The sequence below is a fragment of the Homo sapiens genome, chromosome 10, assembly GCF_000001405.40.
Source record: "Homo sapiens chromosome 10, GRCh38.p14 Primary Assembly".
NCBI classification, from domain to species: Eukaryota; Metazoa; Chordata; class Mammalia; order Primates; family Hominidae; genus Homo; species Homo sapiens.
The window spans coordinates 13,537,875-14,518,353 of record NC_000010.11 but is presented as its reverse complement, the minus strand read 5'-3'; the positions used below and the strand labels follow the sequence as shown (position 1 = coordinate 14,518,353).

Here is a 980,479-nt window from a genome sequence, read left to right as displayed (position 1 = left end):
ATGGCACTGTAAATTACACATTGCAGTAGGCCATATGGCCCTTCAGCAGCAGCCATCAGTCAGTCCTCAGCTCAAAGTATTCTGCATTTTAGATAGCTTGGTAGGACAGTGGGAGACATGTTTTGGGAAGGGCCATTGTTCAGTGCGTTTGACCCCAGTACATACGGCATGTCTGAAGTGTGATTATGAGGTTTTTTTTGCTTATTCAAGTAAATTAATGTTATTCCTCAAAGAAGTTACTTTGGAAAGGTATACGCCTGATTGCATTATACTACTGGTATACTTTGGAGGTTCAAGTCTCTTTATAATTATGCCTTTATTTTTCAACTACAAATTATTACTCAGTTTGATCACCCAACTTCTAGTGTCTTTGGACTTTTTTAAAATATTATATCTACTCAGGAGAGTAAAAATTTACTATCTCTAAGGTTATACCATGAACTCTAAAGCCAGTGCAGAAGATAGATTCCAAAAATCATTTGAGGAGTAGCTGCATCCTTGGAATAACTAGGCAGTTTGTCCCGGTGACTGTGTTGAGGCTGTCAATCCATTTAATTCGACCACTTCCCCAATCTCTCTCTCTTTCTCTCTCTCTCTCTCTCTGTGTGTGTGTGTGTGTGTGTGTGTGTGTGTGTGTGTGTGTGTTTTACAGTAGTGGTAATAGATTTGAAAGAAGACAGGGCAATTAAAGTGTTTAGTAAGATTTAAAATACTGTAGGACAGCTAAAAGAAGTTTTAAAATAATACTACCCGGCATACATTTCCTAGTATAATAAGAGATGAAGTATTTTACTTCCAGGGTCTTCGGATAAATAAAATCTTTATGAGCTAGCCTAACAATCACAGTTTCTACTTCGTTTTGTCTCATGAGAAAACATAGTCTGATTATCAATTGGGGATCCTTTGAATATCTTCCCACTTGCTCCTAGATTTTCTAGCAAGATGATAATTAGCACTTGCCGTGGCACAAAGGGCACTCGCTCACTCATTTATTGAAAGTGTATCCATTGCTACTGCAGTCCTGCTATTCCTAGAAACCCTCAAACTATATATGTGCATGTGTGTCTAAGTGTAAATATGTATGCACACATTTGTATTGATGTTTATTTTTATATCTATATAGAATATCATGAGGTCGGGCCAGGTATGGTGGCTCACGCCTGTAATCCCAGCACTTTGGGAGGCCAAGGCGGGTGGATTGCTTGAGATCAGGAGTTCAAGACCAATCTGACCAACATGGCAAGACCCCGTCTCTACTAAAAATACAAAAATTAGCCAGGCGTGATGGCACGTGCCTGTAATCCCAGCAACTCGGGAGGCTGAGGCAGGAGAGAATCACTTGAACCTGGGAGGCGGAGGTTACAGTGAGCCAAGATCACACCACTGCACTCCAGCTTGGGTGACGGAGCGAGACTCCGTCTCAAAAAAAAAAAAAAAAAGAATATCATGAGGTCACGTTGATACCTCCAATCCCAACCTAGTGGCATGTTCTTTTCCCCCTTTCCGAATTTGTCACTCCCTCCTCCTACAGTGACAACCCTGGCTTCCACTGTCTCCACTCATTTATTTTCTCAATCCCCTGACCTTCTTCAGCCGCTTTCACCTCCCAGGCACTGCCTAGTGGCTTTGTGACTGAATTAGGAAGGAAGGGAGAAAGAAAACAAACGGCAATTTTTCTTGAGCGTTTAAACATGTATTGCTAATTAAATTAATTAAATCGCCTCAAACAGCCTAAAGTGCGGCTATAGATTGAGTATACCTGATTGTTTGAAACCTTGTAAACTCCTTAAACATTATGTAAACTATACTTGAACACAATGGTTAGCACATTTTAAAAATAACTTACCCATTTAAAAAATCAAAATCAAGTTTTATGTCCATTATTACTGTTTTTGAAATAGAGTCTCTCTGTTACCAAGGCTGGAGTGCAATGGTGTGATCACAGCTCACTGCAGCCTTGACTGCCTGGGTCAAGTGCTCCTCTCGCCTCAGCCATCTAAGTAGCTGGAACAACAGTTACACACCACCATGCCTGCTAATTATTTTTTTGTAGAGACAAGGTCTCACTATGTTGCCCAGACTGGTCTGGAACTCCTGGCCTCAAGGGATCCTCCTACCTTGGCCTCCCAAAGTGCTGGGATTACAGGCATGAGCCACCATGCCTGGCCATTTTTCCATTAGTTTTATACTTTTAAAAACACTTTCCTACTACTATGACCATGTTTATTTTATTTTATTTTTTTATTATTATACTTTAAGTTTTAGGGTACATGTGCACAATGTGCAGGTTGGTTACATATGTATACATGTGCCATGCTGGTGTGCTGCACCCACTAACTGGTCATCTAGCATTAGGTATATCTCCCAATGCTATCCCTCCCCCCTCCCCCCACCCCAAAACAGCCCCCAGAGTGTGATGTTCCCCTTCCTGTGTCCATGTGTTCTCATTGTTCAATTCCCACCTATGAGTGAGAATATGCGGTGTTTGGTTTTTTTGTCCTTGCTATAGTTTACTGAGAATGATGATACTCCAGTTTCATCCATGTCCCTACAAAGGACATGAACTCATCATTTTTTATGGCTGCATAGTATTCCATGGTGTATATGTGCCACATTTTCTTAATCCAGTCTATCATTGTTGGACATTTGGGTTGGTTCCAAGTCTTTGCTATTGTGAATAATGCCGCAGTAAACATACGTGTGCGTGTGTCTTTATAGCAGCATGATTTATAGTCCTTTGGGTATATACCCAGTAATGGGAAGGCTGGGTCAAATGGTATTTCTAGTTCTAGATCCCTGAGGAATCCCCACACTGACTTCCACAATGGTTGAACTAGTTTACAGTCCCACCAACAGTGTAAAAGTGTTCCTATTTCTCCACATCCTCTCCAGCACCTGTTGTTTCCTGACTTTTTAATGATTGCCATTCTAACTGGTGTGAGATGCTATCTCATTGTGGTTTTGATTTGCATTTCTCTGATGGCCAGTGATGGTGAGCATTTTTTCATGTGTTTTTTGGCTGCATAAATGTCTTCTTTTGAGAAGTGTCTGTTCATGTCCTTCGCCCACTTTTTGATGGGGTTGTTTGTTTTTTTCTTGTAAATTTGTTTGAGTTCATTGTAGATTCTGGATATTAGCCCTTTGTCAGATGAGTAGGTTGTGAAAATTTTCTCCCATTCTGTAGGTTGCCTGTTCACTCTGATGGTAGTTTCTTTTGCTGTGCAGAAGCTCTTTAGTTTAATTAGATCCCATTTGTCAATTTTGGCTTTTGTTGCCATTGCTTTTGGTGTTTTAGACATGAAGTCCTTGCCCATGCCTATGTCCTGAATGGTATTGCCTAGGTTTCCTTCTAGGGTTTTTATGGTTTTAGGTCTAACGTTTAAGTCTTTAATCCATCTTGAATTGATTTTTGTATAAGGAGTAAGGAAGGGGTCCAGTTTTAGCTTTCTACATATGGCTAGCCAGTTTTCCCAGCACCATTTATTAAATAGGGAATCCTTTCCCCATTTCTTGTTTATGTCAGGTTTGTCAAAGATCAGATAGTTGTAGATATGCGGCGTTATTTCTGAGGGCTCTGTTCTGTTCCATTGATCTATCTATATGTCTGTTTTGGTACAAGTACCATGCTGTTTTGGTTACTGTAGCCTTGTAGTATAGTTTGAAGTCAGGTAGTGTGATGCCTCCAGCTTTGTTCTTTTGGCTTAGGATTGACTTGGTGATGCGGGCTCTTTTTTGGTTCCATATGAACTTTAAAGTAGTTTTTTCCAGTTCTGTGAAGAAAGTCATTGGTAGCTTGATGGGGATGGCATTGAATCTATAAATTACCTTGGGCAGTATGGCCATTTTCATGATATTGATTCTTCCTACCCATGAGCATGGAATGTTCTTTCATTTGTTTGTATCCTCTTTTATTTCCTTGAGCAGTGGTTTGTAGTTCTCCTTGAAGAGGTCCTTCACATCCCTTGTAAGTTGGATTCCTAGGTATTTTATTCTCTTTGAAGCAATTGTGAATGGGAGTTCACTCATGATTTGGCTCTCTGTTTGTCTGTTGTTGGTGTATAAGAATGCTTGTGATTTTTGTACATTGATTTTTGTATCCTGAGACTTTGCTGAAGTTGCTTATCAGCTTAAGGAGATTTTGGGCTGAGACAATGGGGTTTTCTATATATATAATCATGTCGTCTGCAAACAGGGACAATTTGACTTCCAGTTTTCCTAATCGAATACCCTTTATTTCCTTCTCCTGCCTAATTGCCCTGGCCAGAACTTCCAACACTGTGTTGAATAGGAGTGGTGAGAGAGGGCATCCCAATCAATAGAAAAAGAGGGAATCCTCCCTAACTCATTTTATGAGGCCAGCATCATCCTGATACCAAAGCTGGGCAGAGACACAACCAAAAAAGAGAATTTTAGACCAATATCCTTGATGAACATTGATGCAAAAATCCTCAATAAAATACTGGCAAACCGAATCCAGCAGCACATCAAAAAGCTTATCCACCATGATGAAGTGGGCTTCATCCCTGGGATGCAAGGCTGGTTCAATATACGCAAATCAATAAATGTAATCCAGCATATAAACAGAACCAAAGACAAAAACCACATGATTATCGCAATAGATGCAGAAAAGGCCTTTGACAAAATTCAACAACCCTTCATGCTAAAAACTCTCAATAAATTAGGTATTGATGGGACGTATTTCAAAATAATAAGAGCTATCTGTGACAAACCCACAGCCAATATCATACTGAATGGGCAAAAACTGGAAGCATTCCCTTTGAAAACTGGCATATTTATTTTTATATTCTCCTACATATTCTGTTATACTGTCCTTTCTGGGCTTGCAGTAATTTTACCAAGACTAAAAGGAAAGAAATCCCCCCTCAGGCTAACTGAAGGAGCAAGATCTGGGTTCTTGACTGATTCTTAGGATGGAGGGCCTGGCAGCACAGTCCACGCTGCTGCAGTCATGGGCCATGGGCCCTGGACAAAGTCCTTCGTTAAAATTAATTCTTCCTTGCTTTGTCATGGAATTTTTAATATCTTGCCATTTCTTCTTTCATTTAGGAAACTTGGTGTCCTTCCCAGAAGTGGATGCTTTCATTTTGCATAGTCAGCCTGACCTACTCATTGTCTTGCCTTTTTATGATCTGTTGATCTTGTCCGTTAGTGTAATCGAAAACTTACATATGCCTGTGAATATCTCATGTAACTAGGATCATTTTGAGATTTTGTCTAGTAGAACCATCAAGTCTGTGTGGTGAACGCTTGTCCCTGAGATATTTGGCTATTTATTATCTTTGGACATAACTGCTGGATCCTCTTTTATTTGTGATCACATATGATCAAGTAGACTCCTTTATTTGTATTTATTATATGTGACCACTGATGACGATTTTATTTTGTTTTTTTGAGACAGAGTCTCAGAATTCTGTTATCCAGGCTGGAGTGCAGTGACGCGATCTTGGCTCACTGCAGCCTTGACCTCCCAGGCTCAAGCAATCCTTCCACCTCAGCCTCCCAAATAACTGGGACTACAGGCATGCACCACCATGTCTGGCTCATTTTTTTTTTATTTTTTTTTGTAGAGACAGGGTCTCACTATGTTACAGCTCAGGCTGGTCTTGAACTCCTGGCCTCAAGTGATCCTCCTTCCTCAGCCTCCCAAAATGCTGGGATGACAGGTATGTGCAACTGCGCCTGGCTTCTTTTGTCTGTTTGTACTATGTTTTTCTAGTTTATCTTATGATTTTGTTTATTCCTATAAGGATAGCTAGAAACAAACACATGTCTATGGTTTATGAAAATGTATATTCTTCATACAACATATAAAATGTCCACACATATATGAATAGTCCCTTAGCTATATCCTATAATCATCTTAATTTTGTATTACAACTCCTTTTTCTCTTGGAGTCTCTATGAATGTGTGTCCCTTTATAGACTCACCTTATAATTTTCATCTCCTTTTTTGGATGCTCAGAATATTACAGCTTGACTGGTGGAAGTCCTTCAAGCTTATTCTTTTGTTTTTGTGGGGTTTTGGTTTTTTTAAAAGTAAAATATTGCTTTTGACAGTTATGGCAGCATCCTTACTTTGTTACAACAATAGGATGTTTGGGGCCATCCTAATTTTTTTTTTTTTTTTTTTTTCTGACGCAAGACATAGGACTGTGTGCCTTTCAAGAAGTCCTGGTTTCTTTTTTGATGAAGAGTAGAAACAGAGATGATCTGGCACTAGAGGTGCACAAGAGAGTTGCTAGTGGACAAAAGTGTCCTTGCACCTGTAGTAATGACAGAGCTAAAGAATGTGAACTCATCCTTGTTTTTCCATTTCAACCCTTTATGTGGTTCTACCTTATTTTTCTTATGAGATCTTATTAAACCAGAAATATTTCCATTACACTTAGAAAGATTAGTTGCGATATTTTCTTTACAGATAAGAGTTATGAAAGGGAATTTACCAGACCAGATACCGAAACACACCTTCAAGCAACAGTAATTTAACTGGCCCAATATTGTCTCAGAGAAGACAAATTGTTCAATGGAGTGGCATAAAAAGTCCAGAAAATGACTGACTTGCGTGTCAAAATTTACAATGATTGAGGTGGGATTTTATTTCAGATCAGTTAGGAAAGGGTAAACAATTCAGTGAAAAGTTTTGGGGCAACTGGAACGAAACAAATATATATTCCTCTACATAAGAATCATTTCCAAGTTTATTAGTGTTCAGCATAAAAATAAAACTGTAGAATTATTAGAAGAAATTATAAGGGAATATTTCTATAATCCTAGTGTTGGAGGAGGCTTTCCTAAGCATAACATTTAGCCCAAAATCTATAATGAAGAAAACTGACAGATTTAACTAGTGAAAATTAAATGCTTTTGTACAAGAAAGATGTAAGAAAGGTTAAGTGTCACAGACTAAGGCATATTACATATACAGCAATACCTGGATTACATACAGAATGTCTGTAAATGTTAATCCAGTAAAAATATATATATATATGAACAGGTAATTCACAGAAGATGGAATACAAATTGTCGATCAACATATGAAGAGATGCTCACTCACTACTATCAGGAAAATGCAAACTAAACCAACAACGAAGTAACTTTATACAAATATTCACAAGGCAAATATTTAAAAGACTGATAATAGCTATGGTTGGTGAGGATGTAGAGAAGCATGTATTATATATACAACATCAGGGGAAGTGCAAATTAGTAAAGCCAATTTAAAAACATATTTTCACATGCTCTAGAATGGATATAACAAAAACGATATACAAATACAAGTGTTGACTAGGATGTGGAAAACTTGAATCCCTTGTTTTATTGCTGGTGAAAATGTAATGGCATAGGTACTTTGGAAAAGTTTGACAGTTTCTTAAGGAGTTAAACAGATTTATCATATGACCCAGCAATTCCGCTCCTAAGTATTTACCCAAGAGAAATGAAAACATACAACCACACACAGAGTCTTGCGCACAAATGTTTATAGCAAGATTATTCATAATAAAGTGTGGAAGAACCCCAAAGGTCCAAGAATTGATAAATGGACAAGCAAATGTGGTATGGCCACACAGTAGAATATTCTTCAGCCATAAAAAGGAACAAAGTACCAATAAATGCTACAACATGGATAAACTGTGAAACAATAAAACTTAAAAAAGTGCACATATCTTTTGACACGCCAATTGCATTTCTAGGAATGTGACCTTAAGAAATACTTATGTGCATAGAGATTGTTCTTCAAAGACATGTGTGGCCAGGTGTGGTGGTGTGCACCTGTAGTCATAGCTACTCTGAAGGCCAGGGTGGGAGGATCACTTGAGCCCAGGAGTTCCAGACGAGCCTGGGCATCATAGAGCAAACATTTGTTGGGCAAACATTTTTTGTCTCTAAAAAAGAAAAAAAGAAATATTTACAGCATTTATCATAATTTATCTTGCAAGCACCCTGCTTATCTAGTAGTAGTTTGCTAGATTAAGTCTAGTACATTCCCATTCTCTTTATGGACTATAATGCAGCTTTTAAAAGAACAAAATATATTATTATACATATACATAAATAAGGCTTTGAAGCTATACCCCATGAATATGTACAACTATTTTGTATCCAAAATAATTAAAAATAAAAAAATTATAAACTAAAATTCCTGAAAATAAGTATTGACCCAAATAGCCTATAAACTGAAAGAGAAAATGATATTTCTCTTAGAACACACTTTCATTTTTCTCCCTGAAGAAACCTGAAAACATTTATGGACAGACCTTTTTGTTTTTCTGTTTGGATTGACCTGAAATAAAATTTTTATTATCAACAACAAAAAGCAAGCTGTGGAACAATAGACATATGATCTCATTTATATGAAAAAAATTTTAAGTATTCATATCCATACATCTATACAAATGCTTGCAAATAGGACTGGAAGTTTACCCAACATATTAACAGTGGCTACTTCTAGGGGAGGGAAGGAATTTAAGGCCAGAAATAGAGTGGCTTCTGTATGTAATCTGCATATTTGTGATCTTTTTTTTTTCCCAAGACAGGGTCTCACTGTCGCCCAGGCAATGAGTTGATCACAGCCCGCTGCAGCCTCAACCTCCCAGGCTCAGGTGATTCTCCTACCTCAGCTTCCCGTGTAGCTGGCACTACAGGCACTCGCCACCACACCTGGCTAATTTTTCTATTTTTTGTGGAGACGGTCTCTGACTATCTTGCCCAGGCTGGTCTCAAACTCCTGGGCTCAAGCAATTCACCCTCCTCAGCCTCCCAAAGTGCTGGGATTACAGGTGTAAGCCACCGCGCCTGACCAATATCAGTATGTATTTAAAATTGTATACAATCAGAATGAGTCCCTGAATCACGAGTGTTTAAAACGGCATAAAAGCAAAGCTTAGAAACTAAGTCTGCTTAATACAAAACTATCCCTTAAATTCTAAACACTGTTAATTTCATAATTATTGACGTGTACAGTGAACACCCCATGAAAGAATACAAGAGCGGTTTCAATGTTCCCCAAACATGCAGACCTATAGTTGAAATCATCGAAGGGAAAAAAGATCTAGCGAAAAAATAGAAGCTCTGACTCCAGAGCGGCACTGAGAAATGTTTCGAGCTTTTGCCAACCCCGTAAGGGTGGAACAAAGACCTGAGCTGGGGCTCCTCGTAAGTGACCCGAGGGGTGTAGGTTTCGCCATGAAAACAGCATTGCCCTTTAGAGTTTTCCGCTGCTCCTGGGACTCCAGTGACTGCGGTTACAGCCCTCTGGTTTTCCTCCTATTGTTTTCATTGGCCGGGGTCTAAGCGACTTGGAAGTGAGGAATCGGGAGCTCTGTAATGAAATACTGCTACTCGGTGCGCGCAGGGCCCTGGGAGAGCTCCAGCTTGGCCAGTCAAGGTCTTCTTGGCAGATGTTCTTTCTTGGATGACGATGGAATTCTCTTTCCCTTCTCCCTTGATACCAGGTGGGGCCTTCATCGTATTACTAAGAGTCGATTTATTACTCTTTCCGCTCCTTCTGGTTGAATACTTGAGATAGACGCTTAGGAAAGGAGCTAGCCAAGCCCTGGAGAAATGCTGACTCTTTGGATTTAATTTATGAGGCCTAATAGAAGCCGTCACAGAGGCTGGCTAAGGGTAGAATTAGCAGCAGAGAGTAGAGGCTGCAGCCTTCCCTGCTGTGACTTCATGGTTGAAGCTTGAGGTGCAATCTCATGGGGACCTCCTTGGTTGGTTGTCCGTGGTTATTTACTCATTTAAGAGGTTCCAGGAAATAATGGCACCTGTGTTAGCCAGGTGCCAACAAACAGTGAAAGTAGCATGATTAAAAACATTTACTGTGAGGCTGGGCACAGTGACTCAACGCCTGTAATCCCAGCACTTTGGGAGGCTGAGGCGGGCAGAACACTTGAGGTCAGGAGTTCAAGACCAGCCTGGCCAACATGGGGAAACCCCATCTCTGCTAAAAATACAAAAATTAGCAGGGTGTGATGGTGCGTGCCTGTAATCCCAGCTACTTCTGGAGGCTGAGGCAGGAGAATCGCTTGAACCTGGGCGGCAGAGATTGCAGTGAGCTGAGATTGCGCTACTGCACTCCAGCCTTGGTGACAGAGCAGGACTCTGTCTCAAAAAAGAAAAAAAAAAATGCCACCCAGGAGGGAAATACCTTACACAACAGGCTGTGAACCAGAATCAGGGTTTGGAGGATCCTCCATTAGAGCTGATAGCCAGCCTATAAGCTCAACGAAGAAAAATTCACTGTGCAAAGTCACATGCATGAAGGGAATATTCTAGCTGCTGCAATGTGGCTTTAATTCAGTGAGTTGGTGCTTTGCTCTCTAGGGGAACTTGCTGGAGTTTGCTCTCTTTCTTTCCATTCCCTTTTCCTTCCTCAGTGATTTCAGTGTTTCTCAGAGATAAGCGGTCAGATCAATTAGGCACACGTGCTTACTGAATATGTTGACAAGATATCTCGCTAGGAGCTAGTTCCAGCACTGGAGGTGTTTATAATCTTGTTCAGAGATGAGACATTGCATAAGATGTAATAAATAATAAGACATGAAATAAAATGCCACATGAATACTTCGAAGATAAGAACTATAGGAGCAAATTAAGAAAAGAAAATACACACACTAAATCAAATGGTTTTATTGTTAGATAGATGTTCGTATTAATGTTCTCCGAGGGAAGCCGTGGAAATTAATGGTTCAAATGATGTTTTAAATTAAATGTAAATTTTATTTCTTCTTGATCTTCCTCTGTGCTTCCCAGACTGTTCTTCAAAAAAATATGACTGAACAGTTTGAAAAGCCAGGTTTTTTGTGAGTAGCAGTAATAGGACACTGGGGAGAGGGAGAGCAGGAAGTGGGAACAGCAAATAAGCCTGCTGCCTCCCCGATGCACAACTGCTTGCAGTGTTGCTAGGAAACACCTGTCGTTTATATCCAAAGAACTTCCTGAGGTGCTTGAGGTTAGGCTATGGGTGAGTTTTGATTTGCGTCCTAGCATTGAAATCTGAAGACCTGTGTGGTTTGCTGTGGCGTAGTCAATAACAACGAAATGGCTGGCTGTCCCCATGCACCTGCTGCGGGTACCTGGTTGCAGGAATGAATGGGGCTCTGGGGAAGTGTGTGTTTCCTGCTCAGGCTGTGTGTTTATCCATTTTCATCACAATGCCCAGCATTGGGAATACAATGCTGAGCAAAATCATATCAGCCTCTGCCTTTTTGGAGCTTAAAATGGAGTGAGGAGACAAATATTATTCAAAGAATCACAGAAATGCATGTAAAATGACAACTGTAGTGAGTGGTACAAAGAGAAGGGCAGGGAGCTGTGAAAACAGGTGCCTCTGCACCTAATGGCTGATGAGCAGAACATTAGTCTCCAGCCATTGCTGCTCTCCATGTGCCAGGCACCATGCTCAGTGCTTAACATTTGGGATCTAATGGAATTCTCACCATATTCCTATGGGGGGAACCCTGTTGTCATCTCTACTATAGAGGAGAGGGAACTGAAGGTCACCAAAGTTAAGTACAGTGGTCCCTGCTTCTCCTTGGGGGTAAATTCCAAGACTCTCATTGGGTGCCTGAAACCATGGATAGTACCAAACCCTTTATATATTATGTTTCTTCCATCTGATAACCAAGATGGCTACTGAGTGACTAATGGACCAGTAGTGTAGACCTCGTGGATATCCTGGACAAAGGGAAGATTCCCATCCTGGGTGGGATGGGGTGAGATTTCATCACACTATTCTGAATGCCCTGTGATTAAAAACTTATGAATTGTTTATTTCTGGAATTTTCCATTGAATATTTTCGAACCGTGGTTGACTGTGGGTAACAGTCAAGCCATGTAAAGTGAAATCGCATATTAAGGTAGACTACTGTAACTGAACTGAAGGCCTTCTCCTCCAAAATTTCGCCCTCATCCACAGTCCCAGTCTTCGTAAATGGCACCACTTTCCATCCAGTCCTGTAATTTGGAAATTTGGGAGTCATCTTTGACCCAGCCTCACCCTCCATATCCAATGGAGTTCTTTCCACTCTACCTTGTAAATATCCAGTGAATTTCTCCACTCCTCTGCAATCCCACTACCCATTTTAGAACAGCAGCTTCCTGGTGGGTCCTCCTGTCACTTTTGCCTCAGTCTGCTTTGTGCTCTCCAAAGAAGTCCAAATGATCTTTAGCAAAGGCAAATCTGACTGTGTTCCTCCCTTGCTTGAAGACTTCCCATTGATTTTAGGGCAAAGACCAAAATCCTTAACATGGCCTCCAGGCCCATCATGCTCTGGCCCCTGCTTGCATCGCCAACTCCTCTTGTACCTCTGCCTTTGTTCTCCTTGTTCCAGACTTACCAGCCTCCTCTCTGCTCCAGGGCTTTCCCACCTACCAACTGCCTTTCCTCAAAGTTCTCATTCTCCCCTTTGTGCTTAGTTAACTCATGTTGGACCCTTAGATCCCAACTTCCTTAGGGAAGCTTTCTGAACTGTGCAGAGCAGGTCAAATCAATCTCATAACACAGTTTTACTTCTTCTTTGCAACATTAGGTAAATTAATCCTTGTGTAATTACTTAATGTCTCTCTTATGTATATGAGCTACGAAGTTGGGTATAATATCTGCCTTGTTCACTGCAGTATTCTCCATTTAGGGCTTGGCATACAGTAGGCACTCAACACATATTTGTTGAATCAATAAGTGAACTTCCCAGAGTTCACATGGTCAATATATGGCAGAACCAGGACTCAAATCCAGTTTGACTAATATCAAAGTTTATGCTTTTAATCACTGTATTCTACTATTGTCCTCTATGCCGCCACCATGATAATGTCTTAAAGACATTAAGAGCTTGAGCACAAATTTACTGTATACAGAATGAACCTTTGTGTTCTTTTCAATAGAATGTTGGGCAGCAGCTGCCTCTCAAGCTGACTGTTGCTTTTTACCTGTTCTCATATGTGATTCTACTGAAGTGAGCCAGGAAAAGAGCTAGTGATAAAAATCAAGAGGTCTAAAATAATTATTCTTAGTCAAAAAGAAGATAGATTAAAAATTATTCTTAGCCAAAAAGAAGATAGATTAAAAAGAGTGGAATTTTAATTGGATAACCTAGAAGAAGTGGATAAATTCCTAGAGACATCTAACCTATCAAGATTGAATCATAGAAAAGTAGACAGTCTGAAGAGACCAGTAATGAGTAAGGACTTTGAATCAGTAAGAAAAAAACAAAAAACAAAAAAACAACTCTCTCATCAAAGAAAAGCACAGGGTCGGGCATGGTGGCTCACACCTGTAATCCCAGCACTTTGGGAGGCTGAGGCCAGTTCAACACCAGCCTGTGGAACATAATGAGACCCCTTCCCATTAAGGGTAATTGGTGGCTGTCCTGGTTACTTGGGAGGCTGAGATAGTAAAAACACTTGAGCTCAGGAGTTTGAGGCTGCAGTGAACTATGATCGTGCCACTGTACTCCAGCCAGGGTGACAGAGTGAGACCCTATCTCTTAAAAAAAGTAAAAACTCAAGGCCTGATGGATTCACTGCTGAATTTTATCGGACATTTAAAAAAGAACTATTACTGATTCTTAAACTCTTTCTGATAGTTGAAGAGGAGGAAACACTTCTTAAATCTTTTTACAAGGCCAGTATTACCTTGATATCAAAGCCAAAAAAAGACATTACAAGAAAAGAAAATTACAGGCCACTATTCTTGATTAACATAGATGCAAAAATCCTCAACAAAATGTTAGCAAATGGAATTAAACACCACATTAAAAGGATCGTCCACTATAATCAAGTAGGATTTATCCTTGGCATGCAGAAGGGGTTCAACATACACAAACCAATAAATGTGATACATCAAATTAACAGAAGGAAAGACAAAAATTATATGACCATTTCAATGGATGACAAAAAAGCATTTGACAAAATTCAACATTCTTTCATGATTAAAAAAGATGCGTACCAGCTACTCTGTGCACGTTGCCTATGGAGTAGCCTTGTTTGCAAGAAGTAATAATTTGAAAAAGAAAGAAAGAAAGAAAAACTCTTACCAAACTAGGTGCAGAAGGAATGTACCTCAATATTATAAAGGCCATATATGAGAAGCTCACACCTAACATTTTGTGCAACAGTAAAAAACTGAAAGCCTTTTCTCTAAGATCTGCAATAAGACAAAGATGCCCACTTCTTGCCATATGCAACATATTATTGGAAGTCTTTGCCAGAGTTATTAGACAAAGGGAAGAAATAAAAAGTAAGATAACCATTGGTGAGAAAATGATCTTATATATAGAAAATCTTACAGATTTTACCAAAAAACTGTTACAGCTAATAAACAAACTCGGTAAAGCTGCGTGATACAAAATCAACACACAACAGTAGCATTTCTATACACTAACAGTGAACTATCTGAAAAAGAAATCAAGGGAATAATCCCATTTACAATAGCTGCAAAAAAAGAGAAGATACTTAGGAATAAATTTAACCAAGGAGGTGAAAGATTTGTACACTGAAATTTATAAAACAATGATGAAAGAAATTGAAAAAGAAAGAAATTGAAAATAAATGGAAAGATATCCTGTTCATGGATTAGAAGAATTAATATTGTTAAAATGGCCATACTATCCAAAGCAACCTACAGATTCAATGCCATCTCTATCAAAATTCCAATGTTTGAAGCTTGGTCTAGGAGAATCAATAGTATTGTGTTCTCTCAAAGGATAATCTATAGGGCACTTGATTGACAAGGGGCTTGAACAAAAATATAAGACACAATCAATAATCTATCTCCCATAAAACATGCAGGGAGATAACTTGAACTTATCTATATTCCACTCTGCTTTTCGCTAGACTGTATGCCTTGTAAAAGTCAATTTTTCCGAAAGTCAATTTTTCCAAAAGTCATTCTTTCTTTCAAAGCATATTGTTTGCAGTCTTGAATGGTGGAAAATAAGAGCAGAGAGGAAACTTCTACGTTGAACCTGATATTTTAACACCATAGGCCCTCCAAAAGTTATTTTTACTTTGAACAAATACAAAAATAATGCATAACTTTATTCCATCCTGATTTGCCCCCCAGCTGGCTGACTTCATTGGTTCATAAATTGCCCATGATGAATGAATTGACCTAAAGCCTTGAGCAGATGAATTTTGTGGTCAAGATTTGCTGAAAAATATATTTTTTCTCTTGTTTAGATATATCATTCCCTCAAAGAAAGGGAGTATTAACTCTGGGGTATTGATTTCCTTCTGAAAGGGACTTGGAGACCGTTGTCTTTCCACAGCCAAAAAATAAAAATAAATAAATCAAGGCTTGAATCCTTTCAAGAAATTCAAAGCAACTCCAGTTAGGCACTACAGATATTTAAGTAAATATCTGTATTTACTTAATATTTTACTTAAAAGTAAAACGTATCTACTCTGGCAGCTGGTAAGTGGTTATTTTGCATTGCAAATTTACCACAAAGCTTGTTACTTACCTATGTGCTGGAAGATGCCACCCTGCAATCTCAGAACACTGCCCATGGGTTCTCTCTGTGGACACGGTGATGGGTCTGCATGGAAGAGACCTCTTTCATATTGTTGCAGGGCCCACAAAGACTTTTAGCCCCCTAAAGAGGCAGGAGCCCAGTGAGAGTGAACCCACAAGGCAAGTCATGCCAATAAATCCAGCCAAGTGGAAACCACTAGACAGACGGGAAGATCACGGACAAGTCTGATTCCCATAAAATGGAATGTACATAATTTCCCTTTTTCTTCCACAATTTATTTTTCAGGCAAGGGAATTTAATATATAATAGGGACTTGGCTGATCTCAAAGGCAGGCTATTGCTGCTGCTCAAAGGCAGGCTAGCTCTCATTGACAAGCTATTAGTCTTAAAGATAAATCTCTCCTCTCATCCTCAGCACAACTCATTGACTTGCCCTCCCTCTCTTCCCTCCTCTCTTTCTTCTCTTCTTCTTACAAACAAAACAAAACAAAAGAGAGGTCTTCTTACAAACAAAACAAAAGAGAGGTCTTAACTGCTGATCATAACTGGTTATTCAGCCGGGAGGGTTCTTTTCCATAGTCATGCAAACTAGAGGCACTAATGAATCAATTTTCTGTCTTGGAGGTTACTGCTTGTATTACTTTATTTTCCATCATGGCTTATGTTGCCTATACAGGATCCCCAGGTACCTCCCCAAAGCATCATATTCCTCCAGGCTGGGCTGGCCCTTTGGGTAGCACTGTATGTACTTTCCTCCTACCTGATTTTGCACGGGATGGCTTTGGCTCTAGGACATTGTCACCCCTCTCTCCCTGGGACAGAACAATGAGGCAAGACAGACTGGGAGGCCCCAGGGAAGTGAGGTGGAGGAACAGGAACCCCAGGCAGCAAGGGTGATGAGAGTCAAGAGGAGACCCACCTTTTCCCATTGTCTCACCTCCCTAGGACATGCTCACTTTATTTTGTGTCAACTGACACACATCGAGTACCTGCCTTGTGCTAGTCGGCATGAGAATAAAAAGTGAGTAGGGCAGAGTCTCCATCCATGGGCTGATTCTTGGGAGGCCCCAAGGTAAGCAAGTGTTCCCAGCATGCCAGGATCCTCCTTGTATAGTGACCTTGACCAAAGTGGGTACAAAATGTGCTGTTGGGGCCACGAAAGAGCAATTTACATTTTCCTAAGAGTTCCAGGGAAGGTCAGATCCAGTTGTCACAAGCAAGTACCGCGGTCTTGTCTATGTCACCATATGGACATACTTAGAGGCTCCACACACACACATTGCTTTTTACAAGAGCAAAATGCAGAGAACGAAGGCAATAGCCAACTCTCAGTTATCGGTGGCTTCTTTTCTCCAACTGTTGGACTAATTCTCACTACTGACAGCAAGAAGCCAGGGGGCATCTGGGGCTAGTCTCCTTCAATAGAATGGCTGTGTGTGTGGGAGCAGGGGTGGGGGGGGTGTCGGGGAGGGGGCTGCTTTCCATAACCAAGGTCAGATGGAATTCACATTGGATGTTGGCTTGGATTTTGGGGGAAAAATTGAGTGGGCAATAGAATAAGGAGCACAGGCTCTGGAATCAGAGAACTTGGATTTGAATCATAGTCCCATCGCTTTCTAGCTTTGTGATTCTGGGAAAATAAATGCTTTGGCCCCAGTTTTCTCATCTGTAAAATGGGCGTAACTGACCAGGCATGGTTGCTCACATCTGTAATCCCAGTACTTTGGGAGGCCGAGGCAGGTGGATCACTTGAGGTCAGGAGTTCGAAGCCAGCCTGGCCAACAGGGCGAAACCCCGTCTCTACTAAAAATACAACAAGTAGCCAGGCATAATGTTACGCGCCTGTAATCCCAGCTATTCAGGAGGCTGAGACACAAGAATCACTTGAACCCAGGGGGCAGAGGTTGTAGTGAGCCGAGATTGCACCATTTAACTCCAGCCTGGACAACAGGGCAAGACTCCATCTCAAAAAATAAAAAGTAAAATAAAATGGGCATAATGATTTTGTTTGCCTCATTGAGCCGTTGTAAGAGTTAAAGGAGTAGGGTAGGTATAGTGGCTTATGCCTGCAATCTCAGCACTTTGGGAGGCCGAGATGAGAGGATCACTTGAGGCCAGGAGTTCCAGACCAGCCTGGGCAACATAGTGAGACCCTGTCTCTACAAAAAATAAAAAAAATTTAGCCAGATGTGGTGGCACCGGCCTGTAGTCCCAGCCACTTGAGAGGATGAGGTGGGAGGATTGCTTGAGTCCAGGAAGTTGAGGCTGCAGTGAGCCACGATTGCACCACTGCACTCCAGCCTGGGTGTCAGAGGGAGATGTCCTGTTGAAAAAAAAAAGTGTTAGAGGAGATTCATGTAAAGTGCTTAGTAAACATTAGTGATGATGATGATTGCTGTTCTTTTGTTTATATTTGTTATCTACACTTATTTATGAAGTTCAGGAAGTCCAGGCTCAGTCACAGGCTCTGGGGTGGGGCAGAGTGGCTGCAGTGTTGCTCACACACCCAACGTGCAGGGCCAGGGCCATCCTAGATACAACCCCTCACCACGTGGTATGATTTGAAGCCATAACGTCCAGCTGCCCTCAAATGCCTCTTCTAAAATCCTACCGTGTTAACCTTTTTTTTTTTTTGAGACGGAGTTTCACTCTTGTTGCCCAGGCTGGAGTGCAATGGCACGATCTCAGCTCACTGCAACCTCTGCCTCCCAGGTTCAAGCGATTCTCCTGCCTCAGCCTCCCAAGTAGCTGGGATTACAGGCATGTGCCACCATGCCACCATGCCTGGCTAATTTTTGTATTTTTAGTAGATACGGGGTTTCACCTTATTGGCCAGGCTGGTCTCAAACTTCTGACCTCAGGTGATCCACCCCCCTGGGCCTCCCAAAGTGCTGGGATTACAGGCATAAGCCACTGCGCCCAGCCCTGCATTAACCTTTAAAGTCCCAACCACTGTGTAGCGGTAAAATTTCAACATGCTGTTGTCTGGGGAAAGACAACGCATTTACCCTTTTCTACCTGGCAGAGATACCTTAATACATCCTCAAGCATTGGGTACAGCTGGGACAACCCCTTTTGGCTTGGCAACGGAGAAGTGGGACCAGGCGGTGGGGAAGCCAGTCAGGAGCCATGAGGAGCCTGGGACAGGAGGATGGTCAGTGACAGACAGTGTGGGGGTGAAGCATGTGGGGTTGGAGGCTGGGACATAAGGCCTGGCGCATAGTAGGCCCTCAATAAATATTTGCCATTAAATGACAGGGCCTGGAAAGAGGGAGCTGGGCACTGGCAGGCGTCGCTTGTCATCAGTGTGTCCAGGGCTGGCCCAGCCCAGCCAAAGTCAAGGTGCCTTCCCGGCGAGGAAGGCAGATGGTAGGTTTTCTCGGCCCGTTCTAAGGCCCGGAGGAAGCCTTTGTCCCTGCAGCAAGAACGCCTAATTCAGCCGTTTCTAGGAATCAAGGCTTCTCCTAAGTGTCTTCTTTTATGACTGGGCAAGATAGTCAATTGCTGGCCTCCAGAGAGGAAGGAAAACCTTTCCATGCCTGCTCTTGGCAATAGCAAGGTTGGTGACGTTAGGCTTCGGCAACTCGGGACTTAATCCTTTCTGCTAAGTATCTGCAATACTGAGAGGTTGGGAAGCTTACATGAAATAATAAAACCCAGCCCTAGCCGAGGGCCAGGGCTATACAGACCCTACCAAGGGATGCGGCCGCTACTTTCACCGTCCTTAAAATGATGCGCGTTGCTGCCATCTAGTGTGCACCAGCAGAACGTCTTAGTTTTTAAAATTAGAATCGCAATTCATAGGCTGGGCACAGTGGCTCATGCCTGTAATCCCAGCACTTTGGGAGGCTAAGGCGGGAGGGTTGCTTGAGGCCAGAAGTTCGAGACCAGCCTGGAGAACATAGCAAGACCCCCCCCACTCCCTTCCCATCTCTACAAAAAATTTAAAAAGTTAGCTAAGCGTGTTGGCTCACACCTATAATTCAAGCACTTTGGGAGGCTGAGGTGGGAGGATGGCTTGAGCCCAGGAATTTGAGACCAGTCTGGGCAACATAGTGAGACTCCATTCCATCGCTATAAAAACAATAATTATAATTTGTTTATTAATTTATTGAGTTCTAATATTCTGTTCTTGGTCTGAGGTGAACTAGTTCAAATCATGAGCAGTAAGCATTATGATTACACCTCTCAGTTTGATATGATAGGTTCAGGCACAAAGAGTAAAAAGTCCCCTTTTCTAGGCCCAGTGCTGCCTCTTACTGTGAGGGCAGTGAGGAAGTCATGGAGACTCCTGGTGTGGTTTTCCTCATCTGTAAAACCTACTCGCCGTCCCGCTCCTGCCCACGGTCAAGTATTGCGAGAATTGCAGTTTCACACATTCATTCATCCAGCACATGGGTACCAGGCGCAGGAGCCCTGGGAGTGTAAGGAAGCCAGGGCTCCTGCCATGGGGGAGATGACATTCTATGGGGAAAATAGAAATCACACACTCACACACACCCGTGCACTTGCATGAACACACACACACAATGGACAAAGCATGAAGCCATTTCTCACAGTGACTAATAGAAGTCCCACCTCCTCCATTCCTTGCTTCCAATCGCTCTCCTTTCATAATAGGCCAGTTCTTTCCTAAAACACAAATCTGAGCCTCTTACCAACTTGCAGAGAAACTTTCTTCCTTGTCAATACCATAAGGTTCAATTGCTCTGTCATGGAAGCTACGGTACCAATCACGCCAGCCAGCTTCCTCAAGCTACTTATGGTTTTCTGATACAACAACAGGTAACATTTACCATGTGCCAAGTATTTTGCTCAGTGCTTTATAGATCAATTTGCATATTCATCTTAAGAGTGATGTTGTGTTATTACCCCTCCCCCATTTATCTACAGGGAAACTGAGGCAGAGAGAAGTAAAGGAATATGTCTAAGGTCACACAACTAGTACATAGCAGCCCGGAATTTGGAGCTTGCAGTGAGCCGGGATCGCGCCACTGCACTCCAGCCTGGGCGACAGAGCGAGACTCCGTCTCAAAAAAAAAAAAAAAAAAAAAAATAGCAGCCTGGAACTGAAACCCAGGTCTCTGACTATGGAGCCCGCGCCTTTACCCACTCGGCCACACTGCCATGCTGCTTCCTCCCGGGCAATGCAGCACCTTCCCTCCCTTCGCATCTGGTGGGTCGGCCTTTTCATGGCCTCCTGGTGAAATCTCACCAATTGCAGATGAGCTGACTCAAGCATCCTGCCCGTGAGACTGCTCCTGACACCCACGTGGTGCAACTGCTTTCCCACTGCCAGTGCTGGAAGCCTCATTCGAAAGTGTCATGCCTGTCAGGCACGATAGAGGTTGTATACATGTTTGTCTCCCTGCACACATGGCAAGGGCCTTGGTAAACAGCTGCAGCCGTCTCAACTAAATAAAGGTTTGCTGAATTGTAGTAAATGAAACAGCACAGGAGAAACTGCTCTGTAAACTATAAAACATCAGAGAAACATGAGCCAGCAGATCCTTTGAAAAGTTCTTCATAAAATGTAAACAGATTTAGAGTATGAAGTATTCATTTATGCACAAGCGTTTTCTTCTTTGTGATTTTAGGCCACTTTCTCTGCTAACTAATAATTGCTTCTGCCTTTTCTTTTTAATATAATTTAATTTTAAATTCAATTTAATTTTAAATTCTGGGATACATGTGGAGGATGTGTAGCTACATAGGTAAACACATGCCACGATGGTTTGCTGCACCTATCAATCCATCACCTAGGTATTAAGCCCAGCATGCATTAGCTATTTTTCTGAATGCTCTCCCCTCCCCAGCCTCCCCCGACAGGCCCCAGTGTGTGTTGTTCCTCTCACTGTCCATGTGTTCTCATTGTTCAGTGCCCACTTAAAAGTGAGAACAAGCGGTGTTTGGTTTTCTGTTCCTGCGTTAGTTTGCTGAGGATAATGGCTTCCAGCTTCATCCATGTCCCTGCAAAAGACATGATCTCATTCCTTTCTATGGCTGCATAGTATTCCATGGTGTATATGTACTGCATTTTCTTTATCCAGTCTATCATGGATGGGAATTTGGGTTGATTTCATGTCTTTGCTACTGTGAATAGTGCTGCAATGAACATACGTGTGCATGTGTCTTTATAATAGAATGATTTATATTCCTTTGGGTATATACCCAGTAATGGGACTGCTGGGTCAAATGAGATTTCTGGTTCTAAATCTTTGAGGACTCGTCATAGTGTCTTCCACAGTGGTTGAACTTGCCTTTTCAACCAAGGGTCACTATATGGGGAAATGTTCCTGTTATTGACTTAGAGATTTGAAACTGTAAACTATCACTATGCACACTTTGCACAAAAGCAAGCATTTCCCTCCTTAAAGATCTTTAAAAAGCAACAGTGAAGTGACTCCTATTGGGGGCAAATCTCTCCGGGTAATGGAAGCTGACCTAGCAGTCAAACCCTTGATTCTGGCTGGGGCTCTGTCCCTCACTGGCTGTTCCCTATTGACCTTCTCAATGGTACAACAAAAGCCACCAAATGATTTCTGAGGTCCCTTCCAATCCTAGGATTCTCAGATTCGCATCTTGGCTCTGCAGTCTCATTCCTTGGAGCCACTTAATTGATTTTGGAAATCAGTTTCCATGCTTATAAATTGGACCTGGACCAATCCAGCAGAAAACTGTGAATGCTACAGAGAAATATTAATGTAAATTGCTCATGCAATTTAAAATCAAATAAATGCAGAGAAGAAAAAAGGGGTTGCGTTGCCCAGAAGTAAGTTAAAAAGAAGAGCCTAGTGATGGGCGATTCTCTCTTTTTGGTAGATGAGTTAGGTAGGTGGAGCATGAAATCTTTTTTTCTTTGGGATGATGAACTGAGATTTATACAATCAATAACATTGGAAACTATCTTCCTTGTTCTCTGGCTTCTTTCTTTTTTTGGTCATCACCTGCTTTCAATTCTGGACAGAGCTAGCTCATCGCTCCTGTGATTCTCCTGAACAAAAATTCTACATTCAAAAGCTTGAAGCTTAAGGCCCTCCTGTGGTGTTCTTTTAGCTGCTAATGAAAATTTTTTTTATATGAGATAATTTGTAGTCAGGGAGTAAATATAACATTACAAACCCAAAATTTAAAAACATAATATATGCTTCAAAGAGATCAAACAGTAGTCAAAAACAATCTTAAAAGTCTAGGCAAAGGTAGTTTCAAAGGCAGGTTCTACCAGAAAGTCCAGAAAAAATAATTCCAATTTTTCACAAACTATTCTTGAGTACAGCAGGAGAGGAAACACTCCTCACCTCAATTTGAGGCTTCCAAAATCTTGATGCCAAAACCTACCAAGGATAGTAGAAGACAGGAAAATTACTGGCTGACCACACTTAGGATCATGAATGCAAGAATTCTAGGCAATATATTGCCAAACCAAATCCAGCAACATCTCAAAGGGATGATCATAATGAAGTCTGTGTATTCCAGGAATGCAAGGCTAGCGTGACTTTGAGCATCAGTTAACGTAATTTTCTAAAGTATTTGATTAAGGGAGAAAAATTATATGATTATTTCAATAGATATAGACAAATATTTAATAAAATTCAATATCACATGTGATTTTTAATAAAATCCTTCTCAAACTAATTCACTTAACATAACTTATACCTAAAAAATAAACAAAACAAAACAAATCATAAATTCTGCCACAGTTGTCATTCTTAATGGTGAAAAGGTGAAAATATTTCTTTTTAGATGAATAATGATGGAAGGGTCCTAACAATCTTTTTTCTTTTCTTTTTCTTTCTTTCTTTCTTTTTTTTTTTTTTTTTTGAGAGTGGGTCTCACTCTGTTGCCCAGGCTGGAGTGTGGTGATGTGATCTTGGCTCATTGCAATCTCTGGGCTCAAGCAATCCTCCCACCTCAGCCTCCAGAGTAGCTGACAACCGGGCGTGCACCACCACACCTGGCTACTTTTGTCTTTTTTGTGGAGATGGGATTTCCCCATGTTGCCTAGACTTGTCTTGAACTCCTGGGCTCAAGCAGTCCTCTCACCTTGGCCTCCCAAACTGCTGGGATGACAGGCCTGAGTCACCGTGCCTGGCTGAGATCTCTAATAATCATTATAATGGAGGTCTTAGAAAGTACAGTAAGGCAAGAAAAATAAAAGTATAAGGATTGTAAAGAAACAAAATTGTTATTATTTGTAGATGTCATGATGTATATATAGGAAATAGAAACAAATTTGTATAAAACTTATTAGATTTAATAAAAAGTTTATCAGGATTATGGGTATAATACCAATATAAGAAAATCTATTGTCTTTTTATATACTGGCAACAAACATTTGGAAAATGAAATGAAAGAGTTGCCTTTTTTTTTTTTTCTGTGAACCTAAAACCACTCTAAAAAATAAAGTTTATTAATTTAAAAAAGATACCAGAATAGCACTAAAAAGCATTTAAAAAGTCAAATAAATAGAAACAGAGAGTCTAATAGTAGTTATTAGGGGTAAAGAGGAAAAGAAATTGGCGAGAAGTAGGTCCAAGGCTACAAATTTGCAGTTTGGTAGAATGAAAATGTCTAGAGAACTAACGTGAAGAATGAGGATGTAGTTAATAACACTGTATTGTATACTGAACATTTGCCAAGAGAGATTTTAGGTACTCTTTCTCTCTCACACGCAGAGTAACAATGGAATGTGATGAATAGGATAATTTTCTTGCCTGTAAATAGTCCTTTCACTATGAATATGTATATCAAAATATCATGTTGTACACCTCAAATATATAAAATAAAAATAATTTTAAAAATATTTTTAAAGGAGTAAACAGCAATAGATATATACAGTTTCCTTATAAAAAAGATAAGGAAAAGGTTTCATAAGTCCTCGAAAGTTTCTCCATTCTGTTGTTGCCTTTCTGTGCATTATAAAATGTTTTAATTTACTTTATATGTAAAAGAATAGCACAAAGGTTCTAAAAATTATAAGCCTTTTAAAAATCTTTATTGACCAATATGAAAGAAGTCCTAAATAAGTGGAGAAACATACTATGTTTATGGATTAGAACATATTCTCTCCAAATTGATTTATACACTCAAAGCAATCCCAAAAGGGTGTGTGTGTGTGTGTGTGTGTGTGTGTGTGTGTATGTGTGTGTTTGTAACTTTATAAGCAAATTTTAAACTTATACAGAAACATAAAGGACCAAGTACAGCCAAAGAAAAGAAACCAGCCTAGGAAGGCTAGGCCTATAAGATATCAAGATATGGTATAAAAATACAATAATTAAGATTGTGTAGTATGGAGGTAGAAATTAAAAAAAATAGAACAATGGAACAGAATGCGGTGCAAAAACCAGATCTACACAGATATTGTCACTGGACATACAACACAATTGATACTGCAAATGAAAGGGAAAAGAACTGATATTTGAATAAATGCTGCAAAAACAATCGGTTAGCCAGCTGGAAAAAAATATAATTGGATCCTACCACAACCCATCTTCAAAATTCAATTCCAGGTGGATTAAATAACCTAAATATGAAAGCAAAAGTATAATGCATTTATAAAATAATATTTTCATGACTTTGAAATAGCAAAATATTTCACTAGACAAAAAGTGTAAGATGATATTTGTGAAATAATAATTGATAAAGGACACATAGGTAGAATATTTAAAGAAATCTTATCAATGCATAAGAGAAAAGAACCCAATAAAAGTTGGGTTAAGAGACGTGAACAAATATTGCACAAAAGAAAGAAAACTCAATGGCTACAAAATATATTAAGAAATAAATGGTCAGTCTCATTAGTAATCATAGAAATGCATATTAAAGCCATAGCGTAATACCATTACACATACACCAGATTTGAAAATTTTAAACAACTGAGAATATTATGTGTTGATAAGAATATGAACAACTAGCACGTTGTACCCTGTGGGTGGGAGTAAATATTGCTGTAATACTTTGGAAAACAGTCGGTGCTACTTTACAATGTTGAGCATGTGCACACAGTATGACCTAAGAATTTCACTTGTATGGATGCTGTGTTAATTTCTTTCTTTCTTTCTTTCTTTTTTTTTTTGAGATGGAATCTTGCTCTGTTGCCCAAGCTGGAGTGCAGTGGTGTGACCTCGGCTCACTGCAACCTCCGCCTCCTGGGTTTAAGCGATTCTCCTGCCTCAGCCTCCCTAGTAGCTGGGATTACAGGAGCCCACCACCATGTATGGCTAATTTTTGTATTTTTAGTAGAGATGGCATTTCACCATGTTGGCCAGGCTGGTCTCGAACTCCTGGCCTCAAGTGATACACCTGCCTTGGCCTCCCAAAGTTCTAGGATTACAGGTGTGAGCCACTGCGCCCGGCCAATATTGTGTTAATCTCTGTTGCTCTGTAACAATCACCGCAAACTTAGCAATGTAAAATATCACTCAGTTTTTAGCTCACAATCCTATAGGTCAGAAGTCTAGATGGGCTTAACTGGCTTCTCTGCTTAAGCTCTCACAAGGCCTAAGTCAAGATGTTAGCTGGGCTGCGCTGGGCTGGGCTGTTATCTGAAGCTTTGTGGATGAATTCATTCCAAGCTCATTTAGCTCATTGGCAGGATTTAGTTCCTTGTGGGTGTAGGACTGAGGTCTCTATTTCATTGATTTTCTGTCAGTTTCTATGTATGTTGCGTGCATGTGTGTGTGTGTGTGCGCGCATGCGTGTGTGTGTGTGTGTGTGTGTGTGTGTGTGTGGTCATTCCCTGATCCTAGAGGCCTCTCTTTGGCCAGCAACAGCACATTAATCCTTCTCATGCTTTGGATCTCTCTGACTTGTCATTCAGTGACTAGCAAACCCTATGATTCATGTTATAAGTAGGAAGTAAAAGGTTGGTCATCAAGGAAGTGGAGACTGAAACATCTGGAAAAGAGAAGGAAGCCAGGGACTAGTTCAAAGAATCGAACCAGGGGGTTTTCACAAGAGGATGGTTTTGAAAGAAAGGATCTCTACTTTCATCTCAGAGAGATGCCTTTCCCTCTACTCTATAATGGCATCCTGGTGATCAACTAGTGTTCCCCATGGGGTATAATGAATGCCAATACACAGTGAAGTAAATACAATTTTACTTTCCAAGAGACAAGGGTAAGACAACTAGGTGCATGAATATTGCAGCAAAAGGATTTAGATAAGATTTTCTTTACCTATGAGTTTTAAAAATCAATATCACTGGCAACAGTTGTGATAAATCTGTAGAAGATTTACTGGAGTTACCATGTTTGTCAATGTAAACCCAAGACACCCTCATCTTCATCTTCTTGTACCGGTCCCCTAGCATGAGGCTAAGAGATCACAAATATCTCCTTATAGGAAATTCCCATTTGGAATTCCCTTGAAAAACCCCATTCCCATAAAAGCTAAACAAATGGGGGTGAAGTGGAGGATAACCCACGCATATCAAATTACTTTTCACTTTCACTTTATCAGTGCTAATTTCTTTTGGCCCTAAGCTCACTTTTCACATCTGATTTAAATGTTTAAACTATGTTTCTGCTTTGGAGAGCTAGGAGACATTGGAGTGTGCCCACTGTAAGTTGGAATGTCCTTTGTTCTTGGAGACGGTACTTTAGGATGCTCCTGCCAGAAATTTGGAAGAAAGGCCTTTGGACCATTTGATGAGGTAGAATCTATGCAGCCATGTCCTAGTCCAATCAGCTTTCCCTGTAAAGGATTTTATTATTGTTTTAATAGGAAGAATGTGTTCTTTGAAAAGAGCATCACGTGAGGAAAATGATAAACATCGAGTAAGAAAAATTTAAATTCTTTCAAATCAAAGACTTTATCATTTAAGTCCCTCCTCCCTCCCAAGTCACTGGTCATGCCTCATGCATTTTGCAGCCCCAGTGCCTGGCATGGTGCTCAGCCATAGCCTCTAGCAGGGGCTCACTGAATCCTGTTGAATGAGACAAATGTGAGGGCAAGTGTCCAGGCTTTGATTATTGGTTTGCCCCAACCACACTTTCAGAATCCCTGAATGAAGAGACTTTTTCTTTAGCTTGCTAATTTGTGAATTTTGAGTGGAAAAAAGTAACAAAAGCACAAAGCAATAAAGTCATAAATAACCTTAGAATTGAGTTAGTTGAGATTAAGACCTTAAAGGCTCAAGGTTCTGTTGGCATTGAAATGAAAAGCTGTTGTGCTAATTAACGTGAAATAGCACATTATACATATCATTATTAAAGTGAAATGTGCATACTGTATAACAGGTGAGTTTGGACAGCTGTAAAGGTAATTAAAACAGATGTCCTGCATCATTAGGCTTCAAACACCTGCATTAGATCTGAAGGAGGTACTAGGAGCACCTCCCATGATGGCTGTAGAAACAAATTTTTGTGTCATGAGTATAGAAGAAAAACAGTATCTGTTCATGGAGGACACTCCTTGTGTTTTCCCAAACACAGATTTCCATAAAATATAAACCACAAGAACAAGGATTTAAAGCAATGTGCAGCCAGTGAGAAATATTTTTTCCCTTTTCCTTTTTGTTTAGCTGTTTATTAAATTGAATAATTCTGAAGCCCGTCTTCCCACACTCCAGGCATACCATTTGGGGACAGGCAGGCACAGATATATGCCTCGGAAGCCCAGGAGGTTGAGAGCCTGGATAATTTTTCCTGATGAGGGTTGCAGCTCTTCCTGGGTTGCTTGAGAACTTCCTTGGCTTCTGAAACATCCAAGTGCCCCGGGAATTAACATCTTTGCCTCCTCATGAACCCATCAAACCAAGATCCAATTGCATCAGCAAGTGTACTTCTTACTGTGTATAGGTAGTAACTCTTCTTTCCTTTCCTTTCTTTTCCTTTCTTTCCTTCCTTTCCTTCCCTCCCTCCTTCCCTTCCTCTTCCTTTCCTTTCCTTTTCCTTCCTTCCCTCCCTCCCTCCCTCCTTCCCTCCTTCCTTCCTTCCTTCCTTCCCTCCTTCTCTTTCCTTTTCCTTTGTCCTTTAATTCTTTCTTCTGCTCTTGTTTTGATTTATAAAGACAAGAGTGTTGTGGCTGAAGCTTCTGTGGCCTTCACACTTGATTCTACAAGAATTTGCTAAAAACCCCATAGCAGCCTAGAAAATCATCAATCATCTTTTGGATGACATGTGTCAGGCCACTGTTCCCTCTTTTACTGGAAAAGAGGCTTTCAGCCAGCCAAAGGGTCAGGGAGCAAAGCAGAGTGACTATGACATGCAATTGCCTTCCAATCTGGAAAGAAATGCCATGTGCCACAGAGGCAGTGGGAGATCCTGGCTTTCCAGCTATACAGGGCAGGTGTGAAATCCTGTCTCATCTGTGCATTCACTTAAAAAACAGTCGATTGCATACTGTCAACTTAAAAATCACCCAATCTATACATTTGGAAAGGAGATCTTATTTATTATAAAGGGTTATAGCCTGCAAGGTGGTCATCTTGACTGGCTGGGAAGCACAGCCTAATATGCTATTCAGTGGAAATAGCGTATAAGACTGAAAAATAATATTATCAACCCCAAGGCAAGCACTTGGAGGAAATGAAACAGGAATTTATGTTGAATGGGTTGGTCTACAGATTACAGGAAAAGCTAAGCATTATCACAAAGTGAGGGCACATGCATGATAAGCAAACATGCACGTTACATGTATTCCATGTTCACTTTGGGGCAGAGACTTAACATTTAAGTGTATTCAAGTTAGACCCTATACATCAAAAGGTGAAGCAGGGACACCAAGATCCAATTGCATCAGTGAGTGGACTTCTTACTGTGTATAGGTAGTAAACCTTTCCCTCCCTCCCTCCCTCCCTCCCTTCTTTCCTTCCTTCCTTCCCTCCTCCCTAGCTTCCCTCTGGCACTGAGTGCACAGCCTCTGTAAACTGGCCACAACCAGTCTACGGTCAGCAGCCTCTGATCAGGACAAAGTTACTGAAATCAGTCTCTTCTCCAATCAAAGCTGTAGTGATGGCTGGTGGGATGGGGGTCAGTTAATCAGCATCTGGAAGTACACGAGCTGCAAATTTTTTTTTTTTTAGATGGAGTCTCGCTCTTGTTGCCCAGGCAGGAGTGCAGTGGCGCGATCTTGGCTCACTGCAGCCTCTGCCTCCTGGGTTCCAGCGACTCTCCTGCCTCAGCCTCCTGGGTAGCTGGGATTACAGGTGCCCGCCACCACGCCTGGCTAATTTTTGTATTTTTAGTAGAGACGGGGTTTTGCCATGTTGACCAGGCTGGTCTCGAGCTCCTGACCTCAGGCGATCTGCCCGCCTCTGCCTCCCAAAGTGCTGGGATTACAGGTGTGAGCCACTGCACCTGGCTGCAATTGTTTTCATATTGCTTATGTCAAGGCCAGTGTTTGTTTAGCTGCTAGAGAAAAATGAAACCTTGTGGCCGTTAGAACATAGTTTATTCTTTTAAAGTGTAGGGTGTGTGGCTTAACCCTTGCCTGGCAAGGCTTTAGGTCCTGTTCATAATTTGGTATCTTATGGCCACAAAGCATCCGTATCCCATCAGTCTGATGATTTCTATTTTAACATGAATGCTGGTCAGTTGTTGTAGCTAAACCACAAAAGGGAAGGGGTATGACAAGATGTGTCTGACCTCCTCTTCCGTCATGGCCAGGAACTTCGTTTTTAAGCTTTTTCTGAGATTCCCTTAGCCAGAAGCGGGTCCATTCACTTGATTGGAGGTCTCTTGTTTTCTTACAGTGTCAAAACTTGACTAGTTGTTTATAAGAAAACATGGAACTGTGGTCATTCTCCAGTTCTCGGTACTATGGGCCAAGTCCTGTTATAGGCACTGGTGAGGTATCAGTAGATACACCAAGTTTACTGTCATCATCACAGAGCTTGCTAACTAGTAGAGGCAGCTAGATAATAGACAAAGTGAGTACATTACTATATTTTGTTGATTCTTAGAAGCATGATGTTTCACATTAGCAACTTTGAAACTGGGGTGCATTCTATAATCGCTGGCATCTTATCATTGCTGCTGGCCGGGCAGCTGCCTTTAAGGAATTGCCATTTCCCCCGAAGTTGCAAACCTGAGAAAAGCTGCTCATAGTGTTCCTGCTTCAGCTCAGCTGGGCTCTTTGCCAGTACTATGCGTAAAGGATTTATTTTGCCATTCAAATGTCTTCAAAAAGATTCCACGATGATCTGAAATTGAAACAAAAGGTTATTGTGTACATGGAGAGGCATGGAAACCCAAAAGCAAGTATTCATCTTTGGGAGAGTGACCACAATTCCGTGTTTCCTTATAAACAACCAGTCATGTTTTGACACTGTAAGAAAAGAAGATACCCGCAAGAGGGTGAAGCTTTGTCATGTCTTACTACTGAGCTATGTTTGCAAAAGGACTGCCTATCACATGCAAAGGTTTTCAAGGCATGAGAAGTCTCTTAAAATCTCCAAATTAGTAAAAAAAAAAAAAATTGGTGAGGTGTTGAGGTAAGAGGCAGGACTCACCTCCAGAGGTGGAGCTCGGACACCAGATCAGATTGAGGACTAGCTGAAACAGGGCCAGGATGAAAGCAGCATTCAATCAGACCCACCCACCAGTGTACCAGGTCAATTTACTGTTGCCATGGCAACACTCGGGAGGTACTGCCTCTTTCCACGGCACCCAACCATCCAAAAGTTACTACCCCTCCCGTGCATAAACCACTCCTTAATCTGCATGCAGCTAAACGTGTGTATAAATATGGCTGCAAAATTGCCCTGCCCTGAGCTGCTACTCTCTGCCTACTGGGTAGCCCTGCTCTGCGGGGGCAGTCACAGAGTTGTAACGCTAAGACTGTTTTCTTTTACTTTTGGCTTGCCCTTGAATTCTTTCCTGGGCAAAGCCAAGAAGCCTTGTGGGCTAAGCTCCATGATGGGGCTCAGCTGCCCCGCATCAGTGTGACCTAATGTCAAGGCCATGACTCAGTTAGCCGCCCTTCTCTTTTGTTGACATAAAACGTAATAGTGTGCGTCAACATTCATGTCTTACATGAAATATGATGTGTTGTGTGTTAGAAATATTATGGAGGAGGTGAAACGGGGAGCACTGTGGGGAGGAGGATGCAATTTTAAGTGATGTGGCCGTGGTAGTGCTCACTGAGAAGGTGATGTTTGAGCGAAGACCTAGAGGGGTCCAGGGAATGAGCTATGTTTCCTTCTAGAATAGAATATTTCGGGAAAAACAACAGCAACAACCAACCAAACAAAGAAATTCCACAAACAAATTATGTAAGGGTATACTTTAGCCAAATACAAAATAATTTAAAGCTTTTATGGGGAGGGAAGCTCCATGAAGACAGAGGTTTTGTCAGTTTGTAACTATAGATTTTCACGCAGGGCACGCACCAGGCACTCAGTCGATGTTTGTGGAATAAACGAATAAACTTTTAAAAGGGAAATAAATGCTACATTATATAGTGAGCAATAAAACCATTAACACATTTAAATGTAGTTGATAGTATAGTTTGTGAGGTTTAACACATTTTCAAAATATTTGAAAGAATAAGCAGTATATGTCATTAGGGAATTGTAAATTCAAAAAATGAAATACTATTACGCACCTATTGAAATGGTCAGAATCCAAAACACTAACACCAAATGCTGGCGAAGATTTGGAACAACAGCAATTCTCACTCATTCTGGAGGAATGCAAAAATGGCACAACCACTTAGGAAGACAGTTTGGCAGTTTCTTACAAAATGAAACATACTCTTACTATGTGATCCAGCGTTCACGCTCCTTGGTATTTACCCAAAGGAATTGAAAGCTTATGTCCACACAAAAACCAATGCACAGATGTTTCTGGCAACTTTCTTCATAATTGACAAAATTTGCAAGCAACCAGGATGTTCTTCCATAGATGAATGGATAAACCGTGGTATGTCCAGACGATGGGATATTATTCAGTGATGAAAAGAAAAGGTGCTATCAAGCCAACAAAGGCATGGTGGAACCTCAAATGTATATTACTAAGTGAAAAAGCCAATCTGAAAAGGCTACATACATACTGTGTGATTCCATCTATACGACATTCAGGAAAAGGCAAAACTATAGAAGATAGTAAATAGATCAGCGGTTGCCAGGGGTTGGGGAAAAAGAAGGATAAATAGGTGGAACATAGACGATTTGGGGGCAGCGAAACTGTTTTGTAAGATGCTATAAGGGTGGATACATGTCATGATATATTTGTCAAAAGTCATAGAATGTACAACATCAAGAGTGATCCCTAATGTAACCTATGGACTTTGGATGATAATGATGTATTAACGTAGGTTCATTGAGGATAACAAATGTACCATTTTGGTGCAGGATGTTGATGATGAAGAAAGCTGTGTATATGTGGGGATGGGGGGGTATATGGGAACTTTCTCTGCTTTCTGCTCAAGTTTACTGTGTTCCTAAAACTGCTAAAAAGCATAAAGTCTATTAGAAGATAAAAAGGGTATACGGTGCAAAATAAAAGAAGCCCTATAATAATAATTATAATCTTGGAACTAAATTCAAGGAGCCATCAAAAGGAGGGGGCTACAAAAGGTTGCAAACACCTCATCTTGTTAGACTTGTTGAAAGGGGGATTATACGTATTATTTAATTATTAATGATGCAAAAATATTTTGTTGAATTAAGTTAGCTAAAAATGTAGTAAAATTCTAGTAAAATAGAAATAGGATGTAGAACTTCAAAATGAATATGGAAAAGAACAATGAAAAATGTAATGAACCCCATATATGTTAGGAAAGGAAAAGAAAAACACGAAGAAAATACAAATAGAAAACATAAATGGAGTTGGCACCATTCAAGCTACCAGGACAAAGACAGATTCTCCTACTGAATGACAGGGCAGTTCTGGGTCTGCTGAGGGAGCAGGAGAAGGCTGCAGGTGGCTTCCCGTAGGACCGTGTGGCCTGGGGACAGACTGGTGGCTGGTGTTTGTGTGCCTAGGGTGCAGGCAGGGGTTCCTTTGGGGACAAACTCCCTTTTACCCAAGGCAGCTTGGAGGGCAGTCGGCTGCTTCCTGGATGGGGGTCTCAGGAAGGTCACAAAAGCTGGTTCATCCCCATCCCATCCATCTACTTGAGATCTTCTGGATGTGGTTAGGGGTAGGAAATAGGGAAGAAGTGGTCAAAGTCAAATAAAGTATAGAGATGAATCTCTACATTTAGGACATTTTATTGGGGAAGCAAAAATTGCAATTTGGGGCATACATGCATACCAGGTGGTCTTTGGTATGTCCAAAGAACAAAGAGAAGGTTAGAGGTTTTATATGTAAAAGAGAGATAAACGTTATGTATTGTCCTTCAAGGAAGTTCAATGGCACTAGTAAAATTTTGCGTAGCTGGAACTTTCTGATAGGCAAGTGGTGGCGGCAGGTAAAACTACTTTTAGAGTCCCAGCAGGTTGTTTCGTAGCCATTAGATTCGACTGGTTTGGGGATCCAGCAGGCAGTTTCAGCAGCTGAGCTTGCAGAAAATGACATTCTTGGAGCAACCCTATATGTTGTGTGTCAAGAGTGCATTCCCCACGCCTTGGCTTCTCAACTCTGTTTTAGTTGGGTATGACAGGAGTCATCGAATTCGTGTAATCAACGTTCACCAAGTGAACACAGATGCTAAGCTGTTATAAATTATGTTCCATTTTCCATTTGCTGTGGCACACACAGGCTAGCCAGGGTACCACCTTCTTTTGGTTCCCCACCCACAATTGACATTAGGACTTGACTTTTAACATCCACCCCACCTGCAGCTGGGGACGTGGACTGACCACCTGTGCAATTAGAGACGTTTTCCTGTTGATCCCTTTCTAAATGTGTCTTCGGCTCACTCTGACCTCCAGTCAGAGCTGAGCTGGGGGTTCCTCCTCAGGACTCTGTCGGGGAAGTTCTTTCATTTCTCAGCGAGCCTCCCTGGCCGACTCTGAATTACCAGTCAGTCAGCCCTGATCAATTTTTCTGTCAATTTGATCCCATCTACCTCACACTATCCAACGTTTTCTCAAAGTTTCTGGCCTGCTGATGGCCCTCTCTGCTATTTCCTGGCACTATTTATTTCTGTTTCTTTTGATGATCTTTGGTTATTTGAGTGGGAGTTGGGGAAGAGGGGGATGTAAATAGCAATTTAAGGTTGATTCTAAAGGGGGGATTCCAAAAGCGGCAGCCTCATTATAATACATGCACCCTCATTACTTGGAGGGTAAAGCACTCATTTGGCTGCACCAAGTCTGCCACCATATGTTTGTTAAGAAACCAAGCCCAGTCCTTTGAGCATGCCAAGCGTGCTGCCCCAGGGCCTTTGCACAACCCTTCCCACTGCAGGGCTGGCTCCTCCCCCAGGTACTCACACAGCTCATCTCCTCGCTTCACTCAGGTCTCTGCTCACATGTCCCCTCCTGAGAGGGACCGTTCCTGTGTCTCATCTTCCCACCATTGCCCACGCTTACTTTCCTTGCCTTATTTTTTTTTTCTTGGCGTTTGTCACTCCCTGACATTGTATTATATATTTATATATATTTTTTTGTCTTTCTCCTCAATGTAAATAAACTCCAAGAGGGAAGGCAGGGTCTTTGTTTGGTAACTTCTTTCTCCTCTGCACCTAGAACAACATTTTGCATGCAGAAGCCCTCAATCAATATTTGCTGAATGTGGCTGGGAATGGTGGCTCATGCCTGTAATCCCAGGGATTTGGGAGGCCGATGCTTGAGCCCAGCAGTTTGAGACCAGCCTGGGAAATGTAGTGAGGCTCTGTCTCTACAAAAAAAAAAAAAAAAAAAAAAAGTTGTCTGGGTGTGGTGGCATGCACCTGTTAGTCCCAGCTACTTGGAGGCTGAGGTGGGAGGATCGCTTGAGGCTAGAAGTTGAGGCTGCTGTGAGCTGTGATAACACCACTGCACTCCAGCCTGGGCAACAGCAAGACTCTGTCTCTTAAAAAAATTTGCTGAATGTATGAACTTGATTCCCTTTTCATTTATCATCTGTGATCGCTGAGACGGGTAACTAGTTAAGCTGAGTTAACCACATTCTTTCCTTCCCTTTCTTTAGCGTGGGATTCACAAAACAACTTTCTTATAATTTTAGTAGATGTTCATGACTGAATTAAAAATACCTTGCATTTTATTGCTTGGTACTCAATCAACCTTCTAGTTAACAAATCAGCCCTCTAAAAAACCTGGAGATGGATCGAGCATGGTGGCTCACACCTGTAATCCCAGCACTTTGGGAGGCTGAGGCAGGCAGATTACTTGAGGTCAGGAGTTCGAGACCAGCCTGGCCAACATAGTGAAACTCTGTCTCTACTAAAAATAGGCCTGGCACGGTGGCTCCGCCTGTAATCCCAACACTTTGAGAGGACGAGATGGGTGGATCACCTGAGGTCAGGAGTTCAGAGACCAGTCTGGCTAAGATGGTAAAACCCCGTCTCTATTAAAAATACAAAAATCAGCTGGGTGTGGTGGTGCATGCCTGTAATTCCAGCTACTTGGGAGGCTGAGGCAGGAGAATTTCTTGAACCCAGGAGGCAGAGATGACGGTGAGCCGAGATCGCGCCAGTGCACTCCAGCCTGGGCGACAGAGCAAGACTCCGCCTAGGAGGAAAATAAATAAATAAAAAAAAATTAAAAAAAAATTAGCTGGGCATGGTCGGGCACACCTGTAATCCCAGCTACTTGGGAGGCTGAGGCATGAGAATCCTTTGAACCTGGGAGGCAGAGGTTGCAGTGATCTGAGATCACGACACTGCACTCCAGCCTGGGCAATAAAGCAAGACTCTGCTCAAAAAAAAAAAAAAAAAAAAAAACAAAAAAAAAACCATTGGAGACGTCAGCGTGTCAGAAGGTGAAGCCCTGCGGTCAGCGGTCAGGCTTCTTGGTGTCTGCAGTGCCTCTCTGAGTACAGGCTTTTGTTTACGAGCACATTGCTCAGATCTACCAGCTGGACAATCCTTCAGAGACAGTAAGGCGACACAATAGTTCCCAATGGCTGTGTTTGTTTGGGTCTGTCCTCAGCTGACATGATTCTATTAATACCAGCAATCGCTCTTTGCCATTCTGTTATTTTCCAGTGTGATGAATGGTAAGTGTATGGATGAAGGGAGCTTTACAATAGCAAACGATTGTTTCAGCTCGCTTTGACTACCTCCAGCTGCCTGTTCAAGTAGAAACGAACTGCTCAAGGTGGAAAGTAATTGCTCCACAAAGAATTTAAGTACCAAGGAATGTTGAAGTGGGAAAGAAGGTTCCGAGGCGGGCTGAGCACACCAGCATACGAAGGCTGACCTTCTGAAACAGCATTTGGGCAATGCCAAGGGTTAGCCATCTTGCTAGCCTTGCGGGTGATCAACATGCTGGTACTACTGGTTCTGGAATTCCTCCAGGGAAGAGGCATAAGGCACCCCCAACACCTCCACCCCCAGAAAAAAAGCTTGTGAGGAAGGAAGGAAGGAGGTAACAGAAAAGACAGAGAGGAGTAAAAAAAAGAGAACTCATTTTTGTTGGGAAGTAATAGAGTGTCACAACAATAGAATTTTGCTCACGGGCCTCAGTACAAGGTCTTCTATCTAGTGAGCAGGGGAAGAATCTGTTCTCGCTTTGCCATTTGACTTCTGGAGAATGGCCGCAAAGTGCTTTGGTATTGCCCCAATTGCTCTGGACATTGTCAGCTCTTGAAGTGCATTTCAGGACTTTGAGAGGCTTCCAATTCTAAAGCGAAGCTACTACCCATGGGCAGACTTAATGAATGTCCTGCTTGCTACTCCCAGAATTCCTCCTTTTTCCATTAGTAATTCAGAGTCCTGAGTTATTGTCAAGAAGCCAGAGACTTCCCTGGCTTCCAGAATGACTAGGATGTTTTACAGAACTCCTCACACCAGCTGCCATGTTGGAGCAGATTATGGATATGGCGGAAGACTAGCTCAAAGGGAACTTTTCATAAAAGCTCTGTTGAAGAAAACAATCCCTTTTCTCTTTGACCCTTTCATAATTCCCCCCTGGTTTAGCACCTCCTGCTGGCACCCAAACCAGATGCTCTGATCACGGATAGGATCCCTGATAGGATAATCGGGGAGGGTGGGAGGGATCTTGTAAGTTTTGCCTCCATTTGGCCTTGAAGTTGTCTTTTTATATTCTTCTGATTCATGCTCAGCATATTATGAGACAGATAACACTGTCCTGTTAGCACTGAACACTTTCCAGATTTCATTTAACACGTTGGCAACGAAGATATCACCTGAGTCTTCCTCCTGTCCCATGCCCAGTAGTATAATCTCTCAGACAACACAGTGGCCTGCATTCTAGCAAGAGTGTTCATCATCAACAAGGGGCCCTGAATAATAGTAAGAAAATGGAAGATAATACAGGGTTAAAAAAGTGGGCTTGAGGGTCTGAGAAATCCGAGTTCCCCTATTGGGTAGCTACATGAACTTGGCTAATTACCTAGCTTCTGGGAACTTTGATTTCTTTATCTGTTAAACGGGGAGTCTCTCTCGTAAGCGTTTCCATGTAAGTCTCTTAGAACCAGGCCTTAAATATTCTAAATGCACAATAAATATTTGTGATTTGGTGGTTATTACTATGATCATTAATTCTAGAGAGTAATGGGAAGTTTTATTGTAATATTGTTTTGGGAATGATAACCAAAACAATATTTACTCCAGGTCTTTTCTGGTTGATACGGTTCCCCAAATCGAATTCAAGAGTCTCTCAGTGGTGTGTGATTGCAATTATGCAAAGAAGACTGCTGTGCCCCTTCAATCCGTCTTTCATACAATCACCTGTTAGTATTTAAAAAATGAAAATCTTATCACCTTACTCCCTGTCTTGTCCTCCAATGTCCTGAAAAAATGCCTCTTGATCTCCCTATGGGGGACCCTAAGGACATCCTGTCTTGGTCCTCCCTAGTTCCATGGTTCTCATTTGCCTTCAGGAGAGACCCCAGACTCCTTAGCTGGACTCTGGTCAGATGGGATGGGTCAGTTACAGTAGAGCTTGCAGAGGTCAGGCCTCATGATAGTGAGTTCTTATGAGATCTGATGGTTTTTTGTTTTTGTTTTTTGAGACGAAGACTTGCTCTGTCACCAGGCTAGAGTGCAGTGGTGCCATCTTGGGTCACTGCAACCTCTGCCCCTGGGTTGAAGTGATTCTCCTGCCTCAGCCTCCTGAGTAGCTGGGACTACAGGTATGCGCCATCACACCCAGCTAATTTTTTTTTTGTTTGTATTTTTAGTAGAGACAGGTTTTCATCATGTTGGCCAGGCTGGTCTTGAACTCCTTACCTCAAGTGATCTGCCCACCTCGACCTCCGAAAGTGCTGGGATTACAGGCATGAGCCGCCACACCTGGCCAAGATCTGATGGTTTTTTATAAGTGTCTGTTGTTTCTCTGCTTGCACTTCTCTCTCCTGCCTCCATGTAAAGAAGGTGCTTGCTTCTCCTTCACCTTCTGCCATGACTGTAGGATTCCTGAGGCCTCCTCAGCCAGGTGGAACTGAGAGTCAATTAAACCTCTTTCCTTTATAAATTATCCACTCTTGGATAGTATCTTTATAGCAGTGTGAAAACAGACTAATACAGCACCTATTCCAGGGTTGAAGATTTAATAGGCTCCCCACCTCTTTTTTTTTCTTTTCTTTCTTTCTTTTTTTTTTTTTTTTTGAGATGGGGCCTGTCTTTCACCCAGAGCAGAGTGGAGTGCAGTGGTGTGATCACAGCTCATTCCAGCCTCGAAATCTCCTCCTCAAGTGATCGTCCTGACTCAGCCTCCTGAGTAGCTGGGACTACAGGCACACGCTACCACACGCTTAACACATATTTTTTGGTTACTTAAGACTTTCCTTAATCTTGTTACAGCCTATATGTTGCCATTCCTATATTTCTTAAAGTTTTCTCAAAAGTGAAAGAAAACTTCTCCTTTTAGGCATTTAAATAGAGGTTTTTCTCAGAGGAACAGTGTTGTAAAAATCACAGATAAATAGAAAATGACCAGAGCAGATCGTGCTGCTGGATGACAGAAAAGTATCTCAACACTAGAGGTCCCTCTCTCCATAGCATCCAGTGGACCTGCCTGGGGATGGCTGCCAGCTTTGGTGGCTTCTGACTTGGAACAAAAAGTGAGGAGTGGAGGAAATTTGAACTAGCGGATTCTTTGTGGCTTTGCAAATTAAATCTCATACCTCAAGCCTGCCCTGCTGAGGCTCTGGCACAGACACACAAAAAGTACTATTTTCTTCTCCTGAATCCTAGTTCCAGTTTAATTTTATTCTATTTCGATCTGGTTCTTGAATTAGCCATGTGATTTTATTCAAATCTTTTTCTCTTATTCCCATCTGGGAAGCAATCTGGGTTGGGTTACTGGCTTTACTCTGCAATATCTGCAGAATATGAGCAAGTTATGGAGTCCCCCTGTCCCTCCGAGGGTCATGAGGGATATGGGAATACAAACTCGAGGGTTACTCAAGTTGCTGTGGCTCAGCTGTGACTTATCCGGGTCCGGCTTCACCCCTCCAGGGACAGGGCTCCTCCCAGCCATGAAGCACCTTTCATTATTCACACGCAACTAGCCAGTAAAAGAGACGAGAGACTCGGTGGGGTGTGCTATGTTTTCCACCAAGGGTCAATAACTGGCAAGAAAAGAAATCAGTCCAGGGACACAGGAAAAGAGTAAAGTTTGCTTTTGAAATGAGACACAGAACATTTCACTTGTGTTAGACAGTAAAGAATAGAAGGATGAAATGAGAACATAAAGTTTCAGTCTGTTGTCTTGCGGGTGATGGAGTAGGGAAGAAGGGGAGAGAAATGGGGCGGGTTCTCCCATGGCCTCCTTGTGGCTAAAGGCTTCATCGTTCGTGAACTCCTAGAAGAGGCATGGCAGAGCTCAGAACATGGCCTGTCTCTCCACCGTCCGCATCACAGGGGCCTCCATCCCCTCCCTTCCCCTGCACACACCTGCCCCTGGTTACTCTTCATCCGTGGTGCACTTAGATAGCTCGGGCCACTCTGCAGACCACAGAATGGAGATGAGGGCAGTGGCAGCCCTGGGGGGATTCACCAGACAATTTAATCAGAGCATTCCAGGGGCTAGAAGCAGAGGCATGAGCTTGGAGATTGGGGTATTCCCTTGGCCTTGGGAACGCCTCTCTCCATGAGGACTGTCATGGGGGGAGAAGGAACAGTTAAGGGCTGAGGGTAGGGCCCTGTCTGCCCAGGTTTAAGAGTGGTACGGGGTGTTCCCAAAGTCTCCATTCTCCCTTTGTTTGTCTTCCAGTTTCCTGTCTGGAGCTCCTTGGGTTAGAGCCTTCTCAAATTCAGGACGAGGATATCCCCTGACTAACCCAACCAAAGTTTCTTTTCTCATATCCAATGGCTACGTCCTTTAGGATTTTTGCCAAATCCTGTGGCTTTGCACTCGGCATAAACTGTGTGTAGCAAAGAAAATGTGAGGACCAGATGCTTGGTCAACAAATGCTGTCTTCTTTTTTTGTTTTTCTTTTTCTTTTTTTCTGAGAAGGCATCTCACTCTGTCGCCCAGGCCAAGCAGTCCTCCCATCTCAGCCTCCCAAGTAGCTGGCACATGCCCCATGCCACACCCAGCTGATTTTTAAATTTTTTGTAGAGATGGGGCCTCACTATGTTTCCCAGGCTGGTCTTGAACTCCTTAGCTCAAGTGATGCTCCCACCTTAGCCTCCAAAAGTGCTGGGATTATAAGCATGAGCCACTGCACCTGGCCCTGTCTTCTCATAGCGAGTTTGAACCTAGTTTGGAAGTGGCTTACAACTGTACAAGTTATCAGTGCAATTCAACATTCCTTACAGGTGCCTCAGCTCATTCCAAAGTGGATTACACAGAGAAAGAGATGACATCACACACATTTTAGGACCCTCACTGAGAGCTTTTGAATGGGTTTTACAGTCATGAGGCTGAATGATGACGGCCACATTTCCTCCTTGCTAGGAGTGTGGAGAGCCCAAAGGAAAAAGGGGTTTGGGGTGCTGTCCCAGACACATCTTCGTGTTGGGAATGGTGCCACAGAAATTCCCGACACCTCAGTTTCAAAGCCGTTCATCAGATCATGGACGTGTTAGTTTGCCGCCCTGGAAATCTACTTGAGGTTTTGGCAAAGTCTTTTTAGCTGGCTGTGACATAACCACAAATTGGAAGGAAAGTAATGCATTTCACATGTTACTGGCAACCCTGGACCCACCCACAGCAGTGAAATGACTCCGAAAATTCCTTAGCTGACTCCTTACTGCTTTTATTTTCTCTACAAAGAGACACAACTCAGAGGTCTTTCTCGATGTTCGAGTCAAGGACCAGGAACACCTGTTCATCACTAGTGGCTTGAAACTTCGGGTGGAGAAAGGCTCAAAATCTGACAGTGGCATTCTTGTCAATTTAGGGATAGGCAACGTGCAATTTTGGACCTCGGGCGAACGGAATTCTGTCACCATCTTGCACCTCGTTTTGCTATGAACCCATGCAACCTCCTAGGAGGTGCACAGAGTTTGAAATGAAATCCAATTAACCTTTCACAGTGTTTCAGCTGGGAGGCTGGGAAGCACATTTGTTTCACCTAATTCCGCAGTTGTCGTGATGCTAATAGATGTTCGCACATTGAGAGACCTAATAGTCATTGCATTTTTATAGCCCGGCAATTGACTTCTCCATTTTTATAGCAGCCTGGGAGGCTGGAATATTGCAGGCAGGGTTCTCTGTCACAGCTTCCCTTTCTTCTGGGCTGTGGTGTGTGCTTGTTCTGCAGGTGCCTGGAAACCCCACCCCCTTATATTCTCTCCTCAGTGGGACAGAGCAAAATAACAATTAAGTGTCAGGAAGAAGAATGTAGGTTTCAAAACATTGCGATCACTTTTCTGTATGAAATACCTTTCTATGGAAGTTGTAGAGCCTCTTGTGTGCCAGTAATTTAAAAATACGTATTTCTGGGAGATTGGGGTATGCTGGTTATACATTGCTGTGTAGCAAATTACCCCAAAACTCTAGTGGTTTGAAACAACAATATTCATCTATTGTCATTGCATTAGTTTGCTCAGGCTGCTGTAAGAAAGTATCACAGACCAGGTGGCTTAAATCATGGTCCCCAACCTTTTTGGCACCAAGGGCTGGTTTCATGGAAGACAATTTTTCCATCGATGGTGGGGGTGGGAGGGTGCAGTGGTTTCAGGATGATTCAAGCGTATTACATTTGATGTGCACTTTATTTCTATTATTATTGCATTATAATATCTAAGGAAATAATTCTACAACTCACCATAATGCAGAATCAGTGGGAGCCCTGAGCTTGCTTTCCTGCAACTAGATGGTCCTATCTGGAGGTGATGGGAGACAGTGACAGATCATCAGGCATTAGATTCTCGTAAGGAACGTGCAACCTAGATCCCTGGCATGTGCAGTTCACAGTAGGGTTCATTCTCCTACGAGAATCTGATGCTGCCGCTGATCTGACAGGAGGCTGAGCTCAGGCAGTAACGCCAGCGATGGGGAGTGGCTGTAAGTACAGATGACGATTCACTCGCTCACCTACTGCTCACCTCCTGCTGTGCGGCCAGGTTCCTAACAGGCCATGGACCAGTTCCAGTCTGTGGCCCGGGGGTTGGGGACCCCTGGCTTAAACAACAGGAATTAATTTTCCTACAGTTCCCGAGGCTGGAAGTCTGAGGCCAAGGTGTTGGCAGGGTGGATTTCTCCTGAGGCCTCTCTCCTTGGCCTGTGGATAGCTGCCTCCTCCTTGTGTCTCCACGTGCTCTTCCCTCTGTACCTGTGTCCCAATCTCCTACTGTTATAAGGACCACCAGTTCTATTGAATTAAGACCCACCCTAATGACCTGCATTTAACTGAATTTCCTCTTTAACATCCCTGTACAGTCACATCCTGAGGTAGTGTGGGTTGGGACTTCAGCATACACATTTTTTGAAAGGACACAATTTTGACCATGAAAGTCATGAGTCTGCAATCTCGACAGAGGTCAGCAGGGATGACTCATTTTTGCTCCACAACATCTGGGACCACAGCTGCAATGATTAGAACAGCTGGAGGCTGGAACAGCTGGGGCTGCACCTGCCCCCCTTGCTCTCATGCTCACTCTCTCCCTGTCTCTCGCTCTCTCTTGCTCTATGGTCTCTGTGGGTGCAGTCTCCAGTGTTGGCTGCTTTAGGGCAACCGGGCCTCTTAATGTGTGGGATCAGGGGTTCAAGAAACTTGGGCAGAACCTGCAAGGCTTTTGTTGCCCAGCCTTAGAAGTCATCATTGTCCGTCCCCCTTTATTTTTTTTTTTTATGTTTTGAGACGGAGTCTCACTCTGTCACCCAGACTGGAGTGCAGTGGCGTGATCTCAACTCACTGCAACCTCCACCTCCCGGGTCCAAGCGATTCTCCTGCCTCAGCCTTCTTAGTAGCTGGGATTGCAGGCATGAGCTACCATGCCCGGCTAATTTTTGTATTTTTAGTAGAGACGGGGTTTTGCCATGTTGGCCAGGCTGATCTCGAACTCTTGACCTCAGGTAATCTGCCCACCTCATCTTCCCAAAGTGCTGGGATTACACGTGTGAGCCACCGTGCCTGGCCTATCCCCCTAACCTATGGGTCGAACAGGGCCAGCAGTGATTCAGTATGGGAGTGACGTAGCAAGTGTGTGAATATGGAGAGGTCAGGACCCTTGAGGGCCTCCTTGAAGGCTGGCTACCCCAGGGGAGAACATGAGCCTGACACACAAGCCCAAAAGGAGACAGATTTGTGCCTGGTGCTAATTCCAAGCCGCTCTGCTTACAGAATGGTGAGGACCTGAGGATTTCTCAGCTCACACGGCTCCACGGGCCATCTCTCCACCTCCAGGGACAAGTTCTCACTTTCAGGGGTTCCTGGTTTTGGAAGAGGGATCACAATAAGAAACATGCACCAAGACCCTTAAAGCGACATCTACCCCAGGGGGGTGGGCAGAGGAACGGGGAAGTTAGAGCAGAGGCACTCCCGCAGGACCCTGCAAATGTTTGTTGCCAGGGTGAGATGAGTTCAGAAGCATTGATTGGAATTGGACAGGGTACTTTAGATCTGTCTAACTTAACACTTTTATTTATTTATTTATTTAGAGACAGAATCACACTCTGTTGTTGCCCAGGCTGGAGTACAGTGGCACAGTCTCGGCTCACTGCAACCACCGCCTCCCCAGTTCAAGCGATTCTCCTGCCTCAGCTTTCCTAGTAGCTGGGATTACAGGCATGAGCCAACACACCCAGCTAATATTTGAATTTTTAGTAGAGACGGGATTTCACTATGTTGGCCAGGTTGGTCTTGAACTCCTGGCCTCAAGAGATCCACCTGCCTCGGCCTCCCAACGTGCTGAGATTAGAGGCATAAGCCACTGCACCCGGCCAAACTTAACATTTAAAAATGTGGGTTCATTTTTGTACATATTTGTTTTTTTCTGTCATTTTCCCGGTATTTCTGTTATCTTTTACAAAAGCAAGTCCTTCTGAATGTATGTCATGTCACTGACTATGCACTTAAAAATGGCTAAAATGCTACGTTTTATGTTACATATATTTTACAACAGTTCTTTTTGAAAAAAACAAAAAAGTCCATAGGAGGCTTGTGACATGGTGTCAGCCGGGCATAGGTTCATATCATCCCCTTTCTCATCTTCCTCACACCCTTAGCCACAGCCCTTATCTTCTCTTGCTTGGTTTATTGAGTTGTTTCTGTTCCAGAATCTACCACCATCTTCTCCACTCCTTTTTTGGCTTTGCCGCCTTTTCTGGACGCTTCTCTCCAGGTGCCACAAATCTCACTCCTCGTGACTGGCTCTGGGATGTCCCATTTCTCAGTGCTTCTCCACCTACTTCAAGTCAGTTCAGCCAACTTTTCTGGGATAACCATCCCAGGCTAGGCATGGTGCTGGGTGCCAGGGAGGTATGAATGATTTCTGTTTTTTGAGAATTCAGGGTCCAGGAGTGGAGGAGACAGACCGAGAAACAGAGGGTTTCAACAGGATTAGTCAAGGGCCCTGGTGGACAGGAGGGGAATCAAGGGAAGTTTCTATGGACCAGATCCTTAGGGCTGGGTGGAGTCAGCCAGGCAAAGAATGCAGGGAAGATCTAGGTGGCCTGGGGAAGAGTTTAGATGAAGGTAGTGGGCTGTGGCTGTCTAGGAGAGGACAGACTGCTAGGGTTCTGGAGGGAGAGGGGGTGATGTCCAGCCTGCAGAGGACCCAGAGGCTGGCTGCGGAGCAGCGAGGGGTGTCTGAGGACAGAAGCCACTGAAGCATTTTTAGAAGGGATGTGAAATGGTTGCTTTTGCTTTTCTATATATTGCTCTGGGGTTGAGTGGAGGGGCTGGAGGGAGAGCCCAGGGGCAGGGAACTCTGTAGGGAAAGAGTTCAGGAGATCCCACGAAGGCTGAACGAGGGCAGTGGTCATGGCAATGAGGAGAAGGGAAGGACCTGAGGAGGGGTTTAGAGTTAAAAGTGGCAGGGCTTGGCTGCTGGGTCAAGGGTGAAGAGTGGAGTGTGTGTGTGTGTGTGTGTGTGTGTGTGTGTGTGTGTGTTTGGTGAGGGTCAGGGGACATGCAATTCTAGGATGCAGCTGTTTTCCCTACATGAAGCCAAATTTTTCCTCTGTTTGTCCTTCCCACTGCAGCTGCTGTCTTCTTGAACTTGACTCTCTTTCTGCTAGGGTCCCTCTGGTCCAGGCTGCCATGCTCTCCCCCTGTATTGCAACCTTCCTTCTGCCAGACACCTATCCCAATGCAACAGGGAGGTGAGGCAGAACCCCTTAACAAAAAGTCTGTCTTGACCCAAGGTTCCCACTCATTTAATCAGCCACTTGGTGGCACGTAATTTACAATTATAGTCATGCATTGCTTTAAGCACAGGATATGTTCAGAGAAAAGCATCATTAAGCGATTTCTTCATTGTGTGAACGTCACAAGTACTGGCTGTACTTACCCAAATCTAGATGTACAGCCTACTGCACACCTAGGCTAGATGGAATAATAGCCTGTTACTCCCGGGCTACACACCCGCACAGCATGTGACTGTACTGAATACTGTAGGCAACTGTAGCACAGTGGGAAGTATTTGTGTATGTAAACATATCATATCTAAACATAGAAAAGGCACAGGAAAAATCCCATATAATAATCTTATGGGATCACAGTCATATAGTCCCGTATATGGTCTGTTGCTGAACAAACATTACGTGGGGTATAACTGTGTTTGTGTGTGCGTGTGAATGAAGGCTTTTTTTTTTTGAGAGAGAAAATTCATTCAATTTTTTTAGAGCGTGAGAGTTTTTATTGCCATTTTATTTTTAGAAAATATCCTTTTTAGGCCGGGTGCGGTGGCTCACGCCTGTAATCCCAGCACTTTGGGAGGCCGAGGTGGGCGGATCACGAGGTCAGGGGTTGGAGACCAGCCCGGTCAACACAGTGAAACCCCATCTCTACTAAAGATACAAAAAATTAGCCAGGCATGGTGGCATGTGCCTGTGATCCCAGCTTCTCGGGAGGCTAAGGCAGGAGAATCGCTTGAATCTGGGAGGTGGAGATTGCAGCGAGCCGAGATCGCACCGTTGTACTCCAGCCTGGGCGACAGGGAGGACTCCATCTCAAAAAACCAAAAACAAAACCAAAAATATTCTTTTTATTTTAGAGTAATGTTAGATTCACAGCCCAATTGCAAAGTCAGTGTAGAGAATTTCCATATATCCCTCACCTGTGTTTACTTTCCTCCAGTGCTATCTTACCTGACTGTGGTGTGTTTCTCAAGGGCAGGAGATACACATGGGTATGTTACTGCCAACTCAATTACAGGCTTTATTTGGATTTCACCTGTTTTTTGCCTTTACCATCCTTTCCTGATCCAGGGCCCAATCCAGCCCCCGGAAATGTGCTCAGTTGTCCTAATTCCTTAGTTTCTTCTTGCCTGGGATGATTTCTTAGTCTTTCCTTGTTGTTTGTGACCTTTGTAGTTTTGATGAGTATTGGTCAGCTATTTGTAGAAGGCCCCTGAGTTTGAATTTGTCTGATGTTTTTCTCGTTAGACTGGGGTTGTGGATCTTTGGGAGAAAGACTGCAGAGGTGAAGTTTTGTTCTGTCCCCATCTTACCAGGGCATGTGGCATCCATGGGGCATTACTGATGATGTGGGCTTCAATCCTTGGGTCAGGAGGTGCTTGCCAGGAGTCTCCATGGTATAGTTATTCTTTCTCCATAGCTTTGCTAGATTTTTTTTGGGAGTGATGCAAAGGTTTTTAATGTATGAATTTTAAAATGCAGGATGTGTGTTCTTCCTTCTGCCCATTGGACTTCTGTGCTGAGTTTGGTGCCCATTGTCACTTATGCAGCCATAAGTGCATAAGTGAGGTATTAAGCAAATTCAGGGCAATTATAGCATCTGTTGAGCTCAGGTTGTTCATCACCAGCCACAGAGTCATGTTAGGTACCTCCATGGATGCAATGCAGCACAATGCACAGATCGCGAGCCTTGCTGTCAAACCTGGCTTCAAATCCTGGCATCCCCGTTAGTTGCTGTGTGATGTGGAACAAATTACTGAAATGGCCTCATTGTTTGCAGTAACACCCGAGGTACATTGTTGCATGGTCACGGAGAACAAGGACGTGGACACACAAAGAGTGAGGTTGAGAACAGAAGTTTGATAGGCAAAAGAAAGAGAATAGCTCTCTGCAAGCAGAGAGGGGTACCGAAAAAATGGGTTGCTGGACCCATGGGGGTTACGTAGATGATCTATCTGGTGAGGAGGAGGTGTCTGATTTACATAGGGTGTGAAAAACTGGTTAGACCAGCTGTGCCATTTGCATAGGGTGTGAATTTCTGGTAGCCCCCACTACCCCAATATTTTATTATGCAGGTGGGTTCTCTGCCTGAGCTGTGCCATGTTGCCCATTTCTTTGTTACTGTACATATGGCAACAAACAAAAAGGGAAGATGGAGCCTCCATGTTGGACATGCCTGGCTCCCAGATAGCTCTTTTCTATGGGTGCAGCTGCCAGCTTTCCCTCGTGCAAGCTTCTAGCTTCCTTATTTATGTTTGTAGCTCGATTTTTTAGGCTGCTCTTTTTTAGAAAAGAAATGATTTTGGGGGCTACCTTTCGTTATAAAAGAAGCTCTACCGAGGACTCCTTTGCCCTCACTATCTGCCTAAATAATTTCTTTCTACCTCCTGTATCATTACTTGACTTCCCTGGTCAGTTTCTTTCTTTTTAAAATAAGCTGGGCATAGCCTTGAGGGTATGTAAGTTGCAGTATCACATCTGAATTGGGGGAATCACTGCCTGAATCACTAGCTGAATTTGGGGAATACTGTTCGTTTTCCGTCACTTCAGTAGAGGAAGTAACATTGGAGGCGGAGCAACTTTCCTTAGTATTTCTTCCCTGTTGCTGCCTGGACACCTGCATTTTCTTACCTTTAAAACAGACACCCCTCATGGTAACCTGCAATACACTCTGTCTTTGAATATTTTGCCTTTATGTTCCCAATAAATGACAAGAAGGATCTCTATGTCGTCTGATTTGGAAAGTAAAGGAGGGTCCTAAGTACCAAATGTCTACCTGAATGTGGCCAGGTGACAGGAACCCTTGCGGGGAAATAGAAGGCATCTTCCAGGACCAAAGTCTCTGGTTGAGGGACGGTTCTGGAAGAAAGCTAATGTATCCTGAATCTCTCTAATCGTGTTCTCCAACCCTCTTGTACTCAGGATATGGGCTGCTCATATGGAGTAGGGCTAAAACCATGAGGGCATTTTGAAATGTGAGCAGGGTTTGCTTCTCATGGACAGTCCTTGGCCAGAACGTCCCCAGGGATGTAGATATCCGTGGTATAGTTCCCATGATGCCCAGCTGACATCATGTCAACAAAATCTTCTTGGAACACTTGGAGCCAGACCAATGTTGACCTTTAAATTACCCCAGGATCCCAGAGGTCTCCAGTGATGGAGAAAAGTGTCTTGGCACTCTAACAATGACCATTTGGCAGGGTTTGCGGGAGGGCTAAATGAGGCTTGTTGTATTTCTATGAAAGGCCTGGTACCTGGTGAGTGATAAACCAGTCCCTTCATGCTTTTTGTTTATAATCTTCACATCATTTCTTTAAAAAGTAAGATTTTAAAAATAGTAATTTCACAGCCTTAGAAATTTTAGAAAGTTTATTTTAGGTTTAGGCACAGTTTATAATTCCGTATTATAGATGAACCAATGAACTACAGTTTAATGGGGTTTAAGCCAACACAATCACCCCAAAGGTATTTGAACATTGACTTGTGAAAACTCCTTCCACCTTTACTGAAACTGTATTTTTTTTTTAGTTGAGTGGAAAACAAGTCACAAGCCAGAGAGTAGAATGGTTCCCAGAGAGCCGATAAAATCCATAAGAAAGGACATCAGGAGACAATTCTTCTGACTGCCAACCAAAGAGAATCAACACTACATTCTGCCCTGAATCCAAAGCACGGCTTTTGGAAAATAAAGATTTATGATCTGGATAGAGGCAGCGATGAATCACTTGGCGATACGTGTTTTCTGGCACAACTTGTCAAAAGTAACGAGCCATGGTCTGTTCCAGAGTTCAGGTGGTTGTACATGTTCTCTGTGAAATATGGAATAGAAGGGAACACAATTTGTCTGAGCCTCTGCACAGCTGTCCTCCAATTACCGAGCTTCTGCCCCTGTCGCCAGTGAAAATAAATGGGCTGATAATTACAGCCTCAGACGTTCTTGGAGCCTGCATTTCCCTGCACTTCGCCAGCCTGTGCGTCTAATGGGGTCACATTATGAGTCGTAACTCAAATTTTATTGTCTCTTACCAACGCCCCCTTGCCCCTCTGTTCACCCCAGTGACCTCCATTTCAGTGCCTCTCAGAGTCTCCCTGGGAGGAGACTTCCTTGCCCTTGAGTAAGTGGCTCCTTGGAGTGCTGTCCCTGCAGTGAGCATTTGGGGTCCCCCTGGGCACATTTAATGTCCCTCTATCTTTTGCTGGGCCCTGTGGTCTTCCACAGGTACCTTCACATCTTCCTCTGGGCATTGCTTCTCATTCACTGGGCCCTCCTGGTGCCAATACTGTGTCGTGGTCTGGGGCAGGATGAAGGAGAATCAACACTTCTCTGTGTGTTGCTCTATGCTGTGAGTGTGCACAGGTACATGTGTGTGTTTGTGTGTGTGTAGGTATGCAACCTGTAACACATGCACCATGAAGTCCTACCATGACGCTGGTTTTTGTTTTTTTGTTTTTTTTTTTTGAGATGGAGTTTTGCTCTGTTACTTAAGCTGGAGTGCAAGGGCTCAATCTCGGCTCACTGCAACCTCTGCCTCCCGGGTTTAAGCAATTCTCCTGCCTTAGCCTCCCGAGTGGCTGGGATTACAAGCGCCTGCCACCATGCCCAGCTAATTTTTGTATTTTTAGTAGAGATGGGGTTTCACCATGTTGGCCAGGCTGGTCTCGAACTCCTGGCCTCAGGTGATCCACCCGCCTTGGCCTCCCAAAGTGTTGGCCTCCTATAAGTATTTTAATGAAACAGCCTTCTATATTCACTTATAGCCTTCCTTCTCTCTCTAGGACCCAAGGAGGAGTCCACGTGCTCCACTTACAGCCCCTATGTTCCAGGCTCGCTCCTTCTCCCCTAGAATGATTCTCTCCCAGGAAACGCCTTAGTCCCCTGTACAAATACCAGTGGAGGCTCAAGCTGGGACTTGCGCTAACTTTTTATTTTTAATGAAAGATGCATAGTCCTTCTGCAAATGTTTTCATGGTGACCTAGGAATCCCTTCTTGGAAGGTGAAGAAATGAACCGCCTGGAGACAGAGGCGTTGTGGCACTTAGTCCTGGGCTGGCTCCGGCGAGACCTTGGTCCTGGCTGTGTTGCTTGGCCTGCCCAGTAGACAGCTGACCCCTGTGTCCCCTCCTCTCCCGCTAACTCTGTTAGGAGTGGTATCTGTTCTTAGGAAAAGCCACTCTGAGCTATCACAAATGTAATGTTCCTGCAGGGAATTCTGAGGAAATGTGAAAGCAGAACACCTGTTTGGCATCCTGATTTTATATTGCTTTTTAATTAACTTCATTTATGTATCTAACATCAACAAATAGCCTTTAAAAAAATAATTATAGACAGGGAAATTGAGGGAAAAAAATCTAGGAAGTCTAAAAACCCTGAGCCATGCCAAGGTATCTGTCTTATAATCCTCAGTAGCCCTCCCTGGAAATAAACTCAAAAGAGATAGAAAATGGAGAAGACATTAGTATCAAACTAAATGGATGCCTATTTCCTTCCAGAGTGTGGGCATTGTTCCAGGACTTCAGCACTCCCTCTGTCTTCTTCCAGGATGACTTCACGTCCCACCATTGACTTTCACAAGCCATGAAGGACATAAGTCCAGGTCACAGATGGCTGGTCATCGTGAGTAATGCTTCCAGGCTCCAAGATCTCACTCTGGGAGGATGATTGATAGGTGGTTAGGGAAGATTGCACTTAACCTTTCCAGAAGTTACCATGGAGCCAACTAAACCAAGCCAAGCTTAAAAAAAAAAAAATCACATGAACCGTGTTATAATAGCAGTAACAGGGATTTTTTTAAAAAGCACCCAGAATCCCAATGTCCCAGTACAGTACATATTTTATTTTTCCTGTGTTCATGTATAAGAAAAAAAAAAGTAGAAAGAAAAGAGATTTGAGACTTTGAATCAATGAATGTGCTACACTGTGTGGCTATACATAGACATAAGTAGAGTTAGTTGGGTAAAAAGCTGTATAGCAGATATCTTCATTTATTCAAAGAGATATAAAAAACAACATGGAAAAGATCTATTTTCACACATCCTGAGTTTTCTTTTGTCTAAGAGAAAGAGGTATCATAATTTCTTTTACTTTTAAAGGAAAACAGTTTATTGCTAAGAACTTTTTTTCTGATTATAAAGTAATATACACTTTGATACAAAATCAGTAAAAATAAGGAGAAGAAAATAAAAATCACTTGTAATTTTCTCCCCAGGCATGACAGTTATATTTTGTTTATAAAGTGTCTTCTCTGTGAATGTGGACTTTAAAAACTAAATTTGGTTATAGTCTCCTAACAATGTTTATTTCTGGCCTTTTTCACTTACTGTTATTTCCATAGCATTTCCTCAATGTCACTAATATTATTTGGAGTCATCATTTTATTTTTAGTTATTTTTGTTTTATTACTATTATTTTTTGAGATAGAGTCTCACTCTGTCACTGGAGTGCAGTGACGCGATCTCGGCTCACTGCCTCCTGGATTTGAACCTCTGCCTCCCGGATTTGAACAATTCTCCTGCTTCAGCCTCCTGAGTAGCTGGGATTACAGATGTGAGCCACCATGCCCAGCTAATTTTTTTTTGTATTTTTAGAAGAGACGGGGTTTCACCATGTTGGCCAGGCTGGTCTCGAACTCCTGACCTCCAATGACCCACACACCTTGGCCTCCCAAAGTACTGGGATTACAGGCATGAGCTACTGGGCCCAGCTGTGAAGGCATCATTTTAAATGGCTGTATAATATTTCATCACACCAACAAAGATTTTCCAATCCTGAACATTTCATTCCAATGTTTGTTATTATCAATATCACTACAGTGAACAAGTTTGTACCTTCGTCTTTGCTTGAGTTTCAGGTAAATTCTTTAGGGAAGATTCTTAGAAGACGTAAAGACAGTCTGCTATTAGCTTAAATGCTGACTTTTAAAAAAATTATATTGTCAATTGTTTTCTTCAGTTTTACATCATAACCCCTGACTTTTCAAAGTCTAATTTACAACTGCTGCTTTCAGCTCTTTTTGGATAATGCAAGGTCCTTATAGCACTTTTCTAAGTTTAACCCCTTTCCAACCCATGTGCCATCCATTTCTGAGTATTTGAATTCTCTATTTTATATACTACTACACCTTTTCTTTTGTTTTAAGTAGTCAAAACTTGTTCATGGATGGATGCAGTGGTTTACGCCTACATCCACTGGATGCAGTGGTTTACGCCTCCTCACCTTGGGAGGCTGAGGTTGGTGGATTGCCTGAGCCCAGGAGTTCAAGACTGGCCTGGGCAACATGGCAAAACCCTGTCTGTACCAAAAAATACAAAAATTAGCTGAGTGTGGTTTTGTGTGCCTATAGTCCCAGCTACTTGGGAGGCTGAGGTAGGAGGATCAATTGAACCTGGGAAGTCGAGGCTACAGTGAGCTGTGATGGTGCCACTGCACTCTAGCCTGGGCATCAGAGCAAGACCCTGTCTCAAAAAGAAGTTATTAATATTTGCCTAAATACTTTCCATTTTCAGTGGGCCTCTGGTCTGAAAAAGAATTTTGTCTTTGTATTTCTTGTAGAGCAAGTTGCTAGTGATAAATTCTCTGCTTTTGCCTGTTTGAAAATGTCTCTATGTATCTCACATTAATTATTGCTACATACTTTCACCAGATATAGTTGACAGTTACTTCATTTTCTTGTTTTCAACTTTTCTGTTGAAATTCTCAATGTTGTTGATCTCCTTGAGCCTTGTAACCATAAAGACTGTGTTTCATAATACAGTATCTGGAATCCTGCAGGTCTGTTTCTCTTGACTGTTATTTCTGCTCCTTTTCATTATGTTGCCTTATATATTCATGTGTGCTGGGTTATTTTTGATTGTGCATTTACAAAATTATTTGTGGGCTGGGCACGGTGACTCATGCCTGTAATCCAAGCACTTTGGGAGGCCGAGGCGGGTGGATCACGAGATCAAGAGATTGAGACCATCCTGGCCAACATGGTGAAACACTGTCTCTACTAAAAATATAAAAATTAGCTGGGCGTGGTGGCATGTGCCTGTAATCCCAGCTACTCGGAAGGCTGAGGTAGGAGAATCACTTGAACCCGGGAGGTGGAGGTTGCAGTGAGCTGAGATTGGGCCATTGTGCTCCAGCCTGGGCGACAAGAGCGAAACCTTGTCTCAAAAAAAAAAAACTGTAGACATAATATGAAGCCTAGGATGATTTTATTTTCCTCTGCCAGTCATGTGGGTGGCATTAACCATCAGAGATTTCCTCAGTAACAATTTTAGGGATTAAGGTCATTCAGCCCACTTTTGGGGGCCGAGGCAGGCAGATCACCTGAGGTCGGGAGTTCCAGACCAGCCTGACCAACATGGAGAAACCGCGCCTCTACTAAAAATCGACAAAAATTAGCTGGAAGTGATAGTGCATATCTGTAATCCTAGCTACTTGGGAGGCTGAGGCAGGAGAATCACTTGAACCTGGGAAGTGGAGGTTGCGGTGAACCGAGATCACACCATTGCACTTCAGCCTGGGCAACAAGAGTGAAACTACATTTCAAAAAAAAAAAAAAAATCGTTCAGCCAAGTGGCAGTATCTAGATATGTCTCCCATTACTTTACTCCTAGGATGCAGCACTTTAATGCCCTAACCCAAAGAAAGGAGCATTCACAGGACTTCCGCCTTCTTAACTCTGGACTCTAAACCTATTGCTCTGTCAGAAGCAGCAGTCAGTGTCTTAGCTGGCTTTAGAAATTGGCAAACACTTTTAGGGGAAATCAGTCCTAAATACCAGCTGACTTCCCCAGACCTCTGTATATCCTTGCCCAGTAAATTCTTCACTATCTTGTCTACCTGTTGCAAAGACTTTTATATTTTGTTCGGATTTTCTAGGTATCTTCATTGAGAAAGTTGGTCTGAATTACTTAGTTTGCCATGATTTTGCCTTAATATTAGTAACTTTTCAAGATTGGTTTCTTCATCCATGGTATTCCTCTATCTTTTCCTGCCTCCTGTAAGACCTTCCTTTGTTAATGCTTCCGCTTCTCCTCTCCTGCAGCTTGGCAAATTGTACTTAGATAAGTGCTACTTCTGCTAGCAGCGCTGCTGGCTAGCATTTACTGAATACCTTCTGATATGGTTTGGATCTGTGTCCCCACCCAAATCTCATGTCAAATTGTAATCCCCAGTGTTGGAGGTGGGGCATGGTGGGAGACGATTTGATCATGGGGGTGGATGCCTCATGAATGGTTTAGCACCATCTTCGTTGTGCCGTTCTTCTAATACTGAGTGAGTTATCGCAAGATCTAGTTGTTTAAAAGTAGGCAGTACCTCCCCCATCCATCTCTCTCTTGCTCCTGCTCTGGCCATGTAAAACATGCCTGCTTCCCCTTTGCCTTCCACCATGGTTGTAAGTTTCCTGAGGCCTCTCCAGAAGCAGAAGCTGCTATGCTTCCTGCATAGCCTGCAGAGCCATGAGCCAATTAGACCTCTTTTCTTTATAAATTACCCAGTCTCAGGTATTTCTTTATAGCAGTGTGAGAACAGACTAATATACCTTCTATGAACTAGATGCTCTGCAATCACAATATATGAATTATTTAAATTAAGCCTCACAACAACTGTAAGAGGTAGTTACTATCATCACCAGCCCCATTTAAAACTGATAAAACAGATTGTTAGAGTTGGTGTTATCTGCCAAGGGTTACATAGTTAGCGATAAATCGGAGTAGAGATTCATACCCACGCTGATCTCACTTGATATGATTTGGCTGTGTCTCCATCCAGATCTCAAATTGTAGCTCCCATAATTCTCACGTGTCATGGGAGGGACCTGGCAGAAAGTAATTAAGTCATGAGGGCAGGTCTTTCTCGTGCTGTTCTCGTGATAGTGAATAAGTCCCACGAGATCTTATAGTTTTATAAAGGAGAGTTCCTCTACACATGTTCTCTCTCTTGCCTGCTGCCACGTAAGACGTGACTTTGCTCCCCCTTTGCCTGCTGCCATGATTGTGGGGTCTCCCCATCCACGTGAAGCTGTGAGTCCATTACACCTATTTTTTCTTTATAAATTACCCAGTTTCAGGTATGTCTTTATTAGCAGTTTGAGAACAGACTAATACAATGCTCCAACCCCACAGATCCTAACTTCCATACCATACTGCTTAAGTATTTCCTCTTCTACTTTCTTCTTTCCCTTTGCGTATGTACACCCTCAGTATTTCCCCGTCTTAAAGAAAAAACTAAAACAATGTATTTAAACAAACTCCACCCCTTTGATTTCACTTTCCTTTCAATAATACACTTTTAAAACAATGAATCGATGCTTCCTGTCTTTTTGTCATTGGCTTTCAGCAATTTGACTACAATGTGCCTTGGTATGGTTTTCTTTGTATTTATCTCGGCTGGGATCATCTGAGCTTCTTGAATCTGTTGCTTATGTCTTTCACCAGTTTGGGAAACTTCTAAGCCATTACCTCTTCAAGCATTTATTATGCCCTATTGTCCGGCTCCTTCTGGAATGCCAATTACCTGTATCTTAGACCCTTTGACGTTATCCCACATGTCTCTCTTAGTCCTTTCTATCTCTTTCATGTTTTTGATCTCATCTCTGTGTTTTAGTTCAGACAATTTCTGTTGACCTTCAGGTTTACTGATTCTTTTTTCTGCGATGCCTAGCCTTCCTTGAGGCCTATCCAGGAACTAGCTGGGCCAGGGCTGGGTTGCAGCTTTGGCTAGGTTTAATTTACCTCTGAGTCTGTTTCCCAAACATCTTGAGTGTAGTATATCCTGCTTGAATTATAGGTCCTTTCCTTTAGCAGGATTCTTGTCTAGGCACAGTGAAGCTGTGGAGATCTTTCTGTTTCTTAGCATCGTTCACACCCTAACATGCAGCTACAATGGCTGCTGCTGTGTAATCCACAAAACATCCCGTGGGGGAGAATAGTGAGTGGAGAGAATTAGCTTTCCTACAGATTCCAATCTATCTTGCCACTTCCTGGGGGCTATTCAAAGCTCCTCTGTTTTCTCCATTTGCCAACAAAGTTTTTAACTCTGTCCTCCCAGATCCTCTATCTGCCGATTTCTAGACTTAGCAGATGCCCTAGGGGAGAAAGTAGCTGCTGGTCTCTGGTCACCCAGGAAGCGCCCAACATTTAGTCCCTTTAGACCTCTTTGCATCCATAGAAGTCCAAGGTCTTTTAAAAATAAGTGATATTTTAACGTATCTATTTTCTCCCAGTCACTTTAGGAGGTGTGTTGATCCAATGTGAGCTTTTATGTCTTATCTAGAGGCAACACACCTATGGATACTCCCCCCGATTTTTGAACACCTATTTCCTCCTAACCCACTCAACTCTGGATCTGTTTCTACCACTTGCTTGAAACAATATTTCATAAGGTGACCAATGATCCACCTGTTCAGAGTTTTATTCCAGGTGTGTGTCTAAAATAATGACATCATCCACTGCTCCTTCCATTCATCTCTTTCCTTACTTTGCTTTAACAAGCACAAAATTCCTCTCTGCTGGTGTTGCTGCTTCTTGAACCACTCCTAGTCTTTAACATTTTGTCTCTTTTTTTTTTTTTGAGACAGAGTTTCACTCTTGTTGCCCAGGCTGGAGTGCCATGGCATGATCTTGGCTCACCGCAACCTCCACCTCCTGGGTTCAATCATTCTCCTGCCTCGGCTTCCTGAGTAGCTGAGATTACAGGTGCCCAGCACCACACCTGGCTCATTTTTGTATTTTTAGTAGAGATGGGGTTTTGGCATGTTGGCCAGGCTGGTCTCAAACTCCTGATCTGAGGTTATCCATCTGCCTCAGCCTCCCAAAGTACTGGGATTACAGGTGTAAGCCACCATGCCCGGCCTTCAACTTTTATTTATTTTCTGCCTTAAAATCAAACCCAGTGCCATGCCATTCTCGATGGCAGTATCTTGATGCATCTATCTTTGCCAGATCTGCTTTAAGTGGTGGAGAAAATTTCTGGCTGTGTCCTTCTCTGTTCTCATATTTATTAAGGAAAGAATACCAGGTAACAACCTAGGATAACACAAAGCAGAAAGGGTGAAGTCCAAACCACCACTTCCAGGATCAAAGCTAGTTACAATCCTGGCTGATCTCAGTTCTGATTTGCTTCAGATCCTTAAAATACCACTGCTTTATTTTCCTCCATGTACACCAGCCAAGTATGACCTTCACATTGATGGAGAAAGGAAGCACGTGCTCCAGGAAGGAACCATGGGAGCTCAAGTTTCATTGTTGCTTTTTGTTCCCGGGGGCAGCACAGGGCATGTCCCAGAAAACCACACTGGTGATATCTTAGCCATGAATTCACAAATGTGAGTGCCCTAGAGGGCAGAACTGTATTTGAATTTAGGCTAGACAGCCTGACTTCTTTTTTTCACTTGTGTTTGATAAAATACCAGGTTGACAAAAATGTCAATGGAAATGAAAGGAAGAAAATGAAAGTTACAGTGGGGCTGGATGCAGTGGCTCAGGCCTGTAATCCCAGTGCTTTGGGAGACTGAGGAAGGAGGATCACTTGAGGCCAGAAGTTTGAAACCAGCCTAGGAAACACAGGGAGGCCCCATCTCTACAAAAATAAAAATAAAAAATTAGCCTAATATAGTGGTGTGCACCTGTAGTCTCAGCTACTCAGGAGACTGAGACAGGAGGATTGCCTGAGCCCAGGAGTTCAAGAATATAGTGAGCTATAATAGTACCACTGCACTCCAGCCTGGGCAACAGAACGAGAACCTGTCTCAAAAAAGAAGTGCAATTGCATTTTTTCTTTTTATAAAAGATGATATATATTCAGCTAGAAATGACCAAGTGAAAGCTGAGAGTATAGAGCATGGATGCAGAGGCTTAGCCATGCCTGGGGAAGTGCAGTGTGAGGAGGTTTGGAGGGTTACATTGCTCCGGACCACACTTTGCTCTCTGTGGATTGGCGAGTGCTTGCTTGCCTGTGTGCCGGATTGGAGGGTAGTTTTCGGTGTGGGTACACTGCAGAGTGGAGCCAGCCTTAATGACATGGTGATGGAAGTAGAGACCACTGGGGAGCTTTTCCAACACTGCCCCAGTGCCTGTTCCTCCACATCCAGGCCCAGGACCTCAGTACTGCTTCCATGTCTTGGCGGTTTGCATGTTGTTCTCTAATTGTTAGTTGACTCAAGTGTAATCTGTTCCCAGGACAGGTATGCTGCCAATGTCATCTTCTATCTACTCCCCAGCTTCCACTATCTGCCTGGAAGTCAGGCACAGCCTCACACCAGGTACTGGGACCAATTTTTCCTTTCTTCATTCAATAAACATCCACGGAGCACCTACAATGTGTCCGGCACAGTGCTACCTGTTGGAGATGCAGAAGTGGGCAAAACACTCCCTGCTTCATGGAATTTAGCTTTAAGTAGGAGAGACTGGCTAAAAAAATGCATGTGAAGGAAGGTGGTCAATGCTCTTTAAATACATGGTAGACTTATGGCGAGAGGGAGCAATGGCGAATTGGCATTTTAGACGGGTGGTTAGGGAAGAGCTCTCTGATACAGCCACATGTGAACAAAGACTGGGTGGAAGTGAGGAAGGCAGTACAGGTGTATCAGCAGGGAGAGTGTTCCAGGTGAGGCCTGAGTCAGGGGCATGCTTGGAGAGGTCCTGAAGGGTAGCTGGTGGGCCTGGAGCAAGATGAGGGGAGGGAGAGGAAAAGCTTAAGGGAGACAGATGGTATTAGTCCATTTTCATGCTGCCAATTAAGACATACCCAATACAGGGAAGAAAAAGAGGTTTAATGGACTTACAGTCCCATATGGCTGGGGAGGCCTCACAATCCTGGTGGGAGGCAAGGAGGAGCAAGTCACATCTTACATGGATGGCGGCAGGCAAAGAGAGAGAGCTTGTGCAGGGAACCCCCCGCATATAAAACCATCAGATCTCATGAGACTTATTCACTATCATGAGAACAACACAGGAAATATCCACCCCTGTGATTCATTGCCTCCCACGGGGACCCTCCCACCACATGTGGGAATTGTGGGAGCTACAATTCAAGATGAGATTTGGGTGGGGACACAATCAAACCATATCACAGATAGTAGAGTGTGGTGCCTTGAGGGACGTTGTAAGGAATTTGAGTCTTACTGCTCCAGATGGAAACACCATTGGAGGGTGTCAGGGCAAGGGAATGCTGGGACCTAATAGTGTTTTAATGGGCTCTGTGTGACTGCTGGCTGGAGAAGATACTAGCCAGGGAAAGACAGCAGCAGGGAGACAAGTTAGAGGATTAGCTCAATAGTTGGGTAGCTGTAACTTTCTGAGGAACAGCAGCTAGTGATGCCATGTTCATCCTGGTGACTATAGTTTCTTGTCCAAATGCTGCCTATCTTTTATTCTCTGCATTCTGGAGACTGTCTCCACCTTGAGCTCTGTGCCTGAACAACCTTTTTTGCCAAGGTGCCTGGAGCCCCACTGCTTCCTTTCTTACCTGTCCCCAGAGCCCAGGCCTGTGGCTGTGGCACTGTTACCTGGGTTGCTTCAGAGGTCAGCATTTTCCCTGCTTCTGAGCCAGGCTCTGTGCCAGGAGCTGGGGTTCAGAGATGGACAGGACAAACACAGTTCCTGTCCTCAGAGGGCTGACAGTCTAGCAGGGGGATATAGAACATTAAAATAGCCATGAAACTAACCCACACCCCCCAGCTAAAACCATTGAATACCTTAATTACATCCTATGTATTAGGTTGGTGCAAAAGTAATTGTAGTTTTTGCCATTACATTTAATGGCATTACTTTTAGGTTCTGTGAAGGACCAAAGAAGGTTAAAATAAAGAGGGAGAGGTGGGAGAGGAAGAGAGAGTGACTTATTTTAAGGAATGAGGTTATATGGCTCTGGAAGCTGGCAAGTCCAAAATCTGCCGGGCAGACCAGCAGAAACTCAGGCAGGATTGGATGCTACAGTCTCGTGGCAGAATTTCTTCTTTTTCTGGAAAACTCAGACTTTTTAGAAGGTCTTCAACTGATTGGATGAGGCCCACCCACATTTAGAGGGTGATTTTTCTGCTTTACTCAAGGTTCACTGATTGTATTCTTCATATCTAAAAACACCTTCATAGCAACATCTTGACTGGTATGTGACTGAAACCTGGGTGCCACAGCCTAACCAGGTTGATGTATAAAGTTAATAATCATCATGCAGCAGGAGGAGTCATAGACAAAATCCTTCAGACACTGGATTGAGGAAGGAAAGAGCTTTATTCACCTGGGAGCATCGGCAGATTCATGTCCTAGAAACCAAGCTTCTTGAATAAGTAATTCCTGTCCCTTTTAAGGGCTCACAAGTTTAAAGGGGCTGCATGAAGTGGGGGTCATGGTCGATTGAGCAAGCGAGGGGTACGTGACTGGGGGCTGCATGTACCAGTAATCAGAACGAAACAGAAAAGAACAGAGAATTTCACAATGCTTCCTCATGCAGTGTCTAGAATCTATAGATACCACAAGCGGTGAGGGCAGGGGTTGACTTTTAATGACCAGGTCTGAAATGTGGTGCTGGGCTGTCTGACTGTGAATTTCACTTCTGCCTATTCTTTTAACTTCTACCTTTTCAGCAAACAAGAAATTAAGTATAAGACAATATGAGGAGTGGTCTCCTCTCTCAATCACAGGGTCTTAACTATAGACAAGGTGGGTGCAGGAGGTCTCTGTGGAAGGGGATGTTTATAGGGGGATTAAAAGGATGAGAAGGAGCCAGCCATGGGACAGAGGGAGAAGTCCCCTGGGAGTGGAGGCAGAGAACTTGAAGTTGTGTGTCTGGACTACAGTGAGAGAGAAGAAATGGGGTTGGAGAGAGAGCCAGGAGCTGGCTCACACAGGACTTACTTGTCAGGACCCTAAGTCTGGATTGCATCCCAAGTTCACAGGACACCCCTGGAGGGTTTTAAGTGCAGGAGTGCTGTGAGCTTATTTAATCCGTAGAGAACCCATCTTTCTGCTCTTTGGCGAGTAGAGTCAGAGTGGGAGGAAGGCCAGAATCAGGATGAAGCAGCTGAAAAACTCAAGGCAACACAAAAAGCTGGGTCATCAAAATTGATAATACTTTAATGTAAAATTTTAGAAATAAGATTAATGCAATAAAAAATTCCCGATGAGCCAAATATCAAAATTTTAAATAAAAACAAGATCTGACAGTGCCGTACTGAGCCACACTGAGGCCTGACACACGAAGGAAGATGGGTGCCCTGTTATACTTGTTTTTATATATTTTTAATGGTCAATTTTTTTAGAACATTAAAGTAACTGAAAAATTTGGGGAAATGGGAAGGTAGGTGTATTAAAACTCATGTAATTATTTTACATCAAAATACTCAGAAAACGTATCCATTTCTCTTCTCAGAATTAACATCCATCAAACACACTTTCAATTACTTTGTATTCTGTGTTACAACTTACAACTTTCAATTAAAAAGAAGATAAGCAAAGAAGTAGATTTTGAATATGTTGTTAATGTGTTTGCTTTCATTATATCCAGGAAAGTAAAATTATAGCAAATTCTTTTGGGGGTATAAATAAAATATTTACACTTAAAATAACATTGTGATTTTTAATACCTTGTTCAATTGTTTCAATATTTTGAATTATTTTTATGCTATGAAAAACATGTTTAAATTATATGTTAAAAGCCCGTATATAGGCTGGGCACAGTGACTCACACCTGTAATCCAGCACTTTGGGAGGCCAAAGCAAGTGAATTACCTGAGGCCAGGAGTTCAAAACCAGACTGGCCAACATGGCGAAACCCCGTCTCCACTAAAAATAAAAAAATTAGCCAGGCCTGGTGGCGCAAGCCTGTAATCCCAGCTTCTTGGGAGGCTGAGGTGGGAGAATCGCTTGATCCTGGGAGGTGGAGTTTGCAATGAGCTGAGATCATGCCACTGCACTCCAGCCCGGGGGACAGAGCGAGGGTCTGTCTCAAAAAAAAAAAAAAAAAAAAAAAAAAAGGAAAAAAGCCTGTAAACAGACGTGCACAGTTTTCCTTTAGCCTCTGCAAACATCGTAACTTGGCATGGCACTGTTGTGTCCTGTCTTTATGTAAAATTTTTGTTTTGTTTATCACGGATATATTTGTGCTAACTTAGATTTTAAAAAAAACTATTGCATTAAAATATTATTTATGTCGATTGCTGAGTGGTTTTGCAACCTTTCATATTTTGCCTGTGAGGTGAGCACCTTACTAGCTCTGGCCTGCAGGGGAGGGGAGGTTCTTGAACAGCCTCTGTAGCAGCCCAGGTGAGAGAGATGGCGGCTTGGGCCAGGTGTTGGAAGTGGAGCTGCGGAAGGCTTTGAAGGGGGCAAATCCGTCTCACCATGTCGGTGGCGGCATTAGCATTACTTCTTGCTATGAGGATACTGATGTGCCGGTTCTTACTCTTCGCTTTCTGCAGCAAGGAGAAAGGATGTCATTTTGCTTTCGTGTTACAGTTTCATGAAAGCTGACTTTTGATATCCCATATTCATTTTTCACTTAGGCCAAGTCTTTACACCCATAAAGTCAGCAATTTTCTTTTAACAATTCGGATATTGAAGTAGGGAGGAAACGTAGTCTCTAGGAGATTCTCTTTCATAGTCAGGCTGTGTGGACCGAATAAATGCGGTGCCAGAGGCCTCTGATCATAATCACGCCAAGGAAATAATCCATTCCATTAAGAAGCCCGGCGCCATAAATAAACCAACATGCCGCTGTAGGCTTACAGGACTGTGTCCCATCTGAGACTCAAATGTGGATGTAAACTCAGCCCGTGGTGATTACTACGAGCGTCTGATGAGTGATTTTTATGAAGTCTTCTAAGATGTAAGAGTGATGGGCGAGGGGAGTACAGTAATGATCCTCTGTGCAGAGTTCCCATGGATATGGTCATTTTGACATGGATTGGTAAATTTTCTGGGTGATGAGGTTTTTTTTTTTTTCTGAATATCTCATTAATTTTTTTCCTTTCATTTTCCTTTTCTGATTTTTTTAAAGGAAGCTGATTTTAGTTGAAATGACACGCTCCTGTGGAAAGAGCATGTGCAAATTATCTTTTGTTGGAAACGAAAGGGCATGACATGAATACTTTTCCTCCGAAGGGTTTCAGAGAATGCATTCAGTCTTCTGGACAGAGAAATAATTGGCTCCAATTAACTATGCAAGGAGGATTCAAATGTAATTTTAAAAGCAAGTGTCTTTTGGGTAGCTTACTTTCCAGGCACAGGTGGGTTACGGCTTCCAGGTTTCGCCTCTCCCCAGCTGCTGCTTATCGGTCTGAGACACTTACAGAATCCGAAGTAGGGAGGGGTGGAATTTCAGACCCAGAAAGGGAGTTTTCAAATCAACTGTGACTTTGTCCTTGGATACATTCACTCTGCTTTGGGAGTCAGTTTGGAGCTAAGGACCATACATTCCTCAGGGCTACTGCTTCTCAGGAGAACTGGTAACAGAAATCCTATCTTTTCTTTATTACATTTATTTAACAAATGCTTGTCACCTGCCCATGATATGCCAGGCACGGGGTCAGGCTGCAGGTGTGAGACAAGGAATCTTTCAAACACCTGTGGGTTGGAAACTTAAGGAAGTAGTTTTTGAGTGGATCTAGTGGGACGATTTGTCACGATCATGCCCCCAGGCCCAGGCCAGCTAATGGCTGCAGTCTGCTCTCTCCTTGTGGGACTGGGGCACGTTGGCCACTCTGTGCTCTGCAGTGGGGCCTATCTGCCACCCACCCATTTCCCTGAACAGTCACTGGATCCCAGCTCACGAAAGAAGGACGTCCTTACTTCTCTTCCAGCTGCACCTCCGAAACAGAAGAGGTAATCTGTTATCTGTGAGAAGGAAGAAGACCTTGCCAAAATGAAGCTACTCTCTCGGCCGTTTGCCTCCTTTTCAGAAATGTCTGGTCCTTTACTCATTTTTTTTTTCACTTTTCTTCTTTTTTTTTAAATTTTATTTTACTTTAAGTTCTGGGATACATGTGCAGAATATGCAGGTTTGTTACATAGGTATACATGTGCCATAGTGGTTTGCTGCACCTATCAACCTGTCATCTAGGTTTTAAGCCCCACATGCATTAGGTATTTGTCCTAATGCTCTCCCTTGCCTTGCCCCCAACTCCGGTGTGTGTTGTCCCCCTCCCTGTGTCCGTGTGTTCTCATTGTTCAACTCCCACTTATGAGTGAGAACACGTGGTGTTTGGTTTTCTGTTCCTGTGTTAGTTTGCTGAGAATGATGGTTTCCAGCTACATCCATGTCCTTGCAAAGGACATGAACTCATTATTTTTTATGGCTGCATAGTATTCCATGGTATATATATGTCACATTTTCTTTATCCAGTCTATCATTGATGGGCTTTTAAAAAAATTTCTAATCTTTAATTTTTTTGGGTGCATAGTAGGTGTATATATTTATGAGGTGTGTGAGATGTTTTGATACAGGCATGCAATGCATAATAATCATGTCATGGAGGGTGGGTGTTCCTTCCCTCAAGCATTTGTCCTTTGTTTATTACAGATAATCCAATTACACTCTTTTAGTTATTTTAATAAAATGTACAATTAACTTATTATTGACTATAGTCACCCTGTTGTGCTGTCAAATACTAGGTCTTATTGATTCTATTTTTTTTTTGTACCCATTAAGCATCCCCACCTCCCCCATCCCCATTACCCTTCCCAGCCCATGGTAACCATCCTTGTACTCTCTATCTCCATGTGTTCAATTGTTTTTATTTTTAAATTCCACAAATAAGTGAGAACGTGCGATGTTTGTCTTTCTGTGCCTGGCCTGCTTCACTTAACATCATGACCTCTGGTTCCATTCATGTCGTTGCAAATGACTGAATCTCATTCTTTTTTATGGTTGAATAGTACTCCATTGTGTATAAGGACCCACAGTTTCTTTATTTATTCATCTGTTACTAGATGAATCAATAATGGTTGCTTCCAAATCTTGGCGATTGTCAATAGAGCTTCAACAAACACAGGAGTGCAGAGATCTCTTTTATATATTGATTTCCTTTCTTTTGGGTATATACTCCATAGTGGGATTGCTGGATCATATGGTAACTCTTTTTTTAGTTTTTAGAGGAACTTCGTTCATTTTTTTAATTTGGCTATTTGTGGGATTTTTTTTTTTTTCTTGCCATTGAGTTGTATGAGAATTTGAGTTGTATGAGAATTTTTTCAATTGAGTTGTGTAAGAATTTCCATGCAGCTCTTCCAGGGAGCCTTATATTTTAAATATTAACCCCTATATTAATCTGTTTTCACACTGCTGATAAAGACATACCTGAGACTGGGAAGAAAAAGAGGTTTAATTGGACTTACAGTTCCACATGGCTGGGGAGGCGTCAGAATCACGGCCGAAGGCAGAAGGCACTTCTTACATGGTGGTGGCAAGACAGAAAGAGGAGGAGAGGAGGCAAAAGCAGAAACCCCTGATAAACCCATCAGATCTCATGAGACGTATCCACTATCATGAGAATAGCACAGGAAAGGCCGGCCTCTATGATTCATTTACCTCCCCCTTGGGTCCCTCTCACAACATGTGGGAATTTTGGGAGATACAATTCAAGTGAGGATTTTGATGGGGACACAGCCAAACCATATCAACCCCTTATCAGATACGTGGTTTGCAAATATTCTCTCCCATTCTGTAGGTTGCCTTTTCACTCTGTTGATGGTTTCCTTTGCTGTGCAGAAGTGTTCTCATTTGATGTAGCCTCAGTTCTCTATTTGTGCTTTTGTTGCCCGTGTTTTTGGTGCCATATCCAAAAAAATTATTGCCAAGGCTGAAGTCAAAAAGCTTTTTCTTCTGTTTTCTTGTAGTAATCTTATAGTTTTTGTGCTTGCATTTAAGTCATTAGTCCATTTTGATTTGTTGCTTGTATATGTTGAGAGGTAGGGATTTAGTTTCATTCTTCTGTATGTGAATATCCAGTTTTCCCAGCATCATTTTTTGAAGAGACTGTGCTTTCTCCACAACCTTTCCAACATCTGTTATTTTTTGACTTTTTCATAATTGCCATTCTGACTGGTGTCAGACAGTGTCTTATTGTGGTTTTGGTTTGTATTTCTCTAATGATCAGTGATGTTGAGCGTTTTTTTCATATACTTGTTGGCCATGTATATCCAAAGAGCATTTCTATTGTGAAGGAGGCAAAAACAGGGAGGCACTCTAGACATGGACCTTCATTCATACTGGGAGTAGTTTAGAAAGTCCTGGGCACACGGTTGCCTCCTCTTCAGGTTACCTCTCCAGCTCATTGGGAAACATAGTGGCGGGACGACTTCCGCTGATTCTGAAGTCACTGTGGCCATCTTTCCCAGGAGGCCCCAGCCTGAAGATTTGACCTTTAATAGATGAGTGATTTACAAAGCAAGGGCTTTGTCAAGGTCACCCAGCAGAGGATGCGGCAGAGCCCAGACAGGGGAACTCAGTGCCTTGATTGAAGTTCACTTTCCTCTCACCACGTGACACAGAAAGTAGCTCAGCAGAGTAGAAGTACCTGAGCAGAGTAGAAGTACACAAGGCTGAGGGGCCTTGTGTTTGTCCCAGCAGAGCCACCAACTCCCTGTGAGGCCTCGGGCAGCATCTCCTGGCATCAGTTTCCTTTAGAATTTCAAGTGGTAAACATGCGGCATCTGCATGCCTGGCCTAGAAGCAGTGATTCATTCTTCACTAATTCAGCAGTTGCAGTGACTTTGTAGAACGTAAGTACTGCTGATAACCAAAAGTAGACTGTACTTTAAAATGCCAAGCTGGCCTGGGGCCCTGCCAGCTGCCCTCTGTCAGCCTAGAAAGGCATGGAAGGAAAAGAGTTTGTCAGGCCCTTGACTTGTGACCCTGACAGTGCCAGCAGGACCTGAGGACCTCTGTGATCCTTCTGCATGGTGGGCAGGGCCAGCCCTGGCTGAGGGAGAAGCGCTGACCATACTGCCAGGCAGGAGAGTGGCTCTGCTTGCTGGAGAGTGGAAAGTCTCATTCCTTTCTGAAGAATTTCCACTCAGCTCTTCCAGGGAGGCCTCAGCTGAATCAGAGGGACCCATTTCTGTTCACGTGGTCAGAATGCCATATCCAGAAACACCTCTGAATTCGACTTTCTTTTCTCTTCCTTTACGGGAATGAAGTGTGACCATTTGATCGTTAAATGTCATGGTGTGTGTGTATGTATGTATTTGTGCATATGTATATGTGGATGTATATGTGTGTGTATTCGTGTATGTCTGCATGTGTGTGTACTGTGCATGTGTGTGTTTATGTGTATCTGTGCATGAACATGCATTCACATGTTTTACCTGTGTGTGCATGTGTTGTGTGTACATATGTGTATTTGCATGTGCATGCATGTACATGTGTATATTGTATACAAGTGTATGTGTGTATGTATGTGTGTGTTTATGTGTGTGCTTATGCATGTATATGTGTATATTGTGTGTGCACATGTGTGAGTGTGCACATGGTTGTGTGCACATGTGTGTATGCATGTGTATGCATGCATGCATGTACACGAGAATGTTGTATGCAACTATGTGTGTGTTTATGTGTGTGCACATGTGTAGGTGTTTGTGTGCATGCATGTACATGTGTATTGTGTGCACATGTGTGTGGTTGTAATTGTATGTGTACACACATGTATGTGCATGTGTATATTGTCTGTGTATGTGTGGTTGTGTATGTGGTTGTATGTGTGCCCACATGTGTATGAATGTGCATGTGTCTATTGTTTGCACGTGTGTACGTGTGGCTGTGTGTGTACATGGTTGTATGGGTGCCCACATGTGCATGTATGTGTATATTGTGTGAACGTATGTGTGGTTGTGTACATGGTTGCATGTGTGCCCACATGTGTATGTGTGTGCAGGTGTCTATTGTGTGCACGTGTGTATGGGTGGTTCTGTATATATATGGTTGTATATGTGCCCACATGGGTATATGCGTGCATGTGTCTATTGTGTGCACGTGTGTATGTGTGTGTGGTTTTATGTATATGCACATGTATGTGCATGTTGGAGGTGGCATGTTAGGGTGGAAGGGGAAGGTAACCAGCAAATGTGGAGAGTTTAAAGGCAGAAGAGAAACATGGACTTCCTGAGTGAGGCAGCTCCCACAGCTGGGACTGAGTTAAAAGCTGGTGTCATGATCCTTTCACATCCCAGCATTTGCACCACCACCCAGATGGCTCTCAGCCATCAAAAGGAGAGAGCCACCTCCCCTGCCCTTCCTGCCCCTCTCCTCCAGCTGATCGTCCCTCTCCTTTCTTCCTGTCTCCCTCTCCTCCCTCCCTCTCCTCCTTCCTTGCCGGTGCTGCTTTCTCTCACTGTCCTTCCCTTCTCCCGCCTTGGCTGCGACTGGATTTCTTTGTAGCTAACTGTTCCTGGCTTTAAAGCCAGCTTCTGTTATACGTCCCCACCCTGTGCTCAGCTCACATCCTATTTCCTTTGTAGAGAACGTGAAACCCAGTAGGGAACCCCAGGCCTCCCTGATCCCCTTCCCTCTCTTGCTTCTAGGACCTGTTGCTGAAAGCCAAATGCACAGAAGAAAGTGGGTGACAAATGGTGATACAAGACAACGAGCACCTGCAGTGTCCTCACGGGGAAGAGCAGGGAGGGTGGGTGTCAGAGAAGGCCCTGCAGGAGCACCTGCAACATGGCACCATGGGCCAAGCACAGGGACTGGGGACCTGTTGAGGACAGCTGTGGGCAGGGGCTTGCCCAGCCAGGCCCTGCTGCTATGGTGGACTTGGACCTCCCTGAAGGTGTCGCCTGCAGCAGCAGACCACGGTGGGGACAAATGAGAGGACACCTGCTTCAATACCACAGTGTGAGAGAGTCCGGTAGGGCATCGAGTTCTGATGTCCCTTCTTTCAGCAGTAACAGGACAGACTGGCAGAAGAGGGCCTCGGGCTCGGATGCCATAATGGGTGATGGAGTCAGCCAACATTGCTCCTTCAGTGTGCATGCCCTTGTTCATTTGCTTATTCACGACAGATGGTCCCTGGGTGCCGACTGGGTGGCAGGAGCCGTTCTAGCTGCTGGGGACCCTTGACTCCCCCTGACTGAGCCACCTGGGCATTGCCAACTGGCCTTGGAGAAAGTGACTTCATGTTGGGGGCCAACAAAAGACCGTACCATTTGGGGTCCAGACCGATTACTTGGAAAGCTCCTGGCTCCCTCCCTCTGACCTTCAGCAGCTTCAAGGTCAGGAGTGGTTTTTGGGCTGCCAGGGCTTTAGATGTGGCCACCTGTCCCCACTTGCCAGGCAAGGGACTGAGCTGACTGTCCCCAGATCCTCATGTTCAGGCCAGAGTTACTCAACTTCTAATCATTTTATTAGTTAACAATTTGTGAGACTTTATTATGCAAAGAGTTTGATGGCTAAAACAATGAAAAACCCACTGTCCTACTGAATCAGCCTCTGATTAGGCAGGCGGTGAATGTGATTTTCTAACCCCGGTTCAAAGTCTAACCTGTGGCAAATCAATTCCTTATTACTGCCTCACGTATTTTATCTGGGGAAGAAGGGTAACAATGATTAACAGCTTGCCTAGGTATCTATTTATATATTCAGAATAATTTGAAAAACAATGAGTTATTATATACTCATTTCTTCTTTCTCACAGTTACAGTAACAATGGACAAAACAGTGTTTAGTTTTTGGAAGAAAGAAGCAAAGCGCTTCTAAATGGCTGATTTCTGCGTAGTAATAGCCTAGCTCCCAGAACACGTTTGTCTCTAGCACAGCCATATTATCTTTAAAAAGCCCGTGTACATTTGGGCCTCCCACATATCAATAATTAAACGGCATCATGGAATAAATATTGCAGCAGCCTCCTCTCTCCCTCTTCCTTTCCACATGGGCACTTTGACATTTTGTGCTGCCAGATTGCCTGACAAATTTGTTTACCACTGAGAAATAAATTGCCTTTCTAACCCAAAGCGGTGCCCAAACAGTGTCCACTCTTGTAAGAAGACGTAAAAGATATACTTTGATTAAAAGAAAATGTCAACAAGGGGAAATACTGAGCTTTCTTCTTGACTGCAGCCAGGAGCCCTAAAGCAAAGGTTGATACAATGAGAAATTAAAAGTGGTGCACAGAAAAAGCCCCCAAGCCTCCTATCACTTTATAACACAACATTTTCTGGTATATTTTTCACAGAAGTAAAAATTGTTGATGCATGTACCTAAATTCCCTGGCTATTCATTTCTTCATTTTTTGTATTTTTCTTTCTAAATTTAAAAATGATTATGACCTAATTTGTATGTAAAAAAGATTTATATTATATATTTATATTTAAGGTGTGAAGAATGATTGACAGCCATATACTTACTATTCCGTTTAAGGATATTGCTAGTACTTTATGTTCATATTCTCTTCCTTTATCCCCAGAGATAAACAATATTCTAATTTTTATGCTTATCATTCCCTTGCTTTTTATTATAGTTTTAGTACATAAGTATATATTCTTAGATAGTTTAGTTTTTGTGTATTTTTTATGCTTATTTTAATAGTATAAGTATAAATCCTTAGGTAGTTTAATTTTTGTTTATTTTTGATGCTTATATTAATAGTATACTGCTTTTATTCTGTGACTTTTAAAAAAAATTTCATGTTTTGGCTGGGTGCAGTGGGTCACGCCTGTAATCCCAGCAGTTTGGGAGGCTGAGGCAGGTGGATCACGAGGTCAAGAGATGGAGACCATCCTGGCCAACATGGTGAAACCCCGTCTCAACTAAAAATACAAAAAAAATTAGCCAGGTGTGGTGGCACACACCTGTAGTCCCAGCTACTTGAGAGGCTGAGGCAGGAGAATTGCTTGAACCCAGGAGGTAGAGGTTGCAGTGAGCCAAGATTGCACCACTGCACTCCAGGCTGTGTGACAGAGCAAGACTCCATCTCAAAAATAAATAAATAAATAAATACATACATAAAAGAAAAAAATTCATGTTTAAGAAATGTATGCTTAATAAAATCTATTAGTGTATGTAATTGTAATTAGTGACTTTTAATTGTTCTGCAATAGTCTATAGACTTACTGGTGTCTTTTTTTTTTTTTTTTTTTGGCATTATAAATAATGTGGTCATGAACATTCTTGAGGATGCTCCCTGGTGCTCTAGTGCAAGATTTTTTTGAGGGTGTTCCCTGGGAGCGGAACTGCAGAGTCACGGAGATGTGCATCTATGACTTAACTAGATCATGTCAAATTACTTTCCAAAATGGTTGTAACACTTTATGCTCTCAACTGAGTGTGTAAGAGCTCCCCTTGTGCCACAACCTCACCAACACTTAGTATCTTTTTAACTTAAAAATTTTTTGTCTCTCTCATGTTGTGGTGTTAGCATTTAGTGCCCCACGATTGAAACTGAATATCTTTTGTCATCAGCTATTCCCCACTTGTGATTTCATTTCGAGGAAAATGTCTTCTCATCTTTTTTTGTCCATTTTTCTATTAGTTATCACTTTCTTAATATGCTGGGTGCTCATCTTTTTCTGGTATATATGTTACATGTCTTCTGGTTTGGGGCTTGGTTTTTAACATCTTTAGATTGTTTAGTGAAAGAAAGTTCTTAGTTATAATGCTGAAATCCTCAGTGTTTACTTTATAGCTCATTCTTCATGCATTTTTGTGCCAGAATGCCTTTCTCACCCCAAGCTATGAAGATACTGGCATATAAAAATTCTAAAATTTTGCTTTTTTCAGCTAATTCTTAATTCCACTGGGAATCAATTTTTGTGTATATTGTGAAGTATAAGTCAAATGTTATTCCTCGGATGAATAACAGGTGTTTCATCATCAGTTTTTGAATAGTCCATTCTCTCCTGGTGTCTGCAATATTATGTCTGGGCTTGCTTTTATATTAAAGATTTTTTTCCCCTTCACACCCAGGTGCAGAGGGTGAAGTTAATCATCATGGAACTCAGTTAATGGCGCTGATTATTTTTGTCTCATGCAAGCACCTCAGTTATCTTCTCTCTTCTAACCTTCCTTTATTCCTTCTTCCTTTTATTTCCATTTCCCAACACAATTTTCCTCTGCTTCCAATAGGCAATCTTCCTAAAGTATCTAATGTGTATTCTTTTGCTTTATTTGGTATGTGTTCTTTACATACACACACGTACATACAAATATTTATACATATAAAATCAGTTTTATTGAGCCATGATTTACATATAATAAAAATCCATTCACTTATAGTTCATTATAAAAGAAGGAATGTGTTTTAAAATAACATAAGAATGTCTATTCTTACCTCCTCTAATCAATATAGTACCTAGCCAGTGTAACAAAACAAGAAAAAAAAAAAAAGGAATAGACTTGGGGGAGAAGAAAGAAAGCTCTTCTTTTCACAAATGGCATGATCTAATTCTAAAAAATCATTTTAAAAAAGGCTACTAGAACGAGGGGAATTTCTAGTAGTAAAATAAGAATAGATTTAACTTTATTTAAAATCATCAACATGTTTTACAAAGCAGTTATATAATGTATAGCAAAGAATGAGGATTCCAGTTTCTCTTCACCCTCACCAATGGAAGTATTTTCAATCTTTGTAATTTTTTTGATTCTAGTGGTGTGTCATATCTTTTTACAGTTTTAATTTGCGTTTCCTTGATGGCTGCTAATGTTGAATATTTTTTCATAGCCTGTGTTGGCCATACTTACGGTTGTAAGGTGTTTGTTTACATCTTTGGCCATTTGGGTTTTTACCAGTTGCTTTTCTTTTTTCTTAATAAATTATAAATGTTCATATATATTCTGCTAAAAATCTTTAATCAGATATATGTTTTGTAAATATTTTCTCAAAATATATGACTTGCCTATTTTTATTTATTTTAGAGACAGGGTTTTGCTCTGTCACCCAGGCTGGAGTGCAGTGGTGCAATCACAGCTCACTACAGCCTTGGCTTCCTGAGCTCAAGAAATCCTCTCACCTCAGTCTCCTGAGTAACTAGGACTTCAGGCATCCACCACCATGCTTGGATAATTTTTTCTGTTTTTCTTTTCCCTCTCTCTTTTTTTGTCATCTGGTGCAGAAACTGAATAATTTTTTCTTTTTAAAGTGTTTTTGTAGAGACATGGTCTCACCATATTGCCCAGGCTGGTCTCAAACTCCTGACCTCAAGTGATCCTCCCACATCGGCATCCTAATGAGCTGGGATTACAGGCATGAGCCACTGCACCTGGCCCTTATTTTTCAACAATGTTTTTCAAGGACAAAATGAAATCTTTTGATTTATCAAATCAAATTATCAAATTTCCCTTTGACGGTTTATGTTTCCGTGCTCTGATATATATATATGAGATATATATCATAATATATGACATATAATATATACGATGTCATATATTATAATCTGTATTAATCATATATGTATATATAAGACACCTGATGCCTTATATACATAGAAATATATATTATATATCATAATATATGACATCCTATATATTATATAATATATGTATATATACTAGTATATCTCATACATGTATATGTGTGTATATATATGATCCATCTTGAATTATTTTTTTAATAGGGTATGAGGTTGAGGTTGAGATTCACTTTTTTCTCATATGAATGTCCCATTGTTTGAGTTCCATTTGTTGAAAAAACATTTTTTCCCCCATTGAACGACTTCAGTTTCTTTGTTGAAAACTAATTGATCATATATGCATGGGTCTATTTCTATTCTGTTTTATTGATCAATATGTATATTCTGTTTGGGTGGACAGAAAGTTTAATTACCATAGCTTTATAGTAAGTTTTGAAATAATATTAAGCCCTCTAACATTTTTTTCTTCTCAAAGTTATTTTAGCTATAGTAGATCTCCACATTTCCTTGTAACTTTCAGAATCAACTTGAAAATTTCTACCAAAAATGTCTGCTAGGATTTTAACCACATTGTCTTTCCATCCATGAAATGATACATCTCTCCACTTATTTATGTTTTTTTAAATTTTTTTCTCAGCAAAATGTTTCAGATTTTAGTATAATTCACTTCCCAATTTTCAATTTTTTATTGCGACTATATATAAGTACACTGAATTTTTCTATGTTGATCTTGTATATTGTGGCCTTGCTATAAACTCCCTTATTTGTTCTAGTAGCCTTTTTAAAAATGGTTTTTTAGAATTAGATCATGCCATTTGTGAAAAGAAGAGCTTTCTTTCTTTTTCTCCAAGTCTATTCCTTTTTTTTTCTTGTTTTGTTACACTGGCTAGGTACAATATTGAATAGAGGTGGTAAGTATAGACATGTTATTTCTAAAACACATTCCTTCTTTTATAGTGAGTTATAATGTAAGCTGTAGATTTTTAGTAGATATATTTTATTAAGGTGAAGAAATTTCCTTCTTTTCCTATTTGGCAGAGGTTTGTGGTTTTCTTTCCGTGAACAGGTGCTAAATTTTGTCAAATGCTTATTCTGTATCTATTTGAGATGATCAAATGGCTTTTCTTTTTAAACTTGTTAATATGGTCAATTATAGATTTTTTTTCAAAAATGTTAAACCAATCTTCAACTCTTGGGACTATCTCACTTATTGATGATATATTATATTTTTTGTAAATTGCTTGGCATGGTTTGCTAAAATTTTGTTGCAGACTCATACAATTATGCTGCATTGGTCTTCTGTTCCTCCTGTAACAAGTTACCATAGTGCATTGAGTGGCTTGAAACAGTACAGTTGTTTTCTCTTATAGTTCTGGAGGTCAGAAGTCCAAATGCCATTTCAGTGGGATAAAGTCAAGGTATTGACCAGGCTGGTTCTTCTGGAGCTCAGAGGGGAAACTATTTCTTTAACTTTTCAAGTCTTGTGGCCCCTTCCTCCATCCTCAAAGCATGTCCCTCTAATCTCTGCTTTTGCCATCACATTACCTTATCTTCTAATTACCTCCTGCTTCCCACTTACAAGAACTGCTGTGGTTTCATCAGTTGTAACTGGATAACCCACCTCAAAATCCTTACTTTAATCACATCTGCAATATAAGGATTAACGTAACATTTACAGGTTCCGCCAATTAGAATGCAGACATACTGAGGGGCAGAGGGACATTTATTCTACCTACCATATATGTTCATGAGCTCTCTACTTGTCTTTTCTTGTAAGGTTTTACATAGTTTTGGTATCATGGTAGTGCTGACTTCATAAAACCAGTTGAGAATTGGTCTCCTATTTTCTCAAAGTGTGTATGTTGAACTGGTATAATTTCTGCTTTTTGGTTTGTTTGTTTGTTTTTTGTTTCATTTTGTTGTTGTTTGAGATGGAGTCTCGCTCTGTCGCCCAGGCAGGAGTGCAGTGGTGCGATCTCAATCTCCTCCTCCCAGGTTCAAGCAATTCTCACTGCTATCTCCACCACCCCGATTCAAGCAGTTCTCCTGCCTCAGCCTCCTGAGTGCCTGGGACTACAGGCCTGCACCACCACGCCTGGCTAATTTTTGTATTTTTTAGTAGAGACAGAGTTTTACCATGTTGGGCTGGGTGGTCTTGAACTCCTGATCTCAAGTGATCTGCCTGCCTTGGCCTCCCGAAGTGCTGGGATTACAGGCATGAACCACCACACCCGGCGGTAAAATTTCTCTCTTAATTGCTTGGCAGAATTCATCCCTGAAGCCACCTACCACTCCTCAGCAAAGTCTTTCCGGAAACAACAATCTACATCTGAGTTAAGTCCCCCTGTTATACTTTCTAAGATATCCTATGGCTTTTCCCTAGAGCACGCAACACAATTTATAATGATATGCATATTTGTATGATGATTTCTTTACTGTCTGTCTCTTTAACAAGGTAGAAGCAGAGAGCATGTCTATCTCTTTCACTAATGAATCCACAGCGTCTGTCTCTCTACCCGGCACATACTGGTTACTCAGTACTTATTTTTTTGAGTGAATGAATGAATGAGTGAATGAATGAATGCATTCCTGTCCCATGAGATACACCCGTAGTCTTCTAATAAATTCTCCTTTCCACCTTTTTTGTTTTATTTATTATTTGTTTTAGAATATATATATATTTTCTTATTATACTTTAAGTTCTAGGGTACGTGTGCACAATGTGCAGGCTTGTTACATATGTATACACGTGCCATGTTGGTGTGCTGCACCCATTAACCATTTACATTAGGTATATCTCCTAATCCTCCGTTTTTGATGACACTAGCCTAAGCTGGCTTCTCTGTTAGGTTGGTGCAAAGGTGCCATTACTTTTCATGGCAAAAGTCGCAATTACCTTTGCATCAACCTATAGTATCTGGAAGTGTCTTAGAGGTAGTCAGGGGAAGGCTGGTGCCTAGTGGAAGGGTGAGGTTGATAATATGTGTCCAGTTAAATCTAGGTGGTCAGGAGGCTTCAGTGGCCTGAGGAAGATGGGGGAATACCTGGGAAGAAGGGGTAGAGTCAAGTGCCCTCTGCTCCATTCACTCTACTCCATCCTCCCCAGACCACAGTGTCTGCCCTGGGGCTGCCCTCCCTGGCACAGCAAAGGCAAGGCCAAAGGAAGGAGGCATCAGACAGCTTGAGCAGGAAAGAGTAATACCTAGGGCCGAAGCAATTTGCAGCCTGGCTTCCTGTAGACATCCCCATCTCTTCCACCTTGCTTCTACAGGGCCATGTGGTGCCGCCTCTCTCACCCTAACTTGTCATCATCTCCTTTTCCTGAAGACAGATAGACACATGCACACATACACCCATGCACATTTCCAGCTGTGCAAGCACACCTTCAAATGCAATAGATTCAGTGGTGAGAAAGGAAGCCTCTTCCATTCATGTCACCTCAACTTATTAAAATATAAAGAAATGAGGATCAGCTCAGACAGAACTATTCTTTCCAATTTAATTTTTTCTCTGCAGGAATTCTCAAACTCCCGACCTCAAGTGATCCACCTGCCTCGGTCTCCCAAAGTGCTGGAATTACAGGTGTGAGCCACCACGCCCAGCTCAGTGGGAATTCATAGACAGCCTCAATTTCCTCAGCTTGGCTTGCTTAGGATGGTTTCGGTGTACACAGAGTGTCCCAGTGGTCCTTGCTATCACACCCGCCTGATTCATTGCTGTTGCTCTGGGATCAGCCACCAATTACCAAATCTTGAAAATTTGCAGGGAATTGAAAAAGCTCCAGAAAAGAAGCTCAGGGAAAATAAATGTGTCCTCAGATGCCCTTTGCTAACTCAGTCTGAGAAGTGTAGATTATGTTGTTTGAAATACTTTCCAGTCTTCTGGGAAGTGTCCCCTAGTGGAGTCTATGAAGGGAATAAAGTCTTTGTGTTGTCACACATTGCTCTGCTATTTATGAGATGACATAGATTTGAAATGAAAGACTTATTAAGTCCCGTGGTCCACTTTGCCAGGAAAGACTTCTTTCATTGTAGTACTTCGTTTAGCCTGTAGTATTTGTGCATTTTACCACCTATAAGAAGTCAGATGGAGCAGACTTGCCCTGGGTCAGAACCTAGTCCAGCTCATCCTTCGATCTGCAGGAAGCAGCTCATTCAGTAAAGGCAGCACCAGCAGATGCTTAACAGATGTTTGCTGAATGGAATTAAATTGATAGTTCATCTAAAGCCAAGTCTTTGGCATACTGAAGAATTTCTAGTTTGTTTATTGAATTAACACTTATTTTCTGTAATATATGAAGCACTGGGTGTTGCTTTTTTGATAACTTTTTAATATATGCATAAAACAGATTCATCCATCTTAAATAAATAAGATAAAGTACATGGTACAAGTTTATGCTTAATAAAGCACTTTATGCTGATCAGCTAAAAAATAGAATCAATTCTTCTTTAAAAATGAGAGTGAACTCTGTGTAAAGAATGTGACCCACACTCTGTTTTCGTCTCCTTGTTTTTTTCTAAAAGCAAGTCTTAATCGACCCCACAGGCAAACAAACAAAAAAGATGAATGAGAAACTGTAAAAAATACTGAACTTATAAAGTGCTCTTTATAATATAATATGACAAAGCTTGCAGAAGAATTTCAAAGGATATTAACAGGCTTCTCACAAAAGAGATGGAAATAAACAAGAGATTTCAGTTTTGTACTCTGCACACTTCTGTATCATCGCTTAAATTTTTATCAGCAGAAAAAATATTTCTTTTAAAAATAAATACATAAGAGCAGGCCATGTACAACATTTCTAGAAACAAATGTTATGGGCAATGCCTACATTTAGATTCGGTGGTCTCATTCTCAAGACTCATCGTAAAAGACATTGTTGTAAGGTGACTTCAGAGTGCAAGAGTTGTTGCTTTACACGTTTATTCATCTCTGGCAACTGTGAGGGAAGAAGTAGAGATCTCTATTTAGGCAACACTGAGTAAAGCATGTGGTCAAATAAAAAATTGCAGAAGCATCTGGGTGTGGTGGCTCATGTCTGTAATCTCAGCACTTTGGGAGGCTGAGGCGCGTGGATCACTTGAGGCCAGGTGTTCGAGACCAGCATGGCCAACATGGTGAAACCCCGTCTCCACTAAAAAAAAAAAAAAAAAAAAAATATATATATTAGCCAGGCATAGTGGTGCATGCCTGTAATCCCAGCTACTTGGGAGGCTGAGGCAGGAGAATCACTTGAACCCAGGAGGCAGAGGTTGCAGTGAGCTGAGATAGTGCCACTGTGCTCCAGCCTGGGCGACAGAATAAGACTCTGTCTCAAAATAATAAAAAATAAAAAATTGCAAAAGCAGAGACTTGCCCACATATTAAACATCCCAAAAGTGATTCAATGTTTATTTTAAAACTTTCTTGGTGTTATTATGATTACTTTTTTTTTTTTGAGATGGAGTCTCACCCTGTCACCCAGGCTGGAGTGCAGTGTCACGATCTTGGCTCATTGCCAAGCATGAGGCTGGTCTGAAACTCCTGACCTTAGGTGATCTGCCCACCTTGGCCTCCCAAAGTGCTGGGATTACAGGCCAAATTATTATTACTTTTAATGGCAAAAACTGCAATTACTTTTGTACCAACCTAATGCAACACAGCACCATCAGGTTTAAATAGAATTCCTTTCTTTGCATTAATGGCTTTCCTTAGAGTCTCTATTAAAAAAAACAAATAGCACAATAGCCTCAAGAACTGTAGCCTCACCACTCTTCTGAATTGCTTACCTCTTTGCTAATTAGAACTCAACTGGTTCCGTCTACAGCTTCATTTCTTTTCACCATACGGTGATTCCTTTTGAAATGTTTGCTGATATCTGGTCCTGTCTCTTGATTTTAGTTAGCAGTGCTTGGGAAATCCAAATCCTTCCATTACATTCTCAGGCCATACTACCTTTTAAATCGGTGTTCACATTTATTATTCTGCCATCATCTTGTTTTTATTTGCCAAAATAAATGTTGAAGGGCGGCCAGGTACGCTGCCTCATGCCTGTAATCCCAGTAGTCTGGGAGGCCAAGGTGGGAAGGTCACTTGAGGTCAGGAGTTCAAGACCAGCCTAAGCAACGTGGCGAAACCCTGTTTCTACTAAAAATACAAACATTAGCCAGGCGGTGGTGGCAGACGCCCGTAATCCCAGCCACTGAGGCAGGAGAATCACTTGAACCAGGGAGGCAGAGGTTGCAGTGAGTTGAGATCACACCACTGCACTGCAGCCTGGGCAACACAGTGAGACTCCATCTCAAGAAAGAAAGAGAAAGAAAGAAAGAAAGAAGGAAGGAAAGAAAAGAAAGAAAGAAAAAGAAGAAATGTTAGAGGGGAAAAAATGCCTTAGGGCATCACCACGCAGGGCCAGCTTCCTAGGCCAAACTCCCCAGCCTTCTTCGAACGTTCTGCTGTTGCCATCCTAACATTCTTAATACTTATTGAACAAGGGGCCCACATTTTCATTTTGTACTGGGTTCCTCAAGTTATGAAGCTATTCCTGTCACACCCCTGACCCCCATCCATTTCTGAGACAAGCAGAAAGCTGGAATTGGATGGAATGCTAGAAAAGCCAGCATCGATGTGGCGGAGAGCACAGCATAGATTTTTGCTGTGTTTGTTCATATTTGCTGAACATAGCATCTATGGCCGTACGTGAGGGATGTATGGGTCCCTCAAACTACCAGCTGTTATTCCTTAAAATATACCTGAGGTCTAAGTACATGTTCATGCAGCTTGAAAGCAAGAGAGAGAGAGATGCGTACAAAAGCGGGACAGGAAGCAGCCCAGAATGGTTCATGCGGCTGCACTTCTTTCAAACACTGGGACCCTACCAAGCAGAGTACAGTCAAATATTTCTCCTTACTTTGTGTTACATTCTGATATGTAGAAGTAAATTCTATCCATATGTTTCTGAATTATTTATACCTAACTCCTCAAAATATTATTCTTCAAGACCTTTGGAGGTCTAAAAAACTCTCGAAATGCATTTATATTTTCTTGACCCCTTTTTGTCGAACTCAAAAATAGAAAATGGAGGATTACACCAAATATGTGGAAAAAGTTGTAGAATATGGTTTGGAATTCAAAATGTGGTCAAGTATTGTTCCTGAACATGCCTTAACAACACTTGACCACATCCTGAGTCCCAAACCATAGGTCGATTAGCTAAAACACCAAATCAATAGACGTCTGCTCTCCTACCTCCCCCATCCTCCACCCCCCTGCAGCCCAGCTCTATCACTTCCAGCACAAACATGGCAGCTCCCTCTAACTCTGGTTGACTTGCAGTATGTGCAAACCGAGATAAAGCATTCCTTCAAGACAGCCTTCTCTCATAAAAACCTCAATGATGGATCTGAACAGAGAGAATAATATATGGTCTCTGATCATCGGGTGACAGGCAGCATGCATCCTATTTCTGCCTCTGGTGACATTGGGTGGGCTTTTATCCCTTTAGGACATTGGTCCTCAGACCCAGGATTAAAAGACCCTTCTGCCCCAACCACTCTGTTTGGCCTTTGGTTTCTTTGTTAGTTTCCATTGTGTAAACATCTGAACCACAAGGGGCTTTAATTGAGTGAAAGGCAGAGTTCCAGCTCTGTTCTGTATTTACTGGAGGTACCATGGGCAGAATGATGTTGCCCGGCCATTGCAACACAGAGATGATAGTATTTTCCTTTGAAACCGTGGTATGGGTGGAACCCATCAAAGGATAAGTTGACAGATACGTCTCACATATGTTTATATCCCCTCCTGCTTCTTAGCACAATTCCTTACCACAGAAAACTCTGCATATATATTTCTGATATGAACAAAAAGCTTTCAATACCATAAGCAGAAGCAAAGATGAAATTTTTAGTGATGGTTTCTAAGGGAGCACCAGAAAATTTTTCAAAATTCTTTTCTTTTTTCTTCTTTTTTTAAATTTCTTTTTTTTTTTTTTTTTGAGACAGAATCTCGCTGTTGCCCAGGCTGGAGTGCAGTGGCACAATCTCTGCTCACTGCAACCTCCACTTCCTGGGTTCAAGCGATTCTCCTGCCTCAGCCTCCCAAGTAGTTGGGATCACAGGCATGCGCCATCACGCCTGGCTAATTTTTTTGTATTTTTAGTAGAAATAGGGTTTCGCCATGTTGACCAGGCTCGTCTCGAACTCCTGACCTCAGGTAATCTCCCCGCCTCCGTCTCCCGAAGTGCTGGGATTATAGGTGTGAGCCTCCGCACCTGGCCTGAAAACTCTTTCCTAACCCTCAATGCTGTCACAAAATTTTCTGCTAAAGAAAAATAGCCAATTAATCGAAGACCACCTAGTCATATTTTAGAATTTTCTCCAGAAAGGAAGCTGCAGGAGGACAGGCTGCTTCTCTGTTTTGATTGTTGATGTATCCCAAGGGTCCAGAACAGTACCTGGCATATATGGGTGCTCAATAGACATTTGTCGAATGACTATCAGATGGTAGACATTTCTAGAAGCCATGGCTTTTCACTAAGGATGAAAGCTATCATTTGCCACCTATTTTAACCCCCTTTTGCCCTCATCCCACCCTGCTCCCCGCCAAAAAAAAAAAAAAACCCTTCAAAAAAGAAATCTCCCTCTGTAGCAGACCACCAAACCTAGATCAACTGTGGTCTCCAGACCTAGAGTATAATAGCTTTGAAAAATATTGCAATTAACAATGAAACACAACTTCTTAAATTCATAGTCACTTATAGACAATCGCAGTAAAGAGAGGATTGAAGCTTTTGAAATAGATTTCATTTTCAACAGGGTCCAAATTATTTTTTTCTGGTACATTTTCATTTTTGTCTGAATTGGTCTGCTTTATACTTCATACAAAGATAGTCACTGTGGTGTCTGAGGCAACACATACACATTATCATGCCATTTATGTGGTTGTGGGGGTAGGTTTCTTTTGCATCCTTGACTTTAACCTCATTATGAGGCTTTTCATTTGTCTTCCCAACTAGAAAGTTTTAAATTCCTTCCATCACGATGAAGGGATACTGCCTTCAATCTAGACTTTAAAAAATCCATTACATCCCAGTGAACGGACTGCCTTCCACCTAGATTTAAAAAAAAAAAAAAGTGAATGCACAGTGTATTGAATGGTGAGAAGAGCTGTGGAAAAGAACAGATAAGAGAAACAGACAGTGATGAGCTCAGAGTGGAAGCTGCTGTTTCAAACTGGGTGGTCAGGTAACCTCACTGAGAAGCTGATATTTTCACACAGCCATGAAAATGGTGGGCAAGTGGCTCACGTGATTATCTGGGAGAAGAACATTGTAGAGGGTAGACGGAGAAACCAGTGCACAAATCTTATTTTTAAAATGTACTTTTGCTGAACCACAGTTTTTAAGAACCTCATCTTATGAAGCAGCACTTGCCTTTATTTGTCTAAGAATGGTAGCATTTTCTAACTAGTGCCTAGTACAAGGTGTGCTCAAATTGTTAACTTCTGTTCATGCTTTTAGCCTCAGTATTATGGGATTTGATACAAAGGTATGTTGTTTTAGTCCATTTTGTGTTGCTATAAGGAAATACTTGCAGCTGGGTAATTTATAGAGAAAAGGGGTTTATCTGGCTCCTGGTTCTGCAGGCTGTACAGGAAGCATGGTCCCAGCGTCTGCTTCTAGTGAGATCCTCAGGCTGTTACCACTTGTGGTGGAAGGTGAAGGGGAGCCAACGTGTGCAGAGATCACACAGTGAGAGAGAAAGCGAGAGAGAGAGAGAGGGAGGCACCAAGCTCTTTATAATAACCAGTTCTTGTGGAAATGACTCTCCCCTATAGGGAAGGCATTAATCTATTTATAAGGAATCCACCCCCATGACCCAAGCACTTCCCATTAGGCCCCTACCTCCAAGACCAGGGATCAAATTTCTGCACAAATTTTGATGGGACAAACATCTAAACAATAGCATATGGATTTACTCTGATTTTATCTTTCTGAGGTCACAAACTTTCTTAACCTCATCTCCAGACTGAGGCCCATTTTCTTCTTGCTGTCTGCCATGTTTTTTTTGTGAAAGGCCTACTCTGCTATCTTCCCATTGACGTTAGTTGTCATTACCCACTTTCAGTTTCAGGATTTTGTGTTAGACTAGGAGGATAATATCTTATGCTGCATTTGCAATCCTTGTTCATGATGAAGCAAATAGCATCATGTTTGCTATCTAGGATCCCATGTATATTTGAGTTGAGTGCTTTAGGGAAGAATTAAATGATTCTCATATGCTTATTTATGAGCCACTGTCTTCATCTGGAATTGTTTCATTGCAATGAATGGAAACCAACTTATTAATGTCTAGATCCGTGGTGTTCCACCACAGGCAGTATTCTCCTACCCTGGGGGCATTTGGAAATGGGTGCAGAATGTATTTGGTTGTCACAGTGACTGAGAAGTGCTCTGTCATTTAGTGCCCAGGGGCTAGTAATGCTAACGTACTTCAAGCTAATGGATGGTCCTGCACAATGAAGAATTGTCCCACTAAAAATGCTTTTAGAATTCTGTTGAGAAACACTCATGTCTGAAAGAGATTGGGGTTTGCCATAACCCAAATAACACTGGGTCACCTTCTGTCCAGTCTCAGCCAGGCTCTCATTAAGAAAGAAATGCAAGACGATTTCCTAAGAACACTTTGGAAAATAAAATCTTTACCAAAACAACCTGAAGGGTTCCAAAAAAGAGTTCCACTTAAACAAATGGTAAAAACTTTTTAAACTCTTTTCTAATGTCTCATTCATTATCCTAACAGCCTTTAGTCTTATTTAATTCTCTCAAAAGATCTCAAACTTCTCCCCAGTCTATCCTGGGTATATTTCTCCAGCGCAGGCTCCCACCTTGAGTAGTTTTCTTTTCTAATACACATCAAGTCTAATCATTCTGCCTTCTTTAATTCTGTACTGGCTGTATGTACCAATTATATGAGTGTGTGTAAATGTGAATGTGGATGAATGTGAGAGACAGGATGAGGCTATAAATACTCATATTTATCACTTTTACAATGGCACAGCAAAGTGGAGATTGATTAAGACTACAGGTAATCTTTTAAAACCCAGTAGCATTCACTAGGCAATGCAGATATGCATTGATATATCACACTATACTCCATAAATATGTATAATATGTGTCAACTTTAAATGTACTAAAACACACACAAACCCAATGGCCAGGAGTATAGCAGTGTATCACAGTGACCAGGATGCCATAAGGCATGCATTATCTCTAACCCGTTCTTTTTGGGTTAAATCTTTCCTCTGTGATCTGTGATATTCCCCACTCAGTTACCAGCTTTCTCAGCCAGCTTCCTGGTTCCTGATCACCATGACTTTACCTTGTATTTGGTTTCTACATGCCAAGTGGTGCCTAACTTTATATGGCCCTGCTTTCAATTCAACACCATCTGATGAATTCACAGTTTGTTTCTCACTTTCAAATTCCTGTGTGGGAGGATCTCATGGGCCGGTCTAGGTTGGGTGCCACCTTCCCCAATCCTAGCAGCTGTCATAGGTGGGCTTGCCCCTTCTGAGCTGTGGGTGAGGCAGATTCTTGAACAAGGGATAGCGATGACGAAGAAATAATAGATATCTTCAGTTTAGCAGTACACGTCCACTTAGTTCATGGTGAAACTAAATCAATATTCAGAAATTCCAGCTCAAGGTTAAGACAATAACTTGGGCTCATTATTCCTTTAAAACAACCAAACTAATCCGGCCAGCAGATTAGTACAGAAGTGCAGAGAAGCTTAATGTGATATGCCTCATTCATTTCTGGCCTTTTATGTTCACAGAACAAGTACAAAGCTGAGTTTTAACCTTTATTTTTGACTTTTCCTGGTTTTCACCCAGTTTGGTCAAAATATTAATACTTATAACATCAAGGGTGGTCTGATTATAAACTCTAGGAAAATTCTAAAGATAGTCCAGACTTCTAAAATGGAGATGAGCTGCTTACTTAGTAGTAGTGTATTAACTCTGGGGCACTGAAGATAATAATTTTAATAGCTACAAAGTCATTAATTAATATTTATGGAGAGACAATGAAGTATACTCAATTTGGTGCCCTGTAACAAAGAATCAAGTTCCTTGCCTCTAACTAGTATTTGTTAAACTTTTATTACATGAGACAACAATCATTTGCATTATTGACTTGGGAAATAAAACCTAAATTATTTTTATGTAGACAGTGAAAGAAAATAAATTATAGTTATTTTTCTTATAAACTGATGCATAGAAGATGTATATAATTTCATGTGATGATTTAATACATTCATATAATTTGTAAGGATCAAATCAGTGTACCTGGGATACCTGTCACCTTAAATATTTGTCTTTTCTTTATGCTAGAACTATTTGAATTCTTATCTTCCAGCTATTTTGAAATATATAATAGCATATTGTAAACTATAGTCACTCTACTGATCTATCTAACACTAGGTCTTATTTCTTCTAGCCAATGATATATTTGTACCCATTAACCAACTTCTCTTCATCATCTCCTTTCCCCACCCCTTCCTGGCCTCTGGTAACCATCAATCTACTCTGTATATTGATGAAATCCACTTTTTTAGCTCCCATTGATGAGTGAGAACATGTGATATTTGTCTATCTGTGCTTGGCTTATTTCACTTAATGACCTCCAGTTTCATCCATACTGCTGCAAATGGCAGGATTTCATTTTTTTTATGGCTGAACAGTATTCGACATTTTATTCATCTGTTCATCCTTTGATGGGCACTTGGATTGATTCCATACTTTGGCTGTTTTAAATAGTGGTACAATATCTAGTTATTCAATCAACTTGAAGACCTCAGAAGTACTGCTAATATAACTAATACTCAACTTTTATTGAAACAGAGAAAGATAGCATTGACTGTGACCTTAGATCTAATTGCAGCCTCTTGTGTTTTGGGGAGATTGAAGCCTGGATAAAGGGGCTATAGGGCCAGTTCAAAGTCACATTGTAAGGGGGTCTCCATTCATAATAGCACATTCACCAGTGACTGTGGTCTGAAGTTGTTAGGTGCTCTCTAAGTAGAGTAGAAAGTTGTTTGGTGAGAGAGCCCCAATCATTGCAAGCTGTAGAGGTTGTTTCCATGTTATTTTGGGTGCTTCCTTAATTAGAAGTCTTAGGATTCTAAGAATGCTGAATAGTGATCAGCTTTACATTATTTTTGTAAAATCATATTCTAGTGTGTCCAAATGTGTTTGACAATTTTTGTATTTTTTTTTTAGGTTTTTGTTTTATGGTTTCAAGTTTTGTGGGTTTTGTTTTTCAGAAAAGCAAAATGAATTCAGACAATTATCTGGGACTATAAGCCATTTAAGAAAGAGCTAATGGAAAATAGGGCCAATAGGTATATGCTAATCAAATAGCAGACAAATAGGCCCAGGAATAAAAGATCCTCAAAAAGCAAAAGTAGAGAAAGGGCCTTCTCAGTGGAGAACAAAACAGATTTTCACATAGATTAGAAGCATCATACCATAGTTACCTACTTTCTAAAAAAATTGAGGCTACATAGAAACAATAAAGTATATAAAATGCACTAATCATAAATGTTCATCTGGATGAGTACGTGAGTGAGTGAGTGTGTGTGTGTGTGTGTGTGTGTGTATTTTCATGCAACCACTACCCACATCAATACCTGCAGTATCCCATGGAGTTGTCCCTACCCTACCCAATACCTGCAGGTATTGTTTGGTTCTGACTGGTAGCATCATTGGATAATTATATTTCTGACCTAAAAGGAATTGAAGTTTTAAACTAGGAAAGTCTAATAAGTTATTTATCATTCATCAGTTTAACAAGTATTTAATGATTGCTCTATAATAAGCAATCAGTGTACAGGCAGTGTACAGGCACTGGCTACTCAGTAGTGAATACAACAGAAATAATTTCTCATTATTATCAATAATGCTGCAACCATCCTTATTAACATTTTGACAGTCTTAATTTCCTTCAGTTTTGTCCTAATTGTGTATCTTCATAAAATATCTTGTAAATATCCATGTATATTATCTTTCTATAGCTTTAATATTGGGTTTGAAATAATTTTTTTGAAGCATAAAGGGCTTGACTTTGAATGTAGACAGAATTAATGAGAACAAGGGAAGGCAACTGTTCCTCTCTTAATCTCCTGGGATCTCTGGCTGTCAGGACCAAGCAGCCTTAGCTACAGCACAATTATTAACCAGGAGCAGCACATCCGTGGTGAAGGCAAAGTGTCCAGACTGAAAAGAATGGATGTTCTTGTTGTGAGTTATATTCTTAGTCACTGTGGTGCAAGAGGAGAATAGTCAAAGAAGGTTGCAAGAAGATGAAGATGGAATGTCATAGGGGAATGCTGCATGGATGACAGCTTCTGTAGGTGGAAATAAATCTCCGCACCTCATTTCATTTTTGAAATACACAGGTTTTCTCCTAAAGGAGAAGTAGGAGGTGAATCTTGGCTGTTGTGTCAGAAGCTTCTCTGTAGTACCCACATCTCAATGACAATGGGATGCTTGCTGAGTGTCTTCCCCCCCACCCCGCCCCCCGAAAGGAAGAAATTCCTAAGATAACTGTAAATTCCAAATACTTTTCTGGGCCAGTGCTCTTGGAGATTTCAGTCCTATCATAGGTAGTCAACGTACGACTTTCTTAAATGAGAACCAAATTCAGATGCAGTTGTTCTTAGGTGCAGTCATTCATAGAAAGGAGAAAAGTACTTTTCAGTATTTTACCATCTTACAGAGATGTCTACTCTCATTCATTCTAATAAACAATGGGCACAATGGAAAGAAAGCCAATCTATCTCCATAAGGAATGGGTTCCGGAAAGTGAGACTTGGTCTACGAGGATTTATGGGGGCACCAAAAGCAATCACCAGACTGGTCATTTAGCATTTACCAAAAAGATTTAGGAAGAAAATAGGGAGAGCTTGCAGACCAGTGTCCCAAGGAACTGTTGAGAGTTCGCTATTCTTTTTCTTCTGAGAGGGAATCAGTGGCAGTGGTAAGCTTCCCAGATCAACACTTATTTCAGGCAATTAAATAGAGGGACTCATGATTGACATGTTTTCATGTTATTCTTTCCTGGCTTGACGTAGAGAATCTACTGGAATTGGGCTAATTTACAAATGAAGGGGTTTCTTTTCTCTTTGGTTTATGGACATAATTGTCTCCATTAGCTTTAACGGAGGTTCAGGGGCTGGATCTGAAATAGGATTGATGGCTTACCGTGGAGGGCTAGCTCTGCGCTCTTAAAACCATAGAAAGGAAATGCAGCGTACATTTCGATGCCCTACCTCTGCTCTGTGAAGAAAATAGGAGCTGTTTGAAAACACGTACATTTTTCTCTATCAGTGCCTTACAAAGAAGTAAAAGGAAGCCCCAGTGTACACAAGAACAGTTTTGTGTGGCCATTGAAAAGATTAAGGATCATCTTAAAAACATCACAAACATTTCGTGTTGAATAATGAGATATAAGCAGCAATAAACGCAGGGAGCCCAACTTCTGCATCTTGTCACCAATACAAGTGTGTCTCCAAAAGGTCAGGTGGGCCAATGAAAAGTTTCATATAATTCAGAGAGTGGCAACCTAATCTCTTAAGAAATGAATATGAGCTATTATCTGGGAAGTATTTCACAGTGAGGGTCTCTGTTTTGTTCTAAGACTGTGTATCAAGAGTGCTATAGGCATTTGGACAAGATAATGAAGTTCACACTAAGTTAGGAAACCAGCTTAATTAATGAATTAATCATCACATGGCGTTATGTACTCTGTGAAAATGACAATGGGCTGTGGGTGAATGGAACTCTACTTAGGATTTAATTCATTTCTATGAATGTTAATTGTCTTGTCCATGGTCTGGCACATATTTGGCACTCCACAGCATTTGTTGAATGAAAGCATGAATGACTGCTTATAATATGCAATGCATTATTCTAATCAAGAGAGTCAAATATGGCTGTCGGTCTCAATAAAGTGTTTTAGGAAAGTGGTCTGGATCCAGACCCCAAGAGAGGGTTCTTGGATCTCACGCAAGAAATAATTCAGGGAGAGTCCAGAGAGTAAAGTGAAAACAAGCTAATTAGGAAAGTAAAGGAATAAAAGAACGGCTACTCCATAGGCAGAGCAGTGCCCAGGCTGCTGGTTGCCCATTTTTATGGTTATTTCTTGTTAAATGCTAAACAAGGGGTGGATTATTCATGCCTCTCCTTTCTAGACCATATAGGGTGACTTCTTGATGTTGCCATGGCATCTGTAAACTGTCATGGCGCTGGTGGGAGTATAGCAGTGAGGATGACCAGAGGACACTCTTCTGGCCATCTTGGTTTTGGTAGGTTTGGGTAGGTTTACTGATACCTGTTTTATCAGCAAGGTCTTTATGACCTGTATCTTGTGCTCACCTCCTGTCTCATCCTGTAACTTAGTATGCCTTAATCATCTGGGAATGCAGCCCAGCAGGATTCAGCCTCATTTTACCCAGCCCCGATTCAAGATGGAGTTGCTTTGGTTCAAATGCCTCTGATAAAACCACAATACAACAGATGCATATACAAACCTAGCGAATCCTTTTCCCAGCTCTAATAGTTTAAATACAAATATAAAGCAGATTATCCTAAGGGAAGTTTTTTTTTTTCTTTTTTTCAGAAGTATACACCAGGTATAATTGGAGAACTAGAAAAGGGAGTGACAAATTCTGTCTGAAGAGTTCTAGGAAGGCTTCAGGGAGGAAGCAATAGTTGACCTAGATAGCTGATAGAAACAAAAAGGGAAGACTAAGCAGAGGACCACAAGTGTGGAGATATACACTCTTTAATTGTATAGCATAGCTAAAGCTAATTGGGTGTGTTTGGGAAGACCATGTAGGTGGAGGAAGGTAGAGGTGGACACGTTCTAATCAAATTGTGAAGGATCTTGACTATCATATGAAGGACTTGGGTTTTTTTTAAATTATGGAATAATTTTTTAAAAGAGGCTGATGCCATGATTCAATCTGAGTTTTAGAAGGGATTCTCACATCAATGTAGATAATATATTGAGAAGGAGAAAAATGGTGGTAGACGATGATATGCATGTAGAGCCATTTTAATAATCAAGTGATAATGATGGTGATCTTTGCAAGGGCAGGAGCAGTGGCAATAGGGACAGGGAAATAATGTACCTACCATCCCCCACAGCCCCCATCCACCCATCCACCCATCCATCCCTTCACTCAATCAACAGGTCTCTGAACCTCTGCAGCCAACACCAGTACTTTCTCAGCAGCCATTTTATCTCCTTTATTTTTCCAACAAACCTTGATTTCTTTCTGTTATTGGGCAGCCACGTACTTTTGGAGAAGCTAGACTCGCCCTCAGTCCCAGGCAGCTGATCTCAATTAACCTAAACCATTAATTCATCCATGCAATATTTACTGGCTACGTTTTCAGTTCTAGGCATTGTTTCTGGAACCAGGGATGCAGCAGTGAGATGAATAGCCATGATTCCACTGATTAAGATGCTCACACCCTCTCTTTGGGGACACTGCCTTTGACTGGATTAGTTACAGTCAGATTTGTAATGCTCACTTATATCTTTTTTTTTTTTTTTTTTTTTGAGACGGAGTCTCGCTCTGTTGCCCAGGCTGGAGTGCAGTGGCCCGATCTCGGCTCACTGTAAGCTCCGCTTCCCGGGTTCACGCCGTTCTCCTGCCTCAGCCTCCCGAGTAGCTGGGACTACAGGCGCCCGCCACCACGCCCGGCTAATTTTTTTGTATTTTTAGTAGAGATGGGGTTTCACCATGTTAGCCAGGATGGTCTCGATCTGCTGACCTCATGATCCGCCCACCTTGGCCTCCCAAAGTGCTGGGATTACAGGCGTGAGCCACTGCGCCCGGCCGCTCACTCATATCTTAAGCTATTTCCTGGGCATAGATTTCCCCTTGCAGTTAGGCATGACCAAAGTGACTATTTCTGGCCAATGGGCTGTGCATGGAAGTGACAGCATAAATTCTAGGCTAGCGTTCTCCCCCACTGCTGTTCTGAATGAATGGGCCCCACATTCCCAATGGTCCAGGCTACAGCTTACCAGGCTGAATGTCCGTGTCTGCGTGGAGGATGGTGTCCCAGAGAATCACCCTTACTTGAGCAGGCTTCGCTTGAAATAGAAACAGGCCTTTGTTTACACAATAATTAAGATTTGGAGTGTTGATTCTTACTGTAGCAAAACCTAAACTGACTAATATAGTGATCAACACTAATATTCAGGTATTAGCTAAGTGCTGTAGGAGGCTTGGGAAAGTAGCAACTCACAGATAAAAGGAGTCAAAAAGAAAGAAGACTTTGAAGGTGATGCTGGAGCTGGGTCATAAGAATTGAGTTAGCTACGCAGATATGCAAGTAAGAGGCTTCATTGTAGTGGAAACATGCTGGGCAAAAGCTGGGGGTGGAGGGGCTTCAATGGCCTGATGTGCTGGGGGGAATCATGCCTGGATTCCTTTGGCTGCAAGTAGAATGTGTGGCTGAGAGAATGGCTTTTGTCAGGCCAAGAGTTCAGCTCATTACAACAGAAAGCCTTCTGAGCATGCTGACTGTGGATGCTGAAAGACAGCAAGAATTCCAAGTAAAAGAAGAAAATCAAATGTCAGAGCTTCTACTTAATCATGATAATTAGGGGTAGAATTAAGGGTTTCCTTTCCAATTCAGGCTTTCAGTCCTTGCTGTCACTAAATACCATTAAATGAAGTGATATAACCTATTAGGGTCTTTCAATCTGTTCCCTCTGGGCCCACAGAGGTCTCTTTTGAGAGATGAAAACTTTGGAACCAGTAGTGTAAATAGAAATTATCCAGGCAGAATTAACAGAAGTGGGAGGAGGCCATTTGAGTTGTGTATATGTATAGTCTAAAAAAGGAAACCTAAAAATACCCTCAGAGCAGTGACATATTTTGTGGTTGATTTAGTTCTATAGAGAGGGACAATTACACCACTTACCAGGCATAATTATTTTTAAAATGTCTTCTCTATGGCTCACGAACTTTATAATAAAGAAGTATAAGCTGTCTGTTATTCAAAGAAATGAAAATACCACATTTCATCAATTCTGAGACACACTTTTTTTTTTTTTTAACGTTTCAACATCTCCATAATCAGGATATGCCTAACTCTTGGTGTACCATAGTTTAACTGGCAGCATTTGTTGCATCGTAGAATCACAGGCATTGTTGATTTAATGAAATGCGGTCAATACCAATCAGTTGAAGGAGTTCAAAATGGCTGCCTCTGAGAAGCTACATAGACGGTGTGGTGAGGGTGGTAAGGGACTGCTATTGTAGTAACAACCTTGTGAAATTATTTGACTCTTTATGTATACATGTACTTTATTTTTAAAAAAAACTTAAAAATTATGTTTAAAAAGTTTTTTCTTTTTGAGACGGAGTTTCGCTCTTGTTGCCCAGTCTGGAGTGCAATGGTGTGATCTTGGCTCACCACAACCTCTGCCTCCTGGGTTCAAGCGATTCTCCTGCCTCAGCCTCCCAAGTAGCTGGGATTACAGGCGTGCGCCACCATGCCTGTCTAATTTTGTATTTTTAGTAGAGATGGGGTTTTTCCATGTTGGTCAGGTTGGTCTTGAACTCCCGACCTCAGGTGATCCACCCACTTCGGCCTCCCAAAGTGCTGGGATTACAGGCGTGAGCCACTGCACCTGGTAAAAAGTTTTTTTTTTTTTTTAAAAAAGAGGTACGTGCTGTCATAGAACTTGTTCCTTATCTTGAGGGAATTAATAGTCTAGAAAATATTCTTTGGTTACCTTGCAGAACTAAATAAAATTTTGCTTTTCTCCATTATTTCTTGGCATTTCTTTAAAAGAAGAAAACCATGGTAACTAATACTCAGGACAAAAAAAACCTCTTCTACTTGAAGGCAGAAATATGCTACTTATTTTTATATTGATCCCAAAGCTGGGAGTGCAAGCCAATAAAATAAACACATTTATTTAGTCTCACAATAAACGTTTACCAAGTGCCTACTCTGAGCCAAGCAGAGTTCTAAGTGTTGGGGATAAAGTTGTCAGCAAAAAAGACCGATTTTTCTGCCAGAACAAATTTGCATTTGAGTGGGGGAAGACGATTATAAGGAAGTAAATGAGTAAATGTATGTAATGTCAGATAGTGTTAAGTGCCATGGAAAAACATAAACTAGGAAACAGGTAGGGAGTGTTATGAGTTTTTCCTTAGTTCAGCTAAGAGCTGGGTTCTTGTCACATGGCCATAATAGATTAGGCTCGCAGATGCTTTGAAGGGTGAGAATAAATGGAATTTATTGGGCAAAAAGGGAAAAAAGGGAAACATGGACCCTCCACAAAGCCAGAGTCCTGTTAATGGGCTTCCTGCCTCATAGATTGAATTCCAGGTACCACCCAGGAAGAGGAGGGGCTGGGCTCCTCCCTGCTGCAAAAGAACTTCCAAAGGCTCCACCCCAGGGCGCAGGTCGGTCAGAGGTTCTGCCAGGAAACCCTTCCAACCTGGCTGTCTCAGAAGCATTGGGGCTTGTTTGTTCTTATATAGAGAGTGACTGGAGAGGGCCTTACCATAATATGTGCAGAGACCAAGAGGAAATGAAGTCGAAATCATGTGAATATCTGGGAAAAATAGGGATCCAGGCAGAAGGAGCCAGCAGTGCAGAAACCTTGGCCTGGGATGTGTATCACACAATTTTGGGAAAGCAAAGAGACAAGCATAGATGGAGTTGAGGGAGTAAGGAGGAGAATAATGTGATACAGGTCAGAGTGGTCTGGGAGGTTAGATTAGGTAGGACCTAGTAGGTCACTCTAGGAACTTTGGCTTTTTTTTTGAGTGTTAAGAGGAACCACTGAAAGCTGTCAAGAGGAGTGTGTGGTCTGTTTTAGGGTTAACTATGTCTCCCCAAAGTTTATATGCTGAGGTCCTATCCCCTAGTACTTTGGAATGTGACTGTATTTGGAGATAGGACCTTTAAAGAGGTAATTTAGGTAAAATAAAGTCCTGAGGGTGGACTCTAATCCAATAATACTGGTGTCCTTCTAATAAAAGGAGATTAGGACACGTAGGTATGCACACACACAGGAAAAATCAGGTGAAGACTCACGGAGAATGTGGCCATCTATACACCAAGGAACAGAAGCTTCAGAATGGAATCAACCTTGTAAACACCTTTATCTTGGACTTCCAGCCTCCAGAGCTGTGAGAAAATAAATTTCTGTTGTTTAAGCCACCCAGACTGTAGTACTTTGTGAGGGCATCCCTAGCACACTAATGCACTGACCTCCCCTTGAAAATAAATCTAGTCTCTGTGTGAGCAAAGGCGTGGGGTGTAAGGTCACAGCTGGGAGACCAGGCGGAGGTGATTTTGATAATCCAGGTGAGATTGGATGGTGCTTAGTTCTGAGAGTTAGAAGTAGAGGTGGTAAGAAATGGTCAGATTTGGGATATATGTTGAAGGTAGAACAGACAATTTGCTCTCAAAATAGATGCTGGGTGTGTGATAAAGAATGGAATGAAGACTGTCCACAGAGTTTTGGGCCTGAACAACTAGAAAAATGAAGTCACCATTTTTCTGAGATGGGAAAGACAGAGGGAGGAGCAGGCTTGCGGGGAGGGCATGGGAATTAATCAAGATTTTGATCTGTGCATGTGGATTTCACATGCCTTTTTGAGAGCCAATTACTGGATGTTCAAGGCCGAGTAATGGCACATAGAAGGGCTTGAAGAATTTTTTCCAGGTGTGATTTTTTTTTTTCCTTGTCGGCTGAGCCCCCAGCAAATGATCATAACATGCTCAGTGAATAAAGGAGTGGACAAATCTAAGCTTTAGCTTTGCTCTTTTTGATGTTGGGAAAAGCGTTTATCTCTCTGTATCTGAAAAAAATATACATATCTGAAAAAAAATTAATGCTACCACTGAGCTATCTTGCTTTAAGCTAGTCTGATTTTTTAAATCAATAATGATTTGACGGCAGCTCACAGATGCACATTATTAAAAAATGTGCTGCATTTTTTTGGAGGGAATTTTCCAAATGTATTGAAATAGGACATACAATTCAAACAACAAAATGTTTCATGTTCTATAACCTTTCTGGAATAGTTATTGGTCCTTCCCTCCCAATAAACTGTTTACTTCCTCATGTTTCTTGAGGTCTGTCTTTGTTGGGACCTCCAAGAAAAGCACCCTTTTAAGGCTATACCCTACATTAACTTGGCTAAGAGTAGCCACTCAAGTGACTATGTCCAAATGTAGTAAGATGGCAGCCAGTATCCTTTGAAAGAGATAGAGCAGACTAGAGAAACTGTAAAATTCTGCCCAGCTGACACACTGTGATACAAATAAATATTTGTGGATTAAGTTTTTCCAGAAATGATTTTTTCTTGATATCATTTTGATGAAATTTTAAACTTACAGAAAAGTGTCAAGATTGGTACAAGCAACTCCTGGGTAACCTTTACCGCAAATCACCAATTGTTTACATTTTAGCCTACTCTACGTGTGTATGTGTCTGTGTATACTCACACATACATACCTATATGTACATATGCATTTAATTTTTTTCTGGGTTATATGAGATAATTGGAGATGCCATACCCCTTTACCACTAAATACTTCAGCATATATTTTTATAAAACATGAATGTTCTCTTATACAATCATGCTGTCATGATAAAAAATCAGGAAATTTAACATTGATACAATACGGTACTATTATTTAATCCACAATCCAACCATAGTCAATTTTTTCCAATAGTGACAATAGTGTTCTTTATAGGCATTTTTTAATTCAGTCTATGATCTGATCCAAGATCACATATTGTCTTTATTTGTCACAGTTTGTTTTCCTTTAATCTAGAACTGTTTTTCAGCCTGTCTTCATCTTGATCTTGACATTTTTGAAAAGTAGAGGCCATTTATTTTGTGGAATGTCTATTTGTCTTGTCTGATGTATCCTCCTAAGTAGATTTAGGTTCTGTATTTATGGTAGGAATAGAAAAGGCGGATGTTGTGTCCTTCTCCATGCATCATATCAGGGAGCATGTGTCTATTTGTCCCAATATTGGTGATAGTAGCTTTGCTCACATGGTTAAAATGATGTCTACCAGCTCTCTCCATGGTAAAGTTACCATTGCTCCCTTTGGAGTGAATAAGTAATTTTTTGGGCAACACCATGAGACTTATGTAAGTATCCAGTTCTTTATTACAATTTCACCTACTTATTTTTATATACATTGATGAATTTCTGCCTTTAGGTTGATTGATTTTTATTGGCTATAGACTGAAGCATCTTCTTCCACAGCTTTTGATGATAGCATATGGCATCTATTGAACCAAATACATGCAGGATTATTCCTTTCCAGACTGATCTGTAGAGCTCAGCGGGTCATACCTGAGACACACATGTGCTGATGGCATTCGTTGGTATCAACACCTTGCCTAATGCTCTGGCAAGGTGTCATAAAATTAATGGAACTCCCAGGAATCTGAAAGGGTCTGTGTCAGTTGTTATTTAATATTTGAAGACCATCTTATATAGCTGAGAGTTCCATATATGCAGAATGTGTGTCATCTACATATACTTCTGGATGTTACAGTAAGTGTTAAAAAATCAGTCCTTGATATAAGATTGCTTTGTTTTCATTTACCTTTACCTTTCAAAAGTGAAATGCAGCAACCTTCTAGTTGCTTGAGATTTCATTTATTTTTTTTTTTTCGTTCTGCCATGAACTTTTAACATAAGCTAAGTTTTTTTATAATTACTAATTTATTTATTTTTATTTATTTATTTTATTATTATTATACTTTAAGTTTTAGGGTACATGTGCACAATGTGCAGGTTAGTTACATATGTATAGTTGTGCCATGCTGGTGTGCTGCACCCATTAACTCGTCATTTAGCATTAGGTATATCTCCTAATGCTATCCCTCCCCCATCCCCCCATGCCACAACAGTCCCCAGAGTGTGATGTTCTCCTTCCTGTGTCCATGTGTTCTCATTGTTCAATTCCCACCTATGAGTGAGAATATGTGGTGTTTGGTTTTTTGTTCTTGCGATAGTTTACTGAGAATGATGATTTAATTTATGTTTTAATAAATCGAAGAGCTGCATAGCTAAATGTAAAACTATACTTTCTAGCAATTTTAATAATCTTTCTTTTTGTAACATGGAAGCACATAGATGTTGCTACTCACATATCTGTATGATGGCTTCTCCCTCCTCTCCTTGTTACAGAAGTTTTACATTTGAGTGGGCATGCATTATAATTTTTTCTCAGTTTTTCTGTGAATAACAACTATGCAATGCCAGGCAAACCAAACTAAGGTACAAGTTATTTATGTGTTTAAATGATAATTCATGCCAAACAGTCAATATTATTGACCCAAGAGTATTGAATTCATAAATAATAAAATTATTTTAAAAATATTTAGCAAAATGGAAAAAAACATTCTCAGAAGTTTTTAGTTCTCTTATATGTCTCAGTGGCTTACAGATCATCAAGTTCTTCCAGGTGATTATAACATTTAAAGATCAGTTCAGCCCTGGCTTGGGGTCACACAAACTCTGGAGCAATCATGGCCTGGCCCACTCCAGGATTTGTTTGCTAATAACTGTTTCCTTCCAGATTCTTCCAACCCTCATACGTACCTGTGTAGACGCGGGGGCTTAAATGAGAGGTCTGAATGAATTAAGGAACAAAGCTAATACTTACCAACATGGGTGCTGGAACATAGTGCAGTAGAATGCTCTTGTTACTGGAAAGGGGTCCCGATCCAGACCCCAAGAGAGGGTTCTTGGATCTCGCGCTAGAAAGAATTCAGAGCAAGTTCATAGATTAAAGTGAAAGCAAGTTTATTAGGAAAGTAAAGGAATAAAAGAATGGCTACTCCATAGACAGAGCAGCCCTGAGGGCTGCTGGTTGCCCATTCTTACGGTTATTTCTTGATTATATGCTATTCATGCCTTTCCTTTTTAGACCATCTAGGGTAACTTCCTGACATTACCATGTCATTTGTCAACTGTCATGGCAGCGCTGGTGGGAGTGTAGCAGTGAGGACAACCAGAGGTCACTCTCATCACCATCTTGGTTTTGGCGGATTTGGGTTGGCTTCTTTACTGCAACCTGTTTTATTAGCAAGGTGTTTATTTATGTTTTATTAGCAAGGTATCTTGTGCTAACCTCCTATCTCATCCTGTGACTTAGAAGACCTTAACCATCTGGGAATGCAGCCCAATAGGTCTCAGCCTTGTTTTACCCAGCCCTTATTCAAGATGGAGTCACTCTGGTTCATACACCTCTAACATTCTCAGGCTGCCATTTGTAGAGAGCTTTCTTCACAACCACATGCAGAGTGAGGTGGAATGGGATTTCTGCTTGCCTGTTGTTGTAGGGTTTGTAAAGCAAGTCTCAAGCGTTGCTTCCAGTGAGGAATGTAAGAGTCCTGGAATTCTTAATGCGCTCTTATATTGCAAGAACAAACTCACAATCTTTTCAGAGACAGCAAGAGATAAGTATTAAACTCTGATCTTGGCTGTATGTGCTCAAAAGGAGAAATCCTAGGTTACAGTTTGATTATAGTGGAAGGGATGAGTGTGCAGAAACCTGCCAGCCTAGAGGGACACTTCATTATGATGATGGCCCAGGGTTGTATCTTTTTGTCAGATGTGAGATCCAGCAAATCTTCAAAGAAAGTAGACACACAGAGACCTCGTGCTCATACTGGGGTTACCATCTTAAAGAACCCCTAGTTTCCTTGCAATGGACTGAATATTATTGCCTTGCAAAAGGCGTCCATTCCAACCATGTTCTTTTTAATGGGAGTAGCAAATCCAGCAGCACAGGAATTAATTAATTGTTTTGTGAGAACTAAGCTCTGATTTTTTTTCTATCTTGCCCAAATATCTGAGGGGTCTGGGGAGTCATGGCCTACAAACCATAAATTCTCATCAGATGTGTTTTGTATAACCCCGTATATCATTGATTTACTTTCGAATCTGACTCTGGCATAACAACATGTGACAAAGGAGAAAATGAAAATATTTCATCCCAAAACATGTTTCTTTGCCATATTTTGAAATGGCCCTGCAAAGCCATCCTTTGTGGGGGAAAATTTGCATCTGTGAAGAATCTTTATTAACACAGCTAGATCTTTTTGTTGTAGGCCCTCCCAATCCTGAAGAGATTAACCGAGCGTCTACCACCTTTTGAAAGTCTGAAGGGAAAACATTTGTCATGTTTTTTCTCTAAGGGCAGCCACTATGAGACTTCAAAAGAACCTCCACAATCCTTTATCTTAACTTGAACATTTCCTTTCTATTGATCCCAGGTCTTTAGATAAACTTAACCCATTGTCAACCAGAAAATGTTTAAATTTACCTATAACCTGGAAGCTTCCTACTTTGAATTGTCCAGCCTTCTCGACCAAACCAGTGTATTTCTCAGATGTCTTTGATCTCTCATGCCTCCCTAAAATGTATGAAGCCAAGCTGCACCCCAACCACCTTGGGCACATGTTCTCAAGCCGTCCAGAGGGCTGTGTCATGGGCCATGGTCAGTCATATTTGGCTCAGAATAAATTTCTTCAAATATTTTATAGAGTTTGACTCTTTTCATTAGTATGTATACTATTTGGAGTATGGCTGGGATGCTGTGTAGTCTATAGGATGAATATGCTCTTTTTACCTAGGTATGTATATACTTGGTAAAGTTTCTAGCAGTGTCCTTGAAGCTTTCAAATATTCACCACTATTTAGAAGAACTAAGTTATGGTTCAGTGACTCTAGTAATTTCTTTATGCAAAATCCAACAAGGCATCTATAGATAAAAGTGAAATCTTTACCCTCTTTGGGAGGTTCCTTACAGAGCCAGGAGAGTGGCTGCCTCTTTTTGGTTGTCCCCATGGATTCTGCTTCCCTTCGATGCTTGTCTATTGAACGTGTAGGCTAATAGGCCACTGTTTTATTAAGTGGAAGAGTTTATGGGCAGCTGGATGGTCAATAACATTGACCATTCATAAATCAAATAATTAAGTCCGATGAAGCCTAGACAAGGTAGGCTGACCATTGCATATAAAGTAACTTCCTAGGGGTACCTCGATGGGTACAATTTATTTTGCTAGACTCCAAGTCTGGGGTTTAGCTTGTAGCGGTAGCTTTGAGATCTGGGAATGCGTAGTAATACACACATCACAGCCTGTAACTGGGTATTTGTCTCGATTCCCCACTAGAGAGAAAAGGTCACATGTAGCGAGTTGCTCTTTCCCCAGGGGCATTCCTGTCTCTGAACCTGCCAGGACTCAGACAAGAAAGCTGACTCCAACGTACACGCCTCACATTCCTACAGTGTTAGCTGTTTCAATGAGGAGACTTTGTTACTGGAAAGGGGTCCCAATCCAGACCCCAAGAGAGGGTTCTTGGATCTTATACAAGAAGGAACTCAGGGCAAGTTGATAGAATAAAGTGAAAGCAAGTTTATTAAGAAAGTAGAGAAATAAAAGAATGGGTACTCCATAGAGCAGCCCTGAGGGCTGCTGGTTGCCCATTTTTATGGTTATTTTTTAATATGCTAAACAAGGGGTGGATTATTCATGCCTCCCCTTTTTTAGGCCACATAGGGTAACTTCCTGACGTTGTCATGGCATTTGTAAACTGGCATAGCACTGGTGGGAGCATAGTGGTGAGGATGAACAGAGGTCACTCTTGTCACCATCTTGGTTTTGGTGGGTTTTAGCCGGCTTCCTCACTGCAAACTGTTTGATCAGCAAGGTCTTTATGACCTGTATCTTGTGCTGACCTCCTATCTTATCCTGTGACTTAGAATGCCTTAAACACCTGGGAATGCAGCCCAGTAGGTTTCAGGCTTATTTTATCCAGCTCCTATTCAAAATGCAGTTGCTGTGGTTCAAATACCTCTGACGTCCTCACTGGCTATTTCCTCTAGGGAAGAACTGGAAGGTTTTCAGAGCCCTTTTCTCACTTTCTCTCCATGGCTATATCAAGGGCAGGAAATCTGGGAAACAAAAGAACCCCCAATTAACTCAGTGCCTCCTTTAGCTTTTAGAAATCGTAATAACAGTGCTATTATTGGCTGGGCATGGTGGCTCACGCCTATAATTCCAGCACTTTGGGAGGCTGAGGTGGGCAGATCACGAGGTGAAGAGATCGAGACCATCCTGGTCAACATGGTGAAACCCCGTCTCTACTAAAAATACAAAAATTAACTGGGCGTTTAACTGGGTATGGTGACGTGCAGCTGTAGTCCCAGCTACTTGGGAAGCTGAGGCAGGAGAATTGCTTGAACCTGAGAGGGGGAGGTGGCAGTGAGCTGAGATCATGCCACTGCACTCCAGCCTGGTGACAGAGTGAGACTCCTTCTCAAAACAAACAAGCAAACAAAAAACAAAAAAATGCTGTTATTTACCATGCATGGAGCACCTGTGATGTACCGAATTTTACACTATAATCCTTACACACATTGACTTGGAGCCTTAAAGCACCCTTGCAGGCCAGGGACTGTGCTCATTTTACAGATGTACTAGGCTTGCTATATAAAGCAATAAGGCTGTGGTTCAAACTTGGACCAGATTGCCCTAACAGATTTCAGGATGGATGAGTAAGCCTAAGGCCGCATAATTCTGAGGTTAGAGTTATCCAGCTTCACTGTAACACGTATTTCTAGGGTTTAAACCTGAGCTGGGAGGGTGAGGAGAGGATGTTGAGGATATGAGGACATAGGTTCACAGACCTTTGTGATCCCAAGAGGACAATGACTATTACTCATATAACATTTGTAGGGCATATCGATCATTTTTCTAGGCTCTTATGTGCATAATTGTGCAGCTGATCTTCCCTGTGACCCTATGAGATGGGTACAGTAGGTCCTCATTTAACATTCTTGGTAGATTCTTTGAAACAGTGACTTTAAGTGAAACGGTGTATAGCTGGTCCTGGAATAATGCTGTCTCCTTCAACGTTGGTTTGTTGATAGAGGAAAGAAATTGGTTTCATTATACATCGTTTTGCTTAAAGTTGCAGTTTCCAAGAACCTACTGAAGACATTAACTGAGAATCTGCTGTGCTGTTACGACCTCCAGTGCAGAGTCTTAGGTGGGCAGCAGCTTCCATAGCGTCCCAATCTGTTTCCTAGCTTTATTGAGGTATAATCGACAAATAAAAATTGTATATATTCAAGATGTACAATGTGATGATTTGATATACATATACACTGTGAAATGATTACCACAAACCAGCTAATTAACTTATCCATCACCTAACATAGTCTTCCTCCCTCCCTCCCTCCCTCCCTCCCTCCCTCTCTCTCTCCTTTCCCTCCTTCCCTCCCTCCCTCCCTCCCTTCCTTCCTTCCTGCCTCTCTCTCTCTTTTTCTCATTCTCTTCTCTTTTTTTTCTTTTTCATTCTTTCAATTTTTAATTTTTATTTTTGTGGGTACATAGTAGGTATATATGTTTATGAGGTATATAAGATACGTTGATACAGGCATACAATGTGTAATAATCACGTCAGTGTAAATGGGGAATCTGTCCCCTCAAGCAATAACCTTTGTGTTACAAGCAATCCAGTTATAGTCTTTTAGTTATTTAAAAATGCACAAATTATTATTGACTATAGTCACCCTGTTGTGCTATCAAGTACCAGATCTTCCTGCCTTCCTTCCCTCCCTTTCTTCTTTCTTTCTTTCTGGAACATTTAAGATCTGCTCTTTGAACAAATCTCAAGTATACAGCGCCGTATTATGAACCATAGTCAGCATACTGTACCTTAGGTATCCAAAACTTCTTCCTCTTAGAACTGAAACGTTGTGTCCTTTGACCAACATCTCCCCATTTTCCAACTCCTCGGCTACTGGTAACCACCAATCTGCTCTCTTCTTCTACAAGTTTCACTTCTTAAAATTCCACATGTAAGTGAGGTCATGCAGTATTTGTCTTTCTGTGCCTGGCTTATCTCACTCAGCATAATGTCCTCCAGGGCCATCCATGTTGTTGCAAATGAGAGGATTTCCTTCTGTTTAAAGGCTGAATAATATTGTGTGTGTGTGTGCACGCGCATCAACTGACGCTTAGCTCTTTCCACGTCTTGGCTGTTGTGAGCAGAGTTGCACATAGTGCTCTAAATCTTCATGTTACAGCTGAAACTCACAGAAATCTGACAGCAGTAAAGTCAACAGCTTTTTCAGTTCATTGTCACTATAAAATTTGATTTGTGGTGATACTTTTGGGTCAATGTGTACATTGTCTAATAAAATCTAAGACAACTGTCTCATCATATACTCCTTTTGTTAATATTTGTTTTAATTACAATGATGATTTTTAAACAATGAAATTACTTTTTAAAAAATTTCTAACTAAAAGCTTCTCAATGGAAAGGCAAGGATTCTCAGATATCTTCATTCTTTGAGTAAATCAGGTCATTTAGGAGAAATCTGAAGGAAACCATTACATCTCAGCTCCCTGCTTGACACCTGAATTGCTGAAAAGAGAGAATCATTGTCGTAACACAACACAGGCCTTTAATTGTAGCAAACAAGAAGGCCCTCCAAAAACTCTTAACTAAAAATCACGATTGTATTTCTGAGTTACACGATAACACACCTACTGGATTTCTGAAGATTAAGTAGCTCTTAGCAGGTCATCTGTCAATAGTTGTAACAATGATGTTAGTAGTTTACATAAAATAGTATATAGTTTAGAATAGAACAGTGATTAAAAAATCACAAATTTATCCAAAAAATAAGATAAAAACTATAAGAATTATTTCCAGTTTTCTTACTATTCAAGTAACATTGGTTTCTATAGAAAAAAATTAGAAAAATTCAAGTAAACAAGAATATGGAATTGTCCATAGTGCTGTGACTCAGACAGACTCATGGGTGGTGGTTGTTTTTCATGGTTTTATTTCCAAGGACATCTGTGTTTTTCTGACACCGATTAGTGACTGTGTGATTCTGCTTCGTGTAACTGACTTTTACTATTGCTAGTCAGGAGGCTGTCCTGATTTATAGTCACTTCTAACAGTCTTCCTGCTGAAGGTGGGATGGTTGTAACATTTTTGGCCAAATGGTGGGAAAAGAAATGAGAATAATACAATGCATTGGGACTTCTCATTTACCAACTATACATAAGAATAATACAATGCACTGGGATTTACCAATCTAAATCAGTGAGGGATAAGCTGTTCCATGTAAAGTTACACCACAAGTCAAGGGCAAAGCTGGGGTAAAGCCCAAGATTGAGACTTTCCATTTTCAATTGTTCTGATTTGTAATTTGGACAACTCCGCCCTCCTGGTGGATGCCAGAAATTTTGGCAATGACATCTTCCCCAACTTGGTGTGATCTTTGTCTTCATCTCAAGCAGCCACTTTCTTGTTCCTTGTCACAGGTCCTCAGATGAATGGGTTTTCTGCCTGGGCACCTCTCCTCTAAGTCTCTGGTGATATAAGCAAAGAGTTCTAGGTGAAGTGGTAACTAGTGTTTTTATCTTCACTTTTAGCATCCATTTAAGCTTAATTCTCATAGTAACAAGTGCAGGAGGTAGGGGCCATTGGAGGAGGCAAGAACTAAAGAGGCTAACAAAGAAGAGAGTCACCCATTGCACGTCAGATAGATTGAAGGCCACAGTCAGGGTGAGTGGGGGGCTGACCAGCATTCACAGGGGTGATGAGAGGGCAGAAATCTAGGAAATGACTGACACCCTGAAACAGAAGGATCAAGAAGCCAAATCAGAGTTACTGAGCTCCAGGAAATTCAGGTCAAGGCATTTCTTCCATTTAGTTTAATAATTTAAAAATAGTAGTAGGGTGTTGGTTTTTATTGAACTATTTCTTCTATTTAACTTAGATACGCCAAAGACGGTCTATTATCATCTCCCCCATCAATTAGCATTTATAATGAACAAATCTAAATTTCCTGTGACTTCCTATAGTCTTCAAGCTTGTCCTCTACAAAGTAGATATATTCAGTAGTAAATATTCTTATTTTATAATAGTGTGTGGAAACAGGCTCCACTTTAGAATTCAACGAGGCTATGTCAAGAGTGAAAAATATGTTTTCAGTTAAGTTTATAAAAAAAGGAGTCTTTGGTCAAATGATTGTTAAAATATAAATAAGTATTGGAATGAAAAAAAAATCCACAGAGGGTTATAAACTGTACTGAGTTGGCAATGATGCTAGTAATAATTTTGTTGGCCAGGAAAAAATTATAGCATTTCCCATGCCATCCACGGGCTAATATCACAATTTATGGACCATGTAAAATGTTTTATTTAAACTCCTGGGAAATTTCAAAACTATATGTACCAGGATACTACTTGAGAAAATAAAGAATCTTGTGTTTTAACTCTATGAGATGGTATAAAAATTATTTATGTGTGGGAGTTCACAGCTCCTCAATTCCCTTTGTCTTGGCATCGTCTCCAACCCTGCTTTCTTGGAAGAAAAAAGGAATACACTACATGATTAGATTCTTATAAAAATACAAATATACGTTTCTTGGAGGTAGAGAGAGTTGAGGCAATGTGCTAAGGTGTATGTAGTGTGTTGCATGGAGAAGCAAAGGAACTGGGGGCAGAGATGCAATCAGGATGGAGTGGATGAGGCATTTGATTCGAGCAATAGAGTGAACAAGTCCCAGGAGATTGAGAGATGGAGGGACCAGAGAAATAGAAAGGAGAGGATATCTTTTTTTTTTTTTTTTTTTTTTGAGACAGATTCTTGCTCTGTCACCCAGGCTGGAGTGCAGTGGAGCTATCTCGGCTTACTGCAACCTCCGCCTCCCGGGTTCAAGTGATTCTCCAGCCTCAGCCTCCTGAGTAGCCAGGATTACAGGCGTGTGCCACCACACCCAGATAATTTTGTGTGTGCTTGTGTGTATTTAGTAGATACAGGGTTTCACCATGTTGGCCAGGCTGGTCTTGAACTCCTGAACTCAGGTGATCCACCTGCCTCAGCCTCCCAGAGTGCTGAGAGGAGATCTTAATACCGGTAGCATGAACTTAGTTTCTGACCTGCCTTAAACATTTGAGTGAGAAGCTGTGATTGAAGTTTCCATCTGGATTGTTGTTCTTTTGCTGTGACCCTGATCCACAACCACACCGTGAGGCTCAGGGTTATATAAGGATTGTAAAAGCAATGTGTGGGAGACTAGCTCCACCCTGAGCTAAACCCATGTTGGAGGAAAAAAACCTGTTTGTTCCATGCTTTACATATGTTATCTTCGCTGATCCTCGTAACACCTATATAAGGCGACTGCTGTTTAATCCCATTGACAGCCAAGGAAACTGATACTTCGATGGTTGCACAGTTGACCATGTGCTGACAGCTAGTATCCCATATCCAATATCAAAAGCCAGGCTCGCCTATGTTCTGAGCCCTTTCCCTTTTCCCCTTTCCTCTCTTTCTTTTCCTTTCCTTTCTTCTTTCCTTTCTTTTCTTTTATTTTCTCTTTCTCTTTCCCTCCCTTCCTCCTTTCCGTCCTCCCCTTCCTCCCTTTCTGGCTTTCTTTTCCTTTCTCTTCTGTTCTCTTCTCTTCTTTGCAAAAGAGTTGAACAGACACTTCACCAAAGAAGATATACAGATGGCAAACAAGCACATGAAAAGACATGCAACATCATTCATCACTGGTAAGATGCAAATTAAAACCACAGTGTGATACCACTACAAACTCCCCTTCCTCCCCCACTTCCTTCCTTCCTTCCTCCCCCACTTCCTTCCTCCCACTCTTTCTTTCTTTCTTTCTTTCTCCTTTCTTTCTTTCTCTCTTTTTTCTTTCTTTCTTTGTTTCTTTCTTTCTTTCTCTTTCTTTCTCTCTCTGTTTCTTTTTTTCTCTCTGTTTCTCTTTCTTTCTTTCTCTCTTTATCTTTTTCTTTCTCTCCTTCTCCCTCTCCCTCTAACTTCTTTTCCTTTTTCTTTCCTCAGATGGATCCTCACTGTGTCACCCAGTCTAGAGTGCAGTAGCAAGATCTTAGCTCACTCCAACCTCTGCCTCTCGGGTTCAAGCGACTCTCCTGCCTCAGCCTCCTGAAGTACCTGGGATTACAGGCATGCACCACCACACCTGGCTAATTTTTGTATTTTTAGTAGAGAATGAGGTTTCACCACATTGGCCAGGCTGTTCTCGAACTCATGACTTCAAGTGATTCACCTGCCTCAGCTTCTCAAAGTGCTGGGATTACAGGTGTGAGCCACTGCTTTCCTTGCTTCCTAAAAACCCTTTCGGTTTCGTGTCAATTTCTTTGTTCATTCAATCTGGGGGCCCGATGACAAGTTTTTTCCTTGTGCCCCAGTGATATTAGTAGAAAAAGTGAGTAATGGAATGCCAGTCAGATGGCTTTGCTGACTGACTTCTTTGACCTCACACAGCTTAAGATCTCTGTCTCAGACCTTCCTAAGTGAAAAAAGAAATCAAAATGTGGTTTGCCTCACAGATAATTTTGAAGATTGGCAAGTCAAGGCTGCTATAAAACCCCTTTGGAAGCTGAGCACAGTGGTTCACACCTATAGTCCCAGCACTTTGGGAAGCTGAAGCAGGAGGATCACTTGAGCCCAGGGGTTCAAGACCAGCCTGGGCAACGTAGTGAGACCTCTTATCTACAGAAAATTAAAAAAATAAAAAATTAGCTGGTCCTGGTGGCATGCACTGTAATCCCAGCTACTTGGGAGACTAAGGTGGGAAGATTACATGAGCCCAGGAATTTGAGACTGCAGTGAGCTATGATCATGCCACTGCACTCCAGTCTGGCCAACAGAGCAAGACCCCATCTCTTAAAACATAAAAACCACAAAACCCCACTCAAGAATCAGCAAGAATCAGTGTCCTTCCCCTGGTCATACTGTACCATGGTCTTCCAGTTCCTGTTGCAAATGAATTCCTTGGCAAATCACGAATTGATGGGAACTCTGGTTCCCTGGCTGAGGCAGAGCTCAGAATCTGAGTTGCACTTTGGCTGGGTAAGAACTGAGGTGAGACGAGCTGGAGTCAGAAATTCTCTCCTAGATGCCTACTCCACAGACAAAGTTCTTTGAGTGAGCACTGTGATGTGTGGACTAGAGTGTCAGGCCCTGTCGAATAAACCCTATCCAAACAGAGATGCAGGAATTGATGGGGCTCCACAGGGACAGCTCTCACATCACACATACAAGTAACCCTTTGCTAGCTTCCTCTGCCTGGGATAAATGGCAATGGCAGTCATATGGATTTAAAGTCTAGGCCTCTAATCAAATACATTCAGAATGAACTGTCTTTCCCATATTGATTTCAGAATAAACACACATCCAGCATCAAGAGCCTCCCTGTAATTCTGGGAGGGTGGTTATTGCTTTGATGCCAGGAATTATTCAAAATTCATCTTAAGAATAAGAGAAGTGAAACTATTTGATAATGGTAAGGACACCAGATCTTGTTTTGTCTTTGTGGTCAGGCAGCATTGCGATGGTAGATTGCCTAGCTTTCCTGCAGCCATCTGAGACCAAGAAACTCAGAAATCAGGTCACTGTTACAGAAAAGGGGTCCCGATCCAGACCCCAAGAGAGGGTTCTTGGATCTTGTACAAGAAAAAAATTTAAGGTGAGTCCATAAAGTGAAAGCAAGTTTATTAGGAAAGTAAGGGATTAGAGAGTGGCTACTCCATAGACAGAGCAGCCCCAGGGGCTGCTGGTTGCTCATTTTTATGGTTCTTTCTGGATTATATGGTAAACAACTGGTGGATTATTCATGCCTCCCCTTTTTAGACCATATAGGGTAACTTCTGACGTTGCCATGGCATCTGTAAACTGTCTTGGTGCCGGTGGGAGTGTAGCAGGGAGGACAACCAGAGATCACTCTCATCGCCATCTTGGTTTTGGTGGATTTGGACCGGCTTCTTTACTGCAACCTATTTGATCAGCAAGGTCTTTATGACCTGTATCTTGTGCCGACCGCCTATCTCCTCCTGTAACTTAGAATGCCTTAACTGTCTGGGAATGCAGCCCAATAGGTTTCAGCCTCATTTTGCTCAGCTCCTATTCAAGATGCGGTTGCTCTGGTTCACATGCCTCTGATAACCATCGAGAGAGTAAATAGCAATTTGGAAGAAGCTCCCTTGCTTTTTTTGTTGATCAGATCCAAAGGAAAGGACAGATTGCCTTGGTGTTTTTTTGCTGTGTGGTAGCATAAGCAAACAGGAGAGACAAGACGCTGGCATTCTGGCAAAATAAAATAATACAACACACAATCCTGGTGAGACCCCAGGCAGTGAGTGGGCAGTCCTGGGCATTTTGTCCTCATATGACAAGAAATTCACTTCAATCAGGCCCTTTCTTCAAGGCTCTGGAAGCTCTCTTTACAAGGATCATTCCTTTCCTAGGCAAACAACCTTTAATCCGTCCTCAGGCTGACTTCCTGTCAGACCCTAGAGTAAAAGAACATTGACAGTAAGTCCAATATCTCCTTAGATTCCCGCTTGATTGAAGCATTTAGATGTATTTCGTTTGCTATCGTTGTTGTGCTGTTATTTTTAAGCCGGAATTCTTATCCGTCTTTACATCATCTAATTTGGGCACCCACCCATGAGACAAGGAGCAGAGACAGAAATCAATGCTGGCTGTGGATTTCTAAATCGATTCATGGAATCCAAGAATCCCCATGTACTCTGAGAAGTGTGCATCGCCTGGATAACATGACTTAGCCACGTATGAAATGTTTGTGGATTTGATTGTCATGAATAAGATACAAATTTGTTTATAAACATCATTAAATTCATAGTAGCCTCTTGCCTTATTCAATGTGGACTGAAGGTGTAGTGATTATCATGATACTGTTTTGAAAAGCACAGAGGAGGCCAGGCGCGGTGGCTCATGTCTGTAATCCTAGCACTTTGGGAGGCCGAGACAGGTGGATCACATGAGGTCAGGAGTTCAAGACCAGCCTGGCCAACATGGCAGAAACCCTGTCTCTACTAAAAATAAAAAAATTAGCCAGGCATGGTGGTGGGCACCTGTAATCCCAACTACTTGGGAGGCTGAGGCAGGAGAATCACTTGAACCTGGGAGGCAGAGGTTGCAGTGAGCTAAGATCGTGTCATTGCACTCCAGCCTGGGCAACAGAGCGAGACTCCGTCTCAAAGAAAAATAAAAAATAAGAGAAAAGAAAAAGCACAAAGGGATTTTAATATTGGAAAAGGATGGAAATAGAGCAGAATGAGCCTCAGAAAAGCACGTTCCTCTCTAGAGACTCCATCCCTTTATCTGGTTCCTGGGAGAAGAACCTGTCCCCTTACAGAAACCAACAATGATAGAATGTGGAATCGAATGGCTTGGGCATGAATTTCAGCCCTGTTCCCCCTTCCTAGCTCTGTAAGGCCTCTTCTGGCCAGAGTCCATGGCCTCTGTTTACCTCAGTGTTCTCATCTGTGATGTGGGGACAATAACTAGGCTATTCAAGGTGTTTACCATAAAGCTTGGAAGGCAGTTTGTATCCAACAAACAATATCTTGTTGTGTTTTAGAAAATAATAAAACAGCTACTGAGGAGGCTGAGGCATGAGAATCACTTGAACCCTGGAAGTGGGGGTTGCAGTGAGCCAAGATTGTGCCACTGCACTCTGGCCTGGGTGACAAAGTGAGACTCTGCCTCAAAACAACAACAACAACAGGAGAAGCCAAAGGCTTCCAGGTAGACCAACCTGGCAGTGTGAGGTGACTGACCAAGAGTAGCCGCACCAAGCACCCAGGCTGTAGGCTCCCTCAGGCTGCCTGCCTGTGTCCCTCAACCTTGACAGCAGGTTCTGGCAGACAACCTGGCATCTCTTACAGTCCATTAAGACAACAGACGCAAACACACTCAGGAGCCAACTGCTGAAATCAGGTTAATTTCAGCTGCCTCCTGCTCCCATCCTCTCCCCAACCCGTGCCAGCCAACTCGACCCAGAACTCTGCAAGGTTAGGTCATGGTAAAACTCCCACTAATGGACATTTCTCAGCAGGGAATGTGCTGAATAAATGCAAAACTGGGTGGCTGTTGAGTTTCTGTTTAGAAAAGAAATTGCTAGCCTATCATTGGGAGATGGAAGTGGGATAGAGCATGGAGAACAGGAGACAAATGAGCAGAATTGGAGTCGGGTGAATAGGAAAATGTCTTCGACTTGATCTGTGTTCATTTCCTAGAAGATCCAATTGTTTCAGGAACAGTGGACTTAATTGGGTTATGTGATTGGACTTTTTTATGAAACAATAAGGTTGATTTGCATTTTGCCGTTGCGATGGTAGTGCCCATCTACGTGGAGAAACGGGAAGACAGTGCCAGGCTGTGCAAGCACCCGCCAGACTACCGCAGTTCGGTTTTAGATCATTTGTCTTTATTTTTTTTCCCCGCATTCCATTCTGCTTTCTTATTTACCCAAATTTGTACTTAGCATGGAGAATATTTGCTGTTAGGCTTTCTCTTGTGATTCACAGTCAAATGATCTGAAGTTACATTTCAGGAAGATGAAAGAATTTGAAGGCTGCTATTTCCGTGATAACGTTGGCTTGGCTCCTGGGGAAAATGCCTTTCTGTTAGCGTGAGAACGAGGGTGATGAGCTTTCCCTCTCCCACCATTACATTCCTGATGACTGTGTTTCTCCAATGGGCATGTCCTCTCCCCATGCTCTTCCTGGACCTCACTGGCACCCTTACATCTTCTCTCCCATCTTTTCCCCAGCACCCAGTTCACTGCACCTGGATAAATGCTCACATGCACCTGCTCTAGGCTGGGCATGGGACGGAGTGTTGGGTGTATGAGACAAATAAGCCTGATCCCTGACCATAAAGAGTTCATAGTAGAGGGACTTGCCTGCCTCCAGAGGGAAAGGGCATAGGAGTAGGATAATTCTAAGCAAATGCACTTTAGTTTGCAGTTCTTACCTAGGATGTACCTTAGGCTCATTTGATTTCATGGATGAATGCAAAATATGAACAGAAGCTCAGTTAACTGGGCATTTTTAGGAGTGATGGTTCCAGTGGCACTGCTACCTATGGTTAAAGAGACCAAGCTTTGGAATTAGACAGGCCTTGGCTCTGCCCTGCATCGCTGTGCAATCTTGAAAAAGGTACTTCACCTCTCTGAGCATCAATTTCTGTATATGCCAAAATGAATTAATAACAGTGACTTCATAGGACTGTTAAATGAGATACTGTAAGAAGTGTCTGGCAATATGGCTAGCACATAGTAGGTACTTAATAAATGATAACGACTATAATTTTCTAGTGATTTGTCTGTGGATACGTTCATGAACATCTGTGTGAAGGGTAGGACTGCGGTCTTGGTAGGAGAAGACAGTTGGCATGGGTGACACATAAGCTGAGTGAGGGTGCCCAGGAATCAAGGTGGGTGTGAGGACATTGAGGACCCTGACAACATCTTTGCTTTGGCAGCAACTGGGCTTTCTATTATGGAAAGGAAATGTCATGTTTATCCAGCCAGATAACCAGGCTGCTACCATCAGAGAGCTTTTAAACGGAGCTTTGCAAATGTGTTCTGTGCAGCCTGCGGTAATGAGATTCATGCTTCTTCAGTGGTAATCCTCCACTAGACAGCATTTTAAATCTTTTTCCTATTTGGTGCACGGAACTGAGGTCCCGGATATACATATTTCCAAGTGTCATTTTTAATTTAATGCATGGTTGCACACATTACCACTGGCACAGCTAAATAGTTAAACTGGAATCCATCAATTTGTCCTGAACTGTTGACATGTAGGGTAACACTATGGTTAAATTAAATTTAGATATAAGAACGAGAGGCAGCTTGGTTCCCTGGCAGCCCTGAGGCCTGCTTTGTCAGTGAGGCCTGGCTGCAGGAGGAAGAGGACATTTTAAAATATGAGGCACATTCCTCACCACCCCTCAGTATGGCTCTGGGAATCTGCTGATTCTGTTGCATTTCTGGTTATTTTCCCTGACTGAATGGCAAAGCAGACCAGGTGTCTAGATTCTGGCAGGAGAGCGCTGTGCGAATGTAAAAGAAAGCCACCATTAATAGGAATAACCTGGTTTGCAAATCATGGCAGTCTAGAGCTAGGACAGATTTGAGAGACCCCAGAATGACAGAACTGGGGAGATGAGCCAGAGCTTCAGTCCAGCTCAGAGAGGTCAGGCAACCCGCCCAAGGACATCTGGAACTAGCATCAGGGCCTCAGGCTCAGAGCGGGTGCTTACTCTTCTGCGCTCAACTGTGCCTTATGCGAAGACGTGGCTGAGTGGTACCTGCTGCTCGTTTCTGTGAGAGCCTGGGAAAGTGATAAAACCTCTCCTAGCTCAGTTTGCTTGTTTGCAAAATGGAGATAATAGCAGTAATGGTCTCTTAGGGTTGTCAGGAGGATTAATGAGTTACTAGATGTGAAATGATTAGGACTCTACCTGGCACTTGGTAAGAGCTCAGTACACCTAAACTATTCTTGTTGTTGTACTAATAAAAATTACCTATTTTTATTATTGACCCAATGTTTGCTCAGAATTGTTTATCCAGGAATAGAGACACTCAGAGATTTCCTAGGTCCTTAATGGTGGTTTCTTGCAGGCAATGGCATGCAGTTCTAAGAGAGCCAGGGTATTTATCTTTTAGGCCTGTTGTAACAAATTACCCCCAAATTGGTGGGTTTAAACAATAGATATTTATTCTTGCACAGTTTGGGAGGCAAAAAGTCCAAAGTCAAGGTGTCACCTGGGCCATGGCCCCTCCAAAGAGTCAAGAGGAGGATGGTTCTTTGCCTCCTCCAGCTTCTTGTCTTATTCCCTCATCAGCCCACCCTCTGTCCCCATCTCCATGTGACCTTCCCCACTTCTCCATGTGTCTCTCCCCTGTGTCTCTCTTGTGAGGACACTTATCATTGGATTTAGGACCCACCCAGATAACGCAGGATCTCATCTCTGATCTCCTCCTGAGGTCCTTAACTTAGTTATATCTGCAAAGATGTTTTTTTCCAAATGAGGTCACATTCACAGTTCTAAGACATGGACAAATCTTTCTCGGGGCCACCGTTTAACACATCTCAGCTGGCCATTATGGAGATGAGAGGTGGGTATTGGAAATGGAACAAAAGTAGAAGGAATTAAAGCCATCGATTTGGCTTTGGTTGAACTTTTTCCTAAGCTGCCCTATTCTCTGGTACGTAGAGGGGCACAAGTGGTAGAAAGAGATAAATGAGACTAGAAAGAGTTATCATTCAACGGATCAAAAAGAAACATGGATTGTGACTGGTAAAGAAGGTAGACCCTCATTCATTCATTCTCCATTCATTCATTCATTCATTCAACAAACACTGATCGAGAGCCTGTGGTGTCCCTGGTGCTACCATATACTACATGCCAGGACATTTTTCCTGTCCTCATAAAGCCAATAGTCTAGGGAGGAACACATATGTTGATCAAAAACTTGAAACCAACCCAAATGCCCATCAATGGCAGAACGGATAAAGGAAATGTGGCACATAGACACCATGGAATACTATGCAGCCATAAAAAGAACAAGTTCATGTTCTTTGCAGGGACATGGATGAAGATGGAAACCATTATTCTCAGCAAACTAACACAGGAACAGAAAACCAAACACTGCATGTTCTCACTCATAAGTGGGAGTTGAACAGTGAGAACACATGGACACAGAGAGGGGAATATCATACACTGGGGCCTGTCGGGGGGTTGGGGACAAGGGGAAGGAGAGCATTATGACAAATACCTAGTGCATGATGGGTTGATGGGTGCAGCAAACCACCATGGCACATGTATACCTATGTAACAAACCTGCACGTTCTGCACATGTATACCAGAATTTAAGTAAAGTTTTTATTTAAAATTTAAAAAAAGATACAATACAATATGGTGAGTATGAACCTTGAGCTATTCTCAAAGGATTAGAAGTGCAGAGAGGAAGCATGCAACGTGCTTAGGGTTGGGGTGCAGGGAGAGAGGGGGTGAGTGGTGTATCAGGGCAGGCTTCCTGAGGGAGGTGACACTGAGTCAGATCTGAAAGAATAAGTCAAGTCATACATGAAAGATGCTATGGAGGGAGGGGATAGGAAGAGGAAAAGAAGACTGGCCACAGGAGCACAGGCATGGGGGCAATCAACAAATATGGGGTCCTGGAGGCAACACAGGATTCTCTGAGCATGGAGAGGGAGGAGGGACTGTGTGATGAGTCCACAGAGCTGGGCAGGGCAGATTCTGGGAGCCCTGTACACCATGCTAAGCACAGAGCATGGCTCTTAATGGATAGAAAACCTTTCAGTGTTTGTAAGTATTTTAAGCATTTATAGAGAGATTTGCCTTTTAGAAGACACACTCTTGGTTGTGTAGAAGAGACTGGAGGGTGGAAATCGAGCAGGAGATCAGTGAAGGAAGATTTTGCAGAAACTCAGTCAACAGAGGATCAAGACCTGGACTTAGTTACTGGGATTGTGAGAGAGGAGAGACCAAAAAATGCCTTCTATATCTCCAGCATAGAAGAGTGGTGGTAAGTACAGGGAGGAGCGGAGTTTGAAGGGAAGAGCACGATTTCTGCTGCGGTCCTCAGTGAGGAAATCCAGGAAGACAGGCCAGGTGGAAACAGGAATTGGAAACATGAGTTTGGGGCTTGGGGAGGAGGCGAAGCTGGTGGTATCTATTTGCAAGTCATCAGCATGTGTATTGGTTTCCAGTGGCTGCTATTACGGAGAACCATAGACTGGGTTACTTAAAGCAATAGAAATTTATTCTGTCACTGTTTCTGGAGGCCAGAAGTCTGAAATCAAGGTGTCATCAGAGTTGGTTCCCACAGGAAGCTCTAGGGAGAATCTGCTCCATGTTTCCCTCCTGGCTTCTGATGGCTGCCCACAGTCCTTGGAGTCCACTAGCTTGTAGACCTATCACTCCCATCTCTGCCGCTATCTTCAAAAGGCATTCTCCCCATGTCTGTCCCTGTGTCTCTTCTCCTCTTATGGAGACTCTAGTCATACTGGATTAGGGCCCATGCTATTCCACATGACCTCACCATAACGAATTATATCTTGAGAGACCCCATTTACAAATCAGTTCACGTTCTGAGGCTCCAGGAAGGACACAGATTTTTGGGAGGGGACCCTGTTCTGCCCAACACAATATCTATGTGGTATTTAAAACAATGGGATTATGAGCTCATTCAAGACAGGGGTAACGAGTTGAGGACAAAACACCAAATTTTGGAGCTAGTGCAGACAGAGGAGCCATAGATGGAGAGGAGAGTCTGGCAGAACCAGGAGAGGCAACATCACAGAAATGGACAGTTTCAGGAGGAAGATGGCAGTGGACATTGTCAAGTTTGTTAGTGGAAGAGAGATAGTTTGGAATTGTCATTGAGGGAAAAGGGAGCTGGCCAGCAGTGAGTAAAAGACTAAGAATCCTTTTCAGATGTAGACTAGGACTTTGTAGACACACTATGCAATTTTCCCTATTATAAGCTTTCTTTCTTTTGTGTTCAGAAGCAGAGAAGGTAGAACATAGTACTAATGTAAGAATGAGGTCTTGGTAGGTAAGTGGACAGGAGGAACTAGGTGCAAGAGAATTGGGTGCAAGACTGCAGAGAAGCTCAGATGATCAGCCATGGAGTTGAGGCTGGTGAGAAAGGAGGAGGGACCAGGAGATGCTGATGGACTGAAGAGAGGAACATAGCAATTGATTAGATTGTGAAATGTAAGAGAGTGCCTCCAATTATAGATGCTAATAGTTATTAATAATAACTTTAATTTTCTCATTTCAACCAAGACAATTTCATGTTTAGCTAAGTGAAGATGTTGTGGGTGAAGAGATGTTGCTCCTAGGAAATTTAATGGAATTTAAAAAATGCATGAATCTCAATGATTACTGATGACTCATAAAACCTTTTCTTGGAGCTCAATGGACTAATTCAAAGTCGCACTAGATAATTAGTGGCAAGGCAGAGACTGGAATGAGGGCAATGGTAATATCAACCACCCGACCGATAGATATGATCCATGTTTAGCCTTACCAAACCTGATGACTGTCTTTTCTCAATGCACTTTGTCACTCAACCCTTCCTTTCCTTTCCACCACCTCCACCTTAGCTCACAACCTCATCACCTTGTGCTAGATTTAAGGAGGGAATGTCCAGGTGCTAGCCACACTTCTAGTCCTTTCTCTACCCTAATTTTGTTTCACAGGCCATAGAATCATGGAGTTTCTAGAGAAGAATAATGAGGCTTTCAATGGATTTCAACTTCCTGGGCTCGAGCGATCCTCCCACCTCAGGCTTTCAAGTAGCTAGGACTACAGGCATGTGCTAGCACGCCAACGAAGTTTTGTCCACCTCAGCCTTTCAAGTAGCTAGGACTACAGGCATGTGCTACCACGCCAATGAAGTTTTGTAGAGATGGGATCTCACTATATTGCCCAGGCTGGTCTCAAACTTCTGGGCTTAAGCGATCCTCCTGCCTTGGCCTCCCAAAGTGCTGGAATTATGGACATGAGTCTCCACTCCCAACCTGAAAGTTTCTATGCATTTCTCCCATACAAAACACTTTGTGACTTCCCATTTTCTACACGGTGAAATCTACATTTCTAGCCTCTATTATCTGACTTCTGTTTGATTTCTCACGTTATTCTCCTGCAAGTTGCCTTTTACAACCAGAATGACCCAAACCATTTCTTTCCCCCTCAAAACCACTGTAATCATATTCTTATATACTGGAATTATCTACTTCTTCTTGTCCACTCTACTTAGTCCATATATTCTCAAGCTACAAGTTATGTCCTATATCCTCTTTGAATTCTTCTCCCACCATTTTAGCCTCTCACCAACTTTTTGTTTTCTAGTGACTTTCTTTGGTTTTTATTAACCATACTGTTCATGGAGCATATTTTATTTTTCAATATTTTTACTATTAATTTTGTGGGTACACAGTGTATATATTTCTGGGATACCTGAGATATTTGGATACAGTCATGCAATGCATAATAATCATATCAGGGTGAATGGAGATCCATAGCCTCAGGCATTTATCCTTTGTATTATAAACAATCCAATTATACTCTTTTAGCTATTTAAAAATGAAAAATTGGCCGGACGTGGTGGCTGGTGCCTCTAATCCCAGCACTTTGGGAGGCTGAGGCGGGTGGATCATGAGGTCAGGAGGTCAAGACCATCCCGGCCAACATGGTGAAACCCTGTCTCTACTAAAAATACAAAAAAAATTAGCTGGGCATGGTGGCGGGGACTTGTAGTCCCAGCTACTCGGGAGGCTGAGGTATGAGAATTGCTTGAACCAGGAGGCACAGGTTGCAGTGAGCTGAGATTGCACCACTGCACTCCAGCGTGACAACAGAGTGAGACTCTGTCTCAAAAAAAAAAAAAGTACAATTAAATTCATATTGACTATAGTTACCCTATTGTTCTATCAAATACTAGATATTACTCATTATTTCTAACTATTTATTTGTACCTATTAACCATGCTCCACCTACTATCCCACCACCTCACTAACCTTCCCAGCCTCTGGTAACCATCATTCTCTCTATCTCCATGAGTTCAACTGTTTTAATTTGAAGTTTCCACAAATAAGTACGAACACCCGAAGTATGTCTTTCTGAGACCACGAGGCATATTTTATGTAATACTATGCATTAGTTTTTATTTTTTTGTATTTCTTTTCCTTTTTGCCAGATCTAAAAATTCTTGGAAAAGCCAACGTGATATGGTAGAAAATCCTGAAAAGAGAGTAAGAGAACCTAGGTTGTAAACCTAGTGATACAAGTGATTAACTCTGTGATTTTGAGTAAATCTCAGGGCACCTCAAGTCTCTGTTTATAGACGTAAGACCTGCGCTGGTCTCTTGGGCATGCTAGGTGCTCAATACATCATTGATGCTTTCTTCAGAACCCCCCTTTCCTAATTATGAAATTCTAGACATGCAGAGGCTAGGGGCCACTTTGAATTCCCATGTTCTTAAGGAATGCAATTGCCCTCAAAGATGGTTTGTTTTAAAATTTTAAAAATTAAATATACTCCCTTTGTTTCACCACTGATTTTCTCTTCTTTATAGTACCTGCTTCCGAGTACTAATAAACAGAGCAACCTTGACTTAATGCCTTAGATAGAGAAAAGAAGGTTCAATTGCACACCTTGAGAAAAATGAACCAGAAGGTTTGCTAGAATCCCTGCAGGAGAGGACATTATTTGGTTTGGGAAGGAAATGGACTTCAATTCTCTGGTCTCTTCATTGTTTGACTTTGCAGCTTTTTTTTTTTTTTTTTTTTTCCCCAAACTCCATGGGTCAAGGAAAAAGGAAGGTGAAACCCATGGACAACTGCGACATCAGACACAGCTGGCTGGGCCGCTCCGCCAGCCCCCACTCAGCAGGCGGGATGCAATGTTCAGGGCAAGGGAGGCAGCCAGCCCCTGGCGTGACATTTTCAGCTGTGCAGCTGTGGGCCCTGGCACGTTGCTGCTGGAGCTTGATGGTTGCCTTCCAGCCCCTGAATAGCTTTTGATTAGGATGGGATGCCTAGCAGATGAGTCAGATTTAAACCACGCTGCATGTGGTTAGTAGCAGCCATTTTTTTAATCACTGTCATATTGACGGGGATTACAACTCCCCATGAGATGTCTTAATTTATTTGGCCCCTAACCTTTAAGATGACAATCGCATTTTGTGAGCTTCTGATGCTTTTCTTTTTACAGTCACAATTTCCCCCAGACCCAGGCCTTTAACTCCTTTCCAGAATTAGATGGACCATGGATACCATCAGTTCTGGGCCTGACTGTACTGTAATTAGAGTCCCAGAAATGTTTGGAGCTGACTTTTACACCCTATTCTTCTTATGATACCAGAAGTTGGTGTGCTCTGGATCAGAGAGGGAATTTCAGAGCAGAAACAACTAATAAAACTGTGACCTGGAGTGGTGGGGGAAATGGATACCAGGCATTCAACAGAAAGGCCGTAGAATATGGGGCCTCCTAAAGTGTGATTCCCCTCATGGCCACTAGGTCAATGAGTCCTGAAATTTTGCCAACAGAAAATAATTCTTCTGGCTTAAACGTGTTATTTTATTGGCAAGCAGGTGTTCCTGGAAGGGGTCGCCAATTGGTCTCTTTTCAGACATAAATGCCTAAATGTGCATGAGTTTGTCAGATCACTTCCTGAGGTTAGATTTTGTTGGAGAGCTCAAAAAGTGAAAGAAAGGGCTGCGTACATTCCTGTAATTCCAGCGCTTTGGGAGGCCGAGGAGGGCGGATCACCTGAGGTCAGGAGTTTGAGACCAGCCTGGCCAACACAGTGAAACTCCAACACTACTAAAAATACAAAAATTAGCCAGGCATGATGGCAGGCACCTGTAAATGCAGCTACTTGGGAGGCTGAGAGAGGGAGAATTGCTTGAACCCAGGAAGCGGAGATTGCAGTGAGCCGAGATCATGCCATTGCACTCCAGCCTGCGTGACAGAGCAAGCAAGGCTCAGTCTCAAAAAAAAAAAAAAAAAAAAAAAAAAAAAAGTGAAAGAATAAGGCACTGAACAATTGGTGGGATGAATCAGGAGAGGGGCTGTGGGGCTGTCAGAGATGGGGAGAGTAAAGAAAGGGGGGCTCACTGTACCCATTTTCCTAGGCATGGCACTGTTAAGGAACAGAATGATGGAAAATCTAGACATCGTAGATGATATTAGGTTGGTGCAAAAGTAATTGCAGTTTTTGCCACTAGAAGTAATGGCACCAACCTAATAGTGATAGGAACAAAGTCATGTTTAGAATTCTGCTCTCATAGAGAGACAGGGAACAACCCAGCCTGTACCTTATAGCACAGCAGTGCATTGAGTAAGGTCCAGGGGCATGTTAAACGCATAGCCTAATACATTCGCCCTCTCCCTACTCCTCCCATTCCAACAAAGCATTTCATAGTCCACGGTCCCTTGTCTCAGCTCTCATAACACCATATGAAAATACAAGAGCTTTCCACAAAGTCATGCTAAGAGGGTTAAGTCATTAAAAAGACAATATTGTACCTATATTAAAAATAAGAGCCATAAATAGTCCTATAGCCCTTGGAGTATAAATATTACTGTGTTTCCTTTATTTTCCCAAATTAAGATTGGTTGACCCCTGTGAAAATAAAAAATGATAAACTTAGAATCATATTATAGTAGTCTTAGTAAAAACTAGAAAAAATAAGGTTATAATGGCTTTGATAGGGTCAAATCTTGAAATAAAATAAACTTTGTTTGTAAAATGAGTTCAAGAACTCAAAGTGGTTGGGTGCAGTAGCTCACGCTCTAATCCTAACACTTCGGGAGGCAAAGGTGGGTGGATCACTTGAGGTCAGGAGTTTGAGGCCAGCCTGGCCAACATGGTGAAACTTCATTTCTACTAAAAATACAAAACTGATCCGGGAGTGGTGCCACGTGCCTGTAATCCCAGCTACTCAGGAGGCTGAGGCACGAGAATGGCTTGAACCTGGGAGGCAGAGGTTGCAATGAGCTGAGATCTCAACACTGCCCTTCAGCCTGGACAACAGAGTGAGACTTCATCTCAGAAAAAACAAAAACAGAAACTCAAAGTGCAGGACTAAGCACTTCCTAATCTCAAAAAATTGAGAAAAGTTAAATTAAGCAGTGCTCATATTTGGTGGTCAATAGAATACAATTGTACAACAACCTTCAGCCAAAGGAAGACACCTTTGGGTGTGGGGAAAAGGGGCAGGGGAGAAGGAGATAGATAGATAGATAGATAGATAGATAGATAGATAGATAGAGAGATAGATAGATAGATAGATTGATTATGGGAGTTCCTTCACATAATGATGGAGGCCACAAAGTCCCATGATATGCCGTCTTCAAACTGAAGACCCGGAGGAGCTGATGGGGTGATTCAGTCCGAGTCTGAAGACTTGAGAACCAGGGCAGCCAATGGTGCAACTGTCAGTCTGAGTCCAAAGACCTAAGAAACTGGAGGCCACTCATGTTGTATTTCAGAGTCCAAAGGCCAAAGAACCAGGAGCTCTAATGTCTGTGGGCAGGAGAAGATGCATGTCTCATTCAGCTTGAGAGATGGCTGGGCACAGTGGCTCACACTTATAATCCCAGCACTTTGGGAATCCGAGGCAGGAGGATCACTTGAGGCCGGTGGTTCCAGACCAGCCTGCCTGGGCAACAAAGCAAGACCTCATCTCTTAAAAAAAAAAAAAAAAGCAAATTTGTCCTTCCTCCATTTTTAAAATTCTCTTCTGGCCTCAATAGATTGGATGACGCTTGTCACATTGGTGAGGTGATCTTTACTCAGCCTGCCAATTCAAATGCTAACCTCTTCTGAAAACATACATGCAGAAATAATAATAATAATTTTACCAGCTATCTGGGCATCCCTTGGCCCAGTCAAGTTGACACAAAAAATTAACCATCACAACCAGAAAGCTCACATAGTCTAAAATGAGGTCTGTCAAACTTTGTTCTTAAGCTTACATGAGCATGCTATACTTCCAGAACCCAACACTTTGATATCTGGTCTTATGACTGCTGTTGATCAGATTTCAGGGACTGAGAAAATGCATATACTCCCTCTTAAATCAGACACAAAAGCCTCACTGAACTCAATAAGATTAATATATGTGGTGGGCCATTAGTCCATCTGTATTCAACTAGGAGTCTGATTCATTTCACATAAATAAAAGTAGGCAGCCAAAGTTATGTAATGAATATAGGGCATTTTCTATAATCACCTGACACACTTAGGACTACCATGTTCTAGATAGTCAGCATAAATATAGCCTAGTAAATAGTGTATATGTATATGTATATGTTCAAGAGAAGTGGGTAAAGTGAGCAAAGACTCCTCTAGGATTCCTGTGGTACTGAATCCTCTAGGATTCAGTGTCATGTACGTGATTTTGAGTGTACATTCTGAGTTCTTGAATAATGCCTATCTGGTTACCCAAAAGTGATCATCTCTATAAATGATACCATAATTTTCTTAGGGGATCTGGTTTAGTAAAGCAGATATATCAAGATACTCCTTGCTTGCCTGGGTGTGGCTGGAAATACACCAGATTGGAGAAATGTGCATCTGATAACCATTGAAGTTGAGGTTTTAGTTTATCTCCTTCAACCAAGGGTTCTCACTGAATCTTTTGAAGGTCAACGTCCCTATCCAGCCCAACCAAGTACTCTTAATAGTGATTTTGATCTTATGGTATATGACTAGCACTTTGTGTTATAACTCTTCATGCCGTATGCTCCCCTATTTGAAGGAATGTTATAAAATCCCCCCCACCTTATTGAATGCTATTGATTAACCGATTCAGTCATTTATTCACTCAGTTCTTTGTTTATTAAATAATGCCCGAAGTATTCTAGGCCATTAGTCAGGAGTTAGTTAACATATACTTTCTAAGCTCTGGGGTTAAAATGGTGAGACAAATAGACATGTTTTCCACTCTCACAATCTAGCAAAGAAGACAGACATTAAGCATGTAATGGAAACTCATTACATGCCTAATGACAGGCAGGGGAAATGCAGTAAAGAAGAACTGGATGTCATGGGCGCATTTGAGAGGGAGCCAGGGAAGTCAGGAAGGCTTCCTTGTGGAAGTCAAAGCAGAAATAGGTTGGAAGTATTTGCATATCACTGGATAGTGTGGATGCTATTTTGCCTGGGTTATAAGATGTGCCTGGGACCCCAACTCACTGATACTGTATTCTGTGGCCACTTGAATTGGTCATAAAGCTGTTTCATGTGTCTCTGCATTTCTGGAGGACAGTGATTCAATGGGACATGCATGAAACTAGGAGACCTGCACCCAGGTCAGTTGCTGGAGCGGGGGAAAACTTACAGACTTTCTTCAACCTTGAGCTGCTGCTGTTTACGGATTTTTATCCTTAAGTGTTAAAACAGTTTCAGGGTAGTCAATGACCTTATTAAGAACTTTCCTTTCTACTCTAGTCCTAATAGGGTAATTCGGGTTTTCACACCCCTATCATACTGAAGGGGAACATAAAGCAACTATGGATCTCACTAACAATGGCATCCAGTCAATAGCTCCCTGTGGGAGTCCAACCCACAAATCTTCCCCATCTCATCAAGGAATGCTTGGAGTTTCTTACATCTACTTCTGAGTAGCTATGAGAAGTTCTTTCCAGACTGCTTCTGAGGGATCCCCCTGTTTCAGTCACTGTGTCAATACCTTTGTGATAGTGCCAGGAGGTGCATCCCAATTTGCTGACATTAACTTGGGGTCTAGGTTCTCTTGTTTTGTTGAGACAGGCAGCCATGTGCTTTGGGTTCCTGACAGCAATGAATCTAGTTGTCTTTGCTTTGAATCAAAATTCCAGTTTGCCACAACCCATCCACCACCCTTCCAGAACTTGTCGCAACTCTTCTGTGGGAGAAGGAGAGAATTAAGAAGCAATATATTTGGGAGGCCGAGATGGGCGGATCATGAGGTCAGGAGATCGAGACCATCCTGGCTAACATGGTGAAACCCCGTCTCTACTAAAAATACAAAAAAAAATTTAAAAAGTAGCCAGGTGTGGTGGCACGCACCTGTAGTCCCAGCTACTCGGGAGGCTGAGGCAGGAGAATCACTGGAACCTGGGAGGCAGAGGTTGCCATGAGCCGAGATTGCGCCATTGCAGAGCAAGACTCCTCAAAAAAAAAAAAAAAAAGAAATATAAACAAGACCACTTGGTGCTGCCACCTGTGGGCCTGTGCCCCATTCCTGCTTCTTTTTTTTTTTTTTTGGAGGCAGAGTCTCACTCTGTCGCCCAGGCTGGAGTACAGTGGCACCTTCTCAGCTCATTGCAACCTCCGCCTCCTCCCAGGTTCAAGCAATTCTCCTGCCTCAGCCTCCTGGGTAGCTAGGATTACAGGTGTGCGCCACCACACCCGGCTAATTTTTGTATTTTTAGTAGAGATGGGGTTTCACCATGTTGGCCAGGCTGGTCTTGAACTGCTGACCTCAAGTGATCGGCCTGTCTTGACCTCCCAAAGTGCTGGGAGTACAGGTGTGAGCCACCACACACACTTCTTAGCTGACAATGTGGGCTCCTTAGCTTGGAGAAAGGGGCCCTGCCCAGATGCAGGAACAACGTGCAGATAATTTAGGGGAGAGGGAGCCCAATCTATTACACACAAATTCAAAATTTCCAAAGCTTTGCGTGGGAACTGCTGTTATAAATCCTGTTATCTGTTAATGGGATTTGGGCCTGAAACGCCCACATGCTGCTTTGAAATTTTCCTCCATCTGTTCATTTCTGCAAAGCTTATTTAGGGCAAGCGACGTAGCCTACTAGTGTTTCCAGCTGAACAATTTGGGATTGTAGATCTGTGGAGAAAATAGATAAATGGTTTGCTGGGGACTTCCTGCTATGTATCTTCTTAGGCCCCCTCCTCTGGCGTCTTCTGTTGAGAAGGTTCTTGAAGAAGTGGAGTAGGAGGAATCATTAGCAACACTGCATAGAAGGAAGAGTGATGGGCAAGAGTTGTCCACTCAACTGTGGAAATGAGATCAAATAAATACTTAAGAGACTCTTTTGGGAATTGACCCTGGTTAGACCTAGTTCAGGAACACATCAGTTCCTTAATTTATCTTTGGAAAATCTCACTATAAACACTAGCCTTTAAAAAAAATTCAACTTCTATAGTTTTTTCTCATCTCCTTGTTGGTTATGGGTCAGCCACACCTAGAAGGTTTCTTCCCTCAGAATCACTTTCCTTCCCTTTCATGCCAGGTGAATGTTGGCCCTCGGGCTTTTTGAGCCATGTTGAGAGCTGTCATGGATAAAATGAGCCCAAAGCTCTCAGGGCCCTGACCCCTTCACTGGCCTGTTTGCTGCTCTTGGCCACAACTCTTCTACAGACCCAGTTTTCTTTTCGGAAAGATATGGAAGTACAAAGTCTCAGAGTTATTTCATAATTACAAAGTACTTCTTAGATACTTATCCCTCCAGCAAATATTTCCTAAGTGTCCAATAGGCACTGCACACTGGCAGGTCCCAAGGATACAGAGGTGAAAAAGATACAAAAGGTTTTTACCTCCACAGACCATACGGTTGAGTGAAAGAACTGAAATTAAGCAAATAACTATATGTACACGCATATTTTCCAGTTGCAATAAGTGTTATAAAGGAAAGTGTAATGAAAGATTAAAACTGGAGAACTTGATTGAGATGGAGGGCTTCCTGGAGGAGGAAACTTTCAACCTAAAGGCATTATTCCTCTCTTATGTCTAGATTCCACTTTCATTAAGGGCATGATTGAGACTTAAGTCAGCAACAACAACTCTTGTGGCTTTTCAAAGCAAATTTGCCTGGGTGTGACTATTCCTTTCCATTTCAGTGCTTTGATAATTGAAACCAAGGAACCACAAAACATCTAGAGATGAGTTATCTCCTAACCTGTTTTCAGTGTCTGTGTAACTCATTTGGAAAGTACTAGATTCATAGTTCTACAGATGAGCCTTTTCCACAAAGGTGGTGAAGTCGCTGGGAAGGGAGTAGGATGGGTAGTGTTTGTGGGAGGAAGACTCTGCTGACAATAGGCCCTGAGGCCAAAATAGAGGACCTTCCCTCCATGTTGGTGCAAAAGTAATTGCGGTTTTGAACCATGAATTTTAAATCATTATAACTAGGTTCACAAACATCTTTATTAATAAAAATAGGGACCATTACAATCAACACATTTTTGCCAATGAGAAATGAGTTTGTTTATTCCTGTAGCATAAAAATCCATGCTTTGGGATTTGATGAACTGTTGGAAAGCATTTTCTGCATCCTGCTGGTTATGGAAGCGTTTTCCCTGCAAAAAGTTGTCAAAGTGTCTGAAGAAGTGGTAGTTGGTAGGTGAGAGGTCGTGTGAATATGGCAGATGAGGTAAAACTTTGTAGTCCAATTTGTTCAATTTTTGAAGCACTGGTTGTGGGACATGTGGTTGGGCTTTGTCCTGGGGAAGAATTGGGCTGTTTCTGTTGGCCAATGCCGGCTGCAGGCATTGAGGTTTTCAGCGCATCTCATTGATTTGCTGGGCATCCTTCTCAGATATAATGGTTTCACTGGGATTCAGAGAGCTGTAGTGGATCAGGCCAGCAGTAGACCACCAAACAGTGACCACGACCTTGTTTTGGTGCAAGATTGCCTTTGGGAAGTGCTTTGCAGCTTCTTCTTGGTCCAGCCACTGAGCTGGTTGTCACTGGTTGTCATATAAGATCCACTTTTCTTGCCTGTCACAAATCTGATCAAGAATTGACTCCTTGCTGTTGTGTAGAATAAGAAAAGATGACACTTTGAAACAATAATTTTTTTGATTTTTGCTCAGCTCATGAGGCACCCACTTACTGAGCTTTTTCATCTTTCCAATTTGCTTCAAATGCCCAATGACTGTAGAATGGTTGTCGTTGAGTTATCAGCAACTTCTCATGTAGTTGTAAGAGGATCAGCTTCTGCGATTGCTCTCAATTGGTCTTTGTCAACTTCCGATGGCTGGCCACGACACTCCTCATCTTCAAGGCTCTCCTCGTCTTTGCAAAACTTCTTGAACCACCACTGCACTATATGTTTTTTAGTACAGTAGGCCAAATACATTGTTGATGTCGCAAGTTGTCGCCGCTGCTTTACAACCCATTTTGAACTCGGATAAGAAAAGCACTTGAATTTGCTTTTTGTCTAACATTATTTCCACAGTCTAAAATAAACATAAAATAAACAGCAAGTAATAAGTCATTAGCCAAAAAACATAAAGCAAGAAATGCCCATTAAAATGATGTATAAGATAACCACATTTATTTAAGAATGTATCCAATATCAAATGTCAAATTCCAACGATGCAAAAACCGCAATTACGTTTGCACCAATCTAATAATTCCAGGTGATCTATGGAGGTGGGACATTGATGTAGAGTTGAGGACGATAACTGGCTTCAGGATTTCTCAAGAAAAGCTTTGAGAGATCTACACCTTGGAAACCCCAGCCCTAGAGGAGTGTTCTTCCAAGACTCCACGAACAGGAAAAAGTCCTGGATAGCAGCTGAGTGCCGCCATATTAACCCTTTGGGATGGGCCCCAGAATCTGTGTTTCCATCCAGTTCCCAGGTGATGTTGACGCTGCTGACCCTGCAAGCAACCTCCGAGGTCTCTCTCCTGGTTTCTCTCTGCTTCCCTCAAATTTCTCACTTCTTCCACGGACACTTATTTTTACCCACACTTGTTATCACTCTCTCCTTTCTACAAATCTACCAGACCCCAACCTTCATCTCAGCTCACAATTTGGTCATTTCTAAAATGAATGAAACAGGCCGGGAGCGGTGGCTCATGCCTGTAATCCCAGCACTTTGGGAGGCCGATGTTCTGTGCTGGAAACACGTGAGAGGAGAAGAAAAGGCACACACACAATACCTTTAAGGGTGAACAACTTTTATCCCTGTAAATGACAATGCAGATATAATAAGCAAACCATATAATAAGCAAACGATATAATAAGCAAGTGATATAATAAGCAAATTGCAATGGGAAGGGGAGAAGGGAAAAGATACTTGCACTCACCAGACTATGGAGGATTCAGCACCAGACCGGGAAGCGACCGCCTGGGCTCCAGAGTCGGCCACTCCTCTGTGCACAGATGAGGAGAGGTCTCATGAAGCTTCGGCGCAGTCTGGGAACCTAGCTCTTTTTGTAGCGAGTTGTTTGGCATGAGGTCCAGTCACGAGGGCTCTTCATTGCTGTGGTCAAGGAACACAAAAAGGTCAACTTATTCTTGTGATTGTCTATTGTTTTTCACTAACTAACATATAGGAATAGATTGAAATAAAGATTTCTCTGAAACAGTGCTGGATGAAAGCCTCAAAGGGCTCATACAACCTGTTCTGGGACTTGGTGTCCATTGGTTATGTCCATGTTCAACTGAGTTCAAATCTAATATTTAACTTTTCCTCCACAGCCGAGGCAGGTGGATCACCTGAGGTCAGTAGTTTGAGACCAGCCTGGCCAACATGGTGAAACCTTGTCTCTACTAAAAATAGAAAAATTAGCCAGGCCTGGTGGCGGGCTCCTGTAATCCTAGCTACTCAGGAGGCTGAGGCACGAGAATCACTTAAACACTGGAGGTGGAGGTTGCAGTGAGCTGAGATAGCTTCACTGCACTCCAGCTTGGATGACAGACTGAGACTCCATCTCAAAAAAATAAATAAATAAAATTTAAAAAACAAAATGAACGAAGCAAAGAAAATATATGCTTTTTGCTTTCCCCATAGCACAGATATTATATCTGGGGCTTAGAGGAGCACGTAGGGCTACCCAGTATCTATAATAGAAAAGAAATCCTTTCTTTTTTTTTTTTTTCTGAGACACTGTCTCGCTCTGTCACCAGGCTGGAGTGCTGGAGTGCGGTGGTGCGATCTCAGCTCACTGCAACCTCCACCTCCCTGGTTCAAGTGATTCTCCTGCCTCGGCCTCCCAAGTACCTGGGATTATAGGCACACACCACCACGCCCAGATAATTTTTGTATTTTTAGTAGAGACAGGGTTTCACCATGTTGGCCAGGATGGTGTCCATCTCCTGACTTCATGATCCGCTTGCCTCAGCCTCCCAAAGTGCTGGGATTACAGGCGTGAGCCACCACGCCTGGCCCCTTTCTTTTTATGTCTTTCTGGTCTCTACTGAGTTTGTTTTAGGCTTATCATTTTCCAATGCTGGAATTGTTTTGTTTCTCAGAAATAGTTTTAACCTAAAACCCATTGGTTATGAAACAAAACTGCATAATGTCTACATGGGCATCCATTCATAGTGAAGTTTCATTGTAGTTAGATCGACTTTAGTGAACCTTTTTTGGATTCATTTGACAATGAGTTTGGATAACTCAGGAAAGGATGTAGAATCAATGATTTATGCATTATAGTCTGAAGTATGTAGCTGAATTTCAGTACTAATAATAGCATAGAATGGTGCTGTCCAAAATGCAACTCACATGTGTAATTTTAGAATTTCTAGTAGTCACATTTAAGAAAAGTAAACAGAAATGGGCGAAATGATTAATAGGGTATTTCATTTAACCTAATATATCCAGAATATTATTTCCACATGAAATCAGTATAAAAATTTTTAACGAGAAATGTACATTTTTTATACTAAATCTTTGAAGTCTAGTGTGCGTTTTGTGCTTACAACACATCTGAATTTGGACGGGCCACCTTTCAAGTGCTAGGTAGCCACATGTGGTTAGTGGCTTCTGAATGAGACAACACAGATATAAAGCATCGTTTTCTACTTTCTCTTTGACTGCCAGGGTTTAAGTAATGTCACTGTAAGGTTAACACAGTTTCAGTATTGTTTAGCCCAAATGCCACGTTTTATGGGTAAGATAATTGAGTCAGGGAAAGAGAATGTAGCTTGCCAGAGCACAGTGAGCTGGGCAGGCTCTGAGTTCACATCTCCTGCAGCCCAGCCAGGGCTCTTTCCCAACCAGACTACGCGCAGGCTGTGGTGACTCGCAGCACTTGTCTAGACAAGGAACGTGTCAATCTTTGATGATGTTGCATTCTGTGCTCTGCCTCTGAATTGAGATAGGATCAGTCTCAAATTCTTGAGATAAATTCATTAATTCACCGGCTCATTGATTCATTTGCCAGCCTACTACCTGTTAGACACTAGGAATGCCAATACACCCTAGAAAGACTCAGTCTGTGGGGGACAGACCAGCATTCCGCATTCATTGCAGCATCACCAAATACTGTGATGAAAGGTTTAACCAGAATGTGCACAGGTTTCAAATAGCTCTGAGGCCATCAGTGAAGGGACTGTGACTAAAGGCATATTATATGAAATGGCAGGAGTGCAGTGGAGAGTCTAACAGAATGGACAAGCACCACTGGCGACCAGGCTGAAATTCAGATCTTGATTCCTTCATGCAATAAACGTTTATTGAGCTCGTGTTGGGCATGTTAGGGAAATGCAGTGACAAACAAGATATACAGTTTGTGTATCAAAGAAGGTTGCCATCTAGAGGGGAAAACGTTCCAAAATCAATGTATTAAAATGAATAAACAAGTTACAAACTATGAAGCTAGGATAAGAAACAACATAAAGGGGCAGGGAATGATGGACAGGGGCAAGATATTTGACATTGATGGTCAGAGAAGACCCCTCTTTGGGGTTCGTATTACAGAAAGACTAGCTGTTTTAAGCATAATAGAAACACCCCAAAATGTGTCATGGCTCAAAGACAAGTTTTTTTCTTTCCACCCACATACAATCCAAAATGAACATGGCTTGATCAGCAGGTGCCTCTCTTCCATGCAGTGATTCAGGGACCCTGGCCCCAGCCATCTGTGGCTCCTCAGTTTTTAACATTTCCCTTCCATAATCCCCTTGCCCTTCTGCATCAGGGTTTTCTCCAGAATGGGTAGAAAGCCTGCAGTGATGCTGGTGATTTTCTTTCTCACCATCACTGGACACACTTAACTGCAAGGGAGGCTGGGAAGTCAGGTGTAGCCCAGGAAGAACAGGTATGCCCAGTGAGACACGTATGCCCAGGAGGAAGAGGAAACAGCTTGGTGTGAGCGTCTAGGTAGTCTCTGCCACACATACAAAACATCAAAAGGATTTATCCTTGTAAAGAATAGAGAGAAAAATGTTCCCCACAGAGGAAGTGATAGTGCAAAGGCTCTGAGGTTGAGAACGAGTTTGGCCTTTTTGAGGAACTGAAATAAAAACAGGATATCTGAAGCACAGAAGCAAGAGATCAAGAAATGTCAGAGAGTGGTGGACAAATGAGAAGGGGCCATATAAGAGAGGGGTTTGGGATTTGAAAACTTCTTATTGTTGAAAAATATACATAATACCAAAGTTACCATCTTAATTATGTTTAAGTGGCACTAAGTATGTTAACATTATAGTGCAACCATCACCACCGGCTATCTCCATAACTTTCTCATCATCTCAAACTGCAACTCTGTACCCATTAAAACACTAACTCCCCATTCCTCTCTCCCTGCAGCCCCTGGTAACCTCTATTCTACTTTCTGTTTCTCTGAATTTGGCTACTCTGCGAACCTCAAAAGAGGAATCATACAATTTTTGTCCTTTTAGGTCTGGCTTATTTCACTTAGCGTAATGTCTTCAAGATTCATCCCTGTTGTAGCATGTGTTAGAATTTTCTTTTCTTTTTTAGGCTGAATAATACTCCATTGTGTGGATATATGACATTTGGGGTTGATTCATCCAGTGATAGACATTTTAGGTGTTTCCATCTCTTGGCTATTGTGAATAATGCTGCAATGAACATGGGTGTACAAATACCTGTTTGAGTCATTGCTTTCCATTTAAGACTATATCCAGGAATGGAACTGCTGGATCCTATGGTAATTGTATGTTTCAGTTTTTGAGGAACTGCCATACAGTTTTCCACAGTGATTGCACCATTTTACATTTCCACTAGCTGTTCACAAGTCTTCCAGCTTCTTCACATCTTTGCCAACACTCATAAGTTTCTGAATGTGTGGGTTTCATAATAGCATCCCAGTGGATGTGAAGTCTGTGGTTTTGATTTGCATTTCTCTAATGGTTAGAGATATTGAGCCTCTCTCCACGTGCTTAATGGGTATTTGTGTGTCTTCTTGGGAGAAATGTCTATTCAAGTCTCTTGCTCATAATTAAAATTTTTTTTTTTTTTTACTGTCATTGAGGGGTTTGAGATTTTATTCTAAGCTCAATGGAAAGGCATTGTCAATCAATCCAGATGTCAGTCAAGCAGAGGAGTGACATGAGCCAATTTTCTTTATATTTCTTTCTTTCTTTCTTTCTTTTTTTTTTTGAGACAGAGTCTCACTCTGTTGCCCAGGCTGGAGTACAGTGGCACAGTCTTGGCTCACTGCAACTTCTGCCTCCTGGGTTCAAGCAATTCTCCTGCCTCAGCCTCCCCAGTGGCTGGGATTACAGACATGCACTACCGTGCCCAGCTAATTTTTGTTTTTTAGTAGAGACGGGGTTTCACCATGTTGGCCAGGCTGGTCTCGAACTCCTGGCCTCATGTGATCCACCCACCACAGCCTCCCAAAATGCTCTCATTACAGGCATGAGACACTGAGCCTGGCCCAAATTTTCATTTTAAGAAGAAGTGATTCCCCTTCTGTGTGAATTTCTCCAGCAATACCAGCTCCTGGGTCCCGCCAACAGAGTGGGCCGATGGTGAGGATACCGTCAACCCTAAAAGTCCTTGTTCACAACGGGCAACAATCAAGTGTAATTAGAGCAGAAGGCCTGAATTCTATTTTTCCTCCCACAAGCTTCAGCAGTGACTCATGCTTCTGCATTGCTACTGTGGTGCTCCATATTTCCCATGCTCCGGGGCTCCAGTGGGGTGGGGGCATGTGGTTGGGATTAAAGGCAGCTCTGAGCAGGTAAAGGGTCACTCCATCTCCAGGGCCCACTTAGTCCTCAAAGGGCCTGACAAGGGCAGAGCAATTAGTGAAAGTCGTGATATTGGTTGCCGGAGGTATGGCAGAGACACCTGTTCCTTGGGAAGCTGGTGACATTGCTAATTCATTTCACACCAGCCTGACAGGAACAGCCTGACTGAAGCAAGCGGTCAGTGATGAAGAAGAAATAGGATTTCCCCTCTCCCGAGAGAGCCAGTTCCCTCACCCTGATGTCCTTATTTCAGTTTCACACAGCTTGATAAGTAAAGCTAGAACTCAGTATTAGGATTAACATGGCCATTTTATTATTTATTTATTTATTTTTGGAGACAGGGTCTTGCTCTGTTGCCTAGACTAGAGTGCTGTGATAGGATCATGGCTCACTGCAGCCTCCATCTCCTGGTCTCAAGTGATCCTCCCACCTCAGCCTCCCAAGTAGCTGGGACTACAGACACACGCCACCATGCCTGGCTAACTTTTTAATTGTTTTGTAGAGATAGACTCTCCCTATGTTGCCCAGGCTGGTCTCAAACTCCTGGGCTCAAGCAATCCTCTTGCCTCCTCCTCCCAAAGTACTGGGATTACAGGCATGAGCTACTGCACTCAGCCTTTACATGGCATTTAAAAAATTTTGTCAGTTTTTTTTGGTACTTTTTCTTCCTCCCAGACATTCTTGTTTGTCCACTGAAGCAGAAGTTCTCAAACTTCACTGCATCAGAACACCCAAAGGACCCGTTAAAACACAGAGCACTGGGCTGAGCCCTGCAAAGCTTCTATTCAGTGGATCTGGGATGGGTTGAAGAATTCAAATGTCCAGCAAGTTTGCAGATGCTGCTGCTGCTGCTGCTCTGGCCCACTCTTTGAGAAACACTGTGTGAAAACAATCAGTGTAACTCTGTGGGGTCATGAAATAAGCTAATTTAGGGTCCGTAACATAGCAGTGATGGCAGCCACTGTTTCTACAGCCTGGACATAGACTGCCTACCTCTCTCAGTAGGGTTTCCTTCTGTACTGCAGTGTGCAAGGGCGTGTGGGGGTGTATGTGTCAGAACACAGACACGTGAGCTCATAACCTCCAAGAATTCTTCAAACACCACTGCTTTTCTAAGCAGAAGCAGCAGGTGGGAAGTCCCTGGCGCTGTTACAGCTGGGGGGAAACCACTTATTGTTTTTCTATTGTTTCTTTCATGTGATCAAAAGGAAAAGTGAGATTGTTTCTCTTACTCAGGCGTGCATGGGAATTAACACTCCTTAAAACCTGTGACTTCATTCAGTTCATTAAATACATGTTAATTGAACATCTGCTTTATGCCACTCTGTTTCACGTGCTGGAGACAGAGCAGTGAACAAAACAGAGTAAGTTCCTGATCAAGTGGAACCTTTTTTTTCTGGTGGCAGAGAAAAGAAAGAAACATACAGAAAAGTAAATGTGTAAATGTGTTGTATGTCCATGGCCAATAGATGCTATGGGGGGAATTACTCTGTGTGTGTATGTGTGTGTGTGTGTGTGTGTGCGTGCATGTGTGCATGCATAGTGGTCAGGGAATTATCTCCAACAAGGTGACACTTGAGCATAGGCTTGAAGCAAGTGAGGAAAGAAGCCATATGGAGATCTGGAGGAAGAGTGCTCCAAGCAGAGGGAACAGCAAGTGCAAAAGCCCTGAGGTGAGAGCATTCTTAGCATTTCCAGAATAGCCAAGAGGCAGGTATGGCTGGTGTAGGGTCATGAGGAAGAGGAGATGGGAGAGATGAGTTCAGACAGGTGATCTGGGCCAGATTGTGTAGGACCTCGTAAGCTATTGTAAGGATTTAGTGGGAGTCACTGGAGGATACTAAGCCTAAGAGGGTGTTTACATATTGGAAGGATCTTCCTGCTGCTGAGTGGAGGGTGAATATAAGGCAGTAATGGTGGAATCAGGAAGCCTAGTTAGGATGCAGTTTCAATAACCAAGGTGAAACTTGGTTTGAGGATGTAGCAGTGAAGGTGGTGACAAGGGGTAGAATTTTGGAGATAAGTTGAAGGAAGAGCCAACAGGGTTTACCATATTTTGGATGGGAGATAGGAGATAAGAGATCAAGGCTGATGCCAGGTTATTTGATCTGAGGACCTGGAAGAATGGAGTTGCCATTTACCCAAGACAGGGAAACTGGGAGAAGCAGTAGGCCTGTGGTCTCGCTGCATGCCCAGGAGAAAAAGGAAATACAGGGCGGAAAGGAAAGCAATATTGTAGGATACCAAAGAAAATCACTCAGTCCTACAACATCAGCAGAGCTGATGTTTGTCTCTTAATGTTTTCACAATTCTTTCCATTCCTTATTCATCTCCACTCATATTTTACAAATAGTAATAATTAACAATGTGGAGTGGTTAATATATGACAGGCACAATGAAAGGCATTTAACACACATTATCTCATCGAATCCTGGCAACAGCCCAGGATAAAGATGACAGAAGTGTAGACAGGTTAGGTAACACCCCACTAGTAAGTCAGGGAGCTGGAATTTTACCTGGGACTTTCTCACTCTGAAACTCCTGGTTGTTTCCTACTTTCCTACTGTGCTACCTGCCTTTGCATTATTAATATTTTTCAGATCTCCACATTGCCCAGAGATCTCTAACTCTTACAATTTAGGGGATCATGTCTCACCTTCCACAGTATCTCACAAGTTCAGGGATGACAGACATTCCTTGGCCCATCTGAAATAATAGAGACCAGAAATAAACATGCACTTTCCAGAATGAAGTTTATTATTATTATTAAGATGGAATCTTGCTCTGTCGCTCAGGCTGAGTGCAGCAGTGCGATCTTGGCTCACTGAAACCTCCGCCTCCCAGGTTCAAGTGATTCTCATGCATCAGCCTCCAGCGTAGCTGGGATTACTGGTGTGCACGACCACGCCCAGCTAATTTATTTTATTTTTTTAGTAGAGATGGGGTTTCACCATGTTGGCCAGGCTGGTCTCGAACTCCTGATCTCAGGTGATCCACCCACCTCGGCCTCCCAAAGTGCTGGGATTACAGGTATGAGCCACTGCACCCGGCCAAAGTTTATTAATACCATGTTGCAAAAAGGGCAAGTGCCCCCAGAAAGCCATAGAGGGCCTTATCAAACAAAGCAAGCAGGAGGTTATTCTAGGATTTGGGGAAACGATGGGATTTAGCTAAAATTCAAATGAAGCAGTGTTTTGATGAGCGCAAAGCAGGGCTGTGTGTAATTAACATCAGGCTGAGCTGGGGAGCTGACTCAGGGCTCCGTTTCCTTGGAAACTACAGGGTTAAGAGAAATGTAGAATATTGTGCTTCCAAACTCCTTATCTGAAGCACTGCACCTGCCTTGGAAATCTAGGCTGCTTCTCTGTGTCAAAGAGACCCCAGATATTTCAGGTAGGAATGGGATCTTCCATTCTTACTGATAGGATTTTGAAGAGGAAACTGTCAGGAGGTCTGTAATTTTTGAGAATACGGTTTCTCAATGCCATGTCTTCTTGTTCAACCACAAAGGCAGTTTGGTACAGGTTCACAGAATGCAGCTGCTCCTGGCCCTTGCTCCTGGGGCAGCTGTCTTCCTTCCCTGCCAAGGTTGCCAGGCAGTGACCCCTGTGTCTCCTCATCCCCATAAGAAGCACTAATGTTGGGCTGCTGCATTGTACCACTTGCTGGAGTATTTGCAGTCACGGCATGGAATTCGAGTACAGTGCTAACTATGGCATAAGGCTGGGATAGTAAGACGACTGTCTTTCAAAAGCATTCCCTGCATCATTCCCAATTGTTCATCGGCCATGGCTTACCTAGTGCAATTTTCTCAAGCTTCTCTCTCCTCCCTGTGACCTTCTCCCAGCTCTCCTCCTCTCCCCCATTTTGCAGCTTCTTAATTGTTTCTCTCCACAAAAGAATCTCAAATGTGCCCTACTTTTGTATGCAGAGCAGTTCTACTCCTTTCCTTTCTCTTTCTAAATTGGGACCTGGTGGCTGGTGTCCCTCTCACCTTCTGCGGGTAAAGTGGTGGCCAGGGACCTGGCTAGCCTTGGGTTCAAGGGCTTGTGGGAAGGGAGGAGATGGAGGCCGACGAGATGATAGAAGAGGCTCTTTGTGCTATGCTCAGGGCAAAGCCCACCTCCTCTGATAGCTGTGATGCCATTGGGATAGTTTTTGCAGGTGCAGAGCAGGCGGGGGACCTGTTTGTATTTAGATTATGGATGCTTTTCTTAGAGTTAAGATCACAAGGCATTGAAAAGATTAACTTGTGTTAGAATCGATGGGCCTAGAATGAATACACAGTGTCTTTTATTGTGAAGACACAGGAGGAAGGAAATGAAGAGGCTACTGGAGCAACAGTGTCACCTGTCACTGAACAGGGACCCAGAACCCCTCATGCTTGGACACATGCTTTAAGTAATGCTGTAACTATACCAGACCAATCTGGCTCGGCTTTTATGTAACAAAGTTGTCAGTTGTTTTTCAGTTGCCATGGGCTGCCCCCAGGTTGAAGGTCACATACCCTGTGCGTGTGCAGATGGACCAAGCATCCAACCACAGGCGGAACCTAAGTGTTTTGACAGATTAGCAGGACTGAATTAAGAAGCGGACACCACATGACAGGATCCAAGATCCAATCAGATTGAGCCCTTGTGTCACTCCATGGCAAGATCCAATCAGATCATGCCTTCCCAGCATCATGTCATTGCAAGACCCAATCAGATCTTGCCTTATTACCCTATGCTTATAAAACCCCACAGCCCCAAGCTCAAGGAGACAGATTTGAGCATTTCCTTTGGTCTCCTTTCTAGTTAACTTCCAATAAAGCTTTTCTTTTCTCAAAAGCTGGTGCCGTGGTACTAGCTTTTATGCACATCAGGAAATGAGCCCTTCGATTGCTTGGTAAGAGTGCAAGAAGTCAAACCTGGCTGTGGGTCTACCTCATCTACACAAGGGAACAAATAATGAGCTCATGTCACAGAGCTCTTATTTATTGAACAAAATTTTTATTGATTGCCTACTTGTGCCGGACACTGTGCAAGGCTATGGGCAGAAAATGAATAAAATATTAATGTTACTGGAAAGGGGTCCTAATCCAGACCCCAGGAGAGGGTTCCAGGATCTGGTGCAAGAAAGAATTTGGAATGAGTCCATAAAGTAAAGTGAAAACAAGTTAATGAAGAAAGTAAAGAATTAGAAATGGCTATTCCACAGGCAGAGCAGCAGCTTGGGCTGCTGGACTAAGGATACTTATAGTTATTTCTTGATGTTATGCTAAACAGGGGGTGGATTATTCATGCGTTTTCCAGAAATCATGGGCAATTTCTAGAGCTGAGGTTTCCTCCCCTTTTTAGACTATATAGGGGAACTTCCTCACTGTTGCCGTGGCATCTGTAAACTGTCACGGAGTTGGTGGGAGTGTCTTTTACTATGCTAATGCATTATAATTAGCATATAATAAGCAGTGAGGATGACCAGGTCACTCTTGTTGCCATCTTGGTTTTGGTGGGATTGGTTAACTTCTTTACTGCAAGGTTTTTAGGACCTGTGTCTTGTGCCGACCTCCTATCTCATTCTGTGACTTAGAATGCCTAATGCCTGGGAATGCAGACCAGCAGGTCTCAGCCTTACCTTACCCAGCCCCTATTCAAGATAAAGTTGCTCTGGTTAAAAGGCCTCTGACATTGACATGCCCTAAAAGAGCATAGCCTAGTGGGAGAGACAGACAAGAAAATAAACAATTTAAATAAAATGCACAATTAAAGCAAAGTAAAAAAAAAAAAAAAGAAACTTTAATAGCATTTTGTCCAGGACAACTGTACATCAGAGAAGGAATGTAACTTATTCCGGACTAAAAATTCAGTGCAGCCAGGAGAAGAAGTTTGGATTGAGACATTACAGATAAACAGGAAGCGAGGGGGAAGAGGTTCAGAATATTCCAGTGGTCCTGGTAGCAGGCATGGCTGGGGTGGAGAATGCACATGAGAAAATGGCTGGAAACGAGCTGGAGAAACAAGCAGGGGCAGCCGGTGAAAGAGCATGTTTGCAGACTGAGGAGCCTGCAATTGTGGGGAGTCATCAAACTTCTAGAGCTGCTTTTTTTGAAGACAGGTGTATTAGGATTCTCTAGAGGGACAGGACTAATAGTATAAATGCATATATGAAAGGGAGTTTATTAAGGAGTATTGACTCACGTGATCACAAGGTGAAGTCCCACAATAGACCATCTGCAAGCTGAGGAGCAAGGAAGCCAGTCCGAGTCCCAAAACCTCAAAAGTAGGGAAGCCGACAGTGCAGCCTTCAGTCTGTGGCCGAAGGCCCGAGAGCCCCTGGCAAACCACTGGTGTAAGCCCAAGAGTCCAAAAGCTGAAGAACTTGGAGTCCAATGTTTGAGGGCAGGAAGCATCCAGCACAGGAGAAAGATGAAGACTGGAAGACTCAGCCAGTCTAGTGCTTCCACGTTCCTCTGTCCGCTTTTATCCTAGCTGTGCTGGCAGCTGATTCGATGGTGCCCTCCCGGATTGAAGGTGGATCTGCCTCTCCCAGTCCGCTGACTCAAATGTTAATCTCCTTTGGCAACACCCTCTCAGACACACCCAGGAACAATACTTTGTATCCTTCAATCCAATCAAGATGACACTCAAATTAACCATCACAATAGGGATGTCTCTGGTTCCCCCACCCCCACCCTTTTGTTTTTTTTTTGAGACGGAGTTTCGCTCTTGTTGCCCAGGCTGGAGTGCAATGGCACGATCTCGGCTTACCACAACCTCTGCCTCCCGGGTTCAAGCGATTCTCCTCTCTCAGCCTCCTGAGTAGCAGGGATTACAGGGATGTGCCACCACACCCGGCTAATTTTGTATTTTTAGTAGAGATGGGGCTTCTCCATGTTGGTCAGACTGGTCTCGAACTCCCGACCTCATGTGATCCACCCGCCTCGGCCTCCCAAAGTGCTGGGATTACAAGCATGAGCCACCACGGCCACTCTGGTTCCCCTTTTTATATCCACCAGACCTTGCTCAATAAGCATTAAAGTGAACTAAGATGATTGAAGTGATCCCATTTGTCCTATAGGAAGATCATTCTAGATGTATGTAGATGAGGTACCAGCGGCAGGAAGACCAGTTAGGAGGCAATTTCAAAAGTCCAGTTTCAGGCTCGTGGCAGAATTGGAGAGGAAGAGGGAAATGAAATCCTAAGAAAGCACATGCAAATAGCCAACAATGTAACTGCCCAGTGGGTTCAGAGCTGGTTCATCAAGACAGGGGATCTGCAATAGAGAAAGAGGAATTCATGCAGAGCCGGCTGTGAAGGACTGACTGGAGTTTTATTATTACTCAAATCAGTTTCCTTGAACATCCAGGGAACAGAGTTTTTAAGGATAACTTGGTGGATGGGGGGAAACAAGTGAGCCAGGAGGAGTGCCGACTGCTCAGAGATGAAATCATACGGAGTTGGAGCTGTCTTCTTATGCTGAATCAGTTCCTGGGTGGGGACCACAAGATCAGATGAGACAGTTTATTGATCTGGGTGGTGCCAGCTGATCTATCAAGTGCAGGGTATCTAGAGCACTGATCTTAGGAGCAGTTTAGGGAGGGTCAGAATCTTGTAGCCTCCAGCTGCATGACTCCTAAACCATAATTTCTCATCTTTTGGCTAATGTTGGTCCTACAAAGGCAATCTAGTCCCCAGGCAAGAAAGAGGTCGGCTTTGGGAAAGGGATGTTATCATCTTTGTTTTAAACTATAAAGTTTCTCCCAAAGTTAGTTCAGCCTACACCCAGGAATGAACAAGGACAGCTTGGAGGTTAGAAGCAAGATGGAGTCGTTTGTTAGATATCTTTCACTGTCTCAGTCATAATTTTGGAAAGACAGTTTCAAGAATAGCCTTGAAATACTTGGGAAATACTTGGTGGGACAGCCAGGGCCTCACTGATGGGGACGGAGACCGATCCCTGGACTTAACCTGGAGATAGTTGGTGACGTTGACCTTGGGAATGTGGAAGGTTAGATATAGACATTCCTTGTTTTAAGAATGCAGGAAATGGCTCAATCTAGAACTTTTATTACTTTTCAAATTAATGATGGCACTCCAATCTCCCTGGGCCACTGAGAAGATTAATGGAAATGATGCAATAGCAATGACTGCAGTAAAAGCCAAGACTGGATAGTTGTCTTTATCATCAGGAAGTGGATAGGAGCTTTTATGGTCAATTTCCTTTCTTGAAACAAGCTTAAGAGCAGACAGTGAAATCTGACTTCAGAGGGGGTTCCCGGAGAACTGCTGCCACGTTCATCTAAATGACACTTCAGATCTGATTATTAATTTGGGTCAAACTATGGAAAGCTTGTATGGAAGCTCTGGTGTTCCAGGCTTCAGGAACTTTGATTTAGAGTACCATCAGGGCTCATAGAGTCTTTTCTTTTCTTTTTTCTTTTCATTTTCCTTTCTTTTCCTTTCTTTCTCTTTTCTCTTCTGCCTTCTCCTTTCCCTTTCCTTCCCTTCCCTTCCCTTCCCTTCCCTTCCCTTCCCTTCCCTTCCCTTCCCTTCCCTTCCCTTCCCTTCTCTTCCTGCCATGGAGTCTCACTCTGTTGCCCAGGCTGGAGTGCCATGGTGCAGTCTTGGCTCATTGCAACCACCTCCTCCTGGTTCAAGTGAGTCTCCTGCCTCAGCTTCCTGAGTAGCTGGGATTACAGGTGCTTAACGCCACACCTAGCTAATTTTCTTGTATTTTTAGTAGAGATGGGGTTTTACCATGTTGGCCAGGCTGGCCTCCAACTCCTGACCTCAGGTGATCCACCCGCCTCGGCCCCCCACAATGTGGGGATTTCAGGCGTGAGCCACCACACCCTGCCTTAGAGTCATCTTTTAATTGCCTCTTTCCAAGTTCCTACATTACCTGAGAGATAGGCTGCTTTGTCTTGATGAGACGTGCGTTTCGAAAGACATCAGACTGCCTCTAGCATAACACTGGTATTACTAGCCAAGAATATGGGCACTGGGAGAGTGGCATGACCTCCCTAGACCTCACAACTACCGTGGGAGGAAGCCATGAGGACTGAGGACCTGCTTGTTGTCCCGGCTTCTTGTGCTCCACCTGCAGACACTGAACTGCTATTGGAACTTCCTTTACCAACACCACCGTGGGGCTTCACTGTAGTGCTCATGGCCATTGTCATCTTCTTATGGTCTTCCTTTTACTACAACAACATGTCCTGCAGAGAAATTATACCTAAGACTAGAGAGACGGTATAAGCATGATAAAATAAAAAGATCAACCATTAGGTCACTAGAGAAGTTAAATAATTTGAAAGTGACTGTCGAGGCCAGGGCTGCATGTCTCACACCAGTAATCCCAGAAATTTGGAAGGCTGAGGCTGGTGGATTGCTTGAGCCCAGGAGTTCGAGATCAGCCTGGGCAACATGGTGAAACCCTATTGCTACAAAAAAAAAAAAAAATTACAAAAATTAGATGGGTGTGGTGGAATGTGCTTGTAGCCCCAGCTACTTGGGAGGCTGAGGTGGGAGGATCATGTGAACCGTGGGAGGTCAAGGCTGCAGTGAGCTGAGGTTGCGCCACTGCACTCCAGCCTGGGTGACAGAGTGAGACCCAGTTTAAAAAAAAAAATTATTGTCATTTGGCCTTGATGTCAAATACAAACTAACCAGGAAATCATGGCTTTGGTGGAAGAGGAACAATGGCATGCTATTTATTTGCTCACCTGTTGAGCTGCAGTGGCCAGGTGCTCTGATCACACCCAGCAAATGAGTTTACCTCTAGGTGTGCGATGCAGCCCCATGACTTCTATACTGGCATGCAACAGAGCCTGTGAGAGCTCTTTCACACTGTTACTGCTAGAGGCTGGGGCAGATGATGGAGGTGGGCCCCTGGACACTCAGGAAAGCTCTCTGCTCAAAATGATCTCCCCCACCCACCCTGACCTAAAATATCCACGATAGAGCTCCTTCTGTTCATGTTAGACACTGTCTTTTCTCATTTAAAATGCAACAATGAAAGACACCCTCGATGGTAGCAGGGACGGACAGGGGTGGGGCAGTGATAGCACCTTCTTGTGCGTGGGTTTCTACACAACGACAGCTTCTTCTGTGACGACTGAGATGAGGTTGCTTGCAGGAAATACCTTCCTCATTTCTGTGTTCATTCATTCAGCAGATATTCAGGAGCCTACTGTGTGCCCTGGCGCTGCTTTAGATGTGTGGGATATGGTGGTAATCAAAACAGATACGTCTGTGCCCCCACAGAGCTCCCAGTCTAGTGTGGGGAGGGGATGATGGAGACATAAATATATAAAATGAACAGTTTACGTAGACTGTGCTGAGAATTTTGGAGAAAAAGCAGAGGGAGGTAAAGTTTCCAATGAGATGGGGATTAGTGGTGCCTTTTTTAAGAAGGATGGTCGGGAAAGAGCCACTGTCTGAACAGGATGCACAGACTGGCTTTTGTGTGGTGGAGGAGGTTTGAGCTGCTAATTTAGGAGCTGCTCAGACAGGTGGCAGAGACACTGAGCTCATGAAAGGAATCTGTTGGGGGCACAGAAGGATCCTGGTGCCCTAGTCCATGGCCTTGCCCCAGCACATTTGCTGAGGTCCGGAAAGGCAGCTTCTGTCTGTCACTGTTCCAGCCCATGGACAGGAAAGTGCAGATGGCCAGGGAGAAACGAAGACCTGAAAGAGGAGAGCTGTGTGATTAGGAGGCTGGGAGTTGTCCCAGGCCGGGGCACAGGGAGCACAAAAACCCTGAAGGTGGGTCTCTGATGGCAATGGAGGAGCAGCGAAGGGCTGGTGTGGTAGGGGTGCAGGGCCCAGGGAGAGTGGCAGCAGAGGAGGCCAGAGGGCCCAGGGAGGTCAGATCACGCTCTGAATGGAACAGGAACTGTTACAGGCTTTGAGCAGAGAATCCACATAGATTAAACTGAGACTGTTTATCACTGTAGCCACTGGGTTTAGGATGGCGTGGGAAGGGCACGGGAAAATGGTGGGGCCAGCGGGGAGCCTGTGGCCATAATTCAGGTGACAATGACCGTGGGGATGCAGCAAAGGGAAACATGCAAAGAAGGATTTGGACTCAAGGACCCGGAAGCCAAGAAGTGCTGCCATCTTCATAACTTTGTCTATTCCCAGTTTTGCCCCAAATCGTTCTGCCTCCTTAAGACGCATCTGACTCCAGAACCACCTGCAAGTCCACGGGAAGGGTCACCCACTACTCACCCTGCTGTACCAGGCCCTGGGTCATGGGCCAGACTACCTCACCATCCTGTGTGCACTCCTGCAGCAGCCGTGACTTGCAGGGACCTCACTGCCTCATGCAGAGGGACAATGGTGCTTCGGGCTTGTTTGCAGCGGGTTGGAGGCATTGACTCTCCTAAGCTCTTTCTAGTCCTTCACAGCTCTACTTTCTGTGTGACTATGGCTAAGCTGCTAAATATATAAGCACTGGCTTTTGTGGAATGGAGGATGTTTCAGCTGCTAGTTTTGGTGCCTGTTCAGACAGGTGGCAGAAGCTCTGAGCTCACAAATGGCATCTGTTGGGCACAGAAGGGTCCTAGTGCCCTGGTCTGTGGCCTCAGCCCAGCACATTTGCTGAGATCCAGAGAGGCAGCTTCTGTCTGTCCCCTCTCCCTACCCGTGGACAGGAAACCACAGATGGCCCAGCAATTTGATACGTTGCAGTGTTTCCAAAGCTCCCAGAGTGGGACGTGAAGCTGAATTGCACGCTTCCAGGAAAGTGCCCCCAATGTGGAAAACCTGTCATTTTGTCTCTAGATCCATTACAAGCTTTGTAGTGGCACAAACCCCGGGCAGAAATGGCCTTTTTATAAATGCCATGGAAATCACTGGGTTGAGATGCCCTATGTTTGTAGAAAGGAGCAAAGTCAGAGTGATTTCTCACACCTGGTACCCACCCTAAATCTACTGTGGATGTGAGAAAATATCCCAGTGACAATGAGGTAATTTTCCCTATCTTCATGGTCTATTTCCTTAGAGAAAATTGTTTTTCCAATGCTCACCAAAGAACTTTCTTCAGATTTAGTACTTTTTTCTTTTTTTTCTTTTTTAAATTTAGGAATGCCATGCCACAATAGCTACCAAAATGACAAAGTTGTTTACACTTTCATGCAGAAATCCCACTTTTGGAGTTTATTTTATAGATTCACTTTCGTGCATATGAAATGTCATCTGCATCATTGTTGGTAATGACAAAGGACTAGTTAAGAAAAGCAGTGGCCGCATGTGCATAACGGCATACTACGCCCCTGGAAAAAGGAATTGGAACACTCTCTTTTTACTGACGTAGTAAGATTGCTAGGATATGTTCAGTGGAAAAAAAGCAAGAAGCAGAAATAGAGGAAAATATGCATATATTCATATTTGCTTGCATATGTATAAAGCAACACTGGAAGGTAGAAAAAAATAGTTCCTTTGGGAGACAACAGAAATGGAATGGATGAAAACATGGGTGCAAGACCCTCTGTGTATTCATTTATTAGAGTTTTGGTATTAGTCATGCAAATGTATTCTCCCAGCTTTTTTTTTTTTTTTTTTTTTTAATATGGAAAGACATACTCAACCATGTCTAGACCTCAGTGATCACAGATTGACTTCTGACAGTGGTGCAAAGAGTTTTGAGAATCAAGGAATTTTTGAGCACCTCCCTGTGTTAGGTAGGAGCTGAGAAGGGGCTGCAGAGGGAGAGATAGAGACCCAGGACCTACCCAAAGGTGCTTGCAGCCTGGTGGAGGAGACTGGTGAGCAAACTATTGGTATCTTAGTTCATTTTTTTTGCCGCTATAACAGAAAACCTGAGACTAGGTAATTTATAAAGAAAAAAAATCTACTTCTCACAGTTCTGGAGGCTGGGAAGTCCAAGATCAAGGCAACAGCATGTTTGGTGTCTGGTAAGGGTGCAGTCTCTGTTTTTAAGATGACATCTTGTTGCTGGATCCTTTGGAGGAGAGGAGCACTATGTCCTCACATGGTGGAAGGCAGAAGGACAAGAAGGATGTATTCCTTCTGTTTTCCCTGTAGTAGCCCTTTCTTCACAGCCTTTTGAGAGTATCAACTGATATAGTGCCTGGGAAGCAATTAGCACAGTGTCTGGTGCTCTGGTGCTTAGTAACTGTGCAATAAATATTGAGCTTTTTTTTTTTTTTAGTGGCATTAATCCATTCATGAAAGCAGATCCCTCATGACCTAAACACTTCCACAAAGGCCCCACTTTCCAACACTGTTGCATTGGAGATTAAATTCCCAACACAAGAATTTTGGGGGACTCATTCCAACCATAGCAGCTGGTGATGATGTATTGAGAGCCAAATAAGGGGGAAGCACAGAGGCTGTGGATCTCAGAGAAGAGACAGCTGCTGGGGAAAGGGGAGAAGAGGGTCATCAGAGCAATCCAAAGGAGAATGGGGCTTGACAAAGAGGTAGGAGGGAAGAAGTTGGAGAAGACAAAGGAGGCACAGAAGCTCAACCAGGCAGAGAGAAAAGGCCCAGAGTGTGGGTAGGGTCCAGTGTGCTTAGGTAAATGCAAGGAGTTAAACATGATTGAAATGGAGGGGATGGGTGTCGATGTGGGACCGGTGGATTGTCAAAGACAGAAGAGAAGTGACCCGACTATAAAGTCTTATTATTCTGTGACATGCTGCTCATTGTGCTACCAATATCCATTCTCTCTACTCAATCTCTCCTTTTTGCTCTGTATATGACCTCTAAGAATAAAAACCAGGTATCTCTGCCTCCCTTGCAAATGGGTATGGCCCATGTGATGAAATCCTGACCAATGGGCTGTAAATGGAAGTGATGTGTACAATTTTCAGGAAGCGTCCTTCACGGAGAGGGTGTGTCTGTCTCTTTCTTTCCCCTCTCCTGCTAGCAGGAATGCAGACATGATGGCTGGAGCTATAGAAGCTGTCTTGAACCAGATCAAAGACACTTGTAGAGGTGGGAAGAGCAATGAGACCTAAGTGCCTACATTTACATAAGAGAGAAATAAATTTCTTACCTACTTTAAGTCACTACGAGGGTTCTTTTGTTCTTGGCAGCTAAATTCAATACTAACTAGCCTGGATTTTAAATTCCCCCTATTTATTATCCTGGGTGGCTTAGGGTTATGTTTCTAGTATATCTAACTTTCCATTAACAGCTCTATCTCAAGCTAGGAATCTTGAGTTTGTCTATAAATATTTTTGGTCTGCACAATGTTTTCGAGTTAATATCTTGTTCTTTCTGTTTGTTACATATATTTTGAATCCCTGAAAAGTCATTTCCTTTGAGCTTGATATCATGGGTTTAAATTGAGACAGAATGGCAAAGTGGCTCAAAGCAAGGGCTCCAATGCTAAGTTGCCAGGATTAAATTCTGTCTCTTTCACTTACCAACTGTGTGACCTCAGATAAATTAGTTATTCCTGATAAGTCTCAATTTCCTCATCCTTAAAATGGAAAAAACTAATAGCCCTTTCTTCACAGCCTTGTTGAGAGTATCGACTGAGATAGTGCATGGAAAGCAATTAGCACAGTGTCTGGTGCTCAGTAACTGTGCAATAAATATTAACTACTGTTCAATCTAGGGTCTATATGTGTCTTCCATTTTTGAGAATTTCTAAGCACATGCTAACATAGTCTTATCAACATCATAATAATCCCTGCCCAGAATCTTGTAAGTAAGTAATTCCTCTCTATTTATAGGTACAAACAAGTGAAATTGTAATTACCACAAAGCATAAATTTAACTAGAACCAGATCTACTGACATTCCCAGATTAAACATAAGACATGTGAAAAGATGGTGTTGGTTATTGCGAGATTTATAAAGGCAAGATCTTGGTGTTATTCCCTTTTCATGGTTTCATCTACCTGGTAACAGGCAGGCACTGGAATGTTTGGCCTTACCTCTTGTGTTCCTGTTACAATCTACTTCCTTCCTGTCTGACCCCACTGGATGACAAACATTAGTGGAGGGTTGGCAAGGTTCTTTCTCCACTGGCCTCCATCATCATTAGACACCAAGTTACCTCCACCCAAGATTGGTACAATAAATGTGGAAAATGGTCCCTTCAGTCATTTACTCTCTTCGGTTAAAAAAAAAAAAAATGAAATGAGGCCAGGTGCAGCAGCTCACACATGTAATCTCAGCACTTTGGGAGGCTGAGATGGGCAGACTGCTTGAGCCTAGGAGTTTGAGACCAGCCTGAGCAACATGGTGAAACCCCATCTCAACAACACAACAAAAAAAATTAGCCGGGCATGGTGGTGTGCACCTGTAGTCCCAGCTACTCAGGAGGCTGAGGGTGAGAGGATTGCCTGAGCCTGGGGAGGTTGAGGCTGCAGTGAGCTGTGAATTGTGCCACAGCACTCCAGCCTGGGTGACAGAGTGAGACCCTGTCTCAAAAAAAAAAAAAAAAAAAAAAAAGAAAAAGAAAAAGAAAAAGAATGAGGCGAGAATAAAATATTCAGTATGGAATTGTATGGCTGCTCCACATGGATGTGTCTCAGAGCTAACATGCAGGGCTCAAGAACGGCTCTAATAGAAGATACATGTTGGATATTGCATCAGTTACCCCTGAATTTGGCAAAACTATGTGATAAAGGTGTTGAGTTGTGGAGTGAGACTGTCTGGATTCAAATTTCTGGACTGCCACTTTGTTTCTGTGTGAATTTGGGCAAGAACCATATCTGCAAGTGTGAATACCAACCACGCCCTCACATAGGACATGAGACTGCAGGCGAGGTGTTGTACCTGAGGTATGCACCTGGCATAGTGCCCAGTACTATGTGATAAACATGTGATAATCCCAGTGCTTTGGCAGGCTTAGGTGCGTGGATCATGAGGTCAGGAGATCAAGACCAGCCTGGCCAACATGGTGAAACCCTGTCTCTACTAAAAATACAAAAATTAGCTGGGTGTGGTGGCACATGCCTGTAATCCCAGCTACTGGGGAGGCTGAGGCAGGAGAATCGCTTGAACCAGGGACTCAGAGGTTGCAGTGAGCCGAGATCATGCCACTGCACTCTAGCCTGGCAACAGAGCAAGACTCAGTCTCAAAAAAAAAAAAGTGATAAATGTGTGCTGGAGGGAATAAGTGGCATCCTTCAAGGACAACTAAGGCTTCTCCTCCATGAGGGCTTCTCTGGGTACTTAGCCCTCATTTGATTGTTAGCTTTAATCCATTTGTTTCTTCATATGCACACAGTCTTTCTGTCCAAGTAGATTATGGGTCCTATAGTTTCTTTCTTTCTTCTTTTATTAATCTCAAGACTCCCCTGCAAAGCCTACATCAGTTTGTTTTGCTATGTAACAAACCAGCTGAACACTTAGTCATTTTGTACATTGGCAATTTGGGCTGGGCATGGCTGGGCAATTCTGGTCTTGGCTGGGCTCTGCAGATCTCAGCTGGGCTGGCTCATGTGTCTATGGTCAGCTGGAGGCCAGATGGGGAGGGCTGGCTTGTCAGGGCCTTATCTTGGATGCTGGATGGCTGGAGGCCTTTTCCACAGGGCACTTTGTCCTCCAGCAGCCTGGCTGGGGCCAGCTGATGTGCTGGCTGCAGAGTCCAAGAGCACCAAGACAGGACAAGTTGTGAGTTGCAAGCGCTCTTCAAGTCCCCACTTCTATCACGTTTGTCCACTGTCCTATCAACCCAAGCAAGTCACAGGCTAAGCCCAGAGTCAGCATGGGAGGGAACACCTGCAGGCATGGATGCCAGGAGGTGGGAGCAAATTGGGGCCGTTCCTGTCATAGAGTGCCGTAGCACCCCATAGAGTTTTCGTGACTGCTTATCACTTTTAGTGTTTATAATCTGGCCCCCTTTTCAAGCTGAGGATCTGTCAGAAACCAGAGTTTCCACTTCATTATCTGAGGCCAAGGTCCCAGTCAACCCTCTTGAGCTCCACAAACTCCACACCAGCAGCCAGGTGTGAGGTGCTATGCCTTTGGTTGGCTCCATCTCAGAGAAGAAGGGGTGTCCCTTTCTTTATAGGACATCCAAGGATCTGTGGTTCAAAATTTTGGGATACCATTCCCGTCATTGTTTGTGTGAATGCAGTTCCTTAATTGTGCAGTGCACAACTTGTGCAACCGTAAGTGTCAGTGCTGAAGCCTCAAGCAGAGTCTCTTTCTGGTGGATGTGAAGAATTTCCAACCCTACTGAGGAGCAAGGTGACAATTTAGGCAAGAAAGAAGGGGAGAGTTTGCACAGCCCAAATTCTTATTTTTTTTTAGGAGGAGTTTGGTCTTTAGGCCTCGTCTTTATCACCTGTAAACTGAGCAGCTCACACCAGAAACTCTCAAGTAAGTTTTCTTCCAGTTCTAATCTTCTCAGTGGTTCATGAAACATGAAACACCAATGAATACCACTCTAGTTGAGAGAGAAAGGAATGGAAAGGGAGCTAGCATTTATCTAAGGCTGAATAGACACCAAGCACTTAGTACATATTAACTCCTTCCATGTTCACACCCAAAACTCAGTGAGGTGGGTATGATTAGCCCAGGTTTTGCAGAAGAGAAAACAAGTTCAGAGAGGTTAAGCAACTTGCCTGAGGTCACACAGATGGTAAATAATAGGGCTAGGAGTTGAACCCTGGGATTTCTGGAGCCAAAGCCTTTCCTCCCTGCTGTGTTACAGCAGAGGCCAAGTGAATAGCAAACAACTTGTCTATTCCACTCTCCCCAAGTATTATTTTGCCAGATGCAGGTTGCCCATGGGGAACAGCAGTTGTTGACATAGGTGGGAACGTGGGCCTCTGCAGGTGACAATGCGCCCTGGGACAGCTGATCAGCTAGGCCATGGGGCACATCATCGGCTGAACGTCGACTCTGGGGAAAATCAGCTGTTTACTGGAGATAATAAAACAGGAAATATTTCAGCATTTGGGTATATGAGTTTTGGCAGGGAAAGATTTGATGACTTAATGATGAGTGCTAGAGGCTAATTTGAAAACAGCAGATATCTCTATCTACATCTAAAATAGTAGGCTGAGCTATTCAAATGGAGTATGCCAACAAGCTTGGAGCCGGTATTATTTAAATTGGTTGGGATAGAGGATGTTCAGTGGCAGATGATGGCTTTTCTTTTTTCTTTTTTTTTTTTTTGAGATGGAGCCTTGCCCCGTTGCCCAGGCTGGAGTGCAGTGGTGGGATCTTGGCTCACTGCCACCTCTGCCTCCCCGTTTCAAGCAATTCTCCTGCCTCAGCCTCCTGAGTTGCCGGGATTTCAGGCGTACACCACCATGCCTGGCTAATTTATTAGTATTTTTAGTAGAGATGGGGTTTCACCATGTTTGCCAGGCTGGTCTTGAACTCCTGACCTCAAGTGATCTGCCCACCTTGGTCTCCCAAAGTGCTGGGATTACAGGCGTGAGCCACCGCGCCCGGCCAGATGATGGCTTTTATTTCTATTTAGGATTAATGATATGGTGCCAGGTCTGTTCGGTCCATAGTCTGGCTGTGTGAGTGGTACCTCCAGAAGCCTCCATTGACCAGAGGTGGCTGTCATCCTCTCTAGCAGGGTCTTCTGTCTTTAGAAAGTGTCAGAGGAGAAGCTGGGTTCATTGGCAGCTCTGTCTGACCTCCTCAGCTCTGAGTGCCATTTCCTAATCTGCCTCTGGAATCTCTACAGCCAACTCTCCACTTCCTGAGGTCGGGAGGAGAACTGGGCCAATCTGCAGAGAACTCAGCATTTCACCTGGTGCTGTGATGTGCCAGGCTGGGCTTGGTGCTGGGGGTATAAAGATACATTAAACACCCTCCTCATCTTGGCCCCTCTTACACAATGGTGTGTCAGAGGAAAGCGGACAGGCAAGTTCAGGGTGACAAGCGGTGATTGGATAGAGCCATGAGTGGAGAGGTATAGGTGGTGACGGTAGCGATTGTTGACAGCTATCCTGGCTGGGAACGTGGGCCTCTGCAGGTGACAGTGTGCCCCGGGACAGCTGATCAGCTAGGCCATGGGGCATACCACTGGCTGAACGTCGACTCTGGGGAAAATCAGCTGTTTACTGGAGTTAATGAAACAGGAAATATTTCAGCATTTAGATATATGAGTTTCGGCAGGGAAAGATTTGATGACTTAATGATGAGCCCTAGAGCACTAGGCGATGGCAGCCCAGACATATGTCAGCCTGTATGGTGTTCTGCGGAGGCTGTCATTCCCATGAGGAGACAGGTAGAGGCGACACTGGGGCAGCCCTGGCTGGCAGCGGGTGGTCATGTCCTCAGGAGCCGTGGGGGCACTGGTCATTTGCCTACCAGGGTGCCAGAATTGTCACCAGGGCAGTCCTCTTCCTTCCACTATCCAGCCCACTCCAGCTGAATAGACCTTGTGGGGAAAGGAAGCCCAGAGTGGTTAGGATGGGGGCACACGATGGGCCTGGGCAGCAGCTCTGTACCAGGGTGAAAGCATAGGTGTGCTGGCCTTTTGACTTTGACCACATTTGTTGCAGCTGTACCTCGTGTGCAGGCTCAACATTGCCAGGGAGCAGTGTCTGGCCCACCTGGGGCACTGGAAGAGGCTTCCTGGGAGACAGCTGACGGATGACAAAGAAGAGGCGAGTGTATTCCAGGAGGAGAGACTGCCGAGGCAGTGCCATGGAGTTGAGCAGGAACTACGATTAACAGGGGATGGGAGGGAGGCACTGAGGCTCAGAACGCAGCAGCAGCAGCCTTGGGTGCCACTGTGGGGAACACCGAAGACTGTTGATGTTGGCATGCTCTGTAAGTACTTTACATAGCCATCAATAATTACCCCTTCATGAGAACTTGCTATGTGCTATCTAGTGCACTGGATGCTTCACAGACCTACTGAATTTTGGAAATAACCTTATAGTTAGGAATTATTGTTCTCCATTTTACAAGGGAGAAAACCAAAGTACCAAGAAACCAACTTTCTCCAAGTTATGCAGGTGACAAATAGAACAACCAGAATGTTTACCCAGGTCTGTCTCGAAAACTCACACACCAAGCCAGTTTCCTGTAGTACCTAAGTAGAAAAGGGCTGAGACTAGAAACCTCTGCTTACAGTGTGAATGGTGAATTTAAAGGAGACAAGATTGGGTACTTTTGTGCCCTGAGCCTCATGCCTGGCATGTCGTAGGCCCTTGTTAGGTGTTCATACAACAAAGAGTGACTGGTTGGGGGCTGCAGTTAGAAGGCAATCACGATAGTTCATGTGAGTGGAGAAGTCCCAAACTGGAGGGTAGTTTCAGGCATCTGGACAGATTTGAACGATATTGAGGGGGTGACATTTCTCTGGCCTTGACACCTGAGAGGTTTATGAGGGACCTTGGCTATCACCAGGTGCCTGTGGGGCACCCAAGGGGAAATGTGTGTCACCTGTTGGCTACTCAAACCTCAAGTGCATGGAGAGGTTGAGGCTGCAGAGAGAGACTTGGAGTCATCAGATATAATGTGAAAGCCCTATGTGGGCTGGGCATAGTGGCTCATGCCTGTAATCCTAGCGCTTTTGGAGACAGAAGCAGGAAGATGATTTGCGCCCAGGAGTTTGAGATCAGCCTGGGAAGCATAGTGAGATCCTGTCTCTACAAAAAATAAAAACATTAGGCAGGCATGGTGGCATGTGCCACCTATAGTCCCAGCTACTTAGGAGGCTGAGATGTAAGGGTGAAGGCTGCAGTGAGCAGTGATTAAACCACTTGAGCCTGGGAGGTCAAGGCTGCAGTGAGCAGTGATTAAACCACTGCACTCCAGCCTGGGCAACAGAGTGAGACCCTGTCTCTTTGAAAAATTTAAAAATGACGCATGAATACTGCATGTAAGTGTCCATGAAGAGGACCCTGGAAAGAAAGATCAGAAAGGTGGGAGGGAAGCTACCAGGAGAGAGGGTGAGAATGTTTTAAGAGAACGTGAGTGGCCAACTGTGGCTGCTGCAGAGAGATGGGGGCTTCCAGTCTGTCATGATGTCAGAGTCTGAGATGCATGCTGTCTGCTGGGCCCCACCTTAGCTTCTGCAGCCCCAGCTGGGTTCTTGGTAGCCTCTTGAGTAGCTACTGGGTTTTGCAGGAAAAGCAAACATGTAGAAAGCATGCATATCTAATTTTTTGAAAGTATCTCAGTTGGAGCCTCCTCTGACTCATCTGCTACATTTGGATGTGGTATGAGTATGTCTAAGATCTTTTACAGTTTGAGCATCCTAAGATTTAGGTGGAATCACAGCTTTTGGGGGAGAGTGGATCTTAAAATGTAACATTGATGCATTTGTCATGTTCTCTTAGTTACATTTGAGAAGGTGCTAGCCATCTGCCCTTCTATGAGGGTGCTCTTGCAAAGATCATCCTTCCTTAGCCACATTGTCTTGTCCTCACACTTGCACCTTATGACAGCCAAGAGGAGACTGGAAACTGGTAGAAGGTCTTGTGGTTAAGACTTGGGTTCAAATCCTGGCTGTTGCTTTGTACCACTGTGACCCTGGACATGTTGTTTAACTTCTCTGTCTGAATTTCTTCATCTATAAAATAGGTATAATCATGATAGCTAGCATGATTATATGCAAAACACTTTACATGAATTCCCTGGTGAGTCTTTGCAATGATTTAGGAACTTTTATTATCCCTCCTTTAGAATATCAGCTCCCTCAGAACAAGGGCTGTCTGCTTTGCTCAGTGCTGTAGCCCATTTAGGCTGCTATAATAAAGTACTGTAGACTGGGTGGATTTATTTTTCATGGTTCTAGAGGCTGGAAGTCTAAGATCAGTGTGCCAGCATGGTTGGGTTCTGGGGAGGGCAGTTGATCGTCTTCTTGTATCTTCACTTGGTGGAAGGACAGCAAGAACGCTCTCTGGAGTCCATTTTTTTTTTAAGGGGCTAATCCCATTTGTGAGGGCTCTACCTTCACGACCTAAATACCTGTCAAAGGCCCACCTCCAAATACTATCACACTGGGGGTTGAAACCTCAACACAGGAATTTTGCAGAGACAGAAACACTCAATGGTGTATTTCCAGGACCTAGAACTATATGTGACCCACAATGGGTGCTCAATATACATTTTCTGATTGAAAGAATGCCTGGAGAAATTGAGGCAGAGAGGAAAAGGTACATAGCTAGTGTATGGTACATTTTGAGCCAGGGCAGTGAGATATTGGAGCCAGAAATCAACCACCGTACTTTAGTCATAACTACCACATCTATACTGGCTATTCTTAGGGGATCTGAAAGGCCAAAACTATTCTGGACAATCATACAAGGCATATTTTCCTTTGTCATTCTCATCATTCTCATTCTCCCACAAGTGTGTGGTGGCATTTTCCAGAGGCTACATGATGTGTGATAACTCAACTGATTGAATGTAGAAGCAGATATGAGAATGCCAGCTGTTTTCTTTTCAGCTAGACATTTAAGAGTTTTTTGCAAAAATGTAAAACCATGCCACCCTTTTCAGTGAAGTGTGCTTGGATTAAAAATTATAGTTATTTGGATAATGTCGGGTTTTGTTATTATGTTAAATTAATAAGTAACTATTTAAAAAATTATCAGTTTTAATTTCTGTGACGGCACATCTTCAGATTTTCATACTGAGATTAAAAAACGTTTGGGAATGTGGCTGTATACCCTGAGGTGTAAATGTGGCATGTTCGTAAAGTGCTCTGACATCATCTGGCATGGCAGCTCCCCAGCCGTGGTGGTGGTGATAGAAATATAAATGGTGACAGCAGCAGCAGTGTGACAGTCACTGTGGAGGGAGATTGCTTTTCTGCAGCCATCCTTCTGGCATCTCCCAAGCTGGGTGGGACCCAGCTGAAGATCAGCAGAGAAACCAGCCATTGCTGAGAGCAAGACAGTCAGTGGGCATTTATTGGAAGATGTCTAGGTTCTTAACATTTCACTGTTATTTGGGCTTATGGGAGCAGAAGAATGACAAAATAAAGAGAAGTCCTCATCTCTGACCATAAGAAGCTTGACACAATTCCAGTAAGTCTTGGAATGAAAGGAGAGACATGTTTTCCTGTGTTTATACTATGAGTGCATTTATATTCCCTTCACAACCAACATACCTTGACATTGAAGAGCCAAGATGTGGGTGGGAGGCAGATGCTATGGTTTGTATGGATTTCCCAAAGTTTATGTGTTGGAAGCTTAATCCCCAATGCAGTGGTGTTGAGAGCTGGGACTGTTAAGAGGTGATTAGCTCATGAGGGCTCTGCACATATGACAGATTAATGCCATTATCATGGTAGATCATGGGAATGAGTTCCTGATAAAAGGATGAGCTTGGTCCCCTTTTCCTCTCTCTAGTTGTCTATCTCTCTTTCTCTCTCCCACTGTTTTGTGTGTGCACACATTTTCTTGGGCATATGTGCCCTCTTGCCCTTCCACCTTCTGCGATGAGATGATGTAGCAAGAAGGTTCTCACCAGATGCCAGCCCATTGACCAGCCTCCAGAACTATAAGAAATAAATCTCTGTTCTCCATAAATTACCCCGTTTCAGGTATTCTGTAATAGCAGCACAAAATGGACTAAGACAGTGAATAAATAGGAGTCTGAAATAGTTTGACATTTTAGTGGAGAGTCTCAGTGTATTGTACCAAACGCAGGTGGTACAGAAAGTGAACTTCTTCAGAAAAAAAAGTAAGATACTGTTGACATCTGGCAGAGCTCAGGCTCTGCCAGCATTGATGAAACCCTGTGAGATCCAGATGGCTTCGAACCTGACTACAAGCAAGCTGGCTGGTGCAGTGGCCCACCTCTCCTGTAAAATAGGTCAGACTCTCCTTTCAGAATAAGCATGCTGTTTGAAAAGTAAAGTACAACTTAAATCCCAATGGGAAGCTCCGTGCCAACAGCATGGTTATGGTGAATCCCATTTTAAAACTTTTTTTTTTTTTTTTTTTTTTTTAAATCGTGTATTTCAGTTTGCAAGTCCGGTCCTGTCACTCACTGCCTTAGTCCACAGCAACTCTGTTGCAGAGACAAAGGAGTCATTAATTCATTGCACATAATTTCAGACAGTTGCTTTTTAAAACACCTGCTCTGAGCTGGAGGTGGATATAGCAAGTTGGAACATGTTGACTTATGTAGCTTCCAATAGCCCTTGGTAATGACCGCAATAAAGACAAATCCAATTAGTCTGGCCCAGAAGGGTGGCTCCTCTCGCGGATACAGATGATTTGAGTGGCAGCTTAGAGCATTTCTTTTGCAATTAGAATTTGAGGGCAAGCAAAGTTCTGCCAAAAAACCAGGCCAGTGACCCAAATGAGGTGGTCAGCCTTCCTGGGGGGCAGTCCAGCTTTCCTGTAGGCAACTCAGCCTCTGGAGGCCCCTGACGCTCTAGGGTGAATCACTTCTCCCCTATGGCTTTCAGTTCTGGTTTTCGGGCAGCCTAGAAGGGAAACAGGCAACAGAGGCTATATGGACTGTGGATCTCAAACCAGCGCTCCATACTTGGCCCCTTTGTGCAGAGCCCAGGCTGTGTGGTGTACATGGGATGGTGGCATATCGGAGATTTTGTTGCACACAAATAATAAAGTGCTAAAGAATCATTCAATGGGCAGTTATGCCAGTGAGCAGGAGGAGTTCATAAAGTGAGAGAGGGAATTATGCATTCCTGTGGGTCCAAAAGAAATTTTGGTCCTGGAGAAAATGAATGCAACCAATTGGCCTAATTCAGGGGCTGTTCTTCCTTCTACACTAGACCAGGGATCCTAAAAGACAGAGGCCAGGTCTTTGTCACACTTGTGTCCACAAGGGGTGCATAGTAAGTTCTCTGTGAGTATTTGTTTGCTGAACTCAATTGGACCTTAAAAAGTCTTTTATTTGAAAATTCAAACTTAAGGAATAGATTCAAGGAAAAGTAAAGGGAACATCTGTATATACTTGACTCAGATTCACTATTGTTTGTTGGCATTTTCTTTGCACATGCTTTTTTTTTTTTATCACTTTCTCTCTTTTTCTATATTCCTAATATTATTTTTTCCTGAATCATTTGGGAGTAGGTTGTATATAGCATGGTTGTTTATCCTCAAATGCTGCAGTGTGTATTTGCTAAGAATAAACAGATTCTCTTCAAAACGGTATAATTAACCTCAGTAATTTTAACATTAACCCAGTACTTTATCTGTTCTATCACTGGTATTTCAACAGTCTTAATTATCCCAAAATATTATTTATAACCTATGTTCTTCCTCCAGTATAGCAGCTGCTCTAGGATCAGGTATTGTCAAGTCTCCTTCCATCTAGTAACAGAACATTTCCATAGCCTTTCTTTGTCTTTTGTGACATCGATTTTTTTTTTTTTTGGTTGGGGAGGATGGAGTCTCTGTCGCCCGGGCTGGAGTGCAGTGGCACAATCTCGGCTCACTGCAACCTCCGCCTCCTGGGTTCAAGTGATTCTCCTGCCTCAGCCTCCCGAGTAGCTGGGACTACAGGCACATGCCACCACACCTGGCTAATTTATTGTATTTTTAGTAGAGATGGGGTTTCACTGTGTTAGCAAGGATGGTCTCGATCTCCTGACCTCGTAATCTGCCCACCTCGGCCTCCCAAAGTTCTGGGATTACAGGCATGAGCCACCGTGCCCAGCTGTTTTTGTTTGTTTGTTTGTTTTGTTTTTTTTTTTTTTTGAGATGAAGTCTCACTCTGTCACCCAGGCTGGAGTGCAGTGGCACAATCTTGGCTCACCACATCCTCTGCCTCCCGGGTTAAAGCAATTCTCCTGCTTCAGCTTCGAGAACAGCTGGGATTGCAGGCAAGCGCCACCACACCCAGCTAATTTATATATATATATTTTGAGACAGAGCCTTGCTCTGTTGCCCAGGCTGGAGTGCAGTGGCACAATCTCGGCTCACTGCAACCTCTGCCTCCCAGGTTCAAGCGATTCTTTTGTCCCAGTCTCCCAAGTAGCTGTGACTATAGGCGTGTGCCACCATGCCCAGCTAACTTTTTGTATTTTTAGTAGAGACAGGGTTTCACCATGTTAGCCAGGATGGTGTCGATCTCCTGACCTTGTGATCCACCCGCCTTAGCCTCCCAAAGTGCTGGGATTATAGGCATGAGCCACCGCGCCCGACCAAATACCTGTTTTTTTAAACTACCCAGTCTGTAGTACTTCATTATCGCAACCATGAGAAACCAATGCAAGGACTATATGATGTGGAGCTCTTGGTTCTTTTCTTGTCTCTTATTTCTCTTTAGGTCCTGTGCTGTAATTTCCATGTCATTTATTACAATGTGTGGTTTCATGACTCAGGAAAATGTCCTGAGAACTTGGCATGGGATTTGCTCCTCTACTCCTCCCAAGTATTTTTTTGTAAGCCACTTATATTCTGATGTCAAATCTCTTTCTGCTTAAACCAGTTAGAAAAGTTTGTTTTCTGCAACTGAGCCTGATACCCTACCCACCATGCCCCACCCTTACACGTATATGTAAATCCTGGGAGACTGGGAACATCGCTGCTTCTGCCACAGGCTAAACACAACCCAGGAAACTCCTGACTGCAGAGCCATCCTGCCTCTACCATGATCTGAGCCAGCACCGTGGTTGCTCCCCACCTCCCGTTTCTCCTTGTAACTAGCACTGCGTTTATGTCTGTCATGGATGCACTGAATTGGTTGAACCTATATCATATGCAGGACTCTAGATGCAGGAGAGTCTGAGGAATGTTTTTGACACTTGAGTCTCTGTAGTAGCGCAAGGCACTCAAAGAAACAGGATTGGATGTCAAGTCAGCTAGGCTTAGCATCTGCCAGAGGTGGGAGGACATTTCTCTCCTGCCCTGGCCTTTTTCTAGAGGAGAAAACCCTCCAGGTGAATTTAGACACCCTCATTTCTTTAGAGTTCTCCATAGTTTCTACTTTTGGCATATCATTAAGTTCTGCCTCTCTCTCTTTGTCTAGCAGTTTTGGAGTTTGAGATTTAACTCTTTCATGCTCTTTTCTTTGTGAAGGCTATGAAGGTTACATTAGAGCTCTGACTTAAAAGCCTGGGGCAATTTATAGCAGCTATTTTTCCAACCTGTAGGAGAAGCTACGAGACAGCAGTTGCATCTGTCTTCCCAGCATATTAGAGGCAAAAGGCGATTCTTTAAACCTCTAAGCACCACATCCCTCTGCTATGGCTTTTGTTCTCAAGGTTCTATTCCTGGGACAGGCTGCAGCTCTGTCTAACAATAACACTGCATGATATTCTGCGTCTGAATCTACCTCTGATTGGCTCCACCTTCTCTCTCCTGATGCTACTGACTGTTGCATACTTTGAAAGAGGGTCAACAACACATGCTGCTAATTGGCACTAGCACAGACTCTCACATATGTAATGTGTGTGGCCTAGCCACCCTCTTCCACTATTGCAACTGGGCACAAACCTTCAAAGGTGGCCCTGACACAGCCTTTGGCAGCCAGTGGGGTGGCAATGTGCTCTTGCAATGGCCCCGTGTTATGTGGTGCAGAAGAGCATGAAGGTGCAGTAGTGCCCAAACCCAGCAGCCATCTCGCCCTTTTTGGGGTGTCAGGTGAGCTGAGCTCACCCTGCATTTTCATTGCTTTGATGTAAGGAGCTGGGGAGTTTTAGGGACTCCTATGACTGTTGGCTCCAGGCTCTCCTGAAAACAAGCTGCACTGAAAGCTGCTCCCTGGCCTTCCTGAGCTCTTTGCTAAACACCGATTCACAGCTGCCCTGATCATATTTAATCTTGGGAAAAGGAGAGATGGGCACATACTTGGACAACGGGGTGTGATTGGTTGAGTCACATTGGTCATTGGTTTTCTGATTACTCGACCTGAATTTGCTTTTTACTGTATCACTTAGGGTCCTGGCAAGAGACAGATGGAATACTCCAATGGAGTCATTACAGAGTGTTAATCAAAATCAAAATCAAAATTTTAAGATGGCAAGGAAGATTTTATTCAAGTCAAAAGGGTCTACTACAGTGGAGTTTTGTAGTTGGTAGAAAATCAAACTCAACTCCAAATACAACAAGGGCAAGTGGATATTTCCAGCCAAGGAACAGGATGGGGTCAGTGGATGGAAAATTACTAAGAGAAAACATCAAGAATAGGGGATTCTTGCTAAATCCACTCAACAGGATTCTTGCTGAAGATGGGCCAGTGTGATTCAATATTGAGGGTGGGGGATGAGCAATTGATCAGATATCAACCATGGAGATTTTTGCTAAACAAATGCAGCAGGATTCTTGCTGAACCTGGACAAAACAGAAGGACAGAGTCCCAGTTCAGGGTCCCTGAGGGCTTAGAGGAGCCTGACTAGAGTTAGGTTAAAAAGATAGTCTTTTTTGACCAGTCCTCCTCCTCATTCAAGAAAAGACAGTCTTCTTTCCTTTGAACAATGTAAGTCAATTTTCTCATTCAACTGTGGTTCATTCATTATGGATCAGGCAGCCCATCTGTTGGGACTTGATAGTAGAGGATATTCGGTGAATAGTGTGAGCCGTCAGGCATTTTATGACAGGAATCTTGTACTTCAGTGGGCTGCCTTCGAGATTACTGGCTCAGCAGTCAGACTCACAAACAGATTTCCAATCAATTGACCAGGAGTGAACACAAAGGCTTCAAAGGTGCATATTTGGAGTTCTGAGAGAGGGGTCTGGGAATCCGGCGATGAATCTGATTCTGTCCAAATCGCAGGTGCCGTAACTGTTAAATAATAACTTTTCATGACACCTGTTCAATATGGAAAGGAAGACTATTCAAGGGAGGCTACTGCACTGGAGTTTTGTAGCAAGGGAGTATGACCAAGTTAAACTCCCAGAGGGACTTTTTGTAAAGTAGGGGGCTGGGGGGATGGTGGGGAGGTTAGGGATACCAACAAGAGGCAATGAAGTCCTCTTCAATAAGATGAAGCTGTTACCTCCCCTGAATAAGCCAACCCAGTCAGAAAACAGAGGGCCAGGGAACCTGTATGCACCCCACATAGGTCAGCCTCTGGGTATCAATGAAGGGTAGAAAGTGGATGTGAAGAAACAAACAGAAGATCACTAGCAGCTACAGTAGGAATGAATTTTCCCCACAAAGCCCAAGCACAAGCAATGCCTCATTGTTTTATGAAATCAGGTTAAAACTAGCTCAAGGTGCCATTATTATCATAAATCACAAATAGCTGTCCTCAGGAGGCTACCCTATTTGACAACGGGTTATGTAAAAATCCTGGGTCTTGTGTGAGTATGGGAAAAATTGGAAGAGGCTGTTCCTTTAGCTCACAGTGGTCACCATCTGTAGTGGACACCTGCATTTTTGCCAGCATGCTCCCTTCTTTTAGCCAGCAGCTCCTCATGTTCATCTGGGAAATGATTCCTCCCCAATTGTATATAGCTTAGTGGGATTGTCAATTAAGTGTCCTGCCCTACTGGGCCAATAGGTGGGTGACCAACCCAGCCAAGCCAATCACGCTCAGTTTTCTGGGAGTTTGAACTGGAGCTGTGTTCTTGACATCTGGACAGAAAACGGGTGGAACCCAATGCTTTGTCACAGTGGAGTCCCCAGGAGAGTGGAGATGGCTGGTTATCTAGATCTCCTGAACTGTTCTTATTATTTCTTTTCTGAGGCCTGGTTTCCAGTTTTCTCCTTGATTCTGTGAAATACTCCTTATTTATCCTCTTTTGGTGGCCAGCATTGTTTGCTTACAATCATAGCACCCTGACAGGTACACCAGTGTTGCCATGGCTGCATCTGGCACATGGAGCCCTTGCTGTCCTGATTTCTAGACAGCCACACTGGTTGCAGGAAGCTCCTCACTGAGATCTTGCCTGGACCAGGCAAGAGGGAACCCTTGCTGCAGCTCATAATGCTATGGGTTTTTTGTCCAGCCCCCCTGCCATCCCATCTCCAGGCAGCCTTGTGGAGACGGAGGGCAAGTTCCTAGCACTTGTGGACAGCACTATCCCTTTCCCTCCTCCCTGTCTTGAGGAATTCCTACCACCTCCTGGGCTGGGCCAGTTTCCTGTCTTCCAGTTCTCAGAGCTCTCCTCTTTTTCAGCAAGTCTCTTATCTCCCCTTGGTAGCCTACACTTTTGAAAACAGAATCTGTTCACTCCTTTCAGATAAGGTAAGTCCTGATTTCTAAGGCTCAAAGGCTTTGGATTGTCTTCTTAAATGGTGAAGTGTTGGGAAATATATCATTCTGTTGTGAAGAAACTTCAGTACAAGAATCCAACCAAACAAAACCAAAACATAGTTAATTTCTTATGAATTACCTGTAACATGACTTTCTATATCTTTCGACAGAAGGGATCTCAGCCTACCCGCATGAGTATCTGTGGGATCTCCCCACAGCCCTCTCCCTTCTCTCTCTCTCTGTGTACAGTTACATTCATGATTATGATAGCTAAATCATAAATATAATTTACTACTAAGCTATAGGGATTTTTTTGTATGCGAATAAATTATATTTGTCCATAATTGCACATATGTCATGATATATAAACATTATTTCTACTGGAAGTGCTAGCAAAATGAATGACATAATGTCTATAGTAATTGAATCCTTACTCACCGGCATGAATCTTTAATGATCTTAATACACATAATTGAGTTAAAATGATTAAGACTAAAACTGTTTGGCTTGCTTTCCCTCGTGGTACCCATCTGTCATCACCCACTCACCTGGCTTCAGAGCTGGTCACTCTTCCCTCCTTGACCCTTCAAGAAGGCCTCTCTTTTTGCCTGGATAACTTCCATCTGGTCAGTCTTTTGCCTTCCATTTTTTTCATGCCTAAGTTATATCTCACCACCTGTAAGGCATTTTCCTAGATTAATTGGAATTTTGCCTTGATATAATGAATATACACTGAATCATAATTTATGTTAATCCTCTCTTCCAAACATGTGTGTTTGCTTCCCTACCTGTCTGATCTATCTATCATCTATTAACTTTGTTTATATAAGGGAAAATTTGTTCACGTGCTAAAACCTAATTAAGAATGAGATCTCATGTGTGTATAAAGCAGAAGGAGCCTTCTCAAGAAAAGAAAAAATCTCTGTACTTCATATGCCAATTTGCATTTATAAAGCTTTGGACAAACAGGAATAATTTTCTCTAATTTTTTTTTTTTTTTAGAATAAGGATTTGAAGCCATCTATAACAATGTGATGGTAACAGATTAAGACTATATATTGACACAAGAATCATGAAGGGACAAAAGGTGATCTAGAAAGAATTTTCTGTCATTAAAGTTTTTTATTTTTTATTTTTATTATTTATTTATGTTTGAGACGGAGTCTTGCTCTGTCACCCAGGCTGGAGTACAGTGGCACGATCTTGGCTCACTGCAAGCTCCGCCTCCTGGGTTCACACCATTCTCCTGCCTCAGCCTCCCAAGTAGCTAGGACTACAGGCATGTGCCACCAGGCCCGGCTAATTTTTTTGTATTTTTTTTTTTAGTAGAGATGGGGTTTCACCGTGTCAGCCAGGATGGTCTCGATCTCCTGATCTGCCCACCTCGGCCTCCCAAAGTGCTGGGATTACAGGTGTGAGCCACCGCGCCTGGCCATGTCATAAAAGTTTATAATGATTCTGGTAGGCCGGATGGTTGGGAAATTTCTTGCATTGCTGGCAATTCAAGTTAGCGGTAGAAGAAGACAAATTATGCTGTACTGTGATTTGTGATTACGGATCATAAAATGTCAAATTTCAACATAAAAGAAGAACAGAGAAAATCAGTTATGTTTATGTTTTATATCCCAGGAAGCAAAGAGTGATTTCAGTATTTTTGTTGTTTATGTCCCTCAAGTCCCTTTCAAAGAATGCTTAAAAATTTATGCATGTCTGCAGAAACTGATGGGATCCACAAGAAAATACTTCTAGGTACAAACAAATAAAAAGTCCTTCTTTACAGCACTCAGGTATCATCGACATTGAATTCCCATTAGAGATCTTTCTTTTCATTCTTTTGGGTTATGCATTGTCTGTCCTTTTTTTTTTAAGAGACAGAATCTTGCTCTGTCACTCAGGCTGGAGTGCAGGGGTATGATCATAGCTCACTGCAGCCTTGAACTCCTGGAGTCCAGCGATCCTCCTGCCTCAGCCTCCCAAGTAGTGTCTGTCCATAGTACGCATGTGTTTGTTAATTCAGCAAACCTTTATTGAAATCAACATCTTCAGGGCACTGCAGGGCACATAAGATATAGAAAGCTTAATTCTGCTAAAGCATATGCAACTTGGTGGGCTGCGTAGGCAGGTTAATAAATAACTATGCACAGCAACATAGGTTACGTGATGTAAGTGGTGAAGGAGGGAGCTCGGGGAAGCTCCAGCCAATCTGTGGGCCCTGTGTAAATCTGATACTGCCTCCTGAAGCCAGTCTATAAAATCCAGTGCACCCTGGGGTGGGCTGGAATTCCCACTTCGGTGCCCTTCTCTCTTGGAAGAGAGGGAGCTGTTTTCCCTTCTCTTTCTTTTGCCTATTAAACCTCCATTCCTAAACCCACTTTTTGTGTCCGCGTACTCGATTTCCTTGGCATGAGATGACAAACCTTGGTATTACTCTAGACCGCGACACCTCTTCATTAATGTCTGAGAATCGGGAGCTCAGATGTCCAAGGGAAGTCCCAGGTCAAGTAGAGAGAATTTGCCTCTTCTTCAATTTTTTTTTTTTGTTTGTTTGTTTTATTCTGACCCTCAACAGATTAGATAATGCCTACCCTCCTTGGTGTGGGTGTATCTCTACTCAGCCTCCTGAGTCAAATGCTGGTCTCTTCCAGAAACACCCAGAATTAATGTTTTAGCAGCTATCTGGGCATCCCTTAGGCCTGTCAAGTTGACACAGAAAAACAATCATCACACCCTATTTACAAAATCACAAATGGAATATGAACCAGTTGTGAGCACATGCGCTGGTGTTTTAAAGCAGACCTACTCAGATGGTTTTCGGGGGAACTTCTGTGTTTTGAGTGTCAGAGTCCAGAAGTGGGGTACAAGCAGGCAGTCTAACTTGTTCAACTGGCAGTTTGCTCCACTGCCTCTCTTGCTCTAGGGGCCCTCTTTCTTTAAGGACCTTTTTGAATTCACCTTGAGGACACCCTCTTGCCCTTCCTCTTAGACTCATTCTCCCCATCTGTGATGGTTAATATCGAGTGTCAACTTGATTCCATTGAAGGATGCAAAGTGTCTGTGAGGGTGTTGCCATAGGAGATTAACATTTGAGTCAGTGGACTGGGAGAGGCAGATCTACCTTCAATCTGGGTGGCCACCATCTAATCAGCTGCTGGTGTGGCCAGGATAAAAGCAGACAGAGGAATGTGGAAAAACTAAACTGGGTGAGTCTTCCAGCCTCCGTCTTTCTCCCCGGCTGGATGCTTCCTGCCCTTGAACATCAGACTCCAAGTTCTTCAACTTTGGAACTTGTGGCCCTGTGACCACAGACTGAAGTCTACACTGTTGGCTTCCGTACTTTTGAAGTTTTAGGACTTGGACTAGCTTCCTTGCTCCTCAGCTTGCAGATGACCTATTGTGGGACCTCACCTTGCAATCATATGTGTCAATACTTCTTGATAAATTCCCCTTTATATCTACATCTAGCCTATTAGTTCTGTCCCTCTAGAGAACCTTGATTAATACACCATCTAAGACATCAATGGACTGACCAGCTACGAGCTTGAGAAAGCTGAGCAACCTCACAGACAGCTTCATTTAGTGCATTGATCCCAATCCCATTTACAGATATTCCGACTAATTTCATCTTCTGTCTACCGCATATGCTCTTAAAATTCCCCTGTAACTACAGGAGCCCATACCAAAAAAAAGTGGAGGAGAATGGAGCAAATTTTAAAAAATCTGTTACATTACATTTCTAATAACCTCATTGCCAAATGTCTACCAGGACATCAGTGGGTTTTAAATTTGGACCTTTGGGCCAGTGTTTCTTTCTATATTTGGGGTAAGATATTGGATTTGGATACTGAGACTAGAAGGGGTCGGAAGCATAGGACTGGTTGTTGCAGCAGCAAAAGGGAGGCTGCTTAAATTTCCACACTCCTGGCCAGGACTAAGGACTCCGCATCCTTTTTTTCCCTTTTCTTATAGAGGCTATTAGTCCCCTGTTTTTCCAAAGTTTAAATGCAGGAAGCCATTGTGGATGCAACTCCCTGCTGGCAGCCCTGCCTCCTGCCTCCCATTAGAGGCTGTCACAAGGGATTTGTCCCGGGCAAGGAGCCAGCACACCCCCTGATGGGCAGTGGCCCCTGCCCAGAGCTCTTCAGCTCTCTCCCATACAGAATAGCCATGGTGTTCCTGGGAAGAAGCAGTTGCATGACCCAGTATGGAAATGAAGTTCTTGGAATGGACTTTTGAGACTTGGAGAAGTTGTCACTTTGCAGATTCTAAAAGGAAGGCTAATCTTGTTTATAAAACTGTTTAGCAAGTGTGTGAGCCTGGGAAAGGCTTTATAGAGCCTTTATAAGCAGATAATTGGGACATAATGAGATGTGTTTGGCCACTTTGGTGGAAAAATGAGAGGAGTACTTAGATATTATGTAAAATTAGTCTTAATCACATTCTATCCACGTACTCAACACCTATCCCCAACAGCAGCTATAAACTAAATGGGCAAAACCCTGGTAATTAAAGTAGAACTCCCAGCATTTGTATATTTTCTCTTGCTGTATATTAACACATGATGTATAGGAACATGAATATGTAACATAACCGTGTGGTTAAGACTGTTTCACAGTAAACGAATGGAGGAACCTGAATGTTACCACCTAGTTATTGGGCTTTGCGGCGTTTGGCATTAATTATTTTATGTCAAACATTCTCTGCATTTTTTTTCGGGGTCTAATTAGGCTGCATTTGTGTTTTCTTTTGGGAAACCTAATGGGGGGAGAGGGAGGATTTACCTTTGGCCATTCTGTAATAAATGCTGTTTTAGCTCTTATTCTAGCAGTTCTTTCTTCAACTCTCTTCTGTTCTTGCCTTGGGACAGGCTCAAAGTCTCCTAGGCCCCTCTTGTTGCAAACTAAGAGATGGAGTGAGGTGCTGGCTGCCAGCAGCTGGTTAGACTGTTTCTCAAGCAGAAACACAACATTTAAACTCCATGCTAACACTGGGCCTGCCCATGGGCAGCCGTGGAAGAAATCATTGCTAAGATGAGAATTAATGGAGATGAAAGTACAAGTGACAAAAGTGGAAATAAAACACTTACGGCAACTATTTCATGAGATGGTGTCATAACATTTAGGAGAGAATGCGGAAAGCTATGTTGCAGTTCTTTTCTCTTGGATTATTTGTATTTTTAGGTTAATTCCCACCCTATCCCCCCAGCCGTCAGTATTTAAACCATGTGACTTGAATAATTTTGTGTTTAAAAATATTCTGGAATGGAAAATTTTCCTATATTGCATGTGGTTAATTTATTAACTAGTTTCTCTTTTAATATTTTTAGTATTTGTAGGTAAACTTCTTCCTGAGGACTTTAGTAGAAATATCACATTCAGTCTATCCCTATGAAACGCTAATATGGTTATATTTTTACATTAGTAAATAATGTGTGTGTATATATGTGTATGTGTATATATATGTGTGTGTATATGTATATATGTACATGTATACTGGTGTACACACACATATATGTATATGTGTATACACATATATATATTTTGAGACAAGATCTCACTCTGTTGCCCAAGCTTGAGTGCAATGGCACGATTACAGCTCACTGCAGCCTGGAACTCACAAACCAGTGATCTCCCACCTCAGGCCCCCAAGTAGCTGGGACCAACTGTGCACCACCACATCTGGCTAATTTTATTTTTGGTATAGACAGGGTCTCACTATGTTGACCAGGCTTATCTTGAACTCCCAGGCTCAAGTGATCCCCCTGCCTTGGCCTCTCAAAGTGCTGAGATTGCAGGCATGAGCCACCAATCCCAGTCAATATTGTCCATATTTAAAATATAAACATGCTTTAAAACATAGCAAGTCAGTGATGAATTTGCTCATAGTCATAGAAGCTAGACTTCTGGAAATAACTCCTGAGGTTTGTTCCTTCCCCTGAACTCTCTTTTATATTAAACCTTGCTAGGCAGTGTTTGGTCTTGATGCTTGTTATGGTTTGGTTATGTCTTCACCCAAATCTCACCTTGAATTCCCAGATGTTGTGGGAGGGACCCAGTGGGAGGTAATTGAATCATGGGGGCAGGTCTTTCCCATGCTGTTCTCATGATAGTGAATAAGTCTCACGAGATCTGATGGTTTTATAAGGGGGAGTTTCCCTGCACAAGCACTCTTCTCTTGTCTGTCACCATGTGAGACATGCCTTTCACCTTCCACAGTGATTGTGAGGCCTCCCCAGCCATGTGGAACTGTAAGTCCATTAAACCTCTTTCTTTTGTAAATTGTCCGGTCTTGGGTATGTCTTTATCAGCAGTGTGAAAACAGACAAATACAATGCTCCTTGAGGGTCTGTACACCCTGCAAGATAGTTATGGAGAGTCACGGTTTGAGGATTTGTCCTCTCAACTTCGTAGCAATGCTGAGATAGACATCCCAAAATTTCTTTGCTCCCCGCTCTTTGCTTGACCTTTCTGCCTTGACACTAGCTAGGGTGATGAGTAAAAAGGCTGACTTCATGTATAAGGTCATGTTCGTTCAGCTTGTTGCTCTGATTGGGCTCAACTGCATTAGCTCCTGTGGGATGATGATGGATTTATCATCAGTTCTCAGGTGCAGGATGTTTTCCTTCTGGCTGGTGCTCTGTTTCTGATGGTGTAAATAGGCCCAGAGCTCTCTGATCTCTGTGGTAATTTGGCTGGTGACCCCTGCATTCTAGGGTGATTTTTGGTTTGATACCAGTGGATATACTTTATAGTCTTCTGTTTGTAGAGATACACATCACCTTAAATAAACATAGTGCACAGAAGTCGGTATTTATGAAGAGAAAAAATCCAGTGGTTGTATGTGTTACAAGGAGATGATCAGTTTTCAAAAATATTTATCACAGCATTCTTTTTTGAGTAGGATCCTTATCTGTTCTTTATTTATTCCACTTATCAGTTAAAACCAATGTTGCTCTCTTACTTTTTTTGATTTGCCATCTCTTTGTTCAAGTTTTTATAAAGATAGGTTATTTTCAAAATATAAACAGCATGGAATATTGAGACAATCATCTAAATAATTCGAGCCAAAGATGACCGCAAAATCTCTACAAAATTGAAGGAAAAGTCATCTGAATGCATATTGTCATTTACCTGAGTGCATATTATTATTTACTTATAAAATATCTTATTCAAATATTCTCATACAGGTTTCAAACTATCTTCATCATCAATTATGAAAACTAATCACCGCAATAATTAAAAACATTGGCCAAGTTTCAGCCATGTTAAAACTCTAGTTTTTTTTTTTTTTTTTTTTTTTTTTTTTTTTTTGAGATGGAGTCTCACTGTCTCCCAGGCTGGAGTGCATTGGCGTGATCTCGGCTCACAGCAAGCTCCACCTCCCAGATTCACGCCATTCTCCTGCCTCAGCCTCCCGAGTAGCTGGGACTACAGGTGCCCACCACCACGCCTGGCTAATTTTTTGTATTTTTAGTAGAGACGGGGTTTCACCGTGTTAGCCAGTCTGGTCTCGATCTCCTGACCTCGTGATCCACCCGCCTCAGACTCCCAAAGTGCTGGGATTACAGGTGTGAGCCACTGCACCCGGCCTAACAACTCTAGTTTTTAAAATAAGCTTTTCATTTTAGAGCAATGTTAAATTTACAGAATAATTACAAAGATAGTACAGAGAGCTCCCATGTATACTCTACATATAGTTTCCTTTATATTTAATGTCTTACAGCTTAAGGTATGGTTGTCACAATTAATGAAGCAATATTAATGTGTAATTATTAACTGAAGTCCATACTCTTTTCCTAATGTCATTTTTCTGTTCTGGGATCCTGTCCAGGATACCTTATTACATTTAGTCCTCTTGTCTCCTTAGTTTCCTCTTGGCTGTGACACTTTCTCAGACTTTCTTTGTGTTTGATGACCTTGGCAGCTTTGAGGAATACTGCCCAGGTGTTTTGTAGAATGTCCCTCAACTGGGATTTGCCTGATGCTTTTCTCATTCTTAGACTGGGGTTGTGGGTTTTGGGGAGAAAGATCACGGAGGTGGTGTGCCATTTTCATCGTATTGTATTAAAGGTATGTAATGCCAACAAGACTTATTGCTGTTGGTTTGACCTTGATACACCCAGCTGAGGTGGTGTTTGCCAGGCTTAGCTTTTCTTTAAATGGCAAATTTCCATTGGATACTTAAAAGATGATAAAGAAGTTTGTTTGTGTGCTACGTATTGTGAACACAACTTTAACTTGAAACAAATTATGATCATAATGTTCACCTTGGATAGTGAAAGACTGTATTGACATGAAATGAACCCAAACTACCTAAAATTGGCAAAATATCTGAATTTCTGATGGTTAAAATTTCAATTGGCTTTTGAATATTGAAAGTATAAAAACTATACAAAAATTCTAAGTCTTCAGAATCTTAGGGTAAACAGCAGATTTTTACCACTGAAAGACAAATATTAATGTAATTTATTTATTAAAATATTTGTGTTTTCCATGCTAGAATCACAGATGCATGTTAGAATTAAAGCCCAAATGAATAAATTTACCTTTTACTTCTTCTTACCTGTGAGTCTATTATTTGTAAGAATATAGGGAATAGAGAAACTTCCAAATGTTAGTAAAACAATCAAGTAATCAAAGAGATGAAAAGAAATGACAAGTCTAGGCTATATAATATGACAATGAAACATTGTCTGCATAAAAGTCGTTGTTGATAATTGGAACTCCCATCAATGAATCCAGACACAACCATTAATCAGTGCTATAGACACGAATAGATGAAACATATTCACAGGGGTCAATTTGAAATATGTCAGCAAGGTATCTTCTCATCTTGCTTAATTTTCATGTTGGTTAAATCATTAGAATTTCTTCTTCTTGCTCTCTGGTGTATCAACCATTGGCCTGTAACCACGAGAAGGAAATAAGCCCAGCTGAACAATACATCCAATATTTTTAGGTATATCCCTGGAGACACACTTTATTTAATTACTGAAGGAAGAGGCTCTTTAGTGACCTATTTACCCCTCTGTAGGATGCCATGGTACATAAGATGACATCTGCCTGATGAGTGTTTAATAAAATTCAGCACCTGTTCCTAACCTCACCCATGAAAACTGGGGATAAAAATATTCTTCGTCAATATGATAAAAAGGTCCACTTAATATCACAGATAAAAATCACACTGAATTTAGATATTTCAGAGCAGCTCACCTGCAACCTGATGAAAACATAGGTGTGCTTTCCGTCAGTACAATTATTTATTGAGCATCTATTTTCTAATGCCAAGGAGAGAGTAATGAGAAAAACAGGTAGAAACCCTTGCTCTCTGAAGCTTACAGTTTAGTTTATTATGTATATGGAAAAAAGATAGGGAGATGAGAAACAAGTATATAGAATGTCAGATGGTGAAAAGTACAACAGGAAAAACTGGAAGAGGAAGGGCTTAGGGAACAAAGAACAAGATGAAGCACATTTAAATAAGGGAGTCAGGGAAGGTCTCACTGAAACTCTGACATTTGAGCAAACACCTGGAGGAGGTAAGCGGGGAGGCTGTGCAGATACCCAGGGAAGGGTTTTCCAGGCAAAGGAACCAGCCAGTGCAAAGGCTCTGAGGCAGGAATGTATCTGCTGTGCTCGGGGAATAATAAGGAGTCTCCTGTGGCTGGAAAGAAAAGTCTCCTGATGCTGAGCAGTAGGAAGTAAAGTCGGACAGGTGGAGGAGGCAGAGTATACAGGACTTTGCAAGGGACTCTAAGGACTTTGGAGGGTTTTGAGCAGAAGTGTGATAATATCTGACAAGTTCTCACAGATCCTCTAGTGATCTTTGACTTATGATTAGGAGGCCAGCACAATCATCCCAAGTGAGAGTGGTGGGTGGCTGAGCTCAGGGTGGTAGAGGGGAGATGGAGAGGAGCTGGATTACAGAGCTATTTTGAAGGGGGCGTCAGCAGGTTTTACTGACAGGTCAAATATGAAATGAAAGTTTCTTTTTGGCATGAATAACAGGAAGAATGGAGGGAGAACTTTCACAATGATTATTTTATAGAGATTTATGTTTTCTCGGCAGCATAATAAAGTACAGGAAAGAAATAAGATTTAAAAGGAACACTATTAGAAGGCTATGTGATTATACACCTAGACGAGCTAAAGGAATCAACCAGAAAGCTATTGGGATAATAGAACAGCGAAGAAAAACTGCTGTTCAAAAGATACAATAACAGATCAGTTGGATACTCAAATGCCTTTATTAGCCAGCCAAAACTATAGTAACAAGAGACTTCTGATTTATAATAGCCACAAAATTGAATTATGTATTAATTAAACTTATGTAAGGGTATATAATATGTATCAAAGAAGTCTGCAAAATTTTAATGGGGAAAAAAAGGCTTGAAAACAGAGAAATATGTTCTACTCCTGGGTAGGGAGATCAAATGGAAGTTGCCATTATTTCTGGTTTAATTTGTAGGTTTAATATAACTTCAGTTAAAATAACAATGATATCATTGGCATTTTATAGAATTCAGAATAATTGATTCTGCAGTGTGCTGGGAAAGATAGATAAGAATATTAGAGGGCTAATGAAAGAATAATAATTATCTCACAAAATAGACTGTGTTAAAAAACAACAGTAACTGAACCAGTGTAACACTGGATTAGAAGGAGAAATACAGACCACGGAAATAAAATAGAGTATGAATTAATAATTTTAAGTACATATGAAAACATGGCAAATGAGTATAGTAACATCATAAAGGACATAATTATTTTGTACGTGCTACTGGAATAACTTTGTTTCAATATGGCAAAAATTATTTCAAAGAATTACAATAAAAATTAAATCTTACACAAAGAAATAGTTAATGTAACCAAATGGAGAAACCAGGTTACATTATTGAAGATATTTTGAAGAAAAAATGGACAAAGATGTTCGAGTAAAATTTAAACATTTGCACAATTAAAATAAAGACAAAATAGTAGCAAAATAAAATATTTTAGGAAACTGCAGGAAGTCCAAGTGTCATCTGGGCAGTGCTACCAAATGTTCTTCAGAGTTTCTGACATTTTTCAAATCTCCTTACAACAGATGGAGACTTAGTACATGAAATATATAGAGCTCATAAAATTTCTAAAATTAACCCCCAGTCTCCAGTAGACAAATATACTCGCATATACACAAATAAGTCACACAAAAGAGAAATTACTTCACATCATTTATAAGGAAAGAAATAGAAATTAAATAATTAGTGAAGTAAATTTCACATCTATTAAATAAGCCCAAATCTGGGGGAAGCATTTGTGAATCTTGAAGGAAAGGTGCCTTCTGCACTAGCAGTGACATTATTAATGAGTTCGGTCCTTCAGTAGAACAATGTTTTAGGTAGCATTAAATTATTTTACCTGCCAGGCACAGTGGCTCCCGCCTGTAATCCCAGCACTGGGAGACTGAGGCAGGTGGATCATTTGAGGCCAGGAATTCGAGACCAGCCAGGCCAACATAGTGAAACTCTGTCTCTAGTAAAAATACAAAAATTAGCTGCGTATAATGGTGCATGCCTGTAGTCTCAGGTACTCAGGAGGCTGAGGCAGGAGAATCGCTTGAACCTGAGAGATGGAGGTTGCCATGAGCTAGGATTGTGCCATTGCACTTCAGCCTGGGTGACACAGCGAGACTCTTTCTCAAAAAAAAAATAAATAAATACAGATAAAATATTTTTAGCTTTATTTTGGGAAACCCATTGCAGCGAAGTTTTTATATGAAAACAATTTAAAAGGAGATAAGTACTACTTGTACAAAGATGCATTATATTAGCTCTGGGTTACCTGTAATCATGAACAATAACTAGAAACCAAATACATGTTTACAAACTGGAGAATGATGATGAAGTAATCAATAGTTTAATAATCTGATGCATAAATCAGATTCGTGCTTACTGTGAATCTGAGATAGGAAAGTAGAAAAATAGAAGAAATAGGACATGACATTTTCCCCATGATCCAAATATAGGAATATGTTTACCTATGGGTGAATATGGAAAATGTCATCGAGAAAGGTAGTTGAGTCTAGATGAAGAAACCTGGATTGTAATTTGTATAACATTTCAAAAGTTAACATTGAAGAACTCATGTAAACATCGACATACTGTATTAGCAGATCGGTAGGAGATGTTTGGGTGTTGCAAAAAAATGTATCGAAGGAGCATTTTCTATGCTTTGACTTGCTTAGAGAGTGTCACTCTTTTTTCTTTTCTTTTTTTTTTTTTTTTCAGCATTGGGATGGGCATGAACTTCAAGTCTATTGACACCTTTGTTCTGTGGGTTCTTGAGGCAGGAGTCATGGGGCGTGTGGGGCTGGGAAAGTTGACCCAGGTTGTCACGCTGCATGGAGGCACCTGAGCTGCAAGACTCTAGGTCTTGGGGGAGCCATCAAGCTGAGTTGCCCCCAGCAGATGTTGCCATCTGAGGACAGGTCATTGGCCAGCAGGACAGTGGTCAGTAGCTGGACAAGGGGCTGGAGAAAATGAGGACAGAAGAGGATGCAGCCTGCCAGAAGAGTCAAGAGCTCGCTAGGGCTTTTGGATCACAGCCACATGACCTAGGGTTTGGGGCCAGGGTTGGAGTCGGGTGAGACTGGAGTGCTTGGCAGAGGACATGGGCAGAAGCAGCTATGTGAGTCCAGCTGCCCCAGCAAGGATGTGGCCGGTGAAGGCTGCAAATACCAGGTCCCCTTGGGACAATGCAGGATACCAGTGGGTTCCTCACTCTGGTTTACATTGACTCTGAGCTGAGACAGCTGAGTCTGCTGGCCACAGGCATCCCTGACCCTCCTAGGAGTCCCCGCAGAGACCAGAGTGGGGCTACCATGGGCAGCTCTACTTCAGAGGGGCAGGTGTTTCAGCCTGGGGCTGGGCTGCAGGGGGATAGGTCCAGTCCTGGCCTGAGGGCTCTGAGACAGCAATAGGGAGAGTGCCCAGAGAAACTTGGCCCAGCCAGGCTTTGTACTGGGTGGTCAGATCTTTCCTGGTCAGTTTCATCTCAGATCCCAGAGCTCTGGGTGTGTAGAGCAGATTCCGTCTTGCATCTTGGGGGCTTTTTCTGCATCCACTCTGGAATCTTCTGCAGTCATGTTAGGCAGCAACTCCGCGTGAAGGGCCTGGCATGGGAGAGGATGCTGGAGGGCACAAGCCATCAACCTGGGACCAGCAGCTACCAGGGTCTACCATTATCATGGTCAAGGCAGAAGAAGATGGGAACAGAAACATACAGAGCCTCTGATGAGATCAAGACTTTGAATGAAGGGACCTGCAAGTTCTTACCAGATTAAAATCTCTATTTACAAGGGGCCAGGCGTGGTGGCTCACGCCTGTAATCCCAGCACTTTGGGAGGCCGAGGCGAGCGCATCACGAGGTCAGGAGTTCGAGACCAGCCTGACCAACATAGTGAAACCCCATCTCTACTAAAAATACAAACAATTAGCTGGGCGTGGTGGCAGGCGCCTGTAATCCCAGCTACTGGAGAGGCTGAGGCAGGAAAATCGCTTGAACCGGGAGGCGGAGGATGCAGTGAACCGGAAGGCGGAGGATGCAGTGAACCAAGATCGTGCCACTACACTGCAGCCTGGGCGACAGTGAGAGACTCGGTCTCAAAAAAAAATCTCTCTTTACACCCTTTCACATTTATCAACAGTTCTTGCATTTTTACCTTTTTTTTTTTCTTTTCATCTCATGGGAAGAGACAAAACGCTTCCCTAGGGAAAATAATTCCTCCGCTGGGGGTTCTGTTCTCCTTCAGAATTCTCCTTACAGAAGCCTTTTCTTTTCATCTTACGGGCTTCTGGTGGTGTGTCTTAAAACACACCCAGGGCTCTTCTGCCCTTAGCAGCAGTACCAACGACAACAGCATCTTCCCTTGACTCTGCTGGTTTTCCAAGCCTTCCTTCTTATTTGAAAAATAAGCTATTTCTAAAAACATTGTTATTTTAATTAGTGAAAATGTAACGACAAGTTAAACAATTTGAAATGAGAATATCTTTCTTGGTCGGGCGCAGTGGCTCACTCCTGTAATCCCAGCACTTTGGGAGGCTGAGGTGGGCAGATCACCTGAGGTATGGAGTTTGTGACCAGCCTGGCCAACATGGCAAAACCCCGTCTCTATTAAAAATATAAAAATTAGCCGGGCATGGTGTCACATGCCTGTGATCCCAGCTACTCAGGAGGCTGAGGCAGGAGAATCGCTTGAACCCGGGAGGTGGAGGTTGCAGTAAGCCAAGATTGCGCCACTGCACTCCAGCCTGGGCGATACGGCGAGACTCCATCAAAAAAAAAAAAAAAAAAAAAAAAAAGAAAGAAAGAAAGAAAGAAAGGAAGGAAGGAAGAAAATCACTCTTACTCGCAGCGTTGTAACAACTAATTGTATTTTTTTTGCAGTTATCCTACCGTTCATGTCCCTTAAAGAGCCACTATACTGAGGTAGAGTAGGCATACAGTCATCTGCACGTATTTAAATGGGTTTTGACACATGTATATAGCCGTGAAACCATCACCATAATGAAGATAGTGAATATATCCACTGCCTCAAAGTTTCCCCTTTGTAATTTCTCCCCTCTGCCCCCTCCTACCCTGTTTCTCTTATGCTGTTCCTGCTCCCCAGGCATCTGATCTGCTTTTTGTCACTATGTATTAGTGTGAGTTATCTAGAATTTTACATAAGTGGAACCATAGATTATGAATTCTTTTTTTGTCTGACTTCTTTCACTCAGTATAATTATTTTGAGATTCATCCACATTGTTGACTGTATTAATAACTCATTCATTTTTATTAAAAACTCCAGCTTTTTAAAGGTATGATTTACACATCATAAAATTCACCTATTGCAAATGCATACCGTTCAGTTCCAGTAAATTTCCAGAGCTCTGCAACCGTCACCACAGTGCGATTTTAGAACACTTTTAAAGACCTTTTGTGGCCAGTTGCAGCCACTCCCTGCTTCCCCTTGTGGATTCAGGTAACAATCACCTATCTCCATGGGTGTGGGTTTTTTAAATATATATTTCATGTAAATTTCATAAGCGAAGTGTGGTCTTTTGCATCTAGTTTTTTCATTTACGTAATATTTTTTGAGTTCATCTGTATTGTAGCATACTAGTACTTCATTCCCTTTCATTGCTGAATAAGATTTCATTATACATATATACAATTTGTTTATATATTTACTCATTGATGGATGTTTGGGTTGTTTCCAAGTTTTCACTATGACAAATAAAGCTGACACAAATGTTCGTGTACAAGTTTCTGTGAAGTGTGTTTTAAATTTACATTTCCTTTTATTTGTTGTTGCTATATAAAAACACAATAGATTTTTGAATTGACCTTGCATCCTTCAACTTTGCCAAACTTGCTTATTAGCATTTAATAGATTCCATCGGGTTTTTTATATGAAAGATCATATTGGCTATGACTATAGACAGTTTTACTTTCTTTTTCAATCTGGATAGCTTTTATCTTCATTTCTTGGCTTACTGCAATGTCTAGAATTTCCAGTGTAATGTTGAGGAAAGGTGCTGAGAATGGTCACCCTTGCCTTGTTTCTGATTTTAGGGGAAAAACATTCAATCTTTTGCATTAATTATGCAGACAGCTATACATTTTTGTACATGCTTATCAGATTAAGGAAGTTCCCTTCTACTCCATGTTTGCTGAATTTTTTTAAAAAAGATCAGGAATAGATGTTGCATTTTATCAAATGCTTTTTATTCATCCATTCAGCTAATCACATGGTTTTTCTTTTTTAGTTAGTTAATATAGTAAATTACACTGACTGCTTTTAGAATAATAAACTAACCTTGCAATCCTGGAATATGGACTGGTTGGCCACAGTGCATTATCTTTTTAATATACTGTTGGATTCTATGTGGTGTCATTTTGTTTAAAATTTTTGCATTCTTGCTTATGAGGGACAAGGATCTGTTGCTTTCTTTTCTTTTATTGTCTTTGATTTTGATAACAGGGTAGTATTGGTGTCACAAAAATGAGTTCGTAAGTATTGACTCCTCTTCAGTGTTCCCAAAGAATGTATGTAAATTTGGTATAATCTTCCTTAAATCTTTGCTAGGATCCACCAGTAAATCTATCCGGGCCTGGGGTTTTCTTTGTGAGAATTTTTACTTCTTTTCAAATTGGTTTGCCTTTTATTTACTTTGTGGGTCTAAAATAATCTTTATTTGGCTTTCATTTTTGAAAGATAGTTTTGTAGGTATAGAAATTTATACTGATAATTTTTCTTTAAATTTTTAGAAGAACGCTGCTCTACTGGATTCTTCTTTGCATTGTTTCCAAAAAAGAAATCTACTGTTACCCTTATCTTTGTCCCTGTGTACGTGATATATGTTTTTCCTCTCTGGTTGCTTCCAAAATATTCTCTTTATCACTGATATTGAGCAATTTGATTATGAAGTGCCTTGGTGTAGTTTTCTTCATGTTTCTAATGCTTAGAATTTGTTCAGCATATAATCTGTGAACATGTTGGCTATTATTTCTTCAACTCAATTTTCTGTGTGTCTCTTTTTTCAAGGATACAAATGATATATCTATCAGGCTACTTGAAGATGTCCTATAGCTGACTGATGCTTATTTTGTTCTTCGAATTTTTAAATATTTTCCATGTTTCTAATTAACTTTTTGAATATATTGAATACAATATATTCAAAATTGTTTTAATAATTAATGTTATTTAAACAATAATAATTGTTTTAATATTTTCTGCTGACTCTAACATCTATGTTCATTCTGGATGATTTTGATTGATTTGTTTTCTATTTAGTGACCATATCTTCCTACTTTCTTCGTACATGGTAATTTTTATCAGATGACATTCTAGTTTATAAATCTACATGTAAATTATACACAATGTAAATTTACATTATAGATTTAACCTCATTGAGAGTTGGATATTTTTGTAATTTTATAAATGTTCTTTAAGTTTGTTTGGAATCCAGTTAAGTTACGTGGAAATAGTTTAATCCTTTTGGGTCTTACTTTTCAGAATGGTTAGGCAGATTCAGGACAGTGATCAATCTATGACCAATTATTTCTCACTGTTGAGGCAAGAGCCATCTGAGTGTTCTAATAATGTATTAGGAATTATGAAGTTCTCCAGTCTGGCGGATGTGAGCAGACACTGTTCTGGCCCTGGGTGAGCACTGGTCACCATTCTTTCCAATCTTTTTATGTGGTTCTTTCCCCAGCCTTGAGTGGCTTCCCCACATGTATGTGGTGATCAGCACTCAACTGAGTGCTCATGGGGACTCTTTGAAGATCTCAGAAGTTCTCTTTCTCTTTACACCTGTCTTCTCTTTGGTGCTCTGTCTTGTGAACTGTGTTCATCCCAATCTTTCCTGACTCTCAGCTCTGTCTCCATGACTCTGGAGAACACTTGATTCCACGTAGCTCCACTCTCGGTTCCGTAGCCTGGAAATACTCTTGATTCAATAACCTGGGACAATTGTAAGGCTTCTCTAATTTGTTTCTTATCTTTCATGGATCACTGGCATTTGTTGTCTTATGTCCATTAACTTGAAAAGTATTGTTCCGTATATTTTACATTTTTTGTTTGTTTCATGTGAAGTGTAGACTTGCTCCCTCTAATTCCATCTTGGATAGAAGCAGGAGTTCTTCACATATTCTTAAAATACAAATATTTACATGGTTGCAATTAGAGAATATGTCTCATATTACTTGCAAATAAACATATCTCAGACATTTGCAATACTTCTAAATAGTTTCATAATTGCCATTTTAATAGCTGCAAAATATTTCACAGTGTGCCAAATCTACTTGAGCACAGTGTATACATTAATGAGTGATTTATGTCCCATCTCTTACTAAAAATGAATTTCAGATGGCTTACTGACAAAAAGGCCTACTCAATAAGAGTAATAGAGTATGCATTAGAAGGAAAAATAAGATTGAAAGAAAAGAAGGAAGTAATAATGCCAGTTATGATAGTATCTGCTGTCATTGAAAGTAAAATTAGATTTTGGGCATTCTGGAAGTCCAGTGTGCCAAGTGTGATTAGGTACACTATTCTCATTATCAGAATTAAAAGGGGACCAAAAGAGAACTCACAGTTATTGAATGTCTACTATGTGCAACTTAAGAAAATCTCTAATAAATAATACTTTCTTTGAGTCTCACCTCACCCTTGTAATTCTTGCTCGGGATCCTAGAGAAAATGACAGAATAAGCCTTCAGATTCCTGAGAGTAAAATGGCCTGGCAGGTGTTCTGGGGCCAAAGCCACCCACACCACAGGCTCTTTCAGGATAATGACATTTTCCTTTGTACTAGATTCTGAGAGGAATTTCTCACCTGGGGCAACTTATATAGATGGCAGTGGGTGGTCTCATGGCCAATGTCTGAACAACAGCTTCACGCTAAATACAGAAGAGTATTTGTTTGTTTGTTTTGAGATACAGTCTCACTCTGTGTCCCAGGCTGGAGTGCATTGGTGCAAACTTGGCTCACTGCAACCTCCACCTCCCACCTTCCTCCAAAGGATTCTCCTGCCTCAGCTTCCCAAGTAGGTGGGACTCCAGGCACGTGCTACCATGCCCAGCTAATTTTTGTATTTTTGGTAGGGAAGGGGTTTCGCCATGTTGGCTAGGCTGGTTTCAAACTCCTGACCTCAGGTGATCCACCCACCTCAGCCGCCCAAAGTGCTGGGATCACAGGCATGAGCCACTGCACCTGGCCCAGAAGAGGTTTATGAAGAGCTGTTTTTTGCGATGGGTGTGACATTGAACTATGCTTCATTTGAGGAGTTTTTAAAGGAGGATACATTGAAATGGATTTCATATATATATAGCTTTCTTGGGAGGTAAGATTAACCAAGAATCGAGTTTAGTGACTCAGAGGATGGGATTGCTGTCCCCACACCTTCTTCCTTCTGTGACCTTGAACTAGTTCTTGAAAGGACCTGGATAGCTCATATTCCACTGCTTTTTGATGAGGGCCTATTTAATATGAATTAACTTCTCTTCCTCACAAGCTGCTCGATAACCCCTTGCAGTTCGATTTCTGTGTCCGAAACTGTACTGAAACACCCTTCCACCCCACCCAGGCATCTTTGTGGAATGACCATTGCCACTCGAATTTGGGAGCTCTCTTCTCCTTTTCCTCCTTTGACAACTCCTTCTCCATCAGCCTGTGACCTGTCCTCACAAACTCCCCATGTCCTATCCACTCCCTGAGGTCTTGCCATTGCCTCTTCCTCTTTGCGCTTTACATTTTGATATCTCCATTGGTGCCTGATTTAATCTTATTGAGCATGGGCTGCTGTTTGAGCTCGATGCTTGGAGCTGTAGAAGTAAACAGAGAAGAGCAATGCTCAGTTCCGAAATTAGTTTGTTCCTCTCTAGTAGGGGGATACTAGAGAAAAGCAAATCACTGCCAATTTTTTTAAAGAAGGAATTTAAAAGTTGTACAAACAAAGCAACTATGAATGCCCAAATAGAGGAATTGGGAAGAATTTCATGAAGTATGCAACTTTTGACACTGAATGTTGTGTGAACGTATATGCTGTTACCAGACTCAGTGTATGTGTTTCCCAGATTTACTTGGCTCCTCCTGTCTTCCCTGGGCAAATTGAGCCACTTGCTCATTGGGAATCCCAGGTGCTGCCATTGTCATTTCAATTCCTGGCACTGCTAGCTGTCCTAGCCTCCCAGGACAGAACAGGGAGGGTTTCCATCCCACACACTGAGGCAGGAGCCTCACCACCCCAGGGCCCAGGTCCTGTCTGACTGACTCACAGAGGCTATGGTTTCTTCCTTATCTTCTGGGCTCAGATGCAATGCCTTTCATGCCTACCTGCGGGAGTTGGTAACATAACCCTGAAGCGCAAGAGGGTTAATGTCTGATGGAATCAATTTGACCAAAAAGAGTCAACTAATGGACAGCACTAGGCTGTTAGCTCCCTCTCCCTTCGTCTCCTTGATGGGTTATGCCAAAAACTGGAAGTTCCATACCTGTCTGGAAGCTCTTCCTCAGGACTGAGTAGCTGTCCTATGCCCACTTTGGTCAACCCCACCTTGTACCTGCTCTCATTCCATCCCTGCCTCACCTTCCCCACACCCCCACTCTTGCCACCCTGAAATTGCACCTCCCAATGATGTCTTCTTGCAGAAGATTTGCTGCAGGCTATTTTCCAGAAAATCTGGGCTGCAATTCAAGCAGACAGGGGATGAGGCTTTCCAGGCAAAGGAGCCATGAGTGAAGTGCTGAGAGAGGAAGGCGGGTGTTCTGGGGGCCAACGTCAAGGGCTGACACAAAATCTCTCAGGCCGGCCTCTGCAACCTAAGGATGTCCCAGACTGTCCCATACCTGAGGCTGCTCCTGCCTGTCTCTCCTCAGGGTTTGTCTTTTCTCTGCCCATATCCACCAGTTGCAATAGCTCCAATATTAACGTTTTTTCTTAGCTTTGGTTATTTTCCAAACACATAGTCCATGTAGAATCAGAAAGCAAATGTCCTGAAAAAGATGTTCTGCTGTTCCTGAAGTTCCAGTGCAAAAGCTACAAAAAAAAGAAATGGTAAGCCCTCCCTACTCTGTGCTATCCAAACTATTTGGGATTTTTTTTTTTGCATTTCTTACATATTATCTTGTATCATTAATGATTCTACCAGATAAAAAGTTCCTTGAGGGCAGAGGTACAAAGTCGGCATTCTGCAAATATCAGTTGAATACATTTAGAAATCCATCTGAAAAGTTAGGATAAGGTCCCTTAAATCACTATTATAGACCTGTTCCTTAAATCATTGTTATTATTTTTCAAATGTGACTATACATATTATTTTGAATAGTATTGCAATCCACCAGCACAGTCAGAATGTCCTGACAGTTCTGTGCAAGGCCACATGCATGCGACTCAAGTCATGCTTTGAATCTCCAGGCACCTGCTGGCAAGGAGGGTTGCTCTGGTGTTCCGGGGATCAGTAACATGAGACTCCATCCACACACTGTGGAATCAAGGTTCAAGCTCATTGGGCCACTATAGGAAAAACAAAATGGGAGAAAATTTTTCACTCACTTATTTTATTTTGTTTTATTCTTTTCTTTTCTTTTTTTTTTTATTTTGAGACAGAGCCTTGCTCTGTTGCCCAGGCTGGAGTGCAGTGGTGCGATCTCACCACAGTGCAACCTCTACCTCCCAGGTTCAAACGATTCTCCTGTCTCAGTATCCCAAGTATCTAGGAACACGGGTGCCCACCGCACCCGGCTAATTTTTGTGTTTTTCATAGAACAGGGTTTTGCCATGTTGACCAGGCTGGTCTTGAACTCTTGACCAGGCTGGTCTTGAACTCTTGACCATAGGTGATCTGCCCACGTCAGCCTCCCAAAGTACTGGGGCTACAGGCGTGAGCCATTGCACCCAGCCTTCACTCATTTATTGAATATATTTTAGTACTTACTCTGTGCTAAGCACTGTGATGAGCAAATACTTTTTATTTTTAAATTTTTTTAGAGACAGAGTCTTGCTCTGTCCCCCAGGCTGGATTGCAGGAGTGCAGTCATAGCTCCCTTCAGCCTTAAACTCCTGGACTGAACTGATCCTCCCACCTCAGCCTCCCAAGTAGCTGAGACTCTAGGCACACACTACCATGCTTGGCTAATTCTTTTATTTCTATTTTTCTTTTTTTTTTTTTTTTTTGTAGAGATGAAGTCTTGCTATGTTGCCTAGGCTCACCCTGAATTTTGGGTCTCAAGCTATCTTCCTGCCTCAACCCCCAGAAGTGCTGGGAATGCAGGTGTGAGCTCCCATACCTGGCCCAAATCAATAGTTTTAAAAGTATAAGTAATAAAGGAACAGTAGCTATGCTCGTGCACAGGAACATGAAAGGTCATTAATTTCTTCCCCCTAGTTTCTTATTTCGAAAACTGTTCTCTATGTTTCTACATTTCACACTGTCTAGTTAATTTTCAGGATTTTTTGGAGCCATTACAGGAGGTGAGTAAAGGAAGAAATCAGAAAAGGACATACTAGAAGTATCAGGAATAACCATTTTTAGTTGAATACATGGACTCCAGAAGAAGATACAAGCTTGACAGTGCTCATGAAAAGATATCTAATTTTCTTAAGTCTTTGACTCTGGAAAGCCCTTTGAGCTACCCATTATATAACAAGATTCGGCAGGTTTTTTCTTTCTCCCTTCATTGACATCTTCCGGGGAAAATGCTGCATGATATGATTTTCAAGGCTAACTTGCCTTTTCCTGTTAAGCAGTGTCCCTTGTGACAAATTCACCTCCTATGCCTCCCTGAACTAGGGAGGCTCCTTCAAAATTCCTAACAGGCAGCCCTGTGGAGAGATGGGAGGGAAGGGATGGGAGGGAGGAAGGGCGGGAGGAAGGGAGGGAGAGAGAGGTAGAGTGTGTCTGTATGCGGCGTACATGTGGTACAGCCAGGGAGATCAGAACGCTCACAGAACAGGCAGTGCAATTCCATGTTCCTCTTAAGTATGTTAGCCCTACCGGGAGCTGAGCTGGCCAGTCTACTTGGAGAGGAAAAGTAGATCTGGGGAAGGTGGAAGGGTCAGTTCCTAAGTGACTTCCTCCTCGGGGATGGTAAGGGCATTTGCTGATCTCCAGTGACTGCCTGGTGCCTCATGGTCAGACTCGGCTGTCTCACTCCCAGATATCTGATTTTGCAAAAAGGGACACACCTATCTGCAGCAAAGAAGACACTGACCAGATTGCGAGCGGTATGTTGTGACATTCAGCATGTTTATGCAGCAGAATTGCTGAGAGATGCAGAGAGAGGGGGTGGCTCGGGCTGCTTGATTTATCTGCAATAGGGAATGTTTTATTTTAATTGTCAGTTAAAGGAAGAATTGCTGCCAGGGCGAAGGTAGCAGTTAAACATTCCGTGTTCTAAGCTTTCACGTTTGTGTTTGATGCGGTCTCCCTGTCTGTGCCGCTTTGCGAAGCTAGGGAGGGCTCACTTTTAAATAACCTGCAGCTTCCTATTTTCCTTCTTCTTTTTTTTTTTTTCCTCCCTAAGCACAGTTCCCACCCTGTCTTCCCTGACCTCCTCCCCACCCTGTGTGAAAGGTGGCCTATCTTCCCCTTGAGCCTTTTGCTCCCTAAGTCTGGATTTTGGCTGCTTTTTCTGCAGGTGCTTTTGGATGCTCTGTAGCCACCCGGGGCCCAGGAGGACTGACTCGGCAGCAGGATTCGTGCATGGGAATCGGAGACCATGGCAGTGCAGCTGGTGCCCGACTCAGCTCTCGGCCTGCTGATGGTGAGTGTTCAGACAGGAGGTGGGGCCCGGGCAGCGTCCACTCCAGCCTCCCCTGCACCGTGGGCTGCTGCTGCCGCTGCAGTGGCTGCAGACATGTTCAACATTGCTCCGCTTTATCCCGCAGGCTCTTTGGAAATGCTTTCTTGGGTCAGAGTATCAGCATGACAAAGCACTTGCAGGGAAAAGAAGCTGTAGATTTGCCATTTCAGAAACTTGTTGCTGAATGCTATTTTGAGAGCTGTGCTTGCAAACAGGTGCTAAGAGCCCCTCGAAATAGATTGCTAGGATGCCTCCTCCAGCTCCCAGCATCCTTTCCCCCTTGTCTTTTGCATCTAAATTGAGCTGATTGTGTTTGTTTTTGGATATCTTCTCAGGGCAACTGTGGAATCTGTTGCCCATGGGGTGACAGAATGGGGTCTTCTTTCTAGGCGCCCATATATCTGCTCATACTTTCCTGTAGAGGTGGTGGAGGAGGTTCACTGTGGCTTCAGTGATGCTTGGGCTACTGAGTTGGGAGCAGCTTGTTTCCTATCTACCATTGATGGCCAACCTTGGCAGGACTTGTCCAGGCATTTATCTGTGTGTGAGCAGCTGACTCACCTTATGCCCCTCTGGAATTTTCACCATATTAAGAAAGCCCTAGCTCTTACCATATTAAAGCACACAAGGACATGGGCACTGTCTTGTTCCAACCCAATTGGCTTTTGGCTTGACACTAGGTTCAGCAGTGGCTTTTGCCATGGTTTTGCATCTCTCTCCTTTCCCAGGGTTCCCACACACCACGGTAATACTGGCTGTTGTCGGAAGTAGCCTGCATCAGGCTTGGCATGGAAATGTTTCCAGCATTTACACAGGAGATTTTATGAACCAAGCATAAGTGCTTCTGTGTATATTGATTTGTGTCTTCGGAATGAGGAGGGGAAATGCAACTTTGCAAGGCCTGATGAGTTTATGGAGGTGACTTGGAAGAGCCGTCAGTGGGAAGCCTGCCCCCTGGGTGGCAAGCCAGGTCATGTTAAAAGGAACAGATATCTTGGTTCTTCGTTGCTCAAAATTCCACTGGGTCCACAGATTTAGTTGAATTGCCTGAAATCTATCTCATGGGCCTCTGCTGACTTCTCATTTCACTGGGGGAGTAGGACTAGAAGAAATGAAATTGTCAGTTTCCAGAGAAATTACCCATTACCTGACTTCTTTCCCTTACTAATTCTATCGTCTGATGATACTTTATCCTCCATCGTCTACCTGTGGTCAAATAAACTGGATAGGAATTTTCATTCCATCACTGAGTATTCGTGATGATGGCTGGCACTAAAATGCATTATCTATGGGGTCTAGGAGACTTCTGGGAACCTGGGAGCCTGGGTTATATGCTCTGAAATACAGGCACACATATGCACACACACACACACACACACACACACACACACATGCATATGTATATTATATTATCTAGTACACTAACAGAAATAAATCCTGCATCGTGTTAATATAGAGGAGAAAAGTTTTCTTGAAAAATATCTTTAGGGAGAGTTAGACCCGCTTGTCTCAGCCTCCTACTTGGACCTTTCTTCTATACTTAGAAGAAAGATGTGTATCTGCTTTATTCCAAGCCCCTAAGCATGAATCCTTGGTATCCAAATTAAATGAATAGCATCCATTTCTGCTGTTATACACCCCCCCCCCCCACCCACACACACACACAGGCTCTTCTGGTCCTGGGTCTTCCACATATTATGGCTGCTGTCCTGGTAGTGTCTACATCTCAGACTTCACCTTCCATTTGTCAGTGGCCTCTGCCCTTAGATCTGTCCCTGGCACTCTCCTCCTGCCCGGAAAAAAGGATCGTGTTCTCCTCTCTTGGAAACCAGGGGAAAGAGCTCTTGACACCCTGATGGACCGTTTGATTAAAGAACCCTGGAGTACCATGTGTAATCAAAGTCTGTATACATTTTCTGGTTCATGTTTAGTTCAGGGAAATTTTCCCCTATGGACTTTGGTGCTATTTTTTTTCCTTTTTAAGGGTAAACCCCAAAGTAATTGCTTCCCTGACATCTTGCATGATGCATCTTAAAATTTATAAGCAAGCCGAGGAGGAAAGAAAGGAGGAAAAGAGGCCATTTAGCGGAGTTGCTTTGGCTGTGAGTTCAGGAAGGAAGCTGTAAACATTATTATTTATGAGCTCATTCATCAGCCAATCAGTTGTCAGTATTTATCGCGTGTCTGCTCACTGAGGAAAGTAGCCTGGCATAACAGCAAGAGCCAGAGCTCATAAACACACAGTCTGTGGGAGGCTGATACCAGGTTGGTGGATTGCAGTTCTGATTTTGTGCTATGGAGTCATCGGGGCTAAGGGGTAGGTGGGGAGATGATCTGGCCACACCCCTTGCTTTTGGATAAGGAGACACCCAGAGGTTACATTCAGCTTAGATGCTAAATGCTTCAGGGCAGAGCATGTTTAATTGGTTACAGAAGCGGCCACAGAGTCTGGAGGGTTGGACAGCCCTGTGCTCCATTCTAGCCTTGCCACTCATTGAGTGATCCTGGGAATGTCCCTTCCTTTCTCTGCCTTGGTGATGCCATTTGCTAACTGAGAGTGCTCTCTGATGTCTAGGTTCCCTTCCATTCTGTTAAACACAATTTAAGATCTCTAAGAAACAGTGTACAGATGAAGTTCCAGGATAGCCAATTCGAGGGCTTTATTTAGCGTTATGTCTCTATTTCCAACCTTGCACATGAGCAGTATTGCTATGAAAATGGTGGAGTGTGTTCCCACTCTGGCTTTTATGCTAGGGCAGATATGTTTCATATTATTAGCTGACACGGATGATCATTAGTGTTCATTCATACTCTGCCATCAGGAGTCTACCCCACAGGAACCTAAGTTGGTCCATTGGACAAAAGCCAATGACTTTTGAACAGTGTCTCAGAGGCCTTTTCAAGCTAGGGCTGGGTTGCGGTCAGCTGGGAGGGGTCCCAGGTGGTAAGCATGCCTGGACCATCTTGAGGTGGGAGGACCTCACTGATTCTTTCAACGGACAGCTCACAGAGGGCAGTGATGCCTCTCCACACAGGACAGAGCCACTCATATGACCACGGAAGGGGGGACTTGGAGAGAAGACACATTCTGGTGGTGGAGATGGCCTTTTAGGCTGTTGAAAAGCTGCCTCTCCCATCTTTGCAAGAATCTCAGGCAGCGAAAGAAGATACTGCTGTGTTCACCAACCCGTGAGGAGGCTTCAGATTGATGTGACTAATTGTAGAGCGGGAAGCTCTTGGCTACGTGTCATTTGTTGAGGGCGTGTGAGTTCAGGGAAAGCTGCAAGGGCTGGAACATGCTAGAGCCGAGGATTAGTTTATCTTTAGAGCCAGGATAAGGATGAATAACCAAGGGGCTTCAAGGGTGTTATGATGCCATTTCGGTTCTTAGATTATAAAGGCTCACCTTCAGGACAGCTAGATTAAAATAGTTTTTAATGGAAATTAACTGGATAATAAATAATGCAAATTAAGCTTTTCTATAAATGAAGTGTCTTTAAATACATTATCTCATTTAATTCCATCCATGACCCTATTTTTAAGACCAAAAAAAATCTGATAATTAGAATTTGGGAAACTGTCAATGGTCACATAAGTGAAACTGATGAAGCAAGTTCTCAAAATCTCGGTCCTCTGAGTCCCAAGCCAGTGCTTTCTCTGACAGCATATCAAAGCTCAACAATTTGACTTCTAGGACCTTCTAACACTTTGGATTCGCTCCTGAAGTTAGCTCCCCTCTGAACCAGTCAGCATTTTCTGTGTTTCCAGGTGAGGAATCCTGTCTTTCTGTTAATCATCTGTTCTTTTCCATATTGAAGTGTAAAATAAAAAAGGGATACCACAAGTCTGGCTCAAGATGTCTGGCTTGACTCTAGCAAGAAAAAATATTTTTTTATATCGATGAAATAGCTGCCATTTTTTCAAGGTTCTATTCTCTCAGACTCTGTTTCTAGGAAATTACTGAGAGTCATATTTTATAACATAAAAAATTAAATGTATAAAAACTCAATTCACAAGTCAGAGAAGTTAGTGGGTGATTAACCACAATGAATGAAGAATGTCAATTGGATTATCCTGAAGTTTCTTTCCATTCTAAATATTTGATTTCAGATTTCTGGGCTTCTTTTGAATAGACCAGCTCCCTTGTCTATGTTTAATAGATTTCAATGGGTAACCTGCTGTTCTATGAGTTTATCTCCCTCATTTCATTTCTTTATAAATTCTTTTCTAAGCCATTTTCCTCCTTTGGACAATTTCCTTTTTAACTAACCAACAAATATTTGCTGAGTATCTACTTTGTGCAAGAAGAGTACAAGGCAGTGACTGGCTTTAGCATACTTACAGTCTAATTGTCAAGACAGGTTGGAGATACGCAGGAACTGTAACAATGAGAAATTTACAGGACGTCTTCAGAGAATCACATAAGAACTATAACAAAACAGTGCCTAACTCATCACCAAGTGAGCCCTAGGGGGCGCTGGTTGTCAGAGTGGATGAACTTGTTCTTGAAGTTCAAGCAAGATGTTGAGTGATGGATGAGTTAAGAGAGCAGATTTGAGGTGAGGGGAGTGGTTGAATACAACAAAGTCTGGATCTTGTTTGGGAGACGGGGAGTAGACTGGTTTGGGCAGATTTCCTGTAGGTGACAAAGGGTTGCAAGATCAGAAAGGCCAGTTGGAGATGTGATCAAGGTCCTAGTTCTATTACTATAATCTAATCCTTCTCTACATTTGACCTGTGAGAGGTCTAATCTGATAGATTCAGATTAGATCCTGAAAAGAGATTCAGAATTTGTAATAAGCCTATGGCTTTTCCGCAGATCCCAACTGTCAAAAAGCATAGAATAAAATTGAGTTTTGTCTTAAGGACTCTTGCTCTTACATTAATAATCTCTATGTTTTTCAAAGTGCGTTTGCAGATGTTGTCCCACCGGATGTCCTCAACACTCCAGGCAGGTTAGGCAGGACATCTTCCTATTATATGGTGAAGTTGGGGTCCAGAGAAGTCAAAGGGCTTGCCCAAGATGACTCAGATAATTTGCGATAAAATTTAGATACAGGCCAGGTGCGGTGGCTCATGCCTGTAATCCCAGCACTTTGGGAAGCTGAGGCAGGCAGATCACCTGAGGTCAGGTGTTTGAGACTAGCTTGGCCAACATGGTGAAACCCCATCTCTACTAAAAATACAAAAATTAGCAAGGCGTGGTGGGGTGCACCTGTAGTCCCACCTGCTTGGGAGGCTGAGGCAGGAGAATCACTTGAACCAAGGAGGCAGAGGTTGCCGTGAGCCGAGATCGGCGCACGCCACTGCACTCCAGCTTGGGTGACAGAGCGGGACTCCATCTCTAAATAAATAAATAAATAAATAGCATTAAGATAGTACTCAAGTTTTCATGATGGTTCATGCATATGTTTGAAAAAAAGTGATATTGACAACTTTTATGGAAATTTGGAGAATAATAATTACATAGTAATACAGTGAAGCCACCTAAACCACTGTATACAGAATGGGGCCATCCAGGCATGGGGCCCAGGGGAGAGGTCCTAGATATTTGGGTCTAAGGGCGAAACTAATATTTAGTATCATCTATCTTTCTGGTTTATTCATAAGTAAGATAATTGTCAAAAAGTCCCTGAGAAATGGTCATGTCATTGTTACCTCCAAGTCAGTGGCAAAAACCCTTCTTAAGCTTAAATTATTGCACCCAAGGTAAAATTTCCCAATGGGTATCTTTGAGATCTTGCTATTAATATTTTTAGTTACTATTTAGTGTACAAATTTATCTGTTTCAAATGGTGAAATTTGAAATCCATAACTGTAAAACTAACTCAGATGATTTTTTGCTAAATATATTTTTATTTCATTTTCTGCTGGACCTGTTTCTGTTAGTCTAATCGACAGAGACTAACTCAAACTGCTAGCATTGGCAGAAAGGGAAACTTACTGACTGATGTGACCAGGGAGTCTCAGGAATAAAAGAGCTCCAGGAGAAGCTGGATCAAGGACTTTGCATGGTGGCATCTGAACCCTGTTTCTCTGGCTCTGCCATGTCTTGGCTCTGCTTTTCTTTGTGTGGACTTCATTTTCTGGCAGATTCTTCTCCCAGCAGCTCTAGGGTTACTTGTTCTTAGAGTTAGTGAATGTAGGTAAATGAGCAGGACTCTCTTTCATGGTCATCTCTTACAAGCTGTCTTTGGATCTCTTGAATAACAGGCTCTTCGCGGGCCAATTACTGGGTACAGAGATGGAGATTTCTGACTAATCAGGCTGGCTAATGTGTCTAGACCTACTGAAAGGAAGGAAGGAAGTAATCAACTGGCTGATAACTCTGTCTGAATTACATGGGGTGGGAAAAGCAGGTTCCAAAAAAGGAAGAGCTGTATTATCAGGAGGGAGGATGCTATTTTATCAGAAGGGGATGCTAGGAAGGGCAAAAAGGATAGATACCCATTACAGTTGTCTGTGCATCTTGTATACCATGATAGGTAATCTGCAAAACTAGTCAGGGAGGTAAAGCATCAGTGAATCCCAAATCATGGCTTCAATTTTCCTCAAAATAAATATAAATGGAGAAGCACAATTGCCTAAATATTTTATGCTAGTTTGAACAAATCTCACCGTCTGTAAAATAAGATAATAATAGCTACCATGTAAGATTTGGGATAATTCAACCAGATATGCATGTAAAGTTCGTAGTGCTATTTTTGGCCCAAAGCAAATAGCACAGTATATACTAGTAGTCCCTTCCTTTGTCTTAAAAAGATATGAAATGATTGTCTACCTGAATTCATCTCATGCAACTCTTACATGAGACAAAATCCATCTAAGAAACAAGTTGCCCAGTTCTGTCTTTCTCCATCCCAGTCTCTGGACAATGAGTGACCACCTCTGGACAATCAGCTAACGCTTTTAGAAAAACAGATGTTCCTGTGGCCATGTGAGCCATTCTAGTTATGAGCAAATTTAAATTTGCATTCCTATCTTGAATAACTCACAAAATTTTCTTACCCTTTGAAGGGAGATGACTAAAATATGGGCTGCAATATGTTCTCTCTGGCAAAGGCAAAATGCGTGCATTTTACACATGATGGGGCAGCTATGAGTGCATCTCTGCTAAAAATTAATTGTACAGCAGCTTTGCAAAGTATAATAGTGGTTTGGAGAACATACATTACTGGTGCAAGTAGCAGTTTCTCATTGGCTTCTATGCCAGAATATGAAGCTTAATGGAACATACGGTATTTAGCCTGGTAGTAATCAAAGGTCCCGGAAACATGCTCTACCAAGACCATGTGGTTCGTATCAAGTGGGGAGAGTGAATTCCAATGTCAAGGAAACACTGGCCTGCAACTTCTGTTGCATTGTGATGAGTGCTTTTTATAATCCTGGATATTGAAATCTTAGCCTCACAGTCTGGACCTGAAGAAGCAATTTCCTGAATGGTAGATCCAATTCATCTTTCCAAGTACATCATGCACACCCATGGTTTTCCCTGTCATCTGTACGCTAATGGCTCCCAAATCATGTCTTTCACTCAGGCCTTGCCCCAAGCTCCTAGTAACTGCAAGTCCAAATGCTTTATCAGATTTATTCTCCTGCTTGTTCCACAGGTATGTGAAACTCAGAACACCTCAGCCCAGCTCAAATGTAGAATTTATGGTCTTCTCCCCAACCTTAGTTGGTGGTGGTGCCTTTGTGCTTGTTATCCTGGGATTAGCCTTGGAGTCCTTGCTTTCTGTCATCTACCTGGTTCAGCTAGTCATGGGCCATGCTGCTTCTGCTGCCTCAGTTTCTCTTGAATCTGGCCCCTCCTATGTACTCACGTCCCCTGCCTTAGTCCAGGCCTCTACTCTCTCATACCTAGTGTAGTAGTTCATTCTTGCATTGCTATAAAGAAGTACCTGAGAATGGGTAATTTATAAAGAAAAGAGGTTTAATTGACTCACAGTTTCGCAGGCTGTATAGGAAGCCTGGCTGGAGAAGCCTCAGGAAACTTACAATCATGGTGGAAGACGAAGAGGAAGGAGGCACATCTTGCATGGTGGGAGCAGGAGGAAGAGGGAGCAAAGGGGGAAGTGCTACACACTTTGAAACAACCAGCTCTCATGAGAACTCACTCACTGTCACAAGAACAGCAAGGGAGAAGTCCGCCCCCATGATACAATCACCTCCCACCAGGCCCCTTCCCCAAAACTGGGGATTCCAATTCAGACTTGAGATTTGGGCAGGGACACAGATGCAAACCATATCACCTGGGCTACCTGCAGGGCCTCTTACCTGGTCTTCCTGTTTCTAGTCTCTTATCACTGTTGCCTGTCTTCTGTACTTTTTCTAGAGTGTTAGTTATGAAATAAAGGTCTAATTTCTCTGCCTAAAATTCTCCAGTTGTACCTGATTTTACACAGGATAAGGCTCTAGCTTTTTAATATACCACATTACTCACTTACAGATCTGGTCTCTGCCTACCTGCCCAGCCTCATGTCCCAGGGTCCCTTCCTCCACCCCTCAAAATTCATACTCTCACAGTGTTGGACATTTCCTTCCCTGACAAATGATATGCAGGATTAAGCCTGTGCACTTCTGAATGTACACTTTCTATTCTTTGGAGTGCTATTCTACCTTCCTCTCTTTCTCCTTTATTTCATATATACATATATGAATTATATATATATTCATTCATATATATAATTCATATATATGTAAAATTTTACTTATCACTAGATGATATTTGACTTTTGTATCTGTTTTTCTTAATAGATTGTGAGTGCCTCATAAGTATAGAGTATTTCTCTATACTTTATTCATTTGTTTCATTCATTCATCCATTCATTTAACCCATCACATACTCTCTTCTGGACACTGTTTTAATAGGAGGGATACAGTGGTGAACCAGACAGAAAGTCTTTCTGTTGTCATCAAGCTTACACTCTCCTGGGAAAAGACAAAAATAAAAATAAAAATAACACATTGAAAATAAATAGAAGAACTATGAGTGCCCTATAGAGAATTAAAAATGGTTATTTGGAGACAGTGCTTGGAAGACAGCTTTAGAGGAGTGACTGAGGACGCCTTCTTAGAAGAGGTTGCATTTGAACTGAAGGGTGAGCTGCAAGAAGCAGGCAAGGGTGAAAAGTCATGGATGGGGCATTCCAACCTGGGCCATGGCCCCGGGGTGGGAAGGAGTTCAGCAGACTCCAGCTTCATGCACTCTTCTCGATATATTTGGTAATGAAGGTATTGATTGGCTGCTTCCTGGCAGCTTAGCACACACCAGGCTTTGGGAGGAATTTTGGTGAGTATAGTGCATGGCCCTTGCCTGGGAACTTATATCTCATTAGAGAAATAAGAAGTACTGAAAATGCTTAGGTCACACTGCATGTTGAGAAAGGGCCCTACATGGAAGGTATGGTATTTACTAACAAGGCATTTGAAGAAATCAGAGGCAGGGGCAGGGACAGGTGTGTGAGATCTAGAACGCTAGTCCACATGGTTTGTAGAAAATGGCGTTAAGCTATTTTGAAAAGTGTATATCATGTTGGCTGGGGAAGAGAGGGAAGGAGTAGCTTCCCAGTGGAGGGAACAAAATCATCAGGAAATTCAGGAGGAAATGTTAAACCGCCAAGGGTGGGGTTGGGGAGGGCAAATGTGGGAGTATGAAAGGAGGGATTGATATTTTGCTAAAGGGTCTGTGTCATGGAAGAGATGGACTGCTAGCTAAAGAATAAGGCAAGACATTGCAAATGCTCTTGGGGGCATCTGGATTGGAGCTGCAGGCACTGAAGCCTCTCCAGGTTCTTGGATTGGACTGACTTAATGGGCAGGCATGGGAAGTGGGGTGTTTAATCTAGTGGTGGAAGGCAGGGTGTGCTGGGGACATTGGAGGGAGAGGGCCAGTTTAGAGGCAATTGCATGAATTTGGGCGGGAGGTAAAGAGGTGGCACGGAGCTGACAGTAAGAAAAGAGGAAGGGGAATGAATTCTGAAACATTCTGAAGGGAGAGCCATCAGGATTGGATGGGAGATGGATGACAGGGGACACGCACAGGGAGGAGCCAGCTGGGACAACTCTGTGACTCCTGGAGGTGCAGGGACCATGACACATACAAGCCACTCTGGAGTGGGAAATACCATTTGAATAAGAATAGCTTTCTATTGACTGAGGACTACAGAGGTGAAGGTGCTGAGGAAATAATGAGATTTGCCAGTAGAGGTGGAGGGTGGGCAGTTGGAGGTAAAGGCTGGGTTAGGTCCTGGATTAGATTTGGTATGGGAGGCAGATCTGGCAGTGGCACTGAAGCTCAGAAATCCTGAAGAGATTATAGAGAGGAAATAACAGGAGGCCAAGCCTGAGAGAGGTGCATTCTAATGGAGTGTAATCACCTTGTGATGCAAGACAGTGTTTGTACCCAATCAATGTTCCCTCGACTTTGGAATTAATTTTCTTCACATTGAATGTGCCGCATGGCCCCATTGAAGAAGTCTTGGTGATTTTTGCTATTAATAGATGCAGGTTAAATGCAGTTCCATTAGATGACGGCACTTCCTCAAAGATTTCTGTAGGCATGGCCGAACTAGGAACATATGCATGCAAACTATTACTAAACCTCACAAGGTGGCTGTATGTATTTATCATGTGTGTGTGTGTGTGTGTGAGAGAGAGAGAGAGAGAGGAGAGAGAGATATTCAGTTACTACTGCTGTAAAACAAACTATCCCACACTTTGTAATTTTTGTACAAAATTCAGTATTTTGTTACACTCATAAATGTTATGGGTCAGGAGTTCCAACAGAGTACAGTGGGAATGGCTTGTCTCTGTTCCACACTGGAGCTTCAGCTGGGAAGAGCTGATGGCTGGGGTGATTCAACAACTGGTCTTGGAATCTTCTGGAGATAAGTCTTCACTCATATGTATGGGTAGATGCTATTGTTAGCTAGACCACAGCTGGTTCTGTGAACCATAACGTTAGAGTCTCCCCACATGATGTGGGCCACCTCAAAATATGGCTGCTTCAAGGTAGGTGGATTTGCAGAGTGACCCAGGCTCCAAAACTGAGTATCTGAGCTAGCCAGGCAGAGCCATATGATCGCTCATAACCTAGCCTCAGAAGTCATGCAGACTTGCTCCTGTTGCATTTCCTTGGTTACAAACAAGTCATTAAGGCTAGATCCAAGGTGAGAGGATATAGACTGCCTCTTGATGAAGGACATGTCGATGTGGTTCAGGACATGTTTCAAGCCACCACAGGGTATGTTCATTCTATGTAACTTGATTCTATGTTCCTTGATGCTCTTTTCTGAATTACTCACAAACTGTCTATGGGACTTTACTCAGAGGAAACATTGTATAAATATTGATTGAATGAGTGATAGGTTGATATCTGAAGGAGTCATTTTTTTTTTTTTTTTTGCATACTAGCAAAGAGCTGCCTTTTGAGTTTTCCGATTTTCATCCAAACTCTGAACATCTGGGGCTAACATGTGCTTAGTGCATGTCACACCTTCAAAGAACACTCAGAGGATGTGTAAATCCTGGTCAGCCTGCTCTGTGACCTCTGAGGTCCCAAATTCAGTTCTTATTGATGATTGGGAGCTGAAAAGGCAATAATGTTTTTTTCCTTTACATGCTTGGCCTTGGGACTAATAACTTGTTTTGTGTCTTTATTGCCCATGTGTCAAGGTAAAAAAAAAAAGGTGGGGGGGGATATAGCTTGGTATCAGGACTGCAATGCTTTCTTTTCTCATGAGGGAGTGTGAATGTAATTGAGCCATAATGAACATGGCTGAGGTCATTTCCTAGGGATTAATGAACAGGAGACTATGTTTGGGGCCTGAGGCTGAGTCTTTGGTCATTAACCTAGTTGGTCATTAATATTGTTCAGGAATGCTTTACGTTAGGCCATTACAACTAGTGCCATATGCTGCTACAATGGGGAAACATGAACATTACCTGTATCAACAACTATTTGTTTTCCTTCTATTCTCTACAATTACTGAGTGAGGTAGCCTCTTTAATACACATCCCATGGGCATGAAGCACCAACGGCAGGGAAAATTTGAAGCGGAGGTCCTTTGAGTGTACATCCTTTTATATACTTTGAATTTTCTAGCAAGAAAATGCATTAAAACTCAGACTCTGTATCTAGACAGGACAGTTAGTTATTTGGCCTGTTCAGAGTAAAATCTGTGACTATTTTTTGGACTCCTTTGGCCTTCTTTTTTCCCAAGAAGAAAGAACTGGCTTTCTTCCTTTTTTTTTTTTTTTTCCGTCTCTTGTCTTGTCTTCTCCTCTCCTTTCTCCTTCCCTCTCCCCTCCTCTTCCCTCCCTTCCTGTTCCCTTCCTATTCTCTTCTCTTCTCTTTCCATTCCTTCTCTTTGTAAAAAGATTTTAAGAGGGTCTCAGTCAGAGATATTGTGGTATGTGCTGAGGATATGTGGATATGTGTGTAAATACCACCTAGTCCCTGCTCTCAAGAAGTTTAGAGTTTAGTTGGAAAGGCCAATAAACAAACAGTTGCAACACAGTGAGATAAATGTGATGGCAGAGAAATAGTCAAAATGCTATAAAGCACAGGAACACCGTGCAGAGACTTCTAAAGTAGAGCTGAAGGTTCTGGAGGATTATAGGTGGGTGAGGTAAGTGGTAGTGGACAGTAGTTCCAGGTACAGGGAACAGCATACATGAATGCAATGGGAGAGTCACACGTCCCAGCAACTATGTGACATTTGGGTATGAGGAAGGCAAAAAGGAATAGAGAAAGAGAGGTCAAGATCCTGGCTGGGGGCAGACACGAAATGTCTTCAGAATAAATGGCAAGGAGTTTGAACTTTATCTTGAAGTCTACAAATAGTCATCAATGATTTTAAGTGGGGAAGGACATGATCAGAGTGCAGATGTAGAAATATCATGCTGGAAATGATATGGAGAATAAATTGAAAGAAGAGGTGAATCTGAGGCAAAGGAATCTGAACAAGGAGATATTAAAGTCATACAATTGAGCGACAAAGTGGACTTGAACTAATGCCAGGAAAAGCGAGAATGGGAGAGAGTGTGGATTCTTGAGTTTCACATGGGAACTTCCAGTGGATGGTGCATATTGACTCTCATTAAGAACTAAATTAAAAGCTGCTTAAACTGGCTTTAAAACAGGACACTTCTTTAGTTCACATATTAAGTCCAGGATGGAGTTGTTCCTAGGCTGTGGCTCTGGTTCCACCCATCCCCTGTTACCACTAGATCTTTTGGCTCTGCTCTTATCTGTAAGCTTTGTCTTCAGCCTGATATTCCTCATGTGGTCACCAGATTGCTGCCTGCAGCAACTGTTCAATATGCTTCCTTGTTCAAGCTTGGGGGAAAGAAGAAACATCTCTCCTCAAAATGGGAATGATAAATTCTTTCTTTCCTTCTGAGAGGACCAACTCAGGTCACTTTCCCTCCCCAGGAAAAAGACTCAAGCACTGATTGGCTTAAGCCTGGTTTCTTCTTCTTCTTCTTCTTTTTTTTTTTTTTTTTTGCTGCTATCACAAAATACTAGAGACTGGGAAATTTATAATGAACATAAATCTATTTTTTCACAGTTCCACTGGACAGAGAAATCCAAGATCGAGGAATGGGCATCTGGGGAGGCCCTTCTTGCTACATCATCCCACAGCAAAGGCAGAGGGGCAAGAAAGAGCAAGAGGGGGCTGAACTCACCCTTTTATAACAGCACAATTCCACCCATGAAGGTGGAATCTTTATGACCTAATCCTCTCTTGAAAACTCTACCTCTTAATATTGTTACAATGACAATTAAATGTTAACATGAGTTTTGGAGGGAATAAATATTCAAACCACAACACCTGGGATCCTCAACTGGACACTAGCCAAGAAGCATGGAATCACTATGCTTGGATCAGATATATCAATATCTACTTCTAAAGCTGGGAATGGGGTAGATTCCCATGGTCTCATACAAGGGAAAAAGAAGGTGGATGTGGTTGCTGCATAGGCAATCAACAGTGTCTATGACTAGAGCACAGAGCAGGGCACCCAACCCACCTGGTAGAATTGGAGATCAGTATGTGGACTATAACTTTCTTGAGAACAGGGACTATATGTCATCCACCATTGATTCTTTAGCTCCTAGCTCAGTGTCTGGCACATAGTAAGTGTTCAGTGGACATCTGTCACATGAGTAAGGGCATGTGAGAGGAGCTAGTATCTGAACTTGAAGGTTCAGACCAGGTGATGCAATAAGGGAATAGTTTAAGGCAGAATTTAAAGTATCAGGAAGAGTAGAGGATCATATGGTTGCATGATACCTTTTGAAAAGTCATGGAATTTAGGGGTTCTGAAGCAAAAATGGAGGAAAAATCAGAAGATGAAGCACAATACTCTGCTGAGGAGCTTGATCCATATCTTGTAAACAATGGAAAGCATTAGAAAAAACTTTAGGCAAGAGAACAAAATAATCAGATTTGCATTTTGACTGGATCACTCTGCCAGTGATATGTAGAAAATTGCTGTAGGAACACAGGTAAGAAATGATTAGGTGAAATCAGCAGTTGATTAGCTTTTACTCGCATACATGAGGCAGAGGGAGGAGGCAAGGATGACCTCAGATCTTTATGTTGGGTGAGGAAGAAGGTGGAGATCACAGAAGAAATAGGTTTCTAAGGACTAATGATATCTTTTTTTTGGACACATTCATTTCAAGGATCCATGAGACATTCTAGTGGAGGTATGTAGCTGTGGTTAGAGGTATGTATGTGAAGCTTGAGAAGATTATGGGCTGGACATACATATTCAGGGTCATCAATATTCGGGTGATGGTTAGAAAGGATGAAAACCACCTGGGGAGAATAGACAGAGAAGAGCCGGGATCCATGGATGAGGCATTGAAAGGGGAGGGAGTGGAAGGAGAGTCCGTAAAAAAGGCAAAGAAAGGAACAGTCAGAAAGGTAACTAGAATTCCAAGAGAATATAATTTGTCGTATAAAGAGAGTAGAAACTTTCAAGAAAGACAAAAAAGAAGTGATGAAGAGTTAGGTACAGCAGAGAGATAAAGGAAAGTAAAAATTAAAAAAAAAACTATATATAAGATTCGCCAATCACATGGCATGGTGACTTTATAGTGAGATGCTTCTTGAGTATAATATACTCAGACCCAGGCTGCAAGTGAATGAGGAGGAGATAGGAGGTGAATGAGTAAGCATAGAGAGGATAAATTTGTAGGCGATGGGGAGGAAAGACATTGGATGGTAGCCTGAAGAGTCGGACGAAACCAGGGAGAGATTTTAGAGATGGGAAAACGGTGAATATTGCTATAAACTCAAGGAAGGAAGCTCAGAGAGATTGCAACATGAAAAATATGAGTGGGTGTAGATGTTGACAGTGCTTCCCCTCATGGTTCCAAGATGGCTGCAGCAGCTCTAAGCATCGTATCCCTTGCACCTGTGTCCAAAAGCAGAAAGAGGAGGAGTGGTAAAGAGAGCTCTCCTTGTGTTTCTTTTTATCAGGGAGGAAAATCTCTCCCAGAAGCTCCCCAGAACACTTCCCCTTATTTTTCACTGGCCAAAATAGGGCAGGTTAGCTCACATAGCCTCCTCCCATAACCCCTCACCAGGATGCCTTCCTAAACTATAGAGGCTGGAGATCTTAAAAGATACATTTTCTTGCCTTCCTTACAGCTAGGGTCCTGTACGTGGCCTGACTTCCACCATGCCAGCTCACTGGTGCCAGCCATGGAGAGGTGAGGTGAGAGTGAGTAGCTCGAAGGAACAGTTGTGGATCAGATTTTCTTGCATGCGAGGTGGCAAAAGTGTTAGGTTATTTTGGACCAGTTCCTGTGGAAGTGCCAGTGTCTGCTCTTTAGTGTCAGAGGTGGTGGCTGAATGACAATAGTGGCATCTTTGCTGTAACAGTCTTGAGCTGTGGTTGGGCATTTCTTCTGGCTTTCTGGCAAATGTGCTTGGCTATCTGGTTTTCCCATATGTTCTTAAACTGTCTAATATCCAGTAGTAAATCCCTTTCTGCTTAACCTAATTAGGGTGGACTTTGTTGTCTGCAACTAACAATCCTGAAAAATACACAAGGCAGTTATCATGGAGGCTGGGGAAAAGAGTAGCTGCATTTTTAGGCTCTTCCTGTAGGGAAGAATATACAGAGTAATGGCTGCTGTGCAGACAACCAAAAGAATCTTCTAGATAAGTGTGGATATAGATAGGTCTGTGAATAGAATAGATGAGATAGATGCTTTCTTTTATTTGTTACATGAGTTTCTTAGGGGGATTTCAAAATATTGAAAATATAGTCATCATTCCATGAAAGTGATCTACGTGAAAGAATTGTTCATACAAACATCTGTCCCTGTTGCATCTCTCTTTACACAGCTGACACCAATCAGATTCCTGTCCAAATCTGAGAGATAATAGTTACCAAATAGCTGGAATCTAATGATCAAAAAGAAAATAGAAAAACAAAAAACATTGTCTCTTTCGTAAGCATTATAATTTCAGTTATGATTGTGTACACAAAGAGGCAATATGACAAAGATGTTTCTGAAACTCTTCGTAGATAATTAACCATTCCAATATTGGTTCCAAATCCTTTTAACTGCTAATATCATTTTTTGCAAATTAATTTTTTAAATTAGTTTTTATTTATTTATGTATTTCTGAGACAGGGTCTTGCTCTGTTACCCAAGGTGGATTGCAGAGGCGCAATCATAGCTCACTGCAGCCTCAACATCCTGGGGTCAAGTGATCCTCCCACCTCAGCCTCCCGAGTAGCTGGGAATACAGACATGTACCACCACACCTGGTTAATTAAAAAAAAATTTTTTTTTTTTGGTAGAAATGAGGTCTCACTATATTGCCCAAGCTGGTCAGGAACTCCTGGGCTCAAGTGGTTCTACCATGTCAGCCTCCCAAAATATTGGGATTACAGGTGTGAGCCACCACTCCTGGACTTAGTTTTTAAAAATAAAAATACGTTTACAAGTTTAAAAAAAATACAAAGGGTTATACATTAAAACCAGGTTTCCTTACTACTCCAGATTCTTAATACTTTAGTTTCTTGTGTATCCTTTTGGAAATTATCTGCACATATGCAACATCTTCCCTTGTCAATTCCAATAGTGTTAACTCATTCTTTTTTATTTATTTTCTTTTTTTGTGACAGGGTCTCACTCTGTTGCCCAAGCTAGAGTGCAGTGGCGTACTTGCAGCTCACTGCAGCCTCCATCTCTCAGGCTCAGGTGATCCTTCCACCTCAGCCTCCTGATTAGCTGGGACTGCAGGTGCCCACCACCACACCTGGCTAATTTTTTGTATTTTTTTTATAGAATGGAGTTTTGCTACCTCATGCTGTGTAAGTGCTTCCTAGTATTATATTGTATGAATGACTCATAATTTATTTAATCAATCCCTCATTGATAGACATTTAGGCTATTTTTAATATTTTATAATTATAAACTATCCTGCAATGAACATTTATGTGCATATATCTTTGTGCATATGGCTTGTGTATAATGTAGGATAGATTCCTAAATAGATGATGCTGGATCAAAGGTATATCATTTTAAATTTTTGTAGATATTATAAAATTATCATCTTCAAAGGGATATCATGCGAATTAGTTTTTAATTCTACTTTTGAAGCTCCAGGAAAATGAGAACTGATTCTAATAGGCTGATCAGAAGTACGGAGACTACAGGAAAAGTGAGCTATTCTCTGAAGGGTGTTAAGAATCTTACTGTGTAAACAATTACAGCATTAAATGTCTACAGAATTCAAGTGGCAAATGAGCAGTGAATATCAATTACACATCTGCTGCCTCTCAAAGGCAGATGGCCTTTTAATTTTGTATCCCAAGAATCATACCCAAATTTCATGCCTATTCTCAGAATGCTCCCCGCTCTTTCTTACTTTCACTGAGGAAATGGTTTATGACGCTTTTCAAAGATCAAATTAATTTAAACCTAAAGCACAAAGAAACCTTGCACATTTTACTGAACAGATATCTAAGATTGAAATTTCATCTATGAATACATGCTGAGCCCTGGTAATTGTTTAACACCAGGGAGTTCCATATAAGAAAAATTTTAAGACATGGTCCCTCACTTCAATGACCTTATGCTCTGGGTTGAAAAATCAAGATACTCTCTAAAACTTGAGTAACAAAAGGCCAGATGAAATGGAATATGTAAGTGCTCAACTACATAGTTTATTCATGCTTGGAAATACAAAGAAGGAAGAAATCACTTTGCATAGGAGTCGTCAGGAACCTCTGAGAGACAGATGGGGGTTGGCTTGATTTTGTGGGGCAGGAGGGAGAAGATGGAACAGCCCTGGAGAGCAAGACGTGGCTGCCATGACCACCTGGAACTGAGTAAGGCATGAGCTGGAGGGTGAGCAAAGATGGAGAGGGGAGAGAGAGTGTGAGAGATGGCAGAAATGAGTGTGGGTGGGAGGGTGGGGGGTACCATGTAGCAGAAGGCCACGCTTGGTAGGAAAAATATAAGAAATAATATAAAATGAATTGGACATACTGGAAAGGGCATTTGCAGGGAGAGAGGATGTGTAGTGCATGCAGCATGGTCCTATAGAACCAGATGGCTCATGTTCTGGGATCTCACACTCAGCCGGTTGAATTGGCATTGAAACTTTCTTAGAAAATGTGACCCTTCTTATGTTCCAAAGCTTTGTGAATTTATCTAAATTGGTCAGTTCTACAAAGGTCGAGATAGCTGTTTTCCAGGATTCAGGGAGATGTTCAAGAAGCTCTTCTTCAATTAGGGACTGCGATGGTGGGGGAGGAGGAGGTGGAAATTCAGGAGACAGGTGGGGAGGCTTGTGTGGGATTCCAAGTGTGGGACCACAAAGGGCTCTGTTGCTGGCGCACTGGTGGCCACAGACACACAGAGGGATGCAAGCCAGGAAACACCACCTTGGGGACATGTAAAGAAGGTGACAGAAGAGTCTATGAAACAATCTAGTAAGCTCTCATTGAGGGTCTGCTGTGTTTGAACCCCATGCTAGTGAAGCGGCATCCTTCAGCTGGGGAAATTACCCAAGATTTGTTGTCTCAAAGCCACAGAAAACTAAGATGGGGACACACAAGGAGCGAGCTTAAGAGCAGAAAGTTTAACAGTGAAAGAAAAGAGAAGAGCTCTCTCCTGCAGAGAGAGGGGTCCTGAATGGGTTTCTGGTCCATGGTGAAATGCAAGGGATTCTATAGCTGAGCTTTAGGAGGCAGTGTCTGATTTACATAGGGCACATAAGATTGGTTGGACAAGGTGTGCCATTTGCATAGGGCGCAAAAAACTGGTTCGGGCTAGGTGTGCCCTTTGCATAGCGCTCGAATTTCTGGTAGCCCCCACCCTAATCGTTTATTATGCAGATGCTTTTGCTACCTGGCCGGCCCTGTGCCTGTTTCTTTACTGTACACGTGGTGACAAAGAAAAGGGAGGATGGAGCCTCCATGTTGAACATACCTGGCTTCCAGGTAGCCTTTTTCCTATTGGCACAGCGGCCAGCATTCACCCGTGCAAGCTTTCAGCTTGCTTATCTATGTTTGCAGCTCAATTTTTCAGGCTGCTCTTTGTTAGAAAAGAAATTACTCTGGGGCTGCTTTTTGTTAAAAGGGAAATTCTGCCGAGGACTCTTTGACCCTCACTGTCTGCCTAAATAATTTCTTTCTAGCTCCTGTATCATTAGTTGCCTGAGGGGAGTGAAAAGCAAACCAGGAGAGCTCCTTCATTCAGGGAGTTAGGATGCGGGCAAGTTGAAGGCCAGTGAAGGCCAAATTGAGTGCGTAAAGAAATGAACAACAAAACCCAATAAGGCGAGAGCTCAAGGGAAGGGCTGAGCAAAATGCTGCAGAGGCCCAAAGCCGAGGCAGATCCCAGCCAGCTGGGGAGGCAGGGCCACATCCTCGATGAGAGGTAGGATCCTCGAAGATGCATTGGGGTTCAACTCACAGGGTTAGAGAAGCTGGGAGAGCAGCACCCCAGCACTGAGATGCACGAGGGCGAAGGACATCACAGGTGCTGGAAGAACGGCCAGTCTTGCTGGGGGTTCAGAAGGAGGGAATGCGGGGAGGGTGCAGGGGACGGTGGGGGACTCAGGCCAGAAGGGATTTTCTTTCAGCCTTTACATTTAAAGCTGAAGAATAGGTTTTGAAATAGGAAGGAAACGAGGATTCACCACAGATTCTTGAGCAGGGAGTTACGTGATGAGAAGACTACGTTGGGAAGAGGAAATGGTCGTGGGCTGATCAGTTAGGAAATGACTGCAAGTCTTCAGGGAGGCATACGGAGCCTGAGGGGTGAAAACACTGGACCCACTGTTAGATATGGAGGCAGGAGGGGGGCCTGGAGGCTGGGGTTCGAATGCTGCTCAGTGAAGCCTTAATGACTGGTGGCTACCTCGGGGGTTCTCAGAACTTAAATGAACCAGAACTGCCTTGGAAGTTTATATAAAATCCATGTTTCAGAGCCTTAACCTCTGAAGTTCTAATTCTCTGAGTCTTTGGTGACTCTATACGGTTTTGTTGTTGTTGTTGTTTGTTTTGTTTTGTTTTTGTTTTTGTGACAAGGTCTCCCTCTGTGGCCCAGGCTGGAGTGCAGTGGCATGATGACAGCTCACTGCAGCCTCGACCTCCTTGGCTCAAGCGATTGTCCCGCCTCAGCCACCTGAGTAGCTGGGATTAGAGATGTGAGCCATTACACCCAGCTAATTTAAAAAATTTTTTTAGAGATGAGGTCTCACTATGTTGTCCAAGCTAGTCTTAAATTCCTGAGCTCAAGTGATCCTCTTACCTTGGTCTCCTGCGTAGCTGTGATTACAGACGTGAGCCACCATGCCCAGTCTACATGTACGATTTTTAACAGGCGATGTTGTTGAAAGTGATTGCATGTTGAGAAATTCTCTGTCCCCTAACATCTTTATCTGTGAGCCGATTGTGGTTTGAATCTAGGCTTACATAAAGTGCTTTTTATTTTTTCAACAAAAACGGAGACGGAAGGAAAGGCAGGTGTCTAAGTGGAAATACCACTGAATCTTTGAATAACTCTCCAGGTACATTTAAAAATGCATGGGCTGAATGAATTTTCATAGTCGTTCCCCGTATTAGCAGCATCTTGTAGGATAACTAACCAATGGGTCATTTGGTAGGTCACGTTTTCAACTTATGTGAAAACAATTTGACCAGTTTCTTCAAGCCCAACCTGATTTTGTAAGTACCATGTGATTATGGGGGACTGGTTTGTATTGCCTGGGCCTACTGGGAAGACAGCAGGGTATCAGGACATTGTTTTCAAACAAATAGTGATGTGATTATGAACACACTTCATGGCTTAAAGCTTTTTGAAGAATGCTCTTGTCATTAAACTGGAGAATAAACTTAAAAGAGGTACAGTAACTACTCAGAGATAAAAAGACATGTATAGGGGCCAGGGGAAGGAGGGGATATCTTTGAATTCAAAAAAGAGTTCACTAAATCATAGGAAAGCAGGTTGTATTTTTCCCTCAATCTGCTCCTGCATAATTTTAGTCTATTTTTCTAATTATGGAAACAGAACAAGAAAAATCCAGACTGCTGTTCGTATTCTCACTACTTCCCTCAAGAAAAAAAAATAATAATAAATTGGTAGTCAGTATCCATGCCAGAAAAAATGAAACAAAGACGAGATGTAAATTTTCTTTGTGCAAATTATCTTTGGCACATTTCTTCCCCTTCACTTCCCAAAGTCATTTAAAAGAGTGTCATTCAAGACCAATTAAAGGGATGTGGATGAGGAGCCACGAGTTTACAGTTGGTATCAATCAATAGTGCAATTTGGTCATCAATAGAGTTTGAAATGCTCTTCAAAACTGGCTTCATTTGACTCTAGCTAAAGGATTAGAAATGCAACTTCATTGAGCAAGTCCTCCTTTGTTTGAAAGACTGAGCTTCCAAACCCTGAAAATTAGTGTTTCCCTTTATTGTAGTTGTCAATTCAGCAGGGAGAAACTCTATCTATGTACTTTAGCATATTTGCCGCACAGATTTTGCCACCAGCCTTCAACAACTCATCTCATAATGAATCCAGTGGAGAGAGGAAAAGAATGAGAAGGTAGAGAGTGAGAAATTGAAGTAAGGACCCCAGTAAAGAACTAGGACCCAGGGCTAGAGTCAGTTCTAAGGTGAATACAAACATCTCTTTCTCTCAGGTGTGCCTGTAACTCGCGGCTCTTTTAAGACTGATTCCCTTATCGTTCGTGGAGCTCGGTGAGAGGGGATGCTTGAGAAAGCATATAAATGTAACTGGACAAAAACTGTCTGTGGGGTATCCCAATCTCTTCTCCTTATTTCTGAAAGCCCCCCAATGGAGTTGGACTATTCCTATCACACAAGGTGTCAAGCTAGAAGGACCACTTTGTTTCTTGCCTGTAGGTTTCCTTCCGTAGTTAGCTGAACACGTGTAGCAGGTGAGAGAGATGCTCCAATCAAAGGGACAGAGTTTGGGCTTGTAGTTCTGGCTCTGGATGGTGTGGAATTAAAAAGAGAATAAACAGAGGCTTAGCATTTGCTCTTCAAGATAGATTTCAAACATGTGGTGTGAATGTCACTAATGACAACCTCAAGCCAGGACAAATAAGATCTGTCATGCGCTCATCCTCTTTTTCTTTTGATGGCTAATTTTTGAGGGGAGTGAGTTCTCACTTGTGGACATTCTCCCTGATTGGCTAACAGGGCTTTGCGCAAGGCCCTGAGCCTTCCTGCAGTGCCGATTTTCTTCTCTGTATACTTTTCTCGAATTCATTCTTGGGTTCTAAATGAGTAGCTTTGCGAATGCATATTTTGCTTCTAGTGACAAATGAATGCAAATGTTTTCTCAAAGAAAAGTATCAGAAGTCAGAAACCATGAATCAAAGAAAATTAATAAGCAATATTAATGGCTAATACATGAGAATGGATTTGTAAACAGCAGAAGCATTTGCCTGTCATCAATGTAGTTGCATTTCATATGTTTTGCATGTCCCTGGTTCCTATGTTAGGAGTAGGAGTGTGGTCTTATTGGAAGCTAAAAATGTTTTCTTTATAGGATTATGAGTTTGCTAAATGTTGTACCTGTCCTTAGTTCCTCTGCCTTCTCTCCCCATCCCGCCCCATACACACTAAAATTGCTTTAGTTTCAGAGTTTCGAATATATAAAGTAAAATCATGGCTTTAAAATCCTGGACAAATCATTTTACCTTTTCAAGAGCTGGAGATATTTAAAATAAAATTTTCAACCATTACCCCTTAAACAGAGAAACCTCCACTGAATGTCCACTGAGTCATTATCTCCACCTTTCTTCTTTTTTGTAACTAGTGCATTCCCCTTACAGGGGCATAGGATCAAACAATGAACTTCATAAAATATCAGAACAGACTCCCAAAACTCTTTTCCATGGAGAAAATGAGCAGAGGCCTGGTAGAGAGGGCCTGTGTTTTTCATATATTGAAATTCAGAGTTGCTCAGGACCTGCTATTATAATGTCTATAACCTTGAAACGAGCATTAAAAAGATTCTGTGTCATCTCAGTTTGCTCAGCTGTTTGCTGTATTATAAGCATTATCTGGTTACTATTTCTGGCTCCATTTTGGAGCATCTGTGGGCTTCTCTCGGGTAAACTTTTACTTTCCCACGATGATAGTTCAGATGACCTCTCTGTGTTGGGAACAGGCGTTTCACCGTTCCTTCCTCTTTTCTATTTTGGACTTGGCTAATATGAATTTTTACTCTTCTGCTTTAAAACATGTATATAATTTCCTACAGGAAAAACTTTTATGTTTCTCATCTAACAGTTGTGTGAACAGAGAATTTCTTTCTTTTTTAAAAAAGATTTCCCCACTTTAAATTTCTAACTTGTACTTTATTTTAAAAGTTCAGGGGTGCATGTGCAGGATGTGCCTATTTGTTATATAAATGTGTGCCGTGGTGCTTTGCTGCACACATCATCCCATCACCTAGGTATTAAGCCTTAGCATCCATGAGCTATTCTTCCTGATGCTCTCCCTTCTCCCACTGCCCATCCGCCAAATAGGTCCCAATGTGTTTTGTTTCTCCCTATGTGTCCATGTGTTCTCATAATTCAGCTCCCACTTATAAGTGAGAATATGCAGTATTTGATTTTCTGTTCCTCCATTTGCTGAGGATAATGACTTCTAGCTCCATCCATGTCCTCGCAAAGGATACGATCTCTTTCTTTTTTATGGCAGCATAGTATTCCCTGGTGTGTATGTATCACATTTTCTTTATCCAGTCTGTCATTGACGGGCATTTAGGTTGATTTCATGTCTTTGCTATTGTGAATAGTGCTGCAATGAACATATGTGTGCATATATGTTTATAAGAGAATTTTTATAGAGTCTCACTCTCTGTAGAACAGTCAAGAACCAGGTTTATGAAGGTATAGAAAACCACCAAGAAGAGTCCAACAGAGACACCATCTGGCCTTAAAGATTGCCTTGATTAGCGAGTATATTATTCTATTACCAGCGTTAAACTCTTCAGGGATGTTTCCTTGGCATGAGAACTTTGTAGATTCCAATATATGTTACATTGTTATACTGGGGATACAAATATATTTAATGGGAGAGAGTACAAACCATATTTCTTAGATATATAATCTATTCATTTTTTTGTTCAGCAATTTCATGTGTGCAGTATGCTACCTTAGTGTATTTTGTAACTAGAGGTGAGGATATGGGACACAGCAATCTCCCTTAGGCACACGTGTATTTTGGGGAAATGTGAATAATGAACCTGGTAAATAGCTCAAGGAAAAAGCACAGGTTCCCCTGAGCATTTCTGTGGACCTAAAAATCTTTCACTAACTGCTTTTCACACTGACCAAGACTGGACACATGCTGGTAATAGGTATTGGTAGCTGAAAGAGGCATAATATTATCTGTATTGAGTTGGTTTCCCCCAGAAGCGGACCCTAAGGTAAGGATTCAAGCTCAGGTTGTTTATTAAGGCAGCGATCCCAGCCAACACTTGTAGGGAAGTGGGGAAGCAATGCAGGGAAACAAAAAAGGGAAGCTTTATCAAACCCGTTTCCACTGTGAGCATCTGCCACACATTCAGACCACTGTGGGAAACAGCCTAGAACACACTTCAGAGTTATCCCAGCTCAAGGGAGATGCAGCCGGGATATTTATCCACCATCTTCCCATCACCACTGGTGGAGTGAGTTCTGGGGCCATTCATTCTCCAGCACTTCTGATTTGGCATTTGTAATATGCTCTGTGGGGAAAGAAAGTTCTCCCACTGCCTGGCCCCAGAGCCCTCAGGCAAACAGTTTTAAAGTGGTAGCATGATTGAGGAGGAGATCTGGTGGGACATAGACAGACCCTTCCACAGAGTCAATGAACAGAGAAGTCACCATGAGCTTGGCCAGACTCAGCGTGCTCCCAGGCCACAGGAGAGAAATGGCACCTCCTCGATCCAAGCATTCTTTAACCTAGATTGGGACTAAGACTAGCATTCATGCTGACAGGTAACATGGCAGGTAACATGAACAAGCGTATGATGAAGCAAGAAATCAGGAGACGCTGCCTATAAAGCCAAGAGTGAGATGTTTCCATTTCCACCAAAACGGCTGCTCTCAACATCACTCATCATTAGGGAAATGCAAATCAAAGCCAAAATGAGATGTCACTTCACACCCATCAGGATGGCAATGATAACACGAATCCACAGAAAATAGCAGGTATTGGCAAGGATCTAAGGAAGCTGGAGCTCTTGCGCACTGTTGGTGAGAATGTAGCATGGTGCAGCTGCTGTTTGGAAAACGATATGGCAGTTCCTCAAAAATTTAAAAATAGAATTACCATACGATCCAGCAATTCCACTTCTGGGTATATATCCAGCAGAATTGAAAGCAGGATGTTGAGATATTTGTATACCCATGTTCACAGCAGCATTATTCATAGTGGCCAAAAGGCAGAAGCAACTCAAGTGTCTATCAGCGGATAAATGGATGAAAAAGGTATGCTGTATATGTAAAATGGAATATTATTCAACCTTAAAAAGAAAGACAACTCTTACATATGCTACAACATGGATGAACCTTAACAACATTATGCTTAGGGAAATAAGCCAGACACAAAAGGACAAATAGCATATGGTTCTACTTATAAGAGGAACTAGAATGTATTATTATAGAGAATAATAAACCATGATAATAATAAACCATAGAGACAGAAATCAGAATGATGATTGCCAAGGGTGAGAAGTAAGGGGGAATGAAGAGGGGGAAAAAGCTACTGCTGCCATATACCAGACTCCCCTAACTCCTCTACCTCCTTTTACTTTGAAGTCTTAGACTCCTTCATCCTGGCTACAATTGCTGCCTGTGTCAGCCCCTGTCTCCTGCTTCCCGAGTCCTGCACAGCTGAATTCACTGACTGCCCATAAATGTAATCTTCTGCCTACCCCAGGGCATGAGAAAGGCGTGATGGATTTTCCATCCGTCTTTTCTAGTAGGGCTTAGGATTGGACACACTCACCAATCCAAGGACTTGGTAGCCAAATTATAACTATTACACACCCACTTTGGGCTTCTCCCCAAACACTGCCTGTGCTGCCAGGCCCTAGCGCCCACAGCCCACTGACTAGCAGCAGTGGCATCACCAGGGAGCTTGTGGGAAATGCAGAATCTTGGGTCTCACCCCGACCCATTGAATCAGAGTCTGCATTTCAGCAAGGACCCCTGGTGATTCTGTGCACGTTAAAATTTGAGAAGCAGTTGGGTAGACTCCAGAGCTGTGGTTCTCAACCCTGGTTACCCTAGAACTGTGGGGTTAAGGGGTACGAGGAGGCTTTCTAAAAATTGCCAATACTCAAGTTCTGATTGGGTTGCCTTGAAATGGAATGTGAGCATCGGCGTTTTTCAAAAGCTCTCTAGGGAGTTCTACCATGCAGCTGAGGCCAGGATCTGCTGCTATAGGGCAAGTTTTGGCATCTTGCATTGACATTGTTTGAAGAATAGGATTCCTGCCTGAGATATCCATCTTTTCAATGTCTTGTTTCCCTACCCACTGCTCCTCCAAGATCAAAGTCATTTTTTTCTGAAGAGTCCTGCTGTCTAATGTTGCTTTTGAGAGTCCCCCTTTTCTGGACCTCTGCCTTGATATAGGGCTTAGTCCTAACCAAGTTCTGTCCCTGTGGACAATGTTCTTGGCTGGTGACCACCTGACCATCAGCAGTCAGGATGCACAAGTATACAGTTCCTGCCCATCTAATGAGATATCTTAGTATTAACTTTTGGAATTAGGATTTAAACTGTTGTGCTGTATGTTTGGACACTAGAATGACTCCAGCCTCTGACTGTATAGAAAATGGTGCCTTCAGCCTACCATTCTCTATCTTTAGTGAAATTACTATGTGCTAGGCATTATTCTAAGAAGTCCGTGTGTGTTAGCTGATTTAATCCTCATAAAAACCTGTTATCTCCATTGTGTATTGAAGGAAGCTGAAGTGAAGAGAAGTTTAGTAACTTGCTCAAAGTTGCATAGCTGGTTCGTGGCAAAGTTGGAAGCTGGAGTCTGACTCCAGAGATCACACTTTTAACCATGATGCTATTTTTGAACAAAGTTCCTTTAATACAAAGTGAGAAGACCTGAATAAATACATTATATGGAGGCGACATGTTTTACTGTGTATCTGTTTTGCTGAGTCCAGCTTGGCTCTGCTTGATATTTAAGTTTGGTTCTTAACAGTTACAACTTGTATTTTTTCCCCAAACCAACTAGATCAGCCTCTAGTGGTCAAGATTTGTCATGTCTTGGAGTTGGCTTCAGGCATTTGGATAGAGAAAGGAACCCTGGAGGGAAACTGGCATTTAAGGACAGGGTTGGAGAAAATGAGAAATCCACAAAGGGACTTCAGAAGAATGACCATCCAATGCACTATACAAAAATCAAACCCTTTCCATTACGATGGGATTTATTCCATAGCTATTTGGACCTTGAGGTGATGGTTTCAGACTTTTCTTTCCCCAGATTTGTCTGAAAAACTCCCTGGGAATGACTTTGCTTTCTCAGTCCCTTCCTATCTGGTGTCCCTGGACCGCTCAACTCTCCTGCTCACTGAATTCCTCCAACCTGCACCCAACCATCCAGGGTTATACAGCCTACTCTTCAGGCAATTTCTATTTACCTTTGAAAAAAATCACAAGCTCAATTTCCCCTTCTTGAATTGCAGTGTCAAATTTTACTGCCCATGAATCTTTTCTGGTCCTTTGTGAATTTAGCATTTCTGAAGCCTGCCATGACATTGGAAAACATGTTTTCTTATAGAAAAAGAAGAACTATATATGGAATATAGTTTTATGAATAGAGTTTGAGATTATAGAAAGAAGATAATGCAAATGAAAAAAAATCCAACAGAAATCATTAGATGCAGAATGTTTCTTGTAATGGCCAATATTTAGTCAATTGAATAAAAGAGAATGAGTTTGGGGTATATTCAGAAAACAATTATTGCTATTAAGAGAAAACAGGTGTAATGTCAAAAGTAAAATAGAGGCATCTGTCTCACACCCTGCCTTCTGTCTAGGAGACGTTTCCTCTATCAGCACCTGTGAGAGTTTAAGGGGACAGTCCCCCAGGAGACCATCCCACTTCTGACAACAATTGCAAGTTTGAGGGGTTCTCAAAACCACCTTCAGGTTCATTAGTTTGTAGAAGGAATCACAGAACTCAGTAATGTCTATTATGCCCATGGTTAGAGTTTATTCCAGGGGAACGATACAGATTAATGGCAGCCAAGAAAAGAAGCACATACAGTGAATACCTGGGAAAGTACAAAATATGAGAGTCCCATTGCCCTCTCCATGGAGTCAGGACCAATGTTACTTTCCTGGTGTTTATGAGTGACAATATGTCAACCAGAGAATCTCGCTTGATCTTTACTATCTAGAGTTTTTACAGGGGACTTGGTCACACTGAGCAGGATGTGAGACTTCTCACCTGACTGACCTTTATTCTCCATCCCTCCTGGAGGTTAGATAACTAATACAACATGGCCCAAAGCTCCCATTGTAAATCACATTGCTAGACCATTTGTTGGCCAAAACTCTCAGGCAAACAGAGATACCCTTATGAAACATGATATTCCAGGGGTCCTAGAAATCACCTCCCAGTAGCAAAGGGAAAAGGTGAGATCTCTCTTTAGGTAATGTTAATTCTTCAGTGCATAACACCTCCCCTCCGACCTAACATTCTGGCCTTAGTTTCTTACACTTTCCTTGGAGGAGAAGCCCTTCTGTCTCCTTAGATGGAGCTGTCTTCTTGTTTCACAACATCATAAACATTGCATTATTTACTTTCACCATTTTACATCAATGACCTGTTAAATATTACTTTAATGTTCATCTTCCTCATTCAGATTATACATCCCATGAAAGTAGGGACCAACCCTGCCTTGGTTGCCACTACAGACCCAGTTTTTGGCCAAGTGCTTATTTCCCTCACTTTACAGATGAGAAAACCCAGAGAGATAACATCAATTGCTAGTTCATGACAGAACTGATGCTAAATTGCCTTAAGAAACAAATAAGTAAGAGTGGGGCTTGGAATTTTTTAAAAATTGCAGACTGTCTAAACCACTTATGTGACCTTGGGCAAGTGAATACAGGATGAGAATTTTATTCTAAGCTTGGTGCAGGGCATGGCAAAGTCAGTGCTCAGATCAGCCCATCATACCTCCAAGCCTTCTCTCTCCTGGGTAATTCAGAGTTGACTGTTACAGAATAAAGCAGTTTAACGTCAGAGGTCAGAGACCTGGAGAAGACCTGGGGACTCGAGAGATATGGCAAGGAACTTGAATTTATTATTTTGCTAAGGAAATACATTCCACTTGGAAAGAGGGAAAACAGAGCTATTGGGCTTTTATACCTTCGTGTAGGGCTCCTACACGAAGGTATAAAAGTTCTAGTTCTAGAGGAACTAGACTGAGTTCCTCTCTGGATTCTGGGGAGAAATTTGTTCCTTGGGAAATCATTCTTCAGCCTTCACTTTGCACTTTCTCTTTCTCATGTCTTCTTCCCAGCTCTGCTTCCTCATGTTATAACAAGCAGACAGCCCACCCATTCTGCAAGGACTCTGTGCTCTAGCCCCTCCCCACTCCCAGACGCCTGCTCCTTCGGTCTCAGCTTAGCCAAACTACACATACTGTATTCTTCTAATCTTCCCTGACAGATCAATCCTTCTAGGCTCTTAATTATTCATGTGGCTCTCCTCTGAATTCCCTTCAGGCTACTGGCTCCTTTCTGGTAGTTGATGTGTCTTGTCTGAGGCGGCTCATTGAGTTCCCAGGAGATAGGCTTCTGTGCTTATGGCCAGAGCCCCCAAAAGGACAGAGGAGGCAAGGACTGTAGAGTGGGGAGAGGTGAGGTGTGCTGGGGAATGGAGATTGGAATGATGCTCAATTTACATTCTGGCTCCCACGTTTGTTGACAACAGACAAATTACTCAACCTTTTCAGCTGCCTCACTTGCCACACGGGGTGAAAACAATCCTTGCATTATGTGGGTCCTTATAAATATTAAGTGAAGTACCAGGCTATAGCAGGTACCCCTCCATGGGAGCCTTTATTAGTATTAGTGGCAGCAAGCTTTCCCTCCTGCACCCGATGGCTCCTACTCAATAGCTTCTCCCCAGGCCAGCCCACGTGGCCATGTTCTTGCTGCTGAACCAGTCCATTGGGGTAAGGTTTTGCAGCCAGAGGCTATGGCTAAAATGCACCTGGAACAAAGCAAAGCAGACTGTTCTTTTTTATGGACACTTTGACAAGAAGTTTTCCATCAGAAGAGAATGGGATATCCTTAGCTCAGGAATCTTGTCACCTTCTATCTGGACTACTGGGGTAGCCTTCTGAAAGCTCATCTTGTCTCTACAAGGCTGGCCAAATGTCCATTGTCCCAGAACTGTCCCAGTTTGATCGCTGAATGTCTGGTGTCCAAAGAAATGGCTCCGTCCCAGGGAAATGGGAAACTTTGGTCATCCTTTGGCAAACTCTTTTTCCCCAACACTTTAGGTAACTCCACCATAAAATTTGATCTCAAAACACCATTTCATCCTCTGAGTAATCCAGACACTACCTCCTGCTTCAATCCGGAAAGGGAGCCCCTCCCAAGATTATTCCCTTTCCCTCCTGCCTCACTCGAGTGTCCTCCTCCCCTACTCATTGCTCCTAACAGCTACTTCCATCCTTCTCAGTGCTTTCCCTTTGGGAGGCCTTCGTTCTCCTGTTCTTCCCTGTCTTCTGAAGGGCTCTTCCCTAGAAAGGCCACGAACACAGATCCAGCCAATCAGCAACGTGTTGATCCCAAGGTCAAAAAGTGGCCACCACAAGACAAGGGTGTTATGCAGAGAGCTTGGCTTGTTCCTAAACTGAAAATTAATTTTTTTTAAGTGGAGAGATGTCACATAAAAATCTACACTCGTAGCTTCTCTAGAAAACACACAGAAGCAGGCAACAGTGGGCCAGTATTTTCTTGCAGCTGAGTGGAGGCTTCCCTCAGGCAGGGCATGGGTGTCCTGCCTGGTTTGCCACAGATCCTACCCCACACAGAGACTGAGGGCCAGTTGCATTGTTTTTTTCATTGTGCTTTTCTTCCAGTGGAGAAATAGCCCTCTGTATGCTCTGTTTATAATCAAAACTGAGAAGATGAAAACTAGACCAAGAGGATTCAGTGATTTTTCTTATATCTTCCCTACTTTACTGGTGTACTGGTGTATATTTACCTGTCAGATTCATGTAGACACTGGATCTTGGGAGTTTTTGATATGGTGCAGAGGATGGCAATTTTTTTCTGCAAAGGGCCAGATAGTAAATATTTTAGGCCTTGTGGAACATACAATTATTGTCACAACTGCTCACCTTTGTCTTGGTAGTGTGAAAGCAAACTTAGATAAAGAAGCAAATATGGCTATGTTCCAATAAAACTTTATTTACAAAAACAGGCATTGGGTTGGATTTGGCCCTCAGGTCATGCTGGTTTCTGATCTAGTTTATTTCCCTCGTGTAACAGCTGAGAAAACCCAGAGAGATAACATTAATTGCTGGTCTGTGGCAGAACTGATGTTAAGATCTTGGCTTTTCACCTCCTAAAAGCCTAGCCAAAATACAACCACTTCATATCGCCATTCATGGCCGCTATATAGTCTCCAGTCACCATAAGGCTCTGCCTCCTTGGACTCCCAGGGGCTCATCCCAGAGCCGCTTACCTGGGCCCTCAATCATCAACTGTCCTGAATATCTTATGTCTGTGGCCAGGTTACAGGTCCTCTGCCTCATATGTTTTCTATACACACAGCACTTTACAAAAAGTGGTTAACGTAGAGTAGGTGCTTATTAAACACATGCAGGAATTTGAAAAAGGCCTGGGGTCCAGTCAGGAGGACCCAGGATACCCAGAATAGGTTCTAGTGGGTGTTGGGGAGGTAGGAAGCATTGAAGACAATATTTGTTCACCTCACAAATGAAGTTTCCTGGAGTGATTCTGATAATGATGAGCCATCCATACTTCCTTACACAGTTCCAGAGTTCCCTCTCTGCCTTTTTGACCCTGGTTCTCATGGTCTGACTTTACTCCTGGGTCTGCCTGCCTCCTTGGATTTTACTCCCATCCTTCTGGACACTGTGATATGATTAGAGCTGCAGGAATAAGGATGGAAGTTTAGCAAAGCATGTGATAAGGGGCTGTTTCCCCCTTGTTTGTCTGTAATGACCTGACTGTCATGTGCCTTAGAAGTACACCTATCACTTTTGCTCCAAGTATGATTTCCTAAAATGGCAGCCTGAGTGATAGGCATGTTCTTCTTCTATATCTTCTTGAACTTTCTAAGAAAAAAAAAAAAATGAGAAAGAGAACATCTGAAAAGAACCTGTGGAGAGCTGGCATTCTCTGGATCTGGCAGGATTGTTTTTGGTGGGAGATGACAAATAGGTTTCATCTTGTGAGCTATTTCTGTTCAGTTGCCCCTGACATGGGCAGCACTACGATGAGAAGTATTGAGAAGCTGTGTCTGGGCTCGGAGAGTTCTGTGATTTACTGATGTTGTCTCCCCTGGCACAGAAGGAAGGACTGGAGCACAAAGGCCACATATTTCCTTTCACTAAGTTAGGACAGGATGAGAACTGGGGGGAAAGGGAGTTGTATGCGCTTCATTTCCCTTTGCTCTTCCTCCCTGAGATGATAATGAAGACAGAGCTGCAAAAAATGAGGATCCTATGGTGGAGAAATGCCCCAAGTGGGCGAGGGATTGGGGCAGAGAGTGGTTGTAATTTATGGTAACGACTCAAGAATATAAATGAGAAAATAGACAAGAATTCATGAATTCCCTTTTGGCATTAAGCATTTGATCTCTTTCTCATTTGGTTTCCACATTAGCATTTTTATATTAAGGAATCAGCGATACTAACCCATTTCACTGGTATGCGTGGGATCATCTGAGTGTTGCAGACACTGCAGGGAGATGGAGCCAGCTGACACCTGAGGGCAGTTTGGAGGCGAGTCACAAAGGCATGGGGGTCAGAAACATGACCACTGGAAGGACAGGCCCAGAGGCTTGAGAGAGGCAAGGGCAGGAGGGCTGTTCTCAGGAGACAGCCAGGGGAATGAGGTTGAGCAGAGAATTCTGCTGCAGGGCAAAGGACTCTGCCCTCCACATCTCAGAGCAGGAGATCAAATATTAGCTCTTTCTATGGAGCCCTGGCCTGGGGCTTCCATCTGTGTGTTCCTGGCTGTGAGCAGCCAGGCTAGAATTTGATTACTTTGGCCAAAGGCCTCTGCAGGAAATATTCTCACCCGATAAAGGGCTTAAAATTTTGCACACATCACCCAGTCTCCCTTGGCTCTATTTTTCTTCCGCTGGGAGTAGGAAGTGAGTTATGACCAGAGACCCCCCGTCGCCAGGCGAGGTGATTATTTTTGCATTTTCTCCCACAGCCATGAAGTCACTTCTTGTTAAGTAATTTAAAAATAGAAACAGTCATAGGAAAAAAAATTCTTAATAAAGCACCTAGGCAAAGAGAGTCATAACATGTCATGGCATTTCGAAAAAGATCGTTTCACCCATTTATGTTGACCCCGTTTAAACTGCTGCATTTCATTTTCTTAAATTATTTTTGAGATAACCTAGCAGTTCTATTTTGAAGGCTTATTACGTTGAATTTATGTACATGTTAGTATATACAGAGGCTTTTTCTCATTAAGTAGTACATATCTTTAAGATGTGAATTAAACAAGAAGCTTTATTTCTGCCAACTCCCCCTCTCCCAAACTCCACCTAAGGGAGAGCCAGCCACCCACAGCCCATGTGCTGCAGCTGGATTTTGTAAGCGCCATCCCCTCCTCATCTCCTCTCACCATGTCCCCACTGGAGAAGGGGTAGCCCAGATTCCAGACAATGCCCTTAGCATATGACTCTAATGGATCTGCCACAAACTATGAGCTGAGTGCAGCAGTTTCCTTGGTCTGGAATTGGGAGACATGAAGAAACTGAGGCAGCAGAAGCTGAAATGGAAAGCTCAAGAAATGGGACTAGGGTGACTACAACATCTCTCCTCTTTGCATCTCAACCAGCAAAACAGAAACAAAATCAGCTTTTGTTTTCTCTTGATTTGAAGTTTGTGAATCACTTCACTTTTTAAAAAAATCAAATAAAAGTGAATTGGGTCTTTAGTGGAAGTTAGGTATTTCATCACCCCAAGTAAATCCTCCCAGTAAAACTAGGGCATCACATGGAGGCAGGAGTGAAATCAGGAGGTGGCTTTCCCATGTACCTGATGCCATACTAAGGGGCTCACCCACTGGGGTAATCTGGAAGGTTGCAAAGCCCTCCAAGCATGTTGATGTTGGGCCCCCTCATTTCTTCCACTCCATGTAAAACTATGCCAAGGCCTGAGTTCATACAGGCTGACATCCTTTGGAATTACTGCTTTAACGAGGGAGAGAATTAATCTCATTACTAAAAATACTTTGTCTTCTTGTCTGACTTTAGTTTCCCCATTTAAAAAAAAGCAGGGAATCCCAGCTTATCCCATCCCCCTGATACCAGGATAGATTGCCGATTAATGTGAGACTGTAAAGGAGACGTGCTGAATGATTCTGAGGGCAGATGCTATGCAAATGCAAGACGCAATAATAGACACGCTCCTCACACCTGAGCCCACCATAACCTTTGGATTGCCTTCTTGGAAATAAGATGAGAGCTGATATTTAATAAAGCTCGTGTTTTTTAGAAGATCGTGGTAGCGAATCTTGCTGAGCGGATTTAGGCTTTAGTGACCTTTCTATGCCATTACAAATAGTGTCAGCAGGTTAACGCAATGCAGAATGTGCTCACTGTTGTAGAGAAAACGCCTTTATGTCTTTATTAGTCTTTTTTTAAAAGAATACTGCAGGCTTCCATTTCACTGATTTGTCCATTTGAATCTGCCTGAATCGGGGGCCAGTTTACACTACACATGAAGAGAGCATAATAATAACGCCTATAGTGAGGGTCAGTGAACTATGGATTGCAATACTTTGCAGAGATATTGCATTTACTGCAAAGCCATATGGCCTTATTATTGTATCTATGTCAAGCCTTGTGAACGTGGAGGACACCTAATATGTTTGTTTACCTGTTTCTTTTTTATTAGTTCACACTAAGCAGTTTGGACCTCTGGTCTGTGAGACCTTGAGTTTTAACATCACAATGGTTTAAAGCCAAATATGCCTATTTCTTATATTAAAGAATCAGAAAATACATCATATGCACAAAATAATATATCAAACATATGGCTAGTATAAAGAAGAAGAATAAAATAAACATCAATATAACTACCAGTATGGTTAGGAAACAACATTAGTGGCACTTAGGAATCCCCTGGGTGCCCCTGCTTGACTGCACACTCTCCCACCCCACCTGGAGGTATCAACCAGTCTGTATTTTGGGTGAATAATTTCATTGCTTTTCTTGGTTGTGGTACTGTGGAATTATTCCCAAGTAATACATTTAGTTTTGCCTAACTCTATATAACTGGAATCATCCTGCAAGTATTCTTCTCCTTCTTCTTAAATTTACATTATCTTTGAGGTTCCTTAACATTGATATATAATGTGCAATTGTGAATCTAGCACATCTATTGATTCAGTCTACCGTTGATAAACATCTGGCTTGTTTCCATATTTTCACGAGTGTGACAACACTGTGTGTACATTCTTGAATTATGTTTCCTGTGCAAGAGTTTCTCCAGGGTTTATGCCAAGAAGTGGAATTGTTGGATCTGAGAATAAACAAAACTTGAGTCATGTCAAAATGTTTCCCAAGAGGTTGTACTACTTTAATCTCTAACCACTGGTCAACGGGCATTGCTTGTTTTTTTTTTTCTCTATCTTCATCAAAACTTACAATTGCCAGTCTGATAGTGTGAAGTGATAATACAATGCTAAGTGTTAGGTGATTTTTGTTATTTGCCTGATTATCAGTGAAGTACAACATTTTTGTTCATAGGACATTTGCATTTACTCTTTTGTAAACTCCCAGTTTGTTGTATGTCTTAGTCCATTTTGTGTTGCTATAACAAAATAAATGAGACTGGGTGTAAGCAATACGAATTTATTTGGCTCACAGTTCTGGAGGCTGGGAAGTCCAAGAGCATGGCACCGGCATCTGGTGAGGGCCTTTGTGTTGCATCATCCTGTGGTGGAAGGTGGAAGGGCAAGAGAGTGCAAGTGTAAGAGAGCAGAGAGGATCAAAAAAGCCCACTCTTGTGACAACCAACTGACTCCCATGATAATAATATTATTAGGCTTTGCTCTCATGATCTAATCACCTCTTATTAGGCCACACCTCTCAACACTGTTGCATTGGAGATTAAGTTTCTAACACATGAATTTTGGGGAACACATTCAAACCATAGCAATACCTTTTGCACATTTTTCTATCACTTGTTTGTCTTTTTCTTAATTTTTATCAGTTATGTGTTCATGATACTTATCCTTTGTCATTTATAAATGTAATATCTCCATTTGGTGGCTTATGTATTCACTCTTCTTAATACCTTTTGGTGAACAGAAATTTTTTATTTTAATGTAACCATACTTACAAATCTTCTTTAATGGATTATGTATTAATGTTTTGTTTAAGAACTTCTACCTGAAGATCATAAACTCCTATTTCTCCTAAAAAATGTTTTGGTTTTTTTTTTGAGGCAGAGTCTCGCTCTGTCGCCCAGGCTAGAGTGCAGTGGTGTGATCTCAGCTCACTGCAAGCTCCACCTCCCGAGTTCATACCATTCTTCTGCGTCAGCCTCCTGAGTAGCTGGGACTACAGGTGCCCACCACCACGCCCAGCTAATTTTTTGTATTTTTTAGTAGAGACAGGGTTTCACCATGTTAGCCAGGATGATCTCAATCTCCTGACCTCATGATCCACTGGCCTTGGCCTCCCAAAGTGCTGGGATTACAGGCGTGAGCCACCATGCCCAGCCCATTTTTCTTGTTAAATATAATAAAATTCACCAGGGATGTATTTTGTGTAGCATGTGAGGAGGATATGCCATTTAAGGTTTTTGCATTTGGAATGATGTCTCTGCATCATTGATTGAATTGTCTGTCATTTTCCTGATGGTCTTCAATATCCTTCTGTGACAAATCTCCATATAAGCATGGGCTTATTTCTGAGCATTCTGTTCTATTCCATTGGCTTATTTCTCATACACATGCCAGTATCTCACTGTCTTAACTACTATAGCTTCATAAAATGCATGAGATCTGCAAGACGAATCCTCCTTCCAAGTTATGTTTCCGTATAAACTGCAGAATCATCTCATCCAGTTTCGTAAATATTCCTTTTGGAATTTTCAATGGAATTGCATTGAATACATGGATTACTTTGGGGGAAATTAACACTTCAAATCTTCTTATCCATGAATTATTTAGATATCTATTTAGGTCTCTGTAGTCTTTCATTAAAGTTTTCTCATTTTCTTTATAAAGCACCTATATGTACTTAGATTTATTCCTAAGAAATATATATGTATGTATAACTATTATGATGGTAGCTTTAATACATCACATTTTAAAATGACTAAATTTAACAAATTATTTAATCTTTTAAGCTCACCTATTAATAATTTATTCGCTAATTCTTTTGAGTTTTATATTAATAATAATATAATTCCAATTCCTATATATGTATATAGTTTTTTATCTTACTATGCTACTCCAGTAGGAGTAGTAATGGTGGGAATTTTTAGCTTGTTCCTACTCTTAGATGTAATGCTTTTAACATTTTGCCATTAAATGTGTTACTTTCTAAAGGTTTTTGTATAAATATACTTTTTAAAGATATCTGGAAAATGAAGTTTTTTTCTATTTCTAATTTGTTTATTTTTATCGTGAATACATGTTATATTTTGTTGAATTATTATTTTGACATCTGCAGAAATGATCAGATGGTATTTATCCTTTAAGCTGTTAATGAGGTAAATTACATTACTCTATTAAGCCAACCTTGCATTCTTGGCATCAAACCAAGAAAACATGATGACTAGCCATTTTTATACATGGTAGTGTAGTAGAAAGATCTGGACCCTGGGTCAGAATATCTATATTTAAGTCTTCCTCCTGCTTACACTTTTCAAAATAAAACCCATGTGCTGTTGTCAGGCTACCTGATTTTAATTGAAATAGCACTAATTTTCTTATTTGTCAATCCCTTATTTTCAGTTTTCTCTTTGGTAAGATAATTGGAAAGTCATTACAAATTTTAGATGGTATTACAAATGTATGAATTTGTGATCTCTTTGTTATTTCCAGTGTTCTGAATCTATATCCAGAAAGAAGCAAATGTTCTTCATTCTTTCTATCTTTATAAAAATTGAAAATAGGAAGGAATTCCCTGGTTTAACTTGAATCTTCCCTTTCTTCATAGTATCACTCTCAGGAAGTAATGGTTGAGTGAAAAATATCACAGTTTGGGTTTTTTCATTTTATTTCTCTTTTCAACTTGCTGTGGATAACTCCCACATTCCTGAAATGTCCAGTAATTACACTGGGGTAAAAAATCAATTTCACTAGTAATAATAGACACCTTTTATTGAGTTCCTATTTGCCAGCCATTGTGCTAAGTCATTTATCATATATTTTACTTATTTTGGAGCCAAAGATATGTGAGGTAGGTACCATTATTCCCATTTTATAGATGAAGAGAGTGGGCTTAAAAGTGTTTGAGTATCCTTTGCTATGCAGAGCTTTTTAGTTTGTAGTCATCCCACTTGCCTAATTTTGCCTTTGTTGCTTGTTCTTTTGGCATCACATCCAAGAAATTATTGCCAAGCCCAATCTCATGATGCTGTTCCTTGTGTTTTCTTCTAGAAGTTTTATAGTTCTAGGTCTTGTGCTTAAGTTTTTTCTCAATTTTGACTTGATTTATATGTGCATATGATGTAAAATAAGGGTCCAGTTTTATTCTTTTGTGTGTGGTTTTTCAATTTTCACAATACCATTTATTGAAAAGATTGTCCCTTCCCCAGTATGTATTCTTGGCATCATTGTCAAAATCAGTTGACTGTATATAAATATGCATTCATTTCTGAGCTCTCTTTTCTGTTCCATTGGTATGTATGTCTGTTTTTATGCCAGCACCATACTGTTTTAATTATTATACCTTTGTATTATACTTTGAAATCAGGAAGTCTGATGCCTTCAGTTTTGTTCTTCTTTCTCAAGACTGCTTTGGTTATTCAGGGTCATTTGTAGTTCCACATGACTTTTAGGACTTTTTCCTATTTCTATAAAAAATGCCATTAGGATTTTGATAGGGATTGCAATAAATTTATAGGTGGCTTTTATGGACATTTGGACAACATTAAGTCTTCTGGCCATAAACACAAGATGTCTTTCCATTTACCTGTATCTTGATTTGTAGTTTTCAGTGTGCAAGTCTTTCATCTCTTTAGTTAAACTTATTTCTTAGTATTTTATTTGATTTGATGTAATTATAAATAGGATTTTTTTCTTAATTTCCTTTTTATATAGTTCATCATTAATGTATAGAAAAAACTGATTTTTATATTTTGACTTGTGTCTTGCAACTTTATGCATTTATTTGTCCTAAGAGTTTTTTTTGTGTGTGTGGAGTCTTTAGGATTTTCTGTATATAAGAGCATATCATCTGGAAACAGTAGTAATTTAACTACTTCCTCTCTGATGTGGACACATTTTATTTCTTTTGCTTACCTAATTACTCTGGCTAGGACTTCCTATATTGCATTTAATAAAAGTGGTGAAAGTAGGCATCCTTGCTTTGTTCCCACCGTTAGAAGTTTTCATCATTGATGATGGTGTTAGCTGGGGGCTTTTCATATATGGACTTTATTGTGTTGAGGTAAATTACTTTTATACTTAGTTTGTTGTAAAAAGGCAATCTACAGAATTGTAAAAAAATTTGCAAAACATGTATCTGACAAGGGATTAAAATCCAAAATATATAAGGAACTCCTACAACTGAATTGCAAATAGATAATGACGATAACCCAATTAAAAACTGGACAAAGGACTTGAATAGATGTTTCTTCAAAGAAGACATATAAATAGCCAACAGGCATATGAAAATGTGCTCAACATCACTTATCATCAGGAAAATGCATATGAAACAACAGCATGATATCACGTCACATTTGTCAAGATGGCTGTTATTTTATTTAAAAAAAACCCAAAAGACAACAAATATTGGTGAGATACGAATAAATTGGAGCCCTTGTACACCGTTGGTGGGAATAGAAAATTGTGCAGCCACTATACAAAACGGTATAATGAGTCCTCAAAAAATTAAAAATGGAATTATCATATAAACCAGCAATCCCATCTCTGGGTATATATCCAAAATAATTGAAATCAAGATATTGAAGAGACATAGGCACTCTTATGTTCATTGCAGTATTATTTATAATAGCCCAGATGTAGAAACAACCTAAATGTCCATTTAAAGATGAAGAAAATGTAGTATATACATATACTGGAATGTTATTCATTATTAAGAAAAGGAAGAAATCCTGTCATATGCAACAACATGGATGAACCTGGAGGACATTATGTTAAGTGAAATAAGCCATGCATAGAAGGACAAATGCTGCATGATTACATTTACATGAGGAATCTAAAATAGTCAAACTCATAGAAACAGAGAGTAGAAGGTGGTTGCAGGGGCTGGAGGAGAGGGAGAAATGGGGCGTTGCTGTTTACCAGATATAAAGTTATAGTTATGCAAGAATAAATTCTAGAGATATGCTGTATAACACTGTGCCTATAGGTAGCAATAGCTATATTGTTAACAATTAAAAATATTGTGCACTTAAAAATTTGTCAGAGTAGATCTCATGTTAAGTGTTCTTAGCACAATAACAATTTTAAAAATAAATTAATATTTTTTAAAAAGGTTGCATATCTTGCCTAAAATCTGGCAAGATGAAGCCTTGCAAAATCGCTCTTCTTCCATTCCATAATGCAGCATCCTTTAGTCTACTGGGGTATTATTAACACATAGTGATGGCTTCTTTAGACCGTGGTAAGTCTAAATTCCCAGTGTACAGTTGCACATAGTTCCCTTCATATGTTAAGTTGGATTTTAATTTGAGCAAACCTTTGTCTCCTTCCCTTACCTCCAGCCCCCACCACCTCCAGCTCCAGGCAAACCATATCAGTACATTCTGAGAGGGCTTTGGAGATTTCCAATTTTGATTTGGGAGCAACGGGGCATCCTACTACTTTACTGTTGGGAAGTTCGACTGTGAACTTTGTTATGAATCCACCTGTTCCTAACTAACCTGATTAAACTCTGCAAGTCATACTTGTATTTCTTGAAGAAAGGAATGGAAAAGATGAAAAGGGTGATGAGAGGGGATGGGTTGGCATAAGTCTTTCTTCTCAGGGCCAGTGTCTTTTCATCACCATCTCTTCACCGTAGAAAGTCATTTATTCTAGAGTTTCAATTTCCTCTGTAAATGAAGGATAAACATCTTGTTTCTTGGTGGGAGTCTAGGAAGAATTCATATGGTTAGCGTGTAAGCCACTTTGAGATTTTTGGATAAGAGCTGTTTTGTCAATTCTGAAGTTAAAGAATTATGGTTTTAACATCCTATTTATCTCAAAACTGGCACTTGTCATTCATTTTATCTGCCAGGTCTTTGCAAAAAAGGCCTCAAGAACTGGCAGAGAGAGCAGTCTTAAGAAGGTAGAGTGAACTGTTTCAGTAGGGTGAGTGGTGAGTAGCAAGTTAGGTTTATTTCTAAGTATTCTTTTTGATGTGGCAGTGGAGAGGCGCCTTATTTCCTAACTAGTGAAAAGAGAAATATTTTTACAATAGAAACTGTCTCATTTATAAGCGTTGCTGGTGACTATCAGTACAATTGGGTCTGAGAAGTCGTTGGGTGCAGTCTCCTTTTCCCACTGATTGACATCTTACTCTTTGGATCCTAAAGATTTTGTGGTCCTTTGTTATCTTTTGAAATATTTATGTGGCTCAGAGAAAATACACTTAAGGTGTTATTAACTAGTATCCTAATCACTTCATTCAATTCATTTTTTAAAAAATGCATTCTGTAACTACTAACTGTAAAACTCAATGCTAACATGAGAGGATACAAAAAGGAAGGAAACAGAGCCTCTTCCCTTAGGGAACTTGCAGGCTAGTGCAGAACATGTAAGAAAGCTGTAATCTCAGCAATGGGATCAGTTTCTTTATGCAATTGTACACACATAGAATTTCTATAGAAACACGGAAGAGGAAGAGCACAACGGCCAGTCTACACCTCAGCAGGTCCATGCCTGATGACCACCTGAGAGCATGAATGCATCACGGAGCGGGGGGCCTGTCAAAGAGCAAGATGGCAGCAAGAAGAAATATTGGGACACTGGTGGGTGAAGTCAGAAGATAGACTTTGCCTGCTTTGCAATTTTATTAGAGATTGACCTTAACAGTGCAGAACGCCAAGAGTGATGCGAAATATAGTCTATGTGAGAATGCAAATGTGTTGTTCCAATCATTTAACAGGAGGCCATGTGACCATTGCCATTTCACTTCTTTTGGTGGCCTCAGCAGCAGGGGCAACGAGATTCCTAATGTTTGATAAGTTTGTCCCATCCAGGAAGCTTCCCAGTATGGACTCTGTCTCCCTCCATCCCCTCCCTTGGTGTCATCCCTGCCTTCAAACCAAATGGATTTTTTGAAGGGTGGATTTGTTTAGGCTTGCTTTACACAGAGCACATGCAGGGTTTTCATACTCCTCATGCTGGGGAAAGATTACGGCCTCCAAAGGGCATGTCTGCAATAGTGAAAGTGACTTCTGGCATTGGAGACAGGTGTACACCAGGACTCTTGCATCTTGCTGGAAAAAACAGCTGTTTGACTTCCAGGGTGTTATTAGATACTGAGATTAACTGAGAAGTGGGAGATGGTTTTGTTTCTCTTCTTGTAGCTCTTTTTCTATCATAAAAATTTTGATTTTCCTGGCACATTGTTTCTCAAGCCACTACTTAAGAAAGAGCAGCATGAATATAAAAAATGCAATTTGAGCAAAAACTTGGAAAGGCAAGAGGTCAAGTTGCAGAAGTTCACTCAGCCAGGAGGTTTGGCAATATTGCTGAGGGACACGGGAGCGTCTCGTCCTTCCCATGCTTCCATTCAAGAGACAGTCTAAGAAATAGTTGAGCAAGAATAGAATCAAAAGCTACCATATCCTTTCTTTCTCTTTTGAGTTTCTCAGTGTTGAGAGGATGAGAGAAGAAAGTTCTACCAAGCATTTGCAATTCCTTTTCTCAGCCAGCCAAACACAAATCCATTTACGGAGTCCAAGAAGAACAGGAGCTTAGATGAGAGAATGTCAACACTTTGGAAATCAGAATAAGTAAGGGCAATTTCTGATCTTAAATTAGCACCATGATACATGAGAAGAATTCTAATGATCCACATGTTGCACTGCTGTGATATCTTGGGAACTCAGAAGTTCTTTCATGGATCCACCATTTTGCATTTTTTTGGATCCGCCATCTTGCGTTTTTGACTAAATGGGTAGCAGAAGAGTGTTTCCCAACTCTACCTGTTCAGCCCAAAACATCATCATTACCATTTGATTAGTTTACTGGACGTTGAGACAAATTGAGAACGTGATATATTGATTGCCAGTCAGCTGGCAGTGATCCCTGACGTCGGATCATGAGTTAAATTACTTCAGTGGAAAAAGTGAAAGGGGAAGGAAGTCAACAAGGGAGTTAATATTTATTGACCATATTCAGTCTTCAGCCCTACAATAAGTACTTAACACCTGGTATTTCATATAAACCTCATAACTTTGAGAGGTATTATTATACCCATTTTACAGATGGTCAGATGAGTTGACTCAATCACTTATAGTCTCACAGCATGTGGTAGAACCAGGGAACAGACCAGTGTCACTCTGAAGCTGCAGTGTTGGGAGCAACAAGGGATATTAGGATTTTGCTTTCCACATGCCTCCATGGGCAGGAGCTGTTTTGCTAGTGAAATCTTGTAAAACTCCATTTAGGTTGAAGAGAGAGCCTACCCCAATGCCTCCAGTGGTGCCCCAGTTGAACTTTGCTTTTCAAGCTCGTGTTTTTCACCTGCATCTTTTCTCTTGCCTATGAAATACAAGCTGATACCTGTAGCCCCAGCTCAACTAGGAATCCTAGACAGGGCTTTGTGAAAACAATAATTGGGCTCAGACCCAAGAATGTGAATATAGAAACTAGGAAAGGTGGGTTGGAGCAGCCCTGCTTTGCTTGTCTGACCCTCACTCTTATCACGCTGGGAAGCGGTGTCACTTACTCTAATATGAAAAGTCTAATGAGTGTTGAAGGACTTTGCAATACTTACACATTAAACCCTACTCCATACAATCTTAGATATTTAGATTATTGCAAATTCAAAATCAGCACGTTGAAAGTGTTCCTTCATTAAATAAGCAAAGGCTGTATACTTTCTTCGTATCAGGCTCTGTGTTGGACCTGGGTATCAAATATATCCTAGGATGTGGTTCCCTGCAATTTTGTAGTAGGACAGAGGAAAGGGCAGCTTCCTCCTCCTGCGGGTATAAGAGAAGACTTCCCAGAGGAAGAAGCATTTGAGTGGGACCTTGAAGGATGAATAGGAGTTTTCCAGGAAGGGAAGACACGAATGAGGACTGGAGCTATATTACAACCATAGAAGCATATAGCATAAGTAGTATACCAATGCATATAGTACCACACAAGTTTTACAGTCACTACACTTATATTTTATTGCTGAGAGATCCTTATTAATGTTTTTAGACTGCAACAATTTTTTGTTTGTTTGTTTGAGACGGAGTTTCCCTCTGTCGCCCAGGCTGGAATGCAGTGGCGCGATCTCGACTCACTGCAACCTCTGCTTCCTGGGTTCAGATGATTCTCCTGCCTCAGCCTCCCGAGTAGCTGAGACTACAGGTGTGTGCCACCACGCCCAGCTAATTTTTTAAAATGTATTTTTAGTAGATACGGGGTTTCACCGTGTTAGCCAGGACGGTCTTGATGTCCTGATCTCGTGATCCATCCGCCTCGGCCTCCCAAAGTGCTGGCATTATAGGCATGAACCACTGCGCCCAGCCTCCTGCAACAATAGTTTAAATTGGGTTTTGTTGGTATAAATTTCAGTTACCACCATCACTATCTAGAAGTGTGATTTGGCATACTTCCATTAAGTACATGTTGGTAGAGTTTATTTGATGATTATGGGTATTGTGACAATTTTGGCCACTGTAGGAGGGTGAACAGTATTAGCAATCTAATATTTCTTGAGTTCCTGCTATTTACCAGCCTCTGCGGAACTGATTACATAAGTAATCATTTAAATTTTACAGCCCAATACATTAAGTATTTTTACCCATATTTCATAGTTGAGATAACTGAGAAGTAAAATAGGATAGTTGGACTGCTTGGGTGGAGACACCAACTCTTTACTTACCAACTATTTGTTTGACCGTGAGCAAGTTACTTACCTCTTCAAGTATCGATTTCCTCATTAGCAAATTGACAGTAATATTGGCACACTCCTCAAAGGCTTGTCAAATGATCAATTGAGATGATCTATGTTTGACCCTTGGCCCAGGCCTGGCTCCGTTATAAATCTGAATGAAGGATAGATATTTTTAATTATTATTATTCTCAGAGAGGTGGAGAAACTTGCCCACGATTGGGTATTTTAAAACCAGAGCTCAGATTCAATGACCTACAGGCAAACTTGCAAAATAACAAAGTTGTTGAAATGACACATATTATAAACAAACAAGTGAAGGCCAACATTACACATTATCAAAGGAATCCTTGTAATTATGAGGTGATGAGTAAATGGGTCTGAACACAGGAGAAAATAAATACTCCAGAATTGTGAATACCAATAAACAGAGCCAATCCACAGATTTCCCCTTCTTGGATTTATTTTTCATAGTCTCTTTTATCTGGGTTTTATCTTTTTCATAGTCTGTTTTGTCTGGATTGTTTTCCTTGGTCTTTTTCATCTTTACCATGAATATAGGGATATAGAGGGTAAAATAATAAAATAAGCTTATAATTAGGTCTGTTATGTAGTTTCTTTTACATTTTGCTGTCTTTTCAGTGATCAGCTTTTCAACTATTGCCAAGTTGAACGCTGCTACTTAACAACCACAAAACTGGCAGAAGTCATTCCAATTCAAAACCATTTTAACCCTGGAAATCTTACTAAAGTTAGCTTCTACAAGGAATCCAAATCTGAGGTTGGGCGATTTAGCTGAGAATTACGGTTGAAGGAGAAGCTTGTGAATGACATTTAGCAAGTGCTGTTTTCTGTTGACACTGTTGTTTGATAATCCCTTCAAATTTGTGAGTTTAAGCTTCAGGCTGATGCCTGGAACTCATAAGAGACACTGACCTCCCTTGAAGACATAGCTCTTAAATGTCCAGTGGCAATGTTATTTGGACTTTAGCTTTCACAATGCTTTCTGGAGCGATGCACTTTAATAATATGGCAAATCCTAGGAAACCACTTTTTCTGGTTGTAGCTAAGGCTTAAGTGGTGTCTCCTGACTCAACAATCTATGGAGAACATATCAGTCTATGTAATAAGGTGTCCCTCAGAGCAGTAGGCAGAAGGAAGAAGGTTGTTTACATAAATTTTTGCTTGAAGAACCCTAATTTTAAATTTTCACCACAGCTAAATGATCAATCAAATGGTGAACAAACTTGTGCAGGTCCCTTTGTAGATGTGTTCTCATTAAACCTGTGTCTGCTATGACCTGGAGTCTAAGCTCCATTGATTTCTCAGTTTCCTTACATAGTTTATTTTGCTTTAAATCCTGGAAGGGTCCCCCACACTTTTTCAGAGTGTGGTTGGCTCCCGTTAGCAGTGAGGGTAACTGAAAAGAATCTCCTTGGGAGCTTGTGACAGGGCTGTATTAGAATTTATTAGTTTCCCCATCCCTCCTACCTTTATTTAAGCTGCTGAGCTGTTGTTGCTTCCTCACGGCTAACGCAAGGCGATTACTCATTTTATTAGAGCACTTGCCTGGAGACTATTAAGCCTTCTGGAAGGATAGATGAATCACAATTGCTAGTTTATCTTGTCTGCAAGCAGGAGAGTTGACTTAGTAAACTGTGAAACTTCTTGGTCTAGATCAGAGCCTAAATCAAGCCCCAGTACCTTTAGGAGGGTCACTTGCTGGTCCCTAATGGATATTGATATGCTTTGGCTGTGTCTCCACCCAAATTTCATCTTGAATTTTAGCTCCCCTAATTCCCACACATTGTGGGAGGGACCCAGTGGGAGATAATTGAATTATGGCTGCAGTTTCCCCCATACTGTTCTCATGGTAGTGAATAAGTCTCATTAGATCTGATGGTTTTATAACGAAAAACCCCTTTTGCTTGGTTCTCATTCTTTCTCTTGCCTGCTGCCATGTAAGACGTGCTTTTTACCTTCCACCATGATTGTGAGGCCTCCCCCGCCACGTGTAACTGTGAGTCCATTAAATCTCTTTTTCTTTATAAATCACCCAATCTCTGGGTATGTCTTTATCAGCAATGTAAAAATGGAGAAATTCAGATATTTTTCACACATGGTCCCTCTAATGTATAGACCAACTTGTTACTACACATCCCTGTTTGAGTTTACCCCACCTACATTGGAAGCAAGTGGGAAAAGGTGGTTTTGGCTCAGAAGGCAGACAGTTGCACTGCATATGGTTTATGACTAAGTTAAAATGGGGAGGTAATGTTTAATGGGTATGGAGTTTCAGCTGGGAGAGAGTAAAAGGTTCTGGAGTTGGATGGTGGCAATGGTTGTACAACAGTGTGGAGGTACTTAATGCCACTGAACTGTACACTTAAAAATGGTTACAATGGTCAATTTTATGATGTGTATCTTTTACCACAGTTGTGTTAGTTTGCTAGGGCTGCCATAATAAAGTACCACAGACTGGCAGGCTTAAACAATAGGAATTCATGTTCTCACAGTCCTGGTGGCTGCAAGTCTGAGATCAATGTTATCAGCAGGGTTGGTTTCTTCCAAGGCCTTGATCCTTGCCTTGCGGCATAAACAGCAATTACTTTTGCACCAACCCAATTGATGGCTGTCTTCCCTGTGTCTTTATGTAGTCTTCCTGCTGTACCAGTCTGTGCCCTAATTTCTTCTTCTTAAAGCAAAACCAGGCTGGGTGTGGTGGCTCACGTCTGTAATCCCAGCACTTTGGGAGGCCAAGGCTGGCAGATCACTTGAGTTCAGGAGCTCGAGACCAGGCTGACCAACACGGAGAAACCCTGCTTCTACTAAAAATACAAAATTAGCTGGGTGTGGTGGTGTGCTCCTGTAATCTCAGCTACTTGGGGGGCTGAGGCAGGAGAATCACTTGAACCCAGGAGGTGGAGGTTGTGGTGAGCCAAGATCACGCCATTGCACTCCAGCCTGGGCAACAAGATCGAAACTCCGTTGCAAAAAAAAAAAAAAAAAAAAAAAAAAATTGAAACCAGTCAGATTGGATCAGGGCTCATCTATATGACCCATTTTAATTTCATCTTTTAAAGGCCCTATTTTAAATACAGCCACATTGTGAGTACAGGGGCTGGGGCTTCAATGTATAGATATTGAGAGAACACCATTGAGCCTATAACAACAACAATATCAATAGAGAAGATTGGACTTGGTTATCAGAGGGAGCCCAAAACTTCACACTTTTCACTCAGGTTCTTAAAGGAAGCACAAGAGTTTCCTGCAAGCTTTTTAGAAATCCACATACCTAGGGACTTTTAGAATCTCCATACAAAGACCAAGGTGTTTTCAAATACCTCTCTGAGAGCCAAGTCTGGCAAGACAGAAGGACAAAATCCAGTCCCTTTTATAGCTAAAACTAGAGCTATTTGTCATTGGAATCTGTTTGAGAATGATGATTGTATTTAATTTTTAAAAATTGACTTGTATGGAGGTAAATTATGTTGTTTCTACACATGAATCACTTACATGGTGATTTGCCCCTGGTAGGTCTAAGAGATAAAGAATTTTACAGTGTGAGCCAGAGGCACCTATAGTCCCAGCTAATCAGGGGGCTGAAGCAGGAGGATCTCTTGAGCTCAAGAGTTTTAGGCCAGTCTGGGTAACATAGTGAGACCCTAAATTTAAAAAAAAAAAAAGTATTTTCTGATGTTGATGGCCAGGGTCAGAGTGGAATAAGACCAACATGCAGGAAGGGGATCACCAAGATGCTTTTCCACCAAGCAAAGGTTCCAGGGCGAGGGGCTGCTCCCACTCTGCCCCCATCCGCTTTGCTCCACCACCACATCGCACTGTCCTGCCTTGGCCAGCATCGTCCCTAAAAAATAAATGGTCAGTTCTGTCCTGGGTGAGTCACATTCCACTCAAGGTAGGTAAAGAGTTGCTCCTTACCCCAAGTCTTCATCAGTCATCACGTCCTGTAACATGGCAAAGTGGAAGGATAAGAAATTGAAGTCAGGAGTCCTGGGTGAGTCTGCTCATTCTAACTGTTGAACAATCCCACCTTTCTGACCTCAGTTTACTCATTTGTAAAACGTGGGACCTGCGAAGACAGCAATAATGTGGAGTGGTTATGACCATAGGCTTGAGTTAGAGAGACCCAGAAGACTTGTCATTTTGAATAAGTAACTTGCTTTGGACTTCCGTCTCTTTGAGATGCAGTGAATGATGGGCCCTTTCTCATAGAGTGGTAAGACTTAAATGAGATCATGCACATTGACTCCACATAGAGTTAGGACACGTTGTTATTGTCAACATCTCTCCAGGTTCCAACTTTCCCTTAATGTTCAGAACACTTCAAACTCCTGGTTCTGTGATTCCAAATCACAATTAAGGTAATTTGATCTGATTAAAGGAGTAACTGTCTTTCTTGGAAGAAGTATAAAGAGAGAAAATTGTAGTAGTAAATATAGACTCTGCCTAAGTTTTATGAAAGTTGAAAAAAGTCTTACTTCCAGCTGGGCACGGTGGCTTATGCCTGTAATTGTAGCACTTTGGGAGGTCGAGGTGGGTGGATCACTTGCGGTCAGAAGTTTGAGACCAGCCTGGCCAACCTGGTGAAACCCCATCTCTACTAAAAATACAAAAAATAAAAAATAAATTTGCCAAATATGGTGGTGGGCACCTGTAATCCCAGCTACTGGGGAGGCAGGCACAAGAACTGCATGAACCTGGGAGGCGGAGGTTGCAGTGAGCCAGGATGGCGCCACTCTACTCCAGCCTGGGTGACAGAGCAAGACTCTGTCTCAAAAAAAAAAAAAAAAAAAAAAAATCCCGCTTCCTCCTCAGGGGCATAGTTTACTTTGATAATAAGTTTCAGGTGAATCCACCTCTCACTTTCTAAATACCCATGAATCAAGGCCATCAGGTTCACTGCAATGGACTCCAACACAGGTGCTCAACATTCCCTGAAACGGCCCCAACACTGTTAGATGCATTAGAGAAAAGCAGTGTCCATACCTTACCCAGGTGATGAACCAAGGAAAACAAAGCACTAAAGGGAAAGGGAGGCAGTTACAACCGTGCCGCTGTGATTAGCTAGAAGAAAGAAATCCATACATTTCTTCCTGAGTACACAAAATTAAAAGCAAAAAAGCAGAAAATAAAAAGATTGCTCTCTCATTCTCCTAGCTGCTGGTCTCCTTGTAACATTTGTCAGACAGGAAGAAATCGATGGCTTCATTAGGCCAGACACAGAGCTTGGGAGATGTAAAGTGTGCACAGCCTCTTTCTCGTGGTCAGCTGGAAAACGCATGATCCCCATTCAAATTCTGGGCTCAGGCAAGCGAGATTCTTTTCCCCATCTTACCCGTAGAACCACCTAACACGTGCCGCTTCTTTGGGCTTTTGTTGCTGTTAAGAAAGTGCAGTCTGGCCCTATTTATTTATTTCAACAAAGGGTTGTAAGAACAAATGTTTCAAAGCTGCTTGGAGGAGTCGCTGAAAGGAAGACTTCTGGGGATGTGGGAGAATTGTTGAATTTTCATGCTAAATTATGGTGACCTTTGATAAGTGTTTTCAAAATACTAACAAGAAATAAATCACTGATGGCATTTCAAGCCACAGCCGGAGCCTGAGCCTCTGGGAACTTGGAGACAGTAGTGTGGTGAAGAAGTATAATCTTGATTTTGGAAACTATTTGTAAGTTAGGAGAACAAGGGTAGGGTGGAAAAAGGAAATTTAGAAATCAGTTATGCCCTCAGCTGTTATATCTTTGCAAATGCAGTTTCAAGGACAGGCTGTTCCTTGGACTCAGTTACTGAGTGACCTGAGAACCAACACGGTAGAGCTCTCTCCAGGGAAGCCCCCGGTTTCAAACCCAGAAAGCCTCCCAACAGATTAGAAATGTAGAGCCCCAACCTGCCAAAGCGGTCCAGAATGTCGGGAAAAGTGATAGAGCTTGTGTTGCGAGCTTGGTGGGCAGCTCAGGCCAGATGTCAGTTGGGAAGAAGGCACTGGGGGAACTGAGCACCATTCAACCATTCAAAACATGGCAAGGCATGGCCCACTCCCTCATGCTGAATTTCAACAGGCATATTTACAACCAACTGTAGTGTGCATTAAAGGGAGCTCAGGCCATTGGGAGGACATGACCTTGAGAAGTCAGAGAATGCCGGAGCTCCCCTCTCTCTGGGCCCTGCTGAGTGGGCCTCCCTTCCCCAGTAGGCAAAGAACTTAAGAATCAGCAGAGTGTCTTCAGTAGGCAACTCGGTGTGAGGAGTGGAGAGGCTGTAAGGAAGATGAGGGAGGGGAAAGTAACTGTGGGGAGGCGTTGCCTCAAGGTTCACTGAGGTGCTTATGTTCAGTCTCGAACCCTCACTTCTCTGTCTTGGTTTGTTCGGGCTGCTATAACAAAGTAAGTGCTAATACCATAAACTGGGTGGTTTAACAACAAGCAACTATGGCTCACAGTTCTCGAGGCTGGGAAGTCCAAGATCAAGGTACTGGCAGATTTGGAATCTCCTTTTTGGCTCATAGGTGGCACCTTCTCTCCTCATTCTTACAGGATGGAAGGGGTGAGGCAGCTCTCTGGGGTCCCCTTTACAAGCACACTAATCCCATTCATAATAGTTCTACCCTCATAACCTAATCACCTCCTAACCGCCCCCCTTCCTAATACCATCACCTTGCAGGTGAGGATTTCCACATGTAAATTTGAGGGGACATAATTACTCAGACCAGAGCCTCTTTCATCCTTTCTGGGGCTCAGATTCAGATTTGAACCTTTGTTCCTGTTACTGTGAGGGCTTCTTCTGAGAATCTCATGTGGTCAACATTCAGATCCCAGCCTGGGGCCAGGCACCGTGGCTCACGCCTATAATCCCAGCAGTTTGGGAGGATGGAGGAGGATTGCTCAAATCCAGGAGTTCAAGACCAGCCTGGGCAAGTTGGCAAAACCCCGTCTCTACAAAATATACAAAAATTAGCTAGGTATGGTTGTGAGTACCTGTAATCTCAGCTACTTGGGAGGCTGAGGTGGGAGAATTGCTTGAACCCGGGAGGCAGAGGTTGCAGTGAGCCAAGACTGTGCCACTGCACTCCAGCCTGGCAGAGAATGAGACCCTGACTCAAATAAATAAATACTTAAATAACAATAATAATAAAATCCCAGCCCGAAGTTTAGACCATGCCTGCAACATTGCCACAAATGTGAGTAGTGTGGGGCATAAAGAACAGAGCAGGAAGATGGGAAGGTCAGGCTTCACACCATAGAGAAGCAAACAAACCAACAGGACAGTGAGGCCCTGGCTGGCTCTGGAGATGCGAGGATCCTCTCATCTGTTTCCTTCTGGCTGTGGGGCCCCATGTAGGGGCTATCTCTTCTCACACAATTTTACCCAACTTTGGGCTTCCCTGGGCAGGAACGGAAGCCAGAGGCAGAGGGCCAAAGTGGCAAATTGTACCTTAAAATGGGGACACGGAGTTCCTGAGCCAAAAGGCCACATGACTGGGGCCTTTTCATTAAGAGATTCTCAAGGGAGATTTCCCACTGAATAGGTTCCCTGAGAGGCAGGAGTAAAGCAAAAGACGTGTGGTGAGGTTTGTGCCAAGTGGCTCTTGTGGCCCTTCTTGGGAGGCCACACAGAGGAAGTTGCCAAGTTGAGTCAAAGCTGTACCAGTTCATGAAGCTGGTCACACGTAGCTTCTTTCCAACTCTTCCTCCACAGCTCTCATGAGCAACCCAGTGCCCTTTCATGGCCAGTGTCACAGGCAGCATCTGGCAGGCATGACAGTGAGGCAGGAATTTTAGAACGAAAAGGGACCTTGCAAGTTGACTAATATAAAATACTGTCTTCCGGTGGGAAAAAACTATCCCCCAGAGGTCATGTGATTTGACGAATGCCAAGCATCAACAGGGCCAGGACCAGAGACAGGTCTCCTGATTCATTCTGTCATTTTGTTTGTTTTTGTTTTTTGAGACAAGGTCTTTCCTTGTTGTCCAGACTGGAGAGCAGTGGCACATTCATAGCTCACTGAAGCCTCCACCTCCAGACTCAAGTGATCCTCCCACCTCAGCCTCCTGAGTAGCTGAGACTGCAGGCATGCATCACTACTCCTCGCTAATTTTTGTGTTTTTTGTAGAGATGGGGTCTTGCTGTATTGCCCAGGTTAGTCTTGAACTCCTGGACTCAAGCGATCCTCCTTCCTTAGCGTCCCAAAGTTCTGGGATTACAGATGTGAGCTGCCACTCCCGGCCACTCACCATTTTGTATTTTTGAAGACAGGGGTGGACTCTTGAGAAAAAAGGCTTAACGCTTTACCTAAATTCAGAGATGCTTGCAGTTAACCACCTTGACCATCTCATGGAAGTCTAGTTATACATAAGAAAAGGAAAAAAACTTTAAAACGAACTGAACTTAAGAAATGCCATCTGAAAGTGTAAACTGGCTTTATTATCTGCCCTTGGATGTTTTTCTTCATCCTTTCTCCCTTTCTTTGCACTGCCTAACATTTGTGCCTAGCCTTAAAATATTCAGATAGCCACCAACCATGTGGGTGCTTATGGAAACACAAGTTGTGTCTGGACATTTTGGTTAAAAGGAAAGATAAGGTTGCGATACACTCACCCCGATGTGTTTTGCCCATCTCCACCATGTAACATTGTCCAGTGTTTAGACTCTTCTTATAAAGTTTAAGTGGATTTTTAAGTGTCTAATTCTGTTTGGGAGCAGCTGGGATTCTGGCAATCGCTGTTACTGTCCTTGAGTCGGTCTAGTTGCTATGACTTGACTATAAGTCCTGGGAGGTCAGAGTCAAGAGAGGCTTCCTGTATGGTCTCCATGAATCTGGAGTGGGACAGAGAGCCTGACACCCAGGAGAATTCAGGGGGAATAGACTGGTGCTGACCAGCAGCTAGAGTCACAGTTTGGGTTTTGAAGGATTGACCAGGGCAGGAAGTGTACACCAGAGACTGTTGCAAACAGGGCAGACCTGCTAGAACAGTCTAAGATCACACCTTGTGGGAGAGACAGAAGTCAACCTGAAAACTGAAATTTCCGTGTGAAGACTCAAGGACAGGAGTAAGAACTTATTCAGAATTCAGATGCCAAACCGAAATAGCAGAAGGGTGAGGACCTGGAAAAGGAAGGGTCAGGTGACTCCTGGGAGCATCCCTGGTGCAGCCCTGTCTGACTGGCTAAGTCAGGGACTTGCCGGGTGCTACCAAGACGTGGAATTGGGCTGGACAGGAGGCATTTGAAAAATACACCTGGCTGAGCAATACATTAATGATCATGTTTCTAAGAGGTGGGAGAGGATCCTCCTCTTTTGTCCCTTCATTTTTCCAATTCTCCCTTCAGCGTCCCTGGCGGAGGTTCAGCCTTTGTGTTTCCAGCCTTGGAGAAATATCAAGAGCCCTGGTTCAGTGAGAATCTTTGTCTGCAGCCACACTGGGGCGGCAGCTCTAACAGCTTTCCAGGAACTGGCTGGAACTCCTTCCTCCTGTCCCCAAGTTTCGAGATCTCCTATGAGCTTTTCCTTTCCTCAGAGCGAACCACACCTCTCTACTAGTGAAGTGGCAGAGTGGATAAGAGTGTGGGCTCTGGATCCACCACTATGTGACCTGAGGTGGGTTACCTCACCTCTCCGTTTCCTTAACTGTATCATGCATAGGAAGAGCTTAGAACTGGGGTTGTCCTCAAGAATGTTCATGGTGATCGTAATCTGCTAAGAGATAGGGCAGAGAGTTGTCGTCAAGTTCTGCCATCCCTCTAGGGATCGACTTACATGGGTGGCTGCCCCAGGCCTGAGATGATGGCCAGTGGCGGCCTGCCTGGCACCTCTCTGACTGCGTTCAGGGCAGGACCCAGCCCTTCCTCCAGGCCTTGCTTCAAGGCACATTCCTTGTCTGTACACAGCACCTCCCTTTGGGATTCTCTGCACGAACACGCTTTTTATTTTCTCCATGGAATTGAGCATTCGTCATAATTATTTTTTGGAGTTCATTTCTCCCCCCACCATCTCCCTCAGCATCCTCTTTCTCACCAGTCTCCACCCTTCACAGGTCAGGGTTGATGTTTTATTCTTCATGTAACTGATTGTTCTATAAGAGATTCCAGCACAGTGCCCTGCACTAGTAAGTGCTCAAAAGTGTTTGTTGATTGACTAAATAAATCTCAACTTTTCTATGAGACAGCCTGGCTCTCAATATCCATCAATTTTTATCAAAGGACCCAAAGTCCTCCTCTCCACTCTTCCTGGAGGACCTGGAGCCCCATTGCAAACAAGAACCCTGGAGACTCCATTGACCACCTAGAACCTCGAGCCATAGGTGTGTGGAGATTAGAGCTCATCATATCTCTGGCCATGTCTGTGTCTAGTGTTTGAATCTGGAAGAGTTTATGAAGAGGTTAGAATTCATTTCTATCTTAATCCAGGCTCTGTTCCAATCTGAAAAGATGAGCAGAGTAGACTGCTAATTTCATTCACTTAAAAAAAAATCATCAGCTTACATGAGCTGACCCATTAATATTACTAATTTTAATATTTCATTTGGAAAAATAATTTTTGCAATGTTGTAAGAAGTAAGTGTTATGAGTAGGAGATGAAAGTTGAATGTTTGAACATAGATCAACGGAATAAAGGGGCGTCCCTACTTTTCTAAATCTGGCCATGTAACTTCAAATCACCCAAGCTCTCTAAGATGGCAGAATTGGTTATTTCATTGCCCCCTAAAAAGATATATATATTTTTTTTCTGAGGCGGGTTCTCACTTTGTCACCCAGGCTGGAGTGCAGTGGTGCAATCTTGGCTCACTGCAACCTCCACCTCCCAAGCTCAAGCAATCCTCCCACCTTAGCTTCCTGAGTAGCTGGGACCACAGGTATGCACCACCATGCCTATTTGTATGTGTGTGTGTGTGCATGTGTGTGTGTGTGTGTGTGTGTGTGTGTGTATTTCTGGTAAAGACAGGGTTTGGCCATGTTGCTCAGGCTGGTCTTGAACTCCTGAGCTCAGGCAATCCGTCTGCCTCAGGTTACCAAAGTGCTGGGACTACAGGTGCAGGCCACTGTGTCCAGCCAAGATGCTTTTAAAAGGCAATAGGAAGATATTTCAAAGACCAAGACGTCTATTTGAGTAAAATATTCATAAATCAAATTGGTTCAAATACTAACCTCAAACACATCTGAGAAAGTGAAATTCAAGCCCCATTGTGAAGTAAGAGATTAAGGCAAGTCAATATTCCTGACCACCTTCAAGGAAAGTCAGCCAGAGAAAGACAAATGATGTGGCTTCAAAGTGTCACTCACTGAAATTGCCATGACTTTAATGGAATGTAGCTGCACTAGGTTGTTATGCTTCCTGTACAGCCTGCAGAACCATGAGCCAGTTAAACCTCTTTTCTTATAAATTCTTGAGAGAATTGGTCTTAGAGAGAGAAAGTGATCCTACCTTTAGGAAATTCTAGAGAAGCAAAATGTCAGGTTGGTAATAGACGTGTTAGGATGGAGAGTGTCTTGGTCGGTTTGGCTACAGATGACTTTGACCTCCATTTCGTCATCTTTCACAATAAGGTCAATGAAGTCAGTGAAAGGGATGACGGTCATAGATTGGCAGAGACATATAGCCCTCACCCCATGACCGTGTGCACCCCTGGACTACCTGGTCTCCTCTGGATGCAGGTTAGGGTCATGTGATTCCTTCTGGCCAATGGTTGTGGGGGAAAGTGACATGTGTCCCTTTCTAGCTGAGGGGTTCAGAGCCAGCATGGCCATTCCATGTCTTTCCATCCAGCTTGGCAACTATGCTTTCCTAATGGCATAACTGCAAGCTGGGGTAAGTTTACCTGAGCTGCATTGACCTTTACATGAGAAAAAAAACAAACCTTTATTTTATTAGATTGTTTTGGGATATCAGGATTTGTTCATGCTGCTGTATGGCCTATCCTAACCTGATCAATATAGGTTTTTTTTCTGATTTTCTTTGCCAGTGTGGTTGGGCAAAAGAACCAAAAAATTAATTATTAACTAAATTAAATTATTATAAAAATTAATTATAATGTACTGAGTAAGCTAATTATGAGGTAACAGCCACAAGAGTTCCACTGATAAGACTTCATAAATGCCGTGACATTGGCCACGCTTCAGTTTCTGAGAGCACTGCAAGTTTATTTCACTCCAGCTAAGTGCTTATGACGTGCATTTTTAAAAATGCAAATCATGCTTCAGGTCAGCAGAAAAATGCTTCCCTGACTTCCCAGTGAGCTTTACATTTTTATAGATGCCAGTCATTAAATAAGAAAGATATTTAATGCAAAGTTATCCCAGATCCAGCATTGTAAGAAGATGAACAAAGAAGAAGGCAATAATAGAACACAGCTAGACAGTGGGTCCTTGAATGACTTTCCACTCAACAGCATTTCTTTGTAACATTGATGAGAAAAAGAAAAATCACTTCCTGGTGGAGGCCACTCTCTGTGTGGAGTGAGCCTACTCTCCCACCCGTCTGCAAGGGGTTTCTTCAGGTCCTCCTGTTTTCCCACACATCCCAAAGATATGCATGTGAGGTTCATGTCCCAGTGTGAATGTGGGTTTGTATGTGAGTGCCCTATAAAGGGATAGCATCCTATCTAGGGCTGGGCCCTGCCTTGCACCCTGAGCTGCTGGGATGGGCTCCAGCCACCTGCAACCCGGACCTGGAATAATGGGGTAAATAATTTTATTTTTACTAACTTTTAAAAAAATGTATGTATAGTGATGTACTGTGGATATTTGTCCCTGCCTGAATCTCACGTTGAAATGTGATCCCCAGTGTTGGAGGTGGAGACTGGTGGGAGGTGTTTGGATCATGGGGGCCATCTCCTTGGTGATAAGTGAGCCATCACTCTGAGTTCATCTGAGACCTGGTCATTTAAAAGTGTGTGGCACCCACCAATCTTGTCCCTGTGCCCGCCATGTGTTACACTTGCTCTCCTTTGCCTTCTACCATGATTGGTAGCTTCCTGAGGCCTCCCCAGAAGCAGATGCCGCTGTTACACTTCCTGTACAGCCTGCAGAACCATGAGCCAATTAAATCTCTTTTTTTATAAATTACCCAGTCTCAAGTGTATCTTTGCAGCAATTTAAGAATGGCATAATACATATAGTTCACATCTATCTAAGTGTTTAGTATTAGGAGTGATTTGGTCTTTACTTAGAAGTTTGGTGATGTTTTTGTGACCCGAAACGTACCGTGGGAACGTCACTCTTATGTATATCAATTAGCCCACAGGAAAATCGTTCTGTTTTATGTTGTTTCACTTAAAGTCGCAGTTTCCAAGAGCCTATTCACAGGGTTAAGTGAGAATTTCCTGTGCTCTAACAGTTGTCATAATGGCACCTATCATGAGCAGCTTTGAGAGTTGGCTGTATAAATGATTAATAGCAATAATGGATTCTTAGGGTTAATATGCAGCAGGCCGACTGACTTCTGCAGCTATGGTCAGCCTAACTCCAGATGGCTCTCTGCAGAGGGTGGGAGGAATTTCCCACTAAGAAGATGGATAGGTGAGGAATTTGGAAATCTCCAGATCATAGACCATGGTGGTAGATAGGATAATAGCCTCCCAAAGATGCCCTTGTCCTAATCCCCAGAACCTGTGAAGATGTTACCTTATATTGCAAAAGAGACTGTTGAGTCAGGGTTTTCCAGAGAGACAGAACTGACATGATAACTATTTAGGGAGAGAGACGAGAAGGAATTTATCAGGGGAATTGGCTCATTCAACTGTGCAGTGAGAAGTCCCATGATGGGCTGTCTGCAGGCTGGAGAATCAGCAAAAACCCATAACATAACTCAGTCTAAGTCCAGAGGCTTCAGAACCAGAGAAGATGATGGTATCTCTCTCAGTCAGTCTGAGGCCAAAGGCCCAAAAGCCTGGGGGGCCACTGGTTTTCTTCCTGAAGTCCCAAAGCCAGGAAACCTGGAGTCCTGACATCCAAGGACAGGAGAAGATGGGTGCCGCAGCTCCAGGAGAGAGAGCAAGAATCCATCCTTCTTCAGCCTTTTCGTCCCATCTGGGCCCCACTGAGGACAGATCTTCCCCACCCCTGGGGCAGCTCAAACATTCTAATCAAATGCCAAATCACCTGGGTTTCTCTTTCTGCAGGAGAGGGGCTGGTTCGGTCCTGCTGAAGCATTGAGAATAATTAATGCAGTGATTCAAAATAAATAATTAATTCCCTTAATTACCATCCGTTAATTATTATCACTTAATTCAGTCACATTGACACCCAAAATCAGCCATCATAGGGACCTCACAAAAGGGATTAAGCTTAAGGGCTTTGAGATGTGGAGAGTATCCTAATTATGCAGGTGGACCCGGTCTAATCATGGCAATGCATCCCTTAATTGCATGGCATCCCTTAGACGCAGATAACTTTTCTCTGTTGGGGTCAGAGAAAGAGATGCGATAATGGAGTAGGGTCAGAGAGATGTTAACGCCACTGGCTCTGAAGGCAGAGGAAGGGGCCACGAGCCAAGGAATGCAGGGGCCTCTAGAAGCTGGGAAAGGCAAGGAAATGGGTTCTTTTTAGGGCCTCCAGAAGGAACACAGCCCAGTGGACACCCTGATTTTAGCCCCTTGAGACCCTGAACTGCAGAACCATAACATAATACGGTCGGGTTGTTTAAGCTGCTAAACTCGTACGAATTTTTTACAGCAGCAGTAGACAATGAATACAACCATGGATGATTTTCAGGCTACTCATAAAGCAGCCAGTTTCAAATACAACTAACCTATGCTACAGTTGCTGTTTTGAGCATATTTTGTGCTGATCCTGTGAATAGATGCATTACTGATGCTGCCTACATAGTTGCCTTTACTACTCCAGGAATAGCCACCACCCCATCCCACAGCCTTGCCAATCCAGTGGCATCCCAGAGCTATTATCATGGGACTTCATGGCTCTGTTTGTAATCAACTAGAAGTAGAAATATATCTGAGGTTTCCCATTTCTGCCCCTAATTATTTTCCCCAAACCTCAGAAAGTTTTGTCACTGGCTTTCATCCTAACGGCATACGCTTAGTGGGTAATCATTACCCAATTGTTGCTTTAAATATGGGGAGATTTTCCTAACCCAACTTCCATTTGATTTGGAGTGTTTAGAAGCACAAAATACGTAGAAACTCTGGAAAAATTAGCCTAGCTCCCTGGGAGTTTTCACATAGCAGAAATGCTGACTTATCTCTATTGGCTATTGGCTTAGCCCAGGAAGAACATTGCTTCTGATTGTCTCATGCATACACATGAATTGCAGATAAAGAGTCCCCAAGCTTCGTGTTTCCATAGGGACATGTTGTAGATTTCATCACGCATCAAATATTTCAGGCTTAAAATGGCTTTCTCAAAATATTAGTTAATCTTCACTAGTTTGTTGGAGTCCTTGGCAGGTAGGTAGCATGTGAAGAACTGCAGCTATTTCACTGCTGTAGTTTTCTTATGAAGATGAATGAAAAAATAAATAAATCGAGGGAGTCTTACAATATATTACATTTGCACTGTTTAGGACTATTTGCAGAAATAAGTAGATCTCAGGCTGAAGCAATATGGATAAAGAGCGTCTAAGGTGTGCATTGATCAGACTAATGACATTTATAAAAAGAAATCATGTTCAATGATCTGTCGTGGGCATTGTTGTGGATGGCACAAGTGGCCTATCATGTTGAGAGAGACTGCCTTTTGCTACGTAACATTTATATTGAAAGGTTTTATTTGTTTTGTAGTTCACAGCTGTGCCATAAGTTGACCATTATATTTTAGATTTGAAGCAAAACAAAACAAAACAAATATATAGACAGATGATAGATAAAGAACACAGTAATTATTTCTCATTTTTTTAGTTCTCATTATTTAAGTAATAATAATGGCAATAATGACACTCTTTTGATCATGTTCCAGAGCACTCTGGCATATACTATCCCATTTGATGCCTGCAACACAATCATGAAATAGGTGGCGTATTATTTTATAAATTTTAAAACCCAGATTAGTTACCCACTAATGAATGACTACACCAAAGCTAGATTTAAGATACTGATGTTTTAATGTTAGGCTGTATTCTAACATTTGTAGTTCAGTGATTTAGATTCTAGAATGCATTATTTCCTATAAAACAATCCTACAGAGTGATTAGGTATCTAGATTAGGTCTTGTGTCATAATATGGCAATCGAGTTTTCCCAAAGCTAAGTGATATTCTCCAGGACACCTAGTTAGTAAATAAAGGACCCAAATTTAAAATTCAGAGAAATGTGCTCATCTCTTTATATTTATTTATCCCAACGCAAACCTGACTTGTACATTTTGAACCAAGACTTATTTGTAGTTTTAAATTCATGTATTCTAAATGAATTCCTAATTGCTTGAATTGTAGACGTTGAAAGAAAATGAAGAGTATAGTCCATTCTATATATAAAAATAGATATTCCAACCAGAAAGGCTACTGCCAAATGGTGTATGAGTAAAATAAGGGCCTTGAAATTGGACAGACCTGAGCTTAGGCTGTGGCATCTGGCATCTTTGCTTTCTCCTTGACATGACAGGTTACTTCCAGGCCTCTAATTTCCTGATCTTTAAAATGGAGCAATACCTACTTACCAGGGATATTATAAGAATTAAATGAGAAGATATATGAAGACATCCCTTTGAGCTGCTTCTATTTTTTCCTTATTTCTTCTCTTCCTTATTGTAAACCTCTAGACAGATGTGTGTTCCCAAGAACTCAGCCACACACAGAGCGTCATGTGTCTGAAAGAGACATGAAATTTATAAAAATAGCTTTAAAAATCCCAAGAGCTTGACCTCATACCTTTCTTAACCTCACTTTTTCTCTTCAGCCATAGACTCTATTTGTAGAATTCAGGCCCATTATATCTTCTTTGTGTACATTTGTTCTAACTCTGTTAATCACACCTATCTGCCTGCCCCAGGCGGAGTCTCTCGAATAAAATGTGTTTTGTCATTACACAGCACTAGTGACACTAAAACTTAAATGCTTCTTAGAAATTCCAAAGAAGAAAGAGTCTTGTTCTTGTTTATTTCCATGAAACATTGTGGGAACCCATTGTATGTATGCTAGCTCAATGTTATAAGTCATATATTGACTACTCTATGTATTTTTATATACATCTAGTCACCCTAAAATTCCTAGTGTTCCCCAGAAAGTAGTAAAAGGATATAATTTATAATAGTATAATTAACTTTAAACTACATTTGCAATTACATTTCTTGGAGTCTCTTTATGATAAGAAAGAAAATAAAGGCAGTTCAATTAGTGCATACTCTGCAGTATAAAAACATGATTTTTTCTCCTCCCATTTTTAAAACTTTATTTTATGAATGTGTTCTCTTTATATCATGAATCTTTTGGGGAAACATTTTTCAAACAGATTTTTCTGCTTTATGTTTTTCTGAGTGTTTGTGTGAAACAACCCTACATAGCCACACACATACACACACACACACACACACACACAGAGCACAACATCTACTAGGGATCCTAAGCATCAAATGAAGCAGAAATGAGATTTACTTCATCTAGTAGTTCAATGGCACTGTAACAGAAAATATTATTTATAATCTTAAAGCATCTCCCCAAACTTTATCTAACTTTGGGAAAAAGTACTTGGGGGATAAACAGTGGTTCTTAATTGGGGGCTATTTTGTTCCCTCTTCCCAGCCCCAGGACATTTGTCATTGACTGGAGAGATTTTTGGTTGTCACAATTCGGGGGCACTATTGGCTTTTAGTCGGTAGAGATGAGGTATGCTGCTTAACATCCTACAATGCACGGGAAAGCCCCACCCCCTCCCACCCCCAGGACAAAGAATTCACCAGTCCAGAAAGTCAGCAGTGCCGAGGTTGGGAAAGCTGCTCGAAACCCACACCCGTTCAGTTCACTGGTTCCAGTGGCCCAGCAGTATTTATGTTTGTTGCTTCCAAGTCTTGAGTCTTCCTCCTTTAAACTGCAGATTTTGGCCCAATTGACACCTTGATCATTCATTCTTCATGACTCTATGTGATAAGGTCTTTACCATGCCTTTGCGCTTATAGAGGTGAAGCATTTGCCCAACACAAAGAGGGTGTGATGAGGCACCCCAGGAGGGATTTATGATAAATGGTTCCCTCTCCCTTCCCAGCTGCTCTGGCAACCAACAGTACATACAGGGGCAGTCACATTCCCGACCCTTCTGGAAGGAACTGATTTGGGATTTTAATATGCAGATCTGAACTATCTCTATTTCCTAGAATTCCATAGCTGCATCCTATGACCTAGAACCATTCCTCTATCCTTCTCATGTTGATACATGGGCCACTTGGTTTTAATCCCAGTTGGGATAATCAGAAATCACTAGAGAAATCGTCAGTTTTGCTTTTCTACCCTCAGAATGCACTGAGTTTTTGAAAGCTATATTCTTATAGTTTCTAACCTCTACAAATTGTGTACATGGGTCCTTGTTTCAAAATTCATATGATTTACTTTTTAAAATTTTAAGCCAAGAAGTAATAGCATATATTTAATATCACATAAATACAAAGGTGTCAGCCTTGGATCTTTATGGAAACTTTCAGGTTACAAAACAAACCAAAACAAAAATCTTGTTACTATGATCCTAGAGACATAGCCAAGGATGAAACATCAACTCATTTTCATCTCACAGAACCTTAAACTGAGGGCATTGAAGGAAAGGTTTTAAAAAAAGGACCATGATAATAATGAAAATTAACATCCTAAATCTTTGACACTCTAGGTTGTCCTATCACCTTGGCACGAGGAAGGCTGCCTGCTCTACGTTGGGTACTAAGAGGAGAAACACCTACTTATTCTATCAGTTAATGGAAGTCACTGCAGAAAAAGTTCAGAGCCATTAATGGGCAAAAGTAATGTTTCTTAGGCCAGGCTCAGTGGCTCACGCCTGTAATCCCAGCACTTTGGGAGGCCGAGGCTTGCGGATCACGAGGTCAGGAGTTCGAGACCAGCCTGGCCAATATGGTGAAACCCCCGTCTCTACTAAAAAATACAAAAATTAGCCAGGCATGGTGGTGAGCACCTGTAGTCCCAGCTACTCAGGAGGCTGAAGCAGGAGAGTCGCTGGAACCCAGGAGGCGGAGATTGCAGTGAGCCGCGATCTTGCCACTGCACTCCAGCCTGGGCAACAGAGCAAGACTTCGTCTAAAAAAAAAAAAGTGTTTCTTTTCCAAGACTTGGGATAATGTTAATGGATTACAGTGTTAAAAAATTAGTTCTTTCTTGTATCAATGAAATCTAGAGGAAGCAAAAGTTAGGGTCAAAGGGAATTTTAAAACAATAGATATTTTAATTAAATAGTCTGTAGGAATTCCCTATATTTGGGTTAAATAATATTACAACAAAATCGAACGTGCATCCATATTATTTTTTACACTAAGTTAGCACTGTATACAGTACATGGTATAGTGTTTGAAATATGGGAGGTATTTGATAAGTATCTGTTGATTGAATTAATGCATTGTTTTGGCAATAAATGGGTCATTGGCTAGAGTCCAGCAATACCTCATTTATAAAACAGTCACTTTTGTTGTTGTTGTTGTTTTTAGAATGATGGCTTTAAAAGGAAATTAATCAGCGGTTGCATGGAATTAAGATCCACCTCATCTATTTTCTACCCTCTTCTGGGCTGCTTGTATCAATGGGGAACCTGGGATAAAAGATAAAACAGAAATAAGACGGCTCAAAGACCTGTGCTCTGCTTTGTGGGCTGTGATGTGCCCAGGGATTTCAGGCGGTTGCTTCATGTCTGCCCAGTTGCCCCATCTCTGAACTGGGCATAATGATAATTACCAGCTTCATAGGAGGGCAGAGTGGATTAATGAGGTAATCTTGTAAAGCGCTTGGCAGGTGAAAAGTTCTTGAGAGATGCTGTGATTGCAGTCATTAGTTTTCGTAGACACTCTGGGAGCGAATCTTAGCAAGGAGACATGTAATTAATGCAGCAGCTCTTTGTGGTTGGTGCAATGCTCGCTCACTGGAGAAGAGCTTGGGGCTGCTTCCACTGGCTACTTCCTTTCGATTCCCATTGACTGCTTATTCCCCAGTTCCAATCTACCCCAAATGCCTTCCTCTGTGATGCCTTTGCTGACAACTGACCTGGCTGCTGGAATGCCTCAATTGGGTTTGCCTTTGGTTTATCAAGGGTGGGCGCCAGTCGCAGTGAAAACCGAGAACCTGATAGTTATCTTCTGGCGACTCCAGGGGCCTCCTTGAACATTGTCAGTACCCTGCTTGTGCCCTAACCCTGCAACACGAAGGAGCTTAGAGGGCCCACCTCTGGGATCCAAAGTTTCCATCCTTGATGGCTTCACCTCTATTACAGTCCCAGCAGCATCTTTCTGGGGCACAGGACAGTCAGTTTGTGATGGGAGAAGAGATTCAGGAGACTCAGAGCTGATCGTGGGCAAGGGTAACTTTCTAGTGAGGGGTGAAGGCAATTGACAATGAGCAATGTTGATATTTTGAGGTCTCAGAGCACGTGGAATGGATGCACTTCTTGAAATTAAAAAAACAGTTCCCTAAACAAAGGAAGACGACGGAAATTTGGGGTGATTCTTAGCAGCATGTCTGGCCGGCAGCCTTGCAAGTGATTTATGGGGCCCGTCCCCTTCCCCCTCCTGCGCTGGCTGAAGTCAAAGCCATATGCCCTGTTTCTGTGCAGAGGCCTGAGCTCTACGAAGCAGGAGCTTCACCCAGACGGGGCTGGCGGGGAGGGAACCAAGCTGGGCCACCGGGCTGTCATGCCAGCTCCTAAAAGTGGGCATTTGTTTCCTGCTTTCTAGAATCAAGTCAGTCCAAACCTTATGGCTGTATTTCCATTAAAACTGTCATTGGAATATCGCACACGGGTCCTCTCCGTAGGCCATTTGTCCTGAAAGAAAATTTCTGAGCAAGGATGGGAAAGGATCCTGGCCAGGGGAACACTGACCTGGTGTATTTCCCCCTCTCGCCTGCACTGACAGACAGAATGAGAACAGCACGGGCTGCATTTGTTGTTTGCTTCTTTCATGGCTTGCCCTCTGGTTTTCCTGGCGAGTAGGAGAACTATTCAGTATGCTGACTTGTTTAATTTACTTGTAAAAGAAAATGTGCTTTAAGATAGACTTACATTGTGCTGATGCTGAGTGCACCTACATCCTCATGAACCAGCATGGTGGTCTGAGGCCCCCAAGATGACCACTCTCAGGTCTAAGGAGTTCTTTCTGTGTTTTTCCCCATTACTGGAGCTTTATAATTTGTCTCGGAAGCTCTGCAAGAAGAAAAGAAGCTCATTTCAAATTCTTTCTGCTCCTCACCACCCAGGAGCCTTTTGTGTGTCTTTAACTCATGAGCTCTGGCAAGGGACTGAGTCAGGAGAATGAGGTGAGCGCAGTTTAGCCCCAGGAAGGAGAAGACCCAGTTCTGGACTTATGCCAGCCAGACTGAGCTGACAGAACCATATATACTTGCATTCCAGTGCCTTCTAGATAAGCCTCGACACACAAGAGAGGTCATGAATATCATTACTAATATTTCTATATAATAATTAGCAAGAATTTACCCTTTGCCAAGCCCTGGAATTTTAACATGCACAATAACCTCATGAAGTTGGCATCGCCATCCCCATGGTACAGAACCAGGATTCAGAGATGGTGGGTAACTCACCCAGGGTTACCTAGTTAGCATCAGGGGCCAAGAGAAGAGATAACCGGGCTAAGTAGGTAATGGAAAGTGATCTCTTAGCTCAGTTTTCATATAGAAATTTGGAGAAAGGCAGGGACTGAAATGTGAAATCTCTCTGCAGTGGTGGTTTTGCCGCTCGAAGATGGGTTTTCCCCGAACTCTTTACATTTATCAATCAAAGATTGCTCTTCAAATTTTGGAATTGCACAGAGGGAGAGGAAGTATGCTGAAGACAGGTAAAGAGAGGTGGAGAGGGAGACAGAGAAGCAGAGAGAGGGGAACTAGGGAAAATGAGGTGTGTGTGTGTGTGTGTGTGTGTGTGTGTGTGTGTGTGTGTGTGTTTGGTGTGGTGAGAAATGGAGTCACATTGAAATAACAGAGGCTGGGTTGGAGCACCTAAGTTATTACGTTTTAGACACAGATTGGCACCAAAGAACCTAGAGTAAGTATTAAGAGACCTTTACAGTTTCTACGTTAGTGTTAGGAGGAAAAAACGATCCCTCCTGTCTCTCCCTCTCAGGTTATAGACAAAGACACTAAGGTCCAGAGAAATTAAACAATGGACCAAAAGCTGCATAACTAACCACAGGCAGAGCTGGAATGAGAGCCCAGGTCTTCTCTAGGCTGATGCCCACTGCCTCCCTCCCTCAGGGTTGTAGAGACCAGGTTGAAATCAGATAGGTTGGCATTGCAATGGCATATTCCCTGGAAGACCATTTATTGGAGAATAGCAGCTGTTGGGAAGTTGCTTCTCTGAGAGCTGTTTCATGACAGAAGTGGCAGCTTTAATTTGAGTCCTCAGAGAAGAAGAAGCGTTAGAGCCATTGGTGAGCAGGTCAGTTTTCAGTTCAGGAAAACTGAATACCCAAGTAGACAACAGCAGTCAGATTAGTTACATTAAAACATGGCCCACGGAATTCTGCACACTTCATTCATTCACTCATTAATTAATTCACTCTCCAAATAGCTATTTAACCCATCATGTATAGGAAATTTATAATCAAGCACATAAGCAAATATAATGGTGATCATATTTGCAAATGTTTAATCATGATGTTTTGACATCCTCCTAAATCATGGTTCCACGCAGCCACTCTCTCCAAGGCTGAACCATGAGGCGAACTGCCCCAGGGAAGGAAGGATTGGGTACTACCTGGATCAAAGACACCATAGACTGCTTTATGGCTCAAAGCCAGACTCTAACTCCTCTCAGTCCCATATGTTTATTGACCAGATCCCATTTTGTATGTGAATTCCCCCTAGATGCTTAGGTACAAAGATTTTAGAGATCACCTCCACACACTCATTTTACCAGAGAAAAAACTAAGACCCATGGAGGTGGACAATGTGCCCAATGGAGTTAGTGGCCAAGCCTGACCCCAGGTGTCTACTCAGAATCCAACATTCTGAATTTTATGCCACTCTGTTTGCTTTGGTCCTTGGGGAAGCATCCAGGTTTTTACCCATATTCATGTTTTATTTTTAATACACTTTTATAGTTAAGGAAATAGTTTGCCTTAACAAAATTCCTGTTTCATCATCTCTGGGTGTTTCTATTAAGAACAAAGGCAAAGGTTCTGGCTGTGTGGTTGTGAATATTTTCGTCTACTGATGGGAGATAGCCAGGAGTGGCCCAATTTGAAGTGGTGAAGATCAGAATGTGCTTTGAATTGTGATTGCTCAGGCTTCAGTTATAATCTTAAAAATTATTCAACCCTGTCCTTGAGGTGCCATGCCATGAAAGGAAACACTCTTTACTTGTGATTTAATGAGCATGTAGGATGACTTATATGCCTTTGATTGGGTCTGTGTGTGAACCCTGAGCCCGAGAGGACATTTCATGCCTTCTCTGCATCATTGCAGCTGTTCTGTGGCTTGACCTGTTGACACAGCCACCATGTGGTGTCAATATTTGCAGACTGGACAGTCTTTCTCTGCTGGATAGTTTTGCTTGTGGGAACTAAAACTCTGCTAGTTTACTCAAGGATAAATAGATCCTCATGCCAAACTCCAATTCCTCTTAAAGCACATGAGAGTCCGTGCAGTACAAAAGGGAGAGAATGCAGCGGTTGTAAGCTGGATCATGGCATGCTGGGGTCTGGAGCCAAACTGCACCTGCCGAGGGCTCTGGCACACATCATGTCTTCTTCTTTCCACGATGTTCTCCCTCCTGCACAATGTCAAGTGATAGCCTTCCCTTTAAGTCTGGGTTAGCTGCCAAAAAATAAAAAAGGAGATGGGATTTTTTTTTTTTTTTTTGCCATTTCTAGACTATATCTATGACACAGAGATCCTTAGAGATTCTTTTTTTCTGAAGACGTGAGTATTGCATTCCTCAAAGACTTAACATCCCTGACAACAGTCTCCATGGTGTTAGGAAGAGGTAGAGGCATAAGTGAGAGAAACAGCTGGAGCCATGTAGCTGTGGGCAATGTGGTTGTCATGGTGTCCATCCTAACAGCCATGGCAAAGAGGATTCCATGATGACAATGAGCCGTGTCCCTTACCCTGCATGGAAAAATAGCAGTCAATAGAGAAGGAGACCTGGAAGGTGCAACCAACTCTTTGTGCATGTAAATTTGCAAAATGAAGTGAAGTCAAACATTTTCTTTTTAAAGAATATTTTCTCTGACTAAAAAATTTGTGGTTGATGTTTAAAAAGTAAATAGAAGAAATTATAAAGAAAAAAGTTAAAATAGCCCCAGATTTCAATACCTAGAGGTATGAAGATTTTAATGATATTGGCAGATGGCTTCCCTGAGTAGCTTTTTGAATCATATTACATTTGCAGGAGTATGAATACTGATCTCACTGCATCATCAGCATTTATTATTAAAATTGAAAAAATGCCATTTTTATAAATGAGAACTGACAGGAAAATCATTGGTTTAAATAATATTTATTTCAGTAATATAATTATTAAAGATTTGTATATTCTTCAATAGTGAATGGTGTGTTTACACTTTTAACTTTTTTGAGATGGTTTTGTATTCTTATGAATTTGTGAGGCCACTTTTTACATTAGGTAAATTACCATTTACATGTCATTCTTATTACAAGTACTTCTTATTGTTTGCCATTTACCTTTTTATGATTCTGTTACTGTTTACAGGTTTGTCAAGGCATAATTAATGTATAGTAAACTGAACATTTTTAAAGTATACAGTTTTTGAAGAGTTTTGGCATATGTATTAGACCATCACTATAATAATAAAAGTGAACATATCCCTTGTTCCAAGAAATTTCCTTTTGCCCCCTTTGTAATCCCTCCCTCACACCCCTCACCATCCCCAGTAACTGCTGATCTGATTTCTGATTTTATACAGTAGTTTCCACTACTTAATATTTTTATGAATAGATTCATGCAACATGTACTCTTTTTTGCTGACTTCTTTCATTCAGCATAATTATTTTGAAATTCATCCATATTGTCACATGTGTCAATATTTATTTTTATGGCTAAGTAGTATTTCCTTGCATGGTTTTGTTTATCTGTTCAACCATTGGTGGAAATTTGAGTTGTTTTCTGATTTTTGGCTATCACAAATAAAACAACTATGAACGTTTCTGCTCAAGTCTTTGTGTGAACATGAGCTTTCATTTTTAAGTAAATACCTAGGTATAAAATGATTGGGTCATCTACCCAACTGTTTTCCAATGTTACTGTACCATTTTACATTTTCACCTGTGGTGCATGAGCGTTCCAGTTTCTCCACATAATCACCAACGCTAGGTATGATCAGTTTGTTCAACTTTAACAATTCGGATAGATGTGTGGTAGTATTTCATTGTGAATTTAATTTGCTTTTTCCTAATAATGCGTGGTGCTGAGGATTTTTTCATGTGCTTATTTGCCATCCTTGTATCTGCTTTGATGAAATGTCTGTTAAAATCATCTGTTCATTTTTTTGTTTGGGTTGTTTGTCTTATTATATAATTTTGAGAGTTCTTTTTTTTTTTAGTTAAAACCCCTTTATCAAATATACATTTTATAAATATTTTCTCCCAGTCTGTGACTTGCCTTTTATTATGTAATATAATAAATAATATTATGTAATATAATACTCTTCTTTTTTGAAGAGTATAAGTTCTATATTTTTTGAAGTAAAATGTATTTCTTTTTTTAGTGTCTGTGCTCTTGTGTCCTATTTTAGAAATCTTTTCCAAACCCAAGGTCACTAAGATTTTTATCTTCATTGTATTCTAAAAGTGTTCCAGAATATGACACGTTTTGAGTTAATTTTTATATATAGTGTAAGATAATAGTCAAGTTTTACCTTTGTGTCTGGCTATCCAATATTAGCAGCATATATAAAAAAGATTTCCTTTCTCCATTGCACCTTGTATTAGTTTTCAAAGGCTGTTTTAGCAGATGACCACAAACTGGGTGGCTTTACACAGCAGACAGTTGTTTTCTTACAGTTCTGGAAGCTGGAAGTCTGAAATCAAGTTGGCAAGGCCAAGCTCTCTGAAGACTCTAGGTTTGGATGCTTTCTTTTCTCTTCTAGCTTCTGGTGGCGGGTGGCACTCCTAAGCAGTGCTTTGGCTTGCAGGCACATCACTCCAATTTCTGCTTCCATCTTCACATGACAGCCTTTCCTCTGTGTATGTTTCCGTGTCTCTGTTTTCTTGTAAGGACACCAGTCATTGGATTAGGGCCCACACTAAATCCAATATGACCTCATCTTAACTAATTACACCTGCAAATATCCAGTTTTTAAATAAGATCACATTGTAAGGCACCAGGTACACATGCATTTTCGAGGGGATACCATTCAACTCAATACAAAAATTACTTGCACACCTTTGCTAAAAATCCACTGACCATATACATAGCTTATACTCTGTGATTTGGTTCATTGCTTTTATTTTTTTAAGGTCCTTGTTCATACTGAGATCAGTTTATATATTAACCTCTGCTTTGTTCCAGTTTGTTAACTTTCTTTTTATTTGAGACAGGGTCTTGCTCTGTCACCCAGGCTGGAGTGTGGTGGCACGATCTCGGCTCACTGCAACCTCCACCTCTTGGGTTCAAGTGATTGTTGTGCCTCAGCCTCCTGGTTAGCTGGGATTATGGGCACTGGCCACCACGCCCAGCTAATTTTTGTATTTTTAGTAGAGGTGGGGTTTCACCAGGTTGGCCAGGCTGGTCTCGAACTCCTTATCTCAAGTGATCCATCCCATCCTTGGCCTCCCAAAGTGCCGGGATTACAGGTGTGAGCCACTACACCCAGCCAGTTAATTAACTTTCAAAAATCTAGAGTAAATTTTGGAGTATGGTATCTGGTTACACTATAAATTTTTTTCCCCAAATAAACAATATCCCTTTCTTCTCCTACTGCCTAGTATTTATTTTATTTTCTTAAATTGCTCTATACATGCATGCATGTTTAAACTTCATGTAAGTATGTATATGTTATTACATATACATTTATTTTTTATTTTTATTTTAAAAAATTTTTTGAAGAGACAGAGTCTCGCTGTGTGGCCCAGGCTGGTCTCAAACTTCTGGCCTCAAGCAATCCTTATACCTTGGCCACACAAAGTGTTGGGATTATAGGCATGATCCACTGCACCCAGCCCACATATACTTTAACAAAAATTCCGTTTGTGGAATAATTTCTCTCATGCACTTTTTTGTGTTATTTCCTTTACAATATAATAAGGTTTTATAAGCATGTATGTTAGGGCCAATTCAATGACCATTTTATTCTATTACTCTTTTGAGATTTGTAGCAACACTACACTCTTATATTCTTTATAACATTATAATTGCCATGAAAAATTTAGAAAAATTTTCCATCACTTTTCATTTTTTCTCTGCTTATTCTTCAAGATGGGTTTTAAAATAATTATTTTGAAATTATTAGAGTCCAGTCCATTGTAATTTCTAGTGGAATAGCATTTTACCAATGCATGATTTGGGGGAGAACTGTCACTTTTTGAATTACAGTCATGCCATAGAGAAATTTGTATAGAACTTCTTTTTTGTAAGTCTTTTATATCTTTCATTAAAGCTTTATAGTTTTCATCATCTGGGTTTCTATTACATATTTCTTCTTAGCAATGCATTCTTAGATATTTTTCAATTATTGCCGTCTATTATAAATATTTTCCTATTATATTTTAAAAATCAGTTTTTGCTGGTAGATAGGAACATAAATGTTTTTGGTACATTTGTCCTTTTTCTAGTCAGTTACTAAAATTGCTTATTAATTCTGTAGTTTAAAAAATTGTTTTATTTCCTTTTGGCAACAAATTTTTTTTTTTTTTTTTTGAGATGGAGGCTTGCTTTGTCACCCAGGGTGGAGTGCAGTGGCGTGATTTTGATTCACTGCAACCTCTGCATTCTCGGTTCAAGTGATTCTTGTGCCTCAGCCTCCTGAGTAGCTGAGATTAAAGGTGCAGGCCACCACACCCGGCTAATTTTTGTACTTTTAGCAAAGACTGGATTTCACCATGTTGGTCAGGCTGGTCTTGAACTCTTGACCTCAAGTGATCCACCTGCCTCGGCCTCGCAGTGTGCTGGGATTACAGACATGAGCCACCGCCCAGCCTGGCAACCAAAATTTAAACTCAATTTTTTTCTTCTAGTCTTTTCAATGACTTGTTTTCTGGTGGCTGGACTAATCTCTTTTTCACAGCTGCAGTTCGAGGGCAGGTTTATGTCTTCCGCCATAGCTTAATTCTCAGCATCTGGCAAGGGCAATTGTGCTCATCTGATTGTCTCCTGCCCTTGCTGCATTGGTCTCTGAAACTCTGAACATCGTGGTGCATTAAAATGTACAATTCCAAGTATGCGGTGCAACCAGGGCTCTTCTTGTGTCCCCATCTACAGGTCTTCCCTTTTGATACCATATTTTAATATAATGTCCTGTTACCAGTTTCTATCCTAGTTCATGCCTCGTATGTTTTCCTGAGAATTACTCTGTCCACATGTGGAAGACAGCTGATATGGGTAGCACTGTGGCTATGTTAGAAGGCAGCAACGAGGCAACAGAGGAAGTTGTCTGGCTTTCAGCTTGGTCCAGATTTATAAGCAGAGAAAGAAGACAATAGGAGAGGGAGGAATGATTTTTCTTTCACCTTTTAGCAGATGGTTTAGTTCATTTGCTGGCATTTTCTATCATTTTTGCAGGTAATGGAAATTCTTCCAGATTTTAGCAACCAACAGATAGCCACTGCTGATTTTGAGACGGTTGCACATTCTTAACCTTTTCTCCTACTCCACAGGCATTTCAGTGGAAAGCTGGTAGAGTTTGCTTGATGGGTTACAAGCCAGATGCCATTCTTAATAGGAAGTTGAGCAGTCTGGAGGCAAATTAAGTTAAGACTTTAGGGACTGGGATTGATTGACTGGAATTCTCCCTCAAGTCTCAGAAGACTTTATGGAAAGAGGAATTTTTCTTGAACATTTGTACAAGCTCTTCCTGCATTACTACCTTATCTACTCTTCCCCTTAAAACCTAGGCTATTATTTTTTTTCGATTTTATTATTATTATACTTTAAGTTTTAGGGTACATGTGCACATTAAAAGCCTAATATTTGCAAAAGAAATGCTTTGAAAATTGTATTACTTCTCATCTGTTATTTTTATGATAGATGAGAAGTAATACAACTTGCAAGGCATTTCTTTTGCAAATACTAGGCTTTTAAAAATATTTGAGGTTAAGAAGTTGGCAAGAACCCCACATTGTAAAGAAAGGTGCTAGGCGTATCCACAGGAAAACATGTGATCCAAACTGGATCTTCCAGCATTAGCTGGCTCCCACTTCAAGCCCAATACATAAGAGGAGAGATTGTGCTGGTGAGGAAGAGCCAAGATTTCCTTGGAGAGAGTTGTCAGGGTGTCCTGTGTTCTCCCTTCTGAAGGATGTCCTTCTTCCACCTCAGACAAAGCAAACGACATTTAAAAAGAATTACTCGTAGAGAGTATGGTTACTTTCCAGAAAGAGAACCTGACATATCATCCTCAATAGATGCATACAGAACCGGAGAAATCCTATAGGCCCACCTAAGGGTGTATAGTGATGAGTTTCTGGAAGAAATTGACCTTGGTTCCTGGAGTTGAAGTAGGAGGAAGGTGCCATCATGTTCCATGGATTTTTACTTGGAAGAATGTCTAGGGGTGAAATGCTGATTGGAGTTCAATGGAGGGCTGAGGTGGGGAGGGGTGGCCTGTACCTCCAGAGTTTAAGGGCAAAGACATAGCATTTTCCCTTGAGCCAGTGAGCATCACAGAAGCCAACAGAGGAAACTAGCGTAGGGAGAGTCATGAGAGGTTAGTGAGAAAGTGTATCGTCTGCAGAGGGGAACTGCAAGCTGGAGGTGTCGAAAGGTCTCTCCTGGGACCTGTGAGAGAGAGAGAAAGCTGGCATTTGCACAACTGACCCACAGAGGATTCATAAACCAAATTACAACATTACCTGCCAAGCAAGATTCTTGCTGTCTCAGCGAGCTTCCCCACTCAACACTTCACCCCGTCCTTGGTCCTAGAGAAACCAAGAGCAAAACAATAAGAGGAGGGAGAAGGAAAAGAAGAACAAGGTGAAGGAAGAGCAAATGGACCATGTTCTCTATTCCCTCTGCCTGTCACTGCCACACTCCAGTGAAGAATCTTTATCCAGAGCTGGGTAAGGGGAGAGTTTTAAGTGAATGAGCAATTGAAGCATTTATTTCTATTAAGCAGGATTTTTGGGTGCTTTGTAATGAAGTTCTTCTGATACCAGAAAGAATTACTAAAGCTATAACGATCTGTCCAGGACAGTGATAAAGAATTAGATAGAATTCATATAAAGAAAGTGGTTTTCAAAAAAAAGTTGGTTTCCCATATTCCACCCTGTGAAATCAGTCCACTTGCTATAGCAATTACACTTGCACAAAAAAACCTATATGAAAAGTTAGTCACGTGGGAATTCTTTGCTAAGCTGCTGGCAAAATATGGGGATAAAACCAGGTTTCTTAAATTCATAGGAGAGGAATTCACTATTTATCTTGGAGTTTCTCACTGTCAGATTCTGCAGGGATGATTAATAATGATACAAACACAGTTTCTCGGTCTTCAGCGGTGCTAACCTTGACCAGAGCATGGACAAAAACAAACAACAGTTTTTAACATAAGCAAAATCTCTGCTCTAATAAAAGAAAATATACCTGTGTCTTTTAGACATAAATATATCTTTTCTTGGTCAATAAATGTCAAAAGAATCTATTTGACTTAAAGCTATTCAGATTTATATTTGGGTTTAATGTAAATTATGTATAATAAAAGGTTATAACTTATCTAATAAGGTGGGAGTCCATGAGTCTACACTGATATAAATGAATGAAGAAAGAATAAATGAATGAATGAATGGAGAAGAAGGGAAAGCTTTTCCTTATAGTTAGTAGAATACTAACAGATAAATATAGAATGAATGATGGAATTAGAAAAATACCATTTGCTAACCATCATAGTAATAATTGGTTCTAACATAGTGGATCAAAGTTTGAGGAATAAAATAATATTTACATGGTCTCAAAGTATATCCCCTTAAGGCACTTCTTGTTAGAAAGGATAAAAACTAATATTATGGTAGAGATATGTGGCATATACCACCTTAACCAATGATCAAAGTTAACATTGCCAGAAATGGCATGAATCAACAGCATGGGCCACCTGATATGAGTGACCTGAGAACTCACCATCATTTCCAGAGTGTACTCCTGCCCAAGGGCCATAACCTGAATCTAATTCTGAGGAAACACTGGACAACCCCAAATTGAGGCATATTCTCCAAAATGCTTGGCCTATGCTCTTCAGAAATATCAATATCATAAAGTACCCCAAAAAGAGTCAAGAACTGTTACTAAAGAGACATGAAATCTAAATGTAGCCCATGATTTTTGGATTTTCTTTTCCTGTAAAGAACATTCTTAATAATGTCCTTTTGTCCAATTGGCAAAAATCTCAAGATATGTAGATTAGATGATAATATCGCTTCAACGTTCATATGTTCATTTTGATAATTTCCTGTAGTTAGGTAAGGAAATTTCTCACTCTTTGGAAAGACACACTGGAGTATTTATGGATACATTTTACTTTAAATCAACCTGAAAATAAACTAGGAGAGGAAAGGAGAAAGAGAAGGCTGAAACAAACATAATAAAATGTTAACATTTGAGGAATCTAGGATAAGGGCATTGGACATTCGTTTTTCTATTCTTGAAACTTTTCTATAAATATAGTTTGTTCAAATAAAATATATGCAATAAAATTTTAAAGCTTAAAAATACATAGTATGATACTAATGTCTTCTTTTCTATTCTCATGCTTTAATAATCATCATAATAAGCATATATACAGCATTTACTCTCTGCCAGGCTCTGTTTTAAATTGTGTGTGTGTGTGTGTGCACATGTGTGCACACATGCTCGTTTGATCTTCCTCCCATAAACCTAGCAATATTATTCCCATTTTCCCATCAAAAAATGAAGGGACAGGGAGGTTAAGTAATTTGCCTCTGGGTTCATCCTGATCAGTGTTGGAGCTGGGGTATGAACTCCCAGGAATCTGGCTCCAGGGCCCACGTAAACCCTGAGCCACTCAAAGAGACTTCTTATTTTAAAACTCCTTAATATCACCTGGAACTCCTCTTTCAAAGTGTTTATTTGGAGTCTGTATTAGTTATCTGTTTATGCCTCACATATTGTCCCAAAACTTAGTGGCTTGAGATAACAGTCATTTAGTATCTCAGTTTCTGTGGATGGGAAATTGGGTGCAGCTTAGCAAAACACTTCTGCTTCAAGATCATTCCTGAAGGTTGTAGTGACGCATTTGACTGGGGCTGCAGTTTCATCTGAAGGCTCAACTGGGGGATATTTGCTTCCAAGATCATTCTTGTCATTGTTGGTAGGCCTACGTTCAGCACTATGTGGACCTCCCATAGAGGTGCCTCATGACATAGCAGCTGGCCTCCCCTGGGTTAGTAAAGCAAGAAAGAAGGAAAGAGAGCACACCCCAGACAGAAACTAAAATCTTTTTATAATCAAATCCCAGAAGTGACACTCCTTGACTTCTGCTGTATTGATTTGTTTCTAATTAATAGTCTATTGAATAGTTAGAAACAAATCCATAAGTTTATCCCACTTTGAAAGAGAGGGGTTAAACTGGGAGTAACTACCAAGAGGTGGGGTCATTGGGGGCTGTCTTGAGGCTGCCTACTACACAGTTTAGGTACTGGCTGGGAGCATATTTTTGGCTGTTCCCTTTGGGCACTGTGATCTCTTGAAAGAGGCCAGGTTTTGAATACAGCTAGAAACTATGCAACTGGGGCATGGAATGCTAACTTTCTAAGAGGCAGCTTTGCTTCTTCCTGGCAATGAATACAAATTGGCCTCGTATTATGTTTTTCATTCTGGTACTATTAGCCCTGTAGGTGCTGGACATCACTCCCAGAGACCAGCAAGTGCCTGGCTGTGACTCCTGGGCCTCCCCCTGAGACTGCCCATTCCCTCTCTGCTCACTGTGCCCATGTCTTCATCAGCAACCCATGCTGGACTCCCTGGGGGTAGGAAATGTGTCGTTTTTGCTAAATCTGTTGTTTCCCACCAGCACAGCCCTGAAGCCAAGGACTGGGTTAAAAGAGAACTAGCTAATTCTCTAGAAGAGCTTGCTTGATTTTTGGCCCCACAGAGGGTCTGACATATGGCTGAGAGGTTTACACACTTTGTTGGTTCTACAAGACAGGCTTTTATACCTGGGCAGTTGTAATAGAGAGACCAAACAGATTATAGACTTGATAACATCCCAGGATTACAGCCTTAATCTTTTCCCCTTAATTGGAAAATCCTTTTATAGGGCAACACCTTTGTAAAAAGTAGAGGAGGCAACAGCTTATAAAACAAGACGCCATTTTCACCAGGTATTTCTCCTGCTATTCTATGCTTCCTCTTTCTTTGCTCCCAAATTCTCATTGTTGAAGTTATTCCTTTGAAATGGGCACAGTTTTTATGAGGAGGAGGAATAGAAAAGTAAAAACAGGCCAGGCACAGTGGCTTACACCTGTAATCCCAGCACTTTGGGAGGCCGAGGCAGGCAGAGCACCTGAGGTCAGGAGTTCAAGACCAACCTGGCCAACATAGTGAAACCCCATCTCTACTAAAAATACAACACTTAGCCAGGCGTGGTAGCACGCACCTGTAATCGCAGCTACTTGGGAGGCTGAGGCAGGAGAATTCACTTGAACCCGGGAGGTGGAGGTTGCAGTGAGCCGAGATCACACCAGCCTGGGCAACGAGAACAAAACTCTGTCTCAAATAAATAAATAAATAAATAAAGTAAAAACAAGAAAATAATCTTATTTAGTTCCATCACCTGAAGAGTAACTACATTAATATGTTGTTGTGTTTCTTTCCTATTTTTTGACACATATATACTTTTATTAAAAAGTAAAACTAGAATTATTTTACGCAACCTCTCGTTTTTTCCACTTAGGATTTCGTGAATGACTGCTTTGTCTTCCATCCTGTACCTACACCTTAGTTGATGCATCCCTTATCGGGAACGTTTACTTTGTTTCCAAGTTTTTTCCCTTAAGAATAATGCTATCATGAATATCCTTGTGCTAAATTGTTTTGCATATCTATGAGGATTTCTTTCAGTGACATTCCTGTAAGTGAAATTTCTGGGTCGGTAGAAGAAATAGACATTGTTATGGATGCTGAGAGCAGCACTGACTGAAGTTCTGGAAAGGGAAGCGGCTGCAGAATTGGACATGAGGAGATGGACACTGGGGTGGCATGGGCAGTGCAGACTGGGGCTTCAGCATGTGGGCCCTAGAGTAAGACAGTCCTGGCCTCTGGCCCCAGCTTCATTTCACACAAACACTAGTTCTTTGATTTTAGGAAAGTTATTTCAATATCTATTTGTTTCTTTCTTTTTTTTTTTTTAAGACAGATTCTTGCTCTGTCGCTCAGGCTGGAGTGCAGTGGCAGGATCTCAGCTCACTGCAAACTCTGCCTCCCGGGTTCAAATGATTCTCCTGCCTCAGCCTCCTGAGTAGCTGAGATTATAGGTGCCCACCACCACACCTGGCTAATTTTCCTATTTTTTAGTAGAGATGACATTTCACGATGCTGGCCAGGCTGGTCTCGAACTCCTGACCTCAGGTGATCCAGCCGCCTCAGCCTCCCAAAGTGCTGGGATTACAGGCATGAGCCACTGCATCCGGCCGGTTATTTTAATATCTGAACCTCAGTTTTGTCATCTGTAAAAGGGACTTAAAGTCATCACGTATGTCAAAACGTAGGTGCAAGTGATTTTACCAAAATTCTACCTTAGAAAAGAAGGCATTTCCAAATAAAAGAATCCTTACCAATTGTTTCAAACCTTGGGATGCTGTCTCACTTAGTTTAACTTGACAAACATGGAATTGTTTAAGGAAAAAACACTGGCCTGAAAGGACTTCCATCAGTGCTTGTTTGGAGTGCTTACTGAGGTTTTCTGACAGAATCAGTGAACAGAAAGGAGGCAAATGAATTGAACCCATTTAGCAATTATTCCTTGGAATATGACCTCATGAATGCAAGCATTGGAGGCCATTGTAAACAAACCCTGTGAAGATTCCTTTAAAAAGCAATAAGGTAAATAGTTATATTGTAGAACTCCTTGATATACACCAATAGCATGAATAAATAAAACATCTGTCCTAATGTGATATTAATGTGTATTCATTTACAGCTTGGGAAAAAATTTCCAGTGACAGTGTGCCACATCTCAAACAATTCAGAGGGAAATGAAGGTGATATGTCCTGTAAAAAATGAATTGAATGACTCTAAAATTGGCTCTAGAGATAACGAACACATTGATGAATAAAATTCTGTAATATGTAAGACTGGAAAAAGGCACTATTTCTACATTAATGTATTATTTAGATAGTATGTGGTTTTAAATATGCATGTGCAACGGAATTAAATTTTTTAAGTCATATTTGTTTTATTTATATCTTTGAGTTCATATAGTCAATCGGATTTTTTTAAAGTGTTGATGGGAGAACTTCTCATTGGAGAAGATGGGTCTCCTTATATTTGGGCAGATTAGTTTTCTAACTCATAAAGTTGTGAGAGAATAAAAATGTGATGTTTACAAGGCACTTATGCCTCTGCCTACCATACAGCAGGTGCTCAATTAATGCTAGCTCATGTTACGTGGGGAATTGGGCAGCTGAGGGAAGCAACAGAGAAGCACCCGCTGAGGTGCCAGGGGTAGGGACAGCAGGAAGGTTTGAGAACAGAGGGAACAGAAGGCAAACTACTTATTTTGTCATTTGGCTTAGGATGAGGTTTGGCCATGTAGAGTCGTTTGTTTCCAATTTTTTTTTTAACTTACGAAAATGCTGTTTCGTGTGAAGGTCCAACAGAGCTCTCTGACTTTTATACAATGCTTGGAAGCATTTTAAAAATTACAACCAAGATAATCCTGTTCCCTCACACTCAATTTAAGCAGAGGACAGAGGCTGGGCTTTGGGCCAAGGCTGAGACTTCCAACAATCAGAGCGGGTCCTGTGCCCCGTAAGGCCTTCCCCTCTCTTCCCTCTTCTTCACTCGGACTTCCCTAAATGTAGGGGCTAATTTCCCAAGCCATTTTTAAAGGAAAAGAATAAATGTGGTTTTGGTATCAGCTTCCTCTGCCAGGTTTTGACATATGGATCTTTGGGCCACACTCCAGAAAACTGACTGTGGAGTGAAGAGAGAGACAGAAAGAGCGAGAAAGAGAGAGAGAAAGTGAGAGTGAGAGAGAGAGAGAGGCCTATCTGTATGTTAACCTACCTAGTTTAGCAGAAAAAGGAAATGGCAAGAATTTTAATGTGATCTTATTTCTTTTGACAGGTGCTATGAGCTGCATTTTCAATTTGCCATTGTTCTGGGCACCGTGTAAATGTCTATATTCCAGGGCCAGAGGTTTGAATCTAGTTCCTCAGGCACAGTGCTTTAACAGTGAGGACCATCTGGGCTGTAACTGAATGTCTATCTCTAGTTGTGTAGATGGCAAACTGACTTCCACCAGGATGGAAGCGGGGTGACTCTGGGCATGGCCATCACAGTCTCCCACTGGTCTTTGGGTCACTAGTCTCCCTGTGTGGCCAGCGGGGATCGGCAAGTTTGAGCTGAGAGGTGGTTTATGTGATGCTCCAACCCAGATTGGTGCACGCGCTAGAAGAGCTTGCGAGTCCCACCTGTACAGAAAGGGAAGTGAACTATCTAGGTCATCTTTAAAAACCTCCTGTGAAGAAAAAATATTCTAGAGCTTGATATACCCCTCAGGGAAGCCCACTCCCTCTAACCGTGCCCATGTTCACACAACGCAGCTACACTACCGGGTGATTACCCCTTCCTTGCCTGGGTCCCTGGGCACCCCTTCCCTTCCTGTCTCACACTCCCTCCCCTTCCACCTGAAGCACAATCTTTCTTCTCCTGTGTTTAGTCTCTCACTATCTCCGCGTTTTCTCTCTTTTGTATTTCCACCGAGGCGGGACCTAACCTCCCTTTCTTGCTTTTGGCGCCACAACGTCCTTTGGGGATGGCGTTAAACACTTTTTCCTGGCAGACCTGGTGTTTAGTCAAAGTAACTTAATTACTTATAGTTCACTATTGTATCAGTGGCATTAAGGCTGTATGTGCGTGTGTGTGCGCACATATGTGTGTATATGTATGAGCATGCATGTGTGTACATATGTGATTGTGTAAATACATGCATGTGTGTGCATATACGTCCACATGTGATTGCATATGAGTGCATGCATGTGTATGTGTGTGCATATGTATGTGTGTTTGTGTGTGCCTGTATATATGTGTGATTGTGTATGAGTGCATGAAAGTGTGTATGCGTGCACTTGTGTGTGTGTGTGTGTGTGTGTGTATGTGTGTTTTCTTATTTCTGTACTACCACTTCTTGGATCTGTGTAGGTGCTCATAAAGTACTTTCCTGAGGCTAGTGACATTAGGTTTTGTGCTTAGTTGTGATATAAAGGTTCTTCTTGATAAATTGATTTTGCCCCCATCTCTCTGTAACCCTCCTAAATTGAAGACCTAATTCTTTAATTGGACCTGAGAAATCTGGGTTGATTCAACAAGAAACCAAGCATTGACATGGAGTTTCTCTAGCAGGTTCCTGCTGAATCTGGGACCACATCAGTCTTTGGGAATGGGAGCATCTGAGGAGCCCCTCGCAGTAGCAGGGCAGACAGCCCTTGAGTCTCCTTTGCCTCAGTTTTTGGAATGATGATGGCAAAGGCAGATGACGGAGGGAGGTTCTGTGTGGCTGCTGTGCTGCTGTGTCCTCTTTCAGGCACAGCCGGCTAAGTGGCCCAGCCTCAGCATCCAACGAGGGTTTTCAGAGTTGGTCTGGCTCCCCGCACTGGAAGGAGCTTGTATGAGTTTGCTTGGGCTGCCGTAATAAAGCACCACAGACTGGGAGGGTTAAACAACAAAAACTTATTACAGTTCTGGAGACCAGCAGTCCGAGATTAAGGTGTTAGCAGGGTCCATTCCTTCTGAGACCTCTCTCCTTGGCTAGTAGATGCTGTCTTCTCCCTGGGTCTTCACATGGTCTTGCAATGTCTGTCCAAATTTCCTCGTCTTACAGAGACATCAGCCATATTGAATTAGGGCCACCCTAATTACCTCCTTTAACTTAATTACCTCTTTAATGACCCTGTCTCCAAATACATTCACGTTCTGAGGTAGCGGGGATTAGAACTTCAACAGATGAGTTTGGGGGGTAAGGGAGATACAATTCAGCCCACAACAGGACTTGAGCAGCTTCTGGAAAGCATTTTCCTCTCTTTGAATGCTGCAAATACTCTAGACATTCCTCTCTACCTTACTCCCTCAGTGTTTTATTTGTTTGAACTAACTTCCTTCACAAAGCAATCCCTTGGTCATCCGCATTTTGCACAAGAGGAAACTATAGAAAGGACAAATAACCTGCCCATACCTCAGAGCTGATACCTCACCAACGAACCCGGAGACCTAAGGCCGGTGCCTATGCTCTCCTCCCATGCTGACCTGTGACCCATGTCCTCCACTGCCACTGATCCCAGCCCAAGCAGCCTAAGAAAGGTCCATGGCTTCACTTGCTCCTGGGGACCCAAGCGTAAGTGTGGTTGTGCAATGTCCATGAGCAAGCTTGTGATGAGTCATTAGTACTCCCATTTCACAGCTTGAAAACTAAGAGCCTGAGGCTTTTGTGCAAGATTCCATATTCAAGGGATGTAAGAGCTCAGAAGGTCTTTGCTGACCAAAGGAGACTGTACTTCCAGAAAGATCGTGCCTAATTAGAGGCTAGTAAAGTGAGGCAGAGAAATCATCTTTTATTGCTTGAGGAGAAAGAGCATTATAGCCATTTAGAGGTGGCAGGAAATGACTCATGGTGCATCTTAATGGTCAAAGTAAGCCTGAACATTAAAGAGAACTCAGTATTACTGCGGAAAGAGCACAGGTTTTGGAGTCAGACGAATTTGTATTTGATTCTAAGTGCTGCCTTCCTGGGTGTGATGTTTTAGATTCAGTTGCTTCATCTGGAAAATGGATATGTAATATTTCCTTGCAGGTTCATTGTAGGACTTTAGATTATATAGGTAATGTGCCCAGTTCAGTGTTTAGGTTGGTTTTTCATTTCGTTTTGTAGTAAAAGTAGGCTAGGCTAAAACATGGTAACAAATTATCCCCCATCTTAGTGGTTTATAACTACCTTTAAATATCACATCAAATTATAATATAAATGTCATATTTAAATGTCAAATGCCTACCATGACTCCTCATGTGGATACAAGAGCCCCCATCTCAGGCAATGTAATCCGCATAGATTGCTGGGATCTTGCACCAGCAATGAGATGCTTCAGTTTGGAACTGACACTTGTTGCTTCTGCTTACAGCTCATTAGTTAGACGCTAGTCACTGGGTTCCACCTAACCACAAGGGGGCCAGAGGGAAGGCATTCTGGCGCCTGGAAGGGGGTGGAAGTCTGGCAAGGCTGGTGAACAGCAGTGAGGATGATCCCCTAGCACAGGGTAGCATCTGAGGTGTTTAGGGAATGGTAGCAATTATTACAACTCCTCCTGCCTTTTCTTAAAGTGATTGTGTTCTGTTCCATTTGCTTTCTTTCAAGCAAGACTTAATTCATACTAATTAAGGGGGCTAATTGATTTGGTCATATGTCTTCTTGCTCCCTCACCTTTGGGGAAAATTAGCCATTAATATCCCAAAGTCAATTGTTATTCTCTGAGCTTTCAAGGTGGAGTTGTGTACATTCATTGATAAAGAAGAAGGCCTTTGACCACAGGTTGAGAAGAAGATACTGATGATCACTTTTATTTTAGATATACAACTGAGGGCCCATTTCTTCTTAATGCCTATTTGAATGTAATTAGATTGCAGTCCTGGGGCTGACTACTCCTTTTTTTTTTTTTAATTGTGGTAATATATACATAACAAAGTGTCATTTGAACCATTTTTAAGTGTTCAGTTTAATAGCAGTGTGAATGTACATTCATAGTTGTGCAACCACCATCTCCAGAAGTTTTTCTTTTTTTTCTGTCTTCTGAAATTGAAACTCTGTATCCGTTAAATAAGTACTCCCCATCCCCCTCCCCTAGTCCCTAGCAACCACCATTTTACATTCTGTCTCTATGAACTTGACCACCGTATTCTAGGCACCTCATATACATGGACTCACATAATATTTGCCTTTTTATGACTGGTTGTATTAGTTTATTTTCATACTGCTTTAAAGAACTGCCTGAGACTGGGTAATTTATTTAAAAAAAGAGGTTTGATTGACTCACAGTTCCGCATGACTGGGGAGGCCTCAGGAAACTATGGCAGAAGGGGAAGCAGGCACATCTTACATGGTGGCAGGCGAGAAAGAGCATTTGAAGGAGGAACTGTCAAACACTTACAAAATCATCAGACCTCATGAGAACTCACTATCACAAGAACAACACAGGAGAAACCGCCCCCATGATCCAATCACCTCCCACCAGGTCTCTCCCTCGACACGTGAGGATTATGGGGATTACAATTTGGATGAGGACACAGAGCCAAACTATATCACTGGCTTATTTCATTCAGCATAATGTTCTCAAGGTTTATTTGTGTTGTAGCATAGGTCAGAATTTCCTTCCTTTTTAAGGCTGAATAATATTCCAGCATGTGTGTGTGTATGGATGGATGGATGAATGGATGGAGGGATGGACAGATAGATAGACAGACAGATGCCATATTTTATTTATCCATTCATCTATAATGGGTACAAAGTTTACTTCCACCTTTTAACCCTTTATAAATAATGCTTCCATGAGCATGGTGTCTCAAAATATCTGTTGGAGACATTGTTTTTAATTCCTCTTGATCTATATCTACAAGTGGAATTGTGGGATCATACTGTAATTGTATCTTTAATTTTTTAAGGAGCTTTCATACTCCTTTCCACAGTGAATGCACCATTTTCACTCTCACCAGCAATCTCTTTGACTTCTGACTCCCTGTCTGACCTCCCCATGAAAAGTCTTGGAGTATTAGTTGTTTCGTTTCAGATTATTTGTACGAAGGACAGGGTCCCTCTTGTGTTCCATCTATCGTGACTTAATTTGGCATTTATTGCCTCCTTATCCTTGTTTTACTTTGTAATTTTGTTCAGAGGTCATGCACTAGAGGCATAGGTTTAAATCCTTACAAAGAACAATGTGAACACAAAAGTTATCCTTTGTATGTCTTTATTGGACTTTTGTCATTTTTTATTACCATTAATATACTACTTATACCTGCGGGCTATCTATCACCAAATGTCTCCAACATCCTTAGCAACGACGTGTAAGAAATATCTGCAAAATCTAATATAATAATGCAGTCCCTTAGAGATTTGTGAGAATAAAATTAGCTTGAGGAATGCTTCTGATTTGAGTTAGCGTCTGACTTTTAGGTGTACTAGATAGATCTAACAACATATTGGAAAAGAACACTTGGGGAATAAAGAAAGCCCTCATCTTTGGACGTTCTTCTCATCCCCATGCTCCATACGATCCCTGATGGTAATAAATATCCAATCTGTGGACTCTGTTTTCTCAGAATTGGCTAACCCTTTTCTCTTTTGAAGTGGTTATTTTTTCCTACATGTCTGAGGTCTCAAGCCTGGTGTACTTAGCTTGAGACAATAGGTACAAGTACCTCGAGTAGTGAGTATGGAGCTAGGCAACAGGTCCTCCTCCAGGCTGATATCCACTAGAGCATCAGCACTGTCTTAGAAAACAGCAGTTTCCTCCTACTCCTGAGCTCAGTGTTACAGGCAAAGCAGCTTGGTGGTGATACAGCTTAGGAAAACAGAAGAGATCCTCAGGATGGTCTCACTCTTCCTAAATCACCCCAGAAATCCCAGCATGTGTGGCCTTGGGGTCCTCAGCCACTCTTCCCATCCTGTAGGGCAGATGGACAACAAACTCCTAGACAGCCCTTCTGTTCTGTTCATTTTATGTTTGTAATGTCTGTTCCTGGCAACACCTCTGTTTAATTCTCAGTTGGCTCTTTTTTTTTTTTTTTTTTTTTTTTTTTTTTTTTTTTTTAGGGAGGGTAAAACAAATCCCTCTCCAATGCTTTGTAGAAGGGGATTAGAATCACTGTGGAATTCGGTATTGGCTAATAAAGTATAAACGCTAAAGATCAATGCCTGAGTGCACAGTTGTCCTTCAAGCCATTGTACTTCTGCTTTCCAAGAATAGAAGACTACTTTTTAACCAAGAATTAAAAATAAACTCATAATTTAAACACCTCTTTCATGCCAAATGGAAATCTTAGTGTTGAATAATCAGGCTCACCTGAATACAAAGTTGTCCTGAAAATGCTGACAATCACAAAAAAGGTTCTAGAAGCTTTTTCAAAAAACAAGTTCAGATGGTTCCAACTGAGTTACTATTGAGTTTAAAGAGATCAGGTCAAAGCTGATTTTGCTTGGTGTACATTCCATTTTCTCTGAATGAGGACTGATTGCCTATTTCATAAATATAGTGAAGGAATTAAATTTTACATTAGCTGGGCTATTTTATTATAAGCTACTTTTATAGGCCAGTTTTAACATAGGCTATTTTATTACATCCCTTGAAAGCACTGCATTTTGATGGAAGATATTCAATGCTCATTAAACCAGCAGAACCCTATGTAGATGGAATTAATAGCCAACAGAACAGAGGTAACTGCTTCTTCATTTGCAAAATGCTGAGCCATTAAAAGGATCAATCAGTAGGGGGTGATGTAATCCACCAATGCAGACATTTGCAGCCTGGTTCTGCTGATGCATCTGAATACAAAATTGCCCGGAATTTTTTTTTTTTTTTTTGAAGTGCATTAAAGAGAAAGGGATCCCAGCAGGGGCTTAATAATGGACTTTTTTCCTTCTGTTCTTACTTTTTGTTTTTATACCACACACCATAGTTTGGAAACCATTTTAAAGTTAAGGTTGTGAATATTAAACAGGAAAGAGAATGAAGCCGAATGTTACCTTGTAGCGAAATTCAGATGTTAGTCCTTTTTCACTGCCTGTGTGGAAGGTGCAATAGCTTCCGAATGGCAGTTTCAATCTTGCTGAACGGACAAATTTAATAATAATGGTTAAACGTTATGCAGGTACAAGGGAAGTTATAATGGGCATGTGGATTTGTGAGGGGATCCGAATCTCCAGGGCATAGACTTGAACCTCCATCAGGAGACCAGAAATGGCCCGTAGCCACTGAATTGAACTAAACATGCTAGTGTTGCCCATAACAACAGTTGCTAGGAGACCTTTGCCAGGATGTGGAGGGGTGGGAATCGCTGCAGATCGTGGCACTATTTATCATCATACACCAGCAGGCTTGTTTAGGGTGAAGCCTGACACATGTGCTGAGAATGCCACATGATAGAAATGTCACGCACACACCGGGAAAAGAAAGCACTGGAGGAAAGTCTGAGAAATCATAAATGGCCGTCATGCAGCAGCCTGTGTGATTTCTGTCTGAAACTTCCAACAGGGCGTTTCGGTTGTGTGACAGGGTTAGATTTACTACGTAACCATCCTGCCTCATTAGGAGAAGTTTCGGAGGGGAAGGGAAGAGAGCATGGGCGAGAATAATGAAGATGTCATTACTCCATCAGTATTGGGATGGTGACTCTAGCAACCATCAACATAGTAGACTCTATTATCAATAGGCGGCCCAGGTGAGCATGCATTCGGAGCATCCTGTAAATCAATACATGATTTGATTTACAGTTCACCAAGTATCTCATGATGTAATGCACTTTCTGAGGTGCAAAGGACCCTGTTACTTACTTTTCCAAAGGTGTTACATCAATTCCAGCAAAAACACCACTATTCTTTGAATGGATTGGCTAAAAGTAATCCTAGCGTGAATGAATATTTCCAAAAATCACACCATGCTTTCAGCTGAGCAAACACTCACTCAGAAAGCATCTTTTCTTTTCTCTCTTTCTCCTATTCTCTGTTCCACTTGGCCAGTCTGTGCAATCTCAACAGTCAGGCTGGAATTCAGGTAGTTTCAGTAGTTACATTTTAGATCAGTAGAAACCTGCCTACCCCACCTGGCTTTTGCCAGTTTTTTTTTGTTTGTTTGTTTGTTTGTTTTTTCTTGAGACGGAGTCTCGCTATGTCGCCCAGGCTGGAGTGCAGTGGCGCAATCTCGGCTCACTGCAAGCTCCGCCTCCCGGGTTCAACCTAGTCTCCTGCCTCAGCCTCCCTAGTAGCTGGGACTACAGGTGCCCACCACCACGCCCAGCTAATTTTTTCTATTTTTAGTAGAGACGGGGTTTCACCATGTTAGCCAGGATGGTCTTGATCTCCTGACCTCCTGATCCGCCCGCCTCGGCCTCCCAAAGTGCTGGGATTACAGGAGTGAGCCACCGCGTCCGGCCAGCTTTTGCCAGTTTTAAAAGAACAATTCTCAACAAAACTTTTTGTTTTTATCAATTTAAAAGGCACTTTTAATTAGAGCAAATTAAGGAGATCCATGAGTCTATTAAGCCACGTAGGGTTATACAACCTAAGTAGCATTTCTGTTTCTGAGATTTTAATGCTTAAACAATCCAACAGTATCTCCACAGATGAAAAGTAAAGTCAGGCATCTCTGGGATGTTTTTCTATGAATGTGCCAGATAATTAAAATGACAGCAGCTTCAGGGTGAAATGTCAAGCCTAACTTTCTGTGTTCTCAATATTGACACATATTTTTACAGGTCATGAGGAAATAAGAGTCGAAAGGAATCAGTAAAAAAGCACCTCCTATTTACAGTAGCAGAGACTTGGAACCAACCAAAATACCCATCAATGATAGACTAGATAAAGAAAATGTGGCACATATACACCATGGAATACTATGCAGCCATAAAAAAGAATGAGTTCATGTCCTTTGCAGGGACATGGATGAAGTTGGAAGCCGTCATTCTCAGCAAACTAACACAGGAACAGAAAACCAAACACCACATATTATTACTCATAAATGAGAGTTGAACAGTGAGAACACATGGACACAGGGAGGGGAACATCACACACCGGGGCCTGTAGGGGGAAGGAGCATAAGGGGAGGGAGAGCATTAGGATGAGTACCTAATGCACTTGGGGCTTAAAACCTAGACGACAGGTTGATGGGTGCAGCAAACCATGAAGGCACATGTATACCTATGTAACAAACCTGCACGTTCTGCACATGTATCCCAGAACTTAAAGTAAAATATAAATAAATAAATAATAAAATAAAAAATGCTTCTTGCTCAAAAAGGAAGGGGGAACGGAAAAAGATATGTTAAAAGATCCTTTGGAGAAATGATGGGCCACGGTATGGAATTATTTTCCTAAGGAAGAAATGAAGTTGGTGACTATCGAATTTCTTGGCCGAACGCCACACAGTGGTTAAGACTCAGGCCTGGACTCATTACCTGGACTCATGTAGTGCCGGAACATTTTAGACAAGCTATTTAATCTAAATAAGTCTCTACTTCTCCTAGAAACTTGGAAACATAATTCTATCCACCTTGCAGAATTATTATGAGAATGAGATGATACCCCACATATAAGGTGCTTAGTACAGTGCCTGGCCCATTGTAGCTTGGCAATAGATGATAGAGAAGTGTAACTGGTGCCTTGTTGTTCTGTCAAATTGCTGGGAAAGTTCTCAGGTGGACTCCAGCGGGGAGCAGTGGCTGGGATTTAAGCACTTGCTGCCTGTCCCAACAGAGACACTGAGCAGAGAGGCAGGTGGGAGGGGTCCCATGAATGCACAGGTCTATTTTGGGACCCTTGAGTGACCCAAGTGGAGTAGGAGGCAAATGCTGCTGAAAGCAGATGAGAAAACAGGGCTGTGCGTGCCCTGCTGCTAGGAGAAGCTGGCCGAGGAGGACCCTCGCCAGCAGCCTTAGCACCCTCATCATAGTCAGTGTTCCGTAGACCCAGAATAAATAATGGATTCTCAGAAGGGACCTTAAGTGGTCAACATAATGAAGAGCATTTGCCTACCAGTTGGTAGCTCCTCATATTATCTTATTTGGTCCTAGCAACAGCTGTGTAGCATAAACAGAGCTGGAATTCTCTCTGTCTCTGTCTGTCTCTCTCTCAACAGCAGAGAAATTGATGCAGCCAGGTGCAGTGGCTCACGTCTGTAATCCGAGCACTTTTGGAGTCCAAGGTGGGTGGATCAGTTGAGGTCAGGAGTTCGAGACCAGCCTGGCCAACATGGTGAAACCCCATTTCTACTAAAAATACAAAAATTAGCTGGACATTGTGGTGTGGGCCTGTAATCCCAGCTACTCAGGAGACTGAGGCAGGAGAATCACTTGAACCTGGGAGGCAGAGGTTACAGTGAGCTGAGATCCTGCCATTGCACTCCAGCCTGGGCGACAGAGTGTGACACCATCTCAAAACAACAACAAAAAAAGAGAAATTGATGCCCCATATGTGTGACTTCTCCCTGATTAAATGCATCCGCTGAAAAAGTATAAGAAACAGCACCTAGCACACATCTCCTAACCCCATATCCCATATTCTAGAGTCTTGGCTTACCGTGACAGTGCTCGTCACTCCAGGTTCTATCTCCTCATCCTATCTGACTTCTGTGCAGCTGTGGGCACCCTACATATGGCCAAGAATTCACCTCTGCTTAAGGCCAGGAGTTCAAGACCAGCAAGGGCAGCATAGCAAGACCCCATCTCTATCAAAAAATTATAAAAATGTTTTAAAAACCGATTTTTTTTTTTTTTTTTTTTTTTTTTTGCTGACCTGTTGGAGTTCCTTCTCAGGGTAATTTATCTACAGTATCTCTAATTCTCACATAAACTCTTAAAATATAGGTTTCATTAGCTATACTTTATAGATGAGCAGACCCAGACCCAAACACACAGAACCAGGGTCACTCAGGAGCAGGGTGGATCCTCCTTGAAACGTTAGCTGTCCTCATTCTTAAATAGCATCTGTTCTGGATGTTTGCGCGTTGTTGGATTATTTGTTTGTTAATCTGTTGGCTGACCATCCTCTGAACCGCTTGCTGATTTGGGCACTCACCCATCCAGTAGATAAGGCAGTATGACACCCGAGCAGGGCCAAATGTTCCCTCTCTTGCCCTCAGGCAGTGGGGCACCGACTCATTGACCTAGACCCAGCTGATTGGAAGCCCTTGTCTGGTCCTCAGCATCCACAGAGGCAGCGCACCCTGGCAGGGCAGGTGGTGATCCGCAGAGCTGACCCAGGCTCCAGCAGCAGCAGCAAGCATCCAGTGGTATGGGGCCAGCAGCAGTGTCCTGGCTGTGACTGTGGGACCTCAGCTGTCTCTCCTGCCACCTAGACCTCGGCTCCTGCTCATCTTCTGCCTGTAGTTCTCTAGTCTCACTCCCAGTTCAATGAGTTCTTCAAATCCTTCCAATCACACCTCTTTCCTTGGATCAGCCTGCATTTCCTTCTTGGATTACAACCAAGAGCTCTTCATCCACGCTTCATGCGTGCATTCTACTGATGGGATGGTCTGCCCAGGACCCAAGTCCTCCTAAAGACCTATAAACAGGGGCAAGGCTGAGAATGAAATGGGACTAAGGAAAAGGGTTTTACTCTGATGTCTTTTGCCATCAAGTTGAAGGCAAGTGCGCGAAGAGCATCCCTTTTAGAAAATCGTCAAGAATAGGAAAGAAAGGCTCAAAGAGATGCCCTGGCAGATGATCGTGCATGAAGCTAGAGGAAGCCCTCTCTGTTTCACCTTCTTCCAGGACCTGCCAAATTCTTGCTCCAGGATTTAGTGAAACTTAGACACTCTCTCTTTTGGCCTAGGTTGCTGCATCTTTAAATATCAAAGTTTGGATTTGCTGCCTGATTCTTGGAAGAATCATGGGTGAATATGGTTTGGCACGGGAATTGTGGTCTGTGCTTAATTCTATACAGCACTTAGAAAATCATGGCAGGTCAAGCCTAATTATGTTCTTTCCTGGCCAGATGGCAACACCAGCAAATATTCTCAAGGACAGAAGATATTCTGCTGCACTCTGGAATCCTATGCTGATTTTTGTGACGGCTGCAACGGCGCAGCTGTCTTAAGCCGCTGGAGAGTCACTGGTGGGAAGCCCACCCACTGAACCCGTGGCAGTGGTGGATTCTGTTATACCCGTGTTAACAGGCATAACAAGTGTTCAGTAACAAACACCCCATTGAAGTAACAAATGGATAGGTGTTAACATTGCTCTGGAAGATGTATTATAGTGTAAACCAGGAACAACCATAAAACAGAGCGCTTCCTAGCAGTGCAGAGGGGAGTGTGTATGAAAAAATGGTGGTGGCGGCCGGGCGCGGTGGCTCACGCCTGTAATCCCAGCACTTTGGGAGACCGAGGTGGGTGGATCGCGAGGTCAGGAGATCGAGACCATACTGGCTAACATGGTGAAACCCCGTCTCTACTAAAAATAGAAAAAATTAGCTGGGCATGGTGGCGGGCACCAGGGACTCAGCTGCTCGGGAGGCTGAGGCCGGAGAATGGCGTGAACCCGGGAGGCGGAGCTTGCAGTGAGCCGAGATCGCGCCACTGCACTCCAGCCTGGGCGACAGAGCAAGACTCCGTGTCAAAAAAAAAAGACAGCTTAGGTTACCTATAAAGCCCTGCCTTTGACATAACACAGACCCAGAAAATACCCCACTGTGCCAGCCCAAACAACTACAGGTGAACTAATTACGAGACTTGAAGGGAACTACCCCTTCCACCTCTGCACGTACCTATATAGCAACAAATAAGAAAAAAGGAACGAGCACTACAAAAGTACAGTTGCTAAAGATAAATACTTGAAAGTCAGAGCTTGGAGCCATTTTAGTGTGATGCTAAAAATTCCCTGTAATTCGTGGATCCTGCATGAGACTCAGTAGCAACTGATCTAACGTAGAGCCACAGGGGCTGTTAGTAGAGGTGGGACCATGAGGCTGTGCCTCTGATGATGAAAGGGGAAGATCTGAATGCCCACCATAGAGACACTTCTCCAGCAGTTCTGGCTGAAAGTGTCAGCCATCCTAATACGGGAGAATTGGTTTTTAGCATCGAGCTTACGCTGTGGTTATCAGGTTCTGTTTGTAGAACAAAGCCAGGGCCCTTCTCATTGGGACCCACATAACAAATCCATAGACCATAGTCACAGAAGACTGGCTTTGGCATTAAATGTGTCTTCAGAATGCCGAATTCCAGCCCTGCTATGGCGTCCCCAAATAGAGCCACCGACTTGTATCTGGCAGCCCAGAGTAACGTGGGCTGGCTGCTACCTAAGAAGAATTCCCTCGTGCCTAATTTCACATCAACCCCGGGATCCCTCTGAGATCCAGGGGACCAATGGAGAAGAGAAAGTTGCTGATAAGAACTTTACTGAATGCACAACGATAAAAACAGAGTTGGTCTCTGATGTTTTGGTCAGTGTGATGGGTGGCCTCAGAACTTACAGACATTTCACCAGGGACTCAAACAACCCAACCCAGAAACATAGGGTTGCAGTGGTTGGTTCAGCCACTGATGGGTTTTTTTTTTTCTTCTTCTTCCCTGAAGTCCTACTGAATAGGGAATCAATATTAGAGATGCTTATCTTCACAGATGCTATGTCAAGAGTTCAGACAAAAAAAGATGCATTTTCATTTATCTGCCTGTCTGTGGCTGAGCAGGGTGAGATCGTGTGTTCTGTGCTTAGTCTTGGGAGGCAATACATTAGTCTTCTCTGCCATTAGCTTGGGATTTCTTTCTTAGCCCTTTATCTTGGCACAGTAGAAAGGAAGAGATATTTAAATTTTCAGCAATGGCAAAATGTTGCCTATTTAGAATATTTTCCCTGTGTCCCATTGATTTATTATTGCAGACTCACTTTCAGAAACATCTCTCTAGCCTTTTACATGCTGAATTAAAATCTGAAGCAGATTCTGATTCTGACTTTAGCTCTTGAAATTGCGAAAGCCAATCAAGTGCATGGCTGTGCAGCCTCATTGCAGCTGCCGCTCCTTCTCCCAGCCTCCCAACTGTGCTGAGCGCATTCTTTTGTAAGGAAGCAAAAGCAGTGAGTCTTTTTCAGCGTGCCTGTTTTTATTATTTTCCAGTCTGTTCTGATTCTTGTGCATTTCCAAAGGTCTTACATCCTATACTAACTAGGGCCACAAAAGCACTCAGGATGATTGAGGTGTTTGTTTGTTTTGAGATGGAGTCTCACTCTGTCCCTGAGGCTGGAATGCAGTGGCACAATCTCGGCTCACTGCAAACTCCACCTCCTGAGTTCAAGTGATTCTCCTGCCTCAGACTCCTGAGTAGCTGGGATTATAGGTGTGCACCACCATGCCTGGCTAATTTTTTTGTATATTTTTAGTACAGATGGGGTTTCACCATGTTGGCCAGGCTGGTCTTGAACTCCTGACCTCAGGTGATCTGCCCTCCTCGGCCTCCCAAAGTGTTGGGATAACAGGTGTGAGCCACTGCTCCTAGCCAGATGACTGAGTTTTGTGTGAGGATAATTTCGTGGAATCAGATGCTTCTGAGGATATGTATTTTTGCTCTCCAATGGAGGTAGAATAACTAATTATATCATATTAAGAGTAACCATTTAATGACTGCTTACACTGTGTCAGGTACTTTCATATGCATTCACAATAATCCTGTTGACATTATTCCCATCTTACAGATAAGGAAACTGAGTCTCAGAGGATTAAGAAAATGCCAGAGAGACATGCAACTACTATGTGTCACACTGGGTTGAAATACCTGTCTCAAAAAGTCTGTATTTTTTTTTCCTACTCTACAACTCTATCTGTAGAACTAAAATTATTGGAAGACCTAGCCAGAGTAATCAGGCAAGACTACGAAATAAAAGACCAAATAGGAAGAGAGGAAGCCAAACTATCTCTCTTTGCAGGTGATTTGATTCTCTACCTAGAAAACCCTAAAGTCTCTGCCCAAAGGCTTTTAGATCTGATAACCAACTTCAGCAAAGTTTCAGGATTCAAAATCTGGGTACACAAATTAGTAGCATTTCTATACACCAATAACATCCAAGCTCAGAGCCAAGTCAAGAACACAATCCCATTCACAATTGCAATAAAAGAATAAAAAATCTAGCAATACAGCTAACCAGGGAGGCTGAAAGATCTCTACAATGAGAATTACACAACACTGCTGAAGAAATCAGAGATGACACAAACAAATGGAAAAACATTCCATACTCATGGATAGGAAGAATCAATACCTGTCCATACTACCCAAAGCAATTTCTAGATTCAGCAGCTATTTTTATCAAACTATAAATGACATTCTTCACAGAATTAGAAAAAACTATTCTAAAATTCATATGGAACCAAAAAGGAGCCCAAATAGCAAAAGCAATTATAAGCAAAAGGCACAAAGCTAGAGGCATCACATTACCCAACTTCAAACTATACTGAAGGGCTACAGTTACCAAAACAGCAGGGTACTGGGACAAAAACAAACAAACAGACCAATGGAACAGGATACAGAACCAAGAAAAAAAGCTGCAAATGTACAACCATCCAATCTTTGACAAAGCCAACGATAACAAAAAATGGGAAAAGGATTCCCTATTCAATAATGGGTGCTGGGATAACTGGCTAGCCATATGCAGAAGATTGAAACTGGACCCCTTCCTTTCTCCATATACAAAAATCAACTCAAGATAGATTAAAGACTTAAAAGTAAAACCTAAAGCTAAAAAAATCATAGAAGAAAACCCAGGAAGTACCATTCAGGACATCAGCCCTGGCAAAGATTTCATGACAAAGACTCTAAAAGCAATTACCATGAAAACAAAATTGACAAGTGGGACCTGATTAAACTGAAGAGCTTCTGCACAGAAAAAGAAACTATCAACAGAGTAAACAGACAACCTAAAGAATGGGGAGAAAATATTTGCAAACTATGCATCTGACAAAGGTCTAATATCGAGCATCTATAAGAAATGTAAAGAAATCAACAAGCAAGACACAACCCACCCCCTTAAAAATGAGCAAAAAACATAAACAAACACTTCTTAAAAGAAGACATGCTCGTGGCCAACACACATAAGAAAAAATGCTCAACATCACTAATAGAGAAATGCAAGTCAAAACCACAATGAGAGGCCGGGCACAGTGGCTCACGCCTGTAATCCCAGCACTTTGGGAGGCCAAGATGGGCGGATCAAAAGGTCAGGAGATCGAGACCATCCTGGCTAACACGGTGAAACCTCGTCTCTACTAAAAACACACAACAAAAATTAGCCGGGCGTGGTGGTGAGTGCCTGTAGTCCCAGCTACTCAGGAAGCTGAGACAGGAGAAGGGTGTGAACCCGGGAGGTGGAGCTTTCAGTGAGCCGAGGTCATGCCACTGCACTCCAGCCTGGGTGACAGAGCAAGACTCCGTCTCAAAAAAAAAAAAAACCACAATGAGATATCATCTCATACCAGTCAGAATAGCTATTATGAAAAAGTCAAAAAACAACAGATGATGGTGAGGCTGCAGCAAAAAGGGAACACTCATGCACTGTTGGTGGGAATGTAAATTAGTTCAGCAACAATGGAAAGGAGTTTGGCGATTTCTCAAAGAACTTAAAACAGAACTACCATTTGACCCAGCAATCCTATTACTGGATATACATCCAAAGGAATATAAATCATTCTACCCTAAAGACACAGGCACTCATATGTTCATTGAAGCACCCTTCACAATAGCAAAGACATGAAATCAACCTTAGTGCCCATCTGGATAAAGAAACATGGTACATATACACCATGGAATACTATGTAGCCATAAAAAAGAACAAAATCACGTTCTTTGCAGCAACATGGATGCAGCTGGAGGCCATTATCCTAAGTGAACTAAAACAGAAACAGAAAAATCAAATACCACATGTTCTCACTTATAAAGGGAAGTCAAACATTGAACAAGCATGGTCACAAGGAAGGGAACAACAGACACCAGCGCCTGCTTGAAGGTGGAAGGTGGAAGGAGGGTGACAACGGAAAAGCTACCTATCGGATACTGTGTTCATTACCTGGGTGACAAAATAGTCTGTACTCCAAACCCAAACAACATGCAAATTCCCCGTGTAAGAAACCTGCAAAAGTATCTCCTGAACCTACAGTAAAAGTTGGAAAGAAAAAAATCACAATAAAAAATTTTAAAAATTCTCGTCAGGAATTAAGAGTACCAATGATAGCTCCTGTGAGTAGCAATCGTACAGCCACAGCCAAAACAAATGACAATAATGATAACTAATATGGGCTGAGCATCTACCAGGGGCCAAGATCTTTATGCGCATGGTCTTCATAATCCTCACAATCATTTTGTGATTTAGAGACTATTTTTATTCCTATTTCAAAAACAGGCAAAGTGAACCCTAGAATAGCTAAAGAAATTTGCACAGGACACGCATTTGTACTTAATGGAGTTGAACCTCAAACCCAGGTCTACAGGAACCAGATTCCACGTTCTTAACCATTCTTCAGTGACAACAACAACTGGCAAAATGGTACCTAAATTTGGTGTTTTTGTCCCAAGATGCTAGGGGGGAGAGGGCCCCACATTTCTGATTTGGGAAATGAGCAACTGTGGTGAACTTCTATGGACTGTAAAGGAGAGGTGTGCACCGTTGCTTGTGTTTTATTCAGAAATGTGTATACATGGCTGTCATTAGAAAGATGGGTAGTAACTATTTATAAGAAGCTCCCTGTGCAGTTGAGCTCTGAAAACCTCTCTCACAATTAGATCAGCCTTCCTCTATAGACAGAGATGGAGAGAAGCAAATTGGATTTTCCACCAATTCTCAAAGGGCATGAACTCAACTTTTATAGTTCATAGGACAATTCATGTTTTGATTTGGGGCAGAATGACCCCATGTAGAGAGGACAGGATAGCTAGATTGTATGAGTGTTCAGCTTTGTTACAATGTGATAGCTCTAGGGAGTCAGAATTTTAGTTTTATATTTTATATAGGATGTGTTGATGTTAAATGGCTTGCTTTTTAAAATAAAAATGTGTGTGTGGGTTGTCGGGTTCAGTAGCTCGCACCTGTAATCCCAACATTTTGAGAGGCTGAGGTGGGAGGACGGCTTGTGCCCGCGAGTTCAAGACCAGCCTGGGCAACTTACTGAGACTCTGTCTCTACATCTTTTTTTAAAAATTAGCCAAGCATTGTGGTGCACACCTGTAGTCCCAGCTACTCGGGAGGCTGCAGTGGGAGGATCTCCTGAGCATGGGAGGTCGAGGCTGCAGTGAGCTACAATTGCTCAAATCATAAGAGTACATAATTTATTTTGTAAGAGTACATAAGTTTCTCTGGTTGACGTATTTCCATAGCTGCTTTTAGTTTCAAAAGTGGGGCTACTTAAAGAAATGTAATATTTTGAGTAGCACAAGTTTAAATGATAGGATATGTGCAACCCACATATCCACCCATGCAACCAACTTGGTTTTAAATAATGTGTTTAAATCCTAGGTCAATGCTTATGTGGTCAATGCTTTATTTTATTACCTCTATTAGAATATATTTTCTTAAGTAGGTTTTTAAAAAAATTGAACTAGTCAAATGAGAAAGTTGTCTTATCCTGGAAATGAGTTCAGGGTCTCTTCCCCTCCCACCATTCAAAAGGCCTGGTTTTAGCATCTTAAAAAAAAACAAAAAACAAACAAAAAAAAAACAAGAAAAAACATTTCTCCAACATTAGCACTGCTGAAGGGGAGCAAAGATAAGAAAAGTCCACATGAACAGGTCATTCCAGCAGGGCTCGTGTTAGACCGTGGGGCATATTTTAATGCTACTGTCACACCGTGCTTAAACAGCTATTGTGGGAATACTCAGTGCTTTAAACTAAATAACAAAGCAACCTTGGATCATCTGATCCAGAAGTTCTAGACAACTGACCTAACTCCTAGAATTCTGCTTTTGAACAGTGAGGGATTAATTGTAATTTTTCTTCATGTCAGAAATTAATTGCATGTATTTTTCAATTACTAAAAAAAAAAAGCAAACAAATAGAAATTAGTGATGTGTATTAATCCAGAACCTAATCTGCTTTAACTCAATTACTCCAGATGCGTGAATCTCCTGTTGGGTTGGTTGCAAGTTGACTCAAATTCGTTGTTTCACTTTTGCTGCAGGTTAAAAGTCTGCCTCTTACAAACCCTGGCTATATCACCCTCTTGTTTCTAACTAAACAAGATTTTCTCAAATAAACTTCATTCTGCATTTTGGACAATAACTTTTTGCTTTCTTCAAATAAAACAGGGTTAGCAAAACACTATTTTCACCTACAAAATTAAACATTTGTAAATTGGCTTATGAGTAGGTAATTAATCACCCAAGCCAGAGCCCTTAGGAGAGTCAATGGGAACATTATTAATAATTAAGCTCAAACAATAAACTTAAGCTGGATGGTCCCAATCAAGTGGGGACATATGGTCACTGTATTTTTGTGAATATATCGTCATTGTATATGCTCTGTGAGGATATAAATTGGATTTGAATTCCTGGGTGTGAGTTTTGCAACAAGAATAATGACAGAAGTCTTCCAACTATCAACATTTGAATCTAAAATGATTTGATTAAAACTTCTATGCTGGGTGCGGTGGCTCACACCTGTAATCCCAGCACTTTAGGAGGCTGAAACAGGTGGGTCATGAGGTCAAGAGATCGAGACCATCCTGGCCAACATGGTGAAACCCTGTCTCTACTAAAAATATCAAAATTAGCTGAGCATAGTGGCACGCACCTGTAGTCGCAGCTCCTTGGGAGGCTGGGGCAGGAGAATTGCTTGAACCAGGGAGGCGGAAGTTGCAGTGAGCCAAGATCGCACCACTGCACTCCAGCCTGGTGACAGAGCAAGACTCCGTTAAAAGAAAAAAAAAATTCTGGCCAGAAAACTTTGTTAGAAAGCAAAATAGTCACAAAGTTATCATTTTCAACAAATTCTTAGCAATGCTGGTCAACACCTACTATGAGCCAGGAACCTGTTCTGGGGTCTAGAGATGCGACTGTGTGACCAATAGCATCTCATGCATCCTAGAGCTTCCAGTCTAGTGAAGAATGTGGATGCAGAAATTGGGTATTTCAGTATTTTATGAGTAAAAGAAAGGAGATTATGAGAAAACAAAAAGAGGACACCTCATGCAGGCTTGGTGTAAGTGACGCTCAAGCTGAGAGCATAGGAATGGGGAGGCTAGAACACTAAAGAGAGGGCTGGGCACCCTGGCTCACATCTGTAATCCCAGCACTTTGGGAGGCCGAGGTGGGTGGATCACTTGAGGTCAGGGGTTCAAGACCAGCCCAGCCAACATGGCGAAACCTCATCTCTACTAAAAATACAAAAATTAGCCGGGGTTAGTGGTACATGTCTGTAATCTCAGCTACTCAGGATGCTGAGGCAGGAGAATCGCTTGAACCCAGGAGGTGGGGATTGCAGTGAGCCGAGATTGTGCCACTGCACTCCAGCCTGGGTGACAGAGTGAGACTCTGCCTAAAAAAAAAAAAAAAAAAAAAAAAAAAGAAGAAGAAGAGAAGGAGGAGGAGGAAGGGGAAAGAAGAAAGAAGACGACTAAAGAGATGAACCTGAACCAGAGTGCTCCAGGCTGAGGGAAGAGCATGCCCAAGTGCCTGGGTGCAAGAGGAAAGCTTGGCACCTTCAGGGAATTGGAAGTAGATCCATCTTGCGGGCATGTGCAGCCCTCGTGGGGAGTGGTCAGCCATGAGGCTGGGTGTGTGGGCACTAGATCGTGGCAGGCCTGAGGAACTGTGACAAGGAATTTTGACTTTATAGGAGGGTCATTGGGCTCCGTTGAAGTACTTTAAGGGCAATGTCAGGTGTTTTAAAGAAAGACCTCCCAGTCTAGGTGTGAAGAGTCGATTGGGGTCTTGGAAGGCAGCGGGGAGCAGGAGGGCAGTAAAGCGGACCAGGAGACAGGCAAGAAGGAATGATGAACGCCAACAGAGGGCAGTGATAGTGACCGAGAGACCCTCGTGAGGTGGAGCCTTGCAGGCAGTTCCATGGATTTGATGAGGTGACGAATGAAGGATGGTGCTTTGGGTTGAACTGTGTTCTCCTCACATTTATATGTTGGAGTCCTAACCCGCCATGCCCTTAGAACACGGGCAAGTTTGGACACAGACATGGACCATGGGAAGATGTAAAGACACAGGGAGAAGATGGCCATCTACCAGCCCAGAAGAGAGGCCTATAAGGGATCCTTCCAGTATGGCGCCCGGAAGGAACCAACCCTACCAAAACCTTGCTTTTGCATTTCTTGCTTCCAGAACTGTGAGACTGTACATTTCTATAGTTTAAGCAACCTGGTCTCTGGAACAGGCACAAAATAGCTGAAACACACTGATGTATACGATGATAACACAATTTTTAACATGTCAACTTTGGGTGTCTGCGTGATCTCCAAGGAGAGAGGTACAGTGAGCTGTTGAATGGTCCAGGCTTGGGAGACAGAGCTGGGCATGGAGTTACTGAGGAGTCCTCTGCACATAACTCACACCCAGGGAAAACATGCGGGGCTTAAAACCTAGATGATGAGTTGACAGGTGCAGCAAACCACCATGGCACATGTGCACCTACATAATAAACCTGCATATGTATCAAGAACTTAAAGTAAAATTTTTTAAAATTTAAAAAAAACATGCAGGGAGGTGACCTGAGAGAGAACGTTACTGTAACTTTGATGTTGGACACTTACTTCAAATCTCAAATAGATGAAAAAGGCTCTGTTACACATTGCTTTAGAATATTTACTTGTAGGAACTAGCAAGACCAGCTCCTTATCAGTAGAATATCTGGCCACCCAGAGGTCAGCTTTGGCCAAGAAATGACCCCTTTGAGATGGCCCTAGAACACACTGGGAGATTCTGACTCATACAAAACTTCTGAGCAACAATATCTAGAACCCAAACGCCAGTTTATTCATGTATCAGGAGAAATCGAACTGGCAGGTAGAACAGATACACATGTCTGTCTAACCAGCTTCTTCTATCACTTACAGAAGAGCTACAGAGGGAAGCAAATCATCAGAAGGTTGTTTGGTGCACATGCAATCAGAACAAGGGGGTTAATGGTGTGAATTTGTAATGAGATCAGGCTGCAATAGCCTGATGTGTTCCTCACAATCGGGAGGGGATTGCCAAGCAGACTGTACATCCCTCTGTCCCATCAGCTGTCAGCTGGCTGCCCTCTGCCCTGGACAGTGCATGGAAGCCGGGCCAAATCTCATCTAAAAGAATTTCCTTTTGTTATTTTCACTGTGTTTCCATAGATGACCCACTTCATGCAAATGAAGGCACGGTTTCCCTTGGGAATATTAATCTCTTCGATCAGATTGAAGACTTTTCTTGCTACCCTAGGACCTCTTGCCTTCTTTGAAGCAGTTTGGTGTCTCTCTGCTTTAATCCATTAGGTGTTGATTTGAAAGCTTTTCTTCCTTCATTTCCACATTCTTGGCTACGGGGTTGGGATTGAGGGTTGGGGATGAGGTTTCACCATACTTCTCATTTACATTTTATAAATTTAATATGTTCAAAATGATGATTTTAGTAGTGACGATTTTAGGCTAAATGTTTTTCAGCAATGTTTTATGTTAATTTGTAAAATATTATTAACTTACCGCCACCTGGTGTATATTTATTCTTTCACTGTTCCTGCTAATTCTAATAAGAATGTCAAGCTTATTTGCAGTCAGGTGACTCTGTTACTATGGGGGACACTTGCATTTTTAGGGATTTTTAGAGTTCAGATGTTGTACATCATGATGAGAGGGGGCAGAGCACATTTATTGAAGATTTGCCATTGTATTTCTTTGAGCCCTCTTGGATATTTTCTTTCTACCTTATTAAGTAGGTCAATAACGGCTTCCTCTGGACCTGCTCTACATCAGTTGCAAGTTAGACTTACAAAAAAAGTTGACAAAACTTGAGGCCTGTCTCCCCATAGCTTCAGGCCAGTGAAATGAAATTAGTCAATTCTCTCCTCTTAACATAGTCTGTCATCAAAATTCATACGCTCCAAGGAGATAAATGAGAGACTCTTTTAAGCTTCCTTCTCTTATCTTTTGCTGCTTTGGGACTGGAATCTAGGTGGGGCCCTGAACAGTTGAAATTTTATCCACGTAGGCTGACTTGCCAGATGCTAATACTTTGAAACTCTTCACAGAAAAAAAAAATCAAAATTTAATCAAAGTGCAAACAATTTTGACTGTCCAAAATGCTTCCCTGGTAAATAGATTAACTGGCCTTTTAATTGGCTGGGACCAAAGTCTTTCTGCCCAGTATGAGTAGGAGTGGAAATGAGGGAAGAAAGACAAAGTCAACTAAACCACAGCTATGCTCTCACAGGGCCCTCCTTTGATGGGGAGGTGGACACATATGCAGGTCACTGTGGCAAGTGTTCTAGGAAAGCTACAAAGTGCTGCAGAAGAACAAGGATGGCAGAGAAAGCAGAGACATCTTGGAGCACAGAGGCAGAGCTGCAGGTGTCTGCAACACTTTTAGAAATGAGGACCTTGATTCTTTGAGACATTCCTCAGAAACCGGGCTATTTTTATGGAGCTGGCTTTCTGCACACTTTTTTTTTCTTTTGGCAGAGAAGAGGCACGGATTTGAAAGAGGAGCTAGTTCTTTCCATCAGATGGGGCAAAGCAGCCCCGTCCTGTTTGTGAGAGCCACAGGACTCCTCGCCTGAGCAGAGCAATGGACAATGTATGTCCCTTTTCAAAGGAAGTGATTTGAGGGAATGCAGGGCAAACTCCCGATGCAGATGATCCATATTAGAGAAGGGTCCCCGAAAATCTTTTCAGTTTGTTGCTTAGCAGGAAAGAGTTAATGAGGGTAGAGAAATGGAGTATCTATCCCACAGGTGCCCATGGGTTGCAGAGGGGAGTCCAACGACAGGGAGATGTGGGGTTGCTAGAATATCTTCTTTTAGCCATATGTTGCATTTGGCTTTATTCTCTCTTTCTCTCTCTCTCTCTCTCTTTTTTTTTTTTTTTTTTCATTTTGAGACATGGTCTTGCTCTGTCACCCAGGCTGGATTGCAGTAGTGCAATCATAGCTCACTGCAGCCTCAACCTCCCAGCCAGAAATGATCCTCTCACCTCAGCCTCCCGAGCAGCTGGGACTGCAGTTGTGTGCCTCCATGCCTGGCTAATTTTTTGATATTTTGTAGAGACAGGGTTTCCCTATGTTGTCCAGGCTGGTCTCAAACTCTTGGCTCAAGTGATCCTCCTGCCTTGACCTCCAAAAGTGCTGGGATTACAGGTATGAGTCACCATACCCAGCCCCTATTTGGCTCTTTTTGAGCCAAGAACTCCAAAGAAAATGCAGGGGAGCCAACGGCAGTGTAGTCTGTTGCCTTCTAGAGAGCAGCTCTTCCAAGAGATAAGCCTGGATTTGACCTCCACTCCAGATATGGGGGAAGAAAGGAAGAATTTTCTCCTTGCTCACACAGTGAGGGAACAGGCATTCCTGGTCCCAATGGAGAAAAGGTGGTTCTGGGGAGAGGCACCATGATGACTTTGCCTAGCAGTTGTGCCTGCTCCATCCGGAGATGTGGACCCTAGAAGTCTGCATCTCAGGGGAGGTGAGAATCACTAGGCCAGTGGCTGTCACTGGTGTTTTGTTGTTGTTGTTATTGTTGTTGTTGTTTTTGAGACAGAATCTCAACTCACTCTGTTGCCCAGGCTGGAGTGCAGTGGTGCAATCTCAGCGCACTGCAACTCTGACTCCCAGGTTCAAGCAATTTTCATGCCTCAGTCTCCAGAGTAGCTGGGATTATAGGCATGAGCCACTATGCCAGGCTAATTTTTGTATTTTTAGTAAAGATAGGGTTTCACCATGTTGGCTAGGCTGGTCTGGAACTCCTGAGCTCAGGTGATCTGCCTGCCTTCAGGTGAACCTCCTAAAGTGCTGGGATTACAGGCATGAGGCACCGCACCTGGCCTACAGAGCCTGTTGCAATCACCAAAGCCACAGTGCCACTTGAAATCAACAATAAACAATGTTTTTTTTTCCAAGGAGATTTCACTCCAGTCCTCTTCTACTCAATACCATGGCCTGATTCTGCAGTGGGGAGGGAGAGGGATGGAGAGAAACACAATTTGAGTGGGACGGGGTCATATATGATGGGAATCACATTTGAATATCATTTGTAAGAAGTAGCTTCTAATTTCTAAGTATCTGTTCCTACTCTTGATTTAGAATATCTGCTGTTACAGATGGCCTGGTTTCTCTATTTCTCTCTCTCTCTCACTCTAATCAAGTCAAGTTTCTCACATCTTCTGCTCTCCAAAGATGATTCTGATGATTGGGCAACTGGATAGACATCACTTACCTTCTCCAGGTACGCTCAGCAGGGGCCAAGCTTGGCTACGCATTTCGCACGCTAGAGAGCACCTCTACTTCCACGTTCAAAGCTACACTCACGTTGAATAATGAGACCTTTTGCTAAGCAAGGCTCACTGAGGTTTGTTGATAATTATTCGGCCCTGTCGACAAAGAACCCAAACATACAGGAGTTTCAAGTGATTTCACAGCTGATTTATATGCACAAAGAATAATTAACATCCTGTATTTTTCCATGCCAGATTGAGTCTCATTTGAATATCGAAAGATATGCCATTTTAAAATAATTTCATACTTCGCTGATGAACTAAAATTGAGACATTGGACACATATGGCATGTACGTGGTAGTGGGCAAATGAACAATCATTTTCTCCCTTTAAAAAGACAGAGACCGCAAAACCTACAAGAAGTAATTACCTACCTTCCTGAGAAGCAGCAATCATTTTTAAGCCTGTTATCTAGAAAAACAAACTGGGGCCTCACTACCCAATCTTCAACTGCAGACCCTCCAATAACACAGACAGGTTCAGAAACAAAATCACTGGCGGCGCATTGTGACTCACATCTGTAACCCCAGCACTTTGGGAGGGTGAGGCAGGAGGACTGCTTAAGTCCAGGAGCTTGAGATCAGCCTGGGCAACATAGTGAGACCCCATCTCTAAAAAAAAAAAATTACCCGGCGTGGTACTGTGTACCTGTAGTTCCAGCTACTTGGGAGGCAGAGGCGGGAGGATCACTTGAGCCCAGGAGTTGGAGGCTGGAGTTAGCCATGATCACACCACTGTACTCCAGCCTGGGCAACAGAGCAAGAGATTAAGAAGTACAGATATAGTCAGACTTCTCCCTAAGGTTAAAAGTAATGATGTTAGGGCTAAAGCAAACCAATTTGGTTTTGAAAAAGACAAAATGTTGCAATTCCCCTCTCCAGATCACGCCATTCAGGGTTGGCCCTAACACACTAGGATAAAAGAGCCTGTATTTGGTATAACTCCTGAGCTGAATTTTCTTGATTCTCCAGGCTATGAAATTAGGCCACATCTCCACCAATGCTCTCCCCTTGGCTCCCTTCCCCAAAGCCTCTCTACCCTCCACAGATGGAGCAGTTATCCCTGACCTATGGACAGCCAGCCTCCAGCTAAGCTCTCACAACTGTGCTGATCCAGGTAAGAAAAGTTAAGGGGCCTCAGGGCAGTAGGGCAGCCCCCTGCAGCATCAGATCATCTTGCTTCTGCTTTGCCCCATCAAGGAGGAACCTGAGTTTGCACCTTGATTCTCCTCTTCCCAAGTCTTGCCACCATTCGCTGCATGTTCTCCATGTTTATTCAGGAAGTCTTTCCTCAATCTCTCTGCTCCTCAATCCAGCCAATACAGCAGGGTTCCTGCTCCTCAATCCAGACTATTATGGTAGGGTTCCTGCCCCTCAGTCCAGCCTAAATAGTCAGGTTCCTGCTCCTCAATCCAGCCAATATGGTAGGGTTCTGCTCTTCAGTCCAATCAATACAGTAGAGTTCCTGGTCCCTGATACCACCTGCCTCTGAGCTCTGGGAGCCCCCAGTAAACACACACACACACACACACACACACAAACACACACACACACACACACACACACACGCAACTCAGCCAACTCCTCTGGTTGCCTCTTGTATGCCAGGGCTGCCAAGCCTCCATGGAGGCACCCCTCCTCTGCTGGTCCTCTATTGAATGACTCTGGTCTCTGACACTCCCACTGCTGCACTGAGGTCAGCGAATTTAAGAGTCATTTACTGCAGAATCAGAAAGCTTTCAAGATAAGTGAATTTCCTCTAATCGGTGGGATTTCAGACAGTATGGCAATGTGAAGAATTTCATGTAGGAGAACCCACATACAAAAAATTCAATTATTGGCCTCAAGGCGGGGGATAGAGATGGGGTCATCCTGGCACCCCCTTTGGGGCATGGAGGGGATTGACTAATGGGGAACATCACCTCCCTAAAAGTCAAACTCACCTGCTTTTACCACAAAGTGCTTAAAGGAGTTTATGTTGACGGCCAATTTTATCTTTGAATGAGCATGACAAATTAGTCATATTGCCACCAAATAAAGCCAGAGCTGTTTCCCGAAGTGGGGCCATATAAACAAGGCACTTTGAGGCTTGACTTGGTGGAGGTGACTCACACTGACCACTGACTTGGTGTGTGGGAGCCCCTTTGAGTACGATGATATGTTGCAGTTCATCAGTGCTGAACAGTTTCGTCATTTAGAAGGGCAAGGGCAAATGGATGCTAATCACTAGAACGTAAGTTCTGGGATGACAGCAGAGGACAACCCAGACCCGGGATTGTCAGGACCACATGGTCGTCATGGACAGTAGACACCCTGGCATGAAAACTGCTTCGTCACTTCACAGATAGGCTCTAGACACCATTCGCAATAGATAGGGAAACATACATTCTAGAAATCTCCACCCTTCTCTCTTATCTTGAATTAGGGGGAAATGTACTTTCATCACTCTCAATAGCAAGTAGTTCAGGGTTTCAGGCAGGACTAGCATCGCTTGTGATTAAACATCTGAAAAAATTCAAGTCTTGACCAAAAACATCATTTCTCCTCCCCGCCGGCAGACTATGTTCCCTAAATGAGTCTGGACTGAGGATGCACACAGGCAGCCTCCCAGCTTGCCCTGGGCACTTCTGAAGTTCCCCAGTCCCTTCTCTGAAGGTGTTACATGGGGCTTAGCTGTCTCTGTGTACTCTCATGTCTTGAAAAACAAAACAGTTCTTGGGAACAGTCAGGATCACACCGAGCACTGTGACTCAGTAGAAAAAGCAAAGGTTTGCAGCATCAGACATGATGGAATTTGAGGTCAGCTTCCACCTTGTACCATGACCTCAGAGAGCTGCCTGACCATCTCCAAGCACGGGTCCCTCATTTGTGAATAGGAAGAGTTATATTACTTTGCAAATTTCTGATGGCATCAGAATGCGCTGGCACAAAGTAGGTGCTCAGAGAATATTTGTGGGAGGTTGTGGATTACCTAATTTCACTTGTCAGTCCTGACATAGGTTCCAGGATACCTAGGTCCTTATTAAAAGCATCGGGCAGAGGGGACAGAATGGGTGTCCTCCAACACAGAAGAATGGTTGCCCCTTAAGACAGGGATCCTGAGACTCAAGATGCCTGTGGTCACAAAGGGAACCTACCCTAGTGCTTGGACAGTGCAAAACAAACTGGAAACACTGGCTTTTGAGATGTCTTTGTTGTTGTGTTTCCATCTCTCTTTGTCAAACTAATTGAGCCTTGTGTATCTGGCTTTCTCACAGGTATCCCTCTCCCTTGCCTTCCTCTTACTTCCTATGTTCCTAGCCCCTCCTCTTATCCCCTTCTTACTATGATTACCAAGTGTATAGCTAAAACACATCTTTTTTTTTTTTTTTTTTTTTTTTTTTTTTTTTTTTTTTTGAGATGAAGTCTCACTCTTGTTGCCCAGGCTGGAGTGCAGTGGTGCAATCTCGGCTCACTGCAACCTCTGGCTCCTGGGTTCAAGTGATCCTCCTGCCTCAGCCTCCCAAATAGCTGGGATTACAGGTGCCCACCACCACACCCGGCTAATTTTTGTATTTTTAGTAGAGATAGAGTTTCACCATGTTGGCCAGGCTCATTTGGGAGGGGCCAGAGACAGAATGATATGGTTTAGCTCTGTGTCCCCACCCAAATCTCATCTTGTAGCTCCCATAATTCCCACATGTGGGAGGGACCTGGTCTTGAACTCCTGACCTCAGGCAATCCCCGCACCTGGGCCTCCCAAAGTACCGGGATTACAGGCGTGAGACACCGTGCCCAGCCACTAAGACACACCTTAATCCAGCCCTGTGACTTCCCGCAATGTAAGCGAATCACATGAGATGACATGAGATTGTAAATACAAAGAACTTCATAAACCATAAAATCTTATACAAATGTAAGGGATTATGATGATTTTTATGTAACTATGACTGAAAGCTAGTGGGTTAATCCAAAGGATGATACCTCAGCTGTTTTGAGTTCTAATCTGTGGCAGAGAATGAACATTTAAACAACTATGCCCACTGGATGAAAGAAGAAGTTAGTCAAATTCCTCAGTTACCTTCTCTGCTGGTGTGAATGGGCATATGGGTAAGAAGGGGATCATTGTGTATAATCTTCAGGAAAATCTTCAATTGCATTTCATACCAATTTAAACAAACAGAATCATGATAGAATTGGGAAGTGTCTGGATATAGATTGCAAAAAAAGCAGAGTAGAAATAAGCTGGGCACCATGGCTCATGCCTATAATCCCAGCACTTTGGGAGGCCCAGGCGGGTGGATCAGTTGAAGTCAGGAGTTTGAGACCAGCCTGGCCAACATGATGAAACCCATCTCTACTAAAAATACAAAAACTAGCCAGGTGTGGTGGTGAACGCCTGTAATCCCAGCTACTTAGGAGGCTGAGGCAGGAGGATCACTTGAACCCAGGAGGTGAAGGTGGCAGTGAGCTGAGATAGTGCCACTGCACTCCATCCTGGATGACAGAGTGAGACTCTGTCTCAAAGCAAAAAAAAAAAGAGAGAGAGAGTAAAAATAAATGATCACTATCTTGGTGGAGACCCTGCCAGCCTACACAGCACCTGCGTGAGAATTTTCAAAAGGTGGCCTTCTCTATAAGTGGACAGAGACCTGTCTGGGAGCCAGCGCCTAGGTTGCAGAGAGCCAGCTGGATTTCAGCCCTGATGCCCTTTGACTAGGCCACCACCTCATGACCCTGGTGGGTGGTTGAATTCTTCTGTTTTCATGCTGCTGATAGAGACATAACCAGGACTGGGCAATTTATAAAGAAAAAGAGGTTTAGTGGACTCACAGTTCCACATCGCTGGGGAGGCCTGACAATCATGGCAGAAGGTGAAAGGTACATCTTTCATGGCAGCAGACAAGAGAGAGTGGAACCCAGACGAAAGGGGTTTCCCCTTATCAAACCATCACATCTCCCATCACATCTCCTGTGACTTATTCACCACCATGAAAACATTATGGGGGAAACCGCCCCCATGATTCAGTGATCTCCCACTGGGTCCCTCCCACAACATGTGGGAATTATGGGAGCTACAATTCAAGATGAGATTTGGGTGGGGACATGGCCAAACCATTTCAGTGGTCCAAAGTAGAAATCATGGGCTCCCTAGGGATTGATGTTTGGGACAATTTTATTTGACACCTTTTAAAATTCTCTCTGGGTCAAGGTGCATATTTATTTGGAAACATTCTGTATAGTAAAATGTTTAAACTAAAAGGATAACTGAATCAAGTATAGTGACAGAGAAGTGAAGGTGATCTTGAGTCAGTCCCATGGAGGCCATGCCCCCCTGTTCGGTGACCGGCTGTCAGGAGGACTTCCCAGCATGTTCCCTTGTCCTTGGGATCAGTGTGTATAATATTTAGGAAAATCCTCAACTGCATTTCGGACTAAGTTAAACAAACTGAATTATTATGGAATTGGGAAGCGTCTAGATACAGAATGCAAAAGAAGAGAGTAGAAATGAAGGATCATTATCCTGGTGGAGACCCTCCTTGCCTACACAGCCATGTTTCAGGCATATGATAGACACTTATGAAATATACATCAGAAAACTAGAGGGAGCATGGGAAGCAGGGAAAAGGAGAAAAACAAAGAGAGGTTCTGGAGACAAAGAGTTTAACGATTTGGTTCCTGTCTTGGGAATCTGAAAATCAAGGAGAAGGACTTGCTGGCGAACGGGTGGCTGCGACAAGACTGGCAATTTGCATCCTCTTTTGAAAACATAGCCTCTTCCAGTGACCAAGGATATTTCAGACAAAATCAGACAAAATCAAATCTCTTCTACTTTTTAGAACATTTTTAAAATTTTCTTTATTTTTAGAGATGGGGTTTCACCATGTTGGTCAGGCTGGTCTTGAACTCCTGAGCTCAAGTGATGCACCCTCCTCAGACTCCCAAAGAATTGAGATTACAGGCATGAGTCATTGCGCCCAGCCTTCTCTTCCACTTTTGAGCAAATACAGTTCCTGTACCTATTGGAAGTGCAAACGTGATTCCTGTTAATTTACCTTGAAGATGCAAAGAAACCAAGGAGTCCTAAAATGTCGGGGTGCTTAGAAACAGAGGAGAGAAAATGGAACTGAGTTTGAGTAGGTTGGAAGTCAGTTTAATTAGGAATAGTGAGGATGGGGTGAGTCACATTTATTCACTAAATCTCAGACCCCGGGACGGAATTTTGGAATAATCACAGTTTGTACAAAGCTGGTGGGGTTTCAAACACCCAGACATAGAGTTCCCGTCCAAAAGCAGCACAACATGGCCTTAGGTGCCGCTACAGAACGTGTAGTGGAACTTCTTTCCCCCATGGAGATTGCAATCTCAGCTCACAGGATTTTCAAGAGGAAAACAACGTGGTTTTTTTTTTATTCCTTCCAGGAAGAAAATCAAAGAACCTGAGCAGGAGAGTAAAGATTATTTCCCCTTCGACATGCAGGGGCAGCTACGAAGTAAGGACAGTAGCAACTGAGACTCCCATGACAAAGTTCTTAAAAAGTGTGAAATAGTTAATTTCACGGTAGGCTTTCCTCGTTCTTGGGTTAAACTTGGTGAGTTAACTGACTGATTAGTTAATGTAGACCTTCGCTCATATGCCGGCACTATTCTCTCTAGGCTTCCCCCAAGATCCTCAAATAGAACCTCTAAGAAAAGCTTTCAGAATGAGTGGGAGAAACAGCTGAACACCTTGCCACCGTATTCGGTGGGGAATTGTGTCATTACACACAATTTTATTAAATTTGCTTTTCCCCCCACTTCCTTAATGTTCTTTTGCTCTAAGAAGGAGAGCCTGCAAAGTATAAAATTACTTTCGTTATTTTAGTTTATGAAGTTTAAAATTACAGTAAAAAAGGAAGCCATTCTTGAATGATTTGGCAAAGATTAGGCATTCTATAGTCCTAATAATTATATTTGGGTGTTCAATTAACTTTTTAACAATACCTTGCAATTCAAGTAGCAGATGGCAAAGAACCAAATTGCACACGTTATTTCATTTTTTATGAGTGAGAAATATTGGATCCTTTCAAACTCAAGTGGTTCATATTGATGGCTTTAATTATTTTAGGGCCTGGCTTGTTTTTCGCTGAACTGTACACATGGAATTTAAAATAACTTTGGAGCCACTGGAATATATTTATTTTCCACGGCTTTTTCGTTAAGACAATTGCTTTTTGTAGACAATGGCTTCTCTAGTTGATGGTATCTACCTTTTCCCAACTTAACTGGCTACTCTCATGCCATGTCAATAGTCCAACTGTTGGTGTTTTAAAACTGTATATGTTTTATCTTTAATCTCATTAAGTGATCCAATTCATCATGCTTGCTCTAATTCAGCCTCAATAATAAGTTGCAAAAAAACTGGAACAATGTTTCTTTTTGGCCCAAGCCTGTTAGATTTATTGGTGCAATTCATTCCTATAGATTATGATGTTAAAGTGTACGTTAGTATGGAGGCTATTATGTAGATAGTTCTTTGTTTATATGTAGGCACAATACAAAGCAGGTTTTTAAAAATCACAGTTGGCTTCCTTCCTTTCTATATTTCACAGAATGCTACAATTTTTGTTCTACCCATGAGATGCCATGATGGTAGACTTCTAGGCACATGGGAAATATATCAAACACAAGATTATCTATAGAAAATAGGACTATAAACATTCAAAACTCATTAAGCATTAATTGAGGATCTAGAGGTTTTACCTAAGAAAAACATAATTTTTAGAAAAATATGGTAGAAATAGAGATCTATGGAAATAAAAATGCTGTACAAGATAATGTATATTAAGTACTAAGGTATAAATATTTTGGGTTCAAATGAGACAGGTTATAGGACATTAGAGCTAGCCAGAACTTTAAACTCACTCTTTTATTTTCCAGAGAGAAAACTGAGGTTCAGAGAGGTTGAGTTACTTGTCTAAGGTCGTTCAGCTTGTATGTGACACAGTCAAAGCTAGATCCAATGTCAGCCAACTCCCAGCCTGGGACTTCATGCAGCATGACTGCCCAGACATGGGATGTGGGTTGGGGTTTGAAGATCTGTGTTCAGGGCCTCCAGGTAGAGTTCTGCAGGCTGGGCTCTGTACTTCTCTAGGAGGTGTCATTTCCAAGGACTCTGAGGACCACCTGTATGAGTCCATTTCCAGACTGCTATGAAGAAAAGCCTGAGACTAGGTCATTAAAAAAGAAAAAGAGGTTTAACGGACTCACAGTTCCACATGGCTGGGGAGGCCTCACAGTCATGGCAGAAGGCGAAGGAAGAGCAAACGCACATCTTACATGGCGGCAGCCAAGAGAGCTTGTGCAGGGGAACTGCCCTTTACAAAACCATCAGATCTCGTGAGACTTATTTACTATCACGAGAACAGCATGGCAGAAGTTGAAAGGCATGTCTTACATGGGGGCAGATAAGAGAGAACGAAACCCAAGTGAAAGGGGTTTCCCCTTATAAAACCATCAGATCTCAGGAGACTTATTCACTACCATGAGAACTTTATGGGGTAAACCACCCCCATGATTCAATTACTTCCCATCAGGTCCCTCCCGCAACACTTGGGGATTATGGGAGCTACAATTCAAGATGAGATTTGGGTGGGGACACAGCCAAACCATATCACCACCCCTAGTGGGGAGACTCTCCAATTGAGGGTGGGATTTATACAGACAGAGAACATGATGGGCTGGCTTGCTGCCATGCTTTACCTCCCTCTGGCTCTCCTATTCTGTGGGATGGTTTTGTTTGTGCAGACCATCCTAGCCCAGGGCAACCTGAGGGATGATCTAGTCCCATCAGGACTGGTCACTTTGAGAATCTTTGGTGGTGTTAAAACCTGGACCAGAGCTTGAATACCGGCTTTACTGATGACTGTCTGTGTGGCCTCAGACAAGCTACTTACCCTCTCTGAGCTCAAAGATAATAGCAGCACCTACCTCACATGGCTGTTGAGAAAATTAAACAAGATCATGCTTTTAGAGCAATTACCAGAGTACCTGGTCCATAGTACATGTGGAATAAATATTCATCATTTCAACCATGAAGGTTCTGATGTACCCTGTATTTATTTATTTGTTTATTTATTTATTTATTTAGAGACAGGGTCTTTCTCTGTCACTCAGGCTGGAGTGTGGTGGCACAATCATAGCTCACTGCAGCCTGCAATTCCCAGGCTCAAGTGATCCTCCTGCCTCAGCCTCCTAAGGAGCTGGGACTCCAAGCACATACCAGGTGTGGTGACACCTGGTTAATTTTCAAATTTTTTGTAAAGATGGGATCTCACTACGTTGCCACAGCTGGTTTCAAACTCCTGGCCTCAAGAGATCCTCCTGCCTCAGCCTCCCAAAGTGCTGGGATTACAGGCGTGAGCCACTGCATCTGACCTATCCTACATTTCTGAACCCAGCATGTGGTTTGCCGTAAGTGACTTCTCCGAGGGCTTCACACCCTTGAGGGAAATCTACTCCACTTTCTTCTTCATGGCAGCAGAATTAAGGTCAGAGAAAAAAGATACAGCAAACATATACCTGGACCATCATGAAAAATGCATTCATAAGTAAACCATCCCAGCATCTCCTGCTCAGCCACCATAGGTGCTAAGCAGTTCATTCCAAAGGCATTAAGGTACTTACAGTTTCCAAATTTTGAAATCCCTTCCCTAAAAACAACTCACTTATTGCCCACAACAAGTATCAGTCATCCTCCTGGTCTCCTACTCTGGTTTCAAGACATCTTCATGCACATTAAGGATCTACTGTGTGTATATCGTTTTTTTCATGGTATCCAGCATCTAGAGTGGGAGAGCTGAGCTGGCAGCGGACATCACAGAGACTAAGGAGTTTTATTCGGTATCGGGGGAGTAGATCTGCTTTTCCATTAAGGGGGAAATGAGATCCCTGGATGCTAGGAGCTCACAGCAAACATCTGATCCACGCCTTTGTCCTCTGACAAGGTGGGGGTGGGGTGGAGGTCATTTAGATGAAGCTGAAAGGATAATGGGAGCTGTTCCACCTTTCCCTAGAAACAAAAGGTCTAAGCAGGCAAAGGCTAGTGATGTGCAACCTCTTGTCCTTCATATTCTCCCAAAGCATCTCCTCCCATGCTGCTCCTGCAGTCCTCAGTGCCACTGGATATCGGTGGTGGCCCCTTGTTAGTGGGGATCCCATAGGGAAGGTGAGGGGTGTGGTGCTGGGTAGAAGGGCACAGCTCACCTCCTCTCCCTGGGAGAAGAGATGCAATTTGGAGCTACCCTGGGACACTTTTTCTGCAGCCCCAACAAAGACTTACTGTTGGAAGGATCACAGGGGATGTCTGTCTGTACCCCAGGCATCATCTCAGAGCTCTGTGCTGCTTCATTACACCACACAGGTCTCCATCACAGAGAGAAACACCAGGCAGCCACTTCCCCAGTGCTGAGGCATCACTGAGAGATAATCAGGCTTTTAAGCCCTTCAAACTTAAATCTCTCTCATGGCAGCCCCTCTGCAACTTCCATTAGGAAATGGGTTTATAATGTGCTATAATGCATGACAGTTTTCACACTAATTTGAATCATTCTTGTGATTCTTACTTAACTGTTAGTTGCCAGCCTCAAACGCTTCGAGGACTTTGGAACGTTGAAATACATCACGATCCAGCCTGGCCTGTGGTAGACACACAATTATCATTTGCTCTGATGGGGATAGCAGGCTAAGCTGGAGGAGGACCCAAGATAAGTAGAATACAATCTTTGACCCTAAAGATCTTATCATGGCAGGAGAAAGGAGGATGGGATTTAAGAGAAATAGGAACTGGCTCTTGACAGATAGCACGCATGATACGGTTTGATTCCTATAGCAGTTCTGTAGAAATACCTGAACCTCTGTCTTCTGGTCCATGCAATAGTGATGCGTGCCTTAAGGAGCTATTTTGGAACACAGTAATTCAAAGCTTAGGCCCTCAAACCAGACCCACGTGACTTCAAACCCAGAATCTGCCTCTCACTGAATCAGGAACACTGAGCAAGCAGCCTCACTTTTCCAAGCTTTGGTTTTCTCCTACCTGTTCATTGGGGATTATGACAGTACCTGCCACATAGGGTTTTTGAGAGGATTAAGTGATTGACATGCTTAGAATAGAGCTAATACAGTGTAAGCTCTCAAAAAAATTAGCTAATAATGTTGTTTATATTCTCAAACATTATACATTAATTTATTTGACTAGTACTGTTATACCAGGGAAGTGAGATGGGGGGATAGGAACCTAGTTCTTCTAAACTAAAAATTTCATTTTCTTTCCCCCATAAGATAAAACTTCCTAAAAATTGAATATCTGGCTGAGCACGGTGGCTCACACCTGTAATCCCAGCACTTTGGGAAGCCAAGGCAGGCAGATCAGAAGGTCAGGATTTCGAGACCAGCCTGGTCAAGACGGTGAAACACCATCTCTACTAAAAATACAAAAAGTTAGCAGGACATGGTGGCATGCACCTGTAGTCCCAGCTACTTGGTAGGCTGAGGCAGAAGAATCACATGAACCCTGGAGACAGAGGTTGCAGTGAGCCAAGACTGTGTCACTGCACTCCAGCCTGGGTGACAGAGCAAGACTCCATCTCAAAAACAAACAAAGAAACAAACAACAAACAAAGACGGAAATCCACAGTCAAGGCCCACATGATACAGTGCGGCTATTGGAGATGCTTACGACTGACTCCTTAGGGGCCAGGACCCTGACTTGTCCATCTGTGGTCTTTAGCACCTACTCCTGGCTGGCACATATTAGGTGCTCAGTAAATGATACTGAAGGTCCATGCTGTGTGGTTGAGTTTGAGCAAATATAAGAAGGCAGGGTATTGCAGGGTATGTGTTCAGGGACCTCATTCCAGGACCTCTGGAATTCAGGGGTTATATTAGTTTGTTGCATGTTAGTCTGTTTGGGCTGCTGTAACAAAACACCATAAACTAAGTAGCTTATAAACAACAGGAATGTCTCCCAGTTCTGGGGCTGGGAAGTCCAAGACCAAGGCGCCAGCAGATTTGGTGCCTGGGTCTCACTTTCTGGTTCATAGATGGTACCTTGTCACTCCATCCTCACATGGTGAAATGGGCAAAAGACCTCCCTTGGGCCCATTTTACAAGAGGACTAATCACTTCCCAAAGGCCTTATCTCCTAATACCATCACTTTGGGAGTTAGGATTTCAATGGAATAATTTTGGGGAGATATAATCATTCAGGCTATAGCAGGCTGGCACAAAGTATCACAAGCTTGGTGGCTTCAAACAACAGAAATTTCTTCTCTCACTTTTCTGAAGTCCAGAAGTATGAAATTGAGATGCCTGCAGGGTTGGCTCCTCCTGGAATCCTTCCTTCTCTCTTTGTCACTCTCCTTGCCTTGTGGCCTCATCACTCCAATCTCTGCTTCCATCTTCACATGGCTTCCTCCTCTGTGTGTCTCTCCTGAGCCTTTTCTTTTGGGACAGGGTCTCACTCTGTCACCCAGGTTGGAGGGCAGTGGCATGATCACAGCTCACTGCAGCCACGACCTCCTGGGTTCAAGTGGTCCTCTCACCTCAGTCTCCTGGGATTAGCTGGGACTGCAGGCATGCACCACCATGTCCAGCTATTTTTTTTTTTTTTTTTTTGAGACAGTCTCGCTCTGTCGCCCAGGCTGGAGTGCAATGGCACAATCTCAGCTCACTGCAAGCTCCGCCTCCTGGGTTCACACCATTCTCCTGCCTCAGCCTCCCGAGTAATTGGGACTATAGGTGCCCACCACCATGCCCGGCTAATTTTTTGTATTTTTAGTAGAGACGGGGTTTCACCATGTTAGCCAGGATGGTCTTGATCTCCTGACCTCAAAGTGCTGGGATTACAGGCGTGAGCCACCATGCCCACCACTTTCCTTATGAGGACTCTTGTCATTGGATTTATGGCCCACCCTAATCCAAGATGATCACATCTTGAGGTGCTGGATTTAACTACATGTACAGATTTCTTTTTCCAAATATCAGCACTTTCACAAGAACCAGGTAGACATCTTTGGAGGGAGCCTATGCAATCTGCCACAGGAGTGTTAAAATGCCAGCGTGGATAGAGGCACCCAGAAATCCAATTATTTTGTCAAATAACTTGACAAAATTATCAAGTGTCAGGAGAAGAAAAGTGTCAGGAGAGACACACAGAGGAGGATGCCATGTGAAGACGGCAGCAGAGATATTGGAGTGATGAGGCCACAAGGCAAGGAAAGTGAGGAAGAGAAAAGGAAGGATTCCGGGAGGAATCCTTCAACCCTGCATTTACTGTGGCCTTGGAAATGGAACCATTCACAGATGGTGGGAAGGTATACAGTGCCTGACCTCTCCCACAGCCTCCCTACCACGGGCCTCCTATGAGAAGCTCACCCCTCCAGAGTGTCAAGAGGTTCCTGTTAAATACTGAAGACCACAGGAGAGTTTGGGAGGGGAAAAAGTTCAGGGAGCAACTTAGCGGCCTTTCAGTGCCCATCACCCTTTACTGTTTCATCAATATGGATCTTCCAAGGATCCGGGAATGGGAACCAGGCATGGGACAGATACAGGTGCATGAGAAGAGGCCAGAGTCCCAAACTGTGCCTTTCTTAGCCCTGCTCCAGGTCTCAGTCTCCCCTTCCTTGTAAAGGGAAAGCTCTGGGTTCAGGGGAGGCCAGAGGTCATCATGGCCTTGACATTCCAAGCCTGTAGGCAGGGGGTGAGTGGCCTACCAGGAGCACAGACAGCTGAGGTTGGGAGGGGTGGGGGAGTGAGTGGCCTTCCTTCAGCCCAGGTAGGAGGTTCGCAGAGTCCCCTCCTCCTTCCCCAAGGCAGGGCTCGCTAGAGTGAGCTTTGGGCAGTCTGGCTCTTGGGACTAACTAGGATGTCACCCCCTGCAGCATCCACGCGGTAGATAACATGAGAGCATATGAGTAAGGCGGGAGTGGGTGAGTGTGCTAATGACATTTTCTGTGACAGAGAGGACAGCCCTCCCCAGAGACCTGGGGGAGCCCAGGGCCATTGGCACCCTGAACAACACACTTTATCCCTCAGCAGTTACATCCAGAACTCTGGCCTACAATAGCTTCAAGGCAGCATGTAGGATTTAAGCAATAACTTTGGTTTTTGTTTTCTGCTTGGTTTCGTTTGTTTCTTTTGAGGCTGGGTCTGGCTCTGTTGCTCAGGCTGGAGGCCAGTAGTGTGATCATAGCTCACTACAACCTCCATCTACTGGGCTCAGGCCATCCTTCACCTCAGCCTCTCAAGTAGCCGGGAGAACAGGCGCACACCACCATGCCTGACTAAGTTTTGCATTTTCTGTAGAGATGAAGTCTCACTGTGTTGCCCTGGTCTTGAACTCCTAAGTTCAAGCGATCCCCTGGCCTCAGCCTCCCAAAGTGCTAGGATTACAGGTGTGAGTTACTGCGCCCAGCCAACAATTTTGTTTCATTATATTAAGGTGAGGTTTATACTGACTTCTTCTGATTACAGAAGTAATGTATGCTTATTGTATAACACTGAAAATGTAAACAGTATAAAGAGGGAAATAAAAAAGTATATAAAAAACACTAGTAACCCCACTGCCTACTAATACATTGTGTGTTGCTTCCTAATCTTCCTTCTCCTTCCCTCCGTGTGTGTGTGTGTGTGTGTGTGTGTGTGTGTGGTTACCTAGGATGATTAGCTGACATTTATAGCTGTCCTGCTAGTGTTGAGCATTCTGCTAAGCAATTGATGAGGTGTATTTTCTTTAACTCTTGCAGAAAACCTTAAAAGGGGAAGGACAATGTAATTAATACATTTTACAGACAAAAAGACTGGGGCCTGTGTTAAAGTCACATTTTATACACAGGGTTATATTGTACTATAGACCAGGGGGTCCCCAGCCCCTGGGCCATGGACTGGTTCCAGTCCATGATTCTCCCACTGATTCTGCCTGATAGTGAGTTGTAGAATTATTTAATTATATATTACAATGTAATAATAACAGAAATTAAGTGCACAATAAATGTAATGCGCTTGAATCATCCCGAAACCATCACCCCACCCCCATCCGTGGAAAAATTGTCTTTCATGAAACCAGTCCCTGGTGCCAAAAAGATTGGGGACCACTGATATAGACACTTAACATAATAATATGAGCATCTTTTGTAGTATTAATTGTTCTTCTAAAACATGACCTGGAAAGTTTGTATGACATTCCAGAACACTCTGGAATGTTGTTTATAAATATGTTGCTTATCTAACCATTTCCCTCTTTGGAACATTTCAGGTCTTCTCTTCAGCTTGGGAGAATTATAAATAATACTGTGATGACCATCCTTGGGCAGAAGTCTTCGTAGGCCAGCTCCCTAATAGTAGAGGTATTAGGTCCAAGATTACAAATTATTTTAAGGTCACTGATTGGTCTGGATGAAATTACTTCCAGAGATATTGTAGCATTTTGCATTCCAATCAGTGGGGCATGAGCCTGTGGATCTCACCTTTAGGATTTTATGCAATTAAAAAAATATTTTGTTTCTCTGTCTCTCTTTTTTTTTTTTGAGATAGCGTCTCACTCTGTCATCCAGGCTGCTGGAGTGTAGTGGCGCGATCTCAGCTCACTGCAACCTCTGACTCCCAAGTTCAAGTGATTCTCGAGCCTCAGCCTTCCGAGTAGCTGGGATTACAGGAGCATGCCACCACGCCCGGCTAATTTTTTTTTGTATTTATTTTTTAGTAAAAATGGGGTTTCGCCGTGTTGCCCAGGCTGGTCATGAACTCCTGACCTCAAGTGATCCTCCTGCCTCGGCCTCCCAAAGTGTTGGGATTACAGGCGTGAGCCACTGAGCCCAGTCTTTCTCTTTTTAAAGATTAGGTTTTAATATGGAACATTTGTGTCTACAAATAAGAGATAGTGACAAGAAATAAAGAATAAAAGGAACCACAGGACAGAAAGTAGATGAAGATATTGAAATTCAAACCACAGGCCTCTGGCATGGAGAAGACAGCTGCAATTGCGTTTTTTTGTTTTAACCTATAGGTGGTAGATTCTTCTTTTAATTAGTTTTTCCCCCAACTTAAGTGCTGACTGGGTTGTCAGTTTGTTGCTGGGATGGAAAGAAGAAAAGTGCGCCTTGTGTTGAGAGGGTTATGAGAGCCTTGTGTGTCCTTGTGGTTATGTGGCGTCTCTTAGATTATTCTGAATATTGAGCTTTGAAAATAACCTAACGACCAATCAATTGCTGGGTTTCCATTACCAGTGGCAGGACACACTGTCCATCACACAGTGAGGCAGACTGGTCACTGACAAGGGGGCTGGCCCATGGGAAAACTAGCAGAGAGCCAGCTTTTCTGTCTGAATCCGCTCCCTCCAGAATATGCCATAAATCCTGGAAAGAAATAAGAGTCTCAAGAAATGAGGCTCATACCACGACGAGAAGGGGACCTTGAGAGGCTACTTTAAAGAGTAGGCAGGTAAGTCTCCTTTTACATCCCAAATCAAGCAGAGGCCTGGAGGCCTGCAAGAGTAAACATAATTCCCTTTTTTTTTTTTTTTTTTTTTTTGAGACAGAGTCTCGCTCTGTCGCCCAGGCTGGAGTGCAGTGGTGCATTCTCACCTCTCTGCAGTCTCCACCTCGCAGCTTCAAGTGATTCTCCCACCTCAGCCTCCTGAGTAGCTGGGACTACAGGTGCCTGCCACCACACCCAGCTAATTTTTGTATTTTTTGTAGAGACAGGGTGTCACCAAGTTGATCAGGCTGGTCTTGAACTCCTGGCCTCAAGTGATCCACCCACCTCGGCCTCCCAAAGTGCTGAGATTACAGGCATAAGCCACCGCACCCGGCCCATAATTTCTACATAACCTGAGTCACCCCAGGGAATCCTGGTTTCTTAGTCCACTTTCACAGTAATATCAGAAGATCAGTAAGGAAGCTGGTTAGGCATCCTATCAGCATCAGAAAACTCCTAGGAATACACTTAAATGTGCATACTTGAAGCTGAGTTCTGTAATCCTCCCATGGCCGAGAGAACTTTCTATGATGATGGACATGTTCTGCATCTGTGTTGGCCAATTCAGTAGCCACCCAGCTACATGTGGCTATGGAGTAGTTGAAATGTGGCTAGTACCCTAAGTAGTTAAGTGTTAAATGTTGTTTTATTGGAATTAACTTTTAACTTAGTCGCCTGAGATTACAAAAAAATAGAATTTTTTTTCCTATGGCTAACGTTGTCAAAAGCCCAAATCTTGCTTTTAGGTAAGATTTTGGTTTACACTGTCTCAAAGAAGTATAGCAAAAAAAAAAAAAAAGAAAGAAAAGAAAAAAAAGATGATCAGGCAGAACTTTGGTAAGGAAGGGTTAAGGCAGAGACACGTGGGGTGGAGACAACAGCAGCGACTTTGAAATGCAACTTGTGTCTGTGTGGCTCTCCGGGCTCTGTTGGGGCATCGGTTCTTCTCCTTCCTGGTTAAAGCAGTTATTTTGGTGGTGCAGTGCTTTCGCGTTCAATAGGCTTGATTTTGCACACAGCTGGGTTATCTCGGGTATGAAAGCTCTCTGCTTAATCTTCTCGATTTCTCTCTGCTCCTTCCTGCTATGCAGATGTGAGGGAGATGCTTGAATCTCTCTCTCCAGGCTCCGATTAAGTATGACAGTTTCCGTGATGTGCCCACCTAGAGAAATAAGTGAATTGCTACTTTAGGAAGAAAAAGAGAGGGTCCTGCAAAAGGCAGCTAAGGGCCCCATGTGCTGTTTACCTTTCATATTCCTTGCTGAAGTGGGTCTGGATCTATTCATTTTGTAGTTGCGAGAAAAGGAATGAACCGTGACTATGGCAATTCACCGTGACGTGTGATAATTTAGTTTGCTATGAGTTTTCACTCTTAGGTAAAACCTAGTTATCCTAATTAATAATTAGTTATGGATGATATAGTAATTTTTTTTTTTTGACTGCGTCTCACTGTCATTCGGGCTGGAGTACAATGGCTGATCACAGTTCGGTGCAGCCTCAACCTCCCTGGGCTCAGTGATTCTCCTACCTCAGCTTCCCAAGTAGCTGGGATTATAGGCATGCACCATCATGTCTGGCTAATTTTTGTATTTTTTTATAAAGACAGGGTTTTGCCATGTTCAAGACCCAGGCTGGTCTTGAACTCTTGGGCTCAAGCAATCCTCCCACCTCGGCCTCCCAAAGTGTCAGGATTACAGGCATGAGCCACCACACCCAGCCTATAGTGATACCTCTAAGTGAGTCTCTCCTTTCTTCCTTTCGGTAATTTTTCAAAGCAACAGGCACCTGATTAAATAAGAAAGTTGACTAGCTTTTCTAATGCCTACTAATGAAGTGAAGAACTAAAGAACTTCTGTGATTTCAATGAAAGCCCTTCAGAGATGTTCCTGGGCTCTTGTTACTGACAATCTGTTGGGAACTGTGGGTCAAACTACGATAGACAAATAGATCTTGCTCCAGAGGAAGAACGATTGGCTGAGATAATACCTCAGGACAGCTGGAATAACTTTAGGCACAATTCAAATGAATGCTTTTCGAGGAGGAGCGTTTTAAAAGTCAAGGGAAGTTCTAATCGGATAGCAAGTCAGGATAGAGCATTCCCATTAGCATAATTCCCCTCCCAATAGATGCAGACATGGGAGAAAGGGGAAATTGCAAGTATTTCTAATGATGATGGGACACAGCCAGATGACAAGATGACAAACAAGGTGACCCCCGTGGGAAGCGCTTACTGATTCAAAAATTAAATAATGAAGGCTGTAAGAAAGTAAGGGCAAATTTAGCCGAGTTAATGTCTGTTCTTTAGGTTTATTAGAGAAGGGCAAAAGCCAGACACTTGACATTGTTATTGTTAATTAACTACCATTATCACCGCCTGCTTTCTAGTGTCTAGATACTTTCTGGAATCTAGTGTTATCTTCAGTCAAATGTTCATTGGATGTGCCCTGTCATGAGTGTGATATTGCAAAAACATTCTACATTAACCACTGCAAAACAGCGATGTAAATTTGGCTCACTCTAGGAGAGCCCATCTCTACCAAATGTTGAGATGGAAAATGGGGAAACGACGTTGTAGTCAGTTTCCTCTAGATCATGTCAAACATTCAAAGACTGATTATTTATTTAAAAAATCTATATATGCTGCAATAAAAATCTAAATTAAAAAAGTGAAGAAACAGGCAAAAGGACAGGAGAGGAGGCAGGCCAGTGAATGTGTAGTATACCACTGGATTTCTACACGGCCCTGGAGGTGTCAGACATAAACTTGAGTCTAAAATATTCAGCTTGTGGCCAGGCACGGTGGCTCACACCTGTAATCTCAGCACTTTGGGAGGCCAAGGTAGGTGGACCATTTGAACCCAGGAGTTGGAGACCACCCTAGGCAACATGGAAAAACCCTGTCTCTACGAAAAATACAAAATTAGCCAGGCTTGGTGGTGCCTGCCTTGTAGTCCCAGCTATTGTGGAGGCTGAAGTGGGAGGATCACTTGAGCCTGGGAGGTCAAGGTTACATTGAGCCATGATTGCACCGCTGAACTCCAGCCTGGGTGACAGAGAGAGATCTTGTTTCAAAAAAATAAAATGTTCAGCAGCCACTGCAAAGAGAGAACATCCAGTTATGTGATGTATAGTGACCCTAAAGTCAAAACTAACCAGGTGTAGCCAGTCGCGGTGGCTCATGCCTGTAATCCCAGCACTTTGGGAGGTTGAGGCAGGCAGATCACTTGAGGTCAGGAGTTCGAGACCAGCCTGGCCAATATGGTGAAACCCCGTCTCTACTAAAAATACAAAAATTAGCCGGGGGTGGTGCTGCTCACCTGTAATCCCCGTACTTGGGAGGTTGAGGCAGGAGAATCGCTTGAACCCAGGAGGCGCAGGTTGCAGTGAGCCGAGATAGCGCCACTGCACCCCAGCCTGGGCAACAGAGCGAGACTCCATCTCAAAAATAAATAAATAAGTAAATAAATAAATAACTAAAAACTAACCAGGTGTTTGAGATGAGGACCACTATTCCTATTCAGACCCTCCAAAGAGGCTTTTCTGTGTCTTTTCCCATCTGAGGGGATACCACCACCTTCTGTGTCATCACAAAGTCAGGCTGGGGCACAGACAGGAAGGCTTCTGCCTGGCTCTGCACTCCTGCCTGCCACTGTCTTGCAGCACACCACTGACTTAGTTTACCAGAATCCAATGGCTCTCCACGTGAATTTTTTTTTTTTTCTTGAGACGGATTCTTGCTCTGTGGCCCAGGTTGGAGTACAATGGCACGATCTCAGCTCACTGCAACCTCCCCCTCCCGGGTTCAAGCAATTCTCTTGCCTCAGCCTCCCGAGTAGCTGGGATTACAGGCACACACCACCATGCCCAGCTAATTTGTTTGTTTGTTTGTTTTTCAGTAGAGACGGCGTTTCACCATGTTGGCCAGGCTGGTCTCAAACTCCTGACCTTATGATCCAGCCGCCTCAGCCTCCCAAAGTGCTGGGATTACAGGCATGAGCCACCGCACCCAGCCTCCACGTGAATTTTAAAGACACGAAGGTCTTCCTTTATGGAATGGTTTGTGTGATCTGCCAGGAAGCAGCCCCCACAATAAAGTCATTTGCTACGTGTCCAGATAGGACCACAGCTCCAGAGAAGCATCAACCACAGGTCTCCCTGGCTTCTCAGAGAGGCATTTTGAAGGTTGGGTTTGGCAACAGCTGAAGCCAAGAGTAACAGCTTTCTCAGTTTAGAGAGGGGGTTCTCTCCTCTCAGACCACACTTTTATTTGCTGGACATTATGAAAAATAAATTATAAGGCAGAAAAGCGAATGGGAGAGGGAAGGCAATATTAGTACAACTCAGACACAGCTGTGTTTTTGTGAAAAGCGAGTCTGTATTATTTCCCCCCAAGTTATTCCTGCAGCAATACTTAGTAGTTCTCTTTGCAATGCCCCCAGAAGAGAATCCACTTCTCAGGCATTCCTAAGTATGTCAGTCAGGATCCAGTCAGGAGATGGAACCGACGCCAGTTATTCTAACCGGGAGAATTTGATATAAATCATTGCTAACTGGGTAACTTGAAAGGCAAAGAGAAGGGCAGCAGGGAATCAAAGAGGCCGCTGTTGCAGGAAGCAGCTACTCCAAGGACTGGCGAGCAAGAGGAGAGCTGGAATTATCAAAACGGAGAAGCTTGGAGGAAGATCCCCGTGAGCTGCAACTCAGACCTCTGGGGTCAGGGCTGCTGTCCGGTGCTGGTATCTCTGACCTGAGAGGAGGGGTCTGTGGGCCTGAACACTGAGCTCTGAGGAAAGGGCTCTGGCAGCTAGGGCTGGTGTCCAAGGAAGTAGGATGAAGCTGGCTCTGCCAGCACTGGAAAAATTGCTAGCTGGATTCAGCTGTTCCTGCAGCTGGCATTGCTGGAATGAAACGCTCCTGACAGGTAGGACCAGCCAGAATGGCTTCATGGGGACTGAACAGGAGGTAAACAGGAATAAATGAGCCCTCCAGCCTTGCAGTCTCCCTCCCACGCCCCCTACCGGCAGAACCTAGAAGAGACACTGGAGCCACGCTTCCCTGTAAGCTCAGCCCAAGCACCGGAAAAAAGCGCCTGGAAGGGCTGATTTGAAAAGGAAGAGCCATAGCTTGCCACTGGGACAGTGAACCACGCAGACTGTATGGAAGGTTCCAGAGAGAAGGCTGAGGAGGCTGAGGAGGCTGCTCACCCTGCACAGTGCTCAGCGTTTTATGATTCCTTTCCCTGCAAAATAAATCCCCATTGAACTTCTCTCCCTTAGTGTCTCTTCTCCACATCCCTGTCTGTAGCTCTCTTTCCTTTACAAAATGATATCACCTGAGGTCAGGAGTTCGAGATCAGCCTGGCCAACATGGTGAAACCCCATCTCTACTAAAAATACAAAAATTAGCCTTGCAAGGTGGGGGTGCCTGTGGTCCCAGCTACTCTGGAGACAGAGGTGGGAGAATCACTTGAACCTAGGAGGCGGAGGTTGCAGTGAGCTGAGATTGCACCACTGCACTCCAGCCTGGGTGTGACAGAGTGAGAGTCTGTCTCAAAAAAATAAGAAATTATATTAAACTATCAGGTGCTAATCTTCCAACCCTGAGTCCATCCCCATCAGTAAAAGTTGTGTCAGAGTAGATTTTAAATATTTTCAACACAAAAATATAAGGCCTGGCACAGTGGCTCATGCGTGTAATCCCAACACTGCGGGAAGCTGAGGCAGGAGGATCACTTGAGCCCAGGAGCTCATGGCTGTAGTGAGCTGTGATTGCACCACTGCACTGCACTCCAGCCTGGGCAACAGCAAGACCCTGTCTCCAAAAAAAAAAAAACAAAACAAATTAATAAATAAGCAAGGTGATGGATGTGTTAAGCTTGATGTAATCATTCCACAATGTAAACATATACCAAAATATCACATGTGCCCCATAAATATATAATATATGATTATTTGCCAACAAAAACATAATTTTTAAAATTTTAGTAAAATTTTTAAAATTATTCATGTCTTTCTTAAAGGTAGAGGAAATAATAAAGTACATATTATGTCAAAATTAATGTCTTTTATTCACATCAATATAAAAAAGAATGAAAGATTAAGATTAAAACTAAATATGATGAGATAAATTTAAATTTAGAAATTAAAAGGAATAAAAGGTAAATGTCTAAAATAACAGGCACGGTGGCACACACCTGTACTTCCAGCTGTTTGGGAGGCCAAGGCAGGTGGATCACCTGAGGTCGGGAGTTTGAGACCAGCCTGGCCAACATGGCAAAACCCTGTCTCTACTAAAAATACAAAAATTAGCCAGACGTGGTGGTGGGTGCCTATAATCCCAGCTACTTGGGAGGCTGAGACAGGAGAATTGCTTGAGCCCGGGAGGTGGAGATTGCAGTGAGTTGAGATTGAGCCCGGGAGGTGGAGATTGCAGTGAGTTGAGATTGAGCCCGGGAGGTGGAGATTGCAGTGAGTTGAGATCACGCCACTGCACTCCAGCCTGGGTGACAGAGTAAGACTCTGTCTCAAAACATAATAAATAAATAAATAAATAAATAAATAAATAAATAAATAAATAAAATAAGACACTTAAAAATCAAGCAGTAGAATTAATGCAAAATGATAAAGAATAAGTTACAAATAAGCATTAAAATGATAGCCAGAAAGCAAATGAGATTAAAACTTTTAAAAATGGAAACAACATAAAAATTTTAAAACCAACCAGTAACACTATAAAACCAGTAAAATTAAATTACTTTGCTTTTTGGATAAGAAAGGAAGAAATGGACTGGATAAGAAAGGATAATTAATTTTAAGAGAAAACACGGAAAGGTAAGATAGAAACAAGGAGCTTAAATGTAACCATAAATAATAATAATTATCATGTACTAAGCATTTAAAGATGAATGACAAGCCCTCTACTGAGTACTTTGAATGTAGTGTCTCATTTAAACCTCACAATAGCTCTGTAAGGCAGATGCTATTGTTATCTTCATATTTTATAGATGAGAAAACTGAGACTTAGAGCGGTCTCGCAGCTCATAAAATGCGGAGTTGGAATTTAACTCGGCCAGTTCTCTCTAGATGGAGAGCTGGAGTTTTGTAGGAAAGCTATAAGATAACGCACCGTGGATGGAGGAAGAGACAAATTCAAGGTAATCAGTACATGTGATGTCAATGAGATCCCAAAGTAATACTGAAATACTGATTTGTTCAACAAAACATATCTGTGATAAGAGGACAATGAGGGCAAAGTCAGAAAAGAGAGCAAGGAGGAAATGAGAGGAAACAAACTGCAAAACTCAAGGATCCAGGGAATCAGTCAAGTCTCCTGTGAAATTGGCTTGCTCCTCAAAGCCCTCACTTTCCCTGGGATGCAGCCTCCTGGCCCCCTGGACACTTCCTCTGCCTTTGCTTCCTCCTCCATGAAATTGCCTAGGCCCCTTCAGTAAACCTTGTTTCTATTCCGCCTGGCCAAGAACCATGTGCCGCTGCCTAGTAGCAATTGCATGGCAGTTGCCTCAACATCCCAGGTCTCTCCAGCCCGATGTCCCAATGAGGTCATGTGGGCGGGAACATCCCCATCACTCTCGCTCCAAGACTCTGTGCTGACACAAGGAACGCAGTCCTTGAGGAGATCTGTTCCTTAGTTATATCTGACAATCCCAAGTAAATGATCTATGAGCCCGAGCAGCTACTCCCCACTGGTATTGATTCCTTTGATTCGTGCCACCATCTCAGCTAATACGCTCTGGGAGAGTAGTTTGAAGGTCTGGGCAGGCCAGGAAACTGCAGGCATGTTTCCTACTAGGATGTGCTTTGCTGGATGGAGGATGAGCACTGGAAAGCACCACATTGGCCAGGTCTGTCCTGCGGACTCCCAGCTCACCAAAGAGCCAGAGCGGAAACTCCAGGCAAGCAGTTAGTGCTGGTATGACACATGGTCAGTGATGGTCAGTGATGAATAAGTAGAATATTCTGTCTCGTGGAAATTACTGTGGGATTTGTTTTTCAAGGGTTGCATAGATGATGTGCTCACTTTCTAGGATTTAATAATTATGGACAAACGTCTAGGCATTAGTGCGAAGTTGGCAATTTGAGTGCCAAAGTTTACATGTATGCTTGCATGTAGAACATGCAAGACAATTGAATGAAATAATAATTTAATAGTACAGTGGATTTGTCATAACTAGAGTGATCCTGGCCAGGCACGGTGGCTCACGCCTGTAATCCCAGCACTTTGGGAGGCAGAGGTGGGCGGATCACTTGGAGTCAGGAGTTCAAGTCCAGCCTGGTCAATGTGATGAAACCCCATCTCTGCTAAAAATACAAAAATTAGCTGGGCCTGATGGCGGACGCCTGTAATCCCAGCTACTCGGGAGGCTGAGGCAGGAGAATTGCTTGAACACGGGAGGAGGCTGCAGTGAGCTGAGATTGCACCACGAGCTAGACTCCATCTCAAAAAGTAAAATATAAAAAATAAAAAAACTAGAGTGATCGTATATCCTGCTTGTCCTGAACAATTTTGTTTTATGTGTTATACGCCAATATTATTATTCATATTGTCTCCTTTTGCCCTTAAAAGTTATCACGTGGTTCCCCTCGTCATAACACAATAAATGGGGTCCCGATTTGCCTGTATAAAATTGTATAAAATGTGGGGTTCCCTTATTGTGAGGTTAATGAATTGAACAACTGAGGTACCAGACCAGGGAGTTTCTGGGTTGAGCTGCTTGTCCCAGCCTTATTGTCGCGCCCCCTGGTGGCAGCTTTCTGAGCTGGCTTAAATATCCATCGGGATGTTTCTGGGTCTTCAGGCTGGCAGGGGTTTTGAGAACAGTGATAGCAATTCTAGGATTCACCCAATTCGTTGGTTTCCAATTCATGGAGACTGGCCTCAGACTATTGACATTGCATGGACCCTAGACAGGGTTGCCTGCCTTCCCCTGCCTGGCCTTGACCTCCCTTCTCTGTCATTCCTCCCCAGGGTAAGAAGTTTAGCCCAAACCATTTAGAGAACTACGACTGGACATAAAGATGGGAATGAATTGTCTAGCGCTTTATATTTGGATTCAAGCAATCACAGTTAACACTGGTAATCCCAATAATAGTTAACATTTATTGAATGATTTCTATGGGCTAGCAATTTACATTAAGAATGGCATTTCTAATCCAACACCAAACAATGTAAAGTACACTTTAGACTCTGTTGTAATAGATTTTTAGACAACCACATAGATGTCAGTGTTTATCCATATCTAGGAATTATGTAGAAAGTATTGTTTTGGTTTGGGCATTATTTTTGCTTAGAAATTATAAAAATATAAAAAGTATTTGTTTTTCTTGTGTAAAATCAAAGCCTTCAGGTTTTCATTTAAATTGAACATTAGCCTTTGATTTGAATAACTTATGCCCTTCAGGTGCCCTAAAGCTGTTGGATAACAGGAACATTTTAATGTTTTACAGCCTGTCTGGAACTCTTGCAGCTTGGGCTACTAGGTCCATGGGTGAAGGTCAGCCTGGCAGAGACTCTGGGATCAGTCCTTGGAGGGTGGGTCAAGTTTGAGTAGCTCAAGGTTGAGTTGAGCAGAATAGCTGGTCTTACCCAGCCTCAGCTCTCAGCCTTCTAGTAATGGGATTCCTGCCATATTTCCATGACTGCTGGTGCAAGGATGTGTGTGTGTGTGTGTGTGTGTGTATGTGTGTGCATGTGAGTATATATGTTTATGTGCACACCTGTGTGTTTATGGTCAAGCTGGAAGGGTTTTAGCATGGGAATCAGAATTTGTTTTTGCAGTCTCTGTCCATTTTAATTGACTTGCCTTATCTGGAAAAGCCTTTGTTCATGTCCTGCCTCCACTGATCTTTCTCAAAATCTCATGCAGAGACATAATAGCTGCTCTGTAAACATACTGAACAAAACTTTTCAGAGTGTCGTGAAGTCGTAAGGAACTACCAGGCTTAGATTCGTAGTTTGTATGTGTTCAATGTAAGTGAAGAACTGTGACAGGACATACAACAGGCACCTTCTCTATAACCTTTCCTGAGCTGTTTGCACGCAGGATGCCACAGTACACTGGATCCAAGGAGTTGCTACTATTAATTTTATCCTGGGCTCTGCCCTCAGAAAAGGAGCTGGTTTCATTTTGGTCTCTGAAGTCATGAATATTACCACCTTCCTGCTGGGAATCATGTAAGAAACTGATTAGCCCCAGCTTGATTCCCCCTGCAACGGGGGACGCCTGGAGAGCTCACTGCACGAAGAGTCAGACTTGATGTTCAAAACTGAGCAAGTTTATTTGTTATCCGAGGAGAGAATGGAATAAGTATGGGAACCTTAGGGAAATAATTTGTACAGGTAGTTTTCAGTCTCTAACTGCAGCCCGAGTTCCCTCTGCTATTTTCTGATGGCAACTGATTTTTTTTTTTTTTAATGAAAGAAAACACAGGGGAGACAATTTACTTTTGTCAGAAAGATATACTATCTCAGGCAGATGTGATTCCCTCCTAGGTATGGTTTTATTCTTTTTAAATTCCACCGAATTCCTAAAACAGATTCTGGAGCTTCGGTTTCTGGTTCTTGCCCCATTTCTAACTTACTGGATTATAACAGGTAATATCCTTAAACATGCTGAGCCTGTTTCCACTCAAGCAAAAATAAGAATTAGGACATCTAGCCTACATAAAAGGGAATGCCAAGGGAATCTGGTGGATTATTTTTGATGTTTGGGAGAAAGAAATAGCATCTACTACTACTACCAATTCTTATTGTTCTGTGTGAGCCTACCCTGAGAATAAGAATTGCTATTTCACTTTTAAGGAATGAAAGAAAAATGTAAGGAAACAGAGATGATGATTTAATACTTTGACCAATCTGAAATGAAATAGGGGCACTTCTCTTAAGACCTGGATATAGTTCATGATTTCAAGCTAACAGTATCTGAAAAATCAGCTAAGCTATTTTTCAAAGGGCATTTGGAAGAGAATAATATAATGTTATTAACAGATTAATAATGATTTTACATAAATGAATGTGATATAATATGATAATAATATAGATTAATAATACTATAAATAGAATAATATTTCTTAGAACCAAAAGAAGATTTTACGTGCTTTAAGGAGATAAAAGAGAGAGAACCATAAAATAAGAGATTCCAGAAAGTTTATCCTCTTGACATCTCAGAAATGAACATTTCCTGAAGCAGGAAGTAGGAATGCTCCTTGGTTTTTTGTTGTTGTTGTTGTTGTTGAGACAGAGTCTCGCTGTGTCGCCCAGGCGAGAGTGCAGTGGTGCGATCTCGGCTCACTGCAAGCTCCGCCTCCCGGGTTCCCGCCATTCTCCTGCCTCAGCCTCCCGAGTAGCTGGGACTATAGGTGCCTGCCACCACGCCCGGCTAATTTTTTGTATTTTTTAGTAGAGACGGGGTTTCACCGTGTTAGCCAGGATGGTCTCGATCTCCTGACTTCGTGATCCGCCCGCCTCGGCCTCTCAAAGTGCTGGGATTACAGGCCTGAACCACTGCACCCGGCCTCCTCCGTGTTTTTTAATACCCTTTCCCCACAATGCCAGCATAGTGCTGTGAGAAGTAGTAGGGCTGACGAGTGAATGAAGGAACGCAGAGATGGATGAGTCAAGGAAGGAATAAGTGAATGTTCTCACATCGCTAGAGGGCTTTGTTATTTGCTTTTACTTTTGTGGTTATAGAAGCTGATTGTAGGGAATTTGCAAAATGAAGATAAGTATAAAAATGAGAATTAAAATCACAGAGGAAACCCCCTGGGGTCTTCATTTGCAGGTTTGTGCTTTTGCCAACATGTATAGCTAGTTATGTAAATTTAATGCATGGAAATTCTGTGTCTTAAAGTCTGATCTTCATGGAATTAAAAAAGAAAGGGAATTTCCATAGTTTGTATGTATCAACTTTGAATCAGGAAAAATTCAGAGAAGCAGGGGACATGGGTTGGGATGGATCAGTGTTCACCACAGAACCTTTTAGGGACCAAGAAGTCTAGGAAAGGAGCAACGCATTTCCATCAACCTCATCAAACTAAGAAGTGTGCCAGTGTCTTAGCGAGAGGAGCCTGGAGTTGACATAGAACATCAAAGCAGTATCTCTAGGCATATGTATTTGTTATATAATATTATATATTATTTGTAGTTTTTTTTTTTTTAATTTGTAGACCAGCACTGCTGGTCCCTACTGCAACTTTTTGCTTGGTTTCCAGGCCATCTTTCATTGCTTATGAATATTTCTGGTCTCCTCTTTGCCCAACTAAATTGTATGTTCTTCAAAAACCATATGGGGTCTTGTTCTGAATTCATCCCTCTGTTTTTACATTCACTCTACAAGTTTCCATTGCACACTCTGTGTGTGTGTGTGTGTGGGTGGGTGGGTGGGTGTATGTATGTATGTGGTAAAACACCAAGAATTAAAAAGCAATGAAATGTGACATTTCCGTTTTCTGGAAGTTTGGTTTGTGATTAATAAGACAAGGTCTCTGGACCCGAAAGTGTTAAGTAAAAATATCAGCAAAGGCTCACTAATGCTTCCATTGCACAGTTCCTGATGTGAGGCACATCACTTGGTGCATTAGTCTCAGTTGATGGATTGATTAATTAAGAGGCAACCTATCAGGGAGAAAGCAAGGTAAAGTACTGTTCATTGGTTTACAGACAGTCTAATGTATTTAGAAATCATCAGGAGTAAGACTGTGTTCTTCCCAAGATCATGATTACCAGAAATCCCATTCAAACAAAAAATAAAATTAGCCATGGATGGCCCAGGGTAGAATTTCTGAAAACAGTATTTAACTTGACCTAGATATTGACAAGGATAACAGTGCAGTCCTTGATGTTGGAGTCAGCAAATACACGCTGTTACTCTTTATTTCTTTTTGTGGCATTACTGTCTGTGCAAATATATTTAGTTCATATTGCTATGTACACAGCAGTGACAACTGCACCCTATTGGTGTGATTAGAAATGCAACAGTGAATAAATAAATCATCCTTTGTGACCCCTGGAAGAAAAAGTTGATGCAAAAATGCTTAAAAACTCTTTGAAGGAATTCATTACGTTTTAGAATTCAGTAACCTAGAGGGGAGATGTTCATTCCTGGAAACTCACAGAATAAAATCACACCTTGGTAATACCATGTTCACTGATGTACTTGAGCTTATTGTATAATACTGTGGAGGGAACAAGAAGGCTCTTCTTTGGAGAGGTTTAAGGAGGAGATGAAAATACATAAGTCCAAGAGATCCTGAAGCTCTCTTAAGGAAAGAGGTTAAAAAAAGAAGGTTCTTAATACACATGAAGATTTGGAGAGGCTGATGCTGCAAGAATAAAAGGAATGTGGAGGAATTTATCTCACAACAGTGCACCACTGTAACAGGTTTCTTTTAGCAGAGTTTTGTTATGTGAATGTATATTTCCTGATATTTACACTTTCCCATTTTTGCTTCTAAGCTAATTAGGTTATAAGAGCTGTTACTCTAAACAAGTTAATCAATCTCTTTCAACATCTTCCAAATAAGATAAGCAAAACAGGTGTGTGTGGATACACACTGATATTCAAAATGGTCTGTGTATACAGCTACACAAAACCCAGTTAGCAATTCTTACAAAGAAAAAAGTGGAGAATTAGATATGTTATTCTCCATCCAAAAGAATGATTTCATATAAAGCCTAGAAAAGTCAGTGAATTGGAATTCCCTTGGATGATAAGGGGATGGTGACTTTCAGGGATAAAAACCACCAAGGAGGTAGCTGTGCACCTTTGGCTGGGGCTCAGAATTGTTGATTATTAGCAACTCTGGCTTAAAGTGTGGTCAGTTAAGACCAGTGGAGGTTAAAGCCTGGTTGAAATGTCAACCGGGGATGTGAAAAAGTGGTCTGGTGGAAGTGGAGACAGTGAGTGAGAAAATAATTTTAATTATAGAATAAAGAAAAAACAGGAAGCAAGAATGAAGAAACATCTAGGAAAGTATAGAAAGAGTTGTAATCACTCATGAGGAGATGAAGCATTTGCCAGGAGAGAGAGAGAGAGAGAGAAAAAAAAAAAACAGCCAGTTGAGCTGAAAACTCCTATCTAAATATGAAAGCAGGGAATATATTCTGAGGCTGGAAATATTCATCAATGTGTTAAATGTCACACATTCTAAAAATATGAGATAGATTTCAACGGCCCTATAGTTAAAGACTGATGATTGGAATATCGCTTTTATGATGCCATAGCAATTCACATGGTTCTTAAGTCTCCATAGCAACAGCCGATACTACTTTTTGTTCTCTTGTGTAGTCACATGATGCTGGATGCACTGCATAAACAGAGGGGAGCGGTCGATTGTATTTCTCAATTAGTGACAGAGAGACCAGGGGTCATGAGACAGGACTTTTATTGGGATTGGTCCTGGGTCTTGTAAACTATGGCTGTCCCTTGATATCCTTTCTCTTAGGAGCTGGCACTTCTACTGGCTGTTCACCTTTGACCCCATTAGCCTCTGCTTTCTCTCAACGACTGTTGTTTTATGAGTTGTGTGTCCATTTAGATAAAATTCTCTCAAAGCAGAAGACCCTTTCTGTTTGGGATTCCCAACTGAAACCATGCCCCAAAGAGTTAAAGAAGCCAATGGCTAACTTCTTGGGCTTAGAGGATAACACACATAAGAAAAGCAAAAACTTGCTGAAAAGCTGAAACTGAGACTATGCCCCCAAGAGTACAACCAGTAACTAACAAAAATTCTTGAGTGTGCAGGTTAACATATAAGACAAGAAACCTCTCACTGCGACACTAAAACTCTCTCCACCTGTGAGATAAAAGAACTGGCTAAAGTTGGTTGGAACCAATATGGCTGACTGGGGTCTGCACGGAACCAGCTTGCTGACCTCACAGCCTGAATTCCCACCCATGTTTCACACTAACTTCCTCCAAATTTGCACACAAAGCCCCAGGAGGCATCACGAATAGATAACTGCGCATGCCCAAGGACTTTCCAGACTTCCTGCTTCCTTCCATCAGTCACCTGCTTATCCCCAAATCCACCCCCTGAAACTTTTCCATTAAAAAATACTGCCTTGGAGCCAGCACAGATAGACAGATTTGAACTTGACTCCTGTCTCCTTGTGAGTAGACTTGCAATATAAAGCTTTTCTTTTCTCAAAAATCCAGTGTTGACAGATGCCGGGGCTCACGCCGGTAATCCCAGCACTTTGGGGGACCAAGGTGGAAGGATTGCTGGAGGCCAGGAATTTGAGGCCAGACTGGGCAACACAAGAAAACTCCAGCTCTACAAAAAATTTATTAGCCAGGTGTGATAGCATGTGCCTGTGGTCTCAAATACTTGGGAGGCAGAGGTGGTCTCAGCTACTCGGGAGGCAGGATCGCTAGAGCCTTGGAGACTGAGGCTGCAGTGAGCTATGATGGCACCACTGCACTCCAGCCTGGGCAACAGAGCAAGACCCTGACTCTAAAAAATGAACAAAAAACAAACAAACAGAAAACCCGGTGTCATAGTATCGGCTTCCAGCACATCCAGCAGTGAGCCCTTTTTTCTGGTAATACAGTTGTCTTGAAAATGGTAGAACTACCAACATGAGAGGGGTGGTCATTTGCTGTGAAGAAACTACTGTTTTCACTTCAGGATGAGCAACAAACTCGTCTGCTAGGGCGAGGGCATACTGTTGCATCAGAATCTGTTCCACAGTTTTTCTGTCTGTAAAATGGGAGTGATAACCAAAACCGTTTTCTTAGTCAAAGGGTAGTGTCTATGAGACATTTAGACAAGTTTTGTCAAATATATTTTGGAAAGTGGTGTACGTGTGGGGAGAACCTGATTTACTGCCTTAGGCTTATGTATTAGAGGTATCAAGGTGCTTCATGTTTTAGCCTAGAGTCAGAGAGCGCCCTATGAAGTTTGCAAGCATAATTAAGATAGATAGAAATCTCTCCTGAGCTCTCATTAAATTTATAAGGATTTTCCTACTGAGGCCGACTCAAATTCCCAACACTTTTGCCATTGTTCTCATTAATGAGCATCAGGCTGAGTTAAGATCTGTCTAAACTCACCTTGACATTGGCTGTTTTTCAGTGGCAGTCAGAAGTTTATGGGCTCTAGTCCTAAGTGATGACACTAACATCTGTTACCCTGACTGAATCAATTCCCTCTTTTTGTTTATTTTTTTCTTTATAGGAGAGGATATTTATACAAGAACAAAGAATGTTACTTGGTACAGAGAAGGCAGTCTGTAAATATTCATTATCTTCCTCCTCTTTTTTCTTTTTTGAAATGGAGTTTCACTCTTGTTGCCCAGGCTGGAGTGCAATGGTGCAATCTCAGCTCACTGCAACCTCCGCCTCCCAGGTTCTAGCAATTCTCCTGTCTCAGCCTCCCGAGTAGCTGGGATTACAGGTGCCCGCCACCACACCTGACTATTTTTTGTATTTTTAGTAGAGACCAGGTTTCATCATATTGGTCAGGCTGGTCTTGAACTCCTGACCTCAGGTGATCCACCCACCTCTGCCTCCCAAAGTGCTGGGATTACAGGCGTGAGCAACCGCGCCGGGCCCATTCTCTTCCTCCTCTTACCCCTTTTTCCACCTCAAATTCTTGCATTTCTGGCATTTTGCTATTGGGATTTCAAAGGTTTGCCAATGATGTAGGCATGTTTGGAGCTAAGGGTGACATCGTAGCAATGCTGCAGCATCATCACTGACGCGAGATGTTAAGCTCTCACTGTCTATAGGACACCATACACAGAGGTGGAAATACACAGCCATGAGACCTTGTGCTTGAGGGTTAAAATACAGATCAGGGTTAAAAGATAACAGCACAAGGTAACTTAAGCTAAATGTCAAACAGGCAGTGAAGACAAACAGAGGTGAGCTGGGTTGCTCAGGGAAAGCTTCCCAGAAAGGAGTTGTTTTGGGCGGGATTTTGTTTGGTTTTGTTTTTGAGACAAAACCTCGCTCCGTTGCCCAGACTGGAGGTCAGTGCTGCAATCACCGCTCATTGCTGCCTTAACCTCCCAGGCTCAGGCGATCCTCCCACCCCAGCCTCCCAAGTTACTGGGACCACAGGCGCATGCCACTGGTGCTCAGCTAATTTTTTGATTTTTCGTAGGGACGGGGTCTCACTATGTTGCCCAGGTTTGTCTCAAACTCCTGGGCTTAAGTGAGCCTTCCACCTCAGCCTCTCAAAGTCTGAGCTACTGTGCGCAGCCAAGGAAAGGAGTTGATGAGGACTTTGAAGAAAGCTAATGTCTATTGAGGGCTTATTAAGTAATGGACATTGGGTCTTGGCCTGCTTTATCTCTTTGATTAAAGTTTGGATTCTGGAAAAGGACCTAAAGGTAGAAAGGTGGGACTGATTGAAGAGGGAATGATTGGATAATGAGTTTGGCAGGCGGGAGGCAAATAGGAAAGGAGACGGCACATGATTCTAAAAGCCAAAGTGAAGAGCTTGTATAATGAGAAGCTATTATACATTTTCAATAGGGAGTGCTATGTGCCCAATTGTAGGATTTCAGTGGGAAGCATTCAAGTCTGAGAAAAGCAACCAAACCACACAAAGAGCCCAGGCAGCAAGCAGGTCATGGGTCCTTGGCACAGGGGGAGAGGCAGGCGTCCAGAAAGGTTGACTTGAGAATCCAGTCATTTTTTATTTGATTCCAGGCATTTTGTGGAAAAGGTCCAGTAAGTAATGAAATAAGTCATTTTTACATGAAAAACAAAAGGCTGACCAGAAGAAAGATTAGCATCAAGGACAGCACCTGGAGAGTCTAAGGAAGGAGCTCCTTTGGGGGAAAGGAGGTTAGAGTTTTAAGTGTATTCAGCATGGAGAGGCTACAAGGAGGTGGAGATACCTTCCCAATAGGACACTAGAGATGGGAAAATTGTATTGTGGGAGCTGCCTGAATGCATTCCATCGTCATCTCCCGGGAAAACTGGGAACCCCACTGTCCCAAGGCCCATAAAGCTAATGGCATGTTTTATGTCTCTGTTTTACATCTTTATTTCCCCCTAGTGAAATATGGAATCAAAGAAAACCAAATTTCCCAAGTCTACTTCTAACCCCCAAAATAAATATTTTACCAAGTATTTATTGAGTTCCTTCTCTGTGACAGCATTCTGCTCATTGCTGCCTTAACCTCCCAGGCTCAGGCGATCCTCCCACCCCAGCCTCCCAAGTTGCTGGGACCACAGGCGCATGCCACTGGTGCTCAGCTTATTTTTTGATTTTTCGTAGGGACGGGGTCTCACTATGTTGCCCTCCCAGCCACTGTATCTGGCTGATCTTTTTCTATGTCAATTTGGGGGTAAATGGAGAAAGGCATGGGATATAGGTCGAAGCAAATGTCCATGGAGCGTTCTCTAAGTCAGTCATTCCACGATAATGGCTCTGTTCCTTTATTTACAAAGGACATATATAGCCAACAGTATGTTGAAAAAGAAAGAACATCAGATTAGCAAGGTTGAGGACTTCTGTAATCTTAGGAAAGTAACCGAACTCTCTGGGACTCAATTTACTTATCTGTGAAATGATGGACTAGTTGATACACAATTTGACTGTAATATCCTATGATCTGATATCATGGAGTTAGGCTCATAATGCCTTTAAGAAATCACATCATTGCTTTTATAGAATGCAAGCTGTTTCTTGTTATAAGGAAGAGTGTCGCCCTCCCTCCCTCCCTCCCTCCCTTCCTTCTTTCCTTCCTTCCTTCTTTCCTTCTTTCCTTTGAGACAGAGCCTTGCTCTGTCACCCAAACGAGAGTACAAAGGCATGATCACAACTCACTGCTTCCCCAAACTCCTGGGCTCAGGCAATCTTCTTGCCTTAACCTGATTAGTAGCTAGGAATGTGCACCGCCACACCTGACTAATTATGTTTTTTTTTTTTTGCAGAGACGAGGTCTCAGTATGTTGCCCAGGCTGGTCTCAAAACTCCTGGGCTCAAGCAGTCTTCCCTCCCTGGCCTCCCAAAGTGCTGTGATTATAGGCATGAACCACCATACTGGTCAGAGAAGGGTATTCCTTAAGGGTACAACTTGTGTCCAAGGCCACCCTGAACAGTCAAAGCTATGATCTTCTTTGCCAGTCTCCTGGGGATCCTGGGGCTGAGCGCAACATCTGCATCCTCAGAGGCTGATAACCCTCCCTTCTCTCATGAGGATATGAAGATAGGTAAGAAGGAAGAGGATGCATGGTCTAGTCCTTGGGTCACCTGAGACTGAACAGGAGAGAAGCAGGGTCCCTAGACCATCATGTTTGTCATGGAGCCAAAGGGTCACTGCCCAGTGTGCCAAGACTATGACACCAGGTTTGTGAGAAAAGCAAAGCTTTTATTGTTCCCAGGGAGACAGGAGTCCAGCTCAGATCTGTCTCCCTCTGCTGGCTTCAAGGGAGTAGTTTTATTAGAAGAGGTTTACGGGGTGGATTCTGGGATTAGTGGGTGATCGGTGGAAGGAAAGGGGAAACCTAGAAAGGTCTTGGCATGAGCAGTTATCTCTTCATGCCTCCTCATGGGTCGCATGTGCAAATTCAGGGGGCGTTAGTACGAAACGTGTGGTGGTAGTTCAGACTGTGACATCACAGGCTGGTTCTGTACAGGCTCTGGTTGGTCATATTGATTCCAACCAATTGTAGCCTGTTTTGTTATCCCATAAGAGGAGGGAGTTTTAGCATTTTGGCCAGTCTTTTTTTTTTTTTCTTTTTCTTTTTATCTGCGATTTTGTAAGCTCAATAAATTCTGTTAGTCATTGGTGTCTTTGTCTCTTTGGACGATGGTTTCCAGTGTCTCCTTTACGGGGGTAGGTCCCAGCCCGCACTTCTGCCCACTGCTGTGCTCCATCACCATGGACCCTGCACAGTTGATCCTCTGGCCTTGTGCTTTTCCTCTCACCTGATGCACATCATTCTGCTCCAGCTGCCATCTTTGCAGTTCCTGCCCAGTCTCTCTCTGCCCTGTTGCTGTTACCACTTTATCTCACTCTAACTCTATGGGAAACCTGGCCATGGCTGTCTCCACTGGGCCCTGCCCTGTCTACCCTATTCCGCCCAGGACTAGTCTGGATTGTACGTATCTGTTGCTTTGGCTGGTACTAGCCTGGTCTACTGCTGTTGCCATCCCTTCTCTCTAGAACTACTGAAGGTGCCACTGTTGAGCTGCTGCTATCCTCTCTTCTGCTCATCTGCACAGCTAACAACCGCCCCTGCAGCTCTCTGACCATGAAGTATATATCCCCTTTCTGTCTCTCTACCTGTTTCTCTTTCTTACAAGACGAGATTGAACCTTTAAATAGTCTTGCTTTATGTTTCAAGTTTCCATAGTTCTACAACAAACCTCCAAAAAATACTTGAAGTTAGAAAAATTACAAAATGTTGTAATGTTTTTTGTACTAATTTCTGCCACGACATCCTCATCTGTACTAGCTCTCCTTACGCTTAGGGTGGTAGATTTTTTCATGCACATTCTACAGATTTTAGGGTTTAGACACACAGATCTCTCACTATGGATATCTAGAACTAAATGAAAAAATGAAAGACTCTATCTCTACATCCTTCTGCTGGGATCTCTCAGGAAGCAAGAGTCTTATGCAAATAGTTTCCGGGCTTCTTGAAATAGACATGCAAATTAGAACCCACAGTGGCTTTGGGCTACACCACATTATACACATAACAGGAAAAGGAGGATGAAAGGTTCTTTCTGAGCTATATGCCTGGGAAAACCTGTTCAGACACAGACATTGGCAAAAGATGATCAGCATATGGAGGGGCCTTGGGTTGATTTAACAAAGAAAAAGTATCAAGGCCCAGGGACCTAGATTCAAAGCATTCCTTTCTCCTGGGTTTTGTTTTCTCTCATTCCGCGCTCTCTGATTGTGTAACTGTCTAAACAAATTCAGACATGAAAGGGAAACACCCTACACGACTTTAGCGGTCGCGTTTGTTTGTGCTCCATCGCAGTACCCACGCAGTTGTATCCGGGCAGGCCATGCACGAAGATGTGGTAAGGATATCTATCATTTCCTTAAAAAATAAAAAATAAATAAATAAGAAAATGCGCCTTTATTCTCCAAACTTCTCTTCTTTCATATCTGACTTATAGCCCATGAGCCACACATTTGGGCTACTTTGAAAGAAAGCTTAGGGGGATTGATTTCACTGAGAGGTAGAAACAGAAGCCATGCTCTGCCCGGCCTGGACGTGTGCTTCTGGGAACGTTCAGAGGCTCCTCAGGAGACGGGCACGGTGCCTTGTATAAAGCACTTCAGCCTTTGTTGAGCAAACAAATTCCCTTAAATTGGAACAACAACAAAAAATACCTTTTTTAACATTGGAGAAGTAGTAATTTCTCCATTTTTTTTAACATAATAGAATAGAAAGTTGGCTAAGAGAAGCTAGATAAATAACTGAGATTACTCAACAAGCTGGGTATAGAAAATGGGTTCAGTTGCAGTGGCTCACGCCTGTAATCCATCCCAGCACTTTGGGTCAGGAGTTCGAGACCAGCCTGGCCAACATGGTGAAACCCCATCTCTACTAAAAAAAAAAAAAAAATTAACCGGTTGTGGTGGTATGCACCTGTAATCCCAGCAACTCTGGAGGCTGAGGCAGGAGAATCGCTTGAACCCAGGAGGCAGAGTTTGCAGTGAGCCGAGATGGCACCACCGCGCTCCAGCCTGGGCAACAGAGAGTGAGACTCTCTCAAAAAAAAAAAAAAAAAAAAAAAAGAAAAGAAAAGAAAAACAAAAAAGGAAATGTGTTAAGATGTAAGCGCTTGGTGATCTACTTTTAGAAGGTCCAACTCCTTTCTCCAAACCATGACCAGGTAAAAACATGCTTGGAAACCATAGCAAAGTTTTCAAATTAAGCCTTTGTTTCTGGAGCTATTTTCCATATCTCATAATTTCTCTTTGTTCTTATGATTACTATGATGTTTAAAGTCAATACTGTTCACAAAGTTTGGTTTCTTAGGTTATGCTGAGGTACTGAGTCAGAAAAATCATGTCTTACTAAAATTGAGACAGAAATATTCTTCACACCTGATCAAAATGCCAACTTGGCTTTATGACCTCAGGCATGAGTGTCTCTGTTTATGAACATTTTTAAAAGACAGTAGTTTTGCTTTTAATGAACATATTTAGATACCATGGTTAAGATTCAATTTGCAAAATAGAGTGCATTTCCAGGTTTGGGAGTAAAAGATGCCCATCAATTTCATTATTTTGACACAGTGAGAAATTGAATCAAGCAATTACTTTCCTTTGTGCCTCAGGTTGAAGCTGGCCAAGGAAATTTAAGACACAGGAGTGATTTGAAAAAAAAAAAAGAAACAACTCCTTAGAGCTATGAAGATAATGCACATTGAGGCACATTTATTGTTTGAAAGGTCACATTGTAAACATAATTCCATTATTAGACAATCCCAGTACTGTTAAAGGGACCATCAAACACTCTGCAGGCATGGCCCATTCCAACTTGTAAAATTAGAATAACTTAGAAGAATGAGCTTTTATAACATAAAGGAATTTCCTGCAGATTTCTAAATAAATTAATGTGTAACTTTCCAAGACACCACTAATGATATAAAGTGAACTCTGTCTGCACATTATTTCATTCGTGCATGACACATAACTTTTCAAATAAAGTGAGGTGTAAATTCAATTTTAAATTAAGAAAAATCGAGTCTAAGACCATATAATCTGGAGATCACTTATCAGCACTCTGTAAACTTCAGTGTTCTTGTTTTTCTCTTCAAATATGTTACTGCCTAGCTCTATGCTTTTTCAGCATGGGTCAGTCTCTCTGTCTGAAGTCCTCCCTCACCTCCTACACATCTCCACCCCATCCTGCTTACGACAGCCCCACGCACCAACATCCTAACCTCCTCCAGATGGTCAAAGCCACCTTCAAGAATAGGATTTCCCTTGAAGCAGCCTAATCAACAATCCCAGGTGAAATGAGTACTTCTCCCAACGTTTGCTTCCACTTGAATTGTTCAACCCTCCTGCTAGTTCTCACTCAGTAGAATTCAGAAGGTTTCTGTGATTGTTACCTCTAATCCTTGGAGTTCTTAAATTTTTCAACAGCCTTCACCTGTACTCTTCACACTGGTAACCTCAGGGCAGAGCCCCCGGTCGAACCTGCCTTAAAGGAGGTTCTCAGCATATGTGTCCACCTTGAAGGAACCTAGGAACATCCCTGTACCAAGGAGTTCATGAGTTACTTTTAGGGTAGATGATGGGGGTCTCTTTCACACCCCTACCATGAAGGATAGGCCAATTAGAGAAAAAAAAAATTTTTGTCTTGTCAGACTTCTCTTGCTCTGTTGTCCAGGCTGGAGTGCAGTGGCAAGATCAGAGATCACTGCAGCCTCAAACTCCTGGGCTCAAACTCTCCTCCTGCCTTAGCCCTCCAAGTAGCTGAAACTATAGGCATGTGCCACCTTGCCTGGCTATTATTATTATTTTTTATTTTTTGTAGAGACAGTGTCTTCTTATGTTACCCAAGCTGGTCTTGAACTACTGGCCCCAAGCAATTTCATTGCCTGAGCCTCCGAAAGCACTGGGATTCCAGGCATGTGCTACTGCACCCTATCTCTCTCTCTTTTTAAAAACACAGCTTGAGAGTTCAAAGAAGTCTTAGAAGCAGAAACTGTGTCAACTCCCATCTCCATTGATCACTATCATTTTTGTCCCCTCCCCAGTCTAGGTTTGATAAACAATTATACGGCAGTTTGGTAGTAGTGTTGGGGTTGCCTCTTATAAAGAAAAAGCCACAAATAAACAAAGCTTTTGAAAGTGGTTTGTCCAAGTCGTGACAATCCTGAACATTTTGACAGAAATATCAAGAAAAGATGTAGTCCGGGTACCGTGGCTCACGTCTGTAATCCCAGCATGCACTTTGGGAGGCCGAGACGGGCAGATCACTCAAGTTCAGGAATTCAAGACCAGCCTGGTCAATATGGCAAAACCCCATCTCAACTAAAAGTACACAAATTAGCTGGGCATGTTGGTGCACATCTGTAGTCCCAGCTGCTGGGGAGGCTGAGGCAGGAGGATTGCTTGAGCTTAGGAAGCCGAGGTTGCAGTGAGCTGTGATTGTGCCCCTGCACTCCAGCCTGGACAACAGAGTGAGACCCTATCTCAAATAAAAAAAATTCATGGTAATCATTTCACAATGCGTACATATATCAGAACATAGTGTTTTATACCAGAAATATGTGCAATTTTTATTTGTCAAAAATTAAAATGTTTCCCTACATAATTTCTGTCGCACAATTCTTTAGTTTGGAGCTTGGAAATAACCCAACAAAAGCGGGAGGTAAAAATGCTACCCTGCATGCTAACTTTGCAGGAACATCCAACTGCTTCCCCTCTGTGACGACGGGAAGAAGGAGGCATTGCTTCCGCCCAGATGCCTGTCTCTCAGCTTTCTCCTTATCTGGGCTCCCAGAGGTCTTCTGAGCAAACACGGGGCAGCGATCTGGGGCTGCAGCAGCTGTCGGTTTTCTTCTCCCTCTTGACAAAAGTACTTAAACCACAAACCTTAAGGAAAAAAACAAAAAAAAGAAAAAAGTGGAAATACCTCTTTTCAAACACGGGAAAATAATGTCACTCTGCTCTTTAGATGTTTTCATAAAACATCGGGGCAGGTAGAGAACCATTTCCAGCTGAAGTGTTTATGATAATGAAGAAAAGCAGTTTTATTTTTCCCACTGTGAGACACTTTTTCGGAAAGGCAAGAACTGCTGAAGGGAAAAGTCTCCAAGGGCTAGATTCCAATTAACTTCTGTACCGATTGCTGATAACTTTAGGCAATTGCTGTTCTTTAGAAAATGGGGCAGAGTCTAAAAGATCATAAAGACGAGATGACTGATCAAGGCATAGAACCTCATACCGTGTTTTCCTCAGTGTGCCACAATTTTAAGGAATTGTAAATAAAATACAGTAGATCCTATACTTGACATTCAATAACATAGAAGTGCCGGAATGTGTGTCTTGGAGCTTAGACATTGATCTGGGGTCTGGAAAATAGTAATCATACAACCCATCACTGCGCATGGGTGAGCCACAGAAATGTGACAGCATTGGAAGAACTTGAAATTTTTGGAGTGAGAAAACCTGCGTTTGGAGTTCTAGTCAGCTCTGCTCCACAGTTTAGGAACTCTCATCTTGGATTAGGAATCGTATCCATTGGCTGCATAACAAATGCAATGCCTGGTGCCACACAGTAATAGGCATTGGTTTTTCAGAAGACTGTAGAGTTTTGCTGATGTAGGCTGGGCTCAGCTGATCTTGGCTAGTCTCACTCATTTGTGATTCTCTGGCTTGCTCGTAAGTCTGTAATGGAGGTTGGGTCTTCTGTTATCCTCCCGTTGGAATCAGCAGACTAGCGTGGGTGTATCTTTCCCATGCGCATTTCAAAATTCTGCTTGTACCGCCTTTGCTAGCCTTCTATCCATACTTGGGGAAAAAGAGAGGGTGGCAAAGTCACACAGCAAATTGCATGGATAACAAAATGTATGAATAATCAGGACCAAATGATGCTATCTACTACCATACTTAATGCTCTCAATCTCAGGTCATCATATGTTAAATGGGAATAATAATACACCTGTTAAAATTAAGTGAGATGACACTGAAGAGTATCTAGCTCAAGCCCTGGAACAAAGCTGATGCTCAATAAATATTACTCTTCTATTCACCTCTCCAATCTTATAAAATGAAAATGAATACCTGCCACATCTCATGGGATCATTGTGAGGTTTGTTTTTTGTTTGTTTGTTTTTTGGTTTTGTTTTTGTTTTGCTTTGTTTTTTTGATGGATTCTTGCTCTCTGTAGCCCAGGCTGGAGTGCAGTGGCACAATCTCAGCTCACCGCAACCTCCGCCTCCTGGATTCAAGCGATTCTCCTGCATCAGCCTCCTGAGTAGCTGGGACTATAGATGTGCACCACCATACCCAGCTAATTTGTATATTTTTAGTTGAGATGGGGTTTTGTCATATTGATCAGGCTGATCTTGAATTCCTGAACTCAAGTGATCTGCCTGCCTCGGCCTCCCAAAACGCTGGGATTACAGGCGTGAGCCACCGCGCCCGGCCCATTCTGAGGTTTTTAAAAAGGCAAACACATGTAAAAACAATTTGAAAGAATGTTAATCGCTATATAATTTTTGTATCGCAAGAACTTGTAGAATGTTTTCTCTTACCTAGACATGAATAAATTTAAGCACTTAATATTAAATCACAATTTTTATTGAGCACTTTAGTACATAGCAGGTGAAAATTTTCTCTGTGCTAGGTTCGGATATTTATATTATAAATGAAAGCAAATATGTGTGGCTGAGGAGGGTTGAGGCAGAGAGAAAAAGGGGGAAGGAGATTTGTCATGTTAGTTACATAACTCCTTCAGTGTTACCCAAGATATCTGGAACTGATCCAGGAAGAAGACCTTTTCTATCCATTATCATCCCAAAGCCTACAATTTGATGAAGATGTTTCTAAATAGTAAAGAGTGGTGAGCAGGTCACAGAGGGTAAAGCCTTCACGGTGCTTAGGTCACAATCTTCTCACCTTAATAAATCATCAACTCTTTATGAAGCAGGCAGTGCAATCCCAGATAATAAAACCTAATTGTTTGGCTAGCTATGATCCCCAGAGACTCTAAGGGGCCTAAATAAATTAACCTCAAAAATGGCAAAGATGTGGGGAAGAAAGGGTCAGTGTTTAAGCCCAAGAGATGGAAAACCTGAGCCTCCAACCATGGCCTACCCAACAGCCTTTGTGACGTTTACAAGTGCTCCTAGTCTAGAGAAGTTTATTATAAAGTTATTATTTCCCTCTCTTTTTTGACATCAAAATATGAAAGAAGGGTGGCTCAAAGGGCAAGGGCATTTGCTAAGAGAGGTTCCTTGGTGTGGGGAGTTTTCCTCTATAGGTGAGAAGTCCACCTACCACAAAGTAGAAATTCCTTAAGTCAGATTTCAGAGAAAACTCCCTTTCTCTTGTGGTGTAAACTTAATTAATATTTCACCAGTGTCTACATATTTGATATTTATTGACTTTTTTTTTTCTAAGTTTGGGTTAACCCCAGATGGTAAATTGCAAGCAGAGAGTGCCCTAATCCAAAGAAATCTGTGAGGCAAAAATGCAAATCGTTCTTGCTTCTGGATACTTTGGTAACATTGATCAATGTCAAGGGTGTTAGGGTGCCTAATGATCTGACAATTATTCTTCACGGACATTTATTGCCCAGGTTAAAATATTTTCTAATCCCCACCACCCTCTCTCTCTTCCTGCCCCCTTCACCCTGCAACAATTCAACCACTTCACACAAGACATAAAAGGTGCAGTCATCAGTATTTAAAGGACTTGGAAATCATAAGTGATAAATGGACTAATGTGCTCCATTTTGTAAATGTTTATCTTTGATAAACACAAGACTTTGTGCTTTTAAGTGTCTAACACAGAACCTGGCTTGAAGTGGATGTTCAATGAATATTGGTTTCCTGAATACATAAGTGAACGAGGTACTCAATGTAATAGCCTAATAGTCTAAAATAAAATACTTTCAAATGCTTACTTTGCAACCCCTGACTAATAAAGAACAGAAATTTAAAATGTACTTTTAAGTCTTTGTATGTCTTATGTTGGTGGGGATTATTTTTAATGAAGTAACACAAGGTGGAAATAGTACACCAGCAGTGGCTTCATTGAACTGAATGCTGTGTGGGTGAATTACTTAGCTGAAGCTTCTGCAGTATAGCAGTAAGAATAGTACTTCCCTCGTAGGGCAGGGGGTAAGGGAATTGTGTGAACTACTGCATGAAATCACTTAGCCCAGTGCCTGCCACCAGGTAAGCATTCAACAGCTATTGCCATTCTCATCTTTACCATCAACAGCAGCATCATCTCAGGAGCTAATTGATAGGTTCCAAGTCCTATTGATTCCAGAGGTTTCGTCAAGGACCTCTCAGACCATTATAAAAATATGGTGAACAACCCCAGGCTCCAGGGGCTAAATGGCTGGTGTGTAAACAACCAGAAAAGTTCTACCCTCCCTAAGTGGTGCACTTATACAGAATATTCCAAATTCCTTCCGAAAGTCCTTTCCTTTGACTCAGGAAAGCTATTCTGGTTCCAAAATCTATGGTTGGAGTTTTTCAGAAAACAACCGGCCTTAAACATGCAATCAGTCGAATTTTGTTTAACCTTGGCATAGTCCCCCCTCTGTTCTATCTACTTTAAACAAACCTTTAGGGAGATTGAGAGCCAGAGAGAGTACAGAGGGCCAGGAGGCAGCGGGGCAGGTAATCAATTGTACCAGAGATATATTTTTTTTAATATCAAGGATAAAACTCTTGAGAAGGGGACATGATTGGGGCCAGGCACAGTGGCTGACACCTATAATCCCAGCACTTTGGGAGGCCAAGGTTGGTGGATAATTTGTGGCCAGGTGTTCAAGACCAGCCCCGCCAACATAGCGAAACCCCATCTCTACTGAAAATACAAAAAAAATTAGCTGGGCATGGTGGAGGCTGAGGCACGGGAATCACTTGAATCCAGGAGGTAGAGATTGCAGTGAGCCAAGATCATGCCACTGCACTCCAGCCCGGGCAACAGAGCGATACTTTGTCTCAAAAAAAACAAAAACAAAAACAAACAAAAAGAAGGGTACATGATTGGAAATTCTGATGAGAGGGGTTTCTGAGTTTAGAAAGGGCACAAACAGTGCAAACCTGTTCATGAACCTTTACATGTCATGAACAGGGCAGAATGCTTCAGGAAAGAATTGTCGAAAGTAAAAAAGCAAATAATGGATGCAGCTTATTCTAGTTATTGAAGAATCCAAAGGGATGGAAGCTAAATGTAGCACATGGCATGGGCGATGTCTCAACAGTGAGTGGGATAACAAGTCGTTTTAATGGTTCAGGGCCAATAACCGGGGAGGATGAGGAACGGCATCTCTGTTTTGAGTAAACAAGAGTGATTTCCTTCCCTGACACTGAAAAATGAAACCTTTGGGGAGATAGAGGAAGGGTCTGGGGAAGAGGACAGAGAATAGAATTAAAGATGGAAGTAAGTCTGGGTGCAGTGGCTCATGCCTGTAATCCCATCACTTTGGGAGGCCGAGGGGGTGGATCGTGAGGTCAGGAGATTGAGACCATCCTGGCCAACATGGTGAAACGCCATCTCTACTAAAAATACAAAAATTAGCTGGGAGTGGTGGTGCGTGCCTATAATCCCAGCTACTCGGGAGGCTGAGGCAGAAGAATCACATGAACCTGGGAGGCGGAGATAGCAGTGAGCTGAGATTGCGCCATTGCACTCCAGCCTGGCCAACAGAGGGAGACTCCGTCTCAAAAAAAAAAAAAAAAAAAAAAAAAAGATGGAGGTGAAGGAATGAGATTCTCGTGGAGACATTTTGGTTTTTTATTTCCTAGGAGAAAGTTGATCATGGGTGTACAGTTAGGAGAAGTGTCACAAAGAGACTGGCACTAAACTGGAAATGGAAGTCACATCAGAAGGTTTGCAATCCCACAGAGAAACCCAAAAACATGGGGAGAGGTTGGTATGAATAATGCAATGATAGATGGAAGGGCTTGATGAGTTGGTTGAGTTTTGTATCAAACCTGCTATGAAATATAGGGCCTTGGAACAAGGACTTTGTCTACCCTATTCTCCACTGTATCATCAGAACAAGAACAGCTTCCAGCACATACTAGGTGCCTTACAACTATTTGTTGAATGACTACATGAATAGAAGAAAATATTAGGGATCCCTAAACACTACAATACAAAATAAGAAGTATTGTTTAAGTCAATACCCAAGAAATAAGGTCCAGAGTCCCCCAGAAATGGCAATAATCTTTTATATAAGGACAGCGAGTTGCACTCAATATGTTGGGTCTACAGATTTGTCAGGATGCTAAGACTCTGGTCAAAGGATGTACATGTCTGGTTAAGTGAGAATGAGGTTGCAGCCTGCAACTAAGGTGACGCAGAGAAAGAGTTAAGAATAGAAAATTGGACCCTGAGCAGCGGCTCACATCTGTAATCCCAACACTTTGAGAGGCTGAGGCGGAAGGATCTCTTGAGGCCAGGAGTTTGAGACCAGCCTGGGAAACATAGCAAGACCCTGTCTCCATAAAAAAATTAAAAATTAGTTGGGCATGGTGGTGCATGCCTACAGTCACAGATATTCAGGAGGCTGAGGCAGGAGGATCTCTTGAACCCAGTAGTTCAAGGCTGCAGTGAGCCATCATCATTGCACCACTGTACTGCAGCCTGAGCAACAGACAGACACCCTGTAAAAAAAAAAAAAAAAAAAAGGAAGCAAACTGGAGACTACGAAGGAGGTGATCAAGAGGTGATAGAGTTGGTGTAGATACTGAAGTTCTATTGGAATGCTGATGTGTGAACGGGAGGAGAAGAAGGATGTTAATTAGGGGTGAAAAGCATCAATGAAGGAAGAGGCAGGGGCCTGGGACCAGCCTGTGATTCCATCTGGAGGACAGAGTGGCTCGCCCTATCTTGGGGATGTCTTGTGAGTACAAGAATCACAGATGGAAAGAAGGGCAAGGGACAGGGGCATCTTCCTTAAATCACATTGATAGGTTCATGTATGGTGCACATGTGTCACATATATGATGCAAAAGGGGTCCTGGCCCCTTGGTGATGGCATAGATGTGTGTAGCCACATTTAAGGAGTCACCAGTTGAAGTAGAGATGTTGAATTATTCTCACAGAGAAAATTCCTCAAGCATAAAGAAGTTCAGAAAAATCTCATCTTTTCAACTGCATTATGCTCTGACCTAGGTCTTTGCCATTTTTCTTTCATTGTGTATTTTTTTCCAAGTGACCAGCAATGCTGAATGAAACAGTCAATCCTGATTTATTTGGACTCCTGGACAGTGTGCCCGTACGCGCGCGTCCACACACACACACACACACACACACACACACACACACACAGACACACACACACTTTTTTTTTTAATACTCAACTATTCAGGATCAGAGTCCATAAATCTGTTTTTGAAACTTTCTCTAAAAAGAGGCTACAGTTATGTGCCTCTAAACATCTGGCCAAACTGCAGAAGAACCCAGTTAACTATCCAGGTGTGAAATTCACAGTGGGCTGAACATGGGTATTTAGAAGTACTCCACGCAGTGGGATTTCTTTTTCAGCTTTCTGTACACAGACCAGAAAAGCAGCTCAGTAATGGTGTCAACTAGATCCATTCCTGTGGGAGTCCCACTTCTTAAGAGAGGAAGGAATGATGAACGAATGAATGAATGAATGAATGAATGAATGAACGAACAAACGCAACAGTGCTCTCAGCTCTGGAGAGAACAAGCTACAGAGCCCAAAGCGGCTGGATGCTCCGGCTCAGCCCCCCTCGCCTCCTGCCCTGGATGAGCTGCCCTGTGGGTTGTTACAGATCACTGTTCTTGGTTCAAATGCGTTACCTAAGACAGAGATCATTTGTCAAGTGAGCAGGGTACACAGAGAGCTGTAGGCAGATTATGGAAAGAGAGAGGGAGGAGAGAGAGGGAGGAGAGAGAGCGCGGGAGAGGGAGAAAGAGAGAGGGGACCAGGGCGAGGAGAGGAGCAGGCTTCTCCAGGAACGGCGCTTTGCAGGCGCTGGGGATTCAAGTTAGACCGGGTGGCGGTGCAGAGGCGCCACCCGGGAGAGGGGAGCCACCACGGCTCCCGACATGGCTCTTTTCATGTGGGATGCTTAAGCACGGCACACAGAGAGAGTAACTTGCAGGAGACAGAAACTGGCATGAGGATTCTGCCACCATGGAAGGGCTCCTGTCTCCGATGAGGACGAAGGTAAGGGGAGTGGATCTGGATTTCTTTTCCTTCTGCTTGGAGGGACAGAAAAGGCTCTGTGCATGGGAGGAGGCTCACGGAGCTTTTGTCTCATTTCAGAACTAGGCTGGCGATTGCAACTGGATCTCTCAAAGAATAGGCTTGCCTGCACGGCAGCGCGATCTGAGGGGAAGGGGAGAGCAGAGAGGGGAGCGAGCCATCTGTCAGCGTGGACAATGGGAACCTCAGTAAATGAGTTCGCCTCTCGGTTGATTAGACAGCCATATTTTAGCAGGATTTCCAGTCACTCTTGCTTTGGGGCCGTGCAGCCCTCGGAGCTGTTCGTTTGCAGGAAGTACCAATTTCTCAGATCGTATTGCTGTTTAGCAGGAGGAGTAACACGTTTAAGGCAAAGAGTGTGCCCAGCTCCCACTTGAAATAGCCTCTTTCCTCTTCCTCTTCCTCCTCCTCTTCTTCAGAGCAGGAGGACCAGGGAATCCTCTCTGTAGAAAGTAGGTTAATGCATTCTGGAGGCCAGTGTGTTCTCGGAAAAATAGCAGACCTGCAGAAAAGATTTCAGAGCACTGCTCTAGCCTGACATCTTGAACTTGGTCCTGTAACATTTAGAAATGCTCACGGGGAACTGGTTTTGGTCTCCTGAAGACTCTAAGCGCTTGTTCTTCTTGGCTGGAGTTTGCTTTTTCACTTTCAAGAGACGCTTTGAACGTGGGGTTTTCCATTATAAGCTCAGACGATGAAGGTGTTATTTGATATCTGCTATATTTACCTATAACTCTAAATGGATAGATCCAAAGTTTTCAATAATGCTAGAAATATTACTTTTCTTAACCAGAAATTTCAAAACAAATCAAGGGGCAAATAGATCTCTAAACACACAGCAGAGTTAAAGTCAATAGGACAAAGCTTTGATTTACCTCATCTCTTTGATGCCCTGTGTAATGATTTGGACACAAATAGACTCTTGTCATTGAACATTTTTTTTTCCTGCTGGTTAATGAGCCTGACCATGATATTTTCAGAGAATGTTAGAAGTAGGTCTTGTGCAGGAAGACACCCCATCCTTTGCGAGAATTTCCCATCTCTGTTATGTTCACCCATGTCTGAGAGTCATTCATTAGAAGGATAGCCTCAAGTGAGAGTTTGTTACAAAGGCTCTAACTCCAGCCCTTCTGCGGGCTGGCAGATCTTTGAGATCCCCTTGGTGACCCACTTGTTCTCACTGGGCATGTAGCTGGAATCCTGTTGCTTACAGGCAGTACACTTCAATCCAAGGTGCTGTTTCATGATCCCCTACCACAGCAAAGAAAATGGCAAATGACACTGGCATCCTAGCTCACTTGATTGACAGGATGAGGTTTGAATGCTTTGGGGAATGGCATCGTAATCTGTTCATTTGACCAGGTTTTCAAATTGCAAACTATCGCAGTATTGTGCAGTCTCTGGCGCCTAACAGATCTGTGGATCCGAGCTCCTAACCTCACGCGAGTACAACTCTCGTAGACTTCGAAGGGAGTTTCCTATGCAAATAATCAGGACCCAGGCTCTGCGTAAATCACACCATGAGCCGATTAAAATGGCATGCTATAGTCGGGGGAGAAATGGATGTCAGTGAGTCAGGCTGCTCACATATTATATTTATCAGTATCACTCACATCATGGCTTGTTCCTTGATCATCATATTGTCTAATAAACATGGAAACTGTGGGGTTCGGGTCCTACCAAAGTTTAAACATAAAATCTCTACATAGCAAATAGATTCTCATTCAAACCCTTCAGTTTTTAGGTTTCAAGGGATTTGTGTATGTGTATGTGTTTAAATTGCTTCTGTGAATTCTTTTTTAGTCTTTTTATTTCTAATGCTGGAAATGGATATTTCCATATTGAAAATTCAAACTGCATTTGAATTCAGTGACCTACAATATCATCATGACTGAGGGAACAAGACCTGACTGGGCAAGAGGAGAATCCCATTGGCAAGGCTTGGTTTTAAATCCTAAGTTGCCCTGTCCAAATGTTGTTGAAATTACCCAGCGATATTTTTAATTTATCCGAAGAGAAGACATATCCGTGACAAGGTGGTTGCCATACTTAAACTTTGATCACATTATGCCTCCTTAAGTCTGTTCTGAAATATTTTCTCCCTTTGGTGAGGATTTAGCTTGAAGTTTCTGATTTCCTGGTATGATGATAGGTCAGACAAAGGAAGCCTCCTAGAGCTAAATTTTGGCATGTTATGGTTATTCAATAACTTATGGACAGTTTAAAGCAAGCATTGAGGTAAATTGGACATCATGCAATAATTTCATTACACCATGTAATGGACTTAACCAGTCTAAATCATGGGTGCTTAATGCATTTTTATCTTGGGATTTGCATAATTGGCACATAAATATGCATGAGATTAACTGGAAATGGCAAAACAGGGTGAGAAACACAGTTCATGAGCATTGAAATTAAGGCAGTTGCAGAGAGGGCACCTGAACATACTCTGTCTCCTGGGTGGGCGGCCACACTTGACATACCTAGAAACAGACAGGGTGGCAGCTGGCCTCCCCTAATCACAGTTAGTGCATTGTCAGTGATACACAGCCATTGCACAGCTTTGGCTTTTGGCTGGATTCACTTGGGCACACTGCTTATTCTTCCTTTTATATATAATGCAATCTAAAGGAGTCTCTAGGCTGATGGATATATTTCTAACTGGCCTTCTGGCAGGCCCTGACACAGGTCTCAGGATTTCAACCATAGCAAATGATGTTTGCAGAGGCAGGGGTGAAAAAAGCAAGAAAAAAAGAGAGAGAGAGAAGGTGATTGAGTGGTTTCTTCTATGAGAGTAAAGGAAATCATTTTATAATCAATCATGTCCGTGAATTTTTTTAATGTGTCCTTTTAGTTAGATTTTTAATCCTCCAAACTTCATAATTCCATCTAATCTTCTGAGCCCTGCTTCTAGTGAATGAGGCTCGCAAAAAACAAACAAATAAACAAAAAAAAAAACTCCCCTCGTATTCAGCGTCTTGTGATTCATGGTGGCTGCAAAATTTGCAGGGAGCACTTTGGTAAGGCCACATGAAATCAGGCCAAGTCTTTACTTTTCATGACTGTAAGGAGTGTAATCTGAAGAAACTGTGGCATCAAAAGAAGGTGGAGAGGAAGGGAGGGGAAGAAAAGAGGAGAGGAGAGGACGGGGAGAAGAGGCCAGGGAAGAGAGGTAGGGGAGTGGAAGGGAGGGAAGATGGCTTGATTGGAGTTCTTTTCTTAAATATCCAAATAAGATTATAGCTATGTTTTTACCAAATGTTTGTGCGGTAAATAGAGAGTGGATGGAAATTAACCCTAGAAAGGATAGTTGTAACTTTTAAAAAGTTGATTAACTATTTCGTGTGCTAATTTGAGTTTTTCTGAATACTCCAATATGGTTTCCTTTAACACCTGCTCTCAGTTTACAATCACCTAACTTCCCAGCGTTGGTGTCTTTTTCTCTGTCTGACCCTGTCTTATTTCTCCTACAAAGACATATCCTGCGCTGTACTTCAGATACTTTTTTCGAGGAACATTTGTGATTTGTGGCATAAAGTAACTGTCTAAAGGAAATCTTCTGAGAGGATCTGGTCATTTTATGAAAGGGGCAATTAAGGGGAAATGGAAGCAGATCTTTTAAAGAAGGAGCATTTGAAATTAGCCCAGGAATCATGTCCGGCGAGTCCTGCTCTTTTGTACCTGGGCATAATAGTCAGCCACACAGAGCTAGAGTTAGTTCAAGAATTGTCTTTCCTGATCATGCTATATTTTTGGAAACACGTTAGATACAGAGGTAAGATGTCAAAATTCTGAAATACACACAATATAGGATCAAAAGGAAGAATAAAATATGTATAGTCAAAGCTCTATGGCTCCTTAGGGCAATTAGTATAGAGTATGTGAAACTCTTAAAGTCACTTAGAATTATTCGACATCTGCTTGAAACTTTGCCAGGATTCCATGGAGAATAGTGCCTGGAATGATCCACTGTGTTCCACCTTGCTTGTACATGAATTCAGATCAAGCACTGGAATTTCTCATGTAAAGAACTCTGTGAACCAGAAATCACTAAGGGTTAAGGAATGGTTAGCCTGAGTGGGATGACTGTGGAAGGCTTGACAATTACTTGCAAATACACTAAATATCACACACATGATTATGCCCAAGCCTATGACAGCCTATACTTTATCTTAATGGAGACTTGAATAAGAGGAGATTTGTTGGAGCTGAAGAATGACAGGTTTAGATTAAATTCAAGGAAATGTTTGCTGATATCAAAATGTTTTCCTAAGAAAGTGTGAGACAGTTTCTAATCTGAAGGGGCCTCTGAGATAGTGTTCCAAGAAAGGGCCACATACACAAAGTGACCCCCAAATACAGGAGGAGACAAGAAACCAAAGAACAAGGACAAAATCCAGTTTTTTTGGTAAAGGGTGATTTATCTGGGGAACTTACGGATGGAAGCATGGTCTTTGGCAGCAGAAAGACAGGGAGATCTCCATAATGTTATGTTACCCCCAGACCCAGGGCTTATCCACCATAGGAAAAGGGTGTGTGTGCTCTGGGCGGGACAACTAAAAGCAATCCTACAGAATAGGCAAGAATGCTATGCGTGTCACAGCCTATAATTTGTGTGATAACATCAAGATTGACATGTTCTTACACTAGGGATGGTAAATAAAGTAGGAACCAGGAGGCATTCACGGAATTGGGGCTAATCAGAAGTCGAAGTGGCAGATTAGCATCCAAGATGGAGTCACTTCATCTCGGAGTCACTCCTCAAATAGGCAAGGAATAATCTTACCTGAAAAGGGATTCTTCCACCTGAGAACCCAGGAGGAGCTGATGCAGACATTGTATATTTTTATGTTTAATTTTTCCATAAAGCCAATAAAACCAGAAATAGGTTTGAGTATGATGTACACATCAGATTCTCTTACAAAGAGCCACTATGATGCATTTATTAAACTACTGACCTCAGTTGGGTGCAAACAGGAAAAAACTTTATTCTTTTTCAGAACAACCCCCCTTCAAGGCATCTGTGAATTACGGGAAGACTGTTGAGGGCTACAGGACAGTTTATTTAGTTAATGAAAAGGAAATGTGAGAGGCACCATGGCTTATCCCCAGACAGACTACCTGCATTCAGATTCTAGCTCTGATACTTACTAGGGTGTACCTTTTTTGAGCCTCAGTTTTTTTCTGTATAACATGTATGCAGTAATAGGACTTATAGGTCATTTTGAGAAGTTAATACATTCATGTCTGACAGGTCTTGGCACGTCATAATAAATGTTAGCTATTACTAGTATGAATGTGTAAACAAATATGTGAATGAATATGTGAAGAAGTGCAAATCTCATGACCAATGCCTGGAATAAATTGTCATTGCCATGAATACAAGTGGGAATAGCAGATGACCTATCTTCTGGGTGATGCTTGCAAGATTCCTGGGAGGTCACAGTGCAAAACCCCTGTCAAGTGTGCTCAAAGAGGTCAGAGCGAAACAGATTCCTTTGAAGAGTAAATCAACTCTCATGACAATAAAGGCTTTCATGACAAATAATTTTGACAGGTGAATTGTTTAGAAGAAGAGACTGTGGATTCAGCAAATCCAAAAGGTATCCTGTCAATTAGAGAATAACAACTTTTCTTTCTTCCATGCTTCAGCTCTTACGAGGTTGGACACAGATGATCTCATGTGATCTTTATAGTAATTACAACCCAGAAATGAGCAAGCTGTGAATTAACCACTTCCACCCCAGAACCGGTTGTTAGTCATTTACCAGCACACCACTGCCTGGGACCCTCATGAGAAAGTCCAAGCGTCTCCTCTGGACTTCTAGGTTTTTCATGAGCTAGCCCTCACCCACCCATTCTGCCTCGTCTCTCTTCTGCATTAGAAGTTCAGGCTTCAGCTAGCCTTCCAATCACCTGAGATTGTGTTTAAAAGTGAAGAGTCTTGGTCCTCTCTTCCAGAAATCCCGACTCACTGAATCCAAGAACCATGCATTTGTGCCAAAAGGCTGGAGGACTCTGATGCAGGTGATCCTCCCACCACGTGTTGCAGAAACACTGCGTCTACCCTCTGTCTATCCACGGGGATGCCCTATAGCTCCCTGAGCCTGGCGTACTTCACACCTTCCAAATCTTACAGCGCGCTCTCCTCTCTGTGGGCATATCCTTTTCCATCCTGCCCTGTCTGTCTACCCTGCTGACTCTAAGGCCACCTTCATGTGGCAGCATGGATGCCACATCCTCTGGGAAATCTCTGAAGCCCCAGGATGGGGCTAGGTGTCCATCACATGCTCTGCCTACGTTGTTCCAAGCCTCCCTCACACTCTAAGCCCCCACGTATTTATCCATTGCCTTTTGCAATGGACTGTGAGCCTCTCCACTATATCGTGTTCTTATTTCTTCCTTTTCCTTTTTTTTTTTTTTTTTTTTTTTTTGAGAGACGGAGTCTTGCTCTGTCACCCAGGCTGGAATGCAGTGGCATGATCTCAGCTCACTGCAACTTCTGCCTCCTGACCTGAGTTCAAGCAATTCTTCAACCTCAGCCTCATGCATAGCTGGGATTATAAGTGTGCACCACCACACCCGGCTAATTTTTGCACTTTTAGTAGAGACAGGGTTTCCCCATGTTGGCCAGGCTGGTCTTGATCTCCCGACCTCAAGTGATCTGCCCACCTCACCCTCCCAAACTGCTGGGATTACAAGTGTGAGCCACTGTGCCTGGCCCTGTTCTTATGTCTTTATTTAACTTTATTGGCATATATATGACGTACTTATTTTCTGCGGAGAAATGATAATTTCATACTTTCATATAGTCAAATCAGTGTCACTGGGATATCCATCACCTTAAATACTTCTCTTTTTTTGAGCTCGGAACATTCTAATTATTCTCTTCTGGCTATTTTGGAATAGACTATCGATTCATGTTAACTATCATCACCCTGTTGATGTGTCAGACACCAGGGTTTATTTCTTCTAAGTGTGTATTTATCCCATTGTATGTTGTTCATCCTTTTAAGCCTAGTACATAGCATGGTACAGAAATATAGGGCCTTCATACATATTTATTGACTGAGTAAATGAACAAGGAGCACCCATAGGCTCTCTAAGGGCTCATGGGGTTTGATAAACTGGGCACGAAGGCCAAAGCAACTGGTTAGAACCAGGGTAGAACTATCTCCATGAAATAATATGGGCAAATTCCACAGAGTGAAGGCAATCAGGCAGAATATTTGGGGACAAGTAATGGGCAGGCCATTTCGTTGCCCTTTTCCTATCCTGTTCTTTGGGTGAGTAATAATAACCAGCATTGACTGACTGTTTGAATAGCTGCAGGTGTAAAGGGGGCTCTACCAGTGAAGATACCATAACTGGAGGTGAACATTGACTTTGGTTTGGGTTCATCTGCTATCCCTGACTTCCATTTGGAACTTTAGATTCCAAAATGTTTCAGTGACTTTACTTTTGTTGAAAAAGCAAATGATTATTTTCCAGATAAAACAAAGCTGTGCTGACTTTAGGCAAACAGGAAAAAAATGGTGACTTTATTTTCACTTACTTCCAGTGTATCTCCACAGAGAGAGTAAACTAGCTAGAAACAGTAAAACAAGTTAGTTTCTTGTATCATTATGAAACCATGTTAATCAATATTTGAAGTAATGACACATGAACAATAGTAATATATTAGTACAATATAATAATATATAAAGAATTGTTCTAATAGTCATAATGTATTGAAACTTAATATATTATAACATGTTTTAGTATATATTTATTCATATATTTATTAAACATGTTAATATATTATTTATATAACATTGGCATTGATTATACAGTATAGTATGTTAATAAAATATTGTTTTATATATTAGTTATCAAATATATATTTTTAAGATAATATTTTATTAGTAACTATAATAGTAATTGCCATTTATTGAGCATTTACTATGAAGACAGTTTTTTTTCTAACTTCAGATTCAGGGGGCACATGGATACGTTTGTTACAAGGGCTAGATTGCATGATGCTAAGGTTTGGGCTTCTGTTGATCCTGTCAATCAAATAGTGGACATAGGACCCAATAGAAAGATTTTCAGTCCTTGCCCCACCCTCTTCCTCCCCTCTTTTGGAGTCCCCAGTGTCTACTGTACCCATCTTTATGTCCATGAGTACTCAATGTTTATCTCCCACTTATAAGCGAGAACATGTGGTATTTGGTTTTCTCTTTCTGCATTAATTTGCTTAAGATAATGGGCTCCAGCTCCATCCATGTTGCTGCAAAGGACATGATTCATTCTTTTTATGGCTGTGTAGTATTCTATGGTGTATATGTACCACATTTTCTTTATCCAGTCGTTGTTGATGGGCAGCTGGTGATGCCATGCCTTTGCTATTGTGAATAGTGCTGTGATAAATAGAGAAATGTGTCTTTTCGGTAGAATGATTTCTTTTCCTTTGGGTATATGCTCAGTAATGGGATTGCTGGGTCGAATAGTAGTTCTATTTTTAGTTCTTTGAGAAATCTCCAAACTGCTTTAAACAGGGGTTGAACTAATACACTTTCCCACTAACAGTGTATAGGCATTCCATTTTTTCCCTCAACTTCACCAGCATCTGTTATGTTTTGGCTTCTTAGTTGTAACCATTCTGATTGGTATGGATGGCTATCGCTGTGGTTTTGGTTTGTGCTTCTCTGATGATCACTGACGCTGAGCATTTTTTCATATGCTTGTTGGTGGCTTTGTCTTCTTTTGAAAAATGTCTGTTCATGTCCTCTGCCCATTTCTTAATGAGGTTATTTGTTTTTGTTTTTATTTCCTTATTGATTTAAGTCCTTTATGGATTCTGGATATTAGTCCTTTTTCAGATGCATAGTTTGCAAATATTTTCTCCTATTCTATAGGTTGTCTATTTACTCTGTTGATAGTTTCTTTTGCTGTGCGGAAGCTCTACTATAAAGATAATTTTTTAGAAATATCTAATCCAGGGGTGTCCAATCTTTTGGGTTTCCTGGGCCACACTGGAAGGAGAATTGTCTTGGGCCACACATAAAATACACTAACATCAACAATAGGTGATGAGCAAAAGAGAAAAAAATGAAGGTCCATGCATAATCTCATGTTTTAAGAAAGTTGAAGAATTTGTGTTGGGCTGCATTCAAAGCCATCGTGGGTTGCAGGTTGGACAAACTTGACCTGATCCTTATAAGAATTTTGGAAAGCAGATATTTTTAACCTCATTTTATAGATGCAAAACCATGGCTCCAAGAGGTTGATTTCCTCAGATCTATGGAAATGGTGAGTGGAGAAATCAGGGCTTTGAACCTACCATTCACTGGCTCCATCTTCTTCCCAATACCACGTGCTCCCTGTTCCCAACGTAGAAATGAAGACTAGGGAGGAGAAGAGGCTGAGTCCCACCTCACCTTACTGTGCACCGGGAATCACGGGATGGGCTACCTTAGTGTTTAACCCACAAGTTCATGTATTTTTAACCATGCGAATCCTGAGACAGCTTGATACCTGAATAGCCTTACTGTAGACACCGCACAAACCAGCTTCCGGGTTGCCTGGGATGCAGGACCTGGGGCTCATTGCCAGCTACATGAGAGGAGAGCACAGGGACCCGGCACAGGGCTCAGGCATAGGCACAGGGACAGGGACCAGGCGCAGGTCGCCCCTGCCATTCTCCCAGCCAGAGCGGCTGGCCTATTTCTCAACAGTGAAGGCTTTTGTGCCTGAAGATGAGGCTTGGGCAAATACAGGATGAAAACTCATGCCTCAGAAGGTAGACGAAAGACCTAGAAACAGACCACATATACCAGCTATGTCGCTGCTGGGCTTTCAAAGCCATGGTTGGTTTGCAGCCTTTTCCATCACGTGCCAACAAAAATCCTGTTGGCCCAGGAGACATTAGGAAGCCTCTGTGGGAGCTGTCTGGATGGCCCTGAGGAATGAGAAAATACACGGGCCATTGGCCTCATCTAGGGAATCACAGGGCGCTGGGTAGCCACGCCTCGGGGCTGGTGGACCACACTGCACTTGCAGAGGGAGATACTCATTCGACTGAGAAAAAGACCTCGGAGAGGCCCCAAGCCAGTGACCTCACGCTGGAATATGAGTGTAGCAGGAAGAAGGGAACACGACTCGGGAAGCAAGAGGAGTGAGATGAAGATTTCTGGGGATTTCTGATGTCTCAAACATGTAGCCGTTTATTTGCAGTAATTCTGTTCCTTTTCGGGCCAGACCTGTCTGCTACGTCTCAGGCAGGGGGAGAAGCTTGGAAGCTGCTGGGAAGGGAAAGGTAACCTGGCCGTTCTGGAATCTCATTTGCTTATTCATCCAACAAGGATTTATTAAGTGCTCGTAACGAGTGCCAGGCAATAAACACGTTTCCTTCTGTCAGAAATGTGCAAACAAAAGGGAAAGTTTAACAAAGAGTCCACCAGCAAGACAAAGCGACCCATTCAGTTTCTCCTGAAAACAAATGGGAACACAAGCTCTCCGGAAGCTAGAAGCAGATGATTTTTTCCAAAGCTGCGTACTTTTCACTGAGTGTGATGCTTTTATTACAAGTGGATGATAGCGATTGGGTAAATTAACTCTACATTGATATTCAAAGGGAATTACGTTAATGATAATAACTTAGTATCTTCAAAGGGATAAAAATGCCTTACACAAAGAGCATGAACCTGGACATATTTTATAAATGGGGAAACTGAAATTTAGACATTTCTTCTAAAATTTCAAAGTAAAACAATGTCTTTAACACTAGAGAAACCAGTTTTAAAAATACAGTGTAGGATACCATGAAACTCAACAAAGATTAAAGTCTTACTTCATCGGGGTTTTTTTGTTTTGTTTTGTTTAAATTAGCATTGAGAACTCAAATAACCCCCACATTACATCCACAAACTTTCTATTATTCTTTGGTCTCTCTAGATTTTTGGCTGGAGATTCCTATTTAGCCTGTGTGTGCAGCTGTCATTTACTTTCAAACTTAATGTGAAAGAGATTCGAATGGCCATGCCGGTGTGTGTGGAAGGAATGGAGCAGGATTTACATATTACCACACAGGCTTTAAAGCAACTTGTAATTTATTTTACAGGTTGAGTAAATCATGCATTGCTCTTGGGTAAGGCTCTTGGGCACGTCATCCTGGGTGGATTTGAAAGAGATTAACATTTACTCTATGCTGTGCATAGCTTGACCTAGTGTCCTGGTACCTGCAGCAACCAGCTAACGAAAATCCCAACAGGAATCCAGTTAAATAAAAAGGGAAGATCTGATGCAATACTTCAAATGGCAGAAAACATATACAAAAAAAAAAAAAAAAAACAAAAAAAAAACAGAGAAACTCAAGACTCGTGTTCAATTGGCTGGGATGAGAGTGGGGTACAGGACCAAGTTAACCGGGTTAATTTAGCTGTGCCCCACACATCCCCTTCAATCAGACCCCGTGTTCCTCCTGTACAATGAGAGTGCTGAGCTCGTTCATTCCTCATATGTGACCATCAGCTTTCGCTGCAGAGGTCAAAGCACTTCGGGCATTCATGCCATCATATACACTTGTACCAGAGGACCTAGGATATGCCAAAATCCCACTTACAAAATGTCACTGGGAGCAACTACATTGTCGAAATAAGCTGTTAAGACAGCAATCACAATTTACCAGAAGTAGACACATCCCAGCTTTATGGCTTCTTGGGTGGGGCCAATGAATCAGTTAGAGATGCCTTGTCTAGTGTGGTGGCCGCTAACTGCATGTGACTATCGAGCCCTTGAAATGTGACCAGTCTGCCTTGAGATGTGCTATAAGCATAAAATGAACACCAGATTTTGAAGGTTTTATACAAAAAATATGTATATATAAAAAATACCTTAATTTTTCTATTTATTACATGATGACATGAAAATATATTAGATTTATTTGTCTAAATAAATTATATAAAATATCTAATATATATAACTTAAAGTAATTTAATATAAACATATTATTAGAATCACTTTTAACTATTCCTTTTTTTGCCTTTGCATATTGATACATAATATTTGTACATATTCATGGCATACATGTGATATTTTGATACATACAATGTGTAATGATCAAATCAGGACTTTTAGGGGGTCCATCACCTTGAACATTTATCATTTCTTTGTGTTGAGAACATTTCAAATCTAGGTATTTTCAAAAATATAATGTTGTTGGCTATCATCACCCTACTGTGCTATCAAACAGTAGAACTTATTTCTTCTATCCAACTGTAGGTTTGTACCCATTAACCAACCTCTCCTCATGTCCCCTCTCCAACACACCTCTCCAAGCCTCTGGTAAGTATTATGCTACTCTCTGTCTCTACGAGATCAACTATTTTAGTTCCCACATATGAGTGAGAATATGTGATATTTTTCTTTCTGTGCCTGGCTTATTTCATAATGACCTCCGTTTCCATCCATATCCCTGCAAATGGCAGGATTTCATTCTTTTTTATGGCCAAACAGTATTTCATTGTGTATATATGTCACATTTTCTTTATATATTCATCCACTGATGGACACTCAGGTTGATTTCATATCGTGGCTATTGTAAATCATCCTGCAAAAAACATGGGGGTGCAGGTATCTCTTTGATACACTGATTTCCTTTCCTTTGGATAAATACCCGATAGTGGAATTGTTGGATTGTATGGTAGCTCTATTTCTAGTTTAAGTAATCTTCATACCAGCTGGGCATGGTGGTTCACGCCTGTAATCCCAGCACTTTGGGAGGCCGAGGCGGGTGGATTACCTCAGGTCAGGAGTTCAAGACCAGCCTGGCCAACACAGTGAAACCCTGTCTCTGCTAAAACTACAAAAAATTATCCAGGTGTGGTGGCAGGTGCCTGTAATCCCAGCGACTCGGGGGGCTGAGGCAGGAGAATCACTTGAACCCGGGAGGCAGAGGTTACAGTGAGCCGAGATTGTGCCACTGCACTCCAGCCTGGGCGACAAGAGTGAAACTCCCGTCTCAAGAGAAAAAAAAAATCTTCATGCAGTTTTCCATAATGGCTGTACTAATCTACGTTCCTACCAACAGTGTGTGAATTCCCTTTTCTCCACATCCTTGCCAGCATTTGTTATTTTTTGTCTCTTTGATAACCCCATTCTAAATGGGGTAAAATGATAGCTTCTTGTGAAGCGAATATCCAGAATGTTCTGGCTTCCGGAGAGCTTGTGTTCCCATTTGTTTTCAGGAGAAACTGAATGGGTTTTGATTGGCATTTCCCTGATGATTGGTGATGTTGAGCATTTTTTCATATATCTGTTGGCCATTTGTATGTCTTCTTTTGAGAAATAATTACTCAGATCCTTTGCCCACATTTTAATGGGATTATTATTATTGTTATTTGCTGTTGAGTTGTTTGAGTTCCTTGAACATTCTGGATATTAGTTCCTTGTCAGATGAATAGTTTACAAACATTTTCTCCCATTCAACAGGTGTCTCTCCACTCTGTTGAGTGTTTCTTTTTCTGGGCAGTAGCTTTTTAGCTTAATGTAGTTCCACTTGTCTATTTTTGTGTTGTTGCCTGTGCTTTTGAGGTCTGAGCCATAAAACCTTTGCCGAGACCAATGTCCTGAATTGTTTCCCCTGTTTTCTTCTAGTAATTTTATAATTTCAGGTCTTACATTTAAGCTTTTAACTCACTTTTGCATGGATTTTTTTAATATGGTGAGAGAGAGGGTATCCAGTTTTCCCAGGGCCATTTATTAAAGAGGATGTTCGTTCCTCAATGTATGTTCTTGGCACCTTTTTCAAAAATCAGTTGGCTGTAAATATATAGACTTATTTATATCTGGGTTCTCTATTCCATTCCATTGATATATGTGTCTGTTTTTATACCAATATCATGATGTTTAGATCATTATAGCATTTGGTACATATTTTTTTTGGAGACGGAGTCTTGCTCTGTTGCCCAGGCTGGAGTGCAGTGGCATGATCTCGGCTCACTGTGACCTCTGCCTCCCAGGTTCAAGCAGTTCTCCTGCCTCAGCCTCCCAAGTAGCTGGGATTACAGGCGCCCACCACCACGCCTGGCTAATTTTTTGTATTTTAGTAGAGACAGGGTTTCACCATATTACCCAGGCTGGTCTCAAAATCCTCAGCTCAGGCAATCCGCCTACCTTGGTCTTCCAAAGTGCGAGGATTACAGGAGGGAGTCACTGTGCCCAGCCAGCATTTGGTATATTTTGAAGTTCCATCAGGTGATACCTCTAGCTTTTTTTGTTGTTGTTTTTGTTTTTTCTTTTTTGTTTTTTGTCAGCATTGCTTTGACTATTCAGGTTCTTTTGTGATTTCATATAAACTTTAGGATTCTGTTTCTGTTTTTGTAAAGAATGTCATTGGTATTTGGATAGGGATTGAATTGAATCTGTAGATTGCTTTGGGTAGTAGCATCATGATTATTTTAATAATATTAGTTCTTCTGATCCATAAGCATGGGATATGTTCATTTGTTTGTATCTTCTGTCTTCTTCAGTTTCTTTCATCAGCATTTTATAGTTTTCTTTGTAGAGGTCTTTCACCTCCTTTGTTAAATTTCTTCCTCAGTATTTTATTTTTTTTGGCAGCAATTGTAAGTGAGATTTCTTTCTTGATTTCTTTTTCAGCGACTTCATTATTGGCATATAGAAATGCTGTTGAATGTAGCTATTAGAAAATCTAAAATTAGCAATGTGGCTCAAATCATAATTGTATTGCACAGCCTTGAGCTAGGGAACATTTACTCCCTCAAGTTTAATGGCTATATGCCCAAGTAGTTTTCTGATTTGTTTTTATATTTTCCAGCAATCCCTGATTGTTCCAGAGACATTTTTAATGTACTATAATTGGGACCTCATCATAATCCTCCTCGGGCTGCTCCCCTCTCTCTCTCCCTTGTCTCGTTAAGTGGCAGTCCATTCCATCCATGCACCCAAGCCAACAACTTGCCTTTATATACTCTCCTTTTCTTCCTTTTCACATTCAGTCAGTTTCTATATCCTGTTACTTCCTTTCTTCAAGATATCATGTATTTGTTTTTTCCTCTTCATCCACATGGTGGGTATTTTTCTGGAATAGAAGGCTACCTCCTCCTCCTCCTCCTCCTCCTCCTCCTCCTCCTCTTTCTCCTCCTCCCTCTTCTTCCTTCTCTTCCTTCTTCTCTTCTTCCTCCTGCTCCTCTTCCTCTTCTTCCTCATCCTCTTCCACCTCCTCCTCCTTTTCCTCTTCTTCATCCTCCTCTTCCTCCTACTCCTCTTCCTCTTCCTACTTCTCTTCCTCCTCCTCCTCTTTCTTGCCCCCCTTCTCCTCCTCCTTCTCCTCTTTCTTTTTTTTTATTTATTTTTGAGATGGGGTCTCACTCTGTCTGTTACCTAGACCAGAAAGCTGTGGCATGACTATTGCTCTCTGTAGCCTCTAACTCCTGGGCTCAAGCGATCCTCCTGCCTCAGCTCTCGAGTAGCTGGGGCCACAGACTCACACCACCATACTCAGCAAATTTTTAATTATTTTTTGTAGAGGTGGGGTCTTGCTGTGTTGCCCAAGCTTGTCTTGCGCTCCTGGCTTCAAGCAGTCTTCCTGCCTCGGCCTCCCAAAGCACTGAGATTATAGGCATGAGCCACTAATCTTGACCACAGAGGCTATCTTCTGACTGAATTCTTGCCCTTCTCCTAGCCAAGTTTCTCATCTCCAACACTCATTTCCTCTAGTCAGTCAATTTCTTACTGGTAGAGCTGCTACTCTGAAACACAAATCTAATTATGCAATTTTTCTTCTCCAAATTCTTCTCCAGCTCCTCCCATTGCTTATACAAGGAGATTTCCCCCACCCCCCACCTTTATATGACATTCAAGGCTCTTTATGATCAGGCCCCTGCAGGTCTTTTCAGCCTGAGCTATCGCTCCTTCTTCAGGAAGTTTTACTCTAGTATTGCTGGTGCTTCACCAGAAGGTCATGGTTTCCCTGGCCCTTATGTCTCTGTCCATGCTGAGCTTTGTGCCTGGGTTCTGCCCTTTTCCTTGTCTGCTGAAAATTCTATTGTCCCCAGAAGTTAACTCAGCTTTTTCTATGAATCCTTTCCTGACTTGAAGCTCAGACTTAGGGTCTTAAGACTTAGGGTCTTCTCTTCCTAGATCTCCACTCACCATCCTTAAAGATTAAGTTCTCAGGCTTGTCCTACATTCGTAGTAAATTTGGCCAGATGCAGAGTCAAATTTTCATTTGTTAGAAATCCGCCTTGTGTCCTGTGTGTGCTGTACAAATAGAAGACTAAGATTCACCTACAGATGTGTGAGTGCAAGATGCTAAGACCAGGTGGCCCTTAACTCAGCCAGAGAAGTGAAGCTCACCCACAGCAAGGGCTGTGTTGGCTGGACTCTGGGGTGATGGGGACAATGATGACATTTGCCGAGTTCCAGTCACCGTGATCAGTGCATCAGTTAAATGTGATCATCCCCATTCTAAAACGAAGACTCAAAAAGTGAAATTGCTTGCCGAAGGCTCAACAGCCACTAAGGGATATTTGGCTGCCAATCCCACTCCGCTTCCACTCTACCAAATACCTCCTAAATTCGTGCCGTGGTTGGTGGTATTCAGAGTATGATATGCAGGCGATGATGACCTGATTCCTCAGGAAGAAAGAGTATGGGAGGAGCCAGAGAGCTGTAGGTCATGGGGTCCACTAGGGTGCAGAGACAGAGAAAGAGAGGTGGGGAGCAGATATGAAGACTGTGTAGGTTCAGGTCCCACAGCCTTAGGGCAACCAGCCTGTGACCTCTTAGTAAATTGGTCTGATGTATGGGCTATTCCCCTAAGGAGCACAGGAAGAGTCATTTTGTAACTTAGTTTTAGATTCAGGCTAGACTTTTGCTGCAGCTTTCAGACCTGAACCCCCAGGCTCTGTGGGGTGGGGAGTTGAAAACATGTTCCTCTGCTCCAAGGAGCTTTTCCTTTATCAAACAAGGGAACCAGCAATACAATAAAAGCGACTGCTTTAAACAAGGGTGTATCAGCTTAAAGAAACTATCTAGATTTCTGGCAAGTCTATTTTGCTTTACTGACTAATGTTTTCATGAAGAGTCTTGATAGACTAACAAAGGATGAAGAAGCCTCTTTGATAGAGAAACCCAATGAGGTCATTGAGCAGGACGTGTGCTCAGGTTTATAAGCTATGTTCCAGGAACAGCCAGGAGTCTGTGGAAGCGTCTAAGGTTCCCATTAAAGTGTTTTCCAAGTAGAGTTGAGTTTTATGCAAAATGGCTGATTTGCTAAAATCATGACTTAGTCCAGGTTTTCAGAAACATACGAAGGGTATAAACCCACGTAGATCTCTTTGTAGCTTAAGAACTGAAACATCACTAGTAGAGTGGAGGTCTCCATGTACCTTCCCTCATTATCTCCCTCCCTCTCCCCTCCCAGGGGTAACTGCTACCCTGAATTTGGTATTTATCATCTGATACCGTTATTTATATTACAAATATGTTTGTAATAAAAATAAACAATATTGCAAGTATATTTTGGTGCTCTCAAGAGATGATATCTAAGTGTATGAATCATCTGCGATTTGTTTATTTCACTCAATAGTTTTAGTGTGAGAGTCACTGACATGGGTGTGTATTGTTATAACTCATTCAAAATGGGTGTGTATTATTGTAATTAATTCATCGTGGGTGTGTATTGTTGTAATTCATTCATCATGGGTGTGTATTGTTGTAATTCACTCATCATGGGTGTGTATTGTTGTAGTTCATTCATTTTCCCTACTGAATGAATTGATTGAGTACAACATTGTGTGAATATACCGCAAGTCATGATCCGTTGTCTTGTGAGTGGACATTTCCCATTTTTTTAACCATTACAAACAATACTGCTATGACCATTTATATATACATCTCCTTGAGCTCATGAGAAAAAGTTTCCCAGTGTCTGCACCTGGGAGGGAAATTGCTGGGCTGTGAGGTACAGGTGTCCTAACATTTACTATATTGCTCTCCAAAGATGGTGACCATTAAAATATGTTCTATTTCTCTAAATGGCACCTATATCTTCACTGTGTTATGTAGCATTTGTATCTATGTATAATTAAGGATGATGTCAAAAAAGAAAGAATGTGTTTCTATCTACATGTGGCACACTTATTATGCTTGTTTTATTGCGTTCTGAAAATGCGAGTAAAGAGAGATTACTTGATGGCTTTCCTCCAAACCTCCAACCACTCTCACTCTTTCCTAACATTTACTTTCATTTTTTAAATTTTCTAACTTTCAATTTTATTATCCCAATATCTCAGAGCCCTCTCCAGTGGCATTGCATTGTATGCGGCATTAATCCATATAACCTGATCAGAGGAGATGTGATTTTATTTTTCTGTACATAAAACTCATAACAATGTAAGGAAACCTGCTAGACTCTGTGACTGAAAACAAGCCCACATCCTTTATGGCTATTGAGGAAGGAGAATCGCCACATGGGAAGGGACAGACGCTAAGCCCTGGAGTTTTAATTCCTTTCTTTTGAGGCCCGGCTTCCCTGGGGATTACTCATTATTTATTGCCCCCAGTGCTGGGCTGGGATCAAGGTGACTCTTACCAGTACTGTCTCTCAGAGGGCCTCCATAAGAATTTCTATTTTATATTTTCAACACAAGAATCTATTCATGTATTTATTTAGAGATAGGGTCTTGCTCTGTCTCCCAGGCCAGAGTGCAGTAGCACCATCATAGCTCACTGTAGCCTCCAACTCCTGGGCTCAAGTGATCCTCCTGCCTCAGCCTCCCGAGTAGCTGGGACGATAAACATGTGCCACCACACCTGACTACGTTTTTTAAAAAATATGTTTGTAGAGATGAGATCTCACTGGGTTGCCCAGGCTGGTCTCAAATTCCTGGCTTGCAGTCCTCTTGCTTTGGCCTCCCCAAAGTGCTGGGATGACAAGTGTGAGCCACCACATGCAGTCCACAATAATCTTAAAGACACAAAGAGTATAAGAGGATTGGGGACCACCTGATGACCACTTCATAGTTGAGTACTGGCCCAGGATTGTTTTGCCTGCCATATTTCTTTCAGACCAACAAAGAAAGACTAGAGATTTACTTAGTAACAAATGATGTGGTTCTGCCAAATGTAAGCTAAGGGCCTCTCGCTGTATTGTTCAAGGTTTGCAGAAGGTTGGGTAGGAAAAAAGCAATAGGAGAATTGACTCCTAACCCAGCACGGGGCAATATAGACATGCCAATCTCAAAAGAACCCACAGAAGAGGAGTCAGAAACATATTCATGCTAAAAACTGCAATTTCATTTCAGCCAAAAAATATCAATATCAGGGTAAAGCAATAAATTTGAACGTTGTTAATTTTATGTATTTTTGGATTTAATTTAAAATTTTGTTTGACTTTCTAGTTACGTAAGAACTCTTCAGCATGAGGAGATTGTATTTTTAATTGTTTTAGACATATTTAAGGAACTAAAGTTAAGATAAAAATAAGTTAAGCCAGCACTGGGGGTCTAGAAGTAGGTTGTTTTTTGAAAGGGATCCATACATCATACATTTAAAGTGAAATCAAACCTCTCCATATAGCTGAGACCCAGCTGGAGCATTTAAATAAGGCTTTCTAAAATCTCAATGATATCAAAAAATGGAAACAGACAGATTTGCAATGCTAATCTTGATTACAAGGGGGTAATTCACTCGTCTTCAGCTTTGGCTCCTCATCTGGTCTACCATTTGCCCCCTTCCTTGGTCTTCAGCACCCTGAAGCTCCCTCAAAGCCGATGCGGGTTTTCAAAATCCATACCCTAGACCTTGAAGTCTAGAGAAAGACAGAACCTCCCTGCCTAACCTATCGGGCGTCACTGCCAGATACTTTCCAGTCAAGTATTTCAAACACAGATGGTTTAAGACAGGGAATGGGTCCCTCAGGCGCTGGAAGAGCTAAGAGGCCAAGCAGGGGATGGCGAGGTGACAGCAGGAAGCCGCGACCCCGTCATGGCCGTTGGGACACAGCCAGGAAAGGAGGTTACTGGAGGGCAGAGGCGGAGCCATCTGCCAGGAGTGAGAATTACAGCAGGGACTGCTCCATCGGTGCCTGAGTAGTTAGGAAAGAACGATTGATTGATTAATAATGTCTGGGAGGGGAGGCCGTGCTATGAGAAGGAAAGAGAAGGTTCTGTCTTATTCTGCCCTCCGACTTTCTGCCAGTGCTTCCCAGTGCCAAAGGCGATTGGCCAGAGAACCTAGGGAATGCACTTCCTGTGATGCAGAGCAGAGCTGGAGACGGGAGGGGAGCAGGCGCATGGAGACAAGCCTCCTAAGCTCGGTTTCCTTTTCGCCTGACCCTTCACTCCTCTCAGATAACTCATGCTAGGAGTGACCGTCTGTATATGACTCCATACTCTACACACTGGTGTAGCCTCATCTTACAGCAGGAAAGGCAAATTATTCCAATTTTATACCAGTTCTGATTGGTTGCTGCGGTTGCCTGGAGCCCTGTGTGGAGGTTCCTGTGGCTCCATCTGTGCATGTGTAGTCAGAAAAGAATGAAATATTGATTAATAATGTCTGCTGTGAGTACAGAAGGGGAGTACACGCATCATTTGGTGTAGACCATCCCTGTATCCTGGCTTCATCAGAAAAATCATGCAGAAGGCAACACAAAAGTTAGCATCCATGTGGAGCAAGTGTGAACCTTAATATATCTGCAAACCTGGGTGTGCAAGAATGTCAATGTCTTTATTCTATTAAATTGAATTCGTTTGAATCTAAGCCCTCACTTCTCTGGATGAGCAGGGATTTCCATCTTGTCACTCTTCATTTTCATGGAAAATGGGAAAAGCCCTCTGCACTGCAATACATTGTTGTCCCTGCTGACAGCTCATTGGAAAGACCACAGTAGGGCAGTAGGGCAGCTCTCAGCTTCCCTGCCTTGTGTGGAGTCCACGAGTCTCTGCCGAGGCCTGGGGCACTAGTGCTCAGGATCCAGCATTCCCAGGAGCCGCCTGGGATCTTGCCTCCTTCCTGGGGCTCTGCCAGAGACTAAGGTAAAGATTTCTACTGCTCTAGGATGCCTGGGTTCCCCCTCTTCCCAGCTGAAGGAGTCTCTCTTCTCTGCATTTTTTTTTTCTTCTCAGAGGCAAGGTGTTGCTCTGTCATTTAGGCTGGAGTGCAGTGGTGCAATCATAGCTCACAGCAGCCTCAACCTCCTAGGCTCAAGCGATCCTCCCTCCTCAGCCTCCTGAGTAGGTGGGACTAAAGACACATACCACCATGCCCAGCTAATTTTAAAAATTTTGTTTGTAGAGACAGGGTCTCGCTATGTTGCCCAGGCTTGTTTTGAACTCCCGGCCTCAAGCGAGCCACCGCGCCCGGCTTCTCTCTATTCTTAATGCACAGGCTTCACAATGGAGGTCAGAATGAGGACATTATTGGTTCCCCATTGTCCTCTTGGTCAATGCAACCAACATGCTGGTCAGATATTTAATTTTAATTTTCTACTTATGGAGTAACTGTCTTTAGACTTTTCCAATAGAACTACACAAACATGGCCAGTGCGGTGGCTCACGCCTGTAATCCCAGCACTTTGGGAGGCTGAGGTGGGCGGATTACGTTGTCGGGAGATCGAGACCATTCTGGCTAACAAGGTGAAACCCCGTCTGTACTAAAAATACAAAAAAGTTAGCCAAGTGTGGTGGCGGGTGTCTGTAGTCCCAGCTACTCGGGAGGCTGAGGCAGGAGAATGGCATGAACCCAGGAGGTGGAGCTTGCAGTGAACCAAGATCATGCCACTGCACTCCAGCCTGGGCGACAGAGCGAGACTATGTCTCAAAAAAAAAAAAAAAAAAAAAAAAAAAAGCACTACACAAACATATCCTGCTTTGGCTATGTATTTATTTATTTTCCAGCAAACTGTAGTGTATTGAGACTGACACGAACCCATTACATCACCCTCCCTTCATGCTGTGTGACGTCCCCTCCCCTCTCTGTCTTCTCCCCCAGGAAGCCTGGCAACATCTTTTGAATGAGCTTGGTTCTCAGAAACTAGAACCTGGGGTAGAAAGTGTCCTGCAAGCAGTTTCTGCCTTTGGGCTGAAGTGGGAACTCATCTTAAGTGAAGGGAACAGGGGCCTGCTGCCCTTTAAAAACAAAGGAGAGAAAAAGGGAGAAAATAAATTAGTTAAACATCTCCAAAACTTAGTCTACAGCATTTCCAAGAAATGTTCCCTGGGGAAGGGAGGGAGGGAGGAAGGCAGAAAGGGCTGCAGGAAGGAAGGGCTGCTCTCATCGCAGAAGGTTCTGTTTTTTCATATATATATATGAATTTTATTTTTTATTTAGAGGGTACATGTCCTTGCTTATCACATGGGTATTACATGTGTAAAGGGGGGATTGGACTCCCAGTGTACCCATCACTCAAATATTAGACATTGCACCTAGTAGGTAATTTTTTAACCCTCTCCTCTCCTGTCCTGGTCCCTTAGGAATCACTAGAATCTATTTTCATCTTTTTGTTCATATGTACCCTTTATTTAGCTCCCACTTAAAAGTGAGAACATGCTTTTGTGCTTCCTGTTAGTTCACTTAAGATAATGGCCTCCAGCTCCATCAGTGTTGCTGCAAAGAACATGATTTCATTTTTTCATGTCTGCATAGTATTTCATGGTGTACATGTACCACATTTTCCTTATCGAATCAGCCATTGGTGGACCCTTAGGTTGCTTACATGACTTTGCCATTGTAACCACTGTTGCGATGAACATATGAGTGCATGTGACTTTCTGATATAATGGTTTATTTTCCTTTGGGTAGATAGCCAGAAGTGGGGTTGCTGTCCCTGCAGTGGACAGATACCCTACCAGACTCAGGAGGGATCAGTAAATAGGAACTACTGCAACTTCCTTTTGGAGCTTGGAATCAAGAAGTCAAGGAATTTTAATAACCTCAATCTTAGACTCTGAGCACATGTAAAATTCCTAGGCGTGTGACAAATCCAATGCTTAGGTTATTAGATATGATGCTAAACTGAGATTTCTCCAGAAAAAGCCCAGAGTCTGCAAATTCCTTCATCTTTCCATGAATGAATATGAAATTGATAACCTGCCTTGGTGGAGTAATTTCTAAAAGCGCTGATGTGTTTTCACCTTGTTTCATTAGCTAATGCTCATTGGGAGAGGAGCGGGAGGAAAATGGAAATGTGTGGTTTGGGGTTCCTGGCTGTAAGCGTGTTTCCTAGGAAACCTCCTGGGATTGAGTGCAGCAGGCTCTCTGAAGGGTGAGAGAAGGGAGAAATATGAAAGTGAATATGCACAGAGAAACGAAAAAATAAATCACTGGCAGAGCCTCTAGGTCTTTAATTAATAAAGAAAATACTCCATTCTGAGTGAAATCTTTAGGAACTGCTGATGAGATAGAGGCAGGATTGGGGGAGGCTGGGAGAGGGTAGAAGAAGTACAAGCAGATCCATTGGCTGGACAGGAATGTAATCTAGAACAGTTCAGCCCAATTAATATGCAAAAAATTAAGCAATTTACAGATGAAATAATAACATTATCTCTATTTCAGCTTTGCATTATAAATGGAAATAACGATCTAATTATCCTCTGAGAATGAAGCCGATACTACTTATCAGCAGTTCACAGGCTCTGATTTGTTTTACCAATGGAGTCCACATATGAAATATGCACTTCTCTGTCCAAGCTCTTTTGTCTCCTTCCTTTTAGGATCAATACTGTAGACTAGGACCTGATATGGTTTGCCTCTGTGTCCCCACCCAAATCTCATACTGAATTGTAATCCCCAGTGTTGAGGGAGGGACCTGGTGGGAGGTGATTGGATCATGGGGATGGATTTCCCCTTTCTGTTCTCATGAGAGTGAGAGAGTTTTCATGAGATCTGGTTGTTTAAAAGTACGTAGCATTTCCTTCTTCACACTCTCTCCTGCCACTGTGTGAAGATGTGCTTGCTCCCCCTTCACCTTCCACCATGATTATAAGCTTCCTGAGGCCTCCCCAGCCATGTCTCCTGTACAGCCTGTGGAACTGTGAATCAATTAAACCTCTTTTCTTTGTAAATTACCCAAACTCAGGTAGCTCTTTATAGCAACGTGAGAATGGACTAAAACAGGACCTACAGGAAGGAGAGCTGGCCGGGATGAGGTGTGCCACCTCGGGACATGAAGCACACTCACTCAACTGCCCATATACATCTCTGATAGTCACAGCCCATCTCCCACCTTTCCTGAGGGTGGGAAATATGGTGTTGATGGACTGATGAATCAACAATGTGTTTAAAATGACAAGCAGTTGCCAGGTGTGGCGGCTCATGTCTGTAATTCCAGTGCTTTGGGAGGCTGAGGCAGGAGGATCACTTGAACCCAGGAGTTCCAGGCTGCAGTGAGCTATGATGGCACCACTGTACTCCAGCCTGGATGACAGAGTGGGACCCCATCTCTACAAAAAATACAAAAACTACCCAGGCATGGTGGCAATACCTCTAGTTCCAGCTACTTTGGAGGCTGAGGCAGGTGGATCACTTGAGCCCAGGAGTTTAAGACCACAGTGAGCTATGATCATGCCACTGCACTCCAGCCTGGGTGACAAGGTGGGACCCTGTCTCTAAAAATAAATACATAAATAAAAGATGAGCAGGGAGTATTTAAAAGACGTTTTCATCAATCTTACTACGTATTTCTGTGTCTCCATTATAACTAATATTTAAATATTAGGCATATTAAAGGAGACATATGGTTGCCTGATGAATCTTAAAACTTATTTTTCATGGAAATACTTACATAGCATGGGTTTTCTATAAAAACAATGGTCTATGAAAGTATGTATTTGGACTGTAAATAGGTACAGCCCAGAAAGTTTTAAGAACTTGGATCTGGCTCATTCATGATGTTTATGGGTTCCTAGAAACATCCTTATCAATATTTTGTTATTTCTGTGCTCTGGTGTGTAAATTAGGTTTGTTTTCAGTGATGTGCATATTATAGCTCATTTCTAATTACAAGTGTGTGAGCATCCATATTTGTCTGGGTATGTATGCAGGAAGTAAAATCCTAGCGTAAACCCCTAATATCCTACAAATCACATTAACACTAGACGGTCTTGCCCAAGATCTTAAAGCTAAATGTTTCTAGGTGTGTAAGTCCTCCTGGAAACAGGGTGGAGGAGATTATTCTCATTGTTTCTTTTCTTTTTTTTTTTTTTGAGACAGAGTCTCGCTCTGTCACCTAGGCTGGAGTGCAGTGGCGCAATCTCGGCTTACTGCAACCTCCACCTCCTGGGTTCAAGGGATTCTCCTGCTCAGCCTCCTGAGTAGCTGGGATTACAGGCACATGCCACCATGCCTGGCTAATTTTTTGTATTTTTAGTAGAAACAGGGTTTCACCATGTTGGCCAGGCTGGTCTCGAACTCCTGACCTTGTGGTCCACCCACCTCAGCCTCCCAAAGTGCTGGGATTACAGGCGTGAGCCAGCGCACCCGGCCATTCTCATTGTTTCTTAAACAACAACCAAAAGGGTTTTTCTCTTGATTCTTAATCCCTTTGAGAATGTCTTCTCTGTTCATTCACTGTTTGCAAAGGCAAGTTCCTGGTTGAGATGATGGTGGCCCTGTTTTAGTCAACCATGTTGAAAGATGCAATGATAGTTTCTATAAAAAAGATTAAAACAGTCACGACATATAAACTCCATAGAGCTCATTAACCTGGAAACTAAAGGGGGATAATTAAAACACTTTTATTTCCTTTCAACATCAGACTACCTCTTGTGGACTCCAGAATAGTAAGAGGGGGTGGATGCACATCAAATGCTTGGTGGTGGGTCTGAATTTTCTCCAACACCTCGTGACATTGTACAAATTGCACAATACACATTAATGGAGGGTTTTCCTCTTAAGGGAATGAGAACGGCCAATATTACTGAGTTTATCGTCCCAGACAGAGATCTAAGAATATTACTGGAATTGAATTATCCTAGAACACCTTGAGGTAGGAATTGTTTATATAATCTACTCCTTTATAGACAAGGAAATAGAGGCACAGAAACATTAAGTGACTGTCCCAAGATCACATAGTAAGTGGAAGATCTGTGATTTGAATCTAGGCAGTGTGTGGTACCAGGGCCCACTGACCCAACAGCACTCTACAGCAGGGGTCCCTAACCCCTGGGCTGTGGACCAGTACCAGTCCGTGGCCTGTTAGGAAACAGGCCACACAGCAGGAGGTGAGTGGCGGGCAAGGGAACATTACCACCTGAGCTCCACCTCCTGTCAGATCAGCAGCGGCATTCGATTCTCATAAGAGTGCAGACCCTGTTGTGAACTGCACATGCCAGGGATCTAGGTCGCACGTTCCTTATGAGAATCTAATGCCTTATGAACCACCACTGTTTCCCATCACCCCCAGATAAGACAATCTAGTTGCAGGAAAACAAGCTCAGAGCTCACACTGATTCTACATTATGGCGAGTTGTATAATTATTTCATTACATATTATAATAATACAAATAAAGCCCACAAGAAAGGTAATGTGCTTGAATCATCCTGAAACCATTCCCCTCTCCCCAGTCCACGGAAAAAGTATCTTCCACAAAACCAGTCCCTGATGCCAAAATGGTCAGGGACCACTGATTACCAGTATCTCTGGCCTGCAGATACCATTTGGCCCCAGCATCTGGAGGCAACTCTCCCACTCTTAGGAATATAATGACCATCAGGGTTGGCTCTGAACTGTCTGACCCCCTCCCTGACCTTTAGACTCTCACCTGATCTGACTCATCAGCTTTCCTTCTACTGCAGGTTGGCATAAGAAAAGGAAAATGTGTTCCTTTTCGAAAAGATAATATGCCCTAGGCTACCAAATCTGCAAGATCCAGGCCATCTTTCAATGAACCTACCTGTCTGGCATTTGTTTGTTTATTTCTAATTTATACCTTGCATCCAAAAAGGAGTTGAAGCAACTTAAAGACATGCATATCTACATTTATTAAAACAAAAATAGAAAATTGCAAATGTGAGGAGGAAATGAAGCAAATAGATGATGATATTTGCTGTAATTAAGCATTACATTTAGTTATTGCTCTGTCATTTGCCTCAACTGATTACGTGCAGAACTGCATATTTATTTTCAGTCCATCAGTTGACTCATGTGCCTGGTGAGTGCTGTGTGCTCTTGGTGAGACAAAGGTACTTAATTCATGGTTGTCCCTGTCCCCCAAGCTGACAGCTAGCCTTGGAGAAAGTCTGGCACAGGTGGAGCAAGAGCTGAGAACTAGATTCCATGGAACTTAGTGCCGTGTTGAGTCATTAGTGTCATAAGTAAGGATTCTGAAAGTAAAAAGTCAGGCAGTTCTGGGAGGGCAAATCTCTAGATTCATGATTCTATAGGCATCAGATGTCTCTTCTAATAGGCATCAGTTTTCCCTTCACGTGTTGGTTATCGATAATAGCCAGGATGGGGATCAACAGTTGTAAGATGAACAGAGAGGGGATCAAAATGCTAGATATTATTTTGCTGTGTAGTGCATTAAGTCATGTTGTGTTGTGTTGTGTTGTGTTGAATTATATTGTATCAGACTATATCACATCATATCCTATTTTAATGTTTCTGAACTCACACAACTGTTAGGAGAAAAAGGACATCCTGGCTATTTTCCACGTCTTGTAGGAATCACTTTTTCCCTGTAACATTCCTGTCACATAATCTAGCTGCCACATTCAGTGCAGTAGAGAAATGATGACGAAGACAGGAGCAGATGTTTGTTGTAACTTACTATGAGCCACCTTTTAAGTATTTCCCATGTATCAACTTTCTTAATCCTTACAATGACTCTAAGAGTCCTTTTACTCTCCTCATTAAGAGATGAGGAAATTGAGCCACAGAGATGTTAAGTAATTTCTTCAAGGTCACACAGCCAGCGAAGGGCAGAGCTTTTAACCACTAAGCCGTTTGCAATGATTCTTTCATTTCTAGGTGATATTGTTAGGAAAATGTTTTAAGCTTCATCTGGAATCTGCCTTCAAGTGCCTGTGATCCGCTGGTCCTAATTATCATCATTTCAGAACAAAATAAGCACGTTACTCTAAATGGAAATGGTTGCAACCCTGGATCAGAGATTTACATCCTTGCTTATAAAGAAGGTGAACATGCCCCCAGTGTTTTTGGTCAGTTTCTCTCTCTCTCAGGCAGCATAGTGAGAAATTAAGATCCTGTCTTCTGGGTCTAGGCAGCACAAGTTCAAATCCTAATTCTGCCAGCCATCAGTTGTGTGACACAGGACATGTTGCTTAACCTCTCTGTGCCTCGGTTTCTATATCCAGTAACAGTCAATATAATTTTTGCAGATAGTATTACTAAACTAGTTATACTAAACTAGTAATAATATCTGCGAAATCACCTTGTCATGATTTTTAAATCATTTGTGTATGTAAAACAGAGCCTGGCACCGTAACAATAGATGTGTGATTATCGCCCATTCACCCCCAGCCTGGGTCTATCTTCTGGACATATGCGGTCACTGGTCATTGTCCACAGCCCTCTTAAAGAGCAGCGCTCAGACGTGGTTCTGAGACACTGAGTCTCTTAATGACCTATAAATAGAACTCGTTTTAAAAATCTGTATTAGTTAATTGTATACATTATCTTGATATGGAGAAGAGAAAGATGAGTTTGATCTGGGGGAGGTTAATTAAGTGACTCTTCCAAAGTGATTCAGTAAATCAGCAGCAGAGTTAGGAATAGAATTCGAGGTTCCTGGGGCTTTCTTGCTTACTTAGCGATTCTGCTGTGTGCTGTCACCTTCCTTGTGGGTATTATTGATGCCTCCGCATGTGTCCTCACCTGCCTGTGTTTGTTCTGCCATTCTGTTTCTATGTAAGCTCATGGTAATGCCATTCTCCAAGTCACCCAGAAAACCTTGAAATGACTTTGGCTTCCTTTATTTTTGCTCCCACCACAATCTAATCAACCACCCACAGTTCCACCAGGCATCAGTCAAATGAAGAAGCAGCAGTAGATGGTTTCTAAGGACCTCTCAGCTGAGAGTTTCTTTCCACGTCTTTGCCTAAATCCAATCCTTGCTGCCTCCAAAACTCCTCTTGACCCCAAGTCCTTCTCTGCGGTTTCACCCTCTCCTCTGCTGCTCTTCATCACCTGCCCCAGAACCAAGCATCATAGGAAGGCATCTAGGTGTTTCCGCTTCCAAAGCTACTCCCTATTTGGCCCAAGGCTTGGGAAATCACCGTGTCTCTTGCCAGCTCCTGGACGACTATCCCATCTCTACCAGAACAAACTCCCAGATGGCACCCCAGCATGAGATCACCCTTCTGAGTGACACAAATTGTGCTGAGACAATGATCACACATAGAATAGTGCCACAGACAGTAGGTAGAAAAGGGCTGCTAAGACACCCTATTGTCAGTGAGGTGGTTTCAAGCAGAAACTCATCAGGGTTTTCCAATTTTCAGTTTGTATAATGAAACCTGCATACGATGCAGAGCAAAGATAATTACTTGCACTGCTTGAAAGATTCACCTGACCACACTGTAGATTTAAACAACAGCAGCAAACAGGAGTGAGAGAAACAAGCAAGAATTCTTCGGATGCGTAGATTCCTTTTTCGGTCCCCTCCTCTCTCCTCCACTCCCCTCTCCTCTTTCTTGCCTCAGAACCAGTTCTCCAAGGGGTTCCTAAAGGCTCAGGTAATGTGACTGCTGCAGCTCCCAAGAGTGACACTGATTTGCATTTTAACACAACCTCCTGTCAAAAAGAAAAATGAAACTTCAAGGAAAAAGTTTTGAAGGTCAACCCACAGGTGGGGAGGAATCTGGAGGACACCGACCCATCCTCAGGAGCGTGTAGACAGCATTCCTTCCCGTCATGTGCACTGCCCCACATGTTAGCGTCTCCTTGGTTTGAGCATTTTATTCTAACTCTTAAAACCTCCCATCCCCTTTGTACTAGCTCAGTGGAAAAGTTGCATATATTCAACATTTTGCTCCATTTTTCAATGTAAAAAAATTTTAATTGTGACAAAATATATTTAACATAAAATTTACCATTGGTCAGGCATGGTGGCTTATACCTGTAATCTCAGCACTTTGGGAGGCTGAGGCACACAGATCACCTGAGGTCAGAAGTTCAAGACCAGCCTGGTCAACGAAACCCCATCTCTACAAACATACAAAAGTTAGCCAGGCATGATGGTGGGTACCTGTAATCCCAGATACTGGGGAGGCTGAGGCAGGAGAATTGCCTGAACCAGCGAGGTGGAGGTTGCAATGAGCTCAGATCGCACCATTGCACTCCACCCTGGGCGACAGAACAAGACTCTTGTCTCAGAAACAACAACAACAACAACAACAAAAAACTATTGTAACCATCTTAAGTGCATAATTCAGTGGCATTAAATACATTCGCATTGTTGCGCTGCTATCACCCCATCCATCCATTTAGCAAAACTGAAACTCTGTCCCTATTAAATAAGAATTCCCAATTCCATCTCCCCAACCACCATTCAACTTGCTGTGTCTATGAATGTAACTATAACAGTAAACTTATTTAAGAGGAATCATATAGTATTTGTCCCTTTGTGACCAGCTTATTTCACTTAGCATGATGTCCCCAAGTTTCACCCATGTGTAGCCTGTCTCAGGATTTCCTTCCTTGTTAAGGCTAGATGATATTTAATTGTATGTATATACCATGTTTTGTTTATTCGTTCATCTGTTGGTGGATACTTGGACTGCTTCCAATTCTTGTTTATTGCAAATAATGCTGCAATGATGGACGTACAACTATCTCTTCGAGTCCTTGCTTTCAGTTCTTTTGGCTCATGCCCGGAAGTGGAATTGCTGAATCATATAATTCTCTTTATTTTTTTGAGAAACCACCATACTGTTTTCCACAGCAGCTGCACCATGTTGCATTCCACCAACAGTGTACAAGGATTCCAACTTCTCCACATCCCTGCCAACACTTGTTATTTTTTTTATCATAGCCATCCTAATGAGGTGAGGTGGCATCTCACTGTTGTTTTGATTTGTATTTTCCTAATGATTAGTGATGTTGAGCATCTTTCCATGTATTTATTGGCCATTCATATTTCTTCTTTGGAGAAATGTCTATTCAAGTCCTTTGCCCATTTTTTAATTGGATTCCATTTTTAGTATGTGAACAAATGTAGGCAGCCAAATGTAGTGGGAAGATCCAAGTTCAGATATTCTAAAAAGCTTGCGTTTTCATTCTACCCATTGAAATACTATCTGGCTTTAAGTACTTCTCTTTACCCATCTGGACTCAGTTTCCCTCATCTATAAATGACTGCATTGGATTATATAATTTTTCAAGGTCTCTTCCATGTTACAAAGTCCTGGATGGTAATAGTGATTCAAACGTTAGCTTTGAGTTGCTTATTGTACACTAACTTTTCAAATCCATGTCTTAGAGCCAGATTTCCAATTCAGGATGCAAGCGTAGCTCAGTGCTTCTGTTTCTCTTAAATCTCTTAGGGCATATGATGAATTTTTGACAGTAGTCAGACTTTAAGAAGCAGTCACCATGAGATTACAGCTTTGGAAGGGTCAGCATTTTACTAGATCAAATTTTCTGCTTAAATTGCCTGACAGTTTCCCTTAATAGCAGAACAGTGCGCTTTACTTAGAAAACCTGTGCTCAACAACTTGGAGACTGTCACCAGAACATGTATAGAAATGATGCACATGTATTGAATAACCACGATTGCATGACAGAGAAGAAGCATATTCAGAGAATTAAGAAAGCTGGGACTTTCTAGCAAAAACAAAACAACAAAAAAAAAACTTTTTTGTTTGTAGCAGCTTTTTTTTTAAAATAAAAATGTTTTTCTATTTCTTATAATGTCTCCATCTTTATTAGAGTTTTGTCATATATTATTGATCCTAATCAAAACCAGTCACTCAAACCCTGCCTTTCTCATGAATCTTTCTTTGTGGCAACATAGCCTGTTAGAGCAAATACACATTTTCGGATGCCTAAAGGGAAACGAGATTTTTTAGGCTATCGACCTTTATTGAATTCAGTCACTACGCCAGGCATCAGAGGAGCCAAAGATACAAGCAGCTGTAATGTTGTGGGTGAAACACACATGCACAGACACAAGCAGGCACACACACACATGTGCACACGTACACCTCTAACTCTAAATCAGAAAGACCGCATGGTGAGAAGTGCTGGAGAGAAGAAAGTGGAAGCAACCACCAGGTGCAGTGCAAGGAAACATGCAGTTAATTTCACCCCAAGTGAGAAGTGGGTGAGGCTGGAGTGATCATCGAAGGACAGGGGAAAAGGCCTCTGAGATGTCGCTTAAAGGAGAAATAGGATCTCACTAGGTGAAGGGGGTATGGCAGGGGTAGAGAAGGGGTTAGGGGCAGAAGGTGGAGCAATGTGATGTACGTGCTCAGTGTGTTTCAGGATGTGTCCCCTGGGGCGAGAGTGTCACATGATGTTTCATGATGTCTCATGACATTGCATGATGTCACATACATCCTATATAAAATCATACAATGGGCAAGGAATCACAGGAGGTGAGAGTGCATGGATAGCATCCGGCAGATGGTGAAGGGGTTGTGTGCCCTGCTGTTAGAGCCTCATTTTCTGACCTGTAAAATTGATGATAAAAATGCCTATTGTGAGATTTTGGCAATACCTCAGCGACTTGGATCCTGTGGGCACATCCAGGGTGCCCTGTAGATATTTGTGCCTTGCTTTGTGTCTTCTGAGTGGAGACTTCGAAGGCCCTTTCTCTACCCATTTCCAAGGCTACAGGTACCCGATAAAGCACCAGATTGCTACTGCCTCTGACGCTGATGAACTTGTCCATTCTCCATCTCCTGCTTCTCCTTGAAACCTTCCCTCTCCTGGGCATCTGTCCTCTTACCAGGCCTGTGCTCCACCTCCCAGCTGAGCTCCCTGGGTGGTGTCCCTAGGGTTGGACTGCCACTTCCCTGTGGCTGAATCTCTGCTGTCCTTCTACAATTGCTGGCCGGTCCCTGCCACTTTGCCTAATCCAGGCTCTCAAGCCAGACTTCAGTCTCCCTGAGCCCCTGCTTTATTTGGGAGAGGTGGTGACAAACTCCCTAGTTTCCTGAAAAGTTCAGACCTTTTCTGTAACAAATGGGGGATTTGAAAATGTTGAGTGGAGCAAAGGTGTGAGATATATATATATACCTACATGTGAAGGATATTCCTCTCCATTCCCATAGATTTTGAATTACAAGCATATAGAGGGAAGATGGATCCATAAAGAGAATAGGTCTAAGGAGAAAACTTTGGAGCCACCAACATTTCAGAATGCACATGAATGATTGAGTGGAGAAGAACCAGGCATGATACCAAGGAAATGGGGGAAGAGTTTCAAGGAGAAGGGGCTGATGCCCGGCCTCAGAGGTTAAGTGGAAAGGTCGTGTACCATTTAACATCTCACATCTTCAAAGCCCTCCCAAATGATATGAGGGAAAATAACACCATCTCAACGGGTTGGAAGTGAGTATTCAATAATGTGTACAAAACGTTCGAGACATTTCCTGACATATGGCAGGTACTGAAATCCTTGTTTAAAACGCATTTTCCGGCCAAGGGGGGTGGCTCACATCTGTGATCCCACCACTTTGGGAGGCCAAGGCAGGTGGATCACTTGAGGTCAGGAGTTCAAGACCAGCCTGGTCAACATGGTGAAACCCCATCTCTGCTAAAAAATACGAAGATTAGCCAGGTGTGGTGGTGTGCGCCTGTAGTCCCAGCGACTCAGGAGGCTGAGGTGGGAGAATCGCTTGAACCTGGGAGGGAGAGGTTGCAGTGAGCCGAGATCATGCCAGTGCACTCCAGCCTGGGTAACAGAGTGAGATTCCATCTCAAAATAAAATAAAATAAAATATGTACAATAAAATGCATTTTCCTCCTGCTATCCTAGAGACTTGAATTTAGGTAGCCTTCAAAATTTACGTGTATATGATTTAATGTGAATTATAAAGAAAATACACAATGCATTTGTGAAAGCCCATCTTCTAGTTATAGTGTTTCTAAATTGTCTAGTAGTGTGTGGATATACACAAAGGTAAAGAAAAAAATTATATGTAGAAAATTCATAGAGATTAACATAGAGGGGTTTCTAGAAAGATAATTGAACCAAATCTGCTGTCCCGGAAGCCCAAGAGTAACAATATGTCTTATAGGAAACATATTTGGCCAGGTTCTGTCACTCATGTCTGTAATCTTAACAGTCTGAGAGGCTGAAGTGGGAGGATTGCTTGAGCCCAGGCATTCCAGACTAGCCCAGGCAACATGGCAAGACCCCATCTCTACAAATCACAAAAAAATTAGCCCAGTGTGGTGGTATGCACTTGTGGTCCCAGCTACTTGGGAGGCTGAAGTAGGAGGATTGCCTGAGCCCAGGAAGTCAAGGTTGTAGAGAGCCATGGTTGAGCCACAGTATTCCAGCCTTGGTGACAGAGTGAGACCCTGTCTCAAAAAAATTAAAAAAAATAAATAATAAAAAAAGAAATATGTTTTTGATAGGATTTATTAACTTCTATGTTCAATATAGATAAGGACATAAGGACATAAGGTTGCTTAGCTTATGACTTCAGCAACCTTTAGCACGGACCATTTAAAAAGTGGAATGACACAGTTGACTCAAATACAGAAATTGTAAACTAAGTTATATTCATAAGATACTTCTTATTTCATAGCCATTATATCTCTGACATCATACCATTGTTATAACCATCATTTGACTGCCAAATTCCAAAAAAATAATTGGCTTCATTCCCCATGCACATTTCTTCCTGCTTCTGCTATTTTTATGTAGTAACAATACAAACAAGAATGATTACAAAAAATGTTAACAAACAATAGGACACAGATACTTGCCACTCAGAAAGAATGCTACTCATTGCATTAGAGCAAGATCATTGAGATTCCTAGCCATGATGGATCACTTGGAGGTCCAGAGGTCCCAGGGAAGGGGCAGGGGTAGCCAGTCATTCCAGGCTATGGGGACCAGGACACTCACAGGGCTCAAGGACAATGGCTATCTACAAACAGTAGAAAAATGTTCCTGTATTTTAACAGCTTATCTCAGCAGTTGCCCTACCTGAATATTACCGATGCTAGCAGTGGGTTAAAATTACTTGGCCCCCAATTTTCTGTTCTTTTTTTCTTTTTTTCTTTTTTTTTTAGATGGAGTCTGTCTGTCGCCCAGGCTGGAGTGCAGTGGTGCGATCTCGGCTCACTGCAACCTCCACCTCCTGGGTTCAAGCAATTCTCCTGCCTCAGCCTCCTGAGTAGCTGGGATTACAGGCGCGCACCACCACGGCCTGGCTAATTTTTGTATTTTTAGCAGAGATGGTGTTTCACCATGTTGGCCAGGCTGGTCTCAATCTCTTGACCTCATGATCTGCCCTCATCAGCCTCCCAAAGTGCTGAGATTACAGGTGTGAGCCACCGCGTCCGGCCTTTGGCCCCCAATTTTCTACTGGTCTATTATCCCAACGCGTTAGGAAGTTAGTAAAGCAGGTTGAATTTATTTATTTTGCTATCATTGCCATCAAACCTTTACTTCATAACTAGAAATAGATCATTATCTTTTTGTAGGAAGAGGCTGTAGAGAGGCTTTGTCAGCTGGACCCAGTAGGACTCAGCTGCTTCCTCCTGCCTGCCATATTGTGAGTCCTTGAGAGCAAAGGCAGGTCTTGGTCACCTTGGTGTTACCAACACCTGACACTGGGCCGGGCACATAGAAAGTGATTAATCAGTGTTTGTGAATGAATGAACAAGTTTATTCTTGATTTATTCTAGGTCCAGCACTAGTAGAAAATGCAATGACCCATTTTCCATTCCTTTTAGGTAAAGATGTTCTAAGCACTTTGGCCCCATTTGCTTACCTAATGGGATGCCAAGGTGGTCTTTGTATCTAACAACTGCCTTCTTATTGTGAAGGGCAGGCACACACTTGCTTATTGGCAGGGTGATTGCAGAGCAGCTCTGTTCAAAGTATGTTGGGTTGCTCATCTCCAAAATGCTTCACAGAGAAAAAGCACTGGGGGCTTACATAATCTCATCTCATGAAAGTAAAAGAAAGAGAGAAGGGGAAAGAGGAGAGGCAAGGAAAAAAAATGCTTTTAGCTAGAATTAAAATTAAATTAGTGCGTAGCAAAGGAGGGCAGGGAGTGCCATTGCATATTAACAGGTGGGAAAAACATATATGCAATTGATGGCTAATGAAGAGAGATGGTTGCGGGGTATGAACAAGAGAGAGATCCACTCAAGGAAACTGGGGTGGGGGAGGTGTTTACATTCACCAAGAACAGGTTTTCCTGGGCTACGTAGCATGAATTTTCATCATGCCTCTCTACCTTCTCTACTCAACTTCAATCACTTCACTCATATTAGCCAACAATTACTTGATGTTGAAATCAGTATGTGCTGATAGCATTCAAGTCAGAAGGCAAAATTCAAAGGATGGGAATCTCAATGGGAGAGGAAGAAAGAGAGGAAGACACCAAATCAACTCAAAGCTTTCTTTCAGTCAAATGCAGCACATTTTTATCACTCTTAGCTTCAAAACACACACATTGCCAGGCAGAATTAAAAGCACAGATCAAATAGCTCTATGTGCTTGTGTGTAGACTGCAAATCTTGTTTCAGAGTCAGGATGCATCCTTCCACTGGGCAAGGGGGAGTTATTCCCACAGAGGAAGATGATTTTTAATGAATAAAGGTCTAAATTATATGCATCCCTTTCCAGTGGAAGGGAGGCAAAGCTGAAGTGAGGAGACTCCTGTGGAGGCGAGGCCTTATGAACATTTGCTCATGTCTGCTGGATCACCAGAGATCAGGAAAGCAGGACTCTTGTTGGCTTTGCCTCATGGCAGGGCTCTTGTTGAATGGGAATAATCAGCAAACGACAATAATTGATGGGGAGCAGGTGAGTGATATGAATCATCAGAAAGTTACCTGGCAGTATGACATGGACAAAAATGTGTATCCACAGGAGGTATACCACAATTTGGCGTTAATTACCTGTGAAATCAAAAGTATTTGAGACAGGTCTCAGTCCATTTAGGTTTATTTTGTCAAGGTTAAAAACGCAGCTGTGATACAACCTCAGGAGGTCCTGATGACATGTGCCCAAGGTGGTCGGGGTACAGCTTGCTTTTATGCATTTAAGGAAGACAAGAGACATTAATCAATATGTATAAGATGTACATTGATGTACATTGGTTCAGCCAGGAAAGGCGAGACAACTGGAAGCGGGTGGGGATGGGCAGGGGTGGGGGTAGGTTCCAGGTCATAGGTAGATAAGAGACAAATGATGGCATTCTTTTGGGTCTTTGATCAGCCTTGCACTGAGTACACAGTTTACATATGAGACGAGTGGGGTTGGGGGGTAGAGGAATAGTCACTTATGCCTCAGTCTGGCTCAGTAAATCTGCATTTTTACATAAGCAATAGGGCAGAGGAAGCCATCAGACATGTATTTGTCTCAGGTGAGCAGAGGGATAACTTTCTGTCCCTGTGAAGATAAGCTACCATTTACATTTCAAGGGTGAAATTCAACAGAACTGTTTTGGGGTTAACATCTCAAGGTCCACAAGGAATTTTCTTGTGGGCAAATTGCGAGGGAGGTATGTAGCCTTTTTATCTTTGTAGTTGTCATATTTAGGAGTAAACTGGGAGGCAGGTTTGTCTGATGCAGTTCACAGCCTGACTTTTCGCTTTGGCTTATTGATTATGGGGTCCCGAGATTTATTTTCCTCTCACTTACCCCAGTGGTGGCACCTGAGTTTCTCTCACTGTCTCATTCCTGTAAAATGCATAACACGAATTATGAGCACTTGGAACCTACTGGTTCCTAGGGATTAATTAACAAGATGATAGGAAAACCTTAAACGGCCTGGCTAGACATGGCAGCCAGAGAGTCAGGGCCAACCTTGGTGACAAGCAACATTCAGTGTCAGGGGGAACCACGGTATGTTTAGAATAAGTTGAACATGCATTTCAATATAGCATCTTTATTTGTGCGATTGTTAGAATATACAGTTTCTCCTAATACCAGGAATAATTTCTATATTTTCCATGACCATTGTATTCAGTCCAATGTTCTATTTGCGGGAAGTAGATCCCGCAAAATAAAATAAAGCACTTTATATTCCATAAGTGGAATCAGGCATCATAGTTTAATTTGGTTTTTGATAAATATTTTCATAGAAAGTATCATCTGGTGTTCCCCTTTGCATCTGTGATATATCTTCATAGTCATATATGTTTTTCTGTGCTTGCACAAACCTGAATCTTCCTCATGTCTTTGTGAGAGTTCATCTGTGAACCCCTATGCCTCTTGATAACAGAAAAACTTCAGCTGAATTAAATTTAAAGGAGTTTAATTGAGCAATGAATAATTTGTGAATCAGGCAGCCCCCAGAATCACAGCAGATTCACAGAGACTCCAACGCAGCCACATGGTGGAAGAAGATTTATAGACAGAAAAGGGAAATGATGTACAGAAACTGGCAGTAAGGTATGGAAACAGCTGGATTGGTTACAGGATGGTGTTTGCCTTATTTGAACACAGTTTGGACACTTAGCAGTCAACGAGTGGTTGAAGTAGGGCTGCTGGGATTGGTCAAGACTCAGCTATTGTTACAGGCACATACTCCTAAGTTAGGTTTTCAATCTTGTTTGACTATTAAGCTAGGTTACAGTTCATCCACAAGGACTCAAATATAGAAGTATGGAGTTCTTTCTCAGGCCATATTAAGTTTGCTTTAACACTCTGAAAACTTGAAAAAGTGAATCTGAAAGGAGAATTTCCAGTTCAATACTGCTGATGGACAGAATGCTTGTTTTCTTACTTTTAAAATATTTCTTCATGAAACAATTATGGAAATAGAATTGTAGGTTACATGTGCAACCTCTAGTCCTCAAAAAAAATTAGTCCCTCAACATCTCTTCAATTTCCCTTTTATGTAATTGAGAAGGGCATTTTATTCTGATGTCAACTGTAACAGGGTTTGTGGTCATGTGTTTTTAACCTTGGTTGAGTCTTTATCTTTGGTAAGTCTTCTGTTTTTCTTTTGTCACACTTGTCAACAGCCAGACAATGGTGTTTCATGATTTTCCAATCACTCCTTGGGTCTCCACACCTCCCAACTTCATTTATCTTTGTCTCTATGACTTTCTATCCATCCACTCACCCATCCACTTATCCACCCATCCATCCATCCACCCATCTATTGACCCACCCATCCATCCATTCATTTGTACCCCCATCTATCAACTCATCCGTCCATCCACCCATTCACCCATTCATCCATCCCTCATTTATCCATCCATCTACCCATCCATCCATCTACCCACCTACCCATCCATCCACCCATTTTTTTCACCAATCCCTCCATCTTTTCACCCATCCCTCCATCCCTCCAACAATTCATCCCCCCATATATCCACATATCTATCCATTCATGTGCTTATCTCCCATCCATCCACATATCTATCCATTCATCCACCTATCCCCCATCCATCCATCCATCCACCCATTCACCCATTTATCCATCCATCCATCTACCCATCCATTCATCAATTCATCCACTCATCTAGCCATACATCTATCCACCCATTCACCCATTCACCCATTTATCTACCTATCCATCCATCCATCCATCCATCCATCCATCCATCCATTCTTTCCAATTCTCATTCCAAAAAGATTTCAAGACATGTTACAAAACATATGCTATACAGCAGAATGGGAATAAACAAAAAAAGACAAAGAGAAAATGGTAAAATGAAGCCCAAGATAAAGTCAGTCCACAAGACTATTTACCAGAAACCTTGTAGAAATTATCAAAAGGTAAATCACAGATATGGCTCTATATTTTCTAGCAGTTAAAGCAAAGAGGAGAACCCAGCCTGGCCGAGACTCAGAGGCTTCACAAGATAGACTCCAATCAGATACCAAGAAACAAGTTCTTCTAACTTCACCTTATTTCCCCATCTTCCTGTCCATCACCACATGCCCCCAGCAAACTCTATTTTCCCATCTGAATTCATCATAGGTGAGACTAACTTTTCATTCCAGAGGTGGAGTTAGAGGTTGGCCCCTTGTCCTCGAAATGATGGGCTTTTACTCAGGGAATACAGACTCATAAGATATGGTTCTCCAAGTCTTTGTGGAGAAGAAACAGGCAGATTCTAGACAAAAAGGGTAGTGAAGGTTGATTACTCCTCCCTCTCCACACAGGATATAGCACATGGGAGTGAGAACAGGGAACAGAATGGTTCTCTAAGGGAGCTTGGTCCTTCCTCCTCCAGCCAGCAAAGGATGAGTGTGTTGGCAGCCCAGACTCAGCAGCTGCTAGAACTCTGAGGTCCTGCAGGCTCAGACTGTCACCAGCCATGGCCATCAAGCCCTCCCCATGGTGGCCAAGTGGGTGTAGTCCTGCTTCTTGTTGAGATGCCCAAGCATCTAGAGAGGGTGCTGTCATGCATAAGGGACCCACAAATGCCTTCAAAACATATGGCCAGACACCAGAATGACTATTAGGTTGGTGTAAAAGTAATTATTTTGGTACTTTTTCACCAACCTAATACATTCTCAACATCGCTTTGGTGCTTAAAAGCAAACTGTTTCATTATTTACTTGATACCAGCTTTATATTTAAAGCCTTCAGGCTTTAACAAAGTGGTATTTTCTTGAAGGCCTCACGACCCAAATAGCAGTGTCTCAAGTGCTCTTTAGCAAAATGTCATCTAATCCTGCTAATTCAACTTCATTCACCTCATCATGTGCTAAATTGAAATCATTTTTATCAAAAATGCACTTCCTTCTGCCATGAAATCTTGAATCAAATATTCCTGAAGTTTGGTAAAAAACTAACTTACTCTTACTTCACTGATATTATCCTTATTCTGATCTTACTGATGATGGCATGAGGATAAAATAGGATTACCTCTTCGTAAAACAGAGAACCAGGATGGCTGCCTTGTCTTTAGAATTCTAATGGCACCAGGAAATATTGTTGCTGAATCTGCTTGAAATACACTCCCATTGAGTAGATCACCCTGGGGCATACCATGCTTAAGGCAGGATAAAATAGTTTCTCTCCATTCATCGTGTGTGACTCCCAGAGGGCAGAGCTTCCCACCAGCAGGCCCTCTGGCAGCTGGGCCTGCGTGGGAGCCCCACAGTGGCCATGATGTGTCCTGATCCTCAACTTCCCAGACAGCCCTGGGCTGCTCACCTGCCATGTGCAAATAAAACTCCCAACATCAAATGAGAGGATTCAAAGAGGAGGAATGGGAGGTGGTGGGGAATACTCCAGATCTACTGTCTCTGCTCTCCTCCTCCTCCCCTTTCCATCATGAGAGTCACATCACTTTCCCAGGTACACGTGGGGAACAAAGAGGGGCCAGCCAGATTGATAACAACCTCTTCAGTCGTGGACATTAAAAGGGGAATACAGCTTGCTGTCTGCTCCCAGGAGACCCCAGGCAGCCTCCCCTCTCCACATTTGCTCTGCCCTCTTTTTCCCTCAATACTTCTCATTCTGGTTGTTAGACAACTTGGGGAGAAAACTGTGGCTCTGGGAGCTCCCACGATTGGATGTTTAAGATTTTTGGTTTTCGGTTTGTTTTTGTTTTTTGAGAAGTAGTCTAGCTCTGTCACCCAGGCTGGAGTACTGAGGCATGATCTCGGCTCACTGCAACCTCCTCCTCCCAGACTCAAGCGATTCTCCTGCCTCAGCCTCCCAAGTAGCTGGGACTACAGCAGCAAGTGCCACCACGCCCAGCTAATTTTTGTATTTTTAGTGGAGATGGGGTTTCACCATGTTGGCCAGGCTGGTCTTGATCTCCTGACCTCCAGTAATTTGCCCGTCTTGGCCTCCCGAAGTGCTGGGATTACAGACTGCACCTGGCCTTATGTTTGAATTTTATGCCTTTTGGTCAGGGATAAGAAATTAGAAATTGCCGGCATGACTGTAGACCAAAGAGTAACTGTGAACAAAGCAGGGGTCTTCGGTCAGGGCGATGGAGGTGCAGGTGTTTTGATCAGGATGAAGAGGTCCTTGTGTGATTATAAGAAAAGGCCAGAGGTGCATGATTTCAACAGTCCAGCTCCCAGCTAGGACAGCTTCTAGCGGGAGCGGAAGGAGAGGAAGGGCCAGACGTCTTGAGTCAGCAGAGTACAGAAAATGACCTTATTCATCTCGTGGCGTGGTATCTTGTTTGCCTCTGTTTCCTGAGTCAAGATTTTAAAATATGTTTTTGTCTATGCCCAAATATCTCTTAATCAACTGACAAGTGGATCAGAAGCCTCACATGGAAGCCTGACATTTGTCATGGGAGTTGGGGCAGTCACATCATGGAGCCACAGGCACTTAACTAAGTTATGCTGTCTGTGTTGTTCATGTTTGGAATCTGTGTCTTTCCCGACAGTCTCCAGAACAGTCACACGTAACTGGACTTCATCTTCGAGGCTGGGTATTGAACCAAAGTGACTCAGCACCTAGAGACAACAGGGCGGCCGGGGGGGGCACAGTGAGTTGGGCTAAGGAGCTAAAGCAGCCGGAAGGTTGGCTTTGCTTCTACTCTGCCATCTTCTGTTCATTCTAGAGTTCCTCCCTCAACAAATGAAGCTTCTGCATCGCCTGAGCCTCTCTTCTTGCTGGTGGTTTTGCCCATCCTTGTACTTTTAGATGTGTTGTCGTTAGAGGAGAGATTTGTGAACTCTGTGCTTCATTGTTTCCTTTTCTCTAGCAAAAGTATAATTTGGGGATTTGTGTGGTTACATTCTCTACTACAAATGCTGCAACTGGGAGCTTACGGTGTAACAGGGCCAATTATAGAAGAACATGGAGGTGTTACCTGGGAATTCCACACTGCTAACCTTTTCTGAAAGAACAATAGTCCTTGCTTTCTCCTCCTGGTGTCAGGCATGCAAACCAAGGATACTAAGTTTCCACCATGGTGCATTAAACTCAGACTGAAGTTTGAGCTCTGACTTGGGCTACAATTTGAATCTCACTTTGGAGAATTTTTAAATTGTGTGGAGGCTTAATCCCAAGCCAAACAGCTTGGGCCTAGTAAGAGCCAGGGGCTACGGAGTTTTGAGATAAATGTAAACGCCTTATTCCCTATGTCAAATAAATATACTCGTATTTACCGATATAGGCACGCAGATAGGGAGCAATGCCTATGCTTAGCTTGTACGGCTTATGTACAGTTTTTAGGTACGATGATCATCACATCGTTTTTCAAATTTGAATAAGAAACTACCAGCCATGTGTCAGTCTGCGCTTACCAATATCACCGGGGACTGCTTTTTACACACCAAACATGCCAACAAATCCTAAAGAAGAAACTTAAAAATGTTTACTATGGGCTGGGTCTGATGGCTCGTGCCTGTAATCCCAGCACTTTGGTAGGCCGGGGTGCGAGGATTGTTTATGGCCAGGAGCCTGGGCATCATAGCAAGACTTCATCTCTACATAAAAAATTTTTAATTAGCCTGACATTGTGGCATGCACCTGCAGTCCCAGCTACTTGGGAGGTGGAGGTGGGAGGATCACTTGAGCCCAGGAGATCAAGATTACAGTGAGCTATGATCACACCACTGCACTCCAGCCTGGGCAACAGAGTGAGACCATCTGTACAAAAAATTAACAAATTAGTTTTTAAAAATAATAAAAAATTTAAAAAGAATATTTACTGTGGCCAGTGTCATGGAGGAAGGAGTCTCTGGTTTGATGGAGGGCAAAAGGTATCTGGCTAAAGCAAAGAGAAGAATGGAAGGTATCTGTGGGTTCCCTCCATCCATGAACATCACCAGGGACTCAGGAGGCTGGGAACCTTGGGCTGGAGAGCAAAGCAGGCCCGCAAGCGCTGCGGCAGCCAGAATACAGTGACAGATCACAGCCTGGGAGGCAGGGAGTGAGAACAAGCCTGGAACCATAGCAAGACAACCAAGAGGGCCACCACAGGGAAGAGGGAATGGAACATCTCGCCCCAGCTCCAGCCATGGAAAGCCAGGTGCCAGGTGCCCACAGATGGAAAATCTGGCAGCTTGCAGGCAAGGAAGTTTGCCAGTTTCAAATATCAACCACTGACTTCTCATTGTTGAGTGTTAATTAAAGCTATTAATACCACCCAAAGGTCAGAGTTCCTGTCTTATATTTCAGATATTTCCCAGGAGTCCTGAAAGATGAAGGAATAGGAATACATAAACCCAGCAAAATAGCACACAGAACTAATTACCCAAGGCGACCCATGCAAGACTCCACTGACAGGCATGTTAGAATGACCTTTGTTCCCAGAGTGATGGTCTCTTGATACCTCTGTTTCCAGGGGCGGGCCTCCCACCCAGCAGATGAGCCACCTGGAGGTTTTTTTTCCTAGCAGGGCATTGTCTAAAGTCAGGCTTCTGTCCTGGGTGCTACCCTGGTATTGACCCTCTCTGTGATCTGTGATCTTAAGCTCGTTTCTAAATCAATGTTTCTAAGTATGTTCTACAGCTCATATTTTTTATATATATATATATATATATATATATATATATATATGAATCATAATTGTGTTGTTTTAAATTATTAGTGATTGCAACCCCTGAGGCTCTCAGAGCGATTTTTTTGTTTCATTGTTTTTCTAATGAATAAAGAAAAAAAATGTCTCTGTGCCTTGGTTCCTTGAATTGCTAACTAGATATACGGTAATAAGGTACTTCACTATCGTTCACAGTGGAGGGGAAAGACAGAATGATTAGAGGCTATTGAGATGGAAGCCACTGTTCATGGAAAGGTTGATTCTCATCAGGCAAGTCATGGGTTTGGAGAAGATTTTGAGAAGGGAAGAGGAAATAGGGTATTGGGGGGGCCACACCTGCACTGTTGCTATGTGAATTTGCATAAGCTTGCAAGGGAAGCTTATTTTCTCAGCTAGAAAACAAAACACATCATACATAGTTGAGTCTGTCTCCAGGACCAGCGTGCCTTCCATCCAGGCACCCATCCATGCATCCGTGCACCCAGCATTTTTTCAGGTTCTTTACTTCGTCTGACTGTCACAACTCAGGGGTGAGAGTGTAGGGCAGATGGAAGGAAGTGAGGTTAAAGGAGTGCTGAGGCCATGCTGAAAGTGGTGTCGGGTCTGACAGTGATGATGATAATGGTGGTGGTAAAGATGAAGGTATTTAATATGCATGTGGTGCTTTGCAACCTACAAGATGTTACCACGTGCATTTTCTCATTACAAAACTAGGAGTCTTGCCTGCAGTAACATACGGCCCGCTGAGTTGGGAGGCAGAAAATCTTAGATCTTAGATTTGCTCAGGTATGATATGTAAATCCATGCACAAACAAGCCAATTTATTGTATCGTCACAGGAAAAGCATGGCAAATTTTGCATCAGATTTGAGCGCCCAGGACTCTTGAAATATGGCTATGCTAATAGGGCTTGCCCTCAATAACTTCACATTTGAGTGGAAGGGGAGACCATGTGTACTTATAATTTTATGTAACCAGAAAGCAAAATATGCTGGGCGGGGTGGCTCATGCCTCTAATCCCAGCACTTTGTGGGGCTGAGGTGCACAGATCACTTGAGCCCGGGAGTTTGCGACCAACCTGGGCAAAATGGTGAAACCCTATCTTTACAAAATAAATAAAAATTAGCCAGGTTTGGTAGCATGCACCTGTAATCCCAGCTACTCAGCAGGCTGAGGTGGGAAGATTGCTTGAGGCCCGGAAGTGGATGTTGCAGTGAGCTGAGATTACACCACTGCACTCCAGTCTGAGTGGCAGAGTGAGACCCTGTCTCAAGAAAAGAAAAGAAAAGAAAGAAAGAAAGAAAGAAAGAAAGAAAGAAAGAAAGAAAGAAAGAAAGAAAGAAAGAGGGAAAGAAAGGAAGGAAGGAAGGAAGGAAGGAAGAAAGAAAGAAAGAGAGAGAGAGAGAGAGAGAAGGAAAGAAAGAAAGAAAGAAAGAAAGAAAGAAAGAAAGAAAGAAAGAAAGAAAGAAAGAAAGAAAGAAAGAAAGCAAAATATAAATATGGGGAAAATGGCTCAAACCATAAAAGAGGCTGGGGATAATTTAGGAAGGCTTCAGAGTGATGGAATTTGAACTGATTTCTGAAGGATGGATTCCAAGAGGAGGAGATGGACCAAAGGTATTTTGAGGAGGGAAATACCTTTAGCAAAATCTTGCAGAGAAAACATGCCCATTTTAAACGTTAATGAGTGGTTCAGTGGGGATATAGTCAGGAACAGAGCTGTGAGTGAAAAGGCAAAAAAGATAGCCATTCCCACAGTGAAGGGTCTTACGGGCACAGGCAGACACTATCATTATTCTATTTTTCAGATGGGAAAACTGAGGCACAGAGACAAGACAGAAAGCCAGGAAGTGAATCTGGGCCGTCTAGCTGTAGTGCCATCTTATTCAATGCTCCCTTAAAGGGCCTCTTCTCCAGGCCCTAAAAACCTTCTCCATCTTTCGCTTCTCCAGAGTACAGCAAGGCCTCCTGTCTACCTCGCAGGACGGGGACTCAGAACACTAACAAACCCCAACTCAAACTAGTTTTCACAAAAGAAAATGTACGACCTTGCAAAACAAGAAGAGCAGAGGTCAGGTGAGAGCCAGCACTGGCTAATTCAGCAGCTCAGCAAGAGCTCCAAGGACCTGGGTGTTTTCCAACCTCTCCAGGCCACCCTCCTCACGGGCCAGCTTCCACCTCCACCTGAATGCTGAGCCTTTGCCTAATTTCCTCCCTGATTTCAGTTCAGGTAACACTTCCCAGGGGCAGACTTTCCTGCCTCCCTCCTGTGGTCAGTCCATTTTCCCAGCTCTTGGATCACACCTGGGTTTGCTGCAGTTTCCCTTATTACATGATGCTGCAGTTAATGTCAGCCCTCCCTATTAGACTCTAAGCTCCATAAGGGCAGGAACTGTGCATTCTTGCTCACTGTTGTGACCCTAGAGTCTGCCACTCAAATATTTGTCAAGTGAGTGAATGACAGCTCTGTGCAGGGCCAAGGAACCCGAGCCACAATAAACATGCCATATTGCAAATGACTCATTACGATTCATTCTCCTCTGGTACACATTTTTTCCCTGAGGCACATTCCTATTGATTTCTTCTCCCCAAGAAGTATTCTCCTTTATCCTTCCTATAAGACCCACATTTTGTTCAGATAGCCACCCAATCCTCTCTGCAAGGTGATTCAGATTATACTTCTACCTTGAGGCATTTCACTAGAAATTGCTATCAGCCCAGGGGTGGTCCAGAATCTGAGGTTACCCAAGCTAACTAAAGGGAAGACGTATTCTATGCAGATGGGAGAAGGTGCTTGGAGGTTAGCAGGGTGCTGGTTTCCCCAGCTGCTGCTGGTGGTCATCGTGTAGCCAAGGTATTGCTAGTGCCTATGGAGAAAGCGGAGGGACTGGAGAGAAACTGAGTAGGTAAAAGTGGGCAAGGCAGGCCGGGCACGGTGGCTCACGCCTGTAATCCCAGAACTTTAGGAGGCTGAGGCAGGTGGATCACAAGGTCAAGAGATCAAGACAATCCTGGCCAACAGGATGAAACCCCGTCTCTACTAAAAATACAAAAATTAGCTGGGTGTCATGGAGCACGCCTGTAGTCCCAGCTATTCGGAAGGCTGAGGGAAGAGAATTGCTTGAACCCTTGAGGCAGAGGTTGCACTGAGCCAAGATCGCACCACTGCACTCCAGCCTGGGCAACAGAATGAGACTCCATCTCAAAAAAAAAAAAAAAAAAAGTGGGCAAGGTTTTGTGATGGGTGAGGACATAAGGGATAAGAGAGAAGATGATCTTAGAGAAAACCCTAATTTTTCCTTTTGGACAATTGTATGGTTGGACGGATGGATGGAAGTTCCAACCACTGTGATAGAAAACACTGGAAAAAATGAGATTCATCCAGGCAAGTCTTTCATACACTGTTTTATCATCGGTTTAGTAAATAAAGTGGAGTTAGAGCTCATCTCAGCCTTTTGTTTGCTTCTATCATACTGTGTTGTACCCTGTTTTTGTTTTGTTTTGTTTTGTTCTGTTTTGTTTTGTTTTGTTTTTAATCACATTCCTCCTGGTAGCAGACTTACCTACTAATGCTTGCACTTTCTCCTTATCAGCCTGGAAGTTCCGAGATAGCAGGAGCCGTGTATGTGTGCGCGTGCGCATGAGTGTGCACGTGTGTGTGTGTGTGTGTCTGTGTGTGAGAGAGAGAGAGACTGGATTCCCCACAGCACATTATTGTTTTTTCCATAGTCAGTGGTAGATACACATTTGCAGGATTTAGCTGGGCTCCAGCATTGTGGAGGTCAGATAACCACACTTTGGTGAACAAGTTGCATTCTAACCTTAGAGCAGGCAAAACGCCCCTCTCACCCAGATTGTTCCTCTTCTTCATGCTGGTATGTTTAAAGAGGTCATCCAGCAAGCTTCTTAAAAAGGGTATTGGACCTTTGCAAGTCTCAGTCTGCTTGGCAGGGTGACTGTGTCTCTGAATGTCCTGGAAGGAGGCTTGTCATCCTGTTGTCTTTGGGTGAATGTACTACTCAGGAGGGCAGGGATACACGCACCCCCTTCCATGTTAATGGGTTTGCAATTATTTTGGCAGATCTAAAATAATATTTCAAAGGCAGTGGAGAAGCAGCTGGGGACACTACTTGTAATTGTTTAATATTGTTATCACATTTGCTTACAAGAACAGAGAGGCAAGCTGCCATCAATCAGAGAAGAGCATAGTCATCGACGGTGATCATGGTGCATGCGTTGGGATGTCATGGCAACTGTCCCTTAGTCCTGGACTTGATTACTTCTGCTGCATTCCGGTGATAGCTGAGTTGCTTCATTAACTTTACTTTCGTCGACCTCATTTGTAAAGGGGAAGCTAGAAAACAGCACTACACAGGGCTTCATGCACTGAAAAATTGACGTTGTCAAAGGAAGCACTATCTTCTGTCTTTCTGTCCTTCTCCAAATGCTGTCTGTAACCATATGTAGTTGCTCATGGGTGTTATCATGGGTCACCAAGGAAGGGCTCAGCTAGAGGTGAAAAATTACACACACTCTAAACATGCCTTTTTACAGGTGAGAAAAATGAGGCCAGGAAAGGTAATGCAGTGCTGGATACAATCCCGTTTGGTGATCAGTCACCCCTGGGTTGCAATCTTGATTGTACCACTTGTTACAGATTGAGCCACTTATATTCTTATTTTTGTTTTGTTTTGTTGTTGTTGTTGTTGTTGTAGTTGAGACAAAGTCTTGCCCTGTCACCCAGGCTGGAATGCAGTGGCATGATCTCGGCTCACTGCAACCTCCGCCTCCTGGGTTCACGAGATTCTCCTGCCTCAGCCTTCTGAGTAGCTGAGATTACAGGTGCCCACCACCATGCCCGGCTAATTTTTGTATTTATAGTAGAGATGAGGTTTCACCATATTGGCCAGGCTGGTCTCGAACTCCTGACCTCAGGTGATCCACCCGCTTCGGCCTCCCAAAGTGCTAGGATTACAGGCATGAGGCACCGTGTCCGGCCCACTTAAATTCGTCTGAGCTTCAGTTTGCTTATCTGTGAAATGGGGGTAATAGCAGGTATCCTGCAGGGCTGCTGCGAGAATTACAACTCAGGCAATGATCATGGCACCTGGAACAGAGGTGTTTAGTACCCAGGTGCTGTAATTATGTCTAAGCTCACAAAAGGAGATTTTGAGAAAGCTGGAATTAAAACTTGTGTCTCCTGACTCTGATCTGGTTGGACCACACTGCTGTGCTTGAATAAAGAGGCCCTGGAGACTCTCAGGGAGGGCATTTGTAACACCTGCTCAGGACAGTTTCATTTACTTTGTACCAGCATTGCACAGGTTGCCAGAAGTGTTACTCATGTGAGTTGGTGGACTTTTGATCAAATATTTGCCCTAAACGCAGGTCTCTGTGGCATTTTACGGAATCCTCTGCATCCTTATAAGGGACATTGGAGGAGCAAATGGGTTGCAGAATGAGTTGCAAATAAAATGGCCAATCTCAGTATGAAAGGTGCAAGACGTTACCTAAATGAGGGTGAAAAACACTCCATTTAGATAGATACAAGCAAGCTTAAGTGACCACGGAGCCCGCTGGAAACAAATAACATGCTATGTAAAGGCTTAGTAACAGTGATGGATATTTGAACTTGAACTTCAGCTCCAGAACAGTTCTGTGGCCTCTCCCAGGAACAGGAGTCAAAGCACATCAGGATTCTTGAAGGCTCTGAAAGGTGAATGAGACTTCTAGTATATGTCAAGACTTTTCCACTGAAGAAGGGCTTTGTGTATAGAGACTTAGAAAGGAGACCAACCTGGGCCCCTTCACTACCAGAAACAAAGATGGGGGACTGCCCAATTAAGTGGCCCAGGAGCTCTACCCAGGAGCTTGAGCCTTCTAGAGAAATCCAGTTTTCCTATGCAGGAAGAAGGCTAGGAGTTTTCTGGCCCCATGTATTCTGGCTTTGTTTTCATGAAGCTATCTCTTGCCCAGCTGGCAAGAGAAATGGAATTTTATGCAGTTGCTGAAAACTTCATCCAGAAACCCAAAGATGCTGGCATGAAGGAATACTGCTGGGGCAGAGCTGGAATGATGGCCAAGCCTGTGCCTGCAGGGAGTCTTGGGAACAGGACTGGTTCGAACTAACAGGAGTGGCTCAAACTCGCGGCCTCTCAATATACAAGAAATGTTGCAACAGTTTCGCTCCAGCTGACTGCCTACCTCAGCAACTTGCAAGGGTCATGCAGCCTCGGTGGTTTTAGTTTTGTTTTGTTTTTTGTTTTTTTGTTTTTTTTGCAAATAGTTTAAAAGGTTTTTTAATATTGAAATTTCCAAATATATTCAAAAATAGAATAGTATAATGAAGTTCCTTATATTCATTCCCCAGCTTCTATAATCATCAAATAAGTATCAGTGTTCTATACCACTGTAGGATGATGATAGTTAGCAACAATATATTAAACAGTTTCAAATGGCTAGAAGGAAGATACTGAATGTTCCCAACACAAGGAAATGATAAATGTTTGAGATGATGGATATGTTAATTATCCCCATCTCATCACTATACAGTATATGTATTGAAACATCGCTATAAACCCTGAAATGGTTTGGATCTGTGTCCCCACCCAAATCCTGTGTTCAGTTGCAATCCCCAATGTTGCAGGTGGGTCCTGGTGGGAGGTGATTTGTTCATGAGGGTGGTTTCTCATGAATGGTTTAGCACCATCCACCTTGGTCATGATAGTAAGTGAGGTCTCGCGAGAACTAATCATTTAAAAGTGTGTAGCAGCCCTCCCCTACCCCCCACCCCACTTGCTCCTTCTCTACCCGTGTGATATGCCTGCTCCCCGCTTCACATTCTGCCGTGATTGTAAGTTTCCTGAGGCCTCCCCAGAAGCCAAGCAGATGCCAGCATTATGTTTCCTGCACAGCCTGCAGACCCAGGAAGCAATTAAACCTCTTTTCTTTATAAATTACCCAATCTCAGGTATTTCTTTATAGCAATGCGAGACTAGACTAATACACACCCCATGAGTATGTACAATTATTTGTCAATTAAAAACGTTTTTTACGTATAAAAAAAACCTTGTGAGCTTGGTGGCTTTTTATGGCAGGGCAAGAACATATGTCAATCTGCCAGAAGTCAGTCTTGTTGTAATTGATTTTAGCAATGGCTACTTTTGTGTTATGTGATGCTTTATATGCATTTTCTCGTTTAATCCCCACAACATCCTTTACAAAGCAAAGGCTTTGATTTCCATTTAACAAATGGAGACAATGCAGCTTAGAGAGGTTAGGTAATTTGCTCAGAGACAGCGTTGTTAGGGGATGAGCTAAAGTTAGAACCTAAGTCTCTCTAACATCTACAGGTGCACTTTCTAATAGTGTAACAGCACTAGCTAATGCTAGTAGAAAACCATTCTGTGCCAGACACAGGCTTTCCATATCTTGGCATAATCCTTACTGCAACCTTCTCATGTGAACACCATCACTAGCATCCTCTCCATTTAACCAATGAGAAAATGGAGGCATGAGGAGTGTAAGTAACTTGTTAGTTTCCAGAGTTCAGAGTTGTAGGTGGGAAAGCCTAGGTTCAAAGCCAGCCGGAATGGCCCCCAAGTTCACGCTGTCAACCCTAAAGCCAATGGTTTTCAGCAAGGAGTCCCTGGAATGCTAGCATCGACATGCTCTTAGGCTTGTGAGAGATGCAGGTTTTCAGGCCCGACCAGTAAAATCAGAAGTTCCAGGGGAGGAGGGAGCGACCTGTTTGAGACCAGCCTTCTGGGATTCTGAGACCTGCTCCAGGGATGTTGCTTTGCCCTTTCACACCTCTCAGTGGCATTCACTCCAGGTAACAGGTGACTGTAGCTGATAGCCCCTCTTTTAAACTCTTACTCCTCAAAGCGTGGTGTGTGAATAAGCAACATTAGCATCACCTGGTGGCTTGTTAGAAATGCAAAATTTCCAGGCCCATTTTGGGCCCACTGAATCAGAATCTGTGTTTTTTGTTTGTTTTGGTTTTTTTGTTTTTTGTTCTGTTTTGAGACAGAGTCTCACTCTGCTGCCCAGGCTGGAGTGCAGTAGTGCGACCTTGGCTAACTGCAATCTCCGCCTCCCAGGTTCAGGCAATTCTCCTGTCTAAGCCTTCCAAGTAGCTGGGACTACAGGTGCACGCCACCATGCCCGGCTAACTTTTGTATGTTTACTAGAGACGGGGTTTCACCAGGTTGGCCAGGCCAGTCTTGAACTCCTGACCTCAGGTGATCCACCCAACTCAACCTTTCAAAGTGCTGGGATTACAGGTGTGAGCCACCACACCCGGCCAGAATCTGTGTTTTAGCAAAGTCCCCAGGTGATTCATATGTACATTACAGGGATAAAGTACATGACAGGGTGAGGCATACTGATCTAGGTTACAGCAGGGTAAGATCACACCCAGAAAACTGCTCTTAAATCCCATTGCTTTCCAGTCAGGGAGGAGAGCAAAGCTGCTCTCTGACAGCCAGCCAAGATGCCCACACCTCAGTGCCATGTGAAGGGACATCAGCCAGGAGACAGGCTTTGCAGCTAGCAGGTTGTGTGCTGGTTAAGGCAAGAGTAGCTGCTGTAACAGACAGGCCCCCTGGGTCTCAGTGTCTGCATGTCATAGATGTTTATTTCTCACTCACGTAAAATCAAAGCAGCAGGGAGGGCTCTGCTCCCCAAAAAACTAGAAGTGATCCCAGGTTTTCCCCCTCACCCTCCACTAACTGCAAGGAAAGGTGGAAAATGCATGCTCAGGAAGAAGGTTTGGGGAACAGCCACCAGTCTCTACCATAGTTCTCTGGAAACGTTTAGCTCACATTGTTCATTTATTCATTCAACGAATTAATAATCTACTGAGTAGTGAATAAGATTGATTTATACATCCATGTGTTCATTTATTCATTCAGCAAACATTTGCTAACAGCTGCTGTATGGAGGAACTTAAAATACCAAGAAGCTTGGCATCTAGAGGGAAGCAACCTGCATAAGTGCTCTGGGAGTATGGGAGAGGGTATTGGCATCAGGCAGGGAACTCAAGGAAGGCTTCCTGAAGGAAGTGACACTGAACTGAGTTTAGACCTAAGAAAGAAATAAACTAGGCAGAGGGACATATGAAGGCTCAAGACTTCAGAAAAAAAAAAGCAGTGTACGTAAAGGGATGGAGGAACTCGGCTTGGGAAACAGATGTCGGTAGGCCGAATGGTGGTGTCAGGGATGATGGAGGTATAAAGGAATATAATTCCTGATGATTTGCCTATCTCCTGGGAGATGGAAGGAAGTGGACCCATTGTCAGGCCCATCCTGGCAAGAAAAGATGCAAATAGCTCTGTCCACACACTTACCTGTCATCCTCATGCCTAGTTGCCCAGGAAAAAAAAAAAAAAAAAAAGCAGATGACATTGAACTTCCTCCCTAAAGTGTCCTTTGTAAGTCTGCAAGAATCAAGGTGCAAGCTGCTTCAAATTAACCCATATTTTATAGTCCTGGAACAGCTGTCACCTGCTCTGCCCTGGAGAACTCATTACCTAACAGAGGGATATGCACATTCCACATATTCCCTCAGCCTTGCTTGGCCATGGGCTTTCTGAGAAGCTGGAAATCACATCTCCTCTAAATTGTTACTCCCCAAATAAGTCCCTTGGAAGGTCTGTGGGGCAGGATGCAAAGTTTTGTCTTTCATAATTAGGGAGTGATTAATTATTTAATCAGAGCAGAGAGCAGCCCAAACAATGACACCTCCTCTCATTTGTTGGGCTACAGGCCTCCATTAATCACAGATCCTGACATTCTGCATGCAAAAGGGACAGGTGGATTTGAAGCTTGGTGTTGCGATAACCTCACTACTGCTCCCTGATCTGCTTCCAAATGCTGCCAATGTGTTACGGCAAACATCACCATCAGCAGCCCAGGCTTCATTCCTAGATGAACGTCTTAGGAAGGGGAACGTTATATCTGCACATCAAGGCATTTCACTCTGTCCCTTCTCCTCGTTCAGGTACCTGGGGTTTGGCCCCACCATTCCGTCTCCTGCTGGTAACAGGTTCTGTTACTGCAGGTGTAGTTTTAAGGCTTGTTTGAGCATATGAACCGCTCACTTTGCACCTCTTCATTCTGGCCTAAGGATGCTCCCGATAGGTGCTGTTCTAACACCTCTTCATTCACAGAAGCTGCAGCCCAGGTGCCAGCAGGGACGGAAATGAGTCACCCTCTGCTGTGTCTATCACCCTCTGCATTGAGGGCTCACTTGGCCTGCCCTGAGTGCTTTCAGGTGACTCTTGTGTTCCTTGGCACCACTCATGGCCACCTCCTTGATCTGCATGCTCAGTTGGAAACTAAGACCTCCTCCAACAAAGGCCTACTCAGGCCGTTGGGGTTCTTAGCTCATCCCTGGAGAAATACATCTGGCTGGCTGTGCAGGAAGGAGATTCATTAAAAGGTAGGTCACTCAGGAGGTCATGGAATTTCCAAGAGAGCCAGAGAGTTGTGGGGATTCAGGGTTATATAGTCAGTGATATGGTTTGGCTGGGTCCCTACCCAAATCTCACCTTGAATTGTAATAATCCCCACATGTCAAGGGTGGGGCCAAGGGGAGGTAATTGAATCATGGGAGCAGTTTCCCCCGTACTGTTCTCGTTGTAGTAAATAAGTCTCATGATATCTGATGGTTTTATAAATGGGAGTTCCCCTGCACAAGCTCTCTTGCCGGCCACTGTGTAAGACATGACTTTGCTCTTCCTTCATCTTCCACCATGATTGTGAGGCCTCCATAGCCATGTGGAACTGTGAGTCCATTAAACCTCTTTTCTTCATAAATTACCCAGCCTCAGGTATGCCTTTATTAGCAGTGTGAGAACAGCCGAATATAGCCAGGAATTGATGCCCAAAGTCCCACCACTGAATGCCTGTGCCAGAAAACAAAAGTTTGTAAGTCAAGACTCTGGGCATTCAGGGGAAGAAGATCCTGGGGTTTCTGATTCTATTTGGCCAGTGACTGAAGTTCCTTCCATCAAATTTCTGCAGAAATTTACAGAGTCTGGGTCCCCCAAGACTCTCTGTGACCTCTCACCTTTTCAGTGTGCTACCAAGAACGGCTCTCTCTCACCTAAGGTTGCCAAGCATGGCATCTTTAACTCTGGCAGTGGAGGCAACATTGAGAGGCCAGAATCTCCAAGGTGCTTGTTAAAATTCAGATTCCTGGGCCTCAGCTCCAGAGATTAGAGTTTAGTAGGTGTTTGGTCAAACTCATATGGAGGTTTGGAGTTTAAATTCTTTGGCAATTTCACAGTCTTTTAAAATATCACCATGTGGCAGGGTCTGCGCTGACTGCTTGGGTAATTTTGGCATCCAGGCCTCACCCCATCCTCTAAACAGGGCCACACTTCCGTAGCCAGGAAAAGACAATGGTCCTAGGCTTCCAGGTGACCCTAAATGTGTCCCCATGAGGCACGAGGGTACTTTCTAGGGACAGATAAACACCTCTCTGCAAGTATAGGTGCCCATATTGCCCATGTTGAAATTGTGCTGCAATTCAGTTCTTCTTGGAGGACCTACACTCACAAGGACTCCTTTCTGCTCACCCAGAAGAAGGCAAAAGTCCATCAAAAGGCACGGCCTGAAAGGCACCTAGCACGTGACAGGTACACAAGAAATATTGACTGAATGAATGAACGTAGCCAGCTCTTCAAACTCTACTTCCATTCTCCTTCCACCCTCCTTCCACCTTCTCTCTCCCACAGGTGACCAGCCTATCTTGCTTCTAGTGACCTTCAGCCTTCACCTAGCAATGCTGCCATTTGGTTGGGGCCTCCTTTCTCTTCTCATTGTCTGATGCTTTGGGAACCCTGAGCTCAATGAAGCAGGCTGCTAAATTCTAAGTGAGAATCTCAGAGACCCAGAGTCTGCATCTCCATGACATGAGAAACCCCTATCAACTTCTAGGAAATGGGGCTCCTGCTAGCTCAGAAGTAGAGGGCACTGGTCCCAATGATGGGAGGCCAACAGGTTGTTGCTTGTACAATTTTATAAAAAGATCCATCCTCCTTGCTAGGGCCACCTCATTAGCTGTTGGAGGCTCTCTCATTCATTCAGTAAATATTTCTTCAGTGCCTGTCACATGCTAGGCTCTGTTCAGGCTCTGCCTTGTGATGGACTCTTGCCTTCTTCTGGATTCATGGAATAGAGTCCATGTTAGTCTGGGTCCTCCAAGAAGACACCAAGACAAACTTCCTCATGCAAGGATTTTAGTAGGGGAAATGCCAGTGTCTTCCAGGAATCAGCTACCTTAGGTATCTCTGCTGTACTCAGTCACTGACATGGAACAGCCCACAGGAGGCAGGGCCTCAGTGCAAGCACAGAGATGCATTTCAATGCATAGCCCTGGGCCCTCAATCAGTGATGAGCTCTGCTGCAGGAGGTCTGCTAGGGACATTCTCCCAATGGCCACAGAGCCCTGCTTTTAACCAAAAACAAACCAAGAAAGCACAAGTAAATTTCAGCACCAAGACAGATGTAACATAACAGGAAGTTAGATACCTCTTCTTTGGATGGTGTAGCTTTGCTAGGCCAATAGCCATTTCCTCTCTTCTGGAAGCAAGGAAAAATTATGGCAGGTGAAGATAAATTATGTCAGGTGCTGGTTTGAGTTCACTGTCCTATTTATGGAGGGCCAGGGGACTGGGCAAGTATTTTTATAACATGGCATTTGTTTACTGCTTGTTTTTAAAGCTGCTATAAATGGGGTCTCTCCGTGGTGAGGAAGCTGAGTTCTGTAACCCACTGAGTCTCCTTTTAGCCCCCAGACCCTGTGATTGTAAGGCTTCCTCCACCCCTATGGCCATCTCAGCTGTCAAGCCTTTTTCATTTGTAGCATCAGAACTTGGTGGACCCCAAGGCAAGCAAAGGTTGGCGGTAACTCTCCGTATCTGCTTTCAGCCAAGGTAGAATACACAAGAAATAAAACACTGCATTATTTCTGTTCAATCCACCCATTCCAATGGGCTCAATGTGATCTTAACAGAGGAATGAACATGCAAAAACCACCCACCAGTGTGCATTCTTCGCTTGAATCCGAGGTGAACAATAAACTGTCGTGGCGGTTTCCAGGGCTTCCTAACATATGCTACACACGTTTCTGAAGTGAAACATGTCCCTGTGTTTCTTTCGGGTCTGGTTTCTAATAGAACAGAGTAATGATGCAAGGCATGCAATTTTCATAACCAACCCTTCCATTTGCATGCACAGAAGGTGCAATAGCCCGAGGAGAAAAACAACTAAGGCACGCATGATCTGATGTGTTTCTGAATATTGGTCCTGTTTTCCTAGTGCCTTGAAAATGATGCTTGCCAACTACTTCTTCAGCCATTCACTGAAAGCTATTTATTGAGTGTTTATTATGGGCAATGCTTCTTTCAGAGAATGCTATACAGCCAGCAATGCTGATAGTTAAGGGTGTGGGCTTCCAAGGAGCTCAGTGGAGTTTTAAGTTGATGTCTGTCTTAGTCCATTTGCATTGCTATGAAGAGATACCTGAGGCTGGGTAATTTATAAGAAAGGAGGCTTATTCTGGTTCTGCAGACAAGAACCATGGCACTGGCATCTGCTTCTGGTGCAGACCTCAGGAAGCTTCCAATCATGGTGGAAGATGGAGAGGGGGCAGGGATGTCACATGGCAAGAGAGAGCGGGGAGGGAGGTACCAGGCTCTTTTTAACCACCAGTTCTTGTGCAAACTAAGAGCGAGAACTCACTCATTACCCCAAGGACAGCACCAAACCACTCATGAAGGATCCTTTCCCATGATCCAAACATCTCCCACCAGGCCCTCCCTCCAACACTGGGAGTCACATTTCCACATGAGATTAAAAGGGGACAAATATCCAAACTTTATCAATGTCTATGAGTAAGGGAGAGGAGAACAATTATATAAGCAATATCCTCATCTCTGGGAAGAAGACTCTAAGACTAGTCATAGTATAGCTAACTAGGGAAAAGTAATTATTATTTTTCGTATATATTTGTGATTTTGTGAGAGCTATGAAATAAGTGATAAGAGGCCAACCACAGATGGCCTGGGACTTTTGCATTAGTTGTGATCAAGGAATAGCCAGATTTGCCTATACCTGCAGCGTGCAAGGCAGTAGCCATCAGCACAGGTGTCTATTGTCACTTGCAGAGTGACTCTGAAATGAGGTGTGCTGTTACTATAAAACACACATTGGATTTTGAAGGTGACCTGCTCTAGACTGCAAGCTTCCAGGGGACAGGCTCTCATTTGGTCTCCTTAGAACACAGCACAGTCTCTGGAATATCCTAGGTGGTCTAAGAGGCTTGCTTGGTGGGTGGGGGAGTGAGTGTATGGGTAGCAGGTAGGCAGTCATGTCTTATGTCACTGTGTGCCCACTCTTTCTATCCCATTCTTTCTCCTCCTACAGTACTTCAGTACCTTCTCCCACATCCACTCACAACTTGCTCTTTGGCATTCAGTATGCAGAGGGCCGGCATGGATCCAGTGCTGAACCCCTCAGCATGTGCTAATCCCAGTAGCTTAAATGGGATTTTGCAGGCTGAGATGCCTACCAGCGGATCTGCAGGATTCTGAAACTCTCTGAAAGGGGCTTAAGCCTAGACACCCAGATTTCTTCCCTGTTTGGTACCTCTCAAATTTCTCCAAAAAAATGTCAGCTGACCCCAAAGAGGCATTGGGCCATTCTCTCTTTCATCTGATAGCTGGGGTTTTAGGGAGTGATTCTCTGGCCGCCATCTCTGCATTGAGTCTTCCTCCACGCCCCTCCCTCATTGTCAAATTTGCAGTGGTCATTCCTTTCTGCTCTTTTTGGGTCTTCCTCTCCTACATTACAGGTGGTAAATGAATGAGAATTGAGGAAACGGAAAAATGGGCTTATTAGAATTATGGCTAAAAATAGGAATAAATCCATTCCAAGTGAAGACTTGAAGAACCATCTTCCAAATGATGGACAGAAGCTTTGGAGCATGGGTATATGCCCTTTCCGCTGGCTCTTCCTGGGGTTTTTGAAATCAATGGAAGTGAGCCCTGGGACCCCAGCTGGCTCAAATGAGGCTCCTTAAGCCCTACCTGTGTCTCCGAAGTAGGACCTGGCTGGTGGAAAGGCCAGAGCTTACTCACAAAGAAGAGAGCCTGAGGAAAATAACCAAAAGGAATTGGGAATGAATCCACCCAAGTCTGCAGGAAACTAGCCCAAGCCATCTTCCCAGAACTTTTGCTGGCGCACACAGTCGGCAGTGAGTGACCTTTCAGAGAAGCCACAGGGAGAAGACAAAATTTCCAAAAGCAGCCATACCCACAAGTACGTGTGCTTGAGCCTTTGAAGGCACCCCCTACTGAGACTGCAGGCCAAGGCTATGCCCTGCTGGAGTCTGGCCGACTCACAGTAGCTCTCGCATCCTTGGCGATAGGATGGGCTGGGGGTGAGGTGGGATGCAGAGCAGCAGAGGCTCGGAGATGTGACTCCCAGATTATTCAGGTACAGATAAAGGTGTGCTTTTCAATAATAGGAACCTGCTGGAGGAGAAGGAGGAGAAAGAAGAGGAAGAAGAGAACAATGGCAGCACACACACACACGCACACACGCGCGCGCACACTCATGCATTTCCAAATAGGGCTTTACAATAGCCTTTGACCAATTAGAGTGTTACTAAATAGCCTTCGATTTGGATAACTTGAAGAAATAAGCAACAAATAATTTCTGAAAATGGCTTTTTTATGTACAGTGGATCCTTGAACAACATAGGGGTTAGGGGCATTGATACCCCTTTCAGTCAGAAATCTAGGTATAACTTCTGAGTCCCCCAGAATTTAACTACTAATAGTCTACTGTTGATCTTCACCAGAAGCCTTATCAATAACACATACAGCCACTTAACACATATTTTGTATGTTCTATGCATTCTATACTTTATCCTCACAATAAAGTAAGCTAGAGAAAAGAAAATGTTGCTAAGAAAATTGCAAGGAAGAAAATATATTTTCTACTCATTAGGTGGAAGTGGGTCTGGATCATCATAAAGGCCTTTATCCTACTCATCTTCACGTTGGGTGGGCTGAGGAGGAAGAGGAGAGGTTGGTTTTGCTGTCTCAGAAATGGCAGAGGCAGAAGAAAATTCACGTGTAAGTGGACCCTGGCAGCTCAACCGCATTGTTCAAGAGTCAACTGTATAACTTTTAAACGATGTATCTATGTATATCTATTTTTGAAAATACAATAATAATGATGACAAATGAAATGAAAATCAGCACACCAGGCAGGATTCTTTGAGCTGGTTTTCTCCTAAGTCCACAGAATACAACTCTGTAGGGGATTCCAGTCCGAACCTGTACTAGGTCCCCAAGCTCCTTCTCCTCCAGGCTGCTCAGGACTGCCCTCTCAGTGAGTGTTTCACTCTTAACCCACACTTACACCGAGCCATTATTTAATAACCTCTTTGTCTGTCACTGTAATTGTAATAATTACACACATTGAGGGAAGGGGGAGTTGGAAGCATAGTTTCCTTTTGAATTTGGAAAGAAAAAAAGTTTAATCAGGGGGCCGGGCACAGTGGCTCATGCCTGTAATCCCAGCACTTTGAGAGGCCGAGGAAGGCGGATCACCTGAGGTCAGGAGTTCAAGACCGGCCTGGCCAACATGATGAAACCCCGTCCGTACCAAAACCACAAAAATTAGCCAGATGTGGTGGCAGACACCTATAATCCCAGCTACTCTGGAGGCTGAGGCAGGAGAATCACTTGAACCTGGGAGGCAGACGTTACAGTGAGCCAAGATGGCGCCACTACAGTCCAGCCTGGGCTACAGAGTGAGACTCCATCTCAAAAAAAGGAAGAAAGTTTAATCATTCCCTCCTATAAGCAAAGCCCAGTGTGAAGATGGGTGAGGTCCTGGTGGAGCTATTGTTATCTCTTGAAAGCTATTTTATTCTTTTGAAATAAATTGCAAGAAAATAGACACAACCACATCGAGACCGCCGCAAACTGCTCTCTCGTCTTCTACCCTCTCCTCTGTGCTCCTCCATCAGGCACACCTGCCAGATTAATCCTCCTAAAATGCCACATTAATCATGTTACTGCTGCTCACTGATCTACACAGCTCCTAATTACTTAGAGAATTAAATTCAAACATGGACTTGACTGCTCTGGGCCCTCCCCAGCTGGGCCACATTCCATGGCTGGCCCCCTTACCAACATCTTTCTGTGTTTCTACCCTTCCTTCTGACAAATGAGTCTGCTCACCGTTTCTCAAATTAATTGTGCATTTTCTCAACACCAAGCATTTGCTCACTCTATTCCCTGGGCCATAAAGCTATTTCATCATTCTGTTTGTCTTTTTCCCTCCCTCCCTCCCACCCTTCCTTCCCTCCCTTCCTTCCCTGCCTTCCTCCCCTCCCCTCCCCTCCCCTCCTCTCCCTCCCTTCCTTCCTTCCTTCCTTCCTTCCATAATCATGGAGTATCTACAATGGATTAGGAGCTGTGGGTGAATCCTACTCCCTCCTCCACCTGCCCTGCAGGATGTCCTCCCCCTCCACAGCACACACCACTTAATTTTTTGTCATTAGTTTGTCAGTTAGTCATAAAATCCTGTAACCACCTCTTATGCTACTCAAAAATATATTTACCTAATCTCTCAATAAGATTTCTCCCTGCCAGGATCATGGCTTATTCTTTTTGGTACATGACGTAATGCATTGCCCATAGTAGGTAGGTTTCATAGACATTTCTTATATGTATGAATTCATTGTGGATGAATTAATCCACAGTGAATTGATGGATTAATTTTATTAAAATTCATTCTTAATGACTTCTGTACTTTGATCTTTCCCTAACCATAGTGCTGCAAGCTTAGCTATCCCTGCAGGGTAGAGGACTGTGTAAGGTGAAGTAATTCCTGAGCTAAACATCTGGGCATTTTATAACTGTCCAATGGCAACAATAAAGCCTTGAGCCAAATCACAGCTTGGGATGTTATTTCATCATTCTCAGTGGATCCATGCCTCAGGGAAACCCATGGCATAGACAGACTCATGATTTTAAAAAGCAGAATAAATAAATCGAGGGTAGAATATTGCCTGTGCACCTGGAGGACATTATGCTAAGTGAAATAAACCAGTCATAAAAGGAAATAATGTAGGATTCCACTTACATGAATTCCTAGAAGAGTCAAATTCGCAGAGACAGAAAGCAGAATGATAGTTATCAGGGGCTAAGCTAGGGTAGAGAGGGAATAATTGTTTAACGGATACAAAATTTCTGTTTTGCAAGATGAAAATGTTTAGGCGATTACTTGTACAACAACATAAATGTAATTGACACTACTGAACTTAAAAATAAAGAAGGTAAATTTTATGATATGTGTACTTTCTCACATTTCTTAAAAATTTTTAGCATGCCTTTAGTCCCAGATACTTGGGAGGCTGAGGCAGGATAGCTTGAGCCCAAGAATTCAAGGCTGCAGTGACCTATGACTGCACCACTGCACTCCAGCCTAGGTGACAGAAGGAGACGCTATCTCTAAAACAAATAATAATAATAAAATAAAATACACAGAACTAAAAAATTTAAATAACCATTAAAAAGAAAAAAGTAACTGCTTGTGAAAGAATTCTGAGGTATGTTTGGCAGATTAAAACATTTCAATGGTGGCAGAAGAAAAATGCCTCTGCAGTGGTTTTCAGATAACAAGGAATTTACAGGTTTTTGTTTTGTTTTGTTTTGTTTTGTTTTGTTTTGTTAGCAAGAAAGCTGCTCTAATATATTTCAGGTGACTAGATGGACCATTTTTTGGAGTATCTTCCAGTCTTGCCGTCTCAATAAATGGGTGAATGCCTCCATTGTCCCGAATGTTTATTTCTGCATTCTCATCTTGAATAATTATAAAAGAGAATAGCCTTACAGATCACTTACAATTTATAAAATCTCTCAAGTTTGCTGTTTTCAAAGACAGGGATGTCCGTGTCAGCACCCCCGTTTCCACATTTGATCATGGGCAAGAAGGAATTTTTTTTCTTTTGAGTGAATTCTTTTCATTATTTTCATGAACCAGTTTCTCCTTATTTGATCTTCTAAACTAGACAAAGTTTTGGATGACCTTTTTATAAAATCCTTCTTCTATATTGGACAGCAGTTTGTGTATGCATACTTGTTTTTTTTTTAACCACATCTGTAGTATTTTCTATGGCTCATGGATAAAACACTTAAAAATAAAGAAAAGAGCTTTTTTTTTTTTTTTTTTTTTTACAGCATCTCGCTTTGTTGCCCAGCCTGGAATATAGTGGCGCAATCTCAGCTCACTGCAGCCTTGACCTCCTGAGCTCAAGTGATCCTCCCACCTCAGCCTCCCGAGTTGAAAACCTTTTTTACTTTTTTTTTTTTTTGGTGGGTTTGGGGGAGGGAGACGGAGTCTTGCTGTGTGGCCCAGGCTGGAGTGCAGTGTCGTGATCTTGGCTGACTGCAACCTCTGCCTCCCGGTTCAAGCGATTCTCCTGCCTCAACCACCTGAGTCGCTGGGATTACAGGCGCCCGCCACCACACCCGGCTAATTTTTGTAGTTTTAGTAGAGACAGGGTTTCTCCATGTTGGCCAGGCTAGTCTTAAACTCCTGACCTCAAGTGATCTGCCCACCTCAGCCTCCCAAAGTGCTGAGATTACAAGCGTGAGCCACCGAACCTGGTCAAAGCATTTTTAAGAACTGGAAATAATGTAAACTTCTAGGCATTACATTGAGAAGTTGACACAAATTCTTGATGAATTTTGCTCCAATTTTTCTGGCAGCTTAGACACAAAGGGAAACACACTGGATTATGTATTTTGTTCTGCGGCAGGAGAATATGTTCAAATTTAAGTGCAGGGGATGACAGCAATTGGGACACTCTATTTTTATGTCCTTTAAAAGAAACAACTATATATCTGTTGCCTTTTTCGTGTAACACTCATTTTACATTCTTTTGCTACTCTCTTCTCCTTCTTTGCAGAACTTTCACTTTCTTTGTAACTTTCATCCAACAGTGAAACAAACTGGAAATTATGGTCTACTAAGGAACTGACTATGGAAGAGAACAAATGAATGATTCCTTCTCAGGTTTTTCAGGGTACAATATCTCACCCATTGCTTCTTCTGAGAAGCTTCTTTGGAGGCTTTTTTTTTTTTTTTCTGAGATGCTTTTATTCAACCAGTATCTCCCTAGTCCATATTTGTTTCTCAGTCAAGAAACTATGTAGATGTCTAATCTTCCAGAGGGTGAGGAGCTTGGAATCTCTTGGGCTCTTCAACCCTTGGAGAGCCTTTCATGTAAGTGAAACAAATAGAAAGTAATAAGAGATAGGATATGAACAATAAGGTGGTAAATTGAATGTTATCAAGAAAGTACAAAAATGGGTGACCTTATCAATAAGTCAGAAAAGTGTGAAAAATTACATGACCTACAAAGATCTGGGAAGGTCTCATGGCAGCCAGAGACTTTGAGATTGTAGGAGTCCATAGGAATTTTGCTCTTGCCTCTTTCTACTTTTCCCCATTGAGTTTGTTTTTGTTTCTATGGAGTAATTTTCTTCTATCAGTCCTTTTTCATTTTATCCCTGCCCTTCAGGAATTCATTCTATTTCATCTCTTTAGCAAATATGAGGGGCATATCATTGATTCTTCAATTCTCTGTCTTATTTTTCCTATGCGAAAACCCAGCCTTTAAGTGTGTTCTTTCTCCAAGGCTATTTTAAGCAAACCATTTCCCCAGTCCTTCTTTTTGCTAAACAGGACTCCCTAATTGGGTTAAGTTCTTGATGAAGAGGTATCTGGTTTGTGTTGGTACAGAATTCTCATTTGAGTAAATAGTGAAGCTGTATACACATGTTCATTAAGGCAACATTCCAATTCAGACCCATTTCCAATCACATACCCCAGATATGCCAAAGAGTTTAAACCTCAGTCCTCATAATACTACTTCTCAAGTGTGCTGTCCTAAAGTAGAAGAGATTTCTAGAACCTTCAGACAGATTTGGTGATCAGTGCCCCCAAGGATCTGCTGAATAGTCTGCTCAAATGCACTTAATCAGTATCACAAAATACAACCCATAAATTAAGGCTAAGTGATGATGCATAGCTTATGAGTTGTTTTAAAATGCACTTATCTGAAAATAGAGCTGAAACTTAAGAAAGATGCTGGTCTCGCTAATAGTAAGAGAAATGCCAATTAAAGCGACATGAAAATGCCATTTCTCTCTACAGAGGGAAAAAAAGCCCACAGGTTGGCAATGAATTTTATTGGAGAGACCGTGAAGAATGAGGCACTTGCAGAGATTGCTGGTGGGAATGTAAGAAGGTACAGCTTCTATGAAAGGGAATTTGACAACATGTATAGCAAAATCACATATGCATTTACTCTTTGGTCCACTTCTGGAAATCTGCCCCTAAGATGGATTGCCAAAAATACAAAAACACTTATTCCTAAGGCTACTCTTTGCAGCATTATTTATCATAGCAAAAGAAAAGCAACCTGGAATAACCCAAAAGTCTATCCATTGGTGTCTGAGTAAATAAGTTGTGGTCCAGCCGCATGAAAGAATATCGCATAACTCTAAAAAGAAATGAGCAACTCTTCTATGTACAACCATAGAGTGATTTTCAGGATATATTATTATATGCAAAAGTGAGGTGAGAAAGTATATGCTGTTTTCTAGAAAAGGGAAGATATGAATATATACACACTTTTATTTATATTTTTAAAATACAGCAAAGTTCACCAATCACAAACACAGAATGGTTAACTGGTACCCACAGGAAAAATGATGCAGCAAAGTGAATGAGATAATGATAGAAGCTATGAGCTTTGGCTGTATCTTGTCTCAGAGATTTAGAATGATATAAACATGTTGCATAAATATTAAAAAGTTAACTTTAAACAACTCCTAAATATTTTTTAAAAAATCCTAAATATACATCGGTTGATGGCATAAACACACAGGGAGGAACTATTTAAAGCAACTTTTGGTTTATTTTATTACAATTTCAACTTTTATTTTAGATTTGGGGGTTCACATGCAGGTTTGTTACACAGGTATATTGTGTAACACTGAGGTTTGGGTTATAAATGATCCTGTCAGCCAGATAGTGAGCATAGTACCCAATAGGTAGTTTTTCAACCCTTGTCCCTTCCCTCTCTCCCCTCTCTGGTAGTCTCCAGTATCTATTGCTCCCATCTTTATGTCCATGAGTACCCAGTGTTTGGCTCCCACTTAGAAGTGAGAACATGCAATATTTGGTTTTCTGTTCCTGCGTTAATTTGCTCAAGATAATGGCCTCCAGCTGTATCCATGTTGCTGCAAAGAACATGATTTCAATCTTTTTCATGGCTGCATAGTATTCCATAGTGTATATGTACCACATTTTCTTTATCCAGCCCACCATTGCTGGGCACTTAGGTTGAGTCCATGTCTTTGCTGTTGTAAATAGTGCTGTGATAAACATACGAGTGTAGGTGTATTTTTGCTAGAATGATTTTGGGTATATATCCACTAATGGGATTGCTGGGTCAAACGGTAGCTCGATTTTAAGTTCCTTCAGAAATCTCCAAACTGCAAAGCAACTTTTATGTCATAGCGATTTCATTATACATCCCAAAAGACAGAAAGATCTTTTTAAAAAAATCTGAAATGATTACCAGTCACTTTGGTGTTGGTAGTGGTGATTTTGCTTTTCTGAGGCTGTCATGTGAGTAGTGTGGATAAAGCAAGTGAGAAATGGTGTTGGTGACATTGAGATCCAGATTTTTATCATGTGAGAAAAAGGAAATTGATGAGATTGTGTAAAACTCTAGTCCTGATTTTGAAATGGAAATACCAGCATAAATGTATGACTTAATTTATACTTAAAAGAAAATACTTTAAATGTCCCAATTTTGTATCCTGCAAAGTCCTAGAAACAACCAATCCAGTAGTAATTAGTATTCCTCACTCACCAGTGATGGATCTAGATACTATTTCCCACTAAAAAGAACCAACCCCCTTAAATAAATGGTCACACCAGGAAGCAAAGAAATTAAATGACTACTAAGAGTGTTTCAAACAGATTCAGGAGAAACTGAATAGTTCTTATTCCTGGGGTCAGACAATTTGATCCCAAATTAGGATAAAACTGTAATGGATGAATTGAAACATATCAAATTTGTTTGACTCCATAAATGAATAATGATGCTTTAAATAAATTCATCAGTCACATTTGGATGATGCTAGGCATGGTAAAAATTGGTGAATTTTGAAAATTGGTGAATAAAGGGGAGTTTCCTGTTGTGGGTATATTCTAACTAATAAATGATATAGGAATGATAGAATAAGAATGACAACATTTGCAATCCCTAAAGAATTAATGGAGTTAGGCAGAGATCAACAGATGATGATATCACAAAAAGAGAGCAAACCAGACATATATAACCCTGGGTGGAAGGAGATACCACCACTGATAATGTAGTCTTGCCAAATTTACAAGAAATACAGGAAACAGAGGAACATGATAAACAACACCACAGAGATTCAATTAGTAAAATCCAGATTACAGGAAACTGTAAAAGCAAATGACCCAGTGTGTTCAAAAAGATTTGCAAGAAAAAAGGAAGAAATTGGGGAAATCTATAGATTAAAAGTGAAGCGAGACATACCAGTCAATCACTATTTATGGACCTTATCTGGAACCTGCTTCAAACAAACCAACTTTTTCAAAAACACACACACAATTAGGAAAGTCTAAGCACCATTTTAGAATATTAAGAAATTATTGTATAAGAATGGCATTATGGTCATTTTCTTTAAATCTCTATCTTTTAGAGATGTAAACTACAATGTTATAAGTGACAATGTATTAATTTATATAATAGTCCATTAAAATTATTTATAGTAACTCCATTAATAATTTTATAGAGAGAAGATATGGAAATGCATATCTAATAAACTTTATTTTTTATTTTTGTTTTTGTGGAGATGGGGTCTTGCTATGTTGCCCAGGTTAGTCTCAAACTCCTGGGCTCAAGTGATCTTCTGGTCTTGGCCACCCAAAGTGCTGGGATTACAGGCATGATGCGCCATGCCCAGCCATCTAACAAACTTTATTTTATTGCTTAAACTTATTGTTTTCAAGCTTATAAATGACAATAAATTTATTGGGTGTCAGGAGGCCTGAAGAAAACAAGTGACCATGAAAAGAGCTACGACCTATAGCTCTTCAAATGACCCATCTCTTATGGTCCAGGCTTGGCTCCAGAGATGCAGTGATGAATAAGTGGAACATGTAAGCTGAGGTTGTGAGAATGAGAGAGACTCCACGCGTAAGGATCTGGGATGATGGAAGGGCCCTGCGGCGTGGGGACCCCGTGACCAGAAGTCCTGCCACAGTGGAGGAGAGCTTGGTGTAACTGAGTTCATTTGGATCCCTCAAACACTGCCCAGAGCCCTTGAAGGTATCTAAGGGCACACTTCTCAGGCCTGCCCCCATACCACACTCAACTCAGAATCTTTCAAAGGCAGCTGCTCTGTTAGGCTTGCCTGAGATGGTTTGGTTTTCCCTGGATGGGAGAACCACACACAGTGAGAGCTCTAGGACTAAGTTGAACCACACGAAATCGCCAGCTTCATGGGCCCACACTGGCCGAAGGTTGGCAATTTCCCTTGCTCTAACCTCAGCATTCTGAGTGCCAGGACTGGCTCGTGGAGACCAGAGTGGCTGGGGAAATTCTCTTGGCTTTGTGTCTCACTGGCCTTTCTACTCAGGTCGGGCTGGGGTTACAGCACAGATGGGGCCAGGGCCACTGAGCGGGGCCACCGTAGAGCCTCAGGGACAGGAAGGCATAGATAGGCTCTGTGTGGCCTCACCTTCCCTTTCTGGGGAGTAGAGCATCTGGAAAGAAAGGAAACCCGCTTAGAGAAGTAGATTGGGGTTCTAGACTTGAGCAATTATATGCGCAGAGACTGAGGTCTGGTGTAAATCAAAGTAAGAGATCTAGAGCAGGGAAGTGAGCACCACAGTGTAGACCTCAATGGCAGTGTAACCTCGATGGCAGTGTAGACCTTGATGGCGGTGTAACGTCGATGGCAGTGTAGACCTCAATGGCGGTGTAACCCCCATGGCAGTGTAAACTCGATGGCAGTGTAGACCTCAGTGGCAGTGTAACCCCCATGGCACTGTAATGTCGATGGCAGTGTAACCTTGATGGCAGTGTAGACCTCAATGGCAGCGTAACCTCAATGGCAGTGTAGACCTTGATGGCGATGTAGACCTCGATGGCAGGTGGAATGTGGGAAGCACATAAAACATGGGGGGAAAATGAGAGAAGACCTTTCTCTAAGCCAGCATTTGCTCCAATTTACAGCAAGGAGGACCTGGTACCTTACCATACCTTGTCTGTAGTTGGTTGACTTCAGCTTAGTAGGAATCGCTGACGGTACGTAATTCTTTTAGCTTAGGATGGGTTCAGCCATTTTAAATTCATCATTTCAATGTGATCTTTATGAAATTTAGAGTTTAAAAAATTCTACTCATTGTCATAGAAAAAAGATAGATGATAGGGAGGGAGGGAAGAAAAACATCTCAGTGACCTTCCAACTAATTATTCCAATAATGACTCTGGCCATAGGGCGGGCAAGTGAAATAAGGTGCCCCTTAGAGTGTGCTGCCTTATCTTAGCAATTATGTACTAATGAGAGCCTGATATTTGAAATAAATACACTAATGATATCAGTTCATTTTACATTCAGCTTCACATAATAAAAAAACTAATGCTTACTAGATGTACTGATAGTGGCTTAAACAGGATAGATATTTATTTCTCTTTTGCGACAAAAACAGTCTGCAGGTAGTTAATCCAGGGCTGTTTTGGAAGTTCTGTAGTCAACAGAGACCCAGGCCTCTGGTATAATTTTGCTCCTCCACCAACCTCAGTGGATCACCTCACAGCCCCAAATAGCTACTTGAGATCCAGGCATCACATCTGTATTCCAGGCTGCAGTAGGAAAAAGAGAGAGAAGGTTACCCCCTACCTGTTTCAGGAGATTTCTATTAAGACCCCATTAGGTAAAGCTTAGTCACAGAACACATCTGAGTGAGGATGCATTTGTACAATATTTTAGATTAGATGGGCATATTGCTGATCTGATTAAAATGAATGTTTTCTTACATGGAGAAGAGAATGAAGCATCTTGGGGTGGATGCTGGCCATCTCTTCACTTCAGCAGTAGGGCCTGCTGTTGGCCAAGGCACCTATGTGACGGAGAGGCTTCTGTTATGAGATTAGATAGGAACGACACCCACGTAGAACAAAAAGTAAATCCTTTCCTCCCTCCAACTTTCTCCTAAGTGCTTTCAATTTCTTATAGGCTGGGTTTTCAATTCCAGGAAAATAAAGCTTCAGAAAGTGGCTGTGACAGGTTGCCCCACATGAAACCTCCCATGCACGTAATCACTGTGCCAGATATAACTGAGAGCTAATTTCATATTTCCTGCCTATCATATTGGAAAATTGAGCTGTCAGATCTCTTTAAGGACTACATGCCAAAATGAGAACTCCCAAGCCCTTCTCTTCGCAATTCATTTCTGCAGGACTTTTTTTTTTTTCTCACTATCTTCAAGACTCAAGAAAGTTGTACTAGAAGCCAAATCCATCTAATTTGAGTAAGCTTTTGAAGTTCAGATATTTGCTGTGGATAAAATTGAGAGAATTTACAAGGAAAAGCTTCTCTGAAGTATCCCTTCCCACTAAAAGTCCCTTCATTTCCAAAGCGTTTCAAACTTTGGGTTGTGAGATAACCACTGCATTGTGGGAGGTCGGCTTGGTTCTCGGCCCTCTGTGTCCAGAGCACCCTGACATACCTGTGCAATGAAGAGCTGGGTGAATGAGAAATAAGTAGGGAATTACTCAATGTGTCCGCCTCCCGGGTTCAAGTGATTCTCCTACCTCAGGCTCCTGAGTAGCTGGGACTATAGGCCTGCGCCACCACACCCGGCTAGTTTTTGTATTTTTAGTAGAGATGGGGTTTCACTATGGTGGCCAGGCTGGTTTCAAAGCCCTGTCATCAAGTAATCTGCCTGCCTTGGCCTCCCGAGGTACTGGGATTACAGGCGTGAGTCACCGTGTCTGGCCCAGTGCATCTGTTGAATGTGATTAAGCTGCATGCTGTGAAGGTATTCCAGGAGACTTACAGCTGGTGAGGAAACCTTAGGCTCCGTCATTTAGGAAAGAATCTTCCAATCTATGGACCACCTCACTTGTGTTCTTTTCTTGTAGCTTTTTCTGAGCTCCTTTGCATCCTGCGTTTTCCCAAAAGGTACTTAACTGGGTGGAAACGTGCATCTTCTATTCCCAAAAAGCATGGTAGTCTACGGGTTGGACTTAAATCCAGTAAAAGCAGCTTAATTTTTTTCATTAAGTTCTATAAATAACTGAGTAATGATGGTCATCCAATAATTGATGGGGGATATGTCTAAAATTAGACAAGATGCTCCTGAGAGGATATCCCAAAATGAAGAGGAAGGGAAGAGGAAGAGAATATACCTCTGTGCTTTGCTCTGTGAAGAGTTTATGGGCATTATTCAGAAGGAGAGATGTGTTGTGTTGTGTTGTGTTGTGTTGTGTTGTGTTGTGTTGTGTTGTGTTGTGTTAGAAGCCAGGCATATTTGAAGGTAGAAGCTCACCAGCATGGAGATGGTGACCATAAAGACCAGGTCCAAATATGGATAAGGTATGACATAAGTAGAACGTGTCATCAATTTTCTTTTCTTCTCCTTTCTTCACCATTTTCCCCATCATCTGATGTGCTATATCCCTAGGTTCCCACTGTTATTTTTCCCTCTCTCCTCCTATCTCAAAAGATGTGTTGAAACTAATTCACACCTAAATTGGAATAGAGCATAAATGAATGTCCGTGGAATTTCAGCCAATGGTGAGTATCTAGGGTCTCTTGAGGAGCAGACTACCTAGTCCTATTTTATCTACTCGTAAGACTAACCCCGCAGCAAGTAATTATTTTAAGAAAAAAGTCTGGGAAGTGGCTAAGCAAAGTTAATTATTGCAGACCAATTCTGTGAGTTTCATTGCCCGCAGGAAGGATCACTGTAGAAAGTTCTGGGAGATCCTGCAGTCGTCATGTGCTATAATATTGACAAGAGGATTATGAAATCACAGGTGAGAAGACACCTAGCCCAGAAATTTTCAAACTTTTTTGTTATAAGTCAAGTGTTTTTAAATAGAAATAGTATGGGGGAATCTTAAAAGGTAAAACATATAATAGATAACACAGAGCCGTTTTGGTAGAAACCTGGGGTGGTTCAGGGCTAAGGGGTTAGGGAATGTCAGAGGTTCTTGGGGAAACCCTGGAGTTTGGGGCCTGAAGTCCAAACATCACAGCTCCATCCAACCCACACGTTGTGAGGACCCAAAAGCTTGGGCTCTGAGATGCCGAAAGACTTGTACAAAGTTAACACAGAGTTAAAACTGTATCTAACACTCAAAACTTCTAGTTCAGAGTTTTTCCACTAAAGTCATCAAATGATTGATTTTCCCTTAGATATTTACTTTTTCTGTAAATAGCTTTTCTAGAAAAGCTAAAAAGTATAGGAAGTAGGGTGGGGGAAATGAAATCCACCTAAAATCCTATCAATCAGAAATATATATATATATATGTTCTATTTTCAGCATGAAATAATCTTCAATAATCTTAACTTCAACAATCTTGAACAGATTGGCTTTTCTCATATTGATTCACTGTGCAGCTTATCCTAAGGCCGGCAAGTATATAAAATAAAATATCCCAGATCCTAGACTGTAACTGCATATGGAAAGGTTGACGTCTTTCATTTATTCAGACTTTTAAGGGGTCGGGGGGAAATAGGGTGGAAAAGTCATTTGAAACAGCTCTTCCTAAAAACCTCTCTAAGTTTCCCAGGACCCAAACCCAGCCTATCCTTGCAGATAATGATAGAATCATTATAATGATAGAGTAATTTGGAAATATTTTTCACCAGGAGTTTTTCTAGGTGTTTTTTTCCAAGCATCCAAGAGTCTCAAGCTCTGGCTGCCATCGAATATTTATAATGAATTCTTTGAAGCTCCAGCATGGATGCTACTTCAGATACAAAACTGATAGAAAATGGAGACGTTTCCTTTCACCACATGCGATAAGTGATTTTAAATTCATAAGTTCAGGTGAATCGAGACACTGGAAATCGAGACAGTGGAAATGAAGTTGACATAAAGGACAGAGCCAGCCAGGCACCACAACTGGGTTTGCTGAGCTGACTGCAAAACAAGGAGTGGATGAGCCGCCTGTCTGGCACGTGGGGGTGAAAACCAGAGATCTGTGCTGTACCCCAGTGTTTGTATAAATGGCAGGGACAGAGAACTGAGGAAAGAGACAGACAGGGAACGGAGGGAGAAGGTACTCGCTCAGAACCCAGGCCCTAAAGCCAGGTTGCCTTGGGTCAAACTAGGCTCCAGCTACTTGGTAAGCTGAGACTGGAAGATCACTTGAGCCCAAGAGTTTGAGGCCAGCCTGGACAACAGAGGGAGACCATGTCTCCAAAAGTAAAAAAGTTAAAAAGAAATTATCAGGCTCCATCATTTTATAAGTTATTTAATCTCTCTAAGTAGTAGATATAAAAGGGACCATTAAAAATTACACCACTCTTTTGAAAATTTATTAAGTAAATACAGCTGACCCTTGCACAACATGGATTTGAACTACACAGGTCCACTTACACATGCTTTTTTTTATCAACCAAAATGAGGATCAAAAATATCATATTCACGGGTTGTGAAACCTACATATAAACAGGGCCAACTTTCGTATAGGAGTTCTGCAGGGCTGATTGTAGGAGTTGGGCATGCCTGGATTTGGACATAGGCAGGGGTTCTGGAATAAGTCCTCTCCATACCCCGAGGGATGGCTATGCACGTACACACTTAAAGCAGGATTTGCCACATAGTGTTTGAGAAGTCATAGCTATTCTGATCGTAATTATCTTGGAAGTTTTCTGATTTTTTTTTCTCTTCTGTCTCTCATCTCTTTTCTAACTCTGCCCTATAAATTGAGACTATATTGAGCGTTTTACTGTACATATTAGGAAGAGGTCATTGGAATTATATCAGGACTAGGAGTAAAAGGAAAGCTGAACCATGGGTATGGGCTTAGGCCAAATGTCAGGCCTGAGTGTGACAATGATGGAGTCTGAGGCTTGACCGAGGTGGAGGGAGGCCTATATACCTGGATGTCCTCAAAAACCGGATCTAAGAAAGGGCATAGAATTCCCCAAGGCAAACACAAACAGCTTCCATTTCCTGAATCCTGTGTGCTAAGTGGAGTGCTCCTGGGATTTCACTGGATGCTCTCAACAATGCATGTTTTCAGATGAAGAACAGAAGGCTTAGGAAAGCTACACAGGTAGTCCAAGGTCCTACCACTGAAAAGCGGCAGAGCTGGAGTTCCAATCCAGGTTCCATTGACTCCAAAGTTCATATGCACGCCCGCTATGTTGTACTGTGCCAGGAAAGCAGGACAGGTCGGGTCCATGGTGTGAGCGAAGGTCTCAGACCTTGTGACCATTGAACAAAGTTGTCCACATGGGTGCTAGGGAGGCACTAGGGTAAGAGACTAGATTGGGGGGTTCTTGAGAACCATATTCAGGCTGGGCGCGGTGGCTCACACCTGTAATCCCAGCACTTTGGGAGGTCGAGGCGGGCGGATCACGGGGTCAGGAGATTGAGACCATCCTGGCCAACACGCTGAAACCACGTCTCTACTAAAACAAAAATACAAAAAATTAGCCGGGCATGCTGGCAGGCACCTGCAGTCCCAGCTACTCGGGAGGCTGAGGCAGGAGAATGGCGTGAACCCGGGAAGCGGAGCTTGCAGTGAGCCAAGATCGTGCCAGTGCACTCCAGCCTGGGTGACAGAGCGAGACTCTGTTTCAAAAAAAAAAAGAAAAGAAAGAAAAAAAGAGAGAACCATATTCAGAAGTATTTCCTTTATCAGTCAAGGAAATGTTGAGAAATGTTGCGTTGAGAATATTGGAGAGAATGATATGATCTGCATTTTAGAACCACAACTGTAATGGAAATGTACAGGAATGGATTTACTAGAGCAGAGACAGGAATTAGGGGTGACCAGTTTGAAGGCTGCCACAATAATCCAGTGAGAGTATTCTAGACTTGGAAAATAAATTATATATAATATGTATAATTTTTATATATAATATATAATTTTTATATAATATATATAAATTATATATAATCTATAATTTATATAATATATAATTTATATATAATCTATAATTTATATAATAAATAATTTATATATAATCTATAATTTATATAATATATAATTTATATATAATCTATAATTTATATAATATATAATTTGTATATAATATATATAATTTGTATATAATATATGTAATATACAATTTTTATATATAATTTATATTTTATATAATGCATATTGTAAATTATATAATCTATAATTTATAAATTATTATTGACATATACGTGTTCAAGAAGTCATAGCTATTCTTATCATAATTATCTTGGAAGTTTTCTGATTTTTTCTCTTTTATCTCTCATCTATTTGCTAACTCTGCCCTATAAATTTAGACCAGAATGAGTGTTTTACTGGACACCCTAAAATATATAAAACTAAAACTAGTTTATATATAAACTAAAACTAACTAGTATATATAAAACTAAATACCTAAGACATAATATATCTATAAGTATAATAATTAAGAGCACTAAATTTGGAATCCAACAGTCCAAAGTTTCCGTCTCAGTTCTGTCCTATGTTAGCTGTTGAACCTTGGGCAATTCCGTTTCCTCCTCGGTAAGGCAGACAGGTAAGATTATCTTAAAGAACATTGTGAAAATTAAGATTAAAAGATGATTCACTTAAAAGCATTTAGTACAGTTGCCTAGAACGTAGTTAGTGCTCAGGAAATATGAGCTACTTTATTATCATCACAATAATTATTATTTCTTACTTCCTTAATCCTTCCTGTTAGCCAGAGAACAAAAGTCTGCAATCAGAATGAATTTTTTAAAACTTCACTGTGACTCATTTAAGCAATTAAAATTTTTCAAAAATTCTATTTCTAAAATTTACTATAGATAGAGAATCCATAGCATATATGCCAGGATGTCTTCCACAAATGACACCTTTTCTTTTCTTTTCTTTTTTTTTTTTTTTTTTTTTTTTTTGAGATGGAGTCTCACTGTGTCGTGCAGGCTGGAGGGCAATGGTGCCATCTTGGATCACTGCAATCTCCAATCTCTGCTTCCCGGGTTCAAGCGATTCTCCTGCTTCATCCTCCTGAGTAGCTGGGGTTGCAGGTGCCCACCACCACCCCCGTCTAATTTTTGTATTTTTAGCGGGGATGGGGTTTCACCATGTTGGCTAGGCTGGTCTTGAACTCCTGACCTCAGGTGATCTGCCTGCCTTGGCCTCCCAAAGTGCTGGGATTACAGGCATGAGCCACCGCACCCGGCCTGCTTTTTTTGTTCTTTAGTGAATGAATAAGATGTAATGCAGCTAAACATAATGTAGGTGGGAAAGAATGCATTGTTGTAATGTTCCCATTTCACTGCTTCTGTAGCTCATGCTCAGGTGTCTCTCCTGAGTCATCAACTCCTGCAGAGCAGAGTTCAGATCTGCCCACTTATTTTCATGGCCAAGCAAAGTGAGTCCCCTGCAAAATTAGCTGCTTCAACCTTTCCCTCTTTAGGTGATTTATGTTTTGTAACTTTGGGGTGAATTATCTAATATTGAAAAACTTACTTATTTGCAGAGTTGGGTTAAGAAGTAATTATTTGCCCCAAAGTTGCCTAGATTTCTGTTAGGAACTCACATCTGAGCTCCCTACATCGAGTGGGATTTTGAGATCAGAAGTCTCTCTCCATAACTGTTGCCAGGGAAAGAAGTCAATTCAGCAGGTGGCTTAGTCAGTTCAGGCTGCTATAACAAAATATCTTGGATTGGGTAGTTTATAAGCAACAGAAATTGATCGCTCACAGTTTTGGAGGCTGGGAAGTTCAAGATCAAGGCAACAGCAGATCTGGTGTCTGGTGAGGGCCCGTTTCTCACAGATTGTCCCTTCTATGTGCCCTCACATGACAGAAGGGACAAACAGGTTCCCTCCAGCCTGTTTTATAAGGACACTAATCCCATTCGTGAAGATTCCACTTTCATGATCTAATCAGCCCCGAAAGTCTCACTTCTTAATACCCACGTGTTGGGAATTAGATTTCAACATATGAATTTTGGAGGGGAACAACCTGATCACAGCAGAAGGCTTGGTGCCTTTTTTTCCCCAAGAACAGGATGGCGAGGGTTATTTTTACAGCCTCTCACAACTGGGCACATATGATCCAAATTCAGAGCATTACTGTAGCATTCCAGTTTTCCACTTGCGCTCCTTATGTCTTCCTGTTCATCTTCTGGTTTTATTGATTCGTGGACAGTGAGTGCTCTGGCCATTTCTATTGGTGTGGACTTGCCCTGGAAAGGGACTCCCACCCTCTGGAAGAGGCCTCAGCATGATTAAACTCTGGAGAAGTGGGTCGTGTTTTGGAAAGCATGTTAGCTATGCTTATTTATATGCCACATCATATATGGGCTAAAACCAGCACATGTGGTCTTTGTTTCATTGCTTCCTATTGAACGTGGATTCGATCCAGCGTGCTGGAGAGGAATGATGATTTTGGAGAAATGGATGCAGTGAGCAACACTGGCCCACAGGCTGCAAAGTGCTAAGGTTGAGAGTGCGTTTAGAAGTGCGTATGTAAAATAATTCAAACTGCAGTATCCCGGCGAGGTGCTTCGGCTCTTTATGCATTGTTATATTAATAGCTTATGTCCCCACGGATAGTTCAAGCCTTCCAATTCAATCGACAACTGTAAATTACAATAAAAATGGCATCAAATCAGTGAGTGGCCCAGTGCCAAGTGACAGTGCCATTTTTGCAATGGGGCACATCTATTCTGAGCATGAAAGTGATGGCTAGCAGGAAGCACCCAGGCAGTCCCATGCAGAATCTTTTAAAACTTGAACTCGTTCCTGGGGAGAGAAACATTTACTCTGAAGAGCTGGTGGGGAGAAGTGTCATGAGCTGAATGGCCAGTGGTCTCCTGAGTGAAAAAAATAAATCTTAGAGTTTTATTTCGGCCTCATTTAGTTATTAAAATCATTGGTTTCTTTGTCTTGGTTTCCCCTTAACTATCACAGCGTTAAAACTCACCCTTCAGAGTCAATTCACATCAATAAGAGACTCAAAATCTTCAGTTCCTTCATGTTCATACACACACATGCACATGTGTACACACACACAGATATACATCCATGCATATGGATGTATGGATCTCTTGGTTCCCCCCCACACTCTTGGTTGACACACACCCACATACATACACATGGGCACACACAAGCATACACATTCATACACAGGCATAGATATACATACATGCACATATGTCCACACATGCACACTTGGCATGCATACACACACATGGGCCAATGGCAGTAGCCACTGCAAATCTTCAGTGCATCTTTCTGGGGGGCTGCAGAGGTATTAATTACACCTCTAACCTGAGCAATCTACTTCTCCAGCTCTTGCAAAGAACCTGGACAGAACAGAGTCACCAAAGATCACTCTTGCCAACTGCATGCCCAATAGAGAGAGGCAAGGTGGTTTCTGAAGCAGACAGGATTTTTCCAGCAGGGCCACATGGAGCCATGCAGGGCTCACTGAATCAGTACCATGCCCACCTCTCTCTTGCAGTTTTCTGTTTGGGTGTTGGAGGAACAGCATGGGTGACCCTGGGTAGAAGCTGCTCTGCGTTTGAAAGGAGACTACAGCCTTTGCATTCACAGTGAGAGGAGACTGGCCCACACCAGGGTTGGGAAGCAGGATAGCAGGATAGCGGCACATCATTACATTTCCATTCTAATTACCACTTGCTTCAGTTCTGTGATCGTCCCCCAGGGGGTCTCGTTAACACGGTTTTGATGCCTTCCATGTTGACTGGGGCTCCTGCACAGGCCTCATCATTCCACGCACCCTTTCTCTATACCAAGCCCTTAACATCTGCCCAGGATGGGCAACGCGCCATGTCGTCTGGCATTTGGGTTCAACCGAAGGGGAATCAAAGGGAACAGTCCTTGGTTCTTTTGAACCAGACTGTCAGATCAGAAGCCCAGAGCTGTCAGAAGTTGCTCACCTGAGCTGCTCCTTCCAGAAGCTTCCCCCGGGCAGGGGCTTTGTTAATGTGTTCTGCTCTGATGGGTCGAATTTCATTGTCCTTGCCACGGCCTTTTCGGCAAAAGCCTCCATCCTCCTGCTCCATTATCATTTGACAAGGCAAGTCACTGGTGAAAGCTGTTGTCTTTTAAAAAAGCATCTTCTTCCCAGCTATGGTTTCTTTCCCAGATAAATTCACTAGGTGGCAGTGAACAGTGAGGGAAAGAGGGCTGCTTTTGAAAAGAAATTCAAAGGCAAGCAGAATTAAACATTCTAGGATATCTAATTGTGGGTCGTAAACTTCCTTCTAAGAGTCATGGGCTGTGACATTTGTAACTAATAAGAGACAAACTGCAGCTTTAAGCAGGATATCTAGTCTCTATTAAATGATGAAATGCCATCTGCTCTTAGCACTCTGCTGATAATTTTATTCATAATATGGTTGAAATCAAAGACATTTGTTTATTGTCCATAAACATATTTTCTTTGCAGAAAATAGTGCATACAAGCAGGTCCCACTCATCCCGTCAAAGCCTTTATTATGTATGAGTGGGTGTGAGCATTGTGAGTGTGTGTTTTCTTTAGATGGCAAGTGAACCTCATGATTATGTCAAGGATTTAAGTGTCATTATTCTTTGATTAATTTCTCCATATAACCACCATCTCCCTTTCTCAACCAGGAAGAACCCTTTTTCTTCCTTTTAAACTCAATGTTTTCCTAGCAGGTAAAGCCTAGGATCCTATATTACTTCTGCTTTGGGAAGACTCTAAAATTTCGAATTTATTAAAAGACACTAAAATCTTAGTGCACACACTTCCAATTAGTTTATTTATGTGCTGCCTGGTTTTTAACCTAAATGCACTTTGTTCAGAGGGGAAGAAAACAATCATAAATAAACTGAAAAGTCAGTTTCCAGAAACTGCTGAGCCGTGCAGGCAGCCTGCAAATACCCACCTTGCTGGGATCAGGAAGGCAGGCACAGTCATTCCACGGCCTCTGTACCTCCCCTCTCTCATGTGATCCCCGTCCGTGCCCCCTACCCTGGCCTTGGCCTTGGATCCTTAGCAGAAGTGATGCAGGGAGCTCTAGTTCCAGCTGAATGCTCTTGGGCACAGCAGCATCACTGGGCCAATCATATTGACTTTACACTTCAGTCCTCATGACTGGACTGCTCCGCATTCCTGGCTGTTTCTCTATACCTAGGTCTCTGCTGTCCCCTAGGCCTGAGTCCCATTCTGGAGAGCAGTTGACCTCATCTAGTCCTATCTTGCTGTGGCCAGAGTCTCCAAGGCCTAAAGTCCCACCTTTATATCCCAGCCTGGTCCCGAGACCCACCTATTTGATGACAGACTCCCTCCTCGAGTGCCAGCCACATGCCTGTGAATTGCTGAGTATCACCATCTCCAGGGCCCCAATAGTGTCCTCCACTAAGTGGGTCACCACGATGTATCCCTTCGATGAGGATCACCCCTGCAAACTCCAGCTTTCTCTGATGTCTATACTCAATGAACACTGATGGAAGGTTACTATGTGCTAGACTCCGAGCTGGGCACTGAAGACACAGTGGAAGTAAGACACAGTCCCTGACATCAGAGGGATTACAGCTACCTCCAGTTTCTCATTTTGCCCTTGTGTGTTCTCCCAAGGCCAGCAACAGAGTCCATTCCCAGCCCTGCCTCACTGGGCTCCCAGTCGGCCCAGTCCTGTTGCAACCAACTGTCCTGGCTATGCCTGGCTGTGCCTGAAGACACCAGAGTGTGCAGCTCAATTTGGAGTGAAATGCTTTCAATCACTGTCCATAGGCAGGTTGATGCTGCCTTTATTCAATAGGAGAATAGAACCCGAGTGCTGAGTATTTACCCGGTCACTGTCTGTTGGGTTCTACGTGGTCAGGTGCCCCTAGTAGCCGGTTCAGTATGGGAGCAGACCTAAGAAACCTGCCTGACTCGGAGTGTGAAGCTTGGGACCACTCAAGCCCCACCTGGTTAACTTGCTGTAAGAGAGATTTGAGTCGGGGTAGAAAATGACCTTGCCTTAGCTTCAATCATGTCATCCAGAGCTGTGAGGTGGGGTTCAGGGGAATAGAAACTGTCCCTTGCTAAGAAGACACAATCATCTGAGGCCAAGTTTCTATATGTAGTGGACAGTTGTATTTTCCAGAATGGCTGTGCTTGTAATAATATGTTCATTTCCTTGAAAGGAGTAACCTAAGTTGTTAAGAACATGGGTGATTCCAGTTGGAGACTTAAAGATACATTTAATAAATCACATCATATACTAACTGAAAAGTAAATAAGTGCCAAGCTTCTATTGGTTTCCTCATTTCCCTGAGGCAGACAGGGAAAAATACCCAAGTAAGAAAACTAAGAATGGGCCAGGCACGGTGGCTCACGCCTGTAATCCCAGCACTTTGGGAGGCCAAGGTGGGCGGATCATGAGGTCAAGAGATCGAGACCATCCTGGTCAACATGGTGAAACCCCATCTCTACTAAAAGTTCAAATAATTAGCTGGGCATGGTGGCCCATGCCTGTAGTCCCAGCTACTCAGGAGGCTGAGGCAGAAGGATCGCTTAAACCCGGGAGGCGGAGGTTGCAGTGAGCTGAGATCACACCACTGCAGTCCAGCCTGGTGACAGAGTGGGACTCCGTCTCAAAACAACAACAAAACAAAACAAAACCAAAAAACTAAGAATGGAAATGTCAGTTCAGGAAAAGACACTCTTTAAAAAAAACCTTTATACACACAGCGCAATTTTTTCCTGCAGCTATTTTCTCCAAATTTGAGTTCTAGTGGTGTGTTGGATTTGTTTGCCTTTTTTTTAATGCCATGTGAGAGATACCTTTACTGCTGTACAGATGCACAGACACACAACATCTGATTGCTTTTTATTGTGCTTTTAAAAGATAAAAATCACTTAAGAAATTAAGTGAATTTTGTGGAAAGCTAGGAGTTCTCTTTTAAGAAGATTTTTAGGAATCTGAACATTCTTCCATCTCTTTTCTTGAAATCCTGTTCATGGCTTGCAGTTATAATAGGTCTGGTGTCATTCTAATGTTTTGCTGGTCTATGCTGTCAGGGACCTGGGATAGTGACTAGGTAATATTTCACAAGGCAGTCAAATGTTAGTTTGAGCTGGGCGTGGTGGTGTGTGCCTATGGTCCCGGCTACTCAGGAGGCTGAGGCAGGAGGATCACTTGTGCCCAGGAGTTTGAGTCCAGCCTGAGCATAGTGAAACCCTGTCCCTTAAAAAATAAAAACAAACATAAAATTAAATTTTCAAATGTTAGTCTGGGTACTTCATTTGTGTACTTCTCTTTAATGAAACCTGAAGCTCATGAATTTATATCCACGGCAGAAAGATTTGTTGCAAAATACTGAACCCATGCTAGGAAGTATACTTGACGCAGTTCATAAAGTTAGAAATAAACAGAAAATTACAAGTAGTACCCAGGCCTCATTGCTGTATGGTTCCAACGTTAACTGAGAACCCCCACTCTCTGGGCAATCGATGAAGGCTTTAGCATGGAGCGGCTGGGGGGATGCTGCCTGGCTCTAACCCAACCCCGTGCTCCTTCACCTGTGTCTGCATTTCCTTCCTGTGCTTCACTCAGGTGCCTGCAAAGTGCTGTTTCCATGATGCCCACGGGCTGGTTGACTGTCGTGTCCCCAGGCTCTTGTCCTGCAGCTCTGCAGTGCCCGGTCCTTTTACAGCGTCTGCCTTGACTGTACTACATTTACCAATTACGCTCCTAATCATCCTCCCACTTCTCTTCCTGTTTCCAAGTCCTAGCTCTCACATCTGTGTGGCACAGATCTACATGAAGTATTATGACTTCTGTGTACCCTGTGAATACCACGTATATTCTCTCCCGTGCAGCGGTCGGCCTGCAGCCCTCCAGGACCTCAGGCAAGAGCAAGAGTGTCTCCAAGTGCCACCCCGAAGACTCTTGTTCCGTTCCTCCTCAGAAGGCTTTTCCCTTACGGTTATTTCTAGATCCCTGCTATAAATATTCTCCCAGCAGCCATCTGCCCCTGCGGCAGAGTTTTACTATTTCAGCATGCTGTTTGGGTTACACACTCAGAGTGCTGCCATCCATTCTAGAGTTCTCCTCTCTTCTAGAGAATATCGGCCCTGCTCTGTCAGGGTAGAGCAAGATCTATTTTATTTTCCTGAAAAAATCTGTACAATATATACGAAGCAATCAGGAACTTGTGGGCCCATGAGGTTCAATCCGTGGGTTTATAAAGAGGACAGAGGAAACAAAACACGGTTTGGAAACTACCTGGACATTGGCACTGTGTGCCCCGGCCCCACAAAGCTGGACCAGTCCCATCTGATAACTCCACACTGTTGGTGATGGCGTCTCTCTACGGGCCGGGGAGGTATTTTCCCACAAGCGAAAATTTTCCAGGGAAACTACAGTCTGGTTCTTTTATTTCTTTCTTCTGTTTTTTTTTTGTTTGTTTTTTTTTGTTTTTTTTTTTGCTTGAAAAGGTGAACTTTTTTCAATCCACAATAAATAAGGTGTTTCAGGGCCAAGCCCCTAATGAGATAATCACTGCAAAAGCTGCCACCAAAACCAGCATGTTTGAAAATTTACTGAAAACATAGAACGGGCTGGCCCTGTGCCCAGCATGCTGCGGGGAGGGCGGGGGAGAGGGCTTTGTTTTCCCCAGAGCAGGTGACAATGCAGACTTGGGCCAGCCCGTCCTCTCTGGGAACCGTGGTGATAAGTGGCTTCATGCACTGCGGGGCTGGTGGGCTGGGCCCCAGCGGGGGAAACAAGGAATAAGGCATGGGAAGTCAGCCAACGGTGGTCACGCTGGGCACTCTTCTCTCCCCACGGAAACTCAACCTCCAGAGAGAACCAGCGCCAGGGGCCTGTGGGAAAACAGGTACAGTCAGAAGGAGGCTTTGGTAACATTAGCTGGGAAAGTCAATGGACTTCAAGCGCTGGGAAACTCCATCGACTTTCCCAGCTGATTTTATCATCACTGGGCCAACTCCATGGGCTTCCTCCTCAATGAGGACTCATCTTCCAGGCTCTGCTCAGCAGCCCCCATCCCACCCCTGCGCTTATCTTCGCCCCTTCTGGGTAAGCTAGCATCAGGCTTATTATTACAGGCAGCTGGAGAACTGACAAGCACACAGCCTCCAGCCACACCCCTGGTCCCCGCCCCTGCTCCTCCACACCTTAGCTGTGTGAGCCCCGACCGTGACTGCCTCTTTATGGACCTCTAGTCCCTCCTGGGGAAAACAGTGTGAACCCAGGATTTGAGTGGAAGTGATTATTTTACTTTTTTTTTTTTTTTTTTTTGAGACAGAGTCTTGCTCTGTCCCCCAGGCTGGAGTGCAGTGGCGTGATCTTGGCTCGCGGCAAGCTCCGCCTCCTGGGTTCATGCAAGCTCCCAGGTTCATGGCATTCTCCTGCCTCAGCCTCCCAAGTACCTGGGACCACAGGCATGCGCCATCACGTCCGGCTAGTTTTTGCATTTTTTGGTAGAAATGGGGTTTTGCCGTGTAGGCCAGGCTTGTCTTGACCCCTTGACCTTAGGTGATCCACCAGCCTCAGCCTCCCAAAGTTCTAGGATTAGGGATTACAGGCTTGAGCCACTGTGCCTGGCCTGATTCGTCGTTCCTTTTTTTTTTTTTTTCTTTTAGGAAGAGTCTTGTTCTGTCACCCAGGCTGGAGCAGAGGCACAATCATGGCTCATTGCAGCTTCGGCCGCCCACGCTCAGGCAGTCCTCCCAACTTAGCCTCCTGAGTAGTTAGGACCACTGATGCACACCACCACAGCCCGCTAAATGTCGTTTTTTAAATAGAGACAGGGTTTCGTCATGTTGCCCAGGCTGGTCTCAGATCCCTGGAATCAAGCGTTCCTCTTACCTCAGCCTCCCAGAGTGCTGGGATTTCAGGCCTGTAATTCTCTTTTTCTGTTTTCTCAGCCACATCTCCTCAAAACAGCCCTATTTTCTTCCCCCTTTTTACAGATAAGGATATTAATATAAGAAAAAGGCAAATAAATTAGCATCCTACATTCCTAAGTAAAGTAGGCTCTGTTAGTTTCTGCTCTCCTTCCAGATACCAAGGTGACTTTATAAACATAAAGGAATCCAATTCCTCCTGTGAATGACAAACAACCCCCGATAATAATTTGCTTTTTAGTATCCAGCAGAAGCCGCTGCAACATGACCCTTCAAAAGCAATCCTCTCAGTCTCCTTTTGTTTCCCCTTCTGTTTTAATAATGGAGTGCACACGGCACTGTTGTTTAGATTAATTACTGATTGTAAGTTACTCTGAAATCCGTGCTGCCGACAGGCTGTTGAAATCATAGCCATCTTCTGAGTCGGGCTTTATGACATCACCTGAAATAGATGTTCACATTTCGTTCCTGTTTCTCACAAAGGTAAACTGACATCAATGTGTCAGGGCTGATGTTTGTTCCAGTTCTTCAACTCAGAAGGCTGGGTTTCCACTCTCATCCCACCAGGAGCCAGGGCACTAATGAAGTCATTTCACCTGCCAGTCTGAGCACCTCAGCCGCACACACTGGCTCTGTGGGTCTGAGATGAAAAGTGTGGAAGCGCTTGAGAAAAACAAAAACAATAATAATCATAGCTAATGTTTACTTAGTGCTTCTGTGCCAGAAAATATACAAAGTACTTTACCTGTGTATCTTCCTTCTCAACCCAATGCTTGGAATTAAATAGAATTAATATATATTTTATAATTCTATAAATATAATTTTATAATATATAAATATAATTTATATATTATAAAGTTAATATATAATTTATAATTTTATAGATATATAACACATATATTAATTAATTTATAATTTTATAAATATAATTTTTATATTATATAATTAATATATAATTTATAATCCTATAAGTGTATAAATATAATTTATGTAGTATATAATTAACATATAATTTATAATTCTATAAATCAGAGGCTGTGCCCACACACACCAAACCACATGCCCACCCCCCGCAACCAGGGTAGCCAGCTGGTTCCAATTTGCCCTGGCAGTTTCCAGTGTTCATACCCCAATTCCCAAGTCCCAGGAACCCTCTCTCAATGCTGGGCAAATCGGGATGTTTGGTTGTCAATACACACCCCCTACCACTAGCATAAGGCACCATATAATCCCAGAATTCCAGATGTGGGGAGAACCTCCAAGACATCCCCCTCAAAATCAGGAAGCTGAGCTCCAGAGCAGCAAAATCGTTTCTCCAACTCCCTGCTGTTAGTGGCAGAGCCAGAGCTCTGAATCTCCCAGAATCAGACAGAAGACCAAGAATGAGTCCGCTCAGTGGTGTCTGTTTATGTTATGGTGATCACTCATCATTCTAAAACAATAACAAAAAAAACCCATACATTATATAAGTAAGCTCTCATAAGAGATTGAGTCATAAAAGGTTTTCAAGATAGGCTTTCTTTGGGATGTTAAACCGTACCCTGGTTAAGGAGGGCAGTAAAAATGGCAATATAGTCATTGTTGGAAAGAGCCGTTACCTTTTGCACTGGAGATGAGAAGAGTTTATGATAAAATACTTTTTAATTAAACTTGATTATCCCCAATTCTGTTAGTGGGAAATAATCCTATGTTCCACTTACCAAGCATAAGATGCAAATTATAAAAAATAAGCTATGAAGATTTTTTTACATAATTTTTTTCTAACACTTCTTAGAACGCATGAAAATCCAATCAAATCTTTTATATCAACAAACTTGATTTCAACATTAGTGAACCTGAGGCTCAGAGCTGAATTCTCAAAATTAATTACATGTTCAGTCTACGGAAGGCATACAAGTGGGCTTGTACATTTGAAAGATTTTTTTTATTACCAGGGTAGAAACCTCAATAAGCTTTCTGTTTAGCCTTTAGTTAAACAGATAATTAAATTAATCAGCATAGCCCCTTCTCCATTCTATCTAATTAGTTTTACTTCTTTGGAGATAACTGGAAAAATACACTACTTTCATTTATTTTATATGTGTGTTACATGTGTACATTAACTAAAGAAATACATATCTAGGGTGGAAGTATATGCCTTTAGATAGGAAACAGTGCTCTGAAAAGACCTCGGCATAAAATATTTACTGGCGCTCGTATTAAAGTGGAAGACAGAGGATTTTGCAAAAAAATAAAAGGGAAAATTTGGCTGCTTTACTAATCAGAATGCCAGAACCCATATATGCCTGCCGCAGTCCAGAAAAAAGGTGCAGATTCTCAAAGCTGTGAAATACATTGATCATTTTTCCTGCTGAAATGAACAGTAATGCAGATCCCTCCAAGTTCATGAATTACATTTGGGACCAGGCAGATGGTCCAGCCCCAAAATCGTGACTCCACCAGTTTCACAGAGAGGAGGTTTCCACAGGACAGCGAGCGCAAATGAAGATGGGAAGATAGTTGCCATTTTGCTCTGTGTTCCACAGGCTGAGCTCTCTGGCGCATGGTGGCCTCTCACATGGGAGGCAGGCTCTGTCCCCAGCATCCCCATGGGCTTTGAGTTGAAAGGCAAGCCCTCTGAAAGCAAGCTTCTGAGACCCGTTCCGTCTCTTTCTGATGAGAATGCGTCCTCCCTGCAAAGTGTCAGAGCCTCATCCAGGGGCTGTGGAGTGACAGTACCAAAGCTGTGGATTGGGGAGAGAAGAACTGCTGAAAAGCTACTATTTTTGCAGTATTAACTGAAAGCCAACGTCCTGCTGGGTTCTTTACATCCATCGGCTCGTGGAAACCCTGCAACCACGTGAGGTGCGCATCTGCCGTGGCATTTTCAGATGACAAAGCTGGGACTTAAGGGAATAACCTGCGCAAGGCCACACAGTTAAGTAAACAGGAGTCAGGAGTCAGTTGTGCGTCTTCATCTCCAAACATCCCTAGACATAACCATGCGTCTACGATGGCACAAGAAAACTACTTTGCATGAAAGTTTCCAGAGCATGTGATGAACACTTCTTGATTTATAAACAGATGGAGGTGGGATTCCCTTTGTAAGAATTAGAAGAATGTATTGTGGTTTTCAGTAAGGAGGTGATTCAGAGCGTACCCGAGGGGTTTGTTTTTATTCAGGTGTGGCAAGGTCAACAGATCAGGGGATCATTACCATTGAAAAAATAGTTTGTTATTGACAATTCCCAAGAGTAGGAGACAAGCCACGCCACACAGGGCCATGCGGGGAAGCACCAGGGTCAGCCAGGAGGCAGAAGGAGTGAGGAAAAAGCACGGACAGACAGCTTTATGGTGGTTTTCAGGAGAAGGAGCAGTCGAGGCAGGGTAAGCAGTTGAGCAGGCTTAGGGTTGGTTCAAACGAGTTCAAATATGTCCCGTGGGCTCTGGGTTATATGGGGGGTCCTAGTTGTCTGGTAGCTGGCCCTGGGGCGATTTAGGGCAGAAGGGTTGTGTCCCATATGGCAGGACCCTGATAAAGGAGGCAGGTAGGAGTATGAACTCTGAACCGGTTGGTTTGCATATCAAAAGTGTGCTTATGAGCAAGTTGCTTGGGATCTCTAGGAATTAGCTAACTCCAGGAAAGGACATCTCTCCTCCAGTCTGTAAGACCTGAGATGTCAAAGCATCACATAACATAGAAAATTTAAAATATACTTAGTACAGGAGGGTATATATTAATTAAAAACCCCAGCCGGGTGCAGTGGCTCACGCCTGTAATCCCAGCACTTTGGGGGGCCAAGGCAGGCGGATCACTTGAGGTCAGGAGTTCAAGACCAGCCTGACCAACATGGTGAAACCCCGTCTCTACTAAAAATACAAAAATTAGCCAGGCATGGTGGCGCATGCCTGTAATCCCAGCTACTCAGGAGGCTGAGGGAAGAGAATCACTTGAACCCAGGAGGCGGAGGTTGCAGTGAGCCAAGATCATGCCACTGCACTCCAGCCCGGGCAACAGATCAAGACTCTGTCTAGAGGAAAAGTTAAAAAAGCCCTCTGTGCATGGGCCTTTTTACTTTCCCCCATGATGCCACAAGCAGCAGTCAGGGCTGTGAGTGCTTTACTGGATGATTTCACCATTTTTGGAGCACATTACATGTGGACCATTTACAAGTCTAAAAGGGCTAAAACACGTGCCCGTTTACTATTTTCCTCTTGGTATAACCTCCCATAAATGAGTCTTTATTCACTCCAGGGCTTGAATCATGGCATTCTTTCTTTAGAAATATGATTATCTGTTCCTTTAACAACCAAAAAGTTACAGTTGTGCGAAGGTGGGGAGAAGGTGTCTACCCGTTATTGATGTCACTCTATGCTTTTTACAGGATGATGCTCATTCCAAGATTTTCTGTTTTATTTCTGTCTTTTGCAATCGTTGGCCTGCTTTGCTGCCATAAATGAGGGAATTGTGGCTAAGAGAGCAATCTGCCGGAAGCATCTCCTCATCCATCGGTGGACACTAACCACAGCTATAACCGGGACAACTAGAGACACTGTCCAAGTCCTCTGTCAAATTCACAACTTAGCTTGCCCTTAGGTGTGAATACAGACTGACCCCAGGGCCGGAGGGGCTGCTGTTGTGAGCCTTTCCTGCTGGAGGGGCCTAAGGACTCAGTTCCCTTTATCTAAGACAAAACCGAATGGAGACAGTAAGAGCCCATCACACTCCACCCTCCCTCCCTCACCTTCTTGCAGAGCTGGTAGAGTGTAGTGGCCAAGAGCAGGTCCTCTGCGGTGTCACAATTGGAGACCTCTTCTGAATCCATCCCTCACCAACTCAGTGACCAGAGCTGGTTACCCAACCTCTCAGTGCTTCAGGTTTGGTTTGATGTTTTCAATCTCTAGAATGCAACAGTCGTAGAGTTGGTGAGAAGATTATGCAGCTGTGCTGAGGAAAGAGTAAGAGCTCAAACATGTCAGCTGTCATTCAAATGTCACTACAATGGCCTTTTTTCAAGTGTGATCCACTTGCACCAAAATTACCTGAGGTGCTTGTGACAAGGATCTTACAGATTCAGTCTCCACGGAAGGTTCCAGAAGTGTTTTAGTGATCGAGGCAGGGGCTCTACAGTCAGACAGACCCAACTTCAAATCTTACCTTGCACCTTAGTTAGATCTGCGTGATGTGCAACAAGTTAATGCATTTAGCTTCTTGGAGTCTTTGTTTCAATAAATTAAGACATTAATATCTATCTTGTTTGGCAAATATGTATCAGTGTTTGCTATGTATAAGACACTCTGCTAGGTGCTGGGAACAAAATAGTGAACATTCTTGTAAAATCTATTTGCTCAGATCTTTGTCAGACCTTTGGAGGGCACTGCAGATCAGTCACAGCCAAATCCATCCCTGTTAATGGCAACCTATCATGGTCATGGGTAGCTCCAAAAATGCCATGGGAGGGATGACTGCAGACTCCGCGTTATGGGCTACAAAGCCATTCTCTTTACATTTTAGCAGTTCCCATGAAAACCAGTCACCAACTGAAATGCACCTGAGTTTCAGGTGCCTTTTCGTCACTCAACTTCAGTGCTGGGGCCTCAGCTCCACCTCACTGCAGCTTGGATTGCAATGAAATGCAGAACTATGGGCGACTGGTTATACCACCCAGCCTAACAGATACCACAGCATGGAGGAAAGAACACTAATTCATTTCCAGGATCCTCAATGTCTACCCCTCATCCCCTAACCTTCAAGTCTGTAGGACGTCTAGCTACTCCTAGGAAAGTGAGGTTAAGTTCCATCAACCTACTTAAGTAAGTTGATATCTAGTTTGGTAGTAGTTCTATCTGAAATTACTTATGTTGGTTTTCAACAGAGATTCCACATCTTTTGCAGAATCCAAGCCTGGGCTATTAATAAAAATATCTTAGATTGTGTTTGTATTTTTTTTTTATCTGGAGTCTCGCTCTGTTGCCCAGGCTGGAGTGCAGTGGTGCAATCTCGGCTCACTGCAACCTCTGCCTCCCAGGTTCAAGCAATTCTCCTGCCTCAGCCTCCCAAGTAGCTGGGAGTTCAGGCACGTGCCACCATGCCCAGCTAATTTCTTGTATTTTTAGTAGAGATGGGGTTTCACCATGTTAGCCAGAATGGTCTCGATCTCTGACCTCGTGATCCACCTGCCTCAGCCTCCCAAAGTGCTGGGATTACAGGCGTGAGCCACTGTGCCCAACCTGTATTTGTATTTTTGACCATTGATAGAAAATCTTTAAGAAGTATGGAGTGAATTAGGACAAATACAACCTAATAAAAGTGATGTGTTAAATAGTCTGGGGCAGTGTAGGCCTATGGTCTTTGGAGTCAATGACCTGCATTGGATGTCTGAATTTGCCACAGTAGGCTGGCTATGTCACCTTAAGCAAGTTGCCATCCTCTCTGAGCCTTGGTAGAGCGAGACTTCTTGCCTGCTAGGAGGGCAGCAGGGATCAAAACAAGAATGAATGTCTAGTGCTTGGCACAGAGCTTTGCATGATAAAAGACATTTTGTATATCATAGCTCTGGATTATTATGATTATTGGATGATGGCACTTTCATATTTTCCATGAGATTGAGCTTGTACTGAACCTTGACTTATTTTTATCTTCAATTGCTCCTATGAGGTATGCAGGACTGGTGTGATTTTTAGATGAGAAGTTAAGTTCCTTGCTGGGGCAGACATGGTTCCCACTCAATTCTGCCACTGCACAGGAGTTCTCCTTCACAGAATCTCAGTGGGCAGTGGGTTTGTTGTCTGTTCTTCCATCTGAGCTGTTCTCCTATCCTGCTAGATGCTTGCAAGACCCCCAGTGGTTGCAGGCACCCAGACCCTGAAGGAGGTACATTGGCTTTAATGCAGCTGTCTAATGTGATAAGCTGACACCTGTCTTGTGGTCTAATTGTGTTGTTATGGGTCCTTTTGCCTTCATTTCACGCAAGTAGAGAAGGAAGTCAGTATCAGAAACGCCACTCAGTACAGACCAAAACTTGACTACCGTGGTTTTATAAGTCATGGAGAGTTTATTAAACTCTACCAAATTGATAGCTAGAAAGGACTCTGACTAGGAGAAGCCCATAAACTTAATGGTACTTACTAATTTATGGGCTATTATTACAACCTGAGTAATCTTTATATAAAAGCAGTAAAGAGCTGTGATTTAGTTAGGACAGTGCTTACTGTCTCCACTTACAGAGATGACGGTTCCATCAACGTCTGAGCCACATAGGCCCCCAGCAGAGTGCTCCCCACTGCAAAACAGAGTGCCTTTCTTTTCTTGAAGCCTGTCTTCTACTTGACGAATTTATCTCCTGGAGATCAGTTCCTTATTTTGACAATCCAAGCCTGGCAATGGGGCAGGAAGACAGCACCATGAGGTATAGAGATGCCAACTGGACACTGATCACCTTGGGCTCTTTCCTCAATGCATCCTTTTGCTGACCCTAAATTCAAGCTGAATATCCTCCCTCGCAGTCTTCAGTTTCCTCATCTGCAAAATGGTAGGGCTGGCTTAGTGGCTTCCAAGATCGCTTCTGTGATTGTAGCTGTGTCCAGGATCCAAAAGGCCATCTGATGCAGCAAACCACTGGCAAACAGTCCCACCCCAGAAGAGGCTCAATCATCTTGGCTGGAGCACTCACATGGCCTGAGGATAGAACTTGTCCTGCTTGTCAAATCATTCCTCCCCATGAATTGGATGAGAAAGAGTCTGAGGTGCTGGGGGGGTTCTCATTATGGCAGGTGGGGGCTCCCTTCCTACATTAACCCCTTGTTCAGGAGCCAGTTCCAATGTCATAGGAGGCAAAACAACATGGGAGAAGAAGCGGGGATATAGAACATCATAAAGACCTTCAGGTGGCACATAACACAAAAATGAAGAGGGGCAGGGAATGGGCTGTTTGGAAATACTTCTCCAGAGACACTCCAGCTGCAGGGTAGGGGGCAGGCTAGAGTGGGGGCCTTTGTGGGTGACAAGCCCAGTAGCTGGGGCATCTTTGTGGCTTCATGTGCTGCCAGGGGCTGGCCCACTAGCCATTGCTGCAGGCACCTCTCCTTTTGCAGACCCAGGCAGGGCTGGCCCAGACAGCATTTTACATTCAATTCCTGCTTAAAGCAGGGAGGTCCAGGCAGGAGGTCCAAGGGGAGGTTTTGGCCTTTTCCTCCTAACTGCAGCTGCTCATGTTATGCTTGGTGTTGGGCGCAATGGACACAGGGAGTGATTTCATTGTATAGACTCACCCTCCCCACCCCTTGCCAAGTGGATAGAAACTCCACATCCTTGACCACAGACCCTCACTGTGTTTCTGGGTACACATTCAATATGTCTATCTGCCCCATCCCTGGCCCACCTTCCCATCTAATTCCTCAGCATAATCAGCAGCAAATGTGAAAAAGCAAGAACACCCAGTTCTGAGTCTCAGCCTGGTCCCAGGCAGCGGATTACAAGCACTTAAACTGCTCAGCGCTGTTGTCACACAGTCTTACTAAGTGTCGTGGGTGTTTGACGTACCAAGGGACACACAGAATCACACCAACACATCCCACTACTCTCTAGCCATGGTAAATGTGTTGCCTAAAAGCATTGCAGGTTTCACCCTTTTTATTAAACACCATTATTCCAGGGGCTTGATTATTAGTACATTGGTGTTGGATGTCAAAAAGATGAAATCAGGAACCATAATTTTAATTAATGAAAATATTAGAAAACACTTCGGTCATTTTTGTTTGATTGACTTTTCTTTCACTTTTGAGATGGAAAGGCTGAGTTTCCAGGCTTTGGTTATCTCTGAGTGCCCAGGACACCAGGAGGTCTGGGCTTTTCCTTCTATGGACCAAGGGCAGCAGACAGGAGGAGAGGGTGCTGGAGCCCAGGCTCCTTAACATGGTAAAGAGGCTAAGAGCAGATCCCTGGCAGGGGTTCAAATCCCAGTTTGGCCATTTTCCACCTCCGTATGTAAACTCCCCACAGCTCACCTTCCCCATCCACAACTGGAGGTAACAGCAGCACCTCATGAGGTTGATGTGAGGATTTAACATGCAGTGCCCACAAAAGCACCTACAGCAGGAGCTAGTACTATGGGCCCAACAGATGCAAGGTCTATTTCTGTTTCAAAAGCAAAAGAGCACTTAGAGATGGCCAAACCCTGGACACTCAGTCCTTTCCTCTGACTATCTCAAGCTCTGAGGGAAACCCTTCAAGACCTAGGGTTAGTCCTGTTTCCCTTTTCCAGTGGAGAATTCGCAGGACACCTCCAGAATATGGAGCCTTAACACAAGCATCACACAGCCGGAAGACACTAAGGCAGATGTACCAGTCTCCACAGAAAGGGACGGTGCCACAAGGCAGCCCAGGGCAGGGAGAGGTTGACATAGTAGAAGGGGAAACACATGGGCTTGGAGCCAGGAGACCTGAGTTTGAACTTTGCCATTTCTGGACTTCAGGAGATTCACATAACTTCTTCAAGCTTCGTTTTTTTCATCCATCCTATAATGGTCATACCCCCCACCATGACCTAAACACATAAAATTGTTGTGAGGCTCACATGAGAAAACAGATGTCAAATACTATAAAATGAAACACATCCAGGAGAGCATCTCACACGTAGTAGGTGCTCAGTAACTTACTGTTGAGAGAGACAGGTTCCATGCTGGCAGGTCACCTGAGCCACTGCCTGTGTCTTCTGGAGGGCGGGAAGAAGCTTCCCTTTAACCTGGATTTATGTAGATTGGTCTCAACTAAATGAAAGACAAATGTTAGATTTGACACAAGTCGGAAGATTTCCCAATAGCCTTGAGCCTGTTGCCAGGAGAGTGTCAATGTGGGTTCTACCCCATTTGGTTGGTTTGGAGATAATCTTGCCTGAAGACAAAGGACACAGCTTAATGACCCTCCAGGTTCTTCTCCTACTTGGAATTCCAAAAGAATGGCCATGAGAATGTTGCAATCATGGCTGGGTTCATTCATGTTCCAGCTAAGCAGACAGTAGAAGTTGACCCTCTGGCCAGTGGTTTGTATTTATTACGATTATTCATTCATCAAAGTGGTCCCTTGCAATGAGATGCTGTCTGCCTCAGAAATCTAATAACAGGGTCATTAATTATTGAAGCCAGGGTCATCATCAGGTGAATTGAAGCTGAAATTGTCCACCATCATGTAATAGTTTTCACAATTGAGTTTACCTTATAAAACCTTTCTCATCTTCTTCTTTCCTCACCTATGCCATCCTCACAGGTGGGTGAGTCCACATGAGCACATGCTTGCCATGTAACACACATATCTCCTAGTAACAAGCAATTGGAATATTCTAGATGGATGTTAAGCCTATATGAGAATGGGACTATTTCTCAGTATTTCAGAAGATGCAATTTAGCATCTACAATTCAATTATATAATCCTCCAAGCATTAGACATCAAGCCACAATTCAAACAGATTTCCTTCTAAAACTTAATGCATTCATCAGAACTTAAGGGGAGATTGCTCCAATGAATCACTTCTCACAGATGCAACATCAAGCTGTCAGGCTTCCATGGGCCTCTCAGCATTGACACGAGTGACCTCTTAATAGCAGGGCAAGGAAAACGCTCACCACTCAAATGGAAGGGGGTGCAGAAATGGACATTTTTGCCAATACTAATAATAATGACCGTAAAGAGTTATGGCACAGTTTCAGACTTTGCACAGCACACTTTAAGTCTCATAACAACCCTAAGAGATCAGTGAGGTAGGCATTATTGTTATGATTATTAGTATTCTCACTTGATAGATGAGAAAACCAAAGCTCCAAGAAGTCAGGCTTTTGGCAAAGTTTTCACAGGCATCGAGTGACAAATGAAGAAACTGAATTTCCACTGGCCAAGTCCAAATCTTACTTCCCAGACAGTGAGAACAGCATTTATAGAACCAGAAGTTTGAGGACCAAAATATAATTCTTATAATGCATATTTTTTGTCTTGGGGATCATCCTTGGTTGCAAGTAGCATCTTTAGTCCCTTGCAGTGCCTACCCAGGTGCTGTCACACAATCTGGGATTTCTGGTGTCTCCTCACTCCTCTAGGTGTTTGGGTGACACCAGGCTGACCCTGATGGAAAACGCAAAGTCCTCCTTGGCCCAGGACCTCTGTGAGAGGCTCAAAGGGCAAAACCCCCAAGAGCTATCTTCTCTGTAAGCCTCCAGACTCTTCCCTCTCCCTTGAGAACCCTCCAGCTTGGACACCTCCCCTCTTCACCTCTGTATCTCTTCCTTACTCATAATCTCCCCTCCAACTCCCTGACTTGTGTGCTTATTGAGGACAAGGACCACATCTCATGTAGCTTTGTATTCTGACACAAGTAGTTGATTTCAATGGCCAGGGAATATCTGTGGAATGAATGAATGAGGAAAGTAATCAAGTAATGAATTATTGGGGAGAGATACAGACAAGTGTAGAAAAAGGGAAATGCCTGGATGTTTTTCCACGTTGACCCTTTCCCCCACCCCAAAGTTCATAGTAATGCATCTAACAATGATCCACATTTTTTTTTTTTTGAGACGGAGTCTCGCTCTGTCGCCCAGGCTGGAGTGCAGTGGCGTGATCTCAGCTCACTGCAAGCTCTGCCTCCCGGGTTCACGCGGTTCTCCTGCCTCAGCCTCCCGAGTAGCTGGGACTACAGGCTCCCACCACCACACCCAGCTAATTTTTTGTATTTTTAGTAGAGACAGGGTCTCACTGTGTTAGCCAGGATGGTCTCGATCTCCTGACCTCATGATCCACCTGCCTCGGCCCCCCAAAGTGCTGGGATTACATGCATGAGCCACTACACCTGGCCATGATCCACATTTTAATGTGGATCTGGCTTCATTACATGATGGCTTTAACCCAGCCCTGGAAATGACAAAGTAAACCCAAGCACATTTTCATCTTTCACCATGCTGGAAAAATCCCAAGTCTTTGGTAAGCTCGCAGGTAACATGGGAAAGGCAGGTGGGGATCCATGCACAGGTCTTCATGACATAGCTGTGGATGGCTGGGTTAGACACACACTGGGCAAATGAACAGGTGAAGGGGTGCATAGTGAGCCAGCCTTGTAGTAATGAAACCCGGTTATTCAGAGGCCCAGGTGAGCAGCGGAAATAAAACAGAGTTGCCATCAACTAAGGTCAGGTTCTTCTGGTCAATGTTCCATCCTCCTGTGGTTCAAAATAGATGCTACATTACCATGAACATGAGAGTTAGGCCAAGTTCTGTCCAACATGCAGACATTAGGAAAAAGCAAGCACAGACACAATCACACAATCTCTTCCTGTAACTGGGGGAAGCTTCTCTCTCCGGCTTTATGACAATGCAGAAATATCATCAGATGTGGTTTGTTGATTCCTAGATTAATGGTTTATATATATGTGTGTGTGTGTGCATATACATATGTGTGTGTATAAATATAAAATATACACACACACTATATGTATACACACATACTATACAGCATATGGATATAAAGGTATACACATAATACAGAAATTATACCCACACATGCTTATATTTGCCTATATTTAAGAAATTTGCATCATGCACAGCCAGTGAAACTTTACGCTTTCATATCTAAGCCATTTCAGCTCAGGTTAGGCTAAAGAATACTTTTTCACTGTTGGTTTTGAGAAGCAACATGATATGTTGGAAGGAGCAACGACAGAAAGAGATAGGCACAGGTTCCAGTTCTGTCCCTGTTCCTAGTGCCCAGGAAGGCTACGTAATCTCTATAGACCTTGGTCTCCTGATTTGGAAAATAGAAATAATAAACCACACACACATCATGTTGTTCTAACAGTTAAACATGGTTGTGGAGGTCAAGCATTTAACATGTGTCTGGATCCATTAGGTGTTAAGAAAATAATATGTCCTCCCCTTTCCTCTTCTCAATATAGTAAAATAATCAGATGAGCAGCATTTCACCAGGACATAAAGTGCTTACAACTGGAAGGAAAAACCATTTTTCAAGGTGATGTAGACCATTTATTGTTTTTATGTAAATGTGATTGTAACTTAAAACAAGCTGTATCTAGTGACCAGTGGTGACCTTACAGTGTCTTTTCTTGGCAGTGCTACGTTAGCACTGGAAACTGGTTCAAGTTACCATAGTTTGCTTGCTTTTTTAATTCATAAGGACATCTTTCTTTGATTCTACTCTATGAAACATAGACTGTCAACTAATTCTGGGTAATCTCTTCTCCCTACCTGCAGGATTTTCTGTATTACAAGCTCTGGTAGTATCTAGATTAAACCATCTAAGAGTAAATTCCTGGAAGTCAAGGTCAGAGAGCTTTTCTTACACAGCCTCCCATCACCCAATCCACCATGGCTTACCAGGGTTATCCTCTTAAAATTCCCTCCTGTCCTGTATGAGTCTCCTCAGTGGAGTCCGTCTCCATTCCAGCTGTGTGTAGCCATAAGTTTGACAAATCAACGAGTTCCTGGACACCTTCCAGAATCTGTGGAATTTGAGTCCGGCAGCGACTCAAAAATGGTAAGGGGGAGGAGCTAGTTTTACAGCCAAACATGCGTGCAGATTAAATCAGTGCCCTGCCAGATGAAATGCTTGCCCTTCTACGTGTTCCTGAGGCGTGACCCTCTGAAAGCATGAATCCCCATGGGCATTGCGCCAGGACACAGGAATCCTGCTGCTCAGCACAGCAGTTCATAGCATTCACAGCGTCTGCCATGTCGTTTCAACTGTTGATTCTGATTGCTGTTGCTTTTATCGTCTCGGCATATCCAACACTGCAGCTATGAAATAGCTGATAATTCATCTCGTTGAAGACCCAGGTCTTAAACATTTGCACCATCTGAATCTGACCCTCAGGTCTGGACAAGTAGAGGCCTGTAGCATGGAACCTGGGTCGTGCCGAGTGGGCACAACCTTGGAGCATACATCCCCCTCCCCCATCCACTGCTTCATTATTTGCCGTCTCCATGGAAACCCCATTCTGTACTGTCAGAACTCACCTTGGCCACCTTTGTACTTACCACCTAAGCACTTTCTTGGTGCTATGGTACTACATATGAAACAAAAAAAATTTTTTTTGAGACTATCTTGCTCTGTCATCCAGGCTGGAGTGCAGGGGCACGATCTCAGCTCTGTTCAGCCTCTGCCTCCAGGTTTCAAGCAATTCTCCTGCCTCAGCCTCCCGAGTAGCTGGGATTACAGGCACACACCACCATGCCTGGCTAAATTTTGTATTTTAGTAGAACCAGAGTTTCACTATGTTGCCCAGTCTAGTCTTGAACTCCTGCCCTCAAGTGATCCTCCCACCTCAGCCTTCCAAAGTGCTGGGATTACAGACATGAGCCACCGCCCTATGCAAAATTTAAAAGGAACTTTTGGTGACCCAATTTATACAGGGCAACCTCCAGTCTTTTAACACCTAAGTTATTAGGGATTTCATCTTGACCAGTGGGTAGGTCACAACAGGATCCCGGTGGTGGTGAAAAACCCATGAACACGACACATTCATACCCCTGGACTTCCCCTCACTCCGTTCGCTTCTTCTACAGCAGCCCTTGGACAAGCAAAGACAATGCCAACAACATCAGCCATCATCCCTGAGATCTTTCCCATCATGGACACCAGCCAAGTAATAAGTGACCCCAGCCCCCAGTGTTATTTTGCTTTGGGAGGGTATATCCAGGGTCCTTGGTGTCTAGATTTATCCACACAACCACAAAACCAACCACACAAAGACTGATGGGCAGATTAAGTCAATCACCTAGGAACTCAAGGAATGGGACATTTCTTGCAGCAACTCAATGGATCTAATTCTTCATGACCTAGAACACCCTCCCTTCCCACCAAAGAAGCTTCCAGCTTCATCCCATCTGTCACCTTGTAGCCCTCCCTTCAGCTCCATTAACAAGCCAGCATCCAACTCGCCCTCACTCCCACTACTGCCCCCAGCCTACTAAAGGGACTACAAGAAATACACCAATTATTAAGAGCCCCAGGGAGGGCATATGAATAAAAGACACCACCTGTCACCAACCTCTGAGCTGAGAGATGGAGGTACCCTGGGTTTCCTGGACAGCTGGTAAGGGTGCAGGTTACAAGGGGTTCTCGTAGTGTATGTCTTGTTTTTGTTTCTTTTCTCTATTTCTAAAGCTATTATTTTTTTATCCCTTCTTTTTGGCTCTTTCTCTCTTTCCTTTCATATGAATTATAAACATATGTATATATTTCTCTGATAATCAGTATGCCTGGCTATACTTGACCAAGACTTTTGTTAAAGAAACAAACTTTATATCTGGGAAGTGCAGGTCTGGGGACTGAAAGGAAAGCTATTTTCCGGAAGCACGTTTTATTGCTTTTATGACTCAAATATCTCCATCTCACCTCATTTTCCTTTAAAGCTAAATATGTAGCAAATGGAGATGTACTGATATGGAATCTCAGTGGGAAATGATTGCAGACAAAAAGCTTATTAGCGTGGTTTCTTCTCTTCTAAAAAAACCCTCCCCTTTCCCAAAATAACTGATAAATGGTCCTTTGTGGAGATGGTTGTGATGCAGCTTCAACAGTTATGAAAACCCTGCTTTACATCTTGCTGGAAATGAGAGCATGCATCACAGTTCTGGATGGCAAATTTGGTGGCTTGCTTCTTGTGGTAACTTAACTGAGGCTCAGAAAGCGTTAGGCTTTAGAAGACAAGTTGACTCCAACTCACAGAATTTTAATCTTATAATATTTTCGACTTTTAATTTTCCAAATAATGTTTATAAAGTAGAAGGACGGAGGATATGTGAATCCAACTCTGTTCCCAAAATGGTATAGCCACGGTTGTTATTTTTGGCTTTTTCTTCTTAATATCTTCACTTGGCTTTTTGAGGATATTATCTAGAGAAGTAAGAACTTCTGACTTCTCAAGGCCCCATTTGTGCCTGAACTCAGCCGAGCATCTCCGTGACCCTAAATTGCCTCGTGTCTTCATATCCATTTAGCCATAAAACTCTCGTTGTTCAGCTGATCTCAACTAGATATCCAGAAGAAAGCAGTCTTATTAAACATTCATCATAAAGAATGAATGGTCAATTGACTTGGGCCTTCCCAAGAGAATTTTTACTTTAAGAAGGAAGTTGTTAACATAAATCAATGTCTAATAGGTGGAATTTTAGGTATCAATATCAACATTTATTGAAGGCTTATTAAATGTTGGTCACAGTCCTCTGTGCTTTGTAGTAAAGTCACAGAATTAAGAGAAGCAGCCTTGCAACACGGGGAAGGAAACCCTTCCTACCACCTCCTTCTTTCACCCTTTCAGCTGCAGGCTCCTACTTCATCCAAGGATCCACCTAAGAGTCCACCCTCACCCAGTGTTCTCATCAAGTCTAATTCTTCTACATTCAACACTTACTTGGAGAAGATCCCACTAAGTGCGTATCTTTCTGCACACATACCTGGTCCTCTCTGCCCCATCAGCACCCATATCCTAAGCCACCAAGAACACCCAAGCCCAGTCCACTTACCTCCTAAAAACTGAGTTTAAGGACAGTAATAATTTGTATGTTAACTTCTTTTTCCGTCCCATCTCCACCTCTTTATCTCCTAATTTAAAAATATTTTCTAATCTAAAGTAGGTCTTTTTTTCTTCCTAAATTGTTTCTTTATATAAAATGTTTTCGGATGATGGAAAATTACTGAGTCATTTACAAAGAAGATCTTTCCATTTCAATTTTTAAATGTAATTCATCCTAAACCAATGTTTTCTCATGCTTCTCTATAACATGGGCATACGGTTTATCTTTCAGCTAAAAAAGCAGGATGTACACAGTGGTCACTGTTAATATGAACTCTGTTTAGAGGTCAATTGCATTAAACAGACTTCCTCCCCAGCAGATCCAAGATGCCAGCCTGATTTAATCTTGGTCTCTTAGAGAATTAATGTCGTTTCTGAATGTGGCATGTAGTTTCAGAGGGGACTTAGTTAGCCTTGGAATCTTATTTACTCTTTACTGGCTTCTGAGAAACTGAGATCTAAAAGTCTTCATGCATGGAACAGCCACATAGGCATCAGAAAGGCAAATCAAGAAAGTAAGAAGGACTCGTGTCCAGGGATCCGGGTTCTTTCCCTGGTAAGGGGCGTTTGCCTTGGTACATCAGCGATCTCTGTCTAAGCCTTTTTCCAGAGAATACTTACTGAAGATTCACTGGCATGAATTTTGTCTTGCAATCCATCTGTTCCCTTTGATTGGATGCATCAATTGTGTCCTGAAATCTTTGAATCTTCTTTTAACAGGCTATGGAAACTTCCTTTAGCATTGAATCTGTCAAAAACAAGTCAGGGATCTTTAAATATACCTTTCTCCCCAGTCCTGATGATTCAGGGTCAGTATGAACAGTGTTTGCAGTGACATGTCTGCATTTTTTCACTGTCATAATCCCAGTGCCTAGCATGATGTCTAGCACACAACCAGCACTTAATAGAAAGATGTTAAATAAACATCTATTGTGGTTATAACAAAGAATATAATATAACAAATAATAGTACTACAACATAGATAACAGACCAAAGAAGCTTCAGAGCCCTAAGGTGAATGAGGGTTCCAGTGTCTCTGAAACCCAAAGCAGAAGGTGCTCATTCCATCATCATGTCCCTTCTTCTGCCAGCTCTTCTAATACCCCATCTCTTCAATGCTTACCTTCCTTGGTCATTTTACCTCCATTCAATTATTTTCCAATGGGCTGACTTTCTAAACCGATAATAAAATATTGATAGCCAAAAGATATTGGGGAGGGGAGGGAGACAAATGAAGATGAAGGATGCGGATTGTAGTTGAGGTTGTCATTTTGGAGTGTCACTTATCTGAGCTGTAAATTACATTACAATTTGTGAGAGTTTATCTCCCAAAATTCTAGGAAGACTGCTGAGAGCAGTAAGTGTGGATAGAGGAGGTGCTGGATTACACCTCACAGGGGTCCCTGCAGGGTGGAGAGTCCCAAATGAGGAGGCTTCCAAGGGATGGGCATGTCATAGCACTCAGAGAGAGGTGGAGAATGCAGGGGCAATATGACAGTGTGGGGACAGAGAGACAGACACTGAGCAGCTCTGGTAAATGTGTGATTTGAGGGAAGAGAAAGTCTACATGCAGCAATGTGCTGTATAAGCTGTCCCACCAAGAACATCCTGGTGAAGATCTACTTGTTCTTTAAGGCATATGGCAATTGATTTGTGTTGAACAGATTGGCCCCAGAGGCAGCTTAATAATACTTCCTTAATATTATTCTTGAAATAGCCAAAGACAGACAGCAAAAGTTAGAAAGGCAAATAAAGGGCCAGGAGAATTCTCTATAAAAGCTGTAATTCCCAAATATTTAGTTCCATGGGCCGTGCAAATATTAAAAAGCTTTTTGAAACTAACTTTTAGATTTTGCTAAGGGAAGCCACTGGGGCAGGGGCAGGGAGAACTAACCTACATTAACAGTATCATATAATAGTAAATCATATTATTAAGTAAATAGTAAATCATATAATAGTAAATTAACCAGCAGAAAAATCAGAAAATATATATTTTAAATAAAGTGTAGTCTTTAAAGCTTACTAAATTTAGCTTTGTGGAAATCCCCTTAAATTGTTCTTACAGTATTTTCTGCATGCTGTCATAGATCAATGAAAAATTCTTCATGGCTCCCCAGAGCAGTGTTTGGGAACAGCTATTTTTGAGGCCCCAAGGCACACAGGTCACAGTGAACTCTTATCAAACTTATGAGCCCTCTCCCTGACCCCCAAATATGCATATGTACACAAGCTTCCATGAAGAAATCCAAGGAGTCCATCTCTAAGGCAAGCACCTATGCTGCGTAGGACCCATTGTGTTGACAGAGATGGTCATTTGATTGAAACGTGCCATGGCTACTGTCATTTTTTATAGCTGTGTATATTGAGGTATGGCAGTTCAATAACATAGTCTATCACCATATGAATTAGTGGCAGACCAAGAAATAAAATTCACATGACCCAAGTCACAAGTCCAACACTGACTTAGCCAAACTACTTAACATCCTGAGAATATAACACAGAAGGCCAATGATATTTCCCTAAAAAGTGAATCACCAAATCTACCCTCTTCCTACCCTGGGGGCAGAAGCTGGTATTGGGGGTGGGGATGGAGGTGTTGGAAACAAGAGAGCCACTGAGGACAGAAAACAAAAATGATGCATTGAACATGAGTGAAGAATATACCCACAAAACATTCGAGACGTATTTAAGAGAGAGAAAGAGAGGGAGAGGGAGGGAGGGAGAGAGAAAGAGAGGGAGAGGGAGGGAGGGAGGGAGAAAGAGAGAGAGAGAATGAACTCACTAAATAAGACAGCTTTCTTCCTTCATCTCACTTAGCCTAAGTGGAAAAAAACAAACAAACAGGAAACTACTCCAATTAAACCTAATATAGTAAGTGTCTTAATATGTGAATATCTTGAGTTTGGCTTCTACACAGCACTCTATGATGACATATGTGTGGGAACTTTGAACTCACACATATGTAAGTGATGTCAAATGTAAAGTTTGTTTCTGTAGAATTTAATTAATTTCACTGAGGAAAGGAGAAGTTTCCTCCCAATCCCCATAACCTTTTTCAGATACCAAGGCTAAGAACTCCAAGTACAACTACTTAATACAGTCCAAAGTTAGGTTTAAATTCAAACGTAATGAACAAAATACAGCAGTATAAATATTTACTAGCTTAAAAGTAATCAAAGCTTTATTGAACTAGAATCTTTCTACTTCACACTTAGATTATAAAATATGCAATTCACAGGAAAGCAAATATATATTGGGGATCTGATATGTATTAGCAGTTCTTAGGCATAACCATTTCACTCTCCTAAACACTCTGTTCAGATATGTGATACAATCACAACCCAGAGAAGCTGTCAGAGAGATGGTGCCTCTTCCTACCTACTGATACCAGCTGAGCCTCTGCCCCAACCCCTGCGCCCCCAGCCTGGCTCTGAGCCTGGAAAAGATTGACTTCATAGCATAATCCATAATTCCTGCTAAGATGTTAGTGTTTGAAGATGTTACTGCTCTCCGAAATATTTATACTTTGAAAGATGATCCCAGAAAGCACATTGATTAATTTAATAAAATACACTTCTACTGGTGGAATTTCAGATAGAATGGCATTTTGATGGAGAAGCTATTTGGAGTGGAGGAAGACTTATCCAGTGCTAGTTGTCTTACTATGCTAGTTATTTTTGATGCCTAGAAATAGCCCTGGTACTTCTACTGCTACTAATGCTACTGAAATGACTCTGTTTGTGTATATACATTTGGGTGTGTGTTCATGACAGTGTTTTTGGTTTTTTGTTTGTTTTTTGTTTTTGTTTTGAGACGGAGTCTCGCTCTGTTACCCAGGCTGGAGTGCAGTTGCACAATCTCTGCTCACTGCAACCTCCACCTCCCAGGTTCAAGGAATTCTTCTGCCTCAGCCTCCCGAGTAGCTGGGACTACGGGCATGCACCACCACGCCCAGCTAAGTTTTGTATTTTTAGTAGAGATGGAGTTTCACCATATTGGCCAGGCTGGTCTTGAACTCCTGACCTCGTGATCCGCCCGCCTCGGCCTCCCAAAGTGCTGGGATTACAAGTGTGAGCCACTGCGCCCGGCCTCATGACAGTGTTATTAATAAGGCAGTGGGCAAGGGACCTGATATATTGATGCTATTTCCTAGTTCTGCTGTCATAAATAAAGCTGACCGATTGTTCTATGTTTAGCTTTCTTTTCCTTTAAGTGTTGTTATAATAAATCTTTCCTGTTCCCCTCTATACTGGTTGTTATTGTCTAAATACTTGTCATTAATATCAATGAGACATACTAATTTTTTTTTGAGAGGGAGTCTCTCTCTCTGTCGCCCAGGCTGGAGTGCAATGGCATGGTCTCGGCTCACTGCAGCCCCTACCTCCTGGGTTCAAGCGATTCTCCTGCCTCAGCCTCCCGAGTAGCTTGGATTACAGGCACCCGCCACCACGCCCAGCTAATTTTTGTATTTTTATTAGAGACGGGGTTTCACCATGTTGGCCAGGCTGGTCTCGAATTCCTGACCTCATGATCCACCCACCTCGGCCTCCCAAAGTGCTGGGATTACAGGCGTGAGCCACTGCACCTAGCCGAGACATATTAATATTTTCTATTTGACTTATTCCATTGCAAGTTTGTGTATGAGCTCTCATGAAAGAGTTTGTTTCTTGAAGGATAGAAGGTTAAATGTGCGTCTACTGATAATACCTCATGATAGTTAACATTTTTCGACATTATTACTGGGTTTTGTCTATTCCATTAGTCGGAACGGAAAGAAGTCCATTTAAGTCTCTCATAACAATAACGATCATTTTCCCCTCAATTTCTCTTTCTTTTTTTTGATACGTTTTGCTTTGCAGATTTTTATGCTAGGTTATTTGCTACATAAAGCTTCATGACTTTTATTGCCATTGTCGATCCTGCATCTCTTTTCAATCTGCTTTGACCTTCTTAGTCCTTTGGGAGGCTTTTCGCCATGAATTCAGAGTGCGGCACACAGGCGTAGGCTCCAGGTCTGAATTCTTTGGATGCTGTGTGTTCCCTTTTCTTGTTCTTCTGTGTACACTTTACACAGTTCTCATCCCACTTCCAGCGCATGCACACATACACACACACACATACAACTTCACACTCTTTATCTTCCCTACTCATTCTCTCTATCCAGATTCAAAGCATTTGCTTGTTTCTTCAACAAATATTAAATGCCTACCTAAGCTACAATCAGCCAGGTTCCTGATCTTATGGCACTGAACTGAGGAAACAGATCCATACCCACCCCTTCCCTGTGTGGACAACAGGGACCACCCCCCACACCCCCCACCAAGAGGAAGTTGTCAGAGGAAGTACGTGACTTTGGTTTGGCAGCAGGTGACAGTAAATAGCTTCTGGCCAACTCCTGGTGCAGCTCTACATACTAAGGTGGATCTCCTCCTCAGGTGCCCAGCTTTCTGCAACTCTGAATCAATGGAGTGTTTCTGAATATTTGTTCCCTTCTATGTGCTGCTATTATATTTCACGTCCAAAGGATATACTGCAGGCACTGAGCTACCACCATTCTCTATCCTCATCCCACTCCCCCTACCGACACACACACACACACACACACACACACACACACAAATACATACCCCCACTTCATACTTCCTCATACGTTGTTTTCTGGAAGTTGTAGTTTGCTGATGGCAGTAGAATGATGTCAGCAAGGATAACAGGGGGCTAGGACCCCGGGTATCTCCAACCTGCTACATGCAGAGAAGAATGCTGTGACCCCCTTTCCTGGTTTATTCTTGGTTTGTTCAGACCCTGAATCATTCAGCCAGGGACACACAGGGGAGCAACAAAGTGTGTTCCTGTCTTCTTTCATGAGAGTGGGGCTTCTTTGTTTTATAAAATTAAGCATGATTGGGCCACGGTTTATTTAATTTTGGTTACATCAGCCCTTCTGATGGGGACATTTCTCTAAACTCTGTTTCTCGATATTTTAGTTTTGGGGGCTTGAGTGAGATTTTACTCAAGTTTTCAGGGCTTGAGTGAGTGATTTCTGGGTCTTAGATATTTCAGTGGGGAATTGGAGGAGGCTGCCCTGTGACCACCACCTGGATGCTACCTCAAAGGAGAACTGGAAAGACAAAGTTCCACTGAATTAGGGCCGGGTATGGTGGCTCACATCTGCAAGCCCAGCACTTTGGGAGGCCAAGGCAGATCACCTGAGTTCAGGAGTTTGAAACCAGCCTGGCGAACATGGTGAAACCCTGTCTCTACTAAAAATACAAAAAATTATCCAGGTATGGTGGCGAATGCCTGTAGTCCCAGCTACTCGGGAGGCTGAGGCATGAGAATTGCTTCAACCCAGGAGGCAGAGGTTGCAGTGAGCTGAGATCGTGCTACTGCACTCCAGCCTGGGTGACAGAGCGAGATCCTCCATCTCTCAAAAAAGAAGGAAAAAAAAAGTCCCAATGAATGAATTAGGCGAGGCTATTCTCTATCTGTTTCCTCCTGTTGCTGATATAATGGTCGTCAATAGTGGGTGTGAAGAAGGACCCCACGAGCCCACAACATGGATTTGGCACTCCCTACCACTCAAATTCAGTAGTATACGTTGAAATGCTTAAAAACAGTATGGTAGTCAATAAATGTGTGGTGGCAACACTCTAATATAGTATTACCACTGCAGTTTTGCATTCTAATATTGCCTCTGCTGCCATTTCAATGAATGATCCATTGCTTCGCTGTTAAAAATAAGCAGAGAGGGCTGGGCGCGGTGGCTCACACCTTTACTCCCAGCACTTTGGGAGGTCAAAGCAGGTGGATCACCTGAGATCAAGAGTTCAAGACCATCCTGGCCAACACAGTCAAACCCTGTCTCTACTAAAAATACAAACAATAGCTGAGTGTGATGGTGAGCACCTGTAGTCCCAGGTACTCAGGAGGCTGAGGCAGGAGAATCACCTGAACCCAGGAGGCAGAGGTTGCAGTGAGCCGAGATCGCGCCACTGTACTCCAGCCTAGACGATGGAGCAAGACTCTGCCTCAAAATAAATAAATAAAAAAATAAGCAGAATACACTGCTGAAGTTCACCAGGAGGACCAGAGTAATGAGAATCAGCATAGAGCCTGGAAAAGTTCACGCAGAAGGAATCAGAATTTCCCAAGAATAAGCATTTATTCTTTCCCAAAGCCTTCCCCTCAGGTGGCCACGGCAATGTGGAGTGGAAGAATTTGATGGTAGTTTTCACAGGGCACTGTTTTACAAGGAGAAATATTTCTGAGACTACTGGAAGTGGCCTTAACGACATGTAATTTAAAAGCACTACAGAAGGAAAAGTGCAACTGGGAACACATGCATTCTTTCAGCAAGGCTGTAGTTACGGAAAACATCAATATAAAAATAGCCTATTTTCAGGACCTCAGTATCTCAGCTCTTTGAATGCTTCTGAGTCACATTTTGCAAGGGCAACACACTTGGCCACTGTTGGGCTGTAGCTCCCACCCAGCTGGGGAGGAATTAAGTGGAATTCCATTGGTGAGCACTTCCCAGCAAAATTGCTAGTGAGCTTCTGATTGCAAAATCTTTACCCTTGGTATTGACTTAAGGAGCGGGAAGAACATGACTTGATTTTTCAAATCCCTGGTTGACATAATGCTGCTCTTAAGCTTTTGAACCGTTCAGTAGGGCTCAGAAGTCTCAGGGAAGCTGTAAAATTTCTATTTTCAGATTCTTAATTTTTAGTGAGCTGAAAACTCCTGGGGCGGTTTTTTAGTGACACATATATAACAAGTAGAGTTAATTCGCATGTTTTGACTGTGGTATCTTTCTTACTGAGGCAGATAGAAATCCTAAGGAGTTTAGAATGCATACCAGATGGGAGTTAGCTAAATCCACGTACAAGATTGTGTGGTTTAAAACGGTGATCCCCTGTCTATCCTTCCTTGATTGGATAATAGCCAGATAGTTATTAAGAGATAACTGTGTGCCCGACATCCAGTTGAACCCTAGTGGGTTTCAACAGAATTACAAAGAGTATGTCTAAAGTTGTACAATTCAAGTATATGACTTTTTTTTTTTAATGAGAAAAGGTAAAATAATGTAAGAACTCAGGTTTTTATCACACTTTCCAGCTCTTTAATTTGGGCTATGTTCCTTGAACTCTCTGAACCTCAATTTTCTATAAAATATTCAGAGATAATAAAATTCATCTTAGTGTTGCCAAGAGAACAATAACATAATAAATGTAAATGGCACAGCAAATGTCTGGCTCATTTCGATGAGCCAAATCAGGGCTGAAGCTAGAGGAAGAATCTGAATCTTGCCTCTTTTGAAGAGTCGGAGACTGACTCTCATCAACATCTGGGAGTCATTCAAGCTGGAACCGAACACGCACTAAACATAACTTCTGGGAGTCTGAGCTGGGCACCAACATACTGTTAATCTTAAAAAGAAAAAAAAAAGCAGATTTATTCCTTGCAATAGAAATAGTCATGTCTGCAAAATACGTTCTCTGCTTCTTAAGTGTAAAGCTCTTAATATCATGTCTGGCCCATATTAAGTGTTTCGTAAGTCATAGCTAAGTTGTGTAATTGGAGTTATCATGAGAAGCACTGTCAATGAAACAGGAAACATTCAACGTCGATAGGATCAGCACATTTTGTCTCTATAGGCAAAACCACTAGGATTTAAAACATGAGAGCCGGAGGAATAAAATGACAACTGGTGTGGATTAATGGACACTGTAGGTTGCCCACCCACCATCCATGTATCTTCCCCTTTCACTGGAGTGCAATGGCATGATCTCACTGCAACCTCCCAAAGTGCTGGAATTACACACGTGAGCCACTGTGCCTGGCCAGGACTGGGTCTTTGATGAATCAGTGGCACTTGAATCAATCACACCTGAAGTCCACTCTGACTCAGGACTTCAGTTATGTGAGATAATTCCCTCACAGTTGAAAGTCGGGAATTCTGTAACTTGCAGCTGAAGGCATCCAAATGAAAACAAATGACACCTACTTAGAGGGATGCACTGTCTCACAAGAGATGGTCTTGCCAATGAGACCAGAAATACTTGAAGCTCGTTGGTTACAACGCCTTATTTGTATTGCTTTCTTAGAGTCGGTTTCACCATTAGTATAAACATGCTTGAAGTTCAATGGCTAAGACTTTCTTTCCCTTCAGCATTGGCCACAAAGCCCCTGACTATGTTTATCTCTGGGAGTTTCCTTTCTACACGTCCATGGCTGATCAATCCCACCCCACTCCCAACTTGGAGAATAGCCTTCCGTGCAGCTCTGTAATCAGATACACAAAATTTTACATAAATGTAATCCTACCTGTATGTGCCCTTTTGTAATCTTCTTTTTCCCCCTAAACGATAGACCTCAAATAAACATTTCTGTCTGTAAATATTAATCCATATCACATCTTATTGGCTCTGTAACAGTGAAATACTTAACCACGTATTTAACCAACTTCTTTTTGAAGGGCATTTACATGGCTTTGTAGTTTTTCAGTACTATAAATAGCATGTTATATATACCTCTGTTTACTTGTCTGAATATTTCCTTGAGTCAGAGCTCTAGAAATTACATTTTGTGTTCCAAGGGTATGCACATTTTGAGTTTTGATTTATTTTGTCAGAATTCCTTTAGCTGCAAGGAACAAGAGATCCAATTAAAGAAATTTTGTAAGTAAGGAATTGACTGTCACATAACAAGATTTTGGAAGTTGGGGCATTGTAGTCCTAAGTCAGCAACTCAGTAATGTCACCAAACATAAAGTCTTTTCTCCTGTGGCTCATATGGTATCTTCAACGTATTGGCTTGGGCTTCATGGTCACTAAGTGGTGTCATAGTTCCAGGTACCACGTGACAATGCCCATGGGAAGAAAAGGGGTATTTCCTCCTATGCATCTCTTTTTATCATAAGGACAACGTTTCCCATAAGCTCCCTGCCAATCCCCCTTGTTTCATTTAGCCAGAATGGGCTAGACACTGAACAGAAATCAGAAATCAGTGATCTATTAGATAGAAAAGTCTCAGGATAGGGAGGAAATTGACAAACTAGTCTCTGGAAAGATTGTACCCACTTAGGTTTACGTCATGAGCACCTGGTTTTCTACCCTTTGATAATCAATAATATATTTAAAATGACAGCTTATTTTTATATTTTCCATTCGTTAAATGTGCCTTTTTTGAGATGGAGTCTCACTCTGTCGCTCAGACTGGAATCTTGGCTCATTGCAACCTCCGCCTCCGGGTTCAAGTGATTCTCCTGCCTCTGCCTCCCAAGTAGCTGGGATTGCAGGTGCACATCACCACACCTGGATAATTTTTGTATTTTTAGTAGAGACGGGGTTGATCAACACCCATGTTGATCAAGCTGGTCTTGAACTCCTGACCTCAGGTAGTCCACCCGCTTCGGCCTCCAAATTGTGGAATTAAAGGCATAAGCCACTACGCCCGGCCTAAATGTGCTTTTAAATATTGCATATTTATAGCCAGAATGTGCTTTTAAATATTGCACATTTATAGCCAAAATGTTGGCGATTTTGGCTCTTGTTTTGTAAAACTACTTGATTATATCCTCTGCCCTTTGGTCATTTTTTTTTCCTTATTGGTTTGTAAGTGCTCTGAGTATATTAGGAAAAGGAAATCTTATACATAAAAATCAAAGCTGTTGCTAATCTTTCCACTAGTGAGTCAGTCTATTAACATTACTCATGGTAGGTTTTGCCATACAGAATTTTAATTTTTTTATATTATTTTTGGCTTTGTTATTATGCTTAGAAGTCCATGGGGACCCAAAGATCAGAAAAGATTCATCTGTATTTCCTCTCTATATAAGTGGCCAGCCATTTGTCCCAGAAAACATGAATCAAATAATCCATCTTCTTCCCATTAATTGGAGAATGTTGCCTTGATCACCCACCAAATTCCCATATATGGAAATGATTTGCGTACCTTATCTTTTGAAAATGAGGCATTTGACACATATTATTGATTTTTCCAATGTTGAAAGCACTTTGCTTGAGGTTCAAAGTAGAAGCAGAAATAAAATAGGCCCAGTGCTTGTCTTTGAACATGAAAATGCCTTCTACTGAAGAGGGCAGGCTTCGAAGCAAGAGTGCCTGGCTGGCTTCCCAAGTAGTCCACTTGTAAAAGTGGTCACCTTAGATGCCCTTAAGTACATTACTCACCTCTCTGTGCTTCCATTTTTCTCTTATGCAAAACAGGATTGTAATAATAGTACCTATTTCATAGAGTTGATATCCCCTACAAGGATGTGTTCAGTGTTCCCACCAGCCAACCTCCCGCTGGTTGTGTAAGAAGCAAAGAATGGACCATGAGAATCCAATCTGTGCCTCCCTAGACTAGGTTCCCAGTCAACAGTGAATTTCTATCTTTATCCTTCTTATGAAATGTAGTCATTTTTTTCTGGTTTTTGCCACACTACAGAAAATGGAAAGTATTGTATGTGATAATTAAATAAGTGAATTGACATATAATATTTAACGTCGGGCTCAAAAGGAGGATGCAATAAACGCCAGCTACTGCTTAAACTTAGAGATAGAGTAGTTAAAGGTATAGACTGTGGAACTAGACTGCATGAGTTAGAATCCTTCTCCCCACACTTACTAGTTGAGTTAGCGAGTTAGCACCACTATGCCTCGGTTTCCTTTTCTATAAAATGGTGTAATAATAGCATCTAGTTCATAGGATTGTTGTAATTATCAAATACATTCATACCTGGAAGGGTGCCTGGCACATAGAAAATACAAAATATGTGATAGCTATTTTGACTACTCAAAGGATATCATTGCTTGATTTCAAACAATTGTCAGATCCTGCTTATTGATTAGAGGAGGATGGAGAACAATTTTGAGATGCTCGTGAGAAGCTTCCGTTATTGAGTCAAACAACTGAACAGGCAGAGGAATGGTGTGTTAGTCTGCTGAGGCTGCTATAACAAAATAAAGCAGACTGGGTGGCCTAAACAGTAGAAATGTATTTCTCACAGTTCTGGATGCTGGGGAGTTCAAGGTCAATGTTCCCACTTACCCACTTCCCAGTGAGAGCTCTCTTCCTTGCTTAAGGTGGCCACCTTCTCGCTGTCTGCTCACATAGCCTTTCCTCAGTTCACACATGGAGAGAAAGAGAGAGAAAGAGAGAGGGCTCTCTGACATCTCTTCTTGTAAGCACACTAATCCTATCCAATCAGGGCCTCACCCATATGATATTATTTATTTTTAATTACATCCTTAGAGGCACCCTCTCCAGATATTGCCATGCTGGTGGTTGGGGATTCAATACAGGAATTGTATTGAAGGAGCAGATAGTCTCTAAGACATCCTACCTCTAGCCTGTACATTATTCTTCATTTAGGAGGTAACAGCACTGGAATTCCAGAGGAGGGAGGAGTTACAGTAACCACGTGATTTTATTTACATACAAATATTAGACTTCACAATGACATTCACAGAGCTGAATTCAGTTTGGACCAGGTTGGCACTCCCTTTCAATTCTCATATGATTTGGAGTAAGCTCTTTGTCTTTTCACTGTTTTTTCATCAAAATGGCTGGATAAAGAAGGTATGCTTTGCATTTTTTTTTGTTTTCTCCTCAGTTATATCCAAATGCATTGTCATTGTCTTGACAATGAAAATCATTTTTAGTTTGACCAGGGCATTTTTCCCTTGATCATCCCACCACCTTCTAAACCAAGGGTAGATACTATGCGTGATCAAGGTGACCTAGAAGTCCACATGTGGCCTCTGAGTGCTGGATGTTGCATTTGGAGCTACGATTTAGCAGGTGGATATGTGTAATCATGCCCAGCCAATCAGCTCTTTGGAGACCCTGTAGTCACCGGGACCCTGTGGCATATGGTCTTCCACCAAAGGGCCTCATGTAACCTCAAGGACCACCCTACAGGGATGTGTTCAGTGTTTCCACCAGCCAACCTCCCTCTGGTCATGTAAGAAGCAGAGAAAGGACCTTGAGAATCCAATCTGTGCCTCCCTAGATCAGGTTCCCAGTCAACAGTGAATTTCTATCTTTATCCTTCTTACGAAATGTGGTCATTTTTTTCTAGTTTTTACCACACTATGGAAAATGGAGTCTTGCATATGAATGGTAACATGGATGTTATTTAAAAAACATCATTTACATTTCTTCTCTCCCAGACTCTCCCATTGCCTGCCAGTGGTTTGTTGATCTAGACTAGACAACGTACCTAAAAGGTAATTGGGAAAAAAATTCTAGGATGAGAAATGAATATTTTGAAAGTAAAATATGCATCTCAAACATGTAGCAAATGATAATTTATCTTTGAAAAAAAGCAATAGGTGTGTAACTCAAACTTCAGATTGACCCTAAATGAATTTTATGGGAGGATGAATTCAGTATAAAGATAGCCCAAATCCCCTCGGCTTTCTTGTCCCTATGGGTTTGGGAAGCTAGCATTTGGGGACTATCACCTCCTTCAACCAAGCCTGGACTTTCCTAATCATTTCTCTCCAGTTCTACTCATTGGAGGAACCAGAAAACACACACATCTATGCCTGTGTCCCTGGAAGGCCTGGGTGGGAATTAATGAATGGTTTTACTTGCATGTAACTATATATTACTTCCTGACCAGAGCTCTCTTTTTATTTCTGAGTGAGTTTTGTTATTTCAAACAAAATCTTGTCCACTGACGCAGACACGCAAACTGAATTTGGCTCCAAGAGAAACCGACACAACCAGTGAGCGTTAAGATTGTAGGCCAGGTGTTGTGGCTCACGCTTGTAATCCCAGCACTTTGTGAGGCCAAGATGGGTGGATCACCTGAGGTCAGGAGTTTGAGACCAGCCTGACCAACATGGTGAAACCCCATCTCTACTAAAAATACAAAATTAGCCGGGCAGGGTGGCCCCTGCCTGTAATCCCAGCTACTTGGGAGGCTGAGGCTGGAGAATCTCTTGAACCCAGGAGGCGGAGGTTGTGGTGAGCAGAGATCGCGCCATTGCATTCCAGCCTGGGCAACAAGTGTGAATCTCCATCTCGAAAAAAAAAAAAAGATTATAAATTCACACAGTAGATAGGAAGGGAGGCCTTTGGTTTCAAAACTGGCTGCAGCATGCGTTGACTTTTGTCTTGCTTGACTCATGTTGCCTTTTCCTTGAAATTTCTTGAATTGAAGCAGTAACAAAATAGCCATGGAGCCTGGTATTATTTTGTTGTGTTTGTCAACATGACCTAATCCTATAACCCCAGCTCTAGGGTAAAGACGATGTGTGAAGATACTATATTCAGCTTATGCTGAATGGGGGGGAAGTCTCTCTTTTATTGCTTTTCTTGAATGAATCATGTTCCTGTATTTATTGGAATTTGAGTAGTCAGGTGACTGTGTGTTCTCTGTTTGTGTTGCCACAACCAAGAGGCAAATAATTAAGAGCCTAGGAACTATATTGACAATATTACATTACATAACATCCGCTGACCCATAAGCAAAATGCCTTCAATTGCAAAACCCTTTGAGGCCTCATTCCTAAGCCTGAGTGAAGAAGACTAGCATTTTTCTCATGTGTTGCTCAGCTGTGACAAGCCAGAAGAGATACAGAACATTGCCACTGACTCAGGCTTCAAGGTTTTGTGAGAAAAACATAGCCTGCCAGACCTCGCAAGGCTAAAGAGAGCCACAAAAGACTCACTTGTTAATTGGGGAGATGCCAGGAACAAGAATTTTTCCAAATATCTCACCAGCAATACCTTTTATTTATTTATTTTTCAAATTTATGAATGACAGAGAACAAGAACTATAACACAAGCTCGTTTCTCTCCCTAGAAGAAACAAAGAAGCAGCAAAGAGCTTGGATGTGAAATGCCTGACTATTTGCACATGAAAGAGCCGCGGCAGATGGTGAGAGGTCTCCATAGGCTGAAAGATGAGTGTGCAGCAGTTTAGAAAGCCAGTAGCAAACAAGCAACACCATGCACACCACAGAGGCCCAAAGAAGCAGTTAGCTGGGACAGAGGATGCGACTGGAGAAATACTGGGGCCAAAACTTAAAATATTTTTTCAGTTACAGAGGGTGGAGGGGGGAAGTGAGGATGTTTAATGGGTACAAAAAAATATAGTTAGAAAGAATGAATTAGACCTACTTATTCAGAGGTCCAAGGAAGTCATTCGCTGGGACAGAGGCTGCAACTAAAGAAATACTGGGGGAAAAAACTTTAAATTTTTTTTTCAATCACGGGGGGTTGGGGAGAGGTGGGGATGTTTAATCAACACAAAAACATAGTTATAAAGAATGAATAAGATCAGGTCCGGTGGCTCACGCCTGTAATCCCAGCACTTTAGGAGGCTGAGGCGGGCATATCACTTGAGGTCAGGAGTTCAAGACCAGCCTGGCCAACATGGAGAAACCCTATCTCTACTAAAAATACAAAAACCAGCCAGGTGTGGTGGCACGTGCCTGTAATCCCAGCTACTCAGGAGGCTGAGGCAGAAGAATTGCTTGAACATGGGAGGTGGAGGTTGCAGTAAGTCAAGATTGTGTCATTGCACTCCAGCCTGGGCGACAGAGTGAGACTACATCTCTAAAAAAGAATGACGTGAACCCAGGAGGCGGAGCTTGCAGTGAGCCGAGATCGCGCCACTGCACTCTGGCCTGGGCGAAAGAGCGAGACTCCGTCTCAAAAAAAAAAGAGAGAGAATTAATAAGACCCACTATTATTTGATAGCACAACGGGGTGACAATAGTCAATGATAATTTCATTGTACATGTTAAAATAACGAAAAGACTATAATTGCATTGTTTATAACACTAAAGATAAATGCTTGAGGGGTTGGACACCCCATTCTCCATGATGTGATCATTACACATTGCATGCCTGTATCAAAACGTCTCATGTACCCCGTAAATATATACACCTACTATGGACCCACGAAAATAAAAAGTTGAAACAATTTTCAATTACATAAAAGAAATAAAGTTGGTGTTTTAAAACTGAAAAGAGCAAATATCTGTAACCTGAGGGCAGGCATAATGTACAGTTTTTAACCTTTCAGTTGTTCAGAATCCTTGTGAGAAAATAAATCTAGTGATCGTATAGTTTGTGCTATGTGCAATTCACTGTCTTAGGTCTTGAGTGTGTGTGTGTGTGTGTGTGTGTGTGTGTGTGTGTTTGTGTGTGTGTGTGTGTGTGTGTAGCTAGATCAGCATAGGGATAGAGTGCAGGGAAGTCAGAAGAGAGGAAACACAAGCCTTACCTTCTATTATTGCACATCTTACTGCCTTGATGGGAAACATCATAAAGACGTGAGGATGAAGACTGCGTCTGGAAAGACCAGATCCACCAAAGCATATCCATACAGAGTAACCTGAAAACCTCAGTTCCTTGAATCTCCTTTGGAAGAAGATGGAACATTGATCTATTCATTAATTTTATTAACAAAGTGACTGAGGTTGAGTACTGGGGACAGAGGTCCAGAGTATATAGACCTGGGATCTTCTCTGAAGTACTTCAGTGCTCTCACCTCCCATCTTCCTGGGGAAAGGCAAAAATTGAAGATCCAGCAAAGTGGCTTTGAGATACAGGTGGGGAGTAAACTTCTTCTCTTGCGTCCATTCTCACACTGCTATAAGGACATACCTGAGACTGGGTAATTTATAAAGGAGAGAGGTTTAATGGACTCACAGTTCCATGTGGCTGGAAAGTCCTCACAATCATGGAGGAAGGCAAAGGAGGAGCAAAGTCACATCTTACATGGTGGCAGGCAAAAGCAAAAACTGCCCTTTATAAAACCATCAGATCTCATGAGACTTACTATCACAAGAACAGCAGGGGAAAACCCTGCCCCCACGATTCAGTTACCTCCCACGAGGTCCCTCCCACAACATGTGGGGATTATGGGAGCTACAATTCAAGATGAGATTTGGGTGGGGACACAGCCAAACCATATCACTTGGCATTGGAGGGGACAGTTTCTCCTGACAATGAGTCACAGGGAGCTCTGAGCCTCAAGGGTGCTGGGTGTGCGTGGACTGCCCCTGTTCAGTGGACACTGCCCAGGTATCAAATAGGATGCTGGCTGTGTAGAAGACTCTAGCTTGGATCCACACTCGTAGAGAAATTTTGATTTTTTTTTGGAGTATCGTTGAACCTAAAGTTTAGCCATATGAAAACTTTTCCACTGGCCTCAGCTGTGTTTTGGGAAATTAGGGCAAGGCTGTGGACTCTTAGGACAGAGTCATGCAGGGGAGAAAAAGCAGCGTCCGTTTTCCTGAATCCACACTGGGAAAGTCACAGTGCTGGGGCAGGGGAGGTGACCTCTCCAGGGTCAGCAGCCACAGAAGAGGTGGCAAGGCCATAATAGTGAGATACAAAGGCCAGAGACAAAGAACCAGGGTGGTTTGTTTCAGAGCATGCTGAAGATAGGGCCTCCAGAAGTGCTGAGAAACCACAGGGGTCTTTTTTGTTAAGAGACAGAGTCTCACTCTGTCATGGAGGCTGGAGTGCAGTGGTGCGATCAGAGCTCACTGCAGCCTCAAATTCCTTGGCTCAAGAAATCATCCCACCTCACCCTCCCAAGTAGCTAAAACTGCAGGTACCTAGCTAATTTTTAAAAAAAAATTTTGTAGGGACAGGGTCTCACTCTATTGCCGAGGCTGGAGTGCAGTGGGGTGATCATAACTCACTGCAGCCTGGAGCTCCTGGGCTCAGGTGATCCTCCTGCGTAGCTGGGACACCTGTACCACCACAATCCACTAGTTTTTTCATTTTTTTGTAGAGACGGGATCTTGCTATGTTGCCCAGGCTGGTCTCAAGCTCCTTCCCTCAAGCAATCCTCTTACCTCACCTCGGCCTCCCAAAACACTTTCATTATAGGCATGAGCCACCATGCCCAGCCACAAGGGTCTTTTTGATGGAGGTGGATGGGGGCCATAACAATCAACAAAGCAAGTGTAACCTTCCTTCCAAGTCAAAGATGGGCAGCTACTAGGCAATAGGGGTGAAAAATTAATAACTAAAACCACGTTCTCCTGGAAAGTAAAGTGAGGCACTTACCAGAGTTGGCAGAGGATAGGTAGGCAAGGGAAAATGGGCAAGGTGTATTGGAAGCTCAGTTCTAGGGAGGTGAAGGGCATGGAAAATGAGAGCATTCCAGCTTCCACTGGGGGTAGATCAGCAGGGCTGGGCTGTGCTGATAGTAAAGCTTTAAGATTAACATGGTTTTCAGGCTGCACAAGGTGCCCCCTGCACACCCTTGCCCCGTAATCCTCATGTTGTGAGAGGTGTTTGTTTACAGGGAAGGAGAATTACTCACAGGGATCTCACCCTCCTTTGCACAGAACATCAGCCATGCTCCACCATCAGGGATCAGTGCCAAGGGTCTATGCTAATACACCATTCTGTAGAAACAACAGGTGTATGACCTCTTTTCCTCACAGTTATTAACCTGAGAGAGAAAACAAATAAATCACTGCACAGTGTTTTTGTGGTCCTGGCCCCACCATCTCCGTAGAAACCCTTCAAAACGTTTGCTCACGTAGTCTGGGAGCACTTAGGAGGATGTCTAAGGTATGGATGTGGTTTGGATGTTTGTTCCCTTCAAATCTCTTATTGAAATATGATCCGCAGTGTTGGAGATGGGGACTGGTGAGAGATGTTCGGGTTGTGGGGATAAATCCCTCATGCATGGCTTGGCACCCTCCTTGCAGTAAAGAATGAGTTATCACTCTATGAGTTACGGCAAGATCTGAGTGTTAAAAAAGAGCCTGGTGGCTGAGCGCAGTGGCTCATACCTATAATCCCAGCACTTTGGGAAGCCGAGGTGGTTGGATCACTTGAGGTCAGGAGTTCAAGACCAGCCTGACCAACATGGTGAAACCTCATCTCTACTAAAAATACAGAAAAAAAAATAGCCAGTTATGGTGGTGAGCACCTGAAATCCCAGCTACTCGGGAGGCTGAGGCCGGAGAATCACTTGAACCTGGGAGGCGGAGGTTGCAGTGAGCCAAGACTGTGCCATTGTGCTCCAGCCTGGGTGACCAGAGTGAGACTCTGTCTCAAAAAACAAAAAGAAAAGAGCCTGGCACCTCCTCCCCACTCTCTTGCTTCCTCTCTTGCCATGTCATGCTGGCTCCCCTTCTTTTCTGCCATGAGTAAAAGCTTCCTGAGGCCTCACTAGAAGCCAAGCAGATGCTGATGCCATGCTTGTACAGCCTGCAAAACTGTAAGCCAAATAAACCTCTTTTCTTTATAAATTACCCAGCTTCAGGTACTCCTTTATAGCAATGCAAAGCAGACAGATACAGCTGTGTGTATGAGCTTCTTGTGGCTGCCATAACAAAACACTGCAAACCAGGTAGTTTAAGACAACAGAAATTTATTCTTTCACAGTTCTGGAGGCTGAAAGTCGAAAGTCAAGGTCTCCTCAGGGTTAGTTCCCTCTGGAGACCTCAAGGGAGAGTGTGTTCCATGCCCCTCTCCTAGTTCTGGTGGTTGCCAGGCATACTTGGCATCCATTGGCTTGTAGACACTTCACTGCCATCCCTGCTTCCATTGGCCCATGGTGTTCTTCTCTCTGTGTCTGTCTCTGAGTCTCCTCTTACAAGAATACCAGCTATACTGCATTAAGGGCTTACCCTACTCCAGTGTGACCTCATGTTACCTTAATTACATCTGCAACCACCCTATTCCCAAATAAGCTCACATTCTGAGATTCTGGGAAGGACATTAATTGAGGGTGAGACACTATTCAATTCAGGATGCCATGCAAATGCAATGCCGTGGATCTCTCAGCAGCTACCTGGCATCTGCGATCTCCTCCTGCCCTGCTCAGGGCCCTTTCCTGAAGAGACGCTTACTGCATAGGCTGCCGAGGTGCCATGAAAGCTGCTAGTGCTCTGTGCCAGACTAGGCTGCCCACGGGACACTAGAACTGCAGTCTCACCTCTCTCTCCCAGGGCCAACCCTGCCATGAAAGAGCCTGTCACCTGTCACTGCTGCTCCCCAGGCTGCTGAATCTGCCAGTGTCAACCATGGAGGTTTCAGGGAAGCAGCTCTTCTCTGTGTTCTGAGCATTTCATTTCCAGCTCCTCTTCCTGCAATCCAAGTGGGCACCAACGGGACAGAGTACAGAGAACAAGCTGAGTGGCAGGCTTATCCTTGCGCTCACCCCGGCGTCCTTGGTTTTCTCTTATGGAACGTGATTCTCTCCTCCTTTGGAATTATTTTCAGGACACCTGGCAGGGCTGTGCCATAGATACTCTCAAGAATGCTAAGATAGATCTAAACCCCAGGATGAACATTAGAGATACGGTTGGAATATTCCTGTGGCTGAGCATATAAGCATGACCTGGGAGTGTAGCTTCAGAGAAGGGACAGGGTGTGATACTCGGTAAGGAGAGGCTGCCCCAAGGTGGAAAAGATAAAAAATCAGTTAAAGCACAGAGAAAGAGAGCATCGAAAGGCTAGATACTGCATTTTGGTTAGGCTATTAAATACTTCCCGATTCTACAATTCTCTGACACCAGCCGGGTGTCCAACAATGCCTTTGCAATCCTGACACCTTCTATCTGGAATCAGTGTCAGATCCCCCAAGTAAAGGGCTCAGGACACAAGACTGCCAGTGGCAAGCCTGGGCCTCCTGTACTTCAAAATGGCAATAAATTAGGGGGTCCCACATCCCCTCCTCAGTTTCAGTCATTTGCTAGAATGACTTGCAGAACTCAGGGAAAGGCTTTGCTTATGTTTACCAGTTTATTATAAAGAAGCAGCCAAATGGAAGAGGTGCACTGGGCAGGGCATGCGGGAGGGCGTGGAGCTGCTAGGCCCTTTCTGGGTACACCCCCTTGCAAGGACCTCCATGGGTTCACCCACTTGGAAGCTCTCCAAAGCCTGTCCATTAGGGGTTTTATTGGAGTTTCATTACATAGGCGTGGTTGGTTAAATCATTGGCCATGAGTGATGGATTCAATCCGTAGGCCCCCTGCCCTCCCTGGAGGTCAGGGAGTGGGATTGAAACTCCCAACCCTCTAATTACATCTTGGTCCTTCTGGTGACCAGCCCCCACCCCCAAGCTACCTGGAGCCTCCCTTAACGATCTTATGAGCCAATCTTACTAGCATACAGAAGACAGGAGCCCTGTACCAGGAACTGGGTACAGAGACCAAATATTTATTTTTTATTATACCACAATGGTAATTTGTATTTTATTAGGTCTTTCATCATCTCTATTAGTCTTTACAATAACCAGAGCATCACTTTCCAGCTCTAAGCCTCAGTTTTACCATCTGCAAAATGGGGTAATAATCATACCTACCTCACAGGGTCCTGTCCTAATTAAATGAGTTAATTCACTGAAAGTCCTCAGGACAGCAGCACCTGGCACAGGGAAACAGTTTGGTGAGTGAGAGCAGTCACTGCTTAATGTGTCTTTGCTTTCTACCAGGCACTGTCCTGAGTGCTTTATGTGTATTAATTCATTTAATCCTCACGATAACTCAGTGAGAAGAATGTCATTAGCCCCATTTTATAGATGGAAAAAACGGAGGCATAGCAAAGGTAGGAAACTGCCTAACATCATGCAGTGTGTAAGTGATGGTGCCAAAGCCTACAGTCAAAGGCAGCTCTTGCCTCCGTGTCGTAGGTGCTCAGTAAATATTGTCGACGTGAGAATATGAACTAGACGGAAGTGCGGCAAGTGTGCAGGATCAGACAACTGCAAAAAGACAGTCAACGCGTAAAAGCCAAAATTTTCCTTATTTTATTTTATTTTGTTTTATTTGAGATGGAGTCTCACTCTGTTGCCCAGGCTGGAGTGCAGTGGCATGATCTTGGCTCACTGCAACCTCTGCCTCCACGGTTCAAGCGATTCTCCTGCCTCAGCCTCCCAGGTAGCTGCGATTCTAGGCGAGCGCCACCATGCCTGGCTAATTTTTGTATTTTTAGTAGAGACAGGGTTTTGCCATGGTGGCCAGGCTGGTCTCAAACTCCTGACCGTTTTCCTCATTTTAATCAAATCTTTCCACAGTAAGACTCAACTCTGAAACGGATAAAATCCAACTGCCTCTGAGGAAATTTGAGAGGAAAAAAATATTTACTTTACGACATTATGAATTATGCAGCTATGGAAGGACACAGTTGGGCTGACCTCTTTCCTAATACACTGAAACCCAAACTGTGGGGAATTCCAGTTTTTAAAAGGTCGGAGTCCACCTCTGGTCCCTAAAGATCTTGAATACTTGCCAGTGCATTGCTCCTGACTTCCTGTTCTCAACCTGTTTGGAAAACCCCACCTAGTGCGAAATTCTATGCCTCACCATTAATTACTTACATGGACAATGATCTCCTCATCCCCCAAATCCCCACTGTGCATATGTAATTATAATCGGTTTAATTGCTCTGTTTATTACCATCTTCATTTTTATCTGAAAAAGGTATGAGAAAAGTCTCAGCTGCTCTTATCCTGGTTCTGTAATGAACTGAACAGGCCACATCCCTAGATCAGGAGTACAGCAGTAGACACAGCCAAGACTTTTTTCCCACAGTGACTTACTTCTCAACTTCTTATTACATGATTCTCCAAGCCTCTGGAGTTCCTGAACACAGAACTCTGGTGGCTGCAATCCTTCCAAGCATCCTGCTTTTTGTGCTACACGTGGGTTTTCCACATTTTGCCAATAAGACACTTTGTTGTTACAGGCCCATCCTACTCCCACCATATTTCATTTTATTTTCTATTCTATTCTATTCTATTCTATTCTATTCTATTCTATTCTATTCTATTCTATTCTATTCTATTCTATTCTATTCTAATCTATTCTATTTTATTTGAGACAAGAGTCTCGCTCTGTCACCCAGGCTGGAGTGCGGTGGTGCGATCTCAGCTCACTGCAACCTCCGCTTCCCAGGTTCAAGCGATTATCCTGCCTCAGCCTCCCAAGTAGCTGGGACTACAGGTGCCTGACACCACGCCTGGCTAATTTTTGTATTTTTAGTAGAGACAGGGTTTCACCATGTTGGCCAGGCTGGTCTTGTACTCCTGACCTCAAGTGATCCGCCTGCCTTCGCCTCTCAAAATGCTGTGATTACAGGCATGAGCCACCACACCCGGCCCACCCACCATATTTCTCAGCAAACTTAAGGCATGTCTTAGTGATGACTAGGAAGAGCCCTATTCTGTTTACAAAAATTATTGTTTTTACTACTGTGAAATTCTGGCATAATGTTGTAATGTAGTGGGGAGTTCCCAAAAAATCAGTCCCACAAAATGAGACGACGTGCTATTAAGAGGAAAATGAAGCAAATAGGCAGTTACAAAGTTTGCTGGCCAGATTTTGCAAAGTTCCTGCTTCCCGGTCCAAATCCATTCCAGTCCCAGCAGTCGTGTGCTCTGGCTTGACTATCCATGGGGACCACTCCGGGTCCTGTCACTGGCTGGGATCTTCAGGGCAGTGGAATCAGTCCTAGTGATATCTTGGTACGGTGCTGCCTTCTTTAGCCTAGCTCAGAGCAACCGCCTTTATTTCCACCCTTTCTTCTCCTCCACAAGATCTCTACCGCCTCCCACCTTGTCTTGGGTTCTTACTGATTAACAAAACAGACAATGATATCTATTTTTTATTGAGTGACTATGTGCTGGGCTGTGCGCTAAATGCCTTATACATTTGTTGTTAAATGGTAGAAATGGCTCTATGCAGTGGAAATTGTCCCTATTTGGTGGTGAAGAAAGCCAAGACCTAACTTCAATAGTCTACACAGGCCCTGCAGCTGGGAAGCGCAATGACACAATTCTGACTCCACTCTGAATAATTCCAGGGCCTCCTCCTATTCCAAGTCACCGCTTTGCCACTCACTGGGGTTAAAACCCCAAAGGGTTCCATTCTCCCATACTTCCTGGACTTGGAAGTCCCTCAAAAGAAAGTATTTCTAAGATGAAAAGTACTTTGCAGACGTGAAGTTTCACTTTTCAGTCTACAGTCAGTTTTGTTTCCTGGATTATTGAGGACTAGTACAATGGGGCTCTTCTTTGGGTTCTGGGAACAGGAGGAGGAGAGAAATTTACAAGAATATGTAAGTTATCTTCCCCATCAGCTGATAATCAGCTGGTGAGCATTAAAGATTGTACAGATTAAAGATTGCCTAGAGATCCTATCAATCCTCCATCAGCCTCTGGCCTCTTAAATGACTGAAAATGATGGAAATGTGTGTGGATCACATACCAGTAGGCAGGCCTCTGAGGACCTTTCTTGCACCTTCCTTTCATACCCAGACCATAGCAACCGTGTTACTGTTTGGGAGATTCACTGTGAGGTACCAGCCGATTAAAACCAGAGCACATCAGGTACCGTGGGCAATATCACACCCACGTAACCTTCTTGGTTCTTCTTTTCCACCAAGCAAGACCATCAATAAAAGCAAAATTCCAAAGGATAGAGACGGTAAAATGAAGCAATTTGCATTGGTGAATTTCCATCACAGTCTATTCTTTACTCAATGAATCTATTTCATGGAATTGCCATCGTGGCACAAGAGTCATCAAAATTGTCCCCATGCCTCACAGAGAGTCATTCTTTCACATTCTGAGAGTTATATTGGAGGTGGAGGCCTGAGCACCCCATCTTCTGACAAATCAGGACTGTGGACAACATGGCCCCAGGATGTAACTCCACACATGATAAAGACTCTGCCCTTTCTTTTGTCCAGATGATGTCCAGCGACCAGCCCTAGGAGGGACCAGCGACTCCCATGCCTCACAATGGTGGGAGTTAGCACTGGATGGGAATTTTATATCCTCATGTGTGGATTAACTTAGATTTTCCTCATCAGAGCAGCCACAAAACCATTTCCTTACCCAGTCTTCAGGCTGCTCCAGGGCAAAGCCAGGCAGAACACTAAATCCCTGTCCATCAAAGCATTACAGCCGTGAGCACCATCACGTCAGGGGTTTGATCATCATTCTGAACAAACAGAAATGATTTTCTCTATTAAGTCAGGAACCAGAAAGGCTGCAACCAGGGATAAGATCACCAGCAAAACAGTAGAGTTGAAAATTACCTCTACCTTGGCATTAAGAATATTAAAATAATTCTACCTTTCATTTTCTTAAAATGTCATCAAATTAGGCATTTTGGGCTCAGTTGACCTGGAAATGAGTTTTCAAAATATTAGTTGTGGAACAGCTTTGTATCTTGCCGTATGGTTTTTTATATTATAGAACATTCCTACAGCATATACATGAGTGGAAAAGAAGAAAATAGTGGCTCCTTTTATTACATTAACAAACTTTCAGCTCTAGGTTTTATATAGAGAAAAGTGTCACAACTCCTTATCACTGTAAATCACTAGAGCAGTAGTGACTGTAAGGTCCAATTGTGTTTTAAATAAGTACTTGAATTATTTTAACAAATCATTTAACAAATGTTGAGGAAAGTGAGTCAGAATTTGTGAGCATGATAGAATATATCAAAGCTGATGGTCCCAAAAGGCCTATTGTATTTGATTAGTAAAATGTGAAAGTATATTTCAATAATCAAATGTATTTATTTAAATAAATTCTGTTTTAGTACATTTGATCATTGAAATATACTTTTCAATACATACATATTGATAATATGTAATATGTATAATATGAATACATATGTATAACATTGAATAATATGTATGTATTGAATAATATGAATACATATGTATAAAATTGAATATGTATTAATACATTAAATATGATAATTATAATATAGTTTTACTATCATAATTATACCATATATAATATGATATATAATTATATGTGATATATATATTTGTAGGCAATTATATATAATACATATCTATTCTATATAATTATATCATATATAATATGATTATAGATATATATTATACTTTACATTATATATGTCTGGTAGACAATTATATCTAATATAATATGATAAATATTATAATATAATTATATCATATATAATATAATATAAATATGACATAATTATATCATAAGAATGTGATTATAATTATTGTATATCATCTTATACATAATTATAGTAATATATTTTATTGTATATAAAAATATGTAATAGTAATATGTATTCACATACATATTATTCAATAACGATACATATTTATGGTTATATCTTAAATGTTTTATAATAAATGTGTTTAAAGTATATAACTCACCATGAAAGGGGGCAAAGTGTGTGCGTAATAGACATGTCAGCAGTGGACATTAAGAGAGCGAGTACCCACACCTTGCTGAACCTAGGGAAAGCTTCATGAAGACAGTGGCATCTGAACACCTTGAAAAAGCGGTACAGTGTTAGTGGGAAGAGGTCAAAGTGAGAACACACCAGATGTTGCACACCAGGTGGAAAGGCAAAGGTGTGCTGAAGGAGGAGCAAGCAGTTTTGCTAGGCTACAGTGTAAGTCACATGAAGTCATGATGGCAGAAGGACCAGGGAATGGCCAGGCATAGTGGCTCACTCTTCTAATCCCAGCAGTTTAGGAGGATCATTCGAGTCCAGGAGTTCAAGACCAGCCAGGGCAACATAGATAGGCCCTGTCACTACAAAAATAAGCAAAATTAGCTGGGCACGGTGGTGGGTGCCTGTAGTCCCAGCTACTCGGGAGGCTGAGGTGGGAAGATTACTTGAGGCCAGGAGTTTGAGGCTGCTCACCACAGCATTCCAGCCTGGGTGACACAGTGAGACCCTATCTCAAGAAAAAGAAAAAGGGGCCAGAGAATGTAGCCTGACTGGCAAAGGTATCGCTGAATTCAATCTGGTAGACGAGAGATAGGCATTGGATATTCTTCAGCAGAGCAGTGTTGTGGTTGAAAACAATGTTCTATGAAGGTTATGGTGGTAGCTGTATTACTTTCTTAAGCCTCCCATAACAAAATGTCACAAACTGGCTGGCTTAAAACAACAGAAATCTGTTCTTCCACAGTGCCCAAGTCTAGAAGTATGAAATTGAGGCCTCAGCAGAGCCCCACTGCCTCTGAAGGCTCAGGAGAAATCTGTTCTGTGCCCTCTCCCAGCTCCTGCTGCTTGCCAGCAGTCCTTGGCATTCCTGGGCTTCTAGATGCCTCTTCCAATGTGCCTCTGTCCTCATATGGTGTTCTTTCTATGTGTCTGTGTCCAAATTCACTCTTCGTAGAAGGGCTAGTCATATTGGACTTAGGGCCCACCCTAATCCAGGATGATCTCATGTTAACTTGACATGTACAAAGAACCTATTTCCAAATAAGGTCACATTCATAGGTTTTACCAGACAGGAATGGGGGTCAGGGAGCCACTATTCTAAATAGTGAAGCAGCCAAATGCAGAAAGAATTAGAGAAGGAAAAGATGGCAATAGAGAGATCAGCAAAGAGCCACACGGCTAAAACAATAGAGCTCAAACAACAGTAACAACACTGTGGGAAGTAAAGGGGCGACAGGAAAGAGAATGTAAAAGGTAGAATCAACTGGGTTGGACAACTGATTTGAAATTGGAGAGCAGAGACGTTAAAGATGACCCAAAGGGCAGGACACAGTGGTTCATACCTGTAATCCCAGCACCTAGGGAGTTTAAGGCAGAAGGATCACTTGAGGACAGGAACTGGAGACCAGCCTGGGCAACACAGTGGGACCCCATCTCTACAAATAAGTTTTAATAAATAGCCAGGCATGGTGGCATGTGCCTGTAGTCCCAGCTATTCAGGAGAATGAAGTAGGAAGAATGCTTGAGTCCCACAGTTCGAAGTTATAGTGAGCTGTGATTGCACCACTTCACTGCAGTCTGGGCGAGAGGGCAAGACCTTGTCTTAAGAAAAAAAAAAGATGACCCAGAGATCTGGGACCGGACACCTAGTTGAATGATGGTACCACTAACCTAGGTAAGGCAGTGGAAAGCTGCAGCTAGTTTGATGAGAAGTCAATTTGATTTTGTGTCTTCTATTGTAATGCTGATGGATGGCGTCGTTGTCTGTGCCTGTCCAGGCAGCTGTGCAGTCGAGGCTGGAGTGATGGACAGAAGTTAGAGCAGGTGCTGGGGAGTGAGAAATCATCCAGCCAAAGGAAACAGAGAAATCCTCATCAGAGTGGACAAGTTTCCAGACAGTGAGAGGACAGGAGAGGGGAGAAGGGAGAATTTTGACAAATACCTCAACTGCACATCAGAGAGGAATAGAGGAGATGAAATGGGAGAATTCAAGAAATCAGTGGGCAGGGAGTGAAATTGGTAAAGGAAGGAAAAAAAATTTGTGGATAAATCATGTGATTTAATCTTGTTATAAAATATAAATACACATTCTCAGACATTTCCTTTGAGTATCACCTTTATATCCACACAACACACATCAAATTTTAGAATTCCTTCAGAACTAACATGGGACATATGGCTAGAATTTCTCATAAAAAAATCCCTCAGAAATATATTTGTATTGAATTCTCAGCAACTTTAATGTTAAATGTGCACACTTTTTGGTGAAGAAAATGTTTTTGTCAACACATAGATAACATGGTAACCTTCTGGAAGTAAAAGGATGCTTTAAAAAATTTTTTCTCTCTCTCCTCTCCCATCTCTACACCTGGAAGATCTGAACATTTTCTAAGTGTCTGATGAAAATATATAGATTTTTGTCATGAGGATTGTACAGGTTGATTTTCTCTTTCTGCACCAGGGAGAATTCAGTACTGAGTTTTGTTTCGAAATGAATTTCTTTTTTTTTTTTTTTTTTTTTTTTTGAGATGGAGTCTTGCTCTATCACCCAGGCTGGAGTGCAGTGGTACGATCTTGGCTTACAGCGTCCCGAGTAGCTAGGATTACAGGTTTGCACTACCACGCCCACCTAATTTTTTTTGTATTTTTAGTAGAGGTGCAGTGTCACCATATTGGCCAGGCTGGTCTCAAACTCCTGACCTCGAATGATCCACCCATCTCGACCTCCCAAAGTGCTGGGATTACAGGCATGAGCCACTGCGCCGGCCTGTTTTCAAATAAATTTCTTATCTAAGTATAACCTGTGCTCAGGAAAGAGCACAAATCACAAGTACACCTTCGTAAATACCCACAAAGTTGTTTGAAATGCCTGTTCTTCGGTGCCGTGAAGAAAAAGCACTTGAACATAAATTTAATTTCCTCAGCAAGGCCATTTTTATACTTTCTGCAGAAAGGGTACATTCGCCAGCAGTTTTGCCACAAGAGTACACTGAACAAAGGAGCCAGCGTTATTTATAACTTGACGCGTCCACTTTACTGCTGTGTCTGGTTTCTATTGGCTGGAGCGGGACCTCACATTCTGTATTTGTCCTGATTGGCCTGTAACTTAGAACTTTTTAAAAGAGGCAAAGGCAGAGGAGAACAAAGGAAGGAGGAAGTAACTTGTGGAATACTGAGAAAGGTAAAAACAACTTCAAATAAGGAAGAGGAACAGGCTATGACCTAATGCTTGCTTGGACCAGTATAAGCGTGCCAGGGCAAATATTTAGGCTACATGGTGGGAGCTAAGAACATAAAGTACATCGATTTCTTTATTACGGCTAGCAGACATTTAAAAATGTTAGCACAGGTCTTTGAATACATTTTGCTTCTGAGAGAAGTTTCTGTTTATTCCTAATTAGACGGGGAGGAAAATTTTTGAAGAGAAACCTCTACTTTACTTTTCACAAAGTGAACCTACTGGAATAAGGATCTTGCAGTAGAGCATCACCAGCACCCTGCAAGCTCCCTGTGCTCGTTTCAGTCACTGTCTCCCTCCCTCCACAAACATAGCCCCTGTTCTGACTTCTACCAGCATAGTTGAGTTTTCTCTGTTTTTGAACCTTATATAAACATAAAGACACAATTCATATTTGTTTGTGTCTAGCTTCTTTTACTCAAAAATACTTATAAGATTGATCCATGCTGTTGAACTCAACAGTGGTCCATTCCTTTTCATTGCTATATTTTATCCCATTATACGATTCTACCTTATGCGTAGACTACACATTTATTTGTTCTACCTCTGATGAACATTTGGATCATTTTCATTTTGGAGCTGTTATGAATAGTCCTGCTATGAAAATCCCTGGTCACGCCTTTTGGGGCTCATATGGACTCATCTGTTTTGGGTATACGCCTAGACGCAGAACTTATTTGTAAACGTTTCCTGATTTTAACTCTTGTTTGACAAAATAGCTCAAGTATGGAGATCACAGTATGTTTCCCTTTTGGTGGCAGAAAATGAAACTAATTTGTAAACAGACAAAAGGACATTAGTCAGAATTTTCATGATGACAAGTTAAGCTGTAAAATAAAAATGTTGAAATATTGGAAACTACAACAAAGCAAAGCTTTTTGAAGAATGTCATGAGAAACGCCTTTTGAAAAAAGAGATAAGGAACCAAGTTAGACTCCCTTAAAAGCAGCTCAGAAGAATTTGAGGCACAGAAAGAGCTCTGTTTTCTTTGAAGAAAGCAGAAGTGTTTGACATGTGCTCTGATTGTCCAATTTCAGCAAGAAAACTAAAAAACAAAACAAAGAAGAAGAAACGAGTATAACCCCATATACTCTACGACTTTTTCAAAGTACTGCAAGTTGCCATTTTAAAAGCTTCATTATGATAAAATAAGTCATTTTGCTTTCTCTCAGGGGAGTTATATAATTCCTTTGATTAAGAGGAAGTAGAGCAGTTATTCCACTCCAAAATCCTGGCACTTGCTACTTTGCAGCCTGGAGAAATAGATTTCTCTGGGCTTGTGGGTAATAGACGTTTTGCCTTCCTTCTTCTCACACCCTGTATATTTCTTTTTCAACCACCTTCCCTTCAACACCTCATTAAATGGAACACCTGTGTACATGAAGCCAAAACCACTGTATCCACTGCAGGCCTAAGCTGGCGTCTCCGTCTTATTTCCTCTGGAGAACACATTTGCAGAGAGGGAAGGAGAAACTGAGACAGTCTATGGTTTCTGAGGAGTACTCATCCTGTTAATAAGAAGTAAATAAGAAGGAGAACCCTAACTGCAGGTGGAAAGTCTAGATTCTGGTCGCAGGCACCATGCATGGCCTTCAGCAAACAGGCCAAGTAAGGCCAAAGTCCCTGGGGCCTGTTCCTTTATCTCCAAAATGCAGTTAGTCTCAGATGAATGTTACACTCCTCCCAGAGTTAAAGAATTGCATCATTCTCTGTTTTTTTGCAAGAACATTAACTTCAGCTAAATTCCTTCAGTACCATTATTGAGTCTCTCCATTACACAATGGAGATGCTATTAAGATTATCTTGTAAATGAATACCAAACATTTTCCAGAAACCACCCCTACAGCCCTGCTACACACACTTCTTACCCAGCTTTGCTTCCCCACAAGAACTTTCTCTGTTTCATTCAACAGAAGAAGGATTTTCTCTCGGTGACAGGGAGCAAGTGACTGTTCACAAAAATTAGAATGTTGTACACACACAAGCCCAGTGTAGCAGTGATTATCACTGACCCCGGAGCCAGAGGCTTGCATTCCTATTCAGGCTCTGTCATTCGACTGGCTGTGTGACTCTGAGCCAGTGACTTAACCTCTCTGTTCCTGAGTTTCTCCATCTGTAAAACAAGGATGGTAAAAATAATTAAGCACCATATGGGCTGTTGTGAGGATTAAGTAAGTTCATATTTCTAAGGCACTTGGAACAGTGCCTAGCACAAAGCAAAGATTAGATGAGATGACAGATAAATGGATAGATACATACATACATACTCACATACATACATATATGAACCCCAAATATCTGAGACAGGTCTCAATTTAGGAAATTTATTTTGCCAAAGTTAAGGATGCACGGCCGTGACACAGCCTCACGAGGTCCTGACGACATGCGCCCAAGGTGGTTGGGTACAGCTTGGTGTTATCAATCAGTATATGTAAGATGCACATTGGTTCAGGCCAGAAAGCCAGGACAACTCAAAGTGAGGAAGAGGGTTCACAGGTCATAGGTAGATAAGAGACAAATGGTTGCATTCTTTTGAGTTTCTGACCAGCCTTTCCTAAGGAAGAAATCAGATATGCATTTATCTCAGTGAGCAGAGGGATGACTTTGAATAGAATGGAAGGCAGGTTTAGCCTAAGCCATTCCCAGCTTGATTTTTCCCTTTAGCTTAGTGATTTTGGGGTTCCAAGATGATAGATAGATAGATAGATAGATAGATAGATAGATAGATAGATAGATAGATAGATAGATAGATAGATTGATTGATTTTGGGGTTCCAATATAGATAGATAGATAGATAGATAGATGGATGGATGGATGGATGGATGGATGGATGGATGGATGGACGGACGGACAGATCAGAAAGTGAGCAAGAAAAAGATCTTACTTAGCAATTAGAAATGCAAATTTTTAGATGTGAAAAACCTTTGATATAGTATATATGGCATCTACCCTATTGTAAGCAAAAGGATATAATTAAATAACGATACAATTAAATAGTCTAAGTACAACTCATATTCTAAAACATAGCTAACAATTCATGAGTCTAAGCATTTCAGCCACAGTATCAATAGCCCGATGCTTGCAGTACATGACAAAAATCACTACAACCACAATACAAATTCAATAGAAAGCAACAAGCTCGGTAAATATTGAATATGTTAATTAATTTATTCAAGTTCTTTGGCTGCTGTTCTATAATGATTTTCTTATTTGCCTGAGAAATTAACGGTGTCCACACTGGCCCTTTCAAAAATGCTCAAGAAATGGTGTCCTGAAGGTTGATATTATTATCGTTTTGTCCAAACACAGCTAGTGACCTTGAGAATACATAGAAACCTAATCAGATTCGCAGGAGAGTAACAGAGGCGCCAATCAGACATTTAGTGAGGTGCTGGGGTCAGCTTGACTGATAAAAGTCGTGGGTAACAAGTTTTAGCTCACTAAAGTCACCGGGGAACCTTCAGCCTTACTTGGGGTAGTTGATGCTCTCGCATATCTTCGTACACAATGGAAATTCTGAGGACCTTTATTGCCTGCCCTGCTGATCGTCTATGAGATTAGTTTCTGAGCTTGGTAGATTTGAGCGTGAGTAGCTGACAAATGTTATCAATTTTATGCAGTCGACATCTGATCAGGTGTCATGGTCTTGAGTCTTTCAAGATTCAATCTTTTGGGGGCTTGCCTATCTCTTTTCAAGGCTAAGGAGAAATTGGACTAAGAGGAATATTTGGATGAATTGCCCTTTGTTTTTGCTTAGCGTCATTTTAATTTTCATCTCCTCTAACAGGTATGCGTGGCATATACAATACAGAGATACATAAGGGAGCCATTAATAAAGATTCTTGTAAATTGCCTTTATTTTATTTTTATTTATTTATTTATTTATTTTGAGACGGAGTCTCGCTTTGTCGCCCAGGCTGGAGTGCAGTGGTGCGATCTTGGCTCACTGCAAGCTCCGCCGCCCGGGTTCATGCCATTCTCCTGCCTCAGCCTCCCGAGAAGCTGGGACTACAGGCGCCCGCCACCTCGCCCAGCTAATTTTTTTGTATTTTTATTAGAGACGGGGTTTCACTGTGTTAGCCAGGATGGTCTCGATCTCCTGACTTCGTGATCCACCCGCCTCGGCCTCCCAAAATGCTGGGATTACTGGCGTGAGCCACCGCGACCGGCCTTAAATTGCCTTTAAATGTGGACTTCAGTGAGTAGATGGTTCTAACATGTTTCTCTTAATTATTAGCTTGTGTCCATTATTGGGATGTTTATGAGACAAAACTGGATCCATTTGGATCAATGAAAGCTTGGTTTAAAAAAGGGAATTGGTCTTGGGGAAATTTTGTGAAACAGCATTTTGGCTTATGAAAGGAGATTATCAATTGAAATAAAAATGAGATGCCATTTTTTACCCATCACAGTGCCCAAGATTTGAAAGTTTTATGGTACACACCCTCACTGTAACATAAGAGTGGAGGGAGTCAGACACTCTCTATACTGGGGATATAAATTGGTATAACCTCCATGGGGAGCAAAATTGACAATGTCTAATTTTTTTTTTAAATACACATGACTTTTGAGCCAACAATTCTACTCCTAGAAGTCTACCTTAGAGATACATTGACAGATGTACAAAAACATTTTCACATTGAATTAGTGACATATTCAAATATCCATCAATAGAAGACTGATTTAATGAAATGTTCCGGGCTAGGTGGCTCACACCTGTAATCCCAGCACTTTGAGAGGCTAAGGTGGGTGGATCACATGAGGTCAGGAGTTCAAGACCAGCCTGGCCAACATGGCAAACCCCCGTCTCTACTAAAAATACAAAAATTAGGTGGACATGGTGGTGCCCATCTGTAATCCCAGCTGCTCAGGAGGCTGAGGCAGGAGAATCGCTTGAGCCCTGGAGGCAGAGTGTACTGCCCTCCAGCCTGGATGACAGAACGAGACTGTTTCAAAAAAAGTAAAGAAAAAGGAAATATTCCAGATCCGGACAGTGAAGTACAATTTATAGTTGTAAAGTATGTTCTATTTGTGTGTTTGTGTGTGGACACGTGCATATGTGTGTGTGTATATATAATCACCAATGGTAACATTTTATGCCTGAATCTGATTAGAATATCTCAAGAAGCATGTAAAAGTGGTTGCCACTAGTGAGAACTGGGTGGCTGTAGGTCAGAGGTATAAGAGAAATTAACTTTTTGTTTCTGCTCCCTTGTTAATTTTGAATTTTGTATCATCTGCATATATTACCTACTCAAAAAATAGTAACAAAAGAGTTTCAAAAGCAGAGCTTTTCAGTTTTGAGGGTAAGAATTGGGTTGCTCCCAACTGGGCACGGTGGAGCATGCCTGTATTCTTGCCACTTTGGGAGGCTGAGGCGGGTAGATCACTTGAGGTCAGGAGTTCGAGACCAGTCTGGCCAACCTGGCGAAACCCCATCTCTACTAAAAATACAAAAAAATTAGACGAGTATAATGGTCAATAGCCTGTAATTCCAGCTACTCGGGAGGCTGAGGGAGGTGAATTGCTTGAGCCTGTCTACTGTGCTCCAGCCTGGGCAACAGAGCAAGACTCCATCCCAAAAACTTGAGTTGCTCCCTCTCAAGCATGTGCTTAGAGAAGAGGTAAAAATCAGTGATTCCGTCATGGTAGGAAGTGGGTAGCATCACCCAGAAAGTACAAATGCAAGCAATCCGGGTTAAGAAGTGAAACAAGCATCACTATACTCCGCTCCCCTTGGCCTGGCTTTGTCCCTTTTCTGCAGACTCCGAACAGGAAGGCGGGGTGTTTATCTTTCCAGCTTTCCCTTTCCGTCTTGCTGATGTTCTCTGCTGTGAGTTTCAAGACTTTCAAAACTCACAAGCAGGGAAATGAGTGTCAGGCACACCCAGGAGTACCCTGAACTAATGATGGGGCGAAACATAATAACTCATCTTTTCTCAGTCTTGCCATCTTTCACTTACTGTACCATTTGGAGTCAGAGGCTTACAAGGATTCCGAGGTCACCACCAGAAGTGTGCAATTGGAATGTGCCAGGAATGATCGCCTGGGCTTCACCACGTGGACTTTCTAAGGCACTTGTTTTCTAGGGTTCAAATGCACATTGTGGAGACACTAATCCTTACTGCATCCTCCTGAATCTTTTATAGACTTTTTTTTTTTTTTTTTTGAGGTGGAGTTTCACTCTTGTTGCCCATGCTGGAGTGCAATGGCACGATGTCGGCTCACTGCAACCTCCGCCTCCCAGGTTCAAGTGATTCTCCTGCCTCAGCCTCCCAAGTAGCTGGGATTACAGGCGCCAACCACCACGCCTGGCTAATTTTTGTATTTTGGCATTGAGATGGTCAGAGAAGCAAAACACATGGAAAGGAAGGTGGAGGATTCTGTTTCCAGAGATTCGCTTACTAGTGTGTTTCTTGCATATCTTTAGTCTATTTCATAGGAACAGTGTGAGGCTGTATTAAAAACTAGAGATAAAAACTGGAGATTAAAAACTAGAGATAAAAATACAGCTGGATCGAGGCTGGGATCCTCTTGTGCTCTGGTCCCAGATGCCCTTTCCTGATCTCCGTTATAATAAAATCCTCGTGGGTACGCAGCCCAGGAGAAAAATACAGACAACAGAAGGATTTTTCTATCAAGCTAAATTTATCCACTTTAAAACCCAATATTTTTATCTCTCCTGTTTTCAGTGTGTGTTAAAATGTCTTTTCTTTAATAAAATCATGGAGACAGCAGATTATATTTGGCTTGTTTCATTTTTTTCTTCTTTTTTTTTTTTTGTTTATTTGTTTGTTTTTGAGATGGAGTCTTGCTTTGTTGCCCAGGCTGGAGTGTAATGGCGTGATCTTGGCTCACTGCAACCTCAGCCTCACGGATTCATGCAGTCCTCCCGCCTCAGCCTCCTGAGTACCTGGGATTACAGATGCCTGCTACCACGCCCAGCTAATTTTGTATTTTTAGGAGAAACAGGGTTTCACCTTGTTGGCCAGGGTGGTCTCAAACTCCTGACCTCAGGCGATCCACCCGCCTCAGCCTCCCAAAGTGCTGGGATTATAGGTGTGAGCCACCGTGCCCAGTCTATTTTGTTTTTAATTCCCTAACGTAGCATATAAGATACTGACAACCCTATAGGTTGGTCCCCCCGGTATTTAATTTCATTTTCAGATTGTACTGTTTCATATTACTCAAAGTCTGGAAACCCTCATCTAGTTAAGCTGGGAATTTGACACATGAGGAAACTGAACCCAGGGAGACTGAGGTCCTCAAGTCACCAACTAAGTGATGCCAGTGTTCCACTATGCACCTGCATTATTGGGCATGTCCTCCCACCAGGAAATTGTCCCCAAGGTTGTAGTTGTTGCAGTAATATTAGAAAGCCAATGAGGGGAGGCATCCTTTTCTCTTCTAGGGACGGCCTGTGTGAAGATGCATGAACCTGGTGTCAGGCACAGCACTGCCATTGTAAGATAAATTTAGGTCACTGGACATCCGTCTCTCTTTGAGCTAAACTGGACCAAGGACTTGTAAGCTGAACAAGGAGCTCAGGTTATTTATTGATTAGGGTTGTAAAGTGCAGGTAGAGACCCACCCACCCAAGGCCCAGGATCAGATCTGATCATCTCTCATGAAAATATTTCATTTTCTCCTGAAAATATTTATCTGTTGTCTTGTGGAAGCTTCATTTTTCTCAGGGATGGACACTGTATATATTCACCTCATGGAAGCTTAAAGGGCAAGAGACATCCTCCCATGGCTGTTCCACAGCCAGCTGTTCTTGGAACTCTTCTTCTAAGTTCTGGAACTCGAGTGTGGGTAACAGAGGGCCCTGTCTGCTCAAGGATCCAGCAATAGTCAGGGACGTGCGTCTCTGGATTCTCATCACTCGGAACCCCGAGACCTGCCCTCACCTGCTACCAGCCTGCCACAGACAACCAGCTGGGTACCGATAGCTCCTCCACAGCCTAGGGAGCAGGCAAGGATATGCACAATGCAACAAATGCGCTTAATGAACATCTAGGGAAAGGCAGGGTACACAGTGCCATGACCTCCCAAGCATGTCCTTAGTGGGGGACCCTAGGGACCAAATAGAAAAATGTCCAAGTTATAACAGATAGCTCTTGCTATTGGGGAATGTAGTGTCTCAACAACATAGTGGACCCGTGTTTAGCTCCCACTTATAAGTGAGAACATGCGATATTTGATTTTCTGCTTCTAAGTTAGTTCACTTAGGATGAATGCCTCAAGCTCCATGCATGTTGCTGCAAATGAGGTGATTTTATTCTTTTTTAGGGCTGTGTAGCATTCCATGGTGTCTATATATCACATTTTCTCCCTTCCTTCCTAACTTCTTTTCTTTTCTTTTTTCTTTTCTTTTCTTTTTTTTCTTTCTTTTCTTTCTCTCTCTGTCTCTCTCTCTCTCTCTCTCTTTCTGAGTTTTGCTATGTTGCTCAGGCTGGAGGGCAATGACACGATCTCGGCTCACTGCAACCTCCACCTCCTGGGTTCAAGAGATTCTCCTGCCTCAGCCTCCCACGTAACTGGGATTACAGGCACATGCCACCATGCCCAGCTAATTTTTGTATTTTTAGTAGAGATGGGGTTTCGCCTTGTTGGCCAGGCTGGTCTTGAACTTCTGAGCTCAAGTGATCCACTCGCCTCAGCCTCTCAAATTGCTGAGATTACAGGCATGAGCCACCATGCCCGGCCTATCACATTTTCTTTATCCAATCAGCCATTGGTGGACACTTAGGTTGGTTCCTTGACATTAGCTATTGGGTACAATGCTCAATATTTGGGTGATGGTCACACTAGAAGCCCACACTCCACCAATAAGCATGTATTAATAATATCCATGTAACAAGCACATGTGCCCTGAATCTAAAATAATTTTTTTTTTTTTTTTGAGACACAGTCTCGCTCTGTTGGCCAGTCTGGAGTGCAGTGGCACAATCTAGGCTAACTGCAACCTCCACCTCCCAGGCTCAAGCGATTCTCCTGCCTCAGCCTCCTGAGTAGCTGGGATTACAAGCATGTGCCACCACGCCCGGCTAATTTTTGTATTTTTAGTAGAGACAGGGTTTCACCATGTTGGCCAGGCTGATCTCGAACTCCTGACCTCAGGTGATCCGCCCACCTCAGCATCCCAAAGTGCTGGGATTATAGGCGTGAGCCACCGCGCCCAGCCAATACAATTATCTTAAAAGAACGTAGTGGAGCCTCGCAGATATTCAGTTTCGTTCCAGACCTACCTGGTGACTACTGCAGCCACTTGAATTGCTCTTGGGTATATCTGGCAATACCAGGCAAAGTTACCAAGACTGGGAAACAGACTGTGCATGATTTCCCACCACCACCGTCTCCTGCTCAAAGACACAAACACACTCAGCCCCATTTCCTTCCTGCAGGATGTCCCCCGCCTTTTATCACTAGTGCAGTCCAGGGATGCTGGCTCCTAGCAACAGATGGGGTGAGGGGATGCCATGCTGGTGTCTGAGGGGTGATGGTGGACACGGCACAGAACACCGCATCCACCAAAGGGTGGGCGTCTTAGGGTGGTGTCCGCCAGCAGCTCCCCCTTGCTGGCGCCCCCTGGTGGCCTTCACTGGAAGTGGTGGCAACGTAGTTCCCAGGCAGCAACAGTGAGGGAGGGGTCGCGGGTGTGGATAGCGCTACTTGCGGTTCACCGTTTACAGACTCTCCCAAGTACAACTCTCCTGCAAGTCAAGGGGTGATAATGCTTTGTTTTAGCCGGAAGTTCACCAAGAACTATTCATGTTTCAGGAAAAGCGCTTCACTAATGGCAATACCCCAGTGGCATTTGAGTCTCCAACATGACAGACATTTGGCAATTAGCATTTGGAGTTCTGGCCTCACAGTAATTAAGAAATCGATCACTTCTTCATGATTTCTGGTTGTAGTTGCATTATCTGCAAACATTTACATATTGTAATATATGTTATTTGCTGACAGATTACTTTCCTACTATCTTTTGTTTACATAACAGAGAATTGTGCTAATTTTTTTCAATAATATGTGTAAGCAGGTTGCACGATCCATGAATTTTATTTGAGGACAGTAAGGGAGTATTTTTAAATACTTGTTAGAGCCAGCAGTGGTAGAATGCGTGAAGTCCCAGCTACTCAAGAGGCTGAGGCCTGAGGATTGCTTGAGTCTGGGAGTTCAGGGTCAGCCTGGGCAACATAGAAAGACCCCATCTCAAAAAATTAAAAACTTAGAATATTTCTTAGAACCAAGGCCGCTGACTCTAAAGGGATTAAACATCATTGATCATTCTAAGGCCCATGGGAAAGGCAATGGGGGAAGAAAAAAAAAAAATCTAAGTCAGAGTTGGGTGAAATGGATGGTGGTTCTTCCTCAAGATTGTTTTACAACCAGCAGACTTCCTGGATTTGGCAATGACATTAATGAGCAAAATGCCCCACTCAAAGTTGTCCAAAGTGCAGAACATGCAATGGTAGTAGTCGTCACATAGCTCCAGCTCCTATTCCACAGCTTCTCATTTCAGACCAGCTCTAAGAGCTTCGCCTAGAGCTCATGCCTTGGTTCTCTAAACAACTCCGGAAGGCATGGAAATCTTTAAATCCTGTGTGTCTGTTACAGATGGGAAAGAGCCATTAAAAAACATCTGTAAGGCTGGGTGTGCCTAAAATCCCAGCACTTCGGGAGGCCGAGGCAGGTGGATCACCTGAGGCCAGGAGTTCAAGACCAGCCTGACCAACATGGTGAACCCCCATCTCTACTAAAAATACAAAAATTAGCCAGGCATGGTGGTTGGCGCCTGTATTCTCAGCTACTCAGGAGGCTAAGGCAGGAGAATCACTTGAACCCGGGAGGCGGAGGTTGCAGTGAGCCGAGATTGTGCCATTGCACTCCAGCCTAGGCAACAAGAGTGAAACTCCATCTCAAAAAAAAAAAAAAATGTCTATAAAAGATTCAGGAGGATGCAGTAAAGATTAGTGTCTCCACAATGTGTATTTGAACCCTAGCAAACAAATGCCTTAGAAAGTCCACGTGGTGAAGCCCAGGCGATCATTCCTGGCACATTCCAGTTGCACACTTCTGGTGGCGACCTCGGAATCCCTGCAAGCCTCTTTGACTCCAAATGGTACAGTAAGTGACAGATGGCAAGACTGAGAAAAGATGAGTTATTATGTTTCACCCCATCATAAGTTCAGGGTACTCCTGGGTGTGCCTGACACTCATTTCCCTGCTTCTGAGTTTTGAAAGTCTTGAAATTCATCCTTGTGACTGGTCAGGGGTTGTGGGTGCATGAGCCAGGGACTGCGGTGGGGCTGGAGATGGATGCAGAGGAATAGAGGCTTTGTACTCATTGGAGAGGCTGTCAAAATGGAAAATGCATCCTGAGTGGGAAAGACAAGGTTGGTTGTGTAAGCCATCTACACAAACATGGAAGAATAAGGGCAGATGCTAAGAGTGTAGTCTTCTGAGAACCACTGCCTGATCCCAGGCCAGTGCCAGGCTGCCAGGGGCCCTATAGAAGCAAACCTTTAAATTAACATGTCTGTTCTCCAAGAGATAGCTGGAGCAGACAGGCCAGCCTTTAACTAGACCCAGACAGGCAGCTTGTTGTCTATATGGCCATCAAAAGGGCTTGTTTTACTTAAACAAACAAACAATCTTTAAAATCCTCTCTCTTTGTAGTTTGAAGGTAAGGCAGAAGCTTGATAGACAAGTATGTCATTAGGACATTAATATCAGTTGCTCTTACACATATCATTGAGAGTTTTCTTTTCCATCTTTATGGAGATATCACGGACAAAAATTGTATGTATTTAAGGTGTATGATGTAATGTTCCTATGCAGGTATACATTGTGAAATAATCACCAGGATCAAGCTAATTAATGTATCTATCACCTCATATAGTTGCCATTTTCTTTTTTGCTTTCTTTTTCTAAAAAACATTTTATGATGAGAACACTTAAGATCTATCCTCTCAGCAAATTTCAAGTAGACAGTACAGCATTGTTAACTCAGTCACATCGCTGTGCATTGGGTGCCCAGAACTTATTCCTCCTGCGTAACTGAAACTTTGTACCCCTTGACCAACATCTCCCCATTTCCCCCTCCTCCAGCTCCTGGAAACCACATTCTACCCTGTTCCTCTGTGAGTCTGGCTATTTTAGCCTTCTACCTAGAAGTGAGATGATGCAGTATATGTGTCTTTCTGTGTCTGACATTTTTCACTTAGCGTAATATCCTCCAGGTTTGGGAAAAAGACAATCTCTTCAATAAATGGTGTTGTAAAAACTGGATATCCACAACGCAGAATAATGAAACTGGACCTTTATTTTATACCATATACAAAAATCAACTCAAAAACGATTAAAAACAAACATGTAGTTTTTTTTTTTTTTTTCATGTAAACTGGATCTGTGGGACTAATTGGGTGATCAAAATAAAAGCCAGTGGTTTTGCTCTTTAAAAGTATCTCAGTACTTATTTAATAATTGGATTAAACTTCTACTTAGGTTTACTGACCCAGGCATGAAAATAGGTAACTAATGTGTCTTACTGACTGATTCTGATCCACTGTGTGGTGGTCTGATCACCTGCCCAAACCTGATCTTCAAATATGTGATCTTGCTGAATAGAAAACCACTGCTCTAGGTTAGACAGGAAAATGGTTCAAGGAACACATTTTGTATATGCAATTGCCTACTGCTTTGGGCTTACACGTGGTTGTCCTTAATAGAGATTGGTTGATATGAACTGAATTAATCTAGTTGAGGCAAGAACCTCACTTTTGCGGAGCACTCATGCGTTTGAAGCAGATGATTCATTTTCAGGGCTGCAGAAATCTATAATACTCTCTCTAGAAGAACGATCTGCCCACCGTTTCCCTAGGGAGAAGGACTAAGGAGAGACCAGCTTCATGCCTTTACAAATAATTCAGCCAATTCCCACCCCACCACCGAGACTTCTATTTTATTTGAATCTTACCACTAAAACGTTAAGCCCGCTGGAGGAGATGTTTCATAGAAATGGGAGAAAGAGATGATCATCTGAGGTTCAAAGAGAAAGAAATTTAACGGTTCTGAATTTAAAAACATACCCACAAGTGTTGTTATTTAAATGCACAGAACAAATTCCGGTGTTTGCCTACCGTATAGAGTGTGTCACTGATTAATTATTCTCAACCGGCCAGCCCCAGCAGGATGGTTCATGTCAGATCATTCTTAGGTGGCCACCAAGCTTTGATCAACGGTTAAAGTGGATTTTTTTCCAACAGAAATTTACACCATCAAAGAAATGTCTATAAATAGTAGCAGGATCCTGTGCTGTCAGCATTGAGACCTTGGCTGTCAACTCTTCAAACCCAATGATCCCTGGGCTCAACCCTAGGATCCATCACTGCCCTGATGTCCCTGCCACTTAGTGCTGCAAATCCCAACCTCAGGAGGTGTACTACATACCTCCCTCATTCTCACTCATTGCCCTTCCCACAGGGTGGGAGTATGGATATCGATACAAGCGTGCAATGTGTCATAATCACACTGTGGAAAATGGGGGTCTCCATCCCCTCAAGCATTTATCCTTTGAAAAGCAAGTTTTGTTAGTCCCTTTCCTTATGAATTAAATTTGGACAAAATGTTTTTAATATCTGGATTTTCATAAGAGATATGTTTATTTCATCAACCTTCCTCCTGGGGTGGACAAGGGATCAGAGCATGGAGAACAGTTAATGTTTCTTAGGTAGGGCAACAGCCTCTTCTCCCCCTTTGTCAGTGACTCTCCCTCATCCCCAAGTCCCAGAGTGAGTCCCCTGATAAGGAGTTACGCTCTACATTCATATTTCCCAAGAAAAAATAATGTAAGATTACTTCAATCACATCAGGCCTCCTCTTTTCTAGTCTGTAAGGTCTTGAAGAAGAAACAATATCTTAATCATCTTTGTAGGCACCAGCACCTATGCCAGTATATACCCCAGTTAGTAAATAAACATTTGTCCAAAGGGTGCATTAATGAATGAACAAATGAATGTTCACATTTGATATAAGTATTAATAAAATGTCCCCATAATTATCAAAAAAATATATAACAGGTAGTTAGAATATAGTTACTAAGAAAACATCCACAATCGATCGGCCCAAGCCAGCCTTCACCATGTTCTCATATACCGATAAGCACTGACACCCGTGAACTTGCTTGTATGAATGTATCTTCAAGTTTTTCTGTCTTAACACTGGTGTGGTTCTACTTCCTCCCTGGTACCCAGTTACTCCAAGTGGCTCATATCATTCACTAAAATCCGAATTCATGATTAATGTCTCTTCGGGGTGACATCCGCATACACTAATTTCCTGTGCATTCTTCAGGCTAACTCCCTTCTGGTCAATTTCTCTCCTTTGGAAACTATTAAAGTGACTTTTGTTGGAAGAACAGGATGTTCTGAATACATTCTTCTAGAGCCCCAGTGCTAGAGTAAGAACCACACACTCTGCCCAAATCATGTACAATTTCTTATCCCTGAAGTTTGCTATTTACATTCTAAGAGAAGCCAATGCACTGACTGTTTGATTTTTGTTTTGTTTTTGTTTTTGTTTTTGTTTGAGACAGAGTTTAGCTCTTGTTGTTCAGGCTGGAGTGCAATGGCGCCATCTCGGCTCACTGCAATCTCTGTCTCCCAGGTTCAAGCAATTCTCCTGTCTCAGCCTCCCGAGTAGCTGGGATTACAGGCACATGCCACCAAGCCCAGCTAATTTTTGTATTTTTAGTAGAGACAGGGTTTCATCATATTGGTCAGGCTGTCCACCCGCCTCGGCCTCCCAAAGTGCTGGGATTATAGGCGTGAGCCACCATGCCCGGCCGCATTGACTGTTTTTAAAGCCCCCCAAAAAATTGTCTTAGAAAATAGTCACATAAAGTCATGGTTGAGACTGGGAGACTCAACTCTCTCTTGGCAACTGCTTTAAATGGAAACAATAGCTCTTCTCCAAGGTCTGATCCCTTGTCCATCCCAGGAAGAGGGTTGATGAAACAAACAAGTAGTATATCTCTTATGAAATTCCAGCTATTAAAAACATTTTGTCCAAATTTAATTCATAAGGAAAGGGGCTAAGAGGACTTGGTTTTCGAAGGATAAATGCTTGAGGGGATGGAGACCCCCATTTTCCATGATGTGATTATGATGCATTGCATGCCTGGATCAAAATATCTCATGTAACCCATAAATATATACACCTACTATGTACCCACAAACAATAAAAATAAATTCTTTTAAAAAAAGAAAGAAAATTTGATGTTGAACACTCCTCTGAGATCGCTGGAAAACTAGAACAATGTTGCACATATGCAGATACATACCCTCCCCCTAGTCTCCTTATGATAGGGCCCCTCATGGGCATCAGGCTGTCTTGCTTGGTGAGAGAAGGCACTTGGCTTTTTGAGGACCTTCAGGGCAGCTATAGTTTTAACAAAAGATGGCAACTATGTGGCAAGAAGTCCTCTTGTGTTGAGACTTTCTTGCTGATGTGATGCAGCTGGTTATTGAATCAATTTCAGACATGGCAAAACCATGAGCCCCTAGGAAGGTCTGTAGCTCAGTTAGCCCATCAGGGAAATAGATTTTCTGTGCATTCTTGGCTATTGAAGACATTCATCTCAGCACTGCCCGCCCCTTCCTATGCCGTTCCTAACAAGAGACACCTGCTGTGGGACCCGCTCTAATTCTTCCATTAGAGGCCTGAAAACAAAATAGAAACCATAACTCGAAGAACATGCATGTACAATTTAGGACCCACTGTCAAGCTAAACTCATCTGACAAGACTCCAAATCTGCTTTTGAAATAATACAGTGCTTTTTGTCCATTTCTTTATCTTTGCCCTTAATTTTATGGTAGCTTTGTTTAAGTGTGAAATGTTGAATTAAGTCTGTGTCTATCTCCTCTGGGAAAAGAAAATTCACAGAGAGATACTAAAATGGAGAGTTTTAACCGTTCATACCCGAGAGAGCTCTGATATGCAGGGAGGGGAGTTTTACTGTAAAGCAGAAATGTTATATTTATATTTCCCTCTCGATCTCATGAGGCCCACCTTCTTTGACATCAATGTTGGCTGTTAAGTGGTCACACTCTGTTTGGAATCAGGAGACCAGAGTTTAACAGAAAGTGTTTAGGGAACTAAGAGGACAGAACTGGGCACTGGCTTGCTAGACGAAGGCTGATTTTGTTACTACAGTCACAGCAAGGATGGCCATTAGCGTCTTGACAGCCACGTGTCCCTGAGAGATTTTCTCAGGCCTGAAAAACTGTCCAAAGCAGTATCTTTCTTAGGATACGTGATTTCAGCCTTAAAAAGGGAAGAAAGTCCGACACAGGCTACCCCGTGGGTGAACCTTGAGGACATTACACTAAGTGAAATAAGCCAGTCACCAAAGGACAAACACTATATGATCTCACTTATACGAGGTCCCTAGAGTGGTCAAATTGATAGAGACACTAAGTAGAATGATGATGGCCAGGCAGCTGTGGGAGGGGAGAAATGGAGTTATTGTTTAATGGTCACAGTGTTTCCGTTTTGCAAAATGAGAAGAGTTCTGGAGATGGATGGTGGTGTAATAGTGACTATCCTTAAGGCCCCAAAATTTTTCTTAGACAATAATCATGTGATGTCATTGTTGAGACTAGCAGACTGCCTTAAATAAGAAACACTAGCTGTTATCCACAGTCTGATCCCTTGTCCATCCCAGGAAGAGCATTGATGAAATAAACAAGTCTATCTTGTTTATTCCAGTACAATGTGAACCAAGTACAAGGTGAATGTACTTAACACTACGGAACAGTACACTTAAAAATAGTTAAGATGGCAAAATTTATGTGAGGTATATTTTACCACAATTTCCAAACATTTTTAAGTTAAAAAAAAAAAGCAAACTTTGGAAGCAGAAAAGGAGAAACTGCATTTGCAAGATTTCGTGGATATTCTGTAACTGGCAGAAGCTTGAGGAATTGACACGAGATATTAAATTTTTTCCTTGATGTTTATCTACTCTTGCAGCAGAGGGGGTGCATAGGATGGAGAAGAAAGACAGTGTGAGGGATCTAATAATATTCTGAGGAAAAATTTAGTACCCTCACAACTTTCGTTTCCTTGTTTTTCACAAGACTATGTGCTTTTCAGTCATCGTGTACAAAACAAGGTCTGATACGTTCTCTACAAAGAACTATTGATGGTGTGTCTGTGTGAATTGCCCTAGCATTGGTCACAGCCAACTTCTGTGGGACCCACTGCCCCCGTTCGACAATACACTCCAGTGTGTTTAGCCATTTATGAAAGGTCAGAAATCAACTGAGAAATGGGCTAGAGTCAAAAACATGTGGCCCTATAAATATCAGAGTCAGACAGTCTATTCCATTTTCCCCACTCTTGCTTTCACCCCATCTCACTTCTCTCTTTCACTCACTGGTGAGGTTCTCTGCGCTTGGCCAGCACCTCGGACTGTGAAGTTACACAGGGAAGGCAGTGGCTGCAGTCTTCATCTGGTGGCCTCGCTTTATGCCCATTCTGATCCCATAGCACCATTATTAGAGTTTGGTGTTTGTTTTTTCAAAATATCCTTGTACAGTTTCTGGCTACACAGCTCGAGCAGTCCAGCCTGCGATGTTCTGCTTTCTTTTAAGGGTTTCTACTTCCCATTAGTGGCAACCCTGCCTTGTGATCAAATTTGACGCCGACGGTGTTTCCTGAGCTGGGGAGTTTGCAGATCTGATCTGTCAGCGGGGACTGAGAGCAAATCGGGACATTCATCATGACTTTGGCTGCCAAGCTGGAAGACTTTGAGCTGACACTGGAGCACCTGCTCATGGATGTGTTTGTAAGTAAAGGCTTTTCCTATTCCAGGCGCAAGAGAGTCTCCCCTGCCACTCCGAAAGTCCTTGGGACCCTGTCCCCATTACGGAATCTCATTCTGATCTGCAACTGTGCAGTTCCCAAGTCCACATGATTTATTCTTACTCATGTGCGGTCAGGGGAGAAAACCGTAAAGTTCCTCAGTGCCTGAGTGGCACAGAATAGTCCATGCAGATTAAATAGTAGAGATGTGGGTTTAGAATCAAGTCACTTGCAGAAATCTGAATGAATAGGGTGAAGAAATAGAAACCATTTGCCAGAAGAGATCAAAGCAGCTTCAGTAGCTATTCCCTGAATGAACCACATTTGTTTGTTTATGAAGTGACCATCCCAGAAAAAAAAGTGGGGAGGGTGCTCAAAATGCTAATTTTTTTTTTAGAGGATGCTGAATCTAGGATAGAAGCATGAACTTCACTGTCCCCAGAATTCCAGTGTGTGGGTCCCTGCTACTTGGAGAGGCATTCAGTTACCAAGAGTTCCTCAGGAAGTGATTTTGTGGCCTGAGGCTGTTTGAGAGATTCTCTGCTAAAGAAAAGAGCAGCTGACAAGGACACTTCTATTCCTGTGATGATTTTAGCGATGCAGGCTTTGAAAACTGCAGGGCACGCACTGCAACCTTCACATCATTTCTATCTTAAACCAACCACACTCTTTCTTCCAGTACTTTTCTCAGGGTTTTCTGTTGGCCACGGGTCTGTTCGTTCTGTGTTGTTCATAGGGGTTTAGGGAACTGCAAGACTGTGAAATACACAGGTGGTAAGGCAGCTGAAAGGTCTTCTCGATCCAAGAACAACACTGCGCTGCCCCCGGGAAGGCGGCTGTGAGCTGTTACCTTTCCAGGACCCGCCAGTCTGCGTCTCGCAGCTGGAGAAGGCTATGGAAGGTTGGCGCTTTCTTTATAGTACATCACTGAGTCCTTTTCAGGAACCTTTCAGGGAATGGTGTGTTTTGGCAGACGTGAGAGTCTGAGGCTTTTTTTTTTCTTTATTAATTTAAAATTTGTCTTCAAATTGAGGCAACATTGTGCTGGCAGAATTCCCAGAGGGAATCGCCCTTCCCAGGGCTGGGTGTGGGGCTCTGGGCGACTCGCATTCATTCTGACCTTCGTGTTGGAAGTTATGCCTGGAGGAGGAATGCGTCCAGAAGGGAGAGCGTCCTTCTGGGTTTCCAGGGATGGGAGATTCATGGCCAGGGTCATGACTTTATGAGAAGTATGAGTAGAAACTGAACTGCAGACAGGGAGGTTTCTTGGACCACTTCCTCTGCCTGGCTGCCACTGCCTGGGATGGTGGGGATGGTGGCTGATGGCTGTGGAGTCACTCTTGGGGGTGATCTGTGGCATGCCAAAGTGTTGGTGTGAGTTTGGTCGTATTGGAGGAAACGAATTAATCAGGGAACTGTTTTATTTCAATACCACAAAGTCATTAATACATTTCCCATTCTCTCCTTAACTTCCCCTACCCGCAGGCTCCTCTCCTAACACTTCTACCACCTTCGTCTCCTTTCCCAGCTCCAAGATGCACTCCACCTTGAAAGAGAATGGGGTCAGACACTCCATCCTTTTCTCTAAATACAACCCATCTTTTCATAGCCCCAGTGTGCATCTTTGACTTATCACTTGAACTCACCTTCTCATCCTCCCACAGCCAGCACTTCTCCAGTTCTTCCATCCATTATCATCTCTAGCCCAACCTCCCCACACTCAATTTTTACCCCTTATTTACATAGCATTTGCCTGCCCTCTGTAGCAACATTTGTGCCCCTGCTTCTCCCTTGAGAAGCATTTAAATCACATTTAACATTATGCAATGTTTATATTAAATCATGTGATTCCAACAAATTCAGGCAGCTAGACAAAGTTTGGGCCAGATCACACAAGGTTTTGGAGGTCAAGTTCTCTTTTAAGCCTATCTCTTATAATTTCCCATTGTGAGTTCCCCACTCCAAACTGGTCAACATTAGTCTCTGCAAGACAGCGAGCCTCTTCTCATTACTATGTCTTTGTGCTTGTAATTCTGCTTCCTCTTGACCTGTCTGAAGTTCATACATCCTTCAAGCCTCAATGAAATTCTCTCCCCTCTGCGAAGCTTAGACACGTGGATTTCTGTCGCACTTCCTCTCTGTACCACTCATTATTTGTTGACCTCACTTAGTTAATTCTCTCATTCTGTGTCTCTGTCTTGCCTCCTCCTCAAGGTGATCCTGAGATCCAAAAGGCAAGGACACCTTTGTAACCTCCATGGCACCTAGAATATTGTATACAAGGACCTCAATAGATACATATCAATCGCTTGAGTTTTAACTAGTATATTTTTACTGTTATTGTAAAATTTAACTTTTGCTGGGAGCAATAAAATGCAAAAAAAAACGCAGAAATCTCATGATTGCATGCATTTCTTACCAGGTTGTACTCTGGTGTCTGACACAGTCATTTCAGATGCCGTTCTGGTGATATACTGAAGAAATCACTGGATGCAAAAATAATAGGGACTCTTTTTTGTTTGTAATTTGTTATTGTAAGATATCGGTGAGGTGCACAAAAGTCCATAAAACATGTATGGATAGTCTAAAGGATTATTTACAACATGAACACCCTGTGTAACCACCACCCAGATTAAAAATGAAATATTGTGAGTGAGGACTCCAGGAGTCTCTGAGTATCCCCTCTAGATTAAAATTCTCTCCCTCCCCCAGAGGGAAACAGAACCCTCCCCCAGTTTTTATTTATTTATTTTTATTTTATTGTATTTATGTATTTATTTGAGTCAGGGTCTCCCTCTATCCCCCAGGCTGGAGTGTGGTGACATGATGTTGGCTCACTGCAGCCTCGACCTCCTGGGCTCAAACAATCCTCCCACCTCAGCCTCCCAAGTAGGTGGGACTACAGGTATAAGCCACCATGCCCAGCTGTTTTTTTTATTATTTTTTTTTTTTATTTTTGTGGAGATGAGGTCTTGTTATATTGCCCAGGCTTGTCTTGAATGTCTGGGTTCAAGCAAACATTTTGCTTCAGCCCCGAAAGTGCTAGGATTATTACAGGTGTGAGCCACCATGTCTGGACCCCCCAGCTTTTATATAAAGATTTTTTTTATTTTCTGTATAGCTTCCCCACCTATATACACATCCCCAAAGAAAATTGAGAGGGAGCTTTAAAGTCTCATGGGCTCAAGTCTCAATCCCAGCTTGGTACCACTTCCTAGATGTGAGATTGTTGGCAAGCATTTCGTCTTTGTGAGCTTCAGTTTCCTTATCAATACAGTGCAGCTAATGCTACCCGGCTTACAGGATCATGGTGAAGATTCAGAAGAGGTGACATAGAGCAAGTGTCCAGGGGTGTGTCTGATGCCAAGGAGGCACATGGTAGGTCAGTTCTCTTCATCCCTTGCCTTGCCCCTAGAAAAGGCATCTGTTTTAAGTCGCCTGCTGCAATCCATCATCCCCCTTTCCTCCACCTCTACAGCTCTCTCCCACTATTTCTCCCTAACCTTTCCCCCTTGAATGATTGGGAATTTGGGTTCTTTCTAAGCACAGCCTTCACTCCCTGCCTGAACCACAGCAACCTGTGGCTGTTTCTCCTGCTACCAAAATTGCAGGAGCCCTGTGCTCCTGCTGGCTTCCCTAGCATGGCCTCTAAACAAAACAAAAAAAAAAATTGGGGCTGCCTTTTTTCCAGTCACCTTCCAGAGGAGTCAGGGAGATTGCCTGATGCCCCATGGGGTTTGAGAGGCTAAAAACCTAAATAAGAACAAAAGAAGACTTGACATCTATAGGCCAGTGTGTCCTCTCCCAGTCTTGCTGGGGACTGTAGCCTTTCTCATATGAGTGGGATGGTCTAGAAAGAATATTTGCATCAGAAGCCCATTAGCCTTGGGTTTCCTCTATAGCTGATGGCATGCTCATTAGGCTGTCATCCCACTATCTCAAGAACAGCTGTTTCCATATTGACACTTCTTTTCTGGGATTACAAAGGGCCACTGGGGGGCTTTGGGGGAATGCAAGGCTTCTGCAAGATGAGATAAAAGGGACAGATCAGACTGGTGTTTCATAATTAGTTGTCATCACTCTGGGGCGTCTCTGGCTGCTGCTATGCTGCTGGGTTCGTGAGAGGAAGCAGCACACATGTTCGCGTGCACAAGCTCGCACCTGCAAATGTACATGCAGGATCCTGCACCAATGCCAAGAGCACAAGACGGGAGATCAGTCCAAGCACACGAATGGCTCTTCAGGACAAGCTCCAGAAGTGTTGGCAGTGCCCTCAGTGACGTCTTTGTCCTGTTTCGTTTTGTCTGTCTGCATCTCGTTTCAGAAGATTTAAAATGCTTCTCTCCGAGGCATACCTTGGAGGCTATGCATTCAGCAGCCATTCCAACAGCAGGTCCATAGATGAGGAGCCCCACAACGCACCCCAAAGGAAAAAAAGAAACAGAGGAAATCAAGCAGGTTTCCTGAAACATTTCTCATTGGATTAAATAACCCAGTATCAGACTCAAATCTGTCCTTTCAGAAAGAGGCCTGTGGTTCTAGGTCACCCTCCACAGCCCTACTTCTGCTACTGACATTGCATGGGCACGTTCTCAAAGGCATCAGCCCCATCACTGTCCATCTGATCTGGCTCAAATCCCCTGTTTATATTGATCCTTCTGTTTATAATTTAATTTTTATTTTTATCAAAATAATATGTGTACATGGCAATATTCATAACATTTGAAAGCTGAAGAGTACTAGAAGGCTTAGAAAGAAAAACCCAGGCTCCAGTCCTTTCCTGCCAACTTATGAGTCTCTTTCCCTATAAACACATGTGTCTCTTCCCCCTCTGTCTACTGAATATATTGGCATCACAGCTTAAATCAAAATTCAGTTTTATTATGAATATTAAAATATTATTTACATCTGAGAAATGTTATACATTATGATGGCATGTCTTGGATTTTACAACTTTATGTTTTTCCTGGAGTTGATAATTGCCTTATTTCAGTGTTTGCTTTATGTTCTATGTATTTATCAATCATTTTTATCTAAGATTTTCAATAGAGCTATGTAACTCCTCTCAATTTGGTAAATTCATCAGATACTTAACCCACTCCTTTCTTTTTTTTTCTTTTTTGAGACATTCTTTCTGAAGCTCTACTTCCTCCTGCATCAATTGGATTAGCTCTTCTCTTGGTCTCTTGCGTGACTGTCTTCTTGAGGATCCTCTTTTCTATTATTCTGGGAACTCCCTTGGTACCTCTCCTGTGATCAATCCTTTTCCTGGAATTCATATTCCCTTCTAACATTCTTCTGCTGGAGACATCTTCCAGTAAAGGTGCATGAGAAGTAAATGTGCGTGTTATTGAATGTCTGCCCTCACACTTAACTAATAACTTATCTAGTGATCGGTATTCTCTTGTTGAAATCCAGAGCTGCATTTACAGGCTTGACTCTTCTCCTAAGTTCCAGGTCAAAATGTTCAGGCATCAGAAGCTCTGCATGCCCCGAGCTACTCATTATCATCTCCCCAAATCTTCCCCTCTTCCTGTGCATTTATTTTGACTAATAGGACCATCCTTCCTGTAGTCTGTCAGAATAGAAATTGTAAAAGAACAATGTCCTAGTTCTGCACTTAATCATTTCTCATTTGGACAATTGCAATAATCTTGTACCTGCTCTCTTGGCCTCCAATATACCTTGGTTCTTCATTCTACCATTCATCTTTTATCAATCAAGTCCCCAAAACTCAGATTGGATGGTGTCACTTCCTCCCTAAAAGTAACTTAAAATGGCTCCCCCTTGCTCATGGAATGAGATCTAAAATATATTGTTCTATAGTATGCAAGTCAGAATCTTGCCTTAATGTCATTTTTTTTTTTTTTTTTTTTTTTTTGAGATGGAGTCTTGCATTGTCGCCCAGGCTGGAGTGCAGTGGCACGACCTCGGCTCACTGCAACCTCTGCCTCCCGGGTTCACACCATTCTCCTGCCTCAGCCTCCTGAGTAGCTGGGACTACAGACGCCTGCCACCATGCCCGGCTAATTTTTTTTTTTTTTTGTATTTTTAGTAGAGACGGGGTTTCACCATGTTAGCCAGGATGGTCTATGATCTTCTGACCTTCTGATCTGCCTGCCTCGGCCTTCCAAAGTGCTGGGATTACAGATGTGAGCCACTGCACCCAGCTGCCTTAATGTCATTTCTTACCACCCTTGTTCTCACAGACAGAACTGTGCTATCTCATGTAATTTTCATGTCAACAGTCTATTAACTGCATTCGTGCCATAGAGGTTTAAAATTCTTAGAATGGAGTACCCCCAGCAAGCAAGAGCAGTTAGAATCCCCTACTCATCCTCATCTACCTCTAAGGATTTGTCCACTGGAGGTGTTTTACCCATTCTGGTCACAGCTTGCACTTTGGTGTTTTGATTTACAGGATGTTGGGTATACTCTAGAACACATTCAACATAAACCATATTCCCATGACATGAGGCTTCAAAGAGACTGTCTTTCTAACAGATTCAAGATGCTTTCTTTTCTTCCTTCCTCACTTTGGGAAAATATACCACGTGACTCATCCCAGATGTCCATGAGCAAATGGACAGTTGACCCTGGGAGTGATATGTCCCTGGGCACAGGAGCGAAAGGAATCTGATGGCCCTAAAGAAAGCCATTGTCCTTTGCAGCACCAGAGGGATTACTTGAACCAAGATGAACTATTCCCCTGTTGAAGAAAATTGCTTGTTAAATTTCTCCTCCTGGAAAAGGAAGCATGGAAATTAGAAACAGATGTAAAAGTTGATCATTCGCCACCCAATCCTTATTAAGACACCTGAAATTTGAGAGCTAAGCCTAGTAAAAATTGAGTCAACAGCTATTGGCTCTGTTTGGAGGTATGCTATATATATTCAGCGAATCCTGGGCAGTCAATACCATAGATAAGGACGTTATTTATATTGCCATTCCAGGTGCAATTACACAGTTTACCCTGTGAAACTGCACTTCATAAACATGGCAAATCAATGCTAGTTATCAAAATCCATCCACGACTGACAGCACATGAAAACGGGCTTTGCAAAATGATCTTGAAAGCCAATCTACACAGCCAGCTTCACAGAGGTCAGCTTATTACCCGTTTAATCACATGGCCATCTTGCAGGAGCGTTATTCCTCAAACCCTGGGCATGACATCACTCCTAATAGCACACACAATAAGCCATTACTACCATGTAGAATAGCCTTTAGCCAGGCTATAGCCACTGATGACCTGATTTGGCCTCATGCTGGGAAGGGCAAGTGGAGTTCTTTTGGGGACAAATCATATCAAGACCAGATGTGAAGGACCTTCGTGTGGAGGCATAAAATCCATCTGCAGCTTGTGAGCAAGATCTCTGTCTGTGGATGACGAGCTGAACAGCCTGCAAGGATGCTGATGGGCCTTGTCCTTGATGTCCATAAGGCAAGGCCTTCTGACACAGATACCGACAAATCTTCCACATGGGTCATTCATATTTGACATTCTCTATGGCTAGATCCTTGCCAGAAAGATCGAGTGAGATCCTGGGACACCTGATTTTCACATGAGGTTTCCATGCAGCAGATGGTGCATTTTCCTCCCTGCCCTGCAAGAGGATAAGGTCTAGCTTCCTTTGTCATGTGTGATTTTCATTTGATGGGGATAGGGGGTCTTAACCTGGGTGAATTAATTCTGTACTCATAGTTACTCAAATGAAATCTACTAAACAGGGAGCTCTCAAAGGTTCAAGAAGAAGTCTGTTTACCACTCAAAATAGGTGGCTAAGCCGGATGGCCTTTAAGGAATTCAGGCAGATGAAACGTGGACCTTATAGCAGAACAGACAGGAAGAGGCAGATGGCTAGACGGTGAAGTGCAGGAGGCTGTTGTGGCAAATGAGACAACAGGAAAACCGTGTGCAGAATTGAGACTGGAAGAAAAGGGAAGGTGCACACGTCTTGTTTACAAAGAACTTTCACAAACATTGTTTCATCCTGTTGGGTAGGTGTTCAGCAGACTTGACATTCTCTATGACTGATGCTCGCTATGATGAAGATTGAGTGATTGATGCTTGCTATGATAAAGATTTAGTGAGATTCTGGGATGTCCAATTAGCACGTGAAGTTCCCATGCAGCACAGGCTGCGTTTTCCTCCCTGCCCTGGAAGAGGGCCAGGTCTACTTCCCCTTGTGATGACATTTTCACATGCAGACTCAGGGCTAAGGCCAGCAGTCTTTCACTTCACCACAGACGCCTCATCACAGAGAGGAGCTGAGTTTGAGGAACAAAAGAAAACTCTTCCAATAAGCAAAAGTTATCTTGCATCCCCAGTTCTTGGCTCAGCACTTGATCCGTTGTAGTGACACAGAAGAGGGAGGCGGTCAATGGACACTGGAGCCTCTCATTGTGACCCTGAGTGAGTTACTTCAGTCTCTGTACCTCAGTCCTTTTGTCTTCATCCAGGGAAAATAAGAGTACCTATTTGATAAAGTGTCATGAGAACTAACTAAATTATATATTTTAAAACTTTAGAATAGTGCCTGTAATAGAATATGCCGTATAAGAGAATTGCCTTATTTTATTAGACACTCAATAAAATAATGGTTGAATGAATGATGTAACATAAGCAATAAATGAAAATAATACAATTCATTTAGACAAGGATGAAGCCAGTATCATGGAGCTTGGTACAGAATACAAGAAGAGCATGGGCAGTGTCATGGCAGAAGCGAGGAGTTGACCACTTATCCTAGAACACCACACCCTCTCCCACAGCAAGGATAAGCAGGAGTCAAACTGCACAATTCAGTCTAAACATCCTTTATCTCATTTGCCTGTCTGCTCATGGAGGACAAGTATTAAATGAAGCCTAGACTGCAGTCCAGCAAGGCAAGGGAAGGAAGAGAGAGTCAAGGAAGGGAAGGGGAAGGAGGGGAGGCGAGGGGAGGGGAAGAGAAAAAGGAAGGAAGGAAGGAGAAAAGGGAAGGGAAGAAAGAGAGGAAGCAAGGAGAGAAGAGGAAGGGAAGAAAGGATGAAAGGAAGGGAGGGAGGGAAGGAAGGAAGAAAGGAAGGAAAGGAAGGAAGGGAGGGAGGGAGGGAGGGAAGGAAGGAGAAAGGGAAGGGAAGAAAAGATTAAAGGAAGGGTGGGAGGGAGGGAGGGACAGAAGAAAAGGAAGGAAAGAAGAAAGGAAGGAAGGAAGGAGAAAGGGAAGAGAAGAAAGGATGAAAGGAAGGGTGGGAGGGAGGGAAAGAGAGAGAGAGAAGGAAGGACAGAAGAAAAGGAAGGAAGAAAGGAAGGGAGGGAGGAAGGAAGGAAGGGAGGGAGGGAGGAAGGAAGGAGATAAGAAAGGATGAAAGGAAGGGAGGGAGGGAAGGAAGGAAGGAAAGAAGGAAGAAGAAAGGAAGAAGTAAGGAAAGGAAGGAAGGGAGGGAGGGAGGGAAAAATGTATCTGCCCACCCTAGCTAGCTACAATTCTGCCTAGAGTCTTCCAAATGGCACAGGAGGAGGAAAAGTCTGTCCAAAGACAGATACTGCAAACAGCGCACTGTGTCAGAGCAAACCGTAGGTAAAACCAAGAGAAAGCTTTCCCACACTGGTGAGCTGGAGATAATCTCGCAGCCCCTGGGCATGTGAGGTCTGGTGATAGGAGTGTTGCTTGATGTCTTGGTCCTGTTCTTACGGATATTGGGTTTCATGTTTGGCCTAAATTCCAGCCAGTTTTCAAACAGAAAATTATGGATGTAGGCAGCCTTTCTGTTTGTCTAACCTCAGTCCCAGCTTCCTCTAATGAGACGTGACATGAATTACCTAGGCTATAGCTGGGTGGGGAGGTAATGGGATGGAGATGGAATGTTGAAGAAACACAGGGTTTCCCTTCCAAACTCCCCCCTCCTGCTCTAGGAATTTTCCAAGTCTTTTAAGAATGTACTTTTTGAAGATTCAGCTATTTTTCATTTTTGTATTGATATATAATACACGTACATATTAATGGGGGGCGTGTGATATTTTGTTACATGCATAGAATGTGTAATAATCGAGTCAGGGTATTAGGAAGAATATGTTTTCTTCTTGCGTGTGTTTTGGTTCAATTTCATCCTATTGCTCCTCTTCTCTTCTTCACATGACAATAATTACAACACCAACTTCCATCAAAGCGACGGTTTCTCCCATCCCCCAGCTGGGGGCAGGTTCGGGTGATGGCTGCAGTGGGAACCATGGGTGTGTGTCTCCACCTCCAAATCCTTCCCCTGCATCCCCACCCACCTCCCCGATACTCACTGCGCTGTCTTCACCCGTCCAGGGCTGAAGTGGACCAGAGGCCAGGGCCTAGCAGGGAGCTTTCATGCCTGAGCTGTCATGGGCTGGCCTTGGACTTTGGGTTTTTTGTTTGTTTGTTTTTGTTTTGAAATGGAGTTTCTCTCTTGTTGCCCAGGCTGGAGTGCAATGGCACAATCTCGGCTCACTGCAACCTCCGCCTCCCAGGCTCAAGTGATTCTCCTGCCTCAGCCTCCCGAGTAACTGGGATTACAGGGATGCACCACCACACCTGGCTAATTTTGTATTTTTGGTAGAGACGGGGTTTCTCCATGTTGGTCAGGCTCGTCTTGAACTCCCGACCTCAGGGGATCCACCTGCCTCAGCCTCCCAAAGTGCTGGGATTACAGGCATGAGTCACCCTGCCTGGCTGGGCTGGCCATGGTTTTCTCTGGGACTAATGGGTGTTTAAGCCCACCTCTTGTCCTTGCAGGGTGCCTTGTGGGTTTTTTGCTGGGGATCTCTGGGGATTTATCTCTGCAATTCCCTGGTCCAAGAGATGTCTCTCTTCCAATAAGCCATTTCAGGCACCTCTCTTTCCCTGAGCCCCACACCCCTCTTTTGTTTCCCTCTCCCTCCTCCTACAGCCTGGAGGTGAGGTCATTGAGGGATTTCAAACCTGCTTCTCAGACACCCCTTGTGCATGTCCTGCTTAGAGGCCTAACTCCTTGAGTGGCGTGTGGGAGAGGGTGGGAATAGTTGCCATCTATTGCCTGGAGCCCTCAAACGACACTGAGAAAGAGCCCGCTTTTAATACCCTGCAAGATGTTACAAGGAAGTATGGCTCAAGATGGAGGTTAGGACAGATATTTACAATGTCAGCCTTGGATTGTTTCTGTTTCCTTCATGTAAGTGGTATTTCGCCTTTTTTGCAAAGGAAAGAATGATAAGGAACAAAATCAGAAAGGCCCCTTAGGTCACCTTCCCATCTCTTTCTCCAGCTCACCATCCTTTGCCCCTTCTGCTGGGGCTCATGGTGGCCTCAGCCTGCCTTCTGCCCTGGGAGTGTCACGACAGCATCTATTATACAGTGTGACCTCAGTCACGTCCCCAGCTGAAACCTGTCTGTCCTGTGGCCTGTCCTTTCAGTATTCTGCCAAATGAACAAAATAAAGCAATGAAAATGAGTTTATTTAGTGCCAGCAAGTGGCAGTTCTGAGGTCAGATGCACATGTGAGTGGACTTCCAGGGGACAGACAGGCCAGCCTCACTAGTGGTAATTTCAGGCACTGGGCAAAAGATTGGACAAATAGTTGAGGCCGGCTCATCAGGATCACCCTGGGCTGCAATGACCAGGCTGCATGTCCGTGCCAGCACCCAGGATTCCATCAGGAGATCATTTACCCTTCACGTGGCTTTTCAGCATGCATCCGCGCGGGCACTGGCTTCATCTATGAGTCTGCTCCTGTGACCGTGCATACACGTTGGCTCGGCAGACTCTTCCCCCTCCTGCTGCTGCCTCCATTATCACCAACACTGCAAAATGTTCTCTCTCCAATGGAACATTCCCCCCATTCCCGCCACCCCTTTCACACCCTGCTGTTCGTGACCAAGAACACCCATTTGCTTTGATACATCTTGCTGTGGCATGTCAAGACCATTGACTTTCCTGAAACCTGGCTCAATGGATTCCTATGCATTTTCCTTCCAGGGTTTTAATGCAAACATTTTCATTGAGACTGGAAGGAAATGTTCAAAGCAAACAAACAAAAGGCTTTGCCAGCCTTAAGTGTGCTGCTCCCTGAGGCATCAAAAGCAGCAGCTTCGGAGAGTCTAGAACTGAAGAGTGTCTTCTACATCTCCCTCTCCTGCACACAGTTTGTTGACTGCCCCCCATCCCTGAGGCATCTTTCCCCCCTCAACTCCCACCCCACATCCAGCAGCCATTAGGCCATTCCTGGATGCTGAGGGTACCGTGTCATCCACTATCCTGACAACAACCTGCTCTTTCTATGTAATATTGTTCCATAGGTTTTCCTCTTGCTGTTCTTTTTTTTTTTTTTTCCTTTGAGACAGAGTCTCATGCTGTCTGCCTCCCAGGCTGGAGTGCAGTGGTGCAATCTCAGCTCGCTACAACCTCCACCTCCCAGGTTCAAGCCATCCTCCTGCCTCAGCCTCCCAAGTAGCTGGGATGACAGGTGCCCACCACCATGCCCAGCTAATGTTTGTGTTCTTAGTAGAGACGGGGTTTCACTATGTTGGCCAGGCTGGTCTTGAACTCCTGACCTCAGGTGATCCACCTACCTCTGAGTCCCAAAGTGCTGGGATTACAGGCATGAGCCACCGTGTCCCGCCTTCTCTTGCTGTTCTTTTCAGTTCACCCTTAATTCACCATTTCCCATTCCTTTGGTCCAATGTCTCGGTCCCTCAGGGCTGGCCCAGAGCCACATATACTCAGATCTATGGCTCTCCCTTTCCCTGCCCTGCCTATATGGCTATTTCCACAGTTCCCTTTCAACTGGCTGGAAGATGCTGCCAGGAGATTGGAAGGCAGATGGAAAGAAGGGCCAGGCATTTCTCCTCACCTCCCCTTGACCATGGATGAAGGCTTCAGCAGCGGCTGAGTCTCCCACTGGATGGGTCTCCAAGGTTCTAGACTCCACTAGGTGACCTGGCCCCTGGCTCTAATAACTCGGCTCCTCCCTTGACCCCTTAGGCCAGCCTCCCTGCCTCCCCCTTTGTGGTTCTTAGCCCCTCCGTCCCCTGTGCCCAACTCCTGGTGACATCAAAGCAGCAGCTCCAGAAACTCTAAAATTGCTCAATCTAACAATTTCCTATATTGACATTCTCTTCTTTTCAAAGACAGAGTTTTCCATTTTCCTGTTGGGTTCAATGGATGTATCTTCCTTTGGGATTTCCAAACTGCTGTAATCTGATAAAGTCCTGTAGGACAGGCAAGCTGGGCCCTGAAATCACACCAGTTGACTTTGGTTTTCATCCTAGCTCTGACATTTCTAGCTGTGCTGCCTTGGCCAACTTACTAAGCCCCTCTGAGCACCAGTTTCTTCACCACTGAAACAGGGATAATGAAACGCATTTCCTCCATGGAAGTAGCCTTTGATAACCTCACAGCACATGGCCTGCCAATGGGTAGGTGCTCAGTGAACATTCATTCCCCTTGCTTCTCCTAAAGTGGTCATAACTGTGAGAGTATGAATGCATATCCCTTCCGGGGAAACATATTTGTATTCTAACAATGGAAAGAAATACTTGGCCAGGCATGGTGGCTCATGCCTGTAATCCTAGCACTTTGGGGGGCCGAAGCGAGGAGATTGCTTGAGCCCAGGAGTTCAAGACCACCCTGAGCAATATAGTGAGACCCTGTCTCTATTTAAAAAAAAAAAAAAAAAAAAAAAAGACCTAAACTCGACAATTAATTTTGAATATGTAAGTCTCCGACACCCATGGCAAGACAATCAGAAAGATATTTTTGGACCAGCAACCTTTGAGAGCCTTGAAATCACTCCAAGGAGGGGGTCACCTACTCCGCGGGGACTGGGGAGGGCTCCATTATCTGGGAGGAGGCTTTTGTGCTAATATGAAAAGTGATCCTTCTCCCCGCCTCCCAAGGGAAGGATGTGGAATGTGTGAGACTCAGATGTGTGGGAGTCTGGCCCAGGGTTATTTTTGTTACCATTAACATTCTCTTCTATATGTATTTTAACCTTAATCAAATGCATGTGTTTTTGTTTTATTTGCACTTAGTTCATCAAAATGTCCCTTATGATCTGAACTATGCCATAAGCCTAAGCTCCACAGTGAAACACTCATTAATACCCCTGGGAAACAGGAAGTTGCATTTAGTCAAATGTAAATAAATTCAGCTCCCCGGGGCTTTGCCCTGGCCTGGGTCAGAGAAGAGGACAGTGGCTTCTCAGTCCATCTCATCATTGTCCCCCCCACCGACCCCAAAACTGAGCTGGAAGAATGACATGCCGTGACTCTCAACAGATAAAGTGTTCTGAAAGTGTGCCTATCCTTTGTTCAAAACCGTTACAACGTCAAGTGCAGTTTTACAAAGAAATGAGTTTCTCTTGCTTTGGCTCAATCATCGGGTATCGTTCCAGATTTTTTCCCACCCCCCGCCAATGCTCTGAAACCAGGCAGTGCAGGCAAGAAGCAAGAAAGAGAGAAAAAAGAGATGTAAACCTAAACCACCTCACCAAAGACGCCGTGTGAGCCGTGGTTAAGAGGTTTCCGTCTCCCCGTCTCTCTCACCCTCTCACTGACTCTCCTACTGCACACATGGAACCAATTACGAACAAAGCCCAATTGTTGTATATTTGGAATTTCCCACATCAACCTGATGCTTTCTTTAACTGACTCGTGATGTGTGTCTGCGCTGGAGGGCTGAACCCAGGTTTCCAGCCCGTGCGCTGCTGCCGCCGCCGTGGCACCCTTCGCCTCTTTCTTCTGATTCATTTTCTCATAGTACAAAACTCTGCTTCTTTCCTTCGCACCCCACCCCCATTTCCTATTAGGTGTGTTTGAATAAACAGAACCTTCATTTCCGTCATTTTCAATGAAGTAAGCACACTGGTCTGCAGACAGTGTCTCAAAGCTGGTGCCCAGAGCGTATGAGTGGTATCAAGGCTAATACCAAAAACCACGGGATGATTACAAAGGAAATGGCCATCCCTTTCATAAAACTCAGAACAGACAGAAGCAGTGTATGTAGAAATGCTTTAAAAAGAAAAAGAAAAAAAAAACCCAAACATACCCCATATCCTGGAAGCACCTTACTTGATTTTCTTTGTAGTAATTTTTTCTGCTATGGAAATAAGCCGATTTCAGGAGGAGTAGAGATGGGGAAGGTAGGGGAAAATATTACAGAAAAGTTAACGTTTGAGACCATTTATGCCATCCATCAAAGAAGGCTGTGTGATCTGAAATTACACAATATGATCAGAAAATAATTGACAGACGTGATGGATGAATCTGCTTCGACACAGCCGTGTAAAACGAAACATAATTTCTTCTTGTTTACTGGCACACGTAAAAATAAATGTTCTATAACACAAACATTTAAATGAGAAGGTGCCAAACACAAGCCTGTTCGATTTGATTTGATTCATCTGAACCATGTGATTGCAACAGTTTCTTCTTCTTTCCCTCATACTTTCTCTCTGTGGACTGTATTCACATATACAGTGAGTAATACCCGTGCGTTTATTTTTATGCGTTAGAAAGCAGGAAGGGTAAACAGATACGCATGTCTGATGCTCAGTTTTATAGATAGAATTTATGATTTCAAAGAGGTCCCTGATGTGTTCTGTCTGTGGTCTTCAGATATTGTTCCTCCGTTCAGAAGGGAGTGAAATCAGAGTGTAGGATTCTGCATTAATCTCCACTCCAGATGGTGATATTCCAAATAGTCTTTTTAAGGTGAGCATGTGACCTACTGTACGGCCGAGGGGCTTGGGAGTCACGTGATGGAATGAATAATACGTCTGATAGAGCTTTGATTAGACAACTGACCTGATTACCATCTGCAGCCACGAGAAGCAAAGTTGACATTTCTGGATCACTCTCCCCAGACGCGTCACTTGCCCACAAGCGGGACACGGCAGTCTCGCTGAGCCAGCTGTGCAGAGGGACAGATGGAAGAAAGCTAGAGATGCTGCTTCGTGGGCGCTGAAGTTGCAGAACTTGGGCTGGTTTTCTTTCTTCCCATCCCCCCTCCTCCTGACAAACCACATCTTGACTCAGATGGTCGAAAGAAAAACTCTTTCAGTTATTTGATATTTGGGAACCCTCCAGGAGACCATAACTTATTTTTGAGGGAGGCTCCTTCTCTCCCTTTGCTGGGAACACACACACACACACACACACACACACACACACACACACACACACACAGCTGTACACCATGGTGGTTCAGGCTGCAGTGGCTCCGAATAGATCCCAAAGACTTTTACTGAAAATTCCTTATGGATCTCTGAGAAGGCGCAGCGTTGAAAGGGTAAGCTACGTGGCGGGTTGTTTGCTTCTCAGTTGCTCCAAAGACAGGAAGATGTTTGTTTTCATTGTATACCGCGTTACTTCTGTTACTCACGTTTCCTGAACAGTTGGAGTTCCTGGGACTGTAGAATACTATCTCATCTGTAATTTTAGTTTTTTAACAGATAATGATGAGAAACCTGAAACAGTAATTTTTGTAACTTGTGGATCTCAGATGGGGGAGGGGTGCTCTTAGAGATGAAATATGAGGGAAAAGATTGGGATGGAAACTTCCCCCTGGAATGGGTTTGAAAGATTTGAGTGCTTGCTGAGAAATGCATGGGGGCTGTGAAAATGATTTCTTCTGTGTTTACTGAAACATACTCATTAGAGCAGCAGGGCTGTGAATTTCTTCTACTGGGTGACAGTGTCTAAAAGGGAGGTGATGGTGATGTTAAGGAGCTTCAAAGCTTTGGTAGTTTAAATTATGCAGGCAGTTGATTACATGCTTTTTTCCCCCCAAATACATTGCTATCATTTGGGGTTTATTTGTTTTTAATGCTATGGATTTTGGCTTAAAATTACTCTGTTAATTTCCTGAAAGCATGTTTACTTTATGGAAGCCCCTAGTAGAGAAAATCCTATAAAGTAATAATAAGGATTTGTCCTTCTCTGGAGTAACAGATGCATTTTTGGGGCTGACTCTAGTTAATGCAAAGCTGGTTGTCATTAGGGTGACAGGCTCAACATGCAGGGAGAATCCCTACACCCACAAAGTATATGGTGGTTCTGTTGGTCTCAGAAACCCCAAAAGCCCATGTTTGAATTGTGGCAAGTCCTTCCATGAGTTTTCGTCACCTACATAGACGTCTTCAGTTAAGGTGTAGTCCAAGACCTAATAAAGCAAATAGCATCACATGAAGCTCTCTTGTTAGATCAGCTATCCGCAGCATCTTATAAAGAAGATCAGAACTGAATTCAAGTGACTTTTTCTGGTTGGTATAACTTACTACTCAGCGATGTTTTATTTAAAAAAAAAAACTAAAGGTTTAAAAATGTGAGGGGCTAACTAAATACTTAGGTCGGGTTGATTTCCTGAGTTTTGATGAGTTACATTTTTTCTGCCATTTGAATAATGAAAAAAACGTTGCTTTCTATTCTGGTTGTGTGTCGGTCTTTATTTTGAGACTTATTTCTTGTTCTGAATGTCAAGATCATCAACTAATATGTATTAAATGCTTACTGTGTATTTCATGTTATTCCAATAGCTTAGATCTTAGGCCATCAGTGACAGCAAAATTTACACATTGATCAGGCTGCTATTGAGTGTGATGTTAGGTGTTAGTGAAAACTCTTTGGTCTGTATGGTAACAAAATTTTTATCACGTGTTCTATTATTAAGATATTTATTCACAAATGCTAACATGGAAGTGTGAATTGTGTGCCTTAGGGCTGTGTGAATGGCCACATTGAGCACATAGTCTTCCTTTATAGACGCGCACACACACACACACAAATCCAGTCGCCTGGAAACCTCCATTTATACCATTATGTTCTCCAGATAAAGTGTTTAATAAATCATGTATGTTTGCATAAATTCAAATATAGGCAGTTACCACTTCTGTTAGTCATTGTTTACTAATTTAAGAAAAATTGACAATATGGGAATATAGTATCATACACAAAACATGTCTGTTATTGGGTATGTTTGCACACACTTGCCTTCAAAGCACACAGGGCTATTTTCTGCCCTTGAGCACACCCCACCGTTACATGGGCCTTAACATGAGTATGGTCTGAATGGTTTGGGGCCCTCCCGCGCTGCACATCCTTGGAACATTGGGTCTTCCCCGTGAAGGTGAGGTAGCACCTCACCCTCCAGAGCAATGGAGAGTGGAACTAATTGAAATGTATGATGTCCTGTCAATTCCACTGGACATCTAACACTGTGGGTCAGAGGAATTGACAATTCTGTGACAATTTTCAGAATGGAGTCCTGTGTTTATAGAAGAGGAGGAGAGGTAAGGGCAAACACTGAGAGCCAGCACCCTTCCATTGGGAGTGTAAAGCAATAGCAGTTTGTTCAGTTCCATCAGCGGCTCTAAGGGCGCCAGGCATTTGAGTTGGTTTCCATTGTCTCACAGCATCTAATGACGCGGAAGACCTTACATTTCTGTAAGGCTTTCAGTTCATTCCCCTGCTTTACCATTGCGAGTCACTAACAAGGCACAGAGCCCAGGGGTTACTACCCTTGTCCTGTATAAACAGGGAAACCAAGGCGTGGAGAGTTTTAATCTTCTTTATGGGAATATACAGTCAATGACAGAGCAGGACCTAAATCCAGGGACCTGGCATTGTATGTTCTTGCCATAGGATCATGTTTCGTGTTTGCTCTCTGGAGGAGCGATGGCATGGCAGCCTGGCCCTGAGAAAAGGGTTATAACCAACTCGTTACCTGTGTTCGCATTAAAGGAAATATAGAAGATATGCCATTAAGAGGTGGTGAAAACCAAAGAGAAGAACATGATTTCCAGGACACTGACAGTCCTGTCCCCTTAGGTGCCCAGGTTCGACAATTGCTTCTGTATCCAACTGCTAGAGGTTGAGTTGAAAGAAGGAACTGCAACTTCTTAACCCTGCAACTTAGACATCCACCAAATCCTGAGAGACCAGGCTTAGTTCTGGTTCATGCTTCTTCAGACTGCCAAGAGCCCGTCACTGTGCTAGGGAGGGTGGAAAACATAAAGGAAATATAAAATGGACTGGGTGTGATGGCTCACACCTGTAATCCCAGCACTTTGGGAGACCGAGCTGGTCGGATCACGAGGTCAGGAGATGGAGACCATCCTGGCCAACATGGTGAAACCCTGTCTGTACTAAAATACAAAAAAATTAGCCAGGCGTGGTGGTATGCGCTTATAATCCCAGCTACTCAGGAGGCTGTGGCAGGGGAATCGCTTGAACCTGGGAGGTGGAGGTTGCTGTGAGCCAAGATGGAGCCACTGCACTCGAGCCTGGTGACAGAGAAAGACTCAGGTCTCAAAAAAAAAAGAAAGAAAGAAAGAAAGAAAGAAATATAAAATGCCACGTTTGGTATGGGAGGAGAGATTAGGCCTGTAAAGTTTATATAAATAAAACAATTAGAAGTCAGTATAATACAGGCTAGAATTAAGCTACAAAATAAGTAACAAAGACAATTTAGGTGCTACAGAAAGCAGCAGGGTGGGGTGACAAGAGTGAGGCTTGTCTATTTGCTATTTACGAGTTTTACTATTTACTCTTTAACTATTGAATATTTACGAGTCATATGGCCTTGATAGAGTGACTCAAACTTTCTCAGCTTCGGTTTATTCATCCACACTGCCCACCCCTTTGCAGTGCTTGTAAAGGATCACCAAAAATGTATGCAAGGACGTAACACAATACCTGGCAATCATATAAAATGTAGTCCATAATGATAGGCATCATTTTTAAGATTGCCTGTCTTTGTGTATAAGAACATTTGGCTTGTATCTTTTTTTTTCTGTTTGTTTTTTTCTTGAGACAGAGTCTCGCTGTGTTGCCCGGGCTGGAGTTCAGTGGCACGATCTTGGCTCACTGCAACCTCCACCTCCTGGGTTCAAGTGATTCTCCTGCCTCAGCCTCCAGAGCAACTGGTATTACAGGCGTGCGCCACCACACTTGGATAATTTTATATTTTTAGTAGAGACGGGGTTTCACCATGTTGGCCAGGCTGGTCTCGAACTCCTGACCTCAGGTGATCCACCTGCCTTGGCCTCCCAAAGTGCTGAGATTATAGGCGTGAGCCACCGCACCCAGTCTTGTATTTTTAATAAACAGATGACAATTTTTTATATTTAGACACACCTCCCTGTCTCCTGGGGAGATCCTTTAGGGCTATTCGCTTGCTAAAGCCAAGACAAGCAGTATATTGTGTCGTGGTGATAACTTTTCTGGGACTCCCAATTTTATGTAAGACACGTGGAAAACAAAATTTTTCTAACTGACTACACGTGAATCCCAAGTAACTCAACTTACTCAAGCCCACATCCTTCTGTATGGTCTCTTCCTTCTAAAGCCAGATGGTTTTTATTCCAGAAGTAAAGTAAAAATGAACTTCATGGAAAATTCTAATAAATGTAAGAACAAAACATATAAATGAGTTAAGGAAAGAGAAAATGTGGAAATTTTTTCCTGGGCGTTTGCCTTGGGGCAGGGAGGAAGTTTTTATTAAACTGCTATAACTTTGCAATACGAGGAAATGGTTTTATGTTGGAGATTACCTTTATAGATGCAAAGCCTAAGAATGAGTGAGTGAACCTTTTATGTGGCCCACCCCATGTTGTCTTAGTTTGTGGTTTTAAGTGGAGGTGAAATCTGCTAGGCTTCTGTCTGTATTCTCTGCTGCTGTAGTTTGGGCTCCAGGAAGCTGAGAAATGTATATTTCTTCACACCCTGAGATGCCCGCCTATGAGGGCTCTGACCCAGTCGTGCAAATACTTACAGAGTTGCTGTATCTCCGTTTTCACCCACTGATTTTCCAGCTGTAAGATCACCTGTTGAAGTGGGAGCATAATTTCCTGCATTTACTGGATTGCTCGTCTGCCCCGTTGACTTATCATCTCTAATATCCACACCCACAGACCCCCAAGCTGGACTGGACATCACTGTTCTCTTGAACATCTCAACACCTCAAATCCAGCATGTCCACGATGAACTTCGTCATCTCTCCTAATAATCCTGCTTCTCCTCCAACACCCCCAGCTTCCTAAAACCCAAACTAGACCCTGGCGTCTTCCTGCCTCCTCTCTTTCCATCGTCTCCTTCTCACAGCCACAAGGCACTGTCCATTCCAGCTCTGAAACGTCTCTCCCCGTCCTGCTCCTCTATTCCGTGGTGCAGCCCGCCACCATCTCTTGCCTGCGTGTTGCCTTCTCGCCGTGGCCAGTCTTGCTCCCCTCAATTCACGCTCTGTGCTGCAGCCACTGTGCTCTTTCTAAAACCGAGGGGTGATTGTGTCACTCGTCTACTGAAACCCTTAAGTGGCTCCCTGCCTCAGGATAAGGACAAATCACAAGGCCTTTCCTAATCACAGCCCTCCAGCCTCACCTCTTCCCATGCTTTACCCTGGGAATGTTATATTCCAACCATGCGTGGACATGTTTGCTGTTCCTCCAAACTACGGAGCTTGCTCTTGCCCCAGGAACTTTGCGTGTGTTTTCATCTTCCTGGCAATTTCTGCCTCCTCCCTCCACCCCCTTTACTTCTTTCAGCCTAAAGCCAATTCCACAGGAAGCTCTTCCAGGCACCCCATCCCTTCCCCAAGTCTGAGTAAATGCTCTCCCTGCTGGCTCCCGTAGTACTCTAGGATCCCTTTACAATAGCACAAATCACACTGCATTGAAACCACTGGTTTGCTTCAGTCATAATCCTCCGTACGATGGCAGGCATCTTGAGGACAGGGAACACCCCTGGGTTCCTGGTTCATAACAGGAGTGCAATAAATATCCACTAGATGACAGAATGAATGAAATCTAAAAGTTCATATAAACTGTCAGTGAGCAAATTCGAGAAGAGGATCAGAATTAAGACCTACACTGGAACAGCCTCCATCCTCGTGCTAACCTACCACAAGTCCCATTATCTCTGGTGGAAAATGTGTTCACTCTTACGTGTCAGTACAAGCGGAGAAAGCGAAATGCTCTTTTCTTATTTATTCGGAACTCTAAGACCATGCTGTACATCTTTAAGTGGAACAAAGTTAATGCATGAACAGCCAATCAGACTCAAATCATAGATCTCTTCACAAAGTAGTACAAATCTGATGATTTTATTGGGGGAAAAATGAGACAAGAAAGCATTCTCTTTTATCACAATTATTCCAATACTTTAGGTGAAAGGGTTTTTGTGTGTCTGGGAAAGACTGAAATGGTGGGATATTTCTGGAGCGATATTTTTAACACAGCATAAATTAAACGTTTTTGTACCCACATCATTCATTATATGATGTGTTATTCCAGGTTGACGTCTTGCCAGTCTATTATTTTGCAAACCATTACATTATCACAGCTGCTAAGCTGCATAACTTAAGAATTCGGAATACAACAGAGTCTCTATCGTTGAGTGTGTGCTGCTTACATTCTGAATGTATTCATGCAGGGAAGTGTGAGACGTTACCAAAAACACATACAGCAGACGGCTTTCAGTGGATATTTATTACCATTGAGCGCAGGCAGCCAAGAACTGTTCAGACAGATCAGTGTATTCACACATATTATTAGCCAGCCCCCTCATCCTGCATGGGGTTTTGTTCCTTCTATAAATATACGCCTCTCTGGAGAAAAAGAACACAGACTACTGGGGACTCCAATTCTCTGGTTCATAGAATGCATTGAAGGCCATTTTCCCTGCATTGGTTAGGCCCGTGCAATTTTAAGTGACCCAAACTTGGTGAACCGATATTTATTTTGTTTTGTATAGCAGCTTATGTCATGTTAAGCCATTGACTTCTCATCTTGGGTAGAATGACATTGCTTATTGGCTCAGTGTGGGGAAGGAAAGGCTGTCTCTATGGGTACCACTCCAGAGTTTTCATTCCTCAAGCTGGTGTGGAAAGCAGGATTGCAAATATCTATGCAAATGGTCAGGACTCCCAGGCGTTTCAGCATCCTATGCAAAATGGCAGCTCTCAGGCTGGGCCTGAAACTGAGCTATGGTTCTCTTCTTTGAATAGCTTGTCCCCTCGTCATGCCTCACCATCATGCCATGGGTCATGTTAAAACAATGCTTTTCAACTTTGGTGTTGCATTGGAAACACTCAAGGAGCTTTTAAGAACCCATCTGTACCCCAGACTATGTACATCAGAATCTCTGGGGATAGGATCCAGGCATCAGTATTTAAATCCCCAGGTGATTCCAACCTGCAGCCAACACTGAGAACAGCTGCCCCAAGGAAATAATATTACCAAGATCGATGATTTGGGCAAGATGCTAGCATAAGGAAACCAGCTAGTTTTTGTGTTTTCTGGTGACTTTACATAAAAGAGAAATAAATGGGTTGGTTGGGTTGGGTTTTTGGGTCATGTCATTCTCAATAGGGGAAAAAAACTATTTAGGCTCCTTGAAAGTTGGGTCCATATTCCTGGCACATCCTATGCAGTGTCCAGCACATTGAGGAGAGTCTCTGGATAGTTACCTGAGGCCTTCCGAAGTCATAGAGTCTAGAATTGTGCATGACTTCCTTCCAGGCTATTTAAGATCAAAAACATCCAATCTAGCTTCTCCTGTATGCTTCTTTTCTTGACTGGTGCATGGACAAAGTCCCTTTTGTGTGTCTTTCAATCTGCCATATTGCAAATATGTACACAAAGTCAATCGTGTTCTCAAGGAGAAAGGGGACATAGCTTTCTTCTCTTTTTTTTTTTTTTTTTTTTTTGAGGTGGCGTCTTGCTCTGTCACCCAGGCTGGAGTGCAGTGGCATGATTTTAGCTTACTGCAACCTCCTCTTCCTGGGTTCAGGTGGTTCTCCTGCCTCAGCCTCCTGAGTGGCTGACAATAAAGGCATCCATCACCATGCCTGGCTAATTTTTGTATTTTTAGTAGAGACAGGGTTTCACCAGGTTGGCCAGGCTGGTCTTGAACTCCTGACCTCAAGTGATCCACCCGCTTTAGCCTCCCAAACTGCTGGAATTACAGGTGTGAGCCACCACACCTGCCCCGGGGGAAATGGCTTTCTTTAAATGCTTTGAAACAGATCTCTTAGAAACTGCTCTAACATAATGAATATTATCCACCTGTGTAATATAAGACTTTCTTTGAACACATAGTTGAAAACAATCCACTTTTATTTGTATTTACTCATCAATGAGCCTCAGAGGATAATATTATCTATCCTACATCCATAAAACTATATAGAAGAAACTGTGCAATGGATCTTTATTCTAATCTGGGAGTGGATGAACCACATCTACGGATTTTTAATTCTTTTTTGTCTTCTCTTATTGGCCACTCAATAACTAATACTTCAAAGGACTTGGTCAGTTTTTCTACTAGGTCTCAGAGCCTACAACAATACCTGGGATAAAGATAGGATAAACAAGTGTTTATTGAGTGAATGCTGACTACCTGAACAAAAAGAATACCTTTGTGGTTATAAACTCAAGCCTTTAATAAAACAGAATTGTCCTTCAAGGGCCAGGGTTGCAGTGTGCCTGTGCTTGTATGCAGACGAACATCCGTGTCATCACCAGTCCTAACAGTGACTTATTTTAAGATGCTAGCTCTTCTTGGTGGAGAACTTGATCATGAAAAACTTCCTAAAATCCTACTACACAATTAACACCTTTGGGTGCATGGGCAGTCCCTTTTCTTCCCAATCACAACCCTTGTGGGGATATTTTGAGATAGTACAGAAATATCCTTCTGATCATTTTCCTACATTACTTGCTAACTTTTCTCAAAAACGCTATAGGCTTCCAAGCCTGACTGGCTTTCCTCATTAACATTCCCATAGAGTGATTGGAGGGATTGGAGGGATCATTCAGACACAATTTCTCCAATCACTCTATTGGAACATTAATGAGGAAAACCAATAAGGGTTAGAAGTATATTGATCATTGCTAGAAAATGCGGTCCTAGTCCAACCACACAGAATCAGTCCCAGAATACAGATATCCCTGGGAATGGAATACCTAGGACCTAACATTTTATTTATTAATTTCACAGATATTTATTTAACATCGACTACATGCCAGACAGTGTTCTAGGCCCAAGAGACACAGCTAAGTCTGCGCTTTCGTGAATTGGTAGTACGTCAAGTGGTGATGAGTTCTCTAAAGAGAAATAAAGCAGAGTAAGGAGCAGGGGGAGACGGAGCGTGCAGCATGGTTATATAATGTGGCTCTCAAGGAAGGACAGGGAGGGAGATGGGAGCAAGCCACACAGCCATGTGGGGAAAGAACATCCCACACAGAGGGCACAGCAAGTACAACAGGCCAGAGGCAGGAGTGGGCTTGATGTACTTGAGGGATGGCAAGCAGGTAGCTGGAGCAGAGTGAAGGGGTGAGATGGGGGTGGTCAGAAGTGAGGTTAAAGAGTCAGAGAAGAGTTAGGAGCCCAGCTGGCACAGGCTGTGCAGGCCATGAGAAGGACCTTTGGGTTTTACTCTGGGTAAGACTGAAAAAGATCAGGGGATCAGGGGCTGAAAGATGACGTTAGCTACTAGGTTGATAGAGAAGAAGGCTGGAATCAGGGTGTTGCATGAGGTTACTAGTACAATCATCTTAGTGACAGATGATGATGATTTAGGCCAGCGGATACCCTGGAGGTGGTGAGAAGTGAATGGACTCTGAATTTATCTAGAAGGGAGAGCTGGCAGGATTTCCTGACAGATTGGGTGTGGAGGGAGAAAGGAAGACAGGAGTCAAGAACGGCCCCCTGAGCAGCTGTAGACTGCAGCTGACGCTTACCAAGATGGGAACCACTGCAGGAAGAGCTGGTCAGTGATGACAGCCTGGGCGGGAGAGACTGGGTTCTATTCGTGATGTGCTAAACTTGAGATAATGAGTAAAAATTCAAATGGAGATATACAGTAGGATGTTAAAAACATATGTTTTCTCTTTGGGTGAGAGGTCTGTATTGGAGATAAGATGTGGACATTATCAGGGGTTCACTGGAGCTGGCTTGAGAGGCTCTCCAGAGCCAATTATGTGATTTCTTCTCAACTCTACATTCAGTGATGACAGATGAGCAGTTTGAAATGGGCCATGGCAGGGAATTTACACCATGGAAATTGGCAAACATTACAAAGCAGGGCTTTTATTCCCCTAGAGAGTTGATAAGAGTTACACATTCTCCAGTATACCACTGGAGATTGGCATTTAAAGCTAGAGGACTATATGATAACATCTGGGGAATGTGTGTGGATGGAAAGAAAATTGTCAGCACACTGGACCTGAAGCCACTCCAAAGCTTAGAGATGGGCTCCATGTGGTGGAACCAGCACTGGAGATGAGCAGAGAGCAGCCAGTGAGGTAGAAAGAGGATCCCAGAAGGGCATGATGGATTTTCAAATGCTGCTGATAGTCAAGTGAGATAAGGACTAAGAAATCACCTTATTGCAGCATTGTCATAAAAGATTGCACAAATTGCATGCATCAAAATTGCTTTGTGTTGGCCGGGCTTAGTGGCTGTAATCCCAGCACTTTGGGAGGTAGAGGTGAGCAGATCACTTGAGGTCAGGAGTTTTGAGAACAAACTGGGCAACATGGCAAAACCCCATCTCTACAAACAAATTAGCTGGGTGTGGTGGCACTCACATGTAGTCCCAGCTACTCTGGGGGCTGAGATGGAAGGCTTGTTTGAACCCAAGAGGTCGAGGCTGCAGTGAGCCAAGATTACATCACTGCAATCCAGCCTGGGTGACAGAATAAGATATTATCTCAAAAAAAAAAAAAAAAGAAAAGAAAAGAAAAGAATTGCCATGTGTTTCTAAGTACAGTACATGGATCAGATGCCTGGTCTCCACCTCAGACATCCTGAACCTAATGCTCATGGGCATATAACAGAGAAGACAGTTTGAGAAGCAGTGCCTTAATATATAGTGTTCCAGAAAAACAGGCACAGTGGGGTAGAGAAAAGAACACAGCAGAGGAAGTGATGAATAATGCAGATGGGAAAAGAGAGAAACTCTTAGAACAATTTTTACTCACCCTAAGGTCAGTCCTGGACACAGAGAGCAATTAGAGACCATGGTAGAGACTCTTGGGGTGAAGATTATTACAACTAAGGCCAAGAGTGAGTTTTCTCCCTATAGCACCAAAGAAACAGCATGTTCCTCTTTTAAATATCCCTCCCTTCAGCCACTATGTCAGAAAAATGGAGCTGCAATTGTCCCTTAGGTCTTTTCCAGCTTCCACAACCCATGCAAAAAAAAAGGCAAGAGAGAAGATGAAAGACCAATTTCAGTATCATCTATTGGTCACCTATGTCAAAAGCCAGCACTCTACCCCTAAGTCTTAGGTGTCCTAAGATCTAGCAGAGGGAAAACCTGTTTTGTTTTGTTTTGTTTTGTTTTGTTTTGTTTTGTTTTGTTTTGCCTCAATTTTTTTCAATGGCTTGATGTAATCATGGGTCAGGGCTTCATAACCCAGCTGAGTCCCAGAATAGATTTAGAAAGTATAATTTAGGCTGGAGCCAGCCATCAACTGCCCGAAATGAGCAAGTCCTAATTTGAACTCCGAATTTGGGGATCGACATCTATTCTGTAAAAGCAAATGGATTTGGATCAAATTGGAAGAAATCATTTCTAAGATCTCGTGGAGTTCTTGTAGAAGAAAATCCTGCTATTATCTGCCAATTAGGGTGAAGGAAAGTAAGTAACAGGTGCCAACACTAGGAAGGAAGTCTTCCGTGTAGATCCTATCCAGAGAAGGCTTTCTATGTGGGATTCACCCAGTTACATTATGCCTAGTTCCCCTTCACCAGCCCCTTTAATTTTCCTTTAAGTAAGATGGTACCCCTGACACATGAAATTCATACCACTGAAAGAGAAGTTTAAGAAGCAGACAAGTGGTACAGGAGCCCTCCCACGAGTCTGTGCCGATTCTTGTGAATTTGCCTATTTTGTTACCAAAGTGAAATTTATGTGCCTGGGTGTAGATGAGCAGAGTCATCAGGGCTCTGCAAAAGCTGTTCCTGTGCAGGGGCAGTGACAGCCTTGCTTTGTCACTGGCCTGGTGCATAGGTGCCGGGTCCACCCATGTAGGCAGCAGTGCAGGTGTCAGGTTCTGGAATCACTGTCATTAAGATGTGAATCCCATATGCTATGGTCTGAATGTTTTTGTTCCTCTGCAATTAATATATTGAAATCCTATCCCCTAAAGTAATGGCATTAAGAGATGGGGCCTTTGGGAGACAGTTAGTGCCCTTATAAAAGAGGCCCTCAAAAGCTCAGTAGTCCCTTCCACCATGTGAGGACACAGGAAGAAAGTTTTGCTTGTAAGCCAGAAAGTGAGTGCTCCCCAGGCACCGAATCTGCCTTAATATTAGACTTTCCAGCTTCCAGAACTATGAGCAATAAACTTCTGTTGTTTGTAAGCTCCCCAGTTTATGGGATTTGTTATAGCAGCATGGAGAGGCTAAGATGCCATCCTTAAAGGGAGGACGAGGAGAGGGCGCTTCCTCCCCTGCTGAGCCCCAGCTCTGGGTTGTCAGGTAGCAGAGCATTTAGGGAGAGGAGCTCATTAAGAAAAAAAAAAAAAAAGCAGTCTGGAAATGCATACGGGCACTTGTCGATTTGAAATCAACAACGTAGAATGGTGTGCTTATGTCAGCCTACTGGTCAACTTGGCTTCCTGAAGACCAATTGTCAACGAGCAGAACCTCAGCTCCCAAGGCCACATGCCGTGCCATTTGACATTACTCTCGGGGCAATACCTAGATCCTATGGCTTTTGGTTCAGCCATAGCGTCCATCTGCAGATCATCTTGTGTTTGTCTGAGACAGAGTCTTGCTCTGTTGCCCAGGCTGGAGTGCAGTGGCACAATCTCAGCTCACTGCAACCCCCACCTCCCACGTTCTAGTGATTCTTGTGCCTCAGCCTCCCAAGCAGCTGGGATTACAGGCATGCACCACCACACCTAGTTAATTTTTGTATTTTTAGTAGAGACAGGGTTTCATTATGTTGGCCAGGCTGGTCTCAAAACTCTTGGCCTCAAGCAATCCACCTGCCTAGGCCTCCCAAAGTGCTGGGATTACAGGTGTGATCCACCACGCCCAGCCCAGATCATCTTACTCGCCCTTTATTTCTAGTAGAATCTCTGGTTGGGTGTTCTGTGTTCTCCTTGATGGTATTAAACCAACATACCTAAGAGCAAACAAAAATATCTTCGGGACTCTGTGACTTCCTTTTTTCTTCTGTCAATGGCCTTAAGGTGGCATAAGAGAAACATGTCTCATGTATCTTAGAGTGGGGCCCATGCAGTACAAGAAAACTTCTGTCCTTAAGAGATCCAGTGGTCAGAAACTGGCTAGGTTTGAGAGTTGGTTTCTATCTCAGATGGTACACATAAGACCTAATCCTTTATCTTAACTCCTGTGGCTGCGCTCCTGTTCACTCTAGTCACCTGAGAAAATACAACCTCGTAGAGGCATTATAAACTCAAATATGTGTCAAAGCCAGGCAGGGAAGAAATGTAGCAGGAAAATACAGAAAGAGGCACATTGCAACCTGGAAAACTCCTGCCCCAGCAGGTGAGGCCAGCTACTACTCAGCTGTGCCACGGGAAAACCAGGGCCGGTGTTCCTGGATCTTCTAACTTTACAAAAGAAAATGTATGTATGCGTTGTTCTTATATTTAAGGAAAAAATACATATGTCTGTATGTGTGTATGTGAGAGAGGAACAGAGTGAGAGATATGAAATATCTCTATTTTTATAATCCAACTTTAAAGAATAACATTGCCTAAGATGCCAGTTTTCAATTTCTACAAGTAAAAGAGCACTGTCCTGAGGCAGGCAGATGATCTGAAGTCAGGAGTTTGAGACCAGCCTGACCAACATGGTGAAACCGTGTCTCTACGAAAGTACAAAACTTAGCTGGGCATTAGCCAGGCATGGTGGCTTACACCTGTAATCCCAGTACTTTGGGAGGCCGAGGCAGGCAGATCATGAGGTCGGGAGATCGAGACCATCCTGGCCAACATGGTGAAACCCCATCTCTACTAAAATACAAAAATTAGCTGAGTGTGGTGGGGCACGCCTGTAGTCCCAGCTACTCGGGAGGCTGAGGCAGGGGAATTGCTTGAACCCGGGAGGAAGAGATTGCAGTGAGCCAATATCACACCACTGCACTCCAGCCTGGTGACAGAATGAGACTGTCTCAAAAAAAAAAAAAAAAAAAAAAAAATTAGCTGGGCGTGGTGGCACACTCCTGTCATCCCAGCTACTCGGGAGGCTGAGACAGCAGAATCGCTGAACCCGGGAGGTGAAGGTTGCAGTGAGCCAAGATCGCATCACTGCACTCCAGCCTGGGCAACGAAGCAAGGCTCCATCTCAAAAAAAAAAAAAAGGACTGTCCCACCCTAAATATCTACATATTCTCCCCTGCCCCAGGCTTGATTTTCATAAAAAGGAAACATCTTGCTACAAAAAAAACTAATCTTAAAATAGATCCTCAGGCCCTCCAGCTGCAGCATAATCCTAGTGCTAAATCAGAATATATATTTTTTTAAAAAAAAAAAACCTATTCTGACAGGTCAAATGCAAATTTTAAAATATATTTGAATACATTGAATACACGTCCTCCAGCTAGAGGAAACAGGAAGATGACATCCTCTTTGCTGAGAACATGGTTTTATTACCTAGCAATAGGACAACAACTTCAGAAGCAACTGAACCTCTGGTCTAATTATTGCCTGATAGAACAACTTATTAATATCATCAGCAACATTTTTTTGTTTTGGGAAGATATTCTCCATTGATGGTGTTAAAACAGAACAAATCAAGCAATTTCAGCCAATAGAACAATCACCCTACCACCTAGAGGTATATTTTGCTAACTCAAATTTGCAGACCAGCAGTGTGTGGTCCTACTTAAAACTAGAGATTGCACAAGAGCCAAACAGAGGTTCTTTTATGATCAAGGTGGCTGACTGGTAACAGCTGGACTAAAACCTTTCAGTTCTAAATCATCTCTTTCATGCTAGATGGAGTGGAATTCTGGGGTCCCAGCCAAGTCCTTGAGCAAGAACTTGAATGGATTCACAGCTCCTTTTCTGATGGAAACGTTGGCTAAACCCTGAGGAACTCTGGATCTCACCACGATGTCAAATAGAATGATGTCCCTGCTGGGGGAGGAGGCAAGTCAGGCTTCTCCATTGTCCCTTCTAAACAGCAGCTCACACTTGTCACATCCACAGCAGAGATGCAACTCTTCAGTTTTAAACTCAGGATGTCCTCACTGTCTCTTGCCGGATAAGGCAACTTTGAATTCACTACCTTCTAGCACTTAGCCCAAAGTTTTGTAGGGACATAGGACACGCAAGAGAAGCAGATCAATGGATATGTTGGCTAGTCATTACTTTAATCTCTTTACACTAAATCCTTTTTTTTTTTTTTTTTTTTTTTTTTGAGACAGAGTCTCACTCTATTGCCCAGGCTGGAGTGCAATGGCACAATCTTGGCACACTGCAACCTCTGCCACCGGGGGTCAAGCGATCCTCCTGCCTCAGCCTCCCAAGTAGCTGGGATTACAGGCATGCGCCACCATGCCTGGCTAATTTTTGTATTTTTAGTAGAGACAGGGTTTCACCATTTGGTCAAGCTGGTCTTGAACTCCTGACCTCAGGTGATCCGCGTGTCTTGGCCTCCCAAAGTGCTGGGATTACAGGTGCGAGCCACCATGCCTGGCCTACACTAGATCTTTATTAAATTAAATAATCAAATATCAACATAGTTATGCTGTATTTTCTCAACTCCCTGCTGAAATTATTTTACAAAGTTAAGATTTAATTCCTCTCTATTGAGGGCTGATGTTTAGTGTCATTTTGTTTTGAATGAGCAGCAACCTATTCTTGGCCTGGACTGGGGCTGGCCATGTGACCCGAGACTTAGGCAGGACATGGAGGTGGGTGGGCAGGACCCAAGGCCAGGCATGGGAGTTTGCTGGGGTCAGTGAGCCTGCAAGCCAACCCACAGACAGGCTAAAGACTCATGAATCCGGTTAGATGTGTCAAATATAGCTGGAGAATCAAGAAACAGGTGGAGACCAGAGAAATCAGAGGAGAAGAAACCAATTTAAAGCAAAGGTAGAAGCAAGTGTTTGTAGAAACCCCTTGAACCACTGGCATAGCTCCAGGCATGTCTAGGCATAGCCTGGGCTATAGGCAGAGATGAGGTGGTTAGGATGGTATCTTAGTATCATCTTGCTGAGAAAGCCAGCAGAAGAAACATCTATAAGCACGCTTCTGAGGCTTTTTCAAAATGACCATTGAAGATCTTGTTCCTTATGTTATTCAGTGCTTTTTATATATTCCACTCCGTTAATTCCTTTTAGAAGATAATAAGAAGTATGTGATTCAATGTACTTACCTTTTTACCTTTGCTGCCAGGAAACTCAAGCTAAAGTTGAGGCACAACCTCAGTAACTTGCTCATTCTGGATGTCTTTTCATACTTTTAACTTATTGTTTTCTTCTTTTTTTCTATTTTAGATTACCCTTAATTTTCTAGTTTACCCTCATATTCCATGTAAATATGTGCACATATTTTGTGCCTTTGCCAAGCAGCATGGAATCCTATAACCTTCTCTTCTGTGTGTGTTACTTTCTGTAAGGGAAACCAACACAATGGAAACGTAGCCCATTGAGAGTAAAAAATAGAACAAAGTATGCTACTTCCCTTCTCTTGGCAGAACGCATTGTCCCAACAGGTGTATCAAAAATGCTTCAAGGTAAGCCAAGACATGGGAACATTGTGCTCTGAGCAAGGTGGTTCTTTTTTCCCAGAAGGGAATGAATTCATTTGGAATGTTAGGCCCTGACAGAACAGAGCCACTCCATTCCACTCCATTGTGTCCTGGGAGTACACAGGGACTTGGTGCAGCCCCTAGAGGCAGTGGCAGTTTACAGGCATTCCTGGGAAGAACAGAGGGGGTCCCGTTGGAGGAAAGCAGGTGCACACTGTCCTGAATCTCCGCGCCTGATGCCCACCTTCATACAAGCTGCAGCTATGCCTGGGGGATGACAGTTCTGCAGAGTCCAAACTCACAAGGATAAGGGCTGGAAAAGAGGCTTTGCTGGTTTTCTGTTCCCACCAGGATGTTGGAAGCCTCCTTTTTGTCCTTTTCACTCTACGCTTCTTTTTTCTTTTCCTTTCTAAATGTTGCTGTCAGTGTACTCAGCTGAATGCTATCAGATACACAAATAACAATAGCTTCCTGGGAACGATTTGCTGCTGTGGGTCATGGGCCAGTGCCAAGAAGCCCAGGCACGCCAAGCACAGTGTTTTAGGAAAACCGCGGCTTTCAGAGAGCAGCTTCAGGATAATTGTTCAATTCCATTAGGGATTCTGGCTCCGAATGCACCTCGGAACCTGGCCCCAGTGTCTCCTCCAGGGGAACTTAGAGGTCCCCCACTCCATACCTTGGCTGGCTTTCTTTTTGATTTGTTTAATTTTCAAGAACCATCATTACTGGAATCTCGTATCTGATTGCGGTGTTCATGGAAAGAAAAATGGGAACAAGGGCTGAGAGACAGTGAGGCTTCCAGGGTGATCAGGTTGACTCGCAGAGGGAGAAATAACAGATTCCCAAATGCGGATTCTGGCACTTACACGTTTCTGAGTTTCCGATCTGGAGATCGGAGAGGTCACCGTCCTAGGGCTTGTCAGCCTCGCCAGCCTGCTGGGGCTCCCATTGTTCTGCTCAGAGTCCGGGAAGCAGATCCTGCTCCCTGATGACAGCTTCAGGCCGAGATGTTCCTGCAATGGAAGGTTTCCCGGGCAGGCTTTGCTTCCATCCTGGAGAGAGTTAACCAGGTCAGCCAGGGTCAAGGAGCAGATATCAAGTTACATATTTTCCTCCCTCATTTCCTAGCACACTCCCAGACATGCTCCACAAGGAAGGCCAGGAAGGAAGCATACCCGCCCAACAGACAAGACAGGCCAGGACCCTGGAAAGAAGAGGAAGGCACGTCTCTGGGCCTTCTCAGTCCTTACTTCCTCCTCCCTCCTTGTCCCACATTCCCCTCTGGATGGGTCTCACTCTCCAAGAAAATGGCCAGGAGCAAATCCAGGCAGAGAGGGAAGTTACTGAGACCCAGAAGCACAGCCAAGAATAGAAAGTACCTTTAATGAGCTCTTTCTATGTGCTTAATCTATGCAGCTGTTTTCTCCTCTGATCCTCAGAGCAGCCCTTTGAGGTTGGCTCTTATTCCTAACCCCACTTTCTAGAATAGGAAAACAGAGAATAGAGAGAGATTAAGTCATTTGTCCAGGGTTACGCAGCCAGCAGTGGCAGATCCAGGGTTTGAACCCAGGTAGTCTGACTTCAGAAAACTCTCCAGAGCGAATCTAAATGGGGGTCTAACCTAGAGTGAGACCCTTGGAATCCAAGCTGCTGAGAAAAGTGTCCCTTTAGAAAGGAACTCTAGGTCTGGTTGCCAGATTCAGCAAATGAAAATACAGGATGCCCAGTTACATCAAATTTCAATAAACAATGAATCATTCTTTCATCTAAGCATGTTCCATGGAGTTTGTCTGAAATTCAAATGTAACTGGGTGTCCTGTATTTTATCTGGCAACTCTTAACTATAGGGCCACTCCCATCTCTCTGCCCTCTGTCTTGTCTTCCTCTCATCATCAATAGGCTGTCTCCCTGCTTCCATTTCCCCTCTGATGCCCATCTCTGGAACAACTGAGCTGTACCTGTCCATGTATTCTTATTTAAAATCAATTATTGGCTGGGCGCGTTGGCTCACGCCTCTAATCCCAGCACTTTGGGAGGCCAAGGTGGGTGGATCACGAGGTCAAGAGATTGAGATCTTCTTGGCCAACATGGTGAAACCCCATCTCTACTAAAAATACAAAAATTAGTTGGGCGTGGTGGGAGGCTGAGTCAGGAGAATCGCTTGAACCCGGGAGGCGGAAGTTGCAGTGAGCCAAGATGGCGCCACTACACTCCAGCCTGGCGACAGAGCGAGGCGCCGTCTCAAAAAAAAGAAAAAAAAATCAATTACTAATGATCATCTAATATCACCTGAGCATCCATAATATGCCAGGGCTTCTTTGTTCAGAAGAATCAACATGGTAGCCTCTGGGCTGGTAGGTGTTAGGGTGCAACATAATCAAAAACACCAGGACCCCTGATACCCACTCAGAAGCAGGAGCCACTACCGCTAAGACGCAGTGTGGGATGGGAGGTGCCACTAGGGGGCTGGAAGACTGAGACCCCCCTCACCCCTGGTCAACCAGAGCTCTGCTTCTAAGATATTTCTTATGTCCCCACCAAATATTTCATTTGGGAAAAGATTTCCATAATTGACAAAAAAAAAAAGTTACTGAAAATCACTGTCCTAAAGCACACCTTCTCAAGCGTCAGTTTATAATGGAATCATCTGGGGGTTTTACTAAATGCAGATGCAGTCTGCATTCCTCCAAGTTCCCGTGTAGTTGCTGAGGCTGGAGCCTATAAAGGGCATTTTGAGGTCGAGGATCTAAAGTATCCTCTCTGACGTCCATGCTCATAGGTTATTTTTCTTTTTCATCTTTGTTTCAGGTAGGTAGGTAGGTAGGTAGATAGATAGATAGACGGATGGATAGGCAGATAGATCTCTATAGAAATCTACATAGAGATCTCTCTGTTCATCCATCTATCTATCCATCCATCTGTTCAACTATAGAGACCTATCTATCTATCGATCTATCGGTATCTATCCATCGGTATCTATCCACCAATTCATCCATCCATGTACCCATCCATTCATCTATCTATGTATATATGTAGATATCTGTCTATCCATCCATCCATCCATTAATTATCTTTCCCACAGCTATTTTATGCAAACACTTAGACAAAATTAGTAGTGACTGTACAACCCACTCAAAGAGAAACAAAATCCTCCTGGTGGAGGTGATCATAAGAGAGAAAGGAAGGGACTAAACACATTGAAATGTCCCTGTCTGAAAGCATTCCTTTCTTGGGCACTGGGGATACTTAAAAATACAATCCACTCTAAAAGGATCTCTTCCTCTGTGACATCCTACCAAGGTCGAAGAGTCCACTATGAGAATTTCACATTTGCCAAATTGCGAAGTCCTACAGACCTGAGCAGTCCTGGGCCTTAAAAACTCTGTAACTCCTACATGACCAAATGGGAGTCTTTACGGTTGTGTATAATACTAAAGAAGTGTTCTGCATGGATACGAGGCATATTGTAGCCTTTAGATATGAAGTACATTATTTTCACTCCTCTGTTTTGTGTAACTATTAAATAAGTGGGCCTGAGACACTGCTTTTGCCTACTGTCTGATCAGATTTTTTTTATTTTCTAGCGTATATCAAATGTGCTTGTTTCTGTTAAATTGAGAGTCCCCTCTTTTAAAAAAGAAAAACTGAAGTGTTTATTTTTTGGCCACGATGACATTGAGTGCTCCTGGTTTGGAGTGATTTATTTTTTCTCTTCCTTTACAGCTGTGACCTAGTTAATTGTAGGTAGGAAGCAAACTCTGAAATCATTAGACCTTCTGCTTTGCTTAGAAATCTTGTTCTGTTAAATTGTACGATGTCCTCTTTAATAACAGGAAGTCAGGTCTCAGAATCAGCAACATTTGTGTTCTTTGTGCATCGAGTTAAAGAAAAGTAAGTGTGTCCCCTGCAGTTTCCTCGTGGTCGGGGAAGAGAGACGGATGAGTAAATGACCCATGGATGAGTCACTCATTTCTATAACGAGTCAAAATGCTCTGTTGGCCGCAGGTTGTAACCTCTGAATATTCTAGTCTCCCATCCAGAGACAAAGGAGGGAGTGATCAGGGTCTCAGCTTGGCTGCTTGGTTCCTGACGTTGGGCGAACTCAAGTACTGAAATATCACATCATTAAGAAATGACTTTAATGTAGAAATAAATGCATGTTACTAATATTCAGGCTTTTCAAGTCTGTAAGTGGGCCCTCATGGTGGAAGGAGACATCCTGTTACTTTAAACAAAATATTTCTTTTCACGATTTAACTTTTTCATGGGAGGGGTGGGAAAAAGTTGGGTGGAAGTTTCTTAAGAGTCGATTTTCCATTCTGCATATGGGGGAAGGATCGTTTATTAACTCCTTCCATGGGCCAGTTGCTCTGCTGGGGTTTCTATCCCACGATAGTTCAGAGGTAAAGTGGCAGATCTTTCGAAGCCATGTGAAAATATGAAGCTGTAAACATTAAGTACAGTGACGGACACAGCTTGCTTCTATTTCTCTCAATCACCCTAAGTCCAAGAACTAAGGTTGAGCTACGAGCCTAGATCTATGAGATCTGTGAGATCTGAGGGCCTAGATCTATGGCTCTCAAAGTGTAGTCACATAGCCAGAACATCAGCCTCTCCTGGTAACCTGTTTGAAATGCAAATTCCCAGGCCCTACAGACATGTTTTTCCATGCCCTGCAGGTGATTCTCATACAGGTATGAGAACCACTGACCGAAACCCTTAGGTTCCATTGTGAATTGAAGAACTCATCTGCAAGCCACCAAGACCTGGTGATCTAGGGGTCTACAGCAGTGGTTCTTCTCCTTGGCTGTACCCTAGAAACCCTGAGATGCTTCTCAAAAATAACAATACTGAGTCCCTCCCCCAGACCAATAAAATCAGAATCTCTAGGAGCGGGGTGCAGGGAAAAGCTTTTCTTTTTTTTTTTTCCTTATATTTATTTTATTTATTTATTTATTTTTATTATTATTGTTATACTTTAAGTTTTAGGGTACATGTGCACAATGTGCAGGTTAGTTACATATGTATACATGTGCCATGCTGGTGTGCTGCACCCATTAACTCGTCATTTAGCATTAGGTATATCTCCTAATGCTATCCCTCCCCCCTCCCCCCACCCCACAACAGTTCCCAGAGTGTGATGTTCCCCTTCCTGTGTCCATGTGTTCTCATTGTTCAATTCCCATCTATGAGTGAGAACATTTAGCGTTTGGTTTTTTGTCCTTGTGATAGTTTACTGAGAATGATGATTTCCAATTTCATCCATGTCCCTACAAAGGACATGAACTCATCATTTTTTATGGCTGCATAGTATTCCATGGTGTATATGTGCCACATTTTCTTAATCCAGTCTATCATTGTTGGACATTTGGGTTGGTTCCAAGTCTTTGCTATTGTGAATAGTGCCGCAATAAACATACTTTCTTAAAACTTCCCAGGGGACCCCCATGGGCAGCCAGGGCTGACACCCTGGGACCACAGGAAGGGAGGACCCAGGTGGGAGAGGGTTGCTGCCGTGGCTGTAATGTCTACGCCTGTGGAAGGGAGCCTGCAGTCATTGTGCAGAATCCAAGCAGCCCCTAGAAACTCTCAGTTCTAGACAAAAGAGATGACCAAAGCCACGGGTGGCTGCAGTGTCGGGACAGTGGGGCTGGGGAGGGGCTTCGTTTGGAGCCAGTTGGTGCTGTCCTGCCAGATTGCACCTTCTCATCCCTCCCAGCTGCAGGTGTGAAAAGCTGCCAGCCTGCTCAGTTCCTAAATCAGCATCGCCAGGGCTGGCAGACTTCTAGAGGGCGGCTGTACGCTAGTGAGCAGTGTAAACCTGCTCTAAAGCTTGTGTCAAAGGCTTAGGATGGGCCAGGGGCCCTCCTGTGCCCTAGGCTGTGGTTGTTTCTTCCCAAACCCAGGCCAACCCAGTGGGCTTATGCCCTCAGCCTGGACCTGTTCTCTGCTTTCCCGTGGAGACTGGTGCCTGCCAGGGCTGCGACATGGTTCCATGGCTGGCTTTTGCTAACCCTGCTCCCAGCTCAGGGCCCTTCTTCACATCTAAAAGGATCCTATTCTCTCTCCGGCATCCCAACCTTAGCATATGCCTGGCTTTCCAGGCTCTTAGGCCTGACCTGAACTCACACCCACTCCCTGAAGACTACCTACATTCAAGGAGATTTAAATGAGTCTAGAGCCAGAATCAGCCTGTAGCCACCAACCCCTCAAACCACCCAAGGCCAGTGGGAGGTGCTCAGCAGGCGTCCTCCATTCCAGCCTCCTTCCCTGTCCCATGGTCCTGAGTAGAGAGACCAGCTGACCTTACCACCAAGGCTCCAGGGTCCCAGTGAGCAGATCAGCCAGCCCCAAGTATGCAGGAGGAGGGACACCCGAGGGCGAGGCTGGGGCCTAGGGGCCAAACACGTGAGCCGGACTTCAGAGCTAAGCTCCCACTCCAGCCCGGAATGCGAAGGCAAACCAAGCAGACGGAGGAAAGGTCAGGGTGAGCCAGCCACCTTGGGAGTCAAAGGAGCACAGGGTTACCTGAAGCCCACACCAGCAGGGCTCATGAGGCTAAGCCACTCCTAGATGTCAGCAGGCATGTCTGTGGGCAGCGTCCCTGCCTGCTTCAGGAGTGGAGCAAGCGCTGCCTGTGGCAGAAATAGTAGGTGGGAAAGATCAGTATCTAACAGCACAGAGCTTCCCCCAAATTACACACAGGATTGCCATGGGATCCAGCAGTCTCACTCCTGGGTAAATCCCCAAAGGAATGGGAAGCAGGGACTTGGGGAGATATTTACACACTCTTAGTCACAGCAACGTGAGTCACAGTAGCCAAAAAGTGGAAACAACCCAAGTGCCCGCTGATGGATGAATGTGGTCTCTCCATACAATGGAACATTACTCAGCCTTAAAAAGGAAGCGAATTCTGACACATGCTACACCACGGATGAACCCTGAGCACCTTATGCTGAGTGAAATAAGCCAGTCACAAAAAAACAAATAATATGTTTCCTCTTATACGAGCTACGAAGAATTGTCAAACCGACAGGGACAGAAAGCAAAACAGAGTTACCAGAAGATGGAGAGGGGAGGAATAGGAAGTTACTGTTTAATGGGTACAGAGGTCGGTTTTGCAATCTGAAAAACTTCTGGAGATGGCTGCACAACGCTGTGAATATACTTAATGCCACTGAACGGCACATTTAAAAATGGTTAAAATTGTAAAGTTTGTATTACGTATATTTTACCACAATAAAAATAGGTCAGTATCTGGAACTGAAAGGGTTGGGGGTTGGATGCCCACAGGTAGGTGCTTCCATCCATCACACATGAAATGAGGAAGGGGCTGTTCACCTGGCCACAAGGGGAAACTTCACCCCTGGGCTCTGGACACACGTTCGACTTCATAAAACCCCGCCATGTGGGCTGCTCTGGTTTTAACGCTTTGAAATCTGTCCTGGGTTTTGCTGAAGGAGCTGGCGTGCCCCCTGCAGAAAGCACCCCAGGCCACTTCACCGTGGTCAGACTCAGGAAGGGGCCCTCAGACTTGCCCCTCATCAGTGGCTCACTACCGAGACCCCTAGTTCCAGCTGAGTGAGGAGCCGTGGTTCCCAGTTGTTTTTTTTTTGAGACAGAGTCTCCTTCTGCCACCCAGGCTGGAGTACAGTGGCGCAGTCTCGGCTCACTGCAACCTCTGCCTCCCAGGTTCAAGCGATTCTCCTGCCGCAGCCTCCCGAGTAGCTGGGATTATAGGTGCCCGCCATCATGCCCGGCTATTTTTGTTTTTTTTTTTAGTAGAGACGAGGTTTCACCACATTGGCGAATTTGGTCTCGAACTCCTGACCTAAGGTGATCCGCCTGCCTCGGCCTCCCAAAGAGCTGGGATTACAGGCATGAGCCACCGCGCCCGGCCCCCAGTTTATTAAGAAACATTAACAGATCTAACAGATGGCTCTCACCTCCTAGGTATCTCCTGGTCTCTGAATTCTAAATCACCACTTTTGTTTCTGCAACAAGAGGGAAATAACCAATACCTCAAACCAATTTCCTTCTTCTCTAGGGAATTATATTTTAGTATAATTTACCTCAAATTATACTACCCAGAAACATTTTTCTGGAAAAAAATATATATATATTCTGGGTTTTTTTGATGACTCGAACAATCAAGTCTAAGCTCATTGTCCTTATAGATTTTCAATGCCTTCATGGCCTAGGAGGATGTAATTACGTTTTTTTTCTATTGAAGCGTTAAAGGGCATTGCTCTTCTTTGCATCGGTCATTTCCCAGCTCCTGGCTTGTCAATTTCACGGTTGCCTCGGCTCAGGGGAGGATGAACTTTGCTTTATTGCAAATGAGGAAGAGGACTGCTTGCAAATTTAGGAACACATTGAGCCTTGGGTTAAGTAAATATTTCACTTATATGGGACACTTGGCCTCTGTCAGAAATTGGCGACCAGCCTGGCCGACATGGTGAAACCTCATCTCCACTAAAAATACAAAAATTAGCCTGGTGTAGTGGCACACGCCTATAGCCCCAGCTAGTTGGGAGGCCGAGGCAGGAGAATCCAGAATCACTTGAACCAGGAGGCAGAAGTTGCAGTGAGCCGAGATCTTCCCACTGCACGACAGAGCCAGACCCCATCTCAAAAAAAGAAAAAAGAAATTAAAAGAAAGAAATTGACAGGACAAAGAGGACCTGCAAATAGAGGGACTTCTTGTTGGCTGATGCACCTGTAGGGCGAGGAGAAATCTTTGCCTTTGCCCTCAGAAAGTTCGCTGAAAATTAGCTGACAAAATCAGTACATTCATAGAGGAAAAGGCATACAAATTTATTTGATCATACTTTTATGCGACACAGGAGCCTTCAAAATAAAGACCCAAAGATACAGGCAAACTGTCTATTTTTATGCTTAGGTTCAGTGAAGTATGGGCAGCCATGTAGATAATACAACTGGACAAAATGTGTCTAATGGACTGAGTGGGAAGACCCAGTAAGGCCTGTCTGTCTAGATTCTTCTTGGCCTCTCTGAGCAGCGTTCCTTCCTTCTGGGTATAGGGCAGGACCCTCTCTGGAATGGGGGTCTTATGACCTACAGTCAAACAAGGTAGGTCAGAGGATCCCTTCCCCCCCCTCCCCTCCCCTCCCCTCCCCTCCCCTCCCCTTCCCTTCTCAGGCTGAAGTACAGTGGTGAAATCACAGCTTACTGTAGCCTTGACCTCCTGGGCTCAAGTCATTCTCCTACCTCAGCCTCTCTAAGTGTTGGAATTACAGGCGCATGCCACCGTGCCCAGCTAATTTTTTATTTTTTGCAGAGATGGGGTCCTCCTATGTTGCCCAGGGTGGCCTCGAACTCCTGGGCGCAAGTGATCCTCCTGCCTTGGCCTCCCAAAGTGCTGGGATTACAGGCATGAGCCACTATGCCCAGCTGAGAATTTCTTTGTGTTTAGCTTTAACATAGAAAGATGTAAAAGGGGAAATTTCAAGTGACATTTTTAGGTTTTATGGCTGGCTTTGGGAAAAAAGGGTTCTGGTTTCCAGAAACCACCTTGGGGAAGAGGGATTCTAGTTTGTATGGCTACGCCTGTGGGAGGATGAGGGGCCAGAGACGGGAGGATCAGAGATGGGAAAAGGTCAGAGAGAGCTGCTTCTAAGGCTTTCATTTTTGAGTAACATTTTCTGAGCCCCAATACATATAATCCGGCAGGTAACCTGGCCTCACTTTCTCCTCACCTGCACACCTACCTGCTTCTACCTGCAGGTCACTGGATCCCCACTGGGAGCTTGACCCCCTGCCCTAACAGGAAGAACAGAAAATTGCAGTCACAGGGAGATGGAGCAGTCTCCAGCCTGCTTTGGCCTCCCTTTTTTTTTTTTTTTTTTTTTTTTTTTTGACACGGAGTCTTGCCCTGTTGCCCAGGCTGGAGTGCAATGGCGTGATCTCGGCTCACTACAACCTCCGCCTCCGGAGTTGAAACGATTCTCCTGCCTCAGCTTCCTGAGTAGCTGGGATTACAGGCACCCACCACCATGCCCAGCTGATTTTTGTATTTGTAGTAGAGGCGGGGTTTCACCACGTTGGCCAGGCTGGTCTTGAACTCCTGATCTCATGATCCGCCTGCCTCGGCCTCCCAAAGTGCTGGGATTACAGGTGTAAGCCACCGTGCCTGGCCTCCCTTAAGTATTCTATCCACCATAGCTTGTCCTTTCATACACCTTTCAGTCTGTTTGCTCTCAGCATACCTAGTTTCTGGCCTCCTGGTCGACCTAAACTCTCGATTCATTATTCACAGATGCTTTGGTTGACTGCTTTAAACCCATTGATTCACCTTGACCTTTAAATTCTGGATGGCTGGTTGCCTGTGCCACTGTGCTGACTTCCACAACTTCCCTGGACCTCCAACCCATGATAGTTCTTGGTTTTCCAAGCTTCGTTACCAAATCATAACCCATATCTACCATCCTCAGTCAAATACAGATCAAGAACACACCACACTACCTACAGGTAGGCTCATTTAAATTATTCCAAGAAGCAGAGCTCCAAATGCATATATTTTTATCTACAAGAGATCTTCATGAGAAAGGCCAGCCTAAATTCTTCAGCAGTAGTCTAGGCAACTCACTAAATTAATGAGATTATCCTAAAACAGGCCTGATTTTGCATATATCAAAGGATTTATTTTTTTCTTACTCACTTGGAGTTTGAATATAAAAGTCTGATTCATTGACTAATCCAATCTCCATGGACCAACTCAAGACAGATCATTCATGGCAGCTTTTTGTTTTGTTTTATTTGTGTTGGATTTTTCTACTATCGTTGGTCTGGGTGTGGTTTCATGAGAAGACTTTGTTAAAATAACGAACAATTTTTTTAATTTAATTTTTAAAATATTTGATTTGATTTGATTTTTACGGACAGGGTCTCACTCTGTTGCCCAAGCTGGAGTGCAGTGGTGCAATCATAGCTCACTGTAGCCTCTCACTCCCAGGGTCAAGCAATCCTCCAGCCTCAGCTTCCCAAGTAGCTGGGACTTAGGCTCCCCCAGCTAATTATTTTTTATTTTTGTAGAGATGGGGTCTTTCTATGTTGCCCAGGCTGGTCTCGAACTCCTGGCCTCAAGTGATCTTCCAGCCTCAGTGTCCCAAAGCATTGGGATTACAGGGCATAAGCTGCTGTACCCAGCCTATATTTTTAATTTTAACCGACCATTTATGGAGTGATCGAGATTTCTTTAGCAAATATAGAAAATGTGATGGACTAGAATAAAATAGATTTTTTTTGTTTTTACCACAGTCATGCTGGAATGCGGAGGGCTTGTTGGAGTCCCGACTCTGGACTCAGTGACACTGTGGGACTGGGCCCTGGGGAGAGACAGTGCTGTGGTCAGCAGAGAGTCTCCCAGACGGGCTCTTCGAACGGCCAGATACCATTTACACCTCTGCTTTCTTTTTCCCCTTGAGAAAAGCATTCTAAGAAAGAAGAGAAAAATGCAGTCTAGAAAATGGCTTCCAAAAGTCATTAGTTTGCCAAAATTGCATCTGCCCTCCAGCAGGGATGTTGACCCCACTTACATTAGTGCAGCCTCTCCATTCCCATTCATCAGGTCCCCAGCATTGTGAATGCCGTGGTGAGTGTTGTTTTCTTTCCAAATAAGAAAGGGAATGGGGTGCTCATAGACCCGCTCTTGAGAAGCCAACATGAGAAGTACAATGGCCCTGCCTGTTAGAGAGTTTCAGCTGCACCAGGGTGGATTTTATGTAGGCATGGCCACCTAAAAGCAGCAAGAGAAGCCATAGCCTGTGTTTTAACAGAACATACATAGTTTCATTCATTCAGTAGTCATTACATTCCCATTACACTCAAGACGCTAGAGATTTTTTAAAAAGAAAGACTGCTACTTTAGGAAGATGAGTTTTAGAGAGCAAAGAGACTATGAGAAATGAATAGAGCATTGAAAACTGAAAACCCCTCTAATACCTACTATAAACAATGTAATACCCCCAACGAGTCAAGAGTTCAAAGGAATTTAAGTTATAGGTTAAAACAAAGTGTTCTTAGCTCTTTTTACCTCTTATAAATTCTACTTCACCTCCTTCATATCTGAAAGAGACACTGACTTGCTGCTCCTCACTGAGCAATCCTCCAACCTCTTCCCAGCTTCTAGACACACATTTTCTAACCTCTTAATTCCTCTTTGGAAAGGAAGTGTTAATTATCTCCCAAACAACTCTCCTATGAGCATAAAGTCAGCTTAATCGTCCTCTGCGAAAAGGAAGTGACTCTAGGCCCACCTGCCCTTCTCTCTGGGGACCCCTTTCTCAAGCAAGCAGACCTCCTTTTCTTATGAGCAGGACCCCCACTTTACAACTTCACTCCCACCAGGCCCCAGACCTGCATGTAACCCCTAAACAAAACAAATATGTATTTTTTTTCACATAAGGCTTTGATTACACATATGCATGCTTGCGAAGTACGTACTCAAAAATCATCCTTGGGAAAGGATGAATTTCGTGGAAACCAAATAACAGGAGATTAAGAAAAGAGGGTCTGAGGGCATTTAATTTCCAACTCATGGCCTGGACTGATTTAATTCAGGCGGCTCTGGTTTTATTTCTACTGGGGCCTGGTGTGCATATGGCAGCTTACTTTCCTAAGGGGTAATTGATAGATGACATCACTTTTATGGCCATAGGATCACTTGTATAATCATGGGTGGAGCTTGAGGGGAATATTTCTAAGCATAGCTCTTGGCTTGCTGCTTGGGAGTGCTTAAGTCAGAGGGCAGCTCCTGCCTCTCCTGTACTTTCCCAGGGACCCAAAATATTTTTATATACACAGCAAAGCATTTTTAAAAGGTTATTCTCCAGTCCCCAAGATGAACACAGTGAGTTTCCTAGCATTTATATAAATGAGTTTTTTGGGTTCTCAGGTTGAGAAACGATGATGCCATGATGACTCTTGGTTGGAGCTGGGACGTTTTCCAGACCCAAATATGGGATTAAATGTGTGAGTTAGCAATCCTGAAATGCCTTGGGATTTCAAAAGACTGTTTGGGTTTGGGTTTTGCATATCACCCACTCAGTTAGCCGTACCAGTGCTATTTCTAAATAGCATTTTTTTTTCCAAGGAAGTGGAACCCGGATTAGAAAATGGCAAATGGTAACTTCCAAAAATATTTGGACTTTTGCCCCATGGTGGGTGTGAGAGAGTCAGGAGCAGAAGAAGGAGGTATGGAGGGGCTGTTGAGAGAGGAAGAGGACATTCTGGGCTCTTCTGTACTCCAGCCTCTTTTCCCCAGATTCCATCTGCTGCAGCCTGCTGGGGGCTAAAGCATGGGGGACAGCACACCAGCCCCCTAAAAGCAGCCCTTTCTGTTGCTGCCTCCACCCTATCCTACCCAAAGGCCACGTCATAGAATCCAGCTAGAAAACCAAGAACACCACCACTTAACACTAGGATGGCTGTAATCAGAAACAAGATTGGCAAGGAGGTAGAGAAATTGGAACCTTCACACACTGCTAGTGGAAATGTAAAATGGTACAGCTGCTTTGGAAAACTGTCTGGCAGTTCCTCAAATGGTTCAACAAAGAATGACCATCTGACCCAGCAATTCCACTCCGAGGTATGTGCCCAAGAGACAAGAAAAACATACACCTCACAAAAATGCTTACACAAGTGTTTATAGCAGCATCATTGATAGTAGCCAGAGAGTGGGAACAACCCACATGTCCATCAACTGATGCATGGATAAACACAACATGGTCTTTCCACATAATCAAATATTATTCAGCAAAGAAAAGAAATGTACTGGCACATGCTACAATATGGATGAATCTTGAAAACATTACGCTAAGTGAAAGAAGTCAGCCACAAAGACCCCATTAATATAAAATGTCCAAAAGTGGCAAATCTATGGAGACAGAAAGGAGACTAAAGGCTGCCAGTAGCTAGGGGGAATGAAGAGAAATGGGGAATGACAATGACAGCTAATGGGTGTGGTTTTCTTTTGGGGGATGAAAATGTTCTAAAATTAGATTGTGGCAATGGTTGTAGAATCCTATGATTAAACTAAGAAACCACTGAATTGTACATTTTAAATGACTGAAGTATACGGTATATCAATTATATCTCAATAAGGTATTTTTACGTTTTTAAGAGCACTGACAAAGAGTGATAGGCCACCTTCATTTAAAGAACAAAGCTTCCAACACTACTGCTACCCAGCATTTTGATTACACATGGAGATTGCTTAACGGCATTCAGTGGATGGAAAGAAAGAAATTTGCAGTAAATTTAAACCTCAGTTTGAGTCTTGTGTTGGAAGGCAGGAAAGGAATGTGGCATTAAAACACCGATTAGTAGTTAAGACCTGGAAAAGTCCTTACGTGACACAGAAGTAGAGGACGCCTGCTCACTGCTCACAAAGCACAAAAGAAATCTGCTTTCTACAAAACCAGAAAATACGACCGATGGGCATTTCTGAGTGCATATCTGCCTTTCCCTCTCACTCTTGTGGATTTATTTATTTTCCTATCACCTTCTCACTTTGGAATAAATCGGCTATTGATCTTCTTTTGTTCTTCCAAGAGAACAGATGTGACTTAGGCTAAGGCGTTAATTCCTTGAAGTTTCTTGATATTAGGCCTCAACTGTACTGGGCTTTGCTCTTGGAGAAATTGTCCTTTACCTTGAGATCAGATCAGTAAAAGATAACAAAATGCATCCAAGAAAGTCTTTTTAAAAATGCTATTTGCACTAGTAGCTGACTTTGACCTGAGATAGAATAGTTCTTCAGCCAATCTTATGGCTGACGTTTTTACAAACAGATAGCAATAAATAATCCCTGAATGATTAAGATGGGTTACATTAGATTGCACTTCTGAACATATTTCTTTAGTTGCTATAAATATACTTCTCCACGTGTATGCTGTTTTCTGTGTATTTATGTATTTGCAAATTTTGTTCATAATAGCACTACACATTACTTGCAACTGAGTTTTTCCTATTCCTTTTCAAGGCAGTAATTATGTCTTAAAACATTCCCAGAGCCAGGCAAAGGCATTTGTTGCTTAAAAAAAAAAAAATTCCTCTGTCTTTACAGAAGCAGTGAACGAGGGTCTGGGAGCCGGGATAGAAAACACAGAAACTCCGAGATAGGGAAGATGATTAACCAGTGGGACGGAGGTGGGAGCTGCAGGGGATGGGGCTGGGAGTCCGTACCTGGCAGTCTTCCCTGCCATGCCAAGGTCCCACCTCCTCTTCTGTCCTGTCTTTGGGCAGGGGAACTCCTGGCATCAGCAACACCTGCCTCCCTCCCAGGTCAGCCACTGAGTTAGGGCTCCCAGCCCAAGTTCCCTTCCCCAATGTGCAATCCCAGGACCAAGACCTCAGCTTCTCCTTGGGATGTTTCCCCAGGACTTACAATAGACAAACACTCAGCAACTCACCCCATCTGGCCAGCTAACTCAATGCTTGACTCTTTTCACCCCTAATAGTAGCAAAAGTCTCATGGAAGGAGGAGTGAGACAGTGACTGCTCCTTACTCTGTCTTCCTGGTGTCTAACATGGTATTCCCTACCCTTTAGACACCAAGAGGTCACTCTGTCCTCGTCCATTACCCTTTAGGTTTTGCGATCAACTGTCTAAGTGGTAAACTACCTAGAAGATGCTTATTTTCTATAATTCTTGAGAAAAGAATAAGGAAAGTGATGAAGAGAGGTTGGGAGTTAGACCGGTCCAGGTCACATGTTCACCTGGTGAGCCCTGGTGTCTTGCTCCAGCTTCGTCACAGTGTGCAGGAGGTCTGGCTGGCTGCTTGCACCATCTGTGCTGGGACCTCCTCTGTAAGATGAAGGTGTGTACACACACACATAGAAACACAAGAGACAGACACATATATAGAGATTCAGAGAGATTCACAGAGACACACAGACACACACAGAGATAATGACCCCCATAAAACACACAGACACAAACACACATAGAGATTCACACACACATGGATAGACACACACATAGACACACACGAGACAGACACACACAGAGATTCACAGAGACAGACACAGACACACACATAGATACACAATGACCCACACAAACACACAGACACAGTACACACATACATAGATGCATACACAGACACACAATGACACACAGACACATAATAGACAAACAGACACACGAATAGACATGAGACACACATACGCACAGACACATATGCACAGACACACACACAGAGACAAAGACATATGCAGTAGACACACACATACACACAGACACAGACACATACATAGAGGCTCAGAGATAGGCACACACACACATACACACACACATTAACATATGATAGACATATACACAGACACAGACACATACATAGAGGCTCAGAGATAGGCACACACACACATACACACACACATTAACATATGATAGACATACACACAGACACAGAGACTCACAAAGACAGACTCACAGACACACAGTAGACACACACACACAGGTACATACATAGAGACTCACAGAGCCAGGCACACACACACATACCCACAGGCACACATGGACACACATACACACACAGACTCAGAGACACGCACATGCATACTCAGACACGCACAGACACACACATGCACTCACACAGACACACACACACACACCTATAGTGAATTGCTCTGAGGTTTCTAAATCCCTTTGAAAAGCAAGGGCATTGTTCTCAATGGCAGTCATGCCACTTGCACGCACAGCCTCTCAGAGGCCACGTGGGGAGCTGCCTTGTGAAACTCTGAATTAGCGATTTAAAGGCTAGGGCAGAGCCAGGTGCAGTGGCTCACACCTGTAATCCCAGCACTTTGGGAGAGCGAGGCGGGTGGATCACCTGAGGTCAAGAGTTCAAGACTAGCCTGGCCAACGTGGTGAAACCCCATCTCTACTAAAAATACAAAAATTAGCCAGGCATGGTGGCGGGTGCCTGTAATCCCAGGTACTCGGGAGGCTGAGGCAGGAGAATCACTTGAACCCAAGAGGCGGAGGTTGCAGCGAGCTGAGATTGCATCATTGCATTCCACCCTGGGCGACAGAGCGAGACTCCGCCTCCATCAATCAATCAATCAATCAGTCAAGGCTAGGGCAGAATCATGTAGATGATTGAAGATACAGGACCAGTGAAATCAGGCAGCATCCTCCAACGGCACTGTCACCCCGAGCTTCCATGGGCACAGAGACAGGCGTCTGCTGCTGGTGTCACCAGGCTCCGATTCCAGACTCCAGAGCAAGCCCCACTAAAGCACGCCACTCATCCCCGCAAATGGTAAAGATATCAGGGCAGCTTGAGTAGGTCTTGCTGTTCTCGGGAATTCTTGTTTATATTCAGTCATTTTTCAAAAGAGCTTATTATAGCACCTTTATACTCAAAAGATTCCCAGACCATAAGCTAAATATATACATTTCACTTTTTTAATTTTTAAAGTCACTTTACTTCGTCGTAGAATAAAACAATGCCTTTAGAACTGTCCCTATCCAGAGGTGGAGCTTTCAGTGAGCCGAAATCGCACCACTGCACTCCAGCCTGGGCGACTGAGCAAGACTCTGTCCCAGAAAGAAAAAAAAAAAAAAAAAAAAGAACTGTCCCTATCCAGTCCATAATTACATGCTTTGGATAAGAGTCTGGTTCACAGCCAAGATCTCCAGAGGTTGGAGAGCATTAGTTCAGAGCACACACACTGAAACTAACTATAATATATCTTGCATGTGTTTTTTCATGAAAATACCAATGCAGTTAGCTAATGTTAATGTAAGCATCATTTTCTGCGTACTGTATGCTTTTTAATTTAATTTACTCTTCACCCTCCCTCCCTTTCACCCTCCCTCCCTGCCTTCCTCCTTCCTTCTTCCCTTCCTTCCTTTCTTCTTATCTTCCTATCGTCCTACCTTCCTTCCCCTCCCCTCACTTCTCTTCCCTCTTAGATAAAACTTTCTGGTGATGGGGTTTTTGTAGAAAGGCAAGATTCTGTAGTACCCACCTGCTTTTCATTACTGGGGTGCAAAAATAAGGGAATAGTACACAGGAATAAAATTATGCACCGTGTTTTGCCTTAGGGTGATTATTCATGGAAAAATGATAAAACTATCCAAAAAAGAGTTTACATTAAAATGGGCCAGGTGAGGTAGCTCATGCCTGTAATCCCAGCATTTTGGGAGGCTGAGGCAGGATGATCACAGGAGGCCAGGAGCTTGAGATCAGCCTGGGCAACATAGAGAAACTCCCCCAAAAATAAATAAAGGCTGCATTATATTAATTAAACAAATTAATGCATAAATTCAAAGCAAAAGGAGAAAACGTATTAAAAGAACATAATTTAGAGAACCACAAATTTTTATCCTAAGGGTTTCATATTATCAGTGGTAGATAATGTCCTTGAATTACCAGATCATAAGTGGGGGAAAAAATATCAGCCTCATGCCATGGTCTTTATTATCCACTTTAAGTAAGTGACCTCATTTAATCCTCACAACCTAGTGAGGTAGGTATTATTTCCATCGGTCAGATCAAGAAATAAGTCAGAGGAGTTAATTAATTTGTCTGAGGCCACACAGAAAATGACAGAGCCAAATTCAAACTGAGGTTACAAAGGACTCCAGGACGCTCCAGTAGATTAGTAGATTTTACATTTCTACTTTTCTGATGGTATTAGTTAAGGTCGAAGAGACAGATAATAAATAAACAAATGGAATGTGGAGAAGGCAAACATGCCTTATGACTTACCATGATTTTTCAGGACTGTGCAATCAAAATGACATTAAAGATTAAACATGCTCTTTGTCTTAATTGTACAGCTAGGTCGTGGCTGCATTCTCCCCTCCCCCTTCTTTCCCTTCCAGCTTTGGAATCTCACCTTTTGGTATGTAATTTATTGAATTAGGATGCAGATGCCATTCTAAAATAATCAACAATCAAAACAACTTATGAAATTCCAATGGTTATGACACGTTTAATTGAAGGACTTTCCTTGAGTTAATTTCTACCTGTAGCTTACCCAACATGCATTAAAATAGCAAGACGGTTTATAGGAAGTAACCCCTCATGCGGGGCGAAAAAAAAAACGGGATAGGTTGACTTTACCTCCTTTTCCCTGCTTTCCTCCAAATCTTGGATGTTGATATGAAATCCATCAGATAAGTATTCTTTCCAGCCATTTCAATCCCAACCTAAACTTGGGACGCTTCCAAAGAAAATGCCTGGCTTCTTACAAATTGCCCACAGAAATAGCAATTTCTCCAGTGCTGCTACAGAATGGGACTTTTTGCTTGACCTTGTGGAAACTCATGGGTTCTCCAAGTTGTAAAGAGTTAAGAAAAGGGATGGAATGTCTGGGGAATGTTGCAGGGAAGGCTGCAGCTCTCTGCTCTTAGCTTTCTCACCCTGGAGGGGATCCCAACACTCGGTGGTGCTTCTGGGTCTGAGGTCTTCCCTAAGTTCTGTTTGATCTGCCAAAGAGCCAGCCTCAGTCCACTGAGAAACAGGGATGTGCCGTTATCTGCACACTGAGGTTTATTTTTACCTTGTCCCTGGTGAGTCCCCAGAGACAAGGAGAAAACACTTTGGGAGGGAGTTAAGAGCCTTTTGCTTATCCTTGAAGGAAAGCAGTCTCTGAGGATTAGTGAGGGTGGTGGTGAGGGTAGGTAGGGGGAGGAGAGTCAGAGGAATCAGAGTTATTTGGACTGCATTTTTTCCTTGCCTGATTAAATCTTACTGACATTGGCACTTTGTGTCACTAAAAGAACACAGCCCTGGATGTGGGGCCAGGGACCAGAGGGTTGGCGGCAGAGTCTGGGGCTGGCATGGCTGCTGGGCTGCTTGGCTCTGAGGACCCACCGTGGAGTTGGAACCTGACTTGTCGGGCGCTGAGGACCTGCCAAGTGAGGAACATTCGAGTTCTGCAGCTGCTGCTAAAACCATGGTGCATCTCCAGGGCCGTCTATCAGGTGGGACCAGAAGCTCCTCTTTCGTTTCTTTGAAGCATGGGAAAGTGGTGGTGAATGGTGGAGAAGGGGGCATGAGCTATTGTCACATGTGTTCGGGACTCTGAAGCATGTTACATTTAACAGGGAGCAGTTAACATGAACAGAGCCTCATCTTCTAGGTGCCATGCGTGCCATACGGTGCGCCACGTGAAGTGCACCGTAAACATGATTTAATTCAGCTTTCAAAGCCACCGGATCGAGGAAGTGCCTATGTCACCATCTTGATTATTATTGTCACCATTTTGAGATGAGGTTATTGAAACTCAGAGAAGGATGTAAGTTGTTCAAAGTCACCCAGACAGAGCCTGGTGATTTCAACCAAAGTTCTCCTGGCTGCAAAGACAAAGGATGTTCTTTCCACAAATCCACGCTCCTCTCACAATGGATGATTTATCAAACCGTGCGTGCATGCGGTGTGTGCATGTGTGCGTGCGTGTGCATGCATGTGTGTGCCTGTGAGTATGCATGCATGTGTGTGAGCGCGTGCGTGCGTGTGTGCATGTGTGCACGTGTGTGTGTGTGAGTGTACCTATGTGTGTGCACCTGTGTGTTGGGGGTGGTGACAAGCTGGTAAGGGGAATGTGGTGTGTGGGACAGGAGGCAAGGCGGGAAGATCCTCAGGCACCAACACTGAGCCTCCTTTCCTTTACATAGTGGCCTCTGAATTCAGACACACACCTCTCAACCCAAATATGAGAAAAGGAGAGAAACTTTCCTGAGGGAGAGTGGCACTTCTGAGTCAGTTAACTGGCGGTGGGTGCAGAGCACTTCAAAAAGGGGAGACAAGAGTGCTTTCTCCAGCTATCAGTCCAGTTTGGTGGCATTAAGCCACGTCCCTGCTGGCCGCGGAGACTTCAGTCCTGACAGCCCCAGCCCCGCCTGAGAGGACCCAGATTGCGTGGGGAGTGGGGGGCGCAGGCAGCATAGCAAGTGAAAGAATGTCCCTTGGCCTGGCTCTTGAAGGGGGGTGTCGCTCATTTTTCCTCCTCTCACGGGTGTTTGTAACCCAGTTTATTTCATTAAGTCGACTTGAGTGGTTTTGGCCCTCCCTCTGTAAGCTGGCTCATGACAATACTTGTAACCCAGCATGCACAGCTGGCCTTTGTATTTTTAGGTGTAATTTGGTGGTCTATAATTCCTTAATAAAACGCACTGGCTAAACCACCCGTCCCCTCGCTCCACCCCTCCTCCTGGAATGTCTGGACTTTCAGGGGAGGGAGGCGCCCTGGAAGATGTGCCCAAGGGTGTCGGGTTGATTTCACAGATGGGCACAGCCCCGCAGGACCCCTGCTCCTGCTTCTTCACCTGCCCCTGGGCAGGCGGGGGGTAGACCCTTTACATGGCTTCTGAAGACTTTTCTAGAATTCTCGTGCTTGAAGGGCACGTACCTAAAAGCTTCACTCTAAATATCAAGTGTGTCTGTCATAGATCATATATAAAAGAAACTTTTAGAGAAATCCTTCCAAATTTGACCAGCATCCGAAAAGTTCACATAAGATTTCCCATGACAAGCTGTGAATCTGAAAGAATCCTGGGGGAAAAAAAATCCCCCAGCTGGGAGATTCAAGCAGTAATGTGGCTGGTTTGTCCATTTGAAGCTTTTCTGAAACCGTGATTTAGAGTCAAAAGTCCCCAAGCTGGGTATGTGGGGGTAATTACTTAGTCAAGATGATTCTGTCTTTCCAGTGATTACAAATGAGTTTTGAAGCCCTGGCTTCTGGCCTCCACCTCTCACTTTCATTTCATCTCTTTCTTTTTTTGGTGGGGGAGGGAACAGGTTATTGCTCTGTCACCCAGGCTGCAGTGCAGTGGTGCAATCACGACTCATTGCAGCCTCAACCTCCCTGGGCTCAGATGATCCTCCCACCTCAGCCTCCCAAATAGCTGGGACCATGTCACCATGCTCAGCTATTTTTTAGAATTTTTTTGTAGAGATGGGGGTCTCACTACGTTGGCCAGGCTAGTCTTGAACTCCTGTCCTCAAGTGATCCTCCTGCCTCGGCCTCCCAAAGCGCTGGGATAACAGGTGTCGGCCACCACATCTGGCACTCTTTGTCTTTTAAATCAACTAAGCAGGGTGGGCTAGCCCCGCCTCAGGGGCCATTTTTTAGGATTTCCATTAATGTCGTAAGTATACTGTAGAGAGTGCTGAATGATTGGCCACCGGGCCTGGAAAAAGAATACATTCCTGCTCAAGCATGACTCAGTTCAACTCTGCAGACAGGTCCTCAGCAGCAGATAGGTGCCTGGCCCCATCATAGGCGTTTGGGGCTCAAAGGCTAACCACGCCTCGTGCTTGTCTGTGGTCTCTGGCCAAGCCAGGCCCTTGGGGGCAGATATGTCCAACCCAGGCAGCTGGGAGGTAATCCCCATGGGTGGGTCTGGAAGGCAGCCAGGATGGCAAGTCTAAACCAATTCACCAACCTGGGAGGCTCAGTGAACAAGGACTGGTTAGCAGCCTGCAGAGCCAGGCCGAGGGGCCTGGGAGAAGAAGAGGCGGCCCAGAGCAAGACCAGGCTGGGGTGGTCTGCAGGAGGTCCAAGATTACCAACCCATGGTCAGCATTTACCTTCCCCAGCCCTCCTTTCTACTGCCAACCAGGGCCGTTTTAAAGACATATCTGTAATAATACATGGGCCATTTTCCATTCTTCATAGTCTCACAGGAAAGAGCCAAGAACGCAAGAACTGCATTTCAACAAATAGAGGATTTGAGAAAAGTGCAGAGAGCAGCTACCTTTGCTCAAGAAAAACTTCACTCCCCCCTCAAAAAAAAAATCTGTTAGTCACTCCTAGCCTTTGCTTTCTCCATTACAGAATGGGAATGATAGCTTCATGCATTGTAGGGATTAAATAAGTGATGGAGCCAGGTGCAGTGGCTCACGCCTGTAATCCTAGCACTTTGGGAGGCCAAGGTGGGTGGATCACCTGAGGTCATGAGTTCAAGACCAGCCTGACCAACATGGAGAAACCCCATCTCTACTAAAAATACAAAAAATTAGCCGGGCATGGTGGCACATGCTTGTAATCCCAGGTACTCGGGAGGCTGAGGCGGGAGAATCGCTTGAACCCAGGAGGTGGAGGTTGCAGTGAGCTGAGATCGCACCATTGCGCTCCAGCCTGGGTGAGAAGAGTGAGACTACGTCTCAAAAAAATAAAATAAGCGATGGATGTGAAAGTGTGTCACAAAGACTAAGAAAGATACAAATGTGAAATGTTGTTTTTGTTGAAATATTGTATTTTAGCTGTCTTTGATCTTGGGAAAGACTCATCTTGAGTGTATTTATTTATTAGCGATTTTAAGCAGTACTTTTTTGTAGTTTGCGGTGTCTTCATTGGCTAAGGCGATGGCTGATGGCTCTGGATGAGTTCACCTAGGGAACTTTTTAAACACACCCATACTCAGTCCTGACTCCCAGCGGTTCTGATTTAGTTGATCCGGGGCTTAGGTGTTGGGATGGTCTAAAGGTTTTTGATACTAATGTGCAGTCCACCCGGAGCCACTGAACTGAAGGGGCCTCATTCTGCACATAGCAAAAGGCAGCATCAGGATCACTGGGGAGCCACTTTAAATATGTATAAAATGTCTTAAGCGCCCCCGCTGAAGTGCAGTGGTGTAATCATGGCTCACTGCAGCCCCGACCTCCTGGGCTCTGGGGATCCTCCACCTCAGCCTCCCAAGTAGTTGGGACCACAGGCATGCGCCACCACGCCCAGCTAATTTTTGTATTTTTTGTAGAGATGGGGTTTCGCCATGTCGTCCAGACTGGTCTCAAACTCCTGGGCTCACGCCATCTGCCTGCCCCATCCTCCCAGAGTGCTGGCATTATAGCTGTGAACCACTGCGCTCAGCCTACACAATCTGTATTCTTAACACGTGATTTCTGATATTAGCAGGAACTAATGACAGAGGACAAAAAGTTGTATGTGGCACCTGACAAATGAGGGTGTGGCAATGACTTGACAAGACGACCATGAGGACTGACTCAGATCATTCAAATTAAGCCCATGGCTTGGCACATCCGAGGCAACCAATCCATGTTAGCTGCTTTTTGTTTTTGTTTTTGTTTTTTTAAAATTTCTTATTTCCATAGGTTATTGGGGAACAGGTGGTGTTAGTTACATGAGTAAGTTCTGCACCGGTGGTTTGTGAGATTTTGTTGCACCTATCACCCAAGCAGTATACACTGCACCCAATTTGTAGTCTTTTATCCTTCACCTACTTCCCACCCTTTCCCCGAGTCCCCAAAGTCCATTGTGTCATTCTTTTTTTTTTTCTTTGAGACGGAGTCTCGCTCTGTCGCCCAGGCTGGAGTGCAGTGGCGCGATCTCAGCTCACCGCAAGCTCCGCCTCCCGGGTTCACGCCATTCCCCTGCCTCAGCCTCCCCAGCAGCTGGGACTACAGGCGCCCGCCACCAAGCCTGGCTAATTTTTTTGTATTTTTAGTAGAGACAGGGTTTCACCGTGTTAGCCAGGATGGTCTCAATTTCCTGACCTCGTGATCTGCCCGCCTCGGCCTCCGAAGTGCTGGGATTACAGGCGTGAGCCACCGCGCCCGGCCCGTTGTGTCATTCTTACGCCTGTGCATCCTCATAGCTTAGCTCCCACTTGTGAGTGAGAATATACAGTGTTTGGTTTTCCATTCCAGAGTTACTTCACTTAGAATAATAGTCTCCAATCTCATCCAGATCGCTGAGAATGCCATTAATTCATTCCTTTTTATGGCTAAGCAATATTCCATCCTATGTATATACCACAATCTCTTTATCCACTCATTGATTGATGGGCATTTGGGTTGGTTCCGCATTTTTGCAATTGCAAATTGTGCTGCTATAAACATGCGTGTGCAAGTGTATTTTTCATATAATGACTTCTGTTTTTATTATCACGAGAAAGAATGTGATCACTCCAGGTCACACCCAGAGGCAGGATGTGGCTGTGATGTGCCACTCAGCACAGCAGTCCCCTTCTCTAAACAGCACTCGGCCCCAGCCCTGGAGGGAAACTTCTGTCCCACCCGGGTTTCCATCTCACTCCCAGAACCATGGCTGTGTGTGAGTGGCAGCCCCCTGCACATCTCCAGTCTCTTCTCAACGGGGACTTTTGTTTTTCCAAGTGCCTTTTACATATGACTTCTTTATCACGTTACCCTCCCAAACCAGGGTTAATGGCAGGGCCTGCGGCTTCTATTAGGTTAGTGCAAAAGTAATTGCGGGTTTGCCATTACTTTTAATTACAGCAAAAACCGCCATTGCTTTTGCACCAACTTAATATAATTGGGGGTGGGGGAGACTTAAAAGGAAAATCATTAAAAATTATACAAACTTACACTTTGGGAGGCCAAGACAGGCAGATCACCTGAGGTCAGGAGTTCGAGACCAGCTTGGCCAACATGGTGAAACCCTGTCTCTACTAAAAATACAAAAAAAATTAGCCAGGTACGATGGCGGGCACCTGTAATCCCAGCTACTGAGGAGGCTGAGGCAGGAGAATCGCTTGAACCCGGGAGGTCGGGAGTTCGAGAGGTCGCAGTGAGCCAAGATGGCACCACTGCACTCCAATCTGGGCAACAAGAGTGAAACTCTGTCTCAAAAAAAAAAGTTATACAAACTTACATGTGAAAGGAAAAATCACAAGTTACAAATGTAGGAAAGCCAACAACTATTAGAAACATCACAAAATTCAGAAAAGGAATGTGTGTTTATTAATTAACCTGCCAACATCCCTATTATCCTCTTCTTCCTACCTATTTTGGTTGCCTGGTCTTTGATCTCTTCTTCACAAGATAATGATTTTATAACATTTTCTACAGAGAGAGAAGAGAAAGCTAAGTCTGTCTTTCGCATGGTATGGCTGATCAAAACTTGTCCTTTCATTACTGAAAGAAAGAAAGGTTTATTTCCAATTCATAACTTGTCATTGGAAATACTGTGCAGATTTTTAGAATTATTGAAGAATTTGGGAAGACTTCTTACAGGTTTCTTTTTTATATGATCTATTGCAGAACATGCTGTTGAGAGTAAGATTACAGATATGTGCCTTCTAAACACAGGGATTGCAGGAAAATCCAATTATATTCTAGTTCCTTCAATAAAGAAAACATTATATGGTGCTTTTGTAATTGTGTGTCCTATATATGAAATATACTCCTGACAGTGGGAACACTGCCACCTGTGTCCAGGAGGTATGAGAATGGAACTCTCTACTTATTATCTTATCAGTCTGAGGATTGGGAGATTCCTCCACAGATGGGTTTCTGGCTGTTGGCATTTTAAACCTTCTTTCTCTTCTGCTAGCCACATACCTTCACAGCCTGGTGCCATAAGATGCAGCCATATCTTGATAAGATCTCTAGTCCTTCATGAACAAGGTGGGCGAGTCGGCATTTAAGGGTGAGGGTTCTTGCTGGAAGCCATTTCTAGGCTGGTGCAGCTCACCGTAACTTGATTACAGATGGCAATGTCTGTGGACCTCAAATATATTCCTCTCTCCCAAACTGAATATATCCTGACCATTCTTCTCCTTAGCTGAATTCAAAAAAAAAAAAAAAATGCCCAGTGGTCATTCCAATGTTACCTGAGCAAAAGAGGAAATTTAACAGAGGGGAAATCAACATAGGAAGAGGCATTAGTTGGCCAGGCGCAGTGGCTCACGCCTGTAATCCCAGCACTTTGGGAGGCAGAGGCGGGCAGGTCATGAGGTCAAGAGATCGAGACCATCCTGGCCAACATGGTGAAACCCCATCTCTACTAAAAATACAAAAATCAGCTGGCTGTGATGGGCACCTGTAGGCCCAGCTACCCAGGAGGCTGAGGCAGGAGAATCGCTTGAACCCAGGAGGTGGAGGTTGCAGGGAGGCAGAGGTTGCAGTGAGCTGAGATCGCGCCATTGCACTCCAGCCTGGTGACAGAGCGAAACTCTGTCTCAAAAAAAAAAAAAAAACAAAAGAAGAGGCATTAGTTGTAACTGATGACAATTAAAATATCTCACTTTTGTAAGCAATGAATGCATGAATATCTTGCTAGGAATCATCCCAGAGACTTGGAAGATCCCATGAAGTGAGGAACCCTGAAGTTTAAGCTTCATTGGTTTCATGACAAATCGACCTCTGTCCTCTCTATTGCCTCCCCACCCACCCCCACCCTGCCTCCAGCTCCACGCCACTCCTGGCTGTGCAGTAAAACTATAGGAAAAATAAAATAAATAAGACCAACAATCTGAATTACTGACTTACCATAAATTGCTTCTGGCCCCAAAGTTGTAAAACACATATGTATGGCATATGTAAACCTGTTTTAAATTTTTCTTTTTAAGTTAGATGTTGTTCGTTTGTTAGTGGGGAGGGGGATTGTGTTTGGTTTGGTTTTTGTTTGTTTGTTTGTTTGATGTTTTTTGTTTTGGTTTTCTTTGGTCTATTTGTAGAAACCGCGTCCGTCATCAGAGTCATCAGAGTTGTGGACTTTGTTTCTGTTTTTTTTTTTTTTCTAATGCCTGTTGACAAAGCACCAACAAGATAACACACCTGGTCCTCTCCTCTCTGGTTCTGGGTTGGCTGTGTTGAGGGTCACAGGGCACATCCCACCTTCCTCCAAGCATGAATGCCCTTGAATGTTTCATGGTTTTATAATGATCAGTGGTTCACCCATCACTGCTGCTTCTAGAAAGGAAATATGGACCAGTGGCTAGAATGAACATCCATGTGTTAGGAATTTGAGGAGAGTCCTTTTCCTAACCTGCAAAGCAGTCCTAACCTAATGCTCTAACACTGGCTGTCTGGAGACCACAGAGCCAGGCCTGCAATGACCTATAGATACTGAATTTCTCACACACTCTATAAGAAAACATGTGAGCTAATATATAAGAACACCTACCAACCTAGAATAGGGTTTGTAATTACGTAGAACGCTTTGTGTGTTTTCTTCTTTATAGAAAATATGCTTTTGAAACAGAACTTCTAGAATAATCATTTTGAAAATGCATCTCTATCAGCTGTCCACATGATTAGTTATAGTGACATCAATGATCCATTCTCCTAATAAAGGACAATTCCTCTAAAATGAGATTGGGTTTTCAATGATTCGTTTTTATCTTCACAAACAGCTCATACAACCAGTCTTGGACTGATGGATTCTACCATGACCCAACCAAACGTTTCCACATGTGGAAAGTTGGGCTTTGATTCTCAATTTGCTATTTTTGCTGTTCCCCTTTCATCATTTCGTTATGGCAATGTATGTTTTAAAGAGCGATGCCCTGCATATTATTTAGTGCCTACATATGGTGTGGGCTTGGCCTTTTCTCTGATTATCTACAACATATGTGGTTGAAAAAAAAAAAAAAAAAAAAAGAGGCTTGCACCAAGGAAGAACAATTAGTAAATTCATTAAATTTCTCTGTCAAGTCTGCACATTTGTTTGTTTTAGTTTTTTTCAGGCATTCATTAAGGCTGTAGGTGCCTGTCAGTAAAGGAAGATGTGTTTGCATTTCTACTGGTGTGCTTCCATTTCACTCACCCTGTCGTTTGCAACAGTACTTTCTTAAATTGACACGGAAACATATTTTTGCAATAGGATGGAAAGCAAAACTCTCACTTCTTACATTTTCAAATTGTTCTTCCTTGATGTGGACAGTATTTGCAAACAACCTAACAGCTCAATTTTTACTTTGTTCATGAAATATTCTTGAATCTGACATGACATAAGGGATATTTTCATTCTCCTTGAAAGCACTTTTCTTTGTTTCAGTGAGTAAATAATACTTTGTTTGGAGGTTTACAATTAGCTGCCAGTTTTTGCATCAGCCACCAGTAATTTGGGTTCTGTCTCTCCCGCCATATGCTAATCTACCACCAAAGCACTGTGGGAATCAACTGAGAATTTGAGCTTTTGATCAAGAGCCAACTACCTTTGAACACTGAGGGCTTCTAAAGGTCTACTTAGATGGAGCTCAGGAATAGTAATCCCACTGGAAGGAGAACAGCCAGGGTTTTACTTAATTTGTATTTGTTTGGGAGTCTCTTGTGGTGGAGCTGGTGGAGATGATCAGGAATCGAATTGCTCTGCTATTCCCTTGAAAAAATGCATATTTCACTAAATAGAGAGTCTATTTTCTTACCATTCTCAAAAGGTTCTAGTCTTCACAAACGCTTGCCTTTTCAAAATTTCATCATGTAAGAGACAAGTTTTGACACTAAAAAAACCATATATATGCATATCTTTTTGAAATGTTCAGAGTATATTTCCAAATGCATTTTATTATTTTTGATTCTCAATACCCCTGGGGGGCAAGTACTGTCATCTTCATTTTTATAAATAATGGTATCATAACGAGGCTCAGAGAAGTTAGTGGCTGGTCTCCTCTGGGGAGAGATCTCAACAGCCACACTTTAGACATTTGTTCTGGGGCAATGATCAGCTACAGAAGAAATGGTGTATTCGGAGTAGTCTCTTTCAATAAAGTCATTTGGAAGAAGATGGCTAGTAGCAGCTGTGGAAGCCAAGTGGCTAAATTCCTCCGCTTCTCCATTAATTAAATGAAGATTCATTCATTCATTCATTCATTCATTCATTCATTCATTCGTGTGTTTTTGTTCATTTATCTAACAAATAACTAATGAACACCCTCTATGTACCAGACATTGAGCAAAGTTCTGGAGGTAGAATGGTAAATTCATTCATTCATTCATTCATGTCTTTGTTCATTCATCTAACAAATAATTAATGAACACCCTCTATGTGCTAGACATTGAGCTAAGTCCTGGAGATGAAATGGTAAACAAAAAAAATATGATTCCATATTCTTATAAAGGTGGAAATCTAACATCATTTACTCAGCAGCATTAATATAATGATTAGACAAATTCAAGTCAAATTAAAATTGGAGGTCAATGCTTTGAGGACAAGGCACCTGGTAACCTAAGAGGGACCTTGCCTTTTCTGTGATGTTGAAGAAAGCTACTTGAGGAGGCACTATTTGGTCAGAGGTCTTAAAGATAAGTAGGAATTAACTAGGCTGAGGTGGTGGGAGGTGAATGGGCAGAAGTCACATTTGGTATCAAACCAAAGTTGCTATGGCAGATGGGAGGACAAGAGCTCTGAACCATCAGGTGGCCTTATTTAATAAGCATCGTGTGTTTAAAATCATTTACAATGATGTTGCCTATACAGCTTGGCCACTGGCCCTCTCTACTAAGCACTGTCATACCCACCACTGGCCCTTTTGAAAACCAGCTGGCCTATTTTGGAAGCCTCACCGCCCAGCCTCAGATGGAAATTTTCTTCATTCTCAAGGGTATGAGCTCATCACCACACCAGATGGGTTTCCAGTGAATGATTGTCCTGCAGTCTGATTATTTTCATGTCGTGTTAACTCCCTTTGAAAAATGGAAAGAGGATATGGGGTTGTCTTTCTCATCTTTGTAAGTTGGCGGAGAATTTCCTAGTTGTGGCCACATCCTCTACAGATTGAGAGAGAGCATACCGTTTGGAAGGAGAGATAAATTCTGGCTAAGGGTCCACTTACAGTCATGTTTTAACTGTGCTCAATCCATTTTTATTATAGGGGTCATCAATTAAGGTAACTTTAGCTTCTGCAGTGGATAACTTGGAAATTTCAGTGATTTAACACAAGAGAAATCTATTTCTAACTCATAAAAAGTTAAACATGCTCTGGTAGGTACACAGCCTTCCATAGGATCATTCGATGTCATCTTGTGACTCTGCCCTGCCCTCCTCTGGGTTCAGTGTCCCCTTCACTTAAAAAAAAGGAGGGCAGAGAATGGAAGAGCTCTGGTGAGAGATTTTTATGGGTCAGACCAAGAAGTGGGGCTCCTCTTCTTCTCATTGGCCAGAACTTGGTCACATGACCACACACCCAACTACCACACAGACTGGGAAGTGCAGGTAGGTGGGCTGCCGGTCAACCCATCCCAGACAGTCAGCTTAGCATGGCGTTAGGAGCATGTGCCCTGAAGTCCATGAATTATATATAAGTCCTTACTCCAAGAGGGTAAGTCTGAGGACAAATCGCTTCCCCTTCGGAGTCCAAATCCTCTCATCTATAAAATGGCAATAGCCTTATTTGCCACATAGTGTTATCCTCAGGAATGAATGAGACTATATATATAAAGTACTTAGACCAAACCTGAGAAATAGTACATGTCCAATCAATGTTCAGTCACAGTTATCAATTTACTCCCTGGCTACAAAATCAAAGCAAATCTCGAGATGCCTGAGCTTTCTGTGTCACCTGAGAAATGATGAATAGAGAACAATATTCCTTAACGTCTCAAAAAATTAAAGCGTCTGTTTCCAAAATAAGTGTACGATTGTTACTATTATCATAACTGTGGTGAGTTTCCTTTCAGTTTCCAGGGGAAATTCAATGAAGGCTTTTGACAAACAATTTTGTCAGGAAACAAGCTGCCGCCAAAGATTCCAGGCAGGCAATTGTTGGTGTCTTGGGTAGCAGGTACTTCCTGGGGCTCACAGCAGAGTGAAGTTCACAGAGATAGTGGTTCCTAGAAATCTAAACAGCCCTGTATTCTCTCTTCCCTCTGATCCCGGATCCAAAGGCGGGGGCTGCCCCTCCTACACCATGAGGCTTTGTTTATGCTTCCCAAGGCAAGCATTTTGTGATTTGCCTGTTCTGGGGCAGCCACGGTGCCTTTTCCACGGCATCTACTGGTCTGGGCCAAATAACCTGCGGTTCGTGTTCTCTCTTGGCCAAATAGAGAGCACGAGGATGCCCCCAAGCATTTTCAGAGCGAGGGGAAGTGCCTGTTGATACTCAGCCCTGGGGGGCAAATTGCAGCTGACCCCGTGTTGCAGGGCTCTGATCCAGGAATGGCAGTAGAAGGGCAGCAAGTGCCAGCTCTCACAGTGCTCCCGGGTAGAAACTGAGCACATGCATGAGCTTGGAGTGGCCTCATTTTCACGACTGTGTTATATCTGGTTTGCCTCCCAAGCTCATGAAGCGGGTAAACCCATGAAACAACGAGCTCAGCTGTCATGACACAACCTGGCCATTGTCTAAAACACCCTCCTCTAAAAGGTCTTTGAAGAATAATGAACCTGTCACCTGATGATTACAAATCTAAAAAAAAAAATCACTCACAGCTTTTTTTTTTTTTTTTTTTTTTTTTTTTATGAAACAGTCTTGCTCTGTCACCCGGAGGGGAGTGCAGTGGCACAATCTCAGCTCACTGCAACCTCTGCCTCCCGGGTTCAAACAATTCTTCTCTCTCAGCCTCCCAAGTAGCTGGGGCCAAAGGCACGCGCCACCACGCCTGGCTAATTTTTATATTTTTAGTAGAGATAGGGTTTCACCATATTGGTCAGGCTGGTCTCAAACTCCTGACCTCATGATCTGCCTGCCTTGGCCTCCCAAAGTGCTGAGATTACAAGGTGTGACCCTCCGCACCTAGCCCACTCACAGCTTTTGAATATGGATAGACATTCTCTGATGATCATTGTTGCAGGGAGAGGGGACTTTTACTGAGAAGGGATTCTCATACTTGCAAGTGCCCATTGCTGAGAATCCCAGCCAAGGCTGTCCAATAAAATTCCCATATTTAAGCCATTTCATAGAATAAAATACTCAGAGTGCTGGGGAAAATTGTTAACTTAGTCCAATGTAATCCCTTCTCTTCCATCAAGACTACATCTCAACCATCCAAAGAAACTAGATTGGTTATAATTGTCTAGACTGGTTATAATTGTAAAAAGCAGAATAGCCTGGGCACGGTGGCTCGTGCCTGTAATCCCAGCACTTTGGGAGGCCGAGGCAGGTGGATCACCTGAGGTCAGGAATTCGAGACCAGCCTGACCAACATGGAGAAACCCTATCTCTACTAAAAATATAAAATTAGCCAGGCGTGGGGGTGCATGCCTGTAATCCCAGCTCCTCGGGAGGCTGAGGCAGGAGAATCGCTTAAACCTGGGAGGCGGAGGTTGCCGTGAGCCGAGATCATGCCATTGCACTCCAGCCTGGGCAAGAAGAGCGGGGAAAAAAAAAAAGAAAGAAAGAAAGACACTGGTCGGGTGCGGTGGCTCACGCCTGTAATCCCAGCAGTTTGGGAGGCCGAGGCGGGCGGATCACAAGGTCAAGAGATCAAGACCATCCTGGCTAACACGGTGAAACCCCGTCTCTACTAAAAATACAAAAAATTAGCCAGGCATGGTGGCGGGCACCTGTGGTCCCAGCTACTCAGGAGGCTGAGGCAGGAGAATGGCGTGAACCCGGGAGGCGGAGCTTGCAGTGAGCCGAGATCGCGCCACTGCACTCCAGCCTGGGCGACGAGCGAGACTCCGTCTCCAAAAAAAAAAAAAAAAAAAACAATGGTCATGGCTGTTGTTCACGCGACTGTTTTACATTCCAATCACGCAATCTTTAATGAGTTAGAAGCCAGTTGGTGTGCTGATAACGAGAAAGAAACACAAAAGGATAGGAGACAGTCTTTGCTGCACCTTTCAGAATAGCTAGGTAAATCACTCGCCTAAGTAGGAAAGAGATAACTAGCAATGTACTGCAGTAGCGTATGGGGCCAGGTGAGAAATCCCGACAAGAAATACCACTGGATTTCAGAGGAAGAAGCAAGCTGTGCCGAGAGCAGGATCTAGGGAGGAAGTTGAAGAACAGGCAGGGTTTACATAGGCTCTTAGAGAGGGGAGGGTTTTCAAAAAAAGAAAAAAGGCAAGCAAAGGGAAAGGTGTGGGGAAAGAGCGGTGGGTTCCTAGTCGCCGTATGTAATCAACTTTGTAAGTGGCTTACAGTACAGAGAGAAAGAAAAGGAGTGAGTGAGCGAGTTTTAGGGGCCAGAAAGATACAAGGACACAATAAAGAATAAATGGAATGGAAAACTGAAAATGCAAAAAGGGCTAGCCATTTGTTCAACCCAATGAATTCACATTGCTCGCAGAAATAACACCAAAGATTCCCAGTTGCCAGCTAGATTCTAAATCTTGAGACACTGTGCTTTCTCTAGCGAAGGAGGATTTTTACTCTTCCTCCTTTTTCTCTGGACTCTGTTTATGATAAAGTGCTAATCAAAAAGGAGGGGTATGGCTGAGCGTGGTGGCTCACGTCTATAATCCCAGCACTTTGGGAGGCTGAGGCGGGTGGATCACCTAAGGTCAGAAGTTTGAGACCAGCCTGGTCAACATGGTGAAACCCTGTCTCTACTAAAAATACAAAAAATTAGCCGGGCATGGTGGTGCATGCCTGTAGTCCCAGCTAGACGGGAGGCTGAGGCAAGAGACTTGTTTGAACCCGGGAGGCAGAGATTGCAGTAAGCCCAGATTGCACCACTGCACTCCAGTCTGGGCAGCAAGAGCGAAACTCTGTCTCACAAAAAACAAAAAGGAAGGGTTAGATGCAGAAACATAAACACTGGCACACTGTAACCTCCCTAAGGTCTCTGCCTGTTTGTTGAAAGTTTCAGCTTCAAGGCCGGCTTTGCCTTTCCACACATAGCTCTGCGGAGTCGGAGCCATCCACTAGAAGGCGGGCTGATCTTGTTCTTCATAAACTGTTTGGGTTTCCCCGTGGTTCAGAGCCACTGACGCCTTTCACGACTTTCTAAGCCAATTATTTAGCAAGAATGTTCTGGACAAGCAGACACCCAGTTCTCAGGCCTTGAGAAAGTGCCCAGTGTGGGGGCTGGAGGGAGGATCAGAACAAATGTGGAACTTATTGTGAATCTCAGTTTTCAAAAATGCTCAACGTCTACACTTTCCCCCTTCCCAGGATTTTGCTAAGGGCCAACACCAGGGAGTAGCCCATTTGTTTTGTTTTGTCATCCAACCTCTTGCTGTTTTATGAAATCTTAATGCTGCTGGAAAATTCAAGTCGATTCATTTGAATCTTAGTACTCACTGCTTAATTGTCTAGTAAACTAACAGTTTTCTCTGCCGCTCAGAAAAATACACAGCCATACATCCACAATTATTTTCTTTTCCCTTTGCTAGAAATTTTAGATTAGCATCATGGCGTACACAAGATGAGCCTTGGTGACTTCAGTGTCAGACTGACACAGGTCCATACTCCAACTCCACCATTTACCCGTGCATGGACTTGGCAAGCAACTTTGTTGTCCTGAGCCTCAGTTTTGTCTTCTGTTAAACGGGGTCAAAATCAGTTTCTTCTAGAGATAAAGAACCTACATAAGGCTGGACATAGTGGCTCATGCCTGTAATCCCAGCACTTTGGGAGGCCAAGGCAGGCTGATCACTTGAGGTCAGGAGTTCAAGACCAGCCTGGCCCACATGGCGAAACCCCATCTCTACTAAAAGTACAAAATTAGCCGGGTGTGGTGGCTCATGCCTGCAGTCCCAGCTACCCAGGAGGCGGAGGCACGAGAATCACTTCAACCTGGGAGGCAGAGTTTGCAGTGAGCCAAGAGTGTGCCACTGCACTCCAGCCTGGGTGACAGAGTGAGACTCTGTCTAAAAAAACAAAAGAAAAAAAGAAAAAAAAGAATTCTACCTAAATCACTTAGCACACTGTATAGCACAAACAAGGTGCTCCGTAAATGGTAGTATTTCATTATTAGTATTTTACTCAGTATTGAAGTACTCCTGGGAATCTGCCTTTCTAGGAAGATCCCTTTGCAACAACTGTAGAGATGAATTTGAAAGGGTGTAAAATAAAAGCCACCTGGGTGTTTTTCACATGCATAACCGATTTCAAGCCAAGAATGGGAGAAACTGGAAAATACCGGAATATTCCTCATACATACTGCTTTATGTATTCTAATAATGTCTTTCCCTTTCTCTCAGCATTGACTACTCACAGCCCCACCTTCCTTTTCATTGTGCTTTTCTGGAAGGCTGGTTATCTCCACATATGGAACACAGTTTCTCTTTAGGGCCTTTAATACGCTAGAAATTCCAAAACAAAGTAGACCCCGGCAGGGCACTGGCTCCACGTTGGCAAATAAGCTTGCCATCAGGCGCCACTTCTGGTATTACAATGTGTTTTTCATTAAGGAGGGAACTGTAGCCCCAGACTTCAAGGGTTGGTTTCTAGCCATATGCAAAGGCCTGAGGACTAGTACTGCAGCTCATCTGCAGAAAAGAAATGCCCAGGGCCAGAGGGAATCTCCTCCACCCTGCTGTATTGGTAGTCCATGTAGCCACCAGATACTTCAGTGACTTGGATTAGGAGTACGATGGATCACCCATCATCAAATGGCATTTAAGAGCAGAATTAGGCCAAGCATAGTGGCTAACACCTGTAATCCCAACACTTTGGAAGGCTGAGGCAGGGAGAACACTTTAGGTCAGGAGTTCGAGACCAGCCTGGCCAACATGGCGAAACCCCGTCTCCACTAAAAATACAAAAATTAGCTGGACGTGGTGGTGAGCGCCTGTAGTCCCAGCTACTCTGGAGGCTGAGGTGCAAGAATCGCTTGAACCCGGAAGGCAGAGGCTACAGTGAGCTGAGATTGAGCCACTGCACTCCAGCCTGGGTGACAGAGTGATACTCCGTCTCAAAAAAAAAAAAAGCAGAATTATTAACATGGGGTTGGAAGAGTTGGAAGACTACCTTACCATAGACAATTGAATATGAGGTATGCTTTGTTAGTAGTCTGTGACATTTGAAAAACTGGCCCTAAGAAAGAAAATTGTGTCCATGGCTAAAAGAATTGAAGTGAATGGCTTTTATTAGAAGAAAATCCATATTGCTTTTAAAGATAATGTGCCGATAATTTCTAGCCCACTTACAATCTAATGCATCGCAAGTTAAAAGTGTAACATGAGAGAGGGGTTTGAGAGAAGACCCTGCACCAAACACCAGCACTCTGAAAGGGTTTGGTACGGGGTTTTGAACCCAAGCCAGTGGATCTGAGATGAACTGCAGGTGCTGCCTTGGCAGGGCTGTGATGATGACCCCAATAACTCACACAGGCTGCCAGCCACAGAGCATAGGGCACTGCTGCCATGCATGGATGGTGACACCAGGGTCTGCAGGGCCCTGATGGTGCTGGAAGGGGAATTTCTCCTCTCAATTCCCCTTCCCATGACTTGAGCCCCTGGAGCCACTGATTGGATTTGGCTGTGTCCCCACCCAAATCTCATCTTGAATTGTAGCTCCCACAATTCCCATGTGTCATGAGAGAGACCCGGTGGGAGGTTATTGAATCATGGGGGCGGATCTTTCCCGTGCTGTTCTCATGATAGTGGATAAGTTTCAGGAGATCTGATGGTTTTGTAAACGTGTGAGTTCCCCCGCACACGCTCTCTCTTGCCTGCTGCCATGTAAGACATGCCTTTTGCCTTCCACCATGATTGTGAGGCCTCCCCAGCCATGTGAAACCGTGAGTCCATTAAACCACTTTTTCTTTATAAATTACTCAGTCTCAGGTGTGTCTTTATCAGCAGTGTGAGAACAGACTAATATAGCCACCGAGTGCAATAGGAAACTGATTAGAAAGAGGGACTCTCCTTTTGTTTATTTCTTTACCAACACAACCCAACCTGCGGAGAAGCAGCAAAGGCTAAATGGAGCAGTGAACACTGTGCAGGCTTTGGTCTGTTTCTGCCCTGATGTCCTAGCACAGGGCTGGATCCTGGTTTTTGCTTGTGATTTGTTTTTGTAGAGAAGGGATAAGTACCGGCTGCTGCCCTATGGTGATTCTTTGTAAAGTGAGCTTCCAGTATGATGATGATGATGCTGAGTTCTTAAACTTTAAAAAAGGTAAAAATAATTGATACTGCAAGAGTTATGACAATATGCAGTTGTCTACCCTTATCCTTGAGGGGGTCCCTTCCAAGAGCCTCAGTGGGTGCCTGAAACCTCGAATAGTACCAAACCCTATATACACTATATATACATTACTTTGGATAAAGTTTCATTTATAAATTAGGCATAGTAAGAGATTAACCACTATAACTAATAAATTCAACAATTCTAACAATATGCCAGATTCGTTGCTCTTGTGCTTGAGGCTATTAAGTAAAATAAGAGTGACTTGAATATAAGTACTATGACCTCAAGACAGTCGATCTGGGAACCAAGATGGCTACTAGGTGACTAGTGGGTGAGTAATGTGGACAGCAGGAGCTAGACAAAGGGAGGGTCCATGTCCCAGGCGGGATGGAGTGGGAAGGTGTGAGATATCTTCACACTATTCAGAATGACATGCAATTTAAAACTTATGAATTCTTATTTCTGGAATTTCCCATTGACCATCTTTGGACTTCGGTTGACCCATGGTTAACTAAAGCCTTGGAAAGCAAAACTCTAGATAATGGGGGACTATGGTATGTAGTTATCACTTTCTTGGGGGCATCGTGCCATAGCTCCCTTTAGAATAAAAAGGGAAATGTAGATGTTATGGGAAAATGTTCACAAGCTAAGGGTAGATGAGAACAAAAACAGGACACAAAATTGTTCCTGCAAAGCAACCTGAGTTTCACAAGGGGAAGAGCATCTATATGGAAGAGCCTGGGAGGAAAACGGCATTATCATAAAAGCAGGGGCCTTTGAGTACTTCCCATATGGGCTACAGGTTCTGGAGATAATTTAGTCCTCACATCAGCTGGTGTAAGGTAATAGCTATGACCACCATCCTCATCCTACAGAAGAGAACTACTGAGCGTTAAAGTTTACATAATTTGGGCCGGGCAGGGTGGCTCACACCTGTAATCCCAGCATGTTAGGAGGCTGAGGCGGGTGGATCATCTGAGGTCAGGAGTTTATAGACCAGTCTGGACAACATGGCGAAACCCCTTCTCTACTAAAAATACGAAAAAAAATTAGCCGACATGGTGGTGGGCACCATGGTCCCAGCTACTCGGGAGGCTGAGGCAGGAGAATCACTTGAACCTGGAAGGCAGAGGCTGCAGTGAGCTGAGATCATGCTACTGCACTCCAGCCTGGTTGACAGAGTGAGACTCCATCTCAAAAAATAAAAAATTAAAATTAAAAAATAAAGTTTACATAATTTGCAACTACCTCTCAGTAAGAAGAGACAGAGCCAGATTTGAACCATCATGCTTCTAGAATTTCTGCTCTTTGACATATAGCAGTTATTTTGGGGTAGGAATTACAGGTACATTTTAAATTCCTTTCACTTTTTGGTGTCTTCTTTTTTTGTTGTTGTTTTCTTTTTTAGAGACAGGGTCTCGCTCTGTCACCTGGGCTGGAATGTAGTGGTGCCATCTTAGCTCACTGCAGCCTCCAACTCCTGGGCTCAAGTGATCCTCCATCCTCAGCCTCCCAAGCAACTGGGACTACAGGTGTGTGCCACCACACCTGGCTCCTTTTTAAAAATTTTTTTGTAGAGATAGGGTCTTGCTGTGTATCCCAAGCTAATCTTGAACTCCTGGCCTCAAACAGTTGTCCTGCCTCAGCCTCCCCAAGTGCTGAGATTACAGACATGAGCCACCACGCCCAGGCAGCCACTCCATTTAAAAAATAATAATAATAAAAATAAAAAGCATATATTACTTGAAAAATCAGAAAAAAGAGTATAAAAAGAAAAAAAAACATACATCATGGGGAAAGTCATACTTCCTTCATCTTGGAGATTTTAAATTAAACTGGATTTAATTGGCTCTGAAACAAGCCCCTTCCCAATGTAAGATGAATATCTTAAAGAACTTCTTAAGAACTCCAAAACTTGAAAAAGCAAAGAGAACAGATATTTGCCCCAACCACTTCTCTGTAAAATTTTAGATTGTTTATTATTATTATTATTATTATTATTATTATTATTATTATTTGAGACAGAGTCTCACTCTGTAGCCCAGGCTGCAGTGCAGTGATGCAGTCTCAGCTCACTGCAAACTCTGACTCCTGGGTTCAAGGGATTCTCCTGCCTCAGCCGCCCAAGTAGCTGGGATTCCAGGCGCCCGCCACCACGCCTGGCTAATTTTTGTATTTTTAGTAGAGACGGGGTTTCACCATGTTGGCCAGGCTCGTCTTGAACTACTGACCTCAGGTGATTCACCCACCTCAGCCTCCCAAAGGGCAGGGATTACAGGCATGAGCCACCACGCCCAGCCAAAATTTTAGATTGTGATACCTGATCACCTTAACATTTGTCCTGTCGATCAGCACAACTCCCCGAAATGTGGCTGGTTGGATCCCTTCATCTGTACTCTCCAGCCCTTCTACTCCACCTCTTTCAGCAGCTTTCTCTTTCAACTTTCCCCACTTCTTTCATCTTCAATATCTCCCTCTGTAGTTTTCCTTTGAGTCTGCATTCAAACTTAGATCTTCCCATCAATCTTAGAAAATACGTTCTCTCAAGCCTGCTACGATCCCAAGATGGCGCACTACCTCTCTCCTTCCTTCCCTACTAGCCATCAGGTGCAACTCACTCTTCCTGGCGCCCCGCATCCTCACCAACCACTCCATATGCCCTCATAACCTTGACCTCTGCTCCTGCTGTCCCTCCTTCCCCGAAGGATCACCAATGGCCATTCGGTTGTCACACCCACTGCCATTTCCCCATCTGCCTCAATGTTTCTGTAGCTCCTTCTGTGGAAGCACCCAGCACCCTTGGCTTCTCTCTCCCGGCCCTAGCCTGCCCTTCTTCCTCCTTCTCTGAGCCTTCTCATTGCTAGTTTCTCTTGCTCCTCATCCCACCTAAATGAATAAACCCAAAGAGGAATTCTCAGTCTTGTCCTTTTCTCTCTCTCTACTCCCTTCGAATCTCAGTATTTTTTGAGCAGCATTATGTTCTTGTCTTAGCTTATCTGTGACTCTCAAATATAAGGGAAGCTTCCATTCTCCATGGCAAGAGAGAAGATAAGTAAACAAATAAGCAGGATAAGGTCATCGGGGAGGACTTCCTGACATGATGACATCTGAGCTGAAACCCAAATGAGGAAAAAGAATGAGCCAAGCAAAATTCTCAGGAAAGGACACAGGGAAAAGGGAAGCGGGCGTGCAAATGTCCTGAGGCAGAAACGAATGTGGCACATGGTGGGAAGAGAGGGAAGACAGTGTGGCTAGAGTATAGTGAGTAAAGGGGAGGGTGGAAGAGAGAGAGGCTGGAAAGGCAGATTCCTCCAGGAAATCTTAAGTCCCCACCTCACTTGCTCCTTCTGTTATCCTACCTGGTCCATTCTGCCTTGTCATGGCATTTTTTTACAATTATTTACATCATGTCTTCTATCTCCTACCCTACCATAGGCACCTCTAGTGGGAAGATCAGGTCTTACTTGTTTTTCTGTCCCCTCCAGCGCTAGATCAACACAGTGTTAAATTAGTTGAATTTCAGTGGAGGAGATAAGACAGAAATGAAATCTGTGAAGATTCAGACTTTCCCAAGTTAAAACCAGTCTTGAGTTACAGATCAAGATGATGCCAGAAATAACATCACACTGAAACATCAGTCAAATGTAGTCATCATGGCAAAGGCCAAATGTCCCTTTCTTTTTTTGCCTCCGCCTGCCTGGGAATTTAGCATCCCCTAAAGCCACTCATCTGGGACAGGATTTTAGGGTGTGTACATGTTTTTCATCTCCACAGGACCAGCTGTGTGTGGAGGAGAATTCCTAACATGGGCTAAGGTCAGACCAAATTAACCCCAAAGACTCCTTCCCCAGCAAAGAGTTGTGAAGTAAGTCAGTAATGTGGCTAATGAAAGAAATATTTTCTGAGATGTTGTGATCTGTCATAAGAAGTGTTGATTCTTGATGACATGGAAAATGACTAACATCTTATTTCATGCATTCCAAAGAGAAAAACCCACAGATGTGAGTGCTGCTTTCCATACCCCAGTGCTTCTGAAACAAGACGCTGAGAAATCTCCATGGTTTAGGGTGCAGCTTGAGCCTTGTCAGAAAACCTAGGCTCCAGTATCAACTCGGTAGCATTTATTAACTGTGTGACTTGGGATGTCCCTTACACACTCTGGCTCTTAGTGCCCTCGTCTATAAAATAAGGATTTATAAAATCTATCTAATAGTACTGATGTGAAGACTAAAAATTTGTGGAATTGCTTTGTAAGTCATAAAGGGTCTTACAAAATACAAGTAATCTCAGGCTTTTGAAAAGTCTTGGCAATATCAATTCTGGTCTTCCATATGTGGAGCTACAAGAACAAAATATTCCCAGAGTTCTTTTTGATTAAGTATGGGCCTAGATGTGAGTTTTTAAGACCCATGATGTATTTCCCAAATCTGGAAGATGAATACTAAAAGAAAACTCAACTTGAAGTCATGTATAAATTCCTGTGTGAACTAAACTTCGTGTAAGTAATCAAAGCTGTACTTGAAAAGTTAACTTTTAGAAAATGCAAGTAGAAAACTTCTCATTACCCCATCCTATTCTTTCTTTCTTTCTTTTTTTTTTTTTTTTTGATCACTAGAACCTAGAACTTGGGAGCTCGTCTCACAGATTCACCCATACCAGGGCCAACAACGTCTTTCACCCTGATTGTCAATAGCAGAACCTGCCTTTACTGAGTTTATCGATCTTGAAAGTGAAAGGCCTTTAAAAGTGGTTACACAGTCACTGAAGACCATCCATTGGCATGTGTTGAATTGTATTTATTCCATAAAAGATTTAATCAACAATGAAAATAAACAAACTCCAGTTCCTAAGCACTCACAACTGCCCATACTTTAGGTAGCTTGAACATGATTGCAAATGCCATAATATTTGAATGATCAAATAAATTGTTTGCATTTTAACTTATTAAAAATCCTCTCGGCTGGGCGCAGTGGCTCACACCTGTAATCCCAACACTTTGGGAGGCCGAGGCGGGCAGACCACGACATCAAGAGATCAAAACCATCCTGGCCAACATAGTGAAACCCTGTCTCTACTAAAAATACAAAAATTAGCTGGGTATGATGGTGCGCACCTGTAGTCCCAGCTACTAGGGAGGCTGAGGCAGGAGAATCGCTTGAACCTGGGAGGCGGAGGTTGCAGTGAGCCGAGACTGTGCCACTGCACTCCAGCCTGGGTGACAGAGTGAGACTCTGTCTCAAAAAAAAAAAAAAAAAAAAATCCTCTTTTCCATGGGCTTATCAATTCTCCTCATCCCCACCACCTGCTCTCTGCTCAGACCCTTTTTGCCCATGCTGTACCCTAGAGCTGCCTGCAAAATGCTCCTAACCCCTCCCCATCTTCATCCAGTCATCTTCACCTTCATTCCGTTTATCCATCATTGTATAAGTCACTTGTCTGCTGAGATATCAGTACCTTTAGTGGCTCTTGATTGCCTATTTTAGGGCCAAAGATTTCAGCAGCAAAGACCTTTGGCAGAATTCTATACTAAACTCCGAATATGTAAAATAGATTTCAGGCTGGGCACAGTGGCTCACACCAGTAATCCCAGCACTTTGGGAGGCTAAGGAGGGAGGATCGCTTGAGCCCAGGTGTTTATCATTGCATTAAGCTATGATTGTACCACTGCACTCCAGCCTGGGCAACAGTGAGAATCCTGTATCTTAAAAATATATATATATATTTCAACATGACATTTTAGTAGCATAAGTGAATAACATTTATTTATTACAAGTCCATTTAATGAGAACCATATTTGCTTGCACAATAACAAGAAAATCCTGGAACACACTGATAAGGTGTTTTTTTTTTTTTCAATTTACTTTTTATTTTTTATAGAGGCAAGATCTCCCTATTTTTGCCCAGGCTGGTCTTGAATCCCTGGCCTCAAGCGATCTTCCCACCTTGGCCTCTCAGTGCCGGAATTACAGGCATGAGCCACTATGCCCCGCCTGATAAGTTTGTTTTATTTTTTTGCTTATTTTTTTTGAGTGGACATGCACAGGCCAGAATATTTGAAAAGGACAGGACAGAGTTACTCTTCTTGACTCTGGATGACATGGAGAATAACCATCCAATGAGGCATTTGGGAAAGTTTCAAACAGATCCAAAGTGATGGCAGAAGGATCTATGTTCTTTACCAAGACATGCAGGAGGAGAAGCACAGATTAAACACTGGAGGCTTCTGCTGTACTATGGCATGTATTTGAGTGAAAATGTTAGACATGGTGTATATATATGTGTGTGTGTGTGTGTGTGTGCACGTGTGTGTGTGTGTATGCATGTTGCATGTGTGTCTCTTTTATAAATGATAACTAAATCCAGTTTTGACAGACTCCCCTAGGCATCCCGTATGACCACAGATCTTGGTTTGGTCATCCAAGACCTTCCCAACTCCACTCCATCTTACCACAGAGAGGGGTAACTGAGTGCCCTGGTTTTAAGTCAGTGGACTCTGCAACAAGCTCCCCTTGTTTAAAATCCCACTCAATTATTTACTGTTTGTGAGATTTTGGGCAATTCAGCCTCTGTGTCTCAGTTTCCTTGTCTGTTTAATTGGGAATGATAGCGGTCTGGTGAAGATTAAGTGTATATAGAGAGTGCTAATATCTCCAAACTTGCCTCTTTCTCCTAGCGCATCCATAGCATCCACGTAGTCAACTGCTCTATTCCTTGTCCCCAAAACCCCTGGGACACTCAGGTCTCCGCTTTCCTACCTGAAGTGTCCGTAGCCTGGAAGGCTGCAGGCTAATGCAATTCTTCCTTTCAGGTGGTTAGATTCCTACCCAGCCTTTCAGACATGCCTTGATGGAAGGTTTCTGTGATGACCTTACATAACCCACAACAATCTCCTCTCTGAAGTCCTACAGCTCAGGTACCTTCCTGAAGCCTCCCAAGCTTCCCCATATGAGCGCTCCTCTTGTCTATAATCATTTGTCCCATGTCTGCCTTCCTCTTCTTTGTGCCATAAGCTCCCCGAGGTCAAGTCTGCTGTTTATTGAAGCATGGCCAGCTCACAGCACTCAGCCAGGTATAGGACAGGCATCGAGAGATAGACACATGGAGACAGACAGACAGACACACAGACAGAACACATCACCCATTTGACACACACCTTACCTTGCCAGTTCTTTCTTTACAACCTTTATAGGCTGGCCATGCTGGTCTTCAGTGGACCAATCACTTGGCAAGGAGAAGGCGAGTAAAAGAACAGAAGTGGAATTTGGAAGATGTGAAAGCAAAGATGAGAAAAAAAGAAAAGATTGGGCAATTTTCCCAAGGTAAAGGATCACTAAAATGTGAGTTGGTGGCCGAGTCTACACCAGAGTTTCCAGACTGACCCAAGGGAGTGGGATGTGTTCAGTGTCTAAAAGACACATGTACATGACTTGGGAAAGTTGCATTAGGTAAATAAACAAGTGACGATGACATAGGAGCACCTAGAATTTTTTTTATGGTGAGAAAACACTCCCTTCTCCTCCTGAAGTCTCTAGCGTTCGCTGACTTGGTTGACAATATGGCTGAGGTAGGGACAGGGATTCTGAGTAACGAGCACCTCTTTCAACTTCCTGGTTCTAGCCTTAGCCCTCAGGGCATCAGAAAGATTCTTGCGTTCAGGGAAGCATCTGCCTAAAGAGTCCAGCAGAGTTCATTCTCCTAGCTCTGAGGTGCAGGAAGAACTTGCATGTGCCTCTGACTTCACTGGCTCTCCCCAGGCATCTGGGTCAGGAAAGGGACATAAACCAGTGGCATCCCTTGATTGTCCCCCTTTTGATCCCAACTCATAGTTGTGAAGTCCATAATTATTCCACAGAGGGGCAGTCCTGTTTTTTACTTCCCTAACTACGTGCTGGTGCATTGCTCTGAGACGCAAGAAGGCAACTCCTAGGGAATGTGTAAATAATGCCTGTGCTCTGATTGATGGCTTTGTTTGCAGCCAGAGGAAGTTGAAACTGGGGCCTCTGACCCTGGCCTGGTCTGGCTTCTTCCTTGAAGCCTGCAGTCATGAGCAAGGAAATGAAGGATCACTTCCTGGGGATAACTGGATCAGGAGAAAGCAACAACAGCCAAATGCATAGTTCCCTCTCACTGTTTAAATGGGGAGGTGGCAAGATTTCCTGGGGTGACCCTGGCTCTATAATCAAGTGAGCTTTATTAAATGGCCGCATGGAGCATGTAAATTCTCCCAGCCCAGCTTATATAACACACTTTGTGAGAGGCGGAAACCAGTTCGAATTTGAACCTCTGCAGAGCCCTGCCTGGTAGATTTGCAGACAGCGGTGCCCATGAGACATCTGAAACTTTACGACTACATATTTAAGCATTTATGAGACTTGAACTGTGTTCCATTAAAATGGAAAAAAAAACTGCAAGGAAAAAAATCCTGAGACTTCCAGCAAGGGTAATTAGCCCCAAATGTTTCATAAAGGATTTGATAGCATTCTGGTTGTAAGCCCCTTTCCCCGGTCTGTCATAGGAGAGAAAGAGAAGAAAGAAACCTATTACAAATTCACCATTACTTAAAAAAAATCACATGACAAAACCAAGCAGCTGGACCCAGGTTTAGAAGAAGACTAACCATACAGACCCTATCCCAAAGTGACATTAAAATTTTACTGGAGAGAAAATATTTAAGATATGGACTTGGTTGTTTTTGTCATACCTACCAAAGAAATCCCTTCCTTTTTATGCCCCTGTTCATTCACTCAACTTCTTCCCTTTTGTTTCTAAGTTTGGCACTAGTCCGGCTGGCTTAGTGCCTTCCAACCTCCCACCAGGCCTGGGTCTATTTCTCTGTTACTCCCATTGTACTGTTGCTGGTGGAGAGACCGGAGGGGCGATCACTGGAATAGGAGATGTCCACGTAAAGCCAGTGTTAATCCCTGCCTAGGTGACATCACATAAATATGGCTCAACCTGATCACACTGAACTCCCCATGAAGAGGGCCACACCACAGGGTTCCCATCAGGCTATGTCTGGCAAAGACTCAGCTATTCCGTGTTCTTCATTGGAAGGATAAGAAGTTGCTTTCTATCTGACACTGTGTGCACAGACAGAGAAGGCACGTATCATTAGAATGTATTTTTTAAGCCTTTCTTTTTTACGGAAGGAACTTTCAGAATGATAAGTCAGCAAATGAGGCAGCATTAGTATGCAGAAATAGCTACAAATATATAACAGAAGAGTTTTCTATCTAATGTCAGGGAAAACACCTTGAATCTTATGCAGACCTGTCATGTTCTGTTGAAGGGTGTATGGTCCCAGTGGTCCCCAACTTTTTTGGCACCGGGGACCTGATTCATGGAAGACAATTTTTCCAAGGACTGAGGTTGGGGGATGGTTTCAGGATGATTTAAGCACATTACATTTATTTCTATTATTATTACATTGAAATATATAATGAAATAATTCTACAACTCAACATAATGTAGAATCAGTGGGAACCCTGAATTTGTTTTCCTGCTACTAGATGGTCCCACCTGAGGGTGATGGGAGACAGTGACAAATCATCAGGCATTGAATTCTCATAAGGAGCATGCAGCCTACATCCCTGGCAAGCACAGTTCACGAACAGGGTTCGTGCTCCTGTGAGAATCTAATGCCACTGCTAATCTGATGGGAGGTGGAGCCCAGGTGGTAATGTGAGCAATGGGGAGTGGCTGTAAATACAGATGAAGCTTCACTCTCTCACGGCTCGCCTCCTGCTGTGCAGCCAGTCTGTGGCCCAGGGGTTGGGGATCCCTGCTACATAAGATCCCCAAGAAATAAAGAGACAGCTCTGATGGTTTAGGTATTCACCTGCCCAAAGACAGACCTGGACAGATGGTCTCTTTTGGTTTGTCCAACTCTTTAATTCTGTTGTCTCTGAATGGTAGGAACATATCGAGTGCCCTTACTGATGGCCGGAGTTATTTATAGTCTCATCTTTTACGCTGTCACCTTGAAGGTGCCTTTCTTCCCACTGAGCAGGGCCACTCTGCTCCAGTTCATCTGAGTCAGACTTTCCACAGCAATTTATCCGATCCACACCAACCTATTTCCATACCAAGTATTTTTAAAGACATAAGCAATATTTGGTTTCTTTGTTATCTAAACAGAAGGAAAATCATTTGCTTTAAAGTTACATGCAAGGTAACACTCTTTGGTGTGGGTCTACTTTTCTTTCTTTCTTTCTTTCTTTTCTTTTTCTTTTTTTTTTTTTTTTTTTTTTTTTTTTTTTTTGAGACAGAGTCTTGCTCTGTCGCCAGGCTGGAGTGCAGTGGTGTGATCTCACCTCACTGCAACCTCTCCCTCCCAGGTTCAAATGATTCTCCTGTCTCAGCCTCCCAAGTAGCTGGGACTACAGGCACGTGCCACCACGCCCAGCTAATTTTTGTATTTTTAGTAGAGACAGGGTTTCACCATGTTGGCCAGGCTGGTCTAGATCTCTTGACCTTGTGATCCATCCACCTCAGCCTCCCAAAGTACTGGGATTACAGGCGTGAATCACCGCACCTGGCCGATGTGGGTCTCCTTTTCAACAAATTATCTATTTTTGCTCAATTATCTATATTTGCTGCCTTCCAACCTCCCACCAGGCCTGGGTCTATTTCTCTGTTACTCTCACTGCACCGTTGCTGGTGGAGAGGCCTGAGGGGAGACCACTGGAATAGGAGATGTCCACCTAGAACCTTATGCAGACTTGCCTAAGTTTCCTCTTGTGTTCTTGTCCTGGACATCTTGCCGTGTGAGAAAGCACGGTTCCTCCCAAATGTAATTGTAATGTGTGATATGAAATGTATAACTCGCAGTTTTAGAATGACAACATTTTATAATCTATGAACCACCTCCCCCTTTCTATGATCAGATATTTCATGAAACAAACCACAAGACGTCTTGCTTCTCTCAAGGAAAATGAAATCAAAAGACATAGGTCTTTTTTTTTTGCCTTTTTGTTGAGATGGAGTCTCACTCTTTCGCCAGGCTAGAGTGCAGTGGCACAATCTCGGCTCACTGAAACCTCCACCTCCTGGGTTCAAGCAATTCTCCTGCCTCAGCCTCCTGAGTAGCTGGGACTACAGACGCGCGCCACCACGCCCAGCTAATTTTTGTATTTTTTGTAGAGGCAGGGTTTCACCATGTTGGCCAGGATGGTCTCAGTCTCTTGACCTCGTGATCTGCCAGCCTCAGCCTCCTAAAGTGCTGGGATTACAGGTGCGAGCCACCACGCCTGGCTAGATCTCTTTTTTAAAACTTTTCTTTGCTATCTGGAAATAAGACTTTCTGTTTTTGCACAATACCACAGATCCTTTTAAAATGATGTAAAACAATTCATTCGTACCTTTTCTAGGGGCTTGGTCAGCAAAATGCCAGCCATATGTCTTGCAGACTGTTCTAATGACAAGAGTCTGGGCTGGCCTCAGACCTGCTCCAGTGTAGCCTTGAGGGCCCGTAGCTCAGTTATCTCTGTCTGATGACTTCAACTTGGGCTTGCCTTTCAGAAGGGAGGCTTCTTTTGTTCACAGAGCTCAGCCCCCATTGCAGGTTCGCCCTGGCTGCTCTCCCAGGCAGTACACAGGGAGGGGCCCATCATTGCAGAGACATCTATGGAGATGTCAAGACAGTGCCTGCGATGAAAGGGAGCGCTCATTAGTGCCTTTAATGAGGCTTCCCCAGTTTCATTTGTGGCTGAATCAGAAACTTTCTGAATCATTTACCCTGTGGCAGAGCAGTTTTCAGACATGAGAAAGGATAGGGTCCCTCCATCACAAAGAAACCTCCATGAAAACTTGACACCATTAAGGGCCTGGAACAGGGCGCGGTGTCTTCAGAAAACCACACCTTCCCACACCAAGGAGGGTAGCTGGAGTGACCGCTCTGGAAGACCCTGTGGCTTTTCTGCTGTGGTCCACCATGTGCTTCCCTCATATGGGCACCTCCCAGACTCAGGGCAGTTCCAGACCAGGGTAAAATGTAAAACAGATCTTACCAATATAGTAGAAAAGAGAGGCCTCACTCCATTCCAGGGCCAGCTAGGAGGCTGTGGCCACCTTCTCTCTAAGACTTTCTGTTTTTGTGCAAAATTCAGAGATCCATGTAAAGTGATGTCAGGGAAGCCATTCACACCTTTTTTAGGAGCCTTGTTTAGCAAAATGCCAGCCATGTGTCCTGTAGACTGTTGAAATGATAGGTGTACAGTCAGGCCTGGCCTGCCCTTCTGTCTGAGGGCAAGCACAAATCCTAACTGTAAGTATAATTCTATCAGCTCAAGCCTCCAAGTAGCACCAAAGCTCCTCTAGTTAACCTGCCTGGTGTCTACGATCTGAGACTCTTCTCTTACCCTGTTTTGTTTTGCTTTGCTTTTTGAGCCTTCATAGTTCCTTGGGCTGCCATTTTTTGACAAAGTAATGTTATATGTTTGGCTTTGCATACACACTGTATTAGTCCGTTTACACGCTGCTGATAAAGACATACCCCAGACTGGGTAACTTATAAAGAAAAAGAAGTTTAATGGATCATAGTTCCATGTGGCTGAGGAGGCATCACAATCATGGTGGAAGGCAGAAGGCATGTCTTATATGGCAGCAGACAAGAGAGAATGGGAGCCAAGCAAAAGGGGTTTCCCCTTATAAAACCATCAGATCTTGTGAGACTTATTCACTACCATGAGAACAGTATGGAGGAAACCGCCTCCATGATTCCATTATCTCCCACTAGGTCCCTCCCACAACACCTGGGAATTATGGGAGCTACAATTCAAGATGAGATTTGGGTGGGGACACAGCCAAACCATATCACACGATTTGCATTTAACTAAATTGGACCCTTTCAAGTCCCATGGTTCTCGGATACTAGGATTTCAATCCTTGCTCTCTTTCCCCGTCCTCTTTCTGAGTTCATTAGAATCTTCCCATCCTGCTTCTTCCTTTATAGTCAGTAGCACCAGAGAGTAGAGAATGAATCCTAGCCTGGCCACTGACCAGCTGTGTGATCATTGGTTGACACAACCACTCTGGCCCATGGTTTACCGGAGGGTTGGACTAGGAAATCGTAAAGACATTTCTGAGCTGTAACCTTCCATGAATCTATAGATAAGAAAACAGTATTGGGCTGCTTGGAAAGATAAAATGGAAGCTCTATCAAGATGCTGTTGTCCACCCAAGGACATCTTCTCTTGACATTCTCATCCCATCACTACCCGGGTCAGCCTCAATTCCTCAATCCTTTCAGAATCCACTTAGTAAGAGAGTTAACCTTGTGTGAAGAAGCAGTGATAGCGCCATTCCTGTTGCAGGCTCATAGCACGGAGGTTGAGATGGAGAAATACCCTCAGGCCTATACATAGGCATTATTCAGAAATCTAATTTTAATACAAGACCATATTTTTAATAGGACAAGAAATAACATGTATGGCATCCAATTAAATGTAGACTCCTGTCTTTTGAGTATGAAATCAACACAACATTGACTGCTGTCCTCTCATGGAAGTAGACAGTAGGAAAGACCTCACATTCTAGCCCCTTACACTGCAACAGTTGACATATTCCTAAATGGAGAGTGAGGAAAGGTGAGGAGGGCTGGATTTGACCACAGGCCTTGAAGAAGTTGACTGCCCATGGGAAAAGCCAATCTGTGACCTTGAAGAAGTCAACCCATGACCTTGGCCTCAGTTGACGCTGCTCTGAGTGAAGCATTGTCAGACCCCCAAGGAAGCACGTACTGAGAAACATGACTTCACTCCATGAGTACTTGGGGAAACTGAAAGGGTTTGTGCCCTTCAGTTTCCCCAAGTACTCATGGGCTGTAGCAATGTTTCTCACTTCCTAACCCATAAAGCCAAATGGCTCATGGTGGACCGGACTTCAACAAGTATTAAGTTGTTTTCTCACATTTATTTCAATCAAAGAGCTGCGCTGTTTGCATGGCCAAATAATTGGAAACAAATACCTTAATACACCTTACAAATGTGTATCCCTTTGCACTTTAGAAAGCAACTTCAACTATCAGGACAGTGAGCTTTGTTTTCCAACTAAGGTGATGAGATGGGAAAACCTTTTTGCTGCCAGAATGGGAAATCTGATTTAACAAAGACTAGATACTGACTTCCCTTGTGGCAGCCCTGTTGAAAAGAAATGTGGCACATCCAGAAGTTGTCTGAGAGGGGGTCACTGTGCAGTACTGATTATTCTTGTTGTTGTTGGCTCTGCAAAGTAATTCCAGGATTTTGTTCCATTCTATATTTAGTCATGCCTGCTATTAAATTAGAATACTTTTATATCATTGACCTTTGACATATGGACATTTTTCTGGAGGAAAAAATAACATTCAAACTCTCATATTAATGTTGGGAAAGTACAACCCTCAAAAATGTGGCAGTTTCTAAAGAGCCAGGAACTAGCCAATCAGAAGTTTATATTACAAATAAATCCCACTCATTATGCCAGGGAAGCATGTCAAGCATTGGCAGTTATGCTGGCCAAGCTAAAATGCTTCCTGAAAAATTAGAATTCCCAAATAATGCATTACAGCTTTTACCTTATGAAAAATAGAGGAAAATTGCATTGGTAATCTCACCATAAAATAAAAAGTAGATCCAAAATATAACTAAAATCATGTGGTTAACAATTTTCAAAACCTTAAACGCTCTCCAGGATGGTTTCACTCCCTAATCTCACCCTACATTGATTAATCCCAGGCAATTTAGAATAATGTGAACCATACGGTTGGTACTGGCGTTGAATTCCCTGCAGCTGTTTCAATGGTCTTGCCTTACCGTGTAGCTGCCACTTCCTCTTAACCCTCGGGTTTCTCAATCTTGGTACTATTGACTTTTCAGACCAGATCATTCTCTGCTGGAGGGTGGGGAGGATGGTGCTATTCTGGGAATTCTAGGACGTTTAACAGCATCCCTGGCCTCTATCAACCGATGCTGGTAGCGCCTTCCAGGTTGTGACAATCAAACATATCTCATGATGTTGCCTTGGACTATTGGTACTTGGTACTATTGACATTTGGGACCAGGTCTTTCTCTGTTGGAGGTTGGGGAGGACGGTGTTGCTCTGGGCATTCCAGGATGTTTAACAGCATCCCTGGCCTCTACCAACTGATGCTGGTAGCACCTTCCATGTTGTGACAATCAAACATATCTCCTGATGTTGCCAAATGTCCTCCACTGGCTGGAGAGCAGAGGTGCAAAATCACCCCTAGTGGAGGATCACTGTTAACCCTTCTGTGCCCTGTATAAAGCTTTGCCAGGATTTTGTGCTGGATAAAAATGTAATAGTATACTCTATTGAGGCAATAGAAGAACAGAGCAAAAAGTAGTTCATATAAAACCACAATAAGAGTCTGGGCACAGTGGCTCATGCCTACAATCCTAGCACTTTAGGAGGTTGAGGTGGATGGATTGCCTGAGCTCAGGAGTTTGAGACCACCCTGGGCAACATGGCGAAACCCCATCTCTACTAAAAATACAAAAAATTAGCCAGGCATGTTGGTGTGCGCTTGTAGTCCTAGGTATTCGGGAGGCTGAGGTGTGAGAATCGCTTGAACCCGGGGGGCAGAGGTTTCAGTGAGCCGAGATCATGCCACTGCACTCCAGCCTGGGCAACAGAACAAGACTGTGTCTCAAAAACAAACAAACAAACAAACAAACAGCAACAACAAAAAACACAACAAGAATGCTTTCTGAACACAAGGAAAACTTCTAATACTGAGAGTGCTTAATAATGAAATGCATTCAATGCTATTCTATTATTTGAAGGTCTTTAAAAATTAGAAGATTATCTGTAGTGGTGGTTTAGGGGCAAATAAATAGCACAGGTTTCTCTTAAATTCCTTTTTCAGACTTTTTATTCAGTTTCTTTCATATTTAACAAAAAGGATAAACAGAAAAGCATGTGGGTATATAAGAATACAAAGGAAAAGTAAATTTTTTCACAAGAAGTTTATTTTCCTTCTTTAACTGAGGAACTAGGCATAGAAAAAATGCAAGAATTGCTTAAATGAGAAACAGTGAAGAATGAAATTGAAGGATTAGTGGATCGTTCACAATATAATGGTTACAATTAAGAGATTTGTCTACTGATAAATGCTTGCGAACACACGTGGTACTAACTGTTCTTCCATCCCTCTCACTGGAAATGGATTTAGAGATTGAAGAGCTTTTTAAATTTTAATTTTAAGTCCCTTTTTTTCATTTCAGTTTTATTAATCTTCATCATAAATATTAATTTATGAGCACTGATGCCCAAAGAGCCTCAGGGCTTACTCACGAAGGATAATGAACATCACTGCTGCAGTTAACCAAAACGCAGCCTGAGTGTGAAAGAGCTGATTTGTTACTCAATTTGAGGCGGGTCTAAACCTAAAAGGCACCCCTCTTTATCGGTGATCATATTTAAAGGAACACCGCTGTAAGTATAGGTAAAACATTTAAAGGCTGGGCGTTGGGTTGGTGACGGGAGTTGTAGTTTTGACTTCTACAACATGAAACGTTAACTCTTAGGTATCTGCTCATAAAGTTGTTTTTTAGTTCATCTGCTGACCCTTTCTGCTTCTCTGAGTACTTCTCCATGCGGACAGTTATTTCAGGTCTTCCAGGAAGCACCACTGTAATCAGAGAGTGAGATCCTTCACCACCCACCTGAGGGTTGCTGTTATTGAAGGAGTGTTATTCTTTCCTCTTTCTAAAGACATGTAGCTTCTGGGGATAGCATGCATTTGATGCTTTCTGGGGAGAAAGGGGATTGCCCAACAAAAGGTTTGCAGAAATGTCACCCCCAGAGAACATTTGCAACCCTCCCTTTGCTGTCAGGAGTATTTCCACATTGCTGAGAACTCAAGGCTCCTTTGGTGAGCCCAGCCAGAAGGGCAATGCATGCCTGCCTTGTTCCTGGCAGCTGAGACCGCAGCAGCTTCTAGTAAGTGGATCAGAAGCAACAGAAAGAAATGTCAAGACTATTTATTTAAGGGGAAAAGCTTAGTTAACACGAGTGTGCCATGTAAGTGATGAAAGTGTAACAAAATGAGGAGTTTTTTAAAAAATCAATGTAGAATATAGAATCTTAAATCTCTGAGACACAAAGCAACCCAAGCATCCTTGGCTCACCCCTTCATTTGCAAGGAAGAGGGTCTTCATCTATTCAGGCTTGTATAATAGAATCCCATAGACTAGATGCCTCATAAACAACAGAAATATATTCCCTACCATTCTAGGGCCTGTGAAGTCCAAGATCAAGGTGGGGGTAGATTTGGTGTATGAAAGGGGCTCACTTCTTGGTTCATAGACAGCAGTCTTCTCTTTGTGTCCTCACATGGCAGAAGGGGTGAGGGAGATTCTGGGGTCTGTCTCTTATGAGGACACTAATCTCATTCATGAGGCTTCACCCTCATGACCTAATCACCTCCCAAAGTCTCTCCATCCTAATATCATCACCTTGGGATTGAGGATTCCAATATAGGAATTTTGGAGGAGCACATTCAGCCTATAGCAAAGAGCCATTCTTTTCAGTCCACCCAAGATGAATAGGAGACTGGTCCGAAGAGTTTGGTGGCAGAACTGGGACCTCAGACTCTAGCCATTTTTGGCACTGCAGCACCTGTTGATGACTTAGAGTGATGACTACCGTGCTGCATGAAACCAGGAGTCCAGTTGAAGCTCTTTACTTTCCCCTAAGATCATACTCTGACTCCTCCAGGAAGCTTTCCTGGATTATACACATCTGTCTTATGGTTACTTGTGTGCCAGCACCTAAAGGGTAAGAATTATATCCACTTTTGTTTATCTTATTCAATATAAGATCTTACATCTTGTTCAGTGTAACTGAGTCCATATCTGATTCAGTGTCTGGGACAAAAGAGAATCTAAAGAAATCCCTCTTGTGCCAAACACATTTCCCTTTAGTTATACAAATCTACCATGGCAGCTGAAGGGGGACAAAGGAGAGAGACACATCCTGGTCAGGGCAACCTGATGCAATGGAAAGCACACAGATTCTAGAGTTAGACAGACTTGGGTTTGAGTCTTGCTTTTTCTACTTGCAGAAGGCATGTTTTGAGGGAATTCATGTAGCTTTTTGAGCCTCAGTTTCTTTTTAGTAGGAAGGAGGATAGGAGTATCTAAGCTGCCAGGGCTGATAGGAGAGTCCAACATGAGAGTAAGTGGAAAGAGCACAACACAGCCCTGGCACATCGCAGGTGCTGAAAAAAGGGCTCCTAGAGGCTGTTCCCTGCTTTCTGGCCTTGCTTCACGTCACCACTGAAAAATAAATATCAGAGATGATAAACTTGTCTTTATCAGTTTTCTGGAAAACAAGGCACACCATATACAACAATATTTTTACCTAACATATTGGCAGATTGGCAGATTGTCCTGGGATTTTCTGGAAAATCGTTGATCATTTGGTAACAACTTTTTTTTTTTTTTTTTTTTTTTTTTTTTGAGATGGAGTTGCACTCTTGTCACACAGGCTAGAGTGCAATAGTGCAATAGCATGATCTTGGCTGACTGCAACCTCCTCCTCCCAGATTCAAGGAATTCTCCTGCCTCAGCCTCCTAAGTAGCTGGGATTGCAGGTGTGCACCACCACACATGGCTAGTTTTTGTATTTTTAGTAGAGACAGGGTTTCATTATGTTGGCCAGGCTGGTCTCAAACTCCTGACCTCAGGTGATCCGCCTGCTCAGCCTACCAAAGTGCTGGGATTACAGGCATGAGCCACCACACCCAGCCCATTTGTTTTCAGTTCTAAAATGAGGACTGCTGCTCTAATCTTGGATTTTCATGGTTTTATGGCCTAAATGTTTGTGTCCCCCCAAAATTCATGAACGGGATTCTGCCCTCGTGAATGAGATGAGTGCTCTTGTAAAAGAGGCCCTAGAGAGCCGCCTTACCCTTCTGGCATGTAAGAACACAACAAGAAAGTGCCATTTATGAAGCAGACAGAGGCCTCACCTGACGCCAAAGCTACCAGCACCTTGATCTTGGACTTCCCAGCCCCCAGAACTGTTAGCAATAAATTTCTAATGTTTATAAATTACCCAGTCTAAGGCATTTTGTTATAGAAGCCCAAGGGACTGCAACACATGGTTCTCTTCATAACCTGATATTGAATTTTTTACTAGGTAATTATCATGTGTTCCATTTCTAGTTTATCTGAAATGAAACCAAAATATAATTTAGCATTCTAACGTAAGGCTATTTATGTAAAAATGTTGCTCTCCCTGCAAGAGATCGAGAGCAAAAGGACCAGCCATTTTTACTGCAGCAATTGTGGAGTGAAAAACTTAGGCCCTAAGGAACCTTCAGTCTTCGTCAACAAGGATATAAGTGGGATTACCCTGCAAAGTTTGCTTCTCTTTTTCTTTTGGTTAATGAATGTGAAAGGACAGCCAGCATCTCCATTTAAAAAAAAAAAAAGTTTTAAAATGAATGACTAGGACACTTTGAGCCCCTGCTTTTTCAGCTATAAAATTAAGCTTGCGCTTCCAAGAATTCAGTGAATGAAGTGGATCCGTAGACATTTGTGGAGGAAAAGAGTTCAGACTTTTCTCTAAATTCTGATGTCCTCATGCAAAAAATAATAGTTTTCTCTGTGAATCTAGATTGTCTACACCTCACTAGAACCTGTTCCCTGTTCTAGGCATCATTTGAGTGAGGTATGATAAGAATTAAGAAAACTATGTCTCTAAAACAAAGCACTTTCTTGTCCTTTCCAAGGCTCCTTCTATGTTCCTCACCACCCTTAATGCTGTCATAGTCAATGTGTTTTAGGCATAGAGCTCCTATATTTTTTCCAGGGTGCTTGCCAAATCCTGTAGTGCTTTTCTGATCACTTCTTTTAGATCTCCATTCATAATGGTTTCAATGTTCCTTTACAACCTTAGTTGATTCTGCTGTTGCTATTTTCTGCATAATAGTTATAGAGCTGTCAAGGATGCTGTATCTCCCTATGCAGTTATCCTGGTGACATTTCTAGATTTTGTTCAGCTTCCCTGATGGGTCATAGAAATGAGCTTTTCCCCTGTTTCACCACCTGCCCCCTGCTCCCCTAGCCAGCTTGTCTGCTGTCCAAGTCCTTGGGGAAGCTGCTTCCTTTCTATCTGTGTCCCAGGGGCCTCTAGGGGCAGAGATACAGGAGAGAGGCAACAGACATTGGCCACCACTACCCAAAATATCAACAAAAACAACAAAACTTCTTATGTTGAAAATCTGGAAAAGAAATGCTTGAATGTGGATGAAACTGACTGTAAAACACATCTTGTTCCCCTGTTCACACACTCACTATGCCAGTGGGATAGAGTGACCCCTGTCACGGACAAAATTTTGAAACCCTTCATTCTTTCAAATGTAGTAATGTTACTGGTGGAGGGTGGCCAGGTTCTTGGCATCTTGAACAAACAATGGGACAAAACGCATAAACAAGCAAGGAAGGAATGAAGGGATTTATTGAAAATGAAATTATACTCCACAGTGTGGGAACGGCCCAAGCATAGGGGCTCAAGGGCCTCGTTACAGAATTTGTGGGGATTTAAATACCTTCCAGACGATTCCATTGGTTACTTGGTGTATGCCCTATGTAAACGAAGAGGATGAAGTAAGTTACAAAGTCATTTACTCGGTGTACACCCTATGAAAAGACATTTCCTGTCATAGCTGAAGTGTTCATCCGCTTTATGTTCCCTGCCTCCAGACCCTATTTTCCTGCCTTAGTAAGAATTTTTTTTTTTTGAGACAGAGTTTTGCTCTTGTCCAGGCTGTAGTGAAATGGCACAATCTCAGTTCACTGCAACCTCTGCCTCACAGGATCAAGCAATTCTCCTGCCTCAGTCTCCCGAGCAGCTGGGATTACAGATGACTGCCACCACGCCTGACTAATTTTTATATATTTAGTAGAGACAGAGTTTCACCATGTTGGCCAGGATGGTCTCGAAATCCTCAGCTCAGGTGATCCACCCGCCTCAGCCTCCCAAAGTGCTGGGATAACAGGCTTGAGCTACCGCACCCAGCCTTTCAGAAATATTTTTTTAAGCTAGTCAAGCATGGTTGTAGGGGGAAGAAAGTGTTGATTGGCTCAACAATAACCCACATTGGGTTATTGTGCTTGGGCTATTTTTTAATTATAATGAATAAAATCAATTACTTTTTGGAGTAATCACACACCTGTATATTAAGACATCATCATTCACTATCATTTTATGGGTGTTGTTACTATTATAACTTACTCAAAGAGACTGTAAGTCCCAGGGAGTAGTCCCTTCTAAACATACAGCATAGCCTTGAATGGGTATAAGTTGAAAATGAACCAACAGTATTGGCTGGTGATTAAGGAAGGCAACACAATTGTAAGTCACTTCCTTAGAAATACAGAGACTCCTAGGAGGAGCAAGAGAGACTGCCCCGCCTTCTCCTCATGGAACAAGGTGTGGCATCTGCAAAGTCACCAGCTAAACAGACCTGGAAACCTGGAGTTTGTCCAGAAGGGGCTTTCAGGAGATGAAGACTCTAGACACTGTCTATGAGAAGCAGAAAAAAATGGAGATGTTGAGCTGGAAGAAGAAAAGCCACAGAGAGGACATGACCCATGTTAATGTTAGTTAGCTAACATTAAAGCACTCATTCAACTTTCATTGAACAAACATTTGTTGAGCACCTTCTATGAGCCACTTACTGTGCTAGATTCTAAAGGAACCAAGGACAAAGCAGAGGACCAGGTTATTGCTTCTGCAAAACTTAGACTTGGTCAATGGGTCTGGACAAAAATGTTTTCTCAGGGAGCAATAGAATTTGGGTTGGTAATACATCTCTACGATTCTGTGGGAATGAAAGAGGCCATTTGCCTTATCCTTTCTTAATTCTTCATCTTTATGTTTCTAATTAATTGTGTAGAAGGGGGTTGGTTGGTTGGTTTGTTGGTTGGTTGGTTGGTTGGTTGGTTTTTGAGACAGAGTCTTGCTCTATTGCCCAGGCTGGAGTGCAGTGGCACAATCGTGGCTTATTGCAACCTCCACCTCCCGGGTTCAAGCGATTCTCCTGCCTCAGCCTCCCAAGTACCTGGGATTATAGGCACACACAGACACACCCAGCTATTTTCTATTTTTTTTTTTTTTTTTTAGTAAAGATGAGATTTTGCCATGTTGGCCAGGCTGGTCTCAAACTCCTGACTTCAGGTGATCTGCCCACCGTGGCCTCCCAAAGTGCTGGGATTACAAGCATGAGCCATCACACCCAACCTTAATTGCATGTTTTTTAACTCCCTCAAGAAAAGGCAGTTACACCCCACGTGAGATGTGCAGGGATAGGGGATAGAGCAAAGGCTTTACTGCACAGGGTAGTAGCAGCCAACCTAGCCCTGGGAGTCAGGAAGGTCTTTCCTGGGGAATGAACAGTGAAATCTCCACTCTGAGATGTGGAGGATGCAGAGGAACTCATCAGAAACCATGGTCATTGGTACAAGGGTCCTCGGGGGGCACAGCAATGGATGAAGCCTAGAAAAAGAATGGATTTGGCCAGTGCTAAAACTGCAGCTCTTGCTAGCTAGAGTCATACAGTCCAGAAGGGGTAGGTGGGGGAATACATAACAGCCCTAGAGCTGGAGGTCAGTGGATTCTGGTTCTGCCTTGGCCTTGACTTAGCTCTGGGACTTTGGGCAACTCACTGAGTCTCTTCAGAATCAGCTTCCTTTCCTGGAAACATATTGGTGGGTTAAACCATCTCTAATCTCCTCTTCCCCCTGACCTCTTTATGGCTCAACACCTTACATCAGAAAAGTTAACATTTTAGGCCAAAGGCTTTGGGAGGCTGAAGTGAGAGGATCGCTTGAGGCTAGGAGTTTGAGACCAGCCTGGGCAACATAGAGATATCTCATCTATACAGAAAGTTTCTAAACATTAGCTAGGTACGGTGGTGTGCACCTGTAGTCCCAGCTACACAGGAGGCTGAGGGAGGAGGATCTTCTGAGTCCAGGATTTTGGGGCTGCAGTAAGCTGTGATGGCACCACTGCACTCCAAACTGGGCAACAGAGCAAGACACCGACTTAAAAAAAAATTAACAAATAAGCTAAAATTTTATAAATCTTTCTAAATAACAGTATAATTTAGGTTAAGAACCACTGCTCTGGGATTCTATAGCAATTAAAGGCTCTTTTGCCTTTTTATTCTTAATTCTACACTGTTATATTCCTATTTAAGCATTCTTTCCCTCAAACGACGTTTTCTCCTAAAGCTGCAGTCCCTGTATCTGTCTGTTTCCCCCCAGACCCTTCGGGAACGTCTGGCAGTGACACTCTTTGCATGGGACTGGGTTTTACAGTAGATTAGAGAGAATCATTTTCAACACCACAGGGACAAACCATATCTCATTCAAAAACAATCCCTAGGCATGTCCCTGAGCCTCCGCGGCCATCAATGGGTCTGCAGAGCTGAGGTTTCCTTTCTGACTCCTTGAAAGGCTCACGCAGGACAAGTAACCCCTGCGGCTTATCAGGCAGAGACCAGCATTATCAGACGCTTAACGGAGAAGCCAGAGAGTAGCAGGAGCCCTCTCTTGTCACTCGTCACCTCTTTATTACCATTCTGAGCCAAAACCACACAAGCCACTAAATGCAGTGAACGCCTTTGATGAAAGCAGGGCGTAGTGAGTGAAGGAGGTAGAGCCTCATTCAGTCCTGTGCAGACCCGGCTGAGCCTATGGGGATTGCAAGCTGGAAGTCCTCCACAAATACATAGTTCTCTGCATGAGTGAAGTCATCTCCATCTTCTCACCAAGTTTGAAATAGGGTGTTATTGTTACATATCCCTCCTGTCTGGAAATTAAATGTATTTTTTTTCTTGGAGAGAAAATTGTTAATTCTCACTCCATGTCCTGGCACTGAATAATAATTATTATAATCCTTTTGGTTAATATTTATTGCATGTTTATTATGTACCTGGCTCTTTGCTGTATGATTTTCATGGAATATCTAATTTAATCTTCACAGCAACCTTATGAGAGTATTTATGCCCATTTGATAGATGAGCAAACTGACACAAAGAAAGTTCAAGTTAATTTGCCTCCATCATAGCACTAGTAAGTAGCACAGCTAAGATTCAAACTCACAACAGACTCTGACCGCAGATCCCATCTCTACCACTACAGCCTACTGCCATGTTGCCTGCTGAGAACTGAAATACTGAAAGTTATAAATATTTTGCCTAAGTTAATATTCGGGAATGACTTAGAACCGCTAATAGAAACTAGGCCTCCAGCTTTGGGGAGTGCTGTTCCCTCCCTACTGTCCCCCAATTTTTTCAGGTGGCAAAATAAGCCTAAATTCCAGGTTTTAAACCAGTTGTTCTGGATTTTCCTTCCAGAGGTGATGTTGGTTCTTATCTTCATAAGTTGGTTTTCACTCTGGAAGGGACAACACTGCTCCCCCACCAGGCTCTACCATGGCAAACCTTCAAGGTGCAGCACTCGGGTAAGCAGGTGACCCAGGGCGTAGTAGGCGGGCAGCTCTGCACCTGCCAGGTGGACACAAAGGGTGTCCAGGTAGCACGCTGTACCTCCAGCTCAGGGTGGTCTTCAGCAAGGACTCAGCCTGGAGAACACACGGCAAGTTCTCCAGACTGGCTGCTAAGCATTCCATGCAGAAAGAGAATGGAGCCTGCACAAATTATGAAACATGGAACTGTCACTGTGATGATATGATTATGGAAAATTTACATTTTATATGTCAAGTGGCAGCTTAATTTAAAAATAAAAAACTCCTGCAGGCTACCATCCCACAAATAATGTGTGGCTTGCTGTGCAGCCAAACACGCTTACAAATAATAAGGAAATAAAACATGAGAATAACAAAATGGTTTGGCGCAAAAAGAAAAGGGTGCCAAGCGTGTCCGGTTACTTTCAGATCAATTTCTAATATGCCACCAAATGCTCAAGCATGTTTGGAACAAACTGGAGGCCTTATTAAACTGAGAATTCCATGTGACATTATTTCAAGGAGGCCTCCTCCTTCTCATTACTCTGTTGCACGTCTCTGAACAGGCAGGAAGGGAGAGGAAAAAGGAAGCTGGAAGAAGTCCCCTGTAACTTGTGCCCACTGGGCCGTCTGTGCTGGCTGAGTGGCCCAGCCAGCCCCTAGCACTGGGGCAGAGGGAAAAGGGATGGGGCATGACTTTCAGCAGTATCTCCTCTCCTGCCCAGGGACACCCCCACATATCCTCAGAGCCACTGCCAGCCAGCCTTAGCACAATGCCAAATCACGAACAGGCCATTAAGGAGAATATATGATCTCCATTTATCACTGACTGTAAAAAGAAATGAAACAGAGCAGCTAAGTTAAAAAACCAACTGCTAGTCTTCTAGTAAGGGTCTTTATCTTTTTAATCCCACGGCTTTAAAAAATGTGCATGTAGATCATTTGCCAGGATATAAATGCCAATCCAAATACTTGTGTAAATAATTTAATTTTCATTAATTAGAATTCAGAGTTTAGGATTTTTTCTTTAAGTAGAAGAGAAAAACAAACTTGGTTTGCTCAGAGTTTGTTTTTCTCTTCTACTTAAAACAAAAAAAAAAATCCAGCTAAAGATATGTTAAGTAAGGCTGGGCCTTTCAGCACTTTGGGAGACCGAGGTGAGCGGATTGCTTGAGCCCGGGAGTTGGAGACGAGCCTAGGCAACGTAGCAAGACTTCTTCTATGCAAAACATTTAAAAAGTTGGCTATGCATGGTGAAATGCACCTATAGTCCCAACTACTTGGGAGGCTGAGGTAGGAGGATTGCTTGAGCCTGGGAGGTCAAGACTGCAAGGAGCCAAGATTGCACCACTGCACTCCAGCCTCAGCAATAGAGTGAGACCCTGTCTCAGAAAAAAAAAAAAAAAAAAAAGGTATGTTAAGTATAACTATCCTTTTCCTCCCAGCTGAATTTCTCTTTTTAAAAATGGATCATTGAGCTATAATTTTAAATTCTAAATACAATTCAGTTGAATTCTGAAAATGGACTCTAAAAATAATATCAAGGAAAAAAATCTGTTACATTTCTTATGAGCTCCATCTTAACTTACTTGCTCCAAATGAACTCAAGTTTCTTGAATTTCCAACACTGCCAACTACTTTAAAATCTAAAGATCAAGTTGTGTTTACTTTCCATATGTTGTTATGAAATGATGGCCTTCTCTTCTGTATGGACAGTCTCTACACATTTATAGAATTTATAGTTCTGGCATTTACTATCATGCTAGCATCACTTGTGGAAGAGGACAGCCTAATGGAAATAACTAGACTCTCGTTCTGATCGTTTCCTCATGCAAAGGGTATTTTTTGGCTATTTTAAAATTATCTCCCAGCTCCTTGTAGAACTTGTACCCTGAGAAAAGGCAGAAACCACTTGAATCCAATTGAAATAGAAAATTCTTAACTTCTTGAGTGCTGTAAGAAAAATCAGATACCAATATATGATTCAGTAAGCTGTAAAAATCAATCTTCAAGCACTGATTCATGGGCAGCCATGAGTTTAGAGGAGTCTAGGTTCTAGAAAACATTTCTATTATAGTAGAATCAGTTTTTCTACATAGATGGTTTTACATGTTAGGGGAGCAAATGATGACACTGGGCTTCATTCTCAACCGAATTTTTTTTTTCTTTTTTTTTGAGACGGAGTCTTGCTTTGTCACTCAGGCTGTAGTGCAGTGGCACGATCTCAGCTCCAACCTCTGCCTCCCGGGTTCAAGCGATTCTCCTGCCTCCACCTCCCCAGTAGCTGGGATTACAGGTGTGTGCCACCACGCCCAGCTAATTTTTTCTGTATTTTTAGTAGAGATGAGGTTTTACCATGTTGGCCAGGCTGGTCTTCAAGTCCTGACCTCAAGTGATCTGCCCGCCTCAGCCTCCCAAAGGGCTGGGATTATAGACGTGAGCCACCACACCTGGTCTCTAAACTGAAAACTTAAATGAAGGCTTGGGTTGGACTCTTAGGACTTGGAAGAACTTGACCATGTTACCTTCTTCGGAAAGGTGGGAAATCCAATCTGTAGGAATAAAGATAGAAATTCCAGAAGTGACCCTCAGTGGAATTTATTTTTCTGCTCTAAAAGTATGTGGGTCTTTTAGGCGTCTTGGCTCTGTTCATTCTGTGTATCCTTGTACATTGTCGTGTAGGGCACATTTTTCTTATTTGCTTGTATAAGGACACTGTCTTAAGTAGAAAACATGAAGACCAGCATGGTCAGTGAGCCCTGAGTGAAACAAATGTCCTGTCTTACTACAATCAAAACTCTGTTTCAACAGCAGCTGGTGGACCAAAAGGAAATACTGTGCTTTCTGCTAGTGTTTGAAGGAGATGACATTATAAAGCCTGCAAGTAAATCTCTAGCAGGCTTCTTATCTTTGCCTTTGGCTTCCAAATTGCTGACTGATCATTGGGACTGCTGTTGTGTTGCTTTTTATTATGGACTGGAATTGCCTTGGTTATTGGCTTGGCACTAATCAATACCCATCACAAAAGGGAATAGACAATGAGATCATCATCACTCCTCCTTCTCCCAGGCCTTAAGGGGTCCAGAAACAATCACTCCCTACAGTAAAATCTCAACTATCTGGACCAGTCTGGCTGCAAATAACCCCAGTGATGAGATTTTCACTGATTCTTCTAGGAATCTGTGTTCACAGTTGGCCAGGGCAGGCTGACAAATGTTTTCCAATACACAGCCTCATTTTCTCTTCTGTTCCATTTCTTCACATCACTTCTAGTTAATGCACAATATACAGAAGCAGAAACAGGTCAAAACTGGGTTGAATATATTCCCCTCGTCTGTGGTTTTCAAATCTCTGCAGCCACGAATTTCCTCCTTGAACCACACACGATGAACAGACGCCTAATAGGAGAAATAAAAAGTTGATTTCCTTGAGCAGCAAATTTTTAGCACACACCAAATTCAATCAATCATATAAATGTACTGATTGATAACTTGAAATTGCATGAGGTAAAGGGAAATTTTATACTAAAAAAAAAAAAAAAAAAGAGCCAGGTGCAGTGGCTCACCCCTGTAATCCCAGCACTCTGGGAGGCCGAGGTGGGCAGATCACGAGGTCAGGAGATCTAGACCATCCTGGCTAACACGGTGAAACCCTGTCTCTACTAAAATTACAAAAAATTATTCAGGCGTGGTGGTGCGTGCCTGTAGTCCCAGCTCCTGAGGAGGCTGAGGCAGGAGAATTGCTTGAACCTGGGAGGCGGAAGTTGCAGTGAGCCGAGATCACGCCACCGCACTCCAGCCTGGGCAACGGAGTGAGACTCCATCTCAAAAAAAAAAAAAAAAAAAAAAAAAAAAAAAAAAAGCGTTTCACTACAATAGAAACTTTCACTGGGCCCGATATTGTTACACTGAAAATGGATTTTAAAGAAGGAACAGAAACTAAAATTAAAGAGCATTTGCATGCTGCCTTTTGTGCAATTAAATTTTTCTGGGAAAGTGGTTTGAATGACCAAGAACAGAAGATAAAGCGATCACATTCAGGAGGTTAAATTTTTGTACACAAAAGTAAATATACAAATACTTTTGATTGATAATAGAAGTGGTGATTAGAGGGAATTCTTTGTTTAATGTATATCTCCATCTGTTTTGGCCCAGTGGTCAAGATCAAGCCCCACCATTGGTGCAGTCAGTGAATCTAAATTCTGATCAGGAGTGGGATAACCCCACCATCCCTGTGATATCTCTTCCTTGAAAGAAGTAAGTGCAGATCTTGCCCATTGTGCCACCACAATTGCAGCCTGTATTAATGAAGAAATGCTCCAGTTGCATTCTCTCTTAAGTCATTCTTTTTTTTTTTTTTTTTTTTACACGGAGTCTCGCACTGTCACCAGAGCTGGAGTGCAGTGGTGCAATCTCGGCTCACTGCAACCTCCGCCTCCCAGGTTCAAGTGATTCTCCTGCCTCAGCCTCCTGAGCAGCTGGGATTACAGGCGCCCGCCACCACGCCTAGCTAATTTTTTGTATTTTTAGTAGAGACGGGGTTTCACCATGTTGGCCAGGCTGGTCTCGAACTCCTGACCTCATGATCCGCCCGCTTCGGCCTCCCAAAGTGCTGGAAGTCATTCTTTCAACAGATGTCTGCTGAACACACTATGACAGGTACTCTTCTAAACATCAGGGATAACGCCGAGAATAAAACATGTCCGTGCCCATGCTCAGGAAAGTTCCATTTTAAGAGGACTTAGGGTAGACAGGAAATGAACAAATATAAAATCTGTACTGTGTCAGATGATAAGTAACATCATGAAGAAAAATAAAATAGTCTAGGAGGATGGAGAGTAATGTGAAAAGAATGTGGTTTTGACTGAGTGGTCAGGGACTGCTTCTCCCTGAGAGAAGTCCTTCCTTTATGGCAAGAGATGCTATCTGGGGGAAGAGAGTCCCAGGCAGAGGGAACGGTAAGTGTGGTGGCCTAGAGGTGGGAGCATGGCTTTTCTGATGACTGGGAAAAAAAAAAAGGAACGAGAAGAAAAGTAGGCGGAGATAAGATGGGGTAGAAAGGAGATTTCCAAATAATGTTGATTTTTTAGGCTGGCCCATGCACTTTGGCTTTTACTCTTAATTAGATGAGAAGTCATTGGAGGAACTTCAGCTGGAGTGTAATGTGATCTGGCTTACGATTTTAAAGGATTACTCAGGCCATGGCATGGACAATAGACTGAAGGAGGCCATGTTCCACAGCCTGAGTCATTTTTAGCCATTCCCTCATTGGGCAACAGAGACAGCATGTCCATGAGATGGGCACATAGTATAAAAGTGGGGAATAACAGCTTCAAGATCTTAAAAAGCTTCTTCTTAACTTTAGATGCGCAGCTGAATTGCAGCCTCCACTGCCTCTCCCCTAGCCACGGCCCACCCCAACCTGATGGTTGATCCCTCTCACATGGTTTGTCATTGACATGTGGCACATGCTGCCTCTATCATTACATTGCTTTGTGACTTGCAGGTTTATTTTGTCTATCTCCCCTTCAATACTGTGCCAACCTTGAAAACAGGGTGGTGCCATGTTCACCTCTCCATTCCTCCCCAGGGCTGGCACATCACAGAGACTCAACCATGCTTCTTTGCATCAGTGAATTCTTTAGCAATCTGTTAGGACTAGCTAGCACCAATAAGATGAAATATCTTAAAGATCAACTGCTTATGTATAAGATAAACGTGGCCTACCTTTACAATAGTCCAGGTTTTAAAAAAAAGTCTGATTTTTAGCAGACCTTGAACTCGGTGTGAGGCATTACATGTGGTATAGCTGTTCTTTAAAAAAAGTGATGAAACCTTATGGTAAACATAGGTTTGGGCCATTTGCCGATTAGAATAAATGTATCATAGCATATACATGATGCTGTGCTAACATACCCGGTTTATGTGTGTGTACGTATGTGCACACATGTGTGAGCAGAAGCATTGTTTCCTCTTTCATCAGATAAGGGACCTGCCCACAGAGCCTAAGTCTAAAGTTGTGGTACTAGTAGTTTGGAAGGAGAAAATGTCGCACTCAGGAACACTTGTATGGAGGTCGGGTGCTTTAGTTCCTTGACATCATAACGGTCATGGGTTTTGTTGACACCTGAAGAAGAAAGCTGTTTATTTACATATACACTGTAGATTCTCCTTAGATGAAAGGGATTTGGCCTTAAACATCATCTTCAAGGAAACATATATTGATGCTTCTAAGATTCAAACAAAGAGACAGAGATTTTTGAATAACATTGCCCTGGAAAACCTCACTCGATACAGACCATCCACTCTAGGGTTTCCCACCATGCTGTTTATTGTGTGTCCAAGGTGTGTGTTCCTTATTACTTCCTTCAGGAAAATACATGATTACCCTAGGTTATCATTATGGACTGAGCACATTTTTTTCTCATCCCATTTTCTCACTTCTTACAAGCATAATTTAACCAAAGAATGAACTACTCACAGTTGCTTATAATCCTGAATGGCAAATCAATCCTGCCATTTGAATACAGTCTATTTATTGCAGACAATTACTGTAGTCTGAAGAAGTCATAAATAGACAGACATGGCAGAAATAGTCAACATTTCTGTCACATGCCTCATTGTAATGATTCAGCTCTACTATGTCCTAGAGAGAGAAAAAAAAATTTACAAAGCACAGAACTTGTGGGTTTCTAAATAATTTTTAACTGGCACCATACGATGCTAATTTTGTCTCCTGTTTTGGCATTTTCTAGTCAGAAGCAGTATGATCTTGTCATTAGAATAATAAAGCAGGAATTTTGCCCTCTAGTTCAAGTAGAGGTTTGAGCAGGAGGAGAGCTTTTTATTTTTAGAGCAGACTGCACTTACCTCATAGCTAGAAAATAATCACCTGTAATCTAAAAAAATAAACCACCTGTATACTACTTCTATGTACTTTTACATGACCTTAAACCAGTCATTTAACCTCTTTGTGTTTTACTTTCTTTTATAAAATAAGAGTTAGACCACATATATTTTCTGGCTGTATAAGATCATTTAATACTTGCCATAATACATGTACTGACATTGATCTTAAAGACCATTGCCTGTCTTTATTTACGTAGTACCTTCTATTTTTTTTTTTTAATTCTTCACTGATTATCACCAATGTAAGGGATAGACAGATGAATTGTCACTGTCATCATGAGCTGGGGCTGCAATAACAAAATACCATAGACTGAGTGGCTTAACCAACAGACATTTATTTCTCACTGTGCTGCAGGCTGGAAGTCCAAGATCAAGATGCCAGCAGATTCCATTCCTGATGAGGGCTCTCTTCCTGGCTTGCAGACGGCCACCTTCTTGCTGTGTCCTCAGGTGGCAGAGACAGAAAGCTCTGATCTCTCTTCTTCCTCTTCTAAGGGCTCTAGTCTCAACATGCAGGCTCCACCCTTAGAACTCATCTACACCTAATCGCCTACCAAAGGCCTCCTCTCCAAAAACCATCACATTGGAGGTTAGGACTTCAACATATAAATTTAGGGGAGAGGAATACAATTTAGTCCCTAGCAGTCACCATATAACATTTCTAAATTCTTAACATACACGGAGGGAAATGTTGCCACAAGAAACAATGTAAAATAATGTAAGAGCACTGGAACCACACTGTCTGGGTTTGAATTGCAGTTCCGTCTCTCACTAACTCCAAGACTCCATTCCTTATGTGCTGCTATGGCCTGAATGTTTGTGTTCCCCAAAATTCATCTGTTGAAACCTAGCCCCCAAGGTCCTGATATTAGGAGGTGGAGCCTTTGACAGGCCATTAGGTTATGAGGGTGTGCTGAGCCCTCATGAATGGTATTAGTACCCTTATAAAAGAGGCACCAGCCCAGACATGGTGGCTCATGCCTATAATTCCAACACTTCGGGAGGCCAAGGCAGGTGGATCACTTTAGCCCAGGAGTTTGAGATCAGCCTGGGCAACATACTGAGACCTGATCTCTACAAAAATACAAAAATTAGCCAAGCATGGTGGCACACGCCTGTGGTCCCAGCTACTTAGGAGGCTGAAGTGGGAGGATCACTTGAGGCCAGGAGGTCAAGTCTTCAGTGAGTCATGATTGCACACTCCACTCCAGCCTGGGTAACAGAGTGAGAATCTGTCAAGAAAGAAAGAGAGAAAGAGAGAGAGAGAGAGAAAGAGAGAAAGAAAGAGAGAGAAAGAAAGAAAGAAAAAGAGAGAGAAAACTAAAAAGCCCCAGAGAGGTCCCTTTTCCTTTCTACCATGTAAGCACACAGCCAGAAGGCAGCCGTCTGCAAGGGGAAAGAGGAGCCCTCACCAAAATCCAATGGTGCTCGTGCCCTGATCTTGGGCTTCCAGAACTGTGGGAAATAAATTGCTATTATTCATAATAGAACCCAGTCTATGTATTTTGCTATAGCAGCCTGAACAGACTAAGACATCTGTAAAATGGGGATGATAGGATTAAGTGAATTATGATAGGTAACATGTGTGGCGCAGTGCCTGGCACATAGTGAGAATTGATTCAGTGTTAGTTACCACCCTACTATTGAAGCACCTGTGTATAACTGGTCACATGCTAAGTGGAAGGATTAAAAAAAAATAATAAAAGCAAAGATTTGAATACAAAAATTGGCTTTCAAGCCCAAACAAACATGCCATGTGTACAAAATTTTGGAATAATAGTGAATGATTTTATAAGCCAAGTGCAGGACACATGTCTAAAAAGAATGTTCCCATGGGAGAACACAGTGTTGAATTTCTGACACCGCAGTAATGACAGGGAAATACCCTTTCGACACAAGTGGTTTTCCACTATTCACCTATAAGTGTGTGGTGGAATTCAAGTGCTGTGGACTTTGGTTGCAAAAACACAATGCCCAAATTTGTACGCAACCAAAGGTTGTATTGTAATGTAGGTTCTTACTACCTAGAAAGAATTCCTATAATCACCTTAAAAATCTGCATTCTGGATGAAAGTATTTAACACACTTTCAAAATACCCAGGTAGGACTGGGTGAAGACAGGCAGGATGTAAAGGACACCTTAAAGGCATTCAGTTCAAGAACCTCATCATAGCTTTTGAGAACAAGATTGTCCTAAGGAGACAAAAACATGGAGTTGGGGAGGATAGCATTGAGTCAGTAGCTCCAAAGTTCTGCTTCTGCCAAAAAAAATGCCTACATGCCAGAGGAATGTTAAATGCTGGATCTTTTTGTTCCATCTAACTGGTTTCGTAAAGATTTGGAGTGGCTCTGTGATTGTTTTATACCTGATGACTCTTCTCAGTTGCTGTAGACCCTTTAATACTTTAAAAATCTTGCTCCCCTTCTAAGAGACAGGAAAGATTTAGGACTGTGGTGGGGGATATAGTTTCTGAAGTTCTAATTGGCTTCTTTGATGGTCCCTATTGTGTTATGTAAGCTAGGTCAGGCGCACATGCAATTGTGTTAGTTTGTTTGTGTGTTTGTTTGTTTGTTTGTTTTTTGAGACAGGATCTGACTCTGTCACCCAGGCTGGAGTGCAGTGGTGCAATCTCAGCTCACTGCAACCTCTGCCTCTTGGGTTCAAGCAATCCTCCTGCCTCAGCCTCCCGAATGGCTGGGATTACAGGCACATGCCACCACGCCTGGCTAATTTTTGTATTTTTAGTAAGGACAGGGTTTCACCATGTTGGCCAGGCTGGTCTCGAACTCCTAACCTCAAGTGATCCGCCCACCTCGGCCTCCTAAAGTGCTGGGATTACAGGCTTCAGCCACCGCGACTGGCCTTAATCCAATTTTTTGAATTACTTAGAATTTTGAAATAAGTATTCCTCCACTTAATTGCTACATTTTAATTTATATAAAATTAATTTAATCCTATACAAATTAATTTAAAAAATTTAATTTTATATACATTAAATTCATTTTAATTTGTGTATATATAATCTCACTATGAAGCATTTTCTACACTCTTAAGTCCAGTGATGTTTCTGAAGGTTTGAAGATTTTTCTAAGTTTTCTTTCTCTCTTGGACCCGCCCTGCCAAATTATTCACACTGTTACTACCCAGAAATAAAATGGGGCACGTAATTGGAAAATATAGGCATCTACTTACTTATTAACTCATTAGTACCATGATGACTGAACAGCTTCCTAAGTCAAACAATACCCAACTGCAGTATAAACAAAGTCACGGACAACTGGCTTGTTTAAAACTTATGGCGCTTGAGCAGGAGTTTTCTTTTTAACCTTTTCTGCTAAGAGACTTTTTTTTTCCTACACATCAACTGTACTTATTCATGCCCTCTCTGAAACCCACATCTCCAGTAATTACAATGAGTTTAGAAACAAGTGTGGAAGAAATTGGACCATACGATACCTTCCCCTAGGCATCTAACTAGATGTCACTTTGGAAATTAAGATGAGCTTCCTAATTCTAGAAAGAAGCCACCAGACCACAGATGCCTGTAAATCAGCTGTGAAGACATCAGATAGAATCATTTGGGCATAAATAGGAAATTAGGGGGGCATTTGTCATTTAAATATGTATTTGAAAGCTTTTTTTTTTTTTCTTACAAAAAACCATTTTGCTTTGTTTTATAACAGTATTGACTGGCGGGGCATGATGGCTCATGCCTGTAATCCCAGCATTTTGGGAGGCCGAGGCAGGCGGATCACTGTGGTCAGGAGTTCGAGACCAGCCTGACCAACATGGCAAAACCCCATCTCTACTAAAAATATAAAAATTAGCCAGGTGTGGTGGTGCACACCTGTAATCCCAGCTACTCAGGAGGCTGAGGCAGGAGAATCACTTGAATCCGGAAGGCAGAGGTTGCAGTGAGCCGAGATCACACCACTGCACTCCAGCCTGGGCGACAGAGTGAGACTCTCTCTCAAAAAAAAGAAAATTGTATTGACTGATATTCGTAACAGACATGTAGCAGAGCCTAGAGCTTTGCACATAGTACTTGACTGAAAATTAGTTAAGGGAATGAATAAATAAATAAATAAATAAATGAACCACTCTAACATCCTGCTTTGAAAGTTCAAGTTTCTAAAATTCTACGTGACATTTTTACTGCTTGTTCATAATATCAGAGCTGGGGGCTAAGATGGGGGTCATTTAGACTGGAGACGTCATTTAGCATTCATTAATTCAAAAATGGTGTATTGAGCCTAGTATGTTCCAGGCACTGTTCAAGGCTCTGGAGATACAACAGAGAACTAAACAGACCAAAGCCAGGCCTGCAAGAAACCCACATTCTAATACAGGGAAACAGACAATGGACAAATAAATAAACATGCAATATAGGAAGTAATGAAAACAAAGGAGAAGAATAAATCTCAGTGCTGGGGAAGAGAAAGCAGTTTTAGGTGGAGTGTCTCCTTTTCAACAGCAGGTCAGCTGAATTCTCCGCACTGGGAAATGCCTGTTGACTAAGGTAATAGTGATCACTTTTTGTAGAGTGATTTACAGTTGACAGTGCGCTTGCCCACACCACATCCTCTGAACTTTCCTGCAGCTCTTTGAGATCCTAATACTCCCCGTGCTATCAGCAACAAAACTGAGGAGCAGAAACTGATCAAAGGGCTCACCCAAGGCCATGCACCTTGTGAGTGCCAGTGCCCAACTGTGGCTCAGATTTCCTGTCCCCTTTGCCGGGTGTTGCAAAGAGAGGGACCTTCGGTGCCAGCCCTGCCAACTGGGGAATGAGAAAGGGTGAGCTGTTGGGTTTGTGTCCTGCTTGGTTACTCTTTTCTGAAGTTTGATATTTACAGTCCTTGATTTGTTTGTTTACCCCCTAGAGAGAATGAAAGTACAGTGTGTGTATATTATTAAATAAAATCTGTGGGCCGGGCATGGTGACTCACACCTGTAATCCCAGCACTTTGGGAGGCCAAGGCAGGTGGATTGCTTGAGGCCAGGAGTTCAAGACCAGCCTGGCCAACATGGTGAAATCCCATCTCTACTGAAAATATAAAAATTAACTGGGCATGGTGGTGCATGACCATAATCCCAGTTACTCAGGAGGGTGAGGCAGGAGAATCACGTGAACCCAGGAGGTGGAGGTTGCAGTTTGCAGTGAGCCAAGATTGCGCCACTGTACTCCAGACTGGGCGACAAAGCGAGTCTCCATCTCAAAAAAAAAAAAAAAATCTGTGATGGATATTAAGATAGAACCAGATAGAAGAATTGGGCAGAATTAAAGAATCTCCCAACAATATTAATATCCGCATGCTTATCCCTCCTGTGTTTGTCAATCCGAATCACACCCTAGCTAGGAGCTGCATAATTTGTCACCTGACTTGGTATTCATCACACTAAAGCCACTTCTTGGTGATGAGAATCTTTATCAGGAAGTATGTCATCCCTGCTATATTGAAACTTTTTTAAAACACTGTTTTGAGAGCCAAAACTTCGGTGAGCACACAGAGACAATTCTTTTCCTACTTAGAACAATCCAAGTATAAAACCTCAAAGCAGATTTCTCTCACACAAAGCTTTCGTTTTAAATGTGCTCGGCCACTGTTTATTTCAAAGCCATGTGAGATTATCTTTTTCTTCTGTTTCTTTCTTTTTTGGGGGGAAATGAGTAGAATGTTTTTCTTCTTCTCCTAAAAACAAGCAAACAAATACAAAAGAAATAATCAACACATATTTACTGAAAATATGGTATGGTTTTAGTGAGGTGCTGACGTCAGCATGATCGGCATGAGACACTAGAGAAAAATGTAGATTTGAATTTACAGAGAGATTTGAATTCTACATTGTACATTGAATCTACAAACAGAGATTTGAATTCTAGCTCTACCACACACTGGGGAACCTCAGGCAAGTTACTGAGCCTTGGAGCCTCAGGTTCCTCTTCTGTAAAATGGGTATAACACCTGCTCTGAACTGTCATTATGGGACTAGGTGAAATAGAGACTGTTCAACATCTGGCATATGTTAGTCAATAAATGGCACTATTACTACACACTAGTTGGGCCTTTGCTCAAGGGCAATAAAGACCTTGACCTGGGCTGGGATCCCCAAAATCCAGAAGGGGAATGGGCAGGGCTGGGCCTTAAGAGTAGATGTAGAAGCAAAGGAAAAGTGAGATCCAGGATCCTCGGAGTGTGAGGACCAGCCATAGACCCAAGGAAGAAGATGGGAGGCAAAGCCAAAGTGAACAATCTACAGCGGTGACCAGGCAGATGATGGAGCTGAGCGGGGCTCCCTGAGACCCTTCCCTGGTGGGGAAGAGAGAATGAAACCTAAAGACTTCACAGCCAGAGCCACGGTCAGGCAGCCACAGGGTGTAGCAGGGCTCATAGATGAGATACTGGCTTCCATCTTGAGAGATTTTGCAGTTCCAGTTGACCTGCCGTCAGTGCCATTGCAGATCATTGCGACTTCTCCAAGTCTGTGCCTTCAGCAGTGGTGAATTCAGACAATGTTGTGTTTGTTCTCTGAATACAAATTACTAGTGTTGGGAAACCACAGTGCCTGAGCCAACCCCCCAACTGGAGCTCTTTGTTCGCCGTGCCTGGTCCCTGACTCCAAGAGCCAGAAGGGACCTCAGAGGTCAGGAGGCCAACCGCCCACAGGGAGCAGGGATTCCCTCTGCAGCGGGAGCACAGGTGGTGCCCAGCCTCTGCAGGAACACTCCAGGGAGAGGACACTCACCCACCGCTTCCAGAAAGCCACCTCCTTGGGTAGCAGCTCTGAGTGGCACAAAGCCCTTTGTGCAGTCACCACAAAATCTGCCCACTTTTTTTTTTTTTTTTTGAGATAGAGTCACTCTGTCGCCCAGTCTGGAGTGCAGTGGCGTGATCTCGGCTCACTGCAAGCTCCGCCTCCCAGGTTCATGCTATTCTCCTGCCTCAGCCTCCCGAGTAGCTGGGACTACAGGCACCCACCACCATGCCCGGCTAATTTTTTGTATTTTTAGTAGAGACGGGGTTTCACCGTGTTAGCCAGGATGGTCTCGATCTCCTGACCTTGTGATCCGCCCGCCTCAGCCTCCCAAAGTGCTGGGATTACAGGCGTGAGCCACCGAGCCCAGCCTCACTTTTAAGCCCCGCTTCCTGACCCTTTCCACTTAGTTGGTCCTCCTTCCATGCACCAGCACTTAACACATCTAATCTCGAAGAAAACCGTGCTCCAGTTCGCTAGCCCCCGCCTTCCCACTGCTAGAGCTATTCTTTTGGGGACTAGACATCACCATTCCCTTCAGTCATTGAAGCTGGACCTGAACACTTCCTCATCCTAAATGCTCTCGCCTGGATTTGATGAAATTTGCAAACATCTGTCTTAAAATGTAGCCATGAAACAGAACACAGTACTCCCTATAATGTTGTTAATATGTCGGTCCCATTAACTCCCAGTGAGAACACTGTGGTTTGTTGTGGTTTGCTGTTGTTGCTGTTGTTATTGTTGTTTTCGAGGCCAGGTCCCACTCTGTTGCCCAGGCTGGAGTGCAGTGGTGCATTCCTAGCTCACTGCAGCCTCCAACTCATGGGCTCACGCAATACTCCTGCCTCAGCCTCGTGAGTAGCTGTGATTACAGGCACACGCTGCCATGCGCAAATTTTTTTTATTTTTTGTAGAGATGGGGTCTCACTCTGTTGCCCAGTCTTGTGGTTTGTTTCATATACTAATATTGCATGAGCTTTGGGGTCCACCACATCACACTTCAGCCTCCTATTCAGGTTGCTGTCAGTAACATTCAGGTTGTATGGGTTTTGTTTTTTTAATGCTGCTTTTCTCCTCCTACACGTAAGTAGCTGGTCTGTTTAAATCTTCATTCCACATTGTTAAATCCATCAGTCTCTCTTTGGCCTGTTGGAATCTTGCTTTTAAGCTAAGTTTTTGTCATTTTAAAAATTGGATTTTATAAATGCAACCAAGGGATAATAAAAGTATTTATCAGTACATAAAAATAAAAGGCCTGTGGTTCACAGAGATCAATGAAGCTCTTATTAGAATTCGGCTGTTATTATTGTTAATAATATTGAATGCCACTGATTATTGACCTTGTTAATAATATTAATTTATCATAGTGTTGGTAGTAGTATTACTGCTAGTACTCATCATCAGCATATTGGATACGTTATTCATAACTTGATATATTATTTCAGAAATTGACATTCCTTGTATATGGTTATTTTACCCATTAGAAGTCTGCCTATGATAAGAGTATACGTTTTCATCTTGACCTTGAGTAGATCATGAGAAACTTTGTAAAATGTTTCACTGAAACCACAGCATACTCTGCCCTGTAATCCTCCCAAAGAGGAAATTAGGCCAACATGCATCCCTGGCTTTAGACAACAGAAGGCATCTGCCCGCGCCTTCCTCTTCTTGAGCAGAGGCCACAGCTGAATGACTGCCCAGGGCTTTGACCTCAGCTGCTTCCTTTCCAGGGAGGGAGAGGGGTGTTGGTCCACAGGCAGTCAAGCCTCACCTGCTAGCCAAGTTCACCTCCCAGCTCTTCCCCCAGTCACTATGGTTGTCTCTTAGAGGCCTCTGCGTCTCCCCGTCCTCTATCCTGAGCTACAGCTCATATCCGCCTGATAGTCTATGTACTTATTTAGTATTTGTTCATTGTCAAACTCCCCCACCAGAATGCCAACTTCAGCAGTACAGGGACAGGGACTTTGGGAGTCTATTTTGTTCACTAACTGTATCCTTAGTACTAGTCCTAGTTACTAAGTGACTAAGGATACCCCATTTACTAAGGATACCCCATCTACTAGTACTAAGGATACAGTTACTAAGGATACCCCATCTACTGAGGTCCTGGCATGTTGCAGGAGCTCAGTAGATGTTTGTCATATGAATGAAGGCGGATCACGTGCCTCAGGAGATGTGGCTGGACCCTTATGTGAATGTCTCCCATCCCTTTAGCACCAAAGACCCTAATGGCAGAGAAGATCAAAAGACGTGGCCTGAAGCCTGGGGATGGTGGCCTAATGAAAGCAGGATGCTTATGTTTATTGTTATTATTGAGATCTAATTCACAAACCATACAATTCATCTATTAAAGTACGCAATTCAGTGATTTGTAGTATATTCACAGTCATGCAACCATTGCCCCAATTTTACAACATCTTTACCACCCCAAAAAGAGATCCTGTACTCATAAGCTATCATCCCCACACACATTAACTCCATCCCTTTGTCCCTAGGAAAATACTGATTTACTTTTTCTGTGTATAGATTTGTCTATTCTGCACATTTCATATCAGTGGACTCAGACAATATGTGGTCTTTTGTAAGTGATTTGTTTCAGTTAGCATAATGTGTCCAAGGTTCATCCATGTTGGGGCATGTATCAGCACTTCATTTCTTTTCTGAATAATATCCTTTTTTTTTTTTTTTTTAAATGGAGTTTTACTCTTCTTACCCAGGCTACGGTGCAATGGTGTGACCTCAGCTCACTGCAAACTCTGCCTCCCGAGTTCAAGAGGTTCTCCTGCCTCAACCTCCGGAGTAGCTAGGATTACAGGCACACACCACCACACCCAGCTAATTTTGTATTTTTAGTAGATATGGGGTTTCACCATGTTGGTCAGGATGGTCTCGAACTCCTGACCTCAGGTGATCTACCCGCCTCAGCCTCCCAAACTGCTGGGATTACAGGTGTGAGCCACCACGCCCAGCCAAATAATATTCTAGGCAGGCGGATCACAAAGTCAGGAGATCGAGACCATCCTGGCTAACACGGTGAAACCCCGTCTCTACTAAAAATACAAAAAAAATTAGCCGGGCATGGTGGTGGCGCCTGTAGTCCCAGCTACTCAGGAGGCTGAGGCAGGAAAACGGCGTGAACTCGGGAGGCGGAGCTTGCAGTGAGCCGAGATCGCGCCACTGCACTCTAGCCTGGGCGACAGAGCGAGACTCCATCTCAAAAAAAAAAAAAAAAAAAAAAAAAATTCTATTATGTGGATACATCACATTTTGCTTATCTGTTCATCAGCGGATGGACATTTAGTTTCTTCCTGCTTTTGCCTATTATGTGTAATGTCACTATGAACATTCATGTGCAAGTTTCTGTGGATATATGTTTCCATTTCTCTTGGTTATATACCCAGGCATGGGTCACATGGTCCCTCTGTGTTTAACATTTTGAGGAACTGCCAGGCTGTTTTCCAAAGTAGCTACACCATGTCACAGTCCCACCAGCAGTGCACAAGGGCCCTGATCCCTGCTGTTGTCCCCAACACTGCTACTGTAGGAAGCTGCTTTTTAGTCTCATTGTTTATCTTACATTCCTTGTAAACTTTGCATTCTTTTCTATAATATAAAGGGTTCATTGTCAAAGTTAAAATATTTACTGTTAGGAAAAATAAAGGAAAAACAAAAATGAGAAGCATTTGGATTGTGCATATTCATTTTGGGAAACTGGGTTGCATTAAAGAAAAGGGAAGAAAGCTGTAGCTGTCAGATTCAGTTTCTAGAAACTTTCTCTTCTCTGTTTGGGTGCTTCAGTATTTTGAGGACCTAGACCCCATAAATATGTGGGCACAGAGTAAAAGGATTTTCTCTTTGCTTTGTATGCTTGTCCAGCAGAATCACTAAAGAGATTCCTTGAGGCCAGGCACAGTGGCTCATACCTCTAATCCTAGCGGTTTGGGAGGCCGAGGCAGGTGGATTACCTGAGCTCAGCAGTTCGAGACCACCCTAGGTAACACAGTGAAACCCAGTCCCTACTAAAATACAAAAAATTAGCCAGGCGAGGTGGCACGTGCCTGTAGTCCCAGCTACTCAGGAGGCTGAGGCATGAGAATCGCTTGAACCCGGGAGGCGGAGGTTGCAGTGAGCTGAGATTGTGCCATGCACTCCAGCTGGGGCAACAGAGCAAGACTCTGTCTCCAAAATAAAAATAAAAAGAGATTCCTTGAGGTACAACAAAACTATGGCCCGTTTTTAGGCTTCTGCAGGTGAAAATGTCAAAAAATGCATTTCCTTGCAGGTGGTGAACTGAATGAACTCTGATTTGCTAGTCAATCTCTTTTAGATTCTTGAGTATCTAAAACCGTTTTAGTGAAGTGAGATAATGGAGGCTGTTTTCTATATTTTTACCCCAACACTATAATTTTCATAATATGAACTGAACTTGAGGTTACAAAAGATTAATTGTTCACCATCAACATTTGCATTCATTTGCAGAGCTTTACTTTTTTGGAAATGATCTTATCATGTGCAGGAAAAAACATTCCTAGCTTTCTTTTGCCCTGGTAGACTGTGGAAATTCAGCTTTGAAAAAAGATTTGTGAGCCACTCTTCATGATTAATGTTATTTATTTGGATTTTTCAAAGCTGTAGTCAGGATTTTTATTTGTTTGTATTTGTTCTCCTTGAAGAAAACTAGTAATTCATCTATGAGTTTGAAAACTCCACATAGCACTTTCCCTGGCTGAGAAGGAAAAGGATATACCTAGAATACAATTTTGAAGTCAAATTTCAGAGGCAGTTTTCATTTTCTTAATAATTTCCCTTAAAAGACAAGTTTTCAAACCACTAGACTTTTTTTTTTTTTTTTTTTTTTTTTTTTTTTTTTTTTTCATGAAACTCCCAGAGGCTTAACAGGATGGTGTTGGTGAATGATGCCGTGGTTTCTGGTACATGCACGGGGCAAAATGTTCCAGTGCAGCTGTGTGTCATTGCTGGGTGCCAGCTGTGTGCATAATTGTTTATTGGTTCCAGTTGATATTGTGCTCAATAAAACACTCACATATTTGTGGAAAAAAAATCTTTATCAGTTATTTTCCCATCAAATCCTTTGCAAATTAAAACATATTCAACAATTTTCATCAGCATACATTTAGCAAAAGAAAAGTAAATGAAGAAATTAACAAATCTGCTTTCTGCAGGGTGAAGAACCAAGTTAGCCTGTGTCCCAGTTAACCATCGCTAAGTAACAAACCATCGCAAAATATAATAGCTTAAAATAACCAGCATTTATGTAGCTCATGATTGCATATGTTGGTAATCCAGGCGGGGCTCAGCAAGGCAGTTCTCCTCTCCCTCATGCATCTGTGGTCAGTTGCAAGTCAAGTGGATGACACTGCTGATGTCAGCTGGGTTCTCTCCCCTCTCTGAGGCCTGGGCTGAGATAACTAGGCTGCCTCAGCTTTGATCCACCTGCTCTCATCTTCCAGCAGGTTAGACCAGGCTTGTTCACATGGCAGCTAGGCAGTCTTCCAAGAGATCAAATTGAAGCATCAAAGTCCTTTGGAGACTTAAATTTTGAACTAGCATATTATCACTCCTGCATTTTATTGGCCAAGACAAACCAGAAGACCAGCCCAGATTCAAGTGGAAGAAAAACAGATTTCACTTCTAGACATCACTTCACAGTCACATTACAAAGCCGTGAAACAGGAAGGAGTGAGAGATAGTGGCCATTTTTTACAATGTTTCACAACATATTTCATGGCTGTCCAAGAATGTATTAAGAACACATTAAAATAGGCCATGTTTTTGTATCCTTTAATTACAGTGCTTTTTTATATACCTCAAACTCGTCTTTTGGACTTAAAAGAGATTGGCCATGTCTATAACAAAGGACTTTTTCAAATTTTCTCTTTTGACATGAGTTGCATGTTTCTGGCAATTCTGAAGCAGATCTTAAAGAACTCTCCACCACTTGCGTTTGGGTTTTCATTTTAGTTTTCTTAGGCAAGACTTCCTCCTTTTTAGTTGCAAAATAAATAAAATGGTTTTTCTTCAAAATTTTTTATTATGAGTTTTTAAATGGCATTGCGACAGTGTTAAGTTTGGGCAATTTCTGTTTATTTTATTACACAAGAGACACCATGGTTTAGAATTGTTCGTACATCCATAATAATTAACTCATCTTTTAAATAAGCACCTAAGAACATCTGACACCTTTTGCATTCATAATTACTGTTTATTTTGAATTCATTTGTGGTTATCTTATGTTTCCATGCTGGTCTCAACTGTTGACTCAAAAATCAAAATTATTGCAATTGCAAAGGTAAAGACAGAAAGGTACTGTGGGTGTTAAGAAATGGGAACTTTTATACGTTACTGATGGGAACGGAAATTTGTTCAATTACTTCAGACAGCAAATTGGCAATACCTAGTAAAGACACACACCCTACAGAAAGCAATTTTACTTCCAAATGTTTATCCTAGAGAAAATCTCACACACTACAAAGGAGACATGTACAAAGGCAGTCCTTGCACCCTTTCATTCATTTATTCATTTGCTCGGCAAGTATTTATTAAGCACATACTGTGTCTCACATAGCAGAAGACAAAACAAAAATCCTGCCTGCAAAGGGCTTACATTCCAGAGGAAAAAGATATGTAATGAGCAAAATAAATAAGGAAATACATTGCAGGAAAACTGATGATAAGGGCTGTGAAAAAACAATAAGAGAGTGAAAAAGAATAGGAAGTGTTGGGGAGGAGGCTAAAACTGTAACTAGGCTGTACAGCGATGGCCTCACTGAGAATGTCACAATTAGAGTTGCAGATTTAACAAATACAAATATAAGATTCCCACATAAATTTTAGATAATCAGTGAATCTTTTGTTAGGGTAAGTATATCCCACATAGCACTTGGGGGTATACTTATACTACACATGAACTTGTTGTTTATCTGAAATTCAAATTTAACTGGATTTCCTGTCTTTTCTCTGGCAATGCTACTGATAACTGAGTAAAAACATGGGAAGAAGAGGGAGCAAATTAAGTGGACATGTTGAGAAGGTCATCAAATGAATGAATTCCCGGAAGAGGAGCTTGGCAGGCAGAGGAACCGCTAGGAGCAAAGGCCCTGGCTGTTTGTAAATAATGAACACTTAGACGTAACTTGTCTCTCAGCTGGAGAACGTAGACACATCCTGTGGTATATTTGCACCATGGAATCCAATAAATGGATGAAATTCAAAAACACTCATATTGATAAATCTCAAAAATGTGATGTTGAATGGAAAATAAGTTGGGAAAAGATAACTCTGTTCTAGCTGCATTTCTGTAAAGTTGAAAAACACACAAAACAGTGTATACTGCTTATGCTACATTCATATGCAAAGGACAGAAACAAATAGGGAATGCTAGAGACCTACTGTAGGAGACTATCACCTTCTGGGGAGGGAATGGGGAGGGAAGGAAAAAGGATGAGAAGCATGGCTTTAGCAAGCTCTCTCTCTCTTGCTTTCAATAAGCAAAGAAGATAAAGTGTTTAACTTTAATGGTAGTTACATAGCAGTCTAATATATTTTCTGTCCTTTTTTTTTTTTTTTTTTTTTTTTTTAGATGGAGTTTCCGTCTTCTTGTCCAGGCTGGAGTGCAGTGGCACGATCTTGGCTCACTGCAACCTCTGCCTCCAGGGTTCAAGCGATTCTCCTGCCTCAGCCTCCTGAGTAGCTGGGATTACAGGTGCCCGCCACCATGCCTGGCTAATTTTGTATTTTTAGTAGAGACGGGGTTTTACCATGTTGGCCAGGCTGGTCGTGAACTCCTGACCTCAGGTGATCCGCCTGCCTCGGCCTCCCAAAGTGCTGGCATTACAGGTGTGAGCCACTGCACCCGGCCTATCTGTGCTTTTTTTTTTTTTAAGTGACTTTAAAATTTAAAAACCCAGAATTTTAGGTACTTTTGTATTATGAGGAACTCACTATACTAGGAAGCAACTTATGAGTGTGTAAATATTTGATCTAGCAGCAACTTTCCACTGATCCTGGCAGGTGACAGCTCTCAGTGAACAGCGCTCATCACCTAAAGTGAGAGGCTGTCTATTCTCATTGTGAATGTCCCTCAGAGTCACTAGGAGCCATTGGGCAGGCCAGGAACTTACTGCCTACTTCCTCGTCTGTCAGGTGGAGGTGTTGACACAAGCCTTGAACCCTCAACAAATAAGACAACAGCCACATGGTGCCTGTAAGTATTGTAAGAATCGGCGGTTGTGGCATTTCATTTTGTCTGATCTGGGACCCGCCGTGGGTTTCCCTTTGAACTGAACATTGCAACTTTCTAGGTATAGACTTTTGGCAAGTTACTTAATGTTCCTGAGCCTCGATTTCTGGATCTATACAATTGGAATTAACAAGACCTGCTGTGCAGTCTTGCTGCAGATTATAGATAATGTACATAATATGCACATCACCGCCCAACAGATAATAGATATTATTATTATTACTGTTATTATTAGCTGATCATAGTTTAGGTTATAACCATTTCCAAAAGAATTTCCTTTGTAAGAACACACTTAGACAACTCAGGTGCATTTTCTATTTTTCTCTACAGACTACCTTCTGATGTAAAATATAATTTTAGTTCTAACTCCTAAAAAATGGAATGAAATGGGTTCTCCATCATTTTTCGGCAGTGTTGTCACTGACTTGCTGAGTGACGTAGGGCTGCAAGGGCCTGAGAAGGTAGAAGGAACCAGAAGTTGACCTATGGGCGTGGATAATACTGCGCCACACAGTTGAGGATGAGACACAGCAACACCTCAGGGGTAAATGCTGAAGTTCAGAGCACGCACCTTTAGATGTGACTGACGGGCATTCCCATGGGAAGGCAAACAGTGCACCCTCAATTGCTGAAAGGTTGTGGGCTATTTAAATGCATTTGAATTCACTCCTAAGTTATTCACACACGAGCAGGGCGAACATCTCGGCAAGGAGCATACACTTGGTGCACTCAGAGGACAGGGATGGAATTGGAATGTAGGGCACAGTTATTTAGGACAAGACTGTTTCCTATGATTAACTTACAAGATGTAATTCACCCGGGGTCTCATTAAAGCTCACAGCAGTTACCTATGAGGCTCAAACCAAGGATTGACATCTAACATAGTGGAGAAGACGGTATTGTATACAGACAAAAGCTGCCAGATTTCACGCCCTTAGTGGATGCTGATAATGGAAATAATACCATAGCATATATTTTATTTAACATGTACTCTGTGCCAAAAACTCCCTCTTTATACATTACACAATGCAACCCTCATAGCATGCCTATGAGTAGGAATCTGAGATGAAGAAAAGGTTAGAACTCATTAGCCTAAAGTTACACCACTAGTAAGCTGTTGGTTGGTGGTTCAAACCTCAGGAGTCAGCTACCATAGCCTGTACTGCTGACCACTGTGTTATTGCACTCTGTGTCTTTGGGCAGGAAAGTGGATTAAACACCAGTTTCAGCCTGCTATATAGACAGATAAAAAAAGGCCCTTCTGGAAGATTCAGGCTGACCTGTTCAAAGTCACACAGGGAGAAGGAGCAGAATCAGAGATGTGACTGTGATTGCCATGAGGGTTACGTTGAAAATCAACAGAATCCATAAGTAGCTGCATTCTAATACACACCAAGAAGGATGCCAAGGTCCCAGACTGGGGGCTGCAGAGGCTCAGCCTATGCCTCATCATGGGGCTCGGCCCTGTTGACCCAGAACATTTCCAGGTGTCTGCAGAGCTCTGCTCGGGTGCCATGATTCTGATTTCAAGGGGTGGCAGAAATGTTCTGTGGCTGAACATGATTTTTGGCGCTTAAACTTCCAATTCTTTCCTCAAGGTTCCCCTCCGCTCCTCCAGAAACCAATCTGAGACTTCGCACTGCAAGCCCTTTATCAACCCATGCCTCCTTTTGCTCAAAATTAAGCCATGACGGAAAAAACGGAATGCACTTTGGAGGTCTTAAAAATTGACTTGGATACAAATCTGCTTCCTTCTAGGTACAGACTTTTGGCAAGTTACTTAGTGTTTCTGAGCCTCCATTTCCGAATCTATACAATGGAAATTAACAAGACCTACAGTGTTGTGTTGCCACAGAAATTATAGATAATGCGTGTAATGTGCATGGCACTCAACAAATAGTAGATATTATTATTATTATCACTATTATTATGAGCTGATCATATTAATAGTTTAGGTTATAACCATTTCCAAGGGAATTTCCTTTGTAAAGAGCACAAGGGGCATTCTCTGAAGATTTGAAAGGTACTTTCCTTTCTCTTCACTATGTATTTCCTCTTCTACTGAGAACTTGATTTCACTTTTGAGAAAAAATCTGTGCCTACCTTCCCAAAACCACACAAAGAAGTTAAAAGTACATGAACAAAGGAAGAACCTTAGATCTCTAAGAGCCAACATGAAAACAATTCATAGTTTACAAAGGAGAGACTAGGGAGAGATGGAAGCATGTCTATTTCAAGATCTAATAGAAACTAGACCTGCTCTATTATTAAGAGCTTTTATTAGGCCCCCTCAAAAGCTTTCAGGAGTCTTCAAAATGCATTGCAGGTATCCCCAAAAAAGTGGGCTTTATTGTTGGGGCCAGTGTTGCGACTGGTCCTTGTTCATTTATGAGAAACAGTGGTCACAGTTCCAGACTTTAAGGAAGGCTGCCTTCCTTAAAACTGTTTTAAGGAGTTGCGTATTAACACTGGTCAAATGCTGTTTTCTTTTCTTTTTTTTTTTTTTTTTTGAGATAGAGTCTCACTCTGTCGCCCAGGCTGGAGTGCAGTGGCACAATCTCCGCTCACTGCAACCTCTGCCTTCCGGGTTCAAGCGATTCTCCTGCCTCAGCCTCCTGCGTAGCTGGGATTGCAGGCATCCACCACCACACTGGCTAATTTTTGTATTTTTTAGTAGAGACAGGGTTTCGCCACGTTGGCCAGGCTGGTCTCAAACTCCTGACCTCAGGTGATCCTCCTGCCTTGGCTTTCCAAAGTGCTGGGATTACAAACGCTGCTTTCTACCATCACTGACTCCCCTGCTTTTTATTAGCAGGATGGATTTAACTATAAAAATCTATTGGGTTCTGATCACAATGCTTGGCTAAAAGAAAGTGATAAAGTGAAATTAAATACCATACACCGTGTACAGGTGAACACATTTTGAGGATCTGGAATACAAGAAAATTATTAAAACACAAAGCACTGCCGTGATGCCTGTCTTTGAAGAATTCTTGACGGAGAGCAGTATAAAGACATATGCAAAGGTGGTGATGAAAACGTGCTGAGCATAGAGATGCGCATGGGTTATTTAGGGCATGGGAGAGGGGAACCTCGGGGAAGGCTTCCCGGGGAATGAGGCGTCTGAGCGGAGCTGGAAGAGTGAGTGGGAGTCAACCAGGTGTCAGGGAGGACGGGAGGGTTTTCCGCGCAGATGTACGGCCGTGCGAAAGCAAGAAGGCAAGAAGCACAGGGGCCTGTAGGAGCGTTCTCCTTGGCTGGGAGGCGAAACGCCAGCAGGAAATAGTGGTTGGTGAGGCCAGACAGGCAGGCAGGCCCTATTTTCAACTGGACTGTAGGCAAAAGGGGACAAAGGCCACTTCCGCATCTGTTCACTGTCATGTCCCAGCCCCCACCAGTGCCTGGTGATGAACAAATGCCAGGGAGCTTCAGCTTCACTCGGGGTGTGAGAGATATTTAGATATTTCAGAAGTGGAGCGACACGATTATATTTCATTTTAGATAGGGAGGCAATCGGTTAGGAAGCATTTCCATCAGAATTAAGTTCTTAAGACTGCAATTCTACATCCAAGAATGTCCATTCATTCATTTTATTCACTCATCAGACAATTTTTTTTTTTAAGAGACAAGCTGTCGCTGTCACCCAGGCTGGAGTGTAGTGGCATGGTCCTATCTCACTGCAGCCTCCAACACCTGGGTTCACACCATCTTCCCACTTCTGCCTCTAGGGTAGCTGGGACCACAGGCACATGTCACCACCACGCCCTGGCTATTTTTTTTTTATTTTTATTTTTTTAGAGATGGGGTCTTGCTATGTTGCCCAGGCTGGTCTCAAACTCTTGGCCTCAAGTGATCCTCATGCCTCAGCCTCCTGAGTAGCTGGGACTACAGGCGTGCATCACTACACCTGGCTAATTTTTATTTAAAAACATTTTTTGTAGAGTTGGAGTCTTGCTATGTTGCCCAGGCTGGTCTCAAACTCCTGGCCTAGAGTGATCCTCCTGCCTTCACCTTCCAAAGTGCTGGAATTACAGGCATAAGCCACCATGCACGGCCTCAACAAATATCTATTGAATGTTTAGTATGTTCCAAAGACTGTTCTAGGCTCAGGAGATTTAGCAAAAAGCCAAATGGACGTAAATCCCTGCTCTCGTGGGAAGGACAGGTAATAAAACAAACAGCTAAGTAAATAAATGGTACAGTCTGTTAGAAGGCAAAAGAAAGAATGGAGACAAACTAGGAAAGGGATTAGGAACGGGGGGAGCAGGAGGTGGGCAGGTGGGAGGAGTTGCTATTTTTAAGAAAGGTGGTTAGAAAAGATCTCACTAATAAGGGTACATCTGAGCAGGGACCTGAAAAGGTAAGAGCTTGATTCCTACTGGTATCTGGAGGAGGGCCTTCCAAGCAGATGGAAGTGCAAAGGCCCTGGGGCTAGCACAAGCGTAAAGACAACAGGGTGCCCGGAGCACAGTAAAAGCCAAGAGGTAGGAAAATTGTGCTGAGTGTAAGCTCCAATCAGCAGGATCAATATCTTTGGAATCTGTTAAAAATGTAAATTATTACACCCTAACCCAAGCTAAGAATCAGAGACCTGGGTTGGAAATGGGAGTGGGGGTAACACTCAAGAATCTGTTGTTTGTTGTTGTTTTTTTTTTTTTTTTTTGAGACTGCATCTCACTCTGTCATCCAGGCTGGAGTGCAGTGGCGTGATCTTGGCTCACTGCAATCTCCACCTCCCGGGTTCAAGCAGTCCTCCTGCCTCAGCCTCCCAAGTAGCTGGGATTACAAGTGTGTGCCACCACACCCAGCTATTTTTTTGTGTTTTAGTATAGATGGGATTTCACCATGTTGGCCAGGCTGGTCTTGAACTCCTGACCTCAAGTGATCCACCTGCCTCGGCCTCCCAAGGTGCTGGGATTACAGGTGTGAGCCACTGTGCCCAGCCCAGGAATCTATTTTGACTGGTCTTCCAGGGGATTCTCATGTTGGCTCAGTTGGCTCATCTCTGTCACTCTCTCTCTCTCTCTCTCTCTCTCTCTCTCTCTCCAGTATTTTGCCTAACCATCAATTTCCATAAGTCTAAATGCCCTCCATGTATAGATATCTCCAACTTTTTTATTTTCCATGCAGAGAGATCTTTCTAAATGTTAACCTTTTGTACCCAATCCCATCTCAACAAATAAGCCTAGGCTGGCACACTGGCTCATGCCTGTAATCCCAACACTTTGGGAGGCCAAGGCATGAGGATCACTTGAGTTCAAGACCAGCCTGGGCCACATAGCAAGACCCCATCTTTACAAAAAAATTTAAAAATAAAAATTAGCCAGGTATAGTGGTACATGCCTGTAGCCCCAGCTACTCAGGAGGCTGAGACAGGAGGATCACTTGAGCTCAGGGGTTCAAGGTTACAGTGAGCTATGATCACGCCACTGTACTCCAGCCTGGATGACAGTGTGAGACCCTGTCTCTAAAACAAACAAATATACAAAAAATTAAATAGCCTATCTTCTTATTTAGTGAAATCAGAATCCTAGAAATTTGATAGCCTGAACCATATTATTATTTATTAACAGATTATTTGCTATTATAATTTGGAGTAGGTCTGACTTCTATGGGGTGGCAGGAGAAATCATTGCCTCCCAAGTCATCACTGGGGGCCAGCTTCCTGCCCTGTCCCCGCTCTGAGAAGCTCACTCGCCTGTTCTCCCTGGGGCTGGGAGGTCCCGGGGCTCTTACTTCCTGCTCTGGCCCATCCTTTCAATATAGTCCTATTGCTCACTTGAGAGATTGGTAGATTGATGTCACTTGCACATAAACCTTCACAATAATTGATGTTACAATAGGAAAAGGAATATTTGCTGAAAATCTTTTCCATTCTTTTTTTTTTTTTTTTTGAGATGAAGTCTCGCTCTGTTGCCCATGCTGGAGTGCAGTGGCATGATCTCAGCTCACTGCAACCTCCACCTCCTGGGCTCAGAGATTCTGCTGCCTCAGCCTCCTGAGTAGCTGGGATTATAGGCACCCGCCACCATGCCCAGCTAATTTTTGTATTTTTTGTAGAGACAGGTTTCACCATGTTGGCCAGGCTGGTCTCAAACTCCTGATCTCTGGTTCAAGGCAGATCCACCTGCCCTGGCCTCCCAAAGTGCTGGGATTACAGGCATGAGCCACCACACCCAGCCTCCATTCAATTTTACAAATATTTCTGCCTTAGCTGCTTTTTGCAGTGAAGCAATGGGCCAATAAATAAATTATAATTATTTGTGCTAGGCACGAGAAGGGACGCAATACCACCTAATACTCGACCATGCCTGAGGGTTGAGGAACACACCTTAGGGTTGAGAGCACCGGCTCTGGAATCAGACTGCCTGAGTTTGGTAACTGGCAGTGGCCGACTTCTCGTCTGTAGGATCTGAGATGGCTTATCACACCTCTCCCTGTGTTTCCATTCCCTCACCTATAAATGGGGTTAACAATAGTGCCCATCTCAGAGGGCTGTTGCGAAGACTGAGTTATTATACGTAAATCACATAATCAGTACCTGGCACTTGGTAAATGCCAACTAAGTTTTAACCTTCTTATTTTATTTTATTTTATTTTATTTTAGAGACGGAATCTCGCTCTGTCGCCCAGGCTGGAGTACAGTGGCGTGATCTAGGCTCACTGCAACCTCTGCCTCCCAGGCTCAAGTAATTCTCCTGCCTCAGCCTCCTGAGTAGCTGGGATTACAGGCACCTGCCAACACGCCTGGCTAATTTTTGTATTTTTAGTAGAGATGGGGTTTCACCATGTTGGCCAGGCTGGTCTCAAACTCCTGACCTCAATTGATCCACCCACCTCGACCTCCCAAAGTCCCGGGATTACAGGCATGAGCCACCATGCCCGGCCCTATTTTTATTAATACATATTTCTGAGTAAATAAACAAAAAAGCCTTAGGGAGAGAGCTAGCCGAAGGTACTTGAGTATACTTAGAATGTTAACCAATTTTATACCGTGGTACTCGCTGGAATACAGGTACTCCCAGGGGCTCCAAGGTACTTTAATTAGCTTGTGATGTTTTGATTGATTCTTGTCTGTGTTTCAGGAAGCCTTGCTCTGGGTTTTTGTTGCCATGAGTTGCAGTCTAAATCATGATTCCCAGCCAAGAAAAATCATAACCAACTATCTAATGTAATGAGAACACAACAAAACTATAAAACTTGGTTATTTCAAATGACAGAGCTGTTGGTGAAAAAATAACAAAATAAAACACAGCCATTGGATAATTTCTTCATACACCCCGGGGACCCTGGTTTTAAGTACTTGATCGCAGGCCACACATGACAGGAGACGGAATTATCCCTTTTTGATTGAAGTGGCTCAGAATTGGCCTCTAATTGACCTGGGAGTAGGAAGCAAAAAGGATTGGGTATAAAAATATAATAGGATTCACTTGAAACCAGCCAAGCACTTTAACCTGCCCCAGAGGGATCTCTCTGCATTTTTAACACCTGCTTGACATATGAAAGGAAAACTTGCCAGTGTTATTCACTATAAACACAGAAAATGGAATGTAAAGCTATGTCCATATGGTGCAGGTTAGGAACTGATGGAACGACACAGGAGCCTATCAATTCCCAGGTGTCTTCCGCTGTAACTGGGACTCCATCCACAGTTAATAGTGAATACAAAGTAATTCTGTGGCCATGCTGCCTGTGACCGCCAGTGTATTTCACATGTACAGCCTGTGGCAGGCAAGCATGGACAATAAGAGCTCAAGCCTCCAAAAGACGACTCTGGGTTCAAATCTGATCAGCAGAGTCCCCTCAGGCATGTGGCTTCATTTTCTTTTTTGTCATAGAGACAGGGTCTCGCTCTGGCACCCAGGCTGGAATGCAGTGGTATGATCATAGCTCACTGCAGCCTCAAACTGCTGGACTGAAGCTATCGTCCCACCTCAGCCTGCCAGAAAAAGTGCTGGAATTACAGGTGTGAGCCACCACACCTGGCCCACTTCACCTTTTTACATCCCAAGTTCCTTGTCTGTAGAAAAGGGACAGAACAGTTTCCACCTCATAGGAATCCCATGATGATTAAATTAAAGTTTGGAAAGCTCTAGCACTGCCTAATACAGAGTACATACTCACCAAGGGACAGAACAGTTTCCACCTCATAGGAATCCCATGATGATTAAATTAAAGTTTGGAAAGCTCTAGCACTGCCTAATACAGAGTACATACTCACCACAATGTTAGTTGTTCACTATTATCAGTTGTGTGGTTTTGGAAACAATATGTGTTGAACCCCTAGTCTTCATAAGGCTGGCAATAGATATTATCAGGCTTATTTTATTTTATTTTATAGACAGGGTCTTGCTCTGTCACCCAGGCTGGAGTGCAGTGGTGCGATCACAAACTTCTGAGCTCAAGTGATCCTCCCACCGCATCCTCCCAAGTAGCTGAGACTACAGGTGCAAACCCAGCTAATTTTTAAATTTTTTTTGTAGAGACAGGGGTCTCACTATGTAGCCCAGGCTGGTCTCAAATTCCTAGCCTCAAGTGATCCTCCCACCTCGGCCCTCCAGAGAGCTGGAATTACAGGTGTGAGCCACTGTGCCCAGCTCCCAGGCTCATTTTAAAGGTGAGAAACAGCTTCAATAAGAGGCTTATTCAAGGTTGCCCTGGAAAAGGAGTCCAAGACTGCCCAATGGTATTAGCTCCAAGGACAGGATTACACAACCCAGCTTCAGGTCCTCCCTTACCTTGTCTCCTGTCCTCAGCTCGGCAAGTACACAAAGGCTTGAGTGGGAGAGATCTTTCTCCACCAATAGTGAGACCCTAGCAAAGATCAGAGCTAAGCCATCATCTCTTAATTGTCCCATGTATGCTCCAAGCTGGTCAGAGAAGCTGTGACTCAAATCCTAGAGTTAAGAACCTGGCACTTGTTATTAGTGGAGAAGACAGAATTTTTGCTCCATCACTTTGGGCATACACACAAAATCACATTAATTTATTTCTCTAAACCCAATTAAATTTGACTACATCCTCATTCATTGGGATGGCAAGAATTTGCATCCTCTTCCCTCTCTCTCAGGCCACCTTGGACCTCTAAACAGGGAAGTGGTCTCGTTATCAATTTTTTATTTTTTTATTTTTTTGAGATGGAGTCTCTCTCTGTCACCCAGACTGGAGTACAGTGGCACAATCTCAGCTCACTGCAACCTCCACCTCCTGGGTTCAAGTAATTCTCCACCTCCCAAGTAGCTGGGACTACAGGCACGCCCCACCACACCCAGCTGACTTTTATATTTTTAGTAGAGACTGGCTTTCACTATGTTATCCAGGCTGGTCTCAAACTCCTGACCTCAGGTGATCCGTCCACCTTGGCCTCCCAAAGTGCTGGGATTACAGGCATGAGCCACCGCACCCAGCCTCTTGTCATCAATCTAATAGAGTTGCCACTAAGGTGCTTGGGGCAAAAGGACTGGCCGTTCATTTTGAGGCCAGACTCCAACCCTCTTAACTGAACTCCAGGATCCTTTGCTGTGCCTAAGACACATATCTTAGCTTTTTTTTTTTTTTTTTTTGAGTCGGAGTCTCTGTCTGTCACCCAGGCTGGAGTGCAATGACGGATCTCAGCTCACTGCAGCCTCCGCCTCCCAGGTTCAAGCAATTCTCCTGCCTCAGCCTTCTGAGTAGCTGGGATCACAGGCAGCTGCAACCACACCCGGCTAATTTTTTGTATTTTTAGCAGAGACGGGGTTTCACCATGTTGACCAGGCTGGTCTTGAACTCCTGGCCTCAGGTGATCCACCCTGCTTGGCATCCCAAAGTGCTGGGATTACAGGCTTGAGCCACTGTACCTATAATCTAAGGCCTATAATGTTTAATTCTAAGACACATATCTTAGAATTTAGCTCCCAACTCACAGGCCATGCACTGGCCCATCAGGTTGCCTGCCCACTCTTGAGGCACTCAGCAGGCATAGGGTCTCGTGTCATCTGCCCATCATGTACAGATGTTCTCTCTTCCTTCTTTTGGGGGTGCTATCACCCTTCTCCATCCCTTCCTACCTCCCCCATTTCCAAACCTCAGAGCACCTCTCCTCTCTTTAAGAGTTCAGCTCTTTCCAAAGTAAAGCTCCTTCAGTCTGTGTAAGAGAAGCAAGGGTTACCCCAGGTATTCAGCTCTCCAAATCCTGCTGACCCACTGAAATAACAAAAAGAAAAGTATTTCTGCTGCTTCTTTCTTCTCCAGCAAGGACAGCAAAACACAAGGCAAAGGCCCATAAACCCGGCTGCCATGTTTCTCTTTGCAGAAAGAGTCTCGAAAAGTATTAAACTCAAGCTGAAAATGGAAGCACTCTAAATTATTTAATCACAACTACATGTTAGGGCTGGTCAGCGAAGCAGCACTTTGCAAAATATTCTTTGATTCATAGCCACTTACGCCTAGTGTTCCATTTTTGGAATGCCACTTAACTGAACAATGGGGCATAATAAAAATTTTATCTCTTCAAATTCTTGTTCCTTGAATTTTTCTAGGTAATATATATGAATTTCATGCAAAAATTCAAAAATTTGCAACCTCACGCATAAACGGATTAAACCTTTGCAAGTAGCTGACTGAATTCTCAGTGGTAGAATCGGCTGCTCTTCGGGGAACAGACCATTGTGGAGTTTTGACTGGCAAAGCTTTTTATCTGTCAATTCCAAGGATAACCACTGGTGAAACAGGAAATCTATTTCTTTTTATGTTTTCATTTCCAGGTAACTTAAGTTTCAATTTTATTTTATTCATCAAGTTTTACCATGACCTATTTCTTTTCTTTCTTTTTTTTTTAACTTCAAGTTCTGGGACACATGTGCAGAACTTGCAGGTTTGTTACATAGGTATACTGTGCCATGGTGATTTGCTGAACCTATTAACCCATGATCTAGGTTTTAAGCCCCACATGCATTAGGTATCTGTCCTAATGCTTTCCCTCCCCTTGCCCCTCAGACCCTGACAGGCCCTGGTGTGTGATGTTCCCCTCCCTGTGTCCATGTGTTCTCATTATTAAACTCCCACTTATGAGTGAGAACATGCGGTGTTTGTTTTTCTGTTCCTGTGTTAGTTTGCTGAGAATGATGGCTTCCAGCTTCATCCATGTCTCTGCAAAGGATATGAACTCATTCTTTTTTACAGCTGCATAGTATTCCATGGTGTATATGTGCCACATTTTCTTTATCCAGTCTATCATTGATTAGCATTTGGGTTGGTTCTAAGTCTTTGCTATTGTAAATAGTGCTGCAATAAACATATATGTGCATGTGTCTTTATAGTAGAATGATTTATAATCCTTTGGGTATATACCAAGTAATGGGATTGCTGGGTCAAATGGGATTTTTGGTTCTAGATCCTTGAGGAATTGCCACACTGTCTTCCACAATGGTTGAACTAATTTACACTCCCACCAACAGCGTAAAAGCATTCCTGTTTCACCACAGCCTCGCCAGCACCTGTTGTTTCCTGACTTTTTAATAATCGCCATGCTAACTGGCATGAGATGGCATCTCATTGTGGTTTTGATTTGCATTTCTCTGATGACCAGTGATGACGAGATTTTTTTCATATGTTTGTTGGCTGCATAAATGTCTTCTTTTGAGAAGTGTCTGTTCATATCTTTTGCCCACTTTCTGATGGGCTTGTTTGTTTTTTTCTTGTAAATTTGTTTAAGTTCCTTGTAGATTCTGGATATTGGACCTTTGTCAGATGGGTAGATTGCAAAAATTTTCTCCCATTCTGTAGGTTGTCTGTTCACTCTGATGATAGTTTCTTTTGCTGTGCAGAAGCTCTTTAGTTGGATTAGATCCCATTTGTCAATTTTGTTGCAATTGCTTTTGGTGTTTTAGTCATCACGACCTATTTCTGTTAGTATTTCAAATTCTTCGAATACAGCTTTTCTTCCTTCAATTCTTATTTGTTCCCAGTCCAGGCCCCCAAGCACAAAAGGTTTTGGGAGGGGTAAAGAGATCTTGTGCCAGGTACTAGTTCTGGTTGTGGGGATACAGTGAAAACATGGCACATACACACCATGGAATACTATGCAGCCATAAAAAAAGAATGAGATCATATCCTTTGCAGGGACATGGATGGAGCTGTAGGCCATTATCCTTAGCAAACTAACATAGGAAGAAACCAAATTCTGCATGTTCTCATTTATAAATGGGAGCTAAACGATGAGAACACATGGACACATAGAGGGGAACAACACACAATGGGGCTTATCACAGGATAGAGGGTGAGAGGAGGGGGAAGATATGGAAAAATAACTAATGGGTAATAGGCTTAATACCTCAGTGACAAAATAATTTGTACAACAAACCTCCATGACGCTAGTTTACCTATGCAACAAACCTGCACGTGTACCCCTGAACTTAAATACAACTTTTTTAAAAAGCCCCAAAAGGTTTATGCTTATTCAGCCAGACCCTGTTCTAAGTGCTTTACATATATTAACTCGTTTAATCCTCATAACAGCCCTACAAGGTAGGCAATATTATTGTCCCCATTTCATAGATGAGTGTTCTCAACTGAGGCACAGAGAGGTTAAGAAACTTGCCTAAGCTTGCACAGCTAGTGGGTGGCCAGGCAAGATTCAAGCCCAGGCAGAATGGCTTCAGTCTGTGCCCTTCACACAGGTCTGTGAATCCTGATGGTGGCTAAGTGTTAAGAAAAAAATAAACAGGATGGTGATATATTAAGTACCTGGGGGAAAACATTCCCCATGTGCTGGTCACCGAAGGTTATCTAAGAGGCAGCATTTGAGTAAGAACCTGAAAGACGACCAGGAGCCAGCTACCCAAAGAGTGGGGTAGGGAGCAGGGCCTGGCCTTCCAGGGAGAGGAAGCAGGAAATGTGAATAATATGTGATGAAGACAAAGAGGATGTGGCAGGAGCAGTGAGAAGCCACCCGCAGTCTTTAAGCAGAGCAGTGATGTGAGCTGAGCTCTTTCTCCAGCCTGGGCTACTGGGTGATCCGCGGATGCGTGACCACCTGGAACATACGGAGCCCTGGAAGAGGGTTCTGTAGCTGGAGGGTAGGGGGTGACACGATTTCTGGTGGGGCTGGGTGGCAAAAGATAAGACTGGATGACCAGGGGGTCCTTATAGCCATCAGAAGGAATATGGACTTTTTGTCCCCAAAGCCAGGGAAGCCCTGAACAGGTTTTTAGCGAAAGTTACGGGATCAGATCTGGGATTTAGGAGAATCGCTCCAGCTGGAGTGGAGAATGCATCTGAGAGAGATAAGATCAGCACCCATTCACAGGGCTGCTGGAGACATCCTGGTGAAAGATGATGTGGCCTGAGTATGCCTGGCGCCCAGCAGTTGCTCACTCAGCTTCAGGCACTGTTGGGATAAGGGGCTGCCCTCATGACTTTTCATGAGGTAGTTATGAGGACAGGCTCCATGATCAGGTGAGGAATGAGAGAAAGGAGGGAGGGAAATGAGCTCTCTATCCCTGTTTCTGGCTTTGGGGAGGAGGAGGGAGCATGCTGTTTACTAGGAGAGGGAGCCTGGAGGCAGGATTGGCCAGTGAGGCAAGTTCAGTTTAGGACATACAGAATATGACAGTGGCCAAGGCGGAAAGCAGGAGGTGTAGATGTGGATAAAATTCAACAACTCCTCTAAGGATGGAAACAAAATATTGGAAGAGAAATGTATGTCTGAGCTGGGTGCGGTGGCTCACGCCTGTAATCCCAACACTGTGGCCAAGGTGGGTGGATCACCTGAGGTCAGGAGTTCAAGACCAGCCTGGCCAACATGGCAAAACCCCGCCTCTACTAAAAAATTAGCCGGGCATGGTGGTGGGTGCCTGTAATCCCAGCTACTCGGGAGGCTAAGGCAGAAGAATCGCTTGAACCCAGGAGGGGAGGCTGCAGTGAGCCGAGATTGTGCCACTGCACTATAGCCTGAGTAACAGAGACAGACTCTGTCTCAAAAAAAGAAAAAAAAATGTTGTAGGTCTGAACATTTCCTCATTGTCCATTACTAGGTGTTGCAGTCAAAACAAATCAGGACTAGAACTAGTCTGCGTGCAAAGAAACAATATGCCCTCTGAGGACCTCAGAACACAAGGAGATGGGCTCCAATTGCATTATCAAAAAATGGGGTTTTGCATTGGAATACGCCTCACAGACTTTAGAGAGGTACCTGAGAATCCCATTCGAACCTGGCTTCAGATCATCAAGTCTCCAGTCAGCTTGAAATAACACAGGTAGTTAAGACCAGCCTGGGCAACATGACAAGATCCCGTCTCTACAAAAAATACAAAAATTAGCAGCGTGTGGTGGGGTGTGCCTGTAGTCCCAGTTACTTAGGAGGCTGAGGCAGGAAGATCACTTGAGCCCAGGACGGGGAGGTTACAGTGAGCCGTGATCACACCATCACACTCCAGCCTGGGTGACAGAGTGAAACTCTGTCTCTATAACAAACAAACAAACAAACACAAAACAGGTAGTCCTTAACACCAGCGTTCAACTTTTTTCTCCAATGCTAACTGTATGCCCAATTCCCTTTCTATTGATGGTGAGGCCTTTTGAACTGTTGAAAATTTTTACCAGTGTTGTTTAGAAAACAACACAGGACCTGTGACTGGAAAAAGGTATAATTTTCAGTCAGTTGGAAGACAGGATGTGAGTGATTTCTTTTTATTACGAAGTTTGTAAGTCCTCAGAGCCTACCGGTCTCCGGAAAATGATGTTTCTAGATCTACCAAGTACTAGATCAACCATGGTGGGAGGAAAACCAGTCTCTCCCCTGAAGAGTGGATGGGTGCAGGTTGGAAATTCTAGAGAAAGACTTTACCCAGAAACAAGTCGGCTTTTGCTAAGTGGAGGCTCTTGCCAGCATCCCCTTTTATTTTATCACCGTGTTTTGACAATTCATGAAAAAAAATGTGTCTAAGAGCAAATTGAGCTCCTCAAGCAATAAACATTTAGACATACCCTGTGAATTGAGTTATTGTTCTTGGTGGGGAATCTTCCCAGAGTTTGTTTCTCTTTTTTGGAAAGACAACGTGTCAGCCCGTTTTCCTACCCCGGGTCTCTCGCAATGGAAGTCTCCCTCTCCCAGTCATTGTCGCGAAGCCTTGACAATAGCCACATGCCTCGGTTATCCTGCAGCAACTTCCATTGAAGAGTTGAGGGGAGATTAAAATTCAATACAATTGGACTAGATCGAGGGGTAAGAGCTGTGCCTTCAGCCAAGGGAGCTGCTGTCTCCGGGCTCTCAGGGTAGGAGAGGGCCTCGAGCGGTGGCTTTGGGTGGGTTTTGTGGGGGAGCCAGGGGTCCCCCGCTTGGGGACCTCCGTGCTGGGCATCCCGCACGCTTTGGACGCGCGCAGCCTCACCGGGAGCGAACTTTGTCTCGCCTGCGGGTGCCACGGAGAGGGGCTGGGAAGCCGAGCCAGCTCTGGCGGCGACTGGGGGCGTCCCTGGCTTTCTGGGGGGGCGGGGGCGCGCATTGTTGTCCAGGATCGGGCGGCGGGCGGTGGCGGCGGCGGTGGCGCGCGGTGGCCGCCTAGCACCCGACCTAGCAGCGCGCCGGGGACTGGCTCGGGGCGCGCTGGGCGCACCATGCGGCGGGCCGGGCGCGGGCGAGGGGCGGGCCGGCGGCGGGGCTCACTGGCGCCGGGCCAGGCTCGGCGCGAGAGGCGCGAGCGGGCTATGGGCTGACGCCGAGGGCCCGCGGCGGGGGCGGCGGCGGGGACGGGGCGGGGGCTCGCCAGCTGCGGGCGCCAAGGCCGCCTAGTAGGCCAAGGGCCTTCGCCCGGGCGAATGGGACGCCCGTTCCGGGGTACCAGCCGCTTGCAGCCAGAAGTTCCTCGGATCCCTTGGAAGCGCAAAAAATAAAAGGTAATGTGTCTTTGTTTCCCGGTCGCGGTGGCAGGGAGGCGACTGACGGCAGCCCTTCGCCTTCCGTGTTTTCACGCTGGGCCGGGGAAAAGGGACGCGCCGCTGCTTCTTTACTGGGGGCCTGGAGTCGTTTATTTCGCGTATGTTACAGTTTTTAAATGCAAATCCCACGTGGGGCACATACTGTGCTTTCTTCTGCAACCCTCCCCTCGGCACACACACACCTACTTTCCTTGGGCACCTCAGTCCCACGCTGTCTGAATCTACCCGGGGAGATAGGAAAGGACATGGCTTTAGGCAGAGCTGTGTAGGCTTTTTTTAAAACCATTTTCTGAGAGTGCCAGGGGAGCCCTTTCCTTTGGGTGCAGGACAGGGCGTTTCAGACAAGGGTGGCGGGGGCCAGCAGCCGATCGCCGGTGCCCGGGGCTGCTAAGATGGACTGCTTTTTACGTTCCAAATGGCTGCAGCAAGTTTGATGCAGAGAAAACGGACGCTCGGAAGGGGAGGAGAACAGAAGGGAACCCCCTTTAGTACGTGCTCATTTAAAATTGGCTAAATGCAGTGCTTCTATATTGGAGGCAGCTGCTCAAATGTTGGTGCACGTTGAATTCAGAAAAGATTCCCGGTGCTGCACCGAGAAAGCTGCGTGGGCTGCCTGTGCGTAACGAGCGACTTGGTGCCTTTTTCTCCAGTACCCTGTTAGCAGAGTAACTGTTCGTACATTCAGGCGTATTCTGCGAAATTTCCAAGGGATGGCTGTGCTAATAATAGCTCTGGCGACGGCTTCTTAATAGACATCCTCATTCTGAACGATGCAGCCATGCCAGCCCCCCGGGAAGTGCAGCTTGCTGAGAAACGAGAACCAATGCCCGCAAAGGACTCCCTGACCCCACCATGAATGGATGCGGCTCTGGCTCCCCTATGAATGGAGCATCCCAGTGGAGACGCTGCTACTGCTGTTTCTGGCTTCTTTCAGTTCGAATCCTCCTCACAGATAGTGATGAAAGGGGTTGCTCTGAAAACCTAGACAGGCACATTTCTAAGTCTGAGCTGGTCAGTGGTGACAGCCTGTTCTATCGGGAATACATCTGCCTGGACCTGATTGAGGGTTCAGCTGCTGGTACCCCCCTTCCACCTCTGCATCCGTAAGTCGTCCTTTTCCAACAGCATCACTGATCTGTGGGAAAGCACCGCTCAGAGAGCCCGGGACAAACTGCTGACTTCATCCTGGGAAGCCACTGCTGACCCTGGGGAAGTACCTTAGGAACTGGATACAGTAACCTGTCCCTTAGACTTCATGAAACTTAGCTGGGTATGCCGTCCTTCAAATGTGCAGCAAAGTGCTTTTGCATTGGGGGCAGCAGTCAGGGAGAGGAAGACACATTTCATTGTTTTGTTTTTGGTCTTTAAATTGTATCAAGCCCATTCGTAGCATTAAGCCCCATTTATGTTTGAGTGTGACTTGGACTTGGACAGGGCCAGAAGACCAAAGCCTCAAATCAACAGAAATCTGGTTTGGTTCTCAAAGTGTTACTTGTCTCTTGCAACCTAGAAGGTTAGGAGATGATCCAGTTTGTACACTGTCTTCTGTTAGATCCATTCTGTTGCAAAGGAAGTTTGGGTTTATTTAGGGCACAGCAGGAATGAGGGTCGTGTGACAAATAGGTTTGAATCCACTTGGTCCTGAGAAGTTAAATAGCTGCAATTAATTTAATTGGAGGCAATATTTGGACATGCTTTGAAATCAACGCTATATTGTCCAGCCAGTGAATACAATGTTGCCTCCAGATAAGTTAGAAAGAAGTAATGACTGGTGTATGAAGTTGTGTGGGTAGAAGTAATGTTTTAGGGAGAAAAAATTAAATTCTTATTCTTTCATTAAAGGGGAATTGTTTTAGTAGGAATAAGGATCAGAAAATCTCTCCACCCTCTTTTGTTCTGACCAAGTGTGATCTGCCGCTGCTATTGCTATATTGTTTTTGGCACTTGTCTTGAACTAATTTTATTAATAAGACTTGTTATTTATGGCACGGGTTCTCTTTGTAATTTGCAGACATTGTTATCAAGTCCCCTGATAACCTGGCAGGTGGCTGGTGCCATTAGCATGATCTCGTCATTGGGGAAACTGAGACCCCTTGAGGTTCAGTGAGTTGCTGATTTCATAATCCATGAGAACAGCATCCCAGATGTGCACAGCTCTCGATGTTATTGTCACAGCGAAGTTATAGCCTGAGGTCAAAGGGAAAGACATCCAGTGACTCCTTGCTTGGTTCTGGAACTTGGGGAGAGAGCTCTGTGGAATAGCAGATATGCAAGAGTTGCCAAGGAAAGAGCTCTTGAGTCAACCTTAAGGAGTGGATGCAAAAAGTGAGATTGGTTTGTGATGTGAAAGAAAGGGATATGGAAGGTTCAGGAGATCTCATATTGAGGGGACTTGCCAGGCTACCTTTGTCTTTAAGTAAGTGTTGGGTGAGACTACCATCAAAGATCGTTACTGCCTTTACTGCATGAATATACCACTTGTGTTTACATTGTTTATGCTGGTGCGTGTGTGTTTGCATCCGCACGTGCGTGCAGCATGCTTGTAGTTCAATTCACGTGTCCAGCAAGCCATATACTTACCCCTCATAAGACTTGCGTTTAGCCTGACGCATCATACTGAATGAAAGTATAATGGAGCAATTTACAATCTAAAGCTTTGTTCTTAGATATTTTTGCATATTTTAAGAAAAGGAACAGTATAACTTTTGAAGAATTCCTAGTTCAATATGTCAAAATGAGAAATAGACATGCTAACAGTTAACCAGCTTTTGAAGTTCTTTTAAACTACTCTCCACAGAGTATTAGAATGTCTGAGTCCAGTGTCAGGAGTAACTTCAATTCATATGTCTTATTTTTGGGGTAGCACCTGATATGATAACATTTGTGGCAGAATTTCTCTTTTTTGGTTTATTTGTTGTGCAAAATCTCAGCATCTTAGAAGCAATTTCTGGGACCTCATAAGAAAGCAATAGGGTAATGATCTTCTAATGATTCCTCAGTCTAAACCCTAAAAACTATATTCCCCTTGAGCTAAAACAGGAGTTCTCTTACCTTAATAGAATCAGCAAGTAACTCAGGCCCATGTGCCCTCATGACCTCCCCAGGACACTGCATTTTTATCGGTTCACCCCACCTTACCCATTTCTGATTCTGCGCTGTCCGTTTCTCTCTGGAAATGTCATGAAAGGAACAACAACAAAAAGATGTTGGATGTCTCTGAAAAGTTAGGCATTGATGTAAGAAAAGGAAGAAAAGGGATCATTGCATCAATTGTGGAGGGTATGTAGATATTTGGGTTTTTCCTCCAATAGCAAAATCAGAGTCAGAGAATCTTGGAAAAGTGGCTGCTAAAAAATCTGATCTTGTGGGGAAGGGCGTGCTGGATTTTATCTTGAGGTGTTCATTCCAGCCATAATCAGACTGAAGTACATCAGTAGTATTTTCCATTTTTAGTTGTTGTTTTTCCCAGAAAATTTCATCTCCAGAGTTGGTACAATAGCTCTTGGAACTTTGGGCTTTGGAGTCACGATTGCACACAAAGGCCAGACGGTTTCAATGCTCTCTTCTGCAAAAAGTTTTCTGAATCAGCATAAATCCAGCTTATCAAAAATTCTCTTCACAGCAGTTTCATTTTAGTTCCCTAAATCCATCAGCTGCCACCCTTTCCGTTGTCTCATGGAATCAGCACATCCTTCTCTTATAAGGAATAATTTAGACACACCCTTACATTGGAAGTAACCAGCTCTACCACCAGTGGCATTATTTTAAAAATCCCTATCACTGTTCCTCTCTTACGTTTACAGAAGATGGTCAGAGCTGGTGCTACTGTTTAGTACATTGCACTAATGCTTATTTGGGGGGCTAATGAGTGTGTGTGTGCGTTCAGTTATGTTTGTTTTTTGTTTTGGTTTTGTTTTGTTTTCAGATGGAGTCTTGCTCTGTCACCAGGCTGGAGTGCAGTGGTGCAATCTCGGCTCACGGCAACCTCTGCCACCCTGCCTCAGCCTCCCAAGTAGCTGGGAATACAGGCACGTGCCACTACGCCCAGCTAATTTTTGTATTTTTAGTAGAGACGGGGTTTCACCATGTTGGCCAGTATGGTCTCGATCTCCTCACCATGTGATCCGCCCACCTCAGCCTCCCAAAGTGCTGGGATTACAGGCGTGAGCCACCGCCCCCGGCCTCAGTTCTTAACTGTATCAGTGGAAATTGGGCATTTTCCTCCCAAAGAGAAACATTGTTCATCTTCCACTTGAAGATGGAAGTCACTGCTAAGAATAAAAGTCACAGTTGTTGGAAAGTAATAGAGGACTATGGGGGATCCGGTTCAGTTCAGGGGCCTTATTACTACCAAATAATCAAGAAGAAATGAGTGGTAGTCTCAGTTTGAGTCAAATCAAAACCTCTCTACAGATGTACCAGCATAATTAATTCTAATTCAGAGAAGTTCCTTGTAGGCTCTAGCTTGTTAGGAAGGGCGATCTCTACACTGTGTGATGTTTTCTGGCTTTTTGTTTTAAAGGTAGAGCTCCAGCCATTCAATGATGCAATACAAGAAGAAACGTGTTGTCTGTGGTCAGGAGCATTGGTACATCCATACCCTTTGCCCCAAACTCTGACTTACATTCACATGTTCCTTTTTGCTCCTGCCTTCTTAGCAATTATTTGCCAATCCGTGGCTACTGCGTATGTTTTGCTTGCATACACTCACTACATTAACTCGCTGCTCATGTTGAGCACTCCCCGGACCCTGGTTGTATAAGCAAATCGCTGAGTGAGTGTAGCAGACCGCACTCCAACATGGATCTGTTTAGACTTCAGAAACCTGAAAAACCAGCCAAGCATGGTGGCGTGTGCCTGTGTTCCCAGCTGCTCCAGGAGGCTAAAATGGGAGGATTGTTTGAGTTCAGGAGTTGGAGGTTACAGTGAGCTATGATTGCACCATTGCGCTCCAGCCTGGGCAACAGAGGGAGAACCTGTCTCTAAAAAAATAAAAATAAAGGAAAAAAAAGAAAGAAATCTGGAAAACCCCAGTGGTCTAAAGCACAGTGTCGCTTGTTAGGCCCACCTGTGTCAAAACTTTTCTTAGTCTGTGCTGTGGTATGGCCCCTCTTCCTCAGTTAGTAATGCATTACCAACCTTAAAGTCCGGAGTCCTGGTCCTAATGCAGAATCCCAAACCTTTTAATGATATTTTGCACTTCAAATTAGCCAAAACCTCTCCCTGCACACTTGAAGCTACCACTCCACAATTTCCTGTGGGATTAGCCTGTTCATTGGTGATGCAGCCTTCTTTGCAGGGTTTTTGCCTTTCTTTGTCCTTGCTGTATGGGGAACGCATGGGAAAAAAAACAAAAACGGCAGGTAATGGGGAATTAGATTGATAATGCATCACAGGGAATGGAAATAATAATCGGCGAGTTGCCAGGCTGTGCCATTCATAACCAGAAAATGTACCATTACGCTCTCGCCACATGCCTGGGAAGAAGTATATAGATGTGATAAAACCCAAACTAGGAAGCCAGACAGTGTGGGTCCTCCAGAGCTAGACGACATACCTACCAATAGCCGGAGAGTCTAGCGCTGGCTTGCCCATCTCCCGACTCCCACTGGCCAGCCCTGCTAAGTATCTGATATTTATTTCTCTGTTGCCCAGAGAGAGAGAGAGAGAGAAGGAGAGATGGGAGGGTGATGAGGACATGAAGTAGACACTGATGGAGCACAATGGGGAGCAGTGTTCGGCCTTCTCAATCCCCTTTTATTGGGCTGCTTGAGTGTTTTGTAACAGAAGAACTGCAGAGTGACCAGTAGCACAGATGTAGCCTGCAGGTCTTGGCAGGAGGGGAGAACCATGTACAGAAGGCAGTTGTAACAAGGGCTACTGTTAGCAAGGGCTGCAGCCACGGCTGCAGGGCTGCCCATCACAGTCAATGCCTGGTGCAGTCTACAAACCACGTGCATATGTGATCTGGGGGTTATCCAGCCAATCAAACATTTTAGAGAGATGGTGCTTTAGGAATGAAAGGGGGTATCTAGATCATTTTTGCAAATGAGGAAGAGCTTACAGGCATTGAGGGACCTCGCCCTGGTCTCAGCTGCTGCGCCAAGGCTGGTGTCCCTGCCTCCTGATGTGGATCTGTGTGGTGCAACCTGGCATGGCAAACAGAGAGGGGAGGATGGCGCCATCTTGCCCTGGGTTTGGTCATCTAACCAGCTCTGCCACTGCTTATGTGGCCTTGGGTGAATTACTGAGTCTCTCTGAGCCTTGGTTGCTTTATTTATAAGTGACATTCGGAGGAGCAAATTAGTTAATATCTGTGAAACGCCTAACTCTCAAAAAGTATGGGAGACTCTTTTTTCTGGAGAGATGGGATCTTGCTATGTTTCCCAGGCTGGTCTCGAATTCCTGGCCTCAAACGATCCTCCTGCCTTGGCCTCCCCAAGCCCTGGGATTACAGGCATGAGCTACTGCATTAGGCAAGGAGACTTCTCTAGAATAAGAGATTTTGTCTTTGCATTTCCCCCTCTCCAACCTTGTTTACTTATATTACTGGAAGGCTCAACGATGCTAACTTTGGGGGGATATGATCCCATCGAGGTAGAAGAAGCCAGCTGGCTGTAGAAGTGGAGGTGCTACTGAAATAAATGGTGCATCCTCACTTATAATACTGAAATCAATTTTATAGACAGAAAGTAGTATACGTGGACAAATGTTAGCTCTGATATTTCACAAGTGTCACCTAGCCTTCCAGAAAGGGTTCTGCAGATAAAGTCATGACCCTAGCCATTCTTACCTTGTTGGGAACAGGGAAGATTTGTGAAGATGGCAGGTGGCAGGATGTAATAGAGTCTTCTAGCTGTGAAAAGGAATTAGGGTCTATCACTGGGAGCAGATGAGAGAGCCCAGGGCTCTACTACATCTGGGTCTCCAGCGAGTCCTGGAACATTAAGGTAGAGAAGGTCGGTGGGGGGAAGGGAAGGAAGAAAAGACAGATGACTTTGCCTTTGACCCAGTGGATTATATTACCAATTTCTAAGAATTTCTGAAATTCTTTAATTTTCAAAAAAGATCAGAAAAAGCTTTTATCTTGAAAATTCTAGAAAAGATGTAAGAATTACCAAGATTATCTCAATGAATGGCAATTGCATCCTTTTCTGAACAAAAAAGGCAACACTGTAATCACCCCATAATGTTCTTTGTCTACTTCCCATTTATTGCCATTAATTAGGAAGATTTTCAACTCCTATTTTTATTTATTATATTCCACCCAAGTCATTAATGCAACAAGTTAATGGCAGAAATAAGCCTAGATCCTGAATATACAGGATGCCTTTTAGGGAGTGTGTGTGTGTGTGTGTGTGTGTGTGTGTGTGAGTGTGTGTGTGAGTGTGTGTGTGTGTGTGTGAGTGTGTGAGTGTGTGTGTGAGAGTGTGTGAGAGTGTGTGTGAGCGTGTGTGTGAGTGTGTGTGTGTGTGTGTTTCTTTTCCATTGCATCAACCACTCAACCACCGTGAAAATATTGGGATAGTTTCCTTGTAGTTCGAGAAGTCAACGTGTCAATTTGCATAATGTTCATCGAAAAAATTTTAAGCACTTAATAACCTTCTAAATGTTAAATAAAGTCAGAACGAGAGATCATCTGTCTTCTGGAGACTGATTAAACAGGCACACACAGGCAGCAGAAGAAAAACATTAGGCAAATATGCAAACAGGGAGAGTATTTATAGAACATTATATCTGCATCCAAGACTAGGATATATTTTCAGTGAGCCCTAAGGGACAGCGTATGGCCATCTTTTGCCTAGACAGGGCGGAGTGTGTCTGTCATTTGATGGAGAAATTATAAGCTGGTATTTGTTTGTGGTTCCTTCCTTACTTTATTGTGGAAAATATGGCTTTTGTCATCCACAACAATTTAGTTCATTTGCCTTCCTGTTCCTAAAGTTGTAAATTAGTCGATAGAGATTTTGTGCCATGCAGAGATCTGCAACTTCCAACTGGGAAAGATATCCAAATACTCAGAGAATACGAGAATAGTATGCAAAAACACAGTGCTTTGTTTCTTGGTTTTTTTTGTTTGTTTGTTTTTTGAGACAAAGTCTCACCCTGTCACCCAGGCTGGAGTGCAGTGGTGCAATGTCAACTCACCACAACCTCCGCCTCCCAGGTTCAAGAAGTTATCCTGCCTTAGCCTCCCGAGTAGCTGGGATTACAGCCACGCACCACTACACCCAGCTAATTTTTTTGTATTTTTAGTAGAGACGGGGTTTCAGCATGTTGGCCAGGCTGGTCTTGAACTCCTGACCTCAGGTAATCCACCCGCCTCAGCCTCCCAAAGTGCTAGGATTACAGCCGTGAGCCAACGCACCTGGCAGAGCTTTGTTTCTTAAGCAGCTAGATCCTCCTTTGCTTCTTGCCAATGAAACTGACCACGCTCCTAGAGAACTGACAAAACTCAACTAAAAAATTCCATAAACTGGCTGGGTGCAGTGGCTTATGCCTGTAATCCCAGCACTTTGGGAGACCGAGGCGAGAGGATCACTTGAGGACAGAAGTTCGAGACCAGCCTGGCCAACAAGGCAAAACCCCGTCTCTACAAAAAATACAAAAATTAGCCAGGTGTGGTGGCATGCACCAGTAGTCCCGGCTACTTGGGAGACTGAGGTGGGAGGATTGCTTGAGCCCAGAAGGCAGAGGTTGCAGTGAGCCGTGATAGTGCCACTGCACTCCAGCCTGGGTGACAGAGCGAGTGTGTCTCAAAAAAAAAAAAAAAAACCAAAAAATTATACTGTGGCTTTTGGTTTTGTATTGGATGTAGATAAAAGTCAATACACCAGTGTTCATTTGTAGGAAAGATGGGGTGGAGGAACTCAAGTATCGTGGCTTGCCCTGCTGGCTGGGCAGTGAGGATGAAGAGGGCACATGGCATCTGTCCTGTGCCTTCCCAGCAGAACTTTCCTGAAGGAGCCTGTCCGTCCATCTGGTTTTGAAATGGCTGATTCTGGGTTTGGCTACTTACCAGTGTTCCCTAAATACTATTCCCCAAAGCAGCCTCACTGGGTAGGATTCCAGAGCTTACAAATGCTTTGCTGTTTCCCTTTGTGATTACTGGTCCCACCTGTGGTTTTCTCATTACTCCTCTTCCTCTTCCTCCTCCAAGGCTCAGACCTCATTGTCCCATGATGTGACTCACCATGCCTGCCTCGAGCTTCCTCTTTCTGCGTTGCTCGGAGTCAGCTGTTCTTCAGCTAATCTTTCCAATCAAATTTCTCCAATGCCTCGGTCCATACATTGTCTTCCCACATTCTTTTAGGGTGAGGTGCTGACTGCCATTGTCATAGTTTAGGGGCTCTCTTTCCTGAGTCATTATAAAATCATCACAGCTTATCCTTTGGCCAGCTTCCTATACCCCTGACCACATCCACAACCCCCACCTCAGCACCCTGCATTCTTCGTAGACCACAGTCCTTAGCATGGAAGAAAAAGCCCGTCACAATCTAGAGGCTTCTTATTTCTTAAACTTCTTTTCTTATGTTAACCATCACACACACACACACACACACACACACACACACACACACACACACACACCCTTGCCTCTCCCCAAGCACATTTGACCTCATCTGGACTTCAGCCTTTGCAATTGCTCCCTTCACATTGCCATTCCCCTCCCATCCCTTTCCTGCCTGGGACGCACCTACTCATTCTTTACTTGGAGCCTCCAGTGTTCCCTGCTCCTGTTCCTCCAAGCAGAAGCGAGTTCCTCTCCTCTATTCTCCAGAAGCATGCGTGCTGGAAGGCAGTCGCAGTTCGATCCTATGGACAGTGACGACCTGTTCACATGCCTCCCACCGTCGCTTTTTAGGGGTAGGACCGTATCTTCTTTGTCGTTGACAGCACAGCACCCAGCGTTATCCCTGGCATTTGGCAGGTGCTCAGAAATGTAACTGAGGAACTCATTGTCACGTTGTGATTTCTCCTTTTTTGACTTGTCTGCGCAGATCTCTAGGGACTGTTTCCTGCTCCAGCCCAGGGCCCCTACCTATGGTCAGCTCTTCTCTCTGCTAGGGAGCTCTGCTTTCTCTCTCTGCCTGTTTCTATGTCAAATGGGAAGAGAATAAGGATAGTGTGACAACTCTCTTTCTCTCTCTGTCTCTCTCTGGCCCATTCTTGCTCTGTCACTCAGATTGGAGTGCAGTGGTGCAATCATAGCTCACTGTAGCCTTGAACTCCTGGGCTCAAGTGATCCTCCCACCTCAGCCTCCCCAGTACCTGGAACTACAGGCATGCACCACCATGCCCAGCTAATTTTTTTTTTTTTTTTTTTTTAGAGATGGGGGTCTCACTAGATTGCCTTGGCTGGTCTTGAACTCTGACCTCAAGCGATCCTCCCACTTCAGCCTCTCAAAGCTCTGGGATTACAGGTGTGAACCACCACACCCAGCCCTCCTTTTTTTCGTATAAAAAATGCTACCCTGGCAAACCCCAGCTGGCAAATGGCAGAAGTATTTGAGTGCCACAAGTTCATTCATTAATTCATTCATGCACCCACCCATTCAATCATTCAACACATACCTATTGGTATGCCTTGAACATTCCAGGAATGTGGCAGTGAGAAAAACCAACCAAGTCTTGCCCCTGGGGAGCTTGCATTCGAAGAGGAAGGGGCAGACAATCCACATGATCCATAAGTAAGTGACAGAGGATGCTAGAAGCTGGTAATTACTACAAAGAAAAACAAAGCAGAGGAAGGGAAGTGTGCTAAGTTGCTCTTTTAAACACAGGGGTCTTGTAGACCTCGGGAAAGGTGATCATTGAGCAAAGACTGAAAGGATGTGAGGAGGTAAGCCAGGTGGGTGTCTGGACGTGGTGAGTATTCCAAGCAGAGGGCAGAATTCATCAAAGGCACTGAGGCAGAAGTGTGGCAGGGAACAAGAGAGGTTGCACCCAGGAGAGGTCCCAGAGCCATGTGGTGCAGGGTGAGGACTGGTGGGAGTCACATGGGCCTTTAAGGCTCTACCCTGGGGGGCTCTCCCCATTGTGGAGCTGGGGAGCCCCTGGTCCCACGGAGGCCATGCAGAAATGGTTTGGGTGCCGTGTGGGTGAGATTGCAAGGTGGGCAGAGTTGGAAGCACATTTGCAAGAATCCAGACAAATGATGACAATGATGATGATGACGGTGATGAAAAGTGTTCAGGTTCTGGATATTCTGAAGACAGAACCAACAGGATTTTCTGAGGGTTCAGTGTGGGATATGTGATAAAGAGAAGAGTCCAGAATTTGGGGCCAAAAGAGCACAAAATGGAGATGACGAGGCAGAGCTACCATTACCTGGGAGGGGAAGCTGTGATCTGGGGAAAAGTGAGATCAGGAATTCCGTCTGGGACTCGCTGAGCTTGGGATGTTTAACAAGGGACCAAGTGAGGTGTGGAGAGGGCAGTTTTGAGCATAATTCTCTACAAACCTGGGTCAGGGGACACCACAGTGGAGACACAGAGTTGAAGCTCACCCATGTACAAACGATGCTTAAAGCACAAAAGACTGCCAACTCCAGGGTTCAGAACTGAGTATGATGACATCTGGGAAAATGCATAAGCACCAAACTTCAAATAATAAGAATATAATGTATGAAAAACAGCCAAGCGTGGTGGCTCACACCTGTAATCCCAGCAACTTGGGAGGCTGAGGTAGGAGAATCGCTTGAGGCCAGGAGTTTGAGAGCAGCCTGGGTCAAATAGTGAGACCCATCTCAAGAAGAAGAAGAAGGAGGAGGAGGAGGAGGAGGAAGGGAGGAGGAGGAGGAAGAAGGGGAAGGAGGGGGAGGGGGAGGGGGGAGAAGGGAGAGGAGGAGGGAGAAGGGAGAAGGGAGGAAGAGGAGGAGCAGGAAAAGGAAGAGAAAGAAGAAGGAGGAGGAAGAGGAAGGAAAGAAAAGAATTCCTCATTGTGTGAAAAGTTCTGTTGAGATGTGCCATTGTACAAATTGAATCCTCAATGTCATGCTCCTGATGGTGTCTTTTTGATAACTTGGAAGAAATGTCTCTCTTTTATTTTATTTTATTTATTTGTGGGGAGATGGGGTATCACCCTGCTGCCCAGGATGGAGTACAATGGTGCCATCATGGCTCACTGCAGACTCAAACTCCTGGGCTCAAGTGATTCTCCCACCTCAGCCTCCTGAGTACCAGGGACTACAGGCCCATGTCTCCATGCCTGGCTACGTTTTTTAAAAGATTTTTTTTGTTTGTTTTTGAGAGATGGGGTCTTGCTGTGTTGCCTAGGCTGGTTTTGAACTCCAGGCCAAAGCACTGGGATTACCACCACACCCGGCTAATTTTTGTATTTTTTTTTAGAGATGGGGTCTCACTGTGTTGCCCAGGCTGGTCTCAAACTCTTGGCTTCAAGCAATCCTCCAGCCTTGGCCTCACAAAGTGCTAAATCTCATATTTAAATAGATTTATTAATATATCATTGACATACAATAAACTATGCTTATTTAAAATATACTGTTGGATATGTCTTGATATGTGACTATACCTGGGAAACCATCACCACAATCAGGAATTGTAACTCTGTACTTTTATACTTTTAGTCAATCATTTGTGTGATGCTCAGGACTAGACATGAGGAAGGATATAAAATGTCATCACTGTCCCTGCCTCATCTGTCTGTCCTGATTTAAAATTCTGGCTTTCCAATACTATTATCTAGTCACAGACTCATTTCCAGGTTCCTTCCTTCCTTCCTTCCTTCCTTCCTTCCCTCCCTCCCTCTCTCTTTCTCTCCTTCTCTCTTTCTCTCTCTCTCTCTCTTTCTTTTCTTTCTATGTTTTGTGATGGAGTCTCGCTGTGTCGCCCAGGCTGGAGTGCAGTAGCGTGATCTCGGCTCACTGCAACCTCCGCCTCCCGGGTTCAAGTGATTCTTCTGCCTCAGCCTCCCGAGTAGCTGGGATTACAGGTGCTCACCAGCATGCCTGGCTAATTTTTGTATTTTTAGTAGAGACAACGTTTTGCCATGTTAGCCAGGCTGGTTTCAAACTCCTAACCTCAGGTGATCTGCCCGCCTCGGCCTCCCAAAGTGCTGGGATTACAGGTGTGAGCCACCATGCCTGGCTTTATTTCCAGGTCTTTTCTGAAGGTTTTGCTAAAAATACACTGCACTTTGGTTATCAAAGGGTTTGGTGTGACATGGTGAGCTGCTTGCAGCAGTGTCACTGGTTAAACCAGGAAAGTGCAAAGATCAGGAGCCCAGCCAGCTTTTAAGCAGCTCAGATCCAGGCAAAAACATCTCTCTCCTTCCTTCTTTCATGGAAACAGCCCAAACACTAGGCTCTATTTCAGCTTTTTTTTTTTTTTTTTTTTTGCTACAAGTAGTCAACACAGTAATTACCTCCTGCTGAAAGCTTTGAGAAATTGTTCTGTGTCCAATTAGAATTTTTGATTTGACTAACAGATACAACATAACATCTTTATTTCTGTAACTGCTCACTAATGATATGCACCCTGGATATATTTAGACTCTCGTTTGCCGGGGCCATTGCACTGTAAGGTGCTACGTTACTGTCTGTGACAGCATTTCCACCAAGAGGCTTGATGAGGATGGGGGTGGGGAGACTTTTGGGTTTGGGAGTCCTCTCCCTCGCTCTTTCCACCCCTCTCAGGCCTGACCTTCCATGCCCAGGCTTACATGGGGAGCAGCTCTAGGACTTATCCCCTCCTGGGAGCTCCTGACACTGGACCAGGCGCCCAGGGGCAGATCTCCATGAAGTGTCTGGGATGGTTCATGGGGCAGCCAGCCAGTGTCAAAACCTCCCCCAGGAAGAATGGAAGGAGGGATCTGCCAGCACAGCTCATGCAAGACCAAGAAGTCCCTGCCAGCGACATTCCAGCAGAACCCTTTCCAAAGTACTTGGTTATGTAAACAGAAAGGCGGTAGCCTCTAGCCCAGATGGACTGCTCCGTGTGGATGTCAAAGTCACTGTGGAAACTTCCCCCTATGGAAGCACTACGGGTCCCCAAGCTCTCCCTGCAGCTCTGTATTGGAATGGGGAGGGTTGGGGACTTCTTTTTGACCTCATGGAACTGGGACCTCCGTGTAGGACTGGTGGTTCTCTAGTTCTCGAGCGTCCCTGTTTCTCAGATGTGTCTTGCTCCGATGCCACTAGAGGTTTGATCTGATTTAAGGGTGTCACTGGAGTCAGCTGTCGGTGTGGAGTGCTTCCTGCTAAACGTGGCAGGACTTGGCATCTGAGCATGTGGACCTTGGATTTAGGCACTTAGTACAGGAGTGCTTTGTATCCAACACAGGTTTAGCAAAGCAGGTGGCCTGGCAGGACATACTAACCTCATAGGTGGCCATTTTCCTACTGTATGTCAAGAGCCACCAAAGACCCAAGGGTGGAATTTGGAAAACTTGCAGGTGGTCTAGAATACTATTTTCTGCTCCACACCTCCCTGGGAGGCAATGGAGATTATGACTATAGTAGTATACAAAGAAGATTGTTTATGACAAGGAGAGCCCATTCCCCAACTCTTATCTATGTGGCTTCACCCATCACTGAGGGCAGATCCACATTGATTCTGCTTGTCACATAGGTATGTGAATGACAAATAATGCATGTGTTCCTGAGACTGGCTTTTGGGGCATATTTCTACAGAATAGGCAAATTAAAACATATTTCACTGAATGCAAATTAATTTATATAGTACCTATATTACATAATTGCCCTTGAAATTATATATATAAAGATATATGCTATTTAAATATATATTTATTATTCATATAAAATATTTATTGTGTGCCTATTATGGCAGTCACATCATTCTATTTTAATCACACGTATTATTGTTTTAGTATCAATAAAATGTTTACAACTGTGAAAACTTATTGTATAATAAGACCCATAGTTGTAAATAATACTGTGTCTCCTTCCATTGATCACAACATAAGCAAAATTTTTTTAAAATTTCATTTAAAACGACAGATTAAACTGGACACTGAAACAAAGTAGGCAAATTCATGTTACCAGAAAGTGTTATTAAGGTTCTTGGTTACTGAGCACGTGAATTCTCTACCAAACCAGCAACAGATGCCGGTAACTCTTCTGCACAGAATTACATTTTAAATAGGGGATGTTCGACCACACATTTATATGAGAAAAATTGGTAGCATCAAAAAGTAGAAAAATGCGTTTGTGCCTATCAGTCTGTACTAAAATTTTTGTAAGCTTTCTGAAGCACTGAGTGAACGTTGTAAAAATTTGTTTCACCAAACCACATGTAATATTGTACCAAGGAAACATCACAAGTAAATACATCAGCTATCAGAATGAATATATTTTCTTGGAACTCTTTGTTTCTAGCTGTGCCTATATATCCATGCCTTATACATCACAACTTATTGGAGAGGAAGGGAAGGGATCTTAGAGTCCGTCTGTCCCTGAGTTCTGTAATCCTTTCTACAACTTCCCTTGCTAAAGTCTCTGGTCCCTTCCTGATGATTTGCAGTGATAACGGGGCAACCCATTCCATTTTGAGCAATGATGCTTGTTCAAAAGTTCTTCCTTCCATTGAATCCGAATGTATCTTCTGGAATTTCCCCTCATTGGGTCTATTTTTTGCCCACCAAAGCAAAGTTAACCCACCTTCACTTTATACACATCAGATTAGCAAGTTCCCCCGAACCCCCATTTGGGTAAGCCCAGGACAGTCCTAGTTTATACCTGTTCTCTCTATATAATCAATAATAGCCTCCCTTTTGCCTCACAAGTATCTGGTATGGCCAGTAGGTTGTATGGTCACGCTACCACTAGAGCTTGTGATATGTAGGCCACCGATGCAGCTTTTCCCTCAGTCCTGGGAAGTACTGGTTTCTGGACCTTCACCCGGTCTAGTTATCCTTCTTTGGTCTCTCTCCCATTTCTTTCATTTTCTTGTATAAAATATGGTACCCACAATTGAATACAGATTTCCAGAAGCAGTTTAACCACAGTAGAATGCAGGGCACCTCTTAATTCCCTTATTCCGATGCTGGGCTTCTAGCACGTGCGTGAAGAGTACGACACAAAACTGTAAACAATATGACCCCAACTTTGACATTTGAAGCTACCATCCGAACCTCTTTGCCCTCTGTAAATCTGATATGCATGCCTGCTATGTCCCTTTACAAATCACTGGGGGGAAATACATGGATTGAGGAAGACAAGTTCTACTTTAATATCACTTTGCAGTTTTCCAAGTGCTTGTGGATCTTGCTGTTGCAGCCCTGTCTCCAGACTCCCCTCATTTTGGCCTCATGATGAAATTGACTTGAAAACAGTGCTCAGTGGCTATTTCCTATTTCAAGCGATTTAGCCATCCTCACTCAGACGATTAGCTCCCCCTTCTTTGTTTTCATAAAGACGGTGTCCAGCTGTATTTCTCACTGCTTCCTTCTCATCCGCCACGGTGTCCTTCAGCTCTTTGCCTGGGTGACATTTCCAGAACATTCTATGTTCTCTCCCATTTCATCCCTTCTTACCTCATGTTGCTGTGTTCTGCAGATATCACTCCTTCCCTGGGGTATTGACGGATCCACCAGGTGTGAGTTAGGGTGTCCCCCCGTCCCCATCCCATAGCATCTTATACTCACCCCTGTAGTCACACTGATCACTCTGCAACAGCCTGTTAACTTGGGTATTTCCTCTACAGAACATAGAAGTTCCTTAAGTATAGGAGCAAAATCACATTCATCATTATATACCTAATAAGATCCCTGGCACATAATAAAGATGCTATAAGCACTTGAGTGAACACATTGTGGTGAACATTACTGTGAATAATTCTTTATTCTATTTCTCTTGTTTCGATGGGGAAAATTCCTAGAAGAGAAATGACAGAGTCCAAGGATCTGGACTTTTTAGCTGTTTGCATTCTATTTCCTGGAAGGTGTTAGTGGTCTTCTAATTAAGTTGTAATTATCTACTAACTAAATGATTTTATCTTTAATATAGTAATTCCCATTATAGTTGTTACAATACCTTCCTGAAATTTACATTAACTTTTTACTTTTGCTTATGGGGCCTTGTGGAGTATAATTTATTGTTTAGAATGATCTTTATGGTAGTCAAATCCATAGTTTTTTCCTTTTTGGCTCATTCATTGCTTTTAGGCTTAGAGAAACATGGTAAATAATCATCTACCTGGTTTTAAAATTTAACTTTATAAACTACCTGGGATTTATTTTGGGGAGAGAGTGCAGTTCATTTATATTCCTTTCATTTCCCTCTTGATTGAGAAGAGTGAAACAAACAGAAGCTGAATTGTTCAGCAATTCCTCTTTTTTTTTTTTTTTTTTTTTTTGAGACAGTGTCTCACTCTGTCACCCAGGCTGGAGTGCAGTCGTGCAATCTCGGCTCACCACAACCTGCGCCTGGCAGGTTCAAGCGATTCTCCTGCCTCAGCCTCCCAAGCAGCCGAGACTACAGACGTGTGCCAACAAGCCCAGCTAATTTTTGTATTTTTAGTAGAGACGAGGTTTCACCATGTTGGCCAGGCTGGTCTCAACTCCTGACCTCTGGTGATCCATCTGCCTCGGCCTCCCAAAGTGCTGGGATTACAGGCATGAACCACCACACCCAACCAGCATCTACTTGCTTCAAACAATATTTCCATTCCCTTCCTTGCTCTTCTTGCTTTGAACATATCTTTAAAGGTTCTTTTATTGTCCTTAGACTTTCCTTGTTTTAAATATCAGTGTCATGACTAGGTACGGTGGCTCAGCCTGTAATCTCAGCACTTTGGGAGGCCAAGGTGGACAGATCACCAGAGGTCAGGAGTTGGAGACCAGCCTGGCCAACATGGTGAAACTCCATCTCTACTAAAAATACAAAAATTAGTGGGGCATGGTGGCTGGTGCCTGTAATCTCAGCTGCTCGGGAGGCTGAGGCACAAGAATCACTTGAACCTGGGAGACAGAGGTTGCAGTGAGCTGAGATCGTACCATTGCACTCCAGCCTGGGCGAAAGAGCGAGACTCCGTCTCAAAAATAAATTAACTAATTTAAATAAATAAATGTCAGTGTCAGCTTTCCAACTCTCTCCCTGTAAACTTGTAGTGCACGAAAAATGCTGGAAATATTCCTCATACACACTTTGTTCTACTACAATCTAGTCTCCTTTGCGAGTTCTCCAGCACACATCCTGTGTTCTTCATGTCTCAATCTTCACTTCCTCATTTAATTTTATCATGTGATCAAAATTTTACGTTTAAAGTCACCATCCCATATGAACTATATTTTTTTAGATCCAGAGAGTCAAACTTATCTTTTTTTTTTTTCAGCCTTATCTTTTTTTCTAGGCTTTTAAAAACTGTCTGTCTGGGGTCTCCATCTAACTATTCTTTTATTTTTTTATTTTATTTTATTTTTTTTGAGACAGTGTCTCTCTCTTTTCACCCATGCTGGAGTGCAGTGGTGTGATCTAGGCTCACTGCAACTTCCACCTCCTGGGTTCAAGTGATTCTTCTGCCTCAGCCTCCCAAGTAGCTAGGACTATAGGCGTTCACCACCATGCCCGGCTAATTTTTGTATTTGTAGTAGAGATGACGTTTCACCGTGTTGGCTGGGCTGGTCTTGAACTCCTGGCCTCAGCTGATCTGCCCCCCTCCGCCTCCCAAAGTGCTGTGAGTCACTGTGCCCAGGCTCCATCTAACTATCCTTTTCTACTCTAAAAATTCCAAGTACAGTCATCAAAACAAAAGAAAAGGTAGATACTTGCCTTTCCCTTTGAAAAAAGCCTCTCATTCTACTCCAAACAAACAAACGAACAGACAAAAATATAAACAACCTCTGTCACTCATACTGAAGCCAGAGCTCCATGTGGCAAAGAACAGGTGTTATTTTCCATCTTTCCTCACTGTTCCCCCAGGGAACAGTTGGATGTTAGGTAGGTGTGTACTTTCTGGCCACTTCTTGCATGTTCTGTTTCTTTGGGGTTTACACCTCTCCCAGCTGCCCTTGCAGAACGTCTGCGTGAACGCATGTGCTGTGAATAAGAATTACGTGCATGCGTAAGAACCTGGACATTTTCCCACACATCGTGCATGGGTATTCCTAAACCTCCTTTCTTAGGCCAGCTCCTGTATTTCTTACATCTGCTCTCAACGTAATGAGTGCGGGTGCCACAGGATGGCCCTGGGAACCAGTTACTGGGAAAAAGAGCTGGGCTTCTAAGCGTCCTGTCTGAACGAAGTACCCTCCTCAACAAATGACCAGTGCCCCCAGAGCTTCATTTTGTGAAGGCCTGGCACTTGCTCAGTCCCTGAAGACAGCCATCCCAATGCCACCTGCCCAGAATTAGCCTCCTCACCCATCCAGAGCCACAGGAGACCTGGCATGAGGGGACAGAGACCTGCAGCGCCCCCGGGCCTTCCTATAGGAGCAGGGAGCAGCAAATCAGATCAGGGCCTGACTCCACTGTGTGTAGGCGGCAGTCAGTGGTTCAGCATTCAGCGTTCTGCACTTTTTATGTGCAGCGTTCCTCATCACAACTCTACGAGGTAGGAATTGCTGTCATCTCTGTTTTATAGATTACGGAAGGAGGCCACGTTGGTGAAGTAACTTCTGGAGGATCACACTCAGCTAGGAAGTGGTGAAGCCAGGATAAGCCACAGCCCCGGGTGGCCGAGCTCTGGAGCCTGGCTCTGACCCACCGTAAGCCCCGGCGGTGTGGCTCAGGGAGGGTAGCAAGGGAGGCACAGTGTGTGGCTCAGACCTCTGGGTCCCCAGGTAGCTGGAGGACAGGAGTGGGATGTGTGCCTGGAGCCTCCTTCCCACGCTTGGCATCCCCAGCAGTCCACTGAGTCTGCGAGATGCAAGAGGATCTAACAGCTGTTTAGAGCCCCCTGGCTGTCCCCCGTGCCCTTCTCTGCAGGCCAGGTCTGGAGAAGGCCTGGAGTGGCAGAGCAGGGAGAACCCGGCAGAGTCAGCGGCTTCCTCAGTCTTTTGTACAAAGCTAAACCTGGGGAAGGGGAAGGTGAGGTGGTCTTTATTTTTTTAAGGAAGATGTTCGTGGTTTTATTGTTTCATGAGGCATTGAAACGGATTCTGCACAAATCAGTATCTGTCCAGTGGGGTAGCTGGTTTCTCCTTCACTTCTTTGGGTTACTAGAGCAACTTGTCAGATTTTTTTTAAAAAGGAACAACCATTCCAAGGCATGCACTGTCACAACACAAACTCTTCCTGTCAGAGGCCGCTGGTCCGGTGTCCAGACATCATGCAGGACACCTTGGTGGCAACAGTGCACCGTGTCCGCCCCCACACAGCCCCGTGCATTTGTGTATAGTATCTGGTGTGTCTGCAGAAGCGTGAATAGTATTGGGAAGAGGAGGGAGAAAGAAACAGCGTGAGTGCCTGGCTGGGAGGAGGTCAGTGAAGTCGTGCAGGGCAGGCCTGAACATGTCTGTCATCAGGGCGAACCCAAGCATCCATTATGTCCTTTCATAGGAACATCTGGTGGAGCCCCATAATGGGGTCTTCATTGGCATTTGGCTGGCTCACAAGCATGCTGAGGATGCAGTTAGCTGGTGTGGGCTGACGGTCCTGCACCATGATGCTATGCTGGATTTTGTGGAACAGAAGGCTGGATGGCTTCTTCACAATGGCAGCTTTCCCCTCGAGCTGCTCTCCTTCCCGCCTAAGGCGTGATATGTCAATGTAAATTGTGCTGAGTTGAGTTCTATTGTTATAGAACTCAATAACTGAACGTTGAATGAAGATGGGTCCAGTCATCTCCCACATGGGCTTGCCTCCCGTTCTGGAGTGTCCTCAGCCTCACTGAGACCCAGGAGCTGGCATGATGGCAGTGGCGGCAACCCAGCACGGTCTTGATGTTAGGTGTCCTAGCAGGAGGGGAGGGGAGGGGAGGACGGAGCGTGACAGCCCAGGGTAGCTGCCAGATAGTGCTGTGGACCTGCCTCTCAGGAGGAGAAGGTGTGTGGCATCTTTCTCTCAAGCCAGTAATCAGCAAGAAACAGGACCACGGCTCCTTGGGTCACCTGTGTCCCCAGCACCGGGCTGAATGCATGGCGTAGAGGAGACCACAGCGATGGGCTTTGGACTTTGAGTGAAAAATGTGCCTCCAAGCAAAGGTAACAGCATGGGCCAGGCCCCACGGCAAGGGAGAGGATGGTCCTTGGAGGAACAGACTCTAAAAGTCCCAGGTGGCCCACTCTTGAAACTGAGAGGAGCGATGGGAAGGAGAGTATTTGAAAAAAAGGGATCTGGTGAGGTGAGGCCGATGTCAGAGAGCCTGTTATCCATGTTCAGACAGTCGTCTTTCACAGATGCTAGCAGCAATATGTAAAGAAGGAAGAATCTCACTCTGCACCCACAGCAGGACTGGCCTCTGGGGCCTTCAGGCCTCTGTCCAGATCTGCCCAAGGGCTGCTCTCTGCCACCCATCTCTGTTCCCATTAGCCTCTGCCTCTGTTCAGACTGCACAGCACTCCCTCTCTGATCCAGATTCCCAGCTCCCTTTCCTTTGTAAGGATTAGGCTCTATTCCCTTCCCCAGCCCCTCTCCTAATAATAATGATTAATAATAATAATACAATCCAGTGCTCAGTAGGATTAAGGCTCTGTAGCTCTTCAGAGACTCCGGTTGCTCCAGTTGCAGAACCAAAGATATCCGTGTTTCCAGGCTTGGATGAAAAGTAAAACCTGCAGTTGTGTTGTAAATGAGGGCTTGTGAATAAATCTTCCTAATTGTGTGTATTTCCGGTAGAATAGTGGGTTAAAATCCTGATAATGTACTCGAAATGGAGGTAAAGAAAATCCCGTTTTCAGAAAACACTCTAACAGTGGCAGAACCTAGGAGGAAACAGGTTCCTCCAAATTTTAGGGGTCCAGCTAGTTGGATGTCACCCAGAAAGCGCTGCTGCCCCCCAGGAGCCTGGAGTTCTTTGTACACCTGCCCGCCACCTGTGAGCGGCTTCTGCCCTGTGCTCCCCAGTATGGTGTCCATGGTGCAGGACCTAATTCTGGGGCCCATGCCATTGCGTCTTTCAGCGTCCATCTGCCCTTGTCATTGTAGTCAGAGCGTTGGCTGCCAGGCGTGAGGAGGGTGATTGTGGACCCGCCCCAGCGGAATCTTGGCCTTCCACATCTGTCGCACCTGTCCATCATTCACGCCAGTAGCTTGTTTGGTTGGAAGGTGGAAAGTGCACCCACCTCCCCACATCACACAACTGAGCTGTGGGTAGGAGTTCCTCTTCAGCGAGATGCCATAACGCCCTCAGGAGAGCTTCCTGTTGTACCAGCCTCTTACCTGCCTGGGTCCACGCCTCATCGTCTACACTTTAGGCCCAGAGACTGATTATTAATGTTTTCTGACACGCTGCCCTGTAGCATTCATGTGGAGATGGTTCATTGCTCGGCCTGGAGGACTTGTGGCTTGAATCACATAGACCGCTGGGTCCCCACACCCGGACTTCTCTTTTGCATGATCAGAGAAAACCGAATTTCCTTTTGCTGCATGAGCAGCAGCAGCAGCGTCCCTAGGATGAGCTTTCCAAAGATCCGCAAGTAAAACGCCAGCCCGGGTTATGACTTGAAGTGCAAACCCGCAGAGGGTTGAGCTTTGAAGAATGCATTGCTATTTCCATTTTCTATTACATCAATATTGTCATGTTAATTTGTTTCTAATAGAGCCACTCACTTAATAACTTCCATCTGGTGTATAAGCTGCAGCTGTATCCAGCCACCAAGAACCTGAAGGACACACCTGCATGTGTTTTGTTTTTTGTTTTTTGAGACAGGATCTCACTCGGTTGCCCAGGCGGGAGTGCAGTGGCCTGATCTCAGTTCACTGCAACTTCTGCCTCTTGGGCTCAGGCAATCCTCCCACCTCAGCCTCCCGAGTAGCTGGGACTATAGGCACACACCGCCATGCCCTGCTAATTTTCATATTGTTGTTTTTGGGTTTTGCCATGTTGCCCAGGCAGGTCTCAAACTCCTGAGCTCAAATGATCCTCCTGCCTCTGCTTCCCAAAGTGCTGGCATTACAGTAGTGAGCCGCCGTGCCTGGCCACACCTGCGTATGTTTTTTTAAATCCAGGAGAGTCACAATAAAGACAGGTGGAATCGTTTGCCAGAGGTCATAGAGCAAAATAGGAACAAGGTCATCCTCTCTGAATGAGGCTTCTGGTGTCTCATGCCTGTGTCTCCTTTCCTTCCATCGTCATCTTACTTCAATATGGTATCACTTGAGAACCGAACAAAAGTAAGCTTGAGATAAACCAGAGGGAAAAGTTATCATAAAAATCATATTACAATGATAATAAAAATGGTTATATAAAATTTTTATAAAATAAAAATTTGTATTAAAAATTTTATTAAAAAATTACAATCAACCTTTGGCCTTTAAAGGTTTTGGGTAGATCCCACTTGCCCACTTTTGTAATAAGTGTTATTTCCCTGGTATAAGTGAAGTGTGGACAGGGAATTGATGAATTTTATTTTTGAGATGGGGTCTCACTATGTTGCCCAGGCTGGTCTCGAACTCCTGGGCTCAAGCAATCCTTCTGCCTTAGCCTCCTAGGTAGCTGGGATTACAGGGGTGAGCCACCATGCCCAGATAGGTGAATTAATAAACATATATAGTATTTATTATATATATATTATTTATTATATATTATATTATATATATTATTTATTGTATATTATATATTATTTATTATATATTACATTATATATTATATTATGTATTATTTATTATATATTATATATTATATTATGTATTATTTATTATATATTATATTATATATTTATTATATATCATATTATATTATATATTATATATTATATTATATGTTATTTATTATATATTATATTATATGTTATTTATTATATATTATATTATATATATTTATTATATATTATATTATATATTATATATTTATTATGTATTATATATCATAATTATATCATATACATTATAATAATATATAATATATATTATTTTATATATATTACATATATATCTATATGGGCTGAAAGTGGTGGCTCACATCTGTAATCCCAGAACTTTGGGAGGCTGTGGTGGGAAGATCACTTGAGCCCAGGAGTTCAAGAGCAGCCTGGACAACATGGCGAGTCCCCATATCTACAAAAAATACAAAAATTAACCCTGTGTGGAGATTTGCGTCTGTAATCCCAGCTACTTGGGAGGCTGAGGTGGGAGAATCTCTTGAGCCCCAGGAAGGCAGAGGTTGCAGTGAGCTGTGATCATGCCACTGAACTCCAGCTGGGACCACGGAGTGAGACCCTGTTTCAAAAACATAAAACAAAAAAACAAACAAAAAATATGATTGTGTATATTTGAAGTTTACATCATAACGCTATTGGATACCCATAGATGTGTAGATACATACAGAACCACAGTAGATAAGGAGGATGAACAAGTCTAGAGATGTAATGTACAACATGAGGACTAAAGTTAAAATTGTATTGTGTTAGGGTTTTTTGTTACATAAATAGATTTTAGCTGCTCTAGTCCCACAAAAAAAGTAACCATGTGAGATGATAGACATATTAACTGACTCCACTGTAGTAACCATTACACTATCTGTATGTATCTAATTTTTTTGATTGTTTGTTTTTTGAGACAGAGTTTCACTCTGTTGCCCAGGCTGGAGTGCAATGGCTGGATCTCAGCTCACTGCAACCTCCGCCTCCCAGGTTCAAGTGATTCTCCTGCCTCATCCTCCCCAGTAGTTGGGATTACAGGTGCCAACATACCTAGCTAATTTTTGTATTTTTAGTAGAGAAGAGGTTTCACCATGTTGGCCAAGCTGATCTTGACCTCAAGTGATCTGCCCACCTCGGCCTCCCAAAGCGCTGGGATTACAGGGCAGGGATTAATGTTTTAACAGATTTTAAATTGCCTGAAGTCCTTTCTTTCCATGTGTGTATTTCCCGTAAATTTCTTGAGGTTGCTGTAACTGCGTGACATTCATTCATCTCCTCCTGGCTGTGATGTGCTTTATGATGATTGAGATTTTGTGGTCTTGCAATGTTTGGGTACCTAGATTGGACTTTGAGTCTTCACTTTTCTGTGAAGGAAACTGAAGTGGAGAGAAGGATGTGTCTCTTGAGGTGACCCAGTACCCGGGAGCACCAACAATGACTTGTGCCGGGAAGTTGTAGTCATGGCCTTGGAATTTCCTTCTGAGCCACACAACAGCCTGGGTCAGAGGTCAGATCATGAGGGGCTGCTGTCCCGCATCCGACATCCTCAGGGTGTCCTGTGGTTTAAGGGACTGTGCTCGGGGAAGACGTGCTGTCAGCGGTAAGTCACTGGTAGGGCCTTGGCTTTTGAAATCTAAATTTTCTGTCTGATGACTAAGTTTTAAAGGATAGCATTTCAGGTGGTTTGGGGAGTATTGGTAATTTTCCTAACTGAAGCATATCTTGGAAGGTTGTTTGTTTTGTGCAATTCTAGTGAGTCATTAATATTGCTGATTTTAATGTCTTGTAAATTTATTGTCTCAAAAATGAATATCAGAAACAACGTGGTGGCTTGCTTTTCACGGGGATGTCAACGAGTAGGCAATTGGTAACTAGACTAAAAAAATGTTTTGGCAGGCCTGTGAACATCTCACTAAACAGCTCTCCTCCCTCACCGTACCTTCCCTCAGCCCCGCCCCACAGTGTCTTCCCTGAAATAGTTTCAGTGTAAATTAGCCTCAGGAAACTAAGAGAATACAGGTGTCAATTGACTATTTTTTTACTTTTTGTTTTAAAAAACACATGTTTTTTTCTGGGTTCAGGATCAATTTGCACAACTGCATTACATTTCTATAAAAATGCTCTAGGCCAGGCACGGTGGCTCATGCTTGTAATCCCAGCACTTTGGGAGGCTAAGGTGGGGAGGGTCACTGGAGTCCAAGAATTTACATAGTGAGACGTGTCTCTACAAAAAATAAACACAGTTAGCTGGGCATGGTGGTGTGTGCCTGTAGTCCCAGATACTCAGGAGGCTGAGGTGGGAGGATCGCTTGAGCCTGGGAGGTTGAAGCTGCAGTGAGCTATGATAGCACCAACGCACTCCAGCCTAGGAGACAGAGCAAAACCCTGTCTATAAAAATAAATAAAATAAAATAAAATAAAATAAAATAAAATAAAATAAAATAAAATAAAACAAATAAAATAAATAAAATAAAGTAAGCCTGATAGTATCTACCTCCTGTCCTACAAGGACTATGGGTTCAACACATATTATTTCCAAAACCATACAACTGATAATAATTAACAGCTAACGTTATGATGAGTATATACTTCGTACCAGGTACAGCACTAAGAAATTTCCAAACATTACTTAATTTAATCATTGCAGGATTCCTAAGAGGTAGACGCTATTTTATCCCTCTTGTACAGACAAGGAACAAGGCTTAAAAAGATGAGGTAAGCTGGTCATGTTGGATCACTCCTGTAATTCCAGTGCTTGTCTGGGAGGCCAAGGCAGGAGGATCAATTGAGCCCAGGAGGTTGAGGCTGCAGTGAGCCAAGATCACACCATTGCACACCAGCCTGGACAACAGAGCAAGACCCTTTCTCAAAAAAATAAATAAAAACCCAAATGAAACAAAAACATTCTAAACAGTGGAACTAGGATTCTTTCTTCTCAGCTCCTCCTGCACAGGCATATACCATGGCATAGAAATTATTTTGCAGGCCAGGTGCGGTGGCTCACACCTGTAATTGCATCATTTTGGGAGGCCAAGGCGGGTGGATCACCTGAGGTCAGGAGTTCGAGACCAGCCTGGCCAACATGGTGAAACCCCATCTCTACCAAAAATGCAAAAAATTAGCCTGGCATGGTGGCGGGTGCCTATAATCCCAGCTACTCGGGAGGCTGAGGCAGGAGAATCGCATGAACTCAGGAGGCAGAAGTTGCAGTGAGCCATGATCGTGCCACTTCACTCCAGCCTGAGTGACAGAGGGAGACACTGGCTCAAAAAAAAAAAAAAAAGAAAGAAAGAAGGAAGAAGAAATTATTTTGCAAAGGGCAAGAAAGAAAAGGGAGACAGAGGACATCAACAAGTGGCTAAACCAAAAAGACACAGAGGAAAGAAAGGTGGTATGTTGAGAAAAGGGTGATAGGAAGCAATACATGCAAATAGGGTTGACTTTTTTTTGAATTCAAAGAGCAACTATTCTCAGTAAGACATATTTGGTTTTCTTTTCTTTTTTTCTTTTTTTTTTTTTTTTGACTCAAGATGTTTGCACTGTCTTTAAGAAATGGCTTTGCTATGGCGGGGTGTGGTGGCTCATGCCTATAATCCTAGCACTTTGGGAGGCCAAGGCGGGAAGATCACGTGAGGCCAGGAGTTCGAGACCAGCCTGGCCAACGTGGTGAAACCCCGTCTCTACTAAAAATACAAAAATTACAGGAGCGTGTTGGCAGGCACCTGTAATCCCAGCTACTCGGGAGGCTGAGGCAGGAGAATCGCTTGAACCCGGGAGGTGGAGGTTGCAGTGAGCCGAGATCATGCCACTGCACTCCAGCCTGGGCAACAAAATGAGACTCCATCTCACAAAGAGAGAGAGAGAGAAAGAAAGAGAGAGAGAGAAAAGACTTTGCCAAACGTTAAATTCTATTACTTTCCGTGTCCCTGTGTGGTGTGGGCAGCAGAATGTTCTGAAGTTGCTGTCTTATGACTGTTTCCAATCTAAGCCTAAACCAGAAAAATTAAATTCCAACTCTGATCTGGGTACTCTGCACCTCTCCAAATAGGGTCACTCATCTTTCTAGATAAAGTTTCTTTTTTACACTTTTTTTAACTGAAAAAAAAAGTAACATATTAAGTCATATTTGGGTGAGGTGGAGTGGTGTAAACCACCCAGAAGCCTAAAGCGTTGCACATCTACTCCTATATATATATTTTTTTGCCTCTTAATCCCTGTCCACGTGCATGACAATTAGGATACGTATCATTTGTTTTTTATTTTTATTTTTTGAGACAGGGTCACACTCTGTCACCCAGGGTAGAATACAGTGGCGCAATCTTGGCTCACTGCAACCACCACCTCCTGGGTTCAAGCAATTCTAGTGCCTCAGCCTCCCAAGTAGCTGGGACTACAGGCGTGCACCACCATGCCCGGCTAATTTTTTTTTTTTTGTATTTTTAGTAGAGACAGGGTTTTGCCATGTTGCCCAGGTTGGTCCCTAACTCCTGAGCTGAGGCAATCCACCTGCCTCGGCCTCCCAAAGGGCTAGGATTACAGGCGTGAGCCACCACGCCAGGCCAGGATACATATCAGTGATAGTCTGCTGTGGTCACTGAAGCTAGTATCATAAATGTGTTTACATGTTTCTGCACAGTCTTCATGTCAGAGTGTACCTTAGCAGCAAAGTTGGATAAATTGGGGCAGACACTTCACTTTCAAAAGAACACTTTTTCGTATTTCCTTTAGAATCACAGGGCACTTGGCAGGCCTCTGCTTGGGCTAGAATTGTATGGTAGCAAGGCAGTTGATTATTGGAATGGTTGCCAGTTGACATCTATGAGAAGCCTTGTTCTCTAAAGGATTTCCTTTGAGGGTGATGCCAGGGCTCCCGTAGTGTCTGAACAGCTGGAAATGAAAAAAAAAAGAAACAAAAAAAAAAACAAAACAGAACAAAACAAGGGAAAGCAGTATTATTTCACAATTGTTAGTATTGAAAAGAAAACTTCAGAGTGCCTGGCAAGCCAGACAAAGCTACAGATGTCAATTCTTTCTATGTACACACCCAGAATGGTGAAGTTTTCTGAACTGATGATAAGAACAGGATACTCTAATCTTACTTGAATATGGAACAACAGGCAGGTGCTCCCTTTTGAAAAATAAACCACAGCAGTGCTGTCAAAAGAAAGCTGTACCTTCAAAAACATGATGATTCAAAGGTGAGTCTGTTTAGACACTTCTCTGTGCTGTTTGCAGAGACATTTTGCTTTCTACAGGGAGGCATTAAAATACGGAGCATGTTTGTAAATTTCCTAGGAATTACTGTTGAGAAGAGGAAAGAAATTGGAAGACCTAGGGTGGATACTAACATCATGATAAATAGTTACTTCCTTAAATTGCTGAGCAGATAAGGTGAGATTGTTTTATGTAATGAGGATTATTTTTTTCAGATGAAAATGAGAACCTCAGGGAAGACCTTTAAGTGTGAGTGTGAACTTTGTGAGCTTGGAAATATTTCGAGAAAATGATACATTTCATCTTCTTTATTACTGCGATTAAAACTTTATTTGATCCAATAATGTCTTTCAGATACCAATTTGTTTTCATAAAATTTATTAGACTGTGATTGAGTAACTCAAGAGCATGTTTATACCCTTAACCTTTTATGATAAAACGAAGCTCAGAACTGTTTTATAGATGCAGAAAACAAACAGCATTTCTTTCTTAAAACTCTCCCCTATTCTCTGTCGAGACTTTTCTCAAATCTATGATTAAACTTTTGAAAGAATTTAACATAACTTTCTGAATGTGATACCATTTTCCTTCTTAAAACTTTTACTCTATTGACCTTAGGTTCTTTCCAATGAGAACTGAATCAGCGTAGCTCGAAATTTTTATCTAAAGTACCTGTGCAATTGCTATTATCTGCCCTACTGAAACTTGAAATTAACATTTCTAGTGTACTTTTTTGATGAAGGAATCATTTATACATTTTGGTAAAGCAGCAGCTATTTTAGTCTAATTTAAAATTGTAATGGCTTTCATTGAACTTAGGGAATGATTGAAAGGAAGCTGATGGATTTTTAAAAATTAAGTCAATCAGTGAAGATGCTTACTCTGTGCAAGGTTGATGGATTCTAATAGGACTTGAGCCCATTTTCCCACTAAGACAATTAACACCTGAAGTTAGGGGTTCAACGGGTGAATAAGGACTTTGCATAGACTCATCAAATGTCCACAGCTGCCTGCTTTGACTTGTATGTGCGGAATGGCAAGGCTTTGGATTGAAGTTTTTCCTCTGTGTTTAATCTGTTCGTTGGAGTGTTTAGGAGTATGTGAAACTTTTCTTGATTTTTCTCAGAGCTGGGGGCTGCTAAGTCATTGTTATAACTCAGAATCAAGAGACATTGAGATTAGCCCCCATGTAAGCAGGACATGCTATGTTGTTTTAGATCCCAAAACAAGGAAAACCCGACTTGATGGAAATATGGGATGACTTCTTTTGAGGAAGGAATAAGATAATTTTCTCATAGGATTTCATGACAGCTTTGGATATGTTGGTGATAAGTGAATAATCCCTGTTGAACCAGAAGAGAAGAGACTATCTTTTCTTGTTATTTGTTTAATCTTGCCGTACCTGCAAATACATTGGGGGTTAGGGCTTCACCATATGAGTTTTAGGGGAACACAATCCAGTCCATAACTCCTGGTCTCCAGGAGCTCAGGGTCGAGGAGAGGGTCACGAAGGACGCAGGGTGGCTGGCCACTGGGTGGGACTGAGCCGTGAGTGCAGTAGGCACCTTCGGCCCGCGACTGTGCTGCCACCTGCTTCCATTTGCAGAGACGCTCATTCTCATCAGGATAGCAGTTCCAAACCTAACAGGCCTTGAGAAATGTCAGCGTTATTCTTAGCCTGGAGAGTTGGTACGTCCCGTGGCGCATGAGAGAAACGAGACTGCTCTGTAGTCCCAGCTACTCAGGAGGCTGAGGTGGGAGTATCGCTAGAGCCTGGGAAGTGGAGGTTGCAGTGAGTTAAGATCATACCACTGCACCCCAGCCTGGACAACAGAGCAAGACTCTGTCTAAAAAAAAATTAAATTAAAACAAGAGCTCCCTTAGGGCCAGGCACTGTGCTAAGTGTGTAAAGGCAAGATTGTGTCTCATCTGAGACTGTCTTTTTTATCTTTCCTTGAGGAAAGATTTATGAGAAGGACCCTCATGGCTGGACAAGGAGACAGGGCCAGGATCTACTGATGCGCATCCTTTCTTTAGATCTGCTTAAAGCGGCCGGTTAGCCACTAAATACAGGGGAAAAGAACTGTATTTAATGGGGACTATACAGTCATATAAAATAGGCATTGAGTTCTCTAAAGGATTTCCTCTAAAGAAATACAAGGAAGGAAACTTATGTGTCATCTGGTCCAGAGAGGAGCGTTGGAGCTATTTCATACTAGCCTGGGAGAGCCAATTGCTACATTTTCAGGAATGTGGGGTGCCAATTATAAAGCATAGCCATTGTTAAAATGAAATTATGTACACATGCTTAAACACATGGTGTTAACAAACAAAGATAATAAAAATCTATCCCTTCCTAATTATTTTTATGGCACTTAACTGTTTTCTATGAGCTTGAGGCTATGTTTGTCTATCGTGTCTGTATGTTGGAATTACTAGCAGTGTTGTCATGACAGTGGCTTGAAATCGGACGCAGTAAAGGTATTTAGAGTGCAGCAAGACAGTTTATGGTTAGGACAGTCACCAGTTGACATCCATGAGAAGGCTTGTTCTTCAAAGGATTTCCTTTGAGGGTGATGCCAGGCTCCAGCAAATGCTACAAATCAGGCTTTTTCCTTCCAGAAAGCCAGTTGTTAAATATTCACCAGCACCCCACTGGGCTCGGCCCATTTATTTTTGGATATGAGACAGGGGCATGGAGACGAACGGTAACTTGTCCAGAGTCCTGCAGCCCCTTGTAAGCAGCAGGACCAACACTAGACTTGGGTCTCCCAGGCTTCCTGTTATACCACTCAGAGATTTCAGTCCTGAAAGGCACAAGGGACGGGGTTGGATTTGCCTGTGGGTTCATATCGCCAGTGCTTTTCTATTATTGGTGACAGCGCTGTAGGGAATCAGGTCATACACAAGGAGGGGGCCGATTAACTAACACAGAAATCAAATTCATTGCCAGGTGGGTGGTCATCTGCTTTCTGGTTACCAGCAAGTGGGATAAATGAAGAGGAGACAGAGATTGGATCCTGAGCTGTGTCCCTAATGCATGCGGGTACAATTATTGAATGGAAGAATAAGTGAAGAATGAACAACACCCACCACCCCTGAGAATATGTTATATATATATTTGCTAATTTATTTTACATCTCCCTTATTAGAATATAAGCTCCATGAGGATGGGAACTTTGTCTTGTGTGCTGTGGTACACCCAGCTCCCAGAAAAGTGCCTGGCATATAGAAAGTGCTCAATTGATATTTTCTTTTTTTTGAAAGGGAGTTTTGCTCTTGTTGCCCAGGCTGGAGTGCAGTGGCGCGATCTCGGCTCACTGCAACCTCCACCTCCTGGGTTCAAGCGATTCTCCTGCCTCAGCCTCCCAAGTAGCTGGGATTACAGGTATGCACCACCACGCCCGGCTAATTTTGTATTTTTAGTAGAGACGGGGTTTCTCCATGTTAGTCAGGCTCCAGGTTGGTCTCAAACTCCTGACCTCAGGTGATCCGCCCACCTTGGCCTCCTAAAGTACTGGGATTACAGGCGTGAGCCACCGCGCCCGGCCTCAATAGATATTTTTGAATGAATGAATGAACTGATCCTTCCAACTCCTGGCATTATACAGTGCCGACTCCCAGAGGAAGTTTTGCCCAGAGGAATATGCCTGGCAGAGTGCAGCGTCGGCGACCCTCTAACCCTTTGTCTGGCTGCTAGACTCTCAGTGACTACCATTTCTCTTCCCTCTTAGATGACGGAGGGCCGCCGATGTCAAGTACATCTTCTTGATGACAGGAAGCTGGAACTCCTAGTACAGGTAAATCGCTTTTGGTCAACTTTCTGAGTTTCTTTGGTGACTGATGTGGTTTCAGACCTTGATCCAGCTGGGGATGAAGGGGGATTTGGTAAACTGTTTTTAAATCTCTGTTAATATCTGTGAGAGAATGACTAGGACCCACCAGGGTGTTTTGTGTGTGTGCTATTTTGGTTGTATCTGTACACCAGCCTAAGGCATCCAAGGCCAGATGTACATCTACCCTATTGTTACAAATTTCTAGAAAAGGAAATTCCACAATGCCCTTAGCTATTCTTTCTGCCTGGAAGGAGTTAACTACAATGTAACCTAAGTAACTCTTGCTGTAACTAAAATTGATTTAGTCTTCCTTGCTCAGAGGGGATAGAAAAAGGTTTGGTTCTTTTTGTTTGTTTTTTTGTTTTGTTTTGTTTTGAGACAGAGTCTCGCTCTTGTTGCCCAGACTGAAGTGCAGTGGCACGATCTCAGCTCACTGCAACCTCTGCCTCCCAGGTTCAAGCGATTCTCCTGCCTCAGCCTCCCAAGTAGCTGGGATTACAGGCATGTGCCACCATTCCTGGCTAATTTTTTATATTTTTAGTTGAGACGGGGTTTCTCCATGCTGGTCAGACTGGTCTGGAACTCCTGACCTCAGGTGATCTGCCTGCCTCGGCCTCCCAAAGTGCTGGGATTATAGACATGAGCCACTGTGCCTGGCCTAAAGGTTTGTTCTTTTCTTTTCCAGTTGAGATTAAAGAGGAACAATCTCTGTACTCGGTCCTCTTTCTAAGTGCTAAGCGACCCCCTTCTTACCCCATCTCATGAGTTGACATTGGCATCACTTGTGAGCATCTGGAGAAACTGAGATGCAGGAAATCAATCAATTCCAACTAAGAACACATCAGTGTCAGCAAAATTGGAGAAGTAATTGGAATCATAGACCCTCACCTTTTTCAACTTGTTCTTAAACAGACCATTGTTTGACCCAAAGCTCTAAAGAATGGTGTCTCCAACTCTGACTTTAAAAGTTTACCATTCCAGATCTGTTGTTCAATGCCAATTTTTATTACATTTGCTTGCTGTTTATTCTTAGATGTCTATCTCCAAGTCCTAGAGCATTGTGTCTCATTCTCTATCACATTTTGTTGTGAGGAAGCTGCAGTTCATCAGTGAGTTGAGAGGATGCCATCTGCTCATGGGGGAAGTGATGCTACTTCGAAGGGGAAACTCGCATGCAGACACTTTCGTCTTGCGTTGCCTTGTACATGCTGCTTGGAATTGAAAATGTTCAAACTGCTGACTTTGAGTGAATACTTTTAATAGGATTCAAATGATAAAGGCTTTATAAATGCAATATAGGAAACAGAAAATAGGAAAAAGGCTCATAAGCACATGACACTAATTCAAGTGTTGTTCCCTTTTTGGTGGATTTCTTTCCAGCATTTTTCATATTTATATTTCTTGCATGGCTGTAATCATAGTACATGTATAATTCTACATATCTTATTTTTCCTTTTCCACTTACCATTGTCTTTCGCTAACATTTTCTAAGTTATGGTAATACTGTAAATTGTCATTCTCCTGAACAGCTGCATAAATTCTAGAAATTGATATACCATTATTATCTAATCATTTCCCCATTTGAGTATATTTAAGGGATTTAAAAAAAAAAATTTTACCACTATTACAAGTAAATGCTGTGATTAACATATCCCTATATATAGGGTTCTCCTGCATTTTAGATTACGGCTGTTTTAGGCTAGACTCTATGGCCTAAAGTCATTAAAAGTCAAATTTGTGGTTTGAATTTGGAAGAATGAGGCAATAAAGGGAAACCATCAAATTGAGTGAGATCTCGTTAATTAGCAGAATCGTTAACTGAGAAACATTTGAAGCTTCAAATTGCCAAGACTCAGTGCGAAGAGTTTATAGGCGAGTGGTCTGGTGTATTTTACATGCTTTTCCTGAATCAAAGCTTGGAGGTTTAGAAAGAAGCCACCTTCTGGAATAGGAAATGAGACCTCAAATGGCAGTTTAGAAACTATCTCTTGGCCAGCCTGCTTTCAGAAAAAAATAGATTTAATTACTGATGTGTGCAGTTTGGGAACAGTTGTCCTCAACCCTATAAAATCAAGAAAATGTTGAATTAGGCGAACGAGAGAAGTTCATGTTCTTTCCACTGCTTTATAGAACAGGCTTCCTGTGTTATTCTCTCTTCCTAGAACACGCTCCTTCCCACACCCCCGCGCCCTGGACCTGGCTGGTCTCTCTTAGGTCTTTACATCACAAATTGGAAGACACCCTCCACCAAGGCTTTCCCTGACCCCCTCCGCCTAGTCTGTACTGCGTTTCTTTCTTATGACATGGCCACACCTCGCTGTGATTGGTTGTGTACTTGTTATCACTTCCTGGAGCCCCCAACAGTTTGAGGGCTAGATCTGTGTCTCCATCATGGTGTATCCCCAGTACCTAGCCCAGGGTCAGGCACATAATGTCACTAAATAAAGACTTGTTGAATGAAAGAATGGACAAACCTAAGATGTCTTGACATGACTTCCCCCAAAGACTTCTTGCCAGAGTACCAGTTGCTTCACAGAGGATTTAGCTTAACACACACACACACACACACACACACACACACACACACACACACTTGCACAAAATCCATCTATAGATACACACACTATCTACCTATACATAGATACACACACAATCTATCTACACACTGAGAGATATACACACTACCTATACATAGATAGATACACGCACTATTTATCTAGGCATTGATAGTGCGTGTATCTATGTATACATAGATAGATAGATAGATAGATAGATAGATAGATAGATAGATAGATAGTATTTGTGTGTGGTAAGCTAAATACATATATATATTTATATTTATATATATGGAAAGGTTCTAAATTAATTGCAGAATGGGCTTTAGCAAAACTTGGAGAAACAAAATTAAAACTACTGAATGAAAGGCAGCTTAAATCTATCACTCTTTTTTTTCTCCTCTGCAAAATTCTGTTGCCCAGGATTCTATCTGTTGGGCAGTATCCTTTCTAAAGGGAATCTGGATTCTCTAGCTCATCTGGACCCACCTCTAGGTTTTTAATAAAACATTTGACCTAAACTATTTCATATTTTACATTCAGAGAGTGGTAGCCTTCAGGTTCATTTATACTTTAGTCATCAAAATATATTAAACACTGAGACTGATATTGTTAAGAATAATTTCAGAACATTTGTAATAAGCCTTAGACAAAGCAATGCCTTTCCTGATCTTTTGACCTGGAGCTGTAGAAATGGGGATGGGTGGGAAAGACACCTACATTGACCTGACAAGGTTTGTAACATGGAGAGTCAGGTTTAGAGCAAGTGTTTCTCTCCCCCAGAGAAGTAAATGGGTGTGCATGAGGGTGGCTGACTGAAAGATATTAATAAGATGGGGCAGATTGGGGAGGTTAGTTTTTACCCACTATGAGGATAGCATACTCATCAAAGGCTATACCTCAGATCTTCAGACACAGAGGAGCTTCTATGGCATCAGTGTTGGGCGAGAAAGCTGACGGCATCCAAACCGACTCCCCATTTGCCTCTTGCCAGGAGGATGCAGTAAGCAGACAACCACACAGATAATTTCATGCAGCACTGTAAACTCGGCCACTCCGAGCATAACATTTCCCTTCTTTGGGTTGCAGAGAAAAAATGCCTGTCATCCTAATGTTTCATGCTTATTCCATATAGCACTTTGAGATTACCAAGTGAAATCTGTGCTTCCAAATCCTCTATTGCTCTGAGTAGATCATACGTTACTCACAGTAGGGGAGGGCAAACAGTCAAGAGTGACATACTAGGAATTAATATTTGAGACGCTCATCCCTAAATCCACAGGCAATTTCCTGACACCCACGTCTTTACCAGGTAGCTCCTTAAGTCCTGAAATTCCACTTAAGAGCAGCTGGAAGGTGACGTGAGCATTCAGCCCCAGAGCATGCCTGCAGCCTTGGTTGTGGACACATGCAGGTTGCATAGACAGATTGCCCTGCAGTTCAGCCCACAGACAGCATCTTCTGCTCTGTCTTCCAAAATTGTTTCCACCAGTTGGAAATGTACTTTAAAAAAAGCCTTTATCAGGCCGGATGCAGTGGCTTACACCTGTAATCCCAGCACTTTGGGAGGCCAAGGAGAGTGGATCACTTGAGGTCAGGAGTTCGAGACCAGCCTGGCCAACATGGTGAAACCCTGCCTCTACTAAAAATACAAAAAAAAAAAAAAAAATAGCTCGGTGTGGTTGTGCACGCCTGTAATCCCAGCTACTTGGGAAGATGAGACAGGAGAATCACTTGAACCTGGGAGGCGGAGGTTGCAGTGAGCCAAGATCACACCACTGCACTCCAGCCTGGGCGACAGAGCAAGACTTTGTCCCCCACCTGAAAAAAAGAAAAAAAGCCTTCATCAAAATGAGAGGAGCCACCCTCATCGCAGTCTTGGAACCTTCTGGAGGACGCTATAGCCAGATATGGGGGGCGGAGCATGTTTTATGGTCAGCCGAACTCCCTAAGTCTCGTTGTCATATCCTTGCTCCTTGAAAATTATTTTCTTCATTTATTCTCTGACCCGAATGTATATTTGGGGGAGTATGTTGAGAGCAGAGAAAGGGAAGTGTGCTTTAGCCATAGTGAGAATGATTTAAGTAAGAATTTCCGGACAGTGAGAGTTGCTAGATGGGGTACAGGAAGCCGTTAGTAGGAAAGATTCTGGACTCTTTCTCTTGACCTTCATAAAAATAGAGTGGATTTTCACTAGAATGGAATGGCTGAGGTGTGGCCCTTCCTTATTTGGTTCTCTTGAGGCTTGTGAGACTGTAGATATCCTGTCTCACAGGGAGCCTGCCCAGTGCCAGAAAAACCGACCTGACCTTCTACTGCTAGACAGGCTTCGTTTCAGTGCTTCTCCCCATCACTTTAGATGAATGGTTGGCCGAATTTCTTCCCCATCCCCACTTTTTGGGTTTTTTTTTTTTTTTTTTTTTTTTGAGAGAGTCTTGCTCTATCGCCCAGGCTAGAGTGCAGTGGTGCAATCTTGGCTCACTGCAACCTCCACTTCCTGGGTTCAAACGATCTCCTGTCTCAGCCTCCCGAGTAGCTGGGACTACAGGCCTGCATCACCATGCCCAGCTACTTTTGTATTTTTAGTAGAGACAGGGTTGCGCCGTGTTGACGAGGCTGGTCTGGAATTCCTGACCTCAGGTGACCCACCCACAACAGCCTCCCACAAAGTGCTGGGATTACAGGTGTGAACCACCACACCTGGCCCCCACTTTTTTTTCAGGCAGGGTCTCGCTCTATCAACCAGCTGTGGTGCAGTGGTGCGATTACAGCTCACTGCAACCTCAACCTTCTGGGCTCAAGTGATCCTCCCATCTCAGCCTCTCCAGTAGCTGGGGCTAACAGATGTGCATTGCTAATTTTTTAAATTTTTAGAGAGACAGGGTCTCCCTCTGCTGCCCAGGCTGGTCTCCAACTCCAGATCCCAAGTGATTCTCCTGCCTTGGTCCTTTCCTTCTCAAAGTGTTAAGATGGCAGGCGTGAGCCACTGCCAACACGCCCGGCCCTTCTTCCCTTTGATGATAAGAGCTTTACACATAGGAGTGCTCTCCATCCCCTCAATTCTGCCACAGTGAACCTCGCACCTTGCTTTCTCCAGGGAGCTGCCGCATGATGTGAGTCTCCTTTCCAAGTTCCAAGCTGCCCTAGGATTTCCACATCTCTCCCCTCTGACCCAGTCCCTTAGTGGCCATTGGCAAGACATTTACAACTGTCCACTGTGTGCAAATAGAGGAACAAAGCGTCCCTATGATTCCAAGAAGTGGAGCAAACTGTGACTAGTCTGTGTTTTCTAAGGGAATTAAAGATAACAGTTAGATTATTGCCATGTCTTACCCAGGGCTCATAATCCTGAGATTATGAGGAGACATAATCTCCTCATAACCAAGACAGAAGCATTTGGAAAGATCTAAGCTGCACCTCGTGGTACAGTAGCCACCAGCCACATGTGGCCATTGAGCAAAATGTGGCCAGTGCAAATGGAGATGTATGCAAGTATAAATCACACGCCAGCTGTGTGCAAGCATAAATCACACGCCAGCTGTGAGCAAGTATAAATCACACACCAGCTTGTGAAGACTTCCTATGAAACTTAAGTAAAATGTCTTGTAAATAATTTTTGCCTTGGTGAGTCCGTGTTAAAATGATAATATTTTGGATATATTAAGATAAAATAAATATACAATAAATTTCACCTTTAAACTTTTTAAATATGGCTAAAAAAATTAAAATCTTGGTCCAGGTGTGGTGGCTCATGCCTGTAATCCCAGCACTTTGGGAGGCTGAGGTGGGCAGATCATGAGGTCAGGAGATCAAGACCATCCTGGCCAACATGCTGAAACCCTGTCTCTACCAGGCATGGTGGCGTGCGCCTGTAGTCCCAGCTACTCGGGAGGCTGAGGCAAGGGAATCACTTGAACCTGGGAGGTGGAAGTTGCAGTGAGTCGAGGTCACGCCACTGCACTCCAGCCCAGCAACAGAGCAAGACTCCATCTCAAAAAAAAAAAAATTAAAATCTTATATTGGGCTAACTTTTGTGGCTCACGTTGTATTTCTTTTGGATGGCTATTTCTAGAGCAGTAGGCCCAAACCTTTTGGCACCAGGGACTGGTTTCATGAAAGACAATTTTTCCACAGATGGGGTGTGGGAGGTATGGTTTCAGGATGATTCAAGCATATTACATTTATTGTGCACTTTATTTCCATGATTACTACATTGTAACATATAATGAAATAATTCTACAGCTCACCATAATGTCAAATCAGTGGGAGCCCTGAGCTTGTTTTCCTGCAACTAGATGGTCCCACATGTGAGTGATGGGCATCAGGCATTAGAATCTTTTTTTTTTTTTTAATTTTTGAGACAGAGTCTTGCTTTGTCACCAGGCTGGAGTGAAGTGGTGCAATCTCAGCTCACTGTAACCTTCGCCTCCTGAGTTCAAGCGATTCTCCTGCCTCAGCCTCCTGAGTGGCTGGGATTACAGGCAGGCGCCACCACACCCAACTAATTTTTGTATTTTTAGTAGAGACAGGGTTTCACCATGTTGGCCAGGACAGTCTCAATCTCCTGACCTCATGATCCACCCGCCTCGGCCTCCCAAAATGCTGGGATTACAGGTGTGAGCCACCACGCCTGGCCTAGATTCTTATAAGGAGTGTGCAAACTAGATCCCTCACGTGTATAGTTCACCGTAGGGTTTGGACTCCTGCGAGAATCTAATGCTGCTGCTGATCTGACAGGAGGTGGGGCTCAGGCAGTAATGCAAGCAATGGGGAGAGGCTATAAGTATAGGTGAAGCTTCTCTCGCTGCTCATCTCCTGCTGTGCAGCCCCATTCCTAACAGGCCATAGACTGGTACCAGTCCATGGCCCAGGGGTTGGGGATTCCTGCTATAGAAGATAGAAAACAATTTAAGCTAGAGAAAATATTATGAAGGCAATCGAATTGTTTGGGGTTACCCAGATATAATACTGGATGTTTGGCACAATAATGACTACATTTTACAATTCTTTTTCTTTTTCTTTTTCTTTTTTTGTTTTGTTTTGAGACGAAGTCTCACTCTGTCGCCCAGGCTGGAGTGCAGTGACGTGATCTCTGCTCACGGCAACCTCTGCCTCCCGGGTTCAAGTGATTTTCCCACCTCAGCCTCCAGAGTTGCTGGGATTACAGGCACCCGCCATCATGCCCGGCTAATTTTTGTGTGTTTGTAAAGACGGGATTTCACTGTGTTGGCCAGGCTTCTCTGAAACTCCTGATCTCAGGTGATCCACCCGCCTTGGCCTCCCAAAGTGCTGGGATTACAGGCATGAGCCACTACACCTGGCCTACAATTCTTTATAGAATTTATATGGAGCATATCTTATTTAATCCTCACAGTAACTGTGTAAAGTAGGTGCCAAGCAAACAGAAATTCAGAAAGATTAAATAACTTGCTCAAGGTCACGTAGCTAGTGAAGTATAGGTAGCTCGAGCATAGGTCCTCTGATAGTATAGCCCATTCTCTTTTCACTGCACCATAACCAGTATATATAATAAAAACCCAAGATTCACAAGATATGATCTATTAATAGTTCACCTGGAATATGCTCCTCTGCCAGCCCCTGACACCAGAGCCATAAACGATGGCAACCAAAGACTTCGAACCTTATCTCAGGTCTGCAATGGAAGATGGGCTTACCCAGGTCATTTCATTCCTGTGAACTCACTTCCTAACCTATCTGGGAAAGCCTGAAACATGTGACACATCCTCATGAAGGACTTGTGCGTCCTGCGTAAGTCTCGGGCTAGCAGGTGTGGAAGACACTTCCACAGCAGTGGATGAAATAATGGTCGCCTTCCTGTCACTTTCCTCTGTCTGACAGCGATGCTGGTGATATCCCATCTTAAAGGTCGAGTACATTAATATGGGCTGTCAGTAAAATAGCACTGAGGGCAAGTAAATAGTCTGGGCTATTATGGGCTAGAAAAAAAAATGTATGACTTTTTAAAAATCTAGAACTGTAATAATCTTACCTAAAATAGGTGAATAAACTTGGTTCTCTTTTTTTTTGAGATGGAGCCTCACTCTGTCACCCAGGCTGGGGTGCAGTGGTGTAATCTCGGCTTACTGGCTTATTGCAACCTCCACCTCCTGGGTTCAAGCAATTCTCCTGCCTCAGCCTCCTGGGTTCAAGTGCTTCTCCTGCCTCAGCCTCCCAAGTAGCTGGGATTACAGGCACCTGCCACCACCCACAGCTTATTTTTTTATTTTTAGTAGAGGCGGGATTTCACCATGTTGGCCAGGCTGGTCTCGAACTCCTGATCTCAGGTGATCCACCCACCTCGGCCTCCCAAATGCTGGGATTACAGGTATGAGCCACTGCGCCCGGCCTAAACTTGGATTCTCTATGCACAGGTGCACACCCATGTTTATATTCACCCTCATAGCCCAGCCTTAGCAACTTCTGTGGTTAATGATATTCTGCAAAAATGCAAGAGATGGCCAGGTGCTGTGGCTCACACCTGTAATCCCAACACTTTGGGAGGCCGAGGCGGGTGGGTCACCTGAGGTCGGGACTTTGAGACCAGCCTGACCAACATGGTGAAAGCCCGTCTCTACTAAAAATACAAAATTAGCCGGGCATGGTGGTGCATGCCTGTATCCCAGCTACTCGGGAGGCTGAGGCAGGAGAATCCCTTGAACGTGGGAGATGGAGGTTGCAGTGAGCCAAGATCGCACCATTGCACTCTAGCCTGGGCAACAAGAGCGAACTCCGTATCAAAAAAAAAAAAAAAATGCAGGAGATTGTTTTCTACCAAGTAAAGCAGGAATCCCCCCCAAAGTGCATGTTGCCAAGCAGAGAATATGGAGTTGATTCCGTGTCTTCCCAACTGAGTAGTGTGGGCAGGTGGGCTCATTGTGGTCTGCCTGCTGGGCCATCTACCGAGGCGTGCTCCAGGTCTGCCATCTGCTCCTGTCTGGTCTGAATCCACCAGGAGTTTCTGTCACAGCCAAGGGCTGGGAAGGCGTGTGCAGAAGCTGGGAGCAGACAGAGGGACTCAGTGTTATGAACCTTCTGTCCGGGACCTCCCAGGCCACCAGGCCACCTCCTGAAACAAGAGCCAAAGGGGTTCAGGCAGCCCCACTTTGGGCTGACCTCACACCTCACTGCGATCCCATCATCATTTATTAGGCTCCTCTCTGCAAAGCTGGGCACTCCACCAAATGAGCAAAACAGATGTCTTCCCAGCCCCCAGGGGTGGCTGATAATATTTAACATTTGAAAAGCACATGGTGAAGAAAGACATGGTAAGATATAGAGCACAGACAGATAACGCAATGGTAAATCTATTTGTAATAAAAAACGCATTGAGTGATGGAGAGGAATAAGAAATAGTCCATAAAACATACTCTTGGGGAGCACAAGCAGCTAAGTCGTTTCCCCCTTGGTAAGGAGGGAGGAGACACGATCCATCTTCCTTCTTCAGCCAAGGCCTTTGTAGAAAAGTCGGTAAGCTTTCTTTCTGCCCTGGTTAGAACAAAGGGGAATTCCAGTCTCCCCAAGAGGCTGTGAGAGAGGGCTGAGCATCAGGATACAGCAGATTGATGCGATCATCTAGGGAACCCCCTGCCGCGTTTACACACACACACACACACACACACACACACGTACACACACACACTCACACCCAGGTGCTGGTTGAGGAGAGGAGAAGAGACCATCCCCATCTCCCCAGCCTAATGGGTCCACGCTGCCAGTTGCCTGGCAACACCCCTTCTTTGCGCCCCTGCCCCCCTCCCCCTTCTTCCTGGACCACCTCCATGTCTGTGCTCCTTGTCCCTTTGATGCCAATTTTAACCTGTTGTAAAATGTATTCATTGAAACCATTTGAAATTGCCAATATTTGGCAGACTTTGTCCTGCTAAGGGGACAATTTCATGTGGCTCAAACGTAAAGGGAGAGAGAAAAAAAGGGAGAGAAGACTTAGCCCTCCAGAACATTGCAGGTGGTTGTTTCTTTTACTACTGAGTTATTTTTTCCGTGATATCTTCACAAAATCCTTTCCATGTCCTCTCTATGGTGCCCCATAGGAGACTCTGTGCAGATGGGAGCCTCAGGATAGGACATTAAACTACATGCTCCTAGTTTCTGTCTTTCTGCTAATGGGGGATAAGAAGGGATTGGGGAGATTAAAACAAACTCAACTCACAATGCAGTTCTGCAAAATGCAAACGACTGTATTTACAGGGGAAAGGCACACACGTGTGCACACACCTCTATGTAGAGCATAAGGATGGGGTCACAGGGACCCAAGGGGTAACAAATCTGTGGCTGTCATCGTTTTTATTAATCCATAACTCACAGTTTGATTTTGGGCACATTGCTTAATTCAAGTTCTTGCTTGTTTGGTAAATATTTATTATTTGTCTACCGCTGTGCTATGCAGATCTAAGCATCCGTTTATTTGGGTTAGGAGTTCCTGTCTAGAGGTGGTCAATGATTATTTTGGTTGCAGAACTTTTTACGAGTCCAGGAGTGGCTGGTTCTTCCGTTTCCTAAAATGGGCTGAGTGTTCTTCCTCAGCTCTGCTGTGCCTGGAATGGCTTCCCTTGTCCACACATCCCACCCGCTGGACCCTGTCCTTTCTTGTAAGGGGATCCAGGAGGACATGAGGAGGCAGATTTACTCATCTGGCAGCCTCTGCTGCAACTTGTCCCATCCAGTGGAAGGAAGGAAGGGAGGAAGGGAGGAAGGGAGGGAGGGAAGGAGGGAGGGAGCGAGCGAGCCCCTCCCCTGAGAGAGGAGTGCAGCCTGGCCAGGTATCCCTGGTGGTGGAGGGAGGAAGCGAACGGTCTGGGGAAATCTCAGCTGCTCTGTATTTTTCTCTGAGTCTTCTACCCCAGCGGGCCTTCCCTATCGCCCTTGAATCTCTGTTTGTGGCTTCCTGGCTTGCCCAGCACAGAGCTGAGAGTTCAGCTGTCAAAGCCATGTGGAAGATTTCCATATTTTGCCAGAGCCCCTGTCCCACCCCTGGGGCCGCCCACTAGGTCTTTGTGACTGAACACCTCGGTGGCAGCCCCAGCACCTCATGGCAACCGAAGCCCATCATTCCTACTCCTCCTCCAACCCGGGTCATCTTGTTCTTGCACCTGCTTTGAAAGCAAGCCCACAGTTCTCCAAATTGGCCAGGCTTTAGAAGCCAGGAAATTTTTTTCTGTGCCCATCAATGACATCCTTAAGTCTTGCCTGTTTTTTCACTGGTAAGGGAACAACTTTCCTTCTCCTCTCCAATACATGCCCCAGTGTAGACATTTGCCACCCTGGACTCAGCATCCTCTGTGTGCCCATTGTCACCAGAGCAGCTCCTTGCCACCCTGCCTAGTTCCATGTTCCTGGCCATCCCCGTTTGTCCTATATGACACAACCAGAGTATCCATCCTTCCAGGCTCCTTCATGACTTACCCCTGCTCAGGAGCCATCAACAGCCCATACTATTGGATTGCTCTCTTTGACTCTCGAGTTCCTCCATGATATGACTGTGAGCTGTTTACGAGAGACAGTGTATCAGAGAGGTGAGGAGTACAGTTGTGCCCAAACCACCTACTCTCTGGGCAGGCCCTATGCCATTACAGTCACCACACTCTGCCCAGCGGAGCTGGGGCCTTGAACTTTACAATTGCAGGGAGTTGCATCCATAGTAATGGACAGAAGCCACCATGTGACCCTACTATAGAGTCTTGTAGACCAACGATTCTCAAACTTCTTTTTGCTGCAAAATTCTTTGTCCAATATCAGCACATGGAGAAGGTCTGAACCCCATCACCTTCACCCCCAAGCCCACTGACAGGGAGGCTCTGCGGGGATCTCAGCAGACTCCTGTGGGTTTGCAAATCTCTGCTTTAGGTAGAAACCAGATGATAGAAAATGTAAGCATCCTTTATGCTAATAAGCAAACACATTCCTGAAAAGTTCAATGTATTAGTTGGTGCGAAAGTAATTGCATTAAAAGTAATGGCAAAAACCACAATTACTTTGGCACCAACCTAATAGATTGAACCTGAATTTTATACACCATATTTCAAATGCTTTGGGAAATTATATAGCTTAGTGATTAATCATCATATTAGCTAATTGAACGCTTATTTTTGTACCAGACTCTGTTCTAAGCGTTTAATATGTGCTGAGTCATCTTTTCAGCCCCACAACTCTATGAGGTAGGTAACTGTTATTATTCCCATTTTTTCAGATGAGGAAATTGGGGCACAGAGAAGTAAAGTAACTTATTCAGAGTTGTACAGCAAATGGGAGAACTGATTCAAAACCAGGCCACCTGAATGCAGAGGACCAGCAGGTTCCAGCACGCTGAGAGCACAGGCTCTGGGGCCGGTTGGGTTGGCTTCAAAACCTGACTCTGATGCTTGACAGCTTCGTGACCTTGGCCATTTGCACAACCTCCTTAACCTTCAGTTTCTTCATCTGTAAACGGAGAACACTGGCTGCCTCCTGTCTTGCTGCTCTAATTTTCTCTGTAAATTGAAACTAGTACCTGCCTCATAGACTTGTGATTAGGGTTAAATTCACTAGAACATCTGAAGCGCCCCCAAGACTGTCTGGCACAACATGGGCATCTCTTAGGCTGGGATCAGAGGCCTCGGCCAGACTGCTTAGTAGCTATGGTAACCCAGGCAAGTCACTGGCCTTTGCTACCTCGTGTGTAAAATGGGAATGTTAACTACCTTGGCTTTTGAGGAAAGCATTTAAGAGACTATTAAGTGCTACATAATTTATGGTGCTATTATCCCTAATAATCTGGTCTTCTATACGATTTCATGCAAGGCTTCATGGAGTAGTCGTAGAGTTCAGTATCAGTTCACTTGAAAAGTGATGGGTTGACAGTCCATCAAAAAATGTCTTAACTGCCCAACCTTCCAGATCTCCAACACATCATCCCCTGATCTTTTCATGAACACTGGTGATTACTGCTCATCCCTCCAACGCCATATATAACTCATGTGTCAAGGTCATAGGATGACAGGCAGAATATATATGCACATGTGTTCATACTGAGTTCAGATTACCATCTAAATAAGTGGACTAGGTTTTGTGCTCCAGTGATGTCAAATCAGTCATCATTCTTGGGGATAAAATAGAAAACATGATTTCAATGGTTGCGTCCCAGTATCATGTAAATGACCCCATCCTTAAGGCTTTATATTAAAATGATACTGAAGCACAACTATATCCGAATGGATCATATTGGTTTTGATCTGTGGGAAGGTCTGTACTGAAGGCACACTGTATCCCTTATCAACCAGACAGTGACTGGTCTTTCCAGCCCATTACTCATACACGAAATTGCCACAAGTTCATGTACTAACTGTTGCTTCCCAATAGGGGCTGTATCCTTCCTAGAGACTGCAGTGTGTGATTTTGTAGCGCACGGTGGGACACATGTTTAGAGGCATTCCAGCATATTCTCGTCAACTGTGCGAGACTCAGAAGAGCATGCGACTAGCAGGGCCTGCTAGAATCCCAGTGATCTTTGACCATTCCCTGGAGAAACACATTCTCCAGGAAATGCCAAAGTGCCACTTCAAACTGATCAAGAATTTCTTTCTTTTAGGGAAGAGGATTTTAAAATATCACATGCAGTCCTTTTAGGGTAGCAATAGATCAGTAAGTACAGTGATTCTTAAATTTTAAATTGTCGATAGATCTTAAGATATGTTACTACAATAAAGTGGGCCGGATGTTGGTATTATCAAAATTCTTTATCGGCATTCCTTTACTTTGGCCCTTCTTCTTAAAATAGTGTCAATCTTTTATAAATAACAAAAAATATCAGTAGACCATATTGATACAAAGGTGTTTTAGAACTGTAATAATCCTCCAAAAGGATAATGACCTCAGTACTCCATTTCATTTAACCACAGATGAGTAACAGAGTTAGAGAAGTGTGGGTAAATCACCGATTTTCACTCACCTTTGGGAGATTAACATTAAACATTGGTTTAACATATAAACCAATGACTATGTGATGTCTAAAGCCTTCAATGTTAAGTTTGGTGGGTCTGTCAACCGCACACACATATTCACACACACACACTCACATACATATACTCATGTACACACATACACAAACATGCACACACTTGAATACACACTCACATACGCATTCATATAACACACACACACTCTCCTACATACAATGCATAAATCTTAGAAAGATTTCTAAACTCTTAGCCCTTAGTACAACTACAGTATTCTCACCAAATTACATTCATGAGCAAGAAAAAAATTATAATCTTTCCACACAGTTTCTCTTTAATTGGTGGAATTAAATGCAGTTAATTCGAGGTAAGTTCTAGAGGCTCCTTGACTTGTGTCCTCTCTGCAGGGAGTGGTTACACTGCTGCTGGGATGCCCCAGCAGCCCAGGCACCACCTCCTTGCACAATAATGTTCAAAAGCAGGAAAGGGGCTGGGTGCAGTGGCTCACGCCTGTAATTCCCAGCACTTTGGGAGGCTGAGACAGGTAGATCACCTGAGGTCAGGAGTTCGAGACCAGCCTGGCCAACATGGTGAAATCCCATCTCTACTAAAAATACAAAACTTAGCCAGGCATGGTGGTGGCCGCCTCTAATTCCAGCCACTCAGGAGGCTGAGGCAGGAGAGCTGCTTGAACCGGGCAGGCGGAGGTTGCAGTGAGCCAAGATCGTGCCACTGAACTCCAGCCTGGGTGACAGAGCGAGACTATATCTCCAAAACAAAAGCAGAAAAGAGACTTTCTTCCCATCGTGACTCTTTTTATCATAGAGGAAATTATTCCCCAGATGTCCCTCCCCACTCCTCGATTCCGGACTCCACCCCAGACCACAGCTGGTCCATATTATTCCCATGTCTGAAGCAGTCACTCACACTCACACAGGGAGCAGAATCAAGGTGACTGATTGAAATCAGCGGTTCTCAAAGTGTGGTCCTAGACAAACAGCCTCAGTGTCACTTGAGATGTGGAAATGCAAGTTCCCGGTCGGCACCCCCAATATACTGAGTCAGAGGCTGGGAGTGGGTCCCAGCGATGAAGCCAGAATCCGATGCAGCATAGGCTGTCTGGAGCCTGCATACTTGGTACTGCATGTTGGATTAAGGCTGTAGCAGTTGAACACAGGGAAGAGTGCAGATTGTACACCTTTCTGGAGCTTCCCTCAGAGGCTCACAGGTAGAGGCAGCGTGATGCAGCAGTTCCCAGACTTTTTGATTTCAGAGACCAGAAAATTTACAGATGAAAGGCAGGTGGGGCTGCAGTCATTTTTTTGTATTTGCCAAGTCAGTATATGAAAAATATTATCATCTACTTTAGCCTTCATTTACATAATAAGAAACACCACACCAAAAAAGGATATGAAATCAGAATAAAGCACTGTCTTTTATTTTTATTTATTTTTTTTAGAGGCAGGGTTTTGCTTTGTCACCCAGGCTAGAGTGCAGTGGCGTGATCATAGCTCACTGCAGCCTTGAATAAGGACAGTCTTTTAAATAAGACACATTTAGCTTTATTGAAAGTTTACATAACATTTATCCTATTTTTCTCATTTTGCCGCTGACCAACAGAAAATATACCAGCACTTAAGAGCCACCAATGCGGGAAAAGCTCGCACTTTGTGCAAAGTCAGATCCGGTTTGAATTCTGTCTCATCTCATGTAGATGGTCTGTGGCCTTGGGAAATGTTTTTACCTTTATGAACCTCAACTTTCTCGTTACTAAAATGGGAATTATAAGTACCTTGCAGGATTTTGGTGAGATTTAGAGATAAGGAAACCAACCACCTGATCTCTGGAAGATGGGTGTCCAATCAGTGGGGGCTGGGACCATCAGAAGGCTGGCTCAGTGTTATTGACTGGGCTCATGCACGAATGAATGGCTAGCAGAGACAAAAGTTCATGATCTGTTTCCTCATTTATTTGAGACAAAAGGGACAGCTGAACTATTTTAAGCAAACCCACGTGTATGGACTAGACGACACTCAGAAGACAGGAAGGAGAGCATAGAAATGGGTCACAGAATCACCAAATTATTCTTGGGATAATTGTTTGGATTCCTAAAGTTCAACCAACCTTGGGGGTTTGTTGACCCCAAACCCCTCTGCCTTCAAGTGTTTGGAATCATTCAGAAATAATTCCAGCTGCTTAATAGCCTCTCTGTGACTGACAAAGCCCTGTTGTGAGAGGAACAAGGTATTGCAGTGTTACGTGCTGAGTGGGTGGGCAAGAGGAAGGATAGTTGTAATATCGCGGTGCAATTCTGGCACTAACCACCTGGAATTAATGCAGATTTCACAGGTTTAAGAGCAGAGTCCCCAACAAGATAGCTCTCAGTTTGGATGCCAGCTGCAAGGTTGGGGGTCCCCATACTACCTTTACTTTGATCAACTGGCTGCAAATATGAGGGTTCCTGTGACCTCCTCCAGCTCAATAATTTGTTAGAATGACTTGCCAGAACTCCGGAAAGTGCCATACTCATGATGAAGGTTATATTATATAGGAGGCTAGCCAGGGCCCACCAAATGAGGAGACATATTGGATAAGGCCTGGGAGGGTCCCACATGCAGAATATCTGTGCTGTCTCCTCCTGGAGTTACAGTGCAACACTCTCCTGGCACATTGATTCTTTTCACCAACGGGAAGGCTCCACTGAGTCTCAGCATCCTGAGTTTTTATTGGGGTTTCATTATGTAGGCATGATTGACTGAATCCTTGGCCATGTGATTGGACCCAATCTTCAGTCTCCTTCTCCTCCCTAGAGGTTAGGAGGTCAAGCTGGTCACACATGGCTCAAATCACATGTTTGGTCTTTCTGCTGATCAGTCCCCATTCCAAGTCATTCTCGTTAGCGTAAACTCAGGGGTGATCCAAAGGGTTCGTGAATAACAAAGATAATCCTATTACTCAGGAAATTCCAAGGGTTTCCTGTCTGTCTCCCCAAAATCAGGGACAAAAGCCAGTCAAATTCTTTATTTTAAAATAGTAGCTAATGGTGCAGGCATCCAGAATCTTAAACCTTGGCCTGAGATTGTTGAAACAAGACAAAAGTTAATGTATGAAGTCTCTACTACTCCCAAGCATGAACTGTAACATTAGACCACTTTTTAATTTCATCTACTTACTTATTTAGATGGGGGTCTCACTCTGTCACCCAGGCTGGAGTGCAATGGCATGATCACGGCTCACTGCAGGTTCAACCTCCTGGGCTCAAGCCATCCTCCCACCTCAGCCTCCCTAGTAGCTTGGACGGCAGACATGCACCACCATGCCTGTCTAATTCTTTTATTTTCTGTAGAGATGAGGTCTCACTGTGTTGCTCAGGCTGGTGTCGAACTCCTGGCTCAAGTGATCCTCCCACCTTGGCCTCCCAAAGTGCTGGGATTATAGGCATGAGCCATTGCACCTGGGCCTAGACCACTTTTTTTTTTTTTTTTTTTTTTTTTTTTTGAGACAGAGTCTCACTCTTTTTGCCCACACTGGAGTGCAGTGGTGCAATCTCAGCTCACTGCAACCTCCACCCCCTGGGTTCAAGCGATTCTCATGCCTCAGCGTCCCTAATAGCTGGGATTACAGGCATGTGCCACCACACCAGCTAATTTTCATATTTTTAGTAGAGACGGGGTTTCACCATGTTGGCCAGACTGGTTTTGAACTCCTGACCTCAAGTGATCCACCCACCTTGGCCTCCCAAAGTGCTGGGATTACAGACATGAGCCAACCCACATGGTCCTTAGACCACTTTTTAACTGTCACCATATTAGGCAGCTCCTACTGCCAGAACAAAATCCCATAGACTGGGTGGCTTAAACACCAACATTTATTTCTCACAGTTCTTGAGGCTAGAAGTCCAGGATCAGAGTCTCGGCAGGTTTGGTGTCTCCTGAGGCCTCTCTCCTTGGCTTGTGGACATCCGCCTTCTCCCTGTGTCCTCACTTGACCTTTCCTGTATACTGGAGTATCCCTGGTTCTCTTCCCCTTCCCAGAAGGACCCAGTCCTATAAGGACTCAGTCCCACCCATATGACCTCATGTAACCTGAATTACCTCCTAAAGATCCTATCTCCAAATACAGCACATTCTGAGGTATGCTGGGAGTAAGGACTTTGGGAATGAATTTTAGGAAGGCACATAGTTCAGTCCCTAACAGTGACCTCGAGCAAATGACCTCTTTAAGCAATTGTGAGGTATTAAGGCAGCAATGTGTGCAAAGCCACCCACCACAGAGCATCCTGAGACAGCCATGGGCCTCACTCCGTCATTTTTATAGGGACACACTGTGCTGCCTGGGATGGGCCTCTGCTTTCTGCACCTGGGAAGTCCATGCTTCACAGGAATGGTCTGCTCTGCTCTGGCTCTGAAGACAGCAGGCTCAGTGTTTCTCCAGGGAAAGTCGGGCCTCCAGCTGGGGCAGCACACGCCGGCTCAGACCTGAGTCATCACTCTGGTGTTAGGAGTCCACTCCTCCCAATCTCAAGCACTGCGGGACATGGCTGGTGGCTCAAGGCCCCCTTCCTTTCCTGAACCAGGAGCCTGTATGCCGTGAGCTATGATGTGGGCCTGGCTTGCTGAGCCTGGAGCCGGTGTGTCTTTCACATGACCATGTGGCAATCTGGAAAAGTCCATGTGTCTTAAGCTCTCAGTGTTGTACAAGCTGAAAGGAGAAAGAAAACAGGAGGACGCCAATGGTACCCAAAGCCAACTTAACTGGGGTCTCAGTGAAAACCTTAGGACTTTACAACTACATCTACAGATGCCCTCTGCATTACTCTGGTGCACGTTTTATGGCAGGAATCCTGTTGGCAGAGATGACCACAGAGGAGGATCACTCAGAAAGCATTTTCTCAAAAACTATAATTTCTTTAGTCTCCTGTTCAGGTGGATAATTAAATAAATGGTGATTTTCCCAAAATGCCTTTAGAAATGGTGGTCCTGGCTGGATGTGGTGGCTCACACCTGTAATTCTAGAACTTTGAGAGGCCAAGGTGGGAGGATTGCTGAAGGCCAAGAGTTCAAGAGCAGCCTGGGCAGGACAGCAAGACCCCATCTCTAAAAAACAAACAAACAAAAATTTTAATTAGCTAGGTGTGGTGGCATGCACCTGTAGTACCAGCTACTAAGAAGACTGAGGTGGGAGGATCACTTGAGCCCAAGAGTTCAAGGCTGTAGTAAGCCAAGATCCACCACTGTACTCCAGCCTGAGTGACAGAGCAAGACCCTATCTCTAAAAAAAAAAAAAAAAAAAAAAGGAAATTATTCTTCCAGCCAAGCCCTAAAGTCATATTAATCATTGCATTTATCTTAATCATCATTGGATGGTTTTTATTCAATGTCCTGGTTAAGGTCAGTATTTTAGACTGTATAATAAAGAAAACGGGCAATGTCCCCATCTCCCAGGAACTTACAGTCTAAGGTCCATATTGTAAGGTATGTAGCAAACAGAACATAGGCAGGCGCGGTGGCTCACGCCTGTAATCTCAGCACTTTGGGAGGCTGAGGCAGGCGTATCACTTGAGGTTAGAAGTTTGAGGCTAGCCTGGCCAACATGGTGAAACCCCGTCTCTACTAAAAATACAACAATTAGCTGGGCGTGGTGGCACATGCCTGTAATCCCAGCTACTTGGGAGGCTGAGGCACCAGAATTGCTTGAACCCATGAGGCAGAGGTTGCAGTGGGGCAAGATCGTGCCACTACACTCCAGCCTGGGCAACAGAGCGAGACTCAATCTCAAAAAAAAAAGGGAGGGAGGGGGAAGAAAACAGAACAGAGAGGAAGCAATGCAACAAACTGAGAAGCAGAGCAGCAAGAGACAAGTTTACAAAAGGAGATCATAAATGGCACATTGTGGCTGGGCGTGGTAGTTCATGCCTGTAATCCCAACACATTGGGAGGGCAAGGCAGGAGGATCATTTAGGCCCATGAGTTTGTGAACAGCCTGGGCAACACAGGGAGATCCCCATTTCTAAAAAAAAAAAAAAAAAAAAAAATTAGCTCTGCATGGTGGTGCACGTCTGTAGTCCCAGCTACTGGGAAGCCTGAGGCAGGATGGCTTGAGCCCAGGAGGTAGAGGCTTCAGTGAGCTATGATCACGCCACTGCACTCAGGCCTGGGCAACAGAGCAAGATCCTACCTCTAAATAACTAAATAAAGAGATAGCACGTTGTAATTCAGCAATCTTTCCTGTGATGTGTTAAATAGGGAGATGATTAGAGAAGAAAAGGTGTGCCCTGTTTTTCATGGAAAGGAAGGTTCTAGAAGAGCTAAGCCTGCTTTCTTCCTCCATCCCCTTAAGAGGTCTTCATTGGGCAGGTCACCATAGTAGCCACCAGATTCCTGATTGCTGTCATGTCATCAGAACAGGAAGCAGGAAGAAGAGAGTGAGGAAATGAAGGGAAGATAGAAAATATCGAACCCAACAGTTCTGTGCAACCAGAGATGTGTGTGTTAAGGGTACAACTTGCAGAAGAGGAGTGGGATTGGGATTGGATGGAGGAAAGCTGGGCGTAGTGCATGATGGTACAATATTCACATCTTCTTGTTGAATGCAAGGTTGCACTGTCAGTCAGTGTACCTGTGAACATACTGGTGCCCACAAAGAGATGAGATGGACCTTGAGTAATGACATTGCCTGAGTGGATAAGAAATTAGAAGCTGCCTCATCTGGCCAACTGTTAGAAAAAGTACAGTGGCTGCAAATGTGACCCCGTGATCTTTTGTAACTGCTGTAGTCTCCCCACTGCCAGCTTTCTGATCTGTGGAAAGCTCTAAACAGTTTCATTAAACAAGGTCAGGAATCTTGGCTGGAATTCTTGGCTTCTCAGGGCTTGTCATGGGAGAGGCCAGCACTCGAGGCCCAATCAGGACTCCAGAATCCAAGTGTCAGGGCCCCTGAACCTTGCTGGGCTCGGCCCAGTAGGCTTTGGGAGAAGTTTCTTTGCAGCTCACTGACCATATTAAGGGAGGGAGAAAGGCAGCAGTTAGGGCAGTTTAAACTGGTATTTGTAATTTTGGGTGGTTGTCTCAAAGAGCAACCCCCTTGAGGAAAGCATTTCTGGAGCCAGTATTTCCAAAAATGTGCTGGAGAGGGGTCTGCGTCAAGTAAGTTTGGGAAATGCCTCACCATCCTCACCATGTGTTCCCATGTGAGATGTGGGCACATTTGCTTAAGAACCACTGAGGAACCGGCCGGGTGCGGTGGCTCATGCCTGTAATCCCAGCACTTTGAGAGGCTGAGGCAGGCAGATCATGAGGTCAGGAGCTCGAGACCGTCCTGGCTAACACGGTGAAACCCCGTCTCTACTAAAAATACAAAAAATTAGCCGGGCGTGGTGGCGGGTGCCTGTAGTCCCAGCTACTGGGGAGGCTGAGGCAGGAGAATGGCGTGAACCCAGGAGGCAGAGCTTGCAGTGAGCCCAGATCGTGCCACTGCACTCCAGCCTTGGCGACAGAGCGAGACTCCGTCTCAAAAAAAAAAAAAAAAAAAAGAACCACTGAGGAACCCTGGAGTGAAGACCCCTGGTTAGTCAGTCTTTCCAGGCCCTCCTTGCCATGAAAAACCCTCCCTCCTGGGCCACAAACTCATTTTGGGGTATGTGACTTCTTCAGTTGTGGAGGAACAAGGACCCGATGTAATTAACACTCTGGGAAGTGCTATAACTGGCTCTGTCAAGACCATGTGAGACCTATTCCAGCTCTACTAGGGGTAACGGGTGGCTCCAAACAAGCCACTTCGCATTTCTGTTTCTCTGTTTCCTCCCCGCGCCCCCCAAAGAATTGTCAATTTCTGTACCACCTCTTTTTCCTTCCCAGGAAAACTACCAAGATCAAGGAAATGACATAAAAATGCTTTGGGCTGTGGTGTGACCAAAATGTCAGATGAGTGCTATGAGAGTTTCTTCCAAGACAGACTGATGTCCATCCCTTAAAGAATAACCAAAATCCTGGCCCGGTGCTTTGGCTCACACCTGTAATCCCAGCACTTTGGGAGGCCAAAGCAGGTGGATCACCTGAGGTCAGGAGTTCAAGACCAGCCTGGCCAACATGGCAAAACCCCGTCTCTACTACAAATACAGAAATTAGCCAGGTGTGGTAGCTCACACGTGTAGTCCCAGCTACTCAGGAGGCTGAAGCAGGAGAATCCCTTGAACCCGGGAGGCAGAGGCTGCAGTGAGCTGAGATCGTGCCACTGCACTCCAGCCTGGGCAACAGAGTAAGACTCCATCTCAAAAACAAAATCTTGAATTCTCTGCTGAAGTGTTTAGTGCCAGGCTCATAGTAGACACTCTCTAAATACTTAGTGAATTAATGAATAAAAATAATAATACAATGGTCCCCAACCTTTTTGGCACCAGGGACCTGTTTGAAGGAAGACAATTTTTCCAGACTGGTGAAAGGGGGAGGGGGATGGTTTGGGGATGATTCAAGCACATTACATTTCTTGTGCACTTTATTTCTATTATTATATTGTAGTATCTAATGAAATAATTCTACAACTTACCATAATGTCCTATCAGTGGGAGCCCTGAACTTATTTTCTTGCAACTAGACTGTCCCATCTGGGGGTGATGGGAGACAGTGACACATCATCAGGCATTAGACACCTGATGGAGCACACAACCCAGATAGCTCGCATGCACAGTTCACAATAGGGTTCATACTCCTATGAGTATCTAATGCCACCACTGATCTGAAGGGAGGTGGAACTCAGGCAATAATGCGCGATGGGGAGCTGCTATAAATACAGATGAAGCTTCACTCACTCTCCTGCGACTCACCGCCTGCTGTGGAGCCCGGTTCCTGTACTGGTCCGTGGCCCTGGGGGTTGTAGATTCCAGTAATAATATATAAGGACTATAGAACTATATGTAAAGGTATATAACCACATATAAAATGATGACTGTTTACATGCCAGGCATACAACCATTACCCTTGTAAGTTTTCACTAATTCTTGAGGACAACCGTAGGATAAACTGTTGTTATCTCCATGCTACTGTTGAGGAAACTGAGGCACAAAGAGTTAAGTAGGTTGCTGAGGTTCACACAGCTCCACGAGTGAAGTAACTGGGCTCAAAGCCAAGTTCGGCGGCCATCAAAGCCCTCCTCTTAACCATTACACTTGCCGCTGTGCTGAATGAATGCATTTTGAAAAGGATAAGAAAGCATATTTCTTTCTATGCATCCTAATGACCTCCATCTCCGGCCACCCCCTGGCAGCCTCACTCTTGGGTCTTAGATAGATGATATCATCATGACATGTTTTCCGTGCACGCTGCTATCACGGGGAATTATCTGATTGTCTGGAAGTCCATTTGCTAAAGTGGGACAAAGGGAAAAACTGGGCAGAGAAGAATTTCGGAGGTAAGAATGAGGTCTTGTGTAGTCAAGAGGGGAAATGTTAACCCTGTCAGCTTAAAAAGCCATGTGCCTCTGTCTCTCGCTCATTTAAATCACCCACTGTTAATAGCCTTCCTGGAAATGTGTCCCATGGCAACACAGGCTGGTCTCAGTTCCCTGTTCACCCCCTGTGGAGCCCCGTGCCTTGTTCTCCTGACGTGCTTTGTAATGCTGAAGATGACTCTCTGGACCAGAAATTTCAGACGCATCAATTTCGTCTTCCCTCTGCCCCGAGGGATGAAGTCAGTTCTTCAAAAGTTTTCTTTCTAACGTCAGGCTTTCAAATTCTGGTATCCTTTGACTATTCAGAGATTAATACTTAGAGGAACTCCAAGAAGCCTCCGGGGGAAGGGGCTTGATATCTCACCATTTTTCTCCCTCCTGGAGAAGAGCACAAAGGACTGTGCTCATGTCTGCAGGCCGGGTTTTATTTTAGGGAAGACGGGACTAATTTGTGTCCAGAGACCGGTTTCTTAGGAGAACTGGTTAGGCTGCCTGGCTGCTTGTTTTTTTGGTTTGGTTTTGTTTTGTTTTGTTGTTGGTGGTGGTTTTTGTTTTGTTTTGTTGTTGTTGTTGTTTTCTGAGATGGAGTCTTACTCTGTTGCCCAGGCTGGAGTGCAAGGGTACAATCTCAGCCCACTGCAACCTCCACCTCCCAAGTTCAAGCGATTCTCCTGCCTCAGCCTCCCAAGTAGCTGGAATTACAGTCACCCACCACCGTGCCCAGCTAATTTTTATATTTTTAGTAGAGACAGGGTTTCGCCATGTTGGCCAGGCTGGTTTTGTACTCCTGATCTCAGGTGATCCACCCACCTCCCCCGTGGCCTCCCAAAGTCCTGGGATTACAGGCGTGAGCCACTGCGCCTGGCCTGCTTGGTGTTTTTCAAATCAGCTTACACATTCCCAAGGAGGAGGACATGTCTCCTTCTGCACCCACTTTGGACTTAACTTTTAAGCGCCCAGACCCTGCCTCTGGGTCAGACTACCTGGCTTTGAGGCCCAGCTCCACTATGTCATAGCCGGGTGACCTTTAATATGGGAATGATCATAACAATAACATCTGCCTCATAGTGTTGTTGAGATGATTAACTGCAATTCTGTATAGATTAGTGGGCTCTTGTAAAGACTTACGAGATGCTAGGCATTGTTCTAAGGGCTTTCTCTGTTAGAAGGCTTTTGATCCTCACAACGCTCCAATGAAGCAGGTACTGATATTGTATTGACAGGTTCATTTAACCTGCCTGAAGCCACACAGTCAGTAAGGAGCTCCCAAATCTGGGCCCTTAACCACCGGGCACAGGGCAGATGCCCCATGAATGTCAGGAGTTATGTGGCCACTCTGTGAGCTCCTGAAGGTTGGTGATATGGTTTGGCTGTGTTCCCACCCAAATCTCACCTTGAATTGTAATAATTCCCATGTGTCAAGGACAGGGACAGGTGGAGATAATTGCATCCTGGGGACGGTTTCCCCCATACTGTTCTCATGGTAGTAAGTAAATCTCATGAGATCTGATGGTTTTATAAATGGGAGTTCCCCTGCACAAGCTCTCTCTTGCCTGCCACCATGTAAGACTTCTCTTGCTCTTCCACCATGATTGTGAGGCCTCCCCAGCCATATGGAACTGTGAGTCCATTAAACCTCTTTTTCTTTATAAATTACCCAGTCTCAGGTATGTCTTTATTGGCAATGTGAGAACAGTCTAATACAGTCAGGGACCATGGCTTCCTATGGCAGATCCATGGCACCCATCACCCTACCCAGCACGAGTGGGTGCTCGATAAATACTGTTCTGAATCCAGGGAGACATATGTGTGAAGGCAGACTGTACACGGAAAGGCATCAGCATTCTAATTACATCGCAAATATGCATTTCCCCACAACACAGTGATTCTTTCCAGATGCTCATTCCTAGTTGCACTCATTAGAATCAACCGATTCCCACTTTAGGAGGCTGAGGTGGGAGGATTGCTTGAGGCTAGGAGTTCAAGACCAGTCTGGGCAACATAGCAAGACCCTGTCTCTATAAAAAATTTAAAAATTAGCCGGGTGTGGTGGCATTCACCTCTAGTCCCAGCTACTTCGGAGGCTGAGGTGGGAGGATCACTCCCACCTACCCCCTGGCCTGCAGGCCTCACCCTCTAGTCCCCTAGGGGTGTGCTTGGAGATCTAGGCCATTCCCAGCTTCCTAGCAGGATCCCAAGAGTTCAAGGTTGCTGTGAGCTATAATTGTACCACTGTACTTCAGCCTGAGTGACAGAGTGAGACCCTTTCTCTAAATAAAGAAAAAGAAAAAAGAATCCACAGATTCCTCGACCCACCCAAGACCAATCAAGTCGGAATCCCGAGGGTGCCCCAGGCATCTCTGGCTTTTTAAACTGCCCCGCTGATTCTAATGTGCTCGCAAGGCTGAAATCACTAATTTAGAAGATCCAGGTGACATTTCCGCACAGACCTCCTGCTTCCTGTTCTGAAACCTCTCACTCTGGACGAAGCACGAGGGTCTGTTTGGAGGAAGGAATCCTAAGAGGGCAGTGGACAATCCTTGATGCTGGTATTGCTGTGGACACACGGGAAAGGCACTTCAATCAAGCAGCTAGAAAGGACAGCTTGGGATGCAGCTTGGAAGAGTGGCCGAGAGGGAGCAGCCGAAAGCAGGCAGGAAAAGCAGTGTCTGAGTTCACCCCCGGTGAGCTGGGCCGGCAACTCGGTTCTCTTGGTGTAATTCATTGGTTCTGCTGGTGTAATTGATCATCAGAGCCCACCTCACTCATGCACATTAGAATGGAAGTCCAGGCCAGGGTTTTCATTTTGCTTTTGTTCTGTTTGATTTTTCCCTCCACTCTGACAGAGGAAGTGAAAGTCTTGAAGATTACGTGCCAGCAGGAGATTGCTGTTGTTTGGCTAAAAAAGCCCTGAGCTCTTGGCCTGGATGAATTCTGATAGAGGCAGGAGTCCACCCAGCACTGTCTCCATTTTGGAGTAGCTCAGCCTCTCCCCCGGTGAATGCCTGGGTGTTCCCAGACAATGGCAACTGGGAGATCTCCTACCCAAAAAGGAAGCAGGATAAGGATGTAATGAGGATGTTGTTAAGAGGTTGGCATGGGGAAGGGAAATGCACAGTGGACGTGTGGAAGGAATTAACAAGCAGTAAGTAATAATTATGTGTCAAGAACTGAGTTACATGTCCCATACACCATCTTATTTAACTCCATGGTGTCCAGAAAGTTGGAGATATGATGTCCACTTTACAGAAAAGAAGCTGAAACTCTGGGAAGTGAAGCTACTGGGTCCTGATCCCACAACAGTTCAGAAAACCTTAATGCCAGTCCAAGTCTGTGACTTCAAAGCCTTCTTGTTTCCTAACAGCAATCTTAAGTTCTTATTTTATTTGTTTTAGAGACAGGACCTTGCTCTGTCACCTAGGGTAGAGTGCAGTGGTGCAATCATAGCTCACTGCAGGCCTCAAACTCCTACGCTCAAGCAATCCTCCTGCCTCAACTTCCCAAAGTGCTGAGACCTCAGGTATACACCACCATACCTGGCCAATCCTGGGATCTTCAGGCTGGGATTTGATGCCCAGGTCCCCAGATGAAGACCGGTAAAGTTGATGTCATCCAAAGAAGGTCAGAGGCATTGCGTTTGGTCTAAAACTCCACAGGGACTGTAGAAGTGAGCGTCCTGCCTCTCTGTGTGTGTGTGCCTCTTTGTCTAGCTAAGAAGTGTCAGGTCTGGAGTGATTTCTAAAAAGCAAAATTGGCCAGGCATGGTGGCTCACACCTATAATCCTAGCACTTTGGGAGGCCAAGGCAGGTGGATCACTTGAGGTCAGGAGCTCAAGACCAGCCTGGCCAACATGGCAAAACCCTGTCTCTACCAAAAATACAAAAATTAGCCAGGCCTGGTGGTGGGTGCCTGTAATCCCAGCTACTTGGGAGGCTGAGGCATGAGAATCACTTGAACCCGGGAGGCAGAGGTTGCAGTGAGCCGAGAATGTGCCATTGAACTCCTGCCTGGGTGACAGAGCGAGACTCTGTCTCTAATAATAATAAGCAAAACTTATGACACCAAGTACTCCTGTGCACACATACACACACACAGGGATGCTGCGTGACATGGAACATGAACATACATGGTCAGGCTTCCCATTTCTCTACACCTCCCGCTTTGCTTTCTCTGGTAAGTAGGGCAAGGCCTCCCATAAAGCCTTCAATGGCAATGCTGGGGTTACATTAACGTGTCGCCTTGTGCTGGTTCTGCAGGGGGCAGCACTGGTTAAAGGGAGCCACTGGAAGTGGGCTATGGATCCCACCTTCTCTGTTAAAACCATAGAACTCTGTGGCCCACAGTCAGGACAAGAACCTTGACCTCTCATCTTGGCTCAGGGCTCATTCAGAGTCTATAGTTTGGCTTTGGAGAAGCTCTGGGAGAAAGATGCATGCTTGCTGTTTTTTCACCTTCTTGTTCTAACGCTGTCGCCTTCCCAATTCCTTGACTCCTTCTGGAGTCTGTCAGAGGGGCTGGAAAAGCAGCAGCCCAGACAACAAAATCTCTTTTGTGCCTGTGACCTGGATGGTAGTGACCCTTCCTCCTGCAAATGGAGGGAAGGAGGGCCGAGGAGGGACAGCGCCCTGCCCGATGGATGCTCTGCCTGGCAGTCAGTGACACTTGTGGCAGTGAGGTCATGGCCTTAGATGATTTCTCTCTCTGCAGACTGACACACTGTTATGAATGTAAAGCGCGTTATCTCCTCCAGAGAGAACATGTAAGGCTAAGAGAAAGGAAGAGAGAGAGAGAGAGCTAGGGCATGTGGGGAAGCACACAGTCAAATCCCCAGGTGAGGTCACTGCTAGGATCCGATCAGGTGCCAGCGACAGGAAGGGGTCAGAGGTCTTCTGCACTGCATGCAAATCATTTCCTGAAAAGTCTTCAAGGTCAGTGTTTCCAGTGGCCTGGCCAGGCCCCCGATTTATTTTGGTGAAACACTTATGGCAAGAAGAGTCAGGCAGGTGACAGAAGCAAAGATGGGGATCCATGCCTTTCTCCTGGCTCTCCTGAATTCCCACAGATGGGTCTTCCCTGCACATGTTCAGCTCCACTTACTAAGGGTGGTTGGGGCTAAAGGTGATGGACCTAGGCTGCACCCATATCTACAAATAGAGGTTTCCAGTGGTGAAAGACAGCCCTGAAACCTACTGAGAGAGAAGGCATCCCTAGCATTAGGAAGCATTGAATTGAGCAGGAGTTAGAACCAGCAGGACATATGAAGTCACTGAAGGCTCCTGTGAAGATTGAGAAGGGCTTGGACGTGGGAACAGAACTCAAGGGAACACTGGTTTTTGCTTTTTGCCTTTTTTTGAGATGGGACCTCACTCTGTTGCCCAGGCTGGAGTGCAGTGGCACAATCATGGCTCACAGCAGCCTCAAACTCCTGTGCTGGGACCACAGGCACACGGCACCACACCCAGCTAATTTTTTTATTTTTTGTGGAGATGGGGTCTCACTTTGTTGCCCAGGCTGGTCTCGAATTCCTGGCCTCAAGGAGTCTTCCTGCCTCGGACCCCCAAAGTGCTGGGATTAGAGGTGTGAGCCACCATGCCCTGCCGGAAGAATGTTTTTCGTTTTGTTTATCAATGTGAAAGCTTCTCCTGCTAAAATCCTATTCCACCTCACCATTCACTCCTTCATTCATTGATCCATCCAGGCCATCATTTAACACTCACCATTTGGGTGAGGCTTGGATGTGGAGAAAGGGGAATGCTTATACACTGTTGGTAGGAATGCAAATTCATGCAACGTCTATGGAAAACAGTATGGAGATTTCTCAGAGAACTAAAAACCAAAGAACCATTTGACCCAGCAGTCCCATTACTGGGTATCTACTCAAAGGAAGATAAATCATTATATCAAAAAGATACCTGCACTTGTATGTTTATCACAGCACTATTCACAATAGTAAAGACATGGAATCCACTTAAGTGTCCATCAATGGACACTTGGATAAAGAAAACGTGGTGGCCTGGTGCAGTGGCTCACGCCTGTAATCCCAGCACTTTGCGAGGCCAAGGCGGGCGGATCACCTGAGGTCAGAAGTTCAAGAGCAGCCTGACCAACATGGAGAAACCCTGTCTCTACTAAAAATACAAAATTAGCCAGGCATGGTGGCACATGCCTATAATCCCAGCTACTCGAGAGTATGAGGCAGGAGAATTGCTTGAACCCAGGAGGCGGAGGTTGCAGTGAGCCAAGATGGTGCCATTGCACTCCAGCCTGGGCAACAAGAGTGAAACTCCGTCTCAAAAAAAAAAAAAAGAAAGAAAGAAAGAAGAAAACATGGTATACATATACAATGGAATAGTATTCAGCCATCAAAAAGAATGAAATCATGTTTTTTGCAGCAACGTGGATGGAACTGGAAGTCATTAAGTGAAATAGCTCAAAAACAAAAAGCCAAATACACATGTTCTCACTTAAAGTGCACACGTGGACGTGGAGTGTGGAATAATAGACATTGGTGACATGAAAGTGTGGGAGGGGGTGAGGGATGAGAAATGACCTAATGGGTACAACGGATGCTATTTGGGTGATGGATACACTAAAAGCCCAGACTTTGCCACTGCATAGTATATCCATGTAGCAAAACTGCACTTGTACCACTTCAATGTACAGAAATAAGAAAAAAAGAGATGTGGATAATACCATCCCTGCTTTCAAGATGTTGCCATCCTTGAAAAGGCATGGATTTAGAAAAAAAGATGGAAATGTGGTAGGACAGTGCCTCAGACGAGGCCTGCTGGAGCTTGGAGCACTCTGAGAGCCCCGCCATGAGCAGCTGAGCAAGGCAGCTCTCTCTGCAGAGGGGCTACAGAGCGGGGTCTTGCATAAATGGTATTTGGGCAGTAGAGACAGGGGAGGGGCTTCGAGCCCAAGGGGCTCGGAGCAGCCAGACAGCAGTTGAGCCCAGCATTAAAGAGCAGGGCTCCCCGAAGCAGGCAGGAGCAGAGGGGCCCCTTCTCCCTCCTCCTCTCCCACTCCTCCTGGCGTGCGGGCCTCACCCTCCAATCTCCTGGGGGTAGGCTTGGAGATCTAGCCCATTCCTTGCTTCCTGGCAGACTTACAGACTGCCGGAACCTCCGAACCCCTCTCTCAGATCCCAGGGCCCTTGGCTCAGCTCATCTGCTTTTGCTTTCTTGACCGTGATTTTCTGAACATTCCTACCTCTTGGCTTATCAGTCTGCAGGAGGCTGTTTCGCTTTGCCTGAATTGAGACTGACTTCATATTTATTATGTGGTTTGGCTTCAGAATCAAGACAAAATGTCAGTGCCAAGCTGCCTAATGGCCGACATTAGCATGCGTTAAAAACCTAATAAAACATCGCCTCCAAAATTTCAGGCCAAATTCGCTTATGTAAATGTCTAACATCAGGTCTCACCCAGAATATCCTGTCGGGTTTCGGGAGATGGGCTTGAAATCTGCCCCAGGCTGTGGGAACGGCGCAGATCGTGCTTGTGTGCTGGGCTTTGCTGGGGGCTAGACCATGAGACATTTCATGCCAGCCACATTTCTGGTTTTCTCTGAAACTGTGTTGAAGCCATGATGCCTGATACCCCTTATGTGTACTTCTTGGAAAAAGCTAACCCGTTTCTTTTGTCTGCTAACGAAGCTTGTGTAACCTCGCGAGATCTCCCTCCACAGAGTCCAATTCTGTGCCCTGCAGTAGAAATTCATTTGTCTCATAAATGCCTCACCGTCTTCAATGGACTTTGTCTTACTTAAGTTCCTAATCCCCCTATTCTGTGCTATTTTGAATTCCGTAAACCTCCTCTAAACCTTTGGAAGTATGTAGAATATAGAATAAATTAATATTTTCAGTCCAGGATGGAGGGTGTTACAGACTCAAGTTTTCTTTGGACCCGAGGACACGTGTCTGTTTTCATCCATTAATTACATGCCAGAAGGGAAGGGGCTGTGTGGCTTTTACATCCTTGCTCGCCTGACTTTCATGAAAATGCTGTTTAGGAATAAATATTTTTCAGCCCAGAGTTGATCTTCCCTCTTTAGCCTCCCGGGAGAGCAGTATCGGTACTGTACTTTTTCATTACTCTTCTAGCCCAGTAAGGGTGTCTTTTTAATTGTATCGAAAACGACATCATCAGCTGAGCAAAATGTATCTCTCTAACATGCACCTGCCAGTCATCCACAAGAGCCATGGGGAGGTAACGCTTTAGGGAGAGGATTCACAGGGGAGAGCACTTAGGGAACTTCCAACTTAAATGAAAAGCCAGTGCCATGTCTCTGGGCGTATCACTGGGGCCGGAGAGGGACTTCTTTTTCTTCTGGCCAATAAATGGAATTTTAACCCCAAAGAACCAATAGGCAGAGACAGGTGCAAGGAGGAGAAATCCTATAGTAGATGCAGCGGGTATTTCTGAGCAGACACTGGGAATAAGAAAGTATGCTGTGTAGGGCAAGGCTGCTCAAATAAGTTTAATTCCAAGGGAAGTGGCCTGCGTTCTATTCCCCTCACCGTGTAGTGATGATTTATTCATGGTTCCCGAGATGAAGGATGACAGCTCACCCTGAAGGGTATTTAGATTCTGATCAGAGAAGGTCTTTGTCAAAGTGAGGAGGGGATAATTTTAATAGGGATTCAGTTACTGATTAAGAAGAAAGGGGGAACCCTCATTTACTGAGCACCTCTCATGTACCAGGTCCCTTGTGAATGATCATTTATTGAGTCCTCGTGACAGCTTTGGGAGGTAGAGGTTATTGTTGCAATGTTCAAAGTGAGGCAGATGCTGATCAAGGTACACATCGGGTAGAACTGGCTTTCAGAGCCCTGAAGGCCGATTACAAATTCACCACCCAGATTCCATGAAACAGACACGTTTTAGGAGAATCACAGCACAGTTATCCCTTGGCATCCACAGGGCATTGGTTGCAGGACCCTGCTAAGATACCAAAATCATCAGATGCTCAAGTCCGTTAGATGCAGTAGTTCCTTCTTATCTGCGGTGTTACTTTCCACGTTTCAGTTATCCACAGTCTGAAATGATTCAATACAAGATTCCAGAAATAAACCATCTGTAGGTTTTAAATTGGGTGCCATTCTGAGTAGCATGAGGAGATCTCATGCTGTCCTGCTCCACCCTGCCCAGGACAAGAATCATCCCTTTGTCTGGCATTGCCACACTGTATAGACCAGTGATCCCCAAGCTTTTTGGCACAAGGGACCAGTTTCATGGAAGACAGTTTTTCCATGGACCAGGGTGGGGAGGGGCAAGGATGGTTTCAGGATGAAACTGTTCCACCTCACATCATCAGGCACTAGTTAGATTCTCATAAGGAGCATACAACCTAGATCCCTCGCATGCACAGTTCACAGTAGGGTTCGGGTTCCCGGGAGAATCTAATACTGCTGCTTAGGTGGTAATGCTCGCTTGCCCACTGCTGTGCAACCCAGTTTCTAACAGGCCACGGACCAGTACTGGTCTGCGGCCCGGGGTTTGGGGACCCCTAGTGTTGACGCTCCCCACCTTTAGTCAGTTAGTAGCCATCTCAGTGATCTGATCAACTGTCTCAGGATGGCAGCACTTGTGTTCAAGTCAACCTTACTTGATTTCATAATGGCCTCAAAGTGCAAGTGTAGTGATGCTGGCATCTGTTAGAATTGTTGTATTTTATTATTGGTTATGGTTGTTAATCTCTTACTCTGCCTACTTTAAAAATTACACTTTATCATAGGTATGTATGTATAGGACAAAAAGCAGTATATATAGGGTTTGGTGTTACCCATGGTTTCAGGTATCTACTGGGAGTCTTGGAAAGTGTCCCCCAGGAATGAGGGAAAAATGACTGCAAAGTGTGATGTCATTTGCATATAACCTAGACACATCCTCCTGTATACTTGAAATCATCTCTTGATTACTCTTTTTTTTTTTTTTTTTTTTTTGAGACAGAGTCTTGCTCTGTCACCTAGGCTGGAGTGCAATGGCACAATCTCGGCTCACTACAACCTCTGCCTCCCGGGTTCAAGCGATTCTCCTGCCTCAGCCTCCTGAGTAGCTTTGATTACAGGCATGCACCACCAGGCCCAGCTAATTTTTTTGTATTTTTAGTAGAGACGGGGTTTCCCCATTTTGGTCAGGCTGGTCTCAAATTCATGACCTCAAGTGTTCCACACACCTCAGCCTCCCAAAGGGCTGGGATTACAGGTGTGAGCCACCGTACCCAGCTGTTACTCTTAATACTTAGTGTGATGTAATGCTATATAGTTGTTATACTATATTGTTGTGTTATTTATTATTGGTGTATTGGTTTTTATTTTTATCTTTATTTATTTATTATTTTTTGTTTTGAGATAGAGTCTTGCTCTGTCACCCGGGCTGGAGTGTAGTAGTGCAATCTCAGCTCACTGCAACCTCCACCTGCTGGGTTCAAGCAATTCTGCCTCAGCCTCCTGAGTAGCTGGGATCATAGGCACGTGCCACCATGCTCAGCTAATTTTTTTTTTTTTTTTTTTTTTGTATTTTTAGTACAGATAGGGTTTCACCATGTTGGCCAGGCTGGTCTTGAACTCCTGACCTCATGATTCACCCTCCTTGGTCTCCCTTAGTGCTGGGATTACAGGCGGGAGACACCGCACCCAGCCTGGTTTTTTTGTTTTTAAGTATTTTTGATCCATGGTTGGTTGAATATACAGATGCAGAACCTGTGGATATGCAGGGTTGACTGTACTAATATTTTTTCTGTAACTTAATCTTGGAAGTGATATATTATTATTTTTTAACCCCCTCTGAACTTGGCTCTCACCACCATCCTGCTAAAAGGCAAGCTTTCCCTTTCCAGTCTGATGGCAATAGAGACACAGTCTTCGAATGCCAGCCACAGCTGAGGATAGCAGATGTCATACGAGCCACACCTTCCGTCCGTTACACTGGAAAAGTAGCAAGTGGCTGGTCCCTGTGTTCTTGGTTGACAGACACTCTTCTCTGCTCTTCCTTGAACATCGAGCAAATGGAATAATTCAGTGTGCAGTGTCATGAAGATATCTAGTTTGAGTTGGTCCTGGTGTCATTTGGCCCCGTGGAAAGGTACCAATCTGCCAATGTGTCATTTGATCTTATAGAACATACCTCACCTCCCAGTGAGTGCACGGGCAGCTTTTATCAGAAATAGTGATTTATTACTCACTGCAGGACAAGATGGGGTCATCACAGAGTCTGCAGGGCAGGCTTTCTTTTAACAACAACAACAAAAAAATGGAAGTGGCAGACCAGATGGCCATGGAAGATGGAGCTTGGAATCCCAAGATGTTGCTTCGTTTATCATCCCCATATTTTCTATAAATATCTCAGAATTTGGGCTGCAGACTTGGCAGTCCTATCTGGCAGAGGCAGGTTGAGCACTGCCTGTCTTTTTCTGTTTTCTCCTTACCGAAACAGTTATCATTTCATTAATGCAGAGAGGCTTGCCAAGGGGAGCCACGCTAGACTCACAGTCCTGGTGACATTGCCCTGAGCAGGCTGGAGTCTGGGGGTTGCTCTATTCATCAGGAGGCCTCCCTAATGAACACCTGCCCGCCTCCCAGAGTCCCCCGGGGATCATGAATAGAGCAGGCTCCCCAGCCGGCTGGCTGGCTTGTGAGCACTTTGCATTTCTAGAGGAGCAATCATTATGTACGCCTGTCAAAGCCTTCCCATTGGGCATCATTCAAATGCATGGATGAGAAAGCCTCCCTCCCACATGGGTATCAGTCCCAACTTTTCAGAGAACACAGGGACCAGACTGCATCTTAGGAAAATATGGAAGAAACTATGTGGAAATAAGAAGATGACACCCAGGGAATAAAAGCATAAAGGGGAAGGAGAGGGACAAATGGGGAGACTAAAAGCATTGCTCCCAGGGAGACCTCACCCCTGGGTTAAATGGCAGAGTCACTTGGAAGGAGAGAGAGAAGGAGGGGAGAGAGAAGGAGCTATTAAAGGGAGCTGTGACTTTGTTGGTTTGGGGAGGAGTTGGGTGAGGAAGAAGAGGGCACAGATATAGGGTTTGGGAATAGGGACATGACATATCCTTTCCTGGGGACACAAGTATCTGTCACAGGCCCCTTCATGGCTGCCTGGAGCTGTGTGATCTGATTGAAACCCAGTGGCTCTCTGGCATCAGTGAGCATGCGACACCTGGTCCCATCTGGCTCTGTGCAGCACCGCAGTCTCTGCCTAGCAGATCTCTCCTTCAAACCAGCTCAAGAGGGTGTCCAGGTTCCATCCTGTCTCGTGGTAGAACAACTGCATATGCCACCCTTTATTCTGTCCCATTCTACCAATAGGAAACTTTCATTAGGCACCTACTGTGTGTCAGGGACTGTATTGGGGTGTAAGTCCACAAATGTCGATCAAATGTGATCCCTCCCTTCCAGGAACTTACTGTCTGGCAAAATTCTATTGCATTTAGAAAAGGTGGCTTGGCTTTTGACTTCAGGAGAGGCTGTTATTTGCTAGATCTGAACCCCAGAATTTAAAAGCAAGCAAAGCTTTGTTTAGGAGATCTATTGTACATCGTGGTTATTGTAGCTAATAACGATGTCTTCAATGCTTGAAAATTGCTGAGAGTAGTTTGGAAATGTTCTCGCTACAAAAATCGTAAGTATGATAGGTGATGGATATGTTTATTAGCTTGATGGGTCAGCCCACATGTGCATATACATGAAAACATCATGTTGTACATCACAAATAGATACATACATATAGATCTATGTGTGTACATATGTGTGTGTGTATGTATATATATATATATCGTTTCCATTTCTGTCAGTGACCACTTTTACCCCTTTCCTTGATGTACTTTGTTTCTTTCCTTCCTGCTTCGGATCTTCGAGACCTGCTCTGTCCCCTAAGTGTAACATTAGCGGGGGCAAAGGATGGAGGTGTGGCGGGCACTTCGGGGCCACCTCACCTATGCTGGTAACCAAGGTGCCCACCCTCGTCCTGGACAGGTTTCTGGCCTCCTCTAGGCTTTCCTTTCTGCTGCCGTCATGAAGTGGGCTGGGCAGATGGTCTCTCTGGCTCTTCCTATAATCCTGGGTGACCCATGCCCACCTGTGTGCCGCGGTTCAGTTCTCCCACTGATTCGCTGTGTGAATTTGGCGAGTTGCTTCTCTGGCTGTATCTCAGTTCCCTCTATCACATGGGGGCAATCCTGGTGTCTACTTCAGGTGTTTCTGGTTTCTAGGGCTGGCTGCATGAATTCATGTGAAGTAGCAGCTGCAGGCGGGGACAGGTGGGCAGTGTTGTTGGCAGCTTTGCTGTTCTGCTGCAGCGATGTGATGCCACTGTCACTCCTAGACTAGAGGTAAAGGATTTGTCTCATGTGCACGAATGGATCCCGGTTCAGGCTGGGCAGGGACCTCTGGGTAAAGAGATGCCACCTCTGGCAGGCGGGTCTCTGATCTTGGCTTCGGGGTCTCTCCTACCTGTTCTGGGTGCCTGAGAGCCAAGACAGTGCAACTCCATTGTTCTTCACACCCGTCTGCCTACAGGAAGTAGCCTCCCTGTGTCCCCTGCCACAGAACCCAGGGCTGTGCTGGAGAGGCAGGAAGGAAACCAGCCTTCCCAGCTAAGCAGCAGGGCGACAAGGAGGGGAGTCGCCGCCCAGACCTGCTGGCCACACAGTGGACAGAGCTGCACAGAGTCACCTCATGCACCCCCCGCAGCAGCTTCCCCTCCCCGGGAATAATGAGCAGCCGCTGAGCCATTGCTGGGCTCAGAGCCCCCATGGGGATGGAGAGGGACACACAGTGACAGCCCAGGCTTCAGACCCGGCAGCTTGCTCAGGCTCATTTATTCAAAGCTGCGCTCCTTCCCCTGCTCTTTCCCTCTGGGTTTTCCGAAAAGCTAACCCCGGCCCCTCCTGTCCAGAGAGATGGGGGCAGACGGGCCACGTTTCACAGTCACTCCCAGACAGCCCCTGTCTGCCATCCCACAGCTGCACCCACTCCTAAAGGGCAGGGAGCCACCCATCCAGCAGGTCCCGGGGTCCCGGGCAGAGTGGATGGGCAGGCAGTGCTGGGCACAGAGCGGCGGCTGTGGCTGTGCCATCCGGCCATGCGTGTCCAAACCCTGGCAGCTTAGCAGTCACTGGGGGCTCTGCAGTGACAAAGGGATTGTCAAAAAACACCCTTGGCGAAGAGCAGGAGCTGAGAGTGTCACTCTTCAGAGGAGACCGTGGTTCCTCCCAAAGCACAGATGGGAGTCACCTGATGGTTACTGCTTGTTTGCTGTTTGAATTTTTTTTTTTTTTTTGAGATACAATTAACTCAGAAGTGGCAACTCTTTTGACTTAGAATCTGTGAGATGCCCCAAGGGAATAGGTTAACAAGAAGAAGCTTAAGGGGCCTGCTTCACCATGGAGTGACCCAAGGTCGGCTGAGACCAAGGCCCGCCTGCCTTCCCAGCCCAGAGTGCCACAGGGACAGTGGAGAGAGAACACCAATGTCAATGCAGGCTTCGCACTGAGATCACTCATGTCACAACCAACCAGTGCTGAGTTCCCTTCAATTACACGGAAACGAGGTCTTCGGGGTTTCCATCTGAGGGTGTATGAGTTTCCTGTGTCTGCCATAACAAATAACCACAAACCTGATGGCTGGAAAATAACAGAAACTCACTCTCCCAAATTTCTGGAGGCAGCTGGAGGGGACAATCGCTTCCCCACCTCTTCCAGCTTCTAGTGACTGGGGTTCCTCGCCTGTGTCTTCATCACTCATCACTCAGGTCTCTGCCTCTGTCTTCTCTCCTGTATGTCTGTTTTTAAAAAACCCTCTGTATCTCTCTTATAAGGAGGCAATATATCCCAGGACCTTGGGAGGCCAAGGCAGGTGGATCCCTTGCGCTCAGGAGTTCGAGACCAGCCTGGCCAACATGTTGAAACGTCATCTCTACTAAAAACACAAAAAAATTAGCTGGGTGTGGTGGCACATGCCTATAATCCCAGCTACTTGGGTGGCTGAGGCATGAGAATTGCTTGAACCTGGGAGGTGGAGGTTGCAGTGAGCTGAGATCATGCCACTGCACTCCAGCCTGAGATCGTGCCACTGTACTCCAGCCCGCACTCCAGACCCCATCTCAGAAAAAAAAAAAAAAAAAAGGAGACAATATAATGGCACTTAGAGCCCACCAGGATTAGTTCCTCCTCCCAAGGATCACGTCTTTTGTGATGAAAGGTAATACTCACAGGTTCCAGTGACTGGGATGGGTACATATGTTTTTGGGGACCACCATTCAACCTGCTATAGAGTGTAACAAATCATGTCACACAAAGTTTACCACAACACAAGAGCACATGTGCCAAGTGTGACTAAGCTGCCTGTGTTGAGTGCTGTAGAAATCCAGAGGAGGGAGAGAGCATTTGTAGGCAGGATGGTCAGGGAGGGCTTCATGGAGGAAGTGGGCTTTGAGCAGGATAAAATTTAAATGGGAAGGGGGAGGGGGAGAATGGAATGTACAAAGATTTGGAAATAAAAATGAGATCAGTGTTTTCTTTAGTTCAATCAAATAGATTGAACAGAAATGGATATTTTTGTAGGGAACTGGGCAAAAGTGAGGTTGGATAGGTAAACTGGGGCTGGGTTCATAGGGTGGTCTTAAATACCAGGCTAGCATTTAGAACTTGATACTATATGGAGTGGGGATTTTGTTTTGTTTTGTTTTGTTTTGTTTGAGACAGAGTCTCACTCTGTCACCCAGGCTGGAGGGTAGTGGTGCGATCTCGGCTCACTGCAACCTCCATCTCCTAGGTTCAAGCGATTCTCGTGCCTCAGCCTCTCGAGTAGCTGGGATTACAGGCATGAGCCACCACGCCCAGCTAATTTTTTTGTATTTTTAGTAGAGACAGGGTTTCACCGTGTTGGCCAGGCTAGTCTCAAACTCCTGGCCTCAGGTGATCTGCCCACCTCGGCTTCCCAAAGTCCTGGGATTATAGGCGTGAGCCACCGTGCCTGGCCATACATGGAATTTTTTAAATAATTTATGATTAGGATCTGAAATAATGAATACAAGTAACGTTCCATGCCAGGCATATTCTAAGTACTTCATATAGATCAGACTAATTTATTTAATTCTCAAAACAGCCTTGTGACCTGGGTATAGTCATTATCCTCATTTAATAGCTGAGAGGAAACTGAGGCACAGAGAGGTTTAGTAACTTACCTGAAATTATATAAGAAAGACAGGATATATTAACTGACTAGATTCAAGAGATCATGAAGGATGCAGATGGTGTTCAAGTTTTTTCGAATGGGTGAATAACACTCTTAGGAAGGCAGGATCGTTTGTAGGAAAGGAAGAAGCTAAATTTAATAATAACATAAGGAATAAAGGCTGGGTGCATTGGGTCACACTTGTCATCCCAGCACTTTGGGAAGCCAAAGAAAAAGGGTCACTTGAGGCCAGGAGTTCAAGACCAGCCTGGGCAACATAGAAAGAATCCATCTTTACAAAAAAAAATTTTTTTTTAATTAGCCAGCCATGGTGGTACATACCTGTAGTCCCCCCCTACTCAGGAGACTGAAGCTGGAGGATCACTGATCCCAGGATTGGAGGCTGCAGTGAGATATTATGGCACCACTGCACTCCAGCCTGGGCAACAGAATAAGTCCCTGTATCTAAAAACAATAATAATAATAACATAAATAATGTCTTAGTATAGGAATTCTTTTTATGGTACAGTAGTCCATCATTGTACAGATGAGAAAACTGAGGCCCAGAGAGCTTGCGTAATTTGTCTAAGATCATCTATCTGGATAGACACATGTCAAGTTTAAGTTGGTGGCATAATATATAAGTGATGGTAAATACCAGGCTAGCATTTAGAGCTTGATACTGTATGTAGTATAGTATACTGTGGAATATAGTATTCTGTGAGGAATTGGTGAGGTGCCTGGGTGCTACCTCATCCTTGAATTCCTTTCCCCAGAATTTACCTGAAGGGCTCATGGAAGTCACCTGAAAGGATGTTGTCATGTGGGTGTGTGTATTAGTCTGTTCTCATGCTGCTAATAAAGACATACCTGAGACTGGGTAATTTATAAAGGAAAGAGGTTTAGTGAACTCACAGTTCCACATGGCCTCACAATCACGGCGGAAGGCAAAGGAGAAGCAAAGGCACATCTTACATGGCGGCAGGCAAGAGAGCTTGTGCAGGGGAACTCCCGTTTATAAAACCGTCAGATCTTGTGAGACTTATTCATTACCATCAGAATAGATGGGGGAACCACACCCATGATTCAGTTATCTCCACCTGGCCTCGCCCTTGACACCTGGGGATTATTACAATTCAAGGTGAGATTTGGATGGGGACACAGCCAAACCATATCAGTGTGCCTAGAGCGCTTTACAGCCCTGCAACACGTTAAGTGCTGTTTTGATCATTCTAGTTAGTCGTGTCCTGCCTGGAAGAAGCAGGCCAGGAAGTAGTCAGGACCTGATCTGGAACCCTGTAATATGCTGGGAACGTGAACAGTTCCCACTGGAATCATCCAGTGTTCTCAAGAACTCAGATCTGGGTCCTGGAGCCACAAAGCACTGACTGAGAGCTCCTCTCCTTTCTTCCCTAAGTATTTAGAACCAGTGCTTTCCTTTCCTTGCTAAAGCACATGGCTGAAGCCCAGGTTTCTAAGCCCAGTTGGTGTTGGAAAGACTGTCCTATTAGCTCTGTGAGTGGTGCCACTGAGAAGTATATGTTAAGGAGGGATGTTTGCAAGGAGGTTTTATTTGTCAGGTATCAGGAGAAATAAAAGCTAAGAGGGACAATGGAAAAAGATTTTGAGATACAAAAAGAAAAGAGAGAAACTATTTGATTGAACAAAGCTAATTATGGGCTAAGAGAAAGCCAGTCTTAGATGTAATGACCTCTTAGGGCCAGGACGGCTGATGGCCCACAAGAGGCTAATTCTGACAAACCCAGGGAGCACAGGCTGCCTTGCTCACGTGGCCTCTGGGCTCCTGCCCAGATTGTCCAATAGAATGCGATTGGGCTACTAGCTGCCTTTCTGGCCTTGCTCCCAGTCCGATCCCTGCAAAGCTCCACAAATGTTTACAGCACCAGTAATTGGCAAATTATACTCAGCGGGATTCTGTAAACATCCCTTCAAAGCACATAAGAGCAGATTGCTTTCTGCTTGCCCAGCAACTTTCTCTGAAGGAGTTTAAGAAACTTTCAGAACAATGTAGTATATTAATCACTGTCACATCAGCGGGGGATATTGTCTTCATTTGCAAGATCAGGAAATCAAGGAGCTGATGCCACAAATTGTTTTAAATCAACTGTACAGAAAATAAAAGACTCAGTGCCTGAATCAATCAGGATAGGCTAGGTTATGCTGCAATGACAAACAACCCCCAATGTCTCTGTGACTTAAACAGTGAAACAATGATGTGTATTTCTCACTCTCACTACATGCCCATCCATCAACTCTCACTCTCATTGACAGAGCAGCCACCTTCTGGGCTGTTGCCAGTCACCATGACAGCAGAAAAAATGTGTGTGGCTTTAAAAGCAGCTAAGAGTCAGGAGTTGTAACCTCAACATCTTCTGGGATCTATTTTCTCCCTCTTCACGGCCTTTACTTCTCCATTTGTAAATTGCAAGTAATAAATGTAGGCTTTTCTTCCTGGAAATTGATACATATGGTCTATAATAACTGTTGTGTAAAGTAATGGGACTGACCTTTTAAATTTTTTAACAAAAGATATAAATCCAGATAGGTACAATTGTTGAAAAAGTTTATTTGAAAAGATGAAGTTTGTTCCAGCCAGGCAGCTACTGCTCAGAGCCTTTTCCTTGACTTCAGTTTATGAGTCACCAAGAAAACTTGTTTTCTTATTGTAGTGTGACAGGCTAAATCAGAGAGACATATCACCATGGTAAGGCAAAAACTCAGTCTCCAGAAGGCTTCCATGGTGGTATCCATTACTCTGGTGAATTCTTCAGTGTGTTAAGCCATCTCTTTATTCTGCAGGCTCAGAAACCTGATTTTTCATTCTCAGGGGAAGACTCACATTAACCAGGTTGAAAGTACTGATGTATAAATCCATAATGTCAGTGCACTGGTTTCAAGTGAGTCATGTAGCCCTCACTCAGCCAGGGCCCTTGAGGCACGATCCTTAGGCTCTCACCCTGGAAGCAGGGTCAACAGAGGTAGAGTGGCAGAGGGATTACACATGTGGGCTTTGAAACTATCAGACCTCCTTTCCCCCTTTTTCCTTTTTTTTTAATTGTGTCAAAATACATGTAACATCAAACACCATTTTAACCATTTTCGTATGTGCAATTCAGTGGCATCAAATGCATACACAATGTCATGTAACAATCACTAATATTTCCAACACTTTTTCATCATCCAGTACAGAAATGCTGTAACCATTAAGCAATAACCCCCCATCTGCCACCACCTCAGCCCGTGACAACCTCTATTCTGTTGTCTCTATGAATTTGCCTGTTTAATTACCTCATCTAAGTGCAATCATACAATATTTGTCTTTTTGTGTCTGGCTTCTTTCACTTAGCATAATGTCTTCAGGTTCCATCCACGTCAGGATTTCATTCCTTTTTAGGGCGAAATAATATTCCATGCTGTGTATCTCAACCTTGTTTTGAATCCCAGCTTGGCTGTGAGACCCAGGACAGCCTGCCTGGTATCTCTCAGTCTCAGAATCTTCTTTGGCAAAAGAATGATAATCTCTATTCTGGATGATAATGAGTTCATATATGAGGGACATATCCAGGATGTAGGTGTTCCTTGGGAGGCATGGAATTAGGAGAGTTCAATGTAACATGATCAGCTAAAGTAACCCCAAGCCTCCATTTCTGCCACATAAAAGGCCTTACCACCCGGTAAGGGACCCAAATATTCAACACCTATTGGCTAAGATCACGTTTGCTTCCTGGGTTCATCTCCCTTCCCCAACTGCACCTCCCACCCTGCCTCCACTTACCCCCTTCCATTCAGGCCCAATCATTCTATGGAGTGATGAACATATGTTCTAGATAAACTATGCCAGCACTGGGAATCATTCTTTCTCTTTCTGGGCAAACTTATGTATCTCTGATCAAATCTGTTGAGATGTAGGCTTTAAAGTTTAGCTCTCTTTTTTTTCTCTCTCTCTTTCTTTCTCTTGCTCTCTGTTTCTGTCTCTCTTTCTTTCTTTCTTTTTTTTCTCTCTCTCTTTCCCTTTCTTTCTTTTTTTTTTTTTTTTTTTTTTTTTTTGAAACAGGGTCTCACTCTATCGCCCAGGCTGGAGTGCAGTGGCATGATCATAGCTCACTGCAGCCTCAATTTCCTGGACTCAAGCAATCCTCCGGTCTGAGCTTCCTGAATAGCTAGGACTAGTCCCAAGTGCATGCCATCATGCCTGGCTAATTTTTAAATTTTTTTTTGTAGAGATGGGGTCTTGCTATATCGCCTCTGGGCTTAAAGGATCCTCCTGCCTCAGCCTCCCAAAGTGCTGGGATTATAGGCAAGAGCCACTGTGCCCAGCCTTAAAGTTAAAATCTCAAAAAGAACAAAATCTTATTTTTATTGTTTTCAAGTTTGGACCAGACCTCTCACCATAATCCCCAAGAACCCACAATAATTACTTTGTAGTCACACTTCATTTTATGAAACTGGGTTGACCAGGCATAATCACCCATTCCTCCTCCTCTATCTCTGTTCACTAGACTTGACTTTAAGTGACTTTTGGCATTTGAAAAAAAAAATCAAATCCATTCTCGAGCACAGGAAGATTTATCACCAGTGAAAACGCGTTGACAAATCTGACACAAGCCTCAAGGGCAAACCCAAAAGATTATCAAAAATGTTTCAAGAAATAGCAAGCATCAGAGAAATACAGTGACTACTTTGAAAGCGGTAGCAATCATTTGGACAGGTAAATTATATCACAGACTGTCCCTAACCTATGATGGTCTGACTTATGATTTTTCTACTTTACACTGGTGCAAAAGCAATGTACTTTTAGTAGAAACTGTACTTCCAATTTTGAATGTTGATCTTTTCCCAGGCTAGCAGTACGCGGTACAATACGCTCTGGCAGCGCTGCTCAGCCATACAGTCACAAGAGTAAACAACTGATAGTCTACAGTGTACTGAATTCAATAAAGTACATGAGCCATTCAACACTCTATGATAAAACAGGCTTGACATTAGATGATTTTGCCCAACTGTAGGCCAGTGGCAGTGTTTAGAGCACCTTTAAGGTAGGCTAGGCTAAGCTGTGATGTTTGGTGGGTAAGGTGTATTAAATGTATTTTCGATTTACAATATTTTCAACTTCCAATGAGCTTACCACGATGTAGCCCCATCATAATTCGAGGAGCATATGTATATTGCAACTTATTTATTTTTATTTTGAGACAGTCTCGCTCTGTTGCCAAGGCTGGAGTGCAGTGACGTGATCTCTACTCACTGCAACCTCCACCTCCCAGGTTCAAGAGCTCTGCCTCAGCCTCCCGAGTAGCTGGAATTACAAGCACACGCCACCACGCCTGGCTAATTGTTTTATTTTTAGTAGAGACAAGGTTTTGCCATGTTGGCCAGGCTGGTCTCAAACTCCTGACCTCACGCAATCTGCCCACCTCGGCCTCCCAAAGTGTTGGGATTACAGGCGTGAGCCATGGCGCCCGGCCACTACCTTGCAATTTAAAAAGCAGCCACACTACCTCATAGTCACAAGTGATCCAGCAAAGCCTTTGTTATTGGGCAGCCGAATACTTCCTGGGGGTGGAGCTAGTGCTGGCCACAGCCCATGGCAAACACAGCATTTACCGGAAGCTTCAAGAGCACCCATCTTGCATTCTACTTCGTAATTCATCAGCGACCTTCTGAGATGTGCCACGTTTACTCCACTGCATTCTCGCAGAGTAGACGTTCCACCAGGAGTGAGGGAGGGTCTGACGTATCACCTTGAATTCCCTGTTGGTTATAGAGATTGCTTTTTCACTTTTTCAAAATTCAGTATGAATGGAAGTATAGACTATGAGGTGGTATTGATTTATCACGTTGGGTTCTCCTGTCCATTCCTGTCTGCTGGGGAGGAAGCTTCAAACCCATTCTTTCAGTTTAAGTGGTTTTCATCAGTGAATTGATGGTCATCTAGGCCCTGAGGCTGCCACCCAGGAGCCCAGGAGTGAGACAGAAAAGGGTGGAGCATCTTCTTTGGCTTTTTAAACTCAGCGCTAGCTCTTACTCCGTGTCCCTGTTAAAAGTCTAAGGTCCCTATGGGCCTGTGCTGCACCTTGCTTATTTTTCTGTCTCCTACAGCATGTGGGCAGTGCCCTGTACATAGTAGGCATTCAATAAATAAATGTCTGTTGTATTAAACAGTCATTTCAATATCAGGGTGCCAGCATGGTTAGCTCCTGGTGAGGGCCACCTTTGCATTTTGGCCCCACATGGCAGAGAGAGGAAGCAGGCTCTCTGGTGTCTCTTCTTATAAGGACACGAATCCCATCTTGGGGGCCCCACCCTCATAAACTCATTTAAACCTAATTGTCTCCCAAAGGTCCCATTTCCAAATACCACTGGATGTCAGAGCTTTAACGCATGCATTTTGGGGAGATATAATTCAGTCCATGGCAGTACCCAAAAAGTGAAATAAGAAACCAACTGTCGGCCAGGTGCAGTGGCTCATGCCTGTAATCCCAACACTGGGAGGCCGAGGCAGGCAGATCACGAGGTCAAGAGATCGAGACCATCCTGGACAACATGGTGAAACCCTGTCTCTACTAAAAATACAAAAATTCGTTGGGCATGGTGGCACGCACCTGTAGTCCCAGCTACTCGGGAGGCTGAGGCAAGAGAATCACTTGAACCCAGGAGGCAGAGGTTGCAATGAGCCAAGATCGCACTACTGCACACCAGCCTGGTGACAGAGCGAGACTCCATCTCAAAAAAAAAAAAAAAAACCAACAGATAATGAAATAACTTTCCTAATATCTGGTGAGTGTGCTTGGAATGGAGTAATTTTCATAGAGGCAATGTATTTTCAAATGCATGACCTGGAAGCTAGTTTAGAAATAACTCTTCTCTTCCGGCCCTGTTTCCGCATCAGACAGCCTTTCCTCCCTCCCCCACTTCAGTGCCTGGTGTTCTGTGGTCACTTCAGTAGTAACAGACCAAGGTGAATAACATGTTAACAATACAAACATCTACCATGACTTTATGCCTAACGCTCTGGTGTGCTTCTTTAGACTGGCAGATATCTTTTTTTTTTTTTTTGAGGCAGAGTCTCACTCTGTCACCCAGGCTGGAGTGCAGTGGCGTGATCTTGGCTCACTGCAACCTCTGCCTTGCAGTTTCAAGCGATTCTCCTTCCTCAGCCTCCCAAGTAGCTGGGATTACTAAAAATACAAAAATTAGCCAGGTGTGATGGCGCACGTCTGTAATCACAGCACTTTGGGAGGCTGAGGCAGGTGGATCACTTGAAGCCAGGAGTTAGAGACCAGCCTGGCCAACATGGTGAAACCCCATCTTTCCTAAAACCAAAAAAAAAAAAAAAAGCCATGCGTGGTGGCATATGCCTATAATCCCAGAGGCTGAGGCATGAGAATCGCTTGAACCCGGGAGGCAGAGGTTGCAGTGAGCGAAGATCATGCCACTGCACTCCAGCCTGGATGACAGAGCGAGACTCCATCTCAATTAAAAAAAAAAAAACCCTTCTAGGAAACAAAACAGAAGGTCTCTATCTGTTGATGACCCTTGACTTGGCTGTGTGCTCATCAGTGTCATTGTCTATTTGTTTGGGTTTATAAAAATCATTTGCTTCAAAATACTTGAGCTTTGTGACATTTCATTGAAAAAATTATGGAAACCTGAGATTGCATATTTTAGGAAAAGCAGTCTCTCATCACTTACCCTTCTTCCATTGTATTCTTCTTGCAGCCCAAGCTGTTGGCCAAGGAGCTTCTTGACCTTGTGGCTTCTCACTTCAATCTGAAGGAAAAGGAGTACTTTGGAATAGCATTCACAGATGAAACGTAAGTACTGCCTTGAGCCCTCACAGCCCGAAGGGAGAGTCAGTGCAGAACCCGAAACTGCTCCACTCCAGCTGTTAGCAGCGAAATCAGCTGCAGACCACTTGGGTCCCATGGTCTGGGGTCAGTCCAAGTTCATCATCTGAATTTCAAAGGCCTTGTGGTCATGCCTGGTACAGCCAAAGGATATAATTAGGGTGATACTAATATTATAAAATTATTAGGTAAACTAGTTCTAATAATCAAGCAGGTTTGTGTTCAGACTGAAATGTTTATTTTTTTTTAAGTGGATCTATGTGAGTTTGTTTTCTATTTAAGTTAAATGAAAACTTCTGGAAATGAAACATTTCTCTCTACTGTTGGGATAACAATAACAGGAAGTGAATTTGATGATAAATTCAAAATGAAAATAACCTGTGCAGTTTCAGTGTCTAAACTGAAATAAAGCGACTATGAAAATAAAAAATTCAGATCACTGATCTGATGAGAAGAATATTTGCTTTCAAGGGTCTTTTCAGTTTGGCTCTATAAAGTGGTGTTGTGTAATACAAGTAAGGAAAATCTTTACTAAAATTTCCATTTTCTTTTTAAGGTACTGTTATCAAAAGAGTATACTGAATACCTGTATAGATTTCTAGATAAAAATGAGCTATTCTAAGAAAATAGTTCATAATTCTCTTTCCTCTGTGCACACACGTACAGTCACAAACACACACACAGACTCTCTCTCTCTCTCTCTGTCTTCCAGATCTTCAGAAATACAGAGATGATTTCCTAAACTACTAATAGATCAGTGTTAGGTTAGTGGCCAGGCAAGACAGTACAGGGGAGCCGAGGCCCTGGGAATCAGGTGGTGCCACTGAAGCAAGAACAGGTGGGCATCCACATGGGCCAGTGAGAGAGGCAACCAGGTGTCCCTGCACATGGCTACACTTGGCCTTGGTGAGATGCAAGTGGAAGGGGTGGTCTTATGACTTATTATCCAAATTGAGACACTGAACAAAAGGGGGTGTCGTTGGGACTGTCTTGGGCAAACCGGACCATCTGGTCACCCTGTAAATCAGGGACATTTCAGGCTGTGGTGTGTTCAGAGAGCAGGCAGCAGGAGCAAAGCCACATCTTCCTCAAGAAAGCTGGGAGGAGCAAGGTGGGCCCCTCGTCCTGGAGCCTGCAGGGAACTGGAATGCAGGTGGGAGTGGCCGTCGGTGGGCAGGAGGAATTGCAGGCAGGGCCAAGTAAGCCCAGCTGGGAAAGGTTCAGGGCTGTGCGGGGAAGGACCCAGCACTGCAATTTTTTTAAAAGCTTTTAAACAAATGCACATGTAGAACAATTACTTTTACAAATGTAGATTATTCTCTCCCCTTTCTCCTGAGAATCACTGTAAACCACTTAAATTGCTGTTGAGACTATTTTCACTAATCAGAAGGAAACCCTAAGTTTCAATTAATCATAGCCCCATTGTTCACATTTCCCACGTAAGTTTACTAAAAGATCCCGTGAACTCTAGAGGAGGCCTGATTAGGCTTCCCTTTTGAATAAACAAGAATTGAAAAACGAACGTGTGATCCTGGGCTGAAGGGGAAGATGATGTGAGTCTGCAGAACATTTCAGATCACTGCCCTAACAGCACTGACTGGCAGGAATCGGACCTAGGTAGAAAGTCACTCTTCTCCCAGGAGGGTTGAGAGCACCAAAACCACACGTCACAGCAGGGGGTGCACACACCCAAGTTCAGCTTCCCCATCCAGCTAAGCTGGTACACTCCATGTCTGAGTTCTCCTGGCTCTCTGTGCTGACCAGGAAAGCATGTGCGTGCATGCGTGTGTGCGTGCGTGTGTGCGTGCGTAGAAGCCAGGCTGGATAAAAGTGTCTTGCCCCCTCTAGTAGTGGAGCTGGCTATGTGGAGGCTCTGTGGGGGGCAGTGATGAAGAGGAGTGAGCCATCCTTCTGGCATGATCCAGAGAAAGTGCAGCCATTTCCATCACCTGCCCCAGAGTCTAGGTGGGAGGGTCTCTCCAGCCACAGAAGGAGTGGCGGCCAGCCAGCTGGAGGTCACTAGAAAACCACTGGAGCTGGCAAAAGATTTCTGAAAAAGAACTAGCAGATGTGCCTGGTGCACCAGGGGAAAGGGCAGGTGTCAGGAGCCCAGAGGAGGTGAAGAGCTGGCTCCTGCAAGGCTGGGCAGTGGTGAGGCCGTGACTCAAGGGCTGTCAGTCCTGGCGGTACAATGCCAGGGCCAACAGACATTGGGAGTGCCTCTTTGTTCATCTGAACTTTTCTCCTTTTCCTGGTAGGAAAGAAGAACAAAAGCTGCCCCTGCAAAATAGTGCCCTTGGGTGTTCACCTGCTCTGGCTTGGTGATTCCTAGGTAGTAAGCGCTAGCCTTACAGTACTACATCCCCTGGCCTTGCTCTGTATCACGGGACACTACAGCAAAATTGTTTTATAACCGTGTTTTCTAATTCTGCATGTGTATTGTGAGCATGTGTGTGTCTGTGCTTTATACAGGTGCTACACTGTGTGTTTTACAGTAAAATGCAATCGTAGTTCCATTCTTTATGACAGCCTGTGGTGTATCACATGTATTTGTCTATTTCCTAATGCAAATAAAACAAGGCTATCACGTGGAAAGCACTTATAAACTGTGAAGTGCCGTACAAGTGCAAGATACTCTTACCAGCAGCATGATTGTTCCTGAGAGTAGAATTTCTAATAGTAGGCTGAGCATGGTGGCTCACACCTGTAATCCCAGCACTTTGGGAGGCTGAGGTGGACAGATCACTTGAGGTCAGGAGTTCGAGACCAGCCTGGCCAACATGGTGAAACCCCGTCTCTACTAAAAATACAAAAATCAGTCAGGCATGGTGGCATGTGCCCATAATCCTAGCTGTTTGGGAGGCTGAGGCAGAAGAATCGCTTGAACCCGGGAGGCAGAGTTTGCAGTGAGCCGAGAGTGTGCCACTGCACTCCACCCTGAGCAACAGAGTAAAACACTGTCTCCAAAAAAAAAAAAAAAGAATTTCTAAATAATAGAACGTGTGACTCTAGGTCATATATTGTCAGAGACTCTTTCAGAATTAACTGCTGTTGACATTTTGTGGGATCTAGATGAAACTGGAGAAAATATATATAAAGCAGAATGTAGACAGGAAATTGGAAATTTCTCTAAGCTTCTCTCACTCCATAAGTTGTATTCATTAATAAAGCATCTAAGTCACAGTGTAAGAACTTATGCCCAAGAATGTTTAATATTGTTAGCAATCAACAGTTTTGCAGCATTAATGCTAAGTCTGCTTTCTTTTTTTAATCTTTTAACTTTAGTTTTGAAATAGACTTAAAGAAGAATTGCAAACATATTAGAGTTCCTTTATACCCTTCACCCAACTTCAACAAATGTCAACATCTTGCAAACGACGTGACTTTCATCAAAACTAAGAAATGAACATTGGCATTATATTACTAACTAAACTACAGACTTGATTCAGATTTCCCCAATTTTTTACGAGTGCTCTCTTCTGTACAAGATTCGTTTGCATCTGGCCTCCTTTTATTTTTACTAACTCTGTCCTCAGAAAAAGAGATACAGGTGGTCATCTATATAAATTATCTGAATCGTGGTGATACATGCAAACAAAGACATTTTGGCACCCTTTAATACATCCTGAAACTAACCAAGAGCCAGTTATAAATCCAATGTTAAAATAATTATTGGCCAGGCGCGGTGGCTCACACCTGTAATCCCAGCACTTTGGGAGGCCGAGGTGGGCGGATCATGAGGTCAGGAGATCGAGACCATCCTGGCTAACACGGTGAAACCCCACCTCTACTAAAAATACAAAAAATCATCCGGGTATGGTGTCACATGCCTGTAATCCCAGCTACTTGGGAGGCTGTGGCAGGAGAATCACCTGAACCCAGGAGGCAGAGATTGCAGTGAGCCGAGGTCATGCCACTGCACTCCAGCCTGGGCAACAGAGCGAGACTCCATCTCAAAAAATAAAAAAAGTATTTATATTTTGCTAGAGTTAGGGATCTCAACCTTAGTTACACTTTGGAATTACCTGGGACACTTTATAAAATACCAATGCCTGGGACCTACCCCCAGAAATTCCAATTGAATCAGCTTGGGTGTGACCTCAGCTTCTCAGCTGATTCTAGCTTGCAGGCAAATTTGAAAACCCCTGTTCTAGACAGCGGGCATGTTGCAGTATTTCCTGTGCTCTCTCCCTCCAGAGCAAAGAAGAAAAGCTGATTCTACTTCAGCGTTGAATGTTGGGGTCTAGCAACGACTCATCCCAGGGGCCTGTAAAGTTACAGACCATCTCCCTTCTAGCTTCCATTCCTAACAGTAGGAGAACAAGCTTGGAAGTTCAGGTTTAATGTTTCCAGGTGTACAAATAGGGTAACTGAGATTTTCATTTATCAAACACTGGCATCCATCCCTTAGAGAAACTCATTTTTACATTTTTTTTTGAAATATTTCTATTGCTGTTTTAAGACTCAAATTTCATTTTTTTCTTAATTGTGGGCTGAGTGCAGTGGCTCATGCCTATAATTTCAGCAATTTGGGAGTCCAAAGTGGGAGGATCCCTTGAAGCCAGGAGGAGTTCAAGACGAGCCTGGGCAATAGCAAGACCCCCATCTCTACCACAAAACAAAAAAAAAAAAATTGTGGCTCACACCTGTAATACCAACACTTTGGGAGGCTGAGGTGGGCAGATAACTTGAGGTCAGGAGTTCGAGATCACCCTGGCAACATGGCAAAACCCCGTCTCCACTAAAAATACAGAAATTAAATGGGTGTGGTAGTACATGCTTGTAATTCCAGCTACTTAGGAGGCTGACACACGAGCATTGCTTGAACCCAGGAGGTGGAGGTTGCAGTGAGCCAAGATCACGCCACGCACTCCAGCCTGGGTGACAGAGTTAGAATCTGTCTCAAAAAAAAAAAAAATTAAAAATTAGCCAGGCATGGTGGTGCACAGTTGTAGTCCCAACTACTGAGGAGGCTGAGGCAGGAGGATCACTTGAGCCCAGGAGTTCAAGACTGCAGTGAGCTATTATTGCACCACTGCACTCCAGCCCTGGTGACAGAGTGAGACCTCGTCTCAACAACAAAACTAATTAAAATCAAGAAGTAGCTTGTGAGCCAGGGGGTGGGGTGGGAATGGAAGATCCCGTTATCAGAAGCTATAGCCTATAACTAACCAACTTTTAAGCTATTCAGCAGAAACAGTCAAACACACCCAAGTTGAATTAATGATTGTCATAATCTATTTAAATTTTAATTTGAATCTCCTGTCATAAATTTTAAGAATTGCTTGTTAAATGCTGTAAATAAGTATCTTTTGTGATTGATTTTTTGGGGGTTTTTTTTTAAGAAAAAAAAAGCCTTTTAAAAGTGTTTAGAAATATGAGGAAGAAAGAAAAGAAACTTGGTTAGCCATTACTCCAAATTTAAAAGACAAGTATAGTTAGAATTTATTTTCACATACCAATTAATAATATGGGCTGGGCTTGAGACTCACACCTGTAATCCCAACACGTTGGGAGGCTGAGGCGGGAGACTTGCTTGAGCCCAAGTATTGAAGGCTGCAGCAAGCTATGATTGCGCCACTGCTCTCCTGCCTGGGCAACAGAGCAAGACCCCATCTCTTAAAGAAAAAAAAAAGAAAGAAAAGAAAACGAGTAGCTTTTAACCTCTGATTTCATCACACCGCCTTTGAGATTTGAAGTTATATTCCCTTTCCTTCATAAAAGTTTACATACAAAATAAATTTTTGCTTACATTTTACAACACTCACAGACACCCTGCGGCCAGGATGTTAGTTTAAGAACCTAGACAGTAAACAATTAAGGATCTTTTCTTTCAGCAGACTGTATCCTAATTAATTGAATTGCCTGATTGGTGCTGTCTGGGGAGTCTGATTTACCCAAACTATTAAGGTTAAAATGGCCTGGCTGAGCACGGTGGTTCACACCTGTAATCCTAACACTTTGGGAGGCCGAGGTAGGCAGATCACAAGGTCAAGAGATCAAGACCATCCTGGCCAACATGGTGAAACCCCATCTCTACTAAAAATACAAAAAAAAAAAAAAAAAGAATTAGCTGGGTGTGGTGGCAGCCACCTGTAATCCCAACTAGTTGGGAGGCTGAGGCAGGAGAATTGCTTGAACCCGGGAGGCGGGAGATTGCAGTGAGCCAAGATCATGCCACTGAACTCCAGCCTGGCGACAGAGCGAGACTCCGTCTCAACAAAAAAAAGAAATAAAGAAAGAAAGAAAGAAAGAAAAAGTCCTGACTCATTGAAGATGCATCTTTAGAACCACTGCCAGGAAGGCTGGTGCACGGGAGCGAGCTTGGGTCTGTGCTGTCCTCAGGTCCTCGCGTTTGTTTCAACTGTGACTGGCATCAGCTGGGGCCTCTGAAAAGGGTTCAGTCATTCAGCATTCCTGGCCACAAGCTTATCTACAATTTAAAAATAAACAAAATAGAAAAGCAATTTTCCAGTGGCAGAAGAAACAACCACAAGACACAGCTCTGGGAAAGCAATTTATTTGGAAATAGGTTTGGGATTTCCACGTATTATCTGCTGGACAGTGAGAGAGGAGAAAGTCAGTGGCTGCAGCCTCCGTGCCTGGCTTGTAATAACTGCTTCTGGGAACGCGGCATTCGGTGTTCATTACCACCTCTCAGACGACCCATGCTGTGTTGTCGGAAACAACGGCAAACATACAACAGTACCTTATATTTAGTGACCAGAGAAGTGCTTGAGCATAGCTCTTTCTGTGTGCAGCTAAGATAAACAAAAAGAACGGTGCCCTCCAAGGAAAGCTTAGGGATGCGGCTTTCTCCCTCCTTTCCTTCCCAATGCAAATGACCGGAGGGAGCTGGGAACCTGGCACAGGTGAGCGGAGTGAATTCTTAATATGGAGACTGTTTGCTTAGGATGGGAGCTGTGTCTACACAGCAGTCCCTGAACCTACAAGAATATGGATCTGTGGGGCATATTGTGAAGCTGCTGTATTCATTCTCTTAACAAATATTTATTTAGCATCTGCTCTTAACCACTGGAGATCCAGAAAGCACTGGCCCTTGACTCCTTGTTGAGCTTGTGTTTGTAGATTAGGAAGTGATTCACAAAACGTGGTGTAGAAGCGCTAGAAAAGAAAATTGGGGGCTGGGTATGGTAGCTCATGCCTGCCATCCCAGTGCTTTGGGAGGCTGAGGTGGGAAGATTGCTTGAGGCCAGAAGTTTGAGGCCAACCTGGGCATCACAGCAAAACCTCTACTTTACAAAAAAAAAAATTTGTTTAATTAGCCAGGAGTGGTGGTGTGCACCTGTAGTCCCAGCTATTCAGGAGTCTGAGATGGGAAGATCACTTGAGCCCAGGGGTTCAAGGCTGCAGCGAGCTATGACTGCACCATTGCACTCCAGCCTGGGCAACAGAAAGAGACTCTGTCTCTAAAAAATAAAACATTTTTAAAAAGAAAATTTGGAATAGGCTTACTAAAACATAGTGGAGACAACAATTTATCCTGGGCTGGAGAGCCCATGATTTAGTAATCTGGTTTCCCCAGTATATACCCTACTTTAACCTTCCTGTATTATTAAAGGTTTATAGTGAAATCAGTATCACTGGTCTGTCCCTTTTTTTTTTTTTTTTGAGATGGAATCTTGTTGTGTCACCCAGGCTGGGGTGCAGTGGTGCCATCTCGGCTCACTGCAAACTCTGTCTCCCAGGTTCAAGTGATTCTCATGCCTCAGCCTCCTAAGTAGCTGAGATTACAGGCATCCGCCACCACACCCAGCTAATTTTTTGTATTTTTAGTAGAGACGGGGTTTCACCATGTTAGCCAGGCTGGTCTCGAACTCCTGGCTTCAGGTAATCAGCGCACCTTGACCTCCCAAAGTGCCTGGTCTGTCCTTGATGAACACACATACTATAAGACAAGGATACTAAATATATCAACATTCTTCCATTTGAAGAGCTCCTCTCCTCCCCTCCATCCAGCAACATCTATAAGCATTTCATACACTTGGCCACGTGTGGTGACTAACACCTGTAATCCCAGCACTTTGGAAGGCTGAAGTAGGAGGATTGCTTGAAGCCAGGAGTTTGAGACCAGCCCGGACAACAAAGCGAGACACTGTCTCTACCAAAAAAACAAAAACAAAAAAAACCTTTTTTTTTAATTACCCAAGTGCAATGGTATGTGCCAGTAGTTCCAGCTATTCCAGAGGCTGAGGCAGAAGGATCGCTTGAGCCCAGCAGTTCAAGGCTGCAGTGAGCTATGATTGCACCACTGCACTCCAGCCTGGGCAACAGAGTGAGACCCTGTCTCTAAATAGATAAACATATAAGAACTTCATCTCTTGCTTTGGATTTCTGTAGAAACTCATTCCATATGAAATTGCCTGTCTACAATAAAAACATCTAGAAGCTGTGCAGTGTCATTCTCCCCCTGGGTCTGGAAAGTGACGGATTCAGATAGACTTATCACACACCTCCACCCACCAGTAACTATAAACAAAGCTCTCCCTGAGGCCATCTCTATTGAAGGTGCCAACACTTGAACCAAAAATCTATTTGTTTTATATGTAGAAGCTAAAAGCAATATCTTAAATGAATGCGTCCAATTTCTATTGCCTGGAAGCAATTGCATATTTATTACTGACCTGACAGTTTGACCTACTGCAACCATAAACCAAATGAGCGTTATCTTGCTCAGCTTTAAAGATAGTTATCAGTCACATAATAACAAAAATACTCTGAGTGGCTGCTGGGATGCTTTTTTTTTTTTTTTTTTTGCATTATTATTGGCAAAGGCAATGAAGTGCATTCTCAAATGAAAAATCAATGAGAATCATGAAAACCAAGCTATAAGGCATCTCTTAGTTAAACTGTATTAAGGAAATGCTTCTTTATGACTTTTCGTCCCATTCCATCCTAATGCAAAAGAAACATAAAAGGTTTGAGGGAGGCACTTGATGTCAGGACTGTAAAAGGTTAAATAGGAAAGCAAAAGCCTTTAGCAGTGTGGAATTCTTGACCCTGTAGAGTACAGGAAGTGTGACTTAGAGATGAGCAGAAAACAACATTGTAACAAGTGCTCCAGCCAAAAGTGGTGGCCCCAGAATTATGGTTTCCAGTTTGCTTTTTAATCCATCTTTCAGTTTTTGCCCAAATAGTGGGCAGTTTTCATCAGGGTCTTGGATAAGTCACATGTCCCTTCAGTCTGCCTTTATAAGCAGCCTTCATTGAGAGACTTCTACAAGCCTTTAAAGTGGAGGCAGCTGACCTCCTTCCTTCAGAGAATCCGAGGACTCCAGGTTTGGGAAAGTCTGCCTCTCCATTAGCCACTGGAGCTACGCAAGGCCATGCATCGTGATCCCCTCATGGGATTGGAGTGGACGAGTTCAAGCAGGGGAAGTGGAGGAAGGAAATTCATTTGTCCTCAGAGGCCAACTATTCCATGTAGGATCATATAGGTGTCATTCCAGCTTCCATGTTCTCTTTGCTTCCTGACCATTTTTTTTTTGAGACAGGGCCCCACTCTGTTGTCAGTGAGACAGGGCCCCACTCTGTTGTCAGGCTGAAGTGCAGCGGTGCAATCTCGGCTCACTGCAACCTCTGCCTTCCAGGTTCAAGCGATTCTCCTGCCTCAGCCTCCCAAGAAGCTGGGACTACAGGCACGTGCCACCACACCTGGCTAGTTTTTGTATTTTTGGTAGAGACGGGGTTTCAGCATGTTGGCCAGGATGGTCTCGATCTCCTGACCTCGTGATCCACCTGCCATGGCCTCCCAAAGTGCTGGGATTACAGGCATGAGCCACTGTACCTGGCCCATTTTCTTACTTTCCTTTCTAGTCTATTTAATTGCTTGATAAATGTTAAACCAATAGATGGCCGGGAACAAAGGAATTGCCAGTCAGATTCATGGCTTAAAAAGTCATTCTTTTAGACAGTTTAATGTGGGGAATAAAGTTTTCTAGAGGGGGAATCCATCTGTCTGTTTGTCCTCTGTGGATGAAGAAGAATTGGCAGTGCGTAAACCCAACAGACTGGAATCCAAATGACATCTGTCTGTGTCCCTTCATGCGACATGTCCCCACCTTGAAGTTCATCACATGTGAATGGTGACCCCCAGGGACCTAAGTCTAATCTCTTGCAGTGTGTGTGGTCACTCATATGCCAGTGGAGTGGTATGAGGATATCTCAAGCCTGGACCATTGACTAATCTTGAATATTCCACAAATGGAATATTCTCTCTCTCTCTCTCAGGTCCTCCTTATTCTTTGAGCTGGTGGCCAGAGAAAAATCACTGTATTTTTGTATCATTCCAGTCTGTGGGTGATTGAAAGCCTTGTCTTGTGAGAATAATGAAAAGGTTATTCCCATCAGACTGTTTATCATAAAATATGGTAAGACAAAAGATGAATATTTAAGCCTACATTGTCATTGGATGGCTTGCTCTTGCAGGCAGTCATTCAAATCAATGAGCAAATACTTCTTTTGAGCACCTAACAGTTGCTATACACTGTGCTAGGTTTTGGGGGATAATTTCTGTAAATGTTGAAAACTGATCGTTGAGAGATAGGTCATGTTTTTTGTTTGTTTGTTTTGTTTTTTGAGATGGAGTCTCGCTCTGTCACCCAGGCTGGAGTGCAGTAGTGCCATCTCAGCTCACTGCAACCTCTGCCTCCTGGATTCAAGCAATTCTTCTGCCTCAGCCTCCTGAGTAGCTGGGATTACAGGCATGTGCCACCACGCCTGGCTAATTTTTGTATTTTTTTTTAGTAGAGATGGGGTTTCACCATGTTGGTCAGGCTGGTCTCGAACTCCTGACCTCGTGATCCGCCTGCCTCAGCCTCCCAAAGTGCTGGGATTTCAGGTGTGAGCTACCTCACCCAGCCTAGGTCATATTTTTTAAAAATAACTAATTGTACAAGATTATGCCAAATGCCTTGAAGATGACACACACCAGAAGCCCTGGAGAAGTTTGAAAGAAACCCCAGACTTAGGCAATCAAGGAAGACTTCACTGAAAGTAAGACTTGAACTCAGCCTTGCACAATGGCTAAACATTCAGATAAAGGGATGGAGAGACAGTTCTCCAGTTCCAAGGAGGAGAGGCAGCATGAGTGAAGGCCAGGCGCATGCCATACACATGGTGTACTCGCAGGAGGCTGAGCCCCAAGAGAAGACCCACAGAGTTGGGGGCATTTTCAGAGGCAGGAAGGAAGTGGTTGCAGCTTAAGATAATTTGTCTGACACCTTCCAGTTGACCAGACATGCACACTTTCTCCTCATGAGGTAGATCTCGTGGCATTTTCCAGATATAGAAAGTCAACTGGTGCTGGGCACAGTCATTCACCTCTGTCATCCCAGGACTTTGGGAGGCCGAGGCAGGTGGATTGCCTGAGTTCAGGAGTTTGTGACCAGCCTGGGCAACACGGTGAAACCCTGTCTCTACTAAAATACAAAAAAATAGCTGGGCATGGCGGCCTGCGCCTGTAGTCCCAGCTACTCAGGAGGCTGAGGCAGGAGAATTACTTGAACCCGGAGGGCGGAGGTTGCAATGAGACTAGATCACACCACTGCACTCCAGCCTGGGCAACAGAGCAAGACTCCATCTAAAAAATAAAAATAAATTTTAAAAAGTCAGCTGGGGAAAATGAATGCATAGAGAGCAAGTTCTGTAGACTGGGAAGTGCAGAAATGGGTGAGCCCCTAGGGTGGGTGCTGTAAGGGTCGGAGGAGGACCCCCCCATCCCACCCGGTGTGTGGTGTGGGAAGACTTTCTGGAGCGGAGACGTGAGAGCTGAGTCCTGCGGGATGGGCCGGACCTCACTGGGGAAGAAGGAAGGGAAAGGCCTACTGGGACGAAGGAACAGCATGAGCTAAGGAACAGAAGTTTGAAATATCATGGAACCTGTGGGGCATTATCAGGCATGGGCAGAGATGACATTGGCACCCAGGCCTTCTGTTTCCTGATCTTGTGTTCTAGTCAGAACAGAATTTATCCCAGCTTTCTGGAAGAAGTTGCTCCTGTTATTTTACTTACAATACTCTCTTCCATTTATTTATTTATTTATGAGACGGAGTCTCGCTCTGTCACCCAGGCTGGAGTGCGGTGGCGCCATCTCGGCTCACTGCAAGCTCCACCTCCCAGGTTCATGCCATTCTCCTGCTTCAGCCTCCTGAGTAGCTGGGACTACAGGCGCCTGCCACTATGCCCGGCTAATTTTTCGTATTTTTTAGTAGAGACAGGGTTTCACCGTGTTAGCCAGGATGGTCTCCATCTCCTGACCTCGTGATCTGTCTGCCTTGGCCTCCCAAAGTGTGGGGATTACAGGCGTACAGGCGTGAGCCACCACGCCCGTCCTATTTATTTATTTTTTCTTGAGACAGAGTCTCTGTCGCCTAGGCTAGAGTGCAATGGCGCGATCTCAGCTCACTGCAACCTCCATCTCCCGGGTTCAAGCGATTCTCCTACCTCAGCCTCCCGAGTAGCTGGGATTATAGGCACCTGCCACCAGGTCCAGCTAATTTTTTGTATTTTTAGTAGAGACAGGGTTTCACCATGTTGGCCAGGCTGATACCAAACTCCAGACCTCAAGTGATCCGCTCGCCTTCGCCTCCCAAAGTGCTGGGATTACAGGCGTGAGCCACTGCGCCCAACCCTTTCATTATTTTTTTTTTACTTTTCCTATATTCAGAGCAAGGTAATAAAAAGATAAAGTTAATGGAATTTTTTTATCCAACTGGAGATTCTTAGAAAGAGGAAAAACAGGCCAAAGTTCTTCAGGTGGTCACTATTCTAAGGCAGATCCAAAAGTCTTCCGTATAGCCACAGGTATGGGCTTTGTGGAGGGGGATTTTTTTTTTTTTTTCTTGTGCGAAAGGTGCAGTTTGAGTGAAGCCTCAAAAAGGGGTTGGAAGTCACTTGTGTGTTTTCTCTCTTTCCTTTGTTGGAGGTTTAAGCATGTGCTGAGAGGAACAAGCGTTTTTAGACAATGATGCAGACAGATTTTGTTTCTCATTATCCACAGTCTTGCACACATGCCACACAGCATTAGCTACGGGGGAAATGCAGTGGGGTCAGTTGGGTCTGTTCCATGTGACTTTACTCCATAAAGTGATTATAGGACTGTCTTCTCCAGGATGATGGGCTGACATTGGATACAGAGAGGAGGGAAAGGAAAGAGAGGATTCTTCAGCTTGGTTGTTCCATGGCTTTGCCCCACTCTTCCAAGACCAGCCTCCGAGACATGGCCCCCAGGGCTCTCCCTAGCCTCATGGCTTTCCACTCACAGGACACTAAGACGCTGGGGTCCTCCCTCACCCCGGGGCCTTTGCACGGGCTGGTCTTTCTGCCTGGAAAGTGGTTCCCCTCTGAGGATCTCTTGCCTCAGCCTTCCAAAGTGCTGGGATTAAAGGCATGAGCCACTGCCCCTGGCGGTAAGTTTAACGTTTTCAGACACTGTGTGTGATTTGCTTTTCACTCCAGCAAGATGTCGTGAGGATTGCTAACATGTTTTCAAGTGTGCTTTCAGTCCTTCAGGAAAAAAGGCACCTGGGAGTGTGGTGGAAAGGCGGTTCAGGACAAGAAGGAGAGTTCTGATTACATTTTCGTTTCAGTGTTTCCCTGGGAAACAGCAGGTCTCAATCCCTTCACTTTCCAGTTCCTATTCTTCCCCTCACACCACACAGTATCCACTGCTGACTCGGTATCCCCTACCTAATCCCACTGGGTTCTTCAATACTGAAAAGCTAGTAATAAGGTGAAGGTGGCCGGGCACAGTGGCTCACGCCTGTAATCCCAGCACTTTGGGAGGCCGAGGTGGGCGGATCACCTGAGGTCAGGAGTTTGAGACCAGCCTGACCAACATGGTGAAACCCCGTCTCTACCAAAAATACAAAAATTAGCCGGGCATGGTGGCTCATGCTTGTAGTCCCAGCTACTCAGGAGGCTGAGGCAGGGAATCGCTTAAACCCAGGAGGCAGAGGATGCAGTGAGCCAAGATCATGCCACTGCACTCCAGCCTGGGTCACAGAGCAAGACTTAGTCTCAAAAAAATAAAAACTAAAAAAAAATTAAAAATAAGGTGAAGGTTCAAATTTATCTACGATCCAGCACGTTCTGCTTCATATATACCTTCAACCCCAAAAAAACTTCTGCAAAATGCAAACCCCTAACCAATTTGTCTCTATTTTCTTCAGGGGACACTTAAACTGGCTTCAGCTAGATCGAAGAGTATTGGAACATGACTTCCCTAAAAAGTCAGGACCCGTGGTTTTATACTTTTGTGTCAGGTATGTACACCTGGTGTCTATACTTTTGCTTCTTTGTGTTCTTTATCAGGGAAGTCTGGGAGGGCAGAGTGATTCCAAGGAAAGAGAGCTCAAGTTTGTCTTGGTTCATTGCCAGGGATAAAGGTTGTAGTAGAGCTGCATGCCTCATAGATGGAAAGGCGGGGTGCGAGGGTGCAGGGTGTGCCTGTGAGTGTGCAAGGATGTGTGTATTATGCATTTGCACTAGGATGCTTGTGTGGAATGATGAGAAAAACTTTTTTCTGCACTTTTGGGGAGGGTCACATATCTCAAACAATGAGTATCTTATAGCACAGGCCGTGGGATTCTTTTCTGGGGGCAATTTGAAACTACATAACAAAAGCCTTTGTATTCTTTCCTTTTAGAGGGGATGCCACTTGAATCTCGTGAAACCTGGGTAGTTTATCCCAAATAGGAGTGGTCGAAACCCAGCAGCAAACCACAGGCCCATCTGCATTTCCTGCCAAGGGAGGATACAGCTTAATAACATTTCAGAAACAATAGGCATTTTTCTGTTCAGAAATCTAGTCTAAGAAATTTTGTTTTGTGCTTGCAAAGGGAACGATTTGTGGGCTATAGTGATTTAAATAGTTAATATTTGCAGCTGTCTTATGAAGACAACAGGACTTACCACTTCCGTTTGCAAAAGGTTGTGAGAAGCCAGAGGCTGGGCAGGTCAGGGGTTCAGGGGCAAAGTCTGAATTGGTGGCAAAGTCAGAATCTGAGCCCCCAGTCCAGCAGCTCCGAAACACCCAGTCTATGGAGGCACCAGGTTCTTTCTGTCCAGAACCTTGATTGCAACACAATTACAGAAGCATTAAGTGCTGATGCCTCAGTCTTTACATGGACACTAACACTTACACCCATGCCATACAACTCTGTTCTTTGAAATATACTAACAGAAATTCAGGAGCGAGATACAAATGATATGCAATTCTGTCATTCCTAAAGAGCATGATCAGGAATGCAGTTCCAGACATAGGCATCCTTAAGCCACACAAGGCATTAGAAGGGCTTCAAACAAGAGTTAAAGGGTCCACTTAACAGGCTCGAGTGTATGACTTTTCCTCAGCTGGCAGAGTAAATTTCAACTTGCGCTTAATGCGTTTTTGATTTGTTTAACAGCTGTGAACATATCCAAGCTCATCTTAGCTATTTCCATTACTGATGGGGATGATTTCAATGCCATATTCTCTTTAATGGTGTATACAGTTTCTCAGATTTATGGCAAAGCAACCATATAAAGCAAATAGTAACAATTCCTCTGGGAGGGGCAGGTGGTATCAGGCAGGACTCCAGTTGCATGGAAGCAGGTCATTAACCTGTCATCGCAGGTGGATGAGTGCATTTACCATATATCAGGCTCTCCCCACCTCCCTGGTGATGTTCACCAACATTAGCCAAGAGGAGAAAATCCTGGGCTTGGCTGCCTAGTAGGTGTTTTTTCCAAGTGTCTGAATTATTTGTGGACGTCCTTGCAGGAGAGCTTGGGGCACCTTGACGTTGGTGGTGGAAGTGTCAGTCTCTAAGATACACAGATCTTTCCAAATCACTGCAAGCCTGTCTTCTATGCATAAAAGCAGGTAACCTAGCATTGCAGAGGTTAAATAGGTGCTAGCAATAGAGAGAATTGGGGAATGGGATGACTGAAGACCCAGATGTAACATCCACTTCTGATCCGTAGCCATAATAGACGCTTCCACCATCACCATTGATGGTCGGCCAAAGCAAGAACCTCAAAGAACACTCCTTAGAGAGAAGAATTTCCAAATCCGCATTTAGGGACAGCCATTCTCCACTATGTCTTTATACACGCCATCTGGCAGAATGTGCTCCTTCTCCAGCTCCTATGGAAGCAGATCTTTCTGGAAGTGTCACATTCCACTTGTTTCCTGCAGAGCCCCACCTGAGTACTTCAAACTCAGCAGGTCCAAAGCCAAATTTATTATCTTCTCTCTCCTCCCTTGACCTTCCATGGTCCCATCAAGTCTGTGGCATCGTCATCCACTCAGTCACATAGGCTACACATCTTGAAGTCTTCTGTCTTCTTCCTGGAATTTTTTAATTTTTTTTTTTTTTTTTTTTTGAGACGGATTCTCGCTCTGGCACCCAGGCTGGAGTGTAATGGCATGATCTCGGCTCACTGCGACCTCCACCTCCCAAGTTCAAGAGATTCTCCTGCCTCAGCCTCCTGAGCAGCTGGGATTATAGGCACCCACCACCATACCCAGCTAATTTTTGTATTTTTAGTAGAGACCGTGTTTCACCATGTTGGTCAGGCTGGTCTGGAATTCCTGACCTCAGGTGATCCATCCGCCTCGGCCTCCCAACCTAGAATTTTTATGTGCATTAATTCTCTGCTGCTGCTTCCAAAATCTCCCTCTGTACTGCCCTCTCCTCCTTATTACCTGAACTCAGGCCCTCACCAGTCAGTCGACCTATTGAAGCAGCCTCCAAGGGTGGGGTGGGGCTCATCACCAGGGTCCCAGCCACAGAGGATCCCAGCACCCTCACTACCCTGAGTTCCCACTTCTTAGCTGGCCAAGAAGTGCAGTAACAAAACACCAATCATTTGTTTTCTCTAAGAGAGGAGGCAGATTCTCTATATAGGTGAATTCCGTCTCTTTACCTTGCTTTTCATCCTGGGAAGAATCCTCTATTTATAACCTGACATCTGCCTAGGGATGCTCACAGGCAGTTTTCTCCAAAGGAGTGGTAAGAGAATCATCTTCATCAAAAGCCCAGAACTTGAAATAGGCTTGAGTCCATAAAAGAACTTCTGTCCAGCTGGGTACCTTTCCAGTGTGTTTCTAAACAGAAGCACGGTTGGGCTCTGAGCAGCCTCCCCACTCCAGCCATGGCACCTGCATATCTTGACGCAGCCTGACTCCCAGATTCCTCAAATCCTTTCTCCTTTGGTGTAAATGTCTATATATTACATCTACATACCACATGTCTAGGTAGCCTTCGTTGGCAAAGCAGAATCGAGCCACCTGATAAAAGAGGGCCATGGTAGGCTGGGCATGGTGGTTCATGCCTGTACTTTCGGAGGGCAAGGTGGGTGGATCATCTGAAGTTAGGAGGTTGAGACCAGCCCGGCCAACATGGTGAAACCCCATCTCTACTAAAAATACAAAAATTAGCTAGGAATGATGGTGCATGCCTGTAATCCCAGCTACTTGGGAGGCTGAGGCAGGAGAATCACTTGAACCAGGGAGGCAGAGATCACAGTGAGCAGAGATTGTGCCACTGCACTCCAGCCTAGGCAACAGAGCAAGACCCCATCTCACAAAAAAAAAAAAAAAGAAACAGAGGGTCATGGAAAAGATAACTAACTACCTGAAGGTACATTTTAGAAAGTCAGAGAATGGAGGTACTAACACTGCATGGCTGAGTAACCCAGGTTGGGCTATTATTTGGGATTTATATATTCTTCTGATATAATACATATGCAAAACACCAGGCAGAATCATCACCTCCATTCAACAGATTAGGAAAATATAAGACCCAAATATATTAAATAACATGAATTGGAACTCAGAACCCCTCTCCATCCACGAAGCCAGATAGCATCTCCTCTATAAGCATTTCCTCTGCAGAGGCCCTGAGGCAAGTATCAGGCTGCAGGAGGTTTTGGGGACAGTGGAAGGGAGGACTCAGATCCTGCCTTCATTGACCCATCATTCAGCCTAAGAGGGGCCTGGTCCATCCAGTTTTTCAACCAGCAAATCACCAGGAATGATCCCAGGTGGCTTCAGGGTCTTAATAATTACCCAAAAAGGATAAAGACTGGAGAGGCGGGAACTATCCATTATTCAGCACCTGTCCATTGCTAAGGCTGATTGTTAATCTTTGCAGCAACCCTGGAAGCAGGTCTGATTATTCCGAATTAAAAAGAAGGAGATGGGGGCCCAGGATGGTCCATAAATTCTTCCCCAGCATGGCTAATAAGTTACGAAGGCGAGATGAGGTCTCATCTGTTCGGTCAGGTCTGACTCCAATCCTTGTGTCTGTCCTCCCCTACTGCATGCTGTCTGTCTCCACAGGGGAAAAGTAACATCCTCCTCCAATGTGGCATTTCCAAGAGATCCTGTGTATCCCTTCAGTGTGGCAGCCTGCCAAGACCTGTGGCCAGAGGTCTCCACTGTTCCCTGTATAGGCAGGGCCAGGAGCAGCGAAGTCAAATGCGGCGACCCCAGCCCTCTTTGTGACCCACGCTTGGCCATGTTTGCAGAACCAGCATCCTCCTGCAAAGATGGTGTTCAGGACAAGTGCACACCACCATGAGTGACAGAGCCACCGCCAGGCCTGCCAGCCTGGTTCCAGCACTACCCAACCCAGAGCTCCCCTGGCAGAGTGCCCCTGCACAGGGACAATCACAGTCACAGGTCTTGGCAGGCTGCCACTCTGAAGGGATACACTGGATATCTTGGAAATACCACACTGGAGGAGGAAGAGCCATCTCAAATGGTAAAGCAAGAATTTTCAGGACCTCAGACATCTGCTGTTGGTCTCACTTGAGAAGGTCTTGCCATTTTCTGCATTATCTGACACTGTGGAGACCCGCCGGAAGGTATTCTTTGAACTGTGCTTTTCTGTCTCCTAGAAAGAAAACTTCAGGGTCCACTTGCACCTGGTCATCACCCTGAGCTGTGTCACTCCCGAGACTTACAAGCCCAAATCCACCATCATCCCAGCTGTAGCATGCAGCAGCCTGCTCACTGCTCCTCCTGGGCTGTTTCTGCATCATCATCCATGCCTTCATTTATGGGCTCACAGATGTCCCTTGGCATAAGCACTGCTCTAGGAGCCAAGGACAGAGCAGCGAACAAAACTGATAAACCCTGTTCTCAGGCAATTTCGCGTCCATTTCCTCCAGCTTCTGAGATCCTATCAGCCCTGCCTGTCCTATTTTTTGGCCAATTCAGTGCAAATCCATTGTGCACCCTTCCAACTACTTCCTGACCCTGGACCACACCTCCCTTTGCTGCTCACACTTTCTCTCTCTCTCCCTTTCTCTCACACACACACCCACCCGCAGGGTTGGACTGGTCCTGCCACACACACACACACACCTTTTATTTCTACCCCCGAGCTTCTGAGTGTGTTCAGGAAAATGTTCATGCAACTTCAGGTTGGTTCATGGTTATTGTGATGAACCCCACACAGATCATCATATCTCTAGCCAGTTCTGCCAGGGGTGCCTGCTCAGGGTCTCTGTTCCCCACTGTGGTTTTACCTCTTGCTTCAGGTCCCAGATACTCAAGGCTTTTGCTCTAAGAAGATGTTGCTGCTTATGTTTCTGCAGAGAAAATAAAAGCCAGCACCAGGGAGCTCCTAGTCCTACTTCTTTATCCACAAACTTAATTGTATCTTTAATTGTGTTTTTGTGGCTTCTCAGTCCACTCACTGCACACACGCAAATGCATGAGCGTCTCAGAGGAAGACCCTTAGCCCATCATCCAGCACGCACTGATCCACGTGTACCTCAATCCCAGTCCCTTCTGTCACCTCACAGAGCTTCTCCCTCGAGCCTTTCCTCTCTTTTTCTCTATCTTCTCCTCCATGGATTCCTCCCCTTTGTGACCACGTCCCAATCTAACTGAAGAAAACGTCCTCTGTGATGCACAGCCTCCTCCAGCCAGTGCCCTCTGCTACCCCTTCTGCTCTGCTCACAGCAACCGCCGAGAGATGGGTCTGCACTTGCTGTCACCCCCTCCCCACAGGCCTCTCGTTCCTCATTCTGTGGTCGTCCAGCTTCTGGTGCCATCGTACCCCCTGGTCACTGGAGGTCTCTCGCCCCTAGCTCCACAGGCGTGCTTCTGCCCTGCTCCCATGTGGCTTCTGTGGCTCTGGGCTCATTCGAACATGCTCCCTTTCAGTTCCCCCGGCTCTGTGGCACTACACTCTCCTGGGCCACCTCCTCTTTGTCCCCTCTGTCCCTGGCTCGGGGCAGGTTCCCTGCTCTGCTCTGCTGTCCCTTGAGCCCTGGTGTCCACGAGGTCGTGTCTTGCTTGTCTTCTCTCCCTGCACCTTCCCCTGGTGTGATTTCACCCCCATCCACAGCTGCCACTGCAGTCTCTTTGCTGGAGACTCTCCGTCCTCTGCCCCAGTCCTGACCTCTCTCCCGAGCTCCAGGCCATCTCCACTGACTGGCATTTCCTCACAGATGCAGCTGGAATCTAATGATGTCGTCGTCTTTCTGCATCCAAATGTGCTCCCCTTTCGTTGTCACCTCCTTGTCTTTGTGATGGGCACCATCACCCCTGCAGCCCCCAAAACCAGAGACTTGGGAGTCAACCTTGACCTCACCGCTCCCTCCCGCTTGCCTCCTCCTGTTCCCTCAGTCACTACTCGCTGTTATTCCTGCATCTTAAACAGCTCCCTATCCATCTCTTACTCTCCATACACAGCCTAATAGTAATTAGGGCTTCCATAAACCTCTCCTGGACTCAAGATCTCCTTGTTCATCTCTGCGTCTGGCCTTGACCCCTTCCAAACTCCCCTATATGAAGACACTGAGCATCTTTCTAGAATTCTCATCTGATCCTTGCTCATAATTTTTTTCCAGCTTCCCATTATCCTCAGAAAAGGACATCTTTAGCGTGACTTGCATGATGTGACTTCTGCTTAACTGTCCAGCCTCACCTCTTCCCACTCCCCTCACCACACAACACACACACACACACACACACACACACACACACATTATAAGCAGCCAGCAGCGGTCAATATATGACCAAGAGCACCTTGAACTGCAAACCATTGTTTAGTGCTATAAGGCTTGGGAACAATGTCTCTCTGATATTGTTCACCAGGCAAGCTTTAGAAATAGGTCAAGAAAAAAATATAAGGAAAATATACACAACCCAAGGAAGTCTGCGTCATGTGTGTGTGTGTGTGTGTGTGTGTGTGTGTGGTCTTTTCATAGGCACAACTTTGTGCTCAGAATGAAGCCTACATGTCTGGATTATTCTTTAATTACATTTTCTTCTACCAAGTGTCCTGTAGTTCTGATCATCTCAACTCCTTGTAAGAAAATAAACAGAGATTAGATTTGCCTCTTCAGAATTTGAGTTTCACAGACAATAAACTGAAGCAAGCAGCAAAAAAATAAGAGAGGAGAAGTCCGATCGGGGAGGAAGGATTTTACAGCCAAGTCCACAGGCCGGATTCTTGGTATCTTCCCTGGCTGATGGAGACAGCAGCTGCTACTTCCTGTCACTCGCAATAACAATGATGGCATGGATCTAAAATGAGGTTCCTGCTAACCAGAACTTGCTATATTTCAGCTAGGTGTCCCAGTTAAGATTTTAGAGGCATTGAGATTCTAAGCATCAGAGGCTTGGCTGCAGAAACTCACAGCTTATTGCTTTCATTATCATGGCTCTTATTTGCCACCAAGAGTAGGCATTTTAAATGTGACATTTGTGTTCATTACAAAATGAAATCACTGGTCCATTTAATTAACACTTGCTGTAAATATTCAGTGATTCCCAAGTGCCCAGGGCTGGATGGGGAAGGGAAAGGGAGAGCAGGGAGAATGGAGGAGGAGACCTGGCTGATGTCATCTGGCTGGGCCCTTGCCATCTGACTAGGCAGTGTTCAGTCTATTGCAACCAGAGGCTTTCACTTGTCAAAGAAGGGGACGGGACTCCCCGAGGCTTTAGAGGCTGTTTAATATTTAATAAGCTCAAACACATAAACACAGAGCACCTATTTCGTTCTCCTTCAGACTCTCTGATAAAATATTCTCGGGTCGGGATCATCTGAGCTAGTTTGGGTGGGCTGTTGCTTGTGGAGTCAGGAAACCTCTTAGCAAGGTCTGCGCTCCATCTAGAGTGTTCCTTTAGACTCAAATAGATGCCCTAAGATTCAGTCCTGCTAAGTGTGCCCCCAAAACCCGTTTAAAATGTAGGTCTGATTATGATTCAGCTGTGGTGAGGCCAGCAGATGAGGAGAGGACAGACATTGAAAAGATTGTCACTCAGTTCCTGGGAGAAGGGGCCACACCATGCCACGCAGGGCCATGTGGGAGGCATTGGGGAGCCGGGAAACAATTGGGCAAGAGCATTTTTTGTGGTTTCTTTGGGGAGGAACGGGCAAGGCTGGGAGAGCAGGCTTGGGATTGGCTAGTTTAAATAATTTCAGCGGGCTCTGCAGCATGGGGGCTGCCCCCTAGTTGTCTGGTACGTGTCCCTAGGGTGGTGAGGGCAGGGAAATAGTGGCCCTGGGTGTGAGAGCCGAGAGGTGGTGGGAGGGGTGGACCCTGGATCCATGGTGACATGTGGAAGTCTTGGGGTCTGGAAATTGGCTAACCCTGGCACCAGCAGTCCCTCCAGGCCCAGCAAGGTCACAGACATCCAAGCATCATAAAGCCATGGTCAATACACAGCCAGACTCGGAACTGTCCATGCAGACCCTCTGAATCCGAGACATAGCCTTCATTTATTTCCCTGGTTACCCAGAGACCTGGAATGTTCTTTGTGAACCCTGGAAGCACTCCCTGCTCCATGCTGGTAGTTAAGGAAATGCAACATTGCCACCTACTGCTGAGGCTCTCCTGAAAATCAGAAAAAGAAGCCACTTTTTTTTTTTTTCTTTTTTTTTGAGACAGATCTGCCTGCCTCGGCCTCCCAAAGTGCTGGGATTACAGGCATGCCCGGCCAAAAACTATGCCCGGCCAAAAACTATGCCCAGCCAAAAACTGGATTAAAAAAAAAAAAGAAGAAGAGGCTGGCCTGTAACCTGAGTACTTTGGGAGGTCAGGGTAGGATAATTACTTGAGCTCAGGAGTTCAAGACCAGCCTGGGCAACATAGTGAGACCCCATCTCGACAGAAAATAAAAAATTAGTCAGCATGGTGGCTTATATCTGTAGTCCCAGCTATCTGGGAGGCTTAGACAGACAGGTCACTTGATCCCAGGAGGTCGAGGCTGCAGTGAACTGTGGTTGCACACTGCACTCCAGCCTGAGTGACAGAGCAAGACCCCATCTCAAAAAGAAAAAAAAGAAAAAAAAATTTTGACTTTGAATCCAAACCCTCAGCCCTCCCCATCTTCCCAGGAGGCTCTTGTCCCTGGTGCCACCGGTGTGCACCATGCCTCTCTGGGCGTGCGGGTGGAGAGGTCTGAGCTCTGTTTCTCTGCAGGCGTTTTTGACTCAGCCGTTCCCTGGCAGGGAGGGAAAGCTCAGGATGAGCTCCATACCCTCCCCTAACAGAACAATGATATGACAGGCCCGGAGCTCACGGGGTTTTCCAGGCTGTCGTCTTGGTGATAAAAGTTAACAGGAAACTGCTTTCCACTTCCGTCGAGAGGAGGTGATTTTTTTTCTCTTCATCTCAGAATATGCGTGTTATTTCCTGTACCTTCTCTGCCCCTTTTATGGCTAGACAACAGAGAGCTTGGTGGAAATGAAGGCAGTCACAGAGATGTAGAATTTGCCACCTCAATTCAGTTTTCCATCATATGAGAGTGGAAACGAAAAGGGAAGCGTTATATTTTCTTAATATACTATTCAGGAGAAAATTGGGGTGGAAGAGGCAGGATGTCTTTACTCTTTACTTTTTAAGAACTAAAGCAAATGAGATTCTTTTAAGAAACATATGGCATTACTTTGAAAATTAAGTTATTTCAGACCTTATATGAATTTAGACTCAAAATCATCATTAGAGCACAAAGGCCACCGTCAACTTCAGGAGGCTTCTGTTAATATTCTGGTGTTAGGATTGCTTTCTCTCTTCCTTGCCTCCCCTTTCTCTCCCTTTCCTCGCTTTTCCTTCTTTTCCTTCCTTTAGTTTCTTTTATTATTCTGCCTACCCTTTGCCAGAGGCCCTTTGCAAAGGATGTAGATTTATTTATTTATTTTTGAGACGGAGTTTCGCTTTTGTTGCCCAGGCTGGAGTGCAATGGCATGATCTCAGCTGACTGCAACCTCCGCCTCCCAGGTTCAAGCGATTCTCCTGCCTCAGCCTCCCAAGTAGCTGGGATTACGGGTGTCCGCCACCACGCCTGGCTAATTTTTTGTATTTTTAGTAGAGACAGGCTTTCACCATGTTGGCCAGGCTGGTCTCGAACTCCTGACCTCAGTTGATCCACACATCTTGGCCTCCCAAAGTGCTGGGATTACAGGCATGAGCTACGATATAGATTTATTTTTTGAAAATCAAATCATTAAAAAGTCAGGAAACAACAGGTGCCGGAGAGGATGTGGAGAAATAGGAACACTTTTACACTGTTGGTGGGACTGTAAACTAGTTCAACCATTGTGGAAGACAGTGTGGCGATTCCTCAAGGATCTAGAATTAGAAATACCATTTGACCCAGCCATCCCATTACTGGGTATATACCTGAAGGATTATAAATCATGCTGCTATAAAGACACATGCACACGTATGTTTATTGTGGCACTATTCACAACAGCAAAGACTTGGAACCAACCCAAATGTCCATCAGTGGTAGACTGGATTAAGAAAATGTGGCACATATACACCATGGAATACTATGCGGCCACAAAAAAGGATGAGTTCATGTGCTTTGTAGGGACATGGATGAAGCTGGAAACCATCATTCTGAGCAAACTGTCACAAGGACAGAAAACCAAACACCACATGTTCTTACTCATAGGTGGCAATTGAACACTGAGAACACTTGGACACAGGGTGGGGAACATCACATACTGGGGCCTGTCGTGGGGTGGGGGGTAGGGGGAGGGATAGCATTAGGAGACATACCTAATGTAAATGACGAGTTAACAGGTGCAGCACACCAACATGGCATATGTATACATACGTAACAAACCTGCACGTTGTGCATGTGTACCCTAGAACTTAAAGTGTAATAAAAAATAATAACAAAATAAAAAGAAATTATAAAAATAAAAAAATTTAAAAAAGAAAATCAAATCATATCAAATTTATTTTGCTTTGAGATGTAAAATTTGCTACTGCAATTTTGCTCTCCATTCTTAAAGAACTAAAAGTTGTTTAACTTTACTGTGCCTCTGAGACCATGGTGGGCCCTATATGAAGACCTTGGTGATATAAGACACCTGCTCCAGAAGCAGGGGGCAGGTGCTTGGCAGGGGCAGGGGTTATGGGCAGAGATCAGCCAGTCCATTAATTTTCAGGCTTTACAAGTATGAGGACCACTGCGTAATTCCTCCAAATTTTGTAGAACCTGAGATGATAAGAATTGTACTAATGATATCTGTGGATTGAGAAAATTTAATGTCTGAAGTTACTCCAAATTCACTCACCAATTTCAAAAAAACTTGAATTGTATTCATCACAGCAGCCTCTGCACACATTTGAAAAATGATAGAAAGCTTTATTTATTTATTTAGTGTGTAGACAAGAGGTTGCAAGCTGGTGGGCCATGGGCTTGATGTAGCCTACAGACGTGGGTTTTTATCTTCATGTTTATGCAACAGTAGCATTATTATCCTTCAGGTATGGTAAAAGATACTTTTTTTTTTTTTTTTTTTGAGATAGAGTCTCCCTCTGTTGTTCAGGCTGGAGTGCAGTGGCACCATCTCGGCTCGCTGCAACCTCCCCCTCCTGGGTTCAAGCGATTCTTCTGCCTCAGCCTCCCAAGTAGCTGGGACTACAGGCACCCACACCCACCCCTGGCTAATTTTTGTATTTTTAGTAGAGACAGGGGTTTCACCATGGTGGCCAGGCTGGTTTCGAACTCCTGACCTCAGGTGATTCCCCCCACCTCAGCCTCCCAAAGTGCTGGGATGACAGGTGTGAGCCACCGCGCCTGGCCAATTATGGATAAATCCTTTTATCTTTTACCATACCTGAAGGATAACGCTACCATTGAGCTTTCCTTTCTAAAAAGACACATGAGGTCCTGTATCTCCAGTGTAGGAACTCTCCTCCTCTTCCATTTCCCAGTGGAATCTAAAAGTATCATTTGAAGCTGGACATTCCAAGTTGTTGCCCCTCAGGTGATTGTATTGATTAGAAGAATTCATTTTTAAATTAATTACTATAAATGAATAGAACTTCTTGAAGCTAAGGGCATCAGTTTGTTCACCTTATACGATGTTGGTCTCTTGTTTTTGCTGCTGCTGTTGTTGTTTACATTGTAGTCAGTTTCCAATATTTAAAAACCAGTGGACTTCTTAGGTAGAGAACCACTTCTTCTTTTACGGTCTGAAGAACAGAAGCCCAGCAGGATGATGTGACTGCCCTGAGTCACACAGAGCTGGGGACTCCATCACTGCTCTCTGACTCCCTCCAGAGGATTCTGGCCCTCAGATTATAACACTATTCTAGAAAACTGTAGTACTTGTTTCTTCTCATTTCACCTTCCTCACCTTCTGCCTCTTCTTGGTGAACCCAGTTTCCAAGAGCCCCAGGTACCCAGCACCCTCCTAGTCCACCCTAAGGGTTGCTACACCTGCTCAGAACCTTCTTCCCTCCAAGATGTTGCATTTCAACCTTTCCCCTCTCTTCCTTTCAACTCCTAGTCCTTCAGTGCGGCTGGTCATTAGACAGTACAAGCGCATTATCTCATTAAAGAATTTAATAAACTCCAAAGTCAATATTATAAAGGCACATTTAGTGTAAACTTAAATAATGGCAGCATGTTTCATCTTGAAAATATCTATAAGCTCCATCTAGATGAAATCCGATTCTCATTTGGCTTAATATGCATTCATATCACAGTGTTAAGAGCACTTAGCATAGCTCTCCGAATGTGCAGAAATCAAATCACACTTCACCACCTTCGGGAGTAGTAGTAACCATTTCAAAGAAAGCTGTGATTAAGAAGAAATTATCTTTTAAAAATCCAACTTGGCTGGGCACAGTGGCTCACATCTATTACCCCAGCATTTCGGGAGGCTGAGGTGGGCAGATAATTTGAGCCCAGCCTGAGCAACAAAGGAAGACTCCGTATCTACAAAAAAAAAAAAAAATTAGGCGTGGTGGTATGCAACTGTAGTCTCAGCTGCTCAGGAAGCTGAGGCGGGAAGGTTGCTTGAGCCTGGGAGGTCAAGGCTGCAGTAAGCCATGCACCACTGCACTCCAGCCTGGACAACAGAGCGAGACCCTGTCTAAAAAAAGAAAAAAAAGGAGAAGAAAAGAAAATCCAACTCAATGACAATTTAGGACAAACAAGCAATGTGATGAAAACAAATAACATTATGTAAAATTATAAAGCAGATAGGACAAAGAAATCAGAGGCCTAGTTTTAGAATTTGTTCTTACAAATTGGTGGTAGACCCAGTTCTTTGGTTATGGTGAGGCCCATTAGGCGTGACCCTAAGCCACTATCAAAACTCCAAAAACAGTTTGTCCTCCCTAGGGAATCATAGAAAAACCATGGATGGTGCCTTTTTCCTTTGTTTATTTAGGATGGGGAATGCCAGCTTTCATCTCAAATCATGTAGCTCAAGAGAGCACTTTATTTTCTGCACCTGCTGTTTCTGTGGTTCACGCACCATTTTTCTCTTTCAGGTTCTATATAGAAAGCATTTCATACCTGAAGGATAATGCTACCATTGAGCTTTTCTTTCTGAACGCGAAGTCCTGCATCTACAAGGTAGGAACTCCCTCTCCCTCAATTTCCCTCTGAAACCTGAAAGTATCATTTGAAGCTGGAAATTCCAAAGTGTTACCCCTTAGGCCATTTTATTGATTAGGAGAAGTCATTTATAAATTAATTACTATAAATAAATGGAATGTTATGAAGCTAACGGCACCATTTAATAATGTGATTCCTGACCCGGCGCGCTGGCTCACGCCTGTAATCCCAACACTTTGGGAGGCCGAGGCGGGTGGATCACGTGGTCAAGAGATTGAGATTATCCTGGCCAACGTGGTGAAACCCTGTCTCTACTAAAAATATAAAAATTAGCTAGGCATGGTGGCACATGCCTGTAGTCCCAGCTACTTGGGAGGGTGAGGCAGGAGAATTGCTTGAACCTGGGAGGTGGAGGTTGCAGTGAGCTAAGATCACGCCACTGCACTCCAGCCTGGTGACAGGCGGAGACTCCATCTCAAAAAAAAAAAAAAGGAATAATAATAATAATAATAATAATGTGATTCCTTTGATCCATGGCTGTGTTTCTGGCTCTGTGGACATGTTTCCTAACCTTATTTTAAAGGTCTCCTGATTTTAAAGATTTCTTTGTCAACTGAGACAAAGGTGAAAAGCCTAGACAAGTATGACAAATGCACCAGTCAACTTAGACAGGTCTTGCAGATAGGAATGAGCTTCTTATAACCAAATACGTGTATATTTGACCATTTTTAGTTGGTCTAGCAGCATCTTTCAAAGGGACGCTATTGTCACTTTGAGACAGTTTCTTTTTTAAAAAAAATTGTAAAATGCACATACATTTACTATCTTAACCATTTTGGAAAATATTTTTATATTTCCATAGGTTTTTGGGGAACAGGTGGTATTTAGTTACATGAGTAAGTTCTTTAGTTGTGATTTGTGAGAATTTGGTGCACCCTTCACTCGAGCAGCATACACGGAAGTCAGTTTGTAGTCTCCGCCATTTTTAAGTGTGCAGTTCAGCGGCATTCAGTACACTCACAATGTTGTATAACCATCCCCACCGTCATTCACCCAAGAGCTCTTTTCATCTGCTAAACTGAAACTCTGTACTCATTAAACAACTTCCCCTTCCCCGTTTTCCTCAGCCACTGGCAACCACTACTTTTTGTCTCCATGAATTTAACCACTCTAGTACTTCATATAAGTGGAATCATATATATTTGTCCTTTTGTGTCTGGCTTACTTTACCTAGCATAATGGCCTCAAGGTTCATCCATGTTGGCTGTGTGTGGTGGCTCATGCCTGTAATCCCAGCACTTTGGGAGGCCGAGGCAGGCGGATCACCTGAGGTCAGGAGTTTGAGACTAGCCTGGCCAACATGGCGGAACCCCATCTCTATTAAAAATACAAAAATTAGCCAGATGTGGTGTTTTGTGTCTGTGATTCTAGGTATTTGGGAGGCTGAGGCAGGAAAATCTCTTGAACCTGGGAGGTGGAGGTTACAGTGAGCCGAGATCATACCACTGCACTCCAGCCTGGGCAACAGAGCAAAACTCTGTCTCAGAAAAAAAAAAAAAAAAAAAAAAAAAGGTTCATCCATGTTGTAGCGTGTATCAGAATTTCCTTCCTTTTTTTTTTTTTTTTTTTTTTTAATTTTTAAGACAGGGTCTCTCTCGCCCAGGCTGGAGTTCAGTGGTGCAATCTTGGCTCACTGCAACCTCCACCTTCTGGGTTCAAGTGATCCTCCTACTTCACCCTCCTAAGTAGCTGGGACTACAGGTGTGTGCCACCTCACCCAGCTAATTTTTGTATTTGTTTATGGAGACAGGGTTTCACCATGTTGGCCAGGCTGGTCTCAAACTCCTGGGCTCAGGTGATCTGCCTGCCTTGGCCTTCCAAAGTGCTGGGATTACAGAAGTGGGCCACCACGCTTGGCTGCCTTCCTTTTTAAGGCTAAATAACATTTTATTGTCTGTGTAGATCACCTTTTGTTGATCCATTCATACATCAAAAGGCACGGGTTATTTCCAAAACCTTTTGCCTATCATGAATAATGCTGTTATGAACATGGATGTCTAAATATCTCCTCGAGACCCTATTCCCAGTTGTTCAGGGTATATACCTATAGGTGGTATTGCCAGATCATAGGGTACTTCTATTTTTCATTTTTTGAGGAGCCATCCCTACTGTTTTCCATAGCAGCTGCACCATTTTACATTTCTACCAACAGTGCCCAAGGGTTCCAGTTTCTCCACATCCTCTCCAACATTTGTTATTTTCTATTTTGCTTTATTAAATTGATGACCATCCCAATGGGTGTGAGGTGTATCTCATTGTGGTTTTGATTTGCGTTTCCCTGTAGACTAGTGATGTTGAGCATATGTCCGCATGCTGTTGGCCATTTGTGTATCTTCTTTACAAAAATGTTTGTTCAAGAGATGATTCCTAATTGAGAGCGACAGCCCCTTGTCCTGTATCCAATTGCTCCATAAGCTTGTAGTGTCTCCTTTTGTGGGATGACCCAAAATGCCTACACCCCTTTACAGCACACACCTCCTCCCGGGGAAGATGGACTTGCGGAATATCACTGAGGTTAGGAACTGCGACTAAAAGAACATTTTTTTTTTTTTTGAGACACAGTCTCACTCTGTTGCCCAGGCTGGAGTACAATGGCACAATCTCAGCTCACTGCAGCCTCCGCCTCCCAGGTTCAAGCGATTCTCCCGCCTCAGCCTCCCGAGTAACTGGGATTACAGGTGTGCACCACCACGCTTGGCTAGTTTTTGTATTTTTAATAGAGATGGGGTTTTGCCATGTTGCCCAGGCTGGTCTCAAACTCCTGACCTCAAGTTGATCCATCCACCTTGGCCTCCCAAAGTGTTGGGATTACAGGTGTGAGCCACCTTGCCCGGCCCTAAAAGAACATTTTAAAAAAGAAACACCCACTCCACTGGCTACCCCCGGCATGCACATAACGAATGCAATGAATGTCTCATGAATGCAATCTCCGTCACACCCCCTTAGGGCTGCTCATTAACAGTAATAGACAAGAACGGTTCATTCCTACAAAGTTCACATGATGTGTAGGCTTGTTGCTGAGTGCTTTATGTGAATTGTTTAACTGAGTCTTCACAACGCCTTTTGAGATAGACACTGCTTTTTTTTTTTTGAGAGTGAATTTTGCATAAGTTTATTGATGGTAATTAATTTGGAGGCCAAAATGCATTCTACCTTGAAATAAATCAAATAATACTAAACCTAGGATTTCCCCTTACTCTAAAAATGTAATTAACAAGAAGCGGAAGAGTTTGAGGTATACACCAGCTGACTAATGTAGGGCCACAGAAAGCAAATTAACAGATGTTTTTCTGAATTCACAGCTTAAGTTCTACCTCTTACCTGGGTAAAATGTCAGGGACTCGTCTGAAGTCCTGAAGTGTGAGGATTAGTTAGAATAAAAGTTCTACTAAGGAATTTAAGGGTAGTGCATTCAGTCAGGGCAAATTCCAGATGGACAAACCAGAGAACTTTCAAGTGAAGATTTGATGGGTTTAGCCATTCCTGTGATCTCAGTAAGGAATTTTCTCTTGGTTGTCAGAACATTGATGGAAGATTAAATAAGTCTTTTTTTTTTTTTTCTTGGAGATGGAGTCTCACTCTGTAGCCCAGGCTGTAGTGTAATGGCATAATCTCGGCTCACTGCAACCTCTGCCTCCTGGGTTCAAGCGATTCTCTGCCTCGGCCTCCTGAGCAGGTGGAATTATAGGCACCAGCCATCACACCTGGCTAATTTTTGTATTTTTAGTAGAGATGGGGTTTCACCGTGTTAGTCAGGCCGGTCTCGAACGCCTGACCTCATGATCCACCCACCTTGGCCTCCCAAAGGGCTGAGATTACAGGCATGAGCCACCACACCCAGCCAATTCTTTTTTTAAATAAATAAATAAATAAATGTAAAGCCCAGAGTGTCCTGAATTTTCTAAAAAGTGTTTTATTATTATTATACTTTAAGTTCTGGGATACACATGCAGAATGTGCAGGTTTGTTACATAGGTATACATGTGCCATGATGGTTTGCTGCACCCATCAACCCAAGAGATAGATGCAGCCTTTTATCCCTGTTTTCCCAGTGAATGAAGATGAGATCACATGCCTAATGAATGGCCAGGCTATGGTGCACCCTGGAGGGAGGCTCTCCTCGTGCGCTTGTCTGTGAGGTGTTCGATGGATGGATTCAAAGGAGTCTAGGGAGATACCGCTGCCTGGATTTTAAAATGTAATTAAACTCAGGCCCTAGGGATTGCAAAAACCCATTAAACCTTAACACACACACAAACACACACACACACACACACACACGTTGGAATGGTAGTATCAGCCATCACTTTCCTTCTGTAACTACCTCAACACATTCACTGCACAGAATAGTTCCACCAATTACAAATGTTCAGAATAACGGAGGGCCTGGTAATGATCAAATTCAGTTCTGTGAAAAGACCTCATTTTGGGACAGTTGCTGAGCCAGGACTTAAACTGGGCTCAAACCCAGCACACTAAGAGGACAGCATTTTGGGGTTTTGCCGAATGGAGGGAAAAGATACCATAATGCAGTTCCAGGTACTTTTAGATTCTTTCCTCTAAGACCCCACTTTCTCATTATAAAGTGGAAATAATAATACTGAACTTACATACAGATTGTAAGAGTATCAGGTTTTTTTTTTAAATAAATGTGAAAGCGCTTTGAAACCAAGTTCAGAAATGAAAGGTGAGCAGTCTCCACCAGGTGGCAGCCTTGGGCAGCGAAGTAAATGCATGGCAAGGCTGAATCCGCGAAATCACTCTCCAGCAGGGCAAGTAAAAAATTGTCCCCGGCCCACGCCTGTAATCCCAGCACTTTGGGAGGCAGAGGCGGGTGGATCAAGAGGTCAGGAGTTCGAGACCAGCCTGACCAACATGGTGAGATGCCATCTCTACTAAAAATACAAAAGTTAGCCGGGCGTGGTGGCAGGCGCCTGTAATCCCAGCTACTCGGGAGGCTCACTCAGGAGAATTGCTTGAGCGAACCCGGGAGGCTGAGGTTGCAGTAAGCCGAGATCGCACCATTGCACTCCAGCCTGGGTGCCAGAGCGAGACTCCGTCTCAAAAAAAAAAAAAAAAAAAAAAAAATTGACCCAAAGCCTACTTGGGCAGACGCTTGGGGAAAGGGAGAGGAGTTGCGTTCAGTACTGTCTTGTCCCAAATGCTGAGCTGGCACTGAAGGCCTCTGAACATCATGCACGCCTAGGACTTTGCGATTCAGGGAAAATTAAAAAGAATAAATGTCAGAACTAAATACTACAGATGCCCTGAGTGGAGGTGATGACACCTTTGCAGCCAGCCACATTTAGGTTCAAGGTCCCGACAGCATCAGCCCACATGCTGAATGTCACTCCAGAACCCAGCCCTCTCTTCTCAAAATCTTTCCTTGGGCTTGGGCACATAAATGACCACAAATGACCAAGGGACAGCATCTTTCAAGTTGATATAGGAGACCAAGTCGCATCCCAAGGCCCCCTGTCTCCCTCCTGTGATCAAGAATAATATTTTCATTTGTACAAATTGCCATTTAAATTTTTTATATATACTATGATATTTGAGCCTCAGCATCTCTGCGTGAGATGGAGCGAGAATCGCTGGCTTTCCAGAGGAGGAAGTAGGTACAGAGAGGCTAAGTGACTCAGAGACAAAGGACTGGGGGATGGCTGGATAGCCTGTGTAACCTGTGTCAGTGTAAAGATCATGAAAGGCACTGCTGAGTGGTTGACAGTTCAGCTTTTGCTGCCGGGCAGACCCAGGTTCTTTTCCCAGGCATGCCCCTTGGTAAAAGGGATAAATGTGGGCACCTCCTGTAACGTCTCCAAGCTTCCCTTTCCTCTCTAATTGAGCAAGGATGTTATAAGGCTCTAACCACAACCTTCTTGGGAAGATTCAGTGAGATAAAGCATGCAAAGTTCTTAGTCCCATGCCAGGCATGTGATTAGCTCGTTGGATTTAGACCCGAGTTTTTTTCTCTTGGCTGTGATTCTCTTTGTGCCACCCACACAGCCCCCTGGTGCTTTGGGGACCTTGAAGAGCCCAGAGGGTAGTGTTAGACCCAGATAACCCATCCCGATGCTGATACCCGGATGCCTGGGTTTACCCAGCGTAGGTTTAGTATCTGCTCCCTCCCTGTCTCTTGGGGAACGGTTCCTACTGTATGTTAAAATCTAAGTTGTCAAGGTAAAATAAGCCGCTTATTTCTGCTTTTTCAAAGTTCAATTTCATTCACTTTTTAAAGTATTAATATTTGTTTCTATCAAAGTAATAGATGACATCATTTAAAAGTCAAATGGTTCCACAAGGCTGATTATGACAAACAGCTTCCTCCCTGCAACTCCTGCCACTTGCAACAGTTTTAGCTGTTTCTTCTAGTATTTGCCTCCATATAGATAAATAATTGACACAGGGCATTATTCCTTGATTGATTCACTTTTAGGTTGTTGAATTCCTGTTAAAAATGGATGAAGACGGCCAGGCACAGTGGTTCACACCTATAATACCAGCACTTTGGGAGGCTGAGGTGGGAGGATCACTTGATCTTAGGAGCTTGAGACCAGCCTGGGCAACCTAGTGAGATCCCATCTCTACAAAAAACACAAAAATTAGTCGGGTGTGGTGGCACATGCCTGCAGTCCCAGCTTCTCTGGAGGCTGAGGTGGGAGGATTGCCTGAGCCCCAAAGGCGGAGGTTGCAGTGAGTCCAAGAGTCCAGATCACACTACTGCACTCCAGCCCGGTGGACAGAGCGAGACTTTGTCACAAAGAAAAAAAAAATAAGGATGTAGATTTAGATTATAACCACCCACATTTTATTTCCTTTTCCATTTTCTTAGTATGGTGATAGCATAATTCTGGCTTAAAGCCGTAGTCATAAGCATGACATTATCGTGACTAATCCAAGTAGTATCCTGTGGTTGCAGCTCGTTTTTTAGACAACCCATTGTTTTACCCAAAGGGAATACTTGCCTTGCTTTCACTTATTTAGTTACTACATACCCTTCACTTTTCTCCCAAAAGTTCCTACAGATTCTCAGATGTCTACCAATATTAATTTCCAGCTACGTCGGGTAGTTCTCGTTCCTCTTTGGTTTGATTTTGGTTGCTGTGGCAGCTGCTACTGCTGTTGTTTTTCCAGGACCTCCCTCTTAGACTCCTCCAACCTCCTGCTCCAGCCTGGACTTGGTCTCATGCAGAGTCTCAACCCGGGATGCCGCATCCCCATCAGGGTCTTTCCTTCTCCCTCGTTCTGTATTGGGTCCTCTCTTTCCCGGATCCGGAGTCTTCCTGTTTTTTGTTTTACACCATTGTTTCGCTGGAGAACATCCTGCAATCAATCCAGAGAAAGCGCATATGGGAAGTAAAATGTTTGGATACTGGCATATCTGAAAAAGTCTTTATTCTAGCTTTGTATCTAATGAATAGTTTGACTGGATATAGAAATATACAAAAAAAAAATTTCTCTCAGAATACCAAAGGCGTTGCTCTGGAAAAGCCCACCATCCTATCCATTGTATGTGACACCCCCTTGGGCTCCCCAACAATGGGATCCTTTGGGAACTCCTTTTTGCTCCTTCTGATCTAAAATTTCAGGATGGGTGCCCTGATGTGGGTCTTTGTAAATCCATTGTACTCTGTGTTCGATGGGCACTTTTAGTCTGGAGACGTGACATGCATTCTTTTTTAGTTGTGAGGTTCTTTTTGGATTGTTTCTTTGACATCTTCTCCCCTCTTGCCTGTGTCCTCTCTTTCCAGAATTCCTATTTATCAAATGCTGGGCATGGCCTCCCACTCCTATACTTGTCTCTCCAGCTGTCTATCTCTGTCTTTTTATTCTACTTTCTGGGAGGCTTTGTCAGTATTTACTTTAATCTCTTCTCTGGACTTTCTAACCTTTGCCATTATGGTTTTGTTTTTTGTTGTTTTTTTTTTTCTTAAATTTCTAAGAGTTTCTTTATATTATCTGATTTTTTAATATTATGCTATTATTGTTTCAGGAACATAATATCCTCTCTTATCACTCTGATAATATTAGTTATCATTATTATTCTATGTTTCCTTCCAGCTCTTTTTTTCCAGTTTATTTGTGTTGGTCTCTCTTTCCTGTACGAGGCTTCCTCAGTTGTCTGCTGGCCCTGGTCTGTTGCTTCACACTTAGAAACTAAGCAGATGCTCCATTTCAGGGTGGGATGGTCCCCCAGTGGGTGTCCCTGTGACGTGATCCCGTCGCAAGCTGGTTCTTTCCCTGGGGAACCCCGAATATCAGTGTCTTGGTATCTGGACATCTTTCCTCTCTGGCTCTCCATTCTCTCCAGAAAAAACCCTTCCCTTCCTGCCTGGGACATGTCCTCCCACATCCAGGGATCGGGAGGGAACAGTCTCCACACTGGGTATAGAATTCCATGTAATTCCTGCACTTCCGGTCCACTTCATCCCTGCTTCCTGTTCTTCTTCAGAGAACGAACCTCTCATCTCTTTAATAGCAGAAAGGCGAGGAAAGGTGTTTGGCTTTGTTTTGCTATTTTTCCCAAACTGTGAACACTGCCTTCCTACCTTCCTCTCTCTTTCCCAGCAGGCAGGAGGCATGGCCACAGCAGACGCCCCTCTCACTTTCTCTTCCCTTCCACCCCCCTACTTTATACAATAGAGCAGGAAAATGTAGTCATAATCTATCCAAGTTGCAGAAAATTAAAATATGGATATGAGACAGCGGGGCTGTCATTGTGTGCTTCCGGTGGAGCAGGAGGAAGTGTGGAATAGGATTCCTACATGGTCCAACAGTGTTTCTGATGTGCTTGAACTCACTAAGGAGACAGGTGGGTGATAGAGAGGACATTGGCCAGGGCGTGGATACATCTCATTTAGAAATGTGAGTCCCGTCCCATGGGAAACTCTCACAGGAAGCCTGCCTGGAACGTTGCGTGTTCCCTGGAAAGAGACCAATAAGACGGCACAGCTTTCCCGCCAAGCCTTTTCCATCTGCTCCTCTCCCTCTTCCGGTGTGGCTTCCAACAGCCAACTGAAGGTGCCCATCCATCAGCCCCTGCAGGAGGCAGCGGACTTGTCCCATGAGACAGGAGCGAGTCAGGGAATGTGGACCCTCAGCTCTTCCCGCACTTTCTGGCTGCAGGATTGAATCCTGCCTATTCTGGGTTCTGCACTGACAGAAGAAGATGATCCACCATCAAAAATTAGTCATCACAGTGATGTCTGAAAGCTTTGCAAACATAGGTCGTAAAATGACAGAGTCTGTTTAGTTTTTTTATCAGAAAGATTTCCACAAATTATACATCTTACAGCTATAAGAGAAATCAAGAAATCACCAGCTCCCAATCTTCTTTACATGCAAACCTTCAGAGAGAAAAGAAAATTGGTGCTCATGTCGAAAGACCTTTCCATTCAGTTCCTCAGAGAAGTACTTTGATAGTTCCTTGATTGAGGTTAGGTGGCGTGAGTGGCTGTCAGAATGCCTAGATGCACCATCAGTATCATCCAAAAGGCCACCGAGGTGGCTAACTAGGAGAAAGGGCTGTATTGGCAGTACCGGTTTGCAAGCTGAGAAGAGAAAGTCTCCAGCGTGGACTGAAGGTGCTCTTTTTGAAAAGGAGAAGGGCAGGTCGGGTTTTATGACTCACGGTGTTCTTATTACATAATAGAGTCATACACATTCAGCAGGTTTGGGGAAAAGTTATGCATAGTTACGAAGGAGTGTCGAGTGTGTGTGCCATAGGTAGACATATTGGTGACATACTTACCATGTTTACTTTGGTTTTTTAAATTTTTAATTGTTGTGGGTACATAGTAGGTGTCTATATTTATGGGGTACATAAGATATTTTGATACAGGCATGTAATGTGTAATAACCACATCAGGGCAAATGGGGTATCCACCCCCTCAAGCATTTATCCTTTGTGTTACAAACAATCCACTTCTACTCTTTTACTTACATTAAAATGTACAATTCAATCATTATTGACCACAGTTACCCTGTTGTGCTATCAAATACTAGGTCTTATTCATTCTTTCTATTTTTGTGTACCCATTAACGATCCCCACCTCTCCCACCCTCACTACCCTTTCCAACCTCTGGTAACCATCCTTCTATTCTGTCTCCATGAGTTCAATGGTTTTCATTTTTAGCTCCCACAAATAAGTGAGAAAATATGAACTTTGTCTTTCTGTGCCTGGCCTATTTCACTTTACATCATGACCTCCCATTCCTTCCTGGGATGGCTTTTAGCATTAAAATGAGGTGGAATTTGAGGCGCTTTACCTCACCAGGTGAACTATAGGACACAAAGATGGTTTGTGTGCAGCCTCTGCGAACTGCTGAAACTGGCCTAAAGTCTACAGTAGCTCCTCAGAAGAGAATGTTTGTAAGGCTGGCCCTCTGTCCAGTCAGAGTTGTAATGGTCTGGGTTGTAAACCAGCATTGACAGCTCCTATTGGTAGAGAGTTTAGCCACAGAAATTGAGAAATTTGCTAGGCCAGCTGGCCCTGAACCCTCGACCTGTAGGTAACTTAACCTTAGAGTCTGGTGTAGTTGATAAAGGGGCATCTATTCTGGTCTCTAAGATTACATCAGGAATCTAATATTTCACCTGTATAAGTTTGCCCTTGCCCAAAGGGATTAGCTATGAACTCTTTATTTATTTATTATATAATAATAATAAATAAATATTTATTATTATATAATAATTATATATAATATAATATATTATATATTATATATCTTTATTATATATTATATAATATATATATTTTTTTGAGGCGGAGTCTTGCTCAGTCACCCAGGCTGGAGTGCGGTGACGTGATCTCAGCTCACTGCAACCTCTGCCTCCTGGGTTCATGCAATTCTCTTGCCTCAGCCTCCCAAGTAGCTGGGACTACTATGGGCATGCGACACCACACCCAGCTAATTTGTTTTTTTTGTGTGTTTTGTTTTGTTTTGTTTGGTTTTGTTTCAAAGTGAAACAGGGTTTCACCATGTTGCCCAGGCTGGTCTTGAACTCCAGGGCTCCAGTGATCCTCCTTCCTTGGCCTCCTAAAGTGCTGAGATTACAGGCGTGAGCCACCGCACCCAGCTGGCAATGCACTCTTTAGGGACATTCATCACATTTCAATTATGCTTCGTCTAAAAGCACTAACCTTCCCCAGCAGTGATAACCAAAGAAACAGGACTGTGCTTGCCATCTGGAGATGGGCTGAAATATGCTTCTTTAGGCTGGAGGAGAAGTTGGTACCAGCATTTTTCTGAGTGGATTTTTAAGCTCATCTTCCATGGCCTATCACTGTACTAGGCACATAGCCGATGCTCAGAAAATTATTTTTTAATTGGTTACTTTCCAAGGGAGCAAGGATTTGCATATTTCCTGAGAAATCACCGAGTTTTGTTGCCTACACTGCACTGAGAACAAATCATGACATAAAGGAAAAGGCTTAAAATTTCTGCTTTATGGGTGTTCTTGGGAGGGTGCAGATCTTGTCCAAATTGGTCTGGGAGCCTCTGCTGGCCAGGCGTGGTGGCTCATACCTATAATCCCAGCACTTTGGGAGGCCAAGGCAGTTGGCTTGAGGCCAGGAGTTTGAGATCAGCCTGGGCAACATAGCAAGACCCCAACCCTACAAAAAAATATATTTAATTAGCCAGGCATGGTGGCACACATTTGTAGTCCCAACTACTTGGGAAGCTGAGATGGGAGGATCACTTGAGCCCACAAGTTCGAGGCTGAAGTGAGCTAGGATGACACTGGGGCATTCCAGCCTGGATGACAGAGAACTCATCTCTTAAAAAAAAATGGAGTTTAAGTAATCATCCTTGGGCCACATTTGCAGTTTAGGTCTAAATGCTATCACTCTTGTTGATATTGAAATAAATGGTCTTTATTCAATACCTTCAACATGCTTTGCTAATGATCAGATGACGTCATCTCATCTGTAGGTGGGAGAACCAAGCCAAAGCCCAGAATCACATTCTAGAGGACAACATAAATATCTGCAGGTTTAGAGCATGCCCTTGTAGGACAGAGGGGGTATGAGAGAAGGACAGACAGGTACCTTCTTTTTCAACTTTCAAGAAACAAGCTTACATGGATCTGTCGTCTTGGCTGTGCCCATGATCTCTAAAAGAATGATTCCAGGCCAGGAATCAGTAGCTCACAGCTGTAATCCCAACACTTTGGGAGGCCAAGGCAGGAGGATTACTTGAGCCCAGGAGTTCAAGACCAACCTGAGAAACATAGTGAGACCCCCATCTCTACAAAAAAACTAAAATTAGCTAAGCACGGTGGTGTGTGCCTGTGGTCCCAGCTACCCAGGAGGCTGAGGCAGGAGGATCACTTGAGCTCAGGAGTTCAAGGCTGCAGTGAACTATGATGGTGCCACTGCACTCCATCCTGGGCAACAGAGCAAGACCCTGTCTCAACAAAAATAAATAAATAAAAGTAAAAATTATTTAAAATATAAGTTAATAAAAGAACGATTCCTTGAGATCCTGACATGGGCTGTCTGCGGTGGGGTGGACAGCATGAGAAATCCCAACGCGGCAGAGTTAGGGTTGCGGCTGAGCATGAGTGGCATTCACCTCGTGGATCATTAGACAAACATGAAGTGACTTGATGCTGAAAAACTGGCAGAGGACTAAGAATGAGGAATTGTGCGAGATCGCATCAGTCTCATCCTGCACCACAGCCCCTGTTTGCCCCGGGGGCAAATTTGCGTAATTATGATGAGTTGTGCAATGAGGCATAGAGCCACAAGAAGAGAGCAAGTTGGGCTAAATATGGGCATTGTGTCCCACTTTAATGATATACGGTGTATTAGTCAGAGGGACAGAACCGATAGGATATATATAGATATACAGAAAGAGACTTCTTATGAGGAGTTGGCTCACAAGATCATGGGGGCTGAGAGATCCCACAGTCTGCTGTCTGCAAGCTGGAGACCCAGGAAAGCCAGTGGTGTCAGTCCACTGGCTGAGTCCAAAGACCTGAGAACCAGGGAGCCAGTGGTATAAGTCCCAGTCCAAGGACAAGAGAAGATGAAATGTGATGTCCCAGCTCAAAAAGCAAGGGACAAAAAGAAAGAAAGAAAAATGAAAAAAGGGGCAAGCTCCTCCACCCTCCATCTTTTGTTCTATTCAAGCCTTCCAGGATTGTGTGATGTCCACCCACACTGGGGAGGGTGGTCTATTGAGTCCACTGATTCAAATGCTGATCTCATCCAGAAACACCCTCGTAGACACATCCAGAAACTGTTTAATCTGGGCAACTCGGGGCCGGACACAGTGGCTCATGCCTGTAATCCCAGCACTTTGGGAGGCCGAGGTGGGTGGATCACTTGAGCCCAGGAGTTCTAGACCACCCGGGGCAACATGGTGAAACCTCGTCTCTATTAAAAATACAAAAAGCTAGCTGGTTGTGGTGATGGGCACCTGTAATCCCAGCTACTCAGGAAACTGAGGCACAAGAATCGCTCGAACCCAGGAGGCAGAGGTTGCAGTCAGCCGAGATGGTGTCACTGCACTCCAGCCTGGGTGACAGAGCAAGACCCTGTCTCAAAAATAAATAATCTGGGTAACCCTTGGCCTGTCAAGTTGACACATAAAATACACCACAGACACGGTGACCAGTACACACACATACGCACACACACACACACACACACACACACACAACCCATCTCTTTTAAAACAAAATCTTCCATCTCTACTAAAAAATGCAAAAAATTAGCCAGGCGTGGTGGTGGGTGCCTGTCGTCCCAGCTACTTGGGAGGCTGAGGCAGGAGAATGGCCTGAACCCAGGAGGCAGAGCTTGCAGTGAGCCGAAATCGCGCCACTACACTCCAGCCTGGGCGACAAGGCAAGACTCCCGTCTCAAAAAAAAAAAAAAAAAAAAAATCTAGTAAAGTTTCCTATAAATGCTAAGACATACTAAAGAACAAAGGCAAAACTGTGGAGTTCAGATTATCTATAGATACTCATCAGCAGAAATAAATAATATAGATCTAATACTTGTAGTGTGTTTTATATTTCCAAGTCACTTCATTTATGCCTCACCAAACCCAGTAAAATAATTGGAAAGGAAATTGTTATCCCCATTTTACTGATAAGGAAAATCAAACTCAAGGTCAGGTGGTTCAGTCCATGTCCTCAAGGCATTGGGGGGTTAAGACCAGAATATGGGACTTTCAGGGGACAGTAGAAATAATCTTAAGGAGAATGGCATGCCACTATTATCTTTAGATGTTTTGTGGGTAAGAATAAACGTGGTGATAACTGGTGAGAATTCGTTAGGAAAACGCTTGGTGGCTTTCCTAACCCTACAAGTGGTTCCGAGTGGACTTTGCAAAGACTGTCCTTGTCAAAATCTTCTCGACCTACTATATGGTTGTCAATTACATTTTCTCACGGAATTATCTCATTTGTCTTACATGAGAGTTGGAATTCCTGCAGTTCCGGACCATGGTGGGCTGCTTGTCATTAAGATTCTTGGTTAAATGTAAAGACCACCACCAAGTCCCTCTGAGCAAAGAGGCCCTCCGGCTCTCAGGACTCTTGGAGAACATCCGTAACACCTGCCATTTGGGGTTCCCACGGGCCCACTTGTTAGAAACACTTGGAGACCCTCAGATGGAAATCTTTCTGAGAATATTGTTAGGCATGGTGTTGCTGATAAATGACCTCAGGCCTCTTCCTTCGGCAGTTCAGTCACCTGGGATAAAACAACACGGCGTGGGAGGAAGTGGGGCAGCCCTTCCCACCCCTACTCAGAGCACGTTCGCACACACACACACACACACACATACCTGCAGACGGTCACGGTTCGTCTTTCCATACCATTTCTCAAAGATCAAAGGAAGCAGCATGCATTATTCAGTAGTAAGGAAAGCAGATGCCTAAAGTACACACCCAGTGGCCACAGTCACCAAAGGACCTTACACTTCCTCCTGCCAGCATCGCCCTGGGCTTCTCTAGAGTCTCAAAGTAATTATTCCATGCCCACCAGACAGCCCAAGATTCCCAGGCTAGATTCCAGCTCAGACACTGCAGAAACCCCTCCCTCCAATGGCCGCAAGAGCACGGGGGGCTTCACCGCAGAGCTGTGGATTGCATAAGCGCAGAGGAATGTTACACCTCAGCCCCTGCATAAGGCAGATGGAAGCCACCCTCAAGCCTCCGGGAAGTGTCTTCTGCTCCTCCTCCTATGATCCCATTTTGTCCTTAGTTACAGTTATGGGGAAAGCCCAGAATCCCAGGAAAAAAATGGGATTTTTGCACACTCTGTGTGGTCTCCTTCAGTGTAGTTCCTCTGCTTGAGCAGAAACCCATGAAAGATGCCACCTCTGGCCGGGCACGGAGGCTCATGCCTGTAATCCCAGCACTTTGGGAAGCCGAGGTGGGTGGATCACTTGAGGTCAGTAGTTTGAGACCAGCCTGGCCAACATGGTGAAACCCTGCTTCCACTAAAAATAAAAAAATTGGCCAGGCATGGTGACGCACACCTGTAATCCTAGCTATTTGGGAGGTTGTGGCACAAGAATTGCTGGAACCCAGAAGGCGGAGGTTGCTGTGAGCCCAGGTTGCACCACTGCATTCCAGCCTGGGTGACACAGTGAGATCCTGTCTCAAAAAAAATAAATGAAAAGCCACCTCTGGACCACTGGAGAAGTCAGATAAGGAAAAGGGAGAGTCATTTTCTTAATGTCATATGGGAGCACATTTCTGCTAGGAAGACCCCTGAAAACATCTAATAACTCCCCTGTGTGGAACTTGGCTTTCAGGGGTGTTTTGTTTCGTTTCGTTTTGTCTTTTGAGATGGAGTCTCACTCTGTCACCAGGCTGGAGTGCAGTGGCGCTATCTCGGCTCACTGCAACCTCCATCTCCAGGGTTCAAGCGATTCTCCTGCCTCAGCCTCCTGAGTAGCTGGGACTACAGGCGTGCACCACCACGCCCAACTAATTTTTGTGTTTTTAGTAGAGACGGGGTTTCACCATGTTGTCCAGGATGGTATCAATCTCTTGACCTCATGATCTGCCCTCCTCGGTCTCCCAAAGTGCTGGGATTACAAGCTTAAACCACTGTGCCCGGCCAGCTTTCAGGTTTTGAAGTACCATGGGAAATTTTCAGAGTAAGCCGGAAGTCTAGAGCTCTGCTCCATCGTGGTAGAATCTTAAGGATAAAGCCACCTGGAAGGATGAGGTGTATAAGGGGGAAACAGTATCATGAACAAGTGACATTGGGGAATTGGGCAAAGACTCTCAGGATGTCTTCCCACCACCCTAGATTGGTTCTTATCCACACCGTTTTGGTCTTTGTGTTGAGTCCTATGAGAACATCCAATGAAATGATCCTTAAATTCAATGCATGTTAAATAGGCGAGGTCAGAAATAATAATGCAGCTCTTTCCATCAGATTTTGTAAGCATGTGCAATGCCTGGGGCGCTTGAATCTTTAATCATTTTCCCTCCCACTGGCCACATTTCACCTCCTCCTGTTTTTGATATCTTCACTGGGAGATAGATAGTCAAGGTCAGGCTTTTCACCCGAAAAGTCACCACAGTTAAAGGTGCCAGTTCTCACTTAACCCGAGAACAACTATGGTGAGAGAGAAGTTGAATCAATCAGGTTAGATATTTGATGGTGCTTTCCTGTGGATATTTTTGGTAGCTTTCCTGTGGATATCAGTTATGTTACAGTTAATGTTCACCAATGATACTCTCCTGGGACCACATAATGGGCTGTGTAAAATAGAATAAAAGACCTTCCTTCGTGTTACCCGCCTCCGCGCAGGTAGAGACATCTTCGTTTAGCGGATGAATCAAATAGCAAACTAAAAGCTATGTTCACACTTAAAAGTGTTATTTTCTGATGGTTGGTTTTGAGTTGCGCATCAGATAAGCCTCTCAGCAGATGTTAAATATTAGCCCGCAGTCGACCATTGGCTGTAACATAAGGTGTAAATGTTTGACAGAAAAGCACACATACAACAGCACGCTAACAAGTGCACCCCAAGGCATTCAGGTGGGAATGGAAACGCACAGAGTGAGAGTAGAAACCATCTATTGTGGAAATCCTGGACAGTGTTTCTGTGAAGCCATCTGTACACTGTTAAATGATTTACATTCTGATGGGACCTGCTAATCCCGGAACTGCAATTCCAAACATTCTTCCGCATCCCAGCACCGACAGCCTCTATCAATTCCAACCGCCGTAAAGCTCTTTCAGCTGGTTAAACGTAAGGAATTATTGTCCCCAATTCTTCCGTAGGCTCTCATGAGTTCTTTTAACCCGTACTTCTAAGGTGGTTCCAGGGCAAATATTAGTATCCAACTGTGAAATTCCCAGGCCCAAAGGAGCCTGAAAGATATCTCTCCTTCAAAAGATCCAGGTGTGCTTGAATGCATTGTTTTAAATTGCAGGAGCCAATTCTGGACCTCTCAAAAAATAATTACAAAATCCATGAATCGGCCGGGCATGGTGGCTCATGCCTGTAATTCCAGTACTTTGGGAGGCCGAGGTGGGTGGATCACCTGAGGTCAGAAGTTCGAGACCAGCCTGGCCAACATGGTGAAATCCCATCTCTACTAAAAATGCAAAAAAATTAGCCAGGCGTGGTGGTGGGCGCCTGTAATCTCAGCTACTTGGGAGGCTGAGGCAGGAGAATTGCTGGAACCCGGGAGACAGAAGTTGCAGTGAGCCGAGATCGCACCATTGCACTCCAGCCTGGACGACAACAGTGAGACTCCGTCTCAAAAAAAAAAAAAAAAACAAAAAAAAAAAATCAATCCTTGAATCAGAGTCTGGCTTGTAATGCAAGTGAATAGAAACTCTTGCTAAGCAAATTGGATTATAGATATTGTTCTTAGAATACATTGGCTGAAACTGATTCTCTATTGATTTGGGTGGAAATGTAAGTCCTAAGGGAGGTCACACACTGGACAAGTAGTAGGGGGTCTGTTCCCGGCCCCTTAAGTGCCATTAAGGCCCTGTGGTTTTGCAAAGTCCCTTGATGTTTTTGGGTTCCATTCTCAGTAAAAGCACAGGGTCAGGCTGGCTGGTCTCTAAATCTCTTTTACCTCTAGCTCTCTGTCATCCAGTCAGCCACTATGGGATCTTGTGATACTAGGGAAAGAAAAATAAAATGGATATTTGTGCTTAAGCTTGACACCAGACATAGGATATCAATTAAATTGTGTATTATTCTGGCATGCTGATGGACTCCAGGCTTCTCTTTGTCTTTAACATGTGAGCTATGTATAATGAGAGAGTGTTGTGCACTTAGAAGACTTAGAAGTTTATTAAGAAGGTAGGTCATGTCCTCATGGTTAGTGAGTTTGTTGTTGTTAGGTTTTGTTTGTTTGTTTGTTTGTTTGTTTATTTGAGGCAGGGTCTCTCTGTCACCAGGCTGGAGTGTAGTGGCATGATTACAGCTCACTGTAGCCTCAACCTCCGCAGGCTCAGGGGACCCTCCCACCTCAGCCTCCCAAGTAGCTGGGACTACAGGCATACACCACCACTCCAGGCTAATTTTTGTATTTTTAATAGAGATGGGGTTTCGCCACGTTGACCAGGCTGGTCTTGAACTCCTGGGCTCAAGTGATCCATCCGCCTCTGCCTCCCAAAGTGTGTGAGCCATCATGCCCAGCTAGGTGTTTTTACCATACACACACACACACACACACACACACACACACACACGGAAATCTTTGGATGTGATCGATATGTTTATTACCTTGGTTGTGGTAATGGTATCATGGGTGTATGCATCTGTCCAAACTCATCAAATTGTTTACATTAAACATATGCAGTTTTTGAGGTGTTTTAGTTATACTTCAATAAAGCTGTTTTGGCCGGGTGCAGTGGCTCATGCCTGTAATCATCCCAACACTTTGGGAGGCCAAGGCAGGCAGGTCACCTGAGGCTAGGAGTTCCAGACCAGCCTGGCCAACCTGGTACCCCGTCTGTACTAAATACAAAAAAATTATCCGGTGTGGTGGTGTATGCCTGTAGTCCCAGCTACTCGGGAGGCTGAGACAGGAAAATCACTTGTACCTGGGAGGAGGAGGTTGCAGTGAGCCAAGATCGCACCACTGCACTCCAGCTTGGGTGACACAGCAAGACTCTGTCTCAGAGAAAGAAAAAAGCTGTTAAAAGATATGAACTATATACATTTTGAAATATGTATTTCAAAAATATAAATATAAAGAGAGAGAGAGAAAAGGAATTTTTTCAAAAACCAAGGAGAGGTTTAAGTGCTTTGAAGACCACGTCCCTAGATCACAATTAAGTATTTGGGGGAAGAACTAATAGGCAGAAACATTGTTAAACTTACACTGTGTAACAGTTGCTGACCAATAGAACTTTCTACAGTGGTAGAAACGTTCTGTATCTGAGCTGACGATACGGTAGTCACTAGCGACACTGAACTATTGAGCACATGAAAGAAATGTGGCTAGTACAACCGAGGAACTATATTTTTACATTTTATTTAATTTTAAGGAGTTACAATCCCACTGTAACATTCCTTTCAAAAAACAGCCTTTCAAGAAAGCCTTTCTTTATAGAAAGAAAGTTCTGAAGTTTAGTTTTTAAAGAAAATGCATTTTGTTGTCAAGCATCCCTATTCCAGTGATTAATAACATTAACAAACAGGTTTGTAAAATGCTGGGGCCTAGTCTGCCTCTTAATTTCTCTAAAGATTTAAAGGTGAGGCCCTTGAGATAGTCGGGTAGGCCCAGGTCCCCTAGTCCATCCCAGCTAAGAGCAGTAAAAACGATGTTGGGAGTGTTTAGGACTGAATAATTCAGGGTGTGGTCTCAGAGACTCAAGATGTTCTATGAATATTGGGGATTCTGAGCAATTCCTCAGAAAATAAGGCTTTTTGTTTGTTTGTTTGTTTGTTTTGAGCCAGGGTCTCACTCACCCCATTACCCAGGCTGGAGTGCGGTGGTACTATCACAGCTCGCTACAACCTCAACCTCCCACCTCAGCCTCCAAAACAGCTGCGTCTACAGACGTGCACCACCCTGCCCAGCTAATTTTTAAATTTTCTGTAGAGGCAGCATCTCATTATGTTGCCCAGGCTGGTCTCAAACTCCAGGGCTCAAGTAATCCTCCCGAAGAAGAGCTGTCATTTAAAATAAAAGAAAAAAATGGTGGTTAAATACCAAACTTGTCTTCGTTTGTTGCTTTTTCCTTTCAGGAGCTTATTGACGTTGACAGCGAAGTGGTGTTTGAATTAGCTTCCTATATTTTACAGGTAAGTTGTTTTTCTCCTCCTCTTTATGTCCCACGGCCATACACAGAAGAAAGGAAGTAAGACTTACCAGGCATAGCCAGTAGCTGTATCTACTCACTATTTGTCGTCTTACCTTTTTTTAGCCACAAGCTGCATAGAGCTATTAGAGACACTGACGGAAACCATAGCAATAAACAGGGGCTTGTAGTATTTCAAAATGTTAAGACAGAAAATCCCTGTAAAGCGAAGTTGTGTGTTTAACCTGAGCCTGGGAGAAACTGAGATCATTTACTGACCCCATTTTCTTTGGGTTTGGTACCTCCACCCTGGAGAAAGCCAAGTGAATAGCTAGAGTTAGTGGCCAAAAAATCATGTTCTGCCCCCTAGAAAGACAAGGTAAAGCCCTTTAGGTTATGCAAAAATAAAACGTAAAAAAAGATGTTATAGAATATTAGCTTAATAGTGGCAAGATGAGTTAAAATGATATCATTTCTTTATTCCTTCAATAAGTATTTACTGAGCAACTACTATGTTCAGGGCATTATACTGGATTCACTAAAGTTTCTCTGGTCCCTACCTCCAGAGTCTTCAGTATAATTGGGAACTAGCATAAAATACAAACCAAAACAAAAACTGACCCTAGAAATCGACAGTTCTATCCAGATACATGTTCATATTTAGAATCTTTAATCTAGAACATGTCAGACCCAGGCTTAGAGGTGGAGATGTGCATTTTGTCATTATGAATCACTTACTTTGTATATAAGTTTCTAGAGTTTAGTTTCATATTTCATATTCAAATGGCAAAGGTGTGCATTCAGTTTTAATTGTATTCCTGCAGCAAATAGGATGATAACTGCAGGAAGCTGAACTCATCTCATTCAGTAGAGAAACTCTCATGATTATAGAATGTACTTTAGAGTCTCTAACATTGGCTTAGTGTATTTCGCTGATGTTGAATTTTTTCTTCTACAGGAGGCAAAGGGAGATTTTTCTAGGTAAGTTTACAATTTTGTTGTTGTGTTGTTTAAAATGTAAGCCCTTGCTTCTCTATTAAAAGAAACTAATCAGGATGTCCTTTTTAGGTGGACAATTTATTCATGTTATATGTTAATGATGAGATCTAACTCTCAACTTGTCCACTGAAACAGATAGATCAGGTGGAGAAAATATAGTAATAGCAAGGGAGATATTCTCCACTACATGCAAAGCCCGGAGATTACTGGAAAGCTGACATTAGGCCCAGCGTCACACATGCCCATTGTCCTGAGGTTGGACAGGCTGCTCAAATGTCTCGTAGAGGCTGGAATCACCACTGTGGTGTAAATATGATTGCAGATAACCTGTCAGTCCTGACAAGTAGGTGGACATCTTTTTTTCTCTCAATGTAGTCCCTGCCCCTCAAGGGACAAAATACTTTCTTACAGGGAAATTTCATTCGTGAAAATGTTACAACATAAAAATACCCCACCTCTGCTTTCCTTCTGTCTTAGGATATTGTGTTGGAGAAAACATAAACAGACAACTACTGGGAATCTGTGAATGTTGTTAATAACCCTGTAAAACTGCAAACTTGTCATTTATTTCATTCATCACCATATGTTGATCAGTATGGCTGAAATTGCCCTGAAATCGCCCTGAAATCTCTTGTGATCATCACCAGACCCTGCACAGAGCAGAGGGTGTAGCCAACCACTAGCAGGACTATCTGCTCAAAGATAGTCGTTATTCCTGGGATTCTGTTTGATCAAGCTCCTCTGAAAAAAAAAAAAAAGGCCAGGGTAGCCCATTCTGGAGAATCAAGGTTTAGAGGCAAAAAGAGTGAACCACATGAACAGGAAAGGAAAGCATCAAGGCGTAAGGTTCTGGCCCATTAACAGGAAATTAGCAAATTGGTATTAAAAAGAAACACAGATCGTACCTCTGCTCCATCTAAGAACCTGTCTGTTTCCCCATGCTTTGAGGGATTTTATCTGTAAATGCAGCAAAAACTACTTCTGTTGGTGGCCACCTGTAGTTGGCTGTCTTTGTCACTGGTTTTTCAGGTCTCAACTGCTTTCTCCTTGCTCTCCATGTACACTTCTCATGCTTGCTTTTTTATTATTATTATTTTTTAATTTTTTTCAGAGACAAGGTCTCCTTCTGTTACCCAGGCTGGAGTGCAGTGGTGCAGTCATGTCTCACTGTAACCTCCAGCTCCTGGGCTCAAGTGATCCTCCTGCCTCAGCCTCCCAAGTTGCTGGGACTACAGGCATGAGTCACTGCACCGGGCTAATTATTTTATTTTATTTTTTGTAGAGATGAGCTCTCACTATGTTGACTGTTCTCAGTCAGACATCTCAGCAAAAGCAAAAAATTATTTTACAGTCTAAAACAAGGATCGGCGAGCTTTTTTTGTTGAGGGCCAGATTGTCAGTATCTTGAGTTTTGCACGCAGTACGATCTCTGTTTCAATTACACAACTCTTCCTAAGTGCAAAAGCAGCCCCATAGGATAAGTAAATGGATGAGCCTGATTGTGTTCCAATAAAACTTTATTTATGGATACAGAAATATGAATTTCATATAAATGTTCATGTATCACAAAATATTCTTCTTCTTTTGGTTTCTTTTTCCAATCAGTTAAAAGTGTAAAAGCCATCCTTAGTTCATGGGTAATACATAAACAAGCAGAGGACTGGATTTGTCTAGGGGGTTGTAGTTGCTGACTCTGATCTCAAATGCCATCTCTTCAGCTCTGTTTGAATATTTGCATAAAGAGACCTCCAGGCCCCTTTTATTTAAGTTCTCCAAGTTTTTGGTATAAAGCAGTGGTAGTCAAATTTTTAAATAGATAATGACTGTAAGTAGCTTTGGCTGGAGACCTTGAACTTTGTAGGTGGCCAGTAACCATTTACCGAATTTGCTAAACATAATGTTTTCAGGTTACAGAAACTAAATCTTGTTACAATTTTTATTTGTCACTTTTTTATGACATTAATTTGGCCTTGGAATTTGGGGTTTTGATAAGTGCCAGTCCATATCTACTTACAAAGATTTCTGAAGTCCCATGAAAAAATGATTTAAAAACCACAAATCCAATGGATTCCAGTGTCTAGTCTACTTACTCACATTTTTCCCTCCACATTTCTTTCGCCAGCTCTGAACTCTGCTGTAAATATTATTTATTTTGAGAGTACCCTGACGGGATGGAATGTGAACTGGGAATAGCATGATCTGGCCCCACGGATCATGGGAACGTGTGGCCACATGGATTGCCAGGGAGAAGGAAGTGCAGGCTTGGCCTCCACAGTAATTCATGGCCCCCTAATGAGCTTCTGGAATGCCAGCTTGTTGGCTGAATTCAAAGAAACAAAGGATCCGGGTTGTGCTCCATTTGTCAAAGTGCTACTGCTACCTAGCAGTTTGTTTGTAAGCGCAGCTGTCTGGGAAGAGAAATCACTGTCAGGAGAGGGGAGAGGTCAGACACCTTATCCAAAAGGTCAGTTTATCTCACAGCCTAAAACCTACACCATGGACGGTGGGGGTGATTTGTTACATGGGAGTCTCTGATAAACACCCTTTTTCTGTAGCAGGCCCATGCTAGTAAAGCCATCTTCAGAGGTCCAGAGAAACTAGTACACTTGAGTGGCCTAAAATTGTGGAGTAATAGAAGTAATTCCAAATTCCTTCCCATCTGCTTCTGGGAAGATACCCAACACGTCGAAATTGACCACATTCGGTTCAGTGGCTAAACATTAGGTATTTTAGATGTCCCATTCTCATAACTTATGTAATTTATATAAATAAATTTATTTATGATTTATTATAGAAAGTTGTTTTTGCTATTGATGCAGGATTTTTTGCTCCTTAGTTCAACTAAAATCCAGCTTCTTGTCTCACGACCAGGAAAAAATAGGCACATGGACACACTGAAGGGAGAGGAGAGTGGATTATTAAGCGAAAAGAAGGCTCTCAGCAAAAAAAGAGAGGGTCCTGCCAACAGGCTCCCACCTCACAGATTGAATATCAGTCTCCTCCCCTGCATAAGGCATGAATTCTTGGTGGCTCCACCCCCTTCTCCTAGTGCACATGTGGGCCCCAGTCCCTTGCAGGCACGCCCGGGCAAGACCCTGTGCAGGTTTCCTTATCTGCATCTGCATGCCTCCTGCATCTATCACTATTATTAAATGCATGACTATATAACCTCAGTTTTATTTAAAGGAATGGCTTTGACTTCCATACTGTAGATATGTTTTCCTGAACCACATTAATAAAATACCAGCTTAGAACACACAGAACCCTAGAAAAGGCTTTTCTAGATATAACACAGGGTCTAGGGCTGAACTCAAAGATCTTCTAAAATCCAGAGGATCCAATAACCTTTTAAATGAATGGCCACACACAAAAGATAAAGTAACTCTTTCATAGCCTGAAAGGTCCTGAATCTAAAACTTCCCAAAAGGCTATTTTCTTCAGGATACTATTATCCTAGATATTTACATTTCAGGGACTATATCCAAATTACATTTATGTGGAATGAGTATTAATTCATAAATTATGGGAGCAGTTTCCTTGAGGTACAAGAGAAAAGGGGATTGCTTTTACAAAAGAGAAGTCAAGGGCTGGGTGTGGTGGCTCATGCCTGTAATCCCAGCACTTTGGGAGGCCAAGGCAGGTGAATCACCTAAGGTCGAGAGTTCAAGACCAGCCTGGCCAACATGGTGAAACCCTGTCTCTACTAAAAATACAAAAATTAGCCAGGTGTGGTGGTGTGCGCCTGTAATCCCAGATACTCGGGAGGCTGAGGCAGGAGAATTGCTTGAACCTGGTAGGCGGAGGTTGCAGTGAGCTGAGATCGTGCCATTACACTCCAGCCTGGGTGACAAGAGCAAAACTCCCTCTCAAATAAAAAAAAGACGAAGTCAAAAGTGCTGATACACCTTAATGGAAAGAGAACTATATAAAGACAACTGTGAACCGTAGCTACTCTTTCTCATGAAACTCACTTGCTCTTCCGTTTCTTCTTTTGGGCTCTCTGTTTTGCTCAGCAGATGCCTGAAGGCTTATTCTTACATAACTGTCTTTTCTTTCCCACTAACAAAATAGCTCACTTCCTTGTCTTATTGGACTTTACACTGAAATGTCAGGTTTAGCGTGCTGAGAGAAAATGACTGTTATCTAGATAGATGATTAGTATCGCCTGCCATAGAAGAGATACAGACCACACATGTTCATATTCTACCAAATGGAGGACAAATTTGTACGATACTTCTAAAGGTTTAGGAAATAGTCTTATCTAAAAATAACATTTTTTCACTTTTATTGTTTTCCTTAGCACAGCATGTAGTAATCTCATTTCATTTCCTGATGTATATACATGTAAAACAAAAAACCTCATGTCTGTCGACAATCAGGAAGTCAGTAGAGTTGGCATTTCTCTTTAAAAACAATTCAGTAGCCTCCAAGCTGTTAACAAAGGCAGCTGTGGGCCAAATATTTGGAAGACAAGAACCGATGCAGTTTAAAAACAAAAAATTGTCTTTCGATAATCGCTGTTGACCATTGGCCAACTAACTAACAGACATTATCTATGATTCTTACATACTTTATTCATCGTAAACAGTGCAGGGTTTTGAGAATGGAGCACTGATGTTTTCTGTTTCAAAGCTTTTTTAAAAACTCTTGGGTTATGATAGAAAAACTAATGTTCTCTTCCTTAAAAAGTTCAGTGCAGAGAATACCTCATTTAATCGACTGATAGGACGTCCAATTTTCTAGTTATATTCTAATTTAATTTAACAGAAGTCTCATTGCAACACTGTACTGAGGGAGATATCACATACAAAAACTTGATTTTTTGGTTTTTGTCTATAAGGGACCTTAACTGAAAACCTTATCAGCCAATCTCCTTACCCTGATTTTGAGAATCACTTCACCTCTGCCAGCCCTTCTGATCTTTCTAAAAATGTGCCGCAAATTTTCTTAAAATAATAACTTTAAGCAAAGCATGGTGGCTCACGTCTTTAATCCCAGCACTTTGGGAGGCCGAGGCGGATGGATTGCTTGAGGCCAGGAGTTCGAGACCAGCCAGGGCAACGTGACAAAACCCCGTCTCCACTAAAAATACAAAAACAATTAGTCGGGCATGGTGGCGTGTGCCTGTAGTCCCAGCTACTTGGGAGGCTGAGGTGGGAGGATTGCTTGATCCCAGGAGGCAGAGGCTGCCGCTGCAGTGAGCCGAGATTGCACCACTGCACTCCAGCCTGAGTAATAGAGCGAGACCCTGTCTCAAAAAATAAAATAAAAAATAACGTTTAGCATTTTGCAATATTGAAGTACTTTTAAAATGCTTTGCGCTAAACAATGCAAATCACAAATGCCAAAATCACACTACCTTTGAAATAAAGAATCGTCCATACATTAACAGAGACAAGTAAAAAACATCTGTTCTATAGAATTTTTTGTTAACAAGATTTATTGAAACCAGATCAGTAAAGCTGTGTTACTCTGGACCCTCTTCTGGGACCTGGAAATATTTTTGTTTCCGAGGACTGGATATACTGATGCTAATCACTAAAACAGGATTCTCCCAGCATGAGATTTATTAAGACCAGAAAGCAAACAGCACCTGGAAAAGACAGATAGTAAGGAAATTCCGTGTAAAGATTCTTGGTCCACGTTTTGCCTACCTGGCTCTGTTCAGCAGAACCCATCACATGCTTAAGAGGCGATGGAAGGGACCCTGTGTCTACAGGCTCACCATTCCAAATAAACATAGCCACCAAAGGAAAAGAACTCAGGTTTTGATTGAATACTTGGGGGCCAGTTTACATGACATCTCTACAAGATGAAATGCCAGTCCAAGTGAGAGAATATCAGCTTATCAGAGCTTAGTGAGTGTCGGCTAAGAAATCTTAGTGTATACCTGTGGTGTCAGTCTGCAAGTTACTAATTCTGTTTCTTTAAAACAAAAAATGAAAAACAGCTTGCTTTTAGAAACAGAACAATGCATCACCCAATCAATGGAAACAAATAGTAGCAGTCCCTCATTAACAAGGAAAATTGATTTTCACCTCCATTTTAGAAGAGGAGTTGGAGTATTTATTTGTGCTGAAAAATTCCCATTAACTTCCACAAACCACATGTTATTAGGTGCCCAGGGGAGCGGTTAGAGGCAAAAATGTAAAGACCTTTTAGTATTTTATCTTCTATAAACCATGGGATGGTGTGCTCACTAGTGTGGAAAGAAATTTTTATGGCCCAAAAAGAGTGCCTTCTTGGTTTTCTCTTTCTTTCTTTGAAATCTGTTCTGCCTTTATAAAGAGCCATGTGTGAATTAATATAAACTGAACTCAACTTACTGGTATCCGAAAATTCCAGGTTTGTAAGTCTTTTTTGCCAGGCCAGAGGGTGCCTTTTGGGAAGTCACAGGCTAGAGGAAGAGCTTTAGATGATCAACAGGAAAAGAACACGAAGAACTAATTTTCTTCTAAAAGACTTTTTTTGAGTAATATAAACGTTTATATCGATTGCGATCTTTAAAAAGATGACAAAGTCATTTTCTTGCCAGCTACAACATGGAGACTTGATTAATCTAAAGCAGCAGTCTGTAAATCACAATTCCTAGTATACCAATATCATTTCCCTGCACTTACAGAAGTGGTTTTACTACCACAGCTTTAGCTCTAGCTCTAGCTAGCTCGGTTTCAAATCGTTATTAGATCATTTGGGGCATATTTCCCTACGATTTTTAAATTGACCACTTGAAAATAAACAGCTGGCATGATCATATGGTACGAGAAATAGACTTGCTGAGGCTTTTAGATAATTCCTGAAAAAATACTCAGTTATGTCTGAAATAGTTAACATTGGGAACATAACTTATGTAACTTAACAGTAACTTTAATATCTACCTAAACTTTCAAATTTCCCTGTTGGAAACATCCTAGAAAAAAAAAAGTTGATCTGTTAAACTTGAAACACACCTAACAGCCCAAAGAAGAGTTTTTGTGGGAAGAATTGAAATTAATATAATTCTCATATACTATTTATATACTGTTTTACACACACACACACACACACACACACACACACACGAAAGAATTGTGTGTGGCGTTTTCCCATGATTTAAAAATGACTTTAAGGGCCATGAGTAATTGAAGAGCAGATGGAATCTTTCACACCAGCAAGAGCTTTTGAAAGGAACAGAATCTGTGAAAATTTGAAGCAAAATGTTCAAGTGGAAAAGTTATAAATTGTTACAGAAAGCTTTGTTTTGTGCACTAAAGTCTATTTGATGGAGCTTTCAAGTGTGTAATTCACATTTTCAAAGCATAAAAAAGTATTTGGATAGGGATAGGGTAGTTTTTTTTTTGCAGGATGATATTCTTCAAATTCTATGCGAATTGCTTAGAAGCCAAGTAAGGAGGAAATTTTGTATTATGACAGCTTACTTCTTTTGTTAGGCATTTATTTAACATATTAAAATATCATATTTTCAGTTATACCTGTGAACAGCAAAACGTTTCATGGCTATGGTACTGTGTCAGTTTTTCAGAGTGGAAATTCTGAAACTAAAGGGTGATACTGAGAAATATAGAAAGTTAATCGTTTCTTCTTGGGCTTTTTGAGAAAATTATTTGCCTGAAATTGTAGACTTATGAAACAATTTTTAAATTTGTCTTAAATTTTACATGTTTATACCTAACATAAATTAGAAATTCATAAAACTTCATTTCACCCCAGAAAACGAGACTCGGTAATCAAGGAAGAAATCCTTACTTATATAACTTAACAATTAGCAACAGAAATAAAGGCACTGCCAGACACTGTGGCTCACGCCTATAATCCCAGCACTTTGGGAGGCCAAGGCAGGAGGATTGCTTGAGCCCAGGAGTTCAAGATGAGCCTAGGCAACATAGTGAGACCTCATCTCTACAAAATATTTAAAAAATTAACCAGGTGCAGTGATAAGCACCTGTAGTCCCAGCTGCTTGGAGGCTAAGGCAGGTGGTTCACTTGAGCCTGGGAGGTGGAGGCTGCAGTGAGCCATGATCTCAAAACTGCGCTCTAGCCTGGGCAACAAAGCGAGACCCTGTCTCAAAAAAAAAAAAAAAAAAAAATAGAAAGGTACATATTTCATCAATGTGTTTGCAATGTTGCCCCCAACAAACAGTTGGTAAATTCATGTGATTTATCTATGATTCATGCCCAGAATTCAGAATCCCATGCTGGAAAAACCTCCTGGGGCCTCCAAGTGATTCCCTTTGTCTGTGAATGGTCACACACTATGGCAGGAAAAGTTTCTCAGACAGATGGGACCCAACCCAATGGTGGAAGACCCCTGCAACATTTCTTTCCTACACACCTGGGGAAAAAAGCATGTGATTGGGCGGAGATAGGCAGGTGCTCTCTTTTCTTTGTTGTAACCTCAGCTTCACCTTGGTTTACCAAAAAAAGGAGGAGGAAGAAAGGAAAGGGAAATTAAAGATTGTTTCCTGCATGATTTCTTAAAGATCAGCAAAGAATGAAAATCTATAACTTCCCTCATTAATCTGTCTCAGTTTTCTAGGTCCACTGTATGATCGAACAAAGGAACAGAGAGCCACGTATGTATATCTAGAACTTTAGGGTCTCAATGTTTACGAATTCAGAACTTGGCAGGATTTAGGCAGGTAATTCAGGGCTTGTACGACACCCTGGGCAGGGCCTAGGGCAGCACCTGGAATTAAACACATCAACACCTCCAGCCCAAAACATGGATATGCGCAGCAAGTGGGCGCAAATAGAAAGGTCCATCATTGCCTCATGCAAAAAGATGAAGTTTGCCGCCAGATGGGTTAAGAAATGTTTCTTAGACTCTAGCTTTTTGAATTTTGGAATTGTGATAATGGATGAAGGACCTGCAACACTCTACTTATGAAATATCCCGCCCCTGAGAACTTGACCTTCATGATTCTGCTCATAAAATATGGAGGAGTGAGGCCAATGCTAGCATTATATTACTGTTTCTGAATTGCAGGCTGTTCCTTTCTGTTACGATAGTATCACATTCTGGGTTTTGTGCTCTGCTGTTTTTGTACCAGTGCAGACAGAAACGACTGGTTTTAGCAAGAATTCTTTCACGCTAAGCCTATTCTGTTCGTCCCAAGTTTCTCCCACAAATTACATACATCTCATTTGACCCAGGGGGACTTTCTTGAAAAAGTTATTTCCAGGTTTTTTAAAGAAAAGCAAACACATTGTGGATTTTCCTCATCCTTCCCTCTCAGGTTTAATTTTTGCTCCCTTCACTTTGTGGCATCTTGGTTAAATCTGCTGTTCACTGTGGCAAATTCTCTATTTGATATATTGCTAGAAATCTTTGTTTTTCCCCAGTAGATCATTCTAACTTTCCTTGTTTCGTGAGGAGTATAGGCTGCAGAAGACAGGCACATCATCTCAAAGAAAAAAACACCACTAAATCGAAGACCAATACAGCATTGATACCACTTTTATCCTGGCAACGTTAATAACTGCCGGAGAGTTTTTAATAAAAACTGATTCATATTAAAGATAAGAAGACTTGGATGTTATTCTCAGTTTAGCAACTGGCTTTTCAAGAGAACTTTTTGCATTTTTCTTTTTCTTTTCTATTCTTTTGGTTTTTGAGACAGGGTCTCCCTCTGTTGCCCAGGCTGGAGAACAGTGGCATGGTCATAGCTCACTCTAATGTCAAACTCCTGGGCTCAAGCAATCCTCCCACTTTAGCCTCCCAGATAGCTGGGACTACAAGTGCAAACCACTACACCTGGCTGTTTTTTATATTTTTATTTTTAAAGAGATGGAGTCTTGCTATGTTGCCCAGGCTGGTCTCAAACTCCTGGACTCAAGCAGTCCTCCCACCTTGGCCTCCCAAAGTGCTGGGATTATAAGCATGAGCCACCACATCCAGCTCTTTTTTGCATTTTTCTAAAAATGGAATGCAGCCACAGTGAACTGTCTTAAGGTGTTTTATAAGTTGGCATTTATCATATGTCATGAACTCTGGGGAAAATGTCGAAGTGGAAGACATTGAGGGAGGAAGCTGTGAACTTCTAGAACATTCGTTAGGCCACAGCCTTGCAAGCTCTGGGGGTAGAGTGACCAAGTTTCCCATTAGGGGAGCTTTCTGATTTTCAGCCACAGAGTTTGGCCAGATTGACAGGGCTAGACACCCCTAAGTTATTGCAGATGTTTATAAACAGCAGAAAAGCAAACAGAACATTTCTATAGATTTGTCCTCGGGGAAGGATGAAGGGCCATGGATCCCTTCCAGAATATAATGGATTTGGACAGGTTTCACGCCTTGGTGATTTCTTGTTAGATTTTTTTGTGTGTAACCTTGCCCTGGAGCAGAGCTAGAGAACTCACTGCAGGCTTCAGTGAGGAAATCAAACCTGTGGCTGTCATCAGGGCAACTTGTTTGCCAACAAGCAAGGGTTTGGTGGGTAAAACGATCCCTTCCTCCTGGAGTTCCTTCCTTCCCCAAATATACTTTAGATGTGATGGGTGTGAGTGAAACCCAAACTCAAGTTTCAGCTCCTTCAGGGAGCCACTAATTGCCTTTCTCATGGTTTCATCCAATAAAGTTGATCTGAGAAAAGTGCCTTTCACATTGAAGCCAGCCCTCTGTGTGCTGATGGACCAATAAATCAAATCCCTTTTCTCAGGGAACTTACCATGACGCAGGGAGAGAAGATCCGGAAATTCATCAGTGTGGGCCCTCGAGTGTTTGGTGAATTGAATACTTGCTGAAACTATGCCTTTATAGCATGTGCTTAAAAATTACCGACTGTACTTGGGATTGGAATTGAGTTTTCCTGAACACTAGGAGTTTACCCGTTTGAAAATCACCAGGTGCTGTCCTGCTGTCTGCCTCCTGGATCAAACCCAGGAGAGGCTGAACCCTCTTAGCCTGGCATTAAAGTTTCACAATTCTCTGCCTGACCTGCCCTTTTCAGTGTATTGCCCCTGACATTCCTCTTACTCTGATGGATTTCTTCAGTTCATGTGGCTTCCATGTCTGTCCGTGTTCCCCTCAGGAGAAGAGTGATATTCCTATCCTTTTCTTCGTGCACGGCCTCCCCCAAAGCCAGTCTTACATCAGAGCCCAAGGGTGCCTTTATTTCCTCTGAGCTTTCGTGTCTGCTGTTTGGATTGACATGATCACACATCACCCCTGTGGTCAGTGAGCTTTGTAGGAGCTCCTCTCACCTTCTCAGCTAAATCGTGGGCACCTTCTGGTTAAGGACCATATCTCATCATTTTTTATATCCTCTACAATTCTTTCCATGTAATGGCAGGGGCTTCATAAACACCTTCAGCTTATTGATTATCAGTTGATCTGTCCTGGCCTTACCATTTAGATTCTAACAGTTCAAGTACTTGGATGGATTGATTCAAACAGTTACACTTTGAGCTTTTCCCTCTAGTTGGTCATGGTCAGGATTCACCAACACCACTGGTCATGGTCATTGTCTTTCCTTCTCTCTTTTCTTTCTTTCTTTCTTTCTTTCTTTCTTTCTTTCTTTCTTCATTTCTTTCTTTCTTTCTTTCTTTCTTTCTTTCTTTCTTCCTTCCTTCCTTCCTTCCTTCCTTTCCTTTCCCTCTCTTTCTCTCTCTCCTTCTCTCTCTCTCTTTCTTTTTCTCTGTCTCTTTCTTTCTCTTTCCCTTTTCTTTTCTTTTCTTTCTTGATAGGGTCTCCCTCTGTCACCCAGGCTGGAGTGTGGTGTTGCAATTACAGCTTACTGCAACCTCATCCTGGGTAACTAGGACTACAGGCATGCATCACTGTGCATGGCTAATTTTTGTATTTTTTGTAGAGACAGGATCCCACTATGTTGCCCAAGCTGATCTTGAGCTCCTGGACTGAAGTGATCCTCCCACTTCGGCCTCCCCAGATGCTGGGATTATAGGCATGAGCCACCACGCCTGGCCTCATTCTTTCTTAGGGCAACAGAAAAATGCTTTTTCTGGGAGTGCTCTAATGTCACCAAACCTCCATGTCTTTCTTTATCACCACACACAGACGTAATGTATTAGTGTATTGGTGTGGTTTTGCCCAGTGGCACTGGGCATCCAATGGTGACGCTGATCATTGCATTGCCCTTGGCTGTATTTCTCGCCGGGGACACAGGGAACAATGCATCCTCCAGTTAGCAGCATAGGTGCTGGAGTGTCCACCATCCAAGCACCTGAGGAACTCCCCTCTATGGCTGCGGTATTCCTTCCTTCCTTCAGAGTTATACCTTGTTTCATTGCTTTTTAGCAATGAAAAACATTGCTAAAAATGAAACAGTTATACCTGTTTCATTCCTTTTTAGATGGCACTGCCCAGTGTCCTGGTGGCCAGTATTTGCCTTGGTTAATATAAGCAACCTCGAAGCTGCTAACATAGCCCAGGTCAGAACTGCGAATCAAAGGCAGAATGCTCCTACATGTGCCTTTGCAACCCCGGCTAAGGCTTCCAAGGCTCTTTGGTGGACCAGGATAGGGAAACGCTCTTTCAGTATCAAAACTGTCCCAAAGTGGCTGCCGTTTGTTGCTCTGGAGGTAGTAAGTGGGTGCAGACGCCACAGATGGTCCGGCCCAGAGGGGATGCAGACCTGCTGAGTGTGTAAGGAGGAGTCAGTCACCTGAAGAAGGCTGGTTAAGCTAGGGGAGTTTAAAGCATCTTCCAAACCTAAGCATGTGTGAGTCTACAGGGAAAAGAATTTCTGGTTTCAGGACCGGATGCATAAAACTGCCTAATGGTACAGGTTGAGTCTCCCTCATCCCAAATGCTTGGGAGCAGAAGTGTTTCAGATTTCTTTCAGGCTTTGGAATATTTGTGTTATATACCAACTGGTTGAGCATCCTCAAATCTGAAAATCCAACATCCAAAGTGCTCCAATAAGCATTTCCTTTGAGCGTCATGTTGGCACTCAAAAAGTTTTAGATTCTGGCACATTTCTGATTTGGGATTTTGGGATATGGGATGCTCAGCCTGGCCCAGACAACGCAGTTCACACTTTCTAAGTAGTTTCTGAGCCTCCTCAAAAGCAAAAGTTACAGGTTGAGTCTCCCTAATCTGAAAATCCGAAATCCAACATGCTCCAAACTCAGAAACTTTTTGAGTGTTGACATGACGCTCAAAGGAAATGCTCATTTGAGCACTTTGGATTTCAGATGCTCAGGTTTTGTGGGGCTCAACCAGTAAGTATATAAATGCAAACAGTCAAACATCTGAAAAAAATCTGGAATCTGAAACACTTTTGCTCCCAAGCATTTCCGATAAAGGAGACTCCATCAGTATTTATTTGTCATATTTCAGAAAACAGTTTCCAGCATGTGGTCAACGTAAGCCATGAAAACCAGCTTTGTGTATTAGCAGCGCAAATGCTCTTAGGGAGACAGTGGCGCCATTGCCCATTCTCGGAGCTCTGTGAGCCTAACGGCGGGGTTCTGGGGAGCTTCTTCTAAGATCCTGCCCTGGGGGACCCCTGGGGACACTTCTTCTCCCCAAATTCCTGCTGAGGGCTGCTCAGGGGCGTTCACTCTGTGCCCTTCAGTGAGAGCAGGGTTTGGGAAGACACCCCTGGCCATCTGAAGGTGTTTTGCCCTGCTTTCTGCACGGTGAAAGGCGGTTACTGGGCTTGGTGTGTTCTGCCTTCGTTTACATCTGTATTTCGGAAATAAAAAGAGAGCGCCCCTTCCCCCCACTGCTTTTTATTAACAGGGAAGCAGATGTGGGGTCTCTCAGACAAGACAGCGGCCCAAGTGGTATCAGAGAGTGCGATTATTTTCTCAGAGGGTGAGTGCGTTTCTGGGCATTCTCTCTTTCAGCAATGAAGTTGTGAGGAGTGACTTGAAGAAGCTGCCAGCCCTTCCCACCCAAGCCCTGAAGGAGCACCCTTCCCTGGCCTACTGGTAAGACCCCTGGAGTCTTCCCCAGGAGCGAGTCCCTCTCGGGGTGCGAGGGGACACAGGACAACTGAATGTACCCTCCCTCCACCAGCTCCCACGTGCCAGCCTGGACTTGCAGCTGTATTAAGTACCCTGTGTCTTCCTGAAACCATTTTCTGCATTTATTTATTTATTTATTTATTTTTAAAATAATTAATTAATTTTTTTTTTTGAGACGGATCTCACTTTGTCACCCAGGCTGGAGTGCAGTGGCATGATCTCAGCTCATTGCAACTTCTGCCTCAAGCGATTCTCCTGCCTCAGCCTCCTGAGTAGCTGGGATTACAGGCACGCACCACCACACCTGGCTAATTTTTGTATTTTTAGTAGAGACCGGGTTTCACCATGTTGGCCAGGCTGGTCTCAAACTCCTGACCTCACTCAGGTGATCCGCTTGCCTCGGCCTCCCAAAGTGCTGGGATTACAGGGGTGAGCTACCACGCCTGGCCCGTTTTCTACATTTACTTAAGTGAAGCACTGTGCCTGAGACCTCTCCTTTTTTGTTTCTTCTTCTTTTTTTTTTTAATTTTCAAAAAGAATACCTTCTAAAATTTCACTTTGGAAGCTTCACCGCCTTCGAGAGCCTTTCATGTGCTGCTAGAGTTTCATTTTGGAACACCTGTCATTTGATGACAGCATGTGTGAGGTTTTGAGACGTGGGAGAACCACAGGGTTTTCTTCTTTCAGAAGAGGGAGATTGATTGTTTTATTTTCCCTCGATGTTTCACATCTCCTGATTTAGCCACTATGTAACATTATGCCATAGCTCATCTGTCGGCCCTAAATGGCTGATTCTGAATGATTCAAGCCATTTGAAAGACTCCCAGGTTGTGGTTTGGGCCACAGTTGGGCAGGGCTTGCATTCCTGGATAATGTTTTGAAATCCTACTGGGTTCCTAAGCCCTGGCCACTGACCTTTAATAACTGTAATACCTCTTCTCTGATGTTCCTTCTGATCCCCTAACAGAAATCATTGCAACTCCTTTTATTTAAAAGCAAAACAAAAAGCACAGACCAAGTTGATTCTAATAAACTACAATACGTGACTTGTGTAAGTGCTTTTGATGACAACTTCTGAACTGTATGGATTATGAGCATTTTGTCTTGTCTGGACACTTATCCAGACAGTGACCTAGTTGTTCACTGATTCGTGTGTCTGGGGTAGGGCATGTCTTGATGCAGGGCTCATTAGCAGCATTGAACTCTGGCTCATAATCCCAGCACTTTGGGAGGCCATGGCGGGCAGATCACAAGGTCAGGAGATCGAGACCATCCTGGCCAACATGATGAAACCCCGTCTCTACTAAAAATACAAAAAAAAATTAGCTGGACATGATGTCGCGCGCCTGGTGTCCCAGCTACTCAAGAGGCTGAGGCAGGAGAATCACTTGAACTTGGGAGTCGGAGGTTGCAGGGAACAAAGATTGTGCCACTGCACTCCAGCCTGGCGACAGAGCGAGAGTCCATCTCAAAACAAACAAACAAAAAAACAACTCTGGCTCATAAATCACATCTCTCTGAGAGACCACATCACTAGGGAGCTGGCCCCAAGACCCGAGGCTGGGAGCTCCCTTCCGTGTCTGGCGTCCCTAATTTCATCTCTCTGAGCTGTTTTATTGCCACTCCTCTTTTGGAAACATAGATGTAAATAAATGATGGCTTTCTCTAATTATAACCTGCCCCCAAAGAGCAAAATCTGTTAACTTGCAGGGATTTTGCATGCATCAGCTTCCAAATGTCGAGACTTGCAATCCGAACCCCCAAAAATGATGGTCCCGTTTCCTTGTTCATGGACCCTATTACCCACCTCCCTAATTCCTTGTGCCACTGGGCCTCATCCCTCTGTAGCCTCCTGGCTGTTCACTTCCAAAAATCCAATGGTCAAGGCCCTGGGGATGTGAGAAGGTAACTAGAGAGGACCAGGGAGGAATCTCTTTGCCTCTGAGACCTGTCCTGTTGTGGGTCTCTTAGTCATCCCTTCATTCATTCCTTTCCAAACCTTAGAACACTGCTATGCTCATCTGAGAGTTTTGAATTTCTTCTCTCCTCCCTGTGTCTCTGGATTTCTCCTTCACCATCTCCATTATCTGCTCTGTACTCACACATGATTACTAACCCAGAGGCACCTCGCCCTTCACACACACTCTCTCTGTCTCTTCTGCATATGAACATCTTCACCTATAGCTGGCTTGGCAGAACATCCCATACCATCACGACCAGGCCAGCGCTTTCCCTGAGCCTCCTTCAGACCCATAAGTGCCCAAGCCAGTGTTAAATGCCCTGAGAGTGTGGCAGGACGGGGGAGCCACGTGTATCACAGTCAGCATCACAGCCCAGACGATGTATAAAAGTCAATGACAGGGACCCTCCTGACGATACCCTACTGAAAAACAACAACCACAACCACAACAGGCCCTTTCACCTCATTTCACTGTGGTTGGCTACTTGATGTTGGCTCTAATATTTCAACCTTATTTATATGGACTTTGATTCTTATTGATACATAATAGTTGTACATATTTTTCACGTATATATACTCTGATATCTGTACATAATGTGCAGTGGTCAAATCAGGGTAACTGGGATATCCATCACCTCGAACATTTATCTTTTCTTTGTGTTGGGAACATTACAAGTCTTCACTTTTGGCTACTTTGACATATGCAACAAATTATTGTTAACTATAATTTCCCTACTGTTCTATCAAATGCTAGAACATATTCCTTCTAGCTAACTATTTTCATATCCCTATATATACATAGATTTTTAAAAAGCAAAGCCGCAAGGAGAGGGATAAGTGCTGTTCCTCCTTCCTACAGATACAGAATGAAGAGAGAGCAGGTGCACACAGCTTGTTCACTGCTTTTCCCTCTGGGCCTCAGATTCACCACTCAGCAAGGTTAACCAGGACCCCTCACTGGTGGGGGAGACGTTTTTACCCGTCTCATCACAGTTACCCAGAGTGTCAAGTTCCCCTGATCATTCCTGAACTAAGGAGCTGTACTCACCATTCTTCGGGGGCTTTCCTGCCCCCGCTGGAGTTCGCACATTGGATGGGCAACCTGCAGGCTGCAGCCTGGTAACCAAGGCAGTGGGTCTTAGCATCCCAGCCAAGCCTCTGCAGTGACTAGCCAGGTAGCTTTCATCAATTTCTCCTCTGCAAAATGGGATGACATACACCAACCTACTTGAGACGGTAATTAAGAGAGGAAATACATAGTCACATTATGTCATTAAAAAGCAGTGAAAGCAGCATAATAATGCTGAGTTATGGTGCAAGAAGCCTTTCTGCTAATTCTCCCCATGCATTTAACAAGCATGGACTTTTCACACCGTGCGATTTCCCTGTTGAGGAGGCAACTGAGGCAGAAAGTTAGAATGATGTGCCCAGGGCCACAGAACAAGGAGGGATCAGGACCCTGACCTGGATTCTGCCTCGCGGGCCTAGTTTGTAAATGCTGGACCACCTGACCACCCCTATCGCCTCAATAAGGTATGCAGGGACATCTATTTTTAACCCCGAAACCACTGAGCACAGCAGGCCAGCAGCTGCTCCAAGACGGGGAACCATATCATATCACCATCCCTGTTTCCCCTTCCATCACCCATGCATTTCATGTATCCCCTTGTCTGCTGAGAGGTCATTTGACTTAACAACATGACCCAGCCAGCGACCTGGGCACAGGCAGCTTTGATCATTTGCCTTTTTCCTCCATGTAACCCTGTGTCCTCCAGGCAGCACTTACTCTGCTTCCTGGATTTCTGCTAGTTATCCCCTTGAGTCCCTGCTACAAATCTAGGGTATGGGAAAATTGTCTGCAAAGCTCAGAGCACTTCAGCCCTCTGGCAAGTTCCAGAGCAGAGGTGGGGACAGGCTGGGAGCAGAATAGGTTCTCGGTCAGGATTGAGCCTGTTCTTCCAGGATAAGCCCACCATGTTTAAGGGGGCAAAACAAGCAGGAAAAGCTGAGGATGGAGAAGGCAATTATTGTGGCTTCACAGATGGCCTCAGAGAGCAGGAGTTACAGGGCAAACAGGGGGCGGCAAAGATTTCTGCTGCTGTCGGCCACCCAGAACCCTGTGGTCAGGACATGTCGTGGTTAAACAGCGACGCGGCTTTCTGACAGTGGTTTTGACTTTCTTTCACTGGTGTTTCTCCTGAGCCTTCTGTGTGTTCATGGCTACAGTGCTATGTTGACTTGCACCTCCTGAACTCACCCCAGGGACCCTCTCTCCCTAGTGCTGCAAAGGAAAAAGGTCCCTATCTACACTGAGTTGCTTGACCCTGGATCTAGGAGTCGACTTCACAAAACCCCATGTCACGTGGTAGGAAACACGCCAAGGCAGCTGTTGATTTAGTGAGTGGGATGGAAGGAAGTGGAGCCGCTGAACCTCCTGACGCAGTTCTGCAGGATTAGTGAGGCTGGGCCTGCCCTTGGGGAGCATGCTTTTCGAGAATCGTCTTCAGGAGACGACCTTGTCACACTTGATATAGAACTTCCTCGGCATGTGGGAGCCAAGGAGAGAGATGGCTGGGTCTGCCCCTTTCTGAATAGAGGATATCCAGACCCCACAGAAGTGACTCTCCAACTGAGGCAAGGCCCCCTGTAGCTGGCTGGTCCTCATTCTGGGTATTTATAAAGACCCTTCTTTATCAAGACCTCTCACTGTCCTCTATGCATCAAATTCCAGAGTATTAAAATTAAAAGATACTAGTTGGAGGTTAAGGTAGTCATTGGAAGAGAAATAAATTACCCCCAAGGACTAGGTGATGAATGTGTAGAACCTGTTACCCCCAACACTGGCCTTGCTAAAACTGAAAACAAAAAGGTGGGTAAAAGAAGGCTTTAGGTAGATCCTGGGCTGATGGATAATAGATAATAGGGCCGGGTATAGTGACTCACACCTGTAATCCCAGCATTTCAGGAGGCTGAGATGGGCAGATTATTTGAGGTCAGGAGTTTGAGACCAGCCTGGTCAATGTGGTGAAACCTCATCTCTACTAAAAATACAAAAATTAGCCAGGCGTGGTGGTGCACACCTATAATCCCAGCTATTCGGAAGACTGAGGCAGGATAATTGCTTGAACTTGGGAGATGGAGGTTGCAGTGAGTCAGGATCATACCACTGCACTCCAGTCTGGGCGAGAGAGCAAAACCTTGTCTCAAAAATAATAGATAATAAAGATCCTCTATTGAGATCTCGAGGGTACACCCCTAGAATCAGCTCCCCTCACAGAGCTTTGACAGAGGACAGGGAGGGTGAAGAGGAGTAAGACCTGAGAGTGAGAACTGAGGTTCCAAGGCTCTGGGGCCAGACCAGGGAGACCGAGGTGTCGACTCCACACCTCAGCAGGTGGGGTTGGGGCTTTCTGCCTGCACCTGCTTCCCTGGGATTCCCCAGGTTGGCTCTGCCCTTCCGAAAGCGGGGGTGGGAGCGGCCGTATCTCCTACCTCATGGGCACCAGAGTCACTTCTCAGGAGGCGGGCTTGCCACTGCTGCCAAGGAGCCAGCTAACCTCTTGTTATATTAGAACTAGGATTTCAGCTGGGCGCGGTGGCTCACGCCTGTAATCCCAGCACTTTGGGAGGCAGGGGTGGGCAGATGACCTGAGGCCCGGAGTTTGAGACCAGCCTGGCCAACATGCAAAACCCCATCTCTACTAAAAATACAAAAATTAGCAAGGTGTGGTGACACACACCTGTAATCCCAGCTACTCAGGAGGCTGAGGCACAAGAATTGCTTTAAACTGGGAGGCAGAGGTTGCGGTGAGCCAAGATCGCTCCACAGCACTCCAGCCTGAGTGACAAGGGAGACTGCGTCTCAAAAACAAAAACAAAAACACCTAAGATTTCAAAAAAGGAGGGAGCGCCTGTCTAATTCTGGTAGCTGGTTTGCTGTTGTTCTCCAAGCATTCCTATGGGGCTTTTGTTGCTTCATGGTTCATATTAACCAAGCCCAAATTCCAGAACATTCCATCCTCCTGGAAAGCCTTCCATTCCTGACTACGCATTCAGAGCAGGTAGGCTGTGGGCACTTGGTTAAGGTCAATGCCTGCCATTCCCCCATGAGGCCCTGTGTGAACAGGACTGGGAAGATGAGGATAAGAAGGGCCCCAGGGAGCTCAGCCCGGGCATTCATGCGTCATCTCTGCTGTCTGCTTCCTCTTGTTCCCACGGTACCATTTCTTCCAAGGAGCTGATCCCAAAACCTGGGCTCCAGTCTTTTTGTTCTTTTGTTTTTTGTTTTTGAGCCAGGGTCTCACTCTGTCACCCAGGCTGGAATGCAGTGGTGCAATTGTAGCTCACTGCAGCCTTGACCTCCTGGGCTCAAGCAATCCTCCCACCTCAGCCTCCCAAGTAGCTGGGACTGCAGGCATACCCCACCATGCCTGGCTAATTTTTGTATTTTTGTATAGAGACAAGGTCTCACTGTGTTGCCCAGGCTGGTCTCAAACTCCTGGGCTCAAGCAATCCCCCCATGTCAGCCTCCCTAAACACTGGGATTACAGGGGTGAGCCACTGCACCCGGCCTGGGCTCCAGTCTTATATTTCTTGATTAGAAATCCAAGATAAGCCAGCCATGGTGGCTCACGCCTGTAATCCCAGTACTTTGGGAGGCCAAGGTGGGTGGATCACTTGAGGTTAAGAGTTTGAGACCAGCCTGGCCAACATGATGAAACCCTGTCTCTACTAAAAATACAAAAATCAGTCAGGTGTGGTGGCACGCACCTGTAGTCCCAGCTACTCTGGAGGCTGAGGCACAAGAATTGCTTGAACTCGGGAGGTGGAGGTTGCAGTGAACCAAGATCGCACCATTGCACTCTAGCCTGGGTGACAGAGCAAGACTCCGTCTCAAAAAAAAAAAAAAAAACAAACATCCAAGACAAAGAGAATGCAAGTCCTTTGTGGGGAAAACAGACTCTTTTTAAAGTAAATCTACATCCAAATAGATAGCACTCAGACCGAGTTTGGAAATACCACTCCAGGACAAATCATTTTTCCAGGAGCTGTTGGTGCCTTGGAGCTTCTTATGAGATGGGGCTGAGAAATATCTTACTGGCAGGAAGCTTGGCTGTTGACCTAGAGACTCCAACAACAGCATTCTTTTCTTCTAATTACAGTGAAGACAGAGTCATTGAGCACTACAAGAAACTGAACGGTCAGACAAGAGGTCAAGCAATCGTAAAGTAAGTGGCCCCTTCCCAGCTCACATGGGGACAGTGTTTGTGTGTGTTAATATATCGTATGTCAGGATTGTTCAGTTCCTCTCCAAAGACATATCTGGGAGTGGGGGGTGTATGTTTCCATTTAATTTTCAAGTAAATAATCACTCCGAGAACTTTATCACGTACACATACACAAATATATATATGATACCAGATCTGCTGAATAACTAGCCTTTTGCGCATTGTGTGTGTGTTTGTGTATCTTCGTGTTGTCATTCCAGCTACATGAGCATCGTGGAGTCTCTCCCAACCTACGGGGTTCACTATTATGCAGTGAAGGTGAGTAGACTCATTTGGTGAAGGTTACCAAACCTCCCCTAAGCAAACAAATCAAAACATCTCGTTATATGTTTTCTTCTTTTTCTTTTTCTTTTGAGATAGAGTCTTGCTTTGTCTCCCAGGCTGGTGTGCAGGGTGCGATCTTGGCTCACTGCAACCTCCACCTCCCGGGTTCAAGCGATTCTCCTACCTCAGCCTCCTGAGTAGCTGGGATTACAGGCATGCGCCACCACACCCAGCTAATTTTTGTATTTTTAGTAGAGACGAGGTTTTGCCATGTTGGCCAGGCTGGTCTGGAACTCCTGACCTCAGGTGATCTGCCTGCCTCGGCCTCCCAAAGTGCTGGGATTATAGGCGTGAGCCACCGCGCCTGGCCCTCATTGTTTTTTTCTTTATAATTCCTGGTGGGAATGGAGGTTGTGGAGGACTTGGTCAGGAAGATTGCACACTGCGGGGAGACAATTTCAAATACAGAAAACTTCATCCAGTTAACTTGCTTCAACCTGTGGTCCATTTCTTTGTCAGCCCTAGAACTTAACAGAAAGGCTGCCTCTGATATATATGCTTTCTGCCTTCCAAGAAAACTTCAAAACTGTGCTCTTTATTTCAGTTTGGTAAAGATCAAAAGCAGGGCTTGTGATTTTCAAAGTGCCAAAGGAGTAGAGGTGTTTGGCACTTAGAACCTCAAAGCATAAGCAATGGCTCTGCTACTAATTTGGAAAAGAGCACGAATCCAGGAAACCTGGCCCAGCTGCACCAGGCTCCCTGTCTGGTGGCCTTGTGGTCTCACTGATGCCATGTTTTATGGTGTGATGACAGCCCTTCTCTGGTCAATCTGCTGTTGCAGTGGCATTGGGTTTCCTCTTGTTCTGTTCTCTGAAACCGTTGCAGTGCACACAGCTGCTTCCCAGAGGCAGGGGTTTAATACAAGGATTTTATCCCACCTTTAAAGTTTTAAGAAATCATATACCCAGAAGCTTGAAAAGAAATTTCAAAATTTATCTCTTTTGCCTTTCATCTTTTTGCTCATCTTGAAATAACTCACGCCCCACAAATATTTCAAAACCGTGATGCCAGTTTCAAGTTTTCCAGACACCCACTATGGGGTTGTATTAGGTTATTTAGAAACTTGGCAATTAGGGAAAAGCTGCTTGATATGCTCACTATAAAATCCTAGCTTCTGGGGGCTCTAATTAACTCAGAATCATCCTATTTGAATATAGAATTGCAACTTACGCTCAGGTGACAAGAGGTCTCTGTTAATAAACAGTGGGGGCAGGCGCAGTGGCTCATGACTGTAATCCCAGCACTTTGGGAGGCCAAGACGGGTGGATCAGCTGAGGTCAGGAGTTTGAGACCAGCCTGGCCAACATGGTGAAATCCTGTCTCTACTAAAAATACAAAAATTAGCCAGACGTGGTGGCACGTGCCTGTAATCCCAGCTACTTGGGAGGCTGAGGTGGGTGAATTCCTTGAACCTGGGAGGCGGAGGTTGCAGTGAGCCAGGATTGTGCCAATGCACTCCAGCCTGGGTGACAGAGTGAGACTCCATCTCAAAAAAAAAGGAATAAACAGGGACTTGGTGTTTCTAATTCAGTCCTGAGACTGTTTCAGCTTCCACTGTGCTACCCTGTCCAACAGCATGAGTCCTAAAACCCTGCCTGGCACCCAGCTGTCATCTTGGGTGAGCAGGACCTCAGGGTGACACCTTCCAGCCTGTGCTCCCCGGAGCTGGGGAAGGTCCTGGGTAAAGCTGGGCCAACTCTTTGCTGTGATTTGTTGTTAAAATGAGAGGAGTCACTTTCCATAGTCTCCACAGCTCCTCTGGCTCTGACCATCGATGACAGTTTCTCTGCCCAGAAGGTCCTTTTATTAGGTGTGACATCTCACAGATTTTCAGTTGTGGTGAGTGAGCATCCCGGCATGGAATGCCTAAATTCTTAGAAGGAAAAAAAAGAGAGAGAGAGAGCGCAAGCAGGGCATTCATTCCTTATTTATAAAGGGAAAGGACCTCGGCTGTGCGGCTGATTAAGAGCAGAGCCAGGCCCCCAGCCCCCGGCACTCCCCATGTCACCCTCTTCACATAACAGAGTATCCTTCAATGACAGACGCATCTGTTAAGAAACAAAGTAGACAGGTGGGCTCCATCCATTCCAAGGAAATGGCCCTTTCCCTCGTCTGCCCCTGAGCCAGGAAATCTCCACTTTGCGTGTGTTTACTTCCTCCAGTCCCATATTCACCCAAACTTTTTTTGATATCCTAGGACAAGCAGGGCATACCATGGTGGCTGGGCCTGAGCTACAAAGGGATCTTCCAGTATGACTACCATGATAAAGTGAAGCCAAGAAAGGTAAGGCTGGTCTCCTGCTTGGGTTTAACTCCTCTCAGATCCAGAGAGGAACAGGCGTAGGAGTCACTTTAAAAATGCTAACGCCATGCAGCCTAAAGGCTCACCAATCTCCTGCTAATTTTAGTGTATACAAATTACTCCACAGCAATCCCATCTGAGTTCCCTGGGTAAATATTTTTTCTTTTTTTTCTCCCTGTCTCTAAGGAAATCTAAGCTGTTATAATTACTTAAGGTGAGATGACTGGCTCAGTTCTCCCCAGAGCAGATAGGCAAAGAGACTTTTGAGGGACTATCCTGTTCCTTAATTTCGGGCAGGGCTGTATTCTTTGGAAAAATGATGTAACATTTCTCTTGAATCCTGAAGCCAGTCTGAGTTCTCCCAAAGATTTCTGGGACAGGATCAGGGGAGGTGGGAGAGCTGAAAGAAGAGATTGCAGGTCAAAAAGAGCTGAAAGGCTGGGCACGCTGGCTCACGCCTGTAATCCTAGCACTTTGGGAGCCTGAGGCAGGTGGATCACTTAAGGCCAGGAGTTCTATACCAGCCTGGCCAACATGGTAGAACCCTCTCTCTACTAAAAATACAAAAATTAGCTGGGCATGGTGGTGCATGCCTGTAATCCCAGCTACTTGGGAGGCTGAGGCATGAGAATCGCTTGAGCCCGGGAGGCGGAGATTGCAGTGAGCCAGGATTGCCCTGCTGCACTCCAGCCTGGGTGACAGAACAAGACTTTGTCTCAAAACAAAAAACAGAAAAGCTGAAAAATAAGAGAGAGAGGGTTTCCTGGAAATCCAGCACATATTTTCTGGCTCAATAAAGGTGATCAGAAAATAAGGTTATTTGCTGAAGAGGGAGAGAAACAGAAAACGGTTTGCAAAGTCCTTGTAAACCCAAAATGGAATGTTTGAAAGGGATACAACGTTTGAATTTTCTCTGTTTTCATTTACAAACACTTTTCAGACCAGAACAAATTGAAAAATTATAATGGAAACATATCTTAGAGGCGAGTGCTATCATTCAGATCCCCCGGTGGAGAATAAAGGAGATGGTATGCAGTCCAAACCCTGAAATACATATTAAAAACCTATGAAAACCACACTTGCTTTAGCAGAGAGAAAGCAATATTGGGCCATTATGTCATTCCAGATTGCTTTCCAAGCTGTTTTATCCTCGAATAGGATTGAAACCCACACTACATATCTAAGTGGATTGTAGGCTCTCCAGTTAACATCTGTCCTTGGCAAACTTCTTTATTAAATTGATAGAAGAAAAAATGTTCCCATGTTGGGAGGATTTTTACTCCATTGATCAGTAAGGTGGTTAAGTTCTAAGAAAAGATGCTGAGCAAATGATGGGGGAATTATTGACTGAGAACAATTCAGGAAGAACCTGGCTCTTTGGCGGGTGGAGGGAGTGTTGTTTTGCGGCTATCTCCAAAGCCTTTCCTTATCCATTTATATGCAACAAGAAATGAATTGGACCCCCTGTTCTTACCTTTTCTGGCTTTGTGTTCCTCAATTGTGGGATCCATACCTCTTCCTCCCTGTATTTTTCTTCCTGTTTTCCCTGTGCCTTTTTCCCACGTGGCATTTTTAATTTTCTGTGCCTTTTCTTCCTGAGTTCTCTCTTCCCTCCTTCTTTTTAGAACAACCCTTCTCTTTTTGTTTTTTGTTTGTTTGTTTGTTTGTTTGTTTGAGATGGAGTCTCGCTCTGTCTCCCAGGCTGGAGTGCAGTGGCACGCTCTTGGCTCACTGCAACCTTTGCTTCCCAGGTTCAAGCGATTCTCATGCCTCAGCCTTTCCAGTAGCTGGATTACAGGCGCCTGCCACCACGCCTGGCTGATTTTGTATTTTTAGTAGAAATGGGGTTTCACCATGTGGGCCAGGCCTGTCTCAAACTCCTGACCTCAAGTGATCTGCCCTCCTCAGCCTCCCAAAGTGCTGGAATTACAGGTGTGAGCCACCACACCTGGCCTGACTCTTCTCTTTTCAACCTGCCTGACTGTTTTTGCACTTGCAAAAGCCAAGAATACTCCCTAAAGCCTTTAACAAAATTCTGGCTGCAATACATTGAGCTCTCTCTTGCCTGTAGTGGTGGAAGACCAAGGCCGACATGCATAATTGAGGTCTACAGCAGAGATAATTAAAATCCAGCAGTTGAAATCTCTTCTCCCTCTAAGCTTTTTAGAGGACATGCTAACAAGTATTCATACTTGTTTGGTTCAATTTATTAATATGTTTAAGCTTTCTTTATTCCTCTAATTGAGGTTCTAATGAAGAGTGAAGAGGTGATGAGCTAGCACTTGATGTATGTAAAACAGGAAAGGATGCATAGCTAGGGCTCAGTCAATTATAACTATTATTATAAGATGCTAAAACAGGCTTCAAGATAAGAATTAAGAGGCCAAAGGCATGAATAATCAGCCATCAAATAAGAGAATTTACAATAATGAATGGAACTTATCCAGGTCCATGAATTAAAAATGTCAAAAGGTCAATATAGTTTTCCAGGCCATTGTCTCTAACCCAAACTGGGTTGTTATTGAAAATCACTTGGGTTTCTGTGGCCTTGGAGGAAGAAGTTAGAATTTTCCAGCCCATTCCTACTTGAAGGACAGACTACCAATCTGTCACAGCCATCACTCATTCATTCGCTCAAAAAAACAGTTATTGTGGCCGGGCGCAGTGGCTCACGCCTGTAATCCCAGCACTTTGGGAGGCCGAGGCGGGTGGATCACTTGAGTTCAGGAGTTCGAGACCAGCCTGGCCAAAATGGTGAAACTCCGTCTCTACTAAAAATACAAAATTAGCTGGCCATGGTGGCACATGCCTGTAATCCCAGCTACTGGGGAAGCTGAGGCAGGAGAATCACTTGAACCTGGAAGGCAGAGGTTGCAGTAAGCTGAGATCGCACCACTGCGCTCCAGCCTGGGTGACAGAGCCAGATTCCATCTCAAAAATAAATAAATAAATAAATAAATAAATAAATAAATAAATAAATAAATAGAAAAAGAAGAAGAAAAAAAAGTTATTGCATACCTATTAGGTGCCAAGCACATCACTGGGCACTGAGATGAGACATAAATCCTGTCCTCCAAGATGTGTGATAATCCAGCCAGTGTCTGAGTGGTGTAATAGGAATCTGTGTGAGGGTCGGGGATGATTCAAGAAGGCAGGCGTCAACTGGGTGTAAGGAGAAGAGAAGTCCCCACAGAGGAAGCAGAGAGTGAGTGGGGTCTTCAAGGGTGCAAAGAATTTTGCAGACGGAGGAATGGGGCGGGGAGGCATGCAGGGGAGAGGCCAGTGTGCCTGAAATCACAGTGACAGGGGTAGGGGACACAGTGCCCTTCATTCTGGAACATCAAGTGAAAAGAGAGGAGTTGGTGAGGGGGCTGGGGCCTGCAGGCTCCTGGAGGCTTGAAGGCTCTGCGAAGAGGACTTCCTCCTCTATAGGGAGTGTTAGCCGCGGTCTATTTGAAGCTGAGGAGTATAGTGTCAGATTTCCATTGTCGTAGAAGCACTCTCCGGAAACTGCTTGGAGGCTGGATAGGAAAAACCCAGGACAAGACTGAGAAACCAGGACATGATGAGGGTAGGGCGGGCAACACCTGGCGGGGCTTCAGGATGGAGAAGGGGAACCAAGATGTTGAGAAGGTGTGTGTTACTCATCACCTGTAGGCGGAAGAGGGAGGCCATGAGAGAAGGAGGGCAATGCAGAATGACTCCCAGGCTTCAGGATCCACCAGAGTGTGGACGCTGAGAGAAGAGGAGGTCTGGGAGTGACAGATGAGGGATGAGTGCAGCTTAGGACATGCAACGCGGCAGGCTTGATGGGACATCCAGGTGCCTGTGACTAGTAGGCAGTTGGGCATTCAGCTGGAGCTCAGGAGTAGCAAGAATTTCCAAAGCATCACTGAACCAGAGACTGGACAGAGGGAGGAGGTTGGATTGGCAGTTGGCACACCAGTAGCTAGGAGTGAAGAGTTCATTTCCCAATCACGACGATCACGGTGAGATGCAGAGGCAGCTTCCGTTGCATGGGCTCTGAAGCTTACATAATTTGGGGCCCTCCTTAAGAAATGAATGTACAATCTGAATATAAAATTAAGAACAGGCCTTTGGCCAGGTGAGGTGGCTCACGCCTGTAATCCCAGCACTTTGGGAGGCCGAGGCGGACAGATCACCTGAGGTCAGGAATTCAAGACCAGCTGTCCAACATGGTGAAACCCCATCTCTACTAAAAATACAAAATTAGCCAGGCCTGCTGCGGGGGCGGGGCGCCTATAATCTCAGCTACTCGGGAAGCTGAGGCAGGAGAATCATTTGAACCCGGGAGGCGGAGGTTGCAGTGCGCTGAGATTTCGCCACTGCACTCCAGAGCGAGACTCCATCTCCAAAAAAAAAACCAGGCCTTTGAAAAGCCCTTGAGGGAAAGCAAAACCTTAGTTTTGTTAGCTTCTAGGGGTACCCCCCCACCCCGCTAAGATGTCAGATGGAACTTAAAGGCAAGGCCGTGGACTCAGCTGGAGCCATTGTTAAGAAGCCTTAGCTACAAGAAGACCTAAACGGGGTGCCTGTTTGTTTTTCTTGCATTGCCAACCTCATCACCATTATAAAAAGGCCATCTGTGTTATGTTTAAGGGACATGTCAGTTTCTGAGGCTACAAAAAGCCCCACACCCTGATCCCAGATCTCAGAATCTGAAAAGATGCACACACGTGTGAATGCATATCGATGCAAGTCCGCACCTAAGCCAAAAGTCTGTCTTCAGTGCCTCCAGGCCAGTGGCTCTTAACCTCCGCTGTACATCAGGAACTCATCTGAAGCTGCTGGGACATCTAGATGCCACAGCCCCCTGCAGGCCTTCTCACCTACACCTCCGACCAGGCCACTGAGCCCAGAAGAAGCCCCACAGGGATTCTGATGTCCTGGAGACAAGGACCACCACTGGCAGCCCTCTGTGCTTTGAAAACTCAGACATGGGGAAGGTCAGCCAGGCTCCCTAGTGTGGCCAGCAGTGTCCCTGCACACCGAGGGCAGGGGAGGTCCCATGCATGGGCCTCATGGCTGGGTGAGCCATCTGGGAGGGGTGGCACTCCAGGGGATGCCACTCCCTCTTGGCTCTGGTGCTTGGCACATCTCTGCCACCTCGAGCCTCCAGGGATGCTCAGGCAAGGGAGTGACACCCAGCACTGTGCACCTGGAGGCTTCTGCAGTAACAGCTGCATCTCCAGCCCAGGCAGCTGCTCCTGCCCGGCGGCAGACAGAGGCCCTCCCTGACACTCTGACCCAGTTACAGCGGCTCTGTCACGTTGCACCAACACAAGAAGAGCCCATGTTTAAGTAGAGGCAGTGGCAGGGGTGAGTCTGCTCCCTCTCCTTTTCAGAGCCCAGAGGCGTCCACTGCCTGCACAGCTCCAACAGCATTGGCAACCCGTCGGCACACTCACAGGGGCTCAGCAGCCGCCTTGAGAATCCACTTAAGTGTTTCCATATGACCTACCCCTCATCCCCACAAAAAAGCCCAAACAAACAAAAAAGGCACCAAGAAAGAGTAGCTGATGACTGTCCAGAAAAGAGCACAACAGTAGCCCGTCCCTCATTCTCCAGTTGCAAGCAGTTTGCCATCCTAGTTTCAGAGTCTGCCCTCAGTCACTTAATCACCAGTCTGGAGCTTAGAGGCTCTTGGGGGTTGGAGTAAAACGCAAGGGACCTCACCGGTGGCTCCGAGAACAGAGAACATTTAAACCCCACACTCTGCTACCTGGACCTTCTAAAGAGACAGCCTCCTGGCCTTCAGAAGCACAGCCCTCAATGCAAGCTGCTGGAGTTTGTCAAAAAATCGAAAATCACAGCTTCATTGCCTGCAGGGTACACATGTCAGGAACAGCTGAACACGTGGGGACACCCTGCAGACTGGATTTTGGCTTTTGTGCGTGTTCAGAAGAGTTCAGAGACGTTGAACTTCTGAAGGCCAACTTCGGTAGTATTTTGGAACAACATATATGGAAGAACAGCTCCCAGAACACCCTAAAAAAAGCAGCAAACAAGACTAAGAAAAATCAGAATCTACAATGCATGCACCTCCCCCAGAATATCAGCCCTTGCTTGCATATATAAGTTCTTTTTAAGAGGTCAAGCAGAACCCTAAACACTATCTGAGGATAGGATGTAGAATTTTTTTTTTTTTTTTTTTTGAGATGAAGTCTTGCTCTTGTTGCCCAGGCTGGAGTGCAATGGTGTGATCTCAGCTCACTGCAACCTCCACCTCCCCGGTTCAAGCAATTCTTCTGCCTCAGCCTCCCGAGTAACTAGGATTACAGGCACGTGCCACCACACCCAGCTAATTTTTGTATTTTTAGTAGAGACGGGGTTTCACCATGTTGGCCAGGTTGGTCTTGATCTCCTCACCTCAGGGGATCCCCCCACCTTGGCCTCCCAAAGTGCTGGGATTACAGGCGTGAGCCACTGCGCCCGGCCAAGATGTAGAATTTTTTATAGGACATTAAATGTCCCGTCATCAGCTCTCAGTAAATCTACTTCAGTCCTTCACCCAATGATGTTTCCCCCTCCCTCTTTGCCTTCCTCCCCACTTCTGATCTCCTGTTTATACTCAAACGCTATGTGACACTTGGGGACATCCCTTTGAGTGCTTTGTAGCTCTCCTCTCTCCTTTGTCATGGCTACGGTTGGAATTCACAATTGTGAATGCAGCATCCAAGTACGGTGCTGACGGGATCTTACATGTCTGTCTTGGCTCAGCAGTGATGACAGAAGTAGAAAAGTCACAATAGAAAAAAAAAATCTTTTTTTTTTTTTGAGAGGGAGTCTCGCTCTGTCTCCCAGGCTGGAGTGCAGTGGCACGATATTGGCTCACTGCAACCTCTGCCTCCTGGGTTCAAGCAATTCTGCTGGTTCAGCCTCCAGAGTAGCTGGGACTATAGGCGTGTGTCACCATGCCTGGCTAATTTTTTTTTTTTTTTTTTTGTATTTTTAGTAGAGACTGGGTTTCACCATGTTAGTCAGGCTGGTCTCAGACTCCTGACCTCAAAAGATCCACCCACCTCAGCCTCCCAAAGTGATGGGATTACAGACGTGAGCCACTGTGCCCAGCCAAAAAAACAAATCTTGCAGCAATTGTTGTACCCTATTTTATGCTAGTTACCACATTCCATTTTAGCATGTGCATATGTGTGGGAATAGAAAGAAGCGCTGCTGAGGTGAGAGGCTCCGTATTTCACAAATTACCGTCCTACTGGGCTCAGGAGACAATGAGACAGTGTCAGGTTGGCATTTAGGCACCGGAGGTAAATCCCAAGTTTCGTCTTAGTTTGCATTTACGGTGGAGTAAAGAGAGCTAGGCCATCAGAAAAGAAAAAACTGCCAGCTGTGTGAAATGACTGTCGATAGCAACATGCCTCAGACTGGGTATCCCACGGGTTTCGGGCAGTTGTGCTGGTACAAGCAAGAGTTTTACCTCTTTCTTCCCTGGAAACGTTTGAATGAAAATTAAATGCTATCTGTTGAGGCATTGTTTATTAAATCTTGCAGAATCGGGATCCCACAGGGCAGATATAAGTAAGTCTGGACAAAATCTGGCTCACGTCCGGCTCTCTCTGTAGGGGAGGGGTCCTTACGTTCCTTTGATTGATTGAAGCCCGAGAAAGCCTGAGAGCTCTAATCTCTGGGACAATCTGCCTTGTTTGCAGCGTCAGTAACTGAGGCATTGGGAGACCAGGGGGTTGCACAGTCCCCAGACCTGCAGACAAACCAGCCATCTGATCATCGGAAGCCATTACACATTAAAGCAGAAAAGACTTTCCAAAAGGACACTAAGAGTTAGAATAAAGAGACCTCCAGCAGGCTGTATCTGAGGCTTTAAGCATTAGAGCAAATATTGTGAAGCACATAACTCCAAAAAAGCCTCCCTTGTAAAGAATATTCAATATCTGTAAATCATCACTTAGAAATGCAGCCCAGATTTAATGAAATCTCCCCCCTGGGAAGAAATAGCAACATCAGTCCTTGTTACATATTCAGCAGACAGCATTTACTTATTTATTTGATGTGCAATTAGGGGGGCTTTTATGTACACTTAGATGCACAATTAGGAGCACTATGGGGTCCCCTCTGAGGCATTAGGAGAAGGAACCAGAGTAAACGGCCTGCCCCCCTGTCCCTAAGCAGCCGCGGTGGCTTCCAGTGATTCCTAAGGGTATTTCGGAAGCAGGGGCATTGGCTCTGGAAATTGATGCATTACTTTCACTCCCCCGGATTAGTAAAGATTTTTGAATGAAATGAGATGATGAGACAGGAAGGGAAAATAATATTTACAGGAAATATTCCATTAACTTGGCGTGGACTCCCGGCGGCATTGCCCCGCTAAATTATGCGGTGCGGTGTACGTTCTGCCGAGTGCGCCGCGGATTTATCGTTCTCTTCTGTCGGCGTTTGCCTTGGCTCGCTTTCTCCTTGCTGGGCCTCTGACTTGACCGGCCTAGGTGGCTGCCTCCCTCATTCCAGCATCCACATTCCCCTTGGAAGCCACACCCTGTGCACACCTGGGAGAAACACTTCACTTAATGCACTCAGCATTCTTAGCATTTTGCAGCTGCCCCTTACTCATTCACAGTGTAGGACCAAAGGGCCTTCTCGTATGTTATCATTCTTTCAGATCGCAGCACAGTCTGAGTGGACCTGAACGCTTTCCATGCGTCTAGAGACCAGGCCTACTTGGCCGCGGGGGCGGGCGGGGGCGGAATTTGGGAGTAGGAGGTGGAGGGCATGGGGAGTTCCCAGAATCTGCTACTTAAAAATAACTCTCCAAGGACAAAAGGAATCATATTCTAAGAAAATTGAGATCGTCTTCTCAAAGCATCAATCCTAGACATCCTCCTTCTCAAATCACCAATATCAGACATGGCTGAATCATCTCCATTTGGAAGAATAATCCCAAACTCTAAAGAGTGGTCATCGGCTGGGCACGGTGGCTCACACCTGTAATCCCAGCACTTTGGGAGGCTGAGACGGGCGGATCACTTGAGGTCAGGAGTTCGAGGCCAGCCTGGCCAACGTGATAAAACCCCGTCTCTACTAAAAAATACAAAAATTAGCTGGGCGTGGTGATATACGCCTGTAATCCCAGCCACTCAAGAGGCTGAGACAGGAGAATTGCTTGAACCCAGGAGGCAGAAGTTGCAGGGAGCCGAGATCACGCCACTGCACTCCAGCCTGGGCAACAGCAAGACTCCATCTCAAAAAAAAAAAAAAAAAGAATGGTAATCACCTGAAAGCACTGAGCTAGCACTTAGAATTCCGTACAGGGTGGTGAATATGAAATCCTCTCCAATAAAATGGCCCCCATATGAGTATTCATGGGGGAAAGTCAGACTCGGTGAGTTTCAGTGGCAACTGACTTGAGTTTGCTTCTGCTGATGATACAGAGACAGGACCATGGGTCCAGGAGGCAGGATACCAGCATTTCCATGTGGGCCTGGCTGAGCAAGAGACTCAACTCACCAAGGCCGGTTTCTCTTCTCCCAGTGCTTCAAAGCAACCCTCTATCTTGCCCACCACATGGGGGTTTATGATAATATGGGTTGCTATCAATATTGAATGAACTGCTTTAAAAAAAAATGAATAAAACTAAAGCACTAAACAAACATAAGGCATTTCCAATTACAGACAACACTTTTGAAAGCACCCTCTGTATTCCTAGACTTTCTAGTTCTCTGAAACCCTAGGAGTTGTTGGTGAGGATGTGTGACTCTTCCTGCCTGGAAGTTCATTCACTTGTTCAGTACGTGTTGTCCGAGTGCCTGTCAGGTACCAGGCCCTGCTCTTGGCTCTGCAGAACAAGAGAGACTATGTCCCTGCATGCACAGAGCTTACAGTCTAGCAGGAAAGGCAGTCAAATTTATTTATTAAAGAAAGCTACAGCAATAGTGTTCGAGCACTAAATTCTCCCATCCAAGTACTAACCGGGCACGACCCTGCTTAGCTTCTGAAATCAGACAAGATCAGGCGCATTCAGGGCAGTATGGCCATAGACCTGAGAGTTAAATTCTACGAAGACAATAAATCAGAGTAAGGAAGAGCGGGAGGGGTGATGGCTGGTCAGGAGGGGTCTCTCAGAGCTAGGGCCGTTTCAGTGACTCTCTACTCCCGAGTGTTGTACATACGATTCCCTGGGAAGCAGTCTAAGATGAACTCGCATGCAGGAAGTTTACTGGGGTGTGCCCTGGACTAACAACAAATGGTAAAGTAAAGGAAGCAGAACCAGGCAGAGAGAGAAGCTGATGCAGTCCCAACATGGCGCCCTCAACCTAGACGAAACTCGGAAGCTAGGATGACCCCGGAGCCACCGCCATCACTGTTGAGGCTGGGGGCCAAGACTTACCCCCTCCCCCCAGCATTAACCAATCATTAGATCCAAGTGACCCCCTTGGCAAGAGGGTGGTGACCTTGGGCAAGGTGGTTCTCTGTAGCTGAGACGATTCCGGGAGAGGGCGTACGTCCTTCAGTCCTGCAGGGAGAAAGAGGCTGGTCGGTGCTGCATGGTATCTTCTACAGCAGTGGTTCTCAGTGTGGTCCTTGGACCAGCAGCATCCTCATCACATGGAAATGTGTTAGAAATGCAAACTCTGGCCAGGTGTGGTGGCTCACATGTGTAATCCCAGCACTTTGGGAGGCTGAGGCAGGTGGGTCACTTGAGGTTAGGAATATGAGACCAGCCTGGCCAACATAGCGAAGCCCCGTCTCTACTAAAAATACAAAATTAGCTGGGTGTGGTGACATGTGCCTGTAATCCCAGCTACTAGGGAGGCTGAGGCAGGAGAATCACTGAAACCTGGGAGGCAGAGGTTGCAGTGGCCGAGGTCGTGCCATCGCACTCCAGCCTGGGCGACAGAGCGACATCGTGGGACCCTGTCTCAGAAAAAAAAGCAAACTAACGGCCAGGCTAGGTGGCTCACACCTGTCATCCCAGCACTTTGGAAGGCTGAGGCAGGAGGATGGTAGCAGTTGGAGACCAGCCTAGGCAACATAACAAGACCTCATCTCTACACACACAAAATACAAAAATACAAAGGAGTAGTCCCAGCTACTTTGGAGCCTTGAGGAGGTTGAGGCTGCAGTGAGCCAAGATCACACCACTACACTCCAGCCTGGGCAACAGAGCAAGACTCCATCTCAAAAAAGAAAGAAAGAAATGCAAACTAAGGATCCCCGCCTGAGACTTACGAGCTCAGAAACTCTGAGGATGGGACTCCGCAATCTAATTCCACAAGCCTTGAAGGTGACTTGAGCACAGGCAGTGGAGCTTAAGGCCCACTGCTCTGCATACAGGCAGTTAACGAGGACCTTTCTATGAGATCCTACTTCGTTGTTTTGCTGTTGTTATGAAGACATTTTAGTCTGAGTTAAAGTCAAATTCTTTCCTAGAGCAGTTACACTTCTAAACAAAAAGAGAGAGATGTTTTGTAAATTCACGACCTTCATGACCTCCATATCCACTCCAAGACCCAAAACAGAAGTTTCTTTTTTGTTTTGTTTTGTTTTTGTTTTGTTTTTTTGAGACAAGGTCTCACTCTGTCTCCCAGGCTGGAATGCAGTGGTGCCATCATAGCTCACTGCAGCCTTGACCTCCTGGGCTCAAGCAATCCTCCCACCTCAGCCTCCCTAGTAGCTGGAGCCACGGGCGTGTGCAACACACTCGGCTAATTTTTGTATTTTTTGCAGAGACAGGGTTTTGCCATGTTGCCCAGGCCCCCAAAGAAGAATTTTCTTGACCAAAGAATTTTGGCGCTAACTCACTTCCTTGGCACTAACTCACTTCCAGTTTATTTTAGAAAGTCATGATTAGCAATTTATTTAACCTCCCTGTGCCTCTCTTTTTATATCTGTGAAGTGGGGACTAAGAGACACAGAATAGATGTAGTCTAATTTTCTCCATCTTGAATAAGTTTACTTGTCACAGAGTTTCTCATTCCCCAGGATAAAAGTGGCATTGGCCTTGACATAGCAAATATTGTTACAGTCATTTATACTGAAAACAAGAGGTGGGATGGCCTCGAAAAGCAAACAACGTCTCTTTGTGAAGAGGGTTATTTTTTTGTTGGTCACTGGACCTGGGAAGCCAGGGTTCCTCGGTTCCCACAGGGCCCTGGGAAGGCCATCCCGAGACTGGTCTGGGTAAGCCAAGCTCCCAAGGGCACCAGCCTGTATCTTGTGTTCTTGTTGAAGCCCATGCTGGTGTCAGACTGTCACCTTTGAGGAAGGTTGACCTGTCTATGAACAGAAAAAAAAAAAGCATTGCCCTGTCCAGGTGAATAATTCTTAGAGAGCAACTATTGCATGAGAGTAATTAATCTGGAAAGTCACAGGAGGGGAGGAATGTAATTATCCCCTAAAGAGGGGCAGGTCTAAATCTCTCCCAGGGTGACAAGCTTGGAGGCACCTCCTGGAAGGGGTACACTCAAGCTCCAAGAATCTCCCCAAGTTGTCTCTGAAGTCAGTCTCCAGGCCTGACATACCCTTGGGGTGCTGCACGCCTGCCCCTGCCCCCTGCCATTATTTGCCGGATACCTGGCCCAGCAGTCAAGACACCTCACAATTCTACACAATTGTGAGCCACTTCCCTGGGCCTCAGTTTTCTTAACAAGTCGGTTGATGAGATGATCGGGAATCCTGATGTTGAAGGAATCTTAAAACTAGAAACAAAGAGAAATAAAACAAGGTAAATAAAGCAAGCTCATTTTAAAGCCAGAGGGGAGTCATGAATGAAAGAAAGGATGAAAAGCAACAGTTTTCCAGAAGAAAGTGGTAGGAGGGGAAAATGCCAGTTTCTAAGTAGGTAACCCCACGTCTGTCTTTGACTCCCGTGGAGCCAGTGCTCAAGCTAGATCTGATTAAATAACCAAAAGCGGTTTTCCTACTGCAGCTGATATGTCTTTGGGGATATGTGTCTCCCAGGATTCATCTGCTTCCCACACAATGCCTGGTCTCCTCGACCTGCTGTTCTCCCTGCCCCTGAAAAGGCACGTGGACCAGCACTGAGAAAGGCCATATAAATAGCCACGTTGATTGTGTGGACAGTAGGGGTCAAACACAACACTTGGTATTTATAACATGCAAATAAACACCCAGCCAGATGACGTAGCAGCCGCCCTGAGACTGGCTGGCTTCTAAATAACTCTACAGATGCAGATTCCCATTACTCAGGGAGCCCCGTTGACCTTGGATGCAATTTGAAGAAGCAAATCAAAACCAAATGCTATCGTTGGATCCCAAACCACTGCAGAGGAGCATCCAATAGCCTCGCTCGCTCCAAAAGAAGCCATGAACCGGTAGTAACCTATGAACAGATCTGGTTTCTCTAGCTGGAAGACAGAAGACTTTGCTAGGATAATAAGAACATCGACCACCTGGGACTGAATAGACAAATCTCCTTTTTTTTTTTGAGACAGAGTCTTGCTCTTTCACCCAGGCCAGAGTGCAGTGGCACTATCTCAGCTCACTGCAACGTCCGCCTCCCGGGTTCACACCATTCTCCTGCCTCAGACTCCCGAGTAGCTGGGACTACAGGCGCCCGCCACCACGCCCAGCTAATGTTTTGTATTTTTAGTAGAGACAGGGTTTCACCATGTTAGCCAGGATGGTCTCGATTTCCTGACCTCGTGATCCGCCTGCCTCGTCCTCCCAAAGTGCTGGGATTACAGGCCTGAGCCACCGCGCCCGGCTGACAAATCTCTTTTATCTCCCACTGTTCCTTTGAACATGCTCTTCCTTTATCTCTCAATAAAAACACGGGCAGTCCCATGACTTTTCTGATCACTCCCAGGTATTACAACGTCACCCAGTCACTTTAAATAGCAAAATAAGCTTTTATTAAGAAATTAGAGTGTCCAGTTCTTTATGACAATCAAAGCTTCAAACTTGCTCTAAAGTTAAATCTCTCCATTCTCCCATCTGAGCTCCATCCCCGCTTCAGTTCGTCTGATGTCAGGGGATACCTATTAAGCTCTCCAGGTAACCCTAATGAACCCTCTCTTTCCAGGTTGAAGGAGAAGAGTACATCTTCTACCTTCCCCCTGTGGGTGGCAGAGAGTTCACAGAACATCTCCCTCTCAAGAACATTTCTAAAAATGCTCTCTCAGTTTCCACCCTCCTAAACACTTTATACCTCAATTGTGGGTGAGGGATTTTCGGGGTCATCTAACCAGAAGATATTTTTCAAATTGTGATAAAATGCACACAACATACAATCTACCATCATAACCATTTTTCAGTGGCCAGTTCAGTAAGGTATATCCCCATCATTGCGCAACAGATCTTCAGAACTCTTGTCATCTTGCAAAGCTGAAACTTTACCCATGAAACAATAACTCCTCTTTTCTCTCCCCCCATCTGCTGGGAACCATCATTCTACTTTCTGTTTCTGTGAGTTTGAACACTCATATAAGTGGAATCAAAGTTATTTGTCTTTTAGTAACCATAGGGTTTTAATATCCAAACCAAGATACCACTACAAATGAAAAGGGACATTAGTGAATAATTATTCCATGATATCAAACAAACCAGGGTTACTGGCAAACAAAGATACATGTTGACCTAGCTAACCAGCTTGGTGACCTAGCTAACCAACATAAAAACCTAGCTAACCAGCTTGGAGACCTAGCTAACCAGCATGGTGACCTAGCTAACCAGCATAGGGATGTAGCTAACTAGCATGGGGACCTAGCTAACCAACATAAAAACTAGCTAACCAGCTTGGAGACCTAGCTAACCAGCATGGTGACCTAGCTAACCAACATAGGGACCTACCTAACCAGCATGGTGACCTAGCTAACCAGCATAGGGATGTAGCTAAGCAGCATAGGGATGTAGCTAACTAGCATGGTGAGCTAGCTAACCAACATAAAAGCCTAGCTAACCAGCATGGAGACCTAGCTAACCAGCATGGTGACCTAGCTAACCAACATAGGGACCTACCTAACCAGCATGGTGACCTAGCTAACCAGCATGGAGATCTGTCTAACCAGCATGGAGATCTATCTAACCAGCGTGGATACCCAGCTAACCGGCTCCCTGCCCTTGCTTTTCACCTCTCCTGTGGAATGGTCTGCTCATGGCCCTCTCTAGTGATACTGCTCATCATAAAATGTCAGCCAGAACTTCCAGTTTACTATCCTATGGCTCTAGTTAGGCAGCGGTGAAGTTACTCACAGACAGCATAATTCATGACAAACCTGTGTAGGTGAGAATCAAACCAGTGATTGGGAAGACCAGAGGGTCCCAATGAGGCCAGCCACAGTGGCTCATGCCTGTAATCTCAACAGTTTGGGAGATTGAGGCGGGAGGATTGCTTGAGGCCAGGAGTTCAAGACCATCCTGGACAACATAGAGAGACCCTCGACTCTACAAAAAAAAAAAAAATTTTTTTTTTTAATTAGCCGAGTATGGTGGTGCATGCTTGTAGTCCCAGCTACCTGTGAGGCTGAGGTGGGGGGGTTACTTGAGCCCAGGAATTCGAGGCTGCAGTGAGCTATGATCGCATCACTGCACTCCAGCCTGGGCAACAGAACAAGACCCTGAGTCAGGAAAAAAAAAAAAAAAAAAAGAGCCCTGGCCAGTGGAATAGTTCATGCAACCACCCAATTCTTTCTCTCTAGCTTTTCCAACAGGTGTTTCTGCTGCACGGGATTTTGCAAATCTCTTTGCCAATGCTTATAATCTTTCTGAAAGGTGTACCCTGGCATCTGCTGCACTGCGTGGGGTCCCTGTACCCCCTGGAGCGAGCACAGCCTTGTCATGGGTGTCTCTTCTCTGGCCTTTGAACAGGAAGGCCAAGAGCCAGAGGAGCTCTGCCCTGCAGCCTCTCTCCGTCCTCACGTTTGACTGAAAACCAACCCCAGTCCTACCTTTAATGAGCAGTAGAAGTCACAGCTGAGAGAATTTCCTCTGTATGTGTGTGTGTATTTTTAGGCATGCACATGTGTATTTTTAAGGACATAATTGAGTTTATGTTTAAGGTTTGAAAACCCATTTACAAAATGGATCACTGGCCAGACTCCTCACTAGCCGTGTCTATGAGAGAGTGCTTGCCCATCCCCGAGGTAGAAGAACAGCACCCTGAGGTGCCGCTGCCCCAGCCGGCCTGGTGCTGACAGGCTGGAAGAAGTGAGTTGCCCTCTGTAGAGACCCCCAGAGCAGATGTGAGAAGACGGCCCTAGTGGGAGTGCCATCTGACAAGGGTCGGGGAGCTTTTTATGGACAAGGGATGCCACTAAAAATTAGGGATCCTCTGTTTTATCCTGGACTGCTAGCTCCTTTTAAATAATAAGTCTTATCGAGTTCTTTTTTTTTGAGGCAGAGTTTCACTTTATCATCCATGCTGGAGTGCAGTGGCGCAATCTCGGCTCACTGCAACCTCTGCCTCCTGGATTCCAGCGATTCTCCTCCCTCAGCCTCCTGAGTAGCCGGGACTACAGGTGCCTGCCACCACGCCTGGCTAATTTTTGTATTTTTAGTAGAGATGGGGTTTCACCATGTTGGCCAGGGTAGTCTCAAACTCCTGACCTCAGGTGATCCGCCCACCTCAGCCTCCCAAATTTCTGGGATTACAGGCATGAGCCTCTAGGCCCAGCCAGAGTTTCATTGAGTTTTAATCAAAGACTGTCTTGTGATCTGTGATTAATCCAGACTAGGATTCAGTAGGCAAAAGAGCAGAGGGCCACAAGGGGAGTACCTTGTCACTGTCCATTTCTCCCCATCCTCCAAAGCCCAAGGCACCCACTCATCTACTTTGTGTCCCTATGGATTTGCCTATTCTGGACATTTCCTAGAAATGGAACCATATGGTATGTGGCCATTCGTGTCTGGCTTCTTTCACTTAGAGAATGTTTGCAGGGTTCATCCCTGTTGCAGCACACATTAGTACTGCATTCCTTTTTTAGGGCTGCATAATATTCTATCGTCCTTTGATGTTTATTTCAGCATTTTCTACACTTGTACAGCAAACACAAACACACAAATGACGCCCCTGACTTCTGTATCTGCAGTCATCCTTTTCCCTCACATAGCTGCCCAGCTTTGCCCCTGGTTTCTTTCTGATATTGACTCGATGTCACTTCACCAACACCTTCCCTGGCTACCTTGTTAACAGTGGCAAACCCTGTCCTATCCTTCCCTGGTTCCCATTTGTGCTTCAAACCTGTTATCTTCTAACTTACTGTATGTACCACGTAGTTTTCTTATTTATTTCTTATTTATTTGCCCACCTCTCCCTTCATAAGAATGTGCAGGATACACTGCTGTATCCTCAGTGCCTGACACAGTGCCAGGTCCATGGTAGCTACTCAACACGTGGTTGTTGAATGGATAAAAGTTGCCGGAGCAGAATATCTAATCATTTTTGCGACCCACTGCTAATTTCACAGACTCCTCCTTATGTCTGTGGATAGTGGCCTCATTGATTGATGCTTTAAGAACATAACTGGGGCCAGGTGCAGTAGCTCATGCCTGTAATCCCAACACTTTGGGAGGCTGAGGTGGGCGGATCGCCTGAAGTCAGGAGTTTGAGACCAGTCTGGCCAACATAGTGAAACCCCGTCTCTACTAAAAATACAAAAATTAGCTGGGCGTGCTGGCGCGCACCTGTAGTCTGAGCTACTCAGGAGGCTGAGGCAGGAGAATTGCTTAAACCCAGGAGGCGGAGGTTGCAGTGAGCCAAGATCACCCCACTGCACCACAGCCTGGGCGACACAGCAAGACTCTGTCTCAAAAAAGAATATAACTCATCCAAGGAAGGGTTGCAGAGAGCTCCACGTAGAGAGCAAGATAGTTGGGAGGAGAATGGAGGAGAGGGACTGGCTTTTTACAGCTTAGGTTTGCTGATGAAAAAATGAAAAGCATAAAAATTGCTCCCATCTGGGCTCTCCTTTGATTTTATTTTTGTCCATAGCACCAAAAGAACACAGAGTAATGAGGATATCTTGAGTGAATTGCTGGAGTACTGCAGACCCTTGAATAATTCTGGTTAATCTAGACTTCTTTGCTTTCTTCTAAGGATCTGTTCAGTTGGGAAACCCTGCTTGTCGACTTCTGGTAACCTCTTTGTCTTGGCCAGTTTTAACAGCTTGTTTCTGCTGAACCAGCCAATACTTAGGAAGCTGTGTAAGGCTTTTTTTCCCCCTCCTTCTTCTTAATGAGTTTGATTCAGAGGGGAAGCCCAGGCTGAACTGACCTTCCGGAAAATGTAAACCTGTTTAACACCAAACCTTACACAGCCAGAACATGCTGTGCCCAACTCTGCCTGCCCGCCTTGGGCTGTGAATCGGCACCTGCAAGTAGGGCTCAAGGGTGTTACAGTCGGGGTCCTACCTGCCTGGGGTCATTCTTGACCACCTCAAGCAGACAGAGGCAATTTCTAGGCAACATGATTTGTAAAGATCTGACCTCTAGGTTGGGAGTAGGCTTCCAGTTTGAGACCATGAGCTGCTGGAATCGTAGACTTCCCCAGTTCACCTTGGAAGAGTAGAGTTCAGTTCTAACAGAGCTGCCAGAAAGAAGGGCTACGGCTCCTCGGCTGTGGCTCTTACCATTGTCCCTCCTTGAGCTGACTCTAACTGCCATTTCCCTATTATCGCATCCCTTGCAGCTTAGAAATGTATTTTTAACAATATATCTGGGTTCAGCCACTGGAGGTTCCTCACATGGTGGAAATAGCATGGAGTCGAGCAGACAGAGGAGGGCTCAAGTGTCACCTCCCACCATGTGGCGTCTGTGTGACCTTGAGAAAGTGACTTAACCTCTCTGAACTTCAGTTGTCATAATAGCTAATATCTCAAAAAGCTCTTCATTCATTCATTCACTCACTCAACAGACAACTATTGAGTGTCTAATATGCCCCCAGGTACATGCTAGGTGCCAGGAAAACATACTCAAGGAAATTTGAGTCTGGTTGAGGAAGACATTAGAGCATAAAAGCCATTACGGCACCACATGATCATTGCTTTGGCAGAGGTATGTGTATGAATATCTGGGAGAACTGGCCCAGACCAGGGCTGGGAATTTTGGGAGGCTTGGGATAGCCCTGGTGAAAAGAAAGTTGTTTAAGGCAGGCTGCAGAGTAGACACCTCAGCTTCCTCCTCTGCTTCCGCCCCTCCTCTTCCCCACAATTCAGTTTCCCCAAGTCAATCTGCACACTGCAGAAGTCCTCTGGGGGAAAGAGCAGAGCTCTAAATAGGACCAGCCCTCCTGGAAAGACAGAAAGTCTAGATCTGAAGTCCTCACTTCTTTCTGGAAGGAAACCTCGCAGAGCAGATACCAAATTGCTCCCGCAAGAGGATCCGTAGAGAGAAAGGCCCCAGCTGCAGAGACCGTGGCCCAGCCGCAGCCCCCTGCATGTCTCGGGTCAAGCGGAGAAGTCAGGCCCTCCAAGTGGAAAGTCCAGGCTGGAGCGGGGCAGGCCCACCGCCTCCTATCTCTGCTGGCTGCCGCCACAATTGCAGAGCAGCTGGCGAGACCGCAAGCGTTCCTTCTCCCAGCAGCAGCCTGACTTGAAAAGCAAACCACAAACCCCTGGCCTGATGCCTGCTCACCCGCCTCACTCCCTGGCACCTTCCAACCAGGGGAGCCTGGAGCTCACGCGTGAAGTTGCAGCAGCAAGCAATCTGCCTCGCTTCTGGTGCCCACCGAAACCAAGGTCTGCCAGACAGCAGCGCTGGGACCTCTCCCCTCCCCAGCAGGATGGGCCGGCTCTGGAAGCACGAGGTGTTCCAAAGTGCAAACAAGCTGCTGTTAAATAATTATTCCCAAACGCCAAAGCCCTTGCTGGTTTGCTTGCTTGCTTTTTTCTTTTTTTGCCTCGCACAGATATCGCTAGGGCAGAGTATTGACATTTCGTTTTCTTTTTGTTATGGGTGATAAAGCACGGTGTTTCTTGTGAGTGTATGCCTGTATTTCCCTGCAGAGCTGGTTGCCAGTCCATTTTCTTCTATCCCATCCCCATCTTCCGTACAGTCCGATGACCTCCACAGAGGAGATCGGGATGTCTCTATGATGCCACGTCTCTGGATAGAGCTGGAGCAGGCATAAGAGAAATGCCAACTGCCAACCCCCCCCGCCACCCCTGGAAAAAAAAAAAAAAAAAACAAGAACAACAGGTTTCTCCCTAAAGCCTGTCCTCCAAAGTAGTCAAACCCTGATTAAAAAAAAAAAAAAAAAAAATTTAGCCGGGTGCGTTGGCTCATGCCTGTAATTCTAGCACTTTAGGAAGCTGAGGCAGGCAGATCACTTGAAGTCAGGAGTTCGAGACCAGCCTGGTCAACATGGCGAAACCCCATCTCTACTAAAAATACAAAAATTAGCCAGGCATGGTGGCATATATCTGTAATCTCAGCTATTCGGGAGGCTGAGGCAGGAGAATCGCTTGAACCCGGGAAGTAGAGGTTGCTCTGAACCGAGATTATGCCCCTGCACTCCAGCCTGGGCAACAGAGCAAGACTCCATCTCAAAAATTAAAAAATTTTAAGAAAAATAACTTTACACCAATCTGGAAAGAGATGCCTTGGCCAAAGCAGGTGAAATGGCCTACCATCATTTTCTCCCCAGATGTACCAAGTATTTCTCAGATTGATTAATTCCCCTTTGAAGCATCCCACTGAGGTCTGTCATAGCAGGTAGAATTAGCCTTGGCTTTTTTTCAAGGAAAGACTGGAGCACAGAGAGGTTAAGCCACACATCACTGGGTCACAGTGCTCATTGCTAGAAAAACCAAAGCTAGACCCAGATATTCCAAATCACTGGACAGCTTCAGCCATTCAACCCACTGACCCCAGCCAGTCCCTTGGGGCACTCTGAGGAGGGAAGGAATTACATCAGGGGGCAGAGGATAGGAAAGGAAAAACAATTCCAGCTTCTCTTGAAAGTATTTACATTCATCAAAGCTTTATGGTGAAGTCTTTCTGCAAGAAAAGCCAAAATACACACAAGAAAATAATACAGAGAGAGGCCTCTAGGGAGAAAATTACAAGGAAATCAAGTCCAATGGAGAAAAACAAAATGGCCTGCGTCTCAATGGGCTTGTCAAGTACTTGTTAACCTCTTTCTCCCTTTTCCCCTAGTAATGACTCTTAAGCCAAAGGAAGCTAAGAGGTTTTTGATGGGTTAAAAAGAGGCCATCCATTAAGGGGTCAAGGCCCGGTGCTCTGGGTATCTGTCACTGAATGAACCAAATCAATTTAGAGCTCGCGTTGTCTGACAATGAGGAAGACGCAATTGGCCGGAAGAACATCTTGATTCCATTAGGCCTGGCTGCAGAGAAGAATTAGCCATTGTCTCCTGTGCTGGGTGTGTGGCCATCTCTGAAGAAGATAGATGCCTCTTTCAGTGCAAGTGATGGAGGACATCCTCAGACCCATTTAGGAAGCCAGTGATCTGCCGTCATTGTTTGGGTATTTGGGAGGGCCTGATATGTTCCCATTATAGCCCACTCTGTTCTGTGTAAGACTGAGTCATCTTACAATGGGATACTTTTTTCGCAGGGTGAATGTTTTGAGATTAGAAGTCATAACAGGAAAATGGTCAAAACTGACTCTGGTCAAGATTGCAGTGGACGGAGGAATTGGCCAATAAGACTAGGAATAAACAACCCCAAAGAGAATACAGCAAACTCCAGCACAAACGAATGAATGGGGACCCTGGGTCCAACTTCTCCTTGCATTGTAAACAATCCAATTTCACAGAAAACAGTTTTTGCAATGCTCATGACACCATATGAGTTGTCTTTCAAAAAAACATTACACAAACCTGTACTTTGTGCTGATATGTGTTCAAAGTATTCATAACTTTTATGTTTTACTTGAACAATAATATTGGTATGTAATTGACGGAGGGGAATGTGTACAATCATAGCATTTCTTTTTTTTTTTTTTTTTTTGAGGGGGGAGTCTCACTCTGTCACCCAGGCCAGAGGGCAGTGACACGTCTCTGCTCACTGCAACCTCCGCCTCCCGAATTCAAGCAATTCTGCTTCCTCAGCCTCCTGAATAGCTGGGATTACAGATGCATGCCACCACGCCTTGCTAATTTTTGTATCTTTAGTAGAGACTGGGTTTCACCATGTTGGCCAGGCTGGTCTCAAACTCCTGACCTCAGATGATCCACCCATGTCAGCCTCCCAAAGTGCTGGGATTACAGGCAAGAGCCACTGACTGCACCAGTCTCATATTATTTCTTCAGCACTATGTACCAGGCACCATTTTAAGCATTTAACATATATTAATTCATTAGTACAGCAGCCCTATGAGAAAAGTGCTATTATTCCTATTATTTCAAAGATGAAAAAACTAAGGCACAAATTCAATTGCTGAGAATACACAGCCGGTAAGTGGCAGACAGTATGACGTTGAAAACCATGCTTTTAATCCATGCTATTCTATATTGTCTCCCATCGGTAGGAAATGTTTAACTCAAGCTACTTTATTTTTAAATTCCAAAGAATTGCAGCTTGACATTCTCTGGATTTACAATGCTGACCTTCAACCCATGCACAGAATGTAGGAATGCCCACACACCCCCTCGTTTTAGAGAGGACGAAGCTAAGATGGAGAGGGCTCTACAAAGTCAGAGCTAGAACTGAGGGCTCCTGACCTCCCACCCAGGGTTCTTGCTCCTAAAAATGAAAACCAAAACAATCAAGAGTAAACAAGAGTCATGAATACTGATTATTTGAGACAAAAGCATGAGATATATGTGAATGAGGCAGCGCGGCACTTCTAATTTTTTTTTTTAATTTTTTATTTTTGAGACGGAGTCTTCCTCTGTCGCCCAGGCTGGAGTGCAGTGGCATGATCTCCGCTCACTGCAACCTCTGCCTCCTGGGTTCAAGTGATTCTCTTGCCTCAGCCTCCCGAATAGCTGGGACTACAGGCGTGAGCCACCACGCCCAGCTAATTTTTTGTATTTTTAGTAGAGACAGAGGTTCACCATGTTGGCCAGGCTGGTCTTGAACTTCTGACCTCACGATGGGCCCACCTCTGCCTCCCAAAGTGCTGGGATTACAGGCATGAGCCACCATGCCCAGCCTGCAGTGCGGCACTTCTATAGAGTTTGTAAAGCCTGGTACAGAAACCAGAGATGGTTTCCATCTCTGGCTATAGGAATCATGGGTTCCTGTAGCATGAATACAGCTACTTTATGTATGTCTTGTCTTCCCAAGTAGATTGTAAGCTCGCTACAAATATAAACATGTATTAGGCACCATGTGTTTCCTCTTGCCTATGAGAACAGTCCAGTACAAAGTAGAAGACTACTACATGAATGGTTGGAAAGGGAATGGGAATTCAATGCTGCCTGAAACCCAAGGGCCTTGCCTCTGTCTTCTTTTTTTGTAAAAAGTAAAATATATTGAATGCCTAAAAAACTGATAGAAAAAAAAAAACCTCTGACATATGATTTCAACCCACTAAAAACATATACCTGGGCCAGGATGTTGGCTCACACCTATAATCCTAGCACTTTAGGAAGCCAAGGCGAGTGGATCACCTGAGGTCAGGAGTTCGAGACCAGCCTGGCCAACATGATGAAACCCCGTCTCTACTAAAAATACAAAAATTAACTGGGCATGTTGGTGGGAGCCTGTAATCCCAGCTACTTGGGAGGCTGAGACAAGAGAATCACTTGAACCCGGGAGGCAGCAGAGGTTGCAGTGAGCTGAGAACGTGCCACTGCACTCCAGCCTGGAGGATAGAGTGAGACTGTGTCTCAAAAAAAAAGTATATTTTATATATATATATATATATATATATATATATATGTATATTTTATATATGTATATTATATATGTATATTATATATGTATATTACATATATGTATATATTATATATGTGTGTGTATTACATATATGTATATATTATATATGTATATATATTACATATATGTATATATTATATATGTATATATATTACATATATGTATATATATTATATATATGTGTATATATATTACATATATGTATATATATTATATATATGTGTATATATATTACATATATGTATATATATTATATATATGTGTATATATACCTACTTCTGTTGCCCCTTAGAACCGGCTGTGCTCCAATAGCAAAACCTTACCAGGGCACATGGGATCCAGTCCTCTGAGAGCACAGGTTTGGAGCTTTCTGGGTGCTCTCACATTTTAAATTCCATCTGATTCGGGTTCAGTGACTCCTTTCTTTTGCCCTGCAGCCCTCTAGATGTGAAACAACTCATTTGTATTTGCTGAAAATGTAAATCCGTCTAAAGATTTGCAAGTGCCAGTCTGCTCTAGAAAGTAAAAAGGGCAGAAATGAAATAAGGAAGTGAGTTTTTCAGTTTGTATGTTTTCTTCTGAGCTTGGAGATTATTCCTGTCCATGAGTCTAATTCTTCTTATATAGAGACTCAGAACAAGAAGCTTGAAACAACTTTGTTCTCGTTCATTGTCAGAGCTTCATGGTGTGTTAGAAAGAGCCCAGGACCAGAAGTCACAAGATGTGGGTCCCATCATCAATTACTTATTTAACCTCTGCCAATCCCTTAACCTCTCTCTACTGGGGTTACTTTATCTGTGCAAGGAGGAGGTGGACCAGATGGCTGCTGTGATTCTGTGTAATAGCCCCCCTGGATGAAACAGGAAGTTACTCATAGGGAGATCATTAAGAAGCTTGGTGACTCAGCCTCAGGGGCAGCGGGGGAAGACGAGGTTCTCCAAAGTCCTAGTCAAGCATCAGAGCCACTAGACTGAGCTTCCTCTCAAGCGTCTATTTCCACATCGTCCTGGGAGCTTGCCCACCACTCCACATGCAGTCCCAGCTCTCCATAAATGCTGGCTGGGGAGGAAGTCCAGTGGAGCCAAAGCCCCTTCCTCTGCCCCAGCCTTCAGCTAAATACAGGATGTGGGAATCCAGCAGGCCATCTAATAGAAACCAGTAACTGGTCCCTGCTCATTAAGTACTTAGAGTGGACCCTGTTGCATTCAGGTCTCAAAGGCAGTATTTATTACCCACTTTTGTTTGCACTCCGTGGATAAGTGTTTCCCACCTCCTGTTTTCATACATGAAGATACTGAGGCCCAGAACAGGGAAGTGGAGGACCTGTGATCGCATTGGGAGTCACGGCAAGTCTAGGTCAGAAACTAAGAATCCACATCCAGTATCAGCCAGTCCCAACAACAGGGACAGACATAGTCTCAAGGAAGCCACTACTTGGTGGTTTCCTCTAAGTTTTGTTTCACGCAAGTCCAGATCATCCAGGCTGTTTTTTTTGTTGTTGCTCTTTTTTTTTTTTTGAAATGGAGTCTCACTGTGTTGCCCAGGCTGGAGTGCAGTGGTAAGATCTCGGCTCACTGCAACCTCCGTCTCCTGGGTACAAGCGATTCTCCTGCCTCAGCCTCCGGAGTAGTTAGGATTACAGGCGCGTGCCACTACACCTGGCTAATTTTTAGTAGAGATAGGATTTCACCATGTTGACAAGGCTGGTCTCGAGCTCCTGACCTCAAGTGATCCCCCAACCTTGGCCTCCCAAAGTGTTGGGATTACAAGCGTGAGCTACCATGCCTGGCCCAGGCTGTCCTTCATCACAGTTGTCGTTGTGTTTTAGTCTTTGGAGTATGGAAAGCATTGAGTATTGAAAGCTACTGAGTATTGAAGCATTGCTGTATAGAAAACTAGAGGAAGCCAGGACTCCAAGGATAGAAGGAAAGAATACTTGTTATCATTTACCGTATAAAAGGAAAGCCAGGCCATGGTGCAGGATGAAAAAGATTTGCTTTTTTACTTTCTACTTACAGTCATATTGTAGCTCATTTGTAAAAATCATTCCACTTGTAAAGTTAACCATCCATTAGTCAGTAAGAGCTGTTCCCACTAATTGGTGGACTCCTGGGGAAAGCAACATAGTTAGAGGTTAGAGTAATGGACCAGGTGCCCTTGACTTCTATTTCTGGTTCCTTCACTTACTTGCTGTGTGGCCTTAGGCAGTTTTCCTTAATTTCTCTGGGCCTTGTTTCACCCAAGAAGTAAATTTCCCACTTGATCTTCTTGAGGGATGCCAAAAGATCAAAGGAACGATGTTTGCAGGGCTTTTTAAAGATGCTTAAGTGACGTGCACTAGAAACCCCTTGATTTAATAGGTATGAATTAATACATTCTTTGATTATTGGTAGAACTAAGTATTTTAGCTTTTTAATTAGCTCCTTGGATATAATTGGCCATAGGCGTTACACAAATCCCTAAGGGAACCGGCCCAGTCATCCTGATGATCATTATGGGTGCCTGCTGTGTTTTTATGCGGAGAGGCAGAGTGTGTTGGCAGCTTTACATGGTGGTGGGTTATGACGGCTGCACTGAGCCAGCGCAAGCTCGGGAGGCTCCCCTGAGGTGGCGCAGACCATCGGGGCTGCCCCGAAACCAGCTCAGTCAGAGCCCACCTTACCCTGTTTACAAAGGGGAGGCAAGGTGGAGCATCTCCTGTTTGTTGATTTGATTGTTGTGTTTGCTCTGCCAGCCTCAGAGTGAGGTATTTAACAGGCAGGACTTCTAAGCCTCAAGGGCCCATGGGCAGAAATGCCCCAGACCCCATGAAGAAAATGATGCTTTTCCAGCAAGCTGCACCCCGGCCCTGGGCAAGGGGCAGCTGCTTCCACCCTCCTGGTCCCTACTGCCTTCATATTCCTGCTCCCTAGCTCACCCCCTCCCTCCTAAGTGAAGAGAAGTCAGATCAGGCTACTGTTCTGACATGCACACCTTCTCTTCTGTTCCTGGGACCCTTTTGTTTTTGTGTTTGTTTTAAGAAGGAGCCTTGCTGTGTCGCCCAGGCTGGAGTACAGTGGCATGATCCTGGCTCACTGCAACCTCTGCCTCCCGGGTTCTAGTGATTCTCTTGTCTCAGCCTCCCAAGTAGCTGGGACTACAGGTGCCCACCACTACACCCAGCTAAATTTTGTATTTTTCGCAGAGACGGAGTTTTGCTATGTTGGCCCAGGCTGGTCTCAAGCTCCTGACCTCAAGTGATCTGCCCACCTCAGCCTCCCAAAGTGCTGGGATTCCAGGCATGAGCCACCATACCCAGCCCATTCCTGGGCCCTTCTAATGTCTCAACGCAACAATCTGATCCTGAAAACCACCCATCCCTTCACTTTACTCTTACCCTTCCTTCCCAGGATTGCATTTGCAAAACAAAAATTCATGCTTAAAGCAAGCATCAGGGGGAATCCATTGTTCTGCACCCTGCCACAAAAATGTCTAGTGCATCATCCCGGGGATAGGCCTGGGAGCCGGGACTCCATGGTTCGCAGCCAAGGGCAGAAGCTGGAGGCAGGGCCTTCCCACGGGCAGCTACAGCAGCCACAGACGGGGCCATGCAGCAGAGTCCAGATGGTTTTGTTCGGGCTCTTTGGCAGACGCGCAGTTCTCCACGCTGAACTGCATCAGGGAGCACTTAAAGCAAAGCTTGGTTTGTGTTTTATTTTGCATGGAATGGGGGAGACAGGAGTTGCCAGGGAAACAACCCCTCGGAGCATTCTGCTCTGGGGTTCTTCATCGGGTGGGGAGGGGGGCTTCCCATGAAAGGCACAGGGGTTTTCTCAAGCGTGCTCACACCTGGTTCTGCTTTCTTTCCTTCTCTTGGAGGGCTTGAGGGTTCCACCTCCCAGGCCTGCCCATTAGGCTGGCAGGCACCTTACCCCACAGAGCCTGCCAGCACCAGTACATGCCAGGACCTAAGGCCAGGATCAAGTCCACAATGAGCAGGGCCCAGTGCAAAATGGAAATGCAGGGCCCCTTGATCAAACCCATTAGGTGGGTTCAGTGTACACTGCTCAGGGGATGGGCACACCAAAATCTCATAAATCACCACTAAGGAACTAATTAACCAAATACCGCCTGTTCCCCAAAAACCTATGGAAATTAATTTTTTAAAAAGCGTATAGCAACAAGACAAAAAAAAAGAATAAAGATATAAAGAAAGAAAAAAAAACCTGTTAGGAATTTCAAGATATCAACAGCAGAGCAGGAAATCAAGCCAAGGACCTTCTGAGCAAAGGGCCCTCAGGTCGCACACCCAGAAGGCCGATCCTGTTCAAGACTTCACTTTGCCTGAGCAAGGCGGGTGCAGGATAGCGGCTGAGGGACCGCCGTGGTATGCAGCCAACAGGACCCTTTCATTGAAGTACCATCCACATCCCTTACGTGAGAGGAGGGGAGAGGCACTGGGAGAAAAATTCTCTGTATTTAAGGATTTGCAGCACACACATATTTTTTTTTTTAAATCCAAAACTCAGGGCTTGAGTTAGGAAATCTAAGAAAAGAATGATTCTGGTTGTTCTGGAGTTACTCTCTTTTAATCTGCAAGGATTTGGGAGAAGTAAGAGCATTTGGGATTCATAGTAAGATCTAAGGTCACTTTGTGCCGGTACTGTGCTACGATCTGTGGCTGCTGAGATCTACCTTAGAGGGGTTATTTTTGCCATTTTACAGAGGGGAAAACTGAGGCTAAAGGAAATGCTGTAACTTGTGTCAGGTCCAGCAGCTTAGAGCCTGAGTTGGGTGCGGTGGCTCACGCCTGTAATCCCAAAATTTTGGGAGGCCGAGGCGGGCAGATCACTTGAGCCCAGGAGTTGGAGACCAGCCTGCCCAACATGGCAAAACCCCATCTCTACTAAAAAATACAAAAATTATCCAGGTGTGGTGGCATAGTCCTGTAATCCCAGCTACTTGGAAGGTTGAGGCACAAGAATCGCTTGAACCCGAGAGGCAGAGGTTGCAGTGAGCCGAGATCGTGACACTGCACTCCAGCCTGGGGGACACAGTGAGAGTCTGTCTCAGAAAAAAAAAGTAGTGGAGCTTGGATTCAAACAGATGTAGTCAGACCACAAAGCCTGCCTGCCTGACCGCTTTGCTCAGTGTACTGCCCCCAGGCTATGAGGCCAATGTCGTGGAACCTGTTCATTCTGGTATTTTTGTAGCTCTGGCTAAGTTCAGGTGGAATGTCGCTGAATATATAATACCTGGGGACCAGAGAGGAAATTTGGGTGTTTTAATGGAAGGATTTATAGTGGCCAAGCATCAGACAGGACCATGAGACCTGGGTCTGTGTATTTTAGTAATAGACTCCGCTAAGGCGCTGTTGAATCTCTGACACAAAGCTGTCAGCCAACATAGAGCTTTGGGCCATTTGCTTTCCTTGCAGTGTCTCTCCACCCACCTGGAGTTGATGCTTAACAAGAAAGAAAAATACAATTTCCTTGGGCTTCAGAGTGAAATGCACTCTGAGCCGGGGACAAAAGAGGCAACTCTGTAATAAGAGATAATAGATATTCTCCTTCCCAGTACTTAACGCAGACAAAATAATTGTAAAATTCCAGAGAGCAGATTGTGAGGATAAAAGAATGTGGCCATTCCAGAAGCAGTTTTTATTCCAGCCCAGTTTTATATGGGGTGCTAGGTCCACTAGCCAACCATTGACTAGCAGTGTCCCCAGCCTGGGAAGACAGGGTGGGTCAGATACAGGAAATGGCCATCACGTCTCTAAGGTGGGCAGAACATGAGCAGGTCAGAGAGGGTCAGGAGCCTGAGGTCCGAGGACTCTGGGGTAAGACCCTGAAAAGCATTTAACTCAGTGGCCAGAGAAAGGGGGGAGCCCAGGGAAGCTGTTCCCCGCAGAAAGACAAGAACAAGATTCCTACTTTACCCCTTCTTTCCGCAAAATAAACCGAAATTCCCAGTATGTGGAAGGTGATGCAGTAACCAGCAAATATTAATGCAAATGTGTGTGCACACAAGTTGAACCTCCTGTGATATTTCCCAGAGGGTTAAAGTAACTTTCTTTTTCATCCAATGAAAGGAACCCCGTTCCTGGAGCAATTGGATGCAGCCCTAATTACTTCCAAACATTACAGTCAGCTTCTCAGTTAACGAGCTCACTGGTCCGAAGGAGGAATGACCGCCAGGGCCCCTTCATTCCACTTCTCACCCTCCCTGGCCAAGCTTGAGGGAGAGACTCTGGCCGCAGCGTCCTTCCGGGCGACAGAACTCTTGGTTTTCTTTGTGCTGCAGCAAGAAGAATGGGCTTGACAGGCTCACACTGTGATCTTGAGTTGCCTGCCCCCGAAATAAGGTCCCAGCCTCCTCCGCCCTTTGCAAGGCTCTTACACATTAGTGAGCAGGAAGTGGAGTCCCGATGGGAGGCTGGGAATTTGAACGCCTTCCCATTTCAGCACTGGAGGGGAGGAAGCTCAGTTCAGCACTCCACGCAGATGGCTACCGCTCCCTCCTGAGCGCTCGCTCCTCTCGCTCCTCTCCCCTCACCCGCCGCCTTCCCTGCTGGGTCCCTCTCCCCGGTCTCCACCTCTCCTCCCTCTCCTGGAAGGGAAAAGTCTGCCAAGCTGGGGACTGCCACGACCAAACCAACAAAGGCCGACCGAAGGCGGAGAACTTGAAAAGAACTTGTTTTGTTCCAGTTAAGGAACCTGCAGGAAAATCCACACCCACATTGCCTGGTTTTGAACTGGAGAGCTGCGTGTGTGTGTGTATGTGTGTGTGTGTGTCAAGCAAGAGGCGGAGGAGGCACAGACTACGGTCTCTGTTTTGATAAGGAAACTGCCAGCTGTCGAAAGTTAACCAGCAGAGAGGGGAAGATGGCCCAGGAGCCAGCCCCTCCTGAGTTTTAAACTACACTGTTTTCTGTCCAGATATTCCAATGGAGACAGTTGGAAAACCTGTACTTCAGAGAAAAGAAGTTTTCCGTGGAAGTTCATGACCCACGCAGGTAAGCTTGAAAAGTCCTTTTCTTGCGGGATGGCGTGGCTCTCGGCCGGGCGTGTTATGGATATTATTTTGGGGCTGTCGTTGTTCATGGTCAGTTTGGAGCAGGGAGCGAGGGTGGGGGCTCCTGGGGAATGGAGCTCAAATCAGACAGTGAAACTTTCTTTTCAATTACATGTGTTGATAAATGCAGTGGGTTCGCACGTGTGTGTAAGTAGCAATCCCCTGACTGTCTCATCTGGCCACATGTGTCCCTGGCTCGTGTGTGTGTGTGTGTGTGTGTGTGTGTGTCAGTGTATGTGTTTGTCTTACCTGCCGGGGCACTGGAAGGAAGCTTTATAGCACTTTGTAACACACACCAGTAAGTCCCCATAGGAAACTTTTGCTATAGAAGAGTCTGAAGAATCCCTCATTAGAGCTTCTAAAAGTATTTCAGGCAGGACGGTCAATGCGAAAATGAATTTGTCACCAAAGCAGTTGTGCTACGTTGTTTTATTCCAGGAGCTGTAATTTTAGGATGTTAGTATTGTGGGTGGATGTGAAAGAAATGAAATTATTTTTCCCTCCACCCAAAATCGTACCCCAGAGAGCACCAGGGTTGTAAAAAGTCCCTGTACTCTTAAGTCAGATGCAAGACAGTGGGGCCCCAGGTTGGAATGCAGGGAGCCCCAGGTGGCTGGGGTCTGGGCAGCTCATACCCACTGTTTTCCTCTCTTTGTCTGCCGCTGGACCTAAAGTTATATGCATCCCCAAAAACAGCAGCGTAATTCCCTAAAACCAGGCCTGACAACTAAGAAATCACTTTCCATAAGGTCAGAGACATTTACAATAAGAAGGTAGCCCCAGGGAGACAGAAAAAAGATCAGACTCTACAGAGGAGCAAAAGTGGGTTTTAGGCGCTGTTGACGCTCCAGCCCTGGGCTTAGAAGGAGGACTTGGCACCAATTCCAGCTCACACATGGCTTCTGATGCTCAAAACAAGCTGCAGTCCCTCCCCATGAGCTCTGGACAGGAGGGAGATTTGGAGTTACCCCGCCCAGTGAGAGGGCTTGGACCTGTGCAGTAGCCCCTGTTCCTGCAGCCCATGATAACCCGGTAGGAATGAAGCCGTGCTTGCCCTCCAGGGTAATCTGCCTGAAACAGCCACTCCTGTGTAGGGCAAGAGCTTATCTCAGCACCACGGTTACTACAGGAATAGTTAGTGGAGAGCAGCTGAGAGTTTCTGCATCTCCACAGTCAGGTGAAAATGGTAGCCTTTAACAGAAAAATATTTTATCCGGTGTTTCTCAGGGCCCTGCAAGGGGTTTCGCGGCCAGAAGCCCCACTCCATGGAGCACAGATCCATCTGTGCAGGCCAAGTGGGGTGGGCGGGGAGATTTCAAAAATAAGATTCCAGCCAAGAAGAAACTCACTGTTCATTTTCCAGGTGAACTGAATTGGACCAGGTTCTTAGGCATGTAAGAGAGGGGAAATTTAAGTACAGAAAGAGTGAAATGAACTTTGCCACAATGGGTCAGATGCAGAAAGGGGATGCTCCATAGGATAAAAATGAGGGGCTGGGTAATCTAAGGGGCTGAGCGCAGGGAATAGACCCTCCGCCATGCCTGTGCTCTGCTGGGAATTCAGTGAACACCCAGGCACCTTGGACAAATCCTTTAACCACGCACGCATATATCTGCACATGTGTGTTCGTGTTCTCTGTGCGTCTGTCGCCCTATTGGTGAGTACTGCTAAACTCTCTTTACCAAAGCCCAGGGATATAGGAAAGAATCTAGATCTCACACGTGACTATTCAGTGGGCCTGTCGCCTATTAGACAGCAGTGATCAATGTCATGTTTCTTGCGAAGCTTCTGTGTCCTTGTCGGGTGCTGTGGCGGGGAAGGAAGGAAGTCGGAGGCAGGGTCTTCTTCCTTAAAGATCTTCTAGTGTAACTGAGAAGACAGGCAGAAGAAGGAACTTTTATTTTGAGACACGGTCTCATTCTGTCGCCCATGCTGGAATGCAGTGGTGCAATCATAGCTCACTGCAGCCTCCACCTTCCAGGCTCAAGCAATTCTCCCACCTCAGCCTCAGCCTCCCGAGTAGCTGGGACTATAGGTACACACCACCGTACCCAGCTTTTTTTTTTTTTTGGAGAGACTGGGTCTCACAGTGTTGCCCAGGCTGGTCTCAAATTCCCAAGCTCAAGCAATCCTCCCATCTTGGCCTCTCAAAGTGCTGGGATTACAGGCGTGAGCCACTGCCTGGAACCTGGCTGAGAAGAAGGAACTCATGGAGTGTCACAAGAAACAAAGAAACCTGCTCTAGACGACAAGTAGCTAGTATACAGGAGAGGCAGGATTTGAACCTAGGAGGTCTGGCTCCAGAGCTCATGCCCTTTATCTCTATACTGTACAGAAGGGCCAGACGTCGTGGGCCATGAAGGGTGAAGGACAGGGTCACCAGAGGCCTGGCTGGTCAGGAAGGGAGAGGCTTACCAGGAAGGAGAGGTCTGAGTTGGACCTGGAGGGGTAACTAGGATTAAAGCCACGTGGTAGGGCCTCAGGGGGATATAGATGTCAGGTGGGGGCTTCTCAATTAGGATAAACAAATGAGGGAGGGTCTGGCTGGAGGGAAGTGGGAGTTGGAGGAGCCCAGAGGAAGAAGCAGAGCTGTCTCGTCCCAGGCAAACTCGCTCTGAGTACACTGAGTTAGCCTGCAGACAGGCAGGAATGGGGGAGAGGCCCAGGGAGGCCAGAGGTGGAGACCCGGGATGACTTCAGCATTAAAGACACACAAGGAAAGGAAATGGCTTCAGGTCAGTTATTTAGCATGGCAGAGCCAGAGCTATGAGCTGTAAGATCTTTCTTGCACTCAGTTCTCTTTTTCACATCCTAGTGGTGCCTTTTTTCTCTTGTATTGAGAGTTACTATTTCACGTATTCATGAGCCACGTGTGAGTGCGTTACATGCATAGAACATGGAATGATCAAGGCAGGGTACGTGGGGTATCCATGGCCTTGAGTGTTTTTTTGTTTGTTTGTTTGTTTTGTTTTTTGAGACAGAGTCTCACTTTGTCCCCAGGCTGGAATGCAGTGGCGCCATCTCGGCTCACTGCACCCTCCACCTTCCAGGTTCAAGCAATTCTCCTGCCTCAGCCTCCCAAGTAGCTGGGACTACAGGCGTGCGCCACTACACCCAGCTAATTTTTTTATTTTTAGTAGAGATGGGATTTCATCACGTTGGCCAGGATGGTCTCAATCTCTTGACCTCGTGATCCACCCGCCTCAGTGTTTACTATTTTTATGTTGGTATCATTGCAAGTCCTCTCTTCCAGTTACTTTGAAGTGAACCTCGCGGTGCTTTTTAAGTTGAATGTGTCATCCTATTGCTTGTGGCCTTGCTTATTTGAGGTAGGGAAGAGGAATGTGATTGGCCTCACGTTAGTTTGGTGTTCCGGGCTCAGCCCCTCCCCCAAGCCAGGAAGGCAGTCAGAACTGCAGTAATAGGATGGGCAACGCCAGATACGGTCATTTAATGAAGATGTAATCGATGGGAATGATTCAGGGCAGAGGCTGCTTTCTGGGCCGATGGGCTCAGGTGTGATTGCACCATTCCCTGTGGGGCACTGGACAACACTGTGCACTTTCTCCCCCTGGGCATCCTAACTCAATGCTTAGCTTCATTTCTGAGCTTCTCCAGGCTGGGCCAATATTTCACTTCTACGGTTTGGGTAAAATAGGAAGGGCTTGAAGCGAAAGATGAGGAGAGGAGATAAAGTAATGATAGAGCAGGAGAAGAACTCTGAGTATCTGATTTAGATGCTCCGGGGAACTACCCGGACCTGACCAGCCACTTACCTCTTCTGCCCTCCCGGTACCTGAGAAATGGAGGTACCTAGCCTTGCACCACCTTTCAAGATACTGTTCTTGTCTAATTCAGCTTTTCTGGGGGGAAAAAAAAGTCATTCATTTATTTCCAAGAGCAAGAACTGCTATGGAAGCCAAGCTGGGAGCACAGATCCCTGTTTTCTTTTAAATTTAGAGAGACTGGCGAGGGATCTCCCCCTCGCTCTCTCCCTGGCTCCTTTTTTCAATTATTTTCAACTGTGTGCTCTTTCACGCTCTGGCTTTTTTTTTTTTTTTTTTCCTTCACTTTTGTTGGAACCGAAGGGAGAAAAAACCTGTGTGGACTCAGTAACATTAACCACCGGATCTGAATTTCTCCTTAAAAGTGAGGGTGAACAAGACTCCACTTTAAATCTTTAGCACCCCCGACCCCCGCCCAAAGTAAGATATTGCTGGCAGCTTTGTTTTCTTTAAGGGAAAATTAGCCATGAAAAAAAATGTTATTGTTTGTAAGTCCTGATTACCCCCAGGTTTCTTCCAAATTAGATATGTTAGTCTTGAGAACATACATTTTGTTTCTGATGTCCATGTAAAATGCCCCAAATCCCAGCCCACCTTCCTGTCAACTTGTCTCACATGCATGCGCACACACACACACACACACACACACACATGCAAACACACATTCTTAGATTTCATTTGCAAAATAATCTGCCTATCCTATAAAATATACTTCACTAAGAGCATGACCATATAACTCCCCCTAACTCCATGAATGTGGAGATGAACAGTTCCCGTTTTCACTTTTAAAGTCTGATTACTCCATGTAGATTTAAAAATGTATAGACAGGGCCAGGTGCGGTGGCTCATGCCTGTAATCCGAGCACTTTGGGAGGCCGAGGCAGGTGGATCACCTGAGGCCGGGAGTTAGAGACCAGCCTGATGAAACCCTGTCTCTACTAAAAATACAAAAAAGTAGCCCGGAGTGGTGGGGGGCATCTGTCATCCCAGCTACTTAGAAGGCTGAAGCAGGAGAATTGGTTGAACCTGGGAGGTGGAGGTTGCAGTGAGCTGAGATCTTGCCAGCACGCTCCAGCCTGGGTGACAGGGCAAGACTCCATCTGAAAAATATAAATGAAATGTATCGACAGACGTTGGGGGAATTGGGGCTGGGCACATTTCTCTCTGCCTTTCTTCTCCTGATTCTTTATACCCTCCCTGCCCTCTGAATAGATTGGAAATTGATCACCAAATCTTCAAGGAACATTGGGTTAGTTATATAAGAAGTCCCAATTCCCTGGGACGCTGTAGCCTGTGGTGATTAGAAAATAATTTACTCATCCCCACCGTAGGCACATTTCCTGTCTCATAGGGAGCATCATTGAAGGTTTTCCTGTCTGCGAAGTTTGTCTTGGCCCAGTGCCAAGTCCAGGATCGAAAAAGGACCATCCATTGACCTAGAATGACCCATCTTATCCCAGACAAGGCCGAGGCTTGGCCAGATTCTGAACTCTAGGGAGTCAGAAAATCAGAAGGTGGCCTTTGCCCAGCCAATGATGTCTGTAAGCTGTGTGCGCATGTGTGTGTGTGTACGCCTAGGTGTATGTGAGAGCTCATCTATCATCTTTACGCCAGGGCTTCTAGGACGCAGTGGGTTCTCTACAGAAGCTGTTGACTGAGAAATGGTTTCTCTCAACAGAAATGGGATTGAACCTTGTGATTCTTGCTTCCCCAGGGCTTCAGTGACAAGGAGGACGTTTGGGCACAGCGGCATTGCAGTGCACACGTGGTATGCATGTCCGGCATTGATCAAGTCCATCTGGGCTATGGCCATAAGCCAACACCAGTTCTATCTGGACAGAAAGCAGAGTAAGGTGAGTGACCAGACCTCTCACCAAGCCCGGGCCATTGTCTGCCTCTCTTAGTTTAGGAATGAGGATCGGATGGGTGGGGGAGGCGCCATGTCCCTTGCCCGGGTCCATACCTTGCACAGATACAGGCTTGCCTCTTAGGGCTACAGATGGGAGGGATGAGACTAGCTCTTCAAGAGGGCACATTCCATGCATCTTGGTCCAGGGGGCTCTGACCACCATCAGAGCCGCTCAAGCCGCTGACTGCAGCCAGGTAGGCCCCTTTTGAGGAATTCCCACTGTGCTTTTGGCCCTCGGGAGAATCCTCTAGCAGCGTGAAGGCAAGCCCTTTTTGGTGTTTAAACAGTGGTATACTATCTTCCTTTTGAAAAGAAAAAAGGAATCTTTCTCAACGAATAGACACCACCTAACTGTTTAGGGTAATTGCTGTGAAAACCCTCAGGCGGTTCCAACTGCCAACTCCATTTTTTTTTTTTTAATGCAAAACTGGAAACGTTAAAAAAAAAAAAAAAAAAAAAAAAAGCAACTACCCTGTTTCCCTAAGGTAGACCTAGAGCCTGGGGCCTTGGTAAACAGACTTCCTCCAAGGAGATGTCACCACCCCTGACTCTGGGCACGCAGCTGCGTTTTCTGGTGGGTGAGAGGATGACGTCTCCTTGGTTCACACAGGGCTTATATCAACACTCTGCCCCCTCTTCCTCCAGCCCTGTCTCCCCAGACTCCCCTGTCAGCCCCCCACAAGCCACTCCCATTCATTCTCCCTCAGGGGAAGAGCCCTGCCAAGATGGCCCTGCAGCTTCTCTCAAGATCCTGCTGGCTTGGGCTGGGGGAATACAGACTGAGGTCACCCTGGGCCCCTGGGCTAGTGGTTTCTAGCACTTACGGAGGATTTCCCTCCATCGCGTGAGTTCTTGGGAGAAGGTGGCAAGATGCTCAACTTACTGGGCACAAGAGTCACTGAATCGGTGCCCTCTAGGGTTCTTTCTCTTTTGCCATCTTATCCATATTTTAAGGGGTTTCTCTTTTTCTGGGGAAGAGGAGAGTGAGCGAATTGGGGGTCAAGGGGGAGGTGATAAGAGAAAGAAAAGAGGACAGGGCTGGGCACAGTGGCTCACATCTGTAGTCTCAGCGCTTCGGGAGGCCAAGGCAGGAGGATCACTTGAGCTCAGGAATTCCAGACCAGCCTGGGCAACATAGTGAGACCCCCATCTCTACTAAAAGAAAAAAAAAAGAAGAAAAGAGGACAGGACGAAATGAAACAATCCCTTTAGTCATAATTCAGTTTTAAATTGGGGTCTGTCCCCCGCAGCCGTCATTTTATCCTTTGTAAAATATCTTGTCCTCTACTTTCTGACCCCCTTTTTGGTCATTTTCTGGGATGAATGAGCGCAGGACAGAGAATTTCTGTTGTTAGGAATAATGACAGTATTCTCCGCAGCTCTCCTGGCAGTGATGGGTCCTAGTCCTAGCGCAGGAATTTGAAGCTCGATTAGATCAAAAGAAATGGGGCCAAAGTGTTTTTGACTCATGCTCGATATTGACACAGTGGGTGGGTGTCAGGGTTTTGCTGTCCAGGGGCAACAGTTGGAGGTCGACACCTGAGAACGTTAATTTCACCCTCTGTGGTTGGGTGATGGATGGTGGGGGTTAGGGGATTGGGCAATGCTCCTGAACCCCACTGCCAGTTCCCCTTGACGGCAGACCCCCCACGCACTGTACCACAGTGTGGACAGAGGAAAAGGTGTATCTCGCCCTGAGGATAGCACAGCATTGGCTGTTCAAGCTCCTCCTCTCTGCGCCGGTTTTTGCATAGGCGGTCTCTTGAGCATTTCAAGAAACTTGTTCTTATGGCTTTCCTGCTGCACCCGGGAAGATGGGCTCATTCTGCAGTTGGCAAGCCTTGTTGTTGAACAGGCTAACAGGTCAACTCACTGACACAGCAAGTATATCTCAAAAGGAAATTATTGGCCGGCCGCCATGGCTCACGCCTGTAATCTCAGTACTTTGGGAAGCCGAGGAGAGCAGATCACTTGAGGTCAGGAGTTCGAGACCAGCCTGGCAAACATGGGGAAACCCAGTCTTTACTAAAAATACAAAAAAAAAAAAAAAAAAAAAAAACAATAACCAAGCATCGTGGCAGGCATCTGTAATCTCAGCTACTAGGGAGGCTGAGGGAGGAGAATTGCTTGAACCCAGGAGGCAGAGGTTGCAGTGAGCTGAGATCACACCACTGCACTCCAGCGTGGTTGACAGAGTGAGACTCCATCTCAGAAAAAAAAAAAAAAAAAGATTATTGTAGATAAATTAGCAACAAGACGTGTCTTTTAGGAGGTAAAACCAAATGCCCCATAGCATTAGGAATGTTTCAGCTGTCCCTTTTGTAAAAGTAACCCTTGGGGACTGAAGAAAATGCCCACGCTCCCAGAAGGAGAAGGAGAACATTTCCCAGGAAGCCTGGCATGCTCACAGATGTCCTAGAGCCCTCACACTTCTCACAGGAACCAGTTCCCCAGCCTGCAGTGACAGGTGAGGATCACAACCCTCTATGTGGGAATTGGAGGCCTCTGTTTTCCAGCTCTGGGACCCCGGGTGGGTCTTTCATCCTTGGTGTTTTGCTTTCCCCAATTAGCAGCAAAGGAAATTCCTGACCTCAATTAGTGATTGGTCAGATGGCACCACGTTTGTGAAATTGCTTGAGGAAATACGTGCCATCTTTTACTAATGTCATAGTTAATCTAGCATACTATCACTGGCCAACACTTGCATGAAGTTTAAATTCTCTAAAAGGCCCGCAAATTAAATCAGAGATGATGACGTACCCTTTGGGAATTACATTACAACACCTTTCTGTTTCTGGAATGTTCTTTATAGAACAGCGATGTGATTGATCTCTGATGGGCAGCACGGCCTCTGGGTGAGTGATGGCCGACAGGGCTGGGACAGAGAGCTTCATAACATTTCTAGGCAGCCAGTTCTGGCTGGTATCCTGGCCACTGCTCACACTCTACTGTACTGGGACATGCCAACCATTCCTTTCTCTGAAGAGCTTCAGCAAAGCCCAGGCCTCCCAAATGATGTTTATCAACCCTAGAGAGACAAGTGAGGTCTAGTGGTTCGAGTCAGCAAGGGTAGGGAGCCATGAGGGTTCAGGTGCTCCCCTGACACTCGGGTTTTTTCTTCTTTCAGGGTCACTGTGCAAATCATTTAAGGAAATCTCTCCTTCTTTCTCTCTGCCTGTCTCTCCCTCCCTCCCTCCATCAGCTCTCCATGCATATACATCAAGAAACCATTCTACGATCTAAGACAGGGCGGAGGGAGGCTGTGCTGGTTGGTTATTTGTAGCTCCTTCAGAATGAGAAGCTGCACAGGCACCAATTATAATTGGTAACTTCTATGCTGACCCCAGAGATCAGAAACGTTGTCTGCTAGATCCCAGCAGCCTCTGAAGCCCAGAGCCAAGGAACGTCTTAGAGACTTTGCAGGAAAATATTTGAAAGTTCAAAATGTTTAGAGTCGACATTAGACACTTTTCCCTCTGAACTCAGAGTGGGGACTTCTTGAATTGGCCCCCAATCCAAACGTCTTTCCTTCTTCCTAATCTTTTTTTTTCTCTCCCTGATGCAGTTCACCATTTTATTTAGAGTCAAAGGCAGAGTCAAAGGGGGACAGGGACATTGAAGCTTTGTTCCCACAATATCAGACAGAAGACTGAGTCACGTGTATCAGCCAAGACTCCCAGACCAAAATGTTCCAGAGTCTGGGGACTCCTTAAGGTCAGCCCAGAGACCTGACTTTGCAAAGAGAGACTCTCCCCGACAATGCCCATGTCCTCCCGGTCCTCTCCCCACCGAGTCTGTTAGGTCGCTGTGATATTTTCCATTCTAGAAAGAATCCGGACCGGGCGCAGTGGCTCATGCCTGTAATCCCAGCACTTTGGGAGGCTGAGTCGGGCAGATCACCTAAGATCAGGGGTTTGACACCAGCCTGGCCAACATGGCAAAACCCCGTATCTACTAAAAATAGCCAGGCGTGGTGGACCACATGTGTGGTCCCAGCTACTCAGGAGGCTGAGGGAGGAGAATCGCTTGAACCCAGGAGGCAGAGGTTGCAGTGAGCTGAGATCGTGCCACCGCACTCCCCCAGCCTAGGCAACAGTGTGAAACTCTGTCTCAAAAAAAAAAAAAAAAAAATCCAGTAGTTTGCTAAAGCTTCCATAAGGCTTCCAGGAATCTAGTCTCCTTTAGGAAGGATGCCTTTTGATCTCATATTTTTGTTTTAAGAATGATGTGTGGCAAGAGTTCTGGTATGACAAGGGGGATAAGTTTTTCATGTGATTAATGAGGTCCCCAAAATATCTGGTTGGGCCATCAATCTAACCTCAGTTAGCAAATTACAGCCAGGCCCTAATGCAGATCCTATTCTTATTACGATGGCCTTTACATAAATTATCTACTTTAGTTATCACAACTCTGGGATGTGGGTTTTAAGACCTCCATTTTACAAACATGTATCTGAGAATCAGGAAGGTGAAGGGTCAAAGTCCGATAGTGATTCACTGGGAAGAGCCAAGATTCTAATTCAGGTCTTTTTTTTTAGACAGTCTCACTCTAGCACCCAGCCTGGAATGAGATCAGGCAGTGGCGTGATCTCAGCTCACTGCAACCTCCGCCTCCCGGGTTCAAGCAATTCTCCTGCCTCAGCCTCCAGAGTAACTGGGACTACAGGCGTGTGCCATCACACAAGTCTAATTTTTGTATTTTTAGTAGAGACAGGGTTTTGCCATGTTAGCCAGGCTGTTCTCAAATACCTGGCCTCAAGTGATCCACCCACCTCGGCCTCCCAAAGTGCTGGGATGGACAGGCTTGAGCCACCATGCCCAGCTCTAATTCAGGTCATTCTGACTTCAGAGCCCAGACCCTTCACCCAGCACTGAATTGGTCTAGGCCTTCGTGAGTTATTGTTACATCACCGTTTGGGAGTGGGCTACTTTTTATTAAAACCTGGGTCTCCATAACAGAGCGATGTAGAAAGAAAGGAAGTCATGGGTTGTACTCGCCATGCTTGCTTAGAGGGTAAAACTCAACCAGATGGGCGCAAATGATAGGCTGTGTCAAAATGAAATAAAAAGCCCTTTTCCTTCCTTCTGCGGCAAGCCAAAATCCTTCGAGGGCCTGGCAGCCAGGATTGTTTTATGAACAAGGAAATTCGCCTGAGGAAGTCGACTTCAGTCTGAATGCAAGGAAAAAAGTTGAGGTTAGCAAGGAAGCATAAGTCGAGGAAAGGCCCACGGGGTAGGGAGGAGGAGGAGGAGGAAGACAATTCACACCAGGTGAAGAAAACAAGCGCCATGCCTCAGTGTTTCCTCCAGCCCGCAGACTTCCATCGTGTTAACATGAGGTCGGAAGTCGCTGTCCTTGCCAGTGTGGACAGCAACGTCGAGGGCAGAGGAAGGGCAGAGCTGCAGGCATTCAGACAGCCCTGGCTGGACAGTAAGGGCCCCCAGGCACGGAAGGTAGGCTGTACACGGGGCATCCAGGAGTGGTGGGTCCACACCCCTCCATGGCCTTCACCACCGCCCCCATGCCTGCTTTCTCCTGTGTGGGAAAGACCTTGGGTTCCACAGGCCAGGCAGGAAGCTACAATGGTGAACCTCGCCCAGTCCGTGTGTGTGCTGTAGACAGTGGCCACAGAAAGGACAGATGAGCAAGTGACCGTTTCTAGTTGTTTTCACGAAGTTCTGTGTACTGGCAAAGCCTGTTGCCTTCAGCACACTCACAAAAAGTTGATTTCCTGAAGAAGAAAACAAGCAAACATTGGACACACGTGTGGGAAATGCAAACAAACACATTGTCACTACCGAAGGTAGAAACTGGAGCAGATACCTTATAAAAACCACTGCTTTAGCCAGGCGCGGTGGCTCACGCCTGTAATCCCAGCACTTTGGGAGGCTGCAGCGGGCGGATCACCTGAGGTCAGGAGTTTGAGACCAGCCTGGCCAACATGGCAAAACCCCGTCTCTACTAAAAATATAAAAATTAGCTGGGCGTGGTGGTGGACACCTGTAATCCCCACTACTCAGGAGGCTAAGGCAGGAAAACCACTTCAACCCAGGAGGCAGAGGTTGCAGAGAGTCAAGACTGGGCCACTGCACTCCAGCCTGGGTGACTGAGACTCTGTCTCAAAAAAAAAAAAAATTTTTTTTTGAAAAACCGCTGCTTTTAGGAATGTCAATGTGAACATAGAGTTTTTTCTAATTATTCTTACCTGCTGTGACTTTTAACCAAATAGAGCCAGTCAACGTGGATTAAAGGGAGTATCCTTTGAACCATAATAGGAAGACTAGGGCAACATGTACTTAGGTATCAAAATAAGCAAAGCACCGTGTCAGACGTTCGTTGGTGGGACCCCAGAATCCAAATGAGCAGTTTTTCCACAATCATGCACCCTGTGATTGCAGGTCTAGAGATCTGTCATTGTCATTTCTCTCTTTTTTTTTTTTAAGAGACAGGGTCTCACTTTGTTGCCCAGGCTGGGGTGCAATGGTGCAATCACAGCTCACTGCAGCCTCCAACTCCTGGGCTCAAGCAATCCTCTTGTCTCAGCCTCCCCAGTAGCTGGGACTACAGGCATGCACTACCACACCTGGCTAATTTTTTTGTATAGATGGGATCTTGCTATGATGCCCAAGCTGGAGAACCACTGTCACTTCTCCATCAGCTAAACTTTCCATGACCACATGGCAAACTATTTAAGAGGTTTAAATCTCTTAGGTCTTTCACAGCACTGAAAATCATTTTCTCCTCCTTGTTTAAGCACTAAATAATTATAACCACAGTGTTTGTTGAGAGCTGTGTGCCAGGCAGATAAGGAGGAAGAGGGGAGGACAGGGGAGTTGGGAGGGGAGGAACACCCTTCCCACACTTTTTCTCCTTTGACCCGAACCAACCCCTGGGTGGTGAGTGGCATCTACCCTGTTTTGTGGCTGGGAATAATAAAGCTCAATGAGATTAAGTCACTTTTCCTAAATCAGGACATTCTCTTAAGCACAAAGCAGTGCAGCCTACAGAATCGGAGGCTTAGAACATCCTCAATTGATGCAGCTCTTGAGCTGCCTCTGCTCTTCGCAGAGAGTTTCGGTGATTAATGATGAGGCCAAGGGATGCAAACAAAAATGCTGCACATTAGTCAGGGAGATAAGTCCCTTTGCGGAATGTCAAGACGGTGAGCAGGCGCGGGCGAGGGATGACTGTCCTTTCCGCAAGGTGAGCGTCACTTCTTTGACCTGCTTCCCTTTCCATTCCAGTCCAAAATCCATGCAGCACGCAGCCTGAGTGAGATCGCCATCGACCTGACCGAGACGGGGACGCTGAAGACCTCGAAGCTGGCCAACATGGGTAGCAAGGGGAAGATCATCAGCGGCAGCAGCGGCAGCCTGCTGTCTTCAGGTAGGCAGAGGCCAGCTGGAGGGACGCCCCCTGAGCATGGCTGGGACCCCAGAGGGGACCCAGGAAGGTGGGGAGAGCTGCAGCTGGGGAGACTGCAGGGCAAGCTGCTCCAAAGCTGGCTTTGCTTTCCAGACCAAGGTTGGGATCCAAATGCGAATCTGAGAAAACTGCTCCCAGGAATCAAATAGTGGAAGGGAAAAAAAAAAAAAAAAGCATCAGTAGAACCACGCAGTGCAAGAAGGCCTGCTGGTCACACTTAAGTGTCTTCAGGTACCCCCCAGAGCGTTTCACAATCCCCATGGCAAGCTGTCGGGAATGTCAGGTCCAAGGGTGAAAAGTGGAATCCGCTCATGTGCCCACTTGTGTGTTGTGAATTTCAGGATCTGGTGCCAGGAGACACTGCATTCTACTCCCAGGTGGGTTTCTCCGGCTTTTAAAAATGCGGAATACTCTCTCCATCGTGTCGCAGGGCATGATTTCTCCATTCAGTGCCTTTTGAAATTGCGAGTCAGAGATCTGGTTCCGTCGTCCGCTTCCGCCAGCCTTGGCCAAGTCATTTTGTCTTTTGATGTTGGGAGGGACAGAGGAGTTCCAAGGTCCTGGATCTGACTGACTTAAAAAGGGGGGTGTCATTTACTGAAATGGCAGGAGGAGGAGTGGGTTTGAAAGAAGCAGAGAGGAAGGGAGGCAGCCGTGGTTTGGAAATGTTAGAAAAGGGCATTGTGGCCGGGCACGGTGGCTCACACCTCTAATCCCAGCACTGTGGGAGGCCGAGGCTGGAGAATCACTTGAGGCCAGGGAGTTTAAGACCAGCCTGGGCAATATAATGAGACCCCGTCTCTACCAAAAAAAAAAAAAAAAAATTAATTAGCCAGGTGTGGTGGCACAGCACCTGTAGTCCCAGCTACTTGGGAGGCTGAGTAGGGAGGATCACTGAACCCTGGAGGTTGAGGCTGCAGTGAGCAGTGACTGCACTGCCCTCCAACCTGGGTGACAGAGCAAGACCCTGTTTCAAAAAACAAAAAAAGAAAAGTGGAATATGAGAAAAAAACCTGATTGATGTAGGAACCATGCAGCTGTCTCTGAGCCACGCAAAGAAGGCAAGAAATCTTCCCTGGTAATTTATATTACTATATATAGTGGCTGTAAACAATAACAAAAAGGAAAAGACAGGAGAGGAAGAGGAGCTAAAAATTGTCTCGTTAGCTTGTGGGCTGGTGTGATCCAATCATAGCCAGGAGAAATTTAAAGGACCAGAGAGAGGACAGACATCCTTCCTGGACTGAGAGGCGAGGTTACTGTTCTGGTGAGTGGAGCGTTAAGTTGAAGGCCCCTCCTTGGACAGGCTGAGGCCCTCCGGGGACCTTAGCAGTGTGTTCACACGGTCATGTGTTTTTATAAAATCTGTGAACATAATATGTTTTGTATTTTTCTTCAGTAGAACCGCTAAAGGCCAGTGTGGTGGCTCAGGCCTGTAATCTCAGCACTTTGGGAGGCCAAGGCAGGTGGATCACCTGAGGTCTGGAGTTGGAGACCAGTCTGGCCAACACAGTGAAACCCCATCTCTACTAAAAATACAAAAATTAGCCGAGTGTGGTGGTGCACACCTATAAGCCCACTACTTGGGAGGCTGAGGCAGGAGAATCACTTGAACTCAGGAGGCAGAGGTTGCAGTGAGCAGAGATCGTGCCAGTGCACTCCAGCCTGGGCAACAGAGCAAGACTCTGTCTCAAAAAAAAAAAAAAAAAAAAAAAAAAGCTGCTAAAATTTTATAAGCTTCAAGCCCCATAAACCTAGATCTGCCTCTGCCACATCACCTGGGGTCCATTGTCAACCCCTCCCTGCCTTAAGTTCTTCGAAAATATTTCATCCAAAAAAATGGGGTCAATGCTCATTCTTTCTGAAGCTTGGGAGTTGGCCATGAAGACTGCAGAGAATGTTGTCTTCAAGGATCAAAGAGAATGAAATTCAAAGACCAAGACCCCTACCTCGAATTACAGCCGCTCCCAGTCTCCTGCTGAATGACCTAGAGCAGAGTCAGAGCCAACACCTTGTTTGTGTTTTAAACACAACCTACAATCGCGTTTTTTCCTAACCCTGTGAAAACCCAGTGTCAGATGAGAGAGGCTGCATCTATCAGCCCACCTTCCCCCTTAGCACAGGGAATCTGGCTGACTTCAGCTTGGATTCTTGAAGCTCAGTGGTTCTCAAACTTCGGCGTGCATCGAAACCACTTGGAGGGCTTGTCAAAACCCCTCTCAGAGCTCCTGATTCTGTAGGTCTGGGGAGAGCCTGAGAATTTACACCTCTAACAAGTTTCCGAGTGAGGCTGATGCTGCTGGTCTAGTCGCTTTAATTGGGGAGACTCTCTTGTTGCTGAGGAAGAGACAAGCTTGGGGTGGGTGTGTTGCCCAGGCTCATAGAACCCAGGTGTGCCCAGTTTTAAGCCCGTGTCCTGGTCCATCTGCACGGGCCCCCTTGTATCTGGCAGACTCCAGGGGGCACCAAGGCAGCAATTTACCTTAATAGCAGCTATAGATGAGGCTGTGAACAGGAGCCCCAAACCTCCTGAGATGAAATTGACATCATGCACCATCAGAAATGAAATCTGGCCGGGCGCAGTGGCTCACGCCTGTAATCCCAGCACTTTGGGAGGCCAAGGCAGGCGGATCGCTTGAGGCCAGGAGTTAGAGACCAGCCTGGCTAACGTGGTGAAAGCCCATCTCTACTAAAAATACAAAACTTAGCCAGGCATGGTGGTGCACACCTGTAATCCCAGTTATTTTCGAGGCTGAGGCAGGAGAATCACTTGAACTCAGGAGGCGGAGGTTGCAGTGAGCTAAGATGATGCTACTGTACTCCAGCCTGAGCGGCAGAGTGAGACTGTGTCTCTCTCACACACACACACAAATGAAATCCAAGTGTCTTTAAGACTTAAAAGCAGTACATCTCTATGACTCCCCACAGGCTGGACTTTGCTAATCAATCTGGTGGGCTAGAAGAGAAATCCTAAGAAAACCTTCCTGCTTAATCCATCTGTACACCTAATAGATAAGCATCGGTATACCAATACAATGAAGCGATCTTCAAATGCTTTATCATTCAGCGCTGGGGCCCCAGGCTGAGGTGATTAGGAGTTAGTAGTAGCAGCTGGGGCCACTTGCAGAGCGGCTCCCATTGTCAGCTTCAGTGCCCTCAGCCCTTTCTGCAGCTGCACAGCTGAGCAAGAAGAAACCCTGGTGAGAAGGTGAGAAAGCCCCATGACTCAACCCGAGGGCAGGTCCCACTCTTACCAGCCCTGCAAGTTTGAGCCTGAAAAACATCCTTTAGTGCCAGGGTGGAGGCTCCTTGGGGTGCCCCACACCCACCTCCTGTGACTTAGGAGGGCCAAGACAGTGGGGGGACGCACTGCAAACAGGAAACATTCCATCAGGGAACAAAGGGAATTTCTAGCACCCCTAGATCTTGTTCTCCCTCCCGCTGGGATGGCTGACGGCTGCCTGTGTTTCCTTGCACCAGGAGGATAAAGCTTTCCCGTGATGAAAGCATTGGCAGCGCCATCTGGAAGGGGCTGATTCGACATCCCTTGCAATGGGGAAATCTAGCCTTGGCCTGAAGATCTAGGCGGCTGGCTCATCTCCATCCCTTTCTTCCTGCCTTTCTGCCCTCTTGCCTAGAATGTGTTCCCACAAAGGGGACAAGCCCCGCTGCTTGCAATTCCAGGAGAGCTCTAATTGTTAATACTCTTATTACACTTGCCGGATTTTATTTTCTGATGTTCATTCAGAAAAGGTGATATGTATAACCCAGTGTCCAGTTGGGTCAACTGTTTTCTCTCTTTCACCTCCTTGTTAGATAGTGTCTAATAATTGTTCCTTAAAAGCATTTTGAGAAACTAGTCTCCATTTCAGAATTTTCTAATACTTGCCCAGTACCCAACACCCAATAGGTGTTTGATGCACAGTTATTGAAATTGAATTAAATTGTGAAGGATACTAATAAGACTCCTGCATGTGCTGTGTTTTAGGAATATTCACCCCAGCACAGTGGCTCACGCCTATTCAGGAGGGTAGGGGTTTGGGGCGGTGGGGAGGATCACTTGAAGCCAGGAGTTCCAGACCAGCCTTGGCAACATAGCAAGACACCATCTGTACCAAAAAAAAAAAAATCTTCTTAATATAGCTGGACATGGTGGTGCATGCTTATATTTCCCACTACTTGGGAGGCTGAGGCTGGAGGATCACGTGAGCCCAGGAGTTCAAGGCTGTAGTGAGCTATGATGGTATCACTATACTAACAGCCTAGGTGACAGAGTGAGACCCTGTCTCTTAAAAAAAAAAAAAAAAAAGAATCTTCTAATCTATGTTCCTAGAGTGTATGGTACCCTGGGCCTTGCTGATACCTCCCATAGGATCTGTCTCCAGTACTTTTTTTCCCAAATTATATTGTAAGCCTTTGTCACACTGGTATGAGACCTTTAAAGTTTGTGTCACGTCAGTGTCCTGCAGTAGTATCCATCTTGTCATCTTTCAATTATTCTCTGACCCTCATCTAAACCCAAATCATGGTGTGTCTGAGCCATGTCACAACACTGTAAGATTTCTGTGGTATAAACATTTCTGCTAGCTCCCAACTCTGCCAGGTACTATACACAGCATTTTACAAAGTTATAGCCCTCCCCCCCCCCCCCCCCCCCCCCGCAAAGAGTTTGTGTACTGCTCATTGATTTAAAAAAAAGACGTAAAATGTTTCTAAACTATTAGTAACTTTGAAGGTGGTTTGCCTGTTTAAGGACACATAATTACCTTTAAAACTACTGAAGTCTAGTACTTGGTATCTGAGGCCTCAGATGCTGAAGAAATGAAGAATGTCATTGATACCTATTAAAGAAGCCAGGCCAGGTGCAATGGCTCAGGCCTGTAATCCCAGCACTTTGGGAGGCCAAGGCAGGCAGGAGTTCGAGACTAGCCTGGCCAACATGATGAAATCCGGTCTCTACCAAAAATATAAAAATTAGCTAGGCGTGTAATTACACACCCATAATCCCAGATACTTGGGAGGCTGAGGCAGGAGAGTTACTTGAGCCTAGCTAGGAGGCAGAGGTTGCAGTGAGCTGAAATTACACCACTGCATTCCAGCCTGTGAGACAGAGCGAGACTCTGTCTCTAAAATAAGTAAATAAATAAAAAAGAAGTCAATATCCATACCTACCAATGCCCTGAGCCACGGATTAGCATTTCAAATAAAAAAGTCAACATAGTTGACTGTAGATTTTGCTTCATTTTTATTTTTTAAACCCAAGATCCGTCACCAGATTCTTTTTTTTAATAGTAAATTTTTTAATTTTTTTATTATTATACTTTAAGTTTTAGGGTACATGTGCACAAGGTGCAGGTTTGTTACACACGTATACATGTGCCATGTTGGTGTGCTGCACCGATTAACTCGTCATTTAGCATTAGGTATATCTCCTAATGCTATCCCTCCCCCTGTCCCCCACCCCACAACAGTCCCCAGTGTGTGATGTTCCCCTTCCTGTGTCCATGTGTTCTCATTCTTCAATTCCCACCTATGAGTGAGAACATGCGGTGTTTGGTTTTTTGTGCTTGCTATAGTTTGCCGAGAATGATGGTTTCCAGTTTCATCCATGTCCCTACAAAGGACATGAACTCATCATTTTTTATGGCTGCATAGTATTCCATGGTGTATATGTGCCGCATTTTCTTAATCCAGTCTATCGTTGTTGGACATTTAGGTTGGTTCCAAGTCTTTGCTATGCTGTCACCAGATTCTTGACAGTCCTGCTCATCACACTGCAGATGACTCAATGGCAGATGATTTCAGCGTAGTTAAAGTGATTGGTTAAGGCTTGAGATCAGGGCCCTGAATCCCGTAGTAGTGATACGCAGAGCTGTCCCCTGTGAGACCCCGTAGACCTGTATTTAAGTGGAGGCCCTTAGAGGTGGTGAACCATCTGAATCAGAGCTGTAAGCCTGTGTTGGAAGAAAAGGAATGAAATTCTCACCTCCCCATGCAGCACTGAGTGGCATTCAGATGGGAGGAAAGTCGTGGAACCCGCGTCCTGAATCCATTTGTGCAGGTGCTCAGTGCCTCTGTTATTGACCACTGGAGGGGGAGCAGGCAGGGTGCATTGGATTCACTCTGCCCTGTGACAGCCCAGTGATTGCTTCCACATTTGTAGCTGCGTCTCTCTGTTGCTTTCACTCCTAAGTCTTCAGGTAACACATTTGCAGAAAGTTCAGGTACAGTTTGAGAGAACAACTATGAATTCAAACCATCTGGTTAAGACATGTTCAGGGTCTTTTAAAAAAAGAATCCAAAATCCATGTTGAAAGAACTTGAATGGGTTTATTCCTTCCTTCCCATCTCATGTTACTTGAAATTCCAGAAAATGTTGGAGGGGAGAAAAAAGGGAATAACAACAACAAAGCAACAATAACTGGGTGTATCTTTGTAGGTGAAGACACACAGCCCATTCATAGCTTGTCTGAAAGTGAGACAGAGCCTGAGATTTGTTCTAAGTGTTGTTTTGGGGATTTGCCATCAGAGAACAGCTCATTCATTCATTCATTTTGTTTTTTGAGATGGAGTCTTGCTCTGTCGCCCAGGCTGGAGTGCAGTGGCATGATCTCGGCTCACTGCAACCTCTTCCTCCCGGGTTATCTGCGATTCTCCTGCCTCAGCCTCCTGAGCAGCTGGGACTACAGTTGCCCACCACCACATTTGGCTAATTAATTTTTGTATTTTTAGTAGAGATGGGGTTTCATGATGTTGGCCAGGATGGTCTCGAACTCTTGAGCTCAAGTGAGCTGCCTGCCTCGGCCTCCCAACATGCTGGGATTACAGGCTTGAGCCACCACACCTGGCCAAGCCATCAGAGAACAGTTCTGATTTCAATGGGAGTTAGGAGAGTTAGTTTTTGTTCTCAGGCTTTTTAAGGAAAATAGCACAAACCCACTTAGGAAATACCCAGTGTGCTGCAGGGACGTGTGGCTTGTTGTATTAACCACTGAAACGAATAAATGGGACTGCAGCATTTCTTAAATGAGATGATGAGGCTGATCTTGGCTTCTCGACTAGAAGTCTAGGGCCATAAACGACCCATTCTCTGTAAAACTAAGGGATATGTTGTGTTTTCAAGTAGGAATTTGGCTGTGTGATTACTGAGATGGCCATTGAGTCATCTGCAGTGTGATCAGCAAGATTGCGAAGAATCTGGTGATGGATCTTGGGTTTAAAAAACGAGAAATGAAACAAAACTTGCAGTCTGTCATTGTACCCTGGCTCTGACACTTTCTGTTCTGGGAGAAAACAGGTTGTGCTAAACATGGGCCTGGCATTGCCTGGGATCCGTCCACATTCAGTCCTCAGCTGTTGACACACTCCCATTCTCTGAATGCTAGCACTTCCTCCCATTGTTAAGGAGTTTATTAATAACTAATGTAACAATGAGAGTGCCAGCTATCTGACATCTCTCCAAACAGAGAGGGGAGCTGATAGGCTCTGTCAGCGTCATGATGGCGGCTGTGTTCAGCTCAGAATTCACTGCCTTGCGCTGATATAAATCACACGACGTTTTTCGGTTTTGTCTTCATCCCTTCTCTTTTGTCCTTCCTCCTTCTCCTCCCTGTATCTCTGTTCCTGGCCTTTTAAAGTCCTCCATTACCCATGGCCTGTGGCCTCTCCTTTTAGGTCTAACAATGGACAGGATTCCAGGGGCCTTAATTTTGGTCATAGCCTCTGCTCTGCCCCAGGGCGCAGCCAAAGTCGGATTGTGCCAGGGTTTGTTTATGCTGGACCGTGTGCCCAGGGAGAGCTGCGAAATCTCTTTCTGGGGAATGGATGGTTCTGGACATGTTTGAGCAGGACTGGCCTGAGTCAAAATTGAGAGGGAGACAGAGTCGTTATCCCTTTCTGTTCTTATTTTGGGGGAAATAAAGACAAAGTCATTTACACAGCTATATTTATCCCCTGAGGTGTTACTAATAAAGGAGCATTTGCCCACTAAAGGGAACCAGGACCAAATGACAATGTATAACCTAAATGAATGACTTTCCAATGATAACTTTTTTTTGAGACAGGGTCTCGCTCTGTCGCCCTGAGTGCAGTGGTGCAATGCTAGCTCACTCCAGCCTCAAACTCCTGGGCTTAAGCGATCCTCCTGCCTCAGCCTCCTGACTGGGTAGGACTGTGATGAAATTTTAAATACTAAAAAGAGATATAACTATCACTTCCCACGAGCGTTTCTCTGTTCCCATTTAGGGCCAGCCCTCTGTTGCAGTGCTCCTTTGCTGGGAGCACAGAATGAGGATGACTGAAATTCACAGTTAACCTGCAAACGTTGGTATTGCAATAGCCTAACAAGCTTGGACCCAGAAGATAGGTCAGCTCCCTCATTTCACAGCCTAAGAAATGGAAACTGTAGGATTTACAAACCATAGTTTCAGCTGGGTATTTTACTGGATGCTGCTAATTTTTTAAAATGAATGTTCAGTTATTTTTTTCCATTCTCCTCTCTCTCTGTTAAATTACATTTGCACTCTTCACCGAGTGCCAGTGAGCCATGGAATCTAGCCAGAAAGCAAAGCTCTTCCAGAGACTCCCAGCCACCATCAAAAGGTGCTTGGTTTTCAAAGAGCTTCAATTTCAATGCTCTCTGAAATGAACTATTTTATTTCTAAAATTTCTAAGCCTGATGAAAAGTTCTCCAAGCATGCATTTTTTCATGTTAAAAATCACATCTAATTCTCTATAACAGTCCCCAGAGATGACACGTTTATCCTGCAGTCTGCAATGTGGCATTATTTCCCGTGGTCTCCTGGGACATCTTTTATGTAAGGAATTCATCACTGAGGATTTGTCAAGGAAATAAATATCTTTTTATCATAAAGAAGAATTCTAACCTTTTCCTCATATTTATTCCTGGGATGTCTGCCAAAACTTTTCCTTACAGCTTTTACTGATCTGCTGGGAATATACCGCCTTCTTCATTTTTTTTTTTTTTTCTCTAAGGTCTAAAGAGACGGATTGTCATTTCCCTTCTTTAGTTCTAGAACAACCGATTCCTTTCTTCTTTGGAGCATTGTTTGCTTTGAAGTTTCCCCTCCTTCCAGAGAGGAAAGCACCCCTTCTCTGTCTTCTGAAATCAGTGGCTGGTCATCAATATCCCCTCTGTGTCAAAAACAGATGAGCCACGCGTGGCTCCTGACAACGTCCTCCTGGCAGAATGTGCGCTCATATCCGGTGCTGAGTCGCCCAGGGTCTTCTGAACAATTGGAGCATTTCTGGCTCGCGGCTGAATGAGGCTGAAAGAGGCTGTCCTTCCATGTGTCTGCCGGCCGGGAGGAGAGCTGCTGTTTGTGCTGCTGGCGTTGCCTCCACATCCGCTCCTCCACACCCAGCTGTCCCCGGCTGGAGTCTGGAGTTCCCCGGCTGGAAGCTGGGAAACCCACAGTGACACAGGCAGTGTCTCCAGGGTCTCAAACAATGTTCATAGCATCGGGAAGTTCACTCCAAAGATTTCCAAATGCCCCCGAAAATGACTTTCTGACTTGGCGTGAGTAACTCCATCTCTCTCTCTGCTTGGATGGGAATTGTCTTTTTAGGGTCAGCCCTTTTTGTCTTCCTCGTTGGCCAGATTATTAGTGAACTAGTTCAATGAAAATCCTTTGGATTAGGATTGAAATGTGCTCATAAGGTCGCCAAAAACAACAGATTCTATCTTTAGTATCATTCAAGTAGATCATTTCCTCCCGATAACTGGGAGGAAAGATTTTTTGCTGGAGAACTGACCTGATGACACTGTTTTCCTGACAATAATTCAGAGGCAGGCTTAACCTTCTCAGAGAGGCAATAAAAAAAGTCACCCAGCTGGGTGCAGTGGCTCACGCCTGTAATCCCAGCACTTTGGGAGTCAAGGCGGGCAGATCACTTGAGGTCAGCAGTTGGAGACCAGCCTGGCTAACATGGTGAAACCCCATCTCTACTAAAAATAGAAAAATTAGTCAGGCATGGTGGCGCACTATAATCCCAGCTACTCGGGAGGCTGAGGCAGGAGAATCACTTGAACCCAGGAGGCAGAGGTTGCAGTGAACTGAGATCACACCACTGCACTCCAGCCTGGGCGACAGAGTGAGACTCCGTCTCAAAAAGAAAAAAAAAAAACTGGATGTGACCAGCTACAATTCACGTTAATTACCCAGTTAGCTCCCGGCTGTGGGTTCCACCTTCCACCTTCTACGGCAACTACTACCTGTCTCATTCTTTTTTTTGTCTGTTTAGAGACAGGGTCTCACTCTGTTACCCAGGCTGGAGCGCAGTGGTGTGAGCATAGCTCAGTGTACTCTCAAACTCCCGGATTCAAGGGATCTTCCTGCCTCAGCCTTTTGGGCAGCTGGGACTACAGGCGTTTACCACCACATCCAACTAATTTTTTTATTTTTTGTTTTTTTTTTTTTACAGATAGGGTCTCGCTGTGTTGCCCAGGATAGTCTCAAACTCCTGGCATTAAGCAATCCTCCCGCCAGGGCCTCCCAAAGTGCTGGCATTAGAGGTGAAAGCCACCAGGCCCGGCCTATTCTTGTGGCCTGCTCTCTTCTGCCTCCCGGCAGGCAGGTCTGAGCACTGGATGCATGTCTGCTGTTCGTGTCTCTCCCACACCACCGTGCACGTGGAAGGGGCTCCAGAGGCTTCTATTAGTCGGGCGTTGTGGCGCGCTGTAATCCCAGCTACATGGGAGGCTGAGGCAGGAGAATCACTTGAACCCAGGAGGCGGAGGTTGCAGTGAGCTGAGATCACGCCACTGCACTCCAGCCTGGGTGATCCAAAGAGCCCCTGCCCTGCTTCCTTCTCTTAGGTTTTGATGCTTGCACTATCACGCAAAGAGCCCCCACTTGGGAGTCGATGTGACTGCTTTCTACACAGGTTTACCAGGGCAGCCCAGCTGAGATCAAGACAGAAAGCTCCTACCCGTGTTGAGTTTTTATGCAAGAGGCAGAAGACAGAATAGCAGAGTTAGACTCCCAGTTCAGCCTCCTTATGACTCTGTGACCTTTTCTATGAAAATGGGAGGCCAGGCGCAGTGGCTCACGCCTGTAATCCCAGCACTTTGGGAGGCCGAGGCAGGTGGATCACAGGGTCAGGAGTTCAAGACCAACCTGACCAACATACTATATCTCTACTAACCCCATCTCTACTAAAAATATAAAAATTAGCCGGGCGTGGTGGCGTGTGCCTGTGGTCCCAGCTATTCAGGAGGCTGAGGCAGGAGAATCACTTGAACCCGGGAGGTGGAGGTTGCAGTGAGCCAAGATCAGGCCACTGCACTCCAGCTTTGGTGACAAAGCGAGACTCTGTCTCAAAAAAAAAAAAAAAAAAAAAGAAAGAAAGAAAATGGGAATGATGTCTCTGTGAGGATTCAATGAAGTGCAGCAGGTAGGAAGCTCCTGTTTAGGAGTTCTCTAAAAACTCATTTCCTTACCCTTCTCCTCCTGAGCTTCCTGAATTGATGTGGCCACGGTGGGTGGTACATCTGCAAGCATTCTACGTTTCCTTGCTTGTCCACGAAATGGACTTTCTCATCTACATTTTGAAGCTCTCTGAATTGGGGTGCAGACTCCTAGTAAAGGCTAGGAATAGTGGCGGGGGAGGGTTTCAGACGGGGTCTTGCTTTGTTGCCCAGGCTGGAGTGCAGTGGCGCAATCACAGCTCACAGTAGCCTCAACACCCTCTGCTGAAGGAATTCTCCCATCTCAGCCTCCAGCGTAGCTGAGACCACAGGCATGCACTACCACGCCTTACTAATTTTTTTTTTTAATTTTTGTAGAGACAAGGTCTGGCTATGTTGCCCAAGATGGTCTCAAACTCTTGGCCTCAAGCAGTCCTCCCATTTCAGCCTCCCAAAAGTGCTGGGATTATAGGTGTGAGACACCACCCCAGCCTCACTTTTTAATAGAAAGAGTAACTGGTATTCATGTAACACTTAATATATTCTCACCTCTCTTCCAAGCATCTTCTAAGCGTTCTCTTTTAATTCTCCCAACTTCTGAAGAAGTCCTGTTTTCATTCCCATTTTACAGGGGAGGAAACAGACTTCGAGAGGTTACACAACCTTCCCAAGTCCCCACAGCTGGTAAACGGCAGTGCTGGAACACACACCCAGCCCTATTACCTCAAAACCACTGGTGTGAGCTTTGGCTTTAGAGGAAGCTACATAACAGTTTGTGTCTTCTAAAGAATATTCAGAATACTCTAATAAATCTGAGTGTTGCCTGAAACTTTACAAAAATATATATATATACACATATACATATATACATACATATATATATGTGCCTTTCACAAACCGTATTGAGATCACCTCTGTTTTCCCCTTGACTCCTACACCAACTCATGTTTGGACAACCCTTTCCAGGTAGCACTTAGCTACTGTTTTCTCAATCAATAACCTTTGAAATCTCGCCCTTCTACCTAGAATAAAGAGGTTCCATCCATCTTCTACTTCATTAATCCCAGAGACAGCTCAGATTAAACTCTGTTTAGCTTTTGAGTTTACAAATATTTGCTTCGGTCTGTTGATGAAGCAGTAAATCCTTTAGGCACTGGTTAATGATGAGACACACCCTTCCAGCCCGGGAGAGGCTGTAGCAGTAACTGAAATGAGAGCAGCACTGGCAGAAGGCTAGAAGTTAGGAAGGTAGAGAAAAAGGGGAGGGAAGATTGTGCTGTGTATAAGATGCCTGTTGTAAAAATTGCAAAAATGACTGCTAGAGGCACGAGGGAACTATCCGAGTAAGTTGTTTATTGAGTAATAGTGAATTCAGTTTGAGGAATCTTAGAGATGGGTCAATTGGTAATTTTATAGATGGAACCATGAGATTAGTAACTCAAGGCGTTACACCATTTAATGGCAGATATGTGATGAAAATCCAGTGTCTTTCCCTCCAGTCACCACCCTCTCTCCATGATAGCAGATTTAGATCATTTAATTTTTTTTTAGTAGAGCAGGGGTCTCACTATGGCCAGGCTGGTCTTGAACTCCTAGCCTCAAGCAGTCCTCCCACCTCAGCCTCCCAGAGTGCTAGTATTACAGGTATGAGCCACTGCGCCCAGCCTATATCCTTTTTTTAAACTTTTTTTTAAATTTTTTTTTTTAAATGGAGTCTCGCTCTGTCACCCCGGCTGGAGTGCAGTGGCGCCATCTCAGCTCACCGCAACCTCCGCCTCCGAGGTTCAAGCGATTCTCCTGTCTCGGCTCCCCAAGTAGCTGGGATTACAGGTGCATGCCACAACGCCCAGCTGATTTTTGTATTTTTAGTAGAAGACAGGGTTTCGCCATGTTGGCCAGGCTGGTCTCAAAATCTGACCTCCTGATCTGCCCACCTCGGCCTCCCAAAGTGCTGGGATTATAGGCATGAGCCACGACACCCAGCCCTTTTTTTTTTAATTTCCAAGGGGCTAAACACAACCTCAAAGAGGTTTGCACTTGCAAAAGCATATATGTGTTCAAATAACTGAAAATGGATAAATCAGCATAAGCCTAGGTGCTGATTTGAAATTAGAATTTTTGGTTTGGTTTTGTTTTTGTAGAGACAGAGTCTCACCATGTTGCCCAGGCTGGTCTCATACTCCTGGCTTCAAGGGATGCTCCCTCCTTGGCCTCCCAAAGTGCTGGGATTACAGGTGTGAGCCACTGTGACCAGCTTTTAGTTTTTGACAGTCCCATTTCCCTGAGCCCTAAGGCTCTGCCCTGCCTCAATTTCTTCCTGGAGTCATTCTGTCACTTGAGGGCATCAAGGCAGGCAGTGAGAGTGAACCTCCACCTCTTGATTTCTCCCTGTCTTGTAGCTTCTTTCCTTCTTCCCTTTTAAAACCAACCTGCTGGGTCAGTGGATGCCTAGTGGGCATTTGTGGAGGACGTGGGAAAGCAGATCAATATCAGAGGGCATTTTGGGCTCCCTCTCCTGACGCCCTTTGAGCTGCTTCTGTGGAATGTTGCTGGTGTGTCCGTGTCACTGGGCACTCGGCCACCTCTTGCCTTGGTGGCCACGTTTGCTTAGTTGCAGGTAGCAGCCCGCAGGCTCAGATCAGACAAGCCCTGAGGTAGAGCAGCGGTGAAAGCTCCGAGCCCTTGCCCCAGAACAGTGGATTTCCTAAAGACAAAAAAGGCAATGGGAACCTCTTTTCGTTACAATACGGCAACCTGAATACATGCAGCAGGTTCACGGGGAGCTGCTCTGTTTTGAGGAACGTGGAGTGGAATAGGATAAGAATAGCCACAGAACCTCCTTGACCCCACCTCCAACCATAGCTGCCCCAAAGACCTAGCTGCTAACCCAGGGACTCAGGAAACATCGTTTGTGAACACTGTGTGTGTGTGTGTGTGTGTGTGTGTGTGTGTGTGTATATATATATATATTTTTTTTTTTTTTTTTTTTTTTTTTTTTTTTTTTGAGACAGAGTCTCACTCTGTCACCCAGGCTGTGGTGCAGTGGACCAATCTCGGCTCATTGCAACCTCCGCCTCCCGGGTTCAAGCAATTCCCTGCCTCAGCCACCCAACTGGCTGGGATTACAGGTGCCCACCTCCATGCCCAGCTAATTTTTTTTTTCGTATTTTTAGTAGAGATGGGGTTTCACCATCTTGATCAAGCTGGTCTTGACCTCCTGACCTCGTGACCCACCTGCCTCAGCCTCCCAAAGTGCTGGGATTACAAGCGTGAGCCACCGCGCCCAGCCATAACACTATGTGTTTTTTAAAAGTGGATCTCATAGAAGTATAAAGTAGAACAGAAGTTTCTAGAGGCTGGGAAGGGTAGAGAGAGTAGGTGATGGGGGAGATTTGTTGTAGGACAGAAATTACAGTGAGGTAGGAGGAATGTGTTCGAGTGTCCTATAGCACTGTAGGATGTTAATAGTTAACAGTAGGGTATTGTATAGCTTCAAATAGCTAGAGGGAGGATATTGAGTATTTCCAACCCAAAGAAATGATCAATGTTTGGATAATGGATATGCTAATTATCCTGATCTGATTACCATACATTATATGTACCAAAACATCAATGTGCACCCCATATTATGTGCCAATTAAAAAAATTTTTTTAAAGAAAACACTGCCTAGTTCGTATTGTTCCTTTCTAAAGGTGAGCTTTGGACCTCAAGTGTTACACTGAATTGGGTACGAAGCTCTTTGACCGATACTTCATTGAGCAACAGTGAAGAGGCAGTTGCAATGATTTCTCTTTCTAATTCTACTAGGACGTGTGTGCGTGCGCGTGCGCACACATGCTCATGTTCAACCTGCCCTAGTTTGAGGGTTGACCTATTCCAGGCCCAGTGCAAAGTGCTGGAGATGTGTTTTCTCATTCAGCCTTTATGAATTAAGGAGGGCAGGTAACTTACCCAAGGCCACACATCCAGTGAGTGGTTCTGACTTTATCAAACTCAGATCTGTTTTACCCTCTATCCACCATCCAGTTACCGCCACAGTGGAAATCTGCATGTCCAAGGCAGGCTGGCTCAGTGATTTTGCGGGGATTTGACCTGGTACCCAGACACCATCTTCGCCCTGAAGTAACTCCCAGGCTAATGGCATGAAACGGAGCCAACCAGCATTAGTGGTGCCAACCAGCATTAGCGGATACAGAGAGGGGCTCTTGAGCCATCTAGTCTGCCAGGACTTTCTTGCCTGTTTTCTGTGGGCTTGGTATCTAGGCTAATTATTGGAAATGATAATAATTTGGGTAGCATTAATGAGCCCTGGAACTCAGGGCCAAATCTTAACTAATCCCATAACTAGCAACATGATCATCCAAAAACTGTGTGCTTTACCTCCCTTGAGTTTCATTTGTAATTTGTGCCATTCCAGAACACAGTTAATTCTTAGATTGGACTTAATAAATCATTATTTCCTATTGAGAGGTTAGGCAGGGGTGAAAGGGAAAACAATGAATTTTTCACTTGAGCTAGAAATCCTTTAATCTTCTTGGACCCAAGTTTCTCTAGGTCTGTTTTTTAAATCTAAAGTCTGACTTCCTTCCAGTATTGTTTTACATTCTTATTAATTCTTTCAATGATGAAACGGAGTACTTCAGTAAATGTTCCTGAGTCTTCAGATGTGATTGGTGACTGTTACTAAGAGAACCAGATTAAGAGTCACAATGATTTAGCCATGTAACCTTGGAGGGACATAAACTGGAGACAATTTAGGATTGGTAAGCACAGGGTGATTGGCTTATGGAGAGAGCAAACCTGAACCATTTCAAAAAGGGGAACCTGCAATAATGTTCAGCGATGTGCTGTGTGAATATGACACTATATGGATTTAGTACCTGAGAACCATGAGGTCACGGATGAAGCTTTCTTGTGTCCAGTTGCATTTGGAGACCTGCAACTGAAGTATGTCAAAATCCAGGAAACAGCTACGAAAATAATTCAAAGCTCGGAAGGTAGGTTCCACGATGGAACAAATTACAGGTATTAGATTTTTGTTATGAAGAGGAGATAATTATAGCATCCAAGTATATGACTGTGAACATTTATTTGGTTGTTCATTCAAGCTAATATTTGTTAGCTGCTTTGGAGGCATAATGATAGTATGTTTCTGCGGTGACAGATATATTCTCTATTTCAAGCTCAAATTGAGGCAAGGGAAAGAACAAAACCCATGTTAGAGTTAAAATGTTCTTAGACATTGAGAGTTCTTGGTGATTAGGGTAGTAAGAGCCTGTATGTATGGTAATTGATGGAATGCAGGGTTTTCTGCTCAGAGACGTTAAATAGAAGAATAGTATATTTATGGGGACAATTTAAGTGAAGCAGAGCTGTTTGATGCCACGGGACAGAAGTTCTTTCTAGCTTTATGATGCTGCATTGCCTTTTCTACCATTGGAAGAAACAGAACTGTGGATTCTGGGAATTCTGACTGGATTATTCTCTCATCTGTTTACTAAAATTGTCCAAAAAATCCATTGTTTCCTATGGAAATAGAATTTTTTCATCTTCCTACCAAAAGTCCTGCCAAGGTTTTACTGGGATTGCATTGATTGATGGAGAATGGACATCTTTACAACATCAAGCTTCTAATCCTTGACCACAGTGTATCTTTCTGTCTATTTAGGTCTTTAGGACAGTTTTCGCGGTGGAGATCTTGCTCATCTTTAATTAGATTAATCTCCCTAGGTATTTGAAGTTCTTTGATGCAGTTGTCAATGGCATGGTGTGAGCCCCTTGAATGCACAGCCTCTAACACCTGTCCGTTTCTAACACTTCTGCTCACGATGGGCTTGCAAAGAAAAGTTGTAATCGGCTGGGCGCGGTGGCTCATGCCTGTAATCCCAGCACTTTGGGAGGCTGAGGCGGGTGGATCACCTGAGGTCAGGAGTTCAAGACCAGCCTGGCCAACATGGTGAAACCCCGTCTCAACTAAAAATACAAAAAAAAAAAAAAAAAATAGCTGGGTGTGGTGGCGGGTGCCTGTAATCCCAGCTACCTTGGCAGGCTGAGGCAGGAGAATCTCTTGAACCTAGGAGGCGGAGGTTGCAGTGAGCCGAGATGGTGCCACTGCACTCCAGCCTGGGCAACAAGAGTGAAACTGTCTGAAAAAAAAAAGAAAAAGAAAAGAAAAGTTATAATCAGCTTTTCCCTTTGTAGAGAGTCAGTGTTCCTTTTCTAACCCATCAAGGTAGAAAAAGTACAATAGCTTCACTCCAGGAAAGTTATTTCAGAATCCAAACACTGGCAGCCCAGAAATTACTCCTTTGGTCTAACCTAAATTCCTCCAGATGGCATTTCAGCTTATTTTCCTTTGGTTTGGTTTGAAGTTTGCCTTCCACAAGGTTTCCTATCGAGCACTCTGCTATTTGAATCATCATGTTTTACCCAGGAAAAGTATGTTAAAATATGTATAACTTTTATTAGGAGGGAATTTGCTCATGATACAAAACATGAAGTTAAAAAATACAATAGCATTCTAATTTTATTTTTTAAATATATGTACTTAGAAAAAAGGCCAAAAGAAAATGCATAGCAATGGTTATTTCTGGGTGATTAGTTAATGGACTATTTCTTATACCTGTCTACATTTTCAGGGTTTTCATCATAAACACACATTATCTTTGCACTAAGCAAAAATAATAAGTATTTTTAAGGGAACAAAATAACATTTTAAATACGTTTTAGGGCTGGGCACGGTGGCTTACACCTGGAATCCCAGCACTTTGGGAGGCCAAGGCAGGCAGATCACTTGAGGTCAGGAGTTCGAGACCAGCCTGGCCAACATGGCGAAACCCCATCTCTACTAAAAATACAAAATTAGCCGGGTGTGGTGGCGGATGCCTGTAACCCCAGCTACTCGGGAGGCTGAGGCACGAGAATCACTTGAACCTGGGAGGCGGAGGTTGCAGCGAGCCGAGATCATGCCACTGTACTCCAGGCTGGGTGACAGAGTGAGACTGTCTCAAACAAAGATAAATAACTCAATACGTATTAAAATTGCTGACATGAGCTTTTCTTTCCCCCTTTCTTGTGTAAAGTCTATTAGAATTTGCTAGTAAAATTTAAAAAGGTATGTGACATTTCTTAAGATAATTGAGAAAGATAAACTTCTTTTTCAGGAGGGTCCATCTTCCTGCCATTTCTTGTGACTGGCTATAAATTCCATGCAGTGCTGGAATGTGCTTCTCACAGTTAGAGTGCTGAGCACCTGTTTTATTTCACACTCCCTTGATTCCTGGGGTAAATCCCATCTCCGCAGCATGGGCTCCAGTTAAATTCATTAGTGGTCCAGATGTGTGTCCCCTGTCAGCTGGCCAAGTAACCCCACTGTTTATCGACAGGTTCTCAGGAATCAGATAGCTCGCAGTCGGCCAAGAAGGACATGCTGGCTGCCTTGAAGTCCAGGCAGGAAGCTCTGGAGGAAACCCTGCGTCAGAGGCTGGAGGAACTGAAGAAGCTGTGTCTCCGAGAAGCTGTAAGCCTTTCCTAGCTCATCCCGTTGAAATTGGTGTTGTCTGTGATGTCACTGATCTTTCTGATGTCATTTGATCTTTTTGATGTCATTTGACTGATGTCATTTGATCGTTTTGACAGAAGGCAAGGGTAGTGATAAAAAGAGGGCCTATCTGGGCGGCGAGCGCTCTCCTGAAACACAAATGTTGGAAACATCCAAACCTCTCTAATGTGCTTTGTCAGAGAAAGAGCAGAACCGCATTAGTGCAAATCTTAAGAAAGCAGTTGACCTGGCTGGGAAATGCACTATGTGATACTGTTAATATTAGCGAATTTTTTTAAAAGAATATGCTTAAAGGGTTGGAAAAAATATGGGTTTTGGTGTGTGCCTTTAATTATTTGGAAAGCCTTGTTTTGTTTTCAACAAAAGAAAAAGTCCCTAAACCCATCAAAGAATTGGTTGATGAAGCACTGTGATGACCAGTTAAAGTTGGTGCTGGCAAAATCCCAAAGAGGACCCCATGGGAGTCCAAGCGACAAGTCCCAATGATGATCCCTCATCCCTCATACTTGCATGGTGGTTCATAAAGCATCTCCTCACGTGATAGTGCCTCATCGATCATAATGGCTGGCCACCATCCTCCCAAGATTTTGTGCCTGAGTTTATTGTTGTGGTGGCTTTTGTTCTTTCTTAAGGGTATTTCAGACTTGTCTTTGGACATCCTATTGAGAAACACTGGTGGTCAACAAGGAAACCACGATCTCACTTGGTATATAGTCACCTTTAGACCCTGTGATCTGGTGTTTAGCTTTTTCATTTTAAAAAATGAAATCTTAGCCTAATGACATTTTTAAATTTTATGCAGGCTGGGCACAGCTGCTCATGCCTGTAATACTAGCACTTTGGGAGGCTGAGGCAGGAGGATCACTGGAGACCAGGGGTTGGAGACTAGCCTGAGCAACATAGTGAGACCCTGTCTCTACAAAAAAATAGCCAGAGGTGGTGGTGTGTGTCTGTAGTCCCAGCTACTCAGGAGAGTGAGGCAGGAGGATCGCTTGAGCCTGAAAGGTTGAGACTGCAGTGAGCAGTGATCACGCCATTGCACTCCAGCTTGGGTGACAGAGCAAGACCCTGTCTCAAAAAAAAAAAAAAAAAAAAAAAAGCAATGCTTTCTCGACCCTATGTATGTGCTAGTCTCACAGAAGTTGCTGCAAGCTGCTGTCTTTATTTATTTAAATATCCATTTCCACCTTTGTCTGTTTATTTCATGACTATTTGTTAGAAGTGTTTGAAGGCTTCATGTTTTAATGCAATACACATGACTCTGTGTGTGTGTGTGTGTGCGCGCGCGCACGCATGCACATGTGTGCATTGTGCACATGGGCACAATGGGGTGGGAGCTCTCCAGGGCAGGAGCAACTGTGCACCACCTAACCTTAGAAAGAGCTTCGCCGGTAAACAGTTGAGAATGGGAAGTCAAAAGAGGTTCCCAAAGTAAGTCAAAGAGACGTATACCCCTCCCCCAAACACTAAGGCCTTGCAGCGGGAAGAATGAAACAAGGGGCCGTGGAGTGAGATCACATTACATTTCAACTTGGCTTAATTATGGTCTGGATTGATTTAAACCGGAGCCAGCTCAAAGCAGAACCACATTAGCACAAATCCATTGCAAATCTTAGGAAAGCAATTGGCCTGGCTGGGGAATGCGCTATGTGATACTGTTAATATTAGCAACATTTTTATAAAGAATACGCTTGAAGGATTGGAAAAAATATGAGTTTGGGTGTCTGCCTTTAATAATTTGGAAAGCCTTGTTTTGTTTTTAATAAAAAGTCCCTAAACCCGGCAGGGAATCCACGTTTCAAAAAGGTAAGGAACATGTCAGGGCAAGATGAGCATGCATTATAAAAAAATCTCACCATCGCTCTTAAAAACAAAAACAAAAGAAGGAAAACAAAGCTGCCACTTCTTATAATGTTAACACCAGAAAATGTAACTTGAGTGGAAGAAATAACCCAACAAGAAATCAGTTGCAGGTAGATTTCTCCTGTGATCATTCCCTATAGTTAGTCCCACCATAGCCTCTTGACGCATGTGTAGTCAAGGGCTGGGGGGAGGTCTTGCTAAATCTGTGCTGTTCCTGCATCTCTCCCCTCAGCTCAGAGTATCAAGACGCGCTGCTTGACCCCTGGGGAGGGGGGCAACTAGAATGATGGAGGGGGAGAGCATTTGGCAGGATATAGGGAGGCACCAAGCCGAGGCCCCACTGCAGAGTGTTAAATTACGTCTTCAGCGTGCAGCTCCAGTTACACATGAAATCAGATTAAATATCTGGAGAATCAAGACTTCGACTCAAATACCTTCAAGTGGATGGTGAAAAAAATCAGTAGCCTCATTTTTTAAACTACATTTTAAAACCACCAACAGTTTAGAGTTACAGATCCATGGCAATTTTAACAACTTTTCCCTCCTTTTTGGAATTTTCTAAGTAAAAAAAAAAAATCAAGTCCTGACAATATAAAACCCTCAATAGTTGTGTTACTTATAGATAGACTTTTAGGGAAGCAGATTAAAAAAAAGTTGCGGAATAAACACTTAACTACTTTGGAGACATTTGAACCACATTTTTTTTTTAAAGAAAAAACCAGGGAAGAAAATTGCAGAGTCTGATACTCAGATAGTTGGCCATTGTGCTCTGAAATGCTTACATTGAGGAATATAAAGTCCACGGGGTCATTTCCCGGCAATCTGAACACAGCGAGGGAGAAGCAGGCGAGTGACGGAGTATGTGTTTATGCTCATGTCACGTGTACACATGTACACACGCACACACATGCACACACCATGCCTGCACATGCATACATGCGTACACATGTGCACACAGCAGTTGGAGAAGAAGGGCCAGCATCACACTCTCATGATTTGGATTTTCCCGCCTGCTGGGCACTCAGCCCTGGGCTGCCCTGCGCAAAAGCTTTCTGTGTAGATGATGGATATTCCTGAGAAAAGCCTCCTGAACTTCCTTGTCAGAGCAGCTCCTTCAGTCTTTGTGCAGCATCTGCGTTGATTTGGGCTAGAAAAGCCAGAGCTGGGCTTGGCCTGGAAGTGCCCACTTTGCCATTAGAGACAGATGCACAGTTGGTCCCCCAGCCTTTTCTGGTCTCTGGAAGTGACTTCTTGAATTTGATGCCTGGCCTCTACAGTGTGGGGCAGCCACTGACTCTGATTTGATCATTGTTCAGCCCTGATACAACTCACTCACAGAGAGCCTGATTCTAATCTTGAATCGCCCCCAGATCCTTAGCCTTTAACCAGGATCACTGTCACCATGGAAGTCTGTCAACTAAATTCACTGTCCTTGTACCCACAACAAGTAGATTTCCGGGGCCCAAAATACACAAAACAAGTGTTTTTTTAGTAGCCTTGTCAATAACATGGATTATATGTTCAGTTTCTACTAAACTTTTTTTTTCCTTAATAAACAGAGTCTCGATCTGTCACCCAGGCTGGAGTGTAGTGGCATGATCTTGGCTCACTGCAACCTCCGCCTCCCGGGTTCAAGCGATTCTCCTGCCTCAGCTTCCCAAGTAGCTGGGATTACAGGTGCTTACCACCACGCCCAGCTAATTTTTGTATTTTTAGTAGAGACAGGGTTTCACCATGTTGGCCAGGCTGGTCTCGGACTCCTGATCTCAAGAGATCCGCCTGCCTCGGCTTCCCAAAGTGCTGGGATTACAGACATGAGCCACCGTGCCCAGCCATTCTACTAAAACTTTTAAATTAAACAGTTTAATGTCTTTTAAGTACAGCCTATTCCTGTAGCATCTGGCCAGAGTAGGTTACTATCCTTACTCAGTTTCTAAATTATTTATCTATGCACTTTTCTGGGATTTGCCATATAGATACCACTCCTCTTGTGAAAATCCATTTGAAGGAAACTTTAAACTTAGATATTTGAGCAGGAATATTTGATGCAGTGTCAAGAGCACGGGATTTGGAGTTAGAGAGGCCCGAGAACTCACGCTGACACTGCTCCTCACTGGCTGGGTGACCTTGCCTGGCACAGAGGAGGCAGGCAGGAAATATCTGTTCACTTAACAAATGAATGAAATTCAAGTTTTATAATGAAAGTCAAATGGCAATTACAGAAATTTACTTTGGAAAAAACTTTGGAAGTGCAACTATTCTACATAAGAGACATTGTTAGAGAAATGAAATTTCATTTCTTGACCTCTTACTTAGGCATAGTGCTTAATGTGAACATTTCTAGCATAAGCGTTGACCTGTATCGAAGTGCATGCGTGCATTTTTGTGTGCGTGTATGTGCGTGTGTGTGTGTTCTAGGAAGCAGACACGCCCCACTCTGATTTGTGCTCACTCCGAATGCCATTTCACATATGCAGGAGCTCACGGGCAAGCTGCCAGTAGAATATCCCCTGGATCCAGGGGAGGAACCACCCATTGTTCGGAGAAGAATAGGAACAGCCTTCAAACTGGATGAACAGAAAATCCTGCCCAAAGGAGAGGTGCGTCCTTCCTTTCTGTTGTTGGATTCTCTCATGTTATCCTTGTTTTTCCCATTGGTCAGGCCTTCCAGGTTTTCTGTACCAATTTCTTCATTTCTGCCTAATGCCAGTATTTTCGCTCATACCTTTTCTTGAGTGAGCTGGCCGGTCAGTATGTGGTTCCCCTCGGTAGGAGTAGTTTGCTTGCATTTGCAGGCATTTGGGTGTCTGTCGAAGTTGCTTGTCTGACGCTGTGGGTCTAGCGCAAGCAGCCACGTTGAGCTTGGGGAAAACATTCCAGTAGCATTCACGTGTATTTGGCTTTGTAATGGCCTCTCAGCCCTCAGTGACTGAGAGCCAAGCTTGATGTGTGATCTATGGAAGAAAAGCTGCCGAGAGAAGGAAAACTTAGGCCACGGCATCAGGTGCAAGGGTACATTGGCTGGGGAGAGACCAGTAGGGTCCACCGCCCCGTGGTCATAGCCTCACCTGGCTACTCACATCCCTCCAAGAATGTGTGCAGGATGCTTGGGCGGCCCTGGCCTTGTTTGTCTGTGTTTGGAGAAGCTACGTCCATCCTTTGGACTGAACACGGGTGAAGATGGGGCTGGAGACTTCAGATTTGGGGAGAAAACAAACAAACAAACAAACAAAACCAAGACTTGACTCTCTGGCTGGTTAATGAGAATCCAGCCTCAGGCCAAGAGAAAGTAAAGGCCAGGTATACCCTCAGGCCCAGGGCTCCTGCCCAGGAAATGCTTTCCCAGATTTCTTCTGAAGGAAGTTACTAATTAACATGCTCTTGAACAGAGGCCTTAAAAGGTCAGGACTTAGAGCCAGGGGAAAAAGGAATGCTGTACATTTTTAGTATTTTAAGAAAGTGATTGGGAGAAACGGACACCTGGGGTAGGTAGGATTAGGGTGAGGGTGAATTCAGAGAGGGACCCATGTGCTTGTGGCCCATCTGTGTTAGAGGAATCTCCTGAGATCTGCAGTGGCAGGTCCTGGGACACTGGCAGACACACCAATGTGCTTCAATTAAAACTAAAGCTCATGTGGCCGGGCGTGGTGGCCCACGCCTTTCGCTGCAAAATCCCAGCACTTTGGGAGGCCAGAGTGCGCAGATCACTTGAGGTCAGGAGTTCGAGACCAGCCTGGCCAGCATGGTGAAGCCCTATCTCTACCAAAAAGATACAGACATTAGCCAGGCATGGTGGTGTATGCCTGTAATCCCAGCTACTCAGGAGGCTGAGGTGAGAATCGCTTGAACCCGGGAGTCGGAGGTTGCGGTGAGCCAAGGTTGCGCCACTGCACTCCAGCCTGGGTGACAGAGACCCTGTCTCAAAAAAAAAAAAAAAAAAAAAAAAAACTAAAGCTCAGTTAGGCAGTTCCTGGTCTGTAAAATGGAGCTCATAGCCCTTACTTCTTGGGGTGTCCCTGGGATTGAATGAGCCAGTGTATGTAAAACACGTCACTCAGTACTTGGCACTTGTGATGCTCAGCAAACAGTTGCTTGTAGGGGAGATGCAGTCTCAAAGGAGGGGTGCCACACCGTAGGCAGGAACTGCAGGGGACGGAGGGATTGAGGTCGGGTATTTCCAAATCCTGCTGGTCATCAGAGCCACTCTAGGGAGGAACTTCAACTCCCCCTGTTGCTGGGCAGATACCTGGCCCTTAAGCTTTAAAAAGGGACCCCACTTTTAGGGAGTTCCCCCAACACCCTCCTTGGTCTTCCCAGAGTCCCACCACACCTTTCACGCATCTCAGTACCGCGGGACTTTAGCTCCCTGAGAATGCCCTAGCCATGTGCTTCCTTACCTGTCCCCACACATGATCTTTCCTAAGTTCGTAAAAGGAACCAACACAGGAGCAGCTGGCATTCTGCGGGGTTCCTCTGGGAAGCATGAGATGATCACCTGGTCTCTACTGTGGCTCCTGGAAACGCACTTTGCTTCCCTATTCATATAACAGGCAGACATTTGCATGGACAGGGCATTCAGCCTTGGACTTGTCTTAGTTTAAATAGTGAGAATTTGTCCTGGGCTCCCCACAAAACTCTGAATCAGTGTCTGGTGCCAGGGCCATTGTAACAGCTCAGGAACAGCTGCCCCAGGGAGCCCAAACTCACAGAACAGTCTTTGTCCCTTGGTGACTTGCCTATTTCAAGACCACAGGCAGGAGTCCATGTTGATATTCTTCTCCCTCTGAGACAACAGCGCAGCCAGCCTTGGCAGGATTCAGAAGGAGTTTATTATCTCCGAAATAGTTCTCTTTAACCTTCACCTTTTCCTCTCGCTTCTTGTTCCTGCTCCCTTTAGGCTTAAAGTGCTCAAAAGTCAATGAGATCAGGCAAAGAACTTCTCCTTGATGGCATCCTCCAGCTTGGTGCATTGTGCCCAGAGGCAAGGATATTTTACTGAGCAACTAAACAGGAAGATCTGTTGATTCTAGCAAACAATTGATCTCCTCCTATTTGGCTAGATCAGTTCCCATCAAATTTCAGCGTGTCTGTGAATTTCCTAGGGCAAGATGTGTGCTCTCTCTCCCTGGCCTTGAGAAGCTGCCGATGCATTTGTCCTGGGTTTACTAGCTGTGGGGTTAGGCAAATATTCTACCTCTCCTTCAGGCTGCCAAATATGCCCACCTTGCAGGACCCTGTTGCTCAAAATCTCAACCGACAAGGTGCTGTTTAGAGCTAGCTCTGATCCGGAGGGGTTTTACTAGAGAAGAGAGGAAATAGAAAAATGAACAATCTGACGCTTTGCGGGGGATTCCGCATTCATCCCCAAATCCTCACGCACACATGCATGAGCTACCTCCCCCCATCCCTCAGCAGCTGGTGTACATACATCTGCAGAGGAGAGGCTTGGTCAGCATAGAGGACAGCAGCAAACATGCTGTCTAGGTGTCATCCGCTAGGTCCACCAGGCATTTTTGACAGCCACAGCTTCATTCTTCCCGGTCCCAAAACTCTGAGGAGAATCTCATCCATCCGTACTTCTTGGCTAAAGGAAGAATAGAGGTGGGAGGGAGCTACAGTAAAAAGAGGGGAAGGACATCAAGTGAGCTGGGGGGGTGGGGTGGGAGGGGGACTGCCTCCACCACCACCCACTGTCCATTTGTGCCCCTTGAAGGGCCCGGCTGTAGCCTAGCAGAGTATACATGAATAGGCAGATGGGGGAGGGACAGCCAGAGCTTGCAAAATGAGCTCCCATGGCCGGGCATGGTGGCTCACACCTGTAATCCCAGCACTTTGGGAGGCCAAGGCAGAAGGATAGTCTGAGGTCAGGAGTTCGAGACCAGCCTGGCCAACATGGTAAAACCCCATCTCTACTAAAAATACAAAAGTTAGCAAGGTGTGGTGGCAGGTGCCTGTAATCTCATCTACTCAGGAGGCTGAGGCAGGAGAATCATTTGAACCTGGGAAGCAGTGGTTACAGTGAGCAGAGATTGCACCAGTGCACTCCAGCCTGGGTGACAGAGCAAGATCCATCTCAAAAAAAAAAAAAAAAAAAGAAAAGAAAAGAAAAGCTCCCGAAAGACACGCGGGTGAGTGGGGGTACAGGGAAAGACAAGATATGTGAGTCAGAGGCCTGTGAGTTAGGCACACGTGAGGGGCACACAGTGTGAGAGTCAGAGGCCCGTGCATTAGCTCATGTGTGTGAGCTCCTTGGTAGCAAGTCCACAGAGAAGAATGGCATAAAGAAACTAAAAATCCTGCTGCATCCTACATCCAAAATGGAAAGGAAGTGACAGTCACTTGGGCTCTGAATCTCTCCAAAGGCTTTGGTTTGTCTTGATGAACCTTGCTGGAGACAGTCGAAACACAGCCAAGCGATCCCTAAACCTGCATCGTGGGAACTCTGTTCTCAGCGATGGCGGCAGCGTTCACACCAACACTTGTCTTCAGAAAGTAACAGGAGCAAGGGTTACAACAGTGGGTGTGCCTGGGGACTTCAGTGGGTGCAGATTTTAGGAGTGGGGCTACTCTTAAGAGTGTCTCCCATGGAACTGGACTTGCCTTGGGACAGGGGAGGGAAGGATGAGGGTCTCCCTGCTCAGCATCCCCAGTAACCCAAACCGGTGCTTTCCCTCCCACAGGAAGCTGAGCTGGAACGCCTGGAACGAGAGTTTGCCATTCAGTCCCAGATTACGGAGGCCGCCCGCCGCCTAGCCAGTGACCCCAACGTCAGCAAAAAACTGAAGAAACAAAGGAAAACCTCGTATCTGAATGCACTGAAGAAACTGCAGGAGATTGAAAATGCAATCAATGAGAACCGCATCAAGTCTGGGAAGAAACCCACCCAGAGGGCTTCGCTGATCATAGACGGTCAGTGCCAACCGGGCTGCCCCCACCCCACTCCCACGCCCGGGCCCCGGCAACCAGACGCCAGGTCCCACGAGTGGTCCCTGCACGACCTGAGCAGCTGCCTAACTGTCCGCTGCCTTCATTTGTCCATCCATAAAATGAAGCGAGTAAGGCCTGATCCCACATGAGAGAAACCAAGTGGACTCAGACACAGATGAAGGGATTGTACGAATCAAACTGTTGGTATCACTATTGGTTTCCTCCCTGGGAGAACCTGCAGCCAGGAGCTAGCATTCTTCTCAGCCCTTACTGTGAACTGAGCTGAGTTGACTGGGCTAGACCAGGCTCTGACACTCTCAGGGACCTGACCACCCCTACTCAAGTCTGGAAGGACAGGTGGGGCTGGGGTACACAGCAGCAGTGATCCCTGTCTTCGAGCGGCCCCCGCCAACCCACTGACCCCTATGCTGCCAGGGGCCTCCTATCCCAAGAGCTGAAGCTTGGGGAGACTGGACCATCTGATTATCTGGAACCCTGAGCTCCAGTCATGGGTTAGGAATTTGGGTGATGACCTTTGGTAAATTCTAGAAGGAAATCCCCCAAAATCCACCCACAAAGCATCAAGTCCCCTAAACTGTTAGAATCCTTCTTGTCTAAGTCAGTGAATTCTTGAAAATATATATCAAGCATTCTTTCCTCCTAAACACACATAAAGGTATGTGTGTTTAAAATACCTTTGCTCTAGAAAGACAGAAAGTAGAATAGTGGTTACTATAGGGGGCTTAGGGGACAGGGGAATGAGGAGTTACTGCTTGATAGATACCGAGTTTCAGTCTGGAAACATGAAAATATTATTCAAACAGAAGATGGATGGTGGTGACGGTTACGCAACAATGGGAATGTGCTTGATGCCAATGAACTGTACACTTAAAAATAGTTAAGCTGGGGCTGGGTGAGGTGGCTCACACCTGTAATCCCAGCACTTTGGGAGGCTGAGGCGGGCGGATCACCTGAGGTCGGGAGTTCAAGACCAGCTTGACCAAAGTGTTTCTACTAAAAATACAAAAATTAGCCAGGCGTGGTGGCGCATGCCTGTAATCCTAGCTATTCAGGAGGCTGAGGCAGGAGAATCGCTTGAACCTGGGAGGCAGAGGTTGCAGTGAGCTGAGATTGCGACATTGCACTCCAGCCTGGGCAACAAGAGCGAAACTCTATCTCAAACAAACAAACAAAAAAATAGTTAAGCTGGGCATGTTGGCATGCACCTATAGTCCCAGCTACTCAGGAGGCTGAGGCAGAAGGATTACTTGAGCCAGAGGTTTGAGACTGTAGTCCACTATGATTATACCTGTGAGTAACCATGCGTGCCAGTCTGGGCAATATAGCAAGACTCATCTCTGAAAAAAAAAAAAATGTTAACATGGTAAATGTGATGTTATATATATTTCACCACAATTACATAGATAGATAAATATAGATAGATGCAGATTTGCAGCCTAAACTCGTGAGCATCCTAGCGTAGCAGTGATGTGCTGAAGATTCCAAGATGCCGAAGTCAGAGCTCCTGGTTGCTCATAGTCCATCATGCAACATAAATAAAGTGAATTTCTAGTTAAAAAGAGAATTTTTTAAAATTCTTTTGCTCTAGGAAATTTGGAATGACCATCTTTCCCTATCTCATCCTGTTGTCCTTGGCCAAGACCACACAACTTTTCCCCTACCTCCTAGTAAAGCTCCCTCAGCCAACCTCTTTCTGACACTCCATTTGAGACCCTCTGCCCCCTCCAAGGCACTTAGGGGTTCCCAACAGAAACATGTTTCCTATAGAAACATCCAAGGACCCACTTGAACTAGAGGAGTAATTAAGGTTCTTGCTAGTTCCTTAGCGTATTATTTTAGAGATAAAACACCAAACTTGGAATCTGAAGACTTGGGACCTTTGCTCACATTGCTGGAGAGCAAAACCACCTCGGACAAACCACTCTTCCCTTCCTACCCCTCAGTTTCCCCAGCAGTGAAACAGGGAGGATTATTTTACCATCTCCCTTTTGGGTGTGTTCTCCCGGTTAATTGAATGGCATCTATAAAAATAAGCTTTGGAGAGATGGAGCCTGTATTTAGCACGCTTGTTTTCTCTACTAATGACTTACAAAGTTTATTGAGAAGCCATTTATTGCCACAGAAGCAAAGCAAAGTGCCTACCCTGGTTTCGCATTTGTAGAATCAAAAGCAGTTTGCGTCCTTTGGTTTTGCTGGTACACGCCCTGGGTTTGTGCAGGGACAATGATGTGGTTTAATCAGGCTGGGGCAGCCTTTATATTCGGTATGAAGCCACTCTGCATTGCAGTATTCTATGAAACCGGGGCACAAACACACAAAGGCTAGGGCACATGGGCACATGGCAGTGTCGGGGTGGGGAGGCTGAGCCAATGACCCACCACGGGGACTGACAAAAGAAACACCCAACAGCATTTTTATTGTATCTGGTGGGTTGTTTCTGGTTAGGAAGAGAAAGGTATGAGGTGGTAGTAGACATGCTATTTTTACAGATAGGGCTTTGCTGAAGGAATGTGCTGAACTCATAGGCTATTGCTTTTTGTCTTCTCAGATGGAAACATTGCCAGTGAAGACAGCTCCCTCTCAGATGCCCTTGTTCTTGAGGATGGTAGGTTTATGCATTTCCTGCTTACAAACCTACAGCTCAGAGTAAACAGAGATGAATTTCTATGTAGTCTGGGGATTGCCTTGTGTAAAGGCAAGAGCCAGGCCAAAAGGCAGCTGGGCTCCCTGCAAGCTCTCTCATTTCCCAGTATTCACCTCTTTGGTTGGGAGTGGGTAGGTGCTGCATAAACCCATGTGTATTAGAGCTTTTCATCAGTGAGTGGTGCTTTACTTTTTTAGAAGCCAAAAACTTTTTTTTTTTTTTTTGAGACAGGGTCTCACACTATTGCCCAGGCTGGAGTGCAGTGGTATGATCTCGGCTCACTACAACCTCTGCCTCCTAGGCTCAAGTGATTCTTCCACCTCAGCCTCCCTAGTAGCTGGGACTACAGCATGCCACCACACCTGGCAATTTTTGTATTTTTTTGTAGAGACTGGGTTTGCCATGTTGCTCCTGGGTTCAAGCGACCCACCCACCTCGGCCTCCCAAAGTGCTGGGAGGATTACAGGCAGGAGCCACCATACCTGGCCCAAAACCACGTTTAGCTAGACAGAGAATCTACACACTAGGCATAGCTTCCTTTTGAGTATTCATGGTATCTAAAAGAAAAGGGTAGAAATTGATTTAGATCACAAATCAAAGATTGAAACCCACTAGGAGAGTGTAAGGATCGTGAGAAGAAATGGAACACACCCTCTGTTGCTTCCCAAGACAGTAGTGAAAGTAAGAGGGGAGATATCCCAGTAGATACACACTCAGGCTGGAAAACTGTCTTATTATTTCCCACTGAACTCTTAAAACCTGGCAGTTAGGATATTTTCTTGGGAAATTCTTAAAAAAACAGAACTGATCCCTCCCCCAACCCCCATCACCACCATACGTCGGGGAAGAAAGAATTCCAAACCCAGAACCATGTGAGAATACTCCTGTGGATGTTTAACCATCGTACTGGGAGGCGGGTACATTAATTATATGGAAATATATTAAGTGGCAGTTAATTTTTTTGCCCTGTATGGAAACCTCAGGCAGGCAGTGATAAGTGGCTGTTCAGATGGAAAGCATGAAAGGTCCACACTAGTCATAGTAATAATGATAATTGCAATAATAATAATGATTGCTCTTGATGTGAGGAAAGTCTGGCGGATTATTTACCCAGTCACCTTGGCTGTGCTATTAGAAATCAGATTGGAATATATTTGTCTGCTTCATTACAAGCCGGGGACGCCATTGGGCTACAAGGAAATGGGGGGCTTGAGCATCAGAGATCCCAGCCCTGCGGTTGGCCTCTGAGTATCCCAGTCTCCCCTGGAAAGGGAAGAAAAATTGAGAGATTCCTTGGTAGTAGAGGGGTGCCTGGAGCAATAGGTAATGTCACGGGGTAATTTTGAGATATCATTCCGTGATTCCAGCTTCTTCCCCGTGTTCCAGATGCAGACCCCTGGACTTCCTCACAGGTGTCGGCACATCCTTTTGCCACAGTCCCACTGCAGGGTCTCTTTCTGGGGACTCTTCCTTTACTGATTTGAGGGCAAAGGAGGAGTGGGTGCATAGTGGGTGTCCACGGCTGGGGGACTGAGAATTAGGCTGTGAAACAAGTCGCTGGAAATGGATTTAGGGGCAAGTGAATGGTAGTTGGTTGGTTGTAAGGTTTGCTTCTGTGCTTTTTTCCCCTCCACCTCCCATGTCTGCCTTCCCTGTGAAGCCTGAATCGTTCCCTCCTCTCTCTTCTCAATGCTGACCTGCCCTAGCCTGAAGTCCTCATTCATCCCCCTCTCTAGTCTCTCTCCCTTCCTTTCTAGTTTTAGAACACTGCCAGGTGAATAGTTCTAAAACAGGATTTTTCACTCCGACGCATCCGTGCTTAAGACATCGCAAAGTTTTCCTGTGGCTTTTCAAAATCTCAACTCGGAATTCCAGGCCCCCATCAGTCGGGCTCTTGGCTCACATGGTGCACACAGAAGGCGGCTGTGCTGGCCAGAGCTCTGCCCTTACTCCCCCTGCCCCTCCTCACCAGCCCCTGCCTGGCCAGATGTGCCTGCAGCTGGTACCCTGCCCTCAGGGCCTCCACACTTTGGTTCAAGCCCTTCCTTCCTCCTCCTCTTTGCCTGCCCACTGCTCAAGCCCCTTCAAGACCAGCCTCTCCCACAGCACCTCCTAGACTCACTGAATTTGCTTTTTCTGAAAGTCCTCTAGCGCACTGACGTGTTAGATCATTTCTTTCCTGGAGGCAGGGAATCATTTATTAATACATAATCTTTGTAGCTCATCTCCTTAAAAAAGTTAAGGCAGTTTCAAAATTAAAATATAGAGGAAGAGATTAAAAGAGAATAAACACAGCTCTGGGGGAAAAAAGCAGAGTAGACACCCGATCCACCCAGCAGGTATTTACAATGGACATATAGACCCTCATTCATTTTTTCTTCTCCAACCAATGGTTATCAAGCACCTACTATGTGTCGGCTGAGGATCTAGCAGCAGATGAAACAGACAAAACTCTCCCAGAACTCAGACCCTCCCACAGTGAATCAGATGCTTAGCATCTGTTGAAAGACAACTTAGCACTACAGCAGTAACTACATTTTGCTGTTTAGTGTGAAGCAGTCATTTGTTGGTGGTATTTAATGACGTTCAGACTTCACTCCATTCGTGTCTAATCAAAAGTGACGCATCTCTTCCCATGCAATCCCGCCTGCAGTGGAGGTTTGGCTTGCCCTGGTTTGGTTTGACTCGTCTTGACTTGTCTTGGCAACTGGGGAAGAGTTTCAGGGTTTCTCATCACAGGGGTGAAGGTGTGGGTTTGGCTGTGTGGCTCCAAGGTGCGGGTGGAGGGGTGTAGGGGTTCTGTCTCAGCCTGTGGGAAGGATGACCGGGGCTCAGTTCCTCTCTTCCTGTCTTTGTGCAGAAGACTCTCAGGTTACCAGCACAATATCCCCCCTACATTCTCCTCACAAGGGACTCCCTCCTCGGCCACCGTCGCACAACAGGCCTCCTCCTCCCCAGTCCCTGGAGGGACTCCGACAGATGCACTATCACCGCAACGACTATGACAAGTCACCCATCAAGCCCAAAATGTGGAGTGAGTCCTCTTTAGATGAACCCTATGAGAAGGTCAAGAAGCGCTCCTCTCACAGCCATTCCAGGTGAGCTGCATCGTGAATGAGGCCAAATGAGGCCTCCCTCTATGCTCTGGAAGAATCAAAGGGCCGTCCCAAGTAGCATCCACGGTGACAAAATCCACATCAACCTAGTTCCTCCCCGTGGGGTTTGCCTTTCACGGGGCCGTGCTCACAGCGCCCTCTGCTGCCGACACTGTTGAGGTACATTTTTGTGACTCAGAGAAATTGGGGCTTTGGCCCACAATCAACGTGATGGCAGATGGTTTGAATGCTGTTAAATTCCAGAGGAATTAATTAGGAAATCTCAGGCAGCGCTATTCTGAAATAGCAAGTGAAAGTCCACTCGGAGCAAATGCAGAGTGGTTCAGAACTCTACCCCCTCATCCAGCAGAATTCTCCAGCCAAGCAGCTGTAATCCAAGCTGTGTATTATCAGCTCATTACCGGGCTGACTTTGTAGGGAGGTTTTTTTTGGGGGGGAAGGCATTTTCGGTCTGCTTCTCTGTTTTTCCCATTTCCTTTAATCACCCTACCAAGCTCCAAGGGGGGTGCCAGGACAGGTAAATATTTGTTTCTTGGAAAACAAAAACTGTAAGGGCAGGACCGTCACACTGCCTGACACAGAGAAGGCTGACCAGGGTTTTCCTCTCATATTGCCTAGGTTGGGAGGGGGGAGGGCATACCCCCTGCTGGGGAAAGGCTGAGAACCACAGTAGAGGTCTGACCAAGCGAGGTGGGAGTCACGGGCGAGCTTTCCCCACATGCTGGGATCATTGTCCTGAACTAGCCAGCCCCCCAGGAAAGGTGCTGTCTGTCTGGCGGTGACCACGTGGCATCCTTGGCTTTGCAGCAGCCACAAGCGCTTCCCCAGCACAGGAAGCTGTGCGGAAGCCGGCGGAGGAAGCAACTCCTTGCAGAACAGCCCCATCCGCGGCCTCCCGCACTGGAACTCCCAGTCCAGCATGCCGTCCACGCCAGACCTGCGGGTCCGGAGTCCCCACTACGTCCATTCCACGAGGTGAGTCTGCCTGGCCTTCCTGCTCAGACCAAGCCTTCCTTTTTAAAATTGGGCATTGTCAGCCCCAAGCTGGCCCAAATAATGGATGAGCTACAGTCAGACCTGAACCTGGGAGGATAAATGAAGCGGAATAAAAAACCAAGCTGGCAGCAGTCAACCCCCGTTAGCCAAGAGACCCATGCACAGGGCACTTGGAGTCAGCCAAAGAATCCCCGGGCTTCTGGAGACAGGGAGCATGGAAAGTTTCCTAAGCAAAGCAGAGGCCACAGAGGCTGGCTGGGTTAGCATGGGAAGAGGTCTTCTATCTTTCTACTGAGGCCTAAATTTATACTGGACTTCCTTTAGTGCCTCAAAATGTAAATTCATAAAGAGCAAAAGAGCCAGGCAAAAATGAGGCTTCAGTGAATCACACCTTCTGTTTCTTTTTTTTTTTTTTTTTTTGAGATGGAGTCTTGCTCTGTCACCCAGGCTGGAGTACAGTGGCGCGATCTTGGCTCGCTGCAACCTCTGCCTCCCGTGTTCAAGCGATTCTCCTGCCTCAGCCTCCCAAGTAGGTGGGATTACAGGCACCTACCACCACGCCTGGCTAATTTTTGTATTTTTTAGTAGAGACGGGGTTTCACCATGTTGGCCAGGCTGGTCTGGAACTCCTGACCTCAGGTGATCCACCCACCTTGGCCTCCCAAAGTGCTGGGATTAGAGACGTGAGCCACCGCTCCTAGCCACACCTTCTTTTTCTAAAAAGAAGCAAACCAGATCACGGAGGGCCACGTGATGGGGGCTTTCATCCCCCTTCTGAGTGGCAGTCGGAAGTGGGACTCGCCTCTTCCTGTGCTTGGCCCGTGGGGCCGCTGTGAAGTTCACATGCAGTCCCAGCATCGGGCAACATCATCTGCCATGTGATACTGTTTTGCACTTCCCTAAGCCCTGAGTGGACTCAAACGAGCAGAATGAATTATAAAGTAATGGTATGGTGAGTATTTGCATCATTCATTGTTTAATTATCTCATTTGCCACCAACCTTCTATTTCCCAGTTTTCACAGGAAAGGGGAGTCTATTTATATGGATCATGTAATAGTATTTGGTTAAACAATATGAAGGGCCTCTGTAGGACTGCTTTTATCTGATCTGTAAATAGGGACATTTCATCTGGTTTGTGTTTTCTTTTTTTTTTTTTTTTTTTTTTTTTAAGAGAGACAGGGTCTTGCCCTGTTGCCCAGGCTGGAGTGCAGTGGTTTGATCATAGCTTACTGCATCCTCAAGTGATCCTCCCTCTTCAACCTCCTGACTAGCTGGGACCCCTGGTGTACAACACTACACCCAGCTAATTTTCTAATTTATTTGTAAGAGATGAGGTCTTACAGTGTTGCACAGGATGGTCTCAAATTCCCAGGCTCAAGCAATTCTTCAGCCTCCTGAAGCACTGGGATTACAGGCGTGGACCACAGTGCCCAGCCCTATCTGGTTTAACATGATACTAAGGATTCTGTGATTCTCTTTGTGTCTATAGAATTATTTAAAAAAAAAAAAAAACCCAGAAATCGAAACCTTTCTGTGAGTCCTAGCTTCAGTCCCACTTCCCACTGGGAATCATGGTGGAGACCCCAGGTTCACCTCCCGCAATGGGCAGTTCCCGGATCCCTGGGGCAGCCCTGCTGAGTGAGACTCTGGCTTGCTGGGCTGGGGCCTGCGCCCGCGTGCAGACACCCAGTGCCCTCCTCAGGACCCCCTCCTCCCCGGAGCACCCCTCCTTGGGCCCACTCCCCACCCCCAGACCAACCCGGGTCGTCTCCCGGCAGGTCGGTGGACATCAGCCCCACCCGACTGCACAGCCTCGCACTGCACTTTAGGCACCGGAGCTCCAGCCTGGAGTCCCAGGGCAAGCTCCTGGGCTCGGAAAACGACACCGGGAGCCCCGACTTCTACACCCCGCGGACTCGTAGCAGCAACGGCTCAGACCCCATGGACGACTGCTCGTCGTGCACCAGCCACTCGAGCTCGGAGCACTACTACCCGGCGCAGATGAACGCCAACTACTCCACGCTGGCCGAGGACTCGCCGTCCAAGGCGCGCCAGAGGCAGAGGCAGCGGCAGCGGGCGGCGGGCGCACTGGGCTCAGCCAGCTCGGGCAGCATGCCCAACCTGGCGGCGCGCGGGGGTGCGGGGGGCGCGGGGGGCGCGGGGGGCGGTGTGTACCTGCACAGCCAGAGCCAGCCCAGCTCGCAGTACCGCATCAAGGAGTACCCGCTGTACATCGAGGGCGGCGCCACGCCCGTGGTGGTGCGCAGCCTGGAGAGCGACCAGGAGGGCCACTACAGCGTCAAGGCTCAGTTCAAGACGTCCAACTCCTACACGGCGGGCGGCCTGTTCAAGGAGAGCTGGCGCGGCGGCGGCGGCGACGAGGGCGACACGGGCCGCCTGACGCCGTCGCGATCGCAGATCCTGCGGACTCCGTCGCTGGGCCGCGAGGGCGCCCACGACAAGGGCGCGGGCCGTGCCGCCGTCTCAGACGAGCTGCGCCAGTGGTACCAGCGTTCCACCGCCTCGCACAAGGAGCACAGCCGCCTGTCGCACACCAGCTCCACCTCCTCGGACAGCGGCTCGCAGTACAGCACCTCCTCCCAGAGCACCTTCGTGGCGCACAGCAGGGTCACCAGGATGCCCCAGATGTGCAAGGCCACGTCAGGTGAGAGGGGGCGGCCAGGTGCACGCGGGAAGACCTGAGGGCGAACTGCTTGCCGGTGTCAAGGGCTACCGCGGGGAAGGTACCCTTAGGACTGGGTGCAGTGAGGAACGGGAATCATTAATTAATTCTGGGAACGCTGCTGTTAGATGCGGGAGACTTGAGGTCTTCCAGGCCTTTGTTGACCCCGCCCCGTTCTAACCCTAATCTTGCACCATAACCGTGCACCTGACCCTCCAGAGTGCACTGGGCCAGCTCTCCCATTTCTCCTTGTAAAGACAGAAATCTAAGAAAGTTAGTTAGGTAAAGTAAAAGTAATGTCTCTGGGTTTATCCAACCAAAGGTGTCTTTTACCCTAGTGAGGAGAGTATCCCAGTGAAAGCCCACAGCTGTAGCTTGCAAAGGAAGCTGGGTTGGGGATGGGCTTGGGTCAAGCCTAGAGATTTGGCCAGTGTCTCCCCAGATGGGGGCAGACTGGCTAATAAACAGTGCCAGAGCTGTGCGTTTGACAGAATTCCTGGCTGCTCCTGGCTTTCCCATTTCGATGATGATGTTATGCCATAGCCACAAACTATTATTTAAGTGTCTTAAATATCCTTGACGTTATATCTGAAAATTTCTATAAAGTTTACCTTATATTCTCATACTCAAGAGCATTGGGCGGTATTGAATCAAGTAAAAAACAAAAAAAAAAGGAAGAAACCACTCATTCCCTTAAGTTACATTTAATAACAGTGACAATGACCAACATTGAGCAGTTGCCTCGTGCTCCGGTCTCAGCACTGGCTTATTAACATACTCTTACCACTCAGAGAGGGACACTGAGGAGAAGAGAAATGGTAAACATCATAAGAATAAAATGAGAGGTAAGAATAAAATGAGAGTCAGAAGCAAATGGGAGGAACTCTGAGTCAGGAATTTGGTAAAGATCGGGGGAAACAGAGTGACCTGAGATAATGGGGGGTTCATCTTTGGGGAACTGTAGGAGATTCTTGGTGCCTGGAGACAGCAGGGCAAAGAGGAAGGAAGAACCTGGATGCCCTAGCGAGCCAGGCTCTGGCATTCTATCCCCACATCCCCGTGGACGTTTATTAGGGTCCACTGGCCAAATGACAAGCTCCAAAGATCAGGTAATGGTGGGTGTTCCGTGGACTTCGGGGTCCCAGAACCTTCTTTATGTTCCTTCTTCATCTGTAAAATAGCCCAGTGAAATTTGCCATTGACTCCCCAGGAAGATCTTGAGTATGATCATTCTGTGACCCTATTAGATAAAGAACCAACGTTTTGTAAATATCTCCAACAAACAGGAGGGTTTATGTTCTATCAAAACTGCAGCACTGGTCTAGTAGATTTGCTTTATGTAAAGAGATGAGGTAGATCTTTTGGAACATATTTTAGACTAAAATTGTTAAGCTGTATCTGAGGTTTACTGATGGAAAGGATTCCTTTACCAAAAAAGCAAAGGATGCATTTACGTAGGATTGACTTCCTACTAAATCTTTCCAGCTGGACTTCCATGCTGCCTACATCAGTAAATGCGTAGTGGTCAGGTTTGGATGAGCTATTAAAAGCCCTGCTCCCTTCAAAGCGCCCTACAGTAGCAATGATAAGCCTGAAACAGCAGAGAGAGCAGGCTCTGAGAACCTTTCTGGATGCCCTCTCTTCACAATGGGGAGAAACAATTTCATAACAGGGCCACACTGAAAATGCCCTGGGGCCAGAGAAATATGCCCTCCCTGTATGAGCCCTGCTCAGGTCTCGCTCAAAGGACTATGGGGACATCAGATTCTTTGCTGCTGTAGAAACCGTCACCATCCCTATGCCTACCTCCTGGTGGCAAAGCGGGGACCTAGGATCCCAGGTCAGCTTGACTCAGAATGAAGGTGCATGGTAGTGGGTAGAAAATGGAATGGGTGGGATGCAGAGGTTGGGGGGGCATGTAGAGATGGTTGCCCACTGTGACCATGCCATAGGGATGCTGAGACCCTGCTCTGGGGTCCTTCCCAGCATCCCTGGAAATGGTGACCTCTGGCCACTGGGTTGGTGTCAGCCAACAAGTCGCAAGCTCTTTCACCTGTGTCTGATCCCTGTCTGCTCTCTGCCTTTCTTGCACCACCTGCATGTAGCTGCCTTACCTCAAAGCCAGAGAAGCTCGACACCGTCAAGTGAAATTGGAGCCACCCCCCCAAGCAGCCCCCACCACATCCTAACCTGGCAGACTGGGTGAGTTCTCCTTCTATGTTCTTCACTGTGTCAGCTCGAAAGAGTGTCATAGACGTTCAGATCCTGGTGACATAAGGATATGTCAGTAAATGGATGATGAGGGTTCATCACTGGGAGGTGTCTTCCTTTCAAGAGAAGCCCCATGATCTGCTGTCACCTCTGCCTACTCCTTTTCCTGGCTGTGCCTTTATAGAGGTGAATTGTCTGTGTTCTCTTAAAGTAGGCGGTGGTCCTTGGGATGTGGGGAGATGGAAGCACGAAGTGGGACTGTGCTTCTTTGGTAAGATTTCCAGACAGCATTTCATTTCGGTTTGGATTATACTCAGGCTGACTCAAAATGCCAGGCAAGAATGTCAGGGGGAGAAAGAGAGCTGATGAAGACAGCAAATACACTGGGGCAGGTGAAACAGCCAGTGTCTTAGGATGTCTCAGGGTGCAAGAAAAAGGGCTGTGTCCTGGCCAAGCACTTGCTCTTTCTCAACACACAAAAGAGATCAGGTGCCCTGAAGCCTTCAGTGGAAGCTGCACACAACAAAATTAATGAAACCGAAAGGCAGCTCCCTTTGATAGCTTGACATGTTTGCATACAGCATTATCATCTCGGCGCCAGTGAGGCTATTCTGAACTACTGGAGGGTCTGGCAGACACAGGTAACCCGCCTGGCCCTACAGCACCTGCCTCTTCTGTTGCCCCTGAGACATCATCTCTAAGTAGATGTTAGGTTCTGTCAACATCTCATCTGTTGGTTAGAGGAGTTAAGGAGGCCCCTTCCTCGGTTTGTCTGGTTCCTGGTTTGGTGGAGCATCAGGGGGATGTCTGGGAAAACCTGACAACTGGCTGTGAGTTGAATCATGAGAAAAGCACAATTCCAGAATTGGCTGTATTGTCTGCCTTTCAGGCTCTCATACTTGGCCTTTTTTTGAGACGGAGTCTCACTCTGTTGCCCAGACTGCAGTGGTGCGATATCAGCTCACTGCAACCTCCATGGTTCAAGTGATTCTCCTGCCTCAGCCTTCCTAGTAGCCGGGATTACTAGTGTGCATCACTACACCTGGCTAATCTCTAGTAGAGACAGGGTTTCACCACGTTGGCCAGGCTGGTCTCGAACTCCTGACCTCAGGTGATCCACCCACCTCAGCTTCCCAAAGTGCTAGGATTACAGGCACCTGGTCGGCATTTTTGTTCCTGCAGGTTTATCTGTGGTAATTTTTTTACACCAGGTTTTCTGGAGCCTTCATTTTTGGCAAGAAAGGGTCCTAACACTTACTGAGTGCTTGCTGTGTACTCAAAGGCTGCGAGCAGCTTCTAACACACATGAGCTCATACAATCCTCATCATCCCCTTGCGGGGGAAATACCCAGATGTTTTCGTTTCATAGATGAGGCTCAGAGGAACTAAGTGCCTGGCCCAAAGTCTGACAGCTGGAGGGAGCTGGAATTCCAGCTCTGCCCTCTGTGACCCCAAACCCTGTCTTTCCCCACTATACCGGTAGTTAAGTGTGATCCCAAAGCCAGCAGCACGAGTGAGCCTCACCTGGGATCTTGTCAGAAATGCAAATTCTCGGGCTTACCTGTAACACAAAAAAAATCCAAAACTCTGGGGGTGAGCCCAGCAGGCTGCATTCTGATAAGCCCTCCAGGTGATGCTGACCCACACTCAAGTTTTGACAACCACTGAACGATCCCCTGCTGCCTCTGATTCCTTTTAAAATAAGAGAAACTGGAGCCCCAGCTCGGTGTTCCTGTGTCTGCTCCTACTTCTTGGGCTGTCTGTTGGACAGTAGCTGCCCCTTTGTCCTTTAGATCATTAACACTCACCCACCCACACCCCAGCTCTCACCTGTTTGGCCAGGCAGCCTCTGCAAGGTTTGGGGTCTAAGATTAACTCATAAAAGAATGACACATCTTTCATATATGTAATACATACCTCCAGTGACTAAACAAGAAACTTCAGATTGCAAGATCCCTCTCTAGATCTTCCAACTTTTCTGAATCATGCCCAGTCTCACCTGATCCAAATATATGATTGATTGTATTATTTGGCTGTCAACAGGCTCCGAAATGTACAAGCCCTCCTCAGGGTCCTATGCACTTAAGATGGTCTTGAAACCTGCCTATTTCACCACCTACAACTAGTGAGGACTCAAGCCAAATTTGAAAAACAGCAATTTTGGTTCTTGGCATAAACTGTTTGCTATGATGTGATACAAAATGAGGCCATGGGTAAAAGAGGGCCCGTCCCTCCTAACAAACTAGGTATTTTGACTCAATTATGGGGACTGAAAGTACTGCATGACTTGTATGATCTGTTGCTAACTCAGGTGTCTAATCAGCAAGCCTTTCGGATATATTAATAAGCTACTAATCGTGTCTGTGTCTGTGTCAGTGTCTCTCTGTAACATGACCTCTCTTCTCTTCCTCCTCCTGCTTTCCTTTGTTCAGAGAAGCAACAGAAAACTCACCCATTCTGGATGGGTCTGAGTCTCCACCTCACCAAAGTACTGATGAATAGAGGTACCGTAAGGGGAGTTTTGTTCCTACTGCCCATGAGTCTGTGGTCCCACATGTGTTGCTTTTGTCCATGTCATCATTTCCACAAGGATACATCTGAATGCTGTATTTATGCCTTATTTCTAGATACATGGGGAACTGGAACTATGTTTTTAGCTGAAGGTTCTTACATCAAAATTATGATATTCCTAACACTGCTTCCCAGAAAAGACCCCCAGAGTATGTTTTGTTTTGAGACAGAGTCTTGTTCTGTTGCCCAGGCTGGAGTGCAGTGGCATGATCTCGGCTCACTGCAACCTCTGCCTCCCAGGTTCAAGCGATTCTCCTGGCTCCCTAGTAGCTACAGGTGCATGCGTGGCTAATTTTTGTATTTTTAGTAGACACGGGGTTTTGCCATGTTGGCCAGGATAGTCTCAAACTCCTGACTTTAAGCTTTAAGTGATCTGTGCGCCTGGCCCCAAAGTATATTTTAGACTCACCATGTTCTATCTACATTCAAAGATTTGTAGACATTTTACTGTGAGTAATCAGTGTCCCTGAAAAGAACAGCATCACTGCAATGTAAGTTTCAAAGCACCAAGGGCCGACTCAGTGGCTCCAGAAGCACCCCCAGCATTCTTGAGTAACAGCTGTGCTGAGTACCAAAAGCTATGAGCACTGCTTTTCCAAATGTCCATAAGCCAACATTTTTATCACTACCACCATCACCTGGGAGCTCGTTAGAAAGCTAGTCTCCCGGGCACCACCCTGGCCTACTGAACCTAATGTGCATTTAACAAGATTCACGTCGAAATCTGCAAAGCACAGGGGCAGATAACAGTACCACCTGGTCTGGTTCCTAGCCCCAGGACCCTTACAGTCTAACTGGGACACAAGGGCTTGAAATCAAATTGCCTATCAGAAGATATACAAGGAGCATGAGAAACTGCTACACTTATGTATTAAGTGCTCTAAGACTTAGAAACAAAATGCAATGCTGAGAGGATTCAGAAATGAGGGGGTCACTTTCGAGTTCACGGAGATGTTATGTGAGCCTGGCTCAGAAGCCTGCCGTGGGAGGAGGGGGCTTAGACAGGTGGAGACAGAGACCATCCCAAGTGCAAAAACATGGATGCACAGATAAGGGTGAGGGGTGGTTAACAGTAGAGAGTCTTGTTTCCTGTAGAGAAAAAACTGGACTTTTGAAAAGTAAGTTAGGACAATATTGCAAAGTTGACAGATGGGCAATTAGGACAGGGACTTAGGCTTTGGAAGGAAGGTAGACCCCCTCCCCCAGCCCCAGTGCCAGGGTGATGTCATGAGAGCAGTATTTTTGAAGTAGGAAGAATGGCCTTTTTCTCCCCCGGTATGGGAGGGCGATCATCTGCTAAAGGTGATGGAGATAGGGCTGACAGCCAGAAGTAGAATTAACCAGGTTTGAAAGAGCTGCGGTGGGAATGTAGGCACTGCTTGAAATACCTACATACATACACGAATACATACACGAGTTCATGCTCATGCATACATGTGCACATGCAGGGACACACATACATTATACTGAGCAACAGCACCTTCCCAGACCAGGTAAGACAGGATGCCTCTAGAGGGCCTCATCCCCTATCCTCTGGCCTTGTGACCAACTGTGGGACTGTTCAACAACCCCAGTATGTGCCACCAGTTGGTTCTGTAAGTTAGTTATACGTTTAAAAAAATAATTCAGTTTGAAATTCCTCCCTCCCAGCAGCCCCACCTCCCTATGCCAAGCAGTTATAAACCACAAAACCCTGTGAGATGTGGGTGAATTTGCCATCTGTCTGGTATCAGACGGCCCTGGCTTAGCCAGTACCCTTTGCAGGCCACACATCTCTGAGCATAGCCCTGGGAAAGGGCATTCTTGCAGTGGAAAGCCCCCACAGATTCTGAAGTCACCACTTGCTGTGACCCAGACTGCCCAGGGCTAAGCTGCTCTTCTGGGTCACAGTTGAGAGAGCACACCTAGATCTTCATCCTGCCCCAGCTCATGTTCCAGTGAATGACTGACTTAGGTTTTTAGGTTTTTACTAGGGCAACTATTTAGTGGCCCCATTTGTATTATTTGTGAAGAATAAATGCTTCCTAAGGGTCTCTTTCGTAGCACATGGCATTCCTTGACTACTACCGGAAAATTGAATTTGTACTGAAAGGCAAAGGCTTAGCTGAGCAGCCAGAACAAGGGTCTCTTCCCCAGACTTGAGAATAAAAGACCAATACATGAAGCAACATTTATAGCTTTAAAAATACCTTACGTACTTCAATAACTATGTGGAAGCACTAAGAAAGATTCTGTATAAAACATCGCAAGTTTGGAAAAAATACATCTTTACATCTTTTCCTCCAGCTTCATTTTCTCAGAGGCAGGAGCAGGCCAGTGGTTTCCATACTGCGGCTCCTCTAGGAGCCACCTGAGAACCAAACCACCAATCCAGCATCTCCCACCCCATCATCCAGATCCTCCCGATGCCCTCTCATATGTGGGTTCTGTGACCCAGAAGCCTCCATAATGAACCACAGGAGAACACCATGGGCCAGCCAACAGTTAGGCTCTTCACATACCAAATAAACCACCACAGGAACCCTTAACCTCATCTACTGCCTGATCCAAACATCACTGCTTTGAACTCAATGGTCTTTCTTGAGCCTTTATGATCAATACATAGTGCACTTTTAGTCCCTCTGAAGCAGATTATGTTGTCACAATTATGACTCAACTTTAATAGTTTCAACCAGAAACTGTTTAGGATCCAACATACAAGAGAGTCAACTACATTTCATAATATTAGCCCATTTAAGAGTATTTTTCAAAGTGTGTTCTGTGGATGTTAATAGGTGATACTGTTCCAGAAGTTCTGTGGCAAACTAATCCAGGACTTCTCAGAACCTTTAATATATGTTTCATATACATTTACATTTCAGGCCTCTGAAAGGCAGAATCCTCAAATTTATTTATCCATGGAAGCTTTTTTTCCCCTCAGAGCAACTCACAGGACTACTTTGGGAAACACTGGCTAAGTGTTCCTAAGATCTCATGAAACCCCTTAGGGAAGTTTTATCCCAAACAGACCCAGATCATGTTTGTGTTAGAAACAAAAATTTCATCAACAGTTTAAGAAACTACTTACATGTGCCAGTATTCGTTAGTTACATATGAAAAACTCAGTTCAACAAGCGTAAGCAAACAAAAGCGTGTACCAGCCGATGTCACTGGAGCCCGGGCTGGCTGGGTCTCCTTCCATCTCTAGCTCTGCTTCCTCCTCCTGTTAACCTAGTTCTCAGGAGGAAATGACATCCTTGTGGTTTCAAAGCTGCTCAGGCACGTGGCCACCTTTGAACCAGGGATTTTGATCGGGGGACTCTCATTGGCCCGGCCCCGTTGGGTTCCTTGTCCCCTGGCCCCCACGGGAGTGAGGATGGCGCCATGGTGGAGAGCACCACCAGGACCACGTGGAGTTAGGGAGAGACTGTCCCCCTAAGAAAAACATAGGACCCCTGCAAGGCCCAACCACCTCTCCCATTAGAAGTTTTTCAGTCAGGCACAATGTCAAAAGTCAGCTTAGGGTGGAGACAAAGTTTGCAGGACAGGTGTCCCAGAATCATCCACATACCACCTACATATAGTAATACCCATGGCCAGTGTCATAATCAAGGGCCTTTTCTTACTTTGCTTCTGAAGCTGGTTTATTTCTGGTGCTCCAAACACAGGACTCTCATTAAAATCCACCAGTATATGCACAGATGCCTTGTGATTTTCCAGCTTTCATGGATTTTAAGGCCAGATGAGAAACATTTACAACATCCAGTTGTTCCTAGAGAGGTTAGCAAATGAAATAGAAAGCTGGGGATGACTGATGATTCTCAATCGTGAAGCTGTGTTTGGTACCGAAATGCTCCTAAAACTCACCCGCTCTGAACTACTTTGGGTTAGGGTCCCTTCCTGTCACCCATCCCTCACCACTCCCCATGGGGAGATCAGTTGCAGGAGAGGAATTCAAAGGGCTCATTCAGGATCATTGAAGAGAGGCTGTTTTTCCGAATCATGATCCCTAGTAATGACTATTGGCTTCCACATATCTATGATTGCTTCTTAAGATTTAAGAATTACTTCTACCCAACCTAAATGGTGATACCTCCCTAAAATACTTAAAAAAAAAAAAAAAAGCCTTTTATTTTCTTCTATAGACTTTCCTATTTTAAATGAACACACTTTTATAATCACAAAACAATGCATGTTATTTAGAATAAAGCAAAGTCATCATTGATTTTTTTTAAACTTTTAAAACACAATTCAAAATACCACCGCAGTTTCACTATAGGGAAAACTCACATTTTGAATGTTCTTCCAGGACAGAATAAAAATTTCCTAGTGACATCTGTTAGCCCTGGGGTCTCACGGAGGACAACCCGGGCAGCTGTCGTGTGGGAAAAGTCCCCTGAGGAAAGCCCAGAGGTTCTGGCTTTGGCTGCATCTGAGAATCACCTGGTGGGGAGCTTTGACAGTTCTCAGCGCTCAAACACACCCCAAATCAATTGGGCCCAGGCATGAGTATTTCTGGGAGTTCCCAGGTGCTCCCCGGATGCAGCCACGCTGAAGAACCACCGCACTGAGTAAGTTACCTTCCATTTTCCTCCTTCACAAATGCTCTAGGTTTCAGGCGGCCCCTTTGTGTGGATTCTGGGGGCCTTCTGTACACACAGCACTGTTGAGGGTCTCAGGCCTCACTGCTCCGAACAGGAAAGACTCGTGATTAGCACAGGGCCCTGTCAAGGTGAACATATCCTTCTCAGTGCAGGCCTGGCTGAACCCATCCTCCTCCACTAACTAACTGTCTCATCTCCTTTCTTGGGCCTCCCACAGGAGCTACAATGATAGCTGTTTCCTGGATTCCTCCCTCTATCCAGAACTAGCTGATGTCCAGTGGTACGGGCAGGAAAAAGCCAAGCCCGGGACCCTCGTGTGAGCCAGCCCGGCCTAATCTGACCGCCTCAACGCCATTCTGAGATCACCTCACTGCCTCTCATTTGCCTTACCCAGACGCACCGTCACCCTGCACCAGCTTTGGCCCTCAGCACTTTTTTTCTCCTGTCTCCGCATTCCCTCCCCCTTGAAAACCTGACTGAGGAGACATTCTGGAAGGTTCCGGTCCCACTGTGTGTCCCCTGGCGCTCTTGCCCATAGAGAGCCAGACACCAATCCTCAATGGCACCTTGGTGGCTTCCCTCTGCCATGACAGCCCCTAGGCCAGGAACCATCAGGGGGGCCAGCCGGCATCCAATTCCTGCGGATAAGTAGCGTTGGGAGAGAACGGGAAAGGGGACTTGAGTTACAGGGTGACCCAGAAAGACGATTCAGCTGTGTCCAGCCTGCCACCCATACGTAGGCCAACCAAGCACTTCATGAAGAGGAGGCCTCGTGGCATATTCAGTTTACACCTGAAATATTCCTTGATGGGACAGCTTGTGGGGATGGCTATGGGGGAAGGGGAGGTTGAGAAAGGAAGTTCTCGACACCAGAAATGCATCGGAGGACCACAATCAGTTCTATGCTGCCAAAGATTAAAAATAAATAAAAACATAAAAAATTAAGAGGGGCCAAGAGGAAGACATTCTTTCTGCAAGGAAATTTCTTTTAAATTCTGAACTGCTACTACACACAAGTGAAAGTCAACCCTATGTAAACTGGTGTCCTCTCTCTAGCCCTCTCCCTTACTGGCCCACTTCTCTCTCCGTAGAGAGCCTGAAAAACTGCCCCAATGCCACGGTAAAGGCGAGGAAGTCTTGGCTGGCGTTGCTGACTCACAGTCGCCATCCATCTGGACACAAAGAGAGACCTGTGGGAGTCGTAGAGGGTACTGTTAGCCCCGGTCCATGCAGGGGGTTCAGCCGAGCCCAAGACTCAAAGCTGCTTTCCTTTCAGGATTTGTAGTAACGTAAGGTGATAATGGCCAAAAGTGGTTCTCTCTCATTAAACCAACCAGTAAAAGCGTATCCTATTTTTTTGCACAAGGTGTTTCATTTTCGTTTTTATGGGAAACCAAGGGAAAAGCACATTGCGATCCATTCAGTGTTTAACTGTCGTGGCTCATTTTCTGTTCGTTAGCACTTGTGTGACAAAAGAGCTCAGATCCGACTTCTCCTATGTGTCACTTATTCCAAGAACCCAACTATGCCCTTAGGTAGAAAGATTTGACTCGTGTGTCTACTAGCCAACAGGCAGAGCAGGGTTGAAAAAAATATCAGCTCCCAAAGGGCCCATGTGTCTACATCATCAGTTACTGTCATGCACCACATTTGTGTGCAGATACCAAAAGAGGAGGAAAGAAGAAAAAAATTAATGTGTGGGAGCTGCACGTTTACATGTTTTGAGCTATGCTTCAAACACAACTGGAAAGCCATCAATCTTCAAAGGCCTCAAAAATACTTTTATAGTAACAAGTGCACGACTTTAGTTGGGTTATTCAAGATGGCACAAAAAGGTTTCCGCAGAGGTGGTATGCTGTGCTTTTGGCGCAAGTGGTGGGGGGATGGGGTGGGGGTGGAATTTTTTTCTCACTCTAATGACTTCCTATTGGAAAGGCATTGACAGCCAGGGACAGGAGCCAGGGTGGGGGTAGTTTTGTGGGAAAGCAGAACTGAAGTTAGCTTAAGCATAAAAACAAAGAAAAATCTTCGCTTTTCATGTATGTGGAATCCAAGAATAACCATAGGCTCTACCAGACCAGAAGGGTAAGGATGGACACTAAAATGAAACAAATACCAAGGTATTCCTTCTGCTGCAGCCTGGAGACCACCGAGAGTCGAGCTGGGGCACACACACACCTGGCCGGGACCCGGCAGGGACAAGGCGGGCCGTGGCCTCCTCCACCAAGTCTCTCTAGACAATTCAGGGCCTGCTTTCCCCAGCTCCATGCATGGCTGGACTGGTGATTCCAGGGTGCAGAAGGGATTCATATTCCCAGAACGCTTTAAGTGTACACCTGCAGGATAAAGAGATACCGGTTACATTATTAAATGATTCTAGGGATTCACTGGGGGATATTTTTGTTGCTTTTACTTTCATGGTTAGAGCTACAAAGAACAGTGATTTTTTTTTTTTCTCCCTTCCCCATTCAGAAACATTATACATTGGGCCATTTTTCTTTCTCCCAAAGAAGATTCATGGATAGTCAGACTGAACTGTGTGCAACAGGAAAAGTCAAAAGGGAAAAGGTAGCTGATGAGGTTACATGGTTACATGTTCTACATCATGCATAGTAGCTTGAAATCTAGTCTGGAGAAAACTGGATCAAGATTCTAGCCCACTGGAGTTGCAAGGAATGAGAGGCAAAAATTCTAAAGATTTGGGTTATATTTTCAACTTGGGGGACAGAGAGAAATGGAGAGCAGGAATTACAGTTCCAACAAACATCATGATAGTCTGGTAGTCAAGACAGAGATTAAGTAAAACAGGTTTTACTGTTTAGCTGAGTTCAGTTAATACAAAATGTACATAAAACGTTAGTCCTTTGAGACTGACATGATTAATGATCAGTGTGGTGGGAAATGATGTAGTTATTGTACACAAGCACTTGCAAACTCTTTATCCCTATTTCTTTAAAACAAAATAAGGTGAAATACGAAGTCCTTGGTCTGATATAAAGCCCCTATTGGATTCTTCGGATGCGTAAAAGAAATTGCCTGTTTCAGCCAGAAGACTGGTGAAAACACATACATCAGACTATGTTGTGAGCCAGGTTGATTTTTTATTTTATTATATGCAGGTGAGTGTTGAAACTGTTAAAATTCCAATTTGTTTTCATTCAGTATTAGTTTAGTTCTAAATATAGCAAACCCCATCCAGGTGCTATCAGATGACCAGTTACTGCTTAGTTAACTAGGTGTAAAGTTTTACATATACATTAATGTCAATAGTTTATTACAAGTTGTGTAAAATGGACTCTAGTTTAATAATGGGGGAAAAAAGATTAGGTTGCTCCTGAAACTGACTGTAGAGCATGTAAAATGATTTTACTGGATTCTGTTCAACTGTAATCAATGAAAAAGATGTACGTTGTAGACAAAGTTGCAGAATTAAAAAAAGAAATCTGCTTTTAATTTATTCTTTTTGTATTAAGAATTTGTATAGTACCTTTACATTTTGCAAAACAGTGTTGTCAACACTTATTAAAGCATTTTCAAAATGAAAAGATCCCAGCTGCCTCCTGGAGATTTTGTTCCTTTGTCTGTCAGCGATAAATGCTTGCGTGTGCACTGGGAATCTGTAATTCAGGTGCTTGTGTCCTCAGTGGGCTCCTTTATTAAAGTCAATCTATAGATGGCATTTTTATGAGCTTGCTAGATGATACAGAGAAGCTTGGTTTGTTCAGCTGAGGTGAATTCCCTCTTATTCTAGTTTCCTTCTGTTAACTGTGCAAGATAATATTGTCTAAATTATGTATTCCTGCTACTACAAAAAAGGACTTGAGATTAGAGGTCAATCTTTATGAGGATACTATCTCAGCCTTTGCATCACTATTCACTGCAAACGGCTCCCTGTGTGTAATATGTGCCAGCATGTGTACTGTCCCTGCAAGACAGTCCACGGCAGGAGCAATGAAGGAAGCTAGGCTTTGAGGGATCGTCTTTAGTCTCTCCATGTTGTCCCTCATTCCATGTAGGATGCAGAGGGTCACTCACACAGGCTGCTCAGGCTCTCTGTGACTACCGTTAATCCTCTGTGCTCACACTGCAGCTCAAACCCTGCCACTGACTCTCTAAATCACATCACGAGAGCCAAGCGCCTATGGGGACTGCAAGTACAAAGAGTCCCTGACTTACAGATGAAATGGTGACTGACTGACTTGAGTAGTGACTGCTGCAATCGAATCCCTGGCCCCCTAACTTAATAGGCATCTCCTCCTAGCAAAACTGGAAGTCTGGCCTCCAATAGCATCCCTGCATGAAAAACTCCTGGATGGGAAGCCTTACAGAAGCCTTGGCCACTAGAGCTAGTTGATGCTGCCGAAAAGGAAAACAATCCACTGAGAATCACATCTGGAAGTGAGCCCATCAAGAGAGTGTTCTCTACTTCCTACACCCTAAAAACTGCCCGTGGGAGAGCCTGAAGCCTCCTCTCCTTGGGGAAGCAACCAGGCCATCTCAAAATCATCTACACTTGAAAAAAGACAAAGGGCCCTCACGTAAGTCTTCTACATGTAAATATGTCACAGCTCAGGAAATTAGCGTATCATCTTCTCATTAAGCTCTACCACATGAAAGCAACTGGTAGATAGGAAGATCCTCTTCCCATTTCTTTCCCACTGCTTCCTACTTTTCACCTCTTCATCTATCAATCTGTTTATCTGCCCTTTCATTGTGCCAAAAAAGGTGATTCCGAACATTTAATTATTAGAGAACACAAAGTGAACACCCCACTCCTGGTAGAAAGTATTACAAACAGCCAGCTCTTTATTTTCCCAGGATACCATTTCAAAAAGGCTCTATGTAAAACTCTCTAAAAAGAGGAATATGAAGTCACCACTGATGAGGGCCAGCAGGCAGACAATGGGTCTCCAACAAAGTCATTTCACTGCACATTTGGTGCAGAGTTCCAGTTCTTAAAAGCTTACTCTCATGGACGAGACAAACAGGCACACAACCACATTTATGGGGAAAGGAGGACACTAGCATTAAACAGGAGGAAGAGATTAAAATTATTCCCAAGGATAAGAGATCAACAGGGCATCTCTCATTGGTTACCTGAGTTGAGTGGTCAGAGATGGCAGAGACAAAGTAGAAGAGCTGCAGAGGTATAACCTTTATGCCTTGCACAAAGTCATGCTCCCAGCAAAGTCGATACGTACTCCAGCAAAGCTGAAGAACCTGCACTGCATTCAGAAGAATAACACAGTGTGGAGAGTAATTTCAAGAGCCCATAGGATTATAATGGCACCAAGATTGATTTTTTAAATCAGAAACCCATTTCTATCTTCATAAATTTTTATCCCCACGAGCTAATTGTTTTCTCCTTCATTTATCCATTTTCTCTCAAACCCACTCCAATTATGCTTTCACCCCTCCCCACTCTACTAAACCCACTCTTGCCAAGGTCAACGATGACTCCCTGCAATGCCAAATCCAATGGTTAATTCTCTGTTCTCATCTAATATCACTTGCCAGCCACACTTTGGAGTGTGAAGAAGTGGGACACTTCATTGAAACACTTTCTTCACTGGGATGTCAGGATGCCACATTGTCCTGGTTTTCCACCTGGTATCGTAGTCCAGGGCTCTCCTTTTCAATCTCCTTGGTAGTTTTTCTTCCCTGGCTTCTTGGCATTGGTGTCCCCGGGCTCAGTCCTTAGACTCCTTCCCTTTATTATTGACAATTATTCCTTAAAGTTCCCATCTACTCTCATGGCTTTAAATGCCATCTTTATGCTGATGAGACTGATATTTATCCCTATATCCTAGACCTCCTCTCTAAAAGTTGTACATTCCACTGCCTACCCAATATCCCCACGTGGATGTCTAATGTGCTAACATGTCCTGAACTAAACTCTTGACTGTCCCCTCCAAACCTCACCAATGAATGGCCCTCCCCAGCTCAGTTACAGGCAACTCCAGGCCTTCCAGTGTTCAGGCCAAAAATCTGGGAATCATCCAAGCTTTCTTTTTCATCAGCTTTCCTTTCCTCACACCTCACATCTGCACAAACAAAACAGATGCAAATTCCCTGCCCTTATAAGACTTAATTACACTGGAAGTAGAGGGGGCCAATAGAAAGTAAATTAGATAACATAATAGATAAGAAAGCAGGATAGTGGAAGATTTAGCCTATGACAGAAAGAGGAACAGCTTTTTCTCCAAATCAAGTAAGACAAGATGCTGGTAGATTTGGAGGTAGAAAGAGGCCTTAAGATTGCCTCCATATTCAAGCTGTATGAGAAGGGTAGGTTAGGCCACCCTCCAAGTGAGATAAAAAGGAGGCAGCAGGGTAGGATCAGGATAGAGCAGAGGCATCAGGAGAGCTATGGCAGGGAGGATCCAGCTGACATTGGATGCTTAGATTGTGAATTTCCTCCAGGGCAGCTACTATCATGTCAGAGCATGGGAGGAGAGAGGTTGGAATGACTCTGGCTTGGGGTTGTCAGCAGGTGTGGCAGGACAACAAAAACATGTGAGAGTAAAAGGGACTGGAAGGTGACTGAAATGATGGTAATGGGATCCAGACTGACTAAAAAGAAAAGGGAAGCTGAGAAGGTGCTATTAAGTAGGAGAAAACAGACTGATTGGACATAGGTCTTGAGGAGACTGAGGAACAGCAGGGTAGGAATGAAGGAGGGAGCAAAGCAAGGTCTTCATGACCAGGGTGTAGGTAAAACATCAGTTTCCCCTAATCTCGCAGCTATCCCCACGGGGGTGAATCACATCATCTAGGGAGGGATCCCTATGTTGTATTGAGGAAAGCTAGTGAAAAATCCACCTGAGCTTGGGATTGCGTAGAAGAGGACCTGGGTCTCATGGCTCTTTTCCAGGAGCTGAAAACCTGGTTGCCTATTATATCTCGGACCAAGACCATAGCAATTATTCTAAGAGAGATGATTGAACAAACAACTGTCAACAGATAGTGAAGAGGTAGGAGGCAAAAAGGGGACTCTCAGGTATCACAGAGATAACTGCAATAGGAAGCCGCCACGCTTAGGGCTGGGAACCAGAGGCAAGGCTGGGATCATTAAAATGTGGAAGCTTTTCCAGGAGCTGGGAGTGAAACCTCTCAGGCGTGGACACCACTCTCCTGGTAACTGGTACCTCAGAAATGTGGGGACTCCACAGAGCTCGGATTCAAACCTCTGAAGAGGCGCCACCGGCTGACGGTGCGGTGATCTTTGAGTGGAGAGATGAAGCTGGTTCTACAAGTGTGGAAAACCGCACCCTGGAACCCACTATTCCTTCAGGAGTGAACAGCCACTGCTCAGCTTCTGGAAAACCACGGCTGTGCCATCGTTGTTAGAAACAGAAAGCAAATAGAAGGGGGGAGCTCCCTTCTTCCCGCCTCCAGGTTCCAGTCTCTCGTGTCCAATCCTGGTATACCCTAACAAAAAGCTCTCCAGCAAAGGAAAGATGTGGTTTGCAGAGTCTCATGACAAAGCAGAGTATGAAGATGTGTCTGGAGCTGAGACAACAGCCTCACAACCAGCGCCCCTACTGACCAGAAATTGGACCTTTATCCTGAGTCCTGGCTAGAAATTCCTAATCAAAGGATGAACTAACAGGTTCTAAAATCTCAAAGAGACCTCTAAAATCTATGCTATAATATTTAAGACAAACTAATTTTTAGCTTTTTAATTTTTAAAAAACTCTATAAAGGACAAAAACACAAGCACTTTTTTTTTTGGCCCACGTTAGTGTAACGTGAGTTGCCATCTCAGACGGAACTGTAGTAATAACAAGTCAAAGCATATCAAGCTGCTTTTCCCAAAATGATGAAACCAGAGCCATGTATTTTCTGAAGTATCTTTCACATCTATAACAGATACTCAGAAGAGAGACTAATTCTCTCAAAGTCTCTTCTTACTCTGATGGAGATTTGGAGAGAACACAAGAGGAATCAGAGCTAAATGCTTTTGTCCAATAAATTGAGTGATTCAGAATCTTGATGACAGGGCAGAAGAACTCCTTTTGGCATCTGCTCCAGTACCTGGTTGTCCTTGAGGTGCTTTTAACATCAGTTCCATCTGTGGCTTTTCTGTAACTGAAATCACAATGTACCAACATCCACAGAACCACTTCAAGTAAATGCTCTCACATCTATTTTATCTTAGGAGGATGTGGCAAAGTCCGATTTTATTCCAGTCGAAATGAACAAAGACCTCAGCACCATGGCACACTTGCCACAAGTCACTTGATGATTTTGAAGGTCAAGAAGTTTGAGTAATGCATACATTGCTTGGGGACTGAGTTCAGCAGAATATAATGGAAACCCAACTTACCCAATACTGTTCTCATATAACATGAGGCCCACAGGAAGGCAGCTGTGATGGTTAATTTTGTGTCAACTTCACTGGGGAAGACGGTACCCAAATATTTGGTTAAACATCATTCCAAAGGTATCTGTGAGGGTGTTTTTGGATGAGATTAACATTTGAATTGGTAGACCGAGTAAACACATGGCCCTTCTCAGTGCATACGGGCATCATTCAATCCACTGGTGGCCTGAATAGATCAAAAAGATGGGGTAAAGGAGAATTAGCTCTCTCTACGCTCCAGTCCACCTGCAGACTGGAATTACACCATCAGCTCTCCTGGTTCTCAGGCCTTTGGACTTAGACTAGAATTTACACCATTGACTCTCTTGGTTCTCAGGCCTTTGGATTCAGACGGGAGCTACACCACCAACTTTCCTGGGTCTCCAGCTTGCGGGGTACAGATCACTGGACTTAGCCTCCATAACTGTTTCAACCAATTCCTTATAATAAATCTCTCTCCCTCCCCCGCAACAACTTTCTCTTTCTCCCTATCTCCTATCTCTTCTGTTTTTCTGTAGAACCTTAAAAAAGCAGTTCATGTTTTATACAAAATGATTTCATGATGCCATAAAAAAAAAAAAAAAAAAAGAAAAGCCAAGCTTTATCTTCTGCTCTGCCATCTTTAGCACATCTTCATTGTCAAGATTGCAGGATGGCCACCAAGCATCTACGCATCATGATCACAGGCAAAGGACAAAGTATGTATGTCAGCTAAGTCTGTCTCTTTCTCTTAGTAAAGCAACAGGTTTCCAGGCAGTCCCACTCACCCACAGACTTCTATCCGTATCTTCTTCGCAGGACCATGTCATACGACCAACCCTAACTGCAAAAGGTCCTGAGAGGACAAGTTGTTTTAACTGTGCATATTACAGTTCTAAACAAATTAGGGCTCTGTTAGTAGAGAAGGAGAGAGAATGAACATTGCGTAAGTAACTAGTAGTGTCTACACCACACATTTATGGCACATGAACTTGCACATCAAAAGAAGCAAAACAAAAACAGCCATATCTGAAATGAAATAATCCAATACAACAGTTAACAAAAAAGTGCAAACATTCACATAATTTCCTCTTCTCACAAATCTTACACTCTTAAACATGCCACTATGATGACATCATTAAACAAGAGGAAGAATTGTTATTTAAGCTTGACATATGATTTGATTTTTATAAAATCTATTGGGCAAAGATAGTTGGCAAAGGTTATGTCAATATCTGAGTCAGTCATAAGATTATTTCTCCAATGCATAAAAGGTAACCTGGCACAAAGGGTGGCCACCAAGTGGGAGGCTTATTTGCAATACAGATATCTAGCCAGAATACAGAAAGTACTATAAATCAGTCAGAAAAAAGCAGGCAATTCAGTAGGGGAAAAATGGACAAAAGTAAGCATTGAACAGGAGCTTCACAAAAGATAACATCCAAATGGCCATTAAACATATGAAAAAAGGTACTCAACTATATTAGCCATTAGAGAAATGCAAATTAAAGCCACAACGTGATACCATTATGACTACCAGAAGGGCTAAAATGAAAATGACAGAGGATATATCAAGTGTGGCAAGGAGGCAGAGTAACTGGAACTCTCAACTCCTGCTGTGGGAATGTGTTAACTGGTATAAGGTTTTCCTTTGGAAAACTCTTTGACAATAACTCTAATAGCCAAGTTTATACATACCCTATGTCCCAGAAATTTCATACCTTGGTATATATTCTTGTGAATATAAATAGAGAGATGTATATTCACCAAGAAACACATATAAAACATCCATGCAAAAACCAGAAACAACTCACATGTCCATCATCAGTAGAATAAATTGTGAGACACAGCATCAAGACTGAAAAACCACAACTACACACATTGGGGATGAGTAAGTATCAGAACCCCTAAGCTGAGCCAAAGAAGTCAAGCACATACTGTTTGATTCCATTTATAAACAGGCAAATTGTTAAACACAGGCAAACGGGGTTCTTTTTTGGAATGACGAAAGTGTTCTAAGACTGTGGTGATGGTTGTGTAACTGTGAATATGCTGACAACCTTTGTACACTTTAAATGGGTACAACTGATGGTATGTGAATTACACGCCGATATTTTTTAAAAATTATGATGTTAGAAATTAGGACCATGGCTATGACTAGAAGAGGACATGAAGAGATTTCTGGGGAGTTAATAACAATTACCTTTTCTGATTGGGGCGCTAGTTACTTTGTTTACTGTGTGAAATGTTTACTTTGTGAAAAACCTATCATGATGTGATACTCTAGTAATTTTTCTGTATGTATGTTATACTGCCAATAAGAAAATTTACATTAAAAGAAATGTAATTTAGCACTGAGTCTTAGGAAATAATTTTCAAAGGGCCAAGCCACTGTCCTCTCAACAGACACTTGACGCGTAACACTAGACTCCTTGCAACTATTCTTGCCCCAAACCTATCTTATACTTAATTAATTTATTACTTATTTTTGAGACACGGTCTCACTCTGTCACCCAGGCTGGAACGCAGCAGTGTGATCACTGCTCACTACAGCCTCGACCTCCTGGGCTCACACAATCCTTCCACCTCAACCCAAGTAGCTGGGACTACACGTGCGCGCCACCACACCTGGCTAATTTTTGTATTTTTTGTAGAGATGAGGTCTCACCATGTTGCCCAGGCTGGCCTCAAACTCCTGAGCTCAAGTGATCTGCCCGCCTTGGCTTCGCAGAGTGCTGGCATTACAGGCGTGAGCCACCACACCCAGCCAAACCTATCTCGTACTTTAACTGACCTCCCATTTATTTTGTAATACCTTGTTTAATCTTGCTTTATCCAACAATGTGCAACCAGCCCAAGGTGATCAGCTATACATACTGCCAATTTTCTAACAGATGGCTTACAAGTTTCTGTTCTCGGTTCTTCTATGGACGTCTCCTCATTTTAAACTTAAGAATTACATATTACGGCAGAAGTATTTAGCATTTTGAAGTACTGTAGGTTCTATAATCTGCTAAATTTCACACTAACAATGAGAGCCAAGTGTTATCTCCATATTAAAAAAAATCAAAAAAGAATTATAGTCCTTTTGTCCTAGATTCATCTAACAGGTCATTTCCTTCTTTAATTCTACTGATAATTGCTTTAATCGGTGGTTTTCCAAACAACTCCATTAAAAAGTGGGCAAAGGACACGAACAGACACTTCACAAAAGAAGACATACATGCAGCCAACAAACACAAGAAGAAAAGCTCAACATCACTGATCATTAGAGAAATGCAAATCAAAACCTCAATAAGCTACCATCCCACACCAGTCAGAATGGCTATTATCAAAAAATTAAAAAATAACAGATGCTGGTGAGGTTGTAGAGAAAAAAGGAACGCTTTTATACTATTGGTGGGAGTGTAAATTAGTTCAACCATTGTTGAAGACAGTGTGGCAATTTTTCAAAGACCTAGAGACAGTAATACCATTCAATCCAACAATCCCATTCCTGGGTATATAACCAAAGGAATATAAATCATTCTATTATAAAGACACACTCACATGTATGTTCACTGCGACACAATTCACAATAGCAAAGACATGGAATCAACCCAAATGCCCACCAATGATAGCCTGGATAAAGAAAATGTGGTACATATACACTATGGAATACCACACAGCCATACAAAGGAATGAGATCATGTCCTCTGCAGGGACATGGATGGAGCTGGAGGCCATTATCCTTATCAAACTTACACAGAAACAGCAAAGCAAATACCACGTTCTCACTTGTAAGTAGGAGCTGAACAATGAGAACACATGGACACACAGGGGTAACAACACACACTGGGGCCTGTTGGAGGATGGCGGGTGGGAGGAGGGAGAGGATCAGGAAGAATAGCTAGTGGATGCCGGGCTTAATATCCGGGTGATAGGATGATGTGTGCAGCAAACCACCATGACACATGTTCACCTATGCAACAAACCTGCACATCCTGCACATATACCCCTGAAATTAACATAAAAGTTTGAAATTCAAAAAAAAAATCAGTGGTTTTCAAACTGCTGACCACCATACATTAATGAGTTGTCAACCAATTTTGAGGATAACCACCAGCATATTTTTAAAAAGAAACACAACAGATTAGAAAACATAAGAATGTGCCTTGCACATGGTACGGCCAGTGACTTTGTTTCAGGTAGACGTGCCTGTGTACATGTAATACTGGGTCTCCATACACTTGTTTTGAGTTGTGGTCCAAAAGTTTCAAATTCTACAGCTTTTACACTTCTACTTCCCAGGATGGCCAAACTTAGAAAGGCAGGCGCAGACTGCACAGACTGCAACGCTCATGGTTCCTAACATCTCCTAAGTCTGAAAGGAAAAGCAGTTGACCGCAAAGGCAATTTAGTTTTGGCAAGTTGTAAAACTGTGAGTTAAGGAAGGCCAGGACAGCGGATTGCAGGAGTGACTCTTGACTGTCCCGGCCTGAAGCTCAGTGAAAGAGTCTGAGATCACCAAAAGGCAGCTCGAAACTTCTCAGCTGCTCTCATTGGTAAAATTATGTGTTAAGCTTGAACACTGTGAGAAAAAGTTGAGGAAGTTGGTGCTTACAGAGAGGGAAGAAGAGACTCAACAGAAGGAAGTGGCCTAGTGAGAGTGACCAGCAGAGGCAACACAAGGATTCATTTAAGCAAGTTGTATAAAGTTTACAATGGGGGAAAAATAAATAATCAATGCTTTCATGATAAATTGTTCTGATCAACGTAAAAATACATTCTTTTTTTAAATGAGCATGTTTTTCAATATTCTGAATGGGGTCAGCTCACACCATAGCTGCGCGGCTGGCCACACTGCCCTCCCTAGCTATTCCACACCACCAGAAATTATTTTTAAATTTCAAATGATTTTAAAGTTACTGTTAACCATTAAAGGACTAGCGTGTGGTTATAGTTCAGCCAATGGAACTGCAGAGTCTGTGATGAAAACCAGTTGCCATAACAGTGTTCCCATAGCAACCCTCTGGGGACTGGCGCTGGCTCTTGCGCTCTGGACAGCTGGAAGCTCTTGCGTCAATATACCGTGAGAAAGTACTTTTCAGCTCAAGACTCCCAATATGACACCATACCATAGATTGCTATGGGATAAACTTATTCTTTAGGGGCTTCATGGGAGTATACTGGGGGAAGGAGGAGGCACAATCCATTAAGTTGTGTTTACCAGACATGCAGACAAAGGAAAGAGGCAGAGCTCAGCTTAATGCTCCCTTTCATTGAAACTGCCCCACTTCGTTCTACCATCCTTCTGTGTGAAGCATTAACCTCATGGGGTGGGGCAGGGTAGGCGGGGGTACAAAGGTGAGCACATGTGGCTGAAAAGCAGCCAATGATATGAATCCCCAAATTCAAATCTATCAAAGATTTGGAAACACTGGTGTTTTCCAACCTGCTTTCTTTCCGGATACATTATTACTTTCTTTCCAACAAAAAGGTGGTTGCATTTCCAAGTTATTTACTGAGATCAAACCCTAGAGTGCTCTGAAGTGCTGGAGTAGGTCAGGATATCACCAGAAGGCAGAGCTTAGCATTAAAAGTCATACTGCTATCAAGCCTGTTTCCTAGTCCTCTGAGTTCTCACTGAGCGCTCTGGGCCCACAGCAGATCACTAAGTTCCATTCTTAGCGACAGCTGCCTGCCTAGCTCTGGTCTCTCAGGACCGCTCCCTTCCTCCTACGAGATTCGGACTGTCCTTTGTCTCTTTCCACATGTCAATTATCTTTGGCCTTAGCTTTACTTTCCTAATTGTCCCCCAAAGACTGAAATCACAGCCACAACCTCCAGATTGTTGCAGGCTCTATGCTGCAACACTGAAAAATACTGCTCTGTCTTTGCAGTTGGCAATGACACTCCTAGGAAATGCACTATTTACTTCTGAAGGGAACTCAGTGTTTTATGAAATTTGAATTCAGAGACACAACTCTTAATGGATAGGAGTCTGGGGAGGAAGAATGGGAGGAATTTATCTAAGGACTGTGATTGATTTTAAAAGGTATGTCTTCACTGTTTTATAAACAACTACAAACAGAAATACTTACCTGCTGAGCCAAATTTTCACGATTTGGAAATTGGGGAAGGGCATTTTTCTATATATCCTCATGTTATTTGCAGTCATTTGAAGATCTTTAACTTCAGGGAAATGGAAAACTTCTCTGAGGGGATCTACATCTTTGAATGTGCTTCCCTCGAATGGTCACAGCCCTGTGGAACAGGTTCCTTTTTTCTCTAAACCATCTACCACACTGACCAATTTTAGGAGGTACTGGTGTCACATGACAGTTTCTTTATATGGAACATTAACTAACTGCAAAACAGAAGACAACAAGAAATTAATGAACTACTCTACTGTGTGACCTGATGGTGAATACAGAAAAAGTAACTCGGAGAGTACTCATTCAACAATATTTATAAATAGGTCCTATATAAAAAATCTAGATTGCTGTCATATCTTACGAAAGTCTGTCTCTCACTTGCGCTGGTAAGTTACACTAAGCTCTAACTGATTTTTTTTTGCGGGGGGGAGGGGACAGAGTCTCACTCTGTTGCCCAGGCTGGAGTGCAGTGGCACGATCTCGGCTCACTGCAAGCTCTGCCTCCTGGGTTCACGCCATTCTCCTGCCTCAGCCTCCCGAGTAGCTGGGACTACAGGCACCCGCCACCATGCCCGGCTAATTTTTTGTATTTTTAGTAGAGACAGGGTTTCACAGTGTTAGCCAGAATGGTCTCTACCTCCTGACCTCGTGATCTGCCCACCTCGGCCTCCCAAAGTGCTGGGATTACAGGCGTGAGCCACCGCGCCTGGCCCCCTCTAACTGATTTAATAACAAGAAAAGGTTTCCAAATGAGGGAGTGGGAGGCAAGGAACCCCAATTCAATTCCAGACAGCGGACCTCAGCCACCACCATGCATATAACCATCAGAAACGATCCTGTCTAGGCACAGCAGAAGAGCACAAGTGGCCAAAACTGGCTTTTGAACCTCCCCAAGGTTTGAACCTCCCAAGAGGAACCAGAATAGACCGCTGTGAATCTACATCCCCCTACTTGGTGACATCTAGCTTCCACCACATCCCCGGCCCTTCTCAATGCAGAAGTGGCTGAAAGCAGGAACAGCCGCAGGGTTCAGATACAGTAAATGCTTAATCAACGTTTCCATGATTACTGCTGTTGCTGCTAACACCATCATTATTACTGTTATTGTTTTGTGAGGACACACTGCCCCTAAACACAGGGCTCCTGAAAGGGACTCTGGCTTCCCTCTAATGACAACAGTGACACAACAACTAATATTTACGAGCTCTTATTATTTGCCAGTGTGCTCAGCATTCTGCTTGAACACAAAAGTGATGCTACGAAGCATGGACTATTATTACCAACTACCATTTAAGACAACGAAGCTGACGCTTAGAAAGATCCAGTTGCTTGCTAAAGTCATACAGCGAGCAGGTGCAGAGCTGAGATGTGAAGCTGGAAGTTCTGCCTTTGGAGCCCCCGCTCTTACCGCTATCCAGCGCCACCACTCCACCTGCTCCGGGAGCATCCACTCACACATGCTGCCATGTGAACAGAGGCCTCTCGGGTTCTAAAGCATAGTAACAGGTCACAGTGATATCTGAGTATGACATTGTGCAACATTAGAACGAGCCCTCACTGTGGAAAACCAAGGCCAGGACAGACTCTCGGGTGGGGACATCAGTACCAGCACCTTCCTCCTCTGTTGGCGGGTGTGGCTGGGAACACAGTCTGCCCAGGTCTACCAGCATCATCACAATTTCCCCACTCTCCCTGGCATCACAAACCACTGTCCCACCTTAACCTTGATGCACTGGGGTTATTCTGTTTTGAACTTAGTTTGCTATGATGTGCCATCTCTGTTTCTTCAAACTTCTATTTCCTATTAATTGTATCTGTCCTGAGAGATGACAAATACTAAAATTTACACTTCTTGGAAGATAAAAGCAAGCTTTGAAATGCAAGAAAAATAACATTTGAGTTATACCAGTAATAATATTTACATTCAAATTCTATTGCAAGACAGCAAAAGTTCAGCAACATTTAAGGACTATAAAGTTTCATTCAATGGTCCCATGTTTTTGAAATATATAAAAATATTTTATATAAATATTACATAAAAGACAATAGGCAAATTATAATATTTTACTGAAATAATTAAGTCCATCCTCAAATGTTTCTTTTTAATCATCTAACCACAACTTTCGGGTCAACTGAAAAAAAGGTCATTTTAAACCCCCTTCTGTTGTCTATGGATTTAAATTGTGAGGAAAAATCTTTAAAACTTAATTTTGGACTAATTAAAATGAAAGCAAGAAAGAAAAATCAGCTTGCAGTCAGATATGAAATGAAGGCCAACAAAGTTCTTAAAACCAATCAAGAGTTACATCAGGTAGAACTCAGAGACTGGAAACTCCAGTTTTCTTCTTTCCTCATTCCTGTTGGTAATTCCAGAAGTCCACAGCCTGCTTCCCTAAGTTTCTTATTGTTATTAACACACCATACACAGATCTCACAGTGCATTGTACTCCACACATTTGGATGGGTCTGTAGGAAAGTGTTTCTGGCAAATGGTCATTAACCTCTTCAATCCCTAAGAAAATAAGGAAAACAAAGGTTGGTTATGACATGGTTAAATTATTCTTAACTGCCTTCCTCTGAACTCGTTATCAGTTTGTCAATGTCCCCATAAAATGCAGCAGACCCAAGCAAATTCACTCAGATGTATGCCTAGAGAAATTTTTCTTGTGCACCTGCAGGTCCACACAAGAATGTTCATCACAGAACTGTTCACAATAACAAAACCAAAAAACTGGTAACAACCCAAATTTCCATCCATAGGAGGACATATGAAAAAAACTTTAGTGTGCTCACAAATGGGATATCTTACAGCAGTAAAAATGAATTAACTCTAGCTACATGTAACAATTCGGCCAGTCTCAACCAGGTTCCAATAGAGAATTAAGCTCCAAATGCCCAGCCTAAGGCATCCATTGTATGTAACGAGATAACTTCTCCCTTATGCATCTAAAATTTAGGAGACTATTTATGTATCATGTTTGGAGGACTGAGAAAATACACTCCAATTATTTTCTGTGTTCTGTGGTCAAGATGAGGGGCTCTGGTTGGGAAAGGCCGATGTATATGAATCTTAGAAGCAATGTCGAAAGTAAAAAGCAAGTGGCATGAAGTGTTACTACCTTCAGTGACATCCTTTTCATAAAATTCAAAAACAAGTAAAAAATGTATTACTTAGAAATGCACATATAACATGGTGGAACGGTTTTTCAAAAAGAAAGGAAATGACAAACTTAAGTGCAAGGTAATGGTTACTTCTGGAGTATGGAAGGACAATATTGTTTCAATGGTTTTCAGAATGTTCTAGTTCTTAAACTGGGAGTAAGGCTTTTAGACATTCATTTTATTACTTACTTTATAACTTGTGTTTTACATGTATTCTTTTGTATGTACCAAATATTACACAATAAAACCACTTTAATATGTCAGTAAAAACTGAGTACAACATTCCAAGCGTGACCTGGCCATTCTTGCAGAATTCACTAGAAGTAGTCACTGCACTACTTTTGTTCTGTATCTTGGCAACTGTAACCAAGACCCTTAGCTGTTTTTAGACAACTACAATACACACACCTAATTCCCACCGATCTCACAAAATTCAAGTGCCTTTTGTCTCTACAGCAGTTTGGCCAGTTCTCCAGTGTATAACTTTATAGTTAGATTTTTTAAGCTGATGAAAACAACTATCACTATTCAATTTCATCCTGTCTCTTTCAACTCATCCTTCAGTCTGTGATCTTTCAGAATCCTTGGTCGACATTTAGCTTTAGTTATTCTTCTTAGCTTTCTCATCCACCACTCGGTAAACATGTCCTCTAAGTCATTATCCAAATACTCAATACCGTGCGCAAACAGGCCAGGGCAAGGGCAGAGACCTGAGACACACCACGATTGAGCTCTCTCCAAAACGATCTTGGGAAGAGTTTGTAACCAGCAATGAATCCTATTCACTGTGCAATTCATTAACACACACATTTCCTTGTTTACAAGGAAAGACTTTGCCAAAGGTCTTACTGAAATCTACGTAACTTAACACCTGTTAAGCTCAATAAAATCACCAAAACAAACAAACAACACAAAAATCCCTGCAAAATCTCATTGGTCCCATAGTAAGCAGACAACACAAATATTAATCACAGTCAGTATCCATGGGTTATGTGTCCATGGATTCAACCAACCCTGGTTAAAAAATATTCAGAAAAAAACGGCAACAAAAAAAGAATTAAAAATAATACAAATAAATATCATATAATAACTATTTAAATAGCATTTACATTGTGTTGGGTATTGTAAGTAATCTAGAGATGATTTAAAGTATACAGGAGGATGTGCATAGATTATATGCAAATACTATGTCATTTTCTATCAGGGACTTGAGCATCCAGATTTTGGTATCTGCAGGGTCCTGGAACCAATCCCTGAGGATATTAAGGGACAAATGACATACTTCTATGAATGGAGCCATAATCTAACAGATTCCACATCAGAGAAACAAGACTGTGAAGTATTTAAAGTCCTTGGTGGATTCAAGGATTGCCCACATTATGAGATTTAGGAATTAGGGGTGTGGAGGGAGGTTATCTTTCAACTGATTCACAAGAAGGGCTTTTGCACACGTCATTCACTTGGCTCCTTTTTGTTGTTGTTGTTCCCTGTGTAATCAGGTATTTGCTTTGGGATAAAGACCATTCCATCACATAGTCCAGCTTATCCTGCTGTGAATTCTAATCATGTGTATGCAGAACTTTGATCGGTAGCCATGGAAATATAGATGATAGCACTAATTTGGCATCTTAAGGTTCCTGAAGGAATAGGTGAGAAGAGGGGCAAAGTCAGGCAAGAGAACACCCTGATGAAATACAAATAGCTTCACTCAGCAGCAGAGCATGGCAAGAATTGTTATGCGCAAGCGGAAGGCAAACTGATGGTTTGCCTTGGAGGTGGTTTTCCCCATGTCAGAAGAATTGGAATCTTAGGTGTGTGCTCCTTACAGAAGACGTGTGTGATGCCTATTTATACTCACTAAGCAGATTCTATGATTTAAAAACATATACTAGTGTTCTCCCTGAAATCTTAGCTGCCAAGGGTTGTGAAACTCAATTGTTTTAGTCATAAGTAGTTACCACAGAGCGGTATGATACATTTTTGTAAAAAAGATTTGAGAGTGCATGGCAGAGATAGGTGTGTAATCTCAGGACAGAATATCGTTATTTTCCAGATGGAAACAAATCTTTTCAATTAGACCCCTCAGGATTTCAGTTTCAAACTGCTTATGGATGCTTAAGCCAGTAAAACAATGAGCTGCTTAGCTTAGCTTATGGCAAATGGCTTAAAAACTTGTGGTATTTTTAATTGGCTTTTTATTTATATAAAGGCAATACCCTTATCTAACAAATGTTTATTCAGTGCCTACTATACATACTGTTCTAGGCTCTGGAAATACAGTAGCGAAGAAGCCAGAAAAAATCCCACCCTCCTGAGATCGAATTGTGGTAAGGGAAGACAGGCAAGAAACAAAATAAATTCATAAAAAAAAATTTTCAACGATGCTAAGTGCTTTGGAGAAAATAAAGCAGGCAAGTGGGGTAAGTGGACGTGTGGGGCAACCTGAAGGACTTTGGCTTGGACTCTGTGAACTAGGAAGCCCCTGCAGGGTTCTGAACAACAGAGCAACACGATCTGACTGTATGTGAACTGGATCAGTCTGGGGAATGCTGCTAAGAAACTGGAGAGGAGCAATAAGAGAAACTCAGGGACCAGAGAGAAGACACTGGAATAATTCAGATGAGAGGTGGTGGCTGGACCCAGTGGCAGCAAGGAAGGTGGTGAGAAGGGATCGGGCTCCAGACATACTTTGAATATAGAACCATCAAGCTTTGACATGGATAGGATATGGGTTGTGACAGGAAGAAAAAAGCCAAGGATAATTCCGGGTTTTCTGTGTACACTGTTTGAGGGGAAAAAAAAAAAATCACACGATTCTTGTATCAAATAATAGCAGTCCTCTACCTCACTCTTTCCAAATCCTAATTCCAGCTCTCCACAGGCAACCCTTTTCAAACGTTTTAAGTGTTTCCTCTGGCATTTATTGCCACATTTCTAAATACTATACTGACAGTGCTTGGTTTTTCCACCAGATATTAGTGATATCTCCTGACTTCCTACTATGAAGCAGAGGATATCTCACTCTTACACCACTGTCCACTGGCCCCACATATGCACGCACACGCCTCAAAAGCACTTTCTCCCACATCCTCCCCAAACCACATTTTTAGTGAAATCAATATTCAGGGTTTTCCTTATAAAGGCTACACAAATATCGTTCAAAGCAAACCCACATAACATATTATGATGATGACCTCTCATAAGTTTTTTTCCCCTTTTTGTTTTGTTTTTCTAATCCATTCTCCAACATGAGACTACCCTCACATGCCCAAACATCACTCAGGATCTGATCAGACATGCCAGGGAATATAAGCTCTTCCATTTCTTCCTGGAGTCCTTCAACCATCTACTCTAACCTGGACCCACTTGTACTGCTACCATCCTGGAGCATGACATCCCTGCAGCTCCAGCCTGGGGATTCCTCTCGCCTTGCTCTGTGGTGGATCTCAGCTCTTGGATCTTTTTCTTTGGATGGAGGACATCCTCAGGTAGAGTCAAGACTGCCCACATTCCAATCCCAATTCTACCACTGACTAGCCATGTGACCTTGAGAACTCACTTCTCTACGCCTCTTCCCCACTTACAAAACAGGGAAATGTGAGTGTCCATCTCATATTGTGGCTGTAAAGTACTGAAGGGAAGCACAGTAAGCACTACTTAAGTGTCAGCTATGACGATAATGACTACAGAGAATGTGTGCATGGGAGATGTCATTAGCCTATATTTACCCTTCACTTGATGGTTCAGAAAGGAAGAGAATTCTGAGTTGGACAATATTTCCCTAGCTATTGCAAAGGTACTGCTCTACTGTCTTCTACCTTCTAGTGCTATCAGTGAGAAGTATGACAGTATTTTAATTCCTGCACCTTTGTAAGCGACCTTTTCTCTGAAGTCTTTGAAATCTTCTCTTTAGCTTTGGCCTTCCAACATGCATTCTTTTGTGCCTTGATGTGAACTCTTCCTATTCATTTGCGCTGTATTAAGTGAATTCTTTTCATTCTACAAACTCACGTCCTTCAGGTCTGGGACGTTTTCTTACATTAATTCTTTATTTCCTATCTTCCCTTTTCTGTTGTAATGGCTATAAACGTTATAGATTGACTCTTATTTTCTTACCTTTCCTGCTTTTCATATTTCAACTTTATCTTCTAACCCACTAATGTAATTACTAAATTTTTGCTGATTTAAATTTTTGCTAATTTTTAAGAGTTCATTTTGATTCTCAAACTTTTTTATAGCCTAATGTTCTTATTTCATGGCTACAACGTTACCTAAGAATTTTTTTGTTTGTTTTGTTTTCAGACCCGTCTGTCACCCAGGCTGGAGTGCAGTGGCACGATCCTAGCTCACTGCAGCCTCAAACTCCTGGGCTCAAGCAATCCTCCTACCTCAGCCTCCTGAATAGGCATGCACCACCACGTCCAGCTAAATTTTTTATTTTTTGTAGAGAAGGGATCTATTTTGCCCAGGCTGGTCTAGAACTCCCGGTCTCAAGCACCCCTCCCACCTCAGCCTCCTAAAGTGGTGGGATTACAGGCATGAGCCACCACGCTTGGCCTCTAAGGATATTAATTATCATTCTCAATGAAATTTTTTTCTGTTCTCTATAATTCTGTTTCTATGAAGGTCTTTTTTTCTGTGTGTTTTGGTCTCTGTTTTCATGTTGGAGACTTTCTCCAAATGTCTGATGAATCTTAGGTGAACATTCATGCTGATGAGTAACGCACTATAGAGCTGAATGGAAAAACTCCCTGAATAGGTGGGGCTTGCCCATAGGACAGCATTTTCAGATGACAGGGCAGCAAGCTGGTTTTTTCACTGAAGGAACACTTAAGTGTTAGTAACTCAGATGCTTTCTCTTGGGTCAGTTTCACAGAGCAGAATCCTCCAACTTACTAACTGAGGGGTGAAAGCCTGGCTGCCAGCATCAGTGGAATCCAGGAACTAAAGGTCTCATTTGTCAATATTGTATATTCCACTCAATTTTCCTGTTTTCAGTATGATATCTTACCCTTCCTGAGCAGTACATATCCATCCAAAAGCAACCCGATTTTCTGCTAGAGTGGGAGGAGGGCGGGGAGCCCCACTTGGGCAGGCAACCTCTGGACTACTTATCCTAATTCTCAACCACTCCTTCTTTTCAGCCTTCTCCCATGGCCTGGCCTTTGAGAAGTGCCTAATATCCTCCGTGTCCCCAGGTTTTCTAGTTTCTACAGTGGGAACTGTTTGGTTCCGTAATGACTGCCTCCCATACAATATTTAGCTATATTCATTTTTCAAATATCAATGTGTTTAGAGGAAAATGTTCTGCATTTAAAAGTCTAATTGGTGAGGCCAGCTGCGGTGGCTCACGCCTGTAATCCCAGCACTCTGGGAGGCCAAGGCAGGCAGATCACTTGAGGTCAGGAGTTCGAGACCAGCCTGGCCAACATGGCATACCATGTCACTACGAAAATACAAAAAAAATCAGCCAGGCATGGTGGCACACACCCAGCTACTCAGGAGGCTGAGGCATGACAAGTGTTTGAACCTGGGGGGTGGAAGTTGCAGTGAGCCAAGATCATGCCACTGCATTCCAGCCTGGGAGACGGAATGAGACCCTGTCTGAAATAAATAAATAAATATCTAATTGGTGAACTGTACACATAAAAATGATTAAGATGGTAAATTTTATGTTATGTATGTCACAATTTTTAAGTCTAAATGGAAGTAATACAGAATGTTCCAGATATGATATACAAATATCAGATACAGATATAGTTTGGTGTATCATAGCATGATATAGGATATATCCTGGATAATGAAAGTTCTTTATATCCGGAGAAATCAATAAACCATTAAAACAACCAACCTGCATCCACTAAAAAGATTAGCAATTTTTTTATTATTGCAGAAAACAAAAACTAAACCAAACCAAACCACAATCACAATTCTTTGCCTTGATTTGCCTCTTTAATATATCATTAGAACTTGAGGAAGATATTTTGTTTATAAGTAATCTTTATATTTAAGTATAAAGACATGTTGTTAAATCAATTATTTCTGTACCTTTTGCTAGTCTACACTATGAAACAAAGCCTTAAAGAGGAAAGCACAAATCCATTTAGTGGTACATCCTAAGAACGTGAAGAATAAAAAAACAAGATGAGTGACGTTTTCCACCCAGCTATTTAAAATTCTGTCATAAACTGCAAAAGTTCTAACATAATAATGCATTAATATGCAATACTTAAGTTAACGAATCCTAACTTCATACTATAGGAATGCTCATTTGACCTGAAATGTGATGTTCAAAAAATGTGTACTTAGTAAGTACATTTCTATCATTTCAACTAACATTTGTAGTCATGCATTAAAACGCCAATACTTCAAACACTGTCTATGGGAACTTTTTTTTTTTTCTTTTTTTGAGACGGAGTCTCGCGCTGTCACCCAGGCTGGAGTGCAGTGGCGCAATCTCGGCTCACTGCAACCTCCGCCTCCAGGGTTCATGCCATTCTCCTGCCTCAGCCTCCCGAGTAGCTGGGACTACAGGCGCCTGCCACCACGCCCGGCTAATTTTTTGTATTTTTTTTAGTAGAGACGGGGTTTCACTGTGTTAGCCAGGATGGTCTCCATCTCCTGACCTCATGATCTGCCCGCCTCAGCCTCCCAAAGTGCTGGGATTACAGGCGTGAGCCACCGTGCCCGGCCTGTGGGAACTCTTTTCACACAAATATATTGTTAAAACTGAATTCATCGAAACAACCCATTCTAGACTTTTAAATTACTGATCTGGGTTCAGCCAGTTGGGATGACGGCAGATAAGGGCAACTGCAGGCTGGTTCTAATAAGAAGCCCACTGTAAGTATTAAACATACAAAAACTTCAGTATCTGGAGGACTTATCAAAAAACTAAAGAAAACAGATAGCTTCAGACTAACTCAAACTGCCTGCATAGTTTATGGTAAGAAACAGACTCTGCTGCTCTTTTTACTTCTCTGTATTTTTGTTTTCTATACGAGAACAAGTTTCCAGTGCAAGGGTTTATTTCACAGAAAGTTACACCAAATTACAAACAACAACTCAAAAATTAAGTAAAAAGGTACCCCAAATGACTAATTTGAGGGAAGATTTCATTTACGTGAGTACCAGGTTTTCACAATAGAGACTGGTCTGGCTTTTTTTCCAACCGTGTGGTTGAGAAATGTAAGATGTAATACTCTACAGTAAAATGCCCTTTACCATCAACTAAGCTGCCAGCTAGAAAGCAGCATGGCCCAGTTTAGATCAGCATTCCCCCAAATCTGTTTCCAAAACACGCTAGTGTTCTATGACATTAAAAGGTATTACTATGTAAAACATAAATACTAGCAGTATTTTTCTCTAAAAATGTACTCTTTTAATATGCCAGGAAGATTAAGGGGGTAGACAGCTGTCATCATGCAACAACTTGCCTTTAGGAAACAGCTTACCATAGCCCAGAATGCCAGGCTGTGGCATGAAGCCACTCAACCCACAAGTGTGTGACATACATTAGAGCACTGAGGCATGGGAGCATTTACCAACAGCTATGATACTGTGTGTGCAACATACAGATCAAGCTGTGATCACTTATTGCAGTCATGAATGTTTCTGTTATACCAGTTTTGGTAACACGTGAACACATTACAAACTCACAAATGTTCCATGGACAGATAAATTTGGCAAATGCTAGCATAGATGAAATATGCCAAAACCTGAAACATGGATTGAAATAATTGACATAAAATATTGGGATGATGTCTTTACTAGGAAACTTATAAACTTAAGCTTACTGAAAACAACTTGCCAGAGAATAATATTATAGGATATTTACCTTTTGTAATAGCAAAAGCTTAACGGAAATCATTAGAAGATTATTATTCCTTAATCTTCTAACCTCCAAAGGAATCTGTAACACAGTGCACAGATCAATTCATCTATACATAGCGAGGAGGATGCCAGCAGTCGAACTGGATAATGTGATGGTAGTAGTTTCGAGGATGTTACAAAGGAGTGGGCTGGACTTAGGACCAACAAGACACAGTAGAGCAACCTAGCGCTGGCAATCCTGGGAAGCTGTGGCTAGCCCAAATTCTGAAGGCAAAGGAGGAGAGTGGCCACTGGAACCTAGGGAGGGTAGCTGTATGGAGACAGCCACCCGAGAGAAGCGACAGCCTCGGGCAGAGGGATGCAGTCACCCTAGGGGCCCCTCCAGGGAGCAAGTTGGGAAAATCAATACCCTAAACTCATTCTTCTCCAACCTACAAAATGCCTTCCAGTCCCTCTCATCGCCTGCTCCAGTCAGAAGCCACAGGGCAAGGGTGCCTATCAGTGTTGCTGGTAAAGTCACGTTTGGAGGGAACACAGTGAGGAAGGATAAGAGTAGCTCTGGTAGGGCAACAGCTCTTTGACATGCATTTCACCTCATCTTTTTCTCCTGTCTACCTTCCTTCCCTTATTTTTGACAAATAAAGAATGCCCAAGATGTGAACTTTTTCAAGAGCTATCTGGGAATGATTGAATTATAAAGTTTCTAAATAACCCAGAGCTTCCTATAATATATGTAAAAGAAGCTTTACCCAAAGTCTGGGCCAGGGGTTACATCTCTATTTGGAAGAATGAACAAAGACCTTAAAGCTACTACCACCAATTTCTACCTAACCCTGGACTTGAAGCAAGCCAGTAAGCTATAGAACTTTCCTTTGATCTGCCTGGAGAGAACCCTCCTTGTGGTATATTTAATTTTTGTGAGAAATAGAACACTTCAAATAACTTTCATTGTTTAAGTTCTACAGAGGTTTGCATAAAACCAAAAGATGAAATCTATGTTCCAGTGAAACTGCCCCTTGAATTATTGTCTATCATATTTCATAAAACATATTTTTCACCAGTATTTCTAAATAAAAAAATAATTATCTCAGACATTACAAGTTTCCATTTACATGATGCTCAAGAACAGGCAAAACTAACCAATAATGGTACATGTTAGAATAATGGTTACTTCTGATAGGAGGAGGAGGATTCAGGCTGGGAACAGGCATGAAGGAACCTGCTGGAAGTGTTCTAACTCCAGATCTTGTTTTACAGCTTGATATACATGACACGTATCAAGAATCATTGGGCTATACCATTAAGGTAGCAGACTTCAAGCACTACAATGTTTGTTGAGGCATTGAGGCATTTTATACCGCAATTTAAAAAGAAATAATTATTAAATGATTTTCATAATTACCTCCTCGGCCAACATCTTAGTGTAAAAAAGGTTTTGGGTTCGTTCATACATTTACTACGGGGCAGCAAACTGTGGTTCTCAGCCCACTTGCCTCTTTTCTACATGGTTTTACTGGAACACAGCCACTGGCTGCTTTTGTGCCTTAGCTGCATGGGTGAGTAGTTAGAGATGGCAAGAAGTACAAAGCCCAAGATATTTACTATCTGATCCTTTAAGGAAAATTTTGCCAACCCTTGACTTAAACTTCACATAATAAATTGTCTTTTTTTTAGGAGAATTCAAATTAATCTCATCCAGATACCAAAGTAACAAGAGGAACATTCTTTAGACAGCTTAGTAAATCAATCAGTAAATTGTAACCAAGAATTTTACAAAACTCTAACATAGGGTGGCCGCATTCTTCTGCTTGAGTTACACTATGGGTTTAAGACACAGATCACAAACTGGCATTCTGTTTAGCCTTACACGATGTTAATTTTTTTATTTGATGCCAACATTTAAAAATAGGAGAATACTTTTTTTTCAAAAACCAAGATTTTCCTTCTCATTAAAAAAAATCATGGAAGATCCAGCAACATTGGAACCATATTCCTACAAGGTAACAATGAGCTCAAGTGAATTCATCAACAGAGAGGCCAAGCATCACTGACACTCAGTATCGCTTCTGCATTGCTCATTTCTCTTACAGCACAGGTGAGAAGAAAATAAAATGCAGCTTCTAGTTGCACCTACATAAGGAGTAGGAAAGTGGAAGACAGAAGCCAGAGGTTTAACCCTCAGCTCACTCGTTATCTTAGTGACTCTTGGGCGCATGAGTTGAAACTTGAGGTTTAAGCAATGGCCTCTAGGGAAAATGGCAGAAAAGAATGAGAGGACTCTGGCCAGAAGGGCCAAAAAGGGCAATGTTTTATGCCTCCAGACATCAAGAGGTGGGTGTCTTCCTCCATCTCCCACCTTGGGACAACTCTGCCTATTAAAAAGCTTCTTACTATTTTTTGCAACTTCTTGTGAGTCTATAATTATTTCAAAATAAAAACGTTTTCTGAAAAAGCTTTGTCTTACACTAACTAAAAATCTGTCCAATTGTATAAAACAAGTTTAATCCTCTTCCATCAGAAAGTTCTACCATTTTCTATAGCAGGAAGTCCCCAACCCCTGGGCCACAGGCCAGCACTAGTCCGTGGCCAGTCAGGCAATGGGCCACACAGCAGAGGTGAGCAGAGGGCAAGAGAATTAGCACCTAAGCTCTGCTCTCCTCTGTCCTGGCATTAGATTCTCACAGGAGCGCAAACCCTATTGTGAACAGCACATGTGAGGGATCGAGGTTGCATGCTCCTTACTAACACCTGATGATCTGAGGTGGAACAGTTTCATCCTGAAACCATCCCCCTGACCTCCCCGATCCATGGAAAAATGCTCTTCCATGAAACCAGTCCCTGGTGCCAAAGATGTCAGGGACCGCTGATCTAGAACTCTTGCCCAGATTCTCACCAAGAGTCTCCTTTCTCGAGGACTAGGAAAAGAGCAATTATTATCACCTCTCTTGCTCTATCATGAATTCATTCAATTAGCAAATATTTATTAAGCACCCACCATGAGTCAGATATTGTTCTAGATTCTAGGGGTACAATACTGAACTATGTTCTTGCCCTGGAGAACCTACACTAAGTTATTAGGTGGCCATATCATACTACAAATTTTATTACACTAAATTTAGTCCACTAAATTCTTTCTTTTTTTTTTTTTTTTTTTTTTTTTTGACAGGGTCTTGCTCTGTCTGAAGTGCAGTGATGCAATCACAAATCACTGCAACCTTGAACTCCCAGGCTGAAGAGATCCTTCTGCCTCAACCTCTCCGGTAGCTAGGACTACAGGCACACACAACCATGCCTGGCTAGTTTCTATTTTTTGTAGAAATGGGGTCTCGCTATGTTGCCCAGGCTAGTCTTAAACTCCTGGCCTCAGGCAATCTTCCCGCCACAGCCACTCGAAGTGTTGGGATTACAGGTGTGAGCCACCATGCTCAGCCTCTAATTCTTTTTTATATCCACTGCCCAAATTATAAGCTTAAGCAAAAGGGTATATGGGTCCAATTTTCTTATGGTAATCCTTCCTTCCTAAATATTGTATTTTTAGACTCTGCCCTTCTCTCTCGTCTGTCAAGAACTTCTAGAATAGCAGTTTCTTTTCCACCTTAACATACACTCCATCCCTTCTAGTTTCTTGCTGTCTGCAAACCTGATAAACCCATCCTTCGGTATAGCCATCCAAGTCAGTCATTAAAAGGTTCGACAGGACAGCACTGAGGTCCCTAAGACCCCTGACATACATCTCTAGCATCTACCCTAAGAGACACGAGTCCATTATTTAATGCTCCATGGCTTCCCTCTGTCAATGAGCTATGAGTCCAGCCTGATTTGCCCTATCCACAAGAATACCACTGGGTCTGCCTCAAACACCTAGCTAAATTTCAAATACAGTATGCTCATCAATTTTCTCTAATCACCTAGGGGGCAAAAGAAGAATTTTTTTTAATGGGAAGAGAACAGTTAAAAAGGAAGAACAATGGAGTAAGGACAGGTCATTACATAGCTTCCAAAATAAACCAGAATTCTTGAATAAATGCTAGGTATACTTAAAAAAAAATCACTCCTCGGGGAGGTGAAAATCACATTACTGTTTATAAGAAATGTCTTTCAGACGATTGATTTAATCATATGAACTTTTATACACTATACCTTTGGCCACAATATAGATGAACACAATTAGCAAATTTAATCTTTGGAACCTGTTTTCTATTGTTAAAGCTAAGCAACTTTTTTTTTTTTCAGCTAAAAGCTTCTGCCTTTAATACACTCACTGGTGGTTATTAAAAAATGGAAATGTGGTTGAATTTCCAGAAGTATATTTGAACTCTGTATACAGTTCACATGAGGGAGTCCGATTGAAATCATATTTTAAAAAGCTATTATATGTGACTAAGGCATAAAGCATGACACGAATTAACATTCAGCACTTGGAAGTGAAATAAAAACAAAAAGATATTTCATGAATATGGTAATGACTGTTCTCTGGCACAAAATCTGAAAGCACTTTATGCATTTTAAGTGAACTTCAAATTTTAAGTAAACTTCCGGAGTATCACTGTCAAGTTTTAGAACTATCATCCAGCAAGTCATTTTACAGACACAATCTGGGATTTATGACAATCTGGCAAACACTACATTATAGTCGATTTTCTTCCCACTAGGGAGAAAAGTTTAGCCCAAAAACAGTACCAACAAGTTTATGTGAAGCATGTATAACTTGAAGAAAACAAACCATCGGCACTTTAGACCTATTCACATGACTAAAGAAGTGTTGTTACGTGCTACGTACATTAAAGCCAAGTCTTTACTCTCCATACATCTTGAACCCAGTAGATGTTAGATTTACCTTGAAAGCAACAAAGCAGGATTTATTGTAAAATACTCTAAGTTTGTTGCTCTTCACTAAACTCCCACATTTCTCTGATGAGCTCAACTTTTACTTCCTAATACACGTCTTAAAAAAAAAAAGCAAACTGCAATCATTTTATTTCAGTGCTAAGGTAATTAAAGCACAATACTTCACCCTTGTCTTCCAACATATATGAAAGTTGAAAGGTTTTTACTTTATTCAGTGAAGGTGGCTTCAGTGTCAGTGCTTATCCAGAGGGGACTTCCATCCTATCACGCTATGTTCTATTTGCTGTAATTCTCTGCCTGCTTTCCAGACTTAGAGTTTTGGGAATTAGAGAATATTCACTTCCAGGGCAATTCCCGGCTCTCCAAACTGCTTACCTGAATATATTTCCGCTGAGTTTCGTCATTTAAAACATGTGCAACATGCTTGGAAAAAATCTTTTCTCTGCCAGTTCTGGCATGGATACCAACCATAGTGACACCGATGGGCCAAGGCGCATTTCCAATGGCCATCTGAAGATAAGCATCATTTGCCTGAAAGGAAAGTGTAAGAAGAAATCAGAAAGGCGAAAATGTTGTACTGGCTCAAATTCTTACTGAAAGTATTTCACAGCCCTTTATGATGTAATTTTCGTCCACCTTTTGGGCACATGGAAAATATTACCATGACTGTTATTCAAACAAAACAGATTAAAATACAGGGTAACAGACTGCCCTGCCCAGGACCACCAATGTCCATGGAAAAAACAGAAACCAAAGCTAGGTTGTGAGTAAAAAAAAGGCAAACATTCCTTTGCAGCCTTTGTATGCTGGAAATTAATATGTTGCAGATCTGGAATTACCAGGTAGGCACTTCAATGCACTGATGAAAATTCTAGTTTTGGTCTCCTTTAGACCCAGTCTTCTCCACAGGGGGTCATGTAGAAGACAGGGGCTAAGTAGTTTTTCATCGTCCAACCCTAAACAATATCCACTCCCTACACAGCACTGTGGCTCTCTGAAGGAAGTGGGGGCTCAGTATGTGCCGACGACCACACAGGGTCTTTAACAGATGTGTAAACAGAGAGGAAACACTGGCCCTCCAGTCGAATAGCTGAAGGATGAGATCGCTCCACTTTGCCCCCCACCCCACCCCCTACCTGCCAAGAACCGTTAAAGAACAGCCACAAAAAATGAAGACAGAAACCAATGAAGACAAAAGGCTTTTTTTCCTAACCAAGCCTGGCTAGCTGTGAGGAAGAACAAGAAAAACATAAAGCAAATAAATTCTAAAGGACCTCAAGGGTTAAGAGAAGCTTATAAAGCCAGGCCTCAAGGAGATTTTAATTTAAAAAAATCAGACACCTATGAGATTGATAGGGAGAGTCAATTTTTTTAAAATCAGATACTACAGATAGGGTAGCTGGAAGATCATTTTCTACCCTAAAGATAAATGTGAACTTGCTCTGCTCACCGGTTTTATAAAGCTTAATTTAAAAAGGGCCTATGTACATTTTTATCACTAATTTTCATGTGTATAAACTTTAACATTGGATCTTAACTGATAAAAACTGCAATATTTAGTTTCCCCCAAATTTCAAAGAAACTGTCTAAACAGGTTATTAAAGCTTCTTGGTTCTTTCTGTAGTTTATACAAAATAAGCTTGCACTTGCACTTAGTTCTGATATGTGATCACGAGAAAAAGCAGTAAGAGGAAAGGCATCCATTCTAGCAGGGAGTGATGTGCATTCTTCCTGCAGTGATGGTGACCTTATCCATCCATGCCAATGCAACCATCCTTAGTAAGAATCATGCAACTGACAGAAACTAAGAAGCACATTTATAACTGTAAGACAAAAAATATTTTCTTTGAGAAAACTGGCTGGCTCTTAAAAGGAGTAAAATCACTGCAGGAACCTCTTTAGCCTAAGGCTCTAATCACGTAAATCATCCAGTCACTCAGGAATGCCAGCAGTCCCTTGTTACGTCAGTATACAGATACAGCACTGGATAAGCAATGTCATTCCGAGTTCCCTACCGCTCTGGCACTGGCACTGGGGTTGCTGCACTGAAATGCTCTACTCCTAGTGCCTTGGGAGGCACGGCCACAAGAAGCCTCCCTCAAACTCTGTTCTTTCTTCATTGCCACTACTGGTGCATTGGGCCCTTCCCTTCTTGTTCCCCTGTACCAACTGACAGTCCTCCTCTCATCCCTTTCTAAACTCTATCTCAGGGAGCCCTGGACACCAGCACCCTTTCCCTCACCGCTGCCTCCCAGAGCCCATTCAGGAGTATAGACACTGGGGCAAGGGAGGAGAGACTTCCACTGCAGGGGTCTGCAACGCTGAAATGGGAGAGATGAGTCCTGGAAGCCTTGCTTGAACCATTTCCCCATAGAAACAATTACAAAGAGTGGTTAAATTCCACTGTACCATCAGTGCAACAGTTCAGCTATATTACAGATTAAAGGGGCTTTTATGACCATCCTGGGAAACTCATCTATACAACGTTGTTTCTATGGGAAAATTTGTTCCAAGACATAATCAGCCATTTACAAAACTTTGAAATTCATAAAATGAACACTGCCTATATAAAGTTCATGCTCTGAAGAACCTTTAGGCCTATTTTAAAAATGACCAAGAGCATACAGATGAGGTCTGTATTTTCTTAGTCAGGTTTGTTATTCACTGCCTAACAGTAAAGCTGGCAAATACAATAGAAAATAAAACGCTTTTTACTACTAACTCATCTCACATTTATTCTTAAATCTACTATGTAAAATCCTCCTATCCCAAATGAACATTATATTACGTACATAACCTAGATATACTCTTAACAATTTCAAAGAACAGCATGGGAATGTACCTTCACGTATTCTCTCTGCAACATGAATTTAATAATATCCGTTATTGATTCTTTAATATCAGCAGGAAGATTCTGAAAAAAATAAATAAGAAATTTTGGAAGCTACTATGTATAGATGTATAGGGAAAAAACAGACTGCATTTATTCTAAATTTATACTGTATTTTTAAAGTCAGTTAAAAAAAGTATTTTCCAAGAAACCTCACCCTTTTCCGTAGCTTTCTAAAAAGTGGTCTTAGGTAGGACTCGGTCTGTTTCTGGGTCGCACTGTTCAGTTTACCCTGCACACTGCGTTTCACATAATCTTCTCTGGCATTCAATTCTTTAGCCCAAACGCCAAGAAGAAACTGTTGAAAGGATGGGTAAACTTAGACTACAATGCCACCCAGTGGTTCAGTACATCTAAATGCTCTCTAGCACACAAAAACAGAATACAATCATCCTTAAAGTAAATGTCTTGATTAAAATGCCACCAAATAATATAGAATAAGCTAGTTCTGCTTATTGGTCATGATAATGCTTTGAAGTAGTACCTTTGGCAAGTCACCAACTTCCCTAGTCTACATCTATTCCTAGCTCAGGATAATTTGCTTCCCTCAGAAAACAACTATCAAGTTTCATAGTTAACTATTTGAGAGGAAATAAACTTGTATTTGTATTTGTATTATATACATAAAATTCAACAAGTTACGAGTTACAAGAAAACTGGACTTTCTACATATGCTGTAGAGACCATGATTAAGTTTAAAAACCATGAAAGCACCTGACTAAAGGAGAGGAAGGAGAAAGAGAAACAGAAATAAAGAAGCCAAGACCCAGCATTCCCACTCCACCCCCACCCCTAGATAACTACCTCAGTGCCCCTTGGGTTTAACTGTATAAAGGGCACCCTTCCTGGAAGTAGGAAACAGAGAAGGCTGAGGAGGATGTTGTCCTCTAGGGGCATCATCTATGCATATCCTAAAAAAGAAGAGGCCATCACTCAAAGAGGAAATTCTAGTTCATACTAATTCTTATGCCCTATCTACTTCCATGCTGTATCCTCAATATATTCAGAATCTTGATGAATAATATGTTGTATCTAAACTGTACACACAAGAAAAAGCATTCCTTGCATGTAAATCTCTTGGTCTGAACACAGTTTGTGAATAAACAATAAAATATCTGGGATTTGTTCATACTCTATCTAGACCACTAAAGAGAGAAATGTTGAGAAGACGGTTGGAATCAGCAAGTCAGCAAAAATAGGCAGCTATTTGTAGAACTGAAGAATTGAGCACTCTCTGTAAGGTTACAAAAAAAACTAAAAAATTAGCTGGGCATGGTGGTACATGCCCTACCACTCGGGAGGTTGATGAGCCCAGGATTTCAAGGTTACAGCGAGCTAGGATGACACCACTGCACTCCAGCCTAGGCAACAGAGAAAGACACTTTTGCTTAAAAAAAAAAAAAAAAAAAAAAAAAAGCTAGAACCCTCTTCTTCCTTGGGTTGTCTAGAAATTCAGCGGGACACTGTGGCTCATGCCTATAATCCCAGGATTTTGGGAGGCCGAGGCAGGTGGATCACTTGTGGTCAGGAGTTCAAGACCAGCCTGGCCAACAGGGTGAAAACCTGTCTCTTTACTAAAAAAATAAATAAATAAATAAATAAAAAATACAAAAACTAGTCGGGTGTGGTGGCATGCTACTTGAGAGGCTGAGGCAGGATAATCGCTTGAATCCAGGAAGCAGTGGTTGCAGCAAGCCGAGATGGTGCCACTGCATTCCAGCCTGGGCGACAGAGCAAGACTCTGCCTCAAGAAAAAAATAAGCAACTCTACCAACTTCTTATTAATTCTGCTGTTGTGATTCTTTTCTATGTGTTTACATTAATGAGCCAGCTTTAAAAAATATGCCACAAGAAAAGCAGACCAGTCGCAGTGGCTCATGCCTGTAATCCCAGCACTTTGGGAGGCTGAGGTGGGTGGATCACCTGAGGTCAGGAGTTCAAGATCAGCGTGGCCAACATGGTGAAACCCGATCTCTACTAAAAATACAAAAATTAGCCAAGCATGGTGGTGGGTGCCTGTAATCCCAGCTACTCAGGAGGCTGAGGCAGGAGAATCACTTGAACCCGGGAGGTGGAGGTTGCAGTGAGCTGAGATTACACCACTGCACCCCAGCTTGAGAGACAAGAGCAAGACTCTGTTTCCAAAAAAAAAAAAAAGCCACAAGAAAAGTAAATATGCATTTTCTCTTACTAACTGCTACATCAAGTGCATAGTGATATCATAAACATCATGTATGTGTGAGAAATGTGTATTGAGGCTTTCCCGTTCCAGCCTTTAACCCTTGGTAATCCAAAAATATAAGAATAGTTCATAAGGATCCAAGGCATCCTCATCCCCTCGCCTAAGACACGCACCTTCAGGAATTTGGTGATGATGTCCATGTCTTTATGATCATCGCCTTTCCCTAAGGACTCTCCAAGCGCCTGAAGAAAAAGAAACAATGCTTCTGTTCATTAATACAGAGCAACAACTAAACATATATATTACCAACACCAGTCTAAACATGGCTCTTGGTCACATATGCTGTTCAATTTTTACTTAAAAATCGGATGGAATTTCTAGATAAGAAACCAAAAACAAAAAACACGGATTTGCCACTTAAATTTGGAGAGCATGTTACCTTTTATGAAAAGTCAAGAGGGGGTAATGAATGTGAGATTTCTTTTTGGGGGAACCAAAATGTTCTAAAATTAGATTGTGATAATGGTTGCACCACCATGTGAATATACTAAAAACCACTGATTTGTATATGTTAAATCAGTCAACTGTATGGTATGTCAATATCTCAATAAAGCTGTTTTTTAAAAATAAACAAATAAATACACCAATAGGAAAAAAAAAAAAAAAAAAGCCCACAACTGGTTGCCCATACCAATTATTTTAGTAAAATTTAGGGACCATAGACAGGTATTGGAGGAGGCAGGGGATTAAAATGACGTCTTCCTCAACTATGATCTTATTCAGAGGGACAGCTACACATACAAGAGCCAGGAATTAAAGGAAACAGAAAAATAAGTTTATGTTTCCTTAAGCATTAAGAACTTTAAGCCATATTTATTTTACATGCTACTTACATGATACAAAATTGCTTTTTAATTAAGATTATACACTAACACTCCAAAAGCAGCACTATAGCAAAAATCAGACAGCAAGATATTGCCAAGCGTTGGCAGGGCTGGAAAGACAGGGGACCCTCACACTGCTGGGTGTAGACTAGGACAGCCATTCCAGAGAGTAACTTGGCAGTACTTAGACAAGTTAAATATACATATATAAATCCCACAATCCCACTTTGCTAGGCCATCGTGGTTATGCACAAGACTGTTCATCAGGAAGCTGTTTGTGGTAGGAGAGAGCTGGGAACAATCTAGCTGTCCATCATTACCGGAGAACAAAAAGTCAAATGCAGTGAATGGCGTAACACATGGAATCCTATGTAGCAATTAAAAGCAAAGGATTCAGTGTACACAGAGCATCAAGGATAGCTCTTAAAAACATAGTGCTAACTGAAAAAAAGAAAAGTAAAACACGGAATAAAGAATTTCACAGCATAACATCATTTATGTAAATCAAAAATACATGCTCACAAAACACTGCAGGTCACAAGAGCACCAACAAACAGAAAGATGCATATCCAACATATTAGAATGGGTTCCTTTTGAAGGCAGGAAGTAGGGGAATGTGAGTGGAGGATGAGAAAAAGGGGAGTAAATAAATAAAAGCGAGGAGTAAATAAACAAAAGACCAAGGACAACAGTGTGCTCTGCCCTCAACAATCTGCCCGACTCAGTCATCTGCTCCAGAGGAAAAAGAAGGGTGCCAGGGATGTGCTGGGCTTGGTGTAGAGATTACCTCTAACTCTTCAATTGTGGTGTTTTCCTCATGAACTTTCAGATCATTCTGTGTGTCTTCCTCTCCAGGCTCCTGACCGCCGACGATTTCATTGAGGTACTGCTGATCAATCTTATCCAAGGCTGCTTTCAAATCATTCCTCAATCCCTAAGAAAAGCAAAAAAAGGAAGAACACCTGTTATGAAAGGAAGAACACCTGTTTTTTCACCTTTGATTTTTCATTAATAACTGCAAATATTTTTTCCCCCACAAGAAGAGTTCAGCAAAAGTAGGGACTCAAATCACATCAATTTATCACACAACTATCACTACTGTCCATTTAAAGTTAATTCTTACGGACCTATTTAAATTAAAACAATGCACAAACAATGGCCAGTCTGCTGGTCAGAAAAATAAAATACACGTGAGTGACAAATCCAAGTAAGAATCTTCATCAATGCTGTAATTTTCTAATGAGGCTTAGTGACAGTGGCAGGTCTCCATTAGAGTCCCCAACCCGTTTGCCCAGCTCATTTACAATGTCTAACCTCAACTACTGTGAACTCCCAAAACATTCAGAAACATCAGTGTAATAAAATTGGTGCCTCATCTATATCCCAGGTTCTCAACTATGTTTCTAGCAAACCAGCAAATTCGCATTTTATGCACATATGGTTCATGACCCTTTAATGAAAATGGAAGCCTCATCTTCCTAAAAATGAATGAGAATCAGCTGCAAGGTTTAAGAGCCAAGGAAACATGGCTGTGAGGCGGCTATAGGGTAATGGTTGAGAGTAAAAGCTATCTGGGTTCAAATCCTTGCCACATACTATTAAATAGCTCTTTGAAAGCTTGCTTAACCCCTGTGTGCCTCAGTAGACTCACCTACAGAATAGGAGTAATGGCACCATCTACTACGTAGGGCTGTAATAAGGATGCTATTTTTTATTTCAGTGAACAGTTACTATGTGATGCAGCTGTTCCAGAACCTCGCAAACATCAAGTCACGCAAGTAAGCTAAGAAATGGACGATGAGCTTTGAACAGTTACTGGAGCACGGTGCACATTCAACCAATGTTAACTCCTAACGTTCTCACACAAAAAGCATCTGATCATTGTCTCCTGTCCCTTCATAAACACAGAAGAGAAACATTCAACTCAAAACACTTATAATTTCTCAAACACTGACTGATCACCTGCTGTGTAAAAAGTATGACGCCAGGCATTCCCAGAGGTCACCTCATCGAATTCTCAGTGCATCCCAGTGAGCCAAATATCACTGCCTCTGTTTTACCAATGAAGATTCTAAGGTTCAAATAGAGTAAAAGACTTGCCAACGGCCAAATAATTGATTACTATAATCCAGGAATGGAATCCAGACCTTGTGCTCCTGTGCTTTGTCCTCAAAACCTCTAGATGCACGGCACAGGACTTGGCATACAAAGGTAAAACAGCCTTTGCCCACCAGGAAGAGATAAATATGCACATAACTCTAATAATAGCGAAAAACAGTAAGTACACTAACAAAGGTTTACTCATAGGCACATGGAGAAGGAAGCAATTAATTCTGACTGGGACCAAAAATAGATTCCGAGAGAAGATGTGGTCACTGAATTGCATGTGAAAGTATAAAAACAAGATTTCAACCAGAGCATACAAGGCAGAAACACAGCAAGCAAAGGAAAAATGATCATTACAGACACAGAGGACTGAAAGCAACTGCTAGTGTTGTGGGGCTGGAATGACAATGCTGGGAAGTAAAGCAGGAAAGTGGTTTGGCAACAAAGAAAGCAGTCAGACAGCCCAGGCTAGCAGACAGAGCAGGTCGGGGAGCGGGCCTGGCCAGCCCCAGCTGTTCCTGCCATTCCAACTGAGACGCCAGGAAAGGGGCAAGATATCAGCTTAGAAGACCAGTCCAGAGGCAGCCTCACATGATTTCGGCCGCAGCCTTCATCTGACTGCAATCACAATAAAGACCCCAAGCAAGATACTGCTCAATCCAGCCCAATAAAACCACAGAACTGGTAATTATTAAGACAATAACAAATTATCTTAAGCTATCAAGTTTCAGGGTGGCTTGTTAATCACCAAAAACAGATTTGGTAATGATAAATCCTTTATAATAAATAAACAAACACTAGTAAGTTTTGGAGTAGTCTGTTACATAGTCATAGGTAACCACACCTGTCTCTCAATAATTGAGAAAGCAAGTAGATAAAAAGTTAGCAAGGCCAAAGAAGATCTGAACAACACTATCATCACTGACATTTGTAGAACTGTACCATGAAAGCAAAACAATACTCTTTTCAAGAGCCCATGGAATAAACCATATGCTAAGCCATAAAACAAGATCAGAGCCTTAAATGTAAAGCAAAAACTATAATATTAAGCTTCTAGAAGAAAATTAAGAATATATATTTGAAATCTTGGGATAGGCAAAGATTTCTTAAGCAGGACACAAAAAGCAATGACCATAAAAGGAAAAAACAATAAATTGGACTTCATTAAAATATAAAACTTCTGGCCCGGGCACTTCGGGAGGCCAAGGCGGGAGGATCCCTTGAGTAGAGGAGTTCAAGATCAGCCTGGGCAACATGAGGAGGCCTCATCTCTACAAAAATTAAAAAATCAGCCAGGCATGGTGGCACACACCTGTGGTCTCAGCTACTTGGAAGGCTGAGGTGGGAGATCGCTTAAGCCCAGGAGCTAGAGGTTGCAGTTAGCCATGATCATGCTGAACTCCAGCCTGGGTGAGAGTGAGACCCTGTCTCAAAAAGCGTGTGTGTACACACACACAAACTTCTGTTCAGCAAAAGATTCAATTAAGAGAACAGGTAAGCCCTAAACTACAAGAAAATAGTCACAAAAAATATTCGTATATCTGACAAAGAACTTCTATCCAGAATATACAAAGAATTCCTATAATCCATTTACAAAAAGACAAGTTTATTTTTAAAATGAACAAAAAGCGCCTGTAATCCCAGCTACTTGAGAGGCTGAGGTGGGAGGACTGCTTAAGCCCAGGAGGTTGCAGCTGCCATGAGCCATGATTATGCCACCGCATTCCAGCGTAGGTGACGGAGTGAGACTCTGTGTCAAAAAAATAAATAAATAAGGAAAGAAAGACTTTAACAGACACTACACAAATGAACACAACTTTATGAAAAGATGCTCCTCATCTTTAGTCATCAGGTAATGTGATTAAAGCCGCAAAGAGCTACTACCAGACACAAAAGAGAATGGTTAAAATTAAAAAGACTAACAATACCACATGCTGGGGTTTGGAAATGACTGGCATTTCTTATGAAGTTAAGCATACATCTACTCTTATTATCCAGCAATTCTACTTCTAGGTATCTCCCCAAGAGACCTATTTATTTACCCAAGAAAAATAACATAGTTCCAAAAAAAGATCTGCATAAGAATGGTCATAGCAGTTTTATCCCTGTTTTTTTTTTTTTTTTTTTTTTTTTGAGAAGGAGTCTCACTCTGTCGCCAGGCTGGAGTGCAGTGGCACAATCTCAGCTCACTGCAACCTCCACCTCCCGGATTCAAGTGATTCTCTTGCCTCAGCCTCCCAAGTAGCTGGGAATACAGGCACACGCCACTACGCCCAGCTAATTTTTGTATTTTTAGTAGAGACGGGGTTTCACCATGTTGGCCAGGATGGTCTCGATCTCTTCACCTTGTGATCCACCTGCCTCAGCCTCCCAAAGTGCTGGGATTACAGGCTTGTGCCACCACGCCCAGCCAGCAGTTTTATTCCTAATAGCCCAAAGCTGGAAACAAATTTTGATATATTCATACAACTGAGTATCACTGGAAAATGAAAAGGAAACCAGTGGTATCTGCAATAACATGGATGAACCTAAAAACTGATATGCTGAGCGAAAGAAGCCAGACACACAATCTATGAGTCCATCTGTATGAAATACAAGAACAAGCAAAATTAATCCATGATGACAAAATTCAAATGGTGGCTGCCCAGGAAGGGATGAGGAGAAATATGAGGATAGGCTGAGAAGGGGTACTGGGGAAATTTCCTTTTTCTCTTTTTTTTCAACTTTTAAGTTCAGGGATACAGCTGCAGGATGACAGGTTTGTTACATAGGGAAACGTGTGTCGTGGTGGTTTACTTCACAGATCATCCCATCACCCAGCTATTGAGCCCAGCATCCATTCGCTATTCTTCCTGATGCTCTCAGGGAAATTTCTTTGGTGACGAAAATGTTCTATTTCTTTATAAGGGCAATGGTTATATGCTTGTATGTATTTGTCAAAATGCATTAAATGTTATACTTAAGATATGAGCTTTTCAAAAAATTAATGAAAACTTCCATTCAGCAGCAATAATCTGCTCACTTTACTTTTCCATTGTTGCCTACAATAATGCAATTAGTCAAACTCTATTCTAGTGAATGCAGTACAGTGGTATTTTTCTAGCTTTGTTCTGTCCTCTTACCTTGTTAACTTCTGGTGTGAGGATCTCTATTTTCCTTAAACGTTGAAAAGCATCATAATCAGTCTCTCCAAATAGTCTGATTGGTTCTCCTCTTTCTCTCAATCTTCTGATGACCTACAAAGTGAAACAGATACCCAGTAAATTTTTTTTTTTTTTTTTTTTTTTGAGACAGTCTCACTCTGTTGCCCAGGCTGGAGTGCAGTGGTGCGATCTCGGCTCACTGCAAGCTCCGCCTCCCAGGTTCAAGCGATTCTCCTGCCTCAGCCTCCCGAGTAGCTGGGACTACAGGCGCCCGCCACCACACCCAGCTAACTTTTGTATTTTTAGTAGAGATGGGGTTTCACCATGTTGGCCAGGATGGTCTCAGTCTCCTGCCCTTGTGATCCGCCTGCCTCGGGCTCCCAAAGTGCTGGGATTACAGGCGTGAGCTAATGTGCCCAGCTATTAAACTTTTGAGAGAGGAAAAAACTAAACATCTCAAAAACAATTTGTATATTGTACCTTAAAAGCCAAGCCTGGGTTTAATAAAAGCTAATTATCCAAATACATGCCTCTGTGTAAAGTATAAAATCCTTCAAATATTTTAGATCATTTCAATTAAGCTAAACAAAGATGTTTCCAAATCAAAGAGAAAATCAAGTACTTTAAAAATCTATTTTGACTCAAAAGTCACTGTTATTAATTTTATCACTGAACAGCTCCTAGAAAGTGGTCTGACCTATGACTCTACAATTCAAGTCTAAAGAAAGACCCTAATATAAACCACCTCTTTTACTGTGAGATTTTTAAAAAATTCTTTTTTGTAAGAAAAGGGGCATGTCTGTGGCCCTCATTTTACATAATTATAACTGTTCTTAGTCTTCTTTTAAAAACAATGGAAAGACAATAGTAATCCCTTATGTCAGCATATTTTTGGTGATCAAACACTTGTTTTGAAATGTAGATGAAAAAAGTAATCTGTTTATTCTTTTAATTTTCCATAAACAGATATACTGTGTTACCATCACACCTTAAGTAACCATAAAGTTTAGGTCGTTTAGCTCACTGCTTCGATAGGACCAATCTGTGTGGCAGGACACACAGGAAAAACACTAAGATGGGAGGGAATGACAGCATTTATAGAGAGAAGGAAAATCAAATCTGAAGCCAGCTGATAATTACCATAATGGACAGTCTGCATTGTAATACCACCATGAAACCAAAAACTTCTCCCTCAGAAAACAGGGAGTTATAATCTGCATATGCAGAGCTTTTAAGATGCTGAAAATCTATTTCCAAACTTGGGTGATGGTTACATGAATATTTATTTTATAATTATTCATATATGTGTAACAAACATATATTGCCCTAACATGGTTCATACACTTTATATACATGCTATGTATGTCATTTTAAAAAGGAAGAAAGAAACAGAAAACGTAATAAATACTAGTCCAAATTTTTTAAATAAAGCAATAATGAGAAACACCAAGAGCTTTACCTGGGAGCATAAATAGCATCACACCTAAAATCCATTGAGAGGGCTCCCAGTGGATTAACAGAAGTTTGAGATTAAAACAGAAATTTAAGAGGTCATCTAGTGCTATCTCCAATCAATGCAGAAATGACCTCACAAACACCCTTGTCAGATCCCTGGCTGACAAATGGCAGGAATCACATTTCTTCGTGAAACATCCCATCCCATTGTTTAGACAGAGATGTTTTGCTTCTCAAAACTGAAATCTACTTCCCCCAAACTTCTACCCATTTATCCCAGTTCCACTTTATGAAACTACAGAGAATATTCTGATTTTCCAAAATCAGAGCTACTTTCATTGGATTTTTAAAGATATCTCTAGTAATTCTTCTCTCCAGCCTCACTATTCTAAATTCCTTCACCTCATCTTCATATGATGGTTTCTAGAGTCAGTCACCATTCCCCTGAAAATTTCCTTTTATGCAATGTCCGTCATAAACATGTGGTAATGTAGAACTAAATAATAATACTACAAACATGTCAACTTGCGAGAAGTACAGAATACATAAGCCTTTGATCTAGACGCTTTATTTCTATGACTTACATTCAGTCCTATCCACAACTACAGAGGTCGAACAGGAAGAGACTACTGAGGACTCAAAGATGAAAGATGACCCTAAGTCAGTCAGTCAAAGACAAAAACAACCTCGACAGAAAAAAGAAAGGGAATGTGAGCTAGTTATTACTGTAAAACACTGCTTAAGATTGGGTGCTATAACTTAGGCCAAGTTGTGAGGAGTGCATAATATTTTTCTGGTTATCAGTTTAAATAGCTAACTCTCATCTACCTGGAATTATATAACAGTGGTTCTGTCTAAAGGCAAGGTAATAAACTACCTGACTTCGAAATTTCTTTTAGTGCAAGAATTCTATTATTCTAATTTTTTAAATAAAGAAGCTGAAATATACCACCACCACCACCACCACCACCACCTCCCCCAAAAAATGACACAGAGACTAAAGGGACATCAGTGAAAGAACTTAAGCCTCTGAGTCCTCTTTTACTATTTCAATAGACGCTCGCTGAGCAAAGGCAGGAACTTCTTCCCCATATCATGTCTACTACTTAACTGATGTACCACTATTAATCAGTAACAATGGTTTACTAATGATGGATCTCACAAAAAGAACAACTTCTTAAAACTACGTCGTCTTTTAACTCAAGCTTTTCAATGTTTAAAGATAAAGTAAATTCTAGGCCAGGCGCAGTGGCCCTCGCCGGTAATCCCAGCACTTTGTGAGGTCGAGGCGAGCAGATCACCTGAATCAGGAATTCAAGACCAGCCAGGCCAACATGGCAAAACCTCGTTTCTACTAAAAATACAAAAATTAGCAAGGCCTGGTGGTGCATACCTGCAGTCCCAGCTACTTGGGAGGCTTAGGCTTCAGAAACTCTTGAACCCGGGAGGCGGAGGTTGCAGTGAGCCTACATCATGCCACTGCACTCCAGCCTGGGAGACACAGTGAGACTTTGTCTCAAAAAATCGAAAAGTAACAGAATTCTAAAATATGTAAGTGACGTGAAATTTCAAGTATTTTGACTATGAAGTTAATATATACTCATTTGAGATACAAAATTAAAATATAAAGAAAATTACATTTTCTATATATAAAGAATGAGTTCATAAAGGTAGTGGAAAAAAATTAATATATCTTTGTTTAACTCTTAGGAACAGAGGAAACCTTTCCAAGCATGATGCTCAAGACAAAAAAAAAAACATAATGAAAAAGACTGATGTCATCGTATAAAAATGTAAAACTTCTGCATGGCAAAAAATAAATGATACACTGACAAATATATATATACACTATGTACATCTGATACATACACACTTATGAACACAGGTTAACACCCTTAACATATAAATATGTTGATCTGCAAATCAATAAAGACAAATTTCACAATATAAAAATGGCAATTCCACAAAACAAGAGACATTAACGACCACTGAACACGTGAAAACATGTTCAATTCTAATAATCACTAATAGAAAGTTTCACATTAACACAAGATACCTATTTCACCCATCAGTTTGGCAAAAATTTAAAATAATAATCTGCTTTCAGATTGGCAAAGGCTGAAACATTTTAAAATAAAGAGTTGACAGAAATGCTAGGAAGTCTTACATACTTACAGTTGGAATGTAAATTGGCACAGCTTCTTTGTAGGACAATTCCACACAATCAAAAATTACATAGACACACACTCTGACCAGAAATTATTTTCCTAGGAAATTATCCTATTGATAAACTCATACGAATATCAAGACATATGTATAAGGAAGTTCACCTTAGCACTGCATGTAAGGGCAAACAACTGGAAGTAATCTATCCATCAGTAAAGAGCTAATTTTAATAAATTACAGAACTACTACTAAAAACAATACCTAAATTTGTTGAGTAGCTCACTATTAAGGACTGTTCTCTTCATGCATTACCTTATTTTATCATGAAAGTCTCCTGAGGTAGACCCAATTGTTACCCTCATTCAGACATAAGGAAATTGAGAAACAGACCAGATAACCTGCCCAAAGCACATGTTTACTGTAAAAAATGTTCATACACACACACCCCCCAACATAAAATGGCCTTCAAAATGTACTTTTAAGTGAAAAGACTAAGGCACAAATGCATGTCATCTCATTTGTGTGAAAGGGAAAAAAGGTATACACATACACACTGACGCTTGTACAAGTGAAGAACTGGGTAGGAGGACTGATCGGGGCACAGGGGGAGTGGGAGGAAACGGAAGATAAGAAAAAGGGAAGACATTTTTGTTTTACAGCCTTTTGTATTGATTTGATTTCTTTATATCACTTGATTATCTTTAAATTTTATGATTTCTTTTAAGTAAAATAATAGTTGGTACTGATCAAGGTATAGACAAACACTATAAACACAACAGCTAGGAGTATAAAGTGGCACAACATGGCTAATACCTCCACAGCTATCTGGTAATATATATCAAGTCTTAAAAATATACGTAGTCTTTGCCCTAAAAATCATGCTTCTAGAAATGTTTCCAAAGGAAATAATCACACATTATTATGTATGCAATGATGTCTACATAAGGATGTTCATCTTAGTATTATTTATAATAAGCAATCTAAATGATCATCAATAAATGATTTTTTAAATATTACGGTGCGGCCAGGCGCGGTGGCTCACACCTGTAATCCCAGCACTTTGGAAGGCCGAGACAGGTGGATCACTTGAGGTCAGGAGTTTGAGACCAGCCTGGCCAACATGATGAAACCCCATCTCTACTAAAAATACAAAAAAAAATTAGCTGGGTGTGGTGGCACACGCCTGTAATCCCAGCCACTCAGGAGGCTGAGGCAGGAGAATCGCTTGAACCCGGGAGGCAGAGATTGCAGTGAACTGAGACTGCACCACTGTATTCCAGCCTGGGCGACACAGTGAGACTCTGTCTCAAAATAAATAAATAAAGAAAGAAACATTATGGAGCAAACAAGCAATGGGAAATTATACACTCATTCAAAATTATGTAGATCTCCATATTTTAATCTGGAAAGACGTATTATTAAATAAGGGAAAGGGAAGTATGTTACAAAATAATAATTAAAATAATTTAAGTATAAATATTTAGCATAAGAGCATTTAATTATACTTATTTTTGAATATTCATGTTTATTTTTTAAAGTTTAGAAGGATAAGCTCTAAAAAAAGTTAAGATAATAATACCAAGAAAAGAAGCAGTGAGTAATTTAGAACTTCATGAAGAAAACTAGCTGCACAGCATTTTTAGATAAGTCATTTTACGCAGGAAATAATGACGTTTAACTTATTGGAAAAGCTGGAGATAAATGTAAACACCGTGGAGATCTTATTCTCATGAAACCATCACAAATAAACTTACCTCTTGCCTAGAAAGCGTCATAGGTAATTTTTCCTCTGCCAGTTCAAGTTCTAACACTGGATTCGATGAAGTTAATGGTTTCTGGTCCTCCTCTTTTGGCTGTATCTATATTAATAGCCAAAAGAAATGAAATTCAGCTTTAAAAATATAGTTGATATTTATCATTCCATTACCTTAGCTATGGAAGTTAAACATGTTTTCAACACTGAAGATTTTCTAATATTCCTCTGAGCAAAGAGCTCACAATAAGTGTACATGCTTACAAAAGAGAGTCAAACGTATTCACGTCAGGGGCATCACAAGTCCAGAGCATGCACAGAGGAATCAGCATTCTTGCTATAAAAGAGTGACACGACTACCACGATTTCCAAAATCCAAATTTAACAGGGCTGAAATTTGCACTCTCTTTCTCCCCAGATTCTAAAGACTGTACTTTTTCCTTAAAAACCAGCAACTTGCTCTTCCTCTTTAAATTGTCTTGCAGGGTTATTTGATTCTTGCTCGGCTTCAAAATGAAGATAAAAGAATTTCTTTCCAACAGCAACCTGAGAAACTTCAAGCTCTAGCTTTTCCTATCCTGCTTTTCAAAACGTATTATTCCAAATGTAAGAAAATCATGTTGGACATACAGAAAAATTCCTAATGCTACGAAGAGTTGGTCCAAACTGAGCTACCAACCTTGCAGAAACACAAGGAAAAAAGCACCTGTCTACTAACGCCACCCAGGAAAACAGTGGGCATTCTTGTTCATATGAACCTGTAGGAAAAACAATCTCTTCACATATTTTCTCAAATCTGTTGCTCAAGTCTCAGTTTAAGAAAACTGAATTCAGCAATTTACAAGCCCCTTTGTGGAGTCTATAAAAAAGATACTGAAACGTGGTTTCCCATCTGACCATAAGATAAATCCAAAATGCTGAAAGTAGGAGTAAGATCAAAAGAACATAAAAGAAGATCAACATTAAGGAAGAAACTCACATTAAGAAAGGCTATATGGTAAAAATTACATAATTCATGATTCTATAGCTTACAGTTCAAGTTTATGTTTACCGTAACTAATTGATACTGAGGTAAAATTAAGGTAACAAACTAAGCCTTTCTATTTTCACAGGTCAAATCAGCACCAAGCCTTAAAAAATGCTAACTCATTTCTACAAAAGAATAAAAGGAATGGATACCATGTCATTACTACCAAGAAGGAAATCTTTAAAAATCTTTAGAAAGAAACACCTGTGCTTTACTTTTTAAGCATGGAAACATATTTCTCCAAAAATCTCAGGATTAAAAACACATTTAATTATATAATGGCAGTTAATAGCTCTGGGGAAAAAATCTAAGTCATTTCATGAGCTGGACTCGAAGTTATCAACAATTATCTTTACAGTAATTACTTTCCTTCAGGGCTTTCCTCTATAAAAACAAAAAAACACACTAAACAAAAGCAAAAACTGCCACTATATTAAGTTACTTTCCTACCTTATCAAATAGTTGAAAAGGTTCAAATTTAAGAATCTGGGAATGCCACAAGCCAGCAGAGTAAACCTATGTAAGTGATTCTTATTCCAGACCAAGTGTGTGTTAGACAACACTGGGCAAGGCAAAAATGAGAGTTCCTTTCTGAATATCTATCTACTCAATGGTTATTAACATAAAACTTATTTTCATTTCTAATTAAGCAAATAAAACAAATATCTTTATGGAAAAAATCAAAATACAAGTTTAAACTTTCCCATATTTTAAAAACATCAGAAATATAATTACATTTTAAAATTTTTTTAAGTCACTTCTTGGTATCTTTTGAAAACTACATTTTTCTTTAATACTTGTCTTCTCCCAGCACTACAAAATCAAACCAAATGCATATACATACCATGTGCATTCCTCATGCTTCCTTCTAAAAATGCTATGCAGGATAAATCCATTTCCAGAACTTTCCCCATTACATGCACAAAAGTATTATCTTATATTGATATTTTACAAGCAAAAGGTTAATTACAAGTTTATGATTTGGCAAAAGTATTCCAATAGAACCTCTGAGCTTTGAGTTAAAAATTAAGCTAGATATAGTCTTCTTTTAAAATAATTTAAACGTAACTTCTCCACCTTATACCCTTTAACCCCTCCCAATAAAACCACAATACATTATCAACTAATTTCTTCTAAAATATACAAGCAAAGCCTTCCAGACAACTCATTTGTTTCTAAGAAATATTTCAAGATGACATTTTCTATCCAACAGACTAAACAGTGTTTGAAATGTGATACCTTATTACAACAAAGGCATATAAATATATACGGCTTTATACTTTAGGCAGAGGTTCTTAGGACCCAAAAGGACGTATTAACAATGCAAACATAAAATCGATGGCTTAAAATATTCCGGAGAAGGCAGGAAAATTACCACCACTAATATTACTGTGGCTGGATGAATAAATGTTTTGAAGTCTTTCCAAATAGACTGTTTTATTGGGAGAGGTGGGGGAGAGGAGTGGTGGTGGAGCTGAAAATAACGCAGTCTCAGATTCAGGACTTTATTAAAAAAAAAAAAAAATTCAAGCTTTGATCTCAAGCCACTTCATGCCGTCCACAAAAAGCCAAACCATTCCAAGCCAAAAGTCATGCATGTATTTTCCTGAATTCAAGATTTTTTTAAAAATGCAAAAACAAAAACTCATACCTCTCCAGATGGCTTCTCATTTATAGGCTAACGTATATTGATAAATTGAACAGAGATCAATGATTGTCATTTAACAACAGCTGTATAAATTTAAACTCAGAAATGTACAATTTAACATAAAAGCAGACATTCATACCTTGTAGCCACATCTTTCAAAATATGCTTCCTCTTCTTTTTTGGCGAGCTCACTACGCTTGAAATATTTTTTATTTTCCTATTAAAGAAAATAAATTATGTCAATAATATATCCTTGAGCAAAATTTCATGTCCCATAGTCAACAAATACCTTTAGAAAACTTTGGAAACACTCTTCAGTTTTTCAAGAATTGGATAAAATAAATATTTTTTGGTTCCAGAGATGAATACATTGATTCCCCAAGCACATCAACAACCCTCCACTACGACTATGGGCACCGATATGTGGTAAGTTCAAGTATTTTTCTTGCAGTATCAATCAGTAGGCAAGTCCATCAGCAAAGAGGAGACCAAGAATATTTTCCAAATGTTTTCACTTCTTAATGTCTGAGTTCAATGATAATTTCTTCAAATGGATTCATTATGAAACACATAAAATGGTATACCTCAATTATTTTTTCCTAACAGAAACAAAATTATGACATATATAGCCTACATTTGATATCCCACATAACAAGGGAACTCCAGGAGTGTAAGTTCTTTCTTGTTACCTGGAACCTTATTATATCAATCAGTTCTTAAAATAATCTACATATAGGGTGGTCTTGGTGAACTCTTTTATTTAAAAAATGATTTAAGGATATTTGGGGTTTTTTGTGCGTTTTTCTGGTTTTCTGTTTGTTTTGGAGACAGGGTATCTCTCTGTCACGCGGGCTGGAGTGGAGTGGCACAATCAAGGCCACAACTTCGACTCCCTGGGTTCAAATGATCCTCTCACAAGGTATTTGTTGTGATATGATTTGATGTAAAGAGACAAGCTCTAAATCTTGTCTGTGGCTAAAAAGATGTCAGTCCTTTCCACATTATACATAAAATTATCCTTATTGTTACATCTACAGTCCGTAATTTGGAGGCTTGTTGCCATCGCAGCTCTGCCTCTTGGATATTATTCCAAAGATGGCTTTGTTCAAATAAAGACACTGTCCCCGACTGTATTAACAGTAATGATATAATATTACCTGTGTACTACCTCCACACAAGTATTTAGCACCTCATAGTTCCAAAGCTCATTCACTCAGACAATGATCATCAATGGATGCTAAAACCTTATGAAAAAGGCCAATGGTGACAATGGAAAGATGAGCCTGCCACCATTTGAACCCAATGATCAAGCTTGACATCAGTAAAAGATTATGTACCACCTATGTTATACTACAGGAATTACCCAGCCATCGTCTACGAAGTATCCTTGTTAAATGTAGGGAAGAGAGGAATTAACTAAGTGTCAATATGCCAGGAAGCAATTACACAAATCAAAGACATTTTACAAAACTAGCCCCAGTTTCTCCAGCAAGTCAATGGCATGGAAAAAATCAGCCAAGTTGAGAAAATGACAACGTTCTTCATTAAAAGAAACCAAGATTCATAATAAGCAAATGCAAGGATTGAACTTCGTGTTGACCTGACTTGAAAAACCAACTGTAAAAGCAAATGTATGTACATATTTTAATTCAGTTGGAAAATATACGAATGTGAGAAGAGTATCTGATAAAATTAACAAACTAATTTTAATTTTGTTGGGTGTGATCATATTTTGGTTTTAAAGGAACATGTCATTTTCTAGAGCTGCATGTTTCAGGGGAAGGATATACAGGGGCTCATCATAAAATTTTATCTATTTTTGTATTATGTTTAAAACTTTCAGAATAAGGTTTTTCTAAAAGTTCATTCCTTAATTCAATAAACATTTCCAGACTTATCTACCACACAACAAGCACAGTTTTACGGAAATAAAGATGAAGATGTTATCTGGGGTAAGGAACCGATGGTATCATCTGAACATCAAAACTACCCTGAGTACGGTGGGGGCAAATAGTATTAACCCCTTTTTAGAGATGAGAACGCTGAGAATTAGGTTAGGTGACATTCCCAGAACTCAGGAAGAATGATGAGTAGCAACTAGAACTCTGGTCCTTAAACCCTTTGTTCTGATCTAGTCTTCCAAGCTACAGTTCTTCACTCCCAAAATATTATTTCGGCATCTAAAATTGTTTTTGACTAGGTAGTATATAATTGTCATATTTCAAATAAGTTGGCAAACACACATTGGTATCCTCTCAGAAAGGGCTGTGTAGAAAGAAAGGAAAAAACACTCTCCAGGCCGGAGGCCATGGTCCAATCTTTTTAACTATGTTATCTTTGATGACCATGTCTCAATTCCATTGAACACACCTAACAAAATCTCAAGCCTAGAACATCTCAAAATGTGGTCCACAGAGGCTCTTTCAGAGGTTTTGCAAGGTCAAATTTATTTTCATGATATACTAAGACATTATGTGCCCCGTTTTCATTGTGCTCAGATTTGCACTGACAGTCCAAAAGCAACATGGGGGGAGGATTTGGGAAGGGGGACTACTGGCATCAGCAAAAATAAAGGCAAGGCCTTCAAACTGTATTCTTCACCAACATGCACTTACAAAAAAATAAAAAGTCTAGTTTCTCTTAAGAATGTCCTTGACGAAGTATAATTAGCATAATTTTCCTAAATCTCAACCTTTGAGTACACAGCCTTTTAATAATCAGCATGAAAAAATAAAATGTATAAAGCACTTTTGTTACATACTAAAGTAGAATGGTTTCCTCAAAGAAAAGCACTTGTGCAATTGTTTGATTAGTCAGATTTGGGTGTTTGGTAGACATTTTCTCAGAACTGAACAAAACAAGCTTAAAGCTAAAAGAAAACAATGATAGTATTTACCACCGATGATAAAATTCCAGCTGTCAAGTGAGAACTGGAAAAGTGGAAAACTTGTACCCACCACCAGGAGCTTAATAGCTTCCCAATACTTGAAGCCTTTTCCAATGAAATCAGTGGTGATATTAATGAGATTTTTTAATATTATCTAATCAAAAATGTCAACATTAAGAAGATCTGCATAATTCACTGAACCATGACATTACAAAATCAAGATGTTACAAAATCACATCTAGGTAAAAAGATCCATTCAAAGAGCAAAATAGAACAGGCTTTAATGTATGAAAAGTTCATTGAAATGATTTCAGAATCCACATTGCAACTGATCTTTAAGAAACCAATTGTCTAGTTTTGGTGTAGTATCAAGAAGAATATCCACAATTATCTGAAAAGGCTATTAAGATACTCCTTTTTCTAACTACTTATCTGTGGATGAATTTTCTTCGTGTACTTGAAAACAACATACAGCAACAGACTGGAGAGAGAAATAGAATCCAACTACTATGCCAGAGGTTTCTAAAACAATGTCACTTTTCTCACTGAAGTGTTTGTTTTCGCAAATATAGTCTTTTCATAAAAATATCTGTTAGCATACTATGGGTTTATTATTGCATTTCTACATGGAATATACATTTTGTAATTTCCTGGCTTTAATTTCTAATACGGTAATTATCAATAAATGTGTCCTATGTAAATAAAAGCTCTCTGGGTCTATCAATAATTGAGAATGAGACCTGAGACCAGTAAGTTTAAGTCCACTTGGCGTTCTCCATGCCTATAGCATGCGCAAAACAATGCTGGCAAAAACCACTGGGGCCTCAACATTGCCTATTGGTCCTGGGGTATTTACCCATTTCATTTTCTTTCCTATTGTCTACACTGACCATTCCACTGTCTCCATTCTCACGAATTTCCCATCCTTTCATTCTCCCCTCATTTTCAGCAGATGACTAAACCATCTCATTTTATGGAAGCAACCAGTCAGGAACTCCTCCAAATTCCTCCCAACTCCAGTCATGAGCTGGATCTTCATTGGTCCTTTCATTTCACAGTGAAACAGAGAACCCTCCTCTGTCTGTCTAGGGCAAATCCCTTGCCAATTACTCCAGACCTCAATTCCTCAGGGACTTCTCACCATCAATGCTGTTTTCTCCTTCGCATATTCATCCTTCCCCTCTCTACTGGCTCTTGACAATTATAATTTAAGTATGCTCAAGACTCTGCCCTGGGTATCATTTACAGCAGAACCACATTAAACTGTTTAATCTAATCCGTGTCCACTTCCTTACCCCCAATTCTCTTTGCAGCCCCACAGCATGTGGACATCCATTCTGTTTCACTGAAAAAACCTCCTTGGGGTCATAAATAATGTCTAAGATACAAATCCAAAGAGACTTCTCTGACTGATCTCATCCAGTCTTCGATTTAACTGCTCATTCCTTCCTTCCTTCAGTAACTTTCTCCTCTTAGCTGACAGATTCTTCTTATGTCTTCCTCACTTACTGGTTTGCTTAGATTTTCTATTTCTTGTATTTTTTTGTACTTTTTAGCCATTTACTTCACTTAGATTTTCCAATGTATTAGAACTAGTATACAGTTTTCCTTACTAATTTTATTTTCCAATGTCTCCCATGTTGGTTCCTGCCATTCCTTCCATTGGTCCTTCATTTCAGAATGTTTTGTATAATGTGGGGTAGGGGTTGTTGCTTATTATTTCCGTATGGATATCCAGTTGTTCAGCATCATTTACTGAAAATATCTTTCCTTCCATTTGGTTTTAGTGTATTTGTCAAAAATCAATAATTGTGTAAGGGTGGCTCCGTTCTGGGTGCTCTGTTATACTCTAGTGGTGTTAGCTGTTGCTCTTTATGCCAGCGCTATGCTGTTTTGATTATTGTAGCATTGTTACTGCAGCACAGCATAGTATCTTGCATATAGGAAAGATGCAGTAAATACTGGAAGGAAAAAAAGCTAAAATTCTGCACATAGCTCATCCTCATAACTACAACTAGTAAAACTACTAATTACTCCCCATTGAGTTTCTAGAGCAGCCTGGTTTTCCACACGAGGTTTTGCATTAAATGAAAACTCACCAATTCTAGGCTCCAAAACACTGGTGTTCTAGCAATGCAGACACATTTACCTCAGGGTGGTTACACCAGGCAGGGCACTTTAGGACAGGTGGTAAGAGGATATCTTAGTCACTTCTCTGCAATTTGAGAAAGAGGCACTCACAAGCTAAGTACTGATTATTTCAACTATCACAGATTAACCACAAAAAGCTGGGACACCACTTGAAATGACCAAAGATGAGGTGGCTCTTCTTTCTGCAAGAGCAACACCACACAGACAACTGTTTTCCAGCTACAGATGCGGTAATGACAACAATCTACTGATCCCTGACCCGTGTTTTCTAAAAAATTAAAACAAAGGGACTTGCTCTTCCCCATCTTGTAAGATGGTGGGTGAAAAAGTTGAGAAGCCGGATACTAAAGAGAAGAAACCCAAAGCCAAGAAGGCTGAGGCTGGTGACAAGGTGAAAAAGGGTCACCTCAAGGCTAAGAAGCCCAAGAAGGGGAAGCCCCATTGCAGCACAACCCTGTCCTTGTCAGAGGAATTGGCAGGTATTCCCGATGTGCTATGTATTCCAGAAAAGCTGTGTATAAGAGGAAGTACTCAGCCGCTAAGTACGAGGTTGAAAAGAAAAAGAAGGTTCTTGCAACTGTTACAAAACCAGTTGGTGGTGACAAGAATGGTAGTACCCAGGTGGTTAAACTTCATAAAATGCCTAGATATTTTCCTACTGAAGATGTGCCTCAAAAGCTGTTGAGCCATGGCAAAAAAAAAAAAAAACCCTCAGTTGACACGTGAGAAAACTGCGAACCAGCATTACCCCGGGGAACGTTCTGATCATCCTCACTGGATTCCACAGAGGCAAGAGGGCGGTCTTCCTGAAGCACCTGGCTAGTGGCTTGTTACTTGTGACTGGACCTCTGGTCCTCAATCGAGTTCCTCTATGAAGAAAACACCAGAAATCTGTCATTGCCACCTCAACCAAAATTGTTATCAGCGATGTAAAAATCCCAAAACATCCCACTGATGCTTATTCAAGCAGCAGCAGCTGCAGAAGCCCAGACACCAGGAAGCTGAGATCTTCAGCACAGAAAAAGATAAATACAAGATTACAGAGCAGCACAAGATTGATCAGAAAGCTGTGGAGTCACAAATTTTACCAAAAATCAAAGCTATTCCTAAGCTCCAGGACTACCTGCGATCTGTGTTTGCCCCGACTCATGGAATTTATCCTCACAAATTGGTGTTCTACATTTCTTAAGAAGAACCTAATTAAATAACTGATAACAAAAAAGGAGGACTGAATAAAACATGATAAAATCATTTGTGGTTGTAAGAATTATTTCATAAAACTTTTTTCACATACATATCAGATCAATATATAAAAATGTATTGCTATGAACGGGGCAGTGAAAAAGTCTGTAAGTTACTGACAGACACTGTGATGCAGAAAGATGAAAAATATAAAGCAACTATTCTGCATGAAATGATAGAGCTGCAGATCTAAAGACTGTCTTCCCATGGATACAACAGAAAAGACGCCTAGTTGTGTATGTTCCCTTACATCATGCAAGAGCACTCACCCTCAAGTTGGTCTAAGACTTGAGATCTATCCCGGCTGGCCACAGGAATATGAGAACATCGTGTAACCCTCTAAGCCTCAATTTCATCATCCATGAAAACAGCATTGCCTTGTGCACTAATTAACCGTTGTAAAGCTCAAATCAGATAGCATATAGCACTTTGAAAAATATAAATCATGTTAGTCTAATAATTTTCCAGTGCTTTGTTACATTAGCCCTATCAAAACTAGTTCTATGTTTGTAAGGTGAATAAATATCCATTCTATCTGTACAGGTTAACAGATCAGGCTCTGAAGTAGGAACAGACCAGGGTTCAAATCCAGGCTCTATCTCTTGCTAGCTGCATAATCCTATAGTCATGTAACTTCTCTTAGCTTCCAGTTTCCTCATCTGTAAATGGGAACAATGGCAACTTGTTGTACAAGTTAGAAAACACATATTGCATGATGCCTAACATTACTGCTAATATAAACTATGAATGTCAGTATTTTTTTTTTTTTTTTTTGAGATGGAGTCTCGCTCTGTCGCCCAGGCTGCAGTGCAGTGGCACAATATCAGCTCACTGCAAGCCCCGCCTCCCGGGTTCACGCCATTCTCCTGCCTCAGCCTCCTGAGTAGCTGGGACTACAGGCACCTGCCACCATGCCCAGCTAATATATATATATATATATATTTTTTTTTTTTGTATTTTCAGTAGAGATGGGGTTTCACCGTGTTAGCCAGGATGGTCTCAATCTCGTGATCTGCCCACCCCAGGCTCCCAAAGTGCTGGGATTACAGGCGTGAGCCACCGCGCCCGGCCGAATGTCAGTATTTTAATTCCCATTTCATGTACGCCCTTTGTTGGTCTGAACTGCTCTGTGATTGAAAAAATCAATCTTATCTTCTGGCTGGAATTATGTGATAATTCAATCAACTACCAAATTAAAAAATGAAAGACACCCAGGAAAAGTTTATATATTATAAATTATAAATGACCCTGAAGAATCTAAAGTTTTTTTTTTAATGATCATTTTTGTAGATTGGTGCATTTCAATGACGAAGAACATGATTATGCAAATATTCATGTTGTGAACCTTGAGGGTGGGCTGAATATTTTGTGATTCACTTTTCCCTTTAAAGCACTTAGATTTCAACACCCTGGCCCTTCCTAACATCCACTATGCACTCCAACACCTAAATTTAAAATACTCCCAACCACTCATCAAAAGGTCCCTGCAGTAGACATAAAAACATTTACAAATATGAACAAGCTTTTCCCCATACCTACCAAACAGCATTCTATTACCTCCACTTTTCTAATTGTTTTTAAAGTTTCAATGATCATGAAATTTGCCATTTACCAAGCTAAGAACTCTAACTTACTTACACTACATCACATACATCAATCGTACACAACATCCAAATATCTAAGTCAGATATTCTGTGATGCACGGATTTCCATGGGTCCTGTAGACCCTCTGAGAGGACTCATGAGGTCAAAAGTGTTTTCTACAGTAAGGCATTATCTGCCTGCTCACTCTGATGACATCTGCACTGTAGGTGAAAAGCAATGGTAAATTTGCTAAAGCCTTAGCAAGAACCAAGGCAGTGACTCTAAACTGCCACTGCAGCCAGAGGGAGCCAGTTTCTCTAAACAAATTTACTCCTTATGATAAAGGAGTAAAATTACTATTTTTATTAAGTCTTGATCTTTGGCCATATCTTTTTAATATTATGTGACAAAACAGGAAAGATGCATACAACAATTCTCATTTATACTAAAGTTTGCTGGTTGTGTGGAGGAAAGTAATTGAGTTGCAAGCTAAACTGGCTTTTTCACGGAATACCATTTTTACACTTAAGAACACCCGGCAAACCATGGTTCTTCAGACTTGGGTATTTGGCAGACAACTTCCCCAAACTGAACAAAGTGAGCAGATCACTTCAAGAAAATAACTGATAATATTTGTTGCCTATGATAAAATTCCAGCTTCCAAGTGGAAATTAAGTGTGGTGAACTTAGATCTGTCATCAGGAGCCTGACAGTTTCCTAATGCTTACAGATGTTTCTCAGATCAGTGGATATTAAATGAAGTGATCTTTTCATATTTTGTAATGAAATGTGTCAACAGGTGGGAGACCTGCATAATTCAGTAACCCAATGTTTTCCAAATGATCGATCAGTGAGTATTTTTAACGTTTCTCAGTTTTAACTTCTAATATGGTAAATACGGATAGAAATAACACATAAACAAAAGTCCTTCAAGATCTTCAGTAACTTTTAAGAGTGTGAAGGGGTCCTGAGACCAAAAGCTTTGAGAACCAGCGGTCTAAGTTACTGCTACACAATAAAGTAAGGGAGATCATCTTCAGGAAGTTCCTAAATCATGTAATTCTTTCTCCCCCTTTTTAGTACCTTTCCAAAAGAGTCTTAGCATTCCCATCAGTGAAGAGCAGGCCTACAGACTTTTCATGTGTTGAAGAAGAGAGAAGGAGGAGGAATAGAATTTAAAAAATTGGGATTTACTATTAGAAAGGAATTTTATTACTTTTTTTTTTTTTTTTTTAGAGACAGGGACTCGGTCTCTCACCCAGGCTGGAGTGCAGTGGCACGATGATAGCTCACTGCAGCCTGAACTCCTGGGCTCAAGCGATCCTCCCGCCTTGGTCTCCCAAGCAGCCGGGACTAGACGCGCGCACCACCACACCTGGCTAGAAGGAATTTTTTTTTTTTTTTGAGACGGTGTCTCACTCTGTCGCCCAGGCAGGAGTGCAGTGGTGCGATGTCGGCTCACGGCAACCTCCGCCTCCCGGGTTCAAGTGATTCTCTGGCCTCAGCCTCCTGAGTAGCTGGGATTACAGGCGCGCACCACCACGCCCAGCTAATTTTGGTGTTTTTAGTAGAGACGGGGTTTCACCATGTTTGCCAGGCTGGTCTCGAACTCCTGACCTCAGGTGATCTGCCCACCAAAGTGTGGGGATTACAGGTGTGAGCCACCGCGCCCGGCGGCCCTTCCTCCATGTTTCAGTTGGGCACAAACCCTTCGTAAGGCGACAGAAGGGAACTCTCAGGAGCACTGGGGCACGTCCGCAGAATGCCAACAGGTAGGAGCGGGGATAGGGGGCAGTTAGGTAAACTGGAGGGAAACAGGGTCAGTCGGGGGAAAACAAACAAAGCCTCGGGTTTTCCTGCAATTCCCACACCTGCATCCCTAAGGCTCCCAAGTGGTTACCGGAAAGAAGGCCGTGAGTGTAAGTTGCCCGGGTCCTTGGCGTTTTGAACAAAGAATTGGACAAAACGCACAAAAAAAGTAACAAAACACAGGAATGAAGCAGCAAAAGTAGGGACTTATGAACGCGAGAAAGCACTCCACAGGGTGTGAGTGGGCCCGAGCAAGCGGCTCGAGGCCCCGGTTACAAAGTTTTCCGGGTTTTAGGTACTCCTTCTGAGGTCCCTATCAGCTACCCCGTATCTGGATGAAGGGTTCGGTCTGTGGCTAAAGACTGAGGTGAACTGGCGCCCTATGCAGATGAAGGGATGGCCCGTGATTGGCCCACGGCCAATGCAGGGCACGTTCCCTTCCCATCTGAGAGGTGGTGGAAAGGCAGGGATGCGGGGAGAGCCGCAGCCTGAAGCCTTTGCTACTCGGTGGTGGGAAGATGAGGATTTTTCTTTTGGTTTGGCTTTTGGACGTGGGCGTTAATTGGCCTCAGGTTCCCGCCCCCAGACCCAGGTGTTTTCCTTTTGATCCAGCTTTGGGAAGTCAGCACGAATTGTACTCAAGTTCCCTGCTCTCAGACCCTATTCTCCAGCCTCAACAGTGAGACGCCAAGGGTTGGATCTAAGGGGGCCTACCAGGGGTAGTGGCAGGACACTCGCTAAGCCCCGTCCCCGCCCCGAATCCTCTGAGTATCGTCACCCTCACCCCAAAACCCCGACACACATACTCTCACTCTTACATCCCGACCCCCACGACCGCAGGGTCCTCACCACCAGCAGGTTCCTGTCCTCCACCAGCTGCCGCTTCCGAAGGATCTCTGATTTCAGAATGTCCATCTCGCCGCCAGAATTTAAGCTCCAGTTTCCCGCTCCAGCTCCTCGAACCCAGCCTCACTGGGCCGGCGGCCGCGAACCCACTGAGTATACGGAACAACAAGCCCAAACACCTGAGAACAACTGACAGGAGCCGCTTCCGGCGGAAGCTGGGATGAGAGAGATGAGGGAAGAGAGTGGCCCGGGGCGCCTGTGGTGGCCAAAGCAGCTGTGCGTGAGTGCCCACTGGCGGCGCCCTCCGGCAGCGCGCCTGTAGTTTCCCCTCGTAGGGAGGTTTACGTGAACGTGGACGGAAACCCGGGTCTTTGTAGTACTCTCTGCACCTGCTAGTTGAGTTCCAAAAGCCTCTCGAAGAACACCTCAATAATGCCAGTTAAATCAAGATCTTTATTAACTGGAAATTTACATTAGGGTTTCTGAAGTTACTTGCTTGCAAAATTTGCAAAAGGATGAGAAAAATCTAAACAATAATACTAACTTGTAACAATAGAGTGAAAGGGCTGTCTGTTCATTACTAGCCTGTTAAATTTCCTGTGAACTTAAACGACTACAACCATTTAAAGCAGTTTGGAAGTCAATTTATCTTCACTCCCTCTGTTTTAGATTGCTTACCAATCTTGGTGATAATTGAACATTTACCTCAAGCTAACTAATCATTTTTTGGTCATGTGTTCAGCAATCAAGATTTTTCAGTGACATGATTGGAGATGTAATCAGAAATTCCTTTTTTTTTTTTAAATCCAACCCAAGGGAAAAAAAGTTAAATTGAAGAGAAAAATTATGTCAGAGATTTTTTAAGTCCCTAACATTTGTTTACAGTGGACTTATTTTTTTCATGTCATTGAAGCACGTTTAAAAATTGTTTTTGTGAAATCATAATTGAACAATATTTGACATTTCGTTTTTCTTACTCAAAAAAGGTAAGAAATATCATTTTGTTGAGTCAGCTGATAATGGGTAAAATGCTTTACAAAACAAAAAAATGAACAATTGAATTATTTCAATTTAGAAAGTCTTTTGTGGGGGGTGATACTTCATCTAAAAGATATCTGAGGCCAGACGGGGTGGCTCACCCCTGTAATCCCAGAACTTTGGGAGGCCGAGGTGGACAGATCACCTGAGGTCAGGAGTTCAAGACCAGCCTGGCCAGCATGGTGAAATCCCGTCTCTACTAAAAATACAAAAATTAGCCAGGCGTGGTGGCAGGTGCCTATAGTCCTAGCTACTCAGGAGGCTGAGACAGGAGAATTGCTTGAATCCGGGAGATGGAGGTTGCAGTGAGCCGGGATCATGCCACTGCAGTCCAGCCTGGGTGATAGAGCAAGACTTTGTCTCAAAAACAAAACAAAATAAAATAAAATATACCTGACTTTTGCCAGAAATAAGCCAACACAGGAAAATGTCCTTGAACTAAATATGGCAACACTCTTGCATGAATATGGGTTTCCCTCACTAATCAATGAGCAAATAATAATTTATTAGCATTTTCCTGATTTAGGGATTAGGGATTGTTAGACACAAAAAAAACCTGAAGGGTTAAGACAGATGACAGTAACAGCAATGGAAGTTTACAGAGAACACAACGGCTGGCTACCTGGGAAACTGTCAGTGTAAACCAGAGAAGTTACTAGCTACAGTTAACAGCCTCCCCTTACATTTTAGACTTTCATTGATTTCTACGTTTATGTAAACATGTGCACTGAATCCTGATTAAGGCCTGAGATCAAAGAGTGATAGAGAGAAATACTTGAACAAGCAACTGACAAGCAAGCTTTTCCATTCAAAAGGAAGGAAAAAAGATATCCAGGAGCTTTTAGAAATACTTAAAAGAGGCCGGGCACAGTGGCTCACGCCTACAATCCGAGCACTTTGGGAGGCCAAGGCAGGCGGATCAGCTGAGGTCAGGAGTTTGAGACCAGCCTGGCCAACATGGTGAAACCCTGTCTCTACTACAAAAATAGCCGGGCTTGGTGGCACACACCTGTAGTCCCAGCTATTCAGGAGGCTGAGGCAGGAGAATCGCTTTAACCCGGGAGGCGGAGGTTGCAGTGAGCCAAGATCGCGCCACTGCACTCCAGCCTGGGTGACAGGGCAAGACTCTGTCTCAAAAAAAAAAAAAAAAAAAAAAAAGAAAAGAAAAGAAACACTTAAAAGAACAAATCGCCGTGACCCTAAGAGAGACCATATTCATTTAAAAAAACATGCATCCCATTTCATCACAATCATTATTTAAAAAGTGAAATATTGGGACTGGGTACAGAGGCTCACACTTGTAATCCCAGCACTTTGGGAAGCCAAGGCAGGAAGATCACTTGAACCCAGGAGTTCAAGGCTGCAGTGAGCATTGATCGCACCACTGCACTCCAGCCTGAGTGGCAGAGTAAGACACTGTCTCTAAAACAAAAATAAATAAATGAGAGATAAAAATGAAAAATTGGAAACAACCCAAGTGTTCTAAATGGAGGAATAGTTAAATAAAATATAGTTTATACACACAACCAAATAACATGGCATCATTAAAAACCATGTTTTTAAAAATTCAATGGTATGGGAATGCTCATGATACAATGTTCGGTCCAAAAGTAGCATAATGAAACTTTATAGCATATAGTCTCTGCTTTTTAACAAAAACATAGACATATGCTTCTTAACAAAAACATATAGACGTAATAAAACATTGATTGGAAGGAAACATACCAAAATATCAAGTTTTTATCTGGACAGTAGAACAATTGGGGATTCTTATTTTCTGCTTTTTACCACAATTTGGTACAAATCTCATAATATGGGGGGAAAATTCAGGTATCAGTCTTTTTCTGTTTAATTATTATTTAGACTATTTATAAATTTTCTAGCATGTCTATTTTAGACATTGTATATGATAAATTTTGAAGAGTATAAAAGAAAGCAAAGAATTAGATAAAGAATTTTTTAAATTTCCATAGTTATTCAATCTAATATTTAAATATCTTATATATGAGCTCTATACTACATTAGCTTCTGTGACCTAAACCAAAACATAGACCCTGCCCACAAAGAGATAGCCAGTTAGTTGGGGAATCAAGAAATAGACCTTAAAAAGTTAAATTTTGTAAGATTTAATAGTGTATATGTGGCTATAATTTCAGAAATTAAAAATCAGTCATCTTCTAAAAGAAAAAAGGGTAAAAATCAGTACAGGATTGATGAGATATTCCTCTGTAGAGGTAACTCATCCTAGGAAATTATTTGTCATTTCTGGAGACTGGAGGGAAATGCCAAATTGAATCAGGATCACCTGGATTTGTTTTGTGGCTGCCCTAAAAGATGGAATGTAACTTAAACAGCAAAGAAAAGCTCTATGATTCAATACAGTGGCTCTCAATCCTTAACATGCTTCAGGATAACCTGGAGGACTTTTTGAAACACAGACGGCTGGTCCCCAACCCCAGAAATTGTCTTTCCATAGGCTTGGGGTGGGACCCAAGATTTTGCTTTTTGAACAAACTCCCAAGGGAGATGGATGCTGTTGATCCAGGGACCTCATTTTGAGAACTGCCGACCTAATATATTATTTTGTCATCTCCTGCGGGGGAAAAAGTGCATTTGCAGTCTGAAATGCAGTCTGCACAAGTCTTCAGAATTGGAGCAGAGCGGGAAGGCTGGTCGGTGGTGTCTGCAGCACGGTCACAGGCACCTCAAAGGGCACCCGTCCACTCCCAGTAATGCTGCTTCTGGGAATTTCCTAATGGCAAGGGAGCAGGCTCCCTCCAGATCCAGCCACCTTTACAAAACTGCTTTGTAGGGTTAGACCACAGAGAATGACTTCTCCAATCTGGGACAATCAGAGTCCCTTCCCTAGAAAACTAAAACTGGAATGGAGTGGATCCTTCCAAGACTCAGGATATATAAAATGTGAATTCCAGAGTGATAGCCACTTCAGCCAGGCTGGTGCATACCGTCCCACAAGAGCCAATTGTTACATTTTTGAGAATTTTGTGTCAGTTGTCAAACTTAGCAATTATTAAAAATCAAATGAGTTTACTTGTAATCAAATAAATCATATTATAAACGAAGTTAATAAATACACAGAACCTAATTCTTATTTTACTACATTTTTACTCTTATGCTCTTGGAGTTATTTATGACTGTTGTATCTTTGTGGTGGAAATACTATAAAATGGTGGCTCCTGCAGACCTCTTACCAGTTCCAGGCTTGAGGACCCCACCTTGGCAACTGGAAATCAACCACAGTGACTGTATTAGTCAGGGTTCTCCAGAGAAACAGAGCCGCTAGGATATATAGGTATTTATCAGAAGAGATTTATTATGGGAATTGGCTCACGCAATTATGGAAGCTGTGAAGTCCCACAATCCTGCCTTCTGCAAGCTGAAGAACCTGGAAAGCCAGGGGCATAATTCAGTTGGAGTCTGGGGGCCTGAGAATAGGAAGGTGGGAGGTTGAGCTGGCTGGGCTAGCATAAGTCCCAGAGTCTGAAGGCCCAAGAACCAGGAATTCTGATGTCCAAGGGGAGTAAAAGGCGATGTCCAGCTCAAGAAGAGAGAGACAGGCCAGGCATGGTGGCTCATGCCTGTAATCCCAACATTTTGGGAGGCCGAGGCTCAGTTGAGGCCAGGTGTTCAAGACCAGCCTGGGCAACATAGCAAGACCCCATCTCTACAAAAAATAAAATTAATAAATAAATAAAAGAGAGATAGAATCCACCCTTCTTCTTCTCTCCTGGCCCTCAACAAATTGGATGATGCCCACGCATTACTCAGTCCACCAACTCAAATGCTAATATCTTCCAGAAACATGTTCGCAAACACACCCAGAAATAATGTTTTACCGGGGATCTGGGTGGGCATCCCTTAGGCCCGTCAAGTTGACACAGAAAGTTAACCATCACACTGGGAGTATTTACACCACAGAAATTGGCAAACTGTTGATCTATTGTTTTGTTGGGTGTCTAAACTTTAAAGTTTATGGAGAAAATGTTCACAATACAGATCAGGGTTTTTCAGCCTTGGGCCCCGTAGTTCCTTACTGAGGGATGCTTCTGGCCTCATGTCATTAGACACCAATCACATCCCTTCCCTAGTTGTGACAACCAAAAAAAAAAAATCTCTGGATCGCCAAATGTCCTTTGAGAAACCAAATCTCTCTCTAGTGGAGAACCACTGATAAAAATTAAATTTATTTATGTATTTATTGAAACAGAGTTTCCCTCTGTCACCCAGGCTACAGTGCAGTGGCACAATCTCGGCTCACTGCAACCTCCACCTCCTGGGCTCAAGCGATTCTCCTGCCTCAGCCTCCCGAGTAGATGGGACTGCAGGCATGCGCCACCACACCCAGCTAATTTTTGTATTTTTAGTAGAGATGGGGTTTCACCATGTTGGCCAGGCTGGTGTTGAATTCCTTGCCTCAAGTGATCTGTCAGCCTTGGCCTCCCAAAGAAAAATTAAATGTAAAAGTGTTGTGTCTGTAACCATTACTTAGTAAATAGGACAAAAAAATTGAGGAAATAGTCTTCTAGTATTTGAAAACTATCATCTGATTCAATTGAGTCTCTCCTGTCATTGACAAACAAGTGAAGTTCTGACATACATCTTCGTTGTTCACTTTTGTCTTATTCATTGATTGAAGCCAAAATATCAGCCAGCGTTCATGTCAGACAGAGCTGGACATGTTCATCAATTATAGCCATAGGTTGGCTAGGAATGCTGGAGTGTTGCAAAAATCAATGAAAGCATTCTGGGAGAATCAATGGGCTATATGGAATTTACAATAAAGATTATTGTACAGTTTATTATTATTTATAAATTGTGTCCTCTGCATGCTTTATGTCAGTAAAAATTATATGAATATATGTGCACACCTTTTTTTCCCCCAAGAGGCGATATTTTAAATATTTCCAGCACAGCACTGACCATGATCCACCTCCCATGTTGGATGATTACCAGAAAATTGTTTAGCAAAGAAACTTGGAATATCAAGAAAAAAGAGTGAAATAGAGTTGCAAGAAGACACATGAAGAGTAAACCGTGAAGAATAATCCCTGCTCCCCCACCCCCAGATCTCCAATTCTCTACTCTGGTTCTTCCTAGAGTCTGGCTTGTATCCCTGTCCCAAAAAATACCACTGAAGCCTACTACCATATTTTGGCATTTTTAAGGTGCTCTCTTTTTTTTTACATTTCAATGTTTCTGAATTCAGGATGCACCTTACAACCAATATGTTACAACCACCACAGTGAGGACTATGATGTTCTCTCCAGATATTCTCTTCAGGCCAACCCACCTGTCCCTCATCTGCAGGGAACAAGGGTTGCTGAGGGCACACAGCTACACCCTGCACTGGCATGACCCCAGGCGACAGGGACCAGTCTCGGCCACAGGGACCAGTCTCAGCTGCAGGGACCCACCTCAGCCAGGGTTACCACTGCTTCAAGGGGCATCCCAAACCAATGACTGATGTAGAGATTCAAAAGCCCAACTCCATTGCCTCAACTCAACTCTAAAGGGTCATTCTATCTAGCTCCAGAGCTTGCCCCAGGAGCATGACAGAAGGTCTCAGCTGCAACTTCTTTGCAGTCCAGCTTCTCCCTCTGCCAAACCCAGCCTTCCTCATTTCCTTACAGATGCATCTCCAAGAGGATTCCCAAAGAAACAGAACCATTTGCTCACAAAGTAAAGAAATGTTTTGTTCTGGACTCATGGGTATACGCTTATCCGTTTGGTAGGGAATTTTAAATTGGTATTCTAGTTTTTACATCAGTTATTTTTGTGGATATCGTTAATGAGAGTTGCTCCCTGGCCTGGTCCAAGTCTGGTAACACCAACAGAATTGAATTTAAGAGTGTTAAAATTTGAACCGGGCGCAGTAGCTCATGCCCATAATCCCAGTACTTTGGGAGGCCCAGGTGGGCGGATCACCTGAGGTCAGGAGTTCAAGACCAGCCTGGCCAACATGGTAAAGCCCAGTCTCTACTAAAAATACAAAAATTAGCCAGGTGTGGTGATGGGCACCTGTAATCTCAGCTACTTGGGAGGCTGAGGCAGGATAATGGCTTGAACCCAGGAGGTGGAGGTTGCAGTGAGCGGAGATCACACCATTGCACTCCAGCTTGGGTGACAAGAGTGAAACTCCATCTCAAAAAAAAAAACAAAAAAGAATGTTAAAAGTTGAGAAGATCTTGGATCCTGGTAGATCTGCAAATATCAGTCAGCCCTGTGATGCCCAGGCTGAGACTGACACCAGCTGACAACCACCAGTGCCATCTTCTTTTCTTGAACATTCACAGTAATCGGATGGGGGGGCAGCCCATATACCATAGCCAGTGCCCTTTTCTTGTTCCATGCCATTTCTTGTCTGCTGTTATCTGTCCTTCTATTCTCTTTCTCCCAAATCTTTTATACTGTTTTATTAGTGGTATATTCGAAATAAAATGAATTAAAGAGGGAGGTCAAGAGAAAAAGAGAAAAAATTCAAGATTAGATTAAGAAAGGAGGCTAGGCACCACGGCTCACGCCTCTAATCCCAGCACTTTGGGAGGCCGAGATGGGCAGATCACTTAAGGTCAGAAGATCGAGACCATCCTGGCCAACATGGTGAAACCACATCTCTACTAAAAATACAAAAATTAGCTGGTGTGGTGGCACGTACCTGTAATCCCAGCTACTCGGGAGGCTGAGGCAGGAGAATCACTTGAACCCAGGAGGCGGAGGTTGCAGTGAGCTGAGATCACGCCACTACACTCCAGCCTGGGTGACAGAGTGAGACTCTGTTTCAAAAAAAAAAAAAAAAAAAAAGAAGAAGAAGAAGAAGTAACCAAGAATGCAAAAGTGCTTGAAGGAAATGTGAGAAATACTGCCTGCAACTCACTGGCAATAAACTTGAAAACCTAGAAGAAATGGATGATTTCTTAGCAAAAATCTAAGTTACCACAATTAACCAAGAAAGAGTAGAAAACTTTAATAAGCAAATGGAACACAGAGAAAGCAAAGTGATTGTAGACCCCACTTATAAAGGCGCCAGATCCAGATGTTTTCCTATTGAGATCTATGCAGCCTTTGAAGAAGAAATACTCTAACATGATTTGAGCAAGTTATTCTCAAACTTTTTGGTCTCAGAACCCCTTTCCATTTTTAAAAATTCTTGAGGACCCCCAAAAAGCTTTGTGTGGGTTATAGCTCTTGATATTTGTCATACTAGAAATAAAAACAGAAATTTTAAAAAATTAATTCACTTAAAATCATATAATGAACACTTTATATATTAATACAAACAACATGTTTTTGTCAAAAGCAATTATAGTTTCAAAAAATTTAATGAGAAAAGTAGCATTATTTTACACTGTTGCAAACTTCCTTAATGTCTAGCTTAGTGGAAGAACACAGGATTCTCCTATCTACTTCTCCATTCGATCTATTGCAGTATATTATATTGGTTGAAGCATATAAGGAAAATCTAGCCTCACAGAGATACATAGTTGGAACAGGGAAAAGTATCTTAATTCTCATGGAAATTCTTCTTTGATATTACCTCCAACTTTGAGTAGCAGTCGTTTTTTAAGAGTTAGTTGCAACGTGGAATCTGAAACATTAAAATTCACTGGTCTATCTTGAATTTTGGATGGATCTTTTACTCATACGTGATTTTGTAGCAGAATCCATTGGTCATTTGGAAAGTATAAGCTCAGTGATGTATACAGATCTTCCAAATGTTGACACATTTTATTACACAGTATTTTAAAAATCACATTCATTAATACCACCTCCTCCCTCTCATCAGAAAAAAAGTCTTTTTTGTTGTTTTGTTTTGAGACAGAGTCTTGCTCTGTCGTCAGGCTGGAGTGATCTCGGCTCATGGCAACCTCTGCCCTTCAGGATCAAGCGATTCTCCTCCCTCAGCCTCCCAAGTAGCTGGCATTACAGGTGTGTGCCATCACGCCCGGCTAATTTTTGTATTTTTAGTAGAGACAGGGTTTCACCATGTTGGCCAGACTGGTTTTGAACTCCTGACCTCAAGTGATCCACCTGCCTCGGCCTCCCAAAGTGCCAGGATTACAGGCGTGAGCCACCACACCTGGCCAGAAAAGCCTTTTAATCCCTGGGCAGACATCAAGCTCATGGTGACAGGTGCAACTTTCCAAAATGCTAATTTTTACTGAAAGCTCACTTTTATCACTAGCAACAAATATTGTCTGGTGTTTTCCTCAAATGACAGGCTCACTTTGTTCATTTGCAAAAAAATGTCCACCAGAGAGTATAAATTAGTTCAACCATTGTGGAAAACAGCGTGGCGATTCTTCAAGGATCTAGAACTAGAAATACCATTTGACCCGGCAATCCCATTACTGGGTATATACCCAAAGGATTATAAATCATTCTACAATAAAGACACATGCACATGTATGTTTATTGCAGCACTATTCACAATAGCAGAGACTTGGAACCAACCCAAATGTCCATCAGTGATAGACTGGATTAAGAAAATGTGGCACATATACACCACGGAATGCTATGCAGCCATAAGAAAGGATGAGTTCACGTCCTTTGCAGGGACATGGATGAAACTGGAAACCCTCATTCTCAGCAAGCTATCACAAGATCAGAAAACCAAACACCACATGTTCTCACTCATAAGTGGGAGTTGAACAATGAGAACACATGGACACAGGGAGGGGAACATTACACACCGGGGCCTGCAGGGGGTGGAGGGCTAGGGGAGGAGAAATACCTAATGTAAGTGATGGGTTGATGGGTGCAGCAAACCACCATGGCATGCGTATACCTATGTCACAAACCTGCACGTTCTACACACGTATCCCAGAACTTAAAGTATAAAAAAAAAAGAAAAAAATCACACACACACACACACAAGTGAGATGTCATAAAAAGAAAAAAAATGTCCACCAGATACCCAACTCTGAAGAACCATAGTTTGTCTATTGCTTATTCTTTCTAGTAAAAGAAATATTCCATGGGGAAAAAAAGCTAGTTCAGTTTGCATTTCAATTGCACAATGCTTTTTCTAAAGCCAACCATCATACTTCTGTATGCAGCAGGTTGCTTTCTGTGTACTTCCTGTTTCATCACACAGAATATTAAAAAGATGCTTATTCAAGTGTCAAGATTTAATAAAATTAATAATTTCTACTGCTTTATTGAAAATATGTTTAAGTGAAACTGGCCTTTTTTTTTAATTTTTCTTTCATGGGTATATGGCAGTGAAGACTATGACGGCTGGTAAGGTTTCATGCTGGTGTTTTGGTTCATGCTAATGTTACCAGCACACTGACTGTTGTTTTTGTACCTCCAGTGCAAATGTCAACATAGTGAAAAGGGCACATAATGTTAGCGTTATTGTAAAAATAGCTTTGACCTCACCAATCCCCTCAATGGACCGCACTTTTGAGAACTGCCGCTCTAAAATTATTCTAGACTACAGAAAAATTTGGAAAGCTCTCCAGGGCATTTTATGAAGCCATGATAAACTTCATACTGAAGCCTGAAAAAGGACCAATGGAAAAACATATATACATTCTCATTGCATTTATGAACATAGATTGAAAACTTGTGCCTAAAATATTAGCAAATAGAATTTAGCAGTGCATTAAAAAACACACTATGGGCCAGGCAAAGTGGCTCAGGCCTGTAATCCCAGCACTTTGGGAGGCCAAGACAGGCGAATCACAAGGTCAGGAGATTGAGACCCTCCTGGCTAACATGGTGAAACCTCGTCTCTACTAAAAATACAAAAAATTACCTGGGCTTGGTGGCATGCGCCTGTGGTCCCAGTTACTTGGGAGGCAGAGGCAGGAGAATCACTTGAACCCGGGAGGCAGAGGTTGCAGTGGGCCAAGATCCTGCCACTGCACTCCAGCCTGGGCAACAGAGCTAGACTCTATCTCGAAACACACACACACACACACACATCCGCACACACTATGACTAAGTAGGGTTTATTCCAAGGAAATGTACCTAAATAATTAACTACATCAACAAATTGCAAGAGGAAAAATAAAGAATTATATTTTTAAAAAACCCTGAGAAGGCATTTAATACAATGTAGGGGTCATTACTAACAATAATAATAATAATAAAAAACTCTGAGTAAAATAAATATAGGGAAATTATTTAAATATGATAAGATTACTTAATAATATTCAATAGTAGACACGATTCTAAATGGTGAAATACTAAAACAATAAGATGTGGATCATCACTGTCATCATAATAATTCAATCTTGTTTTAGATGTTCTGTGAGAGAAATAAGAAAAAATTAAGAGTAAATATAAATATTGGAAAAACGGAGATAACGTTATTGCATTCTGCCAATGATTCAATCATTTTCCAAGAAAACCCTACAAGCCATTGACTTTTTAAAAACTAGAATTAACAAGGAAATGTAATATAGCTAAATTCAAAATAAGTTTAAAATTGATGTTTTTTCTGTGCATGCAATAATGAGATAGAAGTGGAAATAGGAAAATGTTACATTTAAAAAGTACAAAATCTTAGAAATAAAGAACAAAAAAGTCCAGATTCCATGGGGAAAGGTTTATAAAATGTTATTGAAGGATATAAAGCAACACCCAGATAAAGGAATGACAAAATATGTTACTAGCTAAGGAGGCAAAATAACATAAAATCAATTTTCCAAAAAGTAATATAGAGAGTCCATGTTTCAGTTATAATTCCTTTTTTTTTTTTTCTTCAAGATGGACTCTCACTGTCACCCAGGCTGGAGTACAGTGGCATAATCTCGGCCCACTGCAACCTTCGCCTCCCAGGTTCAAGCGATTCTCCTCCCTCAGCCTCCCGAGTAGCTGGAATTACAGGCACCCACCAGCATGCCCAGCTAATTTTTGTATTTTTAGTAGAGACGAGGTTTTGCTATGTTGGCCAGGCTGGTCTTGAGCTCCTGACCTCAAGTGATCCGCCCTCCTCGGCCTCTCAAAGTGCTGGGATTACAGGCATAAGCCGCTGCACACAGCCTACATGAGGAAAGATTTATAAAGTGTCATTGAAGGATATAAAGCAACACCCAAATAAAGGAATAGCAAAATATGCTATTGGCTAAGGAGGTAAAATAACATAAAGTCAAATGTCCAAAAAGTAATATAGAGAGTCCATGTTTCACTTATAATTCTTATGGTACAGGGTTTTGTAATAGAAGAAACTGGTCTTCAAGATCATATGGAAGTATAAATTTCCAATAATAGTCATAAAAATCATGGAAAAGCATAGTGAGTTTTTGCTTCTGAGCTAGAAGGCTAACTGCCATAAGAACTGCTCTCCTACCATAAACAACTACAAAAAAAAACAGACAAAATATATAAAACAACTATTTCTCACACATTTGATAACCAGCAGTAAAGAGCTTCTCTTCTCTTCATGGAGAGAAGAGAAAACACATAAAGTGAGCCCTACCTCATGGATTCCTGGATTCTTGGAATTCTGGAGGCAGTTTCCAGGATACAGCACAGGAAGGAGAAACCCCAACAGAACCCACTTGCCTCACTGAGTAGAGGAAAAAGAAATTGCGGTTCTGGGAGATTGAAGAGGTGAAATCCATGGAGCAGAATACTGGAAAGGAGAGAGAGGCACTGGAAAGAAAGAGAGAAAGAGAGAAAGGAAGGAAGAAAGAAAGGAAGGAAGGAAGGGAGGGAGGGAAGGAGGGAAGGAGGGATGAGAGAGAGAGAGGAAGGAAAGAAGGAATGAAGGAAGGAAGGAAGGGAAAGAAAAGAATGCAGAGAATGCATTCTCTAGACAATAAATGATAAATATAGTGTTTTATGTTTAATGTGAATACACATAAACGTAATTAAGAGAGAGATGGAAGAAAACAAAACCCAAATGGAACCTCTAGAGATGAAAAACACAATATCTGAAATAAAGAATACTCTGGACAGCATTAACAGCAGATAAGGCACAGCAGAAGAAAATACTGGTGAACTTGGAGACAGTAAAAATGATTCGAAGAAAGAGAGAGAGATTTTTTTAACGTGAAGCCAGCATCAGTGACCCATGGCATAGTATCAAGCAGTTTAACGTGTCTGTAATGGAGCCCAGAAAGGTTATAGGTCTGGAGATATGTCAAGAATTAATGGCCAAATATTTCTCAAGTTTGATGGAAACTAGAAGACACTCAGATCCCAAAAGTTCATGGACCCCGGCAGAAAACTGCACCAAGGTAGATCACAGTCAAATTTCTGAGAAGCAGCGACTAAAGAACATGTGTTAAAAGCTGCTCACAAAAATTATTACATAAAGAAAAAAAAAGAAAAGAATGACTACACATTTCCTATCAGAAACCACGCAGGCCAGAGGACAAAGAAGTGACATTTTTTAAGTATTAGGGGACAAAAACTGTCAACCTAGGATTCTATACTCTGCAAAAATATCAAAAATGAAAGTAAACTGAAGGTTTTTTTCAGACAAAGGTTGAGAGAATTCATCACCAGTAAACCTGTACTATAAAGAGTATCAAAGAAAGTTCTTCAGTCTGAAGAAAAATCATGCAAAATAAAAAGGAAAGAAAAATGTAGAATTGCTAAACATCTGGATAAATATGAAAGGCTTCTCATTTTTAATATATTTTTTAAAAGTAATTGACTATTTAAATCAATAATTGCATTAAGAGGCTGGGCACAGTGGCTCAAGCCTGTAATCCCAGCACTTTGGGAGGCCAAGGCAGGCGGATCACCTGAGGTCAGGAATTCAAGACCAGCCTGGTCAACATGGCAAAACCGCGTCTCTACTAAAAATACAAAAATTAGCTGGGCGTGGTGACACACGCCTGTAATCCCAGCTACTCGGGAGGCTGAGGCAGGAGAATCGCTTGAGCCTGGGAGGCAGAGATTGCAGTGAGCTGAGATTGTGCCACTGCACTCCAGCCTGAGTGACCGAGTGAGACTCCGTCTCAAAAAAAATACATAAAATAATGATAATAATAATTGCATTAAGTGCAAATTGACTAAACAGTACAATTGAAAGGCAGAAATTATTAGACTGGATTTTCAAAAACAAATCAACTGTATGTTGTCTCATTGGTTTTTTGAAACAGAGTCTTGCTCTGTCGCCCAGGCTGTAGTACAGTGGCACGATCCAGGCTCACTGCAAGAATCTCACTTTAAATATAAAGTTAGAGGTAAAGGATGGGAAATGATATTCCCATGCAACCATTAATAAAAAGAAATGAAACTACCTGTCTTAGTCTGGTTGAGTTGCCGTAAAAAATATCTTAGGCTGGGTGATTTATAAACAATAGTTTATAGTTCTGACGCTGGGAAGCCCAAGATCAAGATGCCAGCAGATTTGGTGTCTGGTGAGAGCCTGTTCCTCATAGATGACAGCTTCGTGCTGTGTCCTCACATGGCAAAAGGGGTAAGCCTGGCCTCTTTTATAAGGGTCAAGCCTTTTATGAAGGCACTGATCCTATTCGTGAGGGCAGAGTTCTTTCAAAAAAAAAATCACCTCCCAAAGCCCCCACTTATTAATACCATCACTTTGGGGGTTAAGTTTCAACATATGAATTTTGAGAGACTACAAACATTCAGATCATAGCAGTGACTATGTTAATTAGACAAAGCAAAATTCTGAATAAGGAACATTAATAGGGAGAAAGAAGAACATTTCATAATGATAAAAATGTCACTGCACCAAGAGGACATCACAATCTCAAATGAGTATTAACATAGCGTCAAAATGCATGAAGCAAAAGATGTTAGATCTCAAAGGACAAGTAAACAAGTCTACACTTATAGGTGGAGATTTCCACACATCACTATCAGTAATTGAGAGAACAAGTGGACAGAAAATCAGCAAGGATATATAAGACTTGTACATTATCAATTAGCATGACCCAATTGAAATTTATATAACATTCTGCCCCAAACATCAGAATACATACTCTTTTTAAAGTCCATTTGGAACATGCACTAAGATCATATTCTGAAGCATTAAACAATTCTCAATAAATTTCAAATAATTAAAAATATACGGTGTATGTTCTTTGACAACAATGAATTAAACTAGAAATAGCAGAAAAATATCTAGAAAACTCCAGTATTTGGAAATTAAACAGTACGGTTACAAATAATCCATAGGATCAAAAAAGTAATCACAAGGGAAATTAGCAAGTTTCATTTTTTTAGACAGGGTCTTGCTGTCACCCAGGCTGGAGTGCAGTGGCATGATCATGGCTTGCTGCAGCCTCCACCTCCTGAGCTCAAGTGATCCTCACACCTTAGTCCCCAAAATAGCTTGTGCCATGGTCATGTGCCACCACACTCGGCTCATTTTGTTTTTATTTTTTGTAGAGATAGGGTTTCGTCACATTGCCCAGGCTGGAAATTAGTAAGTATTTTGAACTAAGCTAAGCACAGTAGTACACACTTGTCCCAGCTACTCGGGAGACAGAGGTGGGAGAACCACTTGAACCTGCGAGGCGGAGGTTTCAGTGAGCTGAGAGTGCACCACTGTACTCCAGCCTGGGCAACAGAGAGAGATTCTGTCTCAAACAAACAAACAAGCAAACAAACAAAACCCTGTGGGGTGGAAATAGAAATCTCCAAGTCCTGAGAGTTTCACTGGAGACTTATCATATATTTAAAGTAGTAACACCAATTTTGCAGTTCTTCCAGAAAATATAAGAGGGAGTACTTCCCAACTAATTTTTATGAGGCCAGTTTCCCAGAAACCAAAACCTAACAAACACATTACAGAAAAATAAAACTATAGACCAATATCACTTATGAACTTAGACACAAAATTCCTCAACCGAATATTAGCAACTTGAATCCAACAATGTATAAAAATCATTATACACCATGAAAAGGTAGGATTTTTTTCTTTCCATAGCTTTTGGAGTACAAGTGGTTTTGGTTACACAGATGAATTGTAGAGTGGTGAAGTCTAAGATTTTAGTGTGCCTGTCACCCAAGTCCTGTACATTGTACTGAATATGCAGTTTTTTATCCCCCACCGCCCTCCCACCCTCCTTCCTTCTGAATCTCTAAAGTCTATTATACCAGTGTGCATGACTTTGCATACCCATAGCTTAGCTCCCACTTACAAGTGAGAATATACTGTGTTTGATTTTCCATTCCTGAGTTACTTCTCTTGGAACAATGGCCTTCAGCTTCATCCAGGTTGCTGAAAAGACATTATTTCACTTTTTTACAGCTGAGTAGATTCTATGGTGTATATATACCACATTTTCTTTACCCACTCATCGGTTGATTGGCACTTTGGTTGATTCCATATCTTTGCAATTGTGAATTGTGCTGTGATAAATATATATATGCAGGTGTCTTCTTGATAGAATGACTTCTTTTCCTTTGGGTAGATACCCAGTAGCCAGATTGCTGGATCAAATGGTAGATCTACTTTTGTTCCTTAAGAAGTCTCCATACCACTTTCCATAGAGGTTGTACTAACTTACATTCCCACCTTCCTTTTTTAGCATGTCTGTGCCAACATCTATTGTTTCCTGACTTTGGTTTTTTTTTTTTTTTTTTTTTTTTTGAGTCAGAGTGTCGCTCTTGTTGCCCAGGCCGGAGTGCAGTGGTGCAATCTCAGCTCACTGCAACCTCCGCCTCCTGGGTTCAAGTGATTCTCTTGCCTCAACCTCCCGAGTAGCTGGGATTATAGGCGCCCGCCACCACATCCGGCTAATTTCTTGTATTTTTAGTAGAGATGGGGTTTCGCCATGTTGGGCAGGCTGGTCTCGAACTCCTGACATCAGGTGATCTGCCCACCTCAGCCTCCCAAAGTGCTGGGATTACAGGCTTGAGCCACTGCACCTGGCCTGTTTTCTGACTTTTTAATAATGGTGGTCTGGCTGGGGTAAGGTGGTATCTCTTTGTGATTTTAATTTGCATTTCCCTAATGATTAGTAATGTTGAGCATTTCTTCATATATTTGCTGGCCATTTGTATATCTTCTTTTGAGAAATGTCTATTCATGTCATTTGCCTACTTTTTGATGGGATTATTTATTTTTCTGGCTGGTTTGTTTGAGTTCCTTGTAGATTCTGGATATTAGCCCTTTGTTGGATGCATCGTTTGCAAATATTTTCTCCCATTCTGTGGGTTGTCTGTTTACTCTGATGATTATTTCTTTTGGCATGCAAAAGCTTCTTCAATACAGTCCTATTTATTTATTTATTTATTGCATTTGCTTTTGGGGCCTTAGTCACAAATTATTTTCCTAGGCCAATGTCCAGAAGGGGTTTTCCTAGGTTTTCTTCTAGAATTTTTATAGTTTCAGGTCTTAAAGTCTTTGATCCATCTCGAGTTGATTTTTTTATATGGTGAGAGACAGAGACCCGGTTTTATTCTTCTACATATGGCTATCCAGTTTTCCCAGCACCTTTTATTGAATAGGTTGTCCTTTCCCCAATTTATGTTTTTGTATGCTTTGTTAAAGACCAGTTGGTTGTAAGTATTTGGCTTTACTTCTGATTTCTCCACTCTGTTCCATTGGTCTATGTATCTACTTTCATACCAGTACCATGCCATTTTGTTTAATATAGCCTTGTAGTATAATTTGAAATCAGGTAATGTGATGCTTTCAGATTTGTTCTTTTTGCTTAGAATTGCTTTGGTTATTCAAGGACATAAAGTAGAACTTGTTCCAGATATGCAAGAGTGGCTCAACAAACAAAAATTGATTAATTAAAAATTTATCAATGTAATCCACTGTATCAACTGGCTAACAAAAAAAAATCATGTGACCATCTTAGTTGACACACACACAAAAAGCATTTGACAAAATCCAACACTCATTCATGATAAAAACTTGCAGCAAAGTAGGAAAGAGCATTTACCAAAAACCTACAGTCACCATCATATGTAATGGTGAAAGACTGAATGTTTCCTTGTTGGGTTGGAGAAACAACCCAAATATACATGTCAACTAATGAATGGATAAATGCACCATAGTATCATTCATTCAAAGGAACTGTATTCTGAAATAAAGAAGGAATGAACAGCTGATATATGCAACAACCTGGAAAGTCCCAAAACAGTATGTTAAGTGAAGTATTCCAGACACAGAATACTATATACTACATGATTCCGTTTATATGAAATTTCAGGAGCATTAAAAATATAGTGATAGAAAGATTAGTGACTGCCAGGAGCTGGGGCTTGGGCTGGGAATTGACTGCAGAGGGTCACGAAGGAGCATTTTTTGGAGGAGGAGGGAAATGGAAATATTCTATATCATAGTGGTTAAAAAGACACATGCACCCCCTCCCTAAACATCTTATCCTCTGATATATTCCATACTCTTCCTATTGTATCCACTCTTTAGCATCCTCTGCCACTGCATCCTTCTGTGTTAGCCATCACATCCAAAATATACAATCTTCACAGGTTTGCATCAAAAAGAGCACCACTGGCCGGGCGCAGTGGCTCAAGCCTGTAATCCCAGCACTTTGGGAGGCCGAGGTGGGTGGATCACCTGAGGTCAGGAGTTCGAGACCAGCCTGACTAGTATGGTGAAACCCCGTCTCTACTAAAAATGCAAAAATTAGCTGGGCATGGTGGTGTGCGCCTGTATTCCCAGCTACTCAGGAGGCTGAGACAGGAGAATTGCTTGAACCCAGGAGGCAGAGGTTGCAGTGAGCTGAGATCGTCCCACTGCACTCCAGCCTGGGTGACAGAGACTCCATCTCAAAAAAAAAAAGCACTGTTTATAACTACTTATAACTACAGCTGCTACAATTGACAGCACGTTCCAAAAGGAGGGACAGAACATTGAGAACATTGCAAGTGGCAGTAGTAATGGCCATGGGAAAAGCTGGCTATGAATGTCCCCCACGTGTTAGAAATATCTATCAAGACACCGTTAAAGACCACATTTCACCCAGTTTAACGTGACTTTTTTTTTCAGTTTTAACTTCTCTGAAAAGGGGACATATTTTTTCAGTTGATGACATCACGCAGTTATAATTGAGAATGTTTATTTTTCCTTCTTAGTGGTGAATTTTTTTAATGGTGCACTTTTTTTTAAATTATACTTTAATTTCTGGGGTACATATGCAGAATGTGCAGGTTTGTTATACAGGTATACACGTGCCATGGTGGTTTGCTGCTCCCATCAACCTGTCATCCACATTAGGTATTTCTCCTAATGCTATCCCTCCCCCAGCCCCCCACCCTCCGACAGGCCCCAGTGTGTGACGTTCCCCTCCTTGTATCTATGTGTTCTCAATGCTCAACTCCCACTTATGAGTGAGAACATGCAGTGTTTGGTTTTCTGTCCCTGTGTTAGTTTGCTGAGAATAATGGTTTCCAACTTCATCTATGTCCCTGCAAAGGACATGAACTCATCATTTTTTACAGCTGCATAGTATTCCATGGTATACATGTGCCACATTTTCTTTATCCAGTCTATCACTGATGGGCATTTGGGTTGGTTCCAAGTCTTTGCTATTGTGAACAGGGTGCACTTTTTTTATACCAGAGCAATTACATCAGAATCTCTGAATGAATGGCTGTCATAGAGTCAATAAAATATAGGATGGCTGGCCAGAAGACGCAGAGAATTTTGCTTTGGCTTTCAAGGGTAAGAAAGCAGAGGTGAGAGTCAAGGCAGAACTGGAAGCCTGGAACCCAAGTCCTGGATCTCCATGTTATGTTTGAAATTAATAGCCCCTTTCCCACCTATTCTTATCTCCAGTTAGGGCTGAAGAGGTGTGTTGCCAAGTGGTGCCAACAGCCTTTGGAATAAGAAGTCACAAATAGAGCTGAAAGAGATGGTGGAAGGGTAAGGGAACAAGAGCAGGTCCACTCAGCCACAAGTGGCAGCACAAACAGAAGCAACCAATTGATGGGCTTGGGCTTGGCTGGCTTAGGAAGAGTATGGCTGGCTAGTTGCATTATGAAATTGAGTAACTTGCCACAGGGCTCTTATGAAATCAGGAACTTGCTGCAGTGTTATAAATGGGACAGGGCCTCAGTACTATAATTACTTAATCTTTCTGTACTTCAGTTTCTTCATCTGCAGAATGGGAAATAACAGCAGTACCTGTGTAAGAGAATTAGCGTGTTGATTAAAATGAGATGCATGTAGTGGGCTAAAACAGTGCCTGGCATATGGTAAATACTCAATAATTTTAGATATCATTATATTCATTTCTGTGTTTTTACAGTTCATCCATCCGTTCTTTCATTATTTCAACAAACATTTATTTAGCATTTACGATGCTAGGAGCTGAATAGTTCATCACATTTCGTTAATGTTTATGCCTTTTTAATCTCCTTAGAAACGACCAGTGCCAAATGCCAATTCCTTATAATTCTTACTTACCATCCTCAATATATTTTATTTCTGTTTCATCCTCCTACCACTGAAAAGATTAGTTAAAATAGGGCCAGAGTTTCTACTCTTTACAATAAAAAAAAGCTACTGATTCATCCTAGAAAATACCAGATTTTAGCATGCCAACAATGATCTAGAAAAACACACAAGACTGAAAAAAAGAGAAGTAGAAAATGGCTTTGTCACTTAAAGAGGTATAATATTAGGCCAGTCATTTGCAAAATAAAGATCATACTTTACTTAACCAACAGAGATTTTGAGGCAAAAAAAAAAAATGAGATAAAGTGTTTCTAAATGTATAAATTTAATATTATAAATAGACCCTAAATCAGGGTAAGTTTCTGCTATCAAACATAACATGATTTTCTTTTGATTGCTGAAGATGTTTAGTAATTTAATATATTTACATGGTAACTTTCTACTAAAGAACCCCCAAGGCTGGGGGCAGTGGCTCATGCCTATAGTGCCAGCACTTTGGAAGGCCAAGGCGGGTGGATCACAAGGTCTGGAGTTCAAGACCAGCCTGGCCAATGTGGTGAAACCCCGTCTCTACTAAAAATACAAAAATTAGCCAGGCATGGTGGCAGGCACCTGTAATCCCAGCCACTCGGAAGGCTGAGGCAGGAGAATTGCTTGAACCTGGGAGGCAGAGGTTGCAGTGAACCAAGATTGCGCCATTGCGCGACAGAGCAAGACTCCATCTCAGAAAAAAAAAAAAAAGAAAGAAAGAAAAAGAAAAGAACCCCCCAAATTTCAGTCTCAAAACTCTTCAGAGATAAGGGACAGAATGTTGAATGCCATGACGTCCTTTTTGTGTGATCCCACCATGATTTATTTGAACTTCTCTTATTATGTTTAATAGTCTACTTTATTTTATATATTTTTGTATTTATTTAAGCCATCTTTTGAATCCCATCTTTCTTGAAGGCAAGAGCTGTTACAGCCCCTCTAATGGCAGTCATTGGCTGATTGTCTCAGGTGCCCACCTTATAATCCTGCCTTGAAATGGCCCCGTAGCCCACCTTTCCACCTTCACCTCCACTGCACGCCTCCCCTCCAAACATTACACCCATTTTCTTTTTTTATTTTCAACTGTAACCACCACACACTTTATTTTTCTTCGTCATAGATCTCCATTTTCCATTCATCCCCATTCTTTCTAGTGTTTTATCCCCTGTATTTGTCTGTTCTTGCATCACTATAAAGAAATACCTGAGACTGGGTAATTTATGAGTAAAACAGGTTTAATTGGCTCATGGTTCTGCAGGCTGTACAGGAAGCATGATGCTGGCATCTGCTCGGCTTCTGGGGAGGCCTTGGGAAGCTTCCAATCAGGGTGGAAGGCAAAGGGGGAGCAGATGCGTCTTAAATGGCCGGAGCAGGAGCAGGGGATGGGGGTGGGTACCACACACTTTTAAACAACTAGATCTCACAAGAACTCGCTGACTATCATGAGGACAGTATCGAGGGGGATGGTGCTAAGGCATTCATGGGAAATCTGCCCCTATGGTACAGTCACCTCCTACCAGGCCCCACCTCCAACCCTGGGGATTACAATTCAACATGAGATTTGGTGGGGATGCAGATCCAAACTGACAGAGCAGGAGCACTGTCTTCTTGGAAAAACACTGCCATTTTAAGTTCTAGCTCCCTTTCTACCCTCATGCGTTTCAAGGAAATCACTTCTCTTCTAACAAGAAAAAGCCAGAAAGGGCAGATAGCAAAACACAGATAAGACAGCTCGGGCCCAGAAGGAGTGGGGGAAAGTCTCTTGGGTAACCACCAAACTTCACACTCATACAATGGGCCCCAGTAAAACAGTGGGCCCTAATAAGCACATTCCTTTTCCTTTAGGTGCACTAAGCTAGGAAAGCTAAAAGCAGACTCAGTGGGTATGCCTGTACCTGCAGGAAGATGTATGGGAACAGACACAAAACTCTCTCTCCCAGATAAGCAAGACAAAGAGACACAGAAACATTCCCAGCCTGTGATGCGCTCTCTTGACCTGACCTCTTAAAAACTCTTAGTCTGTAAGAGAGAGTGCTCCTGACCTAATTCGGCCAGAAGCCCCTCTCAGGTTTATTCTTTAACATAAACCTGTCTTTGACTGTTGAGCCACTTTTTGTGCTTCTTTCTTCCTTCTTCAACTCTTACACAGACCATATCATCCACCAACAGTTACCTGAACGACTTTACGGTTCTTCCTCTCCCTCCATGATCCTTCCCTGATGTTTCCACTTTCCCACTTTCTACCACCTCTTGGCTTCATTCCCTTGTCCTATCACTTGCCCAGCTTTCTTCTGAATTCCCATAGTGGGTATCAGCCCTGTTGAAAGATCTCTATTGCCTGTGGGAGGAAGCTGGGTGCTGAGGAGCAGTTTCTTGTCAGCTTTGGCAAAGTGGTCAGGTGAGAACTGGACCAGGTGAGGAGGAAGACCCACACGTGTCTTCCTCCTCTGGAAGAAGGAGGGTTAGCAGACAAGGAGGGTTAGCCACAGGCAGGCAATAGAGAATTTGGGCCATTGTCAAAATGCCAAACAGGCTGTGTGCAGTGACTCATGCCTGTGATCTCAATACTTTGGGAGACTGAAGCAAGAGGACTGCATGCGATCAGGAGTTCAAGACCAGCCTGGGCAACAGAGCGAGACTGCTTCTTTACAAAATACTTAAAAGTTAGCCAGGTGTAGTGATGCATGTCTGCAATCCCAGCTACTTGGAAGGCTGAGAGGGAGGATCACTTGAGCCCAGGGGGTCAAGGCTGCAGTGAACCGTGATTGCATCACCATGCTCTAGTCTAAGTGGCAAAGTGAGTCCTTGTCTCAAAAAAAAAAAAAAAAATCCAGGTGGAAGAGGTAATCCAAGAAGAATAGCCTGCAAGTTCATGGATCCAGCCAACAGGGGACATGTTAGAGTCAGTGACAGAGAGAGAGGAAACATAGGTTAAAAAATGCAGGCACCAGCCAGGCGCAGTGGCTCATGCCTGTCATCCCAGCACTTTGGGAGGCCGAGTTGGGCGGATCACAAGGTCAGGAAATAGAGACCATCCTGGCTAACACAGTGAAACCCTGTCTCTACTAAAAATACAAAAATTAACCAGGCGCAGTGGCAGGTGCCTGTAATCCCAGCTACTCAGGGGGCTGAGGCAGGAGAACCACTTGAACCCAGGGGGGCGGAGGTTGCAGTGAGCTGAGACCATGCTACTGCACTCCAGCCTGGGTGACAGAGTCAGATTCCGTCTCAAAAAAAATAAAAATAAAAATAAAAAATGCAGGCACCAGGCCAGGCGCAGTGGCTCACACCTGTAGTCCCAACACTTTGGGAGGCTGAGACAGGTGGATCACAAGGTCAGGAGTTCAAGATCAGCCTGGCCACAGGCTCCCAAAAGGGAGTATTCAGGGGAGATGGGCTCAGAGACCTGTTATCTATAAATTCGGTAATTATTACTGAACTTCCCACTTACCTGTTTGCTACGGTTTAGATGTTTGTTGCCCAAACTTCGTGTTGAAATTTGATTCCCAACATTGGAGGTGGGGCCTAATGGGAGGTGGTTGAGTCACGGGGGCGGATCCCTCATGAACGGCTTGGTGCATCCTCTCAGTAATGACAGAGCTCTCGCTCTATTAGTTCACACGACAGCTGGTTGTTAAAAAGTGTCTGGCACCTCCTTCTCTCTCCTGCTTTCTCTCTCACCGTGTGATCACCACATGCTGGCGCTGGCTCCCCTTCCCCTCCTGCAGTAAGTGGAAGCTTCCTGAGGCCTCACCAGAAGCAGATGCTGGCGCCATGCTTCTTATACAGCCTGGAGAACTGTGAGCCAAAAAAACTTGTCTTTATAAATTATCCAGAGTCAGGTGTTCCTTTATAGCAACATAAACGGACTAAGACACATTCATCTTTGCCATACAAAGAATGCTATGTTTCCGGCCTCATCTGAAAATCGTTGCACATTTACCTCAATAAATTCTGTAGCTGCATAAGAGTATCTAGATGCTGGATGATAGTGACATCTAAACTGTCCCAGGAGAGTCATGAATGCAGGCGGCATTTCAGAAAACATGTCAAGTTGTAACATAAAGGGTCTTTGTGCACAGTCCTGTCCTGACCTCCCCCAAATGGAGATACAGGATCCACTGAGAGGCCAGCACCCTTCTCCCTCAGCAGCAACTTGGTGAGGTTGAATGATGGCAAAATAGCTCTACTGATAACTCTTCCTGGGCCTCTTTACCATCATTCCGCAATTCTATAAGGTAGCAATATCACACCCGGAGCTGATGGAGACACGGCTTGGTCGAGTAACTTACCCACGATCACACAGCTATGAGCAGAACACCCAGAACTTCAAACCAGGTCTGTCCATGATTTTATCAACTAAGTTAATACTGCCTCAAGGTAGAGATGAAAAACAAGCAGTATTAAGGGGAAAAAACATGCCAGTTGTGGTAAGGGCTCGTTGATTTCAACAATGCTTAGGGCTTGCTGATTTTAACATTAGTTCCTATTGTAGCCCCCAGAGAAAGGGAAAATGAGTACAAAGTATGGGCACCTGGTGGCCGGGGAGGCAGCTGTGGCCCAGCTATGCTAGAAATCGACATAAATCCAATGCATAAGTTTCCAGTAAGTAGGTCTTCTTGGGCTGCCTGGAAAACAATGTTTTGCTATTTGTTTTTATTTTTTCATCAAGGGCCTCAACTGCCAAAGGCAGGTTTGGCTTGGCCCTTGATGAAAAAATAAAAACAAACAACATGACTTTCTCAAAATGGCTGTTTACCCTCCCTCAAGGTTCATTCCAGGACCTAGGATATATCAGGGCACCAATAAATTTATCAAAATGATCACTGAAATTAGAGGTAAAATTACTCTAAATAGGAAGTTAGAATCACAGAACCTTTAAAACTAATACAACCATATTATAGGAATTTAGCAAATGGAGAAAATAAAATCATACGTAATTCTATCACACAATTACTGTTACCACTTAATAAAATTAGGGCGCATATTTTATTTGCATGTGTATAGACTTTGTAATAATTGTGCACCTATTATTTTGCATCCTGTTTTTTCTTTTATTTAATCATATCACATCCACTTTCACATTTTGATTGACAGTCTTCATTGTGGCTTCTTTAGTTATGTAATATTTCATTAAGTGGACTATAACCAGAATTTATTTAAATCACTCCTGTGTTGCTGGATATTTAGGTCATTGCAAGCTTTTGCTATTATAAGTTATTCTGCAGTGAACATCTTTATGCAAATAGCATCTTATTTGCAATTTGCATGAAGTATTTTAGATTCATTACTTCTCATGTTCACTACTACCCTAGGCCAGGTCTTAAGCACGAAATGCCTCAATTAATGGATTAACATGTGAGACAGTGTACCCTGCGTCTTCTTTTTTTTTTTTTCTTCAAGATGGAGTCTTGCTCTGTCGCCCAGGCTGGAGTGCAGGGGCACGATCTCAGCTCACTGCAACCTCCACCTCCCAGTTTCAACGAATTCTCCTGCCTCAGCCTCCCGAGTAGCTGGGATTACAGGCATGCGCCATCACATTTGGCTTATTTTTTGTACTTTTAATAGAGATGAGTGTTCGCCACGTTGGCCAGGCTGGTCTCGAACTCCTAACTTCAAGTGGTCCACCTGCCTCGGCCTCCCAAAGTGCTGGGATTACAGGCGTGAGCCACTGCACCTGGCCCTGTTTCTGATTTGTCCCGCACAGCACTAGGAGATTAATCATCCCAAAATGCCACTTTCATCTTGTCACTTTTTTACTTAAGATATCCTTTATGCTTATCTCCCAATCTTCTGTGTGCTGTGATTTGATAACTATTCCCTAACCCTTGCAGACCAAAATGTGAAGCATGTTGGATCCCAGAAGCTCCCCATCAGGGACCAGGGAATGAACTGGAAACAGGGAGTCTGGAACCAACCCAGAAACAACATTGAGTCCCAGGATGCATGTCACAGTATCCACCAGAGCAAGAGAAACTTGGAAACAGTTCAAGTTGGATCCACCCAGGAGGTCTCTCTTGCTAAGTGAGGGCACAACTTCAACAGTCACTGAGTAATGGCAGCAACTTAGTCATGCAGAACCAGAATCAGAGTCCAAGAGAAGTCTATTCAAGTTGAAATAGAAGTAGAATGAATGGTATCAGACACTCTGGGGCACAGAAGCTGGCAAAAGCTACACAGAAAATCGCAATCTAGCCAAATGGGCCTAAGCTTGTGTCATGGCTCCAGAACTACCAGATTGCTAAAGCACAAACAAGGAACCAGGGCCGAAGCCTGGTTGTATAAGCTAGGGAAGGTCGCAGGCTGGAAGCCGCAAGCAGGCTCAGGTTGGAGGGAATCATCAATATTAAATGTCTGTCTTAGAGCCACAGACTAGGTCTACAGCTAGTGGGTCTGGGTTCTTAATCTGAGAAAAACCCAGAGTCTGCAAGAGACAGCCTGCTGAGGTAGGTGCCCACTATCTGTAGCAGGCAGAGACTGACATCCAGAATGACCCTCCAACCAAAAACAAAATAAATAAAACACATATCTTTTTGGTTGGAGCAATGACCATTCAACCAAAACCAAAATAAATAAAAACACATATCTATGTATATAGAATCAAATGCATATGTATGATACAGTCCACCAACCTGGTGGAATAAACTTTCGTTTTTAGCATTCCTTTCTTTTTGTTTGAAGACATTATTGTTAAAAGAAATATGGAGGTCCGGGTGCAGTGGCTCATGCCTGTAATCCCAGCACTTTGGGAGGCTGAGGTGGGCGAATCACCTGAGGTCAGGAGTTCGAGACCAGCCTGGCCAACATGGTGAAGCCCCATCTCAACTAAAAATACAAAAATTAGCTGGGAATGGTGGTGGGTGCCTGTAATCCCAGCTACTCAGGAGGCTGAGGCAGGAGAATTACTTGAACCCGGGAGGTGGAAGTTGCCGTGAGCCAAGATCACTCCACTGCATTCCAGCCCGGGCAACAAGAGCGAGACTCTGTCTCAAAAAAAAAAAAAAAAAAAAAAAGTAAAAGGTATATAGACCCTATCAACTTCACACAACAATACCTCAATGTTAATTATCTGCTTCTCTGTAAATTGAGGTTAGCTGAAAGCTGATTCAGGTTGAAGACAAGAAGGAGGCAAGAAGGATAGTAGAGCTAGTAGTAGACAATTAGCCATTGTATTAGTCAGGTTTCTCTGGGAACACACACACACACACACACACACAAACACACAGAGTCATGTGCAACATCATGGTGTTTCAGTCAACAGTGGACCACATACACAACAGTGGTCCCATAAGATTATAATGGAGCTGAAAATTTTCTATCACCAGATGACATTGTAGATGTCATAAGATCATGGAGCAATTACTATATTTTAAAAATAAACTTAGTGTAGCCTAAGGCTATGGGGCTTTTAAAGTCTGTGATAGTGTATAGTAACATTCTAGGCCTTCACATTCACCCACCACTCACTCACTGACTCACCCAGAGCAATTTCCAGTCCTGCAAGCACCATTCATGGTGTCTTATATAGTTATATCGTTTTTTATCTTTTATACCAGGTTTTTACTGTAGTTTTTATGTTTAGGTATGCTTAAGTACACAAATACCGTTGTGTTACAATTGCCTACAGTATTCAGTACAGTAAAATTCTGTACAGGTTTATCTCCTAGGAGCAATAGGCTATACCATCTAGTCTATGTATGTAATAGGCTATACTATCTTGGTATGTAAGTATATCTGTGATGTTTGCACAACCATGAAATGGCCTAATTACGCATTTTTCAGAATGTATCCCCATCATTAAGCAACACATGCATACACACACACTATGGAACAACTAGTTATGTCTATGGAATGCACTGAGTCTGTAGATCAAATTGGAAAGAAATGACAGCTTGACAATACTGAGTTTTCCTATCTTCATGCATGGAATATCTCTCCATTTATTTAGAGCTTCTTTGATTTCTTTCATCAGAGTTTTGTAGTTTTTCTTATAGATCTTACATATATTTTGTTAGATATATACCTAAGTATTTAACTTGTGAGTACTAGTGTAAATGGCTTTATGTATTTTATTTCAAATTCCATTTGTTCATTGCTGGTATATAAGAATGCAATTGACTTTTGCATATTAACCTTGTATCCTGCAACCTTACTATAATCACTTATTAGCCAGTTCTTGTTGATTCTTTGGTATTTCTATGTGGACAGTCATGTCATCTGCAAACAAAGACAGTTTTATTTCTCCCTTACCAACCTATACACTTTTTATGTCATTTTCTTGTCTTATTGCATTATCTAGGAGTTCCAGTACAATGTTGAATAGGAGTGGTGACAGCAGACGTCCTTGCCTTGTTCCTGATCTTAGTGGGAAAGCATCTAGTTTCTCACCATTAAGCATGATGCTAGCTCTAGGGATTTTTAAAATAGATATTCTTTATCAAGTTGAAGAAGTTCCCTTCTATTTCTAGTTGGTTGAAAGATTTTTCATAAATGAGTGTTGGATTTTGTCAAATTATTTTTCTGCATCTGCTGATAGGATCATGGGATTCTTCTTCAGCCTGCTAATGTGATAGATTACAGCGATCAGTTTTCAAATGTTGAACCAGCCTTGCAAACCTGAAACAAATCCCTCTTAGTCCTAGTGTATACTTTTTTATACATTGTTGAATTTGATTTGCTAATATTTTGTTGAGGAGGACTGGCATTTAAGCAGCAATAAAACGTATTATTTTATAACAATCCACATGGGTTTGTGCAAAACAATTTTTTGCATTCTCTGTATAGCAGAATGATTAAACAAGCATGTTCGTTAGGACTATGTATACAAGGATATAAAATAGTAGAGTTCTGTTTAAATGATATCTGACTGGGTGCAGTGGCTCACGCCTGTAATCCCAGCATTTTGGGAGGTCGAGGCAGGCAAATCACCTGAGGTCAAGAGTTCAAGACTAGCCTGGCCAACATGGTGAAACCCTGTCTCTACTAAAAATACAAAAAAATTAGCCGGGCGTGATGGGGCATGCCTGTAATCCCAGCTACTCGGGAGGCTGAGGCAGGAGAATTGCTTGAATCTGGGAGGTGGAGGTTGCAGTGAACCAAGACGGCGCCACTGCACTCACGCCTGGGCAACAAGAACGAAACTCCGGCTGGGCACGGTGGCTCACGCCTGTAATCCCAGCACTTTCGGAGGCCGAGGTGGGCGGATCACGAGGTCAAGAGATCGAGACCATCCCGGCTAACACGGTGAAACCCCGTCTCTACTAAAAATACAAAAAATTAGCCGGGTGTGGTGGCGGGCACTTGTAGTCCCAGCTACTTGGGAGGCTGAGGCAGGAAAATGGCATGAACCCAGGAGGCGGAGGTTGTGGTGAGCCGAGATCGCGCCGCTTCACTCCAGCCTGGGTGACAGAGCAAGACTCCGTCTCAAAAAAAAAAAAAAAAAAAAAGAACGAAACTCCATCTCGATAAATAAATAAAGATATATAAATATCTTTTGTATTTGTCCCCTCTCTCCAACTGCTGCTTTTTTTTCCAGTTATGATACCTTCCCTTTCACTTTCTACTTCTATGACTCACACAGTGATGTGATTTATGACAGCTCAGAGAGACTTCCAGTTTTTCATGGTAGATTAAACAGAAGCATTTTTATTTGCTCACTCCTGAAACCAAACAAAAATGATATTGAGTAATTAAAAAACACATAAACACAAAAAGAATGAATGGGGGGGAAATAACAGATAAAGATTATTAACAAAATAAAATAAATCAATAAAATAAAATTTAGAAAAGTGGAAAACAGATGATGGAGTGGTAACTTACTTAGCAGACAGGAGAAAGCCAAAAACCTACAGCTTTGTTAGCAAATTCTTTTGTGTATATTTCCTGCAGATGGATATTCTCCTGCACAGTCAAAACACTGCCATCAAAATCAGGAAGTTGACATTAATACGTTACTACTACTTAATCCTTTTACCCTATTTAAATTTCTAGTTGTCCCAATAATCTCTTTAATACAAGAGGAGCTAGTCCACAATTATACGTTGCATTTATTTGTCATATCTCTTTACTCTCCTTCCATCTGAAATCGTTCTTGACTCTTTCCTCGATTTTCATGAACTTGACAAGTCTGATGACTATAGAACAGTTATTTTGAGGAATATCCCACCATTTTGGTTTTTCCAGTGTTTTCTCATGACTAGATTTGGGTTGTGAATCATGGAAGTGATGCTGTGTTCCCATGGCATTCCATCAGGGGATTCTGATGTCTATTTGTCCCATTACCAGTGATATTGAGGTAGGAGGCAAAACTTGACTCCAGAGGCAGGGCTCAGATTCAGGACCAAATTGAGGACTAGCAAAAACAGGTTCCCAGGGGAAGCAGCTTTCCATAAGATACACCCATCCGTATGCCATATCAGTTTACCATTGCCATGGCAACACCTGGACATTACAAGGCCTTTCCATGGCAACGGCCTGATGACCTGGAAGTTACCACCCTCATCCTAGACATTTCTGCATAAACTGCCCCTTAATTTGTGTATAGTTAAAACAGGCATAAATATTAGTGCAGAACCACCTCCAAGCTGCTTCTCTTGGCACACTGCCTTTGGGGTAACCCTGCTTCACAAGGAGCTGCACCTTTCCTGCTGCTGTATGCTGCCAAGTTGCTGTTTAACACCACCTGCTAACCCTTGAATTCTTTCCCAGGCAAAGCCAAGAACCCTTCTGGGCTAAGCCTCAATGTTGGGGCTTGCCTGTTCTATGTTAGTATTATGTTTGGTCATTTGATTAAGAAGGTGTTGGCCATGATTCTCCACTGTAAGTGACTGTTTTTCCCTCTGGAATTAATACTAATATTAGTTTTTGAAGAGGTAAGGTAAACCTATGTAAATATCTGTTCCTCATCTAACTTACAATTTATTCACATTGGTATACATTTCTTTATACCAAATGTGGACTCATGGGTTCCTGTTTTATTTGATGAGTTATAATTTGTTACGATTACTTTTTTTTTTTTTTTCTTTGAGAAGGAGTCTCGCTCTGTGTCACCCAGGTTGGAGTGCAGTGGTGCAATCTCAGCTCACTGCAATCTCCGCCTCCCGGGTTGAAGCGATTCTCCTGCCTCAGTCTCCTGAGTAGCTGGGACTACAGGCACACGCCACCACAAGTGGCTAATTTTTGTATTTTTGGTAGAGACAGGGTTTCACCATATTGGCCAAGCTGATCTCGACCTCCTGGCCTCAAATGATCTGCCTGCCTTGGCCTCTCAAAGTGCTGGGATTACAGGCATGAGCCACCGTGCTTGGCTATAATTTGTTATGATTACTACTAATTTTGATGTTGTTTGTCTCAGATTTGACCAGCGGGGAGCCCATTCCAACTGGATTCTATGCCCTTTAACAGAGCCCCATCATTATTTTGGGGACTTCCTTATTTTTTTGCACAAAACTTTCCAGGCTCATTTTGTGCATCCCCTGTCCCGGTTTGCAAATTATTAATTTCATCAAAAAGCCTCGGATATTTTTGTTTGTTTGTTTTTGGTGGAGAATGGTTTTCAGAAATCAAGATTGGGTCTTTAGGTGTGCTCAATAATATTGAGGTGTTGACATGTTCAAGTCTTGTCAGTGGGCAGAACTAGAAATTACATGTATGCGTATGTATATATCTTTCTATAAAGCCATGAATTCACACCAATTCCAGCTATTGGTTCACTCTTGCTTTCTGCTTTCCATATTTGTAATTCCCTTCTCTGACAATGAGAAAGCTGGTCTCTACTATCATTAATATTCTTTTTTATTTATTTAGGCAGGGTCTTGCTCTGTTGCACAGGCTGGAGTGCAGTGACATGATAATGGCTCACTGCAGCCTCAACCTCCCAGGCTCGGCGATCCTCCCACCTCAGTCTCCCTAGTAGCTGAGACTCCAGGTGCACACCATCAGAGCTGGCTAATTTTTTATTTTTTTGTAGAGATAGGGTTTCACGATGTGGCCCAGGCAGGTCTCAAATTCCTGGGTTCAAGCAATCCCGTGACCTTGGCCTCCCGAAGTGCTGGGATTACAGGCATGAGCCACCACGCCTGGTCAATATACTTATTTATCTCCATATATGTAGCCAATGTCCAGTCACCATTGCTGCTGCCCTTCTCCACACCCTCTTCTCCATGTCCTCCTATTCTCATGTGGCCCTTACCCACATAACTGTAGCATTTATTTGAGTCTCTTAAATATTTCTCAAAACATTAAATAATTTTCAGCGTAAAGATCTTGAACATCTTTTAAAAAATATATTAGTAAATACTGTTGCATGCTTTTGTGGACACTAAATATCTGAGATTGGTCTCAGTCAATTTAGGAAGTTTATTTTGCCAAAGTTAAGGTCATGTGCATGTGACACAGCCCCAGAAGGTCCTGAGGACATGTATCCAAGGTGGTAAGCATAGCTTGGTTTTATACATTTTAGAAAGACATGACACATCAATCAACATATGTAAGATGAATATTGGTTCAGTCCAGAAAGGCGGGACAACTCAAAGCTGGGAGTGGGCTTCCAGGTCATAGGTAGATAAGAGATAAATGATTAACATCCTTTTGAGTTTCTGATTAGCCTTCCCAAGGGAGGCAATGAGATATGCGTTTATCTCAGTGAGCAGAGGGATGACTTTGAATAGAATGGGAGGTAGGTTTGCCCTAAGCAGTTCCCAGCTTGACTTTTCCCCTTAGCTTATGAAATTGGTTTTTATTTTCTAATTGTTTGCTGTTAGTACATAGACATGCAATTGATTTTTTCATACTGACTTTGTATCCTAAGACTTTGTACACTCATTCACTGATTCTAGTAGTTTCGCTGTTATTATTTATTGATTCCTTAGGAGTTTTACATTAACAATCACGTTGTCTGTGAATAGAAAGTTTTATTACTTTTTCTCCTATTTTTATGTCTTTTCTTTCTTTGTCTTGCATTATTGTGATGAACTTCCAACTGAATAGAAATGAAAAAATCAGAAATTCTTTCTTTGTCCTTTATTTTATTTTTTGAGACAGAGCCTTACTCTGTTGCCCAGGCTGGAGTGCAGTGGCATGATCTCAGCTCACTGCAACCTCTGCACCTGGCCAATATACTTATTTATTAACTCCTCCTGGGTTCAAGTGATTCTCCTGCCTCAGCCTCCTGAGTAGCTGGCAATACAGTCACCTGCCACCACGCTTGGCTTTTTTGTGTTTTTGGTAGAGACGGGGTTTCACCATGTTGCCCAGGCTGGTCTGGTCTTGAACTCCTGACCTCAAGTGATCCTCGGCCTCCCAAAGTGCTGGGATTACCGGCGTGAGCCACCACGCCCAGGCTTTTTTTATTTTAGAGATAGGGTCTCCCTTTATTGCCTAGCCTGGTCTTGAACTCCTGGCTTCAAGTGATCTTCCTGCCTCAGCCTCCCAAAATGCTGGGATTTCAGACACGAGCCACCATGCTCAGCCTGTGAAAATATTTTTCATAATAAATTCAATGTATTTAAAAAGGGTTGTTCCAATTTTTTATTTCATATTGTGCCAACTTAGATTTTACTTTTTAAGGAACTTGGCCATTTTATCTAAGTTGTTAATATATCAACCTAAGATAGTTCACACTATTTTCTTATCCTTCAATGCCAATAGGATCTGTAGTGATATCCATACGCTCTTTCATTCCTGACACTGAAAATGTATATTTTCTCCCTTTTTTTCTTAATAGGTCTTGCTAGAATTTTATCTATTTTATTACCCTTTTCAAATAATTCCTTCTGGCTTGCTTATAATTTTCTCTATAGATTGCTTCTGGATTTTTTTTTCCCATCGATATCTGCTTTTTACTCTTTCCTTCTTGCTTTGGGTTTAACTTGTCTTTTTGTAGGTTCTTAAACTGGAATCTTAAGATAATTTATGTTAAGCTTTTCTTGCTGTCTCATATTAGCATTTAAAGATGTAAATACAACCCACAAATTTTTTATGTTGTATTTTCACTAACTTTGTAATATTTTCTCATTTCCCTTATGATTTATTTTTTGCCTCATGTGTTACTTAAAAGTGTGTTGCTTAATTTTCAAATATTTGGGAACTTCCTAGCTATCTTACTGTTACTGATTTCTAATTGAATTCTGTTGTGGTCAGAAAACATACTCTTTCAGAATCCAATATTTATCAACAATTTATTGAGACTTGTTTGATGACCCAGCATTTAGTCCATCTAAGTGAACATTCTATTTGCACTTGGAAGGAATGTGAATTTTCCACTTGGGCTTAGTGTTCCAAAGTTGTCATTTAGGTCAAAGTGATTAATGGTATGGTTTAGATCTTCTATAGCCTTATGGATTTTGTCTCCTAGTTCTATCAATTACTGAGAGAGATATGTTAAAATCTCCAGCAATGATTGTGGATTTGTCTATTTTTTTATTGCTATAATCCTGACAGTTTGTATTTCATGTATTCTGAAGCTCGGTTATTTAGCATACAGTCATTCGTAATTGTTTGGTCCTCCTGATGTATTTACACTCTTGTCATTATGAAATGTCTCTTTTCTTCTCTGCTAACGCTCCTTTTCTTGAATTCTATTTTGTTTGACATAAATACAGCCACTCCAGATTTTTTGTGCTGATTGATTTCATGGTATATCTTTTTCCATCCTTTGACTTTCTTTTTTTTAAATTAATTAATTTATGTATTTATTTTTTTGAGACAGAATCTCACCCTGTTACCCAGGCTGGAGTACAGTGGCATGATCTCGGCTCACTGCAACCTCTGCCTCCTAGGTTCAAGCGATTCTCCTGCCTCAGCCTCCCAAGTAGCTGAGACTACAGGCGCATGCCACCACGCCCAGCTAATTTTTGTATTTTTAGTAGAAACGGGGTTTCTCCATGTTGGCCAGGCTGGTCTCAAACCCCTGACCTCAGGTGATCCACCTGCCTTGGCCTCCCAAAGTGCTGGGATTACAGGTGTGAGCAACTGTGCCTGGCCCATCCTTTGACTTTCAACCTATTGGTGTCTTTGTACCTAAAGTGTGAAAGTGTGCCTCTTGCAGACAGAGTTAAGTCACACTTTTTCAGCTGGTCTGATAATTTCTGCCTTTTAACTGGAGTTTTTTCATCCATGTACATTTAATGTAATTTTTATAGGGTTGGATTTAGGTGTACATTTTGCTATTTGCCTTCTATTTTTCCAGGTTTTATTCCTCTCTTCCTCCTTTCTTGCCTTCTTTTGGATTTTTCAAATATTTTGTAGTATTCCATTTTTATTTTTCTGTTGACTTTTTTGCTATGTCTTTTACATTTTTTAGCAGTTGTTTTAAGGATTTCAATATACATCTCTAATTTGTCACAATCATACTACTTCACATAAAATATAGGAACCTTATAATACTCTAGTTTTATTTACCACTCCCTCAGACTTTGTGAGATTTTTGTCATAGTACATCTACTTATGTTACAAACCCCATAATACGGTGTTATTATTTTCCATTAAACAATCCCATGATTTTTTAAAGAAATTCAGAAAACCAAAATATATATCCTTTTCTATTTACCCAAATATTTACCATTTCCTGTGTCCTTATTATTTTCATTGGATCCAAGTTACCATCTAGTGTCATTCCCTTCCAGCTTGAAAAATTCCCTTTAGCATTTGCTATAGCACAAGTCTGCTGGTGACACATGATCTCAGGTTTTATCTGAAAATATCTATATTTTGCTTTCCTTTTTGCAAGATAATCTTGCTGCATACAGAATTCTCGGTTGGCATTTAGGTTTTAGTACTTAAAGATGTCATACAATTGTTGTCATGGGTTTGGTTCCCTGGGAGACAGACTCCAAGATGGAGTTTATCGCATAGATGTTTACTAAGGAATTTCCTTGGCATCAAAACCTGTGGGAAAAAGAAGAAAGTAAGAGTGGTCAGAAGGAAAAGTTCATCTGTGATGTATGCCCTATAACAGTCTCAGCTGACCACCCGGGAAGATCTGGAGCAAGAACAGCCCTTCAGATACGTCTTGCCACGGACCAAGATGGTCAGGCCCAATTGACTGATCCCTGACTGTAGGCACCTCAGGAAGGGGTATGACCTAGAGTGAGGCAATTCTCGACAGCTGAAGCAATTCCTAAAGAAGCGGACAAATGAAAGTTATCTACTAACAGCACTCTTCACAGCTGGGGCAACGAGTTTTTCACCGAAGGTTTCCTGGGTGTGCATCATAGTCTTCTGGCCCTGTTGTTTCTGATGAGAAGTCTGCTGTCGTTTGTGTTATTGTTTCTCTTTATGTAGTCTATAGAGGTGTTTTTTTTTTTTCTTGGCTCCTTTCTTTTCATCTTTGGAATTCAGCAGTCTGCCACATCCTTAGTGTAGTTTTCCTTGCATTTCTTCTGCTGTGGTTAACTAACCTTTTGGATCTGTAAGTTTATGTTTTTACTAAATCTGGGAGGCTTTGGCCATTATTTCTTCAAATTTTTTTTTCTTCCCTCTTCTCTCCCTCTTCTCTAATTCTGGAAGTCCAATTTCATGTGTTCAACTGCTTGGTATTATATTACAGTTCCCCGAGTAGCTATTCATATATCTTCTATCTTTTCCTCCTCTTTTCTTGAATTTGGATAATTTCCGTTCATTATTTTCTGATTCACTGACTCTTGTGCCACCTCCAATTTGCCATTAAATATATCCAGTAAATTTTTCATTTTATTTACTGTATTTTTCATCTAAAATTTTCGTTTGGATCTTTTAATTGTTTCCATTTTGCTGCTAAGATTCTCCATCTGTTCATTCATTACATGTATTTTCCTGTAAGTCCTTGAACAGTCTTATAATAGCTGCCTTAAAATTCTTGTCTGCTAAGTACCACCTAAGGTTTGCTTCTCATTGACTGGGTTTTTTTTTTTTCTTCTTTTGCATATGTATCATATTTTCTTGTTTCTTATATGTTTAGTCATTTCTTAACTTATACCAGACATAATGAATGACACATTGTAGAGTCTCTGGATTCTGTTACATTGCTAAGAAGAGTGTTGATTTCTGTTCTAGTAGAGAATTAATTTTAATGTGCATATTTCAGTTTTCAGACAAGAATTTGAGCAATGTATATGCAAATTTGGGGGCTTGTTGCCTCTATGAAGCCCTCCCTTCTAGACTTATCCCCAGCTTCCTAGCTGCTTTTCAATCCTGAACACTGTACTCTGACACCACAGTCCAGTAAGGCTGGAACTTTCTTCATCCTCAGCCACCTACTCGATTAGTGAACATCTTAGGGCAAACACTACAAACTCAAAAATCACATTGGTATAGTTCCAACCTTTTAAGGGTAGACTTTTCTCCAGTTTTTGCCTGCTTTCAGTCTCTGTCTGGTATCTTCCGATAGGTGATTTTTAATATTTTCACCCAGACTTTATCATTGTCATCTGTGGGAAGGTTAGTCCCACCAAGTTACATAATTATTACCAGAAGCCAAATTTCCTGATATTATATTTTGCTCCATACTGGAATCATGTCCCCTACCCCCACCCAATTTTTCTTTGTGTTAGAACAGCAGTTTTTGTTCAAATGTTAATCTTCCCACATATCTTTGGGGGTAAGTCGTGATTAGGCTGTCAGTTGTTATAATTTATTGCCCTTGCATCAATCGTGTTTAGGAAGGTTCATATATTAATCAGGAAACCAGAAGCTACTCTATGTAGCCTAGATATTAAGGGTTTTAGTATAGGGAATTTGTGGTTTACCCCCCAGGACCCCCCTAAAAAAAAACCTAAGGGAGCATTGGTAACAGAAGCTACCTGATATGGTTTGGATTTGCGTCCCCAACAAAATTTCATGTCGAACTGTAAACCCCGTGTTGGAGAATGGGCCTGGTGGGAGGGAATTGGATCATGGGGGCAGACATTTCCCTTGCTGTTCTCATGATAGTGAGTTCTCATGAGATCTGGTTGTTGAAAAGTGTGTTGCACTTCCCCCTTACTCTCTTCCTCCTGTCCCAGCCATGTAAGACGTGCCTGTTTTCCCTTCCACCATGATTGTAAGTTTCCTGAGGCCTCCCCAGCCAAGCTTCCTGTACAGCCTGTGGAACTCTGAGCCAATTAAACCTCTTTTTTTTTTTTTAAATAAATTACCCAGTCTCAGGTAGTTCTTTATACCAAGAATGGACTAATACACTGCCACTGACTTTCTCAACCTGAAGCACTCAAAGAAAGTGGTTCTTAAAACTCACCTTGACATTTTTAGCAGTATCACACCTATTCATACTTCTGACCACAACTGACTCTAGAGAATGATCTCTTCATCACTATGGCTCAAGGGTGCCTCTCGTTGTTACATTACACCCTGGAACCATACGACAAAGGGGATTCTGGCAAACATAGTTCCAGGCTTCTCTTCTTCAAAGCAGAGGAGACCTTAGAAGGGGTAGTGTCGATAGTGAATTGACAACAGATGATCCAACACAGGGCATGGGACCCAAATTAGCCAAAGGAACGTGAGGGGACAGGAGCTGGAGAGATTCTGGAAAAGACTTAGCTGCTAATAAACTGAACAATACAAAAAGACTCACAAGAATAGTCCCTCTTCTTCTTCCACTGAATTCATTGTTGTTGTTCATTTTTGCATGACTCTTGGAATAAAAGCATGAATCTTGTGATGATGAAAGGAGCTAGCTGAGATGGAGGCAAATACAGTGTCTAAAACCTATCCAACCTGGATTTCTTGTTGTGTGAAAATAAATATTATTTAAGTCATTTTCAGTTGTTTTTTCTGTTACATGTAACAGACATGGCTCATTTTCATCAAGGAGGTAAATCCCAGAAGGAATGGTTTAAAGGGGTGAAACTGGTAGCCTTCAGGAAACCAGAATAGGAGTGAGGAGGTGTGGTACAGGGTACTTTGTTATTCTATGCCTTCTGCTATTTTTACATTGTAAAGAAGATGTACCACATGGATTCAAAAATCAAAGAAGAGACAAGTCGACAACTTGCCTTCACATCATGCTTTTTGTTTTGTTTTGTTTTTTGTTTTTTGAGATGGAGTCTTGCTCTGTCACCCAGGCTGGAGTGCAGTGGCAAGATCTCGGCTCACTGTAACCTCTGCCTCCTGGGTTCATGCCATTCTCCTGGCTCAGCCTTCTGAGTAGCTGGGATTACAGGCGCAAGCCACCATGCCCTGCTAATTTTTGTATTTTTAGTAGAGACGGGGTTTCACCATATTGGCCAGGCTGGTCTCGAACTCCTGAACTCCACCCGCCTCGGCCTCCCAAAGTGCTAAGATTACAGGCATGAGCCACCACACCCGGCACATCATGCTTTTTTTTAATTCACTCTGACCTGAAGTGCAAAAGAAAATGGTAGCTCTAATTTCTGGTGATCATCCATTCTAGCTGCCTACTAAAGAGCTTCCTAAGTGAATCCCATTCTCATTCCCCTTAGTCCACCATCTATCTGCAACCAAAATAATCACTCTGAAGGACAAATATGATCACATCCTTATTGTGCTTAAAATCCCTAATGGAACTCTAATTTTACCTCTATAGGATAAATTCTAAAGTTCTTAATATGGCATCCAAGACCCTTCCTGATTTGACCCCTGACATTCTCTGAGAATTATTCCAGCCACTCTGAAAATCTTGCTTTTCTCTAGACACTCCATGCTCTCTCAGACCTCCATTCCTTTGCACATACTGTTTCTCTGGGGTGGAACCGCCTTCCTAATCCCTTCTACCTCTTTTTTGAAGTTTTCTTACTCCCCACTCCTTCTACAGTCTCTTCTTCCAGATACATTGTGGATACCTAAAGCCTTCATCAGCATGGATTATATAACAGTTCAAAAGTCACTTATGAGAAATTCTGAAATCCAGAAAATCTCTGGGTATCTTCTGCATCACAAAAATATAAGTTTATTAATCTCATGGCCACACATCGTATCACACACATATTTAACTTTATGAAGAGAAGGGGAGGAAAGGAGATAAAGAGAAAATCCATAATGTCATCAAGGCATGAATAGATAACGTCAATTTATTTTTTAATGTTGCTGTTGGGAATTGCTCTTTTAGCTCTTCCCAGGGAATACTAAAATATTTTTTGAGTAACTCATTTGCTGGCAAAAACTGAATTGAACTGTTTATATGTATATTTATAATCTCAATGGATCCTACTTTGAGTGAATATTGGTTAATTTTGTTGCATTTATATTAATGGGTTCCATTACAGAGTGGAGACTCGGGCCCCACAGATGGTATTATGTAGCTTATTTTTGGACTGGGGCTATAGATGCACACACTTGTACATATAGAGTTTGTGTATCTGTGGCCCCACTCCAAAAATGGCCACTGCAATACTTCTCATTCCCACAAATTCTTCCAAAACGTCCACTTCTCATCAAGAGGTGAGGCCTGTTTCTTCTTCCCCTTGAAACTGGGATTTTATGCCTGCCTTGATGGATAAAAAGCAGTGGAATAGACACTGTTTGACTTTCAACGCCAGGTCTTCAAAGGTCATATGGCTTCTGCCTGTCTTCCTTTTTCTCTTGAACTTCCTGCCCTTGGAACCCAGTCACCATGTCCCAGGCCACATGGTGAGGTCACATGGAGGTGTTCTGACCCACAGTCTCTGCTAAGGTTTCAACCACCAGCCAACACCAACCACTGGACATGCCAGCAAATAAACCTTAATGTGACCCCTGCCCTGGGCATGCAAGCATCCCACCTGTTGGCCAAATGGAGCAAAGAAAAGCTGCTGCCACCAAGACCTGCCCAAAATGCAGATTCATGAGAAAAGTGAATGTTTTTGTTGTTTTATTAAAACCCACTAAGTTTGGGGGTAATTGTTATGCAGTCATAGGAACTAGATTACCATCATCTTACATTAAGATGTGAACAATTCTGAATTCCAAAACCTTCCAAAGGTTTTCAGATAAGACATGTACACTATAATCATGCATTTGTATATCTATTTTTCAGTGGAATTAGAAGTTCTCTGAAGACAAGAACTAAGTCTTTTTATCTTGGTATTCTCAGAGCCAGTGTCTAAGAGTTAGTAGGTCCTCAAGGCATGTTTGCTGAACTAATGAAAGAATAAACCAAAGAAAAAACACAGTTCGAAACAACTGGCTATTTCAAAATAATTATTTGAGTCTATGCTTTTATTCAACCCAGTCCATTGCCCAAAAATAACTTAGAATGTCTTATTTTTATAATTATTTTCAGTTTATAAACCATAAAAAATTTCATTAGCTTTCCTACTTTGTTTTTATCCTAAAATATTATCTATTATGATCATGTATTTTGTCTATCAAACTATGTTCCAAATTATCTTTGGCTGTTTCCAAAAATCAAATGCATCATTAAGGACGAATGTTTTCCCATTACTGAGACTAATAAAAATAATTTGACATAAACTCTGAAGGTGATTCCAAAACAGGAGATCGCATTGTTTTTGAACAATGCAGTGCTCAAATGCCATGTAATGCAATGAGGTGTTGATGCAAAGACTTCAGCATCCATGGTGACACCTTTAGAAGAGACAAAAACCCCACTAATTTGGAGTGTAAATTCTATGTTGCATAACAAAAATATAAGTTTATTCATCTCATGATCACATATCATATCACACAAGTATTTATGAAGAGAAAGGGAGGAAAGGAGATAAAGTCCATAACATCATAAAAGCATGAATAGATAACATCAATTTCTTTGTTAATGTTCCTGTTGGGAATACCTACGGTATGAGTCCGTTCTCATGCTGCTAATAAAGACATATCCGAGACTGGGTAATTTATAAAGGCAAGAGGTTTAATGGACTCACAGTTCCACATGGCTGGGGAGGCTTCACAGTCACGGTGCAAGGCAAAAGAGAAGCAAAGGCATGTCTTACATGGCAGCAGGCAAGACAGCATGTGCAGGGCAACTCCCATTTATAAAACCACTGGATCTCCTGAGACTTATTCACTATCATCAGAACAGTCTGGGGGAAACCTCCCCCATGATTCAATTATCTCCACCTGGCCTTGCCCTTGACACATGGGGATATTACAATTCAAGATGAGATTTGGGTGGGGGACATAGCCAAACCATATCACCTACTTTAGCTCTTCCTCGGGAATGTTTGAATGATGAAATAAGTAAGGCACTACTTTTACAGTTTCGCTGCCCAACATTGGTTTGGTTCAACTTTAATAAATCCTTGCTGCCCTGTTTTCCTCCTTCCTCACTTTAAGTCAAGGGCTTGAAGGGGGTTGCATGTAAGAGCAGCTCAGCATCATTCACATTCAGAGGAAACATCAATGTGATAGCAAAAAGAGAAAAAAGTTATTGAAATAAATATAAACACAGTCTCTCAAAAGAATGTCAAAAGGGGGATGAATCTTCCAACCCACAGCAGAAGTTCTTGAAAAGCTGATTTCACCTTTGCCTTCTCTCTGATATGGCACAGAGCCCAGCAGGACATCCCCTTCTTTCTCTTCCTATTCTTCCGTAATCCCTCTCTCTACCCCTCTCCCTCCCATGCCCCTTCCCACATGCACCCCACCGCATCCTTCTTTCTGTCCTACCCATCTCAACTTCTGAATCTGTTCTTTTCTCCTGGATGACTAGCTTGCTGCCTTTTCTCTATCAACTAAACTGGCCTTGACTTCATTTAGTTCCCTCCTTCTTTCATTAACCCAGTCCTGTACAATTCTGGGCCCAGGAACACAGCATGGGTGACAACAGAATTCTCTTTTTCAAGGCAATGAGTGGGAGAACCTGGAATCCTTAGGCACATATACATATACATATGTATATGTTGTCATAACAACACCTTACACATGGAATTATATTTCCCTAAATAGTAGTAGTAATATGGGTAACCTCATCTATATCTCTATAGTTAGGGTATCATAAAATATACCATGGTCTAGGCCCAGTGTGGTGGCTCATGCCTGTAATTCCAGCACTTTGCGAGGCTGAGGCAGGCAGATCTCTTGACATCAGGAGTTCAAGACCAGCCTTGCCAACATGGTGAAACTCCATCTCTACTAAAAATATAAAAATATAAAAATTAGCTGGGCATGGTGGTGTGCACTTGAAGTGCCAGTTACTCAGGAGGCTGAGGTAGGAGAATCATTTGAACCCAGGAGGTGGAGATTGCAGTGAGCCGAAATGGCACCACTGCACTCCAGCCTAGGCAGCAGAGCAAGAAATAATATATATATATATATATATATATATAATATATATATATATATATATATATATATATATATATATATATATATACCTTGGCCTGACTCCAGATGAACAGTTCAGGGACCAGCTATTCACCGATATATATTGCTGCCTATTTGGATAAATTGGTATTGATTTAAATGGATGGGTATCTCATCCAATTGAGAGCTATCTCATCACTGAGGCTACCTTAATCCTGGGGTCCCCCTCGTTGGACCTGACATCTCAGCACCAATTTCAAAGGCCTGGAAATTGCCAAGGACCTGGCAATGAGTGTCAAGTATCCTGTCTTCTATTCCCCAACCCCACTCCACTCTGAACTCTGAGCCCTGGGTGAAGTTCTGGGAAATGAAGGGTGAGCAAGCTGCAGGAGTAGAACTTCCCATTTACGATAGGGTTGCCAAATAAAATACAAGACACCTAGTTCAATTTGAATGCATAATTTATTAGTAGAAAGCATGAACCAAATGTTTCATGGGACATACTTATACTTTTTAGAAAAGTATTCATTGTGTGGAATTCAAATTTAACTGGGTGTTCCTGTTTGATTCACCCCCTAGATCTTGTAACCCTAATTTATGACATTTGGTGACAGAATATCAACCAGGAATACCTAATGCTTAAAATGAGAATTCTCAGGTACATAGTGCCTCTTGAGTTGCCCACAAAAATATACCTAAAACATCAGAATATTTAAAAGTCAGCCTCTAAGTACGGCAGGTCAGACAGAGGCAGTCTGAAGCATGAAGATGCTTAGGTAGCTGAAAGTGTTTTATTGGTGTACTACAGACAGAGATCAAGTCAGCTTATGCTTAAAGAGTAGATGAGGTTGGAACCCTGCGAAAATTTACTTGTCAGCATTACTTGTATAGATGAGTTCAAAGTCTCCTCTTATTCCCTGGAAAAGGCATTGGGAATTTCAAAGCAAAATACTTGCAGGAATGTTTTATTTTATTAATTATTTTTTGAAACGAGGTCTCGCTCTGTTGCCCAGGCTGGAGTACAGTGGCATGGTCTCGGCTTGCTGCAACCTCCACCTCCCGTGTTAAAGTGATTCTCCTGCCTTAGCCTCCTGAATAGCTGGTATTACAGGCACGTGCCACCATGCCTGGCTAATTTTTGTATTTTCAGTAGAGACGAGATTTCACCATGTTAGCCAGGCTGGTCTCAAACTCCTGACTTCAGATGATCCGCCCGCCTGGGCATCCGAATGTGTTGGGATTAAAGGAGTGAGCCACCGTGCTCAGCCCCATTTAGCTTTTAAACAATTATTTAGTCATATGAAGTTACACTGCTGTAGTTTCAATATCTGCTAAGAATTGGGGTGAGAGTACTTTTTTCTTTTTTTCTAAGAATAATCAGGATTGAAGATAAGAAAGTGAGTTAGCCACATTAGACTGTATTTATCACTTTGAATATTCACTTTTCTACTCAGTCTGTGTTAGATTTTTCAGGAAAAAAAATCATGAGCTTTTTGAGCACTTTTGTGATGCCTACCACTATCACTCTTTAAATTTTCCTAGTCAGTGTAGTTTGTTTTATTGTAGCATCTTTGGTCTTTAAGTTTTCTCAATTTGGCAATGTAGATTTCCTTCCAATTTTAAAACATTCGCCGGGCATGGTGGCTCACACCTGTAATCCCAGCACTTTGGGAGACTGAGTCGGGTGGATCACTTGAGGTCAGGAGTTCAAGACAAGCCTGGCCAACATGGTGAAACCCCATCTCTACTAAAAATACAAAAATTAGCTGGGTGTGTTGGCGCATGTCTGTAGTCCCAGCTATTCCGGAGGCTGCGGCAGGAGAATCACTTGAACCCAGGAGGTGGAGGTTGCAGTGAGCTGAGATGGCACCAATAAACTCCAGCTTGGGCAACAGAGAATGAGAGACTGTTTGGTCCCCGCAGTCAGTCCAGACTAAGGAGTGTGCTTGCTCAGCTCAACAGCAGTCCCCATGGTGCATGGAAGCACACAGCCACTCCCCATTGCCTGAATAGTATGGGGTCCCGAACAGGGAGTTTGGGTCGATGATGAGATGGAGCCTGAGTGAACTCAGAGCATCTCAGAGATCAGAGCAGAGAAACAAGAAGAGGCATTTTGGGTGTGTTCAGAGAAGTAGGGCAGGGTGGGGCTTCAGGGTGAAGGTTCAGGCAGGAGCAGGTGAGGGACTAGCTTGCTTTTCTTTTCACTGAAGAATTCCAAAAATTATTTCGCATCTTCTACTCTGTTTGAAAAGAATGCTATTCTACTGAAATATGACTGCAGAGTTAAAGCAAGTCTGTTAAATCTCATCGAGGAAAATAAACCTAGACTCACCCGACCTGGCAACCTCTTCCTGCATGTCCCCTCTCCCCATCCGCAAACACTGACCTGTCTGAATTCCATTCCGTGTTGCTTTTAGTGTTTTTGATGTGGTGTCTGATGTGAAACACAGCAGGTCCTTCTCATCTTAACAGCCTGCTAACCTATGCACTCACTGAATGCCGAAGCAATCTCTTAGATACCCTCATTTCCTACAGGGGCTGGAACCTAGAACAAAGTGCTGTGGACATAAGCAGGCATTGAGAGTGAATTAATGAATGCAACCTCCAAATTGCTAACATTTAAAAATACTAATTAGTGGCTGGGCGTGGTGGCTCACACCTGTAATCCCAGCACTTTGGGAGGCCAAGCTGGGCAGATAGCTTGAGGTCAGGAGTTGGAGACCAGCCTGGCCAACATGGTGAAACCCCATCTCTACTAAAAACACAAAAATTAGCCAGGCATGGCGGTGCACGTGTGTAGTCCCAGCTACTCCGGAAGCTGAGACAGGAGGATCACCTGAGCCTGGGAGGCAGAGGTTGTGGTAAGCTGAAATCACACCACTGCACTCCAGCCTGGGTAACGTAGCAAGACCCTGTCTCAAAAAATAAAAATAAAAATACTAATTAGTATAATATGATTGCTCTCAAAAATAAAACAGAATGGAATCACAGAGATTCTCTTGCCTTGACAGTTCTTAAGGCAGACTCCTTTAGAATGAGACTGAAGTGCAAAGTCGGGCAAGTGTATAATAGACTTCAGTCTCCTGAGTTGTCAGTTCGGCAACCTCCACTAGAGTTAAATTAGCCATAAGAAAATGAATGAAAGTGCCAGCATGCTATACACATCAGGAAAAAGAACAAAATGAAATCATATTGACAAAATACGTCTCTCTTTCCTCTAGAATTGTTCATTTGATCTTTGTCCCAAACCTTCCTTGACATGATTAACCAAAGATTGAAAATTGAAGATATGAGACACATAAAAGGTTATTTGAACCTGTAATCCCAGCACTTTGGGAGGCCGAGGCGGGTGGATCACCTGAGGTTGGGAGTTCGAGACCAGCCTGACCAACATGGAGAAACCCCCCCGACTTTACTAAAAATACAAAATTAGCTGGGCGTGGTGGTGCATGCCTGTAATCCCAGCTACTCTGGAGGCTGAGGCAGGAGAATCACTTGAACCCAGGAGGCAGAGGTTGCAGTGAGCCGAGATCACACCACTGCACTCCAGCGTGGGCAACAGAGCAAGACTCCATCTCAAAAAAAAAATAAAAATAAAAATAAAAATAAAAAGGTTATTTGATTATCTACTCTGGTTTTGAGGCCACATGGACAATTACACATTCCCTATAGAAATATTTTCTAGAGCTCTGTCCATTCCATTCCCAGTACTCTAAATGTCTTGAAGTCTTTTTCCGAGGAGCTTATTCCAGTTAGGCTGAAATACCTGACAGTTTTTCTAAAACTTCTATTACAATTTGTCTCATTTAAATTTTGCCCCATTACTCCTACTTAGACCCTCTTCCCGTCACTGTCTTGTAGATAATTTTCATATTCCTTTTTAGGTATAATTTAACTGTGCTTCACACATTAACTTGAGTAGACAGTATATGGTATAAATTACAGAAAACAGCGATGTGTGAAGACACTCTGTGGTGAATAAATTAAGGCATTAATTTCAGACATATCAAACTAACACTTTTTAAATTTGTGGTTCCTCTGATTGATTTTCAGACCTGTTTCCAAGGTCTTCGGAATGGCGGAATTAAATGAAAGTGATTAGTCTAAAACTTCTAGCTTTACTTCATAGGTTGGAGATTGGCCATTCCTGATATAAATATATTCATATTTAAAAAAGGAAGAATGTTAAAAAGAGAATGTAACATGGAGGGCCTGTTCAGATTGAAGGCGATGTCGGCACAGGTGAAAAAGATTGGGTTTATCAGGAGGCTGAGGCAGGATAATCGCTTGAACTGGGAGGCGGAGGTTGCGGTGGGTTTAGCAGCGCTTCAGATATGATTGCCTTAGTTGGGCAGTCGGGAGAGAATAAAGACTGTCCATTGGGAGAGGACTTCATGACCCACCGGGTATTTGCTAATGCATCTGAATGTGCTGAAGGACTGAACATGTTCATAATATGAAGGAAAGATTTTTTAAAAGGAGAACCTCCCTCAAATTTAACCAAAATCTCTATGTGCAAAGGAAAAACTTCCCAGCACAGGCTCTCCTGAGATTCGGGAATTTCTGACTTCCACACTGATAGAGAATTACAGACATGGAGCTGGCACTGAAACACACACACACACACCACAACCACCACTACCACCACCATCAGCACCACCCACATTCTTTTTCCATAATGATGTTACAAGAAAGGGGTCCGCGTCCAGACTCCAAGAGAGGAAGAATTCAGAGCGAGTCCATAAAGTGAAAGTTTACTAGGAAAGTAAAGGAATAAAAAAATGGCTACTCCATAGATAGAGCAGCCCCAGGGCTGCTGGTTGCCTATTTTCATGGTTATTTCTCAATTATACGCTAAACAAGGGGTGGATTATTTGTGCCTCCACCTTTTTTCTTTTTTCTTTTTTCTTTTTTTCTGTCTTTTTTTTTTTTTTTTTTTTTTTTTTTTTGAGACGGAGTCTTGCTCTGTAGCCCAGGCTGGAGTGCAGTGGCGCGATCTCGGCTCACTGCAAGCTCCGCCTCCCGGGTTCACGCCATTCTCCTGCCTCAACCTCCTGAGTAGCTGAGACTGCAGGCGCCCACCACCATGCCCAGCTAATTTTTTTTTTGTATTTTTAGTAGAGACGGGGTTTCACCGGGTTAGCCAGGATAGTTTCGATCTCCTGACCTCATGATCCGCCCGCCTTGGCCTCCGAAAGTGCTGGGATTACAGGCGTGAGCCACTACGCCCGGCCATGCCTTCCCTTTTTAGACCGTATAAGGTAACTTCCTGATGTTGCCATGGCATTTGTTAACTGTCCTGGCGCTGAAATGTAGCAGTGAAGATGATCAGAGGTCACTCTCGGGGCCATCTTGGGCCAGCTTCTTTACTGCAACCTGTTTTATCAGCAAGGTCTGTGTGACCTGTATTTTGTGCCGACCTCCTATCTCATCCTGTGACTTAGAATGCCTTAACCGTCTGGGAATGCAGCCCAGCAGGTCTCAGCCTCATTTTACCCAGCTCCCATTCAAGATGGAGTCGATCTGGTTCACATGCCTGGGACAGTGAGGCTTGGGAAAGAATCAAGTCTATCTCTGTTCCCAGTTTTTTCTTCACAGTATTTATCACTGATGCTACATTTTTAGTTTATTTATTATTTATCTCCCCCCACTTCCCACCTAGAATTTAAACTCCACGAGGACAGAAAATGTGTTTTGTGTTGTTCACTTCT

General features: G+C 43.3%; 2 protein-coding genes, 7 long non-coding RNA genes, 2 other non-coding genes and 3 pseudogenes across 80 annotated transcripts, besides 58 other annotated features; 3 read left to right on the top strand and 11 right to left on the bottom strand.

Annotated features, from left to right (window-relative positions):
* Positions 10,428-11,699: an enhancer, noted in NCBI's record as "amplified fragment containing the chr10:14548654-14549923 (GRCh37) CAGE-defined region". NCBI's record gives its function as "transcribed enhancer in T cells {active_cell/tissue: T cell}" and the evidence as "EXISTENCE:reporter gene assay evidence [ECO:0000049][PMID:24670763]".
* Positions 11,123-11,182: an enhancer, noted in NCBI's record as "active region_3071". NCBI's record gives its function as "activates an Ori minimal core promoter by ATAC-STARR-seq in GM12878 lymphoblastoid cells {active_cell/tissue: GM12878}" and the evidence as "EXISTENCE:reporter gene assay evidence [ECO:0000049][PMID:35858748]".
* Positions 29,879-31,084, bottom strand: LOC124902380 (uncharacterized). The gene is made up of 2 exons (XR_007062062.1): positions 30,958-31,084; positions 29,879-30,648 (listed from the first exon to the last, which is right to left on the bottom strand). It is a non-coding gene; the product is annotated as an uncharacterized LOC124902380 (long non-coding RNA).
* Positions 61,605-61,684: an enhancer, noted in NCBI's record as "active region_3070". NCBI's record gives its function as "activates an Ori minimal core promoter by ATAC-STARR-seq in GM12878 lymphoblastoid cells {active_cell/tissue: GM12878}" and the evidence as "EXISTENCE:reporter gene assay evidence [ECO:0000049][PMID:35858748]".
* Positions 70,097-70,597: an enhancer, noted in NCBI's record as "H3K4me1 hESC enhancer chr10:14489756-14490256 (GRCh37/hg19 assembly coordinates)". NCBI's record gives its function as "activates a minimal SCP1, AML or CMV promoter by ChIP-STARR-seq in primed H9 embryonic stem cells {active_cell/tissue: H9 hESC(primed)}" and the evidence as "EXISTENCE:reporter gene assay evidence [ECO:0000049][PMID:30033119]".
* On the bottom strand, positions 81,693-81,778 carry MIR1265 (microRNA 1265). The gene has a single exon (NR_031668.1). It is a non-coding gene; the product is annotated as a microRNA 1265 (primary transcript).
* Positions 100,267-101,171: an enhancer, noted in NCBI's record as "NANOG-H3K27ac hESC enhancer chr10:14459182-14460086 (GRCh37/hg19 assembly coordinates)". NCBI's record gives its function as "activates a minimal SCP1, AML or CMV promoter by ChIP-STARR-seq in naive H9 embryonic stem cells {active_cell/tissue: H9 hESC(naive)}" and the evidence as "EXISTENCE:reporter gene assay evidence [ECO:0000049][PMID:30033119]".
* On the top strand, positions 135,077-135,154 carry MIR4293 (microRNA 4293). The gene has a single exon (NR_036181.1). It is a non-coding gene; the product is annotated as a microRNA 4293 (primary transcript).
* Positions 145,452-145,952: an enhancer, noted in NCBI's record as "H3K4me1 hESC enhancer chr10:14414401-14414901 (GRCh37/hg19 assembly coordinates)". NCBI's record gives its function as "activates a minimal SCP1, AML or CMV promoter by ChIP-STARR-seq in naive H9 embryonic stem cells {active_cell/tissue: H9 hESC(naive)}" and the evidence as "EXISTENCE:reporter gene assay evidence [ECO:0000049][PMID:30033119]".
* Positions 153,773-154,272: an enhancer, noted in NCBI's record as "H3K4me1 hESC enhancer chr10:14406081-14406580 (GRCh37/hg19 assembly coordinates)". NCBI's record gives its function as "activates a minimal SCP1, AML or CMV promoter by ChIP-STARR-seq in naive H9 embryonic stem cells {active_cell/tissue: H9 hESC(naive)}" and the evidence as "EXISTENCE:reporter gene assay evidence [ECO:0000049][PMID:30033119]".
* Positions 187,430-874,648, top strand: FRMD4A (FERM domain containing 4A). Of its 5 annotated transcripts, NM_018027.5 has the most exons (25): positions 187,430-187,757; positions 188,171-188,296; positions 659,442-659,507; positions 707,446-707,540; positions 721,766-721,858; positions 735,348-735,432; positions 755,674-755,730; positions 756,685-756,707; positions 770,535-770,618; positions 777,777-777,842; positions 778,103-778,160; positions 780,424-780,510; positions 811,241-811,317; positions 816,876-817,014; positions 824,315-824,456; positions 843,310-843,443; positions 847,826-847,948; positions 852,029-852,257; positions 854,845-854,901; positions 857,801-858,038; positions 858,864-859,031; positions 860,832-861,718; positions 863,842-863,938; positions 866,380-866,451; positions 871,319-874,648. In NM_018027.5, exons 2-24 carry the CDS (start codon positions 188,252-188,254, stop codon positions 866,447-866,449), a joined length of 3,120 nt encoding a protein of 1,039 aa, NP_060497.3. In that variant the 5' UTR covers positions 187,430-187,757; positions 188,171-188,251; the 3' UTR covers positions 866,450-866,451; positions 871,319-874,648. The 5 variants fall into 5 exon arrangements, 4 of the variants coding, with proteins under 4 accessions (NP_060497.3, NP_001305265.1, NP_001305266.1 ...); NM_001318336.2 differs by lacking the exons at positions 187,430-187,757; positions 188,171-188,296 and adding an exon at positions 509,804-510,294; NM_001318337.2 differs by lacking the exons at positions 187,430-187,757; positions 188,171-188,296 and adding an exon at positions 546,458-546,698.
* Positions 199,295-199,464: an enhancer, noted in NCBI's record as "experimental_11398 CRE fragment used in MPRA reporter constructs". NCBI's record gives its function as "activates a minimal promoter by MPRAs in K562 erythroleukemia cells, with activity observed for both the introgressed and non-introgressed 10:14360974 variant alleles {active_cell/tissue: K562}" and the evidence as "EXISTENCE:reporter gene assay evidence [ECO:0000049][PMID:34662402]".
* Positions 262,443-262,652: a silencer, noted in NCBI's record as "fragment chr10:14297701-14297910 (GRCh37/hg19 assembly coordinates)". NCBI's record gives its function as "represses an EF-1alpha promoter that drives an FKBP-Casp9 reporter gene in an ReSE screen in phorbol 12-myristate 13-acetate-treated (for megakaryocytic differentiation) K562 erythroleukemia cells {active_cell/tissue: K562(+PMA)}" and the evidence as "EXISTENCE:reporter gene assay evidence [ECO:0000049][PMID:32094911]".
* LOC124902378 (uncharacterized) lies at positions 331,892-335,464 on the bottom strand. Its single transcript, XR_007062060.1, has 2 exons — positions 335,383-335,464; positions 331,892-333,524 (listed from the first exon to the last, which is right to left on the bottom strand). It is a non-coding gene; the product is annotated as an uncharacterized LOC124902378 (long non-coding RNA).
* Positions 332,741-332,790: an enhancer, noted in NCBI's record as "active region_3069". NCBI's record gives its function as "activates an Ori minimal core promoter by ATAC-STARR-seq in GM12878 lymphoblastoid cells {active_cell/tissue: GM12878}" and the evidence as "EXISTENCE:reporter gene assay evidence [ECO:0000049][PMID:35858748]".
* Positions 333,071-333,130: a silencer, noted in NCBI's record as "silent region_2159". NCBI's record gives its function as "represses an Ori minimal core promoter by ATAC-STARR-seq in GM12878 lymphoblastoid cells {active_cell/tissue: GM12878}" and the evidence as "EXISTENCE:reporter gene assay evidence [ECO:0000049][PMID:35858748]".
* Positions 336,810-337,104: an enhancer, noted in NCBI's record as "tiled region #4256; K562 Activating DNase matched - State 5:Enh". NCBI's record gives its function as "activates a minimal TATA promoter and a strong SV40 promoter by Sharpr-MPRA in K562 cells {active_cell/tissue: K562}" and the evidence as "EXISTENCE:reporter gene assay evidence [ECO:0000049][PMID:27701403]".
* Positions 340,886-341,047: a silencer, noted in NCBI's record as "fragment chr10:14219306-14219467 (GRCh37/hg19 assembly coordinates)". NCBI's record gives its function as "represses an EF-1alpha promoter that drives an FKBP-Casp9 reporter gene in an ReSE screen in phorbol 12-myristate 13-acetate-treated (for megakaryocytic differentiation) K562 erythroleukemia cells {active_cell/tissue: K562(+PMA)}" and the evidence as "EXISTENCE:reporter gene assay evidence [ECO:0000049][PMID:32094911]".
* Positions 342,407-342,906: an enhancer, noted in NCBI's record as "H3K4me1 hESC enhancer chr10:14217447-14217946 (GRCh37/hg19 assembly coordinates)". NCBI's record gives its function as "activates a minimal SCP1, AML or CMV promoter by ChIP-STARR-seq in primed H9 embryonic stem cells {active_cell/tissue: H9 hESC(primed)}" and the evidence as "EXISTENCE:reporter gene assay evidence [ECO:0000049][PMID:30033119]".
* Positions 349,949-350,448: an enhancer, noted in NCBI's record as "H3K27ac hESC enhancer chr10:14209905-14210404 (GRCh37/hg19 assembly coordinates)". NCBI's record gives its function as "activates a minimal SCP1, AML or CMV promoter by ChIP-STARR-seq in primed H9 embryonic stem cells {active_cell/tissue: H9 hESC(primed)}" and the evidence as "EXISTENCE:reporter gene assay evidence [ECO:0000049][PMID:30033119]".
* Positions 350,449-350,950: an enhancer, noted in NCBI's record as "H3K27ac hESC enhancer chr10:14209403-14209904 (GRCh37/hg19 assembly coordinates)". NCBI's record gives its function as "activates a minimal SCP1, AML or CMV promoter by ChIP-STARR-seq in primed H9 embryonic stem cells {active_cell/tissue: H9 hESC(primed)}" and the evidence as "EXISTENCE:reporter gene assay evidence [ECO:0000049][PMID:30033119]".
* Positions 419,293-419,792: an enhancer, noted in NCBI's record as "H3K4me1 hESC enhancer chr10:14140561-14141060 (GRCh37/hg19 assembly coordinates)". NCBI's record gives its function as "activates a minimal SCP1, AML or CMV promoter by ChIP-STARR-seq in naive H9 embryonic stem cells {active_cell/tissue: H9 hESC(naive)}" and the evidence as "EXISTENCE:reporter gene assay evidence [ECO:0000049][PMID:30033119]".
* Positions 423,723-424,413: an enhancer, noted in NCBI's record as "NANOG hESC enhancer chr10:14135940-14136630 (GRCh37/hg19 assembly coordinates)". NCBI's record gives its function as "activates a minimal SCP1, AML or CMV promoter by ChIP-STARR-seq in naive H9 embryonic stem cells {active_cell/tissue: H9 hESC(naive)}" and the evidence as "EXISTENCE:reporter gene assay evidence [ECO:0000049][PMID:30033119]".
* Positions 430,473-444,070, bottom strand: FRMD4A-AS3 (FRMD4A antisense RNA 3). Its single transcript, NR_120638.1, has 3 exons — positions 443,528-444,070; positions 434,901-435,056; positions 430,473-430,839 (listed from the first exon to the last, which is right to left on the bottom strand). It is a non-coding gene; the product is annotated as an FRMD4A antisense RNA 3 (long non-coding RNA).
* Positions 486,236-486,401: a silencer, noted in NCBI's record as "fragment chr10:14073952-14074117 (GRCh37/hg19 assembly coordinates)". NCBI's record gives its function as "represses an EF-1alpha promoter that drives an FKBP-Casp9 reporter gene in an ReSE screen in K562 erythroleukemia cells {active_cell/tissue: K562}" and the evidence as "EXISTENCE:reporter gene assay evidence [ECO:0000049][PMID:32094911]".
* Positions 498,015-498,064: an enhancer, noted in NCBI's record as "active region_3068". NCBI's record gives its function as "activates an Ori minimal core promoter by ATAC-STARR-seq in GM12878 lymphoblastoid cells {active_cell/tissue: GM12878}" and the evidence as "EXISTENCE:reporter gene assay evidence [ECO:0000049][PMID:35858748]".
* On the bottom strand, positions 510,828-526,774 carry FRMD4A-AS2 (FRMD4A antisense RNA 2). Of its 2 annotated transcripts, none has more exons than NR_199003.1 (3): positions 526,362-526,774; positions 514,777-514,828; positions 510,828-511,167 (listed from the first exon to the last, which is right to left on the bottom strand). It is a non-coding gene; the product is annotated as an FRMD4A antisense RNA 2 (long non-coding RNA). The 2 variants fall into 2 exon arrangements; NR_199002.1 differs by lacking the exon at positions 510,828-511,167 and adding an exon at positions 511,900-512,995.
* Positions 546,110-547,081: an enhancer, noted in NCBI's record as "H3K27ac-H3K4me1 hESC enhancer chr10:14013273-14014244 (GRCh37/hg19 assembly coordinates)". NCBI's record gives its function as "activates a minimal SCP1, AML or CMV promoter by ChIP-STARR-seq in primed H9 embryonic stem cells {active_cell/tissue: H9 hESC(primed)}" and the evidence as "EXISTENCE:reporter gene assay evidence [ECO:0000049][PMID:30033119]".
* Positions 571,873-572,373: an enhancer, noted in NCBI's record as "H3K4me1 hESC enhancer chr10:13987981-13988481 (GRCh37/hg19 assembly coordinates)". NCBI's record gives its function as "activates a minimal SCP1, AML or CMV promoter by ChIP-STARR-seq in naive H9 embryonic stem cells {active_cell/tissue: H9 hESC(naive)}" and the evidence as "EXISTENCE:reporter gene assay evidence [ECO:0000049][PMID:30033119]".
* Positions 575,962-576,146: a silencer, noted in NCBI's record as "fragment chr10:13984208-13984392 (GRCh37/hg19 assembly coordinates)". NCBI's record gives its function as "represses an EF-1alpha promoter that drives an FKBP-Casp9 reporter gene in an ReSE screen in K562 erythroleukemia cells {active_cell/tissue: K562}" and the evidence as "EXISTENCE:reporter gene assay evidence [ECO:0000049][PMID:32094911]".
* Positions 613,575-614,091: an enhancer, noted in NCBI's record as "H3K4me1 hESC enhancer chr10:13946263-13946779 (GRCh37/hg19 assembly coordinates)". NCBI's record gives its function as "activates a minimal SCP1, AML or CMV promoter by ChIP-STARR-seq in naive H9 embryonic stem cells {active_cell/tissue: H9 hESC(naive)}" and the evidence as "EXISTENCE:reporter gene assay evidence [ECO:0000049][PMID:30033119]".
* Positions 631,045-631,174: an enhancer, noted in NCBI's record as "active region_3067". NCBI's record gives its function as "activates an Ori minimal core promoter by ATAC-STARR-seq in GM12878 lymphoblastoid cells {active_cell/tissue: GM12878}" and the evidence as "EXISTENCE:reporter gene assay evidence [ECO:0000049][PMID:35858748]".
* Positions 634,787-635,676: an enhancer, noted in NCBI's record as "NANOG-H3K27ac-H3K4me1 hESC enhancer chr10:13924678-13925567 (GRCh37/hg19 assembly coordinates)". NCBI's record gives its function as "activates a minimal SCP1, AML or CMV promoter by ChIP-STARR-seq in naive H9 embryonic stem cells {active_cell/tissue: H9 hESC(naive)}" and the evidence as "EXISTENCE:reporter gene assay evidence [ECO:0000049][PMID:30033119]".
* Positions 635,677-636,567: an enhancer, noted in NCBI's record as "OCT4-NANOG-H3K27ac-H3K4me1 hESC enhancer chr10:13923787-13924677 (GRCh37/hg19 assembly coordinates)". NCBI's record gives its function as "activates a minimal SCP1, AML or CMV promoter by ChIP-STARR-seq in naive H9 embryonic stem cells {active_cell/tissue: H9 hESC(naive)}" and the evidence as "EXISTENCE:reporter gene assay evidence [ECO:0000049][PMID:30033119]".
* Positions 635,811-636,105: an enhancer, noted in NCBI's record as "tiled region #6510; K562 Activating DNase unmatched - State 9:DNaseU". NCBI's record gives its function as "activates a minimal TATA promoter and a strong SV40 promoter by Sharpr-MPRA in K562 cells {active_cell/tissue: K562}" and the evidence as "EXISTENCE:reporter gene assay evidence [ECO:0000049][PMID:27701403]".
* Positions 636,568-637,457: an enhancer, noted in NCBI's record as "NANOG-H3K27ac-H3K4me1 hESC enhancer chr10:13922897-13923786 (GRCh37/hg19 assembly coordinates)". NCBI's record gives its function as "activates a minimal SCP1, AML or CMV promoter by ChIP-STARR-seq in naive H9 embryonic stem cells {active_cell/tissue: H9 hESC(naive)}" and the evidence as "EXISTENCE:reporter gene assay evidence [ECO:0000049][PMID:30033119]".
* Positions 646,903-647,556: an enhancer, noted in NCBI's record as "H3K27ac-H3K4me1 hESC enhancer chr10:13912798-13913451 (GRCh37/hg19 assembly coordinates)". NCBI's record gives its function as "activates a minimal SCP1, AML or CMV promoter by ChIP-STARR-seq in naive H9 embryonic stem cells {active_cell/tissue: H9 hESC(naive)}" and the evidence as "EXISTENCE:reporter gene assay evidence [ECO:0000049][PMID:30033119]".
* Positions 647,179-647,557, bottom strand: NUTF2P5 (nuclear transport factor 2 pseudogene 5; annotated as a pseudogene).
* Positions 691,642-691,828: a silencer, noted in NCBI's record as "fragment chr10:13868526-13868712 (GRCh37/hg19 assembly coordinates)". NCBI's record gives its function as "represses an EF-1alpha promoter that drives an FKBP-Casp9 reporter gene in an ReSE screen in HepG2 liver carcinoma cells {active_cell/tissue: HepG2}" and the evidence as "EXISTENCE:reporter gene assay evidence [ECO:0000049][PMID:32094911]".
* Positions 729,455-730,045: an enhancer, noted in NCBI's record as "H3K27ac-H3K4me1 hESC enhancer chr10:13830309-13830899 (GRCh37/hg19 assembly coordinates)". NCBI's record gives its function as "activates a minimal SCP1, AML or CMV promoter by ChIP-STARR-seq in primed H9 embryonic stem cells {active_cell/tissue: H9 hESC(primed)}" and the evidence as "EXISTENCE:reporter gene assay evidence [ECO:0000049][PMID:30033119]".
* Positions 730,861-730,910: an enhancer, noted in NCBI's record as "active region_3066". NCBI's record gives its function as "activates an Ori minimal core promoter by ATAC-STARR-seq in GM12878 lymphoblastoid cells {active_cell/tissue: GM12878}" and the evidence as "EXISTENCE:reporter gene assay evidence [ECO:0000049][PMID:35858748]".
* Positions 742,959-743,128: an enhancer, noted in NCBI's record as "experimental_11339 CRE fragment used in MPRA reporter constructs". NCBI's record gives its function as "activates a minimal promoter by MPRAs in K562 erythroleukemia cells, with activity observed for both the introgressed and non-introgressed 10:13817311 variant alleles {active_cell/tissue: K562}" and the evidence as "EXISTENCE:reporter gene assay evidence [ECO:0000049][PMID:34662402]".
* Positions 759,178-760,377: an enhancer, noted in NCBI's record as "MED14-independent group 3 enhancer chr10:13799977-13801176 (GRCh37/hg19 assembly coordinates)". NCBI's record gives its function as "activates an origin of replication core promoter dependent on BRD2, BRD4, P300/CBP and CDK7 cofactors, and independent of MED14, by STARR-seq in HCT116 cells {active_cell/tissue: HCT116}" and the evidence as "EXISTENCE:reporter gene assay evidence [ECO:0000049][PMID:35650434]".
* Positions 759,332-760,029: an enhancer, noted in NCBI's record as "H3K27ac hESC enhancer chr10:13800325-13801022 (GRCh37/hg19 assembly coordinates)". NCBI's record gives its function as "activates a minimal SCP1, AML or CMV promoter by ChIP-STARR-seq in primed H9 embryonic stem cells {active_cell/tissue: H9 hESC(primed)}" and the evidence as "EXISTENCE:reporter gene assay evidence [ECO:0000049][PMID:30033119]".
* Positions 759,741-759,880: an enhancer, noted in NCBI's record as "active region_3065". NCBI's record gives its function as "activates an Ori minimal core promoter by ATAC-STARR-seq in GM12878 lymphoblastoid cells {active_cell/tissue: GM12878}" and the evidence as "EXISTENCE:reporter gene assay evidence [ECO:0000049][PMID:35858748]".
* Positions 760,612-760,801: an enhancer, noted in NCBI's record as "active region_3064". NCBI's record gives its function as "activates an Ori minimal core promoter by ATAC-STARR-seq in GM12878 lymphoblastoid cells {active_cell/tissue: GM12878}" and the evidence as "EXISTENCE:reporter gene assay evidence [ECO:0000049][PMID:35858748]".
* Positions 767,150-767,199: an enhancer, noted in NCBI's record as "active region_3063". NCBI's record gives its function as "activates an Ori minimal core promoter by ATAC-STARR-seq in GM12878 lymphoblastoid cells {active_cell/tissue: GM12878}" and the evidence as "EXISTENCE:reporter gene assay evidence [ECO:0000049][PMID:35858748]".
* Positions 774,828-775,067: an enhancer, noted in NCBI's record as "active region_3062". NCBI's record gives its function as "activates an Ori minimal core promoter by ATAC-STARR-seq in GM12878 lymphoblastoid cells {active_cell/tissue: GM12878}" and the evidence as "EXISTENCE:reporter gene assay evidence [ECO:0000049][PMID:35858748]".
* Positions 777,691-777,985: a silencer, noted in NCBI's record as "tiled region #15561; HepG2 Repressive non-DNase unmatched - State 22:ReprW". NCBI's record gives its function as "represses a minimal TATA promoter and a strong SV40 promoter by Sharpr-MPRA in HepG2 cells {active_cell/tissue: HepG2}" and the evidence as "EXISTENCE:reporter gene assay evidence [ECO:0000049][PMID:27701403]".
* On the bottom strand, positions 788,027-807,866 carry LOC105376426 (uncharacterized). Of its 4 annotated transcripts, none has more exons than XR_001747371.2 (4): positions 807,700-807,866; positions 806,340-806,432; positions 793,093-793,217; positions 788,027-791,032 (listed from the first exon to the last, which is right to left on the bottom strand). It is a non-coding gene; the product is annotated as an uncharacterized LOC105376426 (long non-coding RNA). The 4 variants fall into 4 exon arrangements; XR_930684.4 differs by lacking the exons at positions 806,340-806,432; positions 807,700-807,866 and adding an exon at positions 800,110-800,217 and having other exon boundaries at positions 788,027-789,068; positions 790,907-791,032; XR_007062058.1 differs by lacking the exons at positions 806,340-806,432; positions 807,700-807,866 and adding an exon at positions 800,110-800,217 and having other exon boundaries at positions 788,027-789,068; positions 790,971-791,032.
* Positions 789,312-790,166: an enhancer, noted in NCBI's record as "H3K27ac-H3K4me1 hESC enhancer chr10:13770188-13771042 (GRCh37/hg19 assembly coordinates)". NCBI's record gives its function as "activates a minimal SCP1, AML or CMV promoter by ChIP-STARR-seq in primed H9 embryonic stem cells {active_cell/tissue: H9 hESC(primed)}" and the evidence as "EXISTENCE:reporter gene assay evidence [ECO:0000049][PMID:30033119]".
* On the bottom strand, positions 790,438-790,558 carry RNA5SP301 (RNA, 5S ribosomal pseudogene 301; annotated as a pseudogene).
* Positions 799,630-799,689: a silencer, noted in NCBI's record as "silent region_2158". NCBI's record gives its function as "represses an Ori minimal core promoter by ATAC-STARR-seq in GM12878 lymphoblastoid cells {active_cell/tissue: GM12878}" and the evidence as "EXISTENCE:reporter gene assay evidence [ECO:0000049][PMID:35858748]".
* Positions 799,910-799,959: an enhancer, noted in NCBI's record as "active region_3061". NCBI's record gives its function as "activates an Ori minimal core promoter by ATAC-STARR-seq in GM12878 lymphoblastoid cells {active_cell/tissue: GM12878}" and the evidence as "EXISTENCE:reporter gene assay evidence [ECO:0000049][PMID:35858748]".
* Positions 804,919-805,783: an enhancer, noted in NCBI's record as "NANOG-H3K27ac hESC enhancer chr10:13754571-13755435 (GRCh37/hg19 assembly coordinates)". NCBI's record gives its function as "activates a minimal SCP1, AML or CMV promoter by ChIP-STARR-seq in primed H9 embryonic stem cells {active_cell/tissue: H9 hESC(primed)}" and the evidence as "EXISTENCE:reporter gene assay evidence [ECO:0000049][PMID:30033119]".
* Positions 805,784-806,650: an enhancer, noted in NCBI's record as "H3K27ac-H3K4me1 hESC enhancer chr10:13753704-13754570 (GRCh37/hg19 assembly coordinates)". NCBI's record gives its function as "activates a minimal SCP1, AML or CMV promoter by ChIP-STARR-seq in naive H9 embryonic stem cells {active_cell/tissue: H9 hESC(naive)}" and the evidence as "EXISTENCE:reporter gene assay evidence [ECO:0000049][PMID:30033119]".
* LOC124902379 (uncharacterized) lies at positions 809,944-810,788 on the bottom strand. Its single transcript, XR_007062061.1, has 2 exons — positions 810,702-810,788; positions 809,944-810,599 (listed from the first exon to the last, which is right to left on the bottom strand). It is a non-coding gene; the product is annotated as an uncharacterized LOC124902379 (long non-coding RNA).
* Positions 810,117-810,852: an enhancer, noted in NCBI's record as "NANOG-H3K27ac-H3K4me1 hESC enhancer chr10:13749502-13750237 (GRCh37/hg19 assembly coordinates)". NCBI's record gives its function as "activates a minimal SCP1, AML or CMV promoter by ChIP-STARR-seq in naive and primed H9 embryonic stem cells {active_cell/tissue: H9 hESC(naive and primed)}" and the evidence as "EXISTENCE:reporter gene assay evidence [ECO:0000049][PMID:30033119]".
* Positions 810,449-810,508: an enhancer, noted in NCBI's record as "active region_3060". NCBI's record gives its function as "activates an Ori minimal core promoter by ATAC-STARR-seq in GM12878 lymphoblastoid cells {active_cell/tissue: GM12878}" and the evidence as "EXISTENCE:reporter gene assay evidence [ECO:0000049][PMID:35858748]".
* Positions 810,579-810,628: an enhancer, noted in NCBI's record as "active region_3059". NCBI's record gives its function as "activates an Ori minimal core promoter by ATAC-STARR-seq in GM12878 lymphoblastoid cells {active_cell/tissue: GM12878}" and the evidence as "EXISTENCE:reporter gene assay evidence [ECO:0000049][PMID:35858748]".
* Positions 810,659-810,708: an enhancer, noted in NCBI's record as "active region_3058". NCBI's record gives its function as "activates an Ori minimal core promoter by ATAC-STARR-seq in GM12878 lymphoblastoid cells {active_cell/tissue: GM12878}" and the evidence as "EXISTENCE:reporter gene assay evidence [ECO:0000049][PMID:35858748]".
* Positions 817,561-817,610: a silencer, noted in NCBI's record as "silent region_2157". NCBI's record gives its function as "represses an Ori minimal core promoter by ATAC-STARR-seq in GM12878 lymphoblastoid cells {active_cell/tissue: GM12878}" and the evidence as "EXISTENCE:reporter gene assay evidence [ECO:0000049][PMID:35858748]".
* Positions 827,279-827,835: an enhancer, noted in NCBI's record as "NANOG-H3K27ac-H3K4me1 hESC enhancer chr10:13732519-13733075 (GRCh37/hg19 assembly coordinates)". NCBI's record gives its function as "activates a minimal SCP1, AML or CMV promoter by ChIP-STARR-seq in naive H9 embryonic stem cells {active_cell/tissue: H9 hESC(naive)}" and the evidence as "EXISTENCE:reporter gene assay evidence [ECO:0000049][PMID:30033119]".
* Positions 831,528-831,647: a silencer, noted in NCBI's record as "silent region_2156". NCBI's record gives its function as "represses an Ori minimal core promoter by ATAC-STARR-seq in GM12878 lymphoblastoid cells {active_cell/tissue: GM12878}" and the evidence as "EXISTENCE:reporter gene assay evidence [ECO:0000049][PMID:35858748]".
* Positions 844,263-844,787: an enhancer, noted in NCBI's record as "H3K4me1 hESC enhancer chr10:13715567-13716091 (GRCh37/hg19 assembly coordinates)". NCBI's record gives its function as "activates a minimal SCP1, AML or CMV promoter by ChIP-STARR-seq in primed H9 embryonic stem cells {active_cell/tissue: H9 hESC(primed)}" and the evidence as "EXISTENCE:reporter gene assay evidence [ECO:0000049][PMID:30033119]".
* Positions 857,647-857,706: an enhancer, noted in NCBI's record as "active region_3057". NCBI's record gives its function as "activates an Ori minimal core promoter by ATAC-STARR-seq in GM12878 lymphoblastoid cells {active_cell/tissue: GM12878}" and the evidence as "EXISTENCE:reporter gene assay evidence [ECO:0000049][PMID:35858748]".
* Positions 858,037-858,086: an enhancer, noted in NCBI's record as "active region_3056". NCBI's record gives its function as "activates an Ori minimal core promoter by ATAC-STARR-seq in GM12878 lymphoblastoid cells {active_cell/tissue: GM12878}" and the evidence as "EXISTENCE:reporter gene assay evidence [ECO:0000049][PMID:35858748]".
* PRPF18 (pre-mRNA processing factor 18) lies at positions 862,425-931,389 on the bottom strand. Of its 62 annotated transcripts, NR_172905.1 has the most exons (19): positions 931,202-931,389; positions 920,819-920,896; positions 918,006-918,110; positions 912,610-912,723; positions 908,169-908,315; positions 906,671-906,739; positions 904,473-904,613; positions 904,268-904,339; positions 901,801-901,956; positions 887,889-888,094; positions 880,234-880,357; positions 879,431-879,653; positions 873,218-873,437; positions 871,574-871,739; positions 871,078-871,221; positions 870,124-870,269; positions 869,586-869,734; positions 863,927-864,001; positions 862,425-862,976 (listed from the first exon to the last, which is right to left on the bottom strand). NR_172905.1 is itself a non-coding variant. In XM_047425942.1 (17 exons), the coding sequence occupies exons 1-10, from the start codon at positions 931,265-931,267 to the stop codon at positions 888,014-888,016; spliced, it is 1,029 nt and encodes a 342-aa protein (XP_047281898.1). In that variant the 5' UTR covers positions 931,268-931,389; the 3' UTR covers positions 862,425-862,976; positions 863,927-864,001; positions 865,472-865,508; positions 869,586-869,728; positions 870,124-870,269; positions 871,078-873,437; positions 879,431-879,653; positions 880,234-888,013. The 62 variants fall into 62 exon arrangements, 59 of the variants coding, with proteins under 59 accessions (XP_047281898.1, XP_047281914.1, XP_047281881.1 ...); NR_172906.1 differs by lacking the exon at positions 871,574-871,739 and having other exon boundaries at positions 873,280-873,437; positions 888,002-888,094; XM_047425942.1 differs by adding an exon at positions 865,472-865,508 and having other exon boundaries at positions 869,586-869,728; positions 871,078-873,437; positions 880,234-888,094.
* RPL6P24 (ribosomal protein L6 pseudogene 24) lies at positions 926,012-926,934 on the top strand (annotated as a pseudogene).
* Positions 930,324-930,919: an enhancer, noted in NCBI's record as "H3K4me1 hESC enhancer chr10:13629435-13630030 (GRCh37/hg19 assembly coordinates)". NCBI's record gives its function as "activates a minimal SCP1, AML or CMV promoter by ChIP-STARR-seq in primed H9 embryonic stem cells {active_cell/tissue: H9 hESC(primed)}" and the evidence as "EXISTENCE:reporter gene assay evidence [ECO:0000049][PMID:30033119]".
* Positions 931,095-931,434: an enhancer, noted in NCBI's record as "active region_3055". NCBI's record gives its function as "activates an Ori minimal core promoter by ATAC-STARR-seq in GM12878 lymphoblastoid cells {active_cell/tissue: GM12878}" and the evidence as "EXISTENCE:reporter gene assay evidence [ECO:0000049][PMID:35858748]".
* LOC105376422 (uncharacterized) lies at positions 961,184-970,118 on the bottom strand. The gene is made up of 3 exons (XR_930675.1): positions 969,805-970,118; positions 967,156-967,481; positions 961,184-961,255 (listed from the first exon to the last, which is right to left on the bottom strand). It is a non-coding gene; the product is annotated as an uncharacterized LOC105376422 (long non-coding RNA).
* Between the last annotated feature and the right edge of the window lie 10,361 nt (positions 970,119-980,479).

Coding starts and splice junctions, on each gene's coding strand:
- PRPF18 (NM_001395875.1), bottom strand. CDS start 931,267: ATGGACATTCTGAAATCAGAGATCCTTCGGAAGCGGCAGCTGGTGGAG. Junction 904,340..904,472: donor TTAGAAAGCTACGGAAAAGG/GTGAGGTTTCTT, acceptor TATTTTTTTCAG/AATCTTCCTGCTGATATTAA. Junction 888,095..901,800: donor CTCAGCGGAAATATATTCAG/GTAAGCAGTTTG, acceptor TTATTTTCTTAG/GGATTGAAGAGGTTAATGAC.
- FRMD4A (NM_001318337.2), top strand. CDS start 546,555: ATGGCTGCTGGGCTGCTTGGCTCTGAGGACCCACCGTGGAGTTGGAAC. Junction 659,508..707,445: donor AGCTGGAACTCCTAGTACAG/GTAAATCGCTTT, acceptor TTCTTCTTGCAG/CCCAAGCTGTTGGCCAAGGA. Junction 755,731..756,684: donor TAGCTTCCTATATTTTACAG/GTAAGTTGTTTT, acceptor TTTCTTCTACAG/GAGGCAAAGGGAGATTTTTC.